Here is a 1,108,054-nt window from a genome sequence, read left to right as displayed (position 1 = left end):
GAAAATCTTGTTTTTCTGGAGTCGGGGACACTTCCAGAGTCACCTATGAGGATACCAGGTTGGCCAAGTTCATAGTTGGCACTTTGATCAGTCAGTGATACTGACTGTGGCCCTGACTTATGTGCCGGGGACACTCTGGTAGGATAGAAAGATCCATAGCCCTCTTCAATTCTGGCTCTGCCACCTCCGGCAGGTAATATAATGATTTGGGGCTTCCGTTTCGAATCTGTAAAATGGAGTTCATAGTACCCTTGTAGGAGATTAGGAGATTTTTTAAGTGTGAAGATGAGAAGAGAGAGCATGCGAGGTGATTAGCTCGGTGCTTCGCAGCTAATAGGTGACCAGAAAAAAGTAAGTTTGTTTCCTGTGCTGGTGCCTTATGGACCACGAAGGTTCTTTTTTTTTTTTTTTTTTTTACATTTCTTTATTTTTGAGAGGTAGAGAGAGATAGAGCATGAGTGGGGGAGGGGCAGAGAGAGAGGGAGACACAGAATCGGAAGCAGGCTCCAGGCTCCAAGCTGTCAGCCCGGAACCCGACGCGGGGCTCCAACCCACAAACCGTGAGATCATGACCTGAGCCGAAGTCGGGTGCTCAACCGACTGAGCCACCCAGGCGCCCCTGGGCCACGAAGGTTCTAGTGAGCAGGCGCTTCCTCACAGCCGTCCCTATCCCCTGTAGAGTCCGTTGCCGGGATCACTACACTGTTCCCCCCTTCCCTTCCCTTCTCTTCCCTGTATCTTAACACTGCATCTGCCAGAATTGGAGCCAGACTACTTCTGATCCTTAGAACTCCCCAGGAGTGGCAGGTGGTGGCCCGGGGAGAGCGAGCAGAGGGGCTGTTGTGCAGAAAGGGAAGAGTCGTGCAGAGCACAGCAGTGGGCAGATGGAGGCCCCCAGGTGTTTGGTTCTAGCTGTACCTCGGCCTGGATGCGTGCCTGGTGGTGGCTTCTAAGAGACACCCTTGTGGACTTAAAGCTAGCTCAAGTGGCTGTTTCACACTCAACACAGAGAGTCCTCTTTATTCTGGCAACAGTATATCAACAAGACCAGGAGGCACAAAGACCCAAATGATGAAGAGGACGGCTTTCTAAAATGAGCAAAAGGGCTGGGGGAAGAAAAGCAGGACCACTTTCCTGCGCATTGCTCAGGCTCTAGGCTCAGGCCTGGGAAGGATGGGATGCAGTCCTAACTGGAGGCTCACTGCCTCCCAGACCGTGACCTCCATCTTGGCTTCTAATTCCAAGTTAAATCAGTGATCCTCACTGGTAAGTCATCTTCCAGTCCTTTCCACCACATATGTTCTCCAGCCGACTGGTGGCCGGACTAAAGTGGATTAGAAACAGGGTCCCCCTACCTACACTCAACAGCAAGGGGCCAGTGGTACCGGATGGGTTGTGAAGGAATTTCTTCAATTTAGGTCACAACTGAGCACACACAACCTAATGTCGCTGAGGGCAGTTTTCTAATTCTAGTGCGCATACTAATCAACTGGGGACCTCGTTAAAATGCAGATTCTGTGTTGGTAGGTTTGATGTGAGGCCTGAGATACTGCCTAACAAGCTAACGACGCTGATGCTGCTGGTCTGTGGACCACACTCGGAATTGCAAGGAGCTAGGCCACCCCAAATCAGCACTGCCTTCAAAGAGGAGTCATTTAAAGGGAGAGAAAGGAATGCGTGGCAATGCCCTCAATCTGCCTAGGTGCAGCCCTGTTTACAGTGACTGATCACGATTTTAGAACTGGCCCCAGGCCCCCTAGGAAAAGGCCAGGGAAGAAGTGAATTCATTTAATGCTTAGCAGCGCCCACTACAGTACATGCTCTATAGGTACATTACTTCGGACATTTGGGTGAATGGAACAAACTCCTTTGGCATCAGGTAGAAAAGAGGCAGAGAGGCGTTCCGGGAAACCAGCGGTCATGGCGCCATTTTGTCCACTGTGGCTTATGAATGCACTTGAGGGCTCTCCTATGGAAACATTCATATGGAACAACCAATCACAGAGGGTTCCACAGCAACGACGGTAACCAAGGACACTCATAAATTATCCTTATCATTCTATCTCCACTTTGATCCCCTCTCCATCCTTTGCCCTACTCTGAATTCCAGGAGACTGGCCTGTGTCACCTGGGCATCGCTGCTCTCTGGCTCGCAGCTGGGATCAGCCAATGAGAAGTGCCATTAGGAAGCTGACAGGTGGGGGGAGAGGGTGTCGGGCTCTGACAAGGGCCGTACCCTTCTGTGGGTCCGGGGCCCCTTTCCAGTCCTCTAGCCCTGCCCTCCTCCCCTCTCCTTCAGGTCTGTGATGGGAGACACTGTTGCTGGTATCTGGGGATTTCACTATTCCTTGCTGCTTCTCGAACTCTGCCTGTGTACAGAGTCCCTTCATTTAAACACTCTTCAAGTTAAGGCTCTTGAGTGTGCCACCTGTTCACCGTCAGACTCTGCATGACAGTAAGTCCTCTCTGAGAGCGAATCCCATGAGGCATCACAAGGGCAGAGCCACGAAGGCTCAGATGCAGATCTTCTCAGGGCACTCTTCTCACAGCAGATGGGTGTGGGCATGGACCTAAGGGCAAGTCACTTGCCCCCCCTCACACAGTGTCCAGCTCATTCCATTTCTCTGTGTTCGGATGAGCTGCTGGAGATAGGGTTTATATGTGCAGACCAAGGCATCTGCGATTTGGCTGGCAACGCGAGGAGCCACCCTCATCTCTGAGGTCCCCTGTAGGGTGAGAAATCATATTTAGGAGCCCGGTCCGTATGTGAGGTACCCCGTTAAAGGGGAACTGCTCTGTTCTGGTTGTGTTGTGAGGTGTTTCGCAAATAAAAGGCCACAGAGTCTCATGTAATTAGGTTGATATTTAATTACACGGAACCCAGGTTCTTATACAAGGCAGGAGATGGCAGCCAGCAGCTCCCCATGACCTTTCCAGCCTGGGTGACTGAGGCTGAGGAGATGGGGACACACGGGACACACGGGTGGGGTGGGGACTCTGGCACAGTGTGAGGGCAGCGGCCGCTGGGGATCTGCCCCCGACGCTGGCCCAGGTCTGCCATCACTCCGTGAGGCAGAACTCTGACTCCTGCGGTCGCATGTTGGGTAACACATACAGAGCCACAGCCGCGATAGCCAAGAACACGATAGGCTTCCACATCCCAAACATGTTCTGTGGGGACCAAAGACAAATGGTGAGTGCCCAGCCTTCTGAACCCTTCCCTAAGCCAGAGGTTTCCCTGCCTACTGGCGCTGGAGAGACATCAGGAACCTCCTGGTCCGGGTCTCTCTCACTTCCTGGGTGACTGCTGAAGACAGTGCAGTCCTAGTCCCGGCAGCACTAGGTATCTGGAACAACGCTATGCGTATCACCCGAGGTGACTCCGTGTGTTCAGGCCCCACGGAATGAAGAGAATACCCGTTCGTGTGTGTAGAAGCCAGCTCAGGAGCCAGACTTCAAAGAGCATCCAGATGGTTGCGATGAGAAAGGATCAAGAAAAAAGGCAAGAAAAAGAGGGTAAACGGGGCCCTCTGGGGAAAGCGGAAGTGCCTCACTGGCTTCATGCAGGAGAAATGAACTCGGTCAAAATGGTAAGACTGAGGGGAAATAAAGGGCGCACCGTGGAGTGCAGGCAAATATGAGGTTCAGAGGCAGCCCAGACCTTTTGTGGAGAATGCTGCTGGTTTGAGAAAACTCAAGGAAGCCAGTCACTGGCCCTGGGTGGCAAATGCCAGGGTCCTGAAAACATCCCCGGTCACCAGCGTGTTGACTGACTTCCTGAGCATGTGCCGGTGCACTGAGGCTTCCAGACTCCACTGACCATGGCAAATCCTGCTGGTTCGTGGGACAACAAAGAAGCATCATTTAGGGAACATGAAATCCTGGACAAGAAAATACATACTTAGGGAAATAGTTTCTATTTTTGTTACTTTTTCTTACTGCGTTACTTGAAAGACAGAATTTGGGTTTTGAGTCATAGCTATGGTGTAATAACAGGATGATTTTCGGCAAGAACAGAGTATAGCCCATTGATCCTAAGAAAGCATTTGCTTAGAGAATAATGGATCTAAGAAGAGGATTTTAAGTCAACTATAAAGAGCAAGATCTCTCACATTTGTAGAAATAGTTACCAAAAAGAACAGAACAAATGAAATGGAAAGCGAAACAATGCTGGAAGCAGATACAGGGAGTAATTTATGTAAGAAAATAACTGGAGGGGCGCCTGGGTGGCTCAGTTGGTTGAGCGTCCAACTTCGGCTCAGGTCATGATCTCACAGCTCATGGGTTCGAGCCCCGCGTTGGGTTCTGTGCTGACAGGTCAGAGCCTAGAGCCTGCTTCAGATTCTGTGTCTCCTTCTCTCTCTGCCCTCCCTTGCTTGCTCTCTCTCTCTCTCTCTCAAAAACAAATAAACATTAAAAAAAAATTAAAACAAAAAAAAAAAAAGAACTGGAAAGGAAGCTAGGGAAAATATGTACATGCTCAGATGCTTATATACTAATATGTACTGCTAAAAATGTCAGTCGAGGGGTGCCCGGGGGGCTCAGTCAGTTAAGTGTCTGACTTCAGCTCAGGTCATGATCTCACAGCCCCACATCGGGCTCTCTGCTGTCAGCACAGAGCCTGATTCAGATGCTCTGTCCCTCTTTCTCTCTGCCCCTGCCCCACTTGCATGCTCTTTCTCTCAAAAATAAATAAAAACATTAAATACATACATATGTCAGTCTGATGTTCTTGAAGGAGGACATTTATGGAGCTGGACCCATAAATGTGAACTGGTACCCTTTATACCAGTCAGAGGCAAGTTCCAGACTGGCTGAGTGGAGGGCTGGTAAGTCACGTCAGGCTTTCCTTTCAGCCCGGGTTACTAAGTTGACAGATCAAAGAAATGGTTTTGGACTTTGTTGAGACATCTGACAGATTTTCCATGATCTTGGGGAGAACAGGAGGAAATAAAAGTAGGATGCTTGCACAGTTTGCTGTGTGACCATTTGTTAAGTGACCAAGGAGCTAGATAAAAGAGAGCCTGGAAAAGACAACACTCCGGAGGCTCGGCCCTCACTTTCATGTGTGCGAACATATGGAGGTGGGCTGGTCACCCCTGAGGAGGGTGTAGAGCTGGCAGGGAAATGGGTAATTTGAAACCACAGGGTCAAGATTAAAAAAAGAAAAAACAGGGGCACCTGGGTGGCTGAGTTGGTTAAACATCCGACTCTTGATGTGGGCTCAGGTCATGATCTCAACGTCGTGAGATCGAGTTCTGAGCTGGGCATAGAGCCTGCTTAAGATTCTCTCTCTCCCTCTCCCTCTCCCTCTGCCTCTTTCCTGCTCGTGCATGTGCTCACATGTTCTCTCTCTCTCTCTCTCTCTCTCTCAAAACCAAACAAACAAACAAACAAAAAACTTCACAGATTACATCAATGGACTATACCTAATAGGGATGAATAAAAAGTTCTGCCTCAGATCCAAAAAACCAACTGCAGGTAGAGGATGGGGGGAGGATGCTTAGCACATGCAACATGCAAAGGAGCTCTGTAAACAATACATGCAGGAAGTTAACAAGGTTTGATTCTAGTTGTCAAGAGGGCTAATGCGATTGGAAGCTGTGTGAAGACAAGCGTGGGGTCTTCCTAATTACATGGAAGCAACCAAGGAAAACTGCTCAAAATGAGGAGAGATGGTTAAGGGGGAAGCAGGACTGGAATTTTATCTGTTGCTAATATCAGTCTTTAGAATCCACCTCACAGCTCGGTGGCTGTATTACTTGGCCTCTCTATGCCTTAGTTGTATTACATATAAAATAGTAAAAGCTGCCTCATTGGGTTGTTGCAAAGATTAAATGAGTTAATATACATAAGGTAATTAGAACAGTGCCTGGCACAGAGCATGTATTATGTTAAGTGTATTTCTTTTTAAATTATCTCTGTGGTGTTTTATCAGTTATGAAACACTTTCATAAACATGAACTCAGGTGATTTTCACATTAGGAAGGCAGAGATTTTACTGTCCTTTGCTTTTATTTGAAGAAATTAACATTCTGATCATGCATTTTGCCTACTGGGACTGAGCGGTACGAGGCAGGGACAGACTTGGCCAGGTTCTCTGACCACCTGTCGGCCACGTTCCTACAGTACTACACTCAGCTCCTGGACGGGGAGCTGCAGAGCGAGGCACAGCCAGGCTCCCCAGAGCACCCTGACCCTGGACTTCCTTCCTCTCACTCTGCTGGGGCCTGGCTGAGGTGGAGAAAGGTTGCGGCTGAGTGCTTTGGGTCTCCTCCCCTCGGGACTGAGAAATCTGGATGTGGACAGAGGGAGAACAGGTACAGGGAGAGACCCTGTCGCTAAAGGAGTTAATAACTGGAGTGCCTTAAAGACGAGGAAGGAGAAAGGAAAAAGAGGGAAAAATCTGAGGGGAAAAGGAAGGAGGAAAGTGCTACCAACATAAGCTTCAGCTGCCACCCTAACCTGTGCATTAAGCCAGCTCCACTCCATTTGCAGGGGTGAGAAGGGAAGGGGAGGTGTGGTGGAGGTGGGGGGGAGCAGGAGAAAGGAGCCAGAACGGACCAGGAGAGAACTGATGGGTTCTGAAGACAGGTGGAACCCTAGGGCTCTACCTTGGGCCCCAAGACCACAGTCTGCCTCCTAAATTTGGTATCCTGTTGACAGACCAGATTACATGGACCGCAGCCAAGTGGAAGGCGCCCAGAATATGTCAGCCTTGGTGCCCTGAGAATCCTCGCACCTCATTCTTTTCACCAGTACCACTTTCTCTCCAAAAAGCCTGGCTTGGGAAGCCAATTACAATAGAATCTGGCCCCCAAAATGGATAAAGAGAGAACTATAAAACATTTCCTGGCGTTCTTGTTCTGATTTTTCTGAAGACCAGAAGTCCCAAAGCAGAGAACTTCTCAGTAGAAAGCACATAATATGGCGGGGGGTTCTGTGCTACTTTCACCATGTTTGAAGGACAAACTGAGGCTGCCCTCCTCCAAATGCCCCTGAGAGGGGGTTTAGGATTAGGGTTGGGGTTGGTCACAGCTCTCCAGAACTCCTCTCTCACTCAACGGGGGAGGCAGCGATTCCTTACTTTGCCGTCCTGGGTGGCGACAGCAGTCGAGAGCTTGGCTCTGGGGCTAAACAAAGACAAAGAGCACCCAGGCCAGCCTTGCAGACAGACATCAGCTCATCAGAAGTGGTCAGGCATTTCTCAAAGTGGCAACAGTGCTGGGATCATCCAGAGTTTTCCCAGCCAGAAAACAGAAACTCAAGCCATGTCAGCGATATGCATTCCCACTCGCTGTGTGTCAGGAAGACGTGCTCAGCGATGCTACGGGCTTTGCAGTAGCCCAAGGAGAAGCCAGGGCGAAAACTCAGCCCTGAGTAATCTGTTGTCAGAGGACTAAAGCAAGAAGCAAGCAAGCGAGAGAAAAAGGAAAGAGGAGAGGCCAGGGCAACCTGCACCCCCCCTCTACCCCTCAGGAGGAGAGGACTCGATACCAGTACCTGCGTTAGGACGACGTCTCGGCCCACCAGCACCAGAGCAAAGCCGATATGACCACCAGGCCTACGAGAGGCAAGGAGAAGATGGGGGGCTCGGGGGCAGGGGATGGCTGCGACATATCAAATGAGAAGGAAGCACGAGGAGAGGCCAGGAGATGAGGGGTGGTATAAAAAGACATAAACATATGAATCCAATGGATAATGAGGATGAGAAAACAAAGGGAAAAGAGAAAGAGATCAAGAGGTTAAACAGGTAGCGAGGGCAGCCGCATCTCCTCTCTGCGCCCGGGCCTGGTTCTTCCCACTGGCGGCCTGCGGAAGATGCAAACCTGAACGGGTTAAGCAGCTGCTTAGGTCTGAATCAGGTGGTGGGTCATTTCCTGGCTTGTCATACCCCTCTCGCATCTTGTCAAGCAGGGGTTATCTGCACTAGACCTTTCTTGCAGGTCAGTAACTCTGGAAAAGTGAAGCTCCGAGGGTAAAGCTGGGCTCTCCAGATGAGGAGGATGCACACTTCCAGGTCATTCAGGGAAGAGCCAGTCTCCTGCCAGGCCACCTGTCCCTTTGTGAGGCCACATGTTCTGGCTGCTCTCCACCGAGTCTCGGTGTTCTGGGCTCTGATCCCTGTGACCCCCTAGGAGTCTAATGCCGTTGTTGTGAGACAAAATGCACTAAACCAGGCTAACAGTGGAGAAGTGCTAGTTCTTTGATTGCAACAATCTTCCAGAGAGAAAGTGAATTTGCAGGTAGTATCACACATGCCATCAGATCTGCCTGCAAAAGATGCAGGACCTATGAGGCAAAGGGACACCTCCATATGTAGCCAACGAGGAATGTGCTCGACTTCAAAGCACAAGAATCCGTTTTGACATTTAGAGATGTGGCACCCAAGACAAGGAAATCTAGGAGGTTCTGACCCATCGTGTGGTGGAATACGATGAATTCAAAGAAACAGAACACTGGGGAAGAGGATGCGGCTGCTCCTACTTTTTACATCCTAAGTAATGGTTCTCTGACACAAGGTCAACAGAGAGCTGCACGCTGGGTTGTGAGCCAGTGCTGACAACTGCTGAGCTACCAGAAAATTCCAGGTAGCCTTAGAGCTGACTGGGATGTCCCACCACAAGAGACTTATTTTCTTCCCCTGTGTTCAGAGAGATGGAAAGAGCCTGTAGTGCAAACCAAGGACTTATTCAGGAAGTACTCACTCTTCAAGGAATCAGAGCCCCCAGTTAACCTCAACCAGGGCAGGAATTCAGCTGGTACATTCCTGTACAGATGTGCCAGTAGTTAAAACACAGAAACACTTTTGTACAATTGGTAAATCACCCAGGAAACTCCCATCCCAACTTCTCAAGATCTAGCAACTAATTTGGTTAGGGCTCTGGCTGCCCTTCCTCAGACTGGTCAACGCCCCTGCCGTACGGACTGAAATATTCTACTTCTGACCACCCCCAGCTCCCCACCTCATGCCCCTGTGATATACGGAGCCCGCAAGCCAACACCAGCCTCCCCACATCCCTAACAGCAACAACAGAGGTCAACCTCATAGGGCACCCTGGGGAAGCAGGACAGAGCGACTTGCCCAGGCTGACAAACAGCCTTTAGATCTCACACCATCCGCGTTCTCAGCGCAGCGCTAGATGAAGGGTGAAGAACCCTCCTGATGTAAGGAACAAGCGCTACCACATAGATGAAAGGTCAGACTGTAGTGAGCCCACCCTGGTTTCCAAAAAAGGGATCTCTGAGACCCAGGTCCACAGCAGATCGGTCTAAGCCTGCCATCTCCCACGGAGAGACCGTCTCCGCCACTCCCGGCTCATCTCCACTGTCCCTGAGCGCCACGCCTCAGGGCTTGCCGGCTTCTCCTCCTGCGGGAGTCCATCCTCGGGCACCTGAGCCCGACAGCCCACTTCCCACCTGATCCAGTCTTGGACTGCGGTTACCTTTTTGTTTTCAGAAAGCTTGAGGGGGCTGTTTTCCTCTGAAGCTTCAGGGCAAGCGTCGTCACTCTCATCTTTGTTGTCTTCTTCCTTGCCCCCCTGCTCTTGGGACTCTTCATAAGCCCCCTCTTTATCTTCCGTGGACTTCACCTCGGCAGGGTCTGATGCCTGAGAAGCTACTTCCTCCCAGGACGCCTGCTTCGTTTCCTCTTTGGTTTCCTTCTTTCCCTCCTCCATTTCCTCTTTTGTTAGATCATATAAATCCATGTGGTTGGCCTTGTAGTAGAGCACCACCTCCAGACTCTGCAGGGTGGAGGCAGGGCAGGATGGGGGCTGCGGTTACCTGTGAAGATGACTCCCTTCACGACAAAGCTGGACTATCTCAAGAGCACCCTGCTTCCCAGCATGTCACGGTGCGCGAGCAGCCCCACGTTCTGGTACCAGGTCTCTCCCTGCGCATAGTGTGGAGGGCAGTCATGCCCAGCCTCGGGCCCCACACAGCCGTCTGGCCACCGGCCACCGGCCATCTCAGACAGCTACCACAGCTACATTCTTGAGCTCTGTCCCTCAACTGCTACTTCCTACCCCCGCAGGGCAACTGTGACTCCTATTTTACCCAATCCTCTCTCTCACTTATTTCCAACTGCTCTGAATAAATTCCTCTCTCTTCATCCATTTGGTTCCTCTCTTGGGCACATAACCCAGGAAGAAAAGGGGCCCCAGAAGATTGGGCTGAGCTCGCTGGAGCAGTCGTCCAACCCAGGGGCGATGGGCCTTGGGGGCTGTGCCTCCAGGTCGAAGTGGTCTGTATTCCACTCCCCTTAAAAAATTTCACCGGAAAAGGGTGAAAGACCCAACTGCTACCAAGAGGGAACTACTCTTAACACGTCAGAGAGACCAGCAGCTTCTCTACAAATGCCTCACCTGGTCGGAACGGTGGTGCAGATGATTTTTCTTCCCAAGGTCTCCCCTGCCTTTCTGCTTATCTGGGCACTAGGGTTATCACTCACCTTCTCGTCCTCACAGTTGTACTCAGAGCCGTCCAGGCTCGGTTTGGTCACCTTTTTATTTTTAACCCCGTTGGCATTTTTGTTCATATTCTTATTGCCGTTTTTCCCCTTGGTTTCTGTGGCGACAGAGGACCTCTCCTTGAGCTGGCGCAGCTCCTCCTGGCAGCACTGCAGCTGTCCCTCCAGCTGCTCCTGCACGGCCAGAAGCCGCCCCTGCTCGTCCATGCTGGCCTGATACTGCAGCTGCAGCTCCCGCAGCTTGGCCTGCAGCTCTTTGATCTGTTGGTGGTGGAGCGCCAGTCACCCCCAGCACCACCCCCTCGGCCAGCCTGTCATCTTCACAGGTAACCTCGGCCCCCATCCTGCCGAGACATTCCCCTGCTGAGGCCCTCGGGGAAGTAGGCGAGAGAGGGAACATCAACCTGCGGAAGGCGAGCCTCTAAAGCGGTTCCGCAAATAGTTTCTCTCTAACCTGAGGCCCCTGCTGATTTACCTCTAACATCTTCGAAAAAGGAGGATTTAAATTATGTTTTTACTGTGACCTCTCCGGGGAATAGCTAGAGGGCTACCCCTTCTGAACCCCACGACTTTATTACAGACACCTGCTTCACCCAAGCAAGTTCTCGAATAGGTACAACTGCCTAAGACACCGTGTTCTTGTCCACTCCAGAGAGTGTACCTGGGCTCCAGTGCCTCGCCCTGGAAACAGAGGCACATTCCAATCCTGCTCCCTAACCTCTGGTTTCGTCTTTCCCGACTTCTGGCATCACAGGCTCCTTGGTAGGTAGCGATACTAAGCAACCTAGGCCCACATGCTGATTGCTCTCTAGACTCTCCCACGCATATACAGTGAGCCCCGCTGGACTGTGGACTGCTCTAGGGCAGAAATGATGCCTTCTGTCCCATTCCTCATGGATGCAGGGCACCTTTCTTGGCATTATAAGAGATCCAAGAGGAGGCAAGGCTCTGCCCTTGAGGTGCTCACAGTCTAGTTGAAGACACAGGACCAATACACCCAAAAATAACTCAAGGTGAAAAAAAATACAACTCTATAGAAGTGCTCTGGGACACGGCAAAGGAGAAGAGTGGTAAAAGGAAAAAGAGAAAAGTTATTCTGAGAGTCCTGGTGAGTAAATCTCAGGACAGTGAGCACCTGAGGAATGTCCGCCAGTGACGCAGCAGACTGCCCAGCCTCCTGGGATTCAGTCCCTGCTCCGTTCCTGGGAGCGAGAGCAAGCAGTGAGCTCCTGGCCCTCTTTCCTCAGCCTCTCCAAAATGGCCAGGACCTAGGACCTCCTCTGGCTCTAGGGGCTCCTAGAAGAAACCTTGCCTCCCAGACAGCCGTTACCTCGTTCCTGTCATTTGAGGAGGCAACAGGCTTCTCGCGGCTTTCCAGGCACTCCTTGAATTCCTTTTCACAGGCATCCAGCTCTTCCTTCAGCTCCTTCTGCCGTTCCAGCAGCTTTTTCATTCGCTCCTGCAGCTGGTCGTGTTCCTCCTGGCTGAGCTGGTACATGGCCTGCACTCCCTGCAGCTTGATCAACACCTTGGCCACCATGTCCTCACAGCGCTGCGGAGGGTGGGGGAGTAACGTCTGCACCCTGAGAAGCACCTGCCCTCCGCCCGCTCTCTTTGCTAGGCCTTTTCGTGGGTACAGAATAATGGCCACAAGGACCTGAAACTGCCCTGGGGCGAATTCTGTACTTCTTCCCACGAAGCAGCAGCACTGTGATGGCAGCATCTCCATATCAGACACATGGAGCGCCTCATTCACTTCCAGTGAGTTACCCAGCTCACCTCCGACCCCGCTGCCCACCTCACTTCTTGCACCTTTCCCTGATGGACTTCTCTCTGGATAGCACAAGAGCCTTCTGTCCCTGTGAGACCTCTCATCTGGCTACTTTTACCTCTACATCTTCAGGCTCAGCAGGTTCATCCTCAATGCTGCTGACGTAACTCTTGTAACAGGTGTCAGAGCTACTGCTGCTACCGTAACTCTTCTTATAGGTGACGCTGCTGCTGCTGCTGCTGCTGCTGCTGTAATTCCTATCACAGGTCTTGTGGGTACTGGTGCTGCTGTCGTAGCTCTTGAGAAAGCTCTCATCACTGGCCTGGGTGCTACCGTAACTCTTGTGATAGCTCTCGCTGTCATCAACGCTGCTACCGTAGCTCTTACGATCGTACTCGGTGCTGGCGGCCATGCCGCCGTAGGTCTTCTGGTAGGACTCAAGGCTCCTGTTTACGGAAGGGGACTGGACTTGGAGCAGCTGCATCTCTTCCAGGCAGAGCTGCAAGTCGGCCTGCAGCCTCTTCCGCTCCTCGAGGAGCCTGCCCTGCTCCTGCTGCAGTAGCTCCTGCTCGGTCTGAGTGCTCTCGTACAGCCCCTGCAGAGCCTGTATCTGGGCGATGATCATCTTGGACTGCCAGGAGTGGGCGGGGGGAGACATTGTCATTACTCCAGACACTGCCACGCTTCTAGCTGCGCCCCTCCTGGGGCAGACATCTGACAGCACACTTCAGAGGCCTGCGCACCCACACTCCAGTCACCACAGCCTAGGTCTTCAACAGCCCCCAGCTACTGGCATGTGTTGGTTTCTTGCTCACTGGGGGGAAATCCCCCCAGGGCGGCTACTCTGTGATTTCTGGGCTCCTATTTCTGCTGGTTTCTAAACTCTGGTTTAGAAACTCTCCTGGCAGCAGGGCTGAGTGGGTAGCAGGAACACTCTGGCTCCCTACCCTCCCCTCTTCTCAGTCAGGATACACCCATTACCCTGATCTTGGGGCTCAGTCCCCTCCCCTGCCCCCAAGTCTAAAATCAGCCCTGGCCTTGAATTGAGCCTACAAAGAATTCCTCCCTCAGCAGATGGGGACCTGGAATTAAGGTCTCACTACAAGGCCCTGTACCTCCTGCCTCAGTTCTGAATCTGGCCTCTGGGCATGTTTCCCAGGCCCTCTGGGCCTGGCTTCTTGGCTGCTGATGCCCAGGATGAGATGTGATCAGTTAAGGAAATATTTTATACCTGGTTCCTGGTCTCTGTGTTACCCAGGCTGAAATCTGATGCCCCTTGAATCTGACCAAATCTCAGCTTGGACTTCTGCAATTCCCTTGTTCTCCCTATCGAGGCTAATATTTGAATGAACAGATCTAGCCTAGACTGAAACTGTCCCCCTGCTCTTCCTTGCCCACCCTAAGACCTCAGACCAAATGCATCCCATAATCCTGAACAGACTTATGTGGAACTCTCCACCAGCATGACCTCAGAGGCGTGACCCCTTCCTGGTGCTTGAGATGCATGGATTCTTTGGTCCAACCCCCCTCGACGTGGCTCTTATTGCTACCAAAGTTTTCGTGAAGACAGTGTGGTCAGTAGCAAGAATGCCACATGTTAGGAATTCTTCCCTTGGGCATGAACGGCCCCAGATCTGTCTCATGCAGAATACCAACATAGGTTTTTGGTCACTGAAAAGTGGCACTGGTCAATTATCAGCCGGCTTATAACAAAAGGATGACATGCTTAGAGTCAGTCTCAAAGAATCCAGACAAATACTAAGCTGATATTATAAATCTGGAAAATGGTATGTTGGAGGGGCCGCATCAAATTATCAGACGCTTAGATTCCCAGGTCACCTGGTTCTCAGTGTTGAATCTGACCAAAGTATCTGACCAGGCACGTATCTGATTGAGGTCCTCAGGCCGTAGCTAAAGCCACATCTTAATGAGCCCGTGGGTGGTCATGGCTGAAGAAGGACAGAGCCTCAGTCTCATTCTTACTTCTGGCCAGACAGGCCTTCCTAACTCTGACCCTTCCACGGAAACCTCTTCCCTACCATGCTATCGTCCCCAGAACTGTCCCCCTGCCTCTTGTTCTGGTTACCTTGTTAGGACCACACTTGGAGGACTTAGACAATTTGGAATCATCGGGATTCTTGAAGACTTCCTGGAAACGAGCCTCTTTGAAAAGATGTAGCTCTTCGTGCAGGTCTGACTGTTCTCTGAGCACACATTCTTGATTCTGTACCAGTTTTTTCTGCTCTTCCTGCATGCCTTGGTAGAGCAGTTGTAGTTCACACAGGTCTTGTAACTTTGTAAGCAGCTCCTGACTCTGTGAGGTGGAGTGGGAAGGAAGCGGGCAGGAACTGTGGGGGCCACATGGGAAGACCCATGCCTCCTTCCTGCTGGGGACCCCTCCCTTGGGAGTCTCTGAGTGGTCTCTTAACGGCCATCTGGGACGGGGTCAGGGTGGGGGAGTGGCTTTTCTATGGAGACCTGCTGGCTGACTAGTCACGATCTCACAAGTCTGCAGGTATTCTGCAGTTTACAGAGCGCACTCGGAGTAAGTTTTCTCCAGATGGACTAAAACCCTAAATAGAAAGCTGGACAGGTTTCAGGGCACAACGCATATTTTAAGCTTTAAAACCCTAATCGGCTAGAGTGAACTTTCTGGCTCGAAGAGATCGGTGACCAAGTGAGGAGTGGCTGATTCAGAAAAGGTTCAGTCCCCACCCTGTTCTTTTTCCCAAGTACAGTCGCACCTGGGAAGCTTCTCAAAGCAGCCTCTCCATAGTCAGCAGCCGTCCCCTGGCTGGGGTTACCTTACGGAAGAGACCAGCTCTGGGGAACGGGAGCGGGAGCCTGTGCAGCTCTTCTTGCAGCCGGCCCTGCTCCTCCTGCATCCTCCTCTGATCCTCCAGGAGCTCGCACTGCTCCATCTGCAGCTGCCCCAACTCCTTCTGGCTGGCCTTGTACTGTTCCTGCAATTCTGTCAGTCTGGATAGCACTGTGTCACACTGTGGGCGGGGCGGGTGCGGACGGTGGTTACTCGGACGTATTTCTCGGCACTGTGCCTAGCAGAGCCCTTCCGTGCTCTCCTGCCTCTTGTGGCTCGCCAGGGGCTCCCTCCCCATGCGGTCCCCTTGGACTGACCGTCCCAAGCCACGTGGCACCCATACGGGTTTAGACACCGAACGGGAAGCCCCAGCGGGCCGCTCAGAAGCGTTTGGCTGTGCTGTAAATTCTGTCTCCCGGTCCCCGAGAGTCCTGTGAGGGGAGGGTTATCGCCGCCCCTCCCTTCGCATTTCCCCACCTTCCCTTCCTTTGGCCCTTCCCTTCGGTGCACACTGTTCTCCCGCCCTGCTGGGAGTTCTAGTTCCCGTCACTGTCACTATCCCCGGTTGGTTTTATACCTAATTATACTTCTTACCAATAAAAACTTCACCCTATCTGTCCCCATTCTGTTTTCATAATCAGCTTTTTAAGTCTTTAGCAAAATACGAGCGACTGCTAAATTTGGGTTGAGAAGACTAAATTATCCCACGATTCCAAAAACCCAAACCTTCTAATACCACACTCATCTCATTGCTGTGTCAGGACCAGAGGAAAAGCTGCCTCTGTGTCGGCGTGCTCCTCCCTCCCCACAGTCTCTTCTACTAGGAGAGGAGGGGATGAGCAAGTCGTGGACAAGCTGGGCCTCTAGACTGAGTAGCAATGGAAGAAGGAAATGTGAGCCTGGGCGCAGAAAGGCAGGCAGACCGTTGGAGTGGCCCACATAGCCTCCCCATTCTGTGTCTTCTGAGGCCTTTCTCTGGGGACACGGCCTGCTGCTGGCAGAGGAAAGAGCCACCGAGTCATCGGGCACAAGGTGACCTGCTCCACCAGCTTTGGAGAATCTTGTGCCTTTTCTCCATCACGTTTTAACACCTTCCATTTCCTATCAGGGATCAGGGGCTGAAAGTGCTCAACACAGGGTAACTGAGAATGACCCGCATTTTACACACTATGGAAAAAGAAAAAATGAGTAAAGAAGGCCTTATTTATCACTACCATGATTTATTACTAAAGGAGGTGAGAAAAGAGCAGTATTCTGTTCAATTTAAAGAGAGTAAAACTCAAGCTTAAAGAACTTCACTATTCTGAAGTCACAGCATAAACCCTGGGAGAACCTAGGTCCCTCTAATACCCAATCAGCACTCGGGGCACAAGACCGTGTCGTCTGACAAGAACATCTGCCATCTGCCTGAGAAAACTGGACCTTCCCTTTCTAGGTCCGGTGATAAAAGTTGTGTGTAGGGGCTTTTGTGTATGCTCTTCGCCACGAATGGTAAGATAATATATCACTACAGTTTGAAGAACAAGGTATAAATGTCTACACACATGGAATCAAGTGCAAAACCTTCAGGTGTTCAGACCGGATCCAGCTATACTGCTCCTACTAAGCTGTGGCTTGGACTCAAAGTCAAGATCAAGGCAAACCGTTTAAAAGTTACCAGCACGAGACTCTGCCTCTGTTTCCTGCCTTGCATGCTCAGCTGTGACTGGACCGGGAGCTCAGCAAGCCCCTTGGTTGGATGACTTCACTTCTGCTCTTACACCTCCTTTTCTCCAGAGGAAGTACCCAGGAGAGCTCACCTCTCTTAATCACAATTACCTTATTAGCACATTTCCCCTTGTCCTCTGGGATGGGCTTGGTGGTCTTGAGCTCCTTCAGCTCCTGCTGGCAGAGCAGGAGGTCCTGCTCGAGCTGATCATACATGTGCTTCTGCCGCTCCAGCTCCTCCTTGCTGGACTGGTACAGCCGCTTCATCTCCTGAAGCTGGGTGTGCATCTCTGCGTTCTGGGGTAGGGGAGGCAGGCCCCGCCATCATCCCAGAAGCCCCTGCAGCTGCACTCTCTCCTCTCAGACAGGGACGAAGGGATCCTACCCGGTCCCTTCCAGTCCCAATTTCATCCCAATGGGTGCTACCCAAGATGGACCAGACCCTAATGGGCTCCACACACAGACCTTCTAGGGCTTCCTTTTGGGGGAGGTGGGGAAAGAAAGAGGGCTTCCTTTTTATAGGCTGATTTTCTGATTTAAAAACAAAGGAAGCTGGGGCACCTGGCTGGCTTAGTCGGTTAAACGTCCGACCCTTGATTTAGGCTCAGGTCATGAGCTCACAGGTCTCTCATCTTTCCTTCTCTCTCTGCCCCTCCCCCAGTTGCACTCTCTCTCTCTCTCAAAATAAATAAACTTTAAAAGAAAAAAAAAAAAGGAAGCTGAAAGCACCATGACCTTCTGAGATTACCTTTCTACTAAACACCTCTTCCCACCCCCCCGCCACAACCCCGCCAATGGCTGTACCACAGAACTCCTACCATGCCCCCTCCTCCTCGGTAGTATCGCTCTCACAGAAGACTCCACCTGGCTACATTCTCCCTCACCTGGAGTTTCTTTTACCTTCTCACTGCTCTCCTGGAAGGAGGCCACGACGTCCTTGAGGCGCTGCACCTCCGCCTCATGGTACCGCAGGTCCCCGCACAGTTGTCGCTGTACGTCCAGCAGCTTATCCTTCTCGCACGTGATGTGCTGGTACTGGAGCTGCAGCTTCTGTAGCCGGCACATTAACTCCTGCCGGGGAGGGGGCTTTGGGCAGCACCTCTGGGATCCTCAACCCGCTCGTTCTGCCAGAGTCCCTCTAGGCACGGACGGTCTAAGCCCCGACTTGTCCCCGCCCCCTGCTGTCCTCTCATCTAGCGCAGTACTCGAGGGCGGCCGCAGGGTCACCGGGCGCTGCCCAGGTGGCAGCGGCACTTACCGTGACTCTCTGCTCTGGTCCACCTGCCCCAAAACCTCTTAGCACCTAAGTCGCCCCTCGCCTCCTTTTGTTGTTACCTTCTCACTCGGGCTTTCTACGGCTGTGGATTTCATGACTTTGAGCTGCCGGAGCTCAGTCTGAAGCTGTAGCTGTGCCTTCAAGAGCTCGTTCTGCTCGTCCTGGCTCGCATCATACTTTTGCTGAAGGGCACAGAGTCTGGTCTTCAGCTCCTCGTTCTGTGGTGGGAGGATGTGGGTAGCACAGTTACTCTCAAGAAACAGCAGACCCCTCTACAGACCAGTTTGGTTCCTTTCCAGACGCAGACACCTTGACGAGCTCCCACGGGTCTATGGTTTGGTTTCTTCTCTGAGGCAGACACTCAGCAATGACTGCCATTTCTGTAATGCGATGCCAATGCTACGTGACTTCTCCAACCGGTCTCCAGCAGACCGTACCCTTGATCGCAGGGCAAGAGGCAGCAGAGCACAGCCGTGCTCTGCGTTCATCCTTCCCTGATGCAGCAACTCCACGTAGGCCCTTCTGCCCTCCCCAAATGCCCTTCCCCCAGCCGTGTTTACCTGGGCGGCATTGTGGGAAGTCTGAAACCGAAGCACCTCATTCTGTGCACACTTGAGCTCCCTCTGCAGCCGCTTCTGCTCCTCCTCACTGGTCCGGCGATGATGCTGTAGTTCTTGCAACTCACAACACAATTCCTTACACTGGGCAGGACATGGAACGGAAGGGCTGATTGAGTATAGGTTCCACAGGCACTTTAAGAAGAGGCTTAGAAGAATACGGTATTCTTTTCACTGAAATATTTACATCAGGCAAGCCAGCGAGATGCCAGAGCGCCACCGCCTGCCATAGCACATGCCTCCTTTGTCAGCCCTATGCCTAAGGAGAGGTCTCTGCCACAGGCCAGGAGAGGGTAAAAGAGGCAGGAAGGCGCCTGTCCCCCTACCTTGTTCTGCATGTCATGCATCTGCTCTTCAGCTCCCAGAAGCTGTTGTCGCAACAACTGGGTTTCAGGGTCAGGTTCTAGAAAATCCATTTCTGAAGTCTGAGACTCTGCTGACATCGTATTCTTTACCATTTGGGACTCCAGCCACTTTTCTGTTGCTCTTCGTGTCCTGTAATCCAGAACCCCAGAGCCATGTTTGGGAAAGTGTTCTGTCTGGCATCGCCTGCCGGGTGTGCTCAGTCCTGATGTCTTTATTTTAGGCAAAAGATGGTAAGAGCCTTCTCTTGTGATTTATCTCCCAAATGAACGTGCTGAGCAGGTGAAGAAAAAGTCCTAGCACCTCAATCAAGGCATGTTTGGCTCTGGGAGACCTAAGAGTTCTAGTCCAGTTGGGCTCAAGGCCGGGCCCCGTGTCAGGCCAGCTCCAATCTGGAGGCCCTACACCATTAGACGCAGACCACAAAGGAATCATTTCTGATCTACTCCAGGGAGAGCAAACCAGACCCCAATTCCCAGAATGAAAGAAAACTCAATTTTAGGACTTGAGTGCTGAGATAGTTGGATCCCCATGCCTGCTTCTAGGCAGCATCCATACCCTTTGGACACCATGGAAAGGACCAGCTCTCTAGGAGCAGAGGGACATTCATTAGCCTGGCATCTGCCTTCACCGACTCTATGCAGGCAAAAGCCCAAAGCAGGGTCCTACAGAGCCCCAGCAGCCTGCTGGCGGTACCTCTCACTCTCCAGATCAGCGAGCTGCCCCGTGAGGCTGCTGTTGCTCTCCTGCAGGGCCCGGTACTCCTCGTTCAGGAAGCGGTAGCGTTCCCGCAGTTGCTGCAACTCTTCTGCAGAAGACAAATGGAGAGATGTGAGATCCTAGGGAGAAAGCGCAGATGATCAGCCCCCAATTTTCCTGCCTCGAAATCTGGCAGCCTCTCTTTTTCTAAAGACAGAAGAGACACCACATGCAGCGGCTTAGAAGACAGGGCCCTAAAAATTCCACATTGCTTTGTGCCTTTGTCCTCTTGCAGGTAGCTGCCCTTCTTTGCACCTTCCCAGATCTGCCCTGTGTGTCCATCTTCAAAACCCCAATCAAGGTAGTCTTGACATTTCAGGAGCTCATGAAGGTTTTAATTGAGTTTCTGGATCACTGGATTTCCAGTTTCCATCAAACTGTTTATGATTGCCTTCCTATTACTCTTTTCGTACAAAAGCTGAGGGACATGAACTGCCAGGTGTCACACTGCCAGTCCTGGCCTTTCAGAGACAGCCCAGGCATCTTGAACATTCTTTTACTTACTTCACCACCACACTAAATACACTGGACTGCATGCAATCAAGAATTCTTTCTAATGATCTTTTATCTGCTGACAGAAGAGCCCATCCCAACCAGACCCACATATCTTCCTCAATCATCAGCAGAGATCTGGTTGAAATGTCGCAGAACATGTCCCTAAGTACCAGGAACCAATACTTTCTAAAGTTACAATTATACAAACACCTCTGTTTTGTTTTTTCGTGATTTAAGAATTATTTCTCTTATGGGGTGCCTGGGTGGCTTAGTTGGTTGAGTATCCAGCTTTTGGTTTTGGCCCAGGTTATGATCTCATGGCTCGTGAGTTCGAGCCCTGCATCGGGCTCCACACCGACAGTGTGAAGCCTGCTTGGGATTCTCTCTCTGACCCTCCCACGCTTGCTCTCTCTCTTTCTCTCAAAATAAACTTAAAAAAAAATTTCTTTCGGGGGTACGCCTGGGTGGCTCAGTCGGTTAAGCGTCTGACTTAGGCTCAGGTCATGATCTCATGGTTTGTGAGTTCAAGTCCTGCATTGGGCTCTGTGCTGACAGCTCAACGCTTGGAGCCTGCTTTGGATTTTGTGTCTCCCTCTCTCTCTGCTCCTCCCCCACTCACGCTCGGACTCTCTTTCTCTCTCTCTCAAAAAAAGACATTAAAAAAAAGTTAAATTTTTTTAATTCAAAAAATTAAAAAAAAAAAAAAAAAGAATTACTTCTCTTAGAATACCAACTCCCCTGATATTTAAAGAATATTAACTTGCTCTATTAGAACACAGGCCTATCTTACCTATGTAAGATTCAACACCTTGAAATTCACTTCTAATGTCCCCTCTTTGTTCCAATCAAAACTCCTTAGAATACTGCAGATTACCACAGAAGGAAGGAAACTAATCTTTAATACAAGGCAACCACGTGCTAGGCATTAGACTTGATGGTTTCAGCCTCAGATTCAGTTACTGTATGAGTACTTCAACATACAAGGCATTTCATTTAATCCCAAAAATAGCACTATCAGGTTTTCTTTCTCTTTTTTTAAAGTTTTTTTTTGAGAGTGTGCACGTGCGCATGAAAACACACACACACACACACACACACACACACACACACACGTGCGTATGTGGGGGAGGGGCAGCGAGAGGGAGAGAGAGAATCCCAGGCAGGCTCTACACTGTGCAGAGCCCAATGCGGGGCTTGAACTCACAAACTGAGACCACGACCTCAGTTGAGGTTGGACGCCTAGCCAACTGAGCCGCCCAGGCACCCCTAAATAAACTTTTAATTTTACAATACCTTTAGATTTACAGAAAAATTGCAAAGATAGTGCGAAATTCCCTGGGAGAGTTCTCACCTCATTTCCCCTAACGTTAACATCTTACCACAGTACATGTGTCACAACTAAGGCATCAACAGATTTCTCTCCATTTGTTCTAAGGTCCTTTCCCTGTGCCAGGATCCCCTATGGCTGTAAAGTTTTATTACCCAACATTTTTATAGACACAGAAACTAGGGTTCAGAGAGGTAATAACCAAGCCAAGTTCATCCCGCTAATTAGCAGAACTGAGATTCTGAATTCAGCTCTGTTTAACTTTGACCCAAGCTTTCCCACTGTGCTGGCCGCCCTCTCCTGGCACCACCAGTCCAAAGGCTCTTCTGAGAAGCTTGTTACAGCTGGGAAAATTTGCAGTTCTTTGATTCCTTGCTGATTGCCTCTGCTTGACCTGGCCTAATACAGGGCCTCCCATTATACCCAGATCATAAATCTAGCCTCAGAATAAAGGCAAACTCTCTGATGTCATGAATCCTAGCAACTAGCTGGGAGACTCATTGTCTGAAAGCAGAGCTCTAAGCTTTTTAGTACCTCATGTATTACTGGAAATAACCTCTTTTCCTCTCCAGCTGTCTTGTGCTCTGATTTGTTGTCCCCTAAAGCTTCTACATTGGACAGGGCTAAAGGAGCCTAAAATTAGCAACCTAGGACCTGGGAGCAGGACTGGAGGCCCCCCATAAAGCAGTCCAGGCAATCACCATGATGCCAGAGCAGCAAGAAGTTTCCCAAGATGACAGGCCCCTCCTCCTCCCATCCTGGAACTGGAAGCTTTCTCAGAAAGGGCCTTCCCACAGTCAAATCAACAAACGTCCAATGTCTCTCTGAAGAAGAATTCTCAGGGTACATCTCCATAGTGCTATTTCTTATACCACCACTGACTGGTTGTGTGACATCCAGTCACAATTTAAGTCTCCCTTAAATTCAACCTGGAGGTTTTTTCTAGAGGTTCCCAATTCACGATCTAAGACTACCTCCCACCATCTTCTTGCATATAACTCTCTCTGCTTGACTTTACTGACAGACCAGGAAGAGGGTTTGGCCTCTCATACCTTGCATCTCAGAGAAATCTGAGACACTTAAACTATTGGATGGTTCAGAGCTCTTCATTTCCATTTCTGCACGGAGGGAGGTGATCTCCATTTCATACTCTCCCCGAATGCGCTCCATGTCATCGAGTTCATTCTGCATCCGACAGAGATCCTCCTGCAGGGATGCTATGTCACTCTCGTGTTCAGTCGCGGAATCCTCTGCTGCTTGCCGCAGATTCCGGATCTCAGCCTGGGCTATGTGCAACTCCTGTTCTATTTCCTTAAGTTCACTTTCTTTCTCACGCTCTAACAGGGAAATCTCCTCTCGTAGAGACCGCAGCTCACCTGCAAAGTCCAAAGGTTGGGATGGTCAAGAGGAGAAGTAAACTCATCTATCATGTTCCAGAGGCAGAAAGTTAAAGGCAGACTTATTTATTATCTGGAAACTACTTTCAACCTACTCTCTAGCACATTAGAGAAGTATAGCTTCATCTGATATGGAATAAAGGGAATACCTAAGAAGAGTGAATGTAGTAAGTAAGGTGCAGTAGAAAGGGAGATTTTGAGGCCTGGCACCAAAGCAACACCTTAAGCTACCGCAAACAAAAAGTATTAGGTGCGTCTACATTGAAGACCAAAACTAACTGACAGTATTTTACTGATGCACCTCGTCTTTCCAAAAATTCCCTGTCTAAAAAAATGTACACAGATTATTCTCATCTATTCAGTCTGGAACCTTAGACATTACAGAGCCTCCGAGCTCGCATGAACTGCCTGTGGGAAGTACTGGCCCCCAAATAATGTACAGAGTTCACAGCTGAAATTAAAATGCAGGCTCATCACATGATAACCAAATATGGCTATGACCTTCACTTCCCACTACATCCTTGATGTTAGGGTTCAAATTTCCCTTAGGTTCCACTCTGGGGTCTGGTCCTAAAACAAACAAACAAACAAACAAACAAACAAACAAACAAACAAACACCGCTTTCTCAGATTCACTGGAGAATGGAGAAAGGTCTCCCTCAGCCACGAAAGCTCGCAATTTGGAGCATAAAGGGACAAGGCCTGTCCACCGTGGAGGGCCAGGGTTTGCAGGCCCGAGGGGGAGGAGCTTATCCAAAAGCTGGGCGGGGCGGACCCTGGCTGGGAGTTGGAAGGGCCAAACCCGATTTCCGATTTCCGGAGAGGTAGTGCCCGTTGCCAGGGGGCGTGGGACCTTCGGGGCGAAGCCGAGAGCCTGGGAGCCGGGCTGCGGGGCAAAAAAGTGGGTCCCTACTCACTGGTTATGGCCTCCATCTTGTCGGCTCCCCCGCAAGAGGTCTCTCTGGGGGGCCTCCCGCCGCCGGCCGGTCCCGGCCCCCGCGGGGCTGTGGCGGCCGGAACGGCCTCTCGATACCAGCTACCTCTGAGGCCGCGCGCGCCCCCTCTTGGCGGAAACGGGCAGCGCGCGTGCGCAAGGACGGCCTTTATTTCCTGCCGCGGGGGGGGGGGGGGGGGGGCGGCGGGGAGTTGAGCGTCTTCTTCAGACCCGCAGCCCCTAGCTTGCTGGCGCGTGATCCATTGCCCAGTTGGCAACACCCTAATGAGTGAGGAGTCGCTACAGAACTCGTTTCCCCAAGTAGTTGCCTACCTGCATCTCTACTGACTTCCCTATTTGCAAGGAAGTAGGTCCCTTCTCCAAGCAAAGGCCTTTTTCTGCTCTACTGGATCGTTTCCTTCATGATGCAAACAGAATCTAGTGTAGTGGGTCCTATCTCAAACAAACCAACCAGACTCTCCCTTGACTTTATTTCCTCTTCCCTTATTTCTTTGCTTCCCTTCAGAGCATGACCACTGTAACTATCCACACTCTCTGTCTCTACTTCACCTCCCCTTGCCTCTTTAATCCCAATCCAATCAGGCTCAGTCCTCACTGAAATATCTCAGAGCCCTCCATCTTGCCAAATCCAATGGCCATCTTATTTGACTTAGCAACTTTTGACACAGTTAATTATTATCTCTTTGGAGCACTTTCTGCTCTTGGTGTCCAGGACATGAAATGCTTCTGTAGTTCCTCCTACCTCAGTCATTTTTGTTCATATCTCCTCTACTGGACCTTTAAATACTGGACTATCCCTGGGACTGGGCCTTTTCCTCTTCTTTCTATATCTCTCCATATGATGTCATAGTGATGTCTCGGGGACTCAAATGCCATATATACGCTAATGACTCCCAAATTTATATCTCCAGCCTTGATTTCCCTCCTGGTTCCAGATTCATATATCCAAGTGCCTTCGTAACATATTTATTTAGATATCAATAGCCATTTCAAAGTCGACACACAAAAGCATGTCTTAAATGTTTCCCCTAGCCCTCGAACTTGTTCTTTGCCAAGTCTTCCCCACCCCAATAAATGATAGCACTGTCCAACCAGTTACGTAAGGCGAAGTCACCTTTTGTGTCTCTCCGATTCCCAACCCCATCCCCATGCCCTACCCCATTCAATTCATCAGAAGTCCTGAGGGCTCCACCTTCAATATAAGACTCTGCCATGTCTTTTTACTATACAGTGCTTAGAATGGAAGCCAAACCTCTCAGGTGGACTCCAAGGCCCTTTGTAATCTGGCCTCAGCCTGCCTCTCAGAACTGTCTCTTACCAGGGTCCTGCACATGCAGTCTGCTTCAGCCATAGTGACTTTTGTTCTTCCCTTCAAACACATGAAGCTTATTCCTACTCTTGAGCTTTTGCAGTTGCCATTCCTTCTGCCTGGTATGCTCTTCCCTCAGGTCTTTCTCAGTATTTGGGTCATAGCTCAAATGCCATCTTCTCAAAGAGGCCTTTTCTAACTGCCCTATCAAAAATCAGTCCCCCAGGGTGCCTGGGCAGCTCAGTCGGTTGAGTGCCCTACTCTTGATTTTCACTCAGGTCATGATCCCTGGGTCGTGTGATTGAGCCCCTCGTCGGGCTCCACATTGATCAGGTAGCTTAAGATTCTCTCTCTCTCTCCCTCTGCCCCTCTCGCCTGCTTGCATTCTCTCTTTCTTTCTCTCTCAAATAAAAAATAATAAAGTCCCAACTCACCCCATCTCTCTATATCATATTGTTTTTAACTTTTTTTTTTGTTTGTGTTTATTTTGAGAGAGAGAGAGAGAGAGAGCAATCGGAGGAAGGGCAGAGAGATGGAGAGAGAGAATCCCAAGCAGGCTCTGTGCCACCAGCATGGAGCCCGATGGGGGGCTCGAACCGAGGCAAACCATGAGACTATGACCTGCGCAGAAATCAAGAGAGTTGGACACAACTGACTGAGCGACCCAGCTGCCCCTCTATATCATATTGTTATATTATCTTCCTAGCGTCTATTGCTACCTGAACTTATTTATTTTCTGCTTCTCCCCCATTAGAATGCACTCTTCATGAGGGCAGGGATCTGGTCTGTCTTGTCCATAGCTTGCCCTCCAAGTATATAGGCACTCAATAAATGAGTGACAAACAGATAAAATAGCCTCATTTACTGATAAGGAACTGAGTCTCAGAAAGATAAATGTGATTTGCCAGAGATCCCAAAGCTTGTTACATGGCAGAACTGGACCCAAGAATCTAGGTTTTCTGAGACCAACGTTCACATGCTTTTCCCCGTGCAACACATCTCCTGCCATTTCTCTCCTTTACCTTCTCCCCATTCATTGTCCACTTCCCTGCATCTACCTTGGCTTGTACCTTTCCCTTCTCTTTTCCTCCCCTTCCTCCACCTTTGCTTGCTGCTCTTCAGGCCTGCTTTCCGGCCTTCCTTTTTTCTCCGTTTATATTTTTCTTTTGGTTTGATTTCAGTTCTCCCTGGAGAGTCCCTGCTGTTTTCTAGGGCAGCTCCCCTAAACCTTCTGGAAGCCCACAGAAGTAACAAAAGCTCCTTCTTTATTTGGTGGTGCAGTGGAATGTGGGACACCTGCCTTGCTGCTTCCCAGAGACAAAGCGATGTGGGCGTTAGAAGAAAGGGATTTAGGGCCCCAAGCTCTGGTCCTGGGAAGCAAGAGAAACCTTCTCATCTGCTTCCCTTAAAAGATGCAGCGTCCCTTCCAGTCACTTCTCATTGGCTCACCGCGCTTCCCATGGTGTCCCTGGAGGGACAGGGAAATGCAGTCTGGTTTGGAATTCAGCCCTGATTACCTACCCCCAGACCTGGAGAGCAAAGAAAAAGGGATACAGGTGTGATGGGAGGAGTCTGGAGGAGAGAAAGGGGAGAGTGTTAGCCAGAGAGAGAAGATGTGAAGTGGGAGGGCAAGAAAGGGCAGAGAAGGGCAGAAGAGCCAGGCAGAGATGCAAAGAACATCAATTAGGTAAAGAAAAGAATGGAGAGAGAGGAGGAAAAGGTGAGCATAGTAAGGGGAAATGAGGAAGAAGTACTGAATTAGTTTATATTTGTCTGCTATGCTTCAGCATAGCTCAGGCTCAGGTGGATGGCCGCCTCCCCTCCAGTCCAAGTGCTGGGAATTACCTTGGAGCTGCTGGATCTGCTTGGTGAACACCTCTGCCTGCTGGGCACTGGCCAGCCGTTCATCCTCCAGGAGCCCTGCAGGGAGAGGGGGAGCAGACGTGATCCTGGGATCCAGCGAGCCCAGGCCCTCTGGCCCCATCCCGGACACTCACCCTGCAGCTCCAAGGAGTCATCCTCGTGCTGCCCTGCCAGTTCCCGGGTCTCCTCCAGCTCTGCCACCAGCTGTAGCACCTGAGCCCTCAGCTCCTCCAGCTCCGTCTCTGTGAGGCTCAGTCCCCGGTGCTTGCTGGCAGACAAGGAGCCCACACTGCCACCTTTCTGCGCCTGCTCTTCCTCTTCTTCCACCCCTTCTTCCTCCTCTTCCTCTTCCTCTTCCTCCTCATAGAGAGCTGGGAGCAACACTTCCCCTAGGAGAGAAACCCATCCCACCAGGGGGTCAGAGTCAGCTTCCTTTCCAGAGTCTTTTGAAGGCTCTCAAGCTCATTGTCCCAGGGCAGCGATGGTATCATAGTGCCACCTGCTGTCCCCCAAGGAGCTCCTGGGCTCGACCTGCACTCAGGTGCAAGGGTCAAATTTGGAGGTAGCTCATCTCCCTCCCAGGCCCTTTCGGGACCAATATCGTACCAGGTGGCCTCCTATTACTGTCTTTGGGCAAACTGAGCAGCTGGGTGCTGGCAGCCATGTGAGCTTGTACAAGGACACCTGCTTCTTCCAGACCTGGTGGTCTCTGTGGGACAAGTACTCAAGAACGGATTCAGGGCGCCTGGGTGGCTCAGGGGGTTAAGCATCCAGCCCTTGGTTTTGGCTCAGGTCATGATCTCACAACTCGTGAGTTCGAGCTCCGCACTGGGCTCTGTGCTGACAGCACGGAACCTGCTTAGGATTCTCTGCCTCCCTCTCTCTCTGCCCCTCCTCCCCACCCTCCCCCACCCCCGCCGCCTCTCAAAAATAAATAAATAAACATTTTTAAAAAGAAGAAGAAAAGATTCAGACCCTGGGTGTGTCTTTAGGCCACATGGGGCAAGAGTTACAGTTTGGGGGGTTTGTCCGGTTAAAAAAGTATCCAGGTGGCTTGGGAGAAATTAGCCTTTCCATAGTAAGAAAGTGTTGCTCTCAGTAGGCAGAGAAAGAAAACATCTGGATGAAATGATTCTAAATGTTTTACTGGACAAACCCCGGGGCCCCTTCAAACGTATTCTATCATAAAGCCTTTTTGAAAGTTTCCGCAAGGTCCACCTTCCTTATCTCTGCTGAGTGTCAGGAGGCCTCCCCCCTCCCCAGGTGCTGTAAGTGCCCTCCTCCCCTGCTGACCATAGGGCAGTTTTCAGGGGAAGTCTGAGGTTGGACTTGCGTGGAAAAGAAAGCCTGCCATTTTAATGAGCCAAGAAACTGGGGTGTACTGGTCCACAGCCTCTGGTTGGCGAGTACCCCCTCTTTTGCTGCAATGCAGTCCCTTGAAATAGCAACATTTTGTCTGGATTCTGGTTATTTGCTTTGTTTTAAAATTCTGAATCCCTGGCCTTACTTACAACAGCAGCCTAAGGTTCACCTGGAACCCCTTGCATCATCTGTCACCTTTAGGGGAGCAGGGTTGCCCAGACAGTGTGCGTAGGGGCCTGGGGACACTTCACAGGAAGTCCTGGAAAATGGAACAGCATCCTTCCAGGGCCCTGGAACTGCCAAGTCACATGGGTGCAGTGGTGATATGTGAGTGTTGGGAGGTTGGCCTTCTCACCTGTCCCCTTCCAGGCAATTCTTTCAGGCGGTAAGGGATGCTAGAGAACCAAAGCCACAGGCTGACATTCAAAGTGAGTGGTGATGGCACCAGAAAGACAATGCTGACTTCACAGGCTCACTTCCTTGCTTTTCAAAAATAGGAGACAGCTTGGGATCTGGGTCGGGTGGCAGTGAGAACAAACCCCCTGCTGAAAGGCTACTTCAAAGCTGCCCAACGAGGCCTCTTTCTCTGTCTGGCAGCTTCCCCATCCCCCACGCCCGGGAGGAAACAACCTGGTTAGCCGGTGATTAGGGCCCCAAAGGGAATGCACCCAGAGCCTCCCCTCAAAGCCTGATCCCAGGAGGGGTCAAACTCAGCCCTGAAGGGTAGAGGGGGCTCAGGTGAGCAGGAGGAAGGGCTCTGTCCTGGCTCAGAGTTCTGGGGGCCAGATGGGGGAAGGAGGAGGGATGGGAAATTGGCTGAGGCGAGAGAAAGAACGCTTTTTGGGAAAACTCACCCTCCATAGCTTGCATCCCCCGCCGCTCCAGGGACCCCCAGCGTTGGCCTTTCTTCCTCTCACAACCCTCAGACACCTCATAGGAGCCTAAAGTGGTCACTGTGGGTCCTGTAAGCAGGGAGAGAGGAGGTACTGTGGGAATGTAGGGGGGGGGGGCTGGGACTGGGGTGCAGGGCAGAGAGATGGGGACGTGCCTTCCAGCCCTCTGGAGCCCTGGAGTTCTTAATCCCGGTGGAAGTGTTTGGCTCACTTGGCCTAGGCTGCGACTCCCCTCCCTCAGCCACCCCTCGAGCTGGGCCTTCGGGGACCCCGCCCTGCGCTGCCCAACGCCCCCAGCACCCCCTTTCCAGGCTCCTCTCCCTGCACAGACAGAAAGGGTGTGTGCCTCTTTAGCCAAGAGGGGACAGGGAGGAGACCGGCAAGGATGGAAGAGAGGGCAGGAACCTGGGAAAAAGAGGCTGAAATGGTGAGGTGGTGCGCGGAAGGGGAGGGAGGGGCTGCGGGGTGGGGGGTGGGGGCGTGTGGCAAGGGGATCTGGGCCGGAGCCGCTCCCCTCCCCTCCATTCTCTCAGTGGACCTCGTCCACCCCACCCTCGCCCTGCGCTCAGACGCCTTTGGGGCGGAGTGGGTGCAGGGTCTGGGGCCCCCAGGGCTGGGCAGCTGGGGTGGAGAGGGTTCAGGGCGAGGGACGACCAGGGAGGATGAGGCCGGTGTGGGGAAGACCCGCCCGGAAAGATGGAGATCGGGCCCGGGTGGGGGGCAGGATGGAGGGAGGAAGACAGGAGGGAAAGGTGGGAGCAGCGGAGGGAGGGGGGGAGGACGAGGGGGTCTGGAGGGAGGAGAGATGGAGAAGAGGAAGGAGTGGCGGTGGAGAGGTGAGGGAGGGGCGGCTCTGACCTGGGCCGGGGCAGCTCCAGCCCGCGGCGCCCGCGGCGCCCGCACCGGCCCCGGCGCCCGCCTCCATGGCCGCTCGCGCCGCCGCCGCTCGCGCCGCCGCCGCCCGGAGCAGACGCCGCAGCCGTGAGGCCGGGCGCCCGGAGCCGGTGCGCAGGGGGAGGGGGGGAGGGCCGAGGGGGCGGGGCCTGGCCCGGCCACCTGACACCGCCCCCGCCCGGAAGCCCTCCCCCCACCCCGCTCCCAGACCTGGTGGAGGCGAGCGAGCGAGCTAGCGAGCGGGCGCGGCGAGGGCAAGGGAGCGCGTCCCCAGACAAACCTCAGGGCCCGCGTGGAGGAGAGGGGGAGCGGACGGGAGCTATTCGGAGCTGGAGGTTGCCCTAGGAGTGGCCACGAGATCCCCTGGTTCTGGCGAAGGGTCCTGCCCGGAGTCGGCTGCGCGCGGGGACCCCTCGGGGCCAGGTGTCAGAGCCCCGTCCCGCGCAATGATGGGGGAGGAAAGGGACAAAGCGGGACGCATCCTCCGGTCCTGTTTCCTCCAAACGCGCGGAAACTCACACGCCCACCAAACGGACCCGGCGTCCCCCACTTCCGCAGTCAGCGCGGACCCCCGGCCGCCGTCCCGGTTCCCGCGCGGTGGCCTCCTGCGTCCCAGGGCTGCGTGAGGGCTGGAGGAGGGAAGCCAAGGCGGAGATACACGGACTGAGGGGCCCTGATCTCCTTCTTTGCTTCCCCCGCACCCGCAACAAGCCTAGAACCGGAGACCCTTTCAGGAGGGCGGCTCCTGATCCCACGCAGCCCTCGCTGCCTGAAGACCTCTTCTCTCCACCACTGCGCCTTCCCACCTGGCCCCACACCCTGTGCGCTGTGAGCCTGAACTACTACCTACCCTGCCCCTGTAGCCTGTTCAGAGTGAGCACTGCTGATTTTCGCTCTCGTACGTGGCAGATGTGGAAACCCAGCTTATTTCGCTTATTCAATCATTCATTCAAGGAACTCCTACCGGGTGCCGGATCTTGAGTTGTTCTCATGTCTCTACAGGTCTCAGCCAGGAAAGAAGTGGGTACACTTGGGAACCAGGCAGTCCCAGCACACCCAGAAAAGTGTTAGATTTCTGAGCCAGGGACACACACCAATCCCTTTTCTTGCATGTGCACTCGGCAGGTTATGGGCATACGTTGTCTGTGTTCACCCCCACAGGCTTCCAGTTTCACAAGCCCTCCACATTCCTCAGGAAAGAAGCCCTTCTTTGCTTGGACACCCCCCACTTATTCTTCAACGCTCAGTCGGGAGTCACCTCTAGGCGGCCTTCCCTGATGCCCACCCCTGGACCAGGAGAGGCCCTTGCTGGGCTCTACCCTGGCCTCCTTCCCTCTAGGGCAGCGCCTGTCAATTTGAGGTCTCAATTGACTCTTGTGTCTGCCCAGCTTCTGGAAGATTGGGAGGTATCTTAGTCATTTTTGTATCTCTAGCATCTCCATTGACACCTGACACAATAAATGAGAGAGGTAAATCTCTAACTACACAGTTAATACGTTGTCTTATCATGTAATAGATGATTTCACACTTAGGGAGTTAAATGTTGCCTATTAACTGTAATGTTGCCCTATAAGTCTCTTTCTTCCCACTCCCTCCTTTTTTTCTCCCTCTCAAACCCCCAGCCTGGTGCTCTGAGAGATGATGAGCACAGATCAAGGAGATTTCATTTGCTCCCCCGGAGGACAGGATTATACCCCAGATCCTGTGGCCAAGGTAATCCATTTGTGGGGCAAGGCTGTTGAACAAGCCTACAAAGACCCTTTTCAGAGAGCCTGCGGTAGATATCAGGCCTGTCCGGACATGACTGGCACGGGGGTGGTGAGGTGTCAGGATGGGGGTGTAGAGTTCAGGAGACTGACAGAGACTGGAATGTTAAACCCCAATAGCTGTTTTACCCAAACACAGCTCCTTCTAGTCCTGGCTTAGCCAGCAAGTTCAGTTAGCATTTGACCTTGACCGTTGACTTCTTGGTTCATGGAGGGAGGGGCAGGAGAGGAAGTTGTCAACTGTGACATCCAGTGATCCAGGCTCTGCTCAGGGAGTTCTGATCCTGAGTCTTAGGACTGATCTCTCCCTGGCTCCTGGGGTACGGGTCACTGTTCACCTTTGATTTGGGGAGCTTTCAGGAGAGACCTGAACCAGTCTATTTTCAGGACCCAAATTCGGGCAAATCCTGGACGCATCAGTACTGGGTTGAAGGTAGGGGTGAAGTTAGGAGTCAGGAGGTAAGGGCTTGGCAGGCATTGGGGGAGGGGGAGTTGACTGTGGTCCAGGGATGTATATCTGAAGGGCCAGGAGTGGTGGGGGCGCCAGCCAGGTAATCAGCTTAGGGGGATGATCTGAATTAATCCTTGTAATCCCTGGACTCTGGACTCAGCCTCTCCCCTAATCCCATCCCATCAGATCATCCTCTTTGAGGATCGATGCAGCCATTTATCCCCCTTTACCCTTATTTCTAAAATGCCAAGATACCTTCATTTAAAACAACAACAACAAACCAGAAAGGTACAGTACAGAGTATAACCACAAATATCCACGTACTCACCGCTGAAATCCAACTGTCCATTCTTGCCACATTTGATTCACAGATAGCCCTCCTATTTATTATTTTACAGTTTTTCTTTATATGTATGTATCCACAAGCAACAAAATACTGATTTGCTCAGCTGGTAGAACATGCAGCTCTTGATCTCCGGGTTGTGAGTTTGAGCCGCACTTTGCGCACAGAGATTACTTAAAAAATAAATAAAATAAAAATTCTGCAAACTTTCTTTTTTTCTTTTTTCTCAAAAAATTTTTTAAACATTTCTCCAAGTTTTATTTAGCCCCAATTCATGAATTTTAACGGCTGAATACGATTTCAGTGTTTGAATATCCACAATCTACTTATCCATTATTCTGGTAATGGGCATTTAGGTTGTTTTGAGTTTTCTGTGTTAGAAAACAATACCTTAGTGGTTAGTGCTGTGCATGCTTCCTAGGCACATAGGTAAGCACTTCTCTAATGTAGGTACCAAGAAATAGAATCTCGGAGTCATAGAATATGTGCAAATTGATTATTGCCAGACTGCTCTATAAAGTAGTTGGATCAATTTACACTCCACTAACAGTGGCTTTCAAGTGCTTGTTTAGATTCACGATTCACTAACATATTTATAAATTTCTCTGCTCACCATTCCTTCTTGCATTTCACTCCTTCCTTCTTATTTGCTCCCTTCTTGTATATCTTTTTTTTTTTTAATGTTTATTTTTTGAGAGAGAGCAAAAGCACAAGAGAGGAAGGGCAGAGAGAGAGAGGAATAGGGGATTCTAAGTGGGCTCCATGCTGAGAACCCATCGATGGACTGGAACTCATGAACCAAACGGTGAGATCATGACCTGAGCCAAAATCAGGAGTTGGACGCTTAACCAACTGAGCCACCCAGGCGCCCCTGAAGTATATATCTTTTGGGGGTATTTTTGTGAAAGTCTTTGGCGAACATTCTCAATCTTTGCCTTAAAATGTCTTAACTTCATATAATTTATATTTTTAAATGTTTATTTATATATTCTGAGAGAGAGAGCATGAGGAAGGGGCAGAGAGAGAGGAGAGAGAGAATCCCATGTAGGCTCCGTGCAGCCAGCACAGAACCCAACTTGGGGCTCAATCCCACAAACTGTGAGCTCATGACCTGAGCAGAAATCAAGAGCCAGATGCTCAACCAACTGAGCCACCCAGGTGCCCCTATATTATTATAATTTACATGGAAACTTAATGGACATAAAATTTTAGTTTGACAGTTTTCTCTTGGCCTTTGGAAGATATTCTGGTTTTTTTTTTTTTCTATACTCTTTTGTTGCTAATGCTGTCTTAAGCTTTCCCTAGTGTCATTTAACTATTCTTTCATACCTTCAATCTCTTCACTTCTCCCTCTCCATAGTTTGAATGATTTCATCAGCTCTATCTTCCAATTCACTAATTGTCTTATCAGCTGGATCCAGTCTACTGTTTAATGGGTCATTGAGTCTAATTTCAACGGTGTGTCTTTCCCTAGGTTTTATTTTTTTCCCTCAGTAAAGTGCTTTTGTTAATAGTGCAATGTTTTCATTATGGCTTATTTTCTTGTCTTTAATCTTTGGTAGTTTTAAGTATGCTTATTGTAGAGTGGTTTTCATGTTTTTCTATCACGCACAGTTCTTGGAATGTTAATTCTCCTATTTGTTGTGTCTGCTGACTCTTCCTTATGGTGGATTGCTTCCTTGTCTAGTTTATGATATTTTATCGTGAGCTCTTCTGCAGTAGGTGTTTGTTTGTTTAGTGAGAGTCCCATTTGCCCTGGGTTATGAAAACATTGTGACAGAGCTCTTTCTTGCTTTCTGTGGGGCTATATGGTATTCCAAGGATCCTAAACCAGGTTTAGAATTAATTTCACCGCTTGAGGATCCAGCATCATGTAGATAACATAAATCCAGAAGCAACTTAAGCATTTGCTCAGGCTTGGGACTTCAGTTTCTCCGAGTTGACTTGTGTTTCTGTTCCTTTTCATTGCTTCCTTGGATTGCTGTGTGTCATTTTCATCTTCTTTTCATGGACAAGGTAGATCTTTGGTGTTCTTCTTCTTCTTCTTTTTAAGACTTATTCATTTTCGAGAGACAGAGCACAAGCAAGGGTGGGGCAGAGAGAGAGGGAGACACAGAACCCCAAGGAGGCTCCAGGATCTGAGCTGTCAGCACAGCTCATGGGGCTTGAACTCATGAACTGCGAGATTATGACCTGACCTGAAGTCAGATGCTTAACCAACTGAGCCATCCAGGCGGTCTGATATTTGGTGTTCTGATCTTTGGTGTTCTGATCTTGAACAGGGTGTTCAGTCCCAGCTTTTTGTCTCTGGTGGACTGAAGCAATATATCCTATAACCGGAAGCACTAAAACACAGCCCCAGGTCCCTGGGCATATATCTGTGTCTGAAACCCACCACGGGGCACTGTGACAGCCTCCTCTTCTCTTTTCTTTGGCTTTGTATTCCTTCTCTAATCCTGGGAATTTCATTTTAAAAAATGAATTTTTGAATTATTCAGATATTAATTTTGTTTTAATGTTTTTTTTTTTAAATAATCTCTACACCCAGTGTGGGGCTTGAACTCATGACCCTGAAATCAAAAGTCACATGCTCTACCAACTGAGCCAGCCAGGCACCTTGATATTCATTTTTTTTTTAAGTTTACTTATTTACTTTTTTAGAGAGAGAGTGAGCACGTGAGCCGGGTAGGGGCAGAGAGAGAGAGGGGGAGAGAGAGAATACCAAGCAAGCTCTATGTGTCATCGCGGAGCCTGACACGGGGCTGGAGCCCAACATGGGGCTCAAACTCACAAACTGTGAGATCATGACCCGAGCTGAAATCAAGAGTTGGATGCTTAACTGACTAAGCCACCCAGACGCCCAACCTAGATAGTAATTTTTTAATTCTATTTTATGCAGGGATGCCTGGGTGGCTCAGTCGGTTAAGCGTTCGACTTCAGCTCAGGTTATGATCTCGCAGTTCGTGAGTTTGAGCCCCACATCAGGCTCTGTGCTGACAGCTCAGAGCCTGGAGCCTGCTTCGGATTCTGCGTCTGCCCCTCCCCCGTGGGCGCTCTCTCTCTCTCTCTGTCTCTCTCTCTCTCTCAAAAAATAAATAAACATTAAAAAAATCCTAAGTCTATTCTATGCAATCTTTCTGGGTGTGTTTTAGGAGGGCACTGGGTGAGGAAATAGCTGCATTAGTTCAGTCTGTCATGTTGCCAGAAGTCCCTCTCTAGATTTTTTTTTTTTTCTCGTTTTGTTTGAAAGTAGGCTTCAGGCCCAGTGCAGAGCCCGATATGGGGCTTGAACTCACAACCCTGAGATCAAGACCTGAGCTGAGATCAAGAGTCAGACACTCAACCGACTCCGCCAGCCAGATTTCCTTTATTTTAGCCTCTAGATTTCTATTTTAGCATTATTCCAAACAATCCCGATGTCTGTGAGGTACATTATAGTTTGCAAAGGGCTTTCACATACAATCTCTGCTTTAATCCTTCCAACAACTTTGAGAAATAAGTATTACTGTTCCCATTTTACCAAGAGGAAACCTGAGACTCGAAAGTGTAACTTGAATCCTACCTTTTGGACTTCGAATCCAGTGCGTTTCATGGCTTGGGTTTATAAAAGGAGCTTGCCTTTTCTTGACCGCCAGCTCGGACCCACCCCCAAATCGTCCTGATCACTTGCTCTTCAGGTAAGGCCCTCTGAGAGGCTCCTCCTGCCTGACACAGCCCAGCCCTTTGGCTCTCCAGCTCAGCTCCCCATGCTATGCCAGTTCTCCGGCCCCATTTGGCCTCAGTGGAAATTATGGGGTGTATAGAGACCACGGCTAATGGAGAGACAGACCAGCAGCTTGTCCTTACCGTCCTTTATTCACTCACCGCTAGGCCATCTTTATGCCTCTAGACTAAAAAGGGCAAGTACTGTATATGTGTATGTTGGGGTACAGGAAAAAAAAAATCAGAAAAGCCAGGGCTCGTCCGGGATTTGAACCCGGGACCTCTCGCACCCTAAGCGAGAATCATACCCCTAGACCAACGAGCCACTGATGGTTGTGCTTAGCCAGATGTGCCTTCCCTGCCACATCAGCAGCAGGCACAGTGTGTGGTTCCTAGAGGCGGACTCCTCTCCCAGGCTGGCAGCCAGCCCAGGCCGGCTGCGCTCCAGCGGGCCTTGCCTCTCCCGTGGCTCTCTCCGCACCTCCCTGGCCCACGGCAGGGCCACACAGATGCCCCACGCTCCAGGCGGGCCCCTTCTTCCCCACGGCCAGCCGCCTCTCCCCCAGGGCCACCATGTGGACTTTGTGGGAGAGGGCAGAGAAGAAGCCGGGGTCCAGCGACCTCCACTTGCCAGGGGAGCCCCAGGTCTGAGGGAGCCTGTCTAGCAGCCCCGGCACCCCATGAAGAACAACACTTCTTTCTTACCTCCTGATCAGATCACCAGGAAAAAAAAAAAAAAATCCTCCCAATCCATCAACTTCCTCGACAAGGAAGCGGAAGACTGACGCGGGTCACCTTGACTAGATGACGCTTGCTAAGTCACTCAGTGTCTTCACCTGTCAGCTGGGGAAGTGACACCTGCCCTGTGTGCCTTCCAGGGTGATTCTCACCTGAGGATCAGGTGGGGCAACGTCTGTGCAAGCAGTCTGCAAACTGTAAGGTGCTGTGCGAGGCAGAGGGGTTATTATGATGGCAACATGAAGGGGCGGGGGGCGGGAAATCATAGGAAAGTTGCCCTTTAATGCACAGTATGGGCCAGGCAGTGTGTTCTGTGCTTTACAGATCTTGTAACAACCTTGTGAGATAGGTGTCATCCCCACCGTAAGAAAAAGAAACTTCTCCACATTCGGCTTACAAGAGGCACATTTATCTAAACGCGAAGGCTGTTTTAAACGCAGTGCACGCTGCTACCCAGCCTTTCTAGCAAAGCGGCGGTGGGAAAACATCCTGTAAATACTCACACTCCCTCCCACGCCCCAGCCTACCCTGCTCCCCCTGCCTGGGGACGCGGCAGGAAAAACCTGCTAACGCTAACGGGCTGAATGTGGCCTGGGTGGTTTCCTTCTGGTTGGGAGTTTCCCAAATGAGAGTGAGGGGGAGGCTTGGAGCCTGGAGCCTTGTGGAAGATCCCAGTGGGCGCTGCCAGGCTCTCTTTCTATCCGTCCCGCCCCCTTCCCCCCCCCCCCCCCACCGCCACCACCTTCTTGCTCGAGGGAGCCCCGTCTTCTTGTCTTCTTGGTCTCCGGGTCCAGCCTCGCGTCTGGCGCTTGTCAGTCCTGCTGACAAGCGACGCCCAAGCACGTCTGTGTGCTGGGCTCTGTGTGATCATTCTACCAGATTGATCTCATCTCATCTTCACAGCACAACTGTTGTTGTAGACATCGCTTAGCAAACGTCTGTGGAATGAATGAAGGAGTGAGTGCGTACGTGAAAGAACAGTCTCGGGAGAGCACACAAAAAAAATCGCTAGGGGCAACAGATATTCAGGTCAGTCCGCGTCTCTTGGCTCCAAGTAGAAACCACAAGGCTGAAGAACCCCTCCTGCTTTCCGACCTTTTAAGCAGGCTTCCTAACGAACTAACTCCTCTCTGGGATAGGCAGCAAGGTTGGCCCCTGGCTTTAGGGACAGGATCGGCGCGCCTGCGTCTGTATCTGGGGGGGAGTTTCATGGTCTCCATCCAGGAGTGCCGGGCCGGGCAACTGGTTCCAACTAATCGTGGCCAGAGAGAAAGGCAACAGCTCATCTCTTGTAAAACCGAAGAGACTTTTTTGGGGTAGCTGTTCCCCAGCTATAAACTGGCTGATAAATAATAGCACACTCAACGCGTCATTCCGTGACCTCAGCACACATTCCCTAAATTGCTCCTGTTGGTGGATGTGCCTGGAAGTGAGGCCGCTCCAAGAAGAGGCTCCTAGGGGGTGAGAATGTTTCAGGGATGAGACAGGGGTTGGACTCCAGCCAGTGCTTCGCTCTGGGGGTGCTGTTCGAATTTGTGGCCGGATCATTCTTCTTGGTGGGGCCTGTCTGGAAGAGTGCCCTGCCCACTAAATACCAGCGATCGCTTCTTCACTGTGGAGACAGCCGGAAAACACTGCCCCCCCCCACCCCGCCCCCCACCAAATGCCTCCAGGATGGCAGGGGTCTGGGGAGAGGAGAACTGCTCAGGTGGGGACCCACTGGCACCTACCATACATTTCTTTTCCGGGCTAAAATCACTGTGGCCTTGCTGTGGGCACTGGGACATTAGGCCCTCGGTGACTTGCTTGACTCTGCGTTTAACAAGCCACAGATGGAGTTCTCTGGGGAGAATGGTGACGCTACTTCTAGGGGCTTCCTCCTTTTCCTCCCAAGAGGGGATGGCTTTCGGTCAGGCAGATCCTTTGACGATTCCTCATTTCTACAACAGTGGGTAGACCTTACTCTGATCTCAGCATCTGTCTGGAGGGGCCTTACAGGTCAGTATTTAACAGACAGCACTGTCACAACACATCATCTCAAGCTCATTGTCACCTCCTGCGTGCCAGCGACACAGCAAAAGCCACATCTGGAGAGGGGAACTGGGTGTCTGGGAGCCGGGGTGCGAAATCAGCTTATTTTTCACTGTATATTCCTTAGTACTTTTTGAATTTTCAGTCTGGGACATATCTATAATCCACTCAAAAACAGAAATTAAATTATGGACATCTAAGCATTGAGAAGCCACGATTAGAGAGGGCAAGGAGAAATGTATTTCGAGCCCCCAGGGACCCAAAAGGTCCTTGGGATCAGGGCAACCCAGCAGAGTGGGTATTCGGTGCTCAGCCTAATGGTTCTGGTTTATGTCCAGTTCTGATTTATGCTTTGTGTTGAGTCCCTAGTGAGAGGTCATACTCAATACCCAATCCTGTGAAACTGGTTGTTGTGTCTACTCGGGAATGTTGTTGAGGACAGCGTTTGTCATAAGACACTGATGTCTCCTTTGTGAGGTCCCGAGGGAGGCATTCTTGTCTGTCATAACCCCAAGAACACAAAACCAAGAAGAGTTGGTTTGCATTTATTTTCCGGACACTGAATTCTGCCAATGTGTAGCTGCTGGAAAGCACGAATGTGCGGTCCTATTTCAATTCAATTTCTGACTCTTGAACTTCCCACTGCTGTTCTCTTTCTCCTTTTGCTTCTACATTTGATTCAGGACTTCTTGTTGTGTCCCATATATTCCCGCAAACCTCCCTGAAACTATTTCCAGAAAAGGTGGGCGTATAAATGAATAAACTCCTAAAAAGAATAGGAAAAAAAAAAACAACCCATATGCTAAAACTATTCAAAAAATATCCTCCTTTTCTAGGACTTTCCTTTTTTTTCTGGACAATCAGAACAACTAGAAAAACAAATTTCCTCTTGACTCTTTTCCATTTGGTTCTGGACATTTATACATCCAAATCTAGATCAGCGGTTTTTAACTGGAGGGGAGGGGGCAGGGGGTGGTTTGGCCTCTCAGGGGATATTTGTGTCTGGAGACATTTTTCGCTATCACGACTGAGGTCTGTTGGCATCCAGTGGGCAGCGGCCAGGATTGCTGCTAACATCCTACAATCCAGTAGATAGCCCCCTGACGACAAAGAATTATCTGACCCAATATATCAATAATATGGAGGTAAAGAAACCCTGGTCTAAACATACCTAACCGGGGCGCCTGGGTGGCTCAGTCGTTAAGCGGCCGACTTCGGCTCAGGTCATGATCTCTCGGTCTGTGAGTTCGAGCCCTGCGTCGGGCTCTGTGCTGACAGCTCAGAGTCTGGAGCCTGTTTCAGATTCTGTGTCTCCCTCTCTCTGCCCCTCCCCCGTTCATGCTCTGTCTCTCTCTGTCTCAAAAATAAACGTTAAAAAAAAAAAAAACATACCTAACATAATCTTGTGTAAAGCCTTAGCATATATTATCATGTTCTTAAACTAATAAAGTGCCTTTAAACTTGAAAAGGACACTGTCTACATTGAATGTACTTAACATGCCTTCAGATTTTATATCATTACCCTCCACCTTTACCACAGGCACCATCCTCAAAATCTTCCTGCTCCCTACTCCATGGCTTCCGGACTCCAAAAATGTGTTGTCTCCTGCATAGACGGTACCAGTAAGACCCTGTACTTGGCTAAGGCTCTTTTAGACCTAAGCTGCCGCCCCACCCCCGCCGGCTCCCAGAGCGGCTGCCCCATCTCACCGAGGGCTGGGTTGCTCCCAGCTTGGGCCCACTGCCCCTCCCTCTGAGGGTGTGTGGAATAAGGTGGGAAGGGACTGTGTGGAAAGGTTTCAGGGCAGACCTAGGAGAGGCCAAGGGTGCAACCACTTGGCCTGGGTAGTGCGAGTGAGAGGGCCTGGGTGTCTTTGGCCTACATCAGCTGCCTTGGCAGGCCAAGCCCAAGGGTTCCTGTCAGAACCATGTACAGAGGTGGGCACCTCAGCTGAGCCCTGAAGACAGCAGAGGCTGATTCGCTCCACTCAGCACGGTCTCACGGGCCACCTGCCCTGCCCAGAGGTAGACACAGCCTTAGGGATGGCCTCTGGCCCCGGTCATAAGGGCCTGCCCAGGACAGAGGACCAGCTGACCCAGGCAACCTAGTGGAAACCCAGTGGCCTTGCAATTCCTGGGTGCTTGACCGGGTCTCTGCCAGGATCCTACCTGCGGGCGAGCGTCTGTGGAGTGTGTGTGTGTCTGTATGCATGCATGTACGTGGGGACGTCGTTTCCACAAATGGCTGACAAGACTCCTTCTAGCCTTTCTAGCTCAGGATTCAAAGGACATAGACTTTAGTCCTAAGGGGTGGCCTTTTGGAGTTCCAAGTGGCCTTTTGGAGTTCCAAATGGAAAGCCAGAAGTGTTTGCCCAGCTCCTCTAACCTGCTGGGAATCAAACTCAAAACTCTTTCTCTGCTGCCCTGGATGGCAGCCGAAACAATCTGCTCAGGCTTCACACCTGAAGCACCTCTTGCTTTTTGCTGGGCTCCTCGGTTAGTCCTCCGTGCATAGCTCAGCAGGCAGCCTAGCATTTGAGGGGAGTTTGCATGCAGAGTTGAAAGCTTCCTCTTCTGTGGCTTTCTTCCTTTTAGAAAACCCACCTTCAGTCTTCAGCTACTCTGGGGTCCCCCAGACTCCGTCCTCTGACTCTGCAAGCCATAACGGCTGGGCCTTGCTGCTTGAATTCCGGCTGTCCCCTGCCATCTAGACCGGGGAGTGCCCTCAGGAAAGAATCCACTTTAATGGAGATGGTTCTGGTCATTCAAGGATTGGGTCGTTGACATCTCTGCCTGCTTTGGGGCACTTGATAGCACTTTTCAGTAGTGGTTTTTCGTGTTTTGTCCGGAGTTGATGATTTTTACCCACGGGAGGGATTCATCTGATACAAACTACTATGCCATCAGGGGGCCATCCTTTCACGTATCCGTATTTAAAGTGTGTCACCTTTATCTCTGCATTCTGGGTCTGCGGAGGTGGGGAAGACGGTACATTCAGAGCTGAGGTATAGTGTTGAGTGTAAGCACAGGTGGAGGTTAGAGCACAGCTGGCCTCACTGGGTGGGGGGGGGGGCTGCACGGAAGAGGTCTTGACTTAGGCTGCGGGAGCCCGGCAGGACTCCAGGGCAGATGGGGCAAGACCGTGGTAACTTGAGTACTGCTGAGCTAAAGGCGGGGGGCCCGTGAGCAAAGCAACCTCAGACGGGCTGGGGGCGGGGTGGGGTCTGAGTAGAAAACATACATCCTCTGGGTAGACTCAACACGAAGAAACAGAAGCAGCCAGGGAGGCCTTAGACTTCAAGCATTTTCAAGGTGCCCCGTACCCATCTGTGAAGGCTGTTGACGAAGGTGCTCCCTGGGTGCTCCCCGTTCCCTGCAGCTTCCTGCAGCCTGAGGCCGGTTCCCAGGCTGGCCGTGAGCCCAAGACCTCTGGAAAGGGAGACTTAGGGGCCACCTTCCACAAAAGAGCAGATGGGTGCGGAAACCTGTAGGGACGTGGTGGTGTCAGAAGCCAAATGCAAAGTCGCGCCCTCAATAGCGCCATTCAGAGAACGCACACACAAAAAAAGTGATGAAGCATCTCTATTAAATATGGGTCAGCATCTCCCAGTTGCAGTGAGCTGACTCCTCCTATTCATTCCGGCACCCAGCACTGCATGTCGATTCTTTGAGCCCAATATTTTTATCCTCTCAACACGCAATCAGCTTTGGGCCCACAAAAGGAGGTTTAGGTGGGGGCTTGGACATCTCTAATCTCAGAATTTGTCCTTAGGAGGCTTAGGATCAGTACTGATCGTTCAAGGAGACCAAAAGTGGCTTTGGCGAGAGGGTTCTTTGCAAGGTGGGGGAGAAGTGGCGGGACGGTACTCTATAAGAGGAATCAGAGGGTGGGGGGCGTCCCATGAGTAAGATGTCAGGGGAGGAGGAGTTTTATCTGTTCAAGAACATTTCCTTGGTGGGGCCATGGGATGGGCCTCAGTACCACATTGCCCCTGTCTGGGCCTTCCACCTCCAGGCGGTCTTCATGGGCTTTGTCTTCTTCGTAGGAACACCACTCAATGCCACGGTGCTGGTGGCCACCCTCCGCTACAGAAAGTTGCGGCAGCCACTCAACTATATTCTGGTCAATGTGTCCCTGGGGGGCTTCCTCTACTGCGTCTCCTCTGTCTCCATCGTCTTCATCACCAGCTGTCACGCATACTTCATCTTTGGCCGCCATGTTTGTGCTTGGGAGGCCTTCATGGGCTGTACGGCAGGTACGCAGGGGAAGGAGACTGGGTGGGGGGGTGGGGGAGACAAAGGACTGCTCTAGGATTGGAACCAGGAACCAGACTGTTGGGTTAGAGTGGGCCCCTAAAGAGGAATCTGGGGAAAAGGAGTTTGGTGCTTTTTCTCACCGGGGTGTAAAGCAGCAGAGACTAGAAGTCTGACCAACTGAGTCCCAAACTCCACACCAACCCTCAGTCCAACGCTCTGTCTCCCTATGCTTGCTCCACCCTGTCAGTATTCCATTCTGTCTGCCAGGCCGGGTGGGCCCATCTACCCCCAATTGCCCTCACATTTCACTACAGGTCTGGTGACAGGCTGGTCACTGGCCTTCCTGGCCTTTGAGCGCTACCTGGTCATCTGTAAGCCCTTCGGCAACTTCCGCTTCAGCTCCAAGCACGCACTGATGGTGGTCCTGGCTACCTGGACCATTGGTATTGGCGTCTCCATCCCACCCTTCTTTGGCTGGAGCCGGTGAGAGTGTAGGGCAGTGGTGCTAATTTAGCTAGGAGCTCAGGTTGGCGTGGGTGGAAAGAATTGGGGATAACCTTTCTCTCTGACCTCCACTTTTAACGAGCGGGTGGAGTAGGTGAGGGCAAGGGCTGTGGGAGGCAACTGCTAATGTTTATCCTGCAGTTGGAATTGCTATAGCCTCAGCTGGTAAAGACAGAAACTGCCCCTGCCTGAAGGTCCGTGGGCATCCTCTGGGTTCTAAGTGGAGAGCATAATCCAGGATCTCAGCTCCACTCCACTCATTTCTGTGGTGAACCCCGCGGCGAGCAAGTGCCTGTCCAGTGGGTGAGTGCTTGGTCCCATGCAGGTTCATCCCCGAGGGCCTGCAGTGTTCCTGTGGCCCTGACTGGTACACCGTGGGCACCAAATACCGCAGCGAGTACTATACCTGGTTCCTCTTCATCTTCTGCTTCATCGTGCCTCTCTCCCTCATCTGCTTCTCCTACATGCAGCTGCTGGGAGCCCTCAGAGTCGTGAGTGATTTGTGTGAGGCTCAGGGAGGAGGGGGTCGGGGGCTCCAAGATGGGAGGGAAGAATGGGTGAGTGCTTCAGAACATAAGACCTCTGGGGGCATCTGGCTGGCTCAGTCGGAAGAGCACACAATTCCTGATCTTGGGGTCATGAGTTCGAGGCCCACGTCGGGTGTAGATTACTTAACAAACTTAAAAAAAGAACGAACGTTTGACCTCTGGAAATGTTCACAGCCAGGTAGAGGAGATGCCTGAAAGCAGTGAAGGAAGTGGGGGCAGGGAGAATGATGAAATGGTGTGAAGAGTAGGGTGGGGTCCTCTCTGCTCAAATGTGTGTCAAGAGATTCTTGTGATCCCTTCCAACGTCAAAGACCAGACAGCCATCTCCATCTGGTCTTCCTCAAGGAAGGAGAACAAGAGGCGCTAGGCCAGAAGCTGGGACAGAGAGAGGCAATCGAAGCAGATGCCGCCCTGGTGGACAAGGGTTGAGATCTGGGAGTTGAGGGCCGGGAAGAGGATGTTTCTCTCTGCTCCGCCCAGGTCGCAGCCCAGCAACAGGAGTCAGCCTCAACCCAGAAGGCAGAGCGGGAGGTGAGCCGCATGGTGGTGGTGATGGTGGGATCCTTTTGTGTCTGTTACACACCCTACGCTGCGATGGCCATGTACATGGTCAACAACCGTAACCATGGGCTGGACTTACGGCTTGTCACCATTCCTGCCTTCTTCTCCAAGAGTGCTTGTGTATACAACCCCATCATCTACTGCTTCATGAATAAGCAGGTAAAGCTCTCTATTTACATTCCTATGAGACTCTAGTTCATGAGACCTGGTTCTTTTCTCACCAATGACTTTTAATTCAGAGCACCTTGGACTCTACTCAAAAGGTTTCTAGGGGTGAACAAGGGAAGCTCTCGGTAATAAGCACAGGGAGAAAGGCTTGGTCATTGAAACAATGTAATAGAACCCAGAGAAAACAGAATTTGAGCCTTAAAAGTCAGGTTGCTCCAAAGGGAAGGATGAGAAGTGGAAGGGTTTTGTTTTCTTGACAAACAAACAGATTTAACCATCACCCTAAATTCCTAGTGCTTCCATTTCACAAGTTCTTAATCCTTCCCAACTTCCAGCCTGCAGGAGCATATGCAAAGCACAGAAATAACAACATATGCGTAAGTCTCTAAAACAGTTTATCATCTGAAGGTACCAGGTGGCCTATCCCAAATCCTGAATCTGAGCTAATAAAAAAACCCAAGCTCAGATGAATCTAGGAGAGTTCCTATCTTGTGGGGCAACCCCCCTGCTTTAATTCTTAATAGCTGTTTTGTTTCCTTCGTCTTCAGAGATGGGACTCAAAACTCCTGGATGGAAACAAAATTGGCAATCCTTTTCAATTGGGAGCACCTTCTAGTAATGGAGGGGTGGGTGGGTAGGCCTACTCTGGCACCACTTTTGAGTGTCTTATTGAGGCAGGTTGCTTTGTGAGGTTTCCCAACAGTGGAACCTCTGAGCCAAAATGTGGAGGGATTACTGTTGTAGGCCCTGCAGTAGCTCTCAGGATTGGGAAGATGTATTCAAAACCACGAGGAGATGCTGGGTATATGGCATTGTGCGAGGCTTTGGAGATACGGAGAATGAGATCTCTTGCCATTTCCCGATGTCGTCTCTTCTGTACTGGTCTGCATGGGACTAACTCCAATTCTGCCCTTTCCTTCCAGTTCCGAGCTTGCATCATGGAGATGGTGTGTGGGAAGTCCATGACAGATGATTCTGAAATGTCCAGCTCCCAGAAAACTGAAGTTTCTGCTCTCTCTTCCAGCCAGGTTGGCCCAAACTAAGGAGCCATATTGGCTTATTTGCAGCAACTAGGATTTCACATTTAGGGAATTCCTTTTTTTCTCTCAAAAACCAAGCTACTAACAAATGCAGAAGATGGGAAGGGGAATATGGCAAATTTGGGGCATCAACTTCCCATTTTCCTACCATTCCTTTCCTGCCTACAAAGCTGCTGTTCCAGCTGGGTCTACTATAGACCATTCCAAAGGCCATGTCAACAATCCTCCAATTCTTTTTTTTTTTTTTTTTAATTTTTTTTTTTCAACGTTTATTCATTTTTGGGACAGAGAGAGACAGAGCATGAACGGGGGAGGGGCAGAGAGAGAGGGAGACACAGAATCAGAAACAGGCTCCAGGCTCTGAGCCATCAGCCCAGAGCCTGACGCGGGGCTCGAACTCCCGGACCGCGAGATCGTGACCTGGCTGAAGTCGGACGCTCAACCGACTGCGCCACCCAGGCGCCCCAACAATCCTCCAATTCTAAGTGGCACCATTGACAGCACCTGAGAGCTGATTTCTACATATGGGGCAACTATAAAGGAGTATGGCTGATTTTTCAGTGTATGGGTAACAATTATCTTCCTTTTCAAAAACTTTTTTCCCCCCCTTACTGGGGCTCTAAGATGATACAATCTGAATTAGAACAAACATAAACATCTTAGAAATGGGAGAGATAGAAAGAAAGAACAAACTAAACCTCAAGTAGGCCCAAAATAGGGGTTTGAAAGAACTTCTTTATGCCATTACCGCCAATCATCACTATAGCTCTGGCAGGGACAGCTGTGTCCAGAAGCTCCTGAGCCAGCATGAATTATTCCAGGTACTCCCCACCCAATTTGGCTAAACCTATATATCTGTCTTAAGCTGTGTATTAATAGTTAATTCTCTTCATGTTCTCAGAATGAATTTACACACCTTTATACAGTTTATAATGTTCAAAAAGTGTTGAAAAAACTGTTTTACCTTGTACTTCATGCTCCCCCTGTAAAAGCCTTTTTGAAATAAAAATCAAGATAAATGTCATGTGTACATTCAGGAATGCCTTGTGTTTGGTATCAGATAATTATGTAATGAGCAGCTAGGCTCTTCTCCAGTTATACAGCCTAAGGAAAGCAGAGAAGGGGTACAGCTGTAGTGAGAAGGATGACAGAAGATTTCAGAATTAAGAAAGGAGTAATTAATCTGGAAGAAGGCAGAACTTATCTGGGATGGGAGGGAGTACAGTAAACCTCTAGGAGACCTCCTTTTCTTTGACATTTTATAGCATCTGTAATTCTAAGCAAGAGTTCCACTTCTTAAAAGAATAAAGGACATATGTACCCCACAACGAATGTAAACAGTTTTATTTAGAAACAGATAGGTACCTGTTTGCATTAGAGAATATAAAACTTGGTTTACACTCTATAAAAAATAACCAGTATCCAAATCCGAGAGAGCTAGCATTCACAGAACACACAATGTGGGTGTGTAGCCACTGTTCACCAGCCTCAGGCTTGACTTAAACCAAAAAGATAATCCAGGGGGATCATTAGAGATTAGAGTATAACACTTGCTGCTGAGCACCCAGCATCCAGAAGTTGCCATTTTAGCGTATGAAGGTTTGCTTTCTAAGTGAGTAACTTTAACATAAGGTCTGGGTTCTCTGTACCTAGTGAGCTGTGAGGCTGTCTTGCCACACAACTCATGTGCTCTCTTTAATCCCAGTTGACATTATTATCTCTGATCTTAACAGTAAAAATGGGGAATCTGGAGAGCAGAGATTTCCACTCCCCTATGCTGGGGTTAAACTTTAAAAGAGTTTATCTACTCTCAAGAGCTCAATGCAAAGGCCAGGATGAAGTTACATGATAATCCGGCATTTTACCAGGCCAAGTAGTCCACCTCAACATGATCATGGAAGACCAAAGGATACACCTAGGTTCAGATTATAATAATCACCCAGCACCACCTGAATGTATTATCCATAAAGATATATGAAATAATAAAGGTTAGATATACATACATTTATCTTAATAACCTGAGGGCTAAAAAAGTTTGGAATACAATTCTTCTTCTCAAAAGAGGTCCATCTATAAGAAAGGGACCAAAAAAGACAGAGTTCGTGTTACATAAAATATGGGCAAAGTGTGTTGGGAACAGAAGGTGGCTTCTTCAGCTCTTTCTACAATGTCCCTCTTTGACAAGGATTGGCAATCTGCTGATCCATGATAAACTTTTTGGGGGCAGTGGGGAGAAGGGGAAATGGGGGCAAAGGGAGTGTTGGGTCAAAGGCAAGAAGGTTGAGCAATGGTCCTCAAACCAAAGAGTCCTCTATGTAGGCCCTCTCATCTTTGAGTCTGAGTTCAAGCTCTTCAGCTGACACCGAAATAGGCCTGGTAGTAAGTGGTTAGCATTCTGAGGTATGAGGATCCCTGGTAAATTCAGCAGCATGTGGTTTTTGGAAACCAGCCCACAAGATAAGAACACTGCAACCAAGCTCCTAACTAATACTGCTATTTAACCACTGTCTGAAAGAGAAAGGAAAGAAAAAAAAAAAAAAAATCCCCAATACATTGGGAGGTTGTAAGCTTCATTTCATATAAGGGGGTCCAAATAATCTATTTTAGGGTTTCTTAACAGAACCCTCATTCAGTGATCATTTCTCTTGTTAAAGGCACTTTCAATGACATAATTGGAAAGGAATACAATTTGACTGCAGTGAAAGCAAGATTAATTCCCAGAACACCTGGGGAGATAGGAGCTGAATGGGGCACTTACAGTGATTCAATAGGCAAGACAGTCTTGAGCACTTCAACAGACGCACACCCAGAAAAAAGTGCCCTGAAAACACTTGTATTTTTCCCTTAATTTTCCAGCTGTTTCTATGTATAACTCTGTAAAGAGATCACACTCACTACTTGATTTTCAAGACACTGGCCCTAACTCTTCCCACCACAGCTGTGCCCAGCAAAATTAGCAAACAGCTAGTCCTACTGGGAAGAAAAAAAATGAACAAAATCAAGTCGAGCCAAACTTCCTGACAGCACAGGGATCTGTCCTTGCCCAGATAATGCCACGATCAATTGCTGGACCTGTAGCAACTGAATGGACTATGTGGCCCCTACTACTTATAAAACATACTTTCAACAGGCAAGGTTAAGTGTTCTCTCTCTAAATATTAATTGTGGGGCATTTTTTTTTTCCCTTTTCTCTCTCCTAAACATTTCTTATTGATCTCAGGCTTTAAAAAATTAGTTAAGTCAGAATTATAAAAATTATATGGCAAGGGTTGAGAAAGAGTGAAGGGCTAATATTTGCCTACAAGCGTGAGTTGAGGATGTTGATCCTTCATATCATACTCCCAACCAGAGAACAAATACAAAAATAAACACACCATGTTATACATAATACAAAGTGTAAATCTACAAACACAAGTGTACTAATTAGAGTTGTTCCTCAGAAGCACGGTTCCCTCCAGTCCCTCAAAGAGGAGGAGGAATGGGGACGGGATGGTTTTCATTACGCCTTTTCAGGTCTTAAAAAAAGTTTGTAATAACAGTCTCAGTAGCGCAAACAATTTCATGTGAAACCAGAAGCTGTAAAAATAAATTACTTTTGAAGAAATGCAGGTTCTTCTGTCTGCAGCTCAGAACTCATCGTGTCGTACTAAGGCCTCACCAAAATCTGTGGCCTGGCTGCCCACAAATAAATCATACTTGTCAACAATCTCCTCCTTGGTAAGCTTGCCATCCTGAAACGAGAGAGAAGAGTGAATTACGGCAAAACAGATTTCCCATTTCAAATTTAGAAACACTGCTATAGAACAAAAGGGGTTAGGATTTGAGATTCTAATTCCACTAAATTAAACGGGAACTCAATCCTCATCCCTGACCCCTTCCACATACAGAGGGAAGAAAGCAACAATTAATACATTTTTCTTATTAAGTTAAAACTGGAAGAATGGAAATAATATAGCTCAATAACTTAATGCTAGAGATATGTCAAGCAAGATGTGGGACATCTTCTAGGTATAGGTAAGAGATAGGAAGAACTGGGTAAAATAAAGTGAATCAAGTCACTGCCTCACAGGAACAATGAAATCTGCTAACATCCTTACATAGTCCTCATCCCCACTACACTGTAGCCATCAATCAGATTCCAGACATAACCCCAAATGAAGGCTGAGACACTCATCTCAAACATTACGTAAGCCAGATTCCCAAGATTTGACCTTACGAGTTTCTTTTTCTCACATAGCTCAGTCAGGACACAGCACTTGGCTACTTTAAGTGACTGAAGCAAGAACTCAAAACAGACCGACCCTTAAAAAGGCTTGATGATAAAACACTGCATTTGAAACAGAAGACAGGCTTAGACAGGAGAAATATTCAGAATGCAAACCCCGCCCCTGTCTTTAGATTGACTTTCAGCTCACTCTAAGCAAAGCATTCGTATTGCTGAAAAGGTGACAGGGCTTAGTGATAATACCACTCTTTTAATGAACCAAATGCCTCAGATAATTGAGGACAATTTTAACAGGCTCCAGAGAAAAGCTGATTTACAACGTAACTACTAAGAATTTAGTTTTAAAAAGCATATTTAAGAAGGAAATGATCAGGGTGCCTGAGTGGTTCAGTCGGTTGAGCGTCCGACTTCGGCTCAGGTCATGATCTCACGGTTCGTGACTTTGAGCCCTGCATTGGGCTCTGTGCTGACAGCTCGAAGCCTGGAGCCTGCTTCAGATTCTCTGTCTCCCTCTGTCTCTGGCCCTTCCCCTCTTGAGCTCTGTCTCTCTCAAAAATAAATAAACATTAATAAAAAAAAATTTTGTTTAAATAAAAAAAAAATAAAAATAAAAAAAAGAGGGAGATGACCAACTTTGAGTAGGGAAAATGAGCCTATGATAGATAAAAGAACAAAGGAAATAATGGGGAAAAAAAATTAGGGAAAATTTCCTGGAGATCCAAAGGTAACAGATGAAGCACGCTGGGCACAGGCTACGTACAGAGGCTCTTTGCTGAAGCCAAATGCCTTCAATGGTGTGAACACTGGGCAAAGGGATTTCTAAAATGAGATCAGATAGCTAGCACTGCCCTGTAAGTTTTCAATCGCCAACTTAAGATTTGCAGCAGACTTAGACTAATTAAGACCTTACATGCTCTATGTACCTCAACAGGAATGTTTTAGGTAATCCCCTAGAAACAGACTTTGATCACTGCTAGGTTGTTTGGGCCTGGCCAGACTTACCTTGTTCTGGTCTGATTCATACACTAGGTGCCTGGCTTCTGCCTCTGCATGATCATAGTCTGAGGGGAGGATCCAGTCTTTGGTCTCTTCCTTGTCCATCTTCCCATCACGGTTCTTATCTCGAAACTCAACAAATTGTTCTCTTTCTGTCTTTACCCATTCTGGCTCATCAGCATTTCCATCATGGCTGTACATGTCACCTACGTATATAGACATACATAATACAAAAGGTGAGTATTTTTCCCAAGACTGCCACATGCTAATCTGGCTTAACTTTTCCCCCATCTGGAACGTAGTAGCAGTTACAAGGCTATTTTATAGGTCAGAGAGGCCTGAGAAAGCAAGGCATTTTCCTGAGGTTTAACTAATGACCTTTAAGAATATTTCCAGCTGTTGATTTTGAGTTAGTGAGTCCAAAAAGAATCCTTAGCCCTTAAAAATTGAAAAAATAAAGGGAGATGACTAACATCCAGAAAGATAAAGGCTAACTTTCAAAAGATAGTTGTTTCCTACATTCCTTTTCAATCCAAGGTAACTAGTTAAACCTGACTATTGGTATTAGAAAGGTGCTATTTTAAATTCTCAAGAAAACTCGAGAAGTGTAGACTAGAAGCCCAAACTGTCTACCAATTACTAAGTATATTTCAGAACATTTTTTTAAGAACCTACTTCTAAAAATAATGGGTATATTCTTATATAGCCATAATGTCATTATCATGTTTCACAAAATCAACTTTTTGGTATTACTGAATACTCAGTCCAGTATTTACTGAATTTACTATTATCTTCTAAAGCTAGTTTGTTCAAATTACTTCTATGAATGCTGGTGGCTAAGAAGTTGTTATTGTATACCTGAATTTTACTAGATTTAAGAGTTAAGGTACTTTGAAATTCAGTATTTAAACCAACAGAGATTCTTCTTTACAGCTATTTAAAGATACCAATTTTAAAATGTGCAATAAAATACTGTTTTGTCAAAATTTTTTTAGACTTATGTGAATGAAAAAGTCTGAAGATTCCTGAGGTATATACATCAGTGTATGTGCATTGTATGCAAGGTATGGGAGCATACCTTATATACGTCTAAATGGTTTCCAGCAGTTCTAAGCAAAGGTATTTAGTTGTGGTAAAGGTTTTATATGTAGGAACCCACAAAATGGAGATGGCCCAAGTCACAAATCTGAACACAAGTTAGCCTGCACTTAGAGGAAACACCATACTGCCAAGGAAATTTAACGTACACCAATCACAATCCTCCAACTCAGATTCAGCTACTTTACCTGACCCTAGAAAATAGGACCTGCTAGCCAGTCATGCTGTTTCTACGCTGCTGCTTCTAATGCTCTATAAAACTTGGCTCTTGCCCAAAATCCCTTGGGAAGAGAGAGCGCTCCACTGCTTGTTGGGCACAACGATCCCCAGTCTATAGGCTGTTTTCCCTTGAATAAAGGATGAACTCATTACTAAAATGTATTATTGTCACCTGACAGTTGGTACTGTCATTTTCCTGAACTTGAGGGCTAAGAGTAGAACTACTTCTGTTTTTTTTTTTTTTTTTAATTTTTTAACGTTTATTTTTGAGACAGAGAGAGACAGAGCATGAACGGGGGAGGGTCAGAGAGAGAGGGAGACACAGAATCTGAAACAGGCTCCAGGCTCTGAGCAGTCAGCACAGAGCCCGACGCGGGGCTTGAACCCACGGACGGTGAGATCATGACCTGAGCCAAAGTCGGACGCTTAACCGACTGAGCCACCCAGGCACCCCGAACTACTTCTGTTTTAAACAAAGGAGTACCTCAGGACAGGACTTGCCTGTTTTTTTCTATGCTACAGCACATTCAGAAAATGTAATATTTGTATGATCCACCGGGCCAGTGCCCTGCCTTAGCTGTCCTGTGGGTCGAGACCTTTCATAGTACACATATGGGGAAATTCTGAATTACAGAGGAAATAAATGTGTGCTTAAAAGACATACTTTTTTTAAAATATTTTTTTTAAATGTTTGTTTATTTTTGAGAGAGATAGTATGAGCAGGGGTGGATCAGAGAGAGAGGAAGACAGAATCCAAAGCAAGGTCCTTTCAGCACCGAGCCCAACGTGGGGCTCAAACTCACGAACCATGAGATCATGACCTGAGCCGAAGTCGGACGCTTAACCAACTGATCCACGCAGGCCCCCCAAAAGACATCCTTTTAATAGAAACTAGAATATACAATGTAATGTAAGTGCATTTCAAAGATAGATGAGTAAGGATAAAAATAATACTATTTCTATTTAAAAAGGATTTAATCTGTATAATGATACTAAAATTAATTTTTTTGAGATTACGTTAAAATGTTCTTAGGATACATAATGCAATGCTTAGAGATGAAATGAGATGATGATTGGAATTTACTTCAAAATAAAAAAGTAAGGAAATGGATTGGTTACAGATGTGAAGGGATCGGCCATGAGTAGACGGCTGTTAGGGCTGGGCATAGGTACATAGAATTCTAATTTTGTACGTTTGCAATGTTCTACAACAAGTTTAAATAAATTCAACAGCATAACTCTGGGGACTTCTTATTAATGCTAAATGTAAGAGGCACTGACCATTTGTTTATGATCTCTCTCCTCAATAGGGCAGAAACTAGCATATCCCTAGAAACTGGAAGATATTGTTTGGGGACTTTTAGGTTTACAAAATCCAGCATCCCTGGTGTAAGTGTTTATGTTAGTTGATGGTCTGCAAAAGAAATACACACATACACACACACACACACACTTGGTTTAACAGTTTCAAAATACAATTCCTCTGCCCTTGGATATGTATGATGGAGAGGTAGAAAGAAATATCTCCTTATTTGACCTCGATGCTTGATAAATGATGGTACTTACCAGTTATAAAACTTAATTCCTCTCCTCTGGAGGTTCAAATGAGTTCCTCAGTTTTAGCAATAGTGATAAAATGGCAAAAGCCAGGAATGAAAAGATAAAATATTTAAAAGTAGAAACAGGGGTGCCTGGGTGGCGCAGTCGGTTGAGCGTCCGACTTCAGCCAGGTCACGATCTCGCGGTCCGTGAGTTCGAGCCCCGCGTCAGGCTCTGGGTTGATGGCTCGGAGCCTGGAGCCTGTTTCCGATTCTGTGTCTCCCTCTCTCTCTCTCTGCCCCTCCCCTGTTCATGCTCTGTCTCTCTCTGTCCCAAAAATAAATAAACGTTGAAAAAAAAATTAAAAAAAAAAAAAAAAAAAGTAGAAACAGTCAACTTTGAAGCAGTCTCAGTAAATGCAGCCAGACATTTACTTCCTCTGTGCTGATGAACTCCACTAAAAAGAATCATTTTGGAAAGGAAGGAAGGAAGGAAGGAAGGAAGGAAGGAAGGAAGGAAGATCTTCCACTGCTCATTCCTTTTTCTCTAAAAAAACTCAGAACACATCACTGAGTCTTTGAAGAATAGTAAATATTCAGGGAGTAATTCAATGGGAATAACCCTAAATATAAAGAGCAAGTATAATTAGATAAAATCTGAGAAAAGTAACTTGCTCAATTCAAGGGACAGGTGGAAAAAGAAAAAAAGGGAACAGAGGACCTAGACAGAAAATACAAACAGAATATCGTAGAAAGGAGGAAATACTCTAAGAGAAATCGGCAACTTGGGGTCCCTTAGTCACCCACTGATCTCTTATCCTATTCCCTATATTCTTCTCTTGGGTTTCCTAACACCAGTTTAGGCTCCCTACAACTCTTTACTGTCAATTCCATGGGCATCTGGAATGCACTGTATCAGTGCTATCCAATATGGCAGCCACTGGCCACATGGAGCTATCAAGGACTTCAACTATGGCTGGTCTGATCAGAGATGTGCTGTAAGTATAAAAGATGCTTCTGCAAACAGTATGAAAAAATTCTTAATAATTTATATTGATAACATGATGAAAGTAATTTAGATTACTAGGTTAAATAAAATATATTAAAACTAATCATGCTAAAAATTTTTTTTAAGTTTATTTATTTTGAGAGAGAACGCGCACACCAGCCGAGGAGGGGCGGAGAAAGAGGGAGAGAGAATCCCAAGTAGGCTTCACACCGTCAGCGCAGAGCCTGACCCAGGGGTCCAACTCAAGAGCTATGAGATCATGACCTGATTGAGCCAAAACCAAGAGCTGGATGTTTAACCGAATGAGCCACCCAGGAATCCCTAAAAAAAAAACTTTTGATGTAGCTATTAGAAAAGTAATAACACAGGGCACCTGGGTGGCTCAGTCGGTTAAGTGCCAACTTTGGCTCAGGTCACGATCTCGCGATTCATGGGTTCGAGCCCACTTCAGGCTCTGTGCTGACAGCTGAGAGCCTGGAACCTGCTTCAGATTTGTATCTCCCTCTCTCTGCCCCTCCCCTACTCGTGCTCTCTCAAAAATAAACATTAAAAAAAAATTTTTAAGAGTAAAAATGTATCATGTGGCTCACGTTTACATTTTGATTGGACAGTGCTGCTACAGACACTTTATCATGACCCACTATTCCTCATGCTGGTCTGGCTTAATGATGTGCTAAGAGTTGACCCATGGGGTAAATTTTTTTTTTTTTAATGTTTATTTTTGAGAGAGAGAGATAGAGCAAGCGAGCAAGCAAGCAAGCAAGCAAGCGAGCGAGCAGGGGAGGAGTAAAGTTGGGGGACAGAGGATCTGAAGGGGAGACTCCACACTGAATGCAGAGAGCCTGATGCAGGACTCGAACCCCCAACTGTGAGATCATGACCTGAGCTGAACCGGGACACTCAACTGACTGAGCCACCCGGGCACCCCAAATTATTTTTAAATTTGCATTAAAAAAAATTTCTTTCATTTAAAACCATTTTTTTTTAATTTTTAAAAAATGTGTATTCTTGAGGGGTGCCTGGGTGGCTCATTCCGTTGGGCCACCGACTTCAGCATGGTTGTGAGTTTGAGCCCTATGTTGGGCTCTGTGCTGACAGCTTGGAGCCTGAAGCCTGCTTCAGATTCTGTCTCCATCTCTCTGCTCCTCCCCTGCTCACACTCTCTCTCTCTCAAATATAAAAAACATAAAAAATGTTTATTCTTGAGAGAGACAGAACATAATGAGCGGGGAGGGGCAGACAGAGAGAGGGACAGAGAATCTGAAGCAGGCTCCAGGCTCTGAGCTGTCAGCACAGAGCCTGATGTTGGGCTCAAACTCACAAGCTGTGAGATCATGACCTGAGCCTAAGTCAGACACTTAACTGACTGAGCCACCCAGGCGCCCCTGTTTATTTTTAGAGAGAAAGAGAGAGCTCAGACTTGTGGGTGTGCACAGGGAGGGGCAGAGGGAGAGGGAGAGAGAATCTCAAGCAGGTTCCATACCCCGCGCAGAGCCCGATGCAGGGCTCAATCTCACTATGGTAAGATCATGACCTGAGCCAAAATCAAAAGTCAGAATCTCAACCGGCGAAGCTACCCAGGGGTAAATTATTTCTATGGGCAAACACACTTCCACAACTTCTCAGCTTCCTCTAGGAAAAACAGGAGAAACAGACTTACCAATATACTCTTCCAGGTCAATGAAACCATCAGCATTCTTATCTATATCCTCCATTGTTTCCTGGACAAAAGAGAGTAAGAAGAGACTATTAAAGTTAGTATCTGGATGAATTAGTTTAGGCATTTATCATTCATTAAAAACACACATGAACATGCGGGTATGGTTAGGGGTGCGGGAGTGGCTTAGTCGGTTAAAGCATCTGACTTTGGCTCAGATCATGACTTCACAGTTCATGAATTCGAGCCCCACATCAGGGTCTGTGCTGACAGCCTGGAGCGTGGAACCTGCTTCGGATTCTATGTCTCCCTCCCTCTCTGTGCTCACCCGCTCACACTCTGTCTCTCTCTCAAAAATAATAAACATTAAAAAAAATTTAAAAAAAAACATGACATGTTGTGGGTATGGTTAAAGCATAGGAAGTTGCTGTTTTTCTAGCCGAAAAAATGGTAAAATATTAACTATTTTTTATGCTTCAACCCTAAATAATTATGAATCTTCTTGGAGGAACACTGGCATTATTTAATAATGACCTATCCCACCAAGCCGATAATGATGTGGAGTAGCCCTAGTCATGAAGTCATTCTAACAGATATGACCCGTAGGTCTGTAACTATGTAGTCTATGTTTTATGTTTACAAAACTATAAAGTCTACAGTTTATGTTTTATTGGTAACTGCCTTCTGTGACAATTCTTCAGTAGTGTCTGATCACTGGTTATGGGATTTTGTTTTAATGTTTTTGAGAGAGAGAGAGAGAGAGAGAGAGAGGGAGGGAGGGAGGGAGAGACGTTGAGTGGTGAAGGGGCAGAGAGAAAGGGGAATAGAAGATCCAAAGTGGGCTTCGCACTGACAGCAGAGAACCCCATACAGGGCTCAAACTCACCAACTGTGAGATCGTGACCTGAGCCGAAATTGGATGCTTAACTGACTAAGCCACCTAGGTGTCCCGGTTATGAGATATTTTTAAAAATAGGATATTTCAGGGCGCCTGGGTGGCGCAGTCGGTTAAGCATCCGACTTCAGCCAGGTCACGATCTCGCGGTCCGCGAGTTCGAGCCCTGCATCAGGCTCTGGGCTGATGGCTCAGAGCCTGGAGCCTGTTTCCGATTCTGTGTCTCCCTCTCTCTCTGCCCCTCCCCCGTTCATGCTCTCTCTCTGTCCCAAAAATAAATAAACGTTGAAAAAAAAATTAAAAAAAAAAAAAAAGATATGCCTAGGGTGCCTCGGTGGCTCAGTCCGTTAAGCGTCCAACTTCAGCTCAGGTCATGATCTTGAGGATTGTGGGTTTGTGCCCCACACTGGGCTCTGTGCTGACAGCTCAGAGCTTGCTTCAGATTCTGTGTCTCCTCTCTCTGTCCCTTCTCCTGCTCACTCTCGGTCTCTTCAAAATAATAAACATTTAAAAAAAAAAAAAAAAAAAAAGGATTTTCCTGGGGCACCTGGCTGGCTCAGTCATTACAGCATGGGATTCTTGATCTCGGGGTCACTGAGTTCAAGCCCTACCCTGGAGCTTAGAGCTTACTTAAATAAGCGATTCTCCCAAATACAGTCATTCTCCCAAATAAGTCATTCTCCCAAAAAGAGAAACTGAGTTTCTGCTGAGAATCACTGTTCTCCACCAACCTGTACTACTATGTCTTTCATGTAATCATATTCCTCAGGGTGCAGGAAAGCTGTGAATTCTTCCTTTGTGGCAATAAGGTCTCCATCCTTGTCTGCCATCTTAAATCTCCGCTCATCTCTAACCATCATTTGTTTATAGTTAAAACCATCATCAGGGTCTGGATCATCTAGAAAACAAAACATTTAGGTCAAATTTTAACAGACTTCCACAAAACATGAAAATGTATGGGCTGAGGAATCAATTTCCAAGAAGGATAAACCAAGCAATGAAGAAACAACCTGATTACACAGGTAAAATTGTTAACAGTGTGAAAACATTCAGTTTTGGTCATCAAAATCAGGTCCTAGTTGAATGTAAATGTTTGCCATCCAACATGGAACCCTGGCTCCTTGGCTAACCTAAGTACCGCTTCACTATTTTTGGTGTTAAGGCTACTAGAGGGTTCCAGCTTTCTAGTTATATCTGAGAGGCAGTGGTAGTTTTAAAATCATACTATCTGGGTTTGAATCCTAACTCTACCACTCCTAGCTGTGTGACTGTGGACAAGTAACCGTGCTTCAATCTAAATGGAGGTAATAATGGTGCCTGTCTCATAGGACTGCTATGAGGGTAAATGAGCAAATAAATCTAAGTGCTGAGAATAGTGCCTGGCATATAGCTGGCTTTCAATAAATGTTAGCTATTGCTATTTTTATTAAAGATTCGACTCCCACCGAGAAGCTAGGTATCAAAGGTTTTCTATCTCATATTAAGGTCACTTTGATTCAAGCAACAGAATTATTACCGTTTGAAAAGTCACACTTCAGTTTTTTCAGCCAACTCAGATTATCTACCATGAATTCCAGGTACCGTCTGCCACCCCCCTCCCTCATTTATGTAAGATTCTAGGATGTAAAACTAGAGTTACGCAAAACAGGTCAGAGGTTGCCTGGGGATAGGGAAGGTAAGCAGGATTATGAAGGGACATGAGGAAATTTTTTCGGGTGATGGAGAAGTTCGTTTATCTTGATTGTAAGAATGGGTTCATTGGTATATACCTATGTCAAAACTCATCAATTGTGCATTTTAAATATGTGCAGTGTCCTATATATGCCAATTATACCTCAATACAGCTGTTACAAAAAGTAAACATTAGATTACAACCAAACTGTTTCTGGACCTATCCATCTGTTATGATGTTGAACTATATAAGCAGTAGCTATTTAGTCTCTAGAAGAATGAAATTCAGTTTAAGTTGAAGGAGTTATCTGTAGGAAAAAGCCCAAAATAAATGGACAAAAAAACCTTTTCAATCTGCTGCGTGGACCAAAAGAAAGCATGTGAAGATATCATGAAATGTAAAAGACACCACAATCAAGCTAAGAAACAATTGTTCCTAGAACATATTGGTTAAATAAAGAAAGATATGGCACTAGTTTTATAAAAAAACCCACAAGGCCCCTTTAACAATAACATCACACTGCTGACTTTTGATACCAAAGTTCAGTCCTTCCAAATTTCAAGCACGGTTTGGAAAACAAAAACAAACTACCACTCTGTTTTGAGAGAGTTTTGGGCAGTTTGAAACTTCATGCTTTGTTGAGCGTCAAAATTCAGTAAGACAGCTTATTGAATTGTGACTATACAGGATACTCAAAACCATAACAGGCTGAAGATGGAGAATTTAAGGAAAATACACTTTTTAAAGATACTAAGTCGTCTCTTCTAAACAAAGTTTCAGTACCGACTCCGTAACAAAATAAAGATAACAGCAGACAACTGACACAACAAGACTAGATTCTTAACTAAGAGCCCTTCTCTCCACCTCAGGGTAAAATGTGGTGACTGGAATCAAGTAGCCTGATAACATACACACAAAAGATAAAATATTTTATTTTAAATAATTAAATTCATGTGTTTGCGGTCATTGTTTGGGGTGCCGTATCTATCCTAAGTATTAGCTTATTGTGCTAGCCAGCCTGCAGTTTCCAGTAGGCTCTTGATCTAGTTTTGGGATAGCCAGGATGGATTTTAGTATTCCGTACTTTGCTTGTAGCAGAAACAGTGTTAACCTTCCTTTTGTGGAAAGCAGATTCATTAAGACAGATTTTAATTAAAAGCTAAGATGACTTATACCTGAACTCAAGATTAAATCAAGAACATACTCTCACCAAAAAAAAAAAAAAAAAAAAAACCACCCTCAGCGCTTCTCTAAGCCACCTCATTACCCCGAGTGCTATCCACCCACATGCCTCCAGAGAAAGATGCCTTATAAAGATATTGCTTCTCTAGCCAGTGCTTCAGCTTATTCAGTCTCAGTAGAAATACCCATTACATTGAATCATTTGACCCGAGAGCGCAATGGAGCTCTCAACAGATTTTTATGCACATAATCATACAAAGAGCTTAATATTCATTTTGGGTAGCAAGTAAGTGCCTAGGTCTGAACTGAGATTTATTAACACACCATTCTGTTTAGATCACCAATAACCTAGCCTTTGCTCTATATTTATAAGTCCAAATAAATCAGGAGGGTGCTGAGTCTCAGCCAGAAAGCAAGAAACACGGGTGCCTCTCCATCTGCACTGACTTCTTAATACACATGTTCTTAATTGGGTGAAGGATATGTTTGGTTCTTGGCTAAGTGTCAAGCATGAAGAAAGATTGCCACTTTCGTCTTAGGAATGAGAACAAGCTCAATACAGAAATAAAAGTCTCTTCACTAGAAATGCATGCAGTCCTGTAATTAACACAGACAGCTGGCTACCAGTGGGGGAAACAGACCATTATACACTCACTGCTTGTTAATCAGTGGTGGAGAATGCCTGCTTTAACCCAGAAATTTGCCTCATTTCCAGGATAAAAATGCAAGAAGTAACATTTATACATTCTTATCTCAAATTGTAACTACGAAGAGGAATCGCATAACAAAAACACCCTAATCATCAACTCAGTAAGACTGCCACCTAGCATTCAACAACAGGCAAGTGTAATAAGTAAAAGAAGATTACTAACAGGTGGCCCAAGCATACAAGCTACCAAATCAACAGAAAGCAATCACATTTGCCTTGAAGCATTTGCATAGCAGGCTGATAAACTCATGTGCCAGAGAAAACAAATGGGAAATTTTCTTTTCTAAACTTCAGTAAGCAGACATACTAAAATTGTTAAATTTTATCAAGGAAAGCTATTTGATCTTTATTTTATTATGGAAGGTCAGTAATTTTCCTATTCTCACCAGTTATACAGGAATCTAGCTTGAATTTCAGGGTCACCACTTTAACGTGACCACGTCAAGAGATATTTCAAAGTCTCTTGCTTTGCATTATTGAAACAATGCCTTTTAGAGGAGATTTGCTCCAAAAATGATCTGAGGGATCACAGAAAGAAAAATTGCTAAAATAATATCTGAAATGCTAAGGATGTAGAAGATGCCGGACCTTACAAAACTAAAATACTTAATATACACATTTAAAGTTAATAAAGGGAAATCAGTTCACAGCATTTGGACTATTTTTAAAGTGCACAATTTCTCCCTTTCCTTCACTGTGTGACCCATTTGTTTCTTTGACTCAAGACCATGGTCTCTATCAAGCTGACATCTTGCCCCTTACCCAAGTAAGTGCCATAAGTCACGTTTCTGTACTCATCCCAGGAGATTAAGCCGTCTTGATTCATATCAAACTCGTGCCATTGGTTTTCAACATTGTCATATATGTATTTCTTCTGGGCGTGCTTAATCCAGGATTTCAGCTCCCCCTCCGTCACAAACCCATCTTTATCCACGTCTATTTTATCTACAATCATTCTACAAGACAAAACAGTTACGTTTCAAGGTGCCAGCTCCACAAGGCTTTTTCCCCCAGATAGTAGGGACCTACCTAAAACGTAGCCGTAGGTGGCATTTTTATACTCCTCCCAGGAAACGAGGCCGTCCTCATTGAGGTCATGCCCCTTCCACTGTCGCTCTACATCCTCGTAAATCCAGCGCTTTTGTGCAAATTTAATCCAGTCTTTGAGCTCATCCACAGTGACAAACCCGTCCTTGTCGCCATCTATTTTACTTACAATCTTTCTGTAGAAAATGCAGAGAAATCCAGCAAGAGGTTAAAAAGACACAAGGCTCCAGACTTAGCCAGGTGTGTGTTGTGACCACAGGTGTTGCCCAGGGCTAAAGCATGGACATAAAAATTATCTCCAAAAAAAACCTTCCAGATAAGCAACTGAAAATATTTCTCTTAAGTGGCCTGTTACTGGTAACGAGCCATCTAGACAAGGCAAGCGCAGTCCATGGCTGGTGCACTTACACGCAAAAGCAAACCCAGTCTCATCCTTTTAGGGGTCAGTTACAGTCAATGGTCAGAATCCAGGAGTGAATATCCATTCCTATCTGGGTTCTCCATTCTTTGTATCAAACAACACGCAAATCTTTTTTTTTCTTTGCATGTTGCCCTTTGTGCAGGGGCCACGTTAAAGTTAATCTTCTTTGTATCTTTCCAATATGTGTGCTGCCGAAGAGAGCATGACAAGCAAATCCTTATGCTTTTCTTTATTGCTTTAGGAGAATCTCAATTTATTGGTAAATAATCACAAATCACTGATAGGGTTTTCTAAAAATTCAAAAATGTAAACCAGACTTTAAAAAGTTCAGCTGCTTAAAAAAAAATAACACTTTTGTTAAAAATATAAAGATAACAAAGATAGTTCTGGGATCACTTATACCTCAAGTCAAGATTATTAAAAAACAAAAGCCAAAAAACCAAAACCCACACACATACACAAAAAATACCCCAAAACCAAAAAAGAAAAAAAACAACAACACAGGTACACAAAGACAAAAGGACAGATGCATGCTTGTTATAAAAAATAGCTAACAGATAATTATATACTATGTTGACTTGGATTTTCACATAGAACCACAAAAACAGAGAACTTTGAGGAAATGATGTGGTAAGAATGTCCACCCCTGACATACATGAGATTATGAGAATGTTAATAAGTTGAGAGGGTGAGAATACAGATGATAAAGCAAAACTACAAAGCTAAAGAATCAATATACTTCACCCTTCATGAGCTTTTCTTCCAGGCTTGGCATCTCAGTTTAACTTAAGAATTTCAAAATAAGTGCATGATAGGAAAATCCCTAAAGATGCAACCGCTCACGTATAGAGGCTAAGACAACCTATGAAAAGTCAACCAAGTGGCCCAGTATGGAATAGGAACTTCAAATCAAGATGTCCAAGTGAAATCTTGGCATACTCCTATGCTCTATTATTTGCAGGATGGACAAAGACTGTCACTTGGTAGCAAATAATGTCTTTTCCCAGTCTGCATTCGTTTCATGAATACATCGGAAAGTGATTAAAATCACAGACTACTAGTGATACGATGAAAAGATATCGTATGATATCATCTTGATATTGGTATGTTGTTAGCCTTAACTGGCTAGTACTTAAACTCTCTAATTTAACAAGCATACTCCTTCACGAAATATGTAATCTTTCAGCTTTTGCTCTAAAGTATTAATAGAAAAGGGAAAGCAGTAAGAAGCTATCTCTTAAATACCTTCCTCTATCTACACGGACATAAAAGTTTTTTTGTAACTTTAACCCTGGAATTTTAAAAAATATTAACACATTAAGTTATACCAGTATTAAAAACTTTTGCATTATCTATAATGGGACCTAGTTTATGTCCAAATGGTACTAACTACCAATAGTGCAATAATGCTACTGTACCATTAAGAAAAAAAAGGTAAGGTATCAGAATGCCTCCCATTCTCAAATGAAAATTTTAAACATCCTAAAGAGGGTCACTCAGATAAGGATCTCTCAGATAAAGAGCACATAACTGCTCAAGAGGGGCTTTTGTTAATGAAGTTGGCTGAATGCCATTCCATTTATTCCAACAGAAATATCTCAAATGGTTTAGGCCAGATGTTGGCAAACTTTTTCCGAAAAGGGACTGATAGTAAATAGCTTTGATTTTGTGGGCCACATATGGTTTGTCACATATGTCTATACTTTAATAACCATCTAAAAATATAAAAGCCATTCTTATCTTGCTGGCCATCCAGCCTGCAGGCAGCTGTGAAAATACACTGGAAGTGGGTATGTCCCATTTTAGGCACTAGCTCTAAAGGCCGGTGCAAATTTATGAAGCTAATGGTGTTGTTTTCCTGTGACCTACAGATGTAGTTATGATGCCATCAAGTAAGCATTTATTCCAGGGTAGACACAATGCACTTAGTGGACCTTATGTTATTTCTCCTAAGAGGTAACATATGCCTCTACTCTACTTTTTTCAAGAGTCAAAAAGCAAATCAGTAAGTAGGCTCCAGGAGGGTTCATAATATTCCTGAAATATTCAGCATACAAAATCTTATATATATTCCTACGTGCACTGTTCTGAGGAAGGGTCTTTTGCTTTCCTTAGACTCTCAAAGGGGTTGACCTGTGACCTAAAAAAAAGGATGATGAACTGCTCTAGTTCTTTTCTAAAGCAACTACACCAAGTGTGAGAACTTTTTAATATTTAGGCTCACCACCTCAAAACAAACAAACCCTCATTTGAAGGACACATAAATGAAAATTAAGTAGACTTAAGACCACTGTGAGTGACTGGGGGAGAATACACACATAAGAAAGTATGTTCTATTTGCCAACATTCTTAAGAAAAAGGGAAAACTAGGGGCGCCTCGGTGGCTCAGTCAGTTAAATGTCTGACTTCGGCTCAGGTCATGATCTCATGGTTCGTGAATTTGAGCCCCGTGTCAGGCTCTGTGCTGACAGCTCAGAGCCTGGAGCCTGCTTCAGATTCTGTGTCTCCCTCTCTCTGCCCCTCCCCAGCTTGTGCTCTCTCTCTCTCTAAAATAAATAAACATTAAAAAAAAAAATTAAAAAGAAAAAGGGAAAACTGTATTAAACTGTTTTAAAAATAGTAGTGAATTTTTGCAACTACAGGTATGAAAATGATCTTCTGTCCATCACTTGCTTTCTATATGGATGGAAAAGAGGAGGAGAATCTGTTGTTCCCAACCTCTGGTATATAGTCACCTACCAAAACAATGTTTAAAATGCCACAGTAAGCTTAAAAAAAAAAAAGTTCATCTGGAATCCTTGCTTACAATAGTATATCACCTCATTTGTCATTATCTCCAAAATTTAGGAGAAGCATATAGTACTTGTTCATACATTCTATGAAAAACATGATTTTACCCATCTTATTCTAATCAAATATGGAGTCTGCTCATGTGTGCTGAGCTTTTGTTATTTACTGATGACAAAAAGGGATGTTGTCTCTACTGAAAAGTGCCAGCAGAGCTACTCCACCACCTATATAGAGCCAGAACACACTGATTAACACCAAGTCTAAAGGCCCTTCATTATTTAAGAGTAACTCTGTGAAGAGCCATGTACAGACCCAAATATGGGTCAGACATGCACATTATTAACAGGTAAGACATGAAGACCGAGAATACTCTCATGCACCCCTATTTTTAGCCCAAATGTTAGCATAGTTATAAGATTAAAATTAAAAGTGAGCATGGTCTCTTAAAATTAGAAAAGCAACCTAAGAGAAGACTGAGTCCTTAATGTATTTGTTTTTCCTATTTTCAAATGTTTGGAGATAGTTTCTCATTCTACATAGCAAAATCTTTTGAGTATTTCTGTCAGTGTTTAAGAATAAAATATTGGGGGCACCTGGGTGGCTCAGTAAGTTGAGCGTCCAACTTCAGCTCAGGTCATGATCTCACAGCTCGTGGGCTCAAGACCCGCATTGGGCTCTGTGCAGACAGCTTGCTCGAAGCCTGAAGCCTACTTCAGATTCTGTGTCTCCTTCGCTCTCTGCCCCTCCCCCACTCACACTCTGTCTCTCAAAAAAATAAATGTTAAAAAAAAATCTCTTCGGGGCGCCTGGGTGGCTCAATAGGTTAAGTGTCTGACTTCAGCTCAAGTCATGATCTCACGGTTTGTGAGTTTGAGTCCCATGTCGGGCTCTGTGCTGACAGCTCAGAGCCTGAATCCTGCTTGGGATTCTGTGTCTCCCTCTCTCTCGTGCCCTTCCCCCACGCACACTCTATCTCTGTGTCTCTCAAAAAGGAATAAACATAAAAAAAAAATTTTAAGGGGCGCCTGGGTGGCTCAGCCGGTTAAGCGGCCGACTTCGGCTCAGGCCATGATCTCACGGTCTGTGAGTTCGAGCCCCGCGTCGGCTCTGTGCTGACAGCTCAGAGCTTGGAGCCTGTTTCAGATTCTGTGTCTCCCTCTCTCTCTGACCCTCCCCTATTCATGCTCTGTCTCTCCCTGTCTCAAAAATAAATAAAACGTTAAAAAAAAAATTTTTTTTAACTCTTAAAAGAATAAAATATAGTACCGATCAGTTAGCAGATAATCCAATGAAAGGATAGAATTTATTCTGAAGTATCACCCCCAAACAAACCCCATAATGTCTTCTAATCAAAGCACTATCCATGATGGCAAAATACTTTTGGAAATTCCTCTGTGGTACAACTTTCCAAACAAACCTCTTGAATATAATTCAGAAAGTTACACCAATGGTGCTCATTAAGGAGAAAATGTTCACTAAATTAACTAAATTGGGGGCATCCACTTTGGCTCAGGTCCTGATCTCACGGTCTGTGAGTTTGAGTCCCACGTCGGGCTCTCTGCTGTCAGTGGCAGAGCCCGCTTAAGAGCCTCTGTCCCCCTACCCCTCTCAAAAACAAATAACCTGCATTTCCTTAAAAAACAAGGCTTTAGGAGAGCCAAAAACAAACAAAAAACAAAACAACCCAAAACAAACAAAAACATTCTCAGATGCTCAGAAATTATCAACTGGTATACCATCAATTTTCCAGGTACAAAGATGCCTGCTAAGACCACAGAACCCAACTATGACCCAGCTGTTACTGAAACGGCAATTAATACTTGGACATTAAGACCATTACTTATTACAATCTTCTAAAAGGCATGATTGGTTTGCTTTTGTTTTTAATTAAGCAAATATCTGAGAATGAAAACAAAGAGGATAAAGGATGTTCTCAGAAATCATCAACTTTATAGAAATTAGCCCAGGGGCGCCTGGGTGGCGCAGTCGGTTGAGCGTCCGACTTCAGCCAGGTCACGATCTCGCGGTCCGTGAGTTCGAGCCCCGCGTCGGGCTCTGGGCTGATGGCTCAGAGCCTGGAGCCTGTTCCGATTCTGTCTCCCCCTCTCTCTCTGCCCCTCCCCCGTTCATGCTCTGTCTCTCTCTGTCCCAAAAATAAATAAACGTTGAAAAAAAAACATTTAAAAAAAAAAAAGAAAGAAAGAAATTAGCCCAGGGGTCTCATTTGCAGTTTATTATCCACTCAATGGCTTGGCTTGGGGCACAATGAATACTTGGTCACAGATTATTTTTAAAAATTAAAAATATCGGGGATGAGAAGCCTCCCCTGTAATGTTCCTCGGGGAACAAGACGCAATTCAATCTGGGTCCTGTAGCATTTGGTGCTTTTGTGCAAAAATGACTTTGCTTTGTAGAATGAGGTAAAAACCATTATTCAGTGGAGCAATGTATGAAAGCAAGCAATTAATTACATTTTAGTGGTAGCAATCCTGTGGCTAGCTTTCAGAAGATGTAGTTCAAAACAACTTTACTGGGTTGCCAAGCCAAAAGAGAAAAAAAGAATGAGCTGGCTTATAAAGAAATGTCGTTACTTTAGCCCCCTGAGAGCTGGCACCTTACCCAAGTCTTTCCTTGCTTTCTTCTGGTGTCAGCTGATCAAAGGTCTTTGCTTCTTCAGCACCCAAGAAGGCATCATGGTCATAATCAAAACTCTGAGCATCATTGTGAACTTTGTCGCTGAGCTGAGGCTCATGGTGTACACGGTCCTTCTTTTCTGTGGGCTTGCTCAAAGCAAAGGCTGTGCACAAGGACAGGCACATAAGAAACTGCCGCAGGTCCATGATAATCAGATCTTAAAGAAAAACAAAGATTAGTTAATTCCAGAAGCAGTGTGCTTTGTAATTAAACAAGAAATTAAAAGCTTACATCCAGTTACTAATTTGATTTCACCCCAAATATTACTACTTAATCCATAAAATAAGAATGGTAGAATATGAGACTTTCCATTTTTATGGTAAGAATTTTTCACCAAGTTTCCTTCATCTGATTGGAAGTTGACAAGGAATCAGTTAAAATATCCACCTTGTAAGTAGGCCCCCTTTAAAAAACACCAAAGTAAAACATTAATCCTTCTAAAAAGTCAAAGAACCAACATTTAAATTCAAACTAACTTACTGACTCCCAACAACTTTACTTTTGGTACTACATCAGAGGTCTGGTCTTTAAACCTGGCTGGTTATTAGGATCACCTAAGAAGCTTTAATAAAATTCCCCCTATTGAATTAGAATCTTTGAAGTTGAATGAATGCATCTGTAGTTTTAAATGGTTCTCAGGTGATTTTGATGATCATTAGATTAGGAACCATGAAACATTTGAGCAGAGTCCTTCTCCTATATATAGCACCAAGTTGTCTCTCATTATTTATGCTCAATCTCAAATCATCTTCAAAGATCAAACCATTCAGATGGTACAGTGATGGATAACAACTGCTTCAGCATTCCTTATACTGTGTTTCCCAAACTTGCCCGGGCATAAAGACAGCCTAGAGTGCTGTTCAAAGTACAGGTTCCGAGGTCCTAGTCCAACTGTTAGAATCTCGGCAGTCACAGGTGATTCTAATGAACAAGCACAAGGCTGGAACACTTTACTGAAAAATGATTAAAAATTGCAAAGAATATGTAGAACAAACAGAGTGTTACTGGAGGGACTGTGGGAGGAGGGATGGGCTAAATGGGTAAGAGGCATTAAGGAATCTACTCGTGAATTCATTGTTGCACTATATGCTAAGTAACTTGGATGTAAATTTAAAAAAATTAAATAAAAATACCAAAAAGAAAAAAAAAACTTGCAGAGAAGCTGCAGGATGGCAACTTGTTTATCAGACTCTACAGATACCCCTCAGTATTGTCTAGAGAGGTTATGGTCTTAGAGAAAAAACTATAAAATTAAAAATCAAAAGGAGAGATTTTCCCAACTTTTGTATTTTAACTATTAACCTTTCACCAGTAGAATATGGATTCTGAATGCTTTTCCCCCTGCAGTTAAGTTTTTGTAAATTCATGTAATCTCTTATTCATTTCCGTTTGCGATTAATGGCTCCCTTACTGGGTAGACAGGTGGTTATTAGGCATGAAGCTTGTTGTGGGTTGAACTGTGTCTCCCTAAAAAGATGTGAAGTCCTGACCCTGGTACCCGCAAATGTGACCTTATTTGGAAACAGGATCTTTGCAGAGGTAATTAAGTTAAAATGAGGTCATTTGGATTAGGGTGGGCTCTAATCCAATGACTGATATGCTTATAAAAGGAGGGAAGTTTGGACAGACACTCAGAGAAGAGAATGCCAAGTTATGAAAAGAGGCAGAGATTGGAATGATGCATCTGCAAGTCAAGGATTCCTGGCAACCCCAGAGGCTACGAAGAGGGAGGGAAGGATCCTCCCCTGGAGCCTAAAGACAGAGCATGGCTCTGCCAACTCTTTGATTTCTAATTTCTAGCCTCTAGAACTAGGAGAGACTATATGAACTTCTAGGTCACCCAGTTTGTGGTAATTTGTTACAGCAGTAGGAGGAAAGTAATAAAAGGCTCAGTATGCAGAAGGTCACTGCATCACATGAAAGTTAAACGCATTACCTTATCCTAATTTGCAGATTAAACTAGCCAGACTTCACTTTCCACAGGATGTCACTAGTGGAACCATTTGGTCCAAGGGCTCATAATTTTTATGTAAATATTTTTAAAAACATGAAAATTCTTTCAGCATAACTTAACTCAGTGGGGTTCTTAATCTAGACTGACTGCACCCTAGTATTACCCAAAAACTCAAGAAAATATGACCACTAGGTCCCACTCCTATTAACATTTTTTAAAAGCATCAGGTTGTGAACCACTATTTTAATTAACCTCTCAAACAGCCATAGTGATAGCTTCAGAAGTTTGACCTGAAAGTATACTTAATATAAACAAACTGCATATATCTGATCCTGCCTCAAAACTTTGGGAACCAGAATGAATTGCTCCAGGGGATAAAGAAATTAAATACGCCAGATCAGATGTATTTTAATTATCTTTCTTGTAACCTCCAAAGAGCAGTTAAAGGAAGTTACATTGCATTACCTTGGATTTACAGAATTGATTAAAAAAAATTTTTTTTTTAATTTTTAAAAATTGGGGCGCCTGGGTGGCTCAGTCGGTTAAGTGTCCGACTTCACCTCAGGTCATGATCTCACGGTCCGTGGGTTCGAGCCCCGCATCGGGCTCTGTGCTGATGGCTCAGAGCCTGGAGCCTGCTTCGGATTCTGTGTCTCCCTCTCTCTCTATCCTTCCTCTGCTCATGCTCAGTCTCTCTCTGTCTCAAAAATAAAAAAAAAAATTAAAAAAATTAAAAAAAAATTTTTTTAAATTAAAAAAAAAATAAAAATTACTTCTAGGGAGAGAGAGATTTTTTTTTTTAAGAGAGAGAGAGAGAGAGAGAGAGAGGGAGAGGGAAAGAGGCTGAGAGAGAATCCCAAGCAGGCTTCCACACTCAGTATGAAGCCCAACAAGCCCAATGCGGAGCTTGATCTTAAAACCCTGAGATCACACTGAGTGAAAATAGAGTCAGGACACTTAACCGACTCAGCACCTCTAGAGTCCTTTGGATTCAATAAACTAAAAAATGTTTACCACAGCTGTTGGTGAGTATGTTATATAAAGCAGAAGGAAAGCAAATAGGAGAAATATGTTTAATCCCAATACAACCTAGAGAGCTGATTATACAAAAGCAAAACCTGAGGCCTCCATGAATAACTTTCAGCCTGTAAATGCATACAAGGATTTCCAACACCTGGGAAAGCAGTGCAGTGGAGAAGGGTGAGAAGGTCCTGAAATGGCAGAGGAGGATTTGTCAATAGAGAGTAAATAGGACACTGCCAATAAGTCAAACAGAAACTCAGCTAAGGAGATAATGGAAGGCAGTCACTCCCCCGAGTTCCAATCCCACCCCCCCCCAAAAGTACTTTCACTTGATGGTTGTTAAGACTGATGAAACCCCGTGGTGCTTGAATGGCTCAGTCAGTTAAGCATGTAACTTCAGCTCAGGTCATGATCCCCCCGGTTTGTGAGTTCAAGTCCCGCATCACCTCGGGCTCTGTGCTGACAGCTCAGAGCCTGGAGCCTGCTTTGGATTCTGTGTCTCCCTCTTTCTCTGCGCTCCCCTCACTCACACTCTCTCTCACTCAAAAATAAACATTAAAAAATAAAAATAAAAAAGACTGATGAAAACCCATGAGAAGAAGCAACATGAAAGAACAAGAGACTCAGAGAAACGGGAAGAAGGTGGTACTTAAGCTGTTCCCACCAATGTTAGAACTCAGATATGCTTCTGAAAGCTTATAAGGATTCTGTTCCATGCTATTCCATCGAAACACCCAAATTTGTATACAAAGGCACTTGCACAAAGATATTCAACAATGACAGTTTATAATGATAAAAAAATGGAAAATGAAACCAGAGAACTAGTAAATACACATTAAATCTGTATTATGGAACAGTACGCAAAGGTTAAAAAGAATGAGGTGGATCAGTCTGCACTGAAATGGAAAATTTACCGACATGTTAAGTTGAACAACAACAAAAAAGCAAGTTGCAAATCAATGTCAAGATCTCATTTACGTAAAAAAAAAAAACCAAACAGCCTCCCAGATTGTTTATATTTGTATACAATATAACACATATGCACAAAAATGGCATGGAAGGATAAACATCTGTCTGTAAATGGTGGTAACCCCAGGCTCAGGGGAGAAGAGATGGGGTAGGGTAGTGAGGCTGGCTTGGAGTGAACTTTAATACCGTACTCTGTTGTCTATATTTTGTAAATGAGTACACATTCATGTGTATTATCTGTTTGTATTATTTTTAGGTTTATTTATTTATTGAGTGGGGGGATGAGGGGCATAAAGAGAGGGAGAATCCCAAGCAGGCTGGGGCTCAAACTCAAGAACTGTGAGATCATGACCCAAGCCAGAATCAAGAGTTGGACACTTAACTGACTTAACCACTCAGGCACCCCTTTGTGTTTTTAAACAATATTATAAAAACTCTTTTCAGTATTGCAAAACAAACATTTTCAAGCCATTTCTCTAGATTGAAAGAGGAAACTGAAGCAAAAACAACTACTCTTAAGACAAAGACAAACTTTTTAAAGTAAAACATGCTGTTCTAGAATAAAACTTCAGGCTACCCTTCAATAATTCAACTGATCAATCAAATCTGTGGAACAGTAAAGAGAAAACTAGAGATTTAGTGGCTCTCTTAAATGCCAAAGTGAATATGCCTTTATTTTAGGGCAAAATAAAACTTCCATCTCAAACTAGAAACAATTCTTGAGACTTACAAAACTCTCCAGAGACAACAAATTTCTGTTATTTTGTTACATATCCAAACAGTATCTAGAGGTTTACAAAATCAAGTAAAATCAAGTCACTGCAACAGATTTTCCTTATGCCTATTAGTATGGGAACCTCACATTTAGAAAAGTTTTATAAATGACTAATTACATCCCCAGAGTAAAATACCTTAACAATTCTGGCATAATACCTTAACAATTCTGGCATAATACCTTAACAACTCTTGTAAACCCTAAATGTTACAATATGAATAAATGCATTAAGCTCATTACCAGGGCCTGGAAAAGATACGTGCAAAGTTTTGATACATGTAACATAGAGAAATGTAACTGATTCACTGTGATTTAGAGGGAAAACATTTAAGTTTCAGGCTTAATATCGCTTTTCTTTTTTAAAATTTATTTATTTATTTTGAGAGGGAGAGCACACGTGCAGGCACACAGTGCAGGCACAGAAGTAGGGGAGAAGGGAGGGGGAGGGGGAGGGGAGGGGGGAAGGGTGAGGGGGAATCCCAAGTAGGCTCCATGCTGTCAGCACAGAGCTTGAACCCACAAACCCATGAGATCATGACCAGAGCTGAAACCAAGAGTCGGACACCACCCAGGCGCCCCATCAGGCTTAACATCTTGACAACAAGAGAAGAATTCCAGAGTAAAAGTCAAGAGCTCCTGCTTTATCATCTATCCAACTTTTTCCTTTCCCTCTCTCAATTAATCTTCCAATCCCACCCCTGTAAAGTCTCCTTCCACCATTCTGTCAATACTTCTCAGGTCTCCAAAATCTAAAATCAGTCTTGTTCAGACCTTGCTATTCACTCAAGCTTGCCCTTCCCTTTCCTTCACCAGTAGGAGTGTCTCTGCTGCTATCTCTGCTTCCTCACTACCTACTGCCACCCTGAAATCTAGCTATCTACCACTGATGCAACTGCTTGAACAAGTCATCAAAGACCACCTGATGGACAAAGCCTATGGTCCTACCTTCATCTCTCTGCAGTGGGCAATGAAAAGCCCTGCACTTAAAATAACTTTTTTTTTTTTTAAATATACACTCTTTGTGCTCACATATATCAACTCCTGGTTATTAGAAACTTTACAAAGGCCTCTTGTTCCATGAATATGGATACTAAAAAAAGACTGTACTAGATTTATCTAAATCCATATAGCATATAAAAAATGTTCAAGTAGAAACAAAGAATATCCCCCAAGACAAAGGATATTTTATGTGGGAAGATGTGAGAACAGTACAACTTTTTACACGAGGTACTGAAGAACTACATTAGTGCCGTTAATTTCTGAAGCATCTTTCTCTTTTCAACCAAACTGAAACCAAATGATAGAAAACGAAATGGCCCTTCTTTTTCTCCTTCCCTCTTCATCACAGCTACACATCAATGGATAACAAGATATCAGGAAAACATAAATGAAGGACTTAGTTGTATGAATTTTTAGCATGTGATCTAGAAGGTAAATCAATGATTGTGCAAAAAGCATCTCCCCATCTATTTCTTAAATGACCTATAAGTTTTTTCTTTCTAAAATTCTGCCCCTCCCTCACCAAGGGTAGCATCTAATATTTTCTCATTTTATAAAAAAAAAAAAAAAAATTGGACCCGTACTGTTCAGGACAATAACAGTCACATGGGCTGCTAAGCACTTGAACTGTGGCTAGTGTGAATTAAGATGTGATATGTGTTATACTTTACATAGAAAGAAGGGTATTTTGTATGTACTGGATTTAATAAATTATTAATTTAACCTGCTTTAAAATTTCAGGTGAAATGTATTCACGTGACTTGTACTGTATTTTTATTGGATAGTGGCATGTTAGTCACAAACTAAATAGAACAGAAAAAAATATCAAGTAACTATCATCATTTTGAAGTATGTCACCAATAAGGGTCTTCTGCAAAGTTATTTTCATGAATTGCTCCAGTTAATTTAGAAGGAGAAAAGATTGATATCATAAGCTTGAATTTCCTTCAATAACAAAGATTAGCCTGAAGAATCAGTTTATTTTAGTCATCCAAAATTTTCCTTGAAAGCTCTAATTCTTGCTATTTCCCTCCCTTCCTTCCCAGTCATTGGTCATAGAGTACTTAAATTGTTTCAGGGAAATTTAGATGTCTGGATTAAATACAACTTCTCAAGAACATTACCACTGAGTGATCCCACAGATATTCTGGTTGATCAAAGACCCACTGCTCAAAGTCAACAAGTGAGAGAAATGGGTGTGGCAGTAAAACTCCCGTTCTCGGAGCTGGATATTCAGCAAAAAAGGCAACCCTAAGTGACTACTTCAATTTTGAATTAGGGGAACAGCCTGGGCCTATAATAAGGCCCAGGTTATGAAATCTAGAAATTAAAGCAATCTGGTTATCTGACACTCTTTACTTATGACTTTAGTACAAGTACCACCAATGCATTATCACATTAAAGGAATGTCATCCTTCGTGATCTGATAAAAGTTATGACAGCCATTTATTCAATGTTTTTCTAGTGATGAAACAAATTTACGACAGTTCATTAACACCTTTTTTAAATATATATTTTTTACTTTATATTTGAGAGAGAGACAGAACGAGCAGGAGAGAGGCAGAGAGATGGAGACAGAATCTGAAGCAGGCTCCAGTCTCTGAGCTGTCAGCACAGAGCCTGACTTGGGGCTTGAACTCACAAGCAGTGAGGTCATGACCCAAGACGAACACCTTTTGATTACACTATTTATAGTACTGAGAGCACACATTTATAAGAGCTGAGAACAGAAAACTGCAAAATTTGGCAATAGAACAGCTTTAAGAATGACAAACTATTACTCGGGCTTCATGAGTTCTATACCCAGGGCGACAGAGTACAAATTTAACATTGTTCTGGCTATGGAGAAAAAATTTAAGAAAAAATTCCAGAAAATTCTGAGAGAAAAAAGTTTCCTTTGGGGCTGATGAAACTTTAAAACATAATTAATTGCCACAGGAATGCTTTGCAAAGTGGCCACGGGAGTTTTGTTTTCTACTTGTAACTTTGCCATGCATGTTTAACATGCATAAAGTCCTTGAGAATTTGGTAGTTATTTTAGCTCAACCTCCCTTCTGTGCCAAATGTCTATAAATAATTTTAAAGTCCTAGATGAAAAGATCTACCTACTATGATTACTCCCGCTGGAAGTAATCTATACCAATTACTCCCAACTTGTATAAAATTTGTTAGTACCACTCCACAACAGATCATAGGCTACTCTAAGCTGTCTCCTTAGCTCCCCTACAGATACTATATTTTAATTTTATTTTTTTGATGTTTTATTTATTTTTAAGAGAGAGAGTGTAGGTGGAGGAGGAGCAGAGAGAGGGAGACACAGAATCCAAAGCAGGCTCCAGGCTCTGAGCTGTCAGCACAGAGCCCGACGCGGGGCTCAAACCCACGAACCATGAGATCATGACCTGAGCCGAAGTCAGACACTTAACTGATTAAGCTACCCAGGCGCTCCTAAATATTACATGTTTAAAAGGCAGGACTCTCAGCTAATAGAAACTGGTATCTTTTTTTTTTTAATTTTTTTTTTAACGTTTATTTATTTTTGAGACAGAGAGAGACAGAGCATGAACGGGGGAGGGTCAGAGAGAGAGAGGGAGACACAGAATCTGAAACAGGCTCCAGGGTCCGAGCCATCAGCACAGAGCCTGACGTGGGGCTTGACTCTCGAACCGCGAGATCATGACCTGAGCCGAAGTCGGACGCTTAACCGACTGAGCCACCCAGGCGCCCCGAAACTGGTATCTTTCTATGTCCCTAATACAGTGTCTTGCACTTTTTATATACCATTTTACTAGATTAGCTGGACAGTACTTGGCAGAAATGCAGTTCCTGCCTGCTCCCAACCCCCAATTCCCCTTACCGGATCTGGCCATCAGAAAAGCGCCTTTCAGCTGTTTTAACTCTAATACATAAATTACACCATCAGCCACACCCATACTTAAGAATTCACAGAGGATCTAGGATGTTAGGGCCTAGCATCTCCAGTGTCTAGGCCTGGCTACACCTCTGTCTTTCCAACACCCTTGCCACACCCATGTTTTAGAAATTTGATGTTAATATCAACATACTGATCAATTACTGATACAGGTGCAATGTAAATAAAATGCCACCAGTAAGTATCTTGACACATCACTGGATGAATGGAAGCAAACAATTATATTGAGAGTGATGAACTGATTTCACAGCTGAAACCCAGTACCATCCACTCAGGCATACCCAATTCATCTTTATGGGTTCATGGGCCTCCTAGCTGTAATCCTCAAAAAAAATCCTATTGGACATCCCTAAATCACTGTAAAACTCAGTCAGATAAGGCCTAGGCAACCTATCCTCTACACACAATTACAACTTACAGGTTTGTACTGTAAATGTGTACTATACTACTTAAATTCTTCAGTGATGCCCATCGTTTGTTACTTGGTTAACTAAATTTACTGAATGAGGTCAGACACACATTTGTGTTGTGTCTTCCACTCCAGGGCAAAAAAATTTTATCAGAGATTATACGTTCTCTACTTCCCAGTTATAAAATCGTATTAGAAGCAACCTTATTGCCAATTCATTAACGTTGACTTTATGGTCCCTGCCGCCAGGAAGTGAATGCAGTTCAACTCCCAGAGACATTATTTTGGGAATTGACACGCTCAGTAATTGAGATCAAGGGCCCTAAAATTTTAGCAAGAGACCCAGGAAACTTTTGCCTTGATGCAAAAGCTGCTCTCAAAACTATCGACCACCAACTATGCTCTTAATCAGGGCAGCTACAGGGAATTAAGTTTACTTCTGAACATAATATGCCAAAAAACAACTAGGGTCTGCACCTAGAAGCAACAAAACAAGGTAAAAGCTACAATTCCCTAATAAAGGTTTAAAAACTCTTTTCTGTCGCTGACAGAACGATGCAGCCAAACATGAAGGCTAGAAACAGTCGGCTTTTCTTTAAAATCACACAAAGTTTTATTTTAAATCACAAAATGTCTTCCCGCTTTCTCCCCGCTCCCCCCGCCCCGTTTCTACACCCTCAAAGTCGGCGAACACGACTTTCTTGGCAGACGCACTCGGGATGTGGCCTTGGGGCTGAGCTGGAGGACACAGGTAGGCCGGTTAGTGGAAGGTGGCAGAGAACTGTTACAATACTACTATTCCACTGCCCTCCGACCTTCAGTTGGCAAACAAGAGTGACCCTCTAGTCCGAGGGACTCGTTGAGAGACGGGACCCAAGGACGGCGGACGTGGCAAGCCAGGCACAAAACAGTACCCCACACAACGCAAAGCCGGGAGCCGGAGTTCGCCGAGACCCAGGCCCCTTCCCAGAGCGCGCGGGAGGGCGAGCGGCGGCCTTCGATTCAGACTGCGCGCTGAGGGCTCGGGGGTCGCGAGCAGGCTCAAGGCCCGTAACCCCGCGCTAGCAGAAACAGGGGCCCGGAACGAAGGGAACCTATGCCGCGTCGAGAGCGAGGGAGGACCGAAAGAAAGCGAAAAAGGGAGATGGTGCGAAAGGACCGAGGGCCACGACACCTACCTTTCCTCGTAGCGACCCCAGCCCAGGCTGCCACGGCCGCCTCTCACCCACGGGCTCAGCTCACGCGCGCAAGCACCGCCCAACCGGAAGCGATTCCGCGCCCCGCTCCCATCCGCCTCGCCGGCGGCCTCCTGACCAATCATCAACGAGCCCGCCGCTGACGCACAGCTTCCCCGGACACCCATTGGCCCTACAGTCGCGTAGCCGGGATTGGCTGGAAAGCGCCACGTCCCCGCGAGCGCGCCGAGTGCGTGGACCGGATTCCCGCCCGACGCTGGTCCCCGGTGGTGTGGGGGTGATGAGCCCCAGCCCCCGACTCCCGGCGGCTTGTGGGCGCGGCTGTCTGGCAGCCACGTCCACAGCGCATGACTCGGCCTCCACAGGGCTTCTTGGATTACTCTGCTAGTTATCTCCTTGCCCACTAGCACGTAGGAGCGAATTAATTCGCCTGCATCAGTCCCCAGCTGTATTGAACAATACCAATTTTTTTCCTACTGCTCTGATCGGGTGGCCTACGAGAGGGTCTTCAGTCGTTGGCTCCAGTGTATCTTTCTGCTTTATCTACTCCCTCTCACAGATCTTGTGCTCTGTCCACCATTATCTCGGTGTTACCTAACAGCTGGCTGGCCCTTTCACATCTCTTTGGTGTTCTGCCTTCAAGTGACCTTCTCCGCCTGGACGAAGTGCGTTTTCCTGATTCTCTGCGTTATGAATGTCAAGAGAAGTCCCGGTTAGCTTTTTAGAAGTCTTTCCTGACCCCACCAGACATAATAATCCTTTATTTGCCTTCCTAACACTTTGTGTCTTCAATACACTTTGCCAAATTTTGCTATAAAAAGCTGCTTATCCATATGTCCTCCTCTAGGCTAAGCTCCAGGGCAGAGACAGGACTTCCTCATCTTTTTATCTACAGCTCTGACCTTGCTGCCCAGTTCAGAGTAAATGGTTAATAATGTTAAGTAAACTGAATGGGCGGAACCCATAGTATTTCCCTGATTTAAGAGGAATATAGGAAATTTTTCACTTACTCATTTTCATGTCACGAAATTCAAAGAAGCATTAAATGAGGGCCACTACGTTTGCGAAACAAATGGAACATAAACGTATGTTCTTAACAAAGCCTCTATAATTTAAAAGCCAATGGAAACGCATAGTATGCTGATGAGAGAGTTAAATACAAAGCAAGTTAATATACTTTTAAGTGCCAAGGTGAGAGGCTGACTGAATGCTTTGGGAATTCAGACACAGGAGTGACAGTGACCCTTGGTGGTAGCCCAAGAGGTCTTCCTAAGAAGGTGTGACTCAGGCTGGACTAAGGAATTCTTTTTTTTTTTTTTTTTTGGACTAAGGAATTCTTGAATGCAAATACTTAGCAACAGCAGTAACAGGAACAAGGGCAAGCGGGGAACAGAGGAGCAGGTAAGTTTTCATGCCAGGTTGGGGATGAGAGGTTTAAAAAAGGTGGGGGAAGGGCATGAAGATGAGGGGAGAACACAGATACAAGTTTCTCAAAGTAATGCAAAGTCTTAATCTGAGGAGCCTGAGCTGAAGGCAGTAGGAATTGTCGGTCTTCTGAAGGTTTCTAAGCTTGCACCTGTGTGGGAGGTAGGCGATTGAAAGCGGTTCTTTCTAGGAGGAATATCTCCTAATCGGGATTAACTACAGAACTGACTGCATCAGGAAGTAATTTAAAAACTTTAAAAAGTGACTCCTTGAAGTCGGGCGCTGGGAAACCCACAATGGATAGGACATGGCCCCTGCCCTCACGGAACTGCAGACCAGTGGGAGAGCCACCCATCTCAGAAGTGTTCTAGAGGAAGGTGGGGAAGGTAATGGGACTCTGCCGGGGATGGCGCCCTGCAACCCTGAGATCCCTGTGGATAAGGGCTTTGCGTAGGCAGAGCAAGGAAAGTAGAAAAGAACTCTTACATACGAGAAAAGTTCTTAAAGTGGAAATAACAAGTCCTGGACCCAGTGACTGCTGAGATGACAGAAATGAAGAAGCACCCAGAAATGTAAAGTTTTAGTCATAGGAAACAGGGAGAATGAACTAGGTAGGTGGAAGAGAAATGAGTTGAGCTCAAGACATGGGAAATCTAAGATGATGGCAGAACACCTAAAAAGAGAGAGCCGATAGGCTGGAGGAGATCCTTAGAAGGGTCATTGGCCAGGAGGCAGCTGAGGGAGCCATGAGAACAAGTGAGCTTTCCGAGGAGAAGAAAGCACATCGAGCTTCGAGGGAGCCCCAGAGTTAGAAAGTAGGTGGAGGAGGAAGAGGACGCAAGGGGGGACGCACACAAGACATGCCACCTTACCTGCACCCAAAGCCCATTAGCCCTGGATTCTGTCTCTGGGAGAAGCACTGAGGGGATGTTTACGGCAGGTGTGAGGTCAACCTCAAAAGGCTGATGTTCTTGAGGCATTCCCTGTTCTGCCCATACGGTGCCACTAAGCATTTACTCCACAAATAAATGTATTGTTTCCTGTGTGCCAGATGCTGTTCTAGGCACTGGGAGACAGCAACAGACAAAATAGACCAAACTCTCTTATGGTGCTTGTGTTCTGGTATGTAGCTAATAATCCAGGTAAAAAAGCAAAATATATAGAGTGGGAGGTAGTGATAGGTGCCAAGGAAGAAAATAAGGCAGGGAAGGAGAGAAGAGAGCGCTGGGACTATCCAGAGTGGTGTTGTAATCTTAGAAAGAGTGGCCTGGGAAGGCTCATAAAGAGAGGGACATGTGAGTGAACATCCGGAGGTGGTGGAGGAACATTCCAGGAAAAGGGAACAAGAGTAAAGGCCCTGACCTGAAGCATGCTTGGAGTGTTTGAGAAGCAGCCAGGAGCCAGTTTGGCTGGACTGTGGTAATTAAGGAGAGTGGAGAAAATGAGGTCGGAGAGGAGGTAACAGGCGAGATGGTGGTGAGGAGGAGAGGGACACCACGTAGAGCCTTTAGGCTATTGTAAGGACTTTCCCTTTTCCTGTGGCTGAACTGGCTATTTACCAGACTCTTTCCTCTTCCTTCTGTGGACACAGCTAGGCTGCAGTGTGCACAGGTAACTCAGATCTGGCCAAAGGAAAAGTAGCAGGTGCGATGTCTACTTTTTAGTCCTTGCCGTACAAACCTGCCGCATGCCATTCTCCCAAGTTCTTTCTCTTTCTGTGGCAACCCTAGAAGCCGTGTATTGCAGATGGCCCGTCGCAAGATGGAAGGAGCCCAGGTTCTTGTTAAACAATCGCTCACGGAGGGCGCCTGGGTGGCTCAGTTGGTTAAGCATCTGACTCACGGTTTTGGCTCCGGTCATGATCTCACCGTTCATGGGTTCAGGCCCCGCACTGGGCTCTGCGCTGACAGTGCGGAGCCTGCTGGGATTCTCTCTCTCCCTCTTTCTCTGCCCCTCCCCCACTCATGCTTGCTCGCATGTTCTCTCTCTCAAAATAAACTTAAAAAAAAACCCTGCTTACTGAACAGGGACTCCATTTGGGGACTTTTTCTGAGAAATAAACTTCTATTGGCTATTTTATGCCACTGACATATTAGAATTTATCTCTTACAGAGCTAGCATTTCCTTAACTGATGCAGATGGGAAGACATTGGAAGGTTTTGCAGAAAAATGATGTGATCTAAGAGTTTCACGAGGCTACATTTGGCTGAAGAGGGTGAGATTAGAAACAAGCCACCGTGATCTGGACTAGAGATACAAACTTGGGAGTCATTGGTTTATGTGTGATATGCAACCACAAACTTTGCTTTGGAGATGGTATAAGGGTGTTGATGAGAACGAATCAGCAAAGGAAACTGAGAAGTAAAATCAGTGAAGGAGGAAAGCCAAGAGAATACAGTGTTCTAGAAGCCAAGTGAAGAAAGCATTTCAAAGACAAAGGAGTAGCTACATATGTCACATGCTGGTAACAGTAACATGAGGACAGATTAGCCGCTGACTTGAGCAATAGGGGGGCAGGTTTGGTGGGGAAGTGGGTTCAAAAGCCTACTAGAGGGATTCAGGACAGAATAGGAAGCAAGAAATTGGAAACCCTTTCAAGGAGTTTGCTTTAGAGGGGTAGAGAAAATTGGAGCAGAGGGGGAGAGGGAGCGAGAGAGGTTTTGTTTTATTTTCTTCTACAAGCAACACCAGTTTTATTGCTGTTGGGAGGGATCTAGGAGCAAGGATAAAGCTGATGTAAGAAAAAGGGAGAATTGCTGGAGGAGTGTCCTTGGGTAGAAGAGATGGGATAAGATCTAGTACTGAAGGGGAAGAGTTGAACTTTGCTTAGAACTCAGACAGTTCTTCCATAGTAACAAGGAGAGAAACAAGATCTACGGGTCTGGTGCCTGGTAAGTGGTGGACATGGTCATGAGAGCTTGGAGTTCTCTTTCAGTTGCTAGCCACTATGTTCTCGGTGAAAAAGGAAGCCGAGGGGTGCCTGGGTACCTGAGTCGGTTAAGCGCCCGACTTGGGCTCAGATCATGATCTCGCGGTTCGTGAGTTTGAGCCCCACATCGGGCTCTCTGCTGTGAGCACATGGGTCCTCTGTCTGCCTTTCTCTCTGCCCCCCACCCCCTCTGGTAGTCACTCTCTCTCAAAATAAATAAATAAACTTAAAAAAAAAAAAAAGGAGGGGCACCTGGGTGGCTCAGGCTTTAAGCGTCTGACTTCAGCTCAGGTCATAATCTCATAGTCTGTGGGTTCAAGCCCCCACTCGGGGCTCTGCACTGACAGCTCAGCGCCTGGAGCTGAGATTCTGCATCTCCCTCTCTCTCTCTGCCCCTCCCCCGCTTGTGCTCTGTCTCTCTCCCTCTCAAAAATAAATAAACATAAAACATTGTTTTAATAAAACAATAAATAAAAAGGAAGCTGGGTCATCAGAAGGCACTGGGGGTGTGTGTGTGAGGCAAGAGGTATGAAGTAGCCATTCAGCAGTCACAACAGATGAGGGACGCATAGTATGATCTCTGGGCAACATTAAGGACCCTCCTGAGACTTGAGATGACGACTTGGAGGTAAGACGGGTGGGTATGTCCCATGGTTTTCTCCAAGCAAGTTTTGCAGCATGATGGGAGCATGGAGTTGGCAGAACTGGACTTAGCCAAGTGAATAAAATAAAGTGGAAGAGACACAAGGTGTTGAGGGTGCATGCTGAATATAGAATACGAAATCGAGGCTGGAGGGGAGGGAAATGAGGACACGAGGAGGGTGAGGAACCGTGGAAACCCAGAAGGAGCAGAAGATTGTGGTGGGTGGAAGGATTATTGGACTCAGGGAAAGAGGGGAGGCAGTGGAGGTGGAGAGTGGGAGTAATGGGGGAGGGGTGCAGTTATTAATGACAGACTCCAGGATAGAATCATGGGAGCCAGTGGCCGATGAGAGTAGTGGGCAGGGTTACTGGGCAGCAGCTCAAGGAACAGTGACCAGGGCGTGGGGGGAATCATCTAGGTGGATACTGAAATCACCAAGAATTAGGACAGAACAATTAGAAAGAGCGGTGGTGATCCAGGAACTGACTTTTTAGCCCTCCGACCATTTCAATCTGAAAATTACTCCAGTGAAGGAAAAGACCTTCCTAGAATATCTTAAAACAAAGCAAGACACCTGAAAAAAGTTTTCCACTTGGAAGTCTGGGCAGCTTTTTGGAAACGCTCATAGCCTGTTTTTTACTGAATATGAAATATTGTACATTTTATTTTATTTTTATTTTTTTATTTTTTTTAATTTTTTTTTCATCGTTTATTTATTTTTGGGACAGAGAGAGACAGAGCATGAACAGGGGAGGGGCAGAGAGAGAGGGAGACACAGAATTAGAAGCAGGCTCCAGGCTCTGAGCCATCAGCCCAGAGCCTGACGCGGGGCTCGAACTCACGGACTGCGAGATCATGACCTGGCTGAAGTCGGACACTTAACCGACTGCGCCACCCAGGAGCCCCGAAATATTGTACATTTTAAACAAAGAGGCCAGTCCATCGGCCAGCTGACAGACACTCCTTTGTGTCTCCCTTGACCTATAACTTGTGAACCTCTGACTTTACCTTTGCTTTGACCCTGGAACCTCTGACTTCCCCATGCTTTGAGGCTGTACCTCCTCTCCGCGGAACCGCTAGTTTAATCAGCACGCATGAGGTATGTCGACGTTTCATGGGGGTGTCATATGCAAAAGAAATTGAGCCGGTGCTGGTAGGACTGAGGCACAACAGCAAACTTAGAAAGTCTGACCACAAAAAGAGAAATTCCCCCCACCTCACACAACTTACACTGCCTCCTGCAGGAAACTGCAGTCTCAACCCCAAACCACTTGAATCGCCGAGGCTAGGCTAGCAAGTCCTAAGGAAGGAGGCGCAAAGCGTGAATCAGAAAAGAGGGACAACGACGATGATGACCACCACCACCACCACCACCACCACCAAAAACTGGCAAAAAAGGAAACTTAAGGAGAGGCTCTTGGCTGGAATGAGTTTCTGGCCCCTCCTATTTACCCCGAGTAATCTGGACCGAGAAGAAAAGACATTTCTCTTTTGGTTTATGGCCTTACTTTCAAGTTTTAAATTAGGTAAATAGAAGCTTGGTGAGGCATCTCTCAGTGGTGTGTTTCTTCTCTTATCCTCTCCAGCTTCTTTTTCAGGTCCCTCTGTTTCCTTCTGTTACTGCCTCGCCGCGAGATCTCCCCTCTTCTCGGACTTCCTCCCTCCACCTCCTCTCTTCGCCTCCACTTTGGTCTCTTCCACGTCTCCTCCGGTCCTGCTTCCCTTTCCTTCCTTCTCTCCACCTCTGGGCCCTGGCCCTTCTGAGAGCATGTCTTCTTGGGCTCGCTCTGGTGGCGGGATGGAGGCTAGGTGTGGTGACAGGTGGCGGTGCGGACCCCGAGTACGTGGAATTACGTACTAGAACGATGCAGGAACAATGCTTCTCACCCGGAGCCGTGCTCGCAAGTGGTTCTCCAAGGAAAGGCTATGCTATCAGCGTGAGATGATTCTAGTGTTTCCTTAGTTGCAGCTTTCTCCTCCTCCACATCCAGATAGAGTCCCTCAGAAAGCTGAAGGCGGCAGAGTGGCATTGGTGAGGGCTGCATAGATTCTCCCCAGAATGAAAGGGTGGTTCAAATACAATTTCCTGTTAGTGTAGGAGAGAAAGATGTCCCATGAGCAACAGCTTGCCTAAAAAGCTCTTCTGTGGGCACGTAGATATGCTATTTTTTAAATTGTCAACTATTAATAACAAGTACTTGTAAGAGTTAGTGCTTTATTAATAATATTTGACTTGAGAAAACACAAACCACTCCTCCCTTCTCTGGGGATCATCTCTGGTCAAGCAGAGACACATGGGAAGTACTTAACGAATATTTGCCAAATGAATATATGGATGGATGGACGAGCCTTGGAATATGGAAAGATAAGAGCTGGGCTCCAGAGAAGTATCACCTCCACCCCACCCGTTTTGGCCTTGCTCCTTCTCACTCTCTGCAGAAGGTTGGGGCTCCCCGAGAGCTCTGGAAAGGCAAAGGGAGAGCCGGCTTCCCACTCCCTCAGGGGAAGAGCCCCAGAGGCACTCCCCCGCACAGCGGGGGAGAAAGCAGGGCTAGCCACAACTGTGATGTCCTGGTCTCTGTCCCTTCAGGGCCACTTGCAGGAATTCCCAGGGGCCTCTGCGGGCTTTGCAACTGCCACATTTAGGGTTTCCACTCAGCCCAGTTGGAGGTAGAGAACAGGGCGGAAACAAAGATGGTGAACTTGCCTTTGGCTGGCACCCCCACTCCCACTCACGGCCTCCTGGAATCACCCCCAGGATCCTAGGACCTGACCCCGGGCCTGAGGTGGAACCCCAGGCCTGTCCCACGAAGGCGGTCAGATTAATCCCATCACCTTACCTATGAGTGGGGACAGCTGTGGCCCCGTGGAGGCTGCCAGGGTGCTGAGGAGTGAAAGGGGCTGCGGACCCGAGGGGTTCTCTCTTTCCCACTCTCCATAAGTGAACGAGTCCCTCCAGCTGAGGTCTCGGGTACAAGGGATGCTGTCTTCACTGGGAGTATCTTTCTCTAGGTTAAAAAGGGAATGCATTTGTTTGTACTTTAATTCACAGAGCAGTCTCACGGGTTATGGCCAACACGTGTAGGGTGCTTATTATGGGCCAGATATGGTTCCAAACAATCCCATGTATTAATGCCCTTTTAATCTTCACAACAACCCCGAGAGGTCAGTGCCGCTCTAGTCTCCATTTTCCTAGGAATCTGAGGCCCAGCGAGGTTAACTTGCTTACCTATGGTCATGAAATGAGGAGTCAGATCCAGAATTCAAAGCCGGAATTCAAAGCTAGGCAACAGAGCCCCTGTTTTAACCATCCTACCATTTGAACAAGGCAGTGCCAGTAAAAGGAGAGAACCCATGTGGCTTGGAGAGGATCACTGAGTGAATTTCCCCCAGGAGATTCAGCTAGCTGAACTGGCAACGGCCTGGAACCCAGATGGCCTTAGGCCAGAGCCTGTTGTTGGTCCACTTGGCTTCAGCCACTCAAAGGGTGGCTTGCAGCCCGGCAGCTTTGCCATCACCCGGGAGCATGCACAGTCTCGGGCCCACACGGATCTACTGACTCGGAATCTGCATTTTTTTTTAAATTTTTTTTTCAACGTTTTTTATTTATTTTTGGAACAGAGAGAGACAGAGCATGAACGGGGGAGGGGCAGAGAGAGAGGGAGACACAGAATCGGAAACAGGCTCCAGGCTCTGAGCCATCAGCCCAGAGCCTGACGCGGGGCTCGAACTCCCGGACCGCGAGATCGTGACCTGGCTGAAGTCGGACGCTTAACCGACTGCGCCACCCAGGCGCCCCGGAATCTGCATTTTTAACAAGATTCCCAAGGGACTATTTGCACGTTATAGCTTGGGAAGCCCCGCAATACGCCCCACCACCCACACCGATGGGGAGTTGAAAGGTTCAGCCACACAGGTAAGCTTTGGGATGCTGGTTTTTCCCAATGTAGCTCTCTCCTTCTTTTCATCCAGAAGTTCCAGGAGGCTGAAGTGTGACTATCCTTCCAAACTCAAAGGGTATGCTACCTGGCCCACGGAGGAAAGACGGTTCTTCAGTTTCAAGGAAAGAGAAGGGTCCTGAGGACATCCTAGGATAATTCATCGAAAACAGCCTTGGGAATGCTCGGGAGTGGTAGTCCCCATGGCACACGTATCCTCTGACTCTGAAACTGAAATATTCTGTCTTCCTCAACCATAATCCCATGGGGTATGTTTTGAGCGTGGGTGTGTGATTGAATGTAAGTGTGAAAACATTCAATACAATGCATCACTGTTGTATTATCTGTCACGTGATGGGAGACAGGATTCTTAGCCTTGGGGAAAATGTGGGCCAGCTCTACTCACCGTTTAGAATAGGGGCTGTGAACTGGCAGCCTCCAGGCTGAATCTGGTCTGCAGATACCTTTAGTTTCCCCACTGTCAGCCTATGCTGTGCTTTAGCATTTTTATGGGGCAGGGTCACATAAAAATCCAGATTTGGGGCTTTTCTTGAAAACTCAGGGTATCAGTCGGTTAAGCGTCCGACTTCAGCCAGGTCACGATCTCGCGGTCCGGGAGTTCGAGCCCCGCGTCAGGCTCTGGGCTGATGGCTCAGAGCCTGGAGCCTGTTTCCGATTCTGTGTCTCCCTCTCTCTCTGCCCCTCCCCCGTTCATGCTCTGTCTCTCTCTGTCCCAAAAATAAATAAACGTTGAAAAAAAAAAAAAAAAGGAAAGAAAACTCAGGGTATCTGGCAACACCAGATCTGTGTTCCAGCATGGTGACAATTAAAGGCTCCACTGAAACCTTCACTTTGTCATTGTCACTGTCCCTGCCATGTCCTATTGCCTCCTCAGTGCTGACCTCCAGGTGTCAGCCCAGCTGTTGTTTAACTTACAGTGGAGTTGAGAGATAAGTCAACCATTTCTCAAAAAAAATTTTTTTTTACTGTTTATTTATTTTTGAGAGAGAAAGAGAGAGAGAGAGAGGATGTGAGCAGGGGAGGGGCAGAGAGAGAGACCCACAGAATTGGAAGCAGGCTCCAGGCTCTGAGTTGTCAGTGCAGAGCCCGACGCGGGGCTCGAACTCACGAGCTGTGAGGATCAGGACCTGAGCCGAAGTCGGACGCTTAACCGACTGAGCCACCCAGGTGCCCCGTAAGTCAACCATTTCTTATATGACACCTAGACTCTCCAGACGTTTGAGTCGTAATCCCTGGTTTGGACGAAAGTTGGTAGAGCTTCTCTGGGATCTACACGCTCCTCTAAATTCCTAACTGTGACATTCCGGTTGCCTTCTGAGCCAATGTGGAGGGATAACTTATTAGTGGTGTGGTACACGGATACTTATGGAAGCCCTATTGTGTTCTTAGCCCTGTGCTTGCCACGGCAGCTAAATAGTTCAGAGGCATGAAAAGAATGAATGTTGGTTGAAGAGATAAGACTTAAGCCTATGGTGGGGCGCCTGGGTGGCTGCAGTCGGTTAAGCGTCTGACTTCGGCTCGGGTCATGATCTCAGTTTGTGAATTCAATCCCTGCGTCGGGCTCTGTGCTGACAGCTCAGAGCCTGGAACCTGCTTCAGATTCTGTGTCTCCTCCTCTCTGTGCCCCTCCCATGCTCCCCCTCTGTCTCTCCATAATAATTAAATGTTAAAAAAAAAAAAAAAAGACTTAAGCCTATGTAGCAATTAGGGAATAATGTAAGAGAGGTTATGACTAAGGTAAGATTTATCCGGAAGGACAGGTAGGATTTAGGGTGGAGCAGACGGGATGAATAAGGCATAGAGAAGCATAGCCAAGGCTTGACTGGAGCAGATTTGGGCTGGAGGAGACGAGGCACGGACGGGGCTTCTATTTGAGGGGGAGAAAGTGAGCGGGTGAGATGGGTAAGAGGGGAAGTTTATGCAGGGTCATGCAGGCCAAAATGAGGGGATCTGGGGTAAACAGAACCTGGAAATTCATGGGGAACCGGCTGCTGTTTCCAGAATGTGTCATGCTCTCTCACACAGACCCTGTCTCCTCCTAACATGCCCTGCCTCTTCCGCTTCGGCCAGCCCTGCCTGTACTCATTCTCCCTGACTCAGCTCAGACGACCCCCCCCCCCCCCCCCCCGCCTTCCTGAGCAGCTTCCTGGGAGGAGTGAGGGACCCCAGGGGTGAGTTTTGAGTGTTGCCTAGATATAAGAGTTTTTGTGACTTTAGGATTTACCCATCTGACTCCACCAAATTGTAAACGCTTTCCAGGGGGGGTACTGTGTCTCTTTCTTCATTGTGATCGGAAGCCTTCGACAGCGTTTGGCGCTTACCAAGGGCCCACTGCGTGTTTCTGAATGAGGAAATGGACGCACTCGTGGAACATGACCGCAGGCCAGGCATGAGCTGACCAGGTGAACTAGGGGAGAACCCGCGGGAGTAGAACTGAAGTAAAGAATATGGAGAAACTTCAAAGGAAGAAATTGGTAAGATTTGCTGCCAACTTGACTCTGGTGGCCAAAGAGCCTAGAGGAACTCACACGAAGGTACGGAAGGAAGACAGAGATCCAGGAAAGCTGGGGTGGGGAGCTGGAGGGGGAACTTATTCCTACACCTGTGGAGCAGAAAGTTCTCCAAGCAATGGGCGCCCCGTGCCCTCCGTTACCTGGGCCGTCCCTTTTGGTCTGTGTCTTTTTGCTGCTCCTGGAACTCCAGCCATTTCAGGATCAAGGAGATGAAGGTCAAAAGGAAAAGAACAGAGCATGAAACTCTCATTTCAAATCTTGTCTCTAGTTCTATTTTGCTTGATGCAAAAGCTTGCGAGGCAGATATAAATATGAAAAAGGCCAGCTGTGGCTACACTGGGTGGGTGCGATGCATGTTAAAGCACCAGAAGAAAAAATAGGGAAGGGAGAGGAGGGAGGGGGCTGGGACCGGGAGCAGTAATCCACGCCGATGATTTTGCTGAGGAGGAATGGGTGTGACTCCATCTGTTTGGGCCTTTGTCTCAGCCATTTATTTTTATTTGCTGTGAGTTGCTTGTTGTTGCCAATGTGCAAAAACTGATATAATTGCAACCAGACTAGAACCTGCCTGAATGAGGAGAAAAATCATCACTCGGGGCCTCGTCCCGGGAAATTAAAGAGAAGAAACCAAATGCCTGCACAAAGAAATTGTTGCGATAACAGTGCAGCCGGAAGTCATTTCCCCCTGTTTCTCACATCTCTCTGATCCATTTGGGACATGACAAGCCAGACTAGGTTGCCCCGGCTTCCTGGCTGGTCTCTCCACACTTACTCTCCCTCTCTTCCAACCAACTGTCGCTGAACAGCCAGCATGACCTTTCCAAAATGTAAATTGGATCACATCACTTCCCAGTTTAAAATGAGGCGAAGGCTCCCATTACACTGAAGTCTAAATTCATTCACATGGCTTCCCAGCCGCCGCTCGGCCCCTGCCCACTTGTTGTTTTGTTTTGTTTTGTTTTGTTTTGTTTTACATATATTTATTTTTGAGAGACAGAGAGAGACAGAGCGTGAGCAGGGGAGGGGTGGAGAGAGAGGGAGACACAGAATCAGAAGCAGGCTCCAGGCTCTGAGCTGGCAGCCCAGAGCCCGACGCGGGACTCAAACCCACGAACTGTGAGATCATGACCTGAGCCAAAGTCGGACGTTTAACCGACTGAGCCACCCAGGTGCCCCAGACCCTGCCCACTTGTACTTAGGTCCTTCCGCCACCGCTGCTTCCCCACTGGCCCTTCCTTCTCCTTCTCCGAACTCACCAAGTCTCTTCCTCAGGACGAAACCTCGTTTGTCCCCTTCACCTGCACAGCATTCTCCACCCTTTAGCTGGTTAGTGCCTAATGCTCCTACACTGCTCTGACCTTCTGGAAATATTAAAAGCTGCCTGTGCCAGAATTGGCCAACAGACCCCTAGTATCCCTTCTTCCCTTCTCCCTCGGGGACAGAGCATCTAATTTTGTTTTAGGCACATGATTATGTACTCTATGCACATTGATGAGTACGTTTCCCAGCTCCCTTGTAGTTGGGTATGGCCATGCGACTGAATTGTGGCCATGAATATAAACAAAAGCTATCCTTCCGCGGGGAAAAAAAAAAAAAATCCATGATTTAACATTTTGAGACAGTCACAAAGTTGTTTCAATCTATCTTGCTCTATTAGAGTCCAGGGGTCACCAGCTCAGCAATGCTACATTTTACCTAGAAATTTCTTAACTGCAGATCTCTGTGTGATACACAGCGTGACAACCTCCAGTACAAATTCTTTAGCAGTGGGCAACTAACAAGTTTTTTTCTTGTGTTAATACTTTACAGCTTCCAGCCCAAGTTAATGATACCGGTTAATATTGAGAATCTCCTTATGTCTGCCTCTAAATCTGCTGAGGACCCTGCCAAGTACTGATGCGTATGAGCTCATTTAATCTTACAATATCTGGATGAGGTTGGCACTTGTGTCTCTGAGTTGCTGGTCCCCGTTGTGACAAAAATCTTCTAAAACGTCATTTTTCTCTTCTGGTGACATTTAGCAACTGATTTCAGTTCTCTAGGACACCGGTTCCCACGTTATCTTTGTGCTCTGCTCGTGGTACCCTGTGATCTAAGTGCCCTCAACGCCTGTCTCACGTCAACCAATCTTAAGACTACATCCTAAGTCACCTGCACAACACAGGGACATTTCCTCAGGCATGGATAAGATGGGCCTGGACCATGGAGTTTTCCAGAACAGATTATACATTTAGAAAACAACCACAGAGGCTCCCTGAATCCCAGCAGAGGCCAGGTGAACTCAGTGAGTAGATAACGTTTGAAACAATGTTTTAGTTATTTCTCTGGAGAACTAGGAACTGGATTCAAAACAAGGTTTTGCTTTCCCACCTGTGCTACTAATGCATTCTTGTAATTGAAGAGTTACTTTTGTTTTTTTATAACATTCCTCCTCTGGAGTCAAGCCTACAGTGCTTGCTGTGTGGAGGAGAATAAGGCAAAGAGAACCGGCAAAAGGTTGGCCCTAGTCAAGGGTAAAGCCTGGGTACTGAGTGCAGCGTTCCATGCTCCTCCCTCTGCTCCTTTCCCAAGTTATTTGGTTTCTGGATCTCATGGCCCAGGCCATCTGGGCTACAGAAGGAGTGTCAGACTGGCCCAGTTTAAGTCACGTACCTTAACTGGCGGGGCTGGTGCAAGTCGGCAAAAATCTGAGAGAGTGCTTCACTTTCCCCCTTAGCCATCAGCTGCATGAGGCTCTCACTGGGCTGGGAGGCTTGGGGTGTCTTCTGTACTAACTAGATGGAGAAAAAAAGCAAAGCCAGGTGGTTAACGCCTTAGGGTGTCTGCATTTTCCTAATCGTGGTCCAGACCTGAGAGTGTTGGGGCTTAAACTGTTCGACTGGGCTGCCGGGTCAGCTGCTCAGAGAGGCAATTCTGAGGCCATATCTGTTTGTTTATACTCCCTGTATTCTTGTAAATATCCTTTGGTGCCTTAAGGATACTATAGTCATTGAAAACTTTAGACATCATTTAGTAGATAATCTTTTTCATCTTTTTCTCCTTCAAATTTTTATTTAAGTTCGAGTTAGTTCACACACAGTTGTAATATTGTTTTCAGGAGTAGAATTTAGTGATTCATCACTTACACCTAGTGCTTGGTATATAATCTTTTTTTTTTTTTTTTTAGTTTATTTATTTATTTTGCGAGAGAGAGTAGGGGAGGGGCAGAGAAAGAGAGAGAAATAGAGAATCCCAAGCAAGCTCCGCACTGTCACTGCCGAGTGGGATGCGGGGCCTGAACTCATGAACTGTGTGAGATCGTGTGTGACCTGAGCCGAAGCGGGACGCTTAGCCAACTGAGCCACCCAGGCTCCCCAATAATCTATTCTTATTAACATACCTTCTTGTGTTACTGAATAGCCTATTCTTATAAGCTTTAAAAAAGCTTATGCTGCTTGTTTCTAATTTTTTAATGTTCATTTATTTTTGAGAGAGAGACAGACAGACAGACAGACAGAGACAGAGCATGAGCACGGGAGGGACAGAGAGAGAGGGAGACACAGAATCTGAGGCAGGCTCCAGGCTCTGAGCTGTCAGCACAGAGCCCAATGTGGGGCTCGAACTCATGAACCGTGAGATCATGACCTGAGTCGAAGTTGGACACTTAACCGACTGAGCCACCCAGGTGTCCCTTGCTATTTGTTTTTATATTTAAATGTAGGGGGAATCAAATACCTGTTGTAAGAATTTAATGAATGGTTTAAAAATTAATTTCTCTAAGAAAAATCCCATTTTGAGCTGCTTTTTACACGAAGGTCAAATTGCCCTCTTTCTTGCTGCCTGTGATGTCCCCAAAGGCACTCTAGCTGTTCATACTCCTCACGTTCATTTGTTCATTCATTCATTCAGTATGTATTAGATGTCAGCTGTGTGCCACACACTAGGGATCGTGCTAAGAAGACAGAGAAAAACCCCTGCCTTCAAAGAGTTTATGTTCCAGCTCAAATTGGTCTCATGTCACATCTTAAGGCCTGGGGCAATGCCCAGGTGGCTTCACTGGTGAATTCTATCAAATATTTGAAGAAGTGGTAATACCAATTATTCACAAACTCAGAAAATAGAGGGGAGAGAGAACACTTCCAAAAGCATTCAATGAGGCTAATAGTACCCTAAGACCAAAGCCAGAGTATCACAAAGGTGTCCCAAGAAAACTACAGACCAATATCGCTAACGAACATAGATGCAAAAATCCTTGACAAAAACCGGGGTGCCTGGGTGACTCAGTTGGTTAAGCGTCCGACTCTTGATTTAGGCTCAGGTCATAATCTTGAGCAATCGAGCCCCATGTTGGGCTCTGCGTTGACAACGGGGAGCCTGCTTGGGATTCTCTCTATCTGCCCTTCCCCTGCTCATGCTCTCTCTCTCTCTCTCTCTCTCTCGCAAAATAAATAAAAATCAACATTTAAAAAAGATGCTAACAAACCAAATCCAATAACATTGAGAAAGGATTATACACACCATGACCAAGCGGAATTTATTGCAGGAACATGAAGTTGGTCTAACATCTAAAACTCAAGTAATGCAAGACACTGTATTAATAGAATAAAGGACAAACCACATGGTCATCTAACTGCAGAAAAAGCATTTGACATAATCCAATACCCATTCATGGTAAAAACTCTCAATAAACAGGGAATAGAAGGGAACTTCCTCAACATGATAAAGGGCAGCAACCAAAATCTCATAATGAGCATCATACTTAACGGAAGGCTGAATGTTTTTTTCCTAAGATCAGGAACAAGCCAAGTAGGCTTCAAGCCCAGTGTGGAGCCCAACGCAGGCCTGGCACTCACAACCCTGAGATCAAGGCCTGAGTTGAGATCAAGAGTCAGATGCTTAACGGATTGAGGTACCCAGGTGCCCCTACTTTTGCCACTTCTAACAAACATTGCACTGAAGATTCCGGGTAAGGCAATGAACCAATGGATCCTGACTAGAAATGAGGTAAAACTGTCTTTGCCTGCAAATGACATGTGTGTGGGTATGTGTGTGTATATGTGTGTGTAGAAAATCCCAAGGAATCCATAAAGCCTGCTATATCTAATGAACAAGATTAATACACAAAAACCGATTGTATATCTGTATACTATCAATGAAGGATGCAAACATGTTACTGAAAGGTACAAAAACATTAAGAGAAATTAAAGAAGATCAAAATAAATGGAAAGACATTTCATATTCATGTACTGGAAGGCTCAAGATCGATAAGATGGTAATTGGCTCCAAGTTAATATGTAAATTCAACAAGTTCTTGTAAAAATTCTGCAGGCTGTTTTGCAGAAATTGACAAGCTGATCCTAAAATTTATATGGAAATGCAAAAGATCTAGAATAGCCCAAATAATTTGGAAGAGAAAAAAATTTGGAAAATGTACATCACCCAATTTCAAAATGTCGTATAAAGTTATATTAATCAAGACAATGTGGTATTGGCCTAAGAATAAGCAAACAGATCAGTAGAACTCTCAATTAAGGACCCAGAGGTAAATCTTTAAATTTATGGTCAATTTATTTTCAAGAAAGCTGCTGGGACAATTCAATGGAGAAAGGATAGTGTTTTCAACAAATGGCGCTGGGACAATTGTGTATCCACATGTTAAAAAAAAAAAAAAGTACTTAGATTCTTACCTCACACCATACACAAATAGTAATTCAGAATAGGTTATAGACCTAAATGGAAGAGCTAAATCTATAAAACTTCTATAAGTAAAGATAGATTAGGGGCACCTGGGTGGCTCAGTTAAGTGCCCAACTTTGGCTCAGGTTATGATCTCCTGGTTCATGAGTTTGAGCCTGTGTCAGGCTCTCTGCTTTCAGTGTGGAGCCTGCTTCAGATCCTCTATTCCCCTCTCTCTTTGCCCCTCCTCAGCTCGTGCTCTGTCTCTCAAAATTGGATACACGTTAAAACAGCAACGTATGATTGCAAGTGACTGAGCTATTACTGTAGTACCTTTAGTAAATATTTCTTACCATAGATTAAATCTTTGTGACTTTGGGCTGAACAAAAAAGTCTTAGCTACAACATCAAAAGCCTGATCCATAAAAGAAAAAATTGATAAACTGAAGTTCATCAAAGTTAAACACTTCTGCTACACAAAGGACACCGTTAAGAAAACGAAAAAGAAATTTACAGACTGGGAGAAAATATTTACAAGACATATGTCTGATAAAGGATTTATATCTAGAATACACAAAGAACTCTAACGACTCAAGAAGAAGACAAAACACAATTTAAAAATGGGCAAAAGACTTGAATAGACATTTCACCAAAGAAGATACATAAATGACTAATAAGCCCATGAGAAACTCTCTCAAGATCATTAGCTATTCAGGAAACCCAAATGAAAACCACCGTACATCCACTAGAATGGCCTTACTAAAAAACTTAGATAACACCAATGTCGGTGAGGATGCGGAGAAATTGAGACTTTCATGCATTGCTGATGGGAATGTAAAATGGTGCAGCCATTTTGAAAAACAGTTCGTCAGTGTTTTTATTTTTTTTTAAAGATTTTTTTTTTCAATGTTTATTTATTTTTGGGACAGAGAGAGACAGAGCATGAACGGGGGAGGGGCAGAGAGAGAGGGAGACACAGAATCGGAAACAGGCTCCAGGCTCTGAGCCATCAGCCCAGAGCCTGACGCGGGGCTCGAACTCACGGACCGCGAGATCGTGACCTGGCTGAAGTCGGACGCTTAACCGACTGCGCCACCCAGGCGCCCCAGTGTTTTTAAAAGTTAAATAGAAACTTACTTTGAAGTCACATAAATATATGACCCAGCTATTGTATTCCTCGGAATGTATCCCAGACACATCAAACACACGTCTACGCAAACGCTTTGACACAAACGTTCGTATCGGCATCATTCATAATAGTCAAAATCTGGACAAAATCCTCATGTCTACCCACTGATGAACGGACATACAAAATGTGGTTATATCTGTACCGTGCGATGCGACTCAGCAGTGAAAATACTGATAGTCTGACTCTGCCAGAGTTGGCCTCATGCTACAACGCAGATGGGCCTGAAAAACATCACGCTAAGTGAAAGAAACCAGACACAAAAGACTATAGGGTGTAGGGTTCCATATATATGAAATGTCCAAGAACTATGAATTTATAGAGACTGAATACCGGTCAATGGCTGCCTAGGGCAGGAAATGGGAACATGGAAATTTTTAGGGTGATGAAGTATTCTGAAACTGGATTGCAGTGTAGGGGGCACAACTCTATACAGTTGCTGAGAAGTGTCGGACGATACCCTTAAAATGCTGGGTTTCATGACTGTAGACTCTACCTCAATAAAGCTGATTAGCAAAGGCCTAAGGCAGGGATCACCCTCACATACCAGCTCACCTAAACTCCACAGGCCAGCTCTGGTGCCCACTTACGTTCGAGTCTCCCGAGGGGCTGCAGCTGTTCTTGGGTACCAGACAGTGAGTGACAAGAATCCTAGGGTCTTTGGTGGTGATGGACAGGCCCTTCTGCAGAATCTGAACCAGTCGGATCCAGAAGCGGAAGACAGTCTCTGGATGGTCAGGGTGGAGCCTTAGGTAGTAGATCTTCTCAGTGACTGTCCTCAACCGCAGGATGCGTTGAAGCCGGTCACAGACCTGGAGCTCCACAAACTTCAGGGGGAGTATCCTGAAGCCACAAGGGAAGACACACATGGGCGACCCCTATTGCTTCTGATCCAACTCTCTCTTCGTTAAAATGAGGAGCGTCTCCCACAGGACTGAGGCTTTGGGGGGTAGGAGAGAGAGGGCTTGGCACAGTAGTGCTCCCACTTTGGAGAGATCAGCTGCACTTTGGAGAGATCAAGCTGGGGAGCTTGATTAAAATGAAGACGCCCGAAGATAGCCCCCGAAACTCAGATTCAGCAGGTCTGGGGTGTGGCCCTGAAATCTGCCGTGATTCTCATGCCGGTGTTCCCTGGGGTCCTGCTTGAGAGAGACAGCCCTGGAGTAAGGTGGCTGGGGTCAGAGGGTTTTTAGTTTCCTCCTTGACAGCATGCAGGGGACTTCCCTCCTCTGCCACAGAGTTGGCACATTCATCGGCCCTAATGCTTCAAGTACTCTTCGCAAAGGGGCTCAAGTTCAGGGGGCTGGCTATCGCCCCACGCAGAACATAAAGGCGAGGTTTGTCACTGAGTCAACAAGGAGACATCAAGCGGTTTACCTGGATTTCTGGGAAGATCTAGGGATTCTTGAGATATCCTACAGATTACTTGGAGAGCTCCAAACATCACGTAGACCTGTTTCATCCCAGAGGGGTGTGATGTCCCTGTATGTTACGGTTCTAAGTGAGACTTGGTTCTGCTCATTGTACTAGCAGGAACATTGAGAGGCAGCAAATAACTTGTGACTCAAAAATTATTGGAGTCAGTTGGATACCAAAGACTAGAACCCGTGTTCTCCCAAACGGTGCTCCATTTGCCCGACCTCAGTGCTTCCTTGCCGCTGGGCCCAAGGCGGAGGGATTTCCCATGAATTCAGCGCGGTGAGTGCAGCAAGAAGGGAAGTGGGCTGTTGACTCGCTTCTCATTACCGGCCACAGAACACTTCCCTTTGCCCCCCACCCCTTAGCCTTGACGCTCCCAGTGCACCCGGGCCTGGGCTACCGTCGCCTAAAAAATTAACGTCACTGCCAATGACTTCTCCGCTTCTCCCCGTCTTGAGTTGAGTCCCAAAGCAGCCTCCCGCTCTGGGTCTGCCCCTCCCTCGCCCGACTCCTCTTCTGTTCCCCTCTGTGTTGCTTACCTCTTCAGGATGATGTTTGGGGCTTTAGATGGTCTGTTCCATGTCTGGCTCTGTCCCTGGTGCCATTTGACACTAGCCATGAGGAGGATATTGGGAAGGGGCAGGCAGGGCACGGAGGAGGTCACCCCAACGGCCATGGTGTTGGAGGCTTTGTAGATGTCTATCCAGTTCCTGCCCTTTTTGACCTGCAAAGCAGTCCCGTGGGCACAGCCCTGAGCGTTTGGCAGAAGGAGCAGTGTATTTTAGCTGAGGGTTTCCCAACCCTGGCACTATGCACTTCGGGCTGGATAATTCTTGGTTTGGGGGAGAGGGGTCTCCTGTGCTCTGGGGATGTTTAGCAGCATCCTCGGCCTCTACCTACTAGAGGCCAGCAGCGATCCCTTCCCCACCCGAGTTGTGACCATCAAAAATATCTCCAGATGTTACCAAATGCCCCCTGGTGTGTGTGTGGGGGGGGGGGGTGGGTGCAAAATCAATGTTTGCTGAAACCACTGTTTTAACCTATATTGCTTACACGCCTATAAGAACCATAATCCCGGAGTTCCTGGACATGTGTTACATTTCTGTGACCCCTCCCCCACAGTTTCCTGGATTTTCTTAGACAGGGTTGTCTATAGGCCCTTTTTTGAGGGGCCCTATGATCTCCTTTCCCTGAACCGTAAGGTCCCGTGCAATCCCAAGGTCTGTTTATTCTGGGATCCAGCTGGCCTGAGGAGAACCCAGGCAAGGAAACAAAAATGCACCGAGTACCCTCATACTTAGGCCTTTGCTTCCTGTGTTTGCGTGTAATAACCAGGTCGGTCCAACCCCTTTTATAAGACAGGAAACTGGGATTCAGGGTGCGCCGGTCACTTGCACAATGACACCTCCTGATGAGAGAGCAGATTCTGAGCCCTGGTCTCTCCGGGTGCCCAGCTGCTGTTCTTTCACCAGTCAGCATTTCGGTCACAAACCCTCAAAGGGCAGCTCATTTCACTGCCTCTTTGTTCATGCCTTTGGGCTGACAGCCTGGAGGAGGAAGCAAATTGAGGGATTCGGATACCAGATCCTCTACTCAGAGCAGAGAACACCTGACCTCTTTCCCCACGATGGCAAGCGTCTCCAGAAGAAGCCTTGTCTGGGGCTCTGCAACGTCAGAGTCAGATGCATTCCAGGCCCACTAACTTCTCCTTACCTCCGTTCTCACTCCACGCCAGTCCCAGGGACAGACTCTCCCAGTCACACCTTGGGAACAGGTCTAGAAGAATCAAGGAGTGCCATTCTGCACGACCCAAGAGTACCTGGACAAAGTTGCTTTCAAACACCACTGAGTCAGGAAATAGGTTGAATTCTGGAGAGTGAACCATCTGGCAGAGCAATCCCTCCTCCACACCCAGGCCCACTCCAGGGTTTGGCTCCCCATCCACAGGCAAGAGGCCCCTGACTTCTTCCCCGGCATTCAGGGAGGGGAAGATTGGATAGGATCTCGTGACTTGCACTGTCTTCTTTGATTTCCACTGAGTCTTTCTCTGTGGAACTGATGACAACATTTCCGCACATGCTCAGGGGCCTACCGCAAGTTTGTCCTGGTAACTCTCTCTCCCCTCCTGGCCTTGGGCAGCCGGCCAAGGCCTGGGACCGCCAATCAGCTCACAATGATGAATGGATGACATCATGAAAAAACCAGGGCAGGCCTGCAGGAAAGGGAAACGCAGAGGAGCCTCCCTTTTCCTCCAGAGCGCTTTCACGGCTTGTTTATGCCCTCACGCCCCCCAGCCCCTGTCGGAACCGGGGACATAGTGCCCCCAGAACTTGCTGAGCAAGTGGTGAGCCAGGTAGAAAGCAAGGAAGGAAGGAAGGCTGTTGGCAGGGCATTTTCCTCCCTGCCTGTCAACCCTCTCTTACTCCTAATGCAACCTGCCGCAATCAGTTTTAAGGGCCGGTGTCTATTTAAAACCCAGCCCTTCAGAGCATTGCACGATGCGGGAGCACACATGCCCTGGTTTATCTGCAGGAGCCTGTTCCGTTTTAGAAGGAATCGCTGGGCTCCGTGCTCTGCTACGGCTGGGTGGTTACTTCTACAGGCCTTATTTTCCTTAGGAGGTAAAACTGAAGGAGAAGTAATCAGTTTCTTACCCAGAGGCTGGCTTTGTGAGGGTGCCAGCTGAGAAGAATAGAGCTGGGATGGGCGTTTCTGCTGAATCAACAAGCCATTCCCCTTCTCGGAGAGTGACAGCGTTCCTCATCCTGGAGCCAGAAGGTGCGAGAGCCCATATCCTGCGGTGGCTAGGTCAAGGGCAAAGAACCCAGCAGGCTGACCATTGTTCAAGTCCACTTCAGGGAGAAATTGTATTCTAATTTGGACAAAGTTCCAGAATTTACTAAATGATGTATTATCCATCAAAATCAAATATGGTCAATTTAGAAAAGCAATTTGATGGGGCACCTGGGTGGCTCAGTCGGTCAAGCGTCCAACTTCGGCTCAGGTCATGATCTCACAGTTTGTGAGTTTGAGCCCCACGTTGGGCTCTGTGCTGACAGCTCGGAGCCTCGATGGAGCCTGCCTCATATTCTGTGCTCCCTCTCTCCCTGCTCATGCTTGCTCTCTCTCAAAAATAAACTTAAAAAAAAAAGTTTTTAAAAAAGAAAAACAATTTGACAACCAATATATGTGACGTACAGGCAGAGCGATTTATTTTTGTATTCATTGTCAAGTCTGAGAGATGGCTGAAAGGTGATGAGGCTTTCCTGATCTGATTCCATCAGCCCCTCACCTGGTCACTTCTATTATGCACCTGTTCAAGCACCTGAAACAGCTCCTAGGTTGGTAAAGCAACTTCCCTATTCACGTTCCTCATTTTCTTTTGCTTATCATGTGGGAAAAATGTCCTCCATGGAACATTCTGTAAGGATGGGGCCAAGAGACCCCATCCTGTGGTTTACATTTCCCTAGGAACAACACACAGTACAGATGGGATGGCAATTAACACACCGATATAAGTTAAAGCTTACCCACAACAGTAAAGCTTATTGGCCTAGATACATGGCTTGGAAATATTTGGCCATTGAGACATCCAAAAGTCCCCTTCAGCTGGGAAGATGACTTTTTCTCTTTTCTGTACAAGCCTGTTGAGTCCACTTCCGTGGTATGTGGAAGAGACTTTAGGACCCAGCCTAGAAAGCTAATTGTGAGAAAGTGAGCTTTCGGCTCTAAACAAAGTGCCAAGCAATGATAAAATGTCTTTAAGATGTCTACCCTTCCTGGGGCGCCAGGGTGGCTCAGTCGATTGAGCGTCTGACTCTTGGTTTTAGCTCAGGTGGTGATCTCACGGTTCGTGAGTTCGTGAGTTCGAGCCCCACATCAGGCTCCATGCTGGCAGTGTGGAGCCTGCTTGGGATTCTCTCTCCCCCCACCCCCCGCCCCTTCCACATGCACTCTCTCTCTCAAAATAGAGAAACGTTAAAAAATAAAAAAGATGTCTACTTTTCCTATTTGCCCCTATCGAACCCTCCAAAGTAGTACACTGAAACTTTTTAAAATCCATTTGGAACATGCTTAGTTGCCTTTCCCAGTATCCATTCTCTCCATTTCTTTATTAATGGAACGCTTGATTTTTAGTTGGGCACATATCTGGAATAAAAATTACATTTCCTGGTCTCCTTTACAGCTAGGTAAGGCCATGTGATTATGTTCTGGCGACAGAGATGTGAGCCCAAGGTTCAACTGCTATGAGGAAACCTTGTAAGAAGGGGAGTGCTCTTTTCACTCCTTATGTTGTTCCTCCTGGCTGGAATACAGACTTGATGGTTAGAGCTTGGCAGCCCCATTGGGCCATGAAGTGGCATTGTAAGGACGGTAGCACAGCAATATAAAAGGGCTCCAATTCCTTGATGATCGTAAAACTGCCATACCAGTCCTGGACTGCGTACCTCCAGACTTCCTTATGGATGAGAGAAATAAATTTGGGTGTTCTGTCACATTGAGCTGGGCTTAAAACTTGCTGATACAACTATATAAAACTCCTATCTACTCTTCTGGACCAATTTTACAGGACATAATGGTACTCTTTGCCACTAATTCTAAGCAATGAAGACGATAGGGTTAATTCACAGGAAGTTAGGATCTTAGGAATGACAAACTTGTCGCTTCTAGGGAGGAACGTTGTATAAATATATATCCCAAGAACATGAGAAACTCATGGCTCTTGTCTTCCTGTGTATGCAGGGGTGTCGATGCCGCCACAATTGCTGCTTTGGGCACCTTTGGTAATGAGCACTCTGGTGAGAGTCTTCTTGCCAATATTGATAGTCCTTTGGCTTGAGGCTAAAATCACTTGGTCATGTCATGTATCATTTCAGAGCTTGCTCAGGAGTGACCAGGATATCTGGTGGTCATTTGGGGCTGGACCTGGGTTCTGTGGAGCTTAAAGATTATATAATTTTGGAGACACTTAAAAATAAAAATACTGGAGGGACAGGACAATAGGGAGTTACTGTTTAATGGGTACAGAATTTTAGTTTGGGAAGATGACAAAGTTCTGGAGACGGATGGTGGTGATGGCTGTACAAACAGTGGGGATGTACGTAACGCCACTGAACCCTACACCTAAAATGGTAAGTTTCATGTATATTTCCCACAGTAAAACATTTCTAAAACATAAAAGACAAAATCAAAAGTCCCCACAAAAGTATGACACAAACTGCTCAGAACCCTCCTAGGGCCTCAGAAGTTTCCATGTGAACAAAGGACCCTGAAGCGTAAGCTTTATTATCTTCATGGTAAATCTGTCCCGTTTAAATTTGTGTCACTATTTTAAAAAGAAAACTATTACATAAGCAGCACATGTGCTTGTAGAACATCAGAAAACAGAGACAAGTTTAAAAAACAAACAGATTTTCTTACTTCCCAGAGAACATCACTGCAACAACCTTGCGTGTCTGTGCGTGCGTGCGTGTGTGTGTGTGTGTGTGAGAGAGAGAGAGAGAGAGAGAGAGAGAGAGAGATTGTACTCTGAAAATGGTTTTATGACTTTTTTATAACCTGTATCATTTTAGCCAACACTTTCTGCCTTTGTGTTTCAGTATCCTTTTATCTCATCTCCTCTAATTTCTAGGCCATATTAAAACTCCTCCATTTAACTCCAATTATTCTTATGACTGATTTATCGAAATCAGCATTGAATCCAGGACCACACATCCCCCTTAAGTTTAGTGTAATCTCTTTTTTAGGACTCCTCCTAAACAATCGAGGCCGTTGTCCTACGGAAAATCCCACCTTCTAGATTTGTCTGGTTACTTCCTTGTGTTTAGTTTGCTTTTCTGGTTACTATCTTTTCTGTGAAATAGAGTTTACATCTAAAGGGCTGATGGATTCAGGTAAAAGTGTTTTTTTTTTTTTTATTTTTATTTTTTTCAACGTTTATTTATTTTTGGGACAGAGAGAGACAGAGCCTGAACGGGGGAGGGGCAGAGAGAGAGGGAGACACAGAATCGGAAACAGGCTCCAGGCTCCGAGCCATCAGCCCAGAGCCTGACGCGGGGCTCGAACTCCCGGACCTCGAGATCGTGACCTGGCTGAAGTCGGACGCTCAACCGACTGCGCCACCCAGGCACCCCAAAAGTGTTTTTTTTTAAATTAAAATAGTCACTATTTCTTAATGACAAGCTACCATGGGATCTATGTACGCTATTACTCTTCTTTCCCAAAGAATGTCCACAGGAAAATACATTGGAGGAATAGGTATCAGGAGAAAAACAATTCCAGGAAGCAGAATAAAGCTTTCGACGAGAATCTTCTCTGTACTCTCAAGGGACTGTATAGTCCCTATGAAACAAACAAACAAACGAACACACAAAACCAAAATCAGATGCCAAAATGAGATGAAGACAGGATTCGATGAGTTAAGGGGAAAACAGAAGAAAAACGCACTCAGTGTCTGACAGTCGCGTTAGAAGCCACAAGAAACGGAGGGGACACGACAGCAAACCAAGTCAGTGACGCGGATAACACGCCTGAGACTTTCACACAGAGCACAATAAAGAAGGGCAAGCAACAAGGAAATGGAGAGAAAACGATAGTTATGTAAGACATTTATGTCGATCCAACATACCGCTAGATTCCCTGATGAAGAGAGAACGAATGGAACTGAAAAAGTAGCCAAAGCCATAAGAGAAAAAGCCATTTCTGAAACAAACAAAAAACAACTTGGCAAACAGACAGGATTTACTATATTCCAGGTAAGCTGAATGAAGAAACCATTGAGACCAACATAGCCCTTGTGAAGTTCCTGAATTTAGGCAAAACAAAAGCCTCCCGCTACAAATATCTGCATAGAGGCAGCAGACGTTCTACCCAGGGGAATAAAATGAGACTGGCTTTAGGACTTCAGCCTCCTTAGATGCCATAAGGCAACGGAACGAAGTAAAAGGATGTTGAGGAGAAAGGATGTGACCCAAGAATGCCACAGATTTCAATCGAATGACATTCGTTCAAGTGTAAAGGAAGTCAAAATAATATTAAACTACTACGCACACCTGAATAAATAAATCCATAAGCTGGTTCTTTGAGAAAAAAAAAAAAAATTAGACCACTAGCTAACGGTTTACTTTTTTAGAAAAGGAAGACATAAAACATACAATTTGAATAAGAAAACACAAATAAGTACAAATAACTAGGAAGTACACAGGCTCCTGGATAAAGGTAATGGCACGAACCTCTATTACTTATAGTATAGTCTAGGCACTCAAAAGACCTCAAAACATAGTGACTTAAAATAGAATTTGATTTCCTCTTACACAGTAGTCCACAGACAGGCCGTGCGGAGCTGGTAGAGTATCTCTGCCATTCGCAATATATCACTCTCTGTCTCTGGGTTTCAAAGTGCCCACTCCAGCTCCTGCCATCATGTTTGCATACTGGCCAGTGAGAAGGGGAAAGGGGAAGGGGAGGGCACACTCATTCCTTTTAAGGGCATGACCTGGAAAGGGCATAATCACTTTTGCTCACACCCCATTGGTCGGAATTCAGTCACATGGCCACACCCAGGTACAAGGGAAGCTGGGTCATGTAGCTTTCAGCTGGATGGCCATGCGCCCACCTAGAACTGGTGGGTTCTGTTATTTATTATTTAAGGGTTAAGGATATCGGTGTATAATCGGCAGCCTCTGCAAAGGAGCCATGTCACCGAATTACTCCCTCTGACATCCACAGTAAATACGCAATAATTTTTTTAATAGCAAAAATGTAACTAGTGACAACCGAACAAGAGGTTAAGTGGTGGCCAAAAAATAGAGCGGGAAATCTGGATGTGGCCTGATAAGAGAGAAAGTAAGCTACTTAATATAATTATGCGCGTTCTTACAAATGACCCACGCCCACTCCCCCCCCACCCCCCCACTCCCCCCAAATTGGAGGGAGACAGCCTGAGGGAGTGAGTAATCAGCTCAGGGAAAACAATAGAAAAACCTCCAAGAGCAGAAGCCCCTACTGATGACAGCACTGTCTCACCACCGAGGCAGGAAAGCTCTTCTGGGCTCTCTGTTTCTCAGGTCTTCAGGCTGAATTGACAAAGCTTACCCCACGAGAACAGGATATACCCCCAACTAGAAAAGATCACATTTTAAAAACTGTCAGGAGACGGGGCGCCTCAGTCAGTTAAGTGTCTGACTTCGCTCGGGTCATGTTCTCACGGTTTGTGAGTTCGAAGCCCGCGTCGGGCTCTGTGCTGAAGGCTGGGAGCCTGGAGCCTGCTTCAGCTTCTGTGTGCCCCTCTCTTCCTGCCCCTCGCCCCCTGCTCTTGCTCTGTCTCTCAAAGATAAGTAAACATTAAAAAAATTAAAAAAAAAAAAAAAAAAAAAAAAAAAAGGAGAGAGCATAGCCTCACTGGACGGACAGCTCAGAAGAGATCGGAGACCAGAAGTGAGCTGGGGTGAAGGTCAAATAGGCAAGATGTCGCTGTGGGGCCCGGGATGGGCTGGAGAGAGGCTGAAGAGGCGGTGGTGGCGGGGCTGGGATGGTACTGGGGCGCACGTGACGCTGTGATGGCACTTGCCTCCCTGAGAGGGAAGAAGGTGTGGGACCCGCAGAGCAAAGGAGCTTGGAGGAGCTGCCGCAGTGTGAGGTGGGACTAGAAGGAGCGGAGAGAGCATAGTAGGATAAATGTTGCTGTCAAAGTATCATCAACATCAGCGGGGCAATATCAAGGAGAAGGTAAATACTCCAATACGGTGCTTCTCGACCTAGTCACACCCAAGCCCCCTTTTCATGCCAAATACTTCGTAACATCCCCTTTGCCATTGTGAAACAAAATCCAGTGATATTAACCTACCTGTATATATCACTTTAAAAAGCCGATATGCTAGCCTAGCCGTAACGTAAAAGAAAAAAAAAACTGTAATAAAATAATACGTGCTCCCATAGGTAAAGGCTTGTGCCTGACTCTATTAGAGGTTGGAATGAAATATAATCAGAAATACCCAGGATGTAGTAGTTAAAAAAGGTAGACCTGTAAGGGCGTCTTGAACTGGTTACTCGAGGACAGTAAAGCTCCACTATTAAGTGGGGTCCCAAGTAGTCAGTCGAGATGGAATGGTGTTATAGCGGAGTTAACAACAGGCCTGGGATCGGCCTGCTCAGCCAAGGGGCTGCAGACGCTCATCCAAACCACCGGGGTCCCAGCTGCGGTGGGGCGCCACCTGGTGGTAGTTATCCTCTCTGCTTACACGTGCTTGTGAAGGCATGCCCATCTTGGGGCTGGCCCGGGCACCTTGGCTTCGCTGAGCCTGCAACCAAAGGTCTCAGCGATGACGGGTGACCGGATTGGGCACGATGGAGACTGACGTCTGTGAGCAGAGGCCCAGAGGCCATTGCCCTACTGCCCTCTGGACTTGGAGAGTCATGGGCTGCCCAAAGATCATGCCAAGCTATTCCGGGCCTTACTTTTCTCATCTATGAAGTACGGTTCGGAATAAATAGCCTCATACAATTACGAGAATCACATTAGATTGCAGATGTGGAGGGACGGCTCAGTCGGTGGCGCCTCGGCCTTCAGCTCAGGTCATGATCTCATGGTTCTGGTGACAGCGCGAGCCTCCTTTAGATCCTCTGTTTCCCTCTCTCTCCGCCCCTCCCCCCACTCTCTCTTCCCCAAATGAATAAACATTAAAAAAAAAAAAGTTGTAGATGTGGAGACACTTTAAAAAATGCAAAGCATTTACAAATAGAATGTCCTGGGGCGCCTGGGTGGCGCAGTCGGCTAAGCATCCGACTTCAGCCAGGTCACGATCTCGCGGTCCGGGAGTTCGAGCCCCGCGTCAGGCTCTGGGCTGATGGCTCAGAGCCTGGAGCCTGTTTCCAATTCTGTGTCTCCCTCTCTCTCTGCCCCTCCCCCGTTCATGCTCTGTCTCTGTCCCAAATAAATAAATAAACGTTGAAAAAAAAATTAAAAAAAAAAACAAATAGAATGTCCTGAGTGTGCATGCGTGGTAACCTCATACTGCTGGTCACATTCTTCTTGCATCTAGATCTGTCCCTTGAATGGGGGAGGGAGTGGATGTGACAGAAATTCCTTTCCTTCTTTGTGCAAGGCAGTGTGCCTGACTGGAGACTTTAGGGGCCCATAAAACCACTTTAGAATAAACCATCTGTGGCTATTTCTTTATATGTCATGGACACATGGGATGTTTTCTGTTGCGACTATTAACATTCAAAAACAGAGTTTTGTTTGGGCATAATTAAAATTTTTAGTGATATTTTAATAAAAAAAAAACCAACACATTATCCACATCCCCAATGGGGAAATTTATTTATCCTAGTCAGGCAGGAATCAGAGACAGAGCAAAAATCAGAATGGCCCCCCTTTCAAAATATCTCTAGATTATTGCATTTCTGGCTGTTTTCATTCATGGTATAGCTTCTGTAAGTGACTTCAGCTTTAATCATTCTAAATGTTCATTTTTAAATGCTTGTTTTCTGAAGCTTTACCACTTTGAGTTGTTGTGTCGCTATTTTGAAACCAAAGTCTTGGATTTCTCAAGATTGACCCCCTTGCGGGCTTTTATGGGTTCTTGTTTTTGTTGTTTTGTTTGTTTTTCCAGCATAGTAAGGGAGACTTCGTTGTGGGGGTGGGGCAGGGCCAGGCTATTACAATAGGGCAGAGGGATGGTTGTAAAGGAATTTTGCAGTGCGGGAGAGGTTCTGGGCTCCACTCCCAATGCTACGTGGGCAAGTGGGAATGTGTAGCCAAAGGGCAGGGTGAGAGCCGGTGGATGGAAAATTATTGAGGAAATATCAGTAGTAAGGGGGATTCCGGTGAACTTGACCTAATAGGATTCTTGCTGAAGACAAGACCCCTGTGTTTTGTCTTGTTTTCTAAATCAAAGGCCTGTGGTTCTGAGAGTTCATCAGTCGTTCCCTCGGGCCGCTCAGGATGCAAGTCGGGACCAGTCATTTCTACATGTTCAGTGTCCCCAGAATCTCTGCTTCCTCCACCTCCTATCTCATCCACAACACTAGAGTCTTAGTTGGCCAGCCATTTGTTATTTTTCTTAAGATTTATAAGGGCATTTGCGAGGCTTTATAATCTCATTCCATCGCACACTTTAAGTGGGTCTGGTCTTGGTATTACTCCTTGAGGACATTTTCTTTTTTCTCTGAATTCCATTTCAGAAACTTTAGGATGCGTCCTTACATTGTTTTGGGGATTGTTTTTTGCACGTGTCATATCCTGATGGGCTCTAATTGACTCTGGATCACAATGCTTTGTTTCTTTTCTCTTTTAACTTACGTGTTCATTGGTTATTAAAAACTTTACTATCCCTTATGTGGCGTTATTTTCATTTTCATCTGGGAAATCGATGTCAATGATAAGTCCACTAAACAAAGGCTGTCATTTCTTCCCTTGTTGGGGTCCGGGTTGGGAGGGTAGGGGAGAACAACGTGGGGCAGCCAGGGCTGGCTATGGCAGAAATGGGTTTATTTAACAACCTTTAATTGGGTGTCCAGCAGGAACCAGGCACTGGAGGATACACAAGCGAATAAGGTACCTATGGTTGGTGTATTTGCCAACACAGCATCCACTTTTCTGGGAACAGCACCACATTAGTTAGACTTCACGGTCGTAATCACAGAAATTGACAGGCCAACCTTAGCCAAAGGGAATTTCTTGGAAGACTATTGGCGGGTCTCTACCACAAATGAACGTTAAAGTAACCAGGCTTGGGGGATAGGCAGAAACCAAAAGAGAAGCAATAGCCTGGATGGAAGTCCAGCAAGGGCTGCCTGGCCATGGCTATGAGGGTCTATGGATGGCAATTTACCAGGAGGAAACGTCAGAAGTAAAGGGGATGATACCCCTGCTCAGTATATAAAATTCAGCTAAGTCCTTACAATGGACCTGATGGGTTAGCAGAAGGGCTGGTTCCTGAAACTGGGAAAGCGTTGAGTAGAAGAGGCCACCATAAGAAGAGCAGCTTCTTTGTGTGCAGGGACACAGCCCACTTATGTGACTACAAGAGACGGAGTGATTGTCTTGACCTCCTACCTGGACTTCCTACTGGGCAAACCCACCTGGACACCAGAGGCAATGGGCCCTTCGATGTAGCCCATACGGATCAGCTTGGAGAGCAGGCAGGAATCACAGTTCTGGGGCATGGAGAAGGTGGAAAAGGGATTGCATTTGGAAGGAGAAGGGAAGTATCCAGCACACAGAGGCATAAGGCCCGAGTCAGCATTCCTGGGACACTGAACGTTAAGGGGATAAACACAAAGAGCGCATGGTGGGGACTTATTCATGCCACTGAGTGTCCCAAACAGACTGGAGATTAAATCCAAGTCCTACATCCTTGCTGGCGCCCTGGATCAGCTCCTTCCAGTCTCTTCAGTTTCTTCAGCGATCTCTTTGATTCTGTGAGCCATTCTCAAATGGACACAAGGACACAAAACCCAGGCTCCTCCTGCCTCAGAGTTGTCCCTGTTGACTGCACCTGGAGAATTCTGGTTGGTACTAGTTTGGCATGGATTGGTACTACAGCATGGGCTGCAGGCCATATAGGTCCCCAACAAGATAGAATAGAATGAATGCAGCAAGATTCCATGAACATTCTGGGGTGAAAACTTAGCCGTCAGTGGTCCACAGCTAATTAAATAACCAGTAGTTGATAACAAGGACCGCTCGACAACAGACGTGTGTGCTGGAGGCAGGCGGTTGCTGCCTTAGGACAAGATAAAGGGTATGAAGAATTCCAGAACACTGGAGCAGAATGGGTGCTTCTGATGACACCGAATAACTCAAAGAGAACAGAAGTTAAAGGGAAAAACTCACATTTGGTTCTCTCGGTTATTGAATTATGAAGGCTGTCGAGGTCACAGCTTCAAACCAGTCTCTTGTGTGACAGAGGCACAGTGTAAGAGTGTCTGAAATTGAAAAAGGCCTGAAAGACCCAAACCCTCGGGTCCTTCTGAAAACTCCCCACTGCCCATCCCGTGTGAGAGGAAGCCGTTCCTTTCTTGCGAGAAGGGTGCTGAAGATTCCCTTCCGTGTTATGAGGCCAGTAACCAGAATTCAACTCTATGATGCCCCAGCAGGTGTGGGTAGGTATGTATGGGAATCAGTGTAGGGAAGAGAAAGCATTTTTTTTTTCAATATATGACATTTATTGTCAAATTAAGAAAGCATTTACCTAGGAAAACATATCGAAGGAATTGGGCAATTTCTATCGGTAAAGTCTGTAAATATTAATGAGTACCAATTTTAAGGCACTCCATCAGGGAGGGAGAACATAATTTTTAGAGAGGATTGTTTCACTGAAGTGGATGCTCTTACCAGAGATGACATCATAATTGTGCTATTTCTCACAGCGCCGTATATTATAGTTTGCTGTGTTGGCTGAAGCGAAACTCAATTCGGCCTGGTTCGCATTAAAGAATGGTGAGAGGCCAGAAATTCCTTGATGCGATGTAGAGAAAGGAATTCAAAGCCTTTGGGAGACAAGAAAGTTGACTTGGATCTATCATGTACCTACTGCCGCCCTTGCCTGACTCCATCCTTTGAGAAGGCCCTGAACGCTTGCACATCCTCAAGGTTTTGAGAAAGCGCTAGAAATGTTTAAGAGGCTCTCTTTAAACACATCAATGGGCTCTGTAATCTCAGTGACGAGAGGAGAGTTCTAGGGAGCACTCAAGGACCAGAAGCGTAGTTCTGCATGATAATCAGAGCCGAGACTGGTTTGACCTTTCGAGATTCTGTGTCTGTGGTTCATTAATCAAGGATGCTTTCGGGACATTTTTCATGCCATCTGGCTGCCTGTCCTCCTTTCTGGGGACTTACACATCGTGAGTTTCACTTCCTCGAGGCGGAAGCCAGGCCTGACTTTCGCAGCCTCCTTTTCAGCCCAAGCGCATCCTGTAACCTGAGTTCTGCCAGGCAGACTCATCTGCGTGAAACCCTCTTGTTTCTCTGGAGTAGGTGGCAGAGGAAGCATCTGATTTAGGAGGCAGCGGCGACACGATCCAGACCAGGGCCACTGGTGGGAGCTGAAGGATACGTGCCACAGTGGGGGCACGGAGTCCTCCTTGGAGCAGTCCCGCAGCCATGGTTGGGCCACTGTTCCTTGTCCCGGCTACGTAAGCCCTCAAGCCATTTCTCTCTTGCCCTTCCAGAAACTCTGTCAGCCACTAGATATCCTTTGAGACGTTCATTTCATGCTTGAACTAGAGTTGGTTGTTGACAACTAAAATATCAGGACTGGTTTGGGGTCTCTAGGAATCAAATTGATAGGCAATGGCTCAGGTCATTTGTATCATCAAATGAAAGCTGGCTCTGATGAATACGGTTAGAGAATCATGCCTGCTTATCACTCCTCAGTCCTCAGTCAGTGCTCACACCCGGGATCTGTGAATGAGGGGAAGGCCGGGACCCTTAACCGGGGATCCTATTACAAACACCGAAAACCACCTGCCATGAATGTTCCTTCTAGGAATCTCCAAAGAGACCTTAGGCCATTTACAGTGATAATGTGCCCTCATAAAAGGAAAACACAGAAACTTTTGGGAACCTCGGGCTACTGACTCTGAGTTAACACCACCCGGGGGGGGGGGGCGGGGGGCGGCAGGGGGGCCCAAAATGCTATGCCGATCAGACTGGAATCCTTCAGACCCAGTGTTGGGTAGAAAAACTGTCTCAAGGGAACACGCAAAGTGTAACACAATCTGTCTAAACTCTTCATCCCTATCCGGAAACATGCAAGTGAGCAAAACAAGCCAGTGAACCCTGGCTAACTTAGCAAGGATGTACAGAGATGCTCGGCGGGGTGCCTCCCTGAACAGATAGCAGAGAGTCAGATTTTGGTGGACATCTGTTATTGTCAGCCACCAGACATCCACTCCCCTAGCTGTTCTCTTGTGACACCCCTCAATTTCCCTTGGGGAAACCACCCGGCCTGCTGCAGCGTTTGATGAGATGTTCAATTAGCCACCCTTACCTGAATGCCCAGAGCTGTTCTGATGTCAGTGCACTCCAAGACTGGCTCTCTAACGGTCCCTTTGAGTCTGTGAGCTAACCCAGATCCTGCCAATAAATTCCCTTTGGTTTAAATTTGAGTCAGCTTCTTTTATTGGCAAAGAACTCTAACATACAGTGGCATCTATTCCCAAAGGGTTCCTAGCCCCACCAAGGAAACGAACATGTAAACAAGGATAAAGGTGTGAGAAGGGCAATAGACAGGCAGACACAGAGTACGATATTAGCGTAGAGGAACTCCCATCAGCAGGGACAAGGATCACGACAGCCATAGGTAGAAATGCAAGGAAAGTTCCTTGCGTAGAGTGAAGGACAAACAACACCCTCGTAGTGTCTAAACACCCCGTGCGTTTTGGAGGCCACAAGAAATTTAGCATGTGGGAACGTGAGGTTCAATGGAAGCAGCCTCTGGAGAAGCAGAGGGGCTGGAGATGGATCCAAGCCTGGCCATTTCATAACAGCGAGTTTAGTTTTTATCAAGGGTGAAGCTGTGGTCAGAATGGCGTTTCAGAAAGATCGCTCTTTCGAAGTAAAGAAGGGAAGTGGGTTGGGAGAAATCGGAAACTCATTGGACTTTGGAGTTAGACTGGGTTCAGGTCCTGGCCCTGCTACTGACTCCCTCTATGACCTTAAGCAAGTTCTTGAACCTCTCTGAGGCTCATATTCATCATCTGTAAAATGTGGTAACAAGAGTATCTCCCTCCCAATGAGTTGCGTGGATTAAGTGATCTCTGTAAAGTTTCACCAGGGGGTTGGGCACATGGTAAGTTGCTAACGAAGTTAGCTATTATTGGCATAATGATGACAGCTTGGGAGACCCGCTGGGGTCATCGCAATAGTTTTGGTGAGAGTTGATGGAGTTTTAAACCAAGGCAATAGAAATGAGGACGGAGAGCCCCTAAATGTTTGTAAATACAGGGACACTTTGAGAGTGGCATGGGTACATATCAATAACGATATAGGACCACAAGCATACATTGGGGAGCATGGTCACCCTTCACATTAGCTTGTTCTAAGTTCTGCTGCTAGACCTCCCTCACCAGCACCAACACTGCTCAGCTTGATTACAGCAGGCTGGAAGGAAATTTGTTTGGTTTTTATTTTTATTGCGGATGAAAAGAAACCCACAGACACTGGGCATACTCCCAGCTCGTGTCTTTTATGATCCTCTTGAGCCAGGATTTATAGCTGAGCCCACCTGAGTGTGCACAAGGGGAAGAGGGGCACGTTCTTTCTCACTCTGTCACTCTATTTCCTATCGTGTGGACTCTAGAAAGGTGGGTCCTCTAGCCTTGATTTGCAGACCCGTGGCTCAAACACCATGCCAGCCTCAGTGGGCTTCCTGTGTCTCCGGAATAGGGCTCAGTATCTCTCCCACACCGTCCCTCGAGGCAGGTAACTTGTCTGTTTGGGCCTCTCTAATATGCCCAGCATCAAGCACAGTGCCTGGCGCCGAGAGGGGGCTTGATTAATAGTTACTGAATATTGTGGTAGTGTTGTCCACGTAAGTATTTGCCATTTGTCCAGAGGCTGGCCAGAGCTCCTGCCCCACCCCTCGTATACACAGATACTGTGTCTTCCAGTTTGCTTTCATTAGGCCCGGGCTAGGAAAAGCCAAATCCGTTAGGACTCCTGGTCACTGGTGGTCATCGCCATAGTTGGTCGGCATCATTGTCAAGATTTCTCTCACTTTGGGTTTGTAGCAGCCCTGCCTCTGTTTCCCCCTACCCCCCTGAATGAGGAAGTTGGCTTTTTCCTCAGGCCCGTTCCTCTGGACTGGACTTCTTGGCTCTGCTTGGCTGCTTTGGGGTTCCAGCTGAGCAGACAGAACATTTTTCCCATTTATTTTCCTAAGGGGTGAGCTCCCGTTCCTAATCGGTCCATCCCCAGCCTGCAGCCCTGCAGAGCACAGCCCGTAACAACTAGGAACTCACTTGGAGGTTTATTGGTGGAAGTACAAAGCACTGTGTTATAAGCACCCTCATACCTCTCCCACGGTCTTTTGGCCCCCAGTGGGAAGACAGCATTGATAGGAGATTGTAGCAAGTGCACAGAATGAAGCCAGGGAAGATCGCCCCGTTCTGGATAGGTGTCAGGGTCCAAAAAAGTTCTCTCCTAGGGAACTGGCAACAGGAGCCTGCAGGAAGTGCTCATCTGGATTCTCTTGTTCCCAGAGGCTGTGGCTCAAGGCAGCTCTCATGGGTATTTTCAAACTGACTGGAGATGCCACCCGCGAGGGGGTCTTAGAGCTGTCCAAATTGTCTATTTTGATGGCGACATTGGTGTTACTGTGGGAGCCCAGGAATTTTGGAGTCATTGAAAGCAATAAAAGAAAGAGAAAGCATTGTTAAAAGTTTAATTTAAAAAACTGTTTCTAAATTGTATATTTTCCAGTACAAGTGCCTTGAATGTAGATGCGGATGTGGGAATGATGGCCAGGGACGACACGTATAAATGGTATGATATATCAAGAGAGACTTGGGGACGCCTGGATGGCTCAGTTGGTTAAGCGTCCGACTTCAGGTCAGGTCATGATCTCACGGGTTCATGGGTTTGAACCCGTGAGATCTGCGTGCACAGTGCGGAGCCTGCTTGGGATTCTCTCTCTCTCCCTCTCTCTGCCCCTCCCCCACTCACATGCACACGCTTTCTCACTCTCTCTCTCTCTCAAAATAAATAAGTAAACATAAAGAGAGAGAGAGTGACTTGAACAAAGAAAACCAAGCGGGAGGGAGGCTCCGGCTAAGGTCTGCTCTGCTGGAGTGGAACAGACACCCCTCCAAATCTTAAGCACCATTTTTATGTGGTGAGAACCTAATTTGTTAACTAAGACTCAAAGGCAAGATCTGAGCCCCGTGGGATCTGCCTGATGCCCACTATAACCTGACAGTTATCAGCATAAGGAAAAGAAAACCTCACGACAGTTCTCCAAAACAGTAACAGCTTTGAAAAAAGTTACAGCCACTGAATGTGCCTAGAAAAACACAGAGTGTGGCTAACATTTTTAAAAATGTTGATTCTAAGTGAAATACATGGTTATTTTATTTTATTTTTAAAATTTTATTTTATTTTTCAACGTTTATTTTGGGGGGGGGGGAGGGGCAGAGAGAGAGGGAGACAGAGGATCCAAAGTGGGCTCTGTGCTGACAGCAGAGAGCCCAGTGCATGGCTTGAACTCATGACCTGAGCCCAAGTCAGACTCTTAACCAACTGAGCCACCCAGGAACCCCCGGTTTGTTTTTGTTTGTTTTTTCATTTAAAATAACCATGTTGGGGCACCTGGGTGGCTCAGTCAGTTGAGCATCTGGCTCTTGATTTTGGCTCAGGTCGTGATCCCAGGGTCGTGGAATTGAGTCCCGCACCAGGCTCCTCACTGAGTGTGGAGCCTTCTTGAGAGTCTCTCTCTCTCTCCCTCTGCCTCATTTCCCTGCTCTCTCTCTCTAAAAATTAAAAAAAAAAAAAATAAATGAAAACAAGGGAAACCACAAAAAAGCACCAAATGGAAAATAAAAATCACTCACACTGTAACTATTCAAAGATAAGATGCGATGATTTTTTTTTTTTTAAGTGAAAGTAAGTTTAGAGTTATGTAGCCAGAGCCTGGCAAAATGGCCAAATAGTCTAAAAAATCTTTGCCATAAAACACCTGGAAATGCTAGATAAAATATAATCACATAATTTAAAGTGTATTGTTAAGCCCACAAAAAGCAAAGAACAATCCCAGGGGTCAAAAATTAAAAACTGGCAAAGTGTGGGCTGAAGCTGGGGGTGCCCGAGGGACTTGCCAGTCTTGGTGGCCCCGGGCTTAGGTTTTACCCACTTCAGTTTAAGCCAACATGAGTCCCACAGGTAAAGGCCTGTTTGAGAAAGCCCAGGATAAAAAAAATTCCAGCTACAGACTGCTCCAAGACCCAGACGGTTATCTTGCGTATCTGTCCATATCTGTGTACGAGCACGCACAGAGCAGCAACAGAGCATCTGATGTATCTGAAGACAGGGGAGCTCCTATTCCCCCCACAGGTTCTCAGTGGAAAGTGCCCGGGACAGTTTGAGGAGGAGGAAACTGAAAGTAAGTGCAAGGGCTCTGGCTGCGAGTAAGTCAGAAGAGGCTGGAGCCCTACATGCCTTATGGTCTCTTGAAGCCATCGGAACACTCTCTCTTGCAAGACACAGCCTCACACTAAGGAAAAGCCACTGGAAAAGGGATCCAAATTGAGTAGGACGGGAAGAATAAAAGCAAAGCAAAGAAAAGATCAGCTAAAGACAGGAGAGAGGATCACAGCCCTAGAAGTGCAAGGCCATCAACACTTCCCAAAAGCCACACAAGAGGGAGCTCTAGAGACCAAACCAGAAAGCAACCTGGACTGACCGTCATTCCCAAAGGTTCAGGAAAATCATTTTCACGTTAAAAATAACTGTCGGAAAAGGATAGTAATCAAACGCCACACAAAATTAGAAAAACAAAGTATATGAAGCATACTAAATGCTTACAATGAAAGCACACTAGGGGCGCCTGGGTGGCGCAGTTGGTTAAGTGTCCGACTTCAGCCAGGTCACGATCTCGCGGTCCTTGAGTTCGAGCCCCGCGTCGGGCTCTGGGCTGATGGCTCAGAGCCTGGAGCCTGTTTCCGATTCTGTGTCTCCCTCTCTCTCTGCCCCTCCCCCGTTCATGCTCTGTCTCTCTCTGTCCCAAAAATAAATAAACGTTGAAAAAAAAATTAAAAAAAAAAAAAACAACAACAATGAAAGCACACTAAAAAGATATGCCTGCAAAACAAATGAAAAGTACAACCTAGCATTTCAACATGAGCTAAAAGAAATTAAGAAAGTGATAGACTATATGAGGGTGCCACCCAAGTCAGAACTCAAAAGATCTGTAAATGGGGTAATGAAACTGAGGAGAGAGTCAAACATTTTTAAAGAAACCATTATTTCCCAAAATGAAGCCTAAACCAGAAAGAATACAAGAGCCAACAAAGCAGACAGTCCCTTAAGAGGAAGAAAATAATAGAAGGAGAGCTTAGAGAAAGAAAAAGAGAAAATGGCAGCTCGATTAGATAGGCAAAGATGAGCCAATATTCAAATAACAACAGTATCCAAAAGACAAAATGTTGCATTATAATTCAATACAACTATCTTGAAAGTAAAACAAAACAAAACAAAACCCAAGAACCACAAGACTGGAAAGCACATATAAAGGCACGCAATGACCTGGGAGAGCAGCCCAGCATGACCACCACGGGGACCCTGCCCCAGAGGGAGGCTAAAACAGCACTGAGAGAGAGAAGGGGTGTGGAGAGTCCCTTGTCTAAAGCTGCTGCCTTTTCCCCCTGAAGCTGAAAGAGAGGGGCTTCCTAGGATCATCCAGAGATTTTGAACTGGGGCCCCCTGGAGGCAGGGGTCCTCGGAGACCCCGTAGGTAGGGACACAAGTCCTGAGCAGGAAATCTGAAGGGCGGGAAAGATGGAAGAATAGGTCTCTTGGGTGGAGGAGTGAAGGGGAGTCATTCCTGTGTCCAGGGGCTTATCAAAGTCTGAGAGGACATTTCCTGAGGGCCAGACGTGGACTATACCTGAGACAGAGAGAGCCAGCCTGGAGCCATTATAAGCCCTGCCCAAGAGAACGCCCTTACAGCCAGAGCCTGAGGGGGGTGGTGGCTGGAGGAAAGGAAGGTGTCAGAGCATCACCAGAGTTGCAGTTGGGGGTGAGGGGGGTGTCAGGTGTGGGACTTTAAAGAACCCAAGGAAGCTTCTAAGAGAAAAAATTAGCTTTAAAGTTAGGAAACAGGGGGTGCCTGGGTGGCTCAGTCAGCTGGGCATACAGTTTCTGCTCAGGTCATGATCTCACAGTTCATGAGTTCGAGCCCCGTGTTGGCTCTGTGCTGACAGCTCAGAGCCTGGAGCCTGCTTCGGATTCGGTCTCTGTCTCTCTCTGCACCTCCCCCGCTCTCTTTCTCTCTCTCTCTCAAAATATAAGTAAACATTAAAAAAAAAATTTAAGTTAGGAAACAGAAGGAGAAGAGGAGTGAAAACCCAGTGCCCACCGTGAAGGGCCATCTTAACATGAGGCCAGACTGAGGGAAGGTGTGAAGAGTTCAGAGTTTTGGTAATTATCAGCCACATTTTAATTTCAGAATTGATGCTTCTTTTGCAGTTTAAAGGGACCAGAGGACCTTTTATATTCTAAGAGGGAGCCCATATGCTTAGGGGGCCCGTCAGAGAATCAGCTTTTTTTTTTTAATTTTTTTTTTCAACGTTTATTTATTTTTGGGACAGAGAGAGACAGAGCATGAACGGGGGAGGGGCAGAGAGAGAGGGAGACACAGAATCGGAAGCAGGCTCCAGGCTCTGAGCCATCAGCCCAGAGCCCGACGCGGGGCTCGAACTCACGGACCGCGAGATCGTGACCTGGCTGAAGTCGGACGCTTAACCGACTACGCCACCCAGGCGCCCCAGAATCAGCTTTTATCGAAGGGCAAGAAGAAAACTCCCACTGAAAAAATTATAAAGGGAAGACAAAAATAAATTTACATTAAAAAAACTTTTTTAGTGTTTATTTTTGAGAGAGACAGAGACAGAGACAGAGCACAAGCGGGGGAAAGGCAGAGAGAGAGGGAGACATAGAATCCAAAGCAGGCTCCAGGCTCCGAGCTGTCAGCACAGAGCCCGACGCGGGGCTTGAACCCACGAACCATGAGATCATGACCCGAACCAAAGTCGAATGCTTAACTGACTGAGCCACTCAGGTGCCCCCAAAATAAATTTACATGTTGATGGTATCCTGCAAGTTGTACTTGTTCAATGTATCGATTGGGTGATCTTGCTTTTGTTTTCCATCGCTCGTTGCACAAAGAGTCTCATACAATTAGTGAATTAGTAAATGGCTTTGGAGCCATGTCTGCTTTGGGTTACTGTCTATTCTGTCCATTTTACAGAACAGATAAGTGAGGTGAAGAGAACTCAGAACTGTCTTACCCGGGGGACCCTGGTGAACCGGGTTTGGAGGTAGTCGATACGGAGCTCCATGAGCCTGCCTGATCAGCTCACCCTCCTCTGATAACTTACTCACCCCTCGTTCCTTTTATTGAGCACCGTCTAGGAAAGCACTGCAGTTTGCCTAGGGAATATTCAGACCCAACAGCCACAGAGCCTGTTTTTGACAGGCTTATAATAAAACTGAGGGGAGAAATCATATGCATAACGGTCTAGAATAAAAAGAAGGAACTGAGGTAGTTTGGCCGAGGGTGCCGCCGTCCCCACCCACGGCTCAGTGCTGCGGGAAGGGATGCCGGAGCTGCCTGCACGGAGCACCCACCTGTCCGCTGTGAGCTGGGGCCTCCCTGTGATATTCGAGAAACTGCCACTGGTCTGCTCGGCTGTCAACAGCATGAAGCTTTCGCTGGGCTGGGCGGATGGCAGGAGGCTGCTTTCAGGCTGGGTGGAGAAAGTTACAGTCGGATGACCAGTCTGCCTGGAGTTCTCGGCCTCCTTGGGCCAGAACCTTGAAGGGACTCAGCCTTGAGTCTTCCAGCCTCGACCCGGAAACCTGTTCCTTAAGCGTCAAGCCCCAGAATCATCAGAGCCCAACCGGGCCCTGGCAGGATAACGTCCTCTCTCTGCTGGGCTGCCAATGGCTACTGTGCCTGAACATTAAGAACGAGAGCAGCAGGGCTGGGAAGCTGACTTTGGAAGGCAGTGATAGTAATACGGAAAGGCCTTCAACTGAGACAAGGGGAAGAAAGGGTTTAGGTTCTGAAATCTGAAGGTGTTAGGCAATCCAGCCTATCGATCTCTTTCTTTCTGTGCTTCTACCCTAAGAAGGTCCTGGAAAAGCCTTCTCTGTGTCAAAAGGGGTGGGGGATGGGGAGCCTCAAATAAACTGAGAGGAAAAAGCGAATCCTTGGGAGAAAGGTTTACAGACACTTGTGATTCAAGGGTTAAACTTCTTGATACACAAAAAGCTTTATTTTACAAACCAGTTTAGAAAAAAACACAAAACGCCAATAGAGAAATCGCCAAAGGGCACAAAAAGACTGTATAATGATGTTCAAACTCCTTGAAAATCAAAGGGCTGTTACTTTTTCACCTATCATACTAGAAAATTTATTAAAATTTATTCTTCTCTGTTGTGATAAGGACACAGTGACACAGACCCTCATATTACTGGAGAGAGTATACTTTGGCATGAGCTTTCTGGAAACAATCTGGCAATGTGTATCAAGAGCCTTAAAAATGCTCATACCCTTTGAATTCTGCTTCTAATAATCTATTCTGAGAAAACAAGCAGAACTGTGGTCAGTTCACACAAATGCTTGTTCTAGCATCATTTACCATAATGAAAAGTTAGAAACAACTCTAAATGTCTGATAACAGGAGAATGGCGAAGTAAATTTCAATTCATTCACACAACTACTGGAACGGCATGAAATTATCAAAATGATGTGTATGAAGAGCTTTAAAAAGAAACGGGAAAATGCTTCTGATGTAATCTCAACTGAAAAAAAGCAACATTCAGACATTTATTATGTATTGAATATCCTCAAATATATAAATGAAAAATTAATTTAAGATGGAAGACTGTCCGGACCCCAAAACCGTATCACAAAACCGTAATCACCAGGACAGTACGGTACTGGCACAAAAACAGACACTCAGATCAATGGAACAGAAGAGAGAACCCAGAGATGGACCACAAACGTAGGGCCAACTAATCTTTGACAAAGCAGGAAAGAATATCCAATGGAATAAAGATAGTCTTTCTGCAAGTGGTGCTGGGAAAACTGGACAGCAACGTGCAGAGAAATGAACCTGGATCACTTTCTCACACCATACACAAAAATAAACTCAAAATGGATGAAAGACCTAAGCATAAGACAGGAAGCCATCAAAATCCTGGAGAAGAAAGCAGGCAAAAACCTCTTTGATCTCAGCCGCAGCAACTTCTTACGCAACACGTCTCCAGAGGCAAGGGAAACAAAAGCGAAAATGAACGATTGGGACCTCATCAAAATAAAAAGCTTCTTCACAGCGAAGGAAACAATCAGCAAAACTGAAAGGCAACGGATGGAATGGGAGAAGATATTTGCAAACAATACATCAGTGAAGGGTTGGTATCCAAAATCTATAAAGAACTTATCAAACTCAACACCCAAAAAACAAATAATCCAGTGAAGAAATGGGCAAAAGACATGAATAGACACTTCTCCAAAGAAGACATCTGGATGGCCAACCGACACATGAAAAAATGCTCAACATCACTCATCATCAGGGAAATGCAAATCAAAACCACATTGAGATACCACCTCACACCTGTCAGAATGGCTAACATGAACAAGTCAGGCAACGACAGATGTTGGCGAGGATGCGGAGAAAGAGGATCTCTTTTGCACTGCTGGTGGGAATGCAAGCTGGTGCAACCACTCTGGAAAACAGTATGGAGGTTCCTCAAAAAATTAAAAATAGAACCACCCTATGACCCAGCAATTGCACTACTAGGTATTTATCCAAGGGATACAGGCATGCTGTTTTGAAGGGACACATGCACCCCCATGTTTATAGCAGCACTATCAACAGTAGCCAAAGTACAGAAACAGCCCAAATGTCCACTGATGGATGAATGGATAAAGAAGATGTGGTATATATACACAATGGAGTATTACTCGGCAATCAAAAAGAATGAAATCTTGCCATTTGCAACTACATGAATGGAACTAGAGGGTATTATGCTAAGCGAAGCTAGTCATTCAGAGAAAGACAAAAATCATATGACTTCACTCATATGAGGACTTTAAGATACAAAACAGATGAACATAAGGGAAGGGAAGCAAAAATAATATAAAAACAGGGAGGGGGACAAAACATAACAGACTCTTAAATATGGAGAACAAACAGAGGGTTACTGGAGGGGATGTGGGAGGGGGGATGGGGGATGGGCTAAATGGATAAATTATTGTTGCACTATATCCTAACTAACTTGGATGTAAATTTTTTTTAAAAGTGATCTAGGGGGAAAAAAAGATGGAAAACTGTTAAGAAACAAAACAAATAAAAATCAGGGGGTGGTGGCAAACCAGGAAACAGACTCTTAACTATAGAGAACAAACAGTGGGTTGATGGAGGGAGGTGGGCAGGGGGAGGGTTAAATGGGTGATGGGCATTAAGGAGGGCACTTGTGATGAGCACTGGGTATTGTAGGTAAGTGATGAATCACTAAATTCTACTCCTGAAACTAATACTACACTGTATGTTAACTAACTGGAATTTAAATAAAAAATTGGAGAAAGAATAAATATATAAACAAGCAAACATTAAAAAAAAAAAGAAGAACCTGGCAAATTCAATCTAGCCTCTAACGTTAAAGAATAAATGTTTTCAAAGTTTCAATATATTCAACAATGTGAAAGCATATGCAAAATTCTTCAGTTGATATTAAGAAGACAGCATAACTCTAATGCCAAAACCTAATAAAGATCAAACAAAAAAAGGAAAAAAAATACATAAAATGGAAGACTGGAAGGAAGTATGCCAGAATGTTCCAAGTGATTGCTTGGGGTTGGAGAGAAGTAGGGGTGATTTTTCTGCGATTTTCTAATTTCCTTCAGTGAGCATTATTCCTTTTCTAAAACTTAAAAACAAAAAACCCAACAGAAAACAATTTTTAAGTGAGTTAACCACTTTATAGCTCTTTTTTTAAGAAAAAGAAATTCATTTGCTTTTTATGTTTGTAGACCCCAGTTTGATGCGTGTGTATCCTTGGCCCTTGAAAACGAAGTCTGCCCCTGCAACACCAGACTTTAATCCTCTAAGGAGCTGGGCTTCCCATCCCCCATCTCGCTGCAGGTCTTGGCGGGAGGCCCCACTTACCGTTATTTCGGTGGAGCTGTTGGACATTTTGGGCACCAGGCAGTGCGTGAATTGGATTCTTGGGTCTTTGGTGGTGATGGACAGACCTTTCTGCAGAATTTTCACCAAGCGGATCCAGAATTGAAACACGGCCTCTGGGTGGTGTTCGTGGAGCCTCAGGTAGTAGATCTTTTCAGTCACTGTCCTAACCCTCAGGATGCGTTGGAGCCGGTCACAGATTTGTAGCTCCACAAACTTCAGGGGGAGAATCCTGGACACAATCGGGAAATCCCCACAGCAGAGGGGCCCATGCATTCAATCAAGCATGCGTGCCTACCTAGAGCCTGGCCCCATCTCACTAGGCTCCCGCCTCTGCTTGGGGGATGCCCATGGGAGAAAGCTCATGGTCTGGGAGTGGGAATGATTACTAAAACTAACTCTTCTCTGACTTTCAGGGCCTTCATCACTAAAGAACCTGCCCACATCAATAACAATGGCTGATAGACGACGTCTAACCTCTCATTCAATCCTCACGCCCTTTGATGAAAGAAAGGTATTTTCCATTCCATTGTACAGGTGTTGAAACTGAGGCTCAGAACAGCTAACTGATGTGCCCAAGTTTAGACCACGTTAAGTAGGAACTGGAACTCAGGTGTTCTGACCCTATTTCCATCCAGATCTCCTCCCTGTATCCTAGTTAACCTTGCTGAGACAGTAAGAAGCGTGGATGTGTCCTGTACATCCAGTATTTGGTTTTTTTTTTTTCAATTGTAACACTCCATCATCCCATCTGACTTTCATACCCCTCGCCTTTTTGCGGGGGAAACCCCCTAAGTCTATAGTGACAATATAAAAGTAAATAAAAGGAAGCCAAGATCCTCGAAGACCAGGCTGAGACAGAGACCAGGGCTCTATCACTTCACCAAGCACAGTGTCTGGTATATCCAGATACGAAAGACATGTTTTTTAATGAATGAATTCTACATAGTTTATACACTATACATCGTGTATACACATAGCTTATATACTGTCCTTTCTTTTTATCTAAAATCCAGCTGCAAAACAATGCGGTCATCCCACCCCTTCTGCAGCCTTTCTTTACCTGCTGAGGGTGACCACTGGAGCACAATCAGGTGAGCTCCAGGTGGAAAACTGACCCTGGGGCCAGGTGACGTTGGCCATCAGGAGGACGTTGGGGAGTGGCAAGGAGGGCACTGAGGAGGTCACCCCGAGGATCACAGTGGTAGAACCTTCATAGACATCCATCCAGCTCCCGGGCTTAGTGACCTGGAAATCAGCCCAGGTACATGGGTCAGGGAGAAAGAGGAAGGCAAGGGTGGGAGAATACAGGTGCTGGAAAGCAGCACTTTAACTCGGGGACATGCTCGGAGCAAGTGTGCGGCACACTGGCCTGGGCAATGACCAGCATCCATCCTTTTTGTGGGTCTCTCCAAATAGACCAGCTCATTGGCGACAGGAAACTGTGTTGCCCTCCTTTGCATCCTCTGCATTATCCAACGTTAAAGGGAGGCATTAGTAAGAAAAAGCTGAGAGGCATTGACATTTTATTCCCCCATCCTCGGGTAGAAGCAGCCAGCACAGGTTTCCAACGATCTGGAAGGGAGATTGTGTAAAGAAGGTTCCAGAAGGGGAGGAGAGTGAGGAAAGAGCTAGTGAATGGGGCAGACCCAGGCAGCCCAGCCTGAGGGACGACTGGGGAGCTTCCCGCAAGATGAGGGAGGGCCCGGCTTGTTGCTAGATCTCGTGAGAACCTGTTCTCTTGCAGCATCAGAGGCAGCCCAGGGAGACTGGATGCTTTGCACTGGGCACAGTATTTCAGCTAAGACACGCCCGCCTCACTGTCCAGGGCGGGCAGAGAAGCCTCCAAGGAACCACAAGGACCAAGGTAAGGTAAGGAACATTTGAGGAGTGACCGACCAGAGAGCCTTCTCCCAATGTTCTAGACTTTGTAGGACCATTGACACCATTTCACAACCGTGGTGGAGCCGGGGACAAGGGGAAAGCCCCAGGAATAACAGAAATTTCAGTTCCCATGCGCCTGACTAGATGGTGCTCCTAAGAAAAGTCCATTTTCGTTTTGAAGGAAAAAACAAAAACAAACATTTCTTGGAGCCCACAGTGCGGAATGACACTCACATGCACTACGAAACACAGGGGCGGCACACATTGAGAGTAAGTGCTAAGTAAAGGTTTGTGAGTGATGTTTCTTCCAGGTGATGGCAGAGAGGTGATACTGAGGAGCGGGGAGAAAGGGAGCCACCTAATTGTGTGGGGCGATTCCTTTCAGGTCAACTTTTCACTCTGCCACGGGGCAGCTCCAGCAGACAGGCTTTGCCCTCCCCGGAACAGTCCGAGTTTCCTGCTGCATGAATCACTAAGTGTCCACCCAGAGAATCTACACAGTTTTAATAGCAGGTCAAAGAGAACGGAGTAAGAGAATAAACCTCCTGCCAAAGCCTCACACCCAGATAGAAATGACTGGAATTCGCTATCCCGAGTCTGGATCTGCCACGTCCCTGCTCTTCCTCCGCTGAGACTGTGTCAGGAAGGAGCACCCCCGCGGGCTGCCAGCTGATTGCCCCACTCTGCAGTCCCCTGGGAGCAGTGCAGGAGCCGGGGAGCACTCGGAGCGGCGAACCGGCTCTTTGAAATCTGGGGGGCTCCGTCAGGGAGTAGCTTGCTGCTCCGTGAACGCGTCTTCTAATTGAGCTCAAATTGTCTCCACTCTCTCCTGTGACTCCTCACTGCTTTGTGACCCCACCACATGGATTCCTGAGCACAGACCCTCCCTATGGGTTCTAGCCTCCCACTTTCACCCAGGTAACTGAAGTCCCTTGGCCTGCAGTGTCCTCCCTCTGCTCCTCCACTTACCAAAGTCTTAGGGATACCTCCAAGAAGGGCTTCACCTCCTCCTCTGGGGAGCCTTCTTCAACTGCCAAACTCCAAAAAGTGCGCTGAACTCCCTGGACACTAGCACCCTTCTCTCTGCTCGTGCTTTAGGGATGAGCTGGTCCAAACCACCTGCCAGAGCTTTCTTAGCAGTGACCATGTTATAACATGCCCTTTAAACTGACGAATCCATGAGCTCCTTGGCCAGGGATACCATCTGATCTCTCTTTGCATCTCCTGCCCCGCACACAGCACACAGCACACAGGCCATGAGAAGCTGGTCATGCGGCACTTGCAAAGGAGCACAGGTATGCAGATCCCAGCTAGACTCCTAGAGGGAGGTAGGTGGGCAGGCCCTCAGTAAGATGTCACACGCACTTTTTTTTTTTTTTAAGGTAACCTCTACCCCCAACATGAGGCTTGAACTCATGACCCCAAGACAGAGTCATATGCTCTACCCACTGAGCCAGTCAGGTGCCCCAAGATGCCATATGACTATCCCATACTCCCAGTGGCCTCATGCTTCCCAGGCCAAAAATGCTAACTTCCAATGGCCATAGCACCGCCTTTTAGGGGATATAGAATCTGGGCAAGGCCGATTCTAGGGGCTTGGCTCTCAAACAAGGCTATTTCTAAACCATCCCATGGAGAGGAGGTTGGGTTTCAGAGCAGGGATTCTAAAAACAACCTTCATTCCCTCTAACCAACCATTCCTTCCCTAGTGGCCCATGGACCCTGCCTGCAGGGTGAGCCCTGAGGTCCCCTTTTGCAGTCTGTAGTTCTATTTCCTGAAAGCATATGACCTTCAAGGAGCCCCATCATGCTGTAGGCACAGACCGAGCTGAACTTGGGATCCAGACCCTCTGGTTGTCCCTAGCCATAGCAGCCTCCTTCTCCTCCCCAGGGCTTTCAGAGGCCTTTTTGGACCAGCACTTTTGGACCAACCCTTAGGAACAAGTTCTGGAAAGCGGAAGAAAGCGGGTTCTGAGCTGCACACAGGTACCTGGATAAAGTTGCTTTCAAATACCACCGAGTCGGAGAACAAGTTGAATTCTGGAGAATGAATCAGTTGACAAAGAAGGCCATCTTCCACCCCCAGATCCACTCCAGGGCCTGGTTCCCTGACCTCAGGTGGGAGGCCCCTAATTTTACTCATTGGTTCTTGGGAAGAATGGGCTGGAGAACATCTCTGGGGCTCCACTCAGACCCAGCCCAATTCCAAGGTGTTGGTGTGACCACTGCTCCCCCCAACCTCCACAGCTCCCCCTCCCCTCCTGACTTACAAGCTGTCCGCCAGGCCAGGGAGGGCCTGTCGGCTCACAATGGCAGGCATGACATCAAGGAATGTGACGGGTAACAACAGGAAAGGAAAAAAAGAAGACGCAAGGGAGGATTGGGGATAAGCAGAGCTTTTTTCTCCCCTTTCCTACGCACTACAAACTAGCAGTAACAGTAGTCTATTCCATTTTTCACTCAGTTTCTCTGCATACATGAGGAAAATGCACTACGGTTATGGCAAGACAGTGGTGAGCTGGCCGGAACAGCAAGGCAGTTTCTCCAGAAACCCACAGCCTTCAATCCTCTCCCCAGATGGCAAAGCCCCTCACAAAAACTTTATCTGTGTGAATTCCCTGAAGTCAGGCTCTCCCCGGGCCAGAGGAGCTCGGGACGAAGACGAGTAATTCACGCCAATCTTCCCTATCTCGTTTCATGGGAGAAGATGAGAACTTTTTGGAAACACCGGGCTGTTAACAAGGCAAAGAGGCTTATTTCTTTGGGAATAGTGGGCAGATGAGGAAGTGCAGCACAGTGGCGTGCTGGAGCCAGCACAAAAGAGACCCGTGAAAACGATTCGGATTTTCAGGCATTTTACGAGCCATTGTTAAACATAGCCAATAGTAAAAATTTCACTACGGAAACTTACACTTCAACAAATTATACAAAAGCAAAGGTAATGACCCAAACTCACCACTTCTTAATTGTTTTACTATATTTTACTACTCTCTATACCCTTGAGGTTATTTACGTCGATTGTATCTACAGGGTAGAAACGCTGTGTGATGCTGCACTACCTCGTCCTATCTTCTCGGGGTGTGTTGGTCACTTCATGTTGGTCACTATCTTGAAACCAGCCATGTTGGGAGTTATTTACACCATGGAAATCAATTAAGCCTCGATTTATTGTTTTGTTGGCTGTCTAAAGGGATAAAGGGGTGCCTGGATACCTCAGTCGGTTAAGCGTCTGACTTTGGCTCAGGTCATGATCTCACGGCTCTCGAGTTCAAGACCCACGTCGGGCTGTGCGCTGACAGCTCAGAGCCTGGAGCCTGCTTCGGATCCTGTGTCTCCCTCTCTCTCTGCCCCTCCCCTGCTCACACTCTGTCTTCTGTCTCTTTCTCTCTCTCTCTCTCTCAAAAATACACATTAAAAAAAAAATAAAGGGATAGAAAAAATGTTGATGTAAATTGCGTGTGGCTGTTGCTGTCATATTGTAGGCACACAGAAAATCTGAGGAGTCTCAGTAGCTTTCAGTATTTGAGAGCTATTATCTGATTTAGCAAAGAAGTTGCCGAAGTCACTGATGAACGTGTAAAGTTCCAACATACACCTAGGTTAATTCACTTTCATCTTACTCGTTAACGTAAGTGGAAAAATCAGCCAACATTCAGGTCGGAACTGTACTTGTCAGTTGCGTTGGTTGGCTAGGAATACAAGAGTTTGACAAAAACCAGGGAAAGATTTCTGTGAGAATCAATTGGCTATATGAAACGTACAAGAGCACTGTGTATTTTATTGTTAGTTGTAAATTGGGTGCTATACGCACTTTACGTCAGTAAAACTGTAGAGAAAACATACATACTTATATGTATGCATATATGTACATATATATACATACATATATTATATATTATGATATGATTATAATATATAATATGACTAATTATAATGTATATTAAATTGTAGTTATAATGCATATAACACTATACATATCGTATATGTATATATATGTAATAACATGTGTATGCATGTATGATTATTATTTTACATATTATATGTATATCCCCACTCAGAGACCTGGTGTGAAACATTTACTAGTGTACCATTTAGTGGCACCAACTCCTCCCCTCCCCTTGCAATCTCCTATCTTTGGTACCAGGAGAAGAAACTTCCACTTAAAGACTTCTTCAGGATGCATGAAGTTGAGGAGGAGTGAGTTATTAGTTATCCTCTCAGACTAGGACTGGATAGCTACCAGGCATTCTCACTTTGGTGTTTGTACAGGAGCGAGCCAAGGAGGTAAGTTGGTTCTCTCATGTCTTTTAAACCCTCAAGACACACGGGCACAATCCTCCTGTGACCAGAGTTAAATTTCCTGGTGCTTCTCTTAACATAGGGTGGGAGGCCTGCTTCTCATTGGTATTTTTCCAAACCTGTTACATCAGAGGCAGAAGTTTGTATCGTAGTGGCTTATTTCTTTTTTTAAATTTTTTTTTTCAACGTTTATTTATTTTTGGGACAGAGAGAGACAGAGCATGAACGGGGGAGGGGCAGAGAGAGAGGGAGACACAGAATCGGAAACAGGCTCCAGGCTCTGAGCCATCAGCCCAGAGCCTGACGCGGGGCTCGAACTCACGGACCGTGAGATCGTGACCTGGCTGAAGTCGGACGCTCAACCGGCTGCGCCACCCAGGCGCCCCTCGTAGTGGCTTATTTCTTCTTAAGACTTGCTCATCGTGGGGCACCTGGGTGGCTCAGTCGGTTGAGTGTCTGACTTCGGCTCAGGTCGTGATCTCACAGCTCGTGAGTTCGAGCCCCGCGTCGGGCTCTGTGCTGACAGCTCAGAGCCTGGAGCCTGCTTCAGATTCTGTGTCTCCCTCTCTCTCTGCTCCTCCCCTGCTCACACACTGTCTCTCTCTCTCTCCAAAATAAATAAAGATTAAAAAAAAAAAAAAGACTTGCTCATTGGAAGCGAAAACTAACACAATTTTTTATTGATGCAAAGATTATAATAGTAGAAATTCAAATATTCAAACAACCTTCAAGGTCATTATTTTGGCTTTTTTTTGCATTATTTTACTCTCTGTTCTTGACATTTTTTCTCCTTTCCTTATAAAAGGTAAATGTCCATCAATAGAGCACCAGTTAAATTATGATACTTCTATATTAATGTTTTGCAGCCATTAAGATAAGGCAACTTTACATATACTGATATGGAATGATTACTGAGACCTATACAGTTAGAAAAAGATGAAAAACAGTATATATAAAATGCTATCACTTGGGTAAAAGGATTTAAAAAAAAGGATATGCTTGAACATGCCCAGATCATTTCTGGGAGGATAAAAATGTAGGGCATTGGTAATGGTGGTGAAAAAAGGACTTATTTTTCACACTTTATTTTTTGTACTGTTTGAACTATTTACCATAAGCAAGTGTTTCCTTATTAAGTAAATTTTAAAAAGTGGTAAAGAAATTTCTTGTACATGGCTCTACAAATATTTGCTGAGAAGCAACTATGTACATAGTATGCTACATACTGGAAGAATCATTATTAGCTCTAAAAGTAGTCTGACCAGAGTTGTGGACATGTGGTCAGGGCTGTACTGAACATAACTGTTTACTTCCTGAGATAAAGACACATATTTGAATAAATACGGGCTGGAAGACTTCAAATATATAAAAACCTATAAACCTACATCTACACAAAGAGTAAGCAACCACTAGCAATTCGAAATACGTGAGTCAACACTTTAATATATATACACATATAATTTTTGAAGTTCTTTAAACAAAAATTGAATGTTTAAACATGGTAACAATGCAGGGGCATCTGGGTGGCTCGGTCGGTTCAGCATCCAACTCTTGATTTTGACTCAGGTCATGATCTCACAATCATGAGCTGGAGACCCATGTCCGGCTCCATGCTGAGTGTGGAGCCTGCTTAGGATTCCCTCTCTCTCTCTGCCCACGCCCCACTCTCTCACTTGCTCTTTCAAAATAAGTAAACATTTAAAAATTTTTAAGTGATAACAATGTAGTATGAAACGTTAGGTTTAGAACATACATAGAAGTAAAATATAAGACAAAAAGGAACAGAGGATGAGAGGGGGAAATAAAGGTGTAGTATTGCAGGGCTTTGGTATTATACCTGAAGTGATAAAATACTATTTGAATTTTTTTTTTTTTACATTTATTTATTTTTGAGAGACAGAGTGACGCAAAGCGTGAGCGGGGGAGGGGCAGAGAGTTAAGGAGACACAGAATCAGAATCAGGCTCTGGGCTCTGAGCAAGAGGTCAGCACAGAGCCTGATGCGGGGCTCGAACCCACAAACTGTGAGATCGTGACCTGAGCCGGAGTTGGATACTTAACTGCCTGAGCCACCCAGATGCCCCGATAAGATACTATTTGAAGTCAGACTACAATAAGTTAAAGATGTTTGTTGTAAGTCCTAGAATAGAGGAACCATTAAAAAAATTAAACAGAGATCGATAGCTAATAAATCAATAGTGAAGACAAAACGGAACACTAAATAATTCACAATCCAAAAGGAAGTAAGAGGAAAAATGGAACAAAGAACAGATGGGAAGATAGGAAATAGAAAATAACAAGATAGAAGATTTAAACCCAACCCTATGGATAATTACACTAAATTTAAATGGCCTAAACATTCCAATTGAAAATCAGATATTACCAGTCTGTATAAAAAGGAGGGCACAACTAGGGGCGCCTGGGTGGTGCAGTCGGTTAAGCGTCCGACTTCAGCCAGGTCACGATCTCGCGGTCCGTGAGTTCGAGCCCCGCGTCAGGCTCTGGGCTGATGGCTCAGAGCCTGGAGCCTGTTTCCGATTCTGTGTCTCCCTCTCTCTCTGCCCCTCCCCCGTTCATGCTCTGTCTCTCTCTGTCCCAAAAATAAATAAACGTTGAAAAAAAAAAAATTTAAAAAAAAAAAGGAGGGCACAACTAAATGCTATCTGCAAGAAATCCACACTATATGAAGACACATAAGTTATAAGGATAGAGTAAGATAAAACTTTGCAGCCACTAATCGTATGTTAGCTAAGGTGGCTATACTAACATCACATAAGGAAGACTTCATGACAAGGAATAATACACCTTGATAAAGAGGGACATTTAAAGAAGATAAGGGGCTCAATTTAGTAAGACATAACAATCCTAAAAGTATATGTATCCAATAGCAGAGTTTAAAAAAACACGAAACTAAAACAGGAAATCAATAAGGATACAGAAGACTTCAATAACTATCAGCCAACTTTAAAAAACTGTCTTAATGTTTATTTTTGAGAGAGAGAGAGAGACAGAGAGAGATGGAAAGCATGAGTGGGGAAGGGGCAGAGAGAAAGGGACACAGAATCCGAAGCAGGCTCCAGGCTCTGAGCTGTCAGCACAGAGCCCGATGCAGGGCTCGGACCCACAAACCGTGAGACCTGAGCCAAAGTCGGACACTTAACCGACTGAGCCACCCAGGCGCCCCACTATCAACGAACTTTATGTAATTTTGTAAAAAAGTTGTTTTGTATTTTTTAATACTTTTGATAAAAAATATTTTGTACACTTTCTGTAAAACACAGCTCACTCAATAGCAGAATCGACATTCTTTTCAAGTGCACATTGAACATTCACCAAGATACACCCTATATTGAGCCATAAAATAAGTCTCAATAAATTTTGACTAATTAAAATTATAAAGGTATGTTCTGTTAACATAATCAATGAAATTGGAATCAATGAAATCAATGAAAGAAAAAATATTTGGAAAATGTCAAGGTATTTGGAAATTAAACAACCTACTTCTAAAGCTAATTTTTTAAAAAAAATATTTTAATGTTTATTTATTTTTGAAGGAGAGACAAAGCATGAGTAGGGGAGAGGCAGGGAGAGAGGGAGACACAGAATTCCAAATGGGCTCCAGGCTATGAGCTGTCAGCACAGAGGCCAACGCAGGGCTCAAACTCATGAACCGTGAGATCATGACCTGAGCCGAAGTCAGACACTTAACCAACTGAGCCACCCTGGTCCCCCCCCTTTTTTTTTTAATTTTTAAAGTTACATTTTTTAAAAAGAGCAGTTGGGGTGCCTGGGTGGCTCAGTCGGTTAAGCGTCCAACTTCGGCTCAGGTCATAATCTCAGAGTTTGTGGGTTTGAGTCCCACATTGGACTCTGTGCTGACTGCTCAGAGCCTGGAACCTGCTTCGGATTCTGTGTCTCCCTCTCTCTCTGCCCCTCCCCCACTCACACTATGTCTCTCTAAAATATAAACAAACATTAAAAAATAATTAAAAAAATAAAACAGCAGCTAAATTTCTAAAAATTGAAAAACGTATAGTTCGTGAGATCTAGAAAAAAAAAGGAAATATGTAAATTGCCAATCTGAAAAAAAGGAGGGAACATCACTATAGATCTTGTGCACTTTAAAAGTATAATATGGAAGTAGTTTTAACAACTTAATGCCAGTAAATTTGGCAACTTAAATGTTCTATACTAATGTCATCACACAGATATTACTAAAACTTAGGAAAAAATGACTTAAAAAGAGATTTAGGAAAAATCAAATAAATATACATTCATAAAAGAAACTGAATTTGTAATTATCTTGCCACAAATAAAACTCTAAGCTCATATGTCTTCACTGGACGAGCCTATCAAACTTTTAAGGAAGAAAGAATATTAATCTTTTTTTTTTTAATTTTTTTTTTCAACGTTTATTTATTTTTGGGACAGAGAGAGACAGAGCATGAACGGGGAAGGGGCAGAGAGAGAGGGAGACACAGAATCGGAAACAGGCTCCAGGCTCTGAGCCATCAGCCCAGAGCCTGACGCGGGGCTCGAACTCACGGACCGCGAGATCGTGACCTGGCTGAAGTCGGACGCTTAACCGACTGCGCCACCCAGGTGCCCCGAAAGAATATTAATCTTATATAAACTCAGGAAATGGAGTAGGAAACAGTTCCCAACTCATTTTATGAACCCAGCATTACCAAAATCAGATAAAGACAATGCAAGAAAAGAAAGTAACAGACCACAAACCAGCATTACTCATGAAGAGAGATACAAAATTCTTTATCAACAACAGAAGGAAAGATATACTATGTTCATGGACTGGAAGATTCAATATTAAGATGTCAATTTATCCCAAATTGATCTATAGGCTGGGGGCACCTAGGTGGCTCAGTTGAGCATCCAGCTCTTGATTTCCAGCTCAAGTCATGATCTCACAGTTTATGGGATTGAGCCCAGTATCAAGCTCCATGCTGATAGCACAGAGCCTGCTTGGGATTCTCTCTCTCCCTCTCCGCCCCTCTCTCAAAATAAATAAAAACTTAAAAAAAAAAAAAAAAGAAAAGATCTGTAGGCTCAATAAAATCCCAATTAAAATTCCAGAAGGCTGTTACAATAGAAACTGTAAAAGATTGTAGGCATTTAAAAATTAAAATTGTGAACAAATAACACATTCATGAGGTACAAACATCATAAACTTTCAAATGGGAGAGTGAAGAGCTCCTTCCCACCCTCATCATTGGCTTAGTTCCCATCACACTTGCCCCAAAATGAAGCCACTGTTGTTATTTTTTCTATTCTTTTAGAGTGTACACATACTTATAACAGTATAATACATTTAACTTTTCTATCCCTTCTTACATAAATGAGTACACTATTCTAACAAGTCTTATGAACATATTTTCCAATTTAGAATTCCTCAGATTAAATAAAACTACCTACTTTTATCAATTATTTATTTCTCCATTTCATAATGTTAAGCAACAGGGAAAAAAAGAGTCCAAATTGCATTCATACTATTACAATATAGCAATGTCCAATGTGTATGAAAAAGGTCTAGAAGGAAACACAATAATAAAAAGTTAATGTTTAAGTGATGAATTATGAGTTATTAAGTTGATATAGGTTTGCCATACAAAGCAAGTCAAGTCTGAGGCATTACTGACAGTCTATGGGCAAAGCAGCATGTAAACACTGCAAGTTACAGTCATTTCATAATTTTGATTTGTAATAATAGGTTTTCTTAGAAAAAAAAAATCTCACATGTGCCCACACAAGAATTACCTTGGGGGTGAAAAAGCACATTGTTGACATATTTTGCTACACTGCATTTTGGAGAGTTCTTAAAAAAAAATCATGTTGGGGGTGCCTGGGTGGCTCAGTCGGTTGAGCGTCCGACTTCAGCTCAGGTCACGATCTCACGGTCCGTGAGTTCGAGCCCCGCGTCAGGCTCTGGGCTGATGGCTCAGAGCCTGGAGCCTGTTTCCGATTCTGTGTCTCCCTCTCTCTCTGCCCCTCCCCCGTTCATGCTCTGTCTCTCTCTGTCTCAAAAATAAATAAATGTTAAAAAAAAAAAATCATGTTGTAGAAAAAAGAGCTGCATACTAGGAAATTACCACCCATTAATTCAATGTTATTGTCTAACTTACTTAGCTTCCATTTCCTCTGCAGTCAAATGAAGAGATCTACGCTGTCCAATGTAGTGGCCACTAGCCATGTGTGACTACTGAGCACCTGAAATGTGGCTAATCCAAATGAAATATGTTCTAAGTGTAAAATACCAATATAAATACACACTTAGTACCAAAATAAAATGCAAAATATGTATCTCATAGATAACTTTTTAAGTTGATTACATGTTGAAATAATGTTTTTTAATATATTGGGTTAAATGTGTTTAAAATATCTTTTCCTGGGGCGCCTGGGTGGCTCAATTGGTTGAGCGTCCAACTCTTGATTTCAGCTCAGATCGGATCCTGTGGGATCAAGTCCCGTGTTGGGCTCCGCGCTGAGCATGGAGCCTGATTAAGATTCTCTCTAAAATAAAAAATATTGTAACAAATGATATATATATATATATATATATATATATATATATATATATATCTTTTCCTGTTTCTTTTTAATGTAACCACTAAACAAATTTTAATTACCTATGTGGCTTGCGTTACATTTTTATTGGACAATATTAGACTAGATCATATCTTCCATCCCTTAATATTCTGATATCTATCATAAACTGTAGAGGCACAGCCCTTCAAATCCAGAAAGCATTACACAGCATGGATTTAGTGTTTCCTTCTTCCTTAGCCTCCACTAGATGGCACTAGTGCTAAGACTTCAATCTAATAACCGGGATTTAAAATTTGTACTTACCAGTTTTCTAAATACGCTCTGGGTGCTTAAACTCATCTCCATGTCCTTTGCTCATGGTTCCCTCTCGTGGGAAACTCTGAACTTGGGTACCTATTCATTTTTAAAAATTCAGATCCTCTAAGAAGCTTTCCCTTAATATCTGCCTCCTGCTAGTCAATAACTTTATGTACTCAAATCCTGTACGCGTTATTTCTATCACAGAATCTTGAGAGGTTATGGGTTTGTTTATGTGTCCCCCCCCTCCCCCGCTGTCTTATGCATGTTATCTGAAGTAGGTAGTAATGAAATCTTAGTCAATGCATGGTACCCAGTAGGTGCCAAAGGCAATGTATCAGTCAGGATAGGCCAAGTTATGCTGCAGTAGCTTAACACAACAGAGGTTTCTTTCTCATTTATACTACATGTTCACCAGAGATGAACCAGAGATAAAGGGCTCTGCTCCATGACTTCCTCACTCCAGGACCTACATTAATGGAACAGCTGCATTTGGAGCATTGATAGTCACTGTAGTGGAGGGGTAGAGGGAAAAAGAAGGTTAAAGGTTTTGGAGGTTTTTGAACCAGTGCTTAAGTGTTCCAGTTTAGAATTAACACACATCACTTCTACTCACAACTCATTGGCAAGAACTAATTCACGGCCCTGTCCGACCACAAAGGTGTCAGGGAGTACACTTCTATCATGTGCTTGAGAGGCAAGGGCAGAAATACTTGGAGAACATTAATGAGTACCACTACTGAACCTTCTAGTGAATAAATCATTCAGCTCACTATCCCTCCTGCAGGTGGAATCCATTTACCATACCTCCCCCGAAGGAGACAATCCAATAATTCCCTTCAGCCACAACATCAAGGCCAAACTGAAGAATCTCCAAGTGATGCACAATGGTTTCTATACCAGTTTTGGATGTGGCTTGAGATGGAGATCTATAAACTAAAAAGACAAGCCATGTGCTTCCACACATCTAATAAATATTGGTGGAGGGGCGCCTGGGTGGCTCAGTCGGTTGAGCATCCGACTTTGGCTCAGGTCATGATCTCACAGTTTGTGGGTTCGAGCCCCACATCAGGCTCTGTGCTGACAGCTTGCTCAGAGCCTGCAGCCTGCTTCAGATTCTGTGTCTCCTTCTCTCTCTCTGCCCCTCCCCCGCTCATGCTCTGTCTCTCTCTCTCTCTCAAAAATAAATGTTAAAAAAAAATTAGTAAATATTGGTGGAATGGGGACACGATGAATGCACTGAGGGGAAAGGGGGAGAATGGGAAACACAGCAGCCTCATGATTATGACGTGCCACTGAGCAGATGCAGTGAAGTCCCCTTACCCCGAGGAAGGGAATATTCCTTGATTAGGCCCCAATTCTGCTTCCTAGGAGTACTGCCTTGGGCAAATGTACTCTCTTTTAAGCTACTGAGAATTTAGGGTTGTTGCTGCAGCATAACCTAATCTAATGTGTCCTTGACTGATAAGGAGACAGGAATGTGTGTGTTGCAGGGGGTAGTGGGGGGGAATGTTGCATGTTAAAAAAAGAAAAGGCCTTAGTATGTGTGACATTAACTTACTTGGAGGGCAGCAAAGAGATCTTATTGAAAGAAAGAGGACAACTCATGTTATACAGTAGAAGAGTATCTGGTAAAACTGTTGTCTACAGTAACTTAGAAGACACACATTATTTAATCTATCTAGTAAGAGAAAGTCAGAGAACAGAATTTTAGCAGCCTGAATTGGATACTGTTGGTCACCATCAACAAAGTACAGAATTAGCTCAGACAAGACCTGAACTGGCTAGTTTGCAAGCAGCACAAGGGACGCAGAGAGACTACAGAAATCAACGGGCTTGCAGGGTTCACAGAAGCAACGGCTTCTCATCCCTAACTGGTTAACAGATAAAGCTGAGAAATGTTTGGAATGACAGACGCCATTTTGAACTCATGTTTTTCAGGTAGAATAACTGATTGGCCATCTTACCCATCTAATTGCCTTGACCAGGTTTACCTATACCTGTCCCAGTTTTAGCTCTGATAAGTACTACACCCCAGAAAACTCCTCTGCCAAGCAAGTGGGGACAGCAGGTGACCCTACTCGTAGGAAAGACTGTAACAGTGGTATGACCATCTTATCTGTTGTTAAAACCTAAAACCTCCAAGTAGATCCAACTGTCTTAGAGCAAAGACCTCAAAGGTTGTGGCACCCTGTAAACCATTGCAGTTAAACCGCTTGGGGAAGAGACTTAAAATGCAACTCTCCCACTTAAAATTTGAAACATACCAAAGGAGTCGGAGAGATGTGAGAATAAGAAAATATATCATTGGGGCGCCTGGGTGGCGCAGTCGGTTAAGCGTCCGACTTCAGCCAGGTCACGATCTCGCGGTCCGTGAGTTCGAGCCCCGCGTCAGGCTCTGGGCTGATGGCTCAGAGCCTGGAGCCTGCTTCCGATTCTGTGTCTCCCTCTCTCTCTGCCCCTCCCCTGTTCATGCTCTGTCTCTCTCTGTCCCAAAAATAAATAAATAAACGTTGAAAAAAAAAATTTAAAAAAAGAAAATATATCAAATTTAAGAAATCTGTCTAGGAAAACTACTGGCACATGAAAGTGCCTGAAATCAGAGATAAAAAACCAACTATAGTTTTGATTGTACTATGCTGCTGAAACACAAGTTCACATAACCCCAGCCATCCACAAAGGATCAGGGAGCCCAATCGTACTATGCACCCAGAAGGTGGGAAGCTGGAAATACTTGGTAAATAGCACCAGTGACCACCACCATGCAATAAATAGAAGTGACGTCCAGGGGCACCCAGGTGGCTCAGTCGGTTGAGTGTCCGGCTTCGGCTCAGGTCATGATCTCACAGTTCGTGAGTCCGAGCCCCACATTGGGCTCTGTGCTGACAGCTCAGAGCCCGGCGCCTGCTTCAGATTCTGTCTCCCTCTCTCTCTGTCCCATCCCTACTCATGCTCTGTCTCTCTCTGTCTTAAAAATAAATAAAACATTTAAAAAATAATTTGAAAAATAATAATAAAAAAAGAAGTGATGCCCAAACCACTAGCTTCTAGCGTGTGGCACTTAAGCTTCAGAACAACCCAGGAAGCAAAAGTAGTTCAGCAGAGAAGACCATATTCCAGTCTTACCCTTGGGCAAAAGTAAATCAAACTCACCTTACATAAAATAACACAAATCAAGAGACTGTGAATGGATCTATATTACGAGGGACAGAGGAGTGAATGCACCTGAACATGGAGGAGTGGTGGATACAAGTAGAAAAAAAATAGCTCTCCATTTCTGTATAAAAGCCACGCTGCAGAGATCTGGGAGTGAACAGAAACAACTGTTGTGAGATGTGGGCATTTTACCAAATGACTTGGAGAACAGGGTTGAGCCCTCCTTACTTCAGCAGTGCAGAAGGAAAAAAACCAAGGCCTACTGGACTGACAGTCTCCTTCTCCCAGAGACAGAAGGCGAGGGTGCTAGAATAATCATTTTTCTTTAGAAATGGAGAGTCAAGAGAATACTGGAATATTCTTGGCCCAGGATCAGAAGACTTGTTGATATGAGGCAGACACAACTGCCCTGGCCTCCAAATCCAGGTGTATTTACCTTATGTTTTAAACAAAGTGTTTTAAGTACTTTTCTGCTTCTAAGTTTTTAAGATGTCAAACCCCAGATCTAGGAATTAAGACCCTTCCCTACCACTAATTTCAAGGGCAGAGGTCAACATGACACAAAGTAGAAATATATACTCAACTTTTATTTCATTAGAAATCCATTTAAGCCACATGGTGGCCATAATGCCATGTCCTGAGCAGGCTTTGTCATCCCAGTGTCCCCTTCAGACTGATATTCACAAGTTCGCTGTATGTTGGAGAAAAGGCATTTAACATGTGAAACAATGAGAATTGGACACTATTTCATCATTCCCCCTCCCATACACCAACCCATACATCACTTCCACACAGACAAGCTCTCATGGAAGAGAGGCTGAACACCAAACAGACTGACCATAAGACGCGCAAGTCCAAAGGAACTCTTGGCAGATGTTGAGGAAGCAGGGACGAAAACGACACCATCTCCCAACGGCTGAACATGAAGCACAAGCCCCTAGCTAAGAGATGTCAGAGAACTGTTGTCAAGGACACCAGAGGGTACAGCAGACCCCGGGAAGAGTGACATCATTCCATCACAGTCATAGGCAACCCGTTCACATCGGACAGGCTCTTTTTCCAGGACAGGAGCATCCAGACGGAGAGGCCCTTCAAGGGCCTGGTAACAGTTCTGATAATACTGATGTTCGGAGCCTGCCTGCGCAGTTCCTGCCCGGACCCTGCCTGGTGTTCCAAGGTTAGAGCCGGTGGAGTGAGGTCTTATCACACCCCTCTGGATGGATGGTCTGGAAGGCCCTAGGGGTCTCTGTGCTGGCTGGTTGACTTCTGGTGGTCCAGGAGCTCCCAGGTAACGGGCTCTCCAGTAAGCCTCCCAGGGACTCCATCAGTCTAACGAAAATGGAGAGCAGGGTCAACACCACACCTAAGAGATAGAGGTTCAACAGAGGCTTCATGGCTGAAAGGACCCCACACTCCTCTGCAGAGCAGTAAAGCTTTCTTCCACTTCTGGAAGGCCTCTGGATGCTGAGGAAAGAGAGGTGTGGTTAACCTATAGCCTTCTGGGATATGCATGCATCTGACCCTGACTTCTGTCTTCCTAGGGAGCTAAGACAGGGAGACAGGTACCAGCGCATGTTCTTCCGCAACAGAATCTCCCAGCATATTTACACTATAAACTCCATGGCCCCAGAGCTAGACTTACTTCTGGGGCTAACTCAAAAGCACTCCTCAAAACTTTTACATCTTCTAGGGCACCTGGGCGGCTCAGGGGTAAGCTTCCCCCCGACCCTTGATTTAGGCTCAGGTCATGATCCCACGGTTTGTGGGTTCCAGCCCAGCATCGGGCTCCGACAGCACAGACCCTGCTTGGGATTCTCTCCCTCTCTGCCCCTCCCCCACATGTATGGGTGCCCTCTCTCTTGAAAGTTTAAATAAACTTTAAAAAAAACAAAACAAAACAACTTTCACTTCTTCTAAAGCAAAACCTTTTTACTCCTCCCGCCTGGTGCAAAGCACAATCCCTGTGCCACAGCTCAGGGCACAGAGGGGCCAAAAATCTTCCAGAACCGAGTCTGTTTCTGAGGGAGGAGTTGTAAGAACATGCCCTTGAGAAAGCAACCTGTCCAGAGGTCTCCCTCACATCTCAGTCAGGTTCCTGTTAATCATAAATTTTTTGATAAGTAAAAATAATTCTAAGACAGTCAAATCTATCTAGTTCACTTAACAACTACGCCCTGAATAGTACAGTGTGTTAGGCGCTCTGCAAGGTACTACGGCCACACGGGGTCCGGCAGACACGAACCCTGTCCTCATCGGGAGGACAATCTAAGCAAGAAGAGAGGCAGTTACCACCCACCCACCGCGCCAAGTGCTGTGACAAGAAGGGTTCTTCGGGAGGGCAGGACTGGGACACCTAATCCAGCACTAGCGAGCTTGGGGAGGGCGTCATGTAACACAGGGTCATCCCTGAAAACACAGCTGGAGCGGCTGACTCTCGGATCCGAGTGGAGGCGGAGCAAGGAGCACCCGCTCCAGGCAGCGCGGCCCCAGGCCAGGAACCCGAGGCGGCCCGAGGGGCACGCAGCCCGGGGAATAGGGGCGGGAAGGCGGGGAAGCCCACAGGGTCGCTCACCTCCAGGAGGAAGGGCCAGGAGCCGTCCACTCGCGGTAACAGCGGGTCGTGCAGGAGTCGAGAAAGTCAGCCCCGGGACAGAGCTGAATCGCAACCAATAAGATTCTCGGGGCACAAAAGCGCAGCCCTCCGCAGGCAACACCGGGAGGCCGCCCACACCGCCCACTTATAGCCACGTCCCAGCCCCGGAGCCCGCGCATGCGCACTGGGGCCGCACGCACTCGCTCGGACGCACGTCCGCGGCCCCGCCCCCAAGCGGGGCGGTCCGAGGTCGGGGTCTCGGAGCCGGGCTCTCAGTCCGACCTGTTTGGGAAAGAACGCAACTTGGGGTTCTGAGTCACTGAGATCGGCAGTAAGGTCAGCGTGTGTGTTAACTCGGACTGCTTTTTCCTGCTGCAGGAAACTTTGGAAGGAATCAGCACATTTACCCCCGTACTAAGTGGATTGGAAGACACACTTGAGGTGCCCCAATCCAAGGGACCCTCAGGTCAGATGAAGACCGGTCTGCGGAGGAGGGCTTCTTCACCAGACATTCCAACAAAGCACAGATTGTCAGAAGGCATCAGACCCCCACCCCCTGCCCCCAGTGTTTAAATTCCAGGGACTGAAGAGCTGACTTTCACTTTCTAGAAGTGTCAGCATTCCGGGCACCACCCCCCACTCTCCAGTCCAAGGCCTGAGGTTTAATTTACCACTGATATCATTGGAATGGTGAGGCGTTTTCGCATCGTATTAAGTTCTGCTTTCTACGAAAGTTTGTCATGTGTTAGAAAATGTGAAACACTCAGCTGGCCCTGGTGCCTGTTCTGACGTCACAAAGACGTCACTTTGTACTCACTGGGCCTCAGTTTTCTCACCTAAAATGTGGACACAAGATGATTTTATTTTATTATTTTTTTAACGTTTACTTATTATTCAGAGAGCATGAACACGGGAGGGGCAGAGAGAGGAGGAGCCACACGATCCGAAGCAGGCTCCAGGCTCCGAGCTGTCAGCACAGAGCCCGAAGCGGGGCTTGAACCCAGGAACTGTGAGATCATGAACTGTGAGATCATGACCTGACCCCCAAGTAGGACGCTTAACCGACTGAGCCACCCAGGCACCCCTACAAGATGATTTTTAAAGATACTTTCAGATTGAACCAAAGAGCTAGGAGGTGACAGTTCAGTCTCAGATTTGGGGGCTGGGAAGCTTTGCTAATCCCACCGCTAGCCCCACCCCGCCACCCCCGCAAAACCAGAGAAATGTAACCGTTCTACTGTGAGAGCACCCAAAGGCGGATCTCGGAAAATAGAGAGTCCTGGGAAGACACCAGGAGTCAGCGGGCCCCTGGGAAGGAACCTTCAGGCAAGAAGGCTGCCAGTGGTTTCCTTGCTTTCCTCCTGGGGAGGAGGAGGAGGTCAGTGGGCCAAAGCGCCGGGGCAGGTGAGTCTAGGCTGGTCCACGGAGCTGTAGGACTGGTGGTTCCACGTGCCAGGATCATGTGCCGAGGCTGGATGGGGGAGAACCCGGGAACCCTGCCGTGCTCTGCCTTTTAGTGAAAAAGCAGGAAGGGAGGAGCCAAATCCCAGCTGCGACCTTTCCCCTACTTTCTGGGTTCACAGTCTTCTGTTTTCCAGGAGGAGTGGGTGGAGAAAGGAGAAAGTTGGGGATGAAGACGTGCTGGCAGGCAGGCACTTAGCAACTAAATTTTCTGTTTAGCCGGCAAGAATTTTTGGTCCTTCCTTAGAGTTTTGTCCGCTTTTGTGCTGGACCCGGTGACTCTTGCTCTGTTGTTAGGAGAGCTAGAGCGCCAAAATCACACTGCCAGATGTCCCAAAAGCCATCACTTGCTAGGTGGGGGCTTTGGGCAAATCCTTTAATCTTATTGTACTTCAGTTTCCTCACATGTTATGTGGAATGATAATAGCCCTTACCTGGAAAGGCAATGAATTCATCCTTGTATATAGCACAAAGAATGGTGCCCGGCACATAGAAAGCATTCCATGGGGGGCACCTGGGCGGCTCAGTCCCTTAAGTGCTGGACTCTTGGTTTCAGCTCAGCTCATGACCCCGCAGTTTGTGAGTTGGAGCCCCACATGGGGGGGGTTCCATGCTGACAGTGTAGAACCTGCTTGGGATTCTATGTCTCCCTCGCTCTCTCTGCCCCTCTCCTGCTCACACTCTCTCTCTTTCTCTCAAAATAAATAAATAAATAAACTTACAAAAAAATTAGAAAACATCCCATGAGTGTTAACATCATCTGTATCATTGACCACAAAAGTCCCAAAGAGGGACTTTGTTCATAGTAGCCTACGTTTGGTGCTCGAACCCCGAAGTTCCACAATAACCCTTTGGGGTCTGCATATTGTGAGCCTTAAATTTTTATTTTCACACAGCTGGAAGGAAGAGATATGCACCTCTCGAACAATTGCCTCTCCCCCATATTCACTGTCATTGCTTGAATGTCATGCCAGCTGAAGATAACCAGGGTTTGAGTGAATATAGATAGCCCTTTGCTTCCCAAGTATCAGCTACAAATATTATTGGCTGTCATCTTTGGGTAGGTACTGGGATGTCTAAGTCAGGATTCTTGTCCTGGCTCCAACACTGGCCAAATTAATCAATCTATTTGAGCCTTGGTTTCCTAATCTGTAAATTAGGGAAAATCATATATAAATAAATAAATAGGAGATGCTCAGTAAGTAGTGGCTATTGTTTTATTAAGCCATTTAGAAGCAGGTTCTTTTTTCTTTTTAAAGAAACATGTTTATTTTTAATGTTTATTTATTTTGAGAGGGGGGTAGGGACAGAGAGAGAGAGAAAGAGAGAGAATGAGCAGGGGAGGGGCAGAGAGAGAGGGAAAGAGAATCTCAAGCAGTCTCCATGCTCAGCATGAGCCGGACTTGAGGCTGGATTCCATGAACGGTGAGATCATGACCTGAGCCCAAATCAGGCATCAGATGCTTAACCGACGGAGCCACCCAGGGATCCTGCAGCAAATTCTTTTTTAAAAGTAATCTCTAGGGGCGCCTGGGTGGCGCAGTCGGTTAAGCGTCCAACTTCAGCCAGGTCACGATCTCGCGGTCCGTGAGTTCGAGCCCCGCCTCGGGCTCTGGGCTGATGGCTCAGAGCCTGGAGCCTGTTTCCGATTCTGTGTCTCCCTCTCTCTCTGCCCCTCCCCCGTTCATGCTCTGTCTCTCTCTGTCCCAAAAATAAATAAACGTTGAAAAAAAAATTAAAAAAAAAAAAAGTAATCTCTGTGCCCAACATGGGGCTCAAATTTACAACCCTGAGGTCAAGAGTCACTTGCTCCACTGACTGAGCCAGCCCCTAGAGGCAAATTCTTATCCTAAGCAGGCTGTCATCTAGTTGGATAGATAAGACCTAAAATATCTAACTACCAGCCCCAGGTACTGTAGGAGTATTGGTTAGAAATTAGTCACACTGGAGCGTGAATCCTGCTCCACAATTTGTTAGTTGTTGCCCTCGGGCTCTGCTGGCCTCAGTTTCTTCATTCACATAATGGAAGCAATAATAGTTCTAACCTAATAAGACTGTTACGAAGATTAAACTAAAGAATGGGTGTAAAATACTTAGCATAGACTAAGGGCAAAATAAATGGTGGTTATTAATCTAATTAGCTCCCAATTAGTACTATCGTGAATGTACTGCGGTTCTTGGGAGCCCAGAAATAGAGGAAGAGAGAGAACTGGGTGGTAGGCAAATATGATGTAAGAACATAACTAGGGTGGAGATGCCTTGTTTGGGGATCTGGAATTGTAACATTCACCATGAGTAAATGGAAAACTGGGAACAAAGTAAGCATTTTTGATTGGAGAAATATAGGAAAAGATGACTATCTTACCCAGCATCGTTAGTAAGGTCCCACTGTTCCACCAAAGGAGGGTAGGTAGGGTCCCAAGACAAACTCTGTTTGCGTTCTACCTCCTCATTGGGGACTGCTTATCAGGAAAAGCTCCTTATGTGGAGGTTCCTCAGAAAATTAAAAACAGAGCTGCCCTATGACCCAGCAATAGCACTGCTAGGAATTTACCCAAAGGATACACGAGTGCTGATGCATAGGGCACATGTACCCCAATGTTTATAGCAGCACTCTCAACAATAGCCAAATTATGGAAAGAGCCTAAATGTCCGTCAACTGGTGAATGGATAAAGAAGATGTGGTTTATATACACAACGGAATAATACTACTTGGCAATGAGAAAGAATGAAATCTTGCCATTTGCAGCAACATGGATGGAAGTGGAGGGTATTACGCTAAGTGAAATCAGTCAGTCAGAGAACGATACCATATGTTTTCACTTGTATGTGGATCTTGAGAAACCTAACAGAAGACCATGGGGGAGGGGAAGGGGGAAAAAGTTACAAACAGAGAGGGAGGGAGGCAAAGCATAAGAGGCTCTTAAATACAGAGAACAAACTGAGGGTTGATGGGGAGTGGGGGAGAGGGGAAAGTGGGTCATGGGCGTTGAGGGGGCACTTGTTGGGGTGAGCACTGGGTGTTGTATGGAAGCCAATTTGACAATAAATTATATTTAAAAAAAAAAAGAAAAGAAAAGCTCCTTATGAACCCTATCTTTATCTCACACCCCCTATGGAGTCATAGTCAGCCCACGTGCGAGTACTGTGTGACGAATACACTATCTTCACAAATTTGATCTTATGATCCTGGGTCCGGTTAAAGAACATGTCTTGCATTGCTGGTGAGTACAAATGGGTACCCCGTGTGAAAATCAATTCGGTAATGGCTGTAAAAACGAAAGAATGTGTACGCCCCTTAATCTAGACCTTCACTTGTCATTGCGGGCAAACTCCTGCATGTGGAGAATGGCGTATTCAGAGGCAATCGTTGCAGCACTGTTTACGATACAGAAGATTGGGAAGAAGCACAGCAGCCTAGCAGGAGAAACTGGTTAAGTAAATGACCGGGACTGCACTTTCATACAAGGGGTCACCGTAAAGTCAGCAAAAAGAATAAGCAGTTTTGTACGTTACGGATGTGATCTCCACAATACATTAAGTGGAAGAAGCCAAGTGTGTAGTGTGTGTGTCGTATGCTACAGTTTGTGTTAAAACAGACCCGCAAGACAGGATGTGCAAAATGAGATACCACCTCCTACCCACTAGGATGGCTATATATATATATATAAAACGTTTATTTAGTTTTGAGAGAGAGCACACAAGGGAGGGGCGGAGGGAGAGGGAGACAGGATCCAAAGCAGGGTCCGTGCTGACAGCAGAGAGCCCGATGTGGGGCTTGAACTCACAAACCGTGAGATCATGACCTGAGCCGAAGTTGGGCGCTTAAGGTGCCCCTATATATCCATTTTTTTTTAATTATTATTATTATTTTTTTTTAACGTTTATTTACTTTTGAGACAGAGAGAGACAGAGCATGAACAGGGGAGGGTCAGCGAGAGGGAGACACAGAATCCAAAACAGGCTCCAGGCTCTGAGCGGTCAGCACAGAGCCCGACGCGGGGCTCGAACTCACGAGCCGTGAGATCATGACCTGAGCCCAAGTCGGACGCTTAACCGACTGAGCCAGCCAGGCGCCCCCCTATATATCCATTTTTAAAGAAAATAAAATAAGTGTGGGTGAGGATATGGAACGCTTATGCATTGCTGTTGGGAACGTAAAGTGGTCAGCTGTTGTGGAAAACAGTTTGGCAGTTCCTGAAAAAGTTAAACATAGAGTTACCATTAACTTATATGCAAATGTTCATAGCAGCATTATACCTAATAGCCAAATAGGTGGAAACAACCCAACTGTACATCAGCTGATGAACAGGTCAACAAAATGTGATACAATAGAATATTATTTAGCCATAAAAGATGAAGTTCTAATACATGCTTACAATATGGGTGAGCCTTGAAAACATTATGCTGAGTGAAAGAAGCCGGACACAAAAGGACACGTATTGTATGATTCCATTGACATGAAATGTCCAGAATAGGGAAATCTATAAAGACAGAAAGTAGGTTAGTGGTTGCCAGGGGCTGGAGGGAGAAGGGAATGAAGAATGACAGCTAATGGGTACAGGGTTTCTTCTTGGGATGATGAAACTGTTCTAAAATTAGACAGTGGAGCTGGTTGCACAACTCTGTAAATACACTCTACACCACTGAATTTCACACTTTAACAGGGTGAATTTGGGCATGTGAATTGGACCTTAATACAGCTGTTATTCTTTAAAAAGGAAGGCAAATTGAAGACATCTTCAAATGACAAACAAAAACCAGAATGAACCACCCTAGACCCTTATTAAGGAAACTTGCAAGCATGTACCTGAAAGGAAAACTGAACCTAGGGGAAAAAAATCGTGAGATTCAAGAAGAAAGAGTGAATAAACACTGGGAAAACGAAATAAAACCGAACAAATTATGACTACTCAAAACTACCTTTCCAGACCAGAAGAAGGTAGGACACACGGCCACAGAGTGCAGCATGTGAGATCGGAGAGGTCCTCGCCCAGGACAGACGGCAGCAGAACCACAGACGACACCGCGAAGAAACCCATCAGGGTTAGTGGATACAGCTGCATCTGTGTGAACCCTCTGGCTGGACCATTATAATGGGAACAGCCAAGATACGAAGGCTGGGGAAGTGCATGGAAAGTGTTTCTACTGCTTTGCAACTTTTAAGTCCAAAGTCAATTCAAAAAAAAACAAAAAACTTTTAAAGGTTAAGAAAAACAAGAACAAACCCGTTTTCGATAATACCACTTTTTTAAAAATGGTAAACATTTAAGCTGGGAACATTCTGCTTATTTTTTTCTTCATAGTACTCAACACCATCAAATGTGTTTTATATTTATGTACGGATCAACTATCTGTCCTCACTAGCAGGTAGCTCCCTGAGGACAAGGATTTGGACTGTTTTGTCAATTACTATGCTAAACCCAGAGCGCTGCCTGGCATGTAGTAGGTGCTCGGCAAATATTTGTTGAGTGAATAAGGAACAGCTGCTCACTGATTGGTTTCATTTATTTGTATCTGTTGTGCAACATTTTAATAATGAGCATTACCGGGTGATACAGCTACGAGATATCCACCCCCACCCCCCGACTATTCTCGCAGGCACATGAGTTACTTTTACAACTGGAGAAAAAACGTTAAAAATTTAAACTCACATTTTGTAAAATTAATTGCTTGTGCAACATTGTGACAACAGCAGATATGCAAGGAGGGGAAAACAGCCAAGGGAGTTTGGATGGGGAAATTGGGTCAAGAGCAGTGGCAGCTGTGGAGGTGGGGTGTTTGGGCGGGCTAGGGCAGTGCAGGGCACCAGAGGAAGGTGGAGCCATGGAAGGGAGAGCCGGTCCCCAAAGATGGGCAAAGAGCACCCAAGGCAAACAGAGGCTTCTTCGCCCCCTACCTGGGCCAGGGGCCTCAATTCTGAGCGCGGTTCTGATGCTAACTACCCACTGACCTGGGACAAGTTACTTTCCCTGTGAAATGCAGGGAGGAGGGAAATGAACTGTCTTCTAAGCATTTCTGTCTCAGGGGTGTGTGGTTCCAGAAGCTGCGGCATGGGGGGGAGTGGGTCTGGAAGACACTGTAGACCTCTGTCCACAAGCCCCATTTGGGAATTGCTCGATGAACAATGCAGAGTAGAAAAGAATAGTTTTCAAAACTATATGGACCATATACTTTAACTACACATATATACACACATAAATATGTACATACATATTTATACATATATGTATATATATGTATGTACATATATATATGTATATATACACACACATATATATGTATATATATATGGGAGAGACTGACAGGGTGCATTCTGAAATATTAACATTGACATTATTTTTCATTAGGCGGGCCCTTTAATTCATTAATCACAATAGGCTCAGTGCCAGCGACCTATAGACTTTTCAAGGACTCTTAAAAATATTTGAGATATGGAAAAGAGAAGAAATTGCTTCAAGATTTTTTATTTTATTTATTTATTTTTAATATATATATATTTTATGTTTATTTTTTATTGAGAGAGCGAGACAGAGCATGAGCATGGGAGGGGCAGAAAGAGGAGAAGACACAGAATGTGAACGAGGCTTCAGGCTCTGAGCTGTCAGCACAGAGCCTGACGCGGGGCTCGAACCCACCAACTGGGAGATCATGACCTGAGCCGAAGTCAGATGCCCAACCGACTGAGCCACCCAGGCGCCCCTTCAAGATTTTTTAAAAGGCAAAATTAAAATGAATAAACACTTAATCAAAGGTTCTCCAAATATGACATCATGTCAACTGGACAATTTCAGTTCAACCTGATAACTTTAAATGTGGGATATGGGTGTATTTTAATGTGCCGGAGGCATCCAGCTTACATAGGCATGTGTAGGAATCGTGCAAGTTTCTTAAAATGGGTAAATGGTAGATTTATAGTTTCCCGTAGTTTCCAATTTTCTATTCTAAGCATATATGGTAAGAAGAAAAAGAAGAATGCCTGGGTAGCTCAGTCGGGTAAGCCTCTGACTCTTAATTTTGGCTCAGGTCGTGATCTCACGGCTCATGAGTTCGAGCCCCACATGGGGCTTGGTGCTGACAGTGAGGAGCCTGCATGGAATTCTCTCTCTCCCTATCTCTCTGCCTTTCCCCCCCACCCTCAAAATAAATACATATTTTTTTGAAGTTAAAAAAAATACATAAAAAGAAGAAAACTTCGATGAACTTTGGGAAAGCACGTGCGTGAAAAAGCCGAGGAAAATATAGGGTGAAGAAGCACTATTTCCTCATCTCCACAAAGGCCGAGGACTACCTAGTCCTTTGATTTCTGTAGGTAATAATAATCAGAAGGGAAACTCGCTCAAAACATGTATTTTAAACAGCTTTCTGTTTCTGGGCTGCCAACTAAGTTATGTCCACCCAACAATTAGAGTAAATCTGTGTATTGATATTTTGCTCCCTCTTTCCTTCATGGAATCATAACGTTATTAAATGTTAAGACCTAGAGGAAGTCTTCCTTCCTCCTGGTCCTTGTCTTGGCGACCACAGTGGGCGGAGAGCAGGGAGCCCAGGTCAGCTGTGACCGAGCCAGGCGCGGGACAGAGTGGGCTTTGTGCTGCTCGGCCAGTGGCTGCAGGAGTTTCAGAAGGAGGCAGGTGTTTTGCTGTTGCACTAGGGGAATGGACGTCGGGGTGGGGGGCTCGGGAGGCATGGGGTCGTCCCGATGTCTGTGCCGTTTTCATTCATAAATACAACACCTACCTCCGTCTCTTCTGCATGTGGCTACACACGCACATGCCCTGTGTTTACACATATGTGCCCACATGGGCACATTCTCTCTTCCTGTCAGGCTGGCACCTTTCCCCCAGACACAGATGCCCAGACATTTCTGCTGCCAGCTGACTGACTGCGTGGCTCTGCTTCAAGTTGGCTAGTGGAGGGCAGGGGGGCCGCCCTGCTGCCTCTTATCCCAGCCAAGAAGGGCAGAAGCTGCTGCCGGCAAAGACTATCCAGCCAGAATTCTCCCCCTCCCTTCCCTTCAATGGTGATAGTGATCGTCCGGGCCCGCCTGAGCCCTACCCTGCCCCCAACCCCAACCTCCCAATCCACCCCACCCCCCCATACTTCCCCCAACACCCCGATGGATCCTGAAAGGCAGCTAAATTCACTCAGTATGCCAGGCTCCCAGCTCTCTCACTTGGCCTTGGGAACCTCTCCAGTCCCTCATCTCTGGTTCTTTTGCATACTCAAGTATCACTTCCTGATATCATAGCATTCAATGTTTTGTCTTTCAATCGATAAAGGTGTTCTGTCTAGAAAACCTCCTGTTCCCCTAGAACAAATGTTTTACTTATTTATTTATCTCTACTGTTAGGTTGTCATCACTTTGAGAGGAAGGATTACTTTAAAAATTAAAAATATAGCGTCTTTTTAATCTGTGCCTTGTACAAACCAGATGCTCAGTGGTGATCTGTTGATCAATCTCTAATCACACACAAGCAGTAAATATCAGTGAGCCCCCTGAGGTCACTAAACCCTTTAGCTAGACTGAACTTGTACCCTCCCTGCCCATGTCACCCACATCACCAAACTCAGGCTTGGCCACTGCCCAGCCTGAAGCAATGGGGCACATCCCTTCCTCGGTGCAGCCTCAGGGTCCTCTGTTAAAACACAAAGACTGAGCTACGTAATGCTCTAAAGCTCCTTCTAGTGGATTAGATTCTATAACTCAGGGCTTTTATGGCATCCTGGCAGCTTCTTGTCCTCCGGCTTCTGGAATAAACTCATAGTTGTCCCCGGCCTCTTCCGTCTCTGCAGGAGAGGGAGGAATCAAGGGAAAAGAAAAAGAGGTAGATGTGGAAAATCTCCTTCCACAGTGAAGAAAACCACCAGCTTAGGGGCTCATGCAAAATGAGAGCCACCCAGAAGAAGGAGCAGGTATATAATGGGACATGTAGAGCCCAGGGGGCTCTGAGTGTGTACTTCGGGGCAGGTGTGGGCACACTTAGGAACCTTGACACTGTGAATGGCTCTCAGCCTGTTGATGTTCTCATTGTCTATGTGATTCCTACTGCCCCAGAGTGCCTGGGCAGGTGACTTTCAAAGCCTCCTGGTACAGGTCACTTGGTCAACGGGCATGTGACTGTTGCTGTTTTTGTGTACCTGAAACTGTGTGCTGGGCTCAGTCACTGCAGGAAGTTCAAGCTCTTTGGTTGGATTAGTGAGTCACCCAGTAAATAGTGGACACGGGCTGCCTACAGCTCCCTTACTTCTTCCAAGCCAGGAAAGGAGGGGTATCCTTCCCCTCCATGCTCCCAGAGGCCAGCACACCTGAACAGCCCCTTCCCACAGAGGGGATGCATTGTGAAACTATCTCCTGAGGATGAGACATCATTCATGAGGCCCCTAGTGGGAGGGGCATAAAGTCAAAGTTATTCCGCAGTCTGGAGGCCAGACAATGGCCTGGAAACAAGCTCAGTAACCAATCTTGCATTACTGACTTCCCAAGTCTCATTACCTGGTTGACCAAGGAAAGGACATTTTCCCATGCCAGACAAAAATGAGAAGCTGCTGCTCTCAGCAGAGCCCAGATTTCAACGAACCCTATTCCCAAGCCTGGGCTCCCCGGACCTGTCAGGGCAAGACAGAGCTGGCTCAAGCTCCAGGGAGGATGTTACCCTTCTCCCCCGGGGGTGATGTCCACTGCCAGAGCTGGATTTCCTCCCCAAAGGATGGGTTCACCCTCTAAGTCCTTCCCAGGAAAGTCACATTCCTGCTCCCAAAGCAGGAAGCTCATCAGTGTATCCCTCTGCTTTTTCTGGCTGCTATCCCCAACCTGGGACATCAGATCATCCTGCCCGAACACAGAGTAATTCCCCTCCTGCCCTCTTGCTCATCTGAAAAAGGTCCAACCCAGATCTGCTGCTAGCCTCCTTGCATTTTCTGATGGAGTCCCCCCTTCTTACACACCCGAGGTCCACTTATCCTCATGTGGTCCCCTATATTCTCTTACAAAATTAATACGCTAAGTTCCAGGAGAGGCGTTTATCTGGCATTGCCATTTTTGTATTAAAAATTTCTTGTTTTTCTTATCAACTTTCCAAGTTCTGGACATATTAAGAAGTTGAGCCCTGGGGCGCCTGGGTGGCGCAGTCGGTTAAGCGTCCGACTTCAGCCAGGTCACCATCTCGCGGTCCGTGAGTTCGAGCCCCGCGTCAGGCTCTGGGCTGATGGCTCAGAGCCTGGAGCCTGTTTTCGATTCTGTGTCTCCCTCTCTCTCTGCCCCTCCCCCGTTCATGCTCTGTCTCTCTCTGTCCCCCCAAAAATAAATAAACGTTGGGGAAAAAAAAAAAGAAGTTGAGCCCTTTCCTGTTGCATTTATGAAAAAATATTTCCCTACTTGCTTTTAATTTTGTTTATGATTGTTTTCCTCTCTTTTGCACTCATTTATTCAACAATGATTTACTAAGCGTCACTATGAATAAGCACTGGGCAGGGCGTTTTAGAGCCTACACTACTTGCCTTTAGGACACTTCCTCCCTCTTATCCTCTGATTATTCAACTTACAGGTCTAGAAGCTTAATAGCATATTCATACTTTTGGCTGATAAGGCTCTGGGCCTTATCACTTAAATTTATATATAACTCACTTACATAAGTAATAAAAAAGTAAACTCTAACTTAAAATGCACAATATATGGTTAATATAATAATTCACTATTAAGAGAGTCTTAAGCAGTCTCCATGCTGAGTGTGGAGCCCAATGCAGTGTTCGATCCCATGACGCTGGGATCATGACCTGGGCCAAAATCAAGAGTCCAAAACTCAACTGACTGAGGTGCCCGGAGAAAGTCACGTTACATCAAGGAAAATCTCAGACTGGAAGTCCTCTGAGGGCAAAAAATTAACTTATTTCTTGTTCTACCAAATAGCATGATACATGTTTGGAAAATGACTGGTGTCCTTCTAACGAAGTGGAAAATTTGGACACAGACAGAGGGAAGATGGCCGTGTGAAGACAGGGGCAGATTGAAGATTTGCTGCCACAAGTCAAGGAGTGCTTGGATTCCCAGAAGCTGCAAGCAGCAAGGAAGAATTCTACCCCAGAACCTTCAGAGGGAGCATGGCCCTGCCACCACCTTTGGACTTCTGGTCTCAAGAGCTGTGAGAGAATACACACTGTTGTTTTAGTGTGCTTTGTTATGGCTGCCCTAGGGAAGTCATACAGATTTCTAACACAAACTTACATCATTTACACATCTGCAGGAATGTCAGATTAACTCATTTGAGGACACCAGTGGGGTGGGGAAAGGAGCAAGGCAGTGGGGGCGGGGGGAGATGGATTGTGCTGTGGGACACTAGGCATCTAGGGGATGGGCGTATCTGGGGCCAGATCAGGAGTGAGCTGGGAGCAGAGGTCCAGGGGAAGGCAAAGGCCTTAGAAGGAGAGCGGTCCCATCAGTCTTAACCAAGGAGTAACTCTGGGGGCAGGTCACACTTCTGGATTTTCCAGAGGCAAAGTTCCCATTCTTCTGACACTAAGGACTCTTTCGCCTCATCCATTAATCCACATTTCGATTCTGTCTCCCCCAACGATTTGCCAATCAGAGATTCTGATTAACAAGTGAGAACTGATAATGATTTATTCATTCACTTCAACATTTACTATATGCCAGGTTTGTGCTTTTTGGCGGTGAAACAGCCTGAAGGAAGTGCATTCTCTTTTCTTCCTCAGCTAAAATAATTCTAGTCAAAATTAAATCACTTGACATTTCAGTTAGCCTAAGAACCCTAACGTGGGTTATATCAGGATTTTTGCAATATTGGAAATAATCCTGGGACGCTCTTTAGCGTGGATAAGGCTGATTTCCTAATTCTGAAGGGTGTGTAGAGTAGAGTCTTTTGTTTTCCAACTCTATAAACCCTACATAAAGATCACAGACCCTACAATACAAATACAATGAAAGCAAGATTGAATGCCACTCCCACAGACCGTCAGCTGCAGAGGCAATAACAAAACAAAATAAAACAATAAAACAGAGGGTAACAAGTGTTGAAAAGGATGTGGAGTAACTGGAACCTTCAGGAACTGCAGCAGGGGATATAATGACGTTGCTGTTTTGGAAAAACATGCGCTAATTCCTCAGGAAGTTACACATGGAGTTACCATATGCCTCAGCAACTGTATACTTTGAACGGGTGAATTTCACCGTGTATGAACTGTACCTCCATAAAAAAAAAAAAAGTCTAAGCTCTAATGACTAATGATGTTGAGCATCTTTTCTCATGTGTACTGGTCATTTGTTTATCTTCTTTGGAGAAAAGTCCTTCCACTCCTTTACCCATCTTTTAATTGGACTATCTTTTTGTTGTTAAGTTGCAAGAGCTCTTACATGTTTGGGATACAAGTCCCTTATCAGATACATGATTTGCAAATATTTTCTCCCATCCCATGGGTGCTCTCACTTTTATTTTTATTGATTTATTTTTAATGTTTGTTTATTTTTTGAGTGAGAGAGACAGAGCGCGAGTGAGGGAGGGGCAGAGAGAAAGGGAGACACAGAATCCGAAGGAAGCTCCAGGTTCCAACTGTCAGCACAGAGCATGGGGCTCCACAGGGGCTCGAACTGACGGACCGTGAGATCATGAACTGAACCGAATCGGTCTGACGCTCAACCGACCGAGCCCCCCAGGCGACCCTGTCACTTTTATTTTTTTAAGTTTATTTATTTTGAAAGAGAGTGCCTATGCCTGTGTGGGATGGGAAAGGGCAGAGAGAGAGAGAGATCCCAAGTAGGCTCTGTGCTGTCTGTGCAGAGCCCCATGATCTCATGAACCCTGAGATCATGACCTGAGCCCAAACCAAGAGTCGGACGCTTAACTGACTGAGCTGCCCAGGCACCCTGGTGGTCTCACTTGTAAGTGCTAGTTTGGCTCAGTATAAATTGTAGATTGCTAGTTATTTGCTCTTAGACATTTAAAATATTATTCCTTTGTCATCTAGCTTACATTAACGGTGGAAGGGGAGCACTCTTGTCATTCGTTGCTTCCGGACAATTACCAGCCACTATTTCTTAGAATAGTTCCTCTCTTTATTCTATTTTCCCTTACAGAATGCCAGTTCTATGAATATCAGTCCTGATGTTAGTCATTCTGGTCATTGTGTCTCTTAGTTTTTCCTTCATATTCTCCTTCTTTCTGTCCATCTCTGCTGCATGCTGTGTAATTTCTTAGCTTTATTGTTAGTTTACTAATTTTGTCTTCCATTCTCTCTAATCTGCTGTTTAACTTGCCTAAGTAGTTCTAAGTTTGGATTAATATGGCTTTCATTTCTCCATGACTGATTTGACTTGTTTATCAAAACTCTTTTGCCTTTTTTGATAGCATGTAGTGCTTTTCTCGTGTTTTCAGTTTCTTCTTGTTTTCCTTCAACATTTTTAAAAAGTCTGATTTTTTTTAATGCTGTACCTAATAATTCCATTATCAGGAGCTGGAAGGGGTCTTACACAGCAGTTTGCTAGGTATGCTGCTATTTGCTCACGGGGGCTTTTTTCCTCTGTTTTGTTTTGTATTTGAGCGTTACTTGTCCAAACTTGTTTTTGAGAGAATCCTACGGAATCTGGGGGGGGGGGGTAGCTCCTCCAGAGAAGCTTTGTGCAAAGTTCTTTTGTGTGTGCGTGTGTTTATTCATTTATTTTGAGAGAGAAAGGGAGATCCGAGAGTGAGCAGAGGAGGGGCAGAGAGAGAGAGAGAAAGAGAATTCCAAGCAGGCTCTGCCCTGTCAGCATGGAGCCCGATGTGGGGCTCAAACCCACAAGCTGTGAGATCATGACCTGAGCTAAAATCAAGACGTAGACGCTTAACTGACTGAGCCACCCAGGTGCCCCAGGTGCAAAGTTCTTTAAAGAGCCACCAGTCATTGTGAATTTTTGTTAATGTTTCCTCTAGTGTTTTACCAGACCAGGTATAGTATACATTGTAGTCTCAAATGCACCTGAAGGGCATGATAGCAAATTCTCCTGGGAAATTTTTTTTCAGGTCTGGAATGCACACAGAGACAGGCACATATTTCTGACCCCTCCCTTTGCTGATAGTTAGATTTCTCCTGGCCCACCCTTCCTTGAGAGCACAGCCCTGAGGGCTCCAGCTCTTTGCCAGGTTCTGGTTATTGAGATGAGCCAACACCCACAGGACAGCCCTGGCTGGCTTCAGGTCCGCTTGCTTTGCTTCGTGTATTCGTCTTCTGACTCTGTAGATTTCCCTTTCTTTTTTTTTTCTTCAAGCTCTGCTATGCATTTAAAAGAACGTTTGTCATGTTTTTGGTGTTTTGTATTTGGAAGGCTGTCCTATTATCTAGTTCCTATATTGCCTGTAATAGGACTCCCAAGGGGGAAAAATGCACAGATAAACACCTGATTTCTAGTCTTCGCAGCCCCACTGAAGCCTTTAGGGATCCGCATGCTCCAGAAGATGAGTTAATCAGACAATGGAGTTCCTACCGGTGTTAGGTATTAGATGTGTGACCTCACTGAGTACCGTAGAACAGTGACCCAACCAGAATGCATCACCCTTAAGAGGGGTTTGAAAAAGTGAAATCAGTGCTGAATATTTCAAGTAGTCACGAAGAGAGATATTAGAGACAAAGGCTGGTCTTTCTGAGACCCTTAAATCAATCCCTCTCCACCTAACTCTCCTATTTGGGGCTCTAGAGGAAGGTGTGTGAAACATAGTACCTGGCACCTAGTGAGTGCTCAATAAATCCTTGCCGACTAATGTTGATTGTATAACTGGCTCATTGTGTCACAAGACAGCTCCTTGATTTTCTGCAATAAACTCCTCGATTTTTTTTTTAATTTTTTTTTTCAACGTTTATTTATTTTTGGGACAGAGAGAGACAGAGCATGATGGGGTTCGAGGCCCCCCATCGCTGGGCTCTGTGCCGACAGCTCAGAGCCTGGAGCCTGCTTTGGATTCTGTCTCCCTCTCTCTTTGCCCCTTCCCCACTCACTTTCTGCTTCACTCTCTCTCTCAAAAATAAATAAACATCAAAAATAAATAAATAAAAATACAGGGTGTACTTGGGGTTTTGAATGAAGAAAAAAAAAAAAAAAAACAAAAACGGGCCACTCCAAAGCTTACATATGAATTGCAAAGGGTAATATCTAACATGCATGGAACGCTTGTTATATGTAATCATTGTTCTCAGTTCTCTTCCACGTATCAATTTGTTTAACCCTCCCAACAGCCTTCGGAGCTGGGTATCGTTACAGCAAATCCTATTTTATGGATGAGGAACTGAGGCACAGAGAAATTAAGTAATTTGCTGATGAAGGTGGGAGCTGGAATTCCAACCCAGACAGGGCAGCCCACGAGTTGGTGTGCGAAACCATTAGGCCACAGTGCCTCAGCTGGGACCTCACTTCCTCTGCACAGAGCTTCGTGCTGTTCCATAGAACACGTCTGGCGAAGCCGCTGAGCCTTGCCTCTGAATACTTGACCTGTTCTGTCTTTCTCTGGGGAACTTTTATTCACCGTTTGACTCAGCTGAGATTTCTGGTGCCTCCAGAAACTGACTCTACTTCGGACAAGGACAACAAGGACAAAGGGAAAGGGAAGAATCTATATAATTTTTTAAAAATAAAAATTAATAGATATTGATTATGTGAGGCCAACAGGGAGACATCCGTGTTGCCTCCTGGCCTGCGGCTCTGGGGGGCTGGGCTGAAATCTTGTGTGTGTGGGTGTGGGGGGGAGGTGGGTACAGATGGGAGAATTGATGAAGTCATGTTTGAAGGGTTTTAGGAAGCACTTTTTGCATCCAGCTCGCCTTTCTTTAGGACTGCTTTATCCAGAAGGAAACTGAAGTGCTTGGTGAGAAACAAGCTGTCATCTGTTCCATACGATTTGGGTGGTGATCCAAAACCCGTCTGCCCAAACGTATTTTCCTTTTTGTGTGAAATCACCACCTTTTGGGGTACGGTGTTTTCCTGTGAAAGGCACACTTGAAAACCATGTGCTGGGTTCAAACTTTGTGCCAGGCAGGGAGCTAAGCGATCTGAATTCTGTCTCATTTAATCTTCTCAGCAATCCTCAGAAACAGGTGCAATAGTAATTATTACACACTTTACATGTGAGGAAGCTGGTGTCTGAGGAACCACAGGAACTCACCTAGGGTAACACAGCTCAAAAATGACAAGATCACTGGGCACCCAGGGGGCTCAGTCTGTTAAGCGCTGGGCTCCAGCTCAGGTCATGATCTCACGGTGCCCCACTTGGGGCTCTGTGCTGACAGCTCAGAGCCTGGAGCCTGCTTCGGATTCTGAATCTCCCTCTCTCTCTGCTCCTTCCCCTCCCTCAAAAATAAATAAACATGAAAAAACTTTTTTAGCAGTGCCTGGGTGGCTCAGTTGGTTAAGCATCAGTCTTCAACTCAGGTCATGATCCCACAGTTGTGGGTTCGAGCCTGGCATTGGGCTCTGTGCTGACAGCTCAGAGCCTGGAGCCTGCTCCAGATTCTGTGTCTCCCCCTCTCTCTGCCCCTCCCCTGCTTGCACTCTCTCAAAAATAAACATAAAAAAAAATTTTTTTTTTTTTAATGACAAGATCAGGATTCACCCAAGTTGGAATCCATGCTCTTAACTTATTCTCCACATCGCCTCTCTTGTACGCCTCATGTGTGTTTCCTGAGAGTGGAAGAGGCGGTGGGGAGACCGTTCCTTCCTCCCAGCGGCAGAAGTTACTTCCCCGGGGAAATCCTGGGTGCGGAAAGTACCAGTCTTTGATGCAAGGTCCTGGATGGTACTAAGTTTGTCCCAGGAGGGAAGAGAAATCTAAGCGAGCCCCACCCCCACCCCCTCACCCCCCGCCCCCGACTTGCTGCGGTCAAGTGCTTTCTCTGGCTGGACAGCACTGGCGTCCAACGACCCGAGGGGCCCAGGACCCCCCGCGCCGCCCTCTGCACCCGGCTCTGCTCCCTGCTGGAGCTCGCTCTAACTCACTCACGGCCGCCCCGCCCCTCCGTCGGTCTGTCTGCGCGTCTGCCGGTCTGCGCTGCCGCGGGGGCTGCCCAGCTGCCCCGCGTGCTGGGAGGAAGGGAGCGGGCAAGTCCCTGCGGCCACCCAGCTCTGAGCTGGCCGAGCGGTGCTCTCCCCGGGAGGCTGACTCAATCGGAAACTGCCCTGGGCCGCTCTTAACGGGAAGGAGTCCCTGCTCACCTCTCCCCTGGAACAGACTGACATCCAGGCAGGGAGAGGCAGCAGACCCCGGGGGCCAGAATCCCTGCTCCCCGGGGGAAGGCTGAGCAGGCGGGCTTGGAGGTGCTTTGAGATACCAAGGACTCCCGGTCACCTTCACCTCGGGAGCCACCTCTTCTGGGGGGTGGGGGGGGGGCTGCCAGTGCCTGTCCTAGACTGTCCTGTGTGGAGGGGCCTCCAGAAGGCAGTGGTCCCCGAACTCAGTGAGGCAGCCACTCTACCTTCCTGAGGATGGCCACACAGCCACCCCGAGGAGAAGCCCTGGGGAGCCCCCAAAGCCTGGGCCAGATGTAAATGCCCCCCCGCCCGCAGCGTGGCAGAGTCTAGTCCCCTTCCCCCAACGAGAGGAATCTGTGACAGGTGTCTGCCTGCACTCTGTAGGGAGGTCGCTGTGGCAGGTAAGTGAGTGGGCAGGAAGGAGGTGAAAGGTGCCAGTTGAGCTAAGCCTCCATCAGCACTCACGAAGTCAACACACCTGGGCTAAGCGGGCAGGGCCAGCGTGACTGAGTCTTTCCCGGAAGTGGGCAGGTCCTGCCCCAGTCACAAGCAGGTAGGTCAAGAGCTGAGCAGCCCTCTGGAAGCTGATGGCTTCTCAGCAGCAGTGTCTCCTTAGGGCCGACTTCTGTCCTGACTGATTTCACTTACAACCTTTTAATTTAATTTATTGGTTTTCAAAGATGGTGAGGTTGGTGTTTTACAAAAGTGGCGAGGTTGGTATTTTAGGTAACTCAGGGTCCCAGGGTGGGGATGGGGGATGGGCATCAGGACCGGCCCTGGGGACATCATGCCCAGAAGCCACTCTGTGGACATTAGATAGCAAGCATGTTGAACTGGCTGTCCTGGCACCCACCCATCCCAACCCCCTGTCTTGCACAACCCCGGGAGCTCCAACGGTTTAAATAGATTAGGCCAAATCCTCTCCCTTAGTTATCTCCAGAATTCTGGTGCTTAACCCTCAGCTAAAAAGTAAATATCATCTTTGCCACCTTTCCCTATGCTTAAGTTTCTGATGCAGCAGCGAGGTGGCTCCAGGCCCCTCAAACTCAGAATGGATGCAGTGCCACCTTGCTGTCACCTCACTTCTGAGCCCCTGCTCCTGGAGGCTGAAGGATTAATACAAGCCCTGCCTAACTCTGGAACAGTTCTCATTAGGGCTGTTAGAATCCAAAGCAAGACCTTAGCGAGGACATATGAGAACCAAGACTCAAATGAGGCCTGCCATCCAGGTAGGACACTGGCCCGTGATCACGAGAGTCTTAAAGAAGGTAGTGAGTGTCTGGGCACAGCAAGAGAGGAAAGGTTAATGTGGGGCTCACACTGGTGTGGTGTGTGGGTTTCCTCACACACACGGACCCCACGCAGCAAACAGTCCTTACTCGTGGTAGGAGCTCAGTAAATAGTTGTTAAATGAAAACTTTGGGCAAAGCTTTAGACTCAAAAAAGACTCAAAAGTGGTCGTAACCATGTCCCAATCCTTTGCACAATTGTGAGGTGCACCTAGTTCTCATCCACTCTGTTTTTCCATCCCTGGACCTTACCCGTGCTGCTCTGTTTTCTCTCCCGGAGTGCTCCTGACCTTCTCCGCGTGCCTCACTCCTTCTCAACATTTAAAAAAAATTTTTTTTTAATGTTTATTATTTTTGAGAGACAGAGAGAGAAAGAGAACAGGCAGGGAAGGGGCAGAGAGAGAGGGAGGCACAGAATCTGAGGCAGGCTCCAGGTTCTGAGCTGTCAGCGCAGAGCCCGATGCTGGGCTCGAACTCACAGGCCATGAGATCATGACCTGAGCTGTGGCCGCCCAACTGACTGAGCCACCTAGGCACGCCTCCTTCTCAACCTTTAAGTGTCAGTCTACATGTCCCTTCTTCCAGGAAGTCTTTGCTGACCCTCTGAGTGTGGATTCTGTGCCCTTCTTCTGTGCTCCGTATGCCTATGCCTCCTTCCTGTGTTAGCATATGTCACATGCGATTTGTAATCGCCTGTTTCCCAGCCTGTGCCCTTTATTAGACCATAAGCCTTGAGGTCGGTGATTACATCTTATTCATGTCCATGCCCCTGTGCCTAGCACATAGTAGATACTCACTAGATATTTATGAGATGAATGTATTAAGCACACTGTTTCTTCATCCACTTCCTCCCTAGAAGCTGACCCAAAGTTGAACCACCTGCCAGGTGAGACATAAGATTGGCCTCTCACAGACAGAGGTCTACCTGATAAAAGACTTTAAGCCCAGAGAAACGATATCTAAAGTTGAAAGCTCAGGTACCCTCTTGTGTAGAGGGTTCCTCCTGCAAATAACACCTGGGAGAGGTCGTCATCCAATCTGCGACAGATGCTGCTAAGAACCAATGGTGGGAGTGTTTTTTGTGTGTGGAGACGAAGTGGAGGACACTTTTGGGTCCTGAGCATCCCCTTGGGCCAGTGGGGTTATGTACAGTGATGTGGTGGGCAACTGGAAAGGGAGAGGGTTTGGATCTCTAGAGTCTGCACAATACTGTGGGGCTGGCAGAGGGTCTCTACATAGCAGTGGCCATCCATGAAGGTTATGTGGGAAAAGGAGAGTTAGTTCAAAAACTCATCTGCTTCATCGTTCTGTCAGGGTTTTTTTTGTGTGTTGATTTCATCAGCTGAGATGCTGTGATTACATGTATGTGTGTATAAATAATGTGCTTGAGGTTGAGGATTGGGCATAAACAGATGGTTTAGAGTGTGTGTGTGCGTGTGTGTGTGTGTGTGTGTGCATGTGCTTCATACCTCTGTGGACATGGTGTATCCCTATGCCTTCAGTTCAGTCATGGAAGTGAGGAGGGAAGAGAGGTAAAAAAAAAAAAAAAACAAAAAAAACCCCATTTATTGAGTACATTGAGTACCTGTCCTATACTGGATACTTTACGATTTTTACCTTTAAATTTTTTTTAATGTTTATTTTTGAGAGTGTGCACGAGCAGGGGAGGGGCAGGGGATCTGAAGTGGGCTTGGCACTGACAGTAGTGAGCCCTCTTAAACCCACACACGGTGAGATCATGACCTGAGCTGAACGCTCAGCCTACTGAGCCACCCAGGCACCTCATGATTTTAACATTGTTTCAGCCTGTAACTCTCTAGCGTAGATTTCACCATCCCCATTTCGCAGATGAGGAAACTGAGACTCATGGACGTTAGGTGGCTTGCCAAAGGACATCGAAATGATTTGTGGCCTTAATAGTAATGTTCAATTTATGTCTGCTCCATCTTTTCCAGGTTGGCTCCTAACCAAATGGTTTGGCATCTAGGACAGGACGGAGAAGTGGAGTACTTCTTGAGGCCAATTAAGAAGGAAGGGTAGGTTTTCAGGCTCTGGGGTCAGATTGAACGCATTCAGACCCTCCCTCTGCACGTTTGCTGGGTGGCCTTGGCATTAGGCTGGAGACCTTAGTGCATCAGTGCCTTTTTTTTTTTTTTAATGCCATAAATTTCCCTTTATTAACTAGTCAAGACCAAACCACTTAGCAAATATATATATCCTAACAACATAACCATTTGAAAAAATAGTACACATAAATTCAAAGAAAAAATATTTTGATTAATTCTCAAATGACCACAGTTACTAATGGGATATCGTGACTGTTGGGTGTTGTGTTACTTCCCAAACCTTAGAATCAGATTGAACACCACCCGCTGACTACCGGGAGAAATTTTCAGTTTTGCCAAAATAGGTCATTGAAAGGAATTTAGCGCCGCCTATTGTAGAAACGGTGAACTGCCTTGAGCTAATTAGTTCACATGGGTGTTGACAGACATAGGTGTTACCCGCTCCTGAAAACCCCCCTTCGGGAATGTGGAGAACCTTAGGGCATTAGGGACTATCCAGGATCCGTTGGGCAATTTACTTTTTTTTTTTTTTTCTGTGCTTTGTTTTCCTCACCTGTAACATGTGGATAATAATACGTAGCTGAGGGGTTTGTGATAAGGTTGAACTGAAGTGTTTGTAAAGCACCTATGCGATGGCCCTTGATGCTTTACGTTAGAATCACCTGGAAAGGTTAATAAAACTCATGGATGCTAGGAACCCTACCCACAGATTCTGATGTAATTGGCTGGGGTGAGGCACAGGCATAGGAATTACTTTTTTTTTTTTTCAACGTTTATTTATTTTGGGGACAGAGAGAGACAGAGCATGAACGGGGGAGGGGCAGAGAGAGAGGGAGACACAGAATCGGAAACAGGCTCCAGGCTCTGAGCCATCAGCCCAGAGCCCGACGCGGGGCTCGAACTCACGGACCGCGAGATCGTGACCTGGCTGAAGTCGGACGCTTAACCGACTGCGCCACCCAGGCGCCCCAAGGAATTACTTTTTTAAGGTACCCCAAGAGATTTTGATGTGTGGCCAGGGCTGAGATTCATTGACCTAGTACACAGTGAGTAGGCTATTTTAAAAATAAAAGTAATGTTGTCAGGCAGAGAAAATACATGGCTAGGTATGTGAAGGCCTGGGTTCGAGAACTTTCTTCCCATTCAGGGGCTGTGTGGTCTTGGGCAATCACTTGCTGTTTCTTTAACCTCTATTCTTCCGTTAAAGTGAGAATAATAACTGTGTTCAGTCTTAAATCATAGGGTTTTCATGAGCTTCAATCATAGGGTTTTCATGAGCTGCTCTTTAGACCGTGTGGCTGGTGCTGTACTGATGGAGGGGCATTATTTGGAACTAGAAGATGTGATCCCAAAGAGTAAAACCCCACAACACTTGAGGGCCACTGCCCTCTGCCGGTCTGTGCACCATGCAGAGACCCGCAGACCCACAGCTGAGAAGAATGAAACAGAAGGTGGGGTTCACCAGGACCCCTTCTCAGCTCCGTGAGGCCAACAGCCTAACCAGTTTATGGAGTCACTGCGGTAGTGAAAAGTACCAGAAGGGGGCACCCTTGTCTCAGACCCAGACTTGGGTTTGAGGAGGGCCATCCAAACCAATTTGTTTTGAAAAAGTTTAAGTGAATAAAAGTTTAAAAGTTTAAACTTCTAGAGTTTATTTCTCTTTATTAGCCATTGTACAATAATACATAGAGTAATTACAAACTCAAGAATTAAAACAAGAACGAAATGTAAAAACTGTAAAAGAAAAGAAAGCTATTTTTTCCTTGCTTAAGGCTCTCTGGCAGTAGACCTTCGCAAGAAGTTTCTCTAGATTTCTTTTTAAACGCCATTTGGAGTTTTAATAATTACATCTTATTCACACTGGGCATATATGTCAGCCACGCAAAATAGGTGTGCCAATCTAATGAAAACAGTAACAATGGAAGAGTTATTTCAATAGTCAGGAGACAAAGGACTAGTTTTAACCAATTAACAATAACACCTTCATTCCCAAGGTCAAGGGAAAAATCACACCTCAGAACTCACTCTCTGCAGATTTTTTACTCTCTGTGTATGAAAACGCACAGGGGGGCACCTGGGTGGCTCAGTCGGTTAAGCGGCCAACTTCGGCTCAGGTCATGATCTCACACTCCATGAGTTCGAGCCCCGCCCCGGGCTCTGTGCTGACAGCTCAGAGCCTGGAGCCTGTTTCCGATTCTGTGACTCCTTCTCTCTCTGACCCTCCCCTGTTCATGCTCTGTCTGTCTCTGTCTCAAAAATAAATAAACATTAAAAAAAAAATAAAAAAAAAATAGGGGTGCCTAGGTGGCGCAGTCGGTTAAGCGTCCGACTTCAGCCAGGTCACGATCTCACGGTCCGTGAGTTCGAGCCCCGCGTCGGGCTCTGGGCTGATGGCTCAGAGCCTGGAGCCTGTTTCCGATTCTGTGTCTCCCTCTCTCTCTGCCCCTCCCCCGTTCATGCTCTGTCTCTCTCTGTCCCAAAAATAAATAAACGTTGAAAAAAAAAAATGAAAATGCACAGGGCTGGCCGGACGCCCAGGTGGCTCAGTCGGTTAAGGGTCAGACTCTTGATTTTGGCTCAGGTCATGATTTCACGGTTCGTGAGATCGAACCCCGCATGGGTCTCTATGCTGGCAGTGTGGAGCCTGCTTGGGATTCTCTCTCTCCGTCTCTCTACCCCCCACCCCCCACATGTGTGTACTTTCCCTCTCTCTCTCTCAAAATAAATAAACATTTAAAAAAAGAAAAAGAAAATGCACAGGGCTTCCATTTAGCTCCAAGTGTCATGATAATAATAGCTATTGTTTATTAAGCAACCGCTATGTGCCAGGTGCTTCCTTTATAAACTGCTACTTCTCATAGCTTAACAGAGGTCATGACCATCCTCATTTTCCAGATGAAGAAACAACACTGAGAATTTCTGGCCACAGTCACACAGCTGATATGAGGACAACTGAGGGAGGCCCTCTATTGGCCAAGCTCATGAACTCACTAGAACCCAGCTGTTCTAGTCGATGTAGCTTTGGCCTGGAGACTTTCCCACGTCTAGTCCAAGGTCTCAGGCAGGACTGTGTAGAGAAGGTGTCTTTGCCTACATCTCCCTGGTCTATCTAGCATGAGCTGCCCTATAGCTTTAAGACCCTGAGGCTCAGAGGGTGCCTGGCACCTCCCCCCCCCCCCCCACCGTGAAGAAAGAGCCTTGCCTGCAATCACAGATCAAAGGGAATTAGGGCATGGCTAGAACAGCAATATGAACCTGGGGAACGGAATAAGGGACAGGAGGGTTGGATTTTCAGTCCATTGCCAAACCTTAATGGAACATATGTTTGTAAGCCATGCGGGCTCTTCCTGACTCCAGGAAAAAAGGGCTGCCTGTCTGTTGTCAAAGCTTTCTGTGGCAACTGTGAAGAGGGCATTGAAAATCCTGGATGGGACTGATCTTTAAAATAATGCAATGTTTTACAAGAACCCCTTTCATTTAGTGTTACCTGCACCTTCTAAGTAATCAACAATTATCTATAAAATATATGGTATATATTAAAGCCACTCACCCAGTGTTTCCTCCTCTCGGCTTTCTGGCCCACGGGAGGATTGCACCGCTGGGTCCCTGGTCCCTGCTGACGGGTGTGGCCACAGACCGGTTATGGCCAATAAGATGTAAGTGGAAATAATGGTATCGCTTTCAGGCTCTAGTCCTTAAATGCCTTTTTAAGCCCTTCAGAGCTCTCTCCTCTGCCACAGCAAGGGGATAATACTCCATCAGCCTGAGTTTGGAATGAGGAGTTGTTGCTGTTCTTTTTTTTTTTTTTCTTTTAATTTTTAGGTTTATTTGTTTTGAGAGAGAGACAGAGAAAGTGAGTGGGGGAGGGGAAGAGAGAGGGAGTGAGAGAGAGAATCCAAAGCAGGCTCTGCACGGTTGGCTAGGAGCCCAACGTGGGGCTCAGACCCACCCATGGCGAGACCATGACCTGAGCTAAAAACCAAGAATCAGATGCTTAACCAACCGAGCCACCTAGCCACCCCTCGTTGTTGCTGTTCTTACTGCAACATCACCTAGGTTATTCTGGCTGGTAGAGGGTATTCGCCGGCCCCCCCATCACTGCACACTGAGTCAAGGTGGGGTAAATGAAGTGTTCAAGGATGTGTATGCATAGAAGAAAGGGAATGGATTTAGGAGACACATAGATTACAGTTAAATATCAGCTCTGCCGCTCACCGTATGTATGATTTGAGGCAAATTTAAAAACCTTTTTCGGGGCGCCTGGGTGGCTCAGTCGGTTAAGCGTCCGACTTCGGCTCAGGTCATGATCTCGCGGTTCGTGAGTTCAAGCCCCGCGTCGGCTCAGGTCACGATCTCGTGGTTCGTGAGTTCAAGCCCCGCGTCGCGCTCTGGGCTGACAGCTCAGAGCCTGGAGCCTGCTTCACATTCTGTGTCTCCCTCTCTCTCTCTGCCCCTCCCCCGTTCATGCTCTGTCTCTCTCTGTCTCAAAAATAAATAAACGTTAAAAAAAAATTTTTTTTTTTAATCTTTTTCATACATACTCATTAGAATGGCAAAAAAGACAAACAAAACCCTGACCCTACCAAATGCCAGCAAGGATGCAGGACCGGTAGAACTGAGGACGCAAAATGGAGCAGCCATTTGGAAGTTGATTTAGCCGTTTCTTACGAGGTTACCTACACATTTACTCTACGTCCTGCCACTCCCAGTCCCGTGGTACCCAAGAGAAATGAAACCTACATTCACACAAAAGCCTGTGTGTGAGGCTTCGTTCATCATTGCCAAACGGTGTTCAGTTGTGGGTGGGTCAGCCACACAATGGAATGCTACTGAGCAATAAAAAAGAGGAGACCACCGCTGTAGGCAACGATGTGGGGGACTCTCAAACGCATCGTGCTAAGTGAAAGAAGTCAGACTTGGAGAGCTAGGGTTCCACTTACAGGACACTCCAGGAAAGGCAAAAGGATAGGGACAGACGACAGATTAGGGGATGCAAGGGACTAGGCGTGGCGGTGGGGAGGGGGACAGCTGGCCCCCAAGGGGCGCATGAAGTGATGGGAACTGTTTCGCATCTGGATCCTGTCGGTGGTTCCATGACCCCATACATTGTCAAAACTCAGAACTGCAAATCAAAAAGAGTGAATTTTACCGTGGGTAAATGAAAATTTTGAAGTGAGTGAAAAGCCAGATATAAAAGGCCACATATTGTCTGATTCTGTTTATATGAAAAGTTTAGAATAGGCACATTTATAGAGACAGAAAGTAATTTTGTGGTTGCCAGGGGCTGGGGAGGGGTGGGGGGAGAATGGGGAGTGACCGCAAAACGGTGGGGGGGGGTGTCCTCTTTGGGGTGACAAAACTGGTCTGAAATTAGTGTGGTAAGAGTTGCAGAATCTTGCGAATACACTAAAAACACGGAACTGTACATTTTTAAATGAGTTTTATGCTATGTGAATTATATCTCAGTTTGGAAGAGTGAACTAAAAAGAACCTTTCTCGCTAGAATGCCTGGATGGCTCAGTCGGACAACGGCTCAGGTCACACGATCTCACGGTTGATGGGTTTGAGTCCGGCCTCAGGCTCTGTGCTGACAGCTCAGAGCCTGGAGCCTGCTTCAGATTCTGGGTCTCCCTCTCTCTCTGCCCCTCCCCCGCTTGCACTCTGTCTCTCAAAACTAAATAAACATTTAAAAAATTTTTTACAAAAAGAACTTTTTCTGGGGCGCCTGGGTGGCTCGGTAGGTTAAGCGTCGGACTTCGGCTCAGGTCATGATCTCACCGTCCGTGAGTTCGAGCCCTGCGTCGGGCTCTGTGCTGACAGCTCAGAGCCTGGAGCCTGTTTCAGATTCTGTGTCTCCCTCTCTCTGACCCTCCCCTGTTCATGCTCTGTCTCTTTCTGTCTCAAAAATAAATAAACGTTGGGGCGCCTGGGTGGCGCAGTCGTTAAGCTTCCGACTTCAGCCAGGTCACGATCTTGCGGTCCGGGAGTTCGAGCCCCCCGTCGGGCTCTGTGCTGACGGCTCAGAGCCTGGAGCCTGTTTCTGATTCTGTGTCTCCCTCTCTGCCCCTCCCCCGTTCATGCTCTGTCTCTCTCTGTCCCAAAAATAAATAAACGTTGAAAAAAAATTTTTTTTAATAAATAAACGTTTTAAAAAAAAAAAGAACTTTTCGCAACCAGTTTCCTCATCTATAAAATTAATATTCCTACTTGACAGGCTGTTGTGTGGCATGGGTTTGATGTACGCAAAGGGCCCCATTTTGGGGGTCACACAGCAGTGTCCCACCTTGGATGCTCTATGACAGCTGCTTTCCAGGACTCCAGTTCTGGCTTAACCACTCCGTCCTGCCCTGGGAGACCCAGTTCGCTTCACCAAGTCTCACATTTCCCATTTGCAAAATGAAAAGAGCTGGATTAGGTGAACCTCACCTCCAACCCCCACTCCACCCCTGCCCCTGTGGGGCGAGGACCCTCCACCAGGCTCCTGGTTTGACGAAACCACTGAGAACAAGAATTTGTGTCGGTACAGTGCTCAACACGTCTCAAGGCACTTTCACGGAACTTACCGCATTTGTCACCTCCCCTAGCATGTAACGTACTCCCTCGCAATGACAATCAGGCCTCAGAAGAACCAAGGGTGGACCGCAGGAAGCAGAGACTTCGTGCTGGCCAGGAGTGGACGCGTACTTGGGCCACCTGCTTCAGAGTGGCTGCAGAAGCTCCTACCTTCTCACGCTGTTATGAACACCGCTGCCCCAGGGCCAGCCTGGGTGGGGTGCCGGGTGCCGGGGTCTCACGCCTCTTCCCCCGCCCGCCTCCCGCTGCCGCCCCCCCATCCCGGGGCCAGAGCACTCAAGGGGGCTTGTCAGGAATGCCCCACACCAGAACCCTACCCCCGGAGGCTCGGGTTTCCAGGGGCCACAGAAATCCACGCTGGGACAGGTCGCTGGCGTTGATGTAAACTTTCCAAACCGCTTCCTAAATCTGTTCTCAGTCTCGAGAGAGTTCTTGGTTTCATTGGCTAGAAACAGGACAGCATCTCGCAGCGTTTGGGGACTACAGGCAGATAAGATGCCCTTTTTCCTTTCTGCAGTGTATGTAGAGAGAAGGAGCCCCAGGTCATGCTCTCCTCTCTCTCTCTCTCTCTCCCTCTCCCTCCCCCCCCCCCACCACACACACACTCACACTCATTGGCAGGTCTGCCTGGAAGGTGGGTAGGATTGTGTCAAGGGTTCCACAGCTCTGGTAGGGGATAGTGAGACAGTGTAGGACTATAACGAGGGTGACAAGGAGAAAGAAGGGTACGCAGTATCCCAACGAGATCTCCCTCTGACCTGGGGTCATCAGGCCCACCTCTGTACCTTCGAGGGGGTAGAGGTATTGCCTCCTCAGTCTTGCCCCCAAGATTGCCCTTTCTGATAATTTGGTGCCCTAGCCTTCCCCAGCGGCTCTGGGCAGAGGCGCAGATACACCTAAGGGAGGGGAAGGCGGTGCTGTGGATACAGGGCCTGCCTGTAGGTAACCAGGTGCGGCTGGAGGCCTGCTTGGGGCCCTGGGGATCTGCCAAGAGGCCCAAGTCTCCAGCAGGAAACCCCCGGGACAGCCCTCACACCCACCCTGAGGGCTGAGCCTGGGGGCTGAGCTGGAGTACTTGGCGGAGGGGGTGGAAACAGGAAAACAGGTAATTCCTCTGAGCGCGGCAGGGGAGTGAGCAGATGGGGCAGGAGAGAGAACAGAGTGTGGGAGCCCCCAGGGAGCAGGGTGGAGAGGTAACAGTCCCAGAAGTACCCTTGGCCGGATTAGGCGAGTGGGAGGCAATGGCTGGGGGTGGAGGGAGACTTGGGGGGATGAGGTGGTCCTGAGGCTGCCCTCTTTCCCCCTAACAGCCCGGCCTTCACCCCAAGGCAGAGGCCCCCGTTCACCACTCTCCCCTCTGCCCTCTGTCCTGCTTGTCCACTGCGACCTGGCACGAGGCTTAGGCAGACAAGGAAAGAGGGTGTGGCTCTTCCGGAACTTAGGGCCCAATTGCCCTCCCGACCTGGATGGGAACATCTTGACCTTCCTGTCCTCACGGCACCCTGGGAACCCAAAGCACCCACAGTAGCCACTCCCCAGGCCAGCGGATGCAGCGACCAGGGTGGGGGCCCGCCCTGGTGCCTTGGGCCCACACTGGCTCCACCATCACCCTACATCCCTCTGCTTTCCAGCCTTGGGCAAGAGGCAGGAGTGGGTTGGGGTGAAGGCCGCGGTTTGTTGTGGCTGTGATAATGTCAGGGCCTCCCAGGCAAGAGAAAAGTGTGCTTTGCACATTGCTTACATTTTTCTCATGAGGCAAGGCTGAGAAATGATTGGAAACAGAAGCGAGAGAGGGTGGGCAGACTGCCTTCAAAGACAGGCTCGTGTGCCACCTGCACCCTTGGGAGTGAAGGGAAGGGCGTCTCGGTGGGGACCCAAGGTGGAGGGTGCTGTGGGAATGGGCACAAGGAGTTGCTGTGGCCTTGGCATAGCTCTTTTCCTGGACTGGTGACCTCCACCCACCACCCCTCTCCACTCTCACCCCTGTACCAACCCTGCCGGACTCCAACCTCATCCCCACTGGAGAGGAAAAACATGCACTACCTGAGTGATATGGGGCCAAGTTGTCGGGCTGTTTACGCCCGGGAGGCCAGGACTAGGACAAGGAAGGGTATGGGAGAAGAGTCCTGAGGCCAGCACCTGGGTCCTGCCTCCTCCCATCTACCCCCATCACTTGGGTAGGGCTGGCTGGCTGGCAGGGGTGGGACTGAGACCCAGGTTTGGGGCTCCACCTCCTGTAGCACCCCCAATTGCTATTCTCCCTGGGCGGCTCCTTCTCACCTAACCTCATCCATGTCCTCAGTGTCTGGGGACACAGGTGGATGACTCTTTGAGGAGCCTGCGGACAGCGCCTGGCAATCCACTCGGTGCTTTCCCCAAATCCCAGGCTCCGCATCCTCTCCTCTGACCTAAAGCACCTGCCCTTTGTTCTCCTTTCCACCCTGTTCTGACCCTGCTCCGGGATGCCTTGCCTCCACCGTCCCCTAAATGTAAACTGGAGAGGAGAGAGTCACTAACCAGTCAGGACAGCCTCTGCCCCTCTGGCACCTTTGCCCTGTGCCTCCTCTGATTGTCTAAGTGGGAAACTCCCGGTCTCCCTTCCCCTCCACCAGGTGAGATTCCCCCCCCCCCATTTCACCAGCTCTGACAACCCCGAGGACCTGCCCATCCAGGCCTCCTCCGTCTCCCCACTGTCCCGTGCCTACTGGCTTCTTCGTTCGTGCCGCAGCCAGCCGGAAGCTATTCTGTTTCTATTGATCTGCTGGCTTCTCTTCCCTCAGTTAGTCTGTTGACTATTAATTGTGTGTTTGGTGCTCTTTAGGCTGTGATTCTATTTCTATCAGCCTCCTCTTCTTATTTGATAAGCGTATGAGCGTGCGTGTTGAGGTTTCCATAGGACGTCATTTCAGGTAAAGAGACGGTAATGTTCCAGAGTAGACCAGCTGGGTTCAGGACAGAGGGAAGCTTTGGTTTGGGTGATGCCCACCCCCCCCAAATTCCTTTTGGCTCCTGGTAAAAGACATCAGTACAAGGTGGGGCGGTGGCTCGGGTGAGCTGGACTACAGTGGGGAAAGCCCAGGGCCCAGGGGACAGGAGGACTGGCTTCTCACCCCAGCTCAGAGGCTATCACAGTGTCCTCTCTTAAGCTTTCTGTGCTTCGGCTTCCTCACAGGTCAACACCTGCGTGGTGCCACCCTCAGTCTGTGGAGTGGAGATAGTGCTCCCTCCAGGATAGCCTGCTCACTGTCCCAGAAACCCTCTACCTCACTCCACCTCAGCAGTTCTGCCCATGCTATATTCCCCCCTTGGAATGTGTCCCCCCACCCCGGTTCCCCTTTTTTCCTAAATCATAACTTCTTTGGGCGGGGCCTGAGTGGCTTAGTCAGTCGAGCGTCCGACTTCGGCTCGGGTCATGATCTCGCTCACTGCTGTCAGCATGGAGCCCACTTCAGATCTGCTGTCTCTCTCTCTCTCTCTGCCCCTCACCCGCTCGTTCTCTCTCTCTCTCTCTCTCTCTCTCTCTCTCTCTCTCTCAAAAATACACATTAAGGGGCGCCTGGGTGGCTCAGTCGGTTAAGCAGCCGACTTCAGCTCAGGTCATGATCTCGCGGTCCGTGAGGGCTGTGAGTTCGAGCCCCGCATCGGGCTCTGTGCTGACAGCTCAGAGCCTGGAACCTGTTTCAGATTCTGTGTCTCCCTCTCTCTGACCCTCCCCTGTTCATGATCTGTCTCTCTCTGTCTCAAAAATAAATAAATGTTAAAAAAAAATTTTTTTTTTAAATACACATTAAAAAAAAGGAAAAAAAGTAACTTCTTCCAAAACCCAGATTCGTCCTTTTCCTTCAGTGAAATCTTTTCTGATTACTCCAGCTGATAGCATTGGGTCTCCTCTGACAATTTCTACACGCTTAGTTTGCACCACCAGTGAGCACGTGCGTGCTTTATATCAGGGATTCCCCACCTCAGGTCTATTGACATTTTGAATTGGATAATCGTTTGTTGTGAGGGATTATCCTGTGCATTTTAAGATGTTCAGCAGCATCCCTGGCCCCCCACCCAGTGTAGGCCAGCAGCGCCCCTCCAGATGTGACCACCAAATATGCCTCCAGTCATTGCCAAATGCACCCTGGGAGGCAAAATCACCCCCAGCTGAGAGCCATTACCTTATGTTGTTATTTAGCTTTTGATATTTCTTTTTCCCAGCTAGATTCCTTTATATATCCTAACGTGCCTCGCACACTGTTATACCCGTCATGTGTTCCATAGTTATCTGTCGAACAAATCCAACACGCTTTTCAATTGTAAGAAGTGCAGGTGGAAATGATCATTACAACTTCCTTTAGGCCTAGGTACACTTTTGTGGGGTAGAGTTGTTCACGTTTGTCCCTAAAAAGTCAGTCCACTTTCTTCCCACAATCAGGGGAACAATTGTTAACAAGGAACTTTGTGATGTCTGCTACGAAGTTTTACAATAAGTGGGACCCATAAAGAAAATATTTCCTTACAGAAAAGTTTTAAATGTTTATTTATTTTTGAGAGAGAGAGAGACAGACAGACAGACAGAGCGCAAGTGGGGCAGGGGCAGAGAGAGAGGGAGACCCAGAATCTGAAGCAGGCTCCAGGCTCTGAGCTGTCAGCACAGAGCCCTAGGCGGGGCTGAAACTCACCTTTCGAGATTATGACCTGAGGGGAAGTGAGAGGTTTAACTGAGCCACCCAGGCGCCCCTCTTTTTTTTTTTTTTTAAGTTTATTTACTTTGAGAAAGGCGGGCAAGTGGGGACTTTGGGGGGGGGGGGGGGGAAGGGCAGAAAGAAAATCCCAAGCAGGCTCCGTGCTATCAGCTATCAGCGCCGGAGCCTCATGCAGGCCCTGATCACACGAACCTGAACCCGTGAGATCATGACCTGAGCTGAAATCAAGAGGTGGACACTTCACTGGCTGAACCACCCAGCTGTCCCATAACGAAAATATTTCCGAGCTACACTCCACTTCTTTCAAGAAAAACTTGTTCAGATCAAAATCTGAATCACAAAAGAATCTGAACCATCCTTTGAAGTTCATTGCAAGAGGCCGTACCTTGTATTAGATTCTCTGCCAAAGGTGTCCAGTTCTGTACAGGGTAGAGCAGATGAGAGTTACTAGGACGACATTTGAGGGCTCAGGCGTTGGAGTAAACAAGCCGTGGGGCTCCACCAATCACTACTTTCTGACGGTGGACAAACTGCTTAACCTTCCTGAGCCTCAGTTTCCTCGCCTGAGAAATAGACATAAATCATGAGAAGCAGGTTTGCTGAGAAAAGGATAAGCAAATTGCCCAGCCTGGTGTCTGATGCGTATATACTGAGTGTTGGTCTCGCCATTAGTTTCCCTCTCATATTGCAGTTATCCTCGCCTTTTCCACCTTCCTACAGTGTGGGTAACTCAAGGGCAAGAGATGTATCTAATGCCTCTGTGTACCCCTCTAACACCTAAGCACAGCACCTTGCCCATAGGAGTACTCCATACATTTTTGACGAATAGATGGTGCACCTAACTTCAGGAAGTCTGGAAGATGAGGGAGTACGGACAGACAGACCAGCACCTGGACTGACCATCACCCCTTAATCTTACGGCCCCATGTTAGTTGCCTCTTAATCCTTTAAGTATTTGGCTCATATACTTTTTGCAAGCTGGAAAGGGCTTTCTACAAGATCTAATCCAACAACACTCTCATTTCTCAGATGAGGAAACAGGCCCAATGAGATCTTTCATAGACAAACGACTGAAACACCCATTGTCCTGCTGGCTTAGGAAGATTAAGTAGTTTTGCTTTAGTTCTGGCTTCTTCGAACAGTTCCTCTAGACCAGTGTTTCTCTCAATAACGGCACTATTGACCTTGGGACTTGATAACGCTGTCCTGTGCACTGCAGGATGTTTCACGGCATCTCTGGCCTCTACCCTCTAGATGCCAGCAATACACCCTTTTCTCCCTTAGTCGTAACAATCCAAAATGTCCCTACACAATGCCAAACATCTCAGTGAGAACCACTGGTCTAGACATTACTGCAGGTAAAATCCCTTCATATGAAATGCTGATGCCCTCGGGTTATCCTATCAAAAGTGATTGTTTTAATGAATAGTTTGCTAGAAAATCTCATTGTAGCCAGCAGCTCTGGAGAAAAGACAGAACTACCCTGTAGTGAGAGGCCAGATCTCGATCACTGCTCCGGGCTACTTATCCTGTATATGCGTGTCATTTATTTATCATACTGCCTACTTCCAGTGGCCTTTGAAGGGAAGCCTGACTCATTTCCTTCTCAGAACAACTGGCTATGTTCTGTGTGCTGCCAGAAGTCTGGCTGTGTAGAAGGGTCTCCTCCCTGTCAGAGCCCCTCTCACACCGTTAGTCTCCTTGCCCGTTTGTCTGTCTGTCCCAGTGGCCTCGAAGGCTCACAGGAGCGGAGACAATGACCATGTGATTTGGTACAGGGGAAGTGCCCAGTAAACATTTGTTGAATGAATATGCAATAGAAATTATAATATATTGCATTGAGCTGTGAGTCAAGAGTTCAGAATTTAGCCACAGCTTAGTTTACACTAACCATTGTTCCTGCATATTATTAAACAACAAATGCTTATTTCTCACAGTCTGGAAGCTGGGAAGTCCAAGATCAAGGCAATGGTAGATTTGATGTCTGGTGAGAGCTTGTTTCTTGGTTCATAGATGCTGTGTCCTCTCAGGGCAGAAGGGGTGGGGGAGCTTTCTGGGGTCTCTTTTATTTTAGTTTATGTTATTTAAAATTTTTTTTTAATCTTTATTCATTTTATGAGAGAGAGGGGGGAGGGGCAGAGAGCGAGGGAGACACGGAATCTGAAGCAGGCTCCAGGCTCTGAGCGGCCAGCACAGAGTCCTACGTGGGGCTCAAACCCATGAGATCATGACCTGGCTGAAGTTGGGCGCTTAAGGGACTGAGCCACCCAGGCACCCCTGGGGGTTTCTTTTACAAAGGCATTAATCCTGTGATCTAATCACCTCCCAAAGGTACCACCTCCAAATACCATCACAATGGGGATTAGGTTTCAAGATAGGACTTTTGAGGGGGCACAAACAGTCAATAGCAAAAATATTGTCTGTAATGGCATTTATGGTAACAGGATTTCGTGTGTGGCCAAGCATCAGAGAAACTGTGTTTTAATCCTAAATCTGGGGAGTCGATCTGTGTACATGTATAGGAAAAGATACCAGGCAGGATAAAATGAAATATCCTAGCACAGCGTAAATTCAATTTCCTTTGTGAAATAGTTGCTGAAAAGTCTGATCCATAACTCTGCCTTCTTGAAATACATTTTAAACACCCCCAGTCATTCAGTATTTACCATTTGCTCCCTCAGATTGTCAGATTTTTAAGTGTATGGTATAAGAATTGTCAAGTGTTTATTTTCTATCTACTCTGTCTCCTCAAAGAAATTGCCTGAGGGCAAGGGCTCTTTGCCATCTTTGCTAGATGCTTGATCATTGTCGACAAGAATAACAACAATGGTGAAAGAGGAAAAGTTATGTTTTCTAGTCAGGAAATGAACAAGTTTGAACACCTGTGTGGTCAGCCCCACTCCCTGGTTATGGGATACCCCAAACGAGAGCAGACAAGGCCCTTTTCCTTAAGGAGATTGAAGCCTAATCTGTTCCTTCCTCCGGCAGTGGCAGTTAAGAGTTGAGGAAAACCTATTTTTCTCCAGTGTTAGGGAGTCTGTTGAATAGGTAAAGGGGGCAGTAGGCAAACGGAGCCGGATAATTTCCATTTATCTTGTCCTAGCTGAGGTAGGTCTGCGGATGGCCGGTAGGAGGCGCCCCAAAGGATCATTCCATTTGTCTTTGGAGACGCTCGGCTCCTGTCCTCTTCTGGTTTCTCTTAGAAGGAGCCGGGAGAACCTTGACGGTCCAGACGGCGGGAAAAGTGATAGTGGGGGCGGGTTCCTTTGCAGTTCCACGGTCATCTCCCGGTATCCCCTCACTGATCCCAGGACGGGAGAGACAGGCTGAGTCCGAACACCTTGCCAGGGCCGCACCTCCCTCTCCCTAGATGTCCCACCCCCGGCACTCAAGCACCGCCCCCGACTCTCAGGCCCCACCCCCTGAGGCCCAGTCCCCTCCCCGGCACCCGCCTGGGCGGTGCTCACTCCCCAGCGGGGGCCCGGGGAGCCTCCAGGCGGAGAGGCTCCCGCCCGCCCGGAGCAGCGGCCTCCGTATGGAGGGGCCGCTGGCTCCTCTAGCGGGGTCGGGGCTACTCCCGCTGCCGCTGCAGGGAGGGGGAGCCGCCGCTGTTCCGGAGCCCGGAGCCCGGCAACACCCCGGACATGAGACGGCGGCGCAGCGGTACAGCGCCCGTCTGCTGCAGGCCGGCTACGAGCCCGAGAGGTGACGCCCAGGGCAGAGCGCGCGGGGCGCGTCCGGGGCGGGCGCGTAGGCTCCGGGAACCGGGCGACGCTGCCGGGGAGGGGAAGGGCAGGCCCCAGCACCCTTGCCCTCTAACCTCCTCAACCCCTAACTTCCTGAAACCGGGTTCCGACGCCACGCACCTGGCTTTGGTTGGGGGATGCGGGCAGGCGCAGGGCAAAGGGTTCGGTGCCGCGCTGCATATGGGAGCAGGTCAGGAAAGCGCTCCGTAAAATCTTAGCTCTGTATCGGACCTCCACTACACCACCCGACGATACCTGGTCCAAGTGGCTCCAACTCCTGGGGTTCAAACAGTGCTTGTTGGAGTCCCTGTCCAAAACTGTTTACTCCTCCTTTAGTTGTTTCCTCCCAGAGCTATCTCCAGAGTTTACTGGCAGGTGTAGGTGTCCAGATGGATGCATCCTCAGAGCCGGGTGAGGACACTTGTCCCCTCCTCACCATTCGCTGAGGTCTGACGAGGCTGCCAGTGCAGCTCACCTCAGGGTTTCTTCTAAGATTCAGGACCCCCTCCTGCCCTTAGCCTGCTGGGGTCTGTAAGAGTCACTGGAGGAAGAGTGGGGGTGTTGAGCTGGGCCCCGGGGGAGACCGGCTGAAAAGGAGACAGTGGTTAATCTCTGGATTGTATCACAGCTTGAAAGGCAATCCCACTGTCCTTCCGGTCCAGAGGATTTGGACTTCTTTCTCTGCCCCATCTGTTGGTGCTCAGCAGCTTGGGGAGGTGACCTGAAAGCTCGGTTGGGGGGGGGGGGTGGTCTGGGGGAATTAGCCCTGCAGCTCGGCACAGGGGCTGGCAGCTTATGTAAGAACTTTTAAAGGCTTAAGGGGCTGCTGGGTGAAGCCTGGCCCCTCCTGCCCTCACAGGCTGCCTCTCTAGAGTTGACTCAGGTTCAGGCAGCCTTATCCTTCCCCGCATCCAGGAAACCCAGCTTCTAGGGTGCAGGGTCCAGGGTGATAGATAGGGAGAGGCCAGACAAGGTTGAGGGAACAGGCTGGGGCACTTGGGCACTTGATGGAGGCAGTGCCTTGGTTAGAACAGGTATTGCAAAAGTATCATTTCAGAGCTCAGGCTGGGGCCACGAAGTAGCGTTCCTTCTCCAGATTGTACTTGTGCACAAAGGGGCCATCCCTCACCCCCCGCCCCCGCCAGTCTGGGAAGAACCTGTGTAAAACCTGAGCCCCAGCCAGGTGGTGTAATGAGATTCCAAACCTGCTGCCTAGACCTCCATCTGCTATCACTAGCTTAGAGCTGTGGGAAGAGGACAGGGTTGGATAAGAAATCCTGGGTCCTGAGTTTGAGGCCGGTGTTACTGTTCCCTGGCTTGAACTTGGGCAAGCCACGTCCCCTGTCCCAGCTCAACAGTGCTGTAACATTGTTGTTGTTACCTCTTCTCCTCATGTCCACCCTTCCCTCAAAATTGTTTTGAATTCTTGTCCCTTCAAACAGCCCTAGACAGAGATCTCCAGGCTCCCAGCCTGGGCACTGTTTCCCCACGGCCCTGAAGAAGGGGCTTAGGCCTGCTCCTCTGCCCTCCTGGCCTCACAGCTGCTAGGTGGGGAGCCTCCGGGGACCAAAAGCCCTTCCTCAGGCTGACAAGCCCCACTGGTTGCCTCGGTGTCTCCTCCCCATGGAGGAAGCAGCTGGGGAAGATCAGGAAGAGGGAGGAGGAAAGCCACGGGGATGGATTAACAGTCTCTGGAAAAGGACAGCCTAACCCAGGGCTGAGCCCAGCAGCTTAGAGTAATGAGGAGCCCTGACACAGGTCAAAGCAGGAGGGGGTGTGAGGCAGCAGAAGGGGAGTAGAACCATAAGGTCTGTCATCACTGGGAAAATGACCCTCCCCATAACTCAGCCTGGCAGCCTCCTCCCCTGGGTCCAAGTTCTGGGCTGGGGCCGATGTCACATTAAGGTCATCTGAGATGGCAGAATCCACCTGCCGTCCTGGGCCCCAGCTCTGGTGGAATCCTGAATAGTACCGTATCCATTCCTGATCCTTGCTGTAGAGCATAGTGCCCCAGAGCAGGTTCCTTAGAGATCTAGAGAGACCACAGGAGAAGCTGTGTTCTGCGCTTGCAATGGCCTTTCTGCAGCTAGAAAAATGCCCCAGAGTAGCTTTGAATGGCTAGGGTCCTTTCTCTGGCTTGTCTCACTGCTCTGCCTCCAGATGGCCAATGAGAGGTCCTAGTGCTGTGCCCCTCAGGTGCTCCCATAGGGCATGGGCCCTCAGGCTGAGTCCATGAGTGCTGAGAAGCCAGAAGAGGCAAGCTGGCCCCAACCCCAACTCAGCAGAGAACTCTGGCAGGCCCACTCCCTCCCTTCCAGTGCCAGAGCGCCTTCAGAAATCCCCATCAGGAGCCCTCCTCAGGGCTCCACTGGTGGGCAGGGAAGCTTGGGGGAGGGGGGCCTGTGATGTTTTCATCCCTCACAGTAAGAGGAAAGAGGACACTGGAATCTGTGTGTCTCCTCCAGCACTAGCCTCATGGGCCTCATCGGCCTAGCTCTGTGGGAAGGTCCCCCTCCCCTCTGCATACAGATGGAACAGTCTGTATTTTCCTGGCAGGGTCCAGGGGTGTCACTGGGGGAGGCTGGGCGTCCTAGGGAGCCTCCCCTGGGCCTGGCTGCCACCAAACTGCGGAGAGGTAAACAAATCCAGCCTCCCAGGGCTGGGGAGAGAGGGAGGGAGCACCACAGACAGCCACCTTGCCAGGGGGAGGACTGTGTCCCTGCCCTGCCTTTCTCTTCCCTTACCTAGAAGTAAGCTGTGGGGACCACAGGAGGAGGAGGGAGGGTACCCTGGCATTTGGGTTGGGGGTCTGCTCTCTAGCTTTTGGTCAGGGAGTAGTGTGAGCAGTTCCAGTCACACAGAGGGAAGGGTCTGCCCCCCTGCCACCCCTCCTCTCCCCATGTGAATCAATTTGCTACCAAATCTTAGTGCCCCCATGTAGAAATCTGGGTCTTGCTGGGCCCACAGGGCCACCAAACTTCTGCTTTGGGAAATCCTCAAAACCTCCATAGCCTCTGTCCTAATTTGTGTGCATACTTGCCTAAGCCAGGCCTATGATCCTCCCTCACCATCCTATCACACTACGCTCCCAAATAAAAACAAACTTTCTTCTGTGGGCTTAAAACCCTGATATACACACCACTTTCTGAGCTGGGGATAGGGATGGCAGACCGAGGCATTGGATCAGGAATCAGAGGCAATACTCATCCTTCCTTGCTTTCTGAACTGAAGGTTTTGCATCTGCGAAGTGGGAATACCTAATAATTGTCAGTTAATGGATTGTAGAGTAAATGTGATCATTTATGAAAAGTGCCTTATCAACGGCAGAGGGCTTCAAGGCCTCCTAAAGGTCGAGGAGTGTCATTGTTAAGAATACCCGCCCCCTAGGAATGATGCTGGGGGAGATGGGAACCCACACTGCTGGGAGGGCACAACCACAAACTCCTGTGTGTTGGGGAGCTGTGAGCCCAAACCAGTTTCTCAGGGCTCCAAGCCCTGATCAGAGTCTGGCCCTTGGTATTGGGTAAAGGCAAACCGTGTTAGAGGTACCCTGGGGGTGGGGAGTAGGACAAGGAGAGACTCAGGTCTGCGGGGGAGCCAGCAGGCTCGGGGTGGGGGGGGGGCGGGAGGGCGCCAGGTATCGGCCACCCAGGTAGGGAGCGAGTGGAGGTGGGGGGGGGGAGGCAAAGGGGGCGCTGCGGGGGGCCTAGGAGGCGGGACGAAAACTGGTGGAGGGGGCGTGTCCCGGCCTGGTTCAGTCCCCTCCCCCGCTGGATCCACACTCCCTCCCCCGCCCGGTACGCGGGGCCGCTGTGCCACTGCGGGCGGCGGCGGCGTCTGGGCCGGGCTCCGCCGGGCCTTTGTGCGGTGCGGGGCGGAGGCGGCGGTCTCCCGGGGGGAGGGGCGGGAGGAGAGGGCGGCGCCCCGGGCCCGCCTTGCCGCTGCCGCAGCCCCCGCCCCCGGCCCGCCTGGCCCGCGGCGGCAGCGTGGCCGCGGCGCGGCGTCAGCAGCAGCGGCAGCGGCGGCGGCGGCGGCGGCGGCGACAGCAGCGAAAGCAGCAACAGCAGCGGGGCGGCCCGCGCGGGTGTTTATGTCGGGTCGCGGTGTCTCCCAGCAGCATGGCGGACTACCTGATCAGCGGCGGCACCGGCTACGTGCCCGAGGATGGACTCACCGCGCAGCAGCTCTTCGCCAACGCCGACGGCCTCACCTACAAGTAAGCCCCGGGGGCCTCGGCCCCACACCGGTGCACTCACCAACGCGCCGCGATCCCCCGGCCCTGGCGCCGCACGTGCACGGTTCCCCCCTCGGTGACGCCCGATTCGAGTGACTGGAGGGGGGGGGGGGTGAGGGGGCTGGGCAAGGGAAGGAAGGAGGCCCGCGCTGAGAGCAGACGGACGTGGCACAGCGACATCACGGGCCCTCGGTGCTTTGCCCCGTTTATGGCCAGATCCGGGTCCGGCTTGCCCCCTTCCTCCTCTCTTGGGCATCTTGGCCCCGTGGAGGGGACTTGGGGTGTGTAGGAACTGGAGATGTGGGAGTTACGGAGAGACTTTTTCCAGACCTTGGTCCAGGACACCCTCTGGCTCCCAGCGTCACATGAGAGCAGAAGGGACCCTGGAGTGCAGTTACGGCAGCTGCTTGGGTGTTGCCTCCAGGAGAGGCCCAGCTGGGCAGTTGGGATGGCTCCTTGTTCCCAGGGACCCATCCAGCCTTCCACTTGTGCCCCTGCTTACCCACAGGTTAGCACTAGTGCCCCCGGGGACATTAGTATTATGTGACTACCACCCCAAGCCCACCCCATATGGGATTTTGGAGGAGGGTGCGACCTATCTGTTTGCCCCTGGCTTAGTTTGCTTTTCCGTGGGCTCTGGGCCAGTTGTCCTGCGGGCTGCGGGCCTGGCACTAGCTCTCCTCCTGGCTGCAGGACTGTGTCCATGCCAGGAAAGAGCATCAGAACCTGGGACCAGGAGGACGAGGGATGCTGGCGACCCGAAAGCATCTCTGCCCTGTCTCCTGCCAGTCCCTGCCTTTGCCTATAAGTGTTCCTGCTTGACAGGCCATTTCCCTAGACCCCAGGATTCCCAGTCACTCCTCAGTGGTTCCTCTTGCCTGGGCTAAGGCATGGGCCAGGTGAGGGATGGGTATAATACTTAGAAAATGTCAAGGGGCCTTGACTCCCGCGTTTCTTGTCCTGCCTCTCAGTGAGCCACAGAGGCCTCTTCACTCGACAGAAAGGCTGCCAAGGGCAGGGGCAGTTAGGGGTTTTTATTCGTTTGGTGGTCTTTGACGGAGGAGGAGAAAGTATCTCTTTGCTATATCATTCACTGGAGTCTTCTAGGAAGACTCCCTAGGGAAATTCCTAGGAATTTCTCTAGGTCTGGGGCAGTTTAAAGACCCCACCCCTCCCGTCCACCCTCTAGCTTTTCGTTCCTGCATTTGGGGTGCCGTTTCTTTGCTTAGTCCAGTTAGGAGTGTTCCTAAAGTGTGGAGCATTTGCTTTTGGGTGAGTCCGTGAAGGCCCTGTGATTTCAGGCCGACTGAGCCCATAGGGCCTATGGCACGGCACCTTACCATACCCATGCAGGCCTGCGTTCCCCTTCTGGGGTTTGCTGTGACCGTGGCCCACCCTAGGGTTGGCAGCTGTCATACTTTGGCAAAGGGCCCCAGCATCCTGGTCCTAACAACTGTAAGCCCCCTCCTTCCCTTCCGCATCCCGGGCCGTGTCTGTAGGTCGCTCCAGTTCAACTGGCGTGGAGTGCCTGCTCTGTCAGAACCTGCCTCACGCTCAGCCCCCTGGGGTCCCTCCACACTGTTCTGAACCCTGTGTGACTCAGCAGCCCTGGCACCGGGCTGTGCAGCGTGTCCCGTGCTCTGTGGTGTCCATGCCATGCTGCACCAGTAAATTGTTTTCGGGTTCATTCTATGTTTACTTACTGTCTCCCCCTATGAAGATTGAGAAGTTTTCAGGGGCAGGCCCTGTATCTGCTACGTGTGTCATTACAGGAACTTCTGTGCCCCTCGATGAACTCTTAGCCCTGAGGGCAATAGACATTTGGGGCCAACTGCCTTGGTGGCACCCCAGGTCCACAGACGTTCTGCTGGCTTTGGCTCTGGGTCTCTGGGCCGGAGTCAGCAAGATACTAGTGGGGGGGGGGGGCATGAGGGTGCTTCAGCCCTGACCAGGGAACGGCAGGGATCGGAGGGCTCCAGTCTCTGCCCCTCTTCCCACCTGCATGCTGCCTCCCCTGGCATGGCAGGCCCTGGCCCTTTCGGGTACCCCTCCCCACCCAATAACACTCACTTTTCTGTCTTCACAGCGACTTCCTGATTCTCCCAGGATTCATAGACTTCATAGCTGATGAGGTGGTGAGTATCTCTTCTGCTGACCTGGGGGAGAGGGACTATGTGTGTGGCAGAAGAGGCTGATTTCATGCTCAGGGGCAGGGTGCGGGGGAGACTTTTCTTGGGAATGTAGCCTTTATTTCTGCCAGAGAAACTGGCACAGTGCAGTGGGTTATGTCTAATGGGGCAGAGGCAGGTGTGGGGATTCAGGGGTACGCTGAGTGGTGGGCCAGGCACAGAGCGGGAGGGCTGTCCCTGACAGCGCCCGCGGTGAGGTTCCAAAAGGCCCGAAAGAAGATGGGCGTGGGTGTGGCGGCCTTATTACCTTAGACAGGAAGGATTGGATTTTGTCTGAAATGCTGAGCAAGGACATGACAGAAGCCAGTAAAATTATGGCGACTTTGGATGAGGCAGACAGACTTGTTTGTGGATCCATAATGCACAGGAATTGGCGAGAGGATTTGAAAGAGTTAGATTTTGGACAAATACAAGGAAACACAGGGCCTCGCTTTATTGGAGGGGCCAAGTGATGAGTGAGGAGCCAAGTGAATGAACAATGTCCTCTACACAGTTAGTATGTGACAAAATCACAGAAGCCAAGGGTTAAGTGCTGATGAGTAGAAGTCATTTCATGGAAAAGTTAGCTTATTCTGTGATGAACTTGTGCACATTGAGAAAATAGTTTCCTTTGTTGCTGTTACCGACATTTATTTAGGTCTGATTCTCATGAAAGGCCAAAGGGCCTGAGTGTACCTGGATTGCTTTTATGTTGGGGAAACTCATGTCCAGCCTGCTTGCCAGGGCTGACGCAGACAGATTTTTAGGGGGAAATTCGGGCTATTCTGGATATGTCTTTTTTGACAGCATCCGGGAAGTCTTGGTTCAGCTGTTCAGTTTAACAAAGTTTACCAAGCTCTCTGGCTTTGTGCCAGACCTGAGTGGGGTGCGAGGAAGAAAGGGATGGAAAAGTCCCCCCACTGGCCATTCAGGATGTCCCCATCCTACGGCCTGTGTCAGGAAGGCTGTGGCTCTTGCCCTGTGGTACAGTGGGGGAAGGAGGAGACGGGGGAGTTTTCTAGACTGCAGGGCCATGGTTCTGAACCAGGATCTGTGGATGGGCTTCAAGGGCCTATGGATCTCCAAAAATTCTATGCCAAAGTCTGTGAGTGCATTGGGGGCTAGGATCCACAAGCTGTTGGCCTGAATCTCAGAGGCAGATTCTTCCCAAATGTGTATTTGCAGCCCTGACCTCTCTCCGAGTGGCAGACCCTTAGTCACTTACTTTCCTGGATGCCTGATAGACTTCCCGTGCCTTCTCCTCCTGGCCCTGTCCTGGCCCCACCTGGCCCTGTCCAGCGGCCTTCTCGGTGGCCTCCCTGCCTCAGGCCTCGTCACGTAGAGTCCATTCTCCACATTGGAGCCTTGAGTGACCTCTTTAAAACATAAATCAGATCGTGTCTCTCTTCTGCCTGAGACCCTAACCGCCCCCCCAGTGGCTTCTCATCTCGGAGTCAAATCTAAGCTCCGCTCTGTGGCCTTCAAGGCGACACATCCTCACCCCTTAGCTCCCGCCCCTCCCTTTTCTCCCTACCGCACTAGCCTTTTTCTTTCTTAAATACACCTCAGAAAGACTTGGAACCAGAGGCAGGTGTCACACACAGCTCCCTCTGCCTGCAACGACAGCCCCTCAGACTTTGACTTTGATTGGTTCTCACTTTCACATCCCAAGAAAGAGGCTTTGACCACCACATCCTTCTTCCGGTGGCCACTTTTCTTTGTTGTCTTTCTTTGGAGCCTTTATCCTGACTGAGATAATCTCCTATGTGTTTTTCGTGTTTGTCACCTTTCTTTCCAAGTAGAATGTAACCTCCAGGAGGGATAGCAGGGACCTCACCTGCCTTGTTCAGTTCTATAGCTGCAGGCCTGTCCTGGTGCTGGGTGCCCATAGGGGCTCAATAAATGTTTGTTGAGTGAATGGTAAAACTCTTCACCTAGACCCTGCCTCTATTCTCAGGACCTGACTTCAGCCCTGACTCGGAAGATCACCCTGAAGACACCGCTGATCTCCTCCCCAATGGACACTGTGACCGAAGCTGACATGGCCATTGCGATGGCTGTGAGTCAGACACCTGGGTGGGGACCCAGGGTTGGGGAACCGAACAGGGTGGGCTGGATTCAGAAGGGAGGTTTGCAGCGTGAGAGTGTGGGCCCCTGGCTCTGATCATGCTTCCCTTCCACCCCCAGCTGATGGGCGGTATTGGTTTCATTCACCACAACTGCACCCCGGAGTTCCAGGCCAATGAGGTGCGGAAGGTCAAGGCAAGTACCAGGCCTGTCCCCAGAAAGAAGATGCGACCTGGCCGCCGCCTCCGTAGAGATCCTCCTACCCTCCCACGCCAGCCCTGCAGGCTGGTGCATCCCCTGGCCGACGGCCGTGGGGTCTTGTCTGCTCGTCTCCACGGTGGGGACACGGGGCCCAGCCCTCACCTTCCCACCACCCTCTCTCCCCATTAAGGGCCCTGGCTTCTCTGTGGTGTGGCTGTGTACCACCTCGACGACTTCTAGCCTTTTCCTTCCCCTGTCTTTACCCACAGAAATTTGAACAGGGATTCATCACAGACCCCGTAGTGCTAAGCCCCTCACACACTGTGGGCGACGTGTTGGAGGCCAAGATCCGGCATGGCTTTTCGGGCATCCCTATCACTGAGACAGGCACCATGGGCAGCAAGCTGGTGGGCATCGTAACCTCCCGAGACATTGACTTTCTTGCCGAGAAGGACCACACCACCCTCCTTAGTGAGGTACCTCCATGGCAGGGAGGAGTGTGGCTGGGGCATGGCTGACATCTCGGGGCCTCACGCTGGTTCCTGTGACCAGGGACCAGAGGGAGGCCTGGCTCCCTTCTCTCTCACCTGCCAACCCGCAGGCAAATGTTCCTGGCTCCACAGGTGATGACTACGCGGAATGAGCTGGTGGTGGCTCCGGCGGGTGTGACATTGAAAGAGGCAAATGAGATCCTGCAACGCAGCAAGAAAGGTACCTGGGAGTAAGCGGAAAGCTCAAGACCCCCCAGACTTGCTCCCTGTACCCCAGGCCCCCTGTCTCCTTAGAGCTTTGCAGGTTGTCCCAGCAACCAGGCTGGGCCTTGGGAAGGTTCAGACAATCCCAGCCTGGAGCACGAATCCTGACGTCCTTATTCAGCATCTCCACAGTATGTCTCCCCAAATAGCCAGTCCTGTGAAATGCTCGTCACGCACACAAAAAAAGTCTGAAACATGCTGCTTTCTAACCCCCTTATTCCATAAGAAATTGTGTGTCAGCTTATTGAAGGCCCTGAGAAGTCCTGTAATTAAATGTATTTGACATTGGGGCTGCTGACATAATATTCATCAGGTCCCCGTGGGAGACACTGGGAAATGCTTCCGTGGCTCCTAGTGGATTGTTTCTCAGGGGCGGTATTGGGGAGGGCACATGTTCCTCCTTGCAGGACAGCCTCACATTTGTGCCCTGGTTAGGAGTTTTCGACCACTGTGGCCTGTGGCCTAGCAGGTGAAAGGCTGCCAGTGCTCAGGGGCCACCCACCCAGCCTGGTTAGGCCACAGGGCAGGAAGAGCTCTGGCACCTACTTGGCCGCGAGGTCTCTTTGCTTCCTGTTCCTTGGGAAGAGGTCCAGGTCCCTAGGAGCATTTCCTGGGCGGGGGCTGTCCCCTAGTGGCTGGTTTGGATACTTCAGTGGGATCTCCAGCCTGGTCTGTTTTGACCTCACTGTCCCCTACTCCCACCCCCGCCCTGAGAGGCCTGCTCCTTCACCTAACCTCTGCATTCCTCGCTAGGGAAGCTGCCCATTGTCAATGATCGTGATGAGCTCGTGGCCATCATTGCCCGCACTGACCTGAAGAAGAACAGGGATTACCCTCTGGCCTCCAAGGATTCCCACAAGCAGCTGCTGTGCGGGGCGGCCGTGGGCACCCGTGAGGATGACAAGTACCGCTTGGACCTGCTCACCCAGGCAGGCGCCGACGTCATTGTGCTGGTACGGGCACTGCCCTGGAGCAGGGTGGTTTCGTAGAGTAGAAGCTTACGAAGACTCAGGTTTGCCCCTGAGCTTGGAATCGGAACTAGGAGGGTCACTGGTACTCCGACGGCTCAGAACGAACTGTTAGTCCCCTCTGAGGGCCCCCTGCGCTCGTAAGCTGACCCTAATACTTCTAGCTCACGTTCTTCGAGAGCCTCCCGCTTGCCAGATCCTGCAAGACCTTTATGTAGATGAACTCATTTAACCTTACAACAGCTCCCTGAGGTACGATACCAGGTCTCGTTGTCAGACGAAGAAGCCAGGGTTGAAGAAATTCAGTAATTTCGTCTGGTAGTGAGTGGTGGGAACGGGATGTAGCCCCAGGCAACATCCCCTTGCCGTGAGGACCAGTCCACACGGTGGGTACGATGGGGCCTTGCTCTGAGCCTATGAACCAGTGGTGCTCAACCTTTTGGGGAAAGCAGGCCTCTTTGAGACTCAGTCTGCTGAGAGTCGTCAAGTGTTTTCCCCGGTGGGGGCAGGGGAAGAGCTTTCTCATGACATTTTTCATACAATTTCAGGAGTTTTTCATTCGTGATCCCCGCCTCCCCCCGTGAGGACTATTAGCCATCGAAGCCTAAGCTTTCCCGTCCCCCCTCTCACAGGACTCCTCCCAAGGGAACTCTGTGTATCAGATCGCCATGGTGCACTACATCAAGCAGAAGTACCCCCAGCTCCAGGTGATTGGGGGGAATGGTGAGTGCAGGGTCCCCTGTCAGCCCCCAGCCCTTGCCCCCTCGCTGTGTAACTTCTCTGGCCTTCAGCATCCCTAGGTGACGGCGTCGCTCCTGCACGGGCACAGGGGGCTGAATGAATGGGCGTGGTCACTCTGGGTTGGGGGGCTAGACTGGGGTCCCAGGCAGCCCCAGGGCAAGCCAGGGGCATCCCATCCTCACACTGTTCCTCTTTTCCCCGCTCCTCCAAACCGTCCCCTCCACCCCCAGTGGTGACAGCAGCTCAGGCCAAGAACTTGATCGATGCTGGTGTGGACGGGCTGCGTGTGGGGATGGGCTGTGGCTCCATCTGCATCACCCAAGAAGGTAGGTGTCAGGAGAGTGATGCCAATCAGAACACCCCACTGGCCCTCCACCGGCGCTGGGGGCCCCCTCTCGTCGCACAGATGCGCGGTAAATGCCTGCTGCGCCCGGCCCCTTCCCGGGATGGTGGGTTCGGGGCTGACCTGGGCTCGGACTCTGCCCGTCCGGCCCACTGACTCGGGGGAGGCTGGTGGAAGATAAGGTTGCTACGAGTTTCGGGTGTGTGCCGGCCTGCTTCTCAGATTCTGGTCAGGAAGGCCCGATCTGGAGGTCCGAGGCTGATGTGAATACTTCTCTGAGGTGCTTGTTGGAAGCCAGCTCAGAGTTTGGACCAGCTTTGTGACGGGCAGATGCTTAAGGCATGGAGACAGCACGTCCCTGCCTGTGAAAGGACATACACGCCCTTATGGCCACGTGGCAACAGTGGGAGAGGAGGATCCATTCAGTCACAAAGCCCTTCTGTGGGGTGCGCTCCTGAGCATGAAGTGGGGCAGTGTGAGACCCTGACGCGTGTCCCTGTGTGGTTGAGCGGTGCTCCCTGGAGCCTGGTGTCTGACTTGTGGGTCCTGGCTTGACCTGAGGGGATGTATCCGGCCCCTGTAGTGAGAGTCATTTCTCTAGAACACTGAGTGGCCCATTTGGTCTTTAGGGCCTCTGCTTTTAAGCTTCTACCCTTCGCCTTAGCTGACCGCTGTGGTAAAACGTGGGCCTTTCCTCAGTAACTTAAATATTAATTGAGCACCTACTATGTGTCAGGCACTGTTCTAAATCTCGGGATGCAACAGGGTCAAGACAAACAACGGGAACTTGGAGAGAAGGCCTCTTCTCTATCTCCAGCCCTCAAAAAGTGCTAGTTCCTTAGAATTCCCACGCAAAACCTTGTAGTTGAAGGCTTTGGACAACTAAACTCAAAGAAATGCAACCCAGTATCCCCAAGGAGGCTGTGAGCACCCAACCCTGGTATCAGGCTTTGCAAATGAGAGAGGTTGATGCTGGGGACGCACCAGTCTGGGGTGGGGGCGCTATACTCGGAAGGCCAGTACTGGCACACCCCCCTCAGAATCCCGCACAGTGCTGTGATGGGTGGAGGGGTCCCTGGAGTGACAGTCACCGTGTGTTATTTGCTGCCACCCGTCTTGTGCCTCAGACATACCATCCAGCCCTGTCCCTTTTCCCAGAGGTCGGGCACAAGGAGAAAGGGGCCCACCCCTGGCTCCTGTGTTGCCGCTGGCACCTCTGACTTGTGTACCCTCCCGCAGTGATGGCCTGCGGTCGGCCCCAGGGCACTGCTGTGTACAAGGTGGCCGAGTATGCCCGGCGCTTTGGGGTGCCGGTCATCGCTGATGGTGGCATCCAGACCGTGGGTCATGTGGTCAAAGCCCTGGCCCTTGGAGCCTCCACAGGTGAGGGGGTCTGCTGGGGATTGGGCGGGCTGGTGGGGGGCCGGGAGCCGGGCGAGGGCAGTAGGAGATCTATGGGGCCAGAGGCACTAACCCTCGACCACCACAGTGATGATGGGCTCCCTGCTCGCCGCCACCACGGAGGCCCCTGGCGAGTACTTCTTCTCGGATGGGGTGAGGCTCAAGAAATACCGGGGCATGGGCTCATTGGATGCCATGGAGAAGAGCAGCAGCAGCCAGAAACGATACTTCAGGTGCCCTGCTTCTGAACCCTGCCCCCAGGCAGATCGGCCCGTAACCCTTCAGCCTCCACCACCGCCTTTGACTTCCCAAGACGGTGCCCAGTCCCCCCTATTATAGTTCTGGAAACCGAGGCACAGGGTACAGGCAGCGGACGTGGGGTTGCCCCCGGGCCATCTGACTCAGAACGCAGGCTCTTCTACACGGCAGCCGGGGAGTGGCTGCTTTCGGGGTGGGGGGGGGACTTCTGGGTGGCATCCCCTCTGTTGGTACCCTCGAGAGGGGGGGTGGGCTCCCCTGAATAGTGGGCGGCTTGGCTCAGTCTCTTCGCCCTCCATGCAGTGAGGGGGACAAGGTGAAGATCGCACAGGGGGTCTCAGGCTCCATCCAGGACAAAGGCTCCATTCAGAAGTTCGTGCCCTACCTCATAGCAGGTATCCAGCACGGCTGCCAGGATATCGGTGCCCGTAGCCTGTCAGTCCTGCGGTGAGTGGGACTTGGAGTGGGCGGGACGGGGCACTGGTGGGGGGACACCTGGGAGGCTCCTGGCTCCTCCCTGCTTCCTCTCTCTTTCTTCCTGTGGTGTCCCTGACCTGCTCCACCTACCCGCCCTCAGGTCCATGATGTATTCAGGGGAGCTCAAGTTTGAGAAGCGGACCATGTCGGCTCAGATCGAGGGTGGCGTCCATGGCCTGCACTCGTAAGTGTGGTGGCCTCCATGCCCCATCTGGCTGGCCCTGGGTCGGGCAGGTGGGGCCGTGGTTCAGAGGCCAAGCTGAGGTTTCAGGGATCCCGTGGGCCATCTGCTCCAGGGATGGATGCTGCTGCAGGATGACCCCATCACCCTGTCCTGCAGGGCCTAGCCCACCCTTGAACCCTGTCCTTTAGCCCCTATGCGGACAAGGCCCCTCCCCTCCCCTCGGGCATCTCCCCGAGCAGGGCATGGGAGACGCGGCTGCTAGCCCCTCCTGGGCTCCCAGTCCCTTGCTTGCTCAGAAGCTTGGTGGCTGGTGGCAGGGGCTGGTGGTGCTGGGCTCTTGCTGGTGGCAGCATCGAGCAGGCTGGGGGCACGAGCCCTCTGGCGGGAAGGGCAGAGAGACAGATGCCAGGGCCGGTGCCGGGGCCACCGTGGGTGGGAGCAGTGCTAGTTGGCAGCAAGTTGCAGGCATGCATCCCCGCCCTGGTCGAGAGGGCCTGGCCCCCCAGGCATAGGCGGGCATCTAACCTGTGTCTCTTTCTGCCCCATCCTCCCGTAGCTATACCTTTCTGCCGTGTAAGTAACCGCGCTGCCCGGGGCCAAGTGTAGAGTAGAGCAGGGGCAGTGTGGGTGGGACCTGGGCTCGGGGTGGGGGGCACTGGGTTGAGGGGGGCACTGGGGTGTAATCGTGGGACAGGGACCCTAGGGCTAGCACCGTGCTGGGGGCAGCCGACAGTAGCCCCTCCTCCGGCGGAGGTGCAGAGAGATGTCCCTGACCGCAGGCCTGAGGCTTCCCCGTCTTGGATTGGACCCAATGGCCGCAAGGGGCCTAGGCCACGGTGTGTGCAGGGGTGGGGCAGAGACACGGGCAGCAGAGGTTCGGCTTGCTCTGAGCTTGCTCCAGGAGACTGGGCTGTGCCTTCTTGAGCTCTGTCTCCACCCCCAGCATTGAGGACAGTCTACTCAGCTGTAGCTGTGGCCAGAAGGAGCATGGCTGTCTCTGGACCTGGCATGGTTCTTTGAGGAGCCTTGGCCTGGGGAAGACAGAGGCACAGGGCCTGCTCTTTCCCCCTCCGGCCCCCCCATGTGGGGCCACCCTGGCAGCCCAAGGCCTAATGGCAAGGGAATCTGGGAAGAGGGCAGGGTCCAGACACCCACTCTTGGCTCCCTTCTTGCCTTGTCCCCACAGTTACGAGAAGCGGCTGTACTGAGGACGGTGTTGGAAGCCGGGGCAGTGGAGGGGGTGCACCCCAGGATGCCCCTTTGAGCACAGCCTCCCTCCATAACTGAGTGGTCCATAGATTTGCACTACGGATTCCCCAGCTCCTTTCCAGGGAGAGAGGAGGGGAGCCCCTGAGGGTCTGCGGCCCCTCCTGGCCCTCCCCTGCAGAGTCAGGACTGTTCCTGGGGCTCGGATGCCCTGGGGGCCCCCCGGACCCCCCCCCCCCCCCCCCTCCTCCAGTCCCCCTGAGCCTAGCCAGCCTGGGCTCTCAGGCCCTGTGCCTGCCTCAGGTCTTTCTCGCTGCAGCCTGCTCCGGCCTGGCTCCCACCCCTGGGGCAGGTGGCCCCTCCTGGCTTCTGTAGGGCACCTCCCTCCCCACTCCCCACCCCAGAAATGGTGCTCTCCTGGCCCTGCCTCTGGCCCCTTCCTGGGCTGCTGCCCGCTCAGCCATGTGGCACTTCTGGGCTCCTGACCTAGGCCAGAGGGAGGTCTCTGCCCCCTTCCCCTGGCCCTAGGCTCCCCAGGCCCTGCTCCTCAGGCCACTCCCCCTGTTCCTGGCCCTGGGGAGGAGGCTGCCCGTCATTCCTGGCTCCCCGCCATCCCCAGGTGTACCGTTCCTGCCCTCTCCTCTCAGCTGCAGTCGGAGGCTTTAACTTTGCACACTTTGGGGTCACAGTTGCGTCATTGTATATTAAATAACCTGAATAAATCAAGAGGTCTCAATACCTCTGCCATCCTGTTTCTGCCCCTCGTCCACTGGGCAGTTGGCCCCTATCCTGGTGGTGAGCTGCAGCCCAGAGCCCCCATCAGAGCTGGGCCGGGGAGGGAGCAGGGGCACCAGGCCCAGCCTCCCCAGGAAGGTGAGGAGGGCGTTGGCGGTGCTCCAGGGGGTACTGGCGCAGGTGGGCCGCGTGACGGGAGGTCTCCCAGGCCTGTGCCTACACCGGCACGCTCACTGCTACCCGTGGACAGCAGCCCACACAGGCAGCGTGGCAGAGGGGTGGTCGTGGTTGTAGAAGACAGGCATCGGGAGCCTCGCTGTGGCTGCCCGAAAGTACCCACTACCGCCTGGTGATGCCGGACGGTGCAGCCTGGACACGGGAAGAAGTAGAGCACGGCCGTGGCCCTGACCGCTGAGCCCAGGGCCTGCAGTGTCACCAGCTGAGACACACATGTGGGTACCAGGTAGAGTGGGTTAGCTCCCACTTGTTCGTCTGCTGCTCAGGACCCGTGTCCTAGCCTCAACCCCCTCTTGATGGGGACAGCAGGGACACACGGGCTGCTGAATATCCCTAGGGTTGGGGGTCCTGGGACATTCACATTGCCTTCCTCTGCCTCTGTTGTTATGGCTGGTCATTGGGCACACAGCTGTGCCACCAAGGTGCAGACATCACTCAGGAGCAGGAGCAAAGAAGATGGCCTGAATGCTCCAGTGGCAGGAATGAGCAAAGGCTGTAGGAGGCGCTAGTTTGTGGGTGGAGAACAGCCAGAAACATCCCCGTGACTGCTGGGGGTGGGAGGCTTGCCTCAGGCTACTCTTGGTATGCCATGCCAGTACCTACCCTCTCCCAGGCCCTTCCTGAAAGAGCCCCTTGGGCTGGGGCCAGCCTTCCACTGTGGCATTTTCCAGTTCTGTGGCACCTTCAGGGATGAGAAGGAAAGACCTGGAGGGCAGGACCGTTGGGTAGGTTCAGAGCTAGTTCAGTGACTGCTCCAGGGGCTGTTGCAAAGTGACTGGGTCATTCAGCGTCCCTGGAGGCCTTGCACCCTGGCGTCTGTGGCCTCAGTGAGCACCTCCGAGTCCGAGGTGACACAGCTCGGTGGGAGAAGGATGCACGGATACCAGGGGACGGTAAAAACCGAGAAGGGATGGACCACAACGAGGCCGTGTTTCATAGCTTGTCTCGCACATTGCTTTACAAAAACCGTACAACAATCAGCTTGACCGGCAACGGAGATGGATAAGATCCAAGGGTTTTTGGAGAAATACAGAGCCGCTCAGCATCAAGGGTGTGAGTGGTTCAAGGGGAGCATTTTCCTTTTGAGCTAGACCTAAGGGGTCCATTAGAGCTCACCAATACAATGGGTTACCTTGTAATGATGACCTTTGCATTACTGGAGGTATGTTAGCCTTAATTTGGCTCTTCTAGAGGACGTTCAAGCACAATGGTCCTTCAATTCGGTGTGTGTCAGAATCCCCCGGGGAACGAAAACTAAAACGAGCCCAGGCTCACTGAAGCAGGATGCTTTCTGGGCCTCTGGGCCCCGGTGATTCTGACAAGACCCAAGTTAGCGAATCACTGTTGAGGAACTCTGGGAATCCAATCACGCGATTTCTGAGACTTGCCAAAGAAGAGTTTCAGATGACACAGCACAGCGTCTACCTCTTGCCCGCGCTGCAGGGATGATGCGAGAAGTGCACAGAAGGTTGCGGCGCCCAGTAAATCCGGCTTCCCGCGTCCTACTTGCCCTCACGCTCCCCAAAGGAATGGAGGCCGGAGACGAACGCGCGCCGGGCTGGCCCCGGACAACACGCTCACTCTGGGTTGTATGATTCGGCCACGGTAGGGGAGGCCCCGGCTGGGACAAAAGGACCGTCGCTCTGGGTAGGAAGGCCACATCAGATGGGCATTCAGAGGCAGTCCAGAGCCACGTTTGGGACAGCTGCAGGTCACAGACCCCAGGGTCAGCAGAACGTGTCCGCTTGGTCCCGCCTGGTGCGGGTGGCCCAGGCACCCCCTCACCCTCACCCAGGCACACTCGCCTATCCATGTAGTCCAGGCTGGCTGCCACCAGGCTATGGAAGATGTGGTCACGCAGGCACCAGGCCACGCTGCTCCGGCGCCCCAGGTCCTGGCTCACGGGTCGCAGCATCTGCACGGGGGTTTAGCCACGCGGGGAGAGGGCGTGCACCACCGGCAGGCAGCCGGCCAGCGTCCCAGTCCCCCCCAACAACGCCAGCTCCCAGGCAGCCTGCCCCGCTACCCATAGGAGGTGGCTCGGCACACTCTCTGTGGCCAGCACATCAAAGCCACGGGCCAGGGAGAGCTGCAGGTACTTGGTCTAGCCAGGGCAGGAGCGGACGCAGTTGGCAGAAGCCCGGGGACCCTGGGAGGCACGGCTTGCGCTACGGGGGAATGGAGTCAGAGAGTTGGTGGGTAGCAGCGCAGCCATGGGTGGCCCACCCTGGAGGACAGATGGAGAGGTGGCCAGTGGCCCTCGACTCTGGCCCCACCTTCCCCTCCTCCCCTCCCCCACCCCCCCCACATCTGTAGGCTGAGAGCAAGGGCGCTCAGATGGCTTGACCTGGCAGCTCGGGAGGGGCCAGGCTAGCCCTCTGAGGGTTCTTTGAGCTTCTGTGGTTCTAGTGCCAATCAGGAAGTGGGTAGGCAGCCAACCTGGAGAGGGGTCAGCACCCCAGCTGTGCACGACCCAGCTACCCTCAATTCCCCCTCCGTCCCATCTCCTCACATCAGGAGTGGGGTCTAGAGGGGAAGAGGGATGAGCCATGGGGGGAGAGGCAGCTCCTCCCTCCACCCTCACACTAAAGCTTTGTGTTCCGTCCGGACTCCTCCTAGCTTGTAAGAGCCAGACTCTGACCCCAACCTCTCCGGATCTGTGTCCCCTCCCACTTTTCACATAGACCCCTCCCTTATTGGGGCTAGGGGGCCAGTTCTTTCCACCTCATGCCCTTCCCCCAGCGACCCTCCACCTCCAGCTGAGCAGGGTGTCTGGTCAGAGGCAGGGTCAGGGTCAAAGCATGCAACCCCGGGCAACACCTACCAGGTCCCAGCTCCAAAACCCTGCTTCCTGTACCTGTTGTCCTCAGGACAGGGCCCCTCACCTGCAGGGTGTCTGGCTCCCAAGTGAGCTGTACCCCGCATCCCAGCTAGTGTCGGGGAGGAGGAATGGTATGGCTAGTGTCGGGGAGGAGGAATGGCACACGTAGAGATCAGCCTTTCCCTCTCTGGGTGCCTTAGTTTCTCTACTCGTGATGGAAGATCCCCCCCACCCCCACCCCAGCCAACAGCCTCCTGTGTTTTGACCCCACACATCAGGGCAAATGTGCATCAGGGGCTGCCTGCATCCAACTCAGCAGACTTGGTCTCTCAGAGCAGGTTTCTGCTTCTCTTCTGCCCCCTGGGCTTGGTCTGAAGCCACAGGGGTCTCCTCTGACAAGCTGGCAAGGTGGGTGGGAAGGTTCTCCAGAAAAGGGAAATCAGGACGAAGGTCACCAGGGGTAGAGCGGCTGGGAAAGAAGAGGGAGCCAGAAGCTGTTGTTGTGTGGGGACCTTGCCATGACCCTGCACGTCACTTTCCCACCCCCAACTTTAACCTCTCCCTCCCTACTGCTCTTTCCCTGTGGAAAGGCTAGTGGGGAACGAAATATGTTCCAGGCTCCAGGAAATCAATTAAGGGGAGGAACTTCATTTGGATCCGACACTACGGGGAATCAGCCCTCGGGCCTTCTCTGTGGGGAAGGATGCTGCTTCCACCCCTCCCATGGTCCACGGTGCTTCTAACTCCTTTCTGTGCCTCTGGTCTCTGGGAATATCCAGGGACGCAAAGGAGGGACGGGCTTTTCATGGTGGAGATCCTGGGGGGGAGGAGAGCAGGGGCAGAGCGCCTTCCCTGCTTGCGGAAGAAGGGAATCCCTCGGTCGAGTGCTTTAAGAGCAGTGTGGCACTGAATCCAGCAGGTGGCGCCAGTAGCCATCGACCTGGGGAACCCCAGGGACCCTGGAGTGGGGCAGTTTCCTAGGCAACAGGCAGCCTTTCCCAAAGCCCTGCCCTTGGCAACCATTCCCTGGTTGCCCATGTCCACGGTAACATTTGGCTTCTGAAGGACAGGAGGAACACAGGAGTAAAATAATCACTCCGAAAGGAGAGAAGCCGGCTGGGAGTCTAAAACACCTCCTTTCCACGGCGGTTTATTACCAAGCACCAGTCACTGTGGTAGGTGCATCTTATTCTCAGCAATCCCATAAGGCAGGAGCAGCACATCGTCCTTTATTGTGGACGGGGAAAATGAGGCTCAGAGAGACAGTGACTTCCCAAGTCACCAAATGATAAGAGGTGAGCTCAGTTAGGAAGCTGGGCCTGCCTGGACATCCTGCCATCCATTCCACCCTCCCTCCTGGTGGGTGTGGTGTCCCAGCTCTAAGGGAAGCTGGTGTGAGGGGCCTGGGGGTGAGGCCTGCTGGAGGACCAGGAGCACTAGGCGTGGATGAAGAGAGCCAAAGATGAATCTGCCCCTTGCAGTGCGACCCCCCTTTGCCTGGCCTGGGTGGGGCACCCCCTCCGCTCACCTCTGACCTTGCAGTGAGGCTCCCCTCTGTTGGAGGACCACAGAGTTGGAGGGGAGGGGGGTTAGGAATTCTGGAGCTTATGTGAACTTTCTAGAGAAACCAAGGACAGGAGTGCTCTCCAAGGATGCGGCTGGGGCCCCGGACAGTTCAGGAAAGGATTCCGTTTCAGCAGTTGTGTAGAGAAGGCCGGCTTGAACTGGGTCAAGGGACAGATTTGGAGGATTCAAATCCAGTCCAAAGATCTAATCTACTCTCACTCCCTCACCATCTCACTTACCGGCTTGCTCCACGTCTCCATGAGATATTAAGTAGGATCTCACGCGGAACATAACCACAAACGTTTACTTCTGCCAACCAGGAGAGCAACCCAGTCCGAGTCTACGTCCCAAAGCCGGAGAAGACCAGTGTCCCAGCTCGAAGACAGTCAGGCAGGCAGAGAGAGCAAATTCTCTCTTACTCAGCCTTTTTGTTCTATTCAGACCTTCAATGGATTGGATGAGGCCCACTCACATTGGGGAGGAAAATGTGCTTTACTCAGTCTACGGATTCAAAAGTTAATCTCACCCAGAAACACCCTCACAACAGACACACCCAGAATAGTGTGTGACCAACTCTCTGGGCACCCTGTGGCCCAGTGAGGTTGGCCCGTAAAGTTAACCATCACACTTCCCCACCATCGTCCCAGACCTGGTCCCCCTTAAAGCTACCCCGTGTCAGGGGCGCCTGGGTGGCGCAGTCGGTTAAGCGTCCGACTTCAGCCAGGTCACGATCTCGCGGTCCGTGAGTTCGAGCCCCGCGTCGGGCTCTGAGCTGATGGCTCAGAGCCTGGAGCCTGTTTCCGATTCTGTGTCTCCCTCTCTCTCTGCCCCTCCCCCGTTCATGCTCTGTCTCTCTCTGTCCCAAAAATAAATAAACGTTGAAAAAAAATTAAAAAAAAAAAAAAAAAGCTACCCCGTGTCAAAAAATATCAGTTCCGTCCTTCTCGTTGCTCTGATAAAATGAAAACAAAAAATCCCAGACCCACCCTTGCCTCCCCTTTCTCTCACATTTTGTGTTAAATCCATCAGCAAATCCCCTCGGCGAGACTCCATCAATATGTCATCAGTCTGGTTGCTTCTTCCAGTCTCTCCCCCAGCAACGGTTGGTCTGGGCCACGATCATCTCTCGCATCGGTTACTGCAGGGAGCTCGGGCTTCTTACCCCTCCGCCCCCAGGTTGCTTCCCAACTAGAACCTTCTCACAGCACAACCAGGGTGGTTCTTTTAAAATGTTAGCCGGAGCAGGGGCGCCTGGCGGGCTCGGTTGAGGGTCCCCCTCTTGGTTTCGTCTCAGGTCACGATCTGACGGTTTCGGGGGGTTGGGCCCCACGTCAGGCTCCAGGCTGCTGGTGCAGAGCCTGCTTGGGATTCTCTCTTTCCCTCTGTCTCTCTCTGCCTCTCCCCTGCTCTCACTTTCTCCAAATATAAACAAATAAATAACAAAACTCTTTTTAAAAAATAACTAAAGCGTAAGCCAAAGCATATCATTTTCTGCTCCAAACCCTCCAGTGGCTTCCCTGGAGTAAAAGTAAAATCCAGTCTTTACCGTGGCCTACAAGGCCCTTCCCCACCTAGCCCCGCTACGTCAGACCTTGTTGTCTATCTGTTTCCCTTCGCCAGCTCTGTCCTAACCACACTGGCCTCCTTGCTGTCCTCCAGTGCTCCCACCAGGCCTGTTCCCTCTGCTTCCCCCAGATGCCCACGCGGCTCACTCCTCCACTGCCCCCAGGTCTCCGCTCCAGCAGCACCTGGTTAGACAGACCTTCCCTGGCCCCTGCACAAAACTGCAAACCACTCCCCTACCTCAATCCCTGGCACTTCCTTTTCCTGCTTCCTTGTTTTCCATAACACATCGCGCGCTCTCCGCTTATGGGCAGATAGTCTGTTTTCCCTTGTATGTCTTCCTCATCAAAAACGGTGTTGCTCATCAATACTTGTTTGAATAGAATGAATGAAACTGTAAAACATTCCTCACCTAACATACGTCACTGAGGCCAGCAAGCAGAGGAGGCAAAGATAGGGTTTACCCTATGCTGGGGACTGTGTTTTCATGCATGGGGTCATTTAATACAAAAATAATTAATGTATTATTTTCATCCTCATTTCTGGAGGAGAAAGGAGGCTCAGAGAGGCCAAGTGATTTGCCCAAGGTCGCCCAGCTAGTCCGCCACTGAGCCAGTTGTGACCCAACCATTTGCTGCCTAGCCCCAAATTCCCTACCCCTCCCTCTCTCCCGGGGGGAGCCCAGGAGACCCCAGAGATGAAGGAGGAAAAAGAAGAGAGGAAGGGAACGCTCATGCCCCTCAGGCAGAGCAGGACCGAGCTGGTGGGGCCCCGGGTGACAGGGCACCTCGCCAGCCCCTGCTGGCCTCCTCCCTCCACTCGTGTGGCCTCTGCAGCCCCAGGGCTGATTGGGCTCCCTCCCCTGGCACCAGCCTTCTCTGCCACACCCCCACCCTTGCCTGGGGCCTGGCTACACAGGGATCCCTTTCTGGCCCAGTGAGGCATGTAACCCCAGGCTGACAGGCGTCCGGATGCCAGGGCAGCTGTGGCTGGCCAAGGGTGAGATCACAGGCTGAGCACTCCATGCCCGGCCCTCCCCTCCCATCACAGGCTCACTCCTCGCCCTGCCCAGCTACAGAAACTCCCCTCCGAACTCCCTTTGTCCCATAACTTCTCCCCAGCGGGCCCTGGCCTCTTCTGGCAAGGCTTAGCGTATTAGTTTACTGTTGCTGCTGTAACAAATTACCACAAACTTAGCTCAAAACAACACAGATTTATCATCTTATATTTGTGGAGGTTGGAAATCGAAAATAGATCCTCCAGGCAGTGCTCCTTCTAGGGGCTTGAGAGGACAACCCTTTATCTTGTCTTGTCCGGCTTCTAGAGGCTGCCTGAATTCTTTGGCTCGTGGCAACTTCCTCCAGCTTCAAAGCAGCAGCTCATTGTCTGTCTGACCTTTGCTTCCATTTTCACATCTGCGCTGACTCTGACCCTCCTGTTTCCCTCTTATAAGGATTCTTATGATTCCATTGGGCCCACTAGGATAATCCAGGATAATCCCCCACCTCCAACCCTTAACATAGTCACACCTGCAAAGTCCCTTTTGCCACGTAAGGTGACATATTCACAGATCCTAGAGATTAGGATGTGGACATCTTTGGAGGGCCGTTATTCAGCTTTCCACACCTAGCCAGGATGCTCACTTCCTCCCCAGCTGAGGGAGTATTTACAGCACGTTTATGATGAGCCTCTTTCTGCCCCATGCTAAACACCATCAATATTATCTCTCACCATCCCTGTGAGGTGGGCGTAGGTCCCCACTCTATAGATGAAGGGCCTGACTAACTCCAGAGCCTGTGGGTTTGCTGTGATCCCAAGGCTGTCTCTTCAGCCTGGAAACGAGTGCCTCCTCCAGGAAGCCCTCTGCTTGGGCTCCAAGTCCCTGGGGTTTGCATCCTGATCTGGCCTGCAAGCTCCCTGAGGCAGGGGTTGTGTCTCTGCCCTTGGGGCCCTGGCGTGGGGCACCGAGGAATAAGTACCTGGGCAATGCTGAGACAGAAGGAAAGATCGGATTTGTGGACTGGGGTTCAGGGATGGGCTCCGGAGGACCTATGACCCCCCTGCTGTGTGTGCCAAGATTGTGTGTCTGTTCATTTTTCTGGGCAGAGGGAGCAGAATTTCCACTAGATTCTCAGAAGGGGCTCAATTTCTAAGGATCAAGAAATCCTGCTCTAGGGTCTGCCCCCAGCCCCCTTTCCTGGGCTTCCTTCTCTGAACCAGCCTGTTACCAGAGTTCACTCAGCACCAGGGGCCATGGCGGCAGGGGGGTTGGCGGGGGGAGGCTGTGAGGACGTGCCGGGAAGAGGGGTTGGTCAATGGAGCACCCTGAATAGCATGGCTCTAGAGGAGCCACCTTTATCCCCTTCTCCCCTGCATCCTTTCAATGATTCAATGCTTCTGAGTTCTTAGAATATATCATTGTCTGCCCTCCCTCCCATGTCACCCCCCACCCTGCCTCCTACGCACACAATGCCTGTGAGGACGCTTCCTTACTCTTAGCAGTCTGGTCCTTTTGGGGAGGAGCACAGCCTTCCTCAGGGGGACCAGGATGAATGAAGCAGGCTCTCCTCACCTCTGGGTCCCCTTATCACCTTCCAGGCCTCCCCGTGGCCCCGTCCTCCGAGCTCTTCCTGTCATGGCCCTTTGCACACATGACCTCACCCTCCTATCAGCAGTGGCCCAGTCCTGAGAGAAGCCATGGAACATTCTTCACAGCTCTGCCCAAGACAGGACTGGAACACGGGTCTTCTGGTTCCCGAGTGAGACTGATTCAGACACATCGTTAGGGTGTCAGAATTGAGGCTAGGATTCGAGGAGTGGCTGCTCTCACCTTGTAAAACCAGCAGTGTGTTTTAAGCGATCTGCTCCAATAGCCGGAAGCAATAGTGTTTCCGGTTTGTCCCCTTCACCTGTGCCCTTCTTCCTAGAAAGGTTCTACCAAGGACTTCCCGCAGGCAGCTGATCAGGGGCTATGCCCGTGGTGGGGGCAGGGCGCAGAGGGCAGACACAGGTAGAACACAAGCCTCTGTACCCACAGCCTGCAGCCTGGTAGTGAACTCCCCACTCCCTGCCCAGGAGAGAGGATAGGAGGGGCGGGTGAGGGAGCCAAAGGACCGGAAGGTGCCCAGAAGGCTTCCTCTCTTCTCTCCCAGCAGCCCAGACACAGAGAACGTCCCCTCCCTCATCCCCTGCCCAGCCCAGGCCCTCTGGGAGGCGAGGTGGATTTTTGAGTGTCCCCAGCATCAACTTTGCCATTTGGTCATCCTGCCATTTACACAACCAGGGCATCGCGTCTCAGGAAGCAGGGAGGAGGGCTGAGATGAGGAACAGAGATTGCTTTAAGGTTCCTTCCCAGCCCTCGGCGGCAGGGGTGAGGGAAGCCCGCCGAGGAGAGCTAGCGCATGGGGCCTGTGCTGGGGCTGCTGGCTTCTCTTCTGCTGGAAGGGGGTGCCCCCCTCCCGCGGCACCCTCACCAGGCCTCACGTGGGTGCTGTGGATGTCAACGTAGCGGCTCTGGTGTGGCCTCCAGCACCCTCCCCCCCCACCCCACAGGCCCCTCGGCTGTTCCTCTCGGTCCTCCGAGCCCGTGAAGGATGGGGACACAACCAGGGAAGGGGGAGGGTCACGGGCAGCAGGGGCTCAGGGTGGCCGCTCCCCCTGCTGCGGGGAAACAGCTGAGTCCCCCTGGCAGTTGTGGGAAGGCTTCAGGCTGTCCAACACCAGAGCCCGGCTGAGTCTGCCCCCCCCCCCACATGTGTGGGAGGAGGGGCTTGCCGCTGAGCCCCCAGCTCGGCCATGGACCTGTCCGCTCAGCACCACCCCCCATCCTGCGCCTGGGTGGTCCAGAGTAGGGGACCTCTGCTCTAAGCAGGGCGTGTGCTTTTTCACAGGGATGTGAGAATCAGGACACTTTTCCCTGGGGCCTACTCTGCCCTATAAAACTTAAACAGATCAAGCTTACAGATGGTATCACAGCTCCTCCGAGCCACAGCCTCTTTACCTCTACCTGCTGGCTAGTGCGGCCCTTGTGGCCCATCCCCTGGTAGGAATCCTCCTCCCCCAGACACCTTCATCTCCCCCTTGTCCCCGCTGCCCCTGTTTCCCCATCACCCCGCGATCTCTTCGGTCCCCTGCCCCCAAACTTCTCCGCCTCCATCCACCACCCCCCCCAGCCCCCCGCCCAGCGGCTTTATTTGTCACTCCTGGAACCCTAACACCATAGTAACACGGCAGCAAACGCTTCTACGGTACATCTGTGTTCAAAGCACTTCATAGATACTAACTCACTTCGTGGTCTCAGTGACTCTGCGAGGGAAGGGCTACTATTATTCCCATTTTACAAATGAGGAATCTGATACACTGGAGCACAGTAAGGTTGAGTTAAGTCTCAGGGCTGCAGAAACAAGGAGATAGAGACCCACCAAGCAGACTCCTGGGAGCAGCTGTCCCTGTCAAAAGATTAAAGCACCGGTCCTCTCTTTCTTTCTTTCTTTCTTTTTTTTTTTAAATTACAACATAATGTGTGCAGCAGACCTCCCTGACCCCTGCCCTCTCCACCCTAATCCCCAAGAGCTAAAGACACAAAGAGATGAGATGCAGGAACTCACTGGAGGGACCCTCTGCCAGCCTGCCTCAGCTCTCCTAGCCTAGGAGCCGATGGCAGGAGGAAAGAAGGATGGGGACCTGAGCAGGGCAGGACTCCTTGGTCCCCATCTCTGTTCCTCAGGCCTCCTTCCCTTCACCGCTGTTCCTTCCATTCACTTCTACATTCTTCGCGTCTCCTGGAGAGAGCCGGCAGTCACCTGCAGGCACAAGAAGCTCTGACCTCCTAGGGGAGGGCTGCCCCACGCAGCTTTCGTTTATGCCTTCACCACATTTGTACGTATTCCTAAAAAAATGCCGAGAAGCAAGAATGATCTAGCTGGTAAACGACAGGATGGTTTTGTACCAGGTGGAGACTTCCAGGAAGAGGGATGCCGAGCAGAGCCTCTGGTTCTTGGTGTGGCTTTGGCTTCTCTGAGAGTTGACCAGAACCTTTTCTGGAAATGTCAGTGGGCAAGGCCACCCTAAGTTCTAGCATTGCTGTTGAGAAATCCAAAGCCTTTCTGGTATCTAATCCTTTGTATGTTACTTTGTTTTGGAAGTTTCTAGATGCTTCTCTTTAATTTGCCTTGGTGGGAGTTTATTTCCATCTAAAGTGTTGGGTCTTAGTGGACACACCTTTAATGACCTGGCAACTCACGTCCTTCTGTTCTGGAAAATTTCCTCAAATTAGTTCATTGAGGAATATCTTCTCTTCCATTTTCCTGGGTTGTTTTTTCCTTTTTTTTTTTTAAATTTTTTTAAACGTTTATTTATTTTTGAGGCAGAGAGAGACAGAGCATGAACAGGGGAGGGGCAGAGAGAGAGGGAGACACAGAATCTGAAACAGGCTCCAGGCTCTGAGCTGTCAGCACAGAGCCTGACGCGGGGCTCAAACTCACGGACCGCGAGATCATGACCTGAGCCGAAGTCAGACGCTTAACCGACCGAGCCACCCAGGCGCCCCTTGTTTTTTCCTTTTTTTAAAAAAAAGTTTATTTCTTTTTGACAGAGACAGAGACAGTGCAAGTGGGGGGAGGGGCAGAGAGAGGGAGAGAGAATCCCAAGCAGGCTTCACAGAGCAGAGCCCTCCGCAGGGCTTGAACTCAAGAACTGCGAGATCATGACCCCAGCCAAAATCAAGAGTCAGATGTTTAAATGACTGAGCCACCCAGGCACCACCCCCTCACCTTTTTTTTTTTCCTTATTGGAGCTTCTGTTATTTTGATGTTGAACTCCTGCAATTGTCCTGTAATGTTTTACTCTTTTGTTTTATTTTCTTAGTATGCTTGCTTGGTTTCTAGGGAGATTTAGTCAACTTATGTTCCTATCTTTCTACTGACGTTTTGTTTCTGCTGTCATGATTTTATTTTTCAAGACACAATTGTTGCTCTTGCTATATTCTGGATGTTCCTTTGTATAGCATATTGTTCTTGTTTCATAGATGTACTACCTTGTCTTATCTCTCTAGGGATATTAAAAATGGGCTTTTTGGGGGCGCCTGGGTGGCGCAGTCGGTTAAGCGTCCGACTTCAGCCAGGTCACGATCTCGCGGTCCGGGAGTTCGCGCCCCGCGTCGGGCTCTGGGCTGATGGCTCAGAGCCTGGAGCCTGTTTCCGATTCTGTGTCTCCCTCTCTCTCTGCCCCTCGCCCGTTCATGCTCTGTCTCTCTCTGTCCCAAAAATAAATAAAACGTTGAAAAAAAAAAATTTAAAAATGGGCTTTTTGGACCCTTTCTTCTCTCTGTATAACCTGTTTCCTGCAAGTTACTTCTCTTATTGTTTGTTTTGTCTCTCTCTTTGCATTAGAAAATTTCCTGCATGTCTGGGAATGTTTGGCCATGATTAAGGTTGTGGAGGGCTAGAGGGCTAGTCAAAAACTCTGAGCCAACTCACAGGCTGGATTTGCCACTGTAGGGTGACACAGCTGGGTTGCTTTGGGGGAAACCTCTATGTTAGTATCTTTAGGTCTTCCCTCTAGGGCTGGTGAAATACCCCAGAGTAGAATCTTCCAGTTTCCTGCCTAAACAGCAAAGGTCCTACTCCGAGCACTTTGGGACCCCAACAGTAGAAGGCTAGGGTTCTGTGCCATATGACATGGTCACTTAATCCCCTTGTTTTTAGTATTTTCAGGATGGTATCTCTGTTCACAAATGCATTTGAAGCTTCTCCAATCCAGATACGCTCTTTTTTTTTTTTTTAATGTTTATTTTTGGGAGAGAGAGAGAGCGCGGCAGAGGGGCAGAGTGAGAGGGAGACAGAGGATCTGAAGCAGGCTCTGTGCTGACAGCAGAGAGCCCAATGCGGGGCTCGAACTCATGAACTGGGAGATCGTGACACGAACTGAAGGTGGACCCTTAACTGACTGAGCCACCTAGGCGCCCCCAATTACGCTCTCTATCTTACCATCCTCAGAGGAAAATCTTCCAGACCATGGCTGGGATGGGGAGGGACTTGTAGTCCCCTGGCTTGGAGTTAGGGAAGAAATCTAGCGATTTAACTGCTTTTCATCATGGCCTTTATTTTTAGCAACCTCTTCCACAGTTCCAGAGGGACCTTGGTTGGGAGTTTGGGTGCCTTCTGAGAACCTTGCAATGTAAATCAAGTTGGCTCCATTTTCCCCACTGCCAGTTGAGATGTCTTTTTCCTCAGGGCTGATAAGTCAGTAACCGCATGGCTGTCTGCCATCCTGCTTCAGAAATTCTGTGGCTGTTGTCTGTTTTCCTGTTCTCTCCATCCTTCAGGGTTTATCTCTTGATTTAAAAATTTCTTTATTGAAATTTTAGTGGGGTTTGGGGAGGGAGTGAGATTAGATATATGCATTTAATCACCATCTTAACCCAAAACCCTAACTTCCCTTTTCAATATATTTTTTTAAATATAATTCCTGGGAATAACCCTACTTGGTCATGGAAGATTGCTGTTTTAATGTTCTGGGGTGTGTTTATTTCTGTCTTTCCATTTAGAAGTCTTTAAGTGAACACGATTAGCAGGAAATGAGCCCTTCTATGAGGAGGATTCAAGGGAAGTGTCTCTAGCAGGATAACTTTTATTAAGTATATGAGAGAAAACTAGAGGCTGGATCCCAGTATGCAGCCTTCAGGCAGCCCCTAAAGGGCCTGGGGGGAGGATCCCTACTAAAACAGGGATCCTATAGCGATCCCAGAGGATGCATCCAGGGAATGCCCTTCGCAATGTTATGTTTAGCGACCCAGAAGAAATACCAGCCTTCATCGTAGGCATCCCCTGGAAAAGGGATCCGTGGGTTGCCTGATTTTATCTTACACCAATTGAAGGGATTCTGTGATGAGAAGGTGAGCCCCAGATGCCTTTCTGAAACACAACCCATGGTCCAAAGGACCCCAGAATTATTCATTTGTTTGTTATTTACTCATCGAATATTCATTGAGCACCTAACCCGGGCATCTCTCTATGTGAGCTCTTTATGACTACGCGAGCTCTCTATGTGAGATCTCTGTGACTGAGACAGAACCTGCCCTAGGTAACTCTTTCAGCAGCCCCTCCCCAACCTTACAGTGCAGCAGGGGAGGGGGAGATGGAAAAGGGGTCAGGGTCACATCCAAGGCCATAGCACAGTGACAATAATTTTTCTCTCTCTGGCTTGTGATAAGGAATAAGTGAGGATATTCTTAAAGCATCCAGCACAAATGCTTGGAACACAACGGGATGTCTGGATTTTGAAGGACAGCTTTATGGGTTGCAAGGAGCCTCCTGTTTTATGTTCTCTTGATACTTTTAAATACTAGTATTTATTTTTATTTTGTTTCAGCATTTTTAAAATATTTTATTTTCTTTTTTTTTTTTTTCAAAGTTTTTATTTATTTTTGGGACAGAGAGAGACAGAGCATGAACGGGGGAGGGGCAGAGAGAGAGGGAGACACAGAATCGGAAACAGGCTCCAGGCTCTGAGCCATCAGCCCAGAGCCTGACGCGGGGCTCGAACTCCCGGACCGCGAGATCGTGACCTGGCTGAAGTCGGACGCTCAACCGACTGCGCCACCCAGGCGCCCCTAAAATATTTTATTTTCAAGTCATCTCCACACCCAACGTGGGGCTCAAACTCACAACCCCGAGAGCAAGAGCCGCATGCTCTACCGGCAGAGCCAGCGGGCGCCCCTAAATACTAGCATTTTTGGAGGAACACTTGGAGGGATTTAGAGACCCAAGATAATACAAACAGAAGAGCTGGAACTACTTAAATCAGTCGCTGGGACAGTATAATAGGGTCCATAAAGTATCCACAGTGACCACTGGGCTCATTTGTCATCTTCAACACTGGGTTAGCCTTGGCCTGGGCTTTCACATTCCTGAAGCTGCACACTCTGACTTCACTGTTCTCCTTTCATCTCTTGCTGGAAAAAAGTTATAATCCACGCCTCACATGCAGTTTAGGCTCAGCATTCTTGCTGGCATACATTTCTGAAACTCTTGAGTATTTGGGGGGAGATCAGTTTAAAAAAAAAAAAAAAAGGGTACACACTGATTGACATCCTGCAGTTCACCTGTGAAGTGTTGCCGGCACTCCCCTGTAGCGGTACAACTGTCGAAAGCCACCAGGTTGTGGAGAGGGCAGCAGAGAGACTGGGTACGAGGTCCCTGACAAGCTGTGGCAAATTCGGTACTTTTCTGAGCCTTAATTTACCGATCTGTGAAATGGGGACACCCAGAGGATTGTGGTGAGGACTAATGAGATATTACACTTCTACTGACGGCTTAACAAACGCCGTGGTTCTTCCGGCCCGGGGTGCCGTCCTGGGGCAGGCTGCCGCGTACGCGCGCGCGCGCGCGCGCGCGCGTGTGTGTGTGTGTGTGTGTGTGCACGCGTGTGCGCGCGCGGGGCTTCGGCCCAAGGCTGTGTTTCCCGGGGAAGGAGGGCGTGCGGATGTGTGTGCTGGGCCGCCCAGGGAGTGTGCGGCGGCCGGCGCCGGGCCGAGAGCGAGGCTCCCGCGCTCGCCGCGGCCGATTGGCGGCGCCGGGTGAATGAGCGCGCGTCGGGGCGTCGGGCACAGAGGCGGCGGCGCTGGGCGCTGCGGTGCGCGCCCGCCTGCCGGCCGGGGTAGGGGGCGGGCCGCGGGGGGGAGGGGGAGGGGGAGGGGAGAGGGAGGGAGGGGCGGGATCGAGGGAAGCTGGCGGAGGGAGGGAGGGCGGTCAGAGCGCGGCTGCCGCGGAGCCCGGCGCGGGCGGCTCTGCCGGGGAGCGGGGGGCTCGCAGCCAGGAGGCGGCGCCGCGGGGAGGGAGCGCGGGGCGCAGGGCCGGACCGGGCCGGCGGCGGGGGACCGCGCTGCGGGTCGCCGGCAGGGCCAAGCCGGACCGGGGGCAGTGTGGCGGCGTAGCCGCGGTCGCCGGGACTCGCCGAGGGGGCGTCGGGCGCGACCGAGAGAACGGGCGAGACTCGGCGGAGCGTTGTCCAGCTGGGCGCCTGGGCCGCCGCGACCTCCGGTTCTCGGGGGACTTGGCAGAGGAGACCCGCCTGCGGGAGGGAGCGAGAGGAACAGGTCGGCGGGTCCGGGCAGGGGGAGAGAGAGGGCGAGAGCAGCGTGAGCGAGAGAGCGAGCGAGCCTTCGAGGGGCGGTGGGTGTGTAGGGGGACGAAGGTGTGTGATGTGTCTGCACGGAGTGTGTGAATGTGTGTGTAGGGGTGTGTGTGCCTCTCTGTGTGACTGTATACACTGTGCGTGTCTGTGAGAGGCGTGTGTGTGCGTGTGTGTGTGTGTGAGAGAGAGAGGGAGAGAGAGAGAGAGGAGGCTGGGAGCCCACAGAGCTTGGGTCTGAACCCGTGTTAAGAGGGAGGGGGCTTGGCAGAATCGGATGTGGGTGTGTGCACACGTGTGTGTGCAGGGGTGTGTGAAGGGTGAGTGTGTCACGGGTGCTAGGTGTGGCTGTGTGTGATGTAAGGGGGCCGGGTGCACGTGTATCCCTGGCTCACCCTCCCCTTCCCCCACCAGATGTGTGTTCATGGAGGGGGTATTCAGGGAGGAGGTAGGACGCGGCTGCAGCAGCCCCTTGCGGGGCTTGCCTGCCTGGCCATCTTCCCCGGGAAGCCGGAGCTGGCCAAGCTGCCCCTCCCCCCAAATACTTCTAGGGTTAAGGGGAAGGGAGCAGGCCAAGCCCCAAGAAAGAGGAGAAAGGCCGAAGGGACAGCTTCTGCCAGACCAGGGCACCCCGCCTCTCTGGCGGGAGCCTGGCTGCCTTCTCCACCTCAGCCTGATCGCTGGGCTCTGCGCTTTGCCCCTCCCAGGGCCCTGTGTTCCTTGGGGTGTGAGTGAGAGAGGGTGCCAACATCTCAGGTTGGAGCCCAGGGTGGGGGGCGGGAGCAGCGTGAGGCTTCTCCATGAGTGTTGCGTGCTCACAGTTGTACAAGCAGAAGGGTGCTTGGCACGTAGTAGGCCTCAATAAATATCCGAGGGAGGACAGGAGGCGAGACAGAAGAGAGGGAGGGAAAGGATCTGAGTCGGGAAGTCTGAGTGCCCCCCCTAGCTATCAGGGAGAATGAGGGAGGCTGATTGCCTTTAGGCCCCAGCCCCCAGATTGAGCAGGTTGGGGAGCAGGGGTTTGGGGAGAGGGGCTTTAGCTAGAAGAGAAGGGGAACCGCAGGGAAGAGATCTGTTCTGGGCCTGAATGGAGGGAGGAGCTGGCAACTCTCCTTGGGCAGAGCCCTTTGCGTCCTGTCCCCACCACCTGCTTCTCTGTGATCAGCAACCTCTCTCTGGGGCATCTGATCCCAGGCAGCGAGCGCTCATAGCGCCTCTCCTCTCTCCAGGATCTTCAAGCTCAAAAGGTGCTGAAGAACTGAGCCCCCTGCCCACTGAGGCCACCACCCAAGGCCAGGTGGGGCCATGGCAGGGCATGGCTGTCTGGGGCTGTTCTGCTGGGTCCTGCTTGCTGTTCCTGTGGGCCCCCAGCCTGTCTCCTCCGTCTCGGGTGTCCCTCTCACCACTTTGACCCCACCACCTCAGAGTGAGGCCTCTATGCTGTCTCTCAACCTGGGACTTAACTTCAAATTCCACCTTCGGGGACCTGCTGCTGCCTGGGGGATCTCTGTCACAGAGACCCAGCCGCTCTCTCCTGGGCCCAGCCGGGAGCCAGAGGAAGAGGTGGCCAGGGGGCTGAGGACCGACCCCATTTGGGAACTGCTGGTGGGCTCCCTTGGGAACTCCCCCCCGGAGTGGGGCTCTGCTGAAGGCAGCTCTACGCCCTGGGCCTCCTCCCAGTCTCCAGAGTCCACATTCCCCCTCTCTGGGCCCACTGACCGGCCCACTGCTCCCTATCAGCCCGGGATGGGCACTGTCACCTGGGACACTGCTCTGACAGCTACGGCACCTCCATCCAGTCCTCCCAGGCTCCGCCAGAGCGAGCTGGAGCTGAAGTTTGACATGGCACTGAGAGCAGGCGCAGCCCCCACGCTCGGGCATCGAACGCTGCCCCTGCTGCCCAGCCTGCGGGCCAGCCTGGCAGAGATTGCTGGGCGCTTGGGACCCTTTGGTGAGTACCTACCCCATCTGGAGAAGAGCCCCTGCCGGGCAGCGTGGCAGGTAGGAGGAAGCTTCAGCCCGGGCTCCTTTTGCAGGGTTCTTCGGCACTACTCTGTCCCCGCTGCGGAACTTCTCAGGCCCAAGCCCTCTAGGCCCCACTCGATCCCCAAGCTCTGCCTCTAGAGTTTCCGATTCTCCAGGTGAGTGTTTATTTTGTTGCAACAAACACTTAGGGCACACTTCTACGTGCCAGGCACTGTGCTAGGGGCCTAATCAGACCTCCCTGTCTTCTTTGACTCTGTGTTGCTTTTCCCCCCCGGGCCTGGGACACGGGCCACTGCTCCTATGGGGAAATGCCCTCTTTGCCATACTGAGTCTGATTTGGTCCTTGAAGCTTAGCTCCCAGCGTACATGTGGCTACAATTCCTGTTCGGTATACATTGGCTCCCTTAGGGCAAGATCTGGGGAAGGACAGGATTTTCTCCAAAGCCCCAACGGCCAAGACTGGCTGGCAGGATAGTGCTTGAACCCCACGTGCTCCTTTTGCAGGGTTCTTTGGCACCACTGTGGCCCCCTCCCCCACCCCCCTGGAGAGAAAGCTCCCAAGCTCAGGCCCTTTGGACCCAGCTGCTTCCCTAAGGTCTGTCACGGTTGCAACAGCATCACTAGGTAAGTGTCCAGTTCACTTGCACGTGACATTTATTTAGCAGTTACTACATGCTAGCCACTCATTGGCGTTCTGGGGCTCTTTTATTTCGTTGTCATCATAATCATAATCACCGTTCTCTTCATCGTCACCATGGCGATACATATTAATGGTCTGAGAACAAGTGTTGCTGGGGACGGTCCCACACAGAGTTAAGTTAATGGTCCTCCGGGAGTTTTGCAACCACAGGCAGCGCAGGATGTAGACAAATGTATCAGAGGCAGACAGACACAGGGACTCCTTCATGATTTCCCACAGCCTCAGTACCAACTCCACCCTTCACTCCAGTCTGCCTGGCCTGCCTCTCCACCACCACCCCCCCCCCACCCCGCGCCCCAACCTTGGGGCTCTCTCCTTTGCCGTCTGATCTGACATGACATGTTGTCAGATATGGGCAGAACTGGGCCCCTCATTGGGAAGACAGTGAAGAGAAGACCTGCAGCAGACAGACGCCACCCTTATTTAAAGGAGTCTTTCAGAACCTGCACCCAGACAGGCTGGTGGTGCAGAGGAAAGACTAGGGGCTCTGGAATCTTGAGACTTGGCTTAGAATCCCAGTTCACCGACCAACTGGCTGGGTGACCTCGGGAAAGTTATTAACTCTTCCTGAGCCTAAATTTGCTCGAGTATCTAGGGCTTAATAATAGTACCTATCTTGTTATTGTGAAGCTTCCAGAGCATGTAGGCTCCTGGCATGAGGCTGGGCATGAAGCTGAAGTTTCTTAAATAGTAGCTGTTAACCTTGGTTCTGCCTTTACTGCATCCCAGATGCACCTCCAGAGCCTACCTCTCTGACCCCGCAACCTTGGCGCCAAGATGTGATGGCCACCATGACCCACAGGGCAGAGAGCACTCTCAGGCTCCGGTAGGTGAGGCCAAGGGAGCCACGAAGAGGGACCCCTAGGCCCAGCCTTGTTCTGCAAAGCATTTACTATAGCTGTGAATCCGCTCAGCCCTTCACAGTAGGAACCAGCTCCGCAGTGGAAAGCACTGGTCCCCCAGCTTCTTCCAGTTCCGGACTTAACACAGCACCTGGCTGTAGCTCACTCTGGAGCAGTCACTGCTGCTCCCGGCATGTGGGCGAGGAGGCTGCTGTCCCCTCCCCATCCAGAGACCTGCTGTGGGGTGGGGGGCAGGCTCTGTGGCCCCGGGGGAAGGATGCTGGCTGGCGGTCTGTCAGCCTCGGTGACAGTGCTGGCCAGGCAGGTTTAATGAGTCTGGACAGTATCAGAGGAAGCGCAGCTCACTGCCCCACCCCCTCCCCCCTCCTTACTGACGGCTGCAGGAACTCAGCCTCTTCCTGGCTAGTTCTCTCAGATAAACCCAGGAGGGCGACAGGCCCCTTGAAGAGAAGGCCAAGGGGCCTTGCTCAAGCCAGCAGTGTATTAGGGGACAAGGGGAGTCCCTGTCTCCTCTGGGATCTTTCTAACCTAGGTGTGGTTAACCTTTGACTCTAGGACCTCTCTTTTGAATTGGGTCCCCTTCACCTTGGACAGAACCAGCATGCAGCTGGAAGAAGTTGTGCAGGCCATTAACATATCGCAAGACTTTCCTACCAGTTGATAAGTAGCCACTGGCCTTAGCCCCCTGAGCACTCCCTCCCCTCCACTCCCCGGACACCCTGGCCGACATCTATTCTGATTGGCTGTCATCTGTGCCCTTTACAGTTGTCCAGTATTTCAAATGCCAGTGACCCTTACCAAGAGGATCAATCTTCTATGATCCGAGAGGTGGGGGTGGGGAGAGGAATGGGGCCAGGCCGCTGAATGGACCACAGCTTCTATTGGGAGAGAGAGATTCCCCAGCCCTTTGATCTGGGCAGCTGGTAGCTAATCAGGCCTGACTTTTCCATAAATCGAGCAGGCCCCTCTCCCTGACTCCATCCCAGCCAGCTGTGACCTTACCAATTACTCACATTGACATCCTATCTCCTTTCTTGCCCCTGAGGTCAAGAGGGGCCACAGGGCCAGAGTGGGACTACCTTGTAAGAGAGGGCTCCTCCAGAGAGGGATCTAGGAAGTCACTGTCTTCTGGACTCCTCTGGGGGAGACCGAGGGCTCTTTCTGGGCAAGCCTCAAGTGGGAAAACAGGGGATGAGCTCAAACGGACGCTCCAAAGACAGAAGCTGGGTATTCTCTGCCTGTCCCTGCCTACAACATGGCCCAACCCCGGGTACACAGGGTATGCCCAGTCTCCCAAGGAAGGAATGCTCCTAGTTCAGAACTCCCTCCTCTGACACCTGAGCTACGCCTACACTTTGCCTGTTTTCTGCTTTTGATTTTCTTCTGGCCTCTCAGTAATGTTCAATGCTTGCTCTCCTTGCCACAGTGCTTTGGGACGGAGGTGACAGATGGGGTTTCTTTTGGCCCTTGGGTAAGAAGTGGAGCTAGAGGAAGGTGAGGTAGGACAGACCTCTGAGAGCTGTACTTGTCTGCACAGTGAGCAAAGAGGAGGCCGTGAGGGGTGCCAGGCTGGCCCAGGCTGTGGGGCTCCCGGGCACAGTCTCATTGCCTTTCTGCAGAGCCTGCTAAAGCCGAGGAAACGCCAAGCGAACTCATCCACTTTCCAGAAGTGGTTGGGCAAGAGCATCTGAGAGGACGAAGGAAGGGGGTTGAAGGAGGAGGTGCAAGTATTTGATCCTGTTCATGTGGGACTGATGCCTACCCCTGAGGAGCAAGCCATCCCAGCTGAATGCTTCCCCTTTTAATTCCTGTCTGTGTCTTCATTAGGCACTCAGGGGTGGTCAGTCCATCCAAATGGTGTTCTTCAGATAGGGTTCGCACAGTGAAACGATGTGTTGATGTTTGCTCATTTGACTAACGGTGGTCTTCCTAAGCAAGTTTAGGACGTGCTGAGAGACAGCAGCCTTTCGTTAGTTAAATCAAGAACTAGTTTGAGGCCAGAAATAGTCATACTCCCGCGGACACAAACCGATGACTGATCGGTGATAAACATTAGCTGATAATGATGATACCAACAACGATCACATCTCGAATGCTTATTATGCACCAGGCACTCGGAGGAGCTTTGGACACGTCGTCCATTTATCCTCCTAACAGCCTTATGCCATAGGTGCTCTTCCCCAATTCAGACTTGAGGAATGTGATGGAACAGGAACCAGGGCACATACTGCCATTTGCAGTAGGCAGCAAGCTGTGTATATTTAATTTTTGGCTGCTCCCTCTCTGCCCTCCCCAGTTGTCTGATTCTATCTTCCCCTCCTCTCTCTCCAGAGCTGCTTTCTGCCCCCCTCACTCCTTTTCCTTGTCCTCAGGATTGCTGTGTTTTGCATGTTCCCAGCCTGAGCTGGCAGTGCCTGGGGGTGGGAGCGCACCTGGGGTCTTCCTATATTGTACAGCTGGGGCAAGGCTGGAGCACGGCCAGGCTGCTGGGGCAGGGGTCTGGCTGTCAGAAGACCCGCCCTCCCTCACTCTGCATCTGCCTCCTGTGCACCTTCCCCTCCTCACCAGGGTGTCTCCATCCTTCACCACCATGTTTCTCCCTCCATAGTGTTTGCAGCTGCCGTTCTGCTGAGCTTGCTAGGTGGAGTAGGGAGAGGTTCAGCCTGAAGCATCTTCTTTTGCTGCTTGGCCGTGGGAAGAATCCTTGGATCTCTTTCCAACTCTTCTCTTGCTCCAGGAAAGTAAATTAGGGATCTTACTCCTCACCCTCTTTGACTTGACTTCCCTTTCCCCAGGGAGGGTGGGGAAGGTGTTGGTGCACAGAGTGGGGCTAGGGGCCTAAGTTAGCAAACCCTAGGGCACCTGAGGGGCTCACTCACGAAGATGGCACCTTATCCCACTATGATCTTCCCAGTGGTTCCTTCCGGGGAGTTCAAGGGTAGCCTTGAGACCCCCCGGGGAGTCCATCTCAATGTCACCTATAAAATGGAGAACTGAAGTGGCTTATATATTAAGAGTCTTAATATATTGGTCTTAGGCCAATGGCTTTGTGATTGAGTCAGGATGGGGACGATGGCCATGAGTAAGCCAGCGGTTGGGGGTGTGGCAGACAGGAAGGCCTGTGGATGGGAAAGGTTGTGTTCTCCTCAGGTGCTGGGGACGGGAATGTCTTACCTCTCCCCCTGCTGCCTGCATGCATATGTGTGTAGGGGCTATTCCTGAAGAGACAGAAAGGGGGAGGCAGTTGAGAAGGGGCGAGGGAAGCTTCTCTTAGCACCAAGGTGGGAGTTGGGAGTCAGGGGCACAGAATAAGAGGTAAGCAAATCAGTGTCATGAAGAAGTTCTGGAATCATGAGAAGAGGCTCAGACTGGTGCTTCAATCTGGATTCTAGTGGCAGCTCTGCCGATTTGTGACCTTGGACAAGTCACTTCGCTTCTCTGTAGAGCCTCGGTGTTTTCATGGGGCAAAAAGAGGATTCATTTATTCAGCGAGTATCTGCTCAGCGCCAACTCTGGGCCAGGTACCATTTTAGGCGTGGAGATTCAGATGTGAGCAGAGCAAACACAAATCTTTGTTCTCATCAAGCTTTCTTTCTCGTCAGAGGATTGTTCTCATCAAGCTTTCTTTCTCGTCAGAGGATTGAACTAGAGGGGGCTTCTCCAGGTCCTTCCGGTTGTAAAGTTCTGTGGCTTCTTGAAAACTCGTTTCAGTAGAATCACAGAGTGATGAAGGGAAACGAACAAAGCAGGGGGCGGGGGTGGGGGGGTGGGTTAGGGGTGGGGGGGGAAGGGATGAGAGCTGAAAGTGTTGTGTGAGGAGTTTGATGGGGAGGGGAAGGCGAGCAGCTGAGAGGGTGAGCCTTGTATTTCAGACAAGGGTGTCCTAGATGCTATGAGACTCTGACTGGTATACAGGTCACCGGCTGTGGGGAGGGGAGGAGGAGGGCTGCATAATTGCCTCAGACAAACGTTCTTTGCCCACAGACCCCACCAGGCCCACCTCTGGCCCGGATGACCCCTCTCCTGCCAGCCTTGGGAAGCCTTCCGTGCAGCCAGAGTGTGGGCCAGGGTCCTGCAGCGTGGGAGAATTGCCTGAACGCGAGGGGCAGCCTCCGGTGGCGCCGAGGGCCCTCTTCTTCCTGACCCTGGAGGCCGACTGGGCAGAGGCCAGAGCTCGCTGGGGGCTGGCCTGGGAGGCCCACGTGTACGGGGTAGGCACGCTCTTCGGCCTAGTGGCCCTGCTGGCGCTGCTGGCCCTAGCCCTTTTGCCCTGGCGCTGCCCGCCAGGCGCCCCCTGCCTGGCGCTGCTGGACCTGCTCCTGCTGTCGGCCGGGACCACGCGGGCCTTCCCGCTCTTCTACGACGCCTATGGGCACCGCGACCGGCTGCCCCCGCTCGCCTGGCTGCTGCTGCAGGACCTTCCGCTGCCCTGCCTGGCCGCCGGCCTGGGCCTGGCCTGCCTGCTGCTGGCCCGGCCGCGCCCGCCGCGGTGTCCCGCCGGGCTGGCCGCGCTCCTGCTCCTGGGGCTGGGGCTGGCGGCCGCCGCCGCCCTCGGGAGCGCGGCCCACCGCCCGCTGCGGCCCCTGCGGCTCGCCTCCCGCGGACTGCACGCCTTCCTCGCCGCCCTCCTTTCTGGGCTCCTGCTGGCGCTCTCCTGCTGGGGGGGAAGGCGGCGGCGGGCCGGAGCGCCCCTGGGAGGGTCTGGTTTCAAGGGCGCCACCCCTCTGCCGCAGGCGCGCAGCCCCTTCGCCCCGCGCGAGTCCTGGCGGCGCGCGGCCCGCACGGCCCCGGTGGCGGGCACCTTCGGGCTGCTGAGCGGAGCCCTGCAGGGCTACGAAGTGCTGCACGCCCTGGGCTATGGCGGCCAACCTGGCCTGGAGGGCCCCTGGCCCTGGTGGGCCTTCCAGCTAGGCCTGCGCTTGGGCGAGGTGGGCGTCGCGCTCCCGTTGGCGCTGCTGGGCCTCTACCCGGCGCTCTGCAGCCCCCGTGTGCCGCCGCGCTGCTGGGCCAAGCTCTTCCGCCTGTCCCCGGGCCACGCGGCCCCGCTGCTGCCCGGGGGCTGGGTCACCGGGCCCCCCGACAAGGAGCCCCTGGGTGGCGCCATCGCGCGTGGCGACGCGGAGCTGCTGCAGCTGTGCGCCCTGGCGGGGCCGGGCCCCGACCTCCTACTCCAGGGAGGCGGCTGCCGGGGCTTCGAAGGCGCGGCGGCCAACCCGGCCCCTTCTCCGGCCTCCTCCCCCTGCAGCGATTACACCGTGGATTTCCGCCCGCCCTCCCCAATCAACCTGCGGCGCAGCATTGAGGAGGCCCTCTGCAGCGAGGCCCTGCTCACTCCCGGCCTTTTCCAGGGCCCTGCCTACGGGGAAGCCTTGCCTGGGCTGGGCCTCTACCGCACCGCCTCGTTGGGGGCGAAGACCGGGGCCGGACCCAATGAGAGGTCTGAGGAGGCCCTTGGCTCTCCCGCACCGCAGGAGCTCCCCTCTCCCGGGGCCTGGCCCGCGGGCAGCAGCGCCTCTTCCGGCTCACTGTGCGGACTTTCGAGGGACAGCTCGTCCATGCTGCTGTGCTCCAGCCCCGACAGGCCTCCACGCTGTCCGCTGGTCTGCGTCCTCAGTCCCCCGCGGCCCTCGGGAAGCAGCCCTAGCCTCCCGGGCTCAGGCTCTTACCAGGCCCTGTCCCCACCCTCCCGCGACTCCCCAGAGCCTACTCTTGAGCTGCAGGCCGCAGAAGCTCTGCTGCAGGAGCAATTCCTGGACGCCTGCCGACAGATCGACGAGCTGAGCGTGGGCAGCGACACCATAGACCTGTGAAGAGGCGCCCCCCCTAGGTGCACCAGCCTACGCCCCCTCCTGGCGCCTGCTCTGCCCGAGACCTGCACACTGTAACCCTTCCTCAATCCTGCCTGGCTCAGATACCTCTCCCCGCTTCCTTCTCCATCCAGGGGTCCCTGGGTGGGTGGGTCAGCAGCCAGGCTCTGTTGATTGGGAATTAGTGCCACCTCCTCTGGAGCCCTGGGCTCTGATGCCCTCTGCTGCAATTCTAGGCTGGCAGGGGTCCCACTTTCCTTGGCATTCACCAGCAATAAAGCCCCAAGGTGCTCCACTCCTGACCACCACTCCCCACTCTGGTGCTGAGTGAGAGGGGCTGTCCTCAGAGGACCTCGAGACCGGCTTCAGTCCCCAAACCCACCTCTGCCATACCCAGGAATCCCATTCCTGTATGAGTGAGCCTCCCTGTCCCCCATGTGATCCTTCCCCATAGAAGGGTCCATAGCTCATCTAGGAGACTCTACAGCAGTTGGGTGGGAGGTGAACGCTTTCAGAGTTAATTTATCAATAAAATATTTTCAGAGAAAGGTCTGATCTTCTTGGAAAAGCTTAGGTGAGGCAACAGCAGCCGCGGTTCTATCAGTTCGGGAAGAGAAGCGGTGTTGGGGTGGGGTGAGTTCATCTCAGACGCCAGTGACCCTCCTTCCTGACTGCAAGTATTGTCCTGTAGCTGGAATGAGTGAGGGTCCTGGGAGTGACCCCTGGAAGGCCCTCTGACTCTCTGGGAAGTGGCTGGTCAGAGATGAAACCGGCCTTGAGAGGTGAGGCGGGAACTCCACGGTCATTGGTGGAAATGTCTGCATTCCTAGGAGCCTGGCTGCAGGTTGTGGTGGACAGCTGGCTAGGGACCAGTTGGTGGTAAAGTCCTTCACGGAAATGATACGTCGAGGGCTGGATCACTTTGATCCACTGGGATCCCCAGCCATCTCCCTGCCATGTTACAGAGGATTTCTGGATTCACAGAGGAAACTACCTGCTCCACCTACCAATAGGGCCTCTTCAAGGTCGGACTCACAAACCCTCTTCCCTGGCACTCATCTCCCTCAGGTGCAGATCCTCCCTGAAGAAAGCCTGCCTTTCCCAAACCCCTGCCCCGTCCTACTCACCGAAGCAGAACTCACCGTGCAGAGACCCTGGCCACCAGGCACTCTGTAACCCCTCCCTTGTTCAGAGCGTTTGGCTCTGCGCTCTGCAGAGTGCATTTGTCATTTGGCTAAAATGCAGGAAGTTCGGAGTGGCGCCAAAACAGGGTCGTAAGATTAGGTTGGAAAGTGAAAATCTGCCGGTGCTCTGGCAGACGTCTCGCACATCACAGAAACCTAGAGGGGCACAACATATCGGGCTTGAAGTGGAAACACAGGAATGGGAGTGTTTTTTCTTCCAAGTCTGCCCATCAACTCTTGGGAATCCGAGAAGGAAGGCGGGGGACCCAGAAGGAAAGCAGAGAGGCCCGGAGGGGTGGGCCCTCACCAGACCAGGTCCACGCGCTAGTGGAAGAATTAATGCACTGTTCTCCTTGCACATGAAGATCTGTCTTGCCTGAGGGGCGTGTCCAGGGTCTGGGACCTCAGAGGAAGGAAGAGTCAGTGATGTTTGGGGAGAGTGAGGGTCATAGGAGGGCAGACAATGAGAAGAGGGTGGGGCAGGCACCGTGGGGGATGGAACTAGAGTGGTGTGGACCATGTCTCCTCCATCACCTGGCTCAACTTGGCTCAGAAATTCTTGCTGCATAGTCACTCTGGGCTGAGGCCCAGAGAACTGCCAGCCTCCTAATTACAGGCATTTCTCACTGCTGTCGTAGCCGCCCGTAGCGGACCCAGCATCGGAGCTGCTTTGTCTCACGCAAGGAGTGCTTGCTGCTCGGATAAATTGCTCCCTTTCTTCCCCACTTATGCTCCCATCTGCCTCTGCTCACACTCAACTCTCGGCCACCTCTTCCTCGCCCTAACGCTTGCCAGCCTGCTCATTCACTCTACCCACCAGGGGACCCCGGAGTTCATGCACACGCGCTCTGATAGAGCAGTCCAAGCCCACATACCCCCAGTCAGTCTGTTGGCCTGTCTATCTGTCTCTCCCCCCTCCATACACCCACTCCTTTTCTGTCTGGAGGCTCTGAATGGGGCTGGTGAGACAAGGAGGAGGGATATAGCTCAGTGTTCACCAGCTCCAACTTCTTTGCTTTTCCTCAGCAAGAATGACCCCAGCCCTTCGACTTTGTATAGAGGCCAATACTTTGGTGAGACAACCCTTCCCTCAGCCCTTACCCAAAGCAGGTTTCCCAGAGGAGCCCAGGTAGATCCTAATGCATACACCCTTCAGCTTCAGCTCTCGGCACTGCAGGGGACCGAGAGACAGACTCACCCTTGTTTACTCAATGTCTTTAAAACATTTTATTGGATGCTTACAACGTGCTAGGTGCGGAAGAGACAGAGGTGAACGAGGTGGACACCAGCCCGGAACTTACGAACCTGAAGGCCTTGGGGGGAGGGCAGACATTGAAGAACTAATCGTAAGGGCACCTGGGTGGCTCAGTCGGTAGGGCATGTGACTCTTAATCTTGAGGTTTTGAGTTCAAGCCCCACGTTGGGTGTAGAGATGACTTAAACATAAAATATTAAATAAAAGAGCCAATCATATAAATAATTACAATAGCACTAACTACAGCTGTGAGAGGTGCTAAGAACAAGAAGTAAGTGGTATTGTATGAAGGTTTGGCTTGCAAGGGGGAAGGGAACCAGAGGGATGGGGCCTGGGAGAGGCCGGCTGGGAGAGAGCACAGCCCAGGCCTTTCTTCCTTCCTTTCCGGGCTCCTGCACAGTGATGGATGAGAGAGAAGCCAACAATTTATTTCCCCTGGAAGCCACGTTGCTGATGTGGTGCAGGGCACCACAATTCCTGCTATTTAATAAAGAACCCTGCGTGTGTCCTGGGTAGATGGATGAGCAAATATTCCTGACTGAAGCACCACGTGGCCTCCCAGATGTGAATGGGTAGGAGGGGAGGGGCTGAGGTTGAGGCTGGAAGCCCGAGATGGGGGGGGGGGGGGGGGGGGGGCGTCGTCCGGGTCGGAAACTGGGTATCTGAAATCGATGTCCTTCTTTGGGGACAGAGAAGTCCTCCGCATTGTGAGTGAGTGGCTGCTGCCCCCTGTTGGGCACAGGCACACAGTTTTGTTCTCTAAGGATGGTCTGAGTGAGACAACACTCATTTAAAACAGCACTGTAGGGGGGCGCCTGGGTGGCTCAGGCGGTTGGGTGCCCGCTTCGGCTTGAGTTGTGATCCTGCGGTGGTTTGTGGGTTCGAGCCCCGCGTTGAGCTCTGTGCCGACAGCTTGGAGCCTACTTTGGATTCTGTGTTTCTCTCTTCTCTGTCTCTCAAAAATAAATAAACTTTAAAAAAAAAGATTAAAATAATAAAACAGCACTGTAGGGGTAGCCCAAAGGGATGTTGGAACAGCCCTCTAAGGGTTCTTTACCCTGTGTATACTGCAGCCAGCCCTGGGAAGGCTTCCCTATAGCTAGAGCCCTGTTTAGTTTTTGGGCATAGAATTTTGATTTCTAAAGTGGTGAGTGGGCAGAAGAGGAGGAGAAAAGAAGAGGGAGGAATGTGGAATACCAAACCAACTTTATTTCAATGACCCACCTTACTTCTTTTGTCTATTTGTTTCTGTTCATCCTGGATAGGATTAACCCCACAGCCTTAAAAATCTGTTTTGTATTTGAGTACTTCGTCTCTTGAGTTATGTGTTTAAAAATAACTGGTGTTTTCTTTTGAGCATACATTGTTTATTTGGAGCTGGGGCTTCATAAATCTTTTTTTTTTATTTTTTTTAATGTTTATTTATTTTTGAGACAGAGACAGAGCATGAGCGGGGGAGGGGTAGAGAGACAGAGGGAGACACAGAATCCGAAGCAGGCTCCAGGCTCTGAGCTGTCAGCACAGAGCCCAATGTGGGGCTTGAACTCAGGAACTGTGAGATCATGACCTGAGCTGAAGTCGGACGCTCAACCGACTGAGCCACCCAGGCGCCCCATAGCTTCATAAATCTAAAGTTAAGTGTTCTCCCCTCCCCCCACCCTGCCATTACCATCAATCAGTCATCCCATCTATCCAAAATGTATTGAAAGCAAATGGGGTTTGAAGAGAAAATTACTTTTCACTGTACTTTTTGTACTTTTTGAATTTTCTACTTACCGTGTGTTCAGATTATACCACTTAAAAGTAATTACCGAGGGGTGCCTGGGTAGCTCTGCAGGTTCGAATTTGGCTCAGGTCATGATCTCCCAGTTCATGGGTTCCAGCCCCGCATCAGGCTTTCTGCTATCAACGCGGAGCCCACTTTGGATCCTCTGTCTCCCCTCTCTGTCTGCCCCTCCCCCCCCTCAAAAATAAACATTAAAAAATAAAATAAAATAAAAATCATTATTGAAAAAGTGCATTTTCTCAGCTGGATGTCCTGCAGGGTACTGCAGTCTTGCACACAGGTTGGTTCCCGAGCCCAGTGAAATGGCAAATAGTCTCTGCCCTCCAGGTTCTAGGGGCACCCAGATCTCCCACTGGTCAGTAAGATCCCTCAGCCTTGGGACTGACCCATAAGCTGACCCGAGGGAAGGTCTTCTCCTGTCTCTGGGAGGACCTGCCTTCTGGGTCTATGTGTATGTGTTATGTTTGCTTTGGGTATGTTCCCATGTTATCTTGTAGCGTGCATGCTATGATTTATTTGTAAAGTTTTTAAATGAATGTCTGTCTACCCCTACTAGACTTGATTCTCCATGAGAGCAGGGACTCTCTCTTTTTTTTTTTTTTTTAGATCACCAATTGTATCCTAGTGCCTGGCACATAGTAGGAGCTCAGTAAATATTTATTGAAAGAATGATTGTGTGTGATCTGTGTGTGTGTGCGCTTTGGCAGCTATATTTTATTTGTCATTGGCACAGTTATAGTTATCTGTTATAGTGTGACAGATGTCTCATATTCTCTGAGAATATGAGAATTGTTCGAATAATGTGTTTGATGTGTGCATCTATGTGCATTCTGGTTGCATTTTTTACACATAATCTGGGAGTCTGTGGTGGCACTAAAGAAAGCATTTATTTTTAAATTTTTAATGTTTATTTATTTTTGAGGGAGAGAGAGAGCACAAGCAGGTGAGGGGCGGGGGGGGGGGGGGAACACAGAATCCAAAGCAGGCTCCAGGCTCTGAGCTGTCAGCACAGAGCCCGAAGCGGGGCTCAAACTCACAAACATGAGAGATCATGACCTGAGCTGAAGTCGGATGCTCAACCGACTGAGCCACCCAGGTGCCCCTAAAGAAAGTATTTATTAAATAGCCAATATATGTAAGGCCTCGAGCAAAAAAACGACTTCCTCTGCCTGCCGTGGTACTTTGGGATCCATAATCCTGGAAGTGAGATTTTAAACTGGGTAGGAGAGGGACGCCTGGGTCGCTCAGTCGGTTGAGAGTCAGACTTCAGCTCAGGTCATGATCTCATGGTTTGTGAGTTCGAGCCCCGTGTAGGGCTCTGTGCTGACAGCTCAGAGCCTGGAGCCTGCTTCCTATTCTGTGTCTCCTCTCTCTCTGCCCTCCCATGCTCACACTCTGTCTCTCTCTCTTAAAAAACAACAACAACAACAAAATAAATAAACTGGGTAGGAGCTAGCGATTCCTGTTCCTTACAGTAGCCCAGGGTGTAGGGGACGGAGCGAAAGTACTGGGACTAGGGGTGGAGACCCGCTCAAGAAGCTCCGCTACTGGGCGGCACCTTTTTTTTTTTTTTTTTTTTTCTTCATTCCGGAACGTTTTTTCTCCCTTCCCACCATGTTTTCCTCCGGACTCTTTTGAATGACGAGCACTTCCGGAATCTCCGGGCAGGTTGGCGTGGTCGGCCTGCTAAAGCCGGCTCCGTGACTCGCGTGCGCGGGCCTGGTTTGCTTGTGGTCTCGCGCGCCTTCGTTTCCCAGCCTCATGGCGGGGCTGACCCTGTTTGTAGGCCGCCTGCCGCCCTCGGCCCGCAGTGAGCAGCTGGAGGAGCTGTTCAGTCAAGTGGGGCCGGTGAAGCAGTGCTTCGTGGTGACTGAGAAAGGTAAGGGGGCGGGGCTGCTGAGGCTAGGGCTGGGGTTCCTGGGAGCGGGATCCCGGCGAGGACATCAGCGAGCCGTAGAATTCTTGACCCGCCCCAATGAGAAGGGAAGGGGGATTGAGCTTCCTTTTTAAACTGACTCGGCTCTGGAAGAGTCCATAGAGGCCCGATTCTGAAAGGCAAGGCATTGCCTTAGGTTTACAAAGCGCTTTCCGTTTAGTATGCGCGCTCACACATGCTGTCTCATTTGGTAACAATGTAATAGTTAACTTTTAATGAACCTTGTTGAGAGTCAACTGAGTGCCAGGCACGGTGCTGAATTCCACTCGTGTTAATCTCGTTTAATTTTCTCAACAGTCTTGGGTGGACAGTCTTAACCTCATTTTACAGACAGGAGTCTGGGGCTTGGGGAAATTTGGTAACTTTAGTTTAAGTTCATACAGCTTGTAAGTAATGGATCCAGAAGTTGATCATGAGACCCGAAGCTCCTAACTAGTATGTTATTCATTTACTCATTTATTCAGTAAATATTCTTCAAATGTCTGCTGTGTACTGGGCACTGTTGTAGGTCATTAGGATACAGCAGTGCCCCAAACCAAGCCAAAAAACTTGCTCTTAAGTCTTCAAGATGGAGAAGACAGCCAATAAACAAATAGGCAAAACGTATAGTGATACAGGCGCCTGGGTGGCTCAGTCGGTTAAGCGGCTGACTTTGGCTCAGGTCATGATCTCACTGTTCGAGGGTTCGAGCCCCGAGTCGGGCTCTGTGCTTGGCAGCTCAGAGCTTGGAGCCTGCTTTGGATTCTGTCTCCCTCGCTCTCTGCCTCTGCTTGTGCTGTCTCTCTCAAAAATAAATAAACATTAAAAAAAAAAATATATATATATATAGTGATAATGGTGGTAAATACGAAGGAGAAAAATTAGGATAAGGAGTCTCTGTGTTGGTGAGGGTGTGTGTTTGGCGGGGGGGAGGGTTGGGAGGTGAGAAATGACAGTTGTCTATAGAGTAGCCAGGGAAGGCCTGCCTGAGATGAAGGAGTGAACATGTGTCTGTCCGGGAGGAGGAGTCTAGGCAGAGGAAACACTAAGCTTAAGGATACTAAAGAGGACTACTCCTGGTATATTGAAGAAATAGCAGCAAGAACAGGATGACAGAATAAGTGAGTGAAGGTAAGAGAATTAGGAGATGAGATTCTAGGGTACCAGATCATGTAGGACCTATTGCAAAGATTTTGGAGGACTTTGGCTTTTACTCTGATACCAGAAGCTACTAGTTTTGGATAGGGAGCAGTAAGTATGATCTGGCTTACATTTTGAAAGATCCTCTGAGGCCGCCCTTGGAGAACAGGACAAAAGCAGGGAGACCAGACATTAGCCTCTTGCAATCCAGGTAAGAAATACGGTGTGTTGGACCAGGATGGTAGCAGCAGAGGTGGTAAAAAGTGATTGGAATACGGATATTTTCAAAGGTAGAACCGAGAGGATTTGCTGATGGGTGAGATGTGGGGTATGAGAAAAAGAGGAGTTAAGTCTGACTCCCAAGATTTTTGGCTTGAGCCACTGGGGATATTTGCTTATTTGTGGAATACTGCTACATGGCTTATACTCTGGGTGCTGCTCATCGCCTCACTAGGAGCAAGGGTTGGCATGTATTGGAAGGAGGAAGAATTGTGAGGGTTTTAATTGTAGAAGCATTCCTTCTTCTTAACCTAGACTTCAGGGGACACTTGATAGGCACCTGATGTTAAATTTCACTCCCTTCTAAGTCATCAGTCTGTCTCTGTAAGTGGCTGCTTCTTTGCCTTGCAGCAGAACAACTGGTGGAAACTGGCATTCTGAGGATCCCTGTTTCCCCCCGTGGTATCTGAGTATGTGAGCAGACAGGCCAACTTGTGTGCTAATAATCCTCCATCATTAACTTCTATTTTGTTAGTAACAGAGGTTAGAGTTAGGATTGTCGACATGGCTCTGATTGCTCTACAGGCTATGACACCTGCCTGGTTCTTTGTCATTTTAAGCATAGATATGGGTGAGTGAGAGATGAGAGGGCTCCACAGCAGTGTTTCTTCAACTGCAGATCATTCCTCATCAGTGGGCCTTGAGTGGGTCAATAATTTTTTAAATAGAGTGTATCTATCTATACGTGGTAAAGGGTTAGTATTCATAAAACTTTTTTGTTTTTAGGATTTTATTTTTAAGTAATCTCTACACCCAGTGTGGGGCTCGAACTTAACCCCAAGATCAAGAGTCACACGCTCCACCAGCTGACCTAGCCAGGCATCCCTTTGGTTTTATATAAAAAAGGCATAGGTGTACTGGGTTCTACTATAAGTTACATTCATTACTGTGGTTGTCAAACTGTCCAGTGCTTGGTGGTTCTGTCCCAGGGAAGAACAGGCCATTGAATGGGAATTCTCTTTTGTGTCCTCAGAATTTAGACAGAGTATAACCTTGCCTTGTATTCTGTGTATGTGGTCTAAATCTTAAGAAATACAAGCTTTATCCCCTGTTTAAAATAGTATGTATTTTCCTGTCCAGATAGGCAAGATGTGTTGGAAAGAGTGTTGTACTTAATGGGATGGGAACAAGGAGTGGGGGTTGGGGGTGGGTGGGATGAGGTCTTAGTAGAGGTGACTTCACCTCTTTAAGATGAATAATTTTACAGGATGGTTGTAAAATATGATGCTTTGTGCAGATATGTTGTGAGCACATACTTTTATTTTGGTACTGAACTGCTTTACATTTCAGCTGCTTTGTCTTTGATCAGGAAGAGCCCTGATTTTTCTTGTTCTAATTTTCTGACTTTGAGTGGGCAGGCTTTTGTGAGAAGGAGTCCCAAGAAAAAAGACACCAATCTCCAAATCACAGTATGCTTTCCTAATGCAGTGTCAGCTTTAACCAGTATATGTGGATCAACATCCTGTGTTTGAGGGCTTCTACCTTGAAGTAGGTTCGAGTGTAGTTCAAAAAGAAGCAGAGCATGTATTTCTTCTTTGGGTCATAGGCGGACTACTCGGTCTGTCTTTTTCCTTTTTGATGCAGTAAATGACTTAACATTTTAGTACATAAAAATGTTATCAAGAAAAAGCAAACCAGAAAGGGCAAAGGTGGGTTACAGGTTTCATTTGCAACTATTCATCTGGTTGGTCCTAATATTCTTCTCTTTATATTCGCCTTTATATTGGTGGAGTCCCATGGAAAGAACATGGGGCTAGTCATGAGGAATTCATTCAGCTACTAACACTCTGGTGCGTTAGCCAGTTCACTTACTTTCCTCCATCTTAAGTTATTTATTTGGAAAGAAGGGATGATAGTATTCACTTTACCTACCTTAGTGTGGTTCTGAAGATAAAAGTGAGTTAAGAGATTTACAGCTAGTTTGAAAAAGGTTAGATTTGATATTGATTGCTAAGGCTTGGTAATAATGGTAATAGTATCTGCAGGCTCCCAAAGCAATGCTTATTGTTTATTGAGGTTCTTTTGTCAGGGCCTCAGGCATTAATTTCTGATCTGCATAATTGTAGTTTTCAAAGCTGCCATACTTCCCTTTCCCACCTTCTCTGGTGATGTTCCATTCTCTTTGAGGTTGAGTTCTTCACTGGGGATGTAATAGATATCATGGGCCCTCCATATTCTCAAGATGATCAGAAAAGGAAGAAGAGAGGCTAACAGTGAAGGCACCAAATTAAAAGAGGAAGCCTGACAATTTCTGAGCAAAGTGGGGAAGGGGCCACGGATGCCAATCTCATTTTTGTCCCTCCTAAGAATTTTGGCAAACTAATAAATGGGATGGCCTGACAGTATCTGCTAGTTTAGGGCATTGCCAATTAAAAAAAAATTTTTTTTTCAACATTTATTTATTTTTGGGACAGAGAGAGACAGAGCATGAACGGGGGAGGGGCAGAGAGAGAGGGAGACACAGAATCGGAAACAGGCTCCAGGCTCTGAGCCATCAGCCCAGAGCCCGACGAGGGGCTCGAACTCCCGGGGCTTGAACTCCCGGACCGCGAGATCGTGACCTGGCTGAAGTCGGACGCTTAACCGACTGCGCCACCCAGGCGCCCCGTGGGCATTGCCGATTTAATGGTTTAGGGCTCTTGGCTTACAGTGCTGTCCCTTTCCCCTACTGTTCAGGAAGTAGGGCATGTCGAGGCTTTGGCTATGTCACTTTTTCTATGCTGGAAGATGTTCAGAGGGCCCTCAAGGAGATTACCACCTTTGAAGGCTGTAAGATCAATGTGACTGTTGCCAAGAAGAAACTGAGGAAGAAGTCCAAGGAAAAGGGGGAAAATGGTGAGTTTCTAGTAACTTAAAGGAATTTTCCCTTAGGGTGAGGAAGAACAGGTGGGTGGTTGGGGGTATAGCTTCTGCTTTGAAAGCTTCCTAAATTTCCCTTTGATGTCCAAAATCATCTAATGTATTTTATTACTCATTTTTGTCTTTTATTTAACTCTAACTTTGGAAATCTGGTGGTCCTGGGTGTTGCCATACTTAGTCCTGTGGGAAATGTCATCTTTTGCTAGTAGCTTCTTTCCTGTGATGTTCTGGGCCTAGAGGTGAGTGGTTTGGGATCACAGACTTATTCTGTTGCCTCTTATTTTTTAGAAAATTCAGAGTCCCCAAAGAAGGAGCTGAAGCCCAAAAAACCCAAAGTGGCTGATAAGAAAGCCAGGTTAATTATTCGGAACCTAAGCTTTAAGGTGAGTGACAGAGAAAACTAACACTACCTGTTCTGAAGGCTGTTGGTGCTCATTGGTTGAACTCTTCACCAGGATGGTCTAATTGGACATAATTCCTTCTGGGAATGAATCGTAGCCTTGTTGAATACAGAAAATGGGCCTGTATAAATAAGGACTAATTAAGGATAGTAAGTGTGAAGATGCCTTCCTTTTGGGACACTACTGCTGAGATAGGGAGGAGGGAGGAAGAGCTCTCTGATATCTGTTCTCTTTGTCTATTAGGTACAAAGCAAGATGGCTTCTGTTCAGAGATGTTTTATGTCCTAGTCTCAAAAGTAAAAGAGTAAAAATATTCAAGCTCTTTGTCATGGGCTAATTTAATGGTTGATGTTTCATGTTTATTTTCTGTGATAATATCTCTTTTTCTTCACTTTTGGTGTCAGTGTTCAGAAGATGACCTGAGAATGGTGTTTGCTCAATATGGAGCTGTCCTGGAAGTAAGCATCCCCAGGAAGCCAGGTACTAGCACGCCATCATTTGTTGTGAGTTAGATTAAGATGACGTAACATAATGGTCTTTTTCCATTTCACCCTTGAACTAACCACTATTTGAAGTAGAAATACAAGGTTCACGTCATACTCTCTGTGAGCCCCAGATGATAGGAGATATTATATATATATATATACATACACACACACACACACACACACACACACACACATATATATATATAGTATCCACTATTTGAAATAGAAATACAAGGTTCACGTTATACTCTCTGTGAGCCCCAGATGATAGGAGATATTATATATATATATACTATATATATATACACACACACACACACACACACACATATATATATATAGCATCCACTATTTGAAATAGAAATACAAGGTTCACGTTATACTCTCTGTGAGCCCCAGATGATAGGAGATATTATATATATATATATACTATATATATATATATACATACACACACACACACACACACACACATATATATATAGTATCAGGCACCGTGCTTGACACAGCAAAAACTCAAAAATAGTGCTTATTTCCTGGATGGCATTTTTAGTTAGATTAGAACTGGTTTTAGAAGACAAGTTACAGTTTAGGGAAATGCATTGCTCTCCCCAAGCTTGAGCCAGGGTATACTCAGCAGGAAGACATTAGCTATTGCTTCGGGGCTGACTGGTGGGCAGGACTTGAGCCATCTTTCCAGCCCTGGTTGCTGTAGTGTCCTTCTTGGTGTTTGTTGGCTCCTCACCTGCTGTCTCTAACTTCTTTGTACATCTGCACACAGATGGAAAGATGCGTGGTTTTGCTTTTGTCCAGTTCAAAAACCTCCTAGAAGCAGGAAAAGCTCTCAAAAGCATGAACATGAAAGAGATAAAAGGTAAGTTTTTTATACCCATACCGTTCACCCAGATATTTCTGGTGTTTGAGTGGAATTAGCACAGTAACCCACTTTCTACATTTTCAAAAGGTGTTTGATTTGTTGAGAGTCTTACTGCTAATATAGAAGCTGTTTTGGTGAAATATTCCTAGTGCTTGATCTTAGGGTTCAACTTGAAAGAACCCATGACATTATTCACTTGTCTTTATTTGGTTATGAGTGCGCATTTAAATCCTTAATGGAAAAAATGTCCCTGAAATAATCACTGATAGATGCTGGTTGCTGTCTAGGGGATGTGGGATTTGCAGATTTCTCCCTCTGTGTCATGATCACTATTCAGCACCTGTGGGCTGTTAAACGGACTGTGAGGCCACTCGGGGTGTTCATTTACCAGGTACTAAAGAGGGGCTTGGCTTAGAGACTTGGTAACTTTCTATTAATCTTGTGCTTTGGGTATCTTTCACCCAAAATTCTGACAGACTTGGTAACTTCTGTGTAGATTGCAGATTATTCCAGATATTTGTTTTGCCTCTTGCTTAGTCTAACTGGAAACTTGTCTAACTGTAAGCACTGTTCCCATTCTTTCTTTCTTTACTTTTTTACTCTCTCATCCCAGGTGCAGTGGTTGTATAGAAAGGTGAAATAACTGCTTATTGATAAAAAGCTTAAAGTTTAGGGGCACCTGGGTGGCTCAGTCAGTTAAATGTCTGACTTCAGCTCAGGTCATCATCGCATAGTTCTTGAGTTTGAGCCCCGCATTGGGCTCTGTGCTGACAGCTCAGAGCCTGGAGCCTGCTTCGGATTCTGTGTCTCCCTCTCTCTCTGGTCCTCCCCTGCTTGTACTCTATGTTTCTTTTTCTCAAAAATAAACATCACACAAAAAATAAAAGCTTAAGTTTTAAAAAGGATAGGCTACTCTGAGCTTTATTTTAGGACGAACATTCTCTGAATCGGCAGTTTCTTTGTCTGTTTTGGTTCCATCTTTCTGACTGGTTGGCAGGACTTGGGCCATCTTTGGTGATGTCTTTGATGAATAGGAAGTCATTTATAAGAGATGTTAAAAAGAGGAGGACCTTCTGACGCTACTTTTCTGTCTGACAGGGCGGACAGTGGCTGTGGATTGGGCCGTGGCAAAGGATAAATATAAAAATACACAGTCTGCCTCTGCACCAGGTAAGATGGAGTGGTGTTGGGCAGGAGGGATTGTATGTCCTGAGGTGAGTATGGAAACAACTCTACCTACGGTAAAATTATGAGGGAACCTGCTAGTCTGTCAGAATTTTGGGTGAAAGATACCAAAAGCACAAGATTAACGGAAAGAATGAGACTGAGGATTAAGAAAAACTCTGAATTCTACAGGCTCAGAAATGAGCGTAGAGCTGTTTATTGATTCGTGTTGTGCCATCTGGTGATCTAGTCTCAAAACATAGGATCATTTGAATCTAAGCCCACCCCTGGGTGTGAACGTGAGTGAGGAGTGGGGCCTGAGTTCATTTTCCCCTCTGCTGGCTCTCTTCTCCCAACTTCTCATAATAGAGGGTGATGGAATATTATGAATAGGGAGACTTACAGCTTAAGTTTTACTTAGAAAACAGTTGGCTTTTAAGCCACCAGGAGCTCAGAGAACAGAACTCACCGAGATTAAAGTTGATGCCTGGGCTCCACGGTGAGCACCCTGCCGGCTGTGGTGCACGATGGCAGGCTGTTGGTGGAGTCTCAGTGGCTGCTTTTCTCCTTCTGAGTCTGATTTTCCCTCAGGCTTCTGATGAATGGGACAGGCTTCCAGGCAGTCTTTGTGATGAGGGGTTCTTGTTGCTTTAGCTTTTTTCCCTCATGCTTTCTCTCATATACACTAAGAAAAATACTGGGGGAAAATGGCACTTAAAGTCCTAGTCCTAGTCCCGAGGAACTAGGAACTTGGGGTGTTAGTTACTCTTGTCCAAATAACCTTGTTTTGGATACTAAGTGAATTCCTAATTTTCTTTACTTCCGTGTGTAGGTGAGAAGAGGCTTGGACCTAAACATCAGGAATTAAGTAAAGAGAATGGCAGGGAAGAAGAGGATGGTACAGAAGAGGAAGAAGAGGAGGAGGAGGAGGGGGAGGACAATAAAGAAGCAAGGGTGACCAAGCCTACACAAATTCCAAAGAAGTAAGCAGCTCAGCTCGTTGGAGATAATGGAGGAAGATTTAGGATGGTCTCTGGGAGGAGCATGATGTCTTCCCTGCCCCCATCACCGCAGTGGTGACGCGTGTCATGAAGTTGGATAGGATTAGATCCTAACCCTGTCAGTTCTGAACTGTGCCATTGCAGAGCCATCAAGAAGGCCCCAACTGTAGAGAGCAGCGAGGAGGATCATTCTGACGAGGACAGCGACCCGGAGGAAAGCGATAGCGTCGATGATGGAGACGAACTGGCTCAGAGTGACACCGACAGTGAACAGCAAGAGGATGAAGGTTTGCCTGGCATCTTTGTAGACGACTTTGCACTGAAAATCAGTTACCGAGGGGCGCCTGGGTGGCTCAGTTGGTTAAGTGTCCGACTTGGGCTCGGGTCACGATCCCGTGGTCCTTGAGTTCAAGCCCCGCGTCAGGCTCCATGCTGACAGCTCAGGGGCCTGGAGCCTGCTTTGGATTCTGTCTTCCTCTCTCTGCCCCTGCCTCACGCTTTGTCTCTCACTCTCTCTCAAAAATAAACATTAAAAAAAATTTTTTTTTAATAAAGTGAAATCAGTCACTGAGAAATGTGCAGCAGTTCAGCACAGGCCTCTTTTTAAATAGGATCCAAACTTATGTTCTGTCAGATGTGCTAAAAAGGATCCCTGATAATCCTTCTAAAGGTTCTTGTTTTGATTTTTAAATACGTTTGGCATGATGTTTGAGGGTGAAGATTCCCAGGGAACTTAAAACCTGGCTTAATGCTGAGGTACTACGTCTCTTGCTTATCCAAGGTGAGTGAATAACTGGATCAGCAGGATATTGTGTCCTAACACTGAGGTGGATTTTAGACAACTTTTAGGAGTTAAGATGGGGATAAAGGGCCTCTTGGGGCATTTTGTAAAACTGTAATCAAACCCTGTTGCTACCTTTATAAAGAATGTTGGGTGAAACTCAACTTGTTTATTGAAGGAGGACAGGTCATTACGGAATAAGGAATGGCCAATAACTGGTTCCTTAGGTTAAGTCTGGCATATTGGTTTGGCCATATAAAAAAATGAGGAAATAAGCTTTTTCCATGAGGAGAGAATGGTAGACACCTTAGAATCAAAGAAGCTTGTATACTGAGGGGACTATGAGACCTTGCATTCAACAGCCATGTTCATCTATCTCGTACCATTCTTCACCTTGAAAAAATTACTGGGCCAATACATAATGCAGAAAATTAAAGAAGAAAGTGCAGAAGAGTGTAATATAGAAAGTAAAATGTTCTTGGGACACCTGGGTGGCTCATTTGGGTGAGCATCCGACTCTTGATTTCAGCTCAAGTCATCATCCCAGGGTCGTGGGATTGAGCCCCACATTGGGCTCTATGTTGAGTGTGCAGCCTGCTTGAAGTTCTCTCTCTCCCTCTCCCCCTCTCTCCCCCCTTCTCTCCCACTCTCGCCCTCTCCTCCTCTCCTCCCTTTCCCTCTCTTTCTCTCTCCCTCTCCCCCTCTCTCCTCTCCTTCTCCCTCAACCCCTCTCCCCCTCTCCCTGTCCCCTTGTCCCTCTCTTCCTCCCTCTGTCCCTCCTCCACTCATGCATATGCTCTCTCTCTCAAATTGAAAAAAAAGTTTCTCACCAATCCCCCAAGAGTCCCTCAGAGTAACCACTGTTGTTTCTTTCACATTGTTTCAGAAGTCTTCTATGTATATGTAAGCATATATGTCTATTTTTAAAATCAGTGAGTCTCCCTTGTACCCAGCCACTTAGGGCCCCTCTCTGGAGACACCCAATATTAAATGTTTCTTGTGTATCTATTTAATACCTTTGTAAGGAAAAATGTGTGTGAGCACGCACATCCAATATAGTGTATCCTTGTGTATGTGAATGTGTATTTTTTTCTCTTCAAATATTCTAAATGTTTATACAGTCACGATAGTATGTATGAATGTCTTTTTCCCCACACCCTTACTACATTGGATTTCATTAGTTTTTTTGGTTTCTGCTAATCTGTTGGAATGAAAAATAGCATCTTATTTCTTGTGCTATGAGAGTAAGTTTGAGCATCTTTTCAAGTGTTTTGTTGTATATTCTTTGTTCACTTTTAACTAGATTTTTTCTTATTTGTTTATGCAAGATTTTTATATATCTGTGGAGTAACCCCTTGTCATGTGGGTGGCACTAAGTCTTTTTCAGTTTGTTATGGTTTTTGTTTTTTTTTTTTTACTTTAGATGTACAAGTCTCAAAGAAAAAGAAGAGGAAGTTACCCTCTGATGTGAATGAAGGGAAGACCGTTTTTATCAGGTGTGCTTTTGTACCTTGAGAACTGCTGTTTATGTTGTCTGCACAGATTTTTTTCTCTTTCTTTCTTTCTTTCTTTCTTTCTTTCTGTCTCTGTCTCTCCATTTTTTTTAAAATGGAGTAATTTTTGAGTAATTTTTTATTTTTGAGTAATCCCTACACCCACCGTGGGGCTTGAACGCACAACCCTGAGATCAAGGGTTGCATGGTCTACCAACTGAGCCAGCCAGGTGCCCCACTCTTTTTTTTTTTGTACTAGTTTTTCTAGGTAAGCCAGAAAATCAGATGCCTCTAAGACCGTTAATATATCGGGTCCTAGGAATATAGCCAACAGTGAGAATTTATGAGAACCAGAACTATATACAGAAGATAAATAGATAAATAGCAGGGATCTTCATATTTTATCCTCATTTACATTTCATTCTTTGTAATTTGGGTAGCATCATTTGGAACAAATCAATTCTTCAGCTGTTAGAAACATTTTGCTTCTGGCCTTTGTTTTAGGGGAAGTACTGGGGAGAGGTGACATCACTTGTCTCCAGTAATTTCTGTCTTCTTGCCAACTCACCTTTATCCAGAATAGCATAAGGCATCCCGTCTGTTTCCAGGGAAACTTAAGGAGGGAGTCAGGTGGAAATAGGTTTTATTTTATGTTGTCATTGCCGTTTTAGTCTATGGTAGATTGGCCTTTTCACAGAGTCAGGCTGTCTTCAGTATACCTCAGGCATGCCTTCTTGTCTTTTCTTCAGTGCCAATGTACTAGGGCTGTTTGGGTCATATTTTAAAGATGTGTATTCTTTCTGCCTGTAAAGTCTTTTTTTTTTCTTTTTAAGTTTTATTTATTTTGAGATAGGGTGTGTGGCGTGCGGGGGAGGGGCAAAGAGAGGGAGAGAGAGCGAGAATCCCAAGCAGACTCCGCACTGTCAGCATAGAGCCCGATGTGGGGCTCATGAGATCGTGACCTGAGCCGAAGTTGGACGCATACCCAACTGAGCCACCCAGGAGCCCCTTCCTGTAGTCTTTTAAGATTGTTTTTATACACAAGTAATTTGTGCTTATTGTGGGAAATTGAGGAAATAAGTGAGCAAAAACACACCCAAAAATATTAACCTTAATTATTACTCAGAGAACACCCACATACATGCCCACATTATAGCTATTTATAAAGGTGGGTTTAACCTATACAAGCCATGCTGTAGCCCATTTTCTGCCTTAACACAGTGTCTCTCCATAGTTGTTTTTACTGTTTGGAATTGGCCATATAAATAATTTTGTGTTTGTAGAGGATTCTGTCTGATAGGAAGGAAGAACTGTCACACTTAAGAGCCTGTGACCTCAATCCCAAGGATACCATTTCTTAACATTCCTATATCTTTTAATTAATAAAAAAACTGAGGGGGGCGCCTGGTGGCTCAGTCGGTTAAGCGGCCGACTTCGGCTCAGGTCATGATCTCGCGGTCCGTGAGTTCGAGCCCCTTGTTGGGCTCTGTGCTGACAGCTCAGAGCCTGGAGCCTGTTTCAGATTCTGTGTCTCCCTCTCTCTGACCCTCCCCTGTTCATGCTCTGTCTCTCCCTGTCTCAAAAATAAATAACACGTTAAAAAAAAATTTTTTTTTTTAAAAAAAACACAAAACTGAGGAAAGTTAAGAGGTGGGAGAGAGAAAACTACCCATAATGCAAATTAGAAAAAATAATGTGGCTAGGATATGTCTTAATGCAGAACATCATTTTTTTGTCTCGATTACTTCATAAGATGGAATTGTTTATGGGGTTGTTAACTGAGTCTAAGAGAAGTAAAATTATAGATATTTATTTGGGGCTGTTTGTTTGTTTTTACCCTGGAAGGATGTTCATAGCTTGGAAAATGAAGGATCTTTAGAATGTATTGAAATTTAGTAGAACAAAATCTTCCAACATTTTTTAATTACGTCGAGAGAAATACTTATTCTTTTCTTGTTTTGCATGTAGCTAGTAAACTTTTCCATGTTTTGCTTTTGAGTTATTATTTGAAGGATTTTGTTTGTTTGTTGTTTTTTGTTTTTAGGATTTTCTGACTTTTATATAGTTTTAACTGAAACCTAGTTTTCACAGCAATGCAAGGGGGGAAGTGAGTAATTGAGAGAGCTAGATACACACACGTGTATCTTGACTTTTCTTATTAGCCTGCTCTTTTGGTTGTAGTAAGAGAAACTAATTTTGGTCACTTTAAGTGAAAAAGTCTGTTTGTTGGATGAACATGGGTGGCTCACAGAATCAAAGGTGTCAAAAAAACAAACCTTAAGGAGATGAAGATCTGGGATGTTTGGGGCCCTAGTTGTAGGAGGCTGGGGTTTTTTTCTCTGGGGACACTGCCTTTTTTTTTTATTCCTTCTTAAGGTATAACATATATTCTGTAAAGTGCATTAATCTAGGCGTACAACGGGGCGCCTGGGTGGCGCAGTCGGTTAAGCGTCCGACTTCAGCTCAGGTCACGATCTTGCGGTCCGTAAGTTCGAGCCCCGCGTCAGGCTCTGGGCTGATGGCTCGGAGCCTGGAGCCTGCTTCCGATTCTGTGTCTCCTTCTCTCTCTGCCCCTCCCCCCTTCATGCTCTGTGTCTCTCTGTCTCATAAATAAACGTTAAAAAAAAAAATTAAAAAAAAAATCTAGGCGTACAGTGCAGTGACATTTTTCATACATATATGTCCATGTAACCACCACCCAGATCAATCTATAGAATATTTTCAGATTTCAGCTTCCCAGGAGTTTCCTTTGGGTTGAGTACTACTATTTTGAAATGAATCTACATCTTCACTTCTGGTCTTTTTATATGTCTGTTCAAGTTTTAAATTCCTGGGGGAGAGAATCTGATGGACGCAGAAAGGCCAGTCAATAATGGCTGAGGGACAGAATCACACAGCAGAGGCTAGGCTGGTGGAGGCCACCCCTGTGCATTGGTGCTATTCCCGAACAAGAGAGGGTGGCCATGAGCAAGAGTGCCACTTCAGTTGGTGTCTTACCTTATACTAGAACACAGGATCTCACTTTTGTAATTGGCTTTTCATGTGACCTGTCTTCCATAGAAACCTGTCTTTTGACTCAGAGGAAGAAGAACTCGGGGAGCTCCTCCAGCAATTTGGAGATCTCAAATACGTCCGTGTCGTCTTACATCCAGACACAGAGCATTCTAAAGGTATTTGCTGTCAGCTTGGCAGGTCCTAAAAAGGTTGAGACTGCTGCCATGGGCACTGACTAGGTTACATGAGAGCACAACGTGTGCCATTCTGAGGGGTCTACGGTCCACCCAGCCCGGGTTTCTGTGGCCCATAGAAGCACCAAGGACATTCTGAGGGTGTCTTCTAAGATATCACACTCAGCATCTTTAATGGTGCTGCCAGCCACAATTTTGTCTAAGCTTTTTAAGCCCTTGCTTATTTACTTTAGGGTAATGAATTCCATTTGTTGTTCTCCTTTGAATTTCAAATGTGATAGCATCTCATGGGTATTAATCATTCCACATTGCTTGAAATTACTGGGATCTTTTTCAGTTGCTTTTGTTAGAGATGGAAGCTAACAGAAATTTTGTTGCAGCAGCAATAGTCAGAAGGAAAACTGTGTATAGCAGGACTGCTGCCTTAGATTTTTTTCCTGAAGCTATTTCCTTTGAACTTTAAGGATTGGCCACAATTCCTTTTAGTATACTGTTGTTAGGTAAGCAGCATCTTTACAGCCTATTCATGATCTTTATCAACTGCAATCATTCTCCTAAAGCAGTGAGTTCTTAATTCATTCTGATTCTTGATTCCTTTGAGATCTAGCAAAAGCTATGAACCCTCTCTCCAGAAAAATGCCACTTCTGAGGGTTTGTGGGCTCTCTGGAATCTACTCAAGGATTCACAGAACCTCTATTCTAAACCTTACTTTCCGGGGCGCCTGGGTGGCGCAGTCGGTTGAGCGTCCGACTTCAGCCAGGTCACGATCTCGCGGTCCGGGAGTTCGAGCCCCGCGTCAGGCTCTGGGCTGATGGCTCGGAGCCTGGAGCCTGTTTCCGATTCTGTGTCTCCCTCTCTCTCTGCCCCTCCCCGGTTCATGCTCTGTCTCTCTCTGTCCCAAAAATAAATAAATGTTGAAAAAAAAAATTAAAAAAAAAAATAAATAAACCTTACTTTCCAAATTGATGAAACCTGATTGGTTTTGGTTTTTGCTTAGCCAAAAAGATATAAATAGGGCAGTACGATGGAAAGAAAACTGAACTGCTTCCTGGAGATTAGGGATCTAATTGTAGCTGAGCCATAGACCATCTGGGTGATTTTTGGCAAATCGTTTAACCACTGCGGGCTTCATTTTCTTATCTGTAAAATGAATGGGTTCAACTAGAGTAATCACTTAAGGTGCTTTCAACTCTTAATGCTCAACTATACTTCTTGGACCTTCTCCATTTCCAGTATGTTTTTCTAAAAACAGATGACTAGAATTGCATAGAATGTTCCAAGTACTGTAGGATATTGCTTTACTTTGATGATATCTTTTGTTTCTTTTTGAGCGCAGTAGTGTATTGGGTTGGTATTTTCAGAATGTAGTCAATACTTAACTTGCTCAGTCTCTTTCTTGGTCTGTTAATATTAGCTCAGAGTTAATAATCTTAGTAAGCATAGTTTTCATTATTTTTTTAATGTGTTGTCTTTTTCTAGCTCATACTAAGTTTTTTTTGCCTACTCACACAGCCTTGGCCTCCTCCTACCATTTATCTCTGTCAGCATGCCATTTTGCTGTCTAGGAGAGCTAAAAATTTAGACTTTAGGAAAGTGTTAAGTCTAAACCCAATACTGACCCTGGGAATTCCAGTAATAACATTCTTACCCATTCAGAGAGAAGTACACATTTTCTTCAAATTGGATGAATAAGCTATTCTGCCTATTAGAAACATTTTCCTCCATCTTCTTTCCTTTCTTTCTGTATCGTTCGTTTCTTCTATTGAGTGTCTGTTAATGCCAGACACTATGATAGGTGCTAGCAATATAGAAACAGCCAAGAAACATGGGCCTTACTCCTGAGACACTCATTCTGTTTGAGATAATGCCACCTGACCAGTGCTATAATAGAGAGATGTGATTGGAGGACTGAGGGGGACGAGGGCGGGGGGTACTTGGCTCTGCCTGGAGGAGGCAGGGAAGACCTCACCTAGATGGTGACTTTTGGGTCGGCCTGCCACATGTATTGTGTCAGTCTGCTGCCATTCATTCTTGTAGGGGACAAAAGATCAATCAGTGCCCCAGTAGCTCTAGGAAGTTTGACATTTTTTTCATATATGAGGGAATATTTAAATTTGTATAAAGGAATACTAGCAAAATATTATGAGACTTGTATTTCTTTTTTGGAGTCTACTATAAGGTGAACTTTTTTTCTTTGCTTATAAAAACTGCTTTTTATCAGTAGCAGAAATTAGGATGGGTTGATTGGCCCTGCGTCTAACCAGTCAGAGGTGTGCCTTTGCAAATTCTAGAGTATGAGTCAGGAATTGAGCTTATGGCTTTCTGGTTCACTGCTGTATTCATGCGATAGAGGCCAGGGACTTTGACTCCAAGAGGTCAGTCTGCCCATATCTGATGTCTCCCACGTAGCTTTGATGACAGTGAGATATGTAATTAATTTCAGGTTAAGTGGTTCCTGCCTCATTTTTTACTCCTCTAAAAGGCAAGCAGTAAGTGATGCTGAATCGAGTGGAATTTCTCTACCATATCTTGTGGCTTTTTCTTACTAAGGAGAGCGATGGTGAGACTGAAGTTCTAAGAAGCATTGGAAAAGATGATGAAGTAATAGTAAAATTTCATGATAAACACCTGTCCTCTTTTGTCTGCCTTTGAACCTTCAGTGCCCGACACGGTGCCTGTCTCGTAGCACCCTAACAAGATGGGAGTCTTGTCCGCTTCGTCTCAGGCTGCCACCATGTGTAGTGTTATCTTTGGCACCCTGGTGGGCCAGGGGAGTTTGGCATGTCACTTAATTTTGTCTCTGTGCAGGTTGTGCATTTGCCCAGTTCATGACTCAAGAAGCAGCGCAGAAATGCCTTGAAGCTGCTTCTCCAGAGACTGAGGTAAGGAGGACATTTCTTTTACTCCATAATTTAGGGGATAATGGCTCCAAAGGCCAGAGTCTGCTGTTCACATACAGCTTGATGATTACTGTCAATAATGTAATAAGATAAGGCCAACACTTACTAAGAACTTAGTGTGTGTTAGACACTGAGCTTTATATGTATTACCTTATTTAATCCTTATATCACTTCTACGGGGGTATGTAACGTAAGTAAAATTATTATACCTATTTTATAAGTAAGGAAACAGGTTAAAAATATATCTTATGTTTATTGATTACTGTCTGTACGTCAGCCTCTATCCTAGGCTGATGACATGAAAGGTTGGGACAAGAAGGGATTAAGGTCATCTATGAAGTGGAGTAAATGAGAGAAAATGTATGGGTGATGGAGAATTTTTCTGTGTGTTCTATAGCCCAGTATAAATTGTTCTGAGATAAATTATCCTGCATTGCCATTATCTCTTAAATTCTCTTAAGTAGAGTTAACACTACCATTTTGTTAGCTTTCTTTAGAATTTAAAGATCATTTTCTTTAATTTGGGCCTACTTTGGTACTAATCAACTCCTATAAAATAAATTACTGCTAACTGCCCTAAGTGTACACATGGCTTTTTTTTTTTTTTTTTTTTTTTTAATTAAGTAGGCTCCACACCCACTGTGGGGCTTGAACTCACAGCCCTGCAATCAAGAGTCGCATGCTCTACCGACCGTGCCAGCCAGGCACCCCTACACGTGGCCTTTTGCACAGCTATACTAAGTATTAGACTCAGTGGTCCACCTGCACCCGCCTGGGCTAAAACATCCTAGGGGTTGGGTTCCACAGCATAATTGGGGTTTGCTGTTTTCCCTTTCCTTGGCATTCCTTGTTAGGTGCTTAATTTCTACCCATTATGAATTTTAAGAGAGAGAGTTGCGGTCTGTTACAGGGTGGTGGGCTTAAACTGGATGGCCGACTGCTCAGAATCGACTTGGCCGTGACGCGTGACGAGGCTGCAAAGCTCCAGACAAAGAAGGTGAAGAAGCCAACTGGAACCCGGAACCTTTACCTGGCCAGAGAAGGCTGTGAGTAGTGGGAGGGAGCTGTGAACCAGGCTTGAGTAGCTGGCCCTGTGCAGTGGCGGTGAGCAGCAGTAGGATGTTTGGGGGCATGTTTCAAATTGAAAACCCACATGTCCTCCTTACCAGCATTATATTATTCCACTTTAGCTTATAATATAACACTATAGCTTATAATATAACATCATTATATTATTCCACTTTAGCAGATGTAGCTTTCTGTTAGGAAGACTTCGCCCATCTCTTGTCTGCCTGCTAGCTTTTAGACCTTTAGATCAGAGGATTAGCAGGGCAAAGAGGGAGGAAAAATTCAAATTGCCTTTGCTTCTTGTCATGAGTTCTGATAATTTTCCTGAAGGAGTTGAAAATTATCACTAAAATTACTGCTTTTTTGGATTATGAATATAAATTGTGTGCTCAGTACCTTTCCTTTAATGTCAGAAAGATAATCAGAAATTAGCTTCAATTAAAAAAAAATCCCTTCCTCTAGGTCATGCAGTATTTGTCAGCCCACCTGCTGCACAGCTGCACAGCCTGGACTGGTGATGTAAGGCTGTTAGCCTTCAGTTCTAGGCCTCTTATGGCCATATTGCTGTTTTCGGGTTGGCTTAACTCACTGCTTTCTACTGGCAGTACTAAGTACAGTACTTAATACATGAGGGACAGTAAAATTCCAAGGGCAGGTTACAAGTAGAGCGGTTTTGTGTTCCAGATATCTAAAATGTACCTCCTTTCAGACCTTCCTCTAGGCCTTTCCATTAGATTTGGGCATGCACATGAAGTTTTTGAGGGGAGGGAAGGAGAAAAGGAACAAATTCACAAAATGTTCAGTTTTTAGTCCTTGAGAGCAGCTCAGAGCCGAGAACTTAGCCCTGTAGCCTATTTCTGGACCTACCCAAATGCCACTATGTCCTGGCCAGCATAGTCCTCTGGGCCTGTACAAAGAGCTTGCATCATTCAAATCACATTCCTCTTGTTGCTCAGTGAAAATTCCCTTGCTGATGTCTTGGCCTTTTTCCCTCTTTCTGCAGTGATTCGTGCTGGGACTAAGGCTGCTGAGGGTGTGAGCGCCGCTGATATGGCCAAAAGAGAACGGGTGGGTAGATTAGGCGCCAGCCTACGGGATCTGCATGACTTCGTACAAATCAGTAAATAATAACTGTTGAATGTTGGAGGTGCTTATCAGAGAGCTAAGCATCAGTCACAGACCCTGCTTATGCTCTTGTTAGAGGAAAACATACAGATGAAACAGCAAAGAAGCCAACACTGAACATAATACATGAGCATTGTATGCCATTATAAGGACTGGGTCTTCTTGTGTAATTTCCCGATGCCCAGCAGTAAGTGTTGGCCATATAGTATGCTTTCTACAGCATAGAGGCCAAGGCTGTGTATAATTAAGTGTCAGTGTAAATACAGAATGACGTAAGAAAGGAAGATGAGAATAGGCTGGAGTTAGTAGGGAAAGAGGTAGATGGGGTTCTTGGAAGAGTTAAGATGTCCTTTTTTGTAGGAGGTTATGTTCAGATTAGAAAAATCATATTAGGGGGTGCCTGGTGCCTCATTGGTTAGGTGGCCAACTCTTGATTTCAGCTCAGGTCATGATCTCCCTGTCTGTGAGTTCGAGCCCTGTGTCGGGCTCTGTGCTGACAGCTCAGACCCTGGAGCCTGCTTCGGATTCTGTGTCTCCTTCTCTCTGCCCCTCCCCCAATCACACTGTATCTGCTGTCTCAAAAATAAATAAATGTTAAAAAAAAAAAAAAGACAATTAGCTTTGGAGTCTGAAAGTACAGAGATGGAGAACAGAGATGAGAATATAATGACACCAAGAGGTAGTGTGTTTTTTCGGTGTATAGTTTCTAGACTCATGTTCACAACTTTTTTAGTAGTGAACATCTGGAAACCATGGTGTTTGGGGGGCATTACATGCCCTTTTCTGATCACAATGTGATAGTGACACGTTTAATTTTCCCTTAGAATGAATTTTTCTAGCAAAAAACTCACTGGATTATATGCATCATAATTCACAGTTGTTTCTTTTAAGACTGTTGAACGTAGGCATGCGAGCCACTTCAAATAACCCTTTAATATTCATTTTCAGAGACTCTGATCATTTTGTAATTTGTTAGGACCTTTACCAAATAAGGAACAGCAGAAATGAGACTTGATTAAAGAAAAAATTTAATTTAAAACTTTTTTTCTACTAATCTAATTAAAAAAAAATTTTAATGTTATTTATTTTTGACAGAAAAAGAAAGAGATCAGGAGCTAGGGAGGGGCAGAGAGAGAGGGAGACACAGAATCTGAAGCAGGCTCCAGGCTCTGAGCTGTCAGCACAGAGCCTGATATGGGGCTCAAACCCACAAACAGTGAGATTATGACCTGAGCCCAAGTTGGACGCTCAACCAGGCGCCCCCATCTACTAACCTAATTTTAAAAACAAAGCAGGAAAAGAATGTTATCCTCTCACTTTGGAGAGTGGACCCCTGGGACTGGTGCAACATCCTTGAGGCCAGTGCTCTAGAAGCAGAATTCATCTCTGTGATCATAGACAGTCTTCCGCCTCAAGGTGGCAGAGTCGAGACAACATTCTAGCAAGTATTCTGTAAATAAATTCCACATCCTTTTGGAAAAACTAGAAAATTAGTTTGAGTTGGTGGACAGATAAGGACTGGGCATAGACGTTAACCGCAGAATTATGTATTATTTGCTTTAGGCCAGCTTTTGAGTTTGGGATTTTTTGTGTATTACTTCATTTCAGCCTCACATCAGTGCTGAGAGATTGGTATTTTGATCTACAGTTCCACTTTGTAGGGGGAAAAACGGAGGCTTAAAAAATTTCATGTAACTTCGCCAGTTAGGATGGATTTCTAATTTAGTCTGAATCCAGAGCCCATGATCTTACCACATACCCACCATCTGGCCTCTTTGAACCTGTCTTTCCCTAGGCTACACATCATAAGGCTGCGGGTGGGCAATTTCCTTTCTTTTTTCTATATGCGTGGTTATTGGATTTGGGGGGGGGGGGTTGGTCACAGTTTGTTCCTTTGGAGAATTAGGAACCTGCATTTTTAAAAGGTAGATTGTATTGTTAACAGTTTATTGTTCTTTCAGTTTGAGCTGCTGAAACATCAGAAACTCAAGGACCAGAATATCTTTGTCTCCCAGACCAGGCTCTGCCTGCACAACCTCCCAAAGGCTGTGGATGACAAAGAGCTCAGAAAGCTGCTGCTGAATGCCACACGAGGGGAAAAAGGGGTGCGCCTCAAGGAGGTGAGAGTTGGCCCTGCCCACCCACAACTTCAGTACTCATCATGGGTTGTTTTGAGCATTTATTTCAGACTGTGGTGCTAGCAGATTGACAGCGTTTTTTTTGGACACGTTGTCAACAGTTAAGGCAGTTTTCACGTTTGCTTGTTTATTTTCTCTTCTTAGAACTGCCTTTCAGAGGCACCTGGGTGGCTCGGTTGGTTAAGCGTCTGACTCTTGATTTTGGCTCAGGTCATGATCTCACAGTTCATGGGATTGAGCCCTGAGTCAGGTTCTGTGCTGACAGCGCAGAGCCTGGTTGGGATTCTCGCCCCCTGCCCCACCCCCATGTGCCTTCTCCCTCTCTCTCTCCCTCTCTCTCTCTCTGTCTGCCCCTCCCTCATGCCCCTTCTCTCTCTCTCTCTCTCTCTCTCTCTCTCTCTCTCTCTCTCAAAATAAAGAAAAACTTTAAATGACAGTCTTAAAAAAAAAAAAAAGAACGGCCTTTCACACACACTGTCCAAGTTGCAGCAGAATGCGAGGAAGTGTCTGCCTCATGAATTAATTTGCATGCTTGCTATGTGCTCAGCACCATAGCAGGTGCTGTAATGTTAATTTTTTTGCAGAGAAAATAATCTGTGTAGTTTGGTCTTTAGAAGAACATTTTACTGCCATTTAGGCCCGTACTGTATAAAAAGAGTCCTCAGTGGTATGTGGTAAGCACAGAGAGCCACACGGGTCTTCAACAGTTGTATTAGACAAACACTGGATTCAGACCAAGACTTGATTACACAGTGAGTGCAGACACTGTTCCCCTGCCCCCACAGCACCCTCTGTAACCCTTTGTCATAGCACTTACTATTACACTGTCCTGTAATTGTCTGCCAGTCATTTCTCCCGACCACACTGAGCTCTTGGAGAGTAGGTATCCCACTGTTCCTAGTCCTTGGCAGAGTACCTGGAACATAGTCATCTCTCATCAGTACCTATTGAATAAGTAACGTAGCCAGTATTATAAATCTGCTTTGCTCTGATTGGTGACTATAAGCTGTTTTCCTAATCCTGGAAAATCTCTTAAAATGTATGGCATTGGTATTTGGGGAATTACATGAGAGAATGTGAACATATCAGCACATATCTGACACTGCTCTTAGTAAAACTGTTCAAAGTGTTACTGGTGTAGGGGTCACTTGTGAAATTTCTCATATCAGCATCTACAATACTTAGTAAGTGCCTGTACATCATCAGCTAGGAAAATTTAGGAGTTTACAGTGTTTGCACTGTATTGAATTTTCTCTGTAATTCTTTCATATGCTCACCTCATGAAGGTATAGTATTTCAGCAAGATTATAAGCTTCTTGAGGACAGGAACCATTTTATGCTTTTCTTGGTTTCTCTACAGTACATGGCACAGCTCTAGGGACAGAGAAGTACCAGAAGTATACCAAATGCAGCATCCACATGTCCTTAATACATACATTTCTCCATTATGTGGTAACTACAGCTTCTAGGAGTAATAGCATATAAACAGTATCCTAAGATAGACTGCTATGATATGGTATCTTCAATGCCCCTGGATGCTTGTTACATTTAAGTAAAGGATTTAAGGAAACATCACACCAGAGACAATCTGAGCTCTGAGCAAAGCCAGCTGAAGCTTCTTCCTGTTTTTCTAGGTTATATGTTAGGCAGGTTCTTCCCCACACCTGAATGTATTTCTTAACTAAAGCCATCAGGCCTTCTTTCCCTTCTTCAGTAATTTCCTTTTTCAGTGGTTTCTTCAGTGATGAGATCTATGGATGGCGCTTCATCCTTAGTGATAACTTGTATAGTTTAAAGTTCTATAAACCTCTCAACTTATATGTATTATTAGCAGTTAGCTGTCATAATTTTGGGGGGAGGAAGTTTGTTTCATTTACGTGCTTATATATAGGTTTTTGTTGGTCTCTGTAAACTCTTAGAAAGCCAGAAGGTATCTATTTAATTGGTTTTGTGCTTTCTAGTAGGTGTATTCTATTAAGACAGACACTGGTAGGGGCACCTGGGTGGCGCAGTCGGTTAAGCGTCCGACTTCAGCCAGGTCACGATCTCGCGGTCCGGGAGTTCGAGCCCCGCATCAGGCTCTGCGCTGATGGCTCAGAGCCTGGAGCCTGTTTCCGATTCTGTGTCTCCTCTCTCTCTGCCCCTCCCCTGTTCATGCTCTGTCTCTCTCTGTCCCAAAAAATAAATAAACGTTGAAAAAAAAAAAATTAAAAAAAAAAAAAAGACAGACACTGGTAAGTATATTTTCCAGTATGACTGTTGTGATGGTGATATAGATCAGGATTCTGTTCCAGTAACCTGATTACTTAGTGAATCTGTTCATGTTCTTATCCTGTAATCAAGGATTTTTGTTTTCTTGCTGTACTCTTAGTGTAGGGTGATGCGAGATCTCAAAGGAGTGCATGGAAAGGTTAAGGGTCAGTCCCTGGGCTACGCCTTTGCAGAGTTCCAGGAGCACGAGCATGCCCTGACAGCCCTTCGCCACATCAACAACAATCCCGAGATCTTTGGGCCTCTGAAGGTGAGCCTTTTCCTGTGGGGAGACCTGATCCTCTGAGGGCCATTTGCAGAAAACCATTTCTCTCCTTTATGTCCAGTGTCCTCTGACTTGTGTGTGGTGGGGAAGAGTAGCCAGTCGGTGGAGGAAATAGCAGTGATTCGGCTGATGATTAGAAGGAATTGAAATCTAAATTGGACAGCCTGCTTGCAGAACTGGCCCCCTACCTTTAAGTAGAGTAAGTGAGCAGGAGAGAGGGGAGTAGTGGAGGACAGCTTAGGTCATTGCACTCAGAAATTAAGAAATCTATTGAATGACATTTTCCTTTCGACACAGAGACCGATAGTGGAGTTCTCTTTGGAAGATCGAAGGAAACTTAAAATAAAGGAACTGAGGATTCAGCGCAGCCTGGTACAGCACTGAAATGTTTTTCTGTTTTTGTTTGTTTGTTTTTAATTGTGGTCAGATACACATAACACAAAATTTACTATTTTTAAGTGTACAGTTCAGTTAAAACGATTTATTTCAGGGACACCTTGGCTCAGTTGGTTAAGTGTCCAACTCTTGATTTCAGCTCAGGTCATGATCTCACGGTTTGTGAGTTCAAGCCCTGCATCAGGCTCTGCACCAACAGTGCAGATTCTCTCTTGGGATTCTCTCTTTCTCTCTCTCTGCCCCTCCCCTACTCACGTGCACACTTTCTGTCTTTCAAAATAAATAAATAAGCTTAAAAAAAAAAAACTATTTCAGTTAAAACAATATATTTAAACTCCTGTTTTGTTCAGTTTGTGGTTCTGCACCCTTGAAATAGGTCTCTCTACTTGAATCGGTTCTTTGTTACCCTTTACTCTTAGTTCCCTAGAACTCTCAGGCCATCTTCTCTGCTAGCCTATCCTGTGATAGCTCCACAGGAGGGAAAGGAAGGAGAGAGGAGAATCAGGCTGATATTATTAGCGATGAGCAATGCCAGTACAGTGTTTGGTGATGGTACATGTCAGAAGTAGTGGCCCAGATGAAAGTTTTACATTGCTGTAGATTTCATCTATCTCTTCCAGAATTCTTAGATGGCTCCAGAAGTGTGATGCCTGATAGTGTTTTAGTGTTGTTTTTAAGCCAGTGTGGTGTCAAGGAAAGAACAAGCACAGGAATACTTACGGTCATGGTCGGGCTCAGGCTCTTCCTCTGAGTTCCTTAGCAAGTTAGTACCTTTCTCAGCTTCAGTGTCATTTGTAAAATAGGATCAACAGCATCTACCTCGCATGATTGCCAGGGATTAAGTGGTAACAGTGCATGGTCAGCACTCATTTTCTTACCCATCTTGCCCCAGGGCGTAGGAGGCCAGGTTATTCTTGATACCATAACTCCCACAGCCTCCATTGATGGCATATCTAAACTTGCTTATATACCAAATATTTGTACTCTTTGTGGTGTGTATGGTGGACTGACCAATAGAAGAGCAGTTTCGGTGGTTAATACAGTGGTCTTGGGTCGGAAAACCTGGGATCTGGTTCTTGTTCAAGGCAGCTTTGTTGTTCTAGATGTAGACTTACTTACTGCTGTCAGCTGTTGCTGTGGAGTGATTCTGAAGCTAGTGACTTAGAAAACTACTCAGATGGCTCTTTTGTTGCCTATACTTGTGTACATACTGCTCTTTCTGTGTAAAATTGCCCCTTTCCCTTGGCTCAAGGATACTTCTACACAATTTTCATATTCAGATCAAATGTGCTTCCTCTAGCATTTTTCTACCTCTCTCAGAAGAGGTAAGACCTCCTTGTACTTTCGTGAACTTCCCTAAGATCTTTAGTTTTCACTTTGCTTTGTGTGTCGCTTGTCTCCACTAGGCTGAAAGTACTGAAAGGGAAACACTGTTCTTTCCCTCGGGACCCTTACCTTAGAAACTGACACTGGCACAGTACAGGCTCACAGCAGATCTTTGTTGTGTCAATTATTACACTAATTTCATGTGAATCTGCTTTTTATTCTACTACAGTGCAACATAAATCTGTAACACCTTATGCCTTCCTTCTCATAGCATCTTTTCCGCATCTTCACTTCATTTATTCCTTCTCTAGTGTTCTTCCTTTCGTTATGTAGATTTGAGTTTCTGACCTAGGTCATCTTCCTCCTTTGAAGAAATTCACTTAGCCTTTCTTGCAAGATAGGTCCCCTGGTGACAGATTCCTTCTTTTAGTTTTTTGGGGTGTGTGTGTGTGTGTGTGGTTTTTATTTCTTTTTTTGAGAAAATCTTTATTTCTCCTTCACTTTTGAATGATAATTATACTAGATACAGAATTCTAAGTTGGTGACTCCCCCTTCCCCACCCCCCCGCCCAAACTTTAAATATTTCTGTGTTCTCTTCTTTCTTACATGGTTTCTGAAGAGTTCAGTGTAATCCTCTGTAGGTAAGGTATTCTCTACCCTCCCCCTGCCCCCAGCTACTTTCCAGATTTTCACTTGGTCTTTAATTTTCTGCAGTTTTGTATGATGTGCCTGGGTGTTGAGTTACTGGTATATATTTGGCTGAGCTTCCTGGATCTGTGGTTTAGTATCTGTCACTAAGTTTGGAAAACTTTCAGCCCAGTTACTTCAAATATTTCTTCTCCCTCTGGGATTCCTCTCACACACGTGTTACACCTTTGGTAATTGTCCCATGCTACTGGCATGTTCCTACTGGCTTTTGAGTCTTGGACGTACACGTACTTTCCCCTGTCTCTGCATATGGGGAGGGAAGTAGTGGTTTTATGTCCCCCAAACTGGTAACCATCTGTTACTATGTATTCACTTTCCTATAATTTGTAACTATTCAGGGGAAAAACTCCCCTGCTTTCACTACGCTCTCATAAAGCTCCTTTTCTGCTGAGTGTTTCCGGCAAATAAGCCTCATCCAGAAACCTGATGGCAGTCTCTTGTTTTATGCAGCAAAAAGTGAAATCCAAGCCTGCAACTGGTGAGCCCCAGCAGGAACAGCCAGTGCTTGGAAAAGACCGGCAGCGGAAAGCTGCTCAAAAGCACACACAGGAACAAAGCAAGGCCGCCCTGGAGCAGAAGGGAAAGGTGCATTCTACCTCGTGGACGGGGTTCCAGACCAAGGCTGAAGTGGAGCAGGTGGAGCTGCCTGATGGAAAGAAGAGAAGGAAGGTCCTGGTGCTCCCCTCACACCGAGGCCCCAAAATCAGGTGAGATGTAGGACTGTGGCATAGAGCAGTGGGTGGCTTCTAAAAGGGTTTGTTCTCACTTAATGCTTTCTTATTGTAGCTTTTGTTTGGATGAAAGGGATGTTTAGTACCATGTCAGTCCCCCACGAGGGGTTCGTGTGTAGGCATCTCTACACTAACAGAGATGTGCTCTTGGACCACCAGGAGGCTGGAAGAAGCACTAGCAGAGGAGTCCTCGGGGCAGCCTTCTAGGGCAGGCCTTCGTGCCTTTTTCCCTCTTCTGAAGAGCCTCCTCCCATCTGCAGGGCTGTCTCTGTTGGCTGTCTCTGTTGAGTAGGTGGGCCTACTCAAGATAACCTACTCAAGGTTATCTTGCAGATCCTATTTGAGGCAACAGATTAGTGCTATCCACAAAAGTCAGTCTTTACAAAATATTTGTTAAATAAGTGAAGGTTTTTGAGGATCCTGTGAGGTTTTAAGCTGAAACAAGAACAAATACAAAATGTTGAGCCTTAGGATATTCTGTTACAGTATTCTTTTTTAGAATGACTTGTCATGGACTTAGAGCCAGTGTTAAAAAAGGAATTTTATCTTCTGGCTTAGACAGCCTCAGAGGTGCCAGTTAGAGGAAGAACTCAGAGTGACACTTACTTGACCTCTTATTTCAGGCTCCGGGACAAAGGCAAAGTGAAGTCTCTCCCTCCCAAAAAGCCAAAGCCCCAGATAAACCAGCAGAAGCAAGAGAAGCAGAAATTACCTTCCAAGCAGGTGAGTTCTGTAGGGCACCGGGCTTTGGTATAGCATAGCTCTGCCCGGGGCTGGCAGCCACTTTTGTGCCCTGATTAGTTAAGCAAAAAGAAAGGGCTTCTGGATTGCAGCTACATGCAGGACTACAGCTTTATAGAGGATGTTGAGGTAAATATATAGTTTTCAAAGTGGAGAGAATCTGGGACACCTGGCTAACTCAGAAGAGCATGCAACTCTTGACCTTGGGGTCGTGAGTTTGAGTCCCATGTTGGGTATAGAGATTACTAAAAAAAAAAAAAAAAATTAAATTAAGTTAAAAAAATAGGGGCACCTGGCTGACTCTTGATCTCAGGGTCATGAGTTCGAGCCCCACATTGGGTATAGAGAGCACTTAAAAATGTTGAAAAATGAATAAAAAATAAATAAATATTATAAATAAAATAGTGGAGAGGACCAAGTGTATCAGTTACTCTATTTCAACAATTATCTTATTTTACTTATTCTTCATACATACTGTCCCCTGCCCACAACATATTAAAGCAAACTGCTTCGCATATAAATATGCCTTATAAGAAAATGAGGTATATTGCTCAGAAAAATACCTCAGAATGCATCTCCAACTTAGCAGGCCTTAAAAATATACATATATTATGCCATTATCATATTTAATGAAATTAATAGGAAGCCCTTAATATCATTTAATATGCAGCCCATATTAAAATGCCCCCAGTTGCCTCATAAATGTTCTTTTATAGTTGGCTAGTACAAATCAAGGTCCAGAAAGAGTCCACACATTACATTTGGTTTTTATATCTCTTAAATCTTTTTTTCCCCCTATAATACTCTTCCTTATCACCTCCCTTTTTCCATGCTGATAATTCCTTGGAGAAACTGAGTCATTTGCCCTTTAGAATGTATTACGTTTTAACTTTAGCTGCTTGCTTCCTTGTGGTATCATTTAACTTGTTCCTGTGATAACCATGTAGTGTCTGTAAACTGGTAGCTAGATGTACCAGCTTCATTAGAGTCAAGTTCCATTTTCTTTTTTTTTTTTGAAAGATTTTATTTATTTTTAAGTAATCTCTACACCCAACATGGGGCTGGAAGGCACAACCCCAAGATCAAGAGTCATACGCTCCACCAACTGAGCCAGCCGGGTGCCCCTCAAGTTCACTTTTCTTGGCAAGAGTATTTCATGGGTAGTGCTGGGTGCTTTCTGGTGCGTTGACACCCTAAGGCACATAATGTCTGGTTGCCCCATGTTTAGTGATGCTCAGGGGTTGATCAGTAGATCTGTAAGCTTAGGGGTTGTCTGCCTGTCTTCTGTTTGTAAAGTTCCCATCAGCTTCTCACCTGATGGTTTTAGCACATACTGATGATTGCTGTCTAGATCTGTGATTTCAATATGGGTTCCAGATGGTGGTTTTTTAGGGTTTTTGTTTTTGTTTTTGTTTTTCCTCAGTTCTACATTGTTTTAGTAGAACTTTAGAGAAAAGAATTTTCCCTTGTCAACTATTTGGTTACCATGCAATACCATTTGTGTTGGAAAGGCAGGATAAATGCTTGATTTCATTTCTCTTTGTCCGTTTTCAGAGTAGTGATTTGGTGCCCTACCAGTGAGATTTTTTTAGTATTATAGATTCGTAAGTTTTTGTATACTTGATATGTTTCAGTCAAATATAGTTATTATTCTTGTCCCATCTTAGGCCAGCAGAAGGCCCTTCAGGGTGGCTCTCGATGCTTTCTGATATGAGTCTGTCTGCGGTAGTGTCCTTGCTTTCTGGTACAACCCGATGTTGCAGCTCATCTTACATAATTTTTCCCCTGGTCCTGGCATTAGCCATTTTCCCAAGCAGCCCTAGTTTCTTTTAGTAGAAAATGGTTGTTCTACATTCTTGAACATCTGAGGTCAAGCATTCTTTTCTCCTTCCCTAGTCCCTTTCTGTTAAGTTTCAAGGGCAAAGGAAGCATTAGCTTCTCCTCCTCCTCAAGGAATCTGTCTCTGGGAAGTCTGATCCATGTTGTACTATCTTATGGAGCTCTGTCTCTGAAATCCCATAAGCAGTATTCTTGTTAAGGGAAAGGGCCAGCGAGAAGGTCTAGACTCTGGGCTGACTCTTTTGCAAGAAGACTCACGTGAGCATCTAAGGGCTAGAGCTCAGGAGCACCTGCAGCGTTTTAGAGGGGCCCTTCTCTTAGGCATTCCTGGTCTGGTTTCTTGCCAGTGGACAATTTATTTTGCATTTTCTAAGGGTCTGGAAGTTCACCTCTTGTGGTGAACAGGATTTCTTATTTTCTCTCTTGGGTGGTGTTAAGGGTAAGGTGATATTCAGTGCTTGAAATTCATAATCTTGTTTTTCCCTATTTCATTTATAGACACCTAGGAGAAAAGCTAAGGGAAATAAGACTGAAATTCGCTTCAACCAGCTGGTCGAACAATATAAGCAGAAATTATTGGGACCTTCTAAAGGAGCACCTCTTGCGAAAAGGAGCAAATGGTTTGATAGTTGATGATGGTAGCAGACTGGATAAGAAGCTGGATTGTGCACTTCTTGGTAAAGCTCCCAGATCTCCCTCCACGCCCTCATGCTATTCTCTGATAGGACACTCCCTTTCCTACCCAGTTCACCACCACTTTGGTGAGAGGCCCCCTGGGCTCTGCATGTTTGAACTTTGGGCCCTCCCCGGTGGGTGATTAGTGAACCACAAAGAGCTCAGAAAAACATTTGGATGCTTCTTGTGTATTATCCAGGTTACCGTGTGAATTGTGTCTATAACTGTTACTCAATCCTTTGTTTCTCAAATGGAAAAAAATGTAAAGAGCATTCTTGAGGGGTGAATTTTTAAGATGTCTATTTTGTTAAGGGTCTTCTTTAAATGAGATCTTTTGTGGCTTTTTTAAATAACAAATGATCATTTCTAATAGATGTGAATCCTTTATTATTAATGAACGTTTTTGACTTTCCTCTCATTCAGTTACATAGTTCCACATACTGCAGGCATTAAGTAAGAATGGAGAAAAATGGTTTCCAGCCTAATCTCTGAGAGATTGGTCTCTCTCTCCCCCACTTTCTCCCAGTGACTGGGAAAGTCACTGAGGGCAGTGAGTCCTGGCAGAGAGCAACATCTGATCATTGTTTGCCAGATGAGTGGGTTATTATTAGTAGTTGAGTAGAAATCAGTCTGCAGTGCCCCACAGACACTAGCCTAGCTGGTGATAACCCACATTTTCTTTCCTCCTTAGGACTTACAGAGGTAAGGTCTGATGGAAGGAGCTCTGAGCATGAGGCCTAGGGTCGAGCCTGTCCTGCCCTTAACCTAATGGGTGGCCTTGAACCAAACACAGACTCTCTGAGCCTTAGGTTTCTTATCTATAGCGTAAAGAATGTAAAGTTTTTCTCTTATCCTTTTTGGCTCTACTCTTTTTCTAACTCATTCATTGTAATTCATACTCCTTTTTTTAAATGTTTTCTTTATTTTTGAGAGAGAGAGAGAGAGAGAGCGCAAGCGAGTGCACAGTTTGGGGAGGGGCAAGAGAGAGGGAGACAGAGGATCCGAAGTGGGGTCTACACTGAGAGTAGTGAGCCCAATCTGGGGCTTGAGCTCCAGAACCGCGAGATCATGACCGGAGCCGAAGTTGGACACTCAACCGAGTGAGCCACCCAGGTAGGTGCCCCCATACTCCTCTTTTAAACTCAGGATAGAGATGATTGGTTACTTCCAAAATTTTAGAGGTATCGCAAAAGCTGGGAGGGATGGTGAATAAATACTAGTGTAGATCCAAAAAGATCATGATAGCCTGAGGAACGGGCTAAACCTGATAAGGTGAAAATCACTGGGAACAAACATAAATTCCTTCACTTGGGTTCAAAAACCCTACTGTATAAGTTCTGGTGGGAAAGTTGGGTCCACCGAATTCACATTATGAAGCAACAGTGTGGCTGCCACACGTGTAATCGGACTGTTTGGCTGTTGTAGTGGAAATGGGATGTCTCTGGTGAGTCAGCTGCTAGGCCTCTGGGTTGGCCAGAGCACATGTGTAAGACAAATGTGATGACCAAGTTGGCGAAGGAAATAAAAATGTCAGACGGAAAACAGTGAGTCACGAGTTGATTATTGTTGAAGCTGGTTGTAGGTAAATGGAGATTATCTATTCGCTCTGATTTTGTGGACATTTGAAATTTTCCATAATAAAAAGTTTAAAAAGTCACACGAGTAACTCAAGGAAACTCGTACTGACGTGCCTGAGAAGGGAATTCTTGGGGTCTTATTAGCTTTTAGTAGAGCCCAGAAGGATACGTGGAAGCAGATGAGTAAAAGTCACAAGGAATCAGATTTTAGAAGAACTTCAGTGTGGCTGCTCCATCTCTGGAACAGTCCGAGTAGAGTAAGTCCATGATATTGCCAGGGGATCCCGGTTCCAGGGGATTGGGCTAGAGGAGGTGGTAAGGATTGGCCAGCCCATTAATGTTTGGCCCCAGGATGACCTGAAGATGTGCTTCATGTCTCACCCTGGTCCCTGAGGCCCCTTTCTAGAGAAAACCTCTTCATTCTGTTTAGTGTCCTTCATACCCGTGGTCCTCAATAAGTCTGCCCCAGGGTTGGGATGGTGTAGCTCCTGCTTAAAACCCTTCAGTGGTTTCTCATCTCATTTTGGTTGAAGTGTTAACTCCTTCCTGTAACATGCAGTGCCCTCAGTTCTGGAGCCCCTATCACCTCCCCTACTTGTCTTTATCCATCTCTCCCGCCAGGCCTTCCTCCAGTTCCTTTGTCTCTGCCACCTCAGAGCTTTTGTGTTTGTTCCCTTCACCTGGAGAGCTTTTCCCTCAGATCTTTTGCTAATCGACTCAGATCTGTAACTGAGCTGTAAACCCCTTCTGGAGCTCTTTCCTGGCTAAAGAAGGGCTTTTCTTCCCCTCTGTCCTGCCCCCATCACTGAACTGTGTTACTCTGCTTATTTTCGTTCTAGCATTCAGGTCTATCTGAAATTATTTGTTTGTTCTCTTAGTTAGAATGTATGCTTTGTGAGAGGAACTTGATCTCTCATTGGTCCTGGAGACAACAGCACCTGGAATTGAACCTGGCACATAAAGGTAATGAGTAAATATTTTCTGAATGAAAAAAAAAAAAAAAAAAAATGGGCAGAGGAAGAAACAGTACTCAGTAGGTCAGAGAAGAGTTGGAAATGCCCAAAGTTCTGGACTCTCTAGTCCAACCTGATGCTGTAATAAATGATGCTTTCTTCAGAATCATTGCAACCCTTGGAATATGGCCAATGCAGTATCTTGCAGTGAATGGTCAAAAATGCCCTTTATTGATTTAAAAATGGATAAAGGAAAGACCCTGGAAATATTTAATTAAACCTTTCTTGGGAGAGAACAAAGGGACAGGGGCTGTATCTCCAGCGTTATCTTGAGACTGGAGACTTGGCGAGTTTGAAATGTTCTTACAATAGCTTGGCCACACTTCTGTCCTAGGAAGGTCTGTGCACTGTGGAGGGAGTAAGATACTTTATTAAGGTATAATAATAATAATATAGGTATATAATATAATAATAATCATATAGGTATGATAATAATTAAGGTATAATTCTGTAAGAAGATCTACCACCTGCCGGTCAGCTAACCTGTTTTCCCTTTGCCAACTCTGCTCACCAGATACTTTTTGGGGGTATACAAATATATATAATTAACATTCAAAAGTATAAATTCATATTTAGAATAGATAAAAATTGGGGATCATTCATATAGCTTTGCCTTATTCTCTTAGATCTGGATGCTTCTTCTGATAGCTTTAGCAACCCAGTATGTTTAAAACATCGTTCAACTGCTTGGAAAGTTATTGCTCAGTTCTTTTAAAAAGTGATATGAGTGATATGTGGACCAGTCATCACTTTCTCAACAACCGGATTCCTTATATGGTATCGTCCTTGGGGACACCTTACCACGGGTTATCTGGGCAGCTCCATTTACCTTTGCCTTGGGAGTATTAATGCACAAGACTTGTGCTCACTTCTTTGCCTCAGGGCCTAAAGTTTCATGGAATGGAACTTTCTGAATTAAACATGAAGGTGGAGGTACGTAGTTAAACAACAACAACAAACCTTTTGTTAACATCCAAGACCGAATGCCATCAGTCAGACTGGCAGGTTTCGGTAGCATCTTCCTGCTTGGTAGCCTGGTTAAATAAAGAGTTGCAAGATTGTGTGCTTTCTTTGCTTTTGGGGGGCTACTTGGTGGTCTTGAAGAATCCGCTCTGACCCAGGATGTACGGTCCCTTCGTTTAGGGTCAGCAGCTAGCATTATGTTTCAGCCGTCTTGAAGTGAGATCTGTCAGCTGCTTCTGTTACAGTTAGAGTGTATGAATTCATTCGCTTTTTTTCTTTAAGTTTTAATTCCAGTATAGCTGACATACAGTGTGACATTTGTTTCAGGTGTACAATATAGTGATTCAGCTATTCTATACATTACTTAGTGCTCGTCATGATAAATCTACTCGGAATCCTGTCACCTTTTTCACCCTTCCCCCCACCCGCCTCCCCTCTGGTAACCATTAGTTTGTTCTCTTTAGTTAAGAGTCTTGGTTTGTCTCTCTCTCTTTTTCCTTTGCTCGTTTGTTTCGCTTCTTGAATTCACATATGAGTGATATCATATAGTATTTGTCTTTCTCTGACTGGCTTATTTCACTTCACATTATACTCTCTAGCTCCATCCATGTTGCTGCAAATGGCAAGATTTCATTCTTTTTTATGGCTGAGTGTGAATTCATTCTTCAGAATACGTCCAGACATCCTTTGGTACGTTTTAGCCTTGAAAAGAGTTTTTCCAACCAAACATTCAGAGCCCAGACCCTCAAGGTCCCAGAGATCCCATCTATTTCGCCCTCAGTCATCTGGGGAAGCAAGAGGTCAAATATGCCAGAGTGAGTCCCGGCCATCTTCAGTCTTCTGCCTACTGACTGACCCATGTGGCTAGTTCTCTGCTTTATATCCCCATAACTCACTTTTTGAGAACCGATTGACAGACATCTGCCCTTTCTGTCATATAAGTAGCAACTCCGCCCATGCTGCTTGGAAAGTTCCTAGAATCTTCCCCGCTCCATTGTGGCAGCTCCATCATCAGACTGTGAGGATGCCCAAGATGAATTTGCATTTCAGTTAGTTTCAGATGGTGCTCACCTGTGCTTTCTCTTACTCAGACCTAGCTGGTGCTTTAAGGGCCAGGATGAGGTTGCTTTGTGTTTCTGTCAGGCCAGATAGAGATTTTCAGACTTCTTTGTCCAAGGTTGACCAGTTTAGAAGTTATCCATATGTGTGGTCTTATTTTGGTTCTTTCGTTCTTGTTCTAATGCCTCTTCCTTACCAGGATGAATTGCGGAGTCTGAGACTGCTCATTGATTGGGGTGTTACTCAGTGGCCCAGCCATGGATGGGTTATGGGTACATCTGCAATTACTCTGGCTTCTGATTCTGAACTGGTGTTTGGCTGCAGACAGGCTTCTGTGCTTAAGGAATGTCCTGGGGAAGAATATGGAAGACACAGGACTGAGCCCGGTAACTAATTCTGAGAAGAAAACTGCAGAGTCACCAGAATACCTCGGACCACCCACAAGTGGAACATTGATAGATGGCTAATCTAATTTTCCTTGGACTTGTCCATGCTGCCCAGAACCTGCTGCCATTTATCAGACATAGGACTTCACTGCTGCAGAGTCATCCCGAATCTCTTTGACTGGCCATCTGACAGAAGGAAAATCCTTTCTGCCCTTGAGGGCAGGGACTATATTTTACACTTTTCTGCATACTCTGCAATACTTAACAATGATTTACACATAGTAGGAGTTCATCTCATTCTGTGGAACTCCCTGAAGGCCATCCGTTTCAGGGTTTAGCTGGGCTTATGAAGGACAAGAGAGTCATTTCCGGAGGTGACGTGTGTGAAAGGGCCCCAAAACACAAAGCGATAGAACAAGAATAATAAACTGCTGGTCACAGTCCTTTGAACACACCGCCCATGTCCTTTGTGCTGTTCTTGTCCACACCAGTTTGTCCCTCCTTTCCACTTGTGTGCTACCCAGCATGCAAACTCAAGCCGGATTTCTCCCCGGGGTCCCTCCCCAAACCGGGGAACTGCAATCCCTCCCTCAGTTTCTGACACTTAACTAGTTGGCATCCACTGACAGAGCATATGCTACTATGGCTTGTCGTATCTTTAGGTCTTGCTTCCTCAAGGAGACTTGTGAGCCTCCAATGGCAAGGACCTGCTTCCTGTAATCCCAGCCTCAGGACTTGGCACATGGCTGACCGTAGAGATTGGTTATCGAGGATGATGAAGACGAGGGGTAAACCAGACATATCTGCTGCAGTGACTTCTCCCCAGCTTGTCATTTTGTTTTCTTTTTGCTCAATCTCCTTCCTTACAGTAGGTGCTCAATAAATGTCAGTTCCTCCCCATCTCTCCTTTTGTCCTCCTCCTCTTCCCTGCGTTGTTGTCTGACCTTCAGTCTGCTCAGATGCTGCTTGGTCTGCCTTGTGGCCAGAACCCATCTGATTCCTGTCCCCCTCTGCCCAAGGGACTCCCCGCCCTCCTGCATAGGGCTGGATGTTAAAGGCTCTTTCCACAAAAACCTAGCTGTAAGAAACAGATTCTCAAGTGTCTGCTCACTCCCAACCTCTCCATTTTCCCCTCCCTTTCCTCTTTCCTGGATTGACACTCTACTGTCCACATCACTCTTCAACCAAAAGGTATTCAGATGCTGTGTCTTGATGAGACCACTTCAGAAAAGATTCTTTGTATGCTAGCTCATGTTGGGGAAGACCCTGTCATGGCACTTGGCACCTTAGACGGAGAGAGAGGTCCAGAATGTTGTTCTGTTGTAATGAGAGGACAGAATGCTGGTGCAACCTTCTGATAACATTGTGATTTATAATAAATATATATTTGGTCTTTGCCCCCTGGTCCTGGCACAGAGCTCCTAAAACCCTTGGAATTTCCTGTGAAGAGAGCAATTTAAGGTGTCTTCTGTTAGGTGACTTTTGGGGGTGCCTGGGTGGCTCAGTTGGTTAACCATCTGGTTCTTGGTTTGGGCTCAGGTCATGATCTCACAGTTTTTGAGTTTGAGCCCCGTGTTGGGCTCCATGCTGACAGCACAGAGTCTGCTTAGAATTCTGTCTCTCCCTCTCTCCACCCCTCCCTCCTCTCAAAATAAATAAACTTTAAAAAAAAAAAAAAAAAAGGAGGTGATTTTTGGATGCACCTAAGGATGAGGGCTGTGGCCAGAACAGCCAACCATGTGATTAGAGGCTGGAGATTGAGTTCAGCCGCCAGTGGCCAATGATTTAGTCACTTGGGCCTACGTAATGAAGCATCCATAAAAACCCAAAATGATGGGTTTTGGAGAGCTTCCAGGTTGGTGAACACGTGGAGATTAGGGGCGAGTAGAACACTTGGAGCGGGCATGGAAACTCCACATCCTTTCCCCCTACCATGTCCTATGCATTTCTCCTGTCTGGCGATTCCTGAGTTCTATCCTTTTATAATAAGCTGGCAATCTAGTGAGTAAAATGTAAGTTCTATGAGCCACTCTAGCAAATTAATCAAACCCAAGGTGAGGGGGGCACTCGCCGGAACCTCTGATCTTATAGCTAGTTGGTCGGAAGCACAGGTGACAAACCTGGGCTGGTGACCAGCATCTAAAGGGGGCGGAGGTGGGAGGCAGTCTTGTAGAACTGAGCCCTTTAACCTGTGGAATCTGACGTTATCTCCAGGTAGATGGTGTCAGAATTGAATTGCAGGACGACTGAACCGGTGTCGGAGAATCGCGTAGTCTGGGGAAATCCACACGTTGGACTTGGGTGCAGAATTGTAGTTGGTGTCAGAATTGTAGACAGCAACTTTTAAAAGCGTCCCAACAAACGTAACTGCTCCAGTAACCCAGTGGCCATCAGTTGCCAAGTATGTGAGGTTGTGTAGCCCTCATAACACACCACCGCTCTGCAGCAGGGTTCTGGGGAGCAGACCAGGCCTGTGTTCCCTCAGAGTTGAGTAACGCCACCCAGAAATGAAGCACAACGTAGAGGCGGAGTGCTTTGGCTCCTACCAGGCCGGTGATGTCCACTGGAAGTCTGAAAGCAGCCTCCCTCGCTTCATCAGACCCCAGGCAAACCACAGGCCCACGATGGTGTCACTTAAGCCAGGTCACCAAACCCGGGCTTAATGCCTAACCTAATTGCAGTTTCTGTCTCCCCCAGAAATGTGAATCTTAGCCTGTCAATCAGGGACTTTCTGATAAGCACTACATGGGCCCTCTCCATCCCCCAAAGAAAAATGATGAGCCCACCTAATTAGACCCCTGCCCTTATACCTTAGGGGAGGTGACTTTGCCTTTCTTTTCCTTTCTTTTCTTCTGCTAATAACTTTCTTGCTCCACACTCCTTCCTATAAAAACCTTCCATTTTGTACATCATCACAGCAGCTCCCCTCTACCAGCATCCCCAGCTAGATGGGAGCTGTGCTATTCGTGAATTTCTTAATTAAATCCATTAGATCTTCAGATTTACTCAGTTGAATTTTGTGTTTTGACAGTGTCGTAGTGAAGTGTGGGCAAAGCAAGACTGGGGCTTGCCCATCAACCTCAGCCACCCCCCCTCACCCATGGGAGAGGGCAGCCGAGACTCGAGACTTGAGGGGCTTTTCCTTGATGGGAGAAAGAACACAAAAGAGAACATCTTCCTTCTCATTTCGCCTCCTGACCCTTCCCAGAGGCGGAGTGGGGGCGGCCTGGTGGTTGGAGAAGCTTGCCTGAGGGCAGGTGGTCGGGCTGTGACAGGTGGAGAGCAGCATCAGGACCCGCTGTCCCCACTCCCCCACCCCCATGCGGGCTGGGTTGGAGTGCCACTCCTCTCCCTGAAAGGCTGGCTGAGTGGCGGGTGGGGGGGGGGGGCTGCTTTGTCAGAGCCATTGCCTACTCTCCCCTCAGGTGCCCTTTGCCACAGTCCTGGCTGAGGTCATCAAAGGGCAATCATGCCTCCCACCGTCTCACAGCTGGTACAACTGGATGCCCCTCCTAAGATCCCCTGGCCACCTGAGCTGGGACCAGAGCAGGACTCCAACCTGGCCCCAAGTTATCTCTGGGGCCTATTTAAGGAGCTGTCTTGTATTTGAAAACACTTTTTGCCAGGTACATCGAACATTTTTAGGATGAAAAACGGTTTGTCTTTTTCAAATTACGTGGTAAGAAAGGGAAGGACATTTTTATTCTCACATGTTCTTTGGATGGCAGCAAAACCTTTTAAAACCTCATTCATGGAATCAATAATGCCAAGTTTTCATGATAAATTATTAACTTAAACGTTGAGTCCCTTGCTTTACCACCTCCGTTCCCCTCCAGGGCAAAAGAAAGGAGTCGTCACTGATTTTTGTTGTTTCTCTCCCTCTGCCTCTCCCTGTCTCTCCCTCTCCAACGCTACCAGAGGCCAAATGTACTCATATACATCAAAATAGGTGAAGAGAGTTGGAGCAGTGAATACATTTACTTTATGATTTCCTCCTTACCCTGGCTTTGCATTTCTGTAAGGGTGGATTGGCCCTACTCGGTTTTATAACAGCCTTTCCTGGAATTCTGCAGATATTTTCATTGCCCTGGAGGTCAGATAATGGCTATTTTCCATAGTCATGAAAATCTCTGGGGTGAGCGGGGCGGGCACTTAACGAGGACTATTAAAGGGATGTTAGGCTTGAAGAGGCTGCTCAGGAAATCACACACCCTTGCTCCCCGTCTGCCGGGCTCTCCTGCCCTGTGGCCAGCTGTGTGTGGATGTGGCTGGCGAAGGGGAACAACCCTTTACCTCCCGTTCTCTTACTCTCCGCAAGACGATAGGTGCCCTAAACTCAATCAAGTACAGTGGTTCAGAAAATAGCAGCTGACAATTCCTGAGCACTCAGTCGGGCGTCTGCTAAGGATCATCTCATTCAGCAAATGCGTATCCCACCCCTTTCCCCACACCCAGGGCCCAGATGAAGACAGAAGGGAAATCTGTGTAGGTAGACAGGAGGTCCCTTTGCCGCCTGCTCGCACACCTTCTGGAACAGGAGACTCCCCACCTGCACCAAGCACCCCATGCGTTTCCATATAGTTCAGAATATACATCCTGGACCTAGGCTAATTAGCTGAACCTGTCCCCTCTGTGTACCTGGAACACCAATAGATCCCTCAGTGGCGCCACTGACAGTCTCTTTCTGGGCCTGTCCTCTCTGCTGGGGTACAGCTATAGGAGGGTGGGGGGCGGTGTCTTTCCTTCTGTCTGACCAGCTCCCAGGGCAAATGTAGAGAGCAGGCATTTAAGTGAATGCAGTGAGAGCAATTGCCGGTGGGGGGGAGGCCCCTAGTGGTGAGCCAGCGTGCCCCAATATTCCAGGGAACATCAATGTTCTTGGGGGCAGGGCCCACATGGCTCCCAGAAACCTGCCACAGGGCCTCTGGGTTTTGACCCTCTTGGTGAGCTTTAGGCAATGTAGGGTTTTAACAGGGGACTACTATCCCCTTTCCTGAAGGCAGTGAAGAATCTGACCTGCTCCAGTGGAGTGAGGGACAAACGAAGGAAAGCCAGAGAAAGGCCAAGTCTCCTCCCAAGAGATTCCAAGTTCCCGAGGGTAAGAAGCACCACGGGAGCCATGCAGAGCCAAGTGTGTCCCCAGTGGTGCTGAAGGAAAGAGAGTGGGGCTGCCCCTCCCTGACGCTGGAGCGCCCCCTCCGCCCCTCTCCCCAGGAGGCTGTGGTGACACGGGATAAAGGCCAAGGGACAAGAGGGTGACCTTGGACACATCACTCAGACACTCCAGCCTTTGCTCATCTGTAGAGGCGATAAAGCCCACTTTGCAGAACTATTAGTGTGTACTGACTGGAGAAGCATTGTGAAGGGTGGGGAAGTCCTCGGTTGGGGCCAGCAGTATCTGGGGTGCATAGGAAGAAGGGGCTCCATGATGTCTTTTGCACCCAGTGCCCTGGGTAAATTCACAGGAAGGAGGAGAGGGGCCGATTGTCCTAGAAGGGTTTGCCCACTACCGGATCACTGGCTAATTTCCACTTCTTTCCTGCCTGGGGTGAGGGAGCCCACCCTGTCCTTCAGGGTAGGAGCACAGCACTGGCCCCACCTCTGCAGGGAGACCCAGATGTGTGGGCGAGGCTCTGCCCCAGGGCAACCTGCCCTCCTCAGCCTTTCCTTCTTCCCCACAACACGGCAGGGAGAACATTCTGTCTGGTTTCCATGTTTTACCTTGGTGAGGAGCTGGCTCCTGCCACCCAGCCCAGACTTGACCTCAGCATCTTTTCAACACAACAGTCTAGGCAAACTCACCCGACAACTACAATGAGTTGGCATGTGAGGTGAAACCTTCTTGCCAATTTTGCTATAGGGAACAGCCTTGTTTGCCAAAATGTAACAGTGTTAATAACTGCTTCTTACCGAGCTCTTGTTATATTCCAGGCATCTTGTTAAGGGTTTCAGGGGCATTAGCGTCTTTAATCCTCATAAGGTCAGGAGGTGGATGCTGATTAGTGTGCTTATTTAATGATCAAGTGAGACCCAAGAGAGACTGCGCCTCCTTTCACTCAACGACTATTAATGGAGTACTGACTTCCTGCCAGGTGCTCCTATAGGAGCTGCTGAGGGCAGTGAACAGAATTCAGTTCCAGCCAGCTTGGGGCTCACATTCTAGGATCCAAGCCCCGATTCACCCCCGGATGTTTGGTCTGGACCCAGGTTCTCAGCCTGCTCTGCTCCTTGGAGGAGGGACAGAGAGAAACCCAGAGGCCAGAGCTTCGGGCTGGAAGGAGTTTGCATGGTCCTTGAGAGTTCATGTCCAGAAATTGTGCCTCCACCTTGAGCCTCTTTCAAAGCATTTGCCAGCATTATAACCAGGAAATTGGGGCTTCCAGGGGGAGTTGAGAAAGGGTCTATATTACCTTCCTAAGGCTACCATAGCAAAGCATCACAAGCTGGGAGGCTTAAAATTATAGAAATTTATTGTCTCACCGTTCTGGAGATTAGAAGTCCAATATCAAGGTATTAGCAAGGTTGGTTCCTTCTGAGGACTCAGAGGGAGAATCTGCCCTTTGGCTCTTCTAGCTTCTGACATTTGCTGGTAATCCCTGGCCTTGACATTCCTAGGTATAAGATGTATCACTTCAATCTCTCCCTCGACATTACTCGGCCACCTTCTACTTGAGTCTGGTCTTCACATGGCATTCTCCTCTGTGTGTGTGTGTGTGTGTGTGTGTGTGTGTGTCCAAATTTCTCTCTTCTTCTAAGAACACCAGTCATATTGGATTAGGCCCCACCCTAATGACGTTGTCACAACTTGATTACATCTTCGAAGACCCTATTTCCAAAGAAAGTCACATTCACAGGTACCAGAGGTTAGGACTTCAGTATATTTTTCTGGGAGATACAGGTCAACCTATAACAGGCATAATAGGACCTCTGGCCTTTTCCCCACTTCTTTTAAAACAAAAAAGTTAATATAGGGGTGCATGGGTGGCTCAGTTGAGCATTCAACTCTTGATTTCAGCTCAGGTTATGATCCCAGGGTTGTGGGATTGAGCCCCGCATCGGGCTCCACACTGAGCCTAGAGCCTGCTTGAGATTCTCTCTCACTCTCTCTCTCCCCCTCTGCCCCTCTCCCCTGCTCGTGTGCAAGTATGCTCTCTCTCTAAAAAAAAAAAAAATTTTTTTAATGTTTATTTTTGAGAGACAGAGCATGAGCGGGGGAGGGGCAGACGGAGAGGGAGACACAAAATCCGAAGCAGGCTCCAGGCTCTGAGCTGTCAGCACAGAGCCCAGCGTGGGGCTCAAACCCACGCACCATGAGATCATGACCTGAGCCGAAGTTGGATGCTTAAACCAACTGAGCCCCCCAGGTGCCCGTGACTTAAAAATCTTAATGTAATTCTTTTAGATATAAACAACACACTCACATGGCACAAAATGAAAAGATATAGTACCTCTCTATCCCTCCTAACCTTGGTCCTGAGGCCAGTGAGTTCCCTTGCCTGGAGGTACCCGTGTTAGAATTTCTTGGGCATCCTTCCAGAGATACTCTCTGCACTTACAAGCACCTGGGTCCATATGATGGAGACCTTGGTGTTTTGCACCAGGGTTTTTTCCTTTTTGTGGCATCTCTTGGAGATCCTTCCATTCTTTTTCACGACTGCATAGCGACATCACATTTAACCAGCTCCTTATTTCCTTATATGGAAATTTCACTGGCTTCCAATCTTTCCTATTACAAACAGCTTTAAAGAGAAATCTTGCACACACATCACTGCCTTAATCGTGTTTTTTATTTTCTGTATTTTATGATGCTCTGCCGTCTTGGGACTTTGATGGTCCTCCTAGGGTTAGCTCATTCCTAGGGATAGTAAACACCTTGCCTGAGAGCACTTTTCATATGCAAACCACCTCCTTTATCTACCTCTCTCACGCCAAGTCAGTATTCCCCCTGCCCTAAACCACCTGTGGGGCCAGGTACCCAACAAGGAGGGGCCTCCCCTTTAGCCCAGAGCCCACTGGAATGATTCAAACTGGCCAATCCTAAATCTGTCCACACTGGCTTGCCTTGCCTTTTCCATGGAAATCACAATAAACGCTTGTGCCTACGCTTTCCCCTTGCTCCTTCAGCCTTCTGAATGACTCTGGTTCCCTGTGGGGCATGGCAGACCCCTCTGCTTGGGAATTGTAGGCAATAAGCTATTCTTGTAAAGGCAGTTGTCATGGCAACATATGAGGCGATAGGTGCGTGAACTAACCTTATGGTAATCACTTTGCAATCTATGTGTGCATCAAATCATCGTGCTACACACCTTACACTTACATTATGTTATTTGGCAATTATATATCAATAAAATGAAAAAAAAAAACAAACCAGGCAACATCTCCATGTCCGACATCTTACCATGCCTGATTAAAACAAATCCCAGGTGCATGTTGGAAGAGTCATTCTGTGGATGTGTGCAGCCCTTGCTCTCAGTTAAGGGGAACATTTGAGCAATCTTTTGCTTGGCTCCATGGGAGCAGTGCTTTATGTGTAAAGAGAAGAAAGAAAAGCAATGGGAGGCATTGGAAAATAATATGTTCATTTTTTCCCTCTGATGATAAAAATAATGCACGCTCAGTGGAGAAAATCTGAAAAATGCAGAAGAAAATTTTTAAGAGTTAAAACCAACCATTCCTCAAAAAGTTAAACCTAGAATTATCATATGATCCAGCAATTTCACTCCTTAGGTATATACCCAAAATAATTGAAAGCGGGAACTCAAACATTCGAGTGTGCTAATGTTAATGGCAGCATTACTCATAATAGCCTAAAGGGGAAAACAACACAAATGTCCACAAATGTCATCCAAATGGATGAATGGATGAACAGCATGTGGTATGTAAGTTACATATAATGGCATATTAACCAACCGTAAAAAAGGAATGATATTCTGATACATGCCCCAACATGGATGGATCTTGGAAATACTATGCCAACTGTCATGATCTGTTCAGGTTGCTGTAACAAAATACCATCGTATGGGTGGCTTATAAACAACAGAAACTTATTTCTCGTGGCTCTGGAGGCTGGAAGTCCAACACCATGGCATCTGCAGATACTATGTCTGGTGAGAGCCTGCTTTCTCACTGATGGCATCATGTCACTGTCACTTCACATGGCAGAAGGGGTGATGATACTCTCTGGGGTCTCTTTCATAAGAACACTAATCCTGTTCATGAGGGCTCCACTCTCTTCCCGAGGCCGCACCTCCAAATGCCATCACCTTGGGATTGGGATTTCAATATATGAATGGCGAGGGGGGCGGGCAATAAACATTCAGTCCATGGCGATAAGTGAAATAAGCCACAAAAGAAGAATATTTGTATAATTTCACTTACATAAGGTACCTAGAACAGGCAAACTCATAGAGACAGAAGTTGGAATAGAGGTCACCAGGGACTGGGGGAAGGAGGAATGGGGAGCTTTTGTTTAAGGAGTATAGAGTTTCAGCATGTGGATGATGAAAAAGTTCTGGAAATGGATGAAAGTGATGATTGCATGGCATTGTAAATGTACTTAATGCCACTGAATTATACACTTAAAAGTGGTTAAAATGGCAAATTGTATGTTACCTATATTTCGTGCAATAAAAAAACTAAAACCATCTATAAATCATGCTGTTTAGGAGAAAAGATACTCTGTTTCATTTCAATCTCCTGTTGTCCCCTGCAGGTGTGTGTTTTGTAACATACATGTAATAGTGAGCTTTTTAGTTTTACATTTTTATTATAAATACATCCATGTCATTAAATAAGTTGAAATCACCTCCTTTAATGGTTATATAATTTAACATTACACGCTGTACAATGATTCCCCTATTGTTGGATATTGAGGTTGTTTCTAATTTATCATTATTACAAATTGTGCAGTGATGAACATTTTTGTAGATAAATATTTGGCTAAATTTTACTTGCTTCTTGAAGATAGATTTTTAGAAGGAGAATCACTTGGTCCAAGGGTATGAACTTTTGGGATGCCTGGGTGGCTCAGTGGGTTGAGTGTCTGTCACTTGATTTTGGCTCAGGTCCTGACCCTAGGACTGTGGGATCAAACCTGATGTCAGGCTCCACACTGAGCATGGGCTCTCTCTCTAAAATTAAAAAAAAAAAAAAAAATTAAGGATATGAGTTTTTAAAACTTTCTATACCCAGCATCAGAGATTACATTCTAAAAAATTTAGAATTTTATGCTTTGAATACTAGAAATTTATACTTTGAACGATATGATGGGAGGAAGGACAATTTTTACTATTCTCTTACTAAGTGTACTGTTGTATAAAATATTATTAATTTGGGTTTTTAAAAAAAATTTTTTTAGTGTTTATTTCTGAGAGAGAGACAGACAGAGTGTGAGCTGGGGAAGGGAAGAGAGAGAGACACAGAATCCAAAGCAGGCTCCAGGCTCTGAGCTCCCTGTCAGCTCAGAGCCCGATGCAGGGCTTGAACCCGGGAACTGGGGGATCATGACCTGAGCCGAGGTCAGATGCTTAACTGACTGAGCCACCAGGCACCCTTAAAATATTTATTAATTTGAAAGGCAAATTTCCACCTTTTAATTGACGTGGCTTTGATTATTAATGAAATTAATGATTATTAACATTTTTAATGTTCACAGTCATGCCCATTTTGTGAAATGTCTGTGGGGGTTGTTCACCCAATTTTCTACTGGGGTTTTAGAGTCTTATACATTAAGAATAATGGCCACTTGTCCTTTTGTAGCAGTTTACTCTCCCAATTTGCTGCTCACCTTTTAGTTTTGATAAGCCTATTTCTTATGTAGGTTTAAGTTTTTTTAATGTATAAAAAGTATTGATTTTCCCTTTGAATTGTTTCCATTGCTTTTATGCTCATCAAGGCCTTACTGCTTTTGAAAAAGTATATACAACTTTCTCCTATATTTTCTTTGAATGTTTTTAGTGGTTCTAATTTATACGTTTGTGTTGGTTTCCTTGGGCGGCTGTAACAAAGTACCGCAGACTGGGTGATTTAGGATAACAGAAATGTGTTGTCTCAAGTTCTGGAGGCCAGAAGTCAGGGGATGGTGGACCAGGCCATGCTTGCTCAGAAGTGCTCTTTCCTTGCTTCTTCCAGCTCCTGGTAGCCTCAAGGTGCCTTGGCTTGTGGGAGGATATGACTCCCATCTCTTCTGACTTCACGTGCTATCTTCATATAAGGACACCAGTCATACTGGATTCAGGCCCACCATGTTCTAGCATGACCTTATCTTAATTCATTACATATGCAGTGACCCTGTTCCCAAATAAAGTCACATTCTGAGGTGCAGGGAGTTGGGATATATAATATATATAATAGAAATCTATTAATATTATATTAAATATATTAATATTATATTAAACTATATACTAATATATTGAATATATAATAGAAATATGTACATAATATAACATATATAATATATAATAGAGATGTATATATTATATAACATAATAGAAATATATAAAATATATATGTATAGAAATATATAAATTATATATAATTTTAATGTCTTATATTACATTATAATTTAAAAAAAAATTTTTTTTCAACGTTTATTTATTTTTGGGACAGAGAGAGACAGAGCATGAACGGGGGAGGGGCAGAGAGGGAGGGAGACACAGAATCGGAAACAGGCTCCAGGCTCTGAGCCATCAGCCCAGAGCCTGACGCGGGGCTCGAACTCCCGGACCGCGAGATGGTGACCTGGCTGAAGTCGGACGCTTAACCGACTGCGCCACCCAGGCGCCCCTATAATTTTTAATTAGATATAATTTTTATTAAAATGTGTGCATATATATATTTATTTATGTATTTATTTATTTATAAAAAGTTTATCCAAGGGATACAATTCAACCTATAACAATGCTTAATGCGTTCATCAACTGGAATTTTATTTATTTGGATGTGTGGTGGGAGAGAAGGTATCATTTTTTTCCCCCAGATGGTTAGCCAGTTGTCTCTACACCGCTTACCAAATAATGCTTCCTCTTCCACCAGGATTGTGGCACGGACTTCATCAGACACTAGATCCTCGCACACTAGCTTCTGCTTGTGAGCGTGACCCACGGGGGCATCCGCCAATTCTTGCATCAGGGCTACGCTGTTTTCACAATTTTAGCTTCATTGTCTATTTAATATCTGATGAAGCAAAATTCCTCCTTCGCTCATTTTCACGTTTGTTCTTAGCCATTCCTGCCTGTGTATTTATTCTGAGTAAACTTTAGAGTAACTGTGGCATGTTTAACAAGAACAAAACAACAACCTCCTTGGACATTTAATTGGGTGGTGTTAAATCAACAAGTTAACGCCATAGCACATTCACTCTTCCCATTTAGAAACATAGCATGTCTTTCTATCTAATTAATTATAGCGTGTGTTTTAGAAAGTTCACAGAGTTTTAACATGTAGTTTTCCCGTTTCCCATGTTTGCTGCTAAAGTCAGTCCTGAGCATTTTGTTACCGTTATTACTGTTGTCATTATGCTCTCTACCCCCTGCCACCCCCCCCCACTTTATTTTCTAATTGGTTGTTGCTAGTTGATGAGGAAGCTATTGAATTTTGCATGCAGCCACTTTATTAAATTCGCCTGTTAGTTCTAATAGCATTTCAATTTATTCTTGTAGGCTCTCTGGAGCCTTTTGCACAAACCAATTCAAATGAATAATTAACTCTCTAGCTGAATCAATGACCTTCCCTAAATCAAGTCTCTTATAAATTTAGGAGTTTGGCTGAAGGAGAATGAATACTGTGTAAGGGCGATGTGAACAGGGGCCTTGGACAGTTCTGGTAGCCTCAAGAATGCTTCTATTCTGTAATTTCCAATTTCAGTGCTCAAATCTGGGCTAAAAAAAAAAAATTGACTAGAACCGTGGACAAAAGAATTTAGGTATCAAGACGTGTATTCTGATGTTTTTTATTTATAACAGTGAAAATTGGAGATGACCTAAATTCCTAACATGAGTGATCGGCTAGGTCAGTGTTTCGTCCCTTGATCCTCTCTTTCTACCCACTCCATGTGGACCTCTCCCTCAGACTGCAGCCTCAGAAACCTTGCTGCCTGTGGGAGGCTCTGCTTCCATTCCAGAGGCTCTCTCTAACTCTTCCTGGCCCAGTCAGAGCTCAGCCTCTTCCTTCTCCGCCTCCGTGCGCTTGGCGGGACACATCCTGACAGAGGTTTGTGTCTAGTTGCAGGGAAGGATTGGGAGCAGCATCCCTATGGGAGCGGGAGTGAGGGAAGAGGACCGGACCAGAGGAGAAGTTGAACTGCGGCATAGCTACAACAGAATCATCAGCTGATCCCAGGGGGAGATCTCCAGCGGGGATGGCCCTTCCGAGTTGTCCTGAAGAGAGGTGAGGGGGCTGGGCTCTGGTAGCCCCCCACATCCTCCAGCCATTGGGTGGGGGCTGTGCTTTGAGAGGGTGTAACTTTGGGGGAGGACGGTTCCTGGAGAGAGACCCAGCTGTGAGCGGCCAGCACTCCCAGCAGGGAAACGAGTCCTCCATCTGGAATGGGAGGTGGGTGGCTGTAGTGCTTCAGAGGATCCAAAGCAGGCTCCGTGCTGACAGCATAGAGCTCAATGCAGGGCTTGAACTCGGGAACCACAAGATCACGACCTGAGCGGAAGGTAGATGCTTAACTGACTGAGCCACCCAGGCGTTCCATGAATTCTTTCTCTCTGCCTCACTGTCTTCTAGCTGAGGGATTGGTCTCCTCCGGCCCTCAGACTCAGAATAGGGATGGAACTTCACCGTAGGTTCTCCTGGGTCCTCTTCTGAGTCTGAAGGCAGGAGAAGACAGATGCTAGCCACGTGGGAGGAGAGAGAGGCCCTGTGGAGGAGAACCAAGAGGCTGGGCATGTGAGTAAGACCATGGACCTTCCCAGTCAATGGCTCCATGCAGCCAAGTGAATGACCCCAGAGTGTGAAACAGAAGTACCCAGCCCATTTCTTTCTTTCTTTCTTTACTTACTCACTTATTAAGTTTATTTATTTATTTTTGAGAGAGAGACAGAGACAATGAGCAGGGGAGGGGCAGAGAGACCGGGAAAGAGAGAATCCCAAGCAGGCGCCACGCTACCAGCGTGGATCCCGATGTGGGACTCGAACTCACAGACTGTGAGATCATTGACCCGAGCTGAAACCAAGAGTCGGACGCTCAACCGACTGAGCCACTCGGGCGCCCCGTACTCAGCCCATTTCTTAACTCACAGAATCATGAGAGATAATAAATTGTTGTTTAAGGCCACATTTTAAGCAGGTGTTTTTTTTTAATTTTTTTTTTTAAGTTTATTTATTTTTGAGACAGAGAGAGACAGAGCATGAACGGGGGAGGAGCAGAGAGAGAGGGAGACACAGAATCGGAAGCAGGCTCCAGGCTCTGGGCCATCAGCCCAGAGCCCGACGCGGGGCTCAAACTCAGGGACCGCGAGATCGTGACCTGAGCTGAAGTCGGACGCTTAACCGACTGAGCCACCCAGGCGCCCCCTTTAAGCAGGTTTTTAATGCAGGAATAGAAATACCTAAAATACCTTCCAGCTCACTCCTTTTCCTACATCATCTGTTCCAGTTTGTGGCATCACGATCTACCAAATCATCCAAGCTAGGCACCTCAAGGTTGCTGTAGACTTGTCTCTTGCCCTCACCTCTACGCGACATTGCCACGCTGTACCAATTCTGCCTCCTAAATAATTCTCGAGGCTGCCTCTCCTTGATCTGCCCATTGCCACCACTGCGTGAGCCAGACCTTGCTTACCCTGGACAGGTGCCATCTAGACGGGTCATCTCAAGCTCCGTCCTTAGTTGGGGTCACGTCCCTAACATGCATGTCACTCTCTCCCTTGCTTACATCCTCACGATGGCTCCCTATCAGCCGCAGGATAAAGGTTCAACTTTATTGGAAGTACTAAGAGCTCTTCTTAATTGGGGCCATGCTTACTTGACCACATTTTCCTGTTCTTCTAACTAAACTTCACATCTTCAGTTTTTGCCCCCCACTCGCTTTCTCCTTTCCACACCTTCTCTCCAGAGTGCCCACTTTTCCCTCCTTCTCCCAGCTGATTCTCAGCTTCTTTCTGGAAGCCTTTCTCCTCTCCGCCTTCCACATCTACCACACATGCTGGAGACTGGGCACCCTTCCTAGGCGTTCACTGCTTCCCCCGTATCATTTAAAAAAAATTTTTTTTTTGCAATGTTTATTTATTTTTGAGAGACAGAGACAGAGCATGAACAGGGGAGGGGCAGAGAGAGAGGGAGACACAGAATCCGAAGCAAGCTCCTGGCTCTGAGCCATCGGCACAGGGCCCGACGTGGGGCTCAAGCTTATGAACGGTGAGCTCATGACCTGAGCCGAAGTCGGACACTTAACCAACTGAGCCACCCAGGCGCCCCTCCCCTGTATCATTATGTGTGATGTGTCATCTGTTCCTTCCAGGGGACCAAGCAAGTTGCTTGCTTGTTTGTTTACTTTAATTCCAGTGTGGTTAACATAGAGCGTGGTTCTAGTTTCAGGTGTACAATATACCGATTCAACACTTCCAGATACTTCTCAGCGCTCATCACGAGAAGTGCGTTCTTATCCCCTTCACCTATTTCTCCCGTCCCCCCTCCCCTCTGGTAGCCCTCTGTTTATTTTCTATAGTTAAGAGTCCGTTTGGGGGTTGTCTCTCTTTTTTCTCCCTTTGTTTCAATACCTCATTTTGAATAAATACGTGGGTAGATATATGATACGGCTTTTGCATTAGCTGGGGTTCTCCAGAGAAGAGAACTATCTATCTATTTTCTATCTACCGAGATTTACTATGAAGAATTGGCTCATTCGGTTATGGAGGCTGAGAAGTCCCACAGTCTGCCATCAGCAAGCTGGAGACCCAGCAAAGCCAGTGGTGTAATTCAGTCTGAGCCCAAAGGCCTGAGAACCTGGGAGCCGATTGTGGGAGCTGAGGGTGGGAAATGTCTGAGGGCAGAAGAAGATGGGGGGAGATGCCCGGCTTCCACGTCGGGGCAGAGAAAAGGGGCGAGTTCTTCCGTCCTCTGCCCTTTGTTCGTTTCAGGCCCTCAGTGGATTGGATGAGGCCCACGTACTTTCGGGAGGAAAACCGGCTTTACTGAGCCCATTAATTCAAATGCCAGTCTCTTCTGGAAACACCCTTACAGACGCACCCAGAAGTAAGATGTAAGATGTAAGATGTAATCCGGTCGGTCGAGCTGACACAAAATTGAATTAACCATCACGTACAGCCTTTAAAACAGCATCCCGGGGGCGCCTGGGTGGCACAGTCGGTTAAGCGTCCAACTTCAGCCAGGTCACGATCTCGCGGTCCGGGAGTTCGAGCCCCGCGTCAGGCTCTGGGCTGATGGCTCGGAGCCTGGAGCCTGTTTCCGATTCTGTGTCTCCCTCTCTCTCTGCCCCTCCCCCGTTCATGCTCTGTCTCTCTCTGTCCCCAAAATAAATAAAAAACGTTGAAAAAAAATTTAAAAAACAAAAACAAAAACAGCATCCCGAAGTATTTGAAGCATTTAGCACCGGGGGCCGACAGCTTATCACCTGCTGATAAGAGAAACAAGCCACGTGAAGGGAGACAGCAGAGAAGGCTGCAGACAGTCTGTGCAACTTTTACTCGCGCTTGCTTCGGGGTTACGGATCATCCGTGATTGTTTTTACATTTCTTTACATTTTTCTGCATTTGCCGTACTTTCCGCAATGAACGGGGATCGCTGTGATGAGGGAAGGAAGGAAGAAAGCGAACCCCGGGGGCTCAGGCAGTACTGGAATCTCTTCGCCGCCCAGAAGAATCAGTTCAGGGGGTGCCTCCACACCTCGGGCCGTGGCCATGTGGCTGTCCTCTTCCTGTAGACCCTCGGCTGGACCAGCGGCCACATCCCCCTCCTCAGTGACCCCTCAGACAGGGGAGAATCAAGGTGCCACAGGGCAGGCGGGAATTCCGCCTGGGACTGGGGTGCTGGGGGTGGGTCCTAGGGGGTCCCTCACAACTGTGACCCACCCCAGGAGCCCTGGGTGAGGCCAAATGGAGGGGTGTGGGGGAAAGGGAAGGCACACGAGAACTGGGCCTCGGCCCCCTCTGACCGCCTCTTGTCTGCCCTTCTCCACGCTCAGCCCAAGGCAACTGTCAGGAGTTGTCACGTGCCCTCTGTGAAATCGCCTGGGAACACGGGGAGGGGACACAACCTGGTCCTGTCCTCCTGTGGCAGGCTCAGGGAGGGCAGAGAGAGGCATGGAGACGGGGGGTAGGGGCAGCGCGGGAGGCGATGCGGGCTCTGCAGGAGAACCGCATGCGGCAGGGGAGGCCCTGCCAAGGTCCCTTGTGCTTGCAGGCAGTTTCCCTGAGAGGCCCTTGACCATGGCGAGTGCCTGCGACTGCGGCCACCACACTAAGACCGAGCCGTCTTCCACCTCCTGGAGTCTCTCTGGATGGCCAACGTGAGCTGCCAGGGAAAAGTCACAGGCAAACAGGGCTCCCTGGCTGCCCAGGAGAATGGCCAACAGGTAAAATCGAAAACCCCACACTTTCTCCTTTCCAAATCCCAAACACAGTTACAACCCAGATCCCTCTTGGCCACAAACATCCACCTTGACCAAACCATAGGCACGAGCAATTTTAGTGTTGCGAGGCTGACGAGTGTGGGCTGGCTTCCAGGCTTGGAGGGAGGACTTCTCTCCCTTTCCCCTCCCTCCGGTCCCAACCTATGTCTACTGTCGTGTTACTGTGGCTCCCCAGACAGTGGACCAACTGGTGAATTCAGGGGCCTCAAGACTGTTACTCTTTTAACAAACATTATTGTCAAGGAGGACCTAATCTATTGGAGCACGAATACCAGAATTTTCTATGTGAGGTGTAGGATTTGGTTACTGTAGTATTCAGTGGCCGTAGCACTCCGTGGCCCTCGGATTCGGTCTCCCTCCTGTGCCGCGGTCACATTATTGAGGGGCTGTAGAACTTGGTGACCTCCTGGAATTCAGTGATTACGAATGTGCTCCAAGTTTCCTTTGCTGCCTCCGAACAAGCTGCCCTCCTAGCAGTTCCGTCCGCCCTGTCAGTTCGACTGCTCCCTGGGCCAATGTCCTGTGCTCATAAGCAATTTTTCAGTCCCTTGGCACAGCTTCATTGAAAAATGCACTCCTCTGCAGCACCCGAGAGATGTTTCTGCTGTTTTTCAAAGTTCAGCTGTTTCTAAATCATTTCCTATGCTTCTCTCCTCCTTCCACCCTGCCCTTGCCCCCAAATTGAAGTTCTTTCCAAAGTGGAATCTGGATTTTTCCGTCCCCTGCCTTCCCCTCTACCTACACAGAACAAGACCGTGATTTGGCACAGGCTTTGGGGACAGACGGGGCAGGTGTTTATCCAGAGGGATGGATCACTGAGCTGGGGAAGAGAGGGCTACTTGCTGTGACTTTCAGTCCAGGGGCTGGGGCTGGGGGGCAGCGGCAGTGGGCTCGGGCTGGGAGGGCGGAAGGAGGTTTCGTGGCCCAGGCCCGCCCCTCTGGCCAGTCAGCCAGGGGCCTCTCTGAGCCTGCAGGTCCTGACTGTCAGACTGCACGTAACAACAGCCCCCCTCCACCCCAGAGGCAGTGGTGAGGTTGAAACGGGGTCAGCTACTTGGAGAGTGCTCAGCTGGGCGCCCGGCCCTCACTAGCTACGGAGTTGACCTAGGCCACCGTGAGCAGGGCGACCTGAACGGATGCTGGAGCAGCAGGGCCCTTGGGGCAATTTGAGAAGCAAAGGGAAGGCTCTTCCCACCTTTCCGCCATCGGGAAGAAAACTTCCACGGAGAGAGCCGGAAGCCTACCGTCAGAGAGTTAATTGTGCTACTATTTCCTTCCCTCTCCGAACTTAAATTCAATATCTGGCTGGAAGGGAAGCATAACAAGGCCCCCACCCTTCCATGGAAACGCTCTCCCTTCAAATAAATTCTGTTTAATTCTACAAACAATTACTGAACACCCACTAACCTGCTATATGCATGACACTGGGCTGGGTAGCACGAATCCATACGTGAGTAAGAAAGACCTGGTTTCTGCAATTTGAGAAAACTTCCCACCATTCTTACATTCCTAGGGCTTGAACAGGGGTTTTTCTGGGTCCCCGTTTGGGTCGTTGGAGGAATCAGACTTGGCCAGCTGAAATCTGGTCCCACCTCCTGCCTCCCGGTTGATGCCTCTTTGCCTTTGAAGCCTCCTCCCTCAGGCAAGCCCTGGAGGCAGCCACTCATCCTCTGGGAGCTGCCGGCAGGGTGGTCCAGTGAACTGACCGGGACACTTGTTTTCTGGATTATGTTTTGTCCTGTGATTTGGGACACAATCTGAAGCATCTGATACATTCAGACTCTCATGAGGAAGACAGGAATTTAGTCTGGTCCCTGGGGGAATTTAGATTCTCCACCAAGCCCTTTAGCCCTTTTTAATGAAAATAGAGGCGATTAATATCATTAAGTGGTGCTCCCAAACACCCTCCGGCTCTACACATTAGTTTCTCCTTCTTGCCTCTCCTAAGAAGACTTTTCTTTTTTTTTCCCTCCCTTCTGTCCTTTTCTCCCTCTGTTGTTCCTTCTGTCCTTTTCTCCCTCCATTGTTCCCTCCCCCATATCTTCTTCTTCACCCAGTGCTCCCTCTAACCCAAGTCCTGCCATTGTCCCTGGAGACACCAGCCTCCATGGAAATGTCCAACTCCTGGACTCCTTATCCTCAGGGCCCTGCCCTCCATTCCAGCCCACACCCATGGCCACGCTGTGCACTGGAATCCAGTGGCCCCAGCCCATTCATCATCCCCAGGACCGTGCCCCCTGAGATAACACCTGCGGCCATTGTGTCCCCCTGACTGCAGACCCCACCCTTTCGGCTACATGCTCAGTCACTTGCAACACCGCCGCTCCCCAGGCTCTTTGGGACCTCTGGCCCACGGACACCTTCGCACCGTCCCCGTCACCCAGTCCCCACTGCCTTCACCTGCCCCCCTTCCCAGGTCAGAGTCCACACTCCAGCTTCAAGCACGAATTGTCTGTATCCCAGATTCCCTCTGCATCTTGTCCTTCCCTTGCAGGCACCTGGCAAAGCCCCAACCGTCAACAAAGGCAGCCAACAGCTTTCCACAGCGCTGGGCCGCCTGGGCCACCTTGAAGTCATGGTCTCCACCCTCAGCTCCACCACAGCAGCACCTAGCAATCCTTGTGTCTCCAGGCAACCCTTGATTCTGTGCCCTGGAAAGACGATTGCACTCCAATAAGCAGGCCAGCCCGGTGGTGTGCTGGCAGAGTAAACAACGGGCTCTGTGGTGGCGAGGGGCGGGGGGGGGGGGGGGGGGGGGAGCCCTGATTTACGGTGTCTGCTGATTCTTATGCTGTAAATACTCCCACCGTGGCCCATTTCAAGCTACCAGCAGGACATCAGTCAGCGACCATGTAGATACAATAGATGTAAATAGCCTCTGGAGCATAGATAGTAGTGAAATAATTAGGAAGTGAGTCGTTTCCAGTGTGTTCATCGGTTCAAACATAATGTATTTCATTGTAATTTATATAATTTAATCTTTAAAACATTTTATTTTGTGATAAGTGTACATTCGCGTGCAGTTTTAGGAAATAATACAGAGAGCTCCCTTCACCCAGGGATAACCTCTAATAGGACACATCACAGCCAGGAAGTTGACATTGACACAATCCATCTGCCTTGCTCAGACTTTGCCACTTTTGCACGCACTTATTTGTGTATGTCTCTGTGTTTCTGTGTATTTAATTCTATGCAGTCTTATTACGTGTGCAGATTTGTGTGGCCACCGCAGTCAAAGTCCAGAACAGCTTCATCACAAGGACCCCTGAAAGCTGCAGCCCTCCCTCCACCCACCCTTCAATCCCTGGAAACTCACAATCTTTCTAATTTTGTCATTTCAAGTATGTTATAGCAATGGAATTATACAGTATGGAACAGTTTTTAATGTATTTTTATTTTTAAAGTTTATTTATTTTGAGAGAGAAAGAGCGAGCATGTGCACAAGCAGGGGAGGGGCAGAGAGAGAGAGAGAGAGAGAGAGAGAGGGAGAGAATCCCAAGCAGGCTCCATGCTGTCAGCACCGAGCCGGGCGAGGGGTTTGAACCCACAAACCGTGAGATCATGAGCTGAAATCAAGAGTCAATTAACTGACTGAGCCACCCAGGCGTCCCTTAGTTTTGTAAGAAACTTCCCATACTCTTGTCCAGAGTGGCTTCACCATTTTGCATTCCCCAAAGCAATGTATGAGTGATTCAGTCTCTCCACATCCTTAACAGCATTTGGTGTTACCATTATTTTTCATTTTAGCCTTTCTGGTAGGTGTGCCATGTTATCTTATTGTGGTTTCATTTTGCATTTCTCAAAGTGTCCAATGATCTTGAACACTTTTTCGATGTGCTATTTGCCATCCGTATGCCGTCTTCAGTGAAACATCCATTCGTGCCTTTTGCCCGTTTTTCTAATTGAACTGTTTGGTTTTCACACTGCTGAGTTTTGGGAGTTCTTTATATGTTCTAGATGCTGGTCCCTTGGGGCGCCTGGGTGGCGCAGTCGGTTAAGCGTCCGACTTCAGCCAGGTCACGATCTCGCGGTCCGGGAGTCCGAGCCCCGCGTCGGGCTCTGGGCTGATGGCTCAGAGCCTGGAGCCTGTTTCCGATTCTGTGTCTCCCTCTCTCTCTCTGCCCCTCCCCCGTTCATGCTCTGTCTCTGTCCCAAAAATAAATAAAACGTTGAAAAAAAATTTTTTTAGATGCTGGTCCCTTGTCAGGTACGTAGTTTGCAATTATTTTCTCCCAGTGTAACTTGTCTTCTCATCCTCTCAAGGAGGTTTTTCACAGAGCAAAAGCTTTTCATTCTGATGAGGTCCAACTGCAACCACTCACTAAAAAAGCAAAATGTTTTTGCACCTTTATAAAAAAAAAAAATAGTTGAGCATTTTTGTGGGGATTTACTAGAATTTAATAACAGCTGTGTTCAATAACCGGCTCACAACATCCTGGGAAGTTTAACATTAGGCTCTCTGAGCCAGTTCAGACATAGGCTGGGCCAGTCCCTCTATTTTGCCTAGAGCTTCTGTGTTTGACCTTGTGCCCTGCTTCAGCGATAAAATAGAAGTCGTGTGGCGATTCCCTTCCCTCTTCTCCGGGCTGACAAACCCTGGCACCACCCACCTCAGCTCTGCCCCTTCTTCTTCCCTCTTGCTAACCAGAAACCGGTCCATCCCTCCTCCCACAAGGAGGCCAGTGCTCCTGGCTCCACCCACTTCCTTAGAAACCCTATACAGCCGTCCAGGCTCTCAGAATTCAAACAAGTTGCTTCCCTCCCACCTTTAGCCCTCCCACCCTGCCAGCTCTACCCCTGCTTCACTTCTCCCCTTCACAAACCTGTTCCAAGAATCAGTTTCTGCTTCTTCCTCCTCCGTTCATCCTCCTCAATCTGCCTCAGTCTCTTAGCAGTCCAGCCCTGTCCCCTCAAGGGTCATCAGTGACCGAGCTGTCCCTGAATCCAGTGGACGCCTGTGTGTCCTCACCTGCTTGACTCCCTGTGGTGTTCCACAAGGTGGACCACACCATTTTTCTCAAGACATCCCCTCCTTTGGGCTTGCCCCCAGGCTTCCCTGTCCCGGTAAGTGGTTCCCAATCCGTTTCCCTGGGGCACACCCCACTCCTTCCTCTTCCCACCCTTCCCTCCACATCCAGCCATCCCCAGCCCTGTCGTTCCGCCTGTCTCTCCCTTGAACCCTACTTCTCTCCTTCCCTGCTGCCCCGGTTCAGGTCCCCACGATCCCTCATCTAGACTATGGCAGCAGCCTTCTAACTGGTCTTTCTGGCCCCCATTCAATGCACCCTCCACACTGCAGCCAGAGGGGTCTTTCTAAAGTGACAAGCTGACCAGTCTCAGCTTCAAACCTTCCCCTGGTTCTCCACAGCCCTCAGATCAAGTCCATCTGAAGGTGATCTTGAAGGATCTGGCCTGGCCTACCTCTCCCTTTCGTCCCATGTGAGCTGGGCTTCATTTAGCTGCTCATTAGGGCCTCGGGTTCCCACCTCAACCCCTTTTTGAAAAATTGAGACATAATTCACACACCATACAATTCATCATTTTGAAGTGTAAAATTAAGTAGTTTTTAGAATAGCCACAAGTTTGTGCAACCATTACCTCTCTCTAAACCCTGTGACATTTTCATCCCCCAGCCCTGGCAACCACTAATCTGCTTTCTTTCTTATTTTTTTTTTAAGGTTCATTTATTCATTTTGAGAAAGAGAGAGAGAGAGCAGGGGAGGGACAGAGAGAGGGAGAGAGAGAATCCCAAGCAGGCTCCTTGCTGTCAGCGCGGAGCCCAATGGGGGGCTTGATCCCATGAACCGTGAGATCATGACCTGAGCTGAGATCAGGAGTTGGATGCTTCACTGACTGAGACATCCAGGCGCCCCTACTTTTTTTCTTTATGAATTGGCCGATTCTGAACATTTCATATAAAGAGAATCATACAATACGTGGCCTTTTGTGTCTGCCTTTTTTCACTCAGCATAATATTTCCAAGAGCCTCTCTCTTGTTTTGGAAACTTCAAAAATATTGTTACTCTATCCCCCAGCTACCCACTGTGACCCTCTACCTGGAGACCTCCTGCACAGCCCTCGGGTTTCAGCTCATCTCTTCTTTGAGGGGTCCTTTTCTGCCCCAGCCCCCTGACCTCTGGGTGCACTGGGACCCTGCTGTGTGCTGTCTCCCGGCATGACCTTTGTCACCTGGCGTTACTTACCTAGAAATTGGTTCTGCTAGATGTGTGCTCATCCAGGACCAGGATGTGCTGTGCTGTTCACTCCTGTGTCCCTGGTACATAACCACGTGCTGCATGAATGTATCAATCTACTGGCTCTCTGGCAGAGTCCATTGGTCATTCAGCGCAGACATCTGGAAGCTTTGCTCTGCATCCTCTTATATTTTCTTGTCTTTCTCCTCTCTGACATCAGGATGGAACTAGGGCTGCAGAGGAAGGACTTTGGACAAGACCCCGTATCCTTTTTGCAGCATCCTAGATGGCCAGCTCTGGGGCAAGCTGCTTGCCTGGGCAAGCTTGCCGGGCAAGCAAGCCGGGGTGGGGGCTTGCGAAGTTGGCAACAGGCTGTAGTGCTGGAGGAGGAGGAGGAGGAGGAAGAAGAGATCCTGGTGAGTATAATCAGCAGAACGGAGCAGAAACAGGAGTGACCTGGGGCCTCCCACCTCTCCCACCCCTTCTCCCCCCCCCCGCCCCCCCCCACCTCCCAGGCCCCAGCAGGAGGGGCTTGCCAAATTTAGCAAATCAAAATACGGGGTGCCCAGTTGAACGTGAATTACAGATAAACAACAGATCATTTTTTAGTACAAGTATATCCCAGACAAACAACAGAGAAATATTGCATGGGACGTACTCCTGCTAAATACATCTACTGGTAAACTTTTAGACCTGAGTGTAGGGTAGTATTTCTGTGGGCAGGAGCCTTTCAAATATCCCTTCAAATCTTAATGCTCAGATGAAAAATTGCTGGTTTGCTACGCTCGGATTATTATATTATTATTATTGCTTGGTTTGCCTGCTGACAGCAACAGTGTGCGGTAATAATAGGATCGCTCACAGACTTGTAGTGAGATTGAAATGAGTTCAATGTAAAGCACTTCTTAGAGGTTCTGGAGTCTTCAGGGTTCAACGAGCTAAGGAGAAAGGAGGAGGCTTTGCAGGGAGCTAGACCCCAGGTGACAGGCACCTGCCTCCCCTGCTAGTGGCCGACATTCAGTTCCGGGTGGGGCGGTGGGGGCGGGGACGGGAAAGAGGGCTAGAAGCGCGGGTGTCTGCAGCGCGGGGCCGGCCTGGGACGAGGCAAAGGGACCCGAGGGCCTGCGCGGGGGTGCGGCTATCCCCCTTCGCCCCATCTGCTTCGCTGGACTCTGCGTTGCTGACTCAAGGGAAGAAAGGAAAAAGAGAAAGGGGGGCCGGGGGGGGCGGGGGAGGGGAGCCAACAGACAAAACCAACAACAAAGGGAAATTTGCTGAGCCGGTGGAATTCTCTCTCTGGACCCAGCACGTTAGTGAGCATCTGGGAAGGAGCCTGTCTGGTGGCGGTGCGTTTAGCACCCGCACCTCTGGAGTCCAGGGGCAGGACCGGGATCTGGAGAAAGACCTGTATAAGCAGAGGCCTGAGCCCCTCAGGGACAAGGTCAGAGGACCAGAGACTGCCACCCACTTCCTGCCGTCTGGCCCTAGAAAGGGGCAGAGGGTGGGCTCCGTGAAGAGCGGGATGGGGGCGCCGCAAAGGGATTTCTGGAAATGATAAATCTCCTCCGGGATAGAAAGAAAAAAGGGGCGCCTGGCTGGGTCAGTTGGTTGGGAGGCCAGCTTTGGCTCAGGTCATGATCTTGTGGTCTGTGAGGTCGAGCCCCACGTCAGGCTCTGTTCTGACAGCTCAGAGCCTGGAGCCTGCTTCAGATTTTGTGTCCCCGCTCTCTCTCTCTGCCCTCCCCCACATGTGCTCTGTCTCACTCTGTCTCTCAAAACTAAATGTTAAACACATCTTAAGAAAGAAAAAGAAAGGAGCAACGTAGTTGTTTCATGAGGATTTGGGGATGGGCCGTCTCCTCTGACTTGATTCTATCCCAGGGAGATTCCTAATCTCACCCCTGGGAGAAACAGGGTGAACAGCCAGGATGATCACTGCGATGTGAGAAAGGAGATGCTGTGACAGGGCAGGGCTCCGTCCTGGCCCACCTCCCTCCCTGACCCTCCTATGCCCGCCCCAGACAGCCCTGATGCATCTGCGTGGGGCATTGATTATGTGCCTACCCCATGCGAGGATTTCACTGTGCGTTATCTCTTTCACCATCACAACCAGCCCAGAGCTGGGAGAGATTGAGTAATTTGCTCACATCAGACAGCTCTTAAGGGGAGCGGTGACTGTCTCTGAGCCCAGCTTTTAACCCTAAACCATCCTGTCTCCTGCTGGGTAAGCCTTCAGATTCCTTCTTCACCCAGCACTCCGGAGAGACACTACCCACAGACCTGAGTTGGCACATGAAATAAAATTTGTTTTCCACACATTATATGGGTATGTTGGCTCAGAATTATATAACTGGCTGCTGGATGACTTGGCTGGGTGTCTTCCCCCCTGATACATTTATTTATGGACTCGTACAGGGGTAAATCTAGAGCAGACCTAAGAAATGGAGTCCAGCATGCAGATTTTGCAGATGAGGAAACTGAGGTCCAGAGAAGTGAACCCACGTGTCCAGGGCCACCCAACATCCGAGGTAGAATGGCTGTGTCTGGCTTCCCAGCACAGGATTCTTGTTAATCCTCTTACATAACTTTGCTGCTCTCCCCGAGCCCAGCCTCTATACCTGAGCCCCAGACTTTAGACTTTGCTTCCTGATATCCCCCTTCAGCTGCGCTTAGAAGCCCAGAAGCAGAGCAGGAACACATGTTAGCCCCAAGGCGGGATGGTTTCTGGGCTGGACGGAAGGGATAGCAGAGGAGGTTAAGTGCATATTCCTGACCATCAGGGGTGGAGGATGAGGCTGGGCCTTCTGGTCAACCTCGCCTGGGGGTGGAAGTCTGGTGAGGATGCGAGTCCCTGTGGCCCAGACATCATGGCAGTGGGGTAGGAGGAAGGGCCAGCGTTTGCTGGGCCACCAGGCACTGGGAACATCAGTTTGAAAGATTGGCAACTGGGCATTGCAGACCCATAACCTCCCCTGCCCAGATCCCAGGGCAACTTGGCTCCCATCTAGCCTGTTTTGGATGGCCCTGAGACTGCCTTTTCAGATGCCTGATGCAGGGTCACAAAATATGGCAGTTACAAAGACACCACCCTACACACACACACACACACACACACACACACACTTAAGCATAAGAGCCTTTTGTCTTCTGTTTACCCTCATTAAATATTGTATTATTTCAACAACTATTTACATTTTTTTTTTCAAACGTTTATTTATTTTTGGGACAGAGAGAGAGCATGAACGGGCGAGGGGCAGAGAGAGAGGGAGACACAGAATCGGAAACAGGCTCCAGGCTCTGAGCCATCAGCCCAGAGCCCGACGCGGGGCTCGAACTCACGGACCGCGAGATCGTGACCTGGCTGAAGTCGGACGCTTAACCGACTGCGCCACCCAGGCGCCCCTATTTACATTTTTTTTAATGTTTATTCATTTTTGAGAGACAGAGAGAGACAGAGCATGAGTGGGGTAGGGGCAGAGAGAGGGAGACACAGAATCTGAAACAGGCTCCACGCTCTGAGCTGTCGGCACAGAGCCCGCCACGGCTGGAACTCACCAACTGTGAGATCCTGACCTGAGCAGAAGTCAGACGCTCAACCGACTGAACCACCCAGGCGCCCCAACAACTATTTACATATAAATGAGTGTGACAGTGATCCATAGAAAACTCAGCAGCAGGGTGCCTGGGGGGCTCATTCAAAAGAGCATGGGACTCTTGATCTCAGGGTCCTGAGTTTGAGCCCCAAAATGAGTGTAGAGATCACTTAAAATAAAAATCAAAACTCAGCGGCAAGTATACACTAGGTATGTGAGGAAGGGATGTGTCATCACTGTGGTCTGAAGACAGGAAAAGCTCCCACTGTGCTTCCCCCTTCCCAGTCTCATCTGCCATGTCCCCTAAACAGTGCAGAACCCCAGCGGGTAGGCTGGAGAGTTTCTGTTGCTTGCCCCAACTCACCCAGCTAGAGTGACAAGGCATGGACCACATCCCAAATATCCTGACTCAGGCCAGTGTGTGATTTATTGAGGACCTTCCCCTAGATTCCTCCCCTTCCCCAGATCTGTCAGGATTCCTAAAAACTTTCCATTATAGTGCCCCAACACCCTTACTATTGGAGCCTTTGGAGGTTTCAAGAACTTCCTTTGTAGGGGCACCTTCATGGCTCAGTTGGTTAAGCATCTAATTCTTGATTTTGGCTCAGGTAATGTCTCATGGTTTGTGAGATTGAGCCCTAAGTCGAGCCCCATGTCGGGTGCTGATGTGTGGACCCTGCTTGGAATTCTCTCTCTCTCTCTCTCTCTCTCTCTCTCTTTCTCTTTCTCCCCCTCCCCCACTCCCCACTGCATGTGCACATGCTCTCTCAAAATAACTAAATAAACTTAAAAAAAAAAAAAAAGAACTTCCTCTTTAAACCAATCATGATGGAAGGAACCCTTCATTAAGTCGCTGTGACTGGAAAAGGATTTTGGCACCTGCAGCGGTGAGGGAGTGGGGAGGGTATGGCAGGGGCATCAGGACCCCAAAAGCCACCTTTGTGTGTTCCCACAACTCCGGGAGCCTCCTTTTCCCTCTGTGCAGCTGTCTGTCCATTGGGGGTGTGAGCTCCTCTCTTTCCTCTCCATTGTTTTTGTTTTTCCAGAGTCCGGCACATAGTAGGCACCCAAGAAATGTTTACAACTATCTTTACCCTAGACTGACCAGAACCTGCCAGGACTGGCCAAAGGGCTGCCCTTTGCACTCGTCCCCCAACCCTCCCGCCCACTGGCAGCCCAGGATGAGCAGAGTGGCAAGGAGGCCACAGGATTCCTCTGGAAATGTTTTTCATAATCTAGTCTCCAGCGAGGGATTTGGGAATTCCTTAAACAGCCAGTGTGCATTTGGGCATAAACACTCGGCCTGCCAGTTCCCAGCATGTCTATTAAAGGCATCAATCAACCAGCCCTCCTGGCCCGGCGGGGCCGGGCAGGGCAGCCCCAGACCTCCGGGATGCTGCACGGAACCCCTTGGGGCTGCCGGTTCCGGGCCAGTGCCTCCTTCTTGTCCCTGGGCCCCCGCTGCGGGCCGCAGCTGGCCCCTGAGACAGCAACTGCTCTTCCTCCCTCCTGGGCTGGGGCCACATCTGCATTTGGCCGCGCCCGGATTAATCCCTATTACCTTCCCCGCTGACTGTGCAGGAGCTGGGCAATTTCCCTGGCCCCCGCCCCCGTCCCGCGGGGGAAAACAAAGCCGAATGTTCCCACAGCCGATGTCCTCACTAACCAAGGAGATTATGGCTGCATCCGGTTCTAGGAAGAGCGAGGCCAGAGTGTGTTCTTAGGAGGGCAGGGAGGCACCGAGGGATCTTGTAGTTCCCAAACGGGGCAAGTGGAGCGAGGCTGTGAGGCTGCATGATGCAATACTAGCCAGTGGAGACAGGAGAAATTCGAGAGAGAAAGGGGTGAGGGAGGAGAAAGAAAGGCTCGTTTGCAGATTTTATTTCTATTATCTGTGAAGTCAGACTGCAAGTAGAATCTGAAGCAGTAAAGGAGCAGGAAGAAAAAAAGCCGAGATGTCGGGCAGCTGGTGCGTGCTTTGGGGGTTTGTGGGGGGACTCACTCCCTGTCCGACCCCACGCCAAAGGCAGAATGCCAGGAGTCTCCCGCCCTTTGGGACACAGACCAGTGACCATAAGAGAGGAAATTCCTGGGCAACATTTTGCTAGGAGACAATAACATCCTGGAGAGCAAGGACCGTATCTCTCTGGCTTATTTCTGTATCTATTATGCCTGGTACGGAGCCTGGCATGCAGTAATTGCTCAGTAAAGAACAGCTACGTGTTAGGAGCTACCCAGAGGCCTTTGCGAAAGTTAGCTCATCCTTTCACACGTTTACGAGACAGAGACTGTCATCTTTGTTTTGCAGAAGCAGGAATGGAAGCACAGAGAGGTTAAGTTATTTGCTCAAGGTCACACAGTTAGAAAGCAGCTGAGCCTGGATTCAAACCCATGCAGACTGATTGCAAAGACTGTGCTCTTACCCTGTTCTACAGGCTCTTGAAAGAAAGAGAGAGCAGAAAGAACGAAAAATGTCTTTGTCACGGAATTGAAAGACAACCTGGGTGTCATTGAGAGCCAACTCTTTGTTTTATCGACCACGGATTAGAAAGAAGAGACTTGTCCAAGACCCTTGGCACTAGCCAGCTACTGGCAGAGCTAGGATTCGAATCCAGATCTTCCTCGGGCTTTCTGTCCCTTCAGCTGGTCCTGGAAGAGAACAACCAGTGCCCTCCAGTGTTTTCGTAAACTGGCCTTTTAATAGCTTTGGTGTCCACCGGGCTTGGGAAACCAGTGGAAACTGGGCCTCTTTTTCTCTCTCCCCCCATCCCTTACCAACTTGCTCTGGCCTTGGACTGGCTCCACGGGGCATTTCCCAGTTCTTCGGGCCTTGGCAACCCAGCTGAACAGGAAGCCATGGAAGCGGCAGGTCCCAGAAAGGTGGGCAGAGGTGTTACTGAGGGAGACTGCCAGGCCGGTCCTCAGGAACCAGGGCTCTGTCTGAGGCTGTGGCCCAGTCTGGGACATGTGGGTGTCCAGTGTGGACTTTCTGTGCTTGGACTGCGGCATAAATTCCTAGTTCTTTAGCAACCTGAATACTTAAAATTTTCAGGGCAATTTTTCTCCCAAGGCGTTCGTTCTGGATCACTAATGTCTGGTACATAAGATATCATTTTTGATCTAACATATTTAAAACTCATTTTTCCCCTAGACAAGACAAATTGAATTTGTATCTTCCCATATGGAGCTTTTCAAAAAGATTGGTGCTGAGATGCATTGGGTTCCCAGAGTGATGTCATCTGATTAGTCCTGGATTCCTTTTTCCACTTATAGGGGGTGCATAATTGCAGACGTTCTAACTGGGAGAAGGTATGATTGTTTTTTGTTTTTTGTTTTTTGTCCTGTGGGGGAAATCCTTTCAGATGGATACGTTTCTGGCATCTGATATTTTTCTCTGCCACCTGGCGGAAACTTCTAGAATAGAAGTGTCCCAACAGCGTATAGCCTGGATCATCTTCGCTGATGTTGGGAAGGCATAGTGAGCTCACTGGGTTCCTTCTTTTCTGGCCCAGGTAGGCTTTGATGAGCCCTGTCCCATTCATCTCAGATAAGGCTGGAAATCTACTACCCTCCCCGTCGTGGGGTCTGGGGCCAACACAGTAGGTTTCCCAGAGTGCTCTGGGGTTGGGTCACTTACTCTCTGGCCAGTCTGTCCTGGGTCCAGAGTGTCTGGGTGAGAGGATGGCTTGGAAGCTTCCAGAGGCAGGACAAGGAATGGAGGAGGGTCCCCCAGTTCCCCAGAGGCTCTTCCTCCCGTGAAAGGGACACTGTCTCCTCTGGCTACTTGGGTCCCTTCTTTTCTTCGGTGGCAAGCAGAATTTGTGAGTGTGTGGAGACCAAGCCAAAGAGGACTGCCAGCTAGCTCTCTGACTGGGATTTCAGCACAGAGGATGGGCACAGAGGGAAAAGGCAAGGAGGTGGGTAAGGAAGGAGAGTCCTTGGAAGGGAAACCCTAAGTATATCAGCCTGGAGTATCTACTCAGGCTTAAGATCTCTCCAGCTTTCCAGGCCCTACCAGACGTATCCCTTCCCTCTCTGTAGACCAAAGCCTCAGTCCCATCTGTGGCCCAAGTACCAGTCTCTCTGAGGAGAGGAGGAGCTAGGTAGGAGTGGAGGAGTTCCACAGAAGAGCCGAGCCACAGATGTAGGCTCCCGGGTGCTTGTGCTGAATGGAGAACTGCTCTCCAGGGGGCCGGGCTGGGACCGCGTCTCTTGGACTTGCTTGTGGATGAGCCCAAGGGCAGACACGCTGGGCTGGGCTCTAGTCATGGCTGTGGGTGGCCCTGTGACTCTGTTTGTGTTTTGCTCCTTCTGAGCTACTGTGGTTTGCATACTGCAAACTAGCTCCTCTGGGGTTTTAGTCCTGATTAGCTTTGCAGCAATAAAGTCTAATCTTGGTAAATAAATGAAGCCTCGAAGAAATGCCTGTTTATTCCTTGCCAACATTTTCCTTCTGCCCAAGGCGACAGGGCTCTGTGACCTTCAGCCAGTCACATGCCCTCTCTGAGTCTATTTTCATATCTAAAGAAGAGGAGTATAATACTACACTCCTACACCCTGGTTATTGTGGGCATCAAATACAATAATGAGTGAAAGTCCTTTCTAGAAGGAAGGTGTTATTCTACTGTAAAGGATTGTTATGGGCATCATGCTTATTGTAAAGCACCCAGCCATGCCTTATAAGATAAAGTATTGGGAGCACGAGCTCCATTATAACGGAGGAGAAAAGGAACCAATTTTCTCAATGGAAAAGAGTGACCCCAGACAAAGCAGAGAGACCAATAGAATAAGCCTAACGTGAACAATGACAATTTGGGTGATTTCATACCAAGGCCCAATCCAATATAACCAATAGCAAAAAATATTCTCCATTCTTTTCAGAAGTTCTCAGGGCCAAGGACAATTGTCACACCCTCTTCAAAGCCTGAGGTCAAACATCATTTTTAATTTGACGCTGTGTGGTTGGAAGTTAAAAGCCAGTTGTAACTGGTTTTGGTTCTTCACACGAGTAAGTAAAGGGTCAAAGTGAACCCCCCCTCTCTTTGCTCTCGTAGAAAGAAATCCATGTTGGAACAAGGCTCTGGAAGGCTATCAAAGAGGCCAGGACAGAGAAGCTCAGAGCATTCCTGGACAGGTTGTCTGTTGTTGCTGCCTTCCCAGAATCCATTCCTCTTTCTTTTTGGCAATTGAACCCTTTTTTCCTTTGGGAAATTACCCTTTACCCATTTTCATTCCAAGTGGGATTGAGCCCTTCCCCAGTTTCTGGGATGACTCAAATCTCTCCAACCAGAGTACTGTATCCCCCTGCCCACCGCGATTGGCTCAGCAAGAGGCATGTAATCCAAGCGAAGCCAATGAGAGTCAGCCCTGAGACTTTTGCTGGAATAATTAGGAAGGAGAAGTTCTCTTCTTTGGGGAGTTGCCAAGCTGCAGAGCAGAAGCCTGGAGTTTTTGGTGGTCACCATTGCCACCACCTAAGAATGGCCCCAATTTTGAAGGAAGCAAAACTGAGAGTTAGAGAATGATTCCTATGGACATGATTTGGGCACTGGTTTAGCCACACCAGAAAAGCAAGGCCAGGCAGGGAAAGCAGGTTTAGGATTGGCCAGTTTGAATGATCTTGGCAGATTTTAAGGCACAGGGGCTAGCTCTAGTTATCTGCTACCTGGCCCTGGGGTGATTAGAGCAGGGGGTTGTGGCCCTGAGTGTGAGAGCCCAACAGAGGTGGTGGCTGATTGGTTAGTTTGCATTTGGAAGGAATGCTCCCTGCAGAGTTGTTTGTTATCTCTGGGCGTTAGCTAACCACGGAGGGTGCAGTCCCTCTAGCGTCGACAAGGCCCCTAAATGTCAAAGCATCAGAAAATACAGATAGTTAAAAACATGCTTCGGAGCGCCTGGGGGGCTCAGTCGATTGGGCATCCAACTTCGGCACAGGTCATGATCTTGCAGTGCGTGGGTTCGGCCCCACGTCGGGCTCCGTGCTGACAGCTCAGAGCCTGGAGCCTGCTGTGTCTCCCTCTCTCTGCCTTTCCCCTGCTTGCGTGCTCTCTCTCTCTTTTTCAAAACAAAACAAAAACAAAAACAAAAACAAAACAAAAAAATAGGGGCACCTGGGTGGCTCAGTCTAAGTGTCTGACTTCAGCTCAAGTCATGATCTCACGGGTCTGTGGGTTTGAACCCCGCGTCAGGTTCTGTGCTGACAGCTCAGAGCTTGAAGCCTGCTTCAGATTCTGTGTCTCCCTCTCTCTCTGCCACTCCCCTGCTTGCACTCTCTCTCTCTCTCTCTCAAACATAAACATTAAAATTTTTAAAATAAATAAACATTGATCAAAAATAAAAAAATAAGTAAACATTAAAAAAATATGCTTAATACAACCGGAATGGTTGGCAATGGAATGGTAATTATCCCATTGGGCAAAGCAAGTCACATGGCCAGGCTCTGAGTCATGTGGAAGGAGACTACTTAAGGGAACGGAGACTAAAAGTCATGACTCATGGGATGCTTCCCTGCAAAAGTTCGCCCATACCCCTATGGTAGGGCAGCTCCAACTGTGAGTTTAAGCCCAAATTTGCCTTCTGCTAAATTCTACCTATTGACCTCCAATCTTCCTCCAGCATCGTCCACACGGCAAGGCTTTGGCAACCATATCTGTCTTGGGATCATCTAAGTAGACAGACTGCCCAGAATTCTGCCTCCCCTCATGGGTGTTCTTCTGTTCTTCAACTTAATGGCCCAAATGCAAAGTGTATGTGTGCATTCAGCTCTTGAAGTCGGATACCCATTCAGCCAACAAATAATTGTTTTGTACTTACTCTGGGCCAGGATCTGGCCAAAGTGCTAGAGATAGAGTAGAAAATAAAACAGACCCAGGGCACCTAGGTGGCTCCGTGGGTTAAGTGTTAGATTCTTGATTTCGGTTTAGGTCATGATCTCATGCTTCGTGAGATCGAGCCCCACACCCGGCTCTTGGCTGATAGCTTGGAGTCTTCTTGGGATTCTCTCCCTCTCTCTGTCCCTCCCCTATTCATGCTATCTCTCTCAAAATAAATAAACATTAAAAGAAAAGAAAACAGACCCAAAGAGCATCCTTGCCTGTCAGGGGCTTATATGTGTTGGGTGGGGTGGGGTGGGTGGAGGTAGGAGGGAAATGTTAACAAATGTATAAATAAAATATATACAAGTGAGGGGACGTAGACGGGTGAGGGTTGGTTTTCTTTTTTCTTTAAACTTTTTTTTAAAGTTATTTTTTTTTCAACGTTTATTTATTTTTGGGACAGAGAGAGACAGAGCATGAACGGGGGAGGGGCAGAGAGAGAGGGAGACACAGAATCGGAAACAGGCTCCAGGCTCCGAGCCGTCAGCCCCAGAGCCCGACGCGGGGCTCGAACTCCCGGACCGCGAGATCGTGACCTGGCTGAAGTCGGACGCCCAACCGACTGCGCCACCCAGGCGCCCCTAAAGTTATTTATTTTTGAGAGAGAGACACACACGCAGAGCGTGAGCAGGGGAGGGGCAGAGAGAGAGAGAGAGAGAGAGAGAATCCCAAGCAGGCTCTGTACTGTCAGCCCAGAGCCCAACTCAGGGCTTGATCCCACAAACCGGGAGATCACGACCTGAGCCAAAATCAAAAGCCGTATGCTCAACTGACTGAGCCACCCAGGTGCTCCCTCTGATCTGTGGTTAAAGGGCTCCTTGCCCAGGAAAAGTAACAGGACAGGCGACTAATGCGGGGAGCTTCAGGAGTGCTGGTGGAAGGTAAGCACACGGAGGGTGAACCCTGGAGCCCTCTGCACAGGCGTCTGCTTCCACACCGTGTGTGTCTGTGCACAAGCAACCCACACTGCGAGCTCTTCACATGAGGACAGTGACGTGGCCAGCGAGTGTTTTTCCAGACGGCTGTCCCTCTGATGGGGAGGGAAGGCGGTGGGACGGCAAACAGAAGATACCCGGAAATCCGTACGTGGGTGTGGGCTTGGGTGGGGTGGGGGTTAGATAGACACTTATATCCCTCTGGGTCTGGCGAGTCTGGAGGCTCAGGTTCTAATCCGCAGATACGAGCTTTTGGGCAAGTCTTGGGCCAAATCTCTAAGCCATCATCCAGTATGTGGGACGAATAACAAACACGCTGCCTTGCTCTTGTAAGGAATGAAAGGTCACAAATCTCTCCATCCTGAAGTAAGGAGGGGTTTCTGGGCCGTTGCCGTGATCTCCAAATAATTACTGGCCTGTGGAGACCAGGTCCAGATTTTGAGTCCTATGGGAGGTCCAAGCCCAAGTGTGGAAGGGAGCAGGGGTGTCCCCTTCTGTCACTGTCTCAGGCCTGGCAGGGTGGGGGTGGGGAGCTCCACTCGTGCTGCACCTGCTAGTTTTCCCTCAGATAAATACACAGATTTTATAAACAGAAAAGTTGAAACTACGAGGGTTGGGGTTTCCTCAGGAATTACGGCCAAAAATAGGATGGGACAGTCGAGGCGATCTCGGGGTTGGTTTTCTGGTCTGTGATATTCCTCGGGGACATCTGCCTGAGATGAAACACTGGCCTTTGACAGGAAGGGCCTGTCTGAGGTTCAATAGCATTCAGTGCCAAGGGCTCTGGCTTAGACCCAAAGGGGGAAGCCTCACTCTCCCTCTGAGTAGGTCCCTTGGCCTGCCCCGCTCTGAACCCTCCGAATCTCCTCAAGTTTCTGTAGCAGGTGTGCCGGTGGCTGGGTGGAGAGGAACAGAGATTTGCTCTTACCCCGGGCGGGTCTGCCATAAGCCAGGGGAGAAAAGGGATGACCCTGCTCCAGGCTGCAGCCAGATCCAGAACCCCGGGGACAAAGTTTTGAAGGTAGGAATGAAGTGTTTTTTTATTACAATAACTTTGTATTTAATACAGAGGGACAGCCATGGGGTGGGGACACCACGATTCCCTGTTGGGGAGGGAGAAGGGGAGTTCCGTGGCTTCCATGGGGCACCCCAAGGCCCAGCAGAGCCAGGGCAACACCCGAGGGTCTAATTTCCACTCCTTTGGCTTTTCCTTATAAGCATCAGGACTTGCCTCTCCAATATCTTGCAGCTGGCTCTCACCACTGTCTCCTTGTTTGATTTGTTAAATCTCTGTTTTAGTTCGCTGTTTCACACCCACGCTGACAGTCTGTCATAGCCCCCCAGGCCCTGGGACATCTGCCAGGCAGTGAAATCAAATGTGAAGTTAAATACAACTCAGCTCCACATCGTATTCTCCTTCTCCCTCTTCCCTTCGCCCCTTCCTGCTTCCACCCGTGGAGGGGCCAGGCTGGACTGCACCTTACCCTAAAGTGTTGATCTGGAAATCCTGCCCCAAAGTAGAGAGTTTGCTGTAATAAAGTCTTGTGTACCTATTACCCAGTTTTAACAATTATCAACATGTTATTGACCTTGTTTACCTAACCCTATATATATATATATATATATATATATATATATAATTTCTTTTTTTTAGAGATTTTTTAAATGTTTATTTTTTTTTTGAGAGAGAAAGAGAGAGAATGAGCAGGGGAGGGACAGAGAGAGGGAAATGCAGAATCTGAAGCAGGCTCCAGGCTCTGAGCTGTCAGCACAGAGCCCGACGTGGGGCTCGAACTCATGAGCCATGAGATCATGACCTGAGCCAAAGTCAGATGCTTAACTAACTGAGCCACCCAGGCACCCCAAGAGTAAGCAGAATTTTAAGAAGTTTACCCTTTCGTGGTAGGGCTGTTTTCAGGCTTTTTATAGAATTTGCTGACCTGATATAACAGGCTTGTTACTATAGGCGTCTCAGTTCCTTTGGTCACCAAGTAAGAGCAGGGGGCCTGTACTGAGCCGCACACAACAGCCAGGCCCGGGGCGAGGCGACTCTGTCCACACAGGCTTACAGTCAGGGGCAGGGAAGGGTGTAGGGGTGAGACCTCAACAGAAAGGATTCCCCGTGAGCTGCGCTGAGTGACCAGGGGCTATGGGAACTCAGTAGAAGGAAGAAATGCTAATATTAGGTCCCTTTATTGTAAAAAGACATTTTATGCAAGAAACAGTCAGTGGTTGAGACTCCCTTGATTTGACCTGATCTTTCCTCCAATCAGCGATCGTAAAGCAATGCCATAGATTGAATGTTTGTGTCACCCCAGAATTCATGTTAAATCCTAACCTCCAAGGTTAGGTGTTAGGAGGCGGGGCCTTTGGAAAGTGCTTAGGGTGAGGGTGGATCCCTCACGAAGGAGATTAGTGCCCTATAGGAGAGACCTCGGAGAGCTCCCTTGCCCCTTCCACCAGGTGAGGACACAGTCACAGATGTGGTCTGCGAACCAGGAAGCAGGTGCTCACCGGACATGGAAGCTGCTGGCACCTTGATCTTGAAGCTCCAGCCTCCAGAACTGTGAGAAGTAAATTTCTGTTGTTTACAAGCCACCCAGCCTCAGGTATTCGGTTCTAGCAGGCCCACATGCACTAAGACAGGCAATGTTTTTTGTTTGCTTTTTAATGTTTATTTTTGAGAGAGAGACAGAGTGTGAGTGGGGGAAGGGCAGAGAGACAAAGAGAGGGAGACACAGAATCCGAAGCAGGCTCCAGGCTTTGAGCTGTCAGCGCAGAGCTTGACCCGGGGCTTGAACTCATGAACTGTGAGATCATGACCTGAACCGAAGTCGGACGCTCAACCGACTGAGCCACCCAGCTGACCCTGGCAATGTTAACTTTATATTTATTTCTTCTCTTTTCATTTCCTTCCTTCCTTCCTCCCTTCCTTTCTTCCTTCCTTCCTCTGCTCCCCTCTTCCCCCCCTCCCCCTTCCCCTTCCCTTCCCTTCCTTATTTATCTTGTCATTCTTCCATTTAGTAGATTCCTTTTCCTGTCCTCGCTTTCTTTCCCATGCCAAACTTTCCCCAAGTGGATTTCCTTTCTCCTCAGGAACCCTCTCTCCTTTTCTCCCTTGGGCTCCTAGGGACGGTTCTCTGAGTTCTGGTGTGTGGTTCCTACACCTCTCTGGAGTCTGGCTTCACAGTTCTCCCAGCATCCAAATCTATCTCCATTTGCTCTGTAGTTGCCTGATCTGTGTTGCTCCACAGGCAGCACTGGAGACAAGGGTTCTGGTGCAGGAGGCGTATTTAGGAGGCGACGCTAGGAAGCAGGAGCGAGGAGCAGGGACAGCGGGGCCAGGCAAGGGGAAAAGCCAATCAGGAATGCCCCTTGGATGTGACTGGTGTGTGCACCCAGGCCCCAGTCCTACAGACTGCCCCTTAAAATTGCCCCTCCGGAGGGTGGGAGGCTGGGGGATTTCTCCACAGACCCCCATTCCTCACTGGTTGAGATTTGCTCCACTGGGACCTTCCCTCTCCCCCTCACCTTCTGGCTGCCCCGTGGGGGCTGAGAGGGCTTCCTAAGGAGCCACAGGGGAGCCCTGTGCCCGGGCGTCCCTATCAAAGCTGTGACTGTCTCAAGGAGGGCTGTCCGCGAAAGCAATTCTCACTCCTTTTGCTTCCTTGACTCATTAGTACCGATAACAACAACATGATTTTTTGACTGCTTTTTGTACCTCACCCATGGGGCTAATCGCTTCCCAAATATTTTATCGTCCTATCTTCTAAAGACCTCTGATGAAGGTGCTATATTACATTCCCATTGTACAGATGACAAACTGAGGCTAAGAGGGATTAAGTAACTGGCCTAAGGGTTAGGCACCCTCTGTGCTGGGAGCTGGGGTTGAGATGAGGGCTGGGCATGGAGGCTCCATCACCTTCTTTCCATCCTTGACTCACGCTACCATCTCAGGTCTGAGACAGTGCATTCCTGGGGAAGGACCCCAAAGAGCTGAGGGTGACAATGTACCAGTGAACTAATCGGTGACTCTGGGTAGTCAGACAGCACTAGACTCAGATCTTGATGGTGAAAGCCTGGAATGAACGACTCTAAATTCTTTGAGGGGAAACGGGGCGTCATGTTTTTGGTTGTATGCTGCTGTGCACGAATCTGAGATGGGGTTCTTCTGAAAGGTCCTGCTGGGTTGACCTGACTTCTTTCTCACCAGACTCTGCAAAAGACCTGCCTTTGGAAGTTGGACATGGTCAGACGCTGCCAGCTGTTTGGGAGATGTGAGCTCAGCCTCGGGGGGAGAGCAAGAGAATGCCCGAGGATGGGAAAGGTTCTGGAAGGATACTTGAAGAACATACCCTTCCACTCTGACCCTGGGAGTCACCTCACCGAGAAGGGAACAACATTTCCAGGCCTCTGCTCCGAGACCCCTGTTACTGCGGGCTGCCTTCCAGACCACTTCGGGGAGCTACTAAGGCTCGTGCCTACTCAGAAACAAGACATCTCAGACAGTCCCAGATGGCCACCAAGGGGCAAACCCATTGTCCCCAAGCCCCTGCTACCCACCTCAGGCAGGCAGGGACTGGAGAGGTCATGGCATTGGTACCTTTCTAGGTCCTTGGGGATGAGTGCAGAGGAAAGTCTTGTAAGAGACCATGCTGGGCTTCTAAGCAATGTGCACCCCAAATCCTTCTATGTTTAAGTTGGTTTGCGTTGGGTTTCTGTCACTTGCAGCTACAGGAGTCTTCACGGGTACAGAGGCCAGCCACTTCCCGAGTTGCCAAGTGACCCATTTAGGCTGTTCCCGCCTTATCCGATACCCCCCGCCCCCCCGGCTGTGGTTTCTCCTCATTCCGCAGCTCTGTCTCCCTTTCCTCCACCACTTAAACGAGTAGTCAGGAAAGGACTGGCCGCTGTCAACTATACTTTGAAATTGCCCATGGAAGTGATTATTGGATGGGCCAGCCCCCCACCCCCACCTCCAGTCCTCCCTGGGTTGGAACTGTCACGTTCTAACTGCACCGCAGAGACGATTGTGCTCTGCGCCCGGAACAAGAGGAGTCCTGTCTTTCCCAGGGTCGATGCACCTGCTTGGGTCTGCTGTTAGGCTGCACGTTGTTTGTTTGCTTATAGCTTTGTTGTTGTTGTCATTCTTTTTTGCTTAAAAAACAATTTGGCGCTTCTCAAGGCTGATTTGCAGACCCACAGAATGTGCTCATTTTGCCAGCTCTGTGCTTTGGGGGAATCCTTTAGCCTGAATAACTGGCGGCCGGCTGTGGCCAAGCCCGGGCAGAGCTGAACCCAGTGGGGGTTGGAGGCCAGCCAGGCCGTGGCCTGTCACCCACAATAGCTCTTCTAAAGCCCCTCCGCAAAGGGTGACACAGAACAAAGACCAGGGGGCAAAGTTAATTTATTTGGATTTTTTTTTTTTTAACAACCAAAAAAATTGTTGAAGTTACAAAAAAAAGACAATCATTTACATTTTAGAACTTTTACACTCTGAGAATAAGCCACAGTGCCCGGTTTTGGTGAATGAAAGGCTTAAAAGATCCCAGCCTGACTGGGTGGTAGTGATTATCTAGGTCGTATTCTCCAGAACGGGCCTTACTCTGTCCATTTCGTGAATCGCTCTGCCCTGGAACTTTCAACTCTTAACCCTTTCGATATCAAACTTCTTTGCCGCAGAAGGCCTCTTCCATGTGTCCCTTTCCCTCTCGTCTGTCCTTTGTCTGCCTTTCTTTGTAACTGGCTGCACGTGCCTTCACCCTGGTGTCTCAGCGCCAACAAAACAGCCTCCACCCTCCAGGCAATTCACATCCCTCACCTCCTGCAAAGTTGCCTCCAGCTCCTCTCTCCCAGCAATCACTCCTGGTCTCCCTTGCCCAGTGCCTATTTGTACCTCCGGGGAGCACTACCTGGTTGCAGGGACACTCTGGGGAGCCAGAGGACCTGAGCTCTAGTCTTGGCCCAGCTACCTATCAGCTGTTATGGTCTCAGGCATTTTCTCATTTTTAAACTGTCAGCCAAGCTGCTTCAAAGGGATGTGGCTACACGGTAATTAATGCTGCCGGGCCCTGAAAAGCAAAAATGCTACCAAGTGCAAGCAGGGTTAGCCAGTGGGCCCCTGAGGACTGCCACCCTCCGCCCAGCATTTCCCACCTGCCCAGGAGCTCACTCTTTCAGCAGCTTGGTTACCATGGTGAAAGGCCAGCCTTAGGGCTGCTGTGTAAAGTTTTTACCATCGGGAATGCAAGGTCCCTGAGGGCAAGACTGGATTTTAACGTTTACTTGGTGAGCTTCTCTAGCCCATAGCACCAATCAGGGCTGAGCGCGAAGTAGGTGCTCAGTCTGAACTTTGATAGCTTTGATTCGAATTTCCTTGGACAGATCCACCACCTGTCACGTGATGGCCTCATAACAGTGGCAGGACGGTGGAAAACCCAAGCCTCCTTGTTCATTCATCCCACCAACCATGACCTCTAGTGGGAAAGGCGCTCCTGGCAGCCCGGCCCGGGAGTCCTGGCACTCAGCATTGCTGGCCCAAGTTTTGGGACCACCCGCTAAAGCCCACAGACCTTCCCACTGGAATAAAAATCCACACCAAATGGGTAGGAAACATGGTCGTGCTTTGGGTGGGCCAGTCTGATGAGAACCACAATTTGGCATGCAAATCCCAAGTAGGGGTACTGCCATGTAATAAATCCAGTGTGGGATCATCCCCAGACCATTCCAAGGGCCATTCCAAGGACCCCTGCTCTGGGGATCATGGTCTCCAGTGAGGGATCCTCACTCCCTGATAAGACCTCTCTCTTGCAATTGGAGAAGGCCAGAGCTCACAACTGTCCCAATAGACAGTCCCCAGCCTCCCTCCATAGGTGGCTGCCAAAACCCCACAACCCCCCCCAAAGGAGTCATCTCCTTTGTCATTTTCCAGAAAACCACACTAAGTGGCTGCAGAGTTGAGAAACTGACTCCACCCCATCCGAAGAGCCCATCACACAAATGTAATTCAGAAAATACATTCTGATCCTTCCCCTTCCCACTAACACGTTCCCCCACCTCCAGGTGCACACATCTATATATCACACTTGACAAAATTCATCTTCTTTTTGGAAGAACCTGGTCCTTGGAGATCTGCTCAGGGCAATGCCATTGCAAACACTGTAATTTCACATCAGTCACGGTAGAAACAAAACCAGTTACCAAAGAACTAACTTGAGAGCCCTCAAGTCACATAGAAATGGGTTTGCCTTAGCCAGGCCCACCAGCGGGGCTGGAAGCAGCATCCCTAGCCCTGGCTGGCCCCAAAGAGCCTGGAAAAGCTGCTGTTTTGCTTCAGATCCATCCAGGATAAAACGCAGAATAAATAATGTGTTGCTTGGGAGTTTGCAGCTATGTGGATGTAACCGTCATGGTGTTCTCAGAATTCTCAGAACCTCGCTTGATGGTCCAAAGGCTCAGCGGGTGCCTCCTGAAATCACCCCAGGTCACGCTGAAGCATGCGGTGAGAGGGGAGGTGGCACAGGAAGGAAGGCTTTTGTGAGATCCTCAGGTCCGGTTCACTGCCGGGTGGGTCTCCCTTCCCGGTGAGCACGGAATCATGCATTCTATCTTTGGTTTCGTGCCTTGAAGGCTTATGCCTTTGGAAGAGTGGCTCAAAGGTGTGAGAGACTAATGGCCTGGGGCCTGGATAAAGGACACCCACACAGGCTCTCTGCTGAAGACACCTGGGAGCCATGGGTTCTCTCCTCGACTTTGGGACGAGAGGTCTTCCAGGCCTCAGCACCCAGGGCTGAGGTCCAGCCGCCAAAGCATGTCCTGTAGAGAAGCCTGCAGCCTGCTCAGGGCCACCACCTCCGTGGAGTAGAGTGAGGCTTCCAGGGCACCGCCCAGGCTCTCGAGGGTCTCCAGGCCCCAGGCCCGGGGCAAGGGACAGTTCTTGGAGGAAGCCAGCAGGTGGAGAAGGTCCCGGAGGTTCTCTAGGTCATTAGATATTTGGACCACGTTTCTAGAAGGCAGACCGGTGAGGATCTGTTGGTAGATGGCCAATGTCTGGTCCATCTTGGACAAACTCAGGACAGGGTGGAGCCCAGGAATGAAGTCAAGACCAGCGACTCTCTGTTTGGAGGAGACAGACTGCTGTGCGAGAGGAAAAGGGAGAGCAGGGGCTCAGAGAAGTTGGTTCTGCAAGGCTCTCGGCCTTTCCCATGAATGTGGAGGTCCGCTCTCTTGGCTGCCTCCTCTCCCCTTCCTCACCGCCCTGGCCCAGGCCCTTGATTCTTGTGCCCCGGGGACTGCCAAGCTTCCAAGCTGATCTCCTGGACTTCTATCTTCCTGCCCTTCCCGAATCACCCTGCCCTCCCCTTCCAGATGGATCTTCAAAGATCGTTCCCTCCTCCAAATGACCTCTGCTGTAGAACCAGCCATGAGGCCCGATTCCTGCTTAGTTAAGTCTCTTCCCCAGGCACTGAGGTCCTCCCTAAGTGCCCCTTCCCTAGCCATCCTCACACCCTTCCATTCCCAGAGGACACCTCCTTCCCAGTCAGGTCCTCCAAGGCCTCTGGCCCCTCAGGGATCAAGGCCGGCCCCGCCTCACTCCTCTGCTCCAATAACGCTGGATACCAGGAGGGGGTGGCCTGCAGCCCTCACTTTCTGCACCACCCAAGCTGGGACACTCTGGATCTACCCCGTGTGGCCTTGTCGGATAGCTACCGTGAAAGCAGGGACACTCACACGCTGCTCTCCATAAAATGCCCAAGACTCTGGTTCTGAGCTGTCCGAGGCCACTGTCAGACACGTATGGTGTCCAGGAGACGTGGAAGTCTCTAGATTGCCCCATGCTGGGTAAGCAAGCAGGCTTTTAAGACTGGGGGCTACCAAACCCACAACGAAAAACCTTTAAAGAAGGCACACTGTGGTCTGGTTCTATGAGAGGGTTTATCTAGTTGCTTTATCTAATTTAATCTCATAACAACCCTGTGAGGACTGTACTAGCTAGCTGATGAAACCAAGCCTTAAAGACATGGAGGAACTAGCTTAAGGTTTTACAGATAGAGAACCAAAGTGTGGAGATTCACATTTAGTCTTCCTAATTCCAAATACAGCCCGCATGTAGGAAGCGGCTGTTCGTGAGGTAGGGAGGAGTCAAGGCCACCATGGCCCCTACATGTGGCTGCACAGGCTTCAGCTGACATCTGAGGTCCTGGTTCCCCCATGGGCAAACCTGTTGTCTTCCCAGGCTCTCCCTACCGTGTGTGAAATGTCATTGATCCTGGTGACAATCGTCTTGATGAGGGTTTTGGTGTCATCCTGGACTTTTCGGATTGGCACAGCTTCAACATAGGACAGATAGGGCCAAAGCCACAGGAATCGGCACAAGGGTCCACAAAGCATTTTCCTTCCCGGGATGTATGTCTCGGGCCTGCAAACAGAAGGAACCACACGTAGCAAGTCGCCGGTGATCTCAGAAAACACCCATATGCCCTGTGGCCAACCATATTTTCAGACGTGGATAAAAAGGAGACTCGCTTTGTGCCATAGTGATCATCTCCTCAGAGTCAAAGACAATTCATTATCTAGAAGTACATTAATGAAATGCATTTCCTTGGGGAGGCAAGACCTGACCACCTCTGTGATGCGGTGTGGGATAGATCACAGAGCAGTAAGCCAGGGCCTGAGCAAATGGACATGGTGGTGACGATTCGACTTGATTGCATGCTGCGAGGAAAAGAACCAGCTTTTATGGTCTGGTCTGAATCCAGCCATTTAATAGCTGCATGACTTTAAGCACATCCCATAACCACGAAAACCTCCACCTCCATCTCCTGCAATATACCTACCTCGAGGCTTTTATGAGGATCAAATTAGATAATGCATGTGCAAGAGCTTTAAAGGTGTTGTGAAATGTACTCTATTACTACCCTTATTACTAGAGATTACGTTACTTGTCCTCTCCATTACTCTCCCACAGCGGCCTGCTGATATCTCTGTGATGGCATTTCTCACTGGCTTTATAACTTCCTTTCTCTCCCGCTGGGAGCCTGAACCCGCCCGGCACTGGTGGAAGGTCTTCAAATGTGTCGGATACAGCACCGAGCACCAAGGATACAGTGGTGAATAATAGATGTTCTCTACTCTCAGGTGGCTTATGCTTTAATAGGAGAGATAAACAGGGAAGCAGTCCATTCCAATACAGGCAGAACAAACTGTACAAGAAGGACAAGTGCAAGATATCACAGGAGTACAAAGGGAGCTCCCTGGAAGAGGTGTCACCTGAGCTGGGTATTAAAGACCAAGCGGCTGTCAGTAAGAGTGGACAGTGGTGGGCACAGTGGCCAGAAAACAGCTGGTGGAGGCAGGAGAGACCATCTAACATGTTCGTCCAGAATGTTTGACACTTTCAAAGTCATGGAACAATGAATTCTAATATTAATAATATGCAGATCCTTGAATAAGCAGCAGTTTTAAGGAGACACGAAAGACAAAAGGTAATAAAGTGAAATGTATGCGAGCCTGTGATCCATGCTAAGTATGTGTGCATGAGCCTGAAATGATAATCAAATGTAAGTAAATATTAGCATGAAGGTGCTGGAGATGGCCAAAAAGTTAATCTCTGCTTTTTATGTTCTGCCTCATCTGGGTATTGATAAAAACAGACTGTACATTTTCTGTCCACAGGTGGCAATATTAGTATAATTCGTATGCTGGCAATATAATAGAAAAAAGTGGCTGTTTATATATTCTTTCTTTATAATGCTTGATCAAAGGTATGCTTTTCATCTGAATTTCATAGACGTGGGAAAACGAAGGTCGAGAAGATGTGTTAACTTGCCCAAAGTCAAACAGGTAAGCGGCAGAGTCGGGGTTCTGCTTAACGCAGAAAGCCTGGGGTGCCTTCCCCCCACCCTACGGTTTCTCCAGCCTTTAAAGAGAGCCCCAAATTACAAACCACCCCAATGTTCAACCCAGGCACCTCCAGAGACCATGGCTGGAGGATGGAAACAAATACCTGGCTCTAGGATGAAGCTATGAGACTGTGCCACCAAATCAACTTCAAATATGAAAAATACTAGGTAATTCAGGAGGGGCCCTTCAGGCGTTTTTGTGCTTGTTTTCTTTCTTAAGAAGTTGACACCCCCTCTATTACCTACTGATTACCTGAGTAAACACCTGCACCAAATGTTTGTGGAAGGGAGTTCAGTGGCGCTAACCCCCAACAGGGTTCCACGAAATCCTAAGAAAGTTGGAGAGAATAGTGGTTAGGCCCCAAGGGTTCAGCCAGCAGCTCTGCCCTTTTTGGCTATGAGTCTCTAGGCAAATACTTAACTTCCCTACAGCATCCCATTCTCATTAGTAAAATGGAATAATACCCACTGGCTCAAAAGAGTAAATGACATGAACCTGTCAAGCCCCTGCATATTGTGTGTGTGTGTGCTGAAGGGTGGGTGGGGGGTGGGGTGGGGGTAGGAAAGGTCAGCATTTTCTTGGAATTGCGTGATTACTGGGCAGGGCTTAAAACGCTGGGGCAACACTACCTGTAACCAACGCTGAATCTAGCATTTTCCTCGCCTTGGGTCATCCCAACAGGGTGCCTGGTATTTTGGGGCGTTTCCCCTGCGGCACAAGATTGAGGGGTACCCTTTGCTAGGATTCTTGCGTTAATGACACCCTCCTTCCCAAGAGAATTTATTGCCAGATTAACTCTGGTCACAGTCGCTCTCACATAATGGCCACCCTGTAACACCTGAATGGGAAAACAGTTTTACAAGCCCCTCTCTCACCACTGATAACATGCTTCGGTGGATGCAGAAAATACATTGTAGTTCCTTGCATTGAGAAGCTGAGGCTTGATCTGCCTAAGAGGAGAGGCCAGATTTAGAGGAGCTCCACAGAGGACTCATAACAAGCCCATCTGGGATCAAAGTGGTGGAGAGAACGTGGCCCACCAGTATACACAACACACGTGCTCACACACATAACACACATCATGGGCACGTACACAAACATGAACAGACCGAACCCTTTTAGTAGAGACTGCTAGTTGTCTCCAATATCTATTCTTCCATTCTTTCCAAGTAATTTATATCCAAGTTTAGATGGGGATGTGGCCACCCAGAATAAATACAACATTTCTCAGCTTCTCCCAACTAGATTTGGCCACGCCACTAAAGTCTGGCCAATCAGGGGTGCCCGGGTGGCTCAGTCCGTTAAGCGTCCGACTTTGGCTCAGGTCATGATCTCGTGGTTCGTGAGTTCGAGCCCCAAGGGGGGCTCTGTGCTGACAGTTCGGAGCCTGGAGCCTGCTTTGGATTCTGTGTCTCCCTCCCTCTCTGTTCCTCCCCCGCTTGCACTCTGTCTCTGGCTCTCTCAAAAATAAAGATTAAAAAAAAAAAAGTCTGGCCAATTAAATTTCAGCAGAGGTACTCTGTGGCAGCTCTCGGGTTATGTGCCTTTGCCTCTTCTTTTCTAATCCCTTCCTCCATCCCATGCCTGGATTGTGGATATAGCAGCCGGCATTCTGACGCCATCTTGGATCATGAGGACAAGGGCCTCACCTTATGAATGATGGAGTAGGGAGCTGGAACCCAGTTCCCTGAGGACTTTGTGGGGCCAAGGTGACATACTGGCCTCAGACTGCCCATCCCCGGACCTGTGTTGTGTGTGTGAGAGAGACATAACCTCTGTCTTGTTTAAGCCGCTATGGGTCTCTGCTAAATGCAGCCAAATTTAATGCTAGTTAATTTATACACCTGGATGTGGGCATCAGAAAAGAGTGGATATCAAGTCTTCCTGGGTTCATCTGAGTGTCAATACCTGAGTGGGGTCTGGCTGTGGTCCAAGAAGGTGGTACAGGTGGCTGGTGAGAGCACAGTTTGGGACTGGACAGGGCAGGAATAATTCAAGATGGCGACTATAACTTCACTGAGCCCAGCACCTTATACATAATAATTACTCAATGGACAGCTGACAGTTGACAGCTAACATGTATTAATCGTCCACCGTGGACCAGGTTCAAAGACAAAAAAGACATGCATGGAGCCACAGGAAGTCAGGAATCAGGACTAGTGAGGGACCGGCTGAAGACTCCTGGTCTTTCCGGAAGCCCAGTGAATATGCCGCAGTATTTCGTGTGGTTAAACATTAACATGAATTATTTGCTAGAGATAAAAGTGAAGAACAAAATTGTGCTCTTGACCAACTGGCTTACATAATTAGCTACAGTGCAAGGAGGAATGTTTAAACAGATAGCACGCCTTGGGTGACCGAGGGGAGGGAGTCGCGGGTACAAGGATGGGCTGTGAAGTTCAGCAGGACTCTGCTTGAGTGGGCGTACAGGACCGTGGGTAAGTTTGCCAAACTCTCTCAGACTCATTTCTCTTAGCTGTAAGATGGGGATGATACAAATCGTAATTCCCACTTGAGGCCGTTCGGCGGACGACATGAAGTAACGTAGGTAAAGTGCTAGCTCTTTCCCCGGCATATGGTCAACACGTTAGCTGTTGTCGCCAGCTAAGAGATCAAGGAGGCATCTTGGAGGAGGTGGCATTTGATAAGGGCCGTAAGAGTGAGGAGGAACTGGGTTCGTGAAGGTGGAGGAGAGGGGCAGCCCGGCCGAGGACTCAGAGGCTGAAGAACACTTACGAGCTGAGGACACGGGGGGCTCACAGCCCGCACGGGAGGTGCAAAGGGCCAGGAGGTGGGGAGGGCTTGGGCACCGAGTGCCGCGTAGGGAGGCTAGGCTTCTTTTGCAGAAGTGAGGGGCTCTGACTGTCCCCAGGCTAATGCTTTCAGCCCAGATGACGTGAAGGATGGAGGTGGAAACTGGCAAAGGCAGCAGGAGGGAGGTGCGACGTTGCCGATTCGCTCGTTGCGACTGGTGGGACCTCAGGGGGACCCATCCAGCTGACAGTTCGGGTTGGGAGTCACAATCAGATGGACGGGGCCGCAGATGGAGACCCAGGAGTGCCTAGCTGGAGAGAGCTGAGGTGAGAGAAATGGGGAGGAGAAAGGCGAATGTCAGCCAGCTGCCTGGGCTGCAAAACCTTTTCCCTCTAGAAGTTTCCAAAACGGTTTTGAACATTTAGGAGCTGTCATTTTCTGCTAGTTAAAAGATGAGCTGCTGAAGTGTTGATACAACATCCTGTCTCTTTTATTTCTCTCTGACCATTATTCAAGCAGAGCCTGTGGAGGAAATAGGTAACATTGGGGGAGGCATGGTCAGTGGCCTCCCCTCCACTCTGCTGGCTCCCCACCCCGCACTTCTCTGCTCATCCTCTGGGCCTCCTGGTCACTAGTTTTTGCCTCCTGCTGCCTTCCCTCTCCTTTAATTAAGACCCTGCCAGCCACTCCCTGTCATCTCTACTGGCATCCCCTGTCATGGGTGCATCGGAGAAGAAAAGAGAGAAGCCAGAAAATGGAGCCTCCCAGGGCAGCACTAGATAAGGGAATGTCATCACAGAAAACAGTTCCAAGGCCAGCAGGAGAGGCTCATATAACCACACCTCCGATCCCCCCATAATTTCCCACTCTCCGAGTTCAGCCAGGTCCTGAGTGCTGGCTCCACATGTATTCATCCTTAGCGGACTCCTCCCAGCCCTGCTCTACGTCTATGCAGGTGCCACCTACCCCCCACCCCCCCACTTCTGCCTTCTCCTCCTAGACAAGCTCACCTCCCATTTCCCCAAGAAGCTGATGGCCTCCACATGTGACCTCCTTCACCTTCCCTCTGGTCCTAGAGGATGAGGCAGACCATGTGGGGCCTGTTATGTCAAGATAGGGGGGTGCTTCTCTTTATACAGGCTGGAGGGTGTGCTGGGCCAAGGTCAGGCTGCCTATAGCCTTCTGATGACAGCAGTCGGGGCGATGGGGAGACCTTAGAGTCACAGAAAAATTTGCTGGCGGAGGCTGCTAGCCTTGAGTTATCCAGAGTCCCATGCATCTCCTGGTTTAAAGTGTCAGAGGTTAGCAGGAGCCCAGCACACATTTCTCTCTTCCTTCTTCTCTCCCCCAGCTATTGGGATTTCTACACCCCTTTCTTCAATAATTTCTAGTGTGCTGGTGTGAATTAAATTCAAATAATGTAGTATTTACTTTTAATTATGAGGGAAAGCTTTGGATGGTCTGTGCTTCTCCCGGCAGAAATTCTTCCTGCGGGCTCCCTCCCATCCTTTCCTTTTACTCTCCCTTCCTTCCTTTCTCCATAATTCCAAGCTGGAAGGGCCTTGGGGACGGGGAAAAAAACAAAGGATGAATAGAGACAGGGAAGACTGGATCCTGGTTATTTAAGCTACTCAGAATCCAGTGGAACAGACAGAAGCTTAAATAACTCATCTTAACCCAATCCCATAAAGGTTATGAGCATAGACTTTGGGGAGCACAGAGGAAGGGGGTGACTCTGGGGAGGTGAAGACAGCTTTGCAAATGAGGCAGTATTTGAACTGAGACTTTAAGGACAGGAGTTCCCCCAAGGGGAAGAGGACAAGGAAGGCATTCCAGGCCAAGGCGACAGGGTGGAGGTGGGGAAAACTAGGGTGGGTTCAGGAGGATTCAATATGGCGGAAGGGTAGAACATGTGAGGCTAGAGAGCTGCAGTGTCCCAGGCTTGATTCCACCTGTGGGGCATCTGCCCTACTCATAACACACACACACACACACACACACACACACAGGCCCTGGAGTCCATGTTTGCATGACCAGTGATAGGCAAGAGACCATGAATACTCTTCTCTCTTTCCTTATCTCTTCCTCCTCCAAACCCTGATGAAGTCAATTAGCATCTCTCCCAGGAATTTAAAGTAGGTTTCAGAGAGCCCAGTTTGTCTCCATTGAGGGCTCCGAAGCTCCGGGGTAGCCACAGTTGCCTTCAAGTGCATGCAGTGGCTGAGAAAGATCAGAGTTCATTCAGCCACTGACAGGTGAGTTACAGTCAGTGCCTGTGCTCCTTCCTGACCTTCTTTCTGTTTCCTGACCTTCTTGGTTCTGGGCCCTCCCTGTCCTTAGCCTCCAGTGTGAGATACTCTTCTACTTACACTCACTTGAGTATATTTCAACCCTCTGAATATATTTTTCTATATCCAAGGGACATATAGATGCACACACGCAAAAGGAAGTATCAAGAAAGAAAATTCCCCCTTACCATGAGTGATGCCCTGCTAAGGGTTTGGTTTTTCAGATGTTGCTTGCCGTATATTGTTTGACACACTGAGCTAGCATGAGTGGTTTTCTCTTATTTGCAATCAAGAGCCTTGTCTGAGAAACAGTAACGTGCTTAACCAGCAGCCGGGGTGTGGGTGTGGGGATTATATTCTTCCCATTCGTCACACACCACCCTTAGATCTGATCCCATCAAGGATTACGAATTGGTTTCAATTCTGGTGTCAGTCTGATCAATTTTTAGCGGCTCCCTGGAGCACCGTGTGGAGGGAAATCTGAAGCTGCCTCCAGACTCCGAGGGAGAGGGTGCCTCGATCAGCTGTGATGTCTGCCGGGCACAGGAGCCGTGGGCATGCCACTTTTCCAGCATCTCCCATGGGCCGGGCACAGAGTAGGTGCTCATTAAATATTTGTTGAAAGAATAAACAAAATCCCTCCCATCTCTGATCTTCCCTGTCTCACCAGGTTAAACTACTCTACCGTGGTTCGCCTGCCCCTATCTTAAAGTCACATCGTAGAATTCGCTTTTGCCCAGCAGGAATCCCTAGGAAGCGTTCTGGGCCTCCAGCCCTTCCTTCTCAGAGACTGCTGCCCCTCCTTTCTCTCCCCACCGTGGCTTCTCCCACTGTGTCTGCGCTTCTCCCCAGAGAACAAACTCAAGGTGCACACAGATGCGGGATGAAATCTTCAGTGACATCAGTGAGACGTCCGCCTGGGCATCGATCACCGACCCAGTTCCTGGCAGCTGACAAACTGAGCAGGAAAGACTGTAAAACGCAGTTTGCTGAGAAGTAAGGCACATCCGTTGTCACACATGGCATCGGTGCAAAGAATTCTATGAGCCCCGGCATCAGGTGTGCTGTTTTTCGGCAGACACAACCTCTTTCTAGTTCTCTGAGACGACTGTGCGGACAAAGAAGAATTTCAAGGCTCTGGGCTGGCAGGCCAGAATGGAGAGCTATGGCCACTGGAATCCTGCTGCTGGGGAGGACAGGGCTTACTGATTGACCGACTGCAGGACAATTTGGCCCGACTTTCCTTTCAATCACATGCATGCTGTTCAAGGATGCACACACACAAGGACTCTACTCCCCTGAAGTCCCTCCTCTCTGTTCCCTTGGGCGGCACCTAGGCAGGAGCGGGGACAAAGACCTGCGTTCTGTGAGGAGGGCTCTCCCAAGTGGCCACCTCCGCACCCTGCATGGGCCACTCAGACACGAGAGGCATCTGCCTGGGGCCGAGAGGCAGGAATTCATTGCAATCTCCCTGGCTCTGTCCTTGGCGCTTGGAGACATTTCCTGGAACGGAGGGGGAGGAAAATATTTCCCCCAAATACCAAGAAGAGTTATTTTGGGCATAAGATGTACAAAATATGAGGAGGACGCTCCTTTGGCCAACATGGAAATGTTCCCCTCAGCCCAATGTCCTCAATCGCTTGAAGAGGGAAGAACCTAAAAACATCCACTGTTTTTCTCTTGCCTTTTCCCCCTACCTAAATAAGAGAAATGGTCAGCATGGCATCCTCTCTGCTCCTGAGGACACAGAATGGCAGGCACTATGTTCTGCAGAACCTGGTGAGAAAGAGACTGGGTACCCTCGCTCCCAGCGGTCCCAGCTGACTGCCGCCCACCTTGGAACTCTACAGAATGAACATAAGAGAGATGACAGAGGTCAGTTCCTACAAAGGGGAGCCGTCGTGCTCCCGGGGTGGTGCCTGCAAGGACCCGCCCTCTGCCCGCAAGACCACCCTTCTAGCAGAAATCAATCATCTATCTCCTCCTTTCCAAAACTGCTATTCTCAAATGACAAGCAGGCCACTTGTCTTGGATCTAACTGTATTTAAAGATTCACAATTCCAAAATGCCACCATCTTGAAGCTATAGAAACTGAAATGTAAAGGCAACCACACCCACAGTGAAATCTAAACCAAGCCAGGAGAGAAGGCGGACTATAGGCAGGCCTAGTAGGTCTCACCTGCCCACAGTGGGCATTTGCGGTATTGACCAGAGAGGTGGTAACAATGAGAAACATACCATAGGACTTCCGGTGAGCCGCTGCTCTATAACCTCAGAATACCCCAATTTTATCCATCGTGAAGAAAGCAATTTGCTTGGCTTTGAGGCCAGATGTGCTGAGACTCAGAACAATTTCTCTGAGATATTTAGGTTCTTCCTGACAGTTTTCTCTCCACCTCTACTCCGCAGTGGTCCTGTTTCTAGGCCTCCGCCTCAGCCACTGGCATTCAGACTTCGGCGATCAAGACCCCCACTGGAAAATGATGCCTGAATTCTATGCAGAGCGAAGCTAGACTTCAGGAACTGAACGCTCATACCAGAATTCCCCAGCACCCTCAACTTTATCGCCTCCAGATGGGGGCAGGGTACCCTGATCTTTGGGGGTGTGCTCAAGGCAATTTCCCAAGCATCTCAGCAGCGGCGCTGGCTGCTCTGACAGTCTCCTGGGACCCTGGCTGGCTCCATGGCACAGATTCCTGCCCCATGGGCACCGGCACAGCTCACGAATCCAGATCTGCCCGGCTGCCTTCTCTCCCGATAGAACTCTGGTACAAAGCCACCAAAGGCCAGAACCAGGGCATCTGCCCTGCCCCTCGCCCGCCTCAGTTTCCCCCGGCGTTCAGGGAAGGGCGGGGTGGGGTCGCTTGCCAAGAAAGACCCTCGGAGAATGGAAAAGAAGCGTGCGGGGGCCTTACCTCGCAGCTGCTGGCACCGCGATTCCTCCAGGGCTCCATGCCTGCCCGCGCCTCTTATAGCCGCCGAGCACAACTTGCGCAACTGGCCGGCAGGCCCGGGCGCACCCCGAGTGCCAGCTCCCGCCCCGCCCTGCCGGGCAGCGTTGGACACCGTAGGGCCGGGCGGCGGCGGGTCCGGGGCCTCGAGGGAAGGCATCCGCTGCGCCGGGAGCCACGCGCGCACCCTCGGTTACGGCCCGGAAGGCTGGGGACGTCTGGCGGGAGTGGGAAGTCCTTGAGATCCCGACCTCTCCGGGCCAGGGTGGTGGCGAGGGGCTCCCTTAAGCCGGCTGGGAGCTCGGACGGCGCCCTCCACTAAGCGGAGGCGCACCGACAGCTGGGCGGGCCGCGCGACCCGACGGCCCCCGGGCGCCTGGGAGGCCAGTGCTAGCTGGAGCGGCCCCGCCGGGCACACCCCGCGCCCCCGCCCAGGATGGGGGTCTGCTCCGGTTGCCAGTGCTCAGGCCCGCGGACCTGGGTGGTGAGGGGCCCGCCCCCGCGCTATACTGGGTGCGCTGCCCTCTCCCGAGGGCTGTGAGGAGGAGCGGGCACCGCAGCCTTTGGGGATGCTCTGCGCGCCCGTGAGTCCTGTATTTCCCACGTACCCAGGAGAATGTACGAAACCCAGCCTGAGAGCCTCTGTCGGGCTTCGGGGACGAGGAAACTGACGTCCAGGGTGGTTAAGTGATTGCCCCAGAACCCCTAGCTGGTAAGTAGAGATGGGCCGGGAGCCCAGGAGCCAACAACGAGATCCGGCCCGTTCCCGTCCCCACCGCAAAGTGCGGCTCTGACATCAAACCCTTCCATTAAGAACCAACCCACCTCCGGAGGTAGCAGCTGGCAGGTTACATGGGTGGGCCAAATCCTGCCCCCACCTGCTTTGGTATGGCCCTGAGCTAGGAATGGGTTTTGCATTTCAAAGAGTTGAAAAAATAATAATACAAAGAACAGTTAAGGCCCCGTGACACGATATGAAATTTCCATTTGGGGGACCATAAATAGTTTTGAATTTTGTCCAACAAAATTGAAGGGGGGGGGATTTTTCCCCTCTTGTAGCCACGTATCTCTGATGTTGCCTCTTGGTCTGAAAAGCCTAAAATGTTTATTATCCAGCACTTTAGAGAGAAAGTTCGCCAAGCCCTGAACTAGAGAATACGCTGCCCGTTGGCTCCTGCCAGTCATGGGCGGGCCTGCAGGACTGCTCATCCAGCCCTTCTCCAAGTGGAATCGCCCCATTGCACTGGGGGGTCTCTTCCTCCCTCACTGAAGTAGCTTGTCCTGGTGGCCTTCCCAGCCAACTCCCTTCCTTCCCGTTGGCTTGGGTGAGCTCCTCCATTTCCTCCTAGGGCTGCCAGTGGAAAGCAGGGGTCTGGCCATCCTCCTTCTAAGTCCTGGTACCTTCACAGTGCCAGGCATATGTGGGGACCCAGGAAAAGTTTCCTGAATGGAGCCCCAGGGACACTATGCACCACAGAGCTGATTTCCGACGTGCACTCTGTGCACCCCACAGTCTGGGGATTCCTCCAGACTCACCGCCGCTGAGAGGTAGATATTTAAAACGTGGGGAAACATACCTTCAGTGATGATGGTGTAGAGAGAACCAGGAAAGCCAGGCTGACACGGGTCCAGGCAGCACCATCAGATTGCATTGGAAACTTCCTGATGGAGACACGTTCCCTTAAGGCTGTGTGCTCCACCAACATGGCAGGGGTCTGTTCTCTTCACAGCTATATCCCCAGTTCATAGTCCAGGACCTAGCATGAAGCATTTAATTTTTTATAATGTTGAGGGTTTTTTAAAAAAAAAGTTCTTATTTTTTAAAATTTTTGGGGGGGGTAGTAAAGAGAGAGGGAGAGAGAGAGCATCCCAAGCAGGCTCCATGCTATCAGCACAGAGCCTGGTGCAGAGCTGGAACCCATGAACCTGATCATGACCTGAGCTGAAGTGGGATGCTTGACCAGTTGAGCCACCCAGGTGCCACTAAGACATATTTTTAAATGAAAATTTCAAGCATACGGGAAAGTAGGCAATATACCCGTCACCTAGATTTAATAATTATTATTTTCCTATATTTGCTTCATTTATTTTTTTTTTGGCTAAAATATTTTAAAGCAAATTACAAACATCACAACATTTCTTCTCCTTTTTTTTAAAGTCCTGTTTATTTATTTATTTATTTTTTTAACGTTTATTTACTTTGAGACAGAGAGAGACAGAGCATGAAAGGGGGAGGGACAGAGAGAGAGGGAGACACAGAACCGGAAGCAGGCTCCAGGCTCTGAGCCGTCAGCCCAGAGCCCGACGCGGGGCTCGAACTCACGGAACATGAGATCGTGACCTGAGCTGAAGTCGGACGCTTAACCGACTGAGCCACCCAGGTGCCCCAAATCTTATTTATTTTTCAGAGGGCACAAGCTGGGAGAAGCTTCAAAGGATCTGAAGGGGGCTCTGCTCTGACAGCAGTGAGCCTGATGTGGGACTCGAACTCACAAATCTTGAGATCATGACCTGAGCCGAAGTCGGACTCTCAACCGACTGAGCCACCCAGGTGCCCCCAAACATTATGTCATTTCATCCTTAAATACTTCAGTATGTAACTCTAAAAAATAAGAAGCATTTCCACATAACCACAAGACCATTATCACACAATAGTAATTCCTTAGCATCGTGAAAGAGCAAGTCTACAGTCAAAGTCCCCCAAATATCTCAAAAATGTCCTTCATAGTTACTTTGTTTGAGCCTGGTTGTTTTGCACTTATTTAATAAGTATTTATTGAGGGAAGACAGGAAATTGAGCTAATATTTGTGGAAGTCAGAAATTGTTAGCATTGCCTGTGAGTTGTCACTGTACTGCCATTGAAAAGGTCAGAAACCAACTAAATGTCCAATGTAAGAAATTGATAAGATCATTGAAAAGCCACATAAAAGCAATATGCACACATTAAAAAATATGTTGCCAACTATATTTAATGATGCAGGAAAAATCATTCTATTTTGCGAACTAGGAAGAATCCTATTACTGGGCTCCTGGCTGGCTCAGCGGTAGAGCATGCAACTCTTGATCCCGGGGTCGTGAATTTGAGCCCCACATTGGGGGTAGAGTTCACTGAAAGCAACTGTTATTAATTAAAAAATGAATTCACTTACAAAATAGTGTTTTCTGATCATACACTCACACCAAAATATATGGTATCACTACTGAGAGTGGGATTAGAAATGATTTTTAATCTCTTTTTGGGGCTTTTCCGCATTTAAAAAGTGTCTGCAATGGAATTACATTTTAAAGAGAGAGATTTTCGGGCGCCTAGGTAGCTCAGTCGGTTAGGTATCTGACTTGGGCTCAGGTCAGGATCTCACAATTCGTGGGTTTGAGCCCTGCATCAGGGTCTGTGCTGATGACTCGAAGCCTGGAGCCTGCTTCGGATTCTGTGTCTCCCTTTCTCTCTGCCCCTTCCCCGCTCACACTGTCTCTCTCTTTCAAAATTAAATAAGCATTAAAAAAAAAAAACAAAGAGAAATATTTTACCTCCTGAAAAAATGGTGCTTTGTGTTGTTTTCATGTATCGGCTATCACAGTCATTGCCATCAAGTTTTCTTTGTCCCCAACATCTTTCTAACTTGGCTGTAAGTAAGGACTTAGCTTATTTGCAGGGCCCTTAGCAGCCTAGGGTTCTTGCCTCAGCATGACGGGGTGGATTTGAACAGAGCTACCGTGGGAACATCAAGCAGCTCTTGCAACCACATTGCAAGGTTGCAGACTGCCTCTCTGTTTATCCATCACCTACCTATTTTCACATCTGGCTCATTAATAAATCCTGATATTATTTTATTTTTAATGAAATATATAAGATTTTTTTTTTTTTTTTTTTTTTTTTTACTCAAAAGGGGGCAAAGAGAAATCAAAATTCAGTCTCTTCCCAGGCCTTTTTCTTTCCCTGGAAACAGTTGTTGTTACCAATTTCTGGTGTGTCCTTCCATGTATATTCATGTTATATCCTTCCTATATCTATTCGCTCTAAAAAAAAAAAAAAAAAACCCACACCAATAGTAGGTAAACACACTACTACTCTGCTGCCTCTTGACTTGATAACAACATAAGAAAATTCTTTTTTTTTTTTTTTTTTTTTTTCAACGTTTATTTATTTTTGGGACAGAGAGAGACAGAGCATGAACGGGGGAGGGGCAGAGAGAGAGGGAGACACAGAATCGGAAACAGGCTCCAGGCTCTGAGCCATCAGCCCAGAGCCCGACGCGGGGCTCGAACTCGCGGACCGCGAGATCGTGACCTGGCTGAAGTCGGACGCTTAACCGACTGCGCCACCCAGGCGCCCCAACATAAGAAAATTCTTAAGTAGGCTTCCCGCCCAGTGCCGAGCCCAACACGGGGCTTGAACTCACAATTCTGAGATCAAGATCTGAGCTGAGATCAAGAGTCGGACGCTTAACTGACTGAGCCACCCAGGTGCCCCTGAAATTTTTTTTTCTTTTGGCAAATTTCAAATCTCCATACTACATTTTTCAAATTATTATTATTATTATTATTATTATTACTTTAGTTTATCTATTTGTTTTGAGGGAGAGAGAAAGCAGGGTAGGGGCAGAGAGAGAGGGAGATAGAAAATCCCAAGCAGGCTCCACACTGTCATTGCAGAGCCTGATGCAGGGCTCTCTCTCATGAACCATGAGATCATGACCTGAGCTGAAATCAAGAGTTGGATGCTTAGCTGACTGCACCACCCAGGTGCCCCTTCAAACTACATTTATAAGAAAACATGACCTAACAAATCCCCATCATCCAGCTTCAACCATTATTAATCTCACTTCTATATTCAGAATATCACTTCTTACCAGTATGCATTTAAGTCATATATTTCATTTTATGGATGCGCTGTCATCAATCTAACCATACTGTTGCATACATGATGTTTGAATCAATATATTTCATTGGATTAATTACTATTTAATATAATTATATTTAAATATCCTTATGAATAAATCGTTATTTAAATATGCTTGCTTATGTGTGAGTATATCTGTGGGAGAAATTCTGATAATTCTGTGGGAGAACTGTTGAGTCAGAGGGTATGCACATTCAAATAGAAATACATTGCCAAGTTACATTCCTTAGCGATTGTGCCAACTTACATATGCAAATGGCTGCAAGTAACAGTGACTTAAGCAGCAACAGCATTTAGTTATCTCTTATAACTAGAAGCCTGGAGGAAGGCAGGTGCGGTAACTCAGTGGTATCATCAAGGATTTTGCTTCTTCTAAACATGCCTGGATCAAAGGCACATAGATGTATGTATGAATAGATTTTGTTAGTTCAGATACAATTTTTCCACCTAAGATAATCACACATAAATGTTCCATTTCCTCATCTGACTGTGCTTTGTCTGTTTGGCCCTACAATAAACTTCAGAGGTAAGGCTTAGAAGAAGAAGAAGGAGAAGGAGAAGAAGAGGGGAGAGAGGAGGGGGAGCTGAAGAGGGGGAAGAGGAGGAAAAGAAGGGGAAAGGGAGGGGGAGGGGGAGGGGGAGGGGAGGGAGAGGGAGGAGAAGGAGAAGAGGGAGGAGGGGGAGCTGAAGAGGGGGAAGAGGAGGAGGAAGAAGGGGAGAAGAAGGGGAAGGGGAGGAGGAGAGGGAGAGGGAGGAGGAGGAGGAGGAGGAGGAGGAGGAGGAGGAGGAGAAGAGAAGAAGAAAAGAATCCTGCTCTTTCAGACTTCTATTCTTCCATTGTGTCCTTGTGCCTATTGCCTCACAGTTGCAAGAGAGATCCTACCCCTTCAGCCATCGTGTCCTCACATGAGTGCCCAGTAAGACAGAGGCAAAAGGTTTTCTTGTCTTGAAATTCTGTTTCAAGCTGGGGAAGGGAAGTCACATTTTCCCTTATTTCTCATTGGCTAGAACTGGGACTTATGCCCACCCCTAGACCAATGGCTGGCAAAGTGGAATGGGATTGCCGTGACTGATTTCCACCAATCCTAAGTCTCCCCCCTGGGGCTGGGGCAGATCAAGGTAGCTGAAGCAAAGCTCTGTCCTTACCTGAAAGAGTTAGGGTTCAACGACCTTGGAAGGAGAGTAGAAATGGCTCTTGGGTACACAGCAAATAGTGCGTGCTGTATTCAACTATGGTGTGTTATCAAACGTCTGATAGACCTGACTTATTATTAAATAGTAACACTTAAAAGTCCTTTTTGTTTGAGCCTTGACAACCTTCACAATAAACAAAAAGGTAATCTAGCCCTTTGGATGTCAATACTGCCTTTTCTTTTTCAAAGCGCTTTCATAATCTCATCTGATCTTGGCAGTAACTCACATAAAGAGGTAGGGCAGGTCCTACTCCCTCGTTACAGGTGGGAGCCTGAGATTCGGAACGGTCAGAGGACTTGCCCAGCAACTGGCATCATTAGATGCCACAGTTGTCAGTCAAGGTGGCCCCTGTGGTTTTGCACGGATGTCGGCCATGAGCTTCAGGATCACAAGGGTGCACTGGGGTTGGAGGGTGGCCTCACAGAGCCCTGTGCTTTGTTGAGGGAGAAGATAGGCAGACAGAGATTTAATCTCCGCTCTGGTTTTAGGTAATCCCAAGGAGCTTCTCTTGTATGAAATATGCCTTTCAATCTACATTGAGGAGGAGTTTACACCGGCCTATGAATTGGACTAAAAAAAGCAAACTGGAGGGGCGCCTGAGTGGCTCGGTTGGTTAAGCATCCAGCTCTTGGTTTTGGCTCAGGTCATGGTGTCAGATTTTGTGAGTTTGAGCCCCACGTCAGGCTCCAGGCTGATAGTGCAGAGCCTGCTTGGGATTCTCTTTCTCCCTCTCTCTCTGCCCCTCTCCTGCTCACTGTCTCTGTCTCTCTCTCAAAGATAAATAAGTAAACTTAAAAAAAAGCAACTGGATACTTCAGTCAAACAATAGGTCTATTAAATAAAATTAATATTAAATATGTGTATATGGGGGGATGGACTGGTATGTATGTGGCCCCTTACCCATGAGCTCCCCAAGGGCAAAGACCTTCTTGTAGGCACCTCACCGTTCCCCGCCCCTGACCCAGCACCGGATAACATAGTAGGGGCTCCATAAATGCCCGTCAGATGCACGAATGGTCTAAGTTATTTCTGCCGATGACTGATGTTCTCTCTGTTATTATGTTAGAGGACCTTGTTTATTTCTACATAGAACCAATCAAAAAGTATAATCAGTCAATCAATTGATCAGTTAATTACTAATTTGTCTGTATTTTTACCTGCATCATGATAATGTAAGCTCCAAGAGGGTCCAGATCAGGACCTGATATACAGTAAGGGCTCTATAAACTGGTAAATAAAGCTTTGGGCAAATGTTTGTATCCCTAGTTTTTAGCCGTGCCTGGCTCATAGGGGGCCCTCGGTAAATATCCATGAGAGAAACCTTGACTGAACAACAGTGACTTCCTGAAAATACACCTGTCACAGGTTGGGGTGGAGCAGAGCAGGGTCAGGGTGCCAGATAATCCCGCAGTGCCCCAGGTGGACAGACAACCCACCATGAGCTCTGCTGGTCTCCATGGGATTACACCTGAAGGGTCATGTCAGTGGAGGAGAGATTTAGGGAGAGAGAGATCAAATCCTTTACAAAGGAAGGTAAAGAGGGGCTGGATTTTAAAGGGCCTTGACAAAGAGTAGGAACCATTAAAGGCACCACAGAGGATTCACATGGTCAAGGAACCATTCTGGGAGATTCAGCCGGCAGAAAAATATAGGAAGGATTGCAAGGAAAAAGCTGAAATCATGGAGGAAAATTAGCAAAGATTGTTTTTTGCCCATTTGTTCGTTCAGTCATTCAACCAGGAAGCATACATGGAGAGCATACGTGTTCTGGGTCCTGTGCTAGACCCCAGAGATGAAGAGATGGTAAGGTTGGCCTCTACAATGGTCCTGGAGCATGAGTGAGGGGGCGTGGGGAAACAGGAAGGGGAGGCCCGAGAGATGTTTTGAAGACAAGAACACCAGCCCTCCCTGTTGGCTGGATGACCAGCCCTAGGAGGGAAAAGCAGTCATGGTTCCATAAACTCTGTTGCCTACGGCTCAGTGACGGTGCTGCTGTCAGAGACAAGGGAAGTGGGAAGCACCTGGGTGTGACGGGGAGAGGGCAGGCTGGGGCCTCCATGCTCGTGACCGTGGCTCTTTGGAATGGCCAGTTGCGGACACCCAGCACCGAACCGGGGCTGAAGTCCATGCGAGACACCGAGGCTGGAGATGTGGTTCCAGGCATCATCTTCAAAGACAGGAAGGATGACTTCTCATGACATCAGGTTTGTGCGGACCAGCAGGCTCAGGCCTGTGAAACGCTGTGTAATCTGCAAGGTCTGAGTACAGCAGTATGCAGTGGGGGGGTGTGAAAGAAGCGGGGAGATTTGCTGGGGTAAAGGTCAGAGGGAGCTCTGAGGAAGCCCCACAAAGCAGAGGGTGCCCTGGAGCTTGGCTGTCTACAGAAGGTTGGGGAAAGAGCCCTGTGAAGAACAGAGCAAGAATCGTATGGTTTTCCCCTCCTCCCGCCTTTAATTATTTAATTGCCCAAATAATCATGTTCATTGCAGAAAATTAGAAAATGCAAAGAAGCAGAGCCATGAAAAAAAAGCCGCCCCTAATCCCCCCACGCTGAGATAACCCCTGTTAATATGGTTGTGCTGATTTGCCCAGGCGTCGTAACAGCCTCTTGCATCCTGGCTTGGAATCCAGCCTGGAGACTCTGAAGAAAGAAATGACAGCCAAGAGGTCGACTCCAACAGGCTCACACTCTGGGCTGCGTGCTCTTTTTTTCTCACCGAATCTCTCCTCGCGGTTGGAGTGGGAGGACTCGGGCCACGATCCTGTGTAGATCTGGACCCTCCCCAGGAACCTGGAGACTGAACAGGCATTTGGGAAGGTGCTGCAGAGAAACGGCAAGAAGAAAGCTGAGAACTGACGCATCCTGAGGCTTCCAGTCTCCAGCATGACGTCTGTCCCTGAAAGAGGTGTTTTACCAGGATGCTTGCAGAATCACCTGTAGACACGCTCCAGCAGCTAGAGGCCAGCTCAGTGGGATACACCCACTTCTCCTGCAGTTAGAGTAGTGATTGTGCTGGGTGTGTGCAGCACCTCCTCCGGGACCCTTAAAGAATTCAGTCTCCCAGGAAAAATCTGGGAACAATTCAAAATCACCACGGAAACATGACTGTGACATCAATTGTGTGCCAGAGTGCCCGTGTGGCACGGTGTTTCTGAGGGCTGACCCTCGGGCCACACTGCCTGGGTTGGAATCCTGACTCTGCCATTTATTAGCAGGTGTTTTCGGGGAAGTTACTTACCCCCTCTCTGCCGGTTTCCTCATTTGTAATGAGAGCGCTGTCTTCCTACCTAATAGGGTTGTGAGGACAGCTTGGGTTAATTCAGGTAAAAGTACTCGGTAACCACTCTACAAATGTTAACTATTAATTCGAGCAGGGGCATTCAGAGCACACTGCGTGGTGAGGTCAAGTCTGGAGGGCTTCCTGCGGAAGGCACCAGGTTTCTATGGGCTGAGCAGTCAGGGAGGGAAGGAATTCGAATGTGCCTGCTGGGCTGGGTGGAACACAGTGTGACCAGAAAATCCGTCCATTCTGCTTTTATGCAACTGGCCGGTCCGAGTCCTGCTTTGTTCTGTCATGATCCGCGGTGAGGCTGAAGAGTGGGAAGGTCTGTGTGCCCAGGGCTGAGCAAGGCTGCCGAGCGCGTTTCTGCAATACATTGCGTGAGTAGGGTTGCTGCGTGGCACCGTGCAGGGTTAGGAGCTCTGGAGGACCCTCCTGGGCCGGGCCTGCTCCCAGAAATGTGGTTCCCCAGCACCTGGCACCTGCCTGGGCGTGTCTTGTCCTGTGTCCAGGGAGATGTCACTTTAAAAAATAGAGTGGAGGGGCGCCTGGGTGGCTCAGTCGGTTAAGCGTCCGACTTCAGCTCAGGTCACGATCTCGCGGTCCGGGAGTTCGAGCCCCGCGTCGGGCTCTGGGCTGATGGCTCAGAGCCTGGAGCCTGCTTCCGATTCTGTGTCTCCCTCTCTCTCTGCTCCTCCCCCGTTCATGCTCTGTCTCTCTCTGTCTCAAAAATAAATAAACTTAAAAAAAAAATTTTTTTTTTAAGTTATTTAAAAAAATAAAAAATAAAAAATAAAAAAAATAAAAAATAGAGCGGGGCGCCTGGGTGGCGCAGTCGGTTAAGCGTCCGACTTCAGCCAGGTCACGATCTCGCGGTCCGTGAGTTCCAGCCCCGTGTCAGGCTCTGGGCTGATGGCTCAGAGCCTGGAGCCTGTTACCGATTCTGTGTCTCCCTCTCTCTCTGCCCCTCCCCCGTTCATGCTCTGTCTCTCTCTGTCTCCAAAAAAATAAATAAACGTTGAAAAAAAATTAAAAAAAAATAGAGTATCTTTTGCTCTGGTTATACAAGTCATAAACATTTCTTGTAGGACCCATCCGGAGAAGATGCTTTACATTTCTTATAATTCCATTACCCTGAAATCAACTAATGTTTTATATTTTTTACGCATAACTTTTCTCTCTTCCGTGTGCCTCGCTTTATGTGTATATGTACTTTTTTCTATCACAAATAGGATCATCCAGTGGATACTGTTGTCCAGTGTGATTTATTCAATTGTCTTCAACGCTCTTTTCATGTCGTTAAATATTCTTCCATGATGTAATTTATAGTGCTATTGTTCAACTATGCCATAAATTGTTTAACCTATCTCTTCTGGTTGAAAATTTAGATGCTTTTCAATGATTTTTTTTCCATCTCATAAGCAATGCTCCCATGCATAATTTTATACATAAATCTTTCACATACTCATGCTTACTTCCCTAGGATCATTTCCACGGGCTGGGTTAACAGGTACGCGTATTTTAAGGCCTTGGAAGCCTACTGCAAGGGCTCCCCTGATGACACCCCATGGTCCTGAGAAGACCCAGCCATACCACTTGCAGGGAGCTGGGGAGTTGCCACCAAGCACCTTACAAACTCCCCCAAAGCTGAAGGAAAGTGGCCGGGACAAGGAATGTAGCAGAAAGTGGTGTCAGCTGATGTGCAACTAAAAAATTTAGCTGCCCCTTGGAGAGCCGGGTAACCTGCCCAGAATTGATGGAACCCAGGAGCCCGGCAGAGGTGAGTGCAGTTCCTCAAAGAGGAAGGACTCAGAAAGGACAGACTTCCCAGCTCCAAAACCTGCCTGTAGCTTTCAAGGGAGGCCCAGATGTGCCCACGCCTCTGGACTGTGGTCTGTCTATCCCACCAGACTGAGCTCCCCAAGGGCAGGGTTGTGTCTGTTCCCCGCTGCTCGCCCACCCCCAGCCCAGGGACTGGTAAATATTTGTTGAACTGACATGACAAACTCTACCCCAACTCACAGCCTCTGCACTTCCTTGTCCTGCATTTTCAGGTCAAGGTCAAGGCTGTTGGCACCTTAACGGCCAGCAAAGCCTACATGAAAGCATGTTTTCTGGAGGGCACTTGAGCAATGTATACCAAAGGCCTTAAAATATGCATACCTTTCAATTTCACCTGTAGGAATACCCTAAAGTAATCCAAGCCCCTCCCCCCCACCAACCGCCTGCCTTTCCCATCAATTTCCCATTGATTCTCTTTATACCCCCTTCACTCACTCCACTTCTCCATTTGCATCCTGGGCTCCTTGGCATCTGTGCCATTGGGAGGAAGCATTTCCTGCCCCATGACCCTCACTCCCCTCCTCCTCAAGACGGTAAAACACTACCTCCTCTAGCGCACCTGCCCTGACCTGCCGCGGGACATCTTCTCCACTGTGTTAGAGTGAGTTACATGCATGACTTATTTGAACTTCGAGACCACACTCTATTGGAGGGTAAGCAGGCAGAATCCGCACCTAATTTATCTTTATCCTCCTCCGCACCTGGCCGATCACAGTACCAACATCAGGCTCAGAGAGTCTGACAGAAGGGTGGCCTTGGGAGCAGAATGTTCTCTGCACGCCCGGCAGTGCTGGGCAGCTGCACCCTTCTGCCTGCTGATGTCGGCACGTTGGCATCGGGCACGAGCCCTGGAAACGTGTGCTCTTCATAGGAGCTGCGGACGTTTCAAACCCATTTTCCAGGTTCTCAATCTAAAATTTAGTTGAGCTGGGAATGCAAACTGATGCAGCCACTTTAGAAAACAGTACGGAGGGTCTTCAAAAAATTAAAAATAGAGCTACCCTACGACCCAGCAATTGCACTACTAGGTATTTATCCAAGGGATACAGGTATGCTGTTTCGAAGGGACACATGCACCCCCATGTTTATAGCAGCACTATCAACAATAGCCAAAGTATAGAAAGAGCCCAAATGCATGCCCATTGATGGATGAATGGATAAAAAAGATGTGGTGTGTGTGTGTGTATATATATATATATATATATATATATATACACACACACAATGGAGTATTACTCAGCAATCAAAAAGAATGAAATCTTACCATTTGCAACTACGTGGATGGAACTGGAGGGGATTATGCTAAGTGAAATTAGTCAGAGAAAGACAAAAATCATATGACTTCACTCATACGAGGACTCTAAGAGACAAAACAGACGAACATAAGGGAAGGGAAGCAAAAATAATATAAAAACAAGGAGGGGGACAAAACAGAAGAGACAAATACAGAGAACAGAGCGTTGCGGGAGGGGTTGTGGGAGGGCGGATGGGCTAACTGGGTGAGAGGCTTAAGGAATCTACTCCTGAAATCATTGTTGCACCACGTGGTAGCTAAGTTAGATGTAAATTATGAAAAATAAATCATTAGATTACAATTTTTTAAATAAAATAAAATTAAAATTTAGTTGAGCAAATGGAAGCTGGAGGGGGTGAGGGACCTCGGCCAAAGGCACACAAATGGTGTAGACCCGGTGTCATCAGATTTTAAGTTTGAGGCTCATTTCCTGAGCCAAGCTGCTTCATATTTATATTGTGATACAAATACGATTATTTCTAATAGCAAAGAGTGCCTTTCTTAACCATCAGGCATACAGGAATCTAAATATGTGCCAAGAGTTGTCCTGGTAAATTGCAGGGGAGGATTTAATGAGCTGAAATTTGATTCAGAAGTGCCAGCACCATGAAATGGGTTTGTTTTTTTTTTTGTGGTTTTTTTCCAGATAAGGAGCCACTGTCATGACACTTCCCCAAGACTGGAAGGACAGCAGGCCCTGGCATCCTCTGCTCCCCATCTCAAAAAGCAGCCCCTTGTACTAATACAAACTGAATTTTTACTGGTAGTACAGTTGATTACTGACAGTAAATTTGCAAGAGAGAGAGGGTTACTGAGACACTTAACCCACGCAGTGCCAGGAGCGTGGAGAAAGCCCCCAAGGTGTCAGCTTCAAGGTGGGTAACACCATTCCGATGTTGAGAATGAGAAAGTTGAGGCTCAGAGAGGTTAATCAACCTGCTCGAAGTCGCCCAGCAGAGCCCCGATTCTAGTCGTGATCAGTCTGAGTAGTCAGGGTTCTTTTCCCTGCCGGGATGGCTCTCGCCCTGGCTGTCTATCAGTGTCTCCTGATGCCCAGGTCTGAACCGAGCCTAAAAAAGTCACAATCACTAGGCCTGGTGCCAGCCATTGGTATTTTTGGAGAGCTGCCCAGGTGCTTTAATGAGCGGCCTAAGAGAGACGGCCTGACCTGTGCCATGCTGCCTCTCAGCCCTCACCCCTCTCACCTTAGAACAGCTCAGGAGCTTTTAAGCCAGACGGTTGCCCTGGGCACCACCCAATGAAGGCAGAAATTCCGGGGTGGGACATGTGCATTAGGCACGTGCATTTTTAAAGCTCCCAAGGTGATGGAGAAAAGTGTGGCCTGGCCTGTGTTGAGAATTAGAATCCAGGGGCTTGAACCAAATGGCCTCTCCAGGCCCTTAGGCAGCCTAGGGGCCCCAGCCGGAGCAGGTCAGAGACCAGGGGACGGGGAACCACCCTCTGTGGGCTTCCTAGCCAGCTGTGGGCAGGAAAGACAAAGGAGAGAAGGCTCGACATCCAACAATCCAGTGTGCAAAGACATCATTAAATGCTCGGGAAAAGTCTTTACTCGAGTCAATTAAATGCTTCCCCGCAAACTCGTTGACAAATTTACTCGACATAATCTTTCTTCACAGAAAAAGCAAAGTGCACTTTAGTCTTTGCGTAGAAAAGTGATGGGAAAAAAAATGGTCATGAACGAGGTCCAGATGAATGAGTCTTTCGGTGCGAACAAAGGGGACTCGGGGAAAGAGAGCACGGGAATCTGCAGCCTCCACCAGGCACCTATCGTGCCTGGGCTTTGTATGCAAAGCGGGAGAGAACTGCTCAACAGGATTGTGACTGGGGGAAACGAAAGGAGAGCTCTGAGAACCCAGGGCAAAGGGCCTCGTGAGGAGGGCAGGCTTGGGGCTGGGGGGCCCCGGGTCTCCGGCTTCTCCATCCTCCTGTCCTCCCTCCCCTGCTCAAACTGCCTCCTTGGCCTCCCTTCTCTGCCCAGGCTGGGCCTTGTCCCGAACTCTCTTTAGGAAAGAGGGGGACAAAATCTCCTCGGAACTCAGCAAACCTCTCCACAGAGGAAGAAGGGAAAGAAAACCAGGTTTCTTACTGAATTAGCGTTAAACCAGAGCCTGATGCCCATCACAGGCAATCTGCTAAAAGTTTGCAAAGACGGAGAGAAATCGCCCTGTTATATAAGTGGCTATCACCCATCGGGTGACAGCACCATTTGTCACGCAGAGTTCCTCCCCGATTGATTCACCTGGCTTTGGGGGTGGCCACCTGTGTTTGCTAATTGCTTTTATTCCAAGGAAAGGAAACATCTCGTCTTTTTATGACAAGAGCTGGTTTTGTAATTTGGAACCCAAGTTAGGGTCTGACCCTCCCACAGAAACTAGGAGATGGGGCGATGTCTTCTTCCCGGATGATTGTGTTTCAAAGAAACGGATCCAGGGTCCTTGAGAAAGGCAGGCCTGGGTCATAAAGCTGGCAAGAGGCTTACTTAGCTTCTGAAAAGATTTACATACATTTCAGAGAGACAGAGAAAGCCCTTGCAATTAGGAATCTCCGAAAGTAAATGCTCTAAGACAAGGGAGAGGAGTGGCAGTGGGGAAGTCTCTGCTGTTTTCTCAACAGGGAGAATTGGCTTTTCCTTTTTTCTTCCTCCCTGCCCGGCAGATCTCTGCCTTGCCCTCAGGAAAGGTATGTGAATCTTCGACCCCAGGGCCCAGGGCAGGTGTGGCCCCAGACCTGAGCAAAATCTGAGAAGTAGTCTTAAAACTATGCTTGATCTTGCGACCCGGGGAGGGAGAGAAGGGTGGACGCGCTTGGGGAGTTTCTGGATTTGTCTAGGGTGTTAGCAGTGATGAGTGGTCTCGCAAACCACAGATCTCAGGGTGGGGGTGGGGGGGCCTCTGCCTTCCTGGACTCATCCCCCGCCCCGCGTCACACTCTCCCCCTGCGCCCCCAGCATGCTCTTGGGGACTCTCAGCTCCCTGCTGGGGAGGAAGATGGTTGGGGGACCCTGGCCTGGTGTGTGGCCCCCAGACTGTGGCTCCTCCCGGTCCCCCCCGCCCCCCACCACAGCTCCTGAGCTCCTGCCTTCTGCTCCACTCCAGTGTGACTCTAACCCACTAGAAACTGCAGCCAATTCTGCGGAAAGTTCAAATCTTTAGGGACTTCATAAATTAGGCTTTACTGCTAAGTATTCTCCAGAAAAAAAAAAAAAATTGAAGGGTTGAGGGGGTTGCAAAGCACAGCATCTCCGGCTCCCAGTGTTCGCTGTGACAAGAACCCGGCGGGGCCATCCCTGTGGGGGGGGGGGGGGAGAGCGAGGGGGGGCAATGGGGCTGTGGGATCCGAACTGGGACTGCTGACTGGAGGAGCAGTGGGTGGCTCTGGGCTCTGTAGGGGGTACGGTGGGGAGGGCGGGACTGTTCTGAGGGGCAGGGACTACGACAGCGACAGCGACAGCGGCTGGGCTCGTTTTGTGTCAGCAAGTTCTGAGTAGGACCTTGCATTTTTAGTTTGTGAGTGTGTGGGGGTGTGCCGTTTTTGTGTTAGGCAATTATGGTCAGGATCCTAAAGTTTTGCCCCCATGTGCGTCTCTGGACATGTTTTGCTGTCTGGGTGTTAACGTGTGTGTGTGTGTGTGTGTGTGTGTGTGTGTTCTTGCCCTTGGTGCTGAGGGAGGTTTCCGTGAGATTCTACCTTGGAAGCCATGGCTGTGAGGCAGTCCGGCGCTTTCTTGGTCGTAACCAGTGTCAGCAGAGAGGGGAGGGTCTTTGACAGTGGGATGGTGTACTGACAGGGCCTCGTCCTCATGGGACTAGGAAGCAGCCTCCACCTACCTCCCCACATCCCCTAGGCTGTACCCTCATCCTCTGTTCCTCATGTTCCTGGCCCAAAACCGGGCTGCTGACGGCCGGGGGCCATAACTCCAGACGTGTCAGCTCTCATGCCTCCGTGCCTTTGCACCTGCAGGTTCCTCTGCCCGGAACACCCTTCCCCTTTTTCCTCATCTGGCTAAATTCTGCCCATCCTTCAGAAAGGTCACCTCCTGCAGGAAGCTCTCCTCCCCTGCTCTGGGATGAGGAAGGAGTCCCTCTTCTGGGACCATGACCGTCTCACCCAGGACATGGGTCTCCCAGGCACACCCACACCCTATTAGACTCCCTTGTCTGTCGGTCCATCTCAGCCCCTAGAACTCCTTGAGAACAGATCGTATCTTTCATCCTGGGCTTTCCCGGCACAGCTCTTGGCAGACAGTGGGCTTGTGAAACGAGTGACTCTGGGGTGACAGCACTTCACATTTGCATCACACTTCCCGTTCACGGAGCACTTCGCGTCTGTGATTCTCCGTTCATCCTCCGGCAGCCCAGTGTGCAGGAGAGGCGAATGCTGTCATTCCTGATCCTGCGGTTGGACTGGTTAACAGCTAGCCACTTCTCCCGACCACCGAAGTCCCTGCTCTGCAGCCCAAGAGCAGTCCTCCCTTTTGGGCCGGGCCCACAGAAAGAAGGAGGCTGTGACCTGCAGCAAACAGGCTTTGGGGAGCTACGCCCTAAAGCCCCAAGCCACTGACACACTGGTTGCTCAAAGGTGTAGGTGTCAGCAGGGCGGGAGGAGGGACAGATCATCTTTTGGAAAAGGAAGGACGGAAGCAGCTCACGGATGGTCTGGGCTCCTGGCCCCTTTGAAGTGTTCCTGGCTGGACTCCCATCCCTTCTCCACATTTGGGCCCAGGGACCCACTCTACTTTCCTGTGGGCAAATGTATAAGGATTCTGCAGAGAAACACAACCAAAAGGGTAATCTAATAAGGAATCGGCTCATGTGGTTATGGAGGCTGACAAGCTCAGAATCTGTGGGGTGGACTGGTAGGCTGGAGGCCCAGAAAGACAGACGCTCCGGTTCAAGACTGAAGGCTGTCTGCTGGAGAAATTTGTCTTACTTGGTGATGGTTGGTCGTTGTTTTGTTTGTTTTTTCTGCCGTTCAGGCCTTCAACTGATTAGACGAGGCCCACCCACATTATAGAGGGCAGTCTTGTTTTACTCCAAGTCCACTTAATCAAATGTTAACCTCATCCAAAAACACCCTCTCAGAATGCCCTTCCCCTCCCTGCATAAGGTGTGACCAACCACCCGGACACCTTGGCCCAGCCCGGTTAACACACGAAATTAAAAATCACAGCGAAGGGTGGCTGGGGTCCTTGGGGGTGCAGGGAAGGGGAGGGCACACTGCTGAGGCTAAACACCTTTCCAACTGTCCCAGCCCCCTTTCGAATGAAAGAGGGGTCAGATGGGAGGATGGATGGATCGATAAGGTAGATGGGGAAACAGATCCGGCCGGGCTCCGCCGCGGGAACTCTGCCTTCGGACCTCCAGGCCTCTCGTGTTCGCGCGCAGTGAACTCAGGCTGCTGGAGGAGTTCTACTCCACATCCTGCCCTGACATCTCTCTCGCGAGAGACGGTAAAAGAGCTGGGAGTGTGGACGAGTACACGGATATCTGGTGAGAAAGATGTGTTTCTGACACCGGGTACTTTTCTATCTCTTTGTTGGGATCCCAGTGTTTCCTTGTCTACATCTCCGAGCCAAGGAGCTGCCCCAGGGTATCTCAGGACCCCAAGGATCTTGCTTGGGCTGTGGGAACCTGCAAGGAGTCGGAGTTCACTTTGCACAGAACGTCCCCACCGTCTCTGCTACAGAACTTACACGGCTCTGTGTGTGCGAGGATTTTAGGGAACATTCCTGTCGTCCCTTCCACCTAAACAAATGGAGCCAGAGGAAGAGGATGTGCCAGAAAGAAGTCCTGGGCCTCCTTCTGGCCCTATTGCCTGGACGGATCACTCCCATTTTTCCTAAGGCTCGGGAGCATCACCCCAGAGAAATGCTGTGTCCCATTCCCCCTCACGGTCAGTTCACTCGTGGTTAGAACATTGGCTATCCGTATTTTCAGGCTTTAAAATCTTTTCCCTGCCAGGGTGGGGTTTATTAATGAGTACTGGTCAAACATTACGGCATTTACCAGAACTCTGTGGGTTCACAACACAGCACAGAACAACCGTTCTCTTGAACACAGATTGTCTAGGCCTTTTGAGGTTCTAGACCAAACTGCCACCAGGCAGCTGGGCTTGAATCGCTTAGTTCCCCGAAGGCATCAGTGATAAGCTGGGCTTAGTTCCCCGAAGGCATTAGTGATTGAAGTGTGCTTCAGATTATCAGTGGCACTGGTATTCTTTCAATAAATGAACACAAGGGTTTTTATTAAAGTAGCCAAGAACAAAGAATTAAAAATATTATTTTTAAATAAGATATGCAGTTGGGGTGAAAGCCAGAGAAATGCCAGCACCTAGGCGTAAACCGGTGTCTTCGTTACCCGTGCTGGGGTCCTTTATTTAGTGTAAGCCTGGTCCTCCTTAGGCTTCTGGAGAATTCACGGACTCTGAGTCTTTTAGCTTTCTTAGCTGTGTGCCAAATCTGATCGGATTTGTCAAGGGTCCTGGTCTGCGGCTTTTCTCCAGCCTTGATCTCCAGTGTTCAATTAAGGACCTCTCTTGACCCCCTCATAACTTCTCGGAAGAGGGCTTCGGTTTCTTCTGTTTTTGTCTTTGTCTTAGCCCTGTTTCCTTGTAGTCTGCAGAGAGAAGGAGAGAGAGTAAATTATAGTGAGGTGCGATGTTTCTAGAATGTTCAAAACTTGTGACCGCCTGTTTCTGAATCAGCAGGAAGAGTCTCCTTACCTGAATTCCTTCCTCAGTGTCAGCTATTTGCTGAGTTAGTTATCTCTAATCTCCATTGAGAGGTCCCTTGGCAACCAGGTCCCTGACAAGGTTAGATTGTAAGCTGACCCCTAATGTCATTGGACTCTGCAGAGCCTGCTTTTTTGTGGGTACAAAGCAGGCCATCCCAGAACATGGCTTTCAAAGTACTTTTTAAGCAGAAGGTGACACAGAGCAAAAAGGGACGTCTACCCGAGCATCCCCGTGTGCTCAGCACGATCCCGGGGAAGTTCAAGCAGAAAAGTGCTGGAAGAGCTTTCGGTCATTTTTCAGCCTGACCCAGGGTGTCAGACGCCCGGCACCACGGCCCAGAGGTCACAGCTCGTTGAGTTTGACTCAGTGAGGCAACCCGCCCTGGGTTCAGTCCACCTGTCAGTGGAGCCATTTCCGGCTGCAGATCTCCTCCTGTCTGCGCTGGTTTCTATCTCCTCCCGGTCACGGTCACGAGTGCTCTCAGTCCTGGTGAAGGACGCGAGAGCCCTGAGGCAAGCCGGCTGGAGTTCAGCAAAGCCACAAAGCCGAGCTGTCCAACAGCCCACGTGGTGAGGAAGATCAGGAGGTCAGGAAGGACCACTGCCGGGCCTTGCTGCCCCTCGGCTGGAGTCACTAGGGGGTGGGCTTCAGCCTGTTTAATCCCAGGCGTTCGGGAAAGCTTGGGGAAGACGTGGGCGTGAACACAGCTTTCCCTCTTAGAAAAGCCGCACCAAGTTGATTAATAAAGTTCCTCAGTGCCATTCCTATCTAAAGGGTGCAAATTACGCTCAGCCCTGTAACCACAATTGCCCTGAGGGGTGGCGTGAAAACGGCTGGTGGGAGGTGTGTAGATAGGAATCGTTAACGTTTATTGAGGGCTTGCTGAGAACCAGGCTGTCTGTGAAAGCTTTACTTCATTATCTTATTTATGAAGACGCGCAACGTTCTCCACAGAGGAGGAAGTTCTCATCTTGTTTGGGAACAAGCAGGAGAGAGAATTCAACTGGGGGCAGGTCTTGATGGCAAGAGAGCCGTTCTAGCCAGATAACTTCCTCCCCGCCCAGTGCAGGTCCCCGGGGAGGAAAGATCCTACCCTCCCAGGTACCCCGACCCCCACCGCTGCCTGGGCGAGCAGATCCGGCTCCCCGCCAGGCTGCCTGGGCTTCAGGAAGGACGGCTCCCTGAGCAAGGTGCTATGGGCTTATTGTCACATTGTCTTGCTTTATCCTCACTGTGATCCTGTAAGGGAGGATGATACTTTTGCCCCATTTTACAGACACGGACACTGAGGCAGAGAGGGGACGAGAGTTTGTCCACGATCCTACAGCCAGAGGCTGAGAGAGCTGAGTTCTCCCGTGTTCAGCTTCCGTCCTCCCCCGCTATGGTAATCTGCCAATATTGTGACTCAGCCTGCGAGGTTTTACCCTTTGGTTTCACAGCGGGGGTGACTGGCACCACTGAGAATCTCAGGCAGGGCTGAGAGGGTCTGGAGAATTGTGGAGAGGTGTCTTACATTGCAAAACTGATCAATAAGCAGACAAAAACCAGAAAACGAGCGATTCTCCGTAGATTGTGTTAGTTGGCCAGACCTGCCGTCACATATCCCCACAGACTGGGTGGCTTAAATAACAGAAGTTTATATTCTCACAGTTCTGGAGGCTGGGAATCTAAGACCAAGGTGCCAGCAGGGTAAATGTCTGGTGAGAAGTGCAGATGGCCGCCTTCTCACTGTGTCCTCACATGGCTTTTTCTGTGTGCGAACATCCCTGGTGTCTCTTCTCGTAAGGACACCCGTCCTATTGGATTAGGGCCCCACCCTTATGACCTTATTTAACTCTACCTTCTTAAAGGCCTTGTCTCCATATACAGTCACATCTGGGGTTGGGGCTCCAGTATAGGAATTTAAAAACATATTTTTTAATGTTGATTTATATTTGAGAGAGAGACAGAGACAGAGCACGAGTGGGGGAGGGACAGAGAGAGAGGGAGACAGAATCTGAAGCAGACTCCAGGCTCTGAGCTGTCAGCACAGAGCCTGACGTGGGACTCAAAGTCATGAACCGTGAGATCATGACCTGAGCTGAAGTGCGACACCTAACCTACTGAGCCACCCAGGCGCCCCTGTATGGGAATTTTGAGGGGACACAATGTAGTCTAACCATAGACGATTCAAAGCTCTGCGTCCCTCCTCCAGCAGCCCCACTGCATGGGGCAGTCAGCTGAGTCCCCAGTGTCCTCTCCTCTGCAAGACTAGGCAGCTGGAGACTGCTCCCTGTAATCCACAACCGTGAAAGACCACTGCTTCCACTGAGGATTTTCACAGACTCTTGCAGCTTTATAAAAGCCAATATTTACATGTAATTTTTGGACTTCAGCGAAAGCTTTTACTTCATCGTCTCAACAGAGGGGCTGGAGCCACAGCCCATCTGGTCAAAGTTTTTATCAGTATTATTTTTATTTTATGTTTATTTTTGTTTTTGTTTCTCATAGCTGTCTAAGGTTTTAGAGAGCTATTTTCTTCCCATAGACAAACCTGATTTCTTTTACCCTATCCCTGGAATAGCTTTACCAATGAAAGAAATGGCTTTGCCAAAAGCTATGCATACCTTGGTAAACTAGCTCAAGAAAGAAAGAAAGAAAGAAAGGGAGGAAAGAAAAAAGAAAGGAAGAAAGAATGGAGGAAGGGAGGAAGGGAGGGAGGAAGGAAGAAGGAGGAAGGGAAAGGAAGGAAAGAAGGAAGGAAGGAAGGAAGGAAAGAAGAAGAAAGAAGGGAGAAGGAAGGCAGGCTCTGATTTGTAGAGTTTGTCCCCTTCTCCCCGGCTCTGCCCCTGCTGCTATATCAGGCCAGGCTTGGTCAGGAGCAGGAGGAGGCAAAGGGTCCCTCAATCCCCCCTCCTCCACCCCATGTGTATTCTCTTCGTCTCCCTTCCTCTGTATTCTGTTCTCCAGATTATTCCTGGGTCCTGAGTGAGCTGGCTGAAGTGGGCATGATGCTACTAATAAGCTGAGCTGAGGGAAGAGTTCAGCTCATTGGACCTTTGGGAAAGACCTTGGCTGGCACTTTGCTTCATAGGATAACAAGCTTCAGTGAAACTAACAGTGTTCCAGCCTTCACCACTGCCGTACTCTTGTTCTATATGCTGAAGTTATCAAGAATCGCTTCTGTAAGTGAAATCCTCCTTTCCTCTGGCAATAGAAAGGCTAAATTGGACATGGTATCCTTGGGGCCTCTTCTCCTTTCTAGAGCTTCTCTGAGCTTGGGGGAGGGTGGGCACAGATAACTTCACACATCCGCTTACCCTTGGGGTCCCTGGCCAGTGTCCCCCGTAGCGTATCATGGCATTTGAAACAGCAATAGTTAATGAGCCTTCCTCTTATACTCCTGTGGTCTCTGTTTACCCATTGGCCTATTTTGAGGAATCAGTGAAAATTAAAATAATTACAATCGAACATCTATTATGTGCCAAATCCTGTGCTAGGTGTTTTATAAATACCATTTCCCAACCTAATCGCATCACGAGATAGGAATCATAAACTACTGTTTTATAGATGAAAAGGCTGAGACCCAGAGAAGTTATGGATTTGTTCAAGGTCAGTGAGTGTTAAGATTCGAGCCAAGTCCCTTAAACTCAAAAGCTCGCATTTTCCCACTACGTTACCGTGTAATACAAAACATCCCGTCGGTCAGCATAAAATTAGGTCGTGCTGTAGTAACAAGCAACCCTAAAATCTTCGTGGCTTATATCAACCAAGTTTTACATTATCCTCCCGTGTGATGTGTCATTCATGTGCATCACAGTTGGCTGGGGACTCTGCTCTGTAGTCCCCCAGGAGTCAGCTGATGATGGAACAGCCCCTGGTTCGTTGCCAGCCCCTACGGTAGAGGAAAGGGAGACTGGAGGGTCTAAAGCTAGCAGTCCAGGTCGGCGGCATTGAATTGACGCACATTGCTTGTACTTGCAAGTCACTGGGCCGAATATTACATGGATATTCCAAACCACAAAGTGCAAATCCCACTGGCCAGCCAAGAACAGAAAGTACACGGCGGGTAGCACTGAAACCTGCCATGAGTATCTGACACAGGACTTTGCACCTACATGCTCAATAAACATGATTTCACGCACCCCTTTCCCCTTCTCCAACTCTGAACGGATTATGGTGAAATAGTTGTTGGATCAAGAGATAGGCGTAATGAGCAGGCCTCTCATTTTGTACTCTGTTCAGCGCTTTCTTTCTCCATTGGCTTGCAGCTGGATCATAGGATACTGACGGCCGTCCCCATCCGGATCAGATTGTTCCGGGGCCTGGGTCTCCAAAGCTTGCCATCTAACTACGTATCAGAGGTTTCTATCAGTCATCCTCAAATGCCACGTTGCAGGTAACGGATGATACTCACATGTGCAACACACGATAACCTCCCATGGGCATCTCTGATTGGCTCAGGACCACAGGCAATCCCCGGCTGGAAGCTAGAGGTCCAACCCTTCTCCTTCCCTATGGGGTAGGATATCAGAATGCAAGTGAGTGATAGAGATTGTCACAGGCATACATTGAATCTGTCCTAATTGATAAAAAACTCATCAGTCATTTCAAAACCTCGGTAGTTCGTTAGCAACAGCACATCGCCTGTGACACACCTTATCACTGCTCCAGACATGCAGCCTGTCAGGACACCCCCCCGCGGAGGAACCGCTGGTCAAGCTGATGCCAGGGCAACCAGTTGTGAAATGAAAAATTGTGTCAATTAACTAGTTGTTTTATCGACACTGTGCCAAAGAATTGATTGGAGAGGACGTTTTGTCCACACCAACTGAACTGGCTGGTGTTCTTGGCATTGTGTATGCCCAGCCAGGATTAAGAATGTGAGCATGATACCAAATCACAGAATGTTAGACTGGAAGGAATCTCCAGAGACATTTTTCATACATTCCCCTCATGTTACAGACGAGGAAACGAAGGAACAGCCAGGTGGGAAGACTTGCTGAGGGACACGCAGCCCAATTGTTGACTATTGTTTTAGAAAAGAGGCACGGGCGGGCACATCTTCACCCACAGCATTTTTCACATTTTCTGTAGCTATTTCAGAATCAAGATGCTCAGCTGAATGGTATTGCATACTTTCTAAAAGTAGACAAGAATTTGAGAAACACCCCATGGTGCAATTGTTCGTTGCTTAAACTTGCTGCTGACTCATCTGCCTTACACCACTTCTCTACCGACATCGGTCATGGCATCCGTCACTGACACTGGCTCTTTTCCTCAGCTGGTGCCATCCTCTCAGGCTGGGCTGGGAAACAGGATGTAGTGACGTCACCTCCGCCCATCCTCATTGGCCGGTGGACCAGGGCTCAGAGGTGAGGTCTCCCCTGGGGACCTCCTTGGCATAAGGGTATCCTCCAGCCTGAGGTAAGCTACCTGTTGCCCATGAGGGCAGGCTGTTTAGGGCCAATAGACTCTGTGGAACCAGAAAGCCAAGGGTCTCAGGCTTCATATTTTTGAAGTAGGATAAATACAGTACTCCCCACCCCCCCAACAAACACCTCATGCTGGCCATACTTAAAGCATTAAGGGGGCAAAAAAAACTCCCATTCAAAAATAGTCCTCGGATCAAGGCCCTCCGTACTTCCTCGGAATTGTGAACGGAAACTTTTTGCTCACTTTGGGTTCCTTCCTCTTCAAATACCTCTAGTGTGAGACAGGTGATTTTGTGGAGGTCTCTTCAATGTATCCCCCCTCTTCCCAAGTTTATTTCAGGGGCTTTGAAGGCTCCCTGCTTCAGGGCCCAGGAGGGAAGGCAGCCCAGACCATTTCTGCATGGCCCTGGGCTTGAGGGTCAGGGTCAGTGGCCATGATCTAGGCTGTCCATCGTCACTGCCCAGGCTAGGATTTTGGCAGCTCTCCCAACCCTATACGGCCAGACGCAGGAGGCAGCCCTTGGCACGGACAGAGAGCTCTTCGGCTCAGGGCCAAAAAGTCAGCCCTTTCCCCCAGATGGAGCACGCGGGAACTGTCCCTCCCCTGCACAGCACACCTCTTTCCCTGTTTACATGGCTTAGGAAGTATTTGGAGGTTGGGGGGGAGCAGGAAAGACAGAACAGCAGCTTGACGTCCTGGGACCAGTCTTTCCCTAACCCATACCAAATGAGACAGGGAGCGGAAGGGACCCGGAGCGTGAGAGTAGATTCCAGGTTATACCGGGTACCTTTCTCCTGGTTTTATGCATTGTTGAGCAGACATTGTGAAAGACTTACCCTGCCCAGTCCGTCTTCCTGTTGGCTTTGGTACAAAGCTACACACACAGATACGGACACAGACTCACACACACGAACAAACACACACACCACTTCACCTTACGGTGCCCATGCCAGTCATCTCTTCTTGGCCACTGGGTTCAGATTCGGGAAAACCCCAGTGGTAGGAGATTTTGTGTCTGAAGAACCGAAGCCTTGAAGAGAAAGTAAAGTTGGGAGAAAAGTCAGAAATGAACTTGAGAAAATCTTTATAATTGCTTTTACATTCAGGAAAGACTACAACCCAGGAGCACACTGAATAAGGAACGCGTTAGGATGTATCATACCCACGTTGATGGCAGCGTGAACTGGTCCAGCCAAGCTTGTGAGCAATTTGGCAACGTGTCTATAACTGGGAATGCCTTCTCCCAAGGGCGAGCAGCACCACTTCCAGGGACATACTCTAGAAAAACAAGTTCAAGGATATTCACTGCAGAATCACTTGGGACAGTGAAACATTAGAAATAACTTCAGTTGGGGCGCCTGTCTAGCTCAGTAGGAAGAGCAGGTGACTCTTGATCTCAGGGTCATAAGTTCGAGCCCCACGTTGGGTGTAGAGATGATGAAGGAAAGAAAGAAAGAAAGAAAGAAAGAAAGAAAGAAAGAAAGAAAGAAAGAAAGAAAAGAAAGAAAGAAAAAGAAATAACTTCAATGTCCAATGGTTGATGGATGAATTGTGGTCTATTTATACAGTTTATTGTTACTCATGAGTTAAAATGCATGAGTTGGATTTCCTGCAGCCACATGAGCAGACCTTAGAAGCATCATGTTAGGCGATAAAAAAGTGAGTTCCAGAGTGATAGGTTCAGTGTACCACTTATGGAAATTAAGAAGCACTCCAAACCTTGCTAGGTGTCATGTATGAGTAATTCATATGTGATAAAGTATGAACATATGTACGAGAAGAATACCCATCAATTTTAGGATAGCGCCTACATCTTTGGAGGAAGGAAAAGGGAGACAAAGGGGACTGTGCCATGTTCGTAAGGCTGCATTTTTTTTTTTTTTTTTTTTTAAAGAATCCGACATGAACGTGGCCCTAAGTTCACATTTGCTATTCCTGGTGGTGGGTGCAAGGCTTTTGTTATATTACTCCTTATATTTTTCTGTATGTTGGAAATATTTCAAAATTGGAAAAAGGAAAGAAGTTTCCCATGGCATTTCGCACACATTTACATGAGCAGTAACGGATATGGTGCTGTGATTTTCCATTTTCTGTGTCAGAATTTCCCTTCTTTGTATCTCCAACAGACTGCTTGTAAATGTCTTTTTCTTAGTTGCAGAAATATCATCCGGAGGGGCATTTTTCCATGCCCTCCTGATCTCGTGACTCAGAGCAATCGATTAGTTGGTCTCCCTCATCCAGATATCTGGAAAAACCAGAGCATTCAGAGTAGGCTGCCCCCAGACCTCCCCAGCACCTCTTCCCGGCGCGGGGGCTGGAGGGCTCACCTCTGTCCCGGAGGGCCTCCTGCCAAATGTCGGCTGCCCTTTTGCCCGGAGGGAAGGCCCAGTGTCTGGTTTACTTTCTTCTTTCTTTACCTTCCCCCAGAGTTTCCCTTGCAAAACCTTACTCCTTGGCTACTTTGATAGCCCCAGCCTTTTTTATTCCCAGCCTCTAGATTCCTCCAGTCTTTCTCATGATCCCACCAGCGCTCACCAACTACACAAGGGTTCTCGAATTTGACTGTGCATCAGAATCACCTGAAAAGCTTATTAAAACGCAGATTTCTGGGCGCTGCCTCCAGGGTTTCTGATTCAGTAGGTCTGGATGGGGCCCGATGGGGTTCTGGAAACGTCTCAGTAAAATACGCACAGATTTGTAGTGTTTGCCGATTCCCCCCGTGTAAATATTCCTACAGTGGCTGATTTCGAGCCCCCCAATGTGACTGTCACTAAATGTGGAACTAGGGAGGGAACACGCACCACCGGTTTTCCCAAGGTGATACAAAGCATCTCCAGCACACCCTTGGCACCGGGACCTGAGAATGTACATTTTTTTTTTTATGTTTATTTATTTATTTTTGAGAGAGAGAGAACAGGGGAGGGGCAGAGAGAGAGAGAGAGAGGAGGAGACAGAATCCCAAGCAGGCTCCACACTGTCCGCGTAGAGCCTGGCGCGGGGCTCAAACCCACACACCGTGAGGTCCTGACCTGAGCTGCAATCAAGTCAGATACCCAACTGACTGAGCCACCCAGGTGCCCAGAAAACGTGCATTTCTAACAAGATCCCAGGTAATGCTGAAGCTGCTGGTACCGGGACCACACTTCTAGACCTGCTGTCCTACAAGGCTGAGCACAGGAGTATGGGGTTTGGGAAGGGATTCCTGCATGGTGCGCCCTGTGCAACCTTGACCTTAAAAATCCCACTTCCCAGGGGCGCCTGGGTGGCGCAGTCGGTTAGGCGTCCGACTTCAGCCAGGTCACGATCTCGCGGTCTGTGAGTTCGAGCCCCGCGTCGGGCTCTGGGCTGATGGCTCAGAGCCTGGAGCCTGTTTCTGATTCTGTGTCTCCCTCTCTCTCTGCCCTTCCCCCGTTCATGCTCTGTCTCTCTCTGTCCCAAAAATAAAATAAACGTTGAAAAAAAAAAATTAAAAAAAAAAAATCCCACTTCCTTAAAAGGAGTCCAGAAGATGTCCTGCTCTAAGAGCAAACGTGGCTTTACATCCCGGGGACGGGCACGGGCTACGCTGTAGGTACGACAAGCCCAGGGTCCATCCTGAGGTGCTGTACTGGCCTGGATGTTCTGTCCCTATTCTGAAAGGCCCCTGCCCACCAACCACTAACCGCGCTGCTTCCAGCCCATGCAACGATCTGCTCCCCCTTCCCAGCCCCAAACCCTGCAGCTAAGGAGCATAGCCAGCAGGAGGAGTACCCACTACCCGTAGGGGCTCTCAAAGGGAAGAACCATGTCTGAGGGTATCCTTGGCAGAACAAGGCCTAGCTGCTGGGAAAGAAGAGACGGGGAAGGAGGAGCGGGGGAAGGAAAGGATAGAGTGGGAGGGTGGCGGAGAAGGGAGGGGCTGGTGGTCGGGCCTAGCAGCTTCCAGGGGACTAGGTCACACCCCAGATTGGGCAAAAAGGAAGGCGCCAAGTGACAACTGTCCATGCCCCTGCTACTGACACAAGAGCTCCATTCTGGGAGCACGTTGGTCTTCCCGCTGCGACTACACAGGCCCCATCGGCATGAAGCCACCTCTGGGAAGAACAAAGGAGGCTCTGTAGGCCCCGTGGGATGCGCAAGCTCACGGTGGAGAAAGGCAGGATTAATGCACGGCCGTATTGCCATACACGCTCGGGATATTATCACGTTGGTATATCGGACTATATGTCATTCGGATTCCAGGGTGTAATAACTCCAGGTGCACTTGACATTTCTATTCAAATGGTATTTTTGGAGAAACTTACAGGTTTTCATTACTGGTAATTTCTCTGACTCCTTCTTCCCAGAGCCTGGCGTTCACGCTCAGCCTGCCCCCACCCTCGGCCGGCACACCCTCCGGTGCCCTCAACGGCCCCCCCTCTCAAGGACCGCTGCTGGGCCCCCATCCTCGCCTGCCGGGGAGGTGGCCTGGGAGGGGAGGAGGTGGCTGAGGGGACGAATCCTGCACTTTGTCTCATTTTACAGGTGCAGAAGTAGCAGCCCAGAGAAGGAAGTGGACCCGTGCAAGGTCACTCCGGCAGGGTGGCCCAGCGTGGGTCAGAAGGATGCCCTCGCCGGGTGCTGCGGGGGGACACCAGCCACCTGGAGAGACTTCCCCTGTCGTCGCGCGCTCTCCCCCTCTCTTCTGTTCCTCTCTTGACTTTCTTTTGCCCTTTCCAGGCCACTTCCCCCTCTCCTTCCTCCCTCTCCCAAAGGCTCAGCCTTTTAGCAGACTTGCTCCTCCACCCCCACATCCTTGTTGACTTACTTCAACCCTCAGGCTCTCAGCACACCTCCCATCTGCTTGGGTGGGTTAGGTAGGGGGCACGCAACCATGGCTGGTTTCAGTCAAACAACGTATTGCCAGATGGACACATACGCACAAATGCAGAGACGTCACAATGCACAGGCAGCAAGCCGGTGCCTCCCCAGAGCTGACACTCCGAGGCTCAGTCGGGGGCCTGCCTTTCTAGGGCGGGGACCACTCCTTGTGGCCACTCTCTCTTCTCTCCACCATCCCTCTCAGCCGCTACAGCTCTCAGGACTGCTTCTCAAAGAAACTCCGGTTCTGTGGGAAAATCTGTAGACCTTGCCCTCCTAGAGCAGAGTCCAGCCCAGGGTCTCGCTGGTGGAGCGACCTAGAAGTGGAGCACTTTGGAGGCTGTGGGGTGCACTACCTCCCTATGACCACACGATGCCACCCTTGAGCTGCACACACATTCCCCCCCAAGGCACGTTGGGGGGCAGGTGGCCAAGCCAGGCCCAGCCAGCAGCTGGGTGGGAATGGGAGGTCAGGGTAGCACCAGGGGAGGGAGTTTCACAGTCACAGGCATTGGTCAGCCCTGCAGCCTTTGTCACCATCCTGCCTTCTCTCACTCACGTCTGGCTGCATCTGGGGGGGGGGGGGCGGGGGGGGGGGGTCTCAGTCGATCTCACTGAGACAATTGCTACAGGTCCCCATACACCCAGCCCTTCTTCCTGAATCCCCACAGTGAACCCACAGCCCCACTTAGGATCCTTCAGCACCTTCGAATTCAGTGTGGGCCACACACCAGTTCATGTGTCAGTGTTGGCCTAGACTTGCCTCTTGGCGGCTTCTGCATAAGGAAGGAAACTTCCTGCTGCCTTGTTTCTCGCAGGTTGTGGCTGTGGTGTGACCTGTAGCAGGTAGCAGGTCTGGGGAGGCCTCAGATCGTGTCCCCCACCTTGGGCTGCCCAGGCACAGTAGCTCCCCAGGGCTGGATAGAAGGATTCCAGATAAGGAAATCCCCAGATAAAGAAAGCAAAGACCCCGTGTTCCTTTATTTTAAACTTCTCCACATTGTGTAGGTCCTGCTCTGTCCATCCCAATGTTGTTCTCCCCTTTGGGAATGTTTCCTTGGGCCCTAACCCAGGCCTTGTATGTGGTCCTCGCCCTCTGCTCTGTCCCCTGTCCCCTAGGGGCTGATGCCGTGTGAGCCTCCCCAGGGATGGTAACAAGCCCCCAGGCCAGCCGCCCCCCTCCCCTTCTCCGGGGTCAGCAATCCCACCTCCTGCCCCTAGAGGTCTCTGTATCCCGAAGCAAGCAACAATATCGACTGCTTAACTAAAGCAATGAGGATTTTATTGGAAGGATTTGGGGGTGGTTCGCCAGATTCAGGAGGGGGGCACTTGAAGGTCCAGGCTAAGAAAGGGCAGACGCTAGGCAGTTCAGGGGACGCAGAAGGCCCAAGCTCAGTCTTCTCTTCAGCACAGCCGCTGGGATCAGTTTGTTCCCAATCTTGCGTCCCTCCATCCAGGATTCCAATTCCCAGGCCTGTCTTGGGTCTCCTATCCGAGGGGGCAGGACAAGGCAAGCTGCTTTGAGTGACAATCTCACCAGGCGTGCCCGTGGGGTGGGAGAGGCAATTCCCCAAAAGGAGCCCAGAGGGAGATAGATGGTCTACAAATAGGAGACAGCAGGCTGGGAGCTAAGCCACCAACACAGTGTCCACACCTTTAATCGAGCCACTCTTGTTTTTTCTTTACCTGATGGAACCTCCCACTAGACACTGTGCGCAGATAAATGATTAAATGTGTAGCAGAGCATTGAGGCACAGAGAGGCTCAGCGTTTGTCCTGAGGCCAACCAGCAGCTCTAAGGGAAAGCTAGGTTGATGACTCCCACTTGTTGCTGTCCCTCGTCTGTGACACACCTGGACCCTTTGGGGGGGCATCACCCCTGTAGACAAGGCCTCCCGCAGATACTTTTTGGGGTAAGGGCTTCCTGACTACTGTTGAGAGGAACAGCAAGCCCAGACCGCAAAAAGATCCAAAGGAGACTGCAGCTCTCCTCCGGCAGGAGGGCAGGAGGGGAAGGTGGGTGCACCCCTCCAGGGCTCAGCTGGCTGGATCCCTGGATCCGTGGGGAGGCAGAGCCAGGACCTGAAGGGAGGAGAGGGAAGAAGGGAGCTGAGAGCCCCAGGAAGCAGGTGGGAAGCAGAAATCCCATCGTAATCCCTCCCTCCACCCACCCAAGGTCACAACCTGGTTCTTACCTGGGGTTTGTAGGGGGCCTCCCCTGGAAGATCTGGGATTGCAGTGCACTCCCAGGCAAGGGACTGCTTGAACCTACACCGGCTCCCCTTCAGGGCCCAAGCCTCCCCGGATTCTCTTTGACCTTGGAGCATTTTAGCCTCCTGCTGTGACTGAGGTGCAGTCAGATAGTCAATCTGACACGGGGTCCTTGTGAAGCCTCCATGCTTGCTGAGGGGCGGGCCCATACGGACCAAAGCACCGTCCCTGGTCCACAGCATCAGTGCGCCCAGCTCCCACTGGGGACTCCCCAGGAGTCACAAAACACCAGTCCCGAGAAGATGTCATCTTAGATGAGACCTCTGGGGACAGACCACTTTGAACTTGCAGGCATGGGCCTTCAGTCTGTTCTGACAATGCCTTCGGCTTTCAGCAGATGCTGTTGTTACCGGGAAAGCAGGGCTTGGAGGAAGTTCGAGCTGGCTTAGCCTGATGAAACGTCCCCGGCCCCTGTTCAAATGAGTGGCTCCACAAAGGTGGCAGACAAGCCCCTTCCCCCCATCTCAGTGCCCTCCTGCTTCCATAATAAGGGAAGTCAGCGAAACTTCCCAGAAGTCCCTGAGCCAGCCTGGCTTGGTACTTACCTGCCTTACCTGGAGGACCCCCCGGGGGCCACAGTCACCCAGGAGCGGAGGAAGTCCTAGCACACTGAACCTTGTAGGTCCACAGAATGGGTGGCTTGTCCACTGCAGAGCTCAGGATGGGATGGTTTGTGCTGGGCTTTTCCTGAAGGAGCCAAGGAGGCATTGGGTCCTGCCAGAGAAAGTGGGCCTCATGCCCTCCCAGACTTCCAACCCAGGCTTGTAAACAGAGGCCACCTGGAGACACCGGGCCTGCTCTGCGGGCTGGTCCAGGAGAGAGACCAAAATGTGAGACCGGTGGCCATAGATGAGAGCCTGTGGCCATGAGAGCCTGTGGCCACAGGGCAGTCTGTAGGGGAGAGCACTGCACGGCCAAGGCTCTGAGAGTGTCCTACCTGGACAGGTTTCCATGCTGCTGCTGCACGGGTAGGCCTGAGCTTCAGAGAGGCTGGGACTCCAGCTGGCTCTCAGGAGGAAGAGAAGGAGGCTCTTTCCTGCCCAGGGAGCAGGCCTCCCCTTCCTCGCTGCTGAGCCACTGGCCCGGGGAATCCAGACCCGGCGGTGACTCCAGGTGGCAGGCAGCCACATCTCGAGGACAGGGCCAGCTGTCTGCTTCGGGGTCTTCACAGGGGGAGAAGACGCCCCCCCTAGCCAGCTTTGAGCTTGGGCTTCTCCGGGGGCCCTCTGGCTCTGCCCCTCTCCCGGCAGGGTTCCCTCGGGATCTCTCTGGGGACTCCACTCCCTCCTGCCCCTCCTGCCCCACTTCCCCAGCTGCAGCCTGTGCCAGAACCAGCAAGAGGACAACACTGAGGTGGGGGAGGCACACTTGGTGGGTTGGAGTGGAACCACGCAGGCCTTGGTGACTGGACCACACGCAGGCCCACAGGGAGTAAGCCCAGGCCCTCCCCACTTGCACAGGGCTCCTCCCACCGCGTCCTAGGGTGCTCGGTCTTTGGCATCACTGAAGGCCCCTCCTCCAAGGCTCCGCTGCCGCCTGCGTTTAAGGCACTTCCATTTGTGCGGGGCTCACTAGAAGCCAGCTCCCTCGGCGCTACTCCCTTGTTTCTCACTGTGACCTGAGGAAGTAGATGCAGGTAACACCCCCTTCCAGGGGAGGGAGCTGAGACTGACCTGTTTAACTGCAGCGAGTGAGTGGCTGAGACCCAGCTTCAACTGGACCCTCTGACCTTAAAGCCCATGCAGCTCTTTCTGCCCTTTGCCTCCAGGATACAGCCTGGCTAGACCACTGTGATGGTCCCTTCCATCCCTTCCTTCCCAGTGTCTCCCCTCCTCCCACTAGGGCAGTTTCTGCTGCCTTCCAGTCTCAGGGCAAGCTCTGTACCTCAGTTTCCCCACCTCTAAAGTGGGCATAACACCCTGTGTCTGGGTCAAATGGAAACGTCTCATGCTCCTGCTACCAAATCTTTCTACCTGCTTCCACCTGCCCCCACCCGTGACCCTTGAGCTCCTCCCCTTCTGATCTATGGTGAGCCACCTGCTCCTGCCTAACGACTCACCGCTCCCCTACACCTGAATCCCACCCCTCGGACCGCCCCATGGATGTCAGCGGGCTATCACCTGCTCCCTACTGGATGGTCAGTGCTCCCCTCCCAGGTATCGCCACCCTACAACAGCCCTCCCGTGGCTGCACAGTTGGAGAGGCTCTAGCTACTGCCCACCTTGAAGGCAAAACTCCTCAGAGTGTATTTGCTACTCCACCGCTCCCCGCCAACCCTGCACTCTCTCCTGAACCCCCTGCAATCACTTTTGTCCCCAGACCACTCCTGTCAAGGTCACGTGATGTCCACACTGCTAGACCCTGTGGTTGATTCTCAGAGCTCATCTCACTGGCCTACGGACAGCCTTGGACACAGTCGGTCACTCTGTCCTCCTGGAAACACCTTCTTCCTGGGCTCCAGGAATGCCCTCCCTGCACCTACTGCCCCACTGGCCGCTCCTTTCTGGTTGCATCCTGAGTGTTGACCGCTCCTCATCTCTCTGCCCCCCAGTTCCAGAGCATCCTGGGGGCCTGGCGGGCAGCCCTGCGTCTCTGCTCTCCCTCTACACACAGCCCTAAGTGAGCTCGTCCGAGGCAACTGTGCCTCCCCACCGTGCGCCCCATTTCCAGTCAGTCCCAGGCTCTGCCTCCAAAAGTGTCTCTGAGCGTGCACGCCGACCCCCAACACCAAGACTGGCCGAGCTATTCTGATCCCGGCGCCTCACCCCTCTGGCAATAAGCTGTGTACGTTGCTGAGATTCTCACCTTCCCAGGGTCCCTGTTTGGATCTGGAGAGCATGAAGAATGAGATGGCTCAGAGGAAGAGGGCTTCGGCTTCTCGCTCCTGCTCCTGCTTGTGTCATGCAGGCTGTTGGACCAGCTCCTCTGAAATGCTTTGCTTGGGCCTCTCTCCTGCTGAAGGGAGAGGGTGACACCCACCGGCAGGGTGGGGGTGGGGAGGCTGGAGCTCCTGCTGTCCTGCCGGCCCCTCTGCCTGGCACACTGCCCAGACGGGACCGACCCTTCGCTCAGATTCCTCAATCCCTTTCCTGAATCCCCCAGCACAGGCCTCGGGCCATTGATTTGCCCCTCACTTGTTTACTTGGCAGATGTCAACTGAGTGCGTGCAGGGATGAGCCAACCTGAGCCAACCGTGGACTCTGCCCCCTGGGAGCTCCCAGCCCAGAAAGGAAATATAGATGTGGCCTCCTGGATGCCCTGAGTCCCTCAAACAAAACTCAGCCTGCACCGAGCTCATCGGCCTGCCTGGGAGCCCCATCTCCTTCCTGGGACACCTCTGCCAAGGGCACCGGCGCAGACAGTGTTGGGCAAGGCGGGCAGCGATGGGTGCCTGGGGAGGGTTCCAGGGCTGCGGGGGTGCCCGGGCTGGGTGGGGGTGAGGACAAGGAGCCTGGGAGGCTTCATCACAGAGGCCTTGTGGGAGCAGCGCTGGGGAGAAAGGCCAAAAGTTGTCTTCAGGCTGAGGAGCTGGCAATGCTCCAGCAGGCTGTGGGCAGCCCCTGAGGTTTTGAGTAGAAAAAAATCTGCGAAATGATGGAGCAGGGGGAGGTGGGGGGGGAGCGGGTAGTCAGAGGCTTTACAACAATTCTGCTGAGAGATAATGGGGACCCGACCCGAAAGGTGGGGGGCTGAAGCAGCAGATTCACGACAATGTAATAGGTTGTCTGGGAGGCTGGGAGAGGGGTCCCAGCCGCGAGGACGGAGGGGCCAACAAGGAATGTGAGGCGGTTGGGTCACTTATAACACACGGTCCGATTTAATAAACAGGTGTGGAAGCCCCACCACATTCAGGGTCACCTTCGCCTCTCAAGGTGTACGAGTTGACAGTGACCGTGATATGTGAAGGGCAGAAGGGACAGAGGGAGGTGGAAATAGAAGCTGGAGGACACCCAGAGAGGAGAAACAAAGTGGGGGGAAGGGAGGGGTGCATGCAGACACCTCCCGCATGCTCTAGTTTGGTGTGTGGAGGCCGCCAGGACACTGGTCCCGCAGCCCCGGCTGGGCCGAGGGGGTCAGCAGGAGTGCAACCTTGCCCGGCAGCTCCGAGGGCAGGAGGGGCATCCGGCCCGGGGAGGGGGCGGGGGAGGCAGCCCAGTGCCCTGGGGTAGGGCGGGGTCTTCCCATTTGACAGGTTGGCTGTGGGAGTGTCACTGCGCCCCTCTCAAAGGTCAGCACTGGCGCCCCTTAAACAGGAGAGTTTCAGACACACAGGGGATCCTCACGCAGGCACCTCCACTTCCTCACCCCTCATTTCAACTAGGTCTCAATTTCAAACTGCGAAATGCATTTTGAATCCACCCACTTGCTGCCCCAGCCCTATAGCCGCCCCTGCCCCCATGACCTTGTGGACCACAGTAGCCTCCCACCTACGCACTCCACACCCACTCGCCTCTCCGCAGCCACAGTAATCTTATTTAAATGTAAATCTCAAGTCCCTCCCCTGCTGAAAAAATATCCTTAAGTGGTTCCTTGCCACCGTTAAAACTCCATCACCTGCCCCTCCCTTAGCCCCCAGGGCTCCTCCTGTATCAGTCTGTCCCTCTCGCCACACTGGCTTTCTTCCAGCTCCTCGAACTGCAGAGCTTGCCTGGGGACCTTGCCCTTGTCTGTCCCCTCTGCCGGGAGCGCCCGCCCTGCTGCTCCGCCTGGAGGACCCCCGCTCAGCCTGCGGCGCGGAGCCTCGTTGTCTCTCCCTCTAACCGACCTTCCCTGAGCCCCCAAGTGAAATCCACTGTGGGGTCTGTTGCATAGCACCCCGAACTTCTTCCCAGCACTTCATGTCCTTTTGTAAATATATATTTATGAGCGTGATTTGTTGTTTGCTTGCTTAATGTCTGCCTGTCCCACTGGACTGTAAACCCCTGAGGACAGACGTCTTGTCTGTCTTGTTGGCTGTTGTATGCCCAGCACCCACAGTCAGCGTTGATGGAATAGAGCAAGGAAGAAACGAGGGAGGGAGGGAGGGCTGTGTTTTCCTGCGACAGCTGTCACCACCCCAGATGACCCCCGCTTCCCAGAGAGTTCCAGGAGATGGCATCCTCACATACGCGTCCGATCTATACCCACGCCAAGAACTCCGGCTAAACGTGAGGCATTTTTACATTGTGACTTCCTCACCTGCTGAACCACCTTTCATATGTCTTGTTTCATTTTATCTTCATATTTCTATTTTTTATTTTAATTTTATTTATTTTTTTATTTTGGAGAGAGAGAGAGAGAGCATGAGTGGGGGAGAGGGGCAGAGGGAGAGAGAGAGAGAGAGAGAGAGAGAGAGAGAGAGAGAGAATCTTAAGCAGGCTCCATGCTGAGTGTGGACCCTGATGTGGGGCTCGATCCCACGACCCTGTGAGCCTGACCTGAGCTGAAATCAAGAGTCAGACGCTCAACCAACTGAGCCCCCCCAGCACCCCTTAGCTTCATACTTCTTGATTTGTCTCCTGCTTGGTAACGAGCTGTCCTTTGTCATTCTCCCCCTTTAATATTCACATTTTCCTCTCTCATGTTAGAATAGAAATATTTCTTATTCAAGTTTTACTCATTAATTTATGGACCATTCTTTTTTTTTATCAGCGCAGTAATAATATTTTCTGGTCGATTGTAAGTTCTTATTGTCCTCATAGTTTCATTAACCATAAAATGAAACTAAATAGAGGAACAGTTGTTTAACATCTGAGTCTTATTCTCATTCAGGAAATAATTTAGATAAAAATAACTATTGTATACCCTGAATGGTGCATGAATTGAGGTGCTGCAGTTTATAGAATTGCATTCTATAAATAATCTTAGAGTTTCCTGATTTGTTTCTTTCTGATGCTAATAGAAATCCAACCTCCTACACCCACTCTACCCATCTGAATTCTGTCTCCGGGAACCTGGACCCTGAGGACAGGGCCTCAAAATCTGAAAGCCGTCACACCGGGGCTCTCCAGGATCTGACCGCAAGGAGAAAGAACGTTTCTCCAAAGGTCAGATGTCCACGTGTGCAAAGAGATCCCTGTCCTTCGCGTTTCCAGGTGGAGACCAGGCCCGGGAGCATCGCCCTCCGAACTCAGCAGGAGCAAGAAGCAACATAAAATGGCACAGGTGGGAATATGCGGCTCCCTAGGAGGGGTCCGGGAAGTTGTGCTATTCGGCCTGCCTGGAGAGGCCCTTGGAGATGGACTGGGGCTCGGAACTGAGGGCGCTGATGTGTCCAAGTAACTGGGAGCTGGTGGTCAGCACGTAGAAGAGCTGGTCTGGAGGGAATCTGGAGGCAGGGAGATGGGAACAAGCTCAGGCCAGTTTTCCGGCTCCTGAGGGAGGAGGCCTGCTTCCGGAAGAGGGAGGGCCCATCCCCTCCCTCTGGCTCCGGACCCGTCACCACACTGTGATCTCCTTCCAGGCTGCCAGGAAGTCTTCTGGTGACCAGCACAGCCTCCTGGGCTGCGGTTCTTGACTCGGCAGTGGGCGGTTGCCGAACAAGAGTATGTCAGGCCCTGGAAAATTACTGCCGACCCCTCTCCACCCACGGTCAGGGAATAAACCTGCCTTTGGGTCTTCTCTACTATTAGTGAGCTGGGACCCCCGGCCCCTATGCTGCCTGGGAGGCTGGATCGTGTTTCTTACTCTCCTGAGGTCGTACCCAGACTCGGGGCCCAAAGCATAGGCCCATGTGAAGCCCTGAAGAAAAGCCAGCCACTTCCCTGGTCCCCTGTCCCCCTCCCTCGCTTCCCTTCCTTCCTCCCCCCGCCTCACTTGCCTTCTGGTGGAAGATCTCTAGGCCTTTGTCTTCCCCCTTCTGTCCTCACCTCTCTTTTTCTCTGCCTGTCTCCCCATCAAGACGACCTCCCGTGGGAATTTGATTTTCTTCTTCCTCAGGCAGCAAATAAAGGCGAGGGAGGAAAAGGCAGTGAGGAAAATCAAAGGGAAGGTATTTGCCACCTGGTCCCCATCTCAGGTCTACAGGGTGAGCAGACCAGGGCAGCACTGGGAGGGACACTTGGAGCCAGCAAGGCCAAAGTTCACTTGCCATCTGCTGACAGCCACAGCCTGACTGTGGTCTGAGGGAAGGAAGACGGGACCCTCACAGGTGTGGGTGAGGGAAGTGTTTGGCGTGGAGAGTAATGCTGACCCCTGACCTGGGGCAGAGAAGGGGGAAAGCTGGCCTTGGACTTCTGCTGGCAGCACGAGGGAGTCTCTAGGACTGGACTTACCCTCCTGAATTCAACAATGAAACGCACGAGGCCACTGCTTTCAGTCACTGGGTGACAGGCAGCACAGAACTGTCCTTATTGACAAAAAAGACATACATGAGGGGCGCCTGGGTGGCTCAGGCGGTTAAGCGTCCAACTTCGGCTCAGGTCCGAATCTCACGGTTTGTGAGTTCGAGCCCCGCGTCGGGCTCGGTGCTGACGGCTCAGAGCCTGGAGCCCGCTTCGGATTCTGTGTCTCCCTCTCTCTCTGCCCCTCCCCAACTTGTGCTTTCTTTCTCTCTCTCTCAAAAATAGATAAGCAGTTAAGCAGTTTTAAAAAAAAAAAAAAAGGAAGAGGGAATTTGGATACACAGAGACACCTTACTCTGGTATTTCCAGTCTCCATAACTGTAAGCAGTAACTTTCTGTCAAGCCAGCCTGTGGTACTTTGTTATGGAAGCCTTAGCAGAGGAAAACGACACATAGAGAGGGTCCTGGACGGAGAGCGTGGCATCTACGGGGGCTCCCCACGGAGCTCGGTTGAGGACTGGGCTGCTCTGCACAGGGCGGGACTCGACAAAGCCCAGCAGGGTGGCTGCTGTCCTGAGCTACTATGGGTCCTGCAGGGCTTATGCACGGGGTTCCAGTCCAGCAAAAAACAGAGAGATCTCAGGAAGTACTTGATCATTCGGGTGTGATTCCAGAAAGGGACCACCTTAGGGCTAACAAGCATGCCATACTCTAAGACAAAAGCCCCGCCCCCCCAAAAAAAAAACACGGGAAAGAAAAGTACCAGCCTGGTAGGACCAAGAGGATCCATCCATCTGTAGTGTCCACTAGGACAGAACTCAACACTCTTTAAAGGAAGAAAACACAGACTAGGCCACCTACAGCGTCTCATCCGTAACGTCCAGCAAACAATAAAAAAACCATTTTAGATGGGGGAAGAAACAGGGAGCGAGCAGATCCGAATGCCAGCTGGGCTTTGGGGAAGAGCGGACCTCCCCGAGGCGAGCCACCTGAGGGGAAGGAAACTTCGGAGCCCACAGAGAGCTGAGGGGGCTGTGGGGAAGGGCAGAGGGGAGAGCAGAGAGGCGCAGATGTTTACCCATATTGGTTAGGAGTTTACAGGTCAAGGGAAGGGATACGGAAGGACTGTAGCAGCCGAAGAGGATGGTGGGTGAAGGCGCTGCTGGGTGGAATGCACTTCTGCTTCTGGAAGATGGAGAAGCAATCCCTGCTCTGCCCACTACTAAGCACCGCCGGGAGAGCGGGGTGGGAAGGCCCCTTGCCAATGCTTGAGGAGGTTGGGGTTCTCACCCATCAGGAGTTTTCTCAGGAGCTCGGGAGCAAGGGAACCTCCTGAGGGCTCCAGCCTCTACTCGGGGACTGCGGATGGGGGTCCCAGGGTGGGGAGCCCTTGGATTTAAACCATACAGGTTTTGAGGCATCATCCAGTTATGCTCAGACGTGCTAGGAGAGGCAGATAGGGAAAGGGAGAGTATGATTGAATCTCGGAAAGAAAACGATTTTCGTCGTGTGGATGACGCTTTTCCATGTGCTATGCAGGGCACGTCCCTAAGCCACCTCATTCAATTCATCTTCAGAATGTAGTTATCATGTAGGTATAATTATTCCCATTGCACAGGTGAGGAAACCAAGGCTCACAGAGGTCAAGAATCTTGCTCGAGGCCATATAGATAGATGGTGAGTGGCAGGATTAGGGTGTATATCCAGATGTTTTACACCGAGGTCCACACCCATTTCAGGCTCCCTCCCCGCCTCTTAGGTTAGGACTGGCGTGGTGGTTACAGGATTAGACGAGAGGGCTCAGAGGGCCAGGGTATTAGCGGTCTAGAAGGGGCTTCCCAGACATGACCAGCTGGGGAAAAGCAGACTGTGGAGTGAGAAGGTGAAGGAAGCCCCTTCTCCACTTGGAATGAGACCCTGAAGTAATGGCTTTTAAAAATTGGGATCACAGAGCCCTTTGGGAAGATAGAAACTGGACTGTCACCTCAGAGAGGGTGTCTCAACTTTTCACGATAGTCAGGGGTTCATGGCTCCCCCCAGTCAACCGATCCACGCGGGGGCTGAGCCCAGGACTGGATTTACCACTGAAGGACTTCTTTTCCCAGCTGCTGCCACCCTGACAGTCCCCATCCTTCTTCCAGGATTGTCCTTGACTGAAGAGCGTTCACCTTGCCTAGTCCTGTCTCCTTCCCAGGGCAAACCGCATCAGCTCCTGACTCGGGACAGCTCTGAAGGGCCCTCCCCTCCCGGGTGTGGATCTGAGAGCACTCCCTAATAAACCTCCCAGGATCAGCTTCCTGCAGAACCCGGGGGGGGGGGGGGGGGGGGGGGGGGGGGGGGGGGGGGGGGGGGGGCTCCGCCAGTGACACATAGACTCTTTTTTTTTTCCGCACGTAAGAAATCTGGAAATAGACAGTCACTTGCCCAATGGTACGCTCGGGATTTGAACCCAGTCCGTCAGAAGCCGATCCCATACCTACTACACCCCTCTTTCATTTGTGAGGGGGCAGCCCCCAAAGAACATGCCAGGAAGGAGAGACAGGGCTTGAACCATTATGAAACGGAGACAGAGCTCCTTGGTCCTACCCGGAAGGGTGTTCCATCCCTGTGCAAGGCCACATTCAAGTCTGGACATTTTACCAAGCCACCCAGAGGCTGCCTTCAGCAGGGAGGGCAGAGGGAGGCCCCTGGGCGCAGCGCTTGCAAAGTGGGGAAGGCGGTGCCTACAGGTCACGCCCTCGCTGGAAGGCAGGCTGCTGTCCCTCTGGGGACCTGGGCGTATGTATACCCCAACCCTGCCGGCATCGGCTGGGGCCCCACTCGGCTTCATTCTCCTCAGGAGGGCATGTCAGGCTCAGTCACAGGGCTCAGGGTGAGTCGGTGTTCTCCTCCTCCCTCCCCACTGCAGCCTTCACACACCCCATCCCTCCTCTGCAGGGTGGCCTTCCAGCCGGCCACCCCCCTCCTCGGCGCTGCCACCCCCCAGCTCCCTGCACACTCCCCGCACTCGCTGAGACCTCCGTCCCAGCTCCCTGTCTCCCCGTCCACTCCGGCCCCCGGCTTCATTTGGGGTGTCCTCAGTTTCCTTGCGGCAGGCTCATCCATCAGGCCAGCCTCCTGGGCTTGGACATGCTCATCCGCCGGCCTTTCACCCCCGGCTCCCCTTGGGCACTCATACCCTCGGCTGGCCCCCAGCTGCCCTGTCCCCACCAGTCCCCCGGCTCCGGGTCACCAGGCCAGCAGCTTCACTGCCCTGCCCGGCCGGGCCTGCTTGCCAGACCACCTGAACCTCTCCCTAACAGCCCCCGTGTGGGGAGCAGGGGCTCGGGTGCCCTCTCCCATCCCCATGTTCCCCCCACATCAGAACATACTCCCTGTGGTCCCAACATAACGTCCCGATGGCACAGACTTTTTGTAACTGTCAAAAACGTGGCAGAGCATGAAATCAGTTACGTAAGTTATCTGGCTCTAGCCATGCTGCATTCTGTTTGTTTGCGACAGGGCAAAAGTGGAAATTTTTGCCTCAAGGTGGAGACCAAAACAAAGACAAATGATATGGGCCGTCTCAGGGAGGGACCAACTTGTGTATGTCCTCCCAGCTCCTTCCTGTCACCACTGCTGACTTGGGGGACCTGCTCAGCTCTGTGGCCCCATCTTCTGCTTCCACAGTCACCCCTCGAGAGCCCAGCCTTGTGTGGGCCCCACAATCCTATTCTGCCCCCTCAGAGCTCCTAGAAAAAATAACTACATAATCTTGCAAACCGATGCCACAAAAAATCCGGGTCTTTAACCTCAGGGGGCCTAGGCATCTCACGACGATCCTTTGATTTGCCTGTTTCTCTCAGCGACTGTTCTGGGCTTTCACGATCTGCCTTCAGCCCTCACCCACCAACACGGGAAGACGACCTCACTTCCTTAACCCCCATGACAACTGAGGCCCCCAACCATAACCTGCTCCGTCTGATTTGGCCCTACCTCACCTGCCCGGCCTTCTTTCCCAGCAGCCTCTGCGGGGGCTGCCCCTCCCCCTGCTCCCAGCCGCCTGGCCCCTGGTGTGTTGACCCCGCTGCCTGTGCTCTCCGCCCAAACGTATGGGCCAGTCACATCCCCTTTCTCTTAACTCCTCAAGTTCTTCCTCTCCCCTGGCTGTGTCCCCAAAGCCCAGTAATACGCTCAAAACACAGAGTTCCTTATTTCTGAGTCTCTTGTGCTTCTGTTCTCTTTCCTCCCCTTCTCAGCTAAGCTTTTCGAAAGAGTAGTCTGCTGCCTCGCATACCAACTTTAACGGGAAAAAATATTACAAATAGAATCCAGCAGAAGAGTAATAAAAATAGTATAAACGACAAAGTGAAGTTTATTCCAGGAATTTGAAGACGGTCATTAAGAAATCTATTAATGCAGCTTATCTCATGAGTAGATTAAAGGAGAAAATCGTACTATCATTTGGTGGATGCCCAAAGGCATTTGACAAAATATCATATATATATGTATATGTATACGATATATATACATATACATATATATTTTTTCAGAACCCTCTTAACAAACTAGGAATAGAGGGGTAATTCCAAAGTGGGATAAAAAAGAAATCTATACCGGCAACTAATGTCATGCTTAAAGATGAAACACTACCCCACGACTACACAAGGATGTCCTTGATTACAGCTATCACGAAATACTGTGTGTAAGTTCTAGTCAACTGCGAGGAAAAAAGAAAACCAAGCGATAGAATTATTGGAAAGAGAGAGTCAAAAACCTGATGGACTCTGTAGAAAACTTGAGGATCAAGTGAAAATTATTTTTTAATTAATTAATTAATTCTTTTCATTTATCTTAGAGAGAGAGAGAGCGCTTGGTGGGGGGGGGGGAGGGGACAGAGAGAGAGATAGAGGGAGAGAGAATCTTAAGGAGGCTCCATGCTGAGCATAGAGCTCCATTTCATAACCCTGGGATCATGACCCGAGCCGAAATCAAAAGTCAGATAGATGCTCAACTGACTGAGCCACCCAGGCACCCCTCAAGCGAAAATTATTATAATTAATTTTTAAAAAAAATTTTAATGTTGGGGGGGGCGCCTGGGTGGCTCAGTCGGTTAAGCGTCCGACTTCGGCTCAGGTCATGATCTCCCGGTCGGTGAGTTCGAGCCCCGCGTCGGGCTCTGTGCTGACAGCTCAGAGCCTGGAGCCTGTTTCAGATTCTGTGTCTCCCTCTCGCTGACCCTCCCCTGTTCATGCTCTGTCTCTCTCTGTCTCAAAAATAAATAAAACGTTAAAAAAAATTTTTTTTTAAATTTTATTGTTTATTATTTTTGAGAGAGAGAAAGACAGAGCATCAGAGGGGGAGGGGCAGAGGGAGAGGGAGACACAGAACCCAAAGCAGGCTCCGGCTCCGAGCCCGACGCGGGGCTTGACTTCACAAACCGCGAGATCATGACCTGAGCGGAAGTCGGACGCTCAACTGACTGAGCCCCAAATTATGATAATTAATAAGAGAGCTTAATAAGGCAGGTAATTACAAAAGAAATATAGACCAATTTATTGGCTTTTTATATAGCAGTAACAACCAGTTAGAAAATATAATGGGGAAAAGGGTTGCATTCACACTAGCAACCAAAATGTAAAGTATTAGGGAGGAATCTTAACAAGAAGACTGCAGGACTTTCATGAAGAAAAGCTCTCACACTTTACTCAACAATTCAAATAAACAGGGGGCCATACTTGGCTTCAAGATAAGAAGACTCGATACCGTAAAAGTGTCAATCTTCCTCAAACTCGTCTGTACATTTCCATAATTGTAATCAAAATCTCAATTGTGTCTTTGAATAGAAGTTGATAAAATAAATTTCACATTAATTTGGATGAACACATGTGAGGAGGTACATAAGAAAATTTGAAGAAAAACAAGCCTGGATGTGAGCGTCCCCTGACACTTGTCACGTCAAACACGAACAAACACATCTCAAAGCTATGTAATTGCGGCAGTAAGGTATTAGCGTCAGAAAGAACAGGCAGGTCAAAGGAATGGAACGGAAAATCCGGTCGGTCTTCCTAGTCGGTGGGGGAAACAATGTGCAATTCAAGAAATGGTGCTGGGATTTCATGAAGACTGTTTGCTGAGTGGATGTGACTTACTGAAACGTTAAAAATGTCCATATGTCAAAGACACTATGTAATTAAAATATTTACAGATGACATTATATGATGACTGGGATTTGCTTCAAAATAATGGGAGGGGGAGTGGGAAGGATACAGATGAATCAAAACCAGCTGAATGTTGATAATGGTTGAAGCTGGGTTATGGATATGCAGAGGTGCACTTTACTATAAGGCTTTTTTTTTTTCTTTTAAATTTTTTTTTTCAATGTTTATTTATTTTTGGGACAGAGAGAGACAGAGCATGAACAGGGGAGGGGCAGAGAGAGAGGGAGACACAGAATCGGAAACAGGCTCCAGGCTCCGAGCCATCAGCCCAGAGCCCGACGCGGGGCTTGAACTCACGGACCGCGAGATCGTGACCTGGCTGAAGTCGGACGCTTAACCGACTGCGCCACCCAGGCGCCCCAAGGCTTTTTTTTTTTTTTAAGTTTATTTATTTATTTTGAGAGAGCGAGAGAGTGAGTGAGCCAGCACGTTAGTGGGGGAGGCCAGAGAGAGAGAGAGAGAGGGAGAGAGAGAGAATCTCAAGCAGGCTCCACACTCACCACCGAGCCCCACACGGGGCTTGATCCCACGAATGGTGAGATCACGACCTGAGTTGAAATCAAGAGTTGGATGTTTAACCGACTGATCCACCCAGGTGCCCCTCAGCCTTCTTTTCTATATGTCTGAAACTTTCCAAAAGAAAACGTTTTAAACATTATACACATTCAAATAAAAATTTCAAATAAAAAAAAAAATTTGCGATATGACACACAAATTTCCTAAATATGTAAATTGCTCTTAGAAAGGAATACAAATGCTGACCATCCCAGTAGGAGAATAAGCAAGGTTTATAAATCAGCAATGACTGCATAAAAGATGTTCAATTCCACTGATAATCAAAGAAATGCAATTCTTTTTTTTTAGAAATGAGGTTTGCAGGGTGCCTGGGTGGCTCAGTCGGTCAAGCGTCCGACTTCGGCCCACGTCTGGATCTCACGGTTTGTGAGTTCGAGCCCAGCATCGGGCTCTGTGTTGACAGCTCAGAGCCTGGAGCCTGCTTCTGATTCTGTGTCTCCCTCTCTCTCTGCCCCTCCCCTGCTTGTGCTGTCTCTTTCAAAAATAAACATTAAAAAATTTTTTTAGAAATGAGATTTGCTTTTCCACCTATAACAATAGCAAAGATTTAAAAGATTGTTGGGGCGCCTGGGTGGCGCAGTCGGTTAAGCGTCCGACTTCAGCCAGGTCACGATCTCGCGGTCCGTGAGTTCGAGCCCCGCGTCGGGCTCTGGGCTGATGGCTCGGAGCCTGGAGCCTGTTTCCGATTCTGTGTCTCCCTCTCTCTCTGCCCCTCCCCCGTTCATGCTCTGTCTCTCTCTGTCCCAAAAATAAATAAAAACGTTGAAAAAAAAAGATTGTTAGTGCTTAAGGCAGGGTGAGGAGGCCTCTCCCATATGGGGTAGAGGGTAGACTGTTCCAAGCACTCTGGGGGCAATTTGACGAGAGGCCTTTAAAATATGCTTATACGTTACTCAACAACTCAATTTTAAAAGAATTTTTCTTATAGACATACGTTCACAAAAATGTTCATACATGGCTGTTTATCACATTATTGCCTACAGCCATAAAACATTGGAAATGTCCCAAATATTGGTTAATAGTTAGCTTACATGAGTTATGAGACATCCACACATTCAAAATGATGATGTATTCATGATGTCAATATCAGGTTTAATGTTATGTAAATATCATTATGATACAAATATCACGTTTAATGATATGAAAAGAGATGCTATTGAGTGAGAAAAATCAGGTTAAAAATAGTGCACAAAGTAGAATACCATTTCAAAAAAAAATGTGTCAGAAAAAAATGTCTGCAAGAACTTATACCAACTGTCCATTATGATTTCAGAGTGGTAAGACTGAAGGTGCTCTCATGGTTTTTTGACCTCTTTCTGTATTTTCTAATTCTTTTTTTGTGAGAAGCAAATATTACTTTTATAATTGGAAGAATACAATTATTTCTGTTAAAAAAAATTTTTTTTTTTTACATTTACTTATTTTTGAGAGACAGAGAAATGGAGCACACGTGGGGAGGGGCAGAGAGAGAAGGAGACAGAATCCAAAGCAGGGTCCAGGCTCTGCGCTGTCAGCACAGAGCCGGACGCGGGGCTCAAACTCACAAACCGTGGGTCATGACCTGAGCCAAAGTCGGATGCTGAACCGACTGAGCCACCCAGGTGCCACACTTTATTTCTGCTTTTTTTAAAAAAGGAAGGAAAGAGGAAAGGTAGATAGGAAAGAAGGAAGGAAGGAGGAAAGGAAGGAGAGAAGGGAGGGAAAGAAAGAAAGAAGGGAGGAAGGAAGGAAGGAAGGAAGGAAACATGTGTCTTGTGTGTTCTTCCAAAGCTGCTTTGTGTCTATACAAAATATATGTGTTTATCTTTTTAAACGCAAATGGCAGGCAGCATGCTTTACAAATTGTCCTGCCCTTGCTTTTTCCCCTTGTCCATACATCCTGGTTACACCAACCCAGGCTCTCATCAATACACATGAGTGGCCCCCCGTCCTTGCCAAGGCAACGATGCTATTTTTGGTCTTTGCTGAGTTTTAATGGGTAAATAAATGTGATTTTAACTTGCATTTTCCTTATTATAAGTGAGGTTGAACATCTCACATGTATAAGACCAATGAATTTTGCTTTATAAAACTTTTATCCTTTGCCCATTTTTTCTAAATTTTTCATTTTTATATTGATGGATAGTGACTCTTTCTGCAGAAAAAGTAAGCATCTGTCTGCCATATATGTTTGCAGATGTCTTTTTGGAATTTGTCATTTGTCGTTTGATCATGCTGGTATGCGATTTTTCCATGCAGATGTATCTTACTTTTGCATAGTTGATTTACTATGTAATAGATGTGAGATAGTCTTTTGTCGTATAAGTTCTCTCCCTCCTCCAAGGTATTTATTTGTTTATATATATAATTACATAATACTTTGTGATGCTCCCTATTTTATTCTAGTGGCTTTATGCCTTAATTTTTTTTTTTAATTTTTTAAAATCTTTTTTGTTTTTGAAAGAGGGAGTGTGTGAGCAGGGAAGGGGCAGGGAGAGAGGGAGACACAGAATCCGAAGCGGGCTCCAGGCTCTGAGCTGTCAGCACAGAGCTTGACCCGGGGCTCAAACTCATGAACGGTGAGACCGTGACCTGAGCCGAAGTCAGATGCTTAACTGATTGAATCACCCAGGCGACCTTCATGCCTGTTTTAACTTGTACACACTTGCTGCATTATTTTGATGTAAAGAGTGAAGTAGGAATCAACTTTTACTCATTGAACCGTCTGTCTTTTCCCTTCTAATATGAAACGTTATTTTCTGTTATTCTAAATTCCCACATAACTTTGCGCCTGTGTCTGACCCCTTTATTCTGCTCTATTGATCTGACTGAATATTCTCCAATACCTTTCCATTTTAATTATGTTTACACATGAGGTTGAGCTGATCTCTTCTCAAGGCTCCTTTTTATGAGAATTTCCTGGCCACTTGTGTATGTGTATTGTTCCATATGAATATGAGAATAAGCTTGTCTGGCTTTAAGAAAAAAAAATCATCTAGATATTTAAAAATGCAGCATAATTTAGGAAGAATTAACATCTTTAGAATGCTTAAGATCAACATTTCCAATTCAAGAAGGAAGTTTTTCACTCTATTTGGTAAGTTCTCTTATTGTATTCCCCAAAAAGTTTTAAAATTCTTCATATGGACCTGTCCTTTTATTGCTATTACAACTGGGTTTTCCCTTCCATTATATATATATTTTTTAATTTTTTTTTAACATTTATTTATTTTTGAGACAGAGAGAGACAGAGCATGAACAGGGGAGGGGCAGAGAGAGAGGGAGACACAGAATCTGAAACAGGCTCCGGGCTCTGAGCTGTCAGCACAGAGCCCGATGTGGGGCTCAAACTCACGGACCGCGAGATCGTGACCTGAGCTGAAGTCGGACGCCCAACCGACTGAGCCACCCAGGCGCCCCTGCTTCCATTATATTTTTTAACTCCTGGTTGTTTTATATTGGAATGTTATTAACTTACCATTTTATTTATTTATTTATTTGAGAGGGAGAGAGTGGGGGGTGGGGTAGAGTAAGAGGGAGAGAGAGAGAATCCCAACCAGGCTCCATGCTGTCAGCATAGAGTCCAAGGTGGGGCTCGAACTCACTAACCAAGAGATCATGACTGAGTGGAAACCAAGAGTTGGACGCTTAACCAACTGAGCCAACAGGTGCCCCTAACTCGCCGTTTTAATTTTGCATCAGCAATCCCATAGAATTCTTACGATTTGCACTTTTTTGCATTGATTCTCCTGGGTTTTCAAGTTATGTAATCACATCATTTTTACGTTACTGATACAATTTTACTTCCTGTTTTCTAATTTGGTGCTTCGCTCTTTCCCTTATTTAACTGCTTTAGTTAACACTTAATCTAACTGCTCCTTGGTCTAATGGGAATCTGTCTATAGTTTTATCATTAAGCTAGATGATGGATTTGCTTTGAAATAAATAGGAAAATGATCAAGACACAAAATAGGTAAATCACAGAAGAGGAAATAAAAATGGTTCATGAATATATGAAAAGATGCTCAACTTATCCAGGGCATTATCAGCATGGCCTTAAAATGCTAACATCTAGATTTTTGTTCTTGGTCCCCTGCTTTTCTGACTGGATGCTTTCTTTGGACCACCACCCCGATTGTCCACCACAGGCTGATGTCTCCCAAGTCCATGGCTCCAGGATTGACCTTTCCCCAGAGCATCTATTTGTATATCCAACAGCTTCCTAGACATTCCCATTGGGTTTCCTGCAAGCCCCTCAGCTCGGCACGTTCAAAACTGAATCAATCATCTCTACGGCCAAACTTCTGTCCCGTCTTAGGGACATGTTCCACCATCCACCCACCTCTCCCCTCCTCCCTCTTCCTCATCCCACCCTTCAGTCAGTTAAGTCCTGCCACAAATTTACCTTCTAAATATTTGTCTTAGTTTGCCTCCCTCCACCCCATCTGTTGTCCTGATTCGGCGCCTCATAGACTTTTCACCTGGGTTATGTCAATCGCCTCTTATGTGGATCTTCCTTCTCCATGCCTGACCCTTCTAGACCCAGCTTCCAGAATTATTGCTATCAAGGTGTATTTCCGAAACACAAAGTCAAACATGTCATTTTCCTTCTTAAAACAAGTGGCTCCCTCCTGACACCAGGATGAAGTCCAAGCTCCTGACAGGGTCTACAGGGCTTCCATGGCCTGCCTGGCCCCACTCAGCCATCTCCGATTTCCCCACAGCCCATTTTGGACTCTGCTCTAATAATACCTAAGCCTGTGCCAGCGATCCTAACGACCGCCAACCTCCGGGCCTACCGTGTGTGTATCTTCACTCAGAGCGCGTTGCTCACCACTTACGACATCTTGATTGGAGGGTTTTAAATGAATGAATGAGTGTGTGTGTGTGTGTGTGTGTGTGTTCAGCCAATACATGCATATGGTTAAAAAATCAAATTGCATCAAAAGGCTGATAATGAGTAGAAGACATCACCACAGGGCCACCTCTCCCAAGCCCCCGTCCCATTTCCTGAAGGCAAACACTTTTATTAACTCTTGAAGCCATTTCTTTGGCTATTTACTGTCTTATCTCTATATACACATTTATAAAGTTATGTCTTGATTGGTCAAATGCATACATCATTTTTCCTTTTATATAAAAGACGAGGGCTCAGTTCTATTATACTGCCCACACGTGGCCTCTCCCATTCTATCCTAACCACCTTTGGTTAAATAGTGTTTACATTACTGCGGCCGCGTAAACATGGTGATTGCAGACTCCATTAGGATACAAAGATTAAATTTTATTTGGGTGTGTAGATTTTTGTTTTTCTAGGAATTTCCGGCTGTCCTTATTTAATTTTTGTCATGATCCCCGGTAAGAATTTCCCATGCTTTCTTCAGAAATTCTGGCACCCCAGGTAGTTTCTGGAACCTCCCTTTTACCAGGAGACCCCTGCCATGAGCCCCCTGTCCTGAGGCTCCAAGCTGGACACAGCTCCCTGGGCTCACTGCATAGCCACCAGCCTGGGGTTTCTTCTGACTGCTCTCCAGACTGGAGCCACTGTTTCTCTATTTTTCTTTCTGCCTTTCTTGCCTCATTCCCTTTTTTGTGGAGCACATTATTAGTAACTTCCTTAAATGGGTGCTGAGCTCTTGTATTTGTGAAAAATGTTTTTGTTTTACCCTGACACTGGACAATTTGATAGTTGAAACTTGGATTAAAATTACTTTTTCTCTGGGTGCCGGTGTGGCTCAGTCTGTTGTTGAGAGTCTGACTCTTGGTTTCTGCTCAGGTCATGATCTCACTGTTGGTGGGATTGAGCCCCTCACCGGGCTCCTCGTTCACAGTGCTGAACCTACTTGGGATTCTCTCTCTCCCTCTCTCTCTGCCCCTCCCCCACTTGTGTGTGTGCATGTGTCTCTCTCGCTCGCTCTCAAAATAAATAAATAAACTTAGAAAAATTACTCTCTCTCTTAATTTTGAAGGTCTGGTCCCTCTGCATTCTGGCATCCAGTGTTGCCATTTGGAATTCCCATGCCAACGAAACATTTGCTGAGATTTTGTATTTTCACTCTGAAGATTTTTGGTTTTTCTCTTCATCCCCAATATACTGAAATTTAAAGTGGACATACACTGCTGTGGGTCTGTTTTTATTCTGTGCTCTGGAATGGACTCGGTGAACTCTGTAGAGACCTCTACACTTTTAGGTTGAGAATTTTCCTATATTATTGTTCTGAGTTTTCTGCCCTCAGTGTTCTCTATTCTCTCTTTCTGGAACTCCTATTAGTCCAATTTGAATGGCCAGATCGATTCTCTTTTCATTGCTATCATCTTTTCCATCAGTCTTGTTAGTCTGCTTCCCGGGACATTTCCTCAAATTTATCTGCCAGATCTACTGAATTTTCATCTTCCACTTTCCAGAAGGTTTCCTTCATCTTAGCTCCTATTCAATATTTTGTTTCGGCAGCCATTTTCAAAACGTTTTTATTTCCAAGCACTCTTTCTTTGTCCTCTGAGTTTTCCTCTTTGTTCCTGTCTCTGTGGACGTTAATTAGAGGTTGTGTTTGTTTTTAGTTTCTTATGGTTTTCCCATTTCCTCAGGGGTCTTCTCTTTCTCTGTGTTCCCCTCAGTTTCATTGTGTTGGAGATCTCCTTGTAGTGGATTATCTTTATCCATTCATATATTTAAGAACAAGACATTGAAATGTCATTTGGGAGCGGTGCGTGCACGGGTGGGTTTTTTCTCAGTGGCTGATTTTGGTTTTGGGTTCCTAGTTAGATCTGGTTGTTATGTGGGGGACCCTCATGTGCTTGTTTTCTGAGATCACCCAACTTTCCTGAGAAGAAGGCTCCAGTGCCCTGGCTGTAAATATTTTGGTGTCAGGGGTCAACTGTTATATAAAGAGACTTTCAGTGAATCTCCCTATTGTGGTACCAGATCTCATTCTTGCCTTTTGCTGCACCTGGTCCTTTGGGGACCAGTTCTCAGGGGTTCTCTAGGGGCAAATAAGCCCCTTCTGTTCCACATCCCCTTCCTTGAGCTCTGTAAGCTCATGCTTTCTCCACTTCTCTTCTGCGCCATTCCATACCTTCACCAGCTCTCAATCTTCTAGAATTTTGTGGAAACCTCTCATCTGCTGATGGTCTCTCATCATTGTCTGTTAATATTTTTTAAAGAAAACCTTCTCCCTTTAAGTCTAGAGGGGTCTTGAGAGAGAAAGGAGACCGGAACACGTTCAATCTGCCATTTCATGTGACTGTTTCACCACTGGCTGAGCTCCTAGGGACAACAGCTGTTTCCCAATCATCTCTGTGTCCCCAGAGCTGAGCACAGTGAATGGCATCAGTCAACCGTCTGTAAAATATCTGTGAACAGAAGGGAACCTACTGATCTCTCTGAACCCCTCATGCTTAGTATGCTTGGCCAGGGTAACAAAGTACACAAAAATCATGTCACACACAGAACAGTGAGGTGTTACAAACGTTCTGTCTGGAAAAGAGGAGATGATGGGGGGCTTGCAATAGGGGATTGGGCATCCTACACCCACAAATATCAGAAAGATCTCATATAGAGGGACTGACACTTTCAATGTGGCTTCAGAGGACATGAGTAGGACAAGTGAGAGGGTGTAAGACACTCAGTGACAGGTTCAGCTCCTTACATGCAATCACTTTTTTCACCTCCCAGCTCAGCCATCTTTCTGATGATGAGATGGCTTACCTGGAGAGGTCATGGGCTCCCTGACCTGGAAATGTTCAAGCAGATCTGGACAACCAGCAGTTAGAGTTGCTGTAGAGAGAATTCAACTCACTGGTCAAGAGATAAGGCTAGGTTTTTAAAAATTCTGCTAGAGTTAAAAACACCCGCTTTTATAGCAAATATTTGATAGCAGTCTCTTTACCATGCTGAAATAAAGTAACAGAGAGTAACACCTACTTAAAAAAACATGTTTTTGAAAAATCAATACAACTCCCTAATTGAAATATGAAAATAAGAAGGCCACACACAATACAGGAATATGTGTTTCAACATATAAACGCTCAGGCATGATGATGCATAATAGAAGGAGATAGTGAGATGTTTGCATCTATATGTAGAATAATCGTGAATGCAACTGATGCCAATGCACACTGACACAGGTGTGTCGTTTCAATGCTCAATTACTGCGGGAGCTTTGCCTTCAGAGATTTGATTTTCCAAACTCACACACACGACTCTTGGTGAAGTTCCGAAGCACAATCTCTCCTTGATTTATATACAGAGACCTTCTTAGCAAATTCAACTGTGTTTATATGTAAACCAGAGTTCAAAGATAATTATGATCAGGTTTCTACTGCTTAGCAAGGCATTTGAAAGCCATGGGAGATGTGAGACAAGCCTCTTCTGCGCAGGACTGTCTCTCACGTTGCAAGAGGACAGGCATCTCTGGCCTCCACCCACTCGGTGTCAGTGTGTGCCTCTAATTATTGTGACAATCAGAAATGCCCTCCCTGTGTTTGCAAAATGCCCCCAAAGGTCACCGCTTCTGAACCACTGGAATAGATCATTGCTAAGCTTCCTTCCAACCCTCTGATCCTCTGATCCCTTCAGGAGCTGGAGGGAGGGCAGGGGAGTCAGGCATTCCCTAGTCTCTAGAGCCACCTGAGCTGGTGGGTATAGAGCAGCCACTGCTTCTGGCATTCGTGGGGGCTTCCTCTTTGTAAATAGAACTGGCTGAGCCAAGATATCAGCAGCTCCGGTAGTCCCCACCCCCATGTAAGAGGTTCACTGAACGGGGGGGACGGACTGCCCCTGCACTTGACCTTCCTGAGAAGGGCAGGAAAACTTGACCCTCAAAATGATGGTGTCAACACTGTTCTCCACGGTACTCTTGATGCCCTTCCTTACTTGCCCTTCAGCCTAATGAATCCTCAAACTTGAAGGAAACCAGCCATCTCTAGTCTCTCACCCAACTGGGCTACTATGGCTGGGAAATATGCAAAGCAGTGCAGGCTGCTGGGACTACTGCAGATGTGGGTCTCCCCCCGGCTGGTTCTGCCTCTTCTCTCCTGCTCCCCAGAACCTCTGGTGTCCCCGAGGCTGCCCAGGATACTACTTTGTCCTGGCTGTCAGGGGATGACCGGCCCCCGGTCAGAGAACATACAGAACATGACTGGGAACCACTTGAATGTCCCTCTTCTCTCACCAAGATGAATTCCTCTCTCTGTTCTGAATCATGTCTCCCCAGTGCCTCTAAGATCCTTCTGGTGATCTTCTCTCCCTCTGCATCTTTAACCACTTTTAGCTCTTTCCTCTCAGCTCAGACACTGCCTCATCTTCTCCAGCCTAAGCAGGAGACAAAAGCCCCTTTGTCCTACTTCTCTTCTAAGCCACCAATCTGTCTCCCCCTCTCTTCCCACTGATGCTGGAGATTAATCTACACTTCCTGTGACTTCCTGCTCAGTACCCTTGACCCACTGCAGTCTGGTCCTTGTCATCACCCTGCCACTGGACCACAGGGTCTCCAATGACCTAATTATCAACTCCTATTTTCAGTCTTCATCTCCTAAATTCTCTGTAGCGTTTTACTCCATGAACCATGTGCTCTTTTTCCTGAATGTCTGTTTTTATTTTTAGGCATCCTCTTAGTGTTCTTTTTCCCTTTCTGATCCGTTCTTTCAAGTCTGCCTTTGCTGGATCTTTCCCACATCTCTACCCCCCTTCCCCTTTTCTTTCTTCCTCCTCCTATCTTCCCGTAAGTAGTATGCCCCCAGGGTTCTGTGTATCCCCCTCCTCTCCCTTTCCAATACCAAATGATCTCCCACTTATGGCTTCAACAACTCTTGGATGCTGTTGACTCCCAGATGTGCAGCCAGCCTCAACTCCTCTCCTTAGCTCCACTGTCAAATGCACAGCTGCCTCTCAGCCTGTCCAAACATGCTTGGCCTCCTGTGTTCTTTATCCCACTCAGTGGTGCCACCTCCCCCGAGCTCCACAAACAGCGCACCTGAGGGTCATGATCAACTTTGCTCCCTCCCACTTCATATGCAATCAGCCCCTGAATCCTGTGGATCCTCTTTCAGAACCATCTCTCAAACCCGGCCCTCCTCTCCACCCTGTTTTAGACTCTTCGGTGTCTTTCTAACAGTCCCATTTGGTCTCCGTGGCCACCAGGTTCCCTCTAGTCTGGTTTTCCCACTTATTTTTCTAAAGTTCTCTTTAGAAAACCAGTCTGAACCATGACATTCTATTCCTTCTTACCTAAAGCCTCCACAGGCACTTCATCGTCCACAGCTAAAGCTGAGGCTCCTCTTAAGGGCACAGAACACTCTTCTCCGTCCTGCACGGCAGCCTCTGAACACGCCTGCCCTACAAGATGAGTCCTTTGCTTCTCAGACAGTGAAGGGCATCCTTTCTTATATGCTTGCGCAGTGTGCCCTTTATGCTCACACGTACCCTCGTGTGCTGACAGCTATGTTCTTGCCTCACCCCTAGCCTCCTTATTTATCTTTGAATGAGAGGTGCCCGGCAGTTGCTAACACATAGCAAGCGCTCTGTGGTTACCAGTAAATGGCCGAACAAATGAAGGAGCAGACGGTTTGATTAAAAAAATTATACCCTCATCTGCCTCTTCCTCACATCACTCCTCAGGCCGAATTTGAACGTGCATCCAAATTACTTGTTAAAATGCAGATTCCGACTCAATAGGTCCAGAGTGGGGCCTGAGGCTCCGCAGTTCCAACACGCTCTCACGTGGTCTCGAGACGCTGCCGGTCTGCAGACCACACTCGGAAAAGCAAGGCCATATCCTACACCAGTGGTTTCCAAACTTGGCTGACTATTAGAATCACCCAGGGAGCTTCAAAAAATATCCCGATGCCCAGGGTGCACGATATACTACATCATAATATCTAGGGGAGGGAGCCAGGTGGCCATATTTTAAAGATTCTCAGCTGATTCCAGTGCACAGTAAATCGGGGAGCCCCTACCCTATGCCATCTCTCACTTCCTCGGTGCCGAATCTCAACCCCGGATGCTCATTAGAATCACCTGGGGAGCTTTTAACACCTGGCGATGCCCGGGCCCCACCCTCACCAGAGTCACTAGGGTTTGCACCTGTGTGTTTTAAAGCTCCCAGGTGACCCTAAATAGGCAGCCAGAGTTGAGAGCCCTTGTTCTCACGCTCTGCCTCCAAGGAATGGCTGCGGAGTTGAGGGATCATGAGTCCGGGATACAGAGTAGGTGTGAAGTCAGATCCCAGGCCTGGCTCCCCAGTTATGTACTGTATCATCTTGAAGAAGTTAATCGAGCTTCATCTCTAAGATGAGATTACAAGTACATGCCCTCCCTAACCCCAATTTTATTGGAGACGCCCCGAACGGAATTGGGAAAAGTGCCCTCGGGCGCCTGTCTTCACCTCTCTGATGCGTGGTGCCCACTTGGTTCCCCACCTATCAGGTTGGCTTCAGAGGCCCCTCGCCAGGAGAAATCTCTGTCACGCATGAGCTCCCAGCTGCAGGCCCAGCTAGGAAGCAGATGGTTCCGTGGCAGCCCAGGCCGCCAGAGGGGACGTCACGAGGGCTCGCACCCACAGGCCGACCGAGAGGTGGAATCGAACACAACCCCTGCAAAGCGGCCTGGCCTGCAGCCTGGATGCCGCACGGTGGGCTGGTCGGCGCTGTGCGGGGACAGGGCCCACCCGCTGTCTTCTGCACGCACTGCAGCGCGGCCACCTGACCCACGGCAAGGAGCCTGCAGGCTCGTGCCAGACTCCTCTCTTCCGAGCTGTCTCTGCAAGTCTATGCTGGTGCTGTGGGAAAGGCACAAAACGAACGCCAAAAAATGGAGGTTCGGGGCGCCTGGGTGGCTCAGTTGGCTGAGTGGCCGATTCTTGGTTTCGACCCAGGTCACGATCTCAGGGTCGTGGGATGGGGCCCGTGGTTGGCCTCTGCACTGAATATGAATCCTGCTTGGGACTGTCTCTCTCTCCCTCTGCCTCTCTCCCCCACTCTCATTCATGCTTTCTCTCTCTCAAAAATAAAAAAATAAAGTATACCAAAAATGTAGGTTCAAGTCCAGCCTGCCACCTCCAGCTGCATGAGCTTGGGCTCCGTTTCCTTAGCTGCTGTTATCATTATTATTATCTGTTTTATCAGCATCATAAATGCATATACAAAGGCCCCAGACCAAGATAACACACTCCTGTCCCTGGAGGCAGCGGAGACCCAGGGCCTCAAGGCTGGGGGCAGGTTCTCTGTACCAGGGAAGCCTTGAGCACGCTTATATTGAGTTATAGTTACATTTTTTTCTGTATTTATCTGAACTTAAAATGTAACCGGGCAGCCTGCATATGTATTTGCTGAATCCAGCAAGCCTCCAGGAGAAGAAGGAAGGTGTTAAAAGGAATAGCAAGTGTTCCTTGGGGGGAGACGGGCCTAAAGCAGGAGGCCACCACTGCTCCGGTGAGGGCCTGCCTGGCTGAGCTGAGCCTGGGCTGGGGGCTTCAGGGCTCCCAGGTGGCAAAATTACACCAATTTTTGTGTCCCCGGAGCATCTTCTGGAAATAGGCCTGGGCCAGCAAAGCTCAGCAATTCCCTGGGACAGGTAAGCTGGGGCTCGGGGGCTGGGGGAGGGCCTTGATTCACACTCCCAGCATCCCACCATCTAGTCACCCCAAGGAACTAAATCCACGTGACTCTCCCTGGCTCTACGGGAACAAAACTGCTTCCCTGTCACCTGCTTCAAATGCCTCTATCTGCGTGGATGGAGCTTTGTATCCCTACAGTTAGAGTCCTTGAGGTTCACAGCACAACAAAGCTGACAGAGCCTTGGCGTTCAACCAACCCCCTCTGGGTACTGCTGAGAAGTCTGAGCCCAGAGAAGGATGAATTTACCCAAAGCCACACAGTGATTAAGGAGCTGGGCTGGAAGCCAGTTTTCCCCCACCCGTCTGGTCAGCTCCACCCATGCCTCGTCCTCACCTTCACCATCAGAATGGAAACCCAATGACTTAATATGCAAATCCGCCCGCCGGCTCCACCGTCCAGAATCTAGAAGACCCGAAGCGGGCCTGAGGTTCTCTCTAGTTACAACCCAATTAGAGGCGAAGCTGCAGAGAATCCTGCCCTGAAGAGGGAAAAGGCTTTCTCGGGGCATCTGGAGATGGCCAGATTGCCCGGGGCCAGCCCCACTCACTGTGCCTTCTTTGGAGAAGTAGCTGCAGTTTGTGGGTGTTCTCACGGACGGACAGCACAGAGAGGGCATGAGCTGTGGAGCCAGGAGGCACCGGCACCCAGCCCGATCTGATGGGTTGTGGCTTATTACCCGGCCTCCATTTCCTCATCTGTGAAATGTAACTATCTCACAGGGTGTCATGAAGGTGAATTGAGATCAGGCACAGGACCCGAGACGTTGTATTATAAGGTCTAAAATGCCAAGAACTTCGGGTCCCAAAGGCCTAACTGTGAGTTTCTCTGCTCTCTCTAGATGCTCCCCGCTCAGGCAGAAAGCCTCTCCGCTCAGCCTAGCGCCCCTAGCTGCACGCCACCCACTCTTCAACCTGATGGGTTTCACCTCCCTGCCAGCCCAAGAAATTACCCAAACAAGCCCATCGTGACCTCAGCTCACGACCTCAGGCATGCTCAGAATCAGGGGCCACAACAGAGCCCTGCTGGCTCACTGCTCCCAAGTGCAGCTCCCGAGGGCGACCCTCGTGCGGTCATGCATGGCATATGGTGTCCTCCCCTGTGCTGTGACCGTGTGTGACGAATGAACTGCTGCCCATCTCAGCTGTGCATCATCTGTGTTGTGTGTTCAACCGTCTCATACCGTTCAGGACAGGGAGCCTCTCCTTCCCCAATAGGTGAATAAGAAGTGGCCAGAACAGGGGGTGCTTAGTAAGACTGTGGGTCCTATTGCTTTATACTCTAAATCCCTATTCTGGGGGGAGGGTCCTCCTTGTATTCCTGAATGGTGGTGCTGAACTTCCAGGCCCAGGGTATGAATGAGACCCTGACAACAGAACTTGACCAGATAGCATTTGGGGAGACGGCATCCTGGGGTCTTCTCAGGCTCTCAGGGTCAGTAATCTCCTACCCATTCACCCCCTACACTTGTCTTCGCAGTATCTTGTCAGACTAACTCCTGTGAGGGGCCGTGACAGATGCTTTATCTCTGTTCTCATGCTGTGCAGAGAAATGACCAGTCCAAGGTCACACAGACAGGAGGGATAGGGCTGGGTCAACGCTCTCCCAAACCCACTGTCAGCACCAACCCTGTGACCCACAGCCTCAGGGAAGAAGAAGCCCTGCCCATGGGGATTGCTCCCCTGTGCTGAGGCAAAGCCCTCCTAGTCTCACCTCTGTAAGGGCTGCAAAACCCAAAGATTGGCCTTGGCGTGAGATCCATGCCCCCTGGGAAGCTTCTCATAGAGAAGAGAACACAGTAACCTTGTCCCAGTTCACTTGGATCTTGTCTCAGTCCAAGCTGGGCCCAGGGGTCCCACTGTTGGACAGTGAGGTGATCAGGGGGCCTCCACAAGATTCCTTGTAGGTGCGAATACTCTGAGCTTCTCGGCCTTAAGAGTAAACTTTAGGACTATTTCCATTTAACTCTCCTGTTCTTTTGTTTGGGAGAATGGGGCTTCCAGCTCCAGCCCTAAGCTGGGTATTAGAGCTGTGTGATTTTGGGCAGCCCAGAGCTATTCTTCACACACGCTTCCCATGGGCACTTCTCTAATAGCAGTGAGTCCCTGGTTCCTGAATGATGAGGCTTGGGCTTCTCCCCACAGGGAGAGGCTGAGACTGTGGCCTGTAAAGTTACCCTTGGACCTAGAATCATCCTCTCCCATTCCCCAAGGCATGCTGAGACTCTCAGGAACCCATATGTTTTAGGAGCCAGCTCTTTAGGAGTTATCTCTGATTTCAGGTGCTCATGCAAGAGTCAGGCATGCTCAGAACAAGTCTACTTTCAGTGGGGACCATCTTTGCTTCAGTTAATCCCCATCATTCAGATGGAGAGAATAAGGCGCATCATAAGGACTTGCTTAAGAATCAGCATGGGGCTGACAGGAGAATTTGGTCTCTTGCCTTAGGAGAGGTGCTGAGTTAGTCCAGCTCCCTGCTGAGCATCTGACCCTGGTGAGTGGGACCAGAAGCTCCTCTGGCCCATGATGCCTGCAGTCAGGCAAGGACAACCTTAGAGACCTGGGATCTCCCCAATGCCCAGTGCAATGTCAGGTGCAGGCTTCCGGCCGGGTGGGGCCGCTCACCTTTCCCCTCTCTCCTCCCTAGGTCCTGGCTCCACACAACTGGAGGAGAAGCCAGGCTCAGATCCACAGGGTAAACACCTCTCTATCTGCCTGACCTTGGCCAGCCTTCCCCTGAGACCACAGCCAGATGTTACCCAGCTGAGCACAGAAGGAGGCCAGGGAGCCAGGGAAGCTTGGAAAGTAGCCAGGCGTGGGGCTAGGCAGATGGTGGGAGTTTGCTGCCTCCCAGAGGAACAAATTTTGGCTGCAGAGACTCTGGGGTGTGAGGGGAAGGGTGTGGGGCAGTGGGCACTGTCCTTCGGTGGTAGGCATGTCCCCTGGCTGTTCGCATAGTTCGCCCATGCTGCCACCTCCTTAACCGAGTCACACACAGCTCTATCATGAAAATTAATTCCTTTGGGAAAACAGCTGTTTCCTGACCCCCCTTTGAGACCCATGGAAACTAAAGATGGCTTCTTCTTAGGCTTCTACCCTGTAAGAAGGAAGTGACACTGGATTGGGATGACTGCCTCTCCTTCCCTTGTCCCTAGACTGTGTTTTGTTTTTTGTTTTCTGTGTTTCCCCCCCCCTCTCCTCACTCTGATAGCTTAGCAGCAAGCAGAACAATGCCTTCTTCAGAGAAAAGGCCATTTCCTGCTGACAGTGTGTATGCCTCCCTCCAGGTCCCAGAGCTTCTGTAAAGAGGCACCCTCCCCCCCGCAAGCCCAGACCTCCTCTAGTGCTCTGGGCTCAGTAGGAGAAAGACAACATCTGCCCCTGGGTCAGATATGACAAGGTTGGCCTAATCTCTGCTGCCTGAGAGAGGAGAATATCTAGGGAGGAGAGTGTTCTGATTCTCATGGAGAGAAAGGGGGTCATAGTCTCCAACTTGCCAAAGGTCTCTGAAACAGGGTGGGGCTGGACGGAAAGAGAGGACTTCTCCTTGGCTTCCTTCATCCATCCCTAAATCAGCTGGGGCATGACAAAGACCCTGTCTGCTCTGCCTGGAGGAGTTGGGATGACAGTATAAGACAATATCGGAGCAAGGGGGAGAGAGGTGTCTGGGACATCTTTGGTGCTTTCATCAGCCAAAGGAATCCAGGAACGGAGAGCCACAAGTAGATTTGCTGTGTCCTAGATTCCACTTGGGGGAGAGTGTGGGGTGGGGGCTATTCCAGAGGTTTCTGTGTGGCCACAGCCCAGCAAGTGTGGTCTACACAGAACTGTGTCACCACAAAAATGCCTTTTGGGGCTTCTCTGACAGTCCAGTGAGAACTCACATAGACATCACCCTATCCAGAGCCCCCAAAGCCACGACATTAGCCGAATACTCTCTGACTGCTGGGGGAAGTAGAGAGGTGGGCAGGATTCATCCCTACCCCCCCTCCACCAGGTGAGGCCTGGATTTAGGAAAAGAGGAATGGGCAGGGCTGTGAGACTGTCCGGAAGGTGATATCAGGGGCCACTAATTGTGTTTAAGGAATCTAGAAAATCCTGGACCTCACCAGCACCTTCTGAAAGCTGGCTCCTCTTTTGGAGAACGAATCTGGCCTTATTTATTTATTTTAATGAACTGAGGTAGGAAGGGGAGCTTGTAGCACGGCCTTGGAAGCCTCTGATCCGAGTCACTACCCTTGAAGGAAGCCAGGCCCCAGGCAACATGGTGATGCCTGCCAGTCAGCTTCAGAGATTTTGCAGGATGGTTTTGCCCCTTCAAGCACCCGGGCACAGGTCAGAGATCGGGATGGGGAGGCAAGGACCAGACTTGTGTTCGTTGGGGGCGGGGAGAGATCAGAAAGGCCAGAGCAACGGGTGCTCCTTCCTAGGCCCTGAGCTCTGCCCTGATGAGGAAAGAGGTGGCGCTGGGGAGGGCGTGGAGCTGTCCGGACCCTGGTGCTGAAAACAGAGAGCGGCGGGCCGCCAAGCGGGGCGGAGAGCAGTCAGTGTAGCCAGAGCCTTTCACCCCAGGTGAGAAGGGGCGGATAGAAAGGGATTTCCTCCTCTTCCACTGACGCTCCAAGGAGGCAAGGGTACAAGTGAGGTGGGGCAAGAAGGCAGGTTGAGCTTTGAGAAGTCTGCAGTAGCCCGAAGCTGTAGCCAGTGAGGTGAAAGCCGGCCACCGCCCAGCTGGGGGTAGGGTGCAATCTGGGACAACTGTGGGAGATGAGCAGGGAAAAGACCCTGGACCTGAGTTGGCCCCTCCCTGGCTCCCTACACCCCGGGCAGGTGCCCCAGCTGCAGGCCAAGGAGAGGTGTGGGATGTGTTCTCACACGTATGGCACTGGCAAACACACACAGCAGACTTCTGTGAGTGCGCACATATACACCCCATGGACACACAGGGTGCGATCCCAGACCAGGCACAGACCAAGCAAGCAGTCCCATACATGCACCTTGCACACGGGCAATACCCGCCCCCCTCCAGGCTGCCGAGGCTCCCATTCCAGTCTCCGATCCCCACAGCCCGTCTGGCCTGGACGTCCTTCCCATTTAGCTCCCTGGCCTCACTCACATGGCGCCTCCAAGAGAGGCATAGCCAGTGGGGAGCCCCAGTTCTAGCCTTGGACCTGCGAAGGTACTGGAGAGGAGCAGTCAGTCAGCTCCTACGCCCAGAAAGAGTGGGGGAACACAGGCGAAGGGGGTAGGTCTCAGACACCACTTGTCCTTCCACTGAACTCCCAGTTACGGTCCAGAACACGAGAGGAATGTGGACAGGAGTGAATGTGAAGGTCTCCCTCCCCATGCTGGGGACACCCTGAGGACCTGAGCGTACCTGTGCGTGGGAGGCCCGGCGTGGAGCCCCCTCAGCGAGTCCGGACCTGCTGGCTCCTCTGGCTCCCCCTGGATAAAGGTAGGGTGGGAGTGGGGGTTACCCCGCTTGCCCTCCACGCCGCCTCATGTCCGTGGGCAAAGGAGAAACTCCGTCCCGGGTTGCGGGAAGTTACCCGGGTCCGGGCGCTGGGAGGGGGCGCCCTCTGGTCCCTGGGCCTGGCCGGGGTTCCCGCGCCCCCGCGCCCGCCGCCCTCGCCACCTCGCCGGCGCCCTCCCGCCAGTAGACTGCGCCGAGCCTGAAAGCCGGGAGCCCGCCCGCCCTCCCGGAGAGTCTGCTGCTGACCTGCATTGACGTCATTGCGTCATTAGGTTTCCCCTGGAAACACTGGCGCGCCCAAAATAGTAACACATTAATTCAGGCCGGGGGAGCAGGGAGAGACTGTTTGTAACCCTGCAGCTAACTCCGGCGCGCGAGAGCGAGCGCGCAAAGGCCCCCACCCCTTCTCTGGGCAGCGCGGTCCGCGCTAGCCTACTATTTCGAGAACAAAGGAAGGGAAAATATAGAATCCCTGAGAGAGGGTGCGGGGTACGCGGAGACCCTCTCGCCTTGCACGCGCGCACACTAACAGATAGACAGATACACACACACACGCACACGCACACCACACCTAGGTCTATCTACCTTCTGGCAGGCTCTCCCTGCGTTCCGGCGCTTCCAGGGACCTGCTGGGGTGTGTGTACCCAAATCCCCAGGGTAAAAGGACAGGTCAAGTCCTCCTGCCTTGCTGATGTTCAAGGACGAATTCCCTCCACCCCCACCCCCCACCCCGGGCCCTCCGACCCCGCAAGGCTGCCCCGCCGGGCGCCCTCCCTCCACGCGCCTATCCTCACCCACACATGCGGACCAGAGAGGAAGGTGTTTCGCCCAAGAGGCAAGTGCACCCCCTGCGCTTTCTCCTCTGGCCGCACACAGACCCCTCGAGGTGGGGGCTGCAGGGACACAGCAGCCTCCAGCGCCCCCAACACCCGTCCCCACTCCCCACCCCACCCCCACCCCCCGGCTGGGAGTGGGCCAGGTCACACTTTGGCGCCACGGTACTCTAGCATCTGGGGAGGAGGACTGATTTAGGACAAAACGACTGGGGGCCAGGGTTGTTGTCACAGGCTCCAAAATCGTTTGGGCTGGGGTGCGACCGACTTTTCTGAGCGATATCCCTCTCCCGCCTTCGGCAGGGCTCGGCACTCAGAAAGGAGATGTGCCTGAAACGTGAGCACCCGGCTTCAGAGGCTCTTTATTAGTTCTCCCACCTCCCCTTACTGGGCCCTTGACTCAGCCTCTCCGAGGGTGAGGAGAGCGCTGCTCTGGATCGAAATAGCAAGCGCTTAGCCTTGGGCTGTCGGAGGAGGCCGGGAGGCGGCGCGCAGAGGCGCTCTCCTCCGAGCGTGAAGGCCGCGCGCGCGCGCGCGCGCGCTGGGGTGGGGGGTGGTGCTCGCAGGCTCCCTCGCGAACCTGAGTGTAGGTCGGGCAGCAGGGAGTGTTATTTGAGAGGGCACAGCCTTCCTCTGCTTCCCAGACACCATTCGGGAATCTAATAAGGGGTGCAGAGGGGTCTCCGGTTCATTACGCCCTCGGCTTGTCTCGCCTTTGCTCTTTCTTGGCTGGGGGACGTGGGCGAGAGGGTGTGCCTGGGATTTAGGGACACGTTCCCCAAGGACGCTGTCTCTGCGCGTGTGCGCAGCGCTCACGACAGTGACTTGGTTCACACAGCTCCCAAGCCCCTTCCCACAGCAAGGGTGGGGGTGATGCTTCTCATACAGATACACACCCACGTACCCTCCTCTTGGCCTTTTCTCCTCTTGGCTACAGAGGTGATGAACAGGCGACCATGCACTGACCTTCGTGGACAAATCCAGCTGTCCCCATCCAGTAGGAACCACAGAACAAGGTTTGGAGAGGACAGGCCTGGCCCTAACCTTTGTGAGCTGTGTGTCCCCACCTCTGCATGTGACTTTCCCTCTCTGAGCTGCAGTAGCCTCACCTGTAAAACGGGGTCATGAAGTCCACTCCATAGGCTGTTGAGATGATAAGAGATGGTACCTGGAATGTGCTGGAGAAATGGCATTCCCTATTCCTGCCCCTGCCCTGCTGTGGGTGGTTCTCTTAGCAGGGAACAAACCCACACTCCCTAACATATACACACTCCTTAGTGACATCTTTGGGGAGAACTCATCAAGGGACACTGGGAAAATAGTGGCATGAAGTGCCCTAGCCTCAAACAGGTTGTGCTCTTTTCCTTCACATTATCAGCCTCTGACCAAAACCTCAGTGCAGGTTTCTAGTGCCTTCTAGTTCAATCAAGTAGGGTGGCAGGGTCTGGCTCTGTCTCCTTGTCTCTAGGCTTATTTCCTAGGGGGACACGCACTAGGGCTGTCTGGTCGGTTCTCCCCCCACCCCTGCCCTCTCTCGCACAGCTCCTGTCTCACTGAGCTGCGGCCCCCATCTACCTGTCCAGCTCCCTTCTGGACCGTGACAGGGACCATGTGGCACTCTGTTCCCCCAGCAGCTCCTGGCACAGTGCCTGGCACAGCAGCTAATATTCATTGTGGGTAAACCAAAGATTGATAGTCCCTCTTTTGGGAGCCTCCTGCCCCGGTCCCACTATTTCCATCTATCTCTCCACAAAGAGTCAAAGGCCACATGGTCCCCAAGGCCTGGGTCAAATGCCAGCTCCTCTATGCAGGCTCCTCTAATCCCTGGGGGTATGAACTCACCCATCCTTAGTCCCTGGATCCCCTGGAGGAGCTCTCATGGCATCGGTCGTATTCTGTCCTGAATTACCGTTCTCTGTAAGCCACACAGCTCCCTGCTGGGCTGTAACTTCTCAGAGCCAAAACTGGGTCTTGCCCACCTCCGTGTGCCCCACATAGCCCAGCCGTGCCCAGCCCAGCCCCACAGAACATGCAGAACTCGGCAGGTCTGCTCGTCATCTCTCAGCCGAGGGCCTGGCCTGAGATGGACAATGATTTTGACGGGGATCTCTCTGCTGGTCAGGGCTGAGAGACCTCGGAAATGTCAGTGTGAAGACGCCCCGTTCCACTCCACCCTCAGGAGGGAGGCCCTGGGAGAGCATCTTTCTCACTTTCCTTCTACTCTGGGGGAAAGAGCAGAGTATGTTTGGCAACCTGGGAGGATGAGGGGGAAGTGAGGGAAGGAAGAGACCCATGGGGCAAAGCCGAAATCTGCCCAATCAGCTGTTTGGCAGGAAAGCCCGTGTCTTGCAATGACAGGACAGACCCTAGTCTCATCTGGGCCCGCAGCAGCAAGTTACTCAGTGAACAACAATAAACTGGACCCTCAGAGTGAGGCAGGGGCTCTGTCCCCGCTAGGGAAAATGTGGCAGCTACCAGCCCCCTTCACACACATGCAGGCCTGTGACTCTCTCATTCTTGGCCCAGCTCCACCCTGGCCGCTTTGCTTCCAGAGACTGTCTCGGCTGTGCATCCCAGGCTGGTGGGCATATCTATTTTTTCAGACTGTAAGTCCCCACGGGCCTGCCAGATCCCCTAATGTAGCACTCCTTCTCCTCCAAGGTGGGGACTGGAGGGGTTCTCGCAGAGAGGAGCAACAGCACCCTACTCTGCCCCCCAGACGCACCTCTGCACAAGTGCGTCTCTGCTGCCATTGCAGCATTGGTGATGGGGACTCACTCCTGCTGCCACAGGTAACCGGCCGGGTTGTGAAGAGACGTGCGTGGGTAAGGCAGTAAGGATATTCTGGCTATGTTCAGAAGTGGCGGACACTGGGAAGCAAGGGGGACCTGGAGGGCTGTTTGGGATCCAGGGGGGCTCTGTTGACTGCCTGGGCTGTCTCGCAGCCCCAAAAGCATCAGGAGCTGCAAGATCCCGTGTTGGCGTGCTGCCTGGAAGACTGCTCAGCAACTCGCTTGTCACTTGCTTCGTTCTGGCTTTCTCTCCAAGCTCCAGTTCAAATTACTAGCAAGGGGAGAATCTGAGGACCCAAGTGAATACCAAGGTTCCTGGCTAGCCCAGGTTGACCCAGTCCACCTCTCGGTTCCTGGCATGTGCAGAGATCTACAACCCTTGTGTCGGACATCCCCCACTGGTCTGGTCAGCTGGGCTGGAGGAGGCCCCAGTAGGGGTGGGGGGTTGCTTGAACTTAAGTGGTCATGACTTCCCCCAGCAGAGCTGTAGGAATGGCATGTTCCTTGGAAAGATTCCACTGATATGTTGACCACTTTGGCCTTTCCCATACAATTACACTTTGGAATAGACTTTGTCTTCCTCTACCCCAAGCCTGGGAAGATCAAGATATTGTTTGTCATGTGGGCAGCGAGTTTCACTGCAGAGCTGATCTTCATGCCAGGCTTCCCACGGGGCCCCGAAAGCAGTGGCTGACCTTACTGTGTCATGTTAATGGCAATGGGACCAGAAAGCCAGTGATCTAGGGAGGAACCTGCCAGCTGTCTCCCCAGAGGCTGCTGTGTTACACTCAGCTTCCACTTCATTTGCAGGAACAGGTTCAGTCAGAGAAGACCTGGGACCTCCTGCTGAACACAGAGAGGCCGGGAGGAGAGACCTCCAGTCTCCCACTGGAGGCCTTGTTCTGAGCCCTGCAAAGGCAAAGTGACTAACTTGGCCACAGAGTCAAGAAGAAAGAGCACTGGGCTGGGAATTAAGAGAATTGGCTTCGGGGCGCCTGGGTGGCTCAGTCGGTTAAGAGTCCGACTTCGGCTCAGGTCATGATCTCACAGCTCGTGAGTCTGAGCCCCGCATCAGGCTCTGTGCTGATGGCTCAGAACCTGGAGTCTGCTTCAGATTTTGTGTCTCCCTCTCTCTCTCTCCCTCCCCTGCTCATACTCTGACTGTCTTTCTGTCAAAAATAAAATAAAAACATTTTTAAAAATTAAAAAAAAAAAAGAAAAGAAAATTGGCTTCAAATCCCAGTTTGGCCATTGAGTCATCATGTAACTCATGACACGTGATGCCCCCTCCCTAAGACTCTTTTCTTCACCTGCTTCATGGTGGAATGGAATAATCAAGCAGGGTTGTCAGCACAGATATGGAGACCTGGCCGTACTCTTGTCTTCACTAAAAATTGGCCCAGCCAACCGGAGCCCCAAGATCCTTGAACCTGGGGGCTGTAGGTGGGCAAGTGGCAGAGTGGGCAGCTCTTTTTGGATTTGACCTCCGGCTGGCTGGACCTCTATTGGCCATGGGTCCTTTCCTCCCCATCCGGCCCTCCATCTCATGCCTTCCTAGCCTCTCTTGTCTGGCAGCCTCCTGTACTAAACAAGGATGCCATAGCCCCTAAATTCTTCCAGTAACACAAGTGAAAATCCATTCATTCAGTTTTTCAACAACTTTAATTGGTCACATGACCCTTTTACTCAAATTAGCTTCTCAGTTTGTTCCTTGACCATCAAATATTATCCCAGGCCCTGCCCAGGCTTTGCTCTCACCATTACCCAGTACATGAGTCCAGCGTGTTCTCTAGAGGCATCATCAGCCCCATCATCATTTTGCCAACCTCCACATCTGAATCTGAGAGTCCTGGAAAACCCTTGTCCACATTTAACCATGGGCTGGTCCTCCTTCCACTTAACCACAGTCTATTTCCCCGTATCTTCCTGGCTTCCAGTTGCAGAGAGGGGAGCGCTTAGCCAAGGCTATGACTTTGCAGGCACCTAAGTTCAGGTCTTGCTTCTGATAGAGGAGCAATTGTGCTTGCTGCTCTTTGGGGCGGAGGTGGGGGTAGCTGAGCAGCAAATGATTAAATTTGGGAAACCTGCCAAGGATCCAGTGGCATGAAACCAAGGGCTGGATTCAAACCGAGAGGTAGAGGAGGTGCCAGCTCAGCTGGTGTGGACAAGTTTTGCAACCAACATTCAGAAAAGGGATCACTCAGGCTGGAGAAAGCTGGCTAGCTACACACTGACACTTGGACTGAACCCCGAAAGATAAGTAGGGCCTGGAGTGGAGGGAGGGCATGAAAGGAAGACAGGCAGATGAGAGCGACTGTATAAAGCAGTGGGTCTCAACTCCGGCTGCACCTTAGAATCACCTTGGGAGAAAACTGAAGATGATATAAACATATTCAGACCCCACTCCCAAGAAATTCAGATTCTGCTGGTCTCGGGTGAGGACCAGACATTTGTAGTTTTTAAATGTTCATTTGTACTTTGTGATTTATTGGCAAATAATCATGTTCCATGCTATTAGAAACTATTTTTAATTTGTAATTATCTGTAATATAGTACAAAAGACTATCCAGGAGTTTAGAGGGTGTAGAGGGAAGTCCTTTCTGTTGAAATCCTGGCTCCTGACTCGCTGGCCATCTGACCAGGAGTGATGTTGTGAACTTCATAAATTTCTTGTTTTCTCTTCCGTAGAATGGTGAGAGTACCTGCCTCCAGAAGAGCTGCTCTGTGGCTCACAGGAGAGAACACCTTCATGTATTGAGAGCTAACATGCTGGGCGCTAGTCACGTTCAATGGCTCTTGATGATTCTAATGTGCCACCAGGGCTGAGGATCTCCAGCACAAAGTAAAGGACAAAATGGGCTGTCTGGGGGACTCTCTGGATGTTGGGGAGATCCGTATGGGAGGAAGGAGAAGCTGAAAGTGTTGGGATTATACCGTCAGAACTGTTTAATGACAGGGTGAAATGTTGGGTCTTCATCCTATGAAGCACAACAGGAACCCAGGTTTTAGGGTTTAAGGACGGGGAGTGACATGATGAATATGATCCCTGAGGAATCTGGGGGTTTTGCAGCCTTGCTTGGAGGGAGAGAGATGGAATCAGGAGAAGAGGCTGGGATCAGAACATGCAGTGGAAATTGAAAAGAAAGGATGAGTGTGAGGTGAAGCGCAAAGGAAGAATCAACAGGATTTAGGACCTTGGTGGGCACAAGAGATTAGAGGCTTGAGGGAAGAAAAATAAATTTAAGTTTTCAAGTCTAGTGGGACTGAAGAAATAACCCCTGTGTTGGTTAGGATTATATTTAACTCTGAGTATCAGACACTCAAATCAACAATGGCTTAAACAAAAGCCATTTTTTTCTTTATTTCTCTACCTGTTGTAGGTCCAGAGGCCTGCAGTTCAAAGCTGGGAGGGCAGCTCTGTTCCACAAAGTTCTTGGAGACCAAGGCTTCTGAAAACTCACTCATCTGCCATCCTGGGGCGTGGTCTTTATTCTCACGGTACCAGGTGGTGGCACTTGAGTTCCAGTATCCACATGGAGAAAGGAATGAAGAACTGGCAAAAGCCAAGAGCTAGGGTCACTTGAGGGGGATTCCTTATAGCCGCCACTCATCACTTCCACTTATATTCCTTTGTGCAGAAATTCGTCTTATGGTCACACCTGGTTGCAAGAGATGCTAAGAAGTGTGGTCTCTGTTTTCTTTTCTTTTTTAAGTTTATTTATTTTGAGAGAGAGAGAGAGTGCAAGGCAGAGAGAGGGAGAGAGAAGAAATGCCAAGCAGGCTCTGCACCATCAGCACAGAGCCTGACTCAGGGCTCGAACTCACAAACCGCGAGATCATCACCTGAGCTGAAATCAAGAGTCGGATGGTTAACCAACTGAGCCACCCAGGTAGCCCGTGGTCTTTGCTTTCTAAGCGGCCTTTTCTAACTACCCAGCTAAAAATGCTGTCATATCAGCTATGGTAGAAGCGGATTCTGTTTCTATAAAAGACGAGGGATTTAGAGCTAACAGTCTGTGTCATTGCCTCATTTCCTTAAATGGTGAAGTTGAAACATGGAGTCAGTTTAGGAGAGCATTCGTCTCCAAGAACGTTGAGTTTGAAACAGGGGCAGCAGGGTACAGCACTAGGGGCTGGGAGGTAGAATTCCAAGATGGCCCCGAGATTTGTGACCCTCTGGTGCACGCACCCTGGATAGACCCCTCCCCGTGGGTGGGATATGTGAATACAGTAGAAGCATTTAGAGTGGCCAGATGGGACGCAAGTCAAACTATGGCAAGTTAGCGAGGAAATGGCTGATGAGGAAGGGGAGGCAGCCATCGACAAGGAAAAGCCTTAGCAACAGCACACAAAACCCTCCATGAGTTGGCCACTATTTCCCTCTGCAGACTCTTGTATCAGTCTTTTCCTTTCGCATCCTTTCAGAGGATGACTCCCAGGCTTCTGATTTGAGAAACTAGGTGGATACAGTAGAAAACACTGGCAACAGCATGGGTTTGAGGAAGAAGACCAGGGGGTTGGTTTTGGTTGAGTTTGAGGTTTCTCTGAGAATAGCAAGTGGAGCGATGGCAGAAACAATTGGAATATTCAGAGGGATGGGAGGAGATGAATGTCGATGGCTTGAAGGATCATTTCCCTCTTTTTTTGTAAATTAGCAATTTGATGGCTTAGCGGGTCTGAATCAGCTCACGAGGAGAAGGAGAGGAACGAAGAACGGCTCAGCCCAGCACTGAGCTCCGAGGTGCTATTTCCTTGACCAGGGAGCTGCCAGTGTCGCAGGGCTGCGTGGATGTGTCTGTTCCTCTGTCTCTATAAATAGGTAGAGTTAAGGGAACAGAGTCCCTCTCAACCAAATGGTTCCAGCCTCATCTTTAGATGTCGCCATCAATATCTGTGAAACAGACTCTAGGAAAAAGACTAAAAAAGCTATCTTTATTTAGCCTGGAGAAGAGAGGGAGGGAGAGCTGTGAATTTGCTAGGAATAAACGGCTGCTTTTATCTTTTTGTCCTCAAGGAGGCCAGAAGAGGTCGACTTGGGATACAGTGTCGGAGAGTTAATTCTCCAGGGGGCGGGGAGTGAAGATTTTTGTCCCCCTTCCCCCACCAGGGGTCATTTGGCAATGTCTGGAGACATTTTTAGTTATCGTGACTGGCAGGGGGTGGGCGGGCAGTGCTACAGGCACCCAGCGCATAGAAGCCAAAGATTCTGCAATGCACAGGTCAGCCCCACAACAAAGAATCATCTAGCACCAAATGCCAATGGTGCCAAGTTGAGAGACCCCGAATTGGAGGAATTTTAGTTAACATCTTTCGAAGCAAAGAACACATAGTCACTCAGTCCACCTTCAGGGAAAGGGTACTTTAGCTGCATGTTTGTTTAAGGATCTATGGCTGGGAACGGGGATTTGAACCCGCGCAGAGGTCAGGAACACCGGCCTCTCTTGTTTCCATTGGTCTGCTCCGGCTCTCCTCTCACTGCTGATTGGCCGGACCTTTTCAAATCCCAGGGAAGGCAGACTGCTAGGCTTAGCCAATCGCCTCTGCTCCTTCAAAGACTTGGTAGAGTCTTCTAGGCAGCCCGCCGCCGGGAGCGTAGCCCTTGGTCAGCAGTCCACCCCCCATCCAATGAGAGGCCACTCACATAAGAAACAGTCTGGACATCTTCCCCGGATAAGAGATCTGAAGCAAGGCAGTGTGAGTCAGAAGGAGGTATTGGAATCAAACACACCACGACCGGCTTTCGTATTGGTCTTCCTGGCCCAGTGCTATCTTTTTCTTGGCAAAGCACAGATAAGGCTGAATACAAGCTGCAGGTTTTTGTTTTTTTTTTCTTCCCGAAAGCTGTGCTGTACAATACAGTGGACACTAGTCACGTGGAATATTTATTCAATCTTAAACTCCTCGACATTAAGTAAACTTCAAAACTCAGCCCTTTGGTCTCATTAGCCACATTGCCAGCGCTCAATAGCCACATCTGGCTGGCGGCTAGCCTACCCTACTGGACAGTTGCGGGTGCGGAACGTTTCCATTGTTGCAGAAAGTTCTGGTGAACCGCACGGCTCCAAAAGAAGTTCCCCCACCGAGCTGGAAGGGTTGGACGTCAGGGGAAAACACGGTTGAGGGTCAGCCCGAAAGAGAAACCAGAGGCGTCCTTTACTGATCGGCCGTCGTTACTGGTAGGTGCGTGTGAAACACTGTCAGCCCCTGTGCCCGTTCCTGAGTTCATGCCTTGGTGTCGTGGGTTGCCCAGGGATTATATGCTGTTGCTCACTGAAGCCAGAGCTTGGAGAATAATTTTACCCGAGGAGGATTGCTGTGACTCACCCATTTGGAAGGGTGCTATACATGTGTAAGAGTCAAGAGTAGTTGAAGACTAGGGCATAAGCAGCTTTTCCAACACCGTGACAATAGATGACACACAGAAATTTACAGCCCAGGTGAACGAACAAGTATGACCGGAGTGCTGGGCTGACTGGCAGGCCCGTGGGAGCCTCTGAGGCCTTTCTTCTCACCTCCTACCTTCCTTGCCCTCCCTTCCCCTTCCCTGGTCTTATTTTTCCTCTAAAGAGAACAAATTTTCTTCGCCCTGTGTGGTTGTGGTTACTGCTGTTCATCAAATACTCCCAACCGTCTGCCTTCCAGGCACAGGATGGGATTGCTCTCCTGTCCCTCGTGAATGGGACTAGCTCTGGCTGATGAGCGGAAGCGCTCTGCCCTTGTCCGTCAGAGCATTTGAAGGTCTCTTTTTGGCACAGAAAGGGACAACATTCAAGATGGCGGCTGCTCTGCCTTCCTGGGTTTCCGGGTTCCATGTTCCAAGGTCTCTGCCAACCCAGGATGGAAGTGTAATGTGAGAAAGAAATGGAGTTGTGTTGTTTTCAGACAGCGAGCTTTGGGGATTGGGGTTTTTTTTCTTCCTTTTTAAATTTTTTACGTCAAATCTGGTTAGTTAAGATACAGTGAGATATTGGTTACAGGCGTGCAGATTATTTTTTTATTGTGGGATAATCTCGCGAATCTACCTTGGCCACAGTGCCTTCCACATATACATACCCCAGTCTGCCTGTGACATTGCAATTTTCTGGGTCCATTGGCTGAGGCTGCTTTCTGTTACTTAGAAGTGAGTTGAAACTTTTTATGTTTGTGCCAGTCGCTAAATGCGAATGTTTCCATGACTAATCTTCTTTATGGATTGGGGCTCTTTTTTTAAAATATTTTTTAACGTTTATTTATTTTTAAGAGACAGAGAGAGACAGAGCTCAAGTGGGGGAGAAGCAGAGAGAGAGAGAGAGATACAGGATCTGAAGCAGGCTCCAGGCTCTGAGCTGTCAGCACAGAGACCAATGCAGGGCTCGAACCCACAAACTGCGAGATCATGACTTGAGCCCAAGTCGGACGCTCAATCGACTGAGCCCCCCAGGCATCCCTGGGGCCCTTGATGATAAAAGAAGGAACCTTTTCACCTGTTGAGAAGGGGAAACATTTCTTCCTTAAACTGGTTAAGTACCCCCGTCTCCTTGGTTCTTGCAGAATGACCTTGAGGCTAACAACTTCTTTGGAAAAGAAATTCACAGGGCGCCTGGGTGGCTCAGTCAGTTAAGGGTCTGACTTTGGCTCAGGTCATGATCTCACGGTTTGTGGATCCGAGCCCTGTTGGGCTCTCTGGTGACAGAATGGAGCCCGCTTTAGATCCTCGGTCTCCCTCTCTCTGCCCCTCCCCTGCTCACACTCTGTCTCTGTCTCTGTCTCTCTCTCTCTCAAAAATAAACATTAAAATTAAAAATAAATAAATAAATACAAGAAAGTCATGGTGGTTAATAACAGCAGCGGGGCCAAGAGGAGAAAAAAACACTAAGGAGGAGCTGGTGGGAATATGTCCATCTATGAGACAGGGGCCACCCTGCTAGGGAAACGGGCACACAGCTCCTGGGCCAAGAAAGGCTTCACGTTCATACATACATTCATTCATTCATTTTTAGCCCACAATCATCGGGCATCTAATAAGTGCTCTGCCCAGATGGAGCTTGTGTCCTGGTGCAGGGGACAGGAAATAAGCAAGGAGGCAAAAGTGCAATGAAGAAATAAGCAGGGAACGAGATGGAGTAACAGGGACGGGGCCGGAGTGGACAAGGAAGGCCTCTCTGAAGAAGCGACACTGAAGTGGACACCTGGAGAAAAATGAGTCAGTCCTGGAAAGAGCACAGGAGCACTGCGACAGGGAAACGGCGCTTCTGAGGAGGAAAGGTTCTAGAGTGCACAATGAATGGGGGGAGGGGACCCAGTGTGACGAAGTGTGATAGTGGGGGAGACACAGGACAGGAGATGAGTCAGAGAGGTGGGTGGGGGCCTTTGGGACTGCAGATCTCCCTCTGAGAGGAAGAAGAGGCCCACTGAAGAGACTGGGGAAGGGGTGATGTCAGCAGACATTCTCTGTAAAGGCCCTGGTAGTGAAGGTTTTAGACTTGGCCGGCCGTCTGATCTCCGTGGCGACTATTCAGCTCTGCGGAAGCAGCGGCGGGCGATATAGAAACATATGAGTGTGACTGTGTTCCAATAAAATGTACTGAGGGACAATAAAACCTGAATTTCATATTCTCATGTGTCACAAAGTATTACTCTCGGCAGTTTTTTTCCCGACCATTTAATAACGTAAAAATCACTTTTAGCTCATGGACCAGATTTGGCCTGCAGGCTGTAGCTGGCCAACCCTTGACTTAGCTCACTCAGGCTGGAGGACAGTTGAAGCAAAGAAACTATGCGGGGGCTCCTGGCTGGCTCAGGCGGTAGAGCATGGGCTTCCTGATGTTGGAGTTGTGGGTTCGAGTCTCATGTTGGGGGTAGAGTTTACTTTAAAAAATAAAACTGTTTAGGGGCACCTGGGTGGCTCAGTCGGTTAAGTGTCTGACTTGGGCTCAGGTCACGATCTCACAGTCTGTGGGTTTGAGCCCCGCGGCGGGCGCTGTGCTGACAGCTCAGAGCCTGGAGCCTGCTTCCGATTCTGTGTCTCCCTCGCTCTCTGCCCCTACCCCCCCCCCCCTCAAAAATAAATAAAACATTAAAAAACTGTTTAGGAGGCTTTTGCAAAATAATCCATCAGGAGGTGATGAGGTTTGACTGGGTGGTTATGGTGGAGGTGATGAGAAGGGTTTAAGATGCCTTGAGGCACAGGACACCCTGATTCACAGGATGTGGGGATGAGAGCAGGACACAAGTGGAGGGTGACTTGGGGGTGGCTCTGTTCCCTGGGGGATCCCCAGGAAGGGGTAGAGCTGGGTTAAGCAGGCATTCCCTCTGGGCCCCTTTGAGTTTGTTTCTGTTTCTGTGTTGTTTTTTCTTAAAAAAAATTTTTTTAATGTTTATTTATTTTTGAAAGAGAAAGAGTGTGAGCAGGGGAGGGGCAGAGAGAGAGGGAGATCCAGAATCCGAAGCAGGCTCTGGACTCCAAGCTGTCTGCACAGAGCCAGACGTGGGGCTCAAACCCACAGACCACGAGATCATAACCTGAGCCAAAGTTCGATGCTTAACCGACTGAGCCACCCAGGGGTCCCTGTCTTGTTTTTTTCTTAACATTTATTTATCTATATTTAGAGAGTGCAGGGGTGGGGTGGGATGGGGGGTTGCGGGGCAGAGACAGAGGGAAGGAGAGAGAATCCCAAGCGGGCTCTGCACTATCTGAACCCTGACCTGGGGCTCGAACTCATGAACCATGAGATGATGACCTGAGCCGAAATCAACAGTCAGATGCTTGATCCACTGAGCCACCCAGGCTCCCCGACTCCAGTTTTGTCTTGACAGACTCAGCCAGACATGAGCCCAGGGAGCAGTGCGTTCCAAACCTGCATTTTTCCAGAGCCTGTTGCCTACATGCTGTGTGACCTTGGATAAGTCCCTTCAGTTCGATCTCTTCTCTGCCCTCAGACATGGAGACGATACCTCCTGCCCAGGCAGTGGTGGTGATCAGCTGAGATTCCATTTGAACCCAAATCAGTACCTCACCACGCCCTTCCCAGCCAAGTCCAACTCTAAACAAATTGATGGGTGATTCTTTAGATTTGGGGGGAAATAGAGGAGCCATACCACTCACTGCAAACCTAAAATCCCCTTCAATCTTCCCTGTTCTTTCCACAAAGTCCTTCTCGCACTGCAGCTGCCTCAGAGGACGAAACACTCACTGCTTCTTCTTCCTGCTCAACACTTTCGGACACCAAATTTGGTGGGGGAAGCAGTTTATCCACGCTGAAGCATTCTCCAGCTCTCTGGTTGCAACTGGGTGTTCCAGAATTCAACCCTGACCCTAACCGCCTGGAGTTACCACTGACCCTGCAGGCTGAGGGCTCAGCCCCACCAGACTGTTCCCCTCTCAGACACCCATCACAAGTAGTAGGTCCCAGGTTACTCCCACTTCTGTCCAACTTGGCTACAAGCTGAGGGTTCCCGTAATTTACTCACGTTCGATACCTTGTTATGTCAGCCTACGATGCAGGAAACACTTGCTTATGTTTGCTGGTTTGTTACAAAGGAAATGATGGGGGATACGGATAATAATCAGAAGAAGAGGTCCTCAGGTGGGGTGCAGAAGAGTCCCAAATGTAGGAGATTCTGTCCCTACGGAGTTGGAGTATGTCACTCTCCCAACAAGAGGATGTGTTCACGAACCTGGAGGCTCTCGGAACCCCATAGTTCAGGGATTTTGTGGAGGCTTCATCCTGTAGGCCAGATCAGTGACTCACCTAATCGCCAACACTTCTCCCTTCTCTGGAGGATGGGAGATGGGTGGAAAGTCCTAAGCTTTTAATCATGGCTTGGTTTTCTTTATGGCCAGCCCCCACCCAAGAGCCCACCAAGAGTCTCATTAGAATAAGAAAACACTCTTATCGTGATGATTACAGCTTTGTAGTAGAGGCTAAAGTCTGGGATTGTGATGCCTCCTGCTTCTGTCTTCTTCAAAATTACTTTGGCTATTCGGGGGCCTTTTGTGGTTCCATATGAATTTTAGGATTGCTTGTTCTAGTTTCGAGAAGAATGCTGGTGCAATTTTGATTGGGATTGCATTGAATGTGTAGATAGCTTTGGGTAGTATTGACATTTTGACAATATTTATTCTTCCAATCCATGAGCAGGGAATGTCTTTCCATTTCTTTATATCTTCTTCAATTACCTTCATAAGCTTTCTATAGTTTTCAGCATACAGATCTTTTACATCTTTGGTTAGATTTATTCCTAGGTATTTTATGCTTCTTGGTGCAATTGTGAATGGGATCAGTTTATTTGTCTTTCTGTTGCTTCATTATTAGTGTATAAGAATGCAACTGATTTCTGTACATTGATTTTGTATCCTGCAACTTTGCTGAATTCATGTATCAGTTCTACAAAGCTGTAATCATCAAGACAGCATGGTATTGGCACAAAAACAGACACATAGACCAATGGAATAGAATAGAAACCCCAGAACTAGACCCACAAACGTATGGCCAACTCATCTTGACAAAGCAGGAAAGAACATCCAATGGAAAAAAGACAGCCTCTTTAACAAATGGTGCTGGGAGAACTGGACAGCAACATGCAGAAGGATGAAACTAGACCACTTTCTCACACCATCCACAAAAATAAACTCAAAATGCATAAAGGACCTGAATGTGAGACAGGAAACCACCAAAACCCTAGAGGAGAAAGCAGGAAAAGACCTCTCTGACCTCAGCCGTAGCAATCTCTTACTTGACACATCCCCAAAGGCAAGGGAATTAAAAGCAAAAATGAATTACTGGGACCTTATGAAGATAAAAAGCTTCTGCACAGCAAAGGAAACAACCAACAAAACTAAAAGGCAACCAACAGAATGGGAAAAGATATTTGCAAATGACATATCGGACAAAGGGCTAGTATCCAAAATCTATAAAGAGCTCACCAAACTCCACACCCGAAAAACAAATAACCCAGTGAAGAAATGGGCAGAAAACATGAATAGACACTTCTCTAAAGAAGACATCCGGATGGCCAACAGGCACATGAAAAGATGCTCAATGTTGCTCCTCATCAGGGAAATACAAATCAAAACCACACTCAGATATCACCTCACACCAGTCAGAGTGGCCAAAATGAACAAATCAGGAGACTATAGATGCTGGAGAGGATGTGGAGAAACGGGAACCCTCTTGCACTGTTGGTGGGAATGCAAATTGGAGCAGCCACTCTGGAAAACAGTGTGGAGGTTTCTCAGAAAATTAAAAATAGACCTACCCTATGACCCAGCAGTAGCACTGCTAGGAATTTACCGAAGGGATACAGGAGTACTGATGCATAGGGGCACTTGTACCCCAATGTTTATAGCAACACTCTCAACAATAGCCAAATTATGGAAAGAGCCTAAATGTCCATCAACTGATGAATGGATAAAGAAATTGTGGTTTATATACACAATGGAGTACTACATGGCAATGAGAAAGAATGAAATATGGCCCTTTGTAGCAACGTGGATGGAACTGGAGAGTGTGATGCTAAGTGAAATAAGCCATACAGAGAAAGACAGATACCATATGTTTTCACTCTTATGTGGATCCTGAGAAACTTAACAGAAACCCATGGGGGAGGGGAAGGAAAAAAAAAAAGAGGTTAGAGTGGGAGAAAGCCAAAGCATAAGAGACTCTTAAAAACTGAGAACAAACTGAGGGTTGATGGGGGGTGGGAGGGAAGGGAGGGTGGGTGATGGGTATTGAGGAGGGCACCTTTTGGGATGAGCACTGGGTGTTGTATGGAAACCAATTTGACAATAAATTTCATATATTGAAGAAAAAAAAAAAAAGAAAACACTCTTATCACCCAGGATATTCTTAGGGCTATAGGAGCTCTAGGTCAAATACCAAATGTTAGAAAAAGATGCTCTTAGCATTCCTATCTCTTAGGAAGTTACAAGGGTTTTAGGAGCTCTGTGCCAGGAACCAGGGCAGAGATCAAACGTATATTTCTTATTTTGTCATACTAGGTCCTGTCCTTTTTTTTTTTGCCTCCCTCTCCTTAATCTCTGACACGAAACACTCAAAACCCCTGACTGGAGGTGTGAGAGAAGGGGATCCTTATGGGGATAGATCTGTTCTCTGGGGATAGGTAGACTGTTGTGGTAGATACACGAAGCTACACATGTGATGTGTAACTAAACACACACACACACACACACACACACACACACAGGTACATGTAAAACTGGGAAAATTACAGCATCAGTAGATTGTATCAAAGTCACTTTCCTGGTTTGGATTTTGGGCTATAGTTTGCTAAGATGTTACCACTGTAGGAAACTGAGGAAAGGGCACGTGAGATCTCTCTGGATCATCTCCACAGGTGCCTGTGAACCTACAGTTATCTCAAAATAAAAAGTTTAATTAAAAAAAGGTCTTGGGGGCCCCTGGGTGGCTCAGTCGGTTAAGTGTCCGACTCTTGATCTCGGCCCAGGTCATGATCACATGTTTTGTGGGATCGAGGCCTGCATCAGGATTCTCTCCCCGCTCTCTCTGCCCCTCCCCTGCTCTCGTGCTCTCTGTTTCTCTCTCAAAATAAATGAATGAACATTTTTTAAAAATCTGGGCTTATAAGTCCCACTCAACAAGTTAGAAGCTGACCTAATCTTGTGAGCAAAATCCCATCACTGGGTTCATCAAACAATTTCCTCTACTCTTATCTATGTCTGAAATTTTTCATTAAATGTTTTTTTAAAAAAAAATTTTTTTTACATTTTTGTAATTTATTTTTGAGAGAGAGAGACAGAGAGACAGAGACAGAGCACAAGTGGGGGAGGGGCAGAGAGAGAGGGAGACACAGAATCGGAAGCAGGCTCCAGGCTCCAAACTATCAGCACAGAACCGGATGCGGGGCTCAAACCCACGAACTGTGAGATCATGACCCGAGCCAAAGTCAGTTGCTTAACCGACTGAGCCACCCAGGCGCCCCTCATTAAATAAATGTTGAAAAATATATCCCCCCACCTAGCCAAATACAATCATCTATTTTTCAGATCTTTAGAAACTTTAATCTACCTCACCCTAGAAATAAGAAAATTCTTTAAAAACTATGCCCAGGTAGGGATGGACGCCTGGGTGGCTCAGTTGGTTAGGCGTCCAACACTAGATCTCTGCTCAGGTCTTGAATTTGGGGTCCTGAGTTCATGACCTGGAGTACTGTTTCTGCACTGGGCATTAGGCCTACATAAAAGAAAGCAAAACAAAACAACAAAACAAAACAAACACCAAAACTATGCCCCGGTAAAGAACTCTACTCTGATTAAAACAACATGTGCTGAGCACCTACTTTGCACCAGGCCCTGTATTTGCCAGCTAGAGATTCAGGGGGGAATGCATGAGGCCCTGGGGTGCTCAGACAGGTGGGGAGAGGGAGGTGAAGGTGGTGTGGCCTGAAGAAGTTCTCCGGATGATTCAAATATGGAAGCCCCGCCTTGTCCCCTCCCTCCACAATTAATAGTCACCCATCTATCCCAAGATGATGGAATTGGGAGCTTGGGCCTGGTGGCCCCCCAACCGTCAGCCACAGTCTGAAAGCCCAGGCTTCATAAGGCAAAGAATGATCATCACAATTGCTGTAATCCGATTACATCACCTATTTCTGACATGGTGTTTGGGACTGTGTGTCCACGAGACACTTAGCATGTACTCCTTGGACCAGAGCCCCACGGTGCAGAAGTTAAGGGAAGAGCGTGCAGTCCTTTTGTGTAAAATCCTCCTTGGGAACCCACAAGGAGCAGTAGAATTTAAAGATTCAGGCAGATCGCTCAATCGGCCTCTTTAACTTTGTTTAAACCAGCAGTTCTTCAATTTGTCGCGTTCTTATTAATATCACTTGCTTATCCAGTGTTTGGAGAAAGGCACTTTGGCTACAATAACGTGGTGGGCACCTGCCACCTGCCAGGCGTCGCAGGGTCTCAGTTCCCTTTGCTGCAGGGGTGAGAGTTCAGGCTTTCTTCCCTTTGCCTGCCCTTCTTTTGCTGCTCCGGAAGGGGAGGGGGCTTATACCTTCCCAGAGAGGCAACTAGCTCCAGGTTGATGAGCCATCAAGTGTTATTCTGAAAGGAAAGAGGAGGAAGGAGGCTTTTCCTGCAAGTAGTTTCCTAAGAAGAGGAGGAGCCTTACGTGAAAAGGAAGGGCTCAAGGGGTAGACTCGGCCAAACCCACTACAGGGAGGGTTATTTGAAACACTGGCACCCAGCGGGGGCTGAGTGCCTGGGAGCACCTCTCCTCCATTCTGATAATTACACCCACGTGCACCCACATCCACCACATCACTGCCCTTTCCACCAGCATTCACCCTGGCCTGATGGCCACCAGCAGAGGCAATGTTTTACAGGATTTGCCTTTTGGCTTTCCTGCCTAAATGCTACACCGTGCAGCCCCTCCCTGCCCCGCCCCCCCGCCCCCCCCCCCCCCCCCCCCACGTTTCCATACCCTTTTCAAGCCCCAGGAAAAGGGGACAGGATTCTGAACCCTTAATGGCGGTGGGTATTTGCAGGACAGAACTAAACAAGTTTAAGATTTCCAGAGCTGGCTCAGTGATTACTAGCACCTCTGCAAAGTAAGCATTATTACCCCCATTTGACAGCTGAGGAAACTGAGGCTCAGACAGCTTAAGTCATGTGCCTGAAATGTATATAGCCACTTAGAGGCAGACTAAGAAATTGAACCCAAGCGAGTCTTACTCAAAAGCCTGGGTTCTTGACCACAATCAACCCCACTCCCACCCTGCTGAGCTGCCAGCACCCCCCTTCACCCACACACCCGTGCCTCCGTCCCCAGCACAGCAGAAGAGTCCGGTTTCTGCTCTTCGTCTCTAAAGCAGCTTGTGGCCCTTTCGCTACCTCCAAACCAGCAAATATGTATTGGGACTGAATTATTATAACACACCTTTGCTTACGGACAAACTGTCCTATATGCAATACTTTATTTGCTCTTCCTCACCTCCCTGAATGGCAAACAGTTCAAATCTTTTATGAAAATAATACCCAACAAATGCAAGGAAAAAGATGTCATTGTCTATACTCTGGCCCCCAAGAAATGACCTCTGTAAAACATCTTGGCATTATTGCTTTTCTTTCTTGCATTTTATGTTCACACCTTTCAAACGTATATAAATAACATACGAATACAGTGTCCTTTACTGAGACAATGTAGCATAACAAATAAAGCTAATGTCTCTCCTGACGTCCACATCCACCCCATTCTAATCTCCTCCCACCACCAGGAGGAACACTGTGATGAATTTGGTGAGTTCCTTCCAATTGTTAAAAATGCATTTTATGTACATAACTGTGTTCACAGAAAATATGTAACTGTTTTTGCAGTTTTTATTTACATAAACCGCTGTTATGCTGCACATATCATTAGGCGCCTTGTTTTATTTTTTTTTTTTCGCTAAACACTATTCGAGATCTACTCATATTGGTATATATTGATCTCATTTTTTTTTTTTTTAACCACAGGAGAAGTTTTTAGAACTCAAAGTGAAGAGAATCTTTTAAAGTACAAAAGAAAACCTAAACGCCATAAAAGAAAAGATTGGTGGGGGCACCTGGCTGGCTCCGTGGGTAGAGCGTGACTGTCGACCTTGGGGTCTTGAGTTCAAGCTCCATGTTGGGCATAGAGATTACCTAATTAAAAAAAAAAAAAAAGATTGATAGATTCAGCTATGTGGAAACTTAAAAAAAATTTTTTTTTCAACGTTTATTTTTTTGGGGACAGAGAGAGACAGAGCATGAACGGGGGAGGGGCAGAGAGAGAGGGAGACACAGAATCAGAAAGAGGCTCCAGGCTCCGAGCCATCAGCCCAGAGCCTGACGCGGGGCTTGAACTCACGGACCGCGAGATCGTGACCTGGCTGAAGTTGGACGCTTAACCGACTGCGCCACCCAGGCGCCCCTGTAGAAACTTTTTAAAAGTCTGTAAGGCAAAGGCCGCCACAAGAAGAGTCAGATGACAAATGACTATACACGCGTATTCGCATTTCCGTATCATGGGAAAATGGATAATTTCCCTCTCTTTAGCTTTATTGAAAAGCATCAGCAAATAAAATTAAAAGATATTTAAGACGTAGATTGTGATGATTTGATATATGTATACATTGTGAACGGAGTCCTCCCATCTAGTTAATTAACACACCCATCATCACCTCACACACACACACACACACACACACACACACATATATATATATATTTAGATTTTATTTTTTTAAGTAATCTCTACACCCAATGTGGGGCTCAGACTCATGATCTCGGGATCAAGAGTCACATGCTCTACTGACTGAGCCAGCCAGGTGCCCCTGCTTATTTTCTTTTCTACAAGAACATGTAAAGTCTGCTCTCAGCAAACTTCAGTTATACAATTCAGTGTTATCAGCTATAGTCACTATGCTATACATTGGATCCTTCGGCCTCATTCATCTTATGGCTGAAAGTTTGTATCTTTTACTCTCCCTGCTTCCCCTCCCCCCGGCCCCTGGCAACTTACTTTTCTACTCTCTGTTTCTATGAATTTGACCTTTTTAATTTGAGATTCCGCATATAAGTGATACCACGCAGTATTTGTCTTTCTCCGTCTGACTTATTTCACCTAGCATAGTGCCCTCAAGGCCATCTACGTGGTTGCAAATTTGAACACTATGCCACTGTATATATATATTTATATATTCACAGCTTTTTTATCCGTTTACCCGTTGGTGAACACATAGGTTGTCTCCATGTCTTGGCTACTGTGAATAGTGTTGCAATGGATACGGGAGTGCAGATATCTCTTTGATAGCCTGTTTTCATTTCCTTTGAAAATAAACCCAGAAGTGTGATTGCTGGATCATAGGGAGTTCTATGTGTAATTTTTTGAAAACCCTCCATACTGCTTTCCGCAGTAGCTGCACCATTTGCCTTCCCACCAACAGTGGACAAGGGTTCTCTTTCCCCACATGCTCCCTAACACTTACCTCTTGTCTTTTTTTATGGTAGCCATTGTAATAGGTGTGAGGTCATACCTCATTGCATACCTCATGCTCACACCTCACTGCAGTTTTGATTAGCGTTTCCCTGATGACCAGTGATGTTGAGCACCTTTTCATGCACTTGTTGGCCATCTGTATGTCTTCTTTGGGAAAATGTCTATTCAGTTCCTCTGCCCATTTTTTTAATTGGGTTTTTTGTTTTTGTTTGCTATTGAGTTCTACGAGTTCTTCATATATTTTGAGTATTAACCCCTTATCGGATATATGATGTACAAATATCTTCTCCCATGCTGTAGGTTGCTTCTCATTCTGTTGATGGTTTCTTTTGCTGTGCAGAAGCTTTTTAGTTAAGCTTCTCAAGATTTCAAGGGATTAGTCTGGCAAAGACCTAAAATAGGTATGATAGGGTTCCACACAGACTGCTTATCCATCCGCCTTTGGTGGCACACGGGGATGGCTGCCACACTGAAGGTTCTCGCGTGGGTCTCCCTGCACATGGGTTTGAACAGCAGTGGAATTACCACCGGATTGCCAACAAAACCACTGAATGGATTATACCCAGGCCAGCGCTGTGCTACCTTAGGGGCAACCCTTGAAATTGTCCGACGTTAACATTTTTACCGAGCCTCCCCATCCACATAGTGTTCAAGACAAAACAAAACAAAGCAAAAACATAGCCACGTCCACAGGGACAAATCTAAATCCCACCTTCTGTCCCCATCTCTCCACACCCCTCCCCCAGCCACCTGCCACCTCTCCCTCCCCCACTGCCAAAGCCACCAACGGGGCCTTGTCCCTCTTGAATCCGTCCCCCACCCCCAGCTATGGAGTGCTCTTTTTATTTCAAAAATAAATATTTCAAAAACCGAGACAAGTAAAGAGAATGCTATAATGAAATACCCATGTGCCCACTTCATCAAATACTCAGCTTTATCAATTTTTAACATTTTTTTGTATTGACTTCCCATCCATGTTTTTATACTTTTCCCACAAGTTTATGTAGTAACCATAACCATAAACCATACGCACGCTAGTTTTGCATATTCTGGAACTTTTTATAAACGGCATCAGACAGCGTGCATTTTTCTATAATTTGCTTGATTGAGACGCTGGTTTTAGAGGCATCCACGTCGATATATGTAGCTCTTGCATTTACTGGAAAAGTGGCTCTGTATTCGGTTATCCATCCTCACGTGATTCCAGTTTTTCATTATTACAAACAGTGCTGGCGTGAGCATTTCTGTTTGCGGTCTCCCTACGCACATGCATAATGACGCACATGCCTGATTTTCCTAGGAGTTACGCCCAGGGGGAGGATTGCTGGGTGTAAGGACATAGCCCTCAGCATCGCTAGATTTTCCCAAATTGCTCTTGAAAGTGATTATACCGGCTTGCACCCTTAAAAGTGTAAACACGGGGCGCCTGGGTGGGTCAGTAGGTTGAGCATCCGATTTCAGCCCAGGTCACGAACTCGCGGTTTGTGAGTTCGAGCCCCGCGTCGGGTTCTGTGCTGACAGCTCAGAGCCTGGAGCCTGCTTCGGATTCTGTGTCTTCCTCTCTCTCTGCCCTTCCCCTGCTCATGCTCTCTCTCTGTCTCTCAAAAATAAATAAAATGTTTAAAAAAATGTTTTTAAGTGTAAACATGTATTAATACTAGATGTTTAATATCTGAGGATTCTTGGCATATATTTAATGTACAATTTTTCTGATTACTTTTGATGTCAAGAAGTTTTTCAGGTTGGCTTATTGACCATCTGGGCCCCTACGATTTGATTGTTTTTTTTTAATGTTTATTTATCTTTGAGAGAGAGAGAGAGAGAGAGAGAACAAGTGGGGGAGAGGCAGAGAGAGAGAGACACACACAGAATCTGAAGCAGGCTCCAGGCTCTGAGCTGTCAGCACAGTGCCTGATGGTGGGGCTCGAACTCATGAACCGCAAGATCATGACCTGAACTGAATTCAGACGCCTAACAGACTGAGCCACCCAGGCGCCACAGGGACCTTACGATTTGAAATGCTTATTTGCATCATTTGCCATTTTTTTTATTGTGACTTTTTATTTATTTATTTTTAATCTTGATTTTGAAAGACACAGAGAGAGAGAGCTCGAGCAGGGGAGGGGCAGAGAGACAAGGAAGCGGAGGGGACCAGAAGAACAGGCTCTGTGCTGACAGTGGAGACCCGGATGTGACACTCATACTCACAAGCTGTGAGATCATGACCTGAGCCCAAGTTCCATGGACCCTTAACCGAGTGAGCACCCAGGTGCCCTGTGTCTTTTATTTTTTTATTTTTATTTTTATTTTTTTACGTTTGTTTATTGTTGAGACAGAGAGAGACACAGCATGAACGGGGGAGGGGCAGAGAGAGAGGGAGACACAGAATCGGAAACAGGCTCCAGGCTCTGAGCCATCAGCCCAGAGCCTGACGCGGGGCTCGAACTCACGGACCTCGAGATCGTGACCTGGCTGAAGTCGGATGCTCAACCGACTGAGCCACCCAGGCGCCCCTCCCCAGTGTCTTTTAAAAGAACAACTTGTAAGTGGCCCCCCGGTGGCTCAATTGGTAGTGACTGACTTTGGCTCTGGACATGATCTTATGGTCCATGCCTTTGAGCTCCCCTCCTCCACCCCATAGAGCCTTGCACTGACATTGTGGAGCCTGCTTGGGATCTCTCTCTCCCTCTCTCTGCCCCTCCCCCACTCATTCTCTCTCTCAAAATAAATAAATAAACTTCAAAACAAAACTTGTAGGACTTTTTAATATATTCTAGATGCTAACTCATTGCTGGTTATTTGCATTGCAAAAAAATTCTCTGGGAATGCAAACTGGTGCAGCCACTCTGGAAAACAGTATGGAGGTTCCTCAAAAAACTAAAAATAGAACTACCTTACGACCCAGCAATTACACTATTAGGTATTTATCCAAGAGATACAGGTATGCTGTTTTGAAGGGGCACATGCACCCCCATGTTTACAGCAGCACTATCAACAGTATGGAAAGAGCCCAAATGTCCATCGATGGATGAATGGATAAAGATGTGGTGTATATATACAATGGAGTATTAGTCAGCAATCAAAAAGAAGGAAATCTTGCCATTTGCAACTACGTGGATGGAACTAGAGGGTATTATGCTAAGTGAAATGAGTCACTCAGAGAAAGACAAAAATCCTATGACTTCACTCATATGAGGACTTTAAGAGACAAAACAGATGAGCATAAGGGAAGGGAAACAAAAACAATATAAAACCAGGGAGGGGGACAAAACAGAAGAGACTCATAAATATGGAGAACAAACTGAGGGTTACGGGAGGCGTTGTGGGAGGGGGGATGGGCTAAATGGGTAAGGGGAACTAAGGAATCTACTCCTGAAATCACTGTTGCACTATATGCTAATTTGTCAACGTTTTTTATTTCTTTTTGGGACAGAGAGAGACAGAGCATGAACGGGGGAGGGGCAGAGAGAGAGGGAGACACAGAATCGGAAACAGGCTCCAGGCTCCGAGCCATCAGCCCAGAGCCTGACGTGGGGCTCGAACTCACGGACCGCGAGATCGTGACCTGGCTGAAGTCGGACGCTTAACCAACTGCGCCACCCAGGCGCCCCACTATATGCTAATTTGTATGTAAATTTTAAAAAATTAAAAAGAAAGTTAAAAAGAAAAAAGAAAATACCCTTCTTCCTATAGTGAGGGCACAGTTGACACCCAGTAACTATGAAATGACAAAAATTAAAATTATTCCAGCAGAGAGGGAAAAAGAAATTTCTCCAATTTGTGTTTTAACTGCGTTCATAGTATCTTTTGTTGTACAAGAGTTTTTAAATTTAATGAGGTCAGGGCGCCTGGGTGGCTCAGTCGGTTAAGCGGCCGACTTCGGCTCAGGTCACGATCTCGCGGTCTGTGAGTTCGAAACCTGCGCCGGGCTCTGTGCTGACAGCTCAGAGCCTGGAGCCTGTTTCGGATTCTGTGTCTCCCTCTCTCTCTCTGCCCCTCCCCCGTTCATGCTGTGTCTCTCTCTGTCTCAAAAATAAATAAACGTTAAAAAAAATTTTTTTTTAAATAAATAAATTTAATGAGGTCAAATTTATCAATCATTTTCTATAATTGGGAGGTTTTGTGTCTTAAGATATCCTTCTCTTCCCAACCTGAAATCACGAAGATATTCTACTCTGCTTTCTTCTAAGAATTACAAAGTTTTGTTTTTCACATTAAAGTCTTCAATCTACAAAGAGTTTCTGTATGGTATCTACGATGACTGATTATCCAATAAAGATCATCATTTGTGCCAGCCTCATTTATTAAATAGTCCTTCTTTTCCCTGCTAATGTAATGCAGCCTCTCTCATATATCAGGTTTCCAAATATGAGTGAGTTTATTTTCTGGACTCTAGTCAATTTGCATCCGTGGAGCTACTTTTCGGTCCCTATGTTAATACCGCAATGTCTTAGTACAACTTTATAATAAATCTTCATATCTTGTATGGAAACTTCCCCCCTTCCCGCCCCCACCCTTGTTACACCCTTTCACAATTATCTTAGCTTTCCTTTTTCTCTTTCTTTCTTTTTTTTTTTTTTTTTTTGGTCTTCCATATTAATATTTAAAAAAGCTTGTCAAGCACCACAAAAAATTTCACAGGAATTTTCATTTGTACCGTATGGGATTTATAGTTTAAATTCAGAAGAGCTGACACCTTTATGATAGTATCTTCCAACCCATGAATATTGCCTGTGAACATTTAAAAATCTCCATTTATTCAGATCTTCTTTTATGTTCTTCAGTGATATTTTGTGATTTTTCTCCATACAGGTCTCGCATCGCTTTTGTTAGATTTATGCCTAAGTATCTTAAAGTTTATTGCAATTGTGAATGACATTTTTTTCTGTTATATTTTCTAATTGGTTATTACTTGTGTATAGAAATATGATGGGTTTTTTTTTTATGTCAAACTCGGCAACTTCGCTGATTCTTTTGTTTAGTTCTGTTTTTTTTCTTTTGGATATTTTCATAGTAAATAATTCCTAGGACGTTCACTTCTGGAAGTAGCTGAGGGAGGGTATTTTACTTGCCATGTCTTGTTGCCACCATCATATCTATCCTGCAAGAGTAAGTGAAATCTCCAGGGGACCATGGGAGCTGAAACCAAAGTGTGACATTATAACCATATGGGACAGATGGGATCCCCCTGAGTGCAAATGTCCATGCTTGGAAGTGATGCACGATAACGTTTTGGCCAGCACCAAAGACGACCTAAACTCAAAACACCTACGATAAGTGGGGACCCTCAAAGATGGCTCAGGTGACTACGGCCTTGGTTCAGTACATCCCTCGGCATGCCAGACAAAGCAAACGCAAACCTTCTCTGGAGAAATTCATCCTCAGGTAGGGCCCAAAGATCCCCACAGATGAATATCTTTAATATCTATCCGTGAGGGCTCATAATAAAAAATCTCCAGGGGAGCCTGGCTGGCTCTGTTGGGGGAGCATGTGACACTTGATCTTGAGGCTGTGAGTTGAAGGTTCACGTTGGGTGTAGAGGTTACTTAAAAATAAAATCTGTAAAAAAAAATTCCAAAGAGAGCAAATTCTCATGGGTGAGGGTCAGGAGTAACAGCCAACAAGAGGGTTAGGTCCCCCAGGATATCAGATACTGGAATCATTAGAGGAGACAGATTATGTAGTGAGTATAAAGAAATGAGAACCTGAATGACAAAACTGGGCTACCAGTGGAAGATTATCAAAACTTGGGGGGAGCTGACCAACACTGACACACACGCAGTACTTTGAGAAATGAAAGATATCATTTTAAAATAAAAAGTTCAGGGCTGACTAGCAGATTGGACCCAACTGAAGACAGTTGAGAGGCTAGTGAACTGGAGGATCCGGATGAGGAATCGCCAATAATTTAGGACAGACGAGGGCACAGAAACTGGAAAAAGGGTTAAAAGATATCACAAGGTAATCCGGTAGATGTCTGACAAGAGTCCAAGAGGAGAAAATAGAGAATGGGAGAGATTACAGCTGGGAATTTCCTAAAATTGATGGAAGTCATCAATCTTGTTCATCCCAGGCATTGAGGACGCATTGAGAAGAAAAATCCGCCCCCAGTGTGGTGGATAGAGTAGCCGTAATTCTTGGACACTTCTCCCTTCAAAAAAAATTTTTAATGTTTATTTTTGAGAGAAAGAGACGGAGTATGAGCAGGGGAGATGTAGAGAGAGAGACACACACACACACAGAATCCAAAGCAGGCTCCAGACTCTGAGCTGTCAGCACAGAGCCTGATGTGGGACTGGAACCCACGAGATCATGACCTGAGCTGAAGTTGGATGCTTAACCACCTGAGCCACCCAGGCACCTCCCTATTTTCTTTTTTAAAGTTTATTTATTCTGAGAGAGAGAGAGAGCATGTGAGTGGGGGGTGGGTAAAGAGAGAGGGAGAGAGAGAATCCCAAAAAGGCTCCATGCCGTCAGCGCAGAGCCCAATGAGGGGCTCGAACCCATGAACCAGGAGATCATGACCTGAGCCCACATCAAGAGTGGGACGTTTGGGGCGCCTGTGTGGCTCAGTCAGTTAAGAGTCTGACTTCAGCTCAAGTCATGATCTCACAGCTTGTGAGTTTGAGCCCTGCGTGGGGCTCTATGCTGACAGCTCAGAGCCTGAAGCCTGCTTTGGATTCTGTGTGTGTGTGTGTGTGTGTGTGTGTGTGTGCGCCTCTCCCCTACGCATGTGCTATCTCTCTCTCTCTCTCAAAAATAAATAAAAACATTTTAAAAAATTAAAAAAAAAAGAGTGGGACACTTAACTGACTCTTCTCTCTTCTCTATTTTCTATTTCTTTGCCCTTTCCATCTTCCTTCTTGAGGATTTCCTCAGCCCAACCCTCCAATTCACTCTTCAGCCTGTAAAAACCCTGGCTATTCTGTTATCTCAACTCTTATATTTTCCGTGTCTAATATTATATTTTAGCTATTACATTTTTCATCCCCAATTCTGTGTTTCTGCTTGGTTCTTTCTTGTTTTCTTATTTTGTTTCATGTTACTAATATCTTCCTTTATCTTGCTATGTTTATGAGGCTAATTAGAAAATTTGGCCCATCTGTTCTAATATTTATGCTTCTGATGGAATCTGCAATCCAATATGTTGTTTTTCTTTTGAAATATTTGTCCTTCTCGGGGTTCGTTTTCCCCTGGGGTTCTGGCTACTCTGTCAGGCACAGAGGACACCCAGACTTTTGTGCCTGTCAGTCCCCATTAGCTCTGTGGGCGGGGGTGGGTGTGGGGCAGATGAGACTTTGGGTGGAGAGCCGCAGACATCAGAAAACCTCAGCGCTCACCCTGCCAAACAACTTCTTACATCAGGGACACACACACGCACACGCACGTGCACACACGTGCGCACACACACACACACACGCCCTTCTTCCCAGGGAAAGCAGCCTTAGGAGGTGATACTTCTTAGATCATAATTTACCAGCTCTGGGGTTTGGAGAGTGAGGGGCGGGGCAAAGACCACCCAGGGATAATCCGTCTCTATTTTTCTCAGCTGCTCACAGGTGGAGGCCTTCCATTTCACTCTCGCCGACCCCTGGACCAGAAAAGTCTGAGTCACAGCATCTATGCACAGAGCAGACACCATTTATCCCCAAGTGATGGCAGGGGAGAAGCAAGACAGCAAGTCCAGTGGCCCCCAGGGGTCCTCAGAGCCTTCTTGGTGTTCTCCCCATAAAGTTTCTCTGGCACCGATTTCTACAGAAGAAGCCAGAAGCTGTGCCAGTTCAGCACCTTGGTAAGAAACGGAACTGCCTCCTGTTCTCATTTCATGGACGCGAAACCTCTTTTGCCTCCAAGGGTATTTCTGATAGCTCTATTATTTTTGTCTTCTGATTTCCTAGTCTGTGCCGGCTGCTTTCTAATGCTGTTTTGGCCCCTGTCTTTCACGTTCGAGGCCTTCTTCAGATGCTGACGATCCTTGCTTGTGTGTTTACGACCAAGAGCCAGAGCCACAAAGCTGTCTGGAAGCCCTGAGCCCACGGGGCCCTCTGGATGGACCTTCGGGTGTAGGCCCAGTGTGACACCTTTTTCACTCTTTCTTCTTGGGGAGCTTGTGGGGAAGAAGGCAAGGCAGTTTCTGCATGCATAAAGCATATATTAACTGAATTCCTTTTTCCTTGGATTCAGTCTTCATCCCTCCTACCTGGTTTTCTCCATCCCAAAGTAATCCCCCAGACCTCTGCCGGCGTGGGAGTGGGCTCGGCCCAGCAGTTGGAGCGTGGAGTGGGGGGCATGGGGGTGGGCTGAGATCCAGGGGTCTAGCTGGTTCCTGAAGAGCTTTCAACCACTTACCCCTGTTTACCCCCACCCGTCACACCCAGTCTCAGCTGTGTGGGGGCTGCTAGTTCCTGAGTCCTTTGAGGAAGCCAGGGACTGGATCAGCCGCTGCCCACCCCCCACCACTGTCAGTTTGTGGTGTGGCCTTTTGGGACCTGCTGAGTTGGCAACTTCCTGTCCGGCCCTGTTTTTACTGTCCTTTTAGCGTTTAAGTTTCACCTTTTTAATTTTTAAGATGATTTTTATTTTTTTTTATTTTTTAAAATTTTTCTTACATTTGAGAGAGAGACAGAGACAGAGCATTAGGAGGGCAGGGGCAGAGAGCGAGGGAGACGCAGAATCCTAAGCAGGCGCCAGGCTCTGACATGTCAGCACAGAGCCTGACGTGGGTCTCGAACTCATGAGCCGAAGTTGGACCCTTAACTGACTGAGCCACCCAGGTGCCCCACTTTTTTTAAGTTTATTTATTTATTTTGAGAGAGAGAGAGAGAGAGAGAGGCAGGAAGGGGCAGAGAAAGAAGGAGAGGGAGAGAGAATCCTAAGCAGGCTCCCCACTGTCAGAGCGGAGCCTGATGCAGGGCTCAAACTCGGGAGCTACAAGACCATGACCTGAGCAAGAATTGGACGCCCAACCGACTGAGTCACCCAGGAGCCCCAAGTTTCACCTCTTTAAAATCACAAAACCTTTCTTTTTGAAGTTGGCCGTTCATTGAATTTACTAACATATTTGATCCACGTCTGTGCTGTCTGTTGTTCATGGTGCCCCGTGTCTTCCTCTGGGCGCGTGTCTCGCTGAGTCGCTCTTTCTTTGTGAGGTGCATCCCATGGGAGGTAAATTCTCTGTGTCTTGCTATGTCTGCAAATATCTTCATTCTGTCTTTGTTCCTGCATGACCATTTAGCTGCACATAAGCTCGGGGCTTTAAACATACTACTCCATGGTCTTCCGGCAGATATCGCTGCTAATGGGAAGTCAGCTAAGAGTCTAATGGATGGGCCTATAGGTGTATTTTATCTTTCCGTTATAAAAAGCTGCTCGGGTCTGAAAGTTTGTATCAATTCAGATGTTAGAATTCTATTACCCCCCCCCCCCCCATCAGCATGCACTGAGCCTGGCACCGGGTGCAGGAAACTGTCCCCTGCCCTGGAAGAGCCTGGGTCCGCTGAGGAAGAAATGGCCACCTGCTCTACAACAAGGAAAAGGTACACACGGCACAGTCCTGTTCTAAGGATTTAATAGAACGACTCGTTTAATCCTCAAGCTACTCACGTGGCAGTGCCTTCAGTAATCCCATTTCTCCGTGTAAATGGGAGGAAAAAGAGGTTTGAAAGATGAAGTAATGCTAAAAAAGAAAAAAAAAAAAAACAAGCCCAAATTGGAGTCCTATGGACCCCACAACAGCAAACCAAGACTACAAGCCACAACTACAGTTTCAAACTATTCCAGGAATGTGACCTTTTATTTTTTTTATTTCAGTAAAAGGACTTGGGCTCGGGTCATGATCTCATGGTTCCTGAGTTTGGAGCCCCCGAGTCGAGCTCTGTGCGAACAGCAGCCTGGAGCCTGCTTCAGATTCTGTGTCTCCCTCTCTCTGCCCTTCCCCCGCTCACGCTCTTTCTCTCGCTCTCAAAAATAAATAAACATTAAGATAAATTAAAATAAAATAAAAATAAATAAAAGTCAATCTTAATTTTCTGATCAGCCCTAGTGAAATAATCTGCATGATAAAAGCCCTGCCCATCCCTTCCCCCCAGAAGGAAGTCCTAGCCTGAAACAATCCTTTCTTTTCTTTTTCCAATAACTTCTTAACCCCACCCTCCTTCCTATAAAAACCTATTTTGTACGACTCCTCAGAACATCTCTCTACTTGCTAGAGGAGATGCTGACCTATTCAGGAATCTCTTAATAAAGCCAATTAGACGTTCAGATTTACTCGGTTGGATTTTGTTTTTTAACAGTAACCTGCCACCCATCACCCAGCTGGTTAACGAGGATTTGAACTTGGGTCTACAGAACTACAAGCTCTGCTCTGCCATCACAACAACGGAGGGGCATCAGGGGGAGCTCTTTAAGGAGGCCTCTTGGAGAAGAAACGCCCAAGACAGGGAGGGTTGAACAGCCACAACCAACCTGCGTCTGAACCAGGGGTGGGGGTAAGGGAAGGAGAGGGTAAGGGAAGGAGAGTCCTTGGGGAGGCGGAGGGGAGGGGGGGGGGGTTGAAGCAATTTACCCTGCCCAGGTGACACCTCACCTTCCCTCTGGCCCTGAGGTGTTGTCATTAACCTGAAACACACTGATTCAGGGTAAGGAACTCCCCTGGGGCCTGGGGGCATCTTAGCTGCACCTTTGAGTAGAGACGGTAACGCAGGGCCGGTGGGACCTGATCGCTGCTCCCACCACCCACGCCATCCTTCGGACGCTGCTTCTCCAAAGAGAGAGCACAAAGCTCTGAGCGAGAATTGCTGTCTTCCAGAGTCTTCTTTTAAGATGTAAAGATCTGGGGATGGAATAGGGTGGGGATATAAGTTAAACCTCGACTTTCTCAGTGTAACTGAGTTTATAATGCATTCATTCAATCAACAAAAACTTGTTAGGGCTCTGCCGTGTTTCTCAAGTAAAGCTTATCCTCTTGAGGGGCATGGCTTGCCGGGACCCGCCGGGCCGGTAGCGGGTCGCCCCCTCGGTCCTTCGGCAGCCCCGCGCCTGCCTCCACCGCAGGCGCTGAGCTCGGGCGCCCTCTCGTGGGGCCTCCAGCTACTGCGCGGTGCGTCCTGGCCCCAGCGACCCGGAGCCGGCGGGAGGCTCAGCCTGGGTAGGAGGACCGAGGGTCCCTGCAAAGCCAGGGTAGAACCGGGGGCGAGGGCCTGGCCGAGTCCTCTGGCCCCCTTTGGTCCCCAAGGCCCGGTTCCACGATCCAGACGCCTTGCCCCTTCAGCCCATCTTGGAAGCTGGTGGCAAATCCCTAGCTGCCTGCAAAAGGGTCCCTTCCTCCTTCATGCCTGGCCCCCAGCTCACCCTCTTTGGGGATTTTTGCCCCAGCAGAAAATGAGTGACTCGGGAACAATCCACTCTCAACCAGACTATGCAAATTCTTTTAGTCAAACTTGTTCAAGGTCTTCACCAATTCGTAATAATTTTCTTCTTGAAAATTGCACCAAGCTTCCAGTGCAAGACATCAGACGCAACACTTATCTCTGCCCCACCTTGGCTCCGTTAGTATGATGAAAACCTGATAAAAGAAATCAAACAAGACCCAAATACCTGGGGAGACATACTGTGTTCATAGATTGGAAGACTCAACACAGTGAAGATGTCAGTTCTCGACAAATTGATCTATAGGTTTATTGCAATTTCTATTAAGATCCCAGCAAGATTTTTTTGCAGAAACAGACAAGCTTATTCTAAAGTTTATATGGAATGCAAAAGTCCCTCTAGGAGCTAAAATAATCTTGAAAAAGAATAATAAGGTGGGAGGACTCATCCTACCCGACATTAAGGCTTAGTATATAGGTAAAGTAACTAATACTGTGTAATATTGCCAAAGGGCTAGACATATAGATCAACGGAACAGAATAGAGAGCCCCCAGATAGACCCGACACAAAGAGGGTAGTCTGTAGACACTTTTACCGAAGTGCAAAATCAATTCAATGAGGAGAGATTGCCCTTTCAACAAATGCTGAAGCAACACGCATAGGCCAAGAAATGAACCTTGAGCTGGGTCTCACACCTTAAACGGAAAGTAACTCAAGACGAATCACATGCCTCCTTGTGACATGTAAAAACTATACAAATTTTAGGAAAAATATGGGAGAAAACCTTCAGGATCTGGGGCTAAGCCAAAAGTTCTTAGGCTTAACCCCAAAAGGAGGACCTAGAAAAGGAACAATTGACAAATCAGATTTCATTGAAACTGAAAACTGTAAGGGTGCCTGGGTGGCTCAGTTGGTTAAGCGTCGGACTCTGGATTTCCAAATAAAAAAGAAACTGAAAACTGTAGCTCGGCGAGAAACCGCTTTGAAAGGATGAAGTCGAGCTACAGACTGGGAGACAATATTTGCAGATCAAAGCTCTGACCCTCAAAGACGGGCTCACTAATTCCTGGCATTCCTTCTACATTTCCCTGCTCCAGCCACTCTCCTCACCTTCAGCTGATGGATGCCCTTGCTTCCTGTTTCACTGAGGACACATAATCACTTGGGAGAGGATTCCCGCTTCCCACTGCGCAGCTGCCTCCCACAGTCTGCCTTCCTCCCTAAGGGGACAGGGAGATGGGCAGCACTCCCTCCCAATCCGAATATTCCAGACCTTCTGCCAACCCAAAGGTTTTCCACTGCAATTATCCCCTCTCTCTTCCATTGTACATCAAAATTTTCTCCCTATTGGATCTTTCCTATTAGCATACAAATATGCCATAATAACAGTAATTTTTAAAGAAAAAAAAAATACTCCCTTGACCTCATAGCCCACCTCCAGGCATGGCCTCATTTCTCCGACATCTTCTGCAGCAGAACTCCTCAAAAGATCCATCTACACTGGCTAGCTTCGCTTTCTGGTTCTGCATTGATTTTTATTATGAAACAGGTTTTAGTTTGAAGAATTAAGTATTCACCAAAGCGAGAGAATGGTCTAATAAAATCCCATCTGCCTGTTGTAAATTGCCTGGTGTCCCTGCCCCCCTCCCAAATTCATATGTTGGAGCCCTAACCCCCAATCCTTCAGGATGTGACCATATTTGGAGACAGGGCCTTTAAAGAGGTAACTAAGGTAAAAGAGGTCATATGGGTGGTCCCTAACTCAATAGGACTAGTGTCCTCAGAAGGAGAGGTGATGAGGACACAGACAGCACAGACCAAGGATGACTGTGTGAGGACCAGCAAGGAGGCTGCACCCGCAAGCCCAGCAGAGAGGCCTCAGAAGAACCAAACTTGCCAACACCTTGGTCTTGGACTTCTAGCCTCCACAACTGTGAGGAAATAAATTTCTGTTGTGTAAGGCTGTGGTATTTTGTTGTGGCAGCCCGCGCTGCCTCATACAATACCCACCACCCAGATTCAACAATTATCCAAAGTTTCTGTCCACTGGATTGTTCTGTCTCCTTTTTGTGAAGTATTTTATTTTTATAATTTTTTATTTTTAAGTAATCTCTACACTCAGTGTGGGGCTCGAACTTACAACCCCGAGATCAAGAGTCAACATGCTCTACCAACTGAGCCAGGCAGGTGCCCCTTTTCCTGGAGTATTTTAAAGCCAACCCCAGGGCTCATGTTATTTTGCTTCCATGTGCTCGAATGTGCATCTAGGGGGAGAAAGCACATTTTCTCACGTAATCCCAATGGCTTTTCACATTTTAAATATGAGCAAGAATTACTTAGTAATATCTAATAGTCCTTGTTCAGATTTCCCTGAGTGACTTTAAAGTGTCTTTTTTACCGCTCTTTGGTTGGAATCAGGATCCACACTGGTTTATTGTGTCTCTTATTGTGTCTTTTGCCTAGCTTAGCCCCTCCCCCTGATTCCTGCCCTTTTTCATCTCACTGACATACTGAGGAAACCTCGTCAGTTGTACCATACAATGGTCCACTATTTTTTTTTTTTTTTAATTTTAGGGAGAGCAGGGGTGGGGGGAGGAGCAGAGAGAAAGAATTTTAAGCAGGCTTTCAGCTCAGCCCATGCAGGGTTCAATCTCACAACTGTGCGATCATGACCTGAGCCGAAATCAAGAGTCGGGTGCTTAAACAACTCAGTCACCCAGGCACCCCTACAATGGTCCACTGTCTTGATTTGTCTGCTGGCTTTCTCATCCGTGTATTCTTTCATGTGCCTTTTTTTTTTTAATGCTTATTTATTTGTTTTGAGAGAGAGAGAGAGTGCAAGTGAGCAGAGAAGGGCAGAGAGAAAGAGGGAGAGAGAGAATCCCAAGCAGGCTCCACACTGTTGCAGAGCCTGATGCAGGGCTCGAGCCAATGAACCATAAGATCACGACCTGAGCCGCGATCAGGAGTCAGATACTTAACAGACTGAGCTACCCAGGTGCCTCCTTTCGTTGTCTTTGTTTGTCGTTTTCTTTTCCCTTTTGTTTTCAAATATTTCAAGCATAAAGAAAAAGTGCAAGAACAGTATTGATAAACTTTCTTTTTCTTGAACTGCTTGAATATAAGTTGCTGACCTGATGCCCATCAGCCAAGAATACTTCAGTGAACATTTCCTACATCCACCAGCAAAATGAAATTTACACGGATACATCACCGCCACCTAATTTGCACATTTCATTCACGTTTCACTGATTGTCTCAATAATGTCTTTTCTATCAAAACGATCCAATCCAGAATTGTGTGTGTCACTTAGTTGCAATGACTCCTTCAGTCTAGAATAGTTCCTTACCTACAGGACCTTGACAGTTAAAAAAAAATTTTTTTAATGTTTATTTACTTTGGAGAGGTGGGGAGGCGAGGCAGAGAGAGAGGGAGACACAGAATCTGAAATAGGCTCCAGGCCCTGAGCTGTCAGCACAAGAGCCTAGTGCGGAGCTCGAACCCACGAACTGTGAGGTCATAACCTGAGCCAAAGTCAGACGCTTATCTGACTGAACCATCCAGGTGCCCCTGGACCTTGACAGTGTTGAAGATAACAGCCCAGCTATTTTGTACAGCATACCTCGATTGGGATGTGGTCAATATCTCCTCACAATTAGATTCAGGTTATGCATCTTTGGTAGGAGTAGCTCGGAGGTGATTCTGCACCCTTCGCCTTGAGTCCTGGCAGCTGTTACGTGATTTCCATTTGTGCCATCGCTGATGATGTTAACCTTGATTAGTTGACTGAGGTAGTGACTGCTAGGTTTCTGCATTGAAAGCTGTTCTTTTCTTCTTCCAACTTTCACTCACAAGTTTTAGCATCCATTGACATTTCCTGGTTGAGTTCATTATTATTATGAGAGTTGCCAATTTTTCCGATTCCATCATTCCTCCCATATGTTTTAGTTGGCATTTGATTATAACGAAGAGCTTTGTCATTGTCCCCCACCCTGCTTCTTTCTATCAGTATAGGCTCATGGAATCCTACTTTATTCACTGGGTTATAATCCACTGTTATTATTATTTAATTTGATGCTCCAATAGCCCCAGACTTGATGAGTGAGAGTTCATCCAGCTGGCTTCTGCGTCCCTTTGACATGTTTTGAGAACTCCTTTACTTTCTGGTACAAGATGTTCGAGGCTCATCTTGTGCTTTTCCTACTCCAGTCTTGGAATCAGCCATTTCTCCAAGCAACTCTGGTTCCTTTTAGGGGACAGTGGTATTTAGAAACCAAGATCTGGCACTCGGTGTGCTCTTTGATTTTGGATGGTACTGCTCCCAGGCCCTCTCAGTGGAGAGAATTAGGAATCTTTCTACATAAATTTTCATCTATCTTTGTTTCTACATCTAATAGGATTCTTTCTAATTTTATCCTTTTTATATTTATAACTTTTTGCCACCTGTGAGAACCCTGAATCCCATTACCCCATTGCTTGTTTGATGAATCCTCATACCTAACCAATCTTCTTTAAAAAAAAAAAAAGATTATTTTTTGGGGTGCCTGGGTGGCTCAGTTGGTTAAGGATTCAACTTCAGCTCAAGTCACGATTTCACTGTTTGTGAGTTTGAGCCCCACACTGGGCTCTCTGCAGTCAGCACGGAGCCCGTTTCAGACTCTCTGACCCTGTCTCTCTCTGCCCCTCTTTTGCTCACTCTCTGTCTCTCAAATGTTAAAAAAAAAAAAAAAGTTTATTTATTTATTTTGAGAGAGAGAGACAGAGAGGGAGAGAGGGAGAGAGAATCCCAAGCAGGCTCCATGCTGTCAGCGCAGAGCCCAATGTGGGGCTTGATCCCAGGATCCACAAGATCATGACCTGAGCCGAAATCAAAAGCTGGATGCTCAACCGACCGAGCCACCAGGCGCCCCATTCGTAACCGATCTTGTATTGATGTTACCAGCCCAGCTCCCCCACCCCCACAGATGCCCTCATCATCCCTCTCAGGTCCTTACACCTTGTGCCAGGCTGGCCCCCTCCACCCCCAACCATGGATACCTACCTGGCCCAGCTGTACCTGAGGGCTTTTGGACCGGATTATTCAGGAAGGGAGGGAAGGAGGGAAGAAAGAGCAAAGAGGATGGATCCATTCATTCTTCCATCTAATCAGGAAATAATACGAGGTCATCAGCTACTTCCCGTGGTGACGTCTCAGTCCTGGGATTCGTTGTCCCCCAGCAGTAAGCCACACAGCTGTTTACCCCTCCTGACTCTCTTCACCAGCTGCTCCTTTGCAGACTTCTGGGCTGGATCCTCCTCAGTGACCTGTAAATGCTGGAGGGCTCCAAGGCTCCTGCTCAGACTTCTTCTCTCTCCCCCCGTCATTTTCCAAGCGATTTCTTCCAGTCCCAAGACTTTAAAAACCGTATGCTGAGGCCTTCCAAATCTTTATCTCAAGCCCCAACCTCTCCTCTACCTCCAGATTCAAACATCCAATTGCCAATAGAAATCCCAAGTTAACACGCCCCAAAGCAAATTCCCAGAGCTGTCTCTCCGATTCTATATCAAATCCAACAGCATATTCTGTCAGTGATACCTTCAAAACATATCCCCAAATCAATACTTCTAACAATTTCCATCTCTACCCTTCGTTCCAAGTCGCCTCATTTCCAAATAGGTCATCTGCAAGTCTCCTGACCGGCCTCCAGCTTCCTCCCTAATTCCCAGTGCTCCAGCCTCCCCACCCCCTCCCACCAGGGCAGCCACAGCAATCCTGCTAAAATGTAAATCCCACTCCAGTTCCCAGAATAGAAAAGACAAAACGATTTCCGAATTTAGGACTAAAGAACAGGGAGCGCAAAAGACAATAGACACTGTATAAATGAGAAAAAGAAAACAAAATAAAGTGGAAATAAAGAAAGTGATTTTAAACATTGGAGAGAAAATGACAGATATGTAAGTCAGGCAACAGCAGTTCAACGTCATGTGATCACAGTCCCCAGAGGAGGAAACCAAAACAATGGAAGAGAAAAAGTTATTTAAGAAATAAAGAAAGCTTTTCCCTGAAATAAGAGAAGACTTAAATCTATATATTGAAAGGACAAATTGACTAAAAACGGTTAACTAGAAAACATATCTTAGTATGTCTCTTAAGCACCAGAAGGAGCCTCACGACCAGAGGAGGCAAATCCTGGGAGCAAAAAGAACCAGGGACAACTGGTGATTGGCTGAAGCTTCCAGACACACACTCAGGTGCACACACACATGGGCACACGCATGCACGTGCACGCACAAGCACAACACTTTGGGTCTGGCAGCAATGATCTAGGTATTCGTCTCACGTGGAGCAATGAGTGTGAGAGCTTAGGCTGTAAAATAGGGCTGTTGGGTGGGAGAAACAGGAAGGGAGCACTGCAGAGGAAGACAACAACCCAGAAACCCTTTTCTGATTGTGTATGTTCCCCTGCCCTCCCCACTCATTGAAAACAATTGCTTCCTGCCCCTTTCTCAAGGCTGGAGATTCATACAGATCCAGAAGCTTCCTGCAAACATTTGAGGAAAGCCATACCTGGTGACTACAACAACAAATGGAAGAATGATACCCAAGGAAGCAGTTAATAGAACGGGCAGGAGAGAATTTTATTTTATTTTATTTATTTATTTATTTATTTTTATTTATTTTATTATTTCAAAAAATTTTTTTAATGTTTATTCATCTTTGAGAGAGATAGAGACAGAATGAGAGTGGGTTAGGGGCAGAGAGGGAGACACAGAATCCAAAGCAGGGTCCAGGCTCTGAGCTGTCAGCACAGAACCCGATGCGGGGCTCGAACCCATGAGCTGTGAGATCATGACCTGAACCAAAGTCGGACGCTCAACCGACGGAGCCATCCGGGTGCCCCCAAGAAGAGAATTTTAAAATAAATATTGAAGATATTTTCAAAGGAACAAAAAGATAAGGCATCCATGAAATAAAAAGTCTATTTTGAACAATATTTAATAGGCTATTACATAAATTAAAAATATAAATTAAAAAATATATTGAAGGGGAACCTGGCTGGCCCAGTCAGTGGAACGTGCAACTTGATCTCAGGGTCATGAGTTTAAGCCCCATGTTGGGTGTAGAGATTATAAATAAACCTTAAAAAGAAAAAGAAAAAACATATATATACATATATATATAATAAATTCAGTAAGTGGAAATAACAGAAGGGACTCAGTTGAAAAGCAAATCAGTGAGCTCGAAGATGGAGACAAAGAATTCTTCCAGAATGTGGTAGAAGGTATAAAGCTATGTAAATCATAAGAGAAAAGATGCAAACCATGGAGAACAAATCCGGAATTCCAACATCCACTTACTAGGTATTCAGAAAACAAAAAAAGTGATTAGAGGGAAGGTTATATTTAATGGAGTACAGAGTAGAAATACAGATATGAAATTTCCCAAAACTTAAGGAAAATATTAGTTTCAGGTTGAAAGGGCCCGCTGTTACAACTTCATAACCTGACACATCTTTGTATAATTTAAGAACAAGAATAAAGAGAAAAGCCTAAGAAACTTCTATGAGAAAAAATTATATTATCTATAAATGTATATGGTCAGATTGATAGTAATAAGATCTATTAAAAACTAACAATATTAATATCAACCAAAATATATTTCAAGGTGCAAGCATTTATGACATCTAAATAAGTTAACAAAACAGAAACAAAACAGAAAATCCAAAGTTATAAACTATTTATAACTGAACAATATGAGAGACTATAAAACTTGTGGTATATAGCCAAGTCATGCTTAGAGGAAAAGTTATAGTCTTTTTTTTTTTAAACGTTTATTTTTGAGACAGAGAGAGAGCATGAACGGGGGAGGGGCAGAGAGAGAGGGAGACACAGAATCGGAAACAGGCTCCAGGCTCCCAGCCGTCAGCCCAGAGCCTGACGCGGGGCTCGAACTCACGGACTGCGAGATCGTGACCTGAGCCGAAGTCGGCCGCTCAACCGACTGAGCCACCCGGGCACCCCGAAAAGTTATAGTCTTAATACATTTGTTTGAGGGGCGCCCGGGTGGCTCAGTAGGTTAAGTGTCCGACTTCGGCTCAGCTCATGATCTCACGGTTAATGAGTTCCAGCCCCACATCGGGCTCTGTGCTGACAGCTCAGAGTCTGGAGTGTACTTTGGATTCTGTGTCTTCCTCACTCTCTGCCCCTCCCCTGCTAGTGCTCTGTCTCTCTGTGTCTCTCAGAAATGAATAATGTTAAAAAAAATTTTTTAATACATTTTTTTGATAGTAAGAAAGTAAAAAATAAACGAATTGTGCTTTCAAATTAAGAATCTGGGGGGGGGACAACAAAAATAATGCAAATAAAGTAAAAGAATTAACAATGATAAAAAAAGATTCAAGGAAAGAGAAAAACAGTACAGGAATTGTTCAACAAATATAAAACATGGCTCTTTAAAATCATTAATACAAACTTTAGGCAAGTGCTACTTTAGCCAAGCAGAGAAAAAAGTAAAAACCCTGAACAAACAGCATTAAGAGTGAAAAAAATGGATATAAGTACAGAAAGAAGTGATTTTAAAAATGTAAAAAAAAAAAAAACAATATTTCACTAATAAATGTGAAAAACTATGCAAAAATAATGACAAAAATAGAAGAACAAGAACAAGTGAAATACCCAAATAGACCAATTAAACAGAGAAAAAATAGAAATGGTTCAGGGACCAAATTCAAAAAGTACTAGACCCAGATGGTATTTGAGGAGTTCAACCAAACCTTCTAATTATTAAAGAATATCCCATCTCGTATAAACTTTCCAGAGTCCAGAAGGAGATGGGAGTCTCAATCTCATTTTCTGAGATCAACCTGACCCTAGACCTAGACACAGAAAGCACATGGGAAAGCCAGAGGTCCCTCCCACTTGTAAACACACATACAAAAATATTAATCACTCAATGATCAAGTAGGGTCGTTCCAAAAGAATGTGCAAGAAAAGAGCTGAACAAATAAAAGCTATACCATGTTCATGGGTGGGAAGATTCCATATGGGTCTTGGATGTTTGTTATTGGGTTTTCCCTAGTTCATTAGTTTGCCTGGCTATTAAGATGACATGCCTAGGGTACAGCACATCCTGGGTGCAACAGCATAAAAGCCACACACCAATAAAAGTAGAGAAGAAAGAAGAAAGCTCGATGTCTTGTTGACATCATGGGCATCTCTGTACCAGTTTTGGTCTTCATTCTGTGGATTTCCTAAATATGCAACACCAACAATTTTATTTCATTTTTTACTTTCTCAATGTTTTTATTTTGGGGGGGGGGTGAGCAGGGACGGGACAGAGGGAGGAAGAGAATCTTAAGCAGGCTCTGGGCTCAGTGCAGAGCCTGACACAGGGCTTGATCCCAAGATCCTGGGATCATAACCTGAGCTGAAATCAAGAGCTGGCCATTCAACGGACTGAGTCACTCAGGTGGCCCACAATTTTATTATTTAAAACGTATCTGTCTCTGTTGCTCAAAGTTGATACAAATCCTAGTTAAACTTCCAAAGACATTTTTCTGCGCAACTTGACAAACTAATTCTGAAATTCTTGTGACCAAAACAACACACCCACATTCCAGGCAGTGAAAGAAAGAAGTGAGAAAGAGAAAAGGGCAATGTCTGTGGCAGGAAAGTAAACCTTCCCCCAAATCCTCACAGACTGCTTGCTTCTTGCTTCCCACTCCACCACCAGAGCTAGGGTCCATGGGAGCCCCTAGCTGCAAAGGAGACTGGGAAATGTAGTTCTTTTTCTTTTTTTTTTTAAGTTTATTTATTTTCGAGAGAAAGAGAAAGAGAGAGAGCATGAGTACTCCAGTGGGGGAGGGTCAGAGAGAAGAGAGACGGAGAATCTTGAGCTGTCAGTGCAGAGCCGAATTTGGGGCTAAACTCACAAACCTTGAGATCATGACCTGAAACAAAATCAAGAGTTGGATGTCAACCGACTGAGCCACACAGGCACCCCTGGGAAATGTAGTTCTGAGTATAGCATTGCGATTAAAAAATACTCCAGATGAATTAAAGACTTAAATGTAGAAGGACAACTTTAAAAATATTAGAATAAATTATAAAAGACCATCTTTTTTTACTTTCCAGTAAGGAAGGCTTATTTAAACAAGACACAAAGTCTACAAACCAAATCATAAGGGAGATTTTTACATAAAGGAAACTTGGCAAATCAAAATAAAAAATTTTGGTACAAAATAGCATAAACACACTTAAAAGGCAATCCACACACTGATGACAAGCATTTTAAATATATAGAAAAGGAATGAAAATCTAGCATTTGTAGAACATTTAGAAATCAGCAGGGAAAAAGAAAAACCACCCGATAGAAAAAAATGAACAATGGATCGAAGTATGCAATTCACAAAATAGAAAATATAAATGATAAACAAAAGATGCTTAACCCCAGGAGTGATCAAGGAAATGTGAATCAGAACTCCACTGTTTTTCATCAGCAGCTTGGCATTAAAAAATCTTGTTTTATAATACCAAGTGCTAGTGAGGGAGTATGAAAGGGGTGCGCTCAGGAGGGGCGTGAACTGGTACAGCCACTTGGGAGAGTGGCTTGATGGGGTCTGCTCAAAGTGGGATATGTGCACATCCTACAACCTAGTCATTCTGTGTGTCGGCCCTGGTGAGTGTGCACACACGTGTGCACTGAGGTATGTGCAAGAATGATCACTGAGGTATTTTTAAAATAGCAAAATAGGGGCGCCTGGGTGGCGCAGTCAGTTAAGCGTCCGACTTCAGCTCAGGTCACGATCTCGCGGTCCAGGAGTTCGAGCCCCGCGTCAGGCTCTGGGCTGATGGCTCAGAGCCTGGAGCCTGTTTCCGATTCTGTGTCTCCCTCTCTCTCTGCCCCTCCCCCGTTCATGCTCTGTCTCTCTCTGTCCCAAAAATAAATAAACGTTGAAAAAAAAATTTTTTTAAATAGCAAAATAGTGGTAGAGAGCAATACGATGTGCTGTATTCTTAGGACAGAAGATGACCCTGCAGCCAAAAAGAATGAAGGAGGTTTAAATGTATCAATGTATACAGATGCGAAAAGTATCAGTGGGTGGGAAGCCTGGCCCAGTCCTTGCTGTCAGTGCAGAGACTGCTTGGGATTGATTCTCTGTCTTCTTCTCTCTCTGCTCTCTCTCCCATGCTCTCTCTCTCTCAAAAATAAATAAAGAAACATAAACAAACAAACTTAAAATACATACATAACAGTGAGTGAAGGGTGCCCGGGTGGCTCAGTTGGTTGAGCATCCGACTTTGGCTCGGGTCATGATCTCGCGGTCTGTGGGTTTGAGCCCCGTGTTGGGCTCTGTGCTGATGGCTCAGAGCCTAGAGCCTGCTTCAGATTCTGTGTTTCCCTCTCTCTCTGTGCTTCCCTCACTTGTGCTCTGTCTCTCTCTCTCAACAATGAACATTAAAAAAATTTATATATATTTATATATATATATATATATATATATATATATATATACAGTGAGTGAAAAAGTCAGTTGCAGAATATGTCACCCTATCATATGCCACTTTGGCATATTGATTATTTTGAATTACAGGTACTTGAGGGGCGCCTCGGTTAAGCGACTGACTTCAGCTCAGGTCGCGATCTCGTGGTCCGTGAGTTCGAGCCCCGAGACGGGCTCTGGGCTGATGGCTCAGAGCCTGGAGCCTGCTTCCGATTCTGTGTCTCCCTCTCTCTCTGCCCCTCCCCCGTTCATGCTCTGTCTCTCTCTGTCTCAAAAATAAACGTTAAAAAAAAAATCAATTACAGGTACTTGAAAAACAGCTAGTGCAAGAAACACTCTGACCCTCCTTTGTCCCTCTGGAAGCAGGAAGTAAATGACTCACATGGAAGGTACTCACCCTGTACAGGAAGGTGGGAGGCATCCTTCTCCTCAGAGAGGATTTAGGGCCGAGAGGGTGGGTAAATAAACCTTGCTACTTGTTCACCACTACACTTCCCCGGGCCGAACACCTTTGTCTTTTCCATTCTTCACAAATGTATTGTTTCTTCGTCTGAAAGATATAAAAGTTTCCCGCTCAGTTCACTTCTTTGAGTCTTGTATCCTTGTGGGACTCTGGACCTAAATAATTAAATTTGGTTTTCTCCTCTTTTTTGTTTTGTTTTCAACGTTTATTTATTTTTGGGACAGAGAGAGACAGAGCATGAACGGGGGAGGGGCAGAGAGAGAGGGAGACACGGAATCGGAAACAGGCTCCAGGCTCCGAGCCATCAGCCCAGAGCCCGACGCGGGGCTCGAACTCACGGACCGCGAGATCGTGACCTGGCTGAAGTCGGACGCTTAACCAACTGAGCCACCCAGCCACCCCAGGTTTTCTCCTCTTCATCTCTTACAGAAGGGTCTCAGCCAAGAACCTAGAAGGATAGAAGGAAAATTATTTTTCCTTCCCTATACAGAATATATAAGATACAATTTATATTTTTTAAAAGCACACGCCCAAAGCAATACTATATATATGTGTGTGTGTATATACATATATGTATATATGTCTATATATATGTCTATATGTGTGTATACATGTATATGTGTGTGTGTGTGTGTATATACACACACATAGTTGGTCTATCGAATAGATTTAAAAATACATATTTTTTCAATCTGAAGCATCCACACCAAAATCATGATAGTGGCTCCCATTGGAGATGGGGAGGGACAAGACAGTTTCGTCAATGGATACTTTAGATTTATTTTTTATATAATCTCTAAAATGAACAGATTCATGTATTGAAGCAAACTCAAACTCCAAATCATGAGAAAGAGAAATCTCTATCAGAATGGTTCGCATACTGCCCATTGGCCTTTGTGCATAATGCGGTAACTGACAGCAAACCATATATGGCTCTCGTGCAGGCCGCTTTCGGGTCTTTACAGAAAGCTCCCTTCAGCTCTCCCTCCACAGAAGAGCTGGGCCTGTCAGGTCCCAGAGCAGACAGAGCCAGGAGGCAGGGTCCTTAGACACCTTCATGTGACAAGGCGAGTTCTAAGGGGTGACACAGCCCCGGGGTGCCTGGTGGGGTCTTGCTTTCCTGAGTGGTCCTGACTACCACGACTCACATCCCTGGGTCCCAGACAGAGCCCTCCGGTGTCACCTGCTGTGTCGGGCAGCTGAGAAGGTGGAGCCCCATTTGTAAGTGTGGGAGCTGGAGGCCCTGCCTGGATGGCCAGGATCAATATTCTCAGTCCCCTGGGTTCCCATTCCCCTGCTGTCTGTTTTGTCCCAAACACCCTAACTCTGTGGCAGTTCCTTCCTGCGGCTGCTTCCATAGAGAGGCAAGCTCTCTGTGGGCAGCTTGGGAGCAGACCTCGCAGGACGGGGGCCCACATGGTGGTGGCTGTGCTGCCTGGCAGGGAGCCCCCCGCCCCCAGACACCCAGGATTCCCAGAACGTTTACAGCTGTTCATCCCAGCCAGAGCATGGGCCAAGTACCACGGTCCCAATCTCATCCCAATCGGACCAGGGAGCGCTGAGTGGGGTGGACCACGCCTGCACCCTTCACTTATCTCCAGCTCCAGGTCAGGCCTGACACACCCCGGATGTATTTGTTGATGAAATGACTGCTCTCTGTCTCTTGCTCCTAATTATCCCCACTACTCAGAGAGGTAAACTGAGAGCAGGAGGCCTTCCCTGAGTGAGAATCAGAGACTGGAGCTGGGCACCCTCTCCTGTCCTTATTCCTGCTCATTCTCTGCCTCCCCTGTAGGCTTGGGCTAGCCTGAAGGGAACCCGGATCCCCAGGCTCTCCCCGCATAGTGCAGCCCCTTGCCTCCTCCTCCCTCCTGAGCCCATCCCTGGCAGGCTTAATTAACTTCCAGAGACACTTGATAGCCCCGGGTGATGGGAGCTATAAAATTGCAAAGTCTGATTAAAAATAATAATGAGAATGCCTATAGTCGATTAGCCTGTGCCTGGTCCCTTAACGAGGGTTAATTAATTAATCAGCCTCCTTGCAGCTTGGGGAGGGGACAAGGGTTATTTGCACCCTTTTAGAAGTTGTGGGTGGGGGCAGTGGGAGGAAAGGCTTTGCTTGCCTCACCCTGGACCTTTCTAGCTGCTGGAGGACTCTCTCCCTCAGAGGACTCACCCCTCAGAACTCTCCTTCTAGGCTGGATACTAGCCGTGTGGCTTGCAGAGATGGATCCCCCTCCCCGGGCCTCAGTTTCCTCATCTGTAAAATTCAGGGATTGGAATGGTTGCTTTCCAGAGGTCCCTCCGGCCCCAACGTTGGGGGGCGACCCAGGTGGCCAGAGGTCTTATCTACTGCCACCTCCTTAGGGAACAGGACTGGGACAGGGTCTTCTTTTTTTTTTTTAATGTTTATATTATTTAATTTGAGAGACAGCGAGCCAGCGAGCAGGGGAGGGGCAGAGAGAGAGGATCTCAAGCAGCCTCTGCACTGTCAATGCCGAGCCTGAGGCGGGCCTTGAAGTCACGAACTGTGAGATCAAGACCTAAACGAAGATCAAGAATGAACCACCCGGGCGTCCCTAGGGTGCTTTAGGGAAAGGAGGGCCGGCCCCTTGCCCCTGAATCTGCCCCTGTTCCTGCCTTGCAGTAAAACTCTGGCTTGTTAACCTCTCTGACCTTGGATGCCTTCATTTTTGTTTAATTGTGGTAAAACCTAGGTAACATACATTTTAACATGGTAACCATTTTTGTGTGTACAGAACAGCTGTATGAAGGACATTCACATTGTTGTGCCATCCATCTCCAGAATGTTCTCAATTTGCAAATCTGACACTGTGTATCCATGAAACAATAACGCCCCCTCCCCTGTCCCTGGCAAGCACCATTCTACTTTTCTGTCTCTATGAATTCGACTAGCCTAAGTATCTCATGTGAGTGGAATCTTGTCAGTGTTCCTCCTTTTGTGACTGGCTTACTTCACTTAGCATAATGTCCTTGGCTCATCCATGTTGCAAATGCCCTTGGTTTTGACTCTGGGATTTTTCCCACCTTCTAGGATTCCAGCCTGGGGAGGGTGAGTTTGGGGTGAAGACAGACTGTGAGGCTGGTTCTCATACAGGAAGATTCAGGATCAAGGGGCACAGCCTCTGGCCATGTCAGTCTTACTCATTGGTAAACACTGTAAAACATACATTAAAATAAACATGAATACGTTACGAGACAGAATGCAAAATGCACATGCATTTTTCACTCAAAACTGGTCCTTGAAAGAAATTCTGTGCTTGTGGCAAATTTTTCTCCACTCTTGGACCCTGAGGGGATTTGATGGGAAGCTGAAGGAACGCCTGCCCCTGTACCCGACCTGGAGTGTGGTCTGCTTTGGTCTGAAGCGCCAGGGGCCACTGGGAGGCAAGGGGGGGCGAGGGGCGCGTGTCCCGCGGGGCAGAGCACGGCAGTATCATTTAGGCCTCAGAACCCCAAGGGGTAGAGTGGATGCTCTAAACCCCACTGCTGCCAACCGGACACGCACCGCCCAGCCCAGGGACCTGCGGCTGGGGATCGGCTGTCTCGGATTCAAGTCTCCGCTCTGCTGGGATCCGCGGCGGGAGCTGGCGGGATGAATGGGCGAGGGGCGTGGCCGGCTTGCTCCCCCAGCACCGCCCTCGGCCTGGAGCCGAGGCCGCAGCCGCCGAGGGGGCGGGCGGGTTGCTGAGGGCCGCCCTGCACCTCTGGCCTCCTGGCAGCCGCCCGGAAAGCTCCAGAACCCGCTACCGGGGCGGGCTCCTCTGTGGCCAGAGTGCCTCACAATAATTTGGCCTGAGAGATGAGCGCCGGAGAGTTGCCCATTTAATGTAATTTATTTCAATTTAATTTTAATTTAAGCTATTCCACATTTGCTCCCCCAGCTATCTTTTTTTCACTCCCGAGGTTGTTAAACTATTGCAGCTCGTGAAGAAAGGGAAGATGGAAAGTGGTCAGAGAGCCCGGAGGAGCCCAGCCCCAAACCGGAGACCCCCCTGCCGCCAGCACGCGCCCTTGTGCTTCCCCTTGGGACCCGGGCGGCCAAACTGAGCGGGAGTGACCGCCGCCTCTGATAGACCCTGAGCCCACTTTCTCATCCGCAGGGCGAGAGCAGTTATAATACTGACAATCTATGGAGCATCTGTCCTGTGCCGGGTCCTCTTTTTTTTTTTTTTTTTAATTTTTTTTTTCAACGTTTATTTATTTTTGGGACAGAGAGAGCCAGAGCATGAACGGGGGAAGGGCAGAGAGAGAGGGAGACACAGAATTGGAAACAGGCTCCAGGCTCCGAGCCATCAGCCCAGAGCCTGACGCGGGGCTCGAACTCACGGACCGCGAGATCGTGACCTGGCTGAAGTCGGACGCTTAACCGACTGCGCCACCCAGGCGCCCCATGTCCTGTGCCGGGTCCTCTTAAGACCTCGCTGGTCTTTCACCACACCGGCCTGGGAAGTGGGCCTATTCCCATTTCCCAGTGGGCCACCTGAGGATTTGAGGGCCAGTCATTTGGCCAAAGATACACAGCCTCTCAGTGCAAAGAGGATGGGGAGGAGGGACTGGCCATGTGGCCCTGGGCATGGGAATTGCCCTCTCTGAAAGTCAGTTCCCAAATTGCAAAAGGTGGTGATAACCGTCATTCTTCAAAGGGTTTCACAGGTATAGTGGCCTCAGGAAAAAAAAAAAAAAAAAAGGAGTAAGTACGTAGAGGTTACTAGAAAGACTGGACGTCAAATGTGGGAATATTGGAAAGGTGTTCTTTTCAGATTAAAAGCCAATCTGTCATGGAGGATGGAAACCTGGATTTGTCTGTCTTTGGGACCACCCTTCTCTTTGTCCCGAAATGAGCCCTTTGGGAAGCTATTGAGTTCGTGTGGGGTGAGACACGGGCCTGCTTGCCCCTTGAGGGGTTGCAGTGGGCAGACACCTGCTGACCTAAAGGCTTGACCCCAAAGCAGAGGCTTGGTCTAGGCTGTTTGGTCCTCCCTTTGCCCATCTCTGGAAGAACCTGCCCTTGCAGAGGTAGAGATGTATATATTCAAATCTCAAACCTAGAAGATCTTTGGTTTTGTCCCAAACCTCGAGGCCTTTGCACTGGCAGCTCCCTCTGCCCAGAACACCCTTCCCCAGATATTCACTTGGCTGCCGTGCTGCGAAGAGACCATACAGGAAGGCCACATGGAGCTGTTCATCCAAGATTCCAACCTCAGCCAGCATCAGCCGCCAGACAGGGGAGTGAGTGAGCCGCAGGGGGGTGGGGGTGGGGGGGGGGTGGCCAGTCCCCATCATCTCTGTCTGGTGAGTCCAGGACGCAAAGAGACAGGATGTGGTGTGTGGTCGGTCCCTGATGCTGCCCTGCCTCCCCCCACCCAGTCCTCCTCCCCGCCAGCCCGGCACTGCAGGTGTGAGAGCAACGCTCACATCCTTGGCAGAGAGTCCCTTCATGAGTGACAGACGAAGCCCCCACGTCTGATGCCGCAAGTCCCCCAGGCTGCGTGCTTTCCCTCCAGGTTGGTGGAGCCTCGGTGAGAGCCGACAGCCAGATACGTGAGCCAAGGAGAGGGCCCGGGCCTCTGAGGGGTGGCTGCGCCCTGCTGGAGCCTGTTTGCCGCTTCCTGTCTGTCTCTCCAGGGCCCTTCTCTTTCCTTCCCTTCAAAATACTCTCAGGAGCACCTTCCGGTCCCCTCTCTGGCTTCTCGTTTGCTCTTAGTTCCTCGTGCGTCTCTTTGTTTCAGTCCATTTAGTGTGCCTGTCTTTCTCATCCCTGCTCCCCACCCTGTCCTCGCCCCAAGTTACTCTGGGCGATTCGAATGAGCACCACACAGAGAAAACTGCTTCCTGGCACACGTGCTGGCCTCACTGCTGCCAGTTGTGGAGGGTACAGATGGGTCTAGAGAGATGCTGCTTCCCCCTGGGGAGGGCTGTGTGCCTGGAATCCTTTCTAGAAGAGGAGGAAGCTACCCTGCATTAACATCTGCCTCCTCCCCCACCCTGACCTTCTGCTGCATTTCCAGGTGTTTCTCTTTCATTGCCGGGGCCCAGCTGGGGAAGGGAAGATGGTGGGGTCCTCACTTTCCCCGAGGGGCAGTGGCCGGCTCCGGGTCAGCCGGTTAGGTCGGCTCGGGCCCGCACACTCTCTGGCCAGTATTCTTCCAGCCCATCTTTCTGCTGACGCCCCATCTCATGCTGTGGCCACGGTGGGGGAGTCCTGTTCACACGAGCACCAGCGCCTGGAGACGCCCGATGTCTACGGGACTCGGGTCCTCCTCCGTCTCCTATGTCTGGCTTTGGGGTCCCAGGAGACCTGGCGAATGGCAGCCCGTAGTGGGGGGGGGGTCTCTCTGGGAATCATCCCCAGCTTAACCCAGAAGGAGGCTGCTGGTGAGGCCCAGCCCCTCCTGGAAGAGTCTGCGAGGGGACAGCTGCTGTGGCGGTAATGAGCCAGTCCCAGCTTTCTGCACAGGGTGAGTCCTGGGGTGCCCAGGATGCCTCTGTCTGCCCTCATCTCCACTTATTCAAGCCCTGGCCATCCTTCCAGCCCCTCTCAGATGTTGCCTGGAAGGTTCCGGGATCCCTTCCTCATGCGATCTGCTGCTGGGTAGCTTTGAGAGTCCTGTCAGTATGTGATGCTGTGACTTGCTCAGATATTTCCTGTGTCCCAAACCCCACGGCTTCTGCTTCCTGAGGAAGTGGTAGCATGACTGTCTGCTGATGTGACCGCCACGCGGGCCAAGTGGAGACTTCAAGCCTCTTGTCCGTCTCTAGAAGCCGGGCGTCCTGGAATGGGACTCACGACTCACAAGAGCCGGGAAGATGAAGTTGTCACCATCCGTGCCCCCTCCCGCTCTCCATCCCTTGCTTTGGTCAAGCCCCGCCTCCCTGCGCTGTGACTTTCACCGCCCTCTGAGCAGGGAGCTGGAACCATGCTCGGCCCTGCTGCGGGAAGACAGGGCACAGGCTGCTGCCAGCCCCTTGTGAGACATCAAAGTTCAAGAGAAACCATGAAAAACGACAGAGGAAAATTGCCTCCCTCCCTGGAGCTGCTCTTGATGGACGGCGCAGAGGGGGGAGGGGGGCGGGACCGCCGGACCAGGGAAGGAGGGGCAGATGAGGATCAATCACAATTAGTCATAATCGTTAACAGCGACCACTCGTGGAGCCCTTGCTGCGCGCCAGGCACTGGCTTGTTGTCCTTCGGCCCAGCAGCCCCATGAGACAGAGGCTTTTATTACCACCCCTATTTTATAGATGAGGAAAATGAGTCACTTGCCCAGAGACACACACACGGCAGCAAGGGGCAGAACCAGGACTTGAAGCTGGGCAGTCTCACCCCACTGAGAGCACCCTTACCCCCCACCCAACATTGGCTCCCAGCACTCACCCTGCCTGTGGACCAGTTTTATGCTAGTCCTGTACACTCAGTCCCAAACACTCCACTCTCCATGTACTGACCCATGTGTCTCAGTCAGCTCTCGGCACAGTAGTGCTGTGTAACAAGGCACCCTAAAAAACCCTCGGCAGCTTGTTGCAAAAAACATTTATATCGTGGGTCTGCAGGTCAACTATGGCTTGGCTGCATTTCTTAGACACCTATCGTGTGCCAGGCACTGTTGTCAGTCAGGCCCCTCAGGATCCAGCCAGCCCGTGGGGGTGATACACAAGCCAGGACTTGTAATTGGAAACAGAGGCACTGTGATAGAAGCCGTGGGACACAAAGAGAGGGAGTGACTGATTTTTCTTTGGGATAAATTGGGGATAGAAGATGACACGGGAACTTGGCTTTGAAAGATTAGTAGGGATTCAAGAGATAGCAAACCTAGAGTGGGGTGTTCTAGAAAGTGAGAACTGCAAAGGCAGAATGGGATGAAAAGATGGGGTGCTAGTCAGGCCAAGCAGTTTGGGCACCCCTTGACATTTTTTTAAGCTGGAGAAGGGACTTAAGGGGGACAGGGTTGAAGACAGGAAGATGTCAGAGAGATTTGGCAATCCTCCAGGTAAGACATGCTGGGAACCCGTGGCCAGCTGGAGCCAGCGATGGGCAGGGGTGTGCACGATCCTGAGGTGGGAGGAGACAGACGTGTGAGGAAAAGGCACCATTAGGAACATCTCTGTGGGACTCACATTCTCACTGTTTCAAAGGAGGCATCACCGAACCGTGTGTTTCAGCCATAGCAGCATAACTGAGAGAAGTCTGCGTCTCGCCTCCTGGCCCCAGGGGAATGTTTTCCAGAACCCCCGCTCACCCAATTCCTCACTAAAATTTTTCATCCTTTGTCTGAAAATTAAAAAAGAAAAACTTCAGTCTTTAGAGGCACGGGCATTCACGCTGGGCACCACTAAAGGTCTTGGAAGAGCCAGCAGCCCAGTGCCCACTGGGGTCTCCTTTCTGTGGCTCACGGGCGGTGTTCAAAGAGAGCCAGAGGGAAAAGAAAAACAAACAAAAACCCAACAACCAAGCAAACAAAACCCAGAAGAGAGTCAGAGAAGGTGGGGGGGGGGGGGTTCTACACGTACTTCCCCACCAAGTGCAGACACTTGGACCCCAGGGGCTTTCTCTTCGGGCTCCGTAGGTGCCCAGCTTCATCATGCTGCTCAGAAAGTGTCTTTCACCAGTGGCTGGATGCTCAGAGCTGACAGGAAGCAGCCTGGGGCCAGATGACCCGGCCAAAGTCCCACAGGGAGCCCCCTGGAGCCACAGGAACCCCCTGCCCTTCCCCTCCTGCTCTCTTTGCCAGTGCTGGCGGACTCGGGCGCCCCAGCCAGGGCGGCTGTGCGGCAGACAGACACCTGCCCGGACAGGGACAGGAGAAACCAGAGCCACGGGGAAAGGAGGGCACACTGCTTATTTTTAGCCCGCTTATTGGCTGGGGCTTTGCAGGCCAAGACGCGGCTCTGGCTCCTCGCTGATGCTGTTATTTCTCCCCACCAGGCCTGGGGACCGGTTTATGTTGCAGGCAGCGGCCTCAGCATGGCCCGCTGCAGCGGCAGGCCCCGGGCAGGCTGCTGTGTGTCTATTATTTTTGATTGCCCGTCTTATGGAGCATGAAATCATCACGGGGCACACGGGCTGCGCACTGCCCTCGTCTTCCGAGGGCAAGGCAGAGGGGAGAGGGGGTGTGGGGGGGTGCGGCGGAGGGGGGCAGCCAGGGATCCTGGCTCAGGGGTGCTCCCACACTGCTCTGTGCTCCTTGCCCTCTGGCCTCAGACAGAGCATTGGGGAGGGCTGGCATCGTGAGGGAGGAGGAGGGCATCAGCTGGGAGGCAGGAGCCTGGCTGCCGCCCCGTCTATGCCCTGTCAGGTGCGACTGTGGGCCTGGCCCTTCATGCCCAAGGAGAGCAGAGGTGGCTCTGGTGCCTCAGTTTCCCTTTTCTGTCAAATCAGCAGGGCCCTGCTCTCCGTAGAGGAAAGCTCTAGGGGAGAATTCCTTGCCTCTTCTAGTCTGGGGACCTCTGGTCCTTGGCTTGTGCTGGCACAGCTCTGATCTCTCCCTCTCTGCCTGCTGAGGGTGGCAGAATCCAAAATACGACTGTCGGAGCTCAGGACCTGCCACCCCGAAATATGCTGCTTTGGCATATTGATTATTTTGAGCTGCAGGCACTTGAAAATGGCAAATGCAGGGAGAGGCTTTCTCATCCGCGTAAACATACACCCTCCAGAAGACACTCAGTTAACACTAATCCTCTTTCTGGGGGGTTCATCAGGGGAGAGTGACTCTTGTCGCAGGAGAGGACACTAGAAGTGACACTATACCCAAACAGACTTTGTCACAAACTAGCATACTCTCCTCTTGTTTTCTAAGGGCCCCTCTGTCTAGTCTCCCCTGGGAGGCCGGCCTCCCCCTGCCCTTTTCCCCCTTTTAGGATGGTATTTAATCCCGAATTCTAAGGCACTTTGGGAGTTACTCAGTTTCCCCTGCATCTCTCCCGTGTAAATGCGTGTCAGTAAACTTGTGTTTGTTTCTCTCTTGTTCATCTGTCTTTTATTACAGGGGGCTCGGCTAAGAACCCAGAGGGACGGACGGAGAGTGATTTTTCTCTTCCGCACTGTCTTCTTCACACGGCTTTCTCTGTCCCACATCTCCCTCTCCTTTCTCTTACAAGACACCAGGCGCTGGATTCAGGGCCCACCCTGAGTCCAGAAGGATCTCATCCTGAGAGCCTTCCTTCGTTCAAGTACAAATCTAATCCTATCTGCAAAGGCCCGTTTCCACATCAGGTCACATTCATGGGGACCAGGAGTCAGGACTTGGACATACCCTTTGGGGGAGCACTATTCCACTACAGCCAGGCACTCGTGGAGGTGCTGCTTCTCTTCCCTGGCTATAGGTCGTCAAGGTCAGAGGGCACGAGGTTCCTGGAAGAAGCTGTTTGCCCCAGAGCTGCTTCTGTGCTGAGCTGCTCACTCCCCTCCCAGGGCAGGTGCAGATGAGAAGCGTGGCCACGTCCGAGCCCTGAGCACAGAGGAAAGGCTTCCAGTAAGCTCTTCTCCTCCCACTGGCCAGGAAGCCAGAAAAAAGGAAGAAATAGGCAGAAAGAGGATTAAAAGCAAAGATGTCTCAGCCTTCTGGAATGTGTGGCCACCCAGGGCAGAGAAGGGAGGGAATAAACAGCGGCGGCAGGGGCGGAGAAGTCCGGGCAGAGCACCGCGGAGGTGCAAGCTGCAGATGAGGACGGCCCCTACCCTACTCAGGAGCCAAGTGTAAGCTGACGCCTCCGGGCCCCCGAAGCTCCTTGGCAAAACTCATGCTTGTCATCACCTCTCCTGCTTCCGTGTGGGACACTTTTCGAACTGAGGAACCTTCCCTGGAGAGCCCAAGCCCCCTGCTCTAGTACCCTACCCACGTCGAGTGGTCCTCCTTGATGCTCACTGTTTTCTCCATCGAAGTGTATCAGGCTCGCCACTCAGCCCTCAGGCCTCTTTTTTCAGCTTTTCAGGTGATAGGAAGCTGATCCTATAGACAAATTCAAACCAGCGCGGGAATTCATGACTGAACCTGTTAATGACTGCTGACAGCAAAATGGGCTGGTGGGAGGGGGGCATATTTTGCATTTTAGTGGAGAAGAGGCTTTACGAAAGGAACGGTGGCTTGTCGGTCCTGTGCCAGGCCAGGCGGTGAGACCTATTTTTGCGTTGAGGGCCTTTGTCACCGCTCTGGTCAACCCCGATGTGTGTTGACTCCACGGGCCGCCTCCTGCATGGTTGGGACCCCCCGTGGCCCACCCCCAATCAGCATCTGGTCTCATAAAGATGCCTTGGGATCTATTTGTTACCGTTTCCTTTAAAGATGAGGCAGCCGAGCGCATGCCAAGGTCATATAGCAAAGCTGCTCTGATTGAATCCATGAAGTCTTCTCTCTGCTCGGGGTGTTATTTACCCGCGTTCACTGCCAGTCCCCTCCTCCGCCTCTCGTCTGAAAGCTAGCTAGCCATTCAAAAGTGTTGGGTTTGTAAAAGCGCTTGCAAAATGTTTGTGTGCGCGTGTGCGCGTGTTTTTAATCTTATCTGCGTGCTTCAGAATTCTGGATCGCATTCTTCCTGCTCTTCCTCAACACCCCTTTGAGGACCACGACTCCTTGCTGTTTGCAGAGTGCCAGCCATTTGCTTCCAGCGCAGTTTACCCGGCCAGCCTCCCAGGGAGGGGCCCTCCACCTGTCACCACCGCCAGGGATACTGCCTGGCCCCTTCTGAGACTGTGCGTGAGGATTTCTTTGGCGCCCATGCCGGGAGCAGAAACGCTGGATCTCAGGGTAGGCAGAGCCCACATTTCCTCGGGACCGTCACTTCACTCGCCATCAAGGCCACGTCTGTCTACACCCCATCGACACTACTGTGTGAATTCTTTTCCACCATATCACACAGGTTCCCCGGTCGTGAAACCGTGCATGATGTCAGATAAGACTGCTGAGGCTCCCACTGAGGATGGGCTCTGGGGAACCAAAAATGTGAGAGGAGAAAATCTACCAAGTTTCACTGCATAGAAATATTAGTCACAGTCATTGGTTTCCTGTTACATTTTTGCCAGATTATCAGACTGTCCATGATTGCCACTCTTTGCTAATGCTGGCTGTCTTCTGTTTGCAAGTGGATCTGTTTCCAGATCTGCTCTCCACCCTGCTCTCCGCCCTGAGGCGGGTCTGTCTGGGAAGCACCAGCCAGCATCCCTGATGGCTGGCTTCAGGTTGGGGGCGACCATGGGAGACTGGAAGCCCGGGTTAGGGTTAGGGTTAAAGAGTGAAGCAGGGTTTTCCCCTGGCTCCCCACTTCCGTCGAAGCCTGCCTCATTCCCTTCGCCCTTCTTTTTTTCATCTTTTCAGGTGAAAGCGACTCTTGTCACCTGTCTGGTGGCCTTCTTCATTCAGCTACTGCCCCCGCTCCTTGTCCTCCTCTGGGGTGGTGACAGATCCTTTCTCTTGCCAGCCCTGGGATCCTGCTTCATTTCTTGTTGACTGCCCTAAACTCGACTCGTTCACCTTCATGTATGCATATGCCTTTCTTTTCTTTTTTTTTTTATTAAAAATTTTTTTAATGTTTAAAAAAATTTTTTTAATGTTTTTATTTATTTTTGAGACAGAGAGAGACAGAGCATGAGCAGGGGAGGGGCAGAGAGAGAGGGAGACACAGAATCTGAAGCAGGCTCCAGGCTCTGAGCTGTCAGCTCAGAGCCCGACGCGGGGCTCAAACTCACAGACCACGAGATCATGACCTGAGCCGAAGTCAGACGCTCAACCGACTGAGCCACCCAGGTGCCCACATGATATGCCTTTCTTGAATGAAATATGTTACCTGACAGACGATACAGTGTCTGATATTTTATTTTTTGTTTATTTATTTTTTTAGTATTTTATTTTATTTTTTCAATATATGAAGTTTATTGTCAAATTGGTTTCCATACAACACCCAGTGCTCATCCCAAAAGGTGCCCTCCTCAATACCCATCACCCACCCTCCCCTCCCTCCCACCCCCAGTATTTTAGTTTAGAGAGAGAGAAAAACACCTGGGGGAGGGACAGAGAGAAAGGGAGAGAGAGACTCTAAAGTAGGTTCCACGCTCAGTGGCATGGAGCCCGATGTAGGACTCGATCTCAGGACTCTAAGATCATGACCTGAGCCAAAATCAAGAGTCAGATGCTTAACTGACTGAGTCACCGGGCACCCCCAGGGTCTGATTTTTTTTTTTAATTTTTTTTTTAACATTTATTTATTTTTGAGACAGAGACAGAGCATGAACGGGGGAGGGTCAGAGAGAGAGGGAGACACAGAATCCGAAACAGGCTCCAGGCTCTGAGCTGTCAGCACAGAGCCCGACGTGGGGCTCGAACTCACAGACCGCGAGATCATGACCTGAGCCGAAGTCAGACGCTCAACTGACTGAGCCACCCAGGCGCCCCAGTGATATTTTAAAAGAATACATCAAATGCTGGCTTAGACTAGGTGACAGTGAAGGCCAGTTGTGGCATTCTGCATGTGAGGACGGCTACTCTTCCCTCTCCTGTGCCTGCCCCCGTGTCCCACTGGAGACACCCCTGGCCTGGGGCCTGCCCTCTCGGACACACTTATCTTCATACCTTCCTATCTCACTCGCCCCCTCTCCAATGGAGGCCTCGGGTTCAGCGCCACGCTTTACCCCACCCCACCCCAAGCTCCTCTGCGCCTCTTTGGCTCCCTGGATTTACCTGTCATAACTTCCATTCCCTTGCCCACAGCATGACTGCCACCAGATTGCAAGCTCTCCAAGCCAGGCAGACCCCAAACCAGCTTCCTAGGTTCTTAGCCCGGTGCCTGGCCGGTAGCAGACCTTCAGTGTCTGTGGAGTGCTTGCTGGCCCTGGGTGGGGGTGGGGGGCACTTAGGTTCCTCTGAGCCCTGGGATCCTTTCTGGCCCAATGGGACAGTGATCCGCCACCCTGTTCCGGACCCAGGGGCTGTGCCATCTTTGGGGGAAGAGTCAATAACAGAAGTTGGAAGATGCCTTGGGAGATATGGGGGCCAGAGGGCTGACACTTTAATTGCATAATTATTTCCTCAATACTGATGGTTCTGGGGAAGATGAGGCCTGCTGCCTGCAGGATGGATGGTGTGGGGATGGGTGAGTTATATTTTCCCAGATAAAAGCACCAATTGCCTATAAACTCTGATTCTGCCTGATGTAAAAGCCACTTTATTGCACATCCAGAAATTACTACCCGTATAAAAGCACATTATTGTGATGTAAAAATAGATTTTTATATAATTTTTTCATGCCACCACCTTGTAATTCTTCATTTCCAAGCACCCTGAGATTGCACTGAGGTTTATTTTTCTCTTTTAATTGTTTGCCATGGCGTGCCAATTTATGATGAGATATTTTCCCTGAGATCAGAGCGGGGCCGAGGCATAAATAACAGCCATCACTTCATGGCAGGCGGGGTTCTGGGGCACCCAAAATGCCATCAAACAACATTAGGCTCCGCGTGATGCCATAATTTGGAGCGGGGTGGGGTGTGGCATCATCCCCGTTCGAAGTCCTCTTCAAGGCCGGACACAGGAGTCCCATCCCCTTCCACCCGGCCAGAGGGAGGGTGCGATGTATCCCCACCTCTCTGGTGGCCTGCCTACCAGAATGCAGCCAAGGGAAACTGACTCTGGGTTGTTGTTAAGCCCCACTGGCCTGACCCACGTAGCTTAGGATTCCTCGTTCCCTCCACTTAAAGTTTCCCCTTCAGAACTTTGACCTTTTCCACATTGAATCCCTTGGCCCGGGTTCCTTCTCAGGTGGACAGCCCACGGGAGTGCTTACTTTTGGGAGATGAATGACTGCCACCACCACCCCAACCACCCCCCCCCCCCCCGCCCCAGACCACCTCCTCTCTGTTAGGGGCAAGACTCCTGAGGCTCCAGAGACTATCCTTGCTTGTCAGATGCAGAGAGGCTCGCTTCCCCGCCCCTACAGCTTAGATGCTGGGTGCTGTGAGTGCAGAAGGCAAACCCAGGGGGCTTCTCCTACCCACCGTCCCGGAGAACCCTTAGCAGCCATTCATTTTCCTTCTGGCCTGGACCTGGGGCCTCCTTCCCGACTCCTGATTCCCTGGTTTGCACTGTCTCCCATCCCAAAGCTATTGACAGCATCTCCATACCGACAGCTGGTGGGGCACCTTGGGGCTTCAGGGGGCTCCTTCTCCACTGGCCGAACTGCAAAAGTCTAATGGTGAATGAATAAACGAATGCACGTTTAGATCAGCGGCTCTCAGACTTGGGTGTGCATCCCAGTCACCGGCTGGGCTCCACACAGTATTTGTGTTTCAGCAGGTCTGAGGTGGAGCCTGAGAGTTTGCATCTGTAACAAGTTCCCAAATGATGCTGATGCTGCCGATCCGGGAACCGTATTTTTAGAACCGTTGGGATTATTTGTGTCTCTGTAACCCTGATGAGCGGGAGGGATTATTGACAGTCGAGAGTGGGGAATGGGGGGAAATTAGGTGCCTGCATCACAGTTCCTGGGACAGGAATGGAGAACGTGAGGCGGGGATGGGGAGGAGGAAGAGGGGAGAGCAAGGACAATTTTAGAAAGCGTCCAGAGACCTCAGGGAGAGGGACTGGTAGAGAAACCAGGAGACGGTGGGTTTCTCCGGGGCTGGGGTCGAGGGTCCCTCGGCCGCCCCAGAGAGCGCCGGTTTCCTGCGCGCCCTCGGCTGCCGTCTGGGCCTCCGGCACCCCCCCTCCCCCCCCCCCCCCCCCCCCCCGCATCTCGAGCGGCCAGGCGGGGCGCGCGCGCAGCGAAGGGCCAGGTGGCTCGGAGCGGCAGCTGCCCTCGGTTGCGCGGGTCGGGCCCCACCGCGAGGGGGCAGCATCCAGGACGCACCCGGCCGGGAGGCTCCAGGCCGCCGCAGCCCCCGCACCCCGGACCTGCCGCCCGACCCGAGGTGGGGCCCGGGGCGTCCGCGAGGGCGAAGCGTCCAGGCTGGTCTGGCGCGCCCCACGCCCCGCCGAGCCGCTACTGGTTCGACTCCGTCTGCGGAGGGGGACGGGGGACCGGCGAGGAGGGGGCGGCGGGCCGGGGACTCCGATGCCGGGAGCCGGACCGGGCCGCCCCACCCCCATCCCGGCCCCTCTCCCAATTAGTTCTGCTAATTCATCTGTAAAATGGGGGGAATGATGATTTTCGGTTCTGAGGCTCTACGGAGTTGTGATGTGGAAGGCACAGAAGAGTCCCTGCAAAAACCAGGCCAGTGATCTCCTAAGCTTTGCTCGCACGCCAGCAGCGAGTGTCCTCGGAAGCACGGTCTTTCATAGCCTCCCTCCTGGGTCGCTGACCACGACAGGGCGCGGACTGCCAGCCCTCGGTGGCACCCGGCTGCCCACCTCCAAGTCTGGTCTCCCCACCGCTTCGTCCTGTCCTCTAGGGGGCGCTGTTTCTCGAGTATGGGCGTGGTCGCCGCAGTTAGCGGTCCACCTCAGTCTGCGACCTTGGACCAACGTACGACCTTGGACCACAGGAACGTGGCTGTGGGAAGCAGGCATGTGATGTGCTTGGCACAGAGCCTGGCACAAGGGAAGAGGTCCATATTTCAGGCAATTTGGATAATGAGAGCCTGACTAGCCCTAAACTTTGCCAGGTGCTGCCCTGCCTGCCTCAGCACAGTGGACCCGGGTTTAGAAATTTCCAAAAAGAACTAGGGAATCATCAACCCGGTACAATGAGGCTTAGGGATTTCTCCTTGTCCAACAAGTAAAGTCTGGCTACAGGTTCCTAAGCTGACCTGTTCCGATGGAGTCCTGCCAGGCCTGGTGGGAAGGTAAGGGGTGGTGGCGGGGGGGAGGGGGGATGTGGAATTCTGAGGGCTCCAGCCTTGTTTCCCATTCTCTCTCTGGGCCTGGTTCCAATGCAATACCCTCTGCCTGGGCTGAGCTGCACTTTAGTCATTCATTCATTCATTCATAAATCATTTATTGACTACATACTGCTGACAAATACTGTGCCAGGGTTAGGGATCCGTAAATTGGTAACACATGGCCCGTCTTCTGGAGATTATCTGTAAAATGGGGGCAAAAAGTCCTTCTCTCATAAGGCTACCTATTAGTACTTAAGCCAGCGCGCAATTGTTAGCTGTCGCTAATGTCATGATGACAACGGGGCTTGCAGACCGGAGACCCTACACTCCATCTTGTAGGTCTGCTGCTCTCGCTGTTGTGCCTAGCACTCCTAGAGGAGAGACTTCAACCAGCCTGGAGAGCCAAGTCAGTATCTGGTTCGTTCCCTCCGATGTCTGGCTCTGTGGAGCATGAATCGTTTTCTCTGCCGGTCTCCAAACTCGGGCCTTAGTCTGAGTCGGCCTCACCGCACCCTCTCTGGGGGCCGGGTAGCTTCTCTGCCTACCTCCTCCCAGTAGGCTCGGAAAAGGGGAGTGGGGAGGGCTTGCTCCCACTGCCTGAACACCTTTCAGGGAGCTTGTTAGAGATGCAGACTCCTGGCCTTACCCCAGGCCTACTGGATGCGAACCTGTGTTTTATAAGATCCCCAGATGAGTTATAAGCATGTTCAAGTTTAAGAAGCACTGTTCCAGGGCCTGCTGACCTGAAAGTCCTGCCTCCTCCACAGGAAAATGGAAGGCCGATCTTCAGGAAATTCCCAAGGCCCAAGGGGCTCAGATACTTTCAGGTTTAGGGGCTCAACTCTTCCTGCTGTTGGGGAACTCCCCGTCTTTCCTTTAGGTGCCTCTCCCTCCCAAAGAAAATCAGTCCTACTAAAGTTGACGAGAGTCAGATATTCTCAGAGGACACCCACTGACAGGGCAGGGGACTTGACTGGCCCAGTTGTGGGTCTTTTGTGCCCAGGAGAGTAGTTGCTTAGCTCATGTTTGTTAAACCGCAACACATTCTTCACGACTGGAACACGGCTCAGGAACAGGGTAAGAACCAACTAGGTGGGGCACCATTGCCTTGAGAAGGAGTTTCCAGTCCTCTCTTCAAGCGGAAGCTAATGCCTGCTGTCAGGGATGTGAAGGAAGTGAGCCCTGCTTTGATGAGGTCAGAGGATTCCTGAATCCCTTTCCCGTAAAGCGCCAAGACAAGGATAGCAAATATATGGGACACACATGACCCCTCTTTTCCACTCTCTTGGTAGGTATCAGTAATCGATTATAGTGGACTTCCTGGCATGACCTCAGAATCCTTTTCTACATAGCACCCCAGGGAGTCACTATCAATCGATCTCCTGGTACTATTTGAGATCTTTGCCTCAGGTCTTACCCTGGGAGCTGCCCTCTACAGATCGGGCAAGATGAGGCCAGGCCAGTTCCTAGTGATGACTGCTGCTCCCGCCCTCCCACTGAACCTCCCTGAGTGGGTGTGCTGTGGCCCCTTGGGGCCTGCCCTCCCCAGATGTTCACAGCCGGAGGGATGGAATCCAGCCCCAGACCTGACTTGCCAACACGGGCCTCTCTCTTCTTAGGGGGCTAGGAGACCACACAACTGGCCACCATGGTGGGCCTCTGTGAGGCTTCCGATGCTCTCATGTCCTTTATGGTTCTGGATCAGACCATGACCCCAGGCTTTTGGTGGACGTGAGGGGGGCGTCTAGAAGTACCTACACATAGGTGTTCGTATTTCCTACCTGGCATGGTGCCCTGGTAACCCCGAGTGCTGGGATTCCTGCCACGAGCTCCCCCGACCCCACTCTCTGCCCGCCACCCCTCACTCATGTCAGTGGGAGTCATTTTCTGTGGCATGTTATCAGGTCTGCTAATCAGATCGGTGCTAAGAGACACCTACACGCACAGCCAACCTCTACCACCATCTTTTCCTTCTGCCTACCAGGTCCAGAGTTTAGCTCTGAGGCAAGGTGTCCGTGCGTAACTTTCGGCTGGTTGCGGTCTCCCCATGCCCAGAGGAGTATGGACACCTGCCCTCGTTCGTCTGTGGAGCCCGGGCCTCTGTTCTGTTGTTGTGTCTTCGGCACATTGCACGCGCTCAGCAAACGTGGGCTGACTCAGCTGCAGGCCCAACCCAGGCCACCAGATCCGTGTACGTGACTCCCACCCCCACCCCTCTGCCCCTGGAGCGGGGAGGGTTAGGGCCCCGCCGGAGACAGGACTCGGCCAAGTGACCTCAGCTCCCGGGCCCTCCTCCCACACCCTGGCTCCCGTCCGGCCAGAACCCCACGGTGCTCTCACGACAGAAGGGGGCCTCTTGGTCTCTGGGTTTGGTCGCATCTTTGCTAGTTCCTTTCACCAAACAGTTCTGGGCTCTCCCAACTCCCGGCTGAGTGCCAGGTTCGGGCCACGCAGACGCAGGTGGGCTGCCCGCACCGGGTTCTCCCTGAGCTGTAACAGCAGCCATCACCGAACACCGGGTCTGTGCTGGGCCCTGAGCAACAGGCTTTACAAAATACACCTCACTGAATTCTGACAGCGACTGTAAAGCCAGGAACTTCTTTTTATCTTCAGTTTTCAGGTGAGAAAACAGCCTCAGAGGGTTAATGAGCTTGCCCAAGGGCACTCCACAAGTAGGAGGCAAGCCAGGGCAGACCCTCCAGCCTGGGTCCTCATCCACGATGATGAGCCGGGTCCTCATCCACGATGGTGTACTGACTCCTTGAGGTAAATCTCATTTTCACGTTCTCTACCGGCATCAACTCAGCCTAATAATTACTAGTCTGGTTGACATCTCTCTAGCGACTCCATGTTTGAATGCAGCCTGAGGCTCAGCAAGGAATCCTCTGAAACCCAAACTCTGAACCAAGCGCAGCAGGACAGGCTGGGGAGTGTGCAGCCTGCGGCGGACGGGAGGGAGGACCGCTGGGCACCCTGCCCCATCGACGCCACTGCCTCCTGGGAGGCGTCTGAGGCTCAGACCCGGCTGACCGTGGTGGGCCGAGGGTGCAAACAGGTACTGCTGACGGTGGGGTGACAGCAGCTTTGGCTTCTCCTGCTTCCACGCAGACAGCTGGGAACACGAAATGTTAATGCCTCGGGTTCTGTGCCCGAGCCACACTCACCTGGCCTGAACCGGCACTTGGGTGGTTGCAGAAGAGCACCGGAGATCTGCCCCAGAGTAGAGGGCGAGCCGACGTCCTAGGCCCAGGCTCCCAGATGACGGCTATGGATTGGGGCCGCCTGCTCACTGAACCGCATCAATGTCACCCACTCCCAGGACACAGCGGCAGGGCCCAGGGCAGAGAACGACTCCATCGAGCTGGGATGATGGATCTGTGCTGCCAGGGTGGCAGCAGCCAATGCCCTCAGGCGGCAGGGACAGGGACTGTGGCCTCCTGCTGGCCTTGTCCAAGGTCCTGAGGCAGCCGGGGTGGAGCTGGGAGGCCGCCATCCTTCCCGGTGTCCTTCTAGTCCCAGGTTAGGTGCTTTCAAAAAGGTCCCTGGAGACTGTTGTGGCCCCTTCACATCCCCAGGACTGTTCTTGGAAAAAATGTCTTTTGAAAGACCCTGGCACCAAGAGCAGCCAAGACTATGGTGACATAGTTCTGTCATTACATTTTTTGTGTGTACTGGGGGGGGGGGGGAGGCAGAAGAGAGGGGCCATCAAGGAGCCTTCTGGGATGCTGATGTTCTACAGTGTGATCTGAGCGGTTCCAGGGAAGTTTAGGTTTATAACCCCCCACAAACTGTATTCTTAAGATTTGTGTACCTTAAAATTACACAACAACTTGAAAAATGATCTGGGAGCCCTGAAGTGTCTTCTGCAGGCCTTCCCCACCTACACTGGCTGCTTTTTCCCAAAGAGGTGGCAGGACCTCAGCTGGTCAGCACCCAGGGCTGGTGAGGACAGGCCTGAGCTCTTGTCATTGCGGTGCATGGCCACACGCTACACTGGAACCCAGGCAGGCAGTCTTAAGAGTTCCCCCAGTCAGGAGAAAGCTTTGCTCAGTGTGTCCCCTCAACTAGACCCATTCGACATCTGGTAACCGACTGAGTCACCTTGTCCTTGAAAAACCTTCCGTAACTTTCCTCAGTGGACTGAAGTGCTCCTCCTATTTGAGGTTTCTCCAACTGTAACTCCTAGGAAAAAATGTTTTCTCCTTCAAGCTCCCACACCACCTTATTAATTAATAATGTAATAAACATCTATGGGCCAACTTCCCAGGCCAAGAGCTAGAACATTCCTAGTAACTTAGGTCCCCTGACTTCCTTCCTTGCCCCACCTGGGGAGGATCACCATCCAGACTTTTGTGTTTTAGCATCCCTTTACTTTTTGGTTTGTACTTCATTACATATTTCAAAGGTGTCCACGTGTCCCAGTTTGGTCAAAAAAGTGCCAGTTTGTGGCCCAAATGTAAGGATTTGTGCCCCTTTATACTCTCAAACACATCCCATTAGTTACATGATCACTCAGTATACATGTGTATGTAAGCAAGGTATTGCTTGGTTTTGAACTTTATAATAATGGCATCGTATGGTATGAAGTCATCGGAGATGTACTTTATTAAGATTTATCCACGTGGTTCTCTGTGGCCATAATTCATTTTTGTTGAATAATCTACCCTTGTAAGTATATACACCTTGCGGTGTCTGTGGTGCTGTTTTTGTGTTAGTAGAAACAGAACTGCAGTGAACATTCTGGCATGGGCCTTCTGGCGATGGTGGTGGTTCTCCCACGTGCAGGTAGCCCTTGGCCGCAGAACCAGGAGGGAACTGCTGGCTCACGGGGCACGCACAGTCAACTTGACAAGCTAATGCCACCGCATTTGTACATAGCTAACTGTGTAAAGTTAAAGTCAGTAAAGCTAACTGGGCTTTTCTACCACCAGTATCTGCTGTCCTCAGTAGACTGCAAACGCATGATGCGAGGGCGGATTCCTCTTTATCTTAGCACTTAGAACAGTGCCTCGAGCTAGTAGGAAGGAGCTCAGTAAATGCTAAGTGCCTGACTGTTCAGGGGGCTGCGGGCTCAGGGCAGACCCATTGCTACGGAGGAAACAACTGAAGGATGTTGCTGATGGCAGGACAGCAGGAGCAGTGGCATTCTGCATGTGCTGGTCCCTGCGTTGGCTCCGCACGAAGCAACGTCGTAAGTGTTCTGCTTGCTGGAGGGGTCGCCCGCCTGCACCCAGGCAAGGCACTCTCGCTTCCTTCAACTGAACCAGGTCCTCGGCTCCTCCCTCAGATCTCTGGGGACCAGGCCCACCGAGACAGACACCCACCAAGGTGAAGGCCATGATGTAGAGAACATAGGCCAGGGACCCGTCTTCTATTCCCGGCCCTGCCACAAAGAAGCTGGATGGCCTTGGGCAAGTCACTAGGTCTCCTTCCTTATCTTGTAAAGTGAGTTTGGACAGTGATAGCCAATTCTTGGAACTTGAGCAATCCTCAGAATCACCTAGGAAGCTTGTTCACAGGGCAGATTCCCAGGCCCTGGACCACCAGAATTGAGGGAGTGGCTCTGGAATGGGAAGTGATACATACATATTTACCTGATAATGAGAAGAATCAGAAATGCTCACCTACGGTGAAAGAACTGGTACACAGGGAGTTATAATAAGCACTCCCAGTCCCAGCTGTCACCTACAGGCAACCGCTTTTAATCATCTATTTTAGATTTTCTGTTGGATTTTTTATTGCTCAACAATAGGCCAGTTCTTGTTTTATCAACTCCACACACATTACCCGTTGTCCTCCCGCTGTGATGGATGGTCCAGTCACACCCCCACTCCCAGTGGGTCCTGGCACTTTTTCGGAAGCTGCATTTTAACAAGCATTCCAGGTGATTCTGAGCAAGCTGGTCTACCAGCCACACTTTGAGAAGCACTGGCCTAGAGAGGCTTCTTGGTAGATACTGGAGTTCCCTCAGGTCATCTCTTAAGCCCCTGGTTCGTCTGCTTGGCTTCTAGAACTTGCTGACAGACCCTTCCCCCACCTGTGGGAGCTCTGAGAGACTGGGCACGGGAGCCACACTGGCAACCACACGATTCCATGTTTGTAGTGGGTGGAACTGCCCTGCCCTGTCATCTTGCTACCCCATCTCATCTAGTTTCACCTCCTGTCCCCCTGACGCATAATTAGGATGAGCAGATTTCTCCTTTAGGGACTGGCACAGCTCTGGCTCTAGCAGATTGTTGAGCATCTGACTTCTTCCTAACAACCAAGAAGTGGTGTATTCAGACAATAGAACATACAGAACAAGAATGCACACACCAAAACGAAGCTAACAAGGACACAGCCCACACATGTATTGAATGAGAGAAGGCAGGCACATAATGCATCCCGCAGGACTCCACCTTTGAAAAATTTAAAACCAGGCAAAATTGAAAAATAAAACGCAACAAATAAAACAGACGAAACATCTACTGGGATAAAGGTCAAGAGAGGGGCTGCCTTTGAGGGTGACAGTGGCTGAGGAGCAAGCTTAGGAGGGGCTGGCGATGTCCTGTTTTTTGATTGGTGTGTTTACATAGGGTATGTTCACTTTGTGAAAACCGGAGTGGTACCCTTGTAATTCGGGCCCTTTGCTGAATGTGTACATCCTTCTAAGTGTTACCAGTAAAAAGAGGAGGAGGAAACACTAAGCAGCTCTTTCCTCCTGCCTGAACAAGCCCTTCCCCAGGATGGGTCCAGGCAGGCAGGGGCAGCCAGATGGGGCCCTCATCTGCATGGCTCGGCCTGGGGTGGGAAGGCTGGTGTCACAGTCACAGTCACCATGTTATTTCAGGGCTCCATCCTGGAACCCCACAGAGCAGAGCAGCCTGCCGGGTCAAGGAAGTGGCTGGAGATGAGGCCCAAGCATATTCTCTGGGAAGGATGACAAGATACTAGCCAACCAAGACTTGTACGCCATCTTCCCCACCTGCTAGCAGCCAAGCTGTCTGGGGGGAGGGTGACGTATGGGCCCCCAGCCCGCCTCCCCAGGCTGCTAGCCAACCCAGTGTAAATATTATTATACTCCTACGCATCTGAAGGACGTTAATTATTAAAACACATGCCACCCAGGGTAGTGCACTGTAATTAGGTTCAAATTAAATTAGCATCCTCTTGTAATTAGGACATCAATAACCACTCTTGAGGCACTAGCTCTCTGGCCCCTCCCTGTTGCTTCCCAACACGGGCTACTTCAAGAAAAGGGGTGCATCGGCTCTTCCTGGAATGCAGACATAATCAAAACCATAAATAAAGTAGAGGCAGTTGCACAAACCCTTCCCTCCACCCCCTACCCCACCTCCCCTACTGGCCCAGACCAGGGAGGGTCTTGGGTGGCAATCCTTCCCTGGTGGTTAGCCTAAACCCTGGGCTCTGGTGCATCAGCCCTCAGAGATGGGAAACTTCCAGAGCCTGTCCAGGTTAGCAATGCTGCTCTCCTGTCACCTGTGAGCTTCGACTCTGCCCTCCTCCTCTGTGACATCCTCCTGGTCACCGGGCTGGGGCCTCAGCCCCTGTCCCAGAGTACTGCCCACTGCTCCACAGCGGTCGTGCATGCCCCTCGGGCCTGTGGAGACAGGTTGGCACCCACTGGACCCAGTGTTATGCCGGTAGCTGGCTCTTAATCCAGGCTTGGCGGGTGGGTGGACAGATGGATAATAGGTGCTCAAGAGGTTTTGGTGTTCAAGTGAGAGGTGGATGGGGGAACATGTTTTGTAACTCCAGCGGGGGAAGGAACTCTGAGGGGGGTTTTTGGTGCTACTTGTGCAAGTGCTGATGCTGACTGGTCTCGACTACAGGCAAAAGGCAAAGCCTCCAAGGCGCCCGCACACTCTGAGTGCCCCCCGAGATTGGGCACGCTGGGTGCCTGGCTCGCCTCGCCTCGCCTCAGTCCCACCCCGCCATGACAGACCCCAGGAACTGAACAGACACTGAGAGGAAGTGGCAGCAGCGTCCTCAGGCCTGGTGAATGGTTTGACCTTTGTCTAAACCAGCCTTGCAAGAGAAAGAAAAGAAGTGGGAAGGTTCAGGCATCATTTCAATTGCAGAACCATGGAGGGTTTATCCTTGGGCACAGATGTAACCAAGGCAACTGTGGAGACAGTGAGATGATTTCAGACCCTTTTACAAAAGGGCGGGCTGGCATCTCACCCCTCTGTTGATCGTGCTCCCGGGTAACACACACCGACCCAGCTCTCGACCGTACCAGGAGATGGAGAAATGGGTGAGACGGGCATTGTCTTCTCCATGACAGATCTCCATGATGCAGAAGAAAAGCACCACGGGGAGTGGGCTTACCTGCTGGGGCAGGACAGCTTCTCCAGGAGTGGGGACAGACGGGGACATTCACACTCCTGCTGACTTCTCACGCCCCATCATGGGCTGTACAAAGTCATGGGAAACAGCTGGTAGGGGTGACCTCCCCGTCACACAGCTTTCTCTCCCTGGCACTCCCTGAGCAGCATAACAGGCTCCTCACTGCACACCGCAGGGGCTGCTCTCAAGCCTCCCTCCTCCCTCAGGGGCTAGGAGCAGCCTGGGTCTTCTGAGCTCTGTGGCCAGCTCCACCTGGGGGATAACCTCATTAAGTCAAACAGAGCAAGCGCTAATAACCTCGAGACCCAGGATCTCCTCAGCGGACAGCCATGACTCCTCTTGGACCCAACCTGGTCTTCCAGCTCCATTTGCCAATGAACACACACTGTGGAGGGAGCTGGCACCGGGCCCCCACTCTTACCCCTTGTTATGCCAGCCTGTGTGGCGTTAGCTTTTACCCCAGCCACAGCAGGAGAGGGGAAGAGTCCCCTCTGGCTCCCGCTGGGGCTCTGGCAGAACTTGGCAAAGCACAGGACTAGTGACTCTCTGCAGGGGACTGGTTAAGACTGAGCCTGGCCTTCCATGTGTGGCCGGTCCTGGGCACTGCTTGCCAAGCTGCTCTAAATCTCCATGGTCCTTGGGGGCAGCCATGTGCAGCGGGGGGCCTGGACTGATGCATTAAAATAGGAGATCTCCAGCCTTCTGCATGATGGTCATGGTGCCATCATGCCTCCTGGGCCCCAGGAGTTGCCCATGACTCTGAAGAATGGCCCTGCTTTCCGGGCTGGCTGTGATTCCAGAACTGTGGCCAGGGATGTGGATGACTATGTCGGGGGTCGTTCACGTGCCCAAGTCTCCTCCTGTGGGGGCTGCCGAGATTCCAGGCTCTGGGCTCCATCATGACCAATAAGGACTGCAGACAGCAGGTACTATTTTATTGGGCCTCAAAAGCTTTAAATACAGAAGTGGGGAGGGCTGGTAGGGGGCAGATGTAGACAGGCTGGCATTTGAGAATGGACGTATCAGAGGAATCACATAATCAACAGCCGGACAGAGAACTGGGAAGAAGGGCCATCTGGAACGGAAGTGGGGTACCAGCAGGCAGCTGGCCTTGGGTGTCAGGGTCACGCCCTATGTTAGGACAAAGTCTTTCATGTTTCTTCCTGATTTGCGGACAACTTTTTAAAAAAAACAAACCTCCGAATAAAAACACAAAATCAGCTGGGAGAGACTGTGGATGTCAGTGCCTGTCATCTCAGAAGACAATGGCCTGCCTCCTGAAAGCCTCGGGTTCACCCACCCCACCCCCAGCCCAGATGCCACCCCACAAGACATTTCCATACACTGAAGCAAAGCTGGACCCAATCTACACCCCTGATCTGGGGTCTGGAGCTGAAAACACCCTCCCTGCAGAGGAGGAGGTACTGGTGTGAGCGGGGCTGAGGGCCAGACCCGATTCCCTCCTTAGCGGCTGTAGCCAAACTCATCAGCGTCATCGGCCCGGAAGTCCCCATAGCGCCACAGGTTCAGCTGTGAGAAGACAGAAAGCGACCGTCAGGGAGGTGGGCCCTGCTAAGCTGCTTTCCTCAGCTCCCCCCTGGAGCCCCAGAGGCAAAAACTCACCCTAGCACTCTTGGCTGACTCCTGGGCGTTCAGGTACTCTGTGATCTGGAGGGACAAGGGAAGAAAGGGAGGTCACAAAGTGGGTATTTGCAACTGAGCAGCAAGAATGACCCTGGAGACTGCCCAGGTCTGGTCTGCACCACTCTCCTGCTCAGTGGATCACCAGCTCCCTGAGAATAAGATTCAAAGTGCACCATCACACTGGCCTCCTTGCTGTTCCTTGACTCTGTGCTGGCTGTTCCGTCTGCCTGAAATGCTCTTCCCCTCAGGTCTACTTGGCTACCTATCCTGCTCCTTCAGGTCTTTGGTAAAGCATCACCTTCTTAATGAAGCCTCAATGAAAGCCTAATGAAATGACCCCACTGAAAATCCCAATCACCTCTTCCCGCACACTCCTGATATCCTTTATTTCTATCTTCTCTTTTTCCATTGCATTTGTCTCCTAACATTCAATTTCATTCATCTAGTATATATGTTGCTGTTTTTGTCAACTCATGCTTCAATGGAGGCTCCACAGGGCAGAAATGGTGCCTCTTGTTCATGGAGATATGTAGGCCCTCCATAAATGCTTGTTGAATGAATGAATGAATGAGTGAACACACGTAGAGTGTTTATCTCAGATGCTGGGCAAAGGAATGTTCTAGACACCAGAGACATTATGGGTAGCTTCACAGGGGAGACAGGGAGATCTCAAAATTCTACAGGGAAACTTACGCTAACTCCCAGGGCAATCTCAAGACACTGGGAGTCTCTAGTGAGAGGACTAAGGGTGTCACACTTCTGTCCACAGACATGGTAGCAATTCACACTGGGGTCTTGTTCCAAATGAATTACAGCCCTGTATAACCAGTGCCACGGACTCAGAGGGGGAGAAAAAGAGGCCTGGGAAAAGGCGAAGCAACGGGCACAACGGAGAGGGAACGCTCGTTTGAGCGCCACCGGCTCTCATCCCTCCTCTCAGCTGGGCGCTGCACGAGGGCACACGCTTCCCACCGGCCCATCCTGACTTGAGACGTGCCCTTCCCAACTCCCAGCAAGTGCAGGTAGTTCCTAGGTGCCCACCAGCCCCTCATGGTTTGCCCCGTGAAGCCAGCATGGCTGGGGCGCTCAACTCATCTCATGATCAGAGGTCTCAGGCCGGGCTCCAAGCCCCGGGGGCTGTTCAGTCCAGACTGGAGGGCTGGAGGGGCAGAGTCCCTCGGGGCCTCATCCCAGCCGAGCCTGGCTTCAGGTGGCCCTGTGTGCAAGGAGCTGGCTACGGACCCGGCAGGGTATGGGAGAGGGAAGTGAGAAAGGGAGAGGCAGTGACAGGCTATGGACCTCTCCGGCCACCCTTGGCAAGGCCTTCCAGCTTGCCCCCTAGGGGCACATGCGCAGGGACCCCCCCCCCCCCCCCCCCCCAGCTCAAATTTTCCGCTGCATTCTCAGCCAAGCCTGCAGCCAATTAATTTGGGATGTAATTAGCTTTTTTTTTTTTTTTTTAAACCCCAACAAACCCAAATCCATTATCTTTCCCCAGCAGAAGCAGCAAGATGGAGGGTTCCCTGCTCCCTCACTGGCTGTTGGTGCAGCCCCCAGCCGCTCTGTGACGGCAGTGGGGAGGCATTAGGAGCCTGCCCCTACCCTGGTAGCCCACCTCCACATCACGTACCACTTTCTGGAACTGTTTCTCCTTGCGCACCTCCACCATGACCAGTCCCTCCTTCACCAAGCCCAGCCCCACATCCCCCTTGGAATCAGCAAACTGCAGGGTGACGTGAGGGCAGCCAGCGCTCAGGTGTTCCACGTTGAGCAGGCACTGAGTGTTCTGGATATCCCGCACCACACTGTCCACGGCGTCTGTTCGAGCGTCCTCCTGGGGCAGAGTTGCATGCAGATAAATGGGAGAGAGAAGTGCAAACTTGAAAGATAGCCACGTGGACCCCAGGTCCTGCTCATGGACCTCCTCCAAGCAAGTGTCCAGCAGGTGCCAGCATCTCATTCCCTGCTCAGATCCTAACAAGGAAGGAAACAGCCTTGGGATACAAAGTGCCCCCTCTCCTGATCTTGTCCTTTCCCTCCCTGCCACGCCTCCTGCGTACATCCCATCCCTATCCCCCACCCCAGTACCGTGCCCACCTGCCTTGTGTCTCGGAGAAAAAGTGGCTTTTGACCATCCCCAACTAACCTCCACTGGCTGCTCTGGCTCCCGTCATCCCCCACCTCTGCAGGACTGTGCTCCAGCACACTAACCCCACACAGTCCCTGCTCTGGTGCATTCACTGGCCTCTCAGGCTCTCTCCACACTCACATCTCCCTCCCCCCAGAGACTGCCCCTTGACCTATTTTGTCACCCTCTTCTCCTACTGTTTCTCTTCTGCCCTTCAGCAAATTTCATGAAAAAGCAGAAAACGTTCTATGGCGCAAATTCAGCCCGCATCAGGCTCCTCAGCACCCTGCATCTGGCGGCAGCTCTAACCAGGCTTTCAGACTGCTCGCTCTGAGCACCAGGGACCTCCCTCGGTGCCAGAGCCAAGGGTATCCACCAAGCCTGAGCCTGACCTCCCTGGGGAGCTGGACACTGCAGACCAGCTCCCTGCTTCTGGGAACTGGGTGGCTCTTGACACTGAGCACATGTTCTCCTCTCTGGATGCACATTCTGCCTCAGGTTCTTCGTCCCTGGATTGCTGAAGGCTAGCACTTGCCAAGCCTCGCTCTCCTCCCCATCCTGTCTTCCGCACGCACACCTTGTAGGTGCCCATGCTTTTAGCTATGAATCCGGGATTCCAGGGCTTCTCGCTTTCCAAACTGAACACTATCAAGACGCCCGGAGCTCCCACAGCTCCTAATTTACTCCTTCTCGTCCCCACATCTTGGCCAACAGTAACACAGCCACACATAAGAAATCCAGTCACCTTCTGTTCCTCGTTTCCCGCATCCCATCCACAGAGGGCGCTGAGACCTGGCCCCTACGGGTGTGGCCCCGGTTTGGCTGTCACTGTCTCTAGCCTGGACTTCCAAGTTGCTTCCCGCTACTCCATCCAGTCTGACAACGCCCCCTGAAGGAACTTTCAGAACCAGATTTGACCATGTCACACCTCTGCTGAAAACCCTTCCCCAACCCCCAGGCCTTTCCCTTCTCACGTCTTGCCACTGCTCACAAGGTCCCTGACTTCCGACTGTGTGGACCAGTCTTTGCCCAAAGTGCCCTGGCCCACAGGGCCCATCCATCTGAAGAACCAGTTCAGACGCTCTGATGCCCCGTCCTCTGTGGCAACTTCCCTCAACTTCCTTGGTCGCTCTCGTCTCTCGAGTCCCGTCGCTAACAGACCATTCGTCACTGTTTCCACCTTCTCCTGTCAGTCTGTGAGGGCCGCATCAGTGGCTGAGTGCCACCGGACCCGTCCTTTGGAAGCAAGGAAGGAAGGAAGGAAGGAAGGAAGATGTGTAGACTCACGTCCTGGGGCACCTGGATGAAGGCGAAGGCATACTCTGTGGCTTGAGCAGGCAGCACACGAGTGCTGAAGGCAGGTGGCAGGGTACCCAGGCGGGTGGATGGCAGGATCTCTCTCTGTAGAGGACACACCAGGCCAAGAACATCACACACTCGATGCCCCCTTGGCTCTCACAGGACAACTCTGGTGGCTGGGCCTCTGAGAGTTCTAACTCAGGTCCTCCCACCATGACTTGCTTCCACTCAGCCCTGTGCACAGGCTTGCCCAGTCAGTGACGTCTTGGGGGAACATGTCCCGCTCGCCCCTGCAGTAGGCGGTCGGCCGTGACTCACACCTTCTCACCCTGGGCCTGGTGTTGGCACACCTGGTGGCTCTACAAAAATAATCAGTTTGATAACTGGCATCTAACTAACCTCTACCTCTGTTTTTTTCCAACGCCTTCCCTCTGGGACATGGGTTCCTTGAATATGTTTCCACTGGCCAGGGGGCGCTCTGCTGGGAAAGCACACCAAGACAAGGGGACCTACAGTCCTGTGACCTGGCAGGACCTCTTCTTTTGTGTATCCCTGGGTGGCAGGTTGGGAGCATGGCCCAACTCTGGGCTGCTGCTAATCGACCCTCAACCTTAGTCCCTGAAGAAAGCAGATGACCATCGTCACGCCTCGGGAGTGGCATGGTTCTGAACTACAACCTTCTCTCCTACTTGCTTTTCCCCAGAGGGAATCCCCCAGAACTGTCGACAGACTCCCAGGTGCAGCCACCTTGTGATTCCCTTCCCAGAAAGCCTTGGTTTGGGGATGTCCTGGGAATCGGCACACAAGCACCTAGTCAAGCCTGAGGACCAGGAACCGTGGGGTGTGGAGGGTCTCCACCGGCCCTTTCTTCAGAGAGGTTGGGCAGAAGATGAGGAACCGTGGGTGTGGCTGGGCACTCATCCGTGGGGCCTGGAAAGGAGACTTCTCAGCTCTCAAAAACCTCTGACCAGAGACATCAGTTTTGCCCAGTCGCTCAGGGGTCAGTGACTTGTTACACAAATAGTAGAGATGCCCACATGCTCACTGTTCTATCAGCAAGTGATTTCACAGCTTCGAGGGACCTTTGAGAGGTCAGAGGGACTTGACCTAGGGGACTACTGTGCTGAATGGCCCTTGGCAGCCACCTGGCACCCCTCCCTTGCCTACTCATCCACCTCCCGGTCTCCCACACTCACATTGCCATAGTCAATGTAGAAGACGTGCACTCTGGCAGGAGACTCGACTTTCTCCACTCGGGCGCGGTACCTGCAATGGCATTGTGGGAAGAGCTCAAGGGAGAGCCCTGAAGAGTCTGGCCTCCCTGGAGCCTCAGTGATAGCAGGGCTGGGATACACCATTTCCCTGCCCAGGGCTCAGAGTGAACACCCAAGGGTGTCACAGAGGGCAGTTCTCAGACTCCACTAAGGCCTAGGCTTGCGGCGCTGTGGCCACCATCTAATGGAATCAGAGCATAGCTGGGAGCAGAGGGAGGGAGAAGGGAGCATGTGAAGCAGATTAATGTGTCCTTGGGGCATAAAGCAACAAGACTAATGACTAGATTGATGTCTGCTGTTTAAACCCAGCACACTAAACAGCAGCTGTAATTAGCCGGCAGATCTGTCTGGGAGGCCGCAGCAGGGAACACATCCAAGTCACTTCGTCACCCAGGGAAAGCCATGGGCCCTACTCTTGGTAGATCAGACGTGAGTGACCTTCCTGCAGCCTGTGAGTGCGCCTGCTCATGTCCCAGACAGCCAGGGTGGAGGGTGGGGTGGCTGATCTGGGCTGACTGAGAACCAGCTTCTGCCCTCACCACCCCACGTGACATCATTTCTCCTGTGTGGGGTAAGGGGAGTGTCAGTCCCAGCCAGTCAGCCAGGGCTCCCCCGACAGGGTTTCCCAGGATTGAGGAGAGACACCACTTCTATACTCCAGAGGCTTGACTGGGCTGCAGGAAAATCACAGGCCCCAGATGGGCTGCAGGCAATGAAGAGGCCCACACTGGAGAGCTGGCCAAGGTCAACAACCACCGCCCAGTGAAACCAGGTGGCTAAGGCAAATGCCTGAATTCTACCTGGTAGCTCTGTAGGCCTGTGCCCTGAGGACAGACCTGCAACTGCTCCTGCTTAAGACTCTTTGCTCTGCTCAGGTACAAGTGGCTTACCATTCTCCATCTACAAACTTGGCAATACAGAATTCTCCCCGGCGGGGGGCATAGGAGCCTTCGACAGGAGGGTGGCTGGCGATGTCGTTTCGCATATTCTCCATCAGCTTCTCTAGCTGGGTGCCTGTAGGGGAGGAAGAGGTAGTGAGACCTGGGCGCCATGTTCTCTAGATGGGGCCGGGGAGCAGGCAGCCTGTGGAATTCTGTAGGTCGCCCGTGGCACTGGCTTGCCCCTTTCCGTAGGGAAGTCCTCTGTGGCATCTGCTCAAGAGGTTCATGTGGTCTTCAAAAGTGGAACAGGGGCTTGCTGACACCTCAGAGGCACACAGTCTTCCTTCCAACCTCGGCTCTCCAACCTACTGGCGGTGGCAGTGGCAGCCCTCGGGAATGTTCCTTGGGTTCTGCTTAGGGAGGTGGAGAAAGCATGGGGGTGTGAAGCAAAGCCAACCAGCCTCGTTCTGGGTGGAAGCAGCCCAGCTTAATTCCTACAAGGGCTGGCCCCGGCCTGGGTGACAGAGGCGGTGACTGACAGCAGCCACTCTTTGCTATGTTTCCCAGGGGGAAACATGGAAATGAGGGATGGCCCCCACCCAACCCTGGACAAGGAAAGGGCCTCGGGCTACTCTGACCTCGCTCACCCTGTGAAGTACATGCAAAAGCAAACTTTGGTATTTCCAGGCTGGGGCTCCAAGCTCTCAGCCCAACCCGGGGCCCTCTTCGACTAGGGGAGACAGTCTCCTTCCCTGCCTATCTTACCGAATCCCTTGCTCTTTCCTGCTGGTCCTTCCCAAATCCCGAGTCCCTGCCGCTCGTCAGCTGGTCATCACCAGGTTTGGCAACACCTACGGTCCTCTCGGGTTCCCTCCTTGCTCCTTCCTGTTGTGTCCCCACCCCCCATGCCGCTAAGCACCGGTCCCCAGTGGCTTTACCCTTCCATCCCTCTTGGCCCTGATTCTAGCTCTGCATCAAGCCCCGCCGTGCCCCCTTTGCTCTCTGAGGTGAGGGTAGCTGGGTTCGTGTGGTGTGGGTACAGGATTCTTCTCTCCACCTCCAGGGCCCGAAGCCACACTGTAACAGGTGCCTAACACATGTTGGCTTTTGGCACACTTGTCACAGTTGGCCTTCTACGTTCCCTGTCTGGGTTTATGTTTCTGCCACTACACTGTGAGCTCCTTCAGGGCACAGACCATTGCTCACTTGGTTCTGTTTACTCTTGCAAGGTCTAGTAAATCTGCCGCATGGAGGGTGCTTAAGAATTCAACTGTATCGAGGATGCACTCTGCGTAGGCACACGAGGACGTGTCCACTCGTGGGCCTCTGCATAACCCACTGTCCCAGCATTCATGAGCCTCGGTTTCAGAACACAGACTTTTGGGAAGAAGCAGTTGCCCTTCCCCCACCCAGCAGTACACCCTCTACACAGACAAATTCCTTCTATACGTGGTCTATTTTTATTTTTTATTTTTTTGCTCCAAGGCAACAGAAGCAGACTTTGGCTCCCGCAAACAGGTCCTTGCACAGAGTCTGGCTGGTCATTTACAGCTAATGGCAATGCTTTCATCATTTCATTAGATCCTTCCTGAAGGCAGGCTTTAATTAAGAGAAGAGAGACAGGGCAAGAGGACGTCCCCTAAGAGAGGATGAAAGGTTTCAGAAGAGGGAGGCTGTACATGCTGAAGTTTATTTTCATGGATTTTATGGAACCAACTGAGGTCAGGGTTTTCTCTGGAGCCCACTGCAGCCCTCCAGGTGGCGTGCCAACAAGCGCCTCACTCCCTTCTCCAATGTTCCAAGAATACATGGTTTCCCCCTTGTTTCCTTTGTTCCGTATTTTCTGCCTTGGCCACCACTTGCTACAGGGTCCTGGCTCCCTACAGCTGCGGAGACAGCTGGCAGGGTACAGGGCATGCACAGGAAACCTCTGAAATTACAGAGACTATGTGGCCGAAGGCCTTGAACCCTCAAGTTTTGTCCCCTCGAGACTTCAGGACTTGGTCTTATCCAAGGTGGGTCCTACCTCACAGGATGCAGAGGCCAGGTAGAGCCGGCCAGGGAGCTGCTGTCCCTTGGGCAGGGTCTTCTTTGAGTTCCCTTTCCCCCGAGCTTCCTGAGGGCCATCCTTTCTGGCTCCTGTGCTCAGAAACCGATCTCCTTCCTACCCAGGCCACCACTGAAAGACTCCTTTCCTCGTCACACCACCCAGACCTGGCAATGCCAGGCCACTGTGCAGCAGGACTGCAGCTGACCTCAAGGGGAACCTAATCCTGAAGGCTCATCAGCCCATCTCTCCGCCTGCTAGCTTTTCCCCCTCCCAAGTACAGCCAGACGAGGGCTTAGAAAGGTTGGTTTTCCTCGGTGAAATAACATCGCCACAAAAGCAGCTGCCTGGGAAATATCATTAGAGGGGAAGTGGCTGGCATGAGGCTGATGATCTGGAGTGGGCCTGGCAGGGGGCACAGGAGGCCAGGCAGAGCCGCACCCTGCCACCCACGGGACTGCCTTGGGTGCCAGCGACATCTTCGGGCCCCTCTGCTTTGCAAGGATCTGGCTCCTTGGACGCAGAGGCAGCTCTAAAAAGCCTTTTCCTTCGCCCTCAACTAAAATGGTTCCCTGCACAGGGTGTCAATGAGAGGAGGGAGGTCAGGGTAGACAGAGCAAATGCAGTGGGGGTAGGAAGTCCATCTAGAGGGGTCACAGGGCCACCACCGTGAGAGTGACCTCTACCGTCCTCTCTGCTCCAGAAGCCTGAGGTCTCTGCAGAGAAGGCCCTGGCCACAGTGTACATCACTTGAAGGCAGGAGGAAGGAGGATGGAGAGAGAGGGTCCTTCAGAAAGATTGCCCAGGGATGACTTCCCTAGAGCGCCGCCTGTTTCCATGGCAACTGACTACCACTCAGGGCTATGGTAACCTCTAGAGAAGGAGAAGCCCCAGAGAAAAAAAGCCCAGGCTCCTCTCCTCCTGCTGCCTTCCCAAGGAAGCTGAGGGGGAGGAGGGCCAAGTGAAGCTGGTTTGTGCTTCCTGACCACACATAGAGACAATCTGTTCTTTGCTTCCTGATACACTCCGAGGGCTACAAATCCCCACACCCAGCCCAGCCAGGAGTGTCCGAGAGCAAAACAATTTCCCGAGCATCTCCAAATACCACCTAGACAAGACAGGCTACCTCACCAGCCCTCAGAGGACCTGCTTGGCCTTGCCCATGCCAGGGCTCACTGGCAGTGCATGTAATGAGCCCCAGAGCAGCGCACGGGGCCCGGGGGATGGGGAGCAGCCACAGACTGGGAGAGGTCCCCGGAACGTGTGGGCTGTGCCCCTCCCTCCCACTGAGCAGAGTGGGTTCTGGAGGTAGCATACTCACCGGTCTCCACATCCTGCACGTAGAAATGCAGGTCGTCGGTGATCTCCGTCACAAACACGGGCTTGTAGCTGGCCGAGCGCTCCTTCTCCTCCAGCACGGGCGCTACCTCCTCCACGGGCTGCTCCTCATAGTGGGCCCAGACCTGCATGTGCGGGCAGCAAAGGGTGGGGGGTGGGAGGTTTAGAAGTGAAGCCAGAAAAAACGCAGGAAAAGGTCTTTGGGCAAGTGGGGTCACCCCTGGGGTGAAGGAGTGCGGAGGTCATCACAGGGCACTCACGTCACACTGGCCTGAGTCCCTAGACCTCTCGTATGTCTGAGTGGGTAAGGAGAGTACTCTGAAATTCTTCTGATTGATCAGCTCTCAAATTCTGGCAGGTGTCAGAAGCAACTGGGGAGTAAAAATGCTGGTCCCTGGGTCCCGACACAGGTATGTCAAATTAGGGTCTGTTGTAACTGCACCCAGAGAAAGTGAAGCAAACCAAAGCAGACTCCCAGGCAATCCTCATGCAAACCAGAGCGTGAGAACCTTGGTGTCGCAGCGGTTCTGGGACCCCACTTCCCTCTCTGACATCACTCAGCAGGGGTCACTCTGAACTCTTGAGGCCTTCGCACCGCCCAGGGCCATGGCCATGGCACTCCGGAAGCTCTCCAAGTGACAGCCCCAGGCCACGGAGGGGAGGGCTTGTCACTGTTCAGGAATGCTTGCCTCAGCAACTTCTGTGTCCTCACCTCAAGCAGGTTGCTCTGACCCCAGCTCAGAAGCTGGGCCACTCCCCTCCACCCTCGCCTTTCTCCTCCTCCCCTGGCCCTGCACTGTCAGGGCTGCAGCAGCTCAGAAGCTGATTCGATGTGACGGGGCATCAAGTCCGATCCCGCGGCCAGGAGATTATCCCGGTAGTGAAGCCTGTCAGAGCAGGAGAGGGCGGGGCTGTCCAGTTGAGCAGCAAGAAGGGGGGGAGGGACTGGACCACACACGGAGTCCCACAGTCACACAAGAACAGGGGGTAATAAAAGTATTAGCCAAAACATACATACTTACTAGGTGCCAGGCGCCATTCTAAACATTCTCCAAGTATTAATTCCTTTAATCCGTACGACAACCCTTTGAGTAAGTATTAACATTACCCTGTTTTATAAAGGAGGGATCGGAGGCACCCAGGCTTGCTAGAAGTAGCAGGACCAGGATCTGAACCTGGACACCCAGGTGCTAGCGATCTTCAAGCTTCAAGGTCCTCAAGCGGACATTTTGGCATTGACGGGGCCTCTAGACACAGAGGGAAAGGTTGTAGGTGGGAGATGTGGGCTCTTGTCCTTCAATTTGCTGTTTGACTTCAGTCAAGCCACAGACCTCCTGCATCTCCTTTTCTTCCTTGCAAGAGGGAAGAGGCCCCTGGAACCTGTGGGCTGTGCCACATGACCGCAGAATCACTCAGCTGACCTGCGGATCCCTGGATGGCACGAAGAAGCAGCCCAAGGACAGGGATGTCTGAATTACTGAACCTTCTTGGGTCCCACCTGCAGAGGCTACGCTCCTGCCTTTCATGCGGTGTGAGCACTCTTCCACTGGAAGGGGACACCGAGGACCAGGGCCCTGAGAACTGGAATGAACAGCAGGGGCTGAGCCCGAGGGAGGCTGCCAGGGAACGGCCGAGGGGGATGGGAGAGACGTCACCCGGGCCCAAACCTCGGCCAGCCACACGCAGTAGTGCCCTTGCCTTCTGCCATCTGAGGTTAGACTCTAACCCAAACAGGTCTCCCCTCTCACTCTCTCCCAGCACCAGTCCCGGCGCAGCTGCCCCCTTAATCCCTGGCGTCTGGACACCTCTGCTTTCCACGTGCCGAGGACTGGTGGCCACGGGAAAGGAGGCAGAGAGCAGGACTTCAACTCAATCAGATCAGAGACTCCTGGCCCAAGGGCGTCTCTAGCCTTCGGACTTCCCTGTGAAAGGGCCTCTCCCATTGGAGGCCACAGCACAGACTGCTGGGAGCACTCTGGGGGACCACCCACGGTTACTTCCAGTTCCAAGGCCCATATCCTGTTGAGGGAGACTTTCTCTCTGGGCCCTGCTAGGGGAAAGTTCCCCAGGGGGGTGACGACTCAGTCAGTCCTAGCCTCTCTGGGACCTCTGCAGCTCGAGGACCGACGGGACTCTCACTGAGACACAGGACTGTCAGTACTGCCTCAACTGAGCTGAAGCCAAGTGCTGCCTCCCCCCACCAGCCAGTACCTACCCTCCCTCCAACCCCTCAGCCTTCCTTCTGCCCCACCCCCAGGCAGTGGGCCCTTCTCCCATCTACCTCGCTCTTCTGGCTCCCTCCCAGGTGCAGCCAGCACGTCTCAGACGTTGGCCTGGAGTGGGCCTGAGGCTCAGAGCCGTTCTGGGCTCCATCCTAACCCTGCCCTGCTTCCCTCGGCTGTGGGGGCTGTGGGGAAGGAGTCTCCTCAGCGGTGGTGATGAATTGGGAACAGACTGACAGCGGGGGAGCAGGAACTGCTAATGACTCCTCAAGTAAATGCGCCTTGGGCGACAGCATCAGGTTTCCTCCTTGGGGAGAAGGGTGGAGCTCCTCTGCAGGCAGGCTCAGGTGGGCAGCAAGCTGGAGGTCACGGATGATGCAAACAAAAGCCTCAGGGACGGCCTGCAGGCCTCTTGCTCCCACAAGGAGTGTGGCAGTGGGGCCAGTCCAGTGACAAGGTCCCACAGCTCACTGGTAGGAGGGGCACAGCAGGGTGTACCCCCCCTCCCCCCCGCCGCTGCCTGCCAAGGTGAAAAGACACCAGAAGCATGAGATTGCCAAAGGGTAGGACAGGGAGAGCTGCTCCTCAGATAAAGGAACTCCATTTCTAAGAGGGAGCTGGCTTGGCCCCTTGAATAGTGGAGCCCTGCAGGTTTCCCTCAGGAGATGGAGGTGACCATCTGTTCCCTGGACCTAGCCACCAGCAAGTCGGTAAACGTAGCCCGGCTAGGTGGCTTCTTGGTGGGAAGGAGACAGTCAGCTGAGAGCTTGGCCCACCCTTAGAACAAGGGCACGTTTTGCCCATAATGGCTTATGTTGCCTTTCTGCAAACTGGGGCAGAGGGGACGGACACACTGGCGGGCACCTGCCAGATGGGTGCCACTTCCCTACAGCCATCCCTAGCCCTCTCACAGTTCAGATCCCTGCCAAGGAGCCTGTTTTGGGGAATTCCCAGGAGGGATGCTCCTCATCCTGGACCCATGGGGCGATGACAAAGAAGACCCAAAGACCCCTTCCAGAGAGAACAGTAATTGTGTGTGCACAGAATCAGTGCCTTATGGCTCTCCCTCCAGGCTCTGGGCAGATGGAAGAGCTGGGGAAGGACCTGCGTGGCCAAGATGCCGACCAGAGGATGGGACGCTGAAGCTGGGAATGCTCTTGGCCTTTGGTGCAGGCAAGCCTGAACTGGGTCTAAGCAGCAGGGCCTAGGCATGCTGGGAGACCCACCCAAGAGGGCTCTGCTTTGCTCTGGGAAAACCTCCGGACTGCATTAATGTGGAAAGGCCTTTCTCAGCTCCTCTGATTCGTGGTAGGGTTTGTGGTCAGGCTGGGGGCCAGGATGGCACTGTGTCCTGAGGCGGGGCCCCTTGGTAACCCCTCCGTGACCCTGGCCTTAGACCTAGGTGGGGGAATGGGCAAGGGAGGCGGCTCCTTCCTCCCTTCTCTGTTCTATTGCTGCTCTGTCATGCCAGTTCCTGTCTACATTGTGGGTCCAGGTCAGGGGCATAGGCTCTCTCCTCCTGTCCTCACCTGTCCCTGGCCCTCCCTCTTTCCTGTACACCCTCCCCAGGGAGTCCCAGATCCTCTTTCTGGCAGGAGACAGGGGATGTGAACTGAGGCTCCACTGGCTGGAGGCCTTCCTTTCTAAATCCTATTTAATATCTCCGCTCAATAGGCTCCAAGGGTGGGGCTGGCTCGGGGCCAGGGTTGTGGAGGCCTTCAAGATCTCAGTGGGGAAGACAAGCTCAATAAAAGGCGATCAATGGCCAACCCAGCCCTGTCCAGGGCTCTGCTGGGGCAGAAGGGGGGGCCGGGGAGGGAGGGCAGATCTGGTGCTTGCCATCTGTGTTTCCCTCTTTGGTCCACAGACCCACCCAGGATTCCTGGAGGAGAAGGGGGTAACCTGGCATTAGCTTCCTGTAGAGGAAGAGGAGGGCCCAACCAGCATCTTCGTGAGGAGAGAAGTCTGCAGGGCACAGGGAGGAATCAGACCCAGCAGGGAGGCAGCTAAGTTCTCATGGAAGGGAAGCTAGCATTGCCAGGTTCCCTCAGACCCGCTAACAAATGTGCACGCACACAATCACATTCCCCAAAGACTTCTGCATGCTCTTAGTCTCACAAAATCTCTCAGCATTACCTTTCCTTGGTTAGCTCACAGGTACCACCATGATCCCTTAGCCACATGTGCCTGTCTCCGGACAGCTAAGGCAGCCCTCATGGGGTCACAAGTGAGGCAAGGTTGGAGACCCTTGCCTCCATCCTGGGAATACCTCAGATATGCAGCGACTAGCAAATTCTCTCATCCGAGTCCAGCCAAGTCTGAGGGGGCTGCAGTGCTACACACACACACACACACACACACACACACACACACACACACCGCTCCTGGGAACCAACCCCACCGGAAGAGGCAAGGCATACTAGGTTCTGCCACGACCCCCGAAGAGGATGGGATGTGCGGGACAGGGACCCAGCAGGCAGGCAGGCCCTTGCACTGAGTAGCGCACTGCATTTTAATTGGACTGGAACAAAACCACACAGCCTGTGGAAGTAATTAATCACTGGTAATTACTCCTCAACATCATCATGTGGCAAGAGTGAAATGGTGACCTGGGCTCTTTCAGACAAATCCACTGCGTAGGAAATAGTGGTGCCCAGTACAACACCCAGCAAGGCACCCATTCCTCCACCTCAGGCCAGATTCCCCTCTGTCTTCTCTTGGGTCCCTTTGGGGTCTCTAATCTCAGAGAACAGAGGGTCACTCAGACCCGAAGAGGCTCGTGTGCTGAGTGACTAAGGGAGCAGGGCCTGGGGGCAGAGACGCTTTCAGAATCTGGGCTTTAGAGGACGGTGCTTGCCACGCTGACCCCCTGCTGCTAATTCTTTGGTGAAGGTTCAGCCCTTTGCACACAAGGCCCCAGCACCACGTCTCAGCCTTTCCCTTCAGTAGGCACAGGACACGGGGCTGGCAGTCTTAAGTTCAGCTCTCACTAACAGGAAAGCCAAGAGGAAGCTCCTTTGCAGTAGGGGCTAAGGTTGCCTGCTTCCCCATCACTCTAGGAAGACGGGGTTTACTGTGAGCAGAATTGGGACAAGGAAGGGTGGAAGTGTCCTCAGAGGCCTCATGGTGGCCTATTCCTCCAAGACATGGACAGTCCCTCTCACCTGTCCCAAGATTTGTGGGTCACCACTCCCTACAGTTCTTCCACTCTCATTAGGGTTGGTCACCTGTCCCAATCCCCAGGGGACGGGAAGAAAAGACAGAGAGATCTAGGCGGGAGTCCCTGGGCCAGTGCCTGAAGGAAGACAGCTGGGAAGGACCCAGTGAGGAGGTGGCTACTCTGGGTTGGAAGAGAATGAGGAGCCTCTGGGCCCTGATGCCCCCTCCTCCTTTAGGCAGGTGTCTGGGCCTTGACTTTGGGAGGCGAGTTGCAAGCCAGATGGCTGCCCCATGGGGAAGGAAACGTTTATTCCTGGAACAAATTTATGGCTCAGCACGGCTGTCCCATGAAATCCTCCTCAAGCTCAAAGAAGCCCTGACAAATCGGTGGCCGGCTGATTTATCCCCATTATCAGGGCTGGACTATAAGTCAGTGGCGACAGGCTGAGTCGGGGGGTGCCAAGCCCAGCTCCCACCACCAAACCACTGGGTTCCTTAATCGTCCATTTGTTTCCAAAAGCTGCTTTCCGACCCACCCCCCTTGTCTCTTCAATGCAGTGTCTGCAGAGACTGATGGGCTATAAATCTGCTGTCCTAACAGCTTTATGCATCTCCTGGGGTAGCTTCCAAAATGGGCTTCCCTGCAGGGCGATGCGAAGGAAATTCAGAAGTGGGCTGCGGGTCGCCCAGCTGCTCCGAGGGCAGCAAAGAAGGGTCGGGGCTGGCGAAGGGAGGACTCCCCAGTCTCCTGCTCACAAGGGGCTCTCCCAGGCGCTCCTCTCATGGCTCCAAGGTCACCTTCCGGACAGCGTTCTCCTCCACCAGGTCCACCAGAGGAGGCCTGTGGCTGAGGAAGCCTAAGCTGGCAGCCTCTCCCTCGGTCACGTGTGGCTCCTGACGTGGGGTCTGAGACCAACACCAAGCGGGGTCCCTCGGGGCGGGGGGGGGGGGGGGGATAACCGCTCTGTCTGTTGTGTGGAGGCAGTGGTGTTGGGAGGGGCGGGAAGGCGGGAAGTCTGAGCTCTGGGGTGGCGCCCACCTCCTCCCCGGCCAGGCCCGATTCCACACCCGTACCTTTTCTTTCTTCTGCTTGGCGGCCTCCTCAGCAGACAGCAGGGATTTGTAGTAGGAGCTGCGCTCAGCGGTGAAGTGGACCTTGGAGAGTGAGTGCTCCACCAGCAAGACGGACAGGTTGGCGCCATCGATGTGCAGCCAGCCGATGAAGTTGCCGGCCTTGTCCATGCTCTCCACCTCCACCTCTACCTGGGGAACAGAGAAAGGGGGTGTCAGCCTACAGGGGGAGGCCCCGGCCAGTTGCCAGGGCGTTCACACCACAGGACGGGAGCGCATCAGGCACAAGAGCAAGAGCTCACTGGAGCTCCCGCACTGCTGACCCTCTTAGAACCCTTCGCTTCAGTTGTGAGTGGGACCTACGCGTTCTAGCCTCTCACACCCCAGAATCATCCTGACAGATACGTCACTGACCAAGCAACTTCAAAACTTCCTTCTTCTCAGATCTTTTGGCAGACAGCTCCTAGGGTAAACTCGGCTCCCCTTAGCTTAAGCAAGGGAGTCTGCGTTAGCCGTGTGCGTGTGAGTGCAGCCTGGGGATCGGGAGTGAGACAAGCAGCAGACATAGCTCCGGGAACATCCCACTCTTCTTTAGCGCCCACCCACCCCCGGCTCTTCTAGGAAGACAGGCAGGCCCCGGGGAAGCAAGACAATCCCTGGGGAGAGGGGTGTACGGCTGAAGGAATTAATGCTTAACAGAGGTGATGAAAATGGCTGGATGAGAGCCAGGCGAGGAGAGGAGGGAAGGGGGCAGGTGGGCAGAAGGATGCGAACAGGAAGTTTACTAACACACGAGGGCATTTGTGGGGTGACCACAGCAGGGGGCTGCTCCTGACAGGGAGCGACTAGAAGGGTGTAGTCACTACCATCAGGCCAGTCTTTGGGGCCTTATGCTGTGGCGGAACCTCAGAACCCTCAGGGATCCCCGCAGGGCTCGGGGGCATCTGAGCCTCCTCCACTGAGGGCCTCTCCAAGACCCCAAACCCCAATACTGACTCTGCTCCTCCAAGAGGGTGGCCTTGATGCCTTGGCCCTTGTGGTAGCTGATCTGCTTCCACCTCATGAAGGCAATGGCCCAGGGTGAATTTCTTCTTTGATTCTCTCCCAACCTCCTCCTTTCTCTGCTAAAAGGGGCTTGTAAAAGTCTTTGCTGCCAAATATGAAAACTTGTATTAATTTAAACAGCTTCAAGCTCGATTAAGCAATAAAATGAATGTCTAAATACCTGGGAATTCTTTGAAGCCTGGGCTGGAGCCAGCAGCAGCAGCCCAGGGCAGAGGGTTAGAGAGGAGAGCGGAGGGAAGGAGAGGGAAGAGAGCAGGGAGAGATGTGGGGGACATGGCACCCTGTAAGTAGACAGAGGTGACTTGGGCATGCAGACAGAAGGCAATGGGGAGAAGAAGGGGTAGGACCAGGAAGGCAGGACCCTGGCTTTTCCCTTTTCTTGAACACCCTCTTCCTACTTAAGGCTTACGGTTAACCCTTCAAGTGGAAATGCAAGTTCAACGATGCCTGAGGTTGGGGTCTGGCCCAGAAGCAGATATGAAGACTTTATTAGAGCTAGGAAAAAAAAAAAAAAAAAAGATACTATATAGATCCATTCCAAGCTGACTCTGTAGGTGGGTAGGTAGGTCCCCTATTCCTGGACCTCTGGTCTTTTACCATGTTAGTAGCCAAGTGTCGTTGGCTGAGGACAGCTGCCCTGCTTGAGCACACGACCTCTTTCCAGTTCTGAGAAGCCTGCGGTGGGCCAGTGTGGTGGTGACAAGAAGCTTGATGCTCCCTGGCATAATTCCGCTTGGCACCCGATTGCTAGAATGGAGGCAAGAACCCCAGAGACGGGTTGATGAAATACCCAGGCAGGTACAATCCTTCTCATCCTATAAGGTACCCACACTTAGACCTCACTCCACATAGCAAACCCCAAATTCACACCTCACCTCTGATGCTGCAAACCAGACGATGGCCTCTCAAGGGCTCACACTAGCAACAGACAGTGACTGGGAGCCACTCCTGGGGTCAACACTACCAACCCTGTTGGCTGACTTCACACTAACCAGCCTCTCCCCGCCTGCAATCAATATGCTAACTTGGGCTTGACAAGTCCCTGGGCCCAGCCAGGCACAGAGGAAAGAAATCTCTAGCCTTGGGCACTGTCCTCTCACCGAATCCATCTTGGGTTACAGAGGGAGATAAAACTGTAGCCTGTGGGTCTCTGCTTCCCCTTTCATTATGGCTGCTGCAACCAAGGTAATTTCTCCATCAAAGGCATTCAGGGGCAGGTGGGCTGGGCTCAGTGGAGGGATGGGGCTACTCCCAAGTATCTTGACTTGTGACCTCTCTAGCCAAGCCCTGTGCCCTACCTATCCTTCTGGGCACAAAGAATTCAATCGGAAGACCAAAGTCTTAACCCTTCTCTAGTCCTGGGAGAGTTCCACGGGGAGCAAGCACAGGGTTAAGCATGGTGGTCCTAGGTTGGTATAAGTGTTCACTGTTCATGTTTCTCTCAGATCGATTGCCAGGAATTTGTAGCCTGACTATAACATTTCATGGACCAATGTCTGTATATGCTCTATTTTCCTGATCAACTTTAAGACTCAGGTTTTTGATACTTTCTCTTAGTTAAAAAGTACATATAAACCACACATACATATGGAGATATACAGATACAGCTGATTCTCAGTGTTTGTGGTACTTATGTTCTATAAAGGCACCATGAACACTGAATTAGTGAATCCTGAACCATTGCTCCCAGGGGAAACACAGGATTAGATTCCTGCAGGACTCTCATCACATTTTTATCAACTTTCCAATACATAACCTTCTTCTGTGCATGTTTCTGTTTAAAGACACCTTATTTAATATATACTGATGATTCATTAACATTGAAACCACAGCCAATAGCACTATCACTCATGCCTGAATAAAGCTTATCTAACACATGTATTTTCTCCTTAAGGCATATCACAGTCTTCTTGCACTTAGGAACACTAGACAGCACTTCAGCACTCTGCTTGGAGGCCATTTTAAACTACAAAATCACCAAGAGAAAGCACACACACAAAAAGGAAAAATGCAGGACCACTTGTGTGTGGTGTGACAGGTGAATAAGAAGGCTGTGCAGCACCTTTTTCAGCCTCAGGTGGGAGATGTGCTCACCAGCAGACTTGAAATTTTCACTACAGTGCACATCCACAAATGATCAAAAAAGTCCCATGGGGCACCTGGGTGGCTCAGTCGGTTGAGCATCCGACTTTGGCTCAGGTAATGATCTCACAGTTCGTGAGTTCCAGCCCCGCGTCGGGCTCTGTGCTGACAGCTCGGAGCCTGGAGCCTGCTTCAGATTCTGTCTCCCTCTTTCTCTGCCCCTCCCCCACTTGCACTCTGTTTCTCTCTCAAAAATAAATAAAACATTAAAAAATAAAAAAAAAAAAGTCCCACAAGCACTGATTTTGGGTTACAAGTAAATTTTAGCAAGTGAATTTGCAAAAACGGAATCACACAGAATGAGGATTGACTACCTAGAGGTATACGGAGAGCTATTTCCTACAAGTTTGTTTCAAACTGAAGACAGGAGTTAGGGGAGGTTCACTCATGTCAAATACACAGGAAGCCCCTTCCGGTTTCTTTCTGGCTATTATAATCAAGTGTTGTGTAAACCGGAAAGTGCTATACAATATTGCTACTTGTCTCTTCAGCATCTTGTGGAGTGTTTCAGGGAGAGATTTGGACTCAACAGCTTCCCTTGGGAGGCCTCCTACAATGGCCATGTGACATCAGGAGTTCAAGACTTGGGTGATGACCGTGGGCTGCCGGAGTGTTTCATTTGTGCGTGGGCATTTGGTGTGGACACACGTGAGCTGATCCGGCCTTTAGGGTACCACAGAGTACGTGTCCACATGGACACAGGCGGTGTCAGCAGGGAACAGATGGAGGCTCTTCTCTTCATTCCCCTCTTCAATGCTCATATTGAAGCTAAGGCCTAGGAAAACAGAGCTGAGGGGAGGAGGCCTCCTGAGAGATCACGAGGGGGGCCATGGCATCCCACTGAGGAAGCAGCTGGGAGAGAACGAGGAAGAGGGCGGCCGAGACGCCTGAGGTCGGACCTGCTCCTCAGGCGCCGAAGGACACCGTGCTGCTGCCTCACTGGGCACCCCGGCTGGTCTGGCCATCTGCCAGCATCTCTTGCCCCGTGCTCTTGAGGCAGACAGAGCGGGTGCGGATCTTTGGTCCGAACTAGGCCCTGTGAGCTGAGCTCTTCCAGCTTCAGTACCGCCTTCCTGTGAAGGCTTCCCGAACCCATCCCCAAGTGAACCACTCTGTGGACACCTATAGGCTCACCCACCCTTTGGCATTTAGAGGGCAGTGTACAGCACAGAGGTCAAGAACGCAGCCTGTGGAGCTAGACTGCCTCAGTTCAAATCCACCTCCCACCTACGTGACCTTTGGCAAGTCACTTAACCTTCTGTGTCCTTGTTTTTTTTTTAACGTTTACTTACTTATTTATTTATTTATTTTATTATTTTTGAGACAGAGAGAGACAGAGCATGAACGGGGGAGGGTCAGAGAGAGGGAGACACAGAATCTTAAACAGGCTCCAGGCTCCGAGCTGTCAGCACAGAGCCCGATGCGGGGCTCGAACTCACGGACCACGAGATCATGACCTGAGCCGAAGTCGGCCGCTTAACCGACTGAGCCACCCAGGCGCCCCTGTGTCCTTGTTTACTGTAAAACTGGCATTGCAATATTCCCTATCTCAAAGGATTTGTTATGATTAAATGAGCTAATACATACACTAAGCATGTAGAAGATTACTGGACACATAAGTGCTTCATCATCAGCAGCAGCAGCATCAACTTTTTACTTCATAGTAGGGCCAGTTATTTTATTTCCAAATATCTTTATTCTTCAACTAGGTTGTTTGCTCCAAGGGGGACCAAAGCTTTTTCTCCACCCCGCGTCTTCCCCAGAGCTGGGTGTACTGACCGGGCAATGAGATGGCAGGAAGAGCATGGATCATGGAGTCAGACAGACTTGGGCTCAAATCCTAGCTCTGGCTGGGGATTTTTGGGAAGTCCCACAAACTCTCCTCTCCTAGCCAGTTTTCTTGTCCGTAAAAAGAGAAGCGGGTCCTATGTATTCAAGGAAGTAACATAAAACTGCTTCCTCTTCCCTTCAGCTAATACGGGCCAGCAGCAGCCCTCCTCGGGCTGAGCTCCATCCCCTTAGCTTTCCCTCCATCTAGAAGGTTTGGGTTTCTTACACCCAGGGGGCCTCATGCAAAATACAGAGTGGAGGGAAGGCAAGTGTGGGCTGATGGGAAGAGCTAATGTGTGATTGTCCTCACACCCAGCTGAATAACCAGGTGCTGTTCTGCTCAGTCGAGGGGGGGGTGGGGGGCGTCTCTCTCTGCCACAGGGCCAAGGGGAGGGGACACGGCCCGGCCAGCCACACCCAGCGGGAGAGCAGCGGGACACACTGGACTCGGCCTGTCCGTGGGCTGGGGCAGCCGGCGGGCCCGCTGCCTCACAGTGGGACACGTTCTCCTGCTCCCAAGCACATTAATGTGCCACTAATGAAATTGTTCTGGCTTATTTACCAAATTAATACAAACGGCACAGGCTGTTAATTTGCATGTCTCCTAATTACTGAGGAAGAGATCCCGTGCCCAGGCAGCACACACACCTCAGTGCCCACCCAGCTGGGCTGTGGTCTCACCCTTCCCAGCTGCGGGTGCGTGAGGAAGGGGAGAAGGGGAAGGAGGAAAGGGGAGAACTGGAGCGGCTCTGGCTCGCTCTCCGTGGCTGAGAACAAGTGAGGAGAGAAGCTGTGGTGGCCATGAATTTGTTTCATTGCCTATATTCTTTCCTTAGTGGCTGGAGTGCCTTGGCCTCCAGAAATATACTCGGTCCCTGTCCTGCTCCCCTCTTCCACACTGCCTCTCCTTTCCCTTGTTTGGATTCTGTCCAGCTTCTTAGGAACTACTCCATCAGGCAGGCAGTGGGGTCTGAGTCATCTTTCTCTCTAGGCAGTGTGGCATATTCTGGGCCTGGGGTGCAGTGCAGGGTTAGAACGGCGCACGGGGTCACAGGAAGGGAAGTGAAAGCCACGCAGGGGCTGAGGGTCTTATGGATACTACTCCTCTTTCTCAACTTGTCCTGCTCCTTCCCAGCCACTAAGCCTTCAGATTCTGAAACCTTATGTAAAGTATATGTGTATGGGGGGGGGGGGGAGGGAGGGAGGGGGAGAGAGAGAGAGAGAGAGAGAGAGAGAGAGAGAGAGAGAGAGATTGGTCACTTCAGAGCTCACCATAAGACCACAGAGGAAATTCTGACTGCCCTGGGGGTTCATGTAGCTGTCCTACCTCTCCTGCTCCAGGAACCATATTGGGTGACTAGTGGTTCCAAGTCTGGGGCAAGGCTGAAAAGACACAGGTCCTCCTGCAGCCTCCTTTGGGTCTTGGTGAGGTTTGGGCCAGGGGAGGGAGAAGGCACTGGAGGCTGCCTCCACTGAAAGGCAAACTTGAACAAGGCAGCTAGGGGCGCTCGGGGCAAAGAAACTCTGAAGTGTTGAGCAGAGGAGGAGACACAGCAGGGGGCTGCGTGCTCCACTGGTGACTCAGGGCAGCCAAAGGAGGTACAGCACAGAGGCGACTGGCAATGGGGGAGGGCAGGGAGATCCCATACTTATGTACCCACCTTCCTTTTTTGGGTGTCAAGAGGATGGAGAAAAGGTACGATCTCCCCAAGTGTGCCAGCCCCGCCTCTAGGCACAGTGCCTGAGCACGGGAGAGGACTGTTCTTTAGACAGCCTCTTCGGTTGGGAGGCTGCGGAATGCCTGGAAAATAGCGAGGGGATGCTCTCTCCTCCAGGGGAGGTGGGCCGCCTCCGGCAGGACAGGTGAAGCCAGGTAGACAAGAGCAGCGGCACAGGACACCCCTGCCCTGGGGTCCTTGGAAAAGAAGACTTCCCGCACAGGTGACGGCGATGGAGGTTATACAGGCTGCGAGTTCCTCTAGAAGGCAGAGAGCAGACTGCTCAGGGCTGCCTCTGGGGAGGTGACATCAGGGGCCTTAATGACAGGCAGAAGCCTCTATCCTTCCCACATGCTGTCTGGCCACAGGCCTGCTTTCAACACCCCCAAAGCCACCAGCAACAAGTATGGGAAAAAGCCTGAAACTAGGAACACGGCAGGAAGGAAGATCGGATGACAAGGCACCGAGGAACAAAGAAAAGGCACCGGACTGACTGGAACTGTGATCTGGGCCGGGGGGGTGGGGTGGGGGGGGGGGTGGCGCGGGTCACGTCCCCTCCAGGCTCAGTCTCCTCACACACAAATGAGAGCAGAACCAAGGTTTTAGGGTGCTCTCGGCTGTGAACTAGCTGAGGGGACAGTCAGGGCTGGGTGGTGGCACTGGTGGTGTACCAGTACGACTGGGGGCTGAGGAGACAGAAGGGCAAGCAGAGAAGCCCCCTGCTGCGAACCCTAGGGCCCCGCAGGAAAACCTGCAGAGAGGCACAAAGGGCACTCCAGCCTCTTCCGAACCCACGCCTCCCACCACTTTTCTGCCAGAATGTGAGCAGTGATCCAGAGCAACCAGACTGCACCGGAGACTCCTTGCCTGTTACACAGAGGTAGCCGCATCGCCGCAGAGCTGGTTTTCCACCATCACTGATGCTGCATGAAGGCTGTAACGTGCTGCCACAGCTAGAGCTGTGAACTTGAAGAGACACCTCACCTTAATATAGTAGCAGCTTAACACAGCCAACGTGTGCCCGCCACTCACAGGCACGCGCAGACACAGCAACGTCTCTCAGAGACGACGAACATTACCACACTGCAATTAATAATGTAACGCTCTGGGAGCTGGAGAGGCAGTGCCCATGAAATGCCTCCTGGGTCTCATTACCGGCAGCTGCCGGCAGGGAGTGGGCAGAGGAGAGGCAGGCAGCAGTACAAATCTCCCCTGTGCTGGAGAAGCAGCGCTCTGGTCCCCATCAGCGCCCCTGCTCCTAACCCCGCGGCACCTCCAGATCAGATGACTCTTTCAAGTCCAACCCACAGTGCCAACTGTTCTCCAGAAAACCTCCCTCGGACATCCATGTGCTGGCCCAAGCCAAAGCCCTAGGAATGCCTGGAAATCAGGCCCGAATCGGCACGGTGGCCGGAGGGGTCAAGAAGCTCCTGGAAATTGATGGAAGGCCCGAGCACAGAACAAGATGGCTCAGCTAGAAGTTCAGGGCTTCTTCCTCTCCCAGAATACCTCAGGGATGAGGGGTGGGATGAGTAGGGGTGGGGGCGGGGGCGGGGCAGCTCCTGGTCCTGCCTGAGGCAGAGAGGCGGCAGCCAAAGTGATCAGCATCGTCGGAGTCTGCCGGGAAATGCAAACCTGCTGACTCCAGGCCTTTGCAGGCGGTAACACAGTTTATAAACTGACGCAATCTGTTCCTTTGGTGCAGACAATGAGGAAAGTAGATTGTTCATCTTCTCAGGAAAACCCGGGGCTAAAGGCTGGAAGGAGATTTAACTCTCTCTTCTCTGAGATTCATGCAGGAATGACCCTGAATCAGGAAGCCCTCATTCTGCACCCCTGTCCAGGGCACCCCTGGTGGTACCCTTTCCCGCAGGTTTCCTGAGACCGAGCCAAGCTTTGGAACTCCTTCAGACCGTGGGGCACACCGAATGGCCCAGCTCCTCTCATCCTCCTTGGCTGACATGGAGAAGAGCAGCGCCAGCCCAGAAGAGCAGCGAAGACAAGACTGCTGTTCATCAGGTGCCCCCACGCAGTTCTTCATCCCAAACCTTGGCGTGGGCCACGGAGGCAGCCACGGTGGCGTTTTCCAAAGCCCAGCCAGAGTACCTCAGGCTGTACCTGAGCCCTGTGGGGACCGAGCTAGCGGCGAGAGGAAGGCTGGCCTCTTGTCAGGGCATATCAGTGTATGTCTGACACGGAATAACTACATGTGGCTATCAAATGTCTGACCTGGTCTGAAAGTAATCGAATATTGTTCAATCAGGTCGAGTTAAAATGCCAGTTCCCCCTTTATGAGGACCTGTGTGTCCCCCTGATCCCGAGGCCCACGCTGGACAGGCACACTCTGCTTTGCTGACTCCAGCTCTCCGGCTTCTTTACCTGAACTGCTGTGGGTTTCTATGGGGACCCGCATCTTGCTTTCAAAAAGCTCCTATGTTGTCATTCATAATTACTTCTTTCCTTCCCACCCCAGAGAAAAAGAAACCTAACTCTAGGTCACACCCTCTTTGGCTTCCTCGGGCACCTACCAGTCACCTCTCACATACTGTCACCATTCCAATCCCCTCTCCCATCCACCTCTCTGCCTATGAATATCTTGCCCATCCGAGAAAACCTTGCCTTGACCTCCTATCCCACCCGGTCGACCTATTTCTCCTTACCCAGAGTATTTCCTCAACTCTCTTTTTCTTCCCCATCCATTGCGATGGTTCACCGCTATCAATACTGCAATGGAACTGTGACCTCTAAGTCACTCAAGACCTCTCAACTGTAATTTTAACAATTCCTTCTCACATGTCATCGATTTTGACCTTTTGAATGATCTAACCAAGCTAAGAAGCCCTCTTCCACTTTAAACTTTTTTTTTTTTTTTTTTTTTTAGGCCTCTGTGATTCTCAATCGTGGCTTCTTCTCCCTGCTCTTAGTTTCAATCGTGAATTCTTTCCCAACAACATGCCCCTTGAATACGGATATTTACCAGGGGGCCACTTTAAGCTGTACAGCCCCCATTTTTCACTGCTCTCGGAGTTACAGGACACCATGACTTTTATTTCCAGTCCGGACCTCTCTTCAGAATTCAACTCCAACCTGACAAATTTCAAATGTAACGAGTCTAATTCTGAATCTACTATCGTCACTATAAAACCTGTGCCTCCACCTGCATTTCTTATCCCAGTCAGCAGCACGAGAAGCTCGGGAGTCATCCTCGGCTCCCTTATACATTCACACTCAATCTCCAGATCACACTGATTCTACTTCATAAATGTCGCTTGAATTCTTCCTCTCTTCTTTATCCTCACTGCCACTCCTTGAGTTCAGGTCCTACCTTTGGGGGACAGTCCCCTTCACTGGTATCCCTGCCACCAGTGTCCCTAATGGCCCCTCCACAATGCTGCAATGAGGCTTATCACGGGCAGTGCAGCACGATGGTCGGAGACAGGCTGGGGAGTCAGACCACCTGGAGTCAAGCCTTGCTCAACTACTTATTAGCTGTGGGACCCTAAGTGGTCAAATGGGCATAATAATGGTGCCTACTTCAATGATTTTTACTAAAGAATAAATAAACCGATTCTAGTTAAATACTCGGGAAGAGTTTGGTAGATAGTAAGCACACAGTTACTGTGCGTCTGGGTTACTTAACCACAAAATCCAAACCTGATCCCTTCTGCTGCCGTTGAGACCCTTCCCTGCTCTCTGCTGAAGTCCAAATTCCTCAGCACAGCAGAGTATAAGCTTCTTACCACTGGGTGCTTACCGGTCTCACCTTCCACCATTTTGGCCCTCATTACTTTGCTCTGGTCATGCCGAACCAACGCCAGCTCCACACACATGATGCATCGTTTCAGGCCTCTGTACACACTCCTCCCCGTGGCTAGAACGCTCCATCTATTACTGCACCTGTGAACTCCTACCCAGCCCATGAAGATTCTGCACTGATGGGATTTCACTCAAACTATTACATTATTTACTTAGTAATGCTTTCCCCCACATACCACTACTAATTACAGTATCATAATGGGCACTTATTAATGTCTTGTTACTGGCACACGGGAGGCATTCAGTGAGCAGATGATGAAAGGTAAGAGGTCTTAGCTTCTCCAGATTACTGGCAGTCAACTTGGAGAAGGAAAGTTCCTGGGACAGAAAACTGTCTTTGGGGAAATCCAGTGGCGCTGAACAAATTGGGAGAAGGCCTGTTTCGAGAACCTCTCTAAGGTGACAGGGATGTTCCCACAGATGCCCCTGTCAGAGCAGGTCTGCTCATAGGAGCCCAGAGGGGCAGAAACTGGCTTTTGGTCAGTGCAGCCAGCACTGATGACTCAGAGGCTCCCAGACGTCACGAGCAGAAGGGGCTGTTTCGCACTTGGCTTTGCCTGTACTGAATATAACTGGAGCGAGGATGGATTCCTCTATTTATCCAGGCATGAACACAGGCGGCAGCTGTGTATGCCTCCCTCTGGTCTCCTACACATCCACCACTCCTGGCCACCATCCCTCAGCAAGGAAGGGGTGAAGAGCAAAAGCAGACACGAGACAGCCAGAGGAAGAGCTAAGAGGACAGGACAGGACCCCAGACCCTGTCTGCTAAGTCCTCCAAGCCAGGGGGTAGGTGTCCCAGTTAGGACTCAGTCGCCTGAGGGAACATCTGAGCACAGGGCTGAGAAAGCCTCAAGCTACAAGTCACTTGCCAGTGTGGGCAGGTCTCAGGTCCTTCTAGGAGAACAGGGAAACCTTTGGGGAAAGGCCACTGCTGTTGGGTTTAAGGGAATGTGGAGCTCGGACAAGCTCGGTCACTTCAGAGTTCTCAGAACTGGGCTGTGGCCACGGGGGCCACTAAATGCTGTCAGGTTGTGGCAGGGATGTCCTATGCTAGGGGAAAGGGGATGTGGAGCTCATTCTCCTTCATTATCACCTGGTCTCTTGGAATAGGTACATGGACACCAATCCCTCTTGCAGGCCAGAGAAAGGCACAAGAGAAAAGAATTTGGAACAGATAAAAATCCTACACTTGCAGCTAGGAGCCAGGCAATTTATTTCCCCCTGCCCCTGTGTTCATCCGTATTCTTCCTTAAAATCCAGCTGCCTTCACATGCCAGCAGGAAGCTGGCCCTGGGCCTGCTGTCCTCGGCAGGCACCCCTTTCCGATTCACAGGAAGGCAAAGCGGTGGGGCCGGCAGAAGTCCTGTGATCCACACTCCCGGACAGGCCACAGAGAAAGCCCCCTGCTCCCCTCTCACCACACTCAGGGGCTGCTCTCTTAGGCCCAGTGGAGAGGAGATCAGCCTCTTCAGGGACTCTGACTGTGTTTCATGCACGTTCCCAAAGTCTGTCTCAAACCTATGTCAACACAGTAAGGAAAACAAAAAAATCCTTTCAGATGATACAGTCGTCCTGTTCCAGCAGTGCCAGTGGGCGAGGGCTGTTTCACCCTCCAGTCATGTGGGCAAGCGAGGCCCTTGCTCAGTATGACCTGGAGGGCCTGTGATCTCTGAGGCCTCTCTGTAATACAAAGAAGGGCCTGTGGGTAGAAGCCACCCATTATACGGTCTGAGCACACATAGCCCAGATTGGGATAAGTGCGGTATGCCAGGGGCCAGATCGCCTGGTCAATGATCCTGGTCCCGGCCCCTGCCCTCTTCTGGGGGTCGAGGCTGGGCTTCCTCACTGCTCATTTATTGCTACGGACAGTGAAACTATGGCATTGCTTGTACCGTCTGAGTGGAGCTCTCAGATGTCATAAGCCCTCCCAAACCTCTCTGTGGTCTGCAGCTGGTCCGGGCCACCTCTGCCCAGGAAAAGACCAGGAACGAAGGGCGTGGGCCGGCACGGGTGTGTTGACTCCTCTGCTTCTCGGCACCGAGGCCACATTCCCTCTTCTTCCCTGTCTTTCCCCAACTCCCTGGGCCATGGGCTCCTCATGCTGTTTTGGGCTACATTTGTAGTTACCTCCTGAAAGTACCCAAAGCCACTGGAGTGACAGCAAAAGCGAGAGAGGGAAAAGTATTAGTGGTAGGAAAGGACAATACATAGGATGGGTCAGCAGCTTAGCTGTTGACATGACTCTCTGCCCATCCTCTTGACAGGACTCAAAGCGCCATTAATCACAATTATTTCTCTCTCCCCCATTTCAACCAAATGTGCCGAATACGACTCAGCTTAATGAGGTCCCAGGAGCTAATGGGTGGCCCCTCAGCCCTACTATTTGCTCAGGCTGATCTTGTCCTGTTCTCAGGCAGGGAGCAGCTATCCTGTGTTCCTCTGAATGGGGTCAGGGTGGCCTCATTTGCCCTGCTCCCCCCTCCAGTTTGGTTACACTAAGCAGAATTCCACTGACACCTGCTCTCTGCTCCACACGGGGAGTGCTCCCAATGTAGGTGTGCTCTGAAGTGGAGACAGGAAATGAAGATGCTCAGCATCTTTGGCTAAGATTTCTGGAAGGCACAATTAAGCTTTTAAGACAATACCTTTGGTTTTGGAGGAAGCGTGGTGAGCCTAATGCTTTCCTAGGCCGAGGTGCCTGCTCCAGGCTCTTCTGACAGAAGACAGTGTGGGTGCAGCCACTGCTGTCAATGCAGCTTCTCCCGCCACAGACTTTCTGCCAGTGTCCTCGGGGGGGGGGTGGGGGTGGGGGTGGGGGGAAGCTTTGAGATCCCTGCCCCCACCCTGACACTCAATGTAAACATTATTTAAGCAATTGGATTTCTTTTAATGCTATTTGAAGATGCTCTTAATTGCCCACTGCTCCTGAGCTGCTGCCTGGAGCCAGTGGGCAGGAAAACAGACAGTGGGAAGGTCAAGAGCAGAAAAAAAGAAAAAAAAGGAAAGGCCAGCACCATCCTCTGTCTTAGTCAGGTAGTAAAAGGCATGCCGTAAGGAGCACGAAAAGAAAAAGAAGGGCTATGAGGAGAGATTCTCAGTACCGTGAATCTTCTCGAAGTACACCATACTCCCCTTCTCACCAACTTCATTTCCTCTAATCCAGCCCCCCTTGCTCTGGCTCAGCCGATCTGCTTGCCAAGCGAGCTGCCCAACCCGCCTCCTGTAGCCCGGCTGGTCCCTGAGGCCACAACCCTACATCACAGCCGGAAAAGTCAGACATGCAGCGGCCCCCGCACCGCCAAGGGAGGAGCAGAGGTGCAGAGCACACTCAGAGAGATGTCTGGCCGTTTACCGGTAAGGGATTGCCGAGAGAACCCCCACTTCAGGAAGTTTCTGGCCAGGAGTGCCGAGAGAAAACGTGTGAAGATGTGTCCAAGGGGCAAGTGCCCCACACCACTTAGATCTTCCAGGAAGCCTTACCTAATTCACTCTTTCTAACAACTCCATCTTTAGTGCTCACGTTAAGTCCTGAATCAACTAGACTGCTCTTGTAATCCATGAGCTTTTACATTATGCCCTTCCAAGTGAGGCTGTTGCCTGTTTCTTTTGCACCCACACCTAGTCCCCACGTCATTGCCCAAGCATCAGGATTCTAGGCAGTGTTAGAAGGGGCTTGATGGAGGGGGCTCCTGGGCGACTGTGCTCGGCAGGGCTCTTTTGTTTCTGGGCAACACCTTCCACATGGCTATGTTCTGGTTGCTGTCCAGAGCTTCCCTAACAAAGACAGCTTCCAAGGCCAGGCAAGCAGCAGAAAGTGCAGGTTACAGTTATAATAGAGTACAATGTACCCTGCAAGGGGAGATCATTGTGGTTCAGCCTTGCATCTCTGGAAAGATATGGCAGGGCTGGAGAAGGACCAGGGATGCCCACTTGAGCTGATTAAAGAGAAGAGAACATCCAAAAATGATTAGGATTCTTCAAAATGGAAAGACAGATGTTGAAGGAACTGCAATGTATAAAAATCATTAAGGATGTGTAAGGAGACCTAGGACTTATTGTAATCAACCAACCGAGAAATAGCTATTTGGCATCTCCTAAGTAGAAAAGCACTGCATTAGGCATTGCAATAGATGCAAACGGAGAAAAAAATAACTTCTGTCTTCAGAGAGCTTCAGTTGAGAAGACACAACGAAGCTGCCTCATGTCGACTAGTGACAAAATGCCATGTAAAACCCATGACCACTGAATGGTAGCACAGACGGCAGGCACTGGAGGGGGTTCACAGGAGCACGCCAACTCTGAGGGCTAGACAGTGGGGCTACTTCAGGGAGGGGCCAGGCAGGACATCACAGGTGGGGCCAGGCAAACATGCTCTAGCATGTGGAATGACCTGGATCATACCTCAGAAATAGTCATGGATGGTAGAGTGAAAGCAGGAGTGAGGTAGAATTTCAGGACAAAAAGGGAGGCCGAGGTCAGTGGAGGTATAAGCAGATACTGAGGGAGAGGGAAGGTGGCAGAGACAGCAGAGGCCAGGAAGGGCGTGGGCCGGCACGGGTGTGTTGACTCCTCTGCTTCTCGGCACCGAGGCCACATTCCCTCTTCTTCCCTGTCTTTCCCCAACTCCCTGGGCCATGGGCTCCTCACACTGTTTTGGGCTTTGCAGTTACCTCCTGAAAGTACCTAAAGCCACTGGAGTGACAGCAAAAGCGAGAGGGAAAAGTATTAGTGGCAGGAAAGGAACGAGGCAGAATGAACTAGGTGTTTCCTAAACAGATCCTGAAATGTCATGTCACACGGGCTCTGTGGCACAGACCTCCCAGTTTCCATTCTTTTCTTCTTAATAACAGGTATCCTTTTAGTCCAGGTATTGGTGTGGCCAGCTAAAAGTCTGTCCCTCTCTCATTGGTCACACCGCCGAGATTTAGCTGATATTTTTGAGTGGGACTTCTTCTTTTTTTTTTTTTTCAACGTTTATTTATTTTTGGGACAGAGAGAGACAGAGCATGAACGGGGGAGGGGCAGAAAGAGAGGGAGACACAGAATCGGAAACAGGCTCCAGGCTCTGAGCCATCAGCCCAGAGCCCGACGCGGGGCTTGAACTCACGGACTGCGAGATCGTGACCTGGCTGAAGTTGGACGCTTAACCGACTGCGCCACCCAGGCGCCCCTTGAGTGGGACTTCTGAAAGCATTTGCCACCATGGGCTTCTCCCTTTTCTTTCGGCGTCCTAACTGGAAGGAAGGTGTGAATAGGTGAAGCCCCACAGGCTCCTTGGACCTTGAGAATGGAATTCATGCATGCTAAGAAATGGATTTGGATCCATTCCTCCAGAAGGAGGAGGGGACGTGGATCCCTGTTGACACTGAGGTCACTGTACCAGTCCAAGACTGTCTATCTCTGGACGTTTTTCATGAGAAAGAAGTAAACTTTAATCTTGTGTAAGCAACTGCTGTTTCTGAACTGTTTTCAGCAATTGAATGTAATTCCAAACTGATGCGTTAGTATCTCTCTGGAATGCATGTCCTTCTACCCTTGGTTTGGCTGATGCCTACTCACTGTTAACAGTTTGGCCTAAGTGATACTTCCTCCAGGAAATCTTTCCTGAACTCTTAGTTGTGCCCCGAGGGAATCCTGTGAGTCCCAGAACATGTATCACCCTGTACTCTGGGTTCCTGATGAGCTCTTGAGCCTGCCATCCAACTCCTTGATGGCAGAAAACATAGCCACATGGCACTTGACTTTGTGGTCCCAAGTCCAGGCATGGCACCTGACATACAGGTCATTACATGTTTGTTAAATGGACTGAATGAAAAGACCCAGATGCCAATCACTGGCACTTATCTACTGATTTGTCTTCGCTTTTAAGAATGCTTGCTTCAAAGAACATAAAGGGAAGACAATCTCAGAGAGAAACAAAGCTTTTCTTCTATTACTGATCCAAACACAGTCCCTGGCATACAGCACCGGGACAAAGCCCTGCTCCGAGGGCCCACCAAGTCAGGGCTGGACCCTTCCAGCTACTGCCCTGAACACAGCCTCTGTCAGACAGCCAGGCTGGGCATTGGGTAGATCATGAACACTCCAGGCAAGAAGGTTCTGCAGTTCCCACTGCCACATCTGAAGGGAAGACCAGCAGCTCCTCACTATAGGGAAGAGGGAAGGGAATTAGCATTTATTGAGTACCTGCTGTATACCACACAACGAATTAGGTTCCCAGACAAGCATGTTGCCTTAGTTAATCCTCATAGCCTTTTTGTGAAGTGGTTATTTTTAGTCTCACTTTACTGACAAGGAGACAGGGGCTCAGGGGCTAAAGAATGTATCCAAGGTCATTGGTAAGGAGAGAAGCCAGAATTTGAACATAATCCTTCCTGATTTCAGAGCCTGACTCTTGTCACTACTCAGTGGGCAGAACGATTCACTGACATCCAGGAGAGTCACAGTCCTAGGTTCTGGGAGTTCCTGAAGCTCTGACCCAGGGAGTAGGAGGCTATCAGGAGCTGGGAGCAGGGGAGGAAGGCATGCTGAGAAAGGCCAGGAAGTGGACCTAAGGAGAGTCATCTGTCTTCCCACTGGCCCCGGCTGCTCTGCTCTTGGGCAGAGAGGTAATATGTCAGTATAAAGGAAGAAAGTCATTAGGAAAGCCTTGATTCCCCTCTGCACAGATTTGCCTGAGCTTGTTTCCCCAATGATCCCATGCTGAGTACTCCAGTTAGCCGCGTTCTAGGCTCATTACCCTCTGGGACTCGTTGCAGCTACTCTCCGCTGGTTGCTCAGCATGAACTCAGCCCTGGGAACTCATCACCAGGTCCCTGCCTGCCTGGGAGAGCTGCAGGCTGCGAGCCCTTCTCTTGGGCCTGCATCTGGAGGTGGCCAGGCTAGGGCATCCCCTCGCCAGCCCCTCGCAATCCGAACGCTAGCGCAGACACCCGCAGCGGGGCTCTAACCTCTGAAGGCCCAGGGGCTCCTTTCGATCCCCGCGGTGGAACATGAGCCACGCAGAGACGATAAGCACAGGGAAACTGTGGTCCGACAGAGGTGCCGGGGGAGGAATGCAGGCAGCAGAGAAGCTGCAGATGAAGGATGAGCCACGCCGGGTACACCTGCCTGCCTCCCAACCTGACTGGATCTGCCTTTTTAACCCTTTGACCCGAACAAAATCCCTTCCGGCTGCCCCACTGAAAACTAAGTTTACAATTGAAAAGCCCAGAGAATTTATTGCTGGGTAGACGAGAAAATTTTAAACTCATAACCACCCCACAGGCCAATGGATCAGGCAGATATCCATCCTCTTAGAATTACTCTACACTGCAGATATCCATCCTATTAAGCTAAATGGTTAAGAAAAGCCTTTCCCCACATCACAGAGATGCTGGATGGTTTTCTGCTCACCTTTCTGAGTACATTCATCAGCCCATTTTGTTTCCTCTGTTGAAAGCGGCCTCAGAATTACAAACTGCTGCGCGGCAGCAGAAGTTTTAAATTAAGCATTCATGGGCGTAGGTGAGCTCGGGAAATGATGGTGGGTCGGAAGGCAGGCAGGCAAGATTTAGTGCCTCGTGTGTGGGGGAAAAGCTGAGGCTCATCAACAAGTCTGGATCAAGCCGGGGATGGAGGAGCCAGGGAGACGGGGAGAAGAAAGGGCCACGGAGGAGGAATTTAAAAGCTCTCTGGTCAAAGGGCCAGATACGCCGTGTGACAAAATGAAAATTACTAGAGACTTTGAACCACTGCTAATGCCACCGTCCGTGCAAGGCATAAATATCTGCTGTGCAGAACAATGCACATGCGAGGTGGGGACCCCGGGAGGACGGTCAGCCAGGTGCTTGTGCCTCCCTCCATCTCCCTTGGGGCACTTGTAGGTCCACGACTTCCCCTCCTGCAGCTAGTTCTGTGTTACCGGCCACTTACCCCAGGTATAGACAGCAGAGGCTGTTATAAAGGCTTGTCTTGAGGTCATCTCAGGGCAGAACTCCTTTCCTCCCTACCCCGGCTTGCCTCAGGAGGCGAAATTCCCTGTCTTACTGCCCGGAGGAGGAGGCGGCCCCAAGGCCTGCGGTCTACGGCGCGCTGAACAAGGACGTTTGTGTACAGCTGCTGTTGCTCCTACGACTGACCACTGCGTGGGGTCACTCGCTCAGCCCTGGAAAGGAGGCCCAGGGGACGGCGGATGCCTTACTGACAGCCACCTTAATGGTGATCAGTGGCGCTGAGAAGAGGGGCAGCAACGGGCTCAGCTCTCTGGGGGGCCGCCCCCTGCACCAGCCATTCCCATTACCTTGGTTTATTTTATTTTATTGCAGAGCGGCTCCTGTGTGTGGGTAATAAAGCTTTGACTGCTGCGCTCTGCAGGCCTGGGGTGGGAGAGCTGCGCTTGCTCAAGTAGGGCAGTGTGGGGCGAGGAGGCCCAGGTGGGGGGCGGATTCCCTCTGGCACGCCCCCCGGGGAAGCGATATCAGTGAATCCTTCCCAAGCCTGAAAGGCCCTTTGAGGACCAGCAGCAGCAGCAGCGAGAGGCCACCCCGAAACTCTGGCTTCTCCTCAGTCTCCCGTTCGTCCAGGATCCCCACCCTCTGCTTGCTGGTTTCATGACCCCCCCCCCCGCCCCCCAAAACACCTCATTTTTCTCAGCTGCTGTGTTCCACCCTCCTGCTCCTGGGCTGACTGACCTCTTTCCCTCACCACCCAGACATCCCATTTTTGTCTTTTGAACAATTTTGTGTTCCAGTCTTCTAGCTGGTGGAAAAAAAAAACTCCCTTCCAGAGTGATTGGCCTCCTGCAACATTTTTCTTTGACACCTGCGAGCCATTCAGACCCCTGATGGGAGGGCAGGCGAAGGGCAGAGAACTACCTGGCACAGCGGCTGCCAGAGGTGGGCAACAGGAGAGTTCCTCTGTTAAGAGCTGGCAGGCTTGGGAAATGCCAGTGCTGGCGCGGCTGAGGGTTAGAGAGGGTCTTCGTGAAGGTTCAGGTACAGGCTTGTATGGGATAAAGAGGCTTCGGGGAGAGGAAAGAGAAGCAGCTAGCTGGCTTACTGCCAAGACACAGGGTGACAGAGATTCTCACAGCCCCAAATGGTTTACAAACACAGAACCTTTGCCAACACTTGTCCTTGTCAATTTGAAAGCCTTAAAACCTCATAATTGCCTCTCTAATGAGACCTTCTACAGAGACCCTTGTCTACCACGGGCTGTGTCTAGAATGCCAGTCTTATATCCCACATACCATTCAATCTGGTCATGCCCTACTCAAAATACATCTGCAAAATTTTAAATCAAATCCGATTTATGCTCTATTTTATACCAATCAATTCAAGATAACTCTGTGTATTTATTAGACCTGTACTGTCCATACAGTAGCCACTAGCTCTAAACTGGATGTCCCTAAAGGGTAGAGGCTGGGATTGGTATCTTCGCCTCATTTTATTGACCGTAATTCTCCTGCCCCAGGAGGCCCATCAATGTAACACTGAAATCCAGGGGGAATGATTTTCAGGGCACAAAGTAGGGTGGGATAGAAGAGTGGCATTCCAGACACAGCCCATCGGGCCAGGCTTTGGACAAGGAGATAGATTTCGTCTGATTTCCCTTGACGGACGCGTTGTGTTCAGCAAACAGCCCGGCGTGCGGCTGTCACTCTGATGCTCAGTTCTGACAGGCATCGATCAGGCTGCGGCGTGAGCATGCAGAGACGCGCACAGGCCTCGTCGACATCCCTGGCTCGGGAGACAATCCTGTCTGGGGTGAGGATGGCGGTACCCGCCCCCCTTGCTGGATGCTGCCGCAAAAGAGGCTGCACAGATGGGGAAAAGGAGACAGGAGGGAGCCTCTTCAAAATGCCCATTCCTGGGTAGGAAGACAAGCTGTGATGACGGAGTCAGAAAGGGGAGGAGGGCAGGTTCTGGCCCTTACAGAGGGGCTGCCAGGAAGAGACCCTGTTCGGGTTCTGAGACTAGCAAACGGGGGCACTGGGCAAAGGCTGGCGTAAGCGGCCTGTAATCTGTGAGCCCAGGCAGAAGAAGGGGCGCTGGCAGTTCTAGCCTTGCCCCGGCCCCGCCTAGCAGTTCTCCTGTGCCCGATGCTGCCCTCAGAGAGCCTGAGGGAATTCCAGAACACCCCATCCGAACCAAAAATCATCGTGATCTCCCCCTACCCCCGCAGTGTGGATGGATGTCCTCCTCACAACTCTGGGAGATGATGAGCTTCTATCAAAGTATTCCACACCGGGGGGTGCTCCACTTAAGAATCCATTCTGCTTTAGAAAAGTCCTCTTTCAAGTTGAAACCCACCAACCTGTATTTGCCCCTACTGGCCAAAGTTTTTTTAGTATGGAGCCACTTGGAACAAAATCTGAGCCCCTTTTCTTATTTACCCAGGAAATAAGACCTTCTCTAAGCCCAAATGCCTCTCAGCTCCGAGGACCGCCTTGAGGATTACATGAGAATTATAAGCGTGACTAGCACAGTGTTTAGCAATAGCAAGCGCACAAAAAGTGCCCGTTCCCTGCCTCCGTCTGTGAAACCACCATTCCTATTATTTATGTTAGCTTCGTCCCTTCTTTCCATCTCCAGTGGTTTCCATTACTCCTCGAACCTGGATCCCACTCACTACACCACCCGGTCCTTTCCCGGGAATGCTATCAAGAACTCTCTAAAATTGCAAAGCTCAGAGCTGAACACAATGTCCCAGATGTTACTTAAGCAAAGCAGAATAATTGCCTCCTTCGATCTATACTATTTCTGTATTAATGCAATTTTTATCAGTCACTTCGCACTGTTGTTAGTGTACAGTTTGTAGTAAACAAACCCCCCTGGGGTAATTTTCAAATGAACGGTTGTCAAGCTAGGTCACCTTCATCTTGTAATTGTGTAACCGATTTTCTGAACTTAAGCACAGAACTTGGCATTTGTCACAACTGGTAAATTACATTTCACGTTGTAACTTGCAGCCCATCTCTCTCCATACTTGTAAGAAATTTTGAACCTTGGTTTTCTAACACAACACAATCTTATTCATCTCAAATGTGATAAGCATGCCTTCTGGGCCTCTGCCCAAGTTTTAGAAAGGGGAGAGAGACCCAGGGGCAGAAACTTAAACTTGTACTACGCCAGTGTGTAAGGATTTGGCGAGTGCTTTTGAGAAGGAAAGCCCTATGGTGAGAGCCTGGGGGAAGCTCTTGAGGCAGGGCAGATCCAGAGAAGGACGAGGTCTGAATTCTCCCTTCTGGAAACCCAGACCCCTCCTCCTTCGTATCTGCTGGACCCAAGGCTTCCAGAAAAGCAAAGCTACTGCCATTTACATGCACTCACAGATGGATACGGGGTTAAGAGTCTATGTTAAATATGGAGACAAGGCAGAGAAGAGCTTAGAAATATCTAGGAAATGACGTTCTCCCTCTGCCTGGGAGGGCTGACTCGGCTGTGTCCTCCCGGAGCCCCTCAACTCGGCAGCTCTGCCTATCTTCTTGGAACAATGGTTCTCTCAAGTAATTATAGAAACTCTCTGGGGAAGGCGGGCTGGGTCACAGGTAGATGGCTGTGGGAATGCAGAGAAGGATCTTGGCAGCAGCACAGAAAGTGGATTTGCGGGCGACGTGATAAATGGAAGAGGGATTTGGGCCCAAAGACCAGGGGAAAATGGTGTGAGGGAGGACCAAAAACAAATCAGCTAGGAACCTGAGGCCAAAGTGAGCTTTCTTCCTAGACTGCTCTGACGGCAAAACCCCTGGACATCTCAAGGGCACATGGGACTTGCTTGGGGTCCAACTCCCCAGGTTTTATATAGCAGTAAGGTCTTCTGGCTGGATGGCTGGGCACCAATGATCTCCCCAAAATGGCACAGTAACTGAATTGCTCAAGTTGGTGAAGGCAAAACTTAGACAGGCTCTCTTTCCTTGGTGTGAGAGTGCAGGCTCTAGGGGTACGTTGTTTGGGGAAGGGGGTCAGCAGGGGAACGATGAGGTGTGGGGATTCTTCAGGACCTGCAGGGTCACACTGACTCAATCGGCCTATAAATGATATACAAATGGAGGTAAGATCACCAGAAAACAGTGGTTTGTGCATAAATTCTTCATGTCCATAGGGGTATTCAAACAATTTTCCACATGCCAAAAAGAAAAAGGAGAGCAAGAAAAGGGTGAACTCAGTAAACATCTCCTTCTGTTCACTGGTCTTACACACACACGCGTGCACACACGTGTGTGTACCAGCTCTTGGTTCAGCTTCCTTATGAAAAGTGGATGGGACCAATCATATGGTACCTGAGCCATCTGCCGGGGGCAGAAGGTGTCCTCGCTACAGAATGCAGTGCTCTCTGGGAAACCTTTTCTCTGTGTGTGTTTACCCTGCCCTCCCTGGATCCGGCCAAGCTTTCACTGGATGAACCGACGACATCATTTCAGAACATCCTTCACGTTCACATCCCTACCAGAGACCCACTGCTCCCCTGACCTCACCATGCTATCCCTTCCTACACCTAGGGCTCTCTGGAGACTTTCCTCCCATAATTCTACTTACTAATTATACCCCCATTCTATAAGGAGGACACTGAAGGTTAAAGAGGTTCAGAGCCTTAGGTCTAAGGCCATGCAGCCAGTGAGTGGCAGGGCTGGAACTGAAAAGCAGGTGTGATTCCTGAGTCCCTGTTGCTAACCCTCATGCTATCCTGCTGCACAGACATGTCATTAGTCTCAAAGCTCCTCAGGTCTTCTGGTCTTATCCGCGAGTTGAGGGGTGGTGTGTGGTTAGAACCCTGGTGGGCTCAAGAGGAGAGAGAAGGAAGAGGGGGCTGCTGGGCCTTGTGTCAGGGTGGCACCTAAAGAGAAAGCTGTCCTCCGTGGGAGGTGAAGGAACAGGGGTAGCGTGGGGAAATGAGGAAGGGCTGGAGGATAAAAGCAGGGAGTAGCCACACCTTCTTTCTGTTACCCAGAGTGGAGAGAGGAAACCTTCTGGGGTCACGGCAGAGTGACAGATCAATCACTGAGCCCTCCACAGTACTTTATGCAAAAGACCTGGATGGAAAGGGAAGCATGATCAATTCTAGGGTTTGTAATGATGCTGGATTTGCTCCTGTTAGTGTAGCAAAAAAGAAAGACCGGAGAGGGAGCAGATCAGGGGTGAGGTTCCGGCCCCACGTCTACTCCCAGGAATGACTACAGGGGCAAGGTATCTGAGGTTGCTTCGAAGCTCTGAAAGGCTCTGCAGTCCTGCTTAGCTTCCCCAAATGTCCTGTTCTCTGGGAGGCAGCAAGACAGACACCCATGCCAACAGCTGGAATAAGGTTCTGCAAACCAGAGAGACCATTCTCCACTAACGGCAAGGGTGCGGCCCCAAGCTGGTGGGGTGAGGCGGTACGCGGCCGAGCGATGAACAGTTTCTGTGGGGACGCCGAGATCTCTTACAGCAGCAGGGATGATACACATCCACTCCGCATTGCTCGAGAACTCCACGCTATCCCTCTCCCGATAGCTTTCTGCTTTCTTGACCTCCAAACAAAAATTGGTCATGGCAGCTCTGCCCCAAAGCCATGGCATGGGCCAGGCTCCCCCGGAAGCAGTGTTCAGCGCCAACACCCCTCCCCTCCTTCCCTCCGTTCATTCCCCTGGCTGTTAACAAACAGGCTGCATGTTTCCCCAGTTCATCCCACTCTTTCCAATCAGCGCTAATTGAACCACTTAACTCAAAGACAATAACATTTGTGCTTCAAACCATTAAGAAAAGCGCTCAGTTGGGGCGTTATGCGTGTGAGGCCTGCTTGGGGATGGCAGTGCACACGCATACAAGCATGCCCACAAGACATACTCCACTCGTAAACATGCACACGACCAGCAGCACCAGGAGAAATTCTGCATGAGTATGGTCAGCAAGTGTCAGCCTGTCTTTCTCAACAGGGTTTCCTAAATTAAAAAAAGGAAAAAAAAAATCACTACCATCTCTAGCTTAGGCCCGGGAAATCGCAGCTGTGTGCTCATCCTTCCCCAACCAAGAGCGTCCGTCTACCTCTTGTGTTCTCTGAGGTCCAGAAAAGAACAGGAAAGAAGACGAATGCAGACCTCAGATCCCACCACACCTGTCAGCTAGAACCTTGATGGGAGGAGGTAAGAGAGCAGAGAAAGAAGTGCTCACCCCTGCACTTGGGGTTTCCTTCCCACCTCCCCCGTCTTAAGAGCTGCCTGTAGGCAAAAAGAACTGCATAAACGAGAGGTCTGGGTCCTCTCTGTCAGCTTCAATACAAGTCCTAGAAGGTCCCAGAAATGAGAGGGCTTGAGTGCTGCTCCACCGTCAGGAGCATGGGGAAAGTGAGGAAGAAGGGGTGAGGCAGTGACAAGTGAGGAAGGGAAGGTGGGACCGTGACCCCAGACCAATTTTAACACTGGGCAGAAGGACATGAGTCTTAAGATAATGAGTGGAAATAGCCCCTGGGTCCTGATCTTAGCTCTGCCATTACTTTATATCAGTGTGACTGTCACGTTAGCCACTTAACTTCTCTGAGCTTGTGTTCCCTCATGGGATGAGACTAGATCTGAACTTCCTTCTAGCCCTCAAACACCTGAACTCCAACCCTTGGCTCTGAACCTTGAAGTTGCATGCTCCGCCCCAGCCCCTCTCTTGCACGCACGTCGCTCACCGGGACCAGGGCCCGGCACCGCTGTGGAGCAGCAGTGTGACTTTTAAGGCCTTTGCTCATCTAGTTCACCTCTCTTCGAGCTTTGGGGCTCTTCTGCTTCTCCTGCCATGGGGTTCCAAGACTGATGCTTTCCCCCTTAAAGTCCCATTGCATAACAGCAAGCCTAATCAGTTAACCAAAAGTTGCCGGATTACAGTTGATACGCTTTCAGGATCACAGAGAAGGGATGCTGGCAGCGAGGAGACAGGCAAATGCTAGTCTGACCTTTGAAAAGGGGAAAAAGGATCAGGGCAAAGAAAAGGAAAAACGGTGAATTCAAGAACCACAGGTAACAAAGCTTACAGTCTGTCCTGGACCAAATCCCAGAACCAGTTGTTGAGATGTGGCTTGTGAGCTCTTAAAAAGCACTGATCTTTAAGAGATGACACGTGTTCAGAAACATAAGTGATACTAACCTCATAAGATGAGGGGTCTATCATAAGCCTGCTTTTTCCCAGGGAACTGAATTATTTTAAGTGGGTGACAGGGCATAAAACAATAACCGGTTATTCCTCAACTCTTCTGATTAAATTAAGGAGAAAGTTTTGGTTTAGTGCTAACCTGTCTTTAACAAAAAGAGGGCACACCTCAGGCTCAGAGCCAGGCGGGCACATAGGCTTTAGCCAGAATTCAGTAACACTGTTCTGTGTTCTTACTCTTTGTATATATGTTTAAGGTTTCCTTTCATCTATGGTGAGTGACACATTTCCATTTAAGGAGGTTTCCTTTAAAATGGCTAATACCAGAAAAAAATAAAGAGATTTAAAGAAAAGTATTAAGGAAATAATAGTATGGGGGTACCTGGATTTGGTGACATGACATAAATGGTATAAAAATACCTGAAGTTTGGGAGACACTGTTGTGAAATGAATATAGGTAGGCAATACCAGGGAAGGAACCACTCAGTGGCATTAGGGCTGCTCACTGATTGCCCATCCAGTGGTCATTTCCCCTTCTCCTTGCTGGCAACTAACTGCCTTATCATTTTTTTCTTGTGACATCTGTAGGTGACTCAGGAAAATGCTGAATCTAAGTTATTTTTTTATGGCCATGGACTTCTCTGGCAGGGAGGGAGGGAAGTCTATGGACCCCTTCAAAGAATAGATTCCAATATTCAGGATTGGAAAGGAAGCCAATTATACCAAAAGTTATTAAAATATTTTTTAAAAGCTACCAAAATCAGGATATAGTAAATACATGTGCTTTATTAACACACCAAATAACAAGATCAAACAAAAGGTCTAAAAATGATAATATCTATCTTTCTATCTACCTACCTACCTATTTTCTATTTTAGATAGAAAGAACGCAAGCAGGGGAAAGTGGCAGAGGTGGGGAGAGAGAATCTTACGCAGGCTCTAAGCCCAGCATGGAGCCTGACGCAAGGCTTGATCCCACAATGCCAGGATCGTGACCTGAGCAGAAATCCAGCGTTGGATGCTCAACCGACTGAGGCACTCAGGCGCCCCTAAAAATTGTAATTTTAAAGCAATGATAAGAGTGAACAATATTTTGGAATTCCTGCTACTATTATGATGTGATAGGAAAATATCTGATTTCCATTGGTGATAAAGTCATAGATACACTAGCTTTACTATGACTTGTTGCTTACGTGCATGTTGAAAGGAAATGCTAAGTTTGAGGTAGAGGTTAATAATAAAGATGTAATTTTCTTCCCATCCAAATTCACGGACCCCATGTGAGTATACCTCAGTGGTAGAGCATCTGACTGCAAATTCATGGACACTATGTATGCCTGGTCTCAGCCAATCACACGAGGGTTTAGAAGTGTCATCCAGGCCCCTGGGTGGCTCTGGGTTAAGCATCTGACTTTGACTCAGGTCGTGATCTCACAGTTTGTGAGTAATAGCCCTGCACTGGGCTTACTGCTCTCAGCTCAGAGCCCGCTTCAGATCCTCTGTCCCCCTCTCCCTCTACCCCTCCCCCGCTTGTGTGCGCGCACACTCTCTCTCTCAAAATAAATAAATAAATAAATAAATAAATAAATAAATAAATAAATATATATGTATTTTTTAAAGATTAGAAACACTAAAAAGAAGTGTCATCCAAATCTGGATAATAAAATAAAAGAAGTCATGCGAGGAAGGATGTTTTGTTTTTAAAAAGAGGAGGAATAAAATAAAAACCTGTGTTTCTCTTGCCTTTGGAGATTGGTATGTGAGCATGTAATGCCTGGAGCTACGGCAACCATTTTGCAGCCAAGAAAGAAACTTGCGGTCATGCTGACAGAATGGCACATCAGAAAAGATGGAAAGAACCAAGGTGTCCATTCTGACCTGGGGCGACATCTCAGTCAAACCTACCCTGGAGCTGCCCTACTTTGGGATCGACTTTTTATATAAGATAATAAATCTCCTGCCTGGATGTTCTATTACTTGCAGGATAAACCATCTACAGCCTAAATACCATGAGCCTTTTCCATGGTGACATGTCTTTTTTACAGCTTTCACAGCAAAACTAGGTAGCTGCATCCCCTAATATGTCTGAGTCACAGGGCCTGCTCCGTATCCCGAGCCCATCTCTCTTTTTTTCAGCCTCTTGGGCTCAGTGGAGAGCAGGAGAGCGATGTAATGTGCACTGACAAGATCAAGGCCACAGGAACTGCTGACGACAGGACAGCTCTTAGTAGAGGAAGTCACCCAGAGCCTTGGCTTAGAGCTTTATTCTGGATGCAACGACTCGGGTGGCCAGGGTTCAGGAAGTCTTGTCTAGAAAAGACGGCACAGGTGATCCAACACAGCTGTGAAGGGACAATTAGCAAGTCTAGGTTTCTAGGTTCTTAAGTGATTTCTGATCCAAATATCAGGGATGTTCCCACTCCAGTTCTTTACGAGAGATTCTTTCTCTTTTTTTCCCCAGCAGTCTATAAGTCTGTGTCTGCCTCTAGTTTCCAATTTATCATTGCATGAATTTCTCAATGCGTTGCCATAAATCTGATAGAAAGCTTGGAGAAGACATCAGACAGACCCTATAATCTCTGCTAATCCTGTAATCGGGAGCTAAACCCAAGACACAAGTGGATTTGCAAAATAAGGATTTCAGAAACTCAAATGGCATTAGCAGGCCACAGACACGAAAGTACCCAATAACTGAAGGAGACCCATCAATGCACAAACAGGCACACTCCTTCTACTCCATGTGAACTATGTGGAAAAAGGACTGAATGGGGGAAAGGCTGAGGATGAGAGCAAAGCCGTCCTTTCTTGAAGGTTCTCTTAACTCTAAGTTTTGGGAATAGGATTGAGAGAAGGAGTAAAAGGTGGGGCAACAGAGGAGAAAGGGAAGACAAGCCTCCTTCTTTATTCTAAATGCTTTTATTACCTTCTGGGGGCAAAAACAATGAGTGACTTCAGCAAGGTGAGAGAAAGGAAGGAAAAGTTTTTAAAAATAAGCATGTTGCATATACACGGGGCCCACGCAGAGAATTCCTTGGTCACCGGCTTTCATAATTTCTGCTCATCTGACCTGAGGGGGGGAGGGGAGAGAACAAAGGGCTCTAGGAGAGAGGCAGGGCTGCATTTGTCTCCAAAGCCCATTTCTTCAAAAGCTTCCTTGTCCCTTTGTGGATGGGGCTTCGATAATCTTCCTGTGCTACACATCAGGGCGGCAAAGCTCCTGGACTGCACTGAGCGGAGGAGAGGATAACACACAAGCCACAGGTGCCACTGGCTCAAGTGTGGGAGCAGAGCAATGGAGATGGGAGCTGGGTTTGGGAAAAATGCTCCTCCCGCTGAACGGAGGTATCTCCCCGGGTTTAACTTCTCCGAGTATCCACGTAAGATGGTACGGAGTCCGTGGGTGAGGACTTGAGTGGGGCAACGCCTGCTCCTTTTGGGGGGCGAACATTCCTCAGGGGAGGCTAAGTACAGGCCAGTGCAGGACACGCTACTCTGCTGGTTTCTGGGCCCCAGACACAGTCTTTCTCAGCTCCACAGCCCTTCTAGATGCTTTTAAAAACAAAAAAGGATTTATCTGCTTACACTGCCCTATCTAACGGACACTCTTTACAAAGTATTGGAATGTTTAGTACAGGCACATAATTTACGATAGACTAAAAAATGGGCAACTATTTTTCATGTCTTTGTCCAAAGAGTTGGACCTGGGGCCCTTGATTGATATACTTGAAATAATTAGGGCAAATGAGATATAAAGGGGGTTTTAGCCTTGGCAAAGGAGACAGGAACAGAGGAACCCAGCAGGGCCGAAATGAGGGGGCAGGGAGAACTGGGGTCACCTCTGAGATGGGCTACATGAGCCAAAATTCAGCCAATCTCTTGGCTTCTCTAAGACGCAGCTTAACATGGAGAAGTTTCGGGGGGTCAAAGACTAAGACATTCCTCCTCTGCCTCCCCTGCCAGCGCTACTGTGCTCCAGGCTCACATGTGAGGCTTTAGAAAAATTCAATACTTACTTAATTCTTCCTCTTCCTAGAAAACAGTATTTAATGAGAATGGTCTCGTTCACCTAAGCAAGTGAGTCAAGGTTATGTGTCTGGAAGACTCATTAATAACAAATAACGTTCTTAAAGAGGCAGAATCGGGTGGAGGCAGGAGCTGGCGGGGAGCCAACTCCCTGAGCGGCACTGAAAATGGGGTAAGGCTGTTGACGGTGGTGCTGAAGGCCAGAGAGGGGCCTGGCCTATCAGAGTAGGAGCCCGTCTTGGTCTCAAGTTGGTAAAGAAGTCTACCCTGCAGCTGCCGGATACACGGGAGCAGAGGGTCTTATTCCTGCCCCTTTGCAGACATAGGAGCAGAAGACCGCTTTCATCGGCTAGGAAATTGAGAAGGCTCAGGCCAACAAAGCGTCCTGCTGGCTGAGAGACGGACGGACCAGGGCAGCACGGTGGTGGACAGTCTGTATCTTCCTATCTGAGGTTTCCGCCAGAGAATTAGAATGCCCCCAATTTGTTGGTTGCGTGGTCTTGTCACATTCGTCTCTCTTTCACGTACTGTCTCGTGGGCACACGCGTGGCTTGAAATAGATCCCATGGACTGGTATGTGGAGGCAGACTGCCAGAAGCCACGGCACGAGGGGCGAAGGCGAAGTTGCTCCGTGTACCTGCGACGCCAAGATGGCCTCCTCTTGGGGAGGGATCCCACAGGCTGGGTGCCAGCTCCAAAGCACCACCAAGTTGCTAGGCCAGAGAGGCCAGTGGGAGGTGGGGTGGGGCAGGCAGCCCTTCTCCAGCCCAGAGACGACTCACTTACACAAAGAATCCTTTCAGAGTTACTGGCCGGCAGGGCTCCTAACAGACTCTTCTCCCCCCGTGGCTTGTGCGCCGAATACAGATCCGGCAGCCTCGCCGGACCGCCACACAGACTGGCCCTAGTCACCAAGAAAGTGACACAGAATGAGGGCTCCTCCTAGCAAGGTGCCAGTGTCCACATATCACGACAGGAGGCTTCCAGATCCTAAGCTGGCAGCCCCACCAAAGTTGCCCTCATCAGAAGCAGCGCTATTTCAGTCTCGTGTCCTTCAGAGAAGTAGTTTAAAGTAGACCGACGCGACAGGTTCCTGAGAGCACACTGCCTGGCACTCCTGGCTGGTGGCGAGGCAAAACCTGAAAGGTGGGGATTCGTGGCCAGGGGGTGATATTCTGGCATCACGAAGCGTAAGTTTCAAGGGAGTCATGTTGCTTCTGTGTATAAACAGACAAATCTACCTATCAGTTCGGGCCAAATCCAGAACAGAGAGAGACAACAAGTGTAAGAGAGAGAATGTGAATGTGAGAGGGCCAACTGACCAACCAACCGAGGAATTCTAACTCTAAATTTGTGAGAGGAGTGGAGGGTGCTAGGATCCATACTTCATGTTCATCTACCCCCAATTCCTCTAGACATAAAGGTGACTCCCACTGGAGACACGGCACATAGGACGCCATTTAAAAACATGGACCAAGAACAGGCTGGGGGCTGGGGAGACCTGACTCCTGGAGAGGCTTGCATCAGAATGAGAGAGGGATGCAGCGTCCAGGAACCTGGGTGTCAGCCAACCCCCCATTAGTCGTTTGATGACTCACGGGGAAGCCAGGGGTGTGAGCTCCCGGCTGGTCTCCTGGTGCTCCCAGTCTGCACTCCCCTCCACTTCTGCGGGTAAAGAGCCTGTCCTGCTCAGGGATCTGGTGGGGTGAGGACGGTCACAACGGCAACTGAGAGACAAAAGCCTGTATTGCCATTAGGGTCCCTCCAATTCTATCTCTGAAGCTCCTTAGATGAGATCAAATGAACCCACGTTACTAGGCCAGTACTGGATGGTGAACCAGTAAGGCCACGCCAACCAGAACCGGGAAAACTCTAGCCATAGCTGAAGCTGGCAGCACGGAACTGAAAACAATGAACAAGTTGCGCGAGGCAGCTTGACGGCTGCAGATGCTGACCCACAAAGAAACCGAACGACAGATGGAGCGGGCCGGCAGAGAGGAGGCAGTGGCAAAATGGCACCGCTCTGCAAACCGAGGGGATCATCACAGTGGCTTGGAGACCACACAAGGGACTCAAGAAAGTGCTGAAAAGGACACAACAGGTTTTAAGCTAAACTGAACAGATTAAGACATAGGAAAAGTTCCAACCTGAGCTTTTCCAATTCTCTAATTCCGTTCTCAAATTCAGTCAGAAATTCCGTCGGATGAGCATCAAGAAGTATATTCTTCTCTTGTTCACACTTTCTAAACTTTAAGTTTTCCCCCTCACGGAGCAGTGAGCGGCTCCGTCAGGGGCTCTAGAATATTCCCAGGAGGGTAGCTCAAAGCCACGGGACCATAAAAAAAACCTCTGTGACACACCCATAGTTGAGGAAAATGGAGTCGCGACAGGAAGAAATATGTTCCCCCAGGGCCAAAGGGAAAGGAAGTCAGTGACAAAGCTGGAGAGGGACCCAGGTGGCTGAGGCTCCCAGTCAGGCTCCCCACACAGCTGTTTGCTTTGTCTTCGCCCTGAGCGTTTTAAATTAAGAGTTTGTTGATGGAATTGCTTGTTCTTTAGTCGTGCAGAATTTGGAGACTGACAGCTAATAGAGATGAGGACCCTGGACAGAAGCGCTGGGTCCTCTCATTGCCCAGCTGGACGCCTCCCGACTGTGCTCTAGCTCAGGCACTCAGTGGGATATTTATAGCTGCCTTTAAATTTACCCAGCTCTCCATAAAGCGAGGTAATGGGGCGCCCTTTACTGCTGCTAGTGGTGATTGTCCTAACATTCTTTAATTAGCAAAAAGCGTTGGCACAGCCACTTTCAAAGCATTTGATCTTACTGTCCTGGTGTTCCCTATTTCAGGCTCAACAGCCCCCACTCCCTTTGGAGAAAATGCACTTTAGCAAATTTGAAAGTGACAGGAATATGCGTGCCTGAGCACAGTGAAGTGTATCTGTGCACCTATACTCACTCTTCGGCTCAGTCCTCACGTACCACAACTGCCAAGAAAACTCTCACTCTCAGCTCTTATTCACATGGGCCAAAGAATATTCCTGTTTCCTCTGAAATAATGTACTACTATGACGGAGGCAGAAGATGGGAAGGGCCTCTGCTTTCATGGGGAAGTGTAATAAACAAGCGAACAAACACGTAAACAAGGTGATTCCAGATCAGGTCAAACAAGGTAAGAATATAAAACCAGAAACGTGACTGTGAGTGGTAGGACTAGGTTAGACAAGGTAGTCATGGAAAGTCTCTCAGAAGAAACGTGCTCTGGAAGGAGTTAACCACCTAAAGAACAGGGGAAGAACATTCCAGGTAGAGGAGAGAGAGAGAGCAAACACCCTAAAGGAGAGAACCAGCTTAGCCTATTCCAAGGGAAGAATGAAGAGCTGTACAGCTGAAGTGTAGGGAATGAGGAAGATGATAAACAAGAGGGTAGAGGTGCAGGCAAGGCAATGACGGTGTAGGGCCTGGGGTCTACGATAAGCAGTTTGGTTATTATTTGAATTAGGAAGGGAAGACCCGGGGCATTTTCAGCAAATCGGTAACAATTTGATAGGCTGTCACAAAGATCAATTTGGCACCTATGGAGAATACACTGGAGAAGGCAAGAGGGAAAAATCTATGCCTTTAATAGGTTCATTTCTTAGATCTGAAGGAATGTTCTATGGTCACATGTTTACATTGGGGGAAACCAAGTAGAGGGTACAGCAGAACTATTTTTGACCCGTAAATCAAAAAACTATCTCCAAGTTAAAAGAAAAAATTAACTGGTAAAAACAACAAAAATCATCTTGTTATCTTTCCTGTAGAATTACAAGGTCTAAATAAGATCTGATACCAAGAACAGGTAAGTCCTGGAGGGCGGGGAAGAAAAAAAAGGATTGTCTCAATAACTGACTTTGGATACAATATTTTGTTTCTACACTAGTTTCCATGTTGGAAAATAATAGCTGCTGCTGTTACAGTGAGCTAAGATTGACTGTTTGCCCTTACTTCCTTCTAGTCCAATAACACCACACAGTAAATGTAGTTATGAATCCCCCTCTACGTATGAAGAATCTGAGCCTTAAAGAAGTAACTTCTATACGCAGTGTGCAAGAGGCAGAACAGGATTTGAACCCAGGCCTCTCACTCCAGAATACTTTCACGATCATCAATACAATGCCCACTAGCACACGCACAAGCACGCGTACATCCGCCGCCTCCCCCCATGCCCTGATGTACCTTGTGGGATTCAGTTTGGGAGAAAAAATCGTTTGGGCTTCTCGCAACCAAAATATGAATAAATGCATACACCCATGGCGCGTTTGTCTGTGGAAAGGTTAACTGCAGGCATGGACCTGATGAAGGATCAAATTTATGGCAGCAATACTCAAAAGGCCATTCTGCATATAGTTCCCAGTCCCATGTCTGTATCTGCGGGACTCCGATCTGGTCTCTTAATCTCCAATGAGCAGGAAGCTCAAGATTACAGGTGAAACAAATTTTTGTAATAATGTCAAAAGGTACTTCCACCATTACTGGTAAATGCTTAAATTCGTTCTAAGATCTTTGGGATAAAATCTAGAGGCCATGTAAAGGAAGAGTGAGCAAACTACCAAGAAAAGGAATCATGAGAAGCAAAAAGAACGTAACAGGATGCAGACTCCTCAGGTTTGTCTAGTCAGCCTGCCTCCTCCAGTTGGCTCATGTGTTATGTCCTAACTGTTGAGCTGACTGAGGGGGGACTCCCTCCCTTCCCAGTGGCTGTACAGATCATAGTCTGCTCCTCTGTCCCTCAAGCACAGGTATGTGGAGGAGTCACCTGCTGGTTGTCAGACGTGCCCTTCCCTTTCTCTTCCTCTTTTTAAAAAAATGTTCATTTATTTTGAGACAGAGAGAAAGAGAGAGCCCGCACGCAAGCAGGGGAGGGAGAGAGCGGGATCCCAAGCAGGCCCCTCACCATCAGCGCCGAGCCTGATGTAGGGTTCAATCTCTCGAACTGTGAGATCATGACCTGAACTGAAATCAAGAGTCAGACGCTTAAGCCACTGAGCCACTCAGGCACCCCTACCTTTCTCTTCCTCTCAAGTGGCACATGGCAGTGATTTAAAATTTGGGCACTAGACAGATCTGAGATTGAAACCTGGCTCTGTCACTATAGTAAGCTGGATGAGCCTCAGAAAGAGATATCCACATCCTAACCCCCGGACTTGCGAGTATCACCCTATTCGGAAAAAGGGTCTTTGCAGATATGATTAAGTTAAGGATCCTGTGATGAGATCACCCTGGATTACCTAGATCGGCTGTAAATCCAACAAGTGTCCTTGTAAGTCACAAAGAGGAGACCGACGGAAGAGGAGTCAATATGACCACACAGGCAGAGATTGAAGTGATGCGGCCACAAGTCAAGGAATGCGACAGTCACCAGAAGCTGGAAGAGGCAAGGAACAGATTCTCCCCTAGGGCCCTTGGAGGGATCATGGCCTTGCCAGATTTTGCAATTTTAGCCTCTAGAACTGCGAGAGAATAAATTTCTGATGTTAAGCCACCGAATGTGTGGTAATTTGTTATGACAGCCTCAAGAAACTGCTACAGTCACTTACTAGTTCTGTGATCCTAAGAAAGCTTCTTAAATTCATCGGCAAAATAGAGAACACAATGGCACCCACCACACCTTACGTGTGAGGATTAAATGTGTGAGAACAGTGCCAAGTACCTACGAACTCCTAAGGAGATGCTGCTGACATCATTACGCTTACCGCTATCCAAAGGGAATTAAACAGAAGGACAGAACACAAGAGCCTATCATGGGCCAGTGTACCTGCAGAGGTGAACATTTCTAAGGCTTCTGGTCTGTTTGAACACACAGGAGACTGTGGCTAAAATAGGCACCAAACCACCTTCTCTAAAAGAGGAGGCCATGGGGGCATGGGGTGGGGGTGGGGGGGCGTTGGGAGGTTTCTCCCTTCACTCAGGCCTGGCAGCCCACAAAGAAATCGTAAGCCCCGGTAAACTAGCCTCTGGAGAGGGAAAGTCCCTACTATTTTATAGTTTCTTCTGCCCTTCTCATTAAGCATCTTGTTCTTTGCTCAGGTTTTTGCAAATTGCTCTGGATGGGACCTGTAGAGAAAGTGCTTTTCTGTGCACTTCCTTCTTATTTCCTTAAGGAACAGAGTTCTTGGGGGAAAAGAACAGTGGATTCTGAGGGCACCTGGAAGAGTAGGTAATTCTAGATCAACTGTGTCACCTTGAATCACTGGGCTCAAGGAATAAAATCCATTTCCGTCACAACTATGGGTAGTAATAGCATACCCACAGCTTCGCTAAAGGAGCAGTCGAGAAAAACATTATTATTATTATTTATTATTACTATCACAATGGTGACTTTATCCACTAAACAGAAATTTCATGACCTACTGACCCTGAAGGGGTATTTGCATACACGGGTGGGAGTGAGAGATGCAAACGCAGGAGGGCACGGGTAGACAACATGTGTTCATTGCCTTGGGTAGGAGGAGGTGACTATTTCATACAGACTGTTTCTTACACTATTTTGTTATTGCTGATTCACCAATCAACTGATGTCTTTCCTTCCCTTTGTGGAGGATGATTTTCATGCTATTTTTTTCTTTTCCTTTCTTCTTGTTTCCCAAATACCTTCTCCTCCTGTCTGCTCTTGCTCGGTTCCTCACTCACATGGAAGAATAAAAAGTATAAACATGGAAAAAGTGCTTAAGTAGGGTTGGCAGCCCAACAGTATTGAAAATAGGAACCAGGGTTTCAGAGCATATGTGATCTTTCTACCACTGAGGGACCTACCTTAAGGGGCCCAAAAGCCTATCGGGGGCCAAAGTAGTACCCTGCCGAAGACTGCTCACTCCTGGCAAACCCTATGAGGCATTATGGACATCTAGTGGCTGTTCAAGATAATGCCTCAGGGATCCATGTCAGGGTGGGGAGTAGTCTGCTCTGGGATTTACCAGGAGCCCAATTATCCTGGCTGAGTGAGGTAGTCCAGGGTCCTCTTAGAGTCAGTCCCCTGAATGACCATTTCTTTCATTTCTTATTAGGATTCCAAAGTCACTCAGAATGGCAGACTGGCTCTAGTGAAGACCTATCTTTGTCCCAGTCCAACAAGGTCTAAGGATACCACCTGCACATAAGACGACAGAAGACAGGTGTTCGGAAAAATCTTCAAGCCCCAGGCTTAAATGCCAAAACACTGTCGTCCTGATTGAGGGAAGGAGCTCAGAAATGACAGACTCTGGTACTAGTCGTGTGGCTTTACGTAAGTCACTAAGCTTCTCTGAACTTGATTAATGATATTAGTGGGAGGTTGAGTCCAGCTGATCTCCAAGGTATCTTTAATATTCTGTGATCTATATGAGCCTTTTCAGTAGCTGGGAAGACAAAGCGCGATCTACTCTGCTCTGGCAATGTAGATCTCTAAGTTAAACTAAAGGAAGCGTTCTCTTCAACTTTGTGGCTCATTTCCAAGACTTGGCTACTATCCCAATGGATCAACTTTCTCCACAGAGCTACGTATCTGAGAAGAGGTGGGAATCAGGGACTATGAGAGCCGGAAAGAGCTGGAAGGAACATTCTAGTCTATTTTCTTAAACTGTTTAGAGCTGTTTTAAGATCTGTCACATTGTCTAGTCAGTGGCAGAAAAACCAGAACTCAGGTCTCCCAATCTCAGGGCAGGTACCACGTTGCTGACTAGGGCCTTGCCTCATCACTTCACGACACCAGTCTCTCTCTGAAACCACAAGTGGAAACATTCTCGACTCAGTGTTTCTTCCTTCTCTTCCTCTCACAGTTTAAGCACTCTTCTTCTCTTCGTTTCCTGGTTGCACCATTCCAAATCAAGGAAGCTGTCTGAACCAGGGCCACGAAGAGCAACAGGCGACGGCTAAATGATATGCAGGTCACAGGATTAGAGGTTTCAGCGCCACTCACAGTTCAGGAGGGCCGTGTGCTGCCATGGCCCCACAGCCTCCTCAGTCTAGTCTGTAGCTTCTACGGTGCTCGCTCAGCTCAGCGGGCCTACAGAGGGCAAAGCAGCCCCGTCTAGAACTCCAACACCAAGCCTGGCGTGTTCGTGTTCATCCATCACTCGCAAATATTTCCTGGGAGACCACCTCACTACTCAGTACTGGTTTGATCCGAGGTAGCCCACCCTTCCATCCACCTACACAGTATGGGGGCATAACCTTCCGTTTGCAGTGCCTGGAGTGAACAGATGGGGTCTGAGTTTGCCTACACTGGCAGGAAACCAGTCTGGGCAGACCCCTCTTTCGCCTGAGGAGGTAGGGGCGGCCATGTGCTCCAGGGTGCTATCAGACTGTGGCCAGGGTGTCCTCTGGCGTGCTACCGGCTCAATGCCAGCTGTGGCCAGGAGAGGACCCTCCCACCAGGAAGCTTCTGATTCTCCTCCTCAGATCCCTATCAGGATAGGTTTACATTCCCTGGATCTCTAAGGGGGGAGGCCCTGTTTGAAGCTGATGACGTACAGATGAAGCTTTAGTAAAGAGAGCAAAAGGAGCCACTCAAGAGCCCAGATAAAGCCTGGTATCAGGGTTGATCTACCTCCATTTCTCTCATTCTTTCTCTTGATTAATTATTGTGAGTAAACAAGTTAAAGAATGTATTTTCTCAGCCCCTCCTCTCCCACCCTTCGTTCTATTTCTCTCATATAGCCTTGACCGAACTTTTTAATACAGTCTTCCCCCCAACTTTGCTTCTGCCATTTACTCTCTGCAGTGCAGACACAATGGACATTTCCGTTAGCGATGAAAACACTGGGCTCAGGGTAAGGAGACCAGACTGAAATGTTGGCTCTGTTGCTTTGTGGACGTACCACCTTGAACGTGTTATTTGTCCGCCTGTGCTCAGTACCTCCATCTGTAAAATGGAGACAACTCTGGCAATTACTTCACTTGATAAACAAAGACTGAACGAGGACAGATCCAGACAGACATCTTTATGTCTACAGCTGTCCATCCAAGCATCTATGCTTAGTATGGTAGAGCAGTAGTAGATAAGCATCCTAGTAAATGACTTTTGAAGTACATGAGTGAAACCTGAATTCTCATCCACTGGGAGCAAACTGGGGAATCACTTCCATGCTCAAGTTCCTACACATCTGCCCTCTCCCAGGGTTCACATCTTGGCTCCGCCATTTACTACGTAATTTTAAGGCAGCATATGAACGACTAAAGTTGTTATTTGACTGCAAATGCATGATCAAAAGGTCTTGGTAAACAACGGGGAATCCAGCTTTCCTACAACAGAACTGTTTCCAGGAATTCAAGAACTCCTTGCCCAGGCTACTGGGTAGCGGGCAATCCCGAGATATGAGCGTGGATGAACTCAGAGCTGAGAAATCCAGGACCTCCTCATTCTTCAGGATTAGCCCACAAGCAGGTGATAGGGGTTTAACAAGCAAGCTTGCCCAGGTGGAGGGGTGGGGGCACACGGAGAAGAGTCTGGAGGCAGCGCCTGGAAAGAAGCAATACTGAGCCAATGCCATATTCTACGGGCTTCCCAGGGCTTAGCCACAGATGGCTCCACCCCCACAAAGCAGAGAAAAGGGCAGTCTTTTTCGGGGGTGGGAAAAGGCTGACCTAGTCCTGTTCTCCTACACTGGGCTGTCAGATGCCCCAGGGTCTCTTCGCCACAAGGCGAAGCAGGTTGCTACGCAGTTCTCACTGAGACCCAGCAACACAGAACAGCTAGTGAAGCCCTCGGGCGGAAGGTTTAAGACCCACCTTTCTCAAGGCTTGGGGAAGAGAAAGGGCGACACTGGGCTGCCAAGAGTGAGAAGCGGTGGCCGCCGCTCGTGAATGAACGGGTTCTCCCCTGGTTTCTGGTAGTTCACCTCAATCTTGCCTGCCGGCTGCTGTGCTGTCCCGGGTCGTCATTCCCCGGGGTCCCCCCACTTGGCCTTTCCTTCCACCATTTGCCCTCCCTGCAGCCCTCATTAAGAAAACTACCATTTAAAAGTTAAAACCGAGGAAGGGTGAGAAAATTTGCGAGGGCGGGGGGGGGGGCGGCGCAGGACGAATGTGCATCTGTGCGGCAGCGCGGGGCGGCCCGCGGAGCCCAGGCTCTCGGTCTTCTGGCTCCAAGAGGCCCCAGCCGCCCCCGCGTCCCCACCGTGCATCTCCGAACTCCGCGTATGCTGCCCGGGCCGCGCGCGGCCAGGCGCCCCGTCAGCAGTCGGCGGGGGTGAGGATGACGCGGACCGGGCGGGAGGCCGGCCAACTGCAGCAACCCCGCCGCGCCACCCGCTTCCCGGCCCCGGAGCCCACCGCGTCCGGAGCCGGAGGGGGCCCGACGCCCGGGGGCGGGGCGGGGCACGGACCGCGGTCTCTCCCGCAGCAGCCCCGCCGCTCCAGCCTATCAGCGGCCACCCGGCGGCTCCCTCGGCTGGACCAAAATAGCTGCGAACGCCTGCGACTTGCGCGCGGCCCCTCACTTGACGCTCACTCCGGCTCGTTCGCCCGCTCCGCTCCCCTCGCCTAAAAGGGGGCGGGGAGGAAACGCCGGGGAGGGGGGTGGGGGGTGGGGGAGAGAGAGGAAGGAGGAAGGAAGGAAGGAAGGGAGGAAGGAAGGAAGGAAGGGAGGGAGGGAGTCGGACGGAGGCGCGGAGCTCGGGGCTGCGCGGCGCGGCGCTGGAAGGCGCCGGCGTTAACCCCTCGAGGGCAGGCAGCGGAGGGGGAGCGGTGTTAATACATAAGAGCACTGCATCACGCTAATCTTCTCCCCAGAACAGTATGCGTCAGCAGTACATTCACGTTCTGACTGAAGGACAAAAGGATGAGAGAGCAGTCTGCGTGGCTGCTGCCTGCAACACCGCGAGCCCGGCGCGAGGAGGAGACGGTGGGCGCCGAGCGCAGGGGCCCCGCTGCTACTGCTGCTGCTGCCGCCGCCGCCGCCGCTAGCCAGCGCGGACCATGTTCTCGAGCTCCGGAGCGTTCCCCGCAGCCGCGACCCCCGCTGCTCACGCCACCGCCGGCGCTCGGGCCGCTGCAGCAGTCCGCGGGCGGCGCAGCCACTGAAGGCGCCGCGAGCCAAAGCCCGGAACTCGCTCCCTCCGCACAAAGCCAGAGCCGGCGGCGCGCCGGGGGCCCGGCTGCGGCGGGCGGCGGCGGGCGGTTGCGCGCCACCGGGGGCTGCGGCCGCCGCCGCCGCCGCCGGACCCGCGCCCGCCCCCGGACTCCCTGAAGGGGCCTGCGGTGCGGGCGCGACCCGGCCGCCGCGCGCTTCTCCGGCCGGCGGACCTGGTCCCGGCGCTGCCTCCACGCCGCTGACCCTCAGGGAGCTGGACGGACTGCTGCTCCTCGCGCCGGCAGACGGCGGGCTGGGAAACTAAGCCCAGTTTTGGTCTTTTTAACCCTTGAGAGAAGAGGCGAGCAAAGAAGGGGGTGTGTGTCTGGGGAGGGCGAAGGAGCCGCGAACACCTCCTCTTAACTCTCGCAGCCCCGCGGGCGAACGACTGCATCAGCTGCCTCCGGCCGGAACCGCCGCCACAAGGAGAGGGGGCAGCGCAGCAGCGAGCGAGCGAGCGCGGCCTGGGAGGCTTCGGGGCGCCCCCTCACCCCCGCCGGGTGGCAGCCGCGGGAGCGGGCTGGGGGCGCCGGAGGCACGCTCCGGCGATGAAGCGGCTTCCCCCGTGGCTGGTGCGAGCCGGTGCCAGGGTCCAAGGACAAAGCAGGGAAGCGCTGGTGGCGCCGCTCCTCGCGCTGAGGGGGGGGCATGCACCTGCATAGCCCGCCGGGCCTCGGCTCTCCCCGGCGCGCCTCAACTCCGCTGCTTCGCCGTAGCCTGCTCCGGATTTACTAGAAGCCATTTTGTCTCCCCCACCCCTCCCCTCCCCTCCCCTCCCCTCCGCCCTCCCCGCCCCCTCCACTCCCCCCCTTCCCCCGTTTTGTTAATTAAAACTAAGAAGTAAGAATGGCAACGACGTGGCCGGCTCCCGTGGAGAACGCTTAAGGACACCACGCCAATTCCTTCCTTCCGAGGTAGGTGACAGCGACTCACTGGGTGGGGATGGTTGCCGCGGGGGAGAGAAAGTCTCGGCTTTCCGAGGGCTTGCCTTGAGGGGGGCTGGAGACAGGGGCCACGCTTTAGTTGGGCATGCTTTTATTCCGCCGGTCCGCTCTGTCTCTCTAATCGCCCCCTCCCCACCTCCTTCTCCAGATGGAAAGAGGAGCTCCTAGCTCATTTAAGCCGGGGTAGGGCTGGTTCTCCTTTCCGAGCCAAAATCCCAGGCGATGGTGAATTATGAACGTGCCACACCATGAAGCTCTTGTGGCAGGTAACTGTGCACCACACCTGGAATGCCGTCCTGCTCCCCGTCGTCTACCTCACGGCGCAAGTGTGGATTCTGTGTGCAGCCATCGCCGCTGCCGCCTCCGCCGGGCCCCAGAACTGCCCATCCGTTTGCTCGTGCAGTAACCAGTTCAGCAAGGTGGTGTGCACCCGTCGGGGCCTCTCCGAGGTCCCTCAGGGTATTCCCTCCAACACCCGGTACCTCAACCTCATGGAAAACAATATCCAGATGATCCAGGCCGACACCTTTCGCCACCTCCACCACCTGGAGGTCCTGCAGCTGGGCAGGAACTCCATCCGGCAGATCGAGGTGGGGGCCTTCAACGGCCTGGCCAGCCTCAACACCCTGGAGCTGTTTGACAACTGGCTGACAGTCATCCCCAGTGGGGCCTTTGAGTACCTGTCCAAGCTGCGGGAGCTCTGGCTTCGCAACAACCCCATAGAAAGCATCCCCTCTTATGCCTTCAACCGGGTGCCCTCCCTCATGCGCTTGGACTTGGGGGAGCTCAAGAAGCTGGAGTACATCTCTGAGGGCGCTTTTGAGGGACTGTTCAACCTCAAGTACCTGAACCTGGGCATGTGCAACATTAAAGATATGCCCAATCTGACCCCCCTGGTGGGGCTGGAGGAGCTGGAGATGTCAGGGAACCACTTCCCTGAGATCAGGCCTGGCTCCTTCCACGGCCTCAGCTCCCTCAAGAAGCTTTGGGTCATGAACTCACAGGTCAGCCTGATTGAGCGGAACGCTTTTGATGGGCTGGCCTCACTTGTGGAACTCAACCTGGCCCACAACAACCTCTCTTCTTTGCCCCATGACCTCTTCACCCCACTGAGGTACCTTGTGGAGTTGCACCTACACCACAATCCCTGGAACTGCGATTGTGACATTCTGTGGCTAGCCTGGTGGCTTCGGGAGTACATACCCACCAATTCTACCTGCTGCGGCCGCTGTCATGCTCCCCTGCACATGCGTGGCCGCTACCTGGTGGAGGTGGACCAGGCCTCCTTCCAGTGCTCTGCCCCCTTCATCATGGATGCCCCTCGGGATCTCAACATCTCCGAGGGTCGGATGGCGGAACTGAAGTGTCGGACTCCCCCAATGTCCTCCGTGAAGTGGCTGCTGCCCAATGGGACAGTGCTCAGCCACGCCTCCCGCCACCCGAGGATCTCTGTCCTCAACGACGGCACCTTGAACTTTTCCCACGTGCTGCTCTCTGACACCGGGGTATACACTTGCATGGTGACCAACGTGGCAGGCAACTCCAACGCCTCGGCCTACCTCAACGTGAGCACGGCCGAGCTCAACACCTCCAACTACAGCTTCTTCACCACAGTCACAGTGGAGACCACTGAGATCTCACCTGAGGATACGACGCGCAAGTACAAGCCTGTTCCTACGACGTCCACTGGTTATCAGCCGGCATATACCACCTCCACCACGGTGCTCATTCAGACCACCCGTGTGCCCAAGCAGGTACCCGCGACAGACACCAATGATAAGATGCAGACCAGCCTGGATGAAGTCATGAAGACCACCAAGATCATCATTGGCTGCTTTGTGGCAGTGACTCTGCTAGCTGCCGCCATGTTGATTGTCTTCTACAAACTTCGTAAGCGGCACCAGCAGAGGAGTACAGTCACAGCCGCCCGGACAGTTGAGATCATCCAGGTGGACGAAGACATCCCAGCGGCGGCGTCTGCGGCAGCAACAGCAGCTCCGTCCGGTGTATCAGGTGAGGGGGCAGTAGTGCTGCCCACAATTCATGACCATATTAACTACAACACCTACAAACCAGCACATGGGGCCCACTGGACAGAAAACAGCCTGGGGAACTCTCTGCACCCCGCAGTCACCACAATCTCTGAACCTTATATAATTCAGACCCATACCAAGGACAAGGTACAGGAAACTCAAATATGACTCCCCTCCCCCCAAAAACTTACAAAATGCAATAGAATGCACACACACACACACACACACACACACACACACACACACACAAGACAGCAACTTTTGTACAGAGTGGGGAGAGACTTTTTCTTGTATATGCTTCTATATTAAATCTACGGGCTGGTAAAAGAAACAGATTATATTAAAATTTAAAAACAAAAATTCAAAACAAAACTATTTTCTAACTTGTAAGTTCTATTTAAAGGGGGGAGTGGGGTTCTTGGGAACGTTGTGGGGTAGAAGCCACAAGTCAACTTGCTATGATGCCAGAAGGGATTTCTGATACAAGGCTGAAACTGCTAAGATAAACTAAAACAACAACAAATATCCCTAAAGAGGTAGGGTGTGGGCTGCTGAGGGGTGGGGTGGGGGTGGGGGTAGACTGTCATTTTTTAGAAGATGCTTCACAGCATACAGGAATACCCATTTCTATAGACACCTTTCTTAAGCTGAGAGCTGTCTTTGCAAATTTATTTTAAAAAGAAATACAAAAAAAGCACCGAGAATTTGTACTGTGCTGAAGTGTCGAGAGGCAATAATTTTTTTTTTCTTCAGAGGCCAAGGGGAAGATAGATCTGTAAATGTATTCTAAACAGGAAAACCACCAAAATTTAAATGACTCCTTAAAGGGGCTCGGTCTTTCCGTCTGTCCATGTGCACAAGGCTCCTTGGTTTGTGCACCGGGACACGCGCGTGCCCCGCCTGACAGCGCGCCTCGGGAAGGAGCAGAGAAGGAAGGGGGCTGGCGTAGCTCTCAGTCAAATGCTTTCACATTGCACCAGATTCCTGCAGATGGGTTTAACCCACTCTCTGCAGGGCATGTGTCTATTCAGGGTTTCCCTTGACGGGGAGGAGGCCCCCCCAAGGGGGTGCGGCCACAGAGGGCGGGTGGGAAGGGAGAGCAGAAGCAGAGAGAATGTATTCACAGGAGGCCATAAATTAGCATGGTGCCATGTCCACCTGTTGTTCCTGGTATCTGACAAATGATTGTAGACAATGATGGCATTTTATGATTTTTTATAAAGGTTTTGTTTGTTTTAAGGTGGAGAAGGAGGAGAGGCTGGGATTGGGGAGCTTGGGGGAGTGGAAGCTTTTCTCATGCTTGTGATTTGGTGACTATTCTAAATGCTGATTCATTAGGGATTATTACAGCTGATGTCAACTGGTTGTGGTGATGGGGTGGGGGCAGAACATGAGTGGAGAGAGAAAAAGGGCACAGGCTCATTTCAAGTACAATGAAGCCTTTACTAAACAGGATGGTTCACAAAAAAGATGTGAATCCACAGTTAAAACAAAAGTGATATACATGCACACAAGAAGTCAGTTCTGCAAGGAGTCCTGTGGAACGTGGCACAGTGGGGGGAAGGCTTCCCTCTCCCAGGCCGACCTCAGGAGGAGGTGGAGGAGAAAGGGTGGGCGTGGGCGGGGAAGGCAGAGATCTCTGTTATTCTGGTCCATTTAATGCTGTAACTTCTTTCATTTATTATTTTAGCTTTAAAAAGAAATAAAGGGTTCAGATTTGAAAGGGGTGGGATGGGTGGGTGGGGGGGAATGCCAACAAAAGAACACTGATTGTAATGTGAGAAAAGTGTATTTTTGTATTTTAATAAATATTGTTCAATTTTTAATCCAATGTCCCCAAAGGGTTAAATTGAATAAGGTCCTATAGATCCTTATAAGCATTAACCAAGTCATTTCTATTTAAAGAAAAAAAGGCAAAGGGAGGGGAGACGTAAGGTGGGAGGGGAAGACAATGTTAAATTTCTTTCAAGTATGGGAAAACGCTAAAGCTGTCAACAGTCTTTCCTTAGCTTAAATAAAAAGCACCCCAATTCTAGTGCACCTTCCAAAAGCTAAGTGTGTTAGTCCCTGGCTTTGTTGGGGGTAGAACCAAATTCCTGATGCCCTGGAAAAGCAGGGGAAATGGGTCAGCCTCAGCTCCTGGGACCAGGCCAGAAGTTAAATGCCACCTCAGCAGAAGCTGCTGGTCAGGCAGCACCAGCTCTATCTACCCAGAGACCCTGGGGGACCTGGATTTAAGAGGTCTGCAATAATGCTGTTTGGCTTAAACTTCCCACAGGCAGTGTTCCTTCTGTTCTCTGGGTGCTGAATAGTCAAACATGTCTCGGTGGTGGTGGGTGTCTGTCTCCTGATGCTTACCGAGTACTGACGTCCAGGGAGGCTGCATGAACCGGGACCCTGCGTCTCCTCAGCGTTTTTATACTAATGCAGGGAATCGGGACTGAGTGGGTGTGATCTCCCTGGCACTGAACGGGGAGAGAGGCAGGCAGCACTTTGCAGCAGTTGGCTAAGAAAAGGGCCAATTCTTAATCCCCTGGGTGGATATGTGTCCTTTCTGGGTCTCGGTGTTTGTGGTAGCATGCGTGCATGCATGGCATACCTTTAGAAACTGTCACTCACATTTCCAGGCTCCAAATACACGTTCCCTCTGGCTCTCCTTTTACCGCCGTAGCTACCCCCGATAACACGCTAAAACTGCAGCAGAGTAAAGGGTGGGACTTGGCCAGGACCAGCTGAAAAAGCAAGAAATTATCCCTTTCCCAGCACCACAAGACAACTCGGGCTGTTCAGAACAGCTTCCTGGGTACACATTCAGAGGCAACTGTGGACAAAGCGGCTGCTTCAGAAACAGAGGATGTGGGGCCAGGTTTCCTAACCTTTTTTGGCAGCTATTTGGATAGTTAGGGATTGTACAGTCGCTTTGGAATGATGAAGGGTCTGTGGCTGAACCAGAGCTCTGAGGGGAGGGGTACAGAAATGGTCCTAAAACATTCCCGGGGAAGAGTCCTAAGAACAAACATTGTCCCGGGGGCTGAGTGTGTTGCCATCTTGGGATCTGAGGGAGAAGCGCTTTCCAGAAGAAACCGGAAAGGAGGTGGGGGAGACTGAGCTCTGGTTCTTGGGTTTAAGTGTCCTTAGGGCTGCAAGGGTAGTTCCTTTCTGCTCTGGGCCCACCTCTTTGAGCTGGGCACCGTTTCAGCTTTTATAGCAGCAAACCTCCATTGCCGTAATGGTGGGTATTGCCTCCTTCGTAGCAGGCACCTGGGACAGCTTTTCAGAGAGGAGTCCCATGAGCACCGAAAGTGCAGGCTTTCATGCTGTGTTGGTGACTCATCCTCAGGCCTGACGGCCAAGCTATGGGACATGGGTTGGTAGCTCTTCAGGGGAGTAGTTTGTAGCAACACATTAGAGGGAAAGACTGCTGCTGATTATATGGAGTTAAAGAATTTTCTAAGGGCCATGAAAGATCATTTAGTCTAATCTTTTTACATTTTATGGTCAAGGAAACAGCCCCAGAGAAACTGAAAGATATCTCCAAGGTCACACTGCTAGTCAGTGGAAGAGGTGGGACTGAAACCAAGATCTCTGGACTCCCAAGTCAAATGTGCCTTCTTCACTCAGGCTCTTCTGGGCTATCAAGAACCTATTTCTTTCCCTGCCACGGTGCAGTAAAAATGGGACCTTCCTCCACATATCGCTGTGTTCTCTTCTCCTTTTTGGGGTGCTCAATCTCCTTCAGAACTGGCTGTACTGCCCCCCAAGGTCTGACCAGAATTCTGACCACAGGGGGCCCCACAGCTGGCCAAAGGGCCACGTGTGCTCACTAAGGGGTTAGATCCTCAGGACTGTACAAAACAGCTTCCGATTCGGAGGTTCAGTGGCAGACGGCTGCTGGAGAAAGGGTGACGTTAGACCAGGCAGGGTGTTCACAAAGGGAAGGTAGCTTGGCCTTCTCCCATCCTCAGCCTTGGAAGCTCTGCAGAGTTGAGGATTGACAGAGGTCTTAAAGCACCTACCAGAGCAAGTTCTCCACAGTGGAATGGTTTCTGCTTATTTGGCTCAACAATGAGACTGTCGGGGGTGGGTGGGTGGGGGGGTCCTTAACGTCTCTCCTCCACTGTACCTACCCCAGCCCCAGCTCTGTTAAGCGCCATGCTGTGGCTGCCACTCCCATAATCTGCTCCAGGCCTTTTAACGCTCTTCGGGGTTCCGCTGCATCTTATTATCAAAGAAGGGAGAGTAGACAGGACAGTTTCTAAGGTCTAGAGACACTGGCTTTATCAGGGCTGTTTAACATGTATTGAGGCCAAGAACTTGCTGGGTGCTGGGTAGAACAATGTAGTAAAGAGTCCCTGGCAAAACAATTCCTGTTATTGGTGGGGAAGAGGTCCAGAGTCCATGGCCATTGACAGTGGAGAATTCTGGCTTCCTTCTGTGGAGATGGACAGAGACTAGGACAGGGCTAAGGGGGGCCTTACACAGCCCAGACTACTACCTCAGGGGGCAAGAGCCCACAATTAAGGCCCTAACATTTTACTGCAACAAAGCGGCAGGGGATTAAAATTAGAGAAGAAGAAGAAGAAGAGAGAGAGAACATTTATATCCAAACATATGTCTGATTTTATCTCCTCTGCTGGCGCTCAGCACTACATGCCATCGGCTAATGCGGGCACTGTTCACGCCATTTCTAAATCCTGCCTCAGCTAAACCGCAAGGCAGTTTTTGGCTCAAAAGCACCTCTCCTGGTCTTCATGCATTCAGAAAACACCCTTTACCCCTGAAGGGGTGAGAAGGGTTTGGGCGGTGAATTAAGGTTGTTTTCATCTTTGTGTTAAATTTCAAATGAAGCAAATTGCTTCTTGAAGCAGCGACAAATGCTTCAGGAACCACATCAGTGAAATGTACATATCTATAAAGCAGCAATATAGCGTAGTGCTTACAAGCATAGACTTTGGATCTGGTCTTCCTGGGTTGAATCTCAGCTCCATTGCTTACTACCTGTGTGACTTTGGGTAAATACTCAGTTTATTCATATGTGAAATGGACATATTAGTATCTACGATCTCACGGCTTCACAGGTTGTTGTGAAAACTGAAATTATATGTATAAAGTCATACTTAAGAGTGGTGACTGGCATCACGTAGTAACGCTGTATTGTTGGTAGTTATCTGATGACAAACATAAGGACCAAGTGACCAGCCCCCAGTCACTACCACCTCGATTCTAGAACCTCATCTGTGCCCAGAGAGAACATTATTGAGCTATTCCAGAGAGGAACGATGCTTACTCAGAAGTTGGGGACAGGGGGACAGTACCATGTAACCAAGGCCAGGCCCAGAGGGAAAGAGGGGTTGTACTTTTCCCTCCAGGAAACCAGTGCCTTGTGCTCTGTTCCCTAATCCAGCTCTCCAGCTGGCCCAAGGTGCCGTTTCCGTCCCGGAAGAGATTACCTTTCCTTGCGCTAAGCCAGAAGAAAGGAAAGGTGCTGCTGTTGGTGGTGATGCACAAGCTGAGGGCTGGGCCAGGAATCCTTTACCTAAGAAACCTTGTTCCTTTCCTAAGAGGATAAGCTTCCTGGAGGCTTTTCCACCTATCCCTGTTTTTCTGTCAGGGTGCCTTGCCAAGGGTAGGGCAGGGGAGGGCTGAGGCACCTGGAGGGAGAAGGCAGGACAGAGAGGAGCTGCTGGGGCTTCAAAGCAGAATTAAAGGGCAGAAAAGAAGACCAGAATTTGAGCAAGTGAGAGCAGAATGGAGCTATATGGCAGATAGACAGGCTAAGGGTCTGCAATGCAGTTAAGGAGGAAAGCCAGGGAGATTCCGCTGTCCTAGCAAGCAAGAGGCTGGCTGGACCCTGGATGGGGGAGGACCAGTCCGATATTCATGGCATGGGACAGAGGAGAAGAAAAGCAGGGAGATCAACTTTCCAAGAGAAGTCTAAGAGAGAAAGCATTCCGATTTCCTAATGAGTGGCTAGAATTCGATTTTCGGACGATCACAGGTTTTGTGCTCCGGTACATGCCAGCTCTGCTGTCGGTACTTGGGCCAAACCACCCACAACAGTCCTGTTCTCTATCCTGCAGGCCGGCCAACTGCCAGGGGGAAACAGCCCAGTTCTTAGGACCATAACCTAATCTGGACCCTGACCGGCTCACTCAGGGGTCTGCACTGAACCTGGTTCCTCATTTCTATGAGGGCAAAGACAGGGAGAGAGAAGTGGGTGCAAGTCACTGCGGATCCACGAAAAGAGTATTACTCCAGAGGGAGGGTATTACATAAATTGTGTTTTTCCATAAAAATGAGGACATGGACCCTGGCAGTGAGTCAGAGAGATTAGGCTGAGGCCTATGGGGGCCATCTCTGGGAGAAGCTCTCCTGTCAAACAGTGTTAGCATTTGAGACGATGGTGTCTTCCCTAACTTACCCCATCAAGATTTCTGACCCTCCAGTAGGGAAGCATGGAGAGAAAAGGCTGCTCTATTGCCAGGTGTGGGGACTAGATGGAGGAGAGTAGTAGTCAGCCTTTCATGGTCATTCATTCTGTGCACCTAGGAACAATACTAGAACAATTACTAGAGATTTTATTACCAAATGCCAAAGGAACAGTCCTTGGTCCACTAGTTTCTTTAATACTCACTCACCTCCTTATAACCCCACTAATAAGTAGCACCCTCCAGTAACATTTTTTTAATGTTTATTTATTTTTGAGAGAGAGACAGAATGTGAGTGGGAGAAGGGCAGAGAGGGAATGAGACACAGAATCCGAACCAGGCTCCAGGCTCTGAGCTGTCAGCACAGAGCCTGACACAGGGCTTGAACTCACAAACTGTGAGATCATGACCTGAGCCGGAGTCAGACACTCAAGCATCTGAGCCACCCAGGTGCCCCAATAACTCTTATATCAGGGTGTTTCCCTCTATAATCCCCATCTGAGTACAGTCATCTGCCATGATAGGACCTAGGCCATTTTTGCAAGATCGTTCCACTCTAGAAGATTGATGGCTCTTTCTTCCGACAGGCCTCATGCGTTTCCTCTTCCAAGGCAACTCCTTCATCTATAGTCTCTGAAAGTTCCTTTAAGGTCTCACCTCTGGTTTCCCCATGTCTGCACTGGTGCTGATGTAGTCACTAGATTAAATCACTCGACCTGCTCAATGAGTCAGCACGGATGACTGAGAAGAGCTTTCACACACTAACTGTTCCCTATGCAAAGTTTGGTTTCTTGGCCTCCGGCTACTTCTTCCTAGAGTCTTCAAGGGTCTGGCTCCTTCCCTTCTATCTACTCATCCAGGTTCATGAAGACCATTCAGGCAGCTTCTCCCACTCAGATTCCGCCCTGTAGGTGAACTGAATGAGTTACAGACAGCTCTCCGCACAGGCAGTTCCTTGCACGGATAGGGCAGCAGTGTTTGCAGGAATGCTCAGTGTGTCCCTCACAAAAGGCCCAGCACAGGCCCAGAAATGGAGCTGAGGCCTCAGATACACACAGCCTGTTCCTGCAGCCTACCAGCTGCAGTGGTTACAAGTTATAATCTATTACCATTGCAAGAAGACTTAATTTCTGGACTTAAGGGAAGTCGGATAATACTTTATCCTATTAGCTCTGCTGTGAGACTTGACAATGGCTTCCTTCTGACATGACAGCATATTCTTCCAATTCATCTCTTTAAGGGGATGGAGTGGGAGAGTCTGGAATAAGAAAGGAGGGAGGGCCAAGGAAGAGACTGCTAAAGGAATCAGGGAATTCTAATTTTTTAATTAGAAATGAGGTGGGGGCTTGAAGACACATGACAAGGCTGAGATATCTCGAAGCATGTTTGCATTTCATTTTGTTACTCTGATGAGGGAAGTGAGTGCACCTACTGGGTGTATCGTATGCGTGTGTGTCAGAAGAAGGCTCTGAAGCTACAGAGAAGCCTGAAAACAAGAAGAATAAGGAACTGGCCTATTCCATACTCTTCTTGTTTCAGCCTGCTGTGCCTGCAGGGTAGCTTTCCCTTTCCTTAGTCCCTATGCCACATTCCTGTTGTAAGTCCACATCTCTTCTGACCAGTGGTATCATGTCCGTTGAGGGCACCTTCACATCCTGGGGGTGTCATCAAGGCTCGCCAACCTTGGGGTGGCAAGACATCGAGGACAGAGTGATGGTTTATAGCTTCAAAATTCAGAGATGTGGAAACAGTGAAGGGAATTTCCAAGTTAACTCAGAGAATCTAATTGAACCCCCTTATTTCACTTATGAGGAAAATGAAGTCCAGGGGACTTTCCTAGGTGTCACATAGCTGGTGATGCAGAGACCAGATCTCTGGTGTCTGGGTTCTCAACCCAGCACTGCTGAACACCAACATTGCCACGGTGACTGACAAATCCGGCGGGTGCCATTTACAGAAACCACAAAGTGATTAGTGCCCCTGGAGTTTGCAGTTTGGTACGATCCCTTACAGTTTGCTTCCAGGGAGAGAAGGGGAAGGCCTTTCACACCAGCACCTTATCTGTGCTTAATGCTCTGAGACGGTGACCACTCATGACTTCATTCAAACAGCTAGCGCTGAGGAATCAGGCAACTTTTCCTTTCTCTTCAACCACAGATGTTCCAAGGCATGTGAGTTCTGATGGCAGCCCAAACGGGTAATACATTAAAAGGAACATTTGTTGCTTATGCCATTCCCCCTTCCCTCACAAGGGCAAAGAGCTGTGAGGTAAAGAACTCGTATCCCTGTGCAGGGAAGGCATACAGAAGCTAAATCATGTTAGAGGTCTGTTCAAGGTCAAGATGACCACTGACAAGCGGAGTCCTGCTTCCACGTCGCTTGCCTTCCCCAGTACTGTGTAAGCGAGGGGACCCTTGCGGGGAAAGCTTAGACGGCCCAGGTTGACTCGGAGCCTTCCCTCAAACAGAGTCTAAGAGGCTACTAAATGTCTCCTCTTCCCCCATATCAACAAATCCTCTGTTGGGAAATGGAGTGGTCCTGGCTATAATTTTATCGCATACATTTAATTAGAATCTGTCTCCTTCGTGATGGTTTTAAGCCAAGTCCCAGTAGAAACATTCTAAAAGAACAGCCGCTTTCAACCAAGGATCTTTTAACCAAGTTAATTTAGCAGAAATTTGCCATCTTGGATGGGATAGCGTTACCTCTCTTTTTTGACTTCAAAGCTGGGAAGAGAAGGGAGGTGGAGAACGCAGAGAAATAAAGAGGAGGGCGGGGGCTTCAAGCAAATGAGTTTTTGTCTATTAAGGAGTGGTAATTTCTGCTAGCTCCCCTAGAGACTGGTCCCCTCCAATAATGGCCTGACTCTAATGATTCCCACTCCTAAGCAACAGCCTGTGTTCTGCTGGTGTTGAGACAAACTGTGCCAGAGAAATTCCCTTTCTCTCGGAGGTGCTGCTATCATTACGCAGGATAATCTCTCCTAGCCAGCCAGGAGGATGTGCTCTTGGTAGAGAGCGAGAAAGAGAAGGAGAAAGAAAGCTCTTTTCCAGCAGGCACGGGACTGCTGACCTAGGATATGAAAGGCTGAGTAAGAGGTTAGAGGTTAGTGATAAGAGGAGAAGGGTGGGAACTCTGGACAAAAGGGAAAAGTGAAAGTGAAAGCTTTGGTGCCTCCTGAGGAGTGACGGACTCAATGCAAGACAAGCCCTTGCTGGTTGGAAGGCAGGGGGAGGTCTTGGGGTGTGGACTGTGGGGGTGGGTTGAGCTCAGACACCTTGGACAAAAACTGACGAGCATTTGAGATGTGAAACATGGTGAGAAGTTCACTGGAATCAATTCTGGCCCCTAAATATGGATCATTTCCAGGGCAGAAGTACAAGGATGTGGGCTGACGTGGAAATCGGGGTGACAGCCATTACCGAGGCTGTGGTGCCCTCCCGTTCTGCCCTCTCCCTTCTCAGACACTGAATCAGTGAGGAAAGCTAATACTGCGGCCCTAGTTTTTGCTGAGGCTGCTGCCGGCGGTCTTGAGTAGGGGGTGGGGAGTACCCTTGTTTTGCCCCCGGTGGCTTCCTTGTGATGGAGCCGGAGTGCTTCCAGAGGCTGCCTTGCCAGATGTGCCAGCAGGCAGCCCGGCCAGAGAGCCTACGGTGCAGACAGATGCCCTGGGCCGTATTCAGGATGGCGAGACCCTTTATGGTCCTGCGGCTGGGCTCTGGGGCAGTGCCAGAGCGGCAGGGTAATGTTCCTCAGCCAGATTCATTTCCCCCCAAACCTCTTCAAATATGTGGGCCATGGAGGGAGGCAAATTTAATTAAATTACTATGTCACGGGCCGCCCTTCCCGGGCAAGGGCTAAAAATGGGCTCACGCTGACACGCAGACCCATTTGTGTACACAGAGCATGCGTTTCTTTGTGCTTGGGCTGTCAGCAGCTGGATGGGGCTGGCAGTGCCCGGTGCTGGCCCCTTTGCTGCGGCAAGGCAGAGTCAACGATAATCCAACCCAGGCCCCGTACGGCTCTGATGACCTTTTCGTTTCTACTTAAAAGATGACTGAGCGGCACTCCCCCTTCCTGCATCGGTTCATTTCTCCTCATGTGCCTCTCTTGCTGACACCCAGGACTTTCCCGTAAGGCGGCGCAGTGTGCTGAGCTGGGGAAGGAGGAACGAAGCTGCGGAGAGGTGTGATTCAGAGTGTTGCACGGGCAGGGTTTGTTTGGCTTGGCAGGAGATAGAGGGGTCTCCCTGGTGATTCTCCGGAGTGCTACTTCAGCAGTTCCCCACTGGCAACTCCGTGCTGCCTGGAGAACCATCTTCAGGTGCCAGCAAAAGCAAAGCTTTCTCTCCCCCGTCCCCGCACGAATGCCACGGTTGATATGGAACCCGACCATCACACAGAGGCAAGGGAGTTCAGTAGCAACCAGAACCATTTCGTATGTGGAAATCAACAACCCAAATAAATGCTGGCTGTGCTGTACCTGTCACCCCCACGAGGTCATTCCATCTCCTTTCCATTCTGGAAGTTGAGGCCTTACTGCTCCAGTTTACAGAATGCCACGGGGGTGAGGATTTTGCGGATGAGTAGTGCTGCTGCCGTGAAATGGCCTGAGGTGGAAACAATCAGGTGTGCTGCGTAGAGTAGGAGACACCAAGAGTGTGGCGGTGGGTTTTTCCATCTGGGATTAAGACCCCGGAAATGTCCGCTGGGGAGTCTTTTCCCCATTTGTCCCCTGGGAGAATGAAGCCATCTCTCAGGTCTAAAACTTTAGTAAATGCTACACGTGGAGGCTGAGAGGTAGCCCTGTACTGAGACAACAGGAAAAATCTTCCTGAGCACTTAGCAGTCATCCTTACGCACCCTCTCAGGTCCAGGGCATCCTGGCATCGAGCGGACACCCAGGTGACAGAGGCAGCATGAGCAGGTCTGGGAGCTGTGGCAGGTTTATAGGCAGGCAGTGCCACAGTGAGTACAGAGGGCAGAAGATGGGGGCAGAAGCTTCCTATCCCAATCTCCGAGCCTCTGAACTTGCTCTTATGTTACGAGGGACCCAGCAGGAAGGAAAGGCAGCACCCCCCTCTGGAGCTCTGCTGTCTCCCTGACTGGAGTTGGGCAACTCCAGGGCCGTCCTCGTTCATATAATTGGGGATGGGGTGGCGGTGCATCTGCCATAGGTTTCTGGCTACAAATCTGATGGTTACTTTCAAATACTGTCAATTTGGGTCCTTGGGACCCAACTCAAGAACCTGGACTTGAGAACCTGACTCATGAGAGTGCCCATGAGTCATTCTCAGTCCAGCAGTGTTAACTGACCAGAATTTGTGGATCAAAAACAAAAGCAGGCCTGTCACTAAGATGCGGTCATAGTAGACAACAAGAGATCCAAAAGAGTAGATTTTCTGTGGTTAGGAGGTTAAGCAGCAACGGTAGCAGAAAGCTAGAGCAACATATAATGCTACAGGGAAGCCATGAAGAACATGAAATTGACCAGCTTGGTGATACCTATCATGTGGCATCAGAGAAACAAAAAGGTTCCTGGGTAAGTGACTATGCCAAAGGATCTTTTCTTCCTTACCTGACAAGTGGGGCAGAAGAGAACCGATTCCATCCCTAGGTTGTAGGTAGCCATGACATTTGGAGTGGAATAAGGCCCCTTGATTCCATTTCACCCACATGGCCCCAATGTTCGCTAGGACAGAGAGCACTCACCAAATGCCCGGCCTGGAACTATGGAGATAAAAGCAGATACCTCTTCAAGTAGCCTCTGTTTTCTTCAGTCAGTATGTTATTGGTTGTTGGGTGCCAGCAGAGATGTTTTATCATTATTAAGGATTAAAAACATCCTTACCTTGAAGAAAACACCCCAGGGGATAATATATCTCAGGTCTGATATTCCCCTGTAAAAACGGTTGGCTTTGGGGGCTTATGTTCCTGTGTAAGCAGCCTAGGATAGGGACAGTTTTCTCCACAGGAAAAAAAAAAAGTCTTGAAATAATGTAACAGCTAAGTAAGCCTCAGGATGAATCATGTGGATATTAGTACTGCTAAACCAATGGCATTCCAAAGCTGCTGGGGTCCCTTAGGTTTACACATGACGGAAATAAGCTGGTTTATTTGCTTTGTGTGCCCCATCCCAAATCACACAGGTGGAGTAGTGCTCCCTCCCTGCTGCCGGCTGTTGCTAGAGGGTATGGGTGTGGGTCTCTCTCAGAGAGAACCTACTAGATGGAACACCCTGTGCCTTGCCCACGGGCTCAGCAGTGAGCTACCGTGGGGAAAGGCAGAGTGAGGCCCCAGGGCTACTTCAGCACAGCGTTCTTCTGTACAAGGTCACCTACAACCCCTCTCACATTTGTTCCCCGTCACTTCATTTCTCTTGGAGAGGGACAAGGAGAAGGAAACGGATTGATAACAATGGTGTATCACAGGGCACCACCTTTCAGCACCTTGAACTGGACTGCAGAGCTGAGAGGTGGCTCACCAAGAGGTTGTCAAGTCTACAGTTAAGGGAGGAAAGGGAAGGAAAAGAAGGAAAGGTGCTATCTGGCACCATCGCTCCCCTCCGTCTCTCTCAGCTCCCAGTAATACTCAGGAAGCAGAGTGGGTGGAACTAAGCATGTTTGCAAAAACAGATTAGTTCTGAGGCAGGCTGAAAAGTATTTTCTACACAACGTGAACTCAGACCCTGCCGCACCCTTGTCTTATGTGCTTCAGGTAAAGTTGTTGTCATGTTTCCTAGGTTAATATGCCAGAGCACGAACTAAGAGTGGTCTTCAGCTGAGCCCCAGGTTGACCTGCGGGCAAGGCGTGGCCCAGCCCCTTCGTCTAGGGGAAAGCGGGGCAGGAGAGGGATGGGAGTGGCAGACGTCGCTGGATGAGGCTGGGGCCATCTGCACTACTGTGAATCAAGGTTGGCTCAGACAGAAGGCGCGAGGGAGGAGGTGCAGCTGCTGATGGCCCAGACAGCTTGGACCTGTCCAGGCAAACAAGCCGCTCAAGTGCAAGAACAGCCAGCCAAGTAGGCAGAGCACAAATGAGGCCTTAAAGCTTGAAATATCTGACAAGATATGGAAGGAGGGTAGGAAGCTGTCTGGGATTTCAACTGGTGTCTGGCCTTGCTTCTCACTGCTGATGCAGACTCTTCTGCTCCTGAAGGATGGGGTGTGATATTTGGGAGCCGGTGGGCAAGCATTCTTTGAGCTAAAATCTTAAGAGAAATATTCATCTTCGATTGCACAGACAGTTCTGGATTGTTCTCCCTCACTAATGCCCTCTGAAACAAAATCGAACCACTGTCCCCAGATATTTATCTCTGCTCTGGTCACCTGCCCAAGGTTAAGAGCGGCGGGCCCAGTGAGAGAGAGTATGAGCGGTGAGGGCGGGGCACGCGGCAGCACTGCGCCATCAATTGCACAGCCTGGGAACGGGGTCTCAGAACCAGCTAAGGAAGGCGACGGGGTGCGCAGAAAAGGCAAACACATGCTCTTCTCTTCCACCCTCCTTGGTGGTGGGGGGGCTAGAATGTTCAAGTGCTGTTACAGCCCCTACTAGTGAAGACTCTCTGGGACAGTGGTTCTCGGTCCCAAGTATATACTGCCAGCACCGAGGAGCTGTTAAGAAATACCAACGTTCTGACTCTAGATCAAATACAGCAGCATCTCTAGGGGTAGGGACAGGATTTTGATATTTTAAAAATACATCCAGGTGATTAAAGGGCAGGCCCAGGATTAGAGCCTCTGCTCTAGAGTCTGGAAGGAGCAGGGGACGACTCAGTGGTCACACTGGTTTCTGACAGGGAGGACAGTCCTGTCACTAACTACAGAAGCACTTCTTATACATAGTTTTTCTTTAGCTGAGCTAGTGCCCCTGAGGTTTCATTAAGGTTCAGAAGGAGTAACTTCCATGAGAGCTGGCCAAGTATCAATTGACTAACTGCCCTGGAAAAACAAAGGGAAACCCTCCTACAAACATGCCACCCTCCTTGGAGCCCCAGGTGGGAGAGAGAGGGGACAGATTGCTCAGAGGCCCATGAATATCAAATGGGAGAAACCAAGGCGCAGGTAGACTACCATTTATTCCAAAGGAAAGTGGAAAGAGAACCGAATAGTGTGTTTCTCTCTAGCCATTACCCGTCAGAAACCTTCCCTGGTCACACAGGCTGCTCTGCAAGCTAACTCAGGCAGGGCTCAGATCGCCACACAGTTCAGGTTCATAAGCTCAAATGAATGAGAAACACCTTTTGAAAATGCTAGGTTTCTGACCCTTGGCCTACTGGCATTCCCTGCCATAACCCTCCTTTGGTTCACTTACTCATCTATATGCTTATTTAGAGCCAGTACGGTGACTGGCACTGTGCCAGGTGCTGAGGAACAATGGAGATGAGAGACTTGGTCCTCGCCCTTGAAGAGTCCCCTGTAGCGGGGCAAATAATATGATGGATAGCCCAAGGGTGGCGGCAACGGGAGATCCGTACCAGGAGGCAATGAGAGCAACAGGGAACGCTTCTGCCTCCTCCCATCCAAACAGTCCAGTGAAGGCCACATGGCTTGGAGTTTTCAATTTTAGTGCCTCTGAGGCTACTTGTTCTTACGAGCGGGCAGAGGAAGAAACTCCCTGTTTGAATTCTGGATGTAGGCACTTGACAGTGGTAGGACCAATAGTGACTCAGACCCTGGGGAAAGACAGATGCTCTGGGCCCTCCTACAGAGGCGCAGGGGGTGACTTCTGCACCTCTCTCAAGCTGGCATTTCCTGAAAGGACTGTTCAAGTCTTCCCCAGGGAGGAGGAAGAAGAGAACCAGACTCTCAGTAAATACTATTGGTAGCAAAGCTTTGGGGTGGCTGAGTGACCCTGGGGTGCCTGTAGCTTTCCCTCGGCTTCAGCTTCACACAGCAACACACAGACTTGTTTACAGGTATAAATCCCAAAGCCCCCTGAATAAAGAAGGGCGGCCAGCAGCTTGCTCACGAATGGGGAGGTGCTAAGTCAGGACGCTAAGCCAGGCTGTGGTATTTCAACGCTGCATGGAAACTCCCAGCCTGAGCTCCCGAGCACCATTTAGTTTGGCTGCAGCAAGCTTCTGTTTACCCCACCTGCTGAGCGGCCAGAGCAAAATACTGCTTGCGAGTTGGGACAGGCACCTGAGGACACAGAAGAGCCTTCACACACTTGCATGCAGAACTGACAGCACGTGCACTCCTGGGAAGGGCAGGGAGGTGCAATTTCAGCCGCCTCTCCCCCCACCCCGGCTTTAGCAAAATCCCACTTGGTGAAGTGCTGAACGCTGCAGAAATCAGGGCCCTCCTTCCTGTGCATGTATCACAACGTAGCTGTCTTTTATATCCCTGGTGTGAGGACAGAGGTCTTCGGGGTGGTGTGCAGGGGTGCTGGCAAGGGACGAGGCAGGTAAACCACAAAGCGCAACAGCTTTCAGGGCTGGGTGACACCGAAGTCCCTCAGTAGAACAGACAAAGCTGTCTAGTCTTCCACTCTGAAGTCTGATTCTAGACACGGGTGTAATTTGTTCCTTGTGCCCATCCCGTTTCTCACCTACTTGAGAGTTGACGGTCCAGATTACTTATGGGAACTTACCCTGAAAGGTCACTCTTAAGGTTATCCAAAGCCCCAAATCAGAGCTGACCTAGGGTGTGGGGATCCAAATTTAATCTTTGAAGCCACTGGTTTTCAACCTTAGCTGAACACTACAATCACCTGGAGAGATTCTAAGTTTTTTAAAAAACATGTTTTACTAAAAAAACCTTTGATTTGAAAAGTTTGAAACACTGAAATTAGAGCATAGTAATGAACTCCCATATATCAACATCCAGATTCAGCAATCATTGAAACAGTCATATCTGCCTAATCTATCCCCCTTTTTTCTTTGCTGAGGTATTTTAAAGCATTATCCCAGACATGATGTCATTTCACCTTTCCATACTTCAGTATGCATCTCTAAAAAATACAGCCATTTTCTTACATAACCACAAAGCCATTATCACACCCAATAACATCAACAAACTATTCCTTGGTATCACCTAATATACCTGGGGAATCTTAACATAAAAAGCTGGTGCTTGATGAAGCCGGAATCTTTGAAGGGAGGCTCAGGTAGGAGTATCCTTCCTAAACCTCCCATACTCCATGATTTCAGTGTGCAGCCAGGGTTGAGAACCACTGCCCCCTCAATCCAGGATCCTGCTAAGGGGTCTGATGCAAGTTCCTTGAATGTCTTTTAGGCCCTGATCACACGGTGTCTAGTAAAAAAGCCAAGGAAAAGGTGACAAGTCACAGAACAGGATAAAGAGAAGGACCACAAAAGCACTAAGTCAGCAAGGTACAGAACTGGACCCACTGCATAACCTAAGGAGTTGAGGCCCGCTCACTCGATCCCTAAGATCCATCAAAGTTCTAAGAGGCCTGCAAAGAGTTGTTCCCAGCTGCCCAGGCTGCTCAGAAGGCCCTCCGCACCTCACACCAGGCCAGCCTGCATTATGCCTCCTCTCTATTTCTAGCTCTTCTCCCTTCTGTACACCCTGTCTCTCTGGCCTAATATTCTGGCAAACTCAGAGCTTCAGCACCTGGTCTTAGACAGGATTAATTAGGCCTGTGGTGAGGGGGTGTGCCAAAACTTCTTGGGCGTTGGCACTAGGGTTTGGGACCACAGCCTTCAATTTTACTTATTTATTTTATTTAAAAAAAAAAAAAACTAAACAAAACATCCAGCAGAAAAGATGAGGCTGTATCACTGCAGCTAAAAATACCTCCACTGAGGGCGTCCGCTCACCAGCTCTTCAATTAGAGATGCTACAGGCCCTCTGTGAGCTGTGCAGAGCAGGAGGCTCCACAGGGGCTCTGGGCCGCTGGGGACAGTCCCCGGAGCAGTAACTAGTAATGGCTGGGTGGAGGGGGGCTGGCAAACAACCGGCCAGCCAGGATGACTGGCACACACAGGTAACTCCCCAACCCCTCTTTTGCTTTACGGACCCACTGCCCAAGCCAAGAAACCTCTTGCCTTCTTTCCACAAAGGGCCGAAAGGCCAACCCTGAGGATGACTCAAAGTAATTTGGGGGACTGTCTGGGACTCCTAGAGGCTCATGTGAGTGCGATAATAACCACAGGAGGTGATGGCTGGCTCAGGGTGTGTCTGTGCTACTGGACAACTTCCAAGTCTGAGTCAGTGCTAACTAGACACAGGTGAGGCATCCTGGAGGACTCAGGAAAGGGGGTGCTTGAAATGCAGGCTTGACATTGGACAGGGGAAACTGAGCGGAGACACAGGACTTCGCGGCAATTAGGGTGTCTTTCTCCGGATCTCTTTTCTAGGTCCGCTCAGTCCTAGAGGTCATTTAATCTGGCACGCTTATTTTTATGTGGGAAGATGAAGCCTCAGGGAGGTTAAATGATTTTTGTCAAGGTCGCGGATTTAGTAAATGGAGGAGCCAGGACTTACACATGGGATGTTTTATTACAAGTACAGTGCTTTGTTTGACTACACTAGCTATGTCATTTCGATGAATGGATCCATTCTAAGCGTTCAACAAGTGTTCCAAAAGCTACTGGAAGAGGTATTTTCAGTTTAGGTGCCAAAGGACTAAAGAATGTCAGGTTTGAGTTTCCTGGATGGCCTGGGAATTTTACAATCCCCTAGTTCTGGAGAATGCAAGGGTCAGACTCAGCAACTGAATCAGATGTTCAGTGGGAACAGTGATAGCACCACAGATCTGTGATCTTCATTTAGCCAGAGATCCAGAACCACTCCCTTCTTTTGTCTGGGGGAGTGAGAAACACCTACTCTTAGCTTGACTGGGGGATGCCAGGAGAGAAGGGTACAAGGATAAGGCCATGGCTGTCTGGTCTGATGCAGGCACTGGCCTTTCTCATTTCTTGGTATTGTGTGTGGCCCTTATCAAAGAATCTAGAAGCTAAAGTTGAGAGTATGGGAGGATTGGGTATAAAAAAACCCCCCCAAACATTACACATTCAGGGGTCTGGGGCGGGGGGGAAGGTGGAGGTTGTTTCAGGAAGAAGAGTGCAGTGCACATCACTCGCTGCCTGAGTATTTACTGTGGGCGAGGACTGTCTAGAGTCCTGTGTTGTCCAGTATGGTAGCCACTGGCCACATGTGGCTATTTAAATTAAAATTTTATTAAAGATCCTGTGCCTGAGTTGCACCAACCACATTTCAAGTGCTCAATATCCATAAGTGGCTAGTGGTTACTCTACTGAACAACGCAGATAAGGAACGTTTCCATCACTGCAGAAGGTCCTACTGGATGGTGGGGGTAGACTCTGGTTGTCTTCTCACGTTTCTTGCTGGCCACAATGAGTTGTTTTTGAGACCCCTTTGGGGAAGAACTGAGTGGGGGGAAGCTAGAGGGTACCATCATGCACTCTCCGGCAAACCTACTAAATAAACCGAGGAACTCAAAGCAGCTCCGAGCAACTGGAAGTCTGAGCGCCCCAGTATACTAGACTCAGCAGGCCCTAACCCCTCTCCCTCAAGGCCTTGTCTGCTCATTCACAGCCACTCTGACCTTTGCAGATTTTATTTGGTTTCTATTTTACGCTGTTTTAATTGATGTTTAATATAGCTTAACTCTGCGTGGTGTTCCAAGCCCCTCACTAGGGGGCCGCTCACAGGCAGAAGCACAATTAATAGCAATCCCCGGAAAATTATGCCCTGTATCAAAGTTGTCATTGCATCATATAAATGCTTATTATTACTATTGAATTCTCTAGCCCTGACACCTCCCTGTGTTTACTAGGTAGCAGATAAACCTCTGTTTGTGCCTTCCCTACTCTACCACACCATCAGGACTAAATATAGCCCTCATGTGTATGTTTAGCTCCATTTAGCTGTGCTTTGGAAAAGGGGGGGAAAAATCAGAGTTAATAAAATTTAATTGCCGGAAAATGTGATTTGTTCCTCCCCCACTTGACAAGCCCTTGAAAGACATACAGACGTCACTGCTAACAAAACGGGTAACCAGTCTCAGCTACAGGGTGGGGGCAAGGCCCAGAGCCTGCTAACATGTCATGGCTTTTGGATCTTCCTCCTGAGAGAATGAGGGAGCAGGCCTAACAGCACAGGACACTGGGCGCAAGGGATGATGCCCAGGGGCCCACTCTGTGTCCTGGCAGAAAGTGACCAGGAAACAGTGCCTGAGCTGGAGTCCTGCCCAAGGAGTTAGTGGGCAGTTAAGTTTCACCACTGCCCTGAAACTCTCAGTTGGGGGGGGGGGGGCAGCAAAACAATAAGCTTCCCCACCCCCAAGGAAAAAGCAAGCCCCTCAACTTAAAATGGTTTAGTACTCCTTGGTTGTTTCTTTGGGGCTTTTTTGAAGCTCAGATTTTTGGCATGAAAAGATAACAGCTTTTCTATGATCGCTGATCAGGAAAAGCAATGGAAAATTCCAGGCTTGTCAGACACCTGTACTCCTCCCTCTCTGGCATGGCTTCTCATCCTGTGTGCGTTCTCTCTGCACCCCTGTCTAGTAAGAGTCCTCTTTACAGAATGCTGAGGCCCTGGGTAACTTCCTCCTCTGACTTAGCCTTGCGTCCTTTTCTCACTAAAATAATACAATTTAGAGAATGCACGTGTTCACCTCCCCTGTCCGCCTCTGTCAGATACACCCCACTCCCTTTTTATATGCCACTGTCACAGCCTTCTATTATTACCTATACTGCCGGTGGATGAACAGGTGGCTGTCTGGGAGGGTACAGGTAAGATCAATACAATGGAAACGTGGAGATGTTAACTCTCCCACGACTTACTATGTGAATGTGTCCAACTAATTACCTTCTTCATGCCTTAGTTTTCTCAACTACTGGGCACTGTTTCGATTGGACTGTGTAACCTGTAGAGCCCTGATAGCTATCAAAGGCTCTAGTTCAGTATTCTGAAGGCTGTATACTCAAGTCCTTGGAAACTGCATGGGTCATGTTTATTTCTATTTATAATCCATTTTTAATATCTGCACTCAATGCTCTATGGAGAAATGTATATTCTAAATTCTTCTAACCGAAGGAAAAGCTCTACTTTAGGTTGTTTGACAGGAAACTATTTCTAACTACATTGGGTTTCCCATATTATATTTGCTTTGTCTTCTTCCATCTTTGCCTAAAAAGGAAGTTTCTAAAACACCACAAATGCTTTCTGTGCTCAGGCATAGCAGGAACGGGGCTGCTTTGGCTGACAGAAGAAGATGGCGCCAATCTTGGGCCCCAGTGGGGCAGGGCTGTTTGCCACCTGCTGCCCTAGCTGCCTCGTCTCCAAATCAGGTCCGGCTTGTAGTTTGCTGCAAATATTAGGAGCCGAGCCACTAGCACTTCCCACCCATGGCAGGCCTTGAACCCTTTGTACTCTGGCTGCCAAGACAATCTGAAAGCCGGGGGCCACTTTCCATCTTAGAGGAGAAAAACGTGTGCATTACATGGAAACAGATTTTTCTTTCCCCTGCCTCTCCTCATTCCCAGCCATTTTGAATACTTTAGACTGAAAGGGAGGAAGACCTGTCCAACAAAGCCGAAGAAGGTGACGGAATTGTCAGAGACTTCCCCTGCCCCATCCACACAGGCCAGAATGCTTTATTAATGATCCATGGGAAAAGAACAATCATCCTGCTGGCAGCTTCACATGTAATTAACCAGCTTCACAGAGAGCTGGCTGCCTTCTCCAGGTCTGGCATCTGCAGACTGCAGAGCTACCTGACATAGTGACACTGGGTTTCTAGCGAAATCTCCCTACTGGGAGAGGGGCATCCAAAATAGTGACCTAAACCCACTGGGCACTCAGGAGACAGGACTGTGATGGCAGTGCTCTTCTGGAAGCTTGGCTGTGTACTTGGGCTGACGCAAAAGACTGCAAGCTCCCTGATGGCAATGACCAGCTCTGGGGAACTGCAGGTCCCGCTCGTCACCATTAACTGCCCACTCAGGTGAGTGGCTTCCTTTGCTGGGTGGAGGTCATGGAACAGGGTAAGCTTCCAGGTGGCCCCCCAGTGTACTTCCCCCTCAGCCAAAATGCTGCAGACAGCAGTTTCTGGGAGTTGGTTCATGCTGAGCCAGGCAGCAGACTCCCGCTCTCCCAGCCCCTCCACGGCACTGAGCGACCTTGCTGGGTGTGGTGGGCAGCAGCTGCTTCTGTGTGCGTATGCGTCAGAGAACCGACAAAATTCAAACTATGGTACATAAAGAGAAAAGCAGCTAAGTTAACCGAGTTTTGCCCTTGTGGTCAGCACTAACTTCCCTTTTAAGAGCCCTATACCACCAGGTGAGTGAAGCAAGAAGTATGCCATTTGAGACACAGCTTTAAAAATGAGCTCTTTAGTGCATGGCACCTGAAATGTCATGGGTTGTGTCTCTATCACCTTTCTCAACAGAGAGTCAGAGGGTATTTCCATTGAGGGAGAACAGAACAACAACACCACCACACACACACCACCACCACCACCACCACCACCACCACCACCACCACACACACACACACACACACACACACACGCACTCTTCCCGTGCTTGTTTCTGGAGTTGAGAAGTGGTTAAGAACTGTCTGCATTCTCCATCCCTTGGTAGACGCAGACCCTTCTTCCTAAGTAGAAGAACCAACCCTTCCTTCACCCCTGACTCAAGCACAACCCCAGGCACCCCATATTCCCCCAGGGTGAGCCATAGTTAACTACCTGAAGTCTCAGAGGGAATGACAAACCTCTGCACGTTCAGCAAAAACGGAACTAGTTCACAGGCATCACGGACTTTTCACGCACCACACTCAGTTTACGTTGTGTAGGATAATAAAGGAAGGCGGTGCCCTTTGGAAGAACAGGGGAGAGGCAGTGATGTCCATCATCCGCTCTCAGGCTGCCTCTTCCTGAGAGTATAGCACGTGTGGTGAACCCCTCAAATAAAGCCACGGAGTTGAAGAACAGGTTCTACAGTCATTTTCTTGCTCATTACCTGCAGTCTCCTTCCTCACTCAGCTTTGACTGTAGGAGCCAAAGACAGTGGTTCTCTCATTCCCATTAAAGCAGCCTAGAAACCAGTGCAATCTCAGCTGTGGCTCAGCAACTAACAGGCAGAGAGGTCACTGGTGGCCTGGTAGGAAATGGCCAGCTCATGATGAATGAATTGGTAGTGCCTGCCATTTTTACTTGCCATCACTTTAATCAATAAGGGAAAAGGTGAATTGCTATTGATCTCTTCAACACCTCTCAACGATACTGTACAAATTACAGAAACACAACCGGGAGGGTGAAAGCCATCAGGGAGGAAGGACAGATGAAAAGAAGTGTGGGCAGGGTGAGAAGGCTGCATGTTCCCCGAGCTGGTCTCCCCGTCACGGGGTGTTAGGCATGCTTGGGTGCATGTGCGAATGTGTCACGAAGAGCCCTTCCTCACACCTTGAAGGGCTGGCCACTGAGAGCAGTCCCAGGGCCTTCCCTCTGTGCTTCATGGTGCTGTGCCTCATCAGGGCAACAGGGCATGTGAAACCATATGGCTTCCCTTGATGCAAGGCTAGAAGTCTGTATGTTGAGAGGGACTATGGGTCCTAGGGCCTCATAAATTTTTGAAGTTGTCGTACTTGAGTGGTGTCTAGCTGGGCTAGCTCAACAACTGACTATAATTCTGGATGGGGAAACAAGAATCAAAAGCTTCAAGGGCAAACTCCAGCTTTGCCACACTGACCTTCAGCCCTGGGTCGAATGCCAAAAAAAGCGAGGCGGGAAGCTGATAAAGTAGAACTGTCTTGCATCATACTTGATAATAACAAAGATCATGGCTTCTGGGGTTTCAAGCCTATCCTCTGAAACACCCTGGGTGGAAAGACCTCTCATAAAGATCAGAGGCCGGGGCCAAAATGTGAGAGGTCTGACCTGAAGCCTGGGACGATGACCACCCACAAACAGGCAAGATGACAAACTGTATGTAAATCAATCTCACCCAGAGAACCAGTCCACACTGTTACAACAGATAGGCACAAGAACTCGTAACAGGAAGATACGCGTTTTGTGTCTGATTTTGAGGGCTTAGTCCAACCAGCTGGCTACAAGGAAGACTGTGAGAACCACTCAGTGCTTTGGGATGGCTTCTGTTTAGGGCATACCGCTTATCAGAACCAAAGTCATGTCAAGAAAAGGGCAACATAACAGACAGATTTCATGGCAGAGCGAAAAGGGAAAACCGATGAGAGCTAAGCCCATGAGGTAAACAGTGGTCAGATCTCAGGCTCTAGGACCACAGGTTTCCTGTTCAGATGCAGGTGAGGAGAACAACAAAGCAACCACGGGACCCTCAGCCCGCGTGTGCTTATTCACCGTCTGTGTGAGCGGGACAATCCTGTGCTCCGTGCCTTAGTAACTACCTTTCAGCTCTCTCCAGGCAGAACAGGGCTGAGCCCTCCCATTCTGCAGATGCTGAAATCAAGTAGGTAGTCATGTATCAAATATGAAAGAGAACCCAACCTTTAAAACCCACACGTGACCACAGCGAGAGCCCTTCAGGACACTCTTGGCACTCTTGCTTAAATGATTCTCCAGAGACAATGACTCAGGGTGTAATTGTGTAATTCTGAAATCTGCGACAACACATTTTGCCGGTCCCCTCACCTTCCTCCCACAAATAACCTGAAGGGCCAAAACGTAGAGCAAAATAAAATGCAAGTTACAAAGCTGCTGATGTGTTTAGAGTGGAAGTGCTGATATTAGAAGGAGGAAGTGGTTAAGTGCACCCTGGGCGTTTGGAAATGGCCACGTCTGCAGCCCTGTAAACTGATGAAGGATGAGCTGTGGCCGTCTCTGCCAAGCAGACAGAGAGACTGGCCCTACACTCGGGAGGTGGGAGCATGGTGGTGAGAAGGCACGAAGATAAGAAACACTATTTAGCAAACACCAGTACCCTCCTACAAGGAATCTTCCAATTCCGAAAGTGACCCTATTCTAAAATTACCGAGTGGCAAGTGGCCAGGCCAAAAATCCATATCCAATCAGCGGTAATGGACTATTTGTTGCATTTCCTCATATAGGGTTGCAGCATTGCTATAAAAATCCTGGGTCGGTAGTTTTAGATTTATTTAACCAGAGGTAATAGCATCCAGCACCAACCACCAGCACTGTAGAGACATGTGAAGGGAAGTGGCTTATACAGGGTACTGGTAGTGGTGGAGGCACCTGTTGGGTTTTACCTGCAAAATCTCCACTTCTAGCTGTGCATTCAATGCCAAGACCGTCTTCTGGTACCACTAGATAGGATTCCACTGCATCGAGAGAAGGCAAAGGGAGAAGAGGGAGGCATTATGCTAACCTGGAAGGAAAAATGGCACAGTGAAGCTGTTTCCTTTCAACTCTTCATTCCTGGCTCAATAGACAGCTTTTGTTCTTGCTGCAGTGACTGTCCCAAGGGATTCATCTTGGGTCCTCTTCTGGTCCTTTTCAATCCTGGTTAACACCTAGATCTCTCTTTAGAGCTCCTGCCTGGCACTCCACTATCCTCCAACTCTCCAATTTAATACAGATCAAAGATAAACCTATGGCAATTGTAGACTGCTGTGGCCATGGTAAGGTGGTAAGGGGACAAAAAAGAGCAAATGCTATCCTATCAGAGGACAGGGAAGCCTGGGCCAGCTAGGATCTAGAGAGGTCATCCCTATATTCCTTATTTTCAGGTCACAGTGACATCAGGAAATGAGCAAGGTCAGAAGTCCTGTGTAAGTCACAGAGAGCCCTGAGTATTGGCAGACCATCCTCTAAATACCCGTATGGCAGTTCAACTGCATGGCAAAGATACTTAAGCCGTTATTTCTTAGATATCTGTGAGGTATGTGTAGAATCTTGGCTTCCTGGCTCTTGGTGATGTTTGGCCTTATCTGTCCATAGTTAAGTCTAGAAGAGGCTCTGTGCATAGGTTAGGACTCTGTCAGCATTACCTCCAGACCTTTACTTTTCCACTCAATGTGACACTGCCTAGAAAGAAGAGCCTCCCATGTGTAGGACCATGCAGAAGCAGAGGCAAAAGACCGTTTCCTCAATCTTCATAGAAAAATGACCGGCTAACCCCAGATGGTATTTATTTATTTATTAAAAAAAAATTTTTTTTTAATGTTTATTTATTTTGAGAGAGCGAGCAAGTGCAGGAGGATAGGGAGAGGGAGGGAGGGAGGAAGGGAGAGAAGGAGGGAGGGAGAGGGAGAGGGAGAGGGAGAGGGAGAGGGAGAGGGAGAATCCCAAGTAGGCTCCATGCTGCCAGTGCAGAGCCTGATGCCAGGCTTGATCTCACGAATGGCAAGATCACAACCTGAGCTGAAATCAAGAGTTGGACACTTAACTGACTGAGCCAACCAGCCCCACCCTCCCCCCACCCAACCCCCGATGGTATTCAGACAATTTTTGAGAGCTTAGAACAAGAATGGCCAATAGGTATCGGTGCGAGTACCAAATCCACTCAAGTGGTAGTAGCTCCTAGGAACCCTGTTTTGAGCAGATTCTGAGCCCTGAGCCAGAGCAGCCCTGTGACCAGAAACATCGGCCATGGGTGCTACACGGGGGGAGCATGTTTACGTGCCACTACTAGCTTAAATACATGGGACCGGAGCGTAAAGAGCACTGGAGAAGACTAACCTTTGTTCTTTGCTGATTCTAATATGAATGCTGTTCCCAGCACACATGCCTGTGACCTGCCTACCTCCCTACTCTTCATATCGTGGTTTATCCACACACGCTGAAGTTCTAATCCTAGATTTTAGCTAAACTCAGAGAGAAGAATTTTCATTCATAATAAAAATGATGACAAGCTGTTGTTAACCAAGTATTTACCATTCACCAGGGCACCAGTGTTGGGAATTTCACATGTATACATTATTTCTACAATCACCCTACAGAGAAGGTACCTTTGTTGTAGGTGAGGCAGCTGGGTTAGCAGGACTGTTGAACAACCCAAGGGGCACCATTCTGTTGAATTCTATTATGCACTGAGATTGCCCTGGATTTAGAGAAGCTAAGGATCATGTCCAAGGTCATTCAGTAAACGGTGAGGTTGGAACAAGAACGCAGGTCTGATTCTGCACATGTTACTGACAAGAGTTTTTAAGTGACCAGAAAAGGAAAGATGTCCTTAAATGTTCTGCATATGGGTCTAAGAATGAACTTACCTTTCTTGAGTAAGTGACACATGTTGTTTAGACCAGGTTAGGGTATCTGCTGTTAATTCTCAAGCTTGTTCATAATCTTATTTCATGCACCACAGCATTTCCTAACAGACCATTGGTCACTTTCATTTTCAAAATCCATTTAAGTTCAGCTGACCAGAAACTGTCACAGGTGGAGTGGCAAGAGGGAAGTTCATCAATAAAGCCAGATTTGGAACACAGAAGATCTCATCTAGTCCTTGGCAACAGACACAAGAGGTGGGCGTGCTAACGATAAGAAGAGGGCAGGGTTAAGGTTGGCTCATCCACTAGAACAGTCACCGCTGTGTCCTTGGAGGAGTCACACGTGAGACACCAGAGAGTTACTATTACCTGGAGAGCAAATGAAATGTACAATCTGCTTACTCCTTGCTCGCAGCTTTGACAGCCCAGCTATTGTATAGTAAGGGCTGTGTTCTAAAAAGATGATCAGTTGCATTATATAATTCCAAGGAGAAGATAGTAACGTTCAGGCAGTGGGTGTGTCTGAGAATGGTTAGGACTGAAAAGGGAGACATGATGCCTGAAGATCCCCAAACATGCCAGCATGAAAGCTCACATTCAAGTCCACGTGGGTGCTGGCCAATGTGTTGGGGTCCCATGTGAAGTTCTTCTGGAAACAGAGAGTGAGCAGGTCTGCATGAGGTCATCTTTAGTGTGGAAAGTAAATATGATCTGCTAGTCAGAAGACAGAATTATTTTCCAAATTAGGCTCCCAGAAGGAAATGGACAGACTTCATAAATAAGGGATTTCATCTGAAAAACAAAAATTTGGAGCTGTTCTTCTTCAGCCTTTGTTATTATACTAAGAATATTAGCTTCCTTTTTTTTCTTTTTTAAAGAGAACCCTTGCTAAAGCTCAAGAAGCAGTGAAAATTCACGATGATTGAAGAGGTAAGACAAATCAGGAGTTATTACTAGGGGCATATGATACATCCAAATTAAAATAAATGGCACCCAGCTCTCCTAGCATAATCCACCTATGAGGAGTCCAGAAATCTCTTCCCTCCTGACAGAATTTTTCCATTTGTTCTGGGTCACAGGCTCTACATAGCTATACAGAAGGTAGACCAGGATGTGCCTGGCAATAGCTGTCATCCACAGGGATGGCTCATAAAGAATTTTATGTCAGATAGGCAGATAGTATTGAATACCATAGGTGGCAGGAGCTCAGCGAAGCTCGGTTTGAAGGATTTTCATGACCTTGTGTTTGTAATGATAATCTTGTAGCGAACCAATAAATATACTCTCCAGTGGCAATCAGTGCCCACTATACTCACTTCCAGGTTCAATTTAGATGAAGTTCAAAGTAAGTACTGGGGACCATTCTAGTGGAAAGATGTAAGAGGAAGTCATGTTTGAGCCTTTTACAAAATCTTTACTCTCAGAGTGATGGGGGTTAGAAGTAAAGTAAAGGTGCCTTGGCAATGACAAGGTACTTGCTTCTGGGGGAAACAGAGTCTGTCAGGTCTAAGGGCTATACTTCCTATTTCCTTTTACTGGTAAGAACAAATTGAACGGGCAGAGGAAACATCAAAATCTCTTAAGGAAGAGTATAGTAGTTAGTAAGGACCAATTCCCCGGGGAAAGGAAGAATCCCTCCACTGAAAAGGATTTTCTTCCCTGAGATGGAATTCTATCCTTGAGATGTTCCTACACGTCCCAAGGAGGCCAGATCTCTTGTGGCCCTAAATCTGACTCCATTTTGTTCTCTCCCCACTCCCAACAGCCAGGCTGGGATGTGAACACTGGTCTCGGGAGGGCAGTGAGGCCTGCAAACTTTGCCAGTCAGCCTGTATGACATAATTACAGGTAATAGGATCTTGGCCAAGCCAATGAAAAATTAGGCCCAGCAGCTATTTCAGAAGAATGGATGCAATTCTATGCTTGACTGGCTATGAAAGTTCTAAGCAGAAGAATAGGGAAACAGACAACAGCCCAGCTGAGCCAGCAGCTCTGCAGAGAGGAATCCCACCGGAGCCAGCACACTGCTGGCACCTATCAGCACATGCTGCTGAGCTAGCTTCGGAAGGCTACCGGTGACCGGCTACCCGACGGGTAGAAAAGCTGATAGGGGAGACCTAGCAGCCAGGGAAGGGAAAAACAGGGCAATGTGACAGGATCCCCCATTCTTCATTTTTCCCTCATCTCTTCTCATTGTGATGCCATTTTCATTTAGGGGCTGGAATGGGAATCGAGGGCTTTCCTTCTAGGGCTTTTAGAAATACCTGGCAAGGGCCACGAGCCCAGAAATGAAGAGGCTGTAAGTGGGCAGGTAACAGCCTGGTATTCACATGGTGCTTACAGCATATCACTGAACAGGAATTTGTTGACTGGAACTTCAAAATAAACCCATCATCTCACTTAATAGTTTGATCCACAAAAGCAAAGGATGGGAGATATACAGGGAGGGGAAGAGACGAGCAGCCTCCTGGGAGAATGATACGGGGGCACTAATGACTTCAATTTGAACACTGGACGTTTTTCAAAACACTCACACATCATTATCTCATTACCTTTAAGTATCCTGGTGGGACTGCCAGGGAGACCAAGGAATGTCAGGGTCCCCTCATAAGCAGAGTCAGGCTTGGCAATGCACTTTTTCAATGAGAAGCTCCTGAATTAGCAGCTATGTGTCCAGCCTTAATACTCAAGGCTTCCTCCCTGACCCACAAATGGTGACCTTAAAGAGTTCTCCCAAAGAACTATAAAGGACAACATATATAATAGTTGACTTAATGAATCTATTAAGTATCTCTTGTACGCCAGGCAAAGTACAAAGAACACAAAGACAAAAGCATGGATCCTGTCCTTGAGAAGCTTAGAATCTAGTGTGGAGACTTGACACACGGGCAGATCCTTTCAACAACATCGGTCAGTGCAGGACAGATGTGTGCACAGGATGCTGTGGGGACCAAAGGAAGGGCATCTCAGCCAGTCTGGGAGACCAAGGCAAAGCTTCCCAGAGAAGGTTTATCTTGAAGGACAGGTAGGCACGAACAAGAAATCAAAGAAGGAGGATGGTTGATCTGCAGGGTGGGGAGCTTGGGTCTATCGAAAGAATGGGAGAGATGAAACGGGAAGGTGTATACCGGGAACTGTGAGTACAGGAAGGTCAGTGAAACGAGTAGTGGTGAGACATGGAGCTGGGGAGGTAATCAAGGCTATATGTCAACTAAGGAAATGAGACTTGATCCCAGAGGCAGTGGGAAGCATAGATTTATAAGTGAGGAACTTACTTAGATCTGTGTTTTAAGAGAGATTAGAAATAGGAATATGGATTATATATAATCCAGCAGAAATGGAGCAAGATACACCAGAGAGGAATCATTATTTAAAAAAGGATGGCCCGCAGAAGTCAAACAACAGATGAAGCAGGATCAGGCAACCAAAAGCTGTAAAAACTGTGACAAGAAGAGAATAAATATTTTGCGAAGGTGTGGCCACAGCAAATCCCTCAGATCCCTCTGGAGTCTTGTGAGCATCCAGAATCAGACTCAGTGGTTCTTTACTGAAGATGAACTCTTAGTTTAACTGCTGGACCTTTAGGGAAGTCCTTCATAAATTAATTAGCTTCAGATATTTGAGGGTTGAGAAATGATAGAATACTGCTAAAAGAATGACCACATTCTAATAGAAAAATTGGCAAAATCTGGGGAAGAAAAAGCACCCGATTTGGAATGCAGACATTTGGGTGTTGGTATCTGCTCTACAACAAGCTCTGTGAATAGAGGCAGATCACTGTGCATGTCAGTTTCCTGAACTGGGAAACTGAGATAATATTTCTCATGTAGGTTTGCTTTGAGATTAAAATGAAACATTGCATGTGTAAGCACTTTTACACTAGAAAATACTATATAAATGGAAAACCTGATCATTATTAAGACAGGAGGTCGTTACCTGAGCCCTCTTCAGAGAAAATAGCCTTAAACGGAAAACAAACTGAAAGAACACTGGTGGGTGATGAACCATTAAGAGTGTGTGGGGAGGGAAAAGTAAAGCCTTAGCTTCCAACAGCCTTTAACACCTCACAGGGAAGAGAGCAGTTTAGAAAGGTGACCTTACTGCATTCCTTCTTCCCTGGGCAGTGGCGGACATCATCTAGAATAGGGTGTCCTTTGCAAGTAAGTGAAACGTTGGTAGACAGCTGGCTCACCTTCCCAGCAGGTGACTAGTCGTGGCTCAGTGAGAGTTACGGGACCCAGGGAGAGTCTGTGAGCAGTGTTTCACTGGCCTTACCTGCACCAGGTGTCCTTCGCCCTTCTGGGTTTCCCCGTGGCTTGAACTATCCTTAGTGCTTTGATCCAGAGATCTAACTTTGCTACTGTTCCCCCTCCCGTGTGTCTCCTGGCCAGGAAGGGACCCGCACTGACAGACGGGAACAGGAAGGGTGCGAGCATATACCACAGCACTGTGAGGGAAATGTGCAGAAACAGTTTCAATCAACGGGAAACTGCTTAGACCAATTATTATCTTTCTCAGACAAGATGCAGCACATTTGGCACTAAAAACAAAAAAACAAGAAATCATTTTCCTTTTATTCTAAGTTTTCTCTCCCAGACGCACATCTCTCCATAAATACGCACCAATATTCACTGCCAAGTCCACATTCCTCTGAAATGTAAATACATGTTCTTCGGACAGCACCAGTTGCTTGTGAGGCTTTTGTGCATCTTTGTTTACAAAAAAGCAGGGGGGGTAGTGGGAGAGAGGGGATCTAGGACTACGCCCTGGCCACTGCAAGCTGCAGCAGGAGCTCCCCAGGGGGGCATCCTCCCTTTCGATGCCAGCAGGAAGAAGGGAAATAGGTCAGGGAATCAGCCAGTTTTCGGCTCAGGCTGTCCAGCATGAGGACATTTTCCAGGCAGCAGCAAAGGGTAATTTCTGAGATCTCAGGAGGACAAAGGGGTCACTGAGAAAGGTCTTGGAAATGATCACCAAACCTCTATACATCCCACATCCTGCCCCAGGGAAATGTACCTCTTACAGCCTGGAACCGTGAAGAGGGTTAACTTGTGGCACTGATCTCTTTTAATACCTCAGAGCCCCTTCTCTAAGAGCGCAGGTTTTCCTGACAGCCACCACGTTACTGTACAGGCAGCGGCTGGTCAGTGAGTGAATGCTGGCTAGCTGGCCTTCTGGCGAGGTGTGAAGAGATCCCAGATGACTATTTATTCACAGGAAGGGTCTCAAAGGGAAGACGAAGGCTTTGGATTGTGAGATCAGTGTTTTAGACAGGAATACCAAGGCAGGAAAGAACCACATGATACTTGGAGTGCAGAAACAGGAAATTGAAGCCAGTTATCTACCCATTCCCTAACGCTCTCTCTCACCACTACTTCTGGGAAGATGCTAGCGATGGGCACAATTCGCCAGATCTTCCTGTCCTTGGCAGGGTGGCAGGGAATTGCCTGAAAGAGGCAGCTGTATGGGCGGGGGCCACAAAGGGTATCACCAGCTCATGCCATGCAGTGGGACACAGCCCTCATATAGACCACAGTCACAACTACAGCAAGGGACACGATGACCTCACGTTGGGTGGCCCAGAAGTAGCCCAGCCTCAAAGGCAGGGGATGTTGAGAGTAAATTGTCATTTTCAGGCAACAACAAGCTAAAAAACCAACCAACTCAGCATACTCTGTACAGCAAGGGTCAGCACACTTCTTGTGCTAAAAAGACAGATAAGTAAATATTTAAGATTTTGTGAGCCACGTGGCCTCTGTCGTAACTACTCAACTCTGCTGTTAGAGTATGAGAGGAGCCACAGTGTGGCAATGTTTCAGTAAAACTTTATTCATGAAAACTGGCAGTGGGCCGACTTTGCCCACCCCTGCTATATACTGAGTCAGGCTGAGGAAGAACTGTTGAGCTACCTGGATTTCCTCTAAGTGTGACGTGCTTCAGAGTTCCTTGGCTGCTTTGGCCACAAAAAGTCCAGTAACATGCTGGTAGAAACTGCTCTTCTTCTTGCCCGGGAGCAAGAATGTCAGAACACCCAGACCACTGACCTGGAACAGTCCTTCCAGACTCCTAGCTCAGGGGAAGGAATAAAAGACAATGGGAACCAATGGCTAAGGAGAAGGAGCACGTAGAAAAATGGGGGAAAAAAAAGAAGAAATACAGTGAAAGGTGACCGGAAAGATAGGAAGATGGAGCTGAGTGGTGGCCAGGAATGTCAGTAGCTCTGTGCTAACTGGTGTCACCGTAAAACACACTAAAGGTAAGCACAGCTATCGGGTGTCCAGATAATGGGGGCCATCTGAAATGTAGAGATGAGACTCGTGTGAGACTCTGGCAAGCTCCACATGAGGCTATGGGACAGAAAGACTACAACTCTCTCTTCCCCCCAAACGGAGAGGCACGTAGCACTTTGTGCTCTGGCCACCCAAAGCCAAGACAATGTATTTCATAAGCAGGGAGTCAGGCACCTGCACCTCAGCTTTCTGTCTGCTCCCTGGCAGGTGGGCTGACCTAGGGGCGTGCCCGTTATAGTCTCTCCCCCACTACACGTCCTTCTCCAGTCAGTTTACAGGTTTATGCATGTGAGTCTAACTTGACGGACATGCCGTTGTGGGGGCCTGGGATGTGCTGTGAAATCATGAAATCTGTGTGTTTCTCCCTTCCTATTGGATTCTGCCAGTTTATAGTAACTGGGAAAACGAGGCAGAGGGTAGAGAGATCCCGGTCAAAACTAAGATAAGAAAAAGAAAAACATAAAGGGGAGGGATGGGGCAGGGTCAAGGACGATCACATCATCGCCAATACCCGATTGCCTGACCAAGTCTGATTACCAAGGGGATTGGCACAAGGTACCAAAAGCCTGTCCAACCGCGGCCATCACAACAGCGGCTCGGCCCCCGAAGAGCACCTGGAGTGGAATGGGGTGCTGTGGAGGCTGCCCTGAAGGTAAGAGCTACGTGAGGTGAGAGGCTGTGAACGCACACTCAGGCATCCGTACAGCGGCACGGTGCTTCCTCCTCAGGGCGGGAGGGATCTCCGCATCCAGGAACGCCAATCCATCAGGCTTTCCTAGATCCAAGAGGGGTGGAAGGAAGAGGCAAAGAGACATGTGCCCAGGACAACGTATGGAATAAAAATACAGGTAAAAGCGACTTAGAACAAAACAAAAACCACTCTTCACTCCTACACTGTCAAGAAAACAGTTTACATGTATGATATGAAGGGAAATGCCCAGGGGAACAGGTTAAAACCGGTTCCTTTAGTTAAAACTTCAAGCTGTCCTGAGTTTAAGCCATACTCCTCTTCCCTCTGGAAAGACCTTTCAAAACAGTCAGGCCGGGCAATCATATAAGCAGCTAAGAAAAGGCAGAAAGTTTCTTTATCAAGAGACTCCCGACTTAGGGCTCTGCAAAATTGGGGTGCTACAACCAAGAAAGCCACATAGCAAATCTGGATTAGACCAAGATCTGCAAACTCACACGCCAGGGGCATCAAAGAAGATGGGGGAAAATTTATCTTTTTTCAACAATCAAATACCAGCAAATGTACAGACAAAGGTAAGGTCACGATACTAAGAGAGTAAAAAAAGAGCTTTCGGCCCACTCACTCCACTTAGTGGCCAGTATTCTCCCTGACCCCTTGTGCTCTTTGGATGGCACCAGCGGGCCAGAAAATGGGATCAGAAGAAAAGTGGCTGGGGAAATGAGAGTTGAAAAAGAAAGGGAAAGAGACTTCAGGAGCCGTGAAACAACAGGGGAGGACAACGGTGACCAATGGGGAGGGCGACACAGAAATGTGGCGCAGCTAGGAAGTGACGAGGACGTTACTAACGAAAAGTCTCAGAGAACCCCACGAGGGCCTTTCCTCACTCCGTCCAAAGCACGACCACCAGATGTCTGTCGAGGCTACTTCTGCGATGACTTTAAGTCGCAGACCTTGGGTGGACCTGTTTTTCCCGTCACAGAGCTGCTCTGTAGGTCATTCCCCAAAGGTCCACACAGAGGAAATTCCAAAATATTTGCCCCGTCTACCTAATTACTGTGCTCCAAATTGCAACAGCTTCTGATAGACAACTGGACTATTTGGATTTTTAAAATACTTTTCCTGCAGGGGCTTATCTTGAACCAACAAGAATTCAAACTACACTGGGCAGTTACAAAATAGAGGGGAAGGGGGAAGGCACTCTGCATGAGGATTTCTTCTTCACAAACATGAATGCATCTCAGCACAAATAAACAGGGGTCAGCGTGAGACTGAGGAGGCATGAAGGGGTCCAGCACTCCTGCCCCCGCCCCACTATACATGCGGCCAGCACAGCCTATGCAATGCCCAGGTTGTTGCAGTTCATTTTGGGAAATGGAACCCATCTATCTTGAACTAAGAATTCAGGATTCCTTTCGCCACCCCATTTTCTTTCACAAAATGGAAAGGTAAGTGCTAAAAAAAATCTCCAAGAGGTGGCAACCAAAAGCAAATCGTGTCGTTCAGCCAGACGTCAAAGAGGTGGTTTTCTACAGGTCCGGGCAGTCCCACACAGCATCCTGGGCTAGCCTGCTCTCTTGTGCCTCTAGTACCCAATATACTCACTGGCGATTCAAATCAAAATGAGAAACATCCCCAAGCCCACACGTCTGATCTCAAGGCTCTACAAAGCCCCACGAGCGAGCTAACCTCTAGGACCCCATAATCTTTTAGCTCTTGCATATCATGATATTGCATGAAAGCTAACGGGACCCTATGGGTTTGATTGTAAAAGAAATGAGGACAAAGGCAGATCTGAAATCCTCAGCCTGAGCCCAGCACACTCCCCCACTGTTCCTTTCTTGTGCCCACCTAGCAGGATGAATGACTGCAATACTCCTGGAAAGAAGATGTATCAGTTGACTATGACTTGATGAAAATTAGCAGGTAGATGGACACCGCAGCAGCTGAGAAGCCTAACTCCCGCCTGCAAGAGCCAGGCCAACGGGCAGAAACAGAAATACAATTAAATTAAGTCAGAAAACCCGCTACGTAAAATGCAATTACTCAAAGATACAAATAAATGTTCAAAGAAAATTGGCCCCTGACAGGGTTAGTCAAGCTTCTAAATCCAGCTGGAGGCAGGCAGCGCGGGCTGATTCGCCAAGGAGCAGGGCTACAGAGCCGTAAGCCCTCTGCCTCAGGATGCTGCCTAGGCCGGCTTGGTGTTCAGCACACAATCCCAGGACACCGGTGGCAGGGGGCTGTCTGGGGGTGGCTGGCCAATGACGCAGGGCTCAAGGAAGCAGGATGTGGGCAGACACAGAATGGATGGTGGATGAGGAAGGCCAAGCACCAGAAAAATGTCAGACTCCTCTCTGACGTGGCAGGAAAGCACGAGACCAAGGGAGCCCCGTTTTCTCACCCCTCTTCACACAAGAAGCAACCGTAAGATGTCCCACCTCTCGCTGCAGCACCAGCTCCTTGGTGAAAAGTGTGGCTTCCTCACTGAAAGGCTCTCCCTCTTGCACCAAGCCTGGGAGGTTTCGGGCTCCTCTGGGGCATTCGATGCCTGTGTCAGGAGAAAAGGAGAATCTGTGATGAAAAGGGGCCTGGTCGGCCTAGTGTCCAGCAAGGATGGGACACCGCCCTGACACTTTCAACAGGGCAGGACTTAGATCAGAATGCCATCACATCAGAGATAAGTTGCTGTAGAGGGAAAACCCAACCATCACCAGGGCAGCGGTGATTAGAGGGGGGCAGGGGAGGTGAGCTCCCGGTCATAGCATCTGAGAATCAGCAAGAGACCTGGGGAGTTCCAAACAAGACGTGTGGGGAGCACAGGCACACCCGGATGTGGGATGCACCCCCTTACAGTCCCAAGGTCTCACCGGCTTCACCATCGCTTATCTAAATGGCTCTCTCACCTAAATCGTACTGCTATCCCCAGCTACTCTGCCTTCTGAGAGTCATTCCAGTGGACTCCTAGACATTTTCTCTTTACTATCTGGCTTTCACGTCAAATTCACAAGTGTTAACGCGGTGTCATTTTTCTCTTCATAAGCTTCCCCTGCTGTCCTCTGGCTATATTCTGGACAATAGCACCATCAGTTTTTCATTCAGAATGAGTAACAGAAAAAACAGAATACTGATGAAGTATTAGGTGTCTGGAACCAGACAGACCTGGATTCACATCCTAATTCTATCAAGTATTCGCTTTGTGACCTTAGCCAAGCTGCTGAACCACTCAAAGCCTCAGTTGTTCTATTTGTAAAACTGGTAGAATAATGTATCTGCCTCACATGGTTGTTGTGTGAACTAGGAGAGATTATGTATGTAAAAACATGTAGTGGCACAATGCCTGGCCTATGGAGAAGTAGAATACATTTTAGCTCTTATGGTTTTACCATTTTATTATTATTATTACTATTTACAGCAGTCACCACGCTCATAACCTCAGCTGTCTTTCACTCCATACCTAGCCTATAAGATCCCTGAGGATCCCATTCTTCACACTTCTTTATATCCAAAGATGGTCTTTTATACCACACAGGTGCTCACTAACCAACTCAGATTGCCTTTTCTTTCTCTCTTTGATTCAGTCATTCATTTTGCAACAGTGATCATCAGCGTTAGATCACTGACAGTGGTCATCAGTGATAGACCATGAGATACGTCACATTTAGATATCTGAGTTACTTACACCGTATTTCCAAAAAATTCGTACTGCAACTGTAATTGTGAGACAAAACGTTGAAGCAGGCTAGAGACACAATAAAAGGAAATGATCAAAATATGAGGGAGGATGCATCTATGCCCAGGTCTCTGAATCACTGCTGGTCTCTCCTGCTGCAATAAGGCAGAATTGGGAGGCGTTACCTCCCAAGGCATTTTCCAAATGGCCTTGGGTGCCGGTACAAGAGATTTGGCACAGGAGGCAAAGAAGCAAGGTGTCTAGGCAACTGCACACACTTGCCAGGAAGCCTTTGGGCAAAGGGGCCCCCACTGCTGGGACAGAACATGCGTCTCTTATGGACGAAGCCAGGTGGCGGCTCATGTTTCTGGCCACAGTACAGATTCAAGGTCATGAAGCTCAGAGGAAAGGGAATAGTTTATACCTCGGGTTTTCAGAAGCTCAAGAACAGAGCTTTCCCTCCAAGCCTTGAGGCCTCACAAAAGGAATACATCACATCAAAGGAAACACCAGAGAGGGAGAGCAGCAGAAGGATAGCAACTGCAGCAGGACAACGGCTTGGGCTGGTGGCCAGGCCACTCGCCCAGCTGTGCAAGGATGGGACAGCTGAAGGCCCTACCCGAGCATCCCATGGGTGAGATCTCTAGGGCTGCCTCGTTCTGGGCACTTCAGTGCCAGGCTGTGTGGGAGAAGTGGAACTGATTTTTGGTAAAAGAGACCAATAAACTCAGAGCCAAAGAGCCTGAGACGTAACCCAGAAGGGAGAGATGGGGCTAGAGTAAAACTGAATGAAAGTCAGCCCGTGGTTTCTACAGCATCAACAGCCAAAACCACTTTTCATTTTCTATCTGCAAATTAAGCAAGAACAGAATTGTCAGAGAGAGAAATAAACAATTCTATTGAACTTTCTGGCCACAGACCCATAGATAAGGCTTTGCTGCAGAACAGGAATAATGCTAAAATATGTTTCCAGTATGCTTCTGACCCTTAGCAGCCATTTGGGTGGGGCTGAGCTGGGTGCTATTGGTGGGGTGGTTATGAACTGGGGACCGGAACCGGGAGGAGGCTGGGACACTTACTGGGTGGCAGGAATTGGGGGAAAGACTGCACGAAAAAGGCACAGAAGATTTCCTGGTCTCACTGTTTGAGCAGATGTACCTACTCTACTCTGATGTCATGACCTTGGTATTCAGAAATCTCAAGAAATCTAGAGATCCCAGTAGTCCTCTCTGAATTCTGGGAGGCCACCAAGTGATTAAATCCAGAAAACAAGATTAATTTAATCCCGATTAAATCCATTAAATCCAGAAGGCTTAACAAGCCTTCAAGTCGAGCAGAAATGGAGTCAAAATGTCTTTCAGGAGAGAGAGACCCTTGGGCCTGTGGTGACCAAAACTCAGCCACTCCAAGCAGATTCAGAGGGAAAGAAGGGCCTTTCTCATCTGTTCCCCCAGCTGTCAGCAGCCTGGCTCCATCCAGTTTTTCAAGAGGAAGAAGCAGAAGTAGGTGGTCTCCCTACACCTTGTTAGGTGGGGAAAAAGTAAACACGTCAATGCACATTAATTCCCATCGGGCAGGTAGGTAAAAGAAAGGAGGGAACAGAAAAGTTGCCTGAGAACAAGAGTATTATCTCTGCTTTTATCATTGATTTCCTTTTCTTCTGGGCGTTCTCCCACTTCTCTCTGACTGGTCTCCTCTGAAGTAACCCCTTCTCAGTCAAAACCCGTCTCAGCTCGGTCACATCTCAGCTCAGGACGGACAGGGAGACATTGTATCTTAAAAACATATCCAATGGAAGTGGGAACCTAGGTATGAGAGCTAAGAGGAAAAGAGAGGTGTTAAATGAATATTTTACTGAGTACCTGCTATCTGTGAATAGACCTAAGGCCTGAAATCACTACGGCCTGAAAGCTACTAAGTGGTTATATGAACCCCGAAGTGGCAGATGCTAAACTATTGAGACAAAGCCCAGTTTTGGAGTTCACTACCACTGTAACTAGAGAGCATTACAACCTGTCATGGAGACTAGGCAGGAGTCTGGGGCCTGGGGTCCTCCATTTCTTTCTTTTTTTTTTTTTTTTAATGTTAAATTTAACGTTTATTCACTTTTGAGAGACAGAGAATGAACAGGGAAGGGGCAGAGAGAGGGAGACACAGAATCCGAAGCAGGCTCCAGGCTCTGAGCTGTCAGCACAGAGCCCGATGTGGGGCTCGAACTCACAAACTGCGAGATCATGACCCGAGCCGAAGTCGGATGCTCAACCGACCGAGCCACCCAGGTGCCCCTGATGTCCTCCATTTCTTGTTGAGCAGGTGAGCAGGGTCAGGAAGTCCAGGCACAGCTGGTGTCTGGACGTAAGGCAGAGGGGTGCTTGGCACCGGGGCTGCCATAGTAGGCGGCTTCCACACTCAGGGGCAGGGGAATTGCTAGATTTGGGGGGATGGAGGGGGTGGCTAGGAAGGATGTCACAACAGGGACTGAGAAGGGAGAGGCAGAATCTACCTCTTTTGTAAAGAACTGTGCAGCTGAGTGTTTTCTGGCTTTTAATTTTATTAGGGCCCATATATACATTTACATATGGGTATATACACTTGTATATAACAAAGTTTCCACAAAACAATGGTCTTTCTGTTCTGTTTCATTAAAGAGAAAAAATGATAGTTATGACACTGAATTAAGCCTCTAGTGGGTCAGGGCCCTCAGCAAGAGTTCAAAGGCTATGCTGAATGTTTATTTATCAGTTTCTGGACTTGCTTTTGTGTCCTAAGGGAAAAAGGAATAGGGCAAAAAATGTGCTATCCACCAACAGAGAGGAAACCAAACAAGTGTTATTCTAAACCCAGAAAGACAGCTGTTGCTGCTGAATACCAGGTAAAGACACGCTGCCAGCAGGAAGCGCTCTGCCTGGCCCTCTTTTCCTAAGAGCCTGGCCAATAAGTAAAACCCCGTCCATGCTGCACCTTTATTCAAACAAAGATTGCATGACGGGGCTGGTGTACCTGGTGTTCCTTGTTACCAATACGGTGGGGAGGGAGGGAAGGAAGGGAGGGGGGGGGGAGAAGAAGAGAGAAAAAGGAAGGAAAAGGGAAAGAAAGAAAAGAAGGAAAAAGAATTAAAGAAAACAGATCAAGGGAAGGAAAGTCGGGTTCTCGGAAGGCAAACCCCGGGCTGCAGCCACTGAGCCACGCAGCAATGGAGAGCTCCCAAGACTGTACGTATGAAATGAGGTATCACTGGAGTTCCAGAACCTCTCCCCAGCCAGGTGAGAAAGCGCGCATAATTCTGGATTGTGCATAGTACTGCTAATAGCTGCTTTTTCTGACAATGCACTGGGTGCAGCGCTGCCTGCCTGCTGATAAGAACATATAAACTTTGCTGTGCTTCAAATGCCGCAGGTACAGGTTAACTGCCAAACTGACTCCTGACACAAGTCATTCAAAAAACAAAAATATTTGGTTTAAAAAAAAAAACACTAAGATATGAAAAAATTCCCAAACATTCTTAAAACATTTTCTTTGCCGACAATGGGGTGTGCCAGAATGAAAAGATACTGTACCCTGTGGGGCTTTTTGGCTGATGTCCGTGAAGGACAGATAAGACACACACCCTTCTTATCCATATGGCTTCTTGACCTCTTTTAAGCCCCACAGACCTATCTGACTATAGCTAAAAACCCATTATTTTTCATATCTTTTTTTAAGCTTTCTGGGATATGATGGTTGCCCAAGACTATTTAAAATAAAAAAGAGGATGTGCCTGATTTTGTATGGTTTAGGAAGATAAAATGCATCACTAGCTATGAGCATACCATGGTTCTGGTTTCTGCTCTGCCAGTGACGAAGTATGAAACCTTTTGGGGCCTCATGGTCTCTATGACATAAAGGAGCTCTGAGGTCTCCCCTGGCGATGAAATCCCGCAATTTTGACTGAGCCCTTCTGAGATTCCTCACCGGAGACTTGACTTCTGGAGTTCAGGATGCCCCCTTTCAAATGTAAAATGCCGGGCTATAGAGCATTCTATTAAAAAGAAATTATACATTCAGAGACATTGACTAACTAGGTCAATTAACACAAACACTTTGGTCAGTCAGCTTTGGAACAAGAAGTACAAATTCTTGTTAGTGATACAATAATGGCTATACAAGAGATTCTATTGATGGCTATGAGAGTCATGTATCGCTCTGAATATTTAACATTGTAGGTGAGTTTTATGACAATTAAGCCTCTGGGCTCAAAGTGTGTTTGCTTTTACCTTTATTGGGAGCTAAAGGGAAGTGTGTGGCAATCTGCCTTGGCTAGAAGTGACAGCTTCCCAATGGCACTTTGTCCAGCAAACAAGAGACCAGGGATTAGCTAAAGGAAACAAAACTCTAGAGGAAACAATAACCAATTGGAAGGATTAGTCAACGGTGCTCACTTCCCATCCAGTGTGCTCACTGCTGCACCGGACGTTACTGAGGGAGGGCTCCAGAGGCACGAAGACATACTCTTTCCCGTCCGCCTATTTACGATACTTAAAAACGCCACAGTTCACTCAGCAGATGGTCCCTCCTTCCATTTCACAAATACGTATCAGTGCCTGCGCTGGGCTAGGCACTGTGCTGGAAGCGGAGGGCTCAATGATGAAAAAGACAGACTTTGGGCCAATCACGCTTGATTACCAGCATGAAAACATTGTATTTGTCTATCATCGTGCAAGGTATGTTACTGGTGACTGAATTTCCTATTAAACCTACCAGGCTACATACTGTTAAGAAACAACGTGTGGTAACTGGACTGTGCTAGGCAGACACATATGTGTCTGGGAGACTGTTGGTAGAATGTGCTGGACAAGCCAATCGCGGGGCTCACCACGTCAAGTCCCTTGCTAAGGCATCAGGCAACTACGTTTCCTAGCCCTTGTTCCGGGCGTCTGTCCCCTCCCCTCACTGCAAATTGGGGATGGAGGTCAGAGCTGAGAGTGGGGGACTGACAGGGGGCTGGGGGGAGAAAAGAGTTGCTGCTGTACACGATTCAGGGGTGGCCAATCTACAGTCAGGTTGGCAGAGGAGAAAAGGCTCTGTCCAAATAGAAATGGGAGCTATAGGTGAGCCAATAAGATTTTCTTTCTGGAATTTGAATCCAGCAGTGTGCACAACACAGGCCCATCAGGAGCCAGAGGAAGGAGGCGATCTATGCAGAGGGGACACTGGAGCACTACCACTGGAGAGCTACTGTTGAGTGCCTGGGGCAACCTCACACCCACAGTCACCTTCCAGATTCCAGGATCTGACAGGATCCTGGGCCTTAGCTTACATCCCGTTAGATTTTCACAGATATTCCCAGAAATCTGCTCTCCCTTTACTGCAACCATGAGCAAGCCTACGTGAGAACCTGGTATTGGCAACCTGAATAAAACTAAAACTAAATCGCTTCTTAGACTGGGTACTGTTGTCATTCAGATTTTATTCTTTCCTGCATCCAATACACCAGCTATAGCACACAGTGGCACTGGAGATCCTCAGCAAATGTTGACTAAATGAATATTAGTGAAAACACTCCTGAAAAAAAAGTAAATACACAGAAAAGGAAATGGCTAATGAACTGGCAGGGTTAATGTAGACATTATACAAATACCAGGAGAAGGGCCGAAGGAATCCCTGACTGCATACATCCCACTTTCCCAAGGTTACATAACACTTCGAGGAAAAAAGGCAAGCACAGCTACACGCATCTACCCTGCTGGTCTTTGGATTGGCACACTTGGGACGCAGCTGAAACAGAGGAGGAGGTCAGCGCGGACCGGCAATGCCTGCGAGACTTGAGGACGGGGCACCGCAAAGATGTTCAGTTTCCGATACAACAAAGGAGGGAAACATCCCCACTGATAACCCCACGTTCAGCCGGAGGAAGCTCTGTGGCCACATGGAAATACAGAAAACTGGAGCACATTTCAAGGGAGCAGTGGAAAATGACTCAGGGGCGGGGAGGCCTGCCTTTAAAGGGAAGATAAAAGGTGCTAAATCTGTACAGTTCAGCTAAGTGGTGACTAAGAGGGTGACAGGATAACAATCTGCAAATATTTGAAAGGTGTAAACACGAGAAAGGAGGGAAAATGCTTAGTTTGAGGACGGGGGGTGTAATTATTAGGAGAAAGAGAAATCTGGACAAAATATCAGAAAAACCAAGCGTGGGGATGACTAGTGGGTTATAAATAAGTTTCCCAATTGAAATGGAAATGCTGTTATTTGACCCTGAAACTGAAATGTGGCTACTAAACCCATCCTTCTACTTATGAGAAAGCAGCCCAGCCCAGGGAACTGTTATTTTATTTTGTATATTTTGGGAATGATTTCTTGAATAATATTCAAATTTAAATATCTCTGCTTTAAAATTTTTTTTTTCAACGTTTATTTATTTTTGGGACAGAGAGAGACAGAGCATGAACGGGGGGTAGGGCAGAGAGAGAGGGAGACACAGAATCGGAAACAGGCTCCAGGCTCTGAGCCATCAGCCCAGAGCCTGACACGGGGCTCGAACTCACGGACCGTGAGATCGTGACCTGGCTGAAGTCGGATGCTTAACCGACTGCGCCACCCAGGCGCCCCCTAAATATCTCTGCTTTAAATGCTGCTCCCTGAAATTAAAATTTTTTTTAATGTTTATTTTTGAGAGAGAGAGAGAGAGAGAGAGAGAGAGAGAGAGAGAGAGAGAGAAAGCAGGGGAGGGGCAGAGAGCAAGGGAGACACAGAATCTGAAGCAGGCTCCAGGCTCTGAGCTGTCAGCATAGAGCATGATGTGGGCCTCGAACCCATGAACTCTGAGATCATGACCTGAGCCAAAGTTGGATGTTCAACCGACTGAGCCACCCAGGCACCCCTCCCTGAAATTCCAACACATTTTCTTTTGTTGATCAAACCTGATAAAATGGTTGTCCTGGTGGGACTTTCAGAACAAAAACTGGCTTTATCTGCTAGTATGTGCCACCTGCCTGGCTGACAGCTTAAGTGGAGCTGAGTACAGAGCCAGGTGACAGACAGGTGGGAAAGGGACAGAAGACTACACTATCTCATCTAGCAGGACACCTTCATCCTTCACCTTTAAGACCCTAGGTAAGAATGCTGTAAAAGTTTCCCAGATGGAAACTGTAGACACGTCTCCCTTTTTAAATACACAGTCCCCTGGAGTAAACGTCAAGGACAAGGCAAGGCACAGAAAGAACACCAAAATAAGCTTCCTGTCACACTGACTGCACTCCAATACCTTTGCCTGAGTTCCTGCTGCTGCAGCTAGCCAATTTATAATTCACAGACTCTCAGTAGAGATTTTTACCCCCGGATTCAATTAGTTCCATTTCTATACTTTGCCCTGCCAGCCTTCCCCGCCCCCACCAAAAACCAAAACACAAATTAAAAAACCTCACTATGTACAGAGAATAAGGCTCCTTATATAGCCTGAGAAAAGGAACACTTAACTATGTTCAAGTCAATTTCAAAACCAAACCAAACCAAACCAAACCAAACCAAACCAAACCAAATATTCTTTGGTGTTAACAAAGTTTAGACAGCTGTTTCTTCCCTAAGCATCAAGAACAAAATCCAGAACTCTCACACCAATGGCACAAAATGCTGAGGCAGACAGGCCATCTGCCTAATTTTAAGGAACGTGGTTATCACCTGCATATACGTATAAAACCAAATTAGCACACCACATTGTTAGTTCTCAGAAATGTAACACATCTCATGCACCAGAAGCTTCTCTGAGTTCTCTCTCATAAGGTTTAAATCAGAATTAATTTGGAGACCTCAAACTGCAAATGCTGTCCATGAATCAGTTAACAACTGAGAACTGCAAACCATCCCATTAGGGCCAGCTGGTCCTCCATTTCCCAAAATGGCCCCAAAGCAAGGCAAATCGTAGACCAGTTCCTAAGAGTTAGTTCTACATGATAGGAGGCCTCGATTTGTATTGAAAGGGTCAGAAATAAAGCAAGGATTTTGTATTGTCTCAAATTCTTTCTTCTCTCCCTTGTTCTCTAAACTGCTATGTTATTACCTCCGGGGAGGCAGCATCTTGTGGGCCAATTTTGGAATATGTCACTGCTAAAGCTCTTTCAGTGATCAGAATAAAGGGATAAAAGAAGAATGAAGGGATCCTAATTAAAGAGATCCAACTCCTCAGGTAATTGTAGTCAGGGACTCAGAACCGGGTAAGAGCTGAGACTGAAGCTGTTTTTAGTTCATAATTCCGACTGTTAAGGTAGACTTTTATTGGGCTGTTCTGATTTGGTAATGTTTGATGCATTTGTTGAAAGACGAGAAACTGAAGTTAATTGGGAAGAGAAGCAGTATGACCCAGTCTTCATAAGGCGATGGGACTGCGACTCCCTTTGAAGAAAGGAAGGGGGTGAAGGAGAGGCACCTGCAGAAAAGAGGTACAGTAGTCTCCCCACCACCTGGTTCCACTTGCTGTGGTTCCAGTTACCCGTGGTCCAATGCAGCCCAGAAGCAGCTGACCCCACTTCTGCGGTACTGTCAGGTCACCAGCAGCCTAACGTTACGTCACAGTGCCTGCATCATTCACCCTAATTCATCTTACCGTGTAGGCATTTTATCATCTCGCATCATCACAAGTGTGAGTATAGTACGATAAGGTATTCTGAGACCGTATGCACATAACTTTTATTATAGAATATTGTTATAATTGTTCTATTTTATTGCTGTTGTTAATCTCCTACTGTGCCTAATTTACATACTAAAGTTTACCATAGATATGTATGTAAAGGAAAAAAAACATAGTATATATAGAGTTTGGTTCCACCAGCGTTTTTCAAGCATCCACTGGGGGTTGTGGAACAATTCCTCTGTGGATAAAGAGGGACTACTGTACAGTGCTTGGCTTTAAACGTGCCTTAAATTTCTCTGATACAAGTCATGGGTATGATACCACAAGGACAGGGCTGACTTCTGAGGTCTCATCTCTAGCTGTTGTTAGCCTGTTAATGGTGGATCCCCACTCAACGATTATTTGAGGTATGGTAAATGCCAGTTCTCTGTGTATACCCAGCATCTGGAATAGAGTAGATACTCAATAACTGTTTTGCTAAATGAATGCCAAACAGGTTAAACCTAACAGAAATAGATGCCACAAACCTGTTATAACAATGTCCTATGCAGAACAGTTGGTGAGTTCATAAGGAAATCGAATATCATTTCTAGGATTTTTAAGGCAAATGAGTGTTAAATGCTAAACCACTGCCCACTTCCAAGGAGGAGACAAGGAACAGGTGGCTTAGAGGCCTTCTATTGGATTTCTGGTGCTCAGTCCATGGTGAACTGGCTTCACCAAGCTTTATTTGTCATTAAGTTTAGACACCAAAGAACTACTTCCAAAAGGAAAAAAAAAAAATTCAGACGGAGCTCGTGCAGTAGATAACAATTTGGCCAGCATCAGAATAACCTTTCAGAATTCTTCCCATTGCAGAGCAGGATCTGAAAACAATGATTTTTAAAGGGAGGAAGAACTCTCACTGGTTAACAAGGCCTTTCCCTCCCCGGGGCATCCCAAGAGCATGGCTGTCAGCAATCTAGCCAGGCTGTCTCTGGGGGTGTTTGGAAAGGGGGGGGGGGCAGGTTGGAGATGGCAGGCTGTCTGCTTCCCAATACACATATTTGTTTTGGGTTTGCTATAAGCAGTAGCTGCAATAATATTGCCATCAACTCAGAAAGCAATGAAACAAGCGGGCATAGGAAAGCACTGTGCCGACCCCCAACTGTCCCCTTGAGTTTCTCATCAGTATCCATATCAACACAACAGCCTCATATGGACATTACAAAGAAAAAACACTGGAGGTCAGTCAAAAGCAAGGGCCACGATGGTCTTTCCGATGACAAGAAATCAACATGGCTCAAGCTTTTATGTAACACCGTGGCACCATGGAGACAGCACCCAATGAGCATAAACCCCATGTCTGAGCAACGAGGAGGAGTTGGTTTCTATGAGAACCTCAACTTTTGCTTTTTCTGACTTATTTTAAACATGTATCTTTATCTTTGAATCAAATAAAACTTAGATGTATTTTTTCCCCCTTTCATTTTTGGCACTGAAGAATTCTAATCTTGGTCTCTTAAATTCCATGTTAATACCTAAAGAAGAGAATTTGAATGTACTGTCCAGGCTGATAGAGAATAGCTACAGGGTGGGGAGAAAGCCACAGGAAATACCCACGTGGATCTTGCAAGTACAAGCTTCCAGAAGGTATCCTGACACACACCTGGCAGCCAAATGTAAAAGCTACTTACTTGAATAAATTTAGAGTGACTTTCTAAACCAAGTTGTGTTGTGTTATTTGAACAAAATGCTTCTGAGAACGTGTGGAGTGTGCTTCCAAACTATTGCCCTTCTTGAGCCTTCACTCACAGAAAATTGTTCTGAGCTTCTCCTCCTGAGGCAAGTGAAATCCAAATGTCTAGAGGTTAGTATACTCAGCTAGCAGAACTGGAGAAAAAGAAATCAGCTAGTGTCAGGAATACTAAGACCCCCAGACCAATGAGAATGAATAAAACTCTTGAGAGCAGAGAATCTCTAAGAGCCCTTTACCTTACTGAGGTAAGGTAAAAATAAATAAAAAGAAGCAAAAAGGAAAAGGAATTCTGAAAGATCAAGATTCTTCAAGAGCATAGGCTGATCCTGACATACAAATACATTCTATCCAGAAAAGTATCTTAAATTCCAGGCTGTGGGTGAAGAATGATTTTTGTTGTTGTTGTTGTTGTTGTTGTTGTTTTTGGTTAGTATAACATAAAAGAGGTCAGCAGACAACTTCCTGTAGACTAAATCCAGCCCGCTGCCTACTTTTGTACAACTCATGAGCTTAAGAATGGTTTTTACATTTTTTGAATGGTTAAAAAAAAATTGTGACATGTGAAAATTACATGAAATTTAAATTTCAGTCTCCATAAATGAAATTTTACTGGAACATGGCCACGCTCATTTGTTGTCTATGGCTTCTTTCATGGTACAACAGTGAGTTGAATATTTGTGAGAGAGACTATCTGGCCCAGAAAGCCTAAAACATTTACTACATGGCCCTTTATGGAGAAAGTCTGCCAATTCCTGCTTAAAGGGAAGCCGTATGCTGGTTAAAAGAAAATCTACCCAATGCAGAGATCAACTTCCCAGAACCAGAACATCAGTGTAGGTGACAGTGAAAGAATACCCTAAGTAATAAAAACAATACCTAACAAAGCCTACGGTCATGCAACAGAGAAGGCAAAAGGAAAGGAAACGTGGTTCAAAGGAGAGTGGCTGAGGCAGGTGGCATTAACCACAGGTGTAGGCCCTCAATCTTCCTTTCCTGCACCTCATTCTAGGAATGCCCCACTCCTGTACGTGAGATCTTTCCTCTTTATTCCCACTCTCCTCCCCCAGACTCAGATTTCCCCATTCAAAACACACACCCCATAAGCACAAAACTTGAAATTTCCAGACTTGCCATTCTTTGTTCCTTCCCACAATGGCTTCTCTCTCCACTCGCTGACAATATACTTGCACTATTACACTCCTTGTACAGAAAGCCTTCGCTCCTATGATTTTGTACTCAGACTTTATCTTTCTACTAAAACTACTTGGAAAAGTAACCTCCTCACTCACAAATCTAATAATCTCTTCTCGGTGGGAGCCCTACTAGATCTCTACATGGCATTCAACACCGTGCAATGGTCCTGTAGTGCAACTCTTTCCTGGCTTTGCTTCTCTCGACTGGTGTCCCAGCTCTCTGGGCTGCCTGTCTTGTCTTCTGCTGTCCCTTCTTTTTATGCTCTGCACTGTCTCTTGGAAGGCCCATCTATTTTCACGTTCTCCATCATTGTGATCCTGCAGAACCCATGAATTATCCTCTAAGCCACAGACCCAATCCCAAATGTTTCACAGACATGTTCCCTGGGAGGGTCCTGCCAATATCTGGGATTCAGCATGTCTAAAACCAAACTCCTCTTCCTCTTCTCCCCTTGTCCCCTTCTGGTTTTGTTACTATTATCCTCCTGTTCTAAAGGCGAGGTCCTCCTCACCTATCTTAGATTTGTCCGTACTTTCACCATATAACTCAGCAACTGCTACCTCTTGGCAATTCCATGAACTTCCACCTCCAAGGTTGTTGTTCAGTCCAAGGAACCTTCTCGATCGTCAACGTAACTCTGCTCGTTCAGGCTCCTGTCACTTCCAGGCAAGAATCTTCTGATCTGTCTGCCTGCTTTCCATTTTGCCCTACACAGACTCTTCCTACACATAGCTAGCAAATCACTCTTCCTAAAGCATAAAATGCTGCTCAGAACTCTGCCAGTGGCTTCCTGTAGTTTATTATAAAATCAGAACTCCACAATCTTGACATTCCAGGCCTTCTAAAATCTGGCCCAATTCCTTGGGATCACAGAAAACATCCATGACCCACTCAACAGCCCCTCAAATATGTGAAGACAATACCTCTAGTTCCTCTGTCTTATTTCCTCCAGGCTGAACACCGCAAGGTCCTCACAAGACACGGGTTTTGATTTCCCACCCTTCTACTCGCTTCCCTCTTTTAATCCAGGTAATATTAAGGGTGTTGTCAAACAGGAAATGTCTTTCTAGTTGACTTAATTAAAATTTTGACGGGGTGGTGGGGCACGTGCGGTGGGGATGTCTCTTCTTACACGCTCTCGAGAGCCACCTTTGGAGTGTGACCTCTGCCTTTGTGGGATTGACTGGGGAGGGGCGTGGACAGCCCACGTACCAGCCCTGCCTCCCCGTGAGCAGGCAGAGGTGGACTTTTGCTCCGGGCAGGACGCTGCAGCAGTACCGACAGCTCCATTGGTGCGGGAGGAATCCCTGGGCTGAGGGAGAAGGGAAGCCCTCGAGGGACCGTGTGGGAGAGGTGGAGCCTGGCCCGTGGAAGGCCGCCTGCCGCCACGGCCTCCATTCCAGCCCATTTCCATTCTCTGTCTCTCAGCAGCAGCCCCAGGCGCTGTGGAGACCCTGGTGGTATTGTGACAAGCAGTCTATTCATTTCCTTCTCTCATTCACCGGGCTCTCGGGGATAAAAAGGAACAGTAGATCCAAACCACTGCCTAGAATCCACTTTGCCGAATTCAGGGAGAGTGTCCTACTGAAGTGATTATTTTCCCTGTTTGGGAGACCCAAGGGAAAGAACAGGATTTCTGCATCCTTTACTTCCCACTGATGCGACGCTGCAGAAATGACTCTTTCGGTCATCACCGTGGCCAGTGGGACGGTGAATGCACGACTTGCATTTAATTGAGGCTTTTCAGCTCCCGTCTCAGTGTGGCAACAGGACACCAAAGCACCAGGATTTATTTGAACTGGGATGCCGGATGCAAAGCTTCAGTTGAAAAGCGGGCGAGAAGGGAGGGCAGCAAGAGGGAAAACCAGGTACCCGACAGACAAGCTTCCTGATCTGTTGCAGCCGAATGGGAGATAGTAACCTGCCTCATCAGGCTGTGCCCGTCTTCAAGGGAGAAGAGAGCTGTTGTGGTGTGCTGCTTACTGCACAACTGAAGGGCCGCACAGGTCCCTGGACGAGAAGCTTGCCAAACGTCGTGATTGGCAGTAAGGGCGTGACAGGTGAGGAAGGCGGGGTCGAGTGTTGAGGGAGGGACGGGGCGCTAAACTTCCTGAACACTGCTGGCGGTCAAGCACATTGCCCGATGGTGACTCCCGGTGCCGCCACAACCCAGGGCGCGCGTGTCTGTGCCGTGTGTGTGCACTCGCGTGTGCTCACTGGCTCACGGAAAGAGGGCAGGGGGTGGGGCTGGAAAGGGGGAGAGGAGGAAGGCAGACTGAGGGGGTAGCAGTGAAGAAACAGCAGGGGCCGTCTCCGAGGGCTGAGCGCACGTGTCCGAGCCTATGGCAGGAGAGAGCATCTGTTGTGATGGGGCCCAGATCAGAAACTGGTCTTTGTGGGGAGAAGGACACTGGGGCTGCACCCACCAACGGGCACATGTACACTCAGGGGGAGTGTCTTCTGTGGCAGAGCCCAGAGACAGGAATGGGTGGAGCCCTCGGCACAGCGCACAGGAAAATGCAGTTTCATTCCCAGGAATAAGGAGAGAGGAGCCCCCCTTCCGCCTCATGGCCTGCACGTCTCATCCAAAGCGCTAGGCTGCTTGCCAGCTCCCTTTCACTAACCTGAAAACTTCACCAGGTGCTGGCTTATTCGTGCCTCCTCACTTGTTTCTCGTTCCTCTCCACCACACCCCAGCCCCATTCCCCGCCAGGCTGGTCTCGTCCAGCATCACAAGAGGAAGGAGACGCCATCAGCTGAAGTCTTATGGTTACTGGCTCCTTGGGGGAGCGGATCTCTCCTTTCCCGCCCCCACCCCCGCCCCAGCTGCAAGTAGTGCTCCCCTCCACATCTTCCCATTGTGCCCAGTGCTGGGGTAGATCAGGCTTGCGGTGAGGTGCCTAAATCAAAAGAAATATGTCAAGGTGCACGTCTTTGTAGAGAATTTTGTGGACTCTGGGAAGCTGTATACTTTGTGATCGCCACTTAAGTAACTATACTTTTTCGTTTCCATAGTTTTTGTCATTAAAGTAATTGTATGTCTTCTAAAAATATAAAACAAAGTGGACAGTTATGGATAGGGTTCTTTCTTTCTGGGGACTCTCTGCGGTCTAGCAAGGGCCTAGATGTCCTCCAGCCCAAATGGATCCCACTGGGTCAGAAGGCAATTAGATTTCCCAGTGCAAGGAATTCTTTGGCTCTACAACTGTGGATGCAGTGGGGGAAAGAAGGCCCTTTCCATCTCAGATAGCCATCCTAGGGAGACACCAGCTCCTGAATGGCAAAGAGGACAGTTGTCAATAAAAGGGTGGGGAGCGATGAGGCAAATTTCACAGAATAGGCAAGAGAAAAAAACAGGTAAGTGTTTCATATGGAGGCTGTCACTAAGCTGGAAAATTCTATGTTCTGTTCTTCACCCACCCTTAGCAGACAGCTGTTCATCCTTGAGTCAGGAGAAAAGGTGAGTGCTTTTGGAAGGGGAAGGAGGGATTTCTCCCAGCCAGCCTGGAACCACAAGAAAGAAGCTCAATCACCTAAATGACGTTGTAATTTGGGCTGCCACAAAGAAAGTGGGCTCACCTCTCTCTTAGAAAACCAACTTGCTCCCTATACAGTGGAGGAGAGCACAATCAGACTGCAGATCCAAAGTGAGCCCAGGCCGACCCCACAGGAGGAAACCTGCCCAACTCCTGTCTTCAGGGAGGACAAGGTCAAAGAAGTATGGGGGAATCTCGAGACACCAAGTTCCGTCCAAATGCCTGCAGTCACCTTGTGTATACTGGGAGAACTGGCACTTAACAATTTGATAGGGCCCTAGCATTCTTATTTCCCTGTTACCGGAGTGCTGGCTGAGACTCTGTAATGTATTAATCTCTGTAGATGAGTGATGCGGTTTAAAATACTGCAGGGTTTGGCTGCCATTCCCTCCCCTGGGGTCTCAAAATAACTCCACACAAATCATTTCTGCTAAACACTCACTCAGGCAGCTCTTCCCTGCCAGAACACACACATCTTATGTAACCAAAGGAGCCACGTAGCTTGCTGGAAGAGGAGGGCGTTCCCAGAGAGCGGCACTGCTCACTGCCCTGAAGCCTCTGCAGAGCTGGGCTTTAAACCCGTCTCTGTCCCCTGCCAAAAGGCAGGCACACAACTCAGCCTGGCTGCTGTGCCCACACTCCCTCAGCAAGACAGTCCCCAAGGAGATGCAGGCGGTCAGATCAGGGAAGGTCATCCAATTCAGGGCTGTCTTAGATACAAGTGCAACCTGGACATTTAGTGACCACTTACTAGGTACGAGGTCTACCCTGGCAGATTTTGGAGTCATGAGGAATGGAGAGAACATGGCCCCTCTCCCTTGAAATCCACATAGTTCAGTGCAGACAGGCATCTATACAGACACCATACAAAGCTACAGGAGGGGCAGGAAGAGAGGTGCTATAGAACACTTGACCTTAAGTACCTTCAAAGCCTCCTCTTCCCAAATCTAAGGACTCTGTGACATGGACGTTGCCCTTGGCTTGGCTTCTTTGTTAACCCTTCCTCCTGGTGCTCTCCTGCTTCTCCAAGCCTCTGCTGTTGGACCCTCTTCTCCTGACCCTTCCTTAAGCCTTGCAACTTCACGGTGGTCTGTTTTTAGCGGTTTCCTACTCTAAACCCAACTCCTAGGCAATTAAATTCACTCCTTGGGCTTCAAAATCCACTATAAACTGATGACTCTTAAAATTTTCATCTCTAATTCTGACCTTTCTATTAATTCATCTGGATCTGCAAAAATCCAAAGGCAACTAATATTCAAGGTATCAAAACTGACCTAGTAATGAAGGTTACCTACAAATGTTCTATTATTTGCAAACCAGAAAACTGTCCTCTTTCTTCTCCATCCTCTATTATCAAGTAACCAACAAAACTGTATAGATTAGAACCCTCCTAAAGAGTTCTCAGGTCTGTTCTTCCATCTTCATTCCCACCTTGCAGCCTAGTTCAGGTTCCCATATGTCTTAGGAGGTCAATGGCAATTGCCTCCTAGCCACACTTGTCGACCTAAGTTTGGATCCTCTCTAATCTAAGTCTTGATACTGTGGTAAAACTGACTGCTTAAAAATACTGCAATGAAAAAGGAAAGACACCACATTTAACAACAAGGATGAATCTCACAGACAGTTAGCTGGGTAAAGTAGGATTAGGATTCCAGGTATGAAGTCCAAAACAGGTAAAAACTAATCTTTGGTGAAAAAAGCCAGAATACTGGTTATCTTGGGGAGAATGGCCATGAAAGAGCATGCTGGGGTGCTAGAAGTATTTTTTTTCTAAAGTTTATTTATTTATTTTGAGACAGACAATGCAAGCAGGGGAGGGGCGGGGGCAGAGGATCTGAAGCTGGCTTTGTGCTGACAGCAGAGAGCCTGATGCAGGGCTCCAATTCATGAGTTGTGAGATCATGACCCGAGCCAAAGTCAGATGCTTAACTGACTGAGCCATCCATGTGCCCAGGTGCTAGGATTATTCTATATTTTGATGTGCATAGAGGTTACCTGACTTTGGGTTATATGTATATTTTTATACACATAAAATTAATTAAGCTGGGGGTGCCTAGGTGACTCAGTCGGTTGAGCTCAGTCAACTCTTGATTTTGGCTCAGATCATGATCTCATCATGGTCCTGTGTTGGGCTCGGTGCTGGGAATAGAGCCTGCTTAAGACTCTCTCCCTCCCACCCCCACCTCTCTGCCCCTCTCCTGCTCATGTTCTCTCTCTCAAAAAAATTAATCAAGGTATATACTTGTGTGTGCCTTACTGTGTAATAGTCATACCTAAAAATTTTTAAATGACAATGCGTTACCCACCATTCATTTCTTCCTAGATCTTACCTCAGGAGTTCCCAACCTGGGGGGGGGGGGAGGGGTGGCGGGTGGTCAATGATGGGCTTGGGGGAGAGGCTAGTGTTTGTGAATCTAATGAAATTTTATGAGATCTGTGTGTGCACATATTTTCTGAAGAGAAGACAGACAGTCTTCTTCGGATTCAAATTCAGTAAGAATGGCCGTGACTCAAAGTTGTCAACAACTTATCTCTGAGATAACAATGTAAGCAACCTTGCAGATACAGGGCCCTTCAAAGACTGGGGTATCTGACTTTTCCAACTAGCCTTTAATGTCCCTCTTCCAGCAGACATGTGGGCCATTTAAAACCATTTCTCCTTTCGAATAACAGTGCTTTTTCAAGGCCTTCTTTTTCCTTAGCTGGCCACACCCTTTCTTCTCTCCTCACATATGAGGCATTTTTGAGAGAGAAGGCCTGTAGTTTTCTTAGATGTGTAGAAAGCTCGAGACCACCCCCAAAAAGCAAGGAAACTGAGCTGCAGGGTACGGTGACATCTGAACAACTCAGAGCTGAATTCCAGCAAAATGAGTGCCTGCAAAGGGTGGCCTGGGCATGGGCGAGTTGAAGGAATGAAGGAATGTTAAGTACTTGAGTTCATTGTCCCTGTGGTCCTGTGAAAATGATCAAGTGATGATAGTGTACCCTAGGGCCTAATCAGGATATTTATTCACAAATGAGGTGAAGATACTGAAGATCTACTTACTTCATATAAATCAGATGAGAAAAATTTAAGAAACAAAACAGATGAGAATAGGGGAGGGGAAGGGAAGGAAAAAGAAGATGAAAAACAGAGGGGGAGGCAAACCACAGGAGACTGTTAAATACAGAGGACGAACTGAGGGTTGCTGGATGGGAGGTGGGTGGGGAGTGGGGCTAAATGGGTGATGGGCATTAACGAGGGCACTCGTCAGGATGAGCACCAGCTTTTATATGTAAGTGATGAGTCACTAAATTCTACTCCTGAAATCATTATTGCACTATATGTTAACCAACTTGGATCTAAATAAAAAAAAAAAAAAAAAAAAGGATTAGCAAAGTGGGAAAAAAAATACTCAAATAGGCAAGAATCCGGAGTCAATGTTAAAATACCAGAAAGGGTTAACACCCAGTGCTCCACAGAAGATGGGGGGTGGGGTGGGCGACTTACATAGCTAGGCTTACATATAGTTTTTTCGATGTATATCAAGAGAATATGGTCTCATCACAAAGAAATGAATACAGCAGCGACAGCTACTATAACAATGTGTTAACTTCTGTTGTTAGGCACCAGATAGTACTTTAATTTACAGATGAGATAACTAAGGCAAAGAGAGGCTGAATACCTTGTCCTTGGCCGCAGGGTTTATAAATGGAAGATCCAGACTTTGGGCCATTACAAACCCACATTTGTCATGAATACAGTAAAGTGTCTTCCTCAAAAAGGGATGTATCACCGAATTCCCAAAGCGGGAGTTAAGAGACCCCGAGATTATCTTTGTCCACCACTCTGGTTTTATATATGAGGGAGTGGAACCAGGATCAGACACTGAGTGTCCCGTCTGCTAGATCATTTACTCTTTCCTATGCCCCACCTCCCACATGAGTTTGCAGGTTCTGCTTGCTTGGAGATCTGGTAGAAGACAAAAAACAAGCTCAGCCCAACCTCCTGCCCTGGTTTAAGGTGCTCACAGTGACTGACTAGAGACAGGGACACTCCACAATGACCTTTTTCCTTAGGACAGGGTGGTTGGTTAGGCTGACCAACAGATCACCAACCTACTGAGTCTCCATGAGGTCCCAGGTATCAAAACGCCAGACAAAGAAACAATTACTAGGCAATGCAACGATAATACACTTAGAAGGATCATGCGATGACACAGGCAGCAGGGGACACCACGAGGACTTGTAGAGGGGTCAACCTTGGCATTTTTACTCTTATAATTCTTTAAGAATATTAAGAATAATAACTGGCCAGAGGAACATACATCAAGGAAATCTGTGGGGGTGGTAGTAAACTCCCAGTGTTTAAAATGGCAGAAAGTTGCTGTGGCATTTGGGAGGAGGAACAAGAACAAAGTCTGCATGTGTGTCCTGGGAAGGCACACGAGTCCCTTCTAGGAACCCCAGACCAGGTCAGGCTGTATGAGAGCCGATCCCCGGAAGAGCACAAATCTTCCTCCCACAACTCACCTCTGAGTCAGAAAAGGAACAACTGGCTTAGTAGGACACAACTAACTGCCTCCTATGCATTCTTTGTCCCAACAAATTTTGTTACCATTTCATAAAATCAAAACAGATAATAATTATTCAAACACTCTGTATGTATAACTAATATGTAAACATAGCTTTTCATGTTATCAGATTTCTTTTTAATTAAAATTATGATCTATTTGAGAACCATTATCATAACTTAAACTTCCCTGTGTCAACGTCTAATTATCAAACCTCTGCAGAGAAATCCAAAGGAGGCTGAAAGAGTAGAAAGGGGCCTTGTTTTAGAATTCATCCGCAGTTTCCAAAATGTGTGAACTTCCTACTCCTATGGAAATGGCTTTTCCCCACATTACATACATACATCAGGCAACACGCACTGCAGGTCTCTGTTACTGAGACAACTTTCAAAACCATAAGTAGAGTGGGTTAAAGAGGGACAGATATATTTGATTGACAGGAGGTCACAATTCGTTGGCAGCAGAATAAAGAACTTGTCTCAATGGAAGATCGGAATTGAAAAGCTTAAAATATTCTTTTAAAAAAAGAAACATTGTTCTGACATCCAAAGAGGACAAATCAAATTGGTCTCCTCCCTCAGTCTCTGAAAAGGAGAGGGAGGAAATAGTGGAGGAGTAAGTGCCAGTTCCATCCTTAATTAAGCTGTGTGACCTTGGCCAAGAAACAACTTTTCTGAGTCTCCATGTTTTTTCACTTGTTACATAGTGACAACTGCCCTCCCTACCTCACAGCACTGTGATAAACATCTTGGGGGGGGGGGACGGGGGAAGAATGGGAAAACACCCAGAAAGTATGTATTATTACACAAATGGATACTTCTAGAGGATAATGGTCTTGATAAATTTTAGCATATTTAACCATGGTCTAAACCACTGCTTAAAAACAGCCATACTTGCCTAGGTGGCTCAGTCAGTCCACTGAATGACTTTGGCTCAGGACGTGATCTCAGGGTTGTGAGACTCAGTCCTGCACTGGACTCCACACCCAATGTGGAGCCTGCTTGAGATTTTCTCTTTCTCTTTCTCTCTCTCTGCCCTTGCCCCACTTGTGCTCTTAAAAAAAAAAAAGAAGCCACACTGCTGACAGAGATCAAATAACACCCAAAATACCTGTTGGCCCTCTTAGAAACATTTTTAGGAAATTTAGTTAATGCAGACTAAACTGCATCTAATGGAAAAGCATGTTTAGTGCAGATAAACATAATTTGAGGATACTGTTGACTCTGACAAGCATGACAGGAGTAATGATCAGCCAGGAGGGGCAGGGTGCTACATGGGAAGAAAGGGCCTGCATCTCCTCGATGCCAGGACTTGTTTCTGACTGAGGTTTGTGAAGCATGAAGAACAGACAACAGCTGGGAATTCAGGAAGAGAGTAAATCAAGCTGCCGTTATTCAGGCTCCCAGAAAGCTACAGCACAGATAGCAACAAGTGATAGTTACATGAAAACAGAAATTACATTCCTTACGGATTTTTTCCCCATCGTGATTTCAGCAAACATTTTTTTCATCACTCCCATTCTTGCCACTAACTTGTACATGAGGCATCAGGGTGGCATGGGGGTGCGCTCTCTGGATGTCACGGTCAGTAAACACTGATCCTACTGAAAAGGATACTGCAAGGTCCTGAATCAGGACAGTGAGTTTGCAGTGTTCCCTCAGCTTCTACCTTTCGCCTTCTCCACCCGTGGTACCAAACAACAGATTTCTCACTGGGGACCGTGCAACATCCTCTGGGGGCTCTTGCTGTGGGACTGCTCGGTCTACTGATGTGCTCAGTGCTCGCGCTGGCAGAGGGTGCTGTGGTATTTCTGGGGGGAGGATAAGATGTTCAACATCCTGCAATTCATGGCAAGTCCAGACAAGGAGTAAACATTCCACCCAAGATGCCTCTCTGGCCCCCCCATTGAGAAATACACAGCTCCAGTCTTACCCACCAGTACTCCCTCACTCACCATCTACACTCATCCCAAGACAATGACTTGCTGTACCCTATTCATGCTTTGCATTTCATAGTTTCAAATCCAGCTGCCCCAATCTCCTTGTTCAGGTCAGAACATAATGATTTTGGCCTAAGGCTGTTGAACAACTTAGAGAAAAATAGATCAAATAGAATGCAATCATCAGAATAAGCTATAAAGTAATTGTTGATTTGACTTGAGGTTCTAAGAAGGAAAATATGCTCTACTCCCAAGTTTTCTATAGACTCCAAGAGATCACAGTATCATTTGAACTGCTGCTTAAAGTAGCTTTGGCTCTGAGTTGGAAGCAATCTGTTCAAAAAAGGTTTTAAGTTAGGAAATGTGTTATTGCAGAATGCAAGCTGTAGAGTTACAAGTCCATGGGATGAAACCCCCACTGTATTACAAAGAGTTTGTGACCATGACAATGCCATTCCATTTCTTTGTGCCTCTGTTTCCTCTTCTGTAAAATGAGAAGCTGTACGGTTTTTAGTACTTTCTCCAGAAAGGCTGACAGAAGTTGCCTGCATGATGGGCCTGATCAAACACACCGGGCTTGATCGCTGTGACCCACACCAGGACTTGATCTTTCAGGTTGATATATGCTAGCCAGAACAATGTTAAGAAATAAAACTCACATATTAAAAACAATAAACAAACACAGGAAATCTGGGGATCCTTAAAGCCAGAAAAACCACACAGAAAAAAAGTCCAATCTACTCTTTGCCAACAGGCTTATCTACATTTGACAAAGATTACTCTCTGCTATCCGGGGAAATCTGCTCTGCAGTTTTCTTCTTCATGGATGGCGGATACTTTTTGCCAAAGGGATCTGGGACTGCAGACTTTGCACATGTCAAGAGAAATATACACATATGTACAAAGAGGCTGGTTTTGTTCAGCCTCAACTAAGATCACATATTCTTCAGCAAACACTTCTCTGTTTGATTTGTAGTCAGCTTGCTTACACAGCACTATCTGGGTTTCGAGGCTTAATTTATTTGACTATATTCATTCCCTTTCCCCATCTTCCTCCTAGCACAGCAATTCCAAGTAGTAGGAGAATCCATCATACTCCTTTACGTTAAAAGTACTACGGCTTTACATCAGAACTCTCTGGAATTATTTTTCTTTTTAATCACAATGAGAAAAGGAATACATTACGCACAATGTAGTTATCCTACATTTATACTCTCTTAATTTCTTTTTTTAAAAAAAAAATTTTTTTTTTCAACGTTTATTTATTTTTGGGACAGAGAGAGACAGAGCATGAACGGGGGAGGGGCAGAGAGAGAGGGAGACACAGAATCGGAAACAGGCTCCAGGCTCTGAGCCATCAGCCCAGAGCCCGACGTGGGGCTCGAACTCACGGACCGCGAGATCGTGACCTGGCTGAAGTCGGACGCTTAACCGACTGCGCCACCCAGGCGCCCTCTCTTAATTTCTTTAAAAAAATTTGTTTAAAGTTTATTTTGAGACAGCGAGTGGGGGAGGGGCAGAGAGAGAGAGAGAGAGAGAGAGAGAGAGAATGAATCCCAAGAGAATCCTTGCTGTTAGCACAGACCCTGATGCAGGGCTTGAACTCACAAACTGTGAGATCATGACCTGAGCTGAAACCAAAAGTCGGATGCTTAACCAACTGAGCCACCCAGGCGCCTCTATACTCTCTTAATTTCTAAAAGTTATGCAAAATGATCTTAATAAGCTTACAGGATCAGATCCCTGCAGCTCATAGGTTATGTGCTGAGAACGAGCAGGCCAATCAGCTATCAGTGGTGCTGGTATGATGCCCTGCTGTCCCCAAAGGGGAACAGTGTTGTTGCAGGAGGGTATTCTGGGTTAAATCTGCTTGTTGATTTCACCGAGCTTGATAAGATATACCCTTTTTCTTCCAAGGAGGTCTCAGAGGCCTGGCAAGAGAGCAGACACTGGCATTTGTGTTGATTTATTTTGGTTGAGAATGGGCCCACAGGAAATGGTAGAGAAGCTTGTTCCAACCCAGGGAATCTTTCTGCTTTCATAAGCCCATAAAGATACTAAAAATGAAGCATCAGAACAAACAGAAGCTGATGATGTCAATAGAAGAAAATGAGGCTGATTAGACAATTTCACGTGGCAAAAGTGGTATTTAAACTTTGGTTGTTTTGGTTTTAAGTTTTGCTTTTTTTCCTTTCTTGAAAACGAGTACTTTTTGCACGTGTTTGTTACAGTGGCAATCAAAGGATTTAATTTTATTTGTTATCATCCTAAACTTTCTTCTATTTTCTTACTTCAGCTTGCTTTTCATGCAGCTCAGAATGAAGATACCTGAATCTAGACCTCATCATCATGTAGCTCCATTTGTAAAAAAGAGAAAAAATATTTGTAAGTAAACACCATTTGTAGTTAGTGTCTGAAAAAAACTGCCACTGATTGTAACAAGATTTTAGAAGTATATTCAGTTATACGTTCAAACTTCACGCTCCTTAATTACCTAATCCTGCAAAGCAGGTTAAGTATATATTTCTCATTATATCCAATAACTATCTGGATAAAATGCTCTGTGGGAAACCTAGAGAGGGCCCACGTGTGTGTGGGTTTACATGGTTTGAAGGGATGAGGATGCATTTAATGAATGCTTCTCTGGACAGAAAAAAGGGAAGTTGACTGAGGCACCTCTGACAAGGACCTCTCTATGCCCCCAAGTCCATCCCGGGACTATCGCCTCTTGGGATTCCCCTAAACTCCATTCCAGGATGTTCGTGGGCAACTGGCAGCCTAGTATCGAGCCTCTCAGAAGTTGAGCCTTCGTTCCAATTTCACTGTAACACTGCGGCATCTGATATAATCCTTTAAAGGCTCTCAGAGTCTGGCCCTAATCTCCCTCCTAAAATATAACTCCGAGAAGATGTGAATATAGATGGCAACCTGGTCCATTTTGCTGCACAGATCAACACAAAAGGATCATGGTGAATACAGATTTAATGTCTATTTTCTCAGCAAGTGATGCCCCTAGGGCTGTAGAGCATAGCTGAATGGGATAAGTCCTATAACCAGGCTGATTTGACTTCATTATTAATTCATCTTTATTTAACCTCAGCCAGGGCCTCAAAAAAAAAAAAAGTATGATGCTCAGCAAAACTTCTGTAACCCCACCTCATTTTCTAGATAGATATATTTTCTTTCTTCTTCACCTCGTGATTAGTGGGTCTTAGAAGCAGTATCAGCTCCAAAGGGAGTCTGAAAATCTGTAGGGGACATTTTTGGTTGCTGCAATGGCTGGAAGGAGGGGAGCTGCTAATGGCATTTAGTGACAAAGACCAGTAATGCCTATCCGGGCGATCCCACACAGTAAACTGTCTTAGGTAAAGTCTATGCCTCCAATATGGCTAGGAATCAGTAATGAGGATCCATTCTAGAAAGGTGAGAAAAACAGGGTATCTCAGCCAGCAGCTGTAATACTGGCCCAGATACTGCCATGTGGGACTGGGAAAGGAGAAAGTGACAGAAACAAAGGCACTGTTGGCCCTTATCTCCCCACCAGTCAGCTCCAGAGCACAAATGGGCAGCAGCTTGAGAAGCAGGTTTATTTCTACCTCTCTCTCCAACTGATGAGGATAGATGGCAGGCTTCTGGGGAAGAAGGGGTTGGGGGAGGGAGGCAGAACACGAAGGGACTTTTCCGTTGGTTGGTGTTTGCAAAGTACTGAGGATGAAGTGAAAACCTACACTCACCACATGACTGCCAACACAGCTTTCTAGATCTCCCCATCATGGGGGAGCACTGTGGCTAGTCAGAATTTGTTCATTCAACAAATATTTACCAAGCACCTATCACATGCCAAGCATAATTGCACATGTTGGGAATACATACACTGGGGGTGGGGGGGTGGGGGTGGGGGGTAGATGGGCCATACTTGGAGGCCACAATAAAAACTCTAGTTTTTACTTTGAGTGAAATGGAGAGTCACTGTTAGAATGGCATCCAGGATGAATAAATATACTAACAGCTATATGTGTAGGAATGTGTATTCTAAAAACGATGGCAACATAGTGTGGCAAGGGAACAACTCCTAAGTGGCACCCCCATGACAACGAAGGTCTGGCCAGCATCCTGTGGAGTCCAAAAGGCCACTGCCAGCTGATGTGCAGATACGGCTTACCCCATTGCCTCACAGAGTAAGAGCACAGGGCATGTGGAAATGCCCGAGGAAGCTCTGGAGGGAATCACCCCCACCCTCTCCTGAACTCGTGGGCTGCTGCTATTACAATCGCTACCATTCTAGGATGGTGTTAAATTAGCCAATTTACCAACAACAACAAAAAGCCCCACACAAACGTAGTTTCCAATGGCATATTCATTTTTATTAATTGGCTAATTCAACACTGCCTTAGATCTGTAATAACAGTGGCAATCAGTGAACATGCCAGCGTGCTACGTGCTCTCTCTCTATCCCTCTACCCTCAACTCACACCTGCAGTCACATTTCCTGTGTGTGCAGACACACACCAGGCGGCCAAGAAGTCACTGGTTCTAGTCTGGCACTCATGCTTGATGCCTCCAGAATGTGGACTCACAGTTTACTCTCCCCACAGCTCCTCACCTATGCATTCTTTTTTTTTTTTTTTAAATGTTTATTGATTTTTGAGAGAGACAGAGACAGAATGTGAGTGGGTTAGGGGCAGAGAGACAGGGAGACACAGAATCCAAAGCAGGCTCCAGGCTCCGAGCTGTCAGCACGGAGCCCAATGTGGGGCTTGACCTCATGAGCTGCAAGATCATGACCTGAGCCGAAGTCGGACGCTCCACCGACTGAGCCACCCGGCACCCCTCTCACCTATGCATTCTGCACAGACCTGAGGGAAGGCATGAAAGGCGACTGATGCTTCAGGAAAGGGCCACTTGCCTGTTTTAAAGTGGAACAGACACAGTTCCACAGAGAAGAAGCAAGCACTCCGGATACATAAGAATGGATGAAAATGACATAAAATAGTCTCTTTAAAACGACGTGTTCAGAAGGAACCCGAACTCTGGTCTTACAGGACTCTTGTCAGTAACCTGCCTGCCAACTCTGACACTCAAAGTAGCTCAGGGTTAGCCCTAGTTGTGCCTCTCAGGGCCCCCATGCATGGCTGTGCCTGCAAGGCCCCAATTCATTCCAGGGGTGCCATTTACACAGCCAACTGGTATCAGTTTCTTTACCTATGAAAGAGATAAAAGTCGAAATGCATTATAGGGTTATTATACATATTAAATCAGATAAGCTACTATTTATGTAGCATTTAACAATGTTGGGGGAAAAGTAAGTGCCTACTAAAGTAATTCAGAAGAGAAAACCACTTTATCCTAAACCCCTGTGTAGCAAGGACCGGGTTATTTGACAGGGAGGGAGCTTCCCATAGGTGACCTGACTCTTGAATATGGACAGGCCTTGTACTACTGGACTTCAAGTAGATTCAGCTGGGGCCTGCTGGTCCACATGGTTCCCCATGCATCCTCCTGCCCCCCTAGCCTTCAACACAGAGCCCTGCACCGGTGAAGCAGCAGCCAAACGCCGCTGATCACAACAGTTACCTGCCGCCATTATTCTCACCCCACCCTTCTTACTTTCAGAATCGTGAGCAATCCTGCTCTCGACGACCCACCACCTCTACCGTACAGCCAAGACTAGCGAGGACAAGCCCATAATTTTGTTGCTGTTTAAAAAGTACATACCAAAAGGAATGGAAACTACAGCTTTCCAAGGAACACAATGAATGGCCAGAAACAGAAAATTTAGGAGGTCATAATCTCTGTCTCTGTTTTAAGTCAACAAGATGCAGGTGTGGCATCAGAAGAACGAGATAAGGGAATGAGTTTCAATTCCGTACAGGCATTTTCACAATGAGATGGCCATTTAATTGGCCACCACCCGCACAGGGACAGCACATGAGAAGGACTGGGCTTCCAGCAGGGCAAGATCCAGACAGGACGCCGAGAACCTCTGCAGGAGAGGAAACTAGTTATCGAATTACTGTTGGCTCCAAACACGGTGCTGATGTGGTCCCAACACCGTCGCCTCTCTATTCCCATGGCTCAGAAGTGGTTGGGTTTAACATGGCAAGACAACTTTGAAGAAAAACTGAACTTAGACTTATTTTCTTGGGGAGCTGGGAACAGAACTTCAGGAGCATGCATTTTCATTATCTCCAGTTCCCCTGGCCACAGAACAATGAGTAGCAGACTGGTAAATGCTCGTTTTCTATACGGTCTCCTATCCTACATTTCCTTTTTTAGGGAAAAGGTTTCTATTGATTCAAGACCCACTATGGACTAGGAGATGTCCTAGGTGCTAGGTTTCCCTCTATGGTGGTGAATGGAGAGAAAGGAATTCCTGCTTTCATGGAGGAAAAAGATAATAAATAAGCAAATCGTATAATGTGGCAGATGAGGAGTGACATACGGTAAAGTAAGGGAGGTGGGGCCTCCAGGGAGAAGACAGCAAAAATTGTACACACGCAGGGGTGCATGTGCATACACATGTAGCACCAAACCCGGAGTGCCCAGGCCTAGGATGACAAGTTGATTTGCCCTCAACTGTGGTTCGTTTCTGTCCTTCGAACTCCGTAATCATCACTGGTGGACCAGGCAACAGCCCTCAGGTCTCTGCTGAGCCTCCAGGCACTCCACGGAGCTTTCCCTCACTGTGTCTTCTCACATGAACTTCCATTCTGTAACCTCATCCTTGCCTCGTTTCCTCACCAATTTAAACGGATTTCACATGTATGCTATCTTTGCCAACACAAACTTGTCACTCCTTTGGATGCCATCTGAAACATCTTCCACGGTTTTACTGCACATAGTGGAGAAACTGAAAGAAGTGGGGTGCCTGGGCTCTGGATTTCATGGAGCACCCACAGTCCCAGAGGAAGCAAATGGTAGCAGAGACCTGGCAGGCGATTACCGTATGAAAATCGAGCACTGTTCCATTCATTCAGCATACATGGGACGCATTCCTCCTATTCCTCCTCCAGGCCAGGCACTGGGCTAAGGGCTGGGCATATGTTCATACAGAAGAGGTGAACAAGGAACATACAGGTTAGAGCAACAGACAGACATGTGCACAGATAGTCAGGATGTTAAACTAAGGTTTCCCGGAAAGCACACACCTGAGCCAGACTCCTGGGGGTGAAGGGGTGATGATGGAAGGAGAGAAGGGACCAGACACTCCAACCTGAGCGAGCAGAATGTGTACAGCGCCGAGGTCAGCATGGCTGGTTCTAGATACTTCAAGTGCCTCTGCTCAGGAAGAGGTTTGGTGGGGGTGAAGGGTGGCAAAGCTCTAAAGGCGAGCAGGGCTCAGGTCCCAGACGGCCATAAATGCCTTATTTTGAAGGCAAAGAAACTACCGAGAAGTCACAAGCAGGGGAATGACAGGAGCAGATGTACATTTTAGAAAGGTCTCTCTGGTACATGGAAGGCAGATCAGGAGGGTCATGAGAACAGAAGCAGAAAGACTCACAAGAGACTAGAATCCTGTCTGGAAGGAAGATTTTAATAAACTGATTCTATACACTAAGGATCCCTGATAATATGTCCAAGAAATGGGGTGGCTGTTGGTCCTTAAAAGATTGGGTCTCAAAAGTTCAAAAGGAGCCCTAAATTTCTGCTCAACCACAAATCCCAAGGGCCAGGACCAAGGACAATATAACAACAGGACTCAGCCTGGCTTCTATCCAATTCTCTATTCAGTTTTCTGTTTTTAATCTCTTTTAAATTTACCAATCCTATATTTTCAGGGCACAGAAACAGACAAGTTAATCCAAGCTACTGAGGGCCTGTGCATCAGATCTGGAGATCAAACCAAGTCTTTCTTGGCTCTCAGAGAAGGCAGGGAATAGGCTGAGAACACAATGGGAAAGTACTTACACGCAAATGTTGGAGACTGGTATGTCTCCATATCAGTGTTTACTATGTGTTTGTTCGTTTTTAATTTTTCTATTTCCCACATGTTCATTAGTTACCACGTATTTCCTAAGAACAAAAACACAGCAAAGAAAAGAAATCGCTCAAACTTTTCTTTAAAAACAACCCAAATCTATATGGCTAAACACAGAGAAGGAAGAGCGTGCCGGGAAGCAGGTCAAAACAGGCCACCCTGAGGAGAGCTTATTTGGAGCAATGTTTCCCTCTCTTGCGCTTTTAAACCCTAGATAATTTTTCACCAAAGTCTCCCTTGTAAGTATGACTGTGTGCCCCTCCCCCCGCCCCCAGCAGGTGGGTGAAGTGGTTTCCAACACTGATGGCCGCAGAGCATGGCAGGATGAGTTACGGGCGTGCTCCTACAACTCCCTCTCAAGATAAGGTGCCGCTCTCCACGGGAGCCGCAGGCAGTTATATATCAGTGCCCCAACCAACAGAGATAAATGTCATAACTCCAGCCCCTGTCCATAAATACACAGCGGCAGGAACAACCTTAAACAGCCCACTGTGCCCAGAAGAGGCAGGATTTAGTGGGCTTCCTTACTTGCTCATGTGCTGAAAAGCGCTTTTAGGAGGGTGTTAAATAGGCACGTTACGCAAGCTCATGGGCCCAAAATAAATAAGGCGCTCTCGTTATGTGGACGTCGCCCACACCGAGAGGCTGTATGTGCTCTTCCCGACAAGAAAGAAGAGAGACTTTACAGAGCTGCTGCTCGGAGCCAGTACCCTTCAAGTCAGCGCCAGCTGTGGCAGCAGGAGGGCCGGGGAGGGGGGGGGGGGGTAGTCCGGATCAAGCAACCCCAGTGCAGATACTAGAGACGCCGCTTCTCGGCAAGAGAACTACCTCTTCTTATCACCTCCTGGAGATTTACATTTCTTTCTTTTCTTTTTTAAGCATTTATTCAGTTTTTGTTGGGAGACAGAGACAGAGAGCGTGAGTGTGAACAAGGGAGGAACAGAGAGAGAGGGAGACACAGAATCTGAAGCAGGCTCCAGGCTCTGAGCTGTCAGCATAGAGCCCGACATGGGGCTCGAACTCACGAACTGTGAGATCATGACCTGAGTTGAAGCTGGAGGCTTAACAGACTCAGCCACCCAGGCACCCCCAAGAGATTTACATTTCTTGAGTGTAACCAGTGGGCTCCTTCCTGGTACAACACCCTTTATGGTGAAGGTGGTTAACCTCTAACCATCTGCCAGTATCTGCTCCCGCTTTCACGTCCAGGCTATTAATTTGGCTTTTCACACAAAGCTCTGCTCCTAAACAAGCAACTGGCTCATCTCTCCAAATCAGTGAAGCTCTCCAGCTCCCTAGGGAGGGATATATTAAGTATCAATCACGCGTATTATTTTACAATATAATTACTTTGGCAATTAATCCATAAGAAGCATTGCTCTCCAGATCCTAACTTCTGCCAACACAAACACAACGCTCTTGGAGAGTGGTCACATGGATGGAGACTGAGCTTCCAGGGGAAGAGGGACAAAATTGAAGACATAAGAGATTAGAGGATGAAATAAGTCTCCCCAGGGTCTCTCTCAACCCTTGCTTCAAGTATCCAGCAGCGCCACTGTTTAATCACACAGAAGAAATCCAGCAGAAACGAAGGAAAGACTGACAATCTTACTTGAGAAGGTAATAACAAAGGCTCCTGCTCTCAGGAGGATCGTGTGCTGCATTGTGGCAGGAAGGAAGATACGCAGTTCCATAGGTCAGATCGTCAGTACTGCAACGCCATACAAAAACCCACCATCAGCGCCATGGAGGTGGGCTTTTGTCCTGTTCACTGCTGTGTCCCTGGAACACAGTGCACATTCAGTAAATACCTGTGTGAAGGAAGGAAAGAAGGGAGGGAGGGAGGAAGGGAGGAAGGGAGGGAAGGGAGGAAGGGAGGAAGGGAGGGAAGGGAGGAAGGAAGGAAGGAAGACAGGTTCTCCAGGTTCATTACATCGGGTGGCACGCTTCTAGTTGCCCCTTGTAACTTCTCGTCTACATCAATCAATCAATCCATGTCTGCCCACAAAACCAATAGATACTTATAAGACAGTGAATCTGAGAAAGTCAATCCAATTTCCTGAACCTAACTGTTGTCAGTTTTTACATATTGCCTCAGAAAAATCTAATTAAAAATAAGGAGCAACATTTACTGTTTAAATTTTCTTTCCTTTCCCCTCTCCTTCTCTATGGTGGAGGAGGAACAGTGAAAAGGCTAAGATAAGAGTAGCAGCAGGAGAGTGCAGAGAAGGAAGTGATAATTGCCAAATTGGATAAGCAGCCTCTGAATAAATGAAAATTAACAAGACTTGCTTTCCAATAGCTTCAGATGTAAGTGAAAAGGATTCACTGATGGTATGAGGGAAAAAATTTCATTTGATTCAAAGCATATAAAACTTTTCCTTGATTTCTTTTACTATCCCCCAAACTATCATTGTGACAGTAAATTAAATAAAGGGCAGATTGACAAAGCTAAGGGAGATTAAATGAACAATCCATGTGAAAGCACTGAGCGCACAGGCACTAGTTCACAAGCCACGCAAAAGAAAGGTTTCCTTCTTAGAAGCAAGTGGGAGAGAAAAAAAACCAGGGGCAGGAAAAAGAAAAGTAACTGAGGTAAATAAAGAAGAAATGGGATTGAAACTACAAAAGATTGGAAGAGGAATCTCTGAATGAGAAGTTTGCGTGGGTGGTAGGTAAAGTTGGAGGGAAGAAAAGTTCAATGGGAAAGAAGAGAACATTCTAGCACATGGCCCCTGAACAGCGGAGGGAGTGGAAACTGCTGAGTAAGTCAATCACTTTAATCACAGATGCTTTCTTCTCTTTTAACTGTACGCTCTTCTTATTTGTGTCACAATCACCCATACTAGGAAAAAAGGTCAAGATTATATTGATAAAGATGTTTTACAGGCGTCTACATAAATAAAAATGTTCCAGTTAATTACTGGCCTCAAAATATTGGGTATCTGACACTTCCAATTTTGATAGGCAACTTCAGAAAAAATCTGGATTGTTGTTGTTGTCGTGTAGCACGGAAAGCTAAAGCAAAAAGCGATAAAATCCAACAGAACTGCTTTCCTCCCCGCCTGATGGATCTGCTCAGGAATCTCCAGGGGTCACAAAGGCTATAGGGTCTGAAAAATGCAGGAAAGCTACGAGTTCTGAGGTTTTAGCCTACAGCTAGTAGTTTCTAAGTGAAGTTTGCTTTCTCCTGTTCCCTGAGCTTACTCCATCATGTTGCACCCTCTGTGGCTGATGCCTGCTCTTTGGAAATCAGTGATGATTTTTACTCATGTACAGTCCCAGTTCCTGGAGGCAGGATATGCTCCCAAGAGCATTACAAATGCACGTTGGTGCCACAAACACAACTACCAAACAAAACTCCACAAGTATCTTGGAAATGATATCCAACAGAAATGAGCATCAAAGCTGCTATATGATGAGACTGTATGTAAGAATATGCATCACTTTCTTGCTCTCTATTTTCCACTGAAGAATTCAGGGCTCCAGAAGTAGATGAAGTTTCCACTTGACTCAACACATATTTATTGAGTGCCTGCTATGTGCCAGGCACCACAGTGTTAAGCACCAGGAACACAAGAGAGACAAGCAACACAAAGACTCAGGAAGCTTAGCATCTATTAGAGAAGGCTTGCATAAAAACATAAGGAAGGGAACTACAGGGAACTTTAGGAACACCTAAGAAGGAATGGCTTACTCTAGTCCAGGAGTCAGCAAAGTTCTCTGGGAAAAAATGAGAAGCTGGGAAGTGAAGGACGAATAGAAGCCAGCTACACTTCAATGTGGCAAACGTGGATTTTCCAACATGCAGGCCCAAATAAGAACCAAGGAATCTTCTCCTAGAAAAAGTCCTCCGCCACCCCATAATTCAAGAGGACACCTGAGGACATTTGCTGAGGTTCCTACACTCACTACGAAGGAAGGGACCAGGATGTGTGAAAGGCCCTATGATCTTGGGCATGCCTTTCAACCATTTCAGCCCCACATTTCCATCTTCTACTTTTAACCATCACATTCTGTCCTGAATAAATCAACGTTATTCTCTAGAAAGAATTCCTTTGCAGACACAGAACCTCTATTGTTAGAGAGTGTATAACTTTACATATTTGAGATTCAATCGGCAACTACCACTGCTACTGAAAACAATGCTTGGGTATCCTTCATGGAGGGCTAACTTCCCCATTTTGCTGTTCCACACAGAGAATTTTAATATAGGTATCAAGGCAGGAAACATCCATTACAGCTCCAGAAGATGAGGCCACAACGACTGACCAGCTTAGGATGCTGCACTAAGGGCCCCACACCTCTTAACAAGCAAGGGCTGGGGCGCCTGGGTAGCTCAGTTGGTTAAGCTTCCCACTCTTGATATCAGCTCAGGTCATGATCTCACAGTTAGGGTTCTGCGCTGACAGTACAGAGCCTGCTTGGGCTCTCCCCACCATCCCCCGCTTGAGTTCTCTCTCTCTCAAAATAAATAAACTTTAAACACCAACAGCAAAATAAACAAGGACTAATGTGAAGAGGAGGAAAGGAACATAACATTAAGAACACAGTTCTACATTCATGGATGAGAGAGGAAGCCAAGTATGGCCCTGGTTCAAGTACAGGACTGCCCTCAGATATCACAAGGATAAGGTGCCCCCGATGGCATTTCTGTGAACAGAATTCAAATCATGCATCAAGTATGGGTGCAAAATGGCCACATAGTGTTTTGCTGATCACACAGTAACACCATTTCATCCCCTACTTCTTAAATGGGGAAACAGAGTTTCAAATATCTAGCAAGTGGGGAGCCTAAACTCAGACTAGATGGGGACTGGCTCTAAAACCTGACCTCTTAGCCACTAAGGTTTTGTGTGTGCAATTGATACTTCCTAATATCCAAGTCCAAGGAAAAACAAAACAGGAAGAGAGTCTAGACCATTTCCATTCAAGAGTGGTCTGCAAATTAGCAGCAATGACATCACCAGGAACCTTGATAGACAAGCACACTCTCTGGCCCTGCATCAGACCTACTGAACAAATTTGAGAAGCTCTATGCTAGAACTCACTGGGACTGTTGAGCTTTCGAGCTATATCTGGAAGTGCCAGGGAACCATCCTGGGACTCTGAGGGCACATTACTACTCACACCAACAAGTGGTCAGTACAGCCAGTTCCCATTGGATGCTGACTACAGGCCCTCCTATAAAGCTCCTGCTCCACAATGCAAACCAAGAATGTCCACCCTAGCATTATAATCCTTTTTCAGGTGCAAGGAGAGGACAAGGAATGAGAGGAAGGAGGAGGGATAACTAAGCACTCTTTATCTTCTATCTTCTTCTATTCAGCATAAAACCAGGCCCACCAGATAACAAGGGAAAGAAAAAACAAAGTGCTAGAGCACTAAAGACAGCTGGCGATTAGCGCTGACAAAGGCTGAGGAAGCACCTTTTCCTTCTTTAGAGACTCTAACCCACACTTCACCCTGAGGAGGGGAGGGAGCTGGGAAGGAAGAGAAGGAGCTTGGTCTGGAACCAGAATTTCTTTCTCAGATGAAGTCCAAAACAAGGAAAGAGGACTTCTGAGCTACTTGAGTGGGTTTTTTTTTTTTTTTAAATTCAAGATTCCACACATAGGCACATGCTATAGATGAGATGCTTTTTTGCCCCCCAAAAATAAAACAACAACAAAAAGAAACCCACGCAGTTTTTTGTTGTTGTTGTTCTTAAATGCTGCTGGGAGAGTGATTCAGTTTCAAATATAATAGATAAGGCTGCAAACTTTCTCACTGTGTACGGGCATCTCATCTCCTTCCAAACACTAAGAGATTAAAATCCACCTCCTCTAAACGTAGCTCATTAAAGGCAATCTTCCTGCTAAGTATTGAACTTGAACTGTTTTGAAGCTCAATGCAAATAAAGGTCAAACTATTTTACTTCCTTCTTAAAGATTTAGGGAAAACAAACTACCACAAGGGCAGGAGGCGGAAGAACTGAATGATCACTGAGAACTTACCACTCAAAATGATTCAAGAAAGAACAGCTTCATTTATTTGCCAGCTCCGCGTCTTATCATCTCCCCCCCACTTCAAATCTCTTCACATTTGCATTGTTCACGTAAAGTGAGTCAGGGAATGCAAAACTGAAGGTTCTCATAGCAACTGTTAACAATCCCACACCGCACATAAGCGGTATTGGCAATTACTAATTGGGTTGTTGCTAAAGGTGAACCCTTAATATACCTCATGTGTGAAGTGGGCGAACCAGCATTCTAATGGAATTTTACCCGTAAGTATTTCTCAGCTTAAGTGTTGAAATCTGTAGCTTTAAAAAATGGGCACGTGAAGAAGAAAAACAAATTCCAGATAAAGCCAATGCTCAGGCACAGTGAATGTATAATCCCACCAAGAAGAGAACGAGAAACATAAGGCAGCTGGGCCATGTCGGCGCCTACGTCCTACATGAATACAGGGGAGATGTGTGAGCAAAGGGTGCATCCCAAACAAGCGGCTTGCCTTCAAGGAAGCTGGTAAGGCAGCTTCTCAACTTCTCTCTGGTGCTATCCCAGAAACCCTTGGTCCTCATCTCATTAGGGTCCTAATTGCTCTTCTGAGAACTGGATCGACGGCATTAGCATTAGCCTTTGGTTAGCTCACCTTTAAGCCCAGGACACTTTAAAACTGAGGTCTGTCATCCAGTTAGAGTGTTTATCTGATGAACTGAGAGAAGACACTGGCTGTCTTCAACGCTGTCAACTCCTACTCACATAGATTACATTTATATCAAGGTGAAAACTTTGTCAACTCAATTTACTGGCCAGCTGACTTGATTTCAAACTCAAAATGCAAGAGTAAGAGTAAGGGCTCATAAGGGCCCCTGAAAGAAGGGCCCTTGAAAGTTTTAGGGCTTGAAAGAATGTCAGCTACCATTTACCAGAATCCAAGGCCACAGAGCTGGGACAATGTCTTGGGGTTAATAACAGTGGGACAGAGCCAATAAAAGTACAGCCAATGGGAGTCGTAGAAGTAGGGGCAGACACCTGTGTGAACCCTGTTAAAAGCAATCCAGTGAGCAGTAAAGTCTGGATGAGAACGAGGTGTTCCAATTCTCTGTCCGGTGAACTTTCTATTATCAACTTTCCTTTAAAGTATTGCAATCTCACCTTTCACCTATTTTATTCCCATATAATTAGGCTTCCTATCTCAACCCTCCTAAGCCAAATAACGTCCTGCTGTACCAAAAGGTGACGATCTCGCTGAAGTCCCCTGCAGGATCATGGCAACCAACGGGGGCAAAATGCTTGACTACGATGAACAAATGCTATTAACACTGGCATCACTATTACGACACTTCTTGCTGATAAAAAATCAAGGCCGTTCACCAATGAATGAAAAAACCACAGCCTAGTGCAATTGAAAGAGACACAATCAGCGAGGACGAGTACACATACCAACATGGCTTTCATTTTGGTGACAATTCCGGAAGAGTGGATGCAGAAGAGCAAATAGGATAAGAATGTGCAAAGTTGAAAGCGAAGAGAAAAGAGACCTTTAAAATGTTGTGCCATGAAACATGAGACAGGGTCCTCGAATAGGAGTTATCATGCTTTTGAGTGGGCACGTTGGGAAGCATCAGCCTTGAGATTCCTTTCTGTGGTGTCCTGCAGCTCGCAGCAGCTTGGAATGCAGATAAATGCAAACTTCATCAAGAAATCACTGATATTTGAAGTGCACCTTTAAAAAATCGAACCCAAACATGCTTGGCGGTATATACGGAGGAATCATTTTGCTTTAATCTGATCCGTTATTTAGAGAAATCAGAAAGGAAGTCAGATCGTAAAGCCCCTATCATTTCTAGGGGCAGCACGAAAAGCTCAAGACAGCAAGCATGCAGAGATACGAGGGGGTGCTGGCTCCCAGTGGCGCACAGACAGGGCTAACTACCTGACGGATGTGCTCCTTCTGTTCGCTCATCCCTGGAAACAGCTGAGCCTGACAGGGCCCAAAGCTGCTATAAGGATATCTTTTGAACCAGAAAGATCCACTGGCCTGACACCAGGCCTGAACTTTGACCACAGCACTTGAAAGCAAGAGTTTCCCTGGGAAAGCCAGGATCTACAATTGCCGCAGCCCACCTTCCAAACTGGGGCAATACCATGGTTGTGGCAAGGGAGCAAGTAAGGTGACACACAAGCTTTTTTTTCTTTTTTAAAGTGTGTTCTGTATGGAATGGAAGCAATTATTTTATGCTGTTTAACAGATAGGAGAGGCAATCTGGCAAAAATCTTCTGATTCTAAAAATACACTGATAGCAAATGGAACAAGTAAATGGCAGATCTCTGTATTACGGTCTAATTTTTCTATAAATTTGAAGTTACACCAAAATAAAGTCACAGGAATTATCATTATTTTTTTTTTAAATCCCAACAACTTGTGATGCTTAAATGTTGGATTATCCTGGGGCACTGAATCACCAGAGTCAAGACACTGTGAAGGGTGCATCGGGTCAGTCCAGGGAACCTAAGCAGGCATTTCCTCAGAGGAAAGCTCTTTGTTAGTCTACAATGTTAACATTTCAGCACCAGTTTCATGTTATTATCTCTCAAAAGTCTGCTACTCCAAGTAGCCCATTTAACCTTTTCATCTCCAAGTTAGAAAGGAGGGTTCCCCAATGGTCAGCAAATATTCTCTCCCTCTAACCTGTTCTAAGCTGTGCTTAAGTACCACCAGGACTAGGCTTCATTAGGAAAGCAGCTGAATAATTTATAAGGGTTGCATAGGACCCATTAGAAGTGCCAGAGCAGTAATAACTGGCTTAGGACTTTGCTTACTCAGGGCTAAAGTTTAATTTGTCCATAAATGCCCCAGCTCATAAACCCATCCCACAGGTCTGACCTGCCTGCTGCTCCACAATCACATGTCGCCTCCATGCTCTCATCTCAGATGGGATCCTACTGGTGTCATCTGGAGGGCCGGAAAACAAATTCAAACTCCGAAACAACTAAAATATCATAACCTCATTACTGCATTTTCTAAAGAGAGCCACTACCAATGTCCCCTTAACCTTTCTTTGGGTAACCCCCAACAAGAGAACATAGGCAGATGCGATAAAAGCAGGGAAGACGGGAGAAAGACGAGGTTAAGACCTTGGGAACAATATGTTCAATGTCAATTTGGGCACTGCATTTAAATGACAGCATATACAACATGATCCAGAAAATGTGCACTGCTTATTTAGCAACGTAATGAACTTCTCTAGGCCTCAGTTTCTCATTTATGAAATGGAGATGGTAATGATATCCACCAAATATGGCTGTGGTAAGGATTAAACGAATTAACCCATAGCATAAACTTCCAATAAGTTGAAGCTATTATTATTAGTGATTCAGAGCTGCTACGAACCCTAAAGAAACATAATCCACTCCCTCAACTCAGTGAAAAAACCCAAGGCCGGCCCAGAGAGGCTATGGGACTGTGGGGACATTTCTAAGTCTTAATCTAGTTCTCCACACAGACATCCAGTTCGGTGCTCTCTTTGCTATTTTAGGGCTGTTGTGGCTCTAGTGCTCATTCTCTAAGGGAAAGAAGGTATTTTGTTTTCTGAATTTTCAAATAAGCTAAGTATTAGCCCAGAAACTTCAGTGTTTTGTTCATTCATTCATCCAAGAACTGTCTACTGAGTGCTACCTGTGGGTCAGGTACTGTTTTAGGAACCGCTACAGGGTTTCAACAGCTGTAAGGTGAGACAAGGTCCCTGCCTTCAAGTATCTTGCATTCTGGTGATATAATGAGTCAACAAAAAAGCAAATGAATAAACCAGTAGTTCCAGATAATGGCAACTGCTATGAAATAAAAAGGTGACATGAGAGGGAGAATGGAAATTAGGAGGGTGGAGGTCTCTTATGGAGGCCTTTCGTGCTGATTTTTTTGCAGTTTAATCTCTATGAAGATGACATTCTAACACTGGTTTTGGCATATGCATATGTAAATATGCATAAGTACACATGATAAGAAGAAATTAGACAAAATGGCACCACCCTCTAAAAATTTCACTGTTGGGCAATCCTATCAGAAATAAACACACTAGCGGTTAACGACTTCATCACAATAACTTCTGGTCTTTGGTCTTACCTCTCTGGCTATGCTAGCACAGAAAGGCAGGTTAAGGCAAAAGACACCGGAGTAATCAAAACGAAGTTCACATCATACTCTTTCAGGTGAAGTTCATTTCTCTACCCTCTGGAGGTTAGATTCTTAGCCCTTGGCATCTGTGCTATGGTGCCATGAAAATTCCTGCCCCAAGAACCAGTTCAAGGGATCAAAGAGCTATTATTAATGTCTCAGTTGAGGCCAATTGAGGGAGGGAATGGCGGCAGAGGCAGGCCACTCACCCCTTCATTCAGCCGCCCTCCTCCACAACGGGGCCATTGAGCAGGCGCCACAATAGATGGCTGAGAAGAAAAGTCCGAAGGAAAGCATACAGAGTCCCCTCGCACAGACTCGGTCATTCATCACCAGGCAAGTGCCAATATCTGGGAACAGCAATCTCAATTTCTGCAAATCCTCCAACCTGCAACAGCTGCTAGTGACTCTGGTGGGCGGCTTTGCTGCTTACGCGAGTTTCCAATCCCAAGCCCTGGACCGGAGCCAAGTCGACATTACTTAGGTTAGAGACACTCTGGCTGCAGAGAGCAGCAACAATGGACTTCACAGCTTATAAAGCAGCTTACAAAGGGCTCCCGTGTATTTCAAAAAGCACTTCAGATAGCTGGTGAGAGAAGCTATCTTGCACAAACGCATTCAAGCAGTTTATTCCTAACCCACTTAATTCAAGGTTTCTGTCAGAAGCCAACGACGTAGTGGAGGAAGGTGCAGAGAAGCACGAGAGGGACGGATGGCTAGGCAGCTGGGGGAGCAGAGGCAGCCCCAGCCCTCCCCTCGGAAGCACCAGCTCAGCAGAACAGGGAGTGACTGGCAGCAATCAGCCCTTCACCTGGATAACACATGCAATGAAAACACAAAAGACAGTGTGTGGGAACTCCTCAGTTCTTTACTGAGTGGTTTGTCTCAACTGCCTCCAACAGCATCATTAGGCAGCATTTACAAATGCTACCGAAAAGAACCCTCTAGATGCCTGCCACCAACAACCAAATGCACCGTCATCTGACTGCACAGGTGGCTCCAGCCTTACCACTCGCCAGTCTCCAGGGATCCCCCCATCTCCTCCATGCTATTTGTGCACACCCTGTTAGGCCCAACTTCGTTCATGGAGAGCAGTTTTGCCAGGTAAAAGGCACAGAGACTAAAAGACACTAAAGGCTAGAAGAAAACACTGAGGCGCAGAGGCCCGTGGATTTGGAGTCCAGAGCTCATGGAAGCCACTAAAGTACACAGCAAACAATGGATGTGCCGAACAGGGACCACCTCTATGAAAAAAAGGAATACAGACTAGGTAAGAATTCTTTGTTAACATTGTCTTGTCCATGAGCTTTCCCAAAGGACTTCACATGTCTTTGGTTTTTGGGAAAGGAACCAATGTAAAGTTTTGAGGGAGAACTGTCCCTGAACTCTTACATGTTTAAATGGAAGGACCCCTCACAGGCCTATGGGGCCCTCAAGACAACAAAGCCCATTTGGAGATCTGATTGCAATGTTTGTAGTGGTTGGTCTGAGTTTCCTGGAGAACACTGAATCAGCAGATTTCTAGGTAAGAATTTATTACAAGGCTAATTAACAGAATCAAGGAAAAATATACAGAGCTGTATCAAATGTGAAGTAGGATTTGGAACTGGAAAAAAGTTATTAAGCACTCATTCATAGGGTAACCCTATTTGCTAAGAGAATAAGGAGTAAATGTGATGTGGCAGTTTTTACCATGAGGCCAGTCTCATAGCATGAAATGGGTCAACAGAAGAGTAGGCTTAAAATGTCATTACCGCGTGGGGCGCCTGGGTGGCTCAGTAGGTTGAGCGCCCAACATTGGCTCAGGTCATGATCTTGTGATCTTTGAGTTCGAGTCCCGTGTTGAGCTCTGTGCTGACAGCTCAGAGCCTGGAGCCTGCTTCGGATTCTGTGCCTCTCTCTCTCTCTCTCTCTCTCTCTGTGCCCCTTCCCTGCTCATGCTCTATCTCCCTCTCTCTCTCAAAAATAAACATTTAAAATAAAAATGCCATTACCATGCAATTTCTTTTATTATTGTATGAAATGCCATGTGTGACAATGACACGCCTTAGTGGGATCAGGTTCTAAACTAACACATCTGTACTTGGATCACGAGCTTCAAATGCAACTCTTTATGTTTTGGTTATTCCAGCAGCTACTTTGCAGAATGATGACTACATGAGAGGAAATCTTCAGTGAGAAGGACAGTGGGGAGGGAGGGAACAGAAATTGTTTATATTAGTTGGAAAATTTTTTGCTTGCTTACCCAGAATGCACAACTTCCCATACGACTTCCCGGGACTTTTCATGATGTTTTAAGTTAGATTTCACCAAATGGAAGGGTCCCTGTGACAGAACTCAAGAGAACCAAACTTGAAGACCACAAAGAAACAGCACGATGGCATGAACACAGACCTACGTACCAGAGTTCTGCCCCTAATCTCCTGCCAGAAACCAGCCAAACACCAGCTTAAGCTAATCTGGGCACGCCTAAGCCTAGGAAGTTTCCACTCCCAGGTCCGTGATCCATGGCTGTTCATTTCTTTCTTTTTTAAAATTTTTTTATTTTTGGGGGGTAATGTTTATTAATTTTTGAAAGAGAGAGAGAAACAGAATGCAAGAAGGGGAGGGGGAGAAGGAGACACAGAATCTGAAACAGGCTCCAGGCTGAGCAGTCAGCACAGAGCCTGACATGGGGCGTAAACCCACAAACCGTGAGATCATGACCTGAGTCGGAGTCGGATGCGTAACTGACTGAGCCACCTGGGCACCCCCATGTGTGGGCATTTCTGATTTGGTTCTTGTGCCCGAGGTGCTGAAGTCACCATGTGCCAACAGCAACAGTTCCCCCAAGAGGACTGAACTTAAACTTAAAAAGGCCACCTCTAACCTGGTCTCATACTATTAAAGTATGTGCTGTCCTTAGTGCAATCTAAATGTGCTTCTTGTCAAAAATAAGCTCTGTGAAGGCATACAGTTTCCCTTTCTTCCCCATGCAGCACCATGCAATAACAGGTTTAACAAATAACCGTGGACTAATCAACTATAAAAAGGAGGGATCTGAGCATGAATACAAGCAAGAACAAGTGCCCTTTACCATGTCTTCTCGCTCACCAAACAGTGGAGGAGAAAATTCCCTCCTTTCTAATCAAAGCGCACTGCTTACCAGGAGCACAATGCGAAAGGGAAAGGTGGCCACTCTGTGCAATATGCCTATTTTGATACAAAGGGTTGGGTTGTCATTAGCACTTCCCAATCAGTAGCACTCACAAATAGGTCTAAACTTAGAACAGAATAAAAAAAATCCCTATCAAACAATGAGAATCAAGAGTGAAAAAGAAATAGCTGAAAGAGACTAAAATACATCAGGGCCCCAGAGGAGTTATTTCTGAATTCCCTGCACATACGACATCATTCATGAAGAAGGCAATGGTACAAATATAGCATAAATGTCGTCTGCTCTAGCTTGTAATTTAAAATGCAAATGCTAATGAGTGAACTGGTGTATCAGTAGAGTTAATAACCGCATGCCTAGCACAGGGGCTGCATCCAAAACACACACAGAGAAGAGACAGACACCATGTTCCAATTTAAAAATAAAAACACCCAAATTAACCCTAGAAAAATCACTAGCAGATGTACAAGCTCAGGAGAAGGAGGCACACCAGGGCAGGGAAACGGGAACTTCTCTACCCATTGTAGACGAAGTAGTCAATTTAAGTAACTTCCTACATATAGTGAAGGTAAGCACGGGAGTTACTAGGGTTTAGTCAGGACTACTGTTGCAAAGCACAGATATAATAAGGAAAAACTACAGGGAATCCAGAAAGCTTAAACAAAGTTTCTCCAGAGCCCACTTAGAAGCCTATAAGCCAACCGTGAAGGGAGCCATATGTCCAGGACTCAAAGGCTACTGAACAGAGATGTAGACTTCATTTACTTTATCCTAGGCAAAGGGTGGTTAAAAAAGCAAAAACAAAACACACACACACACACACACACACACACACCCAAAGTTAATAGTCTGGGTTAACATGGTAATTTAAATAAATGGGGGAAAGTGCAAATGGCGAAAGAACACGACAGAGAATGCAGTTGTGTCTCAGATGTCTCTCAGATATGAAAGGAACTTCTGTGAATTGTTCTTGCTCCCACAAGTTCTGTGCTTGGCAGCCCTACATCAGAATCCGGGACCAATCCCATGGCAGTGAGACTAAGGGCAGATCTCTGGGCTTCCTTGGAGCCCCACATACATGAGGCCTGAGGATATATATCATGGGGCCAGTGGTTCTACCCAGCTCCTTGAGTAAACACCTGTGGCGTCCACTCAGGGGCAACACAAGAGTGTGCTAGGGCCAGCTACCCACACCGGGCACCTAGTGTGTTCTAATTCTCATGTCAGTGTTAGTGCCGTTCATTCAAATTTTATACCAAGGGCCAGGCACAGAGTGGCACAGACAGTCCACCAGGTTGGGGAAGCCTCAGGAAAATTTTCTGAAAGGAATCCAAGGTGAGCAATGATCTAGGGTTTGGGGGCAAAGATAGTTTTTCATGATGAGAAACTATGTTTTTTTTAAACCCAGTCATAGCTCTGCTTGAAAAGGGGATGTGAGAGGTGGTTCCCATAGCAACCAGGATGAAGTCTTATAGGCAGTGTGTACTGTTCACCCCGGGGCTGCCCATTACCAGATTTCAAAGCATTTCCCTTTAATTTCAAATTACCACACCATTTATACTCCCTCTCTCGCATCCAGGTCCTGCCATTTTCTACTATTAGGCTGGCCAAATAGACACCCCACAGGGCAGGGGGAGTGGAGAGTAGCCCAACCCTGGATGTTGCTGCTTACCACCACTTCTACTAAATGGCTGCTGGCAAATGCCAACAGGCTAACAAGATGACAATGAAAAACCCACACTGACACGTACTTTTCTGGTAAACACAAGGACGGAGTTAGAACGGAGGTATCTGGGCACAACCAGAGACAGGTGCTGGTACTGGAAACGCTCCAGCAGAGAGCAGCTTCCCAGTCCCTCCCCACCAGTCCCACCAGGCCCACCAGGTGGAAGGCAGCCTACATAACCTGTAACCGACCCAGAAAGAATGGTCAATTGGGCAGGGGGGGGGGGGCGGGGAGAAGGTACAGAAAAGGAACCCTGAAGGAAAAGCTCCCAGGTCTGACCCTTTTGTACCACTCTACTAGCTCTTATTAGCTTTGCATGGAATCAGTCCAATTCCCATCCAGGGTATTTTTTCTCTTGTCTCAACTATTATTAAAACTCAAAAGCATCAAGAGTAAAAAGCAACAGTAGAAGGCAAAAGTCCAAAGATTTGGGAGGAAAGGATTCTTTTCTCTTAATTTTGACCCATCCATCCAGAGGGAGTGAATGAGCCCATCCCGTAACAGCTGAGGATAAATCAACATCTTTCTCTTCTTGGCACAGAAAACCCAACCGAGAGGGCGAGGGCTAAGCATCCCAGTTAGGAGGCTGCGCCACCCTTGGCAGTCTGCTGGGCTCCACAGAAGGTTGTGCACCGCTAACATGCTTCCCTTCGGTTGCTGGTCTCTAGACAGGCTGGCACAGAACTGCCATGTGGGCCTTGCTGTCTCCCTCACCTCCAGGTCCCAGCATCATACTAAGATAAGCAGACCAGTCGGATGGAAATAATTAACCAGGAAGCAGGAGAGCAGAGCAAGAATTTGTCTTTAAGAGTTTTAGCTCCCAGGTCTGTGACTGCCATTAAACCATGCTGAACAAATCTTATTTTTATTGATGTCTTTATTTATTACTGACTCCAAAAAAAAAAAAAAAAAATTGAAATGGCTACCGAACAGACTGAATCTCTGCCTCTGGACCCTGAAATACCCATTACATCCTGGGAGTCTCCTCTGATACCTACGACTAGTCCTCAGGTCCTGGCATTTCTAGGTCTCTTACCGTCCTGCTCACTCTCCCCTGATCCTTCTGCAATCTGCTGACATCCTTCCTAAAAAGGTGGTCCTTGGATGGAGTATCATACCCTAGGCCTCCCCTGCCCTGCGCTGAACCAGCACTCAGCTCCACCCCTCTTCGGATATTGTACTGCTGGGCTGTAAACCAGGATTGCCTTAGCCTTCCTGACAGTATCACAATGTACATGATTATTTTAGAAAAATCAGGAGCGGTTTTCATTTGTATAGTTTTTAAAGCATGCTTCCCCTACTCTTAGCCTTCTTAAGCATGTATTTTTTTCTTCATGTCTATACATTCTTTACTTCAGTAGACACAACTACTTTGCTTGAAGGCTGGAACTTATGTATTTCTAAATTCCTAGCCAATGCAAAGTGGAAATAAATTATTAAATAGCCATGCCATTGAATGACCCACAAACATGATGAGGCTCATTCTGGGGATGATTCATGATCTAAAGATGGGAGATAATCAGGCTATCTTGGTAGGCCTGCACGTTCATCCACGTGACATGACCAGGGCTGGTGGTATCGTATACGTGCAGAGGCCAGCAGCCGCGGGGAGAGCACTCACTGAACACTCAATGGCAGGAGGGCAGTGAAGGAGGTTTACGCGCCTGTGCAAAACCACTTCCTCAGGCTACTCTTCCTGAGAACTAATAATATAGGCTAAGTCGTTTTGCCTAGATCAATCACACCTAGCTTGCCAAAAGAAACGCTCCCAATCTTGGATGTTCAAATGCCACCTCTCTTGTGAAGTCTCTGCCATTCCCCAATTAATTGTTTTTTTTCCTCTGCACTCTCCTGGTATGTTGCCTATGCTTTTCACAACTCCTTTTTATTTTTCCTTGTTCAAGTTTTGCACATAGCTGTCTACACTATTAGACTAAAAGCTATTCAGGGAAGCAGAAACTGTCATATTAATTTATGCATCGTCCATAATCTACCTATCAAAGACTGCTTTTTCTTATAGTGGGCTTACAAAATCTTGGCCTCATGAAAAAAGTCTCCCCTAACCCGTTTATTGCGCTAATGTTTTCCTCACGAGTGGCCCTCCAGGACATCCTGACATGAACATAATTCATAAACTTCATACAATGGTATCTTTAAGAGTGAAGAACTAGTGCAGCTCCAGAAATGGGCATGTCAAGCTGCCCATTTCCGGTACTGGGACCCAACTGAAAGCAAGTAGGCGGTGGAGACAGAACCAAACTGGCCAAGTCCCAAGAGAGGGAATACCCCACTTTACAAATACCCATTAAGTTGCAATTCAATTAAAGCATCTGAAAGGAATTCATAAGTATCAGCAGACCCCGTAATTGCTTAATTAAGGATAGAAGCCCAGCAAAAACAACCACGTAACAGCCTGATTCATTAGCACCTCTGTGATAGCAGAATGGGATTTCTCACTCAAACATACATCGGTTTTAATTGTGTAATTTGGTGAGGCACTGGTAATCAATGGGGATCCACCATTCCTGGGGCCAGGAGATGGGGATGATGTTCCTGTTCACCTTCCCTTTTCTCTCTCATTTGAAGTTTTTGGTCTACTGAGAAACAGACAGTTGTTATTCCTATTAGAACTGGTTGTGGAGAAGAGGCGTTAAAAAGAAAGGACATGAGCTACTTTACTGAAAGACATTCAGGGTGGAAGGACACACGGTCGAACCTTTAGTTCACCCACCATGCACATCAAAGTTTATCAAACCCTAGATATCTAGAACCTTTTTTCACTGCCTTCCTTGTCATAATGCAGCTGCACTGGGAAGTTGTAATCAGAGAGAGAGATAGAGAGAGAGAAATTGAAAAATGCCAAAGGGCAGGCAAAGGGAAGTCTCATTTTCTAGTCTTGTTTCATATGACTAGGTAACTGGTTAATTAAAAGTCACCTACTGTGATCTACATGGGAACCCCCTGCCAGGTGGCTGCTGCCTTCTAGGTGATTTGTACCATGAGTTCCAACCAAGATGACTGGCATCCACACTCCAAACCTACCCGAGTCCACAATTCCTCATACATATTGCTGTCCTAGCTTCAGGAACAAGGAAATGCAAATGGGGTGAGCTCAGTGAGTTAGCGAAAGATACCAAATAACCTGATATAAGACTACCTGGATTACTTTGCACTGCAACCTCAAATTATTCTTCTTTTATAATTTGGGCATTTGTTTACCAGCACTACCTGGATACTTGCTCTGCTTAGCCAACAGGACTACATGCCTTTAGCATGACCCAGTACCCCAGAGCTAAGAAAGTCATTCAAAATGAGGCAATGTACTATAAAGGTCATAGCAATGACACACTCTCCATGCCCACTGGTGCCATTAAATAAAAATGTGAATCAAAGGCTAAGTGATCTGCAAATACGTGCACTTCACTTGTCCCTTCAGACAAGGAAACTAAAATGTGAAACACATGATAAGTGAAAAGAAATGAAAACCAAAGAGTGGGGGTAAACTGCTTTTGTTCTAATGGAAGGAAAAGCACGGAGTGCACTAAATGCTGGATAGGAAAAAGGATGCTCTTAAACAAATGCAGGCTGCCCAGGCATCTTGGCTTCTCTGCGAACTCAAGACAAGACCTGACTGTGATCGCCTCCGTGAAAGAAATAAGTATGCACAGGAGGAGGCCACAGCAGCAAGCAGAGGGACCGTCAACAGTCTCCGTTCTGATGGTGTGAGGTCACCTGCTCACCGACCAAACCTAAGCCAGGTGCTCAAAGGACTAAAGGGCGATAGCTATCAGGAGGCACTGACCTGTTAGCTACAGCTGACTTTGCCCAGCCCCACCTGCCATCCCATCTGACCAAGCAACCATTCCGCATACAGGGGTGCAGGAACCGTGACAGAGAAGCCAGCTGGCTTGGGCCAAATGCCACTCCCTATCAAGCTGCGGGGCCGTCTGCCCAAAAAAGGCCACATGAAAATGGAAAGTATCCAGCCCACCTTGAAGTCCAGAGGGCTCTCTGAAAATGCTAGGATTAATGAGAGCAGCACATATGGGATTGCTGAACAATTCCCTTTACTTTCCCCTTGAGAATCACAGCGCAAACTCCCTCCTGGCTGCAGAGAGACATTGTTTCCAGCAGAAAGCCATTTTTCCATGATCGAGGGCACATCCACCCTCACTGCAAAGCCACATCCACCCTCACCTGCAAAGCCATGCAACGAGGTTCACTGAACCAGGTGAACTGCCCCACAGTGTGAATGTTGCATCTGTGTCTACACCCACGTTCAGTGTTCTTTGTAGTTGGTGTCTCAGGGGACCAAGGGTCCCCTCCTCTAAGGACACTCCCTCCTCCCTGTTCTCTATCCATCTCATTCCTTCAGTCTCCTTTAGGTCATTGCTCTGCTAATAATTTCCTTGCAGCCTTTCTTCATTTCTTGTCCTCAGAATTCAGACCAGTGCATCTCATGCTCCCTATGATATTTTCTCATCCATGCTTTTCATATCCTCATTTGCCAAGAAGATTTTGTTAAGTTTTACCTTCTGTAATTGGTGTTATGAAAACCACCCGGGGGGTGCCTGGGTGGCTCAGTCAGTTAAGCATCCAACTTTGGCTCAGGTCATGATCTCACAGTTTGTGAGTTCAAGCCCCACATCGGGGTCTCTGCTGTCAGCACGGAGCCTGCTGCAGATCCTCTGTCCCCCTCTCTCCCTGTCCCTCCCTGCTCACAGTCTCTCTCCAAATGAATAATAAACATTAAGAAAGAAAGAAAGAAAGAAAGAAAGAAAGAAAGAAAGAAAGAAAAAGAAAGAGAAAGAAAGAAAGAAAGAAAGAAAGAAAGAAAGAAAGAAAGAAAGAAAGAAAGAAAACAATAGGTATACTGAATAGCTTTTCCAACTACAAGCCAGGTTCTGTTCTAGTCTTGAGAAAGAATTATGGTTATAAAAGCATTCAAGTCGCTGACATCTTTAGGTTGTTACTGTGACCCTTTAGCTTTCATTTTTATGCATTCCTTTTGCATTCTCTGTGAGAATTTTGTAATGAGCACTCTATTTTTGATTTTGTTCCTCATTTCCCACATTTACACCCTAATCGCCTGTAATCTGACTTTAGCTGAATCAAGTCTGATGAAATCGCACCGACAAGGGTCATCTGTGACTTACTAATTGATAAACAGTATAAAACTGCTTCAAAGTTTTTACCGACTTGATATTTTAGGTAAAATCTGACACTGCTGACTCCTTGGAATTCTTTCCTCTCTTGGCTTCCTGAACATTACTCCCAGGATTCTCCGCCTAATCCTCTCACCACCAATTATCTGTTCCTAAAACCAATTCTTTTGTGTTGCCCGTGCTGGTGGACATCCCAATGTGCCCAAACACTCGAGCCTTGGACGAGTTACTTCCCTCCTACCCTCAATGACACCCCCATTTCTGACCCCCCAAAATCCAGTCCTTCCCTGAATTACCAAGTCTTTCTCCTAAATATTATTCCGACCTCTCCTCTTCTTCACTGCCAGATTTTAGGCCTCTACCCACCCCTCTTGCTTCTTAACTGCTTTCTCAGCCTCCAGCCTCATTTACTCCAATGTGTTCACCAAAATAAACTTCCTTTAACACAGGTGTGAGCATGTCACTCTCTTGCTCAATACCCTGAGTGACTCTGCAGGTCCACGGTATATCCCGTCTGCATTCGCACCCTCATCCCACCCGAACCCCTCAACTCTTCATACTCCACCAAGACCAAAGGGGTCACAGTTGTCTGACACACTGAGATATATCAAACCTCTACACCTCTGTATTTAGAACGTGGCTCTTCCTCCTTTGCCCCTCCTGTGCCAGCACTGCAAACTCTCATTTGTCCTTCAAAACACAGCTCAGGTGTCAGCTGCTCAGGGAGGCCATCTCTGATCTCTGTCTACGTAACCACTTATTCCCTCCTCTGTATTACTTGTGTGCCTTGTAAGTACTTCTCTCACCTAGTGCCCAATACTGCAGTTTGTCTGCATGTCTGTCTTCCCTCTAGAGTGTCCCGACACCCAGGACCATGTCTTACCAGGATGTAGAGTTGCTTGCTCTAAACTCAAAGGGAAAAAGCCAGGGGCCTTTCCTTCAGTGAGCTTTCTGCTCATTCAGCAGGAGGCTAGAACAGTAACTTTCCTTGATTTATTTCCATTTCGGGTAGGTCAGCGTCCCCACGGTAGAGCCAGAGCCCTGTGCCCTCGCACTGTACAAGTATACCATTCCATGTAAGAGTTAAGAAAAGCTCTACTTGTGAATGAATTCACCAAGTCTTTGTGAGAGGAAGGGGAAGGAAACATATTTATGGGATAATCCACTTTATGACAGGCTTGTTCTGAACTCTCTGTACATGTCATTAAACCCTCACAAAAATCCCAAGAGGCAACAAACACTCTCTAGTTAACTGAAGTGTAAACTAAGGCTTCAAGAGAGTAAAAACCTCCCTGAAGTCACCTGCTTGTGCAGATTCAAACCGAGGCTTGCATGTTCTTACAACTTTTCACCGTCCTGTATCCTTGCTAGGTTTCTAAAGAAACCAGAAGATGCAGAATATAACCGCATATAGTATGGCAGGAGAAAACTGTAAAAGCTTCTATTTTATCATGTATTTGCCTTGGTAATCTATCTTTCAAAATATATGTTAATGCAGGCACTGTCTTTTGAATTGCTAAGCTTAGAATAATGCCAAGTCCACACAGGAACTGGCTGCTGCAGAGGCGAGTGACCAGGCTGCATGAGTCTGGGTTTCAGTGGGTTGGAAACTGCCCCAGTGAACACTCAAGCAACACATATTCTACTATACATATATAGCAGGACAATGCCTTTCTGGCAGGTGGCTAAAGTCCAGAACAGTCAAGCAAGACAAATGCTCCATGGGAAAGAAAGTACAACCAGAAGGGTTCTGCGGAAAAAATCCAGCCAGGATAGGTCTAAGCTCTGAGCTGGCTCCATTCAGGTCGTTTTGAGTTTAGAAGCCAGAACTTCAATGTTTTCTTTCCCCTATAAACCTGTGGCCACGCTTCCCAGAAAGAATGATCCTTTTTCTCTTGTTCACCTCAGGGATAAAGCTCCACACTGCCAAAGAGGACGCTTTTGTTTTGCAGGTACAGACCAAAGGAGAAGCCGAATATATACTTCAAACTCTGTAACAACAAGAATTCACTGATAAGAAACTTCTCCGCTCCGGAAATCTTAAGCAAAGGGCACAGATGGCCTCCCTCACACACTGCCACACTACCCCTCGGTGTACCCCTGCCACACTCACAAGAGCACAGCCCTCCAGTGTGGTATGGGTTTGGTTTGGTCCTTCCTTTCTGCAGCTGCCTCTGAGCTTCATGTCGTACTTCAATTAGTCCCTTCAGAAAGCCTGCAGAGCTGTGCAGTGATCATTACCTTCTAAAGAGTATGAGAGAGAGCCTCAGCCAGAAGTGGCGGCCCAGCAGCAGCAGTGAGCGTCACGGCCATGTGTTTGGTGAGTGATTTATCTCACATAACAACCCATTTAGTGAGGGCCTGGGGGAGGCCCTTATCCAGAGAAGAAACTCTCGGTGCCTTCTAGGAAAAGGAGGCTGAGGCAATCTGGCAGGGGACAGCAAGTGTGGCTCCCATTTCTCTTCCCCCGTGGCAAATTCTACTCAAGAATCCAACAGAAGGAGTGCTGAGGGAACAGAGTAGCAACAGAAAAGGCGACGTGCACCAGGAGGACACGGCGGAATATGTCCTTTGTGAGTGAGTGAATGCTTGTGTGTATAGGAGTGGAGTGTGGGGTGTTGAAGTAAAATGACACTTTCTCTCAAAGAGCACAGTCTCTGCGAAGTACTGACTAGAAATAAATAACTTTATTATCTGCCATCAGGGAAGAAATAAAGCAGTCTGCTCCTTGAATGCATAAATGTAAATTGCTCAAAGAGCACAGTTGATACAGAGTCTTACTGGGTTGTGAAGTATTAAGCTACTAGAAGAAAAGATAGGGTAAGAGAGATGCACGTTCAGTCAGCAAAGAAAGGGTGGCTTGCCCTTGTGTGTCAAACTTAGTGCAACAGAGAAATACTATAGATGCAGGAGTCTGTGAAGGTAATGTCATGTCTGAGTTTTCACAAAAGATTTGGATCCTAATGACACCTGAAAAGAATAAAAGAGAGACAAAGGGCACTGCCTAGGGAGATACGAGGGGAGGGTATGTCAGCCCTTTGGGTGATTGCACACGACTAACATGACAGGCGTTGTCTACCCCAGATGGGAAATAACCACTGTGAGAATTCCATCAAGATTTTCCTTTGTCTGGAATTCCCTTCACTCAGGCTGTGCAAGGATACATTTTTAAGCTACTTTTAAGCTACTCTACTCTTCTATCCTGTGGTTGGTAGAAATGAGGAACAGGGAGAGGGCAGTGCTGGGTCTGCCGTAACAGAGGGGTCAAATCTACAAATTTTGTGTTCACGTCTCAATTAGAGACTAAAACACCTAGATGGGTTCAAGGTCCTATCCACAACACAAGGGAAGGGAGGCACATGACCTCCATGCAGGACTTCTGAGCTCCAGGAAGAATTATCAGGACACAGAACACACAAGACTTACCCGCAAGCAAGAATGTGATAAGGCAAGTTTCCTTTGGCAAATACAGCTTGAGACGAGAACCACTGAAGACATATTCCACCACAGCTTCCGAACGACCTGCCCGCTGAAGGAAGGGCAGAAACTGCTTTGCTTTTTGGGTATCCTGGTGGATAAAAGAAAAGAATCGTTAGAAAAAAGTAATAGAATCTGAGCAAATGATTCTTTCTCTCTGTTCTAGGGCAAAAAGTCTGGCAGACCACAGGAAGCTCGTCGGCAAATAACCCTAGAAGATCAGACTATTCTGAAACTATGACATAGGCAAGATACCCATGTGATGTCGACAGAAGAAATATAGTTAATCAGAGGCTTCCAGAACATTCCGTGTGCTTTCCTCGATTCTGTTCCTATGCACTCAACGGATATACAAGTTAGGAAAGTGCTTTTAAATGAAAATGTCACTCTTCACAGGATGGAAAAAAGGGCTTTTCTCCCTTCAACATAAATTGAGGGGAGAAGACCAATACTAATGTTCCTTGGAGGTTAATTTAACCTTTAATTATCATTAAAAAAAAAAAAAAAAAGTGACTCCCAGGCTGTGGTACCAAAAGCCCCTTCCCAAGAAACTCAAAGTAGTTCGCCTTTAATCTTCAGTAGGTTATGTTGATTCAGAGCTCACTGTTTTTGAACGTGAAGAGTGCAGCCTTCTTTGGGTGCCTGTACAGCAAGCCTTATTCTACAAGCTTTTCAGGGGTGAGCTGGGATCTGGGCACACTGTTCCTGTTCCCAGCCTGGGAAATCTCTAACAGTAGGACATGTTCATGGGGACCTATATCACATCAAGTCAGCATGAATAATTATAGAAACAAGAAAAACACACAAAACTGCATAGCACTTTAAAACTTTTTTCACGCAGAAAACACAAAGTGCACGCACTCTACCGTCAAGAGTAGTTAAGAGTAACCAAATCACGGACATTTTGAACCTCAGAGCTATCAGCTACAGAACTCAGTTTTCATTCTCTCTCAAGCTAATTAGACAAATGATAGAGTAAGCAAGAATCAAAACATCACACTGCATGTGCTGGGGGAATAGTCCGCGGATGTCAGAATTTCCAAGGTTTTCAGCCCAGCCAGCAGAACTGGCAACTCCTGAGGACAGCAAGCTCTGCACACTTTCCTGACTCCTGCGACACAAGCAGTCTGCACTCGCCAAGCTCTTCCTTTCTACTCTGCTCCTAGCAACAGAGCTATTGTATCTAAATTAATGCACATTAGATAATGAAAATTTAACAAGCCATCAAGTATTTGAGAGCTTTCACAGCAGCCAAAGGGGGCTCCTCTCATTCAGAAGCAGTGAGGTAGGCTGCGATGAAAACAATATTTATAGTAATGAGATTCATCCTTCCCTTCAAACAGATTCTCAGAGAAAAGGAGAGACAGTCATCATTCTCGGTGTCTCTAATGGCACACTGGTAAAAGGTAAGGTAACAATGAGCTTTAGTGGGCTGGGAACTCCCCCAGTGAACACTTAAGCAACACATATTCTACTATACATATACAGCGGGACAATGCCTTTCGGGCAGTTGGCGGAAGTCCAGAACAGTCAAGCAAGACAAATGCTCCATGAGAAAGAAAGCACTACCTGATTAAAATCCTTTTGCCACACTAGTCTAAATCTGGGACATTATTCATGAGCTGAGCCAGTAAGTCAACAACAATTATCAAATTGATTATCGCAAATCACGAGGCAACTTAATGTCTCTGAAGAGAGGGCCTTTCCCCTCATAACTGCAGTCATCTATATTTTTCAGAAACAGACTTTTGCTCATTGTCTTATGGATGTATTTATCTGGAGGGAAAGAAAGGTGCTTATAGGAATAACAGCAACACACACACACACACACACACACACACACACACACACACACATAGATATTAATACAAAAAGCAAGTTGGAGCAGACTCTCACCCTATTTTGCTAGAGGATTACCTACTTTATCAGAGAGAGATAATTTCTCAGACTGGGAACCAAGGAGAAACAAAAGATACCTGACTATCAGCCAGGTAATAAAACAAAACACATGTTCCTGACTCCTCCTAAGTTTCAATCTACAATTTAAGTCCTAATCCAGAGACAACATATGGGAAGATGGCAAAGAGAATGTGACATGCCACTGATTATGACAAAGATTAGAAGTGAAAGCCAAAGACGACAACTGAAGGCATGAAAACAAATTTTAAAAGCCTACCACAACTGTCCGTATTTACTTCCAGAGGCCAAACTGCAAGACAAGACACGGAGCTCCCTTATCCTCTTGAGGCAAGCGTTCCAAAGGCTTGAAGATGATATGCCTATGAACCACCCGTTAAGGGGAAAGACGGAAATTTTATTCAAGTTCATAGATTTTTAAGAATAAAAAATTCTTATAAAGTCAATTAAACTGAATGTAAGCACTGGAGGATGTCAGCTCTTTCAAATCCCCATCCCAGGCAGACAATGGTGTCTGTCTTTCCTTGTCATCTTGACTGCTTCCTTGGCTTGGCATGTTCCTTTTCAATACAAAAATTCTTAAAAACCTGAAAATTTGTTTCAGTGGCTCAAATGAAAAGACTGGTAAGTCAGATTGACAAGTTCCCTCAGGTGATGTAGCCATAAACCATTCCCTGCTAATTTAGCTATGGGATTTATTTATTTTAGAAGTTCTGACTGTTATCACCATAAAATTGACTGAACGTGGCTAAACTCTGGCTTTCCAAAGAGCCCGTGCAAGTACGTACAGCCATGTGCTTTTCAGTCTTTCACACTCCTTTCTAAGGTTTCAACACTAGGTAAGTAAGAGAAACTAGATTATGAGGAACAGTAAAATAAAGAGCAGTTTAGGTCCCACTGAGGAGTTGAAGATGCCAGGTGGACCCTAAGGACAGTAAAGTGAGAAAGTTCAAATGACACCATTAACATGACATTTGATAGTCTCCAATAATCCTGAAGGAGGACCTAGTGAGATTTAGTGAAACCAAAGGTTTCTTTATAACATTGTACTCCAAAATGTATTTTTAAATTTAAAAATTATAGGCCTCAGATTTAAAGACATAACAACGTTCAGACTTCTGGCACAGAAGGCTCGTTTCGAGGTAAGAATATTCGGTATTAAAGACTTCTGTTTTGAAGTCTGGTTGCAGAGACTCTCATCCTCAGGTTTTCCATGTTGTGACTCACGTACACGAGGCCTGGGAATCTACTTGCCATAGTTACCTGGCCTGACACTGGCTCAAGGCTTTGAGAATCCAAGCAGATAAATTAGCTATAGTTTTCTGTACCAATATTCCCCTCCACTGGTGTAAATAATCAAGAAGCAACTGTACTTCTGAGCAGGTGAGTCTTTTTTTGTTGCACTGCTAGTTTCCACATTACCTGTGCTCCAAAACAAAACATACATAAGCATTTTCCTGTAATCCCAAAAAAGCTAATTTTCGGTTGCATTAGCTACATTTAACTTGTTATCGTGGATGGCATCTCTTTAAGGAATGTTTCTGCCTCCTCAATAAACCTTGAAATTGAGAAAGTAATGATGCAACAAATGTGCCTGGGGTGACTTCATTTCAAAGGATGTTGATATCTATACCTCCAACTTATAGGAATGGGGTTTGGAATGACCCCAAAGAAAGGCAGGATGACCCTGAGGGAGAGGGAAAGGTTATAAAGACACCATCATTATATACTCCTAGGCTGTCCTCACTTCCGGCCCGTTAGGCTAAACCTCTTCCAAATGCAGGCACATATGTCAATGCCTGTAAGAAACTCCCTTCAGCAGTTAGACTGCAACTGGTCTCTACAAAGTACCTGCGCTGTGTAAGCAAACACATTTAAGATCATTTAGTACAATGAATTATCAAGTTTGGGAGAGCGGGCAGGCTGGGGGCAGAAGAGGGCAGGGGCAAGGCAGGGGCAAGGCAGAGGCATGGCAGGCATAGGACAGCTCCACGGTACACTACTCAGACACCCGTGGCCTCTGCATCCTAGAAGAGCACAATTTACATAGATCAAAGTTCTGTGAATTCTGGAACAGGCTTGAGGCTGTCAGATTGTACTAGAAGTTTAGCAAAGTGAATTCTAGGATTTTTCCACTGAAAATATCCACAGAGTAGGCATTAACAGTAACAGTTACTGGCGAGAAGCAAACATCCCAACACACAAAACAGTGCAGGGAAATGGGAATCAGAGTAAACCTATTAGTTAACCATTAATCAGGATTATCGTGAGCAGGTCTCAAAAGGGAACTGCTAATTGGTTTTCATCATCGCAGTCGCTCTTAGATTAACATCACAGCAAAAAGAACTAAAAACAAACACGTGTAGAGCTTATTAGGGTACCGAGGGGGTGCTCCACTAGCGGTTGAGCAACTCAATTTGAAAGAAGCCCACCAACCTGACCGAAGCTGCCTGGCTTTCGCCCCCTCCAGCAAAGGAGGACCCTGCAGGCCCTGACCCGAGGCTAAAGGGCCCCAGAGCACAATGCTGTTTGGGTGCAACCAATCATAATACTGAAGTGGCAGAATCTGTGTATACAAAAGAACAGGTAACAGATACAGAGGGGAAAAAAGAACGGGGAGATCAGAATAGCTAAGGACAGGACCCAAACACACTCACGTTTTAAGGCATATTGTGACAACTCATCGCCATAGTTATAGAACTTTTCAGGGCTCCTCACACCAGGAGGATTTTTCCTGCAGCTGTGTGGAAGACAAAAAAGTAGTACATCCCCTACTAGAAGGGCAAGAAAGTCACCCATCACTCCACACTCTTCCTCTTTCTCACAACCTGGGCTCTATGGCCCCAGTTGACGTTTCAATTCACAGAATGAGGCTATGGTAAGCAGCTGTGCGTACAGAGCGATAATCTCTAGATAAAAATGGGGCCCCGGGGGAGATACTTGGGAGTGCCATCCAGCTCCAACATTACAACAAAGCACTTAAAAATTTGCAACCAACCTTCCCTGGTTGGTTATTGATGTTTCTTGGTGAGGTGTGTATGAGGGAACCGGGGGCAGAAACATCAGTGAGGTGCAAGTTTAACAGGAATGAAGTGAACATAGCAGAGAACCTAGAGAAAAACACTTTGGCTACAACACAAAATTATAAGGAAACAAGAAAAAAAAAAGGCGCTAGAGCCAGGCCATCAATAATCTTTCATTAAGTGCTGTCTGTAGTTTATAGTTTCTCACACTATTTACCTCCTTGGCACTAAACCTCACTCAGGCCTCCAACATGGCAGAGCGCAGGAGAAACAATGTCTTGTGCTCTGGGCTCCACTCCTGGGAGCATGAAGCAAGAGGACAACTGCAGGAGCACTGAGCTGGAAGACAGCTTTGAGCTCAGGAGGCTGGCGCTCCAATGGGTGGCACCCTCAACAGAGAACACAACCTTCCGTTTTCCTCCCTGACTTTACTCCTCTACCAATTATCACGTTAGGACGACCCGGCTAAGCAAAGCTTCCAAACTTGCAAACCAAGGACAGATCAAAGGGCAGAAGGAACTTCTCAAACTGTACAAAAGCCGCAGAGCATGTCAGCGCAAGTGTGGCTTCATGTCCCAAATATGGAGGAAAAGATATTTCTCTGCAATCAGACTTGAAACTTTAAGGATGTGCCTGTCACCCTCAGGAACCCTGCAAAGGACAGGTGTCCATAAATATTTCTATTTGCTTGGTCTTGTCTACCACCTATTTTTTTTCCCAAAAGGTCCAATACTGATAAAAGAAAGCAGCTCTTGGTGATGTGCTTGGTGATGAGAAGACACTGCCTGTGCTTAGAAGAAAAATGGGCAAAGCAGCATTCTGATGGACAATCATGGCAGCCTAACTAAGAAAAAAGTCGAGTCGCATTACAGAAATAGATTAGGGAGCCCCAGAATATTGTCTGGACTTCATCCGTAATCACCTCAAACTGGAAATAGCTTTTAAGCTCCCTCAACAGGGGATGGAGAAACCAGCTGCAGCCCACTCACACAACGGAATGCTACTCTGCAGTAACAAGGATGTAGGCAACAACATGGACGGATCTCAAACGCATGATTCCCTTTATGGGACACGTCACGAAGTTAAGCTGTAAGGACAGAAAGTAGATCAGTGGCCACCAGGGACTAGGGGAAGGGCTACAGGTTGACTCCCAGGGGCCAGAAGATTTTTCTGGGATGATGCAATAGTTCCATTGTCTTGACTATGGTGATGATTACATGTATTCATTGGTTCTCAAAATGTACATGTTTATCAAAACTCATAGAATTAGATACTACAAATGATACCTTTTAGGTATATAAATTATACCCAAATTTTAAAAATGAAAAAATTGGCCTAGACTATGAAATATTTTAATTTTTAACTTAAGAAAACTTTTTTCCCTAGTCAACGAATTTGTAAGTAGCTCAGGGTAACCAGTTCAAAATGAAACACTTGTTATGCTTCAGATAAACTACTTTATCTAACTATTCAATGAATTAAAGTATTTTTAAAAATTCAAGCAGAAAACAGTTTAGATGAGATAAATCATGGGGTTACAGGAAGGAAGAAAAAGTCTTATCGGTCTCCCAAAAGCAGCATAAGAAAGTATTAATTCTTGGGTAATGGCTAAAGGAAAGCCTGAGGTCACCCTCAATTGGCTATACAGAGGAAATGTTTTGTTCAAATAAAGTACTACTAAGTACATATCTCCATTGACATTTTTTTTCCTACCTTGAAATAAAATCATGTGATATGGCTTACTGTGAATAAAATAATATCCAATTCTCTATCAAATGAGAATTCTATACTGGCTCAGAGATTATTCTTTTATTGAATGACTTTCAATTTCCCAAATTTAACCAGCTAAAATTATACTGTGATAACCATTCAATTTAACCTTTAGAAATGAAGTCATTGCCTTTTAGTGGAAAAATCTGCATTTTTATCATCAATAGAAAATACAACGCCCTTGGCTTATTCTACAGGACTTTTTTCTTTTATGGACTGTAAGTTTAGCATAGAAAGAGCAGATGGTGGGAGAAGTAACTATTTACCTAAATAGAATAAACTATCAACAACCCAAGGTTGCTTTTATCTGACCTTCAATCCACTTTCTCTAACTTGGATGAGGTGTGGAGCCCATGGAGGCGGCATGCCAAGGAACGTCCTTCCTCAAGTCTGCCGGTCCACAGAACTATCTCAAACTTATGATTTGGAATTTGTGAGGTCCAGAAAAGTTTATAAAATAAACCCCACCTTCTTTCCCCCATCCCGAACAACCCCTTTTCCCACTTCTCCATATTCTAACTTCCCAACAAATTATTACGATTTTTCTTAAATCGATATTCAGTGTTCATTAAGACTTTGTTACATTACAGCCCCCCCCCCCCCCCCCCCCGCCCAGAATGCTCCCCTCCTTCCTCCTGCTGACTTCTGCAAGGTGGCCTGTGGGGCCTGCGGCACAATGGATATCCTGGGTCTTCTCTTCACCAAGACCCTGGAAATTCCCTTCACATCCTATCCTGGGTTGTATTTTCTAGATCCACAACTTCCTCTTTCTCGGTTTACTTCCTTTCTATTAAAATAATAATAATAATAAAAATTGTATTTCATAAAAATGTCTTCACTCTCTGAGGTCAGGTAAGTAAATATAGTATTGCTTTTGAAACACTATTCTCTTCATAAGTACTCTGAGTCAACAGATAAATTCCTTTCATTATCCATCAGCATAGTAATAAGGTATCTAGAGGAGCTTAACACACTGGAAGACTTATTTCCAATTATTTTCAGGTTAAATATTTCTCAAAAAACCATGTTATTTATCCAAATTGTAGACATCTAATTTGTAATAAATAAAGTATTAAATTGATTTAAAAATATAAAGGTGCCATTTCTATTTTAAACTGGTAAAAATAAGCACAACCAATGATAACAGAAAAAGACCATTTACGTTAAAAAAACACTGTGCTGTTACTTTTCTAAGAATGAAGTGATGACTCTTTTTATAGGAAAACCACAGTAGACATCCTGAACATTTTTGGAAAAAGGACATGCAACTGATCTAAAAACACAGCTTACACATGGTTAGTGACAATGAGAATCTAGAACAAAGCACACCAACCAGTCTACTGTTCTGGATGTCAATTATAAGACCACGACTAAAAACAAAACTAACAGGGGCATCTGGGTGGCTCAATCGGTTAAGTGTCTGACTTTGGCTCAGCTCATGATCTTATAGTCTGTGAGTTGGAGCCCTGCATTGGGCTCTTTGCTGACAGCCTGGAGCCTGCTTCAGATTCTGTGTCTCCTTCTCCCTCCGCCCCTCCCTCGCTCACACGTGGTCTCTCTCTGTCACAAAGAATAAACATTGAAAGAAAATGACTAACAGGTTTGAAATGTATTTTTCTTTAAAAGTTTCAGATCAATTTTTGTCACTTCCAAAGTCTCTATAGGCAAGAGGTAAGAATTTATTACAGAAGCAGAAAATGGCTTGAGAGATAATTAAAATACTATGTGCAGAGTAAAGAATTTAAAAGACAGTCTAATGAAGCACAGGTTTCATTTCATGGGCAAATCAAGAACTCAGGGGTAAGGAAATTAATGGCATGCTAAACTCTACCCCACCTGAGATAAGAACTTCAGAAAAAAATAGGGGAAAGAAAAAAATCAGCAACCTGTGACATAAAATTTAAAATCAAAAGAAATATTATAAAAAATTAGAGGACTAAAATTGAACATTTCTGCCTGGAGACATACCAATTTAGATCCAGTGAATCTTAAAGTTTTTTTTATTAGGTCTAATTTGTTTTCTTGAAACCCACATTTTAAAAGAGTTAACAAAAATAGATAATTTTTAAATGTGGAAGAGAAAGTTCTAGTTTTTTGTTTTTTTTTTTTCAACGTTTATTTATTTTTGGGACAGAGAGAGACAGAGCATGAACGGGGGAGGGGCAGAGAGAGAGGGAGACACAGAATCGGAAACAGGCTCCAGGCTCTGAGCCATCAGCCCAGAGCCCGACGCGGGGCTCGAACTCCCGGACCGCGAGATCGTGACCTGGCTGAAGTCGGACGCTTAACCGACTGTGCCACCCAGGCGCCCCGGAAGTTCTAGTTTTTGAGACACAGAGAGAAATGGCAACTAATTTGTTTATTAGTTGTTTGTAAAAGTTTATTATTTTTTGAAATGTTTGTTTATTCTGAGTGAGAGAGGCAGAGAAAGGGAGAGAGAGAATCCCAAGGAGGCTCAGCGCTCTGTGCAGAGCCTGAAGCGGGCCTTGATCTCAAAAACCGTGACATCATCACCTGAGCCGAAATCAAGAGTTAGACACTCAACTGACTGTGCATTCAGGTGCCCTAGTAAACATTTATTAATAATTAAGACAGGTGATCAGTGTTTTGAAGAAGAATGTATCAAACCAAAAACCTATCATTTTACTCAAAAAAGATTTACAGATGCTGATGTTTAAAAAAAACTATACGCTCTCCTTTTGCTTAAGTTTCTAATTGATGGGATTGTTCTAAGAAAATAATTACAGACTATAAATTAGCTAAAGGAATCAAATGTTTATGAAAGGAAAAAACAATCCAAATAAACTAAATATCCAAGAATCTTAAGCTGATTAAATAAATTATAGTGTATCAAGAAGACATAACACCAGGTAGACACTATAAGCATGGTTCAAGGGGCACCTGGGTGGCTCAGTCAGTCAAATGTCCTACTTTGGCTAAGGTCATGATCTGCAGTTCATGAGCTCGAGTCCCACTCTGGGCTCACTTCTGTCAGTGTAGAGCCTGCTTCAGATCCTCCACCCTCCTCTCTCTGACCCTCCCCTGCTAGCACTCTCCCCAAAATAAATAAATAAATTAATTAAAAATATGTTCAAAAGACATTCATTTGGAAAAATATAATTTACTGGAAAAAGTAATTAAGCACCTACTATGTGCCAGGCACTGTTCAAGGCACTAAAGTTTCTCTCCTAAAAATAGCTTACATCATTTAAAAAAGGGGCAAAGTGGGCAGAAAAAAAATATTTTAGGGGCCCCTGGGTGGCTCAGTTGGTTAAGCATAGAACTTCAGCTCAGGTCATGATCTCATGGTTGGTGAGTTCAAGCCCTGCTTAGGACTCTGTGCAGACAACTGAGAGCCTGGGGTCTGCTTCGGATTCGGTGTCTCCCCCTCTCTCTCTGACCTTCCCCTGCTTGCACACACATTCTCTCTCAAAAGTAAATACACATTTTAAAAAATTAAAAAAAAAAACTACGAATAAAACAAAGAAATTTTAACATAAGCCCACATTTTGGTAAATAGATGTATTTTTATTGAAATTTTTCAATTTTTAGAGTAGTGGTACAGATCATTTTCTTCTTTTGGCTTATTTATATTTGCTGCATTTAATTTTTTTTTTAACGTTTATTTATTATTGAGAGACAGAGAGAGACAGAGCGTGAGCAGGGGAGCGGCAGAGAGACAGGGAGACACAGACTCTGAAGCAGGTTCCAGGCTCTGAGCGGTCAGCACAGAGCCCGACACAGGGTTCGAACTCACAAACTGCAAGATCATGACCTGAGCCGAAGTCAGACACTTAACCGACTGAGCCACCCAGGCACCCCAATATATTTGCTGCATTTAAAGCCAAAAATTTTGACACATAAAATTTTTTTGTGGTATAAAATGTGGTATAAAAATGTGTAAGTTTTTGTGGTATAAAAATGTGTAAGTTTTTGTTTTCAAAAGAAAATAAATTAACATTCAGTGCTGATTGTGAGTTTATCTGGGCAGAGCTGAATCAGATCAGATAACTGTCTCTCCAGTTTTTGAGCCAAATTCAACATTTTTCTCAAGTGATAAAAGGCTTAAGTCATAATGAAACTACTCTTTTAGAAAAGGGTAGTTAGAAACATAGTGTTTTGGGGCACCTGGGTTGCTTAATCGGTTAAGCATCCAACTTCGGCTCAGGCCATGATCTTGCGGTTCGTGAGTTCAAGCCCTGCATCAGGCTGTGTGCTGAAAGCTCGGATTCTGGAGCCTACTTCGGATTCTGTGTCTTCCTCTCTCTCTGCCTCTCCCCCACTCATACTCTGTCTCTCTTACAAAGAAATAAACATTAAGGAAAAAAAAATTAAAAAAAAAAAAGAAATGTAGTGTTTTGAGTGTACTGAAGAATTCTAATACTTCCCAAAGAAAATTACAGATTTAACCCTGCCTAACCTAGTGACTATGCAATCCTGGTATGACGTAATCACATGTGGATGTTGTATCGGGATTCTAGAAGTAAGACTCTGAGGATCTAACCTACCAATGGAAATGATGTACCCCAGAACGCATGGGTGATGGCAGAGAATTCAAAGAGTTTTGATCAAGATACCCGAAGAAATTTGGAGGACCTCACATCACTGTCCTGTCTTTCTCTATGAGAGCATATGTAATTATGAATGCTTTGCGTTTCTCACTGATTGAAAGCTACACAGACACCATCATTATACACATTTATCTATTTACTATTCCTAGGAAACTCCTAAAAGTGAAAGCATAGAGCTGTAAGACCTTGTTCCTGGGGATAGTCCAGTTAAGAGGACATCAGCTCTTATTCCCTATGCCCATTCATTTCACGGAAACTGCTCTAAAATCACCAGTAACTGGTGTTATTAAATCCACTGGACAGTTCTCAACCTTCATCTTTCTCGACCTTGAAGCAGCACAATCAAGTCTTGTGTTGTAAGGCTCTCTCCTCTCAGTTTCTAGGAGTTAAAAGTTTCCTCTGACAGCTCAGGAACCACCTTTTCAAGTTTCTCTGGCAGGTAATGCCCCCCGCCTCCCCCCACCATGTATGATCTTTAAATTTTGGAAACAAGGGGCTTGGCCTAGGGACTCTTCTCTTAATATTCTCTGGGAATTGTGTGTGTGTGTGTGTGTGTGTGTATCCCCAACAGTTTTAAGTTCATGCATGAAGCGCAGGCCAATTTTCGGGGATCTGGACCATGTGAATGGCTCATGGGTACCGCAACTTTAACATGTCCAGAAATTCTTAATTTCCCCCCAAATCTGCACCATCAGTGTTTACCACATGGGAAAGCAGCACCACCAATCACCAGTTATTTGTACTCAGAGCATTTAGGGTGCTCACACATGACACCCAGTTTCACTGCCCTGATGCAAGCAATGGTCAAGTTCTACCAGTTCTACCGCCAAACTGGATCTCAAATTTTCTCTCTCCTCAACCACTGACTTGTGACACCCAGTTGTTTACCCCCGGTAACCAGCATCCTAACACCGCTCTTGGTTCAAGTCTATCTCCACAGAGCAGCTAAGGTGAGGGCAGTGGGGTGGGGGAGGGGAAGATATATAATTATAAAATGCTGACCTAATTACTCCACTCCATTGTCAATGATTTCTCGTGATTCTTCAGAGAAATTTCAAAATTTTTCCTCAAGGATCATAAACTGTAAATGTTTCAATCATTTATCACCTTAATCCTCACATTTCAGCAATAATGGCCTTGCCTTTTGAACCCAAGCAACTTCCTAGCTCAGGACCTTCCTATACATAGTTTCTTCATTCTTTAGCTCTGAACAAGATCTTTGAAAAACTCCTTCTTTAGGCCTCATTCATTTTTAGAGTTTATTTATTAATTTTGAGGGGGGGGGAGGGAGAGAGAGAGAGAGAGAGAGAGAGAGAGAGAGAGATGGAGAGAGAATCCCAAGCAGGCTCCACGCTCGGGGTGCAGAGTCCAATGTGGGGCTCGATACCATGAGATCATGACCTGAGCCAAACCAAGAGTCAGATGCTCAACTGACTGAGCCACCCAGACACCCCATTTTTAAATCACTTAAAAGGTCTCATTTTTAAATCACTTAAAAGATTTTTTCTGATCACACTGAATAAGCTATGGCCCTGAGCACACATACTCACTACTAGCACAACTGTAATTATAGAAAGAATCATGTACATCTTATAAGGACTGTAACTGTCTTGTTCAATGTTATGTCCTCAACACCCAGCATTGTGTCTGACACATAAGAAGCACTCAATATAATACTTATTGTTTGATCACTCATTCACTGACTCAACATGACAAATGCACTTAAAAAACAGGCCAGATGGCATATGTTAAATGTCTCAAAAGATAAAGAGGCGGTAAAAGAACTCAGAAGAGGGAGGGCTATGATCTGGGACTTGAACTGGATAAGGGTTTAGAATACAACTGATGATGATGACGGTAGTTATCTTCTAAAGAGGACTTGCTATAGGCTCAACAGCATGCTCAAGAATTTAATAATAATCACCACCACCATGTGAACCACTGCCCTCTGCTGAGCTCTCATTGCGTCAACTGCTGTCAGTACTCTGCACGGGTTAACACATTCAATCACACGGTGACCTACTGAGGTAAGGGTATTATTCACTTTACAGTGGAAAAACCACAGCATGGAGGGGTTAAATAACTTCCTCAAGGTGGCAAAGTAATAAGAACGGAGCCAGGATTTGAGCTTGGGCGATCAGATATTGGACCCATGCTACTGCTCGTGACTCCATAGCGTCACTATATTCTAATAAGTCCGTACTCTTGCTACTAGCCTGTCTAGGTACTAACCACCACAGTTAACCTTATACCCAGTAGCCAGGGTCACATATTTTTCCCAAAACAGTATCATACTGCCTTAGGTCACTGCTTGGCAAATCAAATCTAAACTAGGCTCTGTGAAGAGATGCAAAAAAGATCTCCCTTCTTAGGAGTTTAGAAACGAGTGAGGAAAACCACTGCACGCGTCAGGTTGAGAATAGTTAACAATCGATACACCAACAAACACAATATCATGGTAATGAGTGATTATGGAAATGCTAAAGAAAGGCATGATCAGAAGGCAGTGAGGATAAAAAGGGGAAACTGCCTGGGAGAAAAGAGATACCGTGGGAGAGGAGAAAGGCACGGTCAGGAGAAGAGAAGAGACAGCACTCCCAGAAGAAGAAATGCTGTTCAAGAAATGCCATTTAATAACAAAGTCAGTCGGAATGGAGAAACTGAAACAGGGATAGACTGCATATGACGTAAAAGAAAATAAACGGTCTCTACAGTGGGTAAAGTATCTGGACATGCTGCAGTAACGTATTATCAACAGAACGACAAATTCAGAACCTTGGTAATAGCTTATATTCTCAGACACCTCCCAGAGCTGATACCGTATTAGGAATTTTTATCATTTCTTCCTGAAAACACCATTTCCTAAAGAACTGAGGCACAAAATTACTAGGTAATTTCAAGCTGACCCTGAGCCCTGATTCAAGGATATTTATCCGGACGTCAACACTGCAAAGAGTGTCCAAAATTCTGTACAACATATTCTCTAGGGAATATGTTAGAAGCGTGCTAAATAAAGCCTTAAAATACGAGTAAGCACAATGTCTATGTTAGTAAAAATGACTTACTTTGAGATGTTTATATAAGCAACAGCCACAGGGCAAAATGAGTTCAATCTAGGGCTAAGTAGTGTTATGATGGTGAAGTGGAGAGTGAAGCCAGGGCTGGGCAGAAACATTTCAGGATCTATCACATCACTCAGCAGCCATGGGGACAGAGGAGACAACCCAACCATACACCTGAACCTGGGAAGCAAAAATTTTATCAACTGCCTTCAAAATACGCGAACATTCATTTAGCTGAGCCTGTAATGGGCTCATTTAACCACTTTGGATCCATGAAATAGAATCAAAGAACAAGATCCACATGCACCCAGAGAATGGGAAAACTCGAGAGCATGAACCAGTGAGAGCCAAATCTAGGCTCCAGGCCACTCCCTTTGGAAAGAGAAGTCATTTTGTTTGGAAAAAAGTGCTCCTGAACTTCCTCAATTCCCTTTCTCCTTCTGTTGAACAAAGGAAGAAAGTAAAAAGTCATTATTATAGCTCAGGACACTTGATTGAAGGCTAGGACCCTGTTTCTAAGAGGCTCAGTTGCATGCATTCCTATGTGTTAAGTCATAAGTTAAATAAGGAATCAGACGGGAACTAGAAAAATCTGTGGCAGAAAACTTCCTGAAAGCAGAATTCAGTGCAGTGACATATCAAGTGTGATTATTTTGGAAAGAAGAAACTTTACTCTCAGAAGCAACAAATAAAGAATGACTGTCTTTGACAGTGTTCCACCTCTGGGCAAGTCACTTGATCAAACATTTCTTCAGAGGTGTTGAATTGCACAGCTGGGACACACTCAGCAAATGTCAAACTGTGCCCTGTCTTCAATGTCCAATCTCTACACCTCAATTGGCTATGGTGCCTGAAGTTTCTATAAGAAAAGCCTACTGGTGAACAAAATGGTAGGCCAAGTAAGGTACAGGCATGGAACCAGGCATTCTGTAGATGAAAGAGACATTCACTTTAGAACTTTTTTAAACAAATTACTTTCACAACCAAAGGACACTTCACATTTCTAGGTATACAGCAGGTAATAAAACAAAGACTTTTCAAAGCACATAATTGATCTCTTAATGCCCAATTTATAAATTGTTTTTTTTTATTTCCCTCGTTTCTACAACTGCTTCCCCTCTTGAAAGAATAATTTTCAAAAAGGGAAAATCATGACTTTAATAAAAATATACAATGAAAACATCAAGTATTTTATTTTTACCCACTAATTAATGAGGGAACCAATAAGACATTACAACTTACTCAAAAGAGAATCTGAGGACTGGATAAACATACGCAACTAGGATGTCGAGATTAATTTTCTAAAGACTCAAAACTGTAGAGTGAAAGACCGCAGGGTGAAAATGTAACATTTGAAACCATTTCTCTTACAGGGTAGAAATCAATTGTGTCATATGTACAGGACCACATCTGTACAAGAATGAAATCATTTGCATTACATCAGGCCTTCACAAGTTACATTCTCTCTCCGCAGAGGTACAAAACAGCCCAGCTACAAAGGAGCAGACCTGACAGAATCAGATAACCCCAAAGGAATTACCAGGCAGAACTCAGCATTCCAGTGAAAGAATACTGAGTAATCGTTGTGCCTGTCCCAAAGTCTTTAACAATCTCTCCTGACACTCTCAACTAAAGGAGGTGAGATACTACGTCCTAAATTTAGTGCCCTATGGTGCAAAACAAACAAACAAAAAACGAAAAAACTTATCGCCACTAACAAAACCATGGATGCACACATAAAAGGAACAGAACTCAGTGAGAGGTGGATTAAATTGGTCCAAGGAGGTGCCTTAAACATAACATCACAAACTGCTAAATGCTGAAATACAGTCTTGAAACAATTCCAGCATTTCTTTCCAGGTTTTTATTGAGAAACTTGTTCAATTTGAGAAAGGCTTCTCTCCGATGCCCACTGCTTTCGAATTTCATTAGAAGGAGAAGGGGACACCCCTGCAGTTCTGGGGAGTTTGAATAGACAGCTTCAAAAAACCTGAAATGGCCACACAGGACTATGGCTGAAAGGGACAATGGACAAAAGACAATGAAGCGATGCCCTCAACTGTTAGGGAGAGCAGCTAGCTGAAGCCAACTACCCTGACACAATCAAGGTCACCTTAACAACATCCATCTCTGGAGGGGAGGAGAGGAAAAAGGTGAAGAGAAAAGAAAAGACCCTTCGCTTCCTTAGTAGCTGAGACACTTCTAGAGTAGCTGCCACTCTGGCATCACAGGTACCTTGTGCTGTGGAGGCTGCGGTACAGGTTTCTGTGCTGCGAGAATCCAAGTCAGTGAGCAGCATACTGCAGTCCACTTGAAGTTCAAGAACCTTGAATGGGAATAGGGGAAGAAGGGGACAGAGGAGTGGTGCCTTCCCCTAAACTGGCAACAACTCGAGCTTCCAAATATACAGGAGAGATGCGAGAAAACAATTGTGGGAACCCACCGCCAGGACTAATCATGGCTTCTCCACAAGGGGCCATCATATTTACGGAGCGTATCATGCTTGCTCTAGAGAACAAGTTCAGCAGACAGGGAGGGCATCTATGGGATTTCCCCAGGGTGGCAAATGCAGAGCCCAGCTGTGGGGCCATGGCTACCGTGTGAATAGAGCTCTAGTGCTAAGCAACCCTCCAGGTCACAGAAGCCCACGGGGCAGAACCATAGGCCTTGGCCTTGTGTGGTCGGTATAAAAGGGACATCAGAACGAAATTTGAGGCTAAGGGAGAGTAAAAGCGGGAAGGGCTATTAAAACAAAAAACAAACAAGAAATGAGCAATGGTGCCATTAAGGTACAGTGATGAGACAGAACAGAAAGAAAGGTAGCTGTAAAAGACTGGAATAATACAAGAATACCATCTAAACAATGTGGGCCAGTAAGACATGAAAGGGAAACTAATTTAACACAGACCTAACTAACAAAGTCTCTGGGTGATGGGAACGGCTTTCACCTTCTTAGTGGACAAACCAGTTTTAACTTCTCTTTAGCCAAAAAGAATATTATTACTTACCTCTTCCACTGATGCCCAACTCCATGGGTAGTTAGGGAAAGATTACTTCTTTAAAGAGACCCTAGTGGTTTACAAAAGGAGGATAGCTTAAATACCCCAAGGGAAAGAGGACAGTGCTATTCAAGTACAAAAAGGCACTGAAAAACTAGGAGCTGATGGGAAAGGTCAGGAGGAGATGCTGGAAAAAAATCCGATTTATTTATTTTAAAGGAACACTTTGATCCTTTATATTTGCAAGTTAGAATCTCATTGGTCAATTCCCCAAGTGTTCATTTCACGATATACTACAGCAAGAGGGACCCCAAAATTTCACACTCTACCTCCTACCCCCAGAGCTAGTCTTTGGATCATTCCAGGCCCCTGCTTTAAGGAAATTCTTATCATTAATACTATGCACGTCCAACGAAATCATCATGGAGAGAGGAGGTTATAAGAAAGTGCGTGTGTAACATGAGCAAGGAACCAAAGTCCAAGTGAACACAGCAGCAGCTAACAGAAAAAAAAGACACAGGGGTTTACTGAAGGCAAGGAAGGAGAGCAAACAACAGCCATATGAACAGAGGACTTGCCATGACCCTGTATCATGAAGAGGCAGAGACATTCAGAGAAGGAAAACTCTATCCCAGGGACCTGCAGAAGTACAACTGGAGAGGACAGGAGGCTGGCCCAGGCTCTGTCATCTTGCACTGCTGTCAACAGAGTTCCAGACTCCTCACACACCAGAGAGGAAAAGAACAGACACGGCAGGAAATGGAGGAAGAGGAAACAGACAGTGTGACTCACTGAGTACTGGTCCCGCACAAACGGAAAAGGAGATGGGGGGGGGGGTGCGCAGGAAGAAGTAGTGTGCTGGCTGCAACCTGAGGAGTGGGGAGCTCCTCAGAACTGTAATTGATTTGTCTGATTTACCAGAACAACAGTAAGCCACGCACCAGCCCCATTTTATTGCCTGTTTTACATTCTGTATCTGCAGGAGATCGTATTTATTACAGAGCAGGCTACAGCAAAAACAGTAACAAACCTAAGATAAGAAACAGCCTTATATTCCACTGACACGCACATCCCAACTTTTGTCTGCCGGTGAGGGAGGGAGGGGAGATGGGATCAAGGAAAAACAAACCCCTCGAAGAATAAAAACGCGAACCTACGAAGTGAAATAACCACCACGTAACCATCCTCCAAATCAAATCAGATCTAGTGCCAAGTCTGTCAAATTCTTAGTTGGTTTCAAATTCATAGGAACATCCTGGCCTCGAGGGAAACCAGAGGATTACAGAAAGGACAACAATAACTTAAAATACCACACTTCCTTCATCTTGAAAAATGAGAAATAAAGGAAACTAGTAATTTCTTCAGGATCCAAATTACCAGACTGGCCATATTTTTTACCTTAGTGGTTACCCTGAAACCAGATGCAAATGATGCAGAAAAGCCAAGTTTAACGAACCCCTGTCCAAAAGGTGGGGTTCACTCAGTTGGTGGTATCCACAGATGCGTGTACCTTGTGGAAAATACAGCACTCCACTGACATTAATGGCAAGAATCCCCTGTATTAACAAGAAAATAACAGAGAAAAGAACCACCCAAAAGTTGGGAGCTAACAACATTTTACAAAAATCAAAAAAACCATAACAAGGTCACAATATGGGAAGTGGTACAAGAGGCTCTAATGGTGGAGCACAACACAAAGTTGAAAAACATGTCACGTAGCCACTAGGCAGGCATCCAGTCCAGCCCCAGGAAGGAGCAGATACGAAAAGTCCTCCTGGCTTCATTGCCCAGAGGCCAGTGTCTCTCTGCCCAAAGCAGACACTCTTCTTCCCACTCCTGTGCTGGGATTATTCCCTTCCCACCACAGGAAGTCAGCCAAGCGGCCTTACACGTGCTGAGTCTTCATACAAGGCCTGTTAAGATACTCTCTGGACTTTTACATGATGAAACCATCTCTGAAAATGTAAGAGAAGAGGTATGGACAATGGGAGAAACTCAATGCTAAAAGCTGGAGACCATGAAGCCTAGAACAAATTTAATCATGACGTGACATCTTCTGTATAGCACATTTCTTGGGTGTGTTTAGGAGACAAAATGTGATGAGCTTATATATGTCTTTTGTTTTCATTCCAAGGATGTGTACTGGGATGAGAAGAGGCATTATGCATACATATCGGATCATACTAAGCTATTTTGGCAGTATATTGCATGTCTGATCACCTCAACAAACACTTCCATTTATCATGACCTGCAACTAAGAGGGGGAGCAATGAAAGGTAAAGAGACCCAGTTAAAAAGAAAAAAGAAAAAAAAAAAGATTCAGAAACTCTTACAAAACCATTATACACGCGTGTATTTCATTGCCCTTATTGGGGGTGTTTTGTCTTGATCCACCTGTAAGCTATCTGCCTGTCTGACCCTATGCACTCACCTGTCGGTTCGACAGTAACGTGGCCAACATGCTTCAGGAAGCTGAAAAGCCATTCATCTCACTTAAAGGGCACAAGGGAACCCAACACACACACAGACTTAACACAACATGGTGAAGGAAAGAAGGGGAGGTTAGAAACAGAGAGAAAAACTCCTCTATTACGGAGGGCACTTAAAAAAAAAAAAAAAGCCTGTATTCAGAGCTGAATCATGTGTGATGGAGGCAGGCAAGGTCATTCTGACATCTATTTAAATGGAACAGCCTTTTCACTTTCTCCCACTTGTTCAAGCTTTCTCTCTTTTTTTTTATTTATGCGGTAACTGAGGGAGATATAACTCACATGTATTTTTAAATAACGTAAGAACAAACATTCTCCAATATCAATACAGAAAAGAAAATAAAGATATGTATAAAAATGAGCTCTAGTTGGGAAGGGGGGAGCGAAAAAATAGGAAGAAAAAAAATGAAGACAAGTTTCATTAAGACCGTTGCTGCAAAAAGGAAAACACAAGAAAACACCAAAACACAACAAGGTATAAACATGAGATTTAAAGATGGCAATAAAGATCATTAGGACACTACGCTGGCAGGTGCCAAAAGCACAGCCCGGAAGCAAATGTGCCTCCATCTCAAATACCTGCCGAGGACTTTACCTCACTGCCAGTGGGAAATCTGAGCAAGAACATGAACTCCACAGGCCAAAAGGGAACAATATCCCCAAGGTTTAATTCATCTTCCAGAAAGCCTTGAAGTGTAGAGCTGACATAAGTTTTTGGATGGGCACATCTGGCCTGGGTATAAAGGAGTCACCATTGTGTTTTCCAAAACAATTATTTATAACTTCTTTCTCCCTGCAGTTGAACAGCCAAAAAATTGCCCTTTGATTACTCCAACATCTTCAACAAAAGAATATTAAGGAAAATATTGTTGAGAATGCCACAAGAGACACATGCAGCAATTATTACATATGCCAACAATAACTCAGCAAGGTAAGCCACAGGGAAAACAGGCCTAATACCAGCACGCCAGGAATCACACCTGTTAACAAGGAGCCTTAGCAGATACACCTTAGCCACCAGGTTTCTGGGCTTCAGAGGAATCTTAGCTACGAAGAACGTATATCAACATACCTCACTCATTAAGCAGAGGCACAACTTTTTAACAAAAGTCTACTCAACACAGGGAACACTATTTACTCTGTAGTCTGCAGTGACTGGTTACAGAGTAAGAAAAGCTCAACGGAATACCAATGCTTAAAATGAACGTGGTACTGCTATACCTAGGCAAGGGACTGCTGGCCAGACACATTTATAATACACGATCACAAGGAACAACAAGCAAAGTCTCAGCCAGGCTTGGGAACACAACATAACAAGAAGATAATACACTCTAATCCATCACTGCTGTGGGCTAGGCTGTGATCTAGAAGCTTGTTTATAGGAGTATTTTCTTCTGGGTGCCCAAGGCAAGCTCCCTGAGAATGCAAGCTAAGATTTACTAGCTGCTCCTCTGTCATCTCCCCTGGGCGATGTGATGCCCCCTACACATGACCTGGATCCCCTCCTTAACTGTTAAGGTACTGTGGAGTTGAAATGGATGGTGTGTGTCCCAAGAGCAGAAGGTGAAGTGATGAGCCAACGAACCTTCCCTGGGCACCTGATGAAATCCACACCTGAGCCATTCACTCTTCCCTTACCCAGTTCTGTTTCTCTTCATTGCTGCTACCTGACACTGCTGTTTCCCTTCCCCACTTGCAGGTAAGGACTTTTATCAGTTTTGTTCATTGTTACATCCTTAAGTGCTCAGAGCAGTTCAGACACAGCAGGTATTCAAACACTTGTTGAATAAATGAATAAACACTCTCAACTAACAAAGGTATCTTCTTCAGTCAAGAGATCCTAAACGTGCAAGGGTAAAGTCCTATTCACTGAGTAGTCATTTGGACACAGCCCTTTGGGAGCTCAAAAGTATTCGTGCCTTCCATCCTTCTGTGCCATCTGTGTGTATTAGCTCACAGGAAGCACACACCTTCCTCCCATTTCGAAGCAACCGGAGGGAAAAGAAGCCATAAGGAGATGACAACTAATTTTTAAGGTTGTCCTAAAATCTACACTTGACCTTTTCCCAGTAAGACTTTCCAGTCATCTGGGGAATTAAACAGGGATTTAAAAAGGAGGCAATTTTTTTTTTTTTTTTACTACAATTGGGAAGAAACATCTTCTAATATCTCCTAATCATTAAAACAAAATGGAAAAGCAACACAGTACCAATTCAGGTGAAGAGATAGATGGAGGTTTTATGCCCTAGTTTGAATTCTGCCTTTTCAGAATATAAAACAGGATCTCCATAGATGATAAGCAGCAGCCCTGGAAAAATTCACATTCTGTGTCTAAAAACAAATGAGCTACAGAAAACACATAAGCTGAAGTCCTTTGGTGAGTAAGCAGCCAAGCTCTTGGCGCCTCTGAGCCACACAGCTCTATTCAGGGACACAACTCACCCCAGATATGTCTGCGACACGGTGGATAGGCACTTCCTTCTTGCTATGCAGTCCTTTGCCATTCTTAATAGCTCTGTAAAGGAAGAAGAGACAACCCGATTAATATACAAATCACATCAGGAAGGGGTAGGAGGGCGGGAAAAACGGGTGAGAAGAGAGGTCATTCACATGGAGGGTCTATCACCACACAAGTCACACTGCACACTGCTGAGGAGCCAGTCTCCGCAGGAGCGTTTGGTGGAGGGGAGAAGACAAGCCTGCTCTGCTAAGCCCAGTTACAAGTAGTTGGCGGCTAGTTTCAGCTAACGGTGTGACTGGGAATCAGAAAGAGCTCCTGAACTTGTTTCCAAATTAAAGGCATTGTTCCAGGCACAAAAGAAGAATCAGTTGGAAGAGCACATTCCTAAGAAACAGAAGTAATAATGTTTCTCTCTGCGTTTAATCACATGAAACATTTTAAATGCAAAATATGCAGCTAGTGTTCCAATTCTAATGGAAATAAGTTCCTCCCAGGTAAAAAGATAAGTTGCCTTGAATGAAGAAACACTGTACAGAAGTCATTTCTAACAGTGGGGGAAAATTAGCAAAGGCTACATAATTGACATGAAGCCTCATTTTAAATCAGTTACAGGTTATAATAACCGGATTTAGCAGGGGACTCTGTCACACATCTGACCACTGGTTGGTTTGCTGCAATCTCTCATCTTTTACCTCCTAATCCCTTGAGTGGTAGCTTCAGAGACAGAAGCCTAAGCATCACTGGGTATGATCACTCATGTAACAGTGAAGGACCAGGGAACAAGACCTCGCTACACTATTAGATAAGACCTATCTCTCTACTGCCAGACTCCAGGCCAAAGCAAGTAACATTTTTGAGTTTAGAGAATAAAAACTAGAGATTCAGGGGTGTACCCACTCTGCAGACTAGCCTTTTTAGAGTTTTTGAATTCCAAAGTGCAGAGAAAACTGCCCAGACCAGGACAAGTATATTGGACCTTCACACTACACACCAGCAACCACAGTGGACCTTCCCCCACTCAGGTTGTCACTTATTAATGACAAGACGCAAAGGCCAGTACTCAGCAGGGGTTACTTTTAGGTCCTAACTTTTAAATCACACTAATCAAATGGGGTGGCTGTTTCTCTGTGCAAAGTGGCACTGTCTTAGTTCTTATATACTTGAGCTGTTACCATCTACCACTTGCCCCTTCCTCCAACTCTGGGGATCTCCCATTCAACTAATCTGAAATGCCTTCTATTCCGAAAGAACAATGGTTTCCTTACCGTCTATACTTTCTATTCCATGAAGAGGGTAAGAAATGAAAGTACAGATGTTGAACAGGAAAAGCAAAACTGAACAGTCACTCTGACCTGCGCTGCTAACTGAATGAAAGCGCTTCATTGTTCCCCTGAATTCCCAAGGCTCTTCTTGAACTTGAATCCAGGGCTTCAGCCTTAGAAATTGCAAATGGGTCAGAATTTTCCATTTGCAAATTAGTCTAGTAATTTATAGTTCAGGGAATGTGTTAAGTGACCACAACGGGGCTGGTTTTCAAGCTATGCTTCTAGAACCTTGGGATTTGCAATCTAATGGCTGAGGACAGGAGGATGGTTGTATGGAAAATCAGTGGCTTCAAGCCAGCAACAAATGTGACTCTTCTACCCCACAAAGCCCAGCATACAGCCTCTACCCCCAACAGGCTCTCCTCATTTTGCTACCATACACTCAAAGGAGCAGCCTGAAGAACAAGAAGCTTCAGTGAGGCGAGGCAAGCTCAGGCAAGCCCTGATTATAACTCACCTTCCTTTAAGGTGAGGCCTGCTAAGCCTTCTGCAAGTCCTCTGGGGCCACAAAATGCCTACAGCCTTATCCTCTTCTAACAACAAGGACAACCAAAATAAATGGACCTGCCCTATAAACAGACGGGTTCATGTGACAGCACGGCTGAACTTGTGGCCTTTCAAGGGGGCTGGAGAGCATTTCATAAACTACAAGGAAAAAAGAACATGGCCTGGGCAGTAAGTTAGAAAACAAAGGTTCTCGAGGCAAAAGCAGTGAGGTGATAAACCAAAAACTCTGTTTTCCTTTAGTGACCCCAAAGTAGTTTTGTGCCCAAAGCAGAAATCCAGGACTTAACCAAGATTCAGCATGCTGGAGGGAGAAAAAATAGTACCCTAAAGCCAGAACACATGAATAATAGTGTACATATGACATTTAAAAACCAAAATTCTTGGGGTGCCTGGGTGGCTCAGTTAAGTGTCAGACTTTGGCTCAGGTCATCAACTCACAATCCATGAGTTCAAGCTCCGCATCGGGCTCTGTGCTGGCAACTCAGAGCCTGGAGCCTGCTTCGGATTCTGTGTCTCCATTTTCTCTCTCTGCTCCAAAGCTCATGCTTTGTCTCTCTCTCTCTCTCAAAAATTAAACATTAAAAAAAAACAAAAACAAAAACAAAATTCTTTAGAATTAAGTATTAATAAAAATTTTTGAAAGAAAGAAAAACTTTATGTTCTACCTATCAGATATTTATTTGCATTTAGACATTGATTTTGGAAAAATCTTCAAAGGCTTAATCTTACCAGATTTATGAGTGCTAAATTAGATCAGTTTCAGGCACATTCAAGAGGCAGCAAGAAAGCAGTATTTTAACATCATCATATATAATCTGAGCAACAGTTCTGTTAGCTCTTAAGAAAACAGTGGCAAAATGAAAGTTAAGAATTTGTAAACACTGAGTCAAATAATGCCCACCTAGGAAGCACTGTAAAGCGGATGTGGTGCACCGGACCCAGGCTGCAAAGTACGAGGGTTTTCTGAGAAATTAGCTACACGGTCTAATTCAGCTTGGGTCTCCTTCCCTGTGCTGAGGCTGCTTTGGCTCCTGTTCTCAAACTGCTCCAGAAATGACCTGGGAGGCATCCCTGCAGACAAGCCTGATGCCACAGCAAGAGCTTCTCAGGAGAGCATCCGGGGAAAGTGCCCAGTGTAGAAATTCATGTATGCGCCTCAAAGAGGAAAGGAGCAAACACCAAGAGGAGCGGGCTTGCCACGGTTCTTTGCCGAAGGACATAGAACATACATCTTGTTACAGGATTCTAAGGACAGTGACATGACTGCCTGTTAACCACTACATAAATGGTAAATGAAGGGGAGATTCAGCTTCCACTGCTCTGTCACCACCTCTCAGTGGGGCCTCCCTGCATCTTATGTGACCAGGTTTCCCTGGGATAGGTTTGGGAAGCTTGGTCTTTGAGACCTGGGACAGTAGTGAAATAGCAGGTTTGCTTCCACTGAAACCTACTCCACAGAGCAAACACCTGACTCCCCTCCCCACACTCCCACTCCCTCTCCCTCTCCCTCTCCCTCTCCCTGCAGGCTGCAACCACAGCTCAACATCCCTTTTCATTAGGCAAGGAATGAAACTCCTGACTTCTAAACTTTCTCCTGCTGTGTCTGCTTAATAGCTGCTTTCTCACAAAAGCAGGCTGGTGCTCCGGCCAGCCAGGAGAAAGGAAGCAGTGGGGCAGAACACAGTCTGCTCCTCGCAGAAGCTTTCGTCTCCAGGAAGCAGCAGTACAAATATGGCAAAGCCAAGCAGTGTTGATAATGGACAGAAATCATCACCAGACAGGAAAAGGGAGTATATGTCCACATGCATACAAAGGGGTAACAGGGCAGAAGAGGGATGAAAACTCAGCTTTCTAGGGTGCTTCTAGAAGCCACAGTATTGGAGAGGAATCCCATTCCAATCACTGGAAAACATTTTTCTTTTCTTTTTTTCTTTCTTCCTTTTTATTTTATTTTTTTAGTTTGTTTATATATTTGAGACAGACAGAGACAGCATGAGTTGGGGGAGGGGCAAAGAGAGAAGGAGAGAGAATCCCAAGCAAACTCCACACTGCCAGTGCAGAGCCTGACCTAGGATTTGAACTCTTGAAACCGTGAGATCATAACCTGAGCTGAAACCAAGAATCAGATGCTTAACTGACTGAGCCACCCAGGAGCCCCAACACTTTCCTTTCTTTAAACAGCAAAGTTTGAAAATCTCATGTATGAGATGCTACTATCTCCCTACTAGAAGTAAAAACATGAACTTTGCAAAGACAGGTGAGAACACTGAGATTACCTCCACTGCCTCAACACCACAGGATTAGGATCTTAGCACTCTTTTTTTTTTTTGAAAAAATGTTTGTTTATTTTTGAGAGAGAGAGGCAGAGTATGAGCAGGGGAGGGGCAGAGAGAGAAGGAGACACAGAATCTGAAGCAGGCTCCAGGCTCTGAGCTGTCAGCACAGAACCCGACGTGGGGCTCGAGCTCACGAACTGTGAGATCATGCTCCAAGCCAAAGTCGGACGCTTAACTGACTGAGCCATCCAGGCACCCCAGAGAATATCATCACTCTTGATGCAAAGGAACAGAGTTTGCTCTAAGGTTTTGGGATTCCATGCTCAGGCAGAAAAACCTAGGGCCCAAACCTCTCTAAGGCAGTTATGACATGTAACAGTTCATCCTGTGCCATAAACGGACCACAGTCTTAATTCCAAATCAATGGTGGTAGACTGTTATTTTGAATGTATATTTTTGAGTGATTATAAAGAAAGTCAAGGCTTTACAGTTAGACTCAACCTGACCCAATCATAAAACAGTTGTCTCATCAGAAATTCTTAAGTTGGGGTGGGGGGGTGCCTGGGTGGCTCAGTTGGTTAAGCATCCAACTCTTGGTTTTGGCTCAGGTCATGATCTCACAGTTTCATGGGTTCGAGCCCCACAATGGGCTCTGTGCTGACAGTGTGGAGCCTGCTTGGGATTCTCTCTCTCTCGCCCTCTCTGCCCCTCCCCCACTCGCTCACTAGCTCGCTCTCTCAAAATAAATAAACTTAAAAAAAAAAAAGGAATTCTTAAGTGGGGGACTTAAATGAGCCTCATACTTAGGATGGGACTATCTATAAACTACCCTGAAATGGTAGAATTACACACGTGAATTTTTCTGGGGAACAGGAACTTCCCACACAGTTTCATAACAACTGCTTTCATACATAAAAGAGATCTAAAGAAAACAAAGTGGTGGATTATAGAAATGGCATATAACAGAGAGGTAGCAGGAGGATGATGAGGCAGGGGAGGGTGTAGAAGTGAGAGAGATCAGGAGTTCCTGAATCCACAATTTCCCTTTAACAACACTTTCTCGGTAACTAGGAACCAAAATGTTTCTTTTTTTTTTTTTCAACGTTTATTTATTTTTGGGACAGAGAGAGACAGAGCATGAACGGGAGTGGGGCAGAGAGAGAGGGAGACACAGAATCGGAAACAGGCTCCAGGCTCTGAGCCATCAGCCCAGAGCCTGACACGGGGCTCGAACTCACGGACCGCGAGATCGTGACCTGGCTGAAGTCGGACGCTTCACCGACTGCGCCACCCAGGCGCCCCCCAAAATGTTTCTTAATTGCTTCGGCTTCATCACCTACACCCAATACTTCCTTCCTTCCTTCTTCTTCTTCTTTTTTTTTTTTTTGGTTTATTTCTTTATTTTGAGAGAGAGAGAGAGAGATTGTGCACAGGGGAGGGGCAGAAAGAGAGGGAGAGAGAATCTCAAGCGGACCGCGTGCTCTGGCTCCATCTCATGAACCGTGCAATCTTAACCTGAGCCCAAATCAAGAGTCACATGCTCACCCGACTGAGCCACCAAGGCACCCCTCTTCCATCCTAACTGAACTCACTTGGCCCTTTTGTAACCCTAGTGTGCCAGGTCCTCAGCAATTTATTCCTAGATAACATCAGGAAAATTAAACAGGTTTTTTTTTGTTTTCAATATTTATTTTGAGAGAGAGGGAGAGAACATGTGTACACAAGCAGGGGGAGGAGCTGAGAGGGAAAGAGGGAGAGGGGTGAATCCCAAAGCAGGCTCTGCGCTGCCAGCATGGAGCCAGCTCTCACAAATCGTGCGAGCATAACCTGCGCCAAAATCAAGAGCTGGACGCTTAACTGACAGAGCCACTCAGGCGCCCCAACATCAGGAAACTTTTCACTGGCTCAATCCCTTTTGATACTGCATGTCACGCTGATTTGACTGCACACACTGCTGCACGACTTCCCCAGAAAAATCCATTTCGCCATTCTGCTGCCTTCCTTTTACACCCAAAACAAAGACCACCGGCCTGTGATGTCCAGTGAGAAATACAATGCTTGGTTTTTGTGGGCCTCTACCATACATTCGCAGTTTATGTCTTCACATGCTTCCCGTGTTACTCCTTCCCATCCAAGTAGGCCCACTGTCTCCAGGCCTCATGAGTGAAAGTTATTCATTACATGTGCTCAGGCAGGTCTGAACTACAGAATGAAGAGACTTATACTGTGTCCGTAGCAACAAGCTCGCCCCAAGCATTAATCAGTTACCACATCAGTGATACTTAACCTGGGGTCCTAGGTAAGCTGCAGTTTGTATGCTGGGCGTCTCTATGAAAGGATGGTAGAATCGTACTCAAATATATATAGTCATTACATTTTATCAATGTGAGTGCGCGTGTCACTCGGGTCAGCACGCCATCATGGAAGGTAACACGCTACTTTCAAAGTTCACCATGTGCTCCTCTTCATTTCTTATAGGTAGACTTCCGGCCCTTTGAGGGTTAGGAGTCTGTCCGTAAGATTTGTGATGGTATTTGACACAGAGGCTATGTTCACATCGTTATAAACGCAGGGTCATCTAGTTCCGTTATTGTTTGCCAAGTAAAGCTGAACAAATGACTGGTGACTGACTAATGCAGAATGTTGAAAATATTTCAAATTGGAGACCAGGATAACGCCCAAGTGACTGTAGGGCAAAAGAGTGAGGCTTGCTGACTCTCTTGGATACAGTTTCATGATCTATGCTCCTATTCTTAGGCATATTGGTTTTGCTCCCTGGAATGGTTCAGGCAGAGGAGCTTACAGCCTGGCCTCTGAACAGAAGCAGAAGTACGTCGAGGACTAGAGGAGATGGGCAGTGAAGTGAGAGCAAAGCTCTGATCACCATAAACAATGAAACAGAACAAAGTGGCAGGGTTGTATGAAATTCCTACTAGACAATACCGGATAGATGACTGAAAGGAAAAGAAAACAATTCCAACAGAAAAGGTTAAAAAGCAGAACAAAGAGTAAATAACTTGCTAAACTTCTAAAGCACCTCTCACTGTGCTTGAGGTCACATTGGTGAATACAGTGTTTCAGCATGAACCAAATATAGATATCAATGAAACACAGCAGCGATAAACAATTCCTTTGGCCTTTCTACTGGTTCCTTGGCAGGTGGAGAAAACAACAGGGTCCTGACACTCAGGAAATAAGATACAGAGCAGGCACAGGTGCACAATGGTAGGTGGGGGTGCTAAGATTATGCAGCTGGATTTTCAACGAAATCAGAATTACTGATAAGAGAGACAGAAAAGATGGAGAGCACACAGACTGGAAATGAGAAAACTGAATCCTATGGTCAAGGGGAGGCAGGCAGACTAATGAGTCAGTAGGTATTATGAGGCATTAAAGCAAATAACAAAGAACTCTTAGCCATCATCTCATCTAAAACTAATATAAGAAGAAACCAAGACCCACGCTATTGTGCCAGGCGTGACAACAGATCTGCAGAGCTTAGGTAAGGGGGGTAGGGGAGGGAGGCAGATGGTGAGCTCCATGTCAGCCGACTATCAGAGAAGAGGTATCCTAGTGCTAGACTTCCAGGGAACACAAGCAAACTCCATTGTCCTAGATTAGGACCAAAGGACTGGGAGAGCTGGGTAGAAATGGTCAATATCAGTCTAAAGTCTTTTTGAAAGGACAAGGCCACAAAAAAAGGTCAGATCAGAAGCAATGACAGCTCAAAACTGCCCCAACGATAACTGCTTTTAAAACTTTCTTGATCACAAAGGCAATACATGGCCATTAGAAATAAAAACTGGTGAAATGATCCATAATTTTATTCCAAGATGGAAGCACCACTGACATAGTTTCTAAGTGCTGATACACACACCCATCCACTTATACTTTAAGAAAATTGCAGAATAGGGGCACCTGGGTGGCTCAGCCAGTTAAGCGTCTGACTTCAGCTCAGGTCATGATCTTGTGGTCTGGGAGTTCGAGCCCCGAGTCCAGCTCTGTGCTGACAGTTCAGAGCCTGGAGCCTGCTTTGGATTCTATGTCTCTCTCTTCTCTCTGCCCCTCCCCCACTCATGCTCTGTCTCTCAAAACTAACATTAAAAAAGAAAGAAAATTGCGGAATAGTTTTGTAGTCTCTTTTTTCTGCTAGAAATGATAACGAAATCAATACTTCCTTATGTTACTTTTTACATCATTTTAATTGCTGAAGATAAATTCATCACATGGATGCAAACTCCATAATTTAATTGGTCACCTATTGCTAGCTGCTTATGTGAATATAATACTATTATAAACGATGTCATGAGAAATAACTTTTCCTTAAAATTAAAAAAATTTTTTTTTCTTTTCATTTTTGAGAGAGAGAGAGAGAGAGAGAGCGAGCACAAGCAGGGGAGGAGCAGAAGAGAGGGGGACACAGAATCTGAAGCAGGCTCCGGGCTCTGAGCTGTCAGCACAGAGCCTGACACAGGGCTCGAACTCGTAAGCTGTGAGATCATGACCTGAGAAGTCGGAGGCTCAATGACTGAGCCACCCAGGTGCCCCAGGAATAACTTAAATAAACTGTTGGGTGCTTGCCCAATCATTCTTTAAGATAAATTCATACAAATGGACACATACACTGTGTCATGAGGCAACAAATATTGATAGTGGTTTCCATCTCCTTTTGCCAAGGTGAACCAGCATAACATGCCTCACCTCATGGACTCAGGGGATAAGACCTCTTTGATTTAGATGCTTCTTCCCTATGCCTCCCAGATACCTACCTTATCTCCACTCTTACAACTATATTTGTAATGATTTAATTGCTCATCCAGATCCCCACGAAACCATGTGTTTGTTTTTATCCCCAATGTACTTGATGAAATATTTGTCACTGTAACATGAAAAAAAAAAATCAGAGGAAGTTTTAATGTGTCTTTTGACTGAGTGAAAAGCAACAGACTCACTGTTTAGAAAATGGTTTTTCCAATGTAAGCTACATTTACTGGGACCTACTAGGAAAGATTCATTGCTGTTCCACTAGAGATCTGGCTCTCTGAACCTGACGCAGAAGCAAGAGGAATGGGAAGTAATTCTTCTGAACTTCTGTGCCCAAAGCTGGAGGGGGAGAGTCAGGGGCAGCCTAAGATAAAACAAAAGTGCACAAGAGAGTTTATAAGAAATTTAGATGCAAAGAATCCTGCAAAGAAAACTATGAAGCAGATTTCCTCTTCACAAGCAGCTATAAAATTCTGCACATTGATGTATCAGTGATTAATTATTCCAACTACAGTCATCCCGAGAGATTTCCAAGGATTAGAGCAAAAGTAGGATAGGGATGTTGGTAATAGAGACTCAGCTCTCCAACCCACTCAACCACCTGACATTGCAGATGAGCCAAATCAAGCAAAGCACAGCAACCCTCAAGATGACTTCACATTAAATTAGCCAAGAGCTGGTGGAGGCTACCCTGAAGGAATCAAATTAAGGAGCCATGAATGCAGAGTATGAGGAAGGGGACAGAGACAAGAGTCGAAGGGAACAGGCAGCTGTTTACCTGGCTTGACGGAGAACAAGTGCGGCTGTGATCACAGAGAAGGCCCTGCGAGGCAGCGCAATCCAAAGGAATCCAAAGCTTCTCCATTCCCTGGCTTGTTCTCTATTACTGAGAACCATGATCTTAATTCCAATTATAATAAAGATTATTAATCTTCCATAAAAGGACACCTATTTAGACTTATTTTACAGTGGTCAGGAATTGGGCAGTGCTTCTCAAATTTTAGTGTGTACCACAATCACCCAAGGTGTATGTTCTAAGAGATTGCTGGGACTCAACTCCAGAGTTTCTGATTCAATAGGTCTGGGGTGGGGGAAATTTTGGGGAAGTCTGTAAATTCACCTTTATAAAAAGTTTCTAAGTGAGCATGGCATTGCAGGTCGGAAGATCATACTTTGAGAACCAGTGGGTTAGGGAGTCAACTTGTAAGGCATTCGAAAGAGTCAAGGGTCAATGTCAAGTGTTCTCACTTTACTGTTACAATTCATTTTGGATTAAAATTACATTTCCAATAAGATAATCTTCAAATGTTTTTTTGAAATATGTCTGAAACATATTTTGAAACCACATATTTAGGTGTTGTGTGAAAGCACGAGCCTCTTAGCCAAGAGGACAGTGAGAAGGTAAGCCACTCTGTGGTATGTGCAGACAAATCAGATTACCTAGAAAGATAACTCCAGAACTTCCTCTGAATGAATATAACCAGAGCACACCAATGATTACAGCCAAGACTGGGCGAGGAAGATTTATTATGAGTTCATTATTTGACCCTGACCTGTAGAACCAGCCGGGGCTTTGTGTATAACATAGCAAAAAAACCCCTAATGGGTTCCAGCCGTCCCCAACCCCTCACAGTGGTCATCAAGATATCTCACAGCTTGAGTTCTACCAGAAGGAACTGGGGGCAGGGAGAGAAGAGAAGGATACAATAAAGAGGCTGAGCAGATCCTCCTAATATCCTGAGGGAGAAAACTATCTGGAAACACAGCTCTCTCGAAGTAGCCATTTGTGTTGCTTTAAATGCAGATTGATTACTGCTATTTGGATGTTGAGTGCATCATCTTCTCTGAAGAAAGGGAAAAGCTAAATTTCCCCACATTCAGCTGTATCGTCAAATCACTTCCCCACACCAGTTCTTTTCATGCATTTTCCGTTACGGCATCTACTTGTAATAGCAAGTCTACCCTATTCCCCAACAGTGAACCACCCCCCAACTGACATGTGCTGAATCCCACGAACAACCTCATAACCATGACACCTAACTGCAAGACAACATGTAGTCGGGTGTATACTTCCAGGGTCAAAAAAAGAAAGGACGCCGCTAGGATACTGAGGAGAAAGAACAGCCCCTTTCTCTGTGCTGGCCTCCAACCTGCACAGGCATGACGTAGTGCAGCTGAGTGGGGAGTACAGATCATTCACCTGGCTCCAGCTTTCTAGGATACTCGGGCTAAAAACCCAACGACACCCAGATCACACAATTCTACAATTAAACAGTAAAGAAGAAAACTTTCAATCGAAGCTCTGTTTCTAACAATATTCAGTAGGACCTAGTTTTATTCAACGAGAAATTTTCATTTGTTGAGGTCATTAGATTGAAAGTGAGAAATCTTGGTTTATTTAAAGCTGTACCATTAAACTATCAAAAAGATAAGAACAGAGGCTGGATAGAAGAGATGAATTTCAGGGAAATGCTCTCACGGGAAAATTTAATAGAAATGAGAGATAGAATAAAAGAAGATGTAAGGCAGGCAGTGTTAATAACGGACAGGGAGAAAAGAGGAGGGGCTAAGAAAACAGGAAGAAAAGAGAAGAAATGGGAAAATCGCAATATCCAGAGGTATTATTAAAGTTATTTAATGTCGGTCCCTCTGAGATTACATGCTTTGTAAGGCTTGAGTCTATTATCTTTTTTCTTCATTACTATTATCCCCAATGCCTGGGACCCAGGATATACTCAAGAAAATGAGAATGGAGAGAAGAAATGAATGCAAAGCCATCACATCCAAGATAAACCTGCCTTGAACAACTATTCCCAGGAGAGGAATGATTTGTTTTCTTCGAGAACTGGTTAACTCATATAATCTATACACTGTGATAGGATTTATTAGTTTTAAAATTTCAAAACATACAACTCAACATCAGTTTTCTCACTGGATTGGTATAGAGATGAAACTTGATTTTTATTAAGAGAGTTAACAAATCGGAACTGTGTCAAACCAGCAGTGCTGAGCTCTTCCATTTCAGAATCCTAAAGCCAGAGGTTTTAACATAGCAATGGAAAGTGCTGGTGAGTTAAGTCTTCACATTTCATTCAGAACCAATACTGTAAATGCCAGTTAAATTAAACATACAGAGAGAAGGGACCTTGTCCAAAAGTTTTGTATTTTTTCCAAGAAACAGCTGAAAATTTCTTTTTTTCACCTATCAAAATTTTGGGGAAAAACTCCTGTAAGTCAGGGAAAAAGTGGAGCTGCTACGGTTAAATCAGGAGTAGGAGACCTGCAGCTCCTGTGGTACCTGCGGTTCTTGTCAGTGGTACTGAAAGCCCTTCAGTGGAGATGCACGAACATTAGTAAGCCCCTTTCAGCCCCCAGTAACTGCATCACCCAGAGAGAATGTTACTTCAGTTTCTCTCTGAAATGGGTAGTTGATATTGGCCCAGGAAAGAGCAAGTTCTAGCCTTCTGACCGGTCTGTGATGGCAATGCCAGCACAGATTTCCTAGAGGTTCAAGGAGAGAGAAGTCTGCAACAGGGAGGGAGCTGTCAACCATACTAGGTAAACACAAAAGCTATTCGATAGGATTTTAATCAAGGGCTGGTGTTTATGGGGTTTGGAGATTAGACGTGCAAAAGTCAGCAAGGCAGGAGCACTAGCTGTTTTGTTTTCATTTTTGAGGCAAGGGCATGTTGCAAGGTTTGTTCAATGAGAAAAATGAGTCCGTGTGGAGACTGGGGAGACAGGGAGCCCCGGCGGAGCTGCAGCGGGGGCAGGCTGTGCTCGCCTTTCAACGACGGGGACAGCGCCAGGTTTCTAAGTCTGCAGTGTGCCGGGTGAGACAGAGAATACACACCAAAAGATAAGGGAGAGCCTGCCCTTTTTTCTTCTCCCAAGATAACCCTAACCTCATTATGTATGTCCAGAATGAATCTAAATTCATTTAAGTCTGCTCAGACACTAGACTGTTCGATGCAATTGCTTTCCAACAGTCAAGCCAGGGCATCAATTTCTTTTCTGAATATATACATCCTTATGTTGAAATTACAAAATCTTAGAAGTAAAAGGTGCCTTAAAGGAATAAAGTCCCAACACTGAGCTAACATAACTTCTGTGTTTTCCTGCAACAAGCTGCAGATTCTAACAGTTTCTAGGAAATTTTAAAATATTACGTTTTTAAATAAAGTTACTGGTAACTTTAGGAGAATGTACACAGATGATATCCTCCGGGTCTGGACATCCAAGGAAAACAAGGCACACAGCCAGGCTTTGATGCGACTCCAAGCATTACCAGCTCATCTTCAGTGCCCATAACAAGCTCAGCAAAACCCCACTTGGAAGACCTCTTAGAACACTAAGGAAATTCACATTCTGGCCCACTTCAAATTAAACTGGATGTGTCATATCAAATACACAAGCTAGAATAGGAGAGAAAATGAGAAGGGTCCCAATAATGACTCAGTATCTTGGAAATACCTCAAAAGGATACGAGACAGATTCTCTGAAGGAGTCAAAAGTCCCACCTTAAGTTTAGAACACCCATCAAGCCAAGTAATTCAGGGAGCCAGCTGAGTGAGAAATACTGAAATAAAATGGGAACAGAAAATGTTGGAGAGTCAATATGGGGATGAAAAATTAGGATGGTGCTGAAAAGAAATGATGCATCAGACTCTCAAAGGAGCCCATACGAGGACCCTAATAGGGGGAACCAAGTACAGGAGTGTCAACACAAAGTGTGGGTCAGCTGTATATAAGGTTTTGTGTGTGTGTGTGTGTGTGTGTGTGTGTGTGTGTGTGTGTGTGTGTGTAATTAAAAACACGAAGCACACACACTGGAGCTCTTAGAACTCTGGGGGAAAAAAATCAACAATTTTTCAATGGAGTCCACGAGAGAAGCGAGGTGGGAGAGTACCAGCAAAATGCCAAAACCTTATCTTGCCAGGACACAAGGTAATGAGGGAGGAGGCAGCCGATGACAGACAACTAAAGTGGAAAGGAAGGTGTCTATTGGGATTAGGGGTTTATTCATCCTTTCAACAAAAAAGATGTGCTTTCCTCCAAATATGCCAGGGATTTGAGACATAATGAGGGTTTCCCAAAGGCTGAGAGGCATGTGAATGAAGGGGCCTCAAAGGGTCGGCACACTGAACACAGTTGCTAAGTGGTGTGAGCCTGTTTCTGGCAGGCAGGTGGACAGGTCTGAAAGCGACAGGCAAACTTCAAACTCTTCTTCCTCTCTCTCTTTCCTGGCTTCCCAGGACGTACATAACACATCACTCCCTGAGCTCCAATCAGATGGTCTGAGGAAGGACGGCAGAATATACCCCCTTGCGGGGGAAGCAGTGGCTGCAGAGCCCCGAGAAAGCTCATCAACCCCTGCGCTGCGCTGACCCAAGGAGTCCGCTGAGTTAGCAGGCTGCCCTTTCCCCAAAGCTTACGCTTCTCTCAAAGGATTAATGGCCAAGCAGTGCCGTGGAAAGCAAAGTCCAAGGAAGAGCGCTGTGCGCCACTGCCAATACCACTAGGGACAGCCCCGGGGACAGGACACCAGGGGTCAGGGACAAAGTAATCTGTTGGAGCCAACACCCTGGTGGGGAAGGGCTAACATAAAGTACTGGCCTTGCTTCGTTACCTTCGCCCACATATTATTTACCCAACAAGTTCCAGGATGAAAGACTGATAGGAATATAGCAGATGTTACTAATTTGGCCTTTGCTAAAGCATTAGATACAGTACCTCAAGAAATTGGACTTGGGAAATTAATTCAAATTGGCTGGGTTCAGCAGACAATCACCAAAGACTAAAAAGTAGCTGAAGGGTGATAATCAAAAGACAGTTAAGTGACAGTCCATACAGTGAGAGACTCGAGGTCAACACCGAAGCCATTCTTGTTTAGGGGTTCTATTCAGGGCCCAGGAAAGGAGTAAACATCTCACTAATGAGATCTGCAGAGGACACTAAGCAGGAAGGTGGAGGATCTGCACAGACAGGGGCATAAAATTATAAGGCAGAGTTCAACTGGAAAAACAGCTAATCTATCTAGGGGAAAATAACCCTACCCACAGATAATATTCAATGGACAGGCAGGATAAGGGGCAGCAGAAGCATGTAAAACGAGCTCTGACATGTTGTATCGTGACAGAACCAAGTAAGAACGCTAAGGCAGCATGGGGAGAGTATCATGGGGGAAGGGAGTGCTTCAAAGCGAAAGCAAACTAAAGTAAAGCGGAGTGCCAGAAAACAGCGGGGTCAACTCTACCACTAAAAAGGGGGGAAGGTACGTTCTGCACTGAAACTATTTTTTAATAGCTACAAAACCCCCATTCCCATCTGGCAGGTGTTCCAGTCTTTCTCGGATCTTCATTCACCTCGCTGGGAGTCAGTGTCTAGAAGATGGCACAGGGCCGCCCTCCTGGGGCTCACTAACAATACGGCTTTAAAGGAAGACTAACAGTTCACGCTAGCCATTTCTCCTAATTTTTTATGAGGTCTGTACTGCCTTATGGCAGTGCCTCACAGGTTTGGGGAAGTGGTTAATTCCTCTCTGTTTACTCAACCTGCAACACTGCAATGACCCCGAAGCCAGTTTTTCTACCATCAGTCTGAAAGCAATGGCTCAACACAATTATCTCTAGGCTGCTCACTGCTTTAGCAGACAAGCATGTTGTTACATTGATTCTGCTTAAAATGAGTGCTAAAGAGGCTGTTTTCTTCTTAAAACCTCAAAGTTAAAAAATTTCACTATCCTCAACACCCAAGAAACAAACAATCCAATTAAAAAATGGGCAGGGTCACAAATAGACATTTCTCCAAAGAAGGCATACACATGGTCAACAGATACACGAAAAGATGCTCAACATTACTTATCATCAGGGAAATGTAAATCAAAACTACAAACAGAGATCATCTTGTACCTGTCAGAATGGCTAAAATCAACAACACAAGAAACAACGGGTATTGGTGAGGGTGTGGAGAAAGGGGAACCCTCTTGCACTGTTGGCGGGAATGCAAACTGGTGCAGCCATCCGGGGAAATAGAATGGAAGGTTCCTCAAAAAGTTAAAAACAGAACTACCCTATAATCCAGCAACTACACTACTAGGTATTTACCCAAAGAATACAAAAATACTCGTTCAAAGTGATACATGCACTCTGATGTTTAGAGCAGCATTATCTACAACAGCCAAGTTATGGAAACAGCCCAAGTGTCCAATGATTGATGAATGAAGAAGAAGTGGTGTACAAATACACGATGTAATATTCCTCAGCCATAAAAAAGAATGAAACCTTCCCACTTGCAATGACACGGCGAGAGCTAGATAGTATTATGCTAAGCGAAATTGGTCAGAGAAAGACAAATACCACAGGATTCTACTCATATGTTGAATTTAAGAAACAAAATAAATGAGCAAAGGGGTGGGGGAAAGAGGGAGGCAAACAAAAAAACAGACTCTTAACTACAGAGACCAAACTGATGGTGAGCAGAGTGGGTGGGTGGGAGGGTGTGTTAAATAGGTGATGGGGATTAAAGAGTACACTTGTGACAAGCACCAGGTGATGTATGGAAGTGTTGAATCACTATATTGTACACTTGAAACTAATATTATACTGTATGTTAACTGAAATTTAAATAAAAACTGAAAATATTTACAACATAATCTGTACAAATGTCACCATCTATGCATACTCATTAAACTAGCATGACATAGCTATTTCCAACAGCGTAAGAAAGCTTGTTAGGGCAGCTGGCTAGCTTAGTTGGTAGAGCATGCGACTCTTGATCTCAGAATTGTGAGTTTAAGCCCCCAAATTGGGTATGTATAGCTTACTTTCAAAAAAAAAAAGTAAACAAACAAAAAAAAAAGTGAAAAGAAACAGAAAGCCTCTTGTGGACTTCCTTTCCAGAGCATCTATGCAAATTATTTTCATGTCTATCTATCTGCCTGTCACCAATATTCACTAGTGGCAGAGTGACCCAGGGGCAGAAAACAGGAGTCTAGATCCTACTGTGTTGCTTAGTGCTCTTGCTATGCTGGGAATTCATAAACCTATTTTTCAAGTTACCACTAGGCCTGGCTGAGCCCACCCATAGGCTGAGGACAGACTCACCCTCCAAGTCCCACCAAAGTACAGTGTAATTACTGTCCATTTCCTAGAAGAGCTAGGTTATCAAATAGTACTCAGAGATATGAAGCCACATTTCCCCCTATGGGTTCTTTCAGCCAGGCTGCCTTAGTGATAATATAGGCAGGTCAAGGAGGAGGAAGTGAGGAAGGATTAAGAGAAACACCAATTATGGACCATATATCATGTTATTTTATGCTGGCCATTAAAGTACCTTAAATAACCAAAGATATCGGTGTTTTCACTGAACTCTTTGTGTTCATGAATCAGATTTTAGACAGGGCCTATTGGGAAAAGCCCACAAGAAAGAATCCAAAAAGCCCACAACAGTCTGACAGACTGATTTCTTAGCTGACATTCTGTGTGACATTCGACAGATGCTCTATCCATCAGGATGTGACACAGTGTTAGAGGTAAATGTCACATATCAGGGCAATGTTCTGGGCCAAAGAGCAAAAGAAGTGATCTCAATGACGAAGTCTGAAGTATAGATAACATGTGCCCAAACCCATTCCCCCTCAAACTGTAGAGCACAGCCTGGTAACTACCAAACTTCTAGAACTAAGTAAGTGGCTGAGTGCGGCATGCACCTCTTTGAAATATGGGCTATATTTTGTTTGAGACCAAACAGTCTGCTGAACTACCCAAGTCAGTTCACCAAGAGAAGCTCGTTTTTTTTTGGGTTTTTTTTTAACGTTTATTTATTTTTGAGACAGAGAGACAGAGCATGAACAGGGGAGGGGCAGAGAGAGAGGGAGACACAGAATCTGAAACAGGCTCCAGGCTCTGAGCTGTCAGCACAGAGCCCGACGCGGGGCTCGAACTCACGGACCATGAGATCATGACCTGAGCCGAAGTCGGACGCTTAACCGACCAAGCCACCCAGGCGCCCCGAGAAGCTCGTTTTTTGCTCTTTCCTGGGAAATCTGGGAATCACTAAACTACCAGCACCACCCAGTGACAGAAGTCTCTGTGAGTAAGAGCCATAAGCAATGTCACTGGTAAGAAATAACTCTGAGCAGTACGCATGTCCTTGGGGCAACCAGCCACAGGGATCAAGGACAAGAGTAAAATGTCACAAGGCTTCTCAAGTGCTCTCCTGCCAGCTGTCAGAAATGTGAAACCAAAACTCATTTCCTAATAAATGTTTTCATTTCCTTTGTACATGACAAAAGGTTGAGAGGTGATAAATGGGAGGGGCTGGGGAGCAGAGGTCTCTGGAGGTAAGAACCTGAGGCAAATGTCCTGCACACAGAGGCGGAGATTCATTGTTAGTCCCAGGGAATGACAGGATGGTGGTGGTAAAAATATCTTATACAATTATGTTCTCACCTAGGAGTCATTTTACATCTAAATAAGATCATATCTGATATATGCTTATTTTGCAGATTTAAAAACAACGGAGGCCCAAGTAGTACTTCATCAAGGTTACACAGCACATTTCGAGGGTGTCCCTTTTCTTCTGATGGGGAAAAACTGGGATAAAAGCATACTGTAAGCTTTCCCAGCATATTGCTTGCCATTACATTCTGCTCAGGGATGGGCAGGATAGTGGGAAAGAAAAAAGTGGGGCTGTGGGTCCCACTGTGTTCACTTTAATAATTACTCATCTCACCTGGCCTCTGCAGCAAGCAGTTCATCGTAGTGCGAGGACCGCTGGTCATCATCCTGCCGGTATCGGATCACTGTGGCTAGGCCTTTGCTGACGAGGGCCTCAGCAATGTTTCTGCAACAGAAAAGATAGGTCAGTGAGCACTAGAGGTACACATGGGGCTCAGTCAACAGAAATAATAACATTTAGCACCTGGAGGTCTTAACGCATCCTGACACGGGGAGGGAGAAGCCAAGGATTTCAAGACCAGTGAGTTGTTAAGGCTAGAAATCCAAATGAAAGGTAGAATAACAAAGTTCCCTAGCTCAGCATCTTTCTGGTTACTACAGTCAGATGCTATATCAATCCATACATAAGAACCAGCAGAAAATATCTGTAAAAAGCCCACATTAGACAGGGCTATTTACAGAATGTTATAAACAAGCCACTACCCTCAAGAAAAGTCTGCTCTAAAATATCAAGCACACAGATAAAAAACAGAACACATAAAAGCATGACCTAAATTTCTTAAAATCTCCTTTCTAGCCTATAGTATAACTAGAAAATGCCTTATTCCAGCTTGGCAATGTTAGAAAAGTTAGTTTAACATAACACCCCCAGTAATTCTCTTCTCAGAACTCCTGACAGTGGTTCTCCCACTAAAGGGGGCTTCTAGAAGGTAAGGCTATGAATGGATTTGGGAGGGAGGGTTACTGTGGTGGAATGAGAGTCCATTATGAAGAAATGGCACGAGATGGGGGAACAAATAAAGCAAAACATGTAAAATCTGAGATGAGCAGCTCTGGAGCAATACTCCAGATAAAAGTCCTTTTAGGACTACAGGAATATTCTAAGTAGACTCCTGCTTCAAGCAATTCTCGAATGTGTTGAATCCTCTTTTCTTCAGTAGAATACGAGGTTTCACGTGGTTCGTACTCTAACTAGAGCGTACATTGGAAATGACGCTCAGACAACTAATGCGGCAGATCCGCCTGGTTCCTCCCCAAGCTGGAAAGGAACCTTTGATGTGAAGCAAAAACAAGCTGCAAACTGCAAAACCGAATTTTCAAAAATTACCTGTAGCCAGCACTGGAAGACAAGAGGCATGATACTGCTGGGGGAGAGTGGTGGTTATATCTTCCTTTGTGCCTGTCATAGTTACACCAAAGGCCCCACTCAAACCATCTGGTTGACTGCCCTTCAGGGAGGAGGTAGGGTAAGCAATAGGCTACCGTACCATATGCTAGGATTTAGTGTTGTTTGGAAACGTAGTTAACTCTTAACACACTGGTGTTCTTAGAACCTCAGACTCGAGATGCTGGTGACTGGACTAACCACCCTATGTGCATATTTAAGCCACTGAAGGGCTCTCTTCATCGAAACCCAGGAAATTGCTTTTTTAAAAGAAGAAGAACAGAATATGTGAGGGTAGAGAAAATAGGAAAAGATGCTATGGCTGATTCTCTCTCATTATGTGCCCCTCTGCTGCCTGTTTATCTACTGCCAGCACGATATTAATATCTCCAAACCGCCGCGGAATTAGCACTTCTCAAAATCCACTCCCACAAAGAGGCTGCTTTGCTGGCCACCCTGTCTCCTGAGTCACTGCAGAAGCGTGCTGGCAAACACTGTCATTATCACAGAGTGGGGTTTGGCTGCATGGAGAATGCCAACAGCCCAGAGTCAGCAGCTGTAGGTATTGCTATATGGTGAGAATTAATTGAGGGTGTTACCAGAAAGCCCCCAGGAGGGCAGGAGGGTGGCTCCACCCACCCACAGGCCAGAGAGGAGAACGGGGACACCCCCACCTGTGGCAAGTTGAGAGGTCTTGGGGATTTGAAATGCCTGAAGAACAAACACCTATTTGTTACTGCATTTTGAACTACAGTGCATTCACGTTTTATAGTCAACACACAGGGTTTGGAGAAGAAAGCTGGAATGACTGAACAGGCAAGAAGAGATTCACACAAATACACTTCTACACGAAGAGATAGAGAAACAAAGCAAAACAGTACAAATGTCTAATGATCCACTCGTGTTACTGCTGTTCAAATCAATTTACAGAACTGAACTTGAGGACCTGCACAGCCAGCAGAGAACCAAGGGCACAAACCTTCCCTTCTGTAACCTATCAGCTAACAGACATTCTTAGATGAACCAGGTAAGGCCTCAGATTCCCACTCCACAACCTGCCCACGACCAGCCTTTCCCTTCTCTCCACAGCTTAGAGGGTTAGGAGCTACATTCTGTTCACTTCTTATCCCTAATTACAGATTTCTCCTAAAGGGACAGTGGTGCTGGTGCTTAGTGAGCAGCAAGGAGAGTAAAAGCACATGAAATAATAACAGCTGTCATTGTGGGGTATTTACTACAAGCCAAGCATGTGAAAATAACATCAAATGTATTTTTTTCTTGGTGTGTGCTCCCTTGTGAGAATTCATTACACCATCTTACAATTATAAATTGACTGTCTATTTTCCTTTCTAAATTAGGAGGTCTAAGAGGGCAAGGGCTGCATATTTCTGTATCCAAGTGTCTAGTACAATACTTGGCATAAAGTAGGCAGTAAATATTTCCTGAATGAACTTAGTTTACTTAGGATAACTTTTTATTTATTTGGGTTTTTTTTATCTTTTATTTATTTTTGAGAGACAGAGTAGGAGCAGGGAAGGGGCAGAGAGAGGCAGACACAGAATCCCAAGAAGGCTCCAGGCTCTGAGCTGCCAGCGCAGAGCCTGAAGCAGGGTTTGAACCCACAGGCTGCGAGATCATGACCTGAGCCGAAGTCGGGGCTTAACTGACTAAGCCACAAAGGCACCCCAGGATAACTTCTTAAATGTGGCAAAATCACATTTAATTTTATTTTAATACCTCCTGAAAATGTTGAGATACCATTTGGATTATCAGAAAAACACCTAATCACTTTGGAAATATAGCCCTGGAAAATTATTATCCTAAGCATCTGTTAGCCACGCTTGCCCTGCATAGAGTTAAGGACAAAAGCTTTCTACGTGCCTTACTAGCTTTTGTCTTTCTCCTCCCCATTATCTAAAATTTGAAATTAAAGAGAATGAGAGGGAGAGAGACAAAAAAATGGAATTAGCCTAGATCCATGTACTTGATGCTCTCATTCACTTCTTTTGGCCACTAATGAAAGGTCCGGAGATTTTCCCCTTGGCCAACGATGGCTCATAACCTGACACTGGTGTATTCATCAGTTGCCCAGTGGAAAAAAGAGAACATTAAATTGTGTGCTATGGCATTAGGCTGCTTTAGACAAATTTATAAGTTCTGCTTTCTTGAGTGTATCAGTAATTCTACTCCAATTACACATGTCTGGCTCGAATGGATAATTCACAATCAGCATACAAAAAGGGACCTAACAGCCTTGGAAGTCTAACAGGAAATCATCTCTCTGTATCAGCTAGAAATACAAGGAATTAGTGCTGGGACTGAAACGCTTCTCCAAACTAAAAGATAAATTTATATTCTGGTAATAGTGAACCATCTCCATCAGGCATGATCGGGTGTTCCTGATACAAACACAAACAACATAGGCCTCACATACAGGCTTTCTCAAAAGGTCCCCAGGTAGTTGACATCTTCCCTACCCGCTTGTTTCCACAGTAAGCAGGTTGCAAAAAGCTCACGCTTTCCCATTACAAGATACATTTGAAACCACGGGGTACTATATTCTGCCAACATGGTGAACAGGTGTTCTAGGCCTACACATGAGAAGAGGATTCTTCAAAAGCAGATTTGAATTACAGCAGTTTATAATTGATCACATTTTGCCTAGCCCCTACCCCAAGACACTGATAAGTCAGATAATTGTTTAAGAATGTCCCAACTTAGCAGTGTTTATGTGTGTAATTTTGAAACAAACTTACAGAAAAGTTGAACTCGCTGTAACAAAGAAATGCCCTCCTTTGATCCATTTGAGAGTAACCAACCTGATATACCCTCACCCTCAAAACTTTTAGTGTGCACTTCCTACAAACCAGGATATTTTCCTACAGAGTCAAAACATGAAATGAAAAGAAGGACACATCACTGCCACCTAATCCACAAACTCTACTCAAATTTTGCCAATTATTCCAGTGGAATACTTAGTGGGAGGAAAGATCCATGTCTCCTTAGTCTAGAACAGTTCCTTAATCTTTCTTAGGCTACCCCAAGGCCTTAACACTTTTAAAGAGTATAGGTCAGTTATTTTGGTGTGTCCAATATTTCTTTGTGATCAGATACAAGTGATGCAGTTTTGGCAGGAATACCACAGAAGTGATGGATGTACTGTTCCCTTGGCCTCCTATGAAATGCATAATTTACTGACAATGTTCACTTTGACCACTCAATTAGGGTACTGTCTCTCAGGTTTCGCCACTGTAGTTACTCATTTTCTCTTTATAATTGATAGGTATTTTTTGAGGAGACCCTTTGAATTATGCAATTTCCATCCCTCAAACTCCCAAGTTACTCATTTGTTTAATTATATCAATACAATGTCATGGAATATCATTTCATTTAAAGTCATAATCCATTACTATCATTATTTGTTGTAATGTTGAAATTATTTCCAATTTGGCCAGTGGGGGCCATGTCAAGCTGGTTTCTGTTTCCTATGGACATGCCTCCACCCCCATCATTCCTTGAGTACTTCCTTGCTTTCTGGTAGAACAACATATTCCAGGCTTATCTTGTACAGTTTTCTGCAGCTCTGAAATTAGCCATTTATCTAAATAGCCTACATTCACATCTTTATTTCTATACATTTATTTCTATATCAATCTATAACTACTGAAAACCATGTGCGGCAGTCATGAAAATGTGCCTCTCGGATCTCTAACTGCAGGAAGTGTAATTGACTGACAGTCCCAGCTGCTGTGCTCTGAAATCCATCACTGTTTCAGCCAAGGCTATGCTTCCCACCAGCTGCTCCTAGACTGAGCACAGCAGATACCAAGGCAGGCCTATTGCTGAGAGATGTGGGACTCCTCTGATGGCAACTCTGGCTTGAGGACTCCTTGTTGGCTTTATGGTAACTCTCTTAGAACTTGGCCAATTAGACTTTTCCAATTCAACCTTCCTTTCTTTGCACTCTTTGCCACAGAGATTAGACCTGCACTGCAGTCTGATGGCACTCCCAGCCTCTTTCAGCTCCCTTCCCATTCTCCCTCAAAAGGGTCTTCCCCAATTAACCTCTTTCATGTCTAATTCTGTCTTGGCATCAGCTTTTTAGAGAACCTGAACTAATAATACCAGGATTTACAAAGATACCAACAATCCTACCCCTAACACTACAGCATTCGTTTTCATTTTCTTCCTTTTCTTCTGACAGCAAGAAACCTGTATTCCATTATCCTTAACAGTTTTACTTATATGAGTAGCCTTTGCTATATACATACATACATACATACATACATACATACATACATACATACATACACTGTCTCACACATTCTGTGACTTCCAGGATTTGGTCCTAACAGTAGAACTAATTTAAAGGGAATGCATCACTTGATAAAACAGAACCTGGGTGGGGCACCTGAGTGGCTCAGTGGGTTAAGCACCTGCTCTTGATTTGGGCTCAAGCCATGATCCCAGGATCATGGGATTGAGCCCTACATTGGGCTCTGTGCTGAGCGTGGAGCCTGCTTGGGATTCTCTCTCTCTCTCTCTCTCTCTCTCTCTCTCTCTCTCCCTCTCCCTCTCCCTCTCCCTCTCTCTTCCTCTCCCTCTCCCTCTCCCTCCCTCTCTTCCTCTCTCCCTCCCCCCTCCATTCTCAGCTCCTTTCCCCCACTCATGCTTTCTCTTTAAAATAAGTTAAAAAATAATTTTCTTAATGAATAAAACAAAACAAAATCCCCCAAAACAGAACCTGGGTTTACATGGGTAAGAACTTCAAGAGTGGGCATGGACAGTAATACCATTACATACACTTGCTCACATGCATGCATCTGAGTAGGAATAACAGATAACTCTCAATGGCTCTGGCTCACAGATCTTCATCTAGCTGTTAGAGCTTAACATTTACCACTTAGAAAACATCTACATTTTATCAGTCACTGAGCTGTCCATGGAGATTGCAAAAGTGGAATATTTTCCTCAAAGCAAACATACACGTGGACACATATCCAGAATAATGTAAGCCTATAAAGAAATGGCTCTACACTATATTCTAGTCAAGGCTAAACAAAGGGTTGAAAGATAATCAACAGCTCAATTCATTTACAAAAGTCACAATGTTGTCAGAGGTTCATATTTCACACACACACACACACACACACACACACACACACACACACACACACACTTTCCATACAATGTTTACAGTACCTTCAAGGCCCTGTAGTCAAATTTCATAAACTGAGCACAACATGCACCCCATGGCTATTCATTGTGAGAACATGGATGCAACAAGACATCAGGCATGTCGCCTGGCCCCCTGTCACCCATGACCCCTCAAAGAGTCCAATGTCTGAAAGCCAAAAAACTGCCTTCACATTCTTTTCATATTGGCTGTAGCTCTGCCATAAAGACAGGCTTTCTCGTAAGTGCTGGGATGGAGATCCCCGGCTGACAGGGTTCCAATATTGATTTCTAACATACCAGATGGCACATCTCACTTTTCCTCAGCTACATAGGGATGTTCTACTGTGGGGCTGAACCACAGAGAAGTTAAAGGGTGCTGACGTCTTTCTTTGCAAATAGGTAAGAGAAAAGAGGAAGGAGGGAGAGGTCACCACAGTATTTAACACGTAGGCAGAAAGCAGCAAGGATGAGAAATCTGTTTTCTTCAGAATATTAGGTCCACCTTTAATCCTATGGTTGGCTCTCCACTCTAAAAGACAGTGCAGAAGTGGGGAAAATGATTAATGGCTCACAGGCCCAAAAGCCAGGCTCCCTTTAGATCTTCTTTACAAGTTCACACTAAGACCTCTAATATCTATGTCCTTTGAGGCAGGAACCTGACAATTTCAGGCTTGAGATAGACTTAGTTTTTATAGGCTGACAAAATAAGGCTATAAAGGGCAAGAGTGAAATTCTAGATGAGAGGCATCTACAGACAATGGGCAATGAATAGGTCTCTTTTATCATGTTACTGTTTTTCGACCAGGCCTCAAACTAGGAAAAAGTCTTACAGAGCAACAAGTAGCTTCTGAAAACTCGTAAGTAAGTCTCCAATGGATCACACATTGCCCCTTGCACCCACAGTCCTTCATCCTCCAATCTCCAATGACTGAGGTCCCATGAATCTGGAACAATGATGCACCCCACATGCACATTTTTCTTAAAATACATCCAGGAGGCACTTCCCACATAACCAAGCAGCATATGTAGACAGGAGATTCTGTTTTAGAAGCATCAATAATTAGAAACATCTGAGGTGGCACAACATCCTTTATAGATTTACCAAATCTCTCTCCTACCATTTTCCCTATTTTTTCACTCCCCCTTTGAACTAATGTAATTCTAAAAATAACTAAAATAGATTTTTTAATCATTTTACTCTCAAAGGCTCCTTTTTCTGTTTAAAAAGTCCTGTTACCGGGATGACCACCAAAGGACCTGAAGAGTGGCTAGAGACTTTCTCAGAATTCATGACACAAATTGAAAACAAAGAGGAAGATTCAAATGCCTCGATGTCCCTAGACAGGCTTAGCCAGAGATGAGGGTGAAATGAGGAGAAAAGCAGTGGTTACCATGGGCTATATTAAGGTACCTGGAGTCTTAAGATATGACATCCTTGGTCCAGACTCTGAGATCCACCTACCCAGCTGTGGTTACGTGAAACATAAGACACAGCGTGACCCACAGAGAAGCAAGCCAGACTCAAGCACGACCAACTATGGAATGGGACTGACCTGAACACCCTAGAAGCAAATGAAGGAAAACAACTCACTCTTCTGAACAAAACTCTCTGATAAGTTTTAGTTCACATTTAATGAGCATTCAGATTATGTACAGGTTCTAAACACAACTGTTCTGCCAATGAGAGCATTTTCTAAAGACTAGAGTTGAGATACGAAAATCAAGAACTCTTAGGAACGACTGTCTTTTCTTTATACTTTAATGAATCCTAATCATTCTTCCTCAGGGGGAGGAGGATGCAGAAGGAAAGAGTGAACACTGATAGAGACGTACTTCAGTTTGAAGAATTCAAAAGGATACACAATTCAAATGAAACCAAAGAAGGCCCATAAACAAGGCTGGCAGAAAAGAAGAAAGAAAGACAGGAAAGGAAGGAGGGAGGGAGGGAAGGAGAAAGGGAAGACAGAGGGAAAAGAAAAAGAACAAAGATCATTCCATGAATAAATTACTGTTTTGTAGACAGATAAGTCCTTGAATGCCCACAGCACACATCCATCAAAACTTCATCACTAATAACAGGCTTACTCCTGAGTACTGACAAAGCCTCTCTAGCTTCAGAGGGGCCTCTCAGAGCTTCAGCCATGTCTCAATGAGCAACCAACAGTAAGTACTCTTCGATTTAGGAAGAAAAATAGAAGCAAAGCTATCTAGGGAGCAGGGTTTCAAAAGTGGGGGATGAAGAGATGTCACTTCATATTCAACCTGTCAAGAATAGGTAATTCTCTACTTCAACGTGTCTCTGAGCCTTATCACGCCCATTGCCTTATTTGCACTCATGCCCTACACAAGATCATACCTAGTCTTGATCTCCTGAAAGAATAACTAACAGATAGGAAAATACAACAGAAATATACTTGGAAGCAGTAGAATTAAACATGTAACCCACTTTGTAACTCTGGCTAGTGGAGAGAAGAGTGTTGAAAAATATGGGTCAAAGTGATTTAGAAAAGGAGGGGGAAGAAGCATAACATCAAATAGTTACATAAAATAGTTATGCTTACTAAATAGACAATTTTATTCTGCGGCCCCCCCCCCCCCCCCGATTTCTTCAGTACTGTCATCTTATTGCCACCTCTTACGTGATAGTTTCATTTACTCAGCAATATCATGGTTACGGCTTTATAAGACAAGGAAAACTGGTATTATACTCTATTATGCCAGCTCCTCTGAGTATCGCTGCGCTTACCAGTCATATCTGAGGAAGTTAGGACAATGATGAACCTTGGATGATGTATGAGGGGCATATTAAGTATAAGTTAAAATGATGTCCACCATTAAATATCTAATATTTTCCCCAATCTGCAACCCTCAAAATAAGACAAGAAAAACAGTGAAGAAAAAAAATGTCTGTTTAATAGACAGAAACTGCATGCATGGACTTTTCTGAATCTCCCTTATACTATAGGACAGAACATGAAGTATGTACCCAAAGTTACACTTCCTCTATGAGACAAGCATGTTTCTTTCCCAAGAGATAAACAGATCCTTCAAAAACAATTAAGCAATTAAATATTGGATCTAGCTTGAAGAAAATAAACTGTCTAACAAATATGTACTCGCAGTCCAGCCAAACTGGTCCCCTCAATGCTAAATATGCCATGCAGTTACATTTCCAACTATCCATAGGACATGTGAATTCATATGATTCATCACCATGTAAAACTCAGCATTTCAAAAATAACACTCCCTTCCCCAGATTAAGCTTTTCTAAAATCTACTAAATCAGCTCATTCTCCTAACGTCTCCAACTGTAGGGCCATCATACTCCCAGTCCCCTTGGCCTGATGTCTTTTACTTCCACATAAAATTAGTTGTCAAAACTGAACTCAAGTCTCCAAAGTTTCTCTCATGAATGCTTTCTTTCCTTTCTTTCTACCCCAGTTGCGGGTCCCACTGCCTCTCACCTGGGCTTCTTACATCACCGCCCCCTCCCTGCCACCCTTGCATTGCCATCCAATTCCAAACACTGTGCGCTGAAGCCTCTAAAAGCATAGGTCTGGAGAATAATCCTCATTCTCAAGCCCACCACAATCATAAGAGAGCTTTTGTTTGAAAATATCCAATATGGAGAAATATTAAGTTATCATATGTGAAACAATGATAATGGAGGGGAAGGAGAAAAGGGGGACACAAAGAGAGAGAGAAGGAAAGAGGAGGAGAGGGTTAGGAGAAAGAAAATGGTTAGAGGGAAAGAGGGGAGACTGACTCTGTTTTTAGTACTATTCTAAGACACTTGACACATTTATTAAAACCACTTAATGGCCACAAAATCCTGATGGGTTAGGAACTCTCATCATCCCTATTTTGCAGATGAGAAACACGAGGCACAGAAAGTTTATAAAGGTCATAAGCGACAAGTTGTAACCAAGAAAGGCTATGCACAGAGACTTGGCATTTCAGTGATGAAAAGGATCTTGCTAACCACCTTACCCAGACCTCATGAAGCATCAGATGACAGAACTATTTCTTTGATTTTCGCTCAAAAGATAATTTCGGATTTAATGAACATCTACTGGGAGTTTACTATAGGATAGGCCTTTAACGCACGTTAATCTACTCCTGCTTGCAATGCAGAGATGATATGTATAAACAGTAAACAGTTTCAGACTTACCACAAACAATCCTGTTTCTACATGTCAGAGCCATGACTAGAAGCCAGATTTTTTGTTCCAATTCGTTTTCCTTTGACTAAACGGTGCCACCAATTCGAGTCACAGACTATTAAAGGCATTCTGCAACAGAGCCCTCATATATCTATCACCTATTCCATTAAATGCCTTTCAGTCTTCTGCTCAATCGTCTTAGCTACCAAGAGTCTCGCATTCTCCCGTCTATATGCTGCTGGCTGCACCACTCATTTTGCACTCATCTTTGCACCGCTGCATCTTATTTTCTTCCTTTGTGTATGAATCTGGTCTTCCTAACTAGATCATATTCCTTACCAGTCCAAAATGTGCCACTTAGTAGACACTTAATAAATATTTATCGGCTAGCTGACTGATTTCACTCTTGAGTTCCCAGGGGGTTCTGTGGGCATTAGATGAAAACAAAGTAATAACTGAGTCATAGAATTTTTGAGCAAAAAATGTCCAGAGAGATAAACCAATCCAAAACCCACCCAAAGCAGAGAAAGACAGACCCAGAGAGAAACTGAATATTTTTAAATGGGTTGTCTAAAGAAATGTAGAGAGTGACGCCACCACTACGGGCATCTAAGATCCTTCGGATTCTCAGTCTATTTCCAAAATTTAGCTGAACGTTAAAAAAAATATCTAGCCACATATTATAAATTGATCACTCTATTACTAACATTAGCTAAAATACATACTAAACATTTAATTATAACAATTAAGTACAATTATGATAATAATTGTCTTCTAGGCATTCAGAGGACTTTTTTGGGGGGACAGGGAGAAATGATTCAAAATGTCTGATGACTTTTCTCTCAATATATATTCCAACACAAGGTAAAAATGCACATTGTAAACCTAAGTATGCTTTCTTCATCTCCTATTTTCTATGCTCCCCTTTCCCTTAAGAATTGAACATTTTGCAAAAGAGCAGTGTGGGAGGCATGGACAGAGGTGTATGGTGCGAATGTCCTCAAACTTCACTCCCTCGGTAATAGTGGGGGGCATTAACTGAATTTGTGTAGTCACTCAGGGGGCTCTTTCCTACCTGTCCTGGACTCACGAATTAATTCACTGACCCAGAAGAGGTCCTGCTACAAACGATGATCGCAGCCATTCCATACTTTTGTGCGTGGTCTTTATACACGTTTGAAAGACAAATATTCACACGTTAGACAATTGCCATCCCCTTTTAACAGAAAGCAATACACCGTTGTTGGAACTTTGTACCATGGAAGATGAAAATCATCAGATGCCTACTATGTCCCCAGCAGCCAGCGCATGAAAACATTGACAATGGCTCTGTCAATTACAGACTCCTGCCTCGGGAGTGATGCGAAGGAGAGGAGGCAATCAGAATTCATTTACAATGGTGTCTTGCCCCTGGGGCAGCATCCCTTGCAGATGGTGATGGTGTTCGAGCCACACTGCACCAAAGTAAAGACTACCCTGTTTCTTGGTTCTTGACCCTTTGGAGCTGCCCTGATCCCCATTTATTATCCAAGTCTGATGCTCTGGCCTTCGGTCAGTTTTCTTAGCTCCTCATAACTTCCCAACCTATCATCTTCTTTTTTAGGACAACTTATTGCTGTTCCTTGCAACCAAGAGCATCTTAATGGATTTATCTGACAGCATGAAGTTGCATTCCCAAGAGTTTAAAGACAAAGTCCCTAAGCATGGGTTACACAGGTCACAGTGTCCTCTAAACAAGGAAACCTGGGAGCCAAAGCCTAGGGTGAAAGGTAGGTGCTGTACTAAGGCCTGCAGAAGTCTGTAGGCCCAACAAAGGTCACACAAGGGTGCTCTCTTCCCGGAGTCCCACTGTATCATCCAAATGTCACCCCTTCACAGATTCCAAGGCAGGTGGTGGGGCAGCACTAATCTTTAACCTTTTGCTTAGGTACTCAGGGAGGGAGGACGACTCTATCTTGCCTGCACTACTAGCTGGGTAAGGACTTATTGGTGTGATCTGAACCTGAATATTAAATTCAGGTTCCCCAACCAACCTGTAACCCAACAGTTCCAGTCACCTTGCTAAAGAAAAGGAGAAGTGCAGGAGAAGATGAGAAGCTAGGTATGGATGGAATGAGGATACAGCCACTGGGAGAAGAAATAAAAGTTAGTTTAGGAATGTTCATAAACATATTAACGCATGTAATATACGAAAGGTGAATATTTTTAAAGTCAAGAAAACATGTATCTACGCTGTTATAAAGATATTACTACATTTTAGGTGTAAGGATCAATTATAAGTGCTTCTAACAATGAATGAACATGGGTAAATGTAAAGTAGGTCTGCTGTTAGTGAAAGAGATACTCTACCGGTTACTTCATTTGAGTTTCTAAACAAAAATGATGTCCCAACTACATTCATTTTAATGAAAACAAACAAACAAACAAACACCAAATTAGAGGTGGTAAATGCTTAACAGGTCCAAAATTTATCATTAGGAACTATAACCATTCCATTTTAGCTTAGTTTATTTGGTCTGTTTGCTTTCCAAAATGCACACAAGAGGAAACCGACTTTCTAAAAAAGACATTGACAGTGTGGCTGAGTTTCTCTCTTTTTTTTTTTTTTTTTTAAAGGAGGGTCTAACACAAGGCATTATCTCATATCAACACTTTCATGGGGCAAAAGGATCTTCATCTAAATTATAAAAAATGAGTGAAGAGACAGGATAACACAGTACAAAAAATCACCTAAATTATAAAAAATGAGTGAAGAGACAGGGTAACACAGTAAAACAGATGAATATGATAAAAAAAAGAAATGTTAAGAATAAATGTTGATCAATTCTCTGAGAGAAGTTACACACAGCATTTTTATTTATTCTTCAATAGTGAAAGCCACTTAATGTTTCTCACTTCCTCCAGCCCTTTGTGGCCATAGAGGGCAATTATGAGCTTGTTTCATAAAGAACTCATGGCACAGAGCAGTGATTCAGGGCAGAGGATCTCGGTTCTTACCCCAGCTCTCCGGCTGTTTAAACTCTTGTAAAGGAGCTAAGCCTGTACCAGTTTCTGTATCTATAAAAAAAGGGAGTAGATGAGACTAGATAGAATGTATGCGAGCTAGACATAATTTAAAAATGAACTACCACTTACTGATCAATAGTCATACATATTCTATAACAGCTTCACATTTCTACCAGTATTTTTATATAGCACTAGCTGATAATATTCAAGGCAACGTAGATTGTGTATCATTTTAGTAAATATAGAAACATGAAGATATGTTTATATACATTTCTGGTTGTGGTTTGTAGAGCACTGTAGCAGCAGGCACAATTTCTTCCAATCTTTCTATGAGGGTCTGGAAGAGCCCTATCCTTTCTGTGCACACAGTGGTGGTAAAGGATGGGAAGTCAGGCTGCTTGACAAATTTATTTATGCTCGACAAATATTTACTTACTCTTGACAAATATTATTCTGTTCAACTCTTTAATGTCCACTATTTCTTTAAGATATAATATGTTACCGGGGCGCCTAGGTGGCTTGGTTAAGCGTCCGACTTTGGCCCAGGTCATGATTTCACAGTTCGTGGGTTCGAGCCCTGCGTCCAGCTCTATGCGGACAGCTCAGAGCCTAGAGCCTGCTTTGTATTCTTTGTCTCCCTCTCTCTCTACCCCTCTCGTGCTTGTGCTTTCACTCTCTCAAAAATAAACATAAAAAAAAAAAGATATAATGTTACCCAAGTGTTCAGGAATATTAAAAGAGGGATATTAAAAAAGGGATGAGCAAATAAAAGATATATGGTAGATTTTCTTTCTTTTTTTTAACGTTTGTTTATTTTTGAGAGAGACAGAATATGAGAGGGGGAGGGGCAGAAAGAGAGGGAGACACAGAATCTGAAGGAGCTCCAGGCTCTGAGCTGTCACCACAGAATCTGACGTGGGGCTCGAACTCACGAACAGTGAGATCATGACCTGAGCTAAGGCTGGACACTTAGCCGACTGAGCCACTCAGGAGCCCCTATGTGGTAGATTTTCTATCAAGGAAACCAAAGTCCAAACTTCTGGATTCTTCACTGGCTAGTTCCTTTTACTTCAGTAAAGTACTTTTTTCAGTGTCAAGAAACTGACTTAACTCATTAATAGAAATGTGTTCAAAGAACTGATTCAAGGGTAGAGCTGTCATGTAACAGGAATTTATTACATTTCTTGCACCTCTGTGGCTCACTAGATTATGCAGAGTAGGTTTACTACTGATCTTATCACTGAACACAGTGGGAAAAAAAAATCAGAGTCACCTTTACATTTTCATAGTTTGCCAGGTACTATTTTGACCTATCAGGCTTACACTTGAGTAATGTAAGTAGCAGCAACACGTCAATAAAGCAATTACGAGATGTTTCTTTAGTAGCCCTTTTGAGATTATAGAAGATTATTGCACAGTAAATATTAACAAGAGAGGTAGACTTCATTACTATAGACTATAAGGACATATCAGAAATACTTCATTCATTGTAATTACAGAGTTTAGAGCTAAAAGGGTCTTAGTGTTCTACTCCAAGTCCCTCATTTTACAGACTGCTAATGTGAGATTCAGAGATATTATAAACTATTTAGTGAGTGACCTGGACTAGAACTCAGGTCTCAAGTCATAAAACAGGCATCCTTCCACCATGACAACCTGCCCCCAATTTCATATAAAGATTAGAAAAACTAAAAAATTTAAAAAAAGGGGGGGGGGACACCTGGGTGGCTTAGTCAGGTGAGCGTCCGACTTCAGCTCAGGTCATGATCTCGTGGTCTGTGGGTTTGAGCCCCGCGTCGGGCTCTGTGCTGACAGCTCAGAGCCTGGAGCCCGCTTCGGATTCTGTGTCTCCCTCTCTCTCTGCCCCTCCCCCGCTCATGTTCTGTCTGTCTGTCTGTCTCTCTCTCTGTCAAAAATAAATAAACATTAAAAAAGTTAAAAAAAAAGATTGGAAAAACTACTGCTACACACAACTCGGATGGATCTCAAGGGCATTATGCTAAATGAAAAAGGTCAACCTCAATGGATCACACACTGTATGATTCCATTTCTATAATGTTCTTGAAATGACAAAGAGATGGAAAATGCAATACTGGCTGTCACGGATGTTGGGAGGGGAAAGGCATGGTGGCAGAACAAGGGAGATCCTTCGATGACTGAACAGTTTTGTGTCTTGATTGTGGATGGTGGGCACATGGATCTACACACGTGATAAAAGGTCAGAGATCTATACACACACACACACACACACACACACAGCACCGATGCCTGGCTTTGATATTTTCCTCTAATTATGAAAGATATAACCTTTGCAGGGGGCCTGCTGGCTGAAGGGTCCATGGGATGGACCTGTGTACTACTGCTGCAACTTCTGTGAATACATAATTACCTCAAAATAGAAGTTAAAGAAAAAGTCAACAGAACTTAAACTTACTACAAAGAAAAGCACCAAAGACTCAAAGTTCCATTCTCAATCAGAATAATTTTCATCCAGAATAGTATTTGAAGGGATACATCCTTTGAAGATTAAAGTCAACAAAACTTGCCATCACTCCTCTGTTCCAAACTTCACAATGGCTTCTATCTCATTCAGTGTAAAAGCCAAATACTCGTAGTGGCTACATGGTCAGCTATGCCCTTCCTTATCTTGCTGACCTCATCTCTCACTGCTCCCACCTTCGCTCCCTCTGCTCCAGCCACGATGCATTCTTTCTAACCAGGCACACTTACACCACAAGACCTTTTGTCCCTGGGGTTCTCTTTGCCGTCCTAGCACTTGCTCCGTCACCTCATTCAGGTCTTTGCTCCTGTCATCTATCAGTGAGGCCTGAGTACCTTACTGAAAATCTGCCTCCTTCCAACCCCAGAGTACCTACCTCCTCTACCCTGCTCTAGCTTTATTTTTTGTATAGCACTTAAAAAAAAAAAAGTTTATTTATTTTGAGAGAGAAAGAGCGAGAGAGAGCGAGCAAGCATGCACGAGTAGGGGAGGGGCAGAGAGAGAAGGAGAGAGAGAATGCTAAGTAAGCTCTACACTCTGAGCACAGCCCAATGTAAGGCTAGATCCCATGAACCACGAGATCATGACCTGAGCTGAAATCACGAGTCAGTCACTTAACTGACTGAGCCAGCCAGGCGCCCCTATTTTCTGTATAGCTCTAATGACCACCTACGTATTTCTACATGTTCTATTTATTTGCTTGCCACCACTGAAATATAAGTTCCTGCCCCCCCCCCAAGCTAGATTTCTCTTCACAGTATTCACTACTTTATTTCCAGTGCCAGGTGTACCTGGCACATCAATGTACTCAAGAATGAATCTGCTGAATAGACCACAAAGAAAAAAGGAAAAAAGAAAAAGAAACATAAACCAAAGCAGAAAAGTAAAACGAACATGTTACGTTCATGTGGCCTACTAAATGAAAAGGTACAATTTAGGGATTACATATAAACGAAGTTGAGTTTCACTTAGATTGCAATCATGAGACCTTGGTTTCGATTCTTGCTTTAATTAGAAGAAACCTCAGAAAAGATGTTTACCTTTTAAGTCCTATTTTTCTGTTCTATCATACCAAGGGGACTAAACTGAAGAACCTCTAGGGTCCTAGACAAAGCTAAAAATCTAAACGGTTCCCCATGAGGCAGAGAACATCTGCATTTCAGGTCTACCCAGGCGAGTCTAGAAAGGAGATAACCCGTAGGGAGCCATGGAAGGTATTTAAACATGTGTTCAAAGACCCGGTATGTGGCAAAAATTACAGTATGTACTAGGAATAAAAAAGGGAGAGAGAGACACTGATGACCTAGGGTTGTAAGCACCGCGAACATTACAACAGGTAAGCACAGGGTGCTGAGGAAGCACATAGACAGATGCCCAGTTAGGATGTGGTTCTGGCAGGGTACCTAAGGTAAAGCCTCCCTAAGAAGTGACATGCTGAAGGAGGAGAAGGAGCTGGCTAGGAGAAATGTATGTTCCAGGCACGGAGAGCAGAATGATTTCAAGAACAGTTTAAGTTGTGTTTCTTTTCCACAAAAATGATGGATGAGAGCCAGGGAATGTTAAATATAAACATGGAGAGGTAAGCAAGGGCCAGATCACGGGTTTGTATTAATCCTAAAGGCCGTGGATGATTAATGAAGACTTTTAAGCAGGAGAATAACAATCAGATTTGTGGAACACAAAGCCAATTGCAGCAGTAGTGTGGAAAATGGATCAGAAAAGAGTAAGACTAGAAACAGTTAGATCAGTATGGAGACAGCATAAAACAGGTAGCGAGGAGGAAAAGGCTGGAACGAACCTGATATACGTCAGTAGATAATCAGGTATGCAGATTGAGAGAGAGGGATATAAAGATGACACTTTGATTAGTGGAACACAAGACTGACTAAGCGGCGGCACCATCAATCAAGATGTGGGATCGTGCAAGTAAAGGAATAGCTTTTACAGGGGAGAACATGAGCTCAGTTTGAGCCATACCAGGTTTTGGTTTCTAAGCAGTGAGGTGCAGTAAGTAGTTGGATATACTGGTGGGGGGATCCAGGTGACAAGAACTGGGCTAGAGACCTAGGTTTGGGAATCAGCAGTATCCACGTGAAAACTGAAGCAATGGGATGAATGAGATCACCTGTGGAGGCTGCAGTGGGGTTAAGAAGACTGACAGGGAGGGAAGCCTGGAAAGCACAAATATTTAAGGAGTACTCAAAAGTGGGCCGAAGAGAAGTAATCAGAGTCACAGAGAGAATCCAATCAAATATGCTGTACTAAAAAAATTTTTAAAAGATTGTGATGTTTTAAGTACTGCGGAGATCAAGTACAAGCAAGGATTGAGAAGTGTCCTTGAGGGAAACTTCGGTCTCCTGCGTCAGCTCAGTTTCAATGATTTGGAAGGGTCAAAGCAGATGGTAAAGGAATGAAGAGCAAATGGAAGCAGAATTAAAATTTCTTTTAACTCTTTTAATTAACTTGGCTATGAAGAAAAGGAGAAAATTTGCTATAATAAAGACAGAGAATTGGAGGATACTTTTTAAAAATTAGTTAAAAAGAAAGGGGCTAATAAGTGATGGCACAAAATCCCTAAGGAGACCAAAAGAGAGAATTGAGAGCATGTATGCAGAAAACTTCGTTTGGGAAGAAAGAGGCTGAAATCTTCCATGGAGATGGGAAGGCAGGAGATAAGAAAGCAAGCAGGGGGAAGACAAGTTTGCAGCTGCGAGAACAAGTTTAAGGCATTTTCCAGATAAGCCCATGTTTTCTCCATACTGTAGGAGATGAGGCTGTCTGCTGAATGAGGGGCGAGAGAAGAGAGTAGGGGGCTTGACTGAAGATAGCTGTGAAATCTAAAATAGCTATTGTGGTGAACTAACACGAAAACAGCATTTATGTTAAATTAAGCCGGCAGCATTATGCAGGAAAAAATGGAGATGGGAAAACCTGCAGTTAGAAAAGGCTTATCAAGAAGGCCACTGAATTGATTTAGGTCTGAGTTGTTGAGTACAAGGAGTGGAACGAGGGCAAAAGTAAATAGGAAAGAACTGAATAGGAAAGGGAATTTGTTAACAAATAAAGGAATCCACCACACCTTCCTAATTAAACCGCTTCTACCAAGTCCCCAAAAGTCACCAAGGCAGGATCAAACATCCTCAGTTATTTCAGCTCCGGTGAGAACTAAAGCTATGGATGGCTTGTCCCTGCCTTGTCCCGACTTTGAGGCATCCCAGTCCAAAATGTTCACACCCCTTTTTGAACAAAGGCGCATAATCCAATTTACCAACCCATTAACCCTCAATACCATGCCTATGTAAAGTACATCTGGAACTACACCCTGTATGAGCAGTGATCAATTCTGACAGCTGACCAATCAACCTGGACAATTCTTCACAATGATCCTAGTCTAGATTCTTGGCTTCTGTCCAAGCTCACTACGTCACAGACTGATATGAAAGGAAATAAAATCAGCTGAAAGACGACGGTACTTTAGGGAGCAAAACATAAGCTGGGTCTGCTCCACTGCCTGGGGTGCTTTTTAATAAGCTACACAAGTGATTCTGGGGCACACAAGTTTGAAAGCCACCATTTTTAATCAGCATTAGTATTAAACATAATAGTTTTGAAATGAGAGTAGGACATACAAATGGTAATGGAAAGCAGGTATATGGTAAGTTAGGAGGAGGGATAAGCAAAGAGAAATAAAGTTGATAATGATTGAAGCTCTGCATAACAAAATACTGAAGGGAAATCATTTACAGAGGGAAAAAACAGCATGATCAAGATGGACTCTTAGAGAATGGGAAGCCAAAGGACTTAATTATGTCTTTTAAATACATATATATCAAAGGCAAAGTACGGTACTCAGAAAGAGCACATTCATTTTCCTCCTTCTCATTTCACCTCCGAAGTTCATTGCTAAAGACTGACAATCAGCACTGTTTTCGATAGCTGTATGGCATCTTTTCTCTGAAAGAAATATGCAATATGCTAACACTTTGAGCCACATTTACCTAACCTACTTCTAATCCTGATCTTCTTAAATTAACCAAATGGAGAGAAACCACCTCCAATCCTTTATAGATAGGAGCAAAGAGGTCTGGTAACTTAGAAAGGGCAATGGGCAAGGGTAAGTAAACTACAGGGAAATTCAAGAAAGCCAGCATATGTGCGGATGTCCTTTGAGGGACACACTAATGTAATCACCAGTAGTGTTCATCTCTCAATGGAATTCCTGCCTGACTGCTGATCTGGGTGCAAGCTAATTTCCCCCATGGTGAATACTGCTGTTGAGATGCAGAACTCTCCACCATCTGTTACCCAGAATTAGCATAATGACAGATTATCTAATCCCTTACATTGAGCAGATACAAATGGCGCTCTTATAACACCAGTTCGGTCATATCCTTATTCGCGTGGTCTATCTCCACCCCATAAAAATTGATCCTCCCACCCTGCTGGTGATGGATCTGATCTGGAGTTTACCCCCAATCTCGCTTAAGAGTCCAGGTGCTTTACCATGAGTCGCTTTCCTAAAATATTTTATTCAGGAACGGGAATACAGCTGTTATTCCAGATGCATCTGAAAAGGGGCATGCTGAACAAAAAGAGAATCTGTCTCTAGGATGCTGGCAAAACTACTATGCAGGGCGGTGTTTCCTTGAACTAGATTAGGCTGAAAATTTCAAGAGGGAAGACATATGGTTAAGTCAGGGCTGGTCTGGGGACAGTGACAAAAGGGAGAAAGGCAAAAAGAAAGAAATCATAAAATTAAATGGGTAGCAAATAATACAACACTAACAGGAAAGACGCTGCTGTTTTACAAACTCGGGTGTTCTAGACAGACCCAAGGTAGCATTATACAAAAAATGGGAATCAGACACCTAGAAAAACAAGGACATGCTCCTAGGACCAAGTAACTGGAAAAACACAACCAATTAGAAGTAGAATGGATACTGTGCCACCAAACAGAGGAAGTGAATTGTTCTATCGCCACTGACCGGTGTAGAGACAGTTCAATTAGAAGGAAGTGAAAAACCATCAGATTATACTAGAGACAATTTCCAAAACCAACATTTCCTCAGAAAGTGAGCTTCTAGTAGGGGTCAAGAGAAAACATCACAAGAGATGTAGTGGCACATAAAGGGACACCAGGTTTCTTGGGGGGGGGGGGGGGGGGAGGGGAGGTGGGAAGAGTTTCTTGTTCATTTTGAATATATAACTCTTTGGATATAAGTGAAATCATCGAATATTTATTTAAAACATTTATTAATCTAGAAGTACTGTTTAAAACACATTTCAAAAATATTTGTCCTCAAGCTATACTCCCTACAAATGTATTCAACAAAGAATGTTGCATCATTAGAGCCACTTTTGGAGAGAGATTTCTTTCAATTTCTCCTCCATCTTAAAATTTTTACGTGTAACAGTTTTGGCATTGGCATATGATGCTGCTAGACAGAAATACCTTCCTTAAGTCACGAGGATTCATTTTCACTAACATTTGGATACCTGGTCTAATCACTTGTTCTATAGGCATCTATTCATTCTTCCATAGCATGAGTCCCTAGAACAAGGCCTGCAGACTCATAGTGTGTTTTTAATTAAAGTTTTATTGGAACATAGCCACACCCATTTGTTTGCATATTGTCTGTGGTTGCTTTTGCACTGCAAAGGCAGAGTCGAAGAGTTATAACACAGACCACGTTGCTTTTAAAGCTAAAATATTTACTATCTGGTCCTGTACAGAAAAGGTTTGTCACTCCCGCCTTAGGGTACTGCTTTTTAAGGAGAACTAGTTTTTTTTTAATAGGCTCCATGCTGGGCCCACACAGGGCTTGAATTCACAATCCCAAGATCAAGATAAGCTGAGACCAAGAGTTGAACACTCAACCAACTAAGCCACCCATGTGCCCCCTTTTAAGGAGACCTTTATTATTTTTTTTAAGTTTATTTATTTTGAGAGAGAGAGAGAGAGGGAGGAGGGGGAGAAAGAGACAGAGAGAGAGAGAGAGAGAGAGAGAGAGAGAAAGAGAGAGAGAGAGAGAGAGAGAGAGAGAGAGAGAGAGAGAACGAACAGAGAGGGAGAGAAAGAAAGAATCCCAAGCAGGCTCTGTGTTGTCTGTTGCAGAGCCCAACTGAGGGCTCAAACTCAAGAACCGTGAGATCATGACCTGAGCCGAGATCAAGCGTTGGATGCTTAACCAACTGCACCACCCAGTTATGCCCAGGAGAACTTTAAAAGGTCATTTGCTGGGGCACCTGGCTGGCTCAGTAAGTACAGCATGCAACTTTTGATCTCAGGGTTGTGAATTCAAACCCCACGTTGGACGTGGAGCCTATTTAAAAAAATAATAATAATAATAAAGGTCACTTCCTATGACACCCAGCACATGCAGTTAAAGGGGACATGCTCACCAGAGTTAAGTGTTACACAGTGCAAAAATATTTAGCTCCTTTTTAATAATCCTCCCATGTGATCTTCATGCGGCACTGACTGAAGTTTTATCAAGCTCATCAATGTGTTCAAGATAAACTGAGGAGGCACTTGGTAACACATGAGCCTCTGTGAAGTTTAAAGTACATGACTTTCTCTCTCCTCAGCACTGGCATAGGGCGGGTGGTGGGTGCACACCTGACATATACTTAGGGTATTACACTGCAACCCCAAGACTAATAGTACATAAATGAGCCCCCCTCTTCCAGGAAACATTCACAATGCTACCATGAAGAGCAAGGAAAGCAACCAACACTGTCCTCTCTGCAGCAGGAGTAGCAGCAAGCAGCAAGAGAAACGTTATACGTAAGCTGGACTGACAGCACCATGAACGTCACCTCATGCAGTTGTTGTGGGAACAAAACAAAATCTATTTTACTAGGAGAAAAAAAGTGTTCTAAGTTGCATACATTAAGACACACATTCTCAAAGCAAGGATCTTTCAGGAAATAGCTGAAAGGGTGAGCCTGACTTCACAAGTCGAGAGACCTGTCCAGCAGATGAAGCTATCAGAGCAGACTCCTACTTGCAGTCCAGCGGTCCTGGGAAGAGGTCACCCTGAGCCGATAAAGACATCGTGCTCACCGCTTCAGCAGCAGCGCCTGGCCTGGGAGAGCAGCCATCCATCCGTGGCACTCCCAATCACACATGCCACTGCAGAGGCAAGATTCATGGCTCCAGCGGCAACAGTCCAGTGTTATCCAATATGCATGAAATCAAAGTTTTCATCATTTCCACTGGTCAAAGGCCAGTGAATGATAAATCCCAGAATACCAGGATTAATGAAGGAGTCATTAAAACCCAGCATTAAATCACTTCTGTAGCCAACGCTGAGAGTGAGGTCTGTAATACATTACAAGGCTGATTAGAAAGAAACAAGTTCCAATTTAGAAATGAATTACCTGATTTTTTTTTTTTTAAACTGACTGGTTGGCTATCACAGCAATTTTGTTATTATAGGAGAAAGAGAGAGTGGGTAACATATACATTCTGTCAAGAATAGGAAATTATCATCTCAAAATCTCACGGGAACAGAATCGAGAGGTGAATAACTTCCTAAAGACAAGACGGAGAAGTAAGTCCTGACGCTAGCCGAATTTATTTTTTTATTTTGGCTGCGGGGTGTGTATGTGTGTTGGGGGAGAGGTGCCGTTAACACTTTATTGCCCAGGAAAGAGGTTTAATCTAGAAAAATTTTAGAATAAGCACATTTTGATTACAGTCCCACTATCCCTGCCAGACTTAAGGAAAAGTGAACTCATTCTTCAGCTCATGCTTTTTGGAGCTGCCATAAATAAAGCATACTTTCCAGAAAAAGACTACTCAGATATTAAGATGGAAGGTAAACTGGGGAGTGCTGCATGAGGGGGAAGAGGGTAGGATGTGAGAGGACACCAATGAACTATCTCCTCATCCACAATGAGTACTATCTTATTGCTGGACATAATCTACCAGTGTGAAAAATAAAAGCCCTCAACGAATACTCCAAGATAAAGCATGGTGAAAAACATGGAGCTGGCTCAGGTGGGCAAGGTTCTGACCTACCTAGACCTACTCAGTTTCTGAATGGGAAAAACACAGCCTCCAGAGGCTTCTACTCACTAGTCAAGGTTCTACCCTGGGGCGGTGCACTGGTTAGAAAAACAAATGTTGCCAAGGAGATGCTGGGGCTGAAAGTTACAGGCAAGTATTTTCAACCACACGCTCTCAACACACAAGCTCATCAATGAAGGTAAGGTAAGGAAAATAGCTCCAATTCAAACAATCCAAACCAAAATAGGAATACTTCTTGTTCCAGACCCTCCGCCTCTCTGCCAACCTACTGTAAGTCAAGATTGACATCTCTCCCTGAAAACAAGTCTTGAAGAATTCTTTAAGACCGGGGGATATAATGCAAATTCTTATGTGTTATAATCAGGTAATATTCAAAATGTTTAACATTATGGCACTGGCTAGTTTGTTACACCTGTGTATACCAGATTAACATTATTTATAAAAATAGAAAGGCATGTAAGAAAACAGCCAGGGTCAAAAATGTGTTGTTTCTAGAAGGGCGTCAGCATAAAACAGCAAATCACTTGAGGTAAATATTAGTTTAAACTAAAGGCTGCCACATAATTATGCCTCAATCACCAAAACATACATCATTAATTTCAGACGCATCAATCTGCACCCCAAAACAAAAACAATGAACTCCAGGACTTCTTAAATATTTACCTACTGGCTTGAGTCTTTAATAAACCCCACAACTGGCATTTATTGTGTCTACCAAATGGACAGATTATACTTGAATTTCCTTGGTTCCCAAAAGCATTTAAAAATACAGTTTGGGTTAGTTAGCAACAAACTACCAACACGAACAAAGACATTAACACTTTATACTGCCAAAGACTTCCTCTTAAGGAGAAAATTAAAAAACAAAACAATACAAAAACAGTTCCCAACTAGAGGAAATTCTATGAATTTGATAATTACAGACAGAGGTAAAAAACAGAATATTAGGTCTAAATTCAAAGCTCTCTCCAATGATGTACGTTGTTACCTCAGGTAAACATTTTCATTTGAGGTCATGCCAGCGGCTAATGGCAAAGAGGCCACTGACTCAACTGGCAGTGATCACTAAGAGTTAACTATCTGGGTCAAGTCTGATTCTGCAAATCCATGGACTTTGAGGTAAACTAAGCACTTATCATCAAAATCCTGGGGAGGGGAAAATCCATGGCTAGCTCTTTCACAGCCAATGCTGACAGCAATGGGCATATCGGGACAACGGGCACAAGCACCATAAGACCAGAGCAAGAGAAAGCCCTACCATAAGAAAAGGAAGTATGAGTTGGGACACCCGCTGCCAGGACCAAGATCGGCGAGGCCACATACACACAGTGCAGGCTCGGGGAGGCAGGAAGAAGTGCGATGCCTTGAGGCTGAACATGGGGGACTTTTCGCGGGGCCCCAAGTGTCGCAGGGGGAAAACAAGGAACGCAAGCCACCGATAAACCGGTCAGCTCCAAAACCCCAGGGAAGACAGCACACCCTACTGACAGTGGTACGAGTCCCACTAGGCGCTGTCCCTGGGCCGTGAGAAGGGGGCCGAGCTGACTATCGTGGAGGAAGAGATTTTAAACAAAACACGATCAAACAAAATTCAGAAGAAATAGGATGAAAGGAAAGAGAATGTCAAAAGCAGCAGTCTTGTGGAGGAGCAGTTCCAGCAGGGCATGCATCTCCCCTGCATCACTTCAAGACCAGGCCAGTGTAGCTGAGCCGACGGCTATGTGCTAGAGGCCAAGGACTCAGAGCTCTATCTGAGGAAAAGCAAAGTCCTGAAAGGCAAATAAATCCTTCTCCCTTCTATCCTCGGTCATGTAATAAAGGTGTTTATTGCTCTGGAAAACACAAAAATCCACGGCTAGACTTTAAAGCCAATGGGAAAACTTGCGGCTTCACTGTTGCTGGTACTCTCACCCCTGATCACATCCCTAGTCACACCCCTAGTCAAAGTTCTCTTTCTTAAGAGCCTGGCAAGAGGTTTAAAGAAACTTAGATTACTCAAAAGAGATCCTAAGAGATTAAGAAAGAATATTAGCAATACTGTTTATGCCACTTTCTCTCTCAAAAAAGGTCAGATAAGGACCTGAGGCAAAGAGGGTGAATGAATGACTTCCCAAGGTCATTCTACATGCTGAAGGCAGAGCTAGAAATAACCATTAGCCCTTCAGCCCCTACACTGCTCTGCCACTCTGTACTTTATTCTAAGCAGAGTTGGTACAGGAGAAATTAGTGGAGGTAAAAAAGGCTCTGCTTAGGGACCAAACTGATCTGAGAAAATGTACATTTACAAAGTTTCTCTTATTCTTCCTATTATCCACATCTATACTTACCTGAGAATAGAGAAGAATGTTGGTTTTGGAACCTCCTATTTCTTCTAGACTTCCTTTCATAGTGCTTATTAATACTGGCTGCACATTAGAATCACTATTCAAAACACCAATGCCAGGCCCTATGCCAGGCCAATAAACCCAGAACCTCTAGGGGTGAAGAATAGCAATTTTAGAAGAACAAATATGGGTACCTAGATTTTAAATATGGGGCACCATTACTTTTTTTAAGTGCCCCAGGTGATTCTCTCATATCGTTTTGAGAAAAACTGCCCAGAAAGGAAAGTTCAACTAATATATTCTTTTTCCAAATTTCAAGGGACCAAGAATGACCTAGCACAACTTAAAGCCCCGAGAATCATAAATGTGATGAAGAACCTGGCACTCCCTGAAGAATGAGAACCTAAGAACTATGGGCAAGCATAGACCAATTTTTGGAATTGGTTTAGGAACAGCAAATTCATCCCTATTGGTTCAACTTAGGTCACAGGAAGACGAGTAATGGGTCGTGAGAGCAACCAGAGAGAAGATTCCTCAGATTCCTCATCTTTGTCTCTTCAGACTAGAACTGCCCGTTGGCATGCAGGATTTTCTAGGCAGCTGAGATGACCAGAGGCCCCTCTAAAATGTAGGCATCACTTGGGGAGGGGGCAGTTTTCCGCCTTTCAGGGGAACAGGGACAAATAAGCAAACTCGTGGCCATTATGACAAAACCAGGCCTACGTACCCAGTTTATTATTAGCCTGACATTAAACACCACTTAAAAACAAAACAAAACCACCCGCCCACACAAACACATACCCCAAGACAGAAAATTACATAATGGCATCTGGAATGATCTGCTCTGACAGTGAAGGTCGAACCAGCCAAATCACAGAGGTCTAGTAAAGACCAAAGTGAGGATAGGGTAGCCCCAGAGAGTCATTTTCAAGTCCTCGGTAGTTCATGCGAACGTTGTGATACATAAACATTGCTTTGTTTACAGGAAGAAGTTCAAAAGAATACTGTAGGGTCTGGAAGGTTGTCATTCTGCTCTGAGAAATACGAAGTGACTAAAAGCAAAAGAGTAACTCTATGTTCTTTTACAAAGCCCAATCAATCTAAAGAAGTTAGAAAAAATTATCTTCGCATAGGTTGCTTCCTAGGGTGGAAGCTCAAGAGAAGTTTTGTCATATGGGTCAGAAGGCAAAAAAAGGCCCAGTAAAGAATTCCATTACCTGTCCCGTTATGGTTTATAGTCTACAGGAAAAGGCGAGTGGCGTTCTTGTTCCCCAGAATCCATTAGCAACAGGACCAGGCCCAATGTCAGTGTGGCTACAGTTTAGAATACAGTAACTGCTTGAGACTTTCACTGCATAAATAAAGCTTAGGACTTCTGCAAGTAAAAGTTCTAGAAATGAGGCTCCACTTAGAAAACTGAGTCAAAACCAAATTGTCTTCTGGTGGTCAACATTTTCCTCTCAGAATTAGAAGACATAATACTTTTTCACTAGATGATTCTTAGCTCTAGTATAAGCAACAAATGAGCCCCACAAAAAAGCTAACGGGTTTGAAATTTCTTCTCTCCTACCCTTCAGGGAGGGCAGGGTTATTCTGGTTCTTGGCTTTGAAATACAGTAAGCCACCACAAAGCCTTTGTGGTCAACCCTCACTCAAGGGTCTGATCTCGCCACAGCCACAGCCTGTGCTAAGTGACAAAGGGAAGAACAGTTTCAGAGGGAGGTTTTTGAGAAAGTGGTGACAAGAATAAATGCTCTGCATAGTTGCTTCTTAAAAGAAAAAGTGATTTTGCAAACAATGCCGAGATGATGGGGGCGGGTGGGTGCGGGGGAAAGAAGAGACGGTGTAAGAACCTTAATATAATTCCCCTTGCTGCTGACCTGATATGTGATGGTTTATAAATCACACTTTTAACACAATAGAAGCTCCCATTAAAGCAGTGGTCTGCTGAGTCACAGTTGACATGTAAGCAGATATATCAGAGATCTAAAAAAGCTGCATGTAAAAGCCACAATGGAAACTTGATAGAAGGCAGTCCCAACTTTCCTTAACCTGTTGTGAAGTTCACGCTGTTATTAAACATCTCCTAGCTATCATACACATTGACTTCAAAGATTCAGCTATTTCCTAATGCTCTCCAAGTTGTACTTGTTGTCAACATGTTTTTACTGATGGTACAAAAATTCACAAGGGCGTCACAACAGAGAGGGTCATTCAGTAAGTTCCACACAATATATAAAGTTCAGGAGAACTGTTCAGATGGGGGTATAGAATAGCACTTCCTAAAACACTTAAGGTTAGTAGCCCTCTGCCTTTTCAATCACTTCAGATATGCAGATCGGCAGATCACTACCTAGAGGACAGTACCCAGGTAGGTTGCTTGCTAGCACACCTCCTGATTTGAACAGCATTCTCTCTCTCTCTTTTTCTTTTCTTTCTTTTCCTTCCTTCCTTCCTTCCTTCCTTCCTTCCTTCCTTCCTTCCTTCCTTCCTTCCTTCCTTCCTTCCCTCCCTCGTTCCTTCCTTCCTTCCTTTAATGTTTATTTACTTATTTTTGAGAGAGAGTAAACATGAGGGGGAGAGACAGAGAAGGAGACAGAATCCAAGTCAGGCAGGCTCCAGGCTCTGAGCTGTCAACACAGAGCCCAACACAAGGCTTGAACCCACAAACCGTGAGATCATGACCTGAGACGAAGTCAGTCGCTTAAATCACTGAGCCACCAAGGAGCCCGGAAAGACATTTTCAATAAATTACCTTTATTAAAGGATAAATTGTATCTGTTTTAAACTTCTTGAAACATTAAAACTTACTTACTCACGAGTGCCTGGATGGCTCAGTTGTTAAACATCTGACTTCGGCTCAGGTCATGATCTCACAGTTTGTGAGCTTGAGTCCCACCCACATGGGGTGAGCACAAGCCCCGCTTTGGGCGAGCCCTACTTCTCTCTCTTCCCCTCCCTCTGCCATCTGGAATCCTCTCTCTCTCTCTCTCTCTCTCTCTCTCTCTCTCTCTGCCCCGCGTTCACTCCCCCCCACCCCCGCTCTCTCTCAAAAAAATAAAAATAAAAATAAAGCAAACAAACAAACAACTTACTCGTGAATATCACTTCTATCTTTATGGAAGTACTTATCAATCATTACTGGGTTAACATAGTACACATTTAAGATTTAGAGGAAAAATGGATGTAAGTTAGCCACCATGACAATTTAAAAAGTGACAAAAGAGATAAATCCGACCAAGTGAGAGAAGAGATAAATCCAACCCAAGGGCCTGCTGTGGAACAATAAAAATGGACTACTACAAAAGCTAAGGCATAATCCAATGAGGCATTTTGTTTCGGCATTTCCTATATCTTCTTTCACCTACTACGTAGAACATTCTGTGGAGTAGCAGTGTTACAAGTGGATGAGCTTGGCCAGGAAGAGTTGTAAAGACTAAGAAGAGGATGGAATATCAACGCTCAAGAAAAATCCTTAAGAAAGAAGTTTAAATGAAAACAAATGGCCAGAAGTGTGCAAGAAAGCACAAAGAGAGAGAAAGGAAAGGTGGTGCCTGGTTGGCTCGGTTGGCAGAGCACGCGAATCTTGACCTCAGGGACATGAGTTCAAGCCCCGTGTTGGGTGTACAGATTATTCAAACACATACTAAATAGAGGTGCCTGGGTGGTTCAGTTGGTTGAGTGTCTGACTCTTAGTTTTGGCTCAGATCATGATCCCAGGGTGGTGGGGTCAAGCTCTGTGTCAGGCTCCATGCTGAGTGTGGAGCTTGCTTAAGAGTCTCTCTCCCCCTCTGCCCAACCCCTGCTCACACACATGCTTTCTCTCTAAAATAACTAACTGACTAACTGACTAACTTACTTACTTACTTACTTACTTACTTACTTACTTACTTTTAAAAAGAGAGAAAGGGCAGAAGCCACTAGATACAAAATTGGATCAATAGTAACCAGTCCACTCTAGAAGCTTGGGCTGATGTGAGAACTGGTTAAGTCTTAATAAATACACTGAGCATTTTAAATGCATTAGTACATTTAATCCTCAAAACTACCCCATGATGTGTGAGATTATTATATCTAAATTATATAATAAAAAGCTAAGGTCCAACACTGGACAGCTATCCAGGAGCAGAGCTGAGGTTTTACTTCACATCTGTTCATCTCCAAAGCCTACTTTTATCACTTGCCTTAGACTTCTTGTCAGCACTAGGCAAAATAGTCAATTTACCTGTTCCTACACTAAATTCTTAAAAAATAACCAGCACTCAAAAGGAGTAACCCCCACACAATAACTATTATATTAGCATAACTAAATAATGGGTAATTTCCCTTCATTTTCTAAACTTTTAGAAACGTTACTATATTTTATTATTAAAAAAAAAAATCACTCAGAATGAACTGGAGCAAATCGCTGTTAAGCAGCATCACTACCAGGAGAGAGAAGAAATCTATAAAAAATCCAGTCCTATTTACCTTATCACTTTGTACTATGCTGGCCACGGGAATTATAAAGAGAAAGGTGCTAAAAAATGGCATATGAAAGACACAGGATCTTTGCTTATTGGTAACCATGTCAAATGTCCCCTCTCCTTATCACATCAATTGCATTATCTGAAAGAATAAAGAATGCTTGAGGGAGGTCAGAATGGCAGACTGAGAACTTATGTCCACATGACATTCTTTACAAGGTCCCACTGAAATGACAGAAAAGACAGATATGGACAAGAATAGAGCTCTAATGGTGCTAGAAAACAAGAAAGTGTGTTAACAGCATATCAGAAAAGTTTGCACAAATCCTGAAAGACAGAAAGCAGATGGGATCTGATTGGTGGAGAACTGGCAGCACCCCAAGGGCCTTTATTGACAAAATACAAAGCACCACAGTGAGGAGACTTTGGGGACATCATCTGAGCAATTAATCAGGACCTTCATTCAAAAGAGCTGGATCAGCCAGCCTCTTTCCTGTCCCTATGATGCCCACGAAGTTATTAAGAGCAGAGGGTTCTGACCCTTGGCAAATACCCAAGAAATAATCTACCGGCAAGTAGAGGCATTTCTTATATCACTACTTTTATGTGTGTTCCTGAGTAGTTCACAATCCAGGAAACCACCCAAAACTCCTCGACAAACAGGGCTTAAGAAGAAAAACTGGATTATGGGCAGACTACTTAAACCCGGTGGAACTTTCTAGTCCAAGTACTAGCAAAAACAACCCTAATATAAACAGGGCTACAGTTAAATATCTAATGGCAGAGTAGCCTTAAACCCCAGGGCTCTCCATCTAGAGGGGCTTTGTTTCCAATAGACACCATTATAATCACAATATAAAATCTGAATCAAGCTGTAGACTTCATTAATCCACTGTCAAAGACTGGAAGAAGAGTCTTCACAGCTTTTCCAACTACCCTTGCAGGGTGCTATCAAGGTTAACCAAGCAGAAAGCATAAAGGTTTCCGAAGACACTAAAGCAGTCATGACTTACACTAAAGGAAAACACTGCTGTAGATTTCTCAACTTCACATTCTGAGATTTTTCTTTGTATAAGTCTCTGTATTGCTAAAGCTCTCACTTTAAATGTGAGAAGGCTTACCCCTTATAGATTCAATATTTTAAACTATATGGGAATATTGTTTCTACACCAACACAATTTCAACATTATGCCAGTAAGAGTCCCCAGATTACCAAGGTCATGTATAGGACAAGTCACTTCACAGAAACACAGGTTCTAGAACAGAAGGTAGGTGACTTAACTGGCAAAGGACCTCTGCTGGAGGTTGTAGCCTTAAGAAGGGCAGAGGCACAGCATCTGACACGGTCAGACAAGCACATCACATCCCCTTCTCACCCTACCCAGTCAAGTACACGTAAGCTCTTTACCAGCCAAGGAACCCAGCGTTTGCTTTGACAATTTTAGCGGGGTCTGAAAATTGCCTGTTTCTTCTACGTTCCAGGTCCAAACACTTTCAGGCACCCCAAAGGAGGGCTGCCTCTGATACTTCCTTCTCACCTATGCCCTTTCGTAAAGAGATGCCTTGGGGAAGCAGGTAAATACACCTACAGAGGGACACCATGCCAACTCCCATCTGGTCCTTCCTGCATACATATAACTCAAGGCTCCCCAAATATTTGAGGATTTATGAGAGAAATGGAACAAAATAAACAGAACATTTAGTCATGGGGGATAAGTCAATGGAAGAGGGTTTTTAAAAATTATTTAAATGTTCATTTATTTTGAGGGGGGTGAGGGGCAGAGGGAGGGAGAGAAAGAGAATCCCAAGCAGACTGAGTTATTAGTATACAGACGGACATGGGGATTGATCCCACAAACTGTGAGATCATGACCTGGGCCGAAATCAAGAGTCAGATGCTTAAGTGACTGAATCACCCAGGTGCCCCAGTTTTTAAATTTTGAAATAATACTCTCAGAGACAGAGAAAGTATTATATTCATGGACTAAGAACAGGCTGCTATTAAAACACTTCACAAAAAATTTTAATATGAATGCTGAAATAAACAATTAAAATAAGCTAGGTTAAGAGAACAGTCTCTGTAAATTTCATAGCAGAAATTTCATTTCAGTTTTAGAACTACCAATACATTCCTGATATTTAACACAGTACTTAGTACATACCAAGCATTTTATAACTGCTTGATAAATGAACTAATGAGTAAGTAAATGAATGAGATGAATGAATTAAGGGTGTGTGTGAGGGAAAATATGCATGGCTGGTTGGTTAAGCAATCCAAAAGATAACATTGAAGACAGTTCCTTCTATATAGAACAAAATGCAAAGGAGGTCTTTAAAAAACGAAAGAAAATTTACACATATATGAAGCATAAGATACAATACTGATAGAATTTCCGGAGTCAGCGGCAAAAGAGAGAGAAAGAAAATAATTCAAGAAAGAATAGGAAAAAAATCTCCAAGTTGAAGGAAGACATGAGTGTTTTTGGCCCACTGAGTATGCAGGAAAAAGGACACACTAGAAATGTTTTAATAAAATTTTCAGAAAACCAAAGATAAACAGAAAATTGTAAAAGCTTCCAGAGACTGGAAAAAAAAAAAAAAGTTGAAGAAATGGAGATTTAAAGGAATGGAAATTGAATTCTCATAAACACTGATAAAGCAATAGAACAACGTGCCTTCATAGCTCTTGGGAAAACAGTTTTGAAGCTAGAATTTCATACTGAAACTAGCAATCAGGAATATGGACAAAATTAAGACATTTTCAGACATGCAGAAATTCAGAAACTTTACCACCCACACATGTAAAATCAAGGTTCTTCACCAAATGAAAAGGGACTACAACAAAAAGAAGGAACTGAGATACAAGGGGCAGGTGCATATGAAGAAGCCCAAAATGGAGAAAGAGACGGACATACACACATCAGAGACACACACACAGGGAATTCACTCATCATTTCCCTGGGGATATAATGACACAGGATTTCTTTGTGTGTGTGTCTTCTCACGCTATCCTACTTGAACCAACTTAAAACTGCTATGCAGGGGTAGGTGGAGGGTAAAATTTTTGGATCAACTTACAAGCAAAGCTTAGAAGACAATTACACTGACAGAAGAGAAAACAATAAATGCAAACAAATCTGAAATAGAAAAACTTTTTTTATCTTTTTTTAAATGTTTTTTTAACATTTATTTATTTTTGAGAGAGAGAGAGAGAGAGTGAGCAGGGGAGAGGCAGAGAGGGAGACACAGAATCTGAAGCAGGCTCCAGGCTCCGAGCTGTCTGCACAGAGCCCAACCTGGGGCTCAAACTCACAAACCGTGAGATCATGACCTAATCCAAAGTACGACGCTTAACCGACTGAGCCACCCAAGGGTGCCCCTTGAAATAGAAAAACTTTTAAAAGGAATGAGGAGTCAGAAAAAGGTAGCATTCTAACTCTGTAATCTTTCAGAGGGGGAAATACTCTGTAAAGTTAATCAGAAACAGTAACTGAACTTTATAGAATTCACTAATGGCAAAACTTAAATAATATAACAAAATTGGGGGTTCAAGGATGGAAGTAACAGTGCATTCAAAAATATTCATCTTTTAGGTAAGGAAGTAAATACATATGGCTTAAACTCAAACATTTTTTCATTGAAAGTTATAAGGATAACTGTTCCAAGAGTGAAAAGCAGACACTGCAAAGAAGTTAGCGTCTATACTTCTATGCAAGCATCTCTGGGAGGCAGTGGGGAAAGTCAGCGATGCTTTAAGCCCCAAAGCGAACATGCAGCAGGATGGGAACCACAGGGGAGCTGTCAGCATTCACAGAACTGTACGTACACTGAATGAGCCAGGAACTATAATGTGAGGAGGAAAAGGGCAGATGGGTGCCAGTGAGTAGTCACTCTAGCATCTCATTTTGTCTATTGACAAAATGACTTACTGATTCATCTAAAAATAAAGATATAAAGAGGAACTATGTTTCATTTTATTTTATCCTATTTCTGAGCAGTAAAGTCTCTACAAGTCCCTGGCAAAACTGAACAGAAAACAACATTTTCAGGCACTGTTTAAATAAAGTCACTTGTGTTCCTTAATGCAAAACTCTACATAAACAAGGTTCTGAGGGCAGCAAAGCCAGCGAATACCCACAAGGATGCTTGAGGCTGCACGAATCAGTGCCAAGAAATCCCAAGAAAGAAGAGCATTTGGGAGAACCTCATTGGGTGCAACTGTTTGTTGCTTCATTCGTTGCTATATTCCCAGTGCCTGGCACCCAGTAGGTGTTCAAATAGTCCTTGAATGAATAAACACAAATCTACTGTTCTTGGTAGACAGGTACAGGGAAAACACAGAGCTGAGCAATGGATTCTGCTGATTCAGATGATCCAAGGATTCTCTCACGAAAAGCTTAACTGAACTTCCATATAGAGATGAAGATAATACAGTAAACTGAAACCAAGAGGTCTTTAAAGAAATAACATTTGGCAGCATGAAATTTCCATAGATAGCCACAAAACATATGAGAGAGTGATCTGTCTGAAACTGAGTATTTTCCTGATTCCCACCCTACCCCCATTCCAATAGCTAAGGTCCTTCTTAAAGTGCTTTTATGAACCAGTCTCTTAAAATGATCACTATACCTGACTGAGCTAGCAGGAGACAGACCCAGTTATTCAACGATTTCTTTCCATGGTATTCTAAACTAAATGCCACAGAAGCTTCCAGTGTCTTCAGGATGGCGGATAGGCATACTTCTACCAAACACAGCAGAAGCAATTACACAAATCAAACAGCCTATGAGCTCCAGTAAACAATCTAACATATTTTTAATTGGGGGCGGGGGAGGTTAGGTGTTTCTAATTAAAGGCCCAGGGGGACCCTTATTCTGATGTGTCCCTTTTCCTCCATAGCAGGGAAAAATGGGGGGTAAAAAGCCCCCAATAAATCTGATAAAGTATAAGGAATAAATCTTGAGAAAAGGGATGGCAACCAGCCAGCTTCTACCTCATGGCCCAGTCAGTGACATGAATAAGGTCTCCGCACTTCTTCAGGCGCTAAAAGAGTGCCTTCGGGATGGTGCAGGCAACTCTTAAGTCAAAACCCTAGTCCTGAAAATAGGGTTTCAAGAGGCCACTTTCTTCCTATGGTTAGCCTGAAAGTCAGATATTAGTATGTTTTAAGATTTGAAAACTCAAGAGAGAGGAGGTTTGGTCTGATTGTGAAAGCCTTAAAGCTACAGAACTCAAGCCAGAAACGGTGGGGATTATAGGACACTTAATTCTCCTGTGGCCGAGGAAAACCAAACTAGGATTAGAAAAGGATTATTCTAGAAGAAGGACAAGACCTGACTTCAAGCTTCAGTCACTTAATAGAACACTTGAAGAAAGAAGTATTCCTGCGAACCAGAACCAAAGCCATAGAAAACCAGAAGCAGAAGTCTCATTCGCTACAAGTCTGACTGTCTGGTTTATAGAAATCTAATAACAGACGAGCTCTATCTAGGAAGAATCCAAAGAGACACAAAAAAAGTTCACAGGATGGCTTTGAGGCTGCTGGATGATAGTCACTAGAACAAAGCGGTAACTAAGATGTCCCAAGCCCAAAAGATCTTCGACAATACCTCTGGCAGCAAGGCCTCATACTTGTGTGGACATCAAGGGAGCAGTGCCTATGCAAGATTCAAAGACAGCACAAAGGCAGTGCAGGAAAGCAGTAGAGGGAAACATGGTTTCAAAAAGAATGTCAGGAAAAAAATCACCCCCCCTCGCCGCCAAAATGACATTGTACAAAAACAGGCATTTTCCAACTATTCCTATTGTACACTTCCATCTACATGCCATTCTTTACTTTCCAAAAACAGGTCATGTCCACGGTCTCCTACCATTGTGAAATACTTCACATAATGGAAACCACTGGGAAGTATCTTAATGGTACTGCATTTGCTGGACCTGTTACAATTTTCCAGGGTTGGAGTGGTGATAACTATTCATGTGAGTATGTGAGGTTTAACCCCTTAAGTTATATATTTTAGGTGCCCCCTTATAAACGTGAAAAATTTTTAAGACCTTTCTTTGAAAAGGTGACATGCAGAAAGAGGTGAGCAACTAGTTAATAGATTCTCATATGCGTTCGCCAAATTGGAGCTCCAAGTAATTGGGAAGTCCAGCACAAGAAAAGGTCACCCCAGAAAAATCTCACTCTTCAAGAAGGCTCTGACAATAAAGAAAGAATGAGATTTTAATCACTGAAGCTAATTACATAGAAGACTAAATCACAAGAAGAGTTATTTAAGTGTGTTAAATACAATAAAAAGTAATTAACAGGAAGCGCCATCTTGACAGCTTCATGTCACAAACCAGGCCTAAAAGGCTCAGCTAATTCCCAGCCCGGGAGCCGGGGAATGAGAAACAACTCGAAGTTTGATCTTTTTATTTTTTATTTAAACTGTTTTGATTAACAGATAACAACTCTTGCCAACTCTACAGTGACGTTAATCAAGAAAAAAATGTTAATCTATTAGAGGAATGATGAACCTCGTTTCCATTGATTCTCTAGGGGGCAAGAGATGGGAGAAGACTGTCACATCAGAGGTGCCTCACAGAGATCCTGTGACTCAACCTCCTCTCATACACCAAAAAGAAAAAGAGAAGGACTAGACCGAACCCTGTTGAGGATACAGACAATTCACACACTTTAGCATGTGAAATACACTTAAAAATCTGCTTTGAAATAACTGAGAGCAACTCCATCTCATCTGCCTCCTTCTCCTCATTACCCTACAATCAGCAGCTTGAGAAGCTCTTCCACAGCCAGAGCCCAGCTGATCTCTTGAATAACAGGAAAGCCTCTAGATGTTAAGAAAGCCCACATGTAGGTGTATAAGCCTACAGAGGATAATTCTACATTGTTACAAGTTTGAACAAAGACTGTCTTTCCCAGACAGCATTACTACAGGAGCTCCCCTAACCTTCCCTGAACTGACCCACAAATTCTAGGATTTCAGCTGATGCCAAACAGAATGACTGAGGACCACTCAGACACCTGTGCACTTCTGTCCCAACCTGTTGAGCCATTTGTTTCTGTCCACAAAACTATATATACTGGTTATGCTTGTTATTTTTAATTATGTACTTCATCAAATATTTTGTTAATTGAAATATGAGTACACAAAAAAACATGCGTTTATGAAAACAGCTGAATACTTTGAAAAGGTTCAATAAGATGAACGGCTTTAAAATGGTTGCAAAATAAATGAGGGGGATGTAAAACACGAAAATCTAGGGTTTGATAATCAGTGTTTTCAAGTACTCCTTTTTTATTAATGTTTATTTATTTTTGAGAGAGAGAGAGTGCAAGCAGGGAAGGGGCACACAGAGAGGGAGACACAGGATCTGAAGCAGGCTCCAGGCTCTTAGCTGTCAGCACAGAGCCCAATGTGGGGCTCGAACTCATGAACTGCGAGATCATGACCTGAGCCAAAGTCGAACGCCTGACCTACTGAGCCACCCAGGCACCCCTCAAGTACTCCTTCTAAAGAGGGAACTGTGCAATTTTTCATGTTATCAAATAGTTGATCTACTCTTCCCATGTATCAAAGATTCAGAAATATATGCACATTTTAATGTTTTAAATGAAATGAAAGTATTTTAGATTAAAAAAAAAAATCCTTCTCAGGGCACTTGGGTGGCTCAGTTGGTTAAGTGTCACTCTCTTAATTTTGACTCAGGTCATGATCTCATGATTGGTGAGATCGAGCTCCACATTGAGCTCTGCGCTGACAGTGTGGAGCCTACTTGGGATTCTCTCCCTCTCTCCCTGCCCCTCCCCTGCTCATGCCTTCTCTATCAAAATAAATAAATAAACTAAAAAAAAAATCCCTTCTCTAGCCAATGTTTTTGAATAGTTAACCATTACACTCAGAAGACTGTTAGTATACCTAAATTCTGAATAGAAGCTGAGTATTTGAATATTATTATTTATTCATACAACTTTTGTACAATTTTATTTGGATTGACTGCCAAAGTACAGAAAATGCAGAAAAATAATAAAACACAATCAAGGCAAAGGGAAAATAAAGAGAAGCTATGAGTACGACTGAAACATAAAAAGCATAAGAAGCATTAAAATGTTCATTTTCCAGACATGACCTATCTTTAAGCAATGATGTCCCAATAACCAAACAAAAAATGAAAACTATCTAATATAACTTTTCCAGTAATGATTACGTAACAAGAAACTCAGGGCTCAACAGAAATAAGTGTCCCAGGTAATGAGACATCTAAGTATTCCTGTTATGCTTCATAAAGGGATACTCTGCAATACAATAAATAATTCAAAAATCTATTGAAACTCCTACCATATGTTGAATACTAAGACTACAAAAGGGAATGTAAATGACAAAAATCCCTATCTTCAGGGAGCTTACTGTCTAGTGAGAGTTTCTCTCCAAAGTATCAGTAAATCTCAGTTATTTCCCTTGAATGCACACCAGTAACTGCTTCACAAAGTGTAGTTAGTAGAAACAACTCTATAAAGTAACTCATAATGCTTCCCAGGCACCCTGCTTAGGGTGATCTTATCCAAGGAGACAATTAAGGGACCCAGAAGAATCGACACACTGGTCAATACTTTGGTAAATCATACAAAAATAGTACTTTTTATATTCCAGTTACAAGAACTGAGAGGTAAAGTCAAGGTTATCATCTCTGCCAAGAACCTGAAGTACAGACAATCTTTCCTGTCAATTAAGACCAATCAACTTGTGGGGGCACCTGGGTGGCTCAGTCAGTTGAGTGTCTGACTTGGGCTCAGGTCATGATCTCACAGTTAGTGAGTTCAAGCCCCACATCAGGCTCTCCGCTGTCAGCATGGAGCCTGCTTCCAATTCTCTGTCCCCTCCTCTCTCTGCCCTCCCCAACCTGTGCGCGTGCGCATGCTTTCTCTCTCCCTCAAAAAATAAACTTAAAAAAAAGAAAGAAAAAAAAGACAATCAACCTGTGTTGACCAACCAAATCGAAAAAAAGGCTGATAACTTCTTATGAAGGCTTAATTACAGACCAAAATCTTGGCTAGAACAGTCACTTAGCCTTTGCAGAGGGGCACGTTAGCCTGAAGGAGTAATCTCCAACAAAGTCAAGATCAACACAGTTGAAACCTCAAGGTGTCCTGGCATGGAGCATGCCCATAATACCCTACTATGGAATTTTTAAACTAGCTGTTTCAAACTGTCCTGTATTTAAAAAAAAATCCCCATAACACACTCAGAATATGTAAATTTTTGAGAGAGGGTGCATGCACATGGAGGGGCAGAGGCAGAGAGAGAATCTTAAGCAGGCTCCACAACAGCAAAGAGCCTGACACAAGGCTCGATCTCTTGACCCTGAGATGATGACCTGAGTCAAAATCAAGAGTCAGACGCTTAACCGACAGAGCCACCACCCAGGCATCCCCAGAATATGTAATATTTAAGCAGTGTAAATTTACTTTAAAAATACACCTCAGTGGTAACTAAATGAAATAATCCACTTTAATGGATTGCTAAAATGAATGGAAACCATCTACCAAAAATAAAGGTGTGCATTTCTACAGCAGTGATGCTGTTGTTTTTACCAGTAATTAGATAATAAGAGCTGTTATCTACTGAGGTGATTCCTCGTGACAGTTAAAATTTTAACATATAAGAATACTAACTTTCCAGCTCTCCATAGTAGAGTAGCATGCACGTAACTCCTAAGAAGTGGTGACAAAGTGGCAATAATCATTACTGCAAGTTAAACAGGCAGAAAAATGACCAAACTATGTCCCAGTCTCTCCCATTTCAAAATCATCTTATTTGTCAAGATTCTGCTAACAAAACATGTCACTTGTGATGGTGTTAAGGTAATGACAACAAAATCCTACACTGAGTTCCTCTCCACGAAGTCTCTGATGGTTGTGTGAACAGTAATGTTTACATAAATACAGGAGTGATAACAATGGCTAAAAAATAGTTATTTTCAAGCGTGACAGCACGAATGAGCAGAGAAGGCTCCTATTTGGTAGGAGAGTTTGTAGAAGGTAAATTAGCTACAAGGTCCTCTCTTTCAGAAGAATGCTGTGGCTTAGAGGTGTTTCTCCTAATGGGCTCCATTGTACTTTCAATAAGACAATCCCTGTTTTGAGAAGAAACCCATTCTTTTCTTCTCCTCCACTATACCCCCGTAAAAGAGAAGAAAAATACCAGTTTGGTAACAAACAGCATTTAAGATTGTTAACTAGAGATGGAAGCAATTATCATGCTGGTGTATTTTATGCAGAGTAAGAATTACTACTGGGGACTGACTGTTTTAATATTTATTGTGCAAGCATGGCCCAGCAGGCTGCAGGCTTCCTTCTTCCCCCATCAGATACCTCCCTTTAAAAACTGTTCATCAACCAAGTTCCCAAGAGACTCTGGAATATAACAGGATACAGCCAGCACAGAAGAGAAAGAAAGTCCCCATCATCTACTGATTACAGACATCTATATAAAGAAAATGCCCAATGAACTCTTCTTTTTCTTCTTCTTCCCCTCTCCACCCCCCTTTTCTGGTCCATAATTGAACTTCCTAAACTAATGTGCAGATAATTTTTCTACCTAATGTCAGATAGTACCTAGGGCCTGACTGACACTCAATAAATGGCATTATTAATAGTAATAATATATGCTACATAGTGCCAAGCACACAGAGCCCAATAAATCTTAAATGACAATAATGAAAGAATATGATTAGCTAATGAATGATTATAAAATGCTTTGCAAATGTAAAGTGCTACACAGACATAACAATTATAAACCACTGTGTTAAGAGCAACAGAAAGGAAATGAGGGAGGATAGGAAGGAGACACTTAAATGAGCACAACTCGTAGCTGTGGTTGAGCCCCTGCCAGTTACAACACTCACATTCCTCCAATGGTAACGGTGGCACATGTCCGCTCTGAAAAGGCAGGCACCGTCTCTGTGGCTGGGCTGGCTGGTCTAATGTAGTCCACAGTCACATTGACCTGAAAATAGAGAAGCAAGGGAGTTAAGGTTGAGAGTTTGCAACACAGCTCACTAGCAGTCAGGTGGGCCTGCCTAGTTGTCAAGGATCACCTCACTCAGTTTTTCTGGGATTAACATTTTAAAAAATAACAATTAAAAGATAGCTGAACCACAGGCTGGGAGAAAATATCTGCAAAAGTCTTTATCTGACAGAGGACTGTGAAACAAGATATGCAAAGAAGTCTTAAAATTCAACAGTGAGAAAATGGAACAACCTGATTTAAAAATGGGCCGAAGACCTGGATATCTCACCAAAGACCTTCAGAAGGCAATGATGCTCTACATCACCTATCACTCGGGGAATACAAATCACAACACTGAAGAGCTAGAGCTACATTAGGACTGCCAAAATCCGAACACTGACAACAAATGCTGGTGTGGCTGTGGAGGAGCAGAAGTTCTCATTCATGGTTAATGGGGATGCGAAACAGCACAGCTACTCTGAAAGGCAGTTTGGTGGTTTCTCACAAAACTAAACATATTTTACCATATGTTCCAACTATCACATGCCTTGGTATTTATCCAAATAAGCTGCAACTTATGTTCATACAAAAACCTGCATAAGCATGTTTATAGCATCTTTACTCATAACTGCCAAAATCTGGAAGCAACTAAGGTGTCCTTCAGCAGATGAATATATAAATTAACTGTGGTACATCCAGATAAAGGAGTATTATTCGGCACTAAAAAGAAAGGAGCTATCATGGTATGAAAAGACATAGTGGAATCTTAAATGCATATTACTAAGAGAAAGAAGCTAACCTGAAAAAAGCTACATATCATATGGTTCCACCTATGTGACATTCTGGAAAAGGCAAAATGATGAAGACAGTGAGATCAGAGGTTGCCAGGGGATAGAGGGAAGAGACAGGGAAAAACAGGAAAGGCACAAGGGGATTTTTAGGGCAGTGAAACTATTCTGCATCATACAATAATGATAGATAACATACCATTATACCTTTCTCAAAATCCATGGAATGTAGAATACTGAGAGTGAACCCTAAAGTTAAAATACGGTCTTTAGGTGATGATGTATCAATGTAGGTTCATCAGTGGTAACAAATGTAGCACTTTGGTGGGGGATAATGATAGTGGGGAAGGCTGTGTAGAGGTAGGGCATATACGGGAACGCTCTGTACCTTCTATTTTGCTATGAACTTAAAACTGCTCTAAAAATTTTTTTTTTTTAAAAAAAGGTCAATACCAAAAGAGAAAGTCAAATGGCAAAACATTTAAGGTCCCACGGAAGTTACATTTGACAGAGAAGAGGTTGGCCATATTCCTGCAGGACTCCTAGATAACATTATGTAAAACAGTTCTTTAACCTTTTCAACACCCCTGATGATCTGTTTTCTAAATATGAAATGTCTCTACAGAAAAACTGCACATAATTTCAGCCTACCATAACTACTCTAGAACCAAGTTAAGAAACATTAAGGAGAACAAACAAGATGACAATCACAAGGATGCTTGGGACTGGTATCACTGCATGTAAATAAAATGACACAGCTAACTACACTCAGTACCAAGAGCTGCAGTTAGGAAGTTTTGAGGGGGAAGGCTTGAAGGGACCAGAAAATTTTTTTAATTTTGAAAAAAAGATACGCATACAAACAGTTTAGGGTGGCCCCACATTCCATCCGGCAGCTCTACCTTCAGCCGGGCATGGCACATAAGACCACAATGTCGGGACCCAACAGGGAGCTGGGAGCGCCAGTGGAGGCAGGTGCAGAAGGTGAGGACAATGGCTTCGGGGAAGCAGAAATATGCTGCCATTAACTCCACCTTGGACCAGATCCAACTCCTGTCTGGACCACCTGGAGGAGAAGGACCACCTCCACAGCTGTCTCCAGAAGCTACCTGAGTCCATCTGGCAGACACGCCCTGAGTTCCAGACACAACTCGGGTAGGCTCCTAGCAATGTCAGTCCCTCGACCCTGGGAGCCCCCACCCAAACCCAGCCCTGCCTCCTTGGACTAAGCTCTGGCCTGGGCACTCACCACCTGGCTTAGTTATTCCTTTAAGGGCTTTCAGGCCCGCTGGTGGGTCTACCTGCCTGAGCCACTCCCCACCACCTGACATCCCTTCCTGGGGTCAGGTGTGGGCCTGCTACCCACATGCCTTGCCTGCCTGCCTGACCAATTCCAGGGCACTCCCCACTCTGTCCAGGCCAGGTCTTGAGTGTCCTCATTAAATGAGTCTCCAACACCAAAAAAGTGAACAAACACAACAAAGAGATTAGGAAGCTAGGAACCTAAAATGAGAAAGTTGTTTAATCCTAATATACAATATATGGATACAGACATACCGAGCAATGATCTTTCTTTATGAAAACTTTTAAGAAGAAGAAACAAGTATGTGGTGTCCTTTAACAAACATACAGGGTCTGGTTTATAGAATTAAGATATATACCTGGTTTTGGCCATGGCCAAGGTTTATACATCTGCACTGCAAATACATTGGATCAAGCATCCTGAAGCCATCCTCACGGTCAGAAAGTCCAGAATCTTGTTTTCTAAACATGTCTTTAGTTCTCACTGATCAGCTTGAAGACAGCATATTGCATAGACCTCAAGTTCAGCTCAGTGCTGGTGAGCACCATTAAAACCCTTTCAATCTGTCTGTTCCTCAAAAACTCATTTTAAAAATGAATACGGAAATTTTGAAAAGGACAGCTGCCTCAAAATTCGGACTGTCAGATCACTCACTTGAATGCTCCATCTAATAACGGTTTAAAAGCAACAGGGAGCCCTACTGGAGAGAAAGCCAATTAAGGGCTGAAGGTAAGGTAAATCTTTCTTATGAGAAGTGCTGTCATAATACAACAACAGAGACAAGAAGAAGATATATAGAAGACTCCTAAAGTCAGTTGTATACACTGGAATTACTTCTAGGTCTCATCAACTTGTCGAAAGCTAAAGAGACAGGTAAATGTGAGGGATATGATCAGACGGGGGCAGGGCAGGATGGGTTCTAACAACTAGTACCTCCAACAAAGAGGGTTTTTTTGTTTTTCCCAACAAAGAGGTTTTAATAGTTTCCCTGTATGCAGCTGGTGAGAGTTAATACAGGCCAAGGACAGGCCAAGGAATGAGAGGGGCTACAAAAATTCATCCAGAAGGCCATATGAGTAATGCTGATGATGTTGGGGGAGGGGGGTGATGGTAATGATAATAAACAAAAACAAACACCTGACCATCTTCCAATTCAGAAGGCCAAAAGGCACCCTATCCCAAAAACAGTCTTTCAGGAAAATTAAGTGGGAAGACCAAAGAAAACTTTAATCCTCAATAAAATAAAGAATTAATAATTATATTCATCTCCCAATTTTTTCCTTTATCTAGAAAAAGAACTGAAAATACGAGATTAAAGAGCTCACTGGGGAGGCAACATTATTAAAGTAAATCTCAAATACAAATGAAGCCCTGAGAACAGCCCACAGCCAAGACACATACCTGCAGGCAGCTATGACAAACCAAGATTTAAAGTCAATGTGTAATTAGCATTTATGTCCCTCTCCTGTGGATACCGAGATCTATTTCTCTACCTTGGAGCCATCTCTAGATACTCATCACTGACTTGTCAATCACTTGAAAAAGAGCCACAATTTCAACAGTTTCAATTAAAATTGTAAATCTTAGCAAGGTCTTTAACTGAATAAAAGATAACCTAAGTTTTGTGCTTGTGGGTTGAGTACATACGGAACGGCAGGAGTTAAAAAGTAGCAGGTTAATGCAGACAGGTTCCTCATTTTTCAAGCAAAGGTACTCCTAGAATGTTTAGTATGCAAGTATTTTACACGTTCCCAACACAAAAGGGCCTGGTCTCTGATCTTGGAGCAGTGACTCCAAGGAGCCCTAGGCTCTTGCTTGGTTCTCTTATAAAAGAGTCCCATCCCATCTTTGGGTCTCCCTTTTTCACCTGGAAAATTAAACCACTGGGTTAGAACTCTAGAGTATCACTCAACTCTCGGATTTCAAAAGATAACTTAGCCAGTTATGGTGTATACTATGGTGTTTTCTTGGACCTTTGTAATTCCTACCTTACCTTTACTACAGTAAACTGGAACACATAGATTGTAAGCTCCAGGAGAATGCAGGCCATGCCTTTTACTATAACTGTTGTTACAGGGCCTGTACAGTGGCTGGAGGGTATACTGTAAACAAATATCTGTTGTGTGAATGGATATATGTAGTCAGGAGCCCTTTCAGACATAAAATTCTAAAGAACACCTTTGAAATGAGCAGGTTCAGTTTTGAGGACCACTTTGTCAAGTTGTTGACCTTTCTGGGGTTTTATATAACAAATTGCCTGGGTGGCTCAGTCGGTTAAGTGTTCGACTTCGGCTCAAGTCATGATCTCATAGTTTGTGGGTTCGAGCCCCGCATCTGGCTCTGTGCTGACAACTCAGAGCCTGGGGCCTGCTTTGTATTCTGTGCCCCCTCTTTCTCTTTGCTTCTTCCCCACTAGTGCTCTGTCTTTCGCCCCCTCTCAAAAATAAACATTAAAAAAAATTTTTTTTAATAAAAAAACAAAACATGGGGGAGAAGAGTATTTTGAAATCGGGATGAAGCTTTAATCACAGCCCCTCCTCTAACAGGTTAAGTAAGCAAAATACATGTAGTGTCCCATATTATTGGTTTCTCAAAGATGTTTTCAAAGAAAAGCAGGTAATCTAATTTGATTCATCCTTAGTCCATTAGATTGTGGAATTTTCCTTCAAAGGAATTTCAAGGACCTTTCAGAGGAATGAAGATGAAAACTTAAGACCAAATTTAAATCACAATCTTATAAAGTATGGAAGTAATTTAGTTCAACAGAATAGCTTTGGGCCACACCTAAAGAATTCTGAGGATCTATGGATGCGTATTCTTCATACATCTGATCTCTAAAAAAATCAAATTAACCAAAGACCTTCACAGGCCTTATGATGGTGATAATGAAATGACAAAATGACAAAATCTGAACTATGTATAAAGGATAAAGAAGGGAGAAAAACAACTGCATATCTACAACATTTTGAGGTCACAGCCTGAGTTTAGTATTAATATAAGGCTGTTATATAAGGCTCTTTTGCATAATTACCATATAATCCCGCCCACTATTCCACACAGCCAATCATAAATTCACAAAGAGCCATAATAAATACCCTGCCTCTGGAAATAAGCTCTTAAATGACCCATCACTCTCATGACAGAATTTCCAGGTAGTTATGAAAAGCTTCTATGAACCCCAGAAAAGACAGTATCATCATCTGGGCAAGTCCAGCTGATGCACCTGGGAGAGAAAAGTAAGTAGAACACTATTTTATACAGCTTAAATAGGAGCATGGACTCTGGAGTCACCAGGCTGGAAAGGTTTGGTTCCCAGCAATTCTACATAAGAGTTGTGTGAATTAAGATAAGTTACCTAACTTCTCTGTGCTTCAGTTTAACATGGATAACTCTGCCTACCTCACAGTTACAGGAAGAAATGCATTCGTATACACAAGGCATTTAGAACACGGCCGGATTCCGAGTAAGCTCTATGTGTCAGTTATTTTCAGATAAACACGTACTGATGTTCTTAGAGGAGAGCCTGGCACAAAGTAAGTGCTAAATAAGTGTATGTGAGATAAATAAATACATGAATACATACATATATGCATAAATAAGATGCATGTTGACTGAAATCATTAGACTATTGAAATCATTAGGTAGAAAGGCTCAATTAAATATACTTTTCTCCTTAAGGAGCCACAGCAAACAAGAATATGTACTTCATACATATTCATCCCAACTTAGAGATAAGTAGGGCTTATTTTAAAGAATGATACACTATTTTGTATTTATTTACACATTTTCCGGATTAATTTTGCAGGTACCAGTTATCGGAGATTTTATTTACCAAAGATAATTAAAGCAGAGTGTGGGGAATAATCTCAATTAATTAATAGGTTAACTAGAAGTATTTTGAGAGGATACTCCTTGCCTTACTAAATTAGGAAGACAATGAACACAGAGATCAGTCTCCCTTTGCTCTGTATAAAACAGGACCTTCCACAACACTCATCAATATTTATATATTCTTAATCTTCTTTCCCTGCTAAAAACCACCTTATGTATTTATTGTAAAAATCTGATACACATATATTTTTAATTCTGAAACAAATTTTAATCACCCATTCACCTCAATATAGGATGAGCTTCAAAACAAATTGCTAAGGAGTCTCTAGGTCCTGCATCTGGGCATGCTCTCGGCCTCCCCCCACTATCCCACCCCCAACCCCCAGCCAAGCTACTCAGAGACAAGTGCTTGTGGAGCCACTCAATCCTCATAAGAGGACATCAAACTAACCTCGTCCTAGACAGCACAAGGTCACAAAAAAAAACAGTGAATCACAAATGAGAGCAACATATACACGTTCACATTTTCTAGTTAGCAACATCGGAAAAAGGAAAAATAGATGAAATTATTTTTAATATTTAACTAACACTGTACAAAACATCCTATCAACAAATAACCAATATGAAAAAGATATTGATATTATTTTCTTTCTTTGATATGAAGTCTTTGGAATCTGCTGTGTATTTTGCAGGTCCAGCACATCTCAATCAGGACCAGGTCCATTCAAGTGCTCGAGAGCCACCCAAGGCTCTTAAGTCGCCACACGGGACTGTGTGAGCCTATACTCTCCCTGAAGGCACAGCAGTCTTAAAGAGGCTAAGGCCTCGTTCCTCTATTATATAATCCTACCTGTTGTGATTCTTTCTCAATTTTCTCCTGTGAGCTTGTTATATTTTATGAATCCCTGTAAACACTCTTAAACCAAATACGAACAAACATGGCATGAAAAACCAGATATAAAAATAAAATGTTTATCCTTCGTTTTCTTTTAAAACTGTTACCCGACTAAACTAGAAAGCTTTAGAACTTTCAGTTCCTAAAAAAAATTTCAGGTGGGAGGATAAATTTGTAGAAAGGAAAAAAAAATCCTTTAATTTATGACTATCATTGTGAAATCTGTTCTGTATTTGATGAGGGTACTTTCCAGCAACTTCTATCAATTCAATGGCTGAATTTTATTGATCCTTGATTTGCTGACATAATTCTAGAATTCTTTGCCCTAAGAGGTTGGAATTTATTCTAATGGATGGATGGTGCCTAGAAACTCAGGTTAAGGCAATAATCTACTTTTGTGATTAGTATTTCTGCTGAGTATTGATTACTAGAAAGAAAATGATCACTTGGTAGATGAGAACTATTTATTTTTATAACCACAATGAAAAGGCTGAAATTTAGGTCTCATTAGGGCATCACTGAGCTCTGATCTCTCTTAAAACAATTTTTACAAAAGGCCAAACTGGGAAACCTAAACAATTTACAGATATAATGACAAAAAATTATACATCTACACTGCAAAGATAAGGAAACAACAACCCTCCCTTCCTACCTCTCCAATCCAGCCTAGATGTACTGTGTAACACCCCCCTTTGAAATCACTGTAATTAGGTGTTAAGGCTGGTTGTTTATTCACATACATTCACGTGGCTCTCCTCCATCTACAATTACTCTTCCCAACTCCCCCCCCCCACACACACACACCCAGAGTCAGAACTATTGTGAGCATATTCCATTTTCATCAATGGAATGTTAACCTACAGTGCTTACAAACCTCTGTAAGCACAGAGTTGAGGAGCATTCTTATTTGATGTATTTCTAACAAAATGAACTCCTTACCCCCTACCACCTTGCTGGATGGGCAGATGCTTTTATCTATTCTGAGAGGAAAGGTAGAAATCCAGCTTAATACAGGGCCTGTGGAGAGGCTGAGAGTCTCTCCCGACATCAGGCATTCATTTAAGTGGACATCACTGCTTCCTGATAAACATTCAGTTTGGCAAATATTTAATTAAAAGCATACACAGGCATGAGATCCACATGTACATGTGAAAACAATACATATAAGGACCCATTAGAGACTGGCAAAGATTACTAGAAGTAGTGATAACAACTTGACAACCATAGTATTAAAATGGTCTCAAAATATTCCTTAGTTTATGTGTGAGGTAAATAATGGGCACATATAAAAATCAGGAAAGTATATTTTGACAACTAAAAGTATTTCAAGTAAAACTGATGAGGATCACGGAGAAAAACAGAGAGACCACTATATGAATCGCACAGCTGCTAGTATTTTCATTAATCCTCTGAATCTTCAGTCCTTACAAGCAGGCAATATATGTAAAAAGTGTAATCAGTGTTTGCGCAAACACTCCATCCTCTTACTCATTACCGTATCATCATATAACTCACCCCCATACCTAACTATGATGCCATCATATCCCTAACAAAGAACGCTAGGGCCCTAGAAGCAATACTGGAAACTGAACCTCGTGTCTCCGTATGGCTCTTCTCACTCCTCATCAGAGCTACCATCTCCCACTGCTTTCATCTGGAGGATGGAAGTCATGTGAGGGTCTTTTTCCTCCCCTGCACAAGCGTCAGTCACAGGCATTGGTGTCCAAAATTTCCAAGGTCGGCAGCAGTCAAGGAAAATTAAATCATTTTGTCCAGAATTCTCCCTGGAGGAGTTCCAGCCACACAAGCAGCACAAATATACAGAGATATGTATGCCTTTGTGTAGAATACACATAGTGTCACTCAGTCTTTAAAACAAGAGCAGTACTAAAACCGAGAGGCTCAGGGATATGAAGAAAGAGGATTTGCTTAATGGCATCTGAGAAGAATTACTGGGGGAAAAGAGGATATTATTAAGACATGGATAAAAACAAAAGGTTACATTTTCTCTGCAAATATACGCCAGTCAATGAAGAAAATGTCTCCACTCACCGAAAGGCCGAACTGGAGAACCTAAGCAATAAAAGTGGAGGCTAACATATTCACTCTGTCAAGCCTTCCAATAAATCCCTATTGCTCTGGAGGCTGGGTGTTGCTTGGGTGAGCAAAGCCAGTACAGAAAAGCCATCCTGCGTTCACTACAGTTCAAAGCACACCCGTTTCTCTGGCATACCCATGAGCTGGCATTTAGGAGTCACTTAGACAAAGGGAAGACATATTCAGGTAAATTAACTAAAGCCCAAAGTTAGAATGGTGAATTGGACTAAAAGAACAAAGTCATGACCTCCAAGGAGAATTATGAAGAAAAATATAATAATTCTTAAGGAATGCCTGCCAATGGCACAAAGAAAAATAGCCAAAGGATCCAGCTCTTCTGTATTTATATAAATTATTCTTGGTTTTGATGCTAAGAAAAGATTCCAAGATAGAAGTTAACATTCTAGGTCTTTTTCCTTTAGACACACCACCCTCTCCCTGTATTTCACAGAGAAAATAGAGGCCTACTAAATGAAACAAAGTTTCTTGATCAAAGGCACAGCGTGCACAGAGCAGTAACAACTAAGGTCAATGCCCGAAACTACACACACAGTGATCAGAGACCATCCCGCATGGTGTCTGTGTCCACCTCCAAATTCAGGTCTCTCGATTTGTATTGTAGTCACTGTTTAAAAAAAAAACAACAAAAAAAAAAACAGTTTATATGCACACAGCCAACTCCCCAGCCCACAAACACAAATACATATTTAGAAACCAGGTGAACATAACAATGAATGATAAACCTAGGTTAAATGCATCATTTGCACACCTGACAGCCTAAATTCACGAAGCTAAGCTCTAGGCAGCTGTATAGACAAAGAAACCTCTGAGACTTCTATTTCCTCAGTCTCCACTGCTAACGTATCAAGAGACACGAAGGAGAAATATTGCTCAGGTGCCTCAAAAAATTAAAAACAGAATTACCATAAGAGCCAGCAGTTCTACTTCCGGGTATATTCAATCAAAAAGAATTCAAAGCAGGGTCTCAGAGATATTTCTATCCCATGTTCACAGCAGCATTATTCACAATAACCAAAAAGCGGAAGCAACCAAAATGTCCACTGACGACTGACTGGATAAACAAAATGTGGCATATACGTACAATGGGATATTATTCAGCCTTAAAAAGGAAGGGAATTCTGACACATGGTATTATTACTTGGAGTAACCTCAAGGACATTATACTAAGTGAAAAAAGCCAGTCACAGAAGAAATATTGTATGGTTCCATTTAAATGGGATACCTAGAGTAGTCAAACTCAAAGAAACAAAGTAGAATGGTGGTTGCTAGGTCTAGAGGCAGAAGGGGATGGGGAGGTGTTGTTAAATGGGTACATAGTTTCAGCTTTGCATGATGAAAAGGTTCTGGAGTTTGGTAGTATTGAGTACTGTCATGCAACCAAACAGTACACTTAAAAATGGTTACAATGATAAATTTTTTGTAATGTGCATTTTACCACAATTAAATGCGTATGGGGGGGGAGGGGGCTTAGGATTTTCTACTCAAACACATTCCATTAGACCGTAATTTAGCAGCATGAGCCAGGCAAAGGTCAGACAACTATCTCAGACCTAGCTAACTCCAGAATCTCATTTCACATTCCCAGAAAACAGATGTTTACCCAAAGGCAATAATAATGAGAAGTTGTGTCCAATAATCCATTTAAATAAAGGAGAAGTCTCAGGTAGTCATGGACGACAAATTATTCCATGCTTCTTAGGACATAAAATACCTTTATGTATTTTCCTATTTTCTAAAAAGAAGAGCCAATTCAAGCTGCATGTCTAGGTACCACAAGTCTAACTAAATGTTACCTGCTTCACCATTTCTCAGAGGCAGTCACAGAGTAAGACAGAGTAATCTACAGCTCATTGACTTCCTATAAAATTGTCAAATAATTTTGGATGTGTTGTGCTTGGACACATTTCCTCCAGGAGGAATAGACCTCCCTTGGAGAACTGTCAAGTGTACATCTAGACTTTCAGGGAATTTTCAATGTGCCCCACCACAATTTTTCTACCTCTGTCTAGTTCACCGGCTGAATCTAATCACTATTGCCCACGCTTTTATCTAATGAATCTTCAATTTTCATGTGCTTCACTAACCGGTATTTTCCAACTACTGGCAGAAACCTAAATTGGTATATAACATCTTTGGAGGTCAAACTGACAGCTGTACTAACACATATTACAGAGATGTCCTTTGACCCAGCAATTCCACTTTTCGGAATTTAGTCTACAGTAACAAAGATGTATATACAAGTGCTCTGTCCTTTACATTCATGGTAGTTTAAGCACAAACACATACTTAAAAGTTATGATCTAACCCTCACAGCAGCCCATCAGTTCCAAGTTGGTAGTGGCCATGGCTATTTTTTCCCTCAGTGTATTACCAGCACTTCTCAATAAATTTCCTATAGCTGTTGAAAACAAGGGAAATCTACATATTCTGCTTTGCAAACATGTCCAAATGAAAAAGCAAATGCTCACTGGAACATATAATACAATCCCATTTGGGGGAATTCAAGACATAGAAACAGAATCTGGAGGAATATACCTAACAAAGGTACAATTATAGGGTACTTCAGATTTTCACAGCACGAATGTCTAAGATTGAAATTTGTAAGGTACATTTGGAAGAGAAAAAAGAGTATTAAATTTAAGAAAGCAAATGGCTAGTTGCAATTAAATATACAAAAGAAAATATGTACCTTTATTAACAGAAACAAACAACAAACTGGCCTGATCACAATCAGATACACTTCAATGCTGAATATCTATTACATCACACTAGTTCCCAGGCTGAGGCCAGAGTCACCGTTCAGTAGCGTCTGCCAACCAATAAGAATTATACAGGGCAGGCTAAACACTATTAGGAGGACACAATCATGAGGGCTTCCGGGTGCCCAGTGGTGTCCTGTTTCCATGGCAGGTGGGCATCACTATCTGCAAATGAACTGCCAACCTCACTGTGAGCTGATAATGATGCTGCAGCCACCACCTGCCTGCCATATGCTTTCTCTACTTGTCACGTAACAAGAAACTGCATTTGGGCATGCTGATCACTGACAAGTCTGATACTACTGGTTGATATCATACCTAACTGCCGCCCTCCATATAGCTGAGGAATAGTGGATGAAAGATACAAAATCATACTCTGCCAACTGACCATTCACTAAGCCCCAGTATTTTGCAGAAGGCTAACCTGCTAGTCTTTCTTTAGTTCTAAGGCCAAGAGCTACTTCTGTCTGAACGGCTATGCCCCATCCCCAATTCACGTCCTAATCCTATTTCCCATTGGTAAAGCAGACAAGGAGCACAGACTTCCCACTGCAACAAACTGAATTCATTTCCTAAATCGTCACAGGACCGTCAATGAAAATTGATGTCAGCCCATGGGGTTTCCTGTTTTAGTATAATGTCTTGCATAGATTAGCGAAGGCTGTGACATCATGAGCCAACAATTGGTGGTAATGGAACACCGTCTCATAGCAGCAAATAATCTGAAGATAATAAAATATGGTAAAATATGTTCAGTATACCAATAAACTGCCTCTAGTCACTGCCCTATTATACCTTTAACTCCTACATTCATGTCTATATCTAACAGAAAATCTCAAAGTGTAAAGCTTGTTATCTACACCTAGGCAACAATCTAGTAACTAGTCTCCAAAAAGGAGAGCCAGAGATTTTCAAAACCAAGTTTAGCTGAAAGACAGTGAACATACCAAAATGAATGGAATCAATCACACATTAACCAAATGTCGAACTTAAAAGTGATTATCCAACAGCCTTTCCATGAATTATCAAGTCATTGCACAAGTATACATTTCCATTAATGAGGGGACTCCTCATACATTTCAGCTGCCTCCCTTACCATCCATCCACTACTTAACTCATTGTATAAAATGCCAACCAGCAAGAGCATCAAGAAACAAATACCAAGTGCTCCTTGTCATTCATTCATCAGCCATTCCACCAACATGCAGAGGTACCTTCTCATCTTTGAGACAGTATACCGATGTAGTGGGTTTTGGTATATTCACAACGCTATGCAGCCATCACCATTATCTAACTCCAGAACACTTTCATCACCAAAAAAGAAACCCTTTATCCATTAAGCAGCCACTCCCAATTCACTCCTTTCCCCTAGCTCCTGGGAACCATTAATCTACTGTCTCCTTGAGTTTGTCTTTTCTGGACATTTCATATAAATGGAAAACGTACAGTAAATGGTCTTCTGTGTCTTACTTCTTTCACATGGTATGATGCTTTTAATGATTATCCAGGTTGTTCTCTGTCAGTACTTGATGTCTTTTTATGACAGAGTAGATGTACTGTGTGTGTATACCAATTTTGTTTGTCCATGAAGATACACATTTGAGACTGCAGCTATAAAAACAGAAAGTGCATTGAGAACCACTCTAAAAAGATTTTATTATGATAGCAATAATCTTAGTTTTTATACCACCATGAAATGGCTTGAGAATCAGTTGAGAGACTAACTGATGGCATTAGCAGAAGACTTATCATTAACCAAAACAGCTAAGGCATCAGAATCAAAACATATAAGAGAACTATTTTAACTTCCTAACCCATTCACTTCAGAACCTCAACCAAATCCATCTTTAAAAAAAAAAGCCACTCTTTCGTCAGGGCGCTTGGGTGGCTCAATTTAGTGTCGGACTCTTGATATCAGCTCAGGTCGTGATCTCACCGTTTGCAAGATCAAGTCCTGTGTCAGGTTCTGTGCTGACAGTATGGAGCCTGCTTGGGATTCTCTCTCCCTCTCTGTGACCCTCCCCTGCATGCTCTTTCTCTTTCAAAATAAACAAACACTTTTTAAAAAGGAAAAAAAACCAAATCTTTTGGTGACTAAGTCTCAGGGGATGGTCCAAATGATCAACCAATCAAACAGCCACTTCAGAGGAAAGCAAACTTCCTCACAACAGGTCATTTGCTCAGGACAAACAGTATAACACCACTGTTTAGGATGCCAAAAATGATACACCATATGGAAAGATTCTCCCAAAAATTACAATCCCTACAGTTTTTACCCTCTCACCAGCTGCATGTGCTTCTAGTTTCCTTGCATACACTCAACTCACTTGAAATGAACTGGACTATAATTCAGGATTCAGGACTCTTACATTTTCATTATTTAGCCTGTTTGCCCACATCCTTGGTATACATAGCAATGCATTTCTCCCTGATGTGTCACGTGTGGCAAATTCTAAATGATGCTCTTCCTATCAGCTGACCCAATGCCTCTCCTGCCTCTACCTCTAAGAGTCCACTGCGGAAAAACTAGTAACAAATTCTTCCATAGCATAGTAGTACAGGAATACACAGAAAGACCCAATGAACCCTCCTCCATAGTTTAGTATGGGAAGACTTTTTGTTCTTGTGCTACTAAAGAAGTCTCTGGGAATGCAAGCTGGTGCAGCCTCTCTGGAAAACAGTATGGAGGTTCCTCAAAAAACTAAAAACAGAACTACCCTACGACCCAGCAATTGCACTACTAGGCATTTATCCATGGGATACAGGTGTGCTGTTTCGAAGGGACACATGCACCCCCATGTTTATAGCAGCACTATCAACAATAGCCAAAGTATGGAAAGAGCCCAAATGTCCATTGATGGATGAATGGATAAAGAAAATGTGGTTTATATATACAATGGAGTATTACTCGGCAATCAAAGAGAATGAAACCTTGCCATTTGCAACTACGTGGATGGAACTGGAGGGTATTATGCTAAGTGAGATTAGTTAGTCAGAGAAAGACAAACATCATATGACTTCACTCATGAGGACATTAAGAGACAAAACAGATGAACATAAGGGAAGGGAAGCAAAACTAATATAAAAACAGGGAGGAGGACAAAACATAAGAGACTCATAAATATGGAGAACTGAGGGTTGCTGGAGGGGTTCTGGGAGGGGGGATGGGCTAAATGGGTAAAGGGCACTAAGGGATCTACTCCTGAAATCATTGTTGCACTATATGCTAACTAATTTGAGTGTAAATTAAAAAAAAATTAAAAGAAAAGAAAAAGAAAAGTCTCTATCTCTCCGCCCATGAGATGTCATCCCAAGAACAGGACAGTTGGTTTACTCATTAGATAATTTTTTGAGCTATAAATTAATCTGATCATCGAAAGACCAGCCTAAGAAGGCCGTGGGCAGTGATATTTTAAAATATGCTGCCAAATAAAGGACTACTACATAAATTATAGACAACTCCATGGGAAATAAGAACAAAGCCAAAACTTTGAGCCACTCCTGACAGGACCACCAAGATGACAGAACAATACCAACCTCCAAACACTAGAAAACCAGCAATTGAAGTTTCCACCTATCAACAAGACTTTACTGCAACCACTGGGCAAGACCTTCGTGCAAATTAACCTACAGGGAGACTTTTCAAACAATCTCAAAACGATCATCTAAAGTCCAATCACTTAAAGTGTACTTTTGAACAACCAATAGGTGTAGGAAAAAGAAATCAAACTTACTATATTAGAAAAAGAGCAAGCGAAACTCCTACATCTATTTTTATGTGTGTACACAAGCATATACATACACACGAAATCAAACCAAAGAGAAATGCATTAAATAGATTAAAGAACAACACTAAAATTTCAGATTAACTAAGTGCTGAAATAGAGAGGATTGGTCCATAGTATGCTGTCTCTATTTTCTCTGTAAAAGATAAACCAATATGCATAGGCATGTTTAAATGAAGTGATTCATTTACAAGTAGAATCTGCATTTTAAAAAAAGGGTTATAATTGATAGAAGGCTATAAATTGACATGCTGTCTCATACCGAATAAAATGAGTATTCTTAGTGACATCTGCTAAAATTCCTGCAAGTAATCATCACGATAGACATGATACAGCAATTAAATCGATAAAATATTCAATGATAACTATGGGGTACAAAAACCAAAAAAAAAAAATCCCAGAGTTAGTAAGAAACAGTAGGCATATTTGAGATACTCTGATCTGGAGCAAACAGAAAGCAGAACAGAGAAGAATTAACTGAAGTTGATCTAATAAGCAACTCCCAAATCTAAAAAGAATGAATAAAACCAACTTTTAATAATTCCACTACATATTAGTGATCAATTGACACCTATAACTGAGAACCACTCCCCCTTCACTTTTGCTTCCCTTGAACACTGGGAGAATACTTTGTCCAACTGCTCAGAGGAGGTTGGACAGTACAGCAGGAGGAAGCTATAGTAACATCAACAACAATGACAATTACTCAGGTTAAATAACACATCCCCAAATCATGCAAGGGCAGCTTTCTACAATACAAAATGGCCAAAGCAGGGGCCTGGCTGGCTCAGTTGGTGGTGCATGTAACTCTTGATCCTGGGGTTGTGAGTTCGAGCCCCAAGTTGGGTGTAGAGATTACTTAAAAATACAATCTTTGGGGCGCCTGGGTGGTGCAGTCGGTTAAGCGTCCGACTTCAGCCAGGTCACGATCTCGCGGTCCGTGAGTTCGAGCCCCGCGTCAGGCTCTGGGCTGATGGCTCCGAGCCTGGAGCCTGTTTCCGATTCTGTGTCTCCCTCTCTCTCTGTCCCTCCCCCGTTCATGCTCTGTCTCTCTCTGTCCCAAAAATAAATAAACGTTGAAAAAAATAAATTAAAAAAATAAAATCTTCCCCTGGCCAAAGAAATCAAAATAGCGAAGTCATACAATCGGGAATTAGGCTAGCTTACGGAGAGTGGAAATAGAACATTATCTGTATAATAAGTTACTTTTAAAAAAATTATTAAGATTAATGTTATATAAAGATTTCATTTTTAAATTCTAACAATTAGTTGATTGAGATTTGAAGGGATAAAGTAAATGAATGCCATTTAAAATCATTTAAAATCAGAATGAAAGGGACCGCAGTATCCCCTAGGGCAAACACATGCCACTATACAAGAGAAAACAGACTCAGTGGACTTATGTGAACCCCCCACATTTGAACAGCAATTCAATGCAAGAGTTATGACTAGATCCTAAATATCAGAGCAAATAAAATCTGAAAGTATAAGAACAGTAATCCACAGTAAAATGAAGTCATTTCAGTAAATTAAGTCTTATATGCCTAGAGAGAATTACAGTCTAGGAGAGCTAGCCCAAAAATCTTCCAAGTCTGAGTCATTTAAGAAGCTACTCTTAAAATAAATGGATGATACAATGCAGGTGGCTGAAAGGTAGTTCATGAGATGGCTGAGAGAGGCCTCCAGCTTGTTACCGACTCTGGATCTTCCAATACCACCCATTTACAGCTATCCCCGCTAATCTATAATACAAGCAAATCAAAAATAAAACTACAAGATCACTTTGTCGCTATGTTATTTTTAAATAATGAAGAGGATAATGGAAGGTCAAAAAATTGAGCAAGGTTAAAAGAAATCCAAGGAAAAAAGGGACTAAAATTCATATTTACCATTAGAGAATTAAAGTCTTGGGAAACATACAAGGTTGAATTTCTGAATGAGATAAAACGCACAGGGCTGAAGGGGTGGGAAGCTATTACACTTCTTAAATGACCAAATCCTATCTAAAAATAGCACCTACCACCATGGATTAACAGAATGGAATAACTCTTTTAAACTTTAGATACTCCCAGATGAGGAAGTCTGTGAATCTGTAAGCTCAGTGAATCTATTTAATTCTACCATATGGTATGAACTATTTATTAAAACAAAATAAAAATCATACTGTCATAGGTAAAATAAATAAATAAATAAATAAATAAATAAGTAAAATGAACAAATTGGTGTAATAAATTATCATACAACCATGGAATAAAATGACAGTCATTGAAATTATTACATTAAAAGTTCATTGAAGGATGTGGGGAGATGTCCCAGGTTATAGTGTAAATTGAAAAAGAATGAGGCCATATAGTTTGATTCTGGTAGAAACAGAAGTTAAAGAAAAAATACCCCAAAATGTTAACAGTAATTTGAAATGATTTTATTTTTCCTTCATATTTCCCAAATTTATAATGAACATATACTGCTTTTATAACCAGGAAAAAAAAAATAACCATAGAAGAAAAACAAGAAATCATCAGTGTTAAAGTATAATCTTAGGTAGCATTAGGGACATTCCTGAAAGCAGTAACCTGTGTGTCACTGATAACGGAGGAGACTAAATTCGCTGTCTCTACGTAAGTCTTCGCAAGGCTTGTAATCAACTGACCAATTTTTATTACTGACCAAGTTTTATTCAGCACTCATATGCTCCTACTTCCTTATTTTCAAAAATAACTTACAAATCAATGGTAACTGTACAACGTTCCTCCCAAACACAGGTAAAAAATCTGGCAAATCACAACCGAAGATGGAAGTCACTGGGGTTATTCACAAAAAAGTTCAAGATTAGAGGTTTGCAAAGCTTTCAAAGTTGAGAACTAAAGGAACAGGATGATAAACAGTAGCAAGATGTCAGAACCACCCAAAATGAAGACACTCCATTCTGCAATCATTTTTTAATGCAAACTTAAATAAAAATGGTGGCACCTGGGTGGCTCAGTTGGTTAAGCATCTGACTTCCACTCAGGTCATGATCTCACAGTTTTTTGAGTTCGAGCCCCGTGTCGGGCTCTGTGCTGACAGCTCGGAGTCTGGAGCCTGCTTCAGATTCTGTGTCTCCCTCTCTCTCTGCTCCTCCCCTGCTGGCACCTGGTCTGTCTGTCTCTCTCTCTCACTCAAAAAAGAAGGAAAGAAAGAAAGAAAGAAAGAAAGAAAGAAAGAAAGAAAGAAAGAAAGAAAGAAAGAAAGAAAGAAAGAGAAAGAAAGAAAGAAAGAAAGAAAGAAAGAAAGAAAGAAAGAAAGAAAAGAAAGAAAAGAAAAGAAAAGAAAAGAAAAGAAAAGAAAAGAAAAGAAAAGAAAAGAAAAAGGAAGGAAGGAAGGAAGGAAGGAAGGAAGGAAGGAAGGAAGGAAGGAAGGAAGGAATCTGTATCTGTGGAAACTGCAAAGGAATCCTTCCTCTTTTCCTAGCAGTGGGAATGCTAGCTCTACCACAATGACGACAAAAACAGATGAAGTGATTAACACAGTGAAAATGAATGAAATCAGAATTCACATTCCAGGCTATCTGGCCAAAGGGACTCAATCCTAAACCTAAGTTGGTTTAGCCCTTAAAATAGGCTTATGAAGTTTCAGATAACATGAAGGCAATCACTGAGGTGGCCTTGGACACTTGTTCTGTGTCCAATGACCAAGGAGAGAAATAGATTTAATTACATGAGGGAATTTGGCTTAGATGTTTACAAAAGCAAAATAAAACCTCACTACTTTTTTTAATGAAGTTTTCTTATAACTGCCTTTCTATGACAGATTCAAAGTGTCAATTTTCCTGCAGGGATAAATGACAACAGGGCTGAGGATGTATAGAAGATCTGGCCATTTATTTCAATCAAACGTTTGGTTATTATGCACTAAACAGTAAAAAAGGACACCATTTAGAATCAATGGAAACGAAAGTAACAGTATGGAAAAATTACACTATGACACTGTATCTGTATAGCCAGTTTGACTACATTTAAAAAAAATAATAAAATAAAGCAGCATTTGTACTTCATTTTCCATACGTAGCACCAGTAAATCCTCAGTTGCTTAAGTGTTGACTAAAGATATGCACGACCAGGGGCGCCTGGGTGGCTCAGTCGGTTGGGAGTCCGACTTCGGCTCAGGTCATGATCTCGCGGTCTGTGAGTTCAAGCCCCGTGTCGGGCTCTGTGCTGACAGTCCAGAGCCTGGAGCCTGTTTCAGATTCTGTGTCTCCCTCTCTCTCTGACCTTCCCCCATTCATGCTCTGTCTCTCTCTGTCTCAAAGATAAATAAACATTAAAAAAAAAAAAAAAAGATATGCACGACCAAAAATCATCACTCTATAATACAAATCTTAAGAGAACCCTCACTTGAAGCATCAGGTGCGGTACTTTAAACAAAATGTACTGCCTATGGAATTAGAAATAAACGCTTCACAGCATTACTTCAAATTTAATGAGTATCTGAATTAACTACTCTTCAACTTAACAGTCCAGCTTTTAAAAGAAAAAGTGTCAAATCTTTTAAAAGAAAAAGTGTCAAATAAATAATATTTTGAAATACTGAATTAATTAATTGAGCTTTCGTTTGGAGAGCGGAAAGGCAGGGTATCCAACATTTAGTTCTAATGATCAAACGGTATGGTTGAATAGGTAAGTTTAGAAGGAGACTTCTCAATTTTTAGCTTCAAGTGTGGGATTTCAGAAAGAAGGGGGTGGGGGAATTGCTGGATGGGGCATACTTGTCTCTTTATTTCCCTTCCTTTGGGTCACAGTAAATTAAATTCTCATCAGAGCTCCTGCCAGTTCCCATGGGAACTCTATCAGGCTGTGAAAAACATACCAGAATTCTCAGAAAAGAAGGAAACAGCACGTAAAGTTCTCTCCAAGCTCTTGCTTACCCACGCCCACTCCCACTTCCTCACTAAGTCAGGCACCCAAGTCAGGGCCAACCCAGTCAAGGGCCAAAGAGCACCTAGGCTCAAAAAGACAATCTTAAGAAGAAGGGCAAGCAATAGACTTTAAACTTGTTAGACTGGCTTTGAAGGCAACAGGGCCTAAGCAAAAGAGAATGCTGGCTGCTGTTTGTCATAAAAATTCACTCCCTATTCCTCCCCACTTTCCCACGTGTTGCCTTTTCGGTTGCCCCTCTCTCTAGCTTTCAACCAACCTTATCAAGACAGAGACTAGAACCAGTTTGTTGTGGTCGTCATATTATATACTGCTCCCTGTTCTTAATTTTCCTAAGCCCTGACTCAGTAGTTTGCAATTATCGATTGAGTTCTGATGATATGCCAAACATTGTACCTAATGCTTAACATATAGTACCTCACTTAATGCTCATGACAGGTCTGTGTTAGGCAATGCTACCCCAGAGATTCAAACCCATGTCTGTTTGGTTCCAAAGTCCATATGCTAAACCACTACAAATAGCCAACATTAAGATACTGATTAAACATTCACTTGATATTAAATGACAAAAGTGTCTCAGGTAGAAGTCTAAGGACACAGGGAAACCATCATAGTGAAGGTTACAAAACAGTAAGTACTATATACAATTACAAGCTAAGTTGAAAATTATGCAAATACCCAAATATATAAAAAGAAGATTGGAATATATACACTCAAGTATTAATAGATACTACCCCTGGGTAGTAGTTTCCTTTTGCTTTAATTTCTTTCTTTCTTTCTTCTTTTTTTTTAATATATTTTTAGAAGAGACAATCAGTGTTGCTTTTGTGACTGACAAAATAGGCAGTAAATGTTATTTGTAACACAACACCAAAAACAAAATACAGTATCATAACCAAAATAGAATGGACAATATCACCAATATTAGCAGAATGCATAATTACATTTTCAAGTAGGAAAATTATGGCCGCAAAGAAAACTAGGCTGAAATTTTGTAGGAAGATTCTAAGCTTTCCCTAAATTGTGCAGATCAACAACAACCATTTAGTACTTTTAAGCACATAAATACAAATGCAAGGATACTATTTCTGGTTATCTGTACAAAATTTTAACTGTATTTATGATGCTAGCATTTGTGTTAAAAGGGAGACTATCCACCCACCCACAAACATCTGCCTATATAGGCCTAAAATATCTCTGGGAAGATTCACAAGGAAATAGTAATAATGGTTGTTTGAGAAGGTAAAACTGAATTAGCAAAGGACCAGGGGAGGGTAGAAGGGAGCTCTCCCAACTGTATACCCTTTATTATCATTTGAGTTTTGAAATCAAATGAAACAAATTACCTACTCAAAATAATCAATATAAGAGGTGAACACCATACCAAAAAGAAAAGGGAAAAACTTAAATCAATGTTATTGGTTTCCTAGTAAATAAAAGTGTCTAAAAGATAAAAGATATGTTAACTAATTTAAATGTCTGCCTATTTTATACAATAGTCTGTCAAAAAATATCCTAGGTTTCCGCACTGGCTATCTTGCCAAATGACTTCCAAATTTCTATTTCAGCAAATGAAGCAACCAAAAGCATTTAGTTTCTTGATTTGACTATGAAAATCTTTAGGAGGAAATAAAAAAAGAATCACTACTTTATCCATATACGTGCTTTCTAAAACTGATATCTACATCTATTTTTTTTTTTAAGTAAAGAACTTGTTATGTCAAATAAAACCACAAAAACGTTTTGAATTCTGTCTTCCTGGCTGTTTAAAAATTAAATTTAAAAAATCCTATAAGGAAAAAGTATCTTTGCCTTGTCATGGAAATCACACCAACACAAAGCGTCTCTGAAGGAAGGGAAAAAGCAAGACCCAGAGCCATCAACTCTGCACTGCTACTCATCACCCTGGACACACACGATTTGGAGGACAGGGATGATGACACGCAGCCAAGGAAGAAACAAACGTGAATGTGAATTCCAGGAAGTTAAGCCACGCAACCAGCTTCCCAAGGCTTCTTGAGCCATCCAAATAGTTTCTCTTTTCCTGTGGATACAATGCTCAAGCCCCTCACTCATACTTGTACTTGGGGCAGCACCAAACAGAGGTGGCATTAGAACATCTAGCAAGGACACACATACCCTGGCCCATCAACTAGAAACCCTGTGGGAAGGGAAATCAGACTGAAAAAAGTGACTGGCAATTGCTTCCTCATTCGTGTCTTCCCTTCTCCCAAAACACTAAGAAATGACAATTAAAGCACTCAAGAGTTTTGAATGTACCACAATTATTATCTAGCCTGGAAATTTTCATGTTCGTCCAAGAGGACCCAAGCCCAAAGAGAACCTGGAACCATCAAGCGAACTAAGTGGACCTTGTTCAGAGAAGCAAATGCTCCAGCAACTCTGGTACTGAACCAAGTTTCATGCTGCTGAGAGGAAGAACAGAAACAAGAAAAAATGACATTTAGCAAATCACTTTTTTCCTCGTAAGGCCAGAAAGGTCCCAGGGATCCACTGCCACAGCCAAGTCAGACAGTACGGCAGATGGGGTGTGTGTACTGGAAGATGAGAGCAACTACAGGCTATGAATTCTGAAGTTGCTCGTGTTGAAGGTCTGCGCACCTTTGAGGAGGGGGGTGGAAAATGGAAGGCAGAGAAATGGGAGGGGAAAGGAAGACTAAATCGAGGGAGGGAGGAAGGAAAACAACAAGGAGGTTAGAGAGAAAAGGAAAAGCAGAGGAACTTTGTGCCCGTAAAGGGAGGGATAAAGAGACTATCAACACCACTTTCATTCTCCACTGGTAGAGAAAATAGCATTTAAGTCTAATACATTTTGCGATCCCATTACGATTTTCCCTTTGGAAAGTTATGATTAGTGACCACCAAACCAGAAGAGCGGAAGAGCAACAACATGATTCGTCTTTGTCTTTCATCTTCAACAACTTCACACATGGAGAGTTCAAACCACGTGCTACCTTTCTTCCACACAGCTGGCGGCACCGCTGGCCACGAAAGAACCTGGTGGACAGTGTGGAAGTGCGGAAACAGTGCCAGACCGAGACGTCAGAGAATCAATCATTCTGATGGATTTGGCTTCTAAAGCCATCATTTCAAAATTTAGTGAATTGATGAATGATGGAAGGAAACAAACACCAGCTCTCAAAAGGGAGAAAATCATTTGAAGACACAGGTCCTAAAAAAGGAGAAAAGAGGCCCTTGCCCCACTGGTAAACCAGACTGTAACCCGAACCATAACCATTCAGACCCAACATTCAGATGAAAAGACATAAAAGATGCTCTAACTATAACTCAGTAACATAAGCACAAACAGGAAAAGAATGAATTCAATTTCCTAGCCTTCTCTTGGGGAGGGAGAGAGCTGGTGGGTAAAAGCTAATTAGAGCTGCTTCATAGAGGCGGTAGGTAAAGATTTATATGGCAGCTCGCCAACAGTCTCCTGACATTCACTGCTCTTAGAATCACCCACTGGTCACAAGACTCAGGTGTGTGTGTCTTACACACATACCTCCTTAATCTTATCATTTTGTCTACCACAGGTATTCACATTCATTGATATTTAAAATAAACCTTTGGAGGGGCGCCTGGGTGGCGCAGTCGGTTAAGCGTCTGACTTCAGCCAGGTCACGATCTCGCGGCCTGTGAGTTCGAGCCCCGCGTCGGGCTCTGGGCTGATGGCTCAGAGCCTGGAGCCTGTTTCCGATTCTGTGTCTCCCTCTCTCTCTGCCCCTCCCCCGTTCATGCTCTGTCTCTCTCTGTCCCAAAAATAAATAAACGTTGAAAAAAAAAATTTTTTAAATAAACTTTTGGTAGCAAAAGATGAAACTTCCAGAAATATAAAAGCATCAGGTAGGTCAATCAGTGCTAACAGGACAAAAAAAAAAATCTTCACTACTGGGTTTAGGAACAGATATTTGGGATTGGCAGTTCGCTCCCCTTTCACGATAAGGAAACTAAGAGCTAATATAAAAGAACACATCCAAGGTCGTGGAGTTAGGATAAGATGCACTTCAGGTCTGGGCCACCAGGTGCCCAAGCTTTTCTACCTTCAGCCCATCCTGTGAAGTGAAGCCAGCTCAGGCCATGGAAACCTGCCAGCTTCTCTGTGGTGCTCCCCCCGCCCCAGAGTCTCTACTAGGAAAAATACACATTTATCAGTAAATGTGGTTATACCAGAGTCTGATTGGATATACTACGATGACTAATTGAGCCTTTCTGGATTTTTTTAGTAAGATCATCTTTTTAGAGGATGTATTTTCCATCCGTTCCATTCCTTAGCATCTCACAATTTAAGCAAATAAGGCACACTGAAAGAAAGGAATTCGTGTGTAGCGTAAGAATATGAACACACACAAACTTTAGCTGCCATGTCTTCCTGCCTCTGAAATGACAGAAATGTCCTACCTCTTCACTGTAATGTGGGCTGATAAGCTGTAGAAAAAGCTGGAGGCCTGCTTTTCAGATACTAGTTTGTATTTCCATCCCGAGGAACTTAAAAGTTTCTTTCTGTCCTGTCCAAAAGTTACTCCTAATACAGCTCTGCTACCGTTCCCTCCCTACACTAGTGCACCTAAGAAATCACAGCTGTCAAAATATCCTGTCCAATTTACAAATGAAGAAACAGAGGCTTTGTGAACACTCAGACCATACACTTAAGATTACATCTCTTAGCTGTTGAGAGTCAATAAAAAAACAAGAACTTCACCAGCTGCCATGTGGTAGGTACCATTTCACCAAAACTTGTTCACCTAATTTCTAACCAGTGATCAAGTCACTTCTGGGATTTTCTTCCTTTCTTTCTTCTAATTCCGTATTTTCTTCCCTTCCCCGCCATTTGTTTTTAATTTTTTTTAATTTTTTTTAAATATAAAGAAGGGCCAGAGGTTTAGAAGTGGCAGAAACCTGGCTTAGCAGGGAGAAGTCAGATGCTCTAACTGGTCTCTCCTTTCTCATCCCTCTACCATCAAAGTTTGAGCCTGCCAGGCTCCGAGGAGCTGGGCTCAGCAGGACACTGCCAGGCTAAAAGGTACCCCATATACTGCAGAAATGGCAAAGTGGAGCAAGTCAGCAACTTACTTTCAATTCATTCAAACTATTATTGGAGACTAGGGACATTAAGAACCCCAAGTCGGGGAGGATGGGAAGAGCAGGGAGTAGTCAGGGGCCACCAAGTTTTAAAATAATGGAGACTCAAATAAAAAAATACTAATTTTGCCCACTAAATCCCTGTCAAATCAATTTAAAAGAGAACAAATTACAAATACTGCACACTTTTGACTATGAAGTAAAGTCACAGAAACAGCCCCAGACCAGACCTCTAGCACCCAGGAAGGCCTGCTCAGGCAGCAGCACAAAAACGTCAAAGAGCAGCCTGGCAGTGAGGGGCAGGCCGCACTAGGCACCGAGCCAGGTGGGGAGGTGAGTTCACAATCATAATTCATTTCTCTTTTTCAAGAGAAAAAGCATATACTTATTCTACATATTTTTAATGCCTTTGTCTCTCAGACAACACCATGCCTAGAGTTTCACTGAAGCCAGGCTCAAAGTCTCTCAGGATGAGGAAATTAAAGAAAGCAGGCGACAAGGAAACCAGCTAGCTCCCTGGCTTAGAACTACAATGTGAGCTCTCTGCATCCCTTCTCCGTATATCTACATATCCCCAACCTTTCTTGTTTTTAAATGTTAAGTCCAAGTTAGTTAACATATAGCATAACGATTTCAGGAACAGAATTTAGTGATTCATCATTTACATACAATGCCCAGTGCTCATCCCAACAAGTGCCCTCCTTAATGCCCATCGCCCATTTTGCCTGGCCCTCCACCCACTACCCCACCAGCAACCCTCAGTTTGTTCTCCGCATTTAAGAGTCTCTTATGGAGTGTCTGCCTCTCTGTTTTTATCTTATTTTTGCTTCCCTTCTCCCCAATCTTTAAGACCTTCTAGATACAGGACAAATCCAGCCTCTTCTGTGAAGACTTGATGGGGATCAAACCAGATTCCCGACGTCAGGGACTGCGAGCTGAACAAAAAGTAAGGTAAGCTCTCTGCCCTGTAGGGCTGGGAGAGGGAGGTCAGACTGGGAAAATGCTCCAGGAGAAGTGGGCACAGAAGTATGCAAGGAGGCTGGAGAGCCCAAACTTCACATGGGGAGCCTGGAATACAGGACATTGGGAAGATGCTTAAAGAGAAACAAGTGCGAAGGCAGGAGGGTGTGAAAGGGCTGGGCCGTGTCCACAGAATGGTGAGAAATTCTTTGTGACACACTCTATGAACATACAATAGGAAGACTGGAAATGGCATCACGGTATTTTATACACAACCGCCTTTGATTTTACGTTCACTTAAGGAATTAGATGTTTTACTGGAGGCATCTGGAGATCCCCAGAGTTCGCGAAAGGATCAGGAGTGTGCATACAGAAGGCAGTCTGACAGTAACATGAAAGTGTGCAAAGACCAGAAGGAGCAGGCCAACCACCTAAGGTGGAGCTGCAATAATTAAATTGAGATATAATATAAGGAGCAAAGAGACTAACAGTCACTGGAAGTATTGTGAAAAGGAGGATTTGAAAAAGATAACTGTGGCAGAATCAGGCGAACTTAGGATAAGGACATCGCAGACTCTAAAGTTCAGGACAATGGACAGGGGAGACATTATTTAAGACCAACAGCAAAGGTAATCAAGACAGTTTGTGGGCAGGGATGAAAAATCATATGGAGGCCATGAGCTACATTTTGGATGTAATAGATGTCACCTATTTACTGGAATCTGTATTTGAGTAACCAGTGGTCAGCAGCTGGAAACATCTGTAGGAGGAGAAAGAAGTTATGAGTGGAAATATTCACATGCGAGTGTCAGCAGTACATGTGGTAGTGGAAACCTGTAAGTGGATAAGGTCACACAGCAGGTTAAGACCGCTCCTGCTTCTGACAGACAACTATCGTCTGTATAATTCATATTAGTATTAAGCTAATACCGCCAAGAGACACATTTCTGCTATCTCGCCAGTTCTTCAAATACGTTCCTACTCAACTTCACCCGTTTTGACGTAATCTTGTCCCAGTTAGACTGTAAGCAACTGGTGACACAGATGATATTTTATTCATCTTGACTTTACCTCCATGAAGGTACCTAATAATCATATGTACCTTTTCTAAAAGTCCAGGAGAACAGGAGTTTGTAAGGCTCTACCCCAAATGCCTAGAATAAGGTACGCCGCATAGTAGTTGCTCAAAAAAATATCCGGTAAATGAATAAAAACGAATTGATTTCACTAGACTACCACTCCTGGCCTTCTTAACATATCAAGCAATTAGGCATCACCGAAGTTTCAGGGACTGAGTCCTCAAAGAGAGTAAGTCGACTTGACCTTTGTCTTCAGAAGATGACTAACTGCTCGTCTGCCCAGCACAGCCCAATCCAAACACTTGTTGAAACCAGAAGAAGAGAAAAGGCAAAGTTGCAGAAAAAAATACCTGGCTCAAAAAGGCCTGGTTGAAGACAAAACCTGAGATTCCTATCGTTACAGAAAGAAATTCATGCATAGCTCTGCAGGCAAAACGTTAGACATGGTGCTCCAGAATACAGACTTGTAATTATTCCTAATGTCCTATTCATCACCCTTGAATGGGATGAGCATGGTTCATCAAAAGCTATTGCCAGGAATGATTCCTCCCAGAGCATGCCATATTTCAAAATGCTGCTAATTACTGAAGTAGAAGCCACAGAGGCCCTGGCTATGGCAGCCTTCTTAAGTGGACAGCAGCATTCATCCTCCAAGGAAGGGAAATGGGACAAGTGTCAGGGTGAGCCTACTGACAAAACTAGAAACGTGCTCTCAAGTATCAATTATTCTACAGCAAATGCATAAACCAAGGTAAGTAATGACAAAAGAATAAATGCAAAGATAAAAAAGCAAGACAACACAGGCAGGGAGGGGACGAGAGGTGAAAAGAACATTCAGACCCTTTCCTTTGGATTAATTTTGCAGAGGAGGTCATTACCAAGGTACAAACCCAGGAACGAGAACTCTAACCCAAGAGCCAAGTGGTCAGACACATGAAGAAGCTAAACTATTTTCCTTGTGAATATTTCAGGTTTGAAATCAATGTGTTGACAGGGCCATGCTCCTCCTTTGAAGGCTGCAGGGAAGAATCCTTCCTTGCCTCTTCCCAGCTCCTGGTGGCTCCTGGCCATCCTTGGCGTTTCTTGACTCGCAACTACCTCACTTCAATCTCCACGTCCGCTATCACATGGCTTTCTGTTGGCCTCCGTGTCCCATCCTCTTCTGATAAGGGCACCAGTCATTGAGTGTAGGGCCCACACAAATCCAGTATGATCTCATTTCAACTTCAATTACATCTGCAAGGAACTATTTCCACCTAAGATCACATTCTGAGGTTCCAAATGGACATGAACCGGGGGGGCAGCAAACTACAGAGCCCACTACACCTATCACCATGAAAATACCAGGAAAGACTGCCCAAGCCAGCAATCCTCATGAAATAACATTGCAAAACTTTAGGCATACCTGAAAACTTGCCAGAGAAAAGTTAACTAGCAAGCGAAAACAAGAAGGCAGTTCCAGGTATCAATAAATGAACTTGTTTCAGATAAGAGCAAAAGACTTCACTCAGACTTTAAACACATTAAAACAAGGAGCTTACAACTACACGACCCTAATTATGAAGATATGGTCCGGAAACACCATTTCTATCACCCGGATGTGAGGAGTTGACGAAACCTCCACCTTAGAACCAACAAACACTGTATACACTGCCTTCTTGTACATACACAGGTTGGTTACACCCTCGGCAAAGAAACATGCAAGTAACCAGAATTATTAGCCTAACTCTCCGAACGTAAAAAACACAAACAAATCAACAAGAGAGGTCACAGAGAAGGAAACCCTGGAAAGTCAGTGCTTAAAAATGGAATTCACCGATTCTCAATGATGTATTATTTTGCAAACACGTACAGGATGTTTTCTTCAAGAATTTTTTGTTATTAGAAAAGTTACATGCACTGTCTCTCTATAGGTCCTTTTAAGATGAAACTATTGGAGAAAATAATATTGAGAAAGATAGCAAGAGTCGAGTTTCTTTTCCAGTTGAGTACATCTATACCCCATCCCACTTTACACTCGTCTACAACATGAGACATTCTGTACACTGTCACAGAGCGCAAGTGCAAAAGAATCTAGTCTCTGTAAACCAGGAGGTATAGAACGTTCGAAGATTTGCAATTCAGCACATTTTGTAAGGTTTTTGGCACATAAGGGTTATTTTTAAAGAGGGAAAAAAAGGCTGTCCTCTCCCTACCCCCAAACACAGCTGAGCTGATTCAGCACAAATCTCCCCCTAAAATAAAATCCTAGTTTGCAGAGAATAAGCATGGAAAGTTCCAGCCCCAAGGACGACATTTCAGAAACCTAGCCAAAAAGATCTGGAGTGGGTGGCTTAAGAGAGACTGACCACAAATCATGTTCTAAACAGAAGAACTTTCACCAGAAAACTGTGAGCAACTTGGGAGTCCAGGGAAGAGTCTTTAATAATAAGCAGAACAACGTAAGAGTATTACCCAGATCAGAGAATCTCGAGGATTCTGGTAGCTAGTGAATCATTTCCCACAGGTGAGCATACAGAAATTTCCAGGAATGCAGTTGAAGGTTTTAGTTTTTTTCATTTAACTTAGAGACAGATGCTTTTTGAAGAGGATATTACAATATACCTCATACAAATACCACACTTTCACCAAGAAGCAATGTGCTCAGCTACACACCCTGACGGCCCTGAAAGCGCAGAGGTACTTTTCAAAAGCTGCACATAAAACATTCAATAACTCATTACTCAAAAGGCATTTAGGTGGCAGCAGGTAGAAAGCTACCTTGCCGAGAACGGCCAAATTTTCAGAAACAGACAACTCTACAGTTTTGTTAATTACTTTCACTAGATAAGTGAGCTAACGTCATTCCCAAAGTCCATAAGGTAAAGGGCATGTAGATGACCCTTGGTCTCCAATGCATCCTGACACATTGCCTTCATGTCTAAGTGGGAGAAGTCTTACTAGAAAAAAGCAGTCAGAAATTATAAGTCATTCAAGTCATCTCTGGATTTGGTGAATATCTACAGTCATTTATTCAAAAAATTTACAGCCACATTGATGGTAACAGCTGGCCCAGAGAAGGCAAGGACAAGCAACCTCGTATAAACCTGTCAATTTAAATCACAACTCATTCACAACCTCAGGGCCTGTTTTGATCACTAATGTAAAGGACTTTTCCATATCATGAGTGAATCAAATTAATACGAAGTGGAAAATGAGGAGATGACAAAGGAAATGTTTATAAAAACCAAACTAAAATACATCGCAGGTAATTAAGAACAAAAATCCGCTGACTTCCAGCTTTGCACTCAACACAGCTGATTAAGTAACACACTGCAAAAGACAGAACTTAGAAGTGTTTTTAAGGAAAAGGATGGCCCTGTTAAATAACAAGCAAGGAGTGAAGGAGTTGCTCCTCAAGAAAGCTCCAGGTCCTTGAAGACCTTCCAAAAGTTGAGTGAAAAACTGCTTCTGCTAAGGAATGTTCCTCCAGGTACCTTCAGAGATCTGTCCTTGCACAGGGGAAGGAGCACTGAGTGCGCCTCAACTACTCCCTGGCTTTGGGCCAAGATGAAAAAGCAACCTGACCTTTCCTTTCTCCCAGATGCTCCCAAGTCACACCTATGCCAAGAGATCAAACAGAAAAGGAAATCAAGCCTCAACATTGGCTTAGCAATGTTACCTATGACCTCACATTGTCTGTGTAACTAGCAGAAGAACATGTAATCTGACATAGGTTTCTCCAAAGAACAATTTGATGAAACATCACTTCACAGGGACATCTCAAAGACTAATGAGATCATGTCTAGAGGGCTGAAGGCATTCAAAGGGCTGATCTATGGTGCTCTTATCACCTGCTGAGATCTGTAGACTAGGATCCTACAGCTACAGAAATCAACTTCTTGTAGTATGCCAGGTATGTGTTATATACAAGAACTGATGTTATCCCAAAGAGGACCATGACCCTATGTATCTACATTATTCAGTAACACAACATGGTGGTGGGCCTTTCTAGACCTTTAATTTAGCACAGCAATGAAATGCATAGACACCTAGATAAAACACTTAATTTCTATGAGCTTTAGTTTCTTTACCTGTAAAAACAGGAATGATACATCTTGGGATGGAGTAAAATTAAGTAAATTAAGTAAAATTAAATACTCAGTGCTTACCACAAAGGACAATGAATGACAGCTCTGACCCTGTTAAGCTTGAATGAGCGTTATGTAAAGTGTCCCAAGAAGTCTGTCTAGTTCACAGTACAAATTGGAACGGCATGAAAATCATACGTTAAGTATTCACCAAATTGCGAACAAGCCACATCTTCATCTATAGTTGGCATCCTAAGGAAATAAGGCTATTAACAGTAGTTGGGTCACCAACTGGTTCTCAAAGCACATTAACCCAGAAATAGAGGGAAGATCATTTATATGTAGTATCAACCATTTCCAGGTTGACTCAAGAGTCCTGACACGAAGAGATAATCTCGTGCCACGTCTTCCACATCTGGCTAACCCTAGGCAAATCAGGTAGGGCCAGTTCCTACCACCCTTAATATATTCATATCTGGATCCACACAGCCTTCATCCCATTGCCCCCATTTTCCCCTAAAGTTAATTAATTTGGAAGAAATTTATTGAGCACCTACTGTGCATCATAAACTGCATGTACTGAGCAAAACAGATGTGGGCCCCAGTTGGCCTAATATAATGAATCTAACAAGAGAGAGATAGTAACAGAGAATCTCTCAAATACATTAAGATGTGAAAAACTGGGAAGAAAATATTAGAAAAGGGGGGTCGACTTTTTCCACAAAGTCAAGTTTAAATTAAATCTGAAGGATAATTGTGAGATTCATAAGGAAGGGGAAAGGAGAACAAAGTGGGTATCCCGAACGGAACAAATTCCAAGTGCAAAAGCCCTGAAGTGAGAGGGAGCATAATGTAGTTCAGAAACCTAATGGAATGCCAGAAAGGGGGCCAGGAGGTAGATAAGAAAAAGGGTAGGAGCTTCTTTCTGGGAAGCAGGATGGAACCACATTATGCAGGACCTAGTAAGCCAAAGGAAGCAATGAGAAGCCAAAGCCTTAGGCAATGGCAGAGCACAATGTTACTGTCATTGGTGAAGCTCCCAGTAGCTGCAGGTGGAGAATGGACTGCAATGGGAAAGAGTGGCTATGGGAAAAGCACTAAAAAAGTTCCAGGAGCCTCAGTGAGAGGAGATCTAAGACAAGACAGCAGCAATACAATGGAAGGAAGAGGAAATGCACATATCTACACAGCAGGAGTTGGTGAGGGACTGGAATAAGGGGGTTAAGGAAGAGAGGGTGTCAAAGATGTCTCCAACAGCAACAGAGAGGCATGACTTCCAGAACACGGGAGGAGCCCCAATTTTCTGACAGGATATCACAACTTTGGTTTTGGACATGACGGATTTGTGAGTCTGCTGCACATGAAGATCGTTTCCATCTACCCCAAGGAGTTCCATGCCCCCAAAAGTACGAACTTCAGGAAGAAAAGTACAAACTTTCCAAAAGAGAAGAATCATCTAAAGCAATATGAATTTGAAATAACTCCTGGTATTATTTATATCCCAGTAACTTTCCAAGTGTCTGCATTTATCAAGAAAAATGCTCAATTTTCAGTGGAGATAGGAGAGCCTGGACTGAGCATATAATCCCAGGGCCGAAGCTTCCATGCACTCTTGATTCTTGCGATTCCATCTCTTCCACCTGACCATTTTTGACCCCTCAACTGTCCAAACAAGTTACAAGTCTGAATGCAACAGTTCCCATGGTGATGGAAACTGTGCAATTAAGGGACAGGAGTTACAGTGATTTAAAAGTCATCTGTAAATGCTGTATTACATAGACTTAAAATATTTTGAGATTCTACTTTCGAGATTCTATGAGGTAGCTGGGAGAAAATTCCCAGTGAAGATCCCAGTTACCATTACCTTCTTCCACTGAGAACAAAATGACTTAGGCACCCACACTCTTCCTTTCAACAGACTGACCTTCTCTAAGGAAGAAAAATATATATGCACAGAAAGACACTGCTCCCGCTGCTAGAAGAAGGCTGCAGCCCTGGTTATTTTTGGAGGACATCATTCTCACCATCTTATACACACCTAGGATATCACACCACAAAACTGAAAGACGTGTGGAAGTTACCATGGATTCCATTTCTCCACTATATTGGGGCCATGAAGAACCCCAGAAGAAAGTAACAAGACAGTTCTTCACCATGCATATTCCTTAGTCAAGATTTCAGTGAAAGCACAGATGGCAGATGGTAAACAGAGGATGGGGAGGGAATTCTACCAGGCAGTATGGCAAGTCAGACAGCTTCTGAAACACTTCCAAGATACACACGTATCCTTCTACGTCTCTCTCATCCAGAGAACACACACACAAACATACACTTTACACAACACATACACACTTTACACATACACAAATGCCCGAGCAGGCAATCATTTTGTGGAAGCTGGAAACTTGACACCACATCCAACCAATACTACTCAAAGCTGTGCAATGGGCTGGGGGCGCCTGGGTGGCTCAGTCAGTTAAGCGTCCGACTTTGGCTCAGGTCATGATCTCGTGGTTTGTGAGTTCGAGCCCCACGTCGGGCTCTGTGCTGACAGCTCAGAGCCTGGAGCCTGCTTCGGATTCTGTGTCTCCCCCTCTCTCTGACCCTCCCATGCTCATTCTCTGTCTCTGAATAATAAATAAATGTTTAAAATAATAATAATAAATTTTAAAAAAGAGAGATAATCTAAAAAGAAAAATCTGTGCAATGGGCTGATGGCAGTCAAATTAGTTGCACACTGATTCACATCTCTTGACCTCAGAGCCAGTTAAAAAAAAATTGATAACTGAAAAGGGGAGGCTGTGCTAGATTCTATAAGAAGCAGCATTATTAAACACAACACCACAACAGACTGGCATCTGGAAAAATATGAAAGGCTAATATCCTAGATTCTGGTAACAATCCCACGAGACAGGGGAAGGCAAATAATATTCCTCGTTCACAAGTGATGAAACCAAGGCTCAGAGAGGTGCGTGGTTCCATTAATTAAGGCACTTAGCCAGAATTACACCTTGGGAATGAATTGAAGTGAATTTCCATAACTGAAATGGAGACCACTGAACCCAACAAAGCACCTCAGCAGTTTACTTTCAATCTTATTTCTCTACATTCTAGAAACTCCTCAAAACTGTCATATTATAGACTCTCTGGGATGGTCAAATAATAGTCTGGGCAGAAAAGATGATTTTACCTCCATTATCTTGCTTAAGCTGTGACAGGCTGCCCTAATCAGCTTTCGTGCACAGAGGCACATAGGCACACATGCTCCCTCTCGGTGCCTCTTAATCACCATGTGCCATGCTGAACAGCTGCAGAGGTCTGAAGGGAATTGGCAGAAATGTGCAATGATGTGCTAGCCACCCCCCTGAGGCAGCAACTGCCCTGCCTGCTCCCAGACTCGAGAGTAAACATGGGTGTTCGCTGTCGCAACTGATGGGCCCAGAAGACAGGCAAGTGGTTTCAGGTGGTGAGTCAGGAAAAGCAGTTTGCATCAGGAATGTTCCGGCCCAGCAGAGCTGAGCGGCATCCTACTCCCCACGCAGGGATACGGTATTCATCATTTATACAATGTCACCGTGGGGGACAAAACTTGGGCTCAGCACAAATAGAATCCAATCACTCTTATGCAGAAGAACCAGTAAACAACGCTTCTCCCACCAAGAAGGAACCTAATTGCTTAAGAATTGCCATCATATCTGACACTTGAGGTCAGTCCTTCTATCCACAGACAGAGGTTTTTACAGAGGCCTGGACAGGTTCTGAGAGCAGAACCTTGGGCTAACCTTCTAGGACCACTCAGCATTGGCTGCAATAGCTGTGATCGATGCTCCCACGGATGAAACAGAATCAGGCAAGGGCACTATTAAAGAAACCAGGTGGATGTCAGAACACACGCCACGCAAACAGCTGCACAGGAATCAAATATGCGCCACCACTCCTTTCGAGGTGATTTTGGATGGATTTCAATAGAAATCCACACTTTTGAGGGAATTCCTTGTTTGCCTCTATGCTATTGTTTATGAGCCAGTAAATGAATGATAGGATATACACTTGGTGAAATAGAGATGTCGACATTAGATCAGATAACAGGAGATCTAGAAATTGAAAGAGGCTTAAAGCCATCATTCGCACTACACTTCATGAATGAATACAGCATTCTGTCAAGTTTTATACAATGACAAATGAGCCTATTCTCTGGAGGAACCTGAGGAGATTTAACGTTCGTTTTAGGAAATCCAGTTTAGTTTCTGTTTCAAAATTAGCAATTTCATCTCGTGCCAACTTCAAAATCTCTTTGTTATAATTTATATTTCTAGTGACTATGGTATACAATAAAAATTGCTTATGTTTATGAAAGACTACTTTGGCATTGGTTCAAAAGCCAGAGCCTTATCAAACCTGTCACATCATTAAAAATCTGCATTTAGGTAAAGAATGCTAATGTGGCATTAATGTGTTAAGGCCAGATATACAGCAGAATGGCCTTATCTTTCTGAAGATATAGGAAAAATCAACCCAAAACAAGGTATTTTCCAGAACAACCCTCACTGAAGCAAAGTACAGAAAAGACAAATCACAGTCTCTCCTTGAACAGATTTCCATCAATTGCCATCAAAGGAACGACGCCATTCATTTCCTTTGTTCATCAAGGACACAGACACCTGCCCAGAATATTGACGGTGGGGAGGGCAGGGAAAATAAGGGAATGCTCAGAGGCTCACTCTCAGCCTCCCAGAATGGCAAGTTCTGCAGCTGGTCATAATTATGCTCTAAGAACACAAGGAAATGCACTCTTAGGGTCTCTGAGCTGTTGCACTAGACTAGAAAGTCAATGTGCTGCACCAAAGGCTTCGCAGGAACTCCTGGGAAACCACACAAGGCTCCCCTCACACTTGCAGCAGAAGCTCCAGGAAATATGACAAAAGCCGAAGAAGTGGAGGAGGCATATGCCCCACAGTTCACTTCAGGAAGCACGCTCCCAATCCAGGAGAGCCCCTCTTCTCAACAGCCAACCTATCCCTCAGAAGTAAGGGAGGCAGAAAAAAATAGGAAACTTTCCTTCAATAGCATATCCCACAGCACCGACTTTTAATGGAGGTGGCTGAAGGGAATGAGAGAGCCAAGTAAATGAAGCTCAGGGCAATATGCAATTATTGAAACTGGAATTGAGCCTGGACCCTGGAAAGAGCATGCTGTGAGGGCTTTGGCAATCACACTGTGGTCAGGGCCCCAATTTTCAATTTCTCCCATGGGATACCACTTCCCGATACACAGACACGCCCCTCTTCGTATCGAAAGTAATTCCACTTGACTTGGTGGACGAGTGTCATCTGCACGTCTCTGGGATTCCATGACGAGGGCCCAGCTTACGATGATCCCCAACAATTTGCAAATATGTTTCTGTCATCCTTTACCTTTTTCCCAATAAGCTTCTTTCGAAGAAATTCCCGAGCTTCAAACATGTAGGGGATGTCATATAGGGGACGTAGTTTCTTGTTCTTATCCTAAAAGAAAAACAAAGTATCACATCAGGAATGAAAAACAAAAAACAAAAAACAGGCAAATGAACACAGCCAATAAAACCAGACAATGAAATACATCTGAAATATGCTACGTTGGAAATATACTGCCTCCTCATATCACAGATACTAAGTGCTAGATACACCGTAAATAATTAATAAATATTTGGATGAAGTGTTTTATAGGGAATAAGATTATCTTTTTCATATGATAGACTCAAAAATAACTAATGGAGGGGCTCCTAGGTGACTCAGCAGGTTAAGCGTCTGACTTCAGCTCAGGTCATGATCTTGTGGTCCATGAGTTCTAGCCCCGCGTGGGGCTCTGTGTTGACACCTCAGAGCTTGGAGCCTGCTTTGGATTCTGTGTCTCCCTCTCCCTCCCTCCCTCCCTCCCTCCCTCTCTCTCTCTCTCTTTCTCTCTCTCTCTCTCTCTCTGCCCCTCCCCTGCTCACACTCTGTCTCTCAAAAATAAATAAACATTAAAAAAAATTTTTTTAATAAATAAATAATAACTAATGGAATGTTTATAGTTACCCAACCTGGAAACAACCTAAGTGGTCATCACCTGTATTAACTGTGGTACAGAAGAAGCTCAGTAAGTATTAGGGCCCTCCAAATATTCATAGATACACTATGAATCTAGTTCCATTATTCTGTAAGCCGTTATTAAGCACCTACCAACCAACAGACCCATACAAAGCTCTCTGTAAATACAGGTTATAATCCTAGATTCAAAATATTTGCAACCTAACAGAGTAACACAAGAAAAGATACGAAATGGCAACACAAAGCAGTTTTGAGTAAGTGCTAAACTGTGATATAGACTAGGGACTAAGTGCTATCAGAGTTCAGGGAAGTGGAAAGAAAGAAGTAATCAGGAAATGTTTCACTGACAAGGTGACAAGGTTTCACTGAATTAATGTGAGTTTACAGGGTAAGAAAAAACTAGGAAGAAAATTAGAGTTTAAAAAATAGAACAAGCTAAAGGAGGCAGGAATAAATAGTATTTCAACACAACACTCACATGCATGAATATCGACATACACAATTCTTTCATTATCTCACAGGCCCCAGACTTCTCCCCAAAAGGGTTACTATTCTAAGCATAGAACTTGGGGAATATGAGAGAAAGTTCTAGAGGAACTTGACAGAAGAGGGAATGGGTAGGAAACTGAAGAGATATGAGAAGCATTTTAAGAAATGAATTAACAGAATGGATAGAGCAGATAAAGAATCCAATATTCTAACTCATGGTGACACATACATGGAGTCTAGAAAAGTTTGCCTTTTGATGGGGAGAATGGAGGGGTGGAGGATGTTAAAAGAAACAGGGAGATGCTAGCTAGATCACTTGCTATGATTACTTTAATGTCTCTCCCCAGCTAACCCCGAAGTTCCAAAAGAACAGAAATCCCATCTACTTCTGTTATTCTGTGACCCTAGAGCCAAGTACAGTACCTCCCCTCATACTCAAGTAATGGCTGGATGAACTAAATACAAAAGAAATATGAAAAATGACATATATATATATATATATATATATATATAGAGAGAGAGAGAGAGAGAGAGATACACATACACACAACACACAAAACGCAACCAAGCTAGAAGAAGACTATGTACAGATTTCAGAATCTCCTGGACCATTAACGCTGGAGGGAAAATTCACAAATAAAGAAGAAAATCAAGGACGAACTCCTGACCCAGAGGTGTGCTGTTGCTTACCATCCTGTACAGTTAGCTCACCCGGCCTTACCTTTACCATCTATTACACCTCTGACAAAACAAGATCTCTTTATAATCCATTCCACACTCAAAGAAGCATTCAAATTATTTCTTCTCATAAATAGCCAACTCCTCCTAAATAAAAAATCTTTATCATTTTAATACCCCATATTTAAACTAATCCTAATGATAAGATTGAGGTCAAGGGAACTGAAATAGGTGTTTCCTCTTAGACCCTGATCAAGCTTTGGTGTCCAGAACACGTTATTTAAACATTTCAATTCATTGATATCGCCATGATAAACCTCTTATGAGAATACACATAATTTGAGTGTGAGCTTCACATTCGTCATCTAACTGCCTTCTAATTCTTCTGGTTCAAACAACAGTGACCAAAAGGCAGCAGCAGCATTATGGTACTCTTCTTGGAAGTTAAGGAGGCACGTTCAGAAATGAACCCAAGTTTCTATTCCTTCTTGGATGTGTGAGCCTCCACATGCTCTTAACAGGAACATCGATGGCCATACCCTGACCAAAGCCCTGGGGTGTCACGACCACTGCCTAATAAGTGAGGTATGGCCCTGAATAAATATGAAAATCTTTAAAGAAACAGTAACACCGAACTGAACTTTTTCTTACAGGAAAAAGAAAAGGGGAAATGGAATACATGAGAGTTGCCCAGGTAGAGGGAGTTCTGGGTAATACAGGGCAGATATACAGGGTTACGGATATTTTATAAATATCCAGGCAGTCCAATCAAAATTCTGAGTCACGACGAAGATGCCAAGTATAATATATAAGCCATAAAACAGAGCTTATGATGACACTCGATACAGAAAGAATGCCGGCTAGACAGAAGATTCTAGGTGCCAATAATGAACAGGATTTTTCATACAGACAAAATCAATGGTTATCAAAATAAGCCCCCGGGAATAAAGAAGTGCCAGCATATTCATATTTACCACACAATAGAGGACAACCTATTTACAGAGAGTAGCTGTATAATTACACAAGCCTAAGTGAACAGTATTTTAAAAAGTGAACTCAACAAAGTATGGACATTTACCTTGCATAGTCTCATGATCTGTCACAGAACCTGAATGTATGAACCTTACTCTACTTTTTCTGAAACACCAAAGAGATCACAGTATCACTTGATTGGAACTCCAAAACAATGAACAAAAGCTAAGAGATATGGTTTTATCAAGAATTCAGATGAAGGTCACGAGATGAGGTACACCTAAATGAATGAAAATGGCTGTCTGGGGACGCCTGGGTGGCTCAGTCGGTTAAGCATCCAACTCTTTGATTTTGACTCAGGTCATGATCTCATGGTTCAGGAGATCAATCAGGGCTCTGCGCTGACAGCGTGGGGCCTGCTTGAGTTTCTCTCTCTCTTTCTCTTTCTCTCTCCCCACTTTCCCTGCTCATGGTCTCACTCTCCCTCTCTTGCTCTCAAAATAAATACACAAACATTGAAAGAAAAGCAAGGAAAGGAAAGGAAAGGAAAGGAAAGGAAAGGAAAGGAAAAAGGAAAGGAAAAAGGAAAGGAAAAAGGAAAGGAAAAAGGAAAGGAAAAAGGAAAGGAAAAAGGAAAGGAAAAAGGAAAGGAAAAAGGAAAGGAAAAAGGAAAGGAAAAAGGAAAGGAAAAAGGAAAGGAAAAAGGAAAGGAAAAAGGAAAAAGGAAAGGAAAGGAAAGGAAAGGAAAGGAAAGGAAAGGAAAGAAAATGGCTGTCTGAATAAGAAAGACTCAACAGGACTGACCCAAGACAAAATGCTCTCAAAGAATGAAGGAAAAGTAAATACTATACCAACAAATATCCCAATCAAAAAACGGTCAACTTCAGAGTCTGATTACATGTCTCTCATGAAGCTGGGAAAGAACTAATAGCACAAGCAGAAAACAAGGTATCAGAAGTGAAAATAGAATGATCTTGTTACTCTAACCCTTCAGAGCTAGTAGCTATTGACATCTGCAAACATCTTACAAGAGAGATATTAGAAGTCCCTAGGAAACCACAAAATAAAAGCAATTCCTCCAAATTACCAGGTACATAAAAGCCTCTGAAATCTCTAGGAGGCAATTGAGGTATGGAATGTATTCTGAGAAAACAGGACTTTAGCAGAATCTTGCCTGATAAAAAGGACTGTCTAGTTTAGAATCTAATTTACACAGAAATATTTTTAAAAAAATAAAAATAGAAGAGAATTCTTGCTTTCTCTGGTGGACAGATAATACACAAACCAGTATGTACTGTAATCACTGTTCATCCTGAGAAAGGACATGGTACATATAGACCCTGAAATGACTCCTACATTAGAGATAACTTTATCTATACCTCTCACTGGTTTGGAAAGGGAGGCCCAACACCCAAATCTTAGCATCTAAAGACACACCTGGCATTTTTACAGGAGTTGTTTGGCTTATTGCCAAAACGTCGTTCAATGCTAACTTAGAGGGAATGAAAGAGACCTCCAATCAAGGCCTTATATTCAACCCCCTAGTTTTGGGCCTCAACCTGAAACCAAATTTTATCTAGCTCATCCTGTAGCTCAAATATCTAATACCCCTAGGGATGCTCCAGGATTTCTTAAACAAGACCTGAAAAAATACAAACCAGGGCACCTAGGTGGCTCAGTCAGTTGACTCTTGATTTAGGCTCAGGTCGTGATCTCCCAGTCATGGCATCGAGCCCCGTATCGGGATCCACACTGAGCTGGGTATAGAGTCTCCTTGGGATTCTCTCGCTCCCTCTCATATACTCTCAAAAATAAGTGAATAAACTTTAAAATAAGGGGGTGGGGGGAGGAACCATGAGGCAAACAACAACAACAACAACAACAACTAATAAATGTGGTTCCACTAAAATTAAAGCAGTTCCTTAGTGAAAAGACTTCATGAACAAAGTGACAGGCCAAAGCACAAACACTTAGTAGCTGATAACTGAAACAGATATAGAAAAAGCAGAGCAGGATGAGAGCGAGCTGGAGTGCAGAGCCACAGTTGTAATGTGATCAGGGTCTGTTAAAAACAAAGCCTCGAAGAAGGTATGGGGTTGAGCCATCTGGAGAAAGACGGGGAAAACAGCCAAAGCCAAGACCCTGAGTGGGTTCAAGGAACAGCGAAGACACCACTGCAGCTATGGCAGCATGCACAAGGGGAGAGCAATCGGAGTTGAAGACACACATCTGACTTAACATCAGTAAAGGTTACTCTGACCACTTTGTTGATAACAGACACTACAGCAAGAAAAGGGTAAAGCAAAAAGAGATCCATTAGGAGACTAGGACAGTAATCTGGGCAGCAAATGCTGGTAGATTACATCAAGGAGGGAGCAGTGAAGGAGGTAAGAAGGGATCAGAATCGGGAAATATTCTGACAGAAGGCATGAGAGGTGTGAAAGGGAGGAGCCAAGGATGACTTCAAGGGTTTTGAGGTGAGCAAAAGGAAAAACGGGTGGGGTCATCAGAGGAGATGATCAGGAGTTTAGTTCCTAACATGCTAGACTTCCAAGTCTACAGGCTGGATAGACAAGGGTGGAGTTGGGAGGAAAGCTCTGAACTGAAGGTACAGATTTGGGAGTGACTGGCACATAGGTGGTGTTTAAAGCTATGAGTCTGAAAAGGACTTGAGGACTGAGCCTTGAGACATTATAACATTAAAAAGGGCTAAGAGAGGAATTTGTAAAAGGAGAGTGAGAAGGAGCACTCAGTGAGCTAGGTAGGAGGACACTACCGGAGCATTAGGCCCTAGAAGCCAGAAAAAGAACGTGAATCGAGAAGGAGGAAATGACCAATGGTGTCAAGTGCAGCAAACCAGGGCGGGGGCGACACTAAGATTTGCATGATGCATTAAGCTAAGTAGAGGTCATCCATCAGTAACTGGACAAGAAGAGTTCTGGGTGAGCAGCGGGGGCAGAAGGCTGACTGGAACCAGGAATGGGAAGTGAAGGACTGGAAAAAGCAAGCACATGCAATGCTTTTGAAAGCTGTGCCACAAAGGAGTCTGAAGGGATTACGTGGCAGCTGGCAGAGGAGGCAGGGCAAAGAGAAAGTACTTCCGTTTTCCATTTTCGATAAGAGAAAAGACAGGCAATGGTCCAGCAGAGAGCAAAAACCTGACAACGTAGAAGAGAGAGGACAGAACTTCCAAAGCAATGTCCTTGAATAGGTAAGGTGGGAGCGGCTTTCTTTACACCGTAATTCAGCTCAGGTGTGTGCATGCAAATACTGTCAGGTCGGCAGATGTGGTGTAAGAATCACTGGATATTCTGATTACTCCGATTTGCTCTGTAAAGAAAGTAAGAATTGTAACAACTCAATAAGAAAAAAAGAGAAACAATCCAACAGGAGAACTGACAAAAGGTATAAACAGGCATTTCACGAAAAAACTCCAACTGGACACTAAATATATGAAAAAAGTAATTTTTAATTAATCATCAAGGAAATTAAGTAAATTATGATCCACTACATTGGCAAAAATTTTAAGGTGAGAACGTGGGGAAATGCAAATGCCCTGTTAACCACAGATGGGGAGTAAAAAATGGCTCAAATACTATGGCATCTTGACATGGTGCTACTTGTCATCATTCGGTTAAAGTTGAAGATATGCACCTCTATAATTAGGAAATTCTACTTAGAGGTGGGTATATACCGTAGAAAAGTCTCATATGTGCAAGCAAATATAACAACACTCACAGTAACAATGTTTATGGTACGACCCCAGAGTCAAATACTACAGAGCTGTTATGCTAAATTAAAGCAACCCAACAAATGAGCAAATTTCAAAAAATATTGAGTAGGAAAAGCAAGTTGTAGAATGCTACAGTAAAATCCCACTTAAATACTGACTAAAACCACACGCAAGCAACATAGAGGCATATAAGCAACAAAAGTATAAAATGCAAAGAAATCAAAGACAGTGGTTACTGATGTGAGATGGGCAGTGGAAAAAAAAAGGAACAGAGGGAAAGAATGGGTTTGAGAATGAGTACATGGCACTTCCAACTATCTCTGTGAGGTTTTCTGTCTTTAAAAGAGAAAGAGAAAGAAACAGAAACAGAAAAAGAAAAAGAAAAAAAGAAAAAAAAAGAGGGCCTGAAGCACATGTGGTATAATACCAAGGCCGAGAAAGGAATGCCTACTAGATTATTCAACAATGTTGGAATGTTTCTTAAGCAAAAAATGTTTAGGGATAGCAAACCCTAAACCTTGTTTGGTCAACAAGGTTGCTCAGGGAATACTTTACTGCACAGGAATAAAATATGAAACAAACAGCCATTCTTTTCCTCATAAAAAATGAATTAAATTCCATTTTGTCCCTCAAAAACAAAAAAAGTTCATAGATATATCCTTCCATGAGACAGAAGGGAAAAATTTAACTACAAATGCGCTCTCAAGTAACCAGGGTCAAAAAGAAGTTTGATTTTTGTTTTTAATAGGAGACCTGAACTATAATAATATTAATTAAAGTAGCCAAGCAGAACTGTACTCTATGAAGATTTTTAAAAAATGACCGTTGAACTAAAAGAAGAACAGACACGATCAGATTAAAATGGATAAAATTTCCAACAGTAAGTAATGGCCAGTCCCAGCTGCCCTGACACACATGCATTTTGATAAACAGAGGCTCCTATTTCCATTTGAATTATAGACTGAACATAGGAACATTACCACATGCCCTGGGCATATTTACAATCAAGAACCTTTCAATTCCCTTGGCAGCCAGGAGACAGAATCCACATGGATATCCACTGTTTTACGGTCCTTAACACAGAGTAGCATATTTTTAATAAACGTGGTCAGCTAACTTGAAAGCGACAGTCGGCACCTGGGGAAAGGTTCAAAACTTGGCCAAATGGAAGAGAGTTTGTACCATTCTACCTAAAGGACCATACAGAGAAAGTTCGTATATCCAAACATTTCTCCAGGAGTTGTTTCATAGAAAAAAAGGTGTTTAATTCCTAATCAGCTCCATTTCACCCTGCCAATCAAAGGTAAATAGGGTCTATTAAAGAGACACGGTCTGAGTTAAGTCCTAAATTCACAAGGCAATACATTTCATACATATCTCCAAGAGGCAAAGAGGGGATGGTAAACAACAGAAATCAAATTAGAAAAAAAAAAAAAAAAAATGAAATTAGAAAATCAAATTAGAAAAAAAAGTGATTATAAAAATTCACAGGTATAAGATTAGAAGGGCTACACTTTCACCCCCATGATTATGCCCCTGAAGTTCCACTGTTTTCATAGGACCCTCAATTTTTCTTAATTTTTCTGACAATCATATTTGACCTTGCTGATCTCATGTTTAAGGATCTAATAACATGTATAAAAACACTGGAATGTGGGGGCACGTGGGTAGCTCAGTCGGTTAAGTGTCCTACTCTTCTTTTCGGCTCAGGTCATGCTCTCACAACTCATGGGTTCAAGCTCCACATCGGGCTCTGTGCTGACAATGCAGAGCCTGCTTGGGATTCTCTGTCTCTCTCTCTGCCCCTGCCCTGCTCTGTCTCTCCCTCTGACTCTCTCAAAAATAAATAAACATTAAAAAAAAAAAACCCACCGGAATTTAAGGTATAATAATAAATACTATTGTTAATGACGGGGTTCAAGTAGAAGGAGTATGAGAAAACAATAGAAATAGGAAGGTCATTTTGAACTTATCCCTATTCTTCTCACTTCCAACAGGTCATAAAACCTCATGGGGGAGATGCCTTCCTGTATTCGGGGGAAGGAAAAGAGCATCCTTATTTCCAAAGAAAAGACGACATTGTGAAGAATCAAAACCAACAGGCCTTGACACTTCCCTCGTATTCTTTCACCCATCGTATTTCTACCGGGCAATCCACTCTTCACTGAAGCCAGCATAAAAATACTCAGGTCTGTGTCTTAGCATCTTTATCTCCTTATGAAAGCTTCCATGTCACATAAGTCTTACATTAAATAAATCTGTATGTCTTTCTCCTTATAATCTATCTTTGTCAGTTTTATTTTCAGACCCACACAGGGACCTTTCCTCCCCTACAATGACACCCTATGACACCTATAATAACAATCCTATCGAGCAGGCTGAATGCTGACAGCAGTGCTACCTGGATGGTGGCAAGGATCAGGATCCCAATTTTACAGCAAGGAACAGGAACATTCCTAGCTCCTGTAACAGGTAACAGCAGAACCAGGACTGTGGATCCAGCTATCTCAGAGACCCATGCTTACTGCTGGTGGGCAGGACACTGTACTCTTGGCTTGTTACTTCCAAAAAGCAATCGCCACCTACCAGCGGTTGTCACATTTTGGTGTGCCTAAGTCTCCCCTGGGAGCTTGTAAACATGCAGACTGCCAGGCCCACACCAGATATTGTGATTCAGTAAGGCTGGTATGTGATTTCCTTAATTCTGTATTTTTAGAAAGTAGCAAGAAGGTCTGTGGACCACACTTTCGAGAAATGCTGCTACATATATTTTGAGCACCTAGCCCCACTTAAAACAATGGCAAGTAAAGGGAGGTTAAAGGTTTAAAAGTCAGAAGCAATACTGAAGTGTTTGATTAATGTCAAATGGCTAAACAAAATAAACAACTAAATAACTAGGGAATTCAGATGTATCTCTGTATATGTAGTTGGAGGTAACTCAATATACTTCTTGAACTTCTAAACAGATAAGGCAACTTGAAACATTCTAGTAATGGTGGCAAAACAAGATTTTCAAATATTCCTCAAGTCTGCTACAGGAAGACCAAATGTGGAATCTGAGAATCAAGAGAGAAAACCAACCTTCCCCTTGGCAGGGAACAGCAAAAGTAGGCATATCCTCTCTCCTGTCTGCCCCGTCCTCGGACACACAGTGGTCTAGACCTAGACTAGCCACGGTGACAGCAAAAGCGAGGAAGTGACAATTCCCCAAGACAGGCCCAGTTACAAATGTCTTCTGGCAACCTGCCAGGAAAACGGCTTCACAGTATCCAAAGAGGGAAAGAAGCAGAGCATATTTAGGCAGCCTCATGTCCTTGAAGGGACTCACCCGTCATCTGCAGTGCATAGCATATGATTATGTTCCACAGGAACTTGCACATCCCCAAATTAAAGTACCATTTTCAAGACCATCATGAAAGGGGGAAAAACGTCTCTGGAGACTGTTCTTCTACTCAATTACATTAGCCAACTAGGAGCATTTTCAGAAGTACTTGCTATTTATTGCTCAGATGCAGTAAGGCCGAGAGAGGGAAAGGAGGGTGTACGGGGGGAGGCCAAATATCAGGTCCTTTTTTCCCCCAAGACCCTGTCAAGACTTTAAGAATAAATACGGTAAAGGCTCTAAGATGCTCCAAAACCATTATCCAAGCGGCAAACCATATGGGGTCCCTTCACTTAGCTACAAATACTTCTGCAGGCATAGGAGAGAGTGAAATAAAGGAACAGCACTACCCCTCACAGACCTCAACACCAGTGCTCACAAGGTGAGAACACCAGTGCTCACAAGGAAGAAGCTGTGTAACCCACAGCAGACCTGGTCCCAGACCCGGGAAGAAAACTGAAAATAAAAAAGACTCTGGAGTCCTGCCCTGTCATCTTCTCCTCGCACAAGGACGGCTTCCAACAAGTAAGAGGGCAAAATCTTTTCCCCCACTCACCAACTGCTCTGAAAATAGAAGTCTGCTCCAAGGGGGAACTACGTCTGTGCCACCTTTCCTAGAGGAATAGTGAGGATTCTGCTGATAAGACTTGGATAATGAGACAGAAAGGGCATCGGATCCTTGAAGAGAACAAAGCTCAAGTTCACTATTCCTGAAGTCAGAGACGAAAGGGCTGCCCTGGACCTTGAATTCAAACATTCCTCAAGCATTTGATGGCAAGAAATGATCAAGAGTAAGTGAGCAGCTTGCTGCTGATCAACAGAATAAAAAGCCGGGCTCTAAACAATGATTCTGGCACCAGCAGCTCCTGGCTGCTCATCTGCCTCAGTTTCCTCTGAAGAATCAGCAATTTAAGAATTACCTGGCATTACGCAGGTGAAAAGAGGGAAAAGCAGGCAAAATTATTTCAAAACTCTGTAAAAATCATACAAGGGATAGATATATTAGTACAAATTGAAGCAACTCTAAGTTCACAATCAAGGAACATCTCAGGTAATATAAATTCCACGGGAAAACCAAATCTATACTTTCAGTGCTACAGAGAAGCAAAGCTACTTAGCTGAGTTAAGTTTTACAACATCTAACATGGATGTTAACAAGAGTTAAAATGTCAAGAGACAGAAGAGATAAGCCAAAGTTACAGCACTAATCACTTTCTGCCTTGTATTACCGTAATTTAATTACTCCATATAGGTCTTATCTTCCCTACCAGACCACATGAGGGAAGATCGCTATAAGAGAAAAAAGATCTTTATACTGCTCAGAAAGTGCCTAGCATAGTGCCATATTCCTAGAAAATTCAACATGCTGAGAGAATAAAATGGGGGAATAAAAGATTTATTTTTTTAAACTCAAACTACACTTCTTACAATATTTTTTATTTAAAAAAATTTTTTTAATGTTTATTTATTATTGAGAGACAGAGACAGAGCATGAGTATGGGAGGGGCAGACAGAGGAAGAGACACAGAATCCGAAGCAGGCTCCAGGCTCTGAGCTGTCAGCACAGAGCCCGACATGGGGCTTGAACTCACAAACCGCGAGATCATGACCTGAGCCAAGTCGAACACTTAACTGACTGAGCCACTCAGGCGCCCCTACAGTTCTTGCAATTATAGGAATAAATGGAACTGGTTAATAAATATCAAAGTGAATTTACAAAGGGTGGGGGGGAGCAGGGCAATATCACTGTAGGTTCATACCGTTGTTAGCAGAATGAATGCCTCTCATAGAGCACTACTTGAATATGAGCTATTTCTAATGTCTCTACCTTCCGGCTAATATTACCAAGTAATATGCTATACTCCACAAATTCTATTACTGAATAATGATTAAAAATGTTCCAGGCTAGATATCTCACTGTACAAATATAAAATCTAGGCTCTCCGTAAGCAGTAATGCAAAAGTAATACTCTAATTCGCAGCGTGTAATGTTAGAAAAAAACAAATATACAAAATCCAAAATCAGTCTGCCCTCTTTTGACTTGGCTAAGAATTTAAAGCATTCTTCTGTTCTCTCTGCATGTGTGACACAATGAATTCTATTACTTACAATCTTTGTGGGTAAAAGAATACACTTGATCATTAGCTAATGGTTACGAGAAATCAGAGCACACCTACAGTACCATTCAGAATTTAAGTAAAACTGAACTGATATTTTAAAAATATCAAGTGTGGCAGCTCAACACAAAAATAAATGATAGTAAACTTACAAAATAAAAGCAGATTTCCTAATGTGGAATCGAAAGCACCAGTGTCCCGCCCCAAATTCATACATTTGAGATTAAACTTAAGCCTAGGCAAGGGCATGTGCTGGGGTGGGCTTTGTGATGGTTGAGACAGAAGAAAAGAGAAGGCCCAGGAAGACCGCAGGGCCCTTCCTGTGTTCTGGAGACTGATGTGCAACAATCCTAACAGGTGCAAAGTTATGCTGAATGACACACTCTGTGCGCTGTTCAAATGAGCAAATGGAGCTGGGAGGAAATAAAAAATAATCAGTGACTCTCTAGCAGGGCCTCTTTCTACTGAGCTAGTAGTTCTGAAGATCGATTACAAACACGAATCAATGTTAACATGGGAAACCCCTTCAATGGAAGGAACACAAAACGTCTGCAAATAAGAAACCAGAGTTTAAAGGCAGAAGGGAAAATGGAGCAGGGAGAAAGAATCTTCAAGGACAAAAGCAGGCCTGGAGGTCTGCGAGGTAATGGAAACCAGCAGGGACCGGTATATCACAACTGGCTCTTCCCTTCTGGAACTGCTTTCCTTTTCACTGGAAGCTCATAATTAACCAGTTGGCCCCAAATCATGTTTTCTAGTAATGGAGAAATCTTCTCCCACATTTCTTACCCTTCATCCCAGGCTAAAAATGGAGAGCCGATGCCCTCCGAAGAGACAACCCCGTTACTTAAAGTACAGGCTACATGCCAGATGAAACCCATCCAGCACGGTGATGTGCCACAAGCCCTCCCACAGTTCTAGAAGAGGAGGAAGGAAAAGGAGGAAAAGAAAATAAATCTCTTACAATAGGAAACCAATTTTCTCTGTAACAGACCACACGATTAGGGAAGCCCAGTCAGAAGATAATTTTTTGTTAGAGAAAGGTTTCTTTGTGAATGCCTTTCCTTCTTCACCATATTAAAAAATAATTATTAAAGTTTCTTCCTGGAACAACACAGAGGGAAAATGATGCTGGATAGGACACCATTATTTAGCTAGTGCCAGTGGAACCTTCAACTGAGCCAGATTTCCAGTCAAATTTGTGCAATAAACTGCAGTGCATTTCAAAACCCCAGACTGAATTATGTAAGTGAGCAGCTTAAGGTCTCCCTTTAGACAGAGTTTCTGACTTGCCAGTTGCATCACTCCAAGGTCTAAATCAGGCTGTCAGGTCTAGTGCCACATATTTTATCCACCAAATTCAAAGTACTCTCCGTCTGGGTTTCATTCACTAAAATGAGGCCTGTGACTTTTCAGGACAGATATCATTCTAACCCTACAGAACGAAGATGACTCTCTTTTACTCTCTGGTCTACCTGTCATCAATCAGAAAACTACAACATTTATCACCCACTACCACCATGGAGAAATACGGACAAATCAAGTTCCCAGCCCTATGAACAGCACAGACATGCATGTCCAGCCCCAAACTGGCAAGGCAATTTCTTTACGTAGACATTATACCTTGCCCTACCGCAGGAGGAGACCTTGACAAAATGGAATCCAGACCTCTAGAGGCTGCTGCTAAGAAAGAGACTGTAGTTTCACCCAATCTGGAATTAACACAGTCAGGAAGGGGTTGAGGTTATTCTGTACCAGCCATCTGCACCTGATGAACAAACAGGCAAGTGACCAGATCCCCAGAAGAGTCAGGTAAAAGAGGGTGTGGGTGGGGAGCCTCCCACTCTGTCTGCAACAGTAGTTGTCATCCATGGCCATTTGTGTCGTGGATCGAGGCTGGAATCTTGGTCACTGAGAATGCAGTTTAAGCTCCTGTATTATGTAATGTCACTCTAAATTGATAAATGAAACTTTAACCGTGCCTATTTAACAACATTTTTATGTCAATCACATCACCATCCCATTGTGACCACCACATGCGGTTCCTAGTGCTGACCTTCTGACTTCACTCCCCAACACAAGGGGCTGGCTCCACTCCAGAATTTCTACAACACTTTGTTAAAAAGAAAAATAAACATCCCAAAGATGTGAGTGCCTACTGTGTGCTTGGTACTTTAAAACTCGTTTCCAATCCCCACAGCAACCAATTAAACTGGAATTACTAGCTTTGCTCAACCGAGAGGTTAGACACCCAGAGGAAAAACATGCCCAAGACAACACACGTTGTCTGCTCTGGCAGAAGATCCCAAAAAAGAGCTGTCTGGCCCCAGAGCCCATACTACTTCCTCTCTTTCATCTGCCTCGATACCAGTGAGGTGGCAAGACTGACAGATTACCCACAGGCTTTTCGCTCCCATCTGGTTCCACACTCAATCCCCCACAGACCTGAAAAGGTCAATTAATTTCAACATGTACTGCATGCCCACCCAAAGCCACCAGCTCCCGGGAAGCTCATCGAGATTAAGGAAGTTGGATGCACTATTTGTGCCAGTTACGAACCTACTGTCACTCAGTTTTAAATCTAACCTTTTTTAAATTCCACTTTGTGATGCTGAGATGGGAAAACTGCCAAAGCACGTTTCTGCTTTGCCAGCTGGTTCCCTGTTAGGCTCTGCCAGTAGGGGATGTTAGCAGGAGAATGGACAGGAAGAAGGGACAAACTCTTTCCTATTCCTGTCGGCTACTCCAGAGCCACACTTCCTCCTCTCAGCAATCGTGGTCTGTTCCAGTGGCGGTAACTGATTCCAGCTTACAGTTTTCCCAACGCTCCCAGAAGAAGTCTCAGCACACCTCCTCACATTCTCCAGAACCGATCAACTGGCAGCCCCTCCTGGCAGAGCTGGGTCCCAGCTCCGTGGTGTTTCTCCTTCAAGTTTAGAGACACAAACCTCAGCTCAACAGAGGTCTGTGTCCCCCTTCCAACGGGTCCATCCTTCAAATTTCTAAGTTTTCATATTCTGGTCTCTTATTTGTCCTCCCAGCCCTACAGGTGGTAGGTGCATCTTATAATGAACACCAACCACTATGTGAGCCTTAGTGCTCTCTTTCTGCCGTTTTAGTATTCTCATACCTGATTAATAATTTCTTATATCAGGTTTATCTGCTAAAATAACTGGTACGGTTTCCATCCCCTAAGACAATGGCCAAAAGCCTCTTCACTATATAACTGGACAAAGAAACGTGCAAACACCAGATAGTTCCAGTCTCTTTAACCAACACTTTCCCCAGAGAATACTGTCTCTGACCTGTTCTAGACTACTGGCACCCGGCAGTGCCCACATATCAGGACCATCTACAATGTAAAAAAACAAGAAAAATGGAAGGGGTGCACAAGAAAGGCTTCCATTGTTAAAACAGATGATGGAGAGAAATGCTTGAAAGATTTAGCTGGTAACACAAACAGTAGACTAAAGAGATTTCTAAGCCAGTACCTGCCTAATCCATGAAGTTAACATAAAATTTAAGCAATGAGAACAATGTACCCTAAACCTTTTTCTACCTGATATGTTGTTAAATGCTCTTCTGTATAGTGAATCCTCCTGTGATCTTAAAAAGCTTAACTACGGCAAGGCTACATTCATGGTTTCATGCGTTGGGATCATGGTAAGTAAAGATGGAAAAGTAAAAACCTTCAGTGTATCAAGGTGGTTGCTACAGCACAAAGAGGAATGGAATAAAGTGAGGGCTAGTAGGCATGGCCAGACTCACAGGCATAGAACACCAACAACATGTCATATTTCTATAGCAAGATGGAAGAATGAGAAAAATAACACCAGATTTGATATTATAGATTTTATCATAGAAGGTTACTGAATGGATTCTAGAAACTTCTCTCATGTCATCAGCCAAAAAAAAAAAAGTGGAGCTCACTCGTTACCAGGGACCTGAGGGGAAAGGGGGAAAATTATTTAATGGGCATAGAGCTTCAATTCTACAAAATTAATTTCTAGAGATCTGTCCCCCAACAATGTGTATATACTTAACCCTTCTGACTTGTACCCTTAAAAAATATAGAAGATGGTAAATTTTAAGTCAGGGGTTTTTTACCACAAGAAAAAACTAGAGCTCATTCAAGGCAACAGACTGATTTCTATAATCTGGGAGAAACATCAGCATGCTATCAAATTCCAAGTTAACATGGGAGTTTACATATGAATCCAGATCTCTGGTTAGGGGAACCAAAAAAGAGAGAGAGAGAGAGAGAGAGAGAGAGAGAGAGAGAGAGAGAGAGAGAGAGAGAGAGAGAGAGAGGGAGAGAGAGATTGATTGATTGATTACTGGGTCACTATTTATGGGTATAATCAAACATGTTAGCCCAGTTCTCATCCCAACAACTATATCCCAAACTGTTTCCTTCCTGAACAAGAACCACAATGGAATCTTCTCTTCCTCTTCTTATATATTATATCCTCTGCCTGGACGGGACTGCTATCTCAGCACTAAAGAATCTGCTTACAGGGGCACCTGGGTGGCTCAGTTGGTTAAGCATCTGACTTCAGCTCAGGTCACAATCTCACAGTTCCTGAGTTCGAGCCCCACATCAGGCTCTGTGCTGACAGCCCAGAGCCTGGAATTTGCTTCAGATTCTGTGTCTCCCTCTCTCTCTGCCCCTTCCCTGCTCACACTCTGTCTCTCAACAATAAATGAATATTTTAAAAAATATAAATGAAAAAAGAATCTTACTAAAATGACAAAAATTCTGAAAGGCCATGTTCAAATGCCATCCACCCCTATCAGGAAACCTTTTCTGAGCTCTCTAACCAAATATTCTTTTTTTTTCACGGCACATCTCTCCCAAGTCAGTACACAGACTTCTTATATCTCATAGGTTATAACTCCAGGTTAAAACCGCATCATACTCACCTTTTTAAACCAACTGTATTTAATCCTCAAAAACAATTAATTCAACAGAGTAAGGGAATGAGGCTCAGTGTAATTTACACCCTAGGTCCCACCAGTAGAAAATGCCAGGGGCAAAAGCTGAACTCTGATTCCACAATGCATAGCTACTGGATCCTATTACAAGGCATAAGGACCCCGTATGCTCCTCCTTCTTTAGGGAAGGAGAAAAAGCCATTTTCCTTCTTCCAACCACTAAGCATTTTGTCCTGTAAGAGTAGAGTTCGTGTACAAAAAGAAGAGGGAAATCACAATTAGCCTGAGCATTCCCTACAAAGCACTCCCCCCGCCCCCCAACCTAGAGAGACATATGCAAGGTGACCTCCTCACCCAGAACTCCAGCTCAGCCTCACCACTCGGTGACAAGAATGCTGGGTGGCTCCTAACAAATGTTGCTGAATATGAGAAAACTACCCAGGGTCACCGCTAATGAGAAGCCAGAACATCTTGCCACTTAGCTACAGAATGTTCACCTAATAAATCTTTGAGATTTGAACACAACCCAAGACTAAGAGGTTACAGGAAAACAAAACAAAACAAAACAAAAAATTCAGAAACACCGGCTTAAAGATCCATTTCACCTCCCTCCATACTTTCAAACTACAAGGAATAACCCATTGAGTTTATCAGTCCTAATCAGAAATAAAAGGCTGTAAGTAAAAATAAAACAAAAAACCATCTAATATTTCCTTCTCAACAGTTTAATTGTAATATATGATCCCTTATACTCCTGAGGAAATTCCACTTTTTACCTTGATTTAGCTTCATTGATCTAATTTTAATCAAGGACAAGCGTAGAGCAAAGGATGAAGGGTCAGCAACCCAAACAAAGTGGAGGAGCAAGAGAAAAATACTCTAACTCAGCAAATGGATCAGCTTGATAACAGGCCCAAAAGAACTATCATGGCCACATTAACAAGGCATTGGGGAAAATCAATCTGCATACTTTTTTTTTTTAATTACAATACACTATATTTCCTTAAGGACAGAAACTGTCCTTTGTAGGATGGAGTGCTGCCCAGGACAAATGTACCATAAATGTTTAGGTTATAATTACGTATGGAAAAAATACCATCATGTAGGATATTCTCAACCATAGTGAGAACTGGAAACACCCTTCTTTTAGCTGTAAAAAATTTCGTTTGTCTCAACACTAATTATGAATGCAGATTTAATCAGACAGATGAAGGCTCAAGTTTATGCACGTATAATTTATGAATTTTTTAAAAAGGTTTGCCAATCGATTTGAGTGTAACTAAGGGTTGTATTTAAGCTTCTTACTTAATATACTGGCAATTCATAAAACTATAAATCCACCATTAACAGAGAACCACCACAAGCTGTTTCCTGGCAGCAACACAGCTCATAGAGCCCAGCAGAGAGCTGGAAAGAGAAACAGAGGGACGGACTGCTGGAGAAGGGAGGGGTGGCCTGAGCCAGGGAGAAATCATTCTGCAATAAACTACATTTTTAAAAATCATTATCACGTGCCAGTCTCTGGAGAAAATGGTCCCAGTTCTTGAGAAAAAAATCAAAGAAAACTTGGTATGCAAAGCATAACATTACAGGATTGGGAAACAGGTGGTATGAAAAGAGATGGAAGTACCTAAAATCTTAAAAAGGTCAGACAGCTAGAATAACCTCTCCTCAAGAACCCTAACTCTTGGGGCGCCTGGGTGGCGCAGTCGGTTAAGCGTCCGACTTCAGCCAGGTCACGATCTCGCGGTCCGGGAGTTCGAGCCCCGCGTCAGGCTCTGGGCTGATGGCTCGGAGCCTGGAGCCTGTTTCCGATTCTGTGTCTCCCTCTCTCTCTGCCCCTCCCCCGTTCATGCTCTGTCTCTCTCTGTCCCAAAAATAAATAAACGTTGAAAAAAAATAAAAAAATAAAATAAAAAAAAAAAGAACCCTAACTCTTGAAGAATGACCAGTTTCTAGAAGTTCTGCAAACATATGGCCCATTTGGGGAATAAGAAGTGGGCAGATGAAACTCTAAGGGAAATTAAAAAGGAAAAGAGGTAAGACAATCAGGGCATCAATAACCCAATGGAAAGTTTTAAGAAGATAGGACAATACATGCGTCAAGATAAAAACTAGACACGGCGATGACTTCAGCTGGAGTACTTTTGGTCCGATTTTAGGGGCTTGAATAAATGTAGATGATTACTGTACGCTAATCTTTCAAGAAAGAGTGGGAGCTAAGCAGTATTGAAGTCAAAGAGAGAATGCTGAACTTTGTTCTAAAAATAAATAAATGAAAATCTTTATTAAAGGATTTAATGAAAGTAGAAGAATGAACAGAAGGATGACATTATTTTTTTATCATATTAATATAGAAAGACTTGATTGAATATGAAGGATTCATAAATATTCTACTTCCTGACCTGCTAATTACAAACTGTATGATCTAAGCACTATGTATTTATCTCCAAGAGGGACTTACACTTACTCATCGCTGTAGCCCCCAGCACCTAGTACTGGGTCTAACATATGGTGCATGCTCAATTAATGTTTGTTGAATAAAATTACTTAATCTCTCTGGGCTTCAATTTCCTCCTCTGGGGCGGGGAAGTGGCTGGATCTAAATGATGTTCCTTCTAGCTATAAATGCCCATCAGTGTGTTAACTGTTAAATAAAATGGGTCAATTCCCTATGACTCCTTGAAAATATGCCATGATGTAACACTCCCATTTAAGCAAGGGCAAAACCCACACCCATTCACCTAATAATGACACTATATGGTACTCCTGAGATGGTCCTCTGAGGTGAAAATATCTTCATTAAATCAGGTCATGGAAGGAAACAGAAGACAGATTTGTTCAGAAAATGTATTGATGAGTGTAACTCCTTTGCCTTCCCCTCCTTCAGTCTGCAGAGATATGGGCACTACTTGGAAACTTAAAAAATGTAAAGGGAACCTTTAAAAAGCTAATTTTTAAAAATCCAAAGATAATAAATCTGCAACTGTGTAAATGTCTTCTGTCTTCCAGGCCTAGGCTGTTTAAGTTTTAATCCAAATTGGGAGCTAGGGAGGCAGGACAGGAAGAACAGAGAGAAAAGAAACAAATTTCAAAAGTAGAGATGCCTTCTTATCTGCAAGCAGATAAGAAACACTTGTAAGAAATTAAAATATCAACACTAATCAATAGTTTCTTGAAGAACTCAAATGAATAACCAATATCCCTGTCAACAAAGCCATACACCCTTAAAAATCCAAAGTCAACTCTGTCCAATACTAGAAATACCAGAGAGAACCAGGCACTGATGAGGCAGTGACAGGAAACTGTGCCCCACCCCTCACCACAATCATTATCACCTACAACCTTAGTACCTCCACTGTCCCCTCAAATCTGTCCAACCTTTTCTAGAACTTCTATTCAAACTGCAAAATCAGAATTTAAATATAAAATAATAGGACCCCATCTACACGGATTTTGAACAGATGAGACACAATTTAGTGGGGCTTAATCCACAGGAAATATTTAAATTGTAGGTATTAGCGGGTTACCTGGGTGATTTAACCTGTTAAGCATCCCACTTCGGCTCAAGTCACGATCTCATGGTTCCTCAGTTCCAACCCCACATCGGGCTCTCTGCTGTCAGTGCAGAGCCTGCTTTGGATTTTCTGTACCCCTTCTCTCTGTCCCTCCCCCACTGACGCTCTCTCAAAATAAAATAAAACATTAAAAAAATAATAGTAAGATAAATTTAGGTTTTAGCAATAAAGTTTTTGCCTGGGATTATTTTCAAAGAACATAGACTGAATCTCCAAATAGTGATGTGTTCAAACTTAGTAAATCACATCACTTTGTCCTATTTTCTTTATCGATCCACAAACATTTAGTTGATCAAGCCAAACTGAAATCAAGTAGCACAGATTGAAATTTACAGGAGGGAAAAAAAATAGATAGATAGATAGATAGATAGATAGATAGCCCAACAGGGGGAAAAAAATGCTACAGTGATTATTTGCATTATAAAAAGATTCTTCTCTCTACACAGAAACTTTAAAAATCATTTCTTGGGGCGCCTGGGTGGCGCAGTCGGTTAAGCGTCCGACTTCAGCCAGGTCACGATCTCGCGGCCCGTGAGTTCGAGCCCCGAGTAGGGCTCTGGGCTGATGGCTCAGAGCCTGGAGCCTGTTTCTGATTCTGTGTCTCCCTCTCTCTCTGCCCCTCCCCCGTTCATGCTCTGTCTCTCTCTGTCCCAAAAATAAATAAACGTTGAAAAAAAATTTAAAAAAAAATAATAAAAATAAAAATCATTTCTTTACAAAGGTATTTTCCCATTGCTTCTAAAGCATAAATTGATTTACCAATAGTCATTTTTGTTTGCAGTATTCCAGGAACATTACAGTGGGGAGCTACATACTTTCTCTCTTCCTACTTCTAATGCCTTTAAACTATATCCTCATACATTTAACAAATTATCATTACTTAATTTAGCACCAGTAAAAAAAATGTTCAAGAGGAGAGAGGATATAAGGGATTAAGAAAACAATGATGGCTTTGCTTCCTTTCCATCCCATTTCCTCAACAGGTTTATATAGTCTTCAATGCTACCAGATATTTTCCCTCCCCATTCCACACTGAGGTTATAATTTAAGAATTATGAGTGGCAAGGGCAGAGGAGTAAGTAGAAAGTGTTCCGATGAGCAGATGGATACATGGCAAAGATGGGAAGCTTATACTGTGTATCACAGGCACCACCACAAGGATACAGTGGAGATCCTCTAAGCAAATATGCAAATATGGGCCTATCATAAAGGGGCTTCTTATTCAGACAACCCATATGGGTTATGTATAGGAATTCACATCCATTAAATCACTCCAAAATTCCCTGCAGTTTAACTCATGTGCTCACAGTTTTCTAAGAAAAAATAAACAGCTAAGAAACCTACAGCATTGGATGAAAGTGAAGCCAAAAACAGATCAAAGTAAAAACGAAAAGGAAAGAGATCCTCAGTCTTTGTATTGAGAAGGGGCTGTTATCCACAAAACTAAACTTCATGGTTTACCTCCTGTGCAAAGTCCCAGTGCCACAAACCAGCAGGATATATGGTTAACAAAGGGTAGAAAGAGAAATCATTCCAAATGAGATTTTAAGTGAGTCATGCTCAGTAACTCAGAAGATTTCATTTACTTATCTAATTGAAAAATGTATATTATCCAAGGAGTCATTAAGATGGCGTTGCATATGCCTAAAATACAGTAATCAATTTAAAAAGAAATTCAAGATAAAATGTATAGGTATGAAACAAAATATCCTTTACAGCTGTAGATTTACCAAATAACTTCAAAATTTTAAGGTGAAACGCGATAAAACCTTTGGTCTTCAAATATAACCAAGGAAGGCAAATATTAGAGAAACAAACAAACCTGATGTCAACAAATCACAAAAAAAACTGGTATGCCCCAGGCTTCAGGAAGCATCCTGAAAATGTCCCTCACATTTTTTAAACATTTGTTCTAATGCAAGTAGATGTGAAGGTAGAAACCAAAATTGTTTTATTTTATTTTCTATATGCTTAGAAAGCAGAAAGGCAAAGGAAGATCCCGAAACTAAACAAACATGCAGCATAGCTTGGGCTATTAAGGCAGCCAGATCTTCGGCAATCTCAGTACAACTTAAATTCAATGATCTGTGCCAAGAGTCAGATAATAGAAAAATTTAAGTATCCAAATACATATTGTCCTTAAACACTATCCTGTCAGCCACCATTAAATACCATTTCGCTAGCCTGTAAAATTGATATTTCATATCTAGGGAGTGTACAATGGATAGCTCTGGGAAAGCATTCAAGGCTTTGGACACACATTTGAGGTTTTGTAAATAAACATTAAAAATCAATTCAACAGCAAGAATGTTAACAAAATTTCACGACTATCGAACATCTAGCAATTTCAGTCACCCAGAAAGATACAGAATTGTTAAATTACTTTTAGGCCAAAAGGCTTATTAGATGGCTGAGTTCCCCAGGGTCGCCATGGATGATATTTCTTAAAGGAATGTCATCTCACTACTAATAAACTTGTATAAAGAATTTTCTTTCTTTCCTCTTTGAATAGCTTGCACCAGAATTCACAAGATGAATCAATATCACTCTGTCTCGGTATAATCGGGAATCCACTCCAAGTAGTCATTAAACAATCCAGGAGGAGGGCTTCATGTCTCCCCCCTTTTTCCATGTGCTATTCATCTTCCAATTAATTTCTACTTTGACTAACCCATCCCTCCCTTCCACTGGTCAATTAAAATGGCTTCCTTTAGGTCAGCCTCCTTTTCATAATTACTAGCTTTCTTTTTTTCTTTTTGCTCTCACACTGCTCATGGCTTTCTCTAAAAACTATCCTCTCCCAATACTCTCCATTTCAATAAAAAGAACCTTTTAAAAAAAATTTTCCCTGCTTCATTCACATCCTCATATATCTGGCCTTTCTGCCAATTTTACTACATATACAAGAGGTTCGAAAACACAAGTCTGTGAACTAGGACCAGCCTGTGGTAAAGATTTCCCCAGTTTTCACAAAATCAAGGGTGGGGCGTGGGGGATGTCTGGGCTCGAACAAATGTACTGTAAACTACTCCAGATTGAAGGCCTATCTACTATTCTTAAATTATATGTTGTTGGGTTTTTTTGTTTGTTTGTTTTTTAACAGATTTTATTTTTAAGTAATCTCTATACCCAAGATTAAGAACTGCAAGCTCTACCAACTGGGCCAGCCAGGTGCCCTTGTTTAACTTCTGAGGAATGAGTTGTTTGTGCTAAGAAGCAATGATGTCAGAAGGAGGAGGGGCACTTTTTTTTGTCCAGTTCTCCAGAGGGAGGGATAAGAGAAGCAATAGGAAGGATAAAGAGTTGAAAAAGGAAGTGATGCCGGACAAGGAGCCAAGGACAGATCAAGGAGGGCCTAATGTTGTTTGCCAGATAGGTGTTAACCTGTGGAGTATAGAAACAAAGAAAACTTTTTGGGAGGAAGAATGATGGGATTTGAACTTCACAAAGACCAAATGAGCAACAGTGTGGAATAACAGACTGGAGAGTGACATTTGAAACAGGGAGCCCAAACACTTGTGCAACACGTGAAACAAAGGATGAAGGCTTCACCAGTGGGGGGAGGAAGAATTCTGAGATGATAATCTGAAGTTTAAATCAATTAATATATATCAAGAGCCTGGGTCACCACAATATAACTCACATGTTGAAATTCAACATAAGTCAGTTCTTTCTGTTTGCTTTGCTTTCTTTATACCTAGAAATACCCATCTAGATATGGTTGCATTAAGCCATAAACATCTACTAAGAATCCAAGGATTTCAATTTAACATGTTTCTTACCAGTATACAAAAATATCAAAGTAAAATAATGAGTGTATGTTCCCATTTTAACGAGTAACTAGTTACCCAAATTCAAATTCCAGTATTTTAAAACATGAGTAAAGTTACAACGAAATCTGTGAAAATTTAAGAAGTCTTCAATACTGCACAAAGATCCAGGCACAGTAGGTGCTCAATAAACACTTGATGATTGAAGAGAAGTTTCTTTCATGAAATGTCACATGAAGTTAAAGAATAACAAAAGGATATACAATATAAAATTGGAAAGGATATACAATATAAAAGAATAATAAAAAGAATAACTAAAGTCCAAGTGCAGCCACTACAAGAGTCCTGAGGAACATGCAAGTATGCTTGGCTTATCCCTTTAGTTTTGGCAACCTTAATATCAAGGTGTTAAGAGCACTCAACATCTTTCACAGTAAAGTGCAAGCATATAAAAGCTAAAACTAGAAGGAATTCTATCTATCTCCCTGTGACACCAAATGACTGTGCTATAGCACAAAGCTGCTGTTAGTCTGTTGCCACCAATACTCATCAGAGGAAAATGGGAATCACAGCATACTGTTAATCACTGTCTGCTGACCAGTATCTTGTCAATCACTGGGAATAGGAAGCCTGTTTCTTTGGGCAAAAATTGCTCATATCTAATAAGGCTTCAAAAGTCTAAAGTGGCTGAAATAGCAGAAAGATATTAAAGGTTAGGTTGCAGCTGTCAGACTTCACTTCTGTAATAGCAGGCACATCTGGTTGAATGTCTGCTGGGAAGAGTCACCATAGCAGTCCACACTCAACTGAAAACAAGCACCACACTGGAAAGTGACTCACGTATGCCTCAGAAGGTGAAGTGATAACTACCCTTTAGAGAAAATATAGCCAGAATGAATTTCCCTCCCCAGTATTCTATAAGCAGATGCTTACCAGAAGTCCCCACTCTCCTGAAATATCATATCTCTGTTGAATTAAAGAGAAGATGACTGGCCAAAAACATTACTATGCCACCCCAATAGATCGCTCTCACATTTAGCAAAATAGGAAAATCTAAAGTCAAGAAGAAGAAGATAATGCCTCTGCTGGGCAGTTGTAGTCCTTGGCATTTCTATAGCAAATAAACGCAGAGCAGCTGTAAAAACTCATTCCAGGCCAATGAAATGGTCACTGACACTCCGCAGAGGTGGGACAGATACTTCCCCCTCCAGCTACACATGATGGTCAGAAGCTCCAGTGTGTACAAGCCACAATCACAAAAAGAAGTCTACAGACCTGTAGTTACAGAGGAGCAGTGGTCCAAGTGGGGTTTTAGTTACCTTTTCTTATTTTCATACAACTTTAAAGACCTAACAGCCTGATTGAATTATGACTCTCTTGCCAAATTAAAAATCATTATTTTGTACAGTAGCCAATTAAGTTCTATTTTCAGCAAACTAATAACCCAAAGGATTGTAACCTATGACAGAATGAGGTTTAAACAGAAAAATAAGCTCCCCAAGCTGTTTAAAGGTGTCTTAATCTCAAAGGAACTACACATCTCATCTGAATTCCAGGTATCTTATCAAAGTCCCTGGCAAAAAGCACGCAGGCTAATGTCAGAATGTAGGACCCTAGTACTGGTGTTCAAACTCATACACATATAATCATAGGAAATGCTATTCTGATTAAGATCTTTTAAAATTAACTTCCCTTTTCTCCCTGGAAAACAAATTAGACCTCAATGGTAATCATCCTCAACAACCACAAAGGAGGTCAGTGTGCTTAAATTAATCTCACTGGCCTGAGACAGGCAATCAAAAACCAACAGGAAATCAGACAGGTAAATAGGTATTAGACTAAGAATAGTCACTGAGGATCCTGACAGGCAGGGCAGGAAACTATTGTCTGCCTTCCTTTATAAAAGATGTGCAGCTCTGAGTTGGATCACAGAACTATAGCTTGATCACAAAGATACCAAAAACAACCAAACAAACACCTGGTCAGAACTTAGATAACTAGTCTCTAAACCCCAGGTAACTTTTATGGGAACTCATTATATAAGTAGAAAAAGGGAATCTGGTCTAGGTTCTATAAATAATTCCCTAATTTCAATATCAGGGGGGTTTCTCCTGTATGAAATTACTGTGAATAATCAAAGCAATCATTCTCATGTATTTGAGATTACAAATCTGAACATGCTTTGGAATATTTTCACTATTACTGCAATGACATTTCATTATGATTGCTTTTACTTTAATGATTAATAACAGAAGAGAAAGCTCTATCAAATATATAAGCATCTGGCTAATTTGCTCTAAGGCTAGCCAAAAGTCATTCCTGGGATTAAAAAGTAGGACTTATAAATCAAACCAGTATGTAAGGTTCAGACCCTGTCTTCTATTCCAAATGAAAATTCAAAGGAACAAAAAAATTTCCTCCTTCTTAAGTCCTAAGAGGCCCAAAACGCTGCTATTATCTTTGCTCCACCAACCTGGCATAACTGGACTTAGGAAATTCAGAATCATGGGCAATAAACCAGTTTCCATTTTTCTTGATGAATTCTATAATTCAATTATACTGATCAGTATAATGAACAAGGGGGAAAAAAACACCATTGTCATATGGTGAAGGCAAACTTCAACAAAAACCAGCTACCTCACTTGTAATGAACGAATGTAGGAAAAGATAGGTCAAATGTGTTGTTCCCATGGTAAAATCAATCAGTCTTGTCATTTTCATGAATTTATAAACCATAGAATCACAAGGTCCATGGGCTGAACAGAAACTCCAAAACTTACATCTAGCCTCCTGTCAAATCCCCTCCACACCATTCCTATTGTACGGTTATTTAACCCATGTGTAAATGGCTTCCGTGAAAAGAAACTTCCCGGCTGGAGGGCAGCCCACTCTCTTACTAAACACCTTGCTTAGAAAGTTGTTTTTTCATAGTAAACTTAAATATGTTTCCCTATAACTGGTCCTAGTTTTTTACTCTCTGATGTTCACCAGAACAAACTTAGTAAACTTTCTCCCTGACTGTGCAATATTAGAGTTTCTCTGCAGGGCAGCCTAACAGAGAGGTCATAAAACCTGAGTTCTCTGTAGTGCAGTAGGATTCTAAATGCTGCCAGAATCATAAAGAACTCACTTTTCCTCCACAGGGTGGCTTAGGCTACTAAATCCTGGTGCACTGTGAAACCCATTCCTCATGAACTACTTATAGCCTGTTGCTCTGATCGAAATGACCCAACTGGACAAAAAGGGATCTAAAATTAAGGATTTCTTCTTCTCATTGTCACTTAAAGCACTGAAACAATTCTAGCAAAAGAGATAAGAAAGACTAATGGTGTCATTATGATTAGTGAATTAAACCGTAAACAGAACACTGGGATTGGCTTTCATTACGTCAAGAAGAAAAATTACCAAGGAAGAGGCAGGTGATTTTAAGTACAAATTTCAGATTTTGAAGAAAACAAATACAACAATGCTGAAATTATTTCCACTGGAATTCACGGTGTTGCCTCACTGGGCCTCAAATGCTGTAACATTAGGAGCCTGGACACGTGCACATTAGAAGACTGACCATTTTGACACTGCATTATCCTAACTGGTGAAAGGACTTCTGACTCCATCATACTGCTTCCTTCAGAGAATATGATCCTACGCACTGAAAGATGAAACAATTTTCTAATTGTTTCATATGTTGGCAAGATTTCACAAGTAGAAGCTACCACACTTTAGTCAGTATGATCTGGGAATGATTATAAAACATATGAAACACGAGAAACCAAAACTACCACAAAATGCTTCAGCCCCTTTACTGGGGATTTTCAAGTAACTAGCAGCAATTCCAGGCAGGAACAAAAGCCTTTATCTACCTAAGTAAAACAAGTGTCCATGACCTACAAGGAATCATGCTGCATATGCGGGGGATACAAGCATGAATCAAACATATAATCTATGTTCAAAAGGAGCTAGAAGTCTAGTAATAGAGATGAGGCAGGTACCTACAATGCAAAGTAGAAAACGGTACCATAAACCAAATTACGTTTATGTTTATGGATAAAATGCTATGGCAGCTCAGCATGAGAGATTACTTCTGACACAAAGGATCTGAAGAAGCTTTGTGGAGACGGTCCTATCTGTCTGAATATTGACGAGGGGGTAACACTGGCATACAGATGAGGGAAAAGAGTATTCCAGGCTGGAGGCACATTAGGAAAAGTATAAAGAAAGCATGAAGCATGTACGGAAAACCACCATCCAGTCCGTCGAAACTGTGCCATACCGCTGCTCGTTGAGTACACCACAGCCACTCCTAGGTCAAATCCTCAGTAAGGACTGTACCATCTAGCACATTTAGCCCTCACCCACTAAAAATGCAGCCAATGACATACACAAAAAAACTGTCCATCCATATTTCAAACTTCCCCCCATTAAAAGCTAGTCTAAAAACACATAGTATATAAAGAATATTATACCAAATAAGCTTAGAAGCTTAGGCCACATCATGGGACCTTAGAAGTTTGGCTCTTTTGTCCAGGATAGTTTAGGATAAGGTGCGTGGTGGAATCAGAGGTATATTTCAGAAAGACTGACCTAGTAGTCATACATAGTACTGGATTAGAAGATGGACAACTGGAGGTAAGGAAGCCAGTTAGGCTGTTATCCTGGTGCAGAGAGATATAATTAGAACCAAAACTATTCAAAAGGTGTTCTGTTCAACAGCACACTGTCCAAACCAATTTTAAATGACTCCAACAACCATGTATTCCTAGCTTTCATGATTTACTCTAGTGGAATATGTCACTACTATTCATGTCCAAGAGAGAACAGATTTCTTCATGTGCTGCAATAATCCCCCCCAATGGTGCAAAGCTGAGCTAAGGGGTTTTTTCTTGCATAGAAATTGTGGTATGCAAGTACGCAGGTCGGTACCTTGCCTTATTACATATGGAGTAATTAGGAAGCACATTCATTATTTAAGGCATTAGCATAACAAATCAACTTAAAATGACACTTGAGAATAGGCCATTCAAAATATAAGCCAAGATTATTAATATAAGTCTTTCAACAGGGAAAAAAATCATCAGACCTAAGGGAAGCAGCCGGCAGCTCTCAGTTAGGGGAGGTGGATGTACAATAAATGAAAAGCCAGAAGCTGCTTTTAGGCACTTTCTTATTTAGGGACCCAAAGTGAGTCAGAGTTACTAAATAAGCGTGATGGACAAAAATAATTATTAGATAACTACATAATATCTGAATGCCTAATATGCACAGGCACTATGTATGACCCATTTAATATTCCAAAGACTAAGATTTCAACACTATGACTTTACAAATAAGGAAGGCAGAGCTCAAATATATTAAATAACTCATGCAAGGTTAGTCACTACTAAATCTACAGAAACAGACTTGAAACCCAGGTCAGTCTGACTAGGAATTGTCCTCTTTCTACATACAGCACTCAATTTAGAAATTACTGTTAACAATGACAAGGCAAATAATTTGAAGACACACATAAATGGGACAGGCAAGAGGGTAGACGCACATGACCAGTTAGGGTCAAGAAACCCTAGCTGGAGGGTAAGGGGCAAAACTTAACATCAAATGCAAACTTCTGAGGAAGCTTGACAGAGCTACGAGCCACAAAGCCGAGCAATAGCAAATGCAAGGAATGAGGATACCTAATTGTAGGCAGGGTCTTTAGGAATACACATAATAAATCACCAAAACACAAGGTCTTTCTCCTCTCCCTCACGAAATGCATGAAGGTTCATTATGTGCTCTGCTACAGTCAAAAATTACTCTGCCATAAAATAAAAATCTCAAAGTCAACCAATTTTCTTGTGTAAGCTTAACAAATACATTGAGCTTTCCCTTTCAAAACCCTAAAATGCACTCTATTCTACAGTATACTATGAATATGTGTTTTTGAAATCAAGAACGTAAAATCCAATCTCATGCATTACAGTAGCTATCCTTTCACTACTGCCCATTCCTGGCTCTTTCCCCAAACACAGACAACCGAACTCGCTCTTGCATTTATCCTGGTAAGCAAGAGGAACGAACAACCAAATCTGTGCTACAAGGCTAAAAGAATCTCAATCCCAAAGTAGCTTCTACTGAACCCTCCCCCTCAAGTTGAACGATTGTATCAACTCTTCCTGAGAGTTTTTCAATGTTTATTTCTGACAACTCCAAGATAGTATTTTGTATATCACATTAAGGTATCGATCTAACAATAACATAGCTTTTTCCTAAATTCAATTCCTTCTGCCTTATGAAGGTCTCACTTCCTCTTCATAGGGATGGTTTTCCACTCATTATGGGGAAATAAGGAGGGCTTGATCATAAGACAAATCTACAACTCTGACTTTCTTCTTACCAAGCCGGGTGCCTGCATATAACAACTTGATAGTTATAAAATTCACTATCTGTGAACAAGGATAAAATGGGCCCTAGTAGGCTAAAAACTAGCAGGTGGATGTGAAGACTACAGAAGAAAGGTATTACAATTCTGTGGATGAGAACAGAAGAGGAATGTGCCTTCCCTGAATCCACAGATCCCAGAGGATAAAAGGTCATCACATTCTTAAAACTAAACTGTCCCTGAGCAGAAATTGCTTTTTTGAGTTGAAAGTTAAATGGAGCCTTGTTTTGCATAAGCACTAGCCTGGAAGAGTGAACACTACCCCAATATCCTCACTCCTGTGGCTTGGCCATAAATGCCTGAACTGTTGGTTTTAAGAAATACCCACTGTTTCACACTATCCCCTGCACTTGGATGTCTAAAGAGCACAGTAACTGGAATATACACATACACACAAAGTCTCTCTCCTTATCCTCTTCACTACACCCATTTATACAGGTACTACCATTTTCACACATTTTACTTACCACTTATACTTACAGGCCTTTGCTACACTATCCCCAGGCAAAGTATGAACAGTAGGAGGAGAAGAATTAGTTCCTGGGTAATAGGAATATTTTATTAAAATTAATAAATATCTTTATTTATTCTTATTTTTTGCCCTGGAACCTGCACCCTACATGGTCTGGCCTCCAGGATACAAAACTTCAAACACATTTATCTTCCAATTTAAAGCATCACTGCCCCATGTATTTCCCATCTTCTTAAAACAACAACAAATCACTGAATCTTAAACAAGATAAATATAAACTTTACTTTTAACAGATAATCAAAGTTGGTGCATAAAAATCAGGAGGAAAATTGGCATATCCTTTTATTAGAGCGATTTCGAATGCTATGCCGTGCATTAAAGGTCAACCCAAACAAATGAATTACTCAGATTCCACCAGGCTTTGCCCTAGAACAACCAGACAAGAGCCAACGAAATGAAGATTGTATGCTAGTTTGGCCACAGAATGAAAGAGTCGCTATAAATTCATGTGCTCATTAGAAAGTGGGAGTTAGACGTACCTGATCATTATATAGCCAGTAAGTTCCTCTTATGTAGAACAGTAAAATTCTATTAAAATGATGCAGATTACTATCCTAACAACGTTTAGTTGCCTATTTAAAAAAAGTTCTAGTTTCAAAGAAAAAGCAAACTAGAACAGGCACATTTTGTATGGCACCATTTGAGCTTCACAGTGTATTTACAGCATCCTGCTCATACTCGGCAGTCAGTATGCTGAGTCTTACTTGGTCAGGAAACCTGTACTTCGTGACTGTGAACTTCTTTGACTTTTTTGGACCCTGACCAAATGTATGGTTTCTAACTATTCTAACTATTCGTCCTTCTATTTTGTAATTCTATACTGCAGTCACACACTTAAAATGAAGTATAATGTAGGCGCCCCATCAACAAGCAGTTTTAAAAAGATGGTTTGAGGGGCGCCTGGGTGGCGCAGTCGGTTGAGTGCCCGACTTCAGCCAGGTCACGATCTTGCAGTCCGTGAGTTCGAGCCCCGCGTCGGGCTCTGGGCTGATGGCTCAGAGCCTGGAGCCTGTTTCCGATTCTGTGTCTCCCTCTCTCTCTGCCCCTCCCCCGCTCATGCTCTGTCTCTCTCTGTCCCAAAAATAAATAAACGTTGAAAAAAAAAATTTTTTTTTAAATAAAAAAAATAAATAAAATAAAATAAAAAGATGGTTTGAGCTGGGATGGAATGAACTGGGATACCAGTCACTTCTATGTCAAGAAAGTTGGTTTCTAACAAGAGCTTTGCTTGTTTCGAAAGACACTGCAATAAGGTTCCAGTTGCATCACATAATTAAGCACTAAAACAAATGAATGGAGGACAGGATGGAGAAAGATTTATTTTAATCCCAGCTATGGGAAGACAATGAATTTATGACATAAAATGATCAATACTCTAAAAAAGTTTTACAAAATGAAATGTATTGAAAAACAAAATATCCAAATATAGAAAAATAGCCATATAGCGAAACCCATCTGAAAGCCACACCAGAAAAATACATATAGTCAATAAAATTATTATTCTGCTTTAAAAGTAATCAAGGGAGGGGCACCTGGGTGGTTCAGTCGGTTAAGCTCCTGACTTCGGCTCAGGTCATGATCTCACAGTTTGTGAGTTCGAGCCCCGCGTCGGCTCTGTGCTGACAGCTGGGAGCCTGGAGCCTGCTTTGGATTCTGTGTCTCCCTCTCTCTCTGCCCCTCCCCTGCTCATGGTCTACCTCTCTCTGTCTCAAAAATAAATAAAACATTTAAAAAATTAAAAAAAAAAGTAATCAAGGGAGATAAAAAGTATACACAAAGGTAAATGAAATGTAAAACATAAAGTGTACATCCTTATTAGCAATATTATATGCAAATGAAAACAATTCTAAGGTCCTGCTAATCTAAGAAATCTAACAAAAATCATGACAAAACCAAATTACATGTACAACAGTTTAAGTATTTATGGGATGCTGTCTGAAAATTAGCTTATATATCCTTTGGCCTATTGACCCACTTTGAGAATATAGTTCTATGTTGGCAAGGAGTGGAGAAAGGGGAACCCCTACTGCACTGTTTGTGCGAATGCAAACTGGTGCATGCACTCTGGAAAACAGTGTGGAGGTTCCTCAAAAAATTAACAGAACTACCCTACGACCCAGCAATTGCACTATTAGGAATTTATCCAAAGGATACAAAAATGCTGATTCAAAGGGGCACATGCACTCCAATGTATATAGTAGTGCTATCAACAACAGCCAAATTATGGAAAGAGCCCAAACAGCAATCAACTGATGAATGGATTAAGAAGGTGTGGTGCATATATATGCAATGGAATACTACTTGGTGATGAAAAAGAATGAAATTGTGCCATTTGCAACAATGTGGATGGAACTGGAGGGTATTATGCTAAGCGAAATAAGTCAGTCAGAGAAGACAGATATCATATGATTTTACTCATATGTGGAATTTGAGAAACTTAACAGATGAACATAGGGGAAGGGAAGGAAAAATAAAATAAAAACAGAGGAAGGCAATGTAAGAGACTCTTAAATACAGAGAACAAAACAGGGTTGATGGGGATGATGAGGTGGCAGGTTAAATGGGTGACGGGCCTTAAGAAGGACAGTCTTCAGGATGAGAACTGGGTGTCATATGTAAGAGATGAATCACTGGGTTCAACTCCTGAAGTCAAGACTACACTGTATGTTAATTAACTCTGAGTAAGTAAATAAATAAATAAATAAGTATCCTAAATAGGATGAAAAGGTATACGTTTAGTACTATTAAGAAAAACTAGGGGCACCTGGGTGGCTTAGTCACCTGAGTTTCTGACTTTGCCTCAGGTCATGATCTAGCAGTTTGTGTGTTCGAGCGCTCTGTGCTAACAGCTTGGAGCCTAGAACTTACTTTAGTTTCTGTGTGTGTGTGTGTGTGTGTGTGTGTGTGTGTGTGTGCCCCTCCCCCGCTCATTCTCTGTCTCTCTGTCTCAAAAATAAACATTAAAAACTAAAAAAAAAAAAAAAAAAAAAAAGAAAAACTGAAATCTGGAACGAGGGAATAATTAGAAAATTAGATATGAGCATAACGGAATATGTGTATGTGTATTAAAATTTTAAAGTGCCTTAAATAAAGAAAAATGTGGAACTTCCATTTCCAACCAAGATGGAACAAGGATCAAATCTTTCCTCCTGCTTAAAACAGCCAAAAACACAAAAACATTCTGAAACATGGTTTTCAATAGGCTAGAAAACAGTCAACAAAGGACAACAATCCCTAAGAGACAGGACATAAATGAGCCCAACCATTGCTTACCGCCTAGAAAGAGGTTTGGCATGTTGGGGTGAGGGTGGGGGGTCTGGGAAGACCTAGACAGCTCGAGTATGATCATGGCACACATCAAGAGGGAGAAGAGAGCAGCACAGAGAACTGCTGAGATTCACACAGGGTCCCCCTTGAGCATACTACTGATTAGCACAGGAGTGTGCAGAAAGTATCAACCACCTGAGGACAGGGAAAGAACCATAAGAAAGCATTAGAAAGAATGATGCCTACCCCTACTGTAATGGTCCAACCACCCCACACTCCAGGCTATTTACCCATAAGATGAGAAGACATATATCCAAAGGAAATCTATGGAAATCTATCCAAATGTTTATAGAAGCTTTATACGTAAATTGCCAAAAACTGGAAAACAAGCAGAAACAACCCAATGGCCACCAACAAGCAAAGAGACAAGCCATGGTATGGACCTACATCGGAATACTACTTAGCAATAAAAGGAATGAAGTACTGACAGCACACCACAATACAGACGAATCACGAAGTATGCTGAGCGAAAGAAGTCAGATTTAAAAAAGAACAGATACTGTATGGTTTCATTTATACAAAACTCCGGAAAATGCAAATTATCCGGAAAATGCAGATCAACGACTGGAGGGTATATGGGAAGAGATACAAAGGGGCATAAGAAAAACTGAGGGAGAATGAACATGTTCACTATCTTGATTGTAGCGATTTGATAGGTATACACGTTTCTCAAAATTTACCAAAATATGTACTTTAAATATGGGCAGTTTTCCTGACTATCCATTATATCCCAATTAAGCTGTTAGTAAAAACAGGGGAAAAAGTGGTTGCATAAACAGTTGTAAATATCAGAATATAAAGTAACATATATAAAGGTCACAATCATCCGAAGTTAAGAGAGAGATACATAAAATTTGTTAAGGTCTTCTGAATGTTTACTTAACCCTTTAAAAACAATTACACCCACTAAGTTAATTTAATCTAAACGGCCATTCTTATTTTCTAGAAACAAGAGCTGGGAGACGGTTTGCCCATGACCATATGCAAAAGTCTCATGAGAGAAACAGACACCGCACAACTCATAAGATGCCAACCTCTGTTCTACATTCATCACTCCCAACTAAATTTCACCAGTGCCAACACTCAGAATAACAAGAGGCTTGGAAATGAGACAGATGCTTTGGAAGAACTACAAGCAGAGAAGCTAGAAAAAAATGTTTCCTAATGTCACTAGGGCGACCAGGGTGCACCCAGAGGTGAAACATGAAGGGCCATCTTGTCCACAGGAGGGATAATAATATTTAGAAATTAGCCCCCACAATTTCCAGAATGCCAGTTAATTTAAAATGCCAGATTGACGAAAGCATTTCAAAGCAACACATTTTTAAATTCCAAATTAACACGCCTTGCCATACCTGATGTTCCCTGAAAAAAAAAAAAAAAAAACCCACATGTTGTGGCTTTGTTATAGAAGAAAAAAGAAAAGCCATTCTTACTTACAAGATATAGGATGTAAAAAAAAAAATGGGGGTAAGGAGAAGCCATAGGCGTTAGTTTCCTATGGCTACCATTAGAAATTATCACATCTGGTGAATTAAAACATGAATTTATTCTCTCACAGTTAAGAGCCTAAATTCCGAAATAAAAGTGTAGGCAGCAGGGTGAAGCTCCCTCCAAAATCTCTAGGGAAGAATCCTTCCTTCAATCCTCCAGATTCTCGTGGTTGCCAGCAGTGCTTGGCTTATAGCCACATCACTCCCATCTCTGCCTCTGTGGTCACATGGCCTTCTTCCATCTGTGTGTGACTGGCCTTCTTATGAGTAGGATCCAGGGCCCAGCCTAATCTGGCATGACCTCATCTTAACTTGATTACATTTGCAAAGACCCTTTTTACAAATAATGTAGTATCCACAGATACTCAGTTATTAGAACTTTATCTTTTGGAAAAACACAGTTCAATACACAACAGGGGTGGGGGAAAACATCTAACATAGTACAGTTCTCTTCAAGGAGGCAGTAACAAGGGAGAATGAAATTTTAGTTAATGTAGCAAGAAATATTTTCCCGAAGCACACACTTGCGGCCATCTAGTTTTCAATCAAAAGAAATTCAATATGGCTAATGAAATCCTTTTTGTTCTTTTCTAATTTCCAAATTATGTTTGCAACAAATATCCCTGACCCTTATTCCATCCATCCTGCGAGGAATTAACAATTTTCATCCTCAAATACACTGCCTGAAGTTTAGAGGGTAAGAATCTACAAATCTTCCTCAATTTACAACAGGGTTACAACCTGATAAACCCCTCATAAACTGAAAATATAGTAAGACAAAAACACATTTAAAAGATCTAACCTACTGAATATCATAGTTGAGCCTAGCCTACCTTAAACATGCTCAGAACACTCATGTAATGTATTCAATACTGTACAGCAAGTGAAAACCAGAATGGCTGTATGAGTGCAGAACATTTGTAAGTATATTGGTCATTTACCTCCGTGATCGAGTGGCCGACTGGGAGATGCAGCTCGCTGCCCAGCATCACCAGAGATTATTTTAGGGCATATCACTAGCCCGGGAAAAGATCAAAATTCCAAGTACAGTTTCTACCACATCATCATAAAATAGAAATTTTTTAAGTTCAGCCATCATAAGTCAGGGACTACATGTACTTTTACAACCAGAAAGGGGGAAAAAAGTTTCATCTAAGTCAGAAGTGAATGCACTTCTACAGGAATATTAGGCTTGTCCTTCTGAGCCATCATTGTTACGAAGGTGTTTCATGATCTTTAACATGTTTACATACACACTCAATTACACGTACGCGTAACACCACTTTTAGAATGTACTCTTGCATTCTTATAGGGCTAAGAGTGAAGGATATCACCACAGCTCATTCTTCTCTTCCACACAGTGTCTAGTGTATACCAATCAAATAAGCTTAGCGTAATACGAACACACTAAAATGTGATTTCTATCCTCTAGATTTTCAAATACAAAAAAAAAAGATTTGTTAAATAGTGAAATACTTATTAACTGAAATTAAGTGATTAAACCCATTAAGTCACTAAGGAAGAAACTGAAGGCCAAGACATAAATCACCAGATATTCAAATGACCTCTCAGATGCACAGATCACAGAGGATTCATTCTGCTATCAATACAAATGTATCAAATAAAGGTATCTGGTTCATATGATTTGCTTGCCAGACAGTGCCTGGAGATGTCTGTTGAGTAAATTACCTGGTAATTAAAAAAATGGAAACTGTATGTTTCATAATTTATTTTTAGGCAGCCTGTAAACAACAGTGTCAAAATGGACCTCTAACATACCTTTACATCTGTGAGCATGCTGGTGGCACAGATGAGAGACTGGGTGAATTTTTTTGCTGATTTATAACAATGTATAAAATGTGATTAATGTTTTAGGGCTGGATCTAGATATGGCATGAACAGAGATACTAGATCTAACACCATCCATTTCTTCCAATCCTAAAAATTACCATCCATAAGCAGGGCAGGGGACAAAAACATTACATCATGGTTTTTTGTTTTTTTTTTTAAGTTTTATCTATCTATCTATCCATCTATCTGGCATCTCTTCAGAACTAAGGGCACAAAGTCCACTATCTGTGGTAAAATACCGCAAACATAGGAAAATAATCTTACAGAACTGGTGAGGAAATACTCAACCTTTGTTTATGTGGAAAAGGACCATTCATTAGAAGAACTTAAATCTAATTTTCACTTGTGAGAAAAGACATGTTCACAGTCTCCTTTAAGTCTCTGCCTCTCTGAGATTCAAGGACACAGCTACTACTCTTTATCTTGGTAAACAGCATTAAATCCAAATTATCACTAAAATATACACTCCACTCCCCTCCTCTAATGTCCATCTGCACTGATTACATTTATGAAGACTACATTTCTGGAGTGTTTATATTAGCCAGCATCTTTTCCATCACATACAATTTTCAAATGTCACAAAAACTCTGAAGTATTAAAAAAAAGTATCCAGTGGGTAGGAAAGCACCCAATGATAAAAGTGAGAAACATATCTTTTGAACTAAACAGACAGACCAGAACCAAAAGAACTCAGGTGTCGTGTCCAAAATCTACTAAGCAATTTACCAAGTCAACAGAAACCGAGATCACAGTGGAGGTTAGAACAAAGTAATGGTGAGCAGAGCTATCAAACTTAATCAAATTCAAGATTCCACTTGTTGTAAGATGCACTATTATTTTAAAAGTCATTAAAAGCCATCAGTTACAACAATAAGTTTCATCCTTAAATCTGACATGTTAAATTAAAATGTGGACATATTTTTTAAGAATTAAAGAAATGAGGTATATTTCCAATAAGGTCAAGAAGGCAGGATTACTTTATAAATGCAAAGCTTTATTTTTCATCTAACACAGTTAAAAAAATCTTATTGGCAAGTTCACTTTATAGCTATTCCCACCTTTATGTTCATTACATATCATTTATATCAAGTATAATCACTCTACCAGCAAGTGGACCTCAAATAGTTAAAACTATCTATGCCAACCAGAAGGAAACTAAGAAGATAGAAAATACCTATCTAGTTTACAGCTTGGCCAAACATCATCCAAATCACTTATACCAATCTAGGGAAAATAAAGAAACTTAAATTTGGTCCTTTGGGAAACCAATAGTATGTATATGCCGAGAATGCGCCTGTGGCCCCAAGCTGATCATTTTCTTTGCATTAACTCAGAGTGAATAATGATCAGAAGGCAATTGGCAGAGACACACAGCCCCCAGCTCTGTTTGATGTATGATCCTATCACAACACGATTACCAAGACCCATTTCTCTTGCACCAAAATACTGAATCCAGACGTCAACCTGGTGCCTGGAAAAGATGCTACACAGTGACAGCTGTTTCATGCTTCGATCCTGAATAGTTGCATTCTCACCAGACACATGCTTTAGCCAATGAGGGATCAGTGCATTCATAAAGAAAACATTACAAGAATTCTGGCTACCAAAATTTAAAGGTAGCACATACTCTTGCTTTTTTTTTTTTATTGGTTTAAGTCATAATAAATAAGGAGCAGTTTTGCAGAAAGATGATGAAGGGACTGCTGCATTTTATGTAATTAAGCAATAAACATATAGAAGCAATTAAGTGTATAGCATGAAATAGCAATAAGCATTTAGCGCAACACAAATTACTCAACACATTCATTTCACCACACTTTTTTTAATTGAAAGAACTGGTGACCTAGATGAACACTGAATTGAAAAATCAAGAGAATTTAGTAGTCGTTGCAAGTACAACCCTTGATACAGGCCTGGATTCTACTCCTAAGTGTTTCCCTTAACAGTAGTTTGACCTTGCACAAGTAACATGACCTTCCTTCCCTAGCCTCAGTTTTCCCACATGCCAAAAAAAAAAAAAAAAAAGATGATAAAACCTTCACCTCACAGGGCTCGGCTTTGTGTAGAATTAGATAGGGCAGGAAAACTCTTACCGAGTATCTGGCATAGCGGAGGAAATGCAAAATGGTACGTTCTATTTATCATTAGTACCAGCACTATCAAGCTATATACTTCCCAACCTTCAAACCTCTTTCTTGCTCTGATTTTCATTGGTTTGTTGCTTTTGTGCCTCTCCTAAAACACTGTTAATCTACTTTGCACTGTCTTTATTTGTATTTTATCTTGACTCACCCACATACCATCCCCCCGACTCTACTTTCAGAAACACCTTTGTATCCCCTCAACAACTAACATGGCATTGAATAGTATTTAAGTTCTACAAAGCAACTAAAGAAATATCTGGGCAATGAAGCATGAATGACACCGGCCTAACAGGTTTAAGACCTGGTATTCGCTGCCTGGCATCTTGCACTCTGGTGAAGGTGAGTGGAACAAAGCTGAAAGGCTAGGCAGCCGAGAGGCAGCAAGAGGTCCCAAAGCATTTCCATTTCCCTCCATTCAGAAGGATGCCTCTACATAAATGCTTCCACTTAAAGAAGACACTAATGTGCTTCTGTGGAATTCTGCCAGTCTGACCCATAAATACCCTTATCAGGAAGAGTCAAAAACTATTTAATTCATCACAGGCTGAGAGTTTAAAAAGCAAGAGAGGATTAAGCAACACACACTCCAGTAGTGGGCTACAAAAGGGCATTGTTCCAGTTAATACAGCCGCCTCTGTAATGCAAAAGGAATAGAAAAGACACGAGAAGATAACGACACACGGAATTCCATATGAGATAGGCACACACATATACACACACACATATATATAAACTCTGCCAACATTATACCAGAAAAAGAAAGGACATTTTGACATATCTACTCAAGAACAAGATACGTAGAATAGACCTAATGGAATAAATAAATAAATGGACAAGGAATAGAACCTGGTCAGACTATACCTAACAAATGAGGAACCAGGAAGGGGCTGACAGAAAAATAAGCAGCTACAACTGGACATGCTGCTAGAAAGAAACCAAAACAGCTCTCAGAATTCAGCAATAACTCAATACCCTAGGTAGAAGTCACCCAGTAATGGCACGAAGAATCCAACACAGATGGGCAAACACCTTTCCAGCCGGCCCTGGACAAAGAACAAACACCTGTCTGACCTGTGGCAAGACAGCACAGGCTTCTGATTAGCCACCATTCAGAGAGAGTTCAGTTGTTTAGCACTGGTACTTCTTTTTTAGTATATGTGCTGCTGAAGCAAGTACAGCACTGGCACTTCTTAAGAACACTCCACCTCATGTTTCTGGGCCTCTTGAAACAAGCCCAAGGCCTCGTTCTTGACCACTGTTAATTGTGGGTCTGCAGCTGACACAATTTCACCAACAGTACCAAGACTTTATCTGTCCCTATTTCCCACTCCTATACGTAATATGAATCTTCTGGGATTTACTCCTTCAGGGGCAATTCCTTGTGAATTCCAGAGGCGCAAAGAAGACAAAGAATTTGCCATATATTTTATATGTTTATATATTGCTAGCTATCTAGCCAGCTGACACCGAGAGGGGGATGAAACAAACAAACAAAAACTTGATTTTAAACTGTTCCTGGTCCCACACAATGTATCTGACCTTCCTAAAGCACTCTTGTTTGTGCAAAATGACTATATAGAGATTTTTCATGGGTCATTTTTACTATACACAACTTTTATCCCATACTCTGACCTTAGACCGCAGTTCCCAATGGGATACAACTCCACTATAATTTGTCATTCTGATATTTAAATTTAAAAACCACAACTCCCCTATATTTAATTGGCTACAGAGAATATGAACATCATCTATTCAAGTTTGAAACCAGAGAAAAATGGCTCTTCCAACCACAGGAATGTTCACACAAAGTCAAGACGAATCACCTGCAAATCTTTAGTCAGTTTTATCATTTTATTAAAAAGTACGCTTCAAATATCAAGATTAGAGAAAACCTTTGTTCTGTAATAGTCCCCATAGATTCTATTCAGATAGCTACACAGACAAGGCCACAATGTAAGGTAAGAGATTTTGGAATGCAAATCAAGAGGTCCCCAAAATCCAGATGCACCATCAAAAAAAGGGGGGAGGGGCAAGGAGCAAGAAAAAAAAAGATTATGAATCTAAATAACAAAGCAAATTAGGAGACCATTCTGAGTCAGGGAGCATACTCAGGACAGTTATTTCCTTTGTATTGCCTTTATAATCCTGTCCTACTAGAGAGGCATACTCTGCCTCACAAGTTCGTTATAAGGGAAAGTGATACAAAACAAACACCTAGGTCCTTTGGAAATGAGCAATGAACAAGGTAGAAAAATAGACAGTGAAAGGACAGACTTTTATTAAAATCAAAGAGAACAAAAACAAGGACCCTATTAAGGAAAACTGGGAGGGTGACAGGCTGTTAATGAGGTGCTGAGAGATAAATAGGGCAACCCATCTCTAACAACTGTTCTAGCTCAATACATGTATGTCCCAGATTATGCGATAGTATATTCACTTCTTCAACACAGTTTGACCAGAATATCCTCTTTCATGTTCCTCCTTGGGGCTATGTATGGAAGAAAGGGTTCGAAGACTAAAACACTTGTAGAAATTAGGTCTCAGATACAGCCTCATCTGCAATGAATTCCATAGCTCTGTTGTTCAGTCCTTCCCCTTCACACATCAAAACCACTGCTTCTAAGCCTCTAAACTGCAGCTTTGGAAGGCAATTCCAAACATAAACACTGATAAACTATATATGTATGACTTTAATCTAGGATGCACTCAGATTACAGAATTAAAGAAAATAAACATTGGGGCACCTGGGTGGCTCAGTCAGTTGGGCATCTGACTTCGACTCAGGTCATAATCTCATAGCTCATGAGTTTAAGCCCCACATCGGGCTCTGTGCTGACAGTTCACAGCCTGGAGCCTGCTTCAGATTCTGTGTCTCCCTCTCTCTTCTCTCTCTGCCCTTCCCCCGCTCATACTCTCTCTCACTCTCTCTCTCTCTCTCAAAAATAAACATACATTAAAAAAATTAATAAAAGGAAGAAAGGAAGGAAACATGAACTCTTGTTGATTTCTTAGAATGAGGGAGAAAAGGAATCCTATACACCACTATCATCCAGAAATTGTGTCTTGGTCCCCAGCACTGATCACCAAAGATAGCTAAGAGATTTGCTAAATCATGAGAACCTCAGAGTTATTAGATCCCCATTAGCAAAGTCCAATTACAGAGAGAAAACCAAGCTATTTTAGCTGAACATTCATACCAATGGAAAAAAATAGAGACTTCTTAATCACTTTCATTATCAAAACAGACTCCCTGCTGGAGCCTTTTAATTGGAAGTCTACCCATTTTAAAGGCATTTGCATTTTATCAAACTATATTGACAGGGCTAATAGAAATCACTTCTAGCTTCTAGCTTCTTCACATCTCCCAAATACGTGATGACACCTGTAGTGATCCACTGAAGAGAAAAACAGAAGACCAGGATAGGAAGCTGGGCCCCTAGCACACGAACATCTGGATGGAAATCTCACCATGTTAGCAACCAGCCTTACCCCTCTTCATCTCTGCTATGTTAAAAGGGGGACAGAGTAGTGAGAAACCACAGCATCACAACCAGTTTTTCTCCATTAAATGTCCCAAAGATCAAGGGATGTCATTTACTTACAAATGAACAAAACTTGGAATCAATACTGATGGGTGTGAGATGAACAGATTTGTATGCTAGACATTCTGTACCCAAGATACATATGTCTCTCTCTTCCTGTCTCTCTCTAAACATGTAGGGTGCCACAGTGTTACTGCCATGAGCTATATTTTGTTATTTATAGAGGCTATAAAAGTACACAACACTTTACAAACCACAGAACATAGGCACTAGAGCCTGGAGGAACTCAGACTAAATAGAAATGGAGAGAGGAATGGTGAGGAAAACAGGAAAATATTTCCTTGCACCAAATTCCAGGCAAGAACACTCCTGGGAGGCAGTTGAGAAAGGTACTAATTATTAAGGAGTGATCTGTAAAAGGAGGATTTACACAAACCAAAATCAACCCATCAGTAATTCACAGTCTTAACTCTTGAAGGCAAAGAGTTGATATCAGAGTGATTCTATGACAACTTCCACCTTTGACATAAAACATGAATTATGCTTTTCTAATCATATGATGACAAGTTCATCCAAGCAATACTAAGATGTGAATACTGAATACGCATCCAAATGTTTAAAAAAGGAAAAAAAACAGGTCCAAAAAATGACCTTAGAGACTGGGAGAGCTGCAAACCTGAAGTATATGAAGTTCAGCCCTTGCAAGTGACAGTTACACAATTTTCATCAACTCAGGGAGCCATCAAGTCCTTTATCCTCCTAGATAAACAAAAGATTTGAGCTTCAAAAACATCGGCAAAGTAAGTATTTCCAAGAGACAGAACTATATCACATAAGAAATTTCACTGACAGAACGCACAAAGGTTGTGTTCCCAGACATTCACGAGGTACCCCACCAATTCAATGAGCCGTATCTCAGAAGGCCTCCGTCTCGAAATGGTTACTTTAAGGATTTAAGCCTGGTCCTTAATTTAGTGTTGTCTGTACTTTACTAGAGATTCACCACAATGGACAGATAGATGTTGTTAGTACAGAGTTTTATCAATTACAAAAAGCCCACTATCACAAAATTTTGTGATTTACTATTATTCCCATTTTGCAGGGAGATTAAAGGGCTTTCTCAAATATACAGTAGGTACCTGTGAAAGACATAAGCCAGGCCATCAGGAAACCAATCACAAGTACTTACTCGATGACCTTGATTTTAACATAATTACCATGAACAGTCAAAAACAGCCAGGTTCATTTTTCTAAATGCAAAGTGCTCAGTAGTTAACTAAACAGATATTAAAAATAATCTGGGGGGGGGCGCCTGGGTGGCGCAGTCGGTGAAGCGTCCGACTTCAGCCAGGTCACGATCTCACGGTCCGTGAGTTCGAGCCCCGCGTCGGGCTCTGGGCTGATGGCTCAGAGCCTGGAGCCTGTTTCCGATTCTGTGTCTGCCTCTCTCTCGGCCCCTCCCCCGTTCATGCTCTGTCTCTCTCTGTCCCAAAAATAAATAAACGTTGAAAAAAAAAAATTTAGAAAAATAATCTGGGGAATCCCTCCACCTCTGAGTTCACTGAAGGTATACACGACAATGTTTCTTGGTGCTACTTTTCTGTAATGCAAACTACTAGACATCCAATATTCTCATGGTATGTTCTCAGATTCATTTATAGTCAATATTGAAAAGAATTACCTAAATGATTCTAACGGTCTTTTCATAAATTTCTCTTTAGTTTCCCAAAGACCATGTTACAAATTCATCACAAAGTCAGGCTTTAATCTCCTCTCATTCATCAACAGTGACACCAGCCCCCTTCTCCATTCAAGGGGGAAACCATCTGCAATAGTTCTGCCCGATTTCCCCAGGAATTTTAGCTTTGACTGCCTGGTTTCCGAACCCTCAGCAATGGGAGCAATTTACCTCGATCGACTTCGCCAGTCACTGTTGCAATTTAGCTAAGACATTTCCCAGGGGCCCATTAGAAAAGGTTCCAATTTGAAAAACTCACATCTGATCCTACAACCAGTCCTAGAAACATCATTTGGTACCAACTTAAAAATTACTCTTTTTCTGATCCCAAATCTTTCACTTGACACAGAAATGCAAAACGGAAATCAGGATAAGATTTCCGAATACTAGCTCAAATACACAAACATAGAAATACATTCTGATAAAAATCACAGCGTGCTACATGCGTGCCAAGGCTTGGTTTTGTCATCTGACTCTCCACCAAGCAAACTGAAGATGGCAGCCCAGGGCAGAGGAAGCCTTTGGCAGCAACCACCCTCCAGCAACATCAGAAACCTAGTGAGGCTGTGGAGTTCCTTCCAGAGTTAAGGATCATGAAAAAGCCAAATCTCCCTATTCAAGTACCTCACGCACGCACACACACTGCACCTACTCAATGGAGCTAACCAAAGGAAATGCCAAAGGACCCATTATGTAGGACTGGGCAAAGCATAGGAGAGCTGTCCTCTAGCAAAAGAAATGAAATTCTTCAATACCAACAGGGAAGGGGTGCCTGGGTGGCTCAGTTGTGAGTTTGAGCCCCGCATCGGGCCCTGTGCTGACAGCTCAGAGCCTGGAGCCTGCTTGGGATTTTGTGTCTCCCTCTCTCTCTCTGTCCCTCCCCTGCTCACATTCTCTCTCTCTCCCCCAAAAATGAATATCTAAAAAAAATTTTTTTAAATAAAGTATCATTAGATTATCAAAAATATATATACCAACAAGGAAAAAGTCCATCGCGACGTTCAGATTACTGTTGCAAAAGCCCTAACATTCATACTGGAATTAAGTTCTACTCCATAGGTATATTAGTATTTGAAATTAGACTTAATAGGCCTTGACAACATTTCAGTAGCTTTTCTAGAATACTAGTGCTTCCAAAACAGAATACAGAAAAAGTGGCATAATCACTTAAAATAATGTTATCAAAAATTAAGTCAATAAATAGAATAGCTTCATTTGAGATTTTTGTCCCTAAATTTTTCTTTAATAAACAAAGAGTATCTGCTATCAAACATCAAATGGCAATAAACCAATGCCCAATATCAAGTCATTATTACTACTCTATTACATTAATTACTATTAACAGAATGCATATTCTGGTACACATATACGTTTGATTTTCTATAACTCATGTATAATATATTTCCTACCTGGAGAATTACCCTGAACTAAAACGACAGCATTAAACATGTCCATATCCAGTGAGTTCTAGGAGTTTTGCCACCTGAACATGTTTGGGAACCAGTGCTGTATTTATAAAACTTAATGGTGGCAGAGTCTCAAATGTTCAGAAAAATAGCTCATGTTAGACATTAAACAAGGGACTCACAGGATACACAATTATAGAGAGAGAATTGCTGTTCCCTGATAACGGTGGTAGGCTAACAATTCCAGGAATTTATCTTCCCTAAGTATAATTAGAGAGCATATTCGCTCTTTCAGGTGAATACTTTCATCTAAGTTTCAACTCCAAGTGAACAACTTAAGCGGACTGTCACAAGCTATTGATTTACAGATCGTACCTTTTCTTTATCAACAGTACCGCCCACAATCTATAGCCGACTTCAAGTCAAAAGCTTTCTACAAGGTTCAGGTGGTATATTCAGTGTGGCTGACAATGTCCCTTGGGAAACATCTCCCGTTGTTTTAGTGCAGCTCTCAAATGTGATCAAAACCCCCAGCTCCTCTCTCTTCCTCCCTTTCCAACTACTGATGTGTGTGAGGTTACAATTTTTCAAATGTTTCAACCAAATAACACATTGAAAGAGAGAAAATACAGAAGCACGTGAGAGTCCAGCGGTAATCTATTAAGCCACACATTAAGCAGATTTGCAAAATAAAAGTAAAGTCACTCTTCAATTTTTTTGGAAAATATTTTTCATGAAAACGTGTTAATGTGACAGGCTTATTACTGTTGTTTTTAATGAATTAAATATTTTTAAATGTCTCATTTTCTAAAACAGTAGGTATCAATAGAGATAATCAATCCATATGAATAAAAGTTCTTTGGGCTCTCAATAAATTTACTATACAAGAGTCCTCAAATCAAAGAGGTTGAGAACTACTGTTTCAGAGGAACTCAAAAGATACATTATAGTTACCCACAGCATGAGAGAGGCCCAATGCAGGAAAGCCTTAAGGTGACACTTCCTCATCAAAATTCATCTTTGAAATAGAGTCAGTTATACAGACAAATCCCGTTAAAAGAAAACTTAAAGGAAATGAAAATGAAAAAAAAAAAATCATTCTACTTTTTATCCAAACACAACTGTTTAACTGTGCCCTAAAAACAGTTCCCCTTCAGTCCTACTCTAAGCTTATACTTTTGTACAATTATAATCGTAGCACAAATAGAATGATCTCTGCTTTTTTGATCCCTTAACACTGTATCCTAGTCTTCCCAGTAGACACATAATCTTTATCATTTTCATAGATACAGAATTGCAATGCATGGTTATACACAAATGTAAAAGTTCAACAAACTGTACCCGTAAGGTTTCTAACTGTACTAAAAAAAAGTAATAATTCAATTTAAGAAAACCTTAATGGACCACCGATACTATTTCTAGCTATTTAGACTACTACTACTTTTTCTGAGAGATCATACTACAGCGAACATTTTCAGATGCTACAGCGAACATTTTCAGATACAAAGTTTGACTCTTGCTTTAAAACCTTTCCTTAAACAGAGATTAACAAGGGTGACTACTCTGATGAAGATTATGTACTTTTTGTGAAGCCACCCACATCTTTAGTGAGTTTGACTACTTGGTCCCAACAAAAGATAGGGTGTCACTGCACATCTCATTTTTTTCTCTATTATTCCTTAAAAATAAAGAGGATTTTACAAATCCTCATGAGTTCATGAGTTCATGACGATTTGAAATCGTCATGAGTTCAACTAGGAATTTAGTTAAGAATGTCTAGCCTTCTGCAGATGAGTCAGCATGATGTGTCAAACCTAACCTGGGACTCAGTCATAGCTGCAAACATAACATCTAACGTAAAGTCTTCTCTCTGCTGGACTCTAACCTGCCTGGTAAATTGAGGTTACTGTTATGGCCTAAATTATAGCTACCCCAAATTCACATGCTAAACCCAATTCACATGCTAATGTGGCTATATTTGGAGATAGGACCTTTTAAGAGGTGATTAGGTTAAAATGAGGTCAGTAGGGTGAGCACTCGCCTGATGTGACTGGTGTCCTTATACGAAGAAGAGGTTAGGACACAGAGACACCAGGGTCACACATGCACAGATGGACGATTGTGTGAAAAGTGGGCAGCCACGTGCAAGCCAAGGAGAGAGGCCTCAGAAGAACGCAAATTCAACACCACCTTGATCGTCCGTGGACTTTCAGCGTCCGAAACTGTGAGAAAATAAATTTCTGTGGTTTAAGCTGCTTACTCTGCGGTATGTGTCACTGCAACCCCAGCAAACTAATAGTTACCAATCTGACCCCTGAGGACATTTCCATGCTCTTCTCAGTCGACTCCAAACCCTTCCATTTACAGATAAGGAAACCAAGCTCTTTGAGGTTAGGAGTTTTCACCTGTGACTGCAGAATATCAAGGAAGGGTTACGTCTCTTCACACCAAAGCTCTTTACACCATAATATAAGGATAATCACAAACGAGAGTCCTCGATATTTCTAAGCATCAATACCAAAGACCCACAATTTAATCTTAAATCAATTAATTTCTGGAGCGCCTGGGTGGCTCAGTCAGTTAAGCTTCCAACTTTGGCTCAGGTCATGATGTCACAGTTTGGAAGTTCAGGCCCTGCATCAGGCTCTGAGGCCTGCTTCGGATTCTATGTCTCTATGTCTGTCTGTCTGTCTGTCTGTCTGTCTGTCTCTCTCTCTCTCTCTCTCTCTCTGCCCCTCCCCTGCTTGTGCTTCCCCTCTCTCTCTCTCTCAAAAATAAATAGACATTAAAAAAATTTTTTTTAATTTAAATCAATTAATTTCTGGGACACAATTCTTGAGGATATTCAAAAACAGCCAATAGTTTTGAACAACAATGTACCTAGGTACAAAGCTTTGGATATACCAAACACACCTGCTCTACAAAAGATGTGCCTTCAAAGAAAAACTGAAACAGGATAATTTAAAGACACAAGGGCTTTGAACAAATAAGAGGAAGAACTTGCTTCTAGCAGGGAGATGTAGCTAATTTTAACAGCTTTCAAGGAAACAGGGGTGTGGAGAATGAGGTCAAAGGATCAATAGAACCAGATACATGCTAACTTTGAACCATGGATAAAGAAATTTCATCAAAACTAGAACTTTCAGGTTCGTAAGGCTGACGACTTCTAGAATATAAGGATGGAAGAGATTGTTGAATGTTACAGAACAGTTTAAGTAGGACTATGTGTTTATTTTAAATATCTAGGTCTCCGTAAATCTTCTATCCTTGGCATATTAAGTACTTCTTTGTTTAGCTTTCTGCTCTTAGTTGACATTTCCTCAGCGAATCGAGGAGGTAAAGTACCCCAGTATACCAGGTGAGATGATGGCCACAGCTTACCCACCTTGAAATTCACCAAAACTAATCCACAAAACGGCAACTGGTCAAATGATAACCGTGGCCAGCATTAGTTATTAACCACTCAAGTCTGGGGATTTGCTTTCTATAGGAATTCACATGTAAATGGTAATAACACTTTCCTCCCCCAAAACCTTCACCCCTCACAAAAAAAGAAATTTGTTTGGGTTTGGGGACGATTAACTTAGTAGAAACTGAATTATAATTAGAGTCAGGCAAAATATTCAAAATTCTTCAGCAGGCTGATCTTATACTTGATGGCCAAAACGGTAGTGGTAGATGGCCTAGAAAACCATATGGAGACATGATGAAAACAGTGATTTCAAGAAGCCCTAGTTAAGGTATATATGGAGAGCAATAAACCACTTGGAATCTATTTCTGAAATCTTTTTGTACTTTTTAAATGTGCTCTAAAAATTATATTGTGCTATAAACTGAAATTGCGATGACATACAAATTTGTCCAGAATACAGTTTGCAATTATAACGCAGTTTCTAGTTCATCAAGTCCATAATGTCACAATACCAGCAATTATTAAATGCCTGGACACACAGGGCCTCAATGCTTGAAGGTATGAAGAAACAACTGAAGAAGGGGAAGCTGTTGGACAAAAAGCTAGCACTTAAAAGAACCATCGGATATAGAGATAATTAGGTAAGAGTTTGCAGAAGCTTATCCCTCAATAATGGCAAAGGGAAGACAGAATGACAAACCATATAGCAGAGAGGTGCCTTTTGAGACTGACAAAGTTATACATTAACCCCTTGACTCATTTTTCCTATTGTCATGAATGCACAAAGATGACTGTCCCAGGCAAAGCTAGGAAAGTTCAAAATTATTAGTGTGTTAAAGTCAAACACTTTTACTTGCCTATCATCAGGTAATCAGATTTCCCTAAAAAGTAAACAAAAAACACGGGAACGTTTGTTACATGTCTCCTATGTATTATCTTAATTAAACCTCATTTACTACACAATAACTAAGAAAAGTCATCATTATAGCGTCCATTTTAGAGATTCAAAAACAAATTTTGTTATCCTTTTAATGCCTCAGAGGCTAGTGGTAGGCTGGTTTCAGACATACACTAGTCCAGTTCTTTAAAGTCCATTCCTTTGCCATTCATCATCCAGTATCCCAAGTAATAAATCAGCCAAACAGATTAATGAAGCTGCAAATTAAAAAAAAAAAAAAAAGCCTAAATCCATCCACATTCATCAGCCTTATGACCCAACAATACCATTCTGAGGTATGCACTAGGAGAAATAAATGTGCATATTCACCAAAACACATACAAGAATGCTCATTAGCATCTTTATCATAATAGATCCAAGCTGGAAACAATGCAACTGTCCATTAATAAGAGAATACATAAAGTACAGTTTATTTATACAATGGAATATTATACACAAAAGAACAACTACTGATACATGTAACAACATGCATAAATCTCAGACGCATAATGTTCCCATGAAAACAGCCAAAATCAAAAGGGTACCTAATGCAGGATTCCATAAAGTTCAAGAATAGACACAACTAATTGGTGATGATAGAGAATCAGAACGATGGTTACCTTGTGGCACAGAAAAATACTGAGAATGGGAATGTTCTAGGATAGGAAAATATTCTATATCTATCTGGGTGCTGGATACATGGGTATATACACACCTAAAAATTCATCAAGCTATACGCTTAAGATTACTGCATTTAACACACAACTAGATGTTTAGTCTCAATTTAAAGAGTTTCTTTAAAAAAAGTTTTCAGAAAGTGGCAAAGATTGGCAGAGTAATACCATTTACACTTAGACAAAGAATAACTTTTATTAGCACTGGGAGCAGAATCTGGAAATTACTTGAAATTTCTACCACCAGGCAAATATATTGTTATTTCTGGTAGCAGCTGGCAGTTCCACCTCTTAAAAATGAAGCTGCATATAAATTTGTTTTGGAGCAAGTATTCGAGTTGGGGAAGCCCAGATTCTGTATTGCTACTTGGAGGGTAAGAATCTCAGAGGAATGGCAAGTGCAGCTGCTGGGTGGTAAGAAGAAACTGAAGACATGCACGAAAACACAAGGAGCAGGGGAAGGACACTGTAAGAGACAGAGGCTACGTATTCTGGGAACACAGCTTCTGCTTCAGAAGAATAAAGACAAAATGGGAATCACACTGACAACTATTCTCTAGTCTGTGAATTTTTTTTAGTTCTACAAAACGCACTTACAGAACATACCTGTACTCCCTACTGCCCCCGATCTGCTTTAACAACAACACTCAAGTCTGAAGTACAGCTGACTCTTGAACAATGTGGGGATCAGCGATGCTGACCACCCCACTGCAGTTGAAAAACCCATGTGTAACTTTTGGCTCTCCAAAACTTAATAATAGCTTATTGTTGGCCAGAGCCGCTAATAACACTCAATTATCACATATGTTGTAGGCTATAAGTATTATGTGCTGTATTCTTACAATAAAGTAAGCTAGAAAAAAAAAGTGTTAAGAAAACCATACAAGAGGGGCACCTGGGCTCAGGTCATGATACCACAGCTCCTGGGTTTAAGCCCTGAGTCAGGCTCTGTGCTGACAGCTCGGAGCCTAGAGCCTCCTTCGGACTGTGTCTCCCTCTCTCTGCCCCACCCCCACTCACAGAGAGTGTGTGTGTGTGTGTGTGTGTGTGTGTAATAAACAAACATTGGGGCACCTGGATTGTGTCTCCCTCTCTCTCTGCCCCTCCCCCACTCACAGTGTGTGTGTGTGTGTGTGTGTGTGTGTGTGTGTGTGTAATAAGCAAACATTGGGGCACCTGGATTGTGTCTCCCTCTCTCTCTGCCCCTCCCCCACTCACAGTGTGTGTGTGTGTGTGTGTGTGTGTGTGTGTGTGTGTGTGTAATAAACAAACACTGGGGCACCTGGGTGGCTCAGTCATCCAACTTTGGCTCAGGTTATAATCTCGTGGTCTGTGAATTTGAGCCCTGTGTTGGGCTCTGCGCCGACAGCTCAGAGCCTGGAGTCTGCTTCAGATTCTGTACCTCACTCTCTCTCTGCCCTCCCCCCTCACTCTCTGTCCCTGGCTCTCTCAAAAGTAAATAAATATTTAAAAAAATTTTAAATAGGGGCGGCTGGGTGGCTCAGTCGGTTGAACCTCCGACTTCGGCTCAGGTCATGATCTCACAGTTCATGAGTTCAAGCCCTGCGTCAGGCTCTGTGCTGACAGTTCAGAGCCTGGAGCCTGCTTCTGATTCTGTGTCTCCCTCGCTCCCTCTCTCTCTTTCTCTCTCGCTCTCTCTCTGCCCCTCCCTCACTCGTGCACGTGTGCTCTCTCTCTCTCAAAAATAAACATTAAAAAAAATTTTAATAAATATTTAAAAATTTAAAAAAATATACAAGCTAAAATACATTTACAGTACTGTACCATATTTACTGAAAACAACCCTTGTGTAAGTGGACCTGTGTAGTAATTCAAACCCATGCTTTCAATGGTCAACTGTATATAAGCTGCTATTAAGCAGATGTTGTGAAGGAGGTGCAAGGAGAGAGGGAAGGAGGGCTAACAGGCAGTGACATCACAATGTTGGGTTGTAAACAGTGAATTATTCCAAAAGCCTCAAACTCTTGCTGCTTTAGATTTACTGGCTGGGTTTTTTTTTAACTGACTTTTTGTTAATGCCAGTGTCCTAAATTCTTGATGGCCTGCTGCATCAACTTGGCACATTTTGTAGCCTACACTCTCTAAATGTCTGCGTGTTGGTAGGCTACCCAAATGACAAGAGCCCCCTACTTTCTTTACCCAGTCCTGAAAGGAAAAGCCCACTGCTATGGTCTCTGAAGCTCTGTAATGTAACCACTCTTGCTGAAGTTATTATCCTACATTTGTGTACTCTTACAGATTCTGAAACTCCTTGGTTCTTATGCTAGATCATTTTCCATGCTGGGAACATTTTCTCTCAGAACCCAGAAATCGGCTTACACACAGTTCACAAGAAACCTCTTTCTTATCTACCTGGACCTACCCAGTTTCTCCTGGATGATGAATTCCTCTCATAAACAAGGTTAATCACTTCTAGTCAACAATCCAAGATTCAACTACCTCAAACTGTGGCATTCATACATAAGAACATTAGAGAATTTGAAATGAAAATATTGCAGATCAGAGGCCATAAAAATAGAATCCATCTCCCCAAAGGCCCCAGCACTTCCCCAACTGAAGACCAAACTCCAGACGGATTTAAGACAAAAGCTCCTGCAGTTGTAATTGGTTTGTAAAAACCGAAGTTTATCTACTGCCCACCGGCATTTATCAGCTCTAATACTTCAAAGGCTGACACAAGAGCTCATTTTATTTGAGCTTCACAAATCCCTGAACATTCATAAGTATTTTTCAATTCAAATTCAAATGAATATTATTTTATCGAGGACAAATGTTTTTTAAAAATTAATAAAACTATTCCATTACCAAACCCAGAATACAAGTATTTGTGGGGTAGCATACTCCCATATTTGTGGGTAAAACTCCTACATTCATATAGCGCTGCAATCCCATTATCCCCAGGCTTAAATTAATAAAATTGTTTGTCTTGTCAGCTTGTGTTACACGTTGTACAAACTTGTTAGATAATCAGCAGAGGCATGACAATTCATTATCCTACAGGGAGCCAGTCTGAATCCAGCAGCTTCCGCTCTCAGACAGCGCCAGAGCCACCACGTCAAACGAGAGCAGCAACTGCCACACATTCTGAAGGGCACAGACACAGAAACTCAGCATCCATCCTCCTCCTCCTCACCAGCATCAAGGGATTTTAAATTTCACTCCCAAGATATAAAGCACCTATGGCCACCTGGCATCAGCAGGGCTGTATTTTGAGAAGTCTCTGAAACAAGACAGATTCAACTTCTGATGCTCAGATTGGCTGGCAAGGGTAAAAGATATGGTCAGATGAGATAGTGGGTTTTAACATCAGCACTTGGCTCATGTCAAACCACCAAACGTTATTCTTCTCCTGCAAAGATAGGGAATGAGGGGAAAGGTGGGGGTGGCGGGAGGGGGAACAACCCTTCCAAACAGAACTTCCTTTTGGTTCAGCTTCAATCAGATGTCTCCACACTACAACTGCACAGAGGTAGGCATTTAGTTGTTACTCTACTGGCTGTGGAAGAAGAAGATGTTAGTCCTCTTAGGATCCATGCTACCCCAAATAAACTATGGTACCCAATATAAACAATGCTGTACTAAATAAGTAAGCAGGAATCTACTCCAGTATTTTAGGTAACAGGAAGTAGATATCAGTTAAAAAATATACTTCTTGGCATCATTCACCCAAAATACAAGTTGGTGGCAGATGGAAGATATTCCAATTGTTTTTGTTGGTTATGGAGATCACCCCTACAACTCGGCCCCAGAGCTAAGTACAGATATGCAAATCAGAACAAGTCCTTGGACCCAGAGGGATTTCTTCAGGTGTAAAACTGAACTTCTCTAAAAGTAAAAATGCTATTGAAAATTAGACCCACAACTTGAATAATATATTCCCTTAGGCTTTTAATGCTTATGATTACTGACCCATCAGACCAGTGGGAATTTTTGCAGGCCAAAAGTAGTTGGACATTTCTCCCCAGAGCAAAGGTATATGGGTTGGTTCTCCATTTGGGGCTGGAGAAGTCTGGCCATCGATCAAGTCTGTGGTATTGTTTCAAAATATTGTGTGTGTGTCTCTCTCTCTGGGAGAGGATAAAAATCTCCTACCTCACTGTAGCTTATAGAACCCTTTCCTGGGGAAGGATTATTCATCACTGTCCTGGTGAACTCAGGAATGGCCACTGAAATGAGAGAGTCAGCTCCTGGTTGTCATGTCTGTCTTTCCCCCCACTAGGATACCGGTAAGATCCCAGATAATGAATGATCTATCAGCCTGAGTCCCAAAGTGAAAAGTACATGAGCAGAGCCACAGCTTACCTATCCTGGATATGTGAGTGTGAAATATACACCTCTACTTTTTACAAGCCCCAGAGCTTTGTTACTGCAACAGAACTTAGCTAAATAAATAAACAAACCATCAAACTAAATAAATAAAGGCTACAGGAAATTTGGTCCCAGCATCCATACTAATGCTGCAGTGAAATGCAACAAAACATCCAGTCAGAGGCAGAATAGGATCTTCCAAAGAATGACAGCTCATGTTAGGAAAGCAGAATTCTTTTCTTCTACCTGACCTCCTCAACCTGAACCTTATTTTCACTCAAGAAGATAATCTATACAATTCCAACAGTGAAATCATTTTCTGTTCTCAAAACAGAAAAAAAACGTGATACATAATGACACACATACTCAGAAAGTCTAGTGTCTGTTTTATCTTTCTCTGCTTCCTATCTTGCTTTAAGGCTGCTAGATCCAATTCGCTTCTAATTGATAATCTACTTTGGGCTAAATGTGAATAAAATATGAATAAATAGGCTCTGAGGGTTCCAGGGGCCTCTACTAAAGGCAAATTTGGGGGAAGATATTTATTTTAGATCTTCAGGAGTCAAAATTCTACTTTTCTCACTGTGATCAGGATAGGTGAGATATAACAAAGGGAAGTAACCATTTTAGCAGGAATCAACTGTTACAAAATTTTATTAGCTATACAGGGTTCAGGAGACAAGATACATAGAGAGTTGAAATGCTTTTCAGTGTCAGGAAAATTCTGAGTCCTAAGTAGGCAGGACACAACACACAGTACCTTAAGGAATGCAATATTGGGGGAAGGAAAATCTAGGAACCAGACTGTTACACATTTTGGATTTTCTTCCAAAGAATCAAAAGATTTATCAAAAATGAGGAGCAGGGGCACCGGGCACAGTTTGTGAGTTTGAGCCCCACGCTGGGCTCGGTACTGACAGCACAGAGCCTGCTTGGGACTCTCTCTTTCCCTCCCTCTCTGCCCCTCCCCGACTCGTGCTCCCTCTCGCGTGCTCGCTCGCTCTCTCAAAATAAACTTAAAAAAAGAAAGAGAGAAATGAGGAGCACTATGCATCTAGTTACCCTAGGAGACTTTCCTGTCCTACATTTAGCACAGCTCTGTTATAGAACCAATAATTGTGAACAGAATAAAAAATGATTTGGTTTGGGGCTCAGGACCAGGGAATGTGGGTAGAAGGGACTTTTTAAATTAAAAAAAAAAATTTTTTTTTAAGAAAAAATCAACATCTCAATTTTCATGCCCAACACATCTACATACAACATCTGGCTTCCAGCATCCAAGGCTCCAATGAGCCTGTTGTGTACTACCTCTGCTCTTTGAGAGATTAAAGTCCACTGTTTCCTATTATCATTATGGCTGTTAGTAAAAATTTCCATCCAAATTACCTTCCCAAAAGCACAACATTCTCCAGTAAGAATGTAAAACAGGTCGTTCTGAACCCAGGCTCTTCTACACCAAACTCTTGAGTTTAGACACCTGACAAGAATTCAATATCCAGGCGCAGGCACTGAACCTTTGGTCCTCGGAAGCCCTGAAGGGGGTTGCTATTTGTCCCTAAAAAAGCTGAGAGTGAGTTAAGATCACTGGGTCAATACCATGTTTATCTCGAAGCTGCCAAACCACACAAACAAGAGTGCAGGGGGAAAACAAAACCAAAAACCGAAACAAAAAACAGCTCCCGATCAATGCTAAGCCAGCTGTCTTCAAAGAGACACTCCTGAGAGAGCAACAGCAGGGGGAGGGGGGACGGCGGCAGGAAGGAGGCCAATGCCCAAAACCTTATACAGAGAGCTGGGCAGGCTCCTGCCCACTGGCCAGTTCTCACCATCTATTTTTGTATGGTATGTGAGCTGAAAATGTTTTTTACATGGAGGGGTGGGTGGGTGTGTGTCTGTGTGCAGGTGGGCGTTTCAAAGAATTGAGTAGTTGTGACATATTATATGGCCCACAAAGCTTAATATTTACTTAAACTATTTACCATGTAGCCCCTTATAGACAAAAGAAAATGTGCCAACCCCTACCTTCTTCTCTCTAAATTCTTCTTCTGCTCCTGCTCCCACCCCCCATCCCAGAATAGAGTCCATAAGCCCAGAGTTCACCAGTAGAACCACCGAGGAGCAAGCAGAGCAGCCTGTCCAGCAATGAGAGGCTGGCTGGTATCCTAGAACAAAGTGGTCAGGTTCATCCTTAGATTTCCCATATCTGGTGTACAAGAGGTATTTAATAAAGTACGTCATTGGGTGGCTTGTGAATATAAGCATTCTGATGGCTCTACAACAAAACTCCACCCACAGGTTTACCAACATACCTACCCCCTCCAAATTTCTGCGCGCTCATTTTTAGAAACCACAAGACACCAGAGAGCAGAATGAAAACCACTCCTTCGACATACGGAGACCAGCACAACCGGTACAATTCCTGCTGTAATAAACTCTCCAGTTCGTTCTATCTGGAAGACAATATCTTAGGATATTGACAAAAAACAAGAACATGAGAAGGGGAAAGGCTAAAACGCTACATCTAACAACATGGCTGGCTTAGCTGGATCCCAGCCAACACACAGCCCCGTCGATCAGATATTCACAGAGCAGCAAGTAGAAAGGAAGGGGAGTGGGACAAGTGCCAGCCTTGCACTCGGATGCTACTTGTGATTCAGGCAACAGCTGCACACTGGGTAATGCTCCCGCGAGCAGTCAGCTGGGGAAGCGCTGTGCCTCGTCCTCACTAAGAGCTCAGGCTGCAAACCCGCTCACGCTATTTGGACAGCCAATTGCCCATGACTAGGCCAGTGTCCAGAGGGTGCTGAGGAACTAGGGAATGCAATAGGGTCATTTGTTCATAACAACAATCCTGGAAAACTGCAAGGACACTTCTTATTTTCCAAAACCTGCCCTAGCCAAGGATTTGCCAGAGCAGGGATATTGCTCTGAGTCACACAGAACCCCACACCATTATCTTTCAAACAAATGAGGACATTGAGGCCAGTCTCTCTAGAAAGAATGTCCATAGGCCAAACGAAACCTATAACCTAAGGTTCCCTCCACCAAGTTCCTTCCCTCCCCCTCCCAAATCAGTAGCTTAGTCTGCCTTGGAAAACCTTCCCCATCTAATCCATCCCTCAAATAATACATAAAATCAGAGAAAACAGTGGGAATGGTACACAGTTTAACATGGGCAATGCACCGTCAGAAAGGCAAGCTTCCACTCCTCACCTGATATTCTCAACGATGCACACCACCTAGCTAATGGGCTAGGATACCAAATGTCTCAGCACCCAGAGCAAAAAGCAAAAATCTGTGAAAGCCATCCAGGGAAACTAAGAATGCTTCTTTTGAACCAAATCGGACCATCTATAAACTGCAATCTAGGTTGCTTTTTCCCCTTTCAACAAGAGGCTCGGACCAAAAAAAAAAAAAAAATGCTACCACAGAAATAAAACCCCAGCACCACTTAAAATGGATTTGTCTGCTTGTGTTTTCTAATTCTTTAGATTGGCTTCAGTAACATCAAAACACTTGGAATGGTCTGGCCTCAACAGAGCCATTGATAAGCTAGAAAAATTCTACTACCAACACATAGTACCATTATTACACACAGCTCAGCAGGAGGACACTTAAATGGAAGGGAAGAAGAGTATAGGGTGCAATGATAACTAGTACAAATTCATCCTTTTAAGGAAATTTCCCACATCATACCTTTCACTTTCTGCCAGTCTCTGGTTTAGGGGTTAAGAGGTATAGGTGGTGATGGTGACTGTCAAAGGTCAAAAAAAGAGCAGACTTTATGGCTACCAATTCACAATTCAGACTACAGGTTTAAATATCTCTTATCCACAATTTGACCTCCAAAAAGCTCTAAAAACCAAAAGACTGTAAAACTTAACCTAACTAGAACTGAGTTGCTGCAAAACCTAACCTGACAGATGCACGACTACTTTCAAGTCTTTAATCCCATTTAGTGTGAATATTCACATTTCACTGCAGATCTATTAACGTGTTTAATTATAGGGTTGCTACCCACAACTCCACTAAGGGTACTGTACAATTAACATACCATACCTGTACCATATAATATAACCTTTCTCAAATCCAAAAACTTCGGAGTTCAGAAACATCAGACCCTTAAGGAGATTTCAGACAGAGGGCTGTGGGTTTATATTTCCTGAATCTTCCTCATCACTCGCACCAGTGGCCAGCTCTGAATCTTTCCACTCATGGGAACCAGCACACTGAGTGCCTCCAAATCCTCCAACCCAACCCCCAAGTCTTCTCAAGACTTATCTTCCAGCCCATCTGCAGCACGAGCATTGGGTTAACAATAAACCTCAACGCAGGTCAGTCAAAAAATGTTTGTTGCCACACATTATACCAAGCTACCCCTCACTTATTTCTCACTCCACGTGTGAACACTCCCTCTTGTAGGTTGTGCTAACGTCTCCGAAGCTGAACTTCCTGTGGTTACCCAGTCTCTCAAACCAGCTCTACTTCTATTTATTACCTAATGTAACAGGTTAGGAGGAGGCACAGAATCCAAAGCAGGCTCCAGGCTCTGAGCTGTCGGCACAGAGCCTGACGCCGGTCTCGAATTCACAAACCATGAGATCATGACCTGAGCCCAAGTCGGACACTTAACCCACTGAGCCACCCAGCCGCCCCAATATCCATTACCTAAATTCTTACCTCCCAGCATCAAAATCTTACTTCTCTACTGACAAATCCATATCCACTGACATACAGCTTAACTATTCCCTCCCAAATTTAATGTGCCAACAAACTCTGCTGATTTTTCATAGCAAGAACATTCTTGCAGCATCCTTTCCTTGCCCGTGTCTACTACCTGATTCCGACTTTCCCTTCATCATTAATCCCACCAAAAGCCACCTCACTGACCCTCCACTGTAGGGTCTTCTTCGATCTAACCTCATTCTGCCACAAGATGAATATTCCTAACCCCTCTCTTTGATCACAAATGCCTGCTCTAAAATCTTCAAAGGCCTCTCTGCCCACAGAACGAAGCCAAAACTACCCACAGTGTAGCTTTTGAGAACTTTCAATTTTGGTTCTAAGCAAAATTTCCAAGCTTACCTTCTTAAAGCTAGATACACATCTGAATCAACAGGGGGGAAATTTTTGATGCATATCCCTGTCTGTATATCTCCCCTCACCCCAGATATCTTGTTTTTAATTAAGGTGGGTGCTACACCAGACTGTTACTGTTGCTCTTTGTATTTTTTAAGTCGCTCCATGATTCCCCTGGACATTCATGATTTGGGGGCCCCTGATGTAGAAAAACCTTTTTAGAGGTGCCTGGCTGGCACAAGCAGTAGAGCTTGCGACTCTTGATCTCAGGGTTGAGAGTTCGGGCCCCATGTTATGTATAGAGATTACTTAATATTAAAAAAAAAAAAAATCTTAAAAAAAGAAAAACCCACCTACCCTTCCAGTCCTACTAAAATGCCATTTCTTCTACTAAAGCCAACATGCTCTAACCCATTTGAAACACTCTCTTCTGTCTCTTAACTACAGCAATTTCTAACAACCCTATGTCCTATGAAATTTCTAACAACCCATACAGTCCTATGAAATCATTTTCTACAGAAATAAGAATGCTTCATAAGACACTTCTTTTAAAAACTTTTTGTATGTTCGAGCTTGTTCAACTAGATTATAATTTAGAGAAAGAAAAACATATTTAAACTCTTCTATTCTTCACTGGGTACTTAGCTTAATTCTCCTGCATACTGTTAGGGTATATTTTGAAAACTTATAAATTGATCTTAAAATTACTTCTGCCATATAGCCGTGGGTTAACAGACTTAATGGCTACCAGTTCACACAAATAACTGCCAGCATCCCCCTGACTGGCACGGTCATGGAGCAGTACCTCCAGCAGGGTGGCAGTCAGTGCTCTGGAAGTACATAACTATGTGCGCCAGCTCTGCTCACGGGGGACATCCTAAGAAAAGATGCAGAGACCTCGTCACAGAAATCATATTACCAAGTATTCATATCTGCTTGCATGGAATCAGAAGGGAGGAGACAACATGTCAACACAAAGATACAGGAACCCAGGTCAGGAAAGCAAAGGAATTATAGGCACAGTGCAGCCAAGATGGAATGACTCTCTTGAGTGCCAGGTTCTCACTTCAACATCCTGTTGTCATGTAAGCTTGTGTTTCCACTGGGCCATTAACAAGGTCAAAGGAACAAGTTAGCACAACAGTGACTTAGCTGATAACCAAACATTTAAGATATAAAGGGCCAAGAAGTTTCCTAATCCAAAGCAATACAACACATACACAGAAAAGAGTAAGGAAGGAGGGCAGTACCTACATTTGGCCATCATCATACAAAAATATAGTAATTCTACTATCAGCAAGGTACACTGTTATACCATCTACAACACACAGCTTCTTTCCAGATTAGTCAAATAAAAGTTGAAAAAGGACAGAAAGCCCAACTAAGTGACAATACTATATGGTGACACTGATAATGGAAAGACATCAGTTGCCTTTAGCTAAAGCCCTGCTAAAAGTTATTACAGTGGCATGCCCTGAAAAATTCATCCTTGTAAGAAAACAACACGCTGTGGGACTACACAAGTAATAGTCATTTTCTCAAACCACTAATGTTCAGTATTGTCAAATATGTCAACCAGGCTCTGATAACTGCTGTCAGTCAGGAAAAAAAACTTTCTCAAAGATCTTCCAACCTAGACATGAAGTTTTGGGGTTACTAGACTTTTAATTTCCCTCCAAGACTGTAGCTAGAGAAATCATTCATGTCCAGAGAACAAATTCTCACACAAACATCCCTCAATATCCAATGCCAATTCCTTGGAATATACCCTTGAGTCTGGAAAAGAAACAGCGTGTCATAGTAATTGGCTGTGTTAGTACAAGTGTTGGTGATCTACAGGAGTAAAAAAACAGAAGAAAAATTATTTCAACTCCACAATTCCTCAGAGAGACAGGGCAGGAATTGCCACAGGCAATCTTACACTTAACAGAGTCCTCTCTACAGCCACATGCGCTATTTATATCCAAAGCATAGGGCACAGGGCCTTTGACAATTCATTTAATGATAGGGTATACCAGAATGTCTATAATTTTCAAAGGAACAGAGATGTTTGTCAATTTGAAGAACTTGGCCAACCTGGAAAGCAGCCTGCAAATCACATTTTCCCTTCATTTCTATAAAATTTAACGCTGCCACTCAAGCTACATCCTCCACATACACAATCAAAGGACATCTCATGTGTACTGAGTGCAAAACCATCCTTAAAGTGTTCATTCAATTATTCCAACAAAGGGTTTTAAAAAGTTATTTTAATACCAAAGATAATACAGAGCAAAATGTGCTAGCAAAGAAGTCCAGAGCACTTTACCTTCAAGTTTTAGTGGCTACCTGTAGTCAAACATTACCCACACAGGCTGACTACTCAGGAGCCAAGACTGCACGTTAGCTGCCTGTTTTAGCCATTTCTGCAACTCACTAAAGTTGCACGGACTGAAAGGAAAGACTGGACATCAACAAAGCTACACAAGCCAGATCATAAATGGGTATTTTTGTACTACCAAAGCCAGACTTCAGTTGTCTAGCCCAAAACATTACTGCATGCAAAGGATGAATGTTCACAGGATGAAAAGAACAGTAAAGAAAAGGCCAGCCACATAAAGCAATAAGAAGCATCTCCCAATGAAATAAGGCACAGAAAACTGGGAAGGAGGGAAACTTCCAATCTGCCAGCAGGATGTCTGTGTTTCCATTCTTCTTTTCCACCTCTCATGCCCTCCTCTGATGAGTCTGTGACATTACAAACAGATTTCTCATTTAAGCATTCATTGGTTCCTGCTATTCACTCCCACCTCAAATCACAATCCCTGGAGTTTGAGGCACAACAACCGGTTGTTATGGAAATGACTGTAAGACCACAAGGGCGAGGGCTCAAAAGCTAGTTGGGCTGGCAAGAAAGAGCTGAATGAAATGTGTAAGAAAATTAAATTAAGACCTCTACCTGATTCTGTAAAACGACGATATGGTCAAGCTATACATTTTTTAAAAGTATCTGTAAAATTACAAAGCATCACCCAACAGCAGGCAGAGACTAATGCCATCAAACAAAGAAAAAAAAAAAAAACTCTGAAGATACACAATTCTTAACCCACGACCATTCCCTTTCAAGTAGTCCCTACTGTTTCCCCCCTGAGCTTATATGTTACAACAGCAGCACACACAGTGCGCACACAATTACAGCCTTCTCAGCAGATAAAGCGGAGTACTCCATCATGGCCTCAAAGCCTTCTCAATACCGGAGCACATGCTAGGAGACCAGACAGACAGGAGCTGAAGTTAGGGGCTCTGCTGGAGGCCCCGGGGCCTGATACCTTCCCCAAACATTCAGACCCTTGAATGGCTGAGGCCATTCAGGTCTATCTTTGACAATCAGCATTTTATCAGACTATACAAGGTTTCATGAGTCGGAAGAGTCATCAGAGACTTAACTATTTATGTCCGTGAAGAAGCCACTCAGTAAGCAAAAGAAGATAAAATCACCATTACATAATCCGTGGCAGCCCTTGGAAGGCAAGCAGAAAGTGTGCACCAATTTTAACTGTACAGACAGTGAAGGATACCTAATCCCAATTTACTTCACCCTTGTGTTAAGAAGATGTCTCCCTCCACCATTACGAGTCATTGATGACAATGTTACAATCAATAAGCATACTACTCAGAAATTCTGGTAAACAAAGTAGTAAAATTCTGAAAATAAGACACAGCAACAGTCTTTTTTTTTTTCTTTTAAGTTTATTTATTTATTCTGAAGGAGAGCGTACACAAGTGGGGGAGGGGCAGAGAGGACAGAGAGAGAAAATTGGAAGCAGGCTCCGAGCTGTCAGCTCTGAGCCTGAAGCAGGGCTTGATCCCATGAACCGTGAGATCATTACCTGAGCCAAAATCAAGAGTCAGCAGCTTAACCGACAGAGCCACCCAGGCACCCCAAAACAGCAACAGTCTTAAAGCTGCTACCAAAACAAAACAGTAAAAACAACAGAAAAAGAGTTGAACAAATGAAGTCCCTTGTTTCCATCCTTTTCCCAAATCTTCACACAGTTGAGTGAACACCTCATCTCATGAGTATCTTTCTACTTACCAAGGGTGTTTAAAGGATTAACAGTACTATTTTTACATAGTTGAAGGTTCTTGGAATTAATCTTCCTAAGTATCAGTTTATGAACATAATAGAAGTTTTAAAAAGGAAATCCTGCTCAGGGATTACATAATTTGCAAGATGCAAATGAGACAGAATTTTGAAAAAAAATCAGTTACACACGTGGTCATCTTAGAATTTAAATGGACTCCAAGTGGCCACTTAAGCATTCAGGGAAGTTATGGGTATGTTTTTATAGACAGGAATATTTATTATCTCTCCCAATGCTCTCTTCCCACTATTTATTTTGTATTCTTTAGAAATCACTTCTCTTTCTGCACTTACACTTCTGCATTTTACAGGAATGAGACCAAGATTAGAAGTCATCATCAAGTACATTATTTTCTTAAACACAAAAAAGGGAAAAGATAATCACACAGAGATGGTTCCTTTGAGAGAGAACATAGGACAGCTAAGGGAAAATGAGCACATCATTATTTACATATTCACATGGGAACCTGAGTAGCCCAGTTCAAAATGTTCCACATGCAGGACAGGTCAAGAGACAGAAAAAAAATGGGGGGCCCCTATCAGGCACTAACATTTATGTTCACTGTACATGCAACAAATCTAACCTTGGCCACATATGGCTGTACAAAATAAACTGTGACTAACTTAGCAAGTGAGCGTTTCATCAGAGTACATGGATATTTTTTTTTAATATTATAAGTTCAGTACAAAAAGAACAAAATTAAAAGGACATTGAAGAATAGGAAAGAACAGAAACCTAAGTATATTTAGCACACCTTCAATATCTATTAATTATAAATACAGATCTTCCCTAAATCAGTGTTAATTGCAATGGGAATATTCATGATCACTTTGCTTAAATAAACAGATGTTTGACTAAACTTACAACTTAATCACCATCATGAAAGATATATTATAATCTACTATCATTAAAAATCACCACCGACAAACTTAATTTAAAAGGAGTTTTTACAGCAACTCTAGGTTCTTCATTAAAAGTAGCATCATCATTACACATTTGAAAAATATTTGTATCTATGTGCAATTTACATGCCAGTCGATAAAGACAGGTGCAAGGCCTGGGAAATGAAACAGGGCAATAAGAGGTAAAGATCCTACCGCTAAAACCACCATGATTGCCTTGGCTGATTTCAGTGAGACAGCTATTCAAGATCACAATATATTCTTGCTGTGAAATAATCCAAGAATGATAATCATACATGGCTTAAGTCAAACCCCCCACCCCCCAAAAATCAATGCTACTTTCTTCCATGAGCCAAAAATCATAAATCATGAACTTCCTCCTGAGGAACAAGGTGACCACCTCAAGCTCACAGTCAACATTAGAACCTTCAGATTTGCTGAAGCGATGCTCTTTAAAATATAGCTCCCGTGCTTTTTTCAAAAACAGCTTCCAGAAGGAACAGGTTATAAAGATGAGAGTGAGGACAGAGGAGACAAGAGAAGGAAAGAGAGGGTGCTGACCTTTAAGTGCAGAGTTACCAAAAGGCCGGGGGCTATTTTGCGAGAAAGTAAAAGCATCACCTTCCTCCCCAGCATCAGAGTGGTGACAGTCAATGCTTGCTGACATTCAGCAAAACGACAAGGGCTGCCTGAGGAGTGGCCTTCACAAAATGTCTAGGTAAAAGGCAGAGCTTCAAGAGAGAACACCTTGCAGACTCAAGTTCTTGTACACTGCAGAGACCCCTCTTCAAAGCGAAAACATACAACTGATGACCAACACTTTGCAGTTTCTGGGGCTTTTGACGAGCTTGCGAGTCAGTTCCATCCCTGGTATCAAGCTCTCCATCAATCTTTGGAATCTATCTTTTTCTTTCCCCCAAGAGGAAAGTTAATAGCTGTTTGGATAGGAGGTTGGCTCCTGCAAAGCTGGATTTGACTGAAGGGTTTAAATGGAAAAAACAGACAGAAATCCCTGAGGCAGAATTCGAGTGTAGAGGTTTACAACATGTTACACCTCCACCACCCTGCCCAGTGAGAATCTGTGAATGGCCCGTGTTTGGGTTTGTACCTCACGAGGGGTACAAGCAGGACCACCACCAGAATTCAAGCTGTAAAGAATAAGTCAAACGAGATTTCTCTCTTCTTTGAATCCCCACAGCACTTGGGTTGTACCCTTCCCAGCCCTGCAGCATATACTACCTTAACATATGCTTCAGTTATTCCTGCTACCAAACTGCATTTGACCAGAGGGGCTTCACCTTGCAGATCTTTGCAGCCCTCCTCATCCCCAACACAATGCAACAATGCACTGCTCAAGGCAAGGACCAAGGAAGCACCTGAACAACTACACTGCTAGAAAATGATTAGACATGGAAAACGTTCCTATGAGCCATGTCTGTAAGGCACTTACATGCAAGAAAAAGTACATGGTGCTTGCCAGACTCTCCCCACCGCCTCAATACCTTTGCTCTTTTAAGTGCGACAGATAGGAGTTAACGTGGACTTCTTACTATAGGTTAAAACAAAAAAGGCATCGCAGGCAAAACGAAGATGAGTAGGGTTCAGCAGAACTGGAATAACTCTAAACAAGCCCTCCAGAGAAGTTTCTTGCCTTTTCAGAAAGTGAAATGCTGGGTTACTACCCCTCATGACCCTCAAGGAGAATGACAGTTCAGAAGCTCAAAGCTGCTGAAAATGACACTAATTCAGCCCTTTGGTGACACCACAATGGAGAATGAGAAATACCCATTAATTTGAGGCAATTTAAACATCAGCCAGAGACACATCGTGGTGGCACATGTCCTCTGGTCTCACTGGTTCTGCCTTGGTGCCGTCCAGCCTTCATGCCCAATTTCACACACTCACCTTAACATCGGAACATCATTCATCTATGACTATCCAAGCCCAGCCAGCAGCTGCCCATCAACTAGATCTCTTCACCAAAGATTACAAAGAGTATGTTTCTGGAGGCCTTAGAGGACCTACCTTCGGGCTAAGGAAAACCTAGGTGGTAAATCTTACTGCTCAAATTACCAAAAAGGCAATCTGGGAACCTGTCCAGCCCAGTAGGGGTAGATTCAAGTTGAGAAAAATTGAGACCAAGATAGCAAGGCCCAGCAATTTCAGGGTATTATATTTAACAAAAAAGAATCCCTTACTTGACTCTAAGGAAGGACTGTGAGGATTAATTATAAGGCTTTTAAAGAGACCTGAGCTCCCCGCCCCCCCCCCCAAAAAACACTAAATAAGGTACAGAATTACCATTTATTAAAGGCAAAGTTCAAAGTAAAAGAGTCTATGGTGTTCCATCCTAACAAGAGGAGGGCCTTTTAAAATCACCTGCAGAAGAGAAATGATTAGGTCTCCCTCACGGGGCTATCACAAAAAAATAAATCTACCTGGAGATAATGTTAGAAAAACAGAGGAGGGAGGGTGAAGGGCTGCTCAAGCGGCAGACCACCACGCAATACTCAAATAGCGGTTAGTGATCCTGTTTGAGAACCAGCATCGCCTGTGGTACAATGCCTGTGCTCCACTCCCAGAGACTTTGACTCACTGTTCTGGTGGGGGCCTGAGGGTTGGTCTTTTTCTTTTTTGAAGTTCCACAGGTAATTTTAACGTAATGCTCTAACTTAACAAACTATGTTACAAACAAGGAACAAACAAAAAATAAACTTTCATGAAAAGGGCATTTCAAGGACCTAGCTTATAAAAACAGCAAAAATAAAATCACATTCAAAATTTAAAAGAGTCATTTTAGGGGCACCTGGGTGGTTCAGTCAGTTAAGTGTCCAACTTCGGCTTAGGTCATGATCTCACGGTTTGTGGGTGCGAGTCCCACGTCAGGCTCTGTGCCGACACCTCGGAGCCTGGGGCCTGCTTCTGATTCTGTGTCTCCCTCTCTCTCTCTCTCTCTCAAAAATGAATAAACATTAAAACAAATTTTAAAGTCATTTTATTTCTTGAGGAAGTTCATTATACACAGAACAGGAGATGAAACACCCACCCAGGTATCTGTATAAGTTATGAGAATTACTAAGAAGAGTTAGTTTCCCGGATAAGTTTCTGCCAGTTCTTAAGGCAACTACTAGCCCAAACCACGGAACACAAGAGTCAGACCATATTAACAAGATTCATACCAATTCTTATGTAGAGGGAGGGGGGTGGCACCACACTAACAAGCAATTCTCTGAAACCAGCTGGGTGTCCTACAACTTAGCAATTTTGACAGACACAATCTACCTGGAGATAATGTCAGATTCCACAGATTAAGGGCTCCATACTCTCGCACTGCCCCCGGCTACCTTCAGATGCCAACTGCCAAGTCTAGGTGGTTTACCTGTGCTTTTGACTGAACAGATGTAAACTGGAGCTTCCAACAACTCCCTCCTTGGGTTCAACTGATTTGCTGGAGCAGCACACAGAACTCAGAGAAACACTTCCCTTCCTAGATTACCGGTTTATTATAAAAAATATAAACCTGGGAACAGCCAGATGGAGGAGGTATGGGAAAGAGCGAGGAGGTTCCATGCCCTAAGTGCACCACTCTCACCCAGCGTTCACCTGTTCACCAACCCAGATCCTCTCCAAACTCAATCCCTTAGAGTTTTTATGGAGGCTTCATCATATAGGCACAAGTGATTGGATCACTGGCTGCTCGCCCCTCTCCCCTCTGTGGATGGGACTCCAAGTTCCAATACTCTGGAGGACATGTTCCTTCTCTGGGCAACCAGCCCCCATCCTCAAGTGCTTTCCCAAAGTCACCTCATTAACAATACAAATGACACCTGCATCGCTCTCACCGCTTAAGAACTTCCAAGGGTTTTAATAGCTCTGTGCCAGGAATAGGGAGGAAGACCAAATATATATTTCTTATTATAAATCACAATATCACAACTATGATGATGATTTTCTCTCCCTACCTCCAGAAGTGACAAGAATATGGAATAATGCTTTATAAGGGAATAGCTTTCCAGAAAGGAAATATTTAAACTTGTCATTTCGAAAATGAGTGACTATGACATCTTTATTATGGAATAAGTTAAAATTCCCCAATGTGTAGAAGAACAAGATTACTTTAAACAATTCTTAAGGTAAGTTTAACAAGATTTACATCTACACAATTTTATCTGGGCTAGATGCCATCACTTTTAATCTTAAGGCCTCACTCAGAATCAATCCCACTCAGATCTCCACTTCCACAGCCACCCAGGACACAGACAAAGGAGGTTCTCAACCGTAGTTGCTCATCAGGAGTATCTGAGAAAGGGGAAGAAAAAAGAAAAACACCAGCTGGACCCTACACACTTAAAAATTCTGATTCAGTAGACTTGAGGCACGTAGGATTTTTAAGAGATCCCTAGGTGATGCTGATGTGCAGCCAAGGTTTGAGAACCTCTGCATTAAAAGCATCGACACTTAACATTTTCACTCTGCATTGCTCTGCTGATTGAGCCATGTTGCTAGAGTCAGACCTGAAGCAGGCAATAATCGGTTGTATCCAGGGCACACAGATGAGTTACTGTGATTCTTTGAGACTGTAATTTAGTGGAGTTGAGACACTGATGAGTTCATGGTTTTGTTTCCCATTAATCTTTTATTGGGTTCCAAGCTGTGTGTGCTTTTCATTCCACGATTCCAAATCAACACATAAAAAAGTTAATGTTCAAAAAATACCTAAGCTACTGTCTTTTTCTGTTAGCGTTTTGTATTCAAAAGATGCTTGATGAGTAAAAGATACCCCCTCCCTCCCCACACACAGCCAGACATGTGTCCATTACCAACAAATGCAGCCAATTAGCCTTAGAGCAGGAAATACAGAAACCTGATTTGCCCTGAACCTTAAAACAACACCTGAGACCTGAGCTTGCAGGCAACAGTGAGAATTTAATTACGGAGAGCAACTTGAGCACGGGCTCACCAAGGAGGGATCTGCCAGGAAGGTACGTCACATGCTTTATGCTGGCAAACATGAAGGGCTGGGGGGATTAAGTGCATTGTGAAGAGTGTATCTCCCCACTCAGAGGCTCTCTTCTGACCAATCTTTTACCACCATGATTTTAGGATTTGGTCCCCAAGTTCTGTCATCTATTTCCAGAGCAACATCTCAGAAACCATCCTCATCAGCGATTGCCTGATTACCCAGACAGAGGCATGTGGTTAAGAATTTCTAAAGCACCTTGGGGGCGCCTGGGTGGCTCAGTGGGTTAAGCATCTGACTCTTGATTTCAGCTCAGGTCATGATCTCCCCGTATCAGGCTCTGCACTGACAGCAAGGAGCCCTGCTTGGAATTCATGCTCGCTCTCTCTCTCTCTCCCTCTCTGCCCCTCCCCAGCTCTCCCTCTCACTTGCTTAAAATAAATAAATAAACTTTAAAAATTTTTTTTAAAAATTTCTAAAGCACCTTGGCCAATGAACTAACCACGGCCCAACCCCCCAGACCTAGGACAAAAAAGGCTCCCAGAGCAAGAGGTCCAAGTCCATTCTCACATGTGGCATCTCTTCCATGGTTTTCCCTAGGATCTGCAGGGGTAGAAAGAATGCTGAGTCTTATCCGCTGATCTGCTATATACCCTAAAATGAGTTACACTGTCCATTGGTAGAGGCATCTGGGGTGGATTTATCACCACCCACCTAGGGGGAGGGACAGCTAGAGGCTTCATCAAAGCCAGGAAAGCTAAAATCAGTTCCCTGCGGATACAGGCCAAGGGAGGGCAGAAGAAATCATGGTGGTTGTCTGGGTCTCAGAAAGCACCCAGCACGAGGGAGAGGCAAGTTATTTAAAAAGACAATAAAATAAATAAATCAGCCTTCTGGGTCCACATAAATATTTCACTAATCAGTTAAAGGACAGTAAAGGGAATGTAGAAAGAGTGCCTAACATTTAATGGGATTTGGGTAAAATATTACACTTTCCAGAAGTTACTCAAGTGTAGCAGGGTGTCTAGGAGTTAAAATTACTTTTTCAAATGACCAATATACTAATTTCTTCTTCAGAACCATGGGGAAGGGCCCATATGAATGACACAATATCACAAGATGATCACCAGCCCTGAACTCATTCTTTCCCTTCCTGAAATTGCAGACACTTCAGCACAAACCCAGCACTCCCAGTTTCACTGGAATCAAACCAGAGGGAGCCAATGCCACTCCAAGCTACACACCTATGCACAAATTAAAATATCTCCACTCAACTCAACTAACCCTGTAAGTGCCCTTCCAAAGCCCTCTACTGGCTCTTACAGCTGGCTCTGCAGAGCCAGTTGGAGGGGAACAGGGAGAGTTTATCAAGTAGAAGCAGGAAGGCAGCTGTGAAAAGAGTGAAGACCACCCCTGGGGTCATACAGAGCACCTCCTACAGTCAGAGACCAGTGACTCAGCTCTTCTCCCTCCGTTCTCCCTAGTCTCCTGGGGTCCCTAGACCACATTTATCTGAAGAGATGATCCTCTCTGAAGGACAGATATGAAAAGGATCAGAGTTTAAAAAAACTGTAAATATATGTAACTTTCATTTGGGGCCCTCTAACCTTCTGCTGATGGAGTTCTCCCACACACACAGGTGATCCTTAAAGAAACAGCTTCATGTGCGGCCAGAGCTATCCTGCCAGCTGCTGGGACAACACGCTGGGAGTAAGGAAACGTGCCAGTCCTCAGCTTGGGGGTGGGGGTCTGCCAACAGCAAGTACTAACCTTCAGAGAAAAGACAAAAAAATCATCAGAAAAAAGAATGCAAAATTGTGCATGTGAACAGTTTAGAGGCTCTGAGAGTGTCTTCTGATTATGCCATAGAGATGGTAGCCATACAAAGAGTTATTGTAACTTCTGGGTTGGTGTATCATAAGACGCTCTATGCTCCCAAGGCACCAAACCAGGTTTTAGCCAATAAAGAATGCAGCACTTCAATTGCTGAGTGACACGGAACACAGTTAGTTCACTGTACCTGCGTCTGCATTTGTCAATGGCTGCCTTTTTGCCTGAAAGAATATCTGTGATGCTGACCGTAGCTTACGGCCTCAACAATTTGAGCCCTAACTCCCTGTAAATACCATTCCACTTCTTGCGATCAAACAAGACTCTGTTGCCAGTGCTCAGGTTTCCCCACACAGAGAGGCAGAAGGGTTGTGCAGAAATCCCATTTGACTCATTTCCTGCCAACCTTGAACGGGCAGCATCCCCTCCTCAAGATGGGGCCTGGTATATTCCTTTAAATTAGCAATAGTGATTTTAGTATCTGCTGGACATCAGTGCTGTTGCTTTTTAATTAAATATAGCTGTTTTACATACACTTATTTGTGGGATAATTGTTTTTAATCACAATAGGGTGCAATGTAATTGTGCCAATACTCACAAGCACGTGGCACTGTGGAAGTCACTGACAGAGCAGCTCAGGGGATGAAACAAATACTGCAGGCTGCACTCACAAAGCTGCCACGGGAGCCTCTGTGTTCCCATTAAAGTGTCTCACCAGATCCCAGTCTGGGCAACAGAAAAGAGCAGTGGTCCCCGGGAGAAGATTTACCATCTACTCTACCCTTTATTTCAGATGCAGCAAGTTCAGCTGGGGGGAGAGAGCCATCCTGGCAACAAACACAAAGGGCCTGGATCACAGCCTGCTTCTAAATAACACAAATAGATAAGGAATTAGCTGATTAGAGAGTGTACTGCCAGTGGGGCTAAATATCAGCCCCTGTGGGAACATGTATCTTATATTGTACTACAGCACAACTTGCCCAAGAGCTACCTCCGATCTGAGCGGACCTTTTCATTCTTTGAGGCAAATTTTCTCTTTTAAGAATGTAGATACAACAGCTATAAAAATTCAAAATAATTTATACACAGAAAAATTAGTGGAAACAGATTTGGTACATCCACATTTTTAAAAACTGCACAGTCATTAAAAATCATGTTCTGGAGGGGCGCCTTGCTGGCTCAGTCAGTAGAGCATGAGACTCTGGATCTCAGGGTTGTGAGTTTGAGCCCACGTTGGGTGTGGAGGTTACTTAATAACCTTGGAAATTTTTTAAAGGCCAACAGAAATGCTCAGTTACGAAGCACGAACACAAAGAAGCAGGTGAGAAGGCCGTGATATTAACAGTGGTGATGCTGCCCCTAGATGGTAAGATTTAATTTGTATTTTCTTCTTTAAATTTCCCAAAACTTAGTAAATAAATGTATCACCTATAATAAGGAAAAAATATTTAAGGTGGAAAATTTAGATGAAATCAGAAGCCTAAGCCATCCATCTAATGGGTTTAATAAATGAACATTAAATATTGAAAATAATGGGGGCGCCTGGGTGGCTCAGTCGGCTGAGCATTCCAACTTCGGCTCAGGTCATGGTCTCACGGTTCGTGAGTTTGAGCCCCGCTTCGGGCTCTATGCTGACAGCTCAGAGCCTGGAGCCTGCTTTGGATTCTGTGTCTCCCTCTTTCTCTGACCCTCCCCTGCTCATGCTCTCTCTCTCTCTCTCTCTCTCTCTCTCAAAAATAAACACTGAAAAAAAATTTTTTTAAGAAAAAAATATTGAAAATAATGAAGTATATACAAGCAAATGCTCACAGGGCTGTACAAAAAGGACTGGTGTTCAGAGTCCTTATTATCCAATCTCTTCTCTCTTCATAGGGATGGCCTGACCATTCTAAACAGCAAGATTACTGCCAGAAAAACTTCATACAGGAGACAAGAATATGGAGATATATTTTTCTGATGTTAAACACTCGTTTGAAGTATAAATTAGAATCTCCTGATATAAAGTATGGTACCTCCAAAATGGTTGCAGGAAATACTTTAATTTGTAAAAATACATTGAAATAAGAAAGCTAAACAAAGACAACCAGCTGCAGCTTCTGGCAGATGACAGAAATTCTGGAAAATGGGAGTGTACAGAGAAGTCCCCCTACCACAACAGTGTGTAAGGCGGAGGGTCACTAGCCTACCCCAGCAACATGAAAGTCCATGCAGCACATCTGGAGACAGGTAACACAGACCTCTGTTAGAATCCTGGTTCCTCAACTTACCAGAGAAAAAGCCTTGAGCAAACTCTGGTCTTCCCAAGCCTCAAGTTTCCTGACCTGACAGGGATGGAAATGGACCTGGGCCACACAGGCATCCAGGGCCCCTCAGCCTTCCTCGGTCTTCAGCAATCCCCTTCACTCCAATTCTGTAAACAATAAACCAACTTCCTCCACAAGAAAGAGAACACTTTCACCCATCAGAACATCCTGGTCTGTTTGGCAGTTGGACTTTGCATCATAAATTAATAAATCCACAAACGGACTTACAAATCACATCTTTGTGAGTTCCTTTAGCCGAAATCAGTTAACCAGTATAACAGACAGCATTTCACAGCCTGTAAAGCTCAGAGCTAGCCCTAGAAAGCAGCTAAGCTGAGAAGACCTTCTGTAAGGCCTTAAAAAATGGACAAGCTTTCCTCCTCCCTCATCAGTCTTAATACAGAGTCATCATCGCCCAACACTACACCTGCACCACGCACTGCTGTGCACCTGTCACGACTCAGAAGGCACTCCAGGATTCTGCTGTGCTGTATCCTGAACGGCAGTCAGGCTCTGGCCCTCCGTATGTGCCATTACGTACCAGCCATTCGAGGGCTGCTTGCACACGCCCAAGGCAAGCACATTCTTTACCCTGCACCCTTTCCTCCACGTACCAAGTTCAGTTAATATGATGGCACGTGAGGTGTGAACCAGATCTAACAAGGCACTTCATAAATCTTTTCATTTTTTTGTCATGAAATTCACCCAGAAACTGTGAACAGGCCCCACCTAAACTTAACATTGGCTCAAATCGTATGTAATAAACCCCAAGAAACTCCACTATTCCCCAAAGAGCTCTGCTCTCTGACGCAGATAAATGTCTTCAGACAGAACTCTCCTATCTCCTTTCGTCAGAATCCTCAGGAGATGTTCTAAGCTAAGAAGGGATATATCTGGTTTGCGGTTGGCTCTGGGACCTGGGGGGGAAGAAAAGCTCACACAGGAAACAGCAGAGATGTTACCACATCTAAGTCTGCTTCTGGAAAGAAAAATTATATTCTCAGTGACCAAAATCCTGGACAGCCAGCCTTGGTAAAGCTCCACCTTCCTACTGCTAGGAACACTAATCTAGAACAGTAGCCTCAAGTGGAAGTACAATGGAAACACCTGGCAAGTGTGAAAAATGAACCCACCAGGCTCTAACCACAGGGATTCTAACACAAGGAGCTTACAAACCATACCCTAGGAAAAACTGACTTAGCCTCTACTCTAGGAGAAATGCTCTCACTTGGATTTCATGGTGACTCAAAGGGGCACACATCTTTGTATCTGAGCTAGGGCGGGGCAGGGGAAGGGAAACAAGGAGGAGAGGGCAGGGGCAGAACCCTGTACGCATTCCAAGGTTGCTATTCAATCAAAAGACATGGCATCAACAGGGATCCACTCAATCTCTGTCCTTGTTGGAATCTTGGGCAAACCCAGAAAGACAGAGCTTGTTTGTAGCAAACGAGAAGCAACAGTGTTAGCAGCCATACTGTAAATGAACTTGACAGTTAACAATCAAATGATGTGCCCCTTGTAGAACTTCCTATCAGGGGATACCTTAGAACCACACACATAAGCATCATTTTCCTAACAGGGAAGGGGACAGAGGGAGAGAGAGATGTATCAGAGTCAAATGGCAGCCAGAAAGAGCAAGGGAGGAGTTCCTACTGCCCAGCTTCTGGACTCCAGGCACTTCAGTACCACCGCGATGCTGTAAGATATGCAAGCACGAGGATGGGAGAGTCCAAAACTGCTTCCTTAGATTGCACATCCCCAAGTCTCCTGCAGCATCAAATTCAGGGACTCTACTATGATGCGGGGCTCTGCATCCCTGAACTAGCCATGGCAGATTACAGCCGGGCAGAAAAGACATGGTCGTTGTGGAGTTACGGTTAAAGGAAAAAAGGAAAATAAAACCATTTCCTTAGTTCTTTGCTCCCTATTACTCCTGCCCACCGCCAAAGATACTAATACTGAGGAGCAAGCTAGAGAGAGGGAAAAGTCTAAAGATGGCAGTGAAAGACGGAGCAAGAAAGCAGCTGGGGAAAGTATCCGAAGCTGCAATGGTCTAAAGCCTGTTTTCTCCCACAGGCACCAAGGAAAAGAACCTTACAGTCTCTCAAGAAATGGACTTTCTACCACTAGTTACAGATAGCAAGGGTAAAACTTGACATCACAAATGACAAAGATTCTCTCCTTGACCAAATTCTACTCAGGCTCCTCTGAACTCCCTTCTCAGCTAGGGCCCTGACTTTTGGGAACTCTGTTCATCTCTGCATTGTCCAATTCTGCCAAGAATCCTGCTAAGTCAGTTTAGCCCAATTTCCCCACCCTCAATATCTGATTACTCTCGATATCTAATTGGGTTCCTCATCCTCCACCACCCCCAACCCCACCCTGCTCCTTGATGACAAATTCCCACTTTTCCTTTTTGGACTCAGAACCCAAGCTCTTTCCCCACTGCCAAACCCCATTGTCGGCTCCTACACCTATCACAACGGTTACGAATTAGGTGTATCTTACTGTTCTCCACCAAGTGTCATGAATAACATTTTAACACAAAGAAGCCAAAAGAAGGAAAACTCTGTCCTACTGCAAACACACTGTACAGGCTCAAGCACTCATTAAAAGGCAAAGACTTGGGCGCCTAGGAGGCTCAGTCAGTTGAGTATCTCACTTCAGCTCAGGTCATGATCTTACGGTTCACGGGTTCGAGCCCTGCATCGGGCTCTGTGCTGACAGCTCAGAGCCTGAAGCCTGCTTCAGATTCTGTCTCCCTCTCTTTCTGCCCCTCCACTGCTCACGCGCGGTCTCAAAAATAAACATTAAAAAAATTTTTTTTTAAATAAAATGAAGGCAAAGACTCTAAAGCAATCAGTGAGGCAACTTCTTCAAATCAATATCAATCAGCTATAGATTTAGGCATTTGACCAATGAAGGTATCAATTTGTGTAAATTCTAGGAGCAGAAGGATATCGGCCTAGCTTAAATTGAGCAAATGCAGTTTCCTAGAACATAAAATTATATTTAATAAGCAATTAAATGTGGTTATCCAAGAAAACTAGAGCAATCCAGTTTGGCTGCTATCAATATTTTTACTGAATTCAGGTTAAAGGTGCCACTCCAAAGCAAGTGAACCCCAAAGCAAGGCAGCTAAGGGCAACAGTGAACTTCAACAATGGTAAGCATTCACTCACAGGTTCATGCAGCATCCAAAATATAGCACAGAGATTGTCAGAGTAACAGTGAAGAGCAGGGGGGCACAGGGAGCAGCCACAAGCTCCTGTGTGAGGAGTGCAGCAACAGGTAATGGAGTGACCAAACTGTGTGCGCCAGAAGCGACTTCTTCATCCAAACCAAAGTTTACAAACTCTCTCTCTGTACTTGAGGAGAGACATAATGGCGGGGGGGGGGGGGGGGGGGGGGGGGGGGGGGGGGGTGGGGGGGGGAGGAGGGGATGGGAAGAACTATAGCGGGGGGGAGGGGGGCAGTGAGCTGGGGGTGGAGATTAACGGAAAGAAATCAGAATGAAAGCTAAAGTAGCAGAGGCACAAATCAATACTCTTACCGTTCAGGCACTTCAGAAAGCTTTCCAAGTCAAAACACAAAAGTAAACAAACAAAAGAACAGGCACCGGCCTGTATTAAAACTCTGGAGAACCAAAGGTGGGGAAAATACTGTGCTTGAGGAGAAAGGAGACGCATCAGGCCCAAGTCTGCAGGCAGCCAACTCTGAGGCGGGCACAGCAGCAAGGAGAGAGCATGTTTCCACCTGAGCACATTCGATTACATTCCAGGACAGAGATCTTCAACACCATCAGCTTCTGCCCTCAGAATTCATTTCTCGCTGGGTAATGAGGGTAAGAAATGAAAGGCTGTAGGATTTTTACACTGAATTTTCAGTTTGTCAGGTTCCATCTACCATGTCAGATACCTGGGACCAATCTGTATCTTTTAGAGAGAGATGTCTCTATCCTAACAGAGCTCCAATGACTATCCCCTACCTGCTGTATTTTATGGATACCTAATAATAACATGGATAATAACATTTCCACCGTGGAAATCAGTACAGAGATTCCTCAAAAAAAATTAAAAATACAAGTGCCATATGACCCAGTAATTACACTACTGGGTATTTACCCAAAGAGAATAAAAACACTAATTCAAAAAGATACATGCACCCCTATGTTTACTGCAGCATTATTTACAATAGCCAAATAATGGGAGCAGCCCAAGTGTCCATCCAGAGATGAATGGATAAAGATGTGAGATACACACACACACACACACAGAAGAATATTATCCAGCCATAAGAGCATGAAATCTTGCCATTTGCAACAACATGGATGAAGGAACTAGAGAAAATAATGTTAAGTGAAATAAGTAAGAGAAAGACAAATACCATATGATTTCACTGGAATTTAAGAAACAAAGGAAAAAAGAAAAAGAACAACAACAACAACACGAATGACTCTTATTACAGAGAACAAAGTGGTGGTTGCCAAATGGGAGGTGGGTGCGAGGATGGGAGAAAGAGAGAACGGGGCTTAAGGCTATACTTACCCTGATGAGCACTGAGCAATGTACAAAACTGTTGAATCATTATATTGTACACCTGGAACTATGTTAATTCTACTTGAAGAAAAAACAACCACAACATGGAGCCCAAACGCTGGTACAAACTGAAAGCAGCTTAATGATTTTTCAATTGGGAAGTGGACATTTTTCTGAACTCTGCTATTACTGAGTATAAGCACCTCCAGAATAATTATAACTTGGTATGCAAACAGGAGTGTCTAGACTGAAAGAGCCATTCACTCCTCCAAGAGAAGAGGACTGGAAGGGGGTGGGGGTAGGCGGTGAAGCCAAAAAGCTTTAACAGTGAGGCGGCCGCACCACAACGCAATCCGCGAAGGCGAGACAGAGCCCGGCCCAAATGACAGGGAGGAACCCTGGATGTTTTCCTGAGGAAAACACTGAGCTGTTAGTTTAATACACACTCAAAGAATAGCAAAGGACTGGGATAACTTCTTTCTCCTCTATAAGAAATAAATAAAAGACGCTGCTTTGAGTGATGTCGTCTCCCTCTTCTTTTTTTTTTACATTTTATTTATTTTTGAGAGAGAGAGAGAGAGAGAGAGAGAGAGAGATACAGAGCACAAGTGGGAGAAGGGCAGAGAGAGAGGGAGACACAGAATCCGAAATAGGCTCCAGGCTCTGAGCTGTCAGCACAGAGCCCGACGCACAAACCGCAAGATCAAGACCTGAGCCGAAGTCAGAAGCTTAACCGAATGAGCCACCCAGGGGCCCCAAGTCTCCCTCTTCTTAAAGAACAAACTGGTTTGATACTCCTGGCTGTCCCAGTGGCCAAAACCAGAAAACGGAGCCACCTGCCAGTTCCCCCATGCGGAATACAGTGCGCTTACGCACAGCAGCTGAGCTAAGAGGTAAAAAGGAAAAAGGGTCCGAGAAGGACAGGGAGGACAGTACAGACTGCATCCCACCCATAGGGACCAGCCTCCAGCCAGAGCCCGAGGGAGCAGGCAGGCTGCAAAGAGAGCCCAGGGCATGCAACACATCAGCAGCCCTTCCACAGAGATCCACCTACAGCTTTCTGCAAGGCAGTGTTTCTAAAACAAGCCCCTCCAGCTGGATAAGCAGATGCTAAAGGCAGCTCCATATGAATAAGAATGTGGCTTTCTCCTAATTCCAGGCCACCTTACAAAAGATAACTGCACAGAAAATCAAACAATCCTATCAGCCTCCCTAGTAAGGATGAGAAAAATGTCCTACCAATGGTAGAGCTACAGACTCCGAAAATCAAGTGTTGGTGTATTCTGCCCATACCCCATTCCCAAATTATGAACAAGGAGTGAAAAGACAGCCAGTGAGAATGAAATAAGCCATTATGCAACAAACATGTAAGTATCAACTATGTGCCAGGAAGTGAGCTAGCAATAGATGTGAGGAAATGAGGAATCTACCTGATGCAGAAAAACCAAACTGGAAAAACCTAGTAGGGAAGGGCGGGGAGGGAACGGGGAAGAGAAAAAGCATTTTACAAAGCAGAAACTAGAAATTACAGGCAGCCACTGTGTGGGTTATCCAGAATCAGCAGGACAGCAGAAGGAACCAAATTTTGGGACCAGCGTCTGAACACAAAGACGCAGCAGATGCCACATAAAGAGGAGATTTCCACTCAGCCTCACGAAGGACCCAATGCAGTGAAACACGGATAAGGGAGAGCATATCAACTGGCCTCTCTCTCTCTAGAGACCCTCCTGTGGGACAGCAATGTGCCAGGGTGGCCACCACACAACAATGAACCAGGCAAAGGCATCTGCAGCCAAAACCAGACTAGATGGTGAAATGAAGGCCTCTGAAATGTGAACAACCCAGAAAGTGACCGGAGCTTTTCAAAGAAGGGCTGAAATAAAAAGTGACATCAAAAATATGCCTAAGCAATAGACCTGTCATTTACTAGGAAAAAAAGCAAGCATCTGTGTCCTTCAGCTTCCCCTTCTAGTTTCAGTTCTGAAAAGCCTTTTCCAAAGCAGTGACATGAAATGAGGCTTCTTCCTCCATAATCTATCATCTGGTCTGAAATCCACCTTGTGACCACAACATACACCAAATGGTCAAGATTAGAAATTCCGTTTCTAAAATTATCAACACTTCCCTAATAAAAATAACTTCCTAGATCCATAGCACCTATAGGACATGAGGATCTGAAATGTTTGGTTTTTGAACTAACTCAAATTTTCCAAGTAAAAAGCTAATTAGCCCACCAAGGAATGAAACCTACAGCCCTGGCCTGCAGAAGTCGAAAGCACTGATGACTGCACTAAACTTGCCTTGAATATAAATGTTATGCGGGAAAAAAAAAAAAAAAAAGGTAATTTATCTAAACACAGTGTAGGTAGCTCTGCAATCAGTATCTCATAAATAAAAAGAGAAAGATGAAGGGAAAGCTCTCTAATTGATTTTAAAATTAGTTCCAAGCAAAGAAATAATCTGACAACCAACAAGGTCGACAACAGTAAAAAAATATATAGCCTTTGGGGAAAAAGTGCACCTAAAAACTCCAATGAATCAAGACACCTGGACTGCCACGAAGGAAAGATATCTGGGAAAGCCTGAATAAGGGTGGAGGTGTTAAAAGAAAGGCAATTGGGGACCAACTGCAAAATCACTTAAAATCCTGAGATTAGCCCCTCTGGTGGACTGAACCCAGTCCATACTATGCTAATGGAATGCCAGTATGAGGAAAACCAGGGCTCAGAAAGGGGCAGGGCTAGGCAATCCAAATGCATCAACTAGGTTGAAACCTGGGAGTGGGAAAGAGGAAGTGCCTACAGAAAAGGAAGCCATGGGTAACCTGGCTATCAAAACAAACAATCCAAGGGGCACCTGGGTGGATCAGATGGTTAAGTGTCCGACTTTAGCTCAGGTCATGACCTCACGATTCATGGGTTCTAGCCCGCACCAGGCTCCGCACTGATAGCTCCTAGCCTGGAGCTTGCTTCACATTCTGTGTGTGTGTGTGTGTGTGTGTGTGTGTGTACGCCGTGCACGTGCCCCTCCTTCACTTGTTGTGCACGTGCTCTCTCTCTCTCAAAAATAAACAAACATTAAAAAACAACAACAAGCAATCCAATTAGGAAGGAGAAAAAAACACTCCCTCCCAGGACCTTTCAACACCAGGACATGCTGCCTCAAGTTGGAATGACTATAGGCAGCAGTCAAATGGATTTGATAACAATGATGCCACTCAAAAGCAATACATGCATTAGGTCTTAAGCCTCAGCATATATTTTTGATATAAGCATTTACTAAACACCTGCTGCATTCACAGCACTCTGCAAGATTCTGAAAGAGAGGGGTATGAAGCTGAGAAAACCAGTTCCACTCTGGCTCATAGTGGAGTTTAGGCTTTGTAACCAAAAGCGGGCTGGACATAAGTAACAGTACAGGATGAGACAGAGGAGGGAAAGACTGTGGGTATGGAAATCTCTGGCCTAAAGGAGCTTTCAAGAACCAGGGCAAGAAAGACAGTTACCTCAGCACAGCAGCTATGGTAAATGGTCACAGGACAGTAAATATGATGGTGCTGCCAACTCTGCAAACAACAGAGAATTACTGCAGCTCACAGGACTGAAAAGAGGCAAGAAATATGAACACGCTAGCACTCGGAAGATTTAGATAAATTGAAAATATAGAACTGTGTAATAGTGATGATTAAATGGAGAGAGAAGAAAGAGAGGAAGATGGATTGAAAAAGGTAAATGCACATGGTTCAGGGAAGGATTAAGCACCAGGCCCCACGAGATTGTTCAAATCCTACAAAAATTATTGGAAGGGGATAGGCAAAATCATGAGAAAGGGGATGCATTAACTAAAGGAAACAAAAGAAAATTTAAGTAGTAATATGGAGAAGAAGGTAAATCAAAGGGAAACAGGCAATTGCTGTCTTTTCCCAGTTATAATTCACATTTTGAGGAACCCTGCTATCTACCCAGATAGCAAATGTCTTGACCTCAAGAAGAGTCAGGCTTGCCCCCAGTGTCCTCCCCAGCAGAGGAACAGGAATTAATCTTTTAAAAATGACAGAGTACGTACATCCTGAATCTTAAATAGATGAGCTAAGACCCACCCACAGTCTCCGAATGGTAATTTTTTTCAATCCTCTCACAAAGGAGGTTTCAAGTGTTCTTCTCAAAAACGCCCAGATCAAACAAATCGGAAACTGGTACAGAATGCCTCTGCCAGCGCTCTGACATATTCTACGTCTTTTGATCACATTGCTGCAGTCCCCAAGTCTCTCCATTGGAAACCGGTGAAATGCTATATCCATTTCAAAGAGCTTTTGCTTTTCTCCAAGGTCCTTAATGCCAAGCTGGAGTCCCGCTCTAATTTGCTATTTGCCTTATGCTCCCAGTCCCATGCGCGAGATCACAGTCAGTGGGTTTATTGGTTTGCCCTGGCTTCACTTAGGGACTGCGGCCCCACAGCTCTCTGTTGGTGTGCATCTCAGTGGCAGCATCGTCTGCTTTAGGGTCCAGAGGGACCAGTCATCTTGCTTTCAAAAATCTCAACTGAAGGGAATAGGTTGAGAACCGCTTTTAATCGTGTCTAAATGGCAAAGCACCCTGGGGCCCTGTACAACAAATGGAGTTATTAGCACCCGAAACTGCCCTGCCTCTGAGAAAACGCCCTTAGGAATCCCAGGGCATCACTAACGGGCCTACCTGCAGCTTGTCAACCATGAGTGCCTACAGAAGAGACCCCGTGGGGTCGGGCCTGAGAAACAAACACCCCCAAAAAAGGCAGCAAGGACACTGGGAGATTAGGCAGATTACAGCTTTAACAAAACTGATCCTCTGGTGCCCACGACTAAATATTTAGAGGCCTGCTGTGAAAGAACATTTATGTGGTAAATTCCACAGGGAGGAGGCTGAAAGATAAGGTGATAGAATCAAATACAAACTGAAAGCATAGGTTTGCGAGGTCAGGGGAAAGGCTCCACCTTCAGGTTTCCACACTTCCCAGAGGCCCAAGCTGAAGGGGTGTGTGTGTGTGTGTGTGTGTGTGTGTGTGTACACACGCATGTGTGAAAGAGGGAGAGAGAGACTCTATAGACAGGAGTTTGAGGAAAAAAAGCCTTGCAACTGAAAGCAAACTTTCTACACTTAACACCTGGGCGTTGGGTAAATCACGTACCTTTTTCGAGGTAAATTCCAGCTCTATATCTTTGTCCACCACAACAGCACTACGCAGGCCAAACCAACTTTAAGGGGGAATAAGTCAGCCCCTTCATCAGATGCCAGAGGGGTATCTTTTGTCATTAACACTCCAAGTGTGACACAAAGCCATGGCAGCCCTGGGCACCAGGAGCATTATGTTTTCCAATGTCGGATCAAAGTCAAATGCTCTCTAGAAGTCCTGGGATTACACAGTGTGTTGTCTCCTCTAAGGCAGTAGCTCAGAAAAGCCACAGTCTTCCTCAAACACTTAGCACTTGTCTCTCTGCGGCAAACAACTGCATAAAACAAACTCCAGTATACCTTTAGAGAAACCCTGATACGTGTTTAGGTACTCAGGAACACCACACATCGGTGTCCAAAATGGCCCTCAGCCTGAAGGAGTTAAGATCGCAAAGAGTTGACACTGGATTCACCCTAAATAATCCAGAAGCATCAATGCCACAGCAATAGAATCAACAGCATCAGGCATCTATCTAACTGTAATCTTTGAGGAAAATATTACACATCCTTGCTTTTAACTCTCCTGACAAACTTTCCAGCAAAAAATTCAGTTTTAACCAAACTCTGGGAGTAATGGCTACCCATGAATTCCTGGATATTACTGGAAAGCAGCTGCCTAGGATGAAAACAGGTCCTTTGATCATGCTGTTTTGTCCAGAGCCCTTCCTCTGGCTGCATTACAAAGTAACCCAAAAAAGGGGAGTGGAGTATACGGCTAGCCTTGGGCAAAACCTCCTTGCCTTCATGTATAATTTAAGAGAAATGAACTTGTCTCTGTGTTCAAAAAAGGAAAATCCAATTTGCCCTACTATCCCCACAATGTATAGATAGATGTCTTGGAAGATCTATATTAAGTCGATGACAGGTTTTTAGAGTTGTTAGGGTTTGGGGAAGATAACCATTAAAAGAATCTCCCCTTCCTAACTTGAAGGGCAAGCCCCATTGGGTCGTCATCTGGGAGCTTGTAGGGAGGCCTAGCCCGCAGCAGGAGACACTGCCCGCCATCTGCCTGCCCTTGAGGAAGGTCATGCTAACACTTTCGCTTCCCTGTTCACCTACTCCTCCAGTTCCTTAACCTGCACCTTCTCCCACTCTGCTCTAATACCATACAACAGGCTCCAAAACCATAAACTGTAAGATTATCTTTTTCTCCATTTCAAAGTCAATCATCTTCGGAAAGTTTCCCCCAGATGAGGCAGAAGGCAATATAAGTGTCTCATCTGAGGCCCTCCGCAGTCCATCCGTCGTCTCCGGACAATCCTCAAGCGTGCCGCATTTCTGCAACTACAAGACCATTTCAATTCCCCAAACATACCAACATTTTCACTGGAGATTCTAATCAGCCCTGTTCTAACTAGGACAGCCATATATTCTTGTGCTCAAGGGCACTGGCCAAGGAGACAGAGGCTGAATGGGAGCTGAAATTCAACCGCCATTCTGCTTGCCAAGCCATGTGCCCTGACTAGGGGTGCCCTGGAAGAAGGGGGCACCCCTCTCTAGTTTGCACAAGGGCAAACTATATGGGTTAACAGAGGTCCCAGCCCCAACATCTATGCCTTGAGTATTTGACTGGACTCCCCTTGTAGCTACAAGAACAGATGGTATACAGTAAAGAATATTAAAAACCAAAGACTCCAAGCAGATGCCTGCTCTCCCAGTCATTACATACATGAAGTTATGGACTCACTGGGATCCCCGGGTGACTTATATTCCGATACCCACATTGTAAATCTCTGATAACTTTAAAGTAAGCACAGATCTGGGGAATTCTTTTAGTAGAAAGGAAAGAACTCTGAATCCTCCTGTATAGAAATTGCTAGAACAACTTCCACAAGTTCGTAGTCAGCACTCCATTTGCCCCCAGGGCCATGGTCAACTGGGGCTTAGCAAAAGAAACACCACAACTCCTTCCTACAGATGAGTTTTCATCTAGCATGATCTTCCCTTATAAATGCAAATTACTTTCATGTTTTGTAAATGCAAGCCACCAACGCAAGAGTACTCAAATCCAAACATGCCATTGCCTAGTTTAAAATTCTTCACACAAAAATCTAAAAGTATGGCACACGTTTTCAGCATGTGGCCCCTGCCTAACTCCCAAACCCATTTCTTACTACTCCCTGGCATTAACTACCCTCTATTCCAGTCATACAAAATACCCCATAGTCTCTGAGTATCCGGAGATGCTGACAGGACAAGTGTGATCTGGCCCTGCCTACACTTTGTACCACAGGCATCGTACCCCTCATGCACTATCCACAGTGCCTATTATTCCCTCTTCCCAAACTCACCCAACTCTTGTCATTACCGCCATTTCTGTCAGAAACTATCTTCTCCCCACATTTTACCTAGCTCAGTCCTAGTCACCCTTGAGGCTTTACACTTTACACATCACTTCCTCCAGGAAGCCTTCCCAGATTGTACATTCTTATAAATTCTAAACTTTTCTTTCATAGCATTTCACATAAATGGAATTACTTGTGTATCTCCCCTACTAGGTTTTAAATTAAAGTTCCATGAGGGTGATTCCATGAAAGTTTTTTCCCTGCTGCATTCCCATAGCATCTGCTGCAAAGCAGATACCTGGTAAATACTTATCAATGGCATTCATTTGAATTTCTCAATCCATGCTGTCCATTCTAAGAAGCCACTACCAACAGGTGGCTACTGAGCTCTAGAAATACACTAAAACAAACTGAAATGTGTTCCAAGTATAAAACTACACCCCAGATTTCAAAGACTTACTAAATATCAAATTAAGTAAAATCTCTCATTAACTTTTTCCATTCATTAAGTGTTGAAATAATACTGTTTTGGATATATCAGGTAAAATAAAATGCATTAAAATTGATGGTTTTAATATAGCTACCAGATAATTTTAAATAACAAATATAGTTCATTTGTGTGGCTTGCATTATAGATCTAGGGAGCAGTCGGTGTTGGTCTAGAGTGCCCTTTCTTCCATCCACTAACTTCTCATCCATGAACACTCAAGAGAGGAACCCTAGTTGCTTCTGGGGAGACTCCCGAGTGCCCACTGTAACTGGGTTCTTCACGGCACCCTCCGCCAATGTACTCAGAGTGCATTATGTTAACTTATTTCTTACGTGACTGCCTCATTAAAATCTTTGAAAGGAATTTAATGAAATAAGAAAAATCATTCTTCACTTCATCTAAGCCGTATATTGTAGACTCTTACAGCTAAGCCTTACTTCAAACTTCCTTAAAATGGTGTAAGATCTCTGGAGTGAACAGAAGTTAAAAATAAAATTAAACACAAAGTGAGAAATAACCTTCCTTGGTAAAGAACAAGAATTCTATAAACAGGACTCTGCCTAAACTAGGGAATATATTCCAACAACTTCCCATTATCCAGTAGGCTAAGGGAAAAATCCATCCATTACCCCCTGAAGAGTTCCAAAGGCTCCTGGAAAAGCTAAAAATTCTCAGTAGTTCCTACTCCTGAACACCTGCTATTACCTTACCTGAGCTATAACATCCCCACCCTCCTAAAACCTGCTTGAAATTCAGCTACACAGTCTACATTAACATAATGCTTTGGCCAATGAGGCAGGCACAAAAATTAACGTTCAAGAATTTCAAAGTTGTGGTTGCCGTGGGAACCTTAATTCCAACTGCATGGCACAGATGCGAATCGTGGAGTACTCCCAATACTGATAAAACTGGAGATGTCTATTTACTCTGTGCAATGAGGCACAGCTACAGTTACTGAGAGAACCTTATTTTGGCATTTCTAGACTTTCATGCATTTAAATTCTCAACCTTACCACAATACCATTTGCCGCATTAAATTGCCTCCTCTGTGGGGGGACTAAAAGAGAGAACGAACTGATTGGCCAGACATTCAAAGACCCCCTCCTGTATGTGTTTCTTACGCACAATCAGATTCAAAAGACAATCACGATATTTTTATTTTACTCTTATGGGCTGTCTGTAAACTCTCATGCAAATGAAAACAGGGCATGAATTTAAACTTGTAAATGCAGCAAGACACGTATACGTGCAAAACATCAGAAAAGCAAATTTCTCCTCTTTAGAACTACAAAAGGGATAAATTAAAGCACAGAGCACTAACGTAAACCATGCTGTGTTTAATTTCCGAAAACTGTCCAAACACCTGCCTGTGGCACCAGCTCTCACAATGGACCCAGTTCTATACCCAGTTACACACTGTAGTTTCACGAGAAGGCAAAAATAAAAGTTGGAAAGTGGTCTGTAAAAACAAGATATCACCAAACAAGTAATTCAACAAAAACTTCAGTCTGTATCTCCAACTTCTCACCACTCGTAACAATGGAAAGAAAATGAGCAGAAAATTTGCAGCAAAACTGCCTGCAGACTACCAACTCAATAGTTTTCTTGTAAGTATTTCTCAAAATTGATATACCCCAATCATACACATTGGTTAGGGAAGCACCTTTGCTGCCAAAAGATCCAACAAATAGCACAAAACAGTGTAACTAATAATTTCAGTTACCACTTGCAACAGACGAAGCAGGTGACCCCGGAGAATACAGACGCCAAGATTCATTTCTTCCCCGAACAAAAACATACAGAACTTTCAAATCAAAATGACCAGTAGAAACAGGCCTCACATTCATGCACATGAGATACGGACCTTCTCCTCTCCTTATTCTCAAAGAAAATCTTGTTAACAAAACTTACTGCCGCCTCATGTATCCTGGCCCTAACCCCTCTCAAGCCCCTTAGAGCAGAATGCCAGCAATGCCCACCCAAAACAAAGCAGAACAGTGAATGTGGTTCAGAAGAAACTGACACCTGCGCAGCCAGGCTGCAGATACTAGGAAATGATACTTTGGAGAATTAAAATATCTTCTGTGAGCATTCTCACACATATGTACCATACTTAAGTATTCTCCAGCTCCTTCCTTTTGATTTTTGAAAAGAGGCTCCACTCCTTCCCCATTCTCACCTGTGTATTCTCCCCTTCTAGCCTCGGTGGTCGAATGCTGGACAGGTGGATGGTCTTGTAGTCACCAGAGTTCAGCTTCACAACAATGGCATCTGCATTCAGCACCTGCATCACCTGTGGGCAAGAAGCAAAAATGCTCAGACCTGCTCAGATGGCCCACCTCATAGCACACATGCTAAGGAGAAAGACCCACCACAGTCATAAGGAGAAAAGTCAGATCAATAGCCATTTGGGGCATTTCAATATCATCCTTCATGGTACAACAATGTTGGAGAGAACAATGCTATAATTATCAGTTCCCAAAGACCTTATTATGATTTCTCTATGAGGCAAAATCTGTATCGTTCACAAAGACGTGAAGTTAACTGACCAAGATGTGTAGTTAACTACAAAGCTTACAAACTGGAAATCTCGTCTCTACATGTTATTCATGATTTTCCTTGAAACAGATTCTAAAATCAAAATTCCTTACTCAGTGTGAATCTAGGAAACGAAGCAAGGGCTGGATAGAAGATATCAGCACTAGGTAAGAACCAAAACAGGATGCCCCAAAAGAGAGCAGAAAAATCAAACGCAAGTGAAGGGCAAAAAGAATTGTCATCACAGCATGGTAAAGGAGAGGCTCAGCTGTTAATCTCAGGGCAGAAACATTAAATTGCTAATATATTACTTCAACTACTCTAAAAGCCAACTTTTCAGAGCACTACTATGGGCAACTTTGTTTTAGACCCCAGTATCAGAAACACTGGAGCCCACTCTCAGCTAAAAAAGATTAACTTCCACTCTTGGGTAACTTCCAAAGATATCTATTCAAAGTGCAAAAGCACAAATATTCCTCTGAGGAGATTATTAGAACATTCCACCAAGGTGTACAGAATAAAATGGCACTGAAACTGGCCTAGGATCACATCAGGGTTACAACTAGAACCCGTAATTCAGCTAGCGGTCTACAATTCACCTGATTATATTCAGAGCCTGTTGTTACAAGGCTATTCAGGGTTTTTTGGGGGTTTTTATTTTGTTTGTTTGTTTTTTAAACCAGTAATACTTTTTTACAAGGTAGCTATTGACTACATATCACTGTCACCATCCACTTTGTCTGCAGAATCAAAACCAACTCTTCCAGGCTTCAATCAGGCCCCATCAGGAGGCAACAGGCAGCTGAACAAACTACAGGGTCAGCTGCCACAGTGAGGGCAGACTCGCAAAATTTCCCTCCTCTTTCAAGCAAGAAACAAAAGGAGCTAGACTCGCCTTTGCTATGGTGGATATCACACTGATAAGTATCCTAAAAGAGCCCTCACTATTCTCTAGAAGGCTTCATATCTTTTAAAACAGAATACACCCATTTACTTGCAGACTCCTGCCCCCCACCCCCAAAAAATGGCTGTTCCAAAGAACCAACCAACCACATACCAGAGAGAAAAGACTGATTTAACAAACAATCTGAACCAAGTGAGAAATTATACATGACAGGAAATAGCAGGAAAAAAGCACCATCAGACAGAATGAATGAAAAAAGAAAGATGACAGTTGGAATCAAGCTGTAGTCCATGGAAGGCTGACTATGACTGGCAGATGGGAAGGCATCCCCAGGTTCTACCGTAAGTAATGAGCAGCAAGTGTAGGGAAAAACAGGCCAGTGATCAGAAGAGTAATGAAAGGTCTGAGAACCAACAGTGTAGATTAGGAGAGAGGGTATTTTTAATTTTCAAGTACATAAGATTAACTTGCAAACCTCAATGTAGGTTAGTTAGTTAGTTAGTTAGTTAGTTAGTAGGTTAGTTAGACTAGAAAAGCTAGTCTAAAATTGCCACAGCCATTCTGCTTTAACCTTTTTGATAGATCTGAGAATCGCAAAGGCTAAACACTAAAACCCAGACAGCCAGAACCCAAAACTCACCTGGCCAGAAAAAATTAGTCAAGTCCCCAGGCAATCAAAAGCATGAGCTGTGGTGGGTGACATGAGGACCACAAGGTCAGGGCTGGTTACCTGCGTATGGGTGGTACCAACGTCTATAGGACCCTCCAAATCAAAGAGCCCCTTATACCAGCCCAATCATGTAGGACTTAGAAAACAGCCCAGAAGGTACAACCAAAAATACAGATTCACTAACAGAAAGAAAAAACACACCTTCCCATTGCCATCTAGACATTAATGCCAAGCAAAAATGCCCATCACGATGGAATCTTCCTCCCACTCCCTAAAGGCACCAGTAGCAGCTTGGACAACTGCACAAAAGAGACAGACCACAGCTAATGATTTCTCTATTCTTCAAAATCCCACATTTGGGTAAAAGGAGAAGTATCATAAAATGGATGATAAAACATTCATGGGCCAAAGAACCCAAGATACATGCTATTCTGCTATCCTACCTTCAAACCAAAGAGAAGAAAAATTCCATAAAGCCACACCAAGCAAAGTAGCTAGTATAGCAAATCAACACTGCTCCTCCCTCAAAAGTACAGGACCACCATCTCCAATGCACACACCTCACAGTATGTGCTAAATCTCAATGATGGACAGAGCTACACATTCCTCTCCCACCAAAACTCTTATTAAATTATCAAGTGCCAAAAACATAGGGAAATTCCCATAATCAAGATGTGAGAAATATCTAGACATTCCCCACCCCCTAGTTGTGCTCAGAGAGGAATAAAACCAGGGAAAGCATCGTAGTGCTCGCATCTTCACCCCGATTATAGAACGTGAAGATCTAAGCGTACCCCTGTGATAAGTTACTGGCATTCGTCACCCCTTATAATGTTTAGCAGCAGCGGCAGCAAATGGATTCTTAGAGCCGTAAATTTCAGGCCTCGGCAACAGCCTCTCTGCTCGGCATCTCCCTGATTAGAAACCTCCTCTTCAGGAACTGCACGCTCTGATGCTGGCAACTGAACGAGGCCCGGCTTTTGGATGAAGAGGTGTGTGGTGAGCGCATGTGTGTGTGTGCCCATGTGTGTATAAGTGAGGCTTATGACTTTTTATTCCTCTTTAAATTGTGTCATTACTGTCCAGAGAACAAGCAGCTCCTGAGCAGAGACACGGAAGAAGCAATAAAATAGTGGTTATAGTCACGTACTGTGCAATAAGTAAAATGCAGAGTGGATTACTGTTCAAAGCCTACTCATCAGCACCGTTGCAGACCGCATTTATAACCGTGATATTTCTTACGGTGCTTTTCACCTGGATAAGTCCATGTATGTCTACATCGCTCACTCTCTCCACAAGCCAATAGATCCTTACTCAGCCCACCCCTATACACACCTACCATACCACACACTCCAGGAGATAACCTAAGGGACAGGTGCAGAAGTCTGCACAAAGTCACTAGCTGGACTCGAAACACTAGACCTAAACCCAATGTCTCCATTTCTTGAAGTCCCAACTGTAAAAGGAAAAAATGAGTGGCTTAATGATGATGAGTGTAGGCTAAGGGCTGCCACAAGTCAAGAGAACTGCAGAGTTCTGTCAGGGGCAAGCGACATCCATTCCCATCTCTGGCCTGCTGCCACACTCCCCATCTGCAGAGCCTGTCCACCGTGCTCACTGGGAGGCCAAGAAACTACTGTTCAGCTTCGTAAACCCCTGCAGCATATATAAAATGAGCAAAAAGAGCCAACAGTTTCCTGAGCTTCAGAGATCCTCAGAATAGCTCCCCAAACGCAACTACCAATACTCCCAAAGCTGCCTAAATTATCAGTGCTGGACAAAAATAAAAGGACCATCGGCGTACACTGGGGCTTCTATGGATGCCACCAAGGAATGGCTTTGACGGGGCCACTGAGAATGGGACACCAAATCTGAAATCATGACACTGGGCTGCTTCTCCTACTCCCTACGGCTGTATGCTAGGTCTCATCTCCCCAAAGCTAATCATGGAAACACAACTGAAGCAGCACCGGAAGCAACTAAAAGGAAGCGACTAAAAGTACGCCACAACTGGTACAGCAGTGGCCTGGAGCCGTTCCCCAGAAGGGTACAGCTGCCAGGCTGTACCCTTGACAAAATACTAAGCATGACAATGTCTTGATACAAATAATTCCAGGCACCTGAGCATGAGCAAGCAGACTAGTCAACAGCAAATACTTAAAAGGAAACCAGGCATCAGACAGATTCCAATAGATGGGGCACTCTTCAACATGTCCGCCCAGCACTTCTCAAAACTGTCACGGTCATCAAAAGCAAAAGAAGTCCAGGGCACCTGGGTGGCTCAGTTAGTTAAGCATCAGACTTGGGCTCAGGTCATGATCTCACAATTTGGGAGTTTGAGCCCCACGTCGGGCTCTGTGCTTTCAGCACAGAAGCCTGCTTGAAGCTCTCTGCCCCTCCCTCACTTGCTCTCTCTCTCTCTCTCAAAAATAAATAAACATTTAAAAAAAAAAGGCAAGGGAAGTCCGAGAGACTGCCACATCCAAAAGGAGCCTAACAAGACATGACAACTAAATTGAGTGTGCCATGGTAGAGGAGATTCTGGAACAGAAAAACAGAGATTAGAGAAAAACTAAGGAAATCCGACTAAAGTATGGACCTCAGTTGATAATAACGTACCAATACCGGTATGCTAATTATAATAACTGCACCATACTCCTGTCAGGGAGCAGAGCAAACTGGGATGAGGGCAGGGGTAATGTGGGAACTCTGCCCCATCTGTTCGATTTTTCTGTGAATCTAAAACTTGTTCTAAAAAATAAAATTTTTTATTTTATTGAATTGAAAAGGCCAGGTAAGTGTTTTTTACAAATCTTTTCTAATTCAATTTTTATTTTCTTATCAGCAAATCAGTTTACTAATGCAAGCTACAAACCAAGTCTTGATCTCTTTTTGGTGCAGAGGTCACCTTCCAAACCAAACCATCCCCAGAACTTCCTCTTCACCTGAAAGCCCTATGGCCGAAGCCCAGGAAATTCTCATCACGTTACCAAATGCAAACATAACAGAAGAGTCTAAATAATGCCAAAAATATTAAAAGGTGTCTTTGCTTAAAAACCATCTCCGAGAGACATGATAGTGAACTCCATTCAGAGCTAGGACTAGAAGCACAGCAAAAAGCTATCAGGGCCACACCAAGTAAGTCCTAGAGTCCACTGTGTGCATCCATGCATAGCTTCAACCTGACCTCCAAAACTGCACATGGCCACAAGTCCAGACAGTTAACTACTTAGAGTAATCTCCCAGATGGAGCCCTAGAGGGCAAGCTCCTTGAAAGCAGGAACCACTTCTCATTCTTCTGCTTCTTCCCAAAGCAGAAGGGCTCTAAGCAATCACTTGGTAAGAGAACTGAGCAAGAGTCCTCTGACCAGGCAGGGCAGTGAGAAGACTCCACCTCCTGAAGACATGCTGTCACTCCCCAGCCCTGCCACCACCCCTGAGTGTTATTCAGGTCTATAAAATCAGCAAGGCCCAAGAATCCAGCAGCAGGGACAGGGAAGCCAAGCCACGTGCTCAGGGGACCATATGGCTACAAACAGCACAGATCAGCTAAAACGCCACAGGGAAGGCAGGCAGGAAACTGGCAAGCCACGACAGGCACAAAAGTCTCAAGCAGGCTCAGCTAATCGCTGTGAAGTGAACATGCTTCTCTGCTAACCTGGAGAGACAAGGAGAGCCCTCGCTTGCATTTCCTTCCCTAAAAAGTGACACAGTTTAAGCAGAGGATGGAACACATTCTTTCAGTAGACACCATGTATCAAGACAATACTTTGTTGAGTTTCAAGTTTCCCAGAAGTGAGACTCGGCCAGCACATCTCATCTACAGCATCAGTTCCCAAAATCACCTACAGGACCTGAGAGGCACCCAGTTCAAGAGTTCAGGTTACCTTTCGCAGGCTTTTCAGGCTATTTAGCTGCTCCCTATACAATTAACTTCTAGGGGACAGCGCAGGCGACTGCGAAAGAGAGAACCACGATTTGTTCAGGCCTTACAGTCACATGAGCCTCAGAGAAGTATCCTTTAGCAAAAACTTGTAGGACGGTCAGAGTGTTTGTGAAGTCCCAGGGCACCTTAGGACACCTCTAGGTTCTCTTGAAAAAGTAGCACAGTATTAACAGACATTTTAAATCAGGTATATGACTACAAAACCGCTGGATTCTAGGTTATGAAAAGAATTGCAAATCACTTTTTTTCCTACTGGCTATAAGGTAGTATCCCGTGCTCTACAACAGAGGATGGCAAACTATGGCCCAAGGGCCATCTAGCCCACTGCCTGCTGTTGAACATAAAGTTTTATTAGAACATAGCCAGGCCCATTCACTAACATACTACTGTCTCTAGCCTCTTTTCTCGCTATGGTAGCAAAGTCGCATAGTTTCAACAGAGACTACATGGCCCACCAAATGTAAAATATTTACTATATGGTCCTTTAAGAAAAAATTGGTCAACCTATGTTCTACAACATATTAGAAAATGAACACACATAGGGCAATACATGGTTAACATTCCTAGAAAACTATTTGGCAAATATGCTGCAAAACATTCTTATGGAAATAATTGCCATTTACATAGAGATTTATTCCATTTTCTAAATAATGGAAAAATTATACACTATATGAATATTGACCTATTGGGGACTGGTTACATAAATTATGCAGGCTCACAATGGAACATTATGAACAAACTAGAGCAAGCTCAAACATTTACTTTGGCGCCCTCCCTAAATACCTTTAAACAAAAATAAAGGGATTTTGTTGTTGTTGTTGGCCCTAAGTCCAATAGGACAAATATAATGGGAGAAAAGAATATGACAACAAAACACTGGAAGCTAGAAAGCAGATGGATGAGTGGTAACAGACTTCACAGATTCACAAAAGCTAAATCCTGAGCCAGTGATAAGAAAACATAATAGCCAACCTGATTTATACTGCAGACTTCCCCCACCCACCAAGACAAAGAAACTGTCAAATCAGGAATCTCAAGTAGAGATGAAAATGGGACCAAAACCTAGACTTGGTTTACGTAAGAAGCACCTGGATTTTAAGATATATACCATAAATCCCATATATAGGTTCACTAATTTTAGCCCAGTGTTTGAGACCTCATTCTTAAATAAGAAAGATAACCAAAGATCACCAGGCATCTAAGGAAAGCTTCTAATATGAAAAATAAGAGACCAAAATAACCGAAGAGAATTAAAAACAACATGGAAAATACAGACTATGAAAGGAAATTTTTCAAAAAATTATAATTAATTCCTCAGAAAGTTAATAGAAGATATTTTATCTCTGGAAGAAGTGTTATTACTATTAAAAAATAACAAGATAGACACATAAATCAACAGAATGGAATAAAGAGCCCCAAAATAAATTCATGCTTATGTGATCAATTAATCTACAACAAAGGAAAAAAGAATATACAATAAAGATGGTCTCTTCAGTAAACAGTGTTGGAAAAACTGGTCAGCTACATGCAAAAAGAATGAAACTAAACCACTTCCTTACACTACACACAAAAATAAACTCAAAATAGATTAAAGACCTAAATGGAAGACCTGAAACCATAAAAGTCTAAAACACACACACACACACACACACACACACACACACACACACACACACAGTAATCTCTTGGATATCAACCTTAGCAGTATTTTTCTCTGGATCTGTCTCCTCAGGCATGGGAAACAAAAGCAAAACAAACTATTGGGACTACATCAAGTTAAAAAGCTTTTTACATAGCAAAGGAAATCATCAAGAAAATGAAAAGGCAAACTACCAAATAAGAGAAGGTATTTGCAAATAAAATATCTGATAAGGGATTAATATCCAAAATATATAAAGAACTCCATAGAACTCAACACCAAAAAATAATACAATTTAAAAATGGGCAGAGGACTTGAACAACATTTCTCCAAAGAAGACATACAGATGGCCAACAGACAAATGAAAAGATGCCCAACATCACTCATCACCAGGAAAATGCCAATCAGAACTACAATGAAGTATTACCTCACACCTGTCAGAATGGCTAGTATCAAAAAGACAAGGGGGGTGGGGCGCCTGGATGGCTCAGTCGGTTGAGTGTCCGACTTCAGCTCAGGTCATGATCTCAAGGTCTGTGAGTTCGGCTCTGTGCTGACAGCTCAGAGCCTGGAGCCTGCTTCGGATTCTGTCTCCCTCTCTCTCTGCCCCTCCCCCGCTCATGCTCTGTCTGTCTGTCTGTCTCTCTCTCTCTCTCTCTCTTTCTCTGTCACAAATAAGTAAACATTAAAAAAAAAAAAGGCAAGAAATAACAAATGTTGGAGAGGATGCAGAGGAAAGGGAACCCTCGTGCATTAGTGGTGGGAATGTAAATTGGTGCCGCCACAGTGGAAAACAGTATGGCGGGTCCTCAAAAAAAAAAATCAAAACTAGAAATACCATACAACCCAGTAATTCCATGTCTGGCTATTTACTCAAAGAAAATAAAAACACTAATTTGAAAAGATATATGCGCTCCTGCTTATTGCAGCTTTATAATATCCAAGATATAGTAGCAACCTAAGTGCCCACTGATAGATGAATGGATAAAGATGTGAGATACATATATATAGTATATATATATGTATATATACTATATATATGATGTGAAATATTACTGCACCATAAAAAGGAGTGAAATCTGGCCATTCACAACAACATGAATGGATCTAGAGGGTATCACGCTAAATGAAACAGTTAGAAAAATACAAGTACAATATGATTTCGCTTTTTAGATTGAATCTAAAAAGACAAACAAACAAACAAAAAAACACAAGTGAACAAGCAAACAATCAAGACAGAAACAGACTCATAAATACAGAGAACAAGTTGGTGGTTGCCAGAGGGTAATGTAAGGGAAAGTAAGGGAAATGGTAAAGGCAAAATAGGTGAAAGGGATTAAGAGGTACAAACTTGAGGTTATAAAAGAAATAAATAATGAGGATAGAAAGTACAGCATAGGAAATATAGTCAATAATGTTGTAATAACTTCATATGATGATGGATGGTAACTACTCTTATCACAGTAAGCACTGATGTATACAACTGTTGAATCACTGTTATATATCTGAAACTAATATAATACTGTATGCCAACTATATTTCAATAAAAATGAGAGCCATTCAGAGAAGCAAAGACCAGAAAGGTCTTAAAATACAGTAGCATAAAGAAAACATTTGGTAGCAGGGCTAAAAGGTAAATACGAAGAAATTTAGGAAGAAGAAAAGACAAAGATGAAAACAGGAGGCAAAAATTAGAAGACCAGTCAACAAAGTCAAAAATCCAAACAGGAGTACTAGAAAATAGCAGAGAAGCTAGTTGGAAATCAACAACAAAACAGTTAAAGTTCCCAGACCCGAAACAAAGAGCTAAAACTAAAAAGAATACGCTCACACGTGGATAAATCAGCGCACCACTGAGAAATTTCAGGATAAAAAAGCAAGTGCTAAGACCTTGCGGAAAGAAAAACCAAATCATCTGAGGAGGAGAGATCAGAATGGTTTCAGAGGCAAATGGTGAAGATATCCAAAGATGACAGCTCCAGAACAGTGAGAAGAAGAACAAAACAACTAGTCCAGATTGGTATAGGTCACAAGGTTCCTGGAAAATGTAATTGAAAAAGATAAAATTAACAGGCTGAATCAATGTCTTTAGAGAAGATTTAGGTAGAGTCTAGGGGTTGAATTAACAAGTTCATTAAAAAAAACAACTTTTAAAATTATTAAATCCAGGGCAAACAAAAAGTTCTGCAGAAAATGAAAAGTAGCCACAATATGCTACAGGGCTCAGTAGTTATTAGCATTTGCAAAGTAAACATTGAACCAGAATTAGAATATAGTCCTATTGCAAGGATTAAGGAAAAATACATGCACACCCATGTGAATCCTCATCTTGCACGGTATGAAGGAAAAGGGTTGTGCCTAAAACTGAAAAATTAAGAAGGCAACATAAACATTTTATTCAAAGATATGGACTAGCCAAGAACTGAAAATGGCTGCCTCAAGAAAAAGGAAAACAGACTAGTACATTTCTTAATAAGCCACAGAGTTCTTTAAACTTTTATGCATTAAAAATAAAAGTATAAAAACTTAAAAATTATATACAAAAGAATATAGCTCAGTACTACTCAAAAGTGGTTGCCAGCCTGCAATGAGAGTAGGAGCTTGCACCAGAACATAAATCAACCACATCACTGAGAACATTGCTGATATTTTTTCTGTAGCAAGCTTTTCTTGATGAAAGAAGCAATGCCTTGATTTACATTCTGGCTCAAGCGCCTTATATCCTATCAAGGCATTACAAATAGGACTGGGAAAGATCAAAGGTCAGCACACTTTTCTGTACAGGGCCAGATATCAAATATTTTAGGCGTTGCAGACGATTCTGGTCTCTGTCACAACTACTCACCTCTGCCACTGTATTACAAAAACAGCTACAGACAACATGGAAATGGACAGACATGGCTATGTTCCAATGTATTCATGTCACTGAAATTTAAATTTCATATAATTTTCATGTGCCACAAAACATTTTTTTCAACGTAAAATCCACCCACACTTCACAGACCATACAAAAACAAGTGGAGGGCCAGGCTTGGCCCATGGGCCATCATCTGTCAACCGCTGAGATAAACAGTATAATCAACTTAAAAAAAAAAAGTCTGTGTGATAGTAGTTTCATCTAGTATGAGTGTTTTCCCTTCTCCTTTTTATGCTTTCTATTTAAAAAAATAATAATAATGCTGAAGAATTTCTAAAACTCAGTAAGTTTTGAAACCATTTACCTACCTACCTACCTACATTTCTCTCTCTACTCTAGAAGCAGGCCTATATCCAAATGACCTAAATTTATATTAAAGATACTTACAGGAGAATGGCTATTCCCCTTAACCCTCAGATGGTTTTTAGAGGCAATTTCCTCTACTTGACATTTTAACAAATGAAACTTCATTGTAACGAAGAAAGCCTCACTCTGTTTTAAAACAAAACATATATACATATCCTAGGATCCTAGATTAAAACAAATAAACAAACAAACAAAAACAAAAAATAAAACAAAAAAAACAACCAGGAGAAAATGTGCCAGCTCTTCTCTAGTTACCAATAAAGCCATATTTAAGAAAAATACAAAGCTACTGACTCAATCATCTACTCTTTCAAATTTCTTTTTTCAGCAATGCATTAGTACCTTGACCAGCAAAGGCCTAAAACCCTGCAAAATTTTCTGGGTTTCTCTTATAAACTCAGTTTCTTTTTTGTTTTTTAATGTCTATTTATTTTTGAGAGACAGAGAGACAGAACACGAGCAGGGGAGGGACAGAGAGACAAGGAGACACAGAATCCAAAGCAGGCTCCAGACTCTGAGCTGTCAGCACAGAGCCTGACGTGGGGCTCGAACTCACGAACCATGAGATCATGACCTGAGCCAAAGTCGGACGCTTAACCGACTGAGCCACCCAGGCACCCCTCTATAAACTCAGTTTCAACTGAAGAGGGTCTGGTCTAGCAGGGACAGTACAAGATACGGGGACCCTCCTAAGCCTCATCTATATCACAAATATCAGACCCTCTCAGAGTGATGATGGTGAAAAACAGAAGACATGCCTCCCTTGCTGAGTGAATGATCGCCCTTTCACCGTGTAGCTACAGTCTTAGAACAGATGACAGGAAACATAAGCAAAACCAAGTAGTTCCAATTAGGTGGAACAGCCATGTCCAAGTTTCCAAGCTAGTGCGGTCCTCACACAGAAAGGAAGCAGGGGTTCATTCTGGTCTGTACCAAGACTTGGAAGATGCATGGGGGAGTATCCAACCAGGAACTTTTCCCTAAATAGGATAAAAGACCTAATTATGCTTAGGTCTCAAAGACCCAATTATGGTTAACCTGACAGCTGCCTGGAGACCACCTATGACAAGAAGGAAGGAAGCCACTTGAGCACTCTGTGACTTATTGCTTTGGGCATCATAAAAAAGAAAGTGAAGAAATTCAGCCAATTCCTCGGAGACTGTTAAAATTTGACCATTCTAAGAGAAACTAGACCTGGATTTTTTAGGCTGACAGTGCCACCTAGTGGTATTCCATCTTCAACTCATTTGGGACAGCCACCTCTCAGCAGATATAGATATGTTAATTAACTTCTTTTAGTTCAGGAAAACAAAGCTTAAAGCATCTCTTGCCAAAAGTAAAAATAGATTGGAAAACATGACAGCACTTTGGTAAAGTGAGGAAAACAGGTCTACCGCTCACAGTACCAAAGTCAGCAATGAAGAAAACACTCAGCACTGCTGATGGACCCAAACAATCTACTGAGTAGCACTAGTTCCTGTCAAAGGAATCCATCCCAGGACACTTCAGGAGAGCTCTCTGGAAAAAAACATCACATGAGAAAAAACTCAAAACCACGAGAGTCCCAAAACAGAAAGAAGAGAAACCTGAGGTCACACACACTTTGACATGGGAACTCTAAGAGAAAGCCATTTGCTAGGCAAATAGAAGCCCGACAATATGAGCGATCTTTCAAGGTGGCAACGTCCACAACTTTAACTCATGAACTCCTAATGAAGTTATGCAAATTTATGACAAGTTCTTATGGTTTCTAATTCCCCTGCAATAAACACATGCATGTAACACAACCCTTACACACACAATCCACACACCACTGGCTTGCCTTACAACAGAAATGCTTCCAGGCCTGGCTTGATGGTTCAGAGATCACTGTATTGTCACTAGCCTGACAATGTCCACTATGCATCTCAAGATGCTGAGAATGACTCACCTTGGCAACAAACTGCTTGTCCTTTTGGTCCAAATTAGCAGTAGGAGCCACATAGTCTCTCCATATTCTCAGCCTGCGTTCCTTGGCAAACCTGGCAACAAAAACAAGGATGCACATCATTCAGACAGAATAGGTCAGCAAATGGAACCCACCATCACCATGGGAGCAAAGAGTACAGCATCCTTCTCTAACTCAGAGACACGACACCCAAGGGCAAGGCCACCGGTCAAACCAGAACAGAGTATGAAAGCAACAATAAAGTGTACCGCAACTGGCATCCAAGACATACACGCCCCTGGCTGGCTGACCAGGATCTAGCTGTGCAGCCTTTCTAGCCCGGACAGTACAAGTCCACCTAGAATTAGCTCTTTAGCTTATCCAGCATCTCCTCAGTGACTAGTAAATGCCACACACTGGAATGACAAACACAGAGCAACTGCTCTCAAGTGGGAAGAACACCCACATCCAAACAAACAAATGTATTTTTTTAAAAAGCATAGGCCTGCTCAATTTCCATTTGAATTTAAAAAAAGACTATCAGCTAACCAAATCACCTTTGTAGTACATCTGAAGAGTAAGAAAAGGGATAAAAATTCACTAGGAGTTCACTGACAAAAGTGCAAAAACTTGTTGGCAAAAATCTGTTTTATGGTACTAAAACCATCAGGCATTTTTTCAGTCAGGCTAAGAGAGGGAAATGGAATATGTGCAAAAATTTTTTAAAGCCAATGAACAGCTAGATTTACAAATAAGCTTTTTGTGTTTTGTAATGACAAGTCTTTACAAATAAACGGATACAGGTCAAAGGGAAAGGAATCATTATTTCTGAAAACAGTACTGCCACTTTTTAAAAGAAGAACTAAAAGGAGAAAAAGACAAAGTAGCATGTAGTAGCTGTAAAATATATAAAATACTTTGATAGAGATTTAACAATGCAAGCAAGTCAAATACAGCATGCAAAACAGCAGGCAAGTAATCACATATTATTGAAATATGATTTGCATTCCTTAGTCTAAACCTGTTTTTTAATGATGTGCCCTCTTAAAAATCCATAAAATCTACAGATGTTATAAAACATGTAGATACTACTGCCATTGTACTCACTTTCTTCAAAGAGAGGCAGGAACTTAATGCAAAAAAAAATTATCAACAAAAATTGTATTTAGAATAATGGATTTACAGGGTTTTCTGAAAACAAAAAAAAAAATTCTGAGCATCACAGAATAATCAGAGGTATTTGGAAAGCTGTATTTGTAAGAGTATTTTATCTTTTGAATTTAGCTGTGGAACATAAAGACTAAAAAAATTTTATAGAACCATGGTGTTTTTAAATCAGATACACCATATCTAATGGCCCAGATTAAAATCTACTTTTATAAAAAGTTACAAGTATTTCTGCTTATAGGCAAAGAAGGATATGAAAGATCCAAGGGAAGAAAATTATGGTCATACAATTCATGTTCTTGCGTATCTCTGAGCTGTGTACCTCAAAGGCCAAAAATGTAAAGTTATCCAGACCATTATAATTCTATGATTCTGAAACAAGCCATACAACACACCTCGAGAGTGAATCATTGGCATCAGTGGTTGGTGGTGTTCTGCTTAAATGCACCCTGGGAGATGGTGGCCAGGACTTTCCCCAAATATCATCTCTATTCACCTACTCTTGCTACCTGCTTCATGGTCTTCCATTTACCCTGTCAAGTGAATGAAATTCACCTACGCCCAGAAATTCTTGACCTCAATACTTGAAACAGCCACCTAATCTTTGGAATATCGACTATTGTTCTCCTGGAAATAAGTTTCTTCTACATCTGCTTTAACCATGAGGCACCAAGCTGAAAACATGACAACAGTATCTCATAGTTGCATTAGCATTTTTAATTGACATGTGCTTCAATAAATGAGGGCATGAGGCTTCATTAACAACACTGAACGGTCCTGTTTTAGGACCCACAGGCTCTATGTTTCCATCATACCCCTGGCTCCAGCCTGCCTATTAGGTAGCAGCCAGTAAGTGACTGCATCATCTTCAAACGAGCCTCAAGCTATTTCATTCCAAATGCCTAAAATCCAGAATTTAAGTGAGATGCTTGGACAAAAAGTGACCCAAAAACATTAAAGCAGCAAATCTGGTGAAGAACAATTTCTAAGTGAAAATCTAGGCCCTCAATGTACAGCAGTGAATCAGACAACTAAAGACTTATAAGTAAACCACTCCTCTGTAAGATCCTACCCTTTTGTGGAATTTCCTTAATCCATTACTGAAATGTAACAAATACTGACATAGATAGGGGAGAAAAGACCACTAGATTTCTTTCCCTAAAAATCCTAAATAAGATCCCTGGGCTAGAAGGCTTCCCTAACAGACCTTACCTCTCAGCTGCCCTCAGCTTTTCTGCTCCCCGAGTATAAACTGCAATCGACCAATCCACACAGCGTGCAAAACCTTCCTTCAGGAGGAGCTCTGTGATGTTGCCATTCTGAAAAACAAGGCACATGAGAAGGCAGGCATAAGAGAATCCATTTCTCTAGACTTCTGAAATTAACAGCCACAATTTATACTGCAGTTCACTGAAGAAGGAAGGAAGGAAGGAAGGAAGGAAAGGAGAGGGTAGAGTTTCTCTCATTAGGAAACCAGCCCCAAGATGAGACACCCCACTCTGCGGCCCCTCCTAACAGCCTTGGCTTCCCATCCCCACAACACCTAACACAGTAACTCTCACTTAACAGGAGTAAGATAAATGTTAGTGGCATTGAATGGAATTGACGTTTCAATAGCTCTTCTTGTGGGCAGAGGAGGATGTTAATCTTTAGTAGAGATTACACCTCATTATTTCCTTCCCTAAGATCAGCACTTACTCCCCTTTTCATAAGGAGAGAGCTGAAGAACAGGCTGAGGAAAGGAATAACTTCAGCTACATTTTGCCCAATGCATTACAACTCCCATTCTACTGTGCCACAGAGCCATCTGGTAGGGCCCCGGCAGACAGCGAGTACTCCAGAAGAAACAGACATGACCCTGGCACACTCCAAACCAAGTGTCCCAGCCTTCCACAACGGCCGTCATGAAAGAATTCTCCAGCCAAAGAATAAGAGTAACAGGAGTTTATTCTGTACTGGACATAGGGAACAATAATGAAAATGCATTTACACTTGGGTGTTATAAAACAAGGTCATTTCCTTTCCAGGAGAAATCCACCTACCAAAGTCTATGCCCAGGTAGAACAGATAATCACAACTAAAATAACATAAAGAACCTATTTCCGACTCAAAAGCAGAGTTAGGAGGTAACTGGATTAGGCCTGGGGTACACAAAGTAATTTTTCCATAGAAACGATTCCTCATCATAGTTCTACAAATACTTTAAAAAGCTACCTTCTAGACCTACATATAAACCTCAGCAATCCTATTCCACACGTTTCAGTGCCACTTCTCACCTGTGTGGCAGCCTCGCAACTTTCTCTTCTCAACATCAAGGACCAACACTTGAGGAAATGTCAAGAGCTCCTCTTCTTACGAACTCAAAAGTTGAGATCCACTTTCTAAAAGTGAGTAGTAGTTCAGCAGATTTGTCCAACACTATCAGCTAACTAATATCTCCCTAGAAAATGTCTCAAAAATCAGATGATAATCCTGCCAAGATCTTTAAGTGGCTCTTAAATACAGAGAAAAAGAAGAGAAGCAAACCACAGGCCATCAAACACCAAATGCACACCCCACCTCCCCCACCCCCATCCAACCCCACACAGCCCAGTCTGCATGGGCACACTCACTGGATGAAGGATGGTACCCAGGATGTTTTGGTTATGGCAGCTCTCCAGAATGATCTGAACATCTCTCTGAAGTAGTCGAGACTCGGTGAAAAATTTGGCCTCTGCAGCAAAAGGCTCTGGTGTTTCACTGCCATCTGCTTCCCGTCGAAAAGTTGGGCACTAAAGCAAAGGTAAAGTAGCTGGGTAGTACAGCCTAAATGTTGAGTGCCAGGCACTCTCACCCCACACCAAACCAGCCAAAACCACAAACTCCACAAAGCTAAACCAGGTAAGGTCTCAAATCAGGCCTTATAACCCCTTCTTTAAAACATATTGGTAAAAGTGACTAGAAATAGATCTTCTCATACTTCTTGGTAAGGCAAATAAACTCAGGTCACTATCAGGAGGAAATTTTAAATTATGGTTGAAAATGGCCCCTTGCCAAGAAAAGATTCATCAATGCCTAGTTTTAAATTCCTGATTTTTTAAAAATCAAAAATGGATACCCCACATTGAGACAAACCATTCTCAGCAAACATCAGAACCTCCCATCTCTCTGGGTCTCAACAACCTCTCCACACAGCCCACTCCAAACAGACACTGAGTACTTTAAAATAGTTTTTTAAAAAATCTTTAAAATAATTTTCTAATCTTATTTGATCTAATGAGAACAGTCCCACTGCAAAGCTTACAGTATACAGTACTCTAGTCAATGTTAATGGCCCATACTAGGAAGAGTCAATAAGTCCAAAATCCCAGAGTAGAAGAATCCACTTGTCACTGAACGCTTCTACAAACCCTATATCCACCCCATAGCCCAGTGTATGGTCTGACCTTGATCCCTGACAGCATGACCGTAACCAGGTAGTAATCTGGGAGGAGCAGGGCCCTGACCACACTGCCGTCCCGCACATGCTCGATGATAGCTGTGTGACAGAAAAAATAGCTTAAGTCATTAGCAAAAGTCATGCCAGGAATGAACAATACCCAACCAAGCTGCATTTAACACAGTTCATCTCCCCAAAACCCTCAGAAAGCCTCCCTCTGAGAAGTGACAAAGCACTGGGAGATCACAAGTGTGCACACAACAGACTCTTCTACAAACTACTCCTGGGAATACAGATTAGACTGACTTCTTCATCTTCTGAACTTCCTGGGATCTCACGGCTCATCCCTGAGCTTTGTTATCCGTAAGCTAGGATGCTTATCTGAGTACCAGGTGCCAGCAAAAAAATAATGGGTCAGATCTGTTAATAATTTTACTCAGTCTGTAGTTAACCGGGTCTCAAAACTGGGCCAAGAACTATAGCGTGCGTGCGTGCGTGTGTGTGTGTGTGTGTGTGTGTGTGTGTTTACATCTTTACAGAATATACATTTCAGGGATGTTATTTAAGCGGCATCTTTTAGAAAACAGGAAGATCTCCAATGTGGAAAATTACCAGCAATTTACTACCCTGCACCAGCAAAGGACTAACTTCTGTCAAAATATACCTGATGTAACCTATGTAAACTGCACTCAAGTTACCTTCCAAAATACCATGGTGTTGTTGCACTCTTAACAATTCCTTTAGATACCAAGTAAAATAGTTTTGGTAAACCTCAAGAAACTTGAGAGCAAACAGAAATCACCCTGCATCATGTCGGTCTTTTCCCACTAGCCTCACCATTGACAGGCTTCTGATGGTGCGAGTCCACAAAGTGCCTTGGGTTCTCAATGGTGTACTTGAGGTCCCGAATAGTATGTGAACCGTTCCCCTCACTCCACATCCCTTTCTTAGCTGCCTTTGCTTGTTCCTCACATTCTGAAAGCCGGTTCTGCTCAGGACTAGGACGTGAAAAATAAACATGTGTGGGTTAGTGAGTTCACAACAAGAAGGAAAAAAAGTCAGGCTCTTCTTTGAACTCTTTCTTCAGCATCTGCTCCCCTTGAAGATACCAAAGCACTCGTTTCAGATCTATGGCTGCAGACCCAAGCCTATAACCAGATAATCACCATGAATGCAATTTCCGGATTCCAGACTTGTTCCCTCAAACAACAGATTCGCTCGTAAGAGCATTTAATGAGAAGATACAAAGAACACACATCTCGGTACTGCCACCATCAGTGATTACAAGAGAACAAGTTGGTGGCTCACAGGGAAGCCACTCCAGGGGGTACAGCTTCATTTAACCATCCCAGAATCAGGAACTGGAATCCAGGCAGAGCTCAGCAGGACACAGCACAAAGAAAGGGACTAACAATCATCCTTACTGCTCTTGTCTACAGAACAGAGCTGGGGAATGCAGAGCAAATACTGTTATTATAGATGTCACCCCAAAACTACTTACACATTCAATAAGACCAGCTCAGCAAAAACAGTTTGAAAAACCTCCACTTTGAAAATGGAAGACTCGTTCTTCATGAAGCAAGAAACCAAATATATAGGAGAACAGCCAGAAAGCCAAAAGATAGACCAAAAAAACAAAGTGCATGCTCTCGCTAGCTTGGTCGCGCGTGTGCGCGCACGCGCTCTCTCTCTCTCTCTCTCTCTCTCTCTCTCTCTCTCACACACACACAAACACACACACACACACACGAGATAAAGGAAACTGTGAACTGCAGGGCCTTTCCACAATCTCAGTACCTTAATGGTGACATTAATGGCTGTATGCATAAATTCAGTCTCCCACGTTGAGCAGTAGGGATACCAGAACAGGGATCCCTGACCTACAATTTCTCAAGCCGGAAGTCTTCAGTACTGTTGTGTCCCCCTTCCCCCCAAAAAGGACAGTCACATCGTTGGGGACCCAAATTGCAAACAGAATTCAATAAAAAATGTACTTCAGAGATAGAAAGAAGCAAACATAGAAACCGAGAAAAGGAGAATTTAAGTAAAGACAGCTTCAGAGAAATAAAGATTGGGACTCCAGGGGAGATTTCTTTGTTGAGATGGTACAATATAGGTATGGGCTTCTTAAAAATTTTCATTCTAGTTGCAAACTGGATTCCTAAAAACTACTGCCAACAATAATCATGCCAACAGTCCTTAAGATATAACTTCAGCATGCTTCCAAAACACCACCTAAGACAAATGTTTTTATTCATTAAATTCCCACATGCTCACTCCCCAAGTATAGGCTCCAGCAAATGTTTTTCTGCAGTTAAAAAGGACCCTCAGAAGTGTATGGTGAAAGAGCTGGCCCCAAAGTTTATGAAGGCAGGAAGAATGCAAAAAGTACATTCTTGCCTTTGCTCATTCCCATCACTGGTACAGTTCATGCAATATTTACCTAAGGCCTTTTATGCACCAACAACAGTCACATATAATATATCAAGGACTTAACGATTTAAACAGCATCTTTAACCTCCAAATTACTGATGTAACATATCACTTTTCAGAGACTAAAGTGTTAATTAAAGCCAGCTGCAATCCATCCTACTGCAAGCCAATACTGGTGAACTTGAACACGATACATGTACCATAAAGCTTACATAACTAATACTCATTTCCATTAAGTTCACACTGCCATTAGCTAAACAAATACAGTTTTACCCATTACTTAACCATCTACAGATCTACGGACCAAAACAGACTTATAAGGCTTTGGAAAGAGACAGAATTTTCCCTGATTTTAAAAACAGAACCATTGAGCCCTTATCAGTTACCCTTGCTTCTTCTAAGCAGCAGCTTTTTGCTTTGAATTCTATTTATTCACTTCACTTTATTTTTTATTGCACTTACTTCTTGTGCATGCTATATTGTATATTTATTTGTTTATTGGGTTATTGTCTGTCTCCCCATTAAAATATTAGCAGAAGCTATCTCTGTTCATGGCTATATTCTCAGTGCCCAGAACACAGCCTGGCACATAGTAAGTGCTCAATAAATCTTTTGGGATGGATGGATAAATACTCTGTAACTGAAGGTCAGTGGTATAAGACATAGCCTATTGGCTCTTATGAATATAAAGAATGGAAGTATCTTGTCTCAAAGCCTACTTTTAAAGGCGTTATACATGTCAAATGCCACTAATGAAAGCTGAGTTACTTCCTGGCTCAGAATAATCCACACTGGGGCAGGAATGTACCAAAAAGCAGGAGAGCACCAGAAGTTACCCACTGTATGCCAGGGGATAGGAAAGAAAATGCAGCAAGTCACTGTAGAGCTGACTACCCACCCCACTTGAGTAACCCCAGCTCTCACAATGGAATAGAAGGGGACAGAAGAGTAATGAACACTTACTTATTAGCTCTCATGCCTTCTCTCCGGGTGGCCAAACCCTCCGCAACCAGAGACTCTGCAATGTTTTCCCCATTGGTATCTGAGGAGGAAAAAGGGAATTAAACACAAGATTCAAATCTCCCTCCAGCAGCAGCAGAGCTCAAATGGAACCACTTTAACCCTTAGCTCTTCAAGGAGAATGATGTTGCCAGAGAATTGGACAAGGCAGCAATACAGTGTTGGGTTTTTCAGAAAACCTCTTCTCCTAAAATGTCTACTCTCAAAGACCCAAAGGTCTATAAATCTTCTTAGGACTTTGTTTCCAATTTTCCTGTGTATCTCCCAGGCAAAAGGCAATCTTGGGGACTGAAGGAAAACAAGGCATATACGGCAGCCCAGGAGAGTATAAAGAACGCTGACCTAAGGAGCAGAGGTCTGGGGCAGAATACAAAGTCTGCCACTTGCTAGCTTAGACAAGGTCTCTCGGTATCTTAATTTATTCATCTATAAATAGGGAAGAGTACCTGCCACGTGGCTTTTTGTGAGAATTAAACCACAATGTCTGTAAATCTCTTAGCACAGTGCTCAGCACAACAGCAGGAATTAAAAACAAATCAAATGAGTCGTCACACCTGTACAATCATATGGCTTCGTTTAGGAATGTCTATCACGTTTTACACAGAAAGTCCAATTCCTCCCAGGATGCCCTATTATCTGCTCCAAGAGGACACCAAGACAAGCTACACCGTTTGTCAAAGACTTTCTCCTGCTCTGGGAGACACGGGGGCAGAGGTAATGTCTAGGTTTCTAAACTGTCATACAGCAGCAGGCAAGAAAAATGAAGTTAAACTTAAAACCCAATCTGATTAGGTTCTACCTGGGCACCTGAAACATTAATTGCATTTCCATGCTATTGAAAAAGGTTTCAGACTGTATATTCCCTTAAATCTCTGCTTGTCAGACAAAGTGATAAAGGAATCGCCACATAAAAATCTTTAATATGGCAGAGAACAAGGTCCCAGATAAACAAACACAGGAGTCTAGCTGATAGGTAATGTCAGCACAGAATAAAATTCTGTTGAGATTTATATTCGATACACTATATATCAACTTCTATAAGCACTAACAATATACACACCACCCCCAAACCCAGCCTAAATGCCTTGCCATTAGCATTGCCCAAATTTCTACAGAATCAAATTAAACCTCTTTTCCTACCAAAGAAAGTTCAGATGAATGATATTTCTACAAGGAATTCTCAGGTTCTGGAGCACTTAGGTGACTCAGGCAGTCAAGCATCTGACTCTTGATTTCGGCTCAGGTCATGATCTCACAATTGAGATCAAGCCCTGCCATTAGGCTCTGTGATGCACCTGGACCCTGCTTAAGATTCTCTTTCTCCTTCTCCCTTTGCCCCTCCACCCGCCCCCCTCAAAAAAAAAAAAAAAAAAAAAAAAAAAAAAAAAAGAATTCTCAGCTTCTGAGGCTGAGCACGGATCATAAGAACCTTTCCACTGAGGTTACTGTTGAAGCCAGACACAGACACACAGAACTATCTGACATTAGCAAGTATTACACTGGTTATTTCAAAGCAACAAGAATCCCAAAGAGCAAAAAGTCAAAAGGAAGGGTTTTTAAGGGTTTAACAATTAAAGGAAAAGTTGAGGGGTGCCTGGGTGGCTTAGTCGGTTAAGTGTCCAACTCTCAGTTTCCACACAGGCCACGATCTCATGGTTCATGAGATCAAGCACCACGTTGGGCTCCAGGCTGACGGCACGAGCGTACTTGGGATTCTCTCTCCCCTCTCTCTCTACCCTTCCCCCCAATCACGCACACACGCTCTCTCTCAAAATAAATAAACTTGAAAAAAAAAAAAGAAAGAAAGAAAGAAAGAAAGAAAGAAAGAAAGAAAGAAAGAAAGAAAGAAAAAGTTGAGCAGTAAGGTGCCAAGAGGTCAGAGGGGTGGAAAGCATGAAAAAGCCCAGGTACAAACAAGATGTGTGGTCATAAAGCCAGCCAATTAGTTGCAGACCAAACAGCTTTCAGTTTCCTGGCACAGAGCACGATGAAACGGCTGTTGGCTGACCCACTTCTAAAAAGTGAGTTCTGATTGCTCCTTCAAAAGGGAGAAAAATACATTTCCCTGGGCTGGACTCCCAAAGGAAGCAACAAAACATGGTGGATAGAATACTGAAATGGGGAATTTGCAGGCCAAGGATCTGACTTTTGCTTATTACTTATCAAATTATAAAACTGATCAAGTCACAATTGGGACGATATTCTGAGCAAGGGGACTGTATTTTCTCCAAATGTCAGAGGACTAATCTTTTTTTTTTTTTCCCAGTAAGTTCTAAATCAACCACAAATTCCCAAATTCTACCATTCTTCCACGACATAAAAAGAAGTGAGTAGAGCGCCTGGCTGGCTCAGTTGGTTGAGGGTCCAACTCTGGATTTTGGCTCAGGTCATGAGCCCAGGGTTGTGGGATCGAGTCTTATGTTGGGCTGTGCACAAGCATACAGCCTGCTTAAGATTCTCTCCCTCCCCCCTCCCTTCCTCTGCCACTCCTTCAAGCACACACAGGCACAAACACACTCTCGAAATTAAAAATAAAGAGTAAAACTTAAAAAATTAAAAAGGAGGGGCGCCTGGGTGGCTCAGTTGGTTAAGCGTCCAACTTTAGCTCAGGTCATGATCTCAAGGTTCATGGGTTCCAGCCCCGCATCAAGCTCTGGGTTGACAGCTCAGTCCCTGGATCCTGCTTCAGATTGTGTCTCCCTCTCTCTCTGCCCCTCCCCTGCTCGCACACTCTCTCTTTCTCAAAAATAAATAAAAACTTTTAAGAAAATCAAAATAAATAAATAAATAAACTTTAAAAAAATTTAAAGGGAGAAACCATGAAATAGGATACACATAAGGATACTAATTATCTAAGCCACTGTTCCTTTCATTACAAATGGCATTGAGATTTCATTACATTTCATTACAAATGGCATTGAGATAAAAGAGTTGAGTGAAAATATTAAACTTTAAGTCATTTAAACCTTTAAAACTGAAAGATGTAAGTAATTCCAAACATTCTTTCAGTATATATTTATTGATCACCTCCCATGTACCAGGTTTTATTTTAAACACTAGTACATTAGCATGCTACAGTATATCCAGTTTATAATTTGGGTCAGTTTTAAAAATAAACTTTCTAGGGGCGCCTGGGTGGCGCAGTCGGTTAAGCGTCCGACTTCAGCCAGGTCACGATCTCGCGGTTCTTGAGTTCGAGCCCCGCGTCGGGCTCTGGGCTGATGGCTCAGAGCCTGGAGCCTGTTTCCGATTCTGTGTCTCCTTCTCTCTCTGCCCCTCCCCCATTCATGCTCTGTCTCTCTCTGTCCCAAAAATAAATAAACATTGAAAAAAAATTAAAAAAAAAATTAAAAAAAAATAAACTTTCTAAAAACAAAGACTTTAAATGTCAATTTCCCTCAACATAAATACTTAGGCCATTTTAGCTGAAGGCTGAGTTTACTTAAAAGAACTCTTAAAGGTGGTCCCTACAGAAATTACCTATGCCTGACATTTTCGGTAGTTTCAGTGAGGTCTCTGGCAGGGCGACAGAAGACTGACCAGCTGTTGTGGAATTGCAATTTTTTAGGTGATAAAATCCTTGAGTGATTGCATTTTGAAGACCGTGCACTTCTGTCTTCCGTTCTTTCTAACTGGTAGCCATCCAACAATAACGCTTAAGTGTTTTATATCCTACTATGTTATTTGAATTTTGGGTAAAAAGCAAATTTGTATCTTCCTGAAAAGATGACTAATCCTATAGTTTCCCATGCAATCAAGAAGCAGGTAGCCATCTGTCTGGGAGGGTGAAAAGGGTGTTTGTCCGCTGGGTAAATCAAACAAGACAACTCCATGGTCATCCCTAACTCACTTTTCTAAGACCTCTACGCTTAGAATCTTAAGAGGATGCTGTTAGCCATGCCACATACCCTGTTTACTTATTTCCAACTACTTGCTACCCAAGTCAAAAGATTATCTAAAGCAGCTCAGTAGGACGGTTACTACATCAAAGAATCACAGAATTGGGGAGCCTCGGTGGCTCAGTCGGTTGGGCGTCTGACTTTGGCTCAGGTCATGCTCTCACAGTTCATGGTTCGAGCCTTGTGTCAGGCTCTGTGCTGACAGCTCAGAACCCGGAGCCTGCTTCCAATTCTGTGTCTCCCTCTCTCTGGCCCTCCCCCACTCACAGTCTGTGTCACTCTCTCTCTCAAACATAAATAAACAATAAAAAAAAAAAAATTTAAGAAAAAAAAAATCACAGAACTTAATCAAAGATTATAAAAAAACAAAACAAAACAAAACAAAACCCTATCTGCTCCCAAAATAACTCCCAAAATGGCTGCTTTACGGAGAATATCCTCCCAATCAATCCTTTCAATGTCCGATTTCTGTTCAAACTCCATTCCACAATCATACTCTCCTCTCCCTCTACCTAATCCAAAAAAGATCAGAACACCTAATGTCCCATGAGCCATCTGGCCCAGTGAAACAATAGGTATATGTGCGCCCACGCACATACACTGAGTACATACTCTGCTGTTTTGCATATACTATCTGTTTTACAACTGTTTTACATATACTATCTCTTTCAACTCTCTCAATAGCTTACAGATGAAACTAGAACTTACAAAGGTTAAGATTTAAGTAAGGGTACACGATAACAGAAGCCAGAATTCTTTTTATTTATTTATTTTTTTTTAATGTTTATTTTTTAGAGAGACAGAGTGTGAGCAGGGGAGGGGCAGAGAGAGAGGAACACACAGAATCCAAAGCAGGCTCCAGGCTCTGAACTGCCTGCCGGCAAAGAGCCCGACGTGGGGCTCGAACCCTCAAACTGCGATATCATGACCTGAGCTGAAGTGAGATGCCTAACCGACTGAGCCACCCAGGCACCCCAACAGAAGCCAGAATTCTAATCCACATCTACAAAACTCCAAAGCCTGTGTTCTTTCCATTTCATTACAAACCAAGTGGCTTGCAAAATCCCACAAGCCCCAAACAACTCTTCCTTTCTTAAAAAGCCCCAGGAGAAGAAAAGCCACAAGACAGATAAAGGAAATAGAAGATGCAATAGGAAATCTATAGGAATTCAATTAGCACTATGACCTAGAAGCACAGAGCCACGGAGTTCCACAGGCTGATGGCTAATATAAGGAAGAATGCTATGGTGTAGTACACACATTTAAACCAGGCCAGGAAAGCAGACACAGGAGTAAACAAGGAGCAGGAATCGGGAGAAATCCCCTGCACCTTTGTACCTTGACCTCTGATACTCAAAGGACTTTCAATTACACCTACAGCCAACTGTCCTAGAACTCCCGCCACCAGAACTCACTCTGGACTTCCACCAGATAAAATCAGATCTTTGGAGAAACTTTAGACATAGATAGAAAGGAGTCCTTTTCTCCTTGCTAACTCACCTTTTCCAAGGTAGATCATGCCATACTCTCGCCCCTGGGGAGTCTTGTTTTCTATTGTGAAACAGACTTCCTTCCCAATCAGCTTCTTCCGAAGGAACTCTCGGGCAGGAAATGCCCAGGGCTGAAAGACAAAACAAATGTGTCACGTAAGAACTGCCTAGTTCCCGACTATAATCAGCATTCAAGCAACTTCATTCCTTCAATACCCTGGCCCTATGCTAAGCCCTGAGGGGAATATAAAAATGAAATGCACACAACACAGATTGCACACTTAGGGGGCTCATAAAAAAGGAGAATCTAGCAGTTGACTTAACTAGCACAGGCCCTGAAAACAGGCCTCACAGCTTCCCAGATATTGGCAGTAGTACTTTCTCCTCCACCACTTTCTATTCAGATCTATAGTTTACTTCATGAATAATAATTGCCAATAATTTTACAGCACTTGCCATGAGCCAGCCACTACTCTAAATGCTTTGTATTTATCAGCCCACTCCTGAATGGGAAGTCCAGGCTCCAGGAACTCACCTAGTCAAAGGGAAAACATAAAGAACAACCACCTCCATTTGTTTGTCTCTTTCCAGTTTGCAAAGTGCTTTCACAATTATTAAACTAGCCTGAAAGCAGCTAAAGGCACTGTCAGAGTAAGTGCAAGGTTCTAGTGCTCCTATTTCCCAGAGTGAGTATCCTGCTCAAGAAACAGCTTTGCTGGCACACCTGGGTGGTTCGGTCGGTTAAGCATCCGACTTCAGCTCAGATCATGATCCCACAGTACGTGGTTTCGGGCCCCATGTTGGGCTCTGTGCTGACGGCTCAGAGCCTGGAGCCTGCTTCAGATTCTGTGTCTCTCTGTCTCTGCCACCTCCCCTGCTCACGCTCTGTCTCTATCTCTCTAAAATAAACATTAAAAAAACTTAAAAAAAAAAAAAAAAGAAGAAGAAAGAGCCTTGCTTATACCCAATCCCCCTACCTTTTTTAAGAACAACAGAGTTGAGAAGGGCAAGATCTATTCTCCCCAAAATGTCTCCTTTTCCTGCTGTAGTCTGAGGCTGTGCCCGTGGGACCCAGGTCCCACAACCTCAGGGAAGACACCAGTAACACGCCCTGGTAAGGGGTCATCTTGACAACTGTGGTTCTTTCCTGTCACCCATCTAAGGCTCTGACACAGGAGGTGAGCCACATATCCACATAATGCCAAGGAGTCTCCATGTGACCTCCAGATCCCCACCCCATCACTTCTAGGATGGTACAAAGGGAGACGTCTCCTCTGAAGCAGTCCTGTGTCAGCAGCCACCTGCACTTGAATTTACAGTCTAGACCTAGCTCAGTGCCCCCAAGTTCCCTCAGAACAGAAATGAGGAAGGAGGGCGTATGAGTTCAAGGAATATATGATCTGCAGGAGCTCACGTGCAGGAAAAATGCAAAGTACAAAAAGGAAAAGTGTATACAACATGCGTACGCTGCCTGTTACAATCGCCTGGAGCCACAGGGCTGGGGCTACACATAGTAAAGGCAAACAGTACATGACTGGCCTGGGAAGGAAGCCTCTGCTAACCTTTTCAGGCCATTAAGATTATTCCATGGAGTTATCCAACAAGCTTTTCTAAAAGAAAACGCCCATATGACTTCCCAGAAACCAGAAGTCAATCAAAAGATGGCAGTTCACCAACCCGCCGGACTGGTGTTCACAAAACTAGTACTGTTGTATAACATCAGTTCTGAACGCTTCTAGGAAGAACTGATCCTGTGTAAGTGCTCTCAAAGACAGAAAAACAAGCTTATCCTCACTCATCTAATGCTCTCTCCTCAAAGCACCCAAGAGCAAAAGAGCCAATTACTCAATGGTCATAGAAAGTTCACCGCATTTTCATGTCCCATCTCTACCCCCTTAAAATGAAAACAGCCACCTGTCACCAAAAAGAGTCTTTTAATTGAAAAATGAGCCCAATTATCAGCCACATCACAAAAACAGTACTGAATAAACTAGCACAGCGTCCTCCATTTTTATTACCTTAGTGATCCACTTAAAAAACATCCTCGGCTACAGGTCTGATGTTCAGGATTCAGTTTTGAGTAGCACGCTAATAAATATCTAAAATTCAGTAATACACGCTTTGCCTAAAACTTGCATAAGCTCTGACAAAACAAGTAATCTTAAAGGAACTTGATTAAAAACTCATTTATCACGGGTCAGTTCACAAGGAACTATGTAGCACCTATGAGGAAACTTCCAATTTCTACCAACTAAACAAAATTACTAACAGATTTTAAGACTTGCTGAAGGAGCACCCTTTTCTTAGGACCTCATGTTTTACAGTTGGTCAGTCACTAGGCAATAAGAGAAAGCCATACTCTAGGTCTTGGAAAGGACATATACTTAATCCTATAAGAAAACTAATTTAATTTCTGTAATCTTGCTTTCTTAAACCAGCCTTCTCAAGTTGTGTTCCATCTAGGGTTGGGCAAATTCACTAACTGCACAAGACTAGCTATGAAGAGAGGCAACAGGGACCCATGAGAGCTACTGATCAAACCACTCCTCACAAGGGCAACAGGGCATTCCAGGACAAATCTTTGTGCAAGTGTCCATACAGAGGACAGCCTGCAGACGGCTGTCTGCTAGAGAGGGCTATCCCAACACAGCCTCCCAGAACAACTCTAGGAACAAGAATGGGAAAGTTGCCCAAAGCATTTATCAAGGAAGCTCCAGAATGACCTAATAGGAAGAACAGCTGTGGTCCTTTCATGATGTCTCAGAGCTCAATCTAAGAAGCAAATGGCTAGTAAGCAGTTGAGACTCAAAATTCCCTTTTTCCTTTAGAATGCCCAACGGCTGGCAATCTAGCAGCTTGCACTCTGCTCCCTGCCTCAAGCAAGGTCTGAGGTCTACCACGATGAAATGAGTTTTTTAATTCCCATCTTTTCTTCGAACCAGATGGACTGCTGAATTACTGTGAGAGTGTAAATCCTTAAAACTAGCTACTTTTGGCCATGGCCCAGTGCTCAATACGTCTTGTCCCACCTTCTTATCACCCCACCCACTGTGCCACATGTGTATGTAACTAATCCCTCAAGGCCCCACGACCCTACCACCCTAATTCTCAAAAGGCCCACTGAAAGCAGGACTGTTAACACTCATTTCTGTATTTCTCCTGAAACCAACACAGAGCTTCACACATAACAGAACTCAATAAATCTGTGGGAAATAAGTATGTAATTCCCACAATGCCCATCAATGCAGTATCTAGGCTGCCTAGAATAGCTAGGCAACACTGGAGATTAGCCTGCAACAGGGCAGAGAGGCCTGGGAACATACAGTGGAGCCGCTTTTACTGCCACACGGCTTGGGAGAGCTGAGCCTCTTTGAAAGAAGATATGATGAGGGAAGTATGATGTGGGAAGGCAGAGAATAATCAACTAAATGATATTTGGGACAGTGATACAAAGGGAAGCAAATGAGCAATACCATCCTGGACTCTACCTGAATGTGAAAAAAATGGGCAACCTGCTCCAAAACAGCAAAAAGCCAGAAAGAAAGGGCACTGCCACATTCCACAATCCACTGATCCCCCAAAGGAAACGCTCAGGTTTTTTACCCTCATTGTTCACATGTTGGTTCACTGTGTATCAGTTTTGTGTTGGGCACTGACTGGGCACAAGAAGAGAGATGAGAGATAAGGTCCTTCCCCTAGACGAACTTACAGTGTTGCAGAGAAAGACATATAAGCAAGGAATGAATGTGAGAATAGTATCTAGCAAGGGAATAAATGAAACTTTGTTTCAAAAAGATCTGGGAGCATATAGAGAAAGGCTTAGAGGGGAGGAGACTGAAGGCAGAAGCACCATTATTTCAGCATTCCAAGCACACTATCAGAGTGAAACAAAGAACAATAGGAGTAGTAATGAAGTTTCAAGGATGGAGAAGAGATCTTAAAGGAGGCAGACTCTCTAGGTCTTGATAAAGGCCTGGACGTCACAGGGCAAGGAGACAGCAAGGGAAATCAGGTTTCTGATTTGGGTTATCAGTGGGCATCACTGGTCCCTTGAGCCGGAGCAGCTTCAAAAGCACAGTAAGGGGAGAAAACCAGATCACAGCAGGGAAAAGAGAGACTAGATTATCAGGACAGAGAAGAAGTGACTGTGGCTAAGAAAGGGTGAAATCTGTAGCCATCAAATACTTCATGTCTCAGGGACCTTTGAAGAGTTACCAGGAGAAACTTAGTGAGACAGGGTTGCTCTGGAAGAGGGGGAAGAAAAAAAAAAAAAAAAAAGCACCACACTGTATAAATACATGAAGCTATAATAAGGGCTGGGATCAGATCACGGAGTATTCTCTCAGCTAGAAGAGTTCCTGTAAGATTTTATTGTACTGTTACATAGGATACAGTTAAAATATTTTAGAACAAGTTCCAACTGGCCTTGTGTTTCTCTGCCCTAGATTCCCATCCACGAAACAGGAAATTAAAACCCAACCCTTCTTTCTTAGAGACTACATTGCTTCTTTCTTCTGGGGCAATGAACTTGATCAGCCCTAGCCAGCCAGGGTCAACTCTTCTCCTCACAGGAGCACTCAAGCTGTTACACAACACACAATTGAAAGGTAAAGAACTACTGAAAATGCTGGTCAAGAAAAGCACTTAGAGCATGCAAAATTTGAAAAGTGCTATGAGAGAATTAATCTTCAGGGATTAAGTCTAACAGTACTAGGAGTATTTATAACAAATTAACAAATAGCAGTAGAGATTACAAGTAACATTCATCAAGTACATTATAGACATGTGCTAAGTGCTTCACATGATCTTGTTTAAGTCTCCCAAACAATGTCTACACTATCACTATTCCCAACAGTTGTGGTCACTGATGGAGGACCAATGAAAAAGAATTTCTTTGATCTACTTTGTCATTATCCCAAGAATCTAACTGGATTACTGTTGACAGCAGAACTATGGGTAAGTTGTCTCTATCACTATTTTCTATAATATTGCTTCACTACTGTAATTCAAACAAAATGCCCCTTTTATTATAGATTCTTTAAAACACGTTTTCCTTAAACAGAAGATCCACCATGAACTCCCTTTTTTTCTTTACTTCCACGTCAGGAAACAGCAGAGGAAAGCTGAGCTACCAAACTTGCCCAACATCATCAAGTTGGGGAAAGGACAAGTAATTAGAACCCAGAAATTTCACTTCTAATGATAGCCAAAGCACTACTTAAGAAGAGACAAGAACTGAGGTTTCAAAGTATAGGAGCCAAGAAGACTAGACCATACCAAATTTGGACTCACAGCAGCTACTAGGAGATGGAAGAACTCAAGGAGTTCAAGGTAGACCACAGACAGAGGTAGAGTGATAGGGCAAAGGAGGGGAAGGCAGGACAAGCTCGTAAGTCTCTCAAATTGCCATAACACAATGGTTCTTGACTACTGAGCCATAAGCTACCTTGAGAAACCAATTAAAAACTCCCTCCCTTGGGGTACCTGGGTGGCTCAGTCGGTTAAGCGTCCAACTTCAGCTCAGGTCATGATCTCACGGTTCATGGGTTTGAGCCCCACCTCGGGCTCTGTGCTGACAGCTCAGAGCCTGGAGCCTGCTTCGGATTCTTTGTCTCCCCCTCTCTCTACTCCTCCCCCACTCACGCCCTGTCTCTCTCACTCAAAAATGAATGTTAAAAAATAAAAAATAAATTAAAAAACTCCCTCCCTTAACAATGCATGTTTACACAAAACTTTGCAAACAATTTCAAGGGGTTCACAGATGGATCCAAGATTAGGAATCTGTAATAAAGCACAGGCATTCAATACACTCCCATTTACGGAAGTGAGAATGTCTGCTTGGACAGGCGATAATGTATCTCTGGAAGGAGACACAAGACACTAATGACATCAGTAGTCCCTGGAGAGAACTGGATTTTTCACTCCATATCCTTCTGAATTTTGAACGTGAATGAAGAATTCAAACACAAATTAATAAAAGAACGCTGCCATAACCAACGGCAGCCTCCAATGGCTGAGAGACTACCTGGGAAATATTCCAACCTATGTCCCATGAGAAGGAGTGACAATGCCGACAAGTGTGCAGAGGTGGGAAGCCTATGGGAAAAGGCAGGAAAGGCAGGAGAGACAGGCTGGGCCAGGGATTCACTGCTAGCGGTGTTGAGTGTGTGAACTCTGCCAGCCACACGGGTGCGTCCAGAGTCATCGTTCCTGTGACACAAAAATACTCAAAATACACAGGAAAACAAAGAGTACAAATGTACATCAGTCAAAGACATTAGGCTAGAACCCGGGTCCGCAGCCTCAGGGAAGCCTCTGGAAGCACCCACCTCATCCGGTGTATCTTTTGCATCAGGCTGTGTGGCAGCTGCCCGGCGGGCAAGATTTCCAGCTCGAATGTTGCTAAGGTTGATCTGCCTCTCAGGAGGAGGCCCTCCACGGGGCTGTCCGCGGACAATGATAGCACACCCTGAGAGGACCTACGGAGGGGGAGAAAAAGAGAAAATTAGTGGTCTAGAGGTAATCTCACCATAATGTAAGGTGTTCCCTCACCGTATCCCCAACATACTTGGCACCTTGGAGGCATTCAAATAAACGAATGGGATTGTTCTTAATTTCATTATGAGAAACACCCACAGGAAATGCTGGGCTACATTCTGAAATGACAGACCCAGAAATAGTAGTAGGAATTAAACAAACAACAGAAAAGTCATAAAAGAAATAGACTGTTCAGGATAAAGGGCATGTGAGACATGGAGACGAAGGACCTCTGAAATTTCATGCCAGCAAGCACCACCACCCATGCTCTTTTCAATTATTAAGAAGTTAATGTCTCCACCCACACACATCCCATTTAGGAGGGAAGCAAGCAACGGAAGGCCTAAGAAAAGGGGAAGCTGAAGGAAGAAGCCCCTACACTCCACCCACAAGAGGCCAAGTACACCCAATGCTGCACGTCCCTTGCGGACAGCACTCAGTCTAGGCCAAGGGAGACACACAAAGTGATCCAGAAAATCCACGCTCTCTAGGATTAAAACCTTCTAGCTCTACGAGGCACCTTATAGCTCCCAAGCACAGTAGCTCCTTTTATCTCTCTAATCAAAGGCATCAGGCATAGAACCCACTTGCAAAAGAGCTCTGAAGCTCACTAGGATTTAACTTAAAATATCTGCAGGGGAGAAGGGAGGATCTCAAGTGGGAGAACAGAAGAAAAGGCGTATAGAAAAAAATGACAAACGTCACCCAAGCTATTCAAGTTGTCTTTGCTCAGCAAGGCACAATTTAATGAACAGATGGACGGAGCACTGGCTTCACTAGATCTAAAAGACGCCCAATCTCACGCTTCAGAACAAGGAATAGGTGCTGAAAAATTAGTGATAGGCTGGCGAGATCTGCCAACATAGAGCCCTTCGGTACACAGCACGGCAGAGTTCTCCATAAAGGAACGATGCTTGGAAAGGAAGCCACCCCTATGTACATTTGCTTAGCTGACATTTCCCCCTCACCTCTCCACTTTAATTAATTCTTTAAATTATGAAATATTTATATAAATACAGAAGCACATTTAAGCACCTATGTACACTTAAAAAAATGAGCAAACTGAATAACCACCACCCAAGTGAAGAACTAGAACATGCTAGAACCTAAGCTCCCTTCTGTGCCCTACTCTACTTGTAGCCCCTTCCCCGCCACCATTATGACCACCCCTCCCTTACTTTCCTATACAGTTTTACCATCTAGGTATACATCTCTACACAATGTAGCTTCCTTTTTCCTATTTCCGAACTCTCTCTAAAGTGAGTCTACTGTGTGTGCCCATATGTCACTTGCTTCTTTTGCCCTTTGTTTTTTGTTTCTGTTTTGGGTTTTTGTTGATGTTGTTTTGGTGAAACTCATAGATGTTGATGTAAAACACCTGTTTATTCACTTTCATCGCTATATATTTCATTGTATGAATAGAACATATTTATCCAATCTACTACCTTCTTACAGAAACTCTGTCCAACAAATATACACATTCCAATTAAAAAAAAATAGCGTTCTGATGAATGCCTCAGTATCACCAATACCTGAAGCACATACCTTGGTCTAAATGGCTCTTCCTTGGCTATACCAGGACACATATAATAAATGATGGTCTTCTTTATATATGGCAAGTCCTGCTCTTCATTTATATCCTTTCTGATCAAGTGTCACCAGTCACCAGCAATTAAACTCTATAGCTTCCAACCAGACAGCCTTTCTAACTGCCTCTCCTGAGAACCCATGCCCTGGGCATCATCCCTGGGAACTGACACTCTAAAAAAGACAAGCTCTCAAAGTGAAGCCAGGAAAGAACAGGTATCCTAGAGCACAGGATGTCTGGGGTTCCTGAAATGAGAAGCACCAAAGGAAGTAAAGGAAAAGAGTCTGCATCTGATTCATTTATAGCCAATTCGTCATAATCAGGAGAATAGCACATTGCAGAGTACCTGTACTTGAAATCACTGACGCACAAATTCCAAATGGGGCTGAGGAGAGCCAAACTACATCCAGCATACAAACCAGAGCATCTGTCCCCAATGCCTCCACCTCAGTTTTAGTCAACTTTTCACAAAAAGTAATAAAGTACTCCCAGGAGACCTAGTGCTTCTCAGTAAGCCCAGCTGGAAAAGCTAAGGCCCACGTATAAGAAAACCCACCTTGGTTGATCAAGGTTAAACCCTGATGAGTGAGCAATGACCCATGCTAGGAAAAAGAAAAAAAAAAAAAAGTCCTGATTTCTCAAGTCTGACCAAAAACCAAACAAAATAAAAAAATAAAAAAATAAAACCAACAAAACAAAACAAACACACACCACACTGAAAAGCTCAAGAACAGAATGACTGATGAGAAGAACCCTCCTTTGTCCCCTAAATATCAGAAAGGTGCTATCTCTAATGCCTCTACTGAATAACCCAGGTCCCTGGGAGACAATAGGTCTATAACTATTACCCTGGCAAACAACTTGTGCATAGGAATTTTGCAAAACTTCCTTTGTACCTCTTCCTCTCTCCCTGAATGCTATTCTGAAGACTGCTGTCAGAACATCTCTGCATTATTGCACCAAATATGCCATTCAGACAATAGTCAATGCTTGGATTAATACTAGAGAGAGAAGACTTTTACTTTACAGGTTGCTTGACACCTTTTATACTACTGAGTATACAAATTCAAGCAGCAGGCACCAATTCAACCTCCTAAGCAACAAGAATAGATATTCATCGTGGGAGACATTGCCATTCCTATCTCCCCAGGAGGAAAAGGCTGACACGTGTACATCTCTCCAGTAAAACTTGCTCCCCCTCATTTAGGCATGGCCTTGGTAGAAAAGTAGGAAAAGACCATCTGCAGACCATTAAGAAAGAAGAGACCTATCTATAAGAGAGGAACTAGTTTCCTTCCTACTATTTATAGAACTGAAATAGTTCAACACACACTACACCTCCTTCTTGCTATCTCCATTTCTCCTTCTAAGAATTGTTAAACTCCTTTCACCTGCCTCATTTGCCAATAGTCTTTACTCAACTTCTTCCTCAATAAAAATATATTAATGGCCTTCTCTTATCCAACGTTCTTCACCAAATAGAGCCAAGAAGAAGTAGCTCCATTGGAAAAAAATCTAAAAAGACCAAGGTTTATATATCAAATTTAAACTCTATCTCCTATAGCACCAAAACAAGTCATTTTTTCCTCTGTGAAAGACCTGACATCTAAGCGGATTAATTTTTTAAATTTTATTCATTGACTGATTCATTTATTCATTGGTTAATTCAATGCAAATATGAGTGCCTACTATGTGCCAGGTATCGTTCCAGGCTAGTGGCATACTCAAGTGAAATATAACAGACCAAAAAATCTTCTCTTAGAGAGCGGACATCCTAGTAGGGGGAGACAAACAATAAACATAACAAGTAAATAAAATACATTGTTAGTTTATCAGAATTTTAATTTCAGAAGAATAAGGTTAAGATTGAGAGGAAACTGTCACGGATAATTGTTCTGCCAAAGCTGTACTGATTCACGTTGCAAACTTTCATGGATGCAGTAATTATCCTTAATTGCTAATTTATAGGGCATAGAAAGCAAGTCATATGGTAACTGCTTTATCCAATTATATTAATAAAATGACATATTCTAGAAAAATGATCTTAGCCCTACCTGATACAGCAGGAGGTTTGTGAAAACAGCTGTCACAATGAATCAGTTTGACTGAGATAATGGATTAGACATTTCTCGGCTCTGCCAATAAAGGCTGCAAAGGGACGTGGTGTGATTCAGAGGACCTGGCTTCAGGGCATAAGTTGGACGGTGACAAAGGCTGAGACAAGCCAGCTGAGAAGGAAAATGGGAACTCAAACTGTTCACACCCACATACAGGTTTATTGGGAGAGTTACCTAAAGTCAAACGCTTTATGGGCAGCCACTAACATGTTGCCCAGCAACAGAACACCACATTAAATCTTCACTAGACCCTGACAATTTGGTGCACATAAGTCTTAAACCCCCAGACCACAGACATGAGGAAGACAGAAAACTTATAGAAAACCCTAGTCATGCTACACTTAGCATGTATACTGGTTAAGAAGGTGATGGTACAGAAATCCATTTAAGTATATCAGTAAAGCCAGTATTTTTTCCATAGTACCAAGAATAAAAATCATCTTGGCCTGAGAATGGAATCTTATTAGCTGAGAACATCTCATTAAGCTCTGCAAGAAGAACTAGCTTAACATATATATCTGCCTGTTAAGATTCTTTTTTTTTTTTAATTTTTTTTTTTTAACATTTTATTTATTTTTGAGACAGGGAGAGACAGAGCATGAATGGGGGAGGGTCAGAGAGAGAGGCAGACACAGACTGAAACAGGCTCCAGGCTCTGAGCTGTCAGCACAGAGCCCGATGCGGGGCTCGAACTCACGGACCGTGAGATCATGACCTGAGCCGAAGTCGGACGCTTAACCGACTGAGCCACCCAGGCGCCCCTATCTGCCTGTTAAGATTCAAGAGAAATATCTTAGCAACACCTGCCAGTATGAAGACCTAATATAAAGAATAAGGGCAGCCACCTGATGAACACTAACATGTTCCCAAAAGGCCTGAAATAAACCCTGATGTTTACAGCCAAATGACTTTCAAAAAGGGTACCAAGGTAATTCAGTGGGAAAAGAATCTTTTCAACAAAAATGGGCTAGAAAACTGAATATCCACATACAAAATAATGAAGTTGGACCTCTACTTCATACCACATACAAAACTTAGCTCAGAAAGTATCCAACTTTAAGAGTTAAACTATAAAACTCTTAGAAGAAAATGCAGGTATAAATCTTCATGACCTTGGATTTGGTAATGATTTCTAAGATAAGACACCATCTTACAAAGCACAAGTAACCAAAAACAAGATAAAATGGCCGTCAAAATTAAAACAGTGACTCAGGGGCGCCTCGGTGGCTCAATCCATTAAGCGTCCAACTCTCGATATCGGCTCAGGTCAAGATCCCAGGGTCATGGAATCAAGCCCCGCAATGAGCTCTGTGCAGAGCATGATGAACCTGCTTGAGATTTTCTCTTTCTCTCTTTCCCTCTCTCTCTCTCTCTCTCTCTCTCTCTCCCCCCTGACTCACTCTCTCTTTCTCTCTCTCCCCCTCCCAATACCCCTCTCCACCGCTGGCATGCTCTTTAAAAAAAACACAAAAAAGTGACTCAGGGACACTATAAAGACAGTGAAAAGACAACATTTACAAAACATATCTGATAGGGGTCTAGTACCTAGAATAAGGAAATACTGTAACTCAATTTAAAAAACAAAGCAATTGGGGCGCCTGGGTGGCTCAGTCGGCTAAGCATCCAACTTCAGCTCAGGTCATGATCTCACAGTCCGTGGGTTCGAGCCTCGCATCGGGTTCTGTGCTGACAGCTCAGAGCCTGGAGCCTGTTTCAGATTCTGTGTCTCCCTCTTTCTCTGACCCTCCCCTGCTCATGCTCTCTCTCTCTCTCTCTCTCTCTCTCTCTCTCTCTGTCTCAAAAATAAATAAACGTTAAAAAAAAATTTTTTTAATAAATAAAAAAATAAATAAAAAATGACGCAATTAAAAATGGGAAAGGGGGCCTGGGTGGCTCAGTTGGTTAAGTGTAGGACTCTTGATTTCAGCTCATGTCATGATCTCACAGTTCATGAGAGCCCCACATCAGGCTCCATGCAGAGCCTGCTTGGAGTTTTCTCTCTCCCTCTTTCTGCCCCTCCCCTGCTCACACTCTCTCAAACTTTAAAAAAAGCGGGGAAAAGATAGGAATACGTTTACCCAAAGAAGATACACAAATGGCCAGTAAGTACATGGAAATGCAAATCAAAGCCACAATGACATATCACTTCACAGCCACTAGGAAAGCTATAAGCAATAAGAGAGACAATAGTAAGTGTTGGCAAGGATGTGGAGAAATTAGATCCCTCATACGTTGTTGGTGATGCAGATATTTTGGAAAACAGCCTGGCAGTGCCTTAAAAGTTAAACAAAGCATTAGCACAGGACCCAGCAATTCCACTCCTAGGTATATACCCAAGAGAATAAAATATGTCCACACAAAAACTTGTACACAAATGTTCATTACAATGTTGTTCATAATAGCCAAGAAGAGTGGAAAATAACCCAAATGTTCATCAAGTGATGAACAGATAAATAGAATGTGGCCTATCCATAAAATGGAGTATTATTCAGAAATAAGAAGTGAAGTACTGATTGATACTGCAACATGAATGAACCTTGAAAACATTACAATAAGTGAACGAAGCCCGATGGAAACAGCTACACCCTTAATGATTTCATTTCTATGAAATGTCCAGAATAGGCAAATCCATAGGCAGAAAGTAGATTGGTGGTTCCCAAAGACTGGAGGGAGGGGAGCAGATGGGTTTAGGGTTTCTTTCTCTTTTCAGTACTGAAGAAAATGTTCTAGAATTAGACAATGGTGAACGTTGTATAAATACAGGAAAAGCCACTGAATTGTATGCTTTAAAAGGGTGAATTTTATGGTATGTGAATTTATTTCTAAAGAAAAAACTTTTTTAACATCCAACATGGAAGTACAAAAACTTGAGGATATAAAACATATACTTCGCTACAGAGGATTGCCGTATCTAGCAGAAAGGTTAGGTGCTTAGCTGAACAACCCTAACAAAAAAATGTTTTTAAAAAAGGCAGTTGACTCAGTAGCAAAAGCCAGCCATGGTGACTCACCAAAGAATGGAGGGCCACTGTAAACTTTCCAGTCCTCTAGAAATAACAAGGTAGAAGTGACAGGAAGGAAGCAGGACTTCAGCAAAATCTACAAAGCTCAAAAATGATGAAAATGGCTGAAAACAATAGAAGCTTTTTCTGAGAAACCACACAGCAATGAGAATGCACTCCTTTCCCTCTGTGGCACAGAAAGAAGAACGAGGAAAGTCACTGGGCTGAAAGATCCACAGTGCCATCTGGAAGCATGCAACTGCCACAACCCAGGTTGCACGTGCAGGGGCTGTATGTCAGAGTGACAGAGAAGCAGGCCAGGGACCCTTCCCTGGACAAGAAATCTTCTCTACCTGAAAATACCATCAGGGGATCAAGAAGAAGCTGTTGTGGATGGGGTAGGAAAGCTTTCATTAAATACATTTTCATGAAGCAAAAAACTATTAAAAAAAAAAACAGGATTAAAGTAAGAGTAACTGAAGAGAAACTAAATTGTGGAAAATTTCGGAAAAAGTGTATCAGGAAAAAACTTCTTGGCAGCCAGCACCGTTGCCTCCACAAGAAGAATCATCTCTTGAAAATTAAAAAGTCATTGAGACAAAGAGCAAGCAATCCCAAAAGAACATAAGCTGTGTGGTCTGGGAGGTCTTTCCCAGAATACTCGCCAACACAGCCAGCTTTTTCTTTCTTTTTCTGGCAACAGCAAGAGGCAAACCTAAATTAGAGGGCCAGCAATCAAACACAATGAACTGGAAGCCCCTGGACTCATGGCAGGCCATTTCAGTTGCTGCAGGCGCACCAGCGCATCCAGCAGAGATGAGTGTTAAGTAAGCAGCTGCTCCGGGGGCCAGCTATACCACAAGGTCCTCAGTTTGAAATCTGGGGAGTTTACATCTCAGAGGGACCAGAAGGGTCATCTACAGAGAGAGGGCCACTAAGAGAAGATCTCATCCAGGCCCTTTTATTTTAGAGGTGAAAATCTGCAAGCAAAACAAGTAAAATGACTTTTGCTTACAATAAAGTATTGACGGCCGAGCAAGGACTAGACATAAAGCCCCCCAATCCTGATGTTCCACCATGCTGTATGTAGAAACAAGCTTTGGGGGAGGGGGGGGCTGACATCTATTAAAACGGTATCTGAAGTTACCTACTGGTTAGATCTTTTTCCCAAGTAAAATCTCCATTTTTATGTGTCAGCAGAGCAGGTGTCAAAGACTAAGCAAGTAAAGCTTCCATGAGCTTACTGCTCCAAATCAAACCAACACTTGTTAAATACCACCATATGCAACGCAAGCAGAGACTTAAGAGTCTAATATTACAAAAGAACACCCAAAAAAGAAGCACAAAGGAAGAAAACTCCAGAATGATAAAAACAGGATTGGCAAACTACAGCCCACTGGCCAAATCCATCCCACTGCCTGCTTTTGTACAACCCAAGAGCTAAAAATGGTTTTTACATTTTTAAATGGCTGGGGGAAAAAAAAATCAAAAGGGTATTATGTAACATATGAAAAGAGTATGAAATTCAAATTTCAGTGTCCATAAATAAAGTTTTATTGGAACATGGCCAACATCATTTATTTACATAATTGTCTATGGCTGCTTTCACACTGGAACAGCAGAGTTGAGTAGCTTCAACAGAGACCGTATGGCCTGCAAAGCCTAAAATATTTACTACCTGGCCCTTTACAGAGTCACTTTGCCAACCTCTTATATATTATGACATGACAAGGAAAGGAGATAAAAACTAGTGTTATGGAAGTCTAAATAGCAAGTGCACAGCAAAAATAAATTCAGGACTACCACTTCAAGTTATACAAACTGCTCCTTTTTGAAATCAGAGAAGAACAGAGGTATATGACAATAAGAATTTAGTTTCAGAGTCAAAGCAGTGTCAGTGGTTAATTGGCTCTAACAGCCTCAGTTTCCTCATTTATAAATGCTCACAAAACATGTAAGAATACCCACGAGAGTTGTTACGAAACCTAAACAAGAATAAAAGCACTGAGCACAGAGGCTGATCAAAAGACCCAATACATAACGCCAATATTGTTATAAGAAATGGCTCAAGGGGCACCTGAATGGCTCATTCAGTTAAGTGGCAGACTCTTGATTTCGGCTCAGGTCATGATCTTGTGGCTCGTGAGATGGAGCCCCATACTGGGCTCCACGCTGACAGCTGACGACACGCAGAGCACCTGCTTCTGATTATCTCTCTCCCTCTCTCTCTTTGCTCTTCCCCCATTTGTGCCCACTCACTCTCAAAATAAACAAACAAAAAAGAGGGGAGCCTGGGTGGCTCAGTCAGTTAAGCATCAGACTCTTGATTTTGGCTCAGGTCACGATCTCACGGTTCATGGGTTGGGAGCCCACGTTGGGCTCTGCACTGACAGTGAAGAGCCTGCTTGGGATTCTCTCTCTGCTCCTCCTGTGCATGCTCTCCCTCTCTCTCAAAAGAAATAAACTTTTAAAAACATTATTAAAAAAAAAAAGAAGAAAACAGCTCAGACTGTAGTCACAAGTAAAGACTGTAAGAGTATGTACAATAGAAAAAGGTGGACATTTCCTCCAGGAGTATAAAAGAAGGTATCAAAATCATGGAAATTCTCCCACAACTGAATTCAGTCAAAAAGGATTAAATAGTGGCTACACTGAGACACAGGGGATGCTTCCATGACAGCAAGTTTATTGAAGTGGTGACAGTGAGACCTGTAACACTTCCTGCTAGGCTCATGAAGCAGAGTGGAAGTAACAAAACTTTTCAATACCAGAAGGAACTAAAGAATAATAATTTTAGATCATTTGCCAAAATAGCAATCAATGTACTTCCTACAATTTTACTTCTAGGGCCATAAAGTAAAGGAACTGGATCACAAAGATTACAGGTGGGGAATATCTGAAGAACGTCCATATGCAAGTGGAGATCAAAGAAGCCGAACTGAAAGAACCCTGGGCTGACAGTGACAACCATGGATTGATTCTTTTCAAAAGGGCTATTTTGAAGATTATGATTCTGACTTTGGAGGAACTGCAGGGGTTGGCACTGGAAGGAATCTCACGTAAAATTCCTTAAGTAATAATTTATTGACTTAAAGAAGTGAACAAGTCTGTGCTCAAAAACTTCCAATGTTATTACTATTAAATTCATATTATTTATATGTTAAAAAAAGGATTAAATAACCCATAATCTACCTTCCCCATTTGCCAGCTAAGATACCCCCTCCCTAGAGAGGTAAATGTTATGTGTTTGTCAGAACTTTTGTCCTCAAAGGTAATGTTAAGTATCATATCTTATGTCTGCACTGAACTTCATCCCTGACAAAGAGTGGTGGCGATCAAAGCCTCAGGTGACCATGAACTGTGAAATCAGTCTTGAGTCTGAAAACAAATTCAAGCAAAAACCATTCCAAGCACTGTGATGTTCCCTCCTGTATAAATAAATGAGGGCAAAACTACGACCACCGTCTTCTCTGGATTGTGAGGATTACTAAGTGAGATGCCTCACGGCACCTGACTCCTAGCAGGTACTCAGTAACCTTAAGGGCACATTGGTCCCCTTCCCTTCCATTCCCTTCCCCTAACTCTTCCCTTCCCTTCCCCTAACCCTTCCCTTCCCTTCCCCTAACCCTTCCCTTCCCTCCCCTTCCCCTAACCCTTCCCTTCCCTCCCCTTCCCCTAACCCTTCCCTTCCCTTCCCCTAACCCAACCCTTCCCTTCCCTTCCCTTCCTTCCTATCCTCCACCCCTCTGCATCCTCATAACCATGCTCTGAGGAAGCAGAGCAGGCACCATTCTCCTCACTTTCTGAGGAAACGGTGGCACTTATACGATGGCATCAGAGCTAGGACACACGTCTTCCCAGCACACTTCCAATAAACCCCAAATACTAAATATATGTGAAATGGGAGTCAAAAATTGGTGGCAGAGGGCAAAATAGGTGAAGAGAGTCAAAAGGTACAAACTTCTAATTATAAAACAAAGTAAGTCGTGGAGATGCAATGCACAGCACGGCAACTGTATTGCAACTGTATTGCATATTTGAAAGGTGCAAAGAGAGCTTAAAAGATCTCATCACAAGAAAAAAAAATCTGTAACTATGTACAGTGACAGATTCTAACTAGCCTTATCGTGAACATTTTATATATCCAACTGTTATGCCGTACAACCGAAACGAATATATATACTAATATATAGCTTACATAAAACACCAAGGTTGTAACTTCTGCACAAATAAAGCCTCACCATGAAGGAACTGACTCAATCTCCAGGAAGCCTGTACCAGGATGTACCCAGGATGATGGTCCCCTGCAGAGCCAAGTTCTCACTACTCAATGCTGAGCCCCGCTGTTGTCAAGGATCCAGAGATCGAGACACAGTTATGCAGAAATAAGAGAACTCAGGAAGAACTGTATGTCAGGCAAATGTGTCATTTCAGAGAAATCCATTTCAGTTGTCAAAAGAAAATCTCAAAGTGGGCAACAGTCACATGCGAAAATTACCAAAGAAAGAAGCAAAAATTGACTTCAGAACATAAAAGATTATCACTTAAAGGATTTTGACCCCTCTACCAAATGCTTAAGGTCAAGTACTTACACTATATTAAAGATGAAAAATTACTGTAGTGAACAGGGCTTTTTGTTGGAGATTTTGTTTAAATTTATTTTTTCTTATTTTTATTTTGAGGGAGAGAGAGAGAGTGCACAAGCACGGAAGGGGCAGAGGGAGAGAGAAACCCAAGCAGGCTGCACACTCAGCACACAGCCCAACACGGGGCTCGATCCCACAAACCGTGAGATCATGACCTGAGCTGAAATCAAGAGTCATACGCTAAACCAACTGAGCCACCCAGGCACCCCTAAAATGCTTTGGAATCACAGAATTGAAACCTTCTCTAAGCACACAGTTCAAAAAGGCTATCACACCCAAAAAGGATCTTGGGTTTTAAAGAGAGTCCCTCTTTCTTCCTATGCTAGTTATCTGGTGGGAATTTTAAAAATTTACATATGTGGTCTAATTAGGTTGTATAGTCAGGAAAGCCAGAAGCTCCACAACGTCTCTAAAGTTTTAAGGAAAAACTGATGGAAGTTCAGTTACAATAATTAAGAACATTCTGTAAGAGAGGAGAGCACCATCCACATTTTTGGTTTCAGTGAAGCCTTGGAATCTTGGTTGTAATCTCTTTACCTCTCAGAGTTGGCCTTATCATCATAGAGGAATGGGATTATCAAAAACAATGCCTGAGTCCCCCCTCTCTCATCTACAAGGAGTGGTTTTGGGAGATGCCAAAAGAAATTCTGTTAATTTGCAAGACACCGGATTTTCTTTCGTTCTTAACCGAATTCTAAAATTTCCTCCTCCCGTCCTCCATACCTTTGGCCTTCTCCACAATGTGGATTGTCCAGATCAAAATGTAGACTAGTATTTTCAGCCAGCATGTGGAGGGGACAGGAAGAAGAGTCTCTACTGCTAATCAACTATAGCTTGAAAGCACTGAACAGTTATGTCACTGCAGCCACCATGGCTACAGAGTAGAGAGAAAAATGACTCAGTTGAGTCCCATCATCTTTCAACTGAAACAAAAGAATAAAAAAGGCAGAAGTGAGAAGGGTGCACAGAAAGCCTCTGAAAAAAATTACAGACCAGAAATCACGGGAGAGCCTGTTAGAAATGCAGACACACCAATTCCACCCAGGACCTACAGAAGCAGAACCTGCATTTCAATAAGATCCTTGAGTGATGGGTATGCACAATAAAGTTATTAATTCCCTGCCTCTTTATCCCCACCCTAACTCCCTGGCTTAGAAACATGTTCTCCAGCAAATTCAGCTTAAACTATCTCCACAAAGAGGCCTTCCAAATCCCCGAACTGGGTCAGACAGCCTTGCTACGTGTGCTCTCTGACTACACCATACTTCTACTCATGGAATTCATCTCAACACTAAATAGTATAGTTGTTTAGTACTGGCTTTCCTCTCTAAGCTACAAGATCTATAACGGCAAGGACCAGGTCTATGTTACTCACCCTGATAGCCCCCGAGCCCAAAACAAGACCAGAGACAAAGTCAGCATTCAATAAGTATTCTTTGAATAAATGAATGGCCCTACTGTGTAAAAAGCACAGTGCCAGATTCTGGAGAGAAGGGACAAGAACAATCAAGACATGGTCCTTGTCCTTAAACAACTCCTAGCTTAGTGGATTTTTGCCAAAGCTAACGAGAGCCAGGATCTCAAGAGCACGTGCCACACTCACAGCTGTTTTCCTATTTCTCTGCCAAATGACAACAGGTAGCCCAAATGTTCTCCAAGGCCTTCCACCCACCCCCTTGGCATGATCCACAGGCAGGCATGTCCTCACCCAGTCTGCTTCATCCCGTATTCTCCACTCCCGGAGTTCAGTCCCTTGTCCAGCCTTCTCTCTGCCCTCTATAACGCAGCTCCAAGTCCTCAGCATCATTCCATTCTCCTCTAGGAAGTCTGTGCTGCTGCTGAGAACATTTTCCTCAGCACCCCCTTCCCTCAACAATCCTCTTATTACGTGATGTCGAATTTCCCTTGTTACCTCCTTCAAGAATGTCTTACCTGACTCCTTTGTAACCACTCAATTGATTGTTTCCTGTGAGCTGTCAAGTCTACTCTACTCAACAGAAACCACTCAAATCTATATCCCAGACCACACTGGAGAATCTCCCAATTAACTGTTCAATATTCAATTGCCTTCCCACTTTCCTCAGTCATTTCCCATATCCCCCAAAGGGACACTAAGCAAATGCAGTAATTTCATCTATGATTATATTCTCCACGATTCTTATATTTATTCTTATTTAACAGACAAGCATCTCTCGGTAGATTTACACCCCAAAGTCTATATCCAAATACCTAAGGTAACAAAAACATATTTGAATTCCTTAACTGGTAGCAACGAAAGTAACACTATTTCCTTTTAATCATCAGAGAAGCAACTCACAGAGAAACGTAAGCAGACAGGGAAAGAACACACCATGACAGGGACAGAAGTGCTGAGAGAAGGCACCGGCAAGCTTAGGCCACCATCAAGCCAGCTCACAGCTGCTCACAGCTGTTGGCAACAGGCTCATAATCCAACCCCCCCACCCTTTCACACCCTCCCCCCACCACCACCAGATCCCAGTTGGAGTCCAACGCAGCCACTAAAAAAATCAAATTCTAGACTCTAGGACTCTGATGAAGCACTGTATTATAGATGTGTTCCTGTGCGGGTCACGGGCAGGGTTAACAATTCCAAGGCCTGTACCTTCTGAATGTTTTCCACATCCCAACCTGTAACAGTGATTACCAAACAATGATGGACAGGAGCCCTAATCCAAAGATTTGGTTGGGGACTATCAGAAATTTTAAAGCACTAAAAGCACTTTCAAAAGTTACTGATTTGTGGGGGCGCCTGGGTGGCTCAGTCGGCTGAGCATTCCAACTTCGGCTCAGGTCATGATCTCACGCTTCGTGGGTTTGAGCCCCGCGTTGGGCTCTGTGCTGACAGCTCAGAGCCTGGAACCTGCTTCAGATTCTGTGTCTCCCTCTCTCTGCCCTTCCTCCACTTGCGCTCTGTGTCTTTCTCTCTCAAAAATAAATAAACATTAAAAAAAAAATTTTTAAGTTACAGATTTGTACTTTTTCTTAAACATTTCAAAATATAGGGGCGCCTGGGTGGCGCAGTCGGTTGGGCGTCCGACTTCAGCCAGGTCACGATCTCGCGGTCCGTGAGTTCGAGCCCCGTGTCGGGCTCTGGGTTGATGGCTCAGAGCCTGGAGCCTGTTTCCGATTCTGTGTCTCCCTCTCTCTCTGCCCCTCCCCCGTTCATGCTCTGTCTCTCTCTGTCCCAAAAATAAATAAACGTTGAAAAAAAATTAAAAAAAAAAAAAAAAAAACATTTCAAAATATACACTTCTAAGGTAACTGGCCTCAGCCTATCTTACGGGTTTCAATAACTGATGCAGTTTTTCTGTTTCCATACATTTCATATACATGCCCACTCTGCATTTCAGAACTACTGCATACGGATAGTCATATAAGAGGAGGGTTGAAGATCATATGCCTCTTGAACTTCTGTGTGTTCACCACAGGTAGTGGAGGCAAATCCCCAAAGACACAGGCTTCTTCTCTTAAGGAAACCCAAGAAAAAGTTGTTCCTGATCACAAACAAGACCTCCCCTCCTCTGCGCAGTAACTGAGAGGTGAACCAGCAGTGGCCAAGGTAGGGTGGAGAAGCCTGGGAGTGCATTCCAGGAGTTACTCGGTTACTGGATCATCCATCCAGCCCTCATCCCCACTCTGACCCCTGACTCCTCAGGACCAATGCTCAGAGGAAGGAGGGAAGTACCCCCATGATTCCTGATCCAGGGAGGCAGCGGCCAGAGGGCAGCTCCCGTGGCTGCCATCCCTGACTCCTCACAGCACTGCTGGCATAGTGGCCCTGAGTACAATAGGTCACATCATAGTCCAATGATAAGGAGGGTTAAGAGGGCTGACACTAGAAACAGCTAAATGAAAGCACACCAGAGATCCCGAAATACCCAAGAGAAATGAAGATTAGTACCTTGAGTATTTCTCAGGCTTGTTTCCACGAAGTCCTATGCATTTTTCCTCAGAATGAACTACAGCAATAGGGATGCCAGCTTATAAAGCATAATACTCAGCACTATTCAGAGTGAATCATCTCTAAAGGACATCTAATACGTTTATTTTGATTTATATGCAGGACTGACTGCAGAACTTAGGATGCACTTCAATTTCTATGCTACCCATGAAAAACATTAATTTTCCCATTTTATTTTCCAGATTTGTTTGGAAACTTTTCCTATTTGAAACGTTCATGGTCAATTTTAGATGTCAAAATAAAGTACAAATCACAAATCTACCATAAACATTTCAGAGTCCTTTATTGCTAAATTAATGCACCATCCCAGGATTCTTATAATTAAAATCCTAGGAAAACTATGATGGGGGATTAAAAATGGAAGTCTCCAATCATCTAACACATCTGGAGATCACCCTACTACCTGCTGGTGGCCCAGCCTAGTCCCTCCATCCTCCAGCACAAGGCACAGATTTGCATACCTCCTCAAGAAGCTAAACAGAAGGTATCTGGCCTATCTGGAATTTCCTTGCATTATCTTCACTGCAGGTACTGCCCCTCCATTTTTATTAAAAACATCCATAATATTCTACATATCCTATGCTAACCATAAAGTCCGGCTCTCTGATTCCCCTCACCTTTGGGGGAGCACACTCTCTAATGAATAACAAAATAAATACATTTCTTTAACATATAAAGCATAGAAATTTCAAATCCAAGTTTACGGACAGCTCACAGACACAGAGCATCTTTACTTTCAGCATTACCATCAACCACTTTCAAAAACCAATTTTCTAAGTTCCTGTCCCTCAGATAATCTAAGTCCCAAGCTTCTTATTGTCCCTACATTGGCTTTCAGCTTCTCCTGTTGACAATCAAAGAAACGCATTTTCTACCACACAAGAGAGAGAGAGAGATACTCTCATTAAGAGCACTGATAAGGGAACACTTAAGAATTAAATGGAAACCAAGCAGTCGAGCCAACAGCCCTATAGCTGCCTGGCCACGTAAAGGAAAGTTATTCCTCCAGAGCTAGAATCTGATGACTGACACTGGGGCAGGGCAGGCTTACCCAGGCAGGAGCTGGGCCTGTGCCCCACAGAGAGCCTGCGGGAGGTCTCAGGAGATTCTAAAGCTCTCACAAGAGAGGAGTTTAACAAGATAACTGGGCTTTAAAGTAATAGAGGCAACCTCCTGGCCTCTGGGCTGTGAAAGGGCTCACCTGCCAGGAGTAATAACACAAGCAATTACTGCACACAGAATAATAGATCTCAGCAGGATTCCAGGACCCAGGCACTCCAGAGTCTCCCCTTCCACAGAGGGAAGGAAAGGGAGGTAGGGAAAGAATGCACCACTTTTCATGAAGACCTTGGAGAGTCCTATTAGGTAAGCAGATAAATTACACTTGGCATAGTAATTCACTGTTTTGGGTTGTTACCAAAAATAAAAATGCCCCTGGTATTAAAGGCTATAAAACAATGGATTTTCCCTCTCCTGGAACAGAATTCATAAAGTTTAAAAGTTCACTAACCTCCCATTCCAGAGACTAGGAACAAAGACTCAGAGCCTCGCTTCTTGTTCCTTTCTCTACTACAAACTTCCAGCAACACTTAGTCACTTTAGGCAAGTTGCCTTAACCTTACACATTGCATCCGGATTACTCACAGCTGCTTTCAAGACCATCTGAGTATTCCCACCTGTACTTAGCCATATCTCCTGCCTTTTATCTCATCCATTTTATTCCTCTGCCTCTGTTAAGACCTGTCACTTTCACCACCTTCCCAGAAAAGATTTTTAAAACAAATGGATATGAAAATATGACATTTGATTTTCCAATGCATCCATTCTCCAAAAAACATCAATACTTAAATTCACAAGTTCCCCTTTCCACCATAAAACAAAGCTACCTACCTCTATTTAACAGCAACATTTTAATAAGACTGACAACTAAAATTTCATCAGACCAAAGCTCTTCCCAGAACCAAGCACATAACCTGAGGTCTCAAGCCTAGGCTGCCTACTCTCCATTAAAGGCTTTCCTTAGCCATGAGACCCTCCCCTCAGCCATCCTAGTTGCTAGATTTACAGAAACACCTACCTTCTGTTTATTTAGGTCTCTGCGAACTTTGTGACCCCACACTCTCCCAGATTTAACTGTTCTTACTAAGCACAGTAAACATCCATTTCATCACTGGAATCACATACTCTGAAGTGAAAAGAGGTGTTACTGATAATTATGCCAAGACAACAGGTGTGAACAGCAAGAGCCCAGGCAGACTGGGATGGAAGCTGCCCTGTCATTACAAAGGTGCCAAGGCCAGGTAAAGGAGCTGTTCCTTGCAAATAACTAATTTATGTTCTTGCTGGGAGACTGGAGGTTTAGAGAACTGGCATAGAGAACCAAAAAACCCCCAAACAAATTTGGATTATTTGGTTCCCCTGGGGGATAAAGAAAATAGAAAATGTTTTACATCGCAGTGAAAAACTGTTATATATACCAGAATTTAATATTTACACACACATAAGAACTGTCCCCTTTCCAATTCTCCTTCAGTCATTCCTATTAAATGAAGAAGAAAGTTCCAGTCTGGTGGCAAGAAGCCTTTAGCACATCTTCATCACTTGTTAAACTTTCTTCATAGCCTTCTGCAAAACACCATATACCAAGCTAGAATTTAATAACACTTTGTTTTCATTGTGCATTTTTTAAGGTACTTTCTAGTTATGGCAAGTAACACTGGTTTCCCATTGTCAATAGTGAAATTAAGTTTGCTTTAAAAATAATATTTCAGGGGCGCCCAGGTGGCTCAGTGATTTGAGCATCCGACTTCAGCTCAGGTCCTGATCTCACGGTTTCTGAGTTCGAGCCCTGCATCGCATTCTGCTGTCAGAGCAGAACCCACTTCAGATCCTCTGTCTCTGTCTCTCTCAATCTCTGCACCTCCCCCGCCTTGTGCTCTCTCTCTCTCAAAAATAAACATTAAAGGGGTGCCTGGGTGGCACAGTCGGTAAGCGTCCGACTTCAGCCAGGTCACGATCTCACGCTCCGTGAGTTCGAGCCCCGCGTCGGGCTCTGGGCTGATGGCTCAGAGCCTGGAGCCTGTTTCCGATTCTGTGTCTCCCTCTCTCTCTGCCCCTCCCCCGTTCATGCTCTGTCTCTCTCTATCCCAAAAATAAATAAACGTTGAAAAAAAAAATTTAAAAAAAAAAATAATAAAATAAACATTAAAAAGTTTCTTTAATAAAATAATACTCCAATTTTTAGAATAGTTGATTGCCAAAAGATTTTCAAATGAAATAGAAGCAGAGGCAGTGTTCCCATGCCAAAACCATGGTAGGAATACACACACATCTGAAGCCCAGCAAACCTGAGGTAACCCATAACACCAAGGTTGGGATCAGCACTTGACTGAGAGGCTGCCAACACTAACTCCCCTGGTTCAGTCTCTCCAAACCACTCTAAAAATGGCAGTTTCCCCATACAGGATGTGGTCATGCTTACCACCACCTCCCATCGCCACCTTCTCATCCGAGAAGAAAAAGGAGGAAAAGCTGTGTGCCAGGCCATAGGAAAGTCAAACCTCCCACATGACCTTGCCTCTCACCTCCTCATGTCATCTGTAGCTCAGTAGCTGCACACTTCCTTAGTCATGGAGCTCTCTAGAACCCAGAGAAAGCAGATGAGGCCAAAGGTCAAAGAGCCTACTCTCCTTTAAATAGCAGGACCTTGGGATGCTTGCGTAGCTCAGTCGGGTACGCATCCGACTTTGGTTCGGGTCATGATCCCGTGGTTCATGAGTTTGCGCCCCACATCAGGCTCTGTGCTGACAGCTCAGAGCCTGGAGCCTGCTTCCCATTCTGTGCCTCCCTCTCTCTCTCTGCCCCTCCCCCACTCACACTCTGTGTCTCTCTCTCTCTCTCAAAAAATAAATAAACATTTAAATAAATAAATAAACACCAGGACCTTGAAACAATTGAAGGTCTTCAAGCAAGTAAAAAGGAGGTATTTAATGATCCCCAGGTGGTTAAGCCCTGCCCTCTGCCAAAGAGATAAAATGGTTTTCAAGGATACCCTGGAGAAACAGGACTACCAAACATGCAGTGATTAATGAATAATAAGATACTAAGCTGTATTTTGCCCTAAATTTTATCTAAGATGGTATTTGTAAGAAATAAACAGGTTAAGTTTAAGTAAAGCCCCCCTACAACCACCAAAACCATTAACTGACATTAAAGCATACCAGCAACTGCACTTCCAGGAATGTATCTTACAGAAATGCCAATAACAAGAACACAAAGATGTAAAAACAACATTCAGTCAGTGTAGCAATGTTTAGAATCATGAAAAACTTAAAACATACATCAGCAAAAAAGTGGGTAAGTAAATACACCCAAATGATGGAATACTCTGCAACCATTAAAGAATGAGGTAGGATCTATAATGAGATATAATAGATAGCCATTACAATTTTTTTTTAAAGTTGCAGGAAACATATATTATGACCCCATTTCTGTTTCTTAAAAAAAGAGAGAGCATGTATTACAGTTCTGCATGAAAAGTCTGGAAACACATTTTCTTAGGGGAATGAGAATGAATGACAGAAAACCGAGAAGGGCAGAGGGAGATTTTTATATTTAATTTACATACTTCTACGCTATTTGAAATCTTATGAGCAGGTTTTAAGTCCGAAACTTAAATACTGGTAATTATTAAATAATTAATGCTAGCTGGCATTCACCTGAACATTCTGAAGGAATTCAGGGATGAACTAGGAAACTGCTGCTCAAAACAAGGAAAAGCCACAAAGGGAATTATAGATGTAACCCTTAATCATAAGGACTTCAAAGACTTGAGAATATAAAGAAAATTTTATTTCCATATTAGACAAACAAGTGGAATAAAAAGTAAAAACTGAGACCACCAAAGAGGTCATTTGGGGTTTTACTGATGTTGTTAACAATGGGGCTTACAAACAAGAAACAGGATAGAGACAAACCAGAAGGCCTAAGTGTGTGGCTCCCAAGGATTACAAAAGCAGAAAGTGAGCAGCACAGAATCATGTTTGTAGAGGACACTAAAGACTTCCAGAGTAATAATGTGCCAAGTTATTGGCGCCAAATTATAAGAAGATCCTAGGAACCTAAGCAAATAAAAGGAAAAGTGGCAGATGAGTGTTAAAATAAGCATATGGCCTAAATCAGGCATAGAAAACAACAACTTCTCAGCTGTCAGTTATGACCCAAGAATATGATCTCGGAGTCACTGTAAACGGACCCCTGAGGATATCAGCCTAATACTGAAGTACAGATCAAAAGCAATGCAAAGTGTCCTGGCAGCCATCAAGATAAGTGCTAAAAAGAAAGCGAAACTAGTATCCTCCCCTCATTAAATTCTGATGTACCCGCCCCCCACACACTATGTTCCTTCTGTCATTTGTGTCCTGCCCCTTCAACTACATACAGAAAAGGAGTTAAACAAGATCAGTGGGTCTCAAATGCCAGTCCCCAGATCCATCCAAAAAACGACTCTTTCAGAAACACTTAGGAGTGGCTTTAAAAAAAAAAAACAGATTCCCAGGCCACACTCACAGAGATTCTATTTCTGTGCCTCTGAAAGGCCCTTCTAGGTGGTCCTGAAGCATGGATCTGTTCAGGAAATCACTGGGAGGCTTCTCTCTAAATCTACTCTCAGAAAGGATTTAAGAAAGCGTACAATAAAAAATAAATTCAAAAGAAAAGAAACCATGTGAGGAATTACCAAGAACAGATTATGATTCCTATACTTGTACATTAAACAAAGTGGAAAAGATCTGCAAAAGACAATTAGGATCACCTACAGGAAGAAGTTTCAGCCTTGAAGTGTGAAAAAGCTAAGAACCCTACCAAGCCCCCCGAGATTCCTCCAATTAAGAGCAGGGCCAGAATAAACTCTCCCCATGAGCTACAGGTTCCCAGGGTGCCCTCCTCATCTCTACCCTTCTCCATTCAAGACTTATAGCCCCAGGAGAATGTCAGGGTGTTCCAATGCAGAGGTGAGACTGTGTGATTAAAACCCACCGCTGGCATGTTTCTCTAGGTCCCCAACAAGCACTCCCACTAGTCTATCCTGATACCAGTACTGAAGCCAGTACTGGTTCATTTCTATCCCTAGTTCTATTCCCTAGTTCATTTCTATCCACCTTCAACCCACTCCACTATCCAATCACTTAGTCTAATTCAAATTTTAACTCTCGTCTTCCACACTACAAAAACCACATTACCACATTTCATATTTCATAATCTACTGTCTCAAAAAAAAAGAAAAAAAAAAAAACAAGCAACAGGAACAGAAAACATGTTTCATGCAGAATAAGCAGCAACTCAAAGTGAAGCCTACCATAAGGTAGATTTCTCAGTTTGGGTTCATCATGCCTAAAAGACACGCATTGTAAGGTTTCTTATACAATCACAGCCTTTGGGACTGTTGGGAGCTTAGAGACAACAGGTTTACCACTTCGTTTAAAAAAGAAAGAGTCTGAGGGGCACCCAAGCGGCTCAGTCAGTTAAGCATCTGACTCTTGATTTCAGCTCAGGTAACGGATCTCAGTTTGTGGTTTGAGCCCTGCGCGAGGCTCTGCACTGACAGCACAGAGCCTACTTGGGATCCTCTCTCTCCCTCTCTGCCCCTCACCCGCTTGCTCGCTCTCGCACTCTCTTTTGAAATAAATAAGCTAGGAAGGAAAGGAGGGAGGACGGGAGGGAGACAGAGGTGAAATGTCTTACCCCACATCACCCAAGTGGAGAATAGCAGCATCTGGGCTAGAACTTGTATCCCCTGAATCCTAGGCCAACGATCTCTCTTCTCTGCCAGGTTGCTTCCCAGAGACAATGTTAAGAAATTAGTTAATAAATTAATGTTAATAAATTCATATTAATGTTAATAAATTAATAAAGCTTATTAACTTTAAGCACAGATTTTCCAGTCTCCTCAATTCCTCCCCTTACACAGGAGGTTGGTGTTACAAGCCCATCCCAAGGAGACTACTTCCCACACAGAGAGAACCCAAAGCACCTCAAAATGTGTCAAGGCATAAAGAGAGGAGATGGTGCCTTAAATCACTCGTCATAAGCTTGTAAACGGAGACAATGTGCCAAGTCCAGTTTATATCACTGACTGAACATCTCAAAAATGACATGTGAAAATGTCACCTAAATTTTCATATGATGTTCACCTAGAAGTTGTTTTCCTTCCTAATTTTCAAAAAATGCCAACAGAAACCACTGTTTTTTTCCCCAAACATCAGAGCTAAGTGTAAAAAACATTAGTATATCATATTGAGTCTCACTGAAAGTGAAATCCCACAACACTCCATCTGCATCAAATGTTCACAACCTGTGATTCTGCATTAATTTGTGCTGTAAAAACAAAAAGCATATGTCAGTCTCCCAAGAGAGGAATTAGCAACAGAAACTGGGTGTCTATCCATTTCCCAACAAGAAATAAGAGGAAAAGCTACATTAAGCCCCTTAAGAGTTGAATCCCTTCATTCCTTGTCCTGGATAAGACAAAGAATTTCCTACAATATTTATTAGCTATGCTGTTCCTGGGAGAAATGAAATAAAATAAATCCAAAGACCAGATTCCAAAGAATATCTACTGCACCCCCTGCTAGAACCACACCTGTCAGCTAGACCGCTAACCCACTGGAAGGTGGGTACACAAAAGGCCTTGGAACCTTCACTCATTTCCCAAATTTCACCCTCCAAGTAAACTGAGGCATAGACTCCACCAAATCATTTGCCCATTTAGGGGTGCCTGGGTGGCTCAGTCGGTTAAGCATCCGATTTCAGCTCAGGTCATGATCTCACAGTTCGTGGGTTCGAGCCCCGCACCAGGCTCTGTGCTGACAGCTTGCTCAGAGCCTGGAGCCTGCTTCGGATTCTGTGTCTCCTTCTCTCTCTGCCCCCTCCCCTGCTCACGCTTTGTCTTACTCTGTTTCTCAAAAATAAATAAATGTAAAAAAAAAAAAAAATTTTTTTTTAAATCATTTGCCCATTTATTACCAGCACCGATCACCACCAAACCTTAGGAGTCTTCCCTCATGATAATAAGCCACACTGTGCATGAGCTAGTTCCTTTCTGACCATTAGTTTGAGCTCTGAAGCACGCTACTCTGTGCTTCACCATCACTGTTCCTTACAGCTTGCTAGGTTAAAAGTGGTGCCACAGGGGGCAACTAGGTGGCTCAGTCGGTTAAATGTACGACTTCAGCTCGACTTCTCAGTTTGTGAGTTCGAGCCCTGCATTGGGCTCTGTGCTGACAGCTCAGAGCCTGCAGCCTATTTCAGATTCTGTCTCTGATTCTCTCTGCCTCTCCCCCACTTGTGCTCTCTCTGTCTCTAAGATAAATAAACATGAAAAAAAATTTTTTTAAAAAGTACTGCCAGAGGCCAGAGCAGCAGACTATTCCATGTAGCAATAAAATGCTAACAGAAATATAAACAAGGACAAGTTCTGCATGCCATTTAACTCTCATTGAGCCTGCTCTTGGCCTTTATCTTTTCAGCTAAGTACCTTTCGTTGAAAGATGGTAACCTTAGGAATACACAGGACTGGCTGACCGGAAGTCAAAAAAGCTTAGTCTTGGCCCCTTAAGAGACATGAATATGACCAACAGCAAATTTTTTTTTTATCAGTTCTCCATTGTTTACGTGTATTTAGTGAAGTTAATGTCAGATACTGATCTCACCAAGGTACCAGAACAACCACCTGCGCTGCTTTTTTTGCCTTCTATCACCCTAAAACACAAATGGATAGCTCACGTTAAACCCATACCACTTATGTGGCACCCTGAACTTGAAGAAATTAAAGAGATACTATAAAAATACTGAAGATAAACATCCATGGGGACCCTACAGCTTTTGCACTTGCTGTTCTCTCTACCAAGAACACACTTCTCCTACGGTTGATTCTTTCTTGTCCATCAGATCTCAGCACAAATGCTGACGAACAGCATTTTTTTAACCTTTCCTAAACACCTTATCTAACGGAGCCACTCCCTCCCTTAGTCCCAACCACCCCGTCCCATCCCCCTACCTGAAATCACTATCTCATTATATCGTGCATTTCTTGTTTACCTGTTTATTGTCTGTCTCCTTCATAAACCATAAGGGCAGGAATCTGGTCTACTTTTTACTACTGTTTCTCCAATACCCACACAATGCTAGATGCACAATTTGTTCAAGAAAGAAAGGAAGTATGATTGCTCATCATTCTGTATCATTAGTTAGTACATGGCAGCAGCCACTGTTAGCATGACTAGAACCAGCTGGATGCTTCCTTTTCATACAGAAAAAAAATGACAGAAAACATTTAAGATACAGTAAAAACTTAGTACTCTTTTACTCGCAATCTTGATTGGAAGCCACCATGCTCACCTGCTGAGATGTGGGCAATTTTAAGACTATAGGGAAAAGCCTGCCATCCTATTCTACCTAGTTCTTTGCAAATGGCTCTACTAAAATATTATTCAGCCACCTTGTCCCTTTTGAGTAGCAGAATAAGACTATTTTAAGTAGCTTAAGAAAGATGTGTTGTTTTTTTCTTTCAGTCTGCATGAGCTAAGTGCACGTAGGAAGGAGCAGATCAACGGACTACTACTTTTGTCCCCACTACACTCTGGAAAGACACATACTTCTTAGTTCAGAAACCTAAGATCTAAATTATAGACAGCATTTCCTACAAGCTGTACACTGGAGAAATTTCCACTAAGCTACTCACCAGGAAGCCTACATCCCACTTTAGAACAACCTGGCAGCACAATTCCCATTGAAGGAGGAAACTTGTGGCCATCTTCTCCTTTGGATGACCCTCTGCCTTAGTCGTCCAGTAGAGAATCTTGGTTCTTAGCATAAAACCAAAGACTGGCAGAGGGGTTCCTTTCTCCTTAAGGCAATTACATGCGGTGGGGTGAAATGCTTTCGCACTGTCCTCTCTCTGGCCTTCTACACCATAAGCAGGTGCAGATATGCTGCTTCCATAGCCACTTCTGCTAAGCACACAGCTTCAAGAACCATAGCAGACTCACTCTGCTGTCCTGAAAGCAATCCATGTGCTCCTGCTTGGAAAGACACACAAATACAAGTTAGATGGGAAAATTAGGGTGAAAAGACATAGAAAAGGGCTCTATCCTCAAAACAGAAAGTAAATCAGGTGCATAAAACCAGAGAAAACAGCCATCTCTAATAGCTGCTAAGTGTGGTGACCAAATTCTATACTAAGTACCCCAAGACTTCTCTCAACCTCATCCATTTAACATGTGCTGAAAATAATCTGCTGAGATAACAGAAAGTCTAGCATATCATTCAAAGAAATCCAGAGTTAGAATCTTTCAGGATTTTGAGAAAACAGTATCTGATTTAACAAAGACATTTACTTTTCCAGGTTATATTTTGTCTGCCCACACACTTGCCAGTCTCATCCCAACTCAAGAAATATAAATCCACCTTCAGTTTTTCCATCATCCTCACCGCCTTTTCAGTAACAGAACAGCTCCAAAATGCTTGTGTCAACTTACTGCCCACTTCCTCCTTAAACACATTCCAGAACCAACTCTGTTTCTGTCCCCTTGCTCCCACTCTCAGAGCAGACAGAGCCTCTACCTTCGCCATTGTTTTTAAAAACCGGTCAAATGCAAAGATTTTTTTTTACAACTTGATTCCCAAGTTCATTCTTCTTTTTTTTTTTTTTTTCCAAGTTCATTCTTCTTTAACCTTAAAAAAGTAACAAAGGACTTACTAGAAACTTGCACCTTCCGTGGCCCTCTAATCCGAGTTTTGCCCCCTCAAACAGAGGAAGGACTTTTCCTCTTCACTGCAGCAAAGCTCATCCCTAGACCGTTTCAGACCTGCAACTCGGCCTTAGTCCAGACACATGTGGAGGGCTCACCCTGAAAAGCACACCCCTGGTTAGTCAGTGTTCCGGTTTCTACCCTTCTCCCAGTGGCAGTAACTACTATTTTCCAATGCTTCGAACTACTATTTCCTTCTCGCTTTCCTGTCACAGAGCTCCATCTTCCTTTCTGGACTTCTTACAAAGCAGTTCCTAGTACCACTGGAAATGATGACTCTCCAGGAAAATAAAACTTTGCTTAGCAGAAGAGCTTCACACAGAGCAATTTTCCAGTGGTCGATTTTTCATTCCAGAGAAGGCTTTACACCTGGCATAAATCGGCCAGTCACTCTGCAGTTCATCCAGCTTCCCTCCCCTAATCCCTACTTCAACTCACCCACCCATCCCTGCAGTTTGGTCACAGACAAAAAAAAAAAACAAAAAAACAAAAAAACAAAAAAACCCCAGCAGTATAGACTATTCAGTGGCTGAATTTTAAAAGCTTCCTCCCAAATAACTAAATAAATAAATAAAAATAAAAGCTTCCTCCCAGATTCAAATGTGTCTTCCACATGACTCTCCTAAGCACATAATGAAGCCTCTGACCACAATAACAGCTCGAGGATAAGGCAAGGAGTAACATCTAATCTTTCCTTAACTTGATTACAGTCAGCTTCACTTTCCTGCAATTTTGTGGTCATACATCACTGGCCCCACCCTCCACATTATAAAGTCTTGCCCTGGAGGCAGAAGCAGCATAGCATGTCAAACAGTACATGCTTTGGTAGACAGGCCTGGGTTCAAGTCTCATCTCTGCCTCTTATTACCAATAAAAAGTGCCTGTCCTTGTGTGAACTAGTCTTTCTAAACCTCAGATTACACATCTGTAAAATGCAGCCAAAAATGCGATCTACTTGTTAGGTGTTACAAATGCAATAATATAAACAAGACACTCAACACAAGACGTGACCCTTAATAAACAAGTGATGTTGATATTCAGTATCCATGGGGGTAATCTGTCAGGCATGGTCACCTCATAGAATCCAGATACCCTGAAAGCCTGTAGCATTGGTAGAAACAAAAACGTGTTCAGCCTCATTCCCACGCCACAAATGAGAGAGACCTTTAAGAAAAGTTCAAGCCTTAGCAAAGGAAAACACTCAGATCCACTCAATGCTGCCAATTGCACCACCAGACAGCCAAGCAATGCTGTGTCCTTATGGTGAAGGGAAAGATCAGTGCAAATGAAAAAGCTAATTTAAAAGGATCTACTCATGGGTCAGATCAATATTTCAAAGAAGGGACAATATGTGAACCTTGGAAATTCCCTTCTCAATCAGTTTCTAATAAATTCTGACTCTCCACTTATGTATAAAGGGGGAAACAATACTGAAAACCTTGGAAATTTCAACTGGTGGCAGAACATCACCCAAGAAATGAACACATGAGAATCAGGCTGGGAAGAAAAACCTCAAAATCTAATTTTTACACACACACACACACACACACGCAAGCTAAAGAACATTTTAACCCTGACAATGAGCCAAGAAAACAAAATGTTTTTTAAACTTCCTGCAACTACAAAAAACTGTGGAGCTTTGGGAGAAAATGTCACAAAGAATATCTGTTGTTCCAGAAGGAAGTCAGTATTGAAGTCTGAAATGAAATCTATTAGTCTGTGGTCATCACAAATGGAAAATCTGTTAACCAAGAAATGTCAAGTTCCTGGATTTGGGAGCATTTGGGAGAGAAAAGAGGAGACAAGTGATAATAAGAATTTATACTACAAAATTATCATGGAGTTGGCGGTAAATTTTTAAGAATGAGCCTTGCAGGGTTTTAAATTCAAAATTCAAGAATTGAGAGAGTGAGGGTATATAAAAATAAGGCAGAATCAAGTGTTACCGCGGTGGACTGGGAATCCGAACACTTGGGGCTCTAGTCCTGGCCCTAATCCAAGCCACCACCATGCGATGACCTTAGGCAAGTCACTGCCCTCTTCAAACCAGTCTCCTTAGGCGTAAGAGGTGGAGGAACAATAATGATCTCTAAGATTTCTACTGGCCTAACATTTAAGGGTCAAAAGGAGAGGGAACACAAATACTAAAAGCTCTTGGGATTGCACACTTGACACCAGAGGTGGAGAGAAAAAGACGGAATATGAGGGCCAAAGAGCCAGAAAACTTGGGAGTTAAGTGAGCGTCGGTGGAAACTGAAAATCTTCAAGATGGCCAAGTGCTTAGTTTCAGAGAAGAGAGGATGTTAGGATCTCGAAAAGCTGCAAACTGCTCAGCAGATGTCAAAACAAACAGAAGAACGGGGGGATGGGAGGGCAGATATCAATTTATTATCTCCGTTAATCAATTAAGTAATCGATCTGTCCTAGTAAACAGCAGATCTGAGTGCCGCGACCACGGAAATCACTGTGACCCCTGATGCCAGGGTGTCCGGAAGCAAAGTACCAAGGGGAGACCGTGTCGGGTTCCGTCTAGGAAGGGAATTCCGAGAATGGGTGAAAAGTGAGAAAAGGGGTAGAGGAAGGGATCTAGGAGACAACGCAGACTGGCGGAAGGGGAAGAAGAGCCAGCGCCAAAACCCGCCCGGAGGCGGGCGGTGGGGTCAGTGTCCGGGTCCCCGCTCTCACCATCTTGACGATGCCCCGCTGCACGGTGGGGACCGCGGGTCCCCCGGAGGTGCCGCCGCTCTGCGCGGAGGAGGCCATGTGTAGAGATAGAAAGGCAGCAAGTAAGGCGGTGGGCCGGCTTGGAGGTGTCAATGTGGGTGTCGGTGTTGGTGGGAGGCCGCCGCGGCAGGGAGCTGGCAGGCGACGGGTTTCGGGCAATGGACGGCACGGACGCGGCAGGCGCTCACAAGAGCAGCAGCGGGACTGAGAGCGAAAGAGGGGACGCGTTCTCCGCCGCCGCCACACGTTCTACTCGCCGCGCAAGCGTGCCAGAGCGCCACCGCCCTCCAGCCAATTAGCACCCAGGGCCTGCCGGACCTCAAGCCAATAGGCACCCTGCTCTCGGAGCCCCGCCCCTTAGTCCCAAAACGGGTGGCAAGCTCCAGGAAGCGCTGAAAGAGCTGATTTGCGGTGACGGGTTATGTATGAGGCGGGACTTCCGGGGCAGCCGTAGTAGGTAGTGTCGGGAGGTGTAGTGGGAAGGAAAGGACACGTCAGCATCTGGCCGCGGGGCGCGGGGGGCCATGGGAGCCCCGGGGGCGGGGACAGCCTCTCCTTCCAGTCTAGTCCCGCCCATTGCGCCCCGCCCCGCGGGCCAGCGGGGAGCCCACGTGTACTGCTGAGTTCCAGGAGGGCGCACCCGGATTGGGGAGCGCGGTTTGGGGAATCCGGAGCCAAGGAGGCGAGGACCTGAACAATCTCCGTACAGGCTGCACACCTAATTCCGACATTTTACGTCAGCTAAAAGTGTGGGGAGGACTTGGAAAAGTCTGAGCATCGTTAAATCTGCGGATGCTGGCGTTGACGGAACGCGGCCAGGCACCCTTCCTGTAGTTGGGAGTGTATCTCTCGTGTTTGTGTCGCCGGTGTCTGGCACTTGTAAGGCTCTCGATTAATGTTGGGGGGGGGGGGGAGGTTGGGTAAATCTCTCTTAGGGGGTGATGTGCCCTGTGCACGGGAGAGAATGGCCCTCGTTTTCGGGCTCTTCTCAGCTTCGCCAATGAAGGTTAGGGAAAGCCATGGTACAAGCTCTCCCTGGGCCTAGAGGAGGCAGTCCCTTGATCGCTTGTGAAGAGCCATGCCGGTTCCAACCACCTGATCCCATCCCTTAACCTGGCCCTAGTCTCTTCTGAATAAAGAGATTGGGGGAGAGGCGTGCGGAGCAAGGACATACAAATGTTTAAGTGAATGTTTAAAGGCAACTAATAATCCGTCAAGTGCTCACTATGTGGAGCCAAGGACCTTATGCCGTTTAATCTTAATCTTCAAACCTGGCTCCACGTTGAGGATACCACTTCACCTGTAGCTCTTTTGAGAAGAGGTTGTCTATACTTCCACACTTCACATATCCCAGTGAAGTTTTGGGGCCACCAATCTTCCTAGATCCTTAGTGCTGCCCTTTCCATACCATTAACTTGCTACCCTCTCCAGAAAAACAACAACAACTTTGTGAAGGCTCATTCCACCAGATTTATACCACTCTTATCTCATTAAGGTTCTTGTCTTCTCTGCCTTAACTGCCACCTTGTCATTCGTTGAAATCAACACCTGGTGCACACTTCTCCACCCGGTGATCCTGAATGATTTCAACATTTATGAGCCTGACTTGTCCAATACCCTGGCCTCTCAGCTCCTTTACCTCATCTTCAGTGAACTTCACCTCTGTGCACCCCGTTTAGCCACCCTGTTCAGTACAGATAAAGTATGGCAATTGTTCCATAGCTGAAATTGTGAACTCCAGATACCCCATTCTCTGATCATAATTGCTGCCCTTTCTACTTTCTCACTTAGTTACTTCTCTTACACCTTGTCTTATCTATTGCTGCATAACAATTTACCCCAAAACTTAGGTATTAAACAATGATCATTTATAATCTCTGCGTGGCTTAGCTGAATACCTTTGCCTCGAGGTCTTTCACAAGGCGGTAATCAAGGTGTCATTGGGAGTTGGGTTCTCATGCAGGTCTATTAGCTGACAGAGGCTCTACTTCCAAATTCATTCACATAGTCATTGGCAGGATTCAGTTCCTCAAGAGCATTGGACTGAGGGCCTCAGTTCCTTGTTAGTGGGCCTCTCCATAGGGTAGCTCACCTGGTAGCTGGTTTCTATCAGAGCAGGCAAGTGACAGAGCAAGAAAGACAAGCAAGCCAGAGTCTTTTTGAACCTAATCTCAGAAGTAACATCCCATTGCTTTTGCTGCTTTTGCCGTATGCTGTTCCTTAGAAAAGTCATTTGGTTCACACTACTTTCAAGGGGAGAGGATTATCCAGGCGCATAAATACTAGGAGGCAGGATCACTGGGGATCATCTTAGAGGCTGCCGATCACACACTGTTATTTAATTTTACATAGAATTCAAAGTCCCTGAACCTCTCTATCTTTGTAATCTGTTCCCTTTTGCTTTCTCCTGAATCCTTGGTTAGACTCTTGTCATTTTGCTCTCTCTTCTCAGTGTCCTCATCTCTAATTCCCATTGTCTTCCATCCGACCTACCTGTCAAAACTCCAATTCTAGATCCTTCTGCCTTCTCTAAACCTACCACTTAGCTACAGAAAACACACAAATGCGCACATTGGTGCCACAGTGAATTCATGGGCCCTCCCACATTGCCTGGAGTTCTTCTGTTTCCTCAGTCACTTTGGTCGCTAGGTCTGGTTGCTGTTGTTGTTTAGTTTATTTTTTGAGAGCAGTTTTAGGTTTAAAGCAGTAGTAAGGGAAAGGTAGAGATTTCCCATATGCTTCCAGACCATACACATGCATAGCCTCTGCCATTATCAATACCCCTCACCGGACTGGTGCACTTTCTACAGTTGATGAACCTATGCTGACACATAACAATCACCCAGAGGACATAATTTACATTAGGGTTCACTCTTGATGTACATTCTGTGGGTTTGGACAAATGTATAATGACATATGGACTTTTATGATGTCATGCAGAGTAGTGTCACTGCCCTAAAAATCAGTGAGTCTGGAGGGAGAGGGAGGTTGCAAATATATATATATTAAAAAATAAAATAAGGGGCACCTGGGTGGCTCAGTCAGTTAAGCGGCCGACTCTCGATTTTGGCTCAGGTCATGATCTCACAGTTCATGAGATTGAGCCCCACGTCGAGCTCTGTGCTGACAGTGCAGAGCCTGCTTGGGATTCTCTCTGAAAGTAAATAAATGACCTTAAAAATAAAATAAATATCAGTGAGTCTGTTTTAAACCTTCTCTATTTCCCTCTTAACTCCAACTCCACTGGCTCCCACCCTCTCAGATAGTGATAGGCCTTCTACTTGAGAGAGAATAAAAGCCATCAAGAACTGCCTCCATTTCCCACACCAAATCTGAAACCTTACCTTTTTTCTCATCCCTCTCCTTCTTCCTCATTACAAAGCAAAACTTCCCCCTACTTCTTAGGCTAACCCCTCTATCTATGTTCTGGATCCACCCCCCTCCACCTTGTCAAGAACTCTCTTAATAGATAATTCTCTCTCCTGTTTTTACACCTTCTCAGTTTATCTGGATTCTTCTTATTAGCATTTAAATATTCTCCCAATTTCTTGCGTAGTGAAAATAATTAAATAAATCTTCCCTTTCTCCACATCCCTCTTTCGATAGCTCTTCTCCTCCCTTCACAGACAAACCCCCTCTGTGAAATTCTTTGTTGCTTTCTATATCTTCACCCTGCATTCAATTGTCAGAACACTGAACTCTATTGCTCTTATCAATTTACTGAAACTGTTCTCTCCAAGGTCAATACTGACCTCCTCCTTCTCACACCTCACACCTCCTCCATAACATTTGACACTATTTGCTCCTCAAAATGCCTTTTTCCTTCCCACATTCCTTGTATTCCTCCCATCTATCTAGCTGCTCCTCCTCATCACCATTGTGAATGATTTCTTTTGCTTCTACTTGATATTGATGTTCCTCTGGGTTCTTCTCAAAGCATCTTCCTTTCTAATTTGAAACATTCTTGGGGCACCTGGGTGGCTTAGTTGGTTGAGCATCCAACTTCAGCTCAGGCCGTGACCTCATGGTTCGTGAGTTCAAGCCCTGCGTCAGGCTCTGGGCAGACAGCTCTGGGCAGATTTATGTCTCCCTCTCCATTTACCCCTCCCCCATTCTCTCTCTCTCTCTCTCTCTCTCTCTCTCTCTTTCAAAAATAAACAATCATTGAAACATTCTTCCTAAGACATCTTAGCCACTCCCCTGGCTGCATGCTAAGGATTCCTAAATATAGGTATATAGCTCCTGTCTAAATCTCTTTCTTCAGCTGCAGATCCTATGTTCAATAATAATAACCTAGCACCTTGGGAATTCAAATTCAACATGTCTCACAAGAAACTCATTATCTTTCCTCTCAAACCTGCTCTTCCCTAGTACGTGTCACAGCCCCAATAATGACACCAGAAGTTACCCAGTTGCAAACCAGAAATCTGGAGATCATCAGTGACACCTCCCCTTTCTCATTCCTCACTTCCTAGTCAACCTCTGAAATGTTGGATCCACAGCGGCACAGTCAAGCACACAGGCCCCAGAAACTGACCACCTGGGTTCACATCCCAACATTGTATAACCTTGAGTAAGTTATATATATCTCTGTTCGATGGCTGTCTCCTCTGTCAAATAAAGATGATAATAGGACCTTCCTCCTAGGGTTGTTCTGGTCTTGAAGATTATATGAATTAGTAAGTGTTAAACACATAGAACACTGTCTGGATCATCTCTGGGTTAAACTTTTATGATGATTATTTAATATATCCTATTGCTTAAACTTGGCTTATTTTTACCTGAACTACTACTGCACCAGGCTGATACTAGAGATCCCCGATGCCAGTCTTCCCTACCTATACCCCATCCATTCTTGCTATGGTAGTCAAAGTGGCATTTCTAAAATGCAGATCTGCTCATTTCTCTTCTCCTTGATTCTCTCATGTGATTTATTCACCCCAGATCTCCTGTCACAGCTCTACCCTTCAAACAGCTAACAGACCAAGTGAACTTGGTTTTGGTCTTTCAAGGAAACACTTGTCTCCAGGCCTTTGCACATACTTTTGTGTCTGCCTGGATCGCTCTTTCCACCCCTTTGTCCTCCTCTCCACCCTTCTCACTCCACGTGACTACCACCTCCATATCCTTCAGCTTCCTACTTGGAAACCATTCTCCCCTTTCTCCCCTGAAAGGCATTGAGAAGATGACAGGTTTAGTTCTCTTGCCTCCTATTTTTGGTTTATCAAAGCACTTACCAGATTGGAACATAATTGTCTCTTTGCCCTCTAAAATGTCATCAGACTCAGTCTGATTTATTGACAGTGGAATCCCCAGCCCAATGTCTGGGAATTCAACATAGCCTCATGGAGGATGTTTGTTGAAGGTCACAGAGCAAGTAAGTGGCAGAGAAGGGATTTGACACCAGTTCTTGTGACTCTAAAGCTCATGCTCACTTTGCCTTTACAGGAAGGAAAGAGACTTTGATCTTCCTTAGAAGTAGATTCTGGTCGCTTCTGTGCCTGGGCAGCATTAGACCAGAGGCAGTGGGTGAACGCAGTACCGAGCAGGTGTAGAGGTAAGAAATCCTCACCTTCTCTCAAGAAAGTTGATAGAGCAGCATTTGCTGTTTTAGAAACATGGTAGAGATTGAATCTCTGGTTTCCCCTAGTGTAATATAGTGAGGCTCCTGGTCCTAACGGTGCACCCCAACCCCTTGCTTGGAACTAAGCCTGGGGCACCTGAGCCACCTCTCTCAGTCATGTAGCAGCTCCTTGAAAAAGGATCAAAAGTCAGATGCAAGCAGATGGGGTAAAAGGCCAGAGTACAAACTTCCTTCCGTCTAAAAGCCCCCATTTCCACCTCCCTGCAGAAACACCTGCTGTAAGATGTCTCTGGGTGGCCCTGGCCCCAGACAGGGGTCAGGCATTTTATATCATGGCTGCTCTGAATGTATTTTATTTTTTAAAGGATCTAGTACGTTTGTGAATTTTGTGTATACTGGCAAGATTTTGAAAAGGTATTTAATTTTGTAATGTTTACCAATGATTTATTTACAAGCTATTTACTCAAATAAGTGGAGCCACTTGCGAAAAAGAGAGAAAGAGACTTTGAAATCCTTAAAGGTAACTCCTGTGTGGTGCACGCGGCGCGCACACACACACACACACACACACACATACAGAGTCTAGAGACAGACAAGACTCATTTAAACAAACAAACAAAACACCCTGCTTCCTGTATTCCTTCGAGAGCAAATTTAGGAAATATATCCTGGTAGTAATATTAGCCAAAATATATTAAGCACTAAACATAAGCACCAGACTTTATACTAGGGGAGGGGAAATAAATAAATAAATAAATAAATAAATAACAACAGACTTTGTGCTAAATGTTTTTATCTAGGGCACCTAGTTGGCTCAGTCGGTTAAACACCCAACTTCGGCTCAGGTCATGATCTCTCAGTTCGTGGGTCCAAGCCCCGCATCAGGCTCTGTGCTGACAGATCAGAGCCTAGAGCCTGCATTGGACTCTGTGTCTCTCTCTCTGCCCCCACCCCTTCCTCTGTCTCTCTCTGTCTCTCAAAAATAAATAAACATTGAAAAATTTTTAAAAATAAATAAATGCTTTTATCTGCCTCACATGTTTTAATCTGTAGACCAGCTCTTTGAAATGGATATGATCAATCTCTTTCTACAAAGGACATAATGCTTAGAAAAGGTAAGCAGCCAACTTTAGGTCAATACCAAATAAGGGATGGATCAAAATTTGAACCCAGAACTTTCTGACCATAGTCTGCTGTTAACTATGTAACCAACCGACTTCTAAGGTGACCAAGCATGCCCTCCTCCTGCACTTGTAGGATCTGGAGGCTGGGCAAAGAAGGAGTTTTCAACTCTCCAGTAACCTTCCTTGAGGGAAACAGGAGAAATCTCAGCACTAGAGTAACCCTGCCTCCATTCTCCCTGATGCACCTCCAACTTCAACCCATCATCCACACTGTTACCTGGTATTCTTTCAAAACGCAAATCCCAGTGGTACTTGGGTGGCTCAGTGTCTTGGTTAAGTGTCCGACTTCAGGTCAGGTCATGATCTCGCAGTTCATGAGTTCAAGCCTCAAGTTTGAGCCCCGTGTTGGGTTCTGTGCTGGCAGCTCAGAGCCTGGAGCCTGCTTCAGATTCTTTGTCTCCCTCCCTCTCTGCCCCTCCCCTGCTCGTGCTCTCTCTCTCTCAAAAATAAACATTAAAAATGAAAAATAAATGAAATAAAATGCAAATCCCAGTGACACAGAAACCCTCCTCAACACTGCAGTGGCTCCCTTTCTGTTTCAGGGTACTTTCAACCCCACAGCATAGCGCACGAGGCCCTTACAATCTGGCCCTGATCTGCTTTTCTTCCTTCTCTTCCTTCTCTTCCTTTTCTCCGCCTCTTTGTTTTGTATGTTTATTGTGGAAGGAATTGTGTCTCCCCCAGATTCATACGTTGAAGCCTAAACCCCTGGTGTGACTGAATTTGGAGATAGGGACTTTATGGAAGGAATTAATGTTAAATGAAGTCGAAAGAATAAGGCCCTCATCTCATAGGATTCGTGTCCTTTTAAGAAGAAAAAGAGACTAGAGGCCCCGGGGTAGCCCAGTGGGTTAAGTGTCTGACTTTAGCTCAGGTCATGATCTCATGGTTTGTGAGTTCAAGCCCTGCGTTGGGCTTTGTGCTTGGAGCCCGGAGACTGTTTCAGATTCTGTGTCTCCCCCTCTCTCTCTGCCCCTCCTCCACTCATATGCACGTGCTCTCTCTCTCTCAAAAATAAATAAACGTTAAAAAAAAAAAAGAGGAAGAAGAGGAAGAGACCAGATCTCTTTCTTTCTCCCTGCAGGCGCACAGAGGAAAGACCATTGGAGGGCACAGTGAGAAGATGGCCGTCTGCAAGCCAGAAGGAGACTTCTCACCAGACAACTCTGACACCTTAATCTTGGACTTCTAGCCTCCAGAGTTATGAGAACACGTTTCTGGTTTTTAAGCCACCCATTTTGTAGTATGTTGTTAGTCCAAACTGACCAGTACAAAGTTTCACTGTATGTTTACTTAAAAGAAAAGCCTCCAAACCCAAGTTGTCCAGATCAGCCCTGATCAGAAGAACTTTCTGTGATGGTGGAAATATTCTGTATATGCTCTGCCCAACACAGTAGTCACCAGCTACACGTGGCTAATGAGGACTTGAAATTCAGCCAGTGCAGGGGCACCTGGGTGGCTCAGTCAGTTGAGCGTCTGACTTCAGCTCAGGTCATGATCTCACAGTTTGAGCTCAAGCCCCACATCGGGCTGTATGCTGACAACTCAGAGCCTGGAGCCTGCTTCACATTCTGTGCCTCCCTCTCTCTGCGCCTCCCCCCGCTCACACTCCGTCTCTGTCTCTCTCTCAAAAATAAATAAACATTAAAAAAAAAGAAAGAAAGAAATTCAGTTAATGCAACTGAGCTGAATTTTTATTGTTATTTAAGTTTAATTAATTTAAGTTTAAATAACTCCATGAGGCTAGTGACTAATGTATTATTACACTGCACTAGTGTAGGTGATTGACCTTGAATCTTGATTACACTTGAAGATCTGATGCCATAATTTTCTATATAAGTTTTTAAATTAAGTGATTTCTATATTCCTTGTGTAGTCCAAACATGATTAAAATGCTTAAGGCACCCTTAAAAAAAAAACTTAAGAAACAACAAAATAAGTTTATAACATTAAAAGTAGAACGTAAATCCTGTTTGAAAAAAGGAAGAAAGAAAGAAAGAAAGAAAAAAAGAAAGAAAGGGAAATTATCCTGTGCTTGAGACTTAGACATTATTTCCCAAACTTTACAAACCTTAGGACAAAATTCCTATCAACTTAAGAAAGATCATGTGTGCTTCCCAATTTGCCCTGTCTATATAGTAAGTCAATGTAAAGGATTTCAAAAGATGTAATACACATTTATGCAACTATATTAATTCTTTGGGCAAAAGTTACAAAATTTCAGTTAGTGCATGAACTTTGTACCCTGTTTTGTTGTCATGTAATGGCAAGACCAACCTTAATTCCATTTTCCCAAATGCCATTAATCAATGCCTCTGGGTTCTCAGCAACCTTAGATAATTGTATATTGATTTTTCTCCTGCTACAGCCATAATTTTAACCACTGTTGAGTTTTGTCACCTTGGACCTCCCTGCCCTACTCAAACCTCTAAGAAAAAAAGCATAAGGAGAGCCCCAGAGGTGCCATCTTTATCACAGAACAGCTTGCTGCTCTGAATCTGTCTCCTCTCTGCAACCTGAGATGGTCAAGCAGGGATGGAACCTAAGGATTCCTCTTCTCTGTCCTCAAGTCCTGGAGTCTCTGGCTAGCAAACTCAAGAGTTAGGAACATTCGAGCAAGTAATAGCAAACTAGAGGAACCATAGATTAAGCATATACTTTTTTCTTTCACAGATCAAGAGGTTGGAGGTATTTGTTTAGAGGCTCAATCATCCCAGGGTGGTATCTTTGTAATCTTGTTAGCTTTTCCCTTGTGGTTGCAAAATAGCTGCTTCAGGTCCAGACACTGTGAGAAGAAGGCAAGAAAGAGGGAAAAGACCAGTACCAAAAATACCTGCCCATTTTTATCAGGAAAGCAAAAGTCTTCCCAAAGTCTCTGGCCTAGGCTTCACGTTGCTCCAGGGGAGGCTGAGAAGGCCCTTAGATTGACAATGGAGAAGGATTCCAGAATGGATGCTGGGGGCAGGCCCGAGCACTGGACATCTTCTTTGCTTCTGGCCCTGGTCTGCCCTCCCTAGAACTCTGGCTTATTTCTTTTTTTTTTTTTTTTTAATTTTTTAATTTTTATTAAGAGAGTGAGAGGCGGGGAGGGGCAGAAAGAGAGACACACACAGAATCCAAAGCAGGCTGCAGGCTCTGAGCTGTCAGCACAGAGCCCGATGCGGGGCTCGAACTCACAAACCATGAGATCATGACCTGACCTGAGTCGGATGCTCCAGTGACTGAACCACCCAGACGCCCCTGGCCTATTTCTAAGCCCCATTTCCTTCCTCAAGGAAGAATATTGTCCGTTCATGCTTTCCAGACTAAAAAAGCCAAAAGCAGAAAGCCTGTCTTTCATCTCTGCTGTCTCTGGACTGTAATCTCCTCTATGAAAGGCCCTGCCTCTGTGGAGGGGAGGGAATGTGGACTTCCTCCACTTGTCCACCTTCTCTGCCTATGGAAAAGCCTTCTAGTCACTGAGCCAGAACCACGTGTTGCACTGCCCTGTGTTGCTCACCGTGGCCGCAGCAGCTCTAGCAGCACTAGAAAACTCAGTCTAAATATACCCAGAGCCCAATTCCCTACACTTGGATTGCCCTTCCATTCGGTGCAGACACAGCTTTTCCTATAAAATCTTCTGCGACACCTGCAATTAGAAATGACTTCTACCTCCCCTGTATCCCTAGGCCCCTCGGGTCATACCTTTCCAATTGTGTGTACTATACTCTTCCTGTGTCACAGTTACTGTGCAACGGTTGTACCGGCCAGTGAGCCTTTTGATAACAGGCACCTCTGCATCTTGTTAGTTTTTGTGTTCCCTACAGACCTGGAACAGCCTTGTAAAGAATAAGCACTCTTATTTAGTGAGTGTAGTGAGTGTATTTTGAATGAAATGGAAGTATTCAGTCTGTATGAATGACTGAGATACCTTATTTACCTTCTCTTTTCTTCCCATATTTCATCACATAGTTTTTTGTGTTTTCTTTTTTTTAAGTTTGCATTATGCCACTTTGCTTTAAAAAAAAAAACCTTTTTTGAAAGTTTTTTAATTAATTTATTTATTAAAAAAATTTTTAATGTTTATTATTTTTGAGAGAGAGAGAGAGAGAGAGAGACAGAGAGCAAGCAGGGAAGAAGCAGAGAGAGAGGGAGACACAGAATTGGAAGCAGGCTCCAGGCTCTGAGCTGTCAGCACAGAGCCCGATGAGGGGCTTGAACTCACAGACCACAAGATCATCACCTGAGCTGTAGTCGGGCGCCCAACCAACTGAGCCACCCAGGCGCCCCTTTTTTAAAATTTATTTTTGAGATGGGGTGCCTGGGTGGCTCAGTCGGTTAAGCGTCCGACTTCAGCTCAGGTAGTGATCTCGCGGTTCATGAGTTCAAGCCCCGCATCAGGCTCTGTGCTAATAGCTCGGAGCCTGGAGCCTGCTTTGGATTCTGTGTCTCCCTCTCTCTCTGCCCCTCCTCTGCTTTCTCTTTCTCTCTCTCTCTGTCTCTATCTCTGTCTCTCAAATATGAACATTTAAAAAAATAAATAAATAAATAAATAAATAAATAAAATTTATTTTTGAGAGACAGCATGAACAGGGGTGGGGCAGAGAGAGAGAGACAGAGGATCCAAAGCAGGCTTTGTGCTGACAGCAGCGAGCCCGGTGTGGGGCTCAAACCCACAAACCATGAGATCATGACCTGCACTGAAGTTGGAAGCTCAACCGACTGAGCCACGCAGGTGCCCCTTTTTGTGTTTGCTAGAAATCGAAATTGAGAATGCTGGGGTGTTTAAGGTGGAAGCTGGGGATTATAGTGGGGGGTATTATCAGTGGACAAGTCCAGACACAAGGCAGTTCAACTGAGGTGTGAATCTGATTTAACTCCTGCCAGCAATCGTCTGTGTCTCCACCTCTTCTTGAACCCTGGCAACCACATATACCTTAACTTTAGTTTTCCCTCTGCTTAGGCAGGGTTGGCCAGCTGCAGAAGCAAAAGAAACAACAATTATTCAGTGACTTAAATAATACAGAGGTGTAATTCTCTCTCACATAGCAGCCCAGCCGCACAGTCACCCAAAGGCCCAGGCTGGTTGCAGCTCTTCTGTCCATTAACAGGGACTCTAACAGAACTGTCCTTTAAAGTCAAGAGCAAAGGAAGAGGGATTATGTAATGATGCAGAAACATTTTGTGGAAGAGAAGAAAGACAACGAGGTGGTCACATTGGATGTTCTCAATCTTCTACACAAAGTCAGGAGAACTTGGGAGACAGCGGACAGGATGCGTTCCTGCGGAAGCAGTGACTCCGGGATTGATGAGGAGACCCTTTCCAGGGAGGTCTATGGCCTGGAATAGCCAGCAGTCCCCACCAGGACAGCCAGTGTCAACTGCCAGAGCTGAGGGGCCAGAATGACAAAGAGGCCCCACTTGCAAGAGGTTGGGATCTAGGGGAGAGATGATGGTGCGGAATGTAGGGGAAACATGAGGACTTAGGAACTGGGCATTGGGCTTGGGGGACAGAGACAGGGCAACTGGAATGTGGGGGTTTTGGAGCTGCCAGCGTTAAGTGACCAGAGTCCAGGCAGGCTTGTCATCGGATGAGGGTGAAAGAGCAGGGGTGGAGCTAAGGCAAGAGGCCAGGGTTCAGGTGGGCGCTTGAAGGGGCTCGAACTTCAGGACGATCCATGCATTTTTTTTTTTTTTTTCAGGTACTCTGTTCGGGATTTCTCCCAGCTTAATTCACTCGAAAGAAAGCTATTTCAAGTCAAATAGTACAGTCACATTCCACAAAATTCCACAGGGACATTCTGATGTCAGAAAAATCACCTCACTTTCCTCTTCACCCAAGTCTTTGTTTCATGCATTCGAGAGTGGCATAAATTCCAATAAGAAATGATTTTATGAAAAGGCAAGATAATTCTAAAATTATACTACACCCTGTTGTTCAGTGGAGAGCAGTTAATAGAGTTTGCTCTCTTAAGAGTACTTCAGAGGACAGGATGTTGCTTTATGCTGCAATTGAAACAGGCTAAACAACCATAGAGTTATGTGATGTTTACATGCCTTTTTTTTTTTCTCTCTCTCTTTTTCAGTGCAAGGCCTTTGAGCAGTTTCCCTCTGCCTGGAGCTCTGTCCCTGCAACAAGGAAGAAAAGGGACAAAATCTCTGCCTTCTGGGAGCTTACATTCTAATATTAGAAAATTGGGATGGGATAATTATGATGGCTGAACTTTAAATTTGGATTAGAGGTATTTGCAACAAAGGCAAAAATTCAAAAAGACACATTAAGGTTATATGTGTCTCACTCTCTGACTAAAGGAAGCATATTATTTTGTGGGAAGAGACAGACTTTTCCCTTGACATTGCATTCTAGAAAGTTTTCATTACATGACTCGTATCTAAAGAGCAATCAATGAGTAATATAATGGGTGATGTTTTTAGCAGAGTTTTGAAAGAAATGTAGAAATGTGGCTCTTTCTTATAAAAAGTTCACATAAAACCTAAAGAAATACTATTGGTTAGTAATTCAGCAAGAGTTTGAAAGGAAGTTGCAATCATTATAAAGGAAAAAAATATGCTTGAAAAAAGAGGGCAAAATATCTAACTCCAGGTACTGACAGTCAAGCAAAACTTGTAAGAAAGGGAAAACAAGACCTATAATATTCTAAGTGGGTCGAGTGTAGAGAATAATGTTAAATCATTCACCGGCACGTACCATTTTGCTAGGGGAAGATATATGGAGAGGCTGTATAATTGGATTCCCTAAACCTAACGTGACCCTGAACCTTCACTAAACTCTCCCAATGTCATTTTAAATTGGTTTGGAGTGTATGGAGAATAATCTGGAAGATGTATAAGAGCCTTCTAAAATTGCTTAAGACGTTTAACTTGGCAGTTCCACTTTGGGAAATCCCAAGGAAAAAAAATGTTCCAGGTCAGGGTGGGAGGAGTCCAAATCAAGTATTCTGACAAAGGGGTAGAGAGTAAGGGCGCTGGGATGTGATTGCCAGAGAATGAACTGTTTGCGAAACTTGTGCTTTTATTTAACCTCTTCAAGTCTCAGTTTCCTCATCTGTAAAATAGGAATAAAAATAGAACCTGTCTCATTAGGTTGTTGTGATATTAAATGAGACAATGAATAAAAAGTTCTACTTACAGTGCCTGGGATCTAGGGAGCTCTTAATAAGTTTGGTAAAAGTGATGACGATAATGAAGATCTTGAAAATTTTAAGTCACTACAGCCCCAAAGATATGAAAATAGTTAAGAAAATATGTGGTATGTAAACACAATGAAATACTAGGTAGCTATTAAAATGACATGTGTGTAAACTATCTGCATAGTGCCCAGGACATGAAAGAGTTCTACATGTTGATTATAACGAGACAAGAAGACATATCTACATTAAAAATAACCCAACAGGGGCACCTGGGGGGGCTCAGTTGGTTAAGCATCTGACTTTGGCTCAGATCATGATCTCACTGTTTGTGAGTCCAGATCCTGCATCCGGCTCTGTGCTGACAGCTCAGAGCTTGGAGGCTGCCTCGGATTCTGTGTCTCCCTCTCTCTGCCCCTCCCCCACTTGTTCTCTCTCTCTCTCAAAAATAAACATTAAAAAAAAAAAATATATATATATATATATATTAAAATAACCCAAAATAATTTAAAAAAAATTTTTTTAATGTTTATTTTTATTTTTGAGAGAGACAGAGCACAAGCAAGGGAGGGGTGGAGAGAGGGAGAGACACAGAATCCAAAGCAGGCTGCAGGCTCTGAGCTGTCAGCACAGAGCCCGATGCAGTGCTTGAACCCACAAACCATGAGATCATGACTTAAGCTGAAGTTGGACGCTCAACCGACTGAGCCACCCAGGCGCCCCCTCAACAGAATTTTTAATAGAGTTTAATGATGTGTCAGTTTTCTGGCTATTGTTTCTAATGTTCATAATGAATTCTTTTTCAAATAAACCTAGTTCTCAGTGCCAAGAGATTCATTTCTTATTTTGAAAGAATCACATATAATTATAGAAATCACTTTCTTATTTTATTGTGAAATATAAGACACAGGAAAGTCCCCCAAACGAAAATGTACAACTTAATGATTTATCACAAAGTGAACACCGGTGTAATTAATTACCTACCACCCAAGCTGAGAAAATGACAGCAGCATCCCCGGAACCCTCTCTCCTAATTATTGCTCTCTCTGAGCATGGATCGCAAAACACCGTAATTTTGCTCGTGTTTTTACAAATTTATAACTGAAATTAAACAATATGCATTCCTTTGTGTGGCTTTTTTTACTCAACATTACGTTTGTGGGATTCATCCCTGTCCTTTCATGTAGCTGGGGTTTGTTCATCTTCATTGTCATATGGTGTGCCATTGTAACAAATACACCACAATCTATCTATCTATCCATTCTACTGTTGATGGACATTTGGCTTATGGCAGATTGTATTTTCCAAAGGATGGCCACAGACGTATCTCTTTTACAAAGTGACCTTGACATTCCTCCCAGTAAGAGGTGGAATCTATGTCCCCTCCCTTGGAATCTGGGTGAGCCTTTATTCTGCCTCTGCCCATAAACTATAGCAAAACTGATTTCTTAAGTCACTTCATAAAATATGCCCTGTACGTCCTCCACCTTGCTCTTTTGGGATGCTTGTACTCAGAACATAGCTACCGTGCTGTGAGATAGCACAGAGAAGCTGCGTTCAGGTGTTTTGGTCCCTAGCCTCAGCTGAATTCCTGTCAATAGCTGGCATCAACAGCCAGAACAGGGATGACTCAAGCCCCTCACCACTGAGTCACAGCCTCTGAGCCTCGCAGCAGAAGCCACGGACATTACAGAGCTGAGACAAGCAATCTTCTTTAGGTCCTTTCTTTCTGAACTCCGGACTTACAGAATCCATACGCATAACAAAATGGTGGGAGTTTTATGCCTCTAAGTTTGGATTGTTTGAAAACACAGAAACAGTGTCTAGAACAGTATTGTATATAATTCTTAGATACTATAAACAAAAATTCATGCACATGAATTTCTTTGGGGGAATAAGAGGGGGCCATAGGTTGTGAATATCTTTAACCCTGGTGAATAATGCCAAACTTTTTCCAAAGTGGTTGTACCAAGTTAGACTCCCACAATAGTATCCCATTATTGTCTTAATTGGCATTTCCCTAATTTCTAATGAGGGCTGGCATTTTAAATTATGTATATTTGGCATTTGGTCATGAAGATATTCTCCTGTATTCCAGGAGCTTTTTCTTTTACCAATCACATCCATAGCAACAATTCTAGAGGTACTGTGAATCATTTCATTTGTCTCCCTTCAGTGCATCTTTTGGGATTGTAGCCATTTACATGCTATCCTAATCCAAAATGAGATAGGAGGGTGAGAGATTTAACCTTGGGAAAATTCTCCTGCTCCCAGAGCTTAGAAATTCATAATTGTAAACCAACAGATAAAATACAAATCTTTTTTTTAATTTTTTTTCAACGTTTATTTATTTTTGGGACAGAGAGAGACAGAGCATGAACGGGGGAGGGGCAGAGAGAGAGGGAGACACAGAATCGGAAACAGGCTCCAGGCTCTGAGCCATCAGCCCAGAGCCTGACACGGGGCTCGAACTCACGGACCGCGAGATCGTGACCTGGCTGAAGTCAGATGCTTAACCGACTGCGCCACCCAGGCGCCCCAAAATACAAATCTTAAAAGAGTAAACTCTTTATTCTTCGAGTACCCTAGTCCAACTTAATCATTTGGGACCCAAACTCTAACAAGAGGTTAGCAAATCACTCTGTTCTCCCCGTCTCAGACCTCTGCTCCAAACCAAGTTGTACTTGAACCTGTGGCTTTCAACCTTTCTCACTGTGATAGCCAAACAAACATAAATGGTTCCTTTCCCATCTAGAGCTTGTGGGTAGGACAAGGCCACTAACTCTTCTGAACTCTGGATTCTCAGATTTAGGGGCAAATGCGAGGATGTCAGTTCATTTTAACTGTAACTTTAGACACTTTACATCTGAGTGTTTGAGTTCCCCTGGAAAGATTAAGATGGCTTCTCTTCCCAGGAATTATTATCCATGGGATTCCAGTGAGGTTAGATCTCCAGGCTGCTCTTCTCTAAGATGTGGGACAAACTTCTTCTTCCTAGCTATGACAGACCAGTGGGAAAATCTGTTCACTTACCCTAATGTTTGCTGCTGCCCAGACACCCCTAATCATTCATTTCCCTTCCTTCCTCTCTTCCTCTCATTCATCTTTCTTCTTGCTTATGATCCCTTCACCTTCCTAAATGACTTTGTCTCTTTCCCCAAACTAAAAACAAACACATTGTAATCAGACGCCCCCAATACAAAAAGTCCACCCCCAAGCTTTTTTCTCTTAAGACTTTCAACCTAAAATATAAGAACTTTTTTAGGGCCAGGAAATGCAAGAGACAGAAAAAGAGTCAAAACATAGTGGGAGCAGGGGCGCCTGGGTGGCTCAGTTGGTTAAGTGTCCTCCTCTTGGTTTCGGCTCAGATCATGATCTCACGGTTTCATGGGTTCAAGCCCCATGTCGGGCTCTGTGCTGACAGTGCAGAGTCTGCTTGGGATTCTCTCTCTCCCTCTCTCTCTCTCTGCCCCTCCTGCACTCCTGGTGTCTCTGTCTCTCTCAAAATAAATAAATAAACTAAAAAAAATTATATAAAAAAAAAACCATAGTGGGAGCATAATAAATGCTAAGAGAAAAGGGTTGTAATTGGTTAGGAGGTTAGGAGGTAGGTGGTGCTGAAGAGTTTTTCTCCAACAAGGCAATGTTGAAGTGTTTGGGTGCTCACAGAGGACCTCACCTCCCTCCCACCCCCAGCCTCTGTAGGGAGAGCATTTTTAAGAGTCAGCACTCCTTTGGGGGGTGCCGGTTTGTAATGCTATAGAAAAGCCCAGAAATTCAGCCCTGATCACTCAGATAGTGTTGTGGCCACTCTGCAGGACTCAGTTGCACCAGCCCTGCCTACTGGCCAGCACAACCCAGAGTACACCATGGAAAAAGAGCAAATTGCTTCTCCCCAGTGGCAGCATGATTGATAGTTACACCTTTCTAGCTTCTAGCTCAGCATTCACCCAGATGAGGGAGAATGGATAGGAGTGAGCCCCATTGGTTGTAAACCATCAGCCTAGAAAAACTGCAGAAGACTCTTTCCCACTTGAGCTGTTTGTTTAGCCTGATTTTGTATGACATCACTTCAGTATGCCTGCGTAACCCACACGTTCATCATTTTTGGTAACAAAGAAGCTTCTTGTTGCCTTCTGTTGGTGCTTCTGTAAATTACAAACACTACCTTTTATTCAGTCTCTACAATGTAGGAGGCATAGTACTAGGTATTTTGAATATATTATATTATCTCCTGAAATTGCTAAAATAATCCCATGGGGGAATGTTTCCATTGTAAAGACAATAACATTGAGGCTCAGGACAGGAGTCCAACTCAGCTCCGTTTGACTACTAAATTCAAGATCTTAATCCTTCTATCAGCTAATCTATTCATGAAGCATTGTTTTGGAAGCCTTAGGAGTCCATCCCACCCCACCCAAAGGTTGAAGTCTTTGTCAAAAACTTCCTCCATTTAATAATATTCACCTTATTTATCTGCCCATTTGTTTCTTACTTCACAAGACTTCCTGCTTATCTTTTATTTTCCCCATCAAATGATCCTTTTTATTTCAGTCCTAGAAAAAAAATGCTGGTGAGGTGAGTCATTGTTGCCAGCCTCTGTGGCAATTCTCTGTGCTCCTCCTACAGAAACTTATCTAGCTCCTTGGGAAATTTTTTTCCATTTTCTCCAACTTGATTGTCCCTTTTCTGCCAAAGAATTTTCTGTTCCTACACAGCGAGATTAGAGGGAATCTCCTCTAAATTCCCTCTTGGGTTCAGGCAGAGCTGACAATATCTGAGAAGGTATGGAACTCTTGGGAATGATTTTTAAGGAGGAGATTTGCTTTAATAGTCCTTGCTTGTTCCAGCTCTATCCCCACATCCAGGGCTTTTGCCCCCTCTTGATGGCCAAATACTCCCCTCTGGCTGCCCAGCAAAGCCTTGTTGGCAGAGCGTGCCCAGTGCTTAGCTCAAGTCCTCTTTCTCCATCCCAAGTCACATATTCCAGATGTCATAGGATGGTCAAGGTGTTTGCAGGACGCAGTCAGTTAACTGGAGGACTTTTTATCAGATGGACCCTGGATAGCTCCTGATCTCCTCCTTACCCTAGGTCCTTTCTGGCCTAATTATCTCTCTCCAGGCCTCAGTGCTCAGAGGTTACCTTAGGAAAGGTTCTGATTGAAACAATGGAATCGGTCTTGCTATGGGTTGAACTGTGTCCCCCACAAAATTCATGTGATGAAGCCCTTGCCCCCAGGACCTTAGAATGTGACTGTACATGGAGACAGGGTCATTGTGGATGTAATTAGTTTCATTAAAATTAGGTCATCCCGGAGTATGGTAGGCCCCAATCCAATATGACAGGTGTCCTAATGAAAAATGCCTTGTAAGGAGATAGATACACGGGAAGAACACCATGTGAACACGGGAGTTAGGCAGCCACAAGCCAATGAACTACCAGAAGTTTGGAGAAAGACCTAAGACAGGTCCTGCCCCAGAGCCGCAGAGGCAGCGTGGTCCTGCTGACACCTTGATGTCAGACTTCTAGCTTCCAGAGCTATGAGACGATAAATTTATGTTGTTTTAGCCTCCCAGTTTGTGGTATTTTGTTACAGTCTCTGGCCTTGTCTTCTCTCTCAGCTGGGGTTCTCCCAGTACTCAAGATATATGAACTCAGAACTATAAGGGTGTTGGCTCTGGTTTGATACACTGACATCTTTACAGACTTGCTTTGTTTTTACCCATTATCTTCATAAACTGACACCTCCATTCTTCCTCAAGCCTCCACCAACAATCCCCAAAACAGCTTTAAGTTTTTGACACCAAGGTAAGGAGGAGGAGGGAACATGGAAGCACGTTCAAGAGCTTCCTTCTCAAAAACATCACGCCAAATGAAATGAGCCAGACATAAAAGGACAAGTATTGCATGATCCCACTTACACGTGGTGCCCAGAATAGGCAAATTCATGGAGAGAAAGTAGTGTGGAGCTCCGAGGCTTGGGGGAGGGAGGAATGCAGAATTACGATTTAATGGGTGCAGAATTTAGGATGATGAAAAGTTCTGGAAATGGAGGGTGATGATACGACATTGTGAATGGGCTTAATGCCACTGAACTGCACACTTACACACATTTAAGAAATGGTTAAAGTGGTAAGCTTTATGTTGTGTATATTTTCATGCGATGGGAAAAAAAAAATCACCAGAGGTAAAATCAACATTTTTACTGATCCTACATAATTACAATTTTTTTTTTCTGAGTTACCGAGATTAATACCTTTGGGCATTTATATTAGATAATTTGGCTGATATTTGTACTGGTTGTTTTAAAATAAATTCCCTGCTTTCTTTTGAAAAAAAAAAAAAATGAGGGGGGAATTCTATTCTCAAACCTGCTTCCTCTAACAGTGACAATAATACCCCAAAGATTTTACTCTGTTGGGTTCCAGAGTCTGTCTTTTCAATTCCATCCCTGGAGGCAGAAAGACACGTGATGCAAGATGCGGGGAGTAGATCTGGGAGAATGTGGGGTTGGAGGGGACCTGGTGCTTCAGGGCACTCGCAACTGCCAAGTCTTTCCCAAGTGTGTATCTCCTTTGACCCTTCTGACCTAGTGCTGACTCCCCTGACAGTCACTCTGCTCAGGCTTTCAGGTGAGATGGGATCTTTCTGGGTCACCCATAGCTACTGTCAGGCTGTCCGCACCAAACGCAGAGCGCTGGGCAGGCTGCAGGGGGAGCCCGCCTGCAGACACAGAGGGCCGCCTCCTCCATCTGCCAGGCTCCCAAGTGACTGATCTCAGCGGGGTCAAGCAGCAATACCCAGCTTTCTCTCCAACCACCGTTTGGTTGGGACAATTATTATTATACATTGAATTATAAAAAAATATAATGAAAACTAAGAGACAGAAAGAACTCAAGGTACCAGGTGACTGAAGAGAAAGCGACATAGTGGGTGGAGTAAATCAGGGCTGCAGTGGGCGCTCTACATGCTGGGGAGTGGGAGAAGGAAAGCGAACTAGAGAATAAACAGAGGCTTCCCCTAAGCATTAGTGCTGCATGTCTTCCAGGAAAAAAAGAAGGGGGGGGGGGAGGGAATGTGTTGCGATGCAGGGAAGGCTAAAATCATTGATTCCAGATAGTGGAGACTTGAAAGTGAGGGCAGTTTGATGTAGAACCAAGAGTGAGGGGACCCAAGGACCAGAAAGGAGGTACCAGGTGGGCTGAGGATGGTGGCAGAGGGGATGCCGGGTGGGCTGACGATGAAACCTGGGACCATGGACCATCCAGAGTCTGGTTATTGTGTCTGATGGTGCCAAGCCAGAGACAATAATGAGACTTTCTTTACAACCACCTATCTTTACATAGCTTGATCTCTGGATAGGGTAGTGACTTCTGTTGGCCCGAGCAGCTGTTGCTTGGGAGGTCTTTGGAGGCACAGTAAAGATTAAGAGCTCTGGATTTCTGGGACAGAGGTAAGATCCTTATCCTTAGGGAGGGAGTCTTCTCCCCATTGCCTTTGGTCTTGCAAAGCAGTGGAAAGTTACCCAAGTGGGAGCACTGAGCTCTCTCACGTAGGACTTGTTACAGATCTAGTTTCAGTGATGGCTAGACTAAAGTAACACAGTCCCCTCTCACTCTGTCCTAGGCTCGGCCAAGCGCCCACAATCTTCAGAAAACATACAAACAAAGACCTTGGATCACTGATGACTTTTGTTCCTCACCCCCTCCCTTTCAAAAATGCAAAACTTTTAGTGTATTTCAAAGGCAGCAGAAAGATAGCCACTCAACTACCTCCCAGTAAGGTAACTCTAGGTCAGAGAAGGAATTTCATACAATAGGCTTCATGCGCCCAGAGATCAGGAGGGTCAACTGAAGAAGCATATAGGCAGAAATGACAGGAGTGCAGAGTAAGGGCAACAAGTGGGGGGCGGGGGGCACTAGGAATTTCCTAGACTAGAACTACTGAACTCAGTCAACAGATAATGGTATTACTTACTGGCATATAACAGTAGTGGTAATAACAGTAATAACAATAATAATATAATACTCATATAGAATGTTCTTTATGTATATTAACTTATATAATACAACAGTCCTACAAGGTAGGTACTACCATAGTCCCATTTTAAAGATGTGGAAACTGAAGCACAGAAATTTTTAAGATGTAAGCCAAAAAAAAAGACACGTTCCCAGAGGGCTAGGATTTGTCTTTTTCTTTTTTAATTTTTTTTTAAAGTTTATTTCTTTATTTTGAGAGAGAGAGCGCGCGCGATCGAGGCAGGGGCAGAGAGAGGGGTAGCGAGAGAATCCCAAGCAGGCTCTGCACTGTTAGTGCAGAGCCCAACACAGGGCTCGATCCCACTACCCATGAGGTCAAGTCCTGAGCCGACATCAAGAGTCGGATAATAAACCTACTGAGCCACCCAGGCTCCCCTATATTCTTAATTTAATTTAATTTAATTTAATTTAATTTAATTTTAATTCCAGTATAGTTAACATACAGTGTTTTATTAGTTTCAGAAGCACAATACAGTGATTCAATAATTCCATACATAACCCAGTGCTCATCACAAGTGTACTTCTTTTTTCTTTTATTTCATTTAAAGTGTGTTTATTTATTTTGAGAGAGAGAGCGTGTGGGGCAGCGTGGGAGGGGAGGGGCAGAGAGAATCCGAAGCAGACTCAAACTGGGAGCTTGAACTAATCATGAACCATGAGATCATGATCTGAGCTGAAATCAAGAATCAAAAGCTTAACCGCTTAACCGACTGAGCCACCCAGGCGCCTTGACAAGTACATTACTTAATCCCCCATCATCTGTTTCACCCACCCCCCTTTCTCTCTGGTAACCATAAGTTTGTTCTCTGTAGTCTGTTTCTTGGCTTGTTTCTCTCTCTCTCTTTCTCTTATTTTCTTTTCCCTTGCTCGTTTGTTTTGTTTCTTAAATTCCACATATGAGTGAAATCACATGGTAAGGGTCTTTCTCTGACTATTCCCTGCCACTATCCCCAGTGTCTGGCACATAGTAGGTGTTCAATAATCATTGGTTAAATTAACAGTGAATTGGTCCAAGATCATGCCGTTAACATAGCAGGGATAGGATAGGAATAGAGGTTTGATGGATATAAAGGTCCCACTGTTAATTACTGAGTCGAACTGCCCTGGATGCACTTACAGGAGACGAGCTTTATGTGTCTCTTTCAGCCTGAGTTACATCCGCTTGACAGACTATACCTTCATTCTCAAAGTTGGCTATCTGAGGTAACACCTCCTAACTCAATGTATGAGACCAACATTAATTACCCTAATACCCAAGGAGATAAAGACATAAAAGAAAGGAAAACTGAAGGCCAATATGTCTTATTAACATATCCTCAACAAAATATCAGCAAACTGAACCCAATAATGTATAAAAAGAATTGTACACCGTGACCAAGTGGATTTATTCCAGGTATGCAAAGCTGGTTCAACATTTTAAAGATTAATCAATATGATCCACCACATCAGTAGGCTAAAGAATAAAAAAAGTTGTACCAACTGACGTAGAAAAAGCATTTAACAAAATCCATTCATGATAAAAACTCTCAGGAAACTAGGATTACAGAGAAACTACTTCAACCTGATAAAGAATGTCCACACAATCTACAGCTTAGGTTCATCAGTTGTAACAAATGGGGGATACTGAAAATAGGGGAGGCTATGCCTTGTGGAGGGTAGGGGGTCTGCAGGAAATTCCTGTGCCTTCCTCTTAATTTTGCTGTGAACTTAAAACTGGTCTAAAAAAAATGAAGTCTATAAGTATGGTGATATCTTTTTAGATACAACATCTAAAATACGATCCACAAAAGAAATAATTGATAAACTGGATTTTATTACAATTGAAAATAAAATTTTCAATTTTATTGTCAACAACATCATAAATTTTGACAAGTCAAAAAATCAGAAGATAAGCCACAAACTGTTAGAAAATATTTGCCAAAGATACATCAGATAAAGGACCATTATCCAAAATAACCAAAGAACACTTAAAACTCAACAATAAGAGACAATCTGATGAAAAAATGGGCCAAAGACCTTAGCAGACCCCCCCCTCACCAAAAAATATACACAAACGGCAAATAAGAATATGACAAGATAATGCACATCACAGGTCATCGGGGAAATGCAAATTAAAACAATAATGAGATACCACGACACAGAATTGCCAAACTCTGGACCACTGACAACACCAAACGTTAGAAAAGACACAGAGCAACAAAAACTCGGTCATTGTTGGCGGGATGCAAAATGGTACAGCCACTTCGGAAGGCAGTTTGGCAGTTACTTACAAAACTGCTCTTACTATATGGTCAGGCAATTGTGCTCCTTGTTATTTACCAAAAGGAGCTAAAAGTTTACGTCCACACAAAACCCTGCACATAGATGTTTGTAGCAGCTTCAGTCATAATTGCCAAATCTTGAAAGCAACCAAGATGTCCTTCAATAGGTGAATGGATAGAGAAACTGTGGTATATATAGACAGTGGCACATTATTCAGCACTAAAAAGAAATAAGCTATCAAGCGGTGAAAAGACATGGTGGAAACTTAAATGCATATTGCTAAGTTAAAGAAGCCAGTCTGAAAAGGCTATATACTGCATGGCTCCCTTACACGGCATTCTAGAAAAGGCAAAACTATAGTGATAGTAAAAAGATCAGTGGTTGCCAGGGGCTTGGGGGCAGGGAGGAGGGTCGAATAGGTGGAGCACTGAGGATTTCTCAGGGTGGTGAAACTATTCTGTACAATAACTGTACTTGTGGATACATAACAGTATGCATTTATCACATACTATAGGACTTTCTAGCACAAAGAGTGAACCTTAATGTATGCAAACTTTTAAAAAATGATGTAGAAGTCAGGGGCTCCTAAGACGAAATCCAGAATGTGACAAAATAATCTAACTGTATTGCAAATGTGTGGAACAGCTTCAGTGAAGGGAGTGGGGGAAAAGGTGCTGATTTAAGTATCTTTGGAAATGAGTGGAGTCTGTAAGACGAACAGAAAGTAAGCTGTACATCAATATTATGCAAGAGTTCACAGAAACTAGGAGGGGAGGATCCATGTAATAATGGATCAGAGCTGGAGACATCACATTTAGTTAAACGTGTGTAGTTTAATATAGATTCAAATGGTTACATATAGAACTATTTATAGACATGTCTATAGACACTGGTTAGTCCACGCACATCTATTTCTCTGCTCTGTCACCTGAGAGAACCTCGAAACACTGACACCCCAATAGCAGCAAACGTTATCTAGTACCAGATCTTTATTTCTCATACCATTCTTCAACAAAAGGTGCCAGGATTCCTGGAGAAATGGCTGAGTCTAGCCCTGGGGCAGGAAATATACAAGATAAGCCTGGATCCTCTTCCAGCGCCAAAAAGTAAGGAAACATACACACAGGCTCGAGATAAAAACCAAACTCCACAATAATGGGGCTATGCCAAAGGGATACAGGGGTCAAACTGAAAGAGCTCCTAATGGCCAAAGTTGGAACAATTTGAGCAACAAAATAAAGTAGTACGCTGGATTATAATGCAAAGAATAAAATAATTATCCACAAATCCATATTGATATAAAGAAATTATTGAATAAATAAATGAGAGGGAAGAGAGAAATCTCCTGGGCAGCCGAAATCCCAAAGATTTATGTAGATACTCCACCCTTGAGCTGAAAACATAACTCCCCCCTCAAGTGTGAGGACTTTCTTCAGAAAAGCACTGTACGGAAAGGAGACACATGAGTAACTTCAGTGGAGACACCTGACAAACGCTACCTCAGCCAGATGATCAAGGTCAACATCAACAGAGATCCGTCATTTGACAGCATGTACCCTTTTTAAAAAATTTTTTAAAATTTATTTTTGAGAGGGGGGGAGAGACAGAGCACAAGCAGGGGAGGGGGAGGAGGGGGAGGGGGGAGGAGGGGGAGGGGGGAGGGGCGGAGAGAGGAAGACACAGAATCTGAAGCAGGCTCCAGGCTCTGAGCTGTCAGTACAGAGCCCGACGCAGGGCTTGAACCCACAAACTGCAAGATCATGACCTGAGCCAAAGTCGGAAGCTTAACCGACTGAGCCACCCGGGAGCCCCTTACAACATGTACCCTACCATAATGTGATGAGAATGGCACTTACCTTTTTTGGTCTTCCTCAAAACTCATAAGCCCAGTGTAACCATTAGGAAAACATTAGGGACTCCTGAGTAGTCCAGTTCAGCTCAGGTCATGATCCCAGAGTCCTGGGGTGGAGCCCGCAACAGGCTCTGTGCTGAACAAAGAGGCTGCTTGGGAATTTCGAGTGTGCGCGCGCGCTCTCTCTCTCTCCCTCTGCCCTTCTGCCTCTCTCCCCCTCTCCCCAACTTGCACACACCCATGTGCACACCCTCTCTCTCTCTCAAAACAAAACAAAACAAAACAAAAAGAAATCAGACAAATCCCAATGGAAGGAAGTTCTACAAAATTTTCAAAGTTGCCAAAAACAAGAAAAGAAACAGAAATTGTCACAGCCAAGAGAAGCCCAAGGATACATGGCAGGTAAATGTAAAGTGGGGTCCTGGATGGCTCCCGGAAAGGGGAAAACCTGAAGAAATCTGAATACAGAATAGGTTTTAGCTAATAATAACATATCAGTGTTTGTTTATTAATTACCACAAATATACCATATTAATGTAAGTTATTAATAATCAGGGAACCTGGGTGTGAGGTATATGAGGACTCTCTGTATTATCTTTGAAAGCTCTCTGTAAATCTAGGACTGCTCTAAAAACATAAAGGTTATCAAGTGTACTTAAAACCCTGGACTGCTATTCTGCCTTCTCAGATCCCCTACCCCTTGCAACCTGGGGGGGGGAGGAGGGAAGCTTTGGGGAGCATGGAGCTGCCCGTCTCCTGGGAACAGACTGGATTTCAGGTTGCTGGGTGGGTGTGAAGGCCCAGCCCGAGCGCAGCTCCTTCCCCAGGGCTGGTGCCCTTCCCCACCGGCAGGGCTGGTGCGCATGCGGACCCGAGCACGCACTCCACGGGCTGCGCGCAGAGCATTGTCTGACCGCCCCGGTCGGCTGGAGTCTGAGGTGCGCGCAGTGCTGGTCCCGGTGGCTCTGGGCTGGGCTCTTCCTCGCCTGCCCTTCACGTCCCCGTGGGTTTCCTTGCCTGGCGTCCCTGGGCACTTGGTTCTAACGTTTGAACTCTCCCGGCTCTCTCCAGGGGAGTGCAGATTCCCCACCCTACCCAGCGAAGCCCAGTCCTGAGAGAAACATGGGGAAGGGTTGAGCTCAGAAGCTAGGGGCTCATGGTAAAAAGGAGGTTGGGCAAGGGGGGCATTTTCTGTGCCCCGGTTCAAAGCCACAGTCGGGAGGACGGGCTCTTCAGTGCCTCCCAGGCGCATTGGGAGGGAGGGAGCCAGATAGTCAGCGTTCTAGAAACTGAGCGAAAAAGAGCAGGGTCTGGGTGGGGAGAGCAGGATGACTACATCAAGTTTTGAGGGTGAAGAGGGGTTGCAAATTCAATGTCAAGCCTAGGAATATCCAGAGCACTTGAAGATTCCCCATGTTTTTGTAGCAAGGAAACTAGTGACCTTAAACCAGGAGGCAAGCGCTGCCAGAGAGGGATTTTGGAGAGGTGGCGGTTAACAGTGCGCTCTGGAAAGCTGAGGGTTGGTATGAGATGGTGCTTGCTGGAGAGAGGGAAGATGCGAGACAGAACCCCACAGCCTACTAACAGATGCCACAGAGAGGGGTGGAAACAGCCTGGAATTGGTATCACCTCCCCCCGTGAGTGCCAGAAACCCCCGGTGAGGCGTCAGACCAAAGCCGCCCGCCCGCCCCGGACTCCGCACTGGCTGCGCCCTGCCCTCTCCAGCTTTACGCACGAGCCTGTCTTGTCTTCTGGCCCCTCGAGGAGGGCAGGGGGACTTCCTGCCACCTCTCCTGAGGACAGATCTTTTCCCACAGCCACTGGGCTTTATACTCAGAGGTCCTGAGGGCAGAAGAAGCCAGCAGTTGGGGCTCTGCATCAGGGTGAGGGACAGGCTGGAATGGCCACGGGTGGCCTGGAGAGGGGCGCACAGCCTGGCTGGCGGGTGGCAAGACCTCTGAGTTAATGTATAATTTCGAGCAGATGGCGGGGGCTGGTAGCAGCCTGGGCCTAGCTAATGAGGGACAATTAGCCCCAAACCTGGTGGGGGAGGTTGAGAGAGTCAGACGGTGAGGGCAGATATTTGCTCCTCAAACAGTCTGGTGCGCTGGGCAGAGGGCTGAGTGGCTGAGCCTTTGGGCAGGCTAGGCCCCCCTGCCAGGGCCCTTCCTCTCTTTTCCCTCCCCTCATCATCTCTGGGTCGAAAGACTCTGTTTGTTCAGACCCAAGAGCGTGTTGTAAAGGTGGGGGGGGGGGGGAGAGGGTAGTTTATGGGGGAAATCGCTGCCACCACCATCTGCCAGGGCTTGTCCCTTCTCCCCCTGATACCCCTATCTCCACCCTCATGCAGCTGTCTATGAGAATAGCGGGTCAGGACCTGGAGACTTGCGCCCCCAGATCAGGGGCAGATGTGGGGGGAAGGGATGAGGCAGAAAAGGAGGACTAAGGGCAGGACTTCCATGGGACCCTCTCTCACCCAGGCATGGCTGAATAGAGTGAGCAGCCGACCCAGCTGGCCAGAGATTGAATGGGCTCTGTGGGCACTAGAGTATGTGCTGTCCTACCCACGATGCAAAAGTCACGTGCTACAGTCTCCCCCCATGGCCAGGGGCTCTAGGCCAGCCTGAGGGTGCTGAAGGAGGCTGGAAGAGGAGGGGAGTACAAATGGGGGTAAGACAGAAAATCCATTTCTGTGACACATTTGGCCCTGTTTTGAGAACAAGTGTTCTCAATCCTAGGATCAAGCTGAATGTACAACAGCCCACCCCATTCCTCCCCAAAACCAGAGCACTGGCCAGCGAAATCCATTCTTCCACCCTCTGGGGCTACTCTTATTGCCTTACACCCTACTTACTTTCAGCCTGACTTCTGAGAGGGTTTCACAGAATCCAAGGTATGGAATGGACCCAAAGGACTTCCCACGTTGATTCCTTCATGAAGGATCTGCCCAAAACTATGGTGGCCATGAAGCTTCCATTGCTAGGGCTGTGTTTCTTTCACCTGCAGCATCCCGCTCCAGAAGAACCACCTAGCCAACTACTGGTTTCCCCCACCCCAACAATGATCCAGATAACCTTTGGTGTCCTCTGTGGCAACAGGAGTGTCATTTATAACATAGAGTTTAATAGCACCAAATCCCTAGTAGAATGGAGCCTGCTGACACCTAGAGATGGAGAGAATAAAAACCAAGCTGCATTCCTCCTCATAAACACCCCACTTGCATCCTAACTACCCTTAGAGGCTCATTACCATCACCACTGTTGCCAGGGTTCTAGAGTCGAGGGTCCCCCTATTTCTAGGCAAAAATTCACCCTTGGTGTCACCTCAGTCAAGGAGCCAATTGGAGCATTGGTGCAGATGCTCTGTGGAGAGAGCTGGTGCTGTGTGACACGTGCTTTTTTACATGTACCATCGTTCTCTCAGAGAGTTAGAGGTCAACTTGGCCAGTATTCGGTATCAGTCTATATACCCATTTATCTTTGCTCGTAATACACACAAGACCCAGGAGTTGATCCCAGACCCCTGGCGTGTGCATTCTGGCTGGGAAGCTGTCTGTGGTTCTGGAAGTCACCCTCGGGCTTCTGTGCAGTCCAAGCCTTGAGGATATAGTCTGAAATTCCCCCATCTCCATATTCTCCATTCCCTTCAGGAGTACTGGCCCCTGAGTGGGTGCACTCTGGGTCCAGGGGGGCCTGCATGGAAGATGGCTCTGTCCCTGCTTTATGGTGGCAGGTAAACACAAGGTGGGCTCTGAGGACTTCCCATGGAAGGACAGAATGGGTCAGTGGCTGTGGTTTGCTCTGCCTCGGGGCCGGTGTCTGTCAGCCCCATGCACACCTCCCTCCTCCTCTCTCCTCTGCTCATGGCTTGTGACATCACTGGCTGCTCCCAGAAGGCCACCCTCTGTTCCTGAGCACGGGATCTCTGTAGCTCTGGACCCCCTGGCAGGACTGAAGCAGGAGCAGAGTGGAGGCTGTTACTAGGACCAGACCACCATCACCCCTGGAACCTGCAGGGGTCTCAGGAGCCCAGCACAGGAGACTGAGACCCTCCCACTGAAGCACCCACCTCATTGCCTCCACACAGGTAGCTCACCTACAGGCTCATTGTCTGCTCTGCCTCCCATGCTGTCTCCATGTCTTTGTGTGACCAAGCCAACTTCTCTCCCCTTCTGTCTTTGCAGCCTAGCGCCTTCCTGCCTCTCCAACTCCTACCCTGCTTTTCCAACTTGTGAGCACCAGTTCTTTTCCCAGACAAGTTATTATGGGTGCTGGGAAGGAGTGGGTGGCTGTTGGAAAAGGGGTTTCTGTTTGTGAATTTTACATTTGGAGATGATTTAAGTTTGGATGTGGAACCTGAGTCCCCACTCCTCCTCTGAGCTCTGGTCACTTAGAGGGCACACAGTCATTTCAAAGGCTTGGCTGGTATCCTGAGCTCCCATATCCCACTGCCCCGACAGAGCCCTTTGCATTCTTGACTCTCCTCTCTCCATTGCTTAGCTGGCAATCGCACCTATGGGAAGCAGGGTTGGGGGCAGAGAAAGAGCCCCACGATGAGGAGTTGGAAATGTTGTCTTCTGGTGAGGGACTGGCTTCTAACTAACCCTCCTTGAGTTTTGTTCCCTGGGTGGTCCCTGATTTGTGGGAATGCCGATCCGTGCCTCGGCTTTATTTTTGGAAAGATCTCTGCCTTCTTTCCTGACTTTCTGGAAAGATGAGAGCTCAAAGGGGAATGTTTCTCTACCTGTCCGGAGAGGAGTGAGTAAAAGCCAATTCAGCCACCGAGTTGAAAAGCGGCTCCGGATGCCATAATCTGTGAGTTCCCTGTTTCCCCCCTGCGCTTCTCTCCTCTTCCCGGCTGCACTGTAATCTCTTGGCGGGCAAAACCCTTGTTCCTTTCTTTTCACTCCCTTCATCCTGAACAACCAGCAATGTGCTGATGGTTAATACTTTATTCAGCAAATAATTGCAGATTAGTTAACTGAGCCAAGATGGCATAGTTATTACAGGAAAGTTCTATGCACAAGCTATTTCCTGGGGTGACCTCTAGCCCTGCCAGGGTTCCAGGCATGAAAAGAGGTGGTTTCAACTCCTGTTACTTGCTGAGGAAAGCAAGAGAGACAAAGCGTCCCTTGCTGCTCAGAGATTCTCCTGTGCTCACAATGTATTGTGTCACCATGCAGCTCTCTCCTATGCCTCGCTCTCTGCCTTCAACATGCTTTCCATAAGTGTTAGTTCAATGAGTGAGTGTCTGATCCCAAGGAATTGGTCTCTGAGAGTGAAGCTCCTTCTCTGTGAGATCTAGAACTCTCCAGAGTTAATAAGAACAACAACCCCAGCAGATTAGAAGATGCCAGGAGATGTGTCTTCTGAGAGAAGCCAGGAATTCATGCTTGTTCGTCAATACTTCCAGTGGGTGGAACCAGAACCTCGATTCCCCAGGGTGGGGAGGGGGGGGGAGGACGGAGCCCCTGTGTTTCCCCAGAGGTCCCTGGAGAGTACAAAAAGAGTCAGGAGCAAGACCTCCCAGGGGAAGTTTTCTGAGGAAAGCTTTCTGGTTGGTGGTTTGGAGAAACTAACCTTAATAGCTTCCTGATAGTGAAGGCAGAGTCTTGAACCTGGTCTCTAACCTCAGACCAAGGCAATTGGGATCTTTGGTCACTGGTTGCCCTCTTCTGGCTAGGCAGAATATTCTAAGGTTTGGGTTTTGACCCTATTGAGACTGAACTTAGGAGGCCAAAGTGCTGAGAAGGCTTTTGAGGGATCAGAGACAACAGGTGTCCATTTGCAAAAGGGAAAGGCATGAGCGTTTGGGAGCATAATCCTTTTCCACCTCCCTGAATTCTTATAATGAATGTGTGAGAAGTGAGAACCCTCTCACCCTCCAGGCCCTTATCAGGTCACCCAGAAAGATCCAGTCCTCTGCTGGCCCTGTGATGTATTAGTTCATCACAGAAGGGCATAAGTAAAGAGAATTTGGATTTTCTCAGCCAACCTTCTGGCAAATTTTAGAAACGTGGCCCTCTATCACAAAACACTACAACCCAAGACGGTTCTGAGCAAGAGATTTCACCCAAATAACCTCAATCATTGTAGACCGAGCTCCAAGACCAAAGAAGGAGCTCCCAGGAGGAACCCCTCTCCCCAGTCTTCCCAGTTCCTGCCCTTCTGTGAGAAGTGTCAGCCTGGAACATGCCACAGGATGGTAAGACACCTGGGAGAAGTGGGAGGAACAGGTTGGTGCAAGGAGGGAAGGTATATCTCAGGGCCCTGCTTTCATCCACATGGTTTCCATGCCCTTGGCCAGTGTTCTGGGGGAGTTTGGTTCAGTCACTCCCTCTCTGCTCCACCCTGCTTCCCTTAGATCAGTGGGGTCAGTGCAAATGGCCCCAAAGCAAAGACTCAACTATGAGCCACCTCCCAAAGAAAGTGAGAGCTGGGGGACCCTGGGAGCAGAAGGGGAGCAGTCCCCTGGGGACAGGACTTGCTGTGTGGTGGGAAACCAGACTTGAGGGACCTGAGTAACCCTCCCCAAGAGGGTCCTCCTTGCCACAGGTGGGCAGGGGAGAGGGGAGATGTGTGGATGCCTGCTTCTCATGTCCAGGGACCAGCAGTGTGAATCAGCTGGGGGGGCTTTTTGTGAACGGCCGGCCCCTGCCCCTGGACACCCGGCAGCAGATTGTTCGGCTGGCAGTCAGCGGGATGCGGCCCTGCGACATCTCACGGAGCCTTAAGGTAGTATGCTTTACCAGGTGATGGGGACAAGAAGCAGGAACAAAGCACCCTCTTAAGGCAAGTCTGAGGCTGTTGCAGACTCTGAAGGCTTTCGAGGCTTGGGCTACTTCCTAGAAGACCCTCTTGGGGCCTGGGATGGGGAGCTTCAGGCTCCCAAAGGTGAGGCTGAATTCTTAACTCTGCAGCCTGGTCCAGTAAGTCTCACTTTGCCTTGGAGCCTCCTGCTGCCCTAGGGACACTCACCCTCTGCCCATCATGCCTTACCTGTCCTTGCTTCTTATCTGACCCAGGTATCTAATGGCTGTGTGAGCAAGATCCTAGCGCGTTACTACCGCACAGGTGTCTTGGAGCCCAAGGGGATTGGGGGCAGCAAACCCCGACTGGCCACACCCCCTGTGGTGGCTCGAATTGCCCAGCTGAAGGGTGAGCGCCCTGCCCTCTTTGCCTGGGAGATCCAACGCCAGCTCTGTGCTGAAGGGCTTTGCACCCAGGACAAGACTCCCAGTGTAAGTGCCCTCCCCTCCCTGCACCAAGGCTGGTGAACAGGCCGTCTGGGAAGAAGATCCCTTCTTACTTGGCAATGAGGCCATTCCAGCCTGGCAGGGCAGGGTTGCTGGGCCCCCTTCTGTAAAGTGGGAGTGGCGAGATAGGAGAGAAGAAAGGAGGCTTCCCTGGGAAAGATGTGTGGGCCAGGACAGAGGAGAGAAAGGCTACTGGGGAAACATCCTCAGGATATAACCCTGGGTCTGTGCACCACCTCCCCTCTCAACACCCTGACACCCCCAGGTCTCTTCCATCAACCGAGTCCTGCGGGCACTACAGGAGGGCCACCGACTGCCCTGGGCACAGCTCAGGTCACCAGGTGGGTCTTGGAGCTGCAAACGTAAGCATTTTACAGGGATGATCAGAGCAAACATAAGCATCTTACATTTGGCAAAGCCCTTTCTTGTTCTTTCTTGGATCACCCTCACTGACAACAAGACAATAAGGAGGGCCTGGCAAGGAGTATTGCTCTCTCCTGGCAGAAAAGAACTGAAGCTTAGAGAAGAGAAATGGCTTACCCAAGGTTACCAGCTAGTTGTTGGCAGGTCCTGTGACAGAACTCAGGTCCTCTGGCCCTTAGGTTCACAGGATCTGCCAAGGAAGAGGCAGGGCTGGACCTCCCACACCCTCCCTATGCCTCATGCACAGCCTCTCAGAGTGCTCTTCACATTCTGTGGAATCATGCAAACCTGGGCCAACCTTGCTGCTGTTTCCCCAAACACGAAGCATGCACTCAACCATGGCATTGGGAGTGCCTCCCACTAAGTGCCCCTTTAGTAACCTCCAAGAAACTGTGAACGCCCTACGAACATGGCTCTGCTCTTATATCCATGTTGTCCCTTATCCATAGCCCCAGGGCCTTGGGAACCCCATCTGATGAGAAGAAACATCACAAACCGCTACAAGCCACTGTCCCCCTTTACAGATGTTTTGACTCCAGTTCCTCACACTCCCCGCAGTGGCTGTGAGGTTCCTCGGGGTCCCCACCCAGGGACTGGCCACCGGAATCGGACCATCTTCTCCCCAGGCCAAGCTGAGGCTCTGGAGAAAGGTGCCAGGGCTGGGTCAGACAGCAGGTGAAAGGGTGCTTGGTGTGACACAGGCAACGGCCCTGTGGCCTGTGGGCAAAGGCTGAGAAGCGGAGGCTGTGGGTGGCCTTACCTTAAGGAGGAGGGTAGTTTAGGGTCATAGCAGGTGGGAATGGGGCCTGAGGGGGAGATCCATGCCTTGCTCCTCTCCCTGTGACCTTACTACTTGAGCCTCGATCTCTGCAGAGTTCCAGCGTGGGCAGTATCCTGATTCAGTGGCCCGTGGAAAGCTGGCCGCTGCCACCTCTCTGCCTGAGGACACGGTGAGGGTGAGTGAACTCTGCCACACAAGGTGCACAAAACGCAAGAACAAAGACTCTGTGCTGAGGTGGTTTTGGGTTCTGGTGAGGGGCAGATGGCGGGGAAAAGGTGGAAAGAGATTGGTTTGTAGAAAAAAGTCAGACACAAGACCCTCCTTGTTCTCCTTCTGCCGATTCCTCTCTTCTCTTCCCCACTCCAAGCCTTTGAAGTGAGGAGGGGGACAGAGAACAAAGGCCAGAGCAGGGAGGAGGGACATCAGGTCTGAGGAAGGGTCTGTGCTCTGGGTCCAGACCAGAAACATATGATGAGAGCAGTAGGTGCCAGGTAGCGAAGGGCACAGCCAGCTACACCGTTCTGCTGTCCTTCAGGTCTGGTTTTCCAACCGAAGAGCCAAATGGCGCCGACAAGAGAAGCTCAAGTGGGAAATGCAGATTCCAGGTAATTTTCCTGCACATCCATCCTTCCATCCACTCATCTACCCACCCATCCTTCCATGCATCCATGCGTGCATGGATCTATCCATGCATCCATCCACCCACCTATCCATCTATCCACCCACCCACCTGTCTGTCCCTCCACTATCCATCCATCCATCCATCCATCCATCCATCCATCCACTAAACATTTACTTGGCATCTTCCATGTGTCAGATTCTGTGTTAGATGCTCAGCATTCAGAGTCTCTGCTCTTTAGGTCTGCACTGCCCCGTTTACCATCCCTGACATTTCATCCTTCTTCCCCAGTCTCCCAAGGGCCTGCCTTGGGGAGGAAGGCAGTTTAGGGTTATAGCATCCATCTCCTCCCATCCCTGCCAGAAGTTGCCATCTTTCTTAGAACCTCCCCGCTACTCCCCGCTCCCCAAACCTATTCCTCCTTCTGAGTGGATCTACTCTCACCTTGTAGGTGCTTCCCATGTACCAACTGTGCCCAATGCCTCCCCTGGGATCATCTCTGCACAGGTATCCAGGAAGAGAGGGGAGTTTGTGAACTGGGAAGACAAGGGCTCACTGCTTCTCCCAATTCCTGACTGCTCCTGGTTCCTACAACTCACATTTCAGAAAGCACCATGCTCACAGTCTACCATGTGAATGGTGCCCTCTAGAGTTGTGCAGGAGACAGTTGGAGGCATGGGGGCAGCCTTGGGGCCCCAGTTCTGCTAAATAGGAGGCATCACTGACAACTGAGGGTCTCCTCTTGCTTTTCGTGGCAGCCCCCTGGGAGTGTGTCTTCAGCAGTCCTGCCTGCCCTGGAATCCTTGGGTCCCTCCTGCTATCAGCTGTGCTGGGGGACAGCAGCAGACAGGTGTCTGAGTGACAACCCACCCCAAGCCTCTCTCAAGCCCTGCTGGGGTAAGAATCCACAGGCCAGGCCTCACTCCTGCAGGGTGTGGGGAAGGCTTACTCCTTGACCCGCAAGAGGGCATGGATCTCCAGTTGGGGTCACCAAGGGAACCTTGATACAGCTTTCTTCATTCCTTCCATGGCCTACAAGGTTGGATGCTAACACCCGCTGAGTCTATATTTCCACTGACAGATGTGGAAGGAAAAGGGGGTTGGATTGGGATGTGAGTGTATATATCCAGGGTAGAGAACGGATATCTGTCCCTCTCTCCACCAGTGACTTTGAGGGGTGGGGTGACAGCAACAAACCCAAACTCACCCTCTCTTTGTCTCTGCAGGCCACCTGCCTCCTGCAGCTGAGCTCCCTGGATTCAGTAGTGCTTTGCCATCCTTACCCTTCCTTCCACTGCCTCCGTGGCCAGTGTTGGTGCCCCTGCGGCCTTGCTCTGGTCCAGCTCCCCACCCCTGCAAGGCCTGGAATGAGGGAGGAGGGCCAGAGTGGAAAGGAGATGGGGTGGGGAGGATCTAATATCATCCTGCCCAAGCAGATTACTGGTTCCTCTTCTTTCCTGTGACTCTTTCTCCTCATCTGTGGACGCGGTCTGGTCCTGTCTCGCTGCCCCTTCTATGCGGCACCTGTTTGGAGGGTCTGGGAAAGCCGTGCCCACTCACGCTGGCCTTAAATGGCCTCTAGTTGGCAGGAATAAAAGCATTTTTTTAATTAGCAGTACTTCCTGTTTGTGTTTTTCCCATGAACATTCATACTCCCACCCCTACTTTTAACAATGAGATAATTTGCTCTATATCTATCTATCTATCTAGCTAGCTGTCTTTTATCTTCCTATCTTCCAATCTATCTATCTATCTGTATGATCTCTTTATGTATGTAACTATGTATGTATCTAGCTGCCATCTATTTAATTTATCTATATGTTTATGGAACTATCTACCCAATCTGTCTAATCTATATATTCATCTACCTGGGTGTATATCTACATATGTATGTAGATATGTATCTATATTAGTGTGGACACTCAGGCACTCATATTGTGCCCACACACACACTGATAGTACATCATGGCATGCCACTTTTAAGTCCCAACAGGTATCTCCAAAAATAAGGGACTTTTACATAACTAAAATATACAGTAATTCCTTAATCTAAGGAAATAGACATTACTTCCTTAATTGCATGTGTATTTTTTGCAAAGCAGCAGAGTGGAAATGCCATCTTTCATACTCTGTCCCTTTATACACACCCCTGGGGCATGTTTGCTTGCAACTTCTTGGCAGTAAGTTTCACATCTTCTCAGTTTTGTCTCTCTGCAAAAAAAAAAAAAAAAAAAAAATCTGGCTCCCCCTGGGAAGCCTTGGTATGTAGAGAAAGAGGGGGAATATGGGGAGAATGGGGTGAAGAATGGCATATTTTGAAGAATAATATCCAAATTCTTTCCCTTTTGAAGAGCAGGGGCATGGACTGATAATGGCTGATGGCACAAAGCAGGATAAAAGGAGTGGGGGCACGTTTGTTTTCTCTCATCTGGGAGTGCTACTCATCCAGAAGCTATCTTCATCAAACACTCTAGAGCTGTGCTCTGCAATAAGTAGCCACCAACCACATGTGGCTATTGTAATGTGACTAAAATTAAGTAAAATGCTGGGGCACCTGGGTGGCTCAGTCGGTTGGTTAAGCAACTGACTTCGGCTCAGGCCATGATCTCATGGGTCACTAATCTGAAGCTCTGGGTTGGGCTCTGTGCTGACAGCTGAGAGCCTGCAGCCTGCTTCAGATTCTGTGTCTCCCTCTCTCTACCTCTCCCCTGCTTGCTCTCTCTCTTTCTCTCTCTCTCTCTCAAAAACAAAACATTTCAAAAATTTGTGTAAAATGAACACCCCAACTCCTCATTCCCACTAGCTACATATCAAATGCCCAAAGGTCACATGTGTCCCCTGGCTGCCGTATCAGACAGTAAACATTACAGAACATTTCCATCAGCACAAAACGTTCTATGGGACAGCACAGCTCTAGAATGAAATTCCAAGGGGGACGGAGCATACGCCTCTGCCCTGCTGACAGACGGCCTAGGTAAATGGGTAAGGTTTTGTGGGAAGACAATCTGCACGGCACAGTCTGCGAACAAGCCATTCATTCAACTACAGGACTGATGTCAGCAATGGAGGGAGCTGTCAGCTGAGGCCCCATGGCCAAGCACGATCAAGCGGAGGATGGATGGCCACCTGCGGGGAGTGGGGCCTAAGAGACTATGAGTGGGGGGTGTGTGTGCCTCCATGCACACGCATACCCATGCATCCGAGTTTGTACATGCGTTTATGGAAGGATGAGGAAGAAATCCTGCCTTAAATGACCCCCGAGGTCCTATCTCTCTGAAGAGTGTATTCCACTCCATATCTTTGGCCTGTTCTTAAAGTTCTCTGGGAAACAAATGCCCTAGTCTCTAGCGTTCTCAAGCTTCACTTACTATATTAAAATGTTTACAAAATTCTTTTATATCTCTTGAGGAGAAACATACTTACAAAAACCTGAGGTCAGTTTCCTCTGTGCAGATGGAACCTCTCTCATGTTGTGGTTTTAGCTTCTTTTCTCAACAGATTTAAAAACCAGGCACTCATTATAGTGTGGAGCAATTCCCCCAAAGTGGGGGTCAGGCATCACTGTTGGTATTTGAGAACATTTTAGGAGGCATGTAGACACTGCTTTAAATAAGGGTGAGTCAGATGGGGCGCCTGGGTGGCTCAGTTGGTTGGGCGTCCGACTTCAGCTCAGGTCACGATCTCGTGGTCCGTGAGTTCGAGCCCAGTGTCGGGCTCTGGGCTGACGGCTCGGAGCGTGGAGCCTGCTTCTGATTCTGTGTCTCCCTCTCTCTCTGCCCCTCCCCTGTTCATGCTCTGTCTCTGTCTGTCTCAAAAATAAATAAACGTTAAAAAAAATTTAAATAATAGTGAGTCAGAAATGAGGAAATTATTCACCTTTCCACTCCCTTTCAATTCAATTTGATTGCATCAAACAGAAGCTTTCATTTTGGTCCTAGTATTTAGTGCCTCTATAACAGTTGTTAATCTTTTTGTTTTTAATGTTTATTTATCTTTGAGAGAGCGAGAGAGACAGAGCATGAGCAGGGGAGGAGCAGAGAGAGAGGGAGACACAGAATCTGAAACAGGTTCCAGGCTCTGAGCTGTCAGCACAGAGCCCGTGAGATCATGACCTGGGCCAAAGCCGGATGCTCAACTGACTGAACCACCCAGGCGCCCTGCCCACCCCCCCTTTTTGTTTTAACAGAGGGAAAGGGAAACACAGGTTCTGAGCCTTGGACAGGGGAGGGAAATCTAATTAGGATTTGATAATCATTTTGTATTTATTTATTTATTTATTTATTTATATTTGTGAGAGAGAAAGAGAGAGCATGAGCAGGGGAGGGGCAGAGATAGGAGAGAGAGAGAGAGAGAGAGAGAGAATCCCAAGCAGGCTCTGTGCCCACAGCACAGAGCCCAATACAGGGTTTGATCTCACGAACTGTGAGACCATGACCTGAGCCAAAGTTAAGAGTCAGATGCTTAATTGACTGAGCCACTCAGGTGGCCCTGATTGTATTTATTTATTTTTTATTTTTTATTTTTTTAAATTTTTTTTTCAACGTTTATTTATTTTTGGGACAGAGAGAGACAGAGCATGAACAGGGGAGGGGCAGAGAGAGAGGGAGACACAGAATCGGAAACAGGCTCCAGGCTCTGAGCCATCAGCCCAGAGCCCGACGCGGGGCTCGAACTCACAGACCGCGAGATCGTGACCTGGCTGAAGTCAGACACTTAACCGACTGCGCCACCCAGGCGCCCCTGATTGTATTTATTTTTAAGGTCACTTTCTATTTATGGCAAGTGATTCTGGTCTTCCATTTTATGACAGTGATTAAAATATTCCTTTCTAAAGAAAAGTACTTAAGAGTCTATGTCAATAAAGACATTGATAGAGCATATGGTAGGTAGATGAAGGCCAAAGTTATACAGACAGTACAAGAATGATGGTCATTTTGGAAACTCTGTTTTGATGGAAAGAGTAGTGGACATTACAGTCCATTCTAGTTGAGGAAATTGAGTCAGAAACCCCAGTCGTGGGACCTTGGGCAAATCACTTCAGCTCCCTATAAAAGGTGGGCAGTGATGGGGAAAGTACCTGTCTTGCCCAACTGATGAGATCAAAGGTAATGATAAGGTGGGATAATTGGTAAACCTCCAGGGTGGTGCTGAGGGAGTGTGCTACACCAGCATAAGGTGTTATTACCATTGCCCTGTGCCCATAGGATTAGTAATCATTCTTTCAAAACCAAAAGGACAGCTAATCATATCTGGATTCTTAATCCTTCAGGGCAAAACTGCCTCCTTATGGAATCACTGGAAAAAGTCTAGCGATTCTGGTGGGAATGGGAAAGATCATTGTAAGAACTGGTTACCATTTGGTGCCGCCTCTTCTGGATAGAACTTGGAGTGGTCTGGGGCCTCAGTCTCCACCCATATCCAGACCCCTATTCTGTACTGAGTCAGATGCACACCAGGGTCTTGGGGGTGGCCTTTTGTGATGTATTGTCACTCGAAACAGGTGTTTTGCTAAACTGGGTAGGGAAAGTTCTATAACAGATATTCTCATGGATTTGGACTCTGGGGTTCCTCTTGTGTTTAGCGTAGTAGTTTCTCCTGGAGGATTTGGATTTCTGTAGGTAGCATCCCATTGACCTGGGAAGGGAAGAGGAAATAGAAAGCTGAGCTTAGGCTTTTAAGAAAAATCTGGTAAGACCATCTGTGAAAAGAGACAATAAAATGATTTGTTCCATTCTTGATGAGGGATCACATAGATGCATGTGAAGTTAATTGATAGGAAAAGACAGTAAAACTTATTTTTTAAATCATATTAATGGCATAAAAAAAGCATCAGAGTTCAAAGGGATACTAAATTCAACAGAAAAGATTTACTAAGAATTCAACAGGATTGGGGAAGACTTCTGATAGAGTAGAATGCGCTAGGTGCCAGGCTGTTTACTGAGCATTTTAAAATCATTATCTCACATAACACAACAATCCCAGGAGATAGATATTACATTCCCATTTTATCCACAAGGAATAGGCTTTGTGAGGTTCATTTTTCCAGGGTCAAACAAGTTAAACCGATAAAAATCTAATTTTATCAGAACCCAGTTCTGAGTCCAAAAAATGAGCTCTTAACCACTATGATACACTGTCTATTGGAATGTCAGGCTGGGAGGAGCCTGAGAAATTTAGTTAAATCAAAACCCTTCACGTAACAGATAAGAAAACAAGCCCAGTGTGATTTCATCCAGTTTGGCCATAGTAAAAGGTTTCTGTAGAAAACTGGTAGAAAATGGAAGAAGGGAGTGAACATATATTAGGGGTCTATATCTGGATTCACATTGTCACTTGACCGTCATACCACCCTATGAAGTAGATGTTATTCTCACTTTACAGATAAGGAAACCAAGGCCTAGAAATGTTAAAGCAATTTCCCTAAAGTTCCAGGTTTATATGATACCAAAACCAAAGTTCTTCTTCCTACAACATCCTCATAACTTTCCAAGTCGAGAAAGCGAGGTCAGCTGTGAAGAAACGGGGCTAAGGGCAGTGAGGCATCCTGAAGAGGTGTGAACAGGGAATGATGGATTGGAGGCAGCACCTTAGGAAAGCAAACTTGGTGTGGAGAGGAGATTGAATAGGATGGACCTGAGGCAGGGGAGTGCTGCTGGGGCGGGGGGTTACTGCGGTGTAGGCTTTTGGTGACAAGCCTGGAACCAAAGGTACCAAAGGTAGTTAAGAAAGAGTAAGCCCTCAAGAGGCATAGTTAAGGGAGTACCCAAGAATTTTCAGGGTTTGGTAAAGGGAATGAATGGGAGGAAGGAGACATGGTGCTGAGGTCTTGATCCAGAAGCATTTGAGAGGGCAGCCATGCCCTAGATGGCCATGGGGAGGGCAGGAAGGATCATCTTTGGAGGGGAGGGTGAGTCGGCTGATTTTGAGGGGATAGCAAGACAAAGTCAAGTCAAGTGCCCATCAGGAAGTTGGAAAGAGATGAAGTTAGAGTTCGGGAGGAGGGTCAAGGCTGCAGATGAATATTTGGGAGCCATTAGCACCCCAGGGATCCAAGGGTGTAGGGATAGAAAGTGCATGGGATAGAAAGCATACCCTCAGAGTTACCTGTCTCCCCGAAACATGGGACAAAACTGCATCTTAACAAAGAAAGATAAACACACGAGTACACCCAATTTTGTCCCCTGCAAGTTTGCTTGCACACTCGTGTCAGTGTGGCATAATAGTGAGAAATCTAGATCTGATTGCCCCTCTTTTCTCTAGCAAGGCTGGGTTTAGAAGCCCTAAGAGGAAAAGCACATATCTGGAACAAATGTCTGGCATTGATCAAGTTGTGGGACAGACGTCAGCGCAGGGGAGGTGTTTTGGTCTCACTCTCACCCCCCTCCCTTCCTTTCTTGCCCCTCAGTTCCTGCTCCCCCATCTCCAGGTCCTTGCCCATTTTGTCTTACCTAAAATTCCCAAATACACTCTTTGGTAATCTCCTCGCTGTCTGCCAACAGGGTGCCGCTTCGGTCGGATCGCATGTAGAAGCCATTGGGTGCCAGTACTGTGAGCAAGTTGCTCCCATGAAGCTCTATACAGAAGTTGAGAGCGAACTTTCCCCAAGGGCGAAAGGTGCCAAAGGACGTTATTGACCAGAAGGATCCACCCTGTGCTGAGGAGGGAAGAGCTCAGGTCAGTGCCCTATTCAGGACAAAGTTCTCCAACAGTACAGCCTGAGGAGGCTCCTGGGAAGCATGCCAACTCTCCCTGACTACCCTACCCTGCCTGTGTTGGCAGGTCCCCCTATGGAAACACAGGAGGGTTGGGTTTTGTTCTGCTTACCCATTCTTTGGGGGGGGGGGTCTTGAAGTGTGAAAACAAACAGAAACTATGTTTCTCCTTTTATGGTGAGTAGGGTCTGAGCAGCAGGCCCTGAAGTCTGAGTTGGGGCCAAGGCAGTGCTAGACTCTGACCCCAGGGATGAAGAAGAGGAGCTCCTCACCCTGGAAGTGGTAGATGCCTTGGCGGCAAGGCAGCAGGTGAATGCAGTCAGGCTGATCCATATTGCACTTCATTAGGTCGTGCTCTGATGAGGTGCCCACATACCCATAACGACCTCGCAATACGAGGAAGGGACGGTTAGCTAATCGAATCCCAAATTCCTCATTTGGGCCTAAAAGAAACAGAAAAAAGTTATCTGGATGAGCTGCTTCTAGATGCCTTCACCGATAGAAGCAGGAAGAGGGGCCCTAATTGTAAGGTGTTGTCAATACTTAAACAATTTTTGAACACCTACTATGTGCTGGATTGTATGCTAGGTGCTTATGAAATGTTTGTGAAAGCACTTGTGGAACCCGAGAAATGTTGATGTTCTTCCTTCCTTTGAGATGTGTGAGCCTATTTAATCCTTATGATAATCCTGTGAGGCAGGCAGGTTGGATATCACTTCCATTGATAATGGAGCCAATGAAACTGAGGCTCAAAGAAGTGGTTTGCCCAAGTGATGACAAAAAATCAGTGACTCAGCAAATATACAGACCCAAATCTTCTGGCTCCAACTCCAGTGCTCTTTCTGTCATATCTCAGCTCCCTCTGAAAGCATCTCTGACTTGGAATAACCTGGCAGGAAGGCTGTTGTGCTTACCTGGAATGGTGGCTTTGGCCATCAGCAGGCCATTGTCTATGATGCCCAAGAAGCGTCCATTGGGAGCCTGCAGGATAATCCTGCCGCAGTTCCAGTGCATGTGGAAGAAAGTGCCAGGCTCCATTGGGTGCCCATTAGCTACCACTGTCCTGTGGTGCCTCTGGAGAGATGATAGGGAGCAGAGAGGGGAAACAAGGACTGAAAATCTCAGCTTTCTTCCCAGCGTTTCTATTCCTAGACCCTTTCCCACATACCACCCACTAGCTTTCTTCATTCTCCCTACCCTGGGAGGGTATGCTTTATGCTTTCCCATCCTTTTTGGAAGACGTATTGTGGCCTTAGCTCTCCCACTTCCCCAGTTTGCTATTTCCCAGAGCCCACTATTAAAAAGGGACCTGGATATCCATATGGAGAGAAATAGTCCTCAGCCCAGACTCCAAAATCATTTCAAAATGGATCATAGACATAAAAATGAAAGCCAAACAATAAAATGCCTACAAGAAGACACGGGAAATTCTTTGCAACTTTGGGACAGGCAGTGATTATTGGGATGAAAACTCACTAACCATTTATAAATGGAGAAATTGGTACCTCATCAAAATTAAAAACTTGCTGCTCAAAAGGCACTTGTAAGCAAATGAAAAGGCAAGCCACAGATTGGGAGGAAACACAACACATATATTTGGCAAAGAACTTGACTTCAGAACATAGAAAGAACTCTCAAAACTCAATAATAAGATAAACAATCCAGTGACAGATGGGCAAAAGATGTGAACAGACACCTCACAGAGAAGATCTACAAATGGCCAGTAAGCACATGAAAAGATACTCAACATTATTAATTATAAGGGAGATGCAAATTAAAGCCACAGTAAGATGTCACTACATACCTACTAGAGTGGCTAAAATTAAAAAGACAGACATCACGACGAGGATGTGGAGTAATTAGAACCTTCATACATTACTGGCAAGAATGTAAAATTGCATACTCCCTTTCAAAAACTAACATTTTCTTAAAAATATAAATGCATGTTGATCACGTGACCCATATTTCGACTGCTAGGTACTTGCCTTAAGATAACTAAAAATACAGGCCCACCAAAAAACTTGTACACAGATGTTCATAGTAACTTTATTCATAGTAGCCCACACTGGAAACAACTCAAGGGTTCATCGACAAGCAAATGGATAAGCAAATTAGGTTTGTGTTTATGAGTACTAGTATGGAACACTACTCAGCAATAAAAAGGAACAAACCAGTGGTACACAGATCATGAATCTCACAAACGTTATGCTGATGGAAGAATACATACTGCAACCCCATGTGATTCCATTTATATGAAATTCTAGAATAGACAAATCTAACCTATAGTGACAGAATACATAAAAGGGAAAAGAGGGAATTTCTGTGGAGATAGAAATATTGTCTAACTTGTGATTGTGGCATACTTGCATAGGTATATATATATATATTTGTCAAAACTTATTGTATGCTTAAAAGTGGTACATTCTATTGTAAATAAATTCTGCCTCAAGAAAGCAAATTTTTTTTAAGAGGCCCTATTGGATAAAATTGGGCCCATTGGTTGAAAATTGATATGGGCCTCCATTGTTCACTTCAGCATCTAGTCACTTGCCTTGAAGAAGGAGAAAGTACGTCTAGAATGAGAGAACTCAGGGATCAAGAGTTCTCTTGCTCAGAAGGCCAAGGTTTTACCTGGGCTAGGTAGCAGCCATTTGCTGCACGAAGCTGCAGGGTGAGGCTCTCGTTGTCACATTCAAACTGGAACAAGGACATTGGGGTTACGTGCTCAGAGGCAGCATATACCTCAACATCTGCAGAGAAAGAATATGTCAGAGGGAGAGTCTGGTCTCACCCTCAGTGTCAGCCCCTCCTCCACGATTTATGGCTGGGGTTCCCTCTGTTTGCCCCCCTCAGCTTTCATCCCCTTCTGGACCATAGGAGCTTGGAAAGACCCAGGCTACTTTCCCCTAAAGCCCATGACCCTGGCCTCATCACCCTGCTCCATGGCACAAGAGATCTTCTTGGGATCCCAGCACATTCAAAAATCTTTGCTGATCCCAAACATATTTTTCTCTTTTCAGCAGCCAGCTCTCCCTCCCTCCACAGCAGTGTTGAACCCAGCACTTGCCATAGATGATGGAGAGGAACTTCCGAGTCTTTGACCTGAGGCTGACCCACGTCGGACAGCGCTGTAGGATGAACCACTCCTCACCCCTATGGGGACTGGAGCCCAGGCCCAGGAGCAGACGTGTGCCCTGTGGATACAGTATGCCTCCTTCTCCATCGCTCAGTGCCACGAGCCCTCCAGGTCGCACTTGCATGTGAAAAGCTGTCTGTGATGAGGGTTGGGGGGCCAGCCGGTCTAAGTGGGACAAGAAGAAGTGTGTTGAGGTCTCCAGGTGGTAGCATCCATCTTGGAAATGCAACAGGAAGCCACATTCCTCCAGGCAGGGCACTGGCGCATCCACCCAGACGCGGCCCGTGGTAGGGTCAGCCCGGGCATAGCAGTGGTTAATGGGGCTGTAGAGGATCACATGGACATGCAGAGCTGGCCGGGGGGTCCACATGTGGTAAGCCGAGAGGACCCTGGAGTTGCAGAACACATCTTCACCATCAGACTCCAGATAACGACCACTAATAATGCACTGGAGAGTCCACTTGCCATTGCGGTGGAAACGCAGTAGGAAGCATCCATGGTGGCTGGTCCTTGGCCGGCCATAGGATAGACTGCCATCTGCCTCGCATAGGAGGTAGAGGCCCTGAAAGCTCCTTAGTCGTACAACAGCCTGTGCATCGTGTTGATTGCTCACCAAGATCTCCCAGGTCTAGAGGCATTGGGAGGAAGAAGGAAATCAGTACTGCCACATGATTAGGCCAGGGAGCCCTACCACCATCACCCCTGGCATCACCCTAGAACCTTCCTTGGGACCAACCACCTTCTCCTCCCCATCAGCCTCCTTGCGGTCAGCTCTTCCACCCTCTCATCCAACAGTAATAAAAAGATTTCAGGGGGCCTCTATTCCTGGAATCAGAGCGCTTCTCAAGATCCCAAGAGAAGCTCTAAATGCTTACTTCTTCCAGCTACCAGAAGGTAAACTTCCCTCTCTCTTACTTGGTGGCTTCCTTCAATACCTAATTTTCCAAGAAGTGTTTTGGTTTCAATGTTACTTTCCTCTTCCTCACTGTTGCCCCTGGAGAGCACACTAGCCACACTCCCATCCCCAAAGCCCACCTCGCCAGCATGGCAGGAGAAGAGCAAGACCTCTTACAGGTGGGTCCAGGCTCCAGGGATAAGGATGGGAACACACACAGTTGAGATGCAGTTGTCTGGTTCAGCTGTGATCAACCCTGTTCTAAACAAGGACCTTGCTACCACCTCACTCTGTTGTACTGTTGCAGGGCTGCCTATACCGCTTTCTAAAATGAGCTCTCCTAGGCTTGTAGAGTACCCCATCCCTGAACTACAACCAGAACAGAATCATAGGCCTTGCCGTCACTCCACTTGTCCAACTTCCCTTGGACGCCCACAATTTTGCCTTCCAGCCTGGGCTGTTATCTCGCCTCTTTGTGATGACGCAACCACTCTGTATTGGGATGGAAGGAAGAGAGCAGCCAGGGAAGACTAGGAAGGAAGGGCTAACACTTTGTCTCTCGGAACAGGTTTAGAGAGGGGGAGACGGAGCAGTGGAGACCTGTGACCAAAAGCCTGGGGTAGGAGGCTCTCAGCCTGACAATGTCAAAGGCTGGGAAGATGATTAGGCTGAGAGTGTACCCCTGCCACCACCGCGTGTGCGCACACAGACACATGGACACACGCACACGCTCACGAGAGCTTGGCCATTGGGAAAAATGGCTCCAGTACAGGTTTGCTTTGTTACCTGTCTCCGGCCCAAACCCCTCGCAGTAGCAGTGACTATATTCTTATACGTCTCGTAAGTGAGGTAGGATCCTGCCCAGCTGATGAGCCCAACCCTTAGCTCCTCGGGCTTGGGGCTTTGCGTCCACTCCACGTCATCCATGGGGCCGGCACCACAGGTGATGACTCTGTCCGGCCCAGCCTTCCCCCCAGTGGTGTGGTTCCACAGGCCATAGGGCCTAGAATCAGGCCTGTAGTACCCACCAGAAGACGTTCCCAGAGGGAACTTCTCAGGCAGAGGCTAGGCTAGGGCCCAGCGCCTCTGTGACCCGGGAGCATTGTGACTGTGAGGGCTGCCTCTTATCCATAGTGGGGAAAGGGCACTGGCACAGCATTGTCAATCTACAGCCTAGAGGAAGTGGGTCTAGGGCCTTGGGCATTAACCTCCTCACATCACTCCAGGCACCGAGGTCGGCTGAACGAAGACTGGGCATCAGAACTTTGGCCTGTACCAGTGATAGCCCATGACTACAGGCAAGTCCTTCTCCTTCTTCATGTCTGTTCCTCATTTTAATGGCAGGGTAAAAACCAACCTCTTTCCACCCTCCGAAATGAGTTCTGCTTGGCTCCCTTGGGACTCAAGTGTTTTTAAAGTTCAAGATATCCAAGAAAAATCGATTAACTTTTACAGCCCTTGGGAGGATGAGGCCAAAATGTCTCAGAAGGTGCTTTTCAGGAAGTGTGAGGAAACCCTAGACAGATAACCAGCAAGGATCATATTACTCGTATTAATCAGAAAGGGCTGGCTTAGAGCAGGGTAAGGAAAATGCCCTAGATGGGGAGAGCACTGGGCATCTTCCTCATAATCCCCAGCCGCACTGCTGCTGGGCAGCCAGCGAGTGCTGGCCCTCAGGATATGAGCCCTTGCCCTCAAAGGGTCTCTGTTGGCCAACGGCCGTTTCCTCTGTAGGGAAAGCCCCTACAGGGCTCATTTCCTACAAAGCTCATGGAGAAAATCAGTGAAGAACATGGAGGAATCGACAACATCAAAGGAGAAAGGCAAGAGGAAATAATGGTGGTGATGGTGGTTTTTGCTTAAGCTTTGCTGGGATTCAAAGAACGGGCAGAGTAAACCACACTTGGAGAATAGCCCACACTCCTGGTTCCATTCATATGCTTTCTTATTCCCCGTGGTGGGAGTAGGGGAGTAGAGGGCAGGGTTGTCTTCCCAGGTAGAAAGAGTTCCAGTGCAAGGTGAGGAACTGTAATTTGCAAGGCCCTACCAATGTTTTACAGAAGAAGCTTAATAGACTACGGGTGACAGAATCATCTGGGTAATCTTTAAGATGCATTATTCTTGGGCTTCACACTGGTCCTGATGAATCATATTTTTAAAGGTTATCTCGGGACCCTCTTTTTAATAAATATCCCCTCCCCCTGAATTTTAATGTGCACAGTAACCGTGAAGAGCCACTGCTCTAAGTAGCTAGGAGATGGAGAGGAACAGGAAGTGTGTGATTTACAGAATCATGAGGTAGAGCCTGTTATCCTCAGCAAAGGCCCCCTGGAATTGGGAAGGGAGTGGAATCTCCTCCACTGGAACCCCCGAAGTACTGTATCCTCAAGAACAAGGAGGGAGAGGCTGAGCTAGGGGAAGGCAGTGATGTGTGTGTGCACACTGGGGGGAAGGGGTTGGCTGAGCAGCCTTAGCGTTTTGAGCCTCCCCCTGTCATATTGTCCCTTTGTACCCAACAACCCAGCCTCCCCCCAAACCCCCGCTTCTAGGCTACAGACAACACTGTGTACAAACCACAGCAAATTTATTACTCAATATCCAGTGCCACATCATAGCACCACCCGGAGCCCTCACCTTCCCTCCCCATCTGGCCCCAAGGGTACACCCAAAATGGAAAAAACAAAAGTAAACCCAGATCCCTGCTCCTCCTCTGGAAAAAGGGGCCTTAGCCCTGGAGGTCCCTTCCACAGGCTCCAGCAGGCAGGAGAGTGGACCCCTCCGTGCCCAGAGAGCGAGGCTCCAGGCTCCAACAACAGAGAGAACATGCAGGCGGGAGCAGGAGCAGAGGCCTGTGTCTGTGGGAGAGGAGGAGTGGGAGGGAAGGGCACTGCCTGAGGAGTCCGGGAATCTGGTCATCCCGGGATGCACGCGGGAGCTTCCGGGCAGCAGGGGCCGGCCCCTGGTTTGCTAGCGCTTCGACAGCTCATGGGACAGCCAGTCCAGCCCATCATACAGGCCTGTGCCTTGGGTGGCACAGGTGGCCTGGACGTACCACTGTGGGGAGAAGGAAAGAAAGGTCAGTAGCAGGGAAGACAAGGGGATGCCTTTCCTCCTGGCCCCAGCCTGTGGCTCCCCTGGGAGAGGCAGGACCCTCACCGTGCGGCTGCGCAAGTGCTGCAGCCCCAGCTTGTCGGTCAGCTCGCTCACGGGCATGGCATTGGGCATGTCCTGCTTGTTGGCAAACACCAGCAGCACCGCATCCCGCAGCTCGTCTTCCTGCAGCTGAGAGAGACGAAGGGGATGGAATCTGGAGCCCTAGCAGGGTCTCCAGGCTTCCTCTTCCCTGCTGTGGAGGGAGCCCCCCCTTCTACCTTCCAGCATATTTGTGGGGAAGAATGTAATATTGTGCAGTCTGCTGCTGAACACAAGATGCAGAGTCATAAATCAGCTCGAGGCCATCTGGCCCGAAGTCCAGAGCCTTTTTCTAATGACTTGCCCTAGTCAAAGTGACAACATTTCCAAATGGAAAACCAAGAATGAAGAATGTAAGATGAAGTTTCTCTCCACGACATATAATCCTCCTTTCCCTGCCAACTTCTCAGAGGCAAAGCCATAAGAAGTCAGTTTCCTGACAAGGAAAAAGTCAGTCCTATACTTTTCACCTGACTCAAATTCAAAACAGGGCGAGATACTCCTTGTGTCGGTGTCACAAAGAGAAACACGTTCAAGGCCTGTGAGGCATTTCCTGACTTTCACACTGGCACAGAGATCTCAGAGCTCTGCCTCCAAACCAGGGCTCAGTTCCCAGTGCTCTGGGGGCTCACCATCTTCTGGAGCTCATCAGCAGATTCCTGGACCCGCTCTCGGTCATTACTGTCCACTACGAAGATGAGGCCCTGGGTGGAAAGGAAGGAAGAAAGGGCGAGCAATTACTCCCACCTGGGACATACCCTAGTCTGGCTTTCTTCTTCCCATCTTTGTGTCCAAACCCTTCTCATCTAGTAAACTTTATTTTTATTTTTATTTTTTTTTATTTTTTATTTTATTTTATTTTATTTAAAAAAAAATTTTTTTTTTCAATGTTTATTTTTTTTGGGACAGAGAGAGACAGAGCATGAATGGGGGAGGGGCAGAGAGAGAGGGAGACACAGAATCAGAAACAGGCTCCAGGCTCTGAGCCATCAGCCCAGAGCCTGACGCGGGGCTCGAACTCCCGGACCGCGAGATCGTGACCTGGCTGAAGTCGGACGCTTAACCGACTGCGCCACCCAGGCGCCCCTCATCTAGTAAACTTTCACAAGGCTCTGCAAACATCCTGGCACAAACTGGAGACACCCTGCCCGGGATACAGCCTCTGCCCTCAGGCAAGCAGTGTGGCTAGGAGAGGTGCAAGGGAACAGGGAAAGACTTGATGAGACTTAAATGAGGCAGTATGAGGGCGCCTGGCTGTTTCGGTCGGTAGTATGTGTGACTCTTGATCCTGGAGTTGAGTTGAAGCCCCACACTGGGGGTAAAGCTTACTTAAAAAAAAAAAATAAAATAAAATAAAATAAAATAAAATAAAATAAAATAAAATAAATAAAATAAAATAAAATAAAATAAAATAAATAGGGGCACTAGGGTAGCTTAGTTAGTTAAATGTCCACTCTTGATTTCTGCTCAGGTCATGATCTCACCGCTCCTGAGTTTGAGCCCCTTGTCTGGCTCTGCACTGACAGCACGGGTCCTGCTTGGGATTCTCTCTCTCAAAATAAATAAATAAACTTAAAAAAAAAAAAAGTAAATAAGACAGCATGGACCCAAAACCCTGCTTGTCAGGAGAGTGTAGGGTGGCTAAGTCTCAGAAGACTAATAATGCCAGTTCTGAAGGACGAGCAGAGGCAAGCCTACAAACACAGATAGAAGGAGGTAAAGGGTTTTTTTCCTGGCTTGGGGGCCCAGCCTAGGCCAACATCTCAGTCTTTGCAGTCCTAACACCTTTTCTCGTGGGGCTGGAGAGCCCCATCCCCACCTGAGTGTTCTGGAAGTAGTGTCGCCACAGAGGCCGAATCTTGTCCTGGCCTCCCACGTCCCAGACTGTGAAACAAATGTTCTTGTATTCCACTGTTTCCACATTGAAGCCTGGAGATAATTGGAAAAAAAAAAAAAATGAAAACAAAGTCCTGAAAGAAAGGAACTCACTAAATCTATGTAGAGTCATCAGAGACCTAAAACCAGGAAACGATCAAGTCTGCTGGGAACAGAACCCCAGGGGACCTGCAGTCCACAGACCAGGCGGGGCTAGGTCACATTCACCCAGCCTCGGCACTATCCAGCAAGTAAAGGTAACTGTGACCCACTTCTCAGGTAGCCGTGTCTAGTGTCAGGGTCAGCCCCTGCACAGAGATAAGAGCCTCAGGCAGAATCGCGAGCAGACCCAGAGAAGGCCTGCCGCCAGCCTCCCGCTCCTCCCGGCCTCGCCTCAGAACTCACCTATGGTGGGGATGGTGGTGACAATCTCCCCCAACTTCAGTTTGTACAGGATTGTGGTCTTGCCAGCTGCATCCAAGCCAACTGCAAAGGAGAGGGGCAGAGGGCTGGAGACGGGAGCGAGGGAGCCCTCTAGAGACCAGGGAAGGGGAGAGGCCAGGACAGCCGATGGAGACGGGGGCGGAGAGCCCCTGCGCCTGCAGGTGCGCGCTGTTATCTGCCTTCGAGGCCTTGAGGGCGGTCTGATGGTGAACACCAACTCCAGCCCCAAAGCGGGCGAGGGGCTGAAGAGGGCTAGTGGGTAAAGGGCATAAAAGGAGGGCCACGCTCCTTTTAAAAGTCGTCTCCAAGGGCGGAATCCTTCCTTCTTACCAGCCGGGCTGGGGCGTAGGCAGCTTCACCCCACCCAGGCCCGCAGCTCCCAAGCTCAGGCCCCGGGGTCGGCGCTGCAGACCGCGAGCCGCCGGAGAACAGTGACCCCGGCGGGGGGTGGGGGTGGTTAGGAGGTGGGTGACTCAGGGTCAGAGACCATGCTGAGCCGGGATCGGAGGGATGCGGGGGCGGGAGGACTCCGCGGGGGCCGACGCTCCGGTCCGGGCCGCGCGCGCTTGATCTGCCTCACCCATGAGGATCCGCATCTGCTTCTTCCCGAAGATCCGCGAAAAGAGCGCGGACACGGTGAGGCCCATGGCGGGGCCGGGGGAGGGGGTGCGGGCACGGACGCGGGGTGCGGGCTGGAACCGGCCGGCTGCTGGGGGATGGGGCGCAGCAGCAGAAGGAGGAGGCTCCGCCGCCGCCTCCGCGCGTCCCGGCCCGCCCTACGTCATCGCGGGCCCGCCCCCGCCAGGGCCCCGCCCCCTCCCCGCCCCTTCCCCACCCCCAGGCTACCTCTCCGGCAAATTCTGAAGCTAAGCGAGTCCCCGCATCCTTGCTGAATCCGGCGCCGGCTTTAAAGAGTGAAGGGTCTGGGTCTCTCCGTTTCAAGAGCGCTGGCAGGTCTATGGCTGCTTCACCGGCAGCCCGAGCGGGGTCGAGGAAAGTCTACAGTGCTCCACACGGCCCCCGACCCCTAGCTTAAGTGGCCGGCCTTTCGGCTTTGGTTTGTCGCGTCCAGCCCACCCTGCGCTCCGGTGTAGCTCTTGCGAACTAGCATCTATCGACTGTATGCACCACCCTCCGAGGGGAGCGGAAGGTCGGTGCAAGTATCTTATTCCTCTATTTGGCCCTCTCAGCGCCCAGAGAGAGGCTTTGAGCGTGGCAGGTGGTTCAAGTGACCCTAGAATCTCGAGAGGAGTGCGCCGGAGGTGGAAAAAGAAGGTGCCCTAGTGCTAGCTGGACTTCTTGGTTTTCCAATCAGCAGAACCTTCTCCTGCGTGCTGGAGAACTCCACCTTCGCCTCCTTGGTTCCAGACACAACACCTTTCAGTTGATCCACGCAGCTTTTCTGAAGCTTCTTTACTTTCCCACAGACCTGAGAACCCGGATTTTTAATGCACACCTATCCAGGATTTTATGAGACTCTTGTGGCCCTAGACTCCAAGAGCTTCAGAAGTAATTTCCCCACTCAGCAACAGAGGGGAAATAGCAGGAAAGGAATTTAAGTTTCTTCTATGAGAGAGGCTGGGTCAGTGCCTGGCACATAATATATGCTTAGCAAATATGATACTTGCTGGTTTGAACGGACTAAAAGGATGCTCACTGGAGCAAGGACAAGCGATTTGAAACTGGATTGCCAGTTGGCTTCTGGAATCAATTGCTTATGAACTGGACATGGTGAGGTGAGCTGAGAATCAGAGAACCTTCATTAATTCACCTATTCAACAAATATTGAATGCCTACTATGTACCATTGTTCCAGGTCTCAGTTCAAATCTCAGCCCCCGCGCCCCCCTTTTGAGGGTTTGGCTTCAACAATCCTCATAACTTGTTATTTTCTGTAAAAGGAGACCAATATCTGCCCTATCTCATGAGGTGATGGTGAATATTACAATTATGAGACTATCTGAATGTTCTGTATGTTTCAGGTGGATGTTATCTGGGCCACTAAGAAATTGGGTCTGAAAATACCTCCAGGGTCTGTCCCAAACTGACCTGAAAAGTCTGTAAAGAGAATACACTTTGGGCACCAGGTAGGAGTGAGTCTAAGACTTTCCTTTACTCTTTAGCCATATACTTGCATTCCTAAGAAGGCTTTTTACAAGGTTGAAGAGTGCATTTAAAAGAGTTCCAATATAATAACACAACTAGAACTGACTGAGTCAGGTCAGTTTTACATCTTGAACTTATTTATTTATGAGGGGGTAGGGGCAGAGAGAGAGGAAGAGAGAGGATCCCAAGAAGGCTCTGCATTGTCAGCACAGAGACTGATGCAGAGCTTGATCTCACCAATGGTGAGATCTCGACCGGAGCCGAAATCAGGAATCAGATGATTAGCCGACTGAGGCACCCCAATCTTTAGCTCTTTTAATTAGACTCTTTTTTTCCCATCCCTGTTGTCATTGCCCTATTTCACTATCATCTCTTCCTCAGGACAGAAATAGCCTCCTTACCAGTCTCCTGCCCCTTGGTATCTTTACCCCGTCATACAAGTCTTGATGATGCTACTCAATATTAAAATCCTTTAGTGTCTTAGCACTCAAGATAAAAATTGAAATGCCTTGGGGTGCCTGGGTGGCTCAGTCGGTTGAGTGTCTCACTTCGGCTCCGGTAATGATCTCAGAGTTTGTGGGTGCGAGGCCCATGTGTGGCTCTGCTCTGACACCTTAGAGCCTGGAGCCTGCTTCAGATTCTGTGTCTCCCTCTGCCTCTTTGTCCCTCCACTGCTTGTTCTCTCTCTTTCTCTCAAAAAGTAAATAAACATTAAAAAAATTAAAACACAAAAAAAATGCCTTAATTTAGGTACCTATCCATTGGGCCAGCCCCATCTATTGCCACCTCCTTCACCCTAAGCTATGGCCATGAGGTGATTCTCAATGCTTCCTGGGTGAGCCAGGCTTTCTCATGCCCTAGGAGTCCTTGCAATCATTTCCCTCTGCCTGGAATGCTTGTTTCCCTCATCTTTAGTTAGATCACTACACATGCTTCAACAACCCAAGTATTTTCCCTGAGAACCTTCTCTTCTTCCTCTAGACAGGCCTCCCTCCTAACTCCCATACCACTTTGAATAAACCCAAACATACAGTCATGAGAGCAGGACTTGTGTTTGCACCTCTGGTTTTTCATTAGATGGGGGATCCGTGAGGGCAGAACCTTGTCTCTTCATGGTAATCACCAGGAGCAGCGCTTGGTATGTTGAGAGTTGGACAGATATAGATAGAATTCCTAGCTGTGTGACCTTGGGCATGCTATTTAGCCTCTGCGTCTCATGTTTGCACCTACTGAGCAGAACAATTTTAAGGGCTAAATACCAAAACTCTTGTGAAGGTCCTGAAATATACTTGGCACATAGGATGGAGGTCTTGGCTATAGGGTGCCGTCTACATGTATTTGTTGAATCAACACAAGAGAACTCAGGAAGGGTGCTAATAATTATACTAGATGCCTAGGAGTTGCCAAAACTGTCCCGTCAAGGGTTGAAGTTTTCGTGTTCTAAAAGGGAGTCTTAATTGTTGATCTTTAAGGGACAAAGGTGTTGAGCCGCAAATGCGGGGACACATCGCTCATCCGGGTGTTTGGTAAGGACTTAGTGCCATGTTGCCCACTCTCTCTCGCTCATCGTAATCCTAGGGTACTCCACCAAACCATAATCACTCCCGAGTTTTTGACTTCGCGGGCCCTGCGTTCGAAGCGCAGCTACGCTCTGAACCGGCTCTCTCCCACTCCCCAGGCGAAATAGCCCCACCCACCTCGCGCCCACTAGGGGCGGAACCTGATGCGTCGCGGTGTCGTCACTTCCAGCGGACCCGGAAGCGTCGTTCTCGGGCAGCTCTACTTAGGAAGTCTTGATGGGGTTACGTTCGGTTTAAACTCTTGGCCGATCGTGGGCTGAGGGCCGTCTGGGACTGCTGTGACCCGGGCAAGCAAGGAGCTCGGAGCAGCCTCTGAGACAGTACAGACGAGCCCTCGCCGTGTGCTGCTCTCGTCCCGGCGTCGCCCCGCCTCTAAGGTAGGACCCGCCCCCGCCCTCGGTGCCTGGGACCTGGCGGGCGCTTCTGCTAGGCTGCACGGTACCCGGCATCCGGTCTCGGACAGCTAGGAGGAGCGGGCGTGCGGCTGTGGGGACAAGTCTCTTTTTGTAGTTTACTGTCCCCGCCAGGGTCTTCGCGACCCTCTTCTGAGCTGCCAGAACGCTGACGTCGAGTAACCCGTTCTGAACATGGAGAAGTTTGGGATGAATTTCGGCGGCGGACCGAGCAAGAAGGACCTGTTGGAAACCATTGAGACGCAGAAGAAGCAGCTTCTCCAGTACCAGGCACGTCTCAAGGATGTGGTCCGTGCCTATAAAAGCTTACTGAAAGAGAAGGAGGCTCTAGAGGCCAGCATTAAGGTGCTGTCGGTATCCCATGAGGCGGATGTGGGCCTCACAGGTGTCCAGCCTCCAGGCCTCACTTTTCCTGACTCTGTAGATGACCGATGCTCCACTCACAGCGAGGATAGCACTGGGACCGCCACCAGCTTGGATACTGCGGCCAGTCTCACCAGCACCAAGGGTGAGTTTGGGGTAGAGGATGACAGACTGGCTCGTGGACCACCACCTCCAAAGTCTGAAGAGGCCAACGGGTCGGAGAGTGGCGTCAGCAGTAGCAGTGGGGATGGACCGTCTGGGGGTGGGGAAGTGGACAAACGACTGCACCAGCTGAAGACTCAGTTGGCCACTTTGACCAGCTCTTTGGCTACAGTCACCCAGGAGAAGTCTCGCATGGAAGCATCTTACCTGGCAGACAAGAAGAAGATGAAACAGGACTTAGAGGATGCCAGTAAAAAGGCAGAGGAGGAGAGGGGCCGTCTGGAGGGAGAATTGAAGGGGCTGCAGGACCAGATCGCAGAAACCAAAGCCCGGCTTATCACCCAGCAGCATGATCGGGCCCAAGAGCAGAGTGATCATGCCTTGATGCTTCGTGAGCTCCAGAAACTGCTGCAGGAGGAGAGGACCCAGCGCCAGGACTTGGAGCTTCGGCTAGAAGAGACCCGAGAAGCCCTGGCGGGGCGGGCATATGCAGCTGGTCAGATGGAAGGGTTCGAACTGCAGACCAAGCAGCTGACCCGTGAGGTGGAGGACTTGAAAGGTGAGCTGCAGGCTCTTCGAGATGAGAAGAATCGGCCTGACCCTCGGCTGCAGGAGCTTCAGGAAGAGGCCGCCTTCCTGAAGAGCCATTTCCAGGCTCAGTTGCAGCAGGAAATGAGGAAGGTAATTATTGCTCCAAACATTAGTCAGTTAGCCTGGAGTGGGAAATACTGGGTATTTTCCTCTTTGGTAATTAGAACCAAGGGGCTGTGCTATCAGGTTTTGATGCCATTCAGAAGGTTCCACCTTGAGCCCTGGGACATCTGTTCTGTGTGGTGTTGACGGTGTCCACAGAATGTGCTTCCAACAGGATGTGGGATTTCTCAGTGTAGGCTGGTTTGGAGCCAGACATCTCTGAACCTCTGGGCATTGGCGTCTTCCCAGCCCTGCTCTGTGAAGCAGTGTCGTGGCAGCCATGCAGTGAAAGGTAGTGTGTCTACCATAGGTATATGCCTATATTTAGATAGGCGGTGGTGTATGCCTATAGGGCGGGGGGGGGGGGGGGACGGGGGGGCGGGGCAAAAGCAATTTTTGCAGAAGTCACCTCTTGTAATTGCTTCCGGTCAATTTGCCTGTTCTGGAAAGGTGTGCCATTTTACAGTGCTCCTTTCAGTGTGGAGAGAGAGAGAGAGATCCAACTGAGTTTTGAACTGCGGGAATATTGGGAGAGGAAAAGAATGTCCTGTGATTTCTTAGTAGGATCTGGGGAAGCAGATGATAAACAAAAGTCACACACTTCATGTGCGAGCTTGGTGTATGATGGGGGAAAGTGGAGGCACTAAAGCAGAACAACAGCAGATACACAGAGGTTCTTAATACTGTTTGGTTTATTGTTGGGATGAGCACTGGGTGTTGTATGGAAACCAATTTGACAACAAATTATATTTAAAAAAATACCGTTTGGTAGAATGTATCTCTGGCAGCAGAACCCAGGCACGTTATAGGAACTTTGGTTAGCTTCTGCATCAACAGAAAAATCCCCGGTTCCCATTCTTGTCAGGCCATTCCCATCCTATGACCCTTTTGCTCCCTTCTCTTGCTTTCTCAGAGATTGCCGTAGGGCTTTGTGACTTTTCTGGATGCGTTTCCATCTGCTCCGTTGTTTTCCAGACAGCCCTTGCAGAAGATCAACTACGCCAGCAATCTCAGGTGGAAGAACAGAGGGTGGCGGCCCTGGAGAATCAAATATCCGAGGTGTCGGAACTGCTGGGCACCTATGAGAAAGCCAAGCAGAAGGACCAGCTGGCCATCCAGAAGCTAAAGGAGCGCATTCTGCAGCTGGACCTGGAGAACAAGACCCTGGCTCTGGCAGCCTCCAGCCGGTCCCCTCTCGACGGCCATGGAGAGGAGTCCAGTCTGGATGTCAATGTCCTGAAGGATAAGATGGAGAAGCTGAAGAGGCTGCTGCAGGTTGCAGCCAGGAAAAGCCAGGTGACCCTGGATGTGGAGAAGCTCTGTGACCTGGAGATAATGCCCAGCTCAGAGGCTGCCGACGGGGAGAAGGCCTCTGTGCTCTACTACCAACAGGAGCTGAAACAGCTGAAGGAGGAGTTCGAGAGGTACAAGATGAGGGCCCAGGTCGTCCTCAAGAGCAAGAACACCAAAGACGGTAATCTGGCCAAGGAGCTGGAGGAAGCCCAGGAACAGCTTGCGGAACTGAAGGAGAAGTATATCTCCCTGCGGCTGTCCTGCGAGGAGCTCGAGCGCCAGCACCAGCAGGAGGCTGAGGACTGGAAGCAGGAGCTGGCCCGGCTGCAGCACCTCCACCGGCAGGAGCTGGAGCGCAGCCAGCTGGACTTCCGGGACCGCACGCTGAAGCTGGAGGAGGAGCTGCACAAGCAGCGGGACCGGGCCCTGGCCGTGCTGGCCGAGAAGGACTTGGAGCTGGAGCAGCTGCGCTCTGTGGCCTTGTCCTGCGGGCTGCCAGGGCGCAGGAGCCCCGTGGGTGGCGGGGGGCCCGGGGACCCGGCTGACGCGTCTTCCTCAGACAGCCTGACCCAGGCGCTGCAGCTGGCTGCGGCCAATGAGCCCACTTTCTTCCTGTATGCCGAGCAGTTGGCCCGCAAGGAGGTGGAGATCACATCGCTGAGGAAGCAGAGACACAGGCTGGAGGTGGAGGTGCATCAGCTGCAGGACCGGCTGCTGGAGGAGGGGGAGCGCCATCGCGAGGAGGTTGGAGCATTGCAGAGCCACATCGAGAAGAATATCAGGGACCAGAGTAGGGAGGGAGCCAACCTGGAGTACCTCAAAAACATCATCTACCGCTTCCTGACCTTGCCTGACACCCTGGGCCGCCAGCAGACGCTCACGGCCATCCTGACTATCTTGCATTTCAGTCCAGAGGAGAAACAAGTGATAATGCGTCTCCCAACCAGTGGTAGCTGGTGGCCTTCTGGCAAGAGATGATGCCATTTTCACTGACTCCTGAAATTTCTGTGCCTCTTACGTGGGAAGGGACAGACTGGCTTCTGCTGCCTCTTCTCTTACATTATCATTTTTTTCTTCACTGTGTATTGAAATGGGAGAGTCTTAATTGTGGGACGGGATTTTTCTGCCAAATGCCATTAATGCCACATTATCCTGGGGCCCTAGAGATACTGGAAGAGTCCCAACATCTTGGGGTGGTGTGTTTGTGAGGGGAAGAGGGGGCGAGAGATGAAGGTCGAGAAGTGCCAAAGTTGGGGAAGTGGTGAGAAACTTTTAAAATAAGACTTTTTGTTTGAGTATTATGCTCCTAGCGCAGAACCAGGAGTAAATGTGACTCCAAAGGGAGTTCAGTTATTTCTAAACACTCTCGGGACCAGCCGTTTACTCCCCATCTCATCACAATCTGAGTCTGGTCCACCGCTGCCCCAATTTTCTGGGGACATAAATCCAGGCTGGAGAGGGATCAGGAAGTTTCAGATAGTGACAGATTGTCCACTATTATCCACACATTCTTCAGTCCTGGAACTGGGAGGCTTGGTCTAGTTGGGACTGGATAACGACCTAATCTGGACAAAACACATCACTGTGACCATCCTGTAGGGGGCGCTGAGCACCACTTCGGTCTTGGGGATTTCCTGAGTAGCCTGCTTTTGCCCTGGATAGGGATATGTTAGGTCTCTCACATTTGACCCTGCCTTAACCTGTCTGCCTAAGAGTGGGCTGAGATGAATGACTTTGCTGTATTTTCCTCAGCGTTGAACTTTGATTAAGAAAAAAACCCGAGCTTCTTATGAGAGTGGTCAGATTGGGAAACTCTGACCCTGTCTGGATACAAAGAAATAGCTCAGAGATTTACAACCTCCCCCCTCCCCAGCTGTTTCTGCCCTTATAGGACAGGGAAGAGGAGGGGGATTTGCTGATTCCAGAAGATTGCTGTGACTCTCACAGGAAAGTGGTGGAAATTCAGCCAAGGGCCTGGAGTGCTTGCTGCCCCGTGGATAGCATTCTGGCTAAATCTCCATGTCCCTGCAGCTAGGGTGTTCATGGGTTACTGTCACCAGGGTATTTTGCCTTTAGGGGTTAATATAGTTACAGTACACAATCCTTGTCTTTCCTACATGCGTCACTATAATTTTCCCTCCTTCCTGCAATTTTTTATATTTGGTCTTGTGTAAGTAGGTTTATTCTGCACTTCAGGAAAGGGGGCTTCAGGCATCTGGAAAGGGGGAACTCAGAAAAGTTGGGTTCAAACAGTATCAGTTCCCCTATTGTTTCCTTTCCCCATCTTCTCTTGCTGGTTATAGAGATCTTTGGACCCCAAAGACCGGTGCTTTGCCACTGACTGGACTAATGTATATCCTTCTCTTATGTCATCATAGAGATCTGCTTTGTGAGGGTTTGGGATGCAGGAGACTTTGATGAAATGTTCTCATTGGGAGGCTGGGTGACCTGCACTATCTATAAACAGCAGACTTAATGAAACAGATGCAATGCGTCCAAGTGATAAACTGTGGCATCATTAAATCTGAACAACCTGACCTGTGTGCTTTCTTAATGCTATACACACACACACAGAGTGAGTGTAAATAGTGAATGAAAAGGATGGAAATAACATGTCTCCATGCTTTACCTCAATTACAAAACACGTTTTTTAGCCTGGAATTACGGGTGTTTGTGTGTAAGCAGCCACACTGGAAAAAGCTTTTTCATGGGTTTAGTGGGCAGGCTTAAAACTTCCATAATTACTGCTTGAAACTTTTTAGAGTTAATCCGTTTATTGAACGCTTTATTATGCTTCAAGTTAGGGTTCATGGTATCCTGGGAACGTTTCTCAGGATTGCAAGCTAAAGTAAATCATCATCGTCATCTTTTAATTGATCCCCTTAAATGTAGCCTATATTCTGATTGCTCTCTCTGGTGGTTTTGGACAGCATAGAAAGATCCGTAGTCCCAGCTGCTTTCCTAGGACTAGTAATTCCGGGGCTTTTGACTTTTGAGTAGATACCACATGGGGAAAGAAGCAAGTCAAGTTTTGATTAATAATTAAAAAATAATTTTTAATGTTTATTCATTTTTGAGAGACAGAGCACAGTAGTGTGGGTCAGAGAGAGAGGATCTGGAGATCCTCTGAGGAGAATCTGAAGCAAGGTCCAGGCTCTGAGCTGTCAGCACAGAGCCTGATGCAAGGCTCGAACTCACGAACCGTGAGATCATGACCTGAGCTGAAGTCGGACGCTTAACCAACTGAGCCACCCAGGTGCCCCTCTGATTAATAATTTTTTTTTTTTAAATTTTTTTTTTCAACATTTATTTATTTTTTGGGACAGAGAGAGACAGAGCATGAACGGGGGAAGGGCAGAGAGAGAGGGAGACACAGAATCGGAAACAGGCTCCAGGCCCTGAGCCATCAGCCCAGAGCCTGACGCGGGGCTCGAACTCACGGACCGCGAGACCGTGACCTGGCTGAAGTCGGACGCTTAACCGACTGCGCCACCCAGGCGCCCCGATTAATAATTTTTTAAGTATTAATATTCATAAGCCTGTGAATGCTCCCAACTGAAATGGAAAAAGCTTGCTCCCTTCCTACCCTTAAGAAGAAGTTCATTGTCTTCCCACATTTTCCTCCCAAATATGTTTTCCAATTACTTGACTGGTTTTCTGGTGCTAGATACTCTAAGGAAAGGGAGAGAGAAAAAGAACTGAGATCAGGTACAGAGAAAAATGAGTTTTCTCTTGGTCTCAGTTCCAGAATATCAGTGCACGAGGTGTGTCAATAAAGTAAGGAGACAACCTTACTTTCATTTATTATCACACAAATCAGGAGGATTGCTGAGAATGGATGCAGGGAGAAGGGCAGGAAGGCAAGTTGATGATTCTAAGGCTTTCTGCTTTCCTTTTTTGTCCTCTTCTCTTGTTGGGTACCTCCTCTCTGGGAAAAAAAATTGCCATATAATCATGCCCTGGATGTAAGTCCCCCTCTCTTACCCAGTACTCTAAGACTCTTGGCCTTGTCTTGAGAAGCTGCCACTATAGAGTTGTGTTTGCTCACTCTTGCCAACTGCCAGCACCATGTCGAGCCATTGACCCCTGTTAAGCCACACACGTGTTGTTATCCTCCATTTTACAGATCAGGAGAGTGGCTGAGATGTTAAATTTGTCCAAGACAATGTAAATGGTGGATGCCTGAACCAGGTCAGGTTACCCAATGCCTATTTAATCTGGGTGTGTTCCTGTCTTCTCAGGACTTGGGAGGGTCAAGGCCTGTCTCCACAGATGACTACTAGGGATGGAGAGACTGACCTCTAGGTTGAACTGGGCTGGTTCAAACGGAGAGATAATCTCCAGCTATAAATTGCAGCCAAGAAAATTTGCTATGCTGTAGAATTAAACAGGCAACATTGGTTCTTTATAAAAAGCCCTAAAAGCTGCCCTGTTCCCCAGGTTCTAGACGACAGCTAATATTTAGGACTCAGAGCACTCTAACAAAGCAAAAGGAGGGCTGAGTACCAGCTGTTGCCCTGGTGGGTTCCAACTATAGCCTCTTGTAAAGCTGGGGACACAGCTTGGGGAATTAAAAATAGAGCCCTAACGAATGGGTCACTTTACCTCATCTTCAATCCCCTTTGCCTCCTCTGTTTTCAGGGGCCTTGCTAGGCAGCCTTACCTCAGGCTGATGGTTTTGGAGCAAAGAACTAGGTTCACACATTCTGGGTGGAAGTCTCAATCCAATCTCCTGCCAGTTCTGTGACCTTAATAAATTAATCTTCCTGAACTTAATTTTCTTAACATGGGGATAATAATACCTTTTCAGGGTTTTTTCCTCATCTTAGAGAAAAATTAAGTAAGTAAAGAACCAGCATAGTACGTACCCAAAACAAAGTAGGTTCTAAACCATGTTAGATTCTTTTTTCCCAAGAGTGTTTAGGTGGCAGAATGGAAGTTAGACTGAGCTCTCTGGATTTGAGTCTAGTGATTCTTAGCCACAAATGTTGCTGTAAGCAAAAAGAAATAACAATGGCCTTTTGTGGAGTGCCTGCTATGAAGCAGACTGCTAGCATTTTCCTACATTACTTTACTTAATTATCACAACAATCTTGTGAAGCATATCTATTTTGCAAATGAGGGCATGGAGGCTTGGCAAAATAAAATGAATTGCCAAAGGCCCAGGGCTAGTAATGACAGACTCAGGATTTAAACACGTGTGGCCTGGTCTCTATCTGTTCTGTGTCCCAGCAGAGGGCAACGGGGAAATACTGGAAATGTGTGGCTTGCTGAGAAATTTAGGGGGCTGTGTTTCTGGAGGCAGGGGAAGGGTCACCCTCTCTGCACTGGCAAGTGACTGTCTTCTAATTTCTTAGAAGCCTCATTCTAGCCCCGCAACGGAGCCCTTTCACCCCGAAAATCATGAAATGGGCTCGTGTGTTACAACTCAGTTTTATGTGAGTTTGGGTCGTGACGGCCTGTTTTTCCTGGGACCCTGATCTCCTGGATAACCCAAATGTCAAAGGTTCTGACAACCCACAGTGCAGGGAGCCCCAAAAAGCAAAAGCCATCAAGGGGCTAATGACCCACCTAATGTGGCAAACTCTGTCTTTTCACTTAAAAAATTTTTTTTATGTTTATTCATTTTTGAAAGACAGAGACAGAGCACAAGCAGGGGTGGGGCGGAGAGAGAGGGGGGACACAGAATCCGAAGCAAGCTCTAGACTCTGAGCTATCAACACAAGTCCCGACGTGGGGCTTGAACTCACAAATGGTGAGATCATGACCTGAGCCGAAGCCGGATGCTCAACTGACTGAGCCACCCAGGCGCCCGTCTGTCTTTTCACTTTAGCAGGTAGACCTTCTCTGGTTCCCTGTACATTTGTCTGTCCCTATAGGCTCTGGACAAGGGACCAAATGTTCCCTTTCATGTTTGAGAGTATGACTCTGAAGACTGACACCACTTCATACAAATGTTACTTTTTAAAAATGTTTTATTTGTTTTTGAGAGAGAATGAGAGAGAGCGAGGATGAGTGGGGGAGGGTCAGAGAGAAGGAGACAGAAGATCTAAAGTGGGCTCCACGCTGACAGCAGAGAGAGCGCTATGCGGGGCTCCAACTCACACACCCTGAGATCATGACCTGAGCTGAAGTGAGACTTTCAACCGACTGAGCCACCCAGGAGCCCCTATACAAATATTACTTTTTATTAAAAAAATTTTTTTTAAAGTTTATTTATTTATTTATTTACATTTTTTTAAAAATTTTTTTCAACGTTTATTTATTTTTGGGACAGAGAGAGACAGAGCATGAACGGGGCAGGGGCAGAGAGAGAGGGAGACACAGAATCGGAAACAGGCTCCAGGCTCTGAGCCATCAGCCCAGAGCCTGACGCGGGGCTCGAACTCACGAACCGCGAGATCGTGACCTGGCTGAAGTCGGACGCTTAACCGACTGCGCCACCCAGGCGCCCCAAGTTTATTTATTTTTGAGAGAAAGAGAGATGCAAAGTGCAAGCAGGGAAAGGGCAGAGAGAGAGGGAGACACAGAATCTGAAGTAGGCTCCAGGCTCTGAGCTGTCAGCACAAGAGCCCAACACAGGACTCAAACCCATGAATAGTGGGATCATGACCTGAGCCAAAGACGGCTGCTTAACTGACCGAGCCACCCAGACGCCCCTACAAACATTACTTTTTAAACGTAGATTACACATACATTTTATTAACCGGGGGTGTGCTGTCCACTCTCAAAATATTTTGGAGGTTAGTATTTAGAGTAAAGCCCATTGTCTTTCTAGCATCCCGGGACTCACGTTCTTTGAAAGAGTAAGCTAGGAAAGGCTGAGGACCACTCCTGAAAGAGATAAAAACAACATGCCGATTCTGTTGTCACCTGTCTTTGGGACCCTGGGGCCTTTGCAACTCACTGTTTTTAATCTGTTAGAGAAGAAGCAATGCATTTACGTAGTTTTTCAGTTATTCTAATGATCAAACCAAACAATGTGTTGCAAGTTCTTGGAAAAGTATAAAGTACTATAAATTGCAGTTAATATTAATGTCTGACATTTTTTACACTAGATAACACAATGCAATGATAAATTAACTACATGCTGGTGAAGTGTCACCCACCCCCCAGCCTGGCTCCCCCATCCCACTGTCTCCCTAAGAAATATAGTCATATTCTCAAAAGGATGAAGTGGGGGAAAATATTAATATAAGTACTGATTTGCTACTGTTGCCATAACAAATTACCACAAACTTAGTGACTTCAAAATAACACAAATTATTATTTACCAGTTCTGGAGGTCACAAGTCTGAGAGGTGTCTCCCTGAAGTAAAATCAAGGTGTCCACATGCCTCCGTCCCATTCTGGAGGCTCAAGGGAGAATCTGTTTCCTTGCCTCTTCCAGCTTCTAGAGGCTGCCTGTATCCCTTTTCTCATGGTCCCCTCTTTCCATCTTCAAAGCCAGTGATGTTACATTTCTCTGTGCCTTTCTCCCATAGTCTCTTCTGCCTCTTCTACTCTTGATTGGCCTTGTGATTGCATTAGGCCCATTGGAATAACCAGGATGGTCTCCCTATTTTAATTCCCCTTTGCCATGTAACCTAACAGGCTCTGGAAATTAGAACATGAACATCTGTGGGGGGACATTATTCTGCCGACCACAGTATATATTTGGTAAGTATTTTATCTGAAAATAATTTTAGCAAAAGCAAAAATGGAAAATCAAAACTCTCTCTAACTTCTTGGTAATAAAGCCTTCCAGTACTACTGGATAATTCCTAGTGATATTCTTTTTCATGGGAAACCAGCAACACCTAGTGTCTCTCTGAATAAATTTCAACAGAAAACATAAAGCTTCCTGTAATTAAAAATAGACTAGAAGGTACAGCTCAGTGACTGGTGGTGGAGAAAGGAAATTCTCATGACTTCATAGAGGGAAAAGGCTGGTGATTCTCTCTTCTATCTGTTCTTTAGACCTAGTTGTGAGCCCCCACATCCATGCAGACATCCAGAAGTATTTAAATTAATTCTGTTTGGGGCATGACACAATATTGGGTTCTGTGATTGATGGAGAAAGATAAGAACACGATCCCCATCCTCAAATTGCTTCCAGTCTTATTGGGCAGACAAGCCACACGCTGGCAATAAAAGCATATATATGTACTCATTTACTCATAGATATGTACCCACTAGAGACTTAATGGCCAAGGGTACCAGTCACAATTAGGTTTAGGTGTACATATATCAAAACCCGAAAGAACACTGGCTTAAATCCCGGAGAAATTCACTTTCTGTTCTTGTGAAATAATTGGTATAGTCACTGGCATCACCCTGAAAAGTTAAACATAGAGTCACCACAGGACTCCGCTCCCCCCAGCTCCTTCTCCAGGCCTTAGAGTGGTTGCCCTTTCTTTCCCATGTATTGGGCCTCCTTCCTCTCCTCCTACCCAACTACAAACAGCAGAATGTTCACTGGGTGAGGCTGACCTGGCCCCAGACAGGGAGAGAGATGGCATTTCTGATCCCTACGGAGATAAATGGAGAATGTGCTGATGGAAACAGAATGGAATAGGGTTCATGCCCCCTGCTACTGATGGTGTCCCCACATGGGAGGCACTTCTCGTTCAAGAGAACAAGTGTCCTTGGGAGTCTCTGGCCCTGATGGGACAGGGGAGGGGCTCTGTGAGCTTGATACATCCCTGTGGCCCACTGTGCAGTTTGCTCGTCTGTTTGGAGGATGAAGAATCTTAGGGCTGCCTGTGTCCCTAATCTCCATGGGGGATGTGAACTAGCAGTGCCCATCCCCCGCCCCCCTGGCTGGCCTTGCTCTGGGCCCTCAGGCTATTCATCCTCCCTCCAGTCCCCACTTATAGAGTAGAACATACGTTCTGACATCTCCTTCACAGACATGTGGCTTTATTATTGATCTGTCTCCTGTTAGTCTTGTGCTGTACAAACCAAGTACCCTCCCTTACTCTCTCCCTTCCTTCCTTCCTTCCTCTCTCTCTCCCTTTCTCTTTCTTTCTTTCTTTCTTTCTTTCTTTCTTTCTTTCTTTCTTTCCTTCTTTCTTTCATTCTATTGTTCTTTCATTCTTTCTCTTTTTCTTTTTTTGGAGTTGTCACACAAATGAAACTTTATTTGTGGCAAATAAGGAGATCACAGAGAATAACTTCCAAAGCCATGACTCCTCGAGTACTGTTTCTGACACCACTGTAAGAGTTATTTCACTCTAATAGACATAGATTGGATTAAGTATAGATTGGATTAAGCTCTGTGTGTTAACCTCGAGTGACTCCTGTCTGCCTCTGTGAACTTTGTCCCCATATTCATGGCTTCCGGGGGTCTAAGTAGGGTGGAGATGCATGAACTTTGAGTCTGAGGTGGAGAAACCACTGTAAAAGATAGAGTCCCAGCTGTCACAGCCAGGAGAAGTATAAAGAGACATGATGACTAAATGTAATATGGTATCTAGGATGGGATCCTACAATGGAAAACTGACATTAGTTAAAAATTAAGAAAATATGAATAAAGTGTGGACTTTGGTTGATAATATATTGATATTGTGTATTAATTGAGACAAATGTGCCATACTAATGTCAGATGTTCATCACAGGGAAAACAAGTTTGAGGTATATGGAAACTCTCTGTATTATCTTTGAAAATTTTCTATAAATCTAAAATTATTCTAAAATTAAAACTTCATTAAACCCCCCCCCCCCCCCCCCAATACAGTGTCCTCATCTCCATCAGAGCATTTAGCTCTGGACTAGACAGACCATTTTATTTTATTTTGTTTTGTTTTATTTTATTTTTTATTTATTTTTTAAATGTTTTTATTTATTTATTTTTGAGAGAGAGAGAGACAGAGAGTCAGAGCACAAGCGAGGGAGGGGCAGAGAGACAGACACAGAGAGGGAGACACAGAATCCGAAGCAGGTTCCAGGCCCTGAGCTGTCAGCACAGAACCCAACGTGGGGCTCGAACCGTGAATTGCGAGATCATGACCTGAGCCGAAGTCAGACGCTCGACTGACTGAGCCACCCAGGTGCCCCTAGCCAGACCATTTTAAAGGAAGCGTGCCATCCCATGTGCCTTCTTTTTTAAATCTATTTTTTAAGGATCTTTAAAATTATTTTTAAGTAGTTGCTGCACCCAACATGGGGCTTGAACTCACAACCCTGAGATCAAGAATCACAAGCTCCTTCAACTGAGCCAGCCAGACGCCCTCCGTATGCCTTCTTTAAAGGGTAGTTCTCCATACTACTTGTATCATCAGTGCAGCCTGGAAAAGATCCATTTATCCATGTATAAAGGACAGGGTTTTAAAGTCCTGGGTGAGTGGATAGGAAGATGAGCTGAGGTGCACATTCTGGTCCCAGGGTGAATGAGGCCTTAAAGGACAATGAGTGACTGTGGTAACCCTGGGCCATATCCAAATGGCTGTTAGGAAAGAACTGACCCATGAAGACACATCTCAGGGCACTGAGGTAAATTTTGCATCCATGGCAGAGCCAAAGGTCAGGAGCTGAAGTGCAGCCGGGCTCTGTGCCAAACTCGTGAGCACAGTCTGAGAATGAGCAGGGGCTGAGGGGTATGTGTAAGCCACGTAACTGGGTCATTCAGAAGTGGGTTCAGGAGCTCTGGTTCCCAGGCTTCCGATTTGGGTGCACAATGGGCCAGCACACTTCTCATGACAAACTGTTAAAGATAGATAGCCTGGCTGACAAAATGCCTCTGTCCACTCCTCTGGGGGACACTGCTGAGAGAAAAGAGAGATTGAAGAGGTGGAGGGAGGGGAGAGAAATAACTTGGCAGCCTGTCCTACTCTTTAAGCAATGCCTGGTTTTCCTAGGGAGGTGCTTATATATTCAGTGTGATGGGCTGAATAGTGTCTCTCAAATTCACATCTACTTGGAACCTCAGAATGTGACCTTAGTTGGAAATAGGGTCTTTGCAGATATAATTATTTAAGATGAGGTCATTCTGGGTTCAAGTGGACCCTAACCCAATGACTTTTGTCCTTATAAGAGGAGACACACAGACACAGGGAAGAAGGCCATGTGAAATCGGAGGCAGAGTATGGAGCCATACGGCCGGAAGCCAGGGAACAGCATGGATTGCCAGAGGGAGGCAGGAAGAGGGAGGAAGAGGGAGTATGGCACTGTTGACACCTTGATTTGGGACTTGTAGGCTTCAGAATTGAGAGAGACTACATTTCTGTTGTTCTAGGCTACCTAGTTTGTGGTTCTCTGTTATGGCGGCCTGAGGGAATCGGCACACCTGATGGGGATGATGATGGAAAGGTGTGCAGCATCAGCTATACTTGGAGGGCCTGAGGCTGTGGTGATGCCTGGTCCCTGGCAGATCCAAAGTCTGGAGCTGGAGCCTCATAATTGTGAGCCCCAACATGGTCCCCAAATTGATGAGAAATTAGTATGGGTGAAAATGTGGGTTACCCTTGCCTTCTACCCACCCCCTCCCCCACAGTGAAGGCTTGCCCATGTGGGGTTTCCTTGTGAAATCTTTATGTAAACTCCTCCTGCAAAGTTTTCCCAGTGGTTCTATGGGATGTGACCACAATTTCTTCTCTAGGGGTTACCTGTCCTGCACCTTCAAGCAGAGATGCCTCTCTTTTAGGCTCCTTGGTCTGCTTGACCATTGTGGCCTCTGACCGCACTATGGTCATAGTGTGGCCACAGTCTCTGACACTATGAACCATCCCTTCCCAAAACTTCTCTCCCAGGTAGCAACACCTCTGTATTCTTTCTCCTGTGACTTCCTCTCTTCTTACCTCTGTGACTTAGTTGTCTTCCCCACTCACTAGAAAATGTTGCTGTTGACTTGAGTTCTGTATTTGAACTTCTCTCATTACTTCACAACTCTCTTGGGGAACCATCCAGTTTCCTAGCTTTAATTGCCACCACTATGTGACCCCTAACCCCGTGTTCTAGTTCTGGACCCTTCCTTGAGCTTCAACTTCATATACCCAATGCAGGGTTTCTATCTGGTGGTACCAGTCACTTGTGACTCAGAGTGTTCTACAAACCATATTGATGTGTCTCTTCCCTCACCTAGAACCACAGACTCCCCTCTGGTGAGATGAAGAATTCATAAAGAGTTTTCAGTGAAGATTTAAAAGATAGATGTTGAACAGTTTTGAAGGAAGTGAACACACACACACACACACACACACACACACACACACATCACAGTTGGTACCAGTGTAGGAATTACCCAATCAATAGACTGTCAAAACTTGTCTATACTCACTTTTATTATGATGCAAGAGGATTTTAGGACACAAAATGCACATTTAAGGAAACCATAGGCTAAAGTATAATACATTTAATAGTTCCTTCCAGCCACGTTGGTCTCTCCCCTTTCCAGATCTTAGCCCCGACTAAGAGGCCACTCTTCTTTTTTTTTTAAAGAAATTTTTTTTTTCAACGTTTATTTATTTTGGGGACAGAGAGAGACAGAGCATGAACGGGGGAGGGGCAGAGAGAGACAGAGCATGAACGGGGGAGGGGCAGAGAGAGAGGGAGACATAGAATCGGAAACAGGCTCCAGGCTCTGAGACATCAGCCCAGAGCCTGACGCGGGGCTCGAACTCCCGGACCGCGAGATCAAGACCTGGCTGAAGTCGGACGCTTAACCGACTGCGCCACCCAGGCGCCCCAAAGAGGCCACTCTTCTTGGTAACCTGGTATTGTCTTCAAGCCAGGCTGAGCCCTTTGAAGTCTCTTAAGTGGATGGAAAAGTACTTTTTCCCTGTCTCCATCCTCCTTTGTGCAGGTGAGTTCTGCCCTTCTTCTCTGAAATGATGTCTTTCTGGCCTTGTCCTGGTACACCCAGCAGGCTGATGAACCTAGACCTCCTGTGTGAGCCATGGTCCTGAGCCTTTAGACCGTCACACTTCTCTCTGTACCCTGTCACTGCTTGCATTAACTGCCTTAGGTCAGAGTCCAGGCCAGCTAATACCTCTATGAAATCATAAGAAATATCAAAATTCTGTAATGGTCCAAGAGCCATTAAAAAAAAACTTTAAAGGGCTTGTGAACCCAGAAATGGCCTGGGGAGTTGTGAGATGGGATGAGAACCCACATAATAAGGTTTATTTCCAAAGGTGGTATAAAGTTATCCAAGTCCAGCATCCCATTGATAAAGATGATAAAATCCTGACTCTAGAGGCCGAGAAATATATAGGTGAAGATGTTTGAATGGATAATGCTGGCCGTTCCCTTGGCATATGAATGCACAGTTTGTTTTTGAGACATCCGCAATGATTAGAAATGTGCCCCTGAGCTGCTCTGGGCTCAGCTATGGCACACATGTCTTAATTAGGTGGGTTTTGACTCATCATTATTTAGGTACCTATTTTTCCTTAACAGGGTGCTTTCCTTGTTTTATGCAATTAGAAGGAGGAAGATCACAAAAGTCATCACATTACAGAAGAGATATGACAGAAAAGATCATTAATTCCATCTCACTGTACAAATCCCAGCAGTAATTAGGGACTTACATAAACAGCACCGCTTAAATTATTTAGTTGACAATTGCTAATAACAACTCCAGCTGTGTGGTGGTGCATTTTATTCTTCATAAAAGCAAAAGTGATTAGCTCGCTATATAATCTAATCATTGGAAAAATGTAATTCCCATAGCAACATCTGTTATTACTGCCTCGTAAAAGGGCAGGCAGAATTTTGACACATCCAATTGTACTGCAGCCTGAAAATCAAAGTAAATGCTTCCTCCACTAGAGGGCTGGTACCCATGCTGTCCTGGGGAGCCCCCCACCCCCCACCCCGACCCCCTGCCCCAGGGGTGGCAGGCAGTGTGGACAGAGTGGGGCAGAACCTAATTTTCAGCAATTTCTTACTTTTTATTACCTGGATGAATTCTAAGAATAAATGCCTGCAGCAGCTAATTCTTTTGAGACAACAGTAGTTCTAGAAAGTTGATTGAAGCTCACATGAGAGATTTGGGGGGGGGTGGATTTTTAAACTTACAATCACAAACAATTCAATTTAAATATTTATCGGGCTCCTTGGATGTGTGACGATGTGGGCCAGCTGCTAATTACCACGCAGGGAGACACCTGGTGTCAAGGAGCTTCTTTCTTACTTGGGCCATTAGTAACTGACGTTTCCAGATCTCCGGGGCAACTGGTCACCTGCTAGAAGCTGGGTGTGGTTATGTCCCTTCAATAGGTCAAAACCTATAGAAACTCTTGTATAATTCCTTCACTTTCTATCTCCCGGCCAACAAGTGGCCAGCGAGTTTTCTTTTTAACTGCATCAAATCTAGCCCATCTTGTTACAGAAAGTGAGACTTCCTGCCACACCGGCTGGTGGACAATCAATGAGAGCACAGATACAAAGGCACAGCGGTTGGATTGTAATACGCCTTGGTGAAGGCGTTTTTCTTCCCCCCTCTTCCCTTTTAAAATCTCATGAAAAATGGGAATTCTTACTTCTCAAAAGAGAGCTGAATTCATGTGTATTTTTACTACAGCAATGTCTAGAAATGTTTATATGAGAGATTTCTTCATTTGAGGTCTGGGTAATGGCTGGCATGATTTTACAGTTACAATGTGTGGTAGAGTCTGCTGATTGTCTTCCAATATTTATTCTCTTCTTCTCCCTTAGCAATAGCACCTCAGTATCGAAGTGGGCATGTTGTGCCTCAAGCTCAAAGACATTTGCTAAGGTCCGTTGCAGCTATGCAAGACCATGTGACTACTACGTAAGGAAATGTTGAAATAAAGTACTGTTTGGGATTGCTGTGAAAACTCTTTTTTTTTAATTTTGTTTTTGTTTTTGTTTTTGAGAAAGAGATAGAGTCGAGTGGAAGAGGGGCAGAAAGATGGAGACACAGAATCTGAAAAGGGCTTCAGGCTCTGAGCTGTCAGCACAGAGCCCAATGCAGGGCTTGAACCCATGTACCATGAGATCATGACCAGAGCCAAAGTCGGACACTTAACTGACTGAGCCACTGAGCCACCCAGCCACCCCGAAGGCTCTTTTTAAAGGGAAGAAGTACCCCCTGTCTTTTCCTTTGCTCTATTCTGCTGCCTGGAAAAGATATTCAGTGGCTAAAGCTCTAGCAGCCCTCTTAGACCATGAGGAGGAGGGCCCCACAGTAGGGATGGTGGAGAGTGAGCTGGAAAGCACCCTGGGTCTTTTGTTACTTACTGGAGTGTCATGTATGTAATGGATTGTCTACTTTTTTTTTTTTTTTTTTTTTTTTTTTAGAGAGAGAGCATGAGAGAGGGATAGTGGGGAGAGAGGTAATCTTAAGCAGGCTCCATGCTCATTGTGGAGCCCAGCATGGGACTCGATCCCACCGTCCTGGGATCATGATCTGAGCTGAAATCAAGAGTTGGATGCTCAACTGACTGAGCTACCCAGGTACCCCTGTAGTGTCTACCTCTAGATTTCTTCTAGATGAAAGAAAAATAAATCCCTAATTTGCATAAGCTACTGTTTTTAAAATTTTAATTGATGCATTTGGTCATTTTAAAATTGTGGTCGGGGCGCCTGGGTGGCGCAGTCGGTTAAGCGTCCGACTTCAGCCAGGTCACGATCTCGAGGTCCGTGAGTTTGAGCCCCGCGTCGGGCTCTGGGCTGATGGCTCGGAGCCTGGAGCCTGTTTCCGATTCTGTGTCTCCCTCTCTCTCTGCCCCTCCCCGGTTCATGCTCTGTCTCTCTCTGTCCCAAGGATGGATGAATGTTGAAAAAAATAAATAAATAAATAAAAAATAAAAAAAAATAAAATCGTGGTCAAAAAGTGAAATACATTTCTCATCTTAACCATTTTTAAATGTATATTTCAGTAGTGTTCACTATCTGCACACAAACCACTGTTGTTTTGGCTTTTGTTTATATGAAGCCAAACCTAACCCTAACTAAAACAAAATAGGAGTTCTTTAACTGACCTCCAATTAACTACCTTGTTAAATGAAGGGCTCTCTCTACTTGTCCATCATGTGAAGGCTCCTGGCTACTATATGCTCTAGGACAGTGCATCTCAATGTTTTTTTATTTTTGAAAGAGAGAGAGCGAGTGTGAGTGGGGGAGGAACAGAGAGAGAGGTGGACACAGGATCCGAAGCAGGCTCCAAGCTTTGAGCTGTCAGCACAGAGCTCGAACTCATGAACTGTGAGATCATGACCTGAACCGAAGTCGACCGACTGAGCCACCCAGGCTCCCCTAGGACAGTGCTTCTCAAACTTGCCTGTACTCAGAACTGATTACCGAGCTCCACTCCCAGAGTTTCTGATTCAGTTGGTTTGGGATGGCCTGAGACTTTTGCATTTCTTAAGTTTTTTTTTTTTTTTTTAACATTTATTTATTTTTGAGAGACAGAGAGAGAGCAGGGGAGGAGCAGAAAGAGGGAGGCATACAATCCAAAGTAGGCTCCAGGCTCTGAGCTGTTAGCACTGAGCCCAAAGCGGGGCTTAAACCCACAAACCTCGAACCTCGAGATCGTGACCTGAGCCGAGGTGGGATGCTTAACCAAATGAGCCACCCAGGCACCCGGGAGAATTTTGCATTTCTAGTTGGTTCCCAGGCAACACTGATGCTATTGGTCTGGGGACACTACAGTCTTCTGTCCTTGTAGGGAGAGCTGAATGTTGCCAGGAATCACTTACGTACATCCTGAAACCTGTGTATGTATTGTATTTTTGATCGTCTTTTCAATTGTAACGATGTCAATTTGTTTATACGGAATGTACTTGCGATTACAATTTAATTAAATATCACATCAACCTATGAAAAAGTAGCTGAAAAAAACGCTTGTTACTACGAAGCCAAGCTGAATGTTTTTGGAGGGACTTAATATGGGTGCTCACTGAAATAATGTTTGGTTTGGTGGGGCAACTGTTGAGACCAGAAAAAAAAGTCTGTAAAAATTTAGAGGAATTATGCATTTAAGCTGCTTTAACAGGGTCTTTAAATTATTGTTTTACTTTAAATAAACTAGGGATGGTGGAGGCTATGAGTTGTAAATGATGCGCGTTGGTTGTGATTTAGTCAATAAAAACAAAATAGAACTTCAGTCTCTGGTTCCAGTCTTTAAAGAGACAAAAACCTTTGGAGAAATTGCAAACGAATGCGTGCTCAAACATTTTAAATTGAAATAACATTTTAAATTAAAACTGAATGTTTAAATTAAAATAAATATTTCAAGTATGTTCCCTGCTTGCTTTTTGAGTGAACTGATTGTCTTAGCCTGAGTTACCCAGAATGCAGAGCTTGTGGAAATGGCTTATGTGCTATTACTTTAATCAGGAATGCAATCCAAGCAGGATGAAGAAAAAGGGAGTGAGGCAAGGAAAGAGGGAGAGCCAATACGAGAACGCCAAGCTGAACTGGCCCACGCTTACAATCAGGTGTGACCTATTTCTTGAACTTATGGGACTATTTTCTGAGACACTATATAAATGGTTGCTTTTTAGGACAGTATGTCTAGTGAAAAGAGGGAGAAGAATTTACTTGCTACTTCCCATCTCCCATTGGTTAAAAGTTTGCTCCATGGAGTATTAACTTTCTTACACTCCCATTTAGACATGTATGGGCACTAGGGCTGGCTTCTTGGGCATGTGACCAATATACAGGGCCCCAAGCTCAGGAGGGGGCTGACTCCTGGGGTTTAATGTTCTGTATTACTGTCTTGAAATTCTTTTTTTTTTTAATGTTTATTATTTTTTGAGAGAGAGTGAGAGTGAGCGTGAGTGGGGAAGGGGCAGAGAGAGAAGGAGACACAGAATCCGAAGCAGGCTCCAGGCTCTGAGCTGTCAGCACAGAGCCCTAAGTGGGGCCCGAACCCTCATACCATGAGACCATAACCTGAGCTGAAGTCTGAAGCTCAACTGACTGAGCCACCCAGGTGCCTCACTGAAATTCTGAATAATTTTATCTCTGAATGTGTGTTTTGTAAGAGAATTTGAGAGACAATGAAGCCTGTGCTTGGGGACTTGGGATTCCTGCCCACAAGATGTCCTGTCTCTCCTCTTTCCCTGATTCCCTGGGATGGGGTCTCAGCAACCTTCTTCCCACCCCTGCCGCTGCCCTCTGCCCCATGGCTTTACACTATCTATTAGCCTGAATGTGTCAGAGTGATGAGGCATATGGTGAGATAGTGGAGTCCATAGTCATGTGTCCCTTGTTATACTTTCTCTTTTTATCAAGTGGGTCCCTTGGACCAAGGCAATGTTATATGTGATATAATGTCAATAGAATAGGCATTTGTAAACCCTGGATGGTGGTGCTGTTGGAGGCATTGTGGAGAGAAAAGGCAAATCTTAACTCAAGCAGATGTCAAAATCTGGAAAGAAGACTACTGTTCCCCATCTAACATAGAAGGTGATGTAAATGTAATTCCATGAGGAATAATGGTACGTTAATAAATATTTCAGTGCCAGTCTCTGCTGTTGGCAGATTGAGCATTCAGCAGTGGTATGAGCTACATCAGCCTTGGTGAGAAGTAATTGCGTGTGACTCTTGATCTCGGGGTTGTATGAACCCCACGTTGGGTGTAGAGATTACTTAAAATCTTTTTTTAAGGATTATTTATTTTTGACAGAGAGAGAGACAGAGTGCAAGCAGGGGAGGGTTGGAGAGAGAGGGAGAAACAGAGTCTGGAGCAGGCTCCAGGCTCTGAGCCATCAGCACAGAGCCTGACGCGGGGCTTGAACTCATGAACCATGAGATCATGACCTGAGCCGAAGTCAGATGCTTAACCAACTGAGCCACCCAGGTGCCCCAAGATTACTTAAAATCTTTTTTTCAAAAAAAATTAATGATTTCTCAACCTTGTGAGATCATTTTCTGACAGGCCTTGCTTTGCTGTGTTTTGTTTTCAGGTCAGTTCATATAGAGTCTGATGGAAGGAAGAATTGATCTGTCAGCTGCCATTTTGCCTCAGTCAAAAACTTGCCCCTTTTGGGCATTAATTTCCTCGCACTTCCCAATTGCACATATGCGGACAATGTATATACATGTGGGCAGGTCTTTCCTCCAGGAAAACCTGAAGGGGGAAGTGAGAGAAGTGGGGCGTGGGCACAAAGGTAGGTACTGTCAGATTGCGGCAGCTGGGCCCGGAACAAGTGACCAAAATCCCTGGATTCGGGTTGACCAAGAGTGCCGAAGCAAAACACAAAAGGAGTGTTTGATTTATTAACCAACTACAAATCCCAGATGAATTGGGTTGGAGAGCTTCTGCTACATTTATCTGTGAGATGAAGGGTCTTAATCAGAATAATTGACTATTGATGGTCATTTACCCTATCCCAGGGACTTGCAGATCTCATGGCAGCCCTGACCTTTCCCTGCACCTCCTAACTCATGTGTCCAACTGCCTAGTTGATCTTGGCCACACACACATTTAATACGGCATTTCAAACTTAAAGTTGCCATACCAGAACTCGTAATTCCTGCCACCCCACTAGACTTGCTTCTCCTCCAAGCAGTTGCTCAATACACTTGTTCCTCTCTTTCCCTCAGCGACCCCTCCCGTGACTCATCTCCATTTGCTCCGGTAACAAGTCTTCCAAGGCATATCTTGAATATGCTCACTTCACCACTACCTCCCAGTTGAAGCCGTTTTTACCTTTACTTGTATTATTGAAACAACCTCTCTTCTACACTTGCTCCATCCGTTCTTCACAGAGCAGGAATACTTTCTAAAAATGGAACACAGATCAGTCAGTCCCCTGCTTAAAACTCTCTGATTATGCTCCCTCCTATAATTAGCATAAAATCCAATCTTGTACGTGGTCTGGCTCCTGCCTCTCTCCCTGACTATCTCATACCACTCACTTCCTCCACCACTGCATTCCAGCCACACTGGCTTTCTTTCTGCCCGTAGCTCTTCCCTCTGCCCAGAGAGAGGGCTTTCCTCCCTGAGCCGTGCATGGCTAGTTCTTCTGAAGAGTCCATCAACGCAGTGTGGCCTACCCGGTTCCTGTCCCACACCCTATGCTGATATAATTTTTGTTTATTTGCTCTCTCTTGCTGACCTCCATTAGAGTGTGAGGAGTGGAGAGCTTATTCTTTTTCAGTCTTTTTTTTTGTTTTATTTTATTTAAAAAATTCTTTTTTTAGTGTTTATTTTTTTTGAGAGAGAGATAGAGTGTGAGTGGGAGAGGTGCAGAGAGAGAGGGAGACACAGAATCTGAAGCGGGCTCCAGGCTCTGAGCTGTCAGCACAGAGCCCGACACGGGGCTCGAACCCACAAGCCGTGAGATCATGGCCTGAACCGAAGTCGGCTGCTCAACCGACTGAGCCACCCAGGCGCCCCTCACTCTTTTTTTTTTTTTTAATGTTTTGGGGCCCCTGGGTAGCTCAGTTGGTTAAGCGTCCGACTTTGGCTTAGGTCATGATCTCGTGGTTTGTGAGTTCGAGCCCCACATCAGGCTCTGTGCTGACAGCTCGGAGCCCGGAGCCTGCTGCAGATTCTGTGTCTCCCCCTCTCTCTGCCCCTCCCCTGCTCATGCTCTTTCTCTGTCTCTCAATAATAAGTAAACATTAAAAAATTTTTTTAATGTTTTAAGTTTATTTATTTAATTTGAGAGAGACAGAGACAACATGAGTGGGGGAGGGGCAGAGAGAGAGAGAGAGAGAGAGAGAGAGAGAGAATCCCAAGCAGGCACCATGCTCAGAGTGAAGGCCAATGCGGACTCAATCCCACAACTGCGAGACCACAACTTAGGCTGAAATCAAGAGCTACCCAGGCATCCACCCCCCTTTATTAAAAGTAGGCTTCATGCCCAGCACGGAGCCCAGTGCCAGGCTTGAACTCACAACCCTGAGATTAAGACCTGAGCTGAGATTGAGACTCAGAGGCTTAACTGACTGATCTGCCCAGGCGCCTCAGTAATTTTTTTTAAGTGGCATCCTCTTTTTCATTTGACTGAAGAAAACCTAGAAACTGTTTCTAGAGGACTAACAGCTTGGGCCCCATGGCCAGATAGGTCAAATAGGCTTCCCTATGGACAATTCAGACTGGGGATCAGTTGTGCAGGCAACTGCCAGACACTCTGTGACTAATTTCAAATGGACCTCCCTGAAGTTAATTCTTATGCACAGCCTAGGGATGACCAGAGCCTTTAGGAGGCTAAGACGAAATCTTTCAAGCCCCAACCTATGCCAGTGAAGCTATTCTGTTACCTAGATAGCACATAACATGAGAAACTCATTTTAGACCCATTGTAATTAGTGTTGTCTGCGTTTTCCATAGGAATGCTCTCAACACGCTTTGATATTATTTCTGGGATGGCCCTTGGAAATCATCTAGTTTAGCCTTATTTTATGGATGAGAAAAGTAAGATCTAGAGAGGGAAAGCAACTAAGCTAAGGTCATTTCGTTAGTCAGAGGCAGAGCCAGGACCAGAATTAGATCTCCTAACAGAGAGTGGAAGCTTTTACAATATTCCCTGACACCTGTTCCTTTATTCTCCTTGCCTCCTAAAAAAATGGCCTCAAGGGATTTACCTTAAACAATGTCCTTGTGAGTCCTGATGGGATCACCTTGGGTCTCTGAACACTGGCAGTGGTGGTAATCTGAGAGGTGCTGATCTTCCTTTCTTATTTTGCTTGGACAATTCTTGACTCATTATCAAACACATCTTTACCACCAAGGGAAGTAATTGTGTATTCATTTAGGGCTCAGGCAGCGAGACCTACAAAAAGTCACAGAAACATTCCTATTCCAACTAGTTAACAGGCTACTGAAATTTACTAGAAAGAAATTACTGTGGGTGTGTTTTTTCACAGTGATTCATTCAATTTGTCTCATCACGAATCAGATATAGTGGTCTTTCCTCTGTTAAGTTTAGGTTGCAGAGTTTCAGAAAGTTTATCCAGATCTCAAAAATCCAGAACTGGTTTTTTTTTTTTTTTTTTTTTTTTTTTGGTACTGTATTGCTGTAGTTAAAAGTTAGGACCACCAGGGAACGAGTTTGAATAATTTGTTTTGAAGATTTGGGAGGAAAATAGGTTTTCCTTCCCAGAAAACAACTCGATTCTATATTCTCTTTCCTGTATATGTATTCACCATTTACTTCTTTCTCTGTTTGCCTGATTTCAGGGATGGGAGGAGGAATAACATCCAAATTTGCAGTTTTCTATCCATATTTGTTTCCTCCAGATAATTTTCAGGAGGATGAGGATTTGGTTGTTGGGGGTGGTGAGCACCTCTGAGCAAACTGAGTAACTTAATAGCCCTGTGCATTTCTAGCTGAGCATGCGACCAGGAAGTTCAGGACTGCTGTTTTATGGTTGGAGCCTCTTGGTGAGCGTGCCCTTTCTAAACATTTTATGAGATGTGATTACAGCAGCACGATGTTCTTTTGTTTCCAGGGTGGGTTTGGGGAAACAGCAGACAACTCAGGACTTTTGAGTTCGTCCCTCCCGGAGCAAAAGCTTGAACCGACACAACCGGCTGAAATCCTCCCTGGTTCCTCCCTCCTGCAAACGACTTTGATATTTATTGCAGCTGCCTGTGTTTGCAGCGCTCTCCCGGCTCTGCTCCGTCCCAGAAGAGGCACCGGCACGTCTCGCTGCCCGCGTCCTGTAGCCCTACCTCTGTGCAGCCCTTCCCTCCCCAGTAAAATGTTCTCAGCGCACAAAAGCCGCCGCTGAAGGGAAGGAACAGCTTCGGGCCGAGAGGGAGGGAGCTGGCCGGCTGCACCATCTGCAGTGGAAAACGGACGCCGCTCACCCCGCCTAGGAAACTAATGGAGCGTCCCTAAGAGACCCAAACTCCAGCTTGGCTCACCCCAGCTTTCTCCCCCACCTCCAGACCCCCAGGTGAGACAGCCCCGTCAGCCTGCCTGTGGAAGGGCGCTTGCAGCCAGCTTCCGATCCCGGAATTCGACCGGAATCTTGAGCAGGTTTTGTTTTGTGAAAAGAAATGTTGTCATCACCGGTTTTTTTCCCCCCTTTGTTTTCCAGCATTTTCTTTTCTGGTGGTAACTTAAAACATTTCCTCTGGGGATGGGGTGAGAAGAGTCGGACATAAATGTTTGCCAGTGCAAAGTCCTTTGGCTGAATGTGGTGTCTGCGACTTCAGAAAAGCCTCCTACTAACCGGGTTACCCAGGCAAGGCTTCGAACTGCCTCCGAAGAATGGTGGCCGAAAGCCAGGGGTACGAATGTGATGCTGCGGTTTGTGGGGGTCTGTTTCAGCATTTATATTTAAATATCTTTCCCTCTAAGAATTTTTAATTGGCGATTTCGCCTTGAGGTGCTCCAGTAAATCAGAGAAGGAGCCAAACCTAGTTATTTCGCTTCGTAACCAAGCTTTATTTTCAGGGCTTTCTTTCCCCTGCGGTTCTTGCCCCGAAGCGATCTGTAAAGCGAACCCACTCTGATACAGTTTGAAAAGTGCATTTTGTACTTGGCTCTTTCTTTGATCGAATTAATCTGGGCTTTTTTGTAGTTCTAAATGAGGCCTATGGGCTGACAATGTAGCTGTTTAAAGGGGATTTTAGGGGATAATAGCCAATGCAAATAGTGCCATGAGAATGGCAACTTGCTTTTGCACTTTCAATCACATAATAACAGCAAAGAAAGCTTTTAAAATGAATTGAAATTTTGTGGCATGCCATCTGGGATTATTTGGGGAAACAGTTCTGAATACTGCAGTTGGGCAAAAGAATGGTGGTTCGGTCTGCTCTTAAGCTGACATGTTTCAGATGGCAACCTTCTGCTAACTGGTGCAAAGTTGGCTAGCATTTTTTTTTTTATTTTATTATTTTCTTTCTCTCGGATTATCTGCAAAAATTCTCTTTGATTGCTGGTATTTGGGTCTGAAAAACTTTTCTATTGTTGAAGAATTCAATTCAACCCCTTGCAGCTGCTGATCCCCTCATTGTTCCACTCGTTCTGTGTACGCGTCTCAGATGAATGTAGCCAAGCCTTTTAGCGCCTTAATAGGTGTCTACATAAAGGTCATTTATTCTGCCGTACTTGTTTTAACAAAAGTTTATACACAAACAACAACCACAGCTAAAACATTCACATTAATCAATTTCCTCCTGATGCAGAATGCAAAATCTGCCTCAGGCCACGGTGCGGGCATGAAAATTGTTTTCTGTGTATGATGTTGTAAAGCAGAAGGCAGTTTAAGCAATTTCATCGAGGGCAGAGCATAATTATTTCAACACAATCTCCGGCCGAGAGCACCCATTCTGTGCTTCTGTGTGTGTGTAGCTACGGTCAGGTGACACTGTAGGCAGAGAGGTGCTTCGCCTGGAATTGAGGCTTTAGCTTTTCCCTGGATGTTCACCCTGATTTGGGGGCTGTTCTCTGTGAGCTTCAGCTATCGTCTCCGCAGGGAAGGACACAGAGGTGATACTAGAATCTGGGGGAAATTGCATAAAGTTATCTAGAATTTGCAAAAAAAATCAATTATGTCCTCACAGGTGTAAGTCCTCCTGCTATACAAAAGAAAAGACAGGCACCTCTTTCCATCTGCAAACCCCACAGCGGGCTGCTTTCAGGATGAAGCAAATGATGAAAATAATGGCTTCCCACCGTAAAATGCTGGTAGGATGCCTGTAGGCTGACCAACTTCTAGTTGGGGAATTATTAGAGAGGGTTTCTAAGGGATCTTGGTGAGTGTGTGTGTGTGTGGGGGGGGGGGGATTGCCCAGCACAGTGGACGTCACGTGGGAATTATAAAACTCTGGCCACGTGGGGGAGGGAGTGAGGAGGCCCACCCACCCTGCCTCCCTGAGCAAACCTTAAAGAGCTTGCCTCTCTCTCAGCAGGGTAATTCATGGACAGGGCCACATTCTTTGATCCATCTCAGGATGGTACTTAGTAACTGATCACAGCCCTAAATTCACTCCGATCCATAAACAAGTACACTGTTCAGTATCTACAGGTAGTTCTCTGCTGTGTCAGTTTACCTGCTCAAGGTTTAGACTTGGTGAGTTAAGGATTCAAGTCCTTAGCTGCTTTGGGGGTTTTGTAAAAGTCAAAAAGCTCTGAGATTTGGCCTCCGGGTGTGGCTCCACCCCTTCCCTCAACCTCTCCTGAGGGTCTCTTCCCTTCATATGCTCTCCCAGGGGCCGGAGTGCAGCCAGCTGGTTCTCTCCCACAGGGACTTCTCAGCCTGGTGGGTGCTTCTCAGACTTTAAGGAGCTGCGGCGAATGACCTGGGGTCTTGTTAAAAAGCACACTGTGTTTCTGTTACTCTGGGATGGGGCCTGAAAATCTGCATTTCTAACAACTTCCTGGTGACACTGACACAGCCTAATTATCCATCTGTAAAAATGCCCCTTGGGGCAGTCAGGGATTTCTTGACTTTTCAACTTTTTGGGAGATTGGGAAAGGCTTGGAGACAGTCTAGTTTTAGGGAGGCTTATCCTACAGTTTACCTTGCACCTCATTTGGTCCTTCAGTTACAAGCAGGAGAGACAAAGTAAATGATATTTGGACCCAGTCTTTGATCACTTCTATATTATTTGCTCATTTAAAAAACTTACCGAATGTATATTGGATGCCTGCTATATGCAGGCATTTTGCTGGGTGCTGTGGGTGCTCTCATCCATGTCCACAAGCAGTTCACACCCCTGGAGCCTGCAGCAAAGGGTCTCACCCCAGCTGCACACTGGAATCACTTCGGGAGTTTTTGTGGCTAATATTGACTGAGCCCCACTCTCACTTGGAGAGAAGCACATTTAACTGGTCTGGGACGGGGCTCAGTCATCCGCATTTTTGAAGTGCTTTTCGGGGGAAATCTAGTGTGCCCAGGACTGGGCATCCTTGGCCCAAAGTGTTGAACTGGATGAACCAGAAGGATGTGGGTGGGAGCCACCTCAAGTACAGGCTCCAAAGACAGTGGGATGGCCGTGTAAGGTAAGGGGACCTCTCTTTCCCTGCCAGCCTGCCTTTTCTGAAAAATCTTGCCCATCGTCGTGAGAGAGGAAATGGCAAGGTTGCCATGTGTGCCCTTCAGAACCTTGTGGCATCACAGCTACTCATGCGTCAGTGATACCATGTCTTGATTCTCAGGCCCAGGATGGGTGTCTCTCTGGCACTGGTCCCTCCACTCTGAGCTGAGGCTGTGTCGGTGCAAAAGAGGGGCAGGACTCCATCGGCTCTTGTTTGAGTGACCAACTCTCCCAGTTTGTCCAAGACCGAGGGGTTTCCTAGGATGTGGGACTTTTGGTGCTAAACCCAAGAAAGTCCTGGATAAACCCCGGGCGAGCTGGCGTCACCTTAGTCCTAGTGTCCCGACTCCTGCTGCAGGGTTGTCAAGCTTGACACATAAGGCATGAATCATGGAAAGAAAACTTGACAAATTGGACCTCACTAAATGAAACACGCTTGCTTTGTGAAAGACTATGTGAAGAAGTTGAAAAGATAAGCTACAGACTGAGAGAAAATATTTGCAACCAAATATTTGATAGAAGACTATTAGCATCTAGAATAGATAAAGAATTGTCGAGACCCAATAGTAAAAACCAAACAGTGCAATTAGAAAATGGGCAGAAGACATGGACAGACATTTCACTGAAGAGGATATACAGATGGCACATAAGCACATAACAACATGTTCAACATCACTAGTCACTGGAGATATGCAAATTCAAACCACAATGAGGTATATGCCTATCACAATTGGCTATAATGAAAAATGACGATGCCACCAAATGCTGGTGAGGGTGTGGAGCAAATGGATCACTCATATGTTGTGTGTGGGAATGTGAAATGGTACAGCCACCCCGGAAGACAGTTTGGAAATTTCTTATAAAATGAAACACGCATCTACCATATACCCACGCAATTGCACTCTTGAACATTTATCCCAGAGAAATGAAAACTTATGTTCACACAAAAAGCTGTTCACAAATGTTCATAACAGCTTTATTTGTAATAGCTAAACATTGGAAACAACTCAGAGATCCTTCAACAAGTGCATGGAGAGCCAGTGATTGCATTTCAGTAGATAAAGTCTCCTAAAACATTTCTTTTGGGGAAAGAAAATAAAAGGAGGCGAAAATGTTGGGAACTCCTAGTTCAGTGCTTGCCAGGTCTGGATATTTGACTTTGGGGTTCTACGTTCAGAGGGTAGTCAACCTGTGTGGTGAGCTGAGAAGAACCCTCTGAGGGGCTGGGTAAGAAGCAGAAAAAGAGGACACAATGAACTGGAAAAAAAAAAAACAACCAAAGCCAAGTTGTAAGTAAGAATACGCATATCGAGGATATTTAGTTTAAAAAAAAAAAAAAGAGAGAGACTGTTTCTAGGATATAGCTGATGCAAGGTCAACTTGATATTCTTCTAGGTCTGTAGCCCTATAGTTTAGGGATAACAAATGTTCATAATAATGATTGGATCAGGAAGTGCTTTCTGACTTGGCAAAACTGCTTTATAAGTGTTATTATGGGTAGATACAGTAGCATCACAATTTTCTGCAATGTGGTAATCATGGAGGGTCTTGTCATGGCATCTCTTAGTTGATTAAGGTTTGCTGATCCAGATCATGGTCTTTCCCATCGCTTGGATGTTCAGGAATTGAAGGGATCAGGACAAAAGAGAACTCATGAGTGCTTCCTTACATTGCTAATAGAAGGGCTCATTCATTGGTTCAGATCACCAGGTTGGATTTGGGGGCCCAAGCATCCAGAAGTACCAAGCCAAGGGGCTCACTTGTGTTTTTCTTTTTTTCTTTTTTTTTTTTAATTTTTTTTTCAACGTTTATTTATTTTTGGGACAGAGAGAGACAGAGCATGAACGGGGGAGGGGCAGAGAGAGAGGGAGACACAGAATCGGAAACAGGCTCCAGGCTCCGAGCCACCAGCCCAGAGCCTGACGCGGGGCTCGAACTCACGGACCGCGAGATCGTGACCTGGCTGAAGTCGGACGCTTAACCGACTGCGCCACCCAGGCGCCCCATCACTTGTGTTTTTCATGCTAAAATCGTGCCTTCCTGGACCCCTCACCTCTGGTACCGTAGACATAAATCACAACTGACTCCTATGTAGTACTTACTTCCCCTGCACCAGACGTTGCCGTTAAGTATTTTACTCATGTTAACTCATTTGATTTGCCTTACAAGCCTGTGAGATAGGTACTATTTCTATTTCCATTTTACTAATAAGTTAACTGAGTCACAGAGAAGTTAAACTGCCCAGGGTCATGCAGCTTAGCAGAACCAAAGTTCAAACCCAGTTCATCTGGCTCTGGAGTTCATTCCCTTTCAAAACGAATATGCAAATACACAGGTTTTGTGGTAGGTCTATTTGAATGCCAAATATTTTTATTTTAATATACCTTAAATGTTCTAGAATTTGTTTTGGTTCCCTTTTCTTTTCTTTCTTTTAAAATATTTATTTTTGAGAGAGCTTGCACATGCACACGAGTTGGGGAGGGGGAGAGAGAGAGGGAGACACAGAATCTGAAGCAGGCTCCAGGCTCTGAGCTGTCAGTGCAGAGCCCAGCTTGGGGCTTGAACCCATGAATCGTGGGATCATGACCTGAGCCGAAGTCGGACACTTAACTGACTGAGCCACTCAGGTGCCTTTTTCGGAATCAGTTTATCTATTAAGAGTCTATATCACAAAGCCCACGGACTTAAACGCAATATTCCAATTTGACAAAGTGGTAACCCATGGTAGGTTGCATTATTTGTGGAGTCTCACAAATGGCAAACCAAGATCAAGAGCAATAACGTTATTCTAAATGTCATTGTGCGTGTCACCTGTTTTGATGAGGCCTGCATAATTTAACAGTTGCTGGTGCTATGGAATAATTGGTTGGATGGTATCATTTTCACTTATTTAAAATTATGATTCAAAATTATGATTTGTATTCATGGATTGTCATTTTCCCCGTGGGCACCTTTGAAGGCGGAGGACAGCTTGCTGTAGAAGCCCTGATACGTTTTAAAGGGATTATCTCAAGTGTGTATCTGCCCTCCCCCTCTCCCATGTTGGCAAATCTACCGCAGATGGGCTGACCTATGAACATCAGGATGTTTTTTATTCTATGATACGTTCACAGGCTTGGAGGGATTTGAATGGCTCTAGATTTAATCAACAGGCTGCTGTTTCTTAGTGTAGCACATATTCCTTCAAAAATGAAATGAGACCATGTTATCTTGCAGCCAGGTCTAAGGGATTTTTCTTGCAGGAGTTTGTTGTTGTTGGTACTGTCCTTTAGTATTGCTTCTCTTTTTTCGAGAAAAATCAGTGGCTGCACTAAGGATAGCTTACATGATTTCCCCCTTTCTTCACTCTCAGACTGCTGGGCTAGCTCAGTAGGGGAGCTAATGGTTGGTAATTAACTTTTAGATAAATTACTGCTTGAGGCAAAGGGAAGACACCTTGAGAGTTAGAAGTCAGTCCATCAAAGCAGTCAGTGGAGACATCCCTGTAATTTTGTCATTTTGCCAATGATGGCAATAATGTTTGCTTGACAATCTAATAGCATCTCAAGCACCCAGGCATCCAAATTAGTAGGAAAAAACCCCATGCCATCATCTAAGCATCTTCTCTCTGACTCAGAACATAAGGGACAGAGAGAACAGTGTCACCATGGCTTAACATAAGACTTAAACTTGTACATCCATCGATTGGGTGACCCGCCAGAGCAATCTTCATTGTGATAAGAAAGTCATGGCCCAGTATCTAGCTGGACTATGGAAATTCTACTTTATCTGAGCCATCAGGCAACTGGCAAAAGATGGAAAGACACACTGTACATCAAGTACACACTGTTGTCATGGCAGTATTTGGACAGAATGACAAGAGGACTTCAGCTTTTTCTTATAATTTTAACCTTTATGCCAAGTCAATTTAAGTCATAATTCTGTCTTTGTTACTATTTTCCTCCTCATTTAGTTTTCACTTGATTAGTTCTTTAGAACTACAGTTTATAATTATGCATGCTAAAAAGGACAAGTTCTATTGACGAAACAAACCACTTTTCCTATATAGTCCCTCTTTTTTGCCTCAGACTTCACTGAATTATGAAAACCTTCTCAACTATTTGAAGTGGTGTTACTATTTTTATTATATATACTACTGAAATTGTAATTCTATTGATATCTCAGAGACTTTTAGAACTGGAATGAGGGGCGTGTGGGTGGCTCAGTCAGTTAAGTATCTGACTGTGGCTCAGGTCATGATCTCAGGGTTTGTAGGTTCAAGCCCTGCATCGGGCTCTGTGCAGTGTGGAGCCTGTTTGGGATTCTTTCTCCCTCTCCCCACTCCCTGTCCCTCTCCCCCTCTTCCTCCCTCCCTCACACTCTCTCTCTCTCTCAAAAATAAATAAACTTAAGAAGAAAAAAAGAGCTGGAGCACCTGGAAGGCTCAGTCGTTAAGCATCTGCCTTCCGCTCAGGTCATGATTTCACGGTTTGTCACTGTTCTCGTTTGAGTCCCACATGGGGCGAGCTCAAGCTCCCCTCCGAGTGAGCCCGAGCCCTGCTTGCAGTAAACCAAGCCCCACTTTGGGTGAGCCCTGCTTCTCTCTCACTCTCTCTTTCTCTCTCTCTCTCTGCTCCTGGTTCACTTGCACCCCCTCTCTCGTTCTCTCTCTCTCTCTCTCTCTCTCTCTCTCTTTCTCTCTCTCTCTCTCAAAAAACAAACAAACAAAAAGAACTGGAATGAGCCTTTGAACCAATAATAGCCATGGTTGCAGAGCACTTAGTCCCTGTCAGCGATCCCAATCAATGTATGTTTCATTCTCTGCAATCTGTGGGGTGAGTATGAATTATCCCCATTTTACAGTGAGGATCAATGAGGCCTGGCAAGGTCAAAAAACACGACCAAAGTCTGCCATCTGGTAGGCCTGGGAGGAAAAGAGTAACTGCTCTGACTCCCGTGTGTGTACTCTTAATGTCCAGGTTCTAACTCTGGGTGACTACCTTAGAAAAGAAAACTGAAGTCAGGAGAAGTTAATTTAGCTCAAGTAACATCAACGAATGGCTGATTTTCTGAATTAACTAAGTGAAGAAAAAAAAAGGGGAAGGCCAGGTGAGGAACCTGGTGTTCTGGAATGGAATTCTATCCCTTTTAGGTCTTAGACACTTCCTCTTCCCCATCTCTGCAAACTTCTTCACAGATCAGAACACAGAGCACATTCTATCAATAAGCACTTGTAAAGAAATAGCAGCTTGTTGAGATATAATTTACACATCATAATGTTCAGCCTTTAAAAATAGACAATTCAGTGGTTTTTAGTAGATTCACAGAGTTGTGGAGCCATTACCAACCACTGGCAACCACTGATCTGCTCTCTGTCTCGATGGATTTGCCTGTCTGTACATTTTAACTGAATGGAATAATTCAGTATGTGGCCTTTTGTGTCTGGCTTCTTTCACTTGGCATATTTTCAAGGTTCTTCCATGTTGTGGTATGAATTAGTTGCCTTTTAATGGCTGAATAATATTCCATTGTATGAATATACTACATTTTGTTTATTCATTTATCAATCAGTGGATATTTGGGTTATTTCTTTTTTTTTTTTTTTGGTTATTGTGAATAATACTGCTATGAACATTCACGTATGAGTTTTTGTGTGGATGTACGTTTTCATGTTTTGGGGGTATTCTAGGAGTGGAATTCCTGGGTCATCCAGTAACTCTCACGTTTAACTTGTTGAGGAACTGCTAAACTGTTTTTGAAAGTGGCTGCATGGGGCGCCTGGGTGGCTCAGTCGGTTAAGCGTCTGACTACGGCTCAGGTCATGATCTCACAGTCCGTGAGTTCGAGCCCCACGTCGGGCTCTGTGCTGACAGCTCAGAGCCTGGAGCCTGCTTCCGATTCTGTGTCTCCCTCTCTCTCTGACCCTCCCCCGTTCATGCTCTATCTCTCTCTGTCTCAAAAATAAATAAACATTAAAAAAAAAAAGAAAGTGGCTGCACTATTTTACATTCCCACCAACACTGAGGGCTTCGGTTTTTCCGCGTCTTGCCCATATTCGTTATTATCTATCTTTTTGATTGTAGCCAACCTAGTGGGTGTGAAGTGGTATCTCATAATGGTTTTCGATTTGTATTTCCTTAATGACTAATGATGTTGAACGTCTTTTAATATGCTTATTGGCCATCTTTGTATCATCTTTGGTGAAATAGCTGTTCACATCGTTTGCCCATTTTTAATTGTGTTGAGTTCTTTATATATTCTGGATAGTAGACCCTTATCAGATATATAATTTGCAAATATTTCACCCATTATGTGGGTTGTTTTTTGCTTTCTTGATGGTGTCCTCCGAAGCACAAAGTTTTTAACATTGATGAATTACTATTTATCTGTTTTTTCTTAAAATTTTTTTTTAACTTTTATTCATTTTTAAGAGACAGAGAGAGACAGAGCACAAGTTGGGGAGGGCAGAGAGAGAGGGAGACAGAATCTGAAGCAGGTGCCAGGCTCGGAGCTGTCAGCACAGAGCGTGACGCGGGGCTCGAACCCACGAACCGTGAGATCATGACCTGAGCCAAAGTCGGACGTTCAACCTACTGAGCCACCCAGGTGCCCCTATCTATTTTTTCTTGTATCACTTGTGCTTTTTGTGTTGTATCTAAGAAGCCATTTCCTAATCCAAGGTCACAAAGATTTATGCCTGTATTTCCCTCGAAGTGAAATATGTACTTGTAGTTCTTATAGTAAGAACTAAAACCTTAGGTTTATAATCCATTTTGTTTTTTTATACATAGTATGAGGTAATAGGCATTTTTTAAAAAAATTCTTTTTTAATGTTTATTTATTTTTGAGAGAGAGACAGAGGATGAGCAAGGGAGGGGCAGAGAGAGAGAGGGAGACATAGAATCTGAAGCAGGCTCCAGGCTCTGTCAGCACAGAGCCCGATGCAGGGCTCAAACTCACAAACCATGAGATCATGACCTGAGCCGAAGTCAGATGCTTAACTGACTGAGCCACCCAGGCGCCCCGGGGTAATAAGCATTTTTGATGCAAGTTTATGGGAGTTAATCAAGTTGGCAGATAATACTTTGATTATTAAACTGATGTGTATTAAAGCCATATACTCCATTACTTGAAATTATGTTAATCTATTAATGTGATTGTGAAGAAATATTAGAATTTTGGCTTCAAATTTAAAATTGATTCTAGCCGTGTCTTTTCTAACTTTAATTTTCTTGAAACTAATCATGGTAAATGTTCTATGATTCTTTGATTCCTATCTCTTAAGCCACTATACTGGGGATGGGAAATAATTTTCTGTTAAGGGACTTCTAACAGGAAAAAAAAAGGCAGTTCATTGAGACATAGGAGTAAAACATAACTTTAATATTAGAAAGTACTATGTAGCACTAAAGAATTAAGTATTTAGGGGTGCCTGGGTGGCTCAGTCAGTTAAGCTTCCGACTTCAGCTCAGGTCATGATCTCATGGTTTGTCGGTTTGAGCCTCGTGTAAGGCTCTGTGCTGACAGCTCAGAGCCTGGAGCCTGCTTTGGGTTCTGTGTCTCCCTCTGCCTCTGCCCCTCCCCTGCTCATTCTCTCTCTCTCTCTACCTCTTTCAAAAATAAACAAAAAAAGAAGTATTTAAGCACGCTATAGTTCTATATGTTGGCCAACTGCTGAGGAAGAGAAAAAGGAGCGCCGGGATTGGGAAGGAAGGATGAGGAAAAATGAATCCAGGAGAGAGACGAATAGTCAGGAAAGCCATATGGAGATGGCAGTTCATACGGAGTGAGGGGCACTGTGGCAGGGTGCAGAAGACCCGCCTAGATGAATGACACTCAGTTGAACATGTAAAAATTCTTGTGCTGTTAAAATACAAAGAGAAACAGATTAAAAGAGGAAAGGAGGATGGGGCGCCTGGGTGGGGCAGTCGGTTAAGCGTCCGACTTCAGCCAGGTCACGATCTCGCGGTCCATGAGTTCGAGCCCCGCGTCGGGCTCTGGGCTGATGGCTCGGAGCCTGGAGCCTGTTTCCGATTCTGTGTCTCCCTCTCTCTCTGCCCCTCCCCCGTTCATGCTCTCTCTCTGTCCCAAAAATAAATAAAAAATGTTGAAAAAAAAATTTAAAAAAAAAAAAAAGAGGAAAGAAGAAGACTGGAGTAAACATAGAAATTTATCACAGCACTGAAGAGAAAAGCAGGTTTCATGAAGTAATAAGCATTTTGAGAGACTGGGATTAAGTCATTTTAAAGGGGGTGTGTGTGTTCCCTTTATACAATCAAAAAAATGAAAGATAGCCCATCTTGGTACCCTCACCCTGGGTAGGATGACATTAGGTTAGAGGCCCACCCAGCTTCACAAACCACATCTTTTCTCTTGGCCGCGTCTGTCTCCTCAATCACAGCTAGCCCCGGTGTGGAAGACGGAATTTCTTCTAGTGAGTTCACAGGCATCATTGTTGTATATTATTCTGCTTATTTAATATATTTCACGCAGCCTCAGTACACCGGCCACTTATTAGAATCATATATAAATGACTTGGTTTTTTTTGTTTTTTTGTTTTTTTTGTTTTTTTTTTTGTTTTTTTGCTTTCAAGGAACTCATAGCTGTAATACAGGTAGGTAGGCAACAGATTCTGGGTCTTCGATATAACAGTAGACATATAACATTGTTATTGCCAACTTTAATTCAGACTGTGAGCTACTAGAATTCAGTTGTACTGAACTGACATGAGCTCCAGGCTCTGTACCTTGATAAAAAGGTTTACAATGATTAAAACAAAATGTTGATAAATAGCCAACAATGTGAGACTCTATCAGCGTGTGTGACAAGTTTTTAATTTAAGAACATTACATGCTTTTGTATTAAGTCCTTCAATAATATTAATTTTCAAGAACATTAAATTCTGTCTAGTGTACTGAAGCTGGTAATTATAATGCATAAAAATAGCTGAATAACCAGGGTAGTGCCAATTACTCTGTCACTCATAAGTAATCAATTATTTTTGTGCAGCATAACATATATGGTGGCTGCACAGAGTGATAAGGTACAGCTCATAAATGAAAAATGATTTTTCAGATGCACGGTGAGGCACGCCTGAAAGCTTTAACAACTGTATTTGAGGGCTAGGTTATGTCTCTTTGAAGGGTGCTAAACTGAAAAGTTTGGAGGGATTTTGGTCCTAGGCTGGCCCGTGTGTTAGCCTACTGGGAGTTATGATAGATGCACACCTTCCATGTGCGTAAGATGACCCATGTCACTTGACCGACCACATGTCCGACGTTGATGTGTAGACTGTGTGAGGAGCGGAGCATATGAACTGGGTGGATTACGGTGGTGGTAATGGTGTCTGTATGATGACTGGGCCTCACATCGCCAGGATTCCCCTGTCACTTCCCAGCAGCCACCCTATGAAGATAGGAGTCTTCTCCGAGGCTGATCACCCCTGGTGCTTCTTCTCGAGCTATGTTCTGGCATGCCCACCAGACCCCTCATCTTTTGGAAGGCCTCACCAGTGAGCCGTCCAGGTATCTCTGGTATAGCTCCCTTCCTCAGTTACGGGCTCCCTCAAGAAAGGAAGCTCAGGAAGAAGTTGATAAAATTCAGAAACAGCAAGAAAACAACTTGTGTGTACTGTGGGCCAGACACTGGTTTAATAGACATTAAATTGTAACTTTTACTATTAATTGTTATTAATGACAACTATGCATTGGACCTAATAGCTTATTTCATACTCTAACAATCTATTTCTCCTTTATGGAAAACTACATAGTCACAAAGGAGGTAACGGAGAGATGCTTTTGTTTGTAAATGCTGTGTTTCCTTTTAGGTTTATGTAGAATTTACGTAGGATTTATTAAAATCCCTCTAATTCAAGTATGGGGAAAAAAAAAAAAGGTTTGGATCCAGAGGCATCCCAGAAGATGCTACGTAGAGTATGTATGATACAAAGCAAATTATTGGATTCAGTGGGTGGCGTTTATCGAGCATTTGCTGAGGAGCTCTGTGTGTAAGAGTGAACTTCAATTCTTCCCCCAGGAGTGTGTAAGGTAGCACAGGAGATGGGACAGAATACATGCCACACACACATGAGTAATTTATTGCAAACGCAAGGGGAGGTCTAAGACAAGGTACATAATGCAATGGGATAGGTAAATGTTAGCATGATCATTCCCAGTGAAGTTACAGAAAAATTCACAGAAGCTGAGCTATAAGCGACCTGAGAGGAAAGGGCCTTGGTAGGAAGGAATGGGATGTGAGGACTAGAAGGAGGGCTCAAGTCGAACCTTGGTGAGTGTGTGTGTGTGTGTGTGTGTGTGCGTGTGTGTGTGTGTGTGTGTGTGTGTTGGGGTAAAAGGGAAAGGGGCATGAGGTAATAGAAACCAAGAGTGTGGGCTAGGGAGAGATTGGGAAGAAAGGATCCTAGTCAGTTTTCTGCATACCAGGTGCTGTGCTCCTGATGGGGATACGCTGAACAAGCAGAGCCAGCCTCTGCCTTCATGGAGCTTGTGCTAAGCAAGAGAGGCATGCAGACCAAGGCTAAAGGCACAGATCAGCTGAGAGTCACCTGCTATAACGTGGGGGAGAGATGATGGGGCCCTGAACTAGTTAGTGTCAGAGAGTACTTTTCAGGCTGTAAAGCCCAGAGCTCTCAGTGGCTCGATACAACAAAAGTTCGTTTCAAGTGGTGTCACAGCCCAATATGAGTATCCCTGGTAGACAGCGTTCTAAGTGCTCATTCAGAGTCCTAGGTTCCTTCTATCTTGTGGTCCCATCATCTTCCAAGACCCAAGAGTCCACTCCATTCTGCTGGTAGATGAGGAAAGAGCCTTGGGAACGTGTATCTGCTTTGTAAATACTAAGTAGTACAAGTAACATCAGCTTATATTCCATGGGCAACAATTAATCATATGCTCTCTTCCCTATCCCCGGATACTACGGGCTAGAAAATATAGTTTCCATCTGGATAGGTGACAACTCCATGCTACAGAGGAGGAAGGAGCACACATCTTAAGTGTTAGACTGTGGTGTCTGCTATAGTTGGGTTGGTGAGACATGAATGAAATAAAGAGTAAACCAGGAGCTGGAATCAACAGGTGAATTAATTAAGCTTCTGTGATTGATTGGCTATTGCTATCTGAGGGACAGGTAAAGCTGTGGATGACCCCAAGGTTCTTGGCTTGGATAGCGAAGTCAGCGATCAGAGATATAAGGAACAGAGGAGAGGGAGCAGTTTGTGGGGGAGAGGGGAAAGAATAGGGATTTGATTTTGGATATGTAGAGTTTCAGGTGCCGGGGCATAGCCAAGTGAAGATGATCCGTTGTGGACTATGTGGATTACATGGGTCTGGAGTTTAGGGGAGAGGTCTAGGCTGGAGACGGGATGTGGGAGTCATCAGTACATAGATGGTAATCGGTGTCGTGGAAGAGGAAGAGTGTCTTGTTGTCTCTATCTAGGTGAGAGGCAGTGGGAGGGGGTCAGGCCTCCTGCCACGGGAAGGGGTAAGGAATGTTGTGGGGGAGAAGGGAGAGGAGGCAACCACGACACCACGAAACCATGCGCAGCTGCAGTTGAGGGGCTGGAAGGATAGTGCTGCGTTTGGTAGGTACGGGGGAGTTGGAATGGGGTGTTGATTCAGAAGGGGAGACAAAGCTCAGTTTTTATGGTAAAGCTATAGATATTGATACAGACACTGATTGATACTGATGAAATCACAGCATTAAATAAGGGGCTTTGGAGGTAATCCCTCTTACTCTTAGTCTTTGAAACCTCAGGAGATACAGAAGAGGAAAGATCGAGGTGTTCTTCTAGTATGCAGTATTAAACCATGTGCTTAGATACAGTTCCCTAGACACCGCATGTTAGAAGGCCCCTGGAGGCCTGGCGAGGGAGTCTTTGTGGATTCTCATAGTTCAGTGGGCAGAGGAAGAAAAAGAGGAGAGCAGGATCCTGGGGAAAAGAACACAGTGGAGAATGGGGTCAAGAAAGGAGGAAAGAGCAGTTAACATGGTGAATAACAGGAAGCATTCGTGTGGGGGGACATGCTGATGTGTCAATAAACATGTTTGTGTCATCATCCTCATGACATGCATTTCAAAATTGTATCAGTAAAAGGACAGTTCCCTCATTTGTGTAGCTTATGTTTGGATTAGCACGTATGCTGCATACACGAATGTCTGCTTGGTTTTAGAAAAGAATTAAAATGACATAAAGTCTTGTGTCATGAGAGAGTTGAAGGCTAACACGAGAAACTGTGAACACAAGTTTGCAATCTATTGGGAATGAAGCACGTAACATACCTTAAATGGCTGAGGACCCTGAAAAGATTTGGTTTAGAAGCTGTTCTGTGGCTGCAGGGAAAGGAAGGACTAGATGATCCAGTACACTTATAGCCAACAGATGTCAGTGTTGTGATGTGATACACAGCCGAGCTTGGGAGCCTTCTCTCGCGCTGCACTTAAGGCTCTGATTTAATGTTATGAATAATGTTAGCTCCCTCTCCCCTTTAAAAAATGCCAGCAAAAGTACATGATAATGAAAGCTTTTCTATATACAGAGAACTGCTTCTCACACCCATTTATCTGATCGTGAGCATGGACAAGAGCTGATGGCATTTCAGTGCATCTCTTGCAACAAATGGTAGAATGATAGCATTTAGGCAAAGCTCTCTGATAATGAATGTCTTAGAATGGACAGGGAAAATAGTCAATGGTGAGGAATATATTGGCTAAATGTTAGCACATATCTTTTTTGTTTGTTTGTTTGTTTTTTTACATAGTCACTGGCTCTGAAGAGTGCCGTATTTATTCTTTCTCCAGGCTCCGTTGTATCCTCTGAAAAATTATGGTCATTTCAAAGACGCAGGAGCTCTGCAGTGTGCTCATCCTTCTCGTTTCATGTCTAGGTGTCTCGAAGGCTGGGGCCCAGTTGCTTTGTGGGGTGTCTGCAACCCTGAGAGGGCTCAGCAGTTGATTCCTTCTTGTTCTTTGGAGAGCCTGCTACTGTGACCAAAAGCATTCGTTAGAGGCTGAACAGAGCTGTGTGTCTCACCAGGCTGCTGGTTTTTAGACCATTACCCAAAGCAGTGGCTTGGATATCAAACTTTTAGATCGAATGGGGATGAGCTTGCAGACTGAAGTCTAACTTCTGTTTCTCTGTGGATGGGACAGAGTTGCTGATATGTAAGCAACTGTCTGGTGGAAGCACAGGTAAGACGGAATGACGCAGGGGTCAAGGTCAGGGGGAGAGAAGCTGTACTTCCAACACTTGTAGCTGCCTTGCTATCTTGTATTCTTAAGTCTATCCAGGGATTTGGCCTTCCTTGTTACCCGGCTTCCTAGATAAGACAAACTGCTCTTTTTTTTTTTTTTAATTTATTTTCAGAGAGACAGAGACAGTGCAAGTAGGGGAGGGTCAGAGAGAGAGGGAGAAAGAGAGAGAACCCCAAGCAGGCTCCGTGCTGCCAGCACAGAGCCGATGTGGGGCACAAACCCACGAACCGTGAGATCAGGACCCGAGCCGAAATCAAAAGTCGGATGCTTAATCGACTGAGCCACCCCGGCACCCCAAGACCAACTGCTCTTTTGAACAACATTGTATTTGAAAGGAAAGAAACTTCGACTCTATTGGTACTGGAGAAAATAATGCTGGTTTCCAGGACTTAAGTTTATCTAGTTACAGTGTAGAGAATAGTACTGACTGCTCAGCCGTTGGAAGGTGTGATGTTGTAGTTTATAATAATAAATATAGTATATTTGGCCTTGTTCCTGTTTTGGCACAGAGCTCCGAAAACCCTCAGAATTTCCTAGGTGCTGAGGGACATACAGGGGTCTTTTTTGATGCAAATGAGGCAATTTTTGGAAAGCTTCTAAGGACGGGGGCTGGCACCAGGGAAGCTAACTATGTGATTAGAGGGTTGGAACTTCTTGCCCCTCCTGACCTGTGGGGTAGGGAGAGGGGCTTGAGATTGAGTTTTATCAGTTGCTATGTAATGAAGCCTCCATAAAAACCAAAAAGGTTCGGAGGACTTCCAGGATGGTGAACTTGGGGAGATTGGGGAGAGTAGTGTGCCTGGAAGGTACATCCCCTCCCCCCCACCCACCCCCCCGCCCCCCGCCCGGCACCTTGCCCTGCATCTCTTCCATCTGGCTGTTCCTGAGTTTTATCCTTCTGTAGTAAGTTGGTAATCTAGTGAGTAAATGGGTTTCCTGAGTTCTGTGAGTTGCTCTAATTAGTCAAACCTAAGGAAGGGTCTCGGGAACCTCAGATTTATAGCCGGTCAGTCAGAAGTACAGTAACAACCTGGAATGTGATTTGAATCTGAAGTACAAGGAGGGGGGTGTGGAGACCTCCAGTCTCTAGTGGTTTGGTCAGAAACCAGGTAACAATCTGGGCTTGCTACCCAGATGGGGTGTGTGAAGTTGGGGGGTGTGTGTGTCTTGTGGGACTGTGCCCTCATGGAATCTGATGCTATCTAGGGATAGATAGTGTCAGAATTGCTTTTTAAATTAAATTAAATTAAATTTATTTTTTTTTTTTTAAATTTTTTTTTCAACGTTTATTTATTTTTGGGACAGAGAGAGACAGAGCATGAACGGGGAAGGGGCAGAGAGAGAGGGAGACACAGGATCGGAAACAGGCTCCAGGCTCTGAGCCATCAGCCCAGAGCCCGACGCGGGGCTCGAACTCACGGACCGCGAGATCGTGACCTGGCTGAAGTCGGACGCTTAACCGACTGCGCCACCCAGGCGCCCCTAAATTTATTTTTTAATTCTTATTTTTTAATGTTTACTTTTGAGACACAGACAGAGACAGAGCATGAGCGGGGGAGGGGCAGAGACAGAGGGAGGCACAGAATCCAAAGCAAGCTCCAGGCTCTGAGCTGTCAGCACAGAGCCCAACATGGGACACCAACTCATGAACCGGGAGATCACGACCTGAGCCGAAGGTGGACACTTAACTGACTGAGCCACCCAGGTGCCCCAATAGTGTTAGAATTGAGTTGAATTCATGGACACCCAATTGGTGTCCCAAGAATTGCTTGTTGGTGTGGAAGACTCCTGCCCCTACCTGGCCCTCACCACATTGCAGTTGGGTCCAGGAACCTAAAAAGAGAAGGATTTGCACATGGTAGTGGTTGAACATGATGACTGTAAAATTGCTTCATGTAGTAGGAGGATTCAAACTTAGAGCGTAAGGAAGCGAATTCTATCAGCACACAAGGTGGATGCTGATGACACATAGTGCGTTCTGAGATATTTGACTGGATATGGTACATTTACATCGTGTCATTTTCACTGTTCCTGGTTGAAGCTAACTTAGGAACCAGAAATATGGTAGCCGGATGCTGAGGATAGATCTTTAACTTATAATCGCACATATCTGGCACCAGGAATTGTGCTGGGATGATACTAGAAAGCCTAGCGACTTGCCAGAAGTTGTGGAAGAAGTGCCCAAATTCTGATTATGACTCAGCAAGCAGGGGTGCTTGGGTGACTCAGGCAGTTACCCGTCCAACTTTGGCTCAGGTCATGATCTCATGGTTTGTGGGTTCGAGCCCTGCATCGGGCTCTGTGGTGACAGATCAGGAGCCTGTTTCACATTCTGCGTCTCCCTCTTTCTCTGCCCCCTCCCTGCTCACACTCTGTCTCTCTCTAAAAAATAAATAAACATTAAAAAATTAAAAACAAACAAAGTTTGTTTTCATGTTCTTGGAGACCTTCCTTCATTGTTGTCCTAAGAAGTTACTTAATATTTCTATAGGGTTATCTAGTCATGGATGAAGTGGATAGTATTTGAAAACTGGCTGGAAATAGGAGATAAAAAAAAAAGTGGAGTTTCTGGCTTGATCAATAGAGAGGAGAGAGAAGCCATTGACAAAGAACATAGAGTAGGTCCTGGATATAAAGTGCTGATAAGGCGCTGGAGGGAGAAACAAAGAAAGCTTTTTTTTTAAAAAAAAATTTTTTTTTTCAACGTTTATTTATTTTTGGGACAGAGAGAGACAGAGCATGAACGGGGGAGGGGCAGAGAGAGAGGGAGACACAGAATCGGAAACAGGCTCCAGGCTCTGAGCCATCAGCCCAGAGCCCGACGCGGGGCTCGAACTCACGGACCGCGAGATTGTGACCTGGCTGAAGTCGGACGCTTAACCGACTGCGCCACCCAGGCGCCCCGAAACAAGGAAAGCTTTAAGACTGTGTCCCAAACCTTGCTGCACGTAAGAGCCATTCAAGCTGCTGACATACTTAATTATAATATTTATTGACTCATAATATTTTTAAAAATTCACTCCCATTTATTTCTACCTTCAAAGTTGCATTCTTTTAATATCCAGAACACACAAAGAAGTCCTACAACTCAACAAAAACCAAATAACCCAATTAAAAAGTAGGCAAAGTGCTTGAAAAGACATTTCTCCAAAGATGACATACAGACGACCAACAAACATGAAAAGATGCAGTACATCACTAGTCATAAGAGAAATACAAATACCACGGTGAGATATCACCTCATGCCCATTGGGGTGGCTGCTCTCAAAAAACCAGAAAAAAGCAAGCGTGGGCGACCATATACAGTGTTGGTGGGATTGTAAAATGGTGGAACCACTATGGAAAACAGTATAACAGGTCCTCAAAAATTTTTAAATCGAACTACCACATGATCCAGCAATCTCACTTTTGGGTATATATCCAAAAGAATTTTAAGCAGAAAAAAAAAAAAAAGAATTCAAGGAAGGGTCTCAAAGACATGTATTTACATGTTCACAGTGGCATTATGCACAATAGCCAAGAGATGGAAGCAATCTAAATGTTCATCAATGGGTAAATGGATAAAGAAAATGTACCATGGATATGGAATATTATCCTACCATTTGGCCTTAAAAAGGAAGGAACGACATGGATGAAGCTTGAGGACATTATGTTGAGCGAAATAAGCCAGTCACAAAAAGACATTTACCTTGTGATTTTACTTACGATGTGTCTAACGTAGTCAAACTCATAGAAACAGAAAGTAAAATGGTGGTTGCCAGGGGCTGGGGGAAAGGGAAACAGGGAATTTTTTTTTTTCTTTAATGGGTATAGAGTTTCAGTTTTGCAAGATGAAAAGTTCTGGATATCTGTTGCACAAAAAAGTGAATATGGTTAACGCTACTCAACTGTAGACTCAAAAATGACTCAAGTGGTAAATTTTATGAAACCTATTTTTTTACCCCAATTTTTTAAAGTTACAACTTTTTGCCTTTTCTGTCATTACAAACCTAAGCCATCTCGTCTACGTTCAAAAAAAAAAAAAAATCAGGTTACAAACAAAACATGGAAACACAATCTGTTACTATTTACAGGTACCCTGAATTCAGTTTAATCAAAGAGATGAGTTTGTGTCACAGGACTGTGGGAGCGTGGACATCAAGAGAGAAAAAGAGCAAAGTGGCTTTTTAGTACAGAGCATAAAGAGATTTCCAGGGTAAGTCATTCAGCTGCCAACAAAGGGCGCCATTCATATCGTCACAAGAATGGATACTCCCTCATATGGCATGGCCTTCACCGTAGTTTCTCCCCTTAGGTTTGTGAATCCCATCTGTGTGTGGCCATGGTCACCCTGATGGTGATAAAACAGCAGGGATAATGTGTGTACTGGAATAGTAAGTAATATTTATTGAGCATTTTCTCTGTATAAGGTTCTAGGTCAAGTCTTTATATGCACATGTGAACTCATTCAATTGTCATGATGACCCTTTTAGGTTAGTATTACTTTTCATTCCATTTCTCAGTGGAGGAACCTGGGTCATGGAGAACTTAAGCACACATAAATCATAAATTTATGTGAAACTTGGGTTTGACCCAGATAATTGTATTTTAAAGACTGAAGCTTTAGCCACCATTCTACTTGTGGTAGAAGATAGGAAGGGTTTATTAGAGTAGGGCATGCTGAAATGTATACATGGCAAAAATAAAAGCAAATATTTAGAGTAGCGAATCATATCTGACTTAAGGGTAGTTTTCTTCTATGACTGAAAAAATTATGTACCAATATGTAACTATTTGTAATAGTTATAAGAGTGCTTCTAAAATGCTAACAGTATTCGGTTGTGTGAGGGACGTAAAACTCCTGTTAAAGAGGAAGATACTATTTTAGTATGCTGATAGTAAAGAATGCCTTTTTTAATTGAACATTTATTGAGATAATTGGAGATTCCCATGAGTTGCAAGAAATAATGCAGAGAAATCCCAGGTACCATGTACTCACTTTCCCCCAATGGTAGCCTCTTGCAAAACTATAGTACAATATCATGACCCAGATATTCAGATTTTCCCCATTTTTTTAAAGTTTATTTATTTATTTTGAGAGAGAGAGAGAGGGAGGAGCAGAGAGAGAGGGAGGAGCAGAGAGAGAGGAGAGAGAGAATCCCAAGCAGGCTCCGTGCTGTCAGTGCAGAGCCTGACAGGGGGCTCCAACTCACTAACCTTGAAATCATGACCTGAGCCAAAATGAAGAGTCAGGTGCTTAACTGCCTGAGACCCTCAGATGCCTCTGCTCATTTTCTAAAAGATTGTTACTTTTTTTTGACTGTTGAATTCAGAGAATTCTTTATATTTTTTAGATCTTAGTCTTTTGTGGGACATGTGGTTTGCAAACATTTTCTTCCCATTTGTAGCTTGCTTTTCATCCTCTTCACAGTCCTTTGCAAAGCAAAAGTCCTCAATCTGATGAGGTCCAATTTATCGAGTTTTCCTTTAATGGATTATGCTTTTTGGGTCAAGTCTAAGAACTTTTTGCCTGTTCCAAGACCCAAAGTTTTTGTATATATTTTTTTGTTTCTAATTATAGTTTTATGTTTTCCATTTAAAGCCATGATCCATTTTGAGTTAATTTGTTTAGAAGGAGTAAATGCTTTTAATAGAAAAAATTGGGTGATATGTGCTGATTTTAGTTTTTTGGCTCCTGAAGATTGTATTCATGGTATCACTTATTTAGTAAGACTGTCAATGGATGTGAAAATAGACATCGTCTTCGCAGATAAACTGTGCAGGTTTTAACAGCAAAACAAACGTAAAATGTTGCTGATTCCCCTGGGCAGAGCTCTGGGCTCTTTTTCATGTGAACATCAAAAAGAAAGAAAGAAAGAAAGAAGAAAGAAAGAGAGAGAAAGAAATTCCTTAATTCCTTACTTCGATTAACAAAAATAATAAAGACATTACCTCAGAAGAGAATTAAACTGGAGCTTCAAGGGGAAAAAGAAAAAAAAAAAGAATACCTGAATTTGTAGTTCTTTTGAAGAAAGATAATGAAAACAGATTCTATGACATCTTTCTTGCTCAATTTATTTGTTGTGGGCTTGAGTAATTTTAACTGATGCCTTATACAGAAAAGAGCTCTGTGAACTGGTTTAATGCTCTCGGTATTAGCTATTTCATTACATCTTCTAGTTTCAGAAGCACGAAGTGCCTTTTTCAGGGCTAAGTTTCTAATTAAGTTCCATATTATATTGTTGGACTATGGCTGGGGAGTACTGCTGAGGCAAGGAAGAGAGTGAATTTTGGAAAGGAATTAGGGAGGTATTTGTAAAAGGTAAAGAGCAGCATTCTGAAGGATGGGACAAAAACAAGGATTATTGGTATTATTGCTAAATGGTAATAAGAGGCCCATGGAGGGCCTTTCTCTCCATCCTAGATTATATACTGAAGAAGTAAATGTAAAATTGCATCTCCCTCTGAAATATTCAGAAACGTTCACTCTCATCAATTCAGATACATTTTTGTTCTGGTAATTTTATATTACAGATTTCATGATGGATTTCATACTCTGCATATGGAAGGAACAAATTCAACAGAATATAATATATGTACTTTGAGTTTCCAAAAGTCAATATGGAAAGTGAAGTGGCTTTTGTAATAACTCTAGCGACTGGATTCGTAGAGATAATTATGGAGTGATTCTATCCTTGCCCCTTGAAGATAGATTCCACTGAAATCGATGAAATTACGTGCATGGATCAAAGATAGGATGGTGATTAATTTTCACATGTCAAATTAAATCAGCTCACGAACTAGTTGCTACATGTGCTGGAAGAGAGATTTTAAAATATAATCAGATGTTTATATACTTTTGCAAAAATTATTAGTTTTAAAGAATATATGTTATACATGTTATTTGGTTGTCAAAAATACGATCAAATAATATGAATGTTCTTGCTGCACACGTATCTTGGAAATGATGAATGCATAATTTCAAGGACCCCTTGGTGATATATCTGGTCTCCACAATTGTAGCTTGATTGTAGATCATCAAATGAAGGGAATAAGGCTCCAAAAATAAAAATGGCACTGTTATAATTAGTTTTTCTTCTTTCAAAGCAAAGATAGAAGCGAATATTCTAATGGAAAGTGGAAAACTTTGGTCTTTTTGGGCTAACAGCGTAGCGTGTCTTCTCTACCCACTTGTGGGCTCCACACGTGTGCTTGTTCTTCATTCTCAGCGTCTGACTGGCCATGGACATGTCACATGACATGCGTGCTCCTGCCTCCCATGATAGCTCCCTAATGCCCCATGGCCAGATCACAGCTTCTAAAATATCCTATTTAAGCCTTGGATCTAGAATTAAAAGGGCCCAGTGTAAAAATACATGTGTCAGGCTAATTACTTGAACAGAATCCTTGCTTTTTGTCTCTTTGGATCACCTGCTCATGTTTTCTGACCTTGCCTCATTCTTTTTGGCTTATGGACAATTCTCTGATATGTGTACCTTTATTTAGTCTTTGAATAGCTTATGCAAACATTGGTGAAATGGGACTGCATTCCTGTCCAATGATTGAGTGTGATACATGCTTACGTTAGCCTGAAAGGGCCCCTCTTGCAGCCCATACACTTTCATGGCTTTACTTGGCCATATGGTTGAGGGCTGAGTTTGCTTTCTTCAGTCCCTCCATGCAGAAGTAATAGCTCCCTTATGTGAATTTCCTCAGTACTCCATCTGATTCTTCTGATTCTGAGAATTTCCACCTCTTTGCCCTGGTATAATGACCTATGCACCGGTCATATCTCTCAATAAGCTGGGAGCCTCTGGAGGGCTCAGGATGTGTCATGGCTACCTTCACTTTTGCGGTTTCACACGGCCTCTGGTTGGGGCCTGAGCAGACCAGGCACAGGATAAAAGTGTGCGGGTTGTGTCAATGTTTTGCACATATTCTGAAGTCTGAGTGAGGCATATTCATGATATTTAAGCTGAGCTATATATGCTGTAACACTTACTGACAAAGCTTTTGTTGGTCTGGATTATAGCTTTTGAACCAGTGGGTCTGGTGTCCTTATGACCAAATTTTCTGCATTTATGTCTTCAAAAGGAGAAGTAGCTATCTCTTCTCTTTGTTCCCTGTTTTTATCTCCTAGGACATGAAGCATGCTTATGCATGCATTTCTTGCTAATCACTACTTGGTGACTAATCAACAGGGACCTTAAATTTAGAAGAAAATATGTAAAATTCATGACCCGAATTTGTTTTTAGGGAGCCACTGAGACATTTTCCTGAAAAAAGAAAATCACAGTCTTAATCCTTTCATTATTAATATTAGATTATCTTTAGAACATGTTATATAGTAAGCATGAAGAAACAACATGATATTTTTACAGAGGTATTTATCTTACATGAAAGAATGCTTCCAGTTTTCATGCAGAAGTACTGTATACGTCCAAAGTCCAATTATTATTATTTTATGTTTTTAATTATTATTAGAAGTGGCTCTATAAAGCCAGGAAGATATATGTTTTCCAAGAAGACAGGACACAAATTTGGTTTTACTAGTCATACCTAGTGGAAAGTCATAAATTTTCTTCCAAGAGTAAAATAGAATTGCAAGTGGGTGTTTAAAAAATGCATTAAAATGGCAATGTGCACATAATTTAAATGAGCCAAGAGCTGATAATTATTCTGGCATATGTATTCAGTTACTTTTGTACTATTTCTCCTCTAATGTAAACAAAAGAAATCCTCTTAATTGTCAAAAACAGCTTTTAGTAGAGGTCGCTTTTTTCTGTTTTTTTTTTTTTTCCTATTCTTTTTGTACAGTTTGCACATTTAGGAACTAGTCACAAAGTGTGATTATTTAGAATTTTTTTTTACAAAGGATGTCCTATCCCTTATATTTTTCGGCTCTTAAAATCAAATTAAGGAGCTAATTAAGCTATTCATTTACTAGAGCGGAAAATAATTATGCAGTGTGTATCTGGAGGAATAAATAGCCTCATGTGCATCCAAATGAGGTAAAAGCGGGTTGAGACTTAGTCGTGTAACGGGGTACATGGAGCACGTTGCCTAATGAAGAAGGCAGGTCCTTTACTATAGTATACTTGATCATTATTTTCCAGAAATGACATTGATTTGTGGCTGTGACTACACTGTTCTTCACAGCTCAGGACCTTCAGTGTATGATTAAATGCTGCAGTTTTATTTTTAAGGCATTTTATCATGCATTTACAACATTTAAATGAGTTACTTAAGTTTATTAGAATATGCTTCTGCTTCCTCCAGTTTGGTGAACTAAATACTCAGCTAGTTCCTGGATAAAACATACTTACTGATGAGTAACAGAATGTTGGGCCAAAATTCTTCCCCCTGAGTTTTGACTGAAGCGCCAATATGATAGATACCAAAGAGAGAACATTCTGAGAACCCTGTCGATGAGGCAGTAGATTAAGGACATGCAAAGGTCACTGCATGGGAGAGGAAAGGATCAGTGGGGAGGATATCTTTGGAGAAAACCGTGCGATAAATCCCACAGCTTCTCCCCACACAGAGGGAGATATTCCTTCTTCATCTCAGGTCCAGGGAGACTTCCACGGCACCATCTGCAGAGCTTTGATATATGTGGGCTGGAGTCTGATTCTGGTGTCAGAAATCTAGAGGACAAGAGAAGGGCTGATCAACCACCCTGTGGCAGACATCGGGAGGGATTGGCTTTGAATTTTTTTTTTTGAAAAAGCTGTCTTTATGGATTCAGAGACAAGATATGATATGTGGGCACTTGGGTGAAAAAGCCAGTGTGGTTTCTCTTAGAGCCTCCCATCTGCAATGGGTGAGAAGATATCAGAAGATAGAGGCTGGTTATATACCACTGGTGTACAAAGACTAAGGGCGGGGTTGGGAGGGATTATGAATGGCCACTAAGGTTATTAAGGCACCCATTTGGGGCTAGACATTGTGAGAGAAAGCTGTCCATTGATATAGTAAGCTCTGAAGAGCTCATTAATCCTCAACTCATGAGGGTATCAATTCAAGTACGAATATTTGTCCCATGTCTCTTTGCCATCCTCCTGCTTTGACCCTGAAGACATCAACACATCAGCTCGGGAGAGGGAAGAGGAAGGAAGAGAAGAGAAGCCGAAGGCAGTGAATTAGGGAAGAAGCCAATCAGCCTGTCTTTCTTATTGTGGGCTTTCAGCTTGAAGCAGAAGGGAGCTGGGAGAGGAGGAGATTTACTGCTAAATCAAGCCCATAGTTATAATTATTATACGGAATTGGACATTCTAGTTTCTGAATCAAGACTGTTTTTCTTCCAGGCGTAGGGAAACATTACCCCTGCTAAATAAAGCCTAATGGAACAGTGAGAGGCAAAAATAAAGTTGTGTTTTGATTACATTATGATGTACATGTGCTTGAGTAACATCGTGATTTCAAATGCAGCGCTGTTTGTAGGAAATGAGGGAAATATCTAACAGTGTAGAAAAAAGAATCGTTTGTTGAAATTTGAGTAACAGATGCAGTGAGCAGTAAGGAAACGCAATCAGGAGACGAAGCCTTGTGCCCAATGAAGGTGAGTGAATGGAACATGAGACTTTTATTTTATTTTATTTTTTAAAATATGTTTGTTTATTTTTGAGAGAGAGAGAGGGAGAGAGAGAGTGCACCTGCGAGTTGGGGGAGTGGCAGAGAGAGGAGAGAGAGAATCCAAAGCATAGGACCATGGGACCATGACCTGAGCTGAAATCAAGAGCTGGACTCTTAACTAACGTGAGCCACCCAGGTGCCCTGAGACTTCTATTTTAGTTTAGACCCTGGAAGGGAGATAAGGCAGCTCCAGGTCTAGTGCTCCGTGACCCCCAGCAAAAGCAAGGGAAAACCTGCTCTGGAGGAGGGTGACCTCAGTTGGCCCTCAAGATTCCTATAGATTAATATCTACCAAATATAAACTCACAAAGATCACCAAAATGACAGAAGAGAAAGCCTCTGTCTCACCATGAGAAGTGTCAGCAGAAACAATAAACGAAGGATTTAGAGTCCTAATAAATTCAGACTTCAGAATTATGAGATATAAAATATCAAATGATTGTATATGAAACGTTTAAGGAAATAAACGGGTATCTCACAGAAATGAGAAAGCAACAAGGAACTATTCACAGGAAGCGGGAAGATTTGAAAAGAAACCAAAAAACAAATTTCAAAATGGGAAAATATAATTGTTAAGTTTTGAAAAATTAGTGAGTTGGTTAAACAGCAAATCAAATGATTGAAGAGATAATCATTGATAGATGGATTGAAAGAAATTACCTAGAATGCAGCACAGAAAGACATGGTGATGGAAGGTATGAGAGTTTATCACCAATAGGCCCTCAACGAATGAACTGCTAAAGCAAATATTTTTGTTTGTTTTAATGTTTGTTTATTTTTGAGATAGAGTGTGCCAGTGGGGGAGGGGCAGAGAAAGGGGGGGCAGAGGATCCGAAGTGGCTTCATGCTGATAGCAGTGAGTGCAACGTGGGGCTTGAACTCACAAACTGCAAGATCATGACCAGAGCCGAAAGTCAGACACTCAACGGACTGAGCCGCCCAGGGACCCCCTAAAGCAAACACTTTGGTCTCAAAATTCCTTTACATTCTTAAAAATTATTGACGACCCCAAAGATCTTTTGTGTACGTGGGTTATATCTATTTGTATTTATCACATTAGAAGTTAAAATTGAAATGAAAATTTATTTTTTAAAAAAGCCCATTTGATGTTAACATAAATTACTTAATAAAGAATAACTTATTTTCATACACAAAAACAGGGAGAAATTGTTTTCCATTTTTGACAATCTTTATTGTCTGGGTAATTAGAAGACAGCTAGATTCTCATATCTGCTTCTGCGCTCATTCTGTTGCTGTATGTTGTTTTGGTGGAAATATATGAAGAAAATCTGTCCTCGTACATATGTGTAGATGCAAAAGGGAGAAGTATTTTAATAGCCTTTTCAGATAATGGAGGATATTATTCTTGGTATTGTACCAAAATTCACAAATGGCAGTTTCCTAATGGTTAGTTGCCATGTGGAATTTGAAAGCCATATCAATAAACGTGTTGCATTTTGTTACATTAAAGTTTATTTGCCTATCTTCAACTCTAGATGGATCTTTTACCTATGTATGATTTTGTCACATCATGGACTGGTAATTTGGAAAATACTGGTTCGTTGAGTAATGCGGGACTTCCAAACATTGATATGAAAGTCACATTCATTAATAACATCTGCGCGGATCTTATTAGAAAAGCCCATGTATTGAGAAGCTGTCCAGTTCGTGGTGGGAAATATAAGTTTTCTAAAATCCTACTTTTCCTTGAAAGCTTGAATTTTGTCATTGGCAACAAATTCTGTCAGTTGTTTTCCTTGAGGTAACAGGCTTAGTTCATTCCATTTTAAGAAAATGTCTGCCAATTATCCAAGTCTGAATAGCCGTAGTTCATCTGTCAGTCATTCTTTTAAGTAAAGATGGTGTTCCATGAAAAAAGTGGTTACGTCAGCTTGCAACTCAATCACACAAGTGTTTTCCTTGAGACAACCATCATACTTCGGTATTCAGCAGAAGTGCTTTTTGTATTTCCCATTTGGTCACAGAGAATATTAAAAAGATATTGTGTTAGGGCCAAGATTTAAAAAAATTAATATGTTTTTTTTTCTGCTTCGCCAAGTATACCGTTAAGGGAACTAGCATTTCAGAAAATTTACTATGAGTGGGTGACAGAGAAGAACACGATTCCTTGCCTAGTTTGGTCCACTGCCTTGATTGGTGCTAAGGTACCAGCAACTTTACCCACCATTGCTTTCGCACCATTAAGGTGTGTGTCAATGCAGTGAATAAGACAAATAACACCTTACTGTTGTTATGAAAGTAGTTTGACCTTGTTGGACTCCTCCTAAGAGGGTCTTGGAACCATAAAGCACGCTTTGAGACTGCTAGTCCAAAGGAATGCGAAGAATCTCCAGAAGTAAGGTCTGAAATAGAAGAAGGTCTAGTGAAGAAAGAAACTGGGAATCTAACAAATCTTATGTGTATAAAATAATAATGTCTTATTTGTTGGGGATTAAAACATTAGAGTTAAATTAGATGGGATGGTGGCATGTAGACTGGAAGAGGTGACCATAGCATGTGAATTGGGAAGGGTGTTCAAGGGAGGGTTAGGGCACTGAATAGCTTTAGAATTTAACTTAAATGTGAAGGAAACGTTTTAAGAATGGGGAATATCCAATTAAACATTATGGATTGCATGTATGCATTTATTTTCACTCCCTTCCCCAAATCACAAGCATGGCAACAAATGGATATTTTTAAAAGATGGAAGTCTGTAGACCCAAGTGAGGAGACAATGGCAGCCAAATGTAGAAAGCTCATTTAGGAAAGCAGGTGGATGAGTGATAATTGTCTCAGACAGCCTGGGAAAGCTAACTCCCAAGCTGCATGAGGAGTCAGCAGAGACAATGAAAAATGATTTAGATTCCTAAGAACTTCAGATTTAGAATTACCAGATGCAGAATATAAATTAATTATGTACAAAATTGCTTAAAGAAATAACATATGCACTCACATAAAAAGGAAAGCAACGAGACACTCTCAGAAGTGCAATGTGTACCTGGAAGAAATAAATGGCATCATGTGCATCCAGATGGAGAAAGCTGAGGAGCAACCTGTTGAGGAATGCTCCCATAGCTGCGGTGTCACCAGGCAGGTCCTGGAAGTGGGGGGAGGTGAGGCTATCAAAGGAGAAGTGGATGAAAGATTTTCCACCGAGTGGCTGGCCTTCCAGCTTCCTTCTCTGCCTGAAGATTTCCTGTGGGTAGGATGATTCATGACTTCTGGGCTGGCAAGGGGCAGACTCAGCTGTGAGTGGGGTATGGTTAAACTTATAAATACTGAAGGGTAGGTACTGAGTGTGTGCAAAACAGCCGTCCCTATCTCAAATTCAAATAACTATGTTGTGCAGATTGAGGGATGGTGTTTGTGCGTGTGTGGTAGCGTGTAAGAGGAGATGGGGTATGTGTGAAAGTGTGTTAAATCTTTGTTTTCCAGAATGGGAAGGCAATAGACAATGCCTAAAACAGAAAAATCAAGAAGTAGCAATGGAAGCATGTTACGTAGAGACATGGGCATAAATAGTGCAAGATTCATTGAAAACATTGGAAGTATTTACCTCTGGGGATCAGGAAATGAGGCTGCGTTTGACTCAAAAAATTATTTGCCTCTAAGCTATGTCTACACGTATCTTTGATAAAAATAAGAATGAGATTTTAAAATTATAAAGGTAACTACTGGGGTGCCTGGGTGACTCAGTCAGTTAAGCGTCTGACTCTTGGTGTTGGCTCAGCTCATGATCTCAGGGCTTGTGAGCTAGAGCCCAGTGTCAGGCTCTGCGTTGACAGCATGGAGCCTGTTTGGGATTCTCTCTCTCTCTGTGTCTCTCTGCCCCTCCCCTGCTTGCTTGCACAGGCTCTCTCTCTCGCAAAATAAATAAACATTAAAATGATTTTTGAAAAGGCAGCTACTAAAAGAATAGGAACAAATTTTATAATTTCAAACTCATCAGAAGGAAGCAAGCAGAAAAAGTAATCTAAATAAGTAGTTAAAATCTTCCCAGAAAAGATACCAGGCCCAGATATTTTTTATCAAACATTAATGAATAAATTATTGCAGCCTTATACTAATGCTTCTAGAATATAGAAAAAGAGACAATACCTCCCTACTCATTCTGTGAACCTTACATAAACTTAACACCCAAATTTGGCAATTATAGTACAAAAAGGAAAATTATTGGCCAGTCTCATTCTTGAACATCTAAAAATTAATGTTCAAATATTTATAAATGACATTATATCAAGAGATTAAATGAGAAAAAAATCCAATAGATGCAGAAAAATTTTTGACCAATTCAAAATCTATGATTTTTAAAAAGAAATCTGAATATTGGAGGGCATTCCCTTAATATTGAAGCTGAATATTGGGGGACATTCCCTTAATCAGATAAAGGGCATTAAACAAACAAACAAAAAAAAACCCCAGCACTATACAGTGAACATTATTCTTAATGATGAAATCTTGGAAGCATTCTTTTTAAGATCCAGAAAAGGCAAGAGCACCCACTATTGTCAGTTTTCATTAACATTTTATTGGATTTATAGTAAGGCAAGAAATAATTAAGAAGCAGATTAGTCATTATTCGCAGATAATATGATTCTCTACCCAGCAAGTTAAAAGAATCTATAGGCTTCTTAAAGAATTAGTAAGAAGGTGGTTGGATATCATGTTATTACATAAACTATTTGCCATCAACAAGTAGAAAATGTAGCAGGAGGAAGAATATCTCATTTATGATAGCAATAAAAAATGGTACTTATGAATAAATCTACCAAAAGGTGTACATAATCTTTATGAAGTAAAATTTAAAACTTTATAGAAAGATATTAAAGAAGATCTGAATAAATGGAGAACTATACTGTGTTGATTTGGTAGAAGATTTAATATCTTGGACCATTGATTCTTTCCAAATTAATGTATAAAGTCAATGCAATTCCAATTAAAATATCAGTAGGGATTTTTTTTCTTTTTTGGTAGAATGTGGAAAAGCTGACAGCAAAATTTACATGGAAGGGCCATAAACCAAAAATAGAGCCACAATACTCCCGAAGAACAGGAAGAAGAGAAACTTGACCTACCAGATGTCAGGAACGCTTATAAAGCTACGGTACAATTACAATTATTTCAAAAGTAGCTAACCCAGAGTTAGTACTCAATAAATGTTAGTTATTATTACTATATGGTTTCCACATTTTAATATTTACATTCTTTGTGGTAAACATTTGCAAGGATTGTTTCTTTCCCTTATGAGGGGCATTTCAAAACGTAAGCCTTAGAAAAATTTTAAACGCTTTCTAAGGCCTGGGTTATAGCTGTACTCCAAATTACGTGGCTCCCGTCATGGAACTGAGTTCTCTATTTCCTTTGCCTCTCCTGCCAGCTTCCTCTCTTTCTTTGAGTCTGAATGGAAATGTAAGGTGTCGGGACAATGTCTATCTAAAATGGAGTAAGGAGGTAAGAAGCAGTATCCAGATGCTTGTAACAAAAAAATGAAAGGGGTAAACTTGTCTAGAGGCTTACTTAGTGGACAAGGCAACGATTGGTCAAAAGTGGTAAACTGGTGAATGAAAGTCATTAATTAATTAATTAATTAATTAATTCATTCATTCAAGAAAACTCTGTTACCTGTGTATGAAACACCGTGTCTGGCGTGGATATAAAGATGCATTAGACAGATCCCTGTGCATGAGCACTCACAGACTAGCTGGCAAGACATGCCTGGAAAATACTAAGATATAGTATGCCGACTACTAGAGCACGGTCGATACCAAACAGAGTTCTGTCAGAGCAATGAGGCTGAAGGACGAACTACAGAAAGTAGAAGCAGTTTTCTCGAAGGAAGTATCATTCATACTTGATCTTGGTATCTGTGTTGTTGAGGAGGGAGATGGCAGAGGCATATACCGTGGGGCTAAACATGCAGAGTTTTCAAATATGTTGAAGCAGTATCAACTTCTATACCATAAGAGTTATGGAGATTTTATAAAGGATGTTCATACCACGCAGTTTACTGTTTGTGAATTTTAAACTCTCGCCTTCTTTCTTCCTACCTCTTGTTTGAGGAATTAATAGCCAAATTACCCCAAACTGGGCAGTAGTGGGGAGGAGGCAGAGAACCAGGATCCTGAGTAACAGCGTGGCTCTACAGAGTGTGGAGTAAAGGAGAATTCAGTGTTTCAGCTTCTTTGATTGGCATGGAAATGTTTAGAGAGTGAAGTAATTTTGAAGTTCTGTGGTTCTACCTGGGATTTAGAGTGAGGCTTCTTTCTTAAACTGTATGGTCCTAGTAAATGTTGAGGCCTAGCCGAAAATCAGTACAAGTTTTATCAGTGACCTTTTGTGAATCCTGCTCTGGTTGGCATAGTTGTTTCATCCGACCACACATTCAACAGAGTGGAGCTCTGAGATGGAGCAGGAGGGTGACACGGTGACAATTAGCACTGCTCCTAAAGAAGCCTTATGACTGAGGATAGAACTCTAAAATGTGAATAAACTCTGTTTTGAGAAGGGGCTGCTCTTACAGAGAATGTTACATGACCCCGGAAGTGTAGGAAATGGGCTCTGGGCAAGAAAAAAGTGCCTCCAGCAGAGGCATTGTTCTTAGAACCAAAATTTTGAGAGCATGATAGAGGAAATCTCTCCATCAGCTGTCAAATTCCATAAGTTCCAGAATCTTTCCTTAAGACAAACACCTTCCACCTGGAATGAAGGATGCCACAGGCCCCATCAAATCGAAGAGATGGACAGGATGGTAAGCGTGAGGTGTTCAGAGGTTCATCTGAGTTTCCCCACAGGTGTCACTGACAAAGTGCACAGGTCTCTATAGTTCAAGGGTTCCTGCCTGGAGGGTACAGTGGGTACGAAGCTTCATTGTATTTGAGATTCCTACACTTGGGAAGCAGTTGCTTGGGGAGCTATGGCTGAGTTCAGGCTGAGATAATGTTTGTTTCAAAACCTGGGATAGCTTTTAACGTTAATTGAATTTCTTAGAGTTAAAGGGAGAAACACAAACCATATGGAAATAAGTGGGAAAATTTAATGGCAAGAGCTATAAACATGCAGATAAATCTTCCTGAAGTCATTGTAGTAGTTTATAATTTCTTCTTATGTCCCCTGTGAAGTCCTACAGTGCCCCTCAACCTTTTTCCCACATCACTAACTTTGAAGCTCCCCCAAGGGTATGACCATGGTCATAGAAGCACTGTTGGTTTGCCACCACTTTTGCTGCCTTGGGGAACTCATCATACATGATTTACGTGCTTGCTTATATGGACAAATTGTATTTCTACATCTCCTGCCCTAGTATCTTCTATTTTTGCAGACCAAGGATTCGGGATCTCTAAAGTACATTTCTCTGTGTGTAACATTCTGTTAATAATAACAGAATGTAATAAACATTACGTTGCTTTTTTTTTTTAATCAATGTAAATGATATCAACAGATTCTCAGTGCTTTAAAATCACTACATTGTGGTACTTTGAACGGACTATATGTCTTCCTGATAATTCTTCATCTGGAATTGTACTGCCTACTACTGTAGCCCCTAGCTATATGTGGCTATTTAAACTTACATGAATTAAAATGACTAGAATTAAAACTTCAGTTTGGCAGTCACACTCGCCACATTTCAAGTGTTCAATAGCCACATGTGGTTAGTGCCTACTGAATTGGATAGGACAGATGTAAAACATTTCTGTCATTGGACAAAATTGGACAGTGCTGATCTAGGACATTTCTTGTATTTTTCTTGAGCTTTCACTGTTCTCTACCAGCCAACCCAGGCAACACCCACGGTGTGCCTAGACTTTTACAACAGACATCTTACGGTCTTCTCTCTCCAGTTTCTCAGTCCTTCCAGTGTCCTTCCATGACATCATCCCGAATCTGAGGGTCACGCCTGGGTCTTGTCATCACCCAGAATCACTGCCTCTGACACTTAAATCTAAGAACTAAGAACTAGTTTTGAGTTGCTTTGCTATCTGATACCACCGTGTCTGTTCTTCAGTTACACTGAGACCTCCAGTTCCTGGACCCCTCTGTTTATTTTCATTTGACTCCCTTTCTTGTTTTTTTTTTAATTTTTTTTAAATGTATGAAATTTATTGTCAAATTGGTTTCCATACAACACCCAGTGCTCATCCCAACAGGTGCCCTCCTCGATACCCATCACCCACCCTCCCCTCCCTCCCAGCCCCCATCAGCCCTCAGTTTGTTCTCAGTTTTTAAGAGTCTCTTATGCTTTGGCTCTCTCCCACTCTAACCTCTTTTTTTTTCCCTACCCTCCCCCATGGGTTCCTGTTAAGTTTCTCAGGATCCACATAAGAGTGAACACATATGGTATCTGTCTTTCTCTGTATGGCTTATTTCACTTAGCATCACACTCTCCAGTTCCATCCACGTTGCTACAAAGGGCCATATTTCATTCTTTCTCATTGCCACATAGTACTCCATTGTGTATATAAACCACGATTTCTTTATCCATTCATCAGTTGATGGACATTTAGGTTCTTTCCATAATTTGGCTATTGTTGAGAGTGCTGCTATAAATATTGGGGTACAAGTGCCCCTATGCATCAGTACTCCTGTATCCCTTGGGTAAATTCCTAGCAGTGCTATTTCTGGGTCATAGGGTAGGTCTATTTTTAATTTTCTGAGGAACCTCCACACTGTTTTCCAGAGTGGCTGCACCAGTTTGCATTCCCACCAACAGTGCAAGAGGGTTCCCGTTTCTCCACATCCTCTCCAGCATCTATAGTCTCCTGATTTGTTCATTTTGGCCACTCTCACTGGCGTGAGGTGATATCTGAGTGTGGTTTTGATTTGTGTTTCCCTGATGAGGAGCAACGTTGAACATCTTTTCATGTGCCTGTTGGCCATCCGGATGTCTTCTTTAGAGAAGTGTCTATTCATGTTTTCTGCCCATTTCTTCCCTGGATTATTTGTTTTTCGGGTGTGGAGTTTGGTGAGCTCTTTATAGATTTTGGGTACTAGCCCTTTGTCCGATATGTCATTTGCAAATATCTTTTCCCATTCCGTTGGTTGCCTTTTAGTTTTGTTGGTTGTTTCCTTTGCTGTGCAGAAGCTTTTTATCTTCATGAGGTCCCAGTAGTTCATTTTTGCTTTTAATTCCCTTGCCTTTGAGGATGTGTCAAGTAAGAAATTGCTATGGCTGAGGTCAGAGAGGTCTTTTCCTGCTTTCTTCTCTAGGGTTTTGATGGTTTCCTGTCTCACATTCAGGTCCTTTATCCATTTTGAGTTTATTTTTGTGAATGGTGTGAGAAAGTGGTCTAGTTTTAACCTTCTGCATGTTGCTGTCCAGTTCTCCCAGCACCATTTGTTGAAGAGACTGTCTTTTTTCCATTGGGTATTCTTTCCTGCTTTGTCAAAGATTAGTTGGCCATACTTTTGTGGGTCTAGTTCTAGGGTTTCTATTCTATTCCATTGGTCTATGTGTCTGTTTTTGTGCCAATACCATGCTGTCTTGATGATTACAGCTTTGTAGTAGAGGCTAAAGTCTGGGATTGTGATGCCTCCTGCTTTGGTCTTCTTCTTCTTCAAAATTACTTTGGCTATTCGGGGCTTTGTGTGGTTCCATATGAATTTTAGGATTGCTTGTTCTAGCTTTGAGAAGAATGCTGGTGCAATTTTGATTGGGATTGCTTTGAATGTGTAGATAGCTTTGGGTAGTATTGACATTTTGACGATATTTATTCTTCCAACCCATGAAAACGGAAATGTTTTTCCATTTCTTTGTATCTTCTTCAATTTCCTTCATAAGCTTTCTATAGTTTTTAGCATACAGATCTTTTACATCTTTGGTTAGATTTATTCCTAGGTATTTTATGCTTCTTGGTGCAATTGTGAATGGGATCAGTTTCTTTATTTGTCTTTCTGTTGCTTCATTATTAGTGTATAAGGATGCAACTGATTTCTGTACATTGATTTTGTATCCTGCAACTTTGCTGAATTCATGTATCAGTGTTATAGCAGACTTTTGGTGGAGTCTATTGGGTTCTCCATGTATATTATCATGTCATCTGCAAAAAGTGAAAGCTTAACTTCATCTTTGCCAATTTTTATGCCTTTGATTTCCTTTTGTTGTCTGATTGCCGATGCTAGAACTTCCAGCACTATGTTAAACAACAGCGGTGAGAGTGGACATCCCTGTCGTGTTCCTGATCTCAGGGAAAAAGCTCTCAGTTTTTCCCCATTGAGGATGATGTTAGCTGTGGAGTTTTCATAAATGGCTTTTATAATGTTTAAGTATGTTCTTTCTATCCCTACTTTCTTGAGGGTTTTTATTAAGAAAGGATGCTGAATTTTGTCAAATGCTTTTTCTGTATCGATTGACAGGATCATATGGTTCTTATCTTTTCTTTTATTAATGTGATGTATCATGCTGATTGATTTGCAAATGTTGAACCAGCCCTGCATCCCAGGAATGAATCCAACTTGATCATGGTGAATAATTCTTTTTATATGCCATTGAATCCGATTTGCTAGTATCTTATTGAGAATTTTTGCATCTATATTCATCAGGGATATTGGCCTGTAGTTCTCTTTTTTTTACTGGGTCTCTGTCTGGTTTAGGAATCAAAGTAATACTGGTTTCATAGAATGAGTCTGGAAGTTTTCCTTCCCTTTCTATTTTTTGGAATAGCTTGAGAAGGATAGGTATTATCTCTGCTTTAAACATCTGGTAGAACTCCCCTGGGAAGCCATCTGGTCCTGGACTCTTATTTGTTGGGAGATTTTTGATAACCGATTTAATTTCTTCACTGGTTATGGGTCTGTTCAAGCTTTCTATTTCCTCCTGATTGAGTTTTGGAAGTGTGTGGGTGTTTAGGAATTTGTCAATTTCTTCCAGGTTGTCCAGTTTGTTGGCATATAATTTTTCATAGTATTCCCTGATAATTGCTTGTATCTCTGAGGGATTGGTTGTAATAATTCCATTTTCATTCATGATTTTATCTATTTGGGTCATCTCCCTTTTATTTTTGGAGAAGCCTGGCTAAAGGTTTGTTAATTTTGTTTATTTTTTCAAAAAACCAACTCTTGGTTTCATTCATCTGCTCTACAGTTTTTTTAGATTCTATATTGTTTATTTCTGCTCTGATCTTTATTATTTCTCTTCTGCTGGGTTTGGGGTGTCTTTGCTGTTCTGCTTCTATTTCCTTTAGGTGTGCTGTTAGATTTTGTATTTGGGACTTTTCTTGTTTCTTGAGATAGGCCTGGATTGCAATGTATTTTCCTCTCAGAACTGCCTTCGCTGCATCCCAAAGCGTTTGGATTGTTGTATTTTCATTTTTGTTTGTTTCCATATATTTTTTAATTTCTTCCCTAATTGCCTGGTTGACCCATTCATTCTTTAGTAGGGTGTTCTTTAACCTCCATGCTTTTGGAGGTTTTCCAGACTTTTTCCTGTGGTTGATTCCAAGCTTCATAGCATTGTGGTCTGAAAGTATGCATGGTATGATTTCAATTCTTGTATACTTATGAAGGGCTGTTTTGTGACCCAGTATATGACCTATCTTGGAGAATGTTCCATGGGCACTCGAGAAGAAAGTATATTCTGTTGCTTTGGGATGCAGAGTTCTAAATATATCTGTCAAGTCCATCTCATCCAATGTCTCATTCAGGGCCCTTGTTTCTTTATTGACCGTGTGTCTAGATGATCTATCCATTTCTGTAAGTGGAGTGTTAAAGTCCCCTGCAATTACCACATTCTTATCAATAAGGTTGTTTATGTTTGTGAGTAATTGTTTTATATATTTGGGGGCTCCCGTATTCGGTGCATAGACATTTATAATTGTTAGCTCTTCCTGATGGATAGACCCTGTGTTTATTATATAATGCCCTTCTTCATCTCTTGTTACAGCCTTTAATTTAAAGTCTAGTTTGTCTGATATAAGTATGGCTACTCCAGCTTTCTTTTGACTTCCAGTGGCATGATAAATAGCTCTTCATCCCCTCACTCTGAATCTGAAGGTGTCCTCAGGTCTAAAATGAGTCTCTTGTAGACAGCAAATAGATGGGTCTTGTTTTTTTATCCATTCTGATACCCTATGTCTTTTGGTTGGCGCATTTAATCCATTTACATTCAGTGTTATTATAGAAAGATATGGGTTTAGAGTCATTGTGATGTCCGTAGATTTCATGCTTGTAGCAATGTCTCTGGTACTTTGTCTCACAGGATCCCCCTTAGGATCTCTTGTAGGGCTGGTTTAGTGGTGACGAATTCCTTCAGCTTTTGTTTGGGAAGACCTTTATCTCTCCTTCTATTTTAAATGACAGACTTGCTCAATAAAGGATTCTCAGCTGCATATTTTTTCTGTTCATCACATTGAAGATCTCCTGCCATTCCTTTCTGACCTGCCAAGTTTCAGTAGAGACCTCAGTCATGAGTCTCCCTTTATATGTTAGAGCACGTTTATCTCTAGCTGCTTTCAGAATTTTCTCTTTATCCTTGTATTTTGCCCGTTTCACTATGATATGTCGTGCGGAAGATCGATTCAAGTTATGTCTGAAGGGAGTTCTCTGTGCCTCTTGGATTTCAATGCCTTTTTCCTTCCCCAGATCAGGGAAGTTCTCAGCTATGATTTCTTCAAGTACACCTTCAGCACCTTTCCCTCTCTCTTCCTCCTCTGGAATACCAATTATGCGTATATTATTTCTCTTTAGTGCATCACTTAGTTCTCTAATTTTCCCTTCATACTCCTGGATTTTTTTATCTTTTTTCTCAGCTTCTTCTTTTTCCAAAATTTTGTCTTCTAGTTCACCTATTCTCTCCTCTGCCTCTTCAATCCTAGCCGTGGTTGTCTCCATTTTATTTTGCAGGTCATTGATAGCATTTTTTAGCTCCTCCTGGCTCTTCCTTAGTCCCTTGATCTCTGTAGCAATAGATTCTCTGCTGTCCTGTATACTGTTTTCAAGCCCAGCGATTAATTTTATGACTATTATTCTAAATTCACTTTCTGTTATATTGTTCAAATCCTTTTTGATCAGTTCATTAGCTGTCGTTATTTCCTGGAGATTCTTTGAGGGGAATTCTTCCATTTCATCATTTTGGACAGTCCCCGGAGTGGTGCAGAACTGCGGGGCACTTCCCCTGTGCTGTCTTGAATAACTTGTGTTGGTGGGCAGGGCCGCAGTCAGACCTGATGTCTGCCCCCAGCCCACCGCTGGGGCCACAGTCAGACTGGTGTGTGCCTTCTCTTCCCCTCTTCTAGGGGCGGGATTCACTGTGGGGTGGCGTGGCCCATCTGGGCTGCTTGCATACTGCCAGGCTTGTGGTGCTGGGGATCTGGTGTATTAGCTGGGGTGGATTGGTAAGGTGCATGGAGGCGGGAGGGGCAAGCTCAGCTGGCTTTTCCTTCGGTGATCTACTTCAGGAGGGGTCCTGATGCACCAGGAGTGAGTCAGACCCACCGCTGGAGGGATGGGTCTGCAAAAGCACAGCGTTGGGTGTTGGTGGTTCCATTTGGGATTTTGGCTGTGGGATGGGCGAGGGAGATGGCGCTGGTGAGCACCTTTGTTCCCTGCCAAGTTGATCTCTGTCATCTGGGGCTCAACAACTCTCCCTCCCGTTGTCCTCCAGCCCTCCCGTTCTACATGCAGAGCTGTTAGCTTATAACCTTCCAGATGTTAAGTCCCGCTCGCTGTCCGAACACACTCCGTCCGGCCCCTCTGCTTTTGCCAGCTTGAGTCGGGGGCTCTGCTTTGCCGGTGGGCTGCCCCTCTGCCCCAGCTCCCTCCCGCCAGTCTGTGTAGCGCGCACTGCCTCTCCACCCTTCCTACCCTCTTTGGTGGGCCTCTTGTCTACCCTCTTCTGTGGGCCTGTTGTCTACGCTTGGCTCCAGAGAATCCATTCTGCTAGTCTTCTGGTGGTTTTCTGGGTTATTTAGGCAGGTGTGGGTGGAATCTAAGTGATCAGCAGGATGCGGTGAGCCCAGTGTCCACTTAGGCAGCCATCTTCCTCTTTTTTTTTTTTTAATTTTTAAAATGTTTATTTATTTTTGAAGGTGAGTGGGTAAGTGGGGGAGGGGCAGAGAGAAGGAGACAGAGAATCAGAGGCAGGCTCCAGACTCTGAGCTGTCAGCACAGACCCCGACATGGGGTTTCAAGAACCATGAGATCACGACTTGAGCCGAAGTCAGATGCCCAAACAACTGAGCCACCCAGGTGCCCCAACTTGTCTGTCTTTCTTAGCCAGCCTAGTGTCCATCTTCACATGCTCCTCTTGCCATTATCCTAGACTCTACAAATGCTTATCCTTCTAATATATCCTCCTTAACTTCTCTGCCCCCTATCAGGTAAGTGGAGCAGGAAAACTGACAAAATTATACACAACTGAAGTCGGTTAGATGCACTCAACTAGTGTTTTTCCAACTGAGTCACAACCCACTGATAAACTCAGTCTAGGGGGTTTTGGGGGGTGTTTGTTTTTTAGGTTAAATAGGATCGAGTAGAAAGCGTTCATCTCAGAAAGGAAGCGTAAATATTGTTTCACGAATCTTTTGTGTTAGTTATATACACACACACACACGTATGTATTGGGCCATAATATAAAATGTATTTCTTTTTTAAAAAATATTTATTTATTTTGAGAGAGAGAGAGAGAGAGAGTGAGCAGGGGAGGGGCAGAGAGAGAGGGAAAGAGAGAATCCCAGGCAAGCTCCGCACTGTCAGTACAGAGCCTGACGAGGGACTCGTTCTCACAAACCATGAGATCATGACCTGAGCTGAAACCAAGAGTTGGATGCTTAACTGACTGAGCCACCCAGGCACCCCTGTTGAGTTTTTTGTCTTAACGTATCTTAACACACTTTCTAACTCAGTATATACACGTCCACATAATTCTTTAAATTGCTCTATAATTTTACATAGGATAGGCTTAATTTCCCTTTCTCCTACTATTGGGCATTTAGATTCTTTTCAGATTTTGGCCATTACAGAGAATACTGCTGTAAAAAGCTTTCTATATATATTGGATCATAACTGAGAGTGTATTTCTGTTGGATAGATACTTAAAAGTGGAATTGCTGGTCAAAAAGTATATGCATCTAAAATTTCAATACATACTGCCAAATTGTCTTCCAAATAACCGTAGCCAACTTATATTTCCATACAGACCTTTTCCTGATACTCTTATACTAACATTGAATGTTTAACATTTGCAAATCTGATTGTAAAAAGCATCCAATTGTTGCTTTTATTTGCATTCTTTTGATCATTAGTAATCCCAATCATCTTTTCACAAGTCTAGTGTGAAAAGTTTTGGTGAAATACTTGTTTTATCCTTGCCTTTTTTTTTTTTTTGAAGTTCATTTATTTATTTTGAGAGAGAGAGTGAGAGTAGGTGAGGGGCAGAGAGAGATGGAGAGAGAGAGAATCCCAAGCAGGCTCTGCACTGTCAGCACAGAGCCAGACATGGAGCTCAAACTCATGAACTGTGAGATCATGACCTGAGCTGAAACCAAGAGTCAGACTTTTAACCGACTTGAGCCACCAAGGTGGTCTATCCTTGTCTGTTTTTAAATTGTGTTGTCTTATTCTTACTGATTTGTAGGAGCTCTTAAAAATATTTTCTCCCAGTCTGTTGCTTTTTCTTATCTTTTAAAAGGTACCTTGTTTTATCTAAAAGTTTAAATTTTTTATATGGTGAAATGGTCAATATATAGCCTTTGGGTCTGGTAAAAAAAACTTTTCACTCCAAGATTATATTAAAGGGGCCTTGTATTTTCTTAGGACACTTTTATAGTTTTGTTTTTACACTTAGCTCTTTAATCCATGTGGAATTTATTTTTGTGCAACACAGGAAGTAGGAATCTAATTTTGTTTCCAAATGGTTAGCTATTTGTGCCAATGCCATTTGATGTAAAATGCTGCCTTTATCATGACAGAAAGTATAAATATGTGTCTGCTTCTAGATTCCCTCTGTGTCCTCTGTTGACTATACCACATGTTTTAATCATTAAAGCTTTATGTTTTGAAACCTGGTATGGTAAATGCTCCCTTGTTGTTCTTTTTTAAATGTATTCTTATATATTTTTCTCTGCCAGGTGAATTTCATAATAAGCTTATAAATCCCATAAAGAACCATGCTTGGGGCGCCTGGGTGGAGCAGTCGGTTAGGCGTCCGACTTCAGCCAGGTCACGATCTTGCGGTCCGTGAGTTCGAGCCCCGCATCGGGCTCTGGGCTCATGGCTGGGAGCCTGGAGCCTGTTTCCGATTCTGTGTCTCCCTCTCTCTCTGCCCCTCCCCCGTTCATGCTCTGTCTCTCTCTGTCCCAAAAATAAATAAAAACGTTGAAAAAAAAATTAAAAAAAAAAAAAAAGAACCATGCTTGGATCTTTTTTTTTTTTCCATGCTTGAATCTTGATTGAGATTATATTTTTATATTAATTGGATAGTTTTACAATTTTGAATTTTTTCATCCTGAAATATGGTATATTTCATTTACTCAGGTCTTCTTTAGGGTATCTTTCAGGTAAATTTTATTTTTACGTACAAGAGTATTATGCATTTCTCATGAGGGTTGTTCCTGAATATTTAAAACCTTTGCTATTTCTGTGAATGAATTTTTTTTCGTTTAATGTTTATTTTTGAGAGAGAGACAGAGCATAAGCAGGGGAGGGGCAGAGAGAGAGGGAGACACAGAATTTGAAGTAGGCTCCAGGCTCTGAACTGTCAGCATAGAGCCCAACATGGGGCTCGAACCCAGAACCCAAGAACCGCGTGGTCATGACCTGAGCTGAAGTCGGATGCTTAACCGACTGAGCCACTCAGGAGCCCAGATGTTTTTCCCTTACATTTTCTAATTGATTATTGCTGGAATGAAGGACATTTATATATATTTTTTGTATTGATATTGTGCTTAGCCACCTTAATGAACTTCTATTAATTATTTATATATTAGGAGCGCCTGGGTGGATCAGTCGACTGAGAGCTCAGAGCCTGGAGCCTGCTTCGAATTTTTGTGTCTCCCTCTCTCTTTGCCCCTCCCCCACTCGTGCTCTCCCTCTGTCTCTGTCTCTCTCAGAAAAAAATAAAAAAAAATTATTTGTATATTAATATTTTTTCAGTAAATGCTAATGAACTTTCTAGCTTGACAGTGACATCATCTCCAAATAATGATTGTCTAATTTCTTCCTTTGAGATCTTCCCACTTATTTCCTTTTTCTTAAAAACTTTCTTAAAAACCTACACTGGCTAGGATGTTGTGGTAGCACTTTTGTTTGTTTCCCAGCATCCCTTTCTCCTAACTACATCTCGATTGATTGATTATTTGTTTTTGTGGAATTACCTCTCCCCCATTGTGGGCAGTCATGGAGGAATGGTAAATCCAGGGACCCTACATTCCCATGATGGAAGTAAAAGAAGCCTTTGGATATTTTTTCATTAGGTCATTCCCATTAGATGCCCTGCATTGTCAAGGGGCAAGTCCATGACCGAAGCTTAGCCAATTAGACTTACTATTCCTAGGACTTTGGCTCTTTAAGAAATTGAACCATATGTAAGTAAGCAAGAAAAACTGCAATTCATTGATTCCAGAGACCAAAGAATTCCTGTCTGTTTCTGAACTAGGTTCTCCAGTCTTCTGGTTGATGCTGTGAACTTTCTACAAGCTTTCCAGTAAATCCATCATCCCTTTGGATCAAGTTAGTCTGAATCGGTTTCTGTTGCTTGGAACCCAGAAACTTTAGTCTGATACATTTTCTTGGTCTTATCTTTAATTAGAGTACCTTTAACAGTTCACCATCTAAAATAATTTGCATGTTTCTGATGGTTAACTTCTATCTAGAAAAAGGAAGTTTCTTTCCATTCCTACCTCATAAAAGGTTTTCTGAAATCTAAAATGGGATTTTTGCTTCAAAAAGACTGCTCTCTTCTATCAAATGCATTTTTTAGATGTATCAAAATGGAGAAAATCCTGATATTTTCTCCTTTGTCAGTGAGATTTCCTAACATTGACTTATCCTTGCATTCCTACAACAAGCCTTATTTGTGTTACACACACACACACACACACACACACACACACACACACACTGCTGTATTTGATTTACTAATATTTGGTTTAGGATTTTTGCACCTATATTTTTGAATAATATTGTCAATAACTGTTTTATTTAATTTTTGTCTAATTTTGATGACACAGTTATGTTTATTTTGTAAAATAAAGTGGGAAAACTTTCTACATTTTCTATGAGAATCTGGAATTGTTTGCCTAAAATAGAATCATTTGGGTGCCTGGATGGTTCAGTCAGTTAAGCGTCCAACTCTTGATCTCAGCTCAGGTCATGATCTCACAGTTTGTGGGATTGAGCCCCCTTTTGGGCTCTCTGCTGACAGCAAGGAGGCTGCTTGAGACTCTCTCTCTCTCTCTCTCTCTCTCTCTCTCTCCCTGCTCCTCCCCTCTCTCTCTCTCTCTCTCAAAAACAAAACAAAACAAAACAAAACATTTTTTTCCTTAATTTTTTCTAGAACTCACTTGTAAAACCATCTAGATCTTCTTGATGCCTTCTCAGGGATAGATTTTTTAAATTACATTTCTCTTTTCTCCAGTGGTTGTTGGTCTCCTTGTGTTTTCTATCTTCTCTTGACTCAATTATACTAAAAAAAATACCCACTTAATCTAGGTTTTCAATTTGTTGATAATAACCTGTATGTAATATTATTTTAAAAATAAGAACTTTCTATCGTTATGTTCCCCCCCCTTTTTTTGTCCTAAAAGGACAAAAGGACTTTTTTTTGTCTTTTTTTTTTGTCCTTTTTTTTTTTGTGTGTGTGTCCTTTCTCTCTCCTTAATCAGGCATGATAAAAGTTTGTCTACCTCATTGGTCTTTTCAAATATTAAGTCTATCCTATTTTTCTTTTCCATTTTGTTAATATTTGCATTCATCTTCATTAATTGTTTTTTTCTACTTTCTTTGGGCTTATTTTGCTTTTGAGTTGTTAAGTTTCACGGGAGACCAAGCCTGACTTCTCTATAAAAGCTGAAAACATCAGTCTTTCTTGTCACTTGGACACAGGCACATGATCTGGGCTCTAAATAAAGCCAAGCTACCTACTCGAGTGTTTGAATTAGCAGCCAGCAAGGCACAGAAGTGGTTGTGGTGGCATTTGCAGCAAGATCAAGTTCTTGGGATCAGGCTGTCAGGGTCAGTGGTGCCAGATGCAGCTGCTGGCACCTGGTGGTCGCAGTAGCCTTGTCCTGTGCAGACTAGTCTGGTGACACTATGGTGGGCATTGTCCTAACTGTGCGCCTCTAAGCTTGGTTCTACTGCTAAGCCAGTGTTTCTGTGAGCTAATCTGTGTCCTTTAATAAATTCATTTTCTGCCTTGGTCAGCCAGAGTTGGTTTCTATTGTTTCCACATAAGAATCTTGACTCAATACATGCTTTCATTGTTGGTACTTTCAAATAAATCATGTTTCTAAACAACATTTTAGTTTCCTCTTTATCATAGGAATTATTTAGAAGGATGTTTAAAATATTTCCCAGTTCCAGGGCACCTGGGTAGCTCAGTCAGTTAAGCATACTAGTTTAGCTCAAGTCATGATCTCATGGTTTGTGAGTTTGAGCCCCACGTCAGGCTCTGCACTTACAGCTTGGAGCCTGGAGCCTGCTTCAGATTCTGTGTCTCCCTCTCTCTCTCTTTCTCTCTCTCTCTGCCCCTCCCCTGCTTGTTCTCTCTCTCTCACTCTCTCTCTCTTTCAAGAAAATAAAGAAGCATTTAAAATATTTCCCACTTGATAAATATTTTTGTTCTTTGTTGTTAATTTCTCTTTTTCTTGTGATATGGTCAGTTAATACGGCTTGTACGATTATCTTTTTAAAAGTTTTTTAATGTTTATTTTTGACAGGGGGAGAGAGAGACAGAGAGAGAGTGAGGAAGGGAGAGGGAAAGAGGGAGACACAGAATCTGAAGCAGGCTCCAGGCTCTGAGCTGTCAACACAGAGCCCGATGCAGGGCTCGAACTCACAGACCATGAGATCATGACCTGAGCCGAAGTCAGATGCTTAACCGACTGAGCCACGCAGGTGCCCCTATGATTTTTTATTTTTGAAATTTGTTGAAAGTTTACCTGTGATCTAATATATGTCACATTTCCTTACCGTCCAATAGTATATTTTTCATTTGTAAGTAGGAAGTTTCCTCTCTGAATGTAGCCATTCAAGGATTCGTCAATTTTACCTTATATTTCTGAGAGTCTTCATAATCAATTATATCTTCTTTAGTATAAAATATTCTTTTTGTTTCATTTACTATTTTTCTTTTTTAGTCTTGAATCCCATTTTGTTTAATATTAATATTACTACATTTGCTATTTTTTTCTTACCAGTTGTATTTTCCATACTTCTATTTAAACATTTTCTTCATAATTCCTTTCCTTCCATCTTTCCTTATTCCCTCCTTCCTTCTTCCTTACCTCCTTCTTGCCTTCCTTCCTCCCTGTCTCCCTCACTCCCTTTCCTTCCCTCCTTCCTTCTTTTTCTACTACTTCTTTCTTTCTTTCTTTCCTTCCTTCCTTCCTTCCTTCCTTCCTTCCTTCCTTCCTTCCTTTTTCCTCTACCCAATCTGCAAATCTCTGTCTTTTAAAAGGGGAATTTAACATATTTGTGTTTATTATGACTATAGATATGGTTGATTATAGCCCTACTACTTTATCTTATATTTATCATTATCTCTCGACTTTTTGTTTTCCTTTTGGGTCTTTTGCTGGATTTATTACCTTTTCTTCATTTAATTTTTATTTCTCTTTTCCTGATCATTCTCCTTTAAGTTTTTATCCCAGATATTTAAAATTAAAATTTGCCTTCAGATTTTAGAGCAGCACTGTCTAATAGAAATTAATGTGGTGATGGAAATGTTCTCTATTCTGCAGAGAAGACTGCTTTCTGTATTATGGCAGAGTAATCACTAGCTGCATGTGGCTGTTGAGTACTTGAAATGTGGCTAGTGCAATTGAGGACCTGAAGTTTTCATTTTCATTTTAATTAATACAATTAATTTTAAGAAATTCAAATCAATGCAAATTTCAACAACCACATGTAACCAGTGAGTGCCATTATATTAGTTTGCTACAACTGCCATAACAAAATACCACAGACTGGTGTCTTAAACAACAGCAACTTATTTTCTCAAAGTTCTAGAGGGTGGAAATTCAAGATCAAGGTGTTGGCAGGCTCCATTTCTCCTGAGGCCTCTCTCCTTGGCTTACAGATGGCCGTCTTCTTGCTGTGACCTCACCTGGTCTTCCCTCTGTGTACATGAGTCCCTGGTGTCTCTCTGTGCATCTACCTGTCCTCTTCTTATAAGGACACCATAAGATCGGATTAGGGGGCCGCCCTGACTGCCTCATTTTAACATAATCACCCCCTTAAACGCCCTATCTCTAAATACAGTCACATTCTGAAGTGCTGAGGGTTAGGGCTTCAACTTATAAATTTTACAGGGACACAGTTCAGCCATAACAACCATATTGGAGGGTGCAGTCCCAAAGTTAATCTGTACTTTTTTGCACCCCAGATACACTGCTACTCACCTTAGGATACTTTGATTTTTCTCCTCCTCATCCAGTCCCACCATCTGCTATATGGTAATCATCTAGAATTCTACTTCCAATTTTTTCTTGCTTTCTGCATTAGGAATTGTTAGAACTAACTAGAAATTTTACATATTTCTTTATCATGTTTTCTTATATACCATGCATTTCTCTTTCTTAAGCTCATTTATCTTGTTGCTATAATATTGCTCTTGAGTAATTCTCTCAGTGTACTTTGAGGGCCAGGTATAGGATTCTAAGTTCAAAATTAATTTCTCTTAATTTGAAGATATTGTTTAAACTGCTGGTATCTCACTCAGATCCCCTTTAGCAGGCTAGGGCCCCCATCCCTCAACCACTGTGAGCATTGGTTACTAACAGTTCACTCCTGCCCACCGTTGCATGAACTGTTCTTTATTCAATGACCACTAACCACCCCCCCCCCTTTTTTTTTTTTGACCGCTAACCCTTTTGGTAAATTACTCACCACTACTCCTGGGGGAGCCTCCAGCCAATTATTGCCTGATAGGGGAGTATAAAAGGCTTTTAATATTGCCTCAAGGTGGGACCAATTCTGGGGGACTGTTCATGTTCCAGGGCTTTCCAAGGGATCAAGCTGAAGCCAGACTCCTGCTGACATATCTTAGTTTAGCTCCTTCCCCAGCCCTATTCTGTTTCTCTTATTCTCTCTCTCCTTCTAGCACTCCCTTAATACATCATGTGCACCCAAACCCCTGTTTCAGGCTGGGCTTCTAGGGAACCTGATCTAAGATACATTGTCTCAATATTTTCTATTCTCCCATGCCCTCATTCTTAGCCCAGGACCCAATGTCAATTAGACCTTCAGAAAATGATCACTGAATGAAAAAATGGAATCATCTTCCTTGGGCAGCATGTTGATTATAGTACACTTTCTAAGTGTAATTTCTGATCATGAAATTAAAATTCCTGATTTTGGCATAAAGCCTATTTCACTGGCTTATACACATTAAGCCCACCTGCCTTTATTTATTAGTCTACTCTGATTTTTTGTTTTTACTGATTCTATGATCCCAAACATTATTTAATTTTTACATCTGAATTATATATAGTACTGCATTGCTTGTACATTGTGTTATGTGTCTTATTTCCTCAGCTGGAACACAATTTTACGGATTTTATGTTTCTCTGAATTGCTTAGGACCAAGCAGCTTGCTAGATACATAGTGCTCAATTAATAATTGTACAATGTTTATATAACAGTTTAGTTTAAAGGGATTGTATTTGAACACAAATTTTCTCTTGGAGAGTACTTCTTTTTTCTTTATTACTCTTGGATCATTTAATCCCTGTTTTAAAACTCTATTTCCATAGTAACAGATTGTCATAAGAGAAAGATTATCATAAAAGAAAGAAAAGTGTGGTCTTTACTTCGAATGGCCAGAAAGAGAAGCATGAGAAGGAAAGTGCAAAATTATAAATAAAATGAATGAATCAAGCAGAGGGAAATAGTGCAAAGAATGACAAATCATTTCTAACACTGTTAATGGTATTACTGTACTTCAAGATGATTAAACTAGCCAGCAGAATCCAGAAGCTCAAACATTAGTAATGTGATAAACTTTAGAAGCTGAAGGCAAAAAGCATTAGGCCAGTCTCAGGGGTCCTTCCTGGCTTCAAAGCAGTGCCCTCTATTTGATCAGTGAGGGCAGTAGTATAGAACCTACGCTTTGTAATGATTTACAGTATCATCAAGTTCCCAATAAGCCTGTAGTTAAGAGTTGCCCGAGGTGACTTTGTCTTTAATTTGCAAAAAGTGGTCAGTATCCAAGTAGTGACAAACCGAATCTGGCCCACAAATGGGAGAGAAAAATAACGTGACACAAAACAAACTTCTTTTTGGAGAACCTAAAGAGAGTTCATGACAACCTTCGGTGACTGGAATTGGGTGGGTATTTCTTTGGCTTTACGTGGCAAGATATTTTAAAATACACTTAGTGGTTGTTGCTGTCAACCAGACTTTCCTTGCCATTGAGGATGCTCGTCTCTTCTTGAAGTGGAGAATTTGGGGTTGAAAAAAGGACCGCCAGAGAGGTGTCAGAAGTTGAGGGGCTCCTGGCTGGCTCAGTCAGTAAAGCATGCAACTCTTGATCTTGGGGTTGTGAGTTCGAGCCCCATGTTGGGTGTAGAGATTACTTAAAAATAAAATCTTACAAAAACATTCAGAAATAGCCAAAGTAAAACTAATGAATCACTGAAGTAGTAATCAGTAAAAGTTTATTGAGCACACACCAGTAAGACAGTTTGTAAACTGGAAGGACTCAAACCAAGGCGCAAAATAAGGCTCAGGGGTGTAATGTTATAAAGCAGCTCGTGTAATGAGAAAGCACTGACTATTCTTCATAGTAATTCTTATATTGGTTATAATATAAGAATTCTCTCAGATGATAGGGAACTGGTCAGTGGTTACCTAATATCAACCTTGCAGTTTAGGTTTTGCATATGATTATCAGAGGCATAAGCAAGAAACGACCCAGGTCAAATTAGTCTTGCAAAATAAGCTAAATTAAACTTTGTATGACTAAACTGGTTTGGTCTGCTCAGGGAATTTTCAAAGATTCTCTCTGTTTGTTTTTTATTTTAACAAATGAGATCACACCTAAAGCTGAAAACTGACCCAGTCTTGGGGGTGCAAAAATTCAGATACATGTCTAAACATGGATTTCTGTTTATTAGCTTGGGATTCATTAGGCTTCTTCAGCGGAGGAGAGATGTCCCATCATTTCTGAAAAATTCTTAATCATCAATCCAAATATTTTTTCCTATTCTTTTTCTCTCTTGTCCTTAAAAAATTTTTTTAATGTTTATTTTTAAGAGAGAGAGAGAGAGAGAGCGAGCGAGCACAAGCAGGGGAGGGGCAGAGAAAGAGGGAGACACGGAATCTGAAGCAGGCTCCAGGCTCTGAGCTGTTAGCACAGAGCCCAACATGGGGCTCAAACTCAAGAACCATGAGATCATGACCTGAGCTGAAGTCGGACACATAACCAACTGAGCCACCCAGGCACCCCTCTCTTATCCTTTTAGAGCTCTGGTTTGGCATAATCTTTTGGTCTCTTTTTTGTAATTTCTATCAAGATCTCTCTATGTTACCTTCTGGATGATTGTTTCTGTCTTCCTGTTTCACACTTCAGCTTTTTTAGCCTATTAAAATTAAATTTTTCTTAGTTCTAGAAGCTGTATTTTAGTATCTATGCTGCAAAAGTGAGCACTACATATATATTTTTTGTTTATTTAAAAATCGGCTTCATCATTTATATGATGTCTTTCTTTTTCCTCATATTTTAAACCATTCTTAAATTTATTTAGTTACAAAGTCTTTTAGACTTTTTTTTCAGGTCTTTTCTGTTGGCTTTTGCACATGGTACTGGTTTTTTCCTCTGTGTTTTATGTAGTTTTGGGAGAAGGGTTTTTTTTTTTTTTTTTTAATAGCGTGACCTCATGTTTTTTGGAAACTTATTTGCATAAACTCTTTGAAACTGTGATAAATCTAATACTCCAGAGAGGATTTGAATTTGTTTCTGTCAGGAACCTGGAGGAACTACCAGCCCAGGACAACTCTAAATTGACTTTATAGCTTGTGATTTATTGGACCTCCCAGGTAGTGTGAATGTGGCCTATAAAGCTGCATGAAGGCTGGCTGTGGTTAAGAAGTTTTAGGGAAGAGTCCCACCCTCTCTGAGACTAAATTTCTGGATAGGTGATATTGTTTTCAGTTCTGTGAGTGCCAGAATTATTTCCTAGTTCACTCTTACACTGGGGGTGAGGCCCTTGGCAGTCTCGGCTTTATGAAAGGGGATCTCCTATTAAACCACCCATGTTGTGTGAATCCTGGGCTTTGTGGCCTTTATTCTGTGGCTTTACTGGACTGGGAAAAACAAGGAGCATGTTCATTCAGTTTGGCAAATGCCCCCCAAGCCAAAACTAGCTTCATTTCTCTGATTACCCCTCTCGGTTCCTACTTTCACTGAATTCCCCATATACTCAATAGCCAGGTAATTTATTTTATTGTATTTTATCTTGTATTTTGTTTTCTGCAGGAAGGTCAGGTAGGGTACTCTTTTAACCAGAATTGCTAGAAATAAAGCCCAGATATCAATTTGATATTATGTTCGGGGAAAAATTTCCTAATACTGAATAACTAGAAGAGCATTTGATGACCCCAGAATGAAACACATGACAGTGCTTTTTATAAGTATAGCTAGCAATAATATTATAATAACATACATAAAATAGTGAAGTGGTATTTGATAAGGGTTTTTTTTTTTCAGTTTATTTATTTTGAGAGAGAGAGGGCACGCACGCGAGCGTGCACGTGCTCAGGGGAGGGGCAGAGAGAGAGAAAGAGAGAGAGAGAGGAGAGAGAATCCCAAGCAGGCTGTGCACTGGCAACACAGAGCCTGATGTAGGGCTTGATCCCACAAATTGTGAGATCATGATCTGAGCTGAAATCAAGAGTCAGGTGCTCAACAAGCCACCCAGGTGCCAGATCAGGATTTTAATGTAAACATGTATATTTGATTTTATCATTTAATACTTCACTTGTGTTAATGATTGTGTAATAGAGCTAGGGTTTTATGGGGGTGAAATATTGTATTTTCCTGCCTTCCACTCTTCAAAGACCCTCTAATATCCTGAATGCTGGCCTGGCAATGAAGCCTCTTCAAAATGACAAGAGCTCATTTGCTTCATTTTTCCCTTTGTAGAGGGTGATATTCTCAACACCCAGACTTCACTGTTAGTAGCCCCTGACTGTGTTCTTCACCATTAGTAGCCCCTGACTGTGTTCTTTGCTTTGCTACCTCAAAGCCTTTGCTTTTGTCCTTCCTCCTCTTCCCACCCATGCCTTGATTATTTTTGCAAATAATATGGTTTTGGGGAAATAATGCATCTTTTCTACCTCTGTTTCTGCTCGGAGGTTTATTTAGAAAGCATCCTTCTGAAGCCTCATCCTGACAAGACAAGATGGGATCTCTTTCTTTACCACCCAGAGCCTTTTAAACCTGTCTTCAAGCTCTTCTATTCTGGCTTGCATTATCATTTTGATTTTTTCTTACCCTCTCTGTTAGAGTAAGCTTCTTGGATGCGGAGACTTATTCGTAAGTGTGTGTTCCCCTCCAGATGCCAAAAACAGTGTCCAAAACATGTGGTGTAGGTACAAGAAAAGCACCAGATGTAATATAATCAAAACCCATCTATTTAATGGGAAGAAATAGACTGGCTTGAGCACAGAGCACTCTTCTGTCAGTGTCAGTGCGTGTGAAATTATGAAAGGCGATAATAAGATGATATGGGAAAAAAGTGTGGCTTGTATGTAAGCAGGATTTGGAGCCCTTGTACTATGCAGAAGAAAGAGAATCATTATTCAGGAGGTAGGTGGAAAAAATGATTGATTTATTATCATTGACCTTGTGCATAAGTCTTTGTAAGCGGATCCAAGTTAAATTTTGCAGGATTATTGTCAAGAATGAGAATTAGAGGAATTCTTCTAGGATATAATTAAGCGTGGGCTAAATGCAAATTGCATAGTGTGAAGTCACCCAAGGCTAGCTTAAATTTAACATGACAGTTTTTCAAAATATTATTTTCTTATGTGAGGACCCCAGAATAAGCACAATCATTTTTTGTGAGCAGCGTATCTTTATTTCTGCTCCCTGTTAGGTCTTTTGTGTTTTCAGATGCCTCTGCTTTCATGTGAGACATCATCGCAGCCTCGTGGCTGGCTGGTGGGATCGCTGCCTTTTCATACCCTTCACCAGGTACAAAGCCCTTTGTAGCCACACGGCACTTTGAACTTTTTCAAAGCATAGTTACACCTTTTATGCCTGCAACTCTGTGAAGTAGGAAGCAGGAGTTTCACGACCCACCTTTTACTGAACAATGAGCCACAGAGAGGTTGAATGATGGCTTAAAGCAGTGGTGCTTCCTCACCAGCCTACTCTGCTTTCCTCCCTTCAGTGAAATTGTGTGGGCACACGAGCTCTCCTGGAACAAACACAAGCTGGGTTGTGTAGGCTACTTGACACACCTGTGTGATTGCTTGCTCTGCTTCGTAAACAGAGGGCTGCAGGAAGATGGATGTGTTCTGAGAAAGCTTGTTTATGAGTCCACATGTGTCATCTACACTGACGTGTGAACCCTGTGGGTGAGCCAATTTTCATAATGACTTCACATCATCATGCTAAGAGTTGACAATGATTTGGAAATTGGTTCACTTAATTTATGCCAGATACTTTCTTACTGTTTTATCACTATAGGCAAAATAACATTCAGATGTGAGAATTTTCATTTTGAAATTAACTTTTGGGCTCCCAAGCCAAACACTCATAAGACTGGTTAACCTGTCTTCTGGTAATAGCAAAGTAAGCCCATCTCTAGCCAAGAAGCAGGGAATTCTTCCAAATCATTTGTTTCACCTGGAACTAAATCCATGAATTAGCCCAGTGGGCATGATGACGTTATTTAAGAATTTACAGAAGAAGTGAATGAACTTATTCATATCTCCTCACTCTTTTAGTAATTCCTCTACAGACTTCTCAAAAGGTAAGTTTTTTTTTTCTTAATACATTTATCATGGCTTTATTTACCCCAACATTTCCATTTAAAAATTTTATTCAGTTTTATGGCACATTTTCACAGTTTTGCCATTTAAACCCATTTCATTCTTCAGGTTTGCATTAAAGAATTTATATAACTGTAGTGTTCTCTATGAATAAGAACTTTGATTCCAAAATCTGTTTTTCACTAATATATTTCTTCTAATCCTTAAGTGATTCTTATTGTTTTCCTCCAGACCAGATAAGTTTATTTCTCTCTTCTCCATTATGATCACCTATGTCAGTGCTGTAGACCAGAATATTCATTTTGCGTGTGAGGTAGGTCTCGCCTTTTAATGTTTCCACTAGCTGTATTCAAGTAGGTCCCTTAAAATACATCCCAGCCTTAGTTTTTTGCAGAATGAAAGTGACAAAGTAAGATCACCAGCAGGCCAAGAGAGAGAGCTGATGGACTCTTATCCTCAATAAAGGGATGCTGGAGGTTGGGGACTAGGTTGGCAAAATGCAGTCTGGGGAGGACTGGGTTCATTGAAAACCCTTTACTAGTTGAATGGAGGTTGTATGGATTCAGCCTAGCGTGCAGAGGTGCTGAACCTGGGGAAAGACTGAAGTTCTAGATCCTCTTCTGCTGTTTTGTAGCTCTAAGATCTTGGATAAATTACACAATCTCTCTGAACTTCATATTCCTAATTTATAAAATAAGAATAATGGTTGGGGCGCCTGGGTGGCTCAGTCGGTTAAGCGTCCGACTTCAGCTCAGGTCACGATCTCACGGTCCGTGAGTTCGAGCCCCATGTCAGGCTCTGGGCTGATGATGGCCCAGAGCCTGGAGCCTGCTCCCGATTCTGTGTCTCCCTCTCTCTCTGACCCTCCCCCGTTCATGCTCTGTCTCTCTCTGTCTCAAAAATAAATAAACGTTAAAAAAATTTTTTTTAAAAGGATAATGGTAATATCTCCTAGGGTCAGTCATCTATTGCTAGGTAACAAACTGACCCAAAACTTGATGGCTTAAAACATGATAATTTATTTGCTTACAATTTGATCTGGGTTCAGCTGGGCAGTTCTTCTGTTGGTTTTTTGGGGTCACTAATGCAGGTACAATGATACGGAGGTTTGACTGGAGCTGGATGACCCCACACAGCTACCCCCTCACATGGAGGTCAGCTGGGACTCTCAGCAGAGTGCCTCCATTCTCTATGTGGCTGCTTCAACAGCAGAGCCTGGGTTTCTTACGTGGCAATGGCAGTAATTCCAAGAAGGCAAGTCTCAATGTGCAAGGGCTTACCAAGTCACATGGCTAAGCTCAGGGTCAATGAGAGAGGAAACTATGCCACAATGTGGAGGCTCTATGTGGGATGATTTAGGTAACAGTCTATACATTCTTTCAGTCAAATGTGGTGATCCATGGAAAATGATTTTTTTAAGTGTTATATCAGCGTACATTCTATGTGGTGTGTATGTGCACGTATAAGTGGAGATGGTGGTGGGGAGGAGATAGGAAAACTTTAATAGATATTGAACTCACAGTCCTGAAAATAATTATTTAGTTTTATCTTTGACCTCCATTATTAAATTAAAAATATTTAATTAAGGTGGGCTTAGAGGTGTAGTATGCTGGAACCTGGGTAAAGTGATCAGTATGTGAAGCTTAGAGAAATGGATTTAGCCACAGAGGATTAAAGACTCTGTGTTTCCAAAATATATCAGATTTATGGATGAGTTGGTCATTCATCAGAACCTGGATGTTCATTCTAACTGAGTTTAACTTGAAAGTCAGAAGGGTAGTAGTCAGGTGGAGAGTCAATGAGAGCTCTCCACATATCCTGACTGTGAATAGAGATTGTGTAGATGAAGATTCGTTTGAGACAGACTGGTGGGAACTAGGAAAGCACCATCCTTACAAGTAGAGGGAATTAGGGAAAGGACAGGGGACTTAAGGAAGAAGAAACCAAGAGAAATGCCTGCTTCTCTGGATACACAAAACTGTATGGGTAGGGAAGGCAAATGGTATATGAATTTGGGAGTTCTGTGACTTAGGGCAGGATCAGACAGGAGCTTAGAGTTTCCATATCATACGTGTCCTTAATGGGAGCCTTTAAGTAATCTTGGGATGAATAGGGAGGATGTGGAAGCTCAACAACCATCCCGAGCCACTGGGTCCCAGGTATAAAGGCAGGGGTGACAGTGGGGTTGAGTCTTTTAAATTTTCTAAGTCAGGACAAGCTCAGAAACTGGTGAAAGTGGCTGGCATCAGTGGGCTCAGGGGAGAAGTTTTGGAAGGCTGACCCTGTATGATAGAGGGTCTGAGGAATTTCCTTGTTAAAAGTACACATCCCTGAACTCATCCCAGAGATTGTGACCCAGTACATCTGGTGTGGTGCCCAGGAATTTGCATTTTCAGGAAACAGCTTGGTGCTGATGATCTAATCTGTATTGTCCAATATGGCACACATGTGGCTATTTAAATTTAAATTAGTTAAAATTAAATGAAATAAAAATTTGATTACTCATCTACTAGCCATGTTTCAAGTGCCCGGTAGCCACATATAGTTAATGGCTACTACATCGAAAGATGCAGGAGTGGAACATTATCACCATTACAAAAAAATTCTATTGGATTGTGCCGGTTAAGCCATCTACTCTATGCATCCTTTTCTTCGGACCACACCTAGTTCTGCCAGACCTTCCCGGGTTTGTGCCTTGTGCCACATCCATAACCACATCTCTTCCCAGAGGAGCAAACCTAGCATGCATGACATTTCAGGACCATGGACAACGGCATACAGGTCCATCCCTCCCCTCACATAGGTTTTGTCACTCTGTACTTAAGTCTAAACAGTAAAGAAGCTATCAATGGCAGTCTAAAGTAAGGAATCCAAGGCAGCAAGCCATGTTGACAAGAGACTTTGACTCATACTGAAAACTTCAGTCTATAATCCCATAGCTCAATGGTAGTGATTTTGGCTTCTGGCCACATCAGTTTTTCTTAAAGAGAAATAAGGGGAAGGAGCCTTGAGCTGCTATTTAGAATGTATCACTAACAAGCACCATACATATTGATGTAGGGCAGAAAGTAAGAGATGAGCATGGAAGATTCAAGCAGGATTAAATTCTGGGCTGCCACTTACTTGTGGTGCCGCCATGGGAATGTTACTTAACCTCTCCAGTCCTCAGTTTTTCAATCTGTAAAATGGCTATAATAATATTAATGTTATTAAATGATAAAATGCATTTAATATACCTAGTGTAAGTACTAGGTATCTAGTAGGCATTCAATAAGTATTAGTTTTATTTCCCTTGTTGGTAAATTGAGCTTTATACTCCCTAACATGGCAAGCTACAACTTATGGGACAGGGTCTCTACTCTCTGGTCGTGGTATCAAAATTTAGGGACAGAGATGACTTGATAGGCCATCTTTTAAAAATCTGTCCCCAGGTAGGGTCTAGTAGATCTATGTGCTTCAAGTACCCAGAAAACTGCAATATGGAAAAGATCACAATCTTATTATTTATCGGAGCTAGTAAGTTTTGTTAATGCAATCCTTTTCAAAATGTCAAAGTGTAGTGTGCCCTCATCTATTTGGGAACATAAATAAATGGTCATATCATTTCCCAAAGATCTCTCTTACGTAGGATCAGGTGATTTAAACTCCTCAAATAGAGATCAGTTTGAAATTATGCTTTGATACTATTTTTATTTTTAACTTTATTGAGTATAATTGACACAATTGCAAGACATTTAAAGTGTACAACGTGATGATTTCATATACCTGTGCATCTAGTTAACTAACTTCTGGTTAATTAACACATCCGTCACCTCACATATTTATACCCCCTAGCTTTTTGGGTGAGAACATATAATTTCTCTCTTAGCAAATTTCAGTTATACAAAACAGTGTTATCCACTATAATCACCATGCTATACATTAAATCCTCTTATGGATCTTATTTACCTTGTAACTGAAAGTTTGTATCCTTTTACCAACATCTCCCTATTTTCCCCACTGCCTCCCCAGCCCCTGGCAACCTCTTTTCTACTTCTTATTTCTATGAGTTCACTTCTTTTTTTTTCTCTTTAAATTTCACATGTAAGCAATGCCATGAAAGATTTGTTTTACTGTCTGACTTATTCCATCAGCGTAATGTCCTCCAGGTTCATCCATATTGTCACAAATGACAAGATTTCCTACTTTTTTGAGGCTGAATAATATTCCAGTGTGTGTGTGTGTGTGTGTGTGTGTGTGTGTGTGTGTGTGTGTGTGTACACACTAGATTTTCTTCATCCAGTCATCCATTGATGGACATTTACATTGTTTCTATACCTTGGCTATTGTGAATAATGTTGTAGTAAACATGAGAGTACAGATATCTCTTTGAGATAATAGTTCATTTCATTTGGATATATACCCAGAGGTGAGATTGTTGGATCATATGGTAGTTCTATTTTTAATTCCTTGAGAAAATCCATGCTATTTTCCACAATGGCTGTACCATTTACATTCCTGCCAGCAGTACACAAAGATTCCTTTTTCTCCACATCCTCATTGGAATTTGTTATCTTTTCTTAAAATTTATTTTAATTTATTTTTATTTTTTGTAAGAGCCATCCTAACAAGTGTGATATCTCATTGTGGTCTTTATTTGCATTTCCTGATTATTAGAGAAGTTGTGGACCTGTTGGGTCAGTTGTATGTCTTCTTTGGAAAAATGTCTATTGAATTTCCTTGTCCATTTTTAATGTAGGTTAGTTGTTTTGATTTTTTGCTATTGAGTTGTATGAATTCCTTATATATTTTGGATATTAACCGCATCAAATATGTGGTTTGCCAATATTTTCTCCTATTTCATACGTTGCCTTTTCATTTTGTTGATGGCTTCTTTTGTTGAACAGACATTTTTAGTTTGGTGTATTCCCACTTGTTTGCTTCTGCTTTTGGTGTGAAATGCAAAAAATCATTGCGAAGACCAGTTGTCAAGGTCTCTATGTTTTCTTCTAGTAATTTTACAATTTCAGATTGTATGTTCAAGTCTTTAATACATTTTGACTTGATTTTTGCATATGGCATAAGATAGAGGCCTGGTTTTATTCATTTGCATGTAGCTATCCAGTTTTTCCAACACCATTTATTAAAGAGACTATCCTTTCCCTATTGAATATTTTTGGCTCCTCTGTCATAAGTAGATTGACCATTTATGCATAGGTTTATTTCTGGGCTCTCTATTCTGTCCCACTGATATGCATGTCTGTTTTAAATGTCAGTGTCATACATTTTTGATACTATAGCTTTGAAATGTAGCTTGAAATCAGGAAATGTACTGTTTCCATCTTTGTTCTTCTTTTTTCAAGATGGCTTTGGCTTGAAATCATGCTTTGATTCCCAATGGATATAATAATATCTTCATTGGATATTTCTTTTCCAATTAATTGTAAACAGTAATATTTAGAAGTGCCTGCTCGTCCAGGACATTTATCTTTATCAACCTTTGGATAATGTGAAGGTTAAGTATCTATATAACTCATAATGAATCTATGTTCTAGTTAAGTTTCAAATAACAGAAAAACACATGTTTAGAGTAGAACCTTTTTTAATGATGGTATTTTAGTGACATGTCAAACATGGAATTGTCCATGCCATAGCAGGCACTGCTGTGTTAAAGTCACTGTAATCCAAAGGCCCTATTTTAACTAACATGAGTATAAGAATGAATAATAGCATGGAAGCAGTGGGACACTTAGATTCCAATCCCCATCTTACCGTTTACCAGTAATGCAGTGCTGAACCACTTGCTTGGTTTCTCCAAGACTCACTGTCCTCTTGTATGGAATGGAGATAATAAGAATCTGCATATAAGTTGTAAGGATTAGAGATAATATACAGTGCTCAGCATGAAAATGGTAAAATTGAGTTTATATTACTTATATTTACTCTTGTCCAGGAAAGATTTAGGGGACATAGTATTGTATTAATAATGATCATGAGTGTTACCAGGAAATCCTATTAATATTATCAAAAGCAAACATGAACCCACACTATATAATGTTGATTTCATTCTTTGCCTTGCAGATAGTTATTTTAAGCATATGTATTAGAAGGTCACATGATTCTGGGATGTATTACTCATAAATTTAGAAAGAAATGGAATATGTGAAACTACCAAATTAAAAAAAAAATTTTTAATGTTTTATTTATTTTTGAGAGAGACAGACCATAAGCGGGGAAGGGGCAGGGAGAGAGGGGGACAGAAGATCCAAAGCGGGCCCTGAGTTGATAGGCTGACAGCAGTGAGCCGGATGTGGGGCTCAAACCCATGAACTGCAAGATCATGACCTGAGCTGAAGTTAGGCGCTCAACCAACTGAGCCACCCAGGTGCCCCTCCAACTACCAGTTTTTAAAAATATATTGTTATAAAGTTTCACAGCTGGAGAAAAATACTTCGCTTTCAAATTGCCCTCAAAGTGTTGTTTTTCATACCGGATGCATAACTTACTGTCTCATTTTAATCTGGTAAAAAATGTGCCCTCCAGGGAATTAATTTTAATTTACTTTTTTTTTTGACCTAATATGTTACCTATTAAAATAGCTAGGAGTAAACCTTGGCTTTGACATGGGAGGAAAAAAAGATTATAATTTGAAGTTTTTTTCTTTAGATACTTGGACATTAACTTATTGTTAAAGCAAAGAAAAAACCCTAAGAAGTCTTTCTGCTTTGCGTGTATGCCAACAAATAGAAATAAAATATATTTCACTTGGGTTTTTCTAATTATTGTATTTATTCCTTTGTGACAGTGGAAACATTTGAAAATTTAAAAGTACTGTTTTCTTCCCTAATGATGTCATCTTTCCACACTGAAGCAGTAAAATTTTTCTTTGTCTTTCATTACATCTACTTCAATATCAAGGTACAAACACATTTTTGCTGTTCTTTGTGCATAATAAATTTAGATAAATTTGCTCATAATAGAGACTATGGTTACCTTTTCTATACAGCAATGATGAACCTTTTGTTTCTAAGAAAATATTTCATAGCGGCATGTGGTGATGATTTTTTAAAAATTACTTTGTTGCGATATGATTGACATGCTGTCCATATTTAACAGATATAACTTGGTGAGTTTGGAGATAGGTATATGCCTATGAAACAATCACCAGAATCTATGCCATAAACATATCTATCACCTCCAGAAGTTTTCTCCTACCCTATTTATTATTATTATTTGTTGTTGTAAAAACGCTTAACATAGACCTACTCTTTTAGAAAAATTTAAAATACACAATACGGTTTTGTTAATAATAGGAATTATGCTATATAGTTGATCTGTGGTGGTGATACATATTTGCATCTTAATGAGGTAGAAATAATAATGTTTTTTCACAGAGATCCATTAGAAAGGCAATAACCTCTCTCTTCATATACCAGATTTTCAAACACTTATTAGAGACAGTTGCCCAGGTGTACTGATAGACTACAGAGTTAGCTGGGGTGGTGTGGGGGCAGGGACATCAATCAGGTTAGCTCACCCTGCCCAGTCATGCTGGGAGGGGTGATGGGAAAGCCATCGATGGAAAACTGCGGTGTGGCAAATTAGCTTCAGGTACTGAAATGTGCTAGGAGGGCAACTGATAATGGTTAGTTGTGTAAAGGAAGCATTTTTAGTTAAAAGAAAACTAACAAAATGAACTCTCATCCAGGCCGAGAGGTAGAACTTTGCCATATTCCAAATGCCCCCTCTGTGTTCCTGTCAGACCATATTCCTGTTCTTCCTGGCTGAATTTTATACGATACTGTCTTATTTCATTACAATTTTACCCCTTGTATGCATTTTAATAAACATATTGTTCAGTGTTTTCTGCTTTCTATGAATGGAATCATACTTAGGTATTCATCTCTAACTTGTTCCTTTTCCTCAGGTTTAGATTTTTGAGATTCATCCGTGTTGATACGTGTTATTCTAGGTCATTCGTTTTCACCAGTGAATGTTACTGTAATATATGAAAACACGACCCCTTAGCTCTCTGTTTTACTATTGATTGTTATTTGTGTTGTTTCTTGTTGTGTTATTACTAACAGTGAGGTTATAAATATGCTTGTATATGTCTCCTGTACATGTGCATGAGTTTCTCTAGGGAATTTAACTAGGGGTAGGAATATTGGGTCACAGACTATATGCTTTCAAATAATATTTTCCAGATTGGCTGTAATAACCGTACCAATGAACAATCCCACCAGCTCTCTATGAGAGTTTGTGTTGTTTCACTTCTTTGCTGACACTTGTTATTTCTCTACCACATTTGTAATGTGACTGTAGGCTTTAGAGCTATAGTGAACTGGGGTTCAAACCCTAACGATAGCTTGTGACCTGGGGCTAACATTATCAGCTGGTAGAGTTCTTGTAATGATGAAATGTGTCTTTACACTCGGAATAATCATTGTTATTGCTAATATCGTATAGTCCTTGGGATAAGCTTTAAGACTTTTTAAGAAAATTAAGTTGAAAAGATTCATTCTCTATCATATGTTATTTAGAACCATCCTAACTTCCTTTCTAATAAAGTCACTTAATGAATGCATATAGAATAAGATGCATGCATATTTTACATATACTCACCCACATATGGGCAAACTGAGAAAAAAAAACACTTCCATATGTGACTGAGAATATTCTGTTGGTCTGGCTAAGAACAGGAATACTGTGGTATGTATAACCATTTATCTTTCTTATTGTATAAACATTTAGTCCAGGAAAAATTCCTTTCTGGCTTTCTTTAAAGGCAGACAGGAATATTTTTCTGTTCCTGATGGTTTTCTGAGGACATCTGTGATAGATTAAAAATTGTCTCAAATTCTTGGGCATTCCTTCCATTGAGAGATCCATTTCTCTGCATTTGAATCAAGGCTGGCCTGGATTGCCTTGATCAATAGTACACAACAGAAGTGATACAATACCAGTTCTGGGCCTGTTCTAAGAGGTCTGACAGCTTTCTCCTTTGTCTCTTGGAGTCCTGATCATAAATCAGCCATTAGTTAAGTAGTCTAACTACCCTGTTAGAGAAAACATGGAGAGGTCCTGAGATTACATAGTGAGGGAGAGGAGCTCAATTGAACCCTGCCATCTGAAACACCATCAAGACATTGGGCTTGTAAGGGAAGTCACCTGGGGCCCAGCCACCCGCTAAATAGCACGAGTGACCCCAATGATACCACACGGAACAGAAGAATCACCTAGCCTTGCTGTTCCCAAATTTCTGACCCACCACATCATAAAATAGAATAAAATGGATGCTGTGTTAAGCTACTGAGTTTTGAGGTAGTTTGTTACACAGCAGGAAATAACTGGAAGAGTAGCTTTTCAAGGCTGGTGGCTGGGGTGGTGGAAGCTGCATTATTCTGCTTCTGGCTAAAATGTTTTCACATGTTTGACTGTAGAAATGGAGAGTCTTTCTATTTATCAAGGACCAGGAGCCATTGTGGCAGTGACTCATGGGTTTTCATCAAATCTTGAAAAACTAAGAACTGCAGTATTTGGCAACATGGATGATTTGGCCAATTCTGTCTGGGAAGTAATACCAATGCATAGATTGCAAAAACGTAGGTGACTTTCATGGTGTCTCAAATGTTTAGTTTGAAAATGTTTAGGATTTGTCTCTCAGATATCTTCCTTTACCTTAATTACATTTTATTATTTACTAGTTAAACGCTGCATAATCATCTTCATGTGCTTGACTAAAACATTTTTATAAAGTGTATGTCCTTTTATTTGAACATAATTTATTATCTTTTAAGCTTAAGTGGCATCCTCTGGTTCTAGCATGCTAGGATTTAGTGAAAAGTCCCCAATTACACTATGTCTGCCTCTGAATTTATAACCTTCAAGTCTCCAATGTTTTCTTTTGCTCTCTTGTTTTCATTGACTTTCCTTGAGTTTCTAATAAAATAATTAATTCCTCTTCTCTGGATTTTTTTTGAATTTCCAATAGTATTTTTTTTTGGCAATTAATATATAGGATGGAATAATTTGTCTTCTGTCCTCTGTCTGATCCTAGGATTCTGTTAGCTTTGTAATTTAACTGCCTGTTGGGATAATATGGTGAAACTCTGCCTTCCCACTGATTATAGATATTCCCCAAATGATTTCTCATTGGTAGAAGTCCTGGAAGTTCACCTAGCCTTTACTTTTCCTCTCCCCTGGGGATTGAGCACCGTCTTAAACTCTCAGTTCCTAAACTCACCATCCAATCAAATCAAATCTTCTAGAGAGGCTCTTGGCATAGAATGGATGAGCACCCTTGGTGATTCTGCCGTATCTTTGCCTTGACTTGAAAATAACACCTTAAAGAATGTATTTTCAACTTCTTATGGACTATGTAGCATAATCCAGGATGACTCCAGGACAAGTTCACCTATGTTAAGATAGACTTTTTTTTACTTAGGAAACTTAAAAAAAACCCCAAACACCTCTTTATTATGGAAATGTTTAAATATACACACAATAAAGAGAATAGAAAAGTAAATCTCTTGTACTCATCACTCAGCTTCAACAATTATCAACACATGTCCAATCTTGTTCCCTCTATATTCCTAATCCACACTCACCTCTTAACTTCTCCCCACCTCACTGGATTATTTTAAAGCAAACCCCAGATATCCTATCACTTCATTGTAGACTTTAGTATTTGCTTCTAAAAGATAAAGAATTCTTTTTTAAAAAAAAACCCATAATACCATTATCATGTCTTCAATAGATACCAAGGTTTCAGGAAACAAAGTATCCCAGGAAAATAACTTGAGCCCATATAATATTATTAATGTATGTTTGAATTGCTTGTCTTAAAATGCATTATCTATCCTATTTATACAGTACGAAATCATCCAGCAATTCATCTTCATTCACTTAGCATGCACTATTAAAAGACATTTAAGGGTCATCTATAAACTTTGGTTCCTATACAATCACCTTCTTTATATTAGCATTGAATAAGATCGATTTGAATACTAATCTCTGGGGAAAGAAACCCTCTTGTTGTTGACACATCTCCTCCCAGGGAAAGGTGTACTCAATATTCACCCCTTTGTCGACCATCTTTATGAGACAAATTCCTCATCCACATCAAGATATTTCTTTCAGCCCCGATTTTTAAAAATGAAAAGAAACTATTATTAAATAGTGTTTTATTCAAAGAGTTTGAATCGGTTTTGTTGAGGTATAATTTACATACAATAAAACTCACTTAAGTGAATTCAGTGAATTAAACTGGATTTTCAGTTTTGAAAAATGTATGCAATCCTGTAACAGACACCACAGTGAAGATGTAGAACAATGACATCATCCCAAATGGTTTCCATATGTTTCCACCAATACTCTACCACTTGGCCCATGGCAATGACCAAACTGCTTTCTGTCACTACAGTATGCCTTTTTTGGAATTCATATAGGATGGAATCTTTTGCATCTGGCTTCTTTCACTTAGCATAATACTTTTACAACTCATTGCCTGTATCAGTAGTTTGTTCTTTTTGTTGTACGTTATTCTGTCATGCAAAGATGCCAACATTTATCTGTTCACCAGGTGAGGATGTTTGGATTGCTTCCAGTTTGGGCTATATGAATAGGAGATCATGTTTGTGTAGATCTGTGTTTTCATTTCTCTTTGGTAAATACCTAAGAGTGGAAGTGCTGGGTCATATGGTAAGTGCATGTTGAACTTTATTAACAAACTACCAAATTGTTTTCCATAGTGGCTGAACCAATTTGCATTTCCACCAGAAAAGTATGAAAGTTCCACTTTCTCTACATCCTCTAAAGCTATCAATATTTAATTTTAGCCATTGTAGGGATTGTGTGGTAGTATCTTGTGATTTCCCTAATGACTAATGACCTTGAACATCTTTTAATGTACCTGTTTGCTATTCATGTATCCTCTTTCCTGGACTTTCTGTTTTGGGTCTTTTGCTCATTTTTAAAATCGGGTTATCCATCATCTTCCTATTGTTGGATCATAAGGGTCCTTTATATTCTGGACACAATACTTACCAGGTATAAGTATTAATATTTTCTCCAGGCCTGTGGCTTACCATTTCATTTTCTTAACACTGATTTCTGAAGAGTGAAAGTTTTACATTTTGATGAAGTCTAATTTGTCATTTTTTTCTTTTAGAATTTATGTTCTTATATCATATAAAAAATTATTTGCCCAACCTAAGCGAAGATTTTTCTCTGTGTTTTCTTCTAGAATTCTTATAGTTTTAGATTTATATTTAGGTCTGTGACCCATTGTGAGTTATTTTTGTGTATGATGTGAGGTAAAGGTTAAGGTTCATTTTTATTTTTGCATATGGATATCTGGTTTTTACAGCACTCTTTTTGAAAAGGTTATCATTTCCTTATTTAATTGTCTTGGCACCTTTGGTGCAGATCAATTCACAATATATGTATGAGTTGATTTCTGGACTTTTTTGTTTCATTGTCAATTGTTACATTTATCCACATTTTCTATATTGCCATTCTGTATGTCTGTCTTTGTTTTTAGATTTTATAATTTTTTTAACATTTATTTATTTTTGAGAGACAGAGAAAGACAGAGCATGATCAGGGGAGGGGCAGAGAGAGAGGGAGACACAGAATCTGAAGTAGGCTCCAGGCTCTGAGCTGTCAGCACAGAGCCCGATGCAAGGCTTGAATGCACCAACCATGAGATCATGACCTGAGCCGAAGTCAGATGCTTAGCTGACTGAGCCACCCAGACTCCCCTAGTACTATTTCTTCTAGAATCGATCTGAAAAAAATAGAGATGTCAAAAATGGTATAAAAATGTTTATTTCAGCATTTATGGTAGCAAACTGGAAAAAAAAAGCTATATACTTAATGATAGGGGAATGATTAAATAACTAGTGATATATTGGTTCGATGAAATATTGGATAATCATTAAAAATGTAACTTTAGAGACTATAAGACCACAGGATAGATAATTTAAAATGCCAGAATCACTTTATTTTTCTCTCTTTTTAAAGAGAGAAAAGTAGAGAGAGCAGGGGAGGGACAGAGAGAGAGAGAGAATCTCAGGCAGACTCCATGCTGTCAGCACAGAGCCTGATGTGGGGCTTGATCTTATGAACCGTGAGATCATGACCTGATCAAGAGTCAGATGCTCAACTGACTGAGCCACCCAGGCACCCCCCCCCCCCCCAAATCACTTTCTGGTAACATTGAACCAGGTCACATTTATCAGTCATATTTGAGAGTATCCATCTAACTTTAGCCTTGCTACAACGAGTAATTTGAAAAAACATAATGTGGTATAATCCTAAATGTGTGTGAAATATGGAATTATACAATAAAGCCAATTTGGATGGCAAAAGTGGTATCTTGTTTTGATTTTTAATTCTTTGATTGCTAGCAACACTGAATATTTGTTCATCTGTGTAGACTAGTTGTGTAGGCTAACAGTTTTGTGAATTGATTTTCTCTTTGAATGGAATTTGGGTAAATTCTATCAGTTTGATTTGTTGAGAAGGCATCTAGTTAGTGAGCTTTTTGTTCTTTTATTAAGAGATCTATTTGTTGTACTACAGTGTAGTTTACGAAGCATACTTTAAAGTGTTTAAATATTCTTTAGGTTTCGTGGGGAAAAAATTCACATCAAAGTGATTTGAATAGTAAGTATTCATGATTCTTTCCTCATATTTCTTTGCTGTTTAAAAAGCTTATTATTAGGTAGGTGTAACTTGTGTTGTTAATTTTGCTTATTGTTTTAGATATTTTAAAATATGTATTTTTTTGCATATTTAACTGCTCTGCTCTTTCTGTGTTTGAAAGCATCTGCTTCTGTAACTTTCGATATTAAAGTTTCAATTTGAGAAATAAAAATAAAACTAATAAGCCAGGGCCAAAAGAAAATTGTTAAGTGTACAACTAAGAAATGAAAAGCATTCACCATCTGTCACTAAACTGCTTTTCTAAAATATAATGCCAAGATGTAGAAACGTACTAAATCGCTGTGTTCAAACAAGTGCAAAGAGTTTGTATGGGAGTGAGTATGACATGTTTGGAAGGCAGGAGAGATGGCTCACAGGGAGTGTGTTGGTATTGAAGAAAGGTGGGAAGAAGCTGGGGGGACAAGGTGGGACCAGATAATAGGAACCCTAGATGCCATGCTGAGAAGTTTGAAATTCTTTCTGTAGATAATTGGGAGCAATAAAGGATACAAGTTTAGAAAAGTGACATAATGAAAATAATGTAAAAAAATTTTGTCTAATGTGTAACACGGTGACTATAGTTGATAACTGTACATTTAACACTATATTGTATTGTATAAATTGAAATTTGCTAAAGGAATAGAACTTAAATGTTCACGCTAAAAAAAAAGGTAAATATATGAGGTGATGGATGTGCTAATTAACTCAATGGGGGAAATCCTTTCATAATGTATACATGTAATCATGTTGTATACTTTAAATATCTTATAGTTTTATTTGTAAATTATACCTTAATAAAAAGAAGAAAGAAAAATTTTTTTAAAAATTAATGTTTATTTATTTATTTTGAGAGAGAGAGAGAGAGAGTGAAAGAGAGAATCCCAAGCAGGCTTCACACTGTCAACACGGAGCCTGACACAGGGCTTGATGTCATGAACTGTGAGATCATGACTTGAGCCAAAATCTAGGGTTGGGCACTTAACCAGCTGAGGCACCCAGGCGCCCTGAAAAAATTTGAATTGTAATGGTAGTCTTGAATCTATTCAGAGCCAGACTGTGAAGGGTCCTTACTTTAGTATCTGAGATGGTCCTTCTCTCTCCAGGCCACTTCTGTTTGCTCTGACGAATTTGACCAAAGTAAACAGAGTGATTCCAATCAGCACTCATTTAAGCAAAAGGAGACTTAATTATTTTAATGAGAATGGTATATGTTATAGCCAAAAATATTATAGAGGCCAGCAAAGATGGGTTCTAGTTTGTGGTGGCTTCAGTGGATTTTCTGTGTCTGAGCCTTCATCCCGCCATGCTTACCACAGCTGCATGACTCTTGATGGACTGTCATCTGCTCTCAGTGTTCATCCAAAGAAGACCTGAAAAAAACAAAACCAAACCAAAAACAAGACATGGAAGTGTTCCGATGGTGTGGTGACGAGAGCCCTTACCCTGGTGACTCTTAGTTTCTTTGGATCATTGTAAGTTAACTTCTGTAGGACTAAATGACTCTCTCTTAAAATAATAAAAGAATTCAACCATGTGTTGAATATGGTTTGTCCTTTGGGCATTAGGGAAAGGTATAGGATGGGTTTGTCCTTTGGGCATTAGGGAAAGGTATAGGATGGGTATTCTATTGCTATGCTGATTAGCAACTCCTCTGTAAATAGGAGGGCGTTAGTCAAGATTAAAGACTAGAAGGGAGGTAGGTGATCCTGCTGTTTGTGCTTAGCTGAGTGTCCCCTAATATTTCACTGGGCTGACAGCCAGGGTCATTTCTGTGGTTTCAAAAGGCCACACTGGAACAAGATGTGGGATATGTTCCCAGAAAGATTAAAATTTGAGTGTATGTGAATGTTGTACATTCATTCATTCAACAAATATTTATTTTTAAAAATTTATTTATTTATTTTGGGAGAAACTGTGTGTGATGAGTGGGGGAGGAGCAGAGAGGGAGAGAGAGAATCCCAAGTGGGCTCCATGCATCAGCCCCGACGTGGGGCTCAAACTCATGAACCATGAGATCATGACCTGAGCCGAAGTCCAGAGCCAGATGCTTAACCGACTGAGCCACCCAGGCACCCCAGTTCAACAAATATTTATTAAGGGTATACTATGTACTGGGTACCGTTTTAGGTGTTGGGATTACAGCATTTATCAAAACAGATGAAAATCACTGCTATTAAAAGCCTATATTCCAGCCTTGTATAGAACCACCAGTATATAAGATTGATTAAGAGGAAAAAGAGAGAAAAAAGAAACCAGTGGGTAAGAAAACTCTTGTGCTTTTAATGAACACCATTAAGAAGGGAAAAAATGACCCACAGAATGGGAGAGGACATTTGCAAATCATATGTCTGATATCATATATCTAGCATAAAGAATATATAAGAAACTCAATAAGACAAATACCCCAGTTTAAAAATGAGCAAAGGAATTCAGTAAACATTTTCTCAGAGAAGATCCACAAATGGCCTTCTGGCACAGGAAAAGATGCTCCATGTCAGTAGCCATTGGGGAAATGCAAATCAAAACCACAATGAGATAACTACTTTATACCCACTAGGAGGATTAAAATCAAAGAGAGATAATAACAAGTGTTGGTGAGGATGTAGAGAAACTGGAACCCTCATATATTGCTGGTGGGAATATAAAGTGGCACAGCTGCTATGGGAAATAGTCTGGCAGTTTCTCAAAAGATTAAACACAGAATAACATGACTTCCTTCCAACAATTCCACTCCTAAGTATATCCCCAAGAGAAATGAAAATATACATCTGTACAGAAACTTGTACACAAATGTCTATTCATAATGTCCAAAAGTAGAAATAACCAAATGCCTGTTAACTGATGAATGGATCGATAAAATGTGATAAATCTATAAAATGGAATTTTTTGGCAATAAAAAGGAATGAAGTACTGATATGTAGATGAACCTTGAAACCATTATGCTAAGAAGTCAGACACAGAAGGGCATATATTGTATGATTATATTTGTGTGAAATTTGCCTATTTCTAGAATAGGCAAATCCTAGAGACAAAAAGTGTATTAGTGGTTGCCTGGGGCTGAGGGGAGAGGGCCTGTTGTTGGGGAGAAATGGAAATGACTGCTAATGGGTTCAGGGTTTCTTTTGGGGGTGATGAAAATGTCCAAAAATTGTGACATTTGTACAACACCCATGAATGTACTAAAAACTATTGAGTTGTGCAATTTACATAGCTAAATTGTGTTTATGTCAATAAAGAAGAGGGTTAGAAAGGGTAGTGGGCGAATGTGTCTGTCTCAGCCCTGGGTTACTGGCAGCTACAAAAACGAAACGGTTCTGGAAAGGAAGTTCCCATCCTGTTTGATTAGTGGGCATGGCAGCTCCGTGTCAGGCCTGCTGGGTTTTACCAGCAGCCCTAAGACCTAAGATCTGTCCTCCACTTCCCTAAGATAGCTCCGGCTTGGTAGTCTGGACACGGCCATTTGTGGGAAACACTGATCTTACTCCTACCCCAGATTAGATGGCAGCAGTCCCTGCTGGAGCCTGGGAAATCCTTCTCACTGAGGGTCAGGGGCCACGAGAGGGCCGCGGTGAAGAGGGGTTAGAGAGAGGCTGGTGGCTATGGAGGGGAGCAGAGAAGAATGCATCCAGTTTTCCTTTGAGGGAGGACAGTATTTGAGAGAGAGGAGATAATCTTTGGCTTCTTGTGCAGAATAAGCAAAATTATAAGTTTGTTTTCAAAAGCCAAACTCAAAATATTGTATGCTTTTCAAGTGATATAAGCCTCATATTGCTTTTCAAGTCACTTCCAAATTCATGTACTTAAATCACTTTATATATGTTGTGAAAATTACAGTGATTCACGAGACATCCTGAATTATTATGTGGGAGAATGTTAATAGACATGATCAGAAGACAAAAACAGAAATGGAAGTAATTCAAAATGGTCTGATAGTCTGAATGAAACCAGTATCGATTAGGGATGAAAAAATTTTAATGCAGTTGGCTTCAAATGGTAACAGAGCATATGGGCTCTCAGTTGTTATCCATAGAAAGGGATGAAAAAACACACTGACTTCAGTGAGCATGGAGGTAGTCCTTACGACATTCCAGCAGAGGTTCCTTATCAAGCTGCACCTGTGGTGCAATTCACGCTTCTGTTGCTGGTGGCTGACTGGCTCAGCGCGACACTGTTTTGCCCCCAGCATCAGAGTTCTCGCCTCTTCCTATGTTGAAGTTATATGATTTGACTAGGCTGCTAGCACTTGTGCGATGGGTTTTTTTCCTTAAAATATTTTCACCAGCAGAGGGGCACCTGGATGGCTCAGACGGTTAGGTGTCCCACTCTTGATTTCCGCTCAGGTCATGATCTCATGGTTGGTGCGTTCGATCTTCACACTGGATTCACTCTCTCTCCCTCTACTCCTCTCCCCCTGCTCATGTTCTCTTTGTCTCTAAAATAAATAAATAGACAAATAAATAAGTATTTTAATCAGCATGAATTCTGTAGTCAGTCCAACTCCCAGCATTTGCCTCTGCGTGGTAGGCCAGTAATGCCCAAACTTTGCTGTACATTGATTCTCTTGATGATCTCTAAATATGCTGATGCATGGCTCCTACTCCCAGATATTTTGGTTTAAGAGGTATGGTATACAACCTGATCACTGAGATTTCAAAAATTCCCCAGATGGTCCTCTGCAGCAAAATTTGGGCACCACGGTACTGTACTATTATTTAAAGACTCCACGCAAGCCACTCCCAGACCAAAAGGGAAGAGCATTAACACTGGCAAGTCACCGTATACGGAGAATAAGATATCATATTTTGCAGTAGCATGTAAAGGCAAGTAGTAAGAGATGTTCCAGTGACACCATTTAAATACTTCTTACTACAATTTTTTTTTTTCAGTTCTTAATTTTATTTAACGCCATTATTCTTAGCTCCGGGCTAAATGCTTTCTCTTGCTTCTTGGCATTAATAGCTTTTACGTATTTTTGTAACCTTATCTCTTTATTCTGTCTTCTCGTGGCGGGTTCTGCATATTTAATTTAATTTCTTGGTCTTTTTGATGAATGGATCCCTGAAGGCTCCTATTTATATGCTTTGCTAGCCATACTGTTCACAGGTTTCTTTCTTGTGTGCCCAGCTTGAACGTGACATGGCACTGGATGGTCTCAGCGAGCAGGGAGGAAAGGCAGTGTTCTGCCTCCATACCCAGTCCAAATCAGCACTGACATGGTTTTCACTCACGTCACTGGAAACCAAATCTCTAATTTGTTTCCCATTATCATTCCAAGGGCTCTCCCGTTTCTCCACTGCTGTTCCTCCTTGCCATTTATTGCTTTCCAGGCTTCTCTATGATTGAATAACTATGCAGAAAAGAATTCCCCCGGAGGTATTAGATTGAATTTTTTCTCAAGATTAAAAAAAATGTCCTGTTTATTAATGAATTGTACGGGCAGTTTGTATCTGGGTTGGCCTGTTTTTGCAGCCCTCCCTCTTGCTTTGCCAAGATACTATTTGAAATATGACTTAATATGCCTTGAACTTCCTTTTGGAAACTATTAATATATTAAATAACGTCAGAACCAAAGTAACAATAGACCAACATCCCTGTTGCCTTAAATGGGTAGGCTTTTATTTTTTTTTCACTCACAGTTCTACCTAATGTCTGTATTTCTTTTACTCACTTTTTCTGATTATAAAAATAATATATAATCATAAGAAAAAAATTTGAAATTACGGAATAATATTTTTTAAATTGAGATGGAAATCACCTATAGTTATGTTGACATAATTACTGCCAATATTTTGGTGTATTTATTCTCAACCTTTCTCCTATATATATCTTTCAAATTTTTATGAGGAAATTTTTAAATATATAAAAAAAATGGAAACACCAGCACAAGGAACACCTATCTATCTATACATATACTTACAACCTAGATTTGACTGTTTTTAGAATTTTGTAATAAAAGATTCATATCCCTGCATTTTTTCCCCCTGTGTAATTGGCAAGAGTAATTATGGTATGAAATTTTGGCTCTTTTGAATATCATCTTTTCATCTTAATGGTTTGTGCATCCTCTGAGATTCTTGCCTGAATAAATGATCTCATTCGGGATTGCAAAATGGTGTTTTCTAATTCTGTTCCCTCTACATTTATTAGCTGGAATGATTTTGTAAAGAGCAGCTTTTCTTCACAAACTTTGGTTCCTCCTAAAAAGGCAGGGCAAATGCTTACTAATTTCCCTTAATTTACTAATTTTCAGAGTAAACAATGAGTGTGATATTTCATAGTTGTATTACAAGCCACGAAGCTGAGATCCTAATGCATCTATGGTTTCTAGCCTTCTTTTTAGTTACTATGCTAGTTTATTGGAGTTAGCATTTTCCTGTACTTAAAATGATTTGTCAATATCTCCTTTAACGGCTACATATAATTTTTCTGTATAGTTGGATCAAAGTTCTTTCCTATTAAGTGTTTAGAGTGTTTCCAGTTATTCATGGTCACCAGAAATGTTTTTGCAATATTTTGTGCCTAGATTTTTGCTTAGCTTTTGGATTATTTCCGTAGGATAGAGTCTATTTTCTTAAAACCCAGATTAAGCATGTAGCTATGAAGAACTGGCTCACATGTATAATGGACCTTTGTTAAAAGCTGGTTTCCTCCTTTAAGACCCAATGCTCATCAGTGCTGTAGTTTCCCTCAGGATTCCTTGTGTTTTGTTTCACTTGCCGTGTGTATGTTCTCTTTCTAAATGATTCATAAGCCCTCTGAGGTCAGGTATTGTGTTTTCTTTCTCTGTGTATCCCTAGCATCATGCGTTATGTTTAACTCACCATAGATGCTGAAGAAATCTTCGTTGATTAATGATGGTGATTTTGTGATTTTTTTTTCTTTTTTTGCCATATTGTGGTAAATTTAGTAGCCTTAGCATCGCTAGAGCTGGCTGTGATTTTGAAGGCTTCTGTCTGATGGAAGGCTCACTCACGTAAGTCTATCCTCCTATTGAAATTGTTTTGTGGAGGCCTGGGTGGCTCAGTCGGTTAAGTGTCTGACTCTTGATTTTTGGCTCAGGTCATGATTTCACAGTTTGGTTTGTGAGATCGAGATGTCTGTCAGGCTCCCTGCTGAGGGCACAGAGCCTGCTTGGGATTCTCTCTCTCCCTCTCCCTCTCTGCCCCTCCCCTGCGTGTGTGCATGCCCTCTCTCTCTCTCTTTAGATAAATAAATAAATAAACAAAAAATAATTTTGTGTATGAAGTACAGGATTGGCAAAGGTGATGCTATTGTGTTTCCTAAATTACTCCTATGTCCCAGATAATATATTGTAACGTTGGTGCTGACAATTGTTTATGATAACACAAAATTGACTACATCTTCTGCAGTATGCTGCTGAGAGCTCCTAGGTGTGGACCAATTAGTGAGCAATGTGGCTGGATGTCCCTCTCCATAGTGTGGCAGTATCTTCTCCTGGGAAGATTTCATTGACAGATGAGTCTGCATAGAAGGGGGGAGCAATTATCTTCAGACAGCCAAGTTAAAGGAGATAAAAGCTTTATTACCTACCTCATTATTATTTACTTGGTATCGCTAGACATCAGCGATGCCCCCCAAACGACTACTTTTTAATGACTGATTTTTTTTTTTATTAAAAAATTTTTTTTTCAACGTTTTTATTTATTTTTGGGACAGAGAGAGACAGAGCATGAACGGGGGAGGGCAGAGAGAGAGGGAGACACAGAATCGGAAACAGGCTCCAGGCTCTGGGCCATCAGCCCAGAGCCCGACGCGGGGCTCGAACTCACGGACCGCGAGATCGTGACCTGGCTGAAGTCGGACGCTTAACCGACTGAGCCACCCAGGCGCCCCAATGACTGATTTTTATGAAACGATTGTTTATCAGTGGCAAACTTTCTCTTTGAGGATCCTTTGGTTTTAGTTCAATTAGGTTAAAGTTGATATTTAGATCAACATTATTACTTATAACCTATTTAAATAATCTGTCTTTGTTGTACTTCACATATATTCTCTTTTTAAAAAATACACAATTTTTTTTTTTTTTAGTTTGAAACATTTTATATTTAGGAATGTCTAGACCTGGAAGTATGACATGTTTTTTAGAGTAACATTGGCAGATGGACAGAATTATTCTCTATGAGCAAATTATATCTCTGTTGTATAGACCACAAAGTTTTAAAATGCATGATTATATTTTCCTTTTTCATTGTTTTGAAATGAGAGAGAATTTCTTTTTTAAAAATTTTTTTAGTGTTTATTTTTGAGAAAGAGAGAGACAGTGCGAGTGGGGAGGGACAGAGAGAGAGGAAGAGACACAGAATCTGAAGCAGGCTCGAGGCTCTGAGCTGTCAGCACAGGGCCTGATGCGGGGCTCAAACCCGTGAATTGTGATATCATGACCTGAGCTGAAGTCAAAAGCTCAACCAACTGAGCCACCCGGGTGCCCCTGTAATGAGACAGAATTTCTTAAATAGACTGTATCTATAGTGAGGACAGGAATCATGTCTTACTAATAAAATTGAGTCTCTAGAGCCCCGTGTAGCACATCATAGATGCTCAATAAATTTTTCTTTAAAAATTTTTTTTAAATGTTTATTTATTTTTGAGAGAGAGAGAGAGAGAGAGAGAGAGCGAGTGGGGGAAGGGCAGAGAGAGAGGGAGACACAGAATCCGAAGCAGGCTCTAGGCTCTGAGCTGTCAGCACAGAGCCCGATGAGGGGCTCGAACCCACAAACCATGAGATCATGACCTGAGGTGAAGTCAGACGTCTAACTGACAGAGCCACCCAGGCACCCCTCAATAAATTTTTCTTGAGTCGAAGAATGAATTTGTCTCTGTTGCTGTCATTGGTGCCTAATCAAAGAACAAATAAAGTAGCTCCTCTAGTCTCTGAACAACCTAAAATCCTTTGTGGTTCTTAGAATAAATGATGAGCGATAGGTGATGGGGACTGAGGAATGCCGTTGTGATGAGCATGGGGTGGTGTATGTAAGTATTGAGTCACTGGATTGTGCATCTGAAACTGATATTGCACTGTTTGTTGACTAACTGGAATTTCTTTATTTTATTTTATTAAAAAATTTTTTTTAACATTTATTCATTTTTGAAAGACAGAGACAGAGTGCGAATGGGGAAGGGGCAGAGAGAGAGGGAGACACAGAATTTGAAGCAGGCTCCAGACTCCAAGCTGTCAGCATGGAGCCCGATGCGGGGCTTGAACCGCAAGATCATGACCTGAGCCGAAGTTGGTCCCCCAACCGAGTCACCCAGGTGCCCCTGACTAACTGGAATTTAAATAAAAACTAAAAAAGTGTAAAGTTATAATTAGAAGAGCATAAAAAAATAGAATAGATGGTAGTAATGCTTTCTTTTAAGTTAAAATGAAGTACTCTAATCTCTGTCTTTTGGGCCAAAGTAGATATTGCCATTTTTTTTTAAGGAGTTTTACACAACACATACACACATCATGGAAAAATACATCGAAATTAATTAAACTGCAGTATTTTCTATGCTTTATAAACATTAGCCCCATTCCTTATCATAATATCCTTATAAAACAAATATTATCATCTTCTGCAAATAGGTGGTTAAATTGAAGGGCCATGTCTGCAGTGACTACGCTGAGTCATTTAGTGTCCTAAGAGTTTTCTTGTTCTTATATTAGGTACACAGAATCCATCTGTAGTTTTGATGAAATGCTATTTTCCATTATTATTAATTATGGTTAGTACAAATAATTTTTTTAATTCTGGGAACTATCAAACTTAAAAAAAAAGAGAGAATAGGAGGTAGATGAAATATCCTCTACTGGACAAAGATTATAATTAGCAAAGCCAAAAATGCAGTGAAGTAAGAGAAACTAACCACTAAATTGCGATCCCTAGTATATTTGTACTTACCACCAACCACCTTGTTGATGTTACGTATCAAATATTAGTGACCTAGAACTATGACTTCTGTTCCCCTCTCTAGTTACCCTAAGACTCAGCTCTCCCTGTACACCTGTCTGACTTGTCAAACTCCAAAAGGTGGCTCTGGAACTGTGCCTTTCATCCATTTCACATAGTCCATCTTCCTTAACTGACTTACTTCCAATACTCCATTTATCCCCGTGAAACCAAGTGACCCTATGTATACCTAAATGTACACCTGCATAGCCATCCAGCTGTCTTTATCCCTGTTTATTCCCAAAATGGTTTGACAGAAGAATGTACCAATGGTTTCTGGAGGGAAACTATATAGGTTGGACAGATGGTTCAAGTGCTAGATCAGATTTTGTTTCCTTCTAGGATTTTTTTTTTTTTTTAACCACTAGCCTCCAACCACCCCACTCTGGAAACTCTTTCAGGACAGAAACTCCTCCTAGACCTAGTGTAAAACCTCCCCAACCAAGCCATCTGGAAAAAGATTGTGAGATGAAAAAAAAAGATAAGGAGTATGTAGGGGAAAGGTGTGTATGTGGCAGACAGACTGTGACAAGGACAAGTTCTAGGCTCAATTCTGAAGACAAATTGTAATTCTTTGAATTACACTTTTTCCATTCCCTTCTTTAGTTACTTCACGCTACCTGGGGCACTTGCGTCAGGAGACAGAACAATAAAAGTAATTACTCTAAAATTTTATGGTCTCACTATGATATCATTTCTTTTTATATAATATTATTTCTTTTTTATAGCCTCTGTGATGTAGTTAATAGTACTTACATTTTACAGCTGAAAAAAGTGGAGTTCAAAGCAGTTAAGTGATTCATAGAATCAGTAAATGGCGGAAATTGGACTTAATCCAGGGCTTTTGATGCTAACTAAACCACAGTGCAAAGACAATAAATAGCACTGTATATGGGAAATGACAAAAATGAACATAAGAAAAGAGGCCATATTTAAGGTTTCAAAAAGTTAGTCTAACAACATTACAGAGTCATTATTTGGGTAGGAGATTGTCGAGAAATGAAATGCCAAACTTCCTTCTAGCTCACTAGATGGGTACAAGTCAACCCTGTAAAAGGTTGTGCTTCATTGATTTCAGAAATGACAACTGCTGCAATAATAAGAATGGAGGCCCATAAAATTCACAGGAAGTACCTAAAGGAAATCTAAATGAAAAACATTTAAAAATGGAAACAATAGATCTATGTTAAGGAAAACACATCGTGAAGAATCAAAGTGAGGAAGATAAAAGAATTTCAATCTCAGTTGCTGCAAGAGTAAGTAACTAAAGTATGGCTCCCTTCTCATTAGAGCGTAACTGCTAATCAACCAAACTGCCATCAAAAGCCCACGGAACTGAGGACCATTAAGTATGATGAGGGGTTACATACAATGCCTCCATGTATTATAAAAAGAGTCCTCTATATATTCCAAAGCATATTCTTTATTTAGTGTAAAAAACATTTTGGGGTGCCTGGGTGGCTCAGTCAGTTGAGCGTCCAGCTTCAGCTCAGGTCATGATCTCGCGGTCGGTGAGTTCAAGCCCCGCTCTGTGCTGACAGCTCAGAGCCTGGAGCCTGTTTCAGATTCTGTGTCTCCCTCTCTCTCTGACCCTTTTCCATTCATGCTCTGTCTCTCCCTGTCTCAAAAATAAATAAACGTTAAAAAAAAAATAAAACATTTTGCCATCTTAAAAAACCCTACTACAATTAAAATAAATCTTTCTGGACTGCTTCCCTAGAATATTTCCTAATTTCCATGTGATGTAGTCAGTCCATCTGTGACTTGTTAGAAGGAAAAGATGAAAAACAATGGGAAAAAAAGTCTCTGTTCAATCCTGTTCATTGAAAATGCTTTCTATGTCAATTTATTAAAGAAAAAAATTTGTACCTGTCAAGAGTCAGAGGCTTAACTGACTTAGCCACCCTGGCGCCCCTTACCTTAATATTTTAAAGAAAAAATATTAAAACTAAAATATAAGGACAAGAACAAAATACATTTATAATTCTTCTGCCCAGAACTAACTACTGTTAACATGTTGGCATATTACTTATTTCGATTTCAAAATGCTAAATGGAATAGGTTATGCTTCAAAACGATTATTTTCATAGAAATGGCACTTTTTAAAAACAGAATATAAGGTCAAAACTTTGAAAAAAATTAAAGTGCCAATTATTTGTAATTACATAATTGCTCAGTTAGGATTGTTCTCTCTCAATGCTCACAGACTCTTGGTATTGAAAGGTACCCAAAAGACCAAAATACAGGAATCACTTCAATAGGTGGTATTGAATCTTTGGCAGAAGATGATTTAATAATTGGCTTGGGTCATTCTGACAACCTTCCCCTTTAAATCATTTTACTTATTAAAGATTTTGGACTCAGTATTTAAAGACTCTTTCAAAATTGAAGCAAATATTTGTTATAGAGCAGAGCTAAAACATAGGTGTGCATCAGAATCACCTGGAGGGCTTACTAAAACCCAGATTGCAGAGTTTCTCATTCAGTCTGGGGCTTGGATGTTGCATTTCTAACAAGTCCTCATCCCATGTGGTGCTAGTGCTGCTTCCCCGGGGATCACACTTTGGGAATCACTGATATAGGGCATACTTATGTAAATGCAGCTTAGGGGAGACCTGGGTGGCTCAGTCAGTTAAGCCTCCGACTTTTGATTTTGGCTGGGGTCATGGTCTCCGGGTGTGTGAATTTGAGCACCGCCCCCTCTTGGGCTCCTCACGGACATCTTAGGATCCTGTTTGGGATTCTGTCTCCCTCTCTCTCTGCCCCTCCCCCACTTGCTCTCTCTCTCTCAAAATAAATAAAAATAAACTTAAATACATAAATAAGTAAATAAATGTAGCTTAGAAGAGGCAACTTCTCCTAACACTGCAAAAAATAGTTTCGTGCGCACAATTAACACGTTCCATTTCACACCATAGAGGTGAGCGGTAGGTTTTATTTAGGGGTTTTAAAATGAAATTTTAAAACTGATTTTAATGAGGACTCAGGAACAAACTCGAATATAAAGTAAGAGTTCAGTTTAATGCTGTATAGGTATGAGAGGGAAAAAAAACCCCCACAATTCCTTCAAAAGAAAACCTCCCAAATCCTAGAATTTCCTACTTTTGTGCAGGTTGTCCATAAAAGCATGGAGGGTGTATGCCAGTTTATGAATCTGTATGTAGGGTGAATACTTCTGTTTCTCATGTGCTAACCTCCTGCTCTTTGAATTTTCCTCTCCAAACCCTAAACCTTATCAGCGTGAAACTCTTTCCCTTCTCTTCCCTGTGATCAGTATCTGGCCACTCTCACAGATACTCCTAGTCCAGAAGACTCATACATTTTCTGCTTTATAAAATATCTGTAGAGCACAAGACAAGAATGAGTTTCAGGGGGTCTCAGACCTTTGCCAGACAACCATGCACCAGTGCACTACCTCTATAAAACTTTGTATTTCTTTTTTTTTAATGTTTTTATTTTTGAGAGAGAGAGAGAGAGAGAGAGAGAGAGAGAGAGAGAGAATGTGAGTGGGGGAGGGGCAGAGAGAGAGGGAAACAACAGAATATGAGGCAGGCTCTGAGCTGTCAGCACAGAGTCCGATGTGGGGCTGGAACCCATGAACCGTGAGATCATGACCTGGGCTGAAGTCACTTAACCGACTGAGCCACCCAGATACCCCAAAACTTGTATTTCAAATTGTCATTAATGAATGTCTTTATGGCCGTTGAGGCAGGATACTGGTTTGGGGATGAAGTGACCTCCATTCCAGCTCTAGTCCTGCTGTGACTCAGTTGTTAACTTGAGGCAAATTGCTTAACTCCTTCCGTGTAGCGTTTAAGAGTTCATGACTTTGGTGCCAAACAGACCTGGGTTTGAATCCCAGTTTCTGGTACTAACTGGCTTTGGGAATCTGCAAAAATGGGGATAATAACAACTAACAAATATGAAGGGCAAGGTATCGACATTAGAATATATATATATATACACTCCTCACAGTGTCTGCACACAGTAGGCGCTCAATACTGCTCATTACTATTACCATCCATAAAATGGTAGGGCTGGATTGGATAATGGATGCTTGGGCACATTTCACCCCTATGATGCTATGATTTTAGCCTGAAATATATCGTTGAAAAATAATTATGGCTGTGTTAGTCTTGCCATGGCTGCCATTACAAAGAATGACAGACTAGCTGGCTTAAATGACAGAAATTCATTTTCTCACAGTTGTGGAGGCTGCAAGTCCAAGTCAAGGTGTCAGCAGGGTTGGCTCCTTCTGAGGCCTTTCTCTTTGGTGCGTAGATGGCTGCCTTCTTCCTAAGAAGGTCTTCACGTAGTTTTTTTTCTCTGTGTATATATTTGTGTCCAAATTTCCTCTTCTTATATGGAAACCAGTCATGTTGAATTAGGGTCCACCCTAATGACCTCAGTTTAACATAATTACCTCTTCGAAGACCCTGTCTCCAAATACAGTCACCTTCTGAGGTATGGAGGTGAGGGCTTGAACATATGCATTTTAAGGGGACGCAATTTAGCCCATAGCAATGGCTAAGCAAGGAATGTGGGTTGTGGTTTTCTTTTTTTTTTTTTCCCCTACTGGGGTTGATGAAGAATTAGGAGTTTTATTTTTGCTTTGGTGAGTCGTTTTATGGTGAGCCTTTGGCTAGCCAAAACCAAAACACAAAAGAAACCCAAACGCCATGACCACCACCAGCATGATGTAGAGGAAAGCAGTGGCATTAATAATGTATTCTGTATTATGTTTTACACTTTCCAAAATATTTTTAATACATATGTTGAAGTAGTCTAAACTGTGGTGACAAATGGACTCGAGCCTGGACTCAGTGCAACAGAAGTTTATTCCTCTCGCCTCTAATAGCCCTGGGCCGCTGTTGAGGTCAGCGTGTGACTCTCTCCACGTTGTCCAAGAGACTCCTTTTATCTGTGATTCTGTTCTCCCCTAGCAGTGTTTTTGTTTTTGTTTTTTTTAAGTCAGGTTTATTTAGATGTAATTTAACATATAGTGAAATTCTACCCCCGCGTCCTTTTTTTTTTTTTTTTTTTTTTTTTAAAGTAGGCTTCACATTCAGCACAGAGCCCAATACAGGCTTTGAACTCATGACCCTGAGATCAAGACCTGAGCTGAGATCAAGAGTCAGATGCTTAACCGACTCAGCCACCCAGGTGCCCCTGAAATTCTCCCTTTTTAGGTGTATAGTTCAAATAGTTTTCTATGAACATATACAGCTGTATGGCCGTCATTGGCTTTGAGATCTAGAACATCACCAGCTCTCCAAAAAGTACCCATGTACCCCTTTGCAGTCAATCTCCTTTCCTCCCCCCACTGATTTCTGTCCCTATAAATTTGCCTTTTCCAGAATGACATGTAGATGGGATCACATAGTAAATAGGCTTTTATGTCTAGATTTTTTTCACCTTGGCATAATCCGGGGTCTTAGGCTTTTTGTGTCATGGGCTGCTTTGGCAGTCTGGTTGAGCCTCTAAACTTCCTTCTTGGAATAATGTTTACAAATGCATAGAATAAAATATTTACGATTACATAATGAAAATTATGTTGAAATGTAGTTATTAAAGTTTTAAAAGAGCTAATTTGTGATATAGTATTATAGGTACTTTTTATGAATACCTTAAATAATAAGATCTAGACATGAGTCTAGTAACTACTATAACATCAAAGTAGTGATGAACACACACTGTATTTTGAGATATCTCCAACAATTGTAATGAAATATGACAATATTGCTGATTTTTATTGGTGAAAGAGTCAGATGTTGGTCCTGGTGATGTGCTTTCTTGTTGCCTTCATTACTAATGACAGGAAAAAAATAATGCAAGGAAATGCAGCATTTTAAATAGAGGTTAGTGGAAATAAAGGTTTAAAGATTTTTCTCATTTGTATCACAGACTCTCTGAATTCTATCCATAGACCCTTTGGGGCTCCATGTACCCCAGGCTAAGAATTCCTATTTCTAGGGCCTCCTCATCACTTACAACCAGCCTATAGAATGGGAAGGGAATAGAGAAGTAGTTGAGGGAGATGTTTCTGGGCCTGGCCTGGCAGTGGCATATGTCATTTCTGCTCACATTTTGTCACAGAGAACTTAGTCATATGGCTCCACCTATCTGCAAGAAAGACAAGAAACATAGTCTAGCTGTGTACCCAAGGATGAAGTGAAGGGATTTTGGTGGCTGGCTTGTCGTCTGTCAGGCTAACTTATTTAATTTAACCCTTACAGGATACCACCTTACACGATAACATCATAAATGATAAAAGCATGCTTTTGAAAAGTTTAATGATAACATAATTTAGTTAGTAAGTTAGAAACTCAGGACAAAAATCTGGATCTTCTTGTTCCAAATCCTAAACTGTTTGTGCTATGTCTTGGTGTCCTTATGACGCCATGGGATTGAAGGATCACTCCAAAGATCTATGTGCATGAAAATATCGCCTCCTTTTCTAGGGTGCCACTGTGCTTGGGGCTTAATGCTATGTGGCTACTGTCTTGAAACTTAATAATTTTATCTTTGAATTGGTGTTTTGTAGGTGAGGTCTGATGGGACAGTGGAGCATTCACTGGGGTTTTGGAGCCTTGGTTCACATGCAGTGCCACCTGCCACCCCCTCCCCTAGGTTCTTGGCTACCTGCTCTCTGCCCCCTGGGACCTGGGCCCACCTTGCCTCTTCCTTCCCACTCTTGCCCCAAGATCATCATTATCCTCTGCCTGGTCCAGCAACCAGGCAGCCTCAGCAGAAAGGGGGAAACCTGCATTCTCTTGTTCCCTTCTGCCCCTGGGAGCGGCCTGGGTACAGGTGCAGGTGGGGCAGAGTCAGGTGCATGTCCTTGTGGTGTCTCGAGTGGCGGCACCCCAGCATCTTTGGCAGGTGCATCGGAGGGACCGTCCCTCTTGAACAGGCACTGAGTGTGTACTGGTGTGGAAGTTATAATCTTTTGGGGGTTGCTTGTCCTCTTTGTTTTGGGGCACTGGTTCCAAGCCCCTTCATTTTCATTTTGCACTGGACCTTGCAAATGATGTAGCTATTCCTGTGTGGGGATCCTAGTGAAAGGCACTATGCTGAATTATACAACAGAGGCATCTGCCATTGTTTCAGACGTTTTTTGTTTTTTGTTTCTTGTTTTTTTTTTTTTTTTTAATCCAACACAGACTTACCTAGAAGGGATGGAAGGATCCTTTATCAGTCTCCCACAACCACATTACCATGGATCAAGTTCATTAATTTTGCAAATTATGATCAAAGATCAAAGCTTAGAAACTGATCCTGAGGAAATCCAGAACTGGAAGATTTCTGCAGGTAAACACCATGATAATAAACCCTGACAGGTAGTCGCAGGATGGGCCAAACAGCAAGGTTGGCAGGCTCAGGCAAAGTGTCTACAGGACTCCGGAGGATCTGGGCCAAGAAAGGCAAAAAAGAGACAGGGAAGTATGTGAGGCGGGCTGTGCAAGGGGAAGAAGCAGGACAAGGAAGAGAAGGGAAGAGCCAAAAGGCAATTCTCCTTTACTGCATAATTTTGCTTGGTCTGGGGTTTGCTTTGAAGACTCTTAATCTTGAGGAAAATGGCAGCAGGAAGCTGAGGTGTATGTCAGCAGTGTTTATATGCTCAAATCTAAAAGTAGCAATTTCTTGACACTTTGAAGTTTGGCTGGTAATTTTGCACATTCTTCCAAGAGGAGTAGCTGTATCTCTATTGCTATTATATAGTCTCTCACACACACACACACACAAACATTCACAGTGACTTATGGACGCTTACAATTGTCCAAGACTTTTGTTATTTTTCTTCCTTACTATCAAGAAGAAAAATGAGCAGGAGGACTAGAAATTGAAACTAGAAGTCGTGGTTGCCACACCACTATTCAAAACCACTCTTTTACTTCCTTTCCCACAACCATAATTTCACAGACAAAGCATTACTGCTTCAAGCAAGAAGGTAAATGCTATGAGTTGAAATATGCCTCCAAATTTATGTGTTAAAGTCCTAACCCCCAGTACCTCAGAATGTGGCCTTATTTGGACATAGGGTTGTTGCAGAGTGATTGGTTAAGATGAAGTCATACTGGAATAGGGTTGATCCCTACTCCAGTAGAACTGGTGTCCTTATACAAAGGGGAAATTTGGGCACAGATACGGGTACACAAGGAGAGCATCATGTGAACGTTGTTAGGCTTTCACAAGACAAAGAACTATCAGAAATTAGTAGAGAGGCCTGGAACAGATCCTTTCCTCATGTCTTCAGAGGAAGTGTGGTCCTGCCGACACCTTGATCTTGTACGTGTAGCCTCCAGAAATAGGAGACAATAAATATCTTTTGTTTAAACCACTCTGTGGTTACTTTACATGGCAGCCTTAGAAAACTAATACAGTAAGCAAAAGGATTGCTGAATCTGTGCAATAAGAAGTCATATTTCATAGAGATTCTCTATTTTAGGGGCACCTGGGTGCTCAGTCCACTGAGTGTTTAGCTCTTAACATTGACTCAGGTCACGATCTCAGGATTGTGGGATCAAGCCCTGTGTAGGGCTCTGTACTGACAGCTCAGAGCCTACTTGGGATTCTCTCTCTCCATTTCTCTTTGCCCCTCCCCAGTCTCCAAATAAATAAATACACATTAAAAAAAGATTCTCCATTTTATTAATTACTGGTGAAACAAGAAGAAACAGGAAGCATGTATTACCAAGATAAACAGAGTAAACTAAAAATTGCAATCAAGTAATCAGCCAGCAAATGACCCCCAAAACCCTAAATTGTTTTATTTTAGTTATAATCCTTAATGAATCACAGAATCTTCTGTCTGAAAGGGACAAAGAAATACATCCTTGGTTCTTCTCTTTGTTTATTACCAATAGGAACAGATGTATTTTTTCTTATTGAATGTTTCCCATGCAAAGATTATGATCCTTCTCAGGAATCTTTTTCTTGGCCATCTTGATGTAGGTATTCCATCCCATACAGTTTATATCTACAGGAGGTAGATATAAATAATGTGAGTCAGTTGATGACTCTTTCCTCCTCTCTGATCTGGAATGACAATAACCATATTGGTGGTTGGATCTATAATACGATGTTCATTAAATAATTCACATCTCACCAATGAGACTCTTATTGCTGTAATACTATGTGATAATTATAGGTGATGTCTTGAGATTGGGCCTAATTCAACTTTGTCAAATTATATATTTATCATAAAATGGGAGGATTCAGATTGAGAGAGCAAGAATGCATAAAGCCTCCATATTTTCCAGTTCATGCAGCAGCAATTGCGCTCCAATTCTAAGACCTGCCTGCCTTTATTAGCTAGAAACTGTAGAGACCCAGTCCACAGCTAAGTACCTATGCGGCTTGGAGATGGTCAGTACATAAAGTTAGAATATAAAGGAATTAGATTCGGGGTGCCCAGGTGGTTCAGTCGGTTGTCAGACTCTTGATATGGGCTCAGGTCATGATCCCGGATTGAGCCCTGCTTTGAGCCCTCGGGCTCCCTGCTGGGCATGGAGCTTGCTTAAGATCCTCTCTCTCTCTTCCTCTGTCCCTCTCCCTTGTTCTTGTTCTCTCTCAAAATAAATAAATAAATAAATAAATAAATAAATAAATAAATGGATTAGATTCTTAAGATCACGAAGCCACTCCCCCATTGTATGTCTCATGTCTTTGTAAATTATACTATTTGATGCTGTTAATCCCTTGAGGTCCCAGATGACTCTTAGTGACAAAGGATGAATATAATGATACCTTGTTCCCTGGGGGAACATGGGGGAATATCAGCCATGTCTTCACTAGATTTCAGAGAAAACCAGAAAGGGTTTTATGTTTCTCTTGAGTCAGTACATGAGCCTCTCACAGTCCATTATCTACACTATCAGTTGTAGTTTATAAAACCCAAACATGACTATGTTACCTTCTACCCTGCTTAAAACATTTATAGTTAGCAATCATTAAAATACCAATTTTAATTTGGCCTTTAAGTCATGAGTTTATCATCTATGTTAGAAGGTAAGCTTTGAGGCTTACTGCCCTGGGATGAGAAAGAAGTTTCTTGAATTTTTTACTCTTGAAACCAGGCTTGGGCTAGAGATGATTATCTAAATTTCTGTAGTGTGTAAAGAACCAAGCTTACTAATTTGAGATCACAGAGTGTGCCAAGGTGTAGAGAGGCTAACCCATCCTCCTATGATAGGATAGCCAGGCCTTGAAGCTTGCTGTCCTATGGTGGATGAAGGTATGGTGTAGAGCAGTGGTTCTCAACCTTCTCAGATCCAGTGTCCCATTTTCGTAACTAATGTTTTATAATGCTTCCCTTATCATCCTGAAATGAAAGGCATAGATAATATAAATGATCTCCACATAGAATTCCAAAAAATCAATATAATAACCTAAGCCTAATATAAAGGAGAAATAAAGGGAAAGTAATTTATTATAAAATAATAAGTTTTTCTAGCCTAGACATGTCTAGACCAGAAGACATAATGAGGGGGTCATATGCTTGAATCTTGTTACAGTGAAAAAGTTTGAATTTAAGAGAAGTAAAAAACTCTTCTGTATAAGAAATACAAGAAAATGAAAGGGCAGAAATACAAGTGGAAATGAAAAATAAAAACCAGAATTAGGATATGTAATACCAAGAGACACTTATTTACATATGATAAGAGAAAGGGAAATAACCATAATTGAAGTGTGGATAATAGCCAAGACAAATTATACATAGTTGAAATGGAGAAAATGAGGAAATAAGATATTTGTACAAATGAATTTGGTTTTATTTCTTATACAATGTAAAATAATTTCCTTTATTATGACATCAGTGATCAAGTGTCACGCACACACAAAACCTATCTCCTGTCTTAAAATTCCTCTGCATCCCATCTCTGGTCTTTAAAAAGACCCTGGATACTGTATTCTTAGGCAAAGAGGAAGAAGGCAGATTGAAAAACAATACCATATCAGAAGAAGGTTGTTTGACAGGCTTCTGGGAACAGAGTCAAAGTAAGATTAAAAAACAACAGGCTGTTACAAATTACAGTACCTAATTTTAATATGTAATTTTCACAGCACAGGCAATGGTGTGTTATACAACATGTAAAAAGTTAGAAATGATGTGAGATATTTTTAAAAACTTATTATTAACATGTAGTGAGATCCTTGTGTTTCAAACTCTGTTAAAAGGAGCCTCAAACTCCCTCGGGTACATATTTGCATGTCATAGGAACACACAGAGACTGATATAGAAAAGCATGTTACACCAGTAATTCAAATACCATGAGGGCACTGCCACTGGTGATATGTTCTGAAATAATGAAGAAATCTTGCTAAACTTCCAAAGAAAACAAGGTATAAGCAACACTCAGTTTACATGGTAGTTGCATTTCTTGAATTCACTGTATATTAAAATCATGAAAAAATACTTCATGATTATAGCTCACTGTTGAACAATGTAGATTCTTTTTGAATGTAGAATCTGCTTATATGCAGATTCTTTTTGATAAATACAGTACAGTACTGTAAATGTATTTTCTCTTCTTCATGATTTTCTTAATATGTTTTGTTCTCTAGCTTACTTTATTGTAAGAATAAAGTATATAATACATTTAACATACAGAGTATGTGTTAATTGACTGTTTATGATTGGTAAGACTTCCCATCGACCATATGCTATTAATAGTTACATTTGGGGTGAGTGAAAAGTTATACGTGGATTTTCAACTGCGCTGTCAGCACCTAGCCCTAACCCTTGTGTTGTTCAAGGGTCAAGGGTATATGTAAACTGGAATTTGATTCTAGGCTCAGATAATAAGCAATTTTTCCACCTTTCTGTAAGCCTAGTGGGTTGTTAAAACATCAGGCGTATTTCTCCAGAGAAGATATACAAATGGCCAATAAACACACGAAAAGATGTTCAACATCATTAGCTATATGTGGGAAATACAAATCAAAACCACAAGGAGATAGTACTTCATATTAACTAGAATGGTTATAATACAGACAGACAATAACAAGGATTAGCAAGGATATGGAGAAATTGAAAACTTCATCCACTGCTGGCAAGAATGTAAAATGGTGCAGTTACTTTGAAAAATAGTCTGCATTTCCTCAAAAAGCTAAACAGTTACCTTGTGACCCAGTAACTACACTCCTAGGCATATACCCAAGAGAAATGAAAACATATCTCCACAAAAACATGTCTATGAATTTTCCAGCAGCACTATTTATAATAGTCAAAAGTGGAAAAAAACCCTAAGTGTTCATCAACCGATGAATGGATAAATAAAATGTGACATATTCATACGATAGAATATTATTTGGCAATCAAAAACTTGAAGTACTGATACGTGTTACAACAGGGGTGAACCTTGAAAACATTACACTAAGTGAAAGAAGTCAGACACAAAGGATCAAATATTATATATGGCCAATTATACAAAATATTCAGGATAGGCAAATCCATACAGAGGGGACGTAGATTTATGGTTGCCTAGGGATAGGGGGTTGAGGTGAAATGGGGGGTCATAGCTAATGGCCACAGGATTTCTTTTGGGGGTAATGAAATGTTCTAAGATTGATTGTAGTGATAGTTGCATAACTTTGTAAATATACTAAAAGAATTGAATAATACTTTGTGAGTTTTATCTCAGTAAAGCTGTCATTAAAAAAATGTCAGACTGGGGACACCTGGGTGGCTCAGCGGTTAAGCATTGGACTTGTGATTTCGGCTCAGGTCATGATCTCACAGTTCATGAAATTGAGCCCTGCATCGGGTTCTGTTCTGACAGCCCAGAGCCTGCTTGGGGTTTTCTCTCTCTCTCCTTTCCCTCTGCCTCTCTGTCTCTCTTTCCCCACCCCCACTCTGTCTGTCCGTCTGTCTCTCTCTCAAAATTAATAAATAAACGTTAAAAAGAAATGTCAGATGGAATGCTGCACCGAGTGTCCTAAGCACTGTGAGACGTCTGGTATCTTCTATACTGTTCTACTAAATGCTAGTTGCAGCTGCCAATCATTGTGACAACCAATAATACCTCCACAGAGTTCCAAACATCCCCTCTAGAGAGTCACTGAACTGTGGAAGAGGCAAAAATAAAGTCTACCCATGTTGGTGGACTAGATGGGTAAAGCAGAAATGAGGGTGTGAAGATAATTGGACAAATTCTCTTTATTCTGAGTTCCTGAAACTCTGGAGAGGAGATCACACATGATACCCTTCTCCTGGCCTCATCCATTTTGGGCAGGTATGTTCAATAAACTGGGAGGAACAACAGGAGTGGACAGATTATTCATCCACTCATTGCTTGGGATCCTGGCAGGAAGCTGCAGCACAGGGCAGTCCTGCATCCACTTGGGGGAGTACACACCATAGTTAAAGGATGCTGTGGTGTGTTTAGTCAGAGAGGTTTAGTTTGCATTCCTGGTTCTCCCTCAGTTCCATGTGGTCTGGATGCTGAGTTTAGAGCTGGCAGGCCTGTTATGGACAGTCTGCCAGAAGCTGGACAAAATATGTGGCAAACATACAGCTTGATCCCAGGAGAGGCTGGGCAGGGACTGAGGGGGGCACTACTGGGGCTCTGGCTATGCAGAGTGAAGAACAGTCCAGATGTTCATCTACTACAGATGTTAACAGTGAGCATTAAGAAGACATCCATATGACCCAGCGATTCCACTCTATGGTATATATCCAAGAGATATGAAAATAACAGGGCACCTGGGTGGCTCAGTTGGTTGGGCGTCCAACTCCAGCTCGGATCATGATCTCACGGTTCATGGGTTCGAGCCCTGTGCCCTGCATTGGGTTCTGTGCTGACAGCTCAGAGCCTGGAGCCTGCTTCAAAATTCTGTGTCTCCCTCTCTCTCTGCACCTCCCTCACTGGTACTCTGTCTCTCTCAAAATAAATAAACATTAAAAAAAAAGAGAAAAGAATATGCCCACACAAAAACTTGTACGCAAATTGTTCATGGCAACATTTAATCGTAATAGCTCAAAATGGAAACAACCCAAAGTCCATCAACTGATGAGTAGATAAATAAAATATGGTGTATCCATACAATAGAATATTATTTAACAATCAAAAGAAATGAAGTACTGATCCATGCTACATGAATAAATCTTGAAAACATAATGCCAAGTGAAAGAAGCCACACATAAACGACCACATACTATATGATTCCATTTATGTGGGTGTCCAGAAGAGACATATCCATAGAGACAAGAAGTAGATGAGTGGTTGCCCTAGACTGTGGGGAGACAGGAATAGGGAGTTACTAATAGGTACAGGATTTCTTTTTGGTCAGTGAAAAGGGTATGAATTACATAGTGGTGATAGTTGCACAATTCTACAAATATACTAAAACTGGGTTTCACCGCTGAATCGTTCATTTTAAAAGGGGAGTTTTATTATATCAATTATATAATGTCAGTGACATCTCAGTTTCGTTATATGTACATGTAAACACATACAACATAATGACAATACATTTTGTGTGCGTGTTTGAATGTAATGATTAGATCTCTAACCTTGACTACACATGCGGACGCTTTTTCTTTGCTCTGGAGTTAAGGGACCTGTACACATGGCCTGCAAAGGTCTTTCCATCCTTATGCCACACCACGTCCACTGTGCAAAGTCGCACTCACCATCATTCTTCCATAAGAACTTTGCACTTGCCAGGCCCTCTTTCATCCTCACTTCATTCTGGATAATTCCATGTCACTTCCTTTTGCAAGCCTTCCCTGACCTCCCTGACAAGGTCAAATCTCACTATTATATGCTCTCATGGCACCATGTGTCTTATTATACCACTTATGCACATTATATTTACATTGTCACGAGTGATTTTTGGGTTAATAGCTCTCTCTTCAATTAGTCTGTAAACTCCTTGAGGGCTAGTACAATCATGTCTGGTTTTGCTTCCCCCCCAGACACCCCGGAGCAGCATCTGACACACCATGCCTGATCTATTTATAGAGATCAATACATATTCATTGAATGAGTTAATAACTCCCTTTCTCTCTAGTCCCTTTTATGCTGCTTCTGAGTTTATTTCCACTTCTGCCCACGTGTTCATTTAGTCAAAAGTGTCCATTGAGTGCCTACTGTGTGCCAGACTGTGTATAGTTGCCTGTGACTAACGAAATGATAACTAGTTTAATCAGTTGTGACTGTAAAGGTAGGAGTCCATTTACCTACAAAAGATTCTGAATAGGCCTCACGCATACAGGAATTCATTTGCTCATAGCATGACTATACCTACAGCGCCGGTGGAGGGTTTTGTAGACTCTTCCTTCAGAGTTTTCAATATATTATTCTTGGTTATGTCAGTCACCTAAATCACATAGTCTTGACTGTTTTTTTTCTAGCTCCTAACCTAGTCCTGCTACCAACATCCACCTCATCTGCAAATTTAATTTTGCAGCGAGTTGAACCATTGGAGTATGTAAGAACCAGGCACACTAACTACAAAAGTTTCTATCCTATCTGAAAACTGCAAAAAGTCAGCTAATTGACTGTCATGAATGATTTTGATTATTCAAGTAATTGTATTCTCTTAATGAATCATATTCTATGCATTTTTAAAAATTTATTTGATAAATAAATCATAGCAAATGACATTCTTATATACTATGTATATCTGTACTAGCTCTGTAAGTATAAGTAGTAATGTATTTTTGGTAGAGGTATGGTTCCTCAGTGTTGACAATTATGAGTTTTCTGCTGAATGCTTACTAGAAGGAATTTTTTTTCCGTTTAAAGTTGTTTTAGCATCTTTAATCAGAAAGTAAATTAATGAAAGCCTGTGCATGGAAACAGTAGATTTCATATAATCTGGGGGAGATAGCAATTGTACAACTATAAATTCCATGAGGGTCAGGTCATGGTTTTTGTTTTAGCTCATTGTGATATCTTCCCATTCCTAGGACTGTTACTGGAATAAAGCAAGTCCTCACTAAACACTGTTACATGAGTGAATCAAAATACTCTAACTCAATAGATGATATTTTTAGAGGATGAAGTAATGAAATTTCGCCTAGTCAGCAAACACTTCAAGTACATATGGGGGATGGAAGAGGAATTATGTCTGTCCCATACACTCATCCTTGCTGGGTATGAAAGGCTCAGGAAGGCCAATTTCTTTTCTCTTTTTTTTAAGTTTATTTGTTTTGAGAGAGAGAAAGAGTGAGCATGAACTAGGGAGGGACAGAGAAAGAGGGAGAGAGAGAATCCCAAGCAGGCTCTATATTGTCAGCAGAGCCTGATAAAGGGCTCAAACTCACCGAGCTGTGAGATCATGCCCTGAGCTGAAATCAAGAGTCAGATGCCTAAAAGACTGAGCCCCCTGGGTGCCCCAGGAAGGCCAATTTCAATGCAATTGAATAAAGTGGAATGTATTATCTCAGGAGGTGGTAAATTCCCAGTTACTCAGAAATGTTCAAACTTTAGCTGGGCCTTTGATAGGAATATTGTAAGGGAGACGCAAGTTTTAGATGGAAGGTTAGAGCCTAAAAAGATGACTTGGAAGGTATTTCCAACCCTGACATTGTGCAAAGATGATTGGTAATTGAGCCAAATCTTTATTCCTCTAACCTCATATAGTACAAAATACAGTAAATTTGAACAAACTTTTCTCACATGAGCCATGTAATAGTAAATCAGACATATTCTCTTGCTTCTCCTAATTCAAAGTTAGAATATATATTTTACTCACTGGTTTCTTTCATAAACGGAGACACAAACCAACAACCTACCTATTAAAGCCAATTACTTTTCCTTTCTCCTCACCACCTCTTTACATTTTTTTCTTGGATCCCCCCCCCCCCATTTTTAACACAAGGATGATGTAGGGATGAACAAATAGACTACAAAATATTTTCTGTAGACTCTTCTTTAGTACTCAGAGGACATGAGGTCTTTGTTTTCTTTAAGTGACATCCTAAGACACAGTTAGATGAGATACAAATATCTCAGATGTTTTCCAAATAAAATATAGCACTGAAGTTGAAGAGTCTTTGGACATTCACAAGTGGCTGGCTTGTGCATTATTTGCATCTTCACTCATCTGGCTAGGTGCCATGTTTAAAATGACCTTCCTATGACCAGAAAGACCACAATTTAAAAAAGGAAGGATTTTGGGGTTCCTTGGTGGCTCAGTCGGTTAAGCATCCAACTTCAGCTCAGGTCATGATCTCACTGTTCACACGTCTGGTGCTGTGCTCACAGCTCAGAGCCTGGAGCCTGCTTCAGATTCTGTGTCTCCCTCTCTCTCTGTCCCTTCCCCACTTGTGCTCCCACTCTCTCTCTCAAAAGTAAATAAACATTAAAAAATAAAAAATAAAAAAGGAGGGACTTCAATGAGATCTTCTCTCACATTACTGTATAACTGTTCTCAGTTTCACAAGTGATGAAGAAAAGAGAACTAACATTAATGGGGGATTTTTCAATTTTCTATAGCAATTGTTCCTTTTTTAAAAAATTTCTGAGAAATGCAAAGCAAGTTTATTCCAATAAATGAAACTGTCATTCCTGACTGTGTTGGCACATTGTCTCTTCTAGCAATAAGATGTTTAGAAAGACAGTAATTTGACTCACTTTTTTTTCCCCTTCAAAGGCATTTCTTTGAGAAAAGAGAGTGACAGTAGATTTAGATACTCCCCCACAAAGTACTAAGAAGAAAGTGTCATTCTGTGGCATTGCAAACAGTGATATTAACTCCAGCATGTAGGTGTCATGAGCTGATTTAGTCCTGCCTGGCAACACAGGTCTTACCGAGAATCTTGCCACTCTGGATCCTGTGGTGCTTTCTCCTAAATAGAAGCTACTCTGCTTGAGTGGAGGGAGTAATTTCTCAAGGCTCTTTTCCAAAATTCTTACCAATCTAACTTTTTCTTGCTCCATATATGACAATTACAATACTGAAATTGCTTTATGAACAGTCTGTTCTGATGACTCGAAAGTAGAAGAAACATTCAGCAAGCTTCCTGACTATATAAAATACCATCTACTTTCATATGCTCTAATTTTAGAGATTTCTCATATTCAAGGTATTACAACTTCCATCTGAAAAAATTAGAAAGTTTGGGGCGCCTGGGTGGCTTAGTTGGTTAACTGTCCAACTGCGGCTCAGGTCGTGATCTCACGGTCCATGAGTTCGAGACCCACTCTGTGCTGACAGCTCAGAGCCTGGAGCCTGCTTCGGATTCTGTGTCTCCCTCTCTCTCTGCTCTTCCCCTGCTCATGCTCTGTCTCTCAAAAATAAATAAACTTGAAAAAAAAATAGAAAGTTGGAATGGGAAAATTAATGTTAAATTAAGATATGAGTGATCGTTTTGTAGAAATTATTTTAGAAATTATTTAACATCTTGGATAAATACAAGTTCAGAAACCAACCATTTACTTAAAGTGTTTCACTGAAATAGTATTTTGTTGTAGGTTATGGTCTGATTCATAGTAGTCTATGTATTCAGATGGAATTAAGACCTGAGACATATGTATGGATTTTTAAATTTTGACTCAGTTTCTATAAGCCAAAAGCGTACATTTTTCCTCATACTCTGTCTTTAGAGAAGATTTTGGATTTGGTAGTTCCAATCAATACGCTAATGAAGTGAGAGTTATGTGAAGAAGTTAACTTCATTCTGTTCTACAGTCTTGAACTACAGCCTTATTTACTCAGTCTTGCAAATAAACCCCTTTGGCCATAAAGAGGAACAGTTGGGAGAATGAATGAAAAACTCACAATGCCTTTTTAATGATGTAATATCAAGTGCAAAACTCTTCAATGACTATTTAAATAGAATCATAAAGCATTTACAATTTAGAATTTAGAATGCATTACCTTGCAAATACATAGCAATAGATAATCTATTAGCCAGCTATCCTTAAGGAATAGGTTTTGGAAACATCACATTTACTTGGGAAAAAACCAACACATTATTATTATTTGTTAAAGTTTATTTATTTTGAGAGAGAGAGAGAGAGAGAGAGAGTAAGAGAGTGTGAACGAGTGGGGAAGGGACAGAGAGATAGGAAGAGAGAATCTGTGCTGTCACCACAGAGCCTGATGTGGGGCTCAAACTCAGGAACTGTGAGATGAGGACTGGAGCCGAAATAGAGTCCGACGCTTAACCACCTGAGCCACCCAGGCACCCCCAAACCAACACATTATTATTCATCCTCTATAATGCTCTCTTCTCTAATTCAAGTGAGTTGAAAAACTGTTGCTGCAAATGCTCCCTTGCCTTGTGCCCCTGTTGTGTATGACACCTTATAATTCCAGGGTTTCAATCATCTCTTCTGTGCTTGTCTTATGTGATTATTATGAAATAATATACTTTTTTACATGTTATCATTTAGATTGGGAACCTCAAGGCGCCTGGGTGGCTCAGTTGGCTCAGCGTCCGACTTCAGCTCAGGTCACGATCTCACAGTTCGTGGGTTCGAGCCCCGCGTCGGGCTCTGTGATGACAGCTCAGAGCCTGGAGCCTGTTTCGGATTCTGTGTCTCCCTCTCTCTCTGACCCTCCCCCGTTCATGCTCTATCTCTCTCTGTCTCAAAAATAAATAAACGTTAAAAAAAATTAGATTGGGAACCTCAATAATTAGACTAGAAACTGCAAGAGGATAAAAATGTCCTAAATTATTCATGGATGCATTCGTAGGACCTAGTATATAGGCACTAAGTAAATTTTGACTACAGGGAAGAAAACTTGTCTTACTATATATTCTCAGTTTGGCAGGATGTTTGAAATATAACAGATACTCAGTAAATGTTGGTTGAATGGGTTTTCCAATAATAAATTAGTACACAGGTTAATTATAAACTTTTTTTTCCAACTTTATATAACGTAAGAGTAAACCAGAAAAACAGTTTCCAGTTACACAATTGATTATTAGTTTCTAATTATAAGATTAGAAATAAAGATTCAATTCAATTAACTTTTATTCTTTTACTTTTGTTTTGATAATTTCTAAAACCTACATAGAATTCTCAAGAATACTGGTTAAAAGGAGTCTCTATAATAAAACCATTGCTATATCTTCACAAATTGCTTATTCATAACAAAAATAGAACTGTATAGTGGAGAAACTGAACGACCACTTAAACCAGTGATGAAGATTAATATCAAACAGATATCACATGCTTCTGGTTGTGATACGCAGGAGAAAGACACCACATCCCTTATGTTGTATTCCATTCAAAATATATAAAACCTTAATCTAATCATGAAGAAACATCAGACAATCCCCAACTGACTCTTTCTATAAAACAACTGGCCTATATTCATCAAAATGTGGTTGTCATGAAAGACAAAGACTGAAGAATGGTTCCAGGTTGAAGGGAAGTAAAGAGATAGAACTAAATGCAGTATGTGGTTTTGGATTGGGTTTTATATTGGAGCAAATAAAAAAGATTCACAAAAGGCATTATCAGGATAACTGACATAGTTATAATAATATAACAATATAATATAAATATCATATATAGTAATAACTATAGATGTAATAAAAGTATAGTTGTCCCTTGAGCAACTCAGGAGTTAGGGGTGCTGACCCCCACTTACCCCTCACAGTTAAAAATCCATATATAACTTTTGGCTCCCCCAAAACATTACTCGTTGCATGTTGACCAGAAGACTTATCAATAGCATAAACCATTAATTAACACATGTTTTGAGTGTCATCTGTATTACATACTCTATTCTTACAATAAAATAAGCTAGCGAAAAGAAAATGTTAAGAAAATCTTGAGGGAAAATACATATATAGTATTATTGAAAAAAGTCATGTATAAGTGGACCCATGCAGTTCAAACCTGTATTGCTCAAGGGTCAGCTGTATTGTATCAAATCATGAGTGTGTGTGTGTGTTTTCAGTAGGCTGTATGCCCAACATAGAGTTCTGACTCATGACCCCGAGATCAACAGTTGTATGCTCCACTGACTAAACCAGCCAGGCTCCCCAAATCATGTTTAATCAGATCAAATCAAATCAAATTTAAATAAAATCAAATTTATCATGTTAAATTTCCTAAATTTGATAACTGTACTGTGGTTATGTAAGATAATATCCTTCATTTTAGAAAATACACCCCGAAGTAATAAGGGATGTGAAGGGGCATGATGTAGGCAACCTACTCTTGGATGGTTCAAAAATCAAATATGTGTATAGAGAAAGAGAAAGAAAACAAATATGAGAAAATATTAAAAATTGATGAACTTTGTATTCTTGCAATTTGTGTCTAAATTTGAAATTATTTCAAAATTAAAACTAAAAAAAATCTAAACATAAAAGCCACCACCCCTCAAAAAAACAAAAACAGAGTCATGAATGGTTTTACAAGATGAATGGTTAATAGTTTCAAGTATCCAGCTGTGTGCTACATATTCTACAGCATTAGTACACAGTATACAATAGGAGTTCCTTTAATTGTCCTTGTATGATTGTTCTCTACATTGGAAATGAGTGTTCTTTTAGGCCAAGGGCCTTACTAAACCAAACTCCTAAAATTGATTTTCCCCACTAATTTTTTCTTATTATATTTATTGCTAATCCAATCACTCAAGCGCATCCAGTAACTTTTAATGGTTGCTTATCATGTGACAGTAGTGTGCTACATGATGGCAAAACAAAGAGGAGTAAGTTATGGTCTGTGTTCTTGATGAATTCTAAATGATGTGAGAATCAGACATTTAATCAGAATGGTGTACCACAGGAGAAGTAATGTGGAGCAATTATTTATCTGTGGAAACTGGTTTCATGGAAGGAATGACATCCGAAGTGGGTCTTGAAGGACGAGTAAGAGTTTTCTAGATGGAGAGAAAACATATTTCCAGGCATAAGGAGTAGCATGTGCAAAGGCACAAAACCAGTCCAATAATCGTTTCTAATTTCTGATTTCTAAGTGTAGTTCACAGGCATTGAAACCTAGGTCAGCTACTTTAAAAAATATTTTTATTGTGAAATATTATACACATTCACAAAAATGCATGAAACTATCAGCTTACTGAATTATTATAAAGCAAATATATATGTAATGATCATTGAGGTAAAAATCTATAAAATGGCCAGTAACGCCCAAATTGGTACCCTTTGCCAACCTTCTCCTTCCCCCCAAAGGTAACTACTATTATTTAAAAATTTTTTTAATGTATAAATATTTTTGAGAGAGAGAAACAGAGTGTAAGTGGGTGAGGGGCAGAGAGAGAGGGAGACACAGAATCCAAAGCAGGTTCGAGGCTCTGAGCTGTCAGCGCAGAGCCCAGTGCGGGGCTCGAGCTCAAGAACTGCAAGATCATGACCTGAGCCGAAGTTGGACCCTTAACCAACTGAGCCACTCAGGTGCCCTATACTATTCTATTATTTTAATAGTTGCTTTAACAAATGGATATGTGCACACAACTGACACCTCTATCATCTCTCTCTAAAATTCCCTTGTGTCTTACACCCTTTCCCCACCCAGTTTAACTACTTTTTGCTTTGTTGATTTCTGAAAAGGGTGAGAAATACAGTGTGTTTAGAGCATAAAGTTATGAAGTTGTGGGTGGGCCAGGTATAATAATGAGTATTTATTATTATTATATCTGTACTGTATTCCCGATCCTGCTGGGTGCTTTATTCATTAACTGATTTCTCACTACACTGATAATAGCATACACCTGAGGAAACTGAGGCTCAAAAGAGGTTCTCACTAGCCTACAGACACAAAACCCATGAGTGATGGGTAAGGCTAACTAAAATCCAGATTTTTTTGACCCCAAAGTGCATGCAGTTTTCATGCTTCTTGTTAAGATTTGACTCCTTGTAGAAAATTGGCAGTCAACAGGGATTTTAAATTGGAGAGTAGTACTAGATTTGTTTGGACCACAATTCTGTTGATAGTGTGGAATAATTGAGGGAGAGAGAGATGGCCAGTAGGGAGACCATGGCGGTAGTTATTGCAATGGTTCAGAGATGAGGTTTTAGACTAGAGAATTGGTGGTGCATATGGAGATAGGAAACTGTATTTGCTTGACCTTTCTGAGGTATAACCAATTGTTTATGGTGCTGGGTTAGACATTGGGAATAAGCAAGATAAGAAACCTGTATACAAGTAACTTTCATTACTTTGTATTTGTGCATGTGATCTTCTTTATGACTCCAAGGCTTCTGTCTTGAGAGCCTAAATGGACAGGATGTTGATTAAAATTTGGAAGAGGAAGAGCAGTTTGGTGAGAAGTTCGGTTTTGGTCTTGTTAATTTTGAGATGCTGGGGGAAATTTAGATGGTCTGTCTCCTGGGTAGTTAAGAGTTTAGAGAGGCTCCAAGGACAGGTCTGACCTGGAGAGAAAATTTTAGTAATAATTAGCATATATGTAACTTGAAGCATAGGACCTGGACTCATACCTATATTTAAATCTTGGCTCAGACACTAATTATCTGTTTCTCTTTATGTAAAATGGGATAATATCTAACCCAGGATCTTTGTTAAGGATTCAGTGAAAAACTAGAAAGCACTTAGCACATTGTCTGAGTTCAAAAAGTGACAAAATTGTCATTAGCTATTATTATTAGATTACAACACAGACTTATAAACAAACTCCATTATAACAAAAAGCAGTTTTTAAAAATGGGATTCACTTAAATGTTATCTGAAACGCATTTGAATGGCAGACTTGTTTGTCAAGGATGGTTTGGTGCCCATGAGGCAGCATGGTGCATGCATTATGCCACCTGGCTAGCGAGACCTAAATGTACATTAGTGCCAGGAATGAAAGATACAAGTCCATGTCAGAGACTTTCTGGTAGGCGACTTATCTCCAGGGCAGCAACCCAGGTATAAATAATCTACTCCTTCCTCTCCTTAAAATAAACATCTTAGGGGCGCCTGGGTGGCGCAGTCGGTTAAGCGTCCGACTTCAGCCAGGTCACGATCTCGCGGTCCGTGAGTTTGAGCCCCGCGTCGGGCTCTGGGCTGATGGCTCGGAGCCTGGAGCCTGTTTCCGATTCTGTGTCTCCCTCTCTCTCTGCCCCTCCCCCGTTCATGCTCTGTCTCTCTCTGTCCCCAAAATGAATGAACGTTGAAAAAAAAAATTAAAAAAAAAATAAACATCTTAGGAAAAGCATTATCTTCTTTTTTCATATTATGTTGCTGGCCCAACACTTAGGTGTTAAATTCTATATAGTTGATAATCAATTGTTTAATATTCCTTCCTCCAAATCAATTTTTCCATGACTCTTCTTAAACTTAGTCTCTATTTTGGCTCAAATGTTTATTTTTGAGAGAGAGAGAGACAGAGGGGCAGAGAGAGAAGGAATCACAGAATCTGAAGCAGGCTCCAGGCTCTGAGCTGTCAGCACAGAGCCTGACGCGGGGCTCGAACTCACGGACCGTGAGATCATGACCTGAGCTGAAGTCGGACGCTTAACCGACTGAGCCACCCAGGTACCCCTTGTGTTGCTATTCTTAAAGGAATCATACAGCATTAAAAAAATTCAGCAGCTTTAGCTAGTATCATTCTTGAAATGATCTGTGAGTGTATACAAAGATCTTCACAATAATTCTCCCATTCCTATATGCATGTCCTTTTGAAATGGGACTTTGCTGTTCTTCCCATCAAGAGGGGACTCTCTGCTGTCCTTTTGATCTACTTTGACTAATAGAATGTGGTAGAAGTGAGATCATGTAACTTCTGCAAGAGGTCTTATAGCTTCCTGTTTGTACCTGCCTGACATGCTGCCTACATATGAAGAAGCCCAGGCTAATCTCGAGGAAGAAAGGCTAGGGGGTAAGTACAGACAATAATCAATACCAACAACCAGTCAGGAGTGTGCCCAGTTAAGATGCCAGATGACTATATGCATGATCCCAGACAAGGCCAGTCGAAATCACTGATCTATAGAATTGAGAGTACATAAAATGGTTTTAAAGAACTATTTCTAGGGTGGTTTCATATGCAGTAATAATGTGTACATGTGTGTGTGGATTTATGGTAGAATTTTCCTGCCTTGAAGATGAGACAATAATTTTATTTTATTTTATTTTATTTTATTTTATTTTTAATTTTTTTTTCAACGTTTATTTTATTTTTGGGACAGAGAGAGACAGAGCATGAATGGGGGAGGGGCAGAGAGAGAGAGGGAGACACAGAATCGGAAACAGGCTCCAGGCTCTGAGCCATCACCCCAGAGCCTGACGCGGGGCTCGAACTCACGGACCGCGAGATCGTGACCTGGTTGAAGTCGGACGCTTAACCAGCTGCGCCACCCAGGCGCCCAAGACAATAATTTTAAACCATAAAATGGTCTTGGGTTAATCATTGGTATGTACTTCCAGACTTTAGAGATCAAAAAGTTCCGTAAAGCTGTAATAATGTGTCACGTAGGTTGTTGCAGTGAACAAGGAAAGGGGAAGACAGATAATTTTTCTGGGATGATTTGTGCAGAGTCGTTTTAGAGGTAGGATGATAATTCTAGACGTCCAAAGTCTAAGCTCTAGAGCCCTGTGAAATTTCAATTAAATTCTTGTGATTTAGCAACTCCATTTCCACTTCATAAACTTGTACATAGCATTTTAATACATTTCACAACTGACAGGATCTACTGGCTCATCTTTCACATACAGTGTGATCCAAAAATGGCTATGATGTGGAGGGGCGCCTGGGTGGCTCAGTCAGTTAAACGTCCAACTCTTGATTTCAGCTCAGGTCATGATCTCGTGGTTTATGAGTTTGAGCCCCACATCAGGCTCTGCACTGATCTCATGGAGCCTGCCTAGGATTCACTGCTCCCTCTCTCTCTGCCATTCCCCGCTTGCTCTCTTGGGAATAAACATTAAAAAAAAAATGGCTATGATATAGTGTAGGCAACACAGAATAGGCAATACAGCATAAAGGCTAAGGTCATGAATTTCAGAGCCATACTGCTTGGGTTCAAATGCTGGCTCAGTTGTCTGTCAGCTGTATGTTTTTGCCTCAGTTTCCCTACCTGTAGAATGAAAGGATAACAAATCTCATTGAATTGTTGATAGGATTAAATGAGTTATTCGCGAGCTTAATACACTAATAAATGTTGGATACTAGTATTGTTACAGAAGGCTCTGTTGCTCTGTTACCTTCAGCAAATCAGTTAATCTCTGTTTTCTCACTTACAAAATAAGGTTTACAAGATAATTTCCATGGTTTCTTTTTATATTTAAAATTCTATAATTCAGTGTTCAATCTTTTACCCAGTGTTCAATATTTTACCCACACAAACATTCCAATGGTGTCCATAATTCTAATTTCTCAAAAATTGTTTAAAATTTATTCTATTAGCAAGCAGTTTTGGGGACCCTCTAGTACCAGGGTTACCCTCTAGGTTACTCAGGAAGCTAACCATTCTTTACTCATATGTGGTCAGCAAACATTTAGAACTCACATATCTGAAGCAGTGACTTTTCAGGTTTATGGCAACTTAAAATTGTATATTCATTTTTTAACTTGTGCTAAGTGTGCTTATAAAAGTAGGAAAAGATCCTCTGAAAATGAAAATATTTCACCTTAAATTTTACCAAAGAACTCCAATGTTAAAAATTACTGTTCAGGTGTCACATTTTTTTTCGATACGCTTAAGTATACTGGATACAGTTAAATATTACACAAAATGATTTTTATTGGCTGCATAACAAACACCCTCACATGGACGTACCATAATTTCTTTTACATATAAGTTGTGGCATTACATTTTAGTTTGACGTTGTGTGATGCTTCTTGACAATGGCACAGAAAAAAATGATCCAACATAACACTCACGTGACTGGTGTGTAAATGTACAGTACCTGGAATTCCTTTAAAAAGGTGGATCGCTTTCCTTCCTTTTCCTGTCACCCGTATAATCAAGCTGCTACAATCGTTCAAGACCTATGCAGATGGCTCCGTTCAGTTTTTTTACAATAACAAGTTTATCAATTAATTACTGGACCGACCACAAACTTTCCGATGCATTTTGAAAACAGATTTCGGCCACAGTTTGCTCTTCCAAAATACACACTGAGCCTACCTACTGCTAAACTGCTCTTTCAGGACCCAGCAACCCGACAATTTCGGCGCGAGGAGCTAACAATGCGAATGGGCTTTTTTCTCCCTTAAAATTTCCCGACCGTCGGTGGACACGTATTTGCTTGGAGAACCAGAATTCCGTTCTGGGCGGTGAGGAGGCAGCCTCTCCTGCCCCAAGAGATTCCGCCACACGGGTTTGCGGAATTTGACAGACGACCTCGATCTTCGGGGATTTTCCGAGCAGGACGCGGGCGCCGAAGAGGAGGGAAAGTGCATACTGCCCATGTGACGCACCTTCGCCTTCAGGTCGCAGAAGCGCAGTGCCGCTGCAGTCCATGCCGATCCTCCACCACTAGTTTTCCTCCCAAAGACCTGATGAAAACCACGGAGTTCTGGGAGGCACGCCTCGAAAATTGTTGGTTTTTCTTTTTTTAAAAATCGGCTTTTACCATTTTATAAGTGTGCTGACAATCTTTTCGGAGTCACCACTACTTACGGCTCACCCATTTGCCAACCTTTCCCTACAGTTCATTCTCGTGCTTTTCCAACCCTCCCAGGTTTGGTTCCATTCAAAGGAGAAAAGCGAGAGCAACAGTTTGGTCGCCCATCAGCCCGTCCGTCTCCCGGGCACAAACGACCCGGGGCTTCGGCTCTCCGTCGGCCCGCAAGAGGACGCGCGTACGAGGGGCCGGCCCGGGACACCGGTCGCGGCCCGAGGGCCACCGGCCAAGGTTCCCTCGCCTGGCCCGGCCGCGGCGCGTAGCCTCCCCACAGGCCCGGGCGCCCGGCCGGGCGCATGCGCGCGGCGCTCCCGGGCGTGCCGGCCACACTCCCCCCACCCACTCGGAGAGCTTGTCACTTCCTGCCCTCGCCCCATCTCCGTCCGGGGTCAGTCAGTCGCTCCCTGTCGCTGCGGGAGTCTCTGCTTCCCCCTTCCTACCCGCTCCGCGGCGGTAGCTCAGGCTCTTCGGGGTGGGGGAGACGGAGAGAGAGAGAGAGACTGACTCAATAAAGTTTCCTGAAACAACAACTACTACCAAAAAAGGCCCAAGGTGGGGGGGACCCCCATTCTTCCCCGCCCTCTCCAAAAGCCTGAGGGACCGTTGCAGGTGGAGCGGCGCTGGGGGGAGCCGGGCTCCGGCGGCAGCCGTTGCCCCGGCGAGGGGCACCCAGGTCCTGCCCGCTGTGGTTCCGGCTCCTTCGGTGGCGGCTGCGGCTTCTGCGGGGCGGTTCCTCCTGTCAACTGCCTGCGCCCGCGCGCCACCCGCCCGCCCAGCTCCACAGCGCGGAGGGACGCCGTGAGCCGCCGCCTCCGTCGCCGTCGCCTCGGGCCGCGGAGGGACGTGGTGAGCTGTGGCGCTTCCGCGTCAGCGCCGGCGGGGACTCTTTGGGAGCGCGTCGGGCCCGAACCCCGGTTCCCTTCGCGTGGTCCGCCGAGGCTGCGCCAGGTGGGGCCCGAAGCCGCCTCCCACGCCAGGCTGTCCCCGCGGCTGCCCGGCCTGCCTTCCTTCCTTCCGCCTGCCCGCCGGCCCGCCCTAGGAGTTAAGTAAGTTGGGCGCACTTGGTTATGGGGACGGGGGCTCCGCCGGAGAGACCCCAACGCACGTGCGTGGCGGGAGAGCGCGGCGAGGGCCGGCCTCCGGCGGGAGTCGCACCTCGGCCGCCCCTGTCGCCGCGCCCGCCGCCCCGCGGGCCCCGGCGCCGGCCGTGCCCGCCGCGCTCCGCGCCTCCGTCTCCGCGCGCGCCCGCCCGGGCCGGCGAGGCCGCTGCCGCCCGCGCAGCCGGCCAGGCCCTCGCCTTGCGCTGCGCGCCCCGGGCTGCGTTTCCGGGTAGGGCGGTGAACCTGTGCGGGAGTTTGGGCTGGAGAAGCCTTCGTGCATGTTTCTTTTTCAGCTCTTAGAGGAAGGTGCGGGTCCGTGGAGGGAAAACGGAGCGCGCGGGTGGAGGGAACGTATCTGGAAAATAGAACCAGAGCCCCCCCAGGAAGTTCAGGCTGAGTGACGGGTTTGTGCTTCTTTCAACAGCCAAGCCGCAATGAAGAGCTTCTTACAGTGAAAGGAAAGTAGGTCTCGCCCACTGAAAATGCCTTTAAGGGACAAATACTGTCAGACTGACCACCATCATCACGGATGCTGTGAACCAGGTATACTCCTTTCTTCTCCAGTTACTTTGCCCTCCGTCAGGGTCACTTTGCCTTGTGTTTCCTTCCTGCCCAAGAAGTCATTGCTAAGGAAGCAGGCTATAATTTTCCCCAGCATAAAACTAGTTATGAAACTAAAAGCTTGTACAAACAAGAGGTTTCCCCTGCTTGATCCCTTAAAAAGTACTGCAAGTGTCACCTTAAATCTTTTCCACAAGATCAATCACTCAGTCCCTTTTCCTGCTTTCAAGGCAGCCTGCAGTTAGTAGTACACCCCCTTGCCCTTTGAATGTTTCAAACTGAAGAGAAAGGAGAAAATAGGTAATAGAATGCTAGCATTTGTCTTCGTGAAAGTGGATTCATTTAAACTTTTGAAAGTTAAAGTTTCTCATGCGTTTTTATCAGGGAATAGCGGTTAGAGCCAAAAAATGAGTTTAGTTTGGGCTAAAAAGTTTGTTAAACTCAACTTGTTGGAAGAATCCACTTTTTGCTCACTGCAGCCTTTAAAAATTTTTTTGGACAGAACACAGTGTATGGCAGAATAAAAAAAGCTGATTTTTTAAGGTAGAATACATAAGTGTTTTTACTTAAGGATCCATAAGGATAGTGTACTCAGTGGAACTGTTTTTAGTTGGATTTATGGAATGAAAAAGTTCCTTTTTTGAGTCTCATGAAGAATATTAGAAAACTTTGATAAATGGAGCATATAAACTGTTAAGTTTTTCTAGTTATTAGAAGTTTGATGTGTTTTGTCACAAACATAGAGGTACAACTTACAAGGGAATCATTGAATACATATGTGACCAGACCAGACAGAGGCTATTCTAGTTTAAAGGCAGGTGTTTATCATTATTTTTGACCTAAAAGGTATTAGAACTTTTTACACTTGTGCTTGTTTTTTTGTTGGAGTATTTTAACTGCTCCAGTGTACTTGGTCCTATATCACAGTAGACTTCATTTCAAGTAGTGAACTTTTTTGACTAATGGGAAAAAAATGGTAGTGGTAAAGAGGAAGAACTCCCATTTTCAGAAAACTTTGGTACACATGAGAATAAAATTTGCTGTGACCCATCCCCCCCACTGGCTTGCTGGAAATCAGTAATAACTTACTTCTGCTAATAAAATAGTCCCAGGATGGGACCCAGTTTCTGTTCGACTGTCCCTGACCTATGTGATTTTCGGCACCCCTCCATACTGCATATTTTGTGTGTCATTTATGTTTTACTAAATATTGAAGTTTGCTAGTTTTGAAGTAGAAGGCTGTGAATGCCTTTTATAATTGTGTTCTACTGACCTTTTATTCTAGTTTTGGGGTTTTTTTTTTGTTTTTGTTTTTTGTGGTTTTTTTTTTTGAAAACATTTCGAGTCATTTAAGTTGAATTAGTTAATGAAATCATTTTGTTAAAGCTTCTTATTTAGGAAGAAGTTTGTGTGTTCATTTTGTTTCTTTATTTCTTTGACAAGTTATTATTGAGCACCTGTTAGGTGCTAGGTACTGTCCAAGGCAATGGGGATGTAAGTGGCGAACAAAACAGATAAGGTCATTCCCTTATAGAACTTTTGAGTGGGAAGAGATGGGTATAAAGTAAATAAGATAATTTGTGGCTGTACCTTATTTAGTGTATTCTGATAAAGTTTCCTAGAGACTCCAGTGTCTTTTTAAAGATGTTTTTCACAGTTGAACTTTTTAATATGTATTGGAACCTCTTTGCTTTTTCTCCCTCATTAACAAATCATCTAAGTTGCATTAATTTTAAAAGTTAAACTTTCTTCTGTGAGAAACTTTTTCAGTGACCAGGTCAAAAGTAGTGTCTCTTTGCTTTCTTAGCCAGAATTAAACACTTTCCAAAGACTACTTTGGTGGAAAGCTAAAAGTTTGTTAACCTGTAGAGTAGTTAATTGTCATTATTTCAGAGGAAGTTATGTGCTGAGTGGGAGGATATTTCCAGTACCAAGAGGAATATGTTATGATGTGATAGTTTTTGAAAGAAGATGCCTTCAGTTGGAGGGAAGAAGATAATATGGTGTTTGAGAAATTCTTCTAATGGCCAATTACCAGAGGTCTATTCTCTTGAATTATGAATGGGGGTGGGGGTGGGGGTGGGGGAGGGTTCCTGGATGAGAGCACTGTGTTCCTGAGGAGGCCTTGAGAGGATGGTCAATTCGTAGTGAAGGGTGGTGTTATAAGCCTGTCAGTGTATGTGAAGTACTTTTTTAGTTATGTTTTAAGAATGTTCCTGACGGAAATTTTCAAACATTCAGAAGTAGAGAGAATGGTATAAGGAACCTGATATAACCGACACACAACTCCCATCAGTTATTAATACATGGACAATATCTTTTCGTCATGTATTCTCCCCTTCTCTGCAGTTCCCTTCTCCACCCTCCAGCTACTTCCCTGTGCTCTATTGTTTGTAAGTAAATGCCAGACGAACGATCTTTTAAAGCACTCGTTTTAAGCTAGGAGAGACTGTTGCAAAAGTAGGTATTTGATTCTGGGGAATGTGTTCTTGGAAGGATGTAAAGACAGATGTTAACTTCTGAGTGTTTGGGTGTTTTGATTGGAGGGTGATGATGGTTTTTTTCCTAATGGTCATGTAAACTGATCATGGGAGGGATGATGGGATATATGAAAGGAAACTTTTATAAAGTACTAATATATAAATTTTTTTAGGGTTTAGAGCATATTTTCAAGTGAAGAAGTTTTTTGTTTGTTTTGTTTTGTTTTTTTACAATGGGAACTACACAGATCTGTATATTAAAGTGGATGTATCTGGATAAGTAAGCTAACCCTGGGGTTCTTACACACATGTTGATGTGTCTCGTGGTAGCAGTGTTCTGAAGGTGATTAGGTAACAAAATTTTACTCTGGCTTTGAAATCAGATGTTGTCATGTGGAAGTGGAAGATGATGTATTATAGAAAGTTTTCTGGAGCATTTTTAAATGAGGAAAGGGGACTCTCAGGACGACGAGTTATCATTTTTTCCCTTTATCCCTTCCTTATTCATTACTGTTTTTTTATTGTCCCTTTCTAGATTTCTTGTCACTTATAGAGCCAAGCCTTGATGCTTTTGATTCTTTACAACTATAAAATTTTTACCCTCTTTTTGTAGTTAACTACTATTTTTTTGTAAACTTTTGTCACATGTTATAATGAACAAATAGTGAAAAGATATCCATCTAATCCCAATAAATGGTATCATCGATTTATTTACAGACTTCTGCTATTGTATCTTTAAGGGGTTGAATTCTCTTCTTAGATTTTGGAGACAATTTTTCAGTTTTTTGTGTCAGAAAGCAGTTGATTTGTACATGATGATGTTGGTTGTGGTGGTGGTGATAGAACATTTATTGAGCACTTACTATAACATAGGCTTTGTTTTAACCAGTTAACTAGTTTACTTGCATTAACTCATTTAATCCTCATACAACCCTGTGATTTGGGTACTTTTATTATCCCCATTTTAGAGAAGAAAAAGAGATCAGAGAGTTTAATTTGCCTTAGTTGAAAAAAAAATTTGGTGCAGTAAGTCCAAGTCTAGAGTTGGACTACCAATTGGTAGAACACTACCAATATCAGTGTTCTCAGAGTGAATTGTGGGTGACTCATTTAAAATACTCCTAGAGTATCTCTTAAAATTGGGAAAGTGTACTTAATAAAATCACTTAGTCCTGAGACATAGTCCCTCCTGTTTGGTGACCACTGAGCACCAGACTTGAAGACTTAAAGAGAATCTAAGGCTGTGTGTATATACTGAGCACAGCAAGCTTTAGCCCCCTTATCAGAAAGCTAAATGCTGTCCAAGACCAGGTCCTGAAGCAGTAGCAGCACACATCATTGTTTTCCCTCTTAATTTTCCCACAGACTGGACGATCCTGGGTTTAAGATGGTAATAGTTGAGTAGAACATTATAACATATTGAAAAAAGAGTTAATTAAAGTGGCTGGTTTTTTGTACCACAGTCATGTCTTTATTTGGTATCTGATGGGAAAACTCAGTTTTCCTTCTCAGTTACTTTTTATCATAATCTAATTTATTACATAATTACACTGTGAACCTGAGAATTTTGGAAGAGACCTTTGTATATGAAAATGAAAAAATTTATTTTTAAAGTGGAAATATTATTTTTACTCATTATAGAAATGTGTTTTTTCTAGCATGCACTCTTCTAAAAGCCCAGGCAGGCTCTGAAGCACTAGTGAAGTATGAGGCAGAAAGTGAAAATCACCCCTGTAAAACCCGCCGACAGAACCCTTGTTTTGTTGGTATCCCACCAGACTTTTTGTGTTTATATTAATGTCTGTACATACACACATGTACGTTAAACTTCTTTCTGTATTTATTGAAATACACATTAATATGAGTGAGATCATATTCCACAACCTGTTTTTGTTGCTTAATCTATTACTGACGTTCTTTGTTGTTAGTATATGTAGATCTAGCTCATGCTTTCTAACAGCCATGAAGGATTCCATTGTAGGGATATTTCATAGTTTATTTAGTCTGGTTCCTGTTGAGAGACTTTTAAATTTGAATTTTTTTCTGAATTATTTACAGCGCTACAGAGTGCTGCAGTGAACATTTTTGAACATCTATCATTGTGCACTTCACTAGTTCTTTCCTTAGGCAGTGGTTTTTGAGTTTTGCTCTCATAATTGCCTGTACATTTGTACTAGATTGTCCAGAGGGTTTTGGAATGGTTTATGAGATGTGGCTAGGCCATGATTGCCCTAGAATTTTGGTTAAATACAGTAGTTCTTCTTCAAGGGGAATAAAAAGGCAGACATGACAAATAGGTACTAAGTAATACCAAAATAGTAAATCTTTGTGTTTGAAGCCTTACATAGCTTTAATTTAGCCTTGAATTGAGGGTAATTTTATTTTTTCGCATTATTTCATTTTGCCTTACAAAGATGCTGGTGAATTATATACAAACAAGTGTGATTATCGTTAACATGATTGTAGCAAACCATTGTTTTACTTTAATAGTAAATGATTTAAATAACCCTTTTTTTGTGGGGATTGGGGTGGGTGTTTGTCTTCCATGTAGTTTATATCCTGGAACCTGGAGATGCTCCTTTGTTACAGCAACCACTACAGACATCCAAATCTGGTATTCAGCAAATAATTGAGTGCTTTCGATCAGGTATGAATGTTTTAGGATGTATTTTTCAACCTTCACATCGTAGTTAAAAACTACCTAGAAATCCTTAGAATTATTTTTTTTTAAATATTAAAATGTATATATTGGTTTTATAGAATACTTTTAATTGCCATGTTTTAAAAAAGTGGATGAATATTGACTTGATCTAGATTCTTTTTCAGTACTATGTATTATATATTAATATGGAAATACGCTTGTTTATTATAAAGAAATATATGTGGTATTTTTATTGGTAAAGTGCCTCTTAATGATTTATTTTTATTTTTTGGCATATTCTTTATAAACTCTCAAAGGTGAATTCTACTGGGTCTTTAAAAGCATTGGCAGAGTAGACTGTTTATTCACAGCGTCTGAGATGTCACTTATCTTAGATTAATTACTTTATCATCACTCTTTATGTGACTCCCCTTCTTTGGCCTAACCCTGGAGTTTCAATATCTTAAATAGAGCACAAGATAGGAAAAATACTTACTCCAGCCCTGGGATCTTCGGATGCAAGTGTTTAGCTTTTCTTTCTATTAGATTATTATAGTAATTGCATGTATAATAAGGGTACTTGTGCAGGTGCAATCCAGTGCTTTAAAATAGTTGTTGCTTACTACATATACATAATTGAGAACTGTCAGAACTGTGTTATCAGTAAGATCTTAGGTTGCTCTGATTCTTATAATCCACTTATCCACCTTTTGTAGATTTGGCTTCTTTGACGTCGTAGACTGTTGAGTTAGATATAAATAAGCAGACACACATGATTGATGGGACACCTAACTGATGGAAACTTGGAAGATTAGAATATCTTTTGTTATCATTCTAAAGCTTACTATTTTAATGAAAAATTTCTAAGATTCAAAGGAAAAGATAATTTATATGTAATAACTTGTTTTGTGTTAATAAATTCTTTGAGGTGCTTGCTTTTAAGTCATTGTAAAGAGAAGTGGCATCTATTTGTTTTATTTTAGGATCTAAGAAATAGATTGTTCCTTAATCTAAAATAAAAAAGGTTTTCTGACTTCATAATATCTATTTCTTGGACTTTTCATCTATAGTCCTCATGGCATTGCTTTTATTTATATTTAATTTAGTTAAGTATTGAGTGTATACACATGCCTTGCTCATGTTGGATGGTGGTAAACCTATTTAGGTTTACCTAAATAGGTGGTAAACCTACTTAAAGATGTTTTTTGTTTTTTTTACTTTTGATAGTTGCCCTTCATTAACAGAAGTAACTGATGAGTCAGATTTTCCTTTAGTAAAGACAACTACAATTTTACTTATTAGGAGCCGTATTTATAATATATTTCTGGCGTAACAGGAGAATGGTTAGTTTTTGTAGTATAAGAGTTTTTGTTAGCTACTTTTAATAGAGAAATAATTCTTTTGCACTTTCTCCTGGAAATGAAGATAATAGCTTTTCACATTTAGTTATATTCTTTGCTGTAGGTTTTTAAAATCCAGAATTTACAGAGAAAGACAAATCCCATATGATTTCACTAATATGTGGAATTAAAGAAACAAAACAGATGAACTGTGGGGGGCCAGGGAAGAGAAGAGAGGGAAACAAACCACAAGAGGTTCTTAATGGTAGAGAACAAACTGAGGGTCGATGAAAGGAGGTGAGTAGGAGGTTGGCTAGATGGGTGATGGGTACTAAGGAGGGCACTTGTTGTAATGAGTGCTGGGTATTGAATTCGAGTGATGAATCACTGAATTCTACTCCTGAAACCAATATTGCACTCTATGTTAGGTAAATAAAATTTGAATAAAATTTAAAAATCCAGAATTTGAAATTAATAAGGTTATTTTATACTACTTCAGTTTATTAAATAAGAATTGGTTCATTCATAAATGCTTTGTCTTGTAAAATATCCCTTTCCAAGAAGATCCTGTTTAGAATCTGTGTTTAACTGTGGAAGGTAAATATTTAAAAATGAAATTGTTTTCTTTTGCACTGTGGTCATATCTGTTTTCTGTGTTTGCTATTTCTTTACAATCAGAGCTAAAGAAAAGGGTCCGTGAAATGGGTAAAATGTTTTTTTAAAATGTCCCCAGCAGATTTGCCTTCTGAGTTATGTTTTATTTAGGCAAATTTTGAAAGTACTATAAATTTAAGGTACCCGCTAATTTAAATTAGAAGTGATTTAGAAATATGCTTAGCGATACAAAGAAACTAACTCTGTATTTAAAAAAAGAGATTTTTTTTTTTTACTTCGTTAACGCGTCTCAGTACTAAGCAATTTTAATTTCCTCAGGATCGTAATCTCTCACATATCTGTGTAATCGAAAATCTACTAAGATAGCTCTTTAGCACTGAAGTATCCAGGTCCTGGCTGACTGAAACTTGGGGTGGATAGAATGGAAGCTTGGCCCGCATGACTTAGGGACCAAGATCCATTCTCACCCTGTAAGTTCCTCCTGGTTCCATTCTACTCCCAACCACACCTTCAGTGACTCATTTCTTTCTAGGCTCTTTCCTTTACAGCTGGGTCACACACATTGCATTTAAAGAACCATCTGAAGTCCATGCTTTTGCTCTTGTTAACCTATAGAAACTAAATCAGGTTGGGTATTAGTAATGTCTTAGAATATCTAGCTTAATCTTTAAGCTCAGTTAGTTGTCTTCAGCTACTGTATCATCTCTAAGTGACTCACCTTCTTCAGCCTACACTGGACTGTCTATGATCTGATATGAATTCCTACCCAAGCTGGAAGTTCGTAAAAGGCTGAGGAAGGAGTTCTCTCATTTTTCAAGTCCACAGCCCCCTGTGTGCTATACTGACTGCTTGATCAGGTTTGACTTGTTCTCTTTGCCTCACACTTCAGTTTTTGCTTTGGACTGTTTTGCTGGCTTTAAGTTATCCTTCTTGACCTCTAATATCTCTTTATTTCTGGCTGCTTCACTTGTAAATTAATTTGAGTAGATTTTTTTTTTTTGGAATTAAGTAATATTCCTATATTGGAATAAATAATGTTACTAGATTAAGTCATAAATGCCTGTGGTTTAAAAAAATAATGAAGTACAAAAGGATATAAAAAATATAAAAATGAGTCTCTTTGCTCAGGCAACCATTGCTACATGGTTTGTGTGTTTTCTTCCAAGGCTGTCTATACATATAGCCCTCGTTTTCCCCCCCGGTATGAGTAATAGCTGACTCTGCGCCCTGTTATGTATTTTTGCTTTAACAGTACATTTCACTGTTGTTTGACATCTGTTCGTAGAGAGATGCCTTATTATTTTAGGCTGCCTATTTTGCTCCAGACTATAGATTTTCTACTCTGAAATCCCTAATGGTTGGGTGACTTTGAGACATACTGTTTGCTGTGAATCCTTGGCTTCTGGTACTGCCTTGACTGGGCCCTGCCTTTTGCCTGAGTGCTGCCTTAGCTGTGTTGGTTCTTCTAGGATCAATCTGTGTGACTTGGCATCCTCAAATTTCCTCCTTTCTATTAACACTTTTAGCTTCCTTCCTTCCTGATCTCTCTCCCCAAACTGAAGCAGAATTTTAAGTAACAGCAACAACAACAAAAAGATGTACTTGCATGAGACGTTTATTAAAATTGATTTGATTGAGCTTAATAGTCTTTTTTAGTCTCTCAGCCTTCTGCTAGAGGCAAAGGAGCTATTGAATATCCTAAGGGTAGAAACAGAAAAATGGAGAGAAAAGAGAATGATAATTATTTAGTTTGGTATTCAAAACTGGTCTTTAATATGAAGTTGATACCTTTTTTTGAATCCTTGTAATATATAATATTGAAAAAAGAGGTAATATATAATATCGTAGAAAAAAGATTCTGCCTATAGAATACAGTACTGTGCAAGGAAGGGCATCTTTTCTGAATCTTAGGGAGGAGTAAATTGTGGTGAAAAATGAGAATTAGCTTTTGTGATATTTGCTATTGCCATTATCATCTTAAGTTTAGGTTTCGTCATTTAACTTCTTAGAAGAGTTTGTTTTGTTTTGTTTTTGTACTATTTAAAGCAACATTACTTGTATTTAGTGTAAGCTGTGACTGGATGGTGATGCCTCCCTCAGTCCTGACTCTGCAAACAAAAACTTAGCTTGGAAGTATGATTTATCATAGATACATAAGAGAGTGCCATGGATTTTGTTTTTGTTTTTTGGTTGTTACATAACAACTGTAGGAAATTTAAAATCAGACTAGATATTTTTTTGGATGAATAAGAAAGGTGTAGATTTATTTGTTTGATTTGTTGTTCTTACATTCTTCTTCAAAGCATATCATCTGGGGCTGTGTTCCTAGGAGAGCAGTCATTTATATTAGTTTGGAAATTTCTTAAGGGCACAGATCAGATCCTTCACTTTCCAGTGAATAGCATTGTGACCTAATATTTAATAGGTGTTCAGTAAATGTTTGTTATACTAAACTAAAAGATTCACCAAGTAGGCACTAGAATAATTTTATTCTACTTATGAATTTACTGTAGTGTGTGGCAGTGTTCCATAATTAACCTAGTAATTTTTTTTTAACCAGCTGGTTTTAAGATAATAATTAAAATTTTCGTAAGTTTTCCCTGTTTTTTACCTTCGAGAACTTTTGTTAAGAGAAGATCAGCTAGAAATTTCCTTTGTATACCGGCCTTGAAAATCAGTTTTGACACAAATTATGGATTTGCTTGCAGTGTTGAGATGATACTGTGTTTAAACAGTCATGCTAAAAAAGATTGAGCTCATGTGTGAATCATCAATAAAGCAAACAGTATACCACTTAAAAATAATTATTGCTACAATTTAGGGACGCCTGGTGGCTCAGTTGGTTGAGTGTCCAGCTCTTGATTTTGGCTCAGCTCATGATCTCACAGATTGTGCCCTGCATCAGGCTCTGCGCTGACAGTGCCCAGCCTGCTTGGGATTCTCTCTGTCCCCCACCCCCCCCCCCCCGCTCCTCCTCCACGTGCGTGCATATGCACACATGCTCTCTCTCATAAAATAAATACATAAACATTTAAAAATCCATTATTGCCACAATTTAAAATTGTCATTGACCAACATATTCATATATTAAGAAAAAAATGAAAGCTTATCTTTCTACCACAGAAGAGTTATAATTAATATCACATCATGTAAGGTGAGTGCAATCTACCCTACTGTAAAACTGAATACTGATTTCTTTTGAAAAAATCTTGTAAACATTTTTCTCAGTACATACAGAATATTTGACATTAAGGAATAGCACATGACTAAATCCTTGATGAGGTTTAAGTAATTTTTATGAGCACCTATTATGAGAATCTGAAATATTCACTAATTAGCTAATTTCTAGGCATCAAAAACTTACCCTTTGGAGGGCTGGTTTTTTGGAAGGATACTGATTAATGATCTATGTAAGCAGTAAATAGTGCATCCTAAGATAGTTTTTAAAACCTGAGGCAAGAAAAAGTTATTAATATCGGAAAAGGAATAATTAGGAGTAAGATACCCTGGCTCTTTCTGAATCAAGAGCTGTGGAAGAACTTTATGTTGCTGTTTAGATGACCATGTCTATTGTTGTCTCAGGTGGTAGAAAGTTTTAGCTATTGACAGAGGCAGAGTTGATTGGCTGTGCCTAATTGTTAGTGAGCAAAGCAATAAGAAAATAGTAGCTGATTAGACCATTATGACCGCATGGGAAAAACAATAAAACCTGAAATGGCAACTGCTAACTTAGGGAAAAACTTCTGTTGTCTGTATTTATGGAATGGATGACCTCTTATTTTTCTCATTTGTAAAATGTAGAAGTTGAATTAGAAACTCTTTGAGGTCTAGGGGCGCCTGGGTGGCTCAGTCAGTTGAGCGTCTGACTTTGGCTCAGGTCATGACCTCACGTTCATGGTGAAGTTCAAGCCCTACGGGTTCTGTACCTACAGCTCAGAGCCTGGAGCCTGCTTTGGATTCCTTGTCTCCCTCTCTCTTTGCCCCTCCCCTGCTCATGCTCTGTCTCTCAAAAAATAAAATGAAACATTAAAAAAAAAAAATCTTTGAAGTCTCTTGACTTCCCAGTCACCTTTACAATAGGCTAAAAGAAAGTTTAATTTATAGAGAAGGTTTTCTTTAACATAGAGTTCTCCAATATGTCATTTGACAAACATCAGTCAGGCATGGTTCTGAGGGCTGGGAATACAGTGGGAAGAATAAAGATACCTTCTCTTTCCTCTTTGAGCTTCCACTTCAATGGGAGTACAGAAAAATAATTACAAGATAGTGGAATAATATAGTATAGATGTACAGTGTGCTATGGGAATAGGGGTGAAGAATTCTTAAAAAAAACAGGAGCGATCAGAAGGCTTCCTGGAGGAAACAACTAACTTGGAATTTGAAGGATTGCTGGAAGTGAGCCAGACCAGGGAAATGGAAGATTGTTATAGGCAGAGAGAAAAACCTAGGTGAAGGCCTGAAAAGTGAGAGCGAGAAATTGGTGAACCTGTGGCTCTGAAAGAAATTTGATGTACCTGGATCAACACGACATGCTTGTGTCTGTGCATGTGCATGTTGATGTGTGTGTGCATGTATGTGTGTAGGTAGGGTGGGGTGGGTTGGGGGGAACATTTGTGAATGAGTATTAAGATTGATTGGTTCAGGTTAGAGCTAGAGACTTGTTTTAGGGGATGTTTATTGGGAGCAGATATACACTCTACTGAATATAACTAGCTCTATAACTAGGACTAAATAAGAATCTATACATAGATATAGACTTTTTTATGGTTGAGAGAATCTTACAAAGTGAGAGCTCTGATTTAAGGATGCAGTCTTATATTTTTAGCAGTAACTTTTTTATGTATAACCTCATACTTTCTATTTAAATCTTCAACTGAATTCTTAACATTAAACCTAGTTCAGGTTATTTTTGCATTGCTCTTCAATCTTTTTTGACTATCTTTAAAGGCAGAATTGAATCTTTAGTATGGGTCTAGCAGGTAATTTAATTTAGAATTGAAGTGTGCAAAAACTTTCTATGTTTTCTTTTTACTTTACTACACTTAACTGTACTTGGGAATTATAGGTAGATCAAGTAGAGAGGTTTATCTAAAATATTTTTATCATTAGTCTACCTCTCATAGTTTGTCACTTAGGAGATTATGAACTAAATATGTTAGCAGTCTATTGTCAATATATTTTGTAATGTGAAGTGGAATAAAGTGTGTGTGTGTGTGTTTACTTTTATATAAAGAATATACTCAAGCTGTCCTCTGAATCTTTTTAAATTTGTGTTTTCTGATTTTGTGGTAATATGGTTTAGTGCAGTAAACATTGATTTGAATTTGAGAAATGGTGGAAATAATTTCATTATATATATATATTTTTTCCAGTAGAAACCCAGATGTGTAATTTAATTTTTCTGGGATTTAGGTTCATGTTTTCTTTCATGATTCTGTAAAATACGTTTGGTTTGGTTTGTTCATTTTACAAGGTGGATAGTAAAGTGTGTTTGCTCTTTAGTAGTCCCAGAGCTTAACAGAGTGTCAAGTGCTTGCTGAGTGATAGAACACTTTGCACCTAGATAGTCTTAAAGTTGTTTTTCTTTTTTTTTTTTTAATTTTTATATTTTTTTATAACGTTTATTTATTTTTGAGACAGAGAGAGAGAGAGCGTGAACGGGGGAGGGGCAGAGAGAGGGAGACACAGAATCGGAAACAGGCTCCAGGCTCTGAGCCATCAGCCCAGAGCCCGACGCGGGGCTCGAACTCACGGACCGCGAGATCGTGACCTGAGCCGAAGTCGGACGCTTAACCGACTGAGCCACCCAGGCGCCCCTTAAAGTTGTTTTTCAAGACACTTTTGTTTTTCCCTCTTTAGTTTAAGTCAATATCATTATCATCTTTTTTATTTGAGGAAATTAAAGGCGAATTAATTAGTAAAGCACTGCAGATCAATTTTGTCAATTTACGTGTGGCAAAACCTTGTAGGAAATAATGACAAAAGATCTTCTGTTTGTGTTTTATTCCTGGCGGATATTTTTACTTTAAAGATTAGATGCTTGTTGCCATTTATTTTTTTTTCTTGCCTTTTGACCTTCTGTCATAATGCTTAGATTCCCTAGATCTGTGGCATTTCTTCAACTTACCTTTATTGAGCATTGTGAGAGCTGAACACTTTAGTTGTAAATAAGACAGGTTTGGTTTTGGCTGCTTTGGTGTTTATAATCTAGTGGGGAAGACAGACTTTAAGTTAGTTTAAAGTGTAGAACTATCAGTATTTAATTAATTGTACTTGAAGTGAGTTTTTGAGGGAGAAAGAATTTGAATAAATGTATAGTGGTCTCAAGAGGCCTAAGCAAAATTCATGTTATGGATAAGGATTCTGTACTCTCACACTCAATGGCCAGAATTCCATATTGGCCTAGAACCTGAAGTAATTTGAGTTTTAAAAAAGTCACAGGCAGTCTTGGGACACAGTTCTGACTTTCTTTAAGGAATCAGGGGAAAATGTATTACAGAACTCCATCTTCATTTCACTGCAGAAGAGAGCTGTAGGAACCAGCCAGATACTTTGGCAGGGAGTAAAGGGGGTAGGGGAGGAAGGGGCATGTTTAATTCTTCTTTCCCATTCCAGATCTATTGAATCAGAATCTCTGGAGGTGGGTCATGTACATCTTTATTCCCAGGTCATTGTGATGATCAACCAGATGTTGGAGTGACTGTTGGGATATCCTAAGAATTGATTGGCTGCTGAATTAGAAAAAGAGTATCAGTTTTAGCTGTCATAATATTCAAATGATGATGCGATTTTGCTTAAAATTTAGTTTATAACTTAGTTCCGAATACACTATGGTAGAAGTTGGCAATGTCTGTATTTTATTTTCAAAGAGTAATTGCACTTTGGATTGTCAACAGTGGGTGCCCAGTTAAAAGTGCGTGTTAAAGTTATCTTTTGTGTTTTCTTTTTTTTTTCCTTCAGGAACTAAACAACTTAAGCATATTTTATTAAAAGACGTGGACACTATTTTTGAATGTAAATTATGCCGCAGTCTCTTCAGAGGATTACCAAATTTAATTACCCATAAAAAATTCTACTGCCCACCAAGTCTCCAGATGGATGACAGTAAGTTTTATTCATATATTCAGTTATGCATTTTATAGTTAGTTAAGTATTCATATACTGTAGCTGTATGTTTGTGTTAAAATGGTATTGATAATTTAATGATGGAGAATAAAATTAAACACTCGACTTAATGTTTTATTCATTTTCTTAGGTACTTTCATATGAGCGCTTTTTGCTTCGGTTTTTCTAAAGATATAGGAGGCTCGATTTATGAGTATATTTATTTGTATTAAAATACTGGGTATTGTTTTTGAATGTTTATGTAGACCAGATAGTATATATTCAGGATTTTTCTATGTTAAAATATGAGTGCTTGAAGGGACTATTGATATTTTTCATTTTCACTTCTTTAACAACTTTTTACATATGACTGTTAATTTACTAAGATTACTGTTAAGTAAATGAGGCTAGAAATAGGGCAAAGAATGAGTAAATGAGTTGATTTCTTGGGGATGGTGAAGAGCATTAAAAAATATTAATATTTCCATTTTTTTCTGGGTCTTGGTTTGAAGATTAGTTTTGTTCTCAGTTAAATTTATTTATAGATCAGTCATTTTATCAGAAATTAGATTGTCTTATAGGCTAGCTTGAGATCTGAAATAGCTTTATGTGACAGAGGCAGGTTGAGGCTAATAATGTCTTTGTGGAGCCACATGTTTGTTGGATTAAGTATACCGACCATGTACGATTAAGTACGCAGTATACATAATGGTATTATTTTCTTGCTATAAAGAACCGGTACAAGTTCCTTAAAATATTTTATTAAGTAATAGGTTACATTCATTATGTCTTGTTCAGGGGTTTAACTCTTTGCGGACTTACAAATTTACAGAATTTGTTTTCTCGGTTTGATACTATAGTTGCATTATAGATTTTGTGTACTTTTCAATTTAACTTTTTTGGGATGGGAATGAAATGAAAACTCCAAATATCTAAAGTACCACTTTAATTACTAGCATGAAGCTGATATAAAGTATATTATAGCACATAATTGAAACAAAAATTCCTCTATTTGGAAATTTTTCTTACCACTGTTATATCTTGCTATACTTGTTTTTAATCATTGAGATATAAATGAAAAGGCAGTCTATGGGGATAAGTTTTAAACCTGACCTTTTAATAATTGAAGTACTAGTAGAAAATTAGTTATTTCTGATAGTTATTTGCAATTTTTTAGTGTAGAGTTGACTTTTAGACATATAGATAAATGGATTTGTTGGATTATTGTGTACTTCTCTTGGCAATACTCACTCTAGAAATACTTCTGTGAAAGTGTTATCCTTCCTGTAGACACTCCTTTATCCATTTTAATTAGGAAGATCACTAGAAGAGCAATAGTGAATCATTTCTTGATTTCTTTTTTTTTTTTTTTTAAATTTTTTTTTTTTTCAACGTTTATTTATTTTTGGGACAGAGAGAGACAGAGCATGAACGGGGGAAGGGCAGAGAGAGAGGGAGACACAGAATCGGAAACAGGCTCCAGGCTCCGAGCCATCAGCCCAGAGCCTGACGCGGGGCTCGAACTCACGGACCGCAAGATCGTGACCTGGCTGAAGTCGGACGCTTAACCGACTGCGCCACCCAGGCGCCCCTCATTTCTTGATTTCTAAATGGATAGCCAGATTTGATGCTGTATTTGTGGCCAGATTTTAGAGTTGTGTGTGGAAACATAACTAGTGTTAGATAGTTCTGGGGTATATAATAGGAATATTTGGTTTCCCATAAGGGATGTAATTATTGTACAAATAAAACTAGCTCTGTTTTTTGAGTAAAAATCTATAGTTTTTAATCACTTGCTTTAATGGTATTGTGTCATGTTAAGAAAACATTGAATAGGACTGAGTTTAGCACTTCTATACATGTCATTCATATTTATATCGTACAGATTTTTCTTTTCCAATTCTATCAGATGTCTATACAAGTAGACTAGATTATTTATTATGGATTAAGTTAATAGGACTGCTGTTATGTTTCCTAAAAAAAGAATCACTTTTATATAGAACAGTACATTCTTCATGATGTTTTATCCATCTTGGGTTGTAAGAACTTTGATGTGCCTTTGCGAGCCTAAAAATTTTAGACTAAAAATTTGAAATACTGTTTTTATTGTTTAGGACACTCGTGTATTTGTATTAAGGGCACTTAGAAGTGGAAGTAGCTCTTCAGATTGCATTTATTCCTTAACATTTGTGTGCCATGATGAGATTTTAAATTAATTTTAGTTTAATTAATACTAATTTTTGTAAAACTACATTAAATGTATAAATTATAAAATACAGAAAAGTAGATAATGCTCTTATAAAAAAATACAAACCAGTAATGTAATAAGTTTTAAGGTAGAAGTTCATAATACAACTTTAAATATTAGAGAGCTAGAGTAGGCTAATTATTTCAGATTAAAATGTTGTTTTTTTTCTTAACAGACCTTCCTGATGTAAATGATAAACAAAGTCAAGCCATAAACGATCTCCTAGAAGCCATATATCCAAGTGTGGACAAGCGAGAATATATTATTAAGCTAGAACCCATAGAAACTAATCAAAATGCAGTGTTTCAGTATATTTCAAGGACTGATAATCCTACTGAAGTCACAGAGTCAAGCAGTACTCCTGAACAAACCGAAGTTCAAATACAGGAAACTAGCACTGAACAGTCTAAAACAGTACCAGTTATAGATACAGAGGTGGAAACTGTAGAGCCCCCTCCTGTTGAGATTGTTGCAGATGAAGTTGCACCTACATCTGATGAGCAACCTCAGGAATCACAGGCTGACTTGGAAACTTCTGACAATTCTGATTTTGGTCACCAGTTGATATGTTGTCTTTGTAGAAAAGAATTCAATTCCAGACGAGGCGTTCGTCGTCACATTCGAAAAGTACACAAGAAAAAGATGGAAGAACTAAAAAAGTACATTGAAACACGAAAGAATCCGAACCAGTCCTCTAAAGGACGCAGTAAGAATGTTCTAGTTCCATTAAGTAGGAGTTGTCCAGTATGTTGTAAATCATTTGCTACAAAAGCGAATGTAAGGAGGCATTTTGATGAAGTTCATAGAGGACTAAGGAGGGATTCAATTACTCCTGATATAGCAACAAAGCCTGGGCAACCTTTGTTCCTGGATTCTGTTTCTCCTAAAAAATCTTTTAAGACTCGAAAACAAAAGTCGTCTTCAAAGGCTGAATACAATTTAACTGCATGCAAATGCCTCCTTTGCAAGAGGAAATATAGTTCACAAATAATGCTTAAAAGACATATGCAAATTGTCCACAAGATAACTCTTTCTGGAACAAACTCTAAAAGAGAGAAAGGCCCTAATAATACTGCCAGCAGTTCAGAAATAAAAGTTAAAGTTGAACCAGCAGATTCTGTAGAATCTTCACCCCCTTCCATTACCCATTCTCCACAGAATGAATTAAAGGGAACAAATCATTCAAATGAAAAAAAGAACACACCGGCAGCACAGAAAAATAAAGTTAAACAAGACTCTGAAAGCCCTAAATCAACTAGTCCGTCTGCTGCAGGTGGCCAGCAGAAAACCAGGAAACCAAAACTTTCAGCTGGCTTTGACTTTAAGCAACTTTACTGTAAACTTTGTAAACGTCAGTTTACTTCCAAACAGAACTTGACTAAACACATTGAGTTGCACACAGATGGGAATAACATTTATGTTAAATTCTACAAGTGTCCTCTTTGCACTTATGAAACTCGTCGGAAGCGCGATGTGATACGACATATAACTGTGGTTCATAAAAAGTCATCCCGCTATCTTGGGAAAATAACAGCCAGTTTAGAGATCAGAGCTATAAAGAAGCCCATTGATTTTGTTCTAAATAAAGTGGCAAAAAGAGGCCCTTCGAGGGATGAGGCAAAACATAGTGATGCAAAACATGATGGCACTTCTAACTCTCCTAGTAAAAAGTATGAAGTAGCTGACGTTGGTATTGAAGTAAAAGTCACAAAAAACTTTTCTCTTCACAGATGCAATAAATGTGGAAAGGCATTTGCCAAAAAGACTTATCTTGAACATCATAAGAAAACTCATAAGGCAAATGCTTCCAATTCACCTGAAGGAAACAAAACCAAAGGCCGAAGTACAAGATCTAAGGCTCTTGTCTGGTGAGGAACAGTTACAGAGTTTTGCTTTTTTCCCCCCATCGAACTAAAAAAAATCATTTGACCATAATTTATAGCTGGTTCCATTTTAATACATGTTTGCTTCCATATATCTTATGGCATTGGGAACTGCAAGAGTAATGTGCATATTGCATTTACCTCTTCAGTGACCTTTATTCCAGTGGCTTGGGAACAAAAGTTAACTTCAGAACTTATCTTCCACAGGACAATGCATTATAGTTCTAGGTAGATGGCACAGGGTCAGTGCTTTCCTCTCAATGTTGTAAAATATATACGTTTATATTGGCTTATGTTTACAATAGAAGTCTTCTGTTTAACTAACTTTGCACAGGTTTAATTTGATTTAGTGACTTAGTCTACTAATGAATACATTGTAGGAAAAGTTAAATATATTAGAATGAATTTGTGAAGGCGACAATTATAGGAAAAAAGTCTTTTGAGGCACTGTAATTATTGTAAAAATTAATCTGTGACGGCTAAATAAAGTGCTGCACTAAGAAAAAGAAAATCCCCAAATTGAATTTAGAACAATTAGCATTTATTATTTATGTTTAACATAGTGCTTCCAGTCAAAGGGGGGAACTTGATAAACAAAAGTTTGGATTTTTTTTTTCCTTCTCCTTAGGAGTGTGTGTTAGTTACCGTTTTTAGTTTTGATCTGCGGAAAAAGTGATTATTTAGGTTCAAAATCTTACTTTTCCCTTTTTGTTTAAACAGACTTTTTGTGATCATTTCAACATAGTTAATATTATTAAGTAGGTTTTTTTTTTTTTTAATTTTTTTTGTGGTTGTGCGTTGCCAGAAAAGGAAAATCCCTATTGGGAAAAAAAAATTTACTTTTTTAGAAGGTTTTGGAATAAATGTAGATTTTTAAAATGCAATATGAAATAAGGAGTAGACTCCCTCTACTTGGTTTTGCAAGTCTATCTATATTTTTAAAAGTTTACCTTCAGTACCTGTGTCCCCTGTATTAAGGCATTTAATATATTTAATTAGTATTAAATTAGTTTGGAATTCAGGTTCTAGGCAGTATACTTAGTTTGAGTACTGAGTAGGTTAAATGTTGTGATTTGAGTATCACACATGTTTTTATTTGTGTGGAAACTTGAGGTGAAACCATCCTTTAGAAGTGATTTACTGTTGTATAATTTTTAAAACAAGGTTTTATTGGTAAACTCAAAAGTGTTCATTTATTCCCATTTCTCCTCAGATAACTTCAAGTGATGTACGAAAAGGTTTGGAGTTCATTTTTGTGGAAAGACTTTAAATTGGTGTTAGAACCACTAAACGTCTTCAAATGGTACTATGAGAAAAAAAGGAAAAACATTTTCATAAATATTCGACTGTAACTGCTGTTTTCTGACTAAAATAATAACCATCTAACCACTTGTTTCTAAGGCACTGCCTCTTCCAGCACTTTCAAGTAGCTGTGACATTACATATTGTCATCACAGTCCATCAGCTAACCACCCTTGACCTTGTGCATTTGGTCTGCAGTTCCTACAAAAATGTTGCAAATTTTGTTTTCCAAACAATTTGTTGATTAAAGCGATCAACAACCTGAAGAATATATCACCACTGGTGATTTTTAATTGACAGAGACTTTATATCTTAGTGACTTTAGTTTTGTTTCACTTTATTTGGCAAAATTTTCATCTGAATTGTACAGATCTATTTCCTAGTGAGTGTATGTTAGGACCAAAAGAGAAATTAGTATCAACATATTATAAATATTTAGCCTACTAAGTATTTGTAATTATTTTTACATTCATTTATTTCTAACTTGTTCTCCAGCACTTAAATGTTTGAAAGTTTCATTCTAAAATATATTCAGCAGAAAGTTCCAGTTCATTTTCATCCATGGATCATTATTTTTATTTGTCAACATCTGAGGTTTTTATGAAAATTAAACATTCCCCTTTTTTTCTTTAAATTTTATACAAAGCACTTTAATAATAGATGCAACTTAATTTTTCAGTTTCTGTATATTTTTTTTTAAAGACCACACATTTACTAATGTTAGTATGAAGGTAGTAAATAGCTTACTGATATTTTATGGATGCAGACAATCCATGCACAACCACTTCTTATGATATTAGTTTAATTCTTTAAATATTGCTAAAAAAGGAAGATGGGAGTATAAACCCTGAAGTTTTTTCTCCCGAGTAAAATCTTAAATGACTACTTTAGATGATATTTGATTCCTACTGTAAAATTTGGAAAATAATGAATTCTTGTCCATTTTTGTAATCAAGATTTTAGGAAAAACAGAAGTACATCTATCTTTATGAAATATTGGGCAGGTTTTTGTGTATCAATATTTTGTACTTTTTAGGGAATATTTTATTTTTTAGTAATTTTTGTCAAATTATAATTTTAAAAGGTACAGCAGAGAACATACCATGTTTTTATATAGGTTCATACCTGTACTTAGGAGGGACCCTGTCCATCTATATACTTGTAAAAATTTTAAAGTGTTGAAGATCCACAAGGTCATAATAAAATGCTTCTATAGCTAGAAAAACATTTACCCTTCCCAGTGCTTTGCACTAAAATATACTGTGAAAGGAAACTAGAAAGACTGTAACTGTTGCTGGAAATGTTCTATATTGAATGTACATGCTCTTGTTGGAAAAATGTACTATATGTGATGGAAATAAACCAGACTCAAAATTATTTCAGCTAAATGTGCTTCAACAAAGGTGCATTGGTTGAAACTTAAATGTTTTATCAAATTTAAATTTATTCAGTGACTATGAGCAGCTACACTTGAATTATACCCTAATAGTTTTATTTTTAAGGATTAGAGTGATAATTTCTCTTTAATTTAAAAACAGATTTACTTTTCCACATATGGAAAACTTGTACTTATATACCTAACTTTAATGATTAATATCATAATATATTTAGGGAACTAAATGTGTAGGTGGTATTTCATTTATAAACCATCTTCATTAGTTGCACATTATTAAATCTGTATGTTTGACTTTTGCAAGGTGTTATCTTTTATACATTCTTACACACAAGACATCTTCCAAAGATACATTCCAGACTTAAGTACCTACAACCAGTGGAAAGATAGGAGTATTCCTAAAAAGTTTGGGGGTAGTTCTTTGCTACAGCCTCTCATCTATATGTCAGCCTATTGTTCTCTACTTTACTTGTTAAATACCATAGGGAATAAAGAAAAATAGCCTGATGTTGATGGAGGGGAGCCCAATTACTGGAATTCCTTTATTTCAACTCCCCTATTTCCACAATACTATTCATAGTTTGTCTCCACCCATAACTCTAGGCCCACAGAGCAGGAATTTAGAAGGAGGAATTGAGGGTTCCAAGGACTGTCAAAAGGTTTCATCTGGGTCATAGAGGAAGAAATAGAACTATGTCAGGATGCATCTGTCTAAATTAGAATTGCCTAGAGAGATTGGGAATATTTTATCATAGTAGCCAAATCAATGGATCATGGCAGAGAGGAGTTAGAGGCTAAACAAGTTTAGAGAGGTGGAATGAACAAGTAAGAAGTTACTAGATGTTCTTTGTTCTTCCTATTTCTTTCTGGTCTTCATCTTTATTTTTTGGTTTTATTTTGATTCAGGATCTGTCTTCTCAGAGGCTGAGGCTTGAGACTCTTAAGGAGAAGAGTCCTAGGAAATTTGTGGCAGAAGCTTTTCTGCATGCAAATATAAGCAAATATTTGTAGCACTTTTTGTTGTGGGGAGGAGTAGTTAAGTAGGTAAAGAACCATCAGAAACTGCTTATTTTATATTAAAACCTATCTTTGGCTACCAACTATATCTACCTTTGCTATTATTTGATCAATCAAGAGTTTTCCTGTAGAATTCAACTCCTTGTTTCCTGAGATACCTTCCATACGTCGTAAGTGTGGTGGAAGAGGAAAAACAATGAAAAGTATGGCTTGCATTTCAACTTCATAAGTTTGGGTAGTGCAAGTGAGAGCTGGATGAGGTATGGCTGACACTGGGCAGGTGTTTATTAGAACATGGAGATATATACCTTGAATGTATGATAACTTTTTTTTTTCATGTCTCTGTTTCCCCCTCTTTCCTCCCAACTTCAGGAAGAAAGCCTCCTCTTGAAGAATATATATATTCTTTATTCTTGTAGAACATATAAATTCTTGGCCTACTTTTGTACATATGAGCTGAGTTTTTGGCTTGTATTATTGAAAAGTACTTCACTTTTCTTAGGGATATGTATTTGTTATATTGCTTTATGATCAATAGGCTGTTCTACTCATTTTGCTTGAAAGAGCCCATGGATGCAGTAGCAGGGAATTTTGTGGTCTTTCTAGGGCTTGAGTTTACCAATAGGTGTTATGGCAAGAAAGTATTGAGATAGACACAAGTGGCTATCATTTCCTATTGTGAAGTTGGAAAAGATGTTTTCAAATAGCATGACCTCTGAAAAAGAAATGCTTCTTAAACTTTAGAAATTAGGTTTCCAGGTTTCCTATAGTGGCCAATGGAAGTATTCTCGATCTTTAGTTAGGAGTTTTAGAAGTTACTTTTTTTAATGGAATCCACAGATTACCAGGATTGTGATTTAGCTGTGACTCTAAGAGTTGATCTGAAGCTGAGCTCTAAGATACGTGTAGCAAAATGTTGGCTGTTGTATTATACAAAATCCTTCTGTACTCTGTGCTATTCTTTCCCTCTTCTTCAACTTTAGAAACCTAGGGATTAGAAAGAAGTGAGGATCAGCAGTTTTAAGAATGGCTGTTGTTTGGTTTCTAAGGAATTAGGCACATGATATAACGTAGAATAAAACATGTTTCACTTAAACTCACCTGCAATTATTTTGACTTTTCTAACTTTCAAATTCACTCCTGTCTCCTAGAATTTGTTTCTGTACTATTTTACTCTGAGTTCTCTTCTGAATCTCTGGCTTTTCTTTTTTTTTTTTTTTTTTTTTTGCTTCTCTACCAAGTACCAAGATAGCAAAAATGTTTTTTGAGAAGGTAAGAGGGTGGAAAGTCAGCTCATTTCTTCCTGAATATTTGTCATTCTAAATTTGATTTGTCAGGCTTATTATTTCTTTTCAAACTGCTTCTTCTGCATATATTCACCACCATGCACCCCCAAGCAGAGGTGAACTTAATGAAGACCATAGTTGTGTCTGGTTGGGAAAATGCCTGAAGTTGGAGGTTTTACTGTTTGTGCCCACTCAGTAGAGTTAATTTGCTTGATTGTTTATATTTGAAGTCAGGGACTATGTCTTGATAATTTTGTTTAGTGCCTAGCACATTTTCATGTATACGCAGGCACTGTGAATAAAAACTTGATATTCAAGTGAGTGGTAGCTTTTTCCATCTCAGAATCGTGCTGTCATATACTTTGAGACTTCGGGTTTTAGTTTCATAAACTTTTAATGTTTGTTTATTTTTGAGGGAGGGACGGAGAGAGAGAAACAGGCAGACAGGCAAAGAGGGAGACAGAGAATCTGAAGCAGGCTCCAGGCTCTGAGCTGTCAGCACAGAGCCTGACGTGGGGCTTGAACTCATGGACTGTGCGATCATGACCTGAGCTGAAGTCGGACGCTTAACCGACTGAGCCACCCAGCTGCCCCATCATTTCATAAACTTTTATTATTTCAATATTGATTTTACTTATTTTAGAAAATGCTGCCAGTACTAAGATGATATTTTGTAATAATAAACAGAACTCTTCATATTAGATAACAATAATGAGTATTCATGGAGTGCTGACTGTATGCCAAGTACTCTGCTATCCTTTACATGCATAATGCCCCTCATCGACCAAGAAGACCCACCAATAAGATCCACCAGTAAGAACTGTTACTTCATTATCTCCGTTTTATAGAATTCTGAGTTTCAACGTAGAATTTCAGTGATTTACTTAAGTTCACATAGCTAGGGAATAACAGAATTGAGACTTGACACTAGGTCTTGACTACGAAGCATGTGCTCTTAATCCGTGCACGTTACATTTGCACATTGTACTGTTTACAAAGCACATCTACCACATTACCTTTTTGGCAGCTTAGTGTAATGATCTGGAGCTAGATTAGTTGGTGAAATTTTTGTATCCACACATTATTTCCTGTGTGGCTTTGTACTAGTTACTTAATCATTCTGTGTCCTAGTTACCTCATCTGTGAAACGGGGATAATATCTACCTTATGGGGTTCTGAAGATAAAATGAAAAATACGTGAAACATTTAAAGTAGTGCTTGGCATGTTACAATAAATGTTGGATATGGTTACCGTAAGTGATTTTCATAGCATTGGAAATGTGTAATGTTTTTATTACCACTTAAAGTTTAGATTGAAATGGGTGCATTAGAAGAGAACTTTATTGCTACACATCAGATTTTAACTCTTGCTTTGTATTTAATTGGGACAATGAAGACAACCGACTGTATTATTACTTGCTGTCAATTTTCTTCTGATCAGATATTACTAGTTTACCATTCTCATAAATTTTTCACTCATCTTGAAAAAAGGTATTAGGTAGTTTTAAGCACATTCATTTTAAGTTTGGCTTTGTTTTTATGGTTACTCCCCAGAATAATCCATCTGTCTTAAAATTCTTATTAGTATCTGTCCCATCACACAAAAATTTTATTGTTGGTCATGTGCAGAATATTGACATGGAGCTAATATTAATTGATTAACATAGCTGAAACATTTCTGTAAAAGTATATATGCAGTACTATTTTGAGAGAAAGCTTCAGTTATGGAATGAGTAGATTCTTCAGGAGAGCATGATTTGGGCTAAGTCAGGAATTTCTTGGGTAAATGTGTCATGAAGAGGTAAGAAGTGGTACTTTCAAAAGTCTTGCCCCTGGTAGTCATTAGTGGCAGTACTCCAAATTTCACTGAGGCCCAAGTACTGTTAGATTATCTGCCGAAAGGGTTTACGCACATACCCAATTGTTCCTGCTTTTACTTTTTTAACAGTAAGATAATGATTTTAGAAACTTTTGTATTTAGGAACTTGTATAATTTGCAACACCAGAGAACGTTTGTCCCTAGGTTTGGATGAACCTTCGTATTCTGAACTTCAGATCAAGTGCTGGAGTTCCAGCGCCTGTGTTGTATGGCTTCTTAGTGATGCTGATACTCAAATACTTGTGTCAGGTATCTGGAGCATATTCCTGGCACACAAAACACTGTGATGTGTAAGGCATAGAATGATAATGCTTGAAAAAATAGCCAAACCAAAATAAACCAAAAAACAAAGACAAAAACAAAACCCTCACTTTGAATGCTTGAGCAATAATAACATGAAGCTATCCGGGTGTCCTGCTTTATATAATCTCATTAGCACTTTCAGTACAAGAGTGTGTAATGATGTTACGTCGAGAGGAAAAGTTATTACACCAAAATGAACCCTAAGTGCATGGAACTGTTATTACAACTCAGGTTTTGAATATTCGTTTTTAATCTCTGCTATCTGTGGGATTATACTGAAAATAAATTAGCTCTGAGAAATGGAACTGTGGCTTTTAGTCAGACTTTCTAAGCTGTGCAAAAATATTTTTTTAAAGAAGTTTGAGACTCTTCTTGCATAGATTGGGCCTTTGGTAAACCTGAACCCCAAAATACCTGTTAGGTGTGACTAGTGGCTTTTATTGTGGATGGAAGGAAAAAGCAAGGGATACTTTTCTTCTAAGAAAAAAATAGTGAAGCACTAGGAAGATATTGTATGCACAAGTGATTGAATTATGTGAGAAAATACTTTTAGGGAAAGGATTTTTATGTCATTTCCTTGAATTTTTGACATAAGTTGTTAGGGGCTTTTTATAAAAGCTTCTGTAGGAGAGTGGCTATGTCATTTTCAAGCCTTTTGATCATTGGAGATTTGTTGAATTCCTTGAAGTTTAATGTGCTGGGCATTTGCAGATGATTGAGACTTTCTGAGCTTCTTTGTCCTTTCCTTTGAATGGGCAGGCTTCAAGGTGATAAGATAGTCTAATGAGAGTGTCATAAAGATGGTCAAAAACATACTTAGTGAAATTTATGCATAATTTTCAGTATATCGTCAAGTTAAACTTTTTCTGAAACATTTTCACATTTTTCCAATTTGCCCTTTCTTTGCTTGTCCATCGTGACTAGTCAACTGTTGTTGCATATGATTATGAGAGAACAAAATCACTTATTTGCCATAAAATGTGGACATAAACAGATTATTGTACACACAGGAGGAAGAGATGATTTTGTTTCCTGTAGCCCCTTGGATCTCTTTTTAATCTTTAAGTGCACAATTGTAATGATATAAATTGTTAAATTTAAAGGTTTAAGATACATCTCTGAAGCCCCCCCCCCCCCTTTTTAAAAACGGTTAACTAGAGCAAAGTAACAGTGTAACACTGTGTCTTCAAATCACAGATGCTACAAGATGGAACTAAGACCCACAATGCTTAGATTACCACCCACCCAGTTTGCCTTGTCATCTAATTGCAGCTCTGTTGAGTGTATGTGCACTCATATATAAAAATACTGTGCCATGCTTTATTTTATTTTATTTTATTTTATTTATTTTATTTTATTTCATTTCATTTCATTTCATTTCATTTTATTATTTATTTTTGGTTGCAAGCAGAGTTTTACTTGGTCTGTAGCTAGTAATGAAAGGCTTATTAGAAAGCGTCATGTGGGAAAATAAGGGAGATTGAAACTGGCTTCACCATATAGATTTCAACTAGGTGTTAACAGAACCTGGAAAAAGTCAATGCAGCTGTAGTGACTGGGTATGGTCCTCTTCGCAGCAGCAGTATTCTCTGCTGTTATCGCCCTTCTCAGACTCTGTTTTTACTTTTTATTTTTAAACTAATAACCTTATTCTGTATCTTTTCAATGTGGTTATAACTGCCTCATTACTTCTGCTGCCTGCCTTCTCTGCTTTTCAGCTACTTTCCATATAGCTCGTAAGAAAAAAAATCTGATTAAGTTAGGTTTATTCCCTGTCGGGCAAATCTCCCATGCCAGGTCTTTTCATCGGTTGCTGGCCATAAGTTGCTCTTCATAGATTGGCTGCTTTTGGGATATGTGCTCCCCCATTGCTCCTGTCATTGGTGATCACGGTGGCAGAGTCAGTGGCATAAAACCTATTCCTGAACCCAGTAAAAGGAATCTTGGTGGGAATCTTTTAAAAGAGGGATCTGGATAGTTCTGGAATGTAATCTTTCCAGTACACATGATTAGATAGAATTAGATAAAGGGGATTAAGAGTACTCTTCCTGAGGGGCGCCTTGGTGGCTCAGGCGCCTGGGTGACTCAGTCGGTTGAGCGTCCGACTTTGGCTCAGGTCATATCTCGCCGTTCATGAGTGCAAGCCCCACGTCGGGCTCTGTGCTGACAGCTCGGAGCCTGGAACCTGCTTCGGATTCTGTGTCTCCCTCTCTCTGCCCCTTCCCCACTCATGCTCTGTCTCTCTCTGTCTCTCAAAGATGAATAAACGTTTAAAAAAAAAAAAGTACTCTTCCCGGGATGAGCACTGAGTAATGAATAGAATTGTTGAATCATACTGTACACCTGAAACTAATATAACACTGTATGTTAATTATACTTCAGTTAACAAAGTCAGAGTTGGTAGGTACCAGATTTGTGGTGTTAATCTGTCTTGCTCTAAAAAAAATAAACTAAAACTAAAAAGGTGATAGAATTAAAGGTAACCTGGGACTTTGAGTGTTCTGTCAGTGCAGCATCAGTCCTTTCCATCCTGAGAAAATGTGGAAAAGAGTTTCCTAATCAGCGTCTGCAGTTCCTTTTCTGAACTGCCTGGTGCTGTTTCCATCTTCAGCTTTGCAGATTCATAGAAGTTTTCACTCTGAAAGAACCATTACATCTCCTGTACCAGCGTCTTAGACCATTCTGTCAATTGCTGCTGCTTTCCACACACCTCCAATTATGCTGTATGGTTTGAGTTGGTGATTTAGTGAGCCCTTTAAGTATTGCTTCTCTTTTTCTACTTGTATTTTCCATGTTTGGGTTCACTCTGCAATAGCTGTTTTATATCTTCTCATTCATTCCTTCAATGACACATACCGTTGGTTGAGTGGCCATCATGTGCCTGGTACTATTCCAGTCTTTTGGGGAAACAGAATCGTAACAGTGGTTAAAGCATGGATTTTTAAGAATGATGCAGACCTGAGTTCAAGTCCTGGCTCCTTTACTTGCTAGTTACTTAATCTTTCTAAGCTTGAGTTTTTGTCTGTAAAATGATAATATTAGAACTACCTTATAGGTAGGTTTGTTGTGGGAATTTATACAAATTTAGTGATATATTGTATTTTATATACTCAGCACAATGCGTGGCTCAAGTAAGAGCTCAATAAATATGCATTATTACTGTTGTAGTAATCACTAAAATTATTATCAATTTGCTCTGAAATACTTTCTAGCACTCAGTGTCTGGTTATCTTGCTTTGCCATTTGTGGTTCGTTGCCTTTTTGTTGGCATTAATCCAACCGTTTAATGAAAAGTCAGATGTAACATCCGTGATAAACCCAAGATACCCAGCAGTTTATTAAGATAAAACATACTATTTTATGGTCTTTAATCTGCTGCCACTTTTAATAGCACCTTCTGCTGATTGTTAAAGAATTTGTTGAACCTTTCATATAATTTTGCTTCTCTGTGGCTGTTTTATAGAAGCATGTATAGTTTGAGTATAGAAACTCAAAGCAGCTTTTGGTTTTATTCTTTTGTTGTAAACATTAGGCTATGGGTACATGAACATACTCTGAATTTACAAGCAAGAATTATGTCTTCTATTTGCATCACCAGTGCCTCACAGTGTAGTTGGCATATAACAGGTGCTTAGAGGATGTTGAAGGAAGGAAAACGGAAGGCAGGAACAGGACATCAGGGATCTTCAGGCTTATCATTAGTCCACAAATATACCTTTGCTTTTAAGCTTCCTTCCCATTACATCATCTTCTGATCTGTATAGTTTCTCTACCTGTGAGCTCCTCTCTGTTTCTGTTACTGCTGGCTTCTGTTGCCTGCCTTCTTTGTGTGAACCTCTTAGCTTCTGCCATTGCTACTCAGTGATGGTGACAGATTCAAACTCATGGCAGTGCTGTATTGACTGTATATGCTGTAAGTAATCCATAATCAATTGCACACTGTATGGATGCACATTCAGTGATTTTTTTGGCTGGTTCTTTTAAAGGTTTACTTTTGTTTAATTCATGTTTATTGAATTCTTTGAAATTCAGCTCACATTTCACTTCCTATTCCATTCCCAGATCTCAACAAAAAGCAGGCAACTAATTGTTGATATTAGTTGTTGATATTGCTGCTTCTGTCATTTGTGTAATCTTAGAAATTGGGATTGATTAGTTATTTTGTTTATGTAATTCTCACATTGCCTACTTTAGAACTTTTGCACTGTCCTTAAAGCCTCCAGCTGTATTTTTGTTCCCTTGGTAAGAAGCAGCTTAGCCTGTATCATGGCAAAAGGTAGAGACATTTCTTTATGCTCCCCTTCTGCATCACACTTACTTTCTTGTCTTCTATTCCCTCTTTGATTCTTTGCAGAAAGAAGTGTTCTTCTTTTCCAAGTCCAACACTTCTGCCCTTTTTCCCCCAAGACCTTCTTTCAACAACCCTCCTCTCTTTTCCCCTCCCCATCTTCTGTCTTCCTTTCCACAAGCTTCTCCCCCTCAGCCCACAAATCTGCTCAAATTCCTTTCAGCCAGAAAGTAAACTTTACCTACATACTACCTTCAATCTAGTTACTGCCATCTGTTCCTGCTTCCTTTCACTGTCAGGCTTCCACGTGCTTTCATACTGCTCTGTTTTAGCACCACTTCCACTATAACTTTGTATGTCCTTGTCTTCCTTCTCCTTTAGACTATAAAGCTCTTAGATATGTGTGTTGATCACCATTGATTCCTCAGGGCCTAGGACAGTTTCTGGTCCATAGTAGGCATTCAGTAAATATTTGTTGAATGAATGAACAATATAGTGCCATGCCTATACCACTCACTTGTGAACCATCTGCAATTTTTTTCTACACCTACATTTTATTAAAAGTTCACTTGAAGGACATCAATGCCCACATAAATGCTACATCTGGTGGTTTCTTGCTTTTCATCATTCTTGACCTCTTCATGACCATTAATACTTACAAATTTACTTTTCCCAGATTTTTACGGTCACTTATAACTGGGTCACCTTGGGATAATCTCAGCATGGTATGGCATCAAAAACAAACAAACAAACATCTTTGTTTCCAAAAATCTTTGGAAAATAATGAACCTATTTACTATTTTACAGAAATTTCATAAGGAGATAGAAAGGTACAATTACATAAAGCTTAAATCCTCATACAACTTGGCAGCTTCCTCCAATCTCTCTTCTGTAACATTTCTTCCAAAACATTCTGTGAACTTCCTATCCAAAACCCCTTGACCACTTTTCCCATCTTTATTTTCGTCTAAGAATAACTTTCCAGTTTAAATCACTTTAGCCTCTCAGGTTTTTCCAGTTCTTTTCATACCCATTATCCTGCTCAGGATTCTAAAAGTCTAGGAACATTCTCTTGATTTCATCTGGTTTGCCGTTACTAACTTTGCATGATTTTGCTTAATCTTGAAGCTTTAGATCAGACACTATGTCCTCCAGTGAGTATTTCCTGACTTCCAAAGTTTGGCTAGGTTTCCCCTGAGTATGTTTCTATAGAACCTCATCAATAACTATATTGAAATGATCTATTTGTGCCTCTTTCTTAGACTATAAGCATCTTAAGGGTAGGGCTCCTATCTTTTCTTCATACCCCTGGCATCTTATAATGCATCTGGAACATGGTGGATGTTAATAAATATTTATTGAACTGATGCTTCTGTGAATGCTGAGCCTTTCTTGCCTTTGGCATTTGTTAGTAGGCCTTTAAATGTGGATCAAACTTTCCTGAGTCCTTTTTCTTTTTTTTATACCGTCTCAGTGATTTCTTTACTTCCAGAGCATCAGTTATCATTTCTGTGAAGATGACCCCAAACCTGTTCTCTAGCCTGGCTGTTCTCCTGATTATAAGACCATTTGATTTCAAAGTTGCATGTCAGACATCTCTATAAAATGTTTCTCCAGTATCTTAAATGCAACAAAAACTCAGTAAACCAAACTTGTTATCTTCCCTTTAAACTTGTTCCTTCTTTATGTGTTCCCTGTATCAATTCTTCACACTCCTACCCTCCCAGTTGCCTAGACTAATTAGAATCCTAGGAAATACCTGGACTTTTTTTTTTTTCTTTCTCTCACACTCTTCACGTAATCAGTGATCAACGCCTGTTCATCTTTCCTGTGACTGTTTTTTACATTTGGCTCTTCCTTGCCATCTCCATCTTTAGTAGTTTAGTTTGGACTCTTATCTCTTACCTACACTATTGTATTAGTCTTGTAACTGACCTCCTCTCTAATCTGTCTTCCATGTTGCTGTCAGAATTATCTTCCTAAAACACAGATGTGCTGTTACTGTATGTTCCTTACTTGACTGATTTATTCATTCTCAGGTGTCAGCTTGTCACTTCTAAAGAAAGACAACCTAAAGTATGTCTCCCTTGTAATTCTGTTTCATATTCCTTTCCTACTTGTCATCTAATACAGTTTGTAATTATGCTTGTATTTGTGCATTGACTTGTTTAATGTCTGTCTTCCCAGTGGAGAAATTTATGTAAGAGACTGAGTGAGGATAGTTATGTAGACCCTGCGCCTAGCACAATACTCAGGACATGGTAATGCTTTAAAAATATTTGTTGAATGAGTGGATGAATGACAGCTTATCAGTATAGGCAAATAGGAGATAGCAAAGTCAGAGAAGTTACAGGGTCCTAGAATCTTCTACATCCTCATAGACCTTCGTCTATAGTTCTAGTTTTTCTTTAATAGTAATGGGCTTCTCCCTTCTGTCTATTGCATTTATTTCCATGAGGATGGGAGTCAGCAATTACCCCACACTCACACTAATGCTGATGTGACTGCAGTTGATTTGGGGGCCACTGGGTGGTGGCAGCTAGATTTGTTTACCCGGTATTGATGCATAGGTGGTGCCCTAGGCATGCAGGCAAACAGGTATTTGCTAGGTTGAATTAACCCAGATTCCCTTTTAGCTCCTTGAGTGATGCAAGCCTTTATACCACATGTTAATTAAAGTATTTATTACTTGTAGGACTAGTTGTATTTGAAATGAGGTGTTTATTTGTCTTTTAAAGATTGAAGATTTCAATTGAACGAACTTTCATTGAATAGAAGCTGAATAAATCATTTGAAAATATCATCTAGGGGTAGGTCAGTAATAATAAGCAAATTAAACTTTTTGTCCACCCTGTGAGGCCTGCCCAGGTATCAAAAATCAAGGAATTTTATAAGTATTCTTCAGATTTTACTATTTCATAGATTGACTAGCTTCATCCATTCAGTAGGCATAAAGAGCTCCTGCCTTGTGTAAGGCACTGATTTAGGTGCTAGGGTTACAGAGGTAAGAAACCGTTCTTCCTCTTTTTTTTTTTTTTTTTTAATATATGAAATTTATTGTCAAAATGGTTTCCATACAACACCCAGTGCTCATCCCAAAAGGTGCCCTCCCCAATACCCATCACCCACCCTCCCCTCCCTCCCATCCCCCATCAACCCTCAGTTCTCAGTTTTTAAGAGTCTCTCATGCTTTGGCTCTCTCCCACTCTCCTCTTTTTCTTTTCTTTTTTTTTTTTCCTTCCCCTCCCCCGTGGGTTTCTGTCAAGTTTCTCAGGATCCACATAAGAGTGAAACCATATGGTATCTGTCTTTCTCTGTATGGCTTATTTCACTTAGCATCACACTCTCCATTTCCATCCACGTGGCTACAAAGGGCCATATTTCGTTCTTTCTCATTGCCATGTGGTACTCCATTGTGTATATAAACCACAATTTCTTTATCCATTCATCAGTTGATGGACATTTAGGCTCTTTCCATAATTTGGCTATTGTTGAGAGTGCTGCTATGAACATTGGGGTACAAGTGCCCCTGTGCATCAGTACTCCTGTATCCCTTGGGTAAATTCCTAGCAGTGCTATTTCTGGGTCATAGGGTAGGTCTATTTTTAATTTTCTGAGGAACCTCCACACTGTTTTCCAGAGTGGCTGCACCAATTTGCATTCCCACCAACAGTGCAAGAGGGTTCCCGTTTCTCCACCTCCTCTCCAGCATCTATAGTCTCCTGATTTGTTCATTTTGGCGACTCTGACTGGCGTGAGGTGATATCTGAGTGTGGTTTTGATTTGTATTTCCCTGATGAGGAGCGACGTTGAGCATCTTTTCATGTGCCTGTTGGCCATCCGGATGTCTTCTTTAGAGAAGTGTCTATTCATGTTTTCTGCCCATTTCTTCACTGGGTTATTTGTTTTTCGGGTGTGGAGTTTGGTGAGCTCTTTTTAGATTTTGGATACTAGCCCTTTGTCCGATATGTCATTTGCAAATATCTTTTCCCATTCCGTTGGTTGCCTTTTAGTTTTGTTGGTTGTTTCCTTTGCTGTGCAGAAGCTTTTTATCTTCATGAGGTCCCAGTAATTCATTTTTGCTTTTAATTCCCTTGCCTTTGGGGATGTGTCGAGTAAGAGATTGCTACGGCTGAGGTCAGAGAGGTCTTTTCCTGCTTTCTCCTCTAGGGTTTTGATGGTTTCCTGTCTCACATTCAGGTCCTTTATCCATTTTGAGTTTATTTTTGTGAATGGTGTGAGAAAGTGGTCTAGTTTCAACCTTCTGCGTGTTGCTGTCCAGTTCTCCCAGCACCATTTGTTAAAGAGACTGTCTTTTTTCCATTGGATGTTCTTCCCTGCTCTTTCAAAGATTAGTTGGCCATACGTTTGTGGGTCTAGTTCTGGGGTTTCTATTCTATTCCATTGGTCTATGTGTCTGTTTTTTTGCCACAGTTCTTCCTCTTAAGTATCCTAGAAAGTTACAGTTACAAAGAACAAATTATAAGGACACACAGAAGTGCAATATTAAGGCACACTGAGGAGTTGGGGAAGGCTTTTCATAATTCCTAAATTCATTCTTGAATTGCGTTTTGAAAGAGGCAGAAAAATTTCCAGGTGGGTACAGACACATGAGACCACACGTAGACCAAGGGAAGATGAGACAGAGTGATGGCCAAGTCAAGAAAGATCTTATGTACCAAGTAAGTAGTTTGAATCAAATTTTCAAGATTAAGGGTAGTTATTGAAGGATTTTAAGCAGGGGTATTTGATAGCATTGAGGAGATTGAATTGGGATAGAGAGTAAGATTTGTGGTGGGGAAATCAAATAGAAGCCACTTTTAGAAATCTAAATAGGAAGTGATAAGGGCCTAAATTTAGGTAAGGCAATGAAACTGAGGAGACAGATATGGACACTATAATTATTTCAGAAGTGTAATTTTCCAGGCAGTGGAGATGAATAAGGAATGTGACTGCCAGGTTTGGGAATATTGGTTGGGCAGGTGGGTCAGTCCATTCTTCAAGGTAGGAAACATAGGAGGAGGAACATTTTCTGGGGAGAAATGTTGAATTAAAGTTTAGATGTGTTGAGTTTGAGATGCTTATGGGACATCTCACTGGAGATGCTTAGTAGGACTAGGAGATACAGACTGGAGGTCAAGAGAGAGATTTGTCCAGAGACGAGATTTATGAGTCATTAGTGCACATATATTTTAAGCCATAGGTTATGAAGAGGTTGCAAAGAAGGATAAATACCCTCCGCATATCATACTATTTCTCACATTCTTCTGGTTTAGTGTGTAAGTTAGGTTGCTGCCTTTCTATTTCAGTTTTTCATTTGGGAAATGATGTTTGACTAGCACTGATTCTCTGCTCCAACCACTGCCACTCTCTACTGCCATTTATACAGTCTATAATGTAACTTATATTTGATATTACTCTAAGAAATGCTGGATAATTAAATTGTAACACTATTAGGCAATGTGAACTAATTTAGAGGACTTTAAAAAAATCTGTAAGACCTATTTTAAAAGATTATTTTTAGAAAGGAAATAACCTTCTTAAAATAATAAAACAACCTGTTAGTGTTCTGAGACTGAACAAGATGTGTTTGTTGAGTTCCATACCTTTCATATGTTCGGGATTTGTTTGTGATTTAGTCCCTGTGCTTCTGATCAAGGCAGAAACTATTTCTGAAAACTAGGAGGAAGCCATGTCACTAAACTAATAGAATCTGACATAATCCAGATGATAAACTTAATTTAGTATCCACAGCCAGATTCTAAGGGGGAAAATATGCTATTAAATATTGAACAGATGATTGAAATATATTGATTTTATTTTGCCAAGCTACATTTTTTTGGATGGGTCAATATTTAAGATAACAGTTAAAAGCTAGGTCCTGCACTGTCATATATGTTCTTGTGGCCCTCACTGGTTTTTCCCAATTTCTTTTCACTTCTTTCTGAAGGGAGAACCTAACAACGGAACTTTAGATCTTGCCATTTAGATAGCCGCTAGAATTCTCCACAAGTGGAGGTTTTTGTCCCTTCAGAACTGACATGGAACAATCTGTTCACCTGGCACGGACCAATGGATGTTGAGGAGAGTGTGTAGAATGAGTTTTAAGAAGTCAGCCCTGCTGGGGGCTGAAAGTAATGACGTTGTACTGTAAACCATTTGAGCTATCCAACTTTTGATTAACTTTTAAAATCTGCCTTTGAAGGGAAGGATTCCTGGGAGACTTTCTGTGTCAGGTTTTAATAGAGTAAATTTATGGATGAGTTAGGACCCTTAAAAACTAAAGTCAATAATAGAAATGCTGACAGACTTGAACTAGAAGAGGACAGCTATAATAAAACAACATTTTATTATAACCTTATAATCTATAGTAAAATGGGGGGGGGGAACATTTAAAGTTTTCTGTTCTAATGTTTTGAAAATGGTTTCATTTTCTTGTTATTTGAACTTTAATAATGGGCATTAGCATAAACTGAATATCCATGTCAAAACAAGGTACATTGCCATAGCATAGAATTATTTTAAAGTGTTTTTTTTGGTAATGTTTATTTATTTTTGAGAGAGAGAGACAGGGTGAGTAGGGGAGGGGCAGAGAGAGAGGGAGACATAGAATCTGAAGCAGGCTCCAGGCTCTGAGCTGTCAGCACAGCCTGATGCGGGGCTCGAACCCATGAACCATGAGATCATGACCTGAGCCGAAGTCCGATGCTTAACCGACTGAGCCACCCAGGCGCCCTGTGTAGAGTTATTTTAAATCATAAACTTTTAAGACTTGTTTCAAATCTTTTTTTCTAAATAAATTTGTTTCTAAACATTGCTTTTTTTTCAATATACCCATTTTCACCTCAGTAAGTCACTAAAAGATTATTGAATAAAGGTATTTCGGCACTTGAAAGTTTGTAACAAAAATGCAGAGTGGAATAGAATTTTAGAATACATATTGTCTGCACTGAGGACTTCATTTGTTTAATAACCTTTATATTTGTTGATATTCTTTCTTGCCCCGTGCCAACATTTTAGACATTTTGTGTAGAAATTTCTTACAAGATTTATCATGTTACCAAAAACACACCCAGATTCTTTATCCAGAAGATAATGAATACCTTGAAGTTATGTATTATACCAAAATTAATATATTAAGTGGTTAAACATTATTCTTTTAGCTTTACTAGATCACTGGGAGATAGAAGGTAGTGTTTTGCTTTGTTTTGTATTGTTTTGGCATTCCTTCTGATGCAGTAAAATCCACAGCACTTCATTTCATCTGCTAGCCCCAATTCACAGACTTAATCGATAGAAAAGTAAAACTGGCACCTTTTGATTTCCCGGTTTTGTGTATCTTGGGTGGAGCTGACTCCTAAGTGTGTGAAGGTTGTGATAGGAAATGACGCCAGGTACTTGCAAGAAAATACTGGAAGAGGGTTGCCAAACATTTTCTCATACCTCAGCGCCCTGCCCTATTAAAAGTTGCATCTAGATGCATAGTGATCTTGTATTTAGCCTGTTCACTTTTGATACAGTGCTAGTGTGTCGTCACTCCTACGTAGTAGTAGTCTGCAGAGAAAATTTGGCAACCCTGATTCTCACGTGTTTTGCAAAGTTACCATTTAAAATCAAAGTATGATTAAAACTAAATTCATCATCCTACTACGAGCGCCGACTTGGTCCATGCTGCCATTATCTTGTTGCTTATCACACAGGGTTCAAAATCCTTTCTTTTGTGACTCTGTTCTTGACAGCTCCGACCCATGGTGACCTCTTCCTTTGATGAACTCACAACATTTACCTTACCAGTTATTTTTCACTCTCACCCTGTGTGTTACTATTGCATCATTATTTAACTAGAGTGTCCCCCACGATTAGACTCTAAGCCCTTTGAGGCCCAACAGTTTTTCTCCGCAGCATGTGGGATAATGAATGAACGGATCCCCAGGCCTCTTCCTGTTTTCTGTTCTCCAGCTGTCAGTTTGGGTGTCTTTTCTGTCACCTCTTTGTGTCCTACTTTGGTCTAAACCTTCTATTGCTGTCCTCTTGGCTACTCTGGTTCTGTTAGTATCTTGTTTATGAAGATTATCAATGATTTTGGGAGATTCTTGGGCTAACTTTATGGGAATAGGAGGTGATTTTTCAGCTTTTTTTCTTAGGATCAATTTTTAAACTCTACTGCAAAAATTCTACCTTTTTACAATTATTTTTAATATTCATGTATCAAGTATATTCTAGGAGTCTATATCTTGGAAGCCATAGTTTAGATCTATAAAAAAGGAGGATTAACTTGAAGGAAAGAAGAGAAACATTGTTGCCAAACAGAAAGTTTATTCTCAGACTCTTTTGCTTGCTATGTTGCCTTTTTTTTTTTTTATAGCCTCATGGGAACAGAGCAGGCCGAAGTGTAAGTAATTACAATATTGTGTTATATAAGTCACTGCAAAGTAAGGCTTATAGTTATTTTTTTTTTTTAGCCACCTGGCATTTTGTATATGCTGTTTTTTGAGCCATAATTCTGTTGAATTGCAGATGGGGACTCTAGAGATTTAGCATACCCTCATTCTAAAGTGGAAAAAGTTGAGGTAAGTGGTTGCACAAGGTCACATGTGTAGTTAATGAAGAATTCAGGAATAGAGGCCAGCTATCTCTTAAAGATTAGTAGGTAATAACACATACATGTAAAAAAAAAAATAACAAAAAAACGGTACTATGAGGTGTTCTGTGAAAGGTAAGTTTTCCTCCTATCCCATCTCTCATTCTCTACCCCAGAGTCAAATTACCAGTTTCTTGGGCTTTCAAGAGCTGTCCTATGTATATATAACCATATAAATGTATACCTTCCCCTTTATGTAAATGGTAGCATGTTTGTATACACTTTTCTGTACCTTGCTTTTTCCCCCCACTTTTTCACATGGCAGCATGTCTGAATTTTGTGGACACTGGATATTTTTATTCTTTGGTCCATGAACTTTCATGTTACTATATTGTCTATCATTTAAACAAATAGTTTTTGTTCATATGAATGGACAAATTATTAAATCATTTTTTGTTTCTAGTATATATTGAGTTTCTTGTGTGACCATAATGTAGTATTTCACATTGCTTTCAGAAAGAGATCATGGTTATTGATTTATTTTATGGTATATGTTGGAGTTAAAAGATAAGTGAAATATATATAATAATTATTACCACTAGTTACCAATAACAGCTGATTAGGAAATTTTCTTTTTCATTTGAAAAAGAAGTGACAGGTAGAGTTTTCAGGGAAATGATTTACCTTTAGACTTGTATAAAAATCTTTCTGGTATGTACAAAAATCTTTCTCAGTGCCAGTGAAAGGCAACAATGTTATAAATACCAAACCACAAATGTTTATTTTCTAAATTTTAAAATACCTTTTTTCCATTTTTTAGAAAGATTTTATTTGTAAGTAGTTTCTATACCCAACATGGGACTTGAGCTCACAACCACAAAATCAAGAGTTGCATGCTTCACCGACTGAGCCAGCCAGGCGCCCCTATTTTCTGAATTTTTAAATCTCCAACCTCATATGCAAATAACAGAAATAATTTTTCATTTGTTTCTCAAAATGGATTGTAACTATATGTGTTAATCTTGATATGACTCATGATCATCTGTATAAAAATGTATTCTTAATTTTGATCATTCTGGGTTTCTCTTGGCTAACTTATGTATCAGTGCAATTATTGCTTTATTTATTAGAGATTAATGGGGCCTAAAGAACTCCTTGATTTTAGATCTTTTCAACCAAACCATATCACAAAAGGCAAACCCACTAAAAAAAATGTGTCCCATGCCAGATGTCCATGATAGGATTTATAGAGGTTAAGTATTTATATTTGGATTTTACTTTAGATAGACAGTAATCCTGCATTCTTCCTAAAGGTGGCAGTACTTCTCAATGCATTATTTACTGAGTAATTCTGTTTGAAAACAGTATTAATTATAATTCCATTACTGATTGGAAAAAGTTAATCATACTAAAAGTATATTTTTGTAATACTTTCACAATAGTTAAGATTCAGTAGTAGAACAAATAAGATTGTATTTTTGAGGTTTATAGCATTAGTGCAGCTTTTATGTGTATTATCTTCAAACCTGGACAGTTCTAATTGCATTCTGACTTTGTAATTCTTGGTGTAAGATTGAGAGCTAAAGTCTTGTCAAAAATTGTGATTAAGTCATGGTAGAACCTTGCTATGTTTCTAGGTCTCTCTTCTATGGAGATATTATCAGGAAACAAAAACTGACAAAACACCCCAAACAAAAACCAGAACCCTTAAATAACTGTGTATTGTGTGAGACATGGGAATTTTTTTTTAGTGTTTTTTTTTTTTAATTTTATTTTAAGAAAGAGCACACACAAGTTGGGGAGGGGCAGAAGGAGAGAGGGAGAGAGAGAGAGAGAGAGAGAGAGAGAGAGAGAATTTTGAGCAGGCTTCACGCTCAGCCTGCTGCAGGCTTGATCCCACAACCTTGGGATAATGACCTGAGCCAAAATCAAGAGGGGGATGCTCAACTGACTGAGCCATCCAGGCACCTGGGAAATGTTTTGATACTTATTGTTTGGTATAAATTTATATGTCTAAATTTTACTTGAATTTTTTTTCCTTAGGTGGCTAACTTATTTTAACAAGTGAAATAAATATTTATTGGTGCTACTAAAAAAAAAAACAATCTTGGGGCACCTGGGTGGCTCGGTTGAGCTTCCGACTCCTGATTTTGGCTCAAGTCATGATCCCAGGGTCATGGGATCAAGTCCCATGTCAGGCCCCACACTGAGTGTGGAGCCTGCTTAAGATTCTCTCCTTCTCTCTCTCTCTCTCTGCCCCTCTCCCTTGCTTGCACTCTCTCTCTCTCTCTCTCTGTCTCTAAATCAGTCAATCCTCAATCTTGAGCCTTTTCTGCTGTAAAAACAAAGCTCTGAATTCACAAGGTGGTGCCCTGGAGTCTGGAGAAACACTATGTTTTGTCCTCCTTTTTCCATCATTTTCATTCCTAAATGGTTCGTGTGTGCGCACATGCGCGTGCGCTGTATGCATGTGCACGTGTATGTGTTTAGTATGTGTTTGAAATCACATAGCATTGTAGTTTGAAGATGGTGAACAAGATAGAGCAGGCCAGCCTCCCCTCCAGGCCTCACAGGTCACTTTGACATGGCTATTACTTTCTAAGGCTGGCCTTGATTATTGGTTGGTCTAGCAAGGTGACTGGGTGCTAGAGAACTGTGTCATGTAATGAGCCTCCTAGATACTGGTGTATAAATATTACAGTGCTAGTTTTTTAATTTGCAGGGAGAGGTATCAGACGCACTGGCTTCTCATGTTTATGGCTCAGTGTATTTTCTCCAAACAGGCAAATCTACAGTCTACTAAATTGTAATCAGAAGGTTGCTTGATGGGCATTGAGTCAGCTCACAGTGACCCAAATCAGCAAGTTCTGGTAGTGTGATGCATTCATCTTTCCCAAGGAATATATTTGCCACTCAGACCAGATGTTCAGTTTTCAGAGCATCCTTTTTACTAGACCAGGCTGCAGACAGATGGCCAGCTTTTGATTTCTTGATTTCTTTTCTTACATAGTTACCATGGACTATCTCCTTTAGCACATTTTTTTCCATTGGAGTTTAATAAATTTGCATTAATACCTGTAAAACACTTAGCCCAGTGCCTGGCATACAGTAATTAAATAATAACTAATATTACTAAGTATAACTGGTGTTGAGTTCAGGTCACATTGATACTTGTAATATCAAAGTCAGTCTTTTGGGCCATTTCTTTAGATGACTGATCTGTCTCATCTTTTACACTTTGAGCTATTTTCATTCTTTATTCTTTAAGTCTTTTAACTCCTTAATTTCATTTACCCTTAATATGGAATCCATAAGCTAATTAGGACAGTCCTTTTTAGCTCTGAATGACTTTGCTACCATTTTGTTTTTGAGACTTTCTTTTTCAAGTTTCAGTTTTTTGCTCCCAACTACCTCATTCTCCACAGTTCCCCATCTGCAATGTGAGTCTATTAAAAGAGATGATCTTCAAGTTACTGCTTAGCTCTAGAATATGTATAATTTTATATCTTATTTGAACAGATGATGTTTCAGTTATAGCCCTTTCCCTCTAATCATGCTTACCTTCATTTCAAGCTCTGCTTAAATTCTTTCTCATAGAATGTAAAGTTATTTTGAAAATGGTAGCAGCATCTGGATTCTTAGAATAGCAGGATTGCCATGGAATTGGGAGGTAATGGTTGAAAATCCCAGAGGTAGAGGTATGATGGTGGTGAATTCAGCAGTTGACAGTGACGTTACAGGTAGGACACACAGCTGGTGAATCAAAATGTTTTGTATGGAAATGGGTACAGAAAGGAACAGATGAGTTGGTCACTGCAGCAACAATGAGCATTGTCAGCCTTCCCCTCTCCATCCATCTGGGGATCAGTTATTCTTTTAAGAGTGGTGGAATGGACTTAGGAAAACAGTGGAGACATTGCCATAGCTTTTTCTGGTATTCGTAAAAATACAGATTATGGTGCATTTTTGAAGCTGGTGGTCTCAGAACCACACTTGGAGCCAACAGACCTGGGTAGTTACTGTTGTGGGAGTTCAGAAAGAGGAGAGATCATTTCAGACTGTAATGATCAGGGAAAGCTCGTTGGGAGTGGCTTTGGTCTGGGTCTGGAGGGGTGGGAAGTGTTTGAATAGACGTAAGGAGGGAGAAAACATTTTTTTGATAGGTGAAATGCCAAGAACAAAAGCATAGAGGTGAGAAATAATCATACATGATAGGGGAGTGGAGTGGTATAGAGTTTCTTAAATATGGTCCATGAAAGAGAATTGAAGCAGTGCTTCTGTCAAATATCACTAACTCCAGAATTAGAAGAAAACGGATGCTGTGCCATTTTTGTTCAGCATGCAACTGGATAAACTATTGATGCCTCTCAGTGCATCAAGCTTCACGTTTTCATGTGCTCCCTGATGCCCTCAAGAAAGAATTCCATTTTAGGACCCTTTTTGGAAATTGGAAAGACTGTCAACAGTTTCAAAATAATCCTGTCTTTTTCTTTAATATTCAAATGGAAGAAAAAAAATACTAGCACTCTGAGGGCAAATGTGCACCCATCATATCAGGCATACGTCATGGTTTTCCTGCTTTGATGAGGGAAGGCGAGCCACACGTGACTGTGTCTCATTACTTTCCGTATCAGCTGCTGTCACTACCTTTCCAACAGGTACTACCAAGAAATAGGAACAGAATATGATGTTTTTCTCTACTAGGCAGAGGTTTGCTGCCTTTCAAGAGGTCTTAATTTAATTTGAAAGCAGGGGAAATAACATTACTTGACTCTAGGTTGAAAGCCTTGGAGGAGGGGTTCGTGGGTGGCTCAGTCAGTTAAGCGTCTGACTGTTGGTTTTGGCTCAGGTCATGATATCACGGTTGGTGAGTTGGTTGGTGAGTTTGAGCCCCGCATGGGGCTCTGCACTGGCAGTGAATAGCCTGCTTGGGATTCTTTCTCCTTTTCTCTCTGCCCCTCCCACTCTCTCTCTAATAAATAAACTTAAAAAAAAATTTTTTTTTAAAGTGTTGGAGGAATTTAGTGTTGCAGTACAGAGGTAACCTTAACCTGACAAAGCGTTCTTTGGAATTCTGCTTGGGTTCTGTGTACCTTTGGGAGTCAAAGATTTCACTGCTTGTTGCCATGGAGAAAAAAGTTCTGATTATCAAAGAAGACGTATGTGTTGCTGAATCAAAGACCATATCATAATTTTACTTCAATAAGCCAAATATAATTGAAATTTACTACTGAGCAGTTAGAAGATTTTAAATTAATTTTCTTCAGGAAGCCATTTTTCTTTTACGAAAAATAACAATATGAGGGAGGTATAATCCTTTGTAAATACTGTTTTTTATACATTGCTTATGTTCAGGAAATCAGTTTCCAGTGCAGTGAAATAAAGTATATGGTGTATGCATTTCTGTGCATAATTCTGGAGGACAAAGCCCATATCTTTAATCAGAATCTCAGACTGGTCTTTGACTTTCCTGAAAGGCTAAGAACTAATAATTTAGCTAGTGTGAAGACAGTGGGATGCTGTGGATGAATCTGAGCAAAGGAATGATGGGAAATTAGAAAGCTCATGCGAAGAATGTGAGAAATGAAGCTTTGGCAGCACTGAAGGGTGATTTAGGGATTCAGATTAGCTCCAGGGTCTGAGTTATCCTAATAATCTGAAGGCAATTTTCTAGATAGAGCTTCTCAAAGGTAGGAACCCTCAGTAATCTTTTGGTCTTAGTGTCTAAGCACAGTACTGAGACAAACAGTACTCAAAAATGTCAAATTAAATAGACTCACTGTATGGAGAATGAAAGTTAGACGATAGCACCAAAAATAAATGCTCTTCCATATCTGTATTCAGTCCTGTTTATGTTAACTGATTTGGTGAAAAATAAGGTTTTTGGAGAGGAAATGCTTTATAAAAAAGCTCATAAACCATCTTTTTGTTCAGGAACAGTTAGTTAATACAAACTTTTTGGCCTCTCAGGATTTGTTCTCTGTAAATTTTATTTCTGAAAATCTTTTACTAAAAGTATGCCTCTAGACATGATAATTTTATCCAGTACCTTTAGAGAGAAGGAAACTTGCAGTATGGTGTGGTTGAGTAGGCCATCACTGATTTAAGCATTATTGTAATAAACATCTAAACTTGGATTTGTTCATCATTAAGTAAAATCAACCTGACAACTCTGAGGTCACTTCGGCTTAAAATATCATTGGAACTTCTCTCTCTTAAAAATAAATAAACATTAAAAAAATTTTTTTAAAAAGGGGCGCCTGGGTGGCTCAGTCGGTTAAACGTCCTACTTCTGTTCAGGTCACGATCTCACGGTTTGTGGGTTCGAGCCCCGCATCGGGCTCTGTGCTGACAGCTCAGGGCCTGGAGCCTGCTTCAGATTTTCTCTCTCTCTCTCTCTCTCTCTCTCTCTCTCTCTGCCCCTTCCCCACTCACACTCTGTCTCTATCTTTTAAAAATAAAAAAAACATTAAAAAAATTAAAAATATCATTGGAACTTATAATGTATCTTGTATCAAATTAACAACACAGCCCTGGAATCCCACCCCTATATTATATTAATATAATTTTATGGTCATCTTTATGCATTTTCCTGGGACAAGGTTTAGCAAAACCCACACTTCCTAGGTATTAATGACTGCTAAAAATTTAAATGTATTATAATGGAAGACCAAGATGTTTAGACTAGTTCATTGTA

The 1,108,054-nt window shown here is 45.3% G+C and overlaps 17 protein-coding genes, 2 long non-coding RNA genes, 1 other non-coding gene and 3 pseudogenes across 47 annotated transcripts; 12 read left to right on the top strand and 11 right to left on the bottom strand.

Annotated features, from left to right (window-relative positions):
* Window positions 1-2,845: 2,845 nt before the first annotated feature.
* Window positions 2,846-30,334, bottom strand: CCDC136 (coiled-coil domain containing 136). Of its 8 annotated transcripts, XM_043589459.1 has the most exons (19): window positions 30,242-30,326; window positions 29,345-29,452; window positions 27,263-27,517; window positions 27,111-27,185; window positions 22,657-22,980; window positions 19,720-19,831; window positions 18,987-19,155; window positions 18,604-18,744; window positions 18,103-18,261; window positions 17,668-17,838; window positions 16,879-17,064; window positions 15,047-15,241; window positions 14,329-14,556; window positions 12,361-12,873; window positions 11,802-12,023; window positions 10,454-10,732; window positions 9,447-9,746; window positions 7,504-7,610; window positions 3,059-3,171 (listed from the first exon to the last, which is right to left on the bottom strand). In XM_043589459.1, exons 1-18 carry the CDS (start codon window positions 30,306-30,308, stop codon window positions 7,509-7,511), a joined length of 3,606 nt encoding a protein of 1,201 aa, XP_043445394.1. In that variant the 5' UTR covers window positions 30,309-30,326; the 3' UTR covers window positions 3,059-3,171; window positions 7,504-7,508. The 8 variants fall into 8 exon arrangements, with proteins under 8 accessions (XP_043445393.1, XP_043445395.1, XP_043445399.1 ...); XM_043589458.1 differs by lacking the exon at window positions 7,504-7,610 and having other exon boundaries at window positions 2,846-3,171; window positions 30,242-30,334; XM_043589460.1 differs by lacking the exons at window positions 7,504-7,610; window positions 27,111-27,185; window positions 27,263-27,517; window positions 29,345-29,452; window positions 30,242-30,326 and adding an exon at window positions 23,919-24,054 and having other exon boundaries at window positions 2,846-3,171.
* Window positions 30,335-36,792: 6,458 nt separating this feature from the next.
* TRNAP-AGG lies at window positions 36,793-36,864 on the bottom strand. Its single transcript has one exon. It is a non-coding gene; the product is annotated as a tRNA-Pro (tRNA).
* Window positions 36,865-43,177: 6,313 nt separating this feature from the next.
* OPN1SW (opsin 1, short wave sensitive) lies at window positions 43,178-46,614 on the top strand. The gene is made up of 5 exons (XM_043589454.1): window positions 43,178-43,564; window positions 43,880-44,048; window positions 44,395-44,560; window positions 45,098-45,337; window positions 46,270-46,614. Exons 1-5 carry the CDS (start codon window positions 43,210-43,212, stop codon window positions 46,387-46,389), a joined length of 1,050 nt encoding a protein of 349 aa, XP_043445389.1. The 5' UTR covers window positions 43,178-43,209; the 3' UTR covers window positions 46,390-46,614.
* A 1,099-nt stretch (window positions 46,615-47,713) lies between these two features.
* Window positions 47,714-78,905, bottom strand: CALU (calumenin). 2 transcript variants are annotated; one of them, XM_043589456.1, is made up of 7 exons: window positions 78,778-78,905; window positions 68,464-68,695; window positions 62,616-62,809; window positions 58,755-58,921; window positions 57,132-57,192; window positions 51,614-51,813; window positions 47,714-50,117 (listed from the first exon to the last, which is right to left on the bottom strand). In XM_043589456.1, the coding sequence occupies exons 2-7, from the start codon at window positions 68,682-68,684 to the stop codon at window positions 50,013-50,015; spliced, it is 948 nt and encodes a 315-aa protein (XP_043445391.1). In that variant the 5' UTR covers window positions 68,685-68,695; window positions 78,778-78,905; the 3' UTR covers window positions 47,714-50,012. The 2 variants fall into 2 exon arrangements, with proteins under 2 accessions (XP_043445391.1, XP_043445392.1); XM_043589457.1 differs by lacking the exon at window positions 62,616-62,809 and adding an exon at window positions 62,349-62,542.
* Window positions 78,906-85,271: 6,366 nt separating this feature from the next.
* Window positions 85,272-101,483, bottom strand: FAM71F1 (family with sequence similarity 71 member F1). Of its 2 annotated transcripts, none has more exons than XM_043589452.1 (8): window positions 101,179-101,483; window positions 100,344-100,736; window positions 99,064-99,248; window positions 97,696-97,948; window positions 92,917-93,038; window positions 90,405-90,448; window positions 86,633-86,800; window positions 85,272-85,878 (listed from the first exon to the last, which is right to left on the bottom strand). In XM_043589452.1, the coding sequence occupies exons 2-8, from the start codon at window positions 100,590-100,592 to the stop codon at window positions 85,865-85,867; spliced, it is 1,035 nt and encodes a 344-aa protein (XP_043445387.1). In that variant the 5' UTR covers window positions 100,593-100,736; window positions 101,179-101,483; the 3' UTR covers window positions 85,272-85,864. The 2 variants fall into 2 exon arrangements, with proteins under 2 accessions (XP_043445387.1, XP_043445388.1); XM_043589453.1 differs by having other exon boundaries at window positions 90,405-90,442; window positions 101,179-101,476.
* Window positions 101,484-115,481: 13,998 nt separating this feature from the next.
* On the bottom strand, window positions 115,482-143,314 carry FAM71F2 (family with sequence similarity 71 member F2). Of its 4 annotated transcripts, none has more exons than XM_043589450.1 (5): window positions 143,207-143,314; window positions 125,502-125,686; window positions 124,421-124,670; window positions 120,873-120,991; window positions 115,482-115,846 (listed from the first exon to the last, which is right to left on the bottom strand). In XM_043589450.1, exons 2-5 carry the CDS (start codon window positions 125,663-125,665, stop codon window positions 115,651-115,653), a joined length of 729 nt encoding a protein of 242 aa, XP_043445385.1. In that variant the 5' UTR covers window positions 125,666-125,686; window positions 143,207-143,314; the 3' UTR covers window positions 115,482-115,650. The 4 variants fall into 4 exon arrangements, with proteins under 4 accessions (XP_043445385.1, XP_043445384.1, XP_043445383.1 ...); XM_043589449.1 differs by lacking the exon at window positions 143,207-143,314 and adding an exon at window positions 141,473-141,580; XM_043589448.1 differs by lacking the exon at window positions 143,207-143,314 and adding an exon at window positions 128,313-128,597 and having other exon boundaries at window positions 115,482-115,843.
* HILPDA (hypoxia inducible lipid droplet associated) lies at window positions 141,201-143,606 on the bottom strand. The gene is given in 3 exon segments (XM_043589451.1): window positions 141,201-141,872; window positions 141,875-142,098; window positions 143,207-143,606. Coding segments are annotated over 3 exon segments (459 nt in total). The 5' UTR covers window positions 143,407-143,606; the 3' UTR covers window positions 141,201-141,837.
* A 36,352-nt stretch (window positions 143,607-179,958) lies between these two features.
* On the top strand, window positions 179,959-196,021 carry IMPDH1 (inosine monophosphate dehydrogenase 1). 7 transcript variants are annotated; one of them, XM_043589439.1, is made up of 16 exons: window positions 179,971-180,239; window positions 184,395-184,496; window positions 186,601-186,649; window positions 188,640-188,741; window positions 188,870-188,944; window positions 189,220-189,426; window positions 189,574-189,661; window positions 190,459-190,658; window positions 191,306-191,396; window positions 191,645-191,740; window positions 192,997-193,140; window positions 193,247-193,391; window positions 193,720-193,863; window positions 193,994-194,077; window positions 194,634-194,650; window positions 195,264-196,021. In XM_043589439.1, exons 1-16 carry the CDS (start codon window positions 180,070-180,072, stop codon window positions 195,362-195,364), a joined length of 1,815 nt encoding a protein of 604 aa, XP_043445374.1. In that variant the 5' UTR covers window positions 179,971-180,069; the 3' UTR covers window positions 195,365-196,021. The 7 variants fall into 7 exon arrangements, with proteins under 7 accessions (XP_043445378.1, XP_043445374.1, XP_043445377.1 ...); XM_043589440.1 differs by having other exon boundaries at window positions 179,991-180,239; window positions 184,398-184,496; XM_043589443.1 differs by lacking the exon at window positions 194,634-194,650 and having other exon boundaries at window positions 179,959-180,239; window positions 184,398-184,496.
* A 16,015-nt stretch (window positions 196,022-212,036) lies between these two features.
* PRRT4 (proline rich transmembrane protein 4) lies at window positions 212,037-222,240 on the top strand. Of its 2 annotated transcripts, XM_043589437.1 has the most exons (5): window positions 212,037-212,301; window positions 213,566-214,287; window positions 214,373-214,477; window positions 214,827-214,946; window positions 219,870-222,240. In XM_043589437.1, the coding sequence occupies exons 2-5, from the start codon at window positions 213,642-213,644 to the stop codon at window positions 221,693-221,695; spliced, it is 2,697 nt and encodes an 898-aa protein (XP_043445372.1). In that variant the 5' UTR covers window positions 212,037-212,301; window positions 213,566-213,641; the 3' UTR covers window positions 221,696-222,240. The 2 variants fall into 2 exon arrangements, with proteins under 2 accessions (XP_043445372.1, XP_043445373.1); XM_043589438.1 differs by lacking the exon at window positions 212,037-212,301 and having other exon boundaries at window positions 212,389-214,287.
* A 5,314-nt stretch (window positions 222,241-227,554) lies between these two features.
* Window positions 227,555-259,229, top strand: RBM28 (RNA binding motif protein 28). Of its 2 annotated transcripts, none has more exons than XM_043589436.1 (19): window positions 227,555-227,796; window positions 231,928-232,086; window positions 232,399-232,493; window positions 232,916-232,991; window positions 233,781-233,873; window positions 234,975-235,046; window positions 235,873-236,023; window positions 236,186-236,328; window positions 238,246-238,318; window positions 241,376-241,485; window positions 244,313-244,386; window positions 245,315-245,450; window positions 246,476-246,540; window positions 248,559-248,717; window positions 251,107-251,256; window positions 251,569-251,643; window positions 254,152-254,408; window positions 255,056-255,155; window positions 257,511-259,229. In XM_043589436.1, the coding sequence occupies exons 1-19, from the start codon at window positions 227,679-227,681 to the stop codon at window positions 257,643-257,645; spliced, it is 2,241 nt and encodes a 746-aa protein (XP_043445371.1). In that variant the 5' UTR covers window positions 227,555-227,678; the 3' UTR covers window positions 257,646-259,229. The 2 variants fall into 2 exon arrangements, with proteins under 2 accessions (XP_043445371.1, XP_043445370.1); XM_043589435.1 differs by having other exon boundaries at window positions 227,562-227,796; window positions 236,165-236,328.
* Window positions 242,095-242,565, bottom strand: LOC122488220. Its single transcript, XR_006298587.1, has 2 exons — window positions 242,454-242,565; window positions 242,095-242,208 (listed from the first exon to the last, which is right to left on the bottom strand). It is a non-coding gene; the product is annotated as an uncharacterized LOC122488220 (long non-coding RNA).
* A 44,098-nt stretch (window positions 259,230-303,327) lies between the features above and the next one.
* On the bottom strand, window positions 303,328-317,138 carry LOC122488215 (leptin). Of its 5 annotated transcripts, none has more exons than XM_043589429.1 (3): window positions 316,738-316,901; window positions 307,125-307,296; window positions 303,328-306,014 (listed from the first exon to the last, which is right to left on the bottom strand). In XM_043589429.1, exons 2-3 carry the CDS (start codon window positions 307,266-307,268, stop codon window positions 305,655-305,657), a joined length of 504 nt encoding a protein of 167 aa, XP_043445364.1. In that variant the 5' UTR covers window positions 307,269-307,296; window positions 316,738-316,901; the 3' UTR covers window positions 303,328-305,654. The 5 variants fall into 5 exon arrangements, with proteins under 5 accessions (XP_043445364.1, XP_043445367.1, XP_043445366.1 ...); XM_043589432.1 differs by having other exon boundaries at window positions 305,373-306,011; window positions 316,738-317,138; XM_043589431.1 differs by lacking the exon at window positions 316,738-316,901 and adding an exon at window positions 316,061-316,678 and having other exon boundaries at window positions 305,373-306,014.
* A 134,529-nt stretch (window positions 317,139-451,667) lies between these two features.
* SND1 (staphylococcal nuclease and tudor domain containing 1) lies at window positions 451,668-873,598 on the bottom strand. The gene is made up of 24 exons (XM_043589426.1): window positions 873,255-873,598; window positions 844,219-844,368; window positions 837,900-838,020; window positions 832,444-832,522; window positions 829,885-830,045; window positions 829,055-829,146; window positions 828,242-828,400; window positions 826,842-826,948; window positions 824,466-824,556; window positions 811,735-811,848; window positions 721,726-721,815; window positions 684,604-684,704; window positions 642,911-643,021; window positions 624,285-624,357; window positions 601,961-602,102; window positions 547,554-547,663; window positions 467,820-468,008; window positions 461,348-461,489; window positions 457,989-458,112; window positions 457,021-457,090; window positions 455,813-455,926; window positions 454,028-454,231; window positions 452,377-452,421; window positions 451,668-452,283 (listed from the first exon to the last, which is right to left on the bottom strand). The coding sequence occupies exons 1-24, from the start codon at window positions 873,330-873,332 to the stop codon at window positions 452,218-452,220; spliced, it is 2,733 nt and encodes a 910-aa protein (XP_043445361.1). The 5' UTR covers window positions 873,333-873,598; the 3' UTR covers window positions 451,668-452,217.
* LRRC4 (leucine rich repeat containing 4) lies at window positions 508,705-513,603 on the top strand. Its single transcript, XM_043589427.1, has 2 exons — window positions 508,705-509,500; window positions 509,679-513,603. The coding sequence occupies exon 2, from the start codon at window positions 509,779-509,781 to the stop codon at window positions 511,729-511,731; it is 1,953 nt and encodes a 650-aa protein (XP_043445362.1). The 5' UTR covers window positions 508,705-509,500; window positions 509,679-509,778; the 3' UTR covers window positions 511,732-513,603.
* Window positions 666,261-668,737, top strand: LOC122488211 (annotated as a pseudogene).
* Window positions 686,428-686,756, top strand: LOC122486521 (annotated as a pseudogene).
* On the top strand, window positions 853,741-853,853 carry LOC122488845 (annotated as a pseudogene).
* Window positions 873,386-909,883, top strand: PAX4 (paired box 4). Its single transcript, XM_043589632.1, is given in 14 exon segments — window positions 873,386-873,553; window positions 874,789-874,995; window positions 902,992-903,074; window positions 905,354-905,546; window positions 905,897-906,076; window positions 906,367-906,582; window positions 906,863-906,938; window positions 907,545-907,670; window positions 907,894-907,976; window positions 908,337-908,406; window positions 908,872-908,927; window positions 909,179-909,317; window positions 909,647-909,660; window positions 909,662-909,883. Coding segments are annotated over 14 exon segments (1,833 nt in total).
* Window positions 909,884-913,880: 3,997 nt separating this feature from the next.
* FSCN3 (fascin actin-bundling protein 3) lies at window positions 913,881-921,261 on the bottom strand. Its single transcript, XM_043589423.1, has 7 exons — window positions 920,950-921,261; window positions 919,200-919,896; window positions 918,764-918,882; window positions 917,047-917,206; window positions 916,405-916,575; window positions 915,869-916,074; window positions 913,881-914,054 (listed from the first exon to the last, which is right to left on the bottom strand). The coding sequence occupies exons 1-6, from the start codon at window positions 921,088-921,090 to the stop codon at window positions 915,869-915,871; spliced, it is 1,494 nt and encodes a 497-aa protein (XP_043445358.1). The 5' UTR covers window positions 921,091-921,261; the 3' UTR covers window positions 913,881-914,054.
* Window positions 921,262-922,730: 1,469 nt separating this feature from the next.
* On the bottom strand, window positions 922,731-926,447 carry ARF5 (ADP ribosylation factor 5). The gene is made up of 6 exons (XM_043589424.1): window positions 926,255-926,447; window positions 925,636-925,716; window positions 925,175-925,284; window positions 923,988-924,059; window positions 923,320-923,445; window positions 922,731-923,217 (listed from the first exon to the last, which is right to left on the bottom strand). The coding sequence occupies exons 1-6, from the start codon at window positions 926,319-926,321 to the stop codon at window positions 923,131-923,133; spliced, it is 543 nt and encodes a 180-aa protein (XP_043445359.1). The 5' UTR covers window positions 926,322-926,447; the 3' UTR covers window positions 922,731-923,130.
* A 1,210-nt stretch (window positions 926,448-927,657) lies between these two features.
* On the top strand, window positions 927,658-955,317 carry LOC122488207. 2 transcript variants are annotated; one of them, XR_006298585.1, is made up of 4 exons: window positions 927,658-927,760; window positions 946,921-947,017; window positions 949,567-949,667; window positions 954,637-955,317. It is a non-coding gene; the product is annotated as an uncharacterized LOC122488207 (long non-coding RNA). The 2 variants fall into 2 exon arrangements; XR_006298586.1 differs by lacking the exon at window positions 927,658-927,760 and adding an exon at window positions 944,956-945,064.
* On the top strand, window positions 929,509-934,820 carry GCC1 (GRIP and coiled-coil domain containing 1). The gene is made up of 2 exons (XM_043589422.1): window positions 929,509-930,978; window positions 931,966-934,820. The coding sequence occupies exons 1-2, from the start codon at window positions 929,947-929,949 to the stop codon at window positions 933,259-933,261; spliced, it is 2,328 nt and encodes a 775-aa protein (XP_043445357.1). The 5' UTR covers window positions 929,509-929,946; the 3' UTR covers window positions 933,262-934,820.
* Window positions 955,318-1,062,268: 106,951 nt separating the features above from the next.
* On the top strand, window positions 1,062,269-1,084,302 carry ZNF800 (zinc finger protein 800). Of its 3 annotated transcripts, XM_043589421.1 has the most exons (6): window positions 1,062,269-1,062,382; window positions 1,062,861-1,062,979; window positions 1,068,029-1,068,124; window positions 1,077,034-1,077,177; window positions 1,079,601-1,081,293; window positions 1,082,522-1,084,302. In XM_043589421.1, coding segments are annotated over exons 2-6 (1,995 nt in total). In that variant the 5' UTR covers window positions 1,062,269-1,062,382; window positions 1,062,861-1,062,918; the 3' UTR covers window positions 1,082,523-1,084,302. The 3 variants fall into 3 exon arrangements, with proteins under 3 accessions (XP_043445356.1, XP_043445354.1, XP_043445355.1); XM_043589419.1 differs by having other exon boundaries at window positions 1,079,601-1,084,302; XM_043589420.1 differs by lacking the exons at window positions 1,062,269-1,062,382; window positions 1,082,522-1,084,302 and adding an exon at window positions 1,062,649-1,062,742 and having other exon boundaries at window positions 1,079,601-1,081,832.
* The last annotated feature ends 23,752 nt before the right edge of the window (window positions 1,084,303-1,108,054 follow it).

This window comes from Prionailurus bengalensis, chromosome A2 (assembly GCF_016509475.1).
Source record: "Prionailurus bengalensis isolate Pbe53 chromosome A2, Fcat_Pben_1.1_paternal_pri, whole genome shotgun sequence".
Classification (NCBI taxonomy): Eukaryota; Metazoa; Chordata; class Mammalia; order Carnivora; family Felidae; genus Prionailurus; species Prionailurus bengalensis.
Note: the sequence above shows the minus strand (reverse complement) of the source record. Positions and strands in the feature narration are given on the sequence as shown.

What these genes read in the sequence shown, in the direction of transcription:
- CCDC136 (XM_043589458.1), bottom strand. Translation starts at nt 30,308, where the DNA reads ATGGAGGCGGGCGCCGGGGCCGGTGCGGGCGCCGCGGGCGCCGCGGGC. An exon ending in GCAGATCCAGCAGCTCCAAG is followed by an intron (nt 22,981 to 27,110) that starts GTAATTCCCAGC and finishes TGGACTTTGCAG; the next exon opens with GTGAGCTGCGGTCTCTACGA. An exon ending in CTGAGCCTGAAGATGTAGAG is followed by an intron (nt 12,024 to 12,360) that starts GTAAAAGTAGCC and finishes CACCCTCCGCAG; the next exon opens with CGCTGTGAGGACATGGTGGC.
- OPN1SW (XM_043589454.1), top strand. Translation starts at nt 43,210, where the DNA reads ATGAGTAAGATGTCAGGGGAGGAGGAGTTTTATCTGTTCAAGAACATT. An exon ending in TGCTGGGAGCCCTCAGAGTC is followed by an intron (nt 44,561 to 45,097) that starts GTGAGTGATTTG and finishes TGCTCCGCCCAG; the next exon opens with GTCGCAGCCCAGCAACAGGA. An exon ending in ACTGCTTCATGAATAAGCAG is followed by an intron (nt 45,338 to 46,269) that starts GTAAAGCTCTCT and finishes CTTTCCTTCCAG; the next exon opens with TTCCGAGCTTGCATCATGGA.
- CALU (XM_043589456.1), bottom strand. Translation starts at nt 68,684, where the DNA reads ATGGACCTGCGGCAGTTTCTTATGTGCCTGTCCTTGTGCACAGCCTTT. An exon ending in GAAAGCAAGGAAAGACTTGG is followed by an intron (nt 62,810 to 68,463) that starts GTAAGGTGCCAG and finishes CATTTTCTACAG; the next exon opens with AAAGATTGTAAGTAAAATAG. An exon ending in TGAAAGACATAGTAGTACAG is followed by an intron (nt 57,193 to 58,754) that starts GTTGGTGGAGAA and finishes TCTTTTGTCCAG; the next exon opens with GAAACAATGGAGGATATAGA.
- FAM71F1 (XM_043589452.1), bottom strand. Translation starts at nt 100,592, where the DNA reads ATGTTGTCATCAGTTCCACAGAGAAAGACTCAGTGGAAATCAAAGAAG. An exon ending in GCCCCTCGGGAGACTCGAAC is followed by an intron (nt 93,039 to 97,695) that starts GTAAGTGGGCAC and finishes TTCTCCATCTAG; the next exon opens with TTAGTACAGAAGACACCCCA. An exon ending in GACCAAAAGGGACGGCCCAG is followed by an intron (nt 86,801 to 90,404) that starts GTAACGGAGGGC and finishes TTTTTAACCTAG; the next exon opens with AGAAAGATACTCCCAGTGAA.
- FAM71F2 (XM_043589447.1), bottom strand. Translation starts at nt 128,465, where the DNA reads ATGAGTAAAATTAGGGGCCTCCCACCTGAGGTCAGGGAACCAGGCCCT. An exon ending in ACAGCTCCACCGAAATAACG is followed by an intron (nt 120,992 to 124,420) that starts GTAAGTGGGGCC and finishes TTCTCCACCCAG; the next exon opens with CCTGAAAGCAGCCTCCTGCC. An exon ending in CCCCAGCTCACAGCGGACAG is followed by an intron (nt 115,847 to 120,872) that starts GTGGGTGCTCCG and finishes GGGCTCCCACAG; the next exon opens with TAACACCAATGTCGCCATCA.
- IMPDH1 (XM_043589439.1), top strand. Translation starts at nt 180,070, where the DNA reads ATGGAGGGGCCGCTGGCTCCTCTAGCGGGGTCGGGGCTACTCCCGCTG. An exon ending in CCTGCAACGCAGCAAGAAAG is followed by an intron (nt 189,662 to 190,458) that starts GTACCTGGGAGT and finishes ATTCCTCGCTAG; the next exon opens with GGAAGCTGCCCATTGTCAAT. An exon ending in CATCTGCATCACCCAAGAAG is followed by an intron (nt 191,741 to 192,996) that starts GTAGGTGTCAGG and finishes ACCCTCCCGCAG; the next exon opens with TGATGGCCTGCGGTCGGCCC.
- PRRT4 (XM_043589437.1), top strand. Translation starts at nt 213,642, where the DNA reads ATGGCAGGGCATGGCTGTCTGGGGCTGTTCTGCTGGGTCCTGCTTGCT. An exon ending in TAGAGTTTCCGATTCTCCAG is followed by an intron (nt 214,478 to 214,826) that starts GTGAGTGTTTAT and finishes CTCCTTTTGCAG; the next exon opens with GGTTCTTTGGCACCACTGTG. An exon ending in GGTTGCAACAGCATCACTAG is followed by an intron (nt 214,947 to 219,869) that starts GTAAGTGTCCAG and finishes CTTTGCCCACAG; the next exon opens with ACCCCACCAGGCCCACCTCT.
- RBM28 (XM_043589435.1), top strand. Translation starts at nt 227,679, where the DNA reads ATGGCGGGGCTGACCCTGTTTGTAGGCCGCCTGCCGCCCTCGGCCCGC. An exon ending in CCTACACAAATTCCAAAGAA is followed by an intron (nt 236,024 to 236,164) that starts GTAAGCAGCTCA and finishes TAACCCTGTCAG; the next exon opens with TTCTGAACTGTGCCATTGCA. An exon ending in AGACACAGAGCATTCTAAAG is followed by an intron (nt 241,486 to 244,312) that starts GTATTTGCTGTC and finishes GTCTCTGTGCAG; the next exon opens with GTTGTGCATTTGCCCAGTTC.
- LOC122488215 (XM_043589429.1), bottom strand. Translation starts at nt 307,268, where the DNA reads ATGCTTTGTGGACCCTTGTGCCGATTCCTGTGGCTTTGGCCCTATCTG. An exon ending in TCAATGACATTTCACACACG is followed by an intron (nt 306,015 to 307,124) that starts GTAGGGAGAGCC and finishes CCTCTCGCACAG; the next exon opens with CAGTCTGTCTCCTCCAAACA.
- LRRC4 (XM_043589427.1), top strand. Translation starts at nt 509,779, where the DNA reads ATGAAGCTCTTGTGGCAGGTAACTGTGCACCACACCTGGAATGCCGTC.
- SND1 (XM_043589426.1), bottom strand. Translation starts at nt 873,332, where the DNA reads ATGGCCTCCTCCGCGCAGAGCGGCGGCACCTCCGGGGGACCCGCGGTC. An exon ending in ACAAGCAGTTTGTTGCCAAG is followed by an intron (nt 811,849 to 824,465) that starts GTGAGTCATTCT and finishes TCTTGCCCACAG; the next exon opens with GTGATGCAGGTGCTGAATGC. An exon ending in TATCACATTCTTGCTTGCGG is followed by an intron (nt 547,664 to 601,960) that starts GTAAGTCTTGTG and finishes CTCCTGACACAG; the next exon opens with GCATCGAATGCCCCAGAGGA.
- FSCN3 (XM_043589423.1), bottom strand. Translation starts at nt 921,090, where the DNA reads ATGGATGACGTGGAGTGGACGCAAAGCCCCAAGCCCGAGGAGCTAAGG. An exon ending in GTTCCTCTCCATCATCTATG is followed by an intron (nt 918,883 to 919,199) that starts GCAAGTGCTGGG and finishes CTTTCTCTGCAG; the next exon opens with ATGTTGAGGTATATGCTGCC. An exon ending in ATGGCTGCTACCTAGCCCAG is followed by an intron (nt 917,207 to 918,763) that starts GTAAAACCTTGG and finishes TCATCTCTCCAG; the next exon opens with AGGCACCACAGGACAGTGGT.
- ARF5 (XM_043589424.1), bottom strand. Translation starts at nt 926,321, where the DNA reads ATGGGCCTCACCGTGTCCGCGCTCTTTTCGCGGATCTTCGGGAAGAAG. An exon ending in GCAGATGCGGATCCTCATGG is followed by an intron (nt 925,717 to 926,254) that starts GTGAGGCAGATC and finishes TCTCCTTTGCAG; the next exon opens with TTGGCTTGGATGCAGCTGGC. An exon ending in CACCACCATCCCCACCATAG is followed by an intron (nt 925,285 to 925,635) that starts GTGAGTTCTGAG and finishes AATTATCTCCAG; the next exon opens with GCTTCAATGTGGAAACAGTG.
- GCC1 (XM_043589422.1), top strand. Translation starts at nt 929,947, where the DNA reads ATGGAGAAGTTTGGGATGAATTTCGGCGGCGGACCGAGCAAGAAGGAC. An exon ending in TGCAGCAGGAAATGAGGAAG is followed by an intron (nt 930,979 to 931,965) that starts GTAATTATTGCT and finishes GTTGTTTTCCAG; the next exon opens with ACAGCCCTTGCAGAAGATCA.
- ZNF800 (XM_043589419.1), top strand. Translation starts at nt 1,062,919, where the DNA reads ATGCCTTTAAGGGACAAATACTGTCAGACTGACCACCATCATCACGGA. An exon ending in TCACGGATGCTGTGAACCAG is followed by an intron (nt 1,062,980 to 1,068,028) that starts GTATACTCCTTT and finishes TCTTCCATGTAG; the next exon opens with TTTATATCCTGGAACCTGGA. An exon ending in AAGTCTCCAGATGGATGACA is followed by an intron (nt 1,077,178 to 1,079,600) that starts GTAAGTTTTATT and finishes TTTTCTTAACAG; the next exon opens with ACCTTCCTGATGTAAATGAT.